The following is a 1,153,433-nucleotide window of genomic DNA, read 5'->3' as shown; positions in this document are numbered from 1 at the left end:
GCTGGGGTTTTTCTTGTTCCTAAAGTGCTCTAGCTAAAACAGAGTATAAAAACAAACTCATTTTCTCAAAACAGAGCCCGGTGAGGGATATAAATGTACGTAAGTTCTGAGGTTTGCAGGTGGTAATTGGAGTTGGGCTGAGTTAATCACGTGGGGGTTGACTTGCTGGAGGAAGTGATTGATAATAACGGGGTATATCGCATTTGGGCAGTCTCCCTACTTGGAACTGAGAGATGCAACCATAATAAACTCACCATCAAACTTTGATTTCAGACTACTAGTGTGCTGCTGCTGCGGCTGCTGCTGGTGATAATGACCTGACATACCTGGGTTTTTTAGGGTATTTGTGCAGTTCCAGGTTAAATAGGGAGGTACTGGAATCCAAGATAATTTTGATCCTTTCCTTCCCTCTCCATGTGTCATGATGAAGATGTGAAAAATATCCTTTTTCAGTGAGTTTGAGCCAAGTTTTCCCTAATTAAATCTTAAAAATGAAACACATGGAAAACTCCTGCATGCTGATCCCCCTCCTTCCTTGCCTTACACCTGAGCGGCTTCTAGAAACCTAGTTTATGATTAACCAAAGCCTAGTCCCAGATTAGACTAGCTGACCCTGCTGATCACACACCTGGCGCTGGGCTCCTTTCCCTCATGGCAGCTCTGTCTGACTCCTAATTAAATACAGCTTGGCTTCTAAGTCAAGGTCGATTGGGTTGGCATAATATCAAGGCCTGGCTGGACGCTGTGTCTTGTCCAGAGCTAACTTCTGATCTCATGTCTAGCTATGGGCCCCGAGTCACCCTCTCCAGCCCACTCTGAATCGTGTTTCTGTCCTGAGGCAGGTGGCCTGTGTGCCTTGACCCCTGTGCTGGACCCTAGCTTTTCTAAGGGGAAGTTCCTTTTCTGTGTAGCCCCAAAATTCTCTTCTTACTCTTAAAGCCAGTCATCCTTTGCTTTGCAGTTGCTTTTCTTCTCCAAGAGCTTTCCTTGTCTCTGAGCTCCTGGAAATCTACCTGCACTTTTCTGGGCACCTACTACATGCCAGCTACCTAGCTAGATGCCACATTTTTGTGGGGTGGACAGACAAGTAAACGGGTCCTAACAAATCATGGCTGTGATAAAAGGAAGCCTGGTGTGGGGAGAAGCAGAGGGATCCTAGAAGACAGAGGAACTATCCAGCTGAGGAGAGATCAGAGGAGACTTCTATGGGACATAATATTTGAGGCCACACCTGCAAGGCAGACAGGTAGACAGGTAGAGGAAGATGCCCCAGACAGAAGGAATAGCCTCTGTAGAAGCATGAAAGAGGAGCATAAGAAAGAGAATCACACAGCTCATTTTCTTCCATTGAGCTATATTTGTCAAGAGCAGCTCTCCTATCTGATTGTTAAGGCCCATCCTACCCTGTATTAGCTTACTAAGATCTAATAAAAAATTTAGCAGCTTAACACAACAAACACTTATTATCTCTATTATTTTTGAGGTTAGAAATCCAGGAGCAGCTTAGCTGGGTTGTTCTGGCTCAGGATCTCTCATGAGGTTGCATTCAAGGTATAACCTGGGCCAGTTGTCTTAAGGATTAACTCAGGTTGGAGAAGCTGCTTCCAAGCTCCTGCATGTGGTTGTTGACAAGCTTCAGTTTCTTACCACGTGGCCTCTCCATAGGGCTGCTCATAACATGGTAGGTGGCTTCTGGTAGTGTGAGAGATGAGAGAGAAGGGAAGGGAAGGAAAGGGAAGGGGAGGGGAGGGGAAGGGAGGGAAGGGAAGGGAGGAGGGGAGGGGAGAGTCAGAGAAAGAGAGAAGAGAAAAGAAGAGAAGAGGGAAAAGGGGAGGGGGGGGGAGAGAGAGAAACAGAGAGAGAGACAGAGAGACAGAGAAGAGCCTTAGAAGTGTTTTACAACCTAAAAGTCTGAATCCAGGAAGTGGAGGTCATTGGGGCCATCTTGGAGGCTGGGTATCACATACCCTACAGTGAAACTAGATTGCATGACCTGTGACTCTAGGCATAACAGCATGTAGACTTGGCTTCCCAGGCATCCATGCGACTTCACTGGGGCCCCTTTTCTTTACCTGGAGTTCCTTAGCATAAGGTCAAGTCTCTTAGAAAGCTAAACATTTGCTTGCCTCCTCCTACTTTGGGAGTGAGGACTTTCCTTTTGGCCTCCCAACTTTAGTTCCTAGTTTCTAATTTTCTTTCTTTCAGTCCACTCCTTCGGGGATTTAGGGCACACTTTGAACCAAATGAATGACTAAAGCTTCCCTGACTCAGCTAAGAAACCAAGTCTACCATTTGAAAGTCTAGCGCAGCCAGGGGATGGCTCTTCTTGAATTTTATTTAGTTTTACAATTCCAAATTATTAAAAGACAATTTTCATTAAGAGAAGAGGAAGAGTGCTATTGCCCACGTCCTGGGGAGGTGGTGTGTAGAGTGTGCTGGAAAGAACATAATGTGTTTAGGTTGCAGACAAACCTGATTCCTCACTGGCCAAGGTCGTTAACCTCTCTGAGCTTGTTCCCTCATCTGTGAAATGGGTACTTCTGAAGATTAAATGAGATTATTCACACAAAGTGGTTGCTGACATATAGTAGGTTGTAAAAATTGGTACTTTATTTTCTATTAATGGTACTGGTTTTAGAATTATCACTACCATCTTCTTTCAAGATCTAACCTAATTTTTACCTTTACTTCAAATCTGTCCCAAGAATCAAACCATCTCTGTTCTCTAAATTTGAATAGCACTTTGAGTCAACACTTCACAATTTAGTACTTAATTAGATATTAAATTACATTGCTTTCTATTTATTTCATGTGTGGCACCAATTCCCTAGAGACAAGTACTGCCTTTCCTAAAGTACCTCTAATAAAGCTCAATGCAAATCAAGGCATACAGTAGTCACTCAGTAATTATTTGATGGTTATTCAGGATATCAAGCATTTTTGGGAAGCTGGCTGAGAGTAGATTCCCTGCTCTGAGCTCAGAAAATTCTCAGGGAAAAAAGAATAGGGAAGAGAAAGGGCCAAAGTAGTTAAGTACAGATAATATCACAAATTTCTCTGCATGTAAAGTGTTGAATGTTATTTTGCTTGCTATGATTTTGTTGGGATTCCAGATTAACTGCTAAAACCTTCAATGCAGCTAGCAAACAGCAGGAAAGCTATCATACTAGATTGGATTCATTTCTTTAAATCTGTGAATTAATCTTACTTCTGCAGAGGAAAACCCTTCAAAATTCTACTTTAAATATACCAATCTAATATTAATCTGAAAATATAATGTAAACAGTTCTTCCTACAAAACAGAAGTGTTACTATTTTTTTTTTTTTTTAATTTATTTATTATTATTATACTTTAAGTTGTAGGGTACATGTGCATAACGTGCAGGTTTGTTACATATGTATACTTGTGCCATGTTGCTGTGCTGCACCCATCAACTCGTCATTTACATCAGGTATAACTCCCAATGCAATCCCTCCCCCCTCCCCCCTCCCCATGATAGGCCCCGGTGTGTGATGTTCCCCTTCCTGAGTCCGAGTGATCTCATTGTTCAGTTCCCACCTATGAGTGAGAACATGCGGTGTTTGGTTTTCTGTTCTTGTGATAGTTTGCTAAGAATGATGGATTCCAGCTGCATCCAAGTCCCTACAAAGGACTCAAACTCATCCTTTTTTATGGCTGCATAGTATTCCATGGTGTATATGTGCCACATTTTCTTAATCCAATCTGTCACTGATGGACATTTGGGTTGATTCCAAGTCTTTGCTATTGTGAATAGTGCTGCAATAAACATACGTGTGCATGTGTCTTTATAGCAGCATAATTTATAATCCTTTGGGTATATACCCAGTAATGGGATGGCTGGGTCATATGGTACATCTAGTTCTAGATCCTTGAGGAATCGCCATACTGTTTTCCATAATGGTTGAACTAGTTTACAATCCCACCAACAGTGTAAAAGTGTTCCTATTTCTCCACATCCTCTCCAGCACCTGTTGTTTCCTGACTTTTTAATGATTGCCATTCTAACTGGTGTGAGATGGTATCTCATTGTGGTTTTGATTTGCATTTCTCTGATGGCCAGTGATGATGAGCATTTTTTCATGTGTCTGTTGGCTGTATGAATGTCTTCTTTTGAGAAATGTCTGTTCATGTCCTTTGCCCACTTTTTGATGGGGTTGTTTGTTTTTTTCTTGTAAATTTGTTTGAGTTCTTTGTAGGTTCTGGATATTAGCCCTTTGTCAGATGAGTAGATTGCAAAAATTTTCTCCCATTCTGTAGGTTGCCTGTTCACTCTGATGGTAGTGTCTTTTGCTGTGCAGAAGCTCTTTAGTTTAATGAGATCCCATTTGTCAATTTTGGCTTTTGCTGCCGTTGCTTTTGGTGTTTTAGACATGAAATCTTTGCCCATGCCTATGTCCTGAATGGTACTACCTAGGTTTTCCTCTAGGATTTTTATGGTATTAGGTCTAACATTTAAGTCTCTAATCCATCTTGAATTAATTTTCGTATAAGGAGTAAGGAAAGGATCCAGTTTCAGCTTTCTACTTATGGCTAGCCAATTTTCCCAGCACCATTTATTAAATAGGGAATCCTTTCCCCATTTCTTGTTTCTCTCAGGTTTGTCAAAGATCAAATGGCTGTAGATGTGTGGTATTATTTCTGAGGACTCTGTTCTGTTCCATTGGTCTATATCTCTGTTTTGGTACCAATACCATGCTGTTTTGGTTACTGTAGCCTTGTAGTATAGTTTGAAGTCAGGTAGCGTGATGCCTCCAGCTTTGTTCTTTTGACTTAGGATTGTCTTGGAGATGCGGGCTCTTTTTTGGTTCCATATGAACTTTAAAGCAGTTTTTTCCAATTCTGTGAAGAAACTCATTGGTAGCTTGATGGGGATGGCATTGAATCTATAAATTACCTTGGGCAGTATGGCCATTTTCACAATATTGATTCTTCCTATCCATGAGCATGGTATGTTCTTCCATTTGTTTGTGTCCTCTTTGATTTCACTGAGCAGTGGTTTGTAGTTCTCCTTGAAGAGGTCCTTTACATCCCTTGTAAGTTGGATTCCTAGGTATTTGATTCTCTTTGAAGCAATTGTGAATGGAAGTTCATTCCTGATTTGGCTCTCTGTTTGTCTGTTACTGGTGTATAAGAATGCTTGTGATTTTTGCACATTAATTTTGTATCCTGAGACTTTGCTGAAGTTGCTTATCAGCTTAAGGAGATTTTGGGCTGAGACAATGGGGTTTTCTAAATATACAATCATGTCATCTGCAAACAGGGACAATTTGACTTCTTCTTTTCCTATCTGAATACCCTTGATTTCTTTCTCTTGCCTGATTGCCCTAGCCAGAACTTCCAACACTATGTTGAATAGGAGTGGTGAGAGAGGGCATCCCTGTCTTGTGCCAGTTTTCAAAGGGAATTTTTCCAGTTTTTGCCCATTCAGTATGATATTGGCTGTGGGTTTGTCATAAATAGCTCTTATTATTTTGAGGTACGTTCCATCAATACCGAATTTATTGAGCGTTTTTAGCATGAAGGGCTGTTGAATTTTGTCAAAAGCCTTTTCTGCATCAATTGAGATAATCATGTGGTTCTTGTCTTTGGTTCTGTTTATATGCTGGATTATGTTTATTGATTTGCGAGTGTTGAACCAGCCTTGCATCCCAGGGATGAAGCCCACTTGATCATGGTGGATAAGCTTTTTGATGTGTTGCTGAATCCGGTTTGCCAGTATTTTATTGAGGATTTTTGCATCGATGTTCATCAGGGATATTGGTCTAAAATTCTCTTTTTTTGTTGTGTCTCTGCCAGGCTTTGGTATCAGGATGATGTTGGCCTCATAAAATGAGTTAGGGAGGATTCCCTCTTTTTCTATTGATTGGAATAGTTTCAGAAGGAATGGTACCAACTCCTCTTTGTACCTCTGGTAGAATTCAGCTGTGAATCCATCTGGTCCTGGACTTTTTTTGGTTGGTAGGCTATTAATTGTTGCCTCAATTTCAGAGCCTGCTATTGGTCTATTCAGGGATTCAACTTCTTCCTGGTTTAGTCTTGGAAGAGTGTAAGTGTCCAGGAAATTATCCATTTCTTCTAGATTTTCCAGTTTATTTGCGTAGAGGTGTTTATAGTATTCTCTGATGGTAGTTTGTATTTCTGTGGGGTCGGTGGTGATATCCCCTTGATCATTTTTAATTGCGTCGATTTGATTCTTCTCTCTTTTCTTCTTTATTAGTCTGGCTAGTGGTCTGTCAATTTTGTTGATCTTTTCAAAAAACCAACTCCTGGATTCATTGATTTTTTGGAGGGTTTTTTGTGTCTCTATCTCCTTCAGTTCTGCTCTGATCTTAGTTATTTCTTGCCTTCTGCTAGCTTTCGAATGTGTTTGCTCTTGCTTCTCTAGTTCTTTTAATTGCGATGTTAGAGTGTCAATTTTAGATCTTTCCTGCTTTCTCTTGTGGGCATTTAGTGCTATAAATTTCCCTCTACACACTGCTTTAAATGTGTCCCAGAGATTCTGGTATGTTGTATCTTTGTTCTCATTGGTTTCAAAGAACATCTTTATTTCTGCCTTCATTTCGTTATGTACCCAGTAGTCATTCAGGAGCAGGTTGTTCAGTTTCCATGTAGTTGAGCGGTTTTGAGTGAGTTTCTTAGTCCTGAGTTCTAGTTTGATTGCACTGTGGTCTGAGAGACAGTTTGTTATAATTTCTGTTCTTGTACATTTGCTGAGGAGTGCTTTACTTCCAATTACGTGGTCAATTTTGGAGTAAGTATGATGTGGTGCTGAGAAGAATGTATATTCTGTTGATTTGGGGTGGAGAGTTCTATAGATGTCTATTAGGTCTGCTTGCTGCAGAGATGAGTTCAATTCCTGGATATCCTTGTTAACTTTCTGTCTCGTTGATCTGTCTAATGTTGACAGTGGAGTGTTGAAGTCTCCCATTATTATTGTATGGGAGTCTAAGTCTCTTTGTAAGTCTCTAAGGACTTGCTTTATGAATCTGGGTGCTCCTGTATTGGGTGCATATATATTTAGGATAGTTAGGTCTTCCTGTTGAATTGATCCCTTTACCATTATGTAATGGCCTTCTTTGTCTCTTTTGATCTTTGATGGTTTAAAGTCTGTTTTATCAGAGACTAGTATTGCAACCCCTGCTTTTTTTTGTTCTCCATTTGCTTGGTAAATCTTCCTCCATCCCTTTATTTTGAGCCTATGTATGTCTCTGCGTGTGAGATGGGTCTCCTGAATACAGCAGACTGATGGGTCTTGACTCTTTATCCAGTTTGCCAGTCTGTGTCTTTTAATTGGAGCATTTAGTCCATTTACATTTAAGGTTAAGATTGTTATGTGTGAACTTGATCCTGCCATTATGATATTAACTGGTTATTTTGATCATTAGTTGATGCAGTTTCTTCCTAGCCTCAATGGTCTTTACATTTTGGCATGTTTTTGCAATGGCTGGTACCGGTTGTTCCTTTCCATGTTTAGTGCTTCCTTCAGGATCTCTTGTAAGGCAGGCCTAGTGGTGACAAAATCTCTAAGCATTTGCTTATCTGTAAAGGATTTTATTTCTCCTTCACTTATGAAACTTAGTTTGGCTGGATATGAAATTCTGGGTTTAAAATTCTTTTCTTTAAGAATGTTGAATATTGGCCCCCACTCTCTTCTGGCTTGTAGAGTTTTTGCTGAGAGATCTGCTGTTAGTCTGATGGGCTTCCCTTTGTGGGTAACCCGACCTTTCTCTCTGGCTGCCCTTAAGATTTTTTCCTTCATTTCAACTTTGGTGAATCTGGCAATTATGTGTCTTGGAGTTGCTCTTCTCGAGGAGTATCTTTGTGGCGTTCTCTGTATTTCCTGGATTTGAATGTTGGCCTGCCCTACTAGGTTGGGGAAGTTCTCCTGGATGATATCCTGAAGAGTGTTTTCCAACTTGGTTCCATTTTCCCCCTCACTTTCAGGCACCCCAATCAGACGTAGATTTGGTCTTTTTACATAATCCCATACTTCTTGCAGGCTTTGTTCATTTCTTTTTCTTCTTTTTTCTTTTGGTTTCTCTTCTCGCTTCATTTCATTCATTTGATCCTCAATCGCTGATACTCTTTCTTCCAGTTGATCAAGTCGGTTACTGAAGCTTGTGCATTTGTCACGTATTTCTCGTGTCATGGTTTTCATCTCTTTCATTTCGTTTAGGACCTTCTCTGCATTAATTACTCTAGCCATCAATTCTTCCACTTTTTTTTCAAGATTTTTAGTTTCTTTGCGCTGGGTACGTAATTCCTCCTTTAGCTCTGAGAAATTTGATGGACTGAAGCCTTCTTCTCTCATCTCATCAAAGTCATTCTCCGTCCAGCTTTGATCCATTGCTGGCGATGAGCTGTGCTCCTTTGCCGGGGGAGATGCGCTCTTATTTTTGGAATTTCCAGCTTTTCTGCCCTGCTTTTTCCCCATCTTTGTGGTTTTATCTGCCTCTGGTCTTTGATGATGGTGATGTACTGATGGGGTTTTGGTGTAGGTGTCCTTCCTGTTTGATAGTTTTCCTTCTAACAGTCAGGACCCTCAGCTGTAGGTCTGTTGGAGATTGCTTGAGGTCCACTCCAGACCCTGTTTGCCTGGGTATCAGCAGCAGAGGCTGCAGAAGATAGAATATTTCTGAACAGCGAGTGTACCTGTCTGATTCTTGCTTTGGAAGCTTCCTCTCAGGGGTGTACTCCACCCTGTGAGGTGTGGGGTGTCAGACTGCCCCTAGTGGGGGATGTCTCCCAGTTAGGCTACTCAGGGGTCAGGGACCCGCTTGAGCAGGGAGTCTGTCCCTTCTCAGATCTCAACCTCCGTGTTGGGAGATCCACTGCTCTCTTCAAAGCTGTCAGACAGAGTCGTTTGCGTCTGTGCAGAGGCGTCTGTGTGTCTTAGTTTACTGTGCCCTGTCCCCAGAGGTGGAGTCTACAGAGACAGGCAGGTTTCCTTGAGCTGCTGTGAGCTCCACCCAGTTCGAGCTTCCCAGCAGCTTTGTTTACCTACTTAAACCTCAGCAATGGCGGGCGCCCCTCCCCCAGCCTCGCTGCTGCCTTGCCGGTAGATCACAGACTGCTGCGCTAGCAACGAGGGAGGCTCCGTGGGTGTGGGACCCTCCCGGCCAGGTGTGGGATATGATCTCCTGGTGTGCCTGTTTCCTAAAGCGCAGTATTGGGGTGGGAGTTACCCGATTTTCCAGGTGTTGTGTGTCTCAGTTCCCCTGGCTAGGAAAAGGGACTCCCTTCCCCCTTGCGCTTCCCAGGTGAGGCGATGCCTCGCCCTGCTTCAGCTCTCGCTGGTCGGGCTGCAGCAGCTGACCAGCTCTGATCGTCCGGCACTCCCCAGTGAGATGAACCCAGTACCTCAGTTGAAAATGCAGAAATCACCGGTCTTCTGTGTCGCTCGCGCTGGGAGTTGGAGACTGGAGCTGCTCCTATTCGGCCATCTTGCTCCGCCTCCCAAGTGTTACTATTAAAAAAAACCCCAAACCTACTTTTCTTTGCCACAGTTGACAACATGTTTATCAATGTGGAGCCTATTTTTGCAATAAGGGAAGAATGGTTCCATTAAGGCATCAGTTTTGTGGAATCTAGTGGCTGGCTACAAGGGCTATTTTAGGGTTTTTGTGACGTGTAAATGTCTGTGTTGACAGCTCTAGCTTCTTGTTACCAAATGTGAATAAAATTAATCCTCATTTAAAAAATGAACTTATTATAAAGTCGAAACTACAGGGTTGGTTCACTTGTGCACCCATTCCTTTTATAGTATCCATCATGGCAAACTTGAAGGGTTGCATTGTGTAGTACATTCTGTATTGTTGGAAGCCCCTTCAGAAGAATAACATTGCAACACTGCTGTGGTAATGACCTAAGCAACTGGTCACTTTGTGGGTAATTGATGAAACCAAGGAAGGTGCTGTTTCCCAGAAAACCTCATAGTCATAAATAAAAATGTACAAATGTTCCATTGATTGCTTCTAAGAGTCAATGGGTTCTAGGTTAAGAAACGTTAATCTACGGTCAAGTTAACCAAGGAGTTTGGTATTTTAGGAAGAGGCTAGGGCTGGCTGAGCACTAGGGAACCAGAGCTGGGAAGTCAGTGATGGCCTGGAGGGTATGGACGGTGAAGCCAGCATGAAGTGCTCAGGGAATGTCATTTGAATAAATAGATGAATAAATGAATGGCCAAAAATGTGGTTACAACTGATGTTTCTCTAGAATCATGATGGAATCAGATGGGCCAGTGGCTTTAGGGAAGAACACCAGTGTAAGTTACAATCTCATATATGATCTCTTGTCCTTCCTCAAGTTTGTCCTGCTGAGCAGAGTTGGCCTTAAGATTGCAGGCAGGCAAATGCAGACCGAGCAGGGGTAGGGGGTCATGCCTGCACCTAATTTTGACTCTCTTTGAGGGTAGAGATTCTAGACAAGCCAGAAGGCAAACATACTGTCCTTTTGCTGGTCCTTGTACTCTTCCAGGAACTCCCATGCCCTAAAGGGCTCAGCCTTCATTGGGGCGTTCCTTGCAAGCCTCCTCTTTCCATGCAGGGCTGCCTGCCTGTTCCTTCCTTTTCTTCCCAGCAAGAGGCCCACATCCCTGGTTCTGTAATCTCAAGAGGTAATCTGATAAATGAATTTATACCAGCCAGTGTATAACAACTGAACTCTGTTACTCAAAGCAAGGGCTCTCCAGGGGTGGTACTTTGATTACTGGGATAGGCCAGCAGGGGAGGCGTTTGTGAATGGAGTAGCCGCATGTAGGGAGGTGACAGTGCTCCTTGCCCATGAGGATAACATGAGATCTTGGAGTGCCAGATCCACATTTGGGTCCTGGTTCCCCCAGTCACCAGCTGTGGGATCTCATCTCTTATGAATCTTTTTGAGACTTATTTCCTCTTCTCTAAAGTGAGGGAAATAACTTCCAACCCTCAAAGGGTGGTTGGAAAGAATAGGCGAGTATGTAAATATAAAAGAAACAATTGGGCATTTGGCAGATATTTTAATTAACGTCATGTGCAAACCACTCTTGTCAGGGTTGGGGGTTGGAGGTGGGGCATTGTGGAAACAAGTCTAAAAAATTCTGTTGAAATTCTGGTATCTAGGGGTCAGGATGGAGATAGATTTCAGATATGATTGAACATCATGGTGCTCCCTTACCTCCAAAGCCTGCCTCAACTGCCCCAAGTGGGCCTCAGGGTCTCCCAGCTATACATAGGAGGCCACTAGGGAAGCTATGCAAGCATTCTTTAATGAATCCTTCAGGCCTGGACATCACGTATTCACAGGAAGGCAGGAGTCCAGGCAGGAACAAAGGGCGAGAAGTGAGGAACGTGACTTGTGCTCTGTTCCTTTTCTTGTCAGAGAAGCGGTGGGGGAACCTTAAGCTCCATGTGTCTTGGATATTTGCAGAGGGGTTTTGTGAATAAATAACTTGATGCCAACGTCAGGTCACATTGAGTCAGCCCCACAGAATGTTCAGCAGAGAGCCTTGTCTCTGAGAAGCCCTCAAGAGGAGCAGTTTGAGGGAGGCCCTTAGTGACTTGTCTTAAAGATGAGGATGCATCTCACACATTCCTGACAGCTCTCTTAATGGCTTGTTATATAGATTCATCTTCTGAGATCTGAATCACAGGGGGAGAAGCCGAGGTAGAGTCCAGTATCAGACACAGTGGGATGTTTAAGTGGAAATGTGCTTTAGGCAGATGGATGATCCCACCAAGGAAGAGAGAGAGAGGTTCAGAAGCCACTAACCAGGAGGTGGTAGGTGAATCTATGGTTGTTGATAATCTCTTCCAGTTGCGGTACTGAGGGAGAGGAGGGACTCCTATATATAATGGTGCAGGCAAAGACAGCATAGTGGGAGCAACGAACTGAATGCAGAAATTAAGGGAGCATTGTCTGTAGATAAATTTAAAAAATAATAAACCTAACTAAAAATCAGCCTGCCCTTTATTATCATTAGTGCAAGTGATTCTAAGCAATGAATCACTGGATAAAATTTTCCTTCCTGCTGAGGCAGATGGCTCCCATGGCTCCATCCTTAGTAGGCCACCACCTATGTCTCTTGAGTTTTTTTCACCTTTTGCTTGAAGAATAACTTCCTGAATGGCACATCACTCTGTAGGTGTGCTCTCACGAAGTACCAGGCCTGTGTTTGCCTGAGATGCTTGAACAGAATTGCAACATGGTAACCTCAGCAATGAATATAGGGGCTTCTAAGAGATGTATGTGTGTGTGTGTGTTTGTGTGTGTGTGTGTGCGTGAGAGAGAGAGAGAGAGAGAGAGAGAGAGAGAGAGAGAGAGAAGAAAGAGAGACAGAGACTCCTGCTAGGGGCAGTTGACCACCTGGATCTAATTACACCTGAGGATTTCCCTAAAATGTTCACTTGCAAAAAATAACAAATTCCGCTTTGTGCTTAAACTGGGTTGATCTGGATTTTTGTTACCTGCAACAGAAAGAGTTCCAGTTATATAAATACCATATCAATAACTGCAGACCTAGGATACTCCAACAAAACTTGGTTGCTATACAAGGTATTCTAATTTTCACCTAGTGGTTGGGTGAGAGGTCGTGGTTTCTTGGTTCTTTTAGGCTTTGGTGACCCCTGTTATCACTAAGCAACTAAGCAAACAAACATACTGGCAGGTCACAGAGACACCTTTCTGTATACAACTGAACTCAGTAGAAAGTTGCTTGGACCCCATCCAAAGTAATTATTTACAGATGTTCCCAAGGCACATAATTATAGGGTCACAGTACAGGGACCCATATTGTGAGAGGAGCTCTTGAGTGAAACTCTAGAGGGTTATACAAGGAAATCACTTGTTAAATCTACATTTAGGGTGAAAAAAAATTCCACTGTGTCAGGTTAGAGTGAGGAGAACTGTGTTAGCAACATTTCACATGAGAAAGCTTTGAAGATAAAATTTTAGAGAGAAGGAGAAGCAGCCGTTTTAGGATTTTTTTTTTTTTTTTTTTTTTTTTTGAGACGGAGTCTCGCTCTGTCACCTAGGCTGGAGTGCAGTGGCCAGATCTCAGCTCACTGCAAGCTCCGCCTCCCGGGTTCACGCCATTCTCCTGCCTCAGCCTCCCGAGTAGCTGGGACTACAGGCGCCTGCCACCTCGCCTGGCTAAGTTTTTTTTTTTGTATTTTTAGTAGAGACGGGGTTTCACTGTGTTAGCCAGGATGGTCTCGATCTCCTGACCTCGTGATCCGCCCGTCTCGGCCTCCCAAAGTGCTGGGATTACAGGCTTGAGCCACCGCACCCGGCCCTCGTTTTAGGATTTTAAATTTATTTGAGGTCCAACACTAACCCGTAGTTGACGCAGTGGCTAAAAAAGCTGACATTATATTCCCAATTAGGCACTCTTTCCATGACAGGAATATGATCCTGCAGCTTCAGGCTTACAGGATCCTTATGACTCATGATCTCTTAAAGTAAGAGATACTTTTTACCCCCAGCATTTCCTAAAACTGGCTGTGAATAGTCCTGCTTGGGTCACATACCTGCCCGTGAACCAATCACTGCTCAAGGGGACAGGAAATAGGGATTGATGTGTTTGGGTGGTTTGTCTACCCCCGTGGAATAGGAGGTGATACAGCCCCACATAATCCCATGGATTAGTAATGGGCATTTCAACCAAAGACTGGATACAAGGTAACGAATATCCACAGTGATCCTGTGAGTTTCAAAACTTCATTTTTTTCCCCCACATTGCTGCTCCTCTTTTTTTTTTTTTTTTTCCTGATCACTTTGTTTAAAGGCCTATGGGTTGGATAATGTCTGTCCTCAATCAGCTTGCCCTTCTAGTCTCCTCTAGGCTGGAAGCCTGAAAACTACATTTCCCAGAATCCTTTCCAGCTTATTCTGTTAGGATCTTCCAACAGGAGGCACTGGCAGGAGACTGGAAAGTGAGAGAAAGGGAAAAGCCATTTATTCCCGGTTTCTGGTAATGCCTTTGGGAGTCACAGGGTGGGGGTGGGGACTCTTGAGGGTGGGGAGAGAAGAGAGTGTAGAGGCAAAGGCTGTGACCAACGGGGGCAGACGCCTGGGTATGGCAGCCTCAGAGGGACAATGTTTCTGGGCCCCGGGTGACACCATTTTCCCTCTTCAGTCCCAGGGTTAGTAGTCACTTTCTGCAATTGCTGATCTTTTGGAGACTTTTTTTCTTTTTCTCCTTCCAACACCTTTATAACCAATTCCCGGTATTAATTTCTCTTTGTTTAAAATATCTAGAATGATTTCTGTTTCCCTAATTGAAACCTAATACTGTTTTATTTTATTTATTTATTTATTTATTTATTTATTTATTTATTTATGAGACAGGGTCTTGCTCTGTCACCCAGGCTGGAGTGCGGTGGCGCGATCTCGGCTCACTGCAACCTCCACCTCCCAGGTTCAAGCGATTCTCCTGCCTCAGCCTCTGGAGTAGCTGGGACTACAGGCGCGCGCCACCACTCCTGGCTAATTTTTGTATATTTAGTAGAGATGGAGTTTCGCCATGTTGGCCAGGCTGGAGCTCAAGCCATCCACCCACCTTGGCCTCCCAAAGTATTGGGATTACAGGCGTGAGCCACTGCTCCCGGCACATTTTATTTTGTTATGAATTCTTAGTTTTTTTCATTTAAAAGACTGTAGTAAAATATGCATAAATGAGTCATCAATTGTTTTGAACATACAGTTCAGTGCCATTAAGTACATTGACACTGTTGTATAACCATCACCACCATCCTTCTCCAGAACTTTTTTATCCTCCCAAACCGAAACTCCATACCCATTAGACAATAACTCCCCATTTTCCTCTTTCCCCCAGGTGCTGGTAACCACCATTCTACTTTGTTTCCATGGATTGGACTACTCTAGGTACTTTATATAAGTGGAATCATAAAATATTTGTCCTTTTGTGAGTGGCTTTTTTCACTTAGCCCAATGTCTTCAAGGTCCATCCATGTGGTGGCATGTATCAGAATGTCCTTTATAAGGCTGAAGAATGCTCCATTGTACGTATATACCACTTTTTTGTTTATCCATTCATCTGTCAATGGACACTTGAGTTATGCCTTACTTTGCTTGGGTTATCATAACAAAGTATCACAGACTGGGTGGCTTAAATAACACAAATTTATTTTCTCACAATTCTGGAGGTTGGAAGTCCCAGATCGGTGTCACAGGATTCATTTCTTCTAGGCCTTTCTCTTTGGCTTGTTGATGGCCATCTTTTCCCTGTGTTTTCACATAGTTTCCCCCTGTTCTAATTTCCTCTTCTCATAAGAACACCAGTCATATTGAATTAGGACTACCCTAATAATCTCACTTATCCTTAATTATTTCTTTATCTCCAAATACAGCCACATTTTGAAGAACTGGGTGTTAGGACTTCAACATATAAATTTTGTTGGGGGGATTCAGCCCATATTAGGTTGCTTCCACCTTTATTGTGATAACGCTGCTATGAACATAGAGTACCTATATTTATTCAAGTACTTGCTTTCCTGCATAAGAGGGTGTTGTTTAAAAAAAGCCAGACATAGTGGCTCACACCTGTAATCTCAGATGGCTGAGAGAGGAGGTTTGCTTGAGTGCAGGAGTTCAAGACCAGTCTGATCAACATACTGAGACCTTGTTTCTACAAAATATAAAAAACTAGCTGATTGTGGTGGCTCACACTTGTAGTCCCAGCTACTCAGGAGTCTGAAATAGAATGACTGCTTGAGCTCAGAAAGTGGAGGCTGCAGTCAGCCATGATGGTGCCACTGCAGTCCAGCCTGAGCAACTAGAAAACCGTGTATTGGTTGGGGGGGGAAGGAAAAAAAATTCCTGCGTTCATATTTTTTTGATATATACCCCATAATAGAATTGCCAGATTATGTAGTACTTCTATGTTTAATTTTGTTGAAAAACTGCCATACTGTTTTCTACAGTGGCTGTAACATTTTACATTCCCACCAGCAATGCACACAGGTTCCAGTTTTTCTATATGTTCACCAACTCTTGGCATTTCCTTTTAAATAATAGATATCCTAATGTGTGTGAGGTGGTATCGCATGGTGATTTTGATTTGCATTTTCCTAATGATTAGTAACATTGGGTGTCTTTTCATGTGATTATTGGCCATTTGTGGGTTTTTTTTTTTTTTTTGGAGAAATGTCTGTTCAAGTCCTTTGCTCGTTAAAACTTGTTTATTCTTCAGAGAAATCAGGCCGGGCACAGTGGCTCACACCTGTAATCCCGACACTTTGGGAGGCTGAGGTGGGCAGATCACTTGAGGTCAGGAGTTCAAGACCAGCCTGGCCAACATGGCAAAACTCTGTCTCTACTAAAAGTACAAAAATGAGCCGGGTGTGGTGGTGGACGCCTGTAATCCCAGCTACTCAGGAGGCTGAGACAGGAGAATCACTTGAACCCAGGAGGTGGAGGTTGCAGTGAGCCGAGATCGCACCACTGCACTCAGCCTGGGTGACAAAAGCAACTCAGTCTCAAAAAAAAAAAAAAAAAAAAAAAAAAATCATATAAACACTATGGCAACATTCATTGACCTTCCAAAGAAATGCAGGAAAATATTCACCCACAATCTTTAAAGAGTTATGAAATGACCACATTGTGTGGCAGAATGTTGGTGCAATCTTTCAGAGTCAGCTAAAGCAAGGTGACAAAGCAGGTGGGATCCAGAGCCATGATTGCCTAGGATTTTTCTCCCAGACATAGCTTATTGCATGATTATGTAACCTCATGAAAGTTGCTTAGTCTCTCTGTGCTTTAGTTTTCTGACTTATAAAATGAGAATAATAATACTGCCTACTTCATAGAGTTGTTATAAGTATTAAATGAGTTAACAATGAGAACAGTGTCTAGTACATAGTCAGCACTTAATATAAATTAATTGTCATCATTATTCTTCTCTGGGTCCCAAACTTCTGGTCTGCCTCTGCGTCTGGGCACCTTCTGGGATCCTCTCTCCTGATTCCTAGTGCTTTGGATTACCCAGTTATCCATGAGGCAAACAGATATATGTATATAGCAGTTCAATATGCTAAAATTTTTTTACATTTTTTTCAAGATGGAGTCTTACTCTGTGGCGCCTAGGGTGGAATGCAGTGGTGTGATCTCGGCTCGTTGCAACCTCCGCCTCCCGGGTTCAAGTGATTCTCCCACCTCAGTCTCCCAAGTAGCTGGGATTACAGGTACTTGCCACCATGCCCAGCTAATTTTTTGTATTTTTAGTCGAGATGGGGTTTCACCATATTGGCCAGGCTGGTCTTGAACTCCTGACCTCAGGTGATCTGCCTGCCCTGTCCTCCCAAAGTGCTGGGATTATAGGTGTGAGCCACTGTGCCCAGCCTAACTTTAATTTTCACAACTACCATCAGCTATAGCCAGGTGATTATGAGCCCTGGTTCACAGATCATCTGGGAAGAAACTGAAATCCCATCTCTTATGGGAAGTGCTTTTAATAGAAAACAAACAAAACAAAATAACAACAAAAAACAAATCCTGTCTATCTCTCCTTTTTAATGTGTGATCTTGCATACATCACTTCATGTCTCTGAGCTTCAATTTCCATATCTGGAAAAAGAAGATAAGAGTCGTTTATAGGATCACTGAAGGATTAAATGAGATAAGGGCTGTAAAGCATTTAGCACACACAGTGCCTGGCAGATAGAAAATGCTTAATGGATATTGATTATTATATTCATATAACAGATGAGAAAACTGGGTCTTAGAGAGATGAAATTATTGTGTAAGGTAATAAAGCTACCGTTGAGAGAAGATGGCCCAAAACAACGTTCTTTGTTGTTTCCTTTTACCTTGCATACGTAATTTCTGTGTAGTTTCTGTTACGTGATGAGTGCAGACATAGTTTTAGATAAAAAAAATTTACATTAGAGAGAAAATAATTTTCAAATTGCTACAGAGATATGAAAATCTAACTGAATAACATATCTTCATGCCTATTACTTCCTTTCCTTCTCTTGAGTTATTTTCTCCCAAGAAATTCCCAGAAATGGAATTTGATAGGTAAAAGGTAGACATGATTTAGCTTGATGTAAACATGATAGGCAAACATAATTTTGATTCTGGATATAGAACATCTTATTGCTTTCCTAAAGAGTTTATTCATAGTAATTATGTTTGCCTACTGTAATTTATTTTCTAGTATCCTGGAAATAATTGGAACATTCACAAAGAATGAATAACCTTGATAGAGGTAAGAAATCGCCAGGCCGAAGAGGAATGTGGTGTGAAAGTTTTCAGAATCAAAATGGAGTCAGTAATGTTAAGAAAACTCTAACAAATACTGCTGGGGAAAGCCATGAAGTGAGGGTTTTCATGCTTGTATGCCTGTAACAGAAACTGTCAAAAAAATTACAAAAACTGCAACCTTGCACAAAGGCCATGTTGCAAAAACTACTTCTACGAAGACATCTGCCCAGCAGCTGCCTGTCCAGTCTGACTGTTCTCACCCTTGTTATTGATCTTTGTAGCCAAAGATAATTATTTCAGAACAATTATATAATCTTCCTCATTTTTTCTTGAAAAATCTTGTCTTCCTTTCCCTCCCTGAATACATGCATAGTTTACCATGCCATGCATATTCCTATTGCAATTCTCTATTCCCAAATAATTACCTCTTAGAGAGCCTCTTTCTTGCTTAGATTGACAGTGAGAACTTAGAGAAGTTGAATGAATAGGTTGGGAAGATGATAACCATGTTCAGAAACATGAGATAAAACCCCAAGTTACTGTATGTAGGTGTATAGTTTTTTGTCTACTTGATATGATGCTCATGTTATACAGTTAAGGCATGTGCATATTATCTGCAAATGACCAGCTCAGTCTCTGGGCATGTGAGGAACTGAGAGTACCAGTTAATCAAACATTTACTTTGTTTACTGGGTCCTGCTGCTCACTTGGCTTACTTGTCCTCTGGAAGAAACCTCTTGCTCTCAAAGGAACCTGAATCTGAGCTGCTGCCCCTGAGTGGGAATCATGCTTCAAATTTTAACTCAGCGTAAAGTCCTAGAGAACAACAGGGCTGACATCTTTCCGCCCTTGGTATTGATTTTGGGATCTACAGATAGCTCTGAGAGCCTCGGTTCCTTCATCTGTACAAGGGGAGTGATAAGGTAGATAGTTACTGTGTAGGGAGCTTTCTCTGGGCTTTACATAAAAGTCATACAGTTCCCAAAGCAATGATATGAAGGAGGGTTTATCAGTAACTTCATTTTACAGATGAGAAAACTGAGGTTCAACTGGTTAAATAATGTGCCAGGTAACAGTCAGTAGGCAGAGGGGACAGGGTTTGAATTCAGGCACTCAGGCTCCAGAGCTTCAGTCTTCAACACCACGCATAATATTGAACAATACGGGAGGTTAATGATGCTTAGCTTTAAGGGTTGCTGTGAAGATTCAAGATGAAGGCACATGAGGCATATGGCTTCTGATCTCGCTATTCTACAAAAATGGTCACTCTTGCTGTTTGCCAATGACTTCTGAATTGCCAAACTTAATAAACACTCAGAAGGGAAAACTACGCTATTGGCTATTTCTCTGTTTTGTTTTCTCTTTTAACTGACCTCTAAATGTTGATTTACTCTGGGCTGTGTCCTTGGTCCTTCTCTTTTCTTTTTCTGGGAGATCTCACACAGTCTCATGGTATAAGACAGGGGTGTCCAATCTTTCGGCTTCCCTGGAACACACTGGAAGAAGAATAGTCTTGGGCCACAAATAGAAAACACGAACCCTGGCAATAGCTGATGAGCTAAAAAAAAAAAAAAAAAAAAAAATAACGACAAAATCTCATAATGTTTTTGGGCCGCATTCAAAGCCATTCTGTGTGGCGTGCAGCCCTCAGGCCGCAAGTTGGACAAGCTTGGCATAAGATACCATCTGTATCATGTATTTGTTAAGGACTCCTATATCAGATAGGGTTCAACCAGAGAAAGAGAGCAAGCAAGAATATATATTAAGAGATCTATTGCAAGGCATTTCTTATATGATTCTTACATAGCACAGGCTGTCAGGAAGAGTAACTGTTGGGCATGGAATGAACTGCTGTTCATAGGCAAAACAACTTCTTTCTCAGGGAAGCCTCAGTTCTACTTTTCAGGTCTTGCAATTGATTGAATCAGGATAATCTCCCTTACTTAAATTCAACTGATTATGAGTTTTAGTCATAGCAATAAAATATTTTCACAGCAACACCTAGGTTAATATTTGATTAACTGGGGGCTCTAGCCCAGGCAACTTGACCTATAAAATTGGCCCTCAAACTCCCAAACTGACATCTCCAACCTCAACCTCCTGGCTGAGCCTCAGGTTTGAATATCCAGCTGCCTACCAGAGATGACCATTTAGTGCCTCAAACTTGATGTTCTTTAAACTGAACTTTTGATTCCCTCCTGCTCCCACTCCAGCCTGCTTGCCTTCTGTCTTCCCCATCTCTGTAAGTGGAACTTCACCACTGGCTCATGGAAAAGACCTCAGAGTCATCTTTGATTTTTCTCTCACTTCTGCTTCTGTATGCAAGTACTATGTTCTCCACTTCCCAAGTAGATTTTAGAGACCCAGTTCTCACCATCTCCACTGTCTCCACCCTAGCCCAGGCTCCCTCATCTCCAGCCTGGATGACTGCCAGAGCCACTTAACCAGTCTCTCTGCTCTCACTCTTGCCGCACTCTCTTCCTTACTCCACCCAGAGTGATCCTTTTAAAGCATAAACCAGATTTACTTGATTCTGGTGATTTAAAACTCATCAATGAGTTTCCATTATTCTTGGATTAAAATGTAAATTTCTTACCTCGGTAGAGTATATAAGTCATGTGCTACATAATGACGTTTCAGTCAACGATGGACCATACATATTGTGATGGTTCCATAAGATTATAATGGAGCTGAAAATTTCCTATTACCTAGTGACCCTGTAGCCATCCTAACGTTGTAGCACAATGAACTACTCACATGTTTGTGGCGATGCTGGTGTAAACAAACGCACAGCTCTGCCAATTCTATAAAAGTATAGCACATACAATTATGTACAGGACATAATACTTGATAATGATAATAAATGGCTATTTTACTGGGTTATGTATTTGCTGTACTCTAATTTTTACTGTTATTTTAGAATGTGCTTTTTCTACTTATAAAAAATATTAATTGTAAAACAACCTCATGCAGGTCCTTCAGGAGATATTATGGAAGAAGGCACTTTTTTGTTTTTGTTTTTTTGAGGAGTCTCGCTCAGTCAACCAGGCTGGTGCTGATCTCACCTCCATTTCCCGAATTCAAGTGATTCTCCCACCTCAGTCTCCAGAGTAGCTGGGATTACAGGTGTGCACCACTGTGCCTAGCGTTTCTTTTTTTTTTTTTTGTATTTTTAGTAGAGACAGGTTTTTACTATGTTGACCAGGCTGGTCTCAAACTCCTGACCTCAAGTGATCTGCCTTCCTCAGCCTCCCAAAGTGCTGGGATTACAGGTGTGAGAAGGCATTCTTATAGATGACAGCTCCGTGCATGTTGTTGCTCCTGAACACCTTCCTGTGGGACACGATGTGGAGGTGGAAGACAACGGTGTTGATGATCCTGACCTTCTGTAAGCCCAGACTAATGTGTTTGTGTCTTATTTTTTAACAAAAAGGTTAAAAAGTAAAAAAAAAAAAAAAAAAAAAATGCTTATAAAGATATAAAGAAAGAACATATTTTTGTATGGCTATACAACGTGTTTGTGTTTTAAATTAAGTGCTATTACAGCAGTTAAAAAGTTTTAAAAGTTAAACAGTTTATAAAGTAAAACAGTTACAGTAAGCTAAGGTTAACTTATTATTGAAGAAAGAAAAATATTTTTAATCCATTTGGAATAGCCTAAGTGTACAGTCTTTATAGGGTCTACAATAATATACAGTAATGTCCTAGGCCCTCACATTCACTCACCACTCACTCACTGACTCACCCAGAGCAACTCCAGTCCTACAAATTCCATTCTTGGTAAGTGCCGTATCCAGGTGTCATACTTTTTAAATCTTTTATACTGTATTTTTTCTGCATCTTTCCCAAGTTTAGATATGTTTATATACACAAATGCTTATCATTGTATTACAATTGCCTACAGTATTCAGTAGGGTAACTTGCTGTGGAGGTTTGTAACCCTGGAACAATAGGTTATACCATATAGCCTAGGTATTTAGTAGGCTATACTATCTAGGTTTGTGTAAATATACTCTATGATGTTTCCACGATGACAAAAGTCACCTAACAACACATTTCTCAGAAGGGATTCTTAATGTTAAGCGACACATGACTGTATATGTCTGCTCTTATGACAGTTCCCTGTGACTTGAAGAGCTTAAAGGCACAGAATAAGTGCTCTGTAAATATTAATTGTCATCCTGTTGTTGACAGAAACCAATAAAAGAGAACAATGCTTGGAAGTTCAGTTTCCATGAATTTATCTAGTGCCACTCTGTCTAATATGGTAGTCACTAACCATATGTGGCTATGGAGCCCGTGAAATATGGCTATGACAACTAAATAACTGAATTTTAAATTTTATTTAATATTAATGAATTTAAATTTACATTTAAAAATTGAAACTTCATATAATATTAGAAAATATTTAAGCATGTTCAGAATACTTTGAGTATGTAATCTACTTTTTTTTTTTTTTTTTCTGGTGAAAAGATATACATATATTTAGAATTAGCCAGATGGACTCAGTTTAGATGATCCCAATTTTTTTGGCAACATGGCAACATCCAAAGCATTGTAATCAGGAGCCAGTTGAACATATGCCTTCTTCTCTCCATAAGGGTGAATCAGGGTGTTGACCTTGGCCACATCAATGTCACACAACCTGTTTGATCTGGTGCTTGTTGTTTTTAACATCCAAATGAACACGAGTGTGTTGTCTTCTATCTTCTTCATGGCAGACTCAGTGGTCAGTGGAAACTTGACAGCATAGTGGTCAAGCTTGTTTCTCCTGGGGGCAATCTTCCGAGGATATCTGGGCTGCCTCCGGAGTTGCTGTGTCTTGGGCCACCAGAAAGGTGGGTGACGTGCGGATATTGTTTTTTGTTGTTGACACCTTTCAACACTGCCTTCTTGGCCTTCAAAACCTTTGCTTTGGCTTCTGCTTTAGGAGTGGCAGGAGCTTCCTTCTTTGCTTTTGGCGCCACCTTGTGAAAAGGGCACGTAATCTACTTTTTCAACCATTAATTTTATGAAATATAAATACAGATCAAGTATTACTGGTGAAAATTTAGCATGAGATTTTTCAAACTGAGATGTGCTGTCAGTATAAAATATTTACCAGATTTAAAGACTTAGTGTAAAAAAAGAATATAGAATATCTCTAATTTTTATACTGATTACATATTGAAATCATAATATTTTGGATATGTTGGTGTAAGTAAAATAGTTCATTTATATTGCCAGTTTCTTTTTACTTTTGAAAATGAAACCATTAGAAAATATGGACATATATAGCTGGCTTTCATTATCTTTATACTAGACAGAGCTGCTGTAGATGTTTTAATAATGAGCCCCCAATGCCATTCAACCCTAAAGTTAATTAATTACACAGCAAAGGCACTATGGTGAGTTCTACAGTGGAGATTTAAAGTTCCAATTAAATGGAGACCATATATGGGATTAATGAGGGAAACTAAGGCAAAGACTGGTCTGTGTGTTGATGAAGCATAACAGGCTCCCATGCCCATTTTTTCTTACTCTTTTGGTCCTTATGTACCTAGGCTTTTTTCTCAGGAGGTGAAGTTCTGCAATCTGTCCAGCCCCAAATTCTGGTGTCCACCTTTTTGTCCTCTCTCAGCCCTTCCCTCTTGTTACCAGTGGGTCTTTGTTCTTAGAGCTCCCAAGATGGTGGCAGGTTGCTCCCAAGATGCTGGTGGGCGCTCCCAAGATGGCAGGAAGCCTTTCGTTCTCTGACCTGGGGTTCTTGGCCTCATGGATTCCAAGGAATGGAACCTTGGGCCATGCGGTGAGTGTTATAGCTCTATTAGAAGCCATGGGTCACGGAAGAGAACGGTGGAACCCAGCGATTAGTGTTCAGCTCAATTAGGATGAACCCGGGCACTTAGCCGTGCAGGAACAATGGCGAGCCTTTAGCCTGATGGGAGTGGCAATGGGTACCTTGCTGGGTCAAGAGCACAGTGGACACCCTGCTGGATCTGGAGGGGGGAAGTCAGTGGCGGATCTGTGGCGGCGGCAAACAGCAGTGGTGGACGGTGAGCGAAAGCTCAGCTAGAGCCGTAACAAACATGGACCAGAAGAGAGTGCAGTTGCAAGATTTAACAGAGTGAAAACAAAGCTCCCGTACAATGGGTGGGGACCCAAAGGGGGTTGCCCACTCCCCGCTCGAATGCCTGGGGTTTATATCCCCAATCATCCCCAATCATTGTCCCCTCCCCCTGTGCTCTCAGGTGATAGATGACTGACTATTTCTTTACCTCCTGCCTTTAGCCTAATTGGTATTTTAGTGAGATGTCTTTACTACCTGATTGGTTGGGTGTGAGCTGAGTTATAAGCCCCGTGTTTAAAGGTAGATGTGGTCACCTTCCCCAGCAAGGCTTAGGAATCCTTAGTTGGCCTAGGAAATCCAGCCAGTCCTGTCTGTCACTCTCAGGGGCTCACATCCTTCTTACTCTATGTACCACCAATCTTCTTTGGAGAAACACAGGAAAGAAACTTAACTCGAAAGTACAGGTTGGGAAACTTTCTTAAGGGTTAGGGAGTAAATATTTTGGGCTTTGTAGACCAAAGAGCCTCCATCACAACCAGTCAACAGCCACGGTAGTCATAGACAATATGTAAACCAACAGGGCTGTGTTCTGGTACAGTTTTCTTTATGGACAATTAAATTAGAATTTGTATAGTTTTCTCATATCCAGAAATATACTTCTTTTGATTTTTTTCATTAGCCCTTTCAAAATGTATTCTAAGGTCATGGGCAGTACAAACACGAGTGGGCAGGATTTGGCCTGTGGGTCCTGGTTTGCTGACCCCTGCTCTAAAGTACAAGTGAAGACCCAAATATAATGGACTAACCTTTCGGAAATGTTGAGGCAGAGGCTGGGCGTGGTGGCTCATGCTTGTAATCCCAGCACTTTAGGAGGCTGAGGCAGGCGGATCACCTGAGGTCAGGAGTTCAAGACCAGCCTGGTCAACATGGTGAAACCCCATCTCTATTAAAAATACAAAAATTAGCCGGGCGTGGTGGTGGGTGCCTGTAATCCCAGCTAGTCACGAGGCTGAGGCAGGAGAATTGCTTGAACCTGGGAGGCAGAGGTTACAGTGAGCTGAGATCGCTCCACTGCACTCCAGCCTGGCAACAGAGCGAGACTCTGTCTGGAAAAAAAAAAAAAAAAAAAAAAAGGAAAGAAATGTTGAGGCAGAAGAATCTTTTCCTTCCTTTGCTGTCAGCTCAGAGCCAGCACATTGTAGTAACCAGTACATACTGTCTGAGTGATTGGAATTTCTCCCTCAATGAGGGAGGGATGTTTAACACTGAAGGTCATCAGAAGATCCTGACAGAGGAGAGACTTTTGCGCAGTAGTCACTCTCAGGAGTGGGAGAGAAAGTGCACTGACCTGAGTCCTGTACTTTAAAAGGCCCATGTTGGTCCTGGGCCATGTTGGTCCTGGGCCCAAAGAGTGAGGAATCCCCAGAGCAACGAGGACATGCCCTCTTGGAGCCTAACCCCCACCTCCATGCTTCAGGCACTTGAGGCCCTGTAATTCCCTTCTCAAATAACCACCAGTCCACTTTTAGGTGAATGTGGCCTCCTCCCTCATCCCATTCTGTGCACAGACTACCCTTTCAATGTGCTCACACCCAGGCCTAAGAAATGGCCAAGGGGCAGTTGTTTGCAGAGTGTGTGGTTAGAGCTTGGAAGCAAGGGCTAGGGCTTGTCTGTGCTGAGGGTGGGAAGAGAAGGGGCGTTAGCCTGAGATGGAGGGCCAGAGATGGCTTCTTCTATGTAACCGTGTTCAGGCATAGAATTCTAAATTTAAACCTGGCTTTCCAGGTAGTTATAAAGGTATATTTGTCAAGGCGACAGAATAAAACATATTTTAGCGAACAGTTTGTTAGTTTGATTTAAACCTTAAATATCTAGACATAAAGTATGTGGGCCTCCATTTGTACCTGTATCCTAAACCCTAAAATATTAGGGACAGGCCTGCTTTTACAGTAAAGATGTAACTTTGAAATGGAGGTGGGAGCTAGGAGTCAGTGGTGTGGTTAAGCGGGCATGTTGTGGTTGGCAAGAGCCCATTGTGTGCATCTCTTCCCAACTGTGTATTCAGTGACACCATATTGGAAGCTTCAAGTTGGCCAAGGAAGGAGTATGTGCACCATAAAAATTGGCAAATGCTACAAGTCAGAGCTGTTTTGTTTGTTTGTTTTGAGAGCTGGTTGCCAAACCTTTTCCAGCTACTGAACACTGTGATTGCCCATTGCCCCCTGGGAGAGGCTGGCTTGTCCCTACTCTGCTCCATAGTCTTTCCCCAAAGAATGTATGATTATCAAAGAGATTACCTTTGACAGACGTGTTCAGCAGAAAAGTGTGACTGTGAGAGAGCATATGGAATCTCTTACTTATTTGTAAGAATTTCTGAAAGAAGCCATGTTCCTGGTTGTCCTGAGCTAGGCCCCTAAGCAATGCCAAGCTCTGATTCTTCGAGCAGACTCTCTATAGAGGTCAGCTCTTGCAAAGCATGAACACTCCCACCCTCACCCTCATACTTTATGTTTGCAGAATACTTCTAAACTCAGAAAAACACAAAATGACTTTTGTGGTTGATCCCTGGATTCTTTTCTCTGAACATACCAGTAGTTGCAAAATCTATGGTTTTTCATCTTTTATTTTCCATGTCTGCCCTCTAATGGTGAATTGAGAGAAATACAGGTAGATTCCTATCAATGTCATAGAATATGGAAGAGGGGTTGGTTTACAAACGGCCATCTTGTGGTCACAGGCAGAAAATATAGAAGAATGAAGATGGCAGGATGTGAGAAGAATGGTGAGTTGTGGAATATACTGAAGAGCTCATGTCCTATCTAAAAGGAATGACCTTACTTACTCGGGGTCTAATACTACCTCTAAGAGACTATGAGTAGAAGAGAGGTCATAGCCTGGCAACTTACAAATGAATGGCTTTTGTTTGACCTTCATAGTATTGATTCATTTACCATTTCCAAATAGTTAAATTAGTTGCATACATGAAAAACTTTTATTTCCAGCTTTTCTTGTAAAGATCTGAATATTTGGCAACCCCAAGTTCACACTACCATTTGGCAACAACGTGGTGATACTTTTGAAAATGGCAAATGACATTCAAGAACAAGTTATTGTGATTTTCCCTGTCAAAGCAAGCATTATGTTTTCAGTATACCAAACAGATGTTTCCATATGCTTTATGCTCTAGATTTTCTAGAAACAAATAATCATATTTTAGTTGCTTTTAAAAATTAGATAATATATCATACCAATAAAACCACACACACACACACACTACAAGGTATATGGAATAATAAACAGCTTTCTCCACACTACCAGTGTCCTAACGCATTGGAATCCTCTTCTTAACCCCACCCCTGAGGAAGAAAACCATTCTGACTGTTATCTTTATTTTCCCTTGCTAAACTCCTAGTGATTCTAGAAAGAAAGTTAGGCAGATAAGAGCAGGCCAGGAGAGGCCCTCACCCTATAACCAGGAATGTCAGACAACCATCAGTGATGGTCAGGTGGTTGTTAAACTGTCGTTCTACAATAATAATTGGTCGCAGCCAGCTCCAGGGAAAGACTCCAGGGAAAGTCTCCCAATGGATAGAAAACACCTAAAATGGTGATCAGTAGCTTTCTGATAAGATCTTAGGAGCTGGGAAAGTAGGCTCAAGCATGTGCACTAAGAGGCAAAATGGTGGAGTTTAACTGGTAAATGACCTTCCTTTAGGAACACTCAACTGGTAAGGGAAAAACGCCTTAATGTGTGCAGACTGCTTGCACTCACCAGTTATCAGGGCATGGCAAGAGTGAGACCGGCCTTGCCAACTGCATCTCAGCTGGGTGAGGCCTATTGCTACCGGCTTTCCCCCACTTCCATGGTGACAGAGGCAGCCATAATCTGCTCTGAAACATACCCCATTGGCCCAAGAGCCCCCCACCCCGCCCGCCAATTCTCTGCAGTGGCTGCAGCAAGCCCTGCCCAAGGAGAGTCTGAGTCAGACTTGCCTAACCCTGTCCCCATCTGATGGTCTTTCTCTACTTACCCTGGTAGCCAATCACAAAAGACATAAATTCTTGGGAGCTTTATGGCCCTGCCCCTTGCCTGAGAAACCTGAATACTTACACTGGCCAACTTAGAGCAAGCTTATATCCCCTTTCTACTAGTGCAGCTGGTGCACTCTTGAAAGTGCCATCTCTTGGATGGAAGCCAACCAACTCAGGACATTACAGTAATTCATGACAGAATAACCCTGCTCTAAGGAAGGAGCAAATAATAGCTAATTCAATTGCCTGCAATATCCTGGCTAACCAGAGATCCTCAGTCTGTCCATGGGACAATTTCATTGCTAGCATAACCAACATATGTTCAGCACACTGAACATATCTACAACCAAGGACTCTCAAAGAGTCTATTTCATTCCCCTACTGCCTCCACCAGATCTGGTGCTGGTATCCATGGCTGAGAGACCTGAAGATGGATGACATCACAGGACTCTTTGCAGACATTCCCCAGCACCAGCCCAGAGCCTGGTAGCCCCACTGGGTGGCTAGACCCAGAAGAGCAATAACAGTCACTGCAGTATGGCTCTCAGGAAGCCCCATCTCTAGGGGAAGGGGGAGAGGACCGCATCAAGGGATCATCCCATGGGACAAAAAATCTGAACATTGGGCTGTGAGTTCCAGATTTTTCCACCGAAACGGTCTACCCAAATGAGAAGGAACCAGAAAAGTAATTCTGGTAATATGACAAAACAAGGTTCTATAAAACACCCCCAAAAAATCACACTAGCTCACCAGAAATTGATCCAAATCAAGAAGAAATCTTTGAATTGCCAGAAAAAAATTAGAAGGTTGATCATTAAGCTACTCAAGGAGATACCAGAGAAAGGTGAAAACCAACTTAAAGACAGTTAAAAAACAATACAGGATATGGATGAAAAATTCCCCAGAGAAATAAATATCATAAAGAAAAAACAATCACAACATCTGGAAATGAAAGACACACTTAGAGAAATACAAAATACACTGGAAAGTGTCAACAACAGACTAGAACAAATAGAAGACAGAACTTCAGAGCTCAAAGACAAGGCTTTCGAAGACAAAGACAAAGAAAAAAGAATAAAAAAATGAAGAACGCCTCCAAGAAATGTGAGATTATGTTAAATGGCCAAACCTAAGGATAATTGGTTTTCCTGAGAAATAAGATAAATCTAAAAGTTCAGAAAACATATTTGAGGGAATAATTGAGGAAAGCTTCCCTGGACTCACTAAAGATCTAGACATCTAAACACAAGACATCCAAATACAAGACATTCAATATAAGTTCTTTCCCAGGCAAAGAACACCTGGGAAATTCATTGCATAAAGATAATCATGGAGGCACAGAGTCATCAGATTATTTAAAGTAAAGACTAAGGAAACAATCTTAAGAGATGTGAGGCAAAAGCATCAGGTAACCTATGAAGGAAAACCTATCAGCTTAATAGCAGATTTCTCAGCAGAAAGCCTACAAACTCAAAGAGATTGGGGTTCTATCTTTCGCCTCCTCAAACAAAATAATGTCCAGCCAAGAATTTTGTATCCAGCAAAACTAAGCTTCATTGATGAATTAGAGATAAAGCTTTTTTCAGACAAACGAATGCAAAGAGAATTCACCATTACCAAGCCAGCACTACAAGAAATGATAAAAGGAGTTCTAAATCTTGGAACAAAACTTCAAAATACACCAAAATAGAAACTTCTTAACACATAAATCTCACAATAAAAACAATAATGATGAACAATAATGCAATGAAGAAAAACCATCTGGCAACAACTAGCATGATGAATAAAATAGTACCTCATATCTCAATACTAACATTTAATGCTCAACTTAAAATATACAGAATGGCAGAATGGATAAATGTTCACCAACCAAGTATCTGCTATCTTCAAGAGACTCACCTAACACATAAGGACTCACATCAACTTGGGGTAGAGGGGTAGAAAAAGATATTCCATGCAAATGGAAACCAAAAGTGAGCAGGAGTACCTATTCCTATATCAGACAAAACAGACTTTAAAGTAACAACCGTTAAAAAAGACAAAGAGGGACATTATATAATGATAAAAGGATCAGTCCAATAGGAAAATATCACAATCCTAAACATATATACACCTAACACTGGAGCTCCCAAAATTATAAAACAATTATTACTAGACATAAGAAACAAGATAGACAGCAACACAATCATAGCAGCTGGCTTCAATACTTCAGTAGAGCACTAAACAGGTCATCAAGACAGAAAACCAACAAAGAAACAATGGATTTAAACTGTACCCTAGAACAAATGGACTTAACAGATGTTTACAGTGCATTCTAACCAACATATACTTTATTTTTATCAGCACATGGAACATTCTCCAAGATAGGCCATATGATAGGCCAAAAACAAGTCTCAATAAATTTAAGAAAATCAGAATTATATCATGTACGCTTTCAGACAACAGTGGAATAAAACTGGAAATCAACTCCAAAAGGAACCCTCAAAACTATAAAAACACATGAAAATTAAGTAATCTATTCCTGAATGATCTTTGGGTCAACAATGAAATCAAGATAGAAATTAAAACATTCTTTGAACTGAATGATAACAGTGACACAAGTTATCAAAATCTCTGAGATACAGCCAAATCATTGCTAAAAGGAAAGTTCATAACATTAAATGCCTACATCAAAAAGTCTGAAAGAGCATGAATAGACAATCTAAGGTCAGTCCTCAAGGAACTAGAGAAACAAGAACAAACCCAAACCCAGCAGAAGAAAAGAAAGAAAGATCAGAGCAGAACTAAATGAAATTGAAACAAAAAAAGAAGAAAAAAAGGAAGAAACAAAGATCAGAGCAGAGCTAAACGAAATTCAAACAAAAAAATACAAAAGACTTATGAAACAAAAAGCTGGTTCTTTGAAAAGATGAACAAGATTGATTGACCATTAGTGAGAGTAGCCAAGAAAAGAAGAGAGAAGATCCAAATAAGCTCAATTAGAAACAAAACAGGAGATATTACAACTGATAACACAGAAATACAAAAGATCATTCAAGGCTACTATGAACACTTTTCCATGCACAAACTAGAAAGTCTGGGGGAGATGGATAAATTCCTGGAAATATAAAACCCTCCCAGATTAAATGAGGAAGAAATAGAAACTCTGAACAGACCAAGTAAAAGTAATGAGACTGAAACAGTAATAAAAAAATTACCAACAAAAAAGTTCAGGACCAGATGGATTCACAACTGAATTCTATCAGATATTCAAGGAAGAATTGGTACCAATTTTACTGAAACTATTCCAAAAGATAGAGGAAAGAGAGAATCCTCCCTAAATCATTCTATGAAGCCAGTATCACCCTAATACCAAAATCAGGAAAAGACATTAAAAAAGGAGAAAACTACAGACCAATATCCCTGATGAACATAGATGCAAAAATCCTCAACAAAATAGTGCTAACCAAATCCAACACCATATCAAAAAGATAATACACCATGATCAGTGGGTTTCATACCAAGGATGCAGGTATGGTTTAACATACACAAGTCAGTAGATCTGATACATCACATAAACAGAATTAAAAGCAAAATCATATCTCAATAGATGGAGAAAAAATATTTGACAAAATCCAGTATCCCTTTATGATTAAAACCCTCAGTGAAATCGGCATGGAAGGGACGTACCTCAAGGTAATAAAAGCCATCTATGAGAAACCCACAACCAACATTATACTGAATGGGGAGAAGTTGAAAGCATTCCTGCTAAGAACTAGAACAAGACAAGGATACCCACTTTCACCACTGCTATTCAACAGTGTACTGGAAGTCCTAACCAGAGCAACCAGAAAAAAAAAAAATAAATAAAGGGCATCTAAATTGGTGAAGGGGAAGTCAAACTGTTGGTGTTCACTGATGATAGGATTGTATACCTAGAAAACCCTAAAGACCCATCCAAAAAGTTCCTAGATCTGATAAATGAATTCAGTAAAGTTTCAGGATACAAAATCAATGTATACAAATCCATAGCACTGCTATACACCACTACCAACCAAGCTGAGAATCAAATCAAGAACTCAAATCCTTTTATAATGGCTGCAAAAACAAAACAAAACAAAACAAACAAAAAAAAAACCAACAAACAAAAAACAAACAAACAAAAAACAAACGTAGGAGTATACCTAACTAAGGAGGTAAAAGATCTCTACAAGGAAAACTATAAAACACTGCTGAAAGAAATCATAGATGACACAAACAAATGGAAACACATCCCATGCTCATGGATGGTTAGAATCAATATTGTAGAAATGACCATACTGCCAAAAGCAATCTACAAATTCAATGCAATTCCCATCAAAATACCATTGTCATTCTTCACAGAACTAGAAAAAACAATCCTAAAATTCACATGAAGCCAAAAAAGAGCCCACATAGCCAAAACAAGACTAAGCAAAAAGAACAAATCTGGAGGCATCACATTACAGGACTTCAAACTATACTACAAGTCTATCACCACCAAAACAGCATTATATTGGTATAAAAATAGGCACATAGACCAATGGAACAGAATAGAGAATCCAGAAATAAAGCCAAATATTTACAACCAACTGATCTTCAACAAAGCAAGAACATAAAGTGGGGAAAGAATATCCTATTCAACAAACAGTGGTGGTATAATTGGCAAGCCGCATGCAGAAGAATGAAACTCGGTCCTCATCTCTCACCTTATACAAAAATCAACTGAAGGTGAATCAAATAATTAAATCTAAAACCTGAAATCATAAAAATTCTAGATGATAACATAGAAAAAATCTCTTCTAAACATTGGTTTAGGCAAAGAGTTCATAACCAAGAGCCCCAAAGCAAACACAACAAAAACAAAGATAAATAGATGGCACCTAATTAAACTAAAAAGCTTCTGCACAGCAAAGAAGGAATCAGCAGAATAAACAGACAACCCACAGAGTGGGAGAAAATATTCACAAACTATGCATCCAACCAAAGACTAATATCCAGAATCTACAAAGAACTCAAACAAATCAGCAAGAAAAAAGCAAACAATTTCATCAAAAAGTAGGCAAAGACATGAATAGACAACTCTCTCTCTCTCTCTCTTTTTGAGACAGAGTCTGTCTCTTGTTGCCCAGGCTGGAGTGCAATGGCACGATCTTGGCTCACTGCAACCTCCGCCTCCTGGGCTCAAGCAATTTCTCCTGCCTCAGCCTCCCAAGTAGTTGGGATTACAGGCACATGCCACCATGCCCGGCTAATTTTTGTATTTTTAGTAGACACAGGGATTCACCATGTTGGCCAGGCTGGTCTTGAACTCCTGACCTTAGGTGATCTGTCTGCCTTGGCCTCCCAAAGTGTGGATTACAGGCGTGAGCCACCACGCTGGGATGAATAGACAATTCTCAAAAGAAGATATACAAACGGCTAACAGACATATGAAAAAATGCTCAACATCACTAAATGGAAATGGAAATCAAAACCATGATGAGATGCCACCTTACCCCTGCAAGAATAGCCATAATTAAAAAATAAAAAAATAACAAATGTTGACATGGATATAGTAAAAAGGGAACACTTTTATATTGTTCGTAGGACTGTAAACTAGTACAAGCACTATGGAAAACACTATGGGAATTCCTTAAAGAACTAAAAGTAGAACTACCATTTGATCCAGCAATCCCACAACTGGGTATCTACCCAGAGAAAAATAAATCATCAGATGAAAAAAAAAGTCTTACATACATATGTTTGTAGCAGCACAATTTGTGATTGCAAAAATATGGAACAATCCTACATACCCATCAACCAATGAGTGGATAACGAAAATATGATATATATACACCATAGAATACTACTCAGCCATAAAAAGGAATGAAATAATGGCACTGGCAGGAACTTGGGTGGAATTGGACATCATTATTCCAAGTGAAGTAACTCAGGAATGGAAAACCAAACATTGTGTATTCTCACTTATAAGTAGGAGCTAAGATATGAGGATTCAAAGGCATAAAGAATGATGTAATGGACTTTGGGGACTCATGGGGAAGGGTTGGAGGGGAGTGAGGGATAAAAGACTATACATTGGGTACAGTGTGCACTGCTGGGGTGATGGGTATACCAGAATCTCAGAAATCGCCACTAAAGAACTTTTCCATGCAACCAAACATCTCCTGTTCCCCAAAAACTATTTAAATGAGAAAATAAAATAGATACAAAAAAGATGTGATCTTCATGGTTCAGGCTTTCCCTGCCCTCTTGTTTGTTTGTAGGCCTCCTTGCTTGCTTGTTTTGGTTGCTGCCCTCATTGCTATCAGTACTATCATCTCCAATCCCCTAGAACTTCGAGTGCAATGCCTACTATGGGGTACCCTCAGCAGAAGGGATGGCAAAACAAGCAAACAAACAAACAGCCTCAAGTGAGCATGAGTATAACTTCAGTAAAACACTGTGCATGTGGCCCCTTCCAAGTGCTGGCAGACCACTGTGCCTGCGGACAGCCCACCCCAAATGAAGAATCAGGGGAGAAGGCCATGTCAAAGGCCAAATAGAGCACTTGAATCTCTCAAGTTGCCTGCTGGGCCCCACTTCCAAGTGTACTTTACTGCCTTTTGTTCCTGCTCTAAAACCTTTTAATAAACTTTCACTCCTGCTCTAAAACTTGCTTTAGTCTCTTCCTCTGCCTTATGCCTCTTGGTCGAATTCTTTCTTCTAAGGAAGCAATAATTGAGGTTGCAGCAGATTCGTATGCAGATGCTAACGAATCTAATTTTTTACAGTTACTTTGGATTTTCTGTATAGACAATCATTTTATCTGAGAAAATGAGCTCTTTCTTTCTTCTTACTCCTGGCTTATACTGAGTCCTCTAATTCAGTGTAGCTGAGAAATAGTAATATTAGGGATAAAATATCCTCGTTTTATTCCTAATTCAAAATTCTGTTTCTAATTCTGTTTCATTATTAACCGTAATGTTTACTGTAGATTTTGAAAGCACACTTTGTCAGGTTAAGTAAATTCCCTTCTATTACCAATTTGCTGAGAATAGTAAGTATGAATGAATTATGAATGAATGTTGAACATGATCAAATGAATTTTTCTGCATCAATTAAGATGATCATGTTTATCTTTTACTTTATTACAGAGATTTTCAAACATACACAAAACTAGAGAGAATGTTATAATGAATCCTCATAACCCATCACCCAACTTCACTAATTATCAATTTTCTGCCATTCTTGTGTCATCTCTTCCCCATACTTTTTTTTGGGGGGGAGTATTTGAAAGTAATTTCCAGGCATCTTATTATTTAATCTGTAAATATAGTACAAAACTATTTACCTCTAACAGATAAAGATTTTTCAGAAGCTTAGTCACAATACCCATGACCACACCATGATAACACCCCCCAAATAATAATATTAATCTATTATAACTATTTATAATTTCATAATCATCTATATTGAAATACTAATACTACTTATTTGATGAGAAACGGAGTCATTTGAACTATAGAATTGCCTTTTATATTTATTTGACTTTATTTTTAAACTGTGATTTTACATGTTACCTATTATTCCATTCCCCTTTTTTTTCCTGAAAATGAGCAATTAGTACTATGGATTTGATTACATTTAGGTTTTTCATTCATTTTTTTTTTTGGGACAGGTATTTCTCACTATTTCGCTCAGGGTGGCCTCAAAAGCCTGGGCTGAAGTGATCCTTCCTCCTCAGCCTCCCAAGTAGCTGGGACTCCTGGCATGTGCCACTGCACCCAGCTATAAAAGTTTTAAATATGTATTTATTTGGCAAAAGTACTGTATGGGTGGTGCTGTGTATTTCCCATTGAATCACATCAGGAAACACATAAAATCTATTTTTTTAACTTTCAGTGACCTTAATACTGATCAGCTGGTTCAGGTGGTTTCAGCCTGATCCTTCCATTATAAAGTCTTTCATTCATCTTTCACCCACTGCTTTGGAAGCCATTGATGATCATTATTTGTATCTATGGTTTCCTTACATGTTGCAAAATAGTGGTTTTCCTAAATCATTAACTCTTCTTACACTTATTAGGTGTGATTCTTCGACAAAGAATTTTCATCAATTATTTGGTTACCCCAAAATATAGTCTGAATAAGAAAGGCAGGATAAATGCTTGATTCTTTCCTTTTGTGTGTCATTTCAGAATAAGTTGGTACCCCAGCAACCCCAAAGATATCCATTGATGGCTTTGTAAAATTATCATTATGGATCAGTGAATTTTTATATCTTGTATGTGTTAAAAATATATTTGTACACATTTGGTATGTTTCAATCTGTCACAATTATCATTATTTTTGATGCTCACTTGATCCCATCTTTGGCCAGTGGGTGCTCCTTCAAGTTGGCTCCAATGTGCTATTGATGGGCCCCAGTAGCCTTTGATAAATTCTTTGATTTTTGTTATGACAAGATGTACTAGGTTCCTGTATGTTTCCTTCCCCATATGTGGGCTAGTCATTTGTCCAAAGAGCTTTTGTTTCCTTTAAAGAATAATGGTTTTAGAAAGCATAATTTTGGGGCTAGGGGTGTGCCTGTTGCTTCTACACCTTTTCAAAATAACAATACCAATATTGTAACCAGCCACATGACCACTGAATATATTATTGATTCCTTTTGGTTTGTTTTGACCTTATGATCCCTTCTAGGGATGTACAATCAAAATACTGTATATTCAGTCACTTGAAATAATTTTCTGTATGGTTATGGTACTAACTTGATATAGAGTTAGGTTCCTTTGTTTCAGTTTTTAATTTTTAGGGATTGCTTTTCATCTTGATTTCATTTTGTGATTCAATTATGTAAAAACAATTTCATGATTTTAAAGTCAAGCCCTAAAACAAGGTACATTCAGAGAGGTATAACTTACACCCTGTCCCAGTCCATCTGTGCTTTTCCTCCTCTTTTATATGATCATTTATTATTAGTTTTTGGTTTGATTGTTCATTGCTTCAGTAATTTCCAACACTAACTACCCAGAGTTAGGCCAAACTTTATCAATTAAAGGCACAGTCCTCCACCAGGCTCTCTTTACTTCAGAAGCCAGCCACAGGTTTATGAGGTTTCCAGGGCCACCCTCATTTCTGAGCAACTGGCTACAAATTTAGGGGTGCTCACTACCTCCTCAGGTTTGATAATTTGCTAGAGTGACTCACAGAACTCAGGAAAGCGTTATAGTTACATTTACCGTTTTATTATAGCAAAAAGGATGCAAATCAGAAATAGCCAAAAGAATAGTCACACAGGGCAAAGTCTAGAAGGGTCCCTAATACCAAGCTTCCAGTGTCCTTTGCCTGTGGAGTCAGGATGTCACCCTCCCAGCATGTTGATGTGTAACAATATGCACAGAGGATTGCCAATCAGGGAAGCACAACTGAGTTTAGTGTCCAGAGTTTTTCTTGGGGTTTCATTATGTGGGCATGATTGACTGAATCATTGGCCAGGCAATTGAACTTAATCACTTAATCTCTGTTTCCCCTTCCCTTCCCTGGAAGTCAGGCTGATATCACCTGGTTCAAAGTGTTAACCTTTTAATCACATGGTTGGTCTTTTGGCATGGCTAGCCCCCATGTTGAGCCAACTTAGCATAAACTAGTGAATCACCATGTGTTATCTGATTAGCACAAGCTCAGGGGTGATCTCAGGGGGCACACTATGAATAACAAAGATACTCTTATCACTCTGGAAATTTTAAAGGTTTAGAAGCTACCTCTCAGGAACCAGGGACAAAGGCTAGCTGAATTCTTTCTCTCTCTCTCTTTTTTTTTTTTCTTGAGACAGAGCCTTGCTCTGTTGCCCAGGCTGGAGTGAGGTGGTCAGATCTTGGCTCACTGCAACCTCCACTTCCCAGGTTCAAGTGATCCTCCCACCTCAGCCTCCTGAGTAGCTGGGACTACAGGTGCATGCCACCACACCCAGCTAATTTTTCTATTTTTGTAGAGATGGGGTTTCACCATATTGCTCAGGCTGGTCTTGAACTCCTGAGGTCAAGTGACCTTCCCAACTTGGCCTCCCAAAGTGCTGGAATTACAGGTGTGAGCTTGTATTAGTCTGTTCTCATGCTGCTGATAAAGACATACCTGAGACTGGGCGATTTACAAAAGAAAAAGGTTTATTGGACTTACAGTTCCACATGGCTGGGGAGGCCTCACAATCATGGTGGAAGGTGAAAGGCACGTCTCACATGGCAGCAGACAAAAGAAGAGAGCTTGTGCAGGGAAGCTCCCCTTTTTAAAACCATCAGATCTCATGAGACTTATTCACTATCATGAGAACAGCATGGGAAAGACCGGCTCCCATGATTCAATTACCTCCCACTGGGTCCCTCCCACAACATATGGGAATTTGGGTGGAGACACAGCCAAACCATATCACTGTGTTCCCAGCCCCTCCCAAATCTCATGTTCTTACATTTCAAAACCAACCATGCCTTCCTAACAGTCCCCCAGAGTCTTAACTCATTTCAGCAATAACTCAAAAGTCCAAAGTCCAAAGTCTCATCTGAGACAAGTCAAGTCCCTTCCACCTATGAGCCTGTAAAATCAAAAGCAAGTTAGTTACTTCCTAGATACAATGGGGGTATAGACATTGGGTAAATACAGCCATTCCAAATGAGAGAAATTGGCCAAAACAAAGGGGCTACAGGCCTCATGCGATTCTGAAATCCAGCAGGGTAGTCAAATCTTGGTTTCAAAATGATCTCCTTTGATTCCATTTCTCACATCCAAGTAACACTGATGCAAGAGATGGGTTCCTATGGTCTTGGACAACTCCACCCTATGCTTTGCAGGGTACAGCCTCCCTCCCAGCTGTTTTCACAGATTGGCATTGAGTGTCTGTGGCTTTTCTAGGTGCATGGTGCAAGCTCTCAGTGGATCTACCATTCTGGGGTCTAGAGGACAGTGGCCCTCTTCTCATAGCTCCACTAGACAGTGCCCCTGTGGGGACTCTGTGTTGGGACTCTGACCCCACATTTCCCTTCTGCACTGCCCTAGCAGAGGTTCTCCATGAGAGCCCTGCCCCTGCAGCAAACTTCTGCCTGAACATATAGGCATTTCCATACATCCTAGGTGAGATCTAGGTGGGGGTTCCCAAACCCCAATTTTTGACTTCTGTGCACTGGCAGGCTCAACGCCACGTGGAAGCTGTCAAGGCTTGAGGCTTACACCCTCTAAAGCCATGGCCCAAGCTCTATGTTGGCCCCTTTCAGCCATGGTTGGAGCAGCTGGGATGTAGGGCACCAAGTCCCTAGGCTGCACACAGCCAGGAGACCCTGGGGCCCATCTCACAAAACCACTTTTTCCTCCTAGGCTTCCAGGCCTGTGATGGGAGGGGCAAATGTGAAGACCTCTGACATGCCCTGGAGACATTTTCCCTGTTATCCTGGGGATTAACATTGGGCTCCTTGTTACTTATGCAAATTTCAGCAGCTGGTTTCAATTTCTCCTGAGAAAATTTGACTTTGTTTTCTATTGCATACCTTAAATCATCTCTCCCAAGTTCAAAGTTCCACAAATCTCTAGAGCAGGGGCAAAATGCTGCCAGTCTCTGCTAAAACATAACAAGAGTCACCCTTGCTTTAGTTCTCAACAAGTCTCTCATCTTCATCTGAGAAAACCTCAGCCTGGATTTTATTGTTTATATCACTATCAGTGTTTTGGGAAAAGCCATTCAGCAAGTCTCTAGGAAGTTCCAAACTTTCCCACTTTTTTTTGTCTTCTGAGCCCTCCAAATTGTTCCAACCTCTGCCTGTTACCCAATTCCAAAGTTACTTCCACATTTTTGAGTATCTTTTCAGCAGCACCCCACCCTACTGGTACCAATTTACTGTATTAGTCTGTTCTCATGCTACTGATAAAGACATACCTGAGACTGGGCAATTTCCAAAAGAAAGACGTTTATTGGACTTACAGTTCCCCATGACTGGGGAGGACTCACAATTATGTTGGAAGGTAAAAGGCATGTCTCACATGGTGGCAGACAAGAGAAGAGAGCTTGTACAGGGAAACTCCCCTTTTTAAAACCATCAGATCTGGCTGGTCACAGTGGCTCAAACCTGTAATCCCAGCACTTTTGGAGGCAGAGGTTGGTGCATCACCTGAGGTCAGGAGTTCGAGACCAGCCTCGCCAATATGGAGAAACCCCGTCTCTACTAAAAATACAAAAACTAGCCAGGTATGGTGGCACACATCTGTAATCCCAGCTACTCGGGAGACTGAGGCAGGAGAATCACTTGAATCCAGGAGGTGGAGGCTACAGTGGGCCGATATTGTGCCACTGCATTCCAGCCTGGACAACAGAGTAAGACTCCGTCTCAAAAAAACAAAACAAACAAAAACAAAAACAAAAACAAAACAAAAAACCATCGGATCTCATGAGACTTACTCACTATCATGAGAACAGCACAGGAAAGACCTGCCCCATTATTCAGTGACTTCCCACAGGGTACCTCCTATAACACGTGGAAATTCAAGATGAGATTTGGGTGGCGACACAGCCAAACCAAATCAGAGCCACTGCACCTGGCCAGGATTCTTTGTTATATAGAAATTGTTCTTTTACTTTTAAAAATGTAGGAAAATATGCATTATACTTTTTCTTTAATATGTTAATTAAATACATTATATTAAGGGATTTTTTAAACAGTAAACATACTTTGAATTCCTAGGATAAACTTGGTAATGAATACATTATATTTTTCACAGATTGTTGGATTCAGTTTGCCAATATTTTATGATTTTTGTATCTATGTTAATGAGTGAGATTGGCCTGCAGTTTTTCTTATTTTATCCTTTTATGCCTTGATATCAAGGTTATGATTGCTTGAAAGAATAAAGGTGGGGAGTTTGAAGTATCTGTTTCTTAGAAGTTTGTTAGAACTCACCTGCATATCTGTCTGGTTTAGCCTGATGTTTAATTTTTGGAAAGGATTTTAAAATGTTTTAAACTATTTAACACACTTTCTTTAATGACTATAAATCAATTTAAGTTTTCTTGCTGAGTAAGTTTGAAACCACATTTGTAAAAATTATGACAGTGAGAAATCCGATATAGCTGACTCCACCGTGCTTCTAATCTCACAAGCTAACTGCCTTTGTTAACTTTGAAACAAAGATGATAACAGTCCCTTCATGAAATTAACTCCCTCCTTGCTCAGGCACCAAAACCATCTTTGTAAGAATAGTGAAAAGCCACAAGATTAAGATTATGGGAGGGGTCTGAATCTGCTAAAATATGAGTGTAGTTAAATGACAACAAGTCATTATTCCCTAGCCTGCCTTTCTATACTCATTTACTGCTCTCGAGTTCACAAGATTTGTAACTTCCCCAATTGCTCCTCTAGATAACATCATTATTGTCAAAACCTAAGATTGGTGTTTTCTAGACCCTGCATTCTGATGGACCAGCTGATGTGCTATGTGGACTGATAATGCATACCAATAAACCGGCTCATCTGGTCTTGTGGTCCCACTCAGGAACTGACTCAGTGCAAGAAGAGCTTTAACCCAACCAATCATGTTCCCCATTTCCTAGCCCCCTGCCTGCCAAACTATCCTTGAAAAACCCTAGCCTCTGAACTTTGAAAAAGGGCTGATTTGAGTGATAAGCTCCTGTTCTTCCTGTTGGCTGGCCTCGTGATTATTAAACTCTTTATTGCGATATGACTGTTTCAGTGAATTAGGCCTGACTGTGCAGAATGCAAGAAGAACCCATCAGGTGATTGCAGTTTTATTAAGTTAGATTTTTCTGGGAATATCTATTTTTTATATTTTAAAATTTACTGATACAATATTGTTCACAATATTCCCTTCCGTTCCCTTTCCTTCCCTTCCCTTCCCCTCTCTCTCTCTCTCTCTCTCCCCCTCTTTCTCCCTCTCCTTCCCTTCTCCTTCCTTCCTTCCTTCCTTCCTTCCTTCCTTCCTTCCTTCCTTCCTTCCTTCCCTCCCTCCCTCCCTCCCTCCCTCCTTCCTCCCTTCCTCCTTCCCTCCCTCCCTCTCTTCCTTCCTTCCTTCCTTCCTTCCTTCCTTCCTTCCTTCCTTCCTTCCTTCCTTCCTTCCTTCCTTCCTTCCTTCCTTCCTTCCTTCCTCTCTCTCTTTCTTTTCTTTCTTTTCTTTTCCTTTCTTTCTTTCTCTTTCTTGACAGTCTGGCTCTGTTGCCCATGCTGGAGTGCAGTGGCACAATCTCAGTTCACTGGCACCTCCATGCCCTGCCCCAGCCTCCTAAGGAGCCAGGGCTACAGGCGTGTGCCACCACACCCGGCTAATTTTTTTTCTTTATATTTTTATCCTATAAGCTTTTTTTTTTTTTTTTAAATTATACTTTAAATTCTGGGGTACATGTACAGAACATGCAGGTTTGTTACATAGGTATACATGTGCCTTGGTGATTTGCTGCACCCATCAACCCATTGTCTACATTAGGTATTTCTCTAATGCTATCCCTCCCCTAGATCCCACCCCTGGACAGGCCCCATATGTGATGTTCCCCTCCCTGTGCACATGTGTTCTCATTGTTCAACTCCCACTTATGAGTGAGAACATGTGTTTGCCTTTCTGTTCTTGTGTTTGCTGAGAATGATGGTCTCCAGCTTCATCCATGTCCCTGCAAAGCATGTGAACTCATCCTTTTTTTATGGGTGTGTAGTATTCTATGGTGTATATGTGCCACATTTTCTTTATCCAATCTGTCATTGATGCTAAATTGGGTTGGCTCCAAGTCTTTGCTATTGTAAATAGTGCTGCAGTAAACATATGTGTCCATGTGTCTTTATAGCAGAATGATTTATAATCCTTTGGGTATATACCCAGTAATGGGATGGCTGGGTCAAATGGTATTTCTAGTTCTAGATCCTTGAGGAATCACCACAGTCTTCCACAATGGTTGAACTAATTTACACTCCCACCAACAATGTAAAAGTGTTCCTATTTCTCAACATCCTCTCCAGCATCTGTTGTTTCCTGACTTTTTAATGATCGCCATTCTAATTGGTGTGAGATGGTATCTCATTGTGGTTTTGATTTGCATTTCTGTAATGACTAGTGATGATGAGCTTTTCTTCATATGTTTGTTGGCCACATAAATGTCTTCTTTTGAGAAGTGTCTGTTCATATCCTTCGCCCACTTTTTGATGGGGTTGTTTATTTTTTTCTTGTAAATTTAAGTTCCCTGCAGATTCTGGATATTAGTCCTTTGTTAGATGGATAGGTTGCAAAAATTTTCTCCCAAACTGTAGGTTGCCTGTTTATTCTGATGACAGTTTCTTTTGCTGTGCAGAAGCTCTTTAGTTTAATTAGATCCCATTTGTCTATTTTGGCTTTTGTTGCCATTGCTTTTGGTGTTTTAGTCACGAAGTCTTTGCCCATGCCTATGTCCTGAATGGTATTGCCTAGGTTTTCTTCTAGAGTTTTTATGGTTTTAGGTCTTACATTTAAATCTTTAATCTATCTTGAGTTAATTTTTGTATGAGGTGTAAGGAAGGGATCCAGTTTCAGCTTTCTGTATATGGCTAGCCAGTTTTCCCAACACCATTTATTAAATAGGGACTCCTTTCCCCATTGCTTGTTTTTGTTAGGTTTGTCAAAGATCAGATGGTGGTAGATGTGTGGCATTATTTCTGAGGCCTCTGTTCTGTTCCATTGGTCTATATATCTGTTTTGGTTCCAGTACCATGCTGTTTTGGTGACTGTAGCCTTGTAGTATAGTTTGAAGTCAGGTAGCATGATGCCTCCTGGTTTATTATTTTTGCTTAGGATTGTCTTGGCTATGCAGGCTCTTTTTTGTTTCCATATGAAATTTAAAGTAGTTTTTTATTCTGTGAATAAAGTCAATGGTAGCTTGATGGGGATAGCATTGAATCTGTAAATTACTTTGGGTAGTATGGCCATTTTCACGATATTGATTTTTCTCATCCATGAACATGGAACGTTTTTCCATTTGTGTCCTCTCTTATTTCGTTGAGCAGTAGTCTGTAGTTCTCCTTGAAAAGGTCCTTCACATCCCTGTATGTTGTATTCCTAGGCATTTTTTCCTCTTTGTAGCAATTGTGAATGGGAGTTCACACACACACACACACACACACACACACACATATATGTGTGTGTGTGTGTGTATATATATATATATATATTTTTTTTTTTAGACGGATTCTCACTCTGTGGCCCAGACTGGGAGTGCAATGGTGTGATCTCAGCTCACTGCAACCTCTGCCTCACAGGTTCAAGGGATTCTCCTGCCTCAGCCTCCCAAGTAGCTGGGATTACAGGCGCCCACTACCACTCCTGGCTAATTTTTGTATTTTTAGTAGAGATGGGGTTTTGCCGTGTTAGCCAGGCTGGTTTCCAACTCTTGACCTCAGGTAATCTTCCTGCCTCGGCCTCCCAAAGTCTGGGATTACAGGCGTGAGCCACTGCACCTGGCCCTACAATATTTTCTTATCCCTTTATTCTTAAAGCTTATTTACATTTGTATATTGAAGTAATTTCAAACTTACAGAAAAATTATAAGAATCATAGTAAATCCTGTATATCTTTTAACCAGATTCACCCATTGTTAATATTTTGCCATATTTGCTTTATCATTCACCTTTATATCATATATATGAAATATATGTACATATATAACATTGAATATGTCATATATGAAATGTATATGATATAAATGTATATATCATATATGAAATGTATATGATATAAATGTATTTATTTCACAGGAAATATATATATTTGACACACACACATATATATTTCTTTTTCCCCGAATCATTTGAGAATAAGTTAGAGACATTATGTTCCTTCAAACCTTAGTAATTCAGTATTTATTTCCTAAGAACAAGATAACTGTTTTATATAATCACAGTATAATTAATAAACTAAAGAAACTTGATGTTCAAGCATTAAACAATTTGACATATAGTCCACATTCCGCTTTTGCTAGTTGTTCAATAATGCTTTTCATAGCATTGTTTCTTCTGGTGCAAGAAGAAGGTTGCATTTAGTTGTCATCGCTCTTTGTCCTTAGATTTCCTTCAATCTGGAATAGTTCCTCAGAGATTCTTGGTTTTTCACAACCTTTATATCTTAGAGAGTACAAGATAGTTATTTTGTAGAAGTTGCTCATCTTGAATTTGTCTCGTGTTTCTCCCGGTCAGATTTGGTCTATGCATTTTTTTGGTAAAAGTACTACATAAGTGATACTGTTTGCTTCTCAGTGCTTAATGGTAGGAGTCAACTGATGATGATTTGGGATTCTAACTTTAATCACTTGGTTAAGATGGTGTCCAATAGTTTTCTCCATAGTAAAGTTACTATTTTACTTTCTGTAATAAATAAGTAATTTGGGGGAGGTACTTTGAAATAGTGGACAAACTTTTACAAATGCTATTCATTATTGATTCTTGCCTGCATCAACCATCATTATGATGTTTTCAAAATAATGATTTTCTTATACCTTCATTCCTTCTATATTTATAAGTTGACATTCTCATTTCTAGTAAGGATGAATTGTAATGTCCTCCGGGGTGGAAGAGACCTGGGGTAATAAACTTGCCACTGAGTGGCTGCTTTATGTCTTCAAGTGATTGTACCGTATCAAGCACTCAGTACTGGTGACTGTTGCTAATGGTCAGGCATTCAGTAATGGTGGTAGCTAGATCAGCCTTGGAGAGAGAGAGCCCATCATTTCAGGCCATCACGACTAATCCATTCATTCATGGGCCCTTTGTAAGGATTGAGATGGCTGAGGACAGGGGCTGACAGGCATTCATTAGATCGGTCATCCTGTCCATATGCTTATTCAGTGCATCTTCTGCCACACATGCTTTCTGGTGGGTACTAGTGTGAGACAAAAAGATTAACACATAATGTGCCATTCTTATAGCTCCAGCCACATGCCTCTTCCTCAGACATGCTTGGTTTTAATCTTCTAGTGTTGTTCCCTTAAGGCCCTTGACTAAGCAACCAAGCCATTCTCCACCACCTAGAAGACTGTGTATATTCTTACTTTGGGCCACTTCTCCCTAGACACAAAGCAGATGACCACAGGACTTGAATTAGCACCCCGGGCTATTTTGGGTGTATCTTTAGTGCAGTAACAGTCCATCTTTTTAGCTCATACCAGCATATCTTGCTAGCCTAATCATTATAAAGCCCTTTTGCTGCTCCTTTTCTATTCTGTCAACTGTCTGTGGAGAAATCCCCAAGGGGCCATAAGTATTGTGTCTGGAATTGGTTCCTTCCGGTGGGTTCTTGGTCTCACTGACTTCAAGAATGAAGCCGCGGACTCTCGCAGTGAGTGTTACAGTTCTTAAAGATGATGTGTCCAGAGTTTGTTCCTTCAGATGTTCAGATGTGTCTGGAGTTTCTTCCTTCTGCTGGGTTCCTGGTCACGCTGACTTCAGGAGTGAAGTTGCAGACCCTTGCAGTGAATGTTACAGCTCTTAAAGGTGGCATGTCCAGAGTTGTTTGTTCCTCCTGGTGGGTTTGTGGTCTCACTGGCTTCAGGAGTGAAGCTGCAGACCTTCGTGGTAAGTGTTACAGCTCATAAAGGTAGTGCGGACCTGAAGAGTGAGCAGCAGCAAGATTTATTTTGAAGAGTGAAAGAACAAAGCTTCCACAGTGTGGAAGGGGACCTGAGTGGGTTGCCATGGCTGGCCTGGGTGGCCAGCTTTTATTCCCTTATTTAGCCCTGCCCATGTCCTACTGATTGGTCCATTTTACAGGGCGCTGGTTGGCCCATTTTACAGTTTGGTCCATTTTTACAGAGTGCTGATTGGTACGTTTACAAACCTTTAGCTAGACACAGAGTGCTGATTGGTGCATTTTTATAGAGTGCTGATTGGTGCGTTTACAAACCTTTAGCTAGACACAGAGCACTGATTGGTTTTTACAGAGTGCTGATTGGTGTGTTTACAAACCTTTAGCTAGACACAGAGCAATGATTGGTGCATTTACAATCCTTTAGCTAGGCAGAAAAGTTCTTCAAGTCCCCACCCGATTGGCTAGAAACAGAGTGCTGATTGGTGTGTGTACAAACCTTTAGCTAGACACAGAGCACTGATTGGTGCATTTACAATCCTTTAGCTAGGCAGAAAAGTTCTCCAAGTCCCCACAAGACCCAGAAGCCCAGCCGGCTTCACCTCTCAATCCCCCCTCTAAGCAGGACACCCCAACTACTGTTGGGAATTGGCCAATGACTGCTCTAGCTACTTCCTGCTGGATAGGGGCAAAGAAGGGGCCCTGCAGTTGCAGTGTCCTCCAAAGGGGAACTCTTTAGGCCAGTGAAAGGGCCAGCAGGTCAGTCCAGGGATCCTTGGTAGAAGTTGTGAGTTGAGCTCATTTGGGGTTCCATTTGTAAGACCATCTGTAGCTTGATGGCCTCGATTCTAGAGGAAACAAATTTGACAAGAAGATTAAAAACACAGGGCCTGAAGGTGAGTAATAGCAAGATGGCTGCCATGGGACCTAGAAAGGGGAGAAGCCATGTTGCCCAACTCCAGAGGTTGGTATAAGAGTTTGAAAGGCGTTGTCTGATTTCAGAAGCCTTTTCCTGTAAACGCTGGGCGGCATCTCGTACTATCCCCGACTGGTTAGTGTAAAAACAACACTCTTCCCCTAAGAAGATGCAAAGTACTCCTTTCTCAGCAATGAGGAGGTCTAGGCCTCAACAGTTTTGGAGAGTCACTGCTGCCAAAGAGTCTATTTGGGATTGTAGAATAAGGATAGATTTCATTATTTCTTGCAAACTGTCTGAGAAATCCTTTGAGAGTGTGTGGTAGTAGGATAATGAAGTAGATAAACTGGCTATTCCAGTTCCTGTAGCAGTAGCCATTCCTAACCCTGTAAGTAGGAGTATTAGTTGTATGGCTCTGCGCTGATGGACTTGAGCTTTGAGGGGCACTGATAGGGTCTGATTTCCACAAGATTAGAAGTTAGGATAATATATGTTTACACTATTAACTTTTAGCAAACTTTACTTTTGTTGAAAACCTTGAAAGTTTGGAATTTCAATTATTCTTTGCTATTAATAAGACCTTGTTCAGTCCATATTAACTTAGAATTGGTATAGATGGCTTCTTCCTGATTCTGTAAGTACTTTAAGGTTTGGCTGAGTGCAAACAGCTTGCACATTTGAGCAGACCAATTATTAGGCAATTTTCCTAACTCTGCTTCTGTAAGAGTTTCCTTATCACTTACTGAATACCCATTGTGTCTTTTTCCTTAATCTCCTGGGAGGAACCATCTATCGCCCTGTCCTGAAGGGAGTTCCTCCTGTGTCTGGTTGGACCTTCAGATTTAGATCTCCTGTTAGGAAACCTGCTGGGTTAAGGATTTTTGATAGGAAGGCTACGGGTTGTCAGTGGCCTCAGTGCGTTCGGGATTTGCCCTTGTTTACACTGACAGCAAGGTGGTATTGGAGTGTTATAGAGTTACAGAGAAGACCTTCAATGATCAATTATAGGTTTTAAATTTACCCTGGCTCTTAAAGGAATAGGGTACACTGTTTTTTCTTTACTACTTCTATCTCTTTCTCTGTCTTTGACTCCTTTGTGTCTTCCTCTGTTTCCTTCTCTCTTTGACTTTTTGTCTGTCTCTTCATCTCTCTCTCTCTTCCTCTTCCTCTCTCTGTCTCTCTCTCTGACTTTCTTTCTCTGTCTCTCTCTTTGACTCCTTTCTGCTGGTCTTTCCCTGCCTCTGCCAGCCTCTTATGCTGCTGTTCTCCCCTCTCCTTCCCCTTTTGATTGCTTTGGCAGTGTAAGCCTGCCACTTCCTTGGGTTTTTGCACTGCGTGTAATAACTCCATGGTTTCTTTGTGGTATTTAATGGGGGTTCCCCCAGAGGTTAGGAACTCCCTTTCTTTCCATATTGCAGCATGGGCATGTAGGATTAGATAAGCATGCTTGCTATCTATATACACATTTATTCTTTTTCCCTTTCCCAGTTCTAAGGCTCGGGTAAGCACCACTAGTTTTCCTAACTGGGTGCTGGTCCCTGGGGGAAGAGGCTTACTTTCAAGTATGGTTACATCACTAACTATGGCATAACCTGCTCTTCGCATCCCATTTGCCACAAATGAACTTCCATCAGTATATAGGTTAAGGTCAGGATTAGCTAAGGGGACTTCTAAGAGATCATTTTGGGCGGCATAAGTCTGGACTACAACCTGTTGGCAGCCACCCTCGACTGGCTCCTCATCCTCTGGGAGAAAAGCGGCAGGGCTGAGGGCTGCACACATACGCACTTGAAGCACTGGTTCTTCAAGGAGTAGCACCTGGTATCTAAGCAGGTGGTTGTCTGATAGCCATAAACTTCCTTTGGCACCTAGTGTGCCATTTACTTCATGAGTAGTCCAGACAGTGAGATCCTTTCCTTGTATTATTTTGATAGCCTCTGACACTAAGACAGCCACTGCCACAACTACCCGTAAACAGTGAGGCCAGCCTTTTGCTACTATATCAATTTCCTAACTTAGGTATGCCACTGGTTGTGGGGTTGTCCCATGAGTCTGAGTAAGGACCCCAAGAGCTATTCCTGCTCTCTCTGTGACGTATAAAGAAAAATTTTGTCCTGTGGGAAGGCTTAAGGCTGGAGCTTGAGTTTGTTCCTTCCAATGCCCAGACTTCAGGGTTGATTCCCTCCTCAGGCAGGGGACAACAAATGGGTAATTTGTTCCCCATATTCATGTAGATAATAGCTCCAGCCTTGGCTAATATATCCCTCCCTAATAAGGGTGTGGGACTTTCAGGCATAACAAGAAAGGCATGTGAAAAGAGCAAAGTCTCCCAATTACAACTGAGGAGGTGGGAGAAATACCTGGTTACAGGCTATCCCAGGATTCTTCTGATGGTAATGGACCTTGAGGGCAGCTTTCCAGGACAGGAAATTAACCCTGAGAAAGCTGTGCCAGTGTCCAGGAGGAAGACAATTTCCTGGCCCTCAATGGTTATACATACCTGGGGCTCAGTGAGAGTGATGACATGAGCTGGCGCTTGCCCCGGGCACCCTCAGTCCTGTTGTTGGATCATCTGGTTGGGGGCTTCTGTCCTTTGTCCTCTGGGGCGCTGTGCCTTCCAGTGATTGCCTTGGCATAGTGGACATGGGTAAGGGGGCAGCTTGTTTCTCATAGGGCAATCTTTTTTAAAGTGTCCTTGTAAACCACACTGATAACAAGCCCTACCAGGTGATTGGCCTGCTCCATTTTCTGTCCTCTCTGAACCACCAATGTTTGTTTGTCTGAGGGCCATGACCAAGGCTGTGGCTCTGATCTCACTTTTCCTTTTGGGTCTGTTCCTCTTGGTCCCTATTATAGAACACTGAGGTTGCCAGGTTTAATAATGCCTACAGATTTTGTTCAGGGCCCAGGGCTTGCTTTTGGAGCTTTCTCCTGATATCTGCAGCTGATTGGGTAATAAACTTATCTTTTAGGATCAATTGACCCTCCAGTGAGTTGGGTGACAGGAGAGTATATTTTCTTCAGGCCTCCCATAGCCACTCGAGGAAGGCAGAAGGATTTTCTTCCTTTCCCTGAGTTATGGTGGACATCATTGAATAATTCATGGGCTTTTTCCTAATTCTCCTTAGTCCTTCTAGAACACAAGTCAGCAGATGTTTACGACTCCAGTCCCCATGATTTGAGTCGAGGTCACAGTGGGGATCCATTCCGGGGGCAGCTTGCTGACTGGTAGGGAATTTGTCCTTTTCTTTGGCTGTTATTCTATCATTTAGTTGACTGAGATACCAGGTGTCTCCAAACTCTCAGGCTGCAGCTAAAACCACATTCTTTTCATTAAAGGCCAGGGTTTGATCTAACAATAGCATGACATCTCTCCAAGTGAGATCAAAGGTTTGCCCTAGACCCTGTAGGACATCTATGTACCTATCAGGATCATCCAAAAACTTCCCCAGATCTAACTTGATCTGCTTTAAATCAGAGATGGAGAAAGGGATATTTACCCGGGCTGGGCCAAATTCCACTCCCCCTACAGCTTGAAGGGGACATAACCGATAGCCTGGGGGTTTTTGTGGTCCTTTGGAGATTTCTTTGCTTGTCTCCTTCTGGGCAGGGGAGATTAGAGGAGGCTTATCATTAATAGGAAGGGGAGCTATAGGGAGGCTAGGATATGGAGTTAAGCTGAGAGGTCCTCCTGTGGGATATAAATTGCAAGCTTTGCATAGTTGTGGATTCTCCGTCAATGAAAAGAAAGCTTGGACATAAGGTATTTCACTCCATTTGCCTTCCCTCTTACAGAAAAGGTCAAGCTGCAGGATAGTATTGTAATTTGTACTTCCCGCAGGTGGCCATTTTTCCCCATAAGAGAGAGCATACTGGGGCCAAGCCATAGTGCAGAAAAAAATGAGCCGCCTCTTTTTCAGGGTTTGCAGGTCAAATTGGTCCCAATGGCTTGGGATGCATTTCAAGGGTGAGCCTGTTGATGCCTGAGTGTTTCGCATCTAAAAGACAAAACTGCCTGCGGTTTTGGTTTGTTTGTTTCTCCCCCTGCCCAAGAACCTGCAACGGTCCCTGGACCCTGCTGATCACAATAGTTGTGCTCACCGATGCAGCAGTAGAAACACTAGTTTTCCTCCTAGACCACAAGGAGGACTGAGGAATGTCAGATTTAGAAGTCCTTACCGATGCATTCTCAAAAATCTGCACCCTTGCCTGTCCTCCTAGACCACAAAGAGGACTGAGGAAAATCCAATATAGTGGCCCTTACTGATGCATTCTTGAAAACCTGTTAGAGTCCTAAGCATTCTCCTGTTAGTACTGGGACTTTACCCTGTCCTATAAAGATGTTATGCCCCCAAAATGAAGTGGAGGGCCATACCCTGAGGGAGGGGAGGGATCTCCAGAGTTGGAAGAGTGATACCTTTTTGTCCTCACTTATATGAATAGGAAGGATATCATTTCTGAAGCTCCCGATATTCTAGCTTCCGGAATAGCTTTTGTTAGGCCTGCTAGTCTGAGGAGGGATCCTAAAATTCCAGATAAGATAGTCCCCCGTCCCAATGGGGCTTTGGGCAAAAATTATGTCTTTCTGATTGGTGAGCCCAGGTGCCTAAAGAAGGTAACAGAGTCCTGAATTTTATACTAGAAATCATTCTTACAGGAGAAACTAGAAAAGCACCAGAGACAGAGAGTGGTTTTTAGAAGTGGGACTAGCCTTGGAGAAGAGAGGCGAGAGGAAGTTTGTCTGACAGGCATTAGGACCCAGGAGGCAAGGGTTAGGATAGATAGGATAGATGGGTGAGTCTTGCTTGGGCGACATGACTTTGAGAGTTCTGCTCATGGCCATAGGGTCAACCAACATGTTGTTGGGACCCCAGAGCTGAATGGCTTTCCTCTCTGTTTACCCTCGGCTCAGCCCAAAAGTACAGGAGAAGTGGAAGCTGGTTCCAGGCATACCAACGCTCCCAACTCCAAAGAGCCAGAGGTTGTTAGAGAGCCCTTTCCCAGAAAGCCTGACACCCGTGTCTTTAGTCCAGCGGCCATGCTAGTCACTTTTAACTGGCCGACAGGTGCCTGGTATTTAGCCCCCAAATTCTAAGGAAAAATAGGACAGAATAGCAAGCAAAAGGGATCCAATGGGTACTCATTGCTTGGTGATAGGCGATAGTTCCTGTGGTCACCAAAATGTGTCCAGAATTGGTTCCTTCCAGTGGGTTCTTGGTCTCACTGACTTCAAGAATGAAGCTCTGGACCCTCATGGCACGTGTTACAGTTCTTAAAGATAGTGTGTCTGGAGTTTGTTCCTTCAGATGTTCAGATGTGTCCATAGTTTCTTCCTTCCGGTGGGTTCGTGGTCTTGCTGACTTCAGGAGTGAAGCCGCAGATGTTCACAGTGAGTGTTACAGCTCTTAAAGATGGTGCGTCTGGAGTTATTTGTTCCTCCTGGTGGGTTCATGGTCTCACTGTCTATAGGAGTGAAGCTGCAGACCTTTGTGGTGAGTGTTACAGCTCATAAAGGTAGTATGGACCCAAAGAGTGAGCAGCAGCAAGATTTATTGGGAAGAGCAAAACAACAAAACTTCACAGTGTGGAAAGGGACCCCAGCGGGTTGCCAGCTTTTATTCCCTTATTTGGCCCTGCCCATGTCCTGCTGATTGGTCCATTTTACAGGGTGCTGATTGGCCGATTTTACAGAGTGCTGATTGGTCAGTTTTTACAGAGTGCTAATTGGTGCATTTACAAACATTTAGCTAGACACAAAGTGCTGATTGGTGCATTTTTACAGAGTGCTGATTGGTGCATTTACAAACCTTTAGCTAGGCACGGAGTGCTAATTGGTACATTTACAATCCTTTAGCTAGACAGAAAAGTTCTCCAAGTCCCCACCTGACCCAGAAGTCCAGCCGGCTTCATCTCTCAGTATAAGCTGATGGTGAGACGTCAGTGCTAGAGAGGCAGAGTACCTAGGGGTCTGGGCCACCTGTTCATATAATTTAACTTTTCTCCTACTTGCTTGAGGCTGATCCCAAATGTACCATTTGTATTGCATAACAGAGTGCAACTGGGCCTGCCCGAGCTTATGATTTGGTGGGTCTGAGAATTATGCCAGCTTATGATGTTCAATGGTCATGCTCAGTTTCTTCCAGTGTCCAGTAGTGTGCCAGAGCTGCTTTTAAAAGTGGCAAATAGTTCTCTGCTATAGGCAGCATGACCTTGCTTCAGAACCTTAGGGGTCTGGGCTGCAACTCTCCTATAAAGACTCACCAGAGACACAATAAAGTGTCCTTAATGACCACATTTGCCTCTAACATCACTGGATTTGCTAAACCATATGGCCCAAACAGTAGGGTCTCATACAGCAGCCTGAATGTGCTGCAAAGGTCTCTCTTGGCCTTCCATGTTATCTGGAAGTGGGTCAGAGAAGTATTTTTAGTGCAGTATATGCCATCTCCCAAACCTGAAGCAAGCATTATATTTCTTGTTAGTGGTAGGTGGCACAAAGTACAATAACTTGTTCTTTACTCTGGAGAAAATATGTTGGCATATCCCAGACCATGGACTCCTAAAAACTTGGATGACAGTTCCTAAGAACAAACACGGCAGTTCTCTGAACCTTTGTTAGGGTTTATTTCCCACTCTCTGGTATGAATACATCTTTCCAGCATGTCCAAAGGACTTGCTACTTCCTAGTCTCCAGGTCCAATTAATGTGATGTCATCAATGTTATGGACTAACCTTTGAATGTCAGGATTCCTGACATTTGGAAAGTCAAGATTCCTTCCGAATATTGTAACACAGAAGGAACATTTCTGTAGCCCAAGGGTAAGATTATGAATATGCACTGCTGTCCACTCCAGGTGAATGTAAAGTTATTTAATTATTTTTCTTACTGGGGATAGATCAATTGTTGCATTTGAAGTTTCAGAGGCTATGTTCATCTGTTCTAATAAAGGTGTCATCTCTGGCACAGCAGCTACAAATGTGGTTGGCCCTGTAGTTAAGTTTACAGTAGTCTATCATCATCCACTATGACCCATCTGGTTTTGAAGGGGTTACACCAATGAATTAAAAGGGCATATGTATCCTTTAAGTCTTTGAGAGTGGCACTTCCTTGCTATCAGTGTCACCTCACAACTTGTATGCAACAGCACTCAAAAGATTTGCGTATTCCCTTGCCCCAGTGCACAGTTACTCTGGAAAGTGGCTGGTGGTCACTTAAGGATAAGAATTGGAAGAAACGCTACTTTGATGCAAGGTTCTTCATCAGTGGAACCTGGCCTCCTCTTCTGTAAATGAGCTCTGGATTTGAGAAGTGTCTCATTTTGTGAATGAGGCAGGAGCTGTGATTTTCCATTGCTGCAACAGACTCCAGCATTCTGTTCACTGGCTCATGATCATTTTTGTTTATATAACTGAGGGACAGATCCTTGTTATTAATGTTTTTTAAACCTTCTTATTAATATAACAAAGTCTAAAGTTAAAGTTTCTTATTTTTCTTCTAAATCTTAGCTCACTTCAACATTAATCACCTTCATTCAGCTTATATCTATTTTTGTTCAGTATTTTAAATCTTTTTATTATTGTTATGTTAACCACACAAATTAGAAATTATTATTATTCTTTTATACAACTGATGCTTGTTTAGATGTACCCATATATTTCCTGATTTCTTTGCTCATCATTCCTTTCAACCATACTATACATACTTCTTGGGATTACTTCCCTGCTTCCTAGAGTACATCCTTTGAACGTTCCTTTTGTGAGATTTTTTTTTGGACAATGAATAATCACTTTTTAAAATGTATCTGATGATATCATCACTATTATTCTTTTCATGAATTGTTACATTGAATTACCACATATATACAGTAAAGTGCACAATATTTAGTGTACAGCTCAATGAATTGGGGAGAACTCAGCCAGTGCCTATGGAGAGAGTATTTAGATAAACCCTAGAGAGAGGGGAATTGCCCATCGCAGCGGTTGGAGTCTGAGTTCTGGCAGGCCTAGCCACTGTGGGCTAAAATACATTGAGTCCTAAATGAACTTGAAAGGCAATTTAGGTCATGGGGACCACCATTCCTGGGCAAGTCCTGACACTGTGCTAGGCTCGGAACCACTGGACTTGGAGGGCACATAACCTAATGACACATCAGCTGAGGCAGCCAAGGGAGTGCTTATGTCACCTCTCCTCCCAACCCCAGGCAGTGTAGCTTGTAGCTCCAGGAAGAACTCCTTCCTTCTGCTTTGGGAGAGGAGAGGGAAGAGTAAAGAGGACTTTGTCTTGCAACTTGGATACCAGTTCAGCCACAGTAATATGGGCACTAGGCAGTTCAAAGCTTCCATTCCAGGCCCTAGCTCCCAGGTGACATTTCTAGACACACTTTGGGCCAGAATGGAACCTACTGTCATAAAGGGAAGGACTCAGTCCTGGCAGGATTCATCACCTACAGACTAAAGAGCCCTTGGGCCCTGAATAATCAGCAGTGGTAGCCAGGCAGTACTTACCATGGGCCTTGGGTGACACTCAGAGATATGCTGGCTTCAGGTGTGACCCAGTGCATTCCTAGCTATACTAGATACAGGGAGACTCATTCTGCTTCATAAAAGAAAAGGGAAGAGTAAAGGGGACTTTATCTTGCAGCTTAGATACCAACTCGGCCACAGTGGAGGTAGAGCAATAAGCAGGCTTTGGGGGTCCCTGATTCTAGGCCTTGGCTCTTGGATGGCATTTCTAGACCTGTCCTGGACCAGAGGGAAGCCCACTGCCCTGAAGAGAGAGTCCCAAGCCTGGCAGCATTTACCAAAAGCTGAGTGGAGAGTCTTTGAGGCCTTCGGTAAACATTGGCATTAGCCAGACAGTACTCCTCATGTGCCTGGGGCAGTGGTGGCCACAAGGAGAGAATCCTCTGCTTATGGAAAGGGGAGGGAAGAATGGGAAGGACTTTGTATTGTGGCTTGGGTGCCAGCTCAGCTATAATAGAATAGAGCACCAGGTAAATTCCTAAGGTTTCTGATGCCAGACTCTGGATCCTGGATATCATCTCTGGACCTGCTTAGGGCCAGGGGAACTTGTCACCCTTAACGGAAGGACACAAGCTTGGCTGGCTTTGCCACATGCTGATTTTTTGTGCCCTATGGCCTTAAATGAACATAACATAGGCAGTAACCAGGCAGTGGTTATCACAGGCCTTGGGCAAGACCCAGTGATATACGGGCTTCAGGTCTGACCCAGAACAGTCTCAGTGGTGGTAGCCAGAGGGGTACATGTGTTACCCCTCTCCCAGCTTCAGGCAGCCCAGCACAGAGAGAGAGAGAGAGACTCCATTCGTTTGGGAGAAAGTAAGGAAAAAGAGTAAGAGTTCCTGTTTGGTAATCCAGAGAATTCTGGATCTTGTCCAAGATCATCAAGGCAGTAACTCTATGAGTCTTCAAGAGGCACAGGATTACTGGTCTTGGGGTGCCCCCTAATGCAGATATGGCTGCAGTGACCAAAAACCAATTAAAACACTGGAGTCTCTTTGAATACCTGGAAAGCCTTCACAACAAGGATGGGTACAAACAAGTCCAGACAATGAAGACTATTATAAATACCTAACTCTTCAACGTCCAGACACTGATGAACATCCACAAGCATCAAGACCATCCACGAAAACATGACCTCACCTAATGAACTAAATGAAGCACCAGGGACCAATCCTGCAGAGACAGAGATATGTAACATTTTAGACAGAGAATTCAAAATAGCTGTTTTAAGGAAACTCAATGAAATTCAAGACAACACAGAGAAGGAATTGAGGGTTCTCTCAGACAAAATTATCAAAGAGATTGAAATAATTAAAACGAATCAAGTAGAAATTCTGGAGTTGAAAAATGCAACTGACATACTGAAGAATGCATCAGGGTCTCTTAACAAGAGACTTGATCTTTCAGAAGAAAGAATTAGTGAGCTCAGAGACAGACTATTTGACAACATACAGTCAGAGGAGACAAACTAAGAGAAAAAGAGAGACAACCCAAATAATTAGAATCAGAGATTTTGAAGGAATACTTCCTAACTCATTCTACCAGGCCAGTATTACTCTGATACAAAAACCAGATTAAGACACATCAAAGAGAGAAAACTACAGGCCAATATATCTGATGAACATTAATGCAAAAATCCTTAGCAAAATACTAGCAAACCAAAACCAACAACACATTAAAAAGTTCACTCATCATGGCCAAGTAGAATTTATTCCAGGGATACAAGGATGCTTCAACATACACAAATCAATCAGTGTGACACATCATATCAACAGGATGAAGGACAAAAATCATATAGTCACTTCAATTGATGCTGAAAAAGCCTTTGATAATATTCATCATCCTTTCGTGATAAAAATCCTAAAAAATCTGGGTATATCTCAACACAATAAAAGTCATATAAAACAGACCCACAACTAGTATCGTACTGAATGGGGAAAGACTGAAAGACTATCTTCTAAGATCTGAAAGAAGACAAGAATGCCCACGTTCACCTCTGTTATTCAACATTGCACTGGACATCCTAGCTAGAGCAATTAGACAAGAGAAAGAAATAAAGAACATCCAAACTGGAAAGGAAGAAGTCAAATTATCCTTTTTTGTAGATAATATAATCTTATATTTGGAAAAACCCAGAGACTCCACAAGAAAACTCAGAACTGATAAATTCAGTAAAATTGCAGGATACAAAATCTACATATAAAAATGAGTACCATTTCCATATGTCAGCACCAAACAAGCTGAAAAAGAAATTAAGAAAGTAATCCCATTCACAATACTTACAAATACTGTAAAATGCCTAGGAATTGAGCAAAGGAGTGAAAGATCTCTACAATGAAAACTATAAAATATTGATTGAATAAATCGAAGAGGACACAACAAAATAGAAAGATATTCCATGTTCATGGATTTGGAGAATCAATATTGTTAAAATATCCACAATACCCAAAGCAATCTACAGATTCAATGCAATCCTTATCAAACTACCAATAACATTCTTCACAGAAATAGAAAAAATAATCTTAAAATTTATACAGAATCACAAAAGACCCAGAATAGCCAAAGCTAGCTTGAGCAAAAAGAACAAAACTGTAGGAATCATATTACCTGACCTCAAATTATACTACAGAGCTATAGTAACCAAAACGGCATGGTATTGGCATAAACATAGACACATAGACCAATGGAACAGAATAGATAACCCAGAAAGAAATCCATACAACTACAATCGACTCATTTTCAACAAAGTTGCCAAGAACGTACACTGGGGGAAAGGACAGTGTCTTCAATAAACGATACTGGGAAAGCTGGACATCCATATACAGAAGAATGAAACTAGACCTCTATCTCTCACTATATACAAACATCAAATCAAAATGTACAAAAGACTTAAATATAGGACCTGAAATTATGACACCATGGAAAGAAAACATTAGGGAAACTCTCTAGCATTGGACTGGGCAAAGATTTCTTGTGTAATACCCCACAATGATAGACAACCAAAGCAAAAATGGACAAATGAGATCACTTCAAGTTAAAAAGCTTCTTCAATGGAAACAATCAACAAAGTGAAGAGGTAAGCCACAGAATTGAAGAAAATATTTGCAAACTACCCATCTAACAATGGATTCATAATCAAAATATATAAGGAGCTCAAACAATATAGGAAAAAATATAATAATCAAGTTAAAAATAGGCAAAATATATGAATAGATGTTTCTCAAAACAAGGCATTCAAATGGCAAAGAGGTGTATGTAAAGGTGCTCAACATTGCTATTTATCAGAGAAATGCAAATCAAAACTACAATGAGATATCATCTTACCCCAGTTAAAATGGCCTTTATCCAAAAGACAGGCAATAACAATTGCTGGAGAAGATGTGGAGAAAAGGGAACCCTTATAAACTCATGGTGGGGATGTAAATTAGTACAACTACTAGGGAGAACAGTTTGGAGATTCCTCAGAAAACTAAAAATAGAGCTACCATATAATCCAGCAATCCCACTGCTAGGTATATACCCAAAATAAAGGAGATCAGTGTATCAAAGAGATATCTGCATTCTCATTTTGTTTCAGCACTATTCACAATAGCCAAGATTTGGAGGCAACCTAAGTATTTATCAACAGATGAATGACTAAAGAAAATGTGGTACATACACACAATGGAGTACTATTCAGCCATAAAAATGAATAAGATCCTGTCATTAGCAACAACACGGATGGAACTAAGGTCATTATGTTAAGTGATACAAACCAGGCAAAGAAAGACAACTTTGCATGTTCTCACTTACTTGTGGATGCTAAAAATTAAAACAATTGAATTCATGGAAATAGAGAGTCAAAAGATGGTTACAAGAGGTTGGCATGGCTAGTGGGAAGGGTAGTGGGGGTGGTTAATGAGTGCAAAAATATAACTAGAGTGAATAAGATATAGTATTTGATAGCACAACAGGGTGACTACAGTCAACAATCATGTATTGGACATGTAAAAATAACTAAAAGAATATAATCAGATTGTAACACAAAAAATAAATGCCTGAGATGATGAATATCCTATTTACTCTGATGTGATTATTACATATTATATGCCTATATCAAAATATCTCATGTTACCCATGAGATACATACATACACACATATACCTGTAGTATGTACCCATACACACACCAAAAGATTTCTTCAGCTTGGTTATTCATTCCCCCATCTGTCTTTTCTGCTGCTCCCTGTTTTCCTAGGATTATCAACTAGTCAGGTATCAGCATGCTTCACAGGAGGTTTGGGAAGAGGCAGGATGGAAAAACCTTTGCCTATAAGGCAGCCAGGTCAAGGGTTCAGGTCATGAAACACAGAAAGGGGCACCTCAGTTCCTGGAGTCTGTAAGAAAGTGGAAAAGAGAGCAGGAAGTTATCCTGGCCTGGGGTTCATATGTGGGGCTGTGTCATTCCCTGAGGTCTCAGACCTAAAGGAGTAAGTGAAGCTTTCCAGTATAGAAAGTGGAGGAGTTGCAGGAGGTGGCCATAAGTCACGTGCAAAGCTGGTTTTCCACCACCCTAACTCCAAATCCTGTTGGATTTCCAGCACGTGCCAGGCTCTTTACACACTTGATGTCTTTTATTCCCCTCAACAACTGTGAGCTGAGAAGATATTATCTCACTTTATGGACGTCAAGACCAAAGGTAAGATAAGTGAAGTGATTTTACCAAGTAAGTAGTAGAGCTTGGTTTTGAATGCAGGAGTCTCAGGTGAGGCTCCCCTCTCCTGTTATTGCATTAAACTCTAATAATATTCTTTTTATAATAAGTGTTACTCTAATTTGGTCTTTTGTAACTTCAAGGAAGTTGCCTGCAATTACTGTTTTGTTTTGTTTTGTTTTTGTTTTTGTTTTTGTTTTTAGGTTCTCTCTTTGAATATTTGATTGAACCAAATTCAAAATTTGCCAGCAGGTGGCGACACAAAACCAATAACTCAGGATACCAATCTCGGCGCTTTCCAGAGGACAGAATGGGACTTGCCACTGTGTCCTTCGCAGGTTGGGTGTCTGGCTTCATTTTGTGATTTCTAGGCCACTAGGCCCTCCACCTCTGCTCCCTGGGGGCTCATTCTGGTTTCTCAAGGGCCTCAGGACAAAGTCCCTACACCCTAGCCCTGTCTCACTTCCTGCCACTAAACTTCTCAGGTGACTTAATGCCCCTCGCCTCTCCACACTCTCCCACACACCCATTGCTTTGTCCCTGCTAGCCCCTCTGCCTGGACAACCCCTTATCCCCTCCCCCATCTGGCTATTCTTTTTCATTCCTGGGGACTCAGCTAAAAGGTCACCTACGAGGAGCCCACCCTGCCACTGCCCCCCTGCCAGGCTGTGTGGGGCCGTTTCTCTGTGTATGTCCCTGTTAGAGCGCTGGTGGTCCTGGGGTCCTACTCTTTTTTGCTTGACTGCCTTCCTAGTAGACACTCCCCTTGAGGGCAGGGACTGTGTCCTATCTGTGTTAGGTCATTTTTGCATTGCTATAAAGAAATGCCTGAGGCTTGGTAACTAATTTCTTATTTATTTATTTTTAACTTTTAAGTCCAGGGGTACATGTGCAGGTTTGTTACATAGGTAAATGGGTGTTATGGGGGTTTGTTGTACAGATTATTTCATCACCCATATATTCAGCCTAGTACCCATTAGTTACTTTTCCTGATTTTCTCCCTCCTCTCACCCTCCGATAGGCCCCAGTGTGTGGTGTTCCCTTCTATGTGTCCATGTTTTCTCATCATTTAGCTCCCACTTATAAGTGAGAACATGTGGTATTTTGTTTTCTGTCCTGTGTTAGTTTTCTTAGGATAATGGCCTCCAGCTCCATCCATGTCCCTGCAAAAGACATGATCTCATTCTCTTTTATGGCTGCATAGTATTCCACGGTGTGTATGTACCACATTTTCTTTATCCAGTCTATCATTGATGGGCATTTAGGTTGGTTACATGTCTTTGGTATTGTGAATAGTGCTGCAACGAACACGTGTCTTTATGATAGAATGATTTATGTTCTTTTGGGTATATACCCAGTAATGGGATTGTTGGGTCGAATGGTATTTCTGTCTTTAGGTCTTTGAAGAATTGCCACCCTGTCTTCCATAATGTTTGAACTAATTTACACTCACATGAACAGTGTATAAGTGTTCCTTTTTCTCCAAAACCTTCCAAGAATCTGTTATTTTTTGACTTTTTAATAATAGCCATTCTGACTAGCGTGAGATGGTATCTCATTGTGGTTTTGATTTGCATTTCTCTAATGATCAGGATGTTAAGGTTTTTTTTATATGCTTGTTGATCACATGTATATCTTTTTTTGAAACGTGTCTGTTCATGTCCTTTGCCTATTTTTTAGTGTTTTTTTTTCTTGTAAATTTATTTAAATTCCTTATAGACACTGAATATTAGATGTTTGTCAGGTGCATAGTTTGCAAAATTTTTCTCCCATTCTGTAGGTTGTCTCTTTACTCTGTTGACAGTTTCTTTTGCTGTGCAGGAGCTCTTAAGTTTAATTAGATCCCATTTGCCAACTTCTGCTTTCGTTATGTTTGCTTTTGGTGTCTTTATCATAAGATCTTTGCCCATGCCTATGTCCTGAATGATATTGCCTAGGTTGTCTTCCAGGGTTTTTATAGTTTTGGGTTTTACATTTAAGTCTTTAATCCATCTTGAGTTAATTTTTGCATATGGTATAAGGAAAGGGTTCAGTTTCAATTTTCTGCATATGGCTAGCCATTTATCCCAGCAATGTTTATTGAACAGGGAATCCTTTTCCCATTGCTTTCTTTTGTCAGATTGGTTGAAGATCAGATGGCTGTAGGTATACAGGTTTATTTCTGGGTTCTCTATTCTGTTCCATTGGTCTATGTGTCTGTTCTTGTACCAGTACCATGTTGTTTTGGTTACTGTAGCCTTGTAGTATAGTTTGAAATCAGATAGCATGATGCTTCCAGCTTTGTTCTTTTTTTTCTTAGGATTGCCTTGACTATTTGGGCTCTTTTTTGGTTCTACATGAATTTTAAAATAGTTTTCTCTAGTTCTGTGAATAATGTCAATGGTAGTTTAATGGAAATAGCATTGAATCTATAAATTGCTTTGGGCAGCATGGCCATTGTAATGATGTTAATTCTTCCTATCCATGAGCATGAAATGTTTTTTCATTTGTTTATGTCATCTCTGATTTCTTTGAGCAGTGGTTTGTAGTTCTTCTTGTATAGCTCTTTCACCTCCCTCTTTAACTGTATTCCTAGGTATTTCATTCTTTTTGTGGCAATTGTGAATGGAGTTCATTCATGATTTGGCTCTCTGCTCGATGTCTGTTGGTGTATAGGAATGCTAGTGATTTCTATACTTTGATTTTGTATCCTGAGACTTTGCTGAAGTTGCTTATCAGCTTAGGAAGCTTTCCGGTGAGATGATGGGGTTTTCTAGATATAGGATCATGTCATCTGCAAACAGATATAATTTGACTTGCTCTCTTCCAATTTCAATGTCCTTTATTTCTTTCTGTTGTCTGATTGCCCTACCCAGAACATCCAATACTGTGTTCAATAGGAGTGGTGACAGTGGGCATCCTTGTCTTGTGCTAGTTTTCAAGGGGAGTGCTTCCAACATTTTCCCTTTTATTACGACGTTGGCTGTAGGTTTGTCATAGATGGCTATTATTATTTTGAGGTACGTTCCTTCAATATCTAATTTATTGAGAGTTTTTAACAGGAATGGATGTTGAATTTTATTGAAGAGGTTTGGTAATTTATAAAGAAGAGTTCTGCAGACTGTACAGAAAGTGTGGCACTGATATCTGCTTCTGGGAAGGCCTCAGGAAGCTTGCAATCATGGTGGAAGGCAAAGGGGGAGAAGGTGTCTCACATGGCCAGAGCAGGAACAAGAGAGCAGGAGGTGCCACACATTTTTAAACAACCAGATCTTGCATGAACTCACTCATCACCAAGGTAATGGTGCCAAGCCATTCATGAGGGATATGCCCTCATGACCCAAACACCTCCACCAGACCCCACCTCCAATACCGGGGATTACATTTCAACATGAGATTGGAAGAAGCACAAATATTGAAACAATATCACTATCCATCTCAGTATTCCTAGTGCCAGGCCCAGAGATTCCTAGTGCCAGCACAGAAGAAAATTTTGAGAGAATGCACAAATACAGAAACAAGTGTTTACCGAGAGGGCTAGTGACCTGGTCCTGGGAAATTCCATCCAAGGGCCTTTGTGGAGCCCCAAAGTCCAGAGTCTTTTGTAGACATGGACAGTCATCATTGTGGGGAGGGTGGCTCTCCTTAGCTTTCAGGGTAGAGTGTTTGTATTTTGTATTTGGGGCATTTCTTGCTTCACCTTAACAATCTCTTTGAATCTTTTTAAATACTTCCAAGAAAGGATGTACTTTCTTAAGATGTAAAAAAGAGTAATTTAAATAAGTGGAAGGAAAATGCATTTTAATTGCATTATTATACTAATTTATGTCTCCTTCCCCCCTTGAAAAAGTACTTTTTCACAGTATGGAAGCACATTAGGGCTGAGAATTGAGACTAATTGTTTCAGATGGCTGCTGAGAGACAATGTGCTTTGTTTTTACAGCTCTCAAAGCAGGTGGGTAAACAGGCCTATTTTATTCTCTCTACAAGGCCAGGTTGGGTTTCATGAATCAGGGACCACAGCTGCAGTGTCTGTCCACATAGCATTGTGCTTGGCCCATAGTAGATGCTCAGAAAGAATTTTCTCTGTAGATACATGAATGAATAATATAGAGAGGTAGGGCTAGGTGCAAGATTGAGAATGATTCAAGATGGCTGGGTCTCTTCCACCACAAAGTCCTGCTAGGTCTGGTTGTAGGGAGAAGAGAAAATGACCAGACATCTGCTGGACTCCTTTGTGTTGCCAGGTGCAGGGCAGCCACTGAACACATGATTTCTCACTTAAGTTTCACAACCACCCTATGAGGTAAGCCCAGTTTACAGATCAGCAAGTCAAGGCTCAGAGGAGTTAAATAATTTGCCCAAGGTCTCATTGTCACAGAGGGGCAGAGACAGTGTGAGGGCTGGTGGTGTCAGATTCCAACATTCAGGCTCCTTCCTTCTCGTGAGTCAGGCTTTTTTTAAACAGTAGCTGCCACATATTGAACATTTATTGTCTTAGTCCATTTGTGCTTCTATAACAAAATTCCATAGGCCGGACAGCTTATAAATAACAGAAGTTTAGGCTAGATATGGTGCCTTATTCCTGTAATCTCAGCACTTTGGGAGCCTGAGGTGGGAGCCAGGAGTTCAAGACCAGCCTGGGCAACAAAGCAAGACCCTATCTCTACAAAAAATAAAAATAAAAAACAAACATCACAGAAATTCATTTCTTGCAGTTCTGGAGGCCGGAAAGTCCACAGTTAAGGCACTGGTGGACTTGATATCTAGTGAGTGCTTGTTTCTTGGTTTATAGTGGGTGCCTTCTTGCTGTGACCTCACATAGTAGATAGGCATGGGCAGCTCTCTAGGCCCTCTTTTATAGGGACACTAATTCCATTCATAAGGCTTCACTCTTATGACTTAATTACCTTCCAAAGGCCCCACCTCCATCACCTTGGGGTTTAGGTGTCAACAGGTGAATTTTGGAGGAATTCAGACACAGCACTTACTATGTGCAGGCTCTAAGCTAAGCCCCTCCTCTAGATTATCCTAGTATCTAGCACATAGTGGGTATCAGGTAAATGGCAGTAATAGTGTTAAGAATCTTCACAAAGTTCTTTTGAAAAAGGTATTATTTCCACTGTGTAACTCAGTGCTTGCTGAACTTCAATAAAACAGATTCTGATTCTGTAGTTCTGGGGTGCGGCCTAAGATTCTGCATGTCTAACAGCTTGATCTTGTTGGTCAGGAGCACGCTTTAACTGACAGGAATGTAGACAGTAGAACTGGAGCTCAAAAGAAGAAACTGACTTGCCATGCACACCAGTTCTCAGGCCCGGGTGCGTCTGGTGCTAAAGCTCAGCTTCCTTCCCTCACATTCTCCTGCCTTTTGATCTCTGGGTCCAGTCCCCTGATCCTGAAAGCAGACTACCTGCAAAGCTGTGCTCTCCACATGTGGTCAGGACACTCTGATCTGGGACCTCCCAGGGGCCATCTCATGGTGCTTAGGAACAGGTACACCCCTGAATGAGAACCACTGCTCCAGGCCAGCTCAGTCCATCCACTGAAATCATTTCTGTTTTTGCCTGGATGTTGTCTTCCATTATGTCACCTTTTTTTTCATTAGTGGCTTGATCGAAATATAATTCACATACCATGCAATTCACTCATTTAAAGTGTACAAGTCAGTGGTTTTTAGTATATTCACGGAAGTGTGCAACCATCATCACAATAAATTTTGCAATGTTCTAATCATTTCCCAAAGAAACACTGTACCCTGTAGCTGTCACTTTCCAATCTCTCTAGCCCTAGGCAAGCACTGTTCTGCTTTCTATCTTTATAGATTTACCTATTCTGGACATTTCACATAAATGAAATCGTAAGTGTGACTGGCTTCTTTTACTTTGCATAATGTTTTGAAGATTCACCCGTGTTGCAGCAAGAGTGTTTCATTCTTTTTTATGACAAAATAAATTTCCATCTTATGAATATACCACATTTATCCACTCATCACTTGATGGACATTTGGATGTTCCCACTTTTTTAGCTATTATGAATAATGCCCTGAACATATGCATTCAAGCTTTTTTGTGGACATGTATGTTTTTATTTCTTTAGGATATAATATACCTATAAGGAGAATTTTTGAATCAAATGATAACTCTATGTTTAACTTTTGGCAAACTGCCACACTGTTTTCCAAAGTGGCTGTGCGATTTTTATGTTCCCACTAGCAACAAATCAAGTTTCTGATTTCTCTACATCCTTTACAATATTCGTTATTATCTGACGTTTTTATTGCAGTTATCCTAGTGGATGTGAAGTGGATAACACCAGCTGCTATGAGTTGAATGTATGTGTCCCTCCAAAATTTATATATTGGAATTTAAACCCCAAGATGATGGTATTGAGAGGTGTGGGGCCTTTGGGGGAAGTGATTAAGTCATGAGGGCTCTTTCCTCATGAATGGAATTAATGCCCTTATGAGGATTTCAGAGAGCTGCCTAGCCCTTTCATTCCTTCTGCCACGTGAGAACACGGTGTTCATCCTTCTGCCATGAGGGGGTACAGTGACAATGTGCCATCTTTGGAGCAAAGAGCAAGCCCTTACCAGACATAGAATCTGCTGTCCCCTGGCTTTTGGACATCTCAGTCTCCAGAATTGTGAGAGAGAAATTTCTGTTCTTTATCAATTATCCAGTTTCAGGCATTCTGTGATAGCAGCCCCAAATGAACTAAGGACACTCTATCTCCTAATACCATCACCCTGGGAGTTAGCATTTCAAAATATGAATTTTGGAGAACACATACACTAACCTCATTACTTTCTGCTCTGTAGGGCAGGGAGGAGGCCTTACAGGGCATCTGAGTAGGATGAGGAAGAGCTGTTTCTGAAAAGACTCAAGCTAGGCAGACAAAGCAATTGTAAATTGCTAGGTGACCTTGGTAGTTGTAAATTTGAATGATATTCTAATGAATAGGTGTGAAAAGCATTTCCCAGGGTTGGGGGTCACCAATGTGGAAGCAGACACAAAATGTAGGAATAGGCAATTGAGAACACCCTATCAATCAGCCTCAGCATGCTTATCTTGCACCTTTTCAGCACATGCACTCCCAGCCTGGGCTGGACCGAATAGTATTTACTATTTGGGAAGGGCATGTTTTCCAATCCATTTATCAAGTTCCTAGCACAGTGGCTAAGAGCGTTGCAATTGGGTTCATGCTGCTTGGCTTCAAATCCCTACTCTACTAGCCATGGCAACTAGAGGGAGTCACTCAGCATTTCTAAGCTCTAGGGTCTTTGTCTGTAAAATGGAAACATCAACACTCCTACCTCATAGGCTTGTGAGACTGAAAAAAGGCAATGAGTGCATGTACCTTATTTCAAGACTGTACAAATGGAGTACTCAATTTTCCCTTCCACACTTCCATCACAATTTGCTCTCAATGAATAATTTAACATATGAATTTAAGTAACCTGCCTTCTCTAATTGCAGAAGGAAAGACTTACGTCCTGGTGTAGAGGAAGCCATCAACAGTGGGAGAGAGAGGTTATGTGGAGAGGTTTGAAGGGTATCTGCAGAAGCTCCTCACCCTGGCAACTTCTCTGCCACTTCCACTTTCACACAAAGTTGACCCAGATGCTTAGGGGACTCCCTTCCACTGATGACCTTTGCCCAATCACACAAGATGGAGTAGCTATACAAGAAGGGACCGTTAATGTTGCTTGATCTAGTGCTATGTTAACAAATTCAAATCTAGCCTGATTCAGATAATATAATAGTAAAAATAATGAAATTGTATTAGTTTGTTCTCATGCTGCTAATAAAGACATAGCCAAAACTGGGTAATTTATAAAGGAAAGAAGTTTAATTGAATCACAGTTCCACATGGCTGGGGAGGCCTCACAATCATGGCAGGAGGCAAGGAGAATCAAAACCACATCTTACATGGCGGCAAGCAAAAAAGAGCTTGTGTAGGGGAACTGTCCTTTATAAAGCCATCAGATCTTGTGAGACTTCTTCACTACTACAAGAACAGCACGGGCAAACCCACATCCACGATTTAATTACCTCCCACAGGGTCCCTCCCATGGAAAGTGGGAATTATGGGAGCTAAAATTCGAGATGAGATTTGGGTGGGGACACAGCCAAACCATACCAGAAATATTTTTTAAAGCTCCACATTGTGTCTAGATCTAGAAAATAATAAAAGCACTTTTAATTTTATTGAATATTATAAGGAAAATCACAAATTAAAAACCGAGACTACAGGGATTTTATGTTATGGAAAACAGAGAGGCAGGTAAATAATTTTAAAAAGTTCATTTTGGGTTAATATCTCAACAGCTCAATTTCTGATGACTCATAAATACAATTAATAAACTATGAGTATCTCATAATCTTATCATTATATGATATTCCACAATTAACATTTTTTTCACAATTAGACATCTCTATGAATAAAGGGCTATCATTTAGATGTGTAAGGACAAAATCTGTAACACATGAAAATAATAAACACAAAAAATTTTGCTCCAAAATATACAGAAGAGCATGGTTATCTCTGGTCTTACTTAGGACCTTCGAAACCACCTTTGCAAAAATTGTAACAGTGAGAAAATTATGACAGTGAAAGGGATCTGACCTGACTCCATCTTGCTTCTAACCTCCAACCTGTCCTTATTCATTCCTGCATGTAGGCCAGACTAACTTTGGGAGGAATTTAGCTTATAGTTTAACTTTGAAACAAAGATGATAACAGCCCTTTCCTGAAAGAAAGCCCTTTCTTGCCTGGGGACCAGACTGCCTTTTTAAGACTAACAAATTAGCCACAAAATTAGAAATTATGGGTTAGGAATCATGCAGCCAGAGGTCACAAGATTCCGAACCTCCCCTGTTACTCCTAGGGATAACATTACTATTGTAAAATCCATGACTGGTGCTGGAGATATTTTTCAGACCCTGCATTCTGGTGCACCAGCTGACATCACCCAGACTGACAATCTGGCTCAGCCAGTTCTGCGATCTCACCCAGGAACACAAGACAGCAAGAAGAACCACTTTGACCACCTGTGATTTCATCTCAGGCCCAACCAATCAGTACTTCCCACTCCCTGGCACCCTACCTGCCAACTTATCCTTAAGAAATCCCAGTCTCTGAATTTTTGGGGAGATTGATTTTAGTGATAAAACTCCAGTTGCTCGTTTAGCCATGTCTGTGAGAGTTAAGCTCTTTCTCTATGGAAATTCACCTGTCTTAATAAATTGGCTGTATGTGGACAGTGGGCAAAATGAACCATTAAGTACTTACACCTTTACCTCTGTTAACCAATCAGCCAACCACAACCTTTCTGTATAAACAACTTGAACATTCAGTTTCCTTTTATAGATAGCATCTTAATTTTTAAAGCACTTCTGGATGCTAGGAGATGGTTCCATAGTTTTCTCTTAGTTAGACATGATTTTCTTGTCAGATGGAGATATAAGTTCTGGTCTTTTGAATCTGTTTTGTCCTAGTTTCATCCCAGCACGCTAGTGCAAGCCCTTAACTTCCAGTATGCTGCCTTACCTCTTTTGGAATCTGAGAAAGGATACCAGGTTGGCGTATCGAAGATCTGACTGATTTTCAGCCAACAGTCAGAGTCTCAGATGCCTCAGTAACAACATCAACTGATTTTGATGACTCAGTGAGAATATCAAGCAATCAGCTTCATCCCTGATTTCTGTCCCTGACACATGCTGTTACCTCTCTTGGGTGTAGTAGGTTTCTTTGTTACCTTCATCCTGTGAGAGGGGAGAATTATGAATTATGCCTCAGTCTGACTGGGTCCTGTCCCCTTCACCCTATATCCCAGCTCCTTCTTAGGGGTACTTGGCTTTTCCCTATTCTTACCGGTTTTTGTTTCTCCACATCTGAAATTACTCAGCTTGATACTGATTCTTCCCTACCACACCCACGTGTCTGCTTGTTGTCTCCGAATCCACACCCCTTTACCATTAGGTGTCTAATCATCAGTGCCTGGCCTAGAAGGGGACAGGTTTCCCAAATGGGTATTAATTAATCATTGTATATTTCATGTATAGAACACTCTTACACAGACTCTCTGTTTCTCTTCCTGTACACACACACACACACACACACACACACACACACACACACTCTTAACCTTAAATATAAAACATTATACATATATAGGAAAAATATAATAAGCATAATTACTTTTTGTGTCTTCTTTCTTTGCCTAATTTCCTTCATCTTTAGTAGTTTTTCAAATTTTTTTCAAGTTGGGTCTGAAGTAGTAAACTTAGTCCTTATTTGCTTGAGATAACCTCACTGTGAAATACAAGCTTAGCTGACTATAATGCTGTAAGTTGACAATCATATTCTCTCAGCATTCTGAAGATATTTTCCCAGTCTTCTGACCACCATTGATGCTGTTGAGAAGTTTATAACAGTCTAATTGCTATTTTGTGAAAAAATCTGTTATTGTGCAGTTTGCACCAGTGTAATTGTTATTATTTTGTTGGAAATTTGTCCTTTATCTCTGGTTGCTTATAAGGTCTTCTCTATATCTTGGGTGTGCTGCAGTTTTTCTCTGTGATGTGTCTAGGCTTAGATTTATTTTCTTTTCTTTTTATTATTATTATTATTATAATACTTTAAGTTCTAGGGTACATGTGCATAACGTGCAGGTTTGTTACATATGTATACTTGTGCCACAGATTTATTTTCTTTGTATTCATTGGAATACAATGAATTCTTTTCAATCCATTCTTTTAAATTTTTCTTTTTAAACCTGAGAGCCATGTTCTCATGAGTTTTGGAAAATTATCAGCCATTATTTCTTCAAATATTGCCTCCTTCATTTGTCTTGTCTCTGGAAATTCTACTACATAGGGGTGGACATTAGCATTTAATCCTCAGCTCTCATAAACGCTCTTTCATATTTTCACATCTCATTCTTTGTGTTGAATCTCTGGAATTTTCTCAAGTCCATCTTCCAGTTAATCACTTTTCTTTTCTGCTTTGTGTAGTACTATTTTGCTAAACCTTTTAAGTTTTAAAATATTATTTGAATGTCTGAAATTTTCAAATAAGCTTTATTGAGATGTAATTACATACCATAGTTTATCTCCATAAAGTGTGCCATTTAATGGTGTTTAGCATAAATGGCTAAATTTTAAATTTTTAAAAAAATTTCCTGTTTCTCCCCCATAGTGCCTTGTCCTTCTCTTAAAGTCTCAATTCCTTTAGTTTGTGTTACTATTTTAAATATAGTTATTCACAATTCCTATTATGTTGTCCTATTATCTAAAACTTTTGTGAGTGTAAGCATCCTTTTTTTTTTCTGTTTAAATTGCGCATGTTTTCTGCATCTAACTCAAGGTGGATTGGTTCCTCATTTGCTTCAGTGGACATTTATGTGTTGGGCTTATACACAATGGGGGATGAGATCGTGTCCTTCTGCAATGGCTTTTTGTTTGTTTCTGTCAGGGGCCTCACCTCGGGTTATCATTTGGTTTGTAGCAAGTTTCTGTGTTAATTAATCCGCTTTGAGTTTTCTGGACCATGCTGATTGTGTAAATTTTAACTCCAGAGTTGTCAGGTATGAGGTTATGATTATAAATTTCCAAGGGAGAATTTTCTTCCCACTCAGATCTCAGACAGAGATGGATAGATGTCTTCTTTTTCTCCCTGTATTTATGGATTTCTTTCCTAGTCTACACTATTACCAAGAGTATAGTCCTTTGATGTTCTAGTTTCATGTGAGATTATTTTAAGCTTCATTTCTCTACTTTGCTTAGGCTGGCCTCATCTCAATGTCCCTAGTTGAGCATAAAAACCCATGCCTTTCATATATCTGCCAGAAAACATATATGAAATGTTCATAGCTGCTTTATTCATAATGGTTCCAAACTGGAAACAACCCAAATGCCCATCAATAGTGGAGTTGATAAATAAATAGTGGTATATATTTTACAGTGGAATACTACACAGTGATGAAAAAGAACAAATTGCAAATACATGTTATAACATGTTGAATGTCACAGATAGTATTGAGTAAAATAATCCATCAAAAAGAATATCCACTGTGTGATTCAATTTCTACGGAGTTCTAGAATAGGCAAAACTAATCTTTGATGTTGAGTCAGGAATGTTGTCTCTCTTGAGGGAAGTTATTGACTGAAGGGTGGCATGAAGGAGTCTTGTGCAGTTCTGGAAATATTCTATATCCTGAGCTAGGTGGCAGTTACATGGTTGTATGTATATGTAAAAAGAGCAGCCATAAGATGGTTAACATAGTTGCCTCTCTGGTTTTTAGTTCTTCTGTATTTCTGGACCCTGGAGATTTCCCATGCTTTTTTGTGAGTTCAGCTGAGGATGTAAAAGAATATTTGTGATTTGACTGCCCACATTCCTTGCCTGTTCCTTGAAGATGGCTCACAAGAGTCTGCCATACTGTGGACCTGGAAGTCCTTGGTTTCCTTCCATCTTAAATCACTTTTGTATGCATAAAGCAGGTGGCTCATCTTATGGAATACAACATATTTTTAGAATAGTTGTTTCTCCATCTAGGTGTTCACAACAAATTACACTGGGGTACATTTCTGTTCGGGGAGAGCTGTTGGAGTGGGCCCTTTTGGTTATTTAAGTGTAATTTCCCCAGTGGTGAAAGAGCATAAGAGGGCCTGTGTGGCCTGATGGAGACAAGTCCTAGCGACGCTTTTTGTGATCTGAGATGGTTTGGGAGAAAAGGTATACAAATTTTCATAGAGGCCAAGGAGTCTTCTGTGGGGAAGGCATTGAGAGTCTGATTGCCATCATCTAGAAGTTCAGCTGTAGTAGACCTTCTGTAATGGATTGGGATGATCTAGTCTGCAGTCTTCCAATGAGAAAAGAGGCATTCTCTGGGAAGTCTGGACTGATAACCCAGGCTCAAAATTAGGGGATAAGGGATCATGGAGAAGCAATTTCTGACACAAGATGAGGCTGACGTGAGAAGCCCTTTATGACCCACCCACATTTCCACTAAATTTATGGTTGAGGAATAATGGCTGTGCATGACAGTGTAACTTAAATGACTACAACATGAACCAACCATGAGAGTCTTGTGGCCTGTACGGGGACAGGGGAGCAATAAGAGCACCACCTCTTCTGGGTACAAGGAATCAGCTGAGTGTTTGGCACTAGTTGTTAACAGCAATCCTGGAAGGCAGCAACACATTCAATGACAGATGAAAACTGAGTCTTCCTGTGGACAGGACAGACTTTCCAATTCACACTCCATCTGGCCTTCAGGTGGAACTGAACCCTTCAGGTTAAGTAAGCTCCAGTGGTGTGGTAGACTAAGGACTTGGTTAACCAAAAGTCATTCACAGGTTCTTCCCTCCTTGGCTTCTCTGTGATAGAGGGTGGAAAATGAACTTACTCAACTTCCCAGCTTCCCTTGCAACTAGAGGTGGTCATGTGATCTGGTTCTGGCCAATAGATGTAGGCAGAATTCACATTCCAAATTAAAAGGTTAAAATCTCTTTGGCCTTTGCTCTTCCCTCTTCTTCCTGTCTAGAGGTGCAGCAGCCTTCCTGTGACCACAATAATGAACGACATATGAAGGATGGTGAGACAGGAGCCTGGATTTTTGAGGCATCCTTGTGCAGCATTCCAGCCCCGGGCTGTCTAATTCTAGATTTCCTGTTATGGAAGGGAAACACATGCCCTTTTGTGTAAGCTTCTATGAGTTGGGTTTTCTGTTGTTTACAGGGGAACCCATTCTATAGTGCTATAAGGGTGAGACTTCAAGGTGGTAGATACTAAACTGCTTAATAACAAGAACTTGCAGCTGCTCAAGTGACTAATGGGAAAAATGAAAGAAACATGCTCATGTTGGTAACCTCAGCTGGTGATATGGATCATGCAGTTTTCGGCATTATCTCATTTATTCCCAAAATAGCACTATGACAGAAGCAAAGCAGGTGCAATCCACACTTAATACTCAATACCCTTGGAGACTACAGCCCAGAGATATTCAGTGAGGAATTTTCTAATTATAAAAGAAATACATGTTCACTGTATGAACAGTATAAATAGAGAAGAGCATAAAGAAGAAATTACTTGAAATTCACCCACAGTACATTTTGATGTGTTTCATCCTGCTTTTTTTCCTTTGTGCAAGCAGCCATTTATACACACATACTTTATGAGATTTGGATCATATTCCATATAGTGACTTGACTTTTTTTTTTAAATAACTTTCCAAAGGTCACACAGATTGCTCCTATGGAAGTCAGGACAGAAGCTGGGATTAACGTGTTCAGGACTAAGAACAACCCTTTTGCTTTGATAGACAGAAGACCTTGATGTACCTTCTTAGCCTTCCCTTTTCAGAGAATGAGAAGAGAGGGGATCCAGAGAAGGCCAAGGAAGGCTATTCAAGGACAGTGGTGAGCAACGTGTAGCCCTCTCTTCAGCCTCCTTTGTTTTTTCACTTGGAATTCTCTTTGCTGTGCCTTGTCCTTAGTGGATCACAGTGTCCTCTGCACAAGATTGTCTTGTTTTCTAGGGCAAGGGCTCAAGGTCTCTTGACTGGCCTCAGGGGAATGGTCAGTAGTCAGAGTGGAGCTACTTGTGTTCCTCCATGCCAGTTGGAGTCCTGGGGCTCAGAAGGGTTGGAGGAGAAGGAAGGAAGAGGAAAGAAGGGATTGCAGGAGAAGAATAAAGGTGGAAGGAGAAAAGAAATAGCAATATGGAAAAGGCAAAGCTCTACAGACCCCTGGTAGATGGGTTTCTCCTATCCTCATCCCCTAGCCCTGCTTTCTTGGGTCTGCACTTGGGCCTGCACTTCTGTCTCACCATCATGTTAATGAAACACAAGCATAATACCCAGTTTCAAATTCTACCTCTTCTTACTTGTAATGACTTTAGCAAGTTCTTTAAATTCATTGATACTCCATTCCCTTTTGTGCATTGTGAGATGACAGACAAGGCTTCCTGAACAGTGTCCACCCAACCGGCTAAGCCAGCAGTGTAAGCCATACCCTACCTGGGCATGAGGGTTGTGGGAAGAACCCTGACATCTGACTCTTGCTAGGCCTGGGTAGGATGCCTGGTAGAAAGCATTATAGGGTGTCCTTGCTTCTGTCACAGCTGGCAGGGATTGTCTGTGTTAGCCAAGTTCTTCACTCAGAGTAAACTGATTCTGTCTTCTAACATGATTGGCATAATTCATATGGTGCAGGGAGATAATTATCTACTGCTTTCATTTACATACAAATATTGGTGGAGGAGAAAAGGAAGATTGCATTTCAAATCCACCAGCAGTTCCTGTTGCTAGAAGGTGACAGCCCAAGAGATGGAGCTGAAGAAAAGGAATGTGTCTGGGCTCTGGGAACTCCAAAATGGGTGTCTTGGGTACTGTCATGACTATCTCTCTCTTTTCATCTCTTGTTTTTTCTCCTCTTGGCTCCTTTTTGTAAACATGCTTCATTCTCTCCCTGAAAACTGGCTTTCTTTTCCAGCTGAAACATGGCATTCAGCACCTCTAGAGATTGATACATTTCAGCTGATGCTTAAGCAGCAGCTCACTTTGGCTTAAGCAGCACCTATTATTCAGCTGATGCTGAAATGTATCAATCACTAGAGGTGCTGAATGCCTTCACAGAAGGGCTGACCCAATTGCTTCTCTGGTCTTGATTCCAAAATGCACAGGGAGGGGCCTCACTGGCTGAACATGGAATAGATAGCCACACCTTGACCAGTCACTGGGGTAATGTAAGAACCCTATAAACCCCCAGGATTCTTATGGATGGGTAAGGGGCAGGATTTAAAATAAGTGCTTCTACATAGGCAATTCCTTAAGTGTTCACAAGGGGAATTCACATGTGAGGAGTGTCTTCAGGGGAAGCCTGGAGTGTCCACAGAAAAATTAACAGTGAGAAACTCCCAGAGGCACCTGAATAAAGGATATGATGGGCAAGGTTGTCTGCTAGTCAATCTTATGCTGTTTACTTTGCTAGGATGTAAAGCCATTCTGTCTCCCAAAACATAATGCAAAGCCTACCATATGCTTTTTAATGCCTTGCGCGAGTGATCTCTGCGTGAAATCAAAGGCTCTGCATCTTAGGTCTGCGCTGGTGCCTGGCAGAAGGGGGAGATCAGCTGTGGGCAGAGCGTGTGGTGAGGTTAGTGTGTCTGAAACTAGAATTTACCTCAAGAACATGAACTCCCTGGGAATTTTCCAAAACCTTGAAAATAGCATTTGGGTTTTCCACAAAATAACAGGTGCTGCTTAAGCCAACTTTAGTTGTTATCAGTGAATTGGAGACCTCAGTTGAAATTTGTGTTAGTGTACCAAATGGGTATAAGCCTTATGTCACAAATAAGAGTTAAATGATATATATATAGAGAGAGTTCAGTGTCCAGTAAGCATGCAGTAAATGATAGTTCCCGCCTCCCTCACCTATTCATTGCTAGTATTCAGGTACAATGGCTTTAAATGCTTCCTAAGATTTACTTTTGTGTGAAAGAAAATATTTTAGAAAGAGTTTTGGAAACAGACCTAGCTTTTCATCCGTTATGTCTCCTACTAGCTGAGTGATTTAACCTGTCAGACATTGATCTCTGTATTTACATGCTGAAGGTATTGATGCCCATCTCAGGTGTGGGTATAATGGTGGGGTGAGAGAAGGCATGTAAAGCATTCCACTGCCTGAGGCACACTTAGATACCCATGAAACAGTGATTCCATCCCTTTCATATGTTTCTTTCTGATTTCTTTAATTTCACTACAAACTCGTTGAGGGCAGAGCCATATTTATTAATAACATTTGATCATTCTAAGGTACTATGGTATTTGCAAAGTCTTTTTTACACCCCCTGTTTGTTGCAAAGTTTTCTTCAAAGCCTGTATTTCCCATTTGATTCTCATAATGGCCTTGTGAAGCAGGTAGAACAGATTCTTATATTTTTCACTTTTAGGAGGGGCTGACTGAGTTGTGTTTAGCATAGAGCCTGGCATTTGTTGGGTGCTCAATGTTTGTTGGGTGGATTTGAGTGAGCTCCACTTGGGTAGGTACTCTATGCCTAATGATTGCATCTATGCATTTGTTAATTCATTAAGCAAATATTTATTGACAACCTGCTATGTGCCTATCTGCAAACAACACAAATCCTGCCCTTGTGGCACTTACCTTCTAGGGAAATGAATTGATAAATTAATGATCAAATGAATTGAGAAGACAACGAGGAGGAGCTGCTTGAATATCAGTCCTGGATATTTTCTTTCTGACTTTTGAAAAAGGAGTACTTGTAGAATTTTAGAAGGACAGATATGGAAGGAACCTTGGGGAACATTTAGTCCCACAGAATGAACATTTTAAAGCCTGGGAACACTGTTCGACTGAGAGCTTACTACAGTCATCCGATTTATATAGCAGACATAGTAACGGCTTCTTTGTAACTACCTCCAGTTCTTTACAAAATTTTCTCAATCCCCAATCTTTTTCCAGCTACCATTTCACTTCTCTACTTCTCTCACAGAACTGGGAAGGGTGGATCACACTCTGTCTCTATTCTCTACACTTCTTGCTCCTTCTCCAACCCACTTCTGTCCGGGTGTCATTCCTATCCTCCATCAAAACCGCTCTCAAGGACCTCTCTGTTGACAAGTTCAATGGTACTCTTCTGTTCTCATCGTTCTTGACCTCTCAGAAACTTTGACACAGCTATTTCTTCTTCCGTGAGACACGCTCCTCTTTGATCTCCATGGAATCATTCTCACTTTCCCTCCGATCTCTCTGATCATCTTCAGTCTCTTCTGTTGGCTCATCTCTTTTACCTTTGTGTTTTGCAGTTTCTTATAATTCAATCTTAGATCTTACTCTTATTTCTCGTCATAGTCACTCCATAAGTAATCTCATTGATGCCTTCAGCTTTGATTACCATTTATATTTTTATATCTTCTAAATTTCCATCTCTAGCTCAAATTTCGGATGAACTCCAAACTTAAATATGCAAATGCCTACTCACCAATTTCATATCTCACAGTCAACTCAAAATTAGTTATCCCAGGCTGAGATCTCCATCTCTTCACTATTCCAACTGTTTAACTTCAATTTTCTCTTCTCAGGAAATGACCACCTCACCATTCAGCCACCTGCTCAGTACAGAAAGTCCTCTCTTATTCTTTTTTCTCCCTCAAACCAAGCATCTGATTCTATAAGCCCTGTTTCTTTCCTCCTTCTAAATGTACTTCTCATCTTCCCAGTCTTTCCACTTCCACAGTCACTACTGTAGTTTCAGCCACATTAACTCTTGCTGGATTACAACAATCACAGCCTCCTACCCAGTCCCTCTCTTTCCACCCTTGCTCCCCTCCAAATTATTCTCCACATATAAATTTTTAAAAGCACAAATAATTTCATTATACTCTGAGGCTTAAAGATCCTTGAGTGGCTTTGCATTGCCTTAGAGTAAAATGTCAACTCCTTTCCAGGGCATGCCATGCACTGTGTAATTGGACCTTGCCTGCTCCCTAGGTGCAGATCTTTCCACTCTCCTCTCACTAGTATGTTGCATCCTATTTTTCTATTTATTTCCCAACATGGGGCCAGGGTCTTTCCTGTTTCAAGGCCTCTGTACACAGAGCTCCTTCACTGAGCCTGGAACAGTTTACCCCTCACTCTCTTTGGCTGGCTTCTTTTAAGTTTTTGATCACAACTCAAATGGCCCCTCTTCTGAGCTTTTCTAAACATCCCATTTGAACAACTGCCTAGTTTTTATTTTTTCACTTCACCCTGTTGCCTTCCTTCATGGCACTTGTTACAATTAGCAGTTACTGTTCTGTCTCTTTACCTGTTTATCTTCTGCCTCTCTCATTCAATTTTGTGACATAAGGGCAGGGACCACATCTGTTTTGGTCCTTGCTAGGTACCTACTGCAATATACATGCACTCATTGAGTCAGTAATAATGGATGAGGTCCAAGTTGGAAGGCCTGCCTCCTGGTCTGTTTGTTGTGGCCTTCCTAACAGTGACCACAGAGGCTACTGTTTTTCATTGCCTGGTCCCCATCCCCCTTACTTAGTCTAGAAACACATCCAGGGCCATTGATGGTTTCCCGTGCCTATAGCCACAGTTGTGGCCCAATCTGGCCAAAAAGAATGCTCTCCAAGGTTCTGCTACCTGGAGCTGGCAGAAAAGACTTTCTTTTCTTGTTATGTGTGAGGCTATAAGGGTGACAGGTTTGGTTCTGTGTCTTCACCCAAATCTCATCTCAAATTGTAATCCCCACATATCAAGGGAGGGAGGTAATTGGATTATGGGGGCAGTTTCTCCCATGATGGTCTCATGCTAGTAAGTGAGTTCTCAGGAGATCTGATGGTTTTATAAATGGCAGTTTCCCCTGGGCTTCTCTCTCCCACCTGCCGCCTTGTAAGAGGTGCCTGCTTCCCCTTCTACCATGGTTGTAAGTTTCCTGAGGCCTCCCTAGCCATGCAGGACTGCAAGTCAATTAAACCTCTTTTCTTTATAAATTACCCAGTCTAGGGTAGTTCCTCATAGCCATGTGAAAACAGACTAATACAAAGGGTTTTAGCTTGGAGCTTCTGAGGCAGTTGGCCTGAGATAACAAAGCCGGAAAAGCAGAAACAAGAGGCAGAGAATGAGGGAGTCCTGATGGTGCTAGAATCCCTGGGTTCTATTGCTCTTAAGCCCAGTTTTCCCAGCCCTTCCTGATTATGCCTGTTAATCTATTTCTTCTTTTTGGGGGCTCGGTTTACTTTACTTGCAGCAGAAAAATATATTATCTTTGAGCAAGTTATTTAACCCCTCTGAGTCTCAATGTTCTCATCTGTCCAATCTGGTTAGTGATGTTTAACCAGTGTGATTTAAGGTGTTCTTATGAGACTCGAAGGAGAGAATGTCCACAGAACTTCTTTGAGGTCCATCTTTGTGATCATGAGAATGTGCACCTTTTATCTCTTAGTCATAGCAATATGCAGTTTACTTCTGCTTTTCCCCAAGGAGGATTTCTGGAGTTAGCATGAGCAGCTGGGCTGCATAATTTAGGAAATTGTTAGTTTGGGTTGGAAGGCCATGGTGCCTGTCGTGGGTGGCTCTCTGAGCATGCTAAAATCCTGGAATGTGTGCTCCTTTCACTCATTACCCTGACCTTTCCTTTCCTCGACACTTTTTCTCATAGATGTTGCAACTATTGAGGAGCAAAGTTTTTTTTGGATGAGTGTCAAAGCCTTTTATTTTCATTATTTTTATTTTCTTGAGCTCCTGGGAGACTTTCTTCTTCATTAACAGTGTCACACAGAGAGCTCGCATGCCGCAGGCTTTGAGCTAAAACTGTTTAAAGTGAAAGCAGCTGCTTTTGCTGAGCAGTCTCACCCTCAGATCCCCCGAGAATGCAGTTGGATAATGAAGTGCAGACTGTTTGACCAGGGCCCTGCTGGTCAAGGATGCCCTGCCTGCTTCAGCAAATATGGGGCCATTTAAAGCCTGGCTCCTCACAGCTTCTCCAAATGGTCTTTCCCATCTCCAGCCACACCCTCCCAGCCAGTCCAAGCATCTGAGACATGGAGCATCCATGTGAATTTGAATTTTTTCTCTAGCTGTCACATGCATTTAAACCACTGTCATCTAATTTCTTCACCATGTCTTTTTCATTCTCTGTGGCTGAGAGCATGCCTGGTACCTCCAAGCTACCCAAAGATTGCTGAGTGACTTGCATCTTCTGTGCTCCAGTTCTACATTCTCCCTAAACCAGTCATTTAGTCTCAGTAGCCTCCTGTCATGTTTAGTACTACAGGTCTAAATTGAAAGTCATCCTGCCCTCTACTCTCAGTTTCTCATCCAGCCTGTTTATTTCCCATCCTCCTCTCCTGTCTTTCTTCCCCTATCCCAGGCTCTGACCTTCAGACTTATCTTGACCCTTCACTTTAACTTGCCTTACAGATTCAGGCAGTGCCTGCTGATTTGTTGATTGATTGTTTCATCCAATCAAATTACCAAGGACTCTATGTCAGACCCTGTGTAGGTGCCAGGGAGACAGAAAATAGAGCTGCTGTCTCTCGGTCTAGTGACTGGACCACTGAGGCAGAACAGCTCTGCCCCGAGCTCAAGGCCAGATGAATGCTCCTTAAACTGCCTTGTGCATTTCACTCCTCTAGGAAAAATCCATCATGGCTCTCCATTGTTCATAGAATGAAGTCTAACTTCAGTCTAAAGCTGTCTAATACCACAGCCTCTGGTCACATGTGGCTATTGAGTGTCTGAAATGTGGCCAGTCTGAATTAAGATGTGTGATAAGTGTACAATAAATACAGGATTTCTAAGAGCTAGCACAAAAGAAAAAAAAATCTCATTAGTTTTATTTAATTGCATGTCAAAATCATAATTTATATATTGGGTTAAAGAAAATATTATTAAAATTAATACTTTTTTTACTAAAAAATTTAACATGGTATATAAAGGTTTTCCAGAGAAACAGAATCAATAGGATCAATAGATAGATATGGATATATTGGAGGATTTATATTTTGAATTGTCTCACATGATTATGGGGGCTGAGAAGTCTCTTGACATGCCATTTGCAAGCTGAAGCACCAGGGAAGCTAGTGGAGTAATTCAGTCTGAATCTGAAGGCCTGGGAAGCAGGAGAGTTGATGGTACAACTCTTAATCCGAGGCCGAAGGCCTAAGAAACTGGGGCACTGCTGGTGTAAGTTCCAGTATCTGAAGGCCTCTTAGCCTGGAGTTCTGATGTCTGAGGGCAGGAGAAGATGGATGTCCCAGCCCCAGAAGAGAGAGTGAATTCTTCCTTTGCCTATTTTGTTCTCTCTGGGCCCTCAGTGAATTGGGTGATGCCTGCCTACATTGGAGAGGATGTATCCTTTTTCTCAGTCTACTGATTCAACTGCTAATCTCTTCTGGAAACACTCTCACAGACATTCCCGGAAATAATGTTTCAGCAGCTATCTGGGTATCCCTTAACCCAGCCAAATTGACACATAAAACTAACCATCACACATGGCTATCAGAAAATCTAGAATTACTGGCTGGGTGTGGTGGCTCACGCCTGTAATCCCAGCACTTTGGGAGGCTGAGGCGGGTGGATCATGAGGTCAGGAGATCGAGACCATCCTTGCTAACATGGTGGAACCCTGTCTCTACTAAAAATACAAAAAATTAGCTGGGTGTGGTGGCACATGCCTGTAGTCCCAACTACTTGGGAAGCTGAGGCAGGAGAATCGCCTGAACCCAGGAGGTGGAGGTTGCAGTGAGCTGAGATCATACCATTGCACTCCTGGGTGATAGAGCGAGACTCTGTCTAAAAAAAAAAAAAAAGAAAAAAGAAAATCTAGAATTACATATGTGGCTTACATTATATTACCATTGTCAGCACACATCTAGGACATGAGGTTTTCCATATTCTGACTCCTAATGACTTAACATATATTGTCTCATGTCATCCTCACAATGGGCAGATGCAGTGTGATATCATTTATCACTTACCAACAAGGAAGCGGAGGTTCAGAGAGGTGTGAGGCACTAGGTCAATGGATGTGAGAGTCAGCACCAGGAACATACTCCTGAAGTCCTGCAAGCCTCAGGAGTCCTGTGTAGTGCCATATCCATGGTGTCTACATCTCATTGTCATATTGTTTCTCTTCTGCAATTTCCCAGTGGATAAGACATAGGAAGAGGATAGCAAAATCATGAAAGCCCTGGTTGGACAGACTTGACACTAGAAGAGGACTTACTGTGGAATCCCATGACATGTGAGCTTGAGAAGAGTATCTAGTTGAGATTCATTTGTTGCAGGTTGCACTTTGTTAGCCTTTGACCACATGGATAATGGAGAAAATAGCTGGAAGGAATTTATCTAAGAAAAGAAGCAGCCAGGCATGAGCTGGACTCTTGGTTTCCCTGCTTGTGCTGTGCTGGCTGGTGGATAGCTGGCATGTGTCTGGTGGATGTCCACAGGGCAGCAGTGACATGTGCCTACAGTCAGATACCTGGTGTTGGGGAACACGTAGAATATAGCCCCTGAGAGCACCAGAGCCACTCAAGGGTAACTTTGCAGTGGTTTGGAGTTTCTGTGTGAGTAGGCTGGGGGTAACAGGAGCCAGTGAACTTTAAGGCATTTCTGTTTATGTGGCCCCATCTGTCTCCATAGGCTCAGAGGATTTGGGGTTCCTGTGCTTGGAACATCTTTAATTGTCTGTGGAGATCCTGGGCAGAGCTAGGAGGAGATCTGTGGAATGACTCAGTGTCTTGTGGCCAATTTTCACTAAAAATCATGGAGAAATTCCTGATTCTGGTGGACCATGGTATCTCCAGGAGTTACTCAAGTAGGCTTTCAGGGCCTGTTCCCTTTCTCTGACCACATGGCAGCTTCTCAGTTTTGACGGGTGATGTGTATTCAAAGAACCCCTGATCAGAATTAATCCTTGAATTTGCCTTACCTCCAAGGTCCTGGCCTGCTGTGCTGGTGTGAACTCCTCTGCAGCAAACCTCCCAGGAATGGGTAGGTGGGCAGTCAGGGGCAAGCAGCCTTATAGTTAACCAAATGCAACTTTTTTCCCTTTTCTTTTCCATTTGAGACAGAAATGACATGGCATCAGGCAGTGCCAACCAGTGACACTTTTCTCTCTTCTCTTTGCTAAGGAGGTTCCCCTCTAGTATCTTACCCAGCCAACCACTTGCACCAAGCATTTTGGATTATCTACAGGTGCTAATGAGAGGTGGTCCTGTTGATTATAATTGCTTTTTTCTAGTCAGTCTCTGTATTTGAAACAATTAGAGCAGACAGAAACCTCTGAGATCCTCTGGTCCTATACACACATCGTACAGATGGATAAACTGAGGTTTAGGGAGGGGATGCAACTTGTATAAGTGAGAGTTCCTCAAAAAGGGCTGGGGTCAGGGCTCAGGCAGGTGCTCATTGACTCCCTCCATAGGTTGTTGGCTCATGGAGGGATGCCTTGGCCCCTTCTGACCTGTTGCACTGTGTCCTGTTCCTACATTTCATTTGAGCTTTGCCACCTGGGCAAACAGCACAGTGACACGAGAAAAGCTTTACACTGGACATCAGGAGAGCTGGGCTCCAGGCCTTTCTTCATCTCATCAACAGACTGGATGGCCTGCAGTGCACCGCCCGAATAACAGCCCTGTACTTTTGCTACCATACTTCCCTGAGATCCAATAGATGTCTCTTGAGCATGAAGCACAAAAAAACCTCAAATGATCTAAAACTTGCATGCATTAACTAACACATGCATTTGGAAGGCAGTTGTTAAGACCTGTGCTCTTGGCACTAGGAATACAGAGATGAAAGATATGTTCCTCTTCCTCAGGGAACAGGTAACAGACATGAAAACAGCACTGGGCAAATATTTTGTGAATTTGCTAAGCTCGGCCCAGGGAGAAGGCAGAGGGCATGGGGCCTCTGAGTGATCTTTGTGGGCATGAGACACAGGCTTAGGAACCCTCTCCTCCCAACTGCTGGCCAAGGGGTTAGTAAATGTACATTGGGAATTCATTACTCTGGCTCTCCAAAACTTTGGTGTCTTTCAAAGACATCTGGGAAAATACAAATGGTGTAGGAAGGGACATTTCAGTTTTGATTTTTTTTCCAGCCACCAACCAGTAGGTGAGTATTCAGAAGCAGCAGGGGGAAGGGAGCAGTGAAGAGGGGCTGGGGCTGGGGTAGGGCACAGTGGCGAGGTCAGAGACAGGAAAACACACCAGGTTGCCCGTCTTGCTGGAACACCTACATCTCTGAATCAGAGGGTTTTCTCTATACCTCTCCCTCTCTCTTTTTTCCCCTTTATCCCCACTTTGATGAACAAAACTTTTCCACTGAAGGAGGTCATTTGTTGAAGACAATACATGATGTGGGCTCATCCAGGCCTCCTGACTGGTCAATAAACACCATCTTTATCCTCCAATGATTTTAACTTGATTGTTGAGTGAATTTCCAATCACATTCTCTGAGGATTATCTCCAGACAGTGTCAAATCTAAGCTCACTTATTGGGCCAGTTGCTGTGATGAGGCACCAAAATTATTTTAATATTAGTTTGAGTCAAGTAACTGACAATGTAAGAGTAAAACAATATCCCATATTCAGCATCAGGCTAAAAATAGGTTGTTCCCATTCCCCTGACTTCTCACATTTCTTTATTAAACCTCTATCCTGATTGATTTGTGAGCCAATGTAAGTGATTCCACTATTTTTGTAATGTTCCAATGACTTGAAACAATTTACAAAGCATCTAAAAGTAGTCTCATTGAAGACTGGGCACAGTGGCTCATGCCTGTAATCCTAGCACTTTGGGAGTACGAGACAGGAGGATTGTCTGAGCTCAGGAGTTCAAGACCAGCCTGGGCAACATGGGGAAACCCCGTCTCTACTAAACTACAAAAACATTAGGCGGCTGTGGTGGCACGTGCCTGTCGTCCCAGCTACTCGGGAGGCTGAGGCACAAGAATTGCTTGGACCCAGGAGGCGGAGGTTGCAGTGAGCTGAGATTGCACCACATCACTGCAGCCTGGGTGACAGAGTGAGACTGTCTCAAAGAAAAGAAAAAGAAAGTAGTGTTATTGAGCTGGAAAATCCTGCTACAGCATCCCCACTTCCAGGCTCCATACTATTGTTATTTTCAGTGGCAGCTTCATTGAGATATAATTCATATACCAAATAATTCACTCATTCAAAGTATACAACTCAGCGTTTTTAGTATAGTCACAGAGTTGCACAACCGTCATGATAATCCATTTTGGAACATATTTCTCACCACACAGACACACAAAAACAAACTCATTCCCATTAGCAGTAACTTCCCATTTCCCCCCAAGCCCCTCATCCCCAGGCAACCACAAATCTACCTTCTGTCTCTATGGATTTGTCTATTCTGGACATTTCATATGAAGGGACTCACATAATATGTGGTCTTTCACGACTAGCTTTTTCACTTTAGCTTAATGTTTTCAAGGTTCATCCATGTATCAGTATATATCAGTACTGGAATTAGTTTATTTTTATCATCCAATACTATTGCATTATATGGCTATACCATATTATGTTTATCCATTTATCAGTTGACAGGCGTTTGGTTATTTCCACTTTTTGGCCATTATGAATAAAGCTGCAATGAATATTTGTGTACAAGCTTTTTTATGAACATATGTTTTTTATTCTCTTGTACGTATATACCTAGGAATGGAATTGCTGATCGTGTGGTGGCTTTAACCTTTTGACTTTAACTGACTAAACCTTTAACTTTAACCTTTGACTGTTTTTCAAAGTAGTTGCATCATTTCACATTTGCACCAGCCATGTAAGGGGGTTCTAATTTCTCCATATCTTTATCAACACTTCGTAATCATTTGCCTTTTGATTTTAGCCATTTTAGTGAGTGTGAAGTGGTTATCTCATTGTGGTTCTGATTTGACTTTCTCTGATGGCTAATGATGTTGAGTGTATTTTCTCATGCTTATTGGCCATTAGTATATTTTCTTTAGAGAACTGTCTGTTCATATCCTTTGCCCATTTTTAAATTGGGTTATATGTATTTTTGTTGTCGAGTTTTAAGTGTATATATATATATATATATATATATATATATATGAATATACATGCTCTATATACAAGTCTCTTATCAGATATATGATTTGCAAAGCTTTTCTCCCATTCTGTGAGCTGTCTTTTCACTTTATCTACTTTATCTGTCATAGATTGGGAGAGAGGAATTAAAGTCTCCCTACTGCCAGTCTGTTTTTATTAAAGCCTATTTTTCCTTATAACTGCTATAATCACTGTTTTTTGACTGTTGCTTCTATGTCTTATCGCATAGATATTTAGAACTATTCCTACTCATTGAGAGTTGCACCCTTTAGCCTTGTAAAAATTGCCCTTTGTATTGTTTAATGCTGTATGTCCTGAATTTAGCCTTGTCTGATATTTAGATCATGCCCTCTGCTTTTTTTTTTTTTTTGCTATTTGTTTGTATTTTCCTGTTATCTTTGCCCATTCTTTTATATACAACTTTTCTGAATCACTTTGTGTTTTGTATTTCTCTTTATATAACTGAGGGTTTAGTTTTGCTTTGTAATTTAACCTGAAATATATTTATAATAGGTAGGTAAAGCCCATTTACATTTATTAATATAGCATCTATTTGATCTCAGTATGGCATAATATTTAATGTTTTCTCTTTTACTGTGTTTTAGCAAGTCTTTATTTACATAATGAGTTTTCTTTGCCTTTTAAAACAATTGCACTTCTGATATTTAGTTTTATATTTTTGTTCTCATGACAATATTTATAACTTTGTATAATATTGCTGGTGTTCTCCTTTTCTAGACAGTATTGACTAATTCTTTTGTATGAATAATTGTACAACAAATGTGCTTCATTTTGCTAACCTCCCCTCTTTTTTCCACCACCCAATTTTAGTTACCTCAGTTTTTACCATTGTCTTTTTAAAGATGTTTACATACATTTCTTACTGGGTTTGACAGCTTTCAATCAAATATTTTCTTTTGCTTCCACTATTACAAATTCAATAATCTGCAAATCTACTCAACTTTTCATCTTCCCTAACCTTTCTCCCTTCCATTTTTCATTAGTTGTGTCATTTATACATTGTCAGAGCATATAACATTTACATTCTATCTGTTGTCCCAATCTCCAGCTTCGTTTAATCTTAATTTTGCAGTTACGGTATACAGTGCTCACTACCTCTCCTTTTGCTACAGTTTGTTTCCACTATTATCTCCTGGTTGGCTGTTGTTTGCCCTCTTATAGATTCTTCAGGAAAAGATCATGGGACCATATTACTTAAGTTCAAACATTTCACAATTGCTAGTTTGCTTTTGAGATGAAATTTTTTGCTGGCTATAAAATCCTTGCCTCACAAGTCCCTTTTTTTTTTTTTTTGGCTATCTTGTAGATGTAAATTACATAATCTTCTTATTTTGAATGTTGCTTTGGAAAAATGTAAGACATGTTTGAATCTTTTCCTTATTTAATGGCTTATTTCTTTGTTTGGATACTCACAGGAAATTCCGTCCCTCCCTCCCTCCCCCCTTCCTTCCTTCCTTCCTTCCTTCCTTCCTTCCTTCCTTCCTTCCTTCCTTCCTTCCTTCCTTCCTTCCTTCCTTCCTTCTTTCCTTCCTTCCTTCCTTCCTTCCTTCTTTCTTTCTTTCTTTTTTTTTTTTTTATCCTGAGGCGGGGTCTTGCTCTATTGCCCAGGCTGGAGTGCAGTGGTACCATCACAGTTCACTTCAGCCTGAAACTCCTGGGCTCTGGCAATCCTCCTGCCTCATCCATCTAATTAGCTGGGATTACAGGCATGTGCCACCGCTGCAATGGTTTCAATTCCCAGAGAGAATTCTTTCTCTCCCTCCCTTCTTTCATCCCTTGCACACTCACTCTCTCTCTTCCCTGTGCTCTCTCTGTTTGTCTCCAACTTCACAGGATATGTCTCATTGTTGACTATTCTAACTCATTTTTCTCTGGTCCATGTTACGCCCTTTTAATATGTGGAGCTGACTGGACATGGTGGCTCATGCCTATAATCCCACCACTTCGGGAGGTCAAGGAGGGCATATCAGTTGAGCCCAGGAGTTTGAGAACAGCCTGGGCAACATGGCAAAGCCCTATCTCTATCAAAAAATAAAAAAATTAGCGGGGTGTGGTGGCGCGTGCCTACAGCCCCAGCTACTCAGCTGAGGTGGGAGGATTGCTTGAGCCCGAGAGGTGGAGGTTGCAGTGAGCTGAGCTCATGCCACTGCTCTCCAGTCTGGGTGACAGAGGGAGCCTGTCTCAAAACAAACAAAACAAAAAGAAAAAAAAGGTTTCTGTTTTCTTCTCTAAGTATTTTGGATCTCCTTTGCTATTGTAGCTGTCATTTTCTCTCTAATTCACTTTAATTCTATCTTTATTTCAGTTCCTTTTGACTGTATTTCTTTTTTTTTCTTTTTTTTTTTGAGTCAGAGTCTCGCTCTGTCTCCCAGGCTGGAGTGCAGCGGCGCAATCTCCGCTCACTGCAAGCTCCACCTCCCGGGTTCACGCCATTCTCCTACCTCAGCCTCCCGAGTAGCTGGGACTACAGGCACACACCACCACGCCCGGCTAATTTTTTGTATTTTTTTAGTAGAGACGAGGTTTTCACCATGTTAGCCAGGATGGTCTCGATCTTCCGACCTCGTGATCTGCCCGCCTCGGCCTCCCAAGGTGCTGGGATTACAGGCGTGAGCCACCACACCTGGCCATTGTATTTCTTTATCTGTCCTTAATATTACTGTCTTTCTATAATGTATAGTCTACCTTATATACTTTCCAATTTTGTCTTTATTTCTCTGATGGTTTTCTACTTTTTGCTAGAGTTCTGCTGTCTCACAGTTCATTTCCTCCTATTTTCTTGCTACAAATTCCCTGAATTCTGGCATTTAAAAATTCATGGTGAAGTGTTAATGTGTAATTTTTTTTTTTTTTTTGCTTTTAGCAGCATTTTTTTGGATAAATTTTGTTCGTATTTTGGTAAATTTTGTAACTCTTTTTGAATTTTCACCTAATAGTTACTTTGTGTATATACTATGTTAGTTCATTTAAAAAATCGCTTATCATTAACTTGAAGTCTTTAGTTCCAGCTATTTAAATACGGTCTCTGATGGAGTGCATCTCAACTCAAAGCATTCTCTTTCTCTACTGTTTATGAAAAAGACTGGTTGCTGGAAATATGGTTCATCTGTATCATTCTTTGTTACTCTTCCTCCTCTGTTTTTCTGAACTCCAGAGGTTCCACCTATGAATTGTTTCCTTCAGCTCCTGCACCTTGTTGCAAATAGGATATGTCATTTACACACTTCAGGGTGAGCCAGTTGCCTTCAGGAGTTCCCTGCCCAACCCGGCTTTTCAGCTCTGCCATCACTAAGTTCTCTTGCAACTCAGTCTTACTTCCTTTCTTTTTCTTCCCATGTGGTTTTTGTCTGATTTCAGTTGCCTTTTTTTTTTTTTTTTTTTTTTTTAATCAACTCTTAAGCACATTTGGGAGGCTGCAGACTATATTTTTCTTCTTGTTTCACTGAAAATAGTTTCTGGATTTTTTTTCATTTCTTGTTACTCCTTTTATGTGTTTTTATAGAGAAAGTGGATACATAAGCTGATATGTGCAGCCATATACATACCAGAAGCCCCTAAGATGATTTTAAGATTATCTATCATATTCGGTTTTTACTGTTGTGAAACACTGAAGAATTGGGGTTTGAGAGTCCTTAGAAGAGTTCTTCCCCCACTTAATAATAAAATAGATTACAGATTACAAAAACAAACAAACCCCACATGACTCTGGCTATGCAGAAAGTTAAATAATTATTTTAGCTAGCTCTGAGTTAAAACTTTAAGCACCAGTCCTTTCCATTTGAACCATTTTAGAAGAAAACCCTAAATATTAACATATTTCTTGCTTTCTTGGTGCTTAAAGAACGAACCAGCTGGGCATGGTGGCTCAATCGCTTTGGGAGGCCGAGGCAGGCAGATCATGAGGTCAGGAGATCAAGACCATCCTGGCTAACACTGTGAAACCCCGTCTCTACTAAAAATACAAAAAATTAGCCAGGTGTGGTGGTGGGTGCCTATAGTCCCAGCTACTCGGGAGGCTGAGGCGGAAGAATTGCTTGAATCGGGACGCCGAGATTGCACCATTGCACTTCAGCCTGGGCGACGGAGTAAGACTCCATCTCAAAAAAAAAAAAAAAAAAAAAAAAAGGGAACTAACTGTGTGTGAATGGTTGGAGAATAGGGATTATTATGACTATATTGTACTAAAATATGGTTCTTCCATTGAAGGAGTGGAGGGTGTTGACTTTCATATGAAGAGGCTGTAAAGCATCACTTTTTTTTTGTCATATATAGTTTTAATTTCTCTCTTTTTTCCTTGTGAGTAGGTTTTCTTTAGTCTCCCTTTATTACAGCTATTACTGTGTTTGCTTGTTGTAGTCCTTCTTTGCATTTAGTGAAGGCTCAGAATTTAGACAACATAGATTGCTGGAATTATATACAAAGTAAAAGCAAATATACTTTGGGCATGACACGAGGGACTGTCTCACAAACAGGATGATAATCAGTGCACAGACCTTGTAATATCTGTTTTAGTTGCTTGGGAATCTGCTGCTTCTTGGATCTCAGCAGCACTCTGATTAGTAAAGGAAGATGATTACTTACATTTCTGAGACATCAAGTGTGTATTTAGTTTTGATTTTATATATGCTTAATGATATTATTGGACTTGTAACATTGTGACTCTAATTTAAAATGTTCCTATTATATAATTTGTTTTCTCATAAATATCATAGAAAGTCTAAAGAAGACATTTGCCATAGCATCCTATTGCAGAGAAGGGTGTTTTTGTGTTCTCAGTGCCCAGTTGTCCTAGTGTCTGGGGGAGGCACAGACATTTGCTATGCAGGCTGAGTACATAGGGAAGGTTCTAAAGTTGTTAAGCTGCAAGATTCTAAGATTAATTGTGCTTCACTCTCCAGTGAGATTAGTGTATTATAAATCATAAAGGCATATCCCATCAATCTGGTGCCTCGATGCAGGGAACATGATAACCCCTAACTCAGCAGAAACATACCTTCCATCCATTACAGCGTCTCTCCTGGAATAAACCATGTGGTCCTCAGATAGGGCCAGGGCAACGGACAGCATTTTAAAGACATCTTTGAGATAGCTGTTACAACAGGGAAACCATTTCTATGGCTCCTCAGTTTCATTCTACAACAATAACTTTTGTAGACAATACGTATTTAGAGAAGTGTTTTCTGGACACTTAGTGTCTGCACAGCCCTGGGGTAAGTTCTCTGGGGTGTATGAAAGGAAGAAAACTTATGATTCCTACTCTTGATGAGCCTACTGTTTGTTAGAATACTAATTCTAACAGCATGATTTTGATGCTAATAGCTATTGTTTATCTAGCATTTACTATATGCATACCAACAGAATATACTAAGAAATTATTCATAGAATGTATTTCAAAATAAATGCTGACAAGGTTAGAGAAATAAAAGATATGTGCTGGCTGGAGTAAAGTCCCTACCGAAGTTGGGCCTGTGTTGAGCCTTATTGGTGGAAAGACTTTAGAGAGGTGGGAGAGGGTACATTTCCCAATGTGGGGTGTATATTGCATGAGAAAAATGAGGTTAGATAAGCAGTGAATGAATCAAGAAAAGAGGCTTGGAAGTAGCTAGCAGAACCACAGCACAAGCAAGAGTCTCTTGCTGTGTACTTTTTCACCCTTCCGTGCTCCATCTGATATCAGATCTTGGGCTTATTAAACCCACATGGGAGGAGACATTTTTGAAGAATTCCCAGGATGGTACTGAAGCCCATTGCCCTGTTTTATGTCTGGAGAACAGGGATATTCCCCCAGTAGATGACTTCTGACCACAGCTCTACAAGGCAGACATGGAGTTAGCGTACTTCACACGGATGCGGGCAGAACCCCAAAGGATGGCCAAATGTATTTATCACAAATTCATCTTCAACTTCCTTTACCTATCAGTGGAGACATGCTGGAAGGTTGTAGGAAAGACACACAAGCATTTAAAGTTTTGTTAAGATCAACACATAAGGATTTGGTGCGGAGGCGAGTCAGTGGACATACCATAACTCTAGTGCACAAGGAGGTAGCCAGACAGAGAGGAGGGGAAGGAGTTCCAGGCAGAAGGACCTACATGCAGAAAGGTTCAATGGTCATGAGAGCATGGAGGGGCATGGCCGTTGAGGAACTGGAAGATGTTTGGAAATACTGGATTGTATGCGTCTGGGCAGCTGTCCTTCTCACTGTCCTCTACTCTGCCACCTCACTGCAGCCTCTAGGCCTTTAGTCATGCTGGCTTGCCTGCTAGGAATGCCCTCCATCTGCTAGACAACTGGGTTGCACAATCCCAGGGGGTGCATTAGCATGTATTTTATGTTCCCTTCTTGAGGTGGTTCAATTTCTCTGTCTTCCATGCAGCCTGTTTTTCTATTCCAAGCCATACTTTCTCTCCCTTCTCTGAATTCCTCTTATATCTAGAGGGTAGGGTTGCCAGATTTAGCTAATAAAAATACAGGATACCCAGTCAAATATTATACAGGAGACATCCTAAAACATTATTCATTGTTTATGTGAGATTCTAATTTAATTAGGAAGTCTGAATTTTATCTGGTAAGCCAGATAGAGGAAGAAATAGTTAAGCATTCATTCAACAAATCTTTATAGAGAAGGAACATGTGAGGTCCTTTACCGGGCCCTAAAAAGTGGACTACTGTCCCCAGGCTTGAGAGGCACCTTAGACAAAAGAAGTATTTAGGTCCTTAGCCAAGTAGTAGCATGGAAAAAATGTTGCAAAAGATTCAGCTTGGATAAACTCCTCCAGAATTTTGCAATAATAACATCTGGAGAAAAGCTATTTTAATTTCAGTATACATGAAATTTTTGTGATATATTTTCATTAAGTACTGTAATTTTTAATTTTAATGATGGCTAGAGATGGAGACATCATTATCTTTTCAATGCTGAGAACATCTAAAAGTCTTCATTAAGACTTGTTGCCTATGAGGAGTTTGTCATGTGTTATTAATATCATCATCATCATTGTCATCAACATTTATCAGAAGTGGCAGCTGTGTAGGCAAAGGCAGGGTGGTACAGTGGTGAGCACGTGCATCCTGGCGATATTATTTGCTAGCTGTATGGTCTTGGGAAGCTACCTAATCTCTCTGTGCCGCAGTTTCCCCATCTGTAAAATGAAGTATATTAATAATATTTATTTCAGAGGGGTTGGTGAGAAGGTTAAAGAGTTAAAATATTTGAAGGGCTTAGAACAGTGTTTGGCACCTGGTAAGTGCAAAGTTAAGTGGAGGCTAATACAGTTTTCTCTTTTTTTGAGATGGAGTTTCGCTGTTGTTGCCCAGGCTGGAGTGCAATGGCATGATCTCAGTTCACTGCAACCTCTATCTCCTGGGTTCAAGCAATTCTCCTGCCTCAACCTCCCAAGTAGCTGGGACTAGGCGCACACCACCACACCTGACTAATTTTTGTATTTTTAGTAGAGATGGGGGATTTCACCATGTTGGTCAGGCTGGTCTCAAACTCCTGACCTCAGGTGATCTGCCTGTCTCAGCCTCCCAAAGTGCTGGGATTACAGGCATGAGCCACCATGCCAGGCTGGCTAATAAAATTTTAAAGTTAATTTTAAACATATGCTGTTATACACACACACACACACACACACACACACACACACACACACACACACACACACACACATATACTAGCACTAGGAGAGCTCAGAGGAGGAAGCAGCTGAGTGAATGGCTGGTTCAGTATGCCTGAGATGTGAAATGAGTCTATTGGTGTTGGTCTTCTATCTTCCCTTAAACCTCCTTGAAGGCAAGAATCACATTGCTGAATCTTTGTATCCATCCCTCACCCCGCTCAGCTCCTTCTATACTGGTGAAGTATGGGCTTTGACAACACTTGATGATGAGTACATTAACACTATTGCCAGAATAAGAAGTGTTAGTGACATTCATGGATGTTTCCCCAAGGCCACAGTTCCAAAATACTTTAAGTATCTTTAATTTCACTATTCTTGATTTATTTGTTAAGACTAAGGAAACATTTAATTCAGGATAAACACATCAGGATATCTCAGGTGAATTTTATAAATACTCTGGGAGTGAAAGCAAAATGACAACTCGTTTACCATTCACATCTTAGTATACATTAGTATTTGAGGTAAAAATAATACTGTTTTTACATATGATGGAGTTTTTAGTAAGTGACCAACATTGTTTTCACCACTTACTCATTATCAGACTGAATTTCCCAAACCTCTCTGAGAGGTGTTATTCATCCCACATTACATACAAGAAAGTGGTGGTGTAGAGTGGTTAAGAAGCTGTCTAAAGTCACTTAAATAGTAATGATTTGATCCTAGGTTCAAGTTCAGGAGTGTAGGATATCAAAGCCCTTGCTCAAAATGGGTAAGCATTGTTTCTCAACCTGAAAAGTTAGTGGAAAAGAGAGCAGAGAAGACGCATGGGATTCTTTCTTCATCTAGTCATTCCTTCATTTACTCAAGTCACGGGGCCTGCAGAGGTACAAAGGATAAGGCCCTGTCCTCAGGGAGGTCACAGTCATAAAGATCTGGGTATAGGAGGATGTGGTAAGTGCTCTAGTAGAGGTGTTCATCAAGCTCCCAGGTAGCACTGAGGGTGTGAAAATAATGTGCCTGAGAATGGGGCAGTGGCTGGGGAAGGCATCACAGAGGAGGTGACATTTGCTGAATTGTGCAGACTAAGAGAAAAAAGTGCTTGGTTAGGTCCTAGTCGGCATTTAATAAACACTATGTAAGATTTGCAATTAATGTCACTTTACCATCATTATATAGATAACAGGAAAACAAATATTTTTTGAAAGTCTACTCGGTACAAAGTCCTATGCTAGGCACATTTATAGACAGAGGTTAGCTTCCTGGCAACCATCTGAAGTAGAAACTCTGATCTCTTTCCAGGTAAGGAAACAGAAGTTCAGAGTGGATGAGACTTGCTGAATGTGGAAAGTTACTTATTCAACAAATTCACTTATCTGTTTCTTCACTCAAGAATTGGTTAAGCACCTACCCTGTGTCAGGCAATGTGCTTGGTGCTGAATAACAATAGTGAACCAAAGAAAAATAGTCTTGCTTCTTTAGATTTTACCATCCCGTGGGGGAGAAAAACATTAATCAAATATATATGTATATATGTCTGTGTGGGCATACGTATACAGTTGACCCCTAATTGGATTAGGGGTACCAATGCCCTGCACAGTTGAAAATCTGTGTATAAGTTTTGATTCCCCCAAAGCTTAACTACTAATAGCCTACTGTTGACCAGAAGCCTTACTGATAACAGCAACAGTCAATTAACAGCTGGGCATGGTGGCTTATGCCTGTAATCCTAGCACTTTGGGAGGCCGAGGTGGGTAGATCACTTGAGCTCAGGAGTCCAAGATCAGCCTGGCCAACATGGTGAAAACCTGTATCTACTAAAAATACAAAAATTAGCTGGGAGTGGTGGTGTGCACCTGTAGTCCTAGCTACTTGGGAGGTTGAAGCAGGAGAATTGCTTGAACCTGGGAGGCGGAGTTTGCAGTGAGCCAAGATCGTGCCACTGCACTCAAGTCTGGGTGACAGAGTGAGACTCTGTCTCAAAAAACAAAAAACAGCAATAAAAAATCCCCCCAAAAACAGAAACACAATGACAAAATACAAAAAACAGTCAATTAACACATATTTTGTATGTTATGTATTATATGCTGTATTATATGTATTCTTACAATAAAGTAATTTTGAGAGAATAAAATGTTATTAAGAAAATCATAAAGAAGAATGTTTACTATTCTTTAAGTGGAAGTAGTTCATCATAAATTTTGTCATCCATGTTGTCTTCTTGCTGAGTAGAGGGAGGAGAAAGGGTAGCAGGAGGGTTTAGTTTTGCTGTCTCAGTGGTGGCAGATGGGGAAGAGGCGGAGAAAGTGGAAGGGGAGGCAGGAGAGGCAGGCACAGAAGTGTAACTTTCATTGAAAAAATTTCGAGTATAAGTGGACCTACGCAGTTAGAACCCATGTTGTTCACGGGTCAACTGTGTAGTTATATGTACATGGAGATATAAGCAATGCGTCTTTTGAGAAGAAATTTCTGGTTGAGGTGATTGAGGAATACCCCAGGATCTGCAATCTTGATTGTCCTTTGACCTCTTCCTGGCAGGTTGTGCCCAGTTTACAGTGTCAGTCAAAAGCTCCAACGTAGTTCCACCGAACATGGGGAACTGCTGTGCTCTGTGTTTGCAGGGAGCACTGTGGGGAACAGGAACAGAGAAGAACAACACGACTGACTCTGGTGGCTGAGAACACTATTCATGCACATGTGTGAGACACCCTTGGTGGGTGCTGTGAAGGGAGGCTGAAGTGCCTGCTGCTTTTTATGGGAGCAAAACCTGAGCTGAGAAATACAGTTTAGTGCTCTTATTTTGTTGCTAATTTTGCTCTTTGGTTTTTACAAGGGTGAGTGTTAGCAGAACACAGGCTTCCAGGAGGATGAAGCAGGGCTGCTACGTTGATTCAGACCATGGCACTCCAGAGTTGTGCAGAACACAACCTTGTGACCACCTGGTGGCTCTGTGGGGGTTTGGTGCAGGACGGCCTCTGCTGGGAGGAACAGGATGAGAGCACTGGGCATCAGGAAGGCTCCCAGACAAGTTCAACATTCCCTGAGATCCACTTTTTTCCCTTTATCAATTTGAGAAACACTGATCCTGGAAAGTGTGTTATTTCTATTGTGTTTCTGTTTAAGATTTTTGATCACAAGCCTTCACCTTCCCCATTTATCTTCCCTGTCCCCAAACCCCTGATGAGATGCACTTAAGGTAGGGGTGTATCTCAGGACAAGACTACATACTCCCTCCTTAATCTAAAAGGCAGCCCTGGCCTGCACTGGAGGAAAAGAATTGTTCCAAAAATTTAAACAGAAATTTTTTCAATAATGAACAGGAACAAACTTTGACTTCCTCAATGAGTAGAACCCGAAAGTGTTAGAAAGTTATGGAATAGGACAAAGATCATGTTTACAGAGCCTCAAGGGAGAACGGCGGATCCCGCAAAGCAGATTTTCTTGCTACTGCACGTGTGGTCTGCAAACCAGCAGCCTTGGCTTGTCAGAAAAGCAGAATCTCTGCCCTCAGCCCAGACCTGCTGAGTCAGCATCTGCATTTGAACAGAATCCCTTAGTGATTCAAAAGTACATTAAAGTTTGAGAATCACAGGTATAGTTGGATAAAATAAAACATTTGATGTTTATGTTCTTGGCTTCTGGGCAGAGCAGCTAACTAAGGGGGGCATTTTTGACGTGTTGGTGTATTTTGGGCTGTCAGCTGCTCTTTCTTTCACAGGATCTGGTATCATGCTTGTCATCTTGGTCTCTCAACAGAAAACTTTCAACTATTTATCTGGAGAGACCACAACCCATGCCATTAAAAAGCAGACAGATCTTTGTATTTGTGAAGGCTCACAATTAATATTTCATAGAGAAAGGATTAATAAAACATTATGCAATTAGCTGCTTCCCTTTAGCAATCATACCTCATTAAGGGAGGTAGGAGTCAGCCTATAGAACCCCCAGCAGCTGGCCTAGGCTCTGACTCAGAACAGGCCTGATGGTTTAGGGGAGTGACAGCCTGATTCTGCCTTGTTTGGAGTAGAATTTTCTCCTGTAAGTGGTGTAATAAGTGGGGTTGACTCTCAGCAGGATAACTTATGGCAGCCACACCTTTATCTGTATTTCCAGCACTTTCCATTAATTTATTCATTACATTGTCTTCTGGATACTAGGTACTGTGCTAGGTGATGGAAAAAGAACAGTGGTAAATATCTCCCCTTTCAATGATTCTGGATGCCATCAAAGACTCCTGCTTTTCCTTCAAAGCCCCTTCCCACCTGGCCCTACCTCGTGGGTCCTGGCATTTCTTTCTACTAGCCATCCTACCTGCTTGGCTCTGGTGTCTTCCACCCTATGAATATATCACCAGGTGCTTTCCGCCCTCTATGGCCCCCTCCTAGCCTTCTTTCTGTCTACCCTGAAGCTGCACAAAGAAGCCCCTTTCTCTTCCACCCTCCCAGTGGACTCTGTCACTCCCTGGGATAGGTCTTTCCTCCTAACGAAGGGCACAGACACTTTTGTATGTAGCATGCTATCATCTTTATGGTAGCTCTGCTTGGTTGACACTGTCTCTGTTTCTAGTCTGACAGCCCTGTGTGAGGCTGTGTCTTCGTCTGAGACTAGCATGTTGACATGGTCCTGAGACCCCCCAGAGACAGAGCTGACTGCACCTTCTAATTTCCACAGACTGCATTAACTCTTGCCCTCCTAAGAAGACTGTGATCATGAAGAAGCCCAATTAAACATGTGGGATAAAAGAGCATTGGGCTGGGATGTCACGCTTGACAGCCTGACAGTCTACCCACATGCCAGGTCACCTTCTCTGAGCCCCTCAGAGCTAGAGGCAAGAAAACAGGGCCTCAGTGACAGCATCTTCAGAGCCAAAGTGACAGAGGAGGGGATGCTCTTGTCAGCTTTGTTTGATCAACCCATAACAGGCAATCTGGAGGATGCCACCTCTAACACTCTAAAATAAATGAATTAGGAAAGGGAATTATCTGGGTGATTTCTTCTACTCAATAGCCTACTTCATCCCTGTGGATGAGAAGGAGAGGAAGAGTAAGTGGGAGGGGCAGCGAGGCATTAGGAAGACTGATTTGACTTGGATCTGATTGTTGTGATGGTCTTACATTTAGAAGGAGAAAATTTGGTCTATGCACCTCCTACCTCAGCTCAGTGCAGCTGGAATCATCTGGCAGTTTTAATAAAAGATGTGGTGCAGTCAGGTATGTTTGTTTGGGAGGTCATTGTAGTGGATGTTGTTGATGCCCTTCCCAAATCCCTTTCTTACATTGGTGTCCCATCTCCCAGCTGCTGTGAAGTTTTTCTGCAAACAACTCAGAGGTGTCCCCCTTTTTTAAAAAAAATGTCACTGGACAGATTGAGCTGCCCTGCCTGATAAATGCCATGTCTCACCCCCAACCCGCCACCCAGTCAATGGCTAACAGTCACAGGGAGGTTATTTACCTGGTCTCAAAGTGGGACCAGCTTTGGTACAATTAGTGCCACTAAACTTACCTGAGGGGTCAAACTCAGATCACACTTTGGCTTAGTTTTTTTCCTCTTCCCACCAACCCCTTCTTTCCTTATCTCCCTTCTTTGAGGGCATTCCCCAGTAAATCACTTGAACAAGAATCCCCATCTTAGGTTCTGCTTCTAGGAAGCCCAACCCAAAACCATTATTATGCACAGAAATGTGAGGACCTAGTACTAAGGAGACAGGGTAGGAGGCTCTGCCATGGTTCAGGCACACAATAAGGCTATGACCTGGGGAAGTGGCAGTGAGAAGAGAGAAAGAATGAGAGAGGTGCCAGAGACATCAGAATGAGGTGATCTGCCAGGAATCCACATATGACTGGGTAGGGGCTGAAGGAGGAAGCAAACATGACTGATGTTTTAGGTAGAGGTGAGGATAGCACATGTGGTGATACTCACACTAATGGGGAGGAGGATTCTTCACTTTTTCCTTTTCTACCTCTGCAAATGGCAACCACCTCTAGCTCAGTTCTCCTGTCCTCCCTGGGCCTGCCTCTGGGCTCCTGCTTCTCTCTCCTCTCTGAGTTGTTTTGGGCTCACAGTTGTTCCCTGCCTGGCAGAGTCTCCATTCCTCAAGTGAGCTACACCTCTCTAATCAGAAGATGATTTCCATGTCTTTGAAACATGTGCTGTATTCTTTACTGTATAGAGGTCTATGTGTGTTTTTTGTATGTAAAGGGAATTTTAAAACGTTTGTCACAGAGAAATAGGAATGTTTTTACACTGTCGGTAGTAATGTAAATTAGTTCAACCAGTGTGGAAGACAGTGTGGCGATTCCTCAAAGGTCTAGAAACAGAAGTACTATTTGACCCAGCAATCCCATTACTGGGTATATACCCAAAGGATACAAATCATTCTGTTACAAAGATATGTGCACACATATATTCACTGCAGCACTATTCACAATAGCAAAGACATGGAACCACCCCAAATGCCCATTAATGATAGACTGGGTAAAGAAAATGTGGTACATATACACTATGGAATACTATGCAGCCATAAAAAGGAATGGGATCATGTCCTTTGCATGGACATGGATGAAGCTGGAAGCCATCATCCTCAGCAAACTAAGATAGGAACAGAAAACCAAACACTGCATGTTCTCACTTAGAAGTGGGAACTGAACAGTGAGAACACATGGACACAGGGAGGGGAACAACACATACTGGGGCCTGTTGGGGGAAGAGAGAGCATTAGAAAAAATAACTAATGCATGCTGGTCCTAATACCTAGGTGATGAGTTGATAGGTGCAGCAAACCACCATGATACATGTCTAACTATGTAACAAACCTGCACGTCCTGCATGTGTACCCCAGAACTAAAAATAAAAATTGAAATAAAAAAGTTTGTTGATTAATTAATACCTTGGCTCTTAAAGCTTCCCCAGAACACTGGTGTGCCATAACAAGTCCTTCCTGACTGGGCTGAGGGCTTTACAGTTATATAATGTCATTACCTGCAGACTTTGGTTTCTGGACCATGAAGTTATTTCTTTTGCTTATCAACTTTATTGAGAAATAATTTCTGTGAGATAAGCCACATCTATTTAAAGCATACGATTCAATGAGTTTTGTCAGTTATTTGCACTTATAAAACCACCATCACGATCAAGACAGAAGCCACTTGCATCATTTTTTTTGCCTCTTTGCATTCCATCCCATCTTACCTCTGGGCCTACACAATCATTGTCTTTTTTTTTTGTCACTATAAATGGTTTGTATTTTCTGAAACTTAAACTAAAAGAAGTTGCATTTTATAAAAATGGAATCACCCAGTATGTATTCTTTTATGCTTGACTTCTTTCACTCAGCATGATTTAGAGACTCACTCATGTTGTTAAGAGTATTAACAGTAGTCCATTTTTTAAGTTAAAGTTTTCATTTTGACATAATTTTAGATTCATATATTGTTATAAGAAATAATACAGAGGGCCCTTGTGTACCTTTTACCCAGTTTCTTCCAATGGATACATCTTGCAAAACTACAGTACGCTATTACAACTAGGATATGGACAATGGTACAGTCAATCACTATAAGGAAAGAAATCCCTCAGTTGCTCTTTTCTAGCTACATTCACTTTCATCACACCCACTGCCTCTTTTTTAAAAAAATAGACTTTATTTTAGAGCATTTGTAGGCTCATAGCAAAATTGAACAGACTGTACAGACATATCCCATATGCCCCCTGCCCGCACTGACATGCACAGCTTCCTCCATTATCAACAGCCCCACCAGAGTGGTACATTTGCTACAACTGAAGAACCTATACTGCTACACTGTTCTCACATAAAGTTTACAGTTTACATTAGGGTTTATTCTTGGTGTGGTACTGAGGTAGGAGGTGGGACTTGACTCCAGAGGTGAGGATTGGACACTGGACCAAACTGGAGACTAGCTAAAACAGGGACTGGGCAAAAGCAGCTTTCCATAAGAAGTGCCCACTGGTATGCCATATTCGTTTACCATTGCCACAGTAACATCTGGGAGTTACTGCCCCTTTCCATGGCAATGACCTGACAACCCAGAAGTTGCTGCCCTTTTCCTAGAAATTTTTGCATAAACCACTTCTCAATCTACATGTAATTAAAAAGTAGCTATAAATATGACTGCATAGCTGCTCCAAGTAACTGAGAGTAGCAGTTGCCTATGGAATATCCCTGCTTTGCAGGAGCAGTCACAGAGCTGTAACACTGACAGACCTGTAACACTGCTGCTGCAATAAAGCGTTTTTTTTTTCCCCCCTACACTATCACCAGCTTGCCCTTGAATTCTTTCCTAGGCAAAGCCAAGAACCCTTGTAGGCTAAGCTCCAATTTGAAGCTCGCCTATCCTGTATCAGTATATTCTATGGGTTTGGAAAATTATGTAATGACATGTTTCACCATTATAGTATCATACAGAGTAGTTTCACTTCCCTAAAAATTGTCTGTGTTCTGCCAGTTCATCCCTCCCTCTCCCCTACTTCTGACCCCTGGAAACCACTGCTCATTTTATTGTCTTCATAATTTTGTCTTTTCTACAATGTTATATAGTTGGAATCAGACAGTGTGTAGCATTTTCAGATTGGCTTCTTTCACTTAACAACATGCATTTAAGTTTACTCCAGATATTTTCGTGGCTTGATAGGTTATTTCTTTTTAGTGCTGAATAACATTTTATTGTCTGGAAGTACCATGGTTTATTCATTCACTCTCCTACTGAAGGCTATCTTGGTTGCTTCTAAGTTGTGGCATTTATGAATAAAGCTGCAATAAACATTCATGTGCAGGTTTTTGTGTGGACATAAGTTTTCAATTCTTTTGGGTAATACCAAGGAGCACCATTGCTGAATCCTATGGTAAGAGTATAATTACTTATCAGAAACTGCCTAACTGTCTTCCAGGGTGGTTGTACTATTCTGCATTCCCACCAGCAATAAGTGAGTTTATTTGTGTCCTCATCAGCTTTTGGTGTTGTCAGTGTTCTGGATTTGGCCAGTTTAATTGGTGTGAATGGTATGTCATTGTTGCTTTAATTTGCATTTACATGATGACATATGATGTGAATCCTCTGTTCAACATGCTTGTTTGCCATCTGTACATTTTCTTTGGTGAGGTGTTTGTTAAGGTCTCTGGCCCATTTTTTAAATTGGGTTGTTGGTGTTCTTATTATTGATTTTGAAGAGTTCTATGTGTATTTGGGATTATAGTTCTTTACCAGGTATTTGTTTAGCAAACATTTTCTCCCAATCTGTTGTCTTCTCATTCTCTTAACAGTGTCTTTCACATAACATTTTTAATTTTAATGAAGTTCAGCTTATCAATTCTTTCTTTCATGGGTTGTGCTTTTGGTGTTGTATCTGACAAGTTATTATGAAACTCAAGGTCATATCTAGATTTTCTCCTATGTAATTATTTTCTATGTAAATAATAAGTTTATAATATTTTACTAAATTTAGATAATACAGAAAAATAAAAATCATTTGCAACCTCCAATGTGACTCCTAAAAAGATCAAAGATAGTAGGCCTATAAAAATAATAGATATTTGTGTTTTAAAATTGGACATTCTATAAATATTCCTTTATAATGTATATTTTCCATTTAACAATATATCTTAAGCATTAGATATGTCATTCAATATTATTAACATGATTTTCATCATTGTACAGTATGCTATCAATACTTATGTTCATTCATTTAGTTTGCCTTGAATATTACAGTATTATAAATAACGCCTCAGTGAAGATTCTAGTACATTATCTTCTAGGGGTTTTATAGTTTTGTGTTTTACATTTAAGTCTATGATCTATTTTGAGTTAACTTTTGTGAAGGATGTAAGCTCCGTGTCTAGATTAATTTTTTTTTGCATGTAGATGTCCATTTGTTGTAGCACAGTTTGTTGAAAAGACTATTTTTTTCTTTTATTTCCTTTGTTCCCTTGTCAAAGATCAGTTGACTATATGGACTTATTTCTGGGCTATTTTGTTCCATTGATCTCTTCGTCTGTTCTTTCACCAATTCCACACTGTCTAGATTACCGTTGCTTTTACAATAAGTCTTGAGGTTGGGTAGTTTCAGTTCTTCAACTGCGTTCTTCTCCGATATTGTGTAGCTATTCTGTTTTTGTTTTTGTTTTTTGCCTCTGTATATGAAATTTAGAATCAGTTTGTCAATATTCACAAAATAACTTACTGAGATTTTGATTGGGATTGCATTGAATTTATAAATCAAGCTGGGAAGAACAGGCATCTTGATAATTTTTTAGATTGGTTGTGTGCCCCCAGAATTCATATGTTGAAATCCTAACCCCAATGTGGTAGTTTTAGAAGGTGGAGACTTTGGGAGGTAATTAGGTCTGAGGGTGGAGTCTTCAGATGTGGGATTAGTGCCCTTATAAGAAAAGACATGAGTGATTGCTTCCTGTCTCTGCTCTCCAGCATGTAAGGACAAAACCAGAAGACATCAATTTGCAAACAAGAAAGTGGGCTCTCATCAGACACTGGGTCTGCTGACACCTTGATCTTGGACTTCCTAGCCTCCGGAACTGTGAGCATTATATGTTTTTTTAACCACCTAGTCTATGATAATTTGTTATAGTAGCCTGAATTTACTGATACAACAATATGGAGTCTTCCTATCCATGAACATGAAATATATTTCCATTTATTTAGTTCTTGTTTACTTTCATTCAGCAGAGATTTATAGTTTCTCTCATATAGATCTGGTTTATATTTTGTCAGATTTATACCTAAGTATTTTGATTTTGGGGGTGCTATTGTAAATGATATTATGTTTTAAATTTTAAATCACCTTTGTTCATTGCTGGGATATAGAAAAGTGATTGACTTTTGCATATTAACCTCATATCCTGCAACCTTACTATAATCACTTATAGTTCCAGGGTTGTTTTGTTGTTGGTTCTTTTGGCTATTCTGCATAGACGATCATGTCATCTGTGAACAAAGGACATTTTCTTTTTTCCTCATCTGTATGCCCTTTGCTTTCTTTTCTTGTCTTATTGCATTAGCTAGTACTTCCAGGACAATGTTGAAAATCAGTCATGACAGGGGACAACCTTGCCTTGTTTTTTTTTTTATCTTAGTGGAGAAGCTTCCAGTTTCTCTCCATTAAGTTTGAAATTGACCGTGGATTTTTGTAGATTCTCTGCAACAATTGTTCCTAGTTTACTGAGGGTTTCTTTTTTTAATCATGGATGAGTATTGGATTTTGTGAAATGCTTTTTTTGCATTTAGTCATATGTTCATGTGACTTTTCGTTTTTAGCCTCTTCATGTGATAGAGTACATTAATTGATTTTTGAACATTGAAACAGCTTTGCATACTTGGGATAAATACCACTTGGTCATGGTGTATAATTCTTTTCATACATTGTTGGATTTAATTTACTAATATTTTGTTGAGGATTATTGCATCTATTTTCATGAGAGATACTGGTCTGACATGTTTTTTTCTCTCAATACCGTTTCTAGTTTTGGTATTATGGTAATACTGGCCCTATCAAACAAGTTAGGAAGTATTCCCTCTCCTTTCTATCTTCTGGGAGAGATTGTAGATAATTGTATAATATATTCCTTAAATGTTAGGGAGGATTCACAAATGAACACATCTGGGCCTGGTACTTTCTGTTTTGAAAGCTTATTAATTTTTGATTCAATTTCTTTAGTAGATATAGGCCTATTTGAGTTGCCTATTTCTTCTTGTGTGAGTTTTGGTAGATTCTGTTTTTCAAGAGATTGGTTCATTCCATCTAGGTAATCAAATTTGTGAGCATAGAGTTGTGCCTAGTATTCCTTGCTTATCTTTTTAATTTCCACAGGTTCTGTAGTCAAGTTCCCTTTTCATCTGTGATATGAATGATTTTGTTCTTTCTTTTAGTTTTTTAGTTAGCCTGACTAGAGGCTTATCAATTTTATTGATCTTAAAAAACAGTTTTGGTTTGGTTGTTTCTTTTCTATTGGAATCCTGTTTTCAATTGTATTGATTTATGCTCTAATTTTTACTATTTCTTTTCTTCCTCTTCCTTTAGATTTAATTTGTCATTTCTTTGTACTTTCCTAAGGTGGAAGCTTAAATGATTAATTTTAGATCTTTACTCTTTTTAGTGTATGCAATCAATGCTATAAATTCACTGTAAGCACTGCTTTGCAACATCTCAGAAATTTTGATAAATGTTTTGATTTCCATTTAGTTAAAATATTTTAAAATCTCTCTTGATATCTTTTCTTTGACTCATGTGTTATTTGGAAGTGTATTATTTAATCTCCTAGTATTTTAGTGTTTAGTATTTTACATTCTAAAATATCTTTTTGTTATTGATTTCTTACTCAATTCCATTATGGTCTAAGGGCAGACATTGTATAATTTTTATTTTTAAAAATTTGTTGAAGTGTGCTTTATGACCTAGAATATAGTTTATCTTGATGAATGTTCCATATGAACTTGGAAGAATGTGCTGCTGATGTTGTTGGATAAAATAGTCTATAGATATCCATTATATCCTATTGACTATAATGTAGTTGAGTTCAACTATGTCCTTACTAATTTTTCACCTCCTGAATCTGACCATTTCTTTTTCTTTTTTTTTTCAATACAGAGTGATGCTCTGTTGTCCAGGCTGAAGTGCAGTGGTATGATCTTGACTCACTGTAACCTCCGCCTCCCAGGTTCAAGCAATTCTTCTGCCTCAGCCTCCTGAGTATCTGGGATTACAGGTGTGTGCCACCATGCCTGGCTAATTTTTGTATTTTTAAAGGAGATGGGATTTCAGCATGTTGGCCAGGGTGGTCTCAAACTCCTGACCTTATGATCTGCCCATCTCAGCCTCCCAAAGTACTGGGATTACAGGCATGAGCCACCATGCCCAGCCTCCTTTTTAATTTTTTTTTGAGACAAGGTCTTGCTCTGTCACCTGACCGTTCCTGATACAGGAGTGTTAAAATCTCTAATAATAGTGGATTCATTTCTTTATTCTTGCAGTTTTGCCTCACACATTTTGATGCTCTGTTGTTAGGTCATACATATTGAAAATTGTTATGTCTTCTTGGATAATTGGCCCTTTTACCATTATACAGTGCTAATAATTTTATTCCTAATAATTTTTTTCCTAATAATTTTCCTTGCTCTGAAGTTCACTGTCTGAAATTAATATAGCTTTCTTCTGATTAGTGTTAGCCTGGTATATATTTCTTCATTTATTTACTTTTTTTTCTCTTTTTGTTTTGAGACAGCATCTCATTCTGTCATGTAGGCTGAAGTACAGTAGAGTAATCATAGCTCATGGTAGCCTTGAACTCCTGAGTTCAAGTGATCCTCCTCCCTCTGGCTTTAGAGTAGCTGGGACCACAGGCACACACTACCACACCCAGCTAATTTTTTGTAGAGGCTAGGTCTTGCCATGTTTCCCAGGCTATTCTCGAATTCCTGCAATCAAGCAATCCTCCTGTCTCAGCTTCCCAAAGTGTTGGGATTACAGGCATGAGCCACTGTGCCCAGCCATCAATTTACTTTTAATCTATATGTTTCTTTATATTTCAAGTGAGTTTCTCATAGACAACATATAATTTGGTCTTGTTTTTTGATCTACTCTGACAATCTCTGGTTTTTGATTGGTGCATTTAGACCATTGATGTTTGAAGTGTTTACTGATATAGTTGGATTAATATCTAACATATTTGTTACTGTTTTCTATTTGGTGACTTACTTTACCCTTATTTTTGTCTTTCACTGTTTCCTTGTCTTTTGTGGTTTTAACCTTTTTCCCATTTGCACTGAGAATACTTGGTGGTGGTGCTTGCAGCTGCAGTATTTAACCTGATAATCTTGCCTTGAAATGTCTTGCATTTATTATTATTTTTTCATCACTGTAGTATATCAACTTTGGAAACAAAAGTTATTGTATTCTATTTATTCTATTTATAGCATTTTGGTTTTAGTAGTGGCATTTCCATTTACAAAATATAGTAATTCTCTGTCGTTGACAATGTCAGATCCTAGAAAATGTAGCATTCCTATGCATGATGTCAACATTGCTCTTGAACAATTATTGGCCAAAGATTCATTTGATAAATGTTATTTTGCTGAGATAGTGATTCTGATAATTTAGACAATCTGATGTAAGTTCTGTTTGGAAATAACTCCAAGAACAGTTTTTATATTTTATTTTCACATTGAAAATCAGTCATATTTGCTTCAGCCTCAAAAAGTGTGTTTATATAAAATACAGCGGGAGCTGGCAGTGAGTTGCACATTTTTTTTCCTAAACAAGAAAAGGGTTAATTGAGCATTTTATATGATTCCAATATTTTTTCTTTTTAGTATGTCAGTCTCTTTTCATTTTTTTAAATGATTGCCCTAGAGTTTACAATATCTGTTTACAACTAATCCAAGTTCACTTTTAAATAACACTATACTAAACAGAGGGAATATGGCAGACAGGAGGCAGGGCTAACTTGTAGCTCCCACTTGGATGGACAGAGCAATGTATGGAGACTCATATCATAAATTTTTGTTCCAAGAACTATTGCAGGAAAATACCAGGAAAGCTGAGAGAATCCACAGACCTTTGAAGGAAGCAGGTTGCTCCTGTAGGCCTTGGGAGACAGCACGAAAACCGTGAGTTCTCAAAGTATGAAAGGGGGATTATCCACACACCTTCACTGGGGAACCTGAAGATCTAGATCACAGAAAAAGGATTTGACCTTACCTGCAGCTGAGACAATTTTAGAGAGCTGAGTGAAATAAAGGGGTAGAAGAAGCAGCAGGAAGAGCCATCCCCAGGGAAGCCATTTCTGACTTTGTCTCACAGAGGTGACTGGGGACGACTGCCAGAGGAACTAGGAATAGACCATAGAGAGAAACTTCCAGCTGAACTTTGTAACAGTTTTGATTGAATGTGAAGTTTCCTGGATAGAAAGGGTGAATCAAGAGAGCAGACATAGCACAGAAGCCATGGCAGGTGGGGAGGCCTGAAACCTGACAGCCCTGCTTGCTTGCTTGCTCAGCTGGGAGGCTGGTAGCCTAGGACAAGTTCTCAGCCCTGCTCACTAACTGCCTGGAGGTAAACTTGGTGCTGTTGGTGGGGCATGGTGGGAATGAGACCAGCCTCTTGGGATGTGTGGGAGCTGGATGAGGTTAGTAACTGCTGGCTCCCCCTACTTCCCTGTCAACCTGTGTGACACAGAAAAGGCAGCCATAATCCCCCTGAGAACATAACTCCATTGACCTGAGGACCACACCCACATCCCCCATAGCAGCTGCAGCAAGCCCCACCCAAGGAGAGTGAGCTCAGACATGCGTAACCCTGCCGCAATCTGTGGGTCCTTCTCTATCTGCCATGGTAGCCAAAAACAAGGAACACAATCTCATGGGAGCTCTAGAGCTCTGCCCATCACCTGATTCTCCCTATACCACAGCAGCTGATACTCTCTTGAAAGCACCACCTCCTGTCTGGAGGCCAACCAATGCAAAACTAGTGCAATAAACAAAATTACAACTAAGGACCCTCACAGATTCCCATTTCATTACCCTGCCACCTCCACTGGAGCAGGTGCTGGTATCCATGGCTAAGAGATCTGAAGACAGTTCACATCACAGGACTCTGTGCAGACACTCCCCAGTACCAGCATGGAGCCCAGTAGCTCTTCTAGGTGGCTAAATCCAGAAGAAAAATAACAATCACTGCAGTTTGGCTCTCAGGAAGCCCCATCCCTAGGGGAAAGAAGAGCAAACTACATCCAGGGAGCACCATGTGGGACAAAAGAATCTGAATAGCAGCCCTTGAGCCCTAGATCTTCCTTCTGAAATAGTCTGTTCAAATGAGAAGGAACAAGAGAAGCAATTCTGGTAATATGACAAAGCAAGGTTCTTTAACACCCCCAAAAGATTACACTAGGTCAGGAGCAGTGGATCCAAACCAAAAAGAAATCTCTAAATGCCAGAAAAAGAATTCAGAAAGTCAATTATTAAGCTAATCAAGGCAGCATCGGAGAAAGGTGAAGTCCAATTTAATGAACTAAAAAAAGATACAAGATATGAGGGGAAAAATCTTCAGTGAAATAAACAGAATAAATAAAAAATAATCACAACTTCTGGAAGTGAAGGACACACTCAGAGAAATGCAAAATACACTGGAAAGTCTCACGAATAGAATCAAATAAGCAGAAGAAAGAACTTCAGAGCTCAAAGACAAGGTTTTCAAATTAACCCAATCCAACAAAGATGAAGAAAAAAGAATAAAAAAAAGAACAAAGCCTGCAAGAAGTTTGGGATTATGTTAAATGATGAAACTTAAGAATAATTGGTGTTCCTGAAGAGAAAGAGAAATCTAAAAGTTTGGAAAACGTATTTGAGGAAATAATTGAGGAAAACTTCCCTGACCTTGCTAGATAACCAGACATCAAAATACAAGAAGCTCAAAGAACACCTGGGAAATTTATCACAAAAAGATCACCTAGGCACATAGTCATCAGGTTATCTAAAGTCAAGATGAAGGAAAGAATCTTAAGAGCTTTGAGGCAAAGGCACCGGGTAACCTATAAAGGAAAATCTATCAGATTAACAGCAAATTTCTCAGCAGAAACCTTACAAGCTAGAAGGGATTGGGGCCCTATCTTTAGCCTCCTATTTTCAGCCAAGAATTTTGTATCCAGTGAAACTAAGCTTCATAAATGAAGGAAAGTTACAGTCTTTTTTAGACAAACAAATGCTAAAAGAATTTGCCACAACCAAGTCAGCACTACAAGAACTGTTAAAAGGAGCTCTAAATCTTGACCCAAATCCTTGAAATATACCAAAATAGAACCTCCTTAAAACATAAATATCACAGGACCAATAAAAGAAACACACACACACACACACACACACACACACACACACACACACAAAACCAAGGTATTCAGGTAACAAATAGCACAATGAATAGAATAGTAATTCACATCTGAATACTAATATTGAATGTAAATGGCCTAAATGCCCCACTTAAAAGATACTGAATGACAGAATGGATAAGAATTCACCAACCAAGTATCAGCTGCCTTCAAGAGACTCATCTAACACATAATGTCTCACATAACTTAAAGGGGTAGAAAAAGATATACCATGCAAACAAATGCCAAAAGTGAGCAGGAGTAGCTATTTGTGTATCAGACAAAACAAACTTTAAAGCAACAGCAGTTAAAAAACACAAAGAGGGACATTATATAATGATAAAAGGACTTGTCCGATAGGAAAATATCACAATCCTAAATATACATGTACCTAATACTGGAGCTCCCAGATTTATAAAACAATTACCACTACACTTAAGAAATGAGATAACAGAAACACAATAATAGTGGGGGACTTCAATACTCCACTGGAGGCAGTAGACAGGTCATCAAGACAGAAAGTCAACAACAAAACAATGGATTTTTTTTTCAGAACATTCTACCCAACAATTGCAATGTATACATTCTATTCATCAGCACATGCAACATTCTTCAAGATAGACCATATGATAGGCTACAAAACAAGTCTCAACACATTTAAGAAAATTGAAATTATATCAAGTACTCTGTCAGACCACAGTGGAATAAAATTGGAAGTCAACTCCAAAAGGAATGCTTAAAACTAAGCAAATACATGGAAATTAAATAGCCTGCTTCTGAATGATCATTGGGTCAACAATGAAATTAAGATGGAAATTAAAAAATTATTTGAACTGAAAGTAAATAGTGACAGAACTTATCAAAACCTCTGAAATACAGCAAAGCCAGTGCTAAGAGGAAAGTTCAAACCCTTAAATGCCTACATCAAAAAGCTGAAAGAGCACAAATAGACAATCTAAGGAGACACCTCAAGAAACTAGAGAAACAAGAATAAACCAAACCCAAACCCAACAGAAGAAAAGAAATAACGATGATCAGAGCAGAACTAAATGAAACAGAAACAAAAAAATACAAAAGATAAATTTAACAAAAAGCTGATTCTTTGAAAAGATAAATAAAATTGATAGACCATTAGTGAGATTAACCAAGAAAAGAAGAGAGAAGATCCAAATGAGCTCAATTAGAAAGAAAACAGGAGGTATTACAACCGATACTGCAGAAATACAAGAGATCATTCAAGGCTACTATGAACGCATTTAGGTGCATAAACTAGAAAACCTAGAAGTGATGGATAAATTACTGGAAATTTACAACCATCCTAGATTAAACCAAGAATAAATAGAAACTCTGAACATGTTATTGGTAGAAGGTGCCCAGGTTCTTGGCGTCTCAAATGAAGAATTGGTCAAAATGCACAAACAAAATGAGGAAAGCAAAAGCAGGGATTTATTGAGAACGAAAGTACACTCCACAGTGTGGGAGCGACCTGAGTGTGAGGGGGGCTCAACAGCCCCACTAACAGAATTTTCTTGGGTTTCAATACTCTAGAGGTTTCCCATTGGTTACTTGGTGTATATTCTATATAAACGAAGAGAATGAAGTGAAGTCACAAAACCATTTACTCAGAATGCATCCTATTATAAATGGAGAGAATGTTACTTGGTGTGTGTGATTTATGTAAATGGAGAGGATGAATGTGAAGTTACAAAGTATAAATGGCATGAATGGAGAGGATGAAGTGAAGTTACAAAGCCATTAATATTTCTGTCATTGCTGAGGTGCTTTCATTTGATTTAGTTCTAGGAAGTCATTGTGGATTGGCCTTATGTTCCCTGCCTCCATGCCCCATTTCCCTGCCTCAGACAGACCAATAACAAACAGCGAGATTGAAATGGTAATATAAAATTGCCAGCAACAAAAAAAGTCCAGGACCAGATGAATTCACAGCTGAATTCTATCAGACATTCAAAGAAGAATTGGTAGCAATCCTATTGACACTATTCCAAACGATAGAAAAAGGGGGAATCCTTTCTAAATCATTCTATGAAGCCAGTATCACCCTGATAAGAAAACCAAAAAAGGACATAAGAAAAAAAGAGAACAATGTCCCCGATAAATATAGATACCAAAATCTTCAACAAAATACAAAAACAAAAACAAAAACAAAATCCCTGAATCCAATGGCATATCAAAAAGATAATCCAACATGACCAAGTGGGTTTCCAATCAGGTATTAAGGAATGGTTCAACATACGAAGTCAATAAGTGGGATACACCACATAAACAGAATTAAAAACAAAATCACATGATCATCTCAATGAACGCATCCAGCATCCCTTGTGATTAAAACCCAGCATCCCTTTATGATTAAATCCAGCATCCCGTTATAGTTAAAACGCTCATCAAAATTGACATAGAAGAAACATACCTTCCATGTCAAGGTAGTAAAAACCATCTATGACAAACCCACAGCCAACATAATACTGAGTGGGGAAAAGTTGAAAACATTCCCCCTGAGAACTGGAACAAGACGAGGATTCCCATTTCTACCACTTGTCTTCAATATAGTACTGGTGTAATACATAACCTTGTTTTTACTATGTTTTTAGACTCTCCATTTCTCCTTTAAGCACCTACCCTTGTTTCCACATGAATAAACTCTCCCTTAGCTGAGAAAGCCAGAGAAACTCCATTTGGCTCCTTCATTTACAAGACATTAAGGACTCCTTACCCACCCCCTTCCTTAAGGAGTTAACTTGCTGTAAGCAGACTCTCAACATATCAAAGAGTTCAACTAACTGATAAGGTACTGAAGCAAGCAATGTACGAAGTTCCCAGGATTTTGCTCAAGAGATAGCACCATAAAGCCTTGAGTTTGTGTCTGGCAGAACCCCCATATCTAACATCTTATAAAAGATTTAGAGCCCCTGCACCTGGAACTGTTTGTTTCTTTGTAATCATTTGTCCTTTTAATTTTTTTTGCATGTTTTTACTTCTGTAGAATTGTTGCAACTGAGCTCCCCTTCCCTTCCTAAACCAAAGTATAAAGGAAAATCAAGCCCCTAACGCTCGAGAATTTTGAGGGTTAGCCGTCTCTGGGTCGCCGGCTAATAAAGGACTCTTAAATTCGTCTCAAAGTGTGGCATTTCTCTAACTCGCTCAGGTACAACATTGAAAGTCCTAGCCAGAGCCGTCAGACAAGAGAAAGAATAAAGGGCATCCAAATTGGTAGAGAGGAAGTCAAACTGTCACTGTTTGCTGATGATATGATTGTATACCTAGAAAATCCTAAAGACTTCTCCATAAAGCTCCTAGAAATAAATGAATTCAGCAAAGTTTCAGGATACAAAATTAATGTACACAAATTAGTAGCTCTGCTATACACCAACAGTGACCAAGCTGAGAATCAAATCAAGAACTCAACCCCTTTTACAACATCTGCAAAAAAAAAAAAGAAAAAGAAAAAAAGAAAGGAATATATCTAATGAAGGAGGTGAAAGATCCCTACAAAGTAAACTACAAAACACTGCTGAAAGCAATCATAGACGTCACAAACAAATGGAAACACATCCCATGCTAATGGATGGGCAGAATCAATATTGTAAAAATAATCATATTGCCAGAAGCCATTTTTAAATTCAATGCTATTTCTATCAAAATACTATCATTCTTCAGAGAACTAGAAAAAACAATCTTAAAATTCATATGAAATCCAAAAAGAGCCTGCATAGCCAAAGCAAGATGGAGCAAAAAAAAAAAAAAAAAAAAAAAAAAAAAAAAAAAAAGAAAGAAAGAAAGAAAAAAACAGAAGAAATCTGGAGGCATCACATTACCCAACCTCAAACTATACCATAAGGCCATAGTCACCAAAACAGCATGGTATTGGTGTAAAAATAGGCACACAGACCAATGGAACAGAATAGAGAACCCAGAAATAAAGCCAAATACTTACAGCTAACTGATCTTTGACATAGCCAACAAAAACATAAAGTGGGGATAGCACATTCTATTCAACAGATGGTGCTGGGATAATTGGCAAGCCACATGTAGAAGAATGAAACTAGATCATCTCTCACCTTGCACAAAAATCAACCCAAGATTGATCAAAGACTTAAATCTAAGACCTGAAACCATAAAAATTCTAGAAAATGACACCAGAAAAACCCTTCTAGACATTGTCTTAGGCAAGGAGTTGATGACCAAGAGCACAAAAGCAAATGCAACAAAAAGAAAGATAAATAGATGGGACTTAATAAAACTACAAAGCTTCTGTACAGCAAAAGAACCAATCAGCAGAGTAAACAGACAACTCACAGATTGGGAGAATATCTTGGCAATCTCTACATCCAACAAAGGACTAATATCCAGAATCTACAAGGAACACAAAGAAATCAACAAGATAAAAACAAACAACGCCATCAAGAAGTGAGCTAAGGACATGTGTAGATGATTCTTGAAAGAAGATATACAAATGGCCAACAAACATATGAAGAAATGCTCAACATCACTAATGATCAAGGACATGCAAGTCAAAATCACAATGTGGTACCACCTTACTCTTACAAGAATGGCCATGACCAAAAAATAAAAAAATAGGCCAGGTGCAGTGGCTCATGCCTGTAATCTCAGCACTTTGGAAGTCCAAGGTAGGTGGATCACCTGAGGTCAGGAGTTTGAGACCAGCCTGACCAACAAAGTGAAACACCATCTCTACTAAAAATACAAAATTAGTGGTTGGGAAGATGGCTGAATAGGAAGAGCTCCAGTCTGCAGCTCCCAGTGAGATCAATACAGAAGGTGGGTGATTTCTGCATTTCCAAGTGAGGTACCTGGCTCATCGCATTGGGACTGGTTAGACAGTGAGTGCAGCCCACAGAAGGTGAGCCAAAGCACGGTGTGGCATCACCTCACCTGGGAAGTGCAAGGGGTTGGGGAACTCCCTCCCCTAGCCAAGGGAAGCTGTGAGGGACTGTGCCGTTAGGAACGGTTCATTCTGGCCCAGACACTATGCTTTTCCTATGGTCTTTTCAACTCACAGACCAGGAGATTCTGTCAGGTGCCTACACTACCAGGGCCCTGGGCTTCAAGCACAAAACTCGATGGCCGTTTGGGCAGACATCCAGCTAGCTGCATGAGTTATTTTTCATACCCCAGTGGCACCTGGAATGCCAGTGAGACAGAACCATTCAGTCCCCTGGAAAGGGGGCTGAAGCCAGGGAGCCAAGTGGTCTAGCTTAGTGGATCCCACCCCCATGGAACCCAGCAAACTGAGATCCACTGGATAGAAACTCTCACTGCCAGCACAGCAGTTTGCAGTTGACCTGGGATGCTCCAGCTTTGTGGAGGGAGGGGCACCCGCTATTACTGAGGCTTGAGTAGGTGGTTTTCACCTCACAGTGTAAACAAAGCTGCTGGGAAGTTTGAACTGGGTGGAGCCCACTGCAGCTCTGCAAAGTCACTGAAGCCAGGCTGCCTCTTCAGATTCTTCCTCTCTGGGCAGGGCGTCTCTGAAAGAAAGGCAGCAGCCCCAGTCAGGGACTTATAGATAAAACTCCCATCTCCCTGGGATAGGGCACTTGGGGGAAAGGGCGGCTGTGGGCACAGCTTCAGCAGACTTAAACGTTCCTGCCTGCTGGCTCTGAAGAGAGCAGCAGATCTCCCAGCACAGCTCTTAAGCTCTGCTAAGGGACAGACTGCCCCTTCCAAGTGGGTCCCTGACCCCTGTGCCTCCTGACTGGGAGACACCTCACAACAGGGGTCGACAGACACCTCATACAGGAGAGCTCTGGCTGACATCTGGTGGGTGCCCCTCTGGGACAAAGCTTCCAGATGAAGGAACAGGCATCAATCTTTACTGTTGTGCAGCTTCTGCTGGTGATACCCAAGTAAACAGGGTCTGGAGTGGACCTCCAGCAAACTCCAGCAGACTTGCAGCAGAGGGGCATGACTGTTAGGAGGAAAACTAACAGAAAGCAATAGCATCAACATAAAAAAAAACAAAGGATGTCCACACAAAAACTACATCCGAAGGTCACCAACATCAAAGAACAAAAGTAGATAAATCCATGATGATGAGGAAAAACCAGTGTAAAAAGGCTGAAAATACCTCTTTTCCAAAGGATCACAACTTCTCGCCAACAGGGGAACAAAACTGGATGGAGAATGAGTTTGACAAATTGACGGAAGTAGGCTTCAGAAGGCAGGTAATAAAAAACTCCTTTGAGCTAAAGGAGCATGTTCTAACTCAATTCAAGGAAGCTAAGAACCTTTAGAAAAGGTTAGAAAAATGGCTAACTAGAATAACCATTTTAGAGAACATAAATGACCTGATGGAGCGGAAAAACACAGCATGAGAACTTCATGAAGCATACATAAGTATCAATAGCTGAATCAATCAAGAGGAAGAAAGGATGTCAGTGATTGAAGATCAACCTAATAAAATAAAGCATGAAGACAAGATTAGAAAAAAAGAAGAATGAAAAGGAATGAACAAAGCCTACAAGAAATTTGGAGCTATGTGAAAAGACCAAACCTAAGTTTGATTAGTGTACCTGAAAGTGATGGGGAGAATGGAACCAAGCTGGAAAACACTCTTCAGGATATGATCCAGCAGAACTTCCCCAACCTAGCAAGGCAGGCCAACATTCAAACTCAGGAAACACAGAGAACACCAAAAAGATACTCCTTGAGAAGAGCAACCCCGAGACATACAATCATCAGATTCACCAAGGTTGAAATGAGGGAAGAAATGTTAAGGGCAGCCAGAGAGAAAGGCTAGATTACCCACAAAGGGAAGCCCATCAGACTAACAGCAAATATCTCTGCAGAAACCCTACAAGCCAGAAGAGAGTGGGGGACAATATTCAGCAGTCTTAAAGAAAAGAATTTTCAACCCAGAATTTCATATCCAGCCAAACTAAGCTTCATAAGCAAAGGAGAAATACAATCTTTCTCCTTCATAAGTGAAGGAGAAATACAGACCACTAAATGCTGAGAGATTTTGTCACCACCAGGACTGCCTTACAAGAGCTTCTGAAGGAAGCACTAAATATGGAAAGGAAAAACCAGTATCAGCCACTGCAAAAACATACCAAAATGTAAAGACCATCGACACTATGAAGAAACTGCATCAACTAATAACCAGCTGGCGTCATAATGACAGGATCTAATTCACACCTCACAATATTGACCTTAAATGTAAATAGGCTAAATGCCCCAGTGAAAAGACACAGGCTGGCAAATTGGATAAAGAGTCAAGACCCGTTGGTGTGCTGTATTCAGGAGACCCATCTCACGTGCAAAGACACACATAGGCTCAAAATAAAGGGATATAGGAATAGTTACCAAGCAAATGGAAAGAAAAAAAAAAAAGCAGGGATTGCAATCATAGTTGCTGATAAAACACTTTAAACCAAGAAAGCTCAAAAGAGACAAAGAAAGGCATTACATAATGGTAAAGGGATCAATGCAACAAGAAGAGCTAACTATCCTAAATATATATGCACCCAATACAGGAGCACCCAGATTCATAAAGCAAGCTCTTAGAGACCTACAAAGAGGCTTAGACTCCCACATGATAATAGTAGGAGACTTTAACACCCCATTGTCAATATTAGATTAACGAGATAGAAATTAACAAGGATATTCAGGACTTGAACTCAGCTCTGGACTAAGTAGACCTAGTAGACATCTACAAAACTCTCCACCCCAAATCAACAGAATAGACATTATTCTCAGCACCAGATAGCACTTACTCTAAAATCGACAACATAACTGGAAGTAAAACACTCCTCAGCAAATGCAAAACAATGGAAATCATAACAAATAGTCTCTCAGACCACAGCACAATCAAATTAGAACTCAGGGTTAAGAAACTCACTCAAAACCGCACAGGTACATGGAAACTGAACAACCTGCTCCTGAATGACTACTGGGTAAATAATGAAATTGAGGCAGAAATAAATAAGTTCTTTAAAACCAATGAGAACAATGACACAATGTACCTGAATCTCTGGGACACAGCTAAAGCAGTGTTTAGAGAAAAATTTATAGCACTAAATGCCCACAGGGGAAAGTGGGAAAGATCTAAAATCAACACCCTAACATAATTAAAATAACTAGAAAAGCAAGAACAAACAAATTCAAAAGCTAGCAGAAGACATGAAATAACTAAGATCAGAGCAGAACTGAAGGACATAGAGACCCGAAAAACCCTGAAAAAAATCAATGAATCCAGGAGCTGTTTTTTTTTTTTTTAAAAGATTAACAAAATAGATAGATTGCTAGCCAGACCATTAAAGAAGAAAAGAGAGAAGAATCAAATAGACACAATTAAAAATTATAAAGGGGATATCACCACTGATCCCACAGAAATACAAACTACCATCAGAGAATCCTATAAAAATCTCTATGCAAATAAACTAGAAAACCTTGAAGAAATGGATGAATTCCTGGACACATACACCCTCCCAAGACTAAACCAAGAAGAAGTCGAATCCCTGAGTAGACCAATAACAAGGTCTGAAATTGAGGCAGTAATTAATAGCTCACCCATCAAAACAAGCTCAGGACCAGATGGATTCACAGCCGAATTCTACCAGAGGTACAAAGAGGTGCTGGTACCATTCCTTCTGAAACTACTCCAAACAATAGAAAAAGAGGGACTCCTCCCTACCTCATTTTATGAGTCCAGCATCATCCTGATACCAAAACCTGGCAGAGACACAACAACAACAAAAAATTTTAGACCACTATCCCTAATGAACAAGGATGCAAAAATCCTTAATAAAATACTGGCAAACCAAATCCAGCAGCACATCATAAAACTTATACACCATGATGAAATCAGCTTCATCCCTGGGATGCAAGACTGGTTCAACAAATGCAAATCAATAAATGTAATCCATCACATAAACAGAACCAATGAAAAAACCACATGATTATCTCAATATATGCAGAAGAGGCCTTCAATAAAATTCAACAATGCTTCATGCTAAAAACTCTCAATAGACTAGGTATTGATGGAACATATCTTAAAATAATAAGAGCTATATATGACAAACCCACAGCCAATATCGTACGGAATAGGCAAAAGCTGGAAGCATTCACTTTCAAAACTGGCATAAGACAAGGATTCCTTCTCTCACCACTCCTATTCAACATGGTAATGGAAGTTTTGGCCAGGGCAGTCAGGCAAGAGAAAGAAATAAATCGTATTCAAATAGGAAGAGAGGAAGTCAGATTGTCTCTGTTTGCAGATGACGTGATTGTATACTTAGAAAACCCCATCATCTCAGCCCCAAATCTCCTTAGGCTGATAAGCAACTTCAGCAAAGTCTCAGGGTACAAAATCAGTGTGCAAAAATCACAAGCATTCCTATACATCAATAATAGACAAACAGAGAGCCAAATCATGAGTGAGCTCCCATTCACAATTGCTATAAAGAGAATGAAATACCTAGGAATACAACTTACAAGGGATGTGAAGGACCTCTTCAGGGAGAACTACAAACCACTGCTCAAGGAAATAAGAGAGGACACCAACAAGTGAACAAGTGGATAAACATTCCATGCTCATGCATAGGAAGAATCAATATTGTGAAAATTCCCATACCACCCAAAGTAATTTATAGTTTCAATGCTATCCCATCAAGCTACCATTGACCTTCTTCACAGAATTAGAAAAACTACTTTAAATTTCATATGGAACTGAAAAAGAGCCTGTATAGCCAAGACAATCCTAAGCAAAAAGAAAGCAAAAAGAACAAAGCTGGAGGCTTAATGCTACCTGACTTTAAACTATACAACAAGGCTACAGTAACCAAAACAGCATGGTACTAGTACCAAACAGAAATATAGATCAATGGAATGGAACAGAGGCCTCAGAAATAACACCACACATCTACAACCATCTGATCTTTGACAAACCTAACAAAAACAAGCAAGGGGAAAGGGTTCCCTATTTAATAAATGGTATGGGGGATACTGGCTAATCATATGCAGAAAACTGAAACTGGACCCCTTCCTTATACCTTATACAAAAATTAACTCAAGATGGATTAAGGATTTAAACATGAGACCTAAAACCATAAAAACCCTAGTAGAAAACCTAGGCAATACCATTCAGGACATAGGCATGGGCAAAAACTTCATAACTGACACACCAAAGCAATGGCAACAAAAGCCAAAATTGATGGGATCTAATTAAACTAAAGAGCTTCTGTACAGCAAAAGAAACTATCATCAGAGTGAAAAGAAAACCTACAGAATGGGAGAAAATGTTTGCAATCTATCCATCTGACAAAGGGCTAATATCCAGAATCTACAAGGAACTTAAACTAATATCTAGAATCTACAAGGAACTTAAATTTACAAGAAAAAAACAAACAACCCCATCAAAAAGTGGGCAAAGTATATGAACAGACACTTCTCAAAAGAAGACATTTATGCAGCCAACAAACATATGAAGAAAAGCTCATCATCACTGGTCATTAGAGGTATGCAAATCAAAACCACAATGAGATACCATCTCATGCCAATTAGAATGGCGATCATCAAAAAGTCAGGAAACAACAGATGCTGAGGAGGATGTGTAGAGATAGGAATGCTGTTACATGTTGGTGAGAGTGTAAATTAGTTCAACCATTGTGAAAGACAGTGTGGCAATTCCTCAAGGATCTAGAACCAGAAATACCATTTGACCCAGCAATCACATTACTGGGTATATACCCAAAGGATTATATATCATTCTACTATAAAGACACATGCACACATATGTTTATTGCAGCACTGTTTACAATAGCAAAGACTTGGAACCAACCCAAATGCCCATCAATGATAGATTGATAAAAAAAATATGGCAGATATACATCATGGAATACTATGTGGCCATAGAAAAGGATGAGTTCAAGTCTTTTGCAGACACATGGATAAAGCTGGAAACCATCATTCTCAGCAAACTAACACAGGAACTGAAAACCAAACACCACATGTTCTCACTTGTAAGTAAGAGCTGAACAATGAGAACACATGGACACAGGGAGGGGAACATCACACGCTGTGGCCTGTCAGGGGGTCAGGAGCTAGAGGAGGATAGCATTAGGAGAAATACTTAATGTAGGTGACAGGTTGATGGGTGCAGCAAACCACCATGGCACGAGTATACCTATGTAACAAACCTGCATGTTTTGCACTTGTGTCCCAGAACTTAAAGTATAATAATAATAAAAAAAAAAATACAGGATTATCTGGGTATGGTGGCACATGCCTGCGATCCCAGCTACTTGTGAGGCTGAGGCAGGAGAATCACGTGAACCCAGGATGTGGAGGTTCCAGTGAGCTGAGATCGCACCATTGCACTTTAGCCTGGGTAACAAGAGTGAAACTTTATATGTTGGCATGGATGTGGTGAAAATGGATCACTTTTACAATGCTAATGGGAATGTAAACTAATACAACCATTATGGAAAACAATGTGGAGATTGCTTAAAAAACTAAAAGTAGAACTACCATTTGATCCAGCAACCCCACTACTGGGTATTTATTCATAGAAAAAAAATCATTAAATGAAAAACACTTGCACACACATATTTATAGCAGCACAATTTGTGATTGCAAAAATATGGAACTGTCCCAAATGCCCATCAATCAATGATTGGATGAAAAGCTGTGATATATATGTATATATATACACATGTATATACATATATAATATACAATATATGTGTGTGTGTGTATATACACACACATATGTATATAATGGAATACTACTCAGCCATAAAAAGCAACAAAATAATGGCATTTGCAGCAACCTGGATGAAATTGGGGATCATTAATCTAAGTGAAGTAACTCGGGAAAAGAAAACCAAACATCATACGTTTTCACTCATAAGTGGGAGCTAAGCTATGAGGATGCAGAGGCATAAGAATTATACAATGGACTTTGGAAACTTGGGGGAAAGGGTGGGACGGGGTAAGGGGTAAAACACTACACATTGGGTACAGTGTACACTGCTTGAGCAATGAGTGCACCAAAATCTCAGAAATTACCACTAAGTAACTTATTCATGTAACCAAACACCACCTATTCACCAAAAACTTATTGAAAGAAAATAAAAAAAAATGACACTATACTGCTGCACAGGTAATGTGAGTACCTTATAATAACAAAACAATCTCAATTTTTCCTTCCATTCCTTGTGTTGTTGCAATCATTCATTTCACTTATATATAAACATATATAATATATATTTACATGTGTATATATAATCTATTGTTGCTATTATTTTGAAGAAACTATTATTTGTTAGATCAATTAAAAATAAGAAAAAGAAAAGTTTTTATTTTACCTTCTGTGATATTTTTCCTTTCTTTTTGTAAATCCTAGTTTCTGACTTAGACAATTTTCCTTTTCCCTAAAGAATTTCTTTTAGCATTTTTCTCAAGGCAACGAATTCACTCAAATTGTGTTTTTCTGAAGAAGTTCTTATTTCTTTACTTTCGAAGGATAATTTTGCAGGGTATAGAATTGTAGGTTATTGTTTTTTCTCTGATCACTTTAAATTTTTCACTCTACTGTCTTCTTGCTTACGAGTTTTTTTTTAAAATGGGTCAGATATAGTTCTAATCTTTGCTTCTCTATAGGTAATTTGTTTTTGCCTGCCATAGCTACTTTCAGTTTTTTTTTAATTTTTGACTTTCTGTAGTTTGAAAATGATATGCTGAAGTATTGTTTTTCTGGCATTCATTTTGTTTGGTATTCTCTGAACTTCCTGAATGTGTGGTTTTGTGTTTTACATTAATTCAGGGGAAATTCTCAGTCATTTTTCCAAGTATTTCTTCTGTTCATTTCTCTCTCTCTCTTTTTTAATCCTTCTCACATTTCCATTACATATATGTTGCACCTTTTGTACTTCCTGGATATTCTGCTCTTTTAATTTAGTTGTTTTTCTCTTTGCATTTCACTTTGGGAGACTTCTATTGAGATATCCTAAAAGATGGGGATCCTTTCCTCAGCCATATTCAGCCTACCATTAAGCCCATAAAACGTATTCTGCATTTCTCTTACAGTGTTTTTGATCTCTAACATTTCTTTTTTATTATTTCTTAGAATTTCCATCTCTCTGCTTGCCTTAGAATTTCCATCTCTCTGTTCTTGCCTGCAGTCCAGTTTATACATGATAGCCCTTAGCATCTTAATCAAAGTTATTGTAAATTTTCTGTATGTTAATTCCAACATCTCTGCCATAGTCATATCTGAGTCTGCTTTTGATATTTTTCTCTGTCTCTTCAAACTGTTTTTACTCTTTAGTATGTCTTGTAATTTTTTTTAATAGCCATACACAATTTACTGGGTAAAAGGAACTGCTCTAAATAGGTGTTAGTTATGTGAAAAGGTGCATAGGGAAGAGAATTGTTGTATAGTCCTCTGATTAGGTCTCAGTCTTTTAGTGAGCTTGTGCTTCTGGACTGTAAACTTCACCTGTGATTCTTAACCCCTCCCTTCCACCCTGCCTTAGATGACAGAGGACAGCTAGAGCGGGCTGTAATTTGGTATTTCCCTTTTCCCAGGTCACTTAGGCTCTGACAAAACCCCAGCAGGTTAGGCTGCAGTAAAATAGTTTCTCCCGAGGGCAGACCTTGTTAAGAAGAACAGAATGCTCTGGCATATTTGCAAATGGTTCATTTTCTTGTCTCCCTCCTGGACATGAGGGAATTTTTCTCTGATATTGCCATGAGAACCTTGTAGAGGTTTAGAAAGTAAAACTCACAGAAGTTTGGGGACCCCTCACTGGTCATGACAGGTTCCCTCTGGAGTTTTCACTCTCTCAGGATTGTTCACACTGAGCCTCCAACTATTCATCAATTGCAGCTCATGCTTTCTTACCTCAGCACCAGTTCTCATAGCGGTTTCTGCTCCTTCAAGTTGTGATTCTATTTCTCTGTCAATCTCTCTAATTTTGGGGTCAGCAGTTTGCCCTGTGACACCACTTTTACGGATCTGAAAAGAGTTGGTGATTTTCCAGTTTGTACAGGTTTTTACTTGTTGTTAAGATGGAGTGGCAACTTGCCAATTTCTATATGCTGGACTGGAAACCAGAAACCTCATGCCTGCTCTTTAGCCCCTAGCTATCACTAGTCTGTTCTCCATCTTTATAATTTGGTTATTTAATAGTAATGAAATAATTTATGTAACAGAATATAACATTTTGGGAATGCCTTTTTTAAACCCAGTATTTCTCTGACAATCTATCCAGTTGCTTATAACAATACTTCATACCCTTTTATTGCTGAGTAATATTCCATAGTATAAATGTATCACAATTTTTTAACACTTTATCTTTGGTCTTTAATTATTCATACATATTTATATATTACTTCTATTTTAAACTGCTATATGGAAGAAGCTCTATTCTCTTTTTACTTTCTTAAAAGTATTATTCTATTTCTATTTGGCACATAATAATTTTACAGATTTGTGAGGTACATTGTGATGTTTTGATACATGTACACATTGTGTAATGATCAAATCAGGGTGTTAAACATACCTATCACCTAAAATATTTACTATTTTCTTGTGAGAGTATTCAAAATTTTCTCTTCTACTTATGTTGAGAAACACAATACAATAATGTTAACTATAGTCACCCTACTGTGAGATAGAACACCAGAACTTATTCCTCCTATCTAACTGTATTTTTTTACTTATCAACAAAAGTTTCCATATGCCCCATTTTCCCTTGCCTTCTCTATTCTCTTGTAACCACCATTCTACTCTCTACTTCTATGAGATCAACTTTTTTAGATTCCACAAGTGAGTGACAGCATGTGTTATTTTTCTTTCTGGGCCCAGCTTATTTCACTTCACATATGTCCTCCAGGTTCACCCATGTTTCCACAAATGACAGAATCTCATTCTTTTTTTATGGTGGAATAGTATCTCATTGTGTGTATTTATATTACATTTTCTTTCTCCATTTATCTGATGACACTTGTGTCATTCCATATCTTGGCTATTATGAACAGTGCTGCAATAAGTATGGGCGTTCAGATATCTCTTCAATATACTGATTTAATTTCCTTTGGGTAAATACCCAGTAGTGAAATTGCTGGATCATATGGTAGTTCTTTTTTTAAAAAAATTTTTGAGGAATCTTCATGCTGTTTTTCTTCATACTGACCTTACTAATTTACATTTCTATTAAATGAGAAAAGGGTTCCTGTTTTCCCAGAATCACACCACCATTTGTTGTTTTGTGTTTTTTTGATAGCCATTCTAACTGGAGTGCGTTACTATCTCACTGTGGCTTTGATTTGCATTTCTTTGGTGATTAGTGATGTTGAGCATTTTTTTCATATACATGTTGGCTGTTTGTCTTCTTTTGAGAAATGTCTGTTCTGGTCTTCTGCCCATTTTAAAATCAGATTGTCTTTTTGCTATTGTGTTGAGTTCCTCATATATTCTATATATTAACCCCTTGTGAGACCCATAGTTTGCAAATATTTTCTTCCATTTTGTGAGTTGTCACTTTATTCTGTTGATTTTTTTTATCATATAGAAGTTTTTTAGTTTAATATCATCCCACTTGTCTCATTTTGCTTGTGTTGCTTATAAAAAAATAATTTGTTCCCAGATCAGTGTCATTAAACATTTTCCCTAGGTTTTCTTCTAGTAGTTTTATAGTTTTGGGTCTTACATTTAAGTCTTTAATCAAGTTTTAGTTGATTTTGTCTATGGGAAGAGATGGGAAGCTTCATTCTTCTGCATATAGATATCCAGTTTATCCAGCACTATTTATTAAAGAGACTCTTCTTTCCCCAGTGTAGGCAGGATATAATTGGGTCTTGTTCTTTTATTCATTCAACTACCCTGTGTCTTTTAACTGGATAATTTAATCAATTTACATTCAATATTTTTATTGATGAGGCAGAACTTACTTTTGCCATTGTGTTAATTGTTTTCTGGTTACTTTGTAGATTAAAACTTTGTTTTCACAGGTGTTGACATTGTGTAAATATTTTGTTGCTTTCTCTCTCTTGTTGTTTACCTTTGTGGTTTGGTGGTTTTCTGTAGTCATTAGCTTTTATTCTCATCTCTTTCTAATTTGTGTATTTGTTATTTTTTTCTTTGTTACTCTGGGGCTTGCATTTACAAAATCTTGTAGTTACAAAAGACTATTTTAAGCTGATAACAACTTAACTTTGCTCACATAGAAATATTTTAGACTTTTACCTTCTTCCCCACAATTTGCAATTTGATACCTTAATTTATATATTTCTTTATTGTATATTCCTTAACAACTTATTGTAGCTATGGTTACCATTGATCATTTTGACTCTTAACTTTTACATTAGAGATCCAAAAGATTATATACTACTATTCCAGTAAATGATTATCCTGAATTTGCTTATGGGCTTACCTCTACCAGTTAGTTTTATACTTCCATATGTTTTCATGGTAGTGATTGATTTCCTTTTGCTTCCAGTTGGACCACTTTCTTCAGCATTTATTGCAGGACTGGTTTAATTGTAATGAATTAAAGGTCTGGATTAGAGGCAAAAAAAAAAAAAATTGTAATGAATTACATCAGCTTTGGCTTGCCTGGAAAATACTTTATTTTCCCTTCATTTCCAAAGGATAGTTTTTCTGGGTATAGTATTCTTCGTTGAATAATTTTTTTCCAGCACTTTAAATATATCATTCCATTCTCTCCTGGCCTGCTGAGAAATCTACTGATAATCTAATGGAGATCGTTTTATACATGACTGGATGCTTTTTCTCTTGCTGCTTTTAGAATTATCTCTGTCTTTGACTTTCAATAGTTGAATTTCAATGTGCCTCAGCAAGGACTACTTTGGACTGAATTTAACTGGGGACTTTGAGCTTCATGGAAATGGACATCCATATCTGTCTTACAATTTGTCAGCTTATTAAATAAGCTTTCTATGCCTTTTTCTGAGCTTCTTTCTCTATAATTCCCATAATGTGAAAATTTGTGTTCTTAATAGTGTCCCATAAGTCTCATCTTTCTTCACTCATTTTAATATTTTTTCTGTCTGTCTAAGTTATTTCAAATGATCTGTCTTTAAGTTAATAAATTTCTTTTGCTTGACCTAATATGCTGTTGAAGTTCTCAATTGTATCTTTTATGTTATTCACTGAAGTCTTCAACTCAGGATTTATACCTTATGTTATTTATTTCTTTGTTGAATTTCCCATTTACATCGTAAATTGTTTCCCTGATTTTGTTGAACTGTCTACCTGTATTCTCTGGTATCTTGTGGAATTTTCTTAAAACTCCAAAATTTGAATTTTGTCCAATTCTGCATCACTGTGTCTTAGCATTGTTTCTAGGTGTTGGAAGAATGTTTTAGTGTGTACATGTTTGCTGGTTGAACTTTCTATGGGGCAGAGAGGAGTCTGAGACTTCTTATTTGACCATTTTGTGAATGTTACTCTTGTATTATAATTTGCTTAACTGTAAAACCATTAATGGGCATCTGGTTGTTTTCAGTATTTGGATATTACAAAAAAAGAAGCATACACATTCATGTACATGTTTGTGTGAATGTAAGATTTTATTTTATTTTTTTTTGGAATGAATACCCAGGAATGCAATTGCTGGATCATATGGCAGTTGCATATTTGGTTTTTAAAGAAATTGTCAAACTGTTTTCCAGAGTGGGTCTGCCATTTTACATTTTCACTAGCAATGTATCAGTAATCCAGTTTCTCCACATCCTTGACTGCCTTTGGTGTTGTTATTATTTTAAAATTTTTAGCCATTGTGATAGGTATGTAGTGATATCTCTCTTGGTTTTAATTTGTGTTTTTCTATTGAATAATAATATGAAACATCTTTTCATGTGCTTATTTGCCACCTTTATAGCCTGTTCAGTGGAATGTCCTTTTATGTCTTTTGCCCATTTTCTATTTGGATTTATTTTTTATGTTGAATTTTGCATGTTCTTTATATACGCTAGATGGTAGTCTTTTGTTGGATATCTGGTTTGCAAATACACTCTCCCAGACTATAGGTTATCTTTTCATTCTCTTTACAGGGTCTTTCATAGAGCAAAAGTTTTAAATTTTGAGGAAATCCAATTGAAAGAAAAGTTTTTTTTTTCTTCAGTAGATTATGCTTTCTGGTGTTACATCTAAGAACTGTTTGTTTATGTTTTCTAAGTTTTATAGTTTTGTGTTTTACATTTAAGTCTGTAATACATTTTGAATGAACTTTTGTATAAGGTATGAGGTCCAGGTAAAGGTTTTTTGTTTGTTTGTTTTTTGTTTTTTCTTTTTGCCTATGGATGTTCAGTTATTCCAATACCATTTAAAAAAATTCTAAATGCATGATTAGTAACATTTTCTTGTACTTTAAATTAACTTGAGAATAAGAACTTAGTTTTCAGAACCTAGTTATTATTTAAACATTTTTCTCCCAAATATTTATGGGTATATTTTAAAAGGGTTATTCAAAATTTATGGTGCAACTACCCTACATTTTTGTTTTATTTAATATTTATTTATTAATTTGTTTTTGAGATGGAGTCTCTCTGTCTCTCAGGCTGGAGTGAAGTGGAAATAGATAATTTCTACTGATATGTTTTCAAGCTTGCTGTCTCTTTCCTGTGTCACCTCCATTCTGTTGAACTGTTGAGCCCATTGGGTGAATTATTTATTTCATATGTTCATATTCTCTTTTTCAGTTCTAAAACGTCCACTTGATTTTTTTTTTATTTCTCTGAATGACAATTTCTATCTTTCTATCCATTTAAACAGTGTTTACCTTTGCTCGATGAAGCTTGTTTATAACAGCTCTTTAAAGTATTTGTCTGATGATTCCAAAACCTGTTTCATCATAGCATTGACATTGGTTGAATATATTTTTCCTTGAAAGTCGATCAGATTGTACTGGTTCTTTACATATTGAACACTTTTGGGCCGGGCATGGTGGCTCAGGCCTGTAATTTCAGTATTTTGGGTGGCCAAGGCAGGCAAATTACTTGAGGTCAGGATTTTGAGACCAGCTTGGCCAACGTGGCAAAACCCCATCCCTACTAAAAATACAAAAATTAGCCAGGAATAGTGGTGCATGCCTTTAATCCCAGCTACTTGGGAGACTGAGGCAGGAGAATTGCTTGAACCCAGGAGGTGGAGGTTTTAGTGAGCCAAGATCATGTCACCACTGCACTCCAGCCTAGGCAACAGAGTGAGACTCCATCTCAAAAGAAAAGAAAAAAAAACAACAACAAAAAACCATTGAGTAGTTTTTAATTTTATTCTGAACATTTTGAACATTATGTAATAAATCTCTGTCACATTAAATTCTCTGGAGAATGTTAATTTTATTGTTTTAGCAGGTAATCAATCGATTAAGTTCAAAGCACAAGTTCTGTCTTGCCATCTGTGGGCAGTGGTTCCAATGCTAGCCTAGTTTTATTATACTGTTTCGGGAGTAGTCCCTGCACATGCCATTCTGAGACATGGGTGGTGGATGATATTGTAGTTCAAATTTCAAAGGCTTTGCTATGATGCATTGGATTTATCTTGTGCAAGCACAGCTTATAAATTATCTTGGAACTTGTGGCCGAATTAGGGGATCCCTTTCTCCAGCTATCTTATCTCTAAGATTTTATCTACATTCTTTAGCTCGCAGGGTTCATTTTTCCAGATCCTCTGCCCTGGTTTTCTCAGTTTTTTGTTGTTGTTGTTGTTGTTGTTTTCCGAGACAAGGTCTCACTCTGTTTCCTAGCTGGAGTGCAGTGGAACAATCACAGCTCATTGAAGCCTTGACCTCCTGGGCTTAGGTGATCCTCCCAACTCAGCCTCCTGGGTAGCTGAGACTACAGGTGCATGCCATCATTCTTGGCTAATTTTTTATATTTTTTGTAGAGACGGGGTTTCGTCATGTTGTCCAGGCTGGTCTTGAACTCCTAGACTTAAGCAATCTGCCTGCCTCAGAATCCCAAAGCGCTGGGATTACAGGTGTGAGCCACTGTGCCTTGCTGATTTTCTCAGTATTTAAAAATCCCTGTCTGCTGCATAGTTCTGCGGTGGTCCACCATTCAGTTAAATTCAGAAGATAAAAGAATAAAAAAAACAAAACAAAACAAAACTAGGAAACATTCCTGGAAATGAATCACTCTTTGTGTTACTTCCTTCCCTAATCTACCTACTATTGTTACTCTTTAGAGTCAGCAAGTATTTGCTTTTTGTATTTTGTCTGAGTTTTTAGTTGTAACCAGTGGGAGAAAAAGTTGAAGTGGGCTTACTTCATTTTGACTGGCACTAGAATTTTCAAACAATGGTATTCTTAGAGATGTTGCTACAACTTTGGAGTATGCTGCCTGAGAATTGAGTACTTTTATTCATGTTTTTGTACTAGTGAACAGAACATGCTGGTGGGTGGTATCTTGAGTAGAGTATACCTGATATGGTTTGGCTCTGTGTCCCCACCCAAATCTCATTTTGTAGCTCCCATATTCCCATGTGTTGTGGGAGGGACCAGGTGGGAGATGATCAAATCATGGGGGTGGGTCTTTCCTGTGCAGTTCTCATGATAGCGAATGGTTCTCATGAGATCTGATGGTTTTAAAACAGGAGTTTCTCAGCACAAGCTCTCTCTATTTGCCTGCCACCATCCATTTAAGACATGACTTGCTCCTCCTTGCCTTTCACCTTCTGCCATGATAGTGAGGCCTCGCCAGCCACATGGAATTGTATGTAAGTCTAGTAAGCCTCTTTCTTTTGTAAATTGCCCAGTCTCAGGTATGTCTTTCTCAGCAGCATGAAAACAGACTAATACAGTAAATTGGTATCGGTAGAGTGGAGTGCTGCTGAAAAGATACCCAAAAATGTGAAAGCAACTTGAAACTGGGTAACAGGCAGAGGTTGAAACAGTTTGGAGGGCTCAGAGGAGGACAGGAAAATGTGGGAAAGTTTGGAACTTCCTAGAGACTTGTTGAATGACTTTGACAAAAATGCTGATAGTGATATGAACAATAACGTCTAGGCTGAGGTGGTCTCAGATGGAGATGAGGAACTTGTTAGGAACTGGAGCAAAGGTGACTCTTGTTATGTTTTAGCAAAGAGATTGGTGGCATTTTGCCCCTGCCCTAGAGTTTTGTGGAAGTTTGAACTTGAGAGAGAGATTTAGGGTATCTAGATGGTGGAAGAAATTTTTAAGAAGCAAAGCATTCAAGAGGTGATTTTAGTGCTATTAAAGGCATTCAGTTTTATAAGTGAAGGCAGACCATAAAAGTTTGGAAAATTTGCAGACAGACAATGCGATAGAAAGCAAATCCCATTTTCTGAGGAGAAATTCAAGCTGGATGCAGAAATTTGCCTAAGTAATGAGGAGCCAAATGTTAATCCCCAAGACAATGGGAAAAATGTCGCCAGGGCGCATGTCATAGGTCTTCATGGCAGCCCCTCCCATTACAGGCCTGGAGACCTAGGAGGAAAATATGGTTTTGTGGGCTGGGCCCAGGGCCCTTGTGCTATGTGCAGTCTAGGGACTTGGTGCCCTGCATCCCAGCTGCTCCAGCTGTGACTAAAAGGGGACAAGATACAGTTCTATCTGTGGCTTCAGAGGGTGCACACCCCAAGCCTTGACATCTTTCATGTGGTGTTGAGCATGGGGGTGCACAGAAGTCAAGAACTGAGGTTTGGGAACCTCCGCCTAGATTTCAGAGGATGAATGGCAATGCCTGGATGCCCAGGCAGAAGCTTGCTGCAGGGGTGGGGCCCTCATGGAGAACCTCTGCTAGGGCAGTGCAGAAGGGAAATGTGTGGTTGGAGCCCCCCACAGAGTTCCTACTGGGGCACCACCTAGTGGAGCACCACCTACTGAGAAGAGGGCCACCATCCTGCAGACCCCAGAATGGTAGATTCACTGAGAGCTTGTACCGTGCACCTGGAGAAGCTACAGACACTCAATGCCAGCTCATGAAGGCAGCTGGGAGGGAGGCCATACCCTGCCAAGCCATAGGGCTGGATCTGCCCAAGACTTTGGGAACCTACCTCTTACATTAGCATGACCTGGATGTGAGACATGGATTCAAAGGAAATCATTTTGGAGCTTTAAGATTTGACTGCCCTGCTGGATTTAGGACTTGCATGGGACCTGTAGCCCCTTTGTTTTGACTAATTTCTCCCATTTGGAATGGCTGTATTTACCCAATACCTGTACCCCCATTGTATCTATGAAGTAACTAACTTGCTTTTGATTTTACAGGCTCATAGGAGGAAGGGACTTACCTTTTCTTGAATGGGACTTTGGGCTGTAGACTTTTGAGTTAATGCTAAAATAATTGAGACTTTTGGGGACTGTTGGGAAGGCATGATTGGTTTTGAAATTTGAAGATATGAGATTTGGGAGGGGCCAAGGGTAGAATGATATTGTTTAGCACTGTGTCTTCACTCAAATCTCATCTTGTAGCTCCCATAATTCCCACGTGTTGTGGGAGGGACCAGGTGGGAGATGATTGAATCATGGGGGTGGGTCTTTCCTGTATGGTTCTTGTAACAGTGAATGGGTCTCACGAGATCTGATGGTTTTGAAAATGGGAGTTTCTCTGCACAGGCTCTGTCTTTTCATCTGCCACCCTCTATGTAAGACATGACTTGCTCCTCCTTGCCTTTCACCTGCCATGATTGTGAAGCCTTGCCAGCCACATGGAACTGTAAGTCCAATAAGCCTCTTTCTTTTGTAAATTGCCCAGTCTCAGGCATATCTTTATCAGCAGTGTGAAAATGAACTAATATAGTACCACAGAGAGGGATCCTAATTTCTACAAAAAAGGATCTTGGTTTTGACCAAAAACAAGGACTAGAAATGACCTCCTTTATCATCTATGAGAAAATTTCTAATCCTGGGGGAAACATACCATTGCATGCTATTTGCTGACAGATACTTTGGAAAAAGGAAATTTTTGCCTAAAATATGATGTATGCTGAAGTGGAAATAGTGATTGGTGCCTGCAGTGACCAAGGGCTATCATTAATACCTATGGGGTCTGCAGTTGTGTCCTTGAATGAGGTCTGAAATCCCTTGTGTGGTCAAATAATAATTTTTCTTTCTTATAAGAACAAATAGCCTTAATAATTTAAGATACCTATTCTTAAGTAGGTAGGCCAAAACCATGTACCCTACCTTGGATGGTTTTCACTGGGGGAGGGTGAACATTATTCTCATACTCTTATTTAAAGCCCCTTTTGTTTAGCATTTCATTTATTTAATCTTTTGATACATATGTAATTTATATGAAAAGGAATTTGTATTTGGCTTTTACTGAAGACTCACAATTTTTGCTCTACAGAAACTAATGAAATTAAGGAGAAATTTGTTCCTTTGACTCCCAAATAAGTGAAAAAGAAGTTGCAATTGGAGTTTGCTTCAAAAATTGAACCCAAAATTTTTGCCCAGCAAAGTAATACAAAGGGTCATGACATTCAAGTGTCACCTTTTCCAGGGACAGTTTGCTTGCCTTTGCCATTGGCTTCAGACACTGAGAGAGACATGTCAGATCTGGTTAAAAGCTTTTAGATCAGGAAATATTCTGCTATTTAGGGAAATGGTTGAGAAGAATGCAAGTTATAACAAGATATTGCTTGAATTTTGCATTTGATAGACTTAAAAGGCATGTGAAACCCTTTGGTCAGACTCTGTCACCTCAAGACTAAGTTGACAGATTTTGAAAACTTTCATTTTATCCTAACTAAAAATAATTGAAGCTTGGTGTGGTGGCTCATGCCTGTAATCCCAGCACTTTGGGAGGCCGAGTTGGGTGGATCATGAGGTCAGGAGTTTGAGAGTAGCCTGGTCAGCATGGTGAAACCCCATCTCTACCAAAAATGCAAAAAATTAGGCAGGCATGATGGCACATGCCTGTAGTCTCAGCTACTTGGGAGGCTGAGGCATGAGAATCGCTTGAACCCAGCAGGCGGAGGTTGCAGTGAGCCGAGATCGCGCCATTGCACTCCAGCCTGGGCGACAGAGCGATACTCCATCTCAAATAATAATAATAATAACAATAATAATAATAATACTAATAATAATAATTGAAGTACCATTTAGTCCAGGGAGAGGGGCAGCTTCAGAATTGGTGGACTCTAATGTATAAGACAGGTCTAACCCTCACAGACATTTCATTTTCTCCCCAGGGTTCCTCCCGAAGCAATACTTTCTTGTAGTAATCCTTTTGCTTGAGACCTCAAGTTTAAAGATGAGACATAATGCGTGTTTGGAGGAGGAAGTTTAAGAAAACTGCATTCATGTTTTTTTTTCTTCCCCCTAAGCAGCTCACTAATTAGAGTCCCCAGAGAGTATGGCTCAGACTACTTGGCACAATCTCACCTGTAGATTATATTTCCCTCTCTCACCCAAGGACCAGAGGGCTAACCTGGGGGAACCTATACTTGGAGTGGACTTCTTACTGTGGTCTGGCATAGAAAGAACCAGAGACCAGTGTCTGAGGCAAAGTCAAAATCAACACAGGGACCATGACACAGGGGAGGGGTACGAAAGGGACCCTGAATAAAAAAATCAGGAGTCAGTCTGAAAGTGGAGGAAACAAAAATGGTTCAGGAATAAAGTGGGGGTGGTTCTGTGTGGTTTCTGGCACTGGTGCACTCGAAGTTTACATTTATTGGTTAGGGTGGAGTGGAATGGGGTGGGGGTGAGGGGCTAATGTAGACAGGCCTGTTAGAGGACTCTGAAGGCACAGGAAGAGGCACAGACAGCCACTCTGGAAGAGGTGTCTTTGGTACTTTTTTTCCTCTCTCTTTGTCAGAATAGTGGCTATACATCATTCTCAGCAAACTATCGCAAGGACAGAAAACCAAACATGTTCTCACTCATAGGTGGGAACTGAACAATGAGATCACTTGGACACAGGAAGGGAAACATCACACACCGGGGCCTGTTGTGGGGTGGGGGAAGGGGGAGGGATAGCATTAGGAGATATACCTAATGTACATGACGAGTTAATGGGTGCAGCACACCAACATGGCACATGTATACATAAGTAACAAACCTGCATGTTGTGCACATGTACCCTAGAACTTAAAGTATATATATATAAAAAAAGAATAGTGGCTATAGACTCAGTTGTAAATAAACACTTTTTAATTTGCTAATTTTCCTTTTTATAGGTATAAGTATTATTTTAAAGTATTTTATTGTAACATTAAATGTGCTAAATGGTGAACAACAGCAACAACAAAAATCAAACACAAACTTTGAAACCACAAAAAAGGTTTGAGAAAAAACTAAAAATGCACCAGTAATCAGAACACACAGAGGGTAACTACTACTGTTATTTAGGTGAATTTCATACCTGGTATTTTGGTGAATTTCTTTATAAGTCTTCCTTTTCTAAACTAAAAAGCAGCCCCCTCAATATTGTTTAGATTAATTTATTCTAAAAATATGTAATGAGGCCCTACTCTGTGCCTGACACTGTTCTAAGCACTATTATGTATGGTAGGAATGAAGCTGACAAAATCTTTGTCTTCTCTTGCTGACATGCCAGTGAGAGTGGGGGAGACAAACGTGAGCAAAACTAGTTTAATACGAGTGTTAGAGAGAAAATAAGGTACAGGAGAGGCAGAGGCTCTTGGTGTCTGAAAGAACTGTATTTTTAAAAAGGGTCGTTAGAGAAGGTCTTACAAAGAATGGGGCATTTGAGTGAATACCTAAGGTAGTGAAGAAGCCATGTGCACATCTCGAAGAACAGGGAATAGTACTTGCAAAGGCCCTGAGATGTGTGCCTGAGCTGTGAGAGAAGTGTTGAGCAGGCCAGTGTGCCTGGTGTGAGAGGGTGCAGGAGACTGGCAGGAGATTAGGTCAGGGCAGAAGTAACCTGCTGAAATGACTTTGGCTTTGACCCTGGGGATGATGAGAAGCCCATGGAGTGTTTTCAGCAGAGGAAGGATATGATTTGACTTATGTTTACTAGAATTTCTCTGGCTGACAGGGTGTGTGGGGGGCAGTGGAAGAAGTGGCTAGACCAGAGAGGAGGCCCTTGTGATAATCCAGCGGGAGATGATGGTAGCTCCATGTAGGCGATAGCACTGGAGGTGGTGAGGAGGGTTGGATTTGAAGGTAGAAGTGGCAGGGCTTGATGATGAACTAGATATGGGATGTGAAAGAGGAATTCGGAGTGACTCGAGATGTTTGGCCTGAGCAATTGGAGAGATGGAGTTACAACTAATTGTGGTAGGAAAGACTTTGGTAGAAGCAGGGTTTTGGGGGCAAGATTAGGAACTGATTTTGAACCTGTTAAATTTTGAGATTCCTTGTAGGTTTCAAAGTAGAGATGCTGAGCAAGCAGTTAGACATGTGAGTCTGGAGTTTAGGCATGAGGTCAAGGTTGACGTAATTTTGTGAGTCATCATCTGCATGTAGATGACATGAAAAGCCATGAGAGCAGATGAGATCAACGAGGGATTCAGTCCAGTTAGAGAAGGAAATGGTCCAAGCACTGAACCATGGGGTGGGCCAGAGCTAAGAAGTCAGGGAGATAAGGAATCAGCAAAATAGTTTGTGAGATAGGAGGACACCAAGGCCACCTGGTGTCCAGGAAGCCAAGTGAAGGCATTTTGAAGGAGGCGGGACAGCACAGTGATCAGCTGTGTAAATGCTGCAGATAGGCCACATGGCCAGGTGTGGAGTGTGTGGGGAGGAGGACTGTGCTATGTGAGGGTTTTTTCCTGAGCTGTGGTTTACAGATGGTATGATATTTCTCAGATGGAAAAAGAGAGGAACAACATTTCAAGAAGGAACTATTTGAACAAAATCAAGAGAACTAAAAGTAAATGTTTTTAGTGGCATGCCAAGTAATTTTGGGTATGGTTGGAGAGATGCTGGGAGATGAGGCCGGAAAAGTCCAGAGGGGCCTTGAATGCTTTGCTAAGGAAAAGGGAAGGATTGGAATGGTCATTTGTTGAGACTAATCAATAATTAATGAAATTACTCCAGTTAATTTTCATGAGAAAGTAACCAGGTCAACATTATTGCTGCCATTTTACAAACGTGGACAGTGAAACTTCGATGAAGTAACTTTTCTTACACCCTATAAGTGGTACAGCCAGAGTTCCAACCCAGACCCATCTTGCTCAAAGCCTTTGATATTTTCAAGTGACCAGGTTGCATTCCTCAGAGGTTTAAATGGAGATGTTTGAATTAGCAAATGACACATTCAGATCAATGTTTTAGGTAGGTACCTGGCAGCAGAGTAGGGCATGGGTTTGGGGCAGCCATGGTCTCTAAAATCACCTCAGATGGGTGAACACTTACACAGACTACATTTACTTTTAATTGTTGACCTTGTATTTTCAATGAGGGGAGCTGGTCAGGTGAACCACAGATGCCAGGTGAGCCACACCATCCAGAGCAGAGAGCATGTGCTGGGGTGTTGATCGGAGAAAACTGTATACACATTTGCCCTCAGTAGATGTACCCTGTTAGTGATCCAACATTATTTTGTCAATGTCTATGACATGTTTCATCATGTGGAGCATCTGATACCATTTAGACAAAAGACCTGCAAAAATAAAGTCCAGAACAATTCAATAAAATGAAAAAGTTCAGCTTCTCATGCAAGTCTAAGGAGACCCATTTTCAAGTCAATGTCATTATAGTCACTCAGTGGGGGAGCATAATTCGTGGAGTGTCTTCTGCAGTAAGACCTTATTATGATGATAGGTGTAAAGAAATATCCATGAGACATGCACACAGAGGATAACGAGAACCTCAAACCGTGACATGTCCAATGAACTGTTTAATTGGATAGAATTTTATCTGTGACGGCGGCCATCCTCCTGCTCTCCAGCTATGATGGGAAGTTATGGAATGTCGATCATCATCAGTGCTGTCTATAACCCAATGGCAGAATGAAATCATATAAATGCAAATTACACTGTAATTAAAGAGGAAAGAGGCAAGAAGCAAAAACATTTAGCTGAGCTTGGCCTTCAGAGTCCTCCACTGCCTTTGAGAGTTCAGTAGGCTTAGGGTTTGCTTTGAAATATCCACTTATGCTGTTGATGGCGGCAGGAGGTTAATGAAGAGGAGTGCAGGAATGGTTTTGAGGGATCTAGCAGACAGTTGCTGAGGGGGTGTCAGGTGGTTGGGAGTCTGACCTTTGAAGGAGAATGGCAGGATCCCTGTTATCTACTATCTCCCCACTACTGTTTATGATCATTTTTCAGGAACTCAGCACTGGGGTGAGATAGGAAAAAGGAGAAAGAATGGGGTATTATTTATATGGGGAGACAATGCTAAGACTATTTTTATTGGCTGCAGTTATGTCTATTTTTTAATTTAATGTTTTGAATAGTTCTAAGGTTCCATTCCAAAATAAAATAAAGTAAATAAAATACATAAACAAGTCAAAATTCTCCTTTCCCACCTTTAGCCCCTTCCCAGTTCTCCAATCCCAGGAACCACTGTTGTTAGTGTTTTTAGTGTCTTTTCAGACTGTTTTTGTGCTAATACATACTGGAATTTCCCCCCATTTTTATGTAGAAGGCAACATACCTTGCTTTTTTTTACTTAATATATCATTGATCCCTTTCTATACTAATACAAATAAACATCCTCTTTTCTACAGCTGCCTAGTGCTCAATGGAAATACCATACTTTACCAATCCCCTGTTCTTGGAGATTTCATTTATTTCCAATATTTTGCTACTACAAACAAATGCCATTGATTGACATTTCTGCTTTCCCCACTGGATTCTGAGCTCTGTGAGGGCTGTGTCCCAGACCTTACTAATTTTGGTATTTATAACACATAATGCAGTCTCTAATAGATAGCATATGTTCAGTAAATGTGAATGGAATTCAGTTAAATAGAACTCAGAGAATCCCATATAAGCAGCCATGATGAACACAGCTGTCAGCTGCCTGTGGGCCAAGAAGATGACTGCCCATGTGCAGTGATTTCAGCAGGCCTGGTAAGACCTCATTCCCCCTCCCACCCAGCTCCAAATCTTCAGACTTTCTGGATCATACTTTAAATCTCTCTATTCCTCTCATCCCTTTAGCTCCCTGATCTCACTCTTATTAAACAGCAAATGTTCCACCCTCATATTTGCATCTGTCACCTCTCAGTGGGGTCTTTGGACCTCCCCTCTCTGGCCACACCACCTATTATGACTGTTTTAATTGCTATGAGACACAGGTCTTAGGAACCTGAGGGACAGACACCTGAAACCTTCAGTGTCAAATCAGAGCTGGCTCTCATTAATATTGCCAGACGGTCACTTGCCCAGTTGGTCAGGGCTCCAGAATAGAGACTCAAACCCAGACAGCCAGGGCTCAACTTCTAGCTTTGTCACTTAGTAGTGTCTAACGCCAGGAAGTCACTCTCTGTGTCTGCATTTCTTTGTCTGCAAAATAGAGGTTCTTACAGTTATACCCACTCTCTTAGTCCTTTTGGGCTGCTATAACAAAATAGCATAGACTGGATAGCTTAAACAACAGAAATTTAATTCTCACAGTTCTGGAGGCTGAGAAGTCCAAGATTAGGACAGATGTTGTGTCTGGTGAAGGCCCACCTTCTCCCTGTACCTCACATGGTGGAAGGAGCAAGGCAGCTCCCACTCATGGGGGCTCTACTCTCAGGATCTAATCACCTCCCAAGGTCTCTATCTCCTAACTATTATTATGGGAGTTAGGATTCCAATACATAAACTTCATAAATTTCAGAGGACACAAACATTCAGACCACAGCACCTACCTCATAGTGTTGTTGAAAGGAACAATGAGTTAACATACGTGGAGTACTGAGTACAGTAGCTGGCATGTAGTAAGTGCTGTGTAAGGATTTTCTGTTATTGTTATTGGTCTTTGGGATGGGCAGCAGAGTGGATGCTCTCTGCTTTAAATCTCTGTTAGCACACCTGGGTAACCATCTCAATGCAGGGAGTGGTCGGCCCTCTCTGTGTTGCTTTCCTGGGGCAGAAATTTTGGGTCACTGGTGATATTTAACTGAAATGCTCCTACCTTATTTGAGGAGTTCTAGTTATGGAATATAATCACAGCTGTCTTACCTCATTTGAAACACTGGGCAGGGAAAATCTTTTTCCTCCTCTTACTGTGTGATAAAAATATTAAAACACAAGCAAACATACTTTCTAGATAAAGAAGGGACTGCTTGCTTGAGCTTTGCCAACGTTAAAAATTTCTTTCCTATGTTGCATTTGCATTGTTTGCCTCCTGGGAATGAACACACAGATTCTTCATGAGTTCTTCTTAAGAGCAATAAAAAGTAGCCACAGCCTGTCAGTCCCATCAGTTTCCAAGTCAAGAGGAAAACCCATGCCATGAGGATAGAAGAGTGTCCCTCCTCTGTGCTCCCAGAATGCCACATGCTTAGCCTTATGCATGGAATTAAAACATTTTATAGAGTTAGTTATACATGTACTGGACTGGTTTTCCATGAGCTTCCAGATAGTACTCATTATTTGAACAAAGATGGGAGGGCTGTCCTCAGCAGGAGTTGTATAGGTTGCACATGGATAGAATTTATGTGACACCTTCCAGACTTTACTAATAAAAGTAATGTGGGGGCCAGGTGCGGTGGCTCATGCCTATAATCCCAGCACTTTGAGAGGCTGAGGCAGGCAGATCACCTGAGGTTGGGAGTTTGAGACCAGCCTGACCAACATGGAGAAACCCTGTCTCTACCAAAAACACAAAATTAGCCAGGCGTGGTGATGCATGCCTGTAATCCCAGCTGCTCGGGAGGCTGAGGCAGGAGAATCACTTGAACCTGGGAGGCAGAGGTTGCAGTGAGCTGAGATGGTGTTATTGCACTCCAGCCTGGGCAATAAGAGCAAAACTCCGTCTCAAATAAAATAAAATAAAATAAGATAAAATAAAATAAAATGAAAATTAAAAAAGTGACATGGGGCTCTTGCCAAAATACAGATTCCTAGGCCTCATCACAGAGGAGGCAATTCAGTGGACCTGACTTTAGGCCTGGGAATCTGAATTTTCACTCTGTACCTCAGGTAATTCTCATGCTCTGGCAAGTCTGGGAAATACTTGCAGAGTGTTTAAGGGCTCAGGCTCTAATCAGACTTGGGTTTGAATCCCAACTGTTTCACTTATAGGTGTGTTACATTGGTCAAGTTACTTCCTGTCTACACCTCATTCTTCTCGTCAGCTAAACATGGATTATAATAATATGTCCTCAAAGGGTTGCTATAAGTTTAAATGAGAAAATGGATGAAAAATGACTTTCACAGCCCCTGACACATAACACATTCTATAAATGACAACATAATTTTCAGAATGACACTAAGGGGTAGTTATCATTACCAAAACTGATCCTCATTTTGAAGATGGGAAAACTGATACATAGACAGGTTAACGAGCTAGCTGAGGTCACACAGCTAGTGAGTGGCAGAGCTAGGTTTGAAATCCAAGCAGTTTCTTTTGAAGCGGCTCATGACGGGCTTGCGGACAATCAATGTTCGGAGGGAATGAAGTGGGGCTTTGAAATACATGCCTTGCACACACGTTGACCCTTCCCTATAATGAATTAAGAATCTGAAATTGAATCCGAATGTATTAGGCAATATATTAGAATTAGAGGGTTCTCCTCAAAGTCTGAAGGAGATAAATTTAGAACTTAAAGAGAAGCTTTTCATGGAATAGAGGAAATTTAAGGAACCAGTTTTTTAGGTTAATAATATAATTAATCTTAAAAGAAGTAAAATTCCTGTATAGAAGACCTCTGAGAGTCTCTGAGGGTGAGTGATGGGTTGTGGAGTTGGCATCATTGAGGGTAACCACACTTCTCAGGGCATGAACTTCCTTGTCATGACTTTATCCTTGCAGTTTCCAGGGTTATAGTCCACACCTAATCAGCACTATCTGAGAACACTGTCCTAGGACCAATTCCAGAAAGCTTTTCATGGTAATGGTAGTGGAAAAGAAAGACGAGCAAGCATGTACACAAAATGTTTGCTTCTGATTGAAATAATGAAGGATAAAAATGACCTTCAGTGCTAACAAGAAATCACTGGATAAACAAACCATAGACTCAAACATGTCTTTACAGCCATCAAAGACCTGTAGGTGCAAAGAAATGTAAAATAAATAGACTCCAGAGGTATCAGTCCTTTTTAGGTAAACGAGGGGTGGACACTTTCATATCAGGGGTTGGTTGTACTGAGGTTAGGGACATTGTGGGCAAAAGAGCAAGCCTGCCAGAGTCTTGGCTGGGATAAGAAGAAACAGCCAATTTATTTTTATTTTTATTTTTTTACAAAGCTGTGGCTGGTCTTTGGATTTGCATGTGGAGGAGACTTAAATGCAAAGATAATCTACTCTGCCCAGTAATTCTCTCATAGAAATCCTGTGTAATAAACAGAGGTTTGAGTCAGAACTGGGAAGCAGAAAGAAAGTTTGTGATCTTGCAGTCTTATAATTTCAAAATCTTGGGATCTTGAAGTCTCATGGTCTCTCATTCTTGTGGTCTCAGTTTCCTGGCCCTGCAGTTCTGAGGTTCCATAATATCATGCAATGCACTCTCAAGAGTTTCGTGATTTCAGTTTTGAGGTCTAGCAGCCTGTGGTCTCAAAATCTTAAGGTCTAGCAGTCACGTGGTGCTTTAGGGAGAGGCCTCAACTTATTTAAGTATCTGAAGACATATTTACTGGAATCTAATTAATGGAAGCATATGAGTTTCTATCTAGTATCATTTCCTTTCAGCCTAAAGAAATACCTTTAGCATTTTGTGTAGTGCAAGTCTACTATCCATTAGTAGCCACTCCACTACTTTGTACTATTGTTCTCCCTGGCTAGAGTGCTCCCGAGGGAAAGCGACAGTGTCCGCCTTGTCTTCTGCTGTACTCCAGCACCGAGTGGATTGTCTGGTGCAGAGTAAACATGCAAGAGTGTTTCTGGACTAAATGAATAAACAAGAGAAAAGAGGATCCCTCAGGTGGGGGCTAGCGGCTTGGACCCTGTTCCAGGCAGATGCTGAGTCAGTGATATGAGGGCAGTCGTTTCTAAATAAGCATCCTTATGGTTTTATGTGAACTTATAAAAGGTTCTAATAAAAGGCATGCTGGTGGTTAGATATGTTTGAAAAAGTTGCGTACTTAATTCCCATCTAGGAGGGTTGAGGTGCACGTTACTATAGCAAAGGCTCTGCAGGGTCTTTAGTTAAAACTGTTAAATATTGTTTAAATGAGGTCAGTTTCTGATATAGTTTGGCTGTGCCCTCACCCAAATCTCAATTTGAATTGTATCTCCCAGAATTCCCATGTGTTGTGGGAGGGGCCCAGGGGGAGGTAATTGAATCATGGGGACTGGTCTTTCACGTGCTATTCTCATGATAGTGAATAAGTCTCATGAGATCTGATGAGTTCATCAGGGGTTTTCGCTTTTGCTTCTTCCTCATTTTCTCTTGCTGTTGCCATGTAAGAAGTGCCTTTCACTCCTGCTATAATTCTGAGGCCTCCCCAGCCATGTGGAACTGTAAGTCCAATTAAACCTCTTTTTCCCCACCCCCAGTCTTGGGTATGTCTTTCTCAGCAGTGTGAAAACAGACTAATACAGTTTCCAAATGGAGGGGGTTGTCTGGGTTGTGAGTTTTGCTGAATCAGACCACCATTCATGGATCAGTACAGATCTATTAGGCGTTGCATGGGCTCCCTGTACTGGACATGTTGATGCCAGGCACATAGGCTGTATAACCCTTTCCTATGAAGAGATTATATCTTCTTGATGATACACATAGTTACCTATAACTGGCAGCACAAAACAAGAATTTTTCTCCAATCACAGGCTTCAAACATGCTCTGTTGTTTTTCCCTTTCCTACCCCTTGACAACAGTTCAGGCAGATTTTGTAATGTGGTCCCTTCAGCTATAATGATGGTCACTTTTTTGGTCCATGTTTCTTTTATTTATTTATCCTTTTTATATATATTTTTATTATACTTTAAGTTCTAGGGTACATGTGCACAACGTGCAGGTTTGTTACATATGTATACATGTGCCATGTTGGTGTGCTACACCCATTAACTCATCATTTACATTAGGTATATCTGCTAATGCTATCCCTCCCTGCTCCCCCAACCCCATGACAGGCCCCAGTGTGTGGTGTTCCCTTTCCTGTGTCCAAGTGTTCTCATTGTTCAATTCCCACCTATGAGTGAGAACATGCAGTGTTTGGTTTTCTGTCCTTGTGATAGTTTGCTGAGAATGATGGTTTCCAGCTGTATCCATGTCCCTACAAAAGACATGAACTCATCCTTTTTTATGGCTGCATAGTATTCCATGGTGTATATGTGCCACATTTTCTTAATCCAGTCTATCATTGATGGACATTTGGGTTGGTTCCAAGTCTTTGCTATTGTGAATAGTGCTGCAATAAACATACGTGTGCATGTGTCTTTATAGCAGCATGATTTATAATCCTTTGGGTATATATCCAGTAATGGGATGGCTGGGTCAAATGGTATTTCTAGTTCTAGATCCTTAAGGAATCGCCACACTGTCTTCCACAATGGTTGAACTAGTTTACAGTCCCACCAACAGTGGGGCTGTGATTCTGAGCAGAGCAGGCACATCTCATTCACCCTTCTGTCTACGCAGAGATGAAGGGAAAGCATTAGAATACACATGGCAATGGACTTGACTTGGGGGTCTCTGCTCTGTCCATTAGGTGTTACAGGATAGGAAAGGACAACAAGCTCGGAGTCTTTAGACAGCAGGAGTCGGGGCCTGAGCTGAGCCTTGAGAGATTTTTTTTTTTTAACTTGAAAGATTGCATTATAAAAGTTATACATGCTCCTTATACAAAACAGCCACAAATAAAATCAAACTTCCTTCCCTCCAGTCTTGCTTCTGTAGGATAACCTCTCATGACAGTTTGCTCTGTATACTTCCTGCTTTTTTAAAAAATGCACATATAAATGCACATATCCAAACCACAAATAAAGCACACAGATTTTTTTCAAGAGCACCCCATGTGTATTGGCTTGAAGGATTTCGAACAGTCATTTTCAAATATTTCTGTGCTTCCTGTCCCTGACCTGGAGAGACAGGGCTGCCAGGTATGACAGTGCAGGCTACACTCTGTCCAGGAGTGCCTGCCTGAAGGATTTAGTGGGCCTGAGAACCAGCCCGTGTTCTGTTGCCCAACCACACACCCTGGCTATGTGCATTTGGGAAAGGGGCACCAGAGGGAGGGAGGCCTTTTCCTAATTACAGCAAAGGCATTGGCTCTTTGAGAAAGTTCCTAGTTAGTGAAATCCAAGAAGGAAACTGACCAGTCGATAATTCTGGAGCAAGGCTATGGTGTCACCTAAGGCCATGTGTGCAAAGAAGCAGGTGGACTCTATACCAAGGACACATGAGCTGTGAGGTCAGGGACCTCTGGGAACTCGGAAGAACACATGCTCCTGCCCTCTGGAAACTGACAATCCAGGAATGGAGGAAGTCACACACCTGAAATATAGGTGAACAAAAGTCAAATGGAGTGCGGGATGCGGCTGGTATCTGTCTGGGGATATGCTCTTCCAGGCTTTCTGATGGTTAGTGTCACTGCCCTGCTAAAAATCCTTCACTAGTGTGTCTTCCATCACCTTCAGGAGAAAGAAAACCCAAATTTCTTTCCAGGACATGTAAGGAGAGACCTTTGAGATCTGACCCGTGCCCCTGGCACCAGCCCGACTTCCTGGCCCCGGGGTGCTTCCAGGATCCTCTCCCTAACATGCACCTGCTCTCACTGCTCTGTAGCCTCTGGCCTTGGCACATGTTGCTCTCTCAGTCTGGATGTCCTCATGGCCACCTGCTCCGGGTGCTCCTCTCTCTCTCTCTGGTTAGCACTGACTTAGTTCCTAACTGTGGTGATGCCCATGTGGTTTGGGAATTTCCTTCCAAAGACCATCTTTAATCTTCCTTGTAGTTTAAGTGGAGTTGGGAGGAGTGTAGCTGGTGATAGACTCTCATATTCATTCATTCCTAAAACTTCACAGGCAGACAGAAGTGAGAAAGGAGGTCCAGACAGCCCCGCCTGGGTCTCAGAGAGGGAGGGCTTCAGGAAGACATATTGAGTTTTTGTACAAATTAAACTTTACATGCAGTGACAAACCATTACATGCTCTGTTGAGGTAGAAAATGGCATTTTTTCTCTAAGCCCTGTTATGTTTGAAAGTTATTTGAATAATAGTATACTTGTACATCCAAATCAATTTCTTGTTAGAATAACTCTACTTTTGAAATACAGTCTTTCAGGACACACATATTTAATCTTGATGGAAGATCATTTCATTTTCTGACACCTTTCAGCTTCGGTGTTCAGTTGTAGTTGGAATTAACACGAATAAGCTCCTAATTGTGTTTTGTGAATCAAAACCTAGAAAAAAATCAAATCTTCCTCAAAAAGAAAATATATTTCACATATATGGTGCCTTCTGGGTACCATGGAAAGCCTGAGGTTGCCTCAGTCACCTGAGCAGGTTAGACCTTTTGTGCCAGTGTTTGCTGCCAGTGATGGATGAGTTTTCTTTCCTGAGGAATGTGGATGATGAAAAATAGTGACCTCTTTGCTATTCACAGGGTCCTTCCCTCTGCCCGTGCTGCCCCCATCTCCTGATTTGTGAAATTCATCAGGTGTGCACCCTTCTAATGGCTGCTCCAATGAAAACAGTAAAAACCCATCAAGCCAGACCAGGGGGAATGACCTGCTTATATCCAATTGTGTTAACTTTCCATGAACGTGAGTTTTCTGCCCTGTTCTCAGCTTCTTTTGGTAGATGATGTAGGGAGCTGACAGGTGAAACTCTCTACAGTATTTATTGTAGCTCGTTGGTGAGGATATTGACACTAAATCAGTGGACCCTGTTTGAAGAACCACATGAAAAATTGAAGGCTTGAATACAAGAAAGGCATTGTTTCATCCAGGAAACTACTATGCTTGACTTTCCATGGACAGATTCAAATTCATAATTGATTGTCTTCCTTCGGCTGCCAGGAATCTCAGAGCCATATTTGCAGTCCAGACTTTCACCCTTGTCTGACCCTGTGAACCCCATATTTATGTATGCTATCTCTTGATTCATCTTTCTACTTTATTTACACTTGTTTCTGATGTTTATTGGATCTATATTTATATTCATATCTCTAGCTCTAGCTCCTTTTATCAAGCACATAGAATGAGTGGAACCTGACAAGGTGCTAGCAGGAGACAAGTATTTATGTGTATTTATTGTTTTCCACCACTATCCCATCAGACCTGGTCTGTGGACCATTCTTCCTTGCATCCAAAATGAAATTGCTACACAGTACCATAACTTCTCTTGTCAATCTTAGGTAAAAACATTCTTTGTTCACTTTCAATCACAAGAACAGTCTCATCTTCATAGTTTCAACGTTCACTTCTGAGTAGTAACAAAAATTCAGAATTTCTTTCAAGTTTCAACTTCCCCAGCCGTGAGCCTACTTCTGGATGGGGAACCTTGTTGAGTGGGGGCACTGAGGATGCAGCCAGCATCGACAGTTTTTCTCTGAATTGCTCTTCTGGCCTTCTCTACCCTCTTTCCCACACTACCTCTTGCTCCCCCTGAGTAGGATGGAAGAAAGGGGTAGGAAAGTTCCTACCTGCTGAGGTTGCCTTGTCCTGAGAGAGAAGGCAGTTTTGGTCTTTTCAAAATGACCCATCTGGCTTCCATAATGCAGCCCTGGGGCTAAAACCCAGGATGTACCTCTGTCCAGCTGTGGGTGGAAGGCAGTTTGCTCCCAGGTTGTTTCAGCCAGCTTCTCATGCATTCCTTTACACCTAGGTGGTGCGGCCATCTCTGTGCCTGTCACACACCAAAGATGCAGGTCAAGCTCCACAAATGTTCTTTGTAATACTCTTGCATTTTCCTGACTTCACAATTTGGCCATGGGCCAGTTTATCAGCCAGGAAAGAGATGAGCACTTAGAGTGCCGCTGAGGAGGGTTCAGTGAAGGGACTGTGAGTAAAGGCAGTGTGGGCAGAGCAAGGACAAAAGATGGTGAGGCCCCTGGACACTAGCAGCATGCCCAGAAAGGGTTGGGAGAGGAAATAGTATATTGGATGTGAAAGACAGGCCACTGGATATGTGTGGTGGCTCAGAGGAGCCATCCAGAGCCAGAGCAGTGGCCAGGCAGGGGTGTGTTATGGGTTGAACTGTATCCTTCCAAAGATATATTGAAGTCCTAACCTCTGGTATCTGTGAATGTGGGTTTTTTTTTTTTTTGAAATAGAGTCTTTGTGATGAAATCAGGCCATAATAAGATGAGGCCATACTAGATTAGGGTGGTCTTTAATCCAATATGATTGGTGTCCTTATGATAGGAGAAGAGACAGAGACAGACTCAGACCCAGAGAGGAGAACACCATGTGGAGATGGAGGCAGAGGTTGGAGTGATGCACCTACAAGTCGAGGAACACCGGGGATGGCAGCAGCTGCCAGAAGCCAGGAGAGAGGCATGAAGCAGGTGCCCCCTCGGAGCCACCAGCAGGAACCAACCCTGCCGGCACTTTGACTTCAAACCTCTGTCTTCCAGAACTGTCATAGAATACATTCCTGTTGTTTTAAGCCATCCAAGTCTGTCATAATTTGTTATGGCAGCTCTAGGAACCTAATACCAGTGTGGGATACAAAAATTTTCTCAACTCTGTCCCCCTGTCTTTTCTCATTATGATGCCTATCACTGGCTGGTCCAAACTGGAAGCTGGAAAGCAAGGGAACTGTGATGTCATCCCTGGAGGTCAGCCTCTGGGTACAATGCAGAGCAGAGAATGGATGGAGGGTGACTATAAATGGAGAATAATCCAGGCCTCTATCTTCTTCAAGTTCAGAGTCAGGCGGAAGATGAAATGAACCCCAAAGGCTCTGGAGAAACTGCTGTCTCAACCCCTCTTTTCCACCCCTTGCACCTGTTTCTGTTGTGAGCACAAGCAGGCTGTGAACACAGCTTGTTCCTCAAAACTGCATCTTGGACCAGAAATTGACTTTTCCCAGAGAACAATGTTATAAACAGGCGAGGAGTGGTATGTGCGTGCCGAGGAAAGAGATGAGGTACAAATTAAAAGGCTGGAGAACAATAAACATGAAAAGCAGTTCAACATCATTTGTAAGCAGGCCAACTCAAGTAAAAATAACACTGAAACGAATTAATTGTCACCCTTCAGGTTGGCACAGAAGGAGGTGATGGCTGGCTCCCAGGGCTGGTGAAAGCAGGGGGAAGAAGACTCGCTCTCTACTGCTGCAGGACTGGCTGTGGATTCGGTGAGGCGTAAAGACCCCAGCACAGTGCTGGCTCCCTTTCTCTTCCTGCTCAGCTCCTTTCCTGACATCTGCAACTGACATTGTGAAGCATAAGACAGGGAAAAGTCAAGGTTCAGCATCAGTGTCTCAGTGCTGTGCAGTGTTATTTGCATAAACTTTCCCATTCGCTGATGGAAACCCCTGGCATGTTCAGGCGGAGCATTCTTAGCAGTACACATGCCTGGGGCAGATCAAGTACTGTCATGAGAAAACTGACTGCATTAAATCACACAGGTCTTAAGGGAAGTGGAAGGGCAGGGTAGGGACTGATAGCTAAGAACAACATTTGCACCTTATGACAATTGCCTCATCATTGTAATCCCACTGGGGAAGCCTACACAAGTGTGACTAGTGTAGCTGCAGTGTGCATTCTACCTACAGCTCCTCAGCTATTTTCACCATTTCCACCTGTGCCAGCCTGAGGTCTGGTAGCCAATACTTTCATCTCTGTTGCGGCTTGCCGTCAGAGTACAGAAAACCCCTCTGTCCCTGTGCACAGCCAGCAGGAAGTGCCTACGAATTAATCACCCCGGTAGGGTCAGCCCTTAACCACTGATGAGTGGTTTATGAGTGTTGGTCAAGAATATTCTAGATCCCCGGCCAAAAAAATTTCTGAACCATATTTTGTGCTATTTACCAGGGCTTCCCCATAGGATTAAGCTTTAATCTTCCACTGTTGTAGCTGGCTGAATAATGGTTGCCTTCCCCTCCCATACCACTTGCTCTCCTTCCTACTCCTGTTCCTTGCACCTCCCTATAGGTAGCTTGTCCTCAGAGACTTGGCTCAAAGTCTGCTTCTGGGGCAATATAAACTAAGACAAGTGGCAAGCGAGGCCTTCTTAGCCCATGTTTTCCAGATATACATTTTGAGAGTCAGGGATTGGGCTAACCTTCTCCACTTGCTCCTTGTTTTTTTGTGTTACTCCATCACCAACAGTTGCACAGCTCATTCATAACATCCACATAATGAAATCATGTATCTAGCAAGGGTTGATAGGTGTAAGTTATTAACAGTTATTAAATACTTTTATTATACTCACTTAACTAAGCAGAAAATGGGGAACTAAGATTATGTAACTTGTCAGGATCACACAGTAGGTGAAGGAGCCGGATTTCAAACCCAGCACCTATATTTTGAACCCCCGTTTGTAATGACTGCACCATACCGTACCCTTAATAGAATGATGCCCGCTCTACTGTTTTGTATCAAATGGTATTGCCATTCTGCTTGTAAGTCTTTCGTTTCATGTAAGTGAACATAAAAATAAGCATACAGGCCCATGGGGATGTAGATGGCCAACTGAGAGGGAGGCCAAATAGGCAGAGCTCTCTAGAGTTCCCATCCCTTTTCAACCAAGAAATTCCATATTCATGTGTTATATGAGTATGTTCTCCATAAGATGTCACAGGTAGTGGAGAAGTGTTTGGCAGCCACCAGTGTGGTAAGGCATGACCTATTTTGCACTGTAGCTCTGCAGGGACTCAAGTGTGGAAATAGAGTCTTTGGATGGGGGTGTGGGATCAGTAGGAAGCCACAGGAGGAGCAGGAGATGAGGTCACTTGTACCAGAGACTAAGGGACATTCAGAGCAAGAGAGGCTGGTGGGTTTAAAGAGATATTTGGGATATAACATTTCAAATACAGCACTTACTTTCAAATTCTAGCTTCCACCTTGTTATCTAATTGTGTCCTCCTGTTTTTAATTTAAGGTCCTCAGGCTTCAGATAATTTTTGATATAGCTTGTTGATCAAAGGGAGAAAGTCCTGTTACAAAAATGCTTCTTTGAACTGGGGGTGGGGAAAGGGTGGGTCCCAGTTCCTCAAAGTAGATTGTCCCAAGACTCCACCAATGCATTGGGCAGAGTTTTCTCCCCCATGCCGAGTCCTGCTGCCGTTCTTAGGGATTTCAGCATCCTTGCGGTGGTCACTTCCATGCTCTGGCCCCTCAGAATCCTGATCTCCTCAACTCAGGAAGCCTTCATCTCCTCTCTACTTCAACTGTCTATTCCCGTGGTCATACCCTTGCGATCTCTTGGGTCTCCTCCACTCTGGAATCTCAAACGACAGTAATACTCTGACCACACCTTGCATTTTTCTGTCACTTTCCCTGGGTTTGTCTCACAGCATCTGCTCCTTGTCTACATTGAGATTTCTAATTCCTTAATCCATCGATTGTCTTTCTATTTGCTCACTTCCCTCTCTATCTCGTCCTGACCTTGGGTCTATCGTCTCAATCTCTCTCTTGCCAACATCTTCACTCCCTTTACCTAAGCTGCCCTTCAGTGCTACCCATACTCCCACACGGGGTCAGCCTGGCCCTCCACCTTCTCCACTCTTGCCTGGGCTACCTGCTAAACACTGCTGGGCACAATTATACAATGTTGCTGTTTGAGTCACCAGAAACTCGTGGTCTGATACCTGAGTTAGGTACTCAACTCTGCCTGGAAAGAACATGTGTCCTGGGCAGTGCTCTTCCCCAATCCTCTCAAAAACTCTTACACTCTCTCCCCTGTCTTCAACCTCCTATGCCATCACCTCTCCTTTTACCACTGGAGGTTGACATGGCCTCCCACTGATGCTCAGAAGAGGATTCTCATCCAGAAAAGGATTTTTGTCCCACCTTCCAAAACCACCTGCAACCCTGCCCAGCTCTGTCTCCTTCCCTCTGGTCTCTCTTCTTGTGTAGGGTCACTCACTGAAGCTGGATGTTTTCCTCTTATTGCAAACTATGCAAAGAAATGGTGTTTGCATATTTTGTTCCCTCTACCTGACTAATGCCACTTGTTCTTCTCATCTTGGAATAGTCCTTTGATCACTCTTCACCCCTCCTCTTCTCATTAGCTCAGCAAGTCTCCTTTTCAGTTTCTCTATTTCTAAGGTCCTACCTTATAAGTTTAATACTTTCATGAGCTCAAGGCATTAAACCAGTGGGGGCCAGGGCAGAGGTGAGAATTGGGTCTCCTGAGTCCCCTATTTCACTCGTGCAACAGGTTAGGCTCTGTTCCAAATTGCCACCTGATGCGTCTTAAAAACCTTGGCCTCTGAGGAGAAATTGAGTTTTCTCAACTGTCATTAACACTGACCTTTTTAAATACAGCCCAGAAAGAAGCAAAGAGGATTTGTCTCTTGATTTCAACCCTGTGAACCTTAGCTACAGAATTGTGTTTGGGGAGCTTGTTCTTAGTAAGCCTATTACAAAAATAATGCAGCTACATAATTGTAGGGGGAAAATGAAATTTTATTCTCTTTCTGTGATGGCCTTGAGGGAAAATAGAAGCAAACAGAAAATTCTCTACTTAGGAACATAACCAGAACCTCCCCCACGTGCTATGTAATTTAGTTATGAGGTACCTTGAAAAAAAGGAGTCTATTTATCTTAAGCCCCTAAAGAAATGTCTTCATGGAGAGATTATTCTAGTAAAATTTATTTTGAGGAATTATTTAGAGAACATCAGTTTTTACTACCCATTAATCAGATTTCATTTGCTGTTACTTTGGTTTGTCTTTAGTTACGGGCAATTATTTTAAGACTGCTGATTGCCTGCTATAAAGGATTGGATTTTTATGTTATAAAAACATTCCAAATGATCTATTGGCCCAAACACTAGCCCAAATGCTGTTGGGGAGTACTGGGAGAATTCTGGGAGGCAAATCACTTTAAAGTCGATTGGGCTTGGTCTGGGCTGTGACAAAGAAGGATGAAAATGGTGCTGCACAGGAGGTGTGCTTCAGAGGTGGAATATTTCTCAAATGTGGCAGCAGTTTTAAAGGCAGCGGTGGAGTGGGTTGAATCTCTGGAGAAGGAGCATGATCCAAGCCCGCTTTTGGGGAGGCCAGATCCCACAGCCTACTGGGAGGGGTGCTATGCACCTACCCCCAGCAGCTCCTCTGTGCCTCCCTTCAGCTTCCCTCCCAGGGCTCTGGGAAGAGCCCAGATAAAAGGACACATCCTTACATGTCCCCAGCAATTCTCTCTGGCAGAAATTATGCCCCTCATTCCCCAAAGTCAACATCAAGACAGACCTGAAGGGCAAACAGACACAAAGGCTGGATCCATTCATCCATGGTTTGATCTGATTTGTAATGCTGGGACCTTGAACAAGTCATTTTAATGCTCCGAGTCTCTGTTTTCTCACCTGTACGATGGAGAAATAAGAATATTTGCACTTCATGGAGCTGTCATGAGGAATCAATGAGACACTGCATATACAGCATACAGCCTGGTGCATGGCCCCTAATAGATACGCAGTGCATGCCATTATCATTTGTATCTGCTAAGTGGGCTAATAATCTCCATCTCAGAGACTGCTGTTGTAATGATTAATGACATGACTTCGGTGAAGGACTTAACACAGTGTTGGTCACACAACACACTCTCACTATGGGGTAGCCATCAATATAAGTATCAGTAACTGTTCGGGAAGGTTCCTGTCCACCTTCCTGAGCTCACCTCTGCCCACCCTCCTCCTCATTCATGTGCTCCAGCCACCCTGGCCACAGTCTGTCCCCCAACACTCCAGGCTTGCCCATTCTCCCCTTGCCTGTCCCTTGCGTGTGTCTCGGTGGCTCCTCCTTATCGCTCAGGTCATTAGTCTAAAGTGTTTTCTGCAGAGACCACCTGGGTTAAAGAGCCTCACTGCCAACCTTTCCCCCTCCCACTCACCACCCCTGAGCCATGTCCATCCCCTATCCTATGTGATGGAGCATGTACCATCATTGATTTCACTTACTATCTCTTTTCTCCTACTAGACTGGATGTTCCATGACAATAGGGATCTCTCTAATTCACTGCTGCTCCCCAGGGCACAGTATAACGCCCAGCAGAGATGAAATGCTCAAAAAAATACCTTCCCCACCTTCACCCTCTTGAGTCCCTGTTGAGAGCCCCAACCCCTCCCCTGCCCCCAGAAAATTCATTTTGCAGTCAATATCTTGGAGCCTTGAGAATGCTTAGTGTTCCCTGGAACAGGCCATATAAGAAACTTCACAGCACTAGGCACTGAGAATGTGCAGGAAGAAACCTCCCCAAGGATAAAAGAAGTTGAATCTGCAAGTAGGGCTTGGGGAAATTGGGTTAGATAGAAGAGGGAGTTCCATCTTCCAGGAAGGAGGCAGTGGCAGCCAGATCCTCCTAGGGTACCTTCCTGCCCAGAGAGAGGGGAGAGGAAGACACCCTCACTTCCTGGGCATGAGCGCTGTGAATTGCTGTGAACAGCAGCGTCATTGGATGCTTCTGGCCAGAAGCCAGGCCCCCAGGGCTGGGCTCCTTCAGCGGGGTGAGAGAGAGGGGTAGAGATGCAGTCTGTAGCTATAGAAAGGCAACATGTGAGCCCCAATGATGATTCAGTCTAGAAGATGTGGATGGCCTCATGGATAAACCAGAGAGTGTGGGAGAGACAGGAGAGAAGGAAACAGTATTGGGGGTAACTAAAATAGTCAAAATAGAAGGACCACAGGAGAACAAGATGAATTTCTGTGTTTAACAGGTATAGGACACTCCATCCATCCATCCATCCATCCATCCATCCATCCATCCATCCATCCATCATCCATCCAAATACTTAAAGATCTTTTCCTCTTTCCCTCCCTCCTTTCTTCCCATATTTCCGTTTTCTTTCTTTTCCCCATCACTTAGCCTTAGAGCCAATCACCTGCTGGCTGCTGGGAGCATAAATAAGTGCCTAATCCAAATGCTTAATGAGTGAGTTGAAATGGGGAGGGGGAGATAAGCAGGGTCAAGCCAGAACATGAGGTACCTTTCTGAAAAATTTTAAAAGAGCTTCTTTCACTAGTAAAAAATAAATCAATGTTAGTACATGGTCCCACCTGAACAATGGTGCCCAGAAACCATGACTCACCCTGGGGAAGCTTTCCAGAGCCCTGGCAGGCAGCACATGTCCCCTTTGGATGCTGAAGAGCACAGTCCAATATCCCTGTCTATTCCCCAGCCCTTGGCTCAGGCAGCTGAGTCAGGATCAGAGTCAGAAGCAGGGTGCTGGGAGTGGAATCGCATCTCCTGGAGCAATGGTGGGCAAGAGAACTGACATTGGGAGAAGGCACAGCTGCACACACAGGTGAGTCAGTGACGGCCTAGAGGCTTTCTCTCCTGAGTGAGCACACTGTGCCGGGGCTGGCTGTGCCCCGTGGGTTTGTTGGCGGCAGCTCATTGCTACTGCCCCAGGACACACCTAGCTGGGAATCCACACACTCTCCAGTGTTCTCTCAGATAAGTGAGTATCTGAGAACCCAGTGGCATTCTTTAGGTGTGGTGACCTTGTACAGTGTGCAGTCTGAACATCCATAAATACCAGCCCTCCAGATAAGTAAAAACATATTAATATAAATGGAATGACATGTCCTTAGAGAGAGGTGAGTAGAGGGTTGAAAGGGGGCACAGAAGAAGGCACTAACATTGCTTCCTGAAGCTCCCTCAAATTCTCTTGTATTGCTCATGCCTAGGGCTTCTGAAGAGCTTCTCAAGCCATCAGGATGCCTCCCTCTTCCCTGTCCAGCAGGTCCTTACTTGGCCCCATCTGCCTTTGCATTTTGATCCTGACCTTGCCTAGCTTTGTTGGGGTGCATCCCTGGTTGTGGGCTTTCTTTCTTTCTCTCTTTCTTTTTTGTTTTGAGATGGAGTTTCACTCTGTGGCCCAGACTGCAGTGCAATGCTGTGGTCTTGGCTCACTGTTACCTCAGCCTCCTGGGTTCAAGTGATTCTCCTGCCTCAGACTCCTGAGTAGCTGGGACAAAGTATTTCTACTAACATGTGCACATATATTAGAAGGTAGAGTGGAGTAGTTGGGAAAGATAAAACAAAACAAGAAGCATGGATTCTGAGGCCAAGACCTGGGGGTTTGAATCTTGGAAGTAGCTGCCCTAGTAGTTGTGTGATCTTGGCCATTATAGTAGACAGAATGATGGCCTTTGGAAGATATCCACATCCTAATTCCTGAAACCTTTGAATGTTATCATGTATGGCAAAAGGGACTCTGCTGATGTGATTAAGAATCTTGAAATGAGATTATCCTGTATATTGCAGGTAGGCTCAATGTAATCACAAAGATCCTTATAAGAGGGAATGGAGTTGAAGAGGAGAGATGTGGTGATAGAAGCAGAGGTGAGAGAGAGAGAGAGATTTGGAAGATGCCACACTACTGGCTTTGAAGAAGGAGGGAGGGGACACAAGCCAAGGGATGCAGGAGGCCTCTAGAAGCTGGAAAAGGCAATAAATGCATTATTTCCTAGAGCCTTCGAAGGAATGTGGCCATGCACTAACACCTTGATATTAGCCCAGTGAACCCATTTAGGCTCTCTGACTTCCAAAACTATAAGATAAGGAATCTGTATAGTTTTAAGCCACTAAGTCTGTGGTACTTTGTTACAGCAGCAATAGGAAACCAATATAGGCAGTTGCTTTACCTTTTAGCTTCAGTTAGCTCACTTCTAATAAGAGGAGAGGAGGTAAGCTAGGGACTGATTTCCCTGTAAGGGGGTTGTGTGGATGAAATGAGGTAGTGAACTTGCAGTGGTCAGCTGATAGCAAAGAGGGAGGAGGAAGCAGAGAAAGGCCTTCAGGATGAGGTACTCTGGACAGGGCTTCTCAAACCATCTGTGCTGAAGGCCCCGTTCCTTCATTTTAAAATAAATTTCAATTCTTTGTGGATCAATGCTTTTATAAAATACAATAAAGATGAATCATTAGAAAAAATAGCTACCAAAATTCAAGCCTGCATTTCAAAATTATTAGATTCAATAGTCATAAAATTGTGCTGTGTAATGGCTCTAAATGTTTTTGAGCATGTTCACTTTCTGTGCTTACCTCACTTTCTGTGTGTGGGTAACAAATAGTTTGGTGGTCGTCCCTGGTCCTGGCCCATACTCTGAGTCTCCTATTATCTGGAGGTGAGTATAAGTTACAGTCAAGGCCTGGGGAAGTCAAATTGCTTTATAGATGAGGCCAGGGCCAGATTGAATTTTGAAGTATGAATAGGCGTTCACCAGGAAGAAAAGAGCAAAACACAAAACAGGAGAAGAGCATGTTGAAAGGAACCAAGGGGAGGGGTGTGTCATGTCTCAGATGTGAACTTGCGTGACATTTTTGATGGACAACATACTGAAATTTGACCTGTTTTAGGATCTTGACAAAATAGGAGTAAAATATACTATGGTGTTAATGATGAGAACATTACCTCTCAGCTGAAAACCCCTCAGAAGCTTCCCCCTACCATTAGGATCAAGTGACAACTCTTAGAGGAGCATGGAGCCTGTGGAAACTGGAGAGCCCTGGTCTTTCCTCTTGCTTTAACGTCTCCTTGTCCTGCTCCAGCCCCAGTGCTCCAGGTCCACTGGCCTCCCTTCTCATTCTCACAGGCACGTCCTGCTCTAGGACCCTGTCATGCCGTTTCTTGGGCTGGCATGCACTTCCAGTCTTCTCCTTGCCAGGCCAGCTTCTCTCTGTCCCTCAGGTCTCAGCTTGAATGACAGTTGCTTAGGGGATCTTCTCTTGCATCCCAGCTTTTGTCTGGTTACGTGTTCCAATAAGCACCTGAGATAGAATTTTGCCTGTCTTAGTGCTCGGTAAATACCTAGTGGATGAATGAAGAAGCACATTACATGTCTCACTTTCCAGCAGATACCACAACTGCAGTGAAAGCTCTATGTATTTATCTGTTTAATGTCAATATTCCCACTAAACTATAAGCTGTATAAAGTCAGAGATCGTGTCTATTTTGCCCTTCACAGTGCCTTATACATAGTAGATGCTCAATAAATACACATTGAATGGATATGTGAGTGATTGAAAAGTTCAGTGATGAGCATTGGGTTGGATTGGTGGAGTAAAACCTAGGGGAAGAGATTAATTGTCTCCTTGGAGTTGCATCAACAATATCTGTCATCCAAAGGGCTCCCTCTTACCCAAAGCCTTCTGCTGTGGTTGATGGTGTGATCCAATGATTACAAGAAATGAAGCAACTTTTCAGATCACAAGAAGAGTCAGTGAGGGGAAGATTACATTTTCCAGAGAAACAAAGGCAACCAATCTGTTTATGCTTAATGATTTTATTTTAAGAGTGTCCTGGACATTTTCTTCAGGTAGTCACAGAAAAACCACATTCAATTAGGCTCTGTTCTCTAATACTAAAACAACAACAAATGAACAAATAAAACCCATAATAAAAATAAACCAATAACAGTTAACAAAAAAACCAACCAACCCAACTGTACAAAACAACCAGAAGACATCAACAACTCTTTTCTTAACAATTTCCTGCAGGACACATGTAAAATACAGAGAAGTAGATCCTTACATGTATTAAGTGCTCTCTATATATTAACAGATGTGACTTTTGTCCTCTAAGATGCAGATCTCATCCCATGGCCCTGGCGTGGCAGGATCTATAGCTTCTTGGAGTGGATTTAACAGCTATAGGGCCTCCTTGGGGAGATGGGACCGAGTTAGGATTATAGTTGTTGAATGTCCCTGACTTGATGTGATGTGCCACTTTTAATGCAAAGACCAAGGAGGACTCTCTGAAGCTGTCTGCCCTGAGCCATCAGATGTAAGGTACATTTTCAGCCATGAGTATACAGTAAAGTGACAATCTTTTCCTTTGTTGGGGGACAATCACGGCTTCATTAAAGTATTAATTCCTCAGGGACAGTAGGCAGGGTTTCTCTTTGGAGACTTTATGATTTCTAAGGTAGGGTCAGCACTTAGTCATGCCAGTTACAGGCTCACTGACAGGCTAGTCCCTGTAAACACTAGTTTATAGTCCCTAAGAAGAAAGATGATCAGTAGAAAGAGGCCAATAGGAAGGGAGTTGGGAGACCTGGAACTTAGTCCTAGATCCACGATCTTTCTGAGCTCCTCTGGTTTCCACCCATTCTGCTGATTGCTGGGGGTTGCTGTGAAAATCAACTGAGTTGATGAACATGGCCATGGAAAAGAAAGTCCCAAGGAGCAATATAAAGGTGATTCACTGATTGTGTTGGTGGATTTATCTGATAATACACATAACATAAAATTTACCATCTTTACCATTTTAAGCGTACAGTTCAGCAGTTACATTCACATAGTGGTGCAGTCAATCTCCAGAGCTTTTCTCATCTTGCAATACTGAAACTCTATACTCGTTAAACAGCAACTCCCCATTTCTCCCTCTCCCCAGCCCCTAGCAAACACCCTTTTACCTTCTGTCTCTATGACTCTAGATATCTCACGTAAGTGGAATCATGTAGCATTTGTCTTTTTGCAATTGGCTTGTTTTACTTAGCATAAGCTCCTCAAAGTTCACCCATACTGTAACATGTAGCAAAACCACATTTTATTTATGTGTTCTTCTGTCAGTGGACGCTCAGGCTGCTTCCACATTGTGATGATTATGGATAACACTTCTATGACTATGGGTATACAAATAGCTCTTCAAGACTCTGCTTTCAATTCTCTTGGGTATACACCCAGAACTGAAATCACTGGATCACGTGGTAGTTATGTTTTCAAGCTTTTGAGGAACTGCCATACTGTTTTCCACAATGGCTGCATCATTTTATATTCCCATCAGCAATACACAAGGTTTCCAGTTTCTTTACATCCTTACCCACACTTATTACATTTTATTTTTAATAGTAGCCATTCTAATGGGTGTGAGGTGGTATACATTGTGGATTTGATTTACATTTCCTGAGTGATTAGTTATGTTGAACATCATTTTATATGCTTGTTGGCTATTTGTATATCTTCGTTGGAGAAACATCTGGTCATGTCCTTTGTCCCTTTTTAAAATCAAGTTTTTGTTGTTGTTGTTTAGTTGTATGAGTTCTTTATACATAACTTCACTTTATGTATCTGATTTTCTTGCAATCCAAGCCAAACTTATCTGATTTGAGAAATAAAGAAGTCTTTATTTCCCCAAGGGTCATGAAACGAACTCATACTTTCTGTTCATGGATTATCTAATTTCATCTTCACAGCAATCTGTGAATACGTTATTACTATCACCTTCACTTTAGGGAAGAAGAGACTAAGGCCACAAGGAGTCATTGTCCTTGACCAGGTCACAGGTAGTAACTGACAAAGCCATTAGAGCTGGTACCTAGGTACCTAGCCTGTGCTCTGAAACTGCTCCTGTCTGCTCTGGCCAGTGCAGAGATCCCTGGGTGAGTTCTCATGGTCTGAATGACATATTCTGTACCCTCTGGATAGCCTGGTGGTCTACCTTTAGACATTATCCTGATCTCTTCCCATCCCTTGCCAAGAGGCACTTCAACGTGACCCAAGTTTGTGAGTCTTAACTTAGACCAGACCTGAGACTAGTTCTTGGAATCAGAGATTCATTCATTCGTTCATTCATTCATTCTACAAATATTTGTTGAACACCTACCAAGTTTTAGGTATTAAAGCAGATTATCCGGGATAAATAAGACCCAGTTCTTCCCAAGTTGCTCACACCTAGTGGGGGAGACAGACACAAAAGGCATGTGTATTGTTAATTTTGTGCGTCACTTTTACTGGATCATGGTGTCCAGATATTGGGTCAAACATTATTCTCGGTGTGCCTGTGAGGGTGTTTTTGGGTGAGATTAACATTTACATTTGCAGAATGATTAAAGCAGATTGCTCTCATGAATGTGGTGGGCCCCATCCAATCAGTTGAAGGCTTGAATAGAACAAAAAGGCTGATTAAGAGGGAAGTCCTCTTGCCTGACTGCTGACCTGGGACGTTGGTTCCTTCCTTACTTAGGGCAGAAACAATGACTTTCCTGGGTTTCAAGCCTGCTGACTGCAGATCTTGTGACTTGTCAGCCTCCATAATCATGTGAATGAATTCCTTGTAATAAATCTCTCTCTCTCCCATCCCCCTCTTTCTTACACACATACACACACACACACACGCACACACATACACACACCCTATTGCTTCTGTTTCTCTGGAGAACCCTGACTAATACAGCACAGTTACGAAGCAGAGCAGCTAGCCAGTGGTGGAGGCATCAGTGCTCTGTCACAAAGGCTCTACCAAGACAGGAAAGTGGGCCTTTGATCCCAGTCTGGGAGACCTCAGGGCACATGCCCTCCCTTCCTTGCATCAGCAGCCTCCATAAGGGCAGCACTTCTCTGGCCTGGTAAATTCCGGGGGCCATGGCTTCTATAACGTCTAAAGCTTTCAGGGATATTGGCAGATGCATGGACTTGTGCACTCAATAAATGTGCCTTGAATACCCTTTGTGGGATGGATCCTGTTCTAGGAATATAGTCTTGAGGAATGCAAATTCAGAAGCCCCTCCTCCTATGAGGCCTATGGTATAGCAGAGATGGGAGACTAGGCAATAAGAAAATAATAAGACGTTCCTTGAAGACAATCAGTTAGGCATTGTGTTGGCTTCTTGAGTTAGGTGAGAATCACATTCCAGGCAGTGGGAAGAGCCAGGATAAAGAGAGATACAGAAAGGACGATGATGGAGCTGGACCTGCTGAGCATGGACAGGATGGTTTAAGGTGAGACCAGAGAGCTGGGCTGGGCCCCTGACCATGAAAAAAAGCTTGTATTTTATTCCAAGTGTGAAGGAAAGTCTTTGGAAAGTTTGGAGTAGAATATTGTGGTCTGATTGATAATGAAATAAAATGTCTCTCTGTTGCAGTTGTCTAGACAAGAGGTAATGGTGACCAGGACTTAGGTGGAGACAAAAAAAAAGAGGGACATGCATGTGCAGGCTTGGGATATATTTTGGAGGTAAAGTTGATTAGAATTGCTGATGAACACTGGGGAAAGGAAAAAGAAGAATGAACTTGAAGAAGAAGACCTAATCTAGGAAGTGGTGATCTGGCTGTCTCTGAGGTGAGCAGAGGCCCCAGATTGGAATCAGCAAGGGTACTGACCACAGAGAGGGCAAGGCCAGTAGGTTTTGAGCTAAGGCCTGTCACGCCACTTTCTTTAGTCCATCCGAGCGTTGGGTTAACAGTTTCTAGTCTCTTCCTTAGTTGTCCCATTAGCTGGACCAGCGCTGTCTCTGGAAACACTTCAGATCACCAAGGAAACATGGCGCCATCTTCTGCTTCTCTTACGTTGTCTTAAGACCTGCATACACCTCTGCTTCCCTGAGAAGGGATGCTGCTCAGTTCCCGGGCCTCTCAGGTGCTGGGCAGAGGTCACTGCATGCCCCTGGGAGAGCTGCCCGTAGGACACACTGTTCCCCTAATGTATCAGGCTCCTCATACCTCTGTCCCATCATGCTGCACTCTGTGCCTGGAAGACCTTTCCCCTCATCTGAAGACTGACTCAAACATCATGCAGCGGCCCTTTCTGACAGCTCCTCCCACTCCAGGCCTCTCCTCCTTGTATCCGCAGCCTCTTGGTACATGTAATAATTGTACCTTAACTGAAGAGTCGTCCTGCATGAGCTAGTGGATTTCCAGAGGGCGGGGACCATGTCTAACTTATCCAGCCCACAGCCCAGGGGGCTCAATCATTGTTTGGATGAAAACAGCAAAAAGAATTCATTGTTGGGTACAGCAGTAGTGGGCTGGGGAGAGCAAATTGACTTTTCCAGAGATGTCTGGCTTCTCTTCCATAAACCATGCTTCATGTACCAGCAGTACAGATGATAATAGACTCCAACTTTATCTTCATTTCTCTGATTAGGAAGATCTACTTTGAGTTAAGGTTGTAAATGAGGTGCTGTGACTGCTTCTTGAATAAAAGACCAAAATTTGCTTGAACTTAGGTGATAAGTATTTTACTTTTACGACATGTTTGGCATTATGTTCAAAGAAGAATACATTAGACTTTCTTATAATACAGGCTCAGTGTTGGGCTAAAATTCAAATGTGCTTGCACAAATGGGAAAAAGTCTGGAGGCTTTAATCACAGCTTGTGATTCAGCCTGATTGACAGTGTTTCCATTTCAAAAAGTCTCTGTTTTTCATGTGAAATGAATGATTCTTTTTTCATTTTGTTCCTGTAATAGGAAATGTTCTCATTGTGGAATGAAATCTCTACAAGCATCCCATTAAATACTAAAATGTTACTGCTGTGTCTGAGTGAAATTACCATCCAGGGGAGGCATCGGATTGTAGGTGTACAATACTAGAGTATGTTTTCCCAAATTGCTGAGCTTGGAGGCAATTTGTTCATCTGAGGACACATGTAGTCAGCATCCTTGTCCTTCCTCTCCTTCAAGTGAAACCTTGGTTTGCACATTAGCTGGGCCTCTTCTGGATGTCAGCTCTGGCAACTCCATTCCCTCCACTTCAAGTGAAGAAGGACTAGTAGGAAAAATCTCAGAGTGAGTTTCTGAATCCAATCCCAGAGATAAAGCCAGGCAGCAGGACCAGGGGTGGCCTGGAGTGCCACTCCAAGCTAGTGAGCCTTTACTTTCTGTCATTTATCCATGTTTTCTCTCTGCCCTTCTGACTTACAGTAGTCCAACCATCTTTGTTGCACAGTTCTCACAGTGGAACAGGGTCATTGCTACCACTCCCAAATTTGCATGCATGAAACCAGCCACTCAGAGAGAGTCTGACCTCTTTCTCAGTCTTAAATGCAGTGCCGTTCCTTGAACCAGTCTCTAATAGCCATGAGTGGGTCACATTATCCCATAGAGCTTCTGCTACAACCCTGAGATTGGGTGAGGGAGGGTCAGTTCCTAGGAAAGCAGTAGGAAGAATGTAATCCAGGCTGCACCCATTACATTGATGACAAGGACCCAGATCCACTCTACAATGGAGAACAGACTTAGTGATGCCTACCATGTTGGAATTCACATTCTGACAATGAAGCCCATAAAGACCTACTGGTGGACAAGGGGTTACGGTAGGACAGAGAACATATATTTCTGATTCTATGTGGAGCTGTGACCAGATGTAAATCCCAGATGCTTGCCATCATATTCTTAGGGCTTGTGCAGTTGATTTGTCTTGGCAGAGGGGCACAGGGAGATGTCGCCACTCCTCCCAAGCCCAGTTTCCTTTCTGTCCCTCAGACTGGATCCTCACTAGGGAATATTTGCCGTAGACCAGGAGCCTCCAGCCTCACTGATAAAGTTGTTGACCCTCAAAAACATGGTTTCTATACATCTTCTAGATGTAGTATTGGGATTCAGAAAGGCAATTTGCTAAGGTCACACAGAGGGGAAGAAGGGGACTGGGATTAGCATTCATATATTCTTATATCTAAGGCCTATGTTTATTCCATAATACCACACTGTTCCCAGGCCTATCGTGAGAAAGGATGTAGAAGTGCTGGATGGACAAGGTATCTGATGGGTTTTCCAGCTGCTAGGACCTCACGCTGGCTTAGAATCCTGTTCTATGCCTTGTGGAAGCTCACAGACCTCCAGTGGATGTTGTTAATTTCTCAGGGGCTTATGTGTCCACTGTTCTTTCATGGGTCAGGCTCTTGGGCCTGTGGGTGCTTTTTCCATGTGGCGTAGCATCGACCCAGACATGGAGACACTTTCCTTTTATTAGGTAATTCTCTGACCCTAAGGTTTTGTTAATGTCAGTGTAGCAGCCTTCCTGAGGATTTAGAAGTTTCCTTCCAAGGATGTAGACAATCTTCGTTTGAATTAGTCACTCCCACACTTTATCTTATGGTCACTACATTCAGCGACATTTCCACTCACTCTGTATTCCACAGAGTTCTGTTGCTTCTCACCATCTCCAGCATTCACCTCTCTATTTCCTACTTTTTCTTGAGTTTCAGGGTAAAACATATTTTCTCATGCCTAAGAGCTGCTAGATCTAAATCCTGTTGCTATTCTCAGCCTCTCTTAGAACTCCTGGGTGGAACAAGAGCTTCTGTTCATGAAAAGCTTCCTTCATCTCTGCCCTGTGAGCTACTATCTCTCTTTTCTGCAGGTCCAGCCTTGCTTGTCTACCTGCAATTGCTGCTGCAGTTTGCAGCCACTCACATCAGTATCTGCTGTTGGAGATCATTTTTCTCTGATGGCATTGGCTTGGCCCTCCCTGCTCAGGGCCTCCAGAACAGCCATCCTTGAGGAGACAGAGAAGGCATTTCTTCTAGCAGGAGCAGCCAAGAAAAAGTGTGGTGGCAGGACTGACTGAGGGGTGTGCAAGGAACAGTGGGGACTGGGGCTGAGGGACCTGTTGTGTTGAGGGAAGTGAGATGGTAGATGACATAGGGCCCTGCTAGTCTGGAGAGGGCTCCATAGTCTGCGCAGGGGATAATGGAAGGACTTGTCTTTAGCTTTTGGCCATGCATGGAAAGCAAGGGCTAATTCTTAGACATATTTTGGTCTTCAGCCTTAAGCATAGTATCTGAGTCATAGAGGCAAATGGTAAATACTTGCTAAATAAATGAATAAGCACAGAACAGGTTTTGTCAACTGTGAAAGAGATTTAAGGCATTAGAGGATAGGTGGGTCCAGGAGGCCATTTTGTAATCCCTGGAATCACACTCTGTAGACATCTACCTTAAGGTCAGCTCTGGGTTAAAAAAAGGTCTGTCTCTGCTCCCCACTGGGCAATCCCTGGGGACCAGAGCTGAGTGAGCCCACAGGACCTGGACTGGTGAGGCCCCTCAGCCTGCAAGCCCCTGAGGGAGTTACCCTACTTTATTCAGCGTTGTATCTCCAGCCCCAGCACACATGGGGCTTTTGGAGTTAGTTCATGAAATGTGCCCCAAAGGAAATTCTTCCAAATAAAGAGTGTTGTGGCCACCGGGTGGTGCCATTGTTCCAGCCAAAGCTTGCAGAGCCTACTGGGAAGACTGCATTGTTTGGAACTTTGAGTTGAATCCAAAGTTCTTTAACATATCTGTCAGGCTCTAATCTGAATGCAGTATATTCTCATCCCATAACAAGGGGATTAACAACACAACTGTAGTTAATTCGAATTGAGAAAGTCTATTTCAGAAAGCAAAATTCCAAGATCACTCTTTCCCTCAGCCAGCTAAGAAGGGCCCAACTTGTTGATCAGGGCAGGTTCTGCACAAACTGGCAAATCGGCTTGCAGGCTGAACTTCCTACACAGCTCACTACTGTGCTGATTCACAGAACTGCAGAACTCACCAAGCATTCCGGCCCCTGTGCACTATCTTGGTACCCATCATAAAGGCAGCTGGGAACAAATAGAGGAAGGATCCTCAACCTAAATTCCCCTCACTCCTTCCCCAGCACTCTTTGCTTGCAAGCTCTTGGTATAGGAGGCATCTCTACTCTTCTCCATATGTTCATATTCTACCTTTCCTTTAAGGTTAATTTCCCAAAGAGGACTTTTGTGTGCCCCCTGCTCCTAAAACCAGGACCTTCTCTGAATCCTGGAAGCACTCTGACCAAATGGGATCTTAGAAACAGCACTGTGACCCACATTTTTCTGTACCTGTTGTTTCTTGACTCCTGATTAAGGTGGTAATGCCCTTGAGGACAAACTTCATTTCTTGAGTTTGTTTTGTTCCTGCACACAAAAAGCACTCAGTAGATATTTATGGATGTTGAAGAGCAAAGTAAAACATACTGCTTCATATTCAAAGGGCTGGAAGATGCTTAATAGCGAAACATAAAAAGAGAGAGTTCTGTGGGTCTTGTTCTCAGATAGCTATAGATTATGATTTTAGATTAGAATCTATACACTAGCAATATGACTTTGTATTAATATTATTATTAGAAATAACATTAATAATAAGTACATTTACTGAGTACCTAATAAATAGTAATCACTGTGCTATGCTTTTTACATATCTACCTTATTTAGTTTTCCCAACAACCCTGGGAGGCATTATTTCCATTTTCCACAGGGGGAAGAGTAAGGCTCAGGAAGATTAAGTAATCTGCTCAAGTTTCTAAGTTAGTGCTGGCTGAGCTCTGTGGAGTTGACTGTGGGACTGGAAAACCCAAGCTGCCTTTCAGGATCGTTGTTCATAGGGACCCGGTCCCATAGTGGGTGTTGGGGTCATGCAAAGAAGCTACACTTAATTAGATCCAACTGTTAAAGAACTCAAGGGCACAGAGAACACTATGGCTGGAGGAGCAGCAGCCTAGGATGATGGCCAGAAGCAATGCATCTTGGAACTTTTATAGAAGTGAATCCCTAAATTATCCTTTAGTAGGAACCAGACAAAGCTCAAAGTACAATATTCTTGCCCAGCAGGGCATGTGCAAGGAAAGTGTATCATTGCTTATATGGTATGATTTGGAGGCCACCTGGGAGACTTTCCTATCCCCAAATATCTTCCTTTCTTGCCTGTTATGATGCCCTGAATGTCACCATTAGTTCTTATTTCCTTTGAGTTTTAAGTGTTTTTACGTTTCTCAACATTCTTCATGATCTGTCAAACCTGGTAAGGGATGAGTTGAGAGCCATTTGGAGAAGGGTGAGTGCTTGGAAGTGGCAGGGGACTGGGCTTGCTTTGGCTGTTGGCTTCTCCTGCCATAGTTGGTGATGAGGCCAGCATGTAGGCCAAAAATCTGTTAAACAAATATAGCAGGTATTGCTAGCAATAAAGATGGAAGAGAGAACTGTAATCCCACCACTCTGGGAGGCCGAGGCAGGCAGATCATGAGGTCAGGAGACTGAGACAATCCTGGCTAACACAGTGAAACCCTGTCTCTACTAAAAATACAAAAAATTAGCCGGGCGTGGTGGCGGGAGCCTATAGTCCCCGCTACTCAGGCGGCTGAGGCACGAGAATGGCGTGAACACAGGAGGCGGGGCTTGCAGTGAGTCAATATTGCAACACTGATCTCCAGCCTGGGCGACAGAGCGAGACTCCATCTCAAATAAATAAATAAATAAATAAATAAATAAATAAATAAATAAAAGATGGAGGAGAGAAGACACATCTTCAGAAAAATCTACTCAGGTGAAGATGCCTGCAATAGAAATGCATTTTTAGGGATGGAAATTTCTGGCTGGACACTGAGTGTTTCCTTGGCGAGAAAAAAGCTAAAAGGGCCAAACTGGCTGTCTGCATGAACAGTAGGAAACTCCCAGTCAGTCTCTGATGCTGCCAATCCCTTCTTCAGAGGACAAGGATTTTCATTCTACTATTAAAAATGAAGCGAGGGGTGAAAGCCCTTGTATATTAGTTCATTCTCACACTGTTATAAAGATACTACCTGAGACTGGGTCATTTATAAAGGAAGGAGGTTTAATTGGCTCACAGTTCTGCATGACTGGGGAGGCCTCAGGAAATTTGCAGCCATGGTGGAAGGCAAAGGGGGAGCAAGGCACATCTTATATGGCAGTGAGAGACAGAGAGAGTGCAAAGGGGAAACTGCCAAAAACTTTAAAAACCATCAGCTCTTATGAGAACTCCCTCACTATCATGAGAACAGCCCCCATGATCCAATCACCTCCCACCAGGTCCCTTCCTCGACACATGGGGATTACAATTTGAGATGAGATTGGGTGGGGACACAGAGCCAAACCATATCACCTTGGAATAATAAATTGCTAATTTTTCTCTCTCTTGGGAATTGATTGATGTGAAGGAAAAGAAGAGGATTAAAACGTGAGGGCATTGAGCACCTGGGGACAGGTGTGGCAAGACAGGCCGGGGCATCAGGGATGCCTTTGGAGTTTGCTGATTTTATAAATGTGTTATGAGTTGGCCTAAAGTGCATGTGACTGAAAAGGCTGTACACTTGAGAATTTAATAGTTTTCTGGGTTGCTTTTCTAGAGTGGCTGTGGTGGGTTGACTAATAGTCTTCAAAGATTTCCAGGCCCTAATCCCTGGAATTTGTTAACTTTACCTTATATAGAAAAAGGGACTTTGTGGATGTGCTTAAATTAAGGATCTTGAGAAGGGAAGATTTTTCTAGATTGTCTAGGTGGCTGCTAAATGTAGTGAGAACAATTACTGATAAGAGGAAGGGAAAGAGAAACTGGGTTACAGACAGAAGAGAAGAAGGCCGTGTGATGAAAGCAGAGGGAATTGGAGTCAGAGGCAGAGAGAAAAGCTGCAGGCTTTGAAGATGGAGGAAGGGGCCATGAGCCAGCCGAGATATGCAAAAAAATGCAGCTGCAGGGACTGGAAAAGTCAAGGAAAGAGACTTTCCCCTGGAGTCTCTGAAGGGAGTACAGCCCTGCTAACATCTTGGTTTTGGCTGTTTACCATTTTTGACTTCTGACTTTTAAGACTGTAAGAGAATACATATGTATTGCTGTAAGCCATCAAATTTGTAGCAATTTGTTACAGCAGCCATAGGAAACTAATACTTTGATGGTTTGGCTTGAATATTTGTGAGTGTGGTCCATTTTTTTGTCCTGTTCACTTCTTCTGTCATGTGAGGATATAGCAGTTTTCCCCTCCAGAATATGCAGCAACAAGGTGCCATCTTGTAACAGACAGAACAAGCCATCACCAGCCCCTGTATCTGCAGGCACCTTGATCTTGGAATTCCCAGCCTCCAGAATCATGGGAAATTTTTATTGTTTATAAATTACCTGGTCTCAGGTATTTTGTTGTAGCAACCAGAACAGACTAAGTCAATGGGCTAAGATGAAAATTTTCATCCATGGGATCCTACCTTTAAGGAGCTTTCAGTTTAGGAGCTGAGATAAGACCAACAGGAATCTTTGAATGCTAACTGTGCACAGTATTATTTCCTTCCATCCTTAGCTAGCAGTGGTGTGAAGCAGTGGGAAGTAAATGGGTTTATGCTCAGAGAGACCTGAGTCCAAGACCTGTTGCTACCATTTATCAACTGATTGACCTTGAGAGTGTTATTTCAACTCTTGAATTTCAGTGGTCACATCATAAAATGGAGCTTAAAATGCAGGCTACTGTGGACATAATGAAATAAGGGCTGTAACAAAGTCATGGCTAGCTCAGTGCCTAGTACAGTAGTATTAAATATCTCCTCTTTCTCCCCATAGATATACAAAGTATCAATGGTTCACAGTAACTGGAGACATAATTGTGAGTTAGTAAAAAATCTAAATTTGAGGCAGTTTTGGGGAAAATGTCTCCATCTTACAGATGGGGAAATAGACTCAGAGAAATTATATGATTTGCTTAGGGACATACTACAAATCAGAGCCTGACTGTAGCTCTGCTCCTGCCAGTCAAGTGTTCCTTACTGTTAGTGAGATGTACTGTGATATGATCTAATACGCTTTTCCTGGATTGTCAGTGACTGCAACCCATGACTAGTTCCTTGGCAGTTGGCTTTCCTCCCTCTCATAGATGGGAAGGGACTGAACTGGGGATTAGGCACAGAGAGAGAAATGAAAAAAAGATTTTTTTCTAAATGGACTTGGCGTGGACTTTATTGACATTATGTAAAGGGAGTCTGGATTTTTAGTGATGTTATCCACTGTGGCATAAGGGATGATGGTGTCTAGAAACAGCCCTAATGATGCTGAAAGGGCAAATGCTTCATTTTTCTTGACCATAGCTGAGTTCCTTTATGCAGACCAAAAAGAAGAAGAAAAAGGAGGAGGAGAAGGAGAAGGAGGAAAATATAAAGAAAAACTCAAATCCTGTGGGATCTAAACCGGTGTGTGTAGTCTACATGTATGTACATACATGACTAAGGGAGGTGAGTGTGTACATGCCTGTGCCCATGTGAGCGGGCATATGCACCATGCCCTCTGTTAGCTCAGACTAGAAAGCCTCAGAAAGCAGAGCCCAATACAAGGGTTTTTGTGCCAATTATTTGTTTTGGGAAGTGAATCCAGGGAACAGGAATGGGGAACTGAGAGATGGGAAACAGAGAAGGTGGGACCACCAATCCAAGGATGTGTCATCAAGCTGGTCACTGCCGTGGGTGGCTGGGCTCAGCCCCTGTGGAACCCTCTGTGGCACTGTCCAGGATGTGCCTGGGAATGGCCCACTTGAGGATGGGAGAGGCGGTCGTTTTCTGGGGGCGTTCATAACTTTCGCCCTTTTAGGCTTCCTCATGATTCAGAGTGGCTGACCACATTGCCATGGGCATTTCATAGGCAAGGAGTAAAGAAGCCTGGGGACAGCAAGGAGAGAGAGAGTGGGAGAGCTCCAGCAGTCAGGGAGGCAGGGGGCAGCAAGGAGAGAGAGTGGGAGAGCTCCAGCAGGGCTCTCTGGTTACTTTTGCTTATAGTTGGTGTCTTCAGTAAAGGATGTGGTAACAGGGCAGGTAAAAAGGATGTGAGATGAGGCGCAGGAGGTGTCTGATACATCTTCCTACCAGAGGATTCCTCTTTTGTTGTTGAAACTCCAATCCTGTGGTATTATTAAAAGTATTTTCCACATGTTGAAGATCACAAGTAGAGACCTGATGGATTTTGTTTATGCTTAGGGGAATTATTTAGAATTTTCCTAAACTGAGGGCAAATAAAAGGAGTGACATTGGCCAAGGATCTATGATGCATCCTAGACTGTGCTAGAAGGAGGCATGAGGGGATATATAACATGAATATAACATGAGTTGCTGTCCTTAAGAAAGTGTCATAACAGAGTAGGGGTGTTGCTGACTTGTGACAATCAAACGAAAGTTAAAATTTCAGCTCTTCATCTTATTAGCTGTGTGGACCTAGGATCACAACACCACTTCTCTGAGCCTCAGTTTCCTCATTGGTGAAATGAGAAAAAAAATTACTTCTTTTGAGATATACTATAATAATTGAATGATACAATGAATGTAAACTGCTTAGCCCAGTCCCTGGCACATTATATGTGTTTAAAATGGTGGTGATAAGAAGCAAGTGGGATGATATCAGCACATAGATGATTTCTGTGTGTCCTGTTAAGGTCTATGTTAAAGGGAAGCAGAGTGAGGGGTGAGTGAAGGCTTCCTGAAGAAGCTTACTTCAAGATAAATAGTTGAAATAATAATACAATAAAAGATGAAATGAAATAGGCACTTTTGAGAAACATTAGAACTAGTAGCAAATTGAAAAGTCTGAATGCTTAGGAGTAAGCCTAACAAGAGAGGAACGTGATCCACATGGGAGAAAGTTTAAGGTAACAGACATACCATGTTTCTAGATGGGAAGAGACAACATTTAAAAGATGATAATTCTCAAATTATTTTATAAATCCAGTAATATACATCCTTTTTTGGCATTAGATTCATTGCTACCTCATTGGTTTTTTTTTGTGTGTCTGTGATGGAGTCTTACTCTGTTGCCCAGGCTGGAGTGCAGTGGCACGATCGCATCATCTCAGCTCACCACAACCTCCGTCTCCCAGGTTCAAGTGATTCTCCTGCCTCAGCCTCCCGAGTAGCTGGGATTACAGGCACCTGCCACTGTGCCTGGCTAATTGCTACTTCATTATTGGGAAAGAAATTTGTCGGTATCTGCCACATCACACCATTTGACCTAGCAGTTTCATTTCTAGGAATCTTTTCTTCAGCAATACTTTAATGAGCATAAACATGTCCAAGGTTCATTGTAAGAGTCTGCATTAGTAGAATGTTGGAACCTGTCTGTTCTTTAAGGAACGATTGTATTGTATTACAGAATGAAATGTAATGTAATGGCAAGCAAGACTTTTGTCAGCCTATGTGTATTGACAGGGAGATTTTCTAAGGCATTGAGTCACAGAATAATAGATAGAGTATGATTCCAATTATGTAGAAAATGTAGTGTGAGTGTATGTATGTGAATGAAGAAGTAGGCCTGAATGGGCACCAATTTTCCTGGAAATTGAGCGAGATTAAATGGGGGCTTGATTTTGTTTTTCAAATGAAAGAAAATTGTGTTAGTTAACGTTTTAAAAAGGTGAAAAAGTAACAGATATATTAAACGACACTCCTAAATTCATGAAAATAGCATAGTCGTCAAGTAAAAACCTAAATAGGGTTATTCATTTCTATTTTTCTTGACTTATAGCTCAGTATTTAAAATATAGCTTTTACTCATGATCATTGAATATTGATTTTTCCATTTTTTAAAGTACTTTCAGGTTGATTTCCCTATTCATGTAAAAATCAGTGTTTGGGTGACTTACCAAAGTTTTATGTTCTTTTTTTATTCCTTGATCTTCTATCATTGTTTTTCCTTTTTCCATATATTTATTGAATACACACTTGATTTTTACATTTTACTTTATATCCTGCTGTGCTGTTTAGATGTGTTACATGACCTCTTAGTTCTACCTGTGACATCCGCGAGTCTTTTTCTTAGCTGATAGAGCCCACGCTCAAAATTTGGGGGTGTCAACTCAAGATGTTCCCCAACTGTTCTCACAGGGTCACCAGCTAGTCTCACAGATCCATGATGGTTGGAGTCAGGAGCTGCCTCCACACTTAGTCTTTTCCTGTCTTTTTGCCGTCTCCTCTAAGGTCCTGCTTAAGAACCTTGAGTCTTGTGATTCCCAGGGGAAGGTTAGAGTTGTCAGAGCTTGCTCCAAAAGACAAGCAAGTCTTTCTCCTCACGTCCTCGATGGCATTTCCTAGCATCATCTGATGGGCCATCATGCTATTAGTTTCTCTTTGAGGAAGGGAGTGGATTGGAAGGAAAGCAAGCTGAGAGGGAAAAAGCAAACCTCTTTCTTCTACAGCTTATGAGAATGCAAAATGAAAGATGAGCAGAAGTTTGCCAGATAAAACGTAGGAAGGAGTGGGTCCGGCAGACGAGGCTGCTGGAGAGAAGAACAACCTGGGGAGGGTGTGAGGTATGAGCAGCTCCAAACGATGGAGAATGCCTGGCAGGGGCCACCTGGCCATAGTTTGTAAATACTGACTTCACAGGGTTTCTCTCCTTGCCTCAGTTTCTTCATTTATAAAATGGAAAGAATGCTAGCATACACCTCACACGATTATTGTGAGAATTAAATGAATGAACATTTCTAAAGTGCTTAAAACAGGGCCTGGTGAGTGGGATGGGCAATATAGTGTATGTATTATAATTGTGAACAAGCTGTGGCCTTTAATTTTTTTGACCATTTCTTTACATATGATTTATCTAATTAAAATTTTTTTTTCATATAATTTTTTTCTTCAATTTCTGGAGAGAAAAGCTGTCAACTTTGTACGTTTAAAAAACACAGTGGTTAGATGTAGTCTCGCTCTGTCGCCCAGGCTGGAGTGCAGTGGCGCGATCTCAGCTCACTGCAAGCTCCACCTCCCGGGTTCACGCCATTCTCCTGCCCCAGCCTCCTGGTAGCTGGGACTATGGCGTCCGCCACCATGCGCGGCTAATTGTTGGTATTTTTAGTAGAGACAGGGTTTCACAGTGTTAGCTAGGATAGTCTTGATCTCCTGACCTCGTGGTCCGCCTGCCTCGGCCTCCCAAAGTGCTGGGATTACAGGCATGAGCCACCGCGCCCGGCCGGCAGTTATTTTACAGTTGGGTTCATCTGAAGGTTGGCTGGCCTCTGAGCACATGCTCTTTTTGCTGTGTTTTCCTCATGGGAAAATCAATGGCAGTTGGCTGTCAATGGGCCTTTGAGTGGCCCTGAAGAACTTGTTGAAAAATCTCTGTTTACTATAGAGGAAAGCTGTGCTTTGGGTCCAAAGTTCCCCACAGTGTCCATCCTCCTGCCTCTGTGGGCTCTGGGTGGGCCCCATGGGTGAGGACGGTGAAGTGTAGCCTGCCAGCAGGGGTGTGCTGGTAAGCTGGCTCTGCTGGATGGGAGTTTTGATTCTTAGCATTTGCTGATTACTGTAGTGTAAATCCTTCCACCATGAGGTCGCTGAGTGCAGAGTTGGGAAGAGATGAGCACAATCAGCTCTCATAAGTTGGCATGAGCCAGTTCAGGAAGGACGTGGGCCGGATGGGAGAAACCTTATTCCCACAGCAAAGGAGCTGAGCAGGTGAGGCTTTGGGGGATGTTTTTCTGAGCAGGGAATGTCAGAGGAACCCAAAGGGAATTAACATTACCTGAGCATCTCCTGAGTACATTCTGAGCCAGGTGCTTGGCAGACATTATCTCATTTGATCTTTGTAATGACATTGTGAGTCAGCTAACTTCAGTTCCATTTTCATATGAGAAGAGAGGACCTCCGAGGAGTTAAGTAACTTGCCCAAGGTGACACAGTGGTGGACTGGGGATTGAAACCAATAGCAATGAAAGGATAGTGACTCCTGGGATTGAAAGTAGTAGAGATAATGCTAATAAAAAAGTTATAGGTAATTCTGTATGGGTGAATCCATTTTAACTTCACCCCAACTGCGCTGACATAAAATTCATGGATTTAAGGCCCGGGAGGAGCTTTTATTTAGCTCAAACAGATAAGGAGAGTGAGCTAGAACAGTTTAATTTTGACATAAAGTAAGGCTAATATGAGAATATGTGTTTGCTGCAGTAGTTAGGAAGGTGCTCTGTGCTTGTGGAAGAAACAGACTGGGAAAGGGTGATTTCACCCTCCCAGACTCACGCCCTTCAGGGAAAGAAGCAAGGGCATCTGTCTGGGGAAAACAGTGATTCTTGGAACCATGATGCAGATGAGCCCACAGGAAGATGTGCATCCTTTCTTCTCAATGGGGAAGGCCTCACGAGTTCTGGGGGCATGAAGCCCAAGGAGAGGGACACTGCTTGAGGATGCTGATGAATTAAAATCTTCAGGCAAACCCTTCAGCCAGGGGTACATGCTTTCTGGTCTCCATCAAGGAAGGCCGCCTTCATAAACACAGTTCTCAGCATTGTGGGACCTACTGATTTGGCTGTCACTTCTGTGCAGAGGGGATGGGGGAAAGTTTCTGGCCCTCACCTCATATTTTAGCCTTTGTTTATTAGGGAGGAGTTGAGTGGGGACATTTCAAACACAGTGTCCACCCTGCTTTATTTTCCTCTGTGAATGATTAATTAGCACCTGATTGGAGGAGGCCACATTTACTAAGGGCAGAGTTACTATGTCTTAGGGGACCTACAGGCATGCTTCTTGTCATGTCCTATGTCCACAGGCAGTGGGATTCCTCTCTCTGCAAGTTCACCTGGGCAGAGCCTGCTTCCTCAGCTTTGGGCCACTTCAGTCTTTTCTCCACCCTAGATGTTTAAGTGGGTACGTGAACTTAGGGCTATTTGTTGGGACTTGATCATTTAAATGGTGAAGACATAAAATAGGTGCTCAGTGGAGATGAATAGAATTAGTGTTTTTCCTACCATACTGCCTTCTGGTGGTATTGCATATCCTCCTATAGAATGTGCTCTTGTGCTGTTAATATAAGTTTCACTCATGCATTCATTCTTTAATGCATTTATCAACAAATATTTATATGCCAAGACTCTGCTGAACCATTAAAGATCTCGGAGGCAGGGCCCCTTACTCTTCTCTTCCATCTCCCACAAGCCCTAACTCACAGCTGGTTATGCAGGATATGCAGGAAAGAGTTATGGTACCTCCTGAGCTTCAGCTTCTGGAGTCCTGTGGAGTTAATCCAGGCCCCTCAGGGTCCTCAGATGCCCAGTTAACAGGCTCTGAACCTGTGGTGTCAGATCACATGTACTTCAGCCCTCCACCACTTCAGGTGTTAGATTGGATTATGAGTCTCTGGGATTTCAAAATATTCAGGCTTAATGACCTAGTTCTGACTCATGTCTATAAAATTCAGGGAACCTTAGCTAAGCCAGTTGAAATCCATGGAGAAATGGGGTCTCAGAGCTGCACAGGGGAGGAGAAAAGGACCCAGAACGCAGCTGCCTCTGCTCTGGCAGACCCAGGGGTCTGAGCTAATGCAGCAAGGAGGGAGCCAGGGAACCATACCTTAGTGATGGGTGAGCCACGCTGTCTTCATGGACAGAGTAAGGAGCATTTACTGGATGGAGCAGGAAGTCATTTTCTTTCCAATGAAAGGGCAACCGTTCAAGTGGAAAGAAGAAGAGAATTATTAGCATGTGAAGTCTTCAGCTTCTTGAGGCAGAATGGCAGGAAATGGTTGCCTGGGGAACCCCTGCAGCTCAGGCTCATCTGAGGTGGGTCAGGGAATTGAGTTCAAACTCTGGGCTGGCCATTTCGTGGCTTTATGACATTGAGCAGCCATGTAATCTCTCTGAATTCAGTTGTCTTTTCTCTAAAGTGGGGAGTAAGAACACCTCTTTGTGGGTTATTGTGAGGACTTTAGGGTGATGTTTTTGAAGTACCCTGTACAAGACAGGCACTTGATAAATGCTGATCTTCCTCTTTCCATCTGCAATGAACATCATTTCTGTGGTAGCTGGTCACCAAAGATGGGCTTCAGTGAGCCAGGCCTCCCAACTTTCACACTCTGGAACCTGGGCTAGCTCTAACCAACAGAATGCAGTGCAAATGATACTGTGTAATTTCAAGGCTCTGTTGCTAGGAGCTGAAGCCTTGCAGCTTCTCCTGATCCTCTTGGAAGGCTTGCTCTTGGAATGCCCCTTTCAGAAGCCAGCTGCCATCATCATATGAAGAGGACACGTATAGGCACTATGGTTGAGACCCCAGCTGAGTGCCTAGGCACATGCCAGCATCAACTGTCAGTCAGTCTGTGATTGTGATTGTGAATGAGAGCACATCTCCACATCTCTGAGTCTCCATATCCAGTCCAGTCAAGACTTCAGATGGCTCCAGCCACAGGCACTATCTGACCGTTGCCACATGAGAGACCCCAAGTGACCACCATTCAGTCAGCCCACAGAACCAAGGTGGTATATGTATGTTTCTGTTTTAAGCACTATGTTTTGAATTGGTTTGTTGAGCGGTAACAAGTGGAACCTTCAATAGCCAACAATTATTTTTGTGTGGCAATTCCACCATTACTGATTTATTTCTATGGGTTAGACATTAACCTACTTGGAATTCCCCTTTTAGAATGCAAGGTCCTTTTACCCTAGATTTTGCTGGGATTGGGTTTCAGTATTGTCTGAAGAAAGAAGACAGGTGGGGAAGACAGCTTGGGGATTCTGAAGCTGAGCTCTGTGATGGGTCCAGTACCTGGCCTGAGTGCCCCAGCTCAATTCTCAGGCTCACAGGAGGATGCCACAGGTCCTGAGTTGCCTGTGGTGAACCCAGTGCTCTGAAGTTGTGTTCACTAATCTTACCCAGAACCCTGTGAAGCAGAGAGGATTATACCCATTTTATAGATGAGTAAATGGAGACTCAGAGATGTGGAGATGTGCCCTCATTCAAATCACAGAGCCAGTGAAAGCAGGGCCAGGCTATGTCCATTTCTGCCTGATTCTGAAGCTGGGTCTGTTTATGTTGAGACTTTTGGGGTATTTCTGGTAGTAGTTCTTTTCCCTAGCCTGAGAGCCACGCTTTGGACCAGAGGCCTGCTACATGTTTAGATGGTGGAGGTGGGGCAGTTTTCCCCAGAGGGCCATAAGCAGAGTGTGTTGTCCATCCCCTCAGAGGCCTGTGGTTTCAGAGCAAGGTCAAGGGTCTTCCCTTTGCTAAACCTCCAGTCTCTGAGTATGAGTCGCTATTCTCATTGAAGCCCTGATTTTTTGGGAGATAGGTCAGAAGCCCATGTGTAGCTGGGTCAGGTGACTGTTGGGTAGCCGCTGGGAGGGTCTGAGTACTTTTGTCTGACTGCTGTGCAGCTCCATTCACTCCCATCACACATAGCCTGTTGCTGTCTCCAGGATCCCATGCACGTTTCAGGCCTCTTCACCAACAGGGCAAATGAACTTGGAGAGATTAAAGTGGGAAAAGTCTGGGCATCTCCTCTCCTCAAGACAGAAACTCACATTTTCCTGTTAGCAGCCTCTCAACATGCCAGCTTTATCTTAAAGAAACTAATAAGATGTGCTGTAGCCAAAACAGCTTTTTGACATAAACCTGCTATCAGATGGCCTGTCGGTCACTCTCTGACTACCTGCCTAGCTTTCTACACAGATGGCACCTGTCTTAAATTCAGGAACAACACCATTGTCCAAAGTCAGGCCTCAGGGCTGGGCTGGACTCAGGAAAGCCATAGGTCACTGTGGGAGAGGGAAGGGCCTGGTTCACCCAAGGGCAGAGTGGAGGACTGCCCATGCTGTGAGCTTTCAGGTGAGGAGGGGAATTGGAGAGCTGCTCTAGAACAACCCCTCGTGGGGCAGGCATGTCACCAGGCACTTGTCAACCACCACATCCTTTATTTCTCATGACATCTCTATAGGATGAGCATTACGACTCCTGCTTACAGATTAGAAAACCAAGGCTCAGAGATATTAGGTGACTAAGATTTTCTTTATTCATTCACTCACTCATTCAATAACTCAGTAACTATTTACTATCTTAGTTTGGGTTCCCTCGAAGCAGAGTCTGATGCAAGTATTTGGGTGCATCCGATGTATTGAGGGGGTATTTTCAGAAAATTCTAGTAAGGAAGTGAAGGAAGCAGGATGGGCAGGGGAAAGAGCTGAGCAAGGATGAGATCTTGAGTGTAGTCTGGCCTTGCTGTGAATCACAGGGGCTCCAGAGCATAAATGGCACTACAGAGCTGCCCCACCTTGAGATAACGGGGCTGTGCTCTCATACTCCTGTATTAGTTGGCCAGTGGTCCCCTGAGGGTGGTGCTGTACCTCCCGCTGTGTCTCTGGGTGAAGCAGCTCCTGTGAGTGAAAGATGATTCTCTGGAGAAGGCCACATGTGTAAACCTGTAGCACCAACTCTCACGCAGGAGCTGGGGCCTGGGTGTAACCTGATACTGTAAGCATGACCAGCCATCTTGATTTGCTTAGGACCAAGGGATTCCTGGGATGTGTGGGCACCAACAGTATCTACTACATTGACCGAAGGTCTTGATAAAAGTTTTCTCAAGAAAACTCTTCTTGGTCATGGAGATACAGAGGTTAGTGGTGGGAAGATATGGTCCCTGTCCTCAAGGGCCCACAGTCTAGCTGAGGAGACCCACAACAATGATGATGGCTGCACTGCGTGGAAAGAGGCACTTGCGGCCCTAAGAATTCAGAGAAGGACCCTCACCCAGTGTGGCGGGGTGGAACATGGGGAGTGAGGCGAGATTTTCCAGAGAAGGTAATGCCCAATAAGAATGCGAAAAAGAAGAGGGACTTAGCTGGGTGAAGAAGTTGGGAGAGGAAGGGAGGGGTGACATTCGAATTATGGAAATTACAGATTTAAAAGATCAAAACTTAACTACAGAAATATGATGAGATGTACAAGGGTGTACCTGACATGTGTTAGTTATCTAATGTTGAGGAACACATTACCCTAATGCTTGGTGACTTAAAATAACAAACATTCTTTTTTTTTTTATTATTATACTTTAAGTTCTAGGGTACATGTGCATAACGTGCAGGTTTGTTACATATGTATACTTGTGCCATATTGGTGTGCTGCACCCATCAACTCGTCAGCACCCTTCAACTCATCATTTACATCAGGTATAACTCCCAGTGCAATTCCTCCCCACTCCCCCCTCCCCGTAATAGGCCCTGGTGTGTGACGTTCCCCTTCCCGAGTCCAAGTGATCTCATTGTTCAGTTCCCACCTATGAGTGAGAACATGCGGTATTTGGTTTTCTGTTCTTGTGATAGTTTGCTAAGAATGATGGTTTCCAGCTGCATCCATGTCCCTACAAAGGACACAAACTCATCCTTTTTGATGGCTGCATAGTATTCCATGGTGTATATGTGCCACATTTTCTTAATCCAGTCTGTCACTGATGGACATTTGGGTTGATTCCAAGTCTTTGCTATTGTGAATAGTGCTGCAATAAACATACATGTGCATGTGTCTTTATAGCAGCATGATTTATAATCCTTTGGGTATATACCCAGTAATGGGATGGCTGGGTCATATGGTACTTCTAGTTCTAGATCCTTGAGGAATCGCCATACTGTTGAACTAGTTTACAATCCCACCAACAGTGTAAAAGTGTTCCTATTTCTCCACATCCTCTCCAGCACCTGTTGTTTCCTGGCTTTTTAGTGATTGCCATTCTAACTGGTGTGAGATGGTATCTCATTGTGGTTTTGATTTGCATTTCTCTGATGGCCAGTGATGATGAGCATTTTTTCATGTGTCTGTTGGCTGTATGAATGTCTTCTTTTGAGAAATGTCTGTTCATATCCTTTGCCCACTTTTTGATGGGGTTGACAAACATTCTTTATCTCACAATCTCTGAGGGTTGGGATTTAAGGAGCAGCTTAGTGAGGTGATTCTGGCTCAAGGTCTCTCATGAGGTTGTAGACAAGGTGTTGGCTGAGGCATCTGAAGGCTTGGCTGAGGCTGGAGGATCCACTTCCAAGATGATTCACTCACGTGGCTATAGCCAAGGGGTCTCAGTTCCTCTATGGCTGTTGACAGGAGGCCTCAGTTCTTCCCCATGTATGCATTTCAATAGGGCTGTTTGAATGTCCTCTGACATGGCAGCTAGCTTCTCCCAGAGCAAGTGACCCCAGAGAGAGCAAGACGGAAGCCACAACGCCTTTAAGACCTACCCTCAAAAGTCATGCTCAGTCATTTCCACCACATTTTATTCATTAGAAGCAAGTCACTAGGTTCGGCCCACATGTAAGGGGAGGGGAGTTAGGCTTCATCTGCTGAAAAGTTGAAGAGTCGAGTGTCAAATAATTCGTGGACATATGTTACGTTTACCAAGCCTCAGACTTCACTGGATCCAGGGTCAAAAATGAGGTCCATCATTATCTCTCAATCTCTCTCTCTCTCGCTCACTCTTGCTTCTTTTTCTGCTTTAGCTCCTACAGCTGGCAGATCTTTCCCCACTGGCAGCAAGAGCAGAGGATGGCATCTGGCAGACCCTGTTACATTATTCCAGCTCCCTGACCTAAAAGATAAAACCTACTCCTCCTCATTTAATAAAATCAGAAGGAAAATTCAACCAGAGAATAAAAAAAAAATCACAAGAAAGACGTTGGTTCACCTTATTTGGATCTTAGGGCCAATCTTGTTTCCCAAGGGAAAGTGGCTCTCTGGTTGGCTGATCCTGGATCATATGCCCATTCTTATATCTGGAAAGAATAAGAATTGTGATCATTCGTCCCTCAGGAGTCACATGCCAATGCTGAAGGAGGAAAAACTTTCCTCAGACCACTATTTCTATTGCATGTGATAGAGGCAGAAGACAACTCCTGTGAAGGTGACAGGCAAAGAATGTGATGTTTCCTGGCTACATTGTGTGTGTGTGTGTGTGTGTGTGTGTGTGTGTGTGTGTGTGTGTGTTGGGGGTGGGTTAGAATGTTGGTTGGTGATGAGGGAGCTGGAGAGAGAAGACAAGGCCAAGGCTAAAGAGGGGCCAAGCGTGTGATGATGGAAGGTATCCCGTGCCACACAGAAGAACTAATACCCATCTTGAAGCAAATGGCATTAGAACAAGGGTATGCCATGATCATATCTATTTGCAGAAAGATTACCCTACAATAATTTAGAGGCTAAATTAGAGGAGACTGATTGAAGACAAGAATGCTGGTTCAGAAAACGTTTTGGTGATATCGTTGAAAAAAGTCACTTTGGTAAGAATTTTAAATTTCATCACATGCTGTGAAATTTTAGTTACTGCTGTTGGGTGACTAGGAGAATATTATAGGCAGGACAACATTCTGGCCCTTTTCATTAAGCTGTATGTTAAAAATGCTTTGGCTGGGGCCGGGCATGGTGGCTCATGCCTGTAATCCCAGCACTTTGGGAGGCCAAGGGGGTGCAGATCGTGAGGTGAGGAGTTCGAGACCAGCCTGGCCAACATAGTGAAACCCTCTCTCTACTAAAAATACAAAAATTAGCTGAGCATGGTGGCACACACCTGTAGTCCCAGCTACTCGGGAGGCTGCGGCAGGAGAATCGCTTGAACCCGGGAGGCGGAGGTTGTGGTGAGCTGAGATCGCGCCACTGCCCTCCAGCCTGGGCAACAAAGCGAGACACCACCTCAAAAAAAAAAAAAAAAAAAAAAAAAAAAAAAAAGGCTTTAGCTCTTCCTGTTAAGCCTTTTTCCTGTGTTTCTCATTTACTCAATAAATATTTGTGAGGCACTTAGGCAGGGCAATGGCTAAGCCAAAGGAATGAATTTCTGATAATAAAATATCAAGGCTTCTTGGCAGGTTGGTAGGGGAGATATTTTTGAGCAGAAGAGATAACTACCTCCTGGTTCTATGCACAAAACTTTCTCATTCTGTGATAGTTAAATATAAAATACCTCTGCTTTTCACGTATTCTTAAATTTCATCCTCACAGCACTTACTGGGTATGCTGTCTAATGAGCTGTCTGAGTGCAACCATCAATCCTCCCACAGAGTTCAACACCAGTCACGGGCTTGCAGAGATGGGCCAAGTAACACCACTACCACCAGCAACAGCAATGGCAATTTAAAAAGTTCTAGGCACTGCTCTAAGTGTTCTATGTGTATTATCTCATTTGATTTTCCTAACACCTCCAAAAAGTAAGTACTATTACTATTCTCATCTCACAGCTGAGAAAACTGAGGCTTAAAATAAGTTGTTGAAAGTCACGTGCTAGAATGTAGTGGTTTTGAATCCAGGCAGTGTGATTCCTACTGAACTGCTCTATGGACTCTCCTGTGCTGACTCTTGCTAACATGCCACAATGTAAGGCAGAACATGAACCTTGGGTGGAGACTCTCTGATGTGGGTCACATGGGCCATCTCCATGTGTTCTCTGGAGCTGGCAGATGGATGCTATTGTAAAACTCCCCCCTGGGAACATTTTGTTCTCAGTGAATCTCCAGGCAGGGTCAGGATTTCAAACGCTGTTACTCCCCTGGGAAATATCTTACAAGAAACAGCTAAGAAAAGCTTGGCAAAAAATTATAGCATATTACAGCAGGAAAATATAGTATCACTGCATGCATTTTCTTTCTGAAACTTTATACAGGTGCTTCTTTTGCATTCAGAAAGGGCTCTGAAAACACCCTTGAGGAAAGCTCTGAAAATGTCCAATCCAAGCGTTGTTGTTTGGAATGCAATTCTCCAATATTTCCGGTTCTCCTCTTTCTGGTTATTAGCAAGTGGCATGCACCTGCTTCTTTGAGGTCAGATGTGGCCATGTGACTTGTGTTGGCCAGTGGAATGTGAGTGAAGGTGAGGTGTCTCACTGCTGGGTGAGTATACAACTCGCTGTGCTCCCTCTCTTTGCTGTGGTGCCCAGCAAGTCATGCTGTGTGAGCCTGGCTCTTAAGGCTGCAGAGTCCCAGCCGACCTGTGATAGACACTGAATAAGGGAGTGTTACACTTTTCTTATCTTAAGCCATTGATTTTGGGGTTGTTAGTTACTTGATTGTTATCTAGTATGTCTCTTTAGCCAAAAGAGCCTTATGTTCCCCTGTTGAAGGAATTACCCTGTGTCCCTGATTGGAGTTGATTTAAATGATGGATAATGCTTTGGAGACCATTGTATCTGGATTTTGACCCACTGGTTACCTCAAAGTCACAATAACCAAAGTAGATAAAAAAACAAAATATTGAAATGAAGATCATAATGGCACTTGATTGATGTATGATTTGACTTTTCAGAGTTTCTGCATCTACCATAATTTTTGCCTCCAGTAATAACAAAAACAATATGTGACAGATTCTATTTTCCAAAGATGACTTAATATCTGCCATCTAATATATGCTCTTCTGCAATGTGACCTTGGCACTCCTCCATCAAGAGGTGGAGTTGAGTTCTCCATCCTTGAACCTGGGTGGGGATGGTGACTACTTTGGCCTATAGAATAAATACAGCAGAAGTTACACTGTACCAGCTCTAGGAGTTGCCCTTCATTGACTGGGAGCTTCTGATTCCTGCCTACCATTGGGAGGCAGCCTCCATATAAGAAGTCTGACTGCACTGAGATTTCCATGTTGAGAGAAAGCAAGAGATGTGTTTAGAGCCTGGGATGAGACACACTGTGCAGAGGGAGAAGAAGAGAAGAGAAGAGAAGGGAGGTAGAGGTACAGAGATAGCGATAGAGATATCGAGGGAGAGATTGAGAGAGGGAGAAGAGAGAGACGGAAATTGATCAAGAAATGCCATTGTGCTAGATATGAGAGTAAAGACGCACCATAGAATGGAATCGTCCAGCCCCAGCGGCCCCAGCTGATACCACATAGAGCTAAGATTAAACAACCAGCTGAGTCCTTCCTCAAATTCTTGAACCACATAATCATGAACAAAGTAAAGGATTATTTAGCACTATGTTTTGTGATAGTATGTTATGTAGCACTAGACAACAAAAATACAAAAAACAGCAAAACCTGGGAGGTAGAAAGTCATGACTTATTTTCTTATTTTAAAGATAAGGAGGCTGGGTACAGTGGCTCATGCCTGTAATCCCAGCACTTTGGGAGGCCAAGGCAGGCAGATCACGAGGTCAAGATATCGAGACCATCCTGGCCAACATGGTGAAACCCCATCTCTACTAAAAATACAAAAATTAGCCTGGAGTGGTGGTGCACACCTGTAGTCCCAGCTACTCGGGAGGCTGAGGTAGGAGAATCGCTTGAACCCGGGAGGCGGAGGTTGCAATGAGCCGAGATTGCACCATTGCACTCCGGCCTGGCAACAGAGCAACACTCCGTCTCAGAAAAAAAAAAAAAAAAAGAAAGAAAGAAAGAAAGAAAAAAGATAAGGAAACTGATGCTCAAAGACATTAAATCACTTGTTTGAGGTCATAGTGCTCCTTGGTGGAATAGGAAGGACTGGAACACGGACTATCAACCTAGCTGAGGGTCTTTCCACAACAAAAGCTATCCTGGTACATAGGATGCTTGGGGTATAACTCACAGATGATCTATATGAGAAAGAAAATGAAGCCCAGAGAGGTTGAGGGCCTTGTTAAAGCCACACAGTGAGTCTGGGCCACTGGCCAGATAAGAATTCCATCTTCTGACTCCTGGGTCTAGTTCTCTGGCCTCCAGGGTTTTGATTTCTCCATTATCTGAAAGAGGAAGAGCCAAATTGCTTGAACAATTACAATGTGTTTTTGTTGCCTCTGTTTCTTGGTAATACCTTGTAAAATCAAACGATCGTTCTCAGGAGGGTATTCAATAGAAAGCTATAAAAATATCTCATTGCCACAGGCTGAACATTTGAAGGAAAATTTGCTGAGGAATGAGCCCCATTGTTGGTGCCAAGAGACTCAAGGAAAGGAGAAGCCAAGGGGTCTGCCTCCACCACAGGAGCCCCTGCTGAACCCAGAGCCCTGGCTCAGACCTACCCCTGGCCATTCAATTTCTGCAAATAGAAATCAAAATACAAGTATCTCTATTGGTGTGTTTATATATAAAAATTATATATATATACACATCTATAAAAATATATCAATGTATATACATATATACACATATAATTTATATAATGGTGTAATAATTTTGTTGACCAGTTTAAATTTCCATCATTGTCTTCCAATATGTACTGTTAGATCTTTCTGTCCCCTTAATGTTACCTCCAGAAGATTCATAGCTTTCTGGTCACTTCTCGATTATAACAGTCCCATTTTCAGGTATTAAAAGGTCTAGTCAAATATAAGTCAAAACTTTAATCTCACATCTGACTTCTCTTCTCCTCCCAGTTTAGATGACCCAAACTTTGGGCCTTTTGGTGAGAAAGAAGGTCTGTGACTTTTTGCTCTTTCTCCCTGTCCCCCCACCTCCCTGCTACTGGCTCCTGTACCCTCTGCTTTTTTCCCCAAAGGAATACCTGTGTCCTCTTGCTGCCCTGGCAGATACTACTTTTGAGCCAGATTCCATTAGGATAACTCAAACCCACTAACTTCTGTGGTGTTCACTTGACACATGGGAATCCCATACATCCTTGCCCAACCAAATAGTAGCAGTGCAGCCTGCCCAACTTGTCTCATCTCCTCTTGTACCAACATCATCGGTATCTTCTGCCAGCCTCTGTCCTTATAGTTTTCCAGGCAGGAATCAAACACAATCTCTAGGCTCATTATATCACAAACTCTCAAAGGACATTATTAAGGTATATGAAGAACTCTCGCCATTGTATGGGCTAGCTATTTCTGTAATATTATTTGCGAAACCACTCCCAACTTCAGTGATGTGTAACTAGAAACATTTATTCTCACAATCATGGGCTGCAGTTCAATTAATGCAAGTTGGCCTTGCCTGGGCAGTTTGGCTTCAAGTGGTGGTTCTTCCTGGTCTTGGGCCCTCGCTGCTGGTTGGGCTCAGGTTTGCTCCACGTATGTTCCTTCCTGCCAAAGCTAAAGGGGAAGCAGTTACCCAGAGGAAGCTATGCCCAGGAGACGATAGAAGTGCAGAACAAACCAAACCACACGTGTGCACTTCAAACCTCTGCTTACATCAGGTCTGCTAGTTTCTCACTGGCCAGAGCAAGTCCCATGACCGAGTTCAAAATCCAGGTGTCAGGAGGTAGGTATGCTCTGCTCACAGTAGGGCGAAAACAAGTCACATGTCATGCCCAACATCAGTGGGGTGGGAAAGAATGTGGAGGCGGCTGATTGAAGGGAATATTAACTCAACAGAAATCTAGTTTACCACAATCACTGAGATGGGATCCCATTTCTGCAACTCAACTTCCAAACGTTACCAATTTCTTCAAGCAATTCTCCTCTTCCTGTCTTAAGGGGGCCACCCCTTCCTCTCCATTATAAAGGAAGGGAGGAGACTGATTCTTTAATCCTACTTTACAGTCAATGAACTCTGTTTGAATGACTCATCTTTTCATTTATAACCAGAATGAAGAAGTGGTCACTGGGCTGGTTTTGCTGTCTTTTAGCAAGTCCTGCACGGATATGTCTAGGGATTCTCTTTAGAATGGATATATATATGTCACCTTTTTATCTCAGCTTTGGAGCTTCAGCCAATCAAAGGAAAAAGTCCCAATCAAAGGAAAAGTCTCTTTCCATAGTGAAGCAGCTACATTATCTGGGGTATATACCTTGGGGTTTGTCATGGGCCAGGGAAATTTAGGACATGGACACACACAAGGAGTTTAGGAGCAGAGGTTTAGTAGGCAGAGGAGAAGAGAAAGAGAAATAGCTCTCTCTATGGAGAAGGGGGTCTCCATGCGGAAAAGGCTGGTGGATGGCAGACGTGCTGGATTTTATAGTCAGGTTTGAGGAGGTGGTGTCTGATTTACATAGGGCTCACAGATTGGTTCGATCAGGTATGATGTTTACATAGCTCAGGAAGGCTGGTCACCCCACCCTAATCTTATTATGCAGATGGGCTTCCCAGCTGATCTGTGGCCTCTTGTCTGCTCCTTATTGCACATGTGGCTGACAAAGAGAAGGGAAGATGGAGTCATCATCTTGAACATGATTGTCACAACTGCCAGTATCTATGTCTGCAGCTCGATTTTACAGGCTGCTCTTCATTTGAAAGGGAACAACTTGTTTGTAACAACTTGCTTTCATGACAACTAATCTGGTCCCATGCAAGTGATAATTTGGGCTGCTTTTCATTAAAAGGAGAACCTTACCGAGGACTTCCGTACCCTCACTGTCTACCTAAATAATTTCTTCTTAACTCCCGTATCAATCGGGTATGCTATAATTCTTCTTATATTATCTGGTTAATTTTCCGCCCTTAATATCAATCAGTAGACATCTTTTTATGCCAAGACATAAACACTTCGCTCACACTTCTCTCATTCCTTTCTGCTTTTTCTTTTTTCTTTTTCCAGACAAGGTCTCAGTCTGTCACCCAGGTTGGAGTGTAGTGGTGCAATTTTGACTCACTGCAACCTCTGCCTCCTGGCCTTAAGCGATCCTACAACCTCATCCTCCTAAGTAGCTGGGACTACAGGCGCATGCCACCACACCCAGCTAATTTTTGTATTTTTTTGTACAGACAGGGTTTTGCCATGTTGCCTAGGCTGCTCTTGAACTCCTGGACTCAAGCTATCTACCCACCTTGGCCTCCCTAAATGCTGAGGTTACAGGAGTGAGCCACTGTTCCTGGCCTTAATCCTTCAAATGTATGAAGATGTCATTATTTAAATAACAAAGCTCTTAAATAGGAGAGATCTAGGCTGTTTTTATTTTATTTTTGTTACTTTGAATAACTTTGCAATAAGCATTCCTGATGTGTATCTTTATACACTTTATTTCCATGGAATTTATTACTAAAAGTGGGATTGCTGAATTAGCAATAAACTCAAATAAAGATCGTACCAGTTTTTACTGTACCATTTTTGTGGAGAAATTCAAACCCAGCATATTTTTATATAACATTTCTTTAAAACCACTATTGCAGGAGGCATTATTACTCTCTTTAATTTTTGTAGACTGGCAATTCTGATGTAAAAATGGAAGGCCTCAGTGGTAAATCTGATTTAGAGTTGAGAAGATAAAGGCCAAAAAAAAAAAAAAAAGAAAACCCATAAAAAACCGCACTTGCCTTCTTTCCTCTTTTGTCATGCATACACTGACTGACGGTGAAAGATTGAAAGGGTGTCTTTTTTTTAAACTTTTATTTTAGGTTTGGGGTACATGTGAAGGTTAGTTACATAGGTAAACATGTGTCTTAAAGCCAAAGGAGAGATGAGACATCGGAATCCATGGGATTCAGATTCTTTGCAGCAGCAGCAGCAGCAGTTGGCACCTACCTCCTTGAGCCCAACTAACATGCAGACTACAGGGGAAGCAAAAATGACTAAGCAGTAAACAGCCTCTTTTTTTTTTTTTTTTTTTTTTTTTTTTTTTTTTTTTTTGAGACAGAGTCTCACTCTGTTGCCCAGGCTGGAGGTCAGCGGCATGATCTTGGCTCACTGCAACCTCTGCCTCCCAGATTCAAGAGATTCTCCTGCTTCAGCTTCCGAGTAGCTAGGACTACAGGCATGTGCCACTATGCCCAGCTAATTTTTGTATTTTTAGTAGAGGCAGGGTTTTGCCACGTTGGCCAGGCTAGTCTCAAACTCCTGACCTTAAGCGATCTGCCCACTTTGGCCTTCCAAAGTGCTTGGGTTACAGGTGTAAACCACCACACTCAGTCAATAAACAGCCCATTAATGGTATGGGCAAGCAATCGATTGTGATTGTATCCACAGTTCATGGATTTATCATGCACACCATGGAACATATGCTCCTATATTTAATAGTAAACAAAGGTTATATCCTGGCATCAATTTTGCTGTCTTTGTTATTTAAGAACTTTAAAATATTTTCAACTTATTTATTTTCTGATTATCAAATAGATACGTTATCTTGAAAGTAGAAGAAAAATATAAAGATGCAGGAAAAGATTTGCTTATAATCCTACTACCTAGAAACATATAGAACATGTTGGTGTTTGGTTCCGAAGTCATACAAATATTATTTCCGGGTCTGCAATAATGAAGTACCACCCCCGGTGGAAATTTCCTAAATTACAGGTAATTAAGGTGATCAGTCATTTGCAAAGAAAGAAATGGAAAAAAGGAAGTGGCAAGCTTGTTCATCTTTATTTCAGGGCAAATGCCCCTAGAAATTTATGTGGAGAGAAGGGAGAGTCTGGAAGGAGCACAGGCTTGGAACCAGAGGAGGAATGCATACAAGTGAAGGGGAGTGCTTCAAAAAACGATTCATTTATTCAGTTCTCTTGTTATAAGGTATCTCTGCTTATTACTATTAAATTTCTTGCTGTACAGAATTTCCGCTTGTTACTATTGTTAAATTTCTTGATGTTTTGACAGTACATTTAAAACAGTTTAAGCCTAACATTTTGATTGAGTAATGGTTTGGGAGAAAACTAAACCATAGATTCCCCAAATTTGAAAATTAGACAAAACTGTTTTTGTTAAATTTAACTGTCTTAGCCCATTTTTTTTGTGGCTACAACAGAATACCTGAATCTGAGTAATTTATAAAGAAAAGAGATTTATTTGACTGATGATCCTGGAGGCTGGAAAGTTCAAGATGGGCAGTTGCATCTGGTGAGGGTCTTGTGCTGTGTCACAACATGGCAGGGAGCAGAAGACGTGGGCATATGCAAAAAAGACCAAACACGAGGAGCAGCCTAGCTTTGTAACAACTTGCTTTCATGGCAGCTAATCTGCTCCCATGAGAGCAAGAACTTATTCCCACCAGATAGGATTAATCTATTCATGAGGAATCTGCCCCTATAACCCACACACTGCCCTCTCCCTGGTCCCTAGTCCAGTGTAGGCATTGGTGATGGAGGGTTGCCTAGGCAATAACCCAAACACCTCCCAATAGGAGCCACCTCCCTGCATTGTTACATTGGCAATTAAATTTCAACCTGAGTTTTGGTGACGACAAACCACATCCAAACCATAGCATTAACTTTAGTTTCTGTGATTTTAAGATAGCATAATTTTGGAAAAAGAAACAAAGAAATAAACTCCACCAAAACCTTTCTCTTGGTGTATGAGAATCTAGGTATGGAGAGCTGGCAAAGTGGCTATAAGCAGAGACTGCAACCCAGGGACTCTGAAAATGGGGTTTATTTGCAGAAGCTAAACAAAGGAGCCCTTGGATGTGGTATGATTCTCTTCTGTTTAAACCGTGCTCTTAAAGGTTTCCACTTTAATTATATTAGTTGTTCCTGGTGGCATATTGCTCAGGCATTGCCTAGGCAACCCTCCATCACCAATGCCTACACTGGATTAGTGGCCAGGGAGAGGGCAGTTGGATCACAGCAGGGATTTCTGACGCTGTCAAGTTTGAGGGTCTCCTTAAATGTCAAAATATTCCTGGTACCTCCACAGGCTGATGCATGTGCTTTTAGCAGCTCTTTGTATTTTGTATTTGTTCATTGCCCCAGCAGCTTCCTGCATTTGAAAGACACAAGCTGATGTGTGGGATAAGTGCTGCTGTTTTCTCAGTCTGCACACAGTGCTTGGTGTACATGATGATTCCTAGAGCTTGTGGGTGGCTCTGTGCCCCAAATGTTGGGCCTCCCTGGTCCAGGAGATCCCTCTAAGCTGTTCATAGTGGAGGTGATGATAGCCTTCCCGAGGCTGCCCTGGGACAAAGTGCAAGGAGGTCACCTCACTCTGATCTCGGTGCAAAATAAACAAACTCAGAGATAGTCAAGTTGTCTCGAATGCAGGGCCTTTGAACCTGGCATCTCTGGAATCCTGTGGAGGCAAAACACTGAGATTAGGGGCTTCTTGACTTCACTGAAATCCTTTGCAAAATCTTGTGTGTGTCTGCTTTTCATGGGGGTCTGCCATTTTTCCAGAGTCTCGGAGTCCAGTATCCCTGGAAATTGTTCAGAACGCCTCTGCCTTGAAAGATGCAGACCACCTCAAGGCTTGTCTAGCTGGAAAGATGGCAGTCACATGGCTTGTCACTGGAATTGTAGCAATGACTCTCAATATTGGGCACCTGCAACAACAGGCCAGGCACCGTGCTTGAGACTATGGGGATGTATTCTCATTCCAAAGCCCTGTAGTCTTCACGACCATCCTTCCCAAGGGGTGTTACTACCCCCTTTTACAGAATAAAGCCCTGAGATAAAGAGAGTGTAAACACCTTGACAAGGTCCTACGGAAAATGGCAGAAACAGGCATATAGACCCAGTCTGGGTACCTTGATGTTGGGGCTCTCCGAGCACCACCCCAGAAAGGCAACACTTGTTCAAATGAGTCATTTACCCTGGAAATTGCTGCAGACGGGTTAGGGACTTCACTTCCCCATCCGCTGTTCCTGAGAGCTGAGAAGGAAGACTTTGTTTCTATAGTTGGGAACCAATCCTTTGAGAAAATCTGCTGCTCACAGGAGAGGTCTCAGGTGGAGTTTCCTCCACCCCAGTAGGAAGATTCTCATCTTTAAACTCACAGACCCAATGGGCTTGTTTCAAGCACTCATCTCTTCCATTTCTGTAAACCATAACTGTTCACTTTTACTTGCACAAGACCTGTGACTTTCTTTTAAACTGGGAAACAAACACTTTAGTTAGGGACAGTGAATGCCTGACTTTTGGACAATCGTGGTCATTACTGTTTTTTTTCTTTTTCTTTTTTTTTTGTGGGGAAAAGCCACCACTGAGGTGAGACCACAATGCAGGGGAAGGGGAAGGATCTGTCTGAGAAAGCCAGAAGATGTGCAACAAGGCCACAGCCTGCAGGGCAAGGCAGGATCATGGTGGGAGAAGGACAGCTGTAGTTTCCCTCCTGATGGTGGGTGGGGGTTGTGTCTCCCTCATCTCAGTGACTCCAGCATTAGCAGAGTGCCTGGCGTTTAGTAAGCACTTGCTAAAGTGCTGCTGAGGAAGGCACAGTTTTCCAGCTGAGAAGTCCCAATCTGATAATAGTAAAGGTTGAAGGGAAAGCATTTTGTATATGGCAGAACCCCTACTCTAGCCAGCTTAAGTCATGAAGGAGGATTTGAGAGGCCAGGGTAGATACCGATACAGAACCAGGAACATAGCCGGGTCCCTTCTACCTCTCACCTGTTTCTCCTGCCTTTTCAGCATCATTCTTCAAGACCAGTTCTCTGTGAGACAGGACATAATGTGGAAGCAGGATGGAACCCTCATCCATCACAGCCTCCAGAGCAAGAGCTGGGATCCATCTCAACCTCTCTGTGCCACTTACAACCTGTGTGACCTTGGAAAAGTTACTTAACATCTCTGTGCCTCAGTTTACAAGTCAGTAAAATGGAGATGATGATATTAGTGTTTTTAATAATAATAGGGTTGTTGTGAGAACTAAATGAGCCAATATATGTAAAATACTTGGTATAGTTACTAGAATATAATTACAAGTGTTTGCTGTTACTTTTATACTTATTATTATTATTATTAATTTTCTTTTTTTTTAAATTTATTTATTATTATAATACTTTAAGTTGTAGGGTACATGTGCATAACGTGCAGGTTTGTTACATATGTATACTTGTGCCATGTTGGTGTGCTGCACCCATCAACTCGTCATTTACATCAGGTATAACTCCCAATGCAATCCCTCCCCCCTCCCCTCTCCCCATGATAGGCCCCGGTGTGTGATGTTCCCCTTCCTGAGTCCAAGTGATCTCATTGTTCAGTTCCCACCTATGAGTGAGAACATGTGGTGTTTGGTTTTCTGTTCTTGTGATAGTTTGCTAAGAATGATGGTTTCCAGCTGCATCCATGTCCCTACAAAGGACACAAACTCATCCTTTTTTATGGCTGCATAGTATTCCATGGTGTATATGTGCCACATTTTCTTAATCCAATCTGTCACTGATGGACATTTGGGTTGATTCCAAGTCTTTGCTATTGTGAATAGTGCCGCAATAAACATACGTGTGCATGTGTCTTTATAGCAGCATAATTTATAATCCTTTGGGTATATCCCCAGTAATGGGATGGCTGGGTCATATGGTACATCAAGTTCTAGATCCTTGAGGAATCGCCATACTGTTTTCCATAATGGTTGAACTAGTTTACAATCCCACCAACAGTGTAAAAGTGTTCCTATTTCTCCACATCCTCTCCAGCACCTGTTGTTTCCTGACTTTTTAATGATCGCCATTCTAACTGGTGTGAGATGGTATCTCATTGTGGTTTTCATTTGCATTTCTCTGATGGCCAGTGATGATGAGCATTTTTTCATGTGTCTGTTGGCTGTATGAATGTCTTCTTTTGAGAAATGTCTGTTCATATCCTTTGCCCACTTTTTGATGGGGTTGTTTGTTTTTTTCTTGTAAATTTGTTTGAGTTCTTTGTAGGTTCTGGATATTAGCCCTTTGTCAGATGAGTAGATTGCAAAAATTTTCTCCCATTCTGTAGGTTGCCTGTTCACTCTGATGGTAGCTTCTTTTGCTGTGCAGAAGCTCTTTAGTTTAATTAGATCCCATTTGTCAATTTTGGCTTTTGCTGACGTTGCTTTTGGTGTTTTAGACATGAAGTCTTTGCCCATGCCTATGTCCTGAATGGTACTACCTAGGTTTTCCTCTAGGATTTTTATGGTATTAGGTCTAACATTTAAGTCTCTAATCCATCTTGAATTAATTTTCGTGTAAGGAGTAAGGAAAGGATCCAGTTTCAGCTTTCTACTTATGGCTAGCCAATTTTCCCAGCACCATTTATTAAATAGGGAATCCTTTCCCCATTTCTTGTTTCTCTCAGGTTTGTCAAAGATCAGATGGCTGTAGATGTGTGGTATTATTTCTGAGGACTCTGTTCTGTTCCGTTGGTCTATATCTCTGTTTTGGTACCAGTACCATGCTGTTTTGGTTACTGTAGCCTTGTAGTATAGTTTGAAGTCAGGTAGCGTGATGCCTCCAGCTTTGTTCTTTTGACTTAGGATTGTCTTGGAGATGCGGGCTCTTTTTTGGTTCCATATGAACTTTAAAGCAGTTTTTTCCAATTCTGTGAAGAAACTCATTGGTAGCTTGATGGGGATGGCATTGAATCTATAAATTACCTTGGGCAGTATGGCCATTTTCACGATATTGATTCTTCCTATCCATGAGCATGGTATGTTCTTCCATTTGTTTGTGTCCTCTTTTATTTCACTGAGCAGTGGTTTGTAGTTCTCCTTGAAGAGGTCCTTTACATCCCTTGTAAGTTGGATTCCTAGGTATTTTATTCTCTTTGAAGCAATTGTGAATGGAAGTTCATTCCTGATTTGGCTCTCTGTTTGTCTGTTACTGGTGTATAAGAATGCTTGTGATTTTTGCACATTAATTTTGTATCCTGAGACTTTGCTGAAGTTGCTTATCAGCTTAAGGAGATTTTGGGCTGAGACAATGGGGTTTTCTAAATATACAATCATGTCATCTGCAAACAGGGACAATTTGACTTCTTCTTTTCCTAACTGAATACCCTTGATTTCTTTCTCTTGCCTAATTGCCCTAGCCAGAACTTCCAACACTATGTTGAATAGGAGTGGTGAGAGAGGGCATCCCTGTCTTGTGCCAGTTTTCAAAGGGAATTTTTCCAGTTTTTGCCCATTCAGTATGATATTGGCTGTGGGTTTGTCATAAATAGCTCTTATTATTTTGAGGTACGTTCCATCAATACCGAATTTATTGAGCGTTTTTAGCATGAAGGGCTGTTGAATTTTGTCAAAAGCCTTTTCTGCATCTATTGAAATAATCATGTGGTTCTTGTCTTTGGTTCTGTTTATATGCTGGATTATGTTTATTGATTTGTGAATGTTGAACCAGCCTTGCATCCCAGGGATGAAGCCAACTTGATCATGGTGGATAAGCTTTTTGATGTGTTGCTGAATCCGGTTTGCCAGTATTTTATTGAGGATTTTTGCATCGATGTTCATCAGAGATATTGGTCTAAAATTCTCTTTTTTTGTTGTGTCTCTGCCAGGCTTTGGTATCAGGATGATGTTGGCCTCATAAAATGAGTTAGGAAGGATTCCCTCTTTTTCTATTGATTGGAATAGTTTCAGAAGGAATGGTACCAACTCCTCCTTGTACCTCTGGTAGAATTCAGCTGTGAATCCATCTGGTCCTGGACTTTTTTTGGTTGGTAGGCTATTAATTATTGCCTCAATTTCAGAGCCTGCTATTGGTCTATTCAGGGATTCAACTTCTTCCTGGTTTAGTCTTGGAAGAGTGTAAGTGTCCAGGAAATTATCCATTTCTTCTAGATTTTCCAGTTTATTTGCGTAGAGGTGTTTATAGTATTCTCTGATGGTAGTTTGTATTTCTGTGGGGTCGGTGGTGATATCTCCTTTATCATTTTTAATTGCGTCGATTTGATTCTTCTCTCTTTTCTTCTTTATTAGTCTTGCTAGTGGTTGTCAATTTTGTTGATCTTTTCAAAAAACCAACTCCTGGATTCATTGATTTTTTGGAGAGTTTTTTGTGTCTCTATCTCCTTCAGTTCTGCTCTGATCTTAGTTATTTCTTGCCTTCTGCTAGCTTTCAAATGTGTTTGCTCTTGCTTCTCTAGTTCTTTTAATTGCGATGTTAGAGTGTCAATTTTAGATCTTTCCTGCTTTCTCTTGTGGGCATTTAGTGCTATAAATTTCCCTCTACACACTGCTTTAAATGTGTCCCAGAGATTCTGGTATGTTGTATCTTTGTTCTCATTGGTTTCAAAGAACATCTTTATTTCTGCCTTCATTTCGTTATGTACCCAGTAGTCATTCAGGAGCAGGTTGTTCAGTTTCCATGTAGTTGAGCGGTTTTGATTGAGTTTCTTAGTCCTGGGTTCTAGTTTGATTGCACTGTGGTCTGAGAGACAGTTTGTTCTAATTTCTGTTCTTGTACATTTGCTGAGGAGTGCTTTACTTCCAATTACGTGGTCGATTTTGGAGTAAGTACGATGTGGTGCTGAGAAGAATGTATATTCTGTTGATTTGGGGTGGAGAGTTCTATAGATGTCTATTAGGTCTGCTTGCTGCAGAGATGAGTTCAATTCCTGGATATCCTTGTTAACTTTCTGTCTCGTTGATCTGTCTAATGTTGACAGTGGAGTGTTGAAGTCTCCCATTATTATTGTATGGGAGTCTAAGTCTCTTTGTAAGTCTCTAAGGACTTGCTTGATGAATCTGGATGCTCCTGTATTGGGTGCATATATATTTAGGATAGTTAGCTCTTCCTGTTGAATTGATCCCTTTACCATTATGTAATGGCCTTCTTTGTCTCTTTTGATCTTTGATGGTTTAAAGTCTGTTTTATCAGAGACTAGTATTGCAACCCCCGCTTTTTTTTGTTCTCCATTTGCTTGGTAAATCTTCCTCCATCCCTTTATTTTGAGCCTATGTATGTCTCTGCGTGTGAGATGGGTCTCCTGAATACAGCAGACTGATGGGTCTTGACTCTTTATCCAGTTTGCCAGTCTGTGTCTTTTACTTGGAGCATTTAGTCCATTTACATTTAAGGTTAAGATTGTTATGTGTGAACTTGATCCTGCCATTATGATATTAACTGGTTATTTTGCTCGTTAGTTGATGCAGTTTCTTCCTAGCCTCAATGGTCTTTACATTTTGGCATGTTTTTGCAATGGCTGGTACCGGTTGTTCCTTTCCATGTTTAGTGCTTCCTTCAGGGTCTCTTGTAAGGCAGGCCTAGTGGTGACAAAATCTCTAAGCATTTGCTTATCTGTAAAGGATTTTATTTCTCCTTCACTTATGAAACTTAGTTTGGCTGGATATGAAATTCTGGGTTTAAAATTCTTTTCTTTAAGAATGTTGAATATTGGCCCCCACTCTCTTCTGGCTTGGAGAGTTTCTGCCGAGAGATCTGCTGTTAGTCTGATGGGCTTCCCTTTGTGGGTAACCCGACCTTTCTCTCTGGCTGCCCTTAAGATTTTTTCCTTCATTTCAACTTTGGTGAATCTGGCAATTATGTGTCTTGGAGTGGCTCTTCTCGAGGAGTATCTTTGTGGCGTTCTCTGTATTTCCTGGATTTGAATGTTGGCCTGCCCTACTAGGTTGGGGAAGTTCTCCTGGATGATATCCTGAAGAGTGTTTTCCAACTTGGTTCCATTTTCCCCCTCACTTTCAGGCACCCCAATCAGATGTAGATTTGGTCTTTTTACATAATCCCATACTTCTTGCAGGCTTTGTTCATTTCTTTTTCTTCTTTTTTCTTTTGGTTTCTCTTCTCGCTTCATTTCATTCATTTGATCCTCAATCGCAGATACTTTTTCTTCCAGTTGATCGAGTCGGTTACTGAAGCTTGTGCATTTGTCACGTATTTCTCGTGTCATGGTTTTCATCTCTTTCATTTCGTTTAGGACCTTCTCTGCATTAATTACTCTAGCCATCAATTCTTCCACTTTTTTTTCAAGATTTTTAGTTTCTTTGCGCTGGGTACGTAATTCCTCCTTCAGCTCTGAGAAATTTGATGGACTGAAGCCTTCTTCTCTCATCTCGTCAAAGTCATTCTCCGTCCAGCTTTGATCCGTTGCTGGCGATGAGCTGCGCTCCTTTGCCGGGGGAGATGCGCTCTTATTTTTTGAATTTCCAGCTTTTCTGCCCTGCTTTTTCCCCATCTTTGTGGTTTTATCTGCCTCTGGGCTTTGATGATGGTGATGTACTGATGGGGTTTTGGTGTAGGTGTCCTTCCTGTTTGATAGTTTTCCTTCTAACAGTCAGGACCCTCAGCTGTAGGTCTGTTGGAGATTGCTTGAGGTCCACTCCAGACCCTGCCTGGGTATCAGCAGCAGAGGCTGCAGAAGATAGAATATTTCTGAACAGCGAGTGTACCTGTCTGATTCTTGCTTTGGAAGCTTCCTCTCAGGGGTGTACTCCACCCTGTGAGGTGTGGGGTGTCAGACTGCCCCTAGTGGGGGATGTCTCCCAGTTAGGCTACTCAGGGGTCAGGGACCCACTTGAGCAGGGAGTCTGTCCCTTCTCAGATCTCAACCTCCGTGTTGGGAGATCCACTGCTCTCTTCAAAGCTGTCAGACAGAGTCGTTTGCGTCTGCAGAGGTTTCGGCTGCGTTTGTTATTGCCGTGTCCCCAGAGGTGGAGTCTACAGAGACAGGCAGGTTTCCTTGAGCTGCTGTGAGCTCCACCCAGTTCAAGCTTCCCAGCAGCTTTGTTTACCTACTTAAGCCTCAGCAATGGCGGGCGCCCCTCCTGCAGCCTCGCTGCTGTCTTGCCGGTAGATCACAGACTGCTGTGCTAGCAATGAGGGAGGCTCCGTGGGTGTGGGACCCTCCCGGCCAGGTGTGGGATATGATCTCCTGGTGTGCCTGTTTGCTTAAAGCGCAGTATTGGGGTGGGAGTTACCCGATTTTCCAGGTGTTGTGTGTCTCAGTTCCCCTGGCTAGGAAAAGGGATTCCCTTTCCCCTTGCACTTCCCAGGTGAGGCAATGCCTCGCCCTGCTTCAGCTTTCGCTGGTCGGGCTGCAGCAGCTGACCAGCACCGATCGTCCGGCACTCCCCAGTGAGATGAACCCAGTACCTCAGTTGAAAATGCAGAAATCACCGGTCTTCTGTGTCGCTCGCGCTGGGAGTTGGAGACTGGAGCTGTTCCTATTCGGCCATCTCATTATTATTAATTTTCAACTCAACCACCTGTATATGCTTCTCAATAGCTACAGGATAAACTCGCATTCTGTTTTTCAATGGCCTCTACAATCTGGCCACAGATCCCTCTTGTCATTCATCCATCTAACATACTAGTCCAGCCCCTTTACCTTTCTTCAGGGTGTTCCCCTACCTGGCATGCCTACATCTCTTTCTCTGCTGCTCTAATTCTCTTACATTTTCATGATGTCTGGGATGTTCCACTCCTTCCACAAAACTTGGCCTGGACACTGAAGCCACCATGGGGTGAGACTGGACTTTTTTCCTGCTGTTTCATGTGTGTAAGCCCATGGAACTTTATTTGCTCCTCATGCCTGGGGTCAGGCCGATGTAGCATTCAGTCAGTTTGTATTGAGTGAATTTGCTGTCTGCTTTGGTGCTCAGAGAGAAACTTCCCATGTCTGGCTTTAAGATGAAAGACTTTTTTTTTAAATGGTTTTCTTGGAAGAAAAAAATCAAAGAAATAATCCCTGAAACAGCCACTGTTTTATATAGAAAGCATTATTTCTGAAATAAATGATTTTTTCCTGAAAGAAAATTTAGAAATTAGATAGCTCCTGGTGGAATTGAAGGAATGGAAATGAAGTCATGCACAAATTCACAGCATCTGAAGAACTAGTTTTTGAACCCTATTTTGCTAACTTCTACAACTTGGTATAAACAATTCAGGCTTCTGGGCCCTGTTCACATTTGCAATAACATGTGCCCCGTGGGCTTTTCTCCAAATTGCATGTTTTCCTAGATTTAGTCAATTATCTGCCTTGGAATGTATTAGCTTTTCTGGGAACTTCTACACAACCTGATTTTTCTGGTCATTTTCTGGCAGAGAGGCTCCTTGATTTCAAATGAAAATGGCCTCACAGATCATTTGAAAACCAGGGTAACAGGAAAGTGCCTCACTCCAGTCTCTTCATTATGCCAGCCCTTCCTTCCTCCTCATCCTCTCTCTTGCTACAGATATCAAAGTGTTCTCTTAGAACCCCATCTCCTCCATCTTCTAGTCCTTTAAGTCTCAAGGTAGGTCTGCATTGTTTCATAAGTTCTCACTGACCTCAGAATGGATGATGTGGTTCAGAAGCAGTGACTGCAGATGTGTGTGTGTTTGTGTGTATATGAGTGTGTGTCTTTGTGCATGCATGCATATGTGCTTGTGTGAGCCTGAACATATGTGTTCACCACTGGGGAAGGGGGGTTGTGTGCTGGTAATACTTTTCCCAGGAAGACATGGCTATGGACAGCAGTGGGGAGACTCAGAGGCAGCAGTGCTCCCACCACCTTGGGACTCAGGTTATCTTTTTGTTCCCTGTGTATATTCCCTGCCTTGTCACTGAAGCTCTTCGTGCTTTTTTCCTAATGCTCCCATATTAAATTCAGGCACTTATTATATTATTAATTAGACATACATTGAGTGGAATCTGGGATTTATTTATTTGTGTTAGAGTTGGGCAGTGTGGAAATGATATCTACAGTTTAAATGACATCAACGTTTCCCCACAAGCCATGTTTCTCATTACCTTTCTGTCTTAATCCCTTTTGTGCTGCTTTAACAGAATGCCACAGACTAAGTAATTTATAATGAACAGAAATTTATTGATTCACATTTCTAGAGGCTAGGAAGTCCAAGATCCAGGGGCTGGCGTCTGTTGAGGGCTTTCTTGCTACATCATAACATGATGGAAGACATCACATGGCAGAAGGGCAAAGAAAGGGTGAGAGACTGAGAGAAAGAGAGCGAGCAAGGGGTAGGGGGTGGGGGACACCTAAACTTGTCCTTTTGTAAGGAACCCACTCCCATAATAACAACATCAGTTCACTCATGAGGGCAGAGTCCTCGTGGCATAATCACCTCCAAAAGATCCCACTTCTCAATACTGTTGCACTGAGGATTAAGTTTCCAACATATGCTGTTTGGGGGACACATTCAAACCATGGCATTCTCAAAACAAGAAAAGGGAGACGTGGCACATAGTAAACTCTGAGAGTTTAATGTTGGAAATAAATGAGCATTTTCTGGGTGCTCATTTTCCCCTTCATTGCTTCCTTTCTGCTCTTTTGCATGATATCCACTCTTCATTGCAGTCTTTCTTCTGGCTCTCACCTCATCCAATTTCTGCCTAGTCTTTAAAACCTAACTCTGGCCCTACAGCTAAAAACCATCTTCCAAAAATTCAGGTCACCAGCTAGTGTTTCCCAATGCTTGTTGGGTTGGGAAAGGGCTGTTAACCAGAATTGCCCAGAGACTTTTGGAAAATACAGATGTCCTGTGCCCTACCCTGCAGAATTTGATCTTGGGGTCTGGTGTGGAACCCGGGAATCCACATTTTTAAAAGCTCCACAGGTGATTCTGATGCTCATCTGGGTTTGAGACACATTGCTCCAGAGGCAAAACCACATATGCAACTGCCTAATCGCTTTCTAGTTGTCCTTGGGTTTTCTTGTGGTTAGAAAGTGATGTAGTTTGGATGTTGGTCCCCTCTAAATCTCATGTTGAAATGCAATCTCCAGTATTGGAGATGAGGCCTGGTGGGAGGTGTTTAGATCATGGGAACAGATTCCTCACGAATAGCTTGGTGCCCGCCACGCCCAATACCCACCCCTCCCCCCACCCTACCCCCAGCCCGCCACCATGGTAATTAGTTCATGTGAGATCTGGTTGTTTAAAAAAGCCTGGAACCTCTGCCTCTCTTGCTCCTTCTCTTGCCATGTGATATGCTGGTTCCTCTTTACTTTCTGCTGTCCTGAAATCCTCACTAGTGCAGATACCAGCACTATGCTTCATGTATAACCTGCTGAACCATGAGCCAAATAAACTTCTTTTTTTAATCAATTACCCAGCTTCACATACTTCTTTATAGCAATGCAAAATAGACTAATACAGAATATTAGTACTGAGAAGTGGGGCATTGCTACAAAGACAACCAAGGATGTGAAAGTGGCTTTGGATCTGGGTAATGGACAGAGGTTGGAAGAGTTTAGAGGGCTCAGAAGAAGGCAAGAGGACAAGGGAAAGTTTGGAATTTCTTAGAGACTCGTTAAGTTGTTGTGACCAAAATGCTGATAGAAATATGCACAGTGAAGGCCAGTCTGATGAGGTTTCAGATGGAAATGAAGAATTTGTTGGGAAGTAGAGCAAAGGCCACTCTTGTTAGGCCTTAGCAAAGAACTTGGCTGCATTGTGTCCATGCCCTAGGGATTTGTTGGAAGTTGGAATGTAAGAATGATGACCTAGGATACGTCATGGAAGAAATTTCTAAGCATTCAAGAGTTGGAGTTGACATGGCTGCCTCTGACAACCTATGATCAGACACGGGGGCAAAGGAATGGTTTAAAAATGAAACTTATAATATAAAGGAAGCTGAGTATAACAGTTTGGAAAATTTGCAGCCTGGACATGTAATAGAGAAGGAAATAGTGTTTTCAGGAGGGGAATACAAGCAGGCTGTGGAGTAACCACTTGCTAGCTCAATTAGCATGAATAAAAGGGAGCCAAGTGCTAATATCCAAGATAGTGGAAAAAAGGCCTCAAAGGCGTTTCAGAAATCTTCCAGGCCTCCCCTCCCATCACAGGCCCAGGGGCCTAGGAGGAAAAAATGGTTGCAGGGGCCAGGCACAGGGTGCTGCTGGCCTACTCAGACTCAGGACACTGCTCCCCACATTCTGGCTGCTCCAGCTCCAGCTGTGGCTCAAAAGGCCCTAGGTACAGTTCAGACTGCTGCTTTGGAAGGTGCAGGCTGTAAGCCTTGGGGGCTTCCACATGGTGCTAACCCTGCAGGCATGCAGAATGCAAGAGTGAAGGAAACTTGGCAGTTTCTACCTGGATTTCAGAGGATGTATTGAAAACAAGGATGTGGCAGAAGCCAGCCACAGGGGTGGAGCCCTCACAGAGAGACTCTACTAGGTCAGTGCAAAGGAGAAATGTGGGGTTGGAGTCCTCACACAGAATCCTTACTGGGGCGTTGCTTAGTGGAGCTGTGTAAATAGGGCCAACACCCCTGACACCTGAGAATGGTAGAGCCTCTGGCAGCTCGCACCCTCAGCTGGAAAAAAATCACAGGCACTCAACTATAACTTATGAGAGCAGCCAGGGGTTTTGCAACCTGCAAAGCCACAAGGGCAGGGATGCCCCAGGCCTTGGAGACCCACTCCTTGCACCACTGTGCCCTGGATGTGAAACATGGTGTCAAAGGGGATTATTTTGAAGCTTCAAGGTATAATGTCTGCCTTGCTGGGTTTTGGACTTGTATAGAGCCTGTGGCCCCTTTCTTTTGGCTTATTTCTCTTTTTTGGAACAGGAATATTTGCCAAATGCTTATACCACTATTATATCTTGGAAGTAAATAAACTTGTTTTTGATTTTACAGTCTCATTGGTAGAAGGAGCTTACCTAGAGTCTCAAATGAGACTGGACTTTTGAATTAATGCTGGAATGAGTTAAGACTTCAAGGGACTATTATGAAGGGATGGTTGTATTTTGCAATGTGAGAAGGAAATGAGATTTGCAGCAGGGGGAGGGGGCAAAAGGCAGAATGATATATAGTTTGGATGTTTGTCCCCTCCAAATCTCATGTTGAAATGTAATCACCACTGTTGAAAGTGGGGCCTGGTAGAAGATGTTTGAGTTATGGGGGTGGATCCTGCATGAATGGCTTGGTGCCCCCACTGCAGTTCATGTGAGTTCCAGCTGTTTAAAAGAGCCTGGCACCTTTGCCTCTCTCTCTCTCTCTCTCTTGCTCCCTCTCTTGCTGTGGCCTTCTGCCATGACTGGAAAATTCCTGAGGCCCTTTCCTGTGCAGATGCCAGCACTCTACTTCATGTTCAACCTACAGAAGTGTAAGCCAAATAGACTTCTTTTCTTTATAAATTATCCAGCCTCAGGTACTTCTGTACAGCAAGGCAAACTGGACTAATATGGAAAGCCACCTGAAGACAAGAACTAGTTTTGTGGTTTTTGGTTTACCCTGCAGACCCTAGCTGAGGTCAGGACACTCAATGTCATGAGAACTCTAGAAAATCAGAGTACATCCATTGATAATTTCTGAGTTTGTATCCCCATCCCAGGCTTATCCTTTGGACTCTAGCCTTGCATAATTGTGCTAATTATGAAGCTGTTTCCTCTTAACCCTGAAACATTTTTTGGACTTAGTCTGCAATGCTGGAGCTGGGGCTCTTGCAGATGACATTTTTTCCTTGGCCAACTAGCTCCACTAGGCTCTGCAATGAGGGGACACAAGAGGAATACAGGAAGACTGCAAGCCTGGAAGGGGGGAGAAGGAAAGAGCTTCTTTCTGTTTGTTCACTATTCTGGACACCATCACTGCAATTGTCTCTCCTGGGCATTGGCAGTATGGCAGTTGCTGTCAGTTTCCAACTTTTTCCCACACTCCTAGAACCAGCCTCATGAAAGCCTCTCAGATACACTTGCAACAGCCAGGCAGTGACCCCTCCTCAGAGATGTGGATCCCATCTAAGAGGCTGTTTCTTTCATTCCACCAGCCCAAGGGGTGATAGCAGCTCCCTGCAGCTGCCATCTCTGTGTTATCCCAGTGTCCCATTTCTATTCAAAGTCCTATAATACCTGTTTAACCAAGTCCCCATCTTCAGTTCTCTCTGTTTAAAATAACTGGTGTGGTCTCTGTTTTCCTGACTCAGTTGAACTGTTACAATATCCAGCTGCTGCTATTTGATTCTGCTTGGCTGTTCCTCAAGCAGCTCACACTTCACTCACCCAAGGCAGAACTCTGATATTTTCCAGAAACTTGTCATCCTATCCTGTCTGGATCTACCATCACCCAGTGCTTAATCCAGAATCACAGGCCTCATCCTTCATAAGCATTGCTCTCTCCCACTCACTTACATGTACCTCATTGGTCAGAGAGGGCTGCTGACTCCTTCTGGAGCCCACCTCCCAGCCCAGGTGACCGTTGATTTATTAACAGTCTTCCTGCCTTTTCCTTTGGCCCTCCACAACTCATTTTCACATGGAACTGAAAGTAATGCTACTAAGCTGGAAATACAAGTGTGATGTTATTTTGCTTCACATCCTTCACCAGCTTCCTGAGACACTTACTCTCTGTCATGGCCCACAAGTTCTGCCAGGGCCATTTACCTGCTTTTCTCCCCTCCTTGTTCCCTGAACTCCAGCCTTTAGCTGTATTCGTTACCAGAACATGCCAAGCCTTTTCCTGCCCCAGGGCTGTGGTACCTACTGCCCCTCTGTCCAGAAATGCTTTTCTCCTCCGCTCGCACATGGCTGGCTCCTGCTCATTCTTGAGGAAACAGCTTGTAATTCATCTCTTTGAGAAGACTTTCACTGGCATCCTCTTAGCTCCATGCCTCTTTCCTTCCTAGTACTTCTCATTTCCAGTCATCTACATGCTTATATCTTCATTTATTTTATCTTACTCATTAGACTATAACATCTATGGCGTGGGGACTGTTTCTCTCTAATTCACCACTGTATCCCCACAGTCCCCTGGTCTCATTACAGATGTGCTAACAGAAAGAATGAATCTAGAATGATTATCAAAAAAAAAGGGGGGGGGCAAGAAAAACTTCTACAAATTTAGCTAGCAACTGTTCTAACAGGCTGCAAGATGTTCTCAAGTAGACACTGCCACTAATTATCTCTAATTAGGGCCATAGACACTTCTCTAAAGAAAGGCTGTTAGGGATGTTAAAATGTGTAGCTGTATACAGAGAGAATATGCTCAAATAGTGGAATTTTTAATAAACATATACTTACAAATCTCTTGATTATATTTGAGACACACACACACACACACACACGTATATATGTTTGCACCTCAGACATGGGCCTGGGAGGAGGGAAGCGATGTAAACCATAACCTCAGGGACCAAACAATGTGCAGTTTCTGTGCCATTAAGAAACCCACATTGCATTTGGTAGAATGGGTCAGCTACTGGTTAAGTGGGCTTCTTAAAGAATCTAGCTAGCTGTCTTGGTCACTGAATGCAAGTTTCGATGTTTTCTAGAGACACAAGATCAGGGTGCTGTGGTTTATTTAATTCTAGCCTAGTTCTTGTTGGCACCATGAGTAGGTGTGATCACTGCAATGTAATATTCATAGAGTTCTATTTTTTTTTTTTAGTTTAATTTCATTTTAGTTCGTTAGTAGTAAAATCCCTGCTGGCGTGTCATTTAATTCGTTCTCTGTGCTAATAATGATTTTGAAGCCTTTTATAGAAATGATTATATGGTAATATCAAATCTGATGGTGGATTCCAGCCATCATTTACAGTAATAGGATCATAATGAAGCTCCCTGGGGTATGCCTTGTTGTAATATTGCTGGGGGGTAGAGCAGGAATCTACTTGGCTTCATTTTCTCACATTATCAGAAGATCCTCACTATGGATCTCTTAGATCCATAGTGATCTAAGTGGAATAGCCCTTTTCTGGCAGTGATGAAAAATAAAGGGTTGCAGAGCTGAAGTCTTACTGGTGAAGCTAGATGGGCTGACCACATCTGCCCGTTGCACAGCTCCTGAAAAGGATGGCGTTAGAGGAAATGGAGACCAGTTACTGCCTGGTCCTTTTCATGGGCAGTCCCAGTTCTGTGTGTAAACCTTCATGTGCAAACTGGCACCTGGGGATGTTCAGAGGAGAGTCATTCTATGTGTCAGCCTTTCAGCTGTGGTGTGTCCCTCCTGGTACTAACATGTAATGTGTGCCTCACTGTCCCAAGCACTGAGGATTGAAGATGAATGAGACACCATCTCTGCTCTAAGACTCAGGGCAAATAAGGGCTCCTAAGTATCATAGGGCTGGAATGGGTGTCTCTATGGGGAATAGGGGTGAGACAGGAGGGCCCTGTGCTTAGTGGGGACCCAGGGGAGAAAGGTGTCATCCTCATTTGGAGGATCACTGGGGAAAGTGGTGGAGCTGAGTCTTGAAAGACAGGTGGTCCTTTCTGGGAAGAAATGGCGTGGGGTTCAGTAGAGGGTCATTTCTGGCAGATAGGGCCTTGTATGACAAGAAATTCTAGGGACTTCATATTGTCTGAAAGGCCAAGTTCAGTTCAGCAAGGTTGGAGCTGATACATGATTTTGTCATTCTTCCATGCCTTGTTTCAAATGACCATAGCGGATCCTCTAACCGGGCATTCTACCGTTCTTCCTTTGCTATGTCCAGAAGGAGAAGAGGGAGGGCTCTCATTCCTTATGACTTAGAGTAGACCTCAGACCATGGGCTGAAAGTTGTGAAAAGGCAAATTCAAGTTCAATAATTAGGAAAAACATTTTAATGTTGGCTACTTAAAATAGACTACCTGGTGAGGTAATGAATTCCGCGGCAATCAGCGACTTGCCCAAACACTCAAAGCTAGTTAGGCCTGCATTAGAATGCACACCGAGGGGGTCCTGACTGCAAAATACAGTGCTCTTTTTACCATCCAGAAGCTGGGTGGTGCTCCTACAAAACACCACAGAATTCTGAGCCTAGGACTAGACCTGAGCAGATGGAAACATACAGACTTACTGACTGTCTTGCTTATTACTGCCATCATAACGAATAGCTGTCACTGAACAAACAGCAAGCCATGTCAGGTATTTCCTTTTATTAGCTCTTACAAGATTACTGTTGGAAAGCTGAGAGGTCACGGAAACATTTGTCTACAACCTCCTTGAAGAATGTGGTGAGAAAAATATACATACATATGTGTGTGTATATATGTCTACTTTGTGATGAGTCTGAGGTTGCTTCCTGCTCTGAAGGGGCTCAGAAGTGCTTCTGGAGGGCAGATTGGATATTCTTCAGCAGGCCCCACTTAGCTCGGTTCCTCCCATGTCCATCTGGTGTTACCACCTGCAATCAGAAGCAAAGAGTCATGGCACCCAATAGACAAAAGCTCCCAGTAGCCTGGGCCCTTCTGCATGCCAGACACTACACACATCATTTCATTAACTCCTCATGACAACCACATGAGGCCAGTGCTGTTGGCACCACTTTATAGACGAAGAAGCTGAGGCTCAGAAGGACCAGGCAGCTTTCCCAAAGCCCCACAGCTACAGTGTGCTGGGATTGTGATTCCACAGGTCAGATCCTACTTCCTTTTAGGGTAGCTCATGTGACTGAGTGCTGATGACAGTGAGGGGGCTGGACCGCAGGTGAGCTTCACCATAGAGGATCCCCTGTATCCTTCCTCAGTCATTAGAACTTGGTTCTGTCACAGCTCTTATCAGTTGTTAAGTTTCAGCTAATGTGTCTGATTTTCTTACCAGAACATGAGCACCTTGATTGGGGTGTGGGGGAAATGACAGTATTTCATCTCTGTAGTCCCAGCACTAGTTATGGAAAAGAGAAGATTCTTAGAGAAGTAGATGAACAGTGAATAGAACTATAATTTGTAAATCTGCGAATTGTTTTCCTTTGATGCTAGCAGAAACATTTCATACTATCTTTAATCACAGTGAATGGTCAGTGCTACCTGAAAAAGAAAGACTGTACTGGGCACAAGGGGTAAGAAGAACCCTCCTAGAAATCTCACCAAGTTAGCTTAGATGTTGCCCTCCATGTCTTACCTTGAAGATACTGGGTTTCTTCACTAGTCTGGTCTGGCAGCATTCCCATTCCTTCCCCCCAAACATTTATGGAGTGAGGTTGAGACCCAGAGATGAGACAGTCCACTGGATCAATGGGTTCTACTGAGGTGAATGAGGACTTGAGATAGAATGGGGGTGAGGTTTGGATAGTGAAGAGGAATGTTTATACAGGGCACAAGTCTCTATGTACAAAGCTTTTAACCTTCTATATTTGTATATAAAGGGAAAGGGCAAAAACAAAGAAGCCAGACCCTTATTAGCATTATGCTGTCTACTTTTACAAAATTTTTGGTTTTAGAGAAAACAGGGCTGCATGCAAGGCAAAGGTCATATTATATACATGATATTAGATTATCCATTGCTGAATAGAAATGGAAATAATGCATAGAGATAATCCTGATAAAAGTAGTATAAATAATGTCTAAGATACACACAGAATTATCAGAGGGCATGAGGAAGATGGAATGGTGTTATGAGGGGCTAGGAATTAACTCATAAATAGGAGATTGAGGTTTTGCTTTAAAGTATAGTCAGAATCTTCAAAGATAAAGACTGTATGTGATGTGAATGGAGCAGTGAGAATTGAGGTGTGTCTATGAACAAGGGAATCAGGTAGAAAGGAGGACAGAAGAAACAGAAAAACAAAACTTGGAATATTAAAGAAATTGAAATGATAGTTGACATCTCTTCCCTGCCCCAAATGTCCCAGGCTCATATTGCTTTTCAGATGAATTCTACCAAACTCTTAAGAAAGAGTTATTCTAGAAACTAGAAGAGCAAAAGTTTCCCAGCTCTTTTTATGAAGCTTGTGATATATTGATTCCAGAACCAGATAAAAACAATATAAGCAAAAATTGAGTCTAATTCCCTTATAATTATAGATGCAATAATCCAAAATAAAATATGAGCTAACCGAAGTCAACTGTATTAAAAAGTAATACATCATGAACACACAGAATTTATTCCATGAATGGAAGTGGAATTTAGTATCAGAAAAATCAATCAATGTAATTCACTTCATGAATAATGGCCTGAAGGAGAAAAATCATGTAATTACCTCAAATAATGCAAAAAACTTAATAAGTACCTATTTCTCAGAAACTTAGAAGTAGAAGTAATTTTCCTTAACTTAATAAGGATTATATACCATACAAACTAAATAAAAATAACTCAATGGAGAAATGTTAATATCAGGAATAAGACAAGGATATCTACTAACACTGCCACAATTTTATGTATGACTCAAGGTTCTGGCCAAAGTCATAAGGAAAGAAAAAGAAATGGAGTTGCAAGAATTGTAAGTAAACAGATAAAACCATCATTCTTTATAGGAGATAGGATCATATGCCTGGAAAAAAAAGCAGAAATAGCAGATTGGCTCTCAGAATAGTAAGAGAGTTTTTGAGACTGCTGGAATCAAGATTACCCTACAAACAGAAATAGTCTTTATTCTAAACTGGTAATCTATTAGAAAATATAATAAAATAATATTCATAATATCAACAGTCTGTAAACTATTTGGTTTATTTATTTATGGTATACAACATGATGTTTTGACATATGTATACAAAGTAAAATAATTACTACAGGCAAGCAAATTAGCATGCCCATCATCTCACATAGTTACCTTTTTGTGTGTGTGTGAAAAGAGTACCTAAAATCTTAACAAATTTTCTATCAATACAATATTACTAATTGTAGTCCTCATGCTGCATGTTAGATCTCTAAACAATCTAGTTTAACCAGGAATACATGTACGTATGTAGGAAAACTTAAACACCCCAGTAAAGAACATAGACTATGGTTTGAGTAAATGTTCAAACATATTATAAAAATACCATTTGTTTCCAAATTAATTTAGAAACACAATGCCTTCTGAATAAATTCTATCTGAATGTTTTCTAAGAATTCAAGTTACTCCAAAATGTATATGAAGAAATATATTTCTATGACTACCTAAATAATTTCTAAAAAAGAAAGAAGGGTAATGTGCATACTTACCTTAGCAGTTCATATAGACATGGCAGAAAGCTGAGGTTCAAAAATAATAAAGCAAGTATGGTATTGATATAAGAGCAGGAATATAGACCCGTGGCATGTAATAGAGTGCTCAGAGACATATCCCTAAATATATCGAAACTGAATATAAAAGTGGCATTGCCATTGTATAAATATGAAGAATAGACATTGCTTGGTAGATGGTATTGGGAAAACTGGTTCACTACTTGGTGGAAAAGAACATCCCTACCTAAGACTACATAGGCAGAGTACATACATACATTTGATACATACAAAGGCAGAGTCTGAACGGATTAAATAGCTAAATTTGAAAGGTGAAACTGTAAATTTAATAAAAGAATATATAGAAGGTTATCTTTGTGATCTAATCCTAAGAAAGGACTTTTTAAATAAAACTTCCAAAGGTTAAGCCATAAGGAAAAAATAATTGATGATTTTGATTATACCAAAATTAAATATTTCTGCTATTTTATGAAGTACATTATGAACAAAGCTGATAGGCAAATGTCAGAAGAGAAGATAATAGCAATGTCTAAAACCACTACCTAGAATATATAAGGACATCCTATAAATCACTTAGAAAAAGAAAAATGCAATAGAAAATTGGGCGAAGGATATCAACAGGTCCTTTACAGAAAAGAAAATCCTGAAAACTAACAAAAATATAAAATTAAATTTAAAATAATAAGGACATATCATTTTATACCTATTGGGCTAGCAAAAAAATAGAAAGTTGGATCTTGCTAAACGTAGGTGGGGCCTAGGGTATAGTAGCTGTAATCTACTCCTTATGGAAGTGTACATGGATGTGGTCAAATTAAGTATCCACATGTCAGTGGCCTAGAAATTTCACTCATAATATGTATCTAATATGGGGTGAATTGCACCTGACCCCAAATTTATATGTTGAAGCCCTAACCCCCAGTACTTAGAGTGTGACTGTATTTGGAGATAGGGCCTTTAAAGAGGTGATTTAATTAAAATGAGGCCATTAAAGTGGACCCTAATCCAACCTAACTTTTGTCTTTATAAGAAAAGGAAATTTAAACACAGAGAGATATCACAATGCATGTGCACAGAGGAAGGACTATGTGAGAACACAGTGAGAAGGTGACCATCTGTGAACCAAGGAGAGAGGTCTCAGGAGAAACCAACCCTGCCAACATTTTGATCTTGGACTTCCGGCCTCGAGAACTGTGCAAAAACTAATTTTTGTTTAAGCCACCTAGTCTGTGGCATTTTCTTATGGAAGCCTTAGCAAACTGATCAATAACTCAGAGAACCCTTACACCCCTATCGTGTCCATAAGGTGTCATATATAAGGCTGTTCACCACAGCATTATTGGAGGTCACCTGGGTGTCCATCCTGCCTGAAATAGAGAGGTAACATGCGGTGAACAAATGCACATTCTGAAAGATCATGTATTATAAGGAATAAAAGACAAAATGCCCATAACAACATGGATGGAACATAAAAACACAACATTTAAGAAGAACAGGTAAGAGACAAAGTAAGATATGTAACACAATGCTAATTGTGTAAATTAATGACACATTGAAAACAACAATGCAAATCATGGAAGAACACATAAAACAGAATGAATGTCACAAAAGGGAATATATAAATAAGAATAGATCTTTGTATAGATCAGTGCTAATGATGGACCATAACTGAGGTGTATAATTAATTCAGACCTCTGTACATGAGGTTAAAAAGAAATCAGGTCCAGCATGATCCTAAATTATACTTGTTCCAGGATTCAAGCCTATCTGCAGGGCAAGTAAAGGAAGGACCAACAGGGTTCTACTTACATGAAAGGTCAGGAGCTCTTTGGAAAAGAATAAATTCTAAGAAGATAAAGAATGCAAACCATCTTGGTTTCCTTTTAGGGCACAGAGCCACTATGAGTGTGTGGGTGGCTGTGCGGGTAGGCTTGGGGTAGTTATTCTGAGTGTGAAATATTGGTGGTCATTCAGATTGAATGACCTCCAACCCTAATCTTTGAAGGTGTGTGGCTCACCCTGAGAGTCTGCAGCAGGAAGAGGAAAAATCAGGAAGGGAATTTCATGATGGACAGGCAGTCCTGCTGTGTGGCTGGGGTTTCAGCAGGAGCACAGGCTGAGTAGGAAGACAGCAGCACTGCAGAGACTCAGGGCAGCTGGCAGGACTACTTCCTGAGCTACATCAGACACCAAGGACATCCAATTTACGCACTGTGGTAGACAGAATAATGGACCCCAGAGATGTCCATGTCCCAATCCCAGAATCTTTGAATATGTTATGTTACACACAGAGCAAAGAGGAATTAAGGTTGCTAGTCAACTGGTCTTTTTTACTTTTTTACTTGGAGTCTCACTCTGTCACCCAGGCTGGAGTGCAGTGGCATGATCTTCGCCCACTGCAACCTCTGCCTCCCAGACTTAAGTGAGTCTCGTGCCTCAACCTCCCGAGTAGCTGGGATGACAGGCACACACCACCACACCCGGCTGACTTTTTTTTTTATTTTTAGTAGAGACAGGATTTTGCCATGTTGCCCAGTCCGGTCTCAAACTCCTGGCTTCAAGAGATTCTCCTCCCTCGGCCTCCCAAAGTGCTAGGATTACAAGTGTGAGCCACTGCACCTGGCCCAGCTGGTCTTCAGGTAGGGAGACTAGCCTGAATTATCAGGTGGGCTCAATGCAATCACGAGGGACCTTCAAGGTAGAAGATGGAGGTGGAAGAGAACCAGAGAGATGCTAGTGTGAGGACTCAGCCCAATATTGCTGGCTTTGAAGATTCAGGAAGGGGCATGAAAGGAATGCGGGTGGCTTCTAGAAACTGGAAAAAAGCAAGGAAATGTATTCTCCCTCAGGTCCTCCAGAAGGAACACAATACGGCGGACACAGATTTTACCCAGTGAAACGCATTTGGACTTCTTCAGAATTGTAAGGAAATAAATAATTTGTATTATTTAAACTACTAATTTGTTACAACAACAATAGGAAACTAAAACACAGATGGGCAGTTAGATTTGTTGTGGGAAGCTTTCATGGAAGTCAGCTGAGATATAAAGTCAGAGGAGGACAGTGAGTCAAACTAAGGAGACTGTTTTCAGAAATGGGAATGATGGTCAACAGATATATTGAGGACCAGAGGAAGAGCAGGAGAAGAAACTGAGGTCAACACGTACATGACTTACCTAAAAACACATTTCTCTACCCTTCAAAAATACTAGTTAGGCTCTTTGACGTTAGAAGCTTTCAGTTAGGGACAATGGGCACAGAAGGGTGTGTAAGACCAACACCTATCCTCATGGACTTGCAGCTAGTGGAGTTGGGACTTGAATCCAGGCACACAAGACCAAATACAATGCTCTTTTCAATGCATAATGTTGACTTTCAAAAAATAAAAGTTCAGCCCTCCTTGCTGTTGGCTTTGACATCATTCTCCCAGAGTAAAGTACTATGTCCCCAGGGCTGAGCCTACCCTGTTCCAGACTTAGTTCCATCTGATTGTGGTATGGGGGAAGAAAGGGCTGTGGGCTTGGATGCGGACCAAGGTGTCCACTCACCTCATCCTTCCATGAGGCCTGACACTTTGCTTCCTTCCATGAGGCCACTTTGCTTCTTACAGCCTCATTTTTCTTATCTGTAAAATGGAAGCAATCACTCCCTCCTTTCCCAGTGGCTGGGATGATTAGTGATAGTGAATATACCCCATCTGACATAAAGATGACTTTCAAAAGGGAGCTTTCAAAATGATTAAAGTTAGTTTTCTTGCTGCATGTATTATACACCAAATACATCTCTTAAAAACCAAGTCCTAGATTATGCAAATAAAACATAAAAGGTGTTATTTCACTTTTTAAAACAAAAATACATGTGATAGGAATATTATATTTTGAATAAGAAATGATTCTGCTGCCTCATTGCAACATTTTAAGTGAAACCTTTCAGGAATACCTGCATAGAACTGATGCCAAGGAAAAAATTTTGATTTTATAGGAAAGAAATGAAGTCATTACTTTTATGAAACTTTATAAATGTCATTCAAACACACATCTTATTTTCATTTGGTATTGAAGGCTTTACTTATGCAAATCATGACAAATGTTAAGGAAACCAGTCTTTCCTCTGGAATGCTAATATAATCACAAAGAAGGGAGGAAGAATTGCTTCTGAAGGAAAAATCTATATTGCAGCTCCTCAAGTCAGATAAAAATGAAGCTTTCAGAAAACCTCATTAATTAGGGCTCTGCTCATTTAGATATTGTGTAAAAAAGAAAGGGACTGGAATGCATTTCCTTCTGTTACAGGGAGGGCAAATTAATCACATAAACACAGTTTCAAGGGGAATGCTATTTCTTGACTGATTGTATAAAACACTTAACAGCTTTCAGGCATCTTATGGTACTTTGTAATTATTAATTTTATTTATCAATTTATTTCTTCGCTCTTTAATTTAGACATTCTTTATATGTTCATTTATTTGGTCACATTTTCACTCATATACTCATTCAATAACCATTAAGAACCTGCTATATGCAAAGTGCTGTGGTAAGCACTGTGGGAGAAAGAACCATGAATTAGATGTGAATTTTGTTCTCAAGGAGTCCATAGTTTCGGAGGGCGACAAAAACCTCTACCTAAGAAAAGCCAAGAGGGACTGAGGTGGTGACTGATGACATACTTTGGTATCTCCACCTGTTCCTTCCCTGGCATCTGAAAATTATATATATATGTATTTAGCAACAGCACTGAGTGCCCTTCATGGGCAAGACAATTTTGAGGAATTCCTAAAAACTGAGAAGGCAGATGGGATTAGAAGGAAGGAAAAATCCATAGTCAAGAAGACATGCGGATGTGGGGCAGCCATGGGCATTCCCATTCCATGCTCTGAAGAGAAGGGTATCAAGAATGAGAAGGACTTTGGGGCAACTGAGCAGCAGTGTAATTGGCTGGAGGCTGGCAGGAGGAGTGACTAGCAGACTTCCCCATCCCACGCCCTTCCTGTGCCAGGTTTGACCTCTCTCTCTCTCTCTCTCTCTCTCTCTCTCTCTCTCTCTCTCTCTCTGTGTGTGTGTGTGTGTGTGTCCATGGGTGCTGGACTCTGAGGCAGAGCATGCCCCCCCGGGGGCTGGCAACCAGGATGAGTAGTCCCACCCTAGGAGATTTGATATTGGTATACTGACCACCCTTACTCCTGCTTTGCCTTTATTACTAGAGGTAGCAACCAGTTGGATTCTTTTCCTTGAACATTTGACTAAGGAAACAAAGACAGTATGGTTGGTCAGATGCTGTTGGGCATTGGAGCTTTAAGGTCACACAGAGGTTGGGCCATGACAATTCAAAACCATATACAAGCTGAATTTTAGGGAGCAGAAACTAAGGGCTAGCCAAAAATGGTGCAGATCCAGAGAGAAGCAAAGAGAATGAGAGAGTGAGAGAGAGAAGGAAGCAGGGAGAGACGAAGAGAAGAGAGAGAGAGAGAGGGAGAGAAACTGACAACTCTCTAGTTCCCTTGGGTATCAGATCAGATGCATATCCTAGGAGTGGTCTCTATCTTTGTCATAAATTTATCTTTTCAAAAGCTGAAATGAATGGATTTTTTTTTTTTGCTTCTAAAGAATTCTTGATTAAGACATAATCGACCCTGATTCCAAAGAACATCCTTATGGTTATATGGTAAGAGAGCAGCTCTGGGCAGTCTTGGTATTTTTATTCTCTTTCTCCTTTTAATATCAGTAAAATTATATTCATGAATGTGTATTCCCTGGAGATATAAAGAAGAATCAGTCTTGGATCACAAAGAAGATAGGAATAATTTTGTCTTTTCTTTTTTGGAACCCACACTGACCTGCTTAGTGGCAGTTTCTCAACTTTCAGATGAACAATTGTTTTTAGTATAAATAGGTCCTAAATATTGCACTGGACATATTTTATAAAAATTATTGTGTGCCAGAAATTCAAATTTAATTGGGCATCCTATATTTTTATTTGTTAAATCTGGCACCCCATCCTTGCCTGAGAATAGCACCTCATTTTTATCTTTCTCATACCACAATCATTTCATATCCTTCTCACACAACACTTATTTTTTTATGGACCCTGAGCACCTTGAAGGCAGGGATTATGTTTATTTTCCTCTGAATCTCTACATCTCTACACAATGCCTAGAACAAATGTTTTTGAATCAAATAGAACAATTCTCAGGCTTCATCTGCGAAGTCTGGTTGAGGCCAGCAGCCCTCTCTTTGGCCTCAAGTTAACAAATGTTCTGTGCTTAGAGGAAGAGTCCCATGGTGAGTTCTATAATCTCATGATCATCTTAACAGGGTCTCATCCAGAACCTATCATAGAAAAAAAAAATCGGAGAAATAATGTACACAGTACCTTGCAGATATCACTCCATTGCCCAGGACCATTATCATTGATGGCTCTAACTTTAAACACGTATTCTGTGTTGGGGGTCAGGTTGTGCAGCTCCAGATTCTGCTGCATTATGTCCCGAATTTGTCCGCAGAGCTCCATTTGTACGTTGTTAGGAGGGGAAGTAATGACTTCATAGAATTCCATCTCAAAAGAGTCCACGTCTTCTGTTGGACATGTCCAGTAAACCTATGGAAGAAATGAACATACTGGTGTGGTACTGGTATACATCATTCAGTTTTCTTTCCATTAAAGATTTGTGATGTTGACTATCTGTGGGGTGAGTTTAAGCTGACCCTATCCCCTGTAGCTGCCGAAGACTTTTAATTAGACTATGCATAAGTCTTGAAAGGCTGTGTGATGAGGCCTGGCATGATGCTTGTGATGAGTTTCACAAACAGAAGGTTTGTGACTGTTACTGTCAGCCAACGTGGAGGTGACAATTGTCCTCCTGCTTGAAAAATACTGAAAAATAGAGGGGAAGAAAATAAACATCACTCGTAATCTCACAATTCAGTTAATTCATTATTATTTCTTTGCAATTTCAGAACACACACACACACAAACATATATGTATATAACTTGGATTATGTTGCTTTGATTTCTATTTTCTTTTACTTATGTTGTATGTTTTCCTAAATCATTAAAAATTCAGTAAACTACCATCTTTAAAATTTCTCCCGAAATAATTTAATCCTTCTATGGTTGAACATTTAGGTTGTTTCTAATTTTATACTCTAATAAATAAATGCTGTAATAAATACTGTTGGGCATAAATATTTGTCTGAATTTTTAAGAATTTTCTTGGAAGAGATTCCTAGAACTAAAATTGAGTTTAAAAAATCTCTAGGATATTAACTGTACATATTGAAAAGTTACAACATTAAGTTTTAGAATATTTTCCATGCTAAAATCCTAAAGATTTGAGAGTGATGTTAACATAGACTTAATCTTCTGCATTGCTAAGCACTATGATTCCTGTATGAAGTCCATTCCATTATCCTAAAATATGAATCAATGATATTTTAAAATCAAATATCACTATCTGGAAATAGGTTTAGGTGTCCTCTTTTGACAGCAAATGACTTGACTGAGTTGTTTTGCATAGGTCCCTTTTTTGAGCTCATCAGGGGTGACTAATAGGTGGCATGGGGTGACTGTTTTCCATGCCCAGGTATAGAGCAGATACTACCAATTCTCTGGCTCCATAGCAAGAGCCTGCCAACTTCTTAAGAGGTCTGAGTTGGTCAGGAGATGAGACCCAGTGCTATCCCTGAGGTAATAAGCATACACTATAGGCCTTGCTGATCTAGTATCATTTGGAAATGTAGTTCAGCTGCTCAGTTATGGGCATTGCTTATGTGAAGGGCAGAAACACTTCATTATGTCAATAGCCCATGGAATGTTCTATCTTGCAAAGTATGGGTTGTTCTTTGTGTCAGTTATAGACAACAAAACATAGATTATGATGTGTCAGGAGAATGGAAAAGTAGAGCTTGGTCTGTGTCTGGCCTTCATTTTTTAGATCCTTAATAATAAAGTGTGGGCTGTAGACAGCAGCATTGGCAGCACCTGGAAGTTTGTGATAACCTGAATCTCAGGCCCCATTGAAACCTATTAAAATAGAATCTGCATTTTAACAAGATCCCCAGGTGCACATCGATGTTTGAGAACTGCTAGTTTAGAACTCAAGGATCTAAAAGTCTTTGGGAGTGTTCTCAGATTATGAGAGACAAAAGATGAACTCTGCCACGTGGGAGCAGGACATGGGCTGACTCTAGAAAAAAATCCAAGAGGAGGAAAGAGGAACTCAAATAGAATATTTCATTGCACGTTAATTTTTTTCCTCCATAAACCTTAATAAAGTGTTCTACAAACAATTCAATGTGGGTTCAACTAGATTTGAAAGGTATGTTAAAGAAAAGGTCATTTGTTCATGTTGTTCATGTTAGGTCAAGAGGGTCAAAGGGAAGTCATGTTCCTTGAAGCCAGGCAATGGCACTTATAGAGATCTGTGAGAGACCTCACTCTTCACTCTCTGCCTTCAAGGCGGGTTGAATCTCAGAAGAGTTGAAATTTCATTGGGGATGATCCTCCCAATTTTTCCAAATCATAGAGAGTCTGGATATTTGCTTTAGGAAAGGTAGCAATTTAGAGGAAACAGCTGGTAGGTAATGGAGCCTGCATTTGTAACTCCAATTTCTGTGCTGTCTCTATTACAGGCTTTCCTTTGGGAAACATTACACTGCCAAGTAGTGTCTTCAAATTACTTTGGTTCCCAAATAGGGTTCTCTTTCAGTTGAGAAGTTGCCTTTGCAGTGGAGGTAGGGCTTTCAGATATATTTACGACTGTAAGTTAAATATATTGACCGTTTGGTTTAAGCTAATCTTGGGTTACTTAAGATTCCCGGAACTTATCCCTTTTGAATGGGATGACCACAAAGAGTCTAGAGGAGCAGATTTGAGTGACCAGATCCTAGAGGTCAAAGAGACAAGTGCAACTTTTCCTGACTACTGACTTCTACTCTGTACCCCAAACCCTCCCACCTTCCCCACTGGGCCCAGAACTTTTCTTACCTTGGCAGCTCTTGGGTACACCAGAGTCTGGTAGATAACAATTGGGCCCGGGGTCTTCACAGAGCCATCGTTGAATGAGTACCAGTTGTGGAAGCTGCTGCTGTTCTGTACAGACTGGCTGTCTGCTCCAGCACACCAGTAGGTGTAGAGACCATCTGTGGGTTTGGCGGGGGTGGCTGACTGGGCTCTCCCACAGGCCTCCAGACCCACCTTGGCCTTCTCCTCAGTGTTGCTGAAGGATAAGATGGAGGAGCTTCGCTGGTATATCTGCTGGTTGCCGAGGCTGTGGGTGCTGAAAGTGACCTTCCTGGCAATCATTGTTTCTGAGTGCACAGGGTAGGGGGAGGGCAGTGAGTCCCCTGAGGAGCATACCTTCTTGGGCCCTGTGGGGAAGAGCTCATGGATGGCACTGGAAAGCTCAACAAAGTCCAAGGGCATGCAGTTTATTGAGTGTAGCCGGAGCTGTGGGTCAGGCCTGTAGGTGGTCTGGATGCCATCCTCAATCTGGTCCACCAGGATCTTGGCCGACTGCAGGAATGCCACCTGGCCAGTCTCCTTCAGGGCTTCCTTGGAGTAGGCGATCAGACCATCCATCTCGTTCACTTTCATGGTTGTAACATACACATATTTTTCAATTTCCTTCTGCCTGGACACTTCTAGATTCTCTATCTGCTCCATGATGATCTTCTCTTTCTCCTGAAGAATGCTGCGCAACTTGAGAAAGCCATTTCTGATCTCTTTTCGCTTTGCCTCCTTGTCAGCTTTAAAGCTGTTTTTTAAGATGTTGAATTCCATTAGGTCATTATCAATTTCATATCGGACTGCAAAAATGCCAAGTTAGTTACTTTTAAAATTTTCGTCTCCCCAGGTGTCAAAGCCAGTAGCAAGCTAGAACAAATTACCCTAGGCTCCAAGGAGGTGAATGAAGAGGGAGGGAAGGCACTTGTAGTTGGGCTGAAACAGGCTAGAATAGGTTTATGAAATGAATTTGGCCTCCTTAGTACACCTTCCCCTTCTTCTCCCTCTGATCCTTCCCTGGGATATTTCTATCTTGTAACAGTAATCCCTATGGCCTTGGGTCTGAGACTGGAAGTTCAAGCCCACCCTTGATATTGGTTTTTACCAGATTTCAATTGTCTGCAAGTTGGACTTGAGAAGAGGTGAAGTCACAAAGTGACTGGTGCCTGCTTTTCCCTGTCAGAAACCTAAGCTTTTGCAATGGTGAGAGGAAGAACTAAGTTTCTGCTGACTACTTCTAAAGGTTGTCTTGCATCATTCGCTAAGCCTCCAGCCCTATACAACAGTGGGAAATTAGCAAAGCTTCCCTTCATTGAGGTGGCTCTCTTACATGCCCTTTCCCCCCTTTGTTTGTCTTGTGGTTCAGCTATGTCACTTCTCTTTGCCTTTCCCCCACTGCTTTCAAAAAAGAGTCTGCTGTCACACTTCAAGGAAAACCAGTTTATCTTGTGCCCCTCATATGGTATTTGGATTTTAAGTTCACTCAGTCATTCAACAAACATTTACTGGAGTCCTGTTACATGCCATGTATCTTTTAGGCACTAAGGATATGGATGTGATTATGAGAGGGCATCTGTGCTCAAGTTATGAATAAATCCAAAGATACTATAATTGAAGGATGCTATAGCAGGGTGAGCATGTGGCACATCTCTATCTGTGAAATGGGCTTTATGTGAAAGGTGAAATGAATACCTTTGTTAGCTTTAGAGGATTTGAGGCATTAAGGAGCAATTTGAAGAATATCAACCTTCTGTGGCCGTTAGAAGAATGTCAATCTTCTACAGATAAGATTCTTCTCATGAAGGTAAACTCTTCAGTGAATTGATGGGCAATAATCCTCACCAAATTTTACTCAGAAGTAGGGATGACTAGCTATTTTTGGACTTGGGTCATAACACTATCCTGGTTCATAGGAAGCTGGACTTCTGTGAGTGGTGGTCATTATAACTACGGTGTGCACTTGAGTATGGGAAACCCTAGAGTTCTGTCAGATCATGCGAACAGGGACCACATTACCACTATGACTATGGTGTGTAGAGGTGAGCAAATGTATTTGTTGAGTAAAAGCCATTCTTTCCTGTCTTCTAACATCTCATTGGTGAATGCCAGCAGTGTCACTCTCTGGCTAACTCCCTGAAGCCCCACTGTTTTCTTGCCATCTCCTTTCTCACAGTGGCTCAGAAAAGATGAGGTGATGCAGGTGAGACTGAAAGGGAAACTACTAGTGTGCGATTTCAGTGCTGAGAAGTGCTTCTTGCCCTCCCCAATGCACTGTGACTATGGCAGCCAGAATTCTACTTTGTGCATTATTTTCTTTGACTATTCAATAGTTACCTACTGTTAAAGATACTTGGATAGGAAATTTCTTCCTGTATGAGGGATTAATTAGGCTTATGTAGGGCAAAGTCCTGAGAAGCAGGATAAAAATTTCTTAGATGAGGGGAAAAAGGCATCTCCAGGAGGAGAAAAAAGACAGAGGAAGCCAGAAATGTCCCATCCCAAACTTCTACAAATATGAAAGCTCTGCAAGAGCTGATTTTAAACGAAGTCAAATCAAACTCTCTTTTTAGGTAATACACTTAAAACTAGTTGTTATTTATTTAACACTTTTTATGGACCAGATCCATATGTTATTATATATCACATATATCTTCTTACAAGGAAGATATTGTTTCCACTTATAGATGAAAAAGCTTGAGGCCCAGGGAAGTGAAGTGACTGCACAGTGTTACACATCAGGTAAATGGGAGAAACTTGGCTCTGTCCCTAATTCTATTTGTCTAGCTCCAAACTAGGTTCTTAATTGCTTCAGCTGTGGCTCTCAGCCCTCTGTGAGTACCAGATTAACCTGAGAGAGTGTTAAAAAAAAACCTCTTCCCTTGGACTCATCTACTAAGATTCTGAATCAACGGGCCTGTATTGGGGCTCAGGAAGCCAGGCGAGGCAGTGTGCAGTGAGGTTTAGAATCTAACCCAGAGAATCTCCTGGGATCATGTTAAAGATGCAGATTCTGGTGCACTAGGCCTGGGGTGGGTCCTGAGATTCTGCATTGCTAACAAGCTCTCAGGTGATGCCAGTGCTACTGGTCCTCGAACCACACTTTGAGTGGCAGGGACCTAAACTTTTGAGCTCCCGTTATTCCAGTGGTTCTCAACCTTGCCTGAACCATAGAATCACATGAGGAGTTTTTTAAAAGTCCGTCTTGCTGAGCCTGCACCTCTGTGTGGATGGGACAGGGGCATCAGTTTTTAGTAAAGCTTCTAAAATGGATCTTCTCTCTAGGTCCCCAAGTTTCTCAGTGTGTATTCCCCAGATCACTTGCTTTTGAATAACCCGGAGATCTGTTTAGAATGCCAATTTATGGTACCTCCCAGAAAAGTGAATCAAGTGCTCACGAACAAGTTTGAACCCTGGTTAAAAAAATGTTGTGTGTCTGTTTCTTTCTTCGTCAAGGATGAAAGGTTAAATTATTTACTTATAGCTAATATCTAATTTACCTATTATCCCTTTTTCCCTTTCCAACTGCTGGATTCCTTGGAATTTGGACAGGCATTTTCCCCCCACCTAGAATTGAGCTTTGTTGTCTGACTTTTAGGTGCCCTGGACTCAGAAAACTATCTTAAGTTTCACATGTATTAAGGACAAGGTTCCCTACAGAGGGATGGAAGGCATAGTAGGCTGTAGAGAGCAGCACCCTTGCCATGCTTGGCCAAAGAATTCAGACAAGCCCTGGCCTAGGGAAGCAGTGAGTCCCACCTTCAGAAAACCCTTTTGGAACCAACAGTTCTACCATTTTCTTGATAACATGTGGCTCCTGCAGGGTTCCTTTAATATGAAGTATTCCCTGGTGGTGGTTCCAGAATTAAATAAATGTCAATTGACAAGCAATGTTTCCAGGTATGTGGCAACTGAGAAAACTCGAGGTATTCCTGAAGCTGCTGAGAAGTCAGGGGTGATGTGGTCATTAGCAAAGTCTGTTTTGGATCCACCTTTATATCCAGTGGGACCTTTCTGTGCAGCTCAAGGAAAAGCTGCCTCCCTCCCAATGTATAGGCCTATCTGAATGTTGGAGACTAACAGATCTGACAATGGGAAAGGCCTGGGTTGATCTGGTGCACTTTGGTAACTGACTGCAGGCCACTCCTTAATGAAACAGACCATGGATGGTGGTGGTGGTTCCCCCTTCCTCCCCTTCAATCTCTTCATCTTCAGATTCTGGTCACTGCTTAGCACAGAGTAGATTGTCAAATAAATGTTGTGGAATTAATGGTGGACACTGGAGTCAAATAGACTGCATCTGCCACTTATTAGCTGCCTGTCCTAATTATTTTTTTGAACCACAGTTGGCTTATCCATGGAGGACATTTTAATGCCTGTACTGTAGCACTATTGAGATTAGACAAAATGTGCTCCACAGGCCTGAGTAAAGTTGGCCTTTATACAAGGAACTATTCCTGAGGGTAAAGGGCACTAAAGGAATCTTTTGGATTCTAATGTCTGACCAGGTAGAGACATACCCAGAAATTATGCGGCTCTTTGTTGAATCCTGTGAAATATGATTATACTTGGTTTTGTCACTGAAACAAGAAATTATGGGCTCTTTGCTGAATCCTGTGAAATATTATTATGCTTGGTTCCATCACTGAAACCATCACTGAAATATTATTTCACTTAAAGCAATATTATATGTAACAATATAAAACAACCAAATCACCACGAACAAGAATGCAGAGGAAAAACAAGCTGTTGACTAGAATACCGTTGGCTAGTTATGAATTGTCCCTGTTGTTATATGTTTGCTGCCAGTTTATTTACTTTGGCATCTGCAAGTTTTGGAAAAAATTCATGGAGGGAAATTTAACATTGAGATAATTCTCAGCACTGACTTAATTCTTTCCCCCTGCACATTTAGGAAAACCAAAGCGATCCAACAGTGACAGAACACCTTAGAACATCACAGAACGTCAGTATACTATAGGATCAAAGTCTTCATTTTCCAAAAGAGAAAATGAGACCTGAGGACATGCAGATTATAATCAAGATTATAGAATCTTTATGCACTTGTCATATGACTTTTTGCATTCTTTACATAGAGTAACTCACTTAATCCTCATGGCAATCCAGTGAGGGGGTCACTACTATTCCCCTATTTCATAGGTGAGAAAAGCAAGGCACGGAGAAGTTAAGTGACTGGTAGTGGTTACCAGGAGCGGACACCAGGATAGTGACTTGCAGGATAGCACAGTGTTTCCTGGTGCCTTGATTGCTCCACTAGGTGGAATCTGTTAAGGCACTCACTTAGCACATTGCCCCACGCCATCTTCCCCATGTGTTCCTGAACTAGAAGTTAGGCTGAAGGAGTGGAGAAGGGGAGGACCTGCTTTGAACTTGGCGATGGCGCTGAAGAGTGAGGCGGCCCTCTCGGAGCAGGCGTCGATGAGGCTGATGGTGTCGTGGCCATTGTGGAAAGAGAACTTGCAGAAGGTGCAGAGCAATTCGTTGTCATTGCGGCAGTACTCGATGATGCGGCTGGATGGATGGTGGATGCAGATCTTCTCGTCCTGTTCCTCGGCGCTGGTGTCCACAAAGATGTGGTCTTGCATGGCCACATCCGAGTGGAAGGCCTTGAGGCAGTCGTTGCACAGGTTGAGGCGGCAGGTGATGCAGCGCTTGTACGCTATGCGCCTATTGCGGCAGACCTGGCAGAGGATGGGCCCGGAGGAACGGTCAAAGCGCCACTTGAGGTAGCCGTGCTGCTGCATGTAGCGCTTGGTGAGGCGCCCGCGCAGGTAGTTCTCCGGCAGCTGCATCTTGTGGCTGTAGGGCATGCAGTGCGAGCGGTCGCACACTGGGCAGATGAGGATGAAGAAATTCTCGGTGACCTCGGCGTGCTTCTGCAGCTGCCGCAGGCACTTCTCACACAGGCTGTGGTTGCAGGGCAGCATGAATGAGTGCAGGCGCAGCCGGCTGCACATGGGGCAATTGAGGTGGTTCACCAGGTGGCTTTTGGCTGGTACTGATTTCACTTCATCCAGCTGGGTATCGCTGCTCCCAATGCGCAGGGCAGTCTTGGAGCTGAAAGGAGAAGCAAAGGCAGGGTTTCAGGAGGCAGGCTCAAGAGCTTGCTCTGCCTCTCTACCTCTGAAAGAACTCTTGGTTTCTGAGGGGCAGTCTAGGGTGGTGGTGAGGAGCCTCAGCTGAGTGCCAAGGTGCCTGCGTTCTCAACCTGTCTCCACCATTTTTCAGCGGGGTGACCTCAGGTAAGCCAGTTAACCTCTCGGCCTATTTCCTTGTTATAAAATTAGTACCCATGTCAGAGTTTCTTGAGAAGATTAAAATTGAGTTTAATGCTCGTACGGACTAAGAGCAGTCCATGGTACACAGTCAGTGTGCTGCAACTGCTTGCTGTTATTAAGCAAGGGAAAAGCCGCAGAGACTGGTCAGGCGTTGTCAGCTAGGCCTTGGTGTTCCGTTGGACATCGGTAATATCAAAGAACACAGTATCAGACAAGGCTACTCTGTGACTTTGGATCAAAGCAGAAACAAGGCCACTTTATAATGTTTGGACTCAGACAAGAACGTTGTCTAAATCACGAAAATGACCCAACATCCCCCTATCCTGGTTGATTTTTTTAAACCAAAAAACTGTTTTGTTTTGTTTTTTTCTTTTTTCTTTTTTTTCCAGCAGCTTTTGGGTCATTCTGTTCTTCCCACCTTCTAGATAAGATTTATTAAAATATTCAATAGATTTACTCCCGTGTCCTCACCTAACATGAGCTCAAATCCTGTAATAACTTTTCAAGGTACTTTACACTTTCCCATGCTTTATATTCTCACTTGTTGCAATGAGTCAATAAATACAATCTTGTCCAACTACAGGTGTGTTCTTAGGGCTTTTTTTTTTCCCCTGGAGGACATTGACATTATTTATTGTACATAGATGGAACACAGAGCAAGTCTGTACCTGAGCCAAGCCTAGAACCTGTGTGGTCTGCCAACCAGACCAATAGGTAATGGTAATGGATCTGGGCTTTAGAGGCAGAGCGTGTGTGATAAAAATGCACCACTTTACAGTTGTACCTTCTGAGATGTTTTTTTAAACCTCTCTCATGTTCAGTTTTCTTAACTATAAATCAAACCTCACCATACTACTTGCTTTGTGAGGTTTTTATAAAGTCTAAATGAGATAATCCATGTAAGTGCTTAACTGCTGGTACATAGTAAGCATTCAGTAAATGTGGCCACTGTAATTACATCCCTTTGCTACTAGCCAGCTAATGTCTGCAGTAGAGAGAAATCACAGTAAAGGAAAATAGTGGCCAAGTCTGTGAAAAGTATGTGCTTCTACTGTTTCATTTGTGTGTGTTAAAGCTCTCCATTTGTCTAATGCCTGAGGCTGATTTCATACATTTAATCGTAAGAACTATGGAGTAAAAGCATACTTGTAAAATTCAAGTGCCTGTTCTAAGAACTTACAATCAGCAAATGCAGTGTATAAAAATAAATGAATTAGCTGTGGGAATGGAGGTGTAAATAGGCACACAATTTGCCGCTATTGCTCTCTCCTCTGTTTGCATAATAGTATTTGGATACTAATCTTGACATTGTGGCTGTGTTTCTTTCTACTTTTGTCTTCTTGCATTCCTTATGTGTCCCTGTCTTCCCCACTCCCTATGTCTGAGTCCAGACAGTCACAGGTGCTTCCCAAGTATATTGGAATGGAGTGGCCCTGTGGTGACAGAGAATGCTTCCTGTGTGGATTAAGGCACCTGGAAAATTTGTCCCTTAGGGATCTGGGAACTCCAGGCATGCTGGCCTCGATGTTCTCAGCTCTGTTTCCTCTCTGCTTTCCCAGATTCCTGCATGGGTCCTTAAGGGATCACCTGGAGGTACAGGTCAATTGTCCATGTAGTGCCCAGATGGACTTTAGTTTGCTAAAAAAGTAAGGACTGGAGGTATAATATAAAGAGAGACTGTTATGAGGCCTTCACAGCAGGTATCTCTAGTAGGAAGCTCATGAGCTAGCATTTTCACAAAAAAGAAAGAAGAAGGGGGGAGGGAGGTGTTGGAGGACGAGAAAGAGGTCTCAGGGCTAAGAGACAGGTATTAATGGCCTAGGTAGCTGTGTTAGAGGTGAAAAGGAAGTGGGAAAAAGACTAAGATGGAGAGGGATGCCTGAGACCAGAGTGAGGCAGGACAAGCAAGGTGCTGAACAGAAAGTGGTGATGAGAAACAGGGGAGGCAGAGGGTCAGAAGCCAGGAGAGAGGCTAGATTGAAGAAAAGCACCCACAGCTGACCTCCTAACACTTGTGGTAGCATCCCTGCCCATCCTCCAAAAGCCTTAGGCTCGGATGGGGCATTCAGTGGCCATGGTTCCATTTCAAAACAGTCATCAAGCCCAGCGCTTTTATCTTCTTGCTGAGATATCCTGTCTCTGCTCCTCTGCACAACCCCCTCTCTCCCAAAATCAGGCCTGTTCTTGCACCTGGATTCTTGCTGGATCACCTGCCAAATCTCCTGGCTTCCCTCCTAGCCCCCTGCAGGCCATTCTACACATTAGAATCACCTGAAGGCGGGGGTTGATTCTAATTAATTCAGATGCTCAGGTGGTACCCCAGACCAATAAAATCAATGTTTTGGGGGTGGGGATCAGGCATCAGTAATTTTAAAAGATCCCCAGGTGACTTCAATGCACAATAACGTTGGGGAGCTACTGAGCCTAAGGCATTTTCCTAAAGCACCAATTTTATCCCTTTCCTGTTGAAATGGGCTCAGAGGTTCAGCTGCTGCAGCACAGAAAATGAGGTAGTTAAGAGAGGAGTGTGGACACTATTGTCCATGCTTTAGGATTTCTAGACTTGCATCGAGAATCCCTGGATTTCCTATTTATGCAAACACTATGAGAGGGTCATGGGTGGAGAGTTATGTTTGTTAAGCATCTACTTAATGTTTAATTGCAAGATGGATAATATCTTTCACCTGAATTCACCAAACCTTTGCTTACAGAATTGCTTTTCCAGGCTTGAAAGCCTTCTAACTGCCTTCTATTTTTCTGCCTCTTCTAATCCTGTCATCTTATGGTGATGTCATCTTTCCCCTTCTAAGAAGTGTGCTCTTACTACTTCAGACTCCCCTCATCTGTGACGTAAAAAGACTGGTTTGGTAGAGCAGGTGAGGATAATGTAGGACCTAATATGGAGGGTTAGTACTCCAAATGCGTAATTGAGACCCTGAGTACTATGACTTCTGGATGGGAAAAACAAGGTAGTAGGAGTTCATGGATGTATGGGGTATTTATATGATCCTCAGGGTCAAAAGTACCCTGTAGAAATTCTTTTCCATTAAATGTTGCAGGTATTAAGAGTTCATAGGAAGAGAAAGAGCAGTTTATATTTTTATATCACATACAGATTACAAAGCATGTACATTAATCCTTATATCTACAATATCATGGGAAGGGGGTATTGTCTCCATTTTGCAATATAGCATTTTAAAGTTAAGATCCCAAATTTTAGGTTCCAATCCTGACTGCATCTTTCCAGCTGTGTGATCCTGGGACAACTTTACTTCTCAAAGGCTCAGTTTCCTCATGGAAACAGTGGACTTAGGGTGAGGGGTTAGCTGGGGTCATGCATGAAGTTCCTGGCAAGTTGCTTAAGCACTATTAGCTATTACTATTTTGTACAGATGAGAGAGTTGGGGTTCAGAGGAGTGAAGTGCTCATTTTCATAGTTAATGGTGCTTAGATTTGGAACTCATGGTCTACATATATAGTGACCATTTAGGATACAGTTAATTGCTACAAAATTCTTAGCTCCTTCTTTTAGATAAAGAAATGAACTCAGAGGCGCACTGGCCTGCCCTGTGGACTTCACAGCTGGCAAGTGGTCCCTAGTTTTCATGAGCCAATGTGGCCCCACATCCAGTGTCTGACACTTACGAGATATGGACGCTCCTGAGGCGGCCCTTGCGGAAAGTGACGATGGTATTGCGGCAGCAGCGACTCTCATAGTAGTAGCACCTAACATTGCTGCTGGCTGTGCAGCAGCACTTACAGTTGGGATCATTGGCCCAAGAGCAGCAACACCAATGGCAGTTGGGGCTCTCAGAACAGGTGCAGTGGCAGAACTGGCAGTTCCGCTCATCTTTGTAAGGGCAGGGGAAGCAGGTGCAGTTCCGCTCTGAGGTGAAGATGAACTTGCAGCACAGACAGGAGCATAACTGAGGACAGCATCTCTGCCATGTACAACATGGACAGCAAACGCACATAGCAGTTTCCATGGCGCCTACATGATTACCGCTGGCCTCCTAGGGCTCTTGATGCCTCCTCTACCAGAATACTGCTATCAGTTCTCCAGTGGAGGAGTCCTTCCTCCCCTGCGTGAGGCCGTCAGCTTGAGAGTTGCAAGAAGTTGGCTGTTATGAGGCCTTCACAGCTGGTGTCCCTACCAGGAAGCTCGTAGGCTGGCATTTACATATATCAGTCTGAGGGTATTTGCTTATGTCACAATCCCTGTGTCTCTACCATGCTGGGTGGGTAGGAGGATGCGGCCTTGTGGGTGGTAGCAGGTATGTTGGTGAACACTCCATGCTTCTATGGAACCAGCTGTAGAGGAGTGGTGATGCAATGAGCATCCTGGAAGTTTAGTTGTCATTTGTCACCTTTTGGATAATGGAGTAGATTTCTGAAGTTATTTCTCCTTGTTTGGTGTTCTGCCTGCGATTTGGGCAAGTGGACTTCAGATTATGTCTTCATAGACTGAAAGACTTGGGTATGGTTAATTAGAAAAGTAGATTCACATGTTTTTCCACGTTAGCGGAATTGATAGAATTCTATTTGAACGAAGGACAGTGTTTACAAATATTACCAATGCCATGTTTAAAGAGATATCACCATTCAGAGAGAGAGTTAAAGAAAAAATATATACAGGTTCACTTAGGAACTTCTTTCAGTAGTAATTGATTTTTATCAATGCATAGTCACTGCTCATTTTCATGAAGCTTTATACATAAGTCACTCTGAATATTTCTTTGCTTTTTTGTAGCTTCATGGTGTTTGGGTGAGGTTCAGGCTTTCTGTCTTTTCCCATCCTACTCCCACTCCAAAAAGAGGCTGGAACTCTACGTGAAATCTTTAACTGTTCTGCTAGTATACGCTCAGTATCCCTAGAAAAAAGACCCTATATTTTAGGGAAGAATTTCGCTTTCCCATTTATGCAACTTGCAAAGATTAAAAGAACAGAAATTTCATGGTCATGGTACATTAGAGTATGAATACTGTCTTATTTTTATAAAAAGCAGAAGTGAGAGCTGAGTTTGGCTGCAGGAATTTACTGCATAATTTATTATCTCTCCCTATGGTTATCACCTTTATAATAGGAGAGAAAATCACTGAGTGCCAACTATGCCAGCCACACATCGATACTAGATTTCTACAAGTGAAAATCCTGGATCATAGGGTATGTGCTTTATCTGTCTTTTTTTAATGCAAAACGCTCAGTTTCTTACTCAAATGTGCCAGTTAATACCAGCAAGGAATATAAGACATTCAAAAAAGTGAAACACCTTTTCCCCACATGTTTGCCAAAACTGAGTTTTATCAATATCTCTCTCCGTTCTCCAGGCACACAGGTTAGAGTTTCATTCCCAGATTTATGATACATTTTCACGATTGCTTTCTGTAAGGTCTTATTAAAAACTTATTAATATGTAATTCGCTCACCATTAAATTCACCATTTTAGAGTAAACACATAAATGGTTTTCAGTATATTCATAAAATTGTGCAACTCTCACCATTATCTAATTCCAAAATCTTTTCATCACCCCCGTAAAACACTCATTAGCAGTGTCTCCCTGTTTCTCCTTTCCCCCAGCCCTTAGCAAATACTCTACTTTTCTGTATTTATGGATTTGTCTATTCTGGAAATTTCATATAAATGCTATCATATAACATGTGGCTTTTGTGTCTGGCTTTAATTTAGCATAATGTTTTCAAGGTTTATCCGTGTTATAGCATGTATCAGTATTTAGTTTTTTATGGCTGAATAATTTCGTGTGGATATACCACATTGTATTCATTGTCGGTTAATGGACATTTAGATTGTTTTCACCGTTTAGCTGTTAAATGTTTGAATGTTTCTGTGAGCATTTCTGTATACATTTTTGTAGAAATATGTTTCCAGTTCTTTTGGGTAGGTTCCTAGGTGTGGAATCCTATGGTAACCCTATGTTTAACTTTTTGAGGAAATGCCAAGCTGTTTTCAAAGTGACTGCACAATTTTACATTCCCACCAGCAATGTATGAGAATTACCATTTCTCCACATCTTTTCCCAAACTTCTTGTCTTTTTTTTTTCTTCTGATTATAGCTATTATAGTAGTTATAAAGTGGGATCTCATTGTGATTTACATTTGGATTTCCCTGATGGCTAGTGATGTTGAGAATCTTTTCATGTCCTTATAGGCCATTTGTATGCCTTCTTTAGAGAAATGTCTCTTTAAATCTTTTGCCCATTCTAAAATGGAGTTAATATCCTTTCATTGTTGAGTTGTCAGAGCTCTTTGTATTAGCTAGATACTAGACCCTAACCAGGTATGATTTGCATCTATTTTCTCCATTCTGTGGTTGTCTTTACATTTTTAAATGGTGTCCTTTGAAGCACAAAAGATTTTAATTTCGATGAAGTCAAATTTATCTCTATATTTTTTTGTAGCTTGCCCATTTGGTGTCATTTAAGAAACCACTGCCTAATCCAAGGCCATGAAGATTTACACCTATGTAATCCTATAGTAGCTTTATAGTTTGAGGTCTTACACTGAGGTATTTGAATTATTTTGAATTGCTTTTGTATTTGGTGGGAGTTAGGGGCCCAGTTTCATTCTGTTGCATGTGAATATCCAATTGCCATAGCAACATTTGTTGAAAAGACTATTGTTTCCCATTGAGTAGTCTTAAAACCCTTGTTGAAAATCAACTCACCATACATATATGATTTATTACTGGACTCTGAATTCTATTCCTTTGATCTATATGTCTATCCTTGTGCTAGTCACACCGTCTTGATTATTGCAGCTCTGTAGTATGTTTTGAAATTGGAAAGTTTCTCTTTTGTTTCTCTTTTAACATTACCTTATATTTTCATATAAATTTTAGGATCAGCACTACTATTTTTTGTGCAAAAGTTCACTAGAATTTTGATAGCTATTGCATTAAGTCTGTGGATAAATTTGGGGAGAATTGCCATATTAAGTTTCCTGATCCATGAACATAGAATATTTTATTATTTATTTAGGTCATCTTTAATTTCTTTTAACAATATTTTGTAGTTTCCATTGTACAGGTCTTGCTCTTATATGGTTAAATTTATTCCTAAGTATTCTTTTGATGCTACTGTAAATAAAATTGATTTTCTTTATATTTGGATTGTTCATTGTTAGTGTAGAAATACAACTGATTTTTAATAGGGCCATTTATATTGACTTCTATGTGTATCTTGCAACCTTGCTGAAATTACTATTAGCTCTATTTTTAAAATTTATTTTAAAGGGTTTATATATATAACTTTGTGTTATCTGTACATAAAGATATTTTCAGTTTTTCCTTTCTAATTTAGATGGCCCTTTTTTATTTTCCTTGCCTGATTTCCCTGATTAGATCTTCAAGTAAAATGTTGAACAGAATTGGCAAGAGTGGACATCCTTGTGTTGTTCCTAATCTTAAGGAACAATTTTAGTTTTTCAACACTAACTATGGCATTTGCTGTCGGTTATTTATAGATGTCCTTTTATCAGATTCAGGTATATTATTTGATTTTAATATGTTGAGTCAATTTAATAATCAAATTAATTATTTGATTTTCATATGTTGGGTCAGTTTTCTGTTCCTGACATAAATCCCATTTCATAATGATGTAATTTTATATTTTGTTGGATTTGGATTGCTAGTATTCTGTTGAGAAATTTTTTAACAGACTAATACAATATGATTTATTATTCTAAAGTAAATATACGGTTTATAAATATACAGGAACCTCTGATTCCCATCAAGCTCCTGGTAGGAACAAAATGGCACTCAAATTAATTTGTAGAAAAATTGGTTTCTCTTTTTTTTAAACAAAATTTTACTTTAAGTTCTGCGATACATGTGATGAATGTGCAGGTTTGTTACATAGGTAAGTGCCATGGTGGTTTGCTGCACCTATCAACCCATCATCTAGGTTTTAAGCCCTGTATGCATTAGGTATTTGTCCTAATGCTCTCCTTCCCCTTTCCCCTCACCCCACTATAGGCTCTGGTGTGTGATGTTCTCTTCCCTGTGTTCAACTCCCACTTATGAGTGAGAACATGCGGTATTTGGTTTTCCGTTCCTGTGTTAGTTTACTGAGGATGGTGGCTTCCAGGTTCATCCATGTCCCTGCAAAGCACATGAACTCCTTCTTTTAAATGGCTGCATACCATTTCATGTTGTATATGTGCCACATTTTCTTTATGCAGTCTGTCATTGATGGGCATTTGGGTTGGCTCCAAATCTTTGCTATTGTAAATAGTGCTGCAATAAACATATGTGTGCATGTGATTTTATAGTAGAATGATTTATAATCCTTTGGGTATATACCTAATAACGGGATTGCTGGGTCAAATGCTATTTCTGATTCTAGATCCTTGAGGAATTGCCACACTGTCTTCCACAGTGGTTGAAGTAATTTACACTCCTACCAACAGTGTAAAAGTGCTCCTATTTCTCTATATCCTCACCAGGATCTGTTGTTTCCAGACTTTTTAAGGATCACCATTCTAACTGGTATGAGATGGTATCTCATTATGGTCTTGATTTACATTTCTCTAATGACCAGTGATAATGACCTTTTTTTCATATGTTTGTTGGCCACATAAAAGTCTCCTTTTGGGGAGTGTCTGTTCATATCCTTTGCCTCCTTTTTGATGGGGTTGTTTTCTTCTTGTAAATTTATTTAAGTTCCTTGTAGATTCTGGATATTAGACCTTTGTCAGATGGATAGATTGCAAAAAATTTCTCCCATTCTGTAGATTGCCTTTTCACTCTGATGATCGTTTCTTTTGCTGAGCAGAAACTCTTTAGTTTAATTAGATCCCATTTGTCAATTTTGGCTTCTCTTGCAATTGCTTTTGGTGGTTTAGTCATGAGTCTTTGCCTATGCCTATGTCCTGAATGGTACTACCTAGGTTTTCTTCTAGGGTTTTTATGGTTTTAGGTTTTATGTTTAAGTCTTTAGTCCATCTCATGTTAATTTTTGTATAAGGTGTACGGAAGGGGTCCAGTTTCTGTTTCCTACATATGGCAAGCCAATTTTCCCAGCATCATTTGTTAAATAGGGAATCTTTTCCCCATTGCTTGTTTTTGTCAGATTTGTTGAAGATCAGGTGGTTGTAGATGTGTGGTGTTATTTCTGAGGTCTCTGTTCTGTTCCTTTGGTCTATATATCTGTTTTACTACCAGTACCATGCTGTTTTGGTTTCTGTAGCCTTGTAGTATAGTTTGAAGTCAGGTAGTGTGATGCCTCCAGATTTGTTATTTTTGCTTAGGATTGTCTTTGCTATATGGGCTCTTGTTTTGGTTCCACATGAAATTTAAAGTAGTTCATTTTTTTCTAGTTGTGTGAAGAAAGTCAATGGTAGCTTGATGGGGATAGCATTGAATCTATAAATTACTTTGGGGATATGGCCATTTTCACAATATTCTTCCTATCCATGAGCATGGAATGTTTTTTCATTTGTTTTTGTCCTCTCTTATTTCCTTGAGCAGTGGTTTGTAGTTCTCTTGAAGAGGTCCTTCACGTCCCTTGTAAGTTGTATTCCTAGGTGTTTTATTTTCTTTGTAGCAATAGTGATTGGGAGATAACTCATGAGTTAACTCTCTGCTTTTCTATTATTGGTATATAGGAATGCTTGTGATTTTTGCCCATTGATTTTGTATCTTGAGACTTTGCTGAAGTTATCAGCTTAAGGAATTTTTTGGACTGAGTCTGTTGAGAAATTTTATATTTATATTCATAAAGGTTATTGGTCTGCAGTTTTATTTTCTTGTGATGTCTTTGGTATCAAGATAATGCTGACCTCATAAATGAGTTATCAAATGTTTCTCTTCCTTTTATTTTTTTGAAGGGTTTGTGAAGGATTGGTGTTAATTTTTCTTTAAATATTTGGATTTAAGTTACTGTTTGGTATCCTTTATTATCAGCCTGAAGAATTCCCTTTAGTATTTTTTTATGGTTGATCTGCTTACAGTAAATTCCGGTTTTGCTTATTTTGAAATGTCTTAATTTTCCTTCATTTTTGAAGGAAAGTTTTGATGGACATGAAATTATTGGTTGACAGTTGTTTTTTTTTTCCAGCACTCTGCATATGTCATTTCATTGCCCCCTGGCTTCCATTATTTCTTTTTATTTATTTTTTGTCTTTAATTTTTGTGGGTACGTAATAGATGTATATATTCATGGGGTACATGAGATATTTTGATAGAGGCTTACAGTGCATAGTAATAATAGGATAAGTGGAGTATCCATCACCTCAAGCATTTATCTTTTCTTTGTGTTACAAGCAAGGAATCCAATCATACTTTTAAAATTATTTTTAAATGTACAATAAATTATGGACTGTGGTCACCCTATTATGCTATCAAAGAGTAGATATTATTCATTGTACCTATCTATATTTTTGTGTCCATTAATCATCCGCATTTCTCCCCACTCCACTACCCCTCCCAGACCCTGGCAACCATCTTTCTACTCTCTCTCTCCATGAGTCAATTATTTTTAATTTTTAGCTCCTTTGAATAAGTGAGAAAATGAGAAATTTGTCTTTCTGTGCTTGGCAAATTTCACTTAACATATTGTCCCCCAGTACCATCCATATTGTTGCAAAAGATGGGATCTCATTATTTTTATGGCTGAATAGTACTCCATTTTGTATATGTACCTCATTTTCTATATCCCTTCATCTGTTGATGGACACTTAGTTTGTTTCTAAATCTTAGCTATTGTGAATAGTGCTGCAACAAACATGAGAGTGAGATATCTCTTAAATATACTGATTTCCTTCCTTTGGGGTATACACCTAGCAGTGGGATTGCTGGATTATATGGTAGCTCTATTTTTAGTTTTTTGAGGAATCTCTCAACTGTTCTTCATAGTGGTTGTATTAATTTACATTTCTGCCAACAATGTATAAGGGTTCCCTTTTCTTCACATCCTCGTCAGCATTTGTTATTGTCTGTCTCTTGAATAAAAGCATTTTTACTTGAGGTGAGATGACATATCATTGTGCTTTTCATTTGCATTTCTCTTATGATCAGCGATGTTGAGCACCTTTCCATATACTGTTTGCCATTTGTATGTCATTTGAGAAATGTCTATTCAGATCTTTTGCCCATTTTATTTATTTTTTTATATTTTGTTAATTTTATTTAATTTTCATAGGTTATTGGGGAACAGGTGGTGTTTGGTTACATGAGTATGTTCTTTAGTGGTAATTTGTGAGATTTTGGTTCACCCATCACCCAAAAAGAATACACTGCATGCAATTTGTAATCTTTTATCCCTTGTCCCCTTCCCACCTTTTTCCTCTGAGTCCCCAAAGTCCATTGTGTCATTTTTATGCCTTTGCATCCTCATAGTTTAGCTCCCATTTATCAGTGAGAACATACAATGTTTGGTTTTGCATTTCTGAGTCACTTCACTTAGAATAATATTCTCCAATCTCATCCAGGTTGCTGTAATGCCATTAATTCATTCCTTTTATGACTGAGTGGTGTTTCATCATACACACACACACACACACACACACACACACACACACACACATACATACACCATAGTTTCTTTATCCACTCATTGATTGATGGGCGTTTTGGTTCGTTTCACATTTTTGCAATTGTGAATTGTGCTGCTGTAAACATGCATATGCAAGTATCTTTTTTGTATAATGACTTATTTTCCTCTGAGTAGATACCCAGTAGTGGGATTGCTAAATCAAATGGTAGTTCTACTTTTAGTTCTTTAAGGAATCTCCACACTGTTTTCCATAGTGATTGTACTAGTTTACATTCCCACCAGCAATGTAGAAGTGTTTCCCGTTGACTGCATCCAAGCCAACATCTATTATTATTTTATTATGGCCATTCTTGCAAGACTAAGGTGGTATTGCACTGTGGTTTTGATTTGCATTTCCCTGATCATTAGTGATATTGAGCGTTTTATCATATGTTTGTTTGTTGTTTGTAAATCTTCTTTTGAGAATTGTCTATTCATGTCCTTAGCCCACTTTTTGATGATATTGTTTTTTTTTCTTGCTGATTTGAGTTCATTGTAGATTCTGGATATTAGTCCTTTGTTGGATGTATAGATTGTGAAGATTTTCTGCCCATCTGTGACTTGTCTGTTACTCTGCTGATGGTTCCTTTTGCCATGCAAAAGTTCTTTCGTTTAATTAAGTCCCAGCTATTTATGTTTGTTTTTATTGTGTTTGCTTTTGGGATCTTGGTCATGAAATCCTTGCCTAAGCCAATGTCTAGAAGGGTTTTTCTGATGTTATCTTCTAAAATTTTTATAGTTTTATGTCTTAGATTTAAGTCTGTGATCCATCTTGAGTTGATTTTTGCAAAAGGTGAGAGATGATCCAGTTTCATTCTTCTACATGTGGCTTGCCAATTATCCCAGCACCATTTGTAGAATAAGGTGTTCTTTCCCCACTTTGTTTTTGTTTGCTTTGTCAAATATCAGTTGGCTGTAAGTGTTTGACTTTGTTTCTGCATTCTCCATTCTGTTCCATTGGTCTATGTGCCTATTTTTATACCAGTACCATTCTGTTTTGGTGACTTTGGCCTTATAGTATAGTTTGAAGTTGGGTAATGTGATGCCTCCAGATTTGTTCTTTTTGCTTAGTCTTGCTTTGATGATGCAGGCTCTTTTTTGGTTCTACATGAATTTTGGGATTTTTTTTCTAGTTCTGTGAAGAATGATGGTGGTATTTTGGTGGGAATTGTGTTGAATTTGTGGATTGCTTTTGGCAGTATAGTCATTTTCACAATATTGATTCTACCCATCCATGAGAATGGAATGTGTTTACATTTGTTTGTGTCATCTATGATTTCTTTCAGCAGTGTTTTGTAGTTTTCCTTGTAGAGGGCTTTCACCCCCTAGTTTATATATATTCCTAAGTATTTTGTTTTATTTTTTGCAACCATTATAAAAGGCGTTGAGTTCTTGATTTCATTCTCCACCTGATCGCCGTTTGTGTATAGGAGAGCTACTAATTTGTGTGTGCTAATTTTGTAGCCAAAAACTTCACTGAATTTTTTTTTAATCAGCTCTAGGAGCTTTTTGGAGGAGTCTTTGGGGTTTCTAGGTATACAATCATATCATCAGCAAACAGTGACAGTTTGACTTCCTCTTTATCAATTTGGATGCCCTTTCTCTTGTCTGATGGCTCTGGCTAGGACTTCCAATACTATGTTGAATAGAAGTGGTGAGAGTGGGCATCCTTGTCCTATTCCAGTTCCCAGAGGGAATGCTTTCAACTTTTTCCCATTCGGTATTATGTTAGCTGTGGGTTTGTCATAGATGGCTTTTATTACATGAGATATGTCCCTTATATGCTGATTTTGCTGAGTTTTAATCATAAAAGGGTGGTGGATTTTGTTGAATGCTTTTTCTGCACTTACTGCGATATTCATGTGATTTTTGTTTTTAATTCTGCTTATGTAGTATATTACATTTATTAGCTTGCATATGTTAAACCATCTCTGCATCCCTGGTATGGAACCCATTTGATCATGGTGGATTATCTTTTTGATATGTTGTTGGATTCCATTAGCTAGTATTTTGTTAAGGATCTTTGCATCTATGTTCATCAGGGATATTGGCCTATAGTTTTCTTTTTTTTGGTTAAGTCCTTTCCTGATTTTGGTATTGGCATAATACTGGCTTCATAGAATGATTTAGGGAGGATTCCCTCTTTATCTTATGGAATAGTGTCAATAGGATTTGTGCCAATTCTTCTTTGAATGTCTGATAGAATTCAGCTGTGCGTCTGTCTGGTTCTGGGCTTTTTTTGTTGGTATTTTTAAAATTACCATTTCAATCTCCCTGCTTGTTATTGGTCTGTTCAGAGTTTCTAATTCTTCCTGATTTAAGCTAAGAGGGTTGTATCTTTCCAGGAATTTATCCATCTCCTTTAGGTTTTCTAGTTTATGTCTGTAAAGGTGTTCATAGTAACGTTGAATGATTTTTTGTACTTCAGTAGTGTCAGTTGTAATATCTCCTGTTTCATTTCTTATTGAGCTTATTTGGAGTTTCTCTCTTCTTTTCTTGGTTAATCTTGCTAATGGCCCATCAATTTTATTTATCTTTTCCAAGCACCAGCTTTTTGTTTTATTTATCTTTTGTAATTTTTTTGTTTCAATTTCATTTAGTTCTGCTCTGATCTGTGTTATTTCCTTTCTTCTGCTGGGTTTGGGTTTGATTTGTTCTTGTTTCTCTAGTTCCTTGAGGTGTAACCTTAGATTGTCTATTTATGCTCTTTCAGACTTTTTGAGTCTCTTGAAGGCGTTTAGAGCTACGAACTTTCCTCTTAGCACCGCCTTTGCTGTATCCCAGAGGTTTTGATAGGTTGTGTTACTATTGTCATTCAGTCAGATAGAAGAATTTTTGAATTTCCATCTTGATTTCATTTTTGATCCAATGATCATTCAGGAGCAGTTTATTTAATTTCAATGTATTTGCATGGTTTTGAAGGTTCCTTTTGGAGTTGATTTGCAGTTTTCTTCCACTGTGATCTGAGAGAGTGCTGGATATAATTTTAATTTTCTTAAATTTATTGAGGCTCATTTTGTGGCCTATCATATGGTCTATCTTGGAGAAAGTTCCGTGTACTGATGAATAGAATGTATATTCTGTGGTTTTTGGTTAGAATGTTGTGTAAATATCTGTTAAGTCCTTTTGTTCTAGGGTATAGTTTAAGTCCATTGTTTCTTTTCTGACTTTCTGTCTTGATGACCTGTCTAGTGCTGTCAGTGGAGTATTGAAGTCCCCCACTATTATTGTGTTGCTGTCTATCTCATTTCTTAGGTCTAGTAGTAATGGTTTTATAAATTTTGGAGCTCCAGTGTTAGGTGCATATATATTTAGGATTGTGATATTTTGCTGTTGAACAAGGCCTTTTACCATTACATAATGTCCCTCTTTGTCTTTAACTGCTGTTGCTTTAAAGTTTGTTTTGTCTGATATAAGAATAACTACTCCTGTTCATTTTTTATGTCCATTTGCATGGAATATCTTTTTCCACCCCTTTACCTTAAGTTCATGTGAGTCCTTTTGTGTTAGGTGAGTCTCTTGAAGGCAATAGATATTTGGTTGGTGAATTCTTATCCATTCTGCAATTCTGTATTTTTTAAGTGGAGCATTTAGGCCATTTACATTCAACGTTAGTATTGAGATGTAAGGTACTGTTCCATTCCTTGGAATACATTTATTGTATTTTTTAATGGTTTCTGTGAGATTTATGCTTTAAAGAGGTTCTATTTTGATGTGTTTCCAGGATTTGTTTCAAGATTTAGAGCTCCTTTTAGCAGTTCTTGTAGTGCTGGCTTGGTAGTGGTGAATTCTTTCAGCATTTGTCTGAAAAAGACTATATCTTTTCTTCATTAATGAAGCTTAGTGTTGCTGGATACAAAATTCTTGGCTGATAGTTGCTTAAGAAGGCTGATGAAAGTGTCCCATTCCTTTCTGGCTTGTAGGATTTCTGCTGAGAAATCTGCTTTTAATCTGATAGGTTTTCCAAAGCTGTGTGCTTTTGCCTCACAGCTCTTAAGATTCTTTCCTTTGTCTTAACTTTAGATAACCCAGTGACAATGTGCCCAGGCAATGATCTTTTTGTGATGAATTTTCCAGGTGTTCTTTGAGCTTCTTGTAGTTGGATGTCTAGATCTCTAGCAAGGCCAGGGAAGTTTTTCTTCATTATTTCCCCAAATATGCTTTCCAAACTTTTTGATTTCTCTTCTTCCTCAGGAAGAGCAATGATTATTCTTAGGTTTGGTCATTTAACATAACGTTAGATTTCTTGGAGGCTTTGTTGGTATTTTCTTATTTTTTTCCTTCGTCTTTGTTGGATTGGGTTAATTTGAAAACTTTGTTTTTGAGTTCTGAAGTTCTTTCTTCTGCTTGTTTGATTCTATTGCTGAGGCTTTCCAGAGCATTTTGCATTCAATAAGTGCATCCATTTTTTTCCTGAAGTTTTGATTTTTTTTTTTTTTTTTTGAGACGGAGTCTCGCTCTGTTGCCCGGGCTGGAGTGCAGTGGCCGGATCTCAGCTCACTGTAAGCTCCGCCTCCCGGGTTTACAACATTCTCCTGCCTCAGCCTCCCGAGTAACTGGGATTACAGGTGCCCGCCAACTCACCCGGCTAGTTTTTTGTATTTTTTTTAGTAGAGACGGGTTTTTACCATGTTCGCCAGGATGGTCTCGATCTCCTGACCTCATGATCCACCCGTCTCGGCCTCCCAAAGTGCTGGGATTACAGGCTTGAGCCACAGCGCCCGGCCTGATTGTTTTTTATCTATGTTATTTATTTCATTGAAGATTTCTACCTTCATTTCTTGTATCATTTTTTTCTACTTCCTTAAATTGGGCTTTGTCTTTCTCTGGTGCCTCCTTGATTAGCTTAATAATTGCCCTTCCCAATTCTTTTTCAGGTAAATCAGGGATTTTTTTTTCTTGGTTTGGATCCATTGCCAATGAGCTAGTGTGATTTTTTTTGGGAGGTGTTAATGAACCTTGTTTTGTCACATTACCAGAGTTGGTTTTCTGGTTCCTTCTTATTTGGGTGGGCTCTGTCAGAGGGAATGTTTAGGGTTCAAGGCTGTTGTTCAAATTCTTTTGTCCCACACGGTGTTCTCTTGATGTAGTACTCTGCCCATTTTCCTAGGGATGTGGCTTCCTGAGAGCCAAGCTGTAGTGATTGTTATCTCTCTTCTAAATCTAGCCACCCAGCAGGTTTAACAGGCTCCAGGTTGGTACTGGCGGTTGTCTGCACAGAGTCCTGTGATGTGGACCATCTGTGGGTCTCTCAGCCATGGATACCAGCATAGCGTTTGGTGTGTCTCCTGGGTCCTGCAGGATCAATCTGCTTCCTTCAGTGGATATGTGGGTTCTCTCAGCTTTCCTGATTTACTCGTGCAGTAGTTCTGGAGTAAGAGTTCACAATGTAAGACTCCACATGCTGCTCTCTTCATCTGAGTGGAGCTACAATTTAGTTTTGCTTCCCATCTGCCATGATCCACTTTTGCCCATTTTTAAATTGCAGTATTAGATGTTTTCCTACAGATGTTGTATGAGCTCCTTATATATTCTGGTTATTAATCCCTTATAAGATAAATAATTTGCAAATATTTTCTCTTATTCTGTGTGTTATCTCTTCACTTTCTAAATTGTTTCCTTTGGTGTGCAGAAGCTTTATAACTCGATGTGATCCCATTTGTTCATTTTTCCCTTGGTTTCCTGTGCTTGTGGGGTATTCCTTAAGAAATTTTTGCCCAGAACAGTGTCCTGGAGAACTTCCCCAATGTTGTCTTGTAGGAGTTTCATAGTTTGATGTCGTAGATTTAAGTCTCTAATTGATTTTAATTTGATTTTTGTATATGGTGAGAGATAGCGGTCTAGTTTCATTTTTCTGCATAAAGACATTCAGGTTTCCTGCACCATTTATTAAAAAGACTGTCTTTTCTCCAGTGTACATTCTTGGCACCTTTTTTGAAAGTGAGTTCACTGTAAGTATGTGGATTATTTTCTGTTTCATTCGTCTATGTGTCTGTTTTATGTCAGTACCATGCTGTTTTGGTTACTATAGCTCTGTGTTACAATTTCAAATCAGGCAATGTGATTTTTCTAGTTCTGTTCATTTTGCTCAGGCCAGTTTTGGCTATTCTGGGTTTTTTTTTGTTTCATATAAATTTTTGGATGATTCTTTTTCTATTTCTGTGAAAAATGTTATTGGTATCTGGATAAGGGTTACATTAGATCTGTACATTGCTTTGGGGAGTATGGACATTTTAACAATATATTGACTCAGTTCATTAGTATGGAATACCTTTCCATTTTTTGTCTCCTCTTCACTTTCTTCAATAAACGTTTTGTAGTTTTCATTATCGAGATCTTCTACTTCTTTGGTTAAGTTACTTTCTAGGTATTTAATTTCGTTTATAGCTATTGTAAATGGAATTACTTTCCTGATTTCTTTTTCAGATTGTTTGATGTTGGCATATAGAAATGTTGCAGATTTTTATGTATTGATTTTATATCCTAAAATTTTACTAAATTTGTATATGAAATCTAACAGTTTTCTTGTGGAGTCTTTAGGTTTTTTCAAATATAAGATTATATCATCTACAAACAAGGATAATTTTACTTCTTCCTTTTCAATTTGGATGCTCTTTTTTTCTTTCTCTTGTCTGATTGCTCCAGCTAAGACTTTTAGTCTGTGTTGAATAACAGAGGTGAAGGTGGGCATCGTTGTCTTGCTCTAGATCTTAGAAGAAAGTCTTTCGGTTTTTCCTCATTCAGTATGATACTAGTTATAGGTCTGTTGTATATGACTTTTATTGTGTTGAGGTATATTCCTTCTATACCCAGTTTTTAAAAGTATTTTTATCATGACAAGAGGATGTTGAATTTTATCAAGTGCTCATATGGTCTTTGTGCTTCATTCTGTTGATGTGATGTATCACATTGATTGACTTGTCTATGTTGAACTGTCCTTGCATCTCTGGGATAAATTCTAGTTGGTCATGTTGAATTAACTTTTAATGTATTGTTTTTTGGTTTGCTGGTATTTTGTTGAAGATGTTTGCATCAAAGTTCATTAGGGATATTGGCCTGTAGTTTTCTCTTTTTGGTGTGTCTTGTTTTGGTTTTGGTATCAGGATAATACTGGTTTTGTAGAATGAGTTTGGAAGTATTCTCTCCTCTATTTTTTTCAGAATCGTATGAGTAGAATTGGTATTAGTTGTTTTTTAAACTTCAGCAAAATTCAACAGTGAAGCCATCAATTCCTGAGCTTTTCTTTGCTGCAGAACATTTTAGTATGGCTTTGATCTCATTACTTGTTATTGGTCTGTTCACGTTTTGAATTTCTTCCTGGTTCAATCTTGGTAGGTTGTATGTGTCTAGGAATTTATCCATTTATTCTAGGTTTTCCAATATATTGCACTATAATAATTGTAATATATTATGAGCATTAGAGGCTGCTTATAGTAATCTCTAATGAGCCTTTGAATTTTTGCAGTATTGGTTGTAATGTCTCCTTTTTCATCTCTGATTTTATTTGATTGAGTCTTTTTATATTAGTCTGGATAATGGTTTGTCAATTTTGTTTATCTTTTTAAAAAAACAATTTTTTGTTTCTTTGATCTGTTGTATTTTCTAAAGATTCCAATTTCATTTATTTTTGCTCTGATATTTATTTCTTTTTTTCCTACTAATTTTAAGTTAGGTTTGCTCACTTTTTTAGTCTTTGTTATGATTTGTAGTTGTTTATTGGAGTTTTTTCTACTTTTTTGATACAGGCACTTACTGCTATAAACTGCTCTCTTAGTACTGCTTTCACTGTATCTCATAGGTTTTGTTATGTTGTGCTTCCATTTTCATTTGTTTCAAGAAAATTTTTAAATTTTATTTTCAATTTCTTCATTAACCACTGGTCATCCAGGAGCATATTGTTTAATATGCAGTATATAGCTTCCAAAATTCCTTGTTACTGATTTTTGGTTTCATTCCATTGTGGTTAAAGAAAGTATTTGATACCAAAACAGCATGGTACTGGTACCAAAACAGAGATATAGACCAATGGAACAGAACAGAGTCCTCAGAAATAATACTACACATCTACAGCCATCTGATCTTTGACAAACCTGACAAAAACAAGAAATGGGGAAAGGATTCCCTATTTAATAAATGGTGCTGGGAAAATTGGCTAGCCATAAGTAGAAAGCTGAAACTGGATCCTTTCCTTACTCCTTATACGAAAATTAATTCAAGATGGATTAGAGACTTAAATGTTAGACCTAATACCATAAAAACCCTAGAAGAAAACCTAGATAGTACCATTCAGGACATAGGCATGGGCAAAGACTTCATGTCTAAAACACCAAAAGCAACGTCAGCAAAAGCCAAAATTGACAAATGGGATCTCATTAAACTAAAGAGCTTCTGCACAGCAAAAGAAACTACCATCAGAGTGAACAGGCAACCTACAGAATGGGAGAAAATTTTTGCAATCTACTCATCTAACAAAGGGCTAATATCCAGAACCTACAAAGAACTCAAACAAATTTACAAGAAAAAAGCAAAGTGATATGAACTTTGCTTCAAAAAGTTCATAGTGGGCAAAGGATATCAAAAAGTGGGCAAAGGATATGAACAGACATTTCTCAAAAGAAGACATTCATACAGCCAACAGACACATGAAAAAATGTTCATCATCACTGGCCATCAGAGAAATGCAAATCAAAACCACAATGAGATACCATCTCACACCAGTTAGAATGGCGTTCATTAAAAAGTCAGGAAACAACAGGTGCTGGAGAGGATGTGGAGAAATAGGAACACTTTTACACTGTTGGTGGGATTGTAAACTAGTTCAACCATTATGGAAAACAGTATGGCAATTCCTCAAGGATCTAGAACTAGATGTACCATATGACCCAGCCATCCCATTACTGGGTATATACCCAAAGGATTATAAATCATGCTGCTATAAAGACACATGCACACGTATGTTTATTGCGGCACTATTCACAATAGCAAAGACTTGGAATCAACCCAAATGTCCATCAGTGACAGATTGGATTAAGAAAATGTGGCACATATACACCATGGAATACTATGCAGCCATAAAAAAGGATGAGTTTGTGTCCTTTGTAGGGACATGGATGCAGCTGGAAACCATCATTCTCAGCAAACTATCGCAAGAACAGAAAACCAAACACTGCATGTTCTCACTCATAGGTGGGAACTGAACAATGAGATCACTTGGACACGGGAAGGGGAACATCATACACTTGGGCCTATCATGGGGAGGGGGGAGGGATTGCATTGGGAGTTATACCTGATGTAAATGACGAGTTGATGGGTGCTGACGAGTTGATGGGTGCAGCACACCAACATGGCACAAGTATACATATGTAACAAACCTGCATGTTATGCACATGTACCCTAGAACTTAAAGTATAATAATAATAATAAATAAATAAATTAAAAAAAGAAGGTAGTTGATATAATTTCTTTTTTTTTTTTTTTTTTTGAATTTTTAAAGACATGTTTTGTGGCTTAACATATGGTCTATCCTTGAGAATGACTCATGTTCTGAGGAAAAGTATGTGTATTCTGTGGTAATGGATGAAACATTCTGTAACTATCTATTAGGTCTCTTTGGTCTATAATGCAAATTAAGTCTGATGTTTCTTTGTTGATTTTCTGTCTTGATGATCTGTCCAATGCTGAAAGTGGGGTGTTGAAATCTCCAGCTACTATTGTACTGGGGTCTCTCTCTCTCTCTTTAGCTCAAATAATACTTGCTTTATATGTCTGGGTGCTTTAGTGTTGGATTCATATATAGTTATAATTGTTATGTCATCTTGCTAAATTGACCTCTTTATCATTATATTATAACCTTCTTTGTCACTTTTTACAATTTTTGTCCTGAAATCTATTTTCTCTGATAGAAGTATAGCTATTTCTGTTCTGTTTTGGTTTCAATTGGCATGAAATATCTTTTTCCATCCCTTTATATTTTACTCTATGTGTGTCTTTATGGGTAAAATGTGTTTCTTGTAGGCAACAGATTGTTAGGTCTTGCTTTTAAAAGAATCCATTCAGGCACTTTGTCTTTTGATTGGAGAGTTTAGTCCATTTACCTTCAGTGCTCCTATTGGTAAGTAGGAACTTACTTCTACCACTTTGTTATTTGTTTTCTGGATGTTTTGTGGTCTTTTCTTCCTTCTTTCCTTTCTTCCTGTCTTCTTTTTAGTGAAGGTGATTTTCTCTGATGGCCTGTTTTAATTTCTTGCTTTTCATTTTCCATGTATCTGTTGTACGTCTTTTGACTATAAGTTACTCTGATGCTTCCAAATAATACCTTATAACCCAATTGTTTCCCCTCAACTTTTAAGTTCAGGGATACATTTGCAGTATGTGCATGTTTGTTACATAGGTAAACATGTACCGTGGTGGTCTGCTACACAGAGCATCCCATCACCTAGGTATTAAGCCCAGCATCCGTTAGCTATTCTTCCTGAGGATCTCCATCCCTGACAGGACCCAGTTGGTGTTGTTACCCCTTGTGTCCAAGTGTTTTCATCATTCATCTCCCACTTATAAATGAGAACATGTAGTATTTGGTTTTCTGTTCCTGAGTTAGTTTGCTGAGGATAATGTCTTCCAGCTCCATCCATGTCCCTACAGAGCACATGATCTCATTCTTTTTATGGCTGCATAGTATTCCATGGTGTATATGTATCATATTTTCTATATCCAGTCTGTCATTGGTGGGTATTTAGGTTAATTCCATGTCTTTGCTTTTGTGAATAGTGCTGCAAAGAACATATGGATGCATATATCTTTATTACAGAATGATTTATATTCCTTTGGATATATACCCAGTAATAAAATTGCTAGGTCAAATGGTATTTCTGCTTATAGGTCCTTGGGAAATCCCCACACTCTTCCACAATGGTCGAACTAATTTCCACTCACACAAACAGTGCAAAAGCATTCCCTTTTCTCTGCAACCTCATCAGCATCTGTTGTGTTTTGACTTTTTAATAGCTATTCTGAATTGCATAAGATGGTATCTCATTGTGGTTTTGATTTGCATTTCTCTAATGATCAGTGATATTGAGCTTTTTTTTCATATGATTTTTGGCCACATGTATATCTTCTTTTGAGAGGTGTATGTTCATGTCTGTTGCCCACTTTTTAATGGGGTTGTTTGTTTTTTTTCTTGTCAATTTAAGGTCCTTGTAGACTCTGGATATTAGGCCTTTGTCAAATGGGTAGATTACAAAATTTTTCTCCCATTCTATAGGTTGTTTGTTCACTCTGATGATAGTTTCTTTTGCTCTGCAGAAGCTCTTTAGTTTAATTAGATTCCATTTGCTAGTTTTTGCTTTTATTGCAATTGTTTTTGGCATTTTCCTCATGAAATATTTGCCCATGCCTGTGTCCTAAATGGTATTGCCTATGTCCTAAATTGTTTTGCTTAGATTTTCTTCTGGAGTTTTTATAGTTTTGGGTTTTACATATAAGTCTTTAATTCATGTTGAGTTAATTTTTGTATATGGTGTAAGAAAGGGGTTCGGTTTCAATTTTTTGCATATAGCTAGCCAGTTCTCTCAGCACCATTTATTGAACAGAGACTCCTTTCCTCATTGCTTGTTTTTGTCAGGTTTGTCAAAGATCAGATGGTTGTAGGTGTGTGGTCTTATTTCTGAGTCCTCTATTCTGTTCCATTGGTCTATGTGTCTGTTGTTGTACCAGCACCATGCTGTTTTGGTTACTGTAGCCTTGTAGTATAGTTTGAAGTCAGGTAGCATGATACTTCTAGCTTTGTTCTTTTTGCTTAGGATTGCCTTGGCTATTTGTTCTCTTTTTTCAGTTTCATATGAAGTTTAAAATAGTTTTTTTTTCTAATTCTGTGAAGAGTGTCAATGGTAGTTTAGTGGAAATAGCATTGAACCTATAAATTGCTTTAGACAGTATTGCAATCTTCATGATAGTGATTCTTCCTATCCATGAGCATGGAATGTTTGTCCATTTATTTGTGTCCTCTGATTTCTTTGAGCAGTGGTTTGTGGATCCCTTTAAAGAGGTCCTTCACATCCCTTGTTAGCTGTATTTCTAGGTATTTTAGTTTTTTGTGGCAGTTGTGAATGGGAGTTCATTCATGATTTGGCTCTTTGCCTATTTTTGGTGCATAGGAATACTAGAAATTTTTGCACATTGATTTTGTATCCTGAGACTTTGCTGAAGTTGCTTATCAGTTTAAGGAGCATTTGGGCTGAGGGGCTGAGACAGTGGGGGGTTTTCTAGATAGGGGATTAGGCCATCTTCAAAAAACAAAGATAATCTGACTTCCTTCCTGCCTATTTGAATACCCTTTCTTTCTCGTGCCTGATTTGCCTGGCCAGAATTTCTAATACTATGTTGAATAGGAGTGGTGAAAGTGGGCATCCTTGTCTTGTGCTGGTTTTCAAGTGGAATACGTCCAGCTTTTGCCCATTCAGTATGATATTGGCTATGTGTTTGTCATAGATGGCTGTTACTATTTTGAAGTATGTTTCTTCAATACCTAGTTTGAGAGTTTTTAATGTGAAGGGATGTTGAATTTTATCAAAGGCCTATTCTATATCTATTGAGATAATCATGTTTTGTCTTTGGTTTTGTTTTTGTAAAGAACCATATTTATTAATATGCATATGCTGAACCATCCTTGCATCACAGGGATGAAGGCAACTTGGTCGTGGTGGCTAAGCTTTTTGATGTGCTGCTGGATTTGGTTTGCCAATATTTTGTTGATAATCTTTGCATTGATGTTTATCAAGGATATTGGCTTGAAGTTTCCTTTTTTTGTTGTGTCTCTGCCAGATGTCAGTCTCAGGATAATGCTGGTCTCACAGAATGAGTTAAGGAAGAGTCCCTTTTCTTCAATTTTTTTGGAATAGTTTTGGTAGAAATGGCTTCAGCTCTTCTTTGTACCTCTGGTAGAATGTAGCTGTATAGTTCTCTGGTCCTAGGCATTTATTGATTGGTAGGCTATTTATTACTCTCTAAATTTCGGAACTCATTATTGGTCTATTCAGGGATTCATTTTCTTTCCATTTCAGTTTTGGGAGGATGTATGTGTCCAGAAACGTACCCATTTCTTCTAGATTTTCTAGTTCATATGCATAGAGGTGTTTATAATATTCTCTGATGGTTGTTCGTATTCCTGTGGCATCAGTGGTGATATCCACCTTATCATTTCTGATAGTGTTTATTTGATTCTTCTCTCTTTTCCTCTTTTTTTTTTTATACTTTATGTTCTAGGGTACATGTGCATAGCATGCAGGTTTGTTACATATGTATACATGTGCCATGTTGGTGTGCTGTACCCATTAACTTGTCATTTACATTAGGTATATCTCCTAATGCTATCCCTCCCCCTTCCCCCCACCCCACAACAGGCCCTGGTGTGTGATGTTCCCCTTCCTGTGTCCAAGTGTTCTTATTGTTCAATTCCCACCTATGAGTGAGAGCATGCAGTGTTTGGTTTTCTGTTCTAGCAATAGTTTGCTTAGAATGATGGTTTCCAGCTGCATCCATGTCCCTACAAAGGACATTAACTCATCCTTTTTCATGGCTGTGTAGTATTCCATGGTGTATATGTGCCACATTTTCTTAATCCAGTCTGTCACTGATGGACATTTGGGTTGGTTCCAAGTCTTTGCTATTGTGAATAGTGCTGCAATAAACATACGTGTGCATGTGTCTTTATAGCAGCATGATATATAATCCTTTGGGTATATCCCCAGTAATGGGATGACTGAGTCAAATGGTATTTCTAGTTCTAGATCCTTGAGGAATCTCCACACTGTCTTCCACAATGGTTGAACTAGTTTACAGTCCCACCAGCAGTATAAAAGTGTTCCTATTTCTCCACATCCTCTCCAGCACCTGTTGTTTCCTGGCTTTTTAATGATTGCCATTCTAACTGGTGTGAGATGTATCTCATTGTGGTTTTGATTTGCATTTCTCTGATGGCCAGTGATGATGAGCATTTTTTCACGTATCTGTTGGCTATATGCATGTCTTCTTTTGAGAAGTGTCTGTTCATATCCTTTGTCCTCTTTTTGATGGGTTGTTTGTTTTTTTCTCGTAAATTTGTTTGGGTTCTTTGTAGGTTCTGGATATTAGCCCTTTGTCAGATGAGTAGATTGCAAAAATTTTCTCCCATTCTGTAGGTTGCCTGTTCACTCTGATGGTAGTTTCTTTTGCTGTGCAGAAGCTCTTTAGTTTAATGAGATCCCATTTGTCAATTTTGGCTTTTGCTGACGTTGCTTTTGGTGTTTTAGACATGAAGTCTTTGCCCATGCCTATGTCCTGAATGGTACTACCTAGGTTTTCTTCTAGGGTTTTTATGGTATTAGGTCTAACATTTAAGTCTCTAATCCATCTTGAATTAATTTTCGTATAAGGAGTAAGGAAAGGATCCAGTTTGAGCTTTCTACTTATGGCTAGCCAATTTTTCCAGCACCATTTATTAAATAGGGAATCCTTTCCCCATTTCTTGTTTCTCTCAGGTTTGTCAAAGATCAGATGGCTGTAGATGTGTGGTATTATTTCTGAGGACTCTGTTCTGTTCCATTGGTCTATATCTCTGTTTTGGTACCAGTACCATGCTGTTTTGGTTACTGTAACCTTGCAGTACAGTTTGAAGTCAGGTAGCATGATGCCTCCAGCTTTGTTCTTTTGGCTTAGGATTGTCTTGGCAATGCAGGTTCTTTTTTGGTTCCATATGAACTTTAAAGTAGTTTTTCCAATTCTGTGAAGAAAGTCATTGGTAGCTTAATGGGGATGGCATTGAATCTATAAATAACCTTGGGCAGTATGGTCATTTTCACGATATTGATTCTTCCTATCCATGAGCATGGAATGTTCTTCCATTTGTTTGTGTCCTCTTTTATTTCACTGAGCAGTGGTTTGTAGTTCTCCTTGAAGAGATCCTTCACATCCCTTGTAAGTTGTATTCCTAGGTATTTTATTCTCTTTGAAGCAATTGTGAATGGGAGTTCACTCATGATTTGACTCTCTCATTGTCTGTTATTGGTTTATAAGAATGATCGTGTTTTTGCACATTGATTTTGTATCCTGAGACTTTGCTGAAGTTGCTTATCAGCTTAAGGAGATTTTGGGCTGAGATGATGGGGTTTTCTAAATATACAATCATGTCATCTGCAAACAGGGACAATTTGACTTCCTCTTTTCCTAATTGAATACCCTTTCTTTCTTTCTCTTGCCTGATTGCCCTGGCCAGAACTTCCAACACTACGTTGCATAGGAGTGGTGAGAGAGGGCATCCCTGTCTTGTGCCAGTTTTCAAGGGGAATGCTTCCAGTTTTTGCTCATTCAATATGATATTGGCTGTGGGTTTGTCATAAATAGCTCTTATTATTTTGAGATACGTTCCATCAGTACTAAATTTATTGAGAGTTTTTTAGCATGAAGCGCTGTTGAATTTTGTCAAAGGCCTTTTCTGCATCTATTGAGATAATCATGTGGTTTTTGTCTTTGGTTCTGTTTATATGCTGGATTACGTTTATTGATTTGCATATGTTGAACCAGCCTTGCATCCCAGGAATGAAGCCGACTTGATCATGGTGGATAAGCTTTTTGATGTGCTGCTGGATTTGGTTTGCCAGTATTTTATTGAGGATTTTTGCATTGATGTTCATCAAGGATATTGGTCTAAAGTTCTCTTTTCTTTTGTTGTGTCTCTGCCAGGCTTTGGTATCAGGATGATGTTGGCCTCATAAAATGAATTAGGGAGGATTCCCTCTTTTTCTATTGATTGGAATAGTTTCAGAAGGAATGGTACCAGCTCCTCCTTGTACCTCTGGTAGAATTCAGCTGTGAATCCATCTGGTCCTGGACTTTTTTTGGTTGGTAGGCTATTAATTATTGCCTTAATTTAAGAGCCTGTTGGTCTATTCAGGGATTCAACTTCTTCCTGGTTTAATCTTGGAAGAGTGTATGTGTCCAGGAATTTATCCATTTCTTCTAGGTTTTCCAGTTTATTTGCGTAGAGGTGTTTATAGTATTCTCTGATGGTAGTTTGTATTTCTGTGGGGTCGGTGGTGATATCCCCTTGACCATTTTTTATTGCATCTATTTGATTCTTCCCTGTTTTCTTCTTTATTAGTCTTGCTAGTGGTCTATCAATTTTGTTGATCTTTTCAAAAAACCAGCTCCTGGATTCATTGATTTTTTTGAAGGGTTTTTTGTGTCTCTATCTCTTTCAGTTCTGTTCTGATCTTAGTTATTTCTTGCCTTCTGCTGGCTTTTGAATGTGTTTGCTCTTGCTTCTCTAGTTCTTTTAATTGTGATGTTAGGGTGTCAATTTTAGATCTTTCCAGCTTTCTCTTGTGGGCATTTAGTGCTATAAATTTCCCTCTACACATTGCTTTAATTGTGTCCCAGAGATTCTGATATGTTGTATCTTTGTTCTCATTAGTTTCAAAGAACATCTTTATTTCTGCCTTCATTTCATTATGTTCCCAGTAGTCACTCAGGAGCAGGTTGTTCAGTTTCCATGTAGTTGAGTGGTTTTGAGTGAGTTTCTTGATCCTGAGTTCTAGTTTGATTGCACTGTGGTCTGAGAGACAGTTTGTTCTAATTTCTATTATTTTACATTTGCTGAGGAGAGCTTTACTTCCAACTATGTGGTCAGTTTTGGAATAAGTGCAATGTGGTGCTGAGAAGAATGTATATTCTGTTGATTTGGGGTGGAGAGTTCTGTAGATGTCTATTAGGTCCACTTGGTGCAGAGTTGAGTTCAATTCCTGGATATCCTTGTTAACTTTCTGTCTCATTGATCTGTCTAATGTTGACAATGGGGTGTTAAAGTCTCCCATTATTATTGTGTAGGAGTCTAAGTCTCTTTGTAAGTCTCTAAGGACTTGCTTTATGAATCTGGGTGCTCCTGTACTGGGTGCATATATATTTAGGATAGTTAGCTGCTCTTGTTGAATTGATCCCTTTACCATTATGTACTGGCCTTCTCTGTCTCTTTTGATCTTTGTTGGTTTAAAGTCTGTTTTATGAGAGACTAGGATTGCAACCCCTGACTTTTTTTGTTTTCCATTTGCTTGATAGATCTTCCTCCATCCCTTTATTTTGAGCCTTTGTGTGTCTCTGCACGTGAGATGGGTCCCTTGAATACAGCAAACTGGTGGGTCTTGACTCTATCCAGTTTGCCAGTCTGTGTCTTTTAATTGGAGCATTTAGCCCATTTACATTTAAGATCAATATTGTTATGTGTGAACTTGATCCTTTCATTATGATATTAGCTGGTTATTTTTCTCGTTAGTTGATGCAGTTTCTTCCTAGCATCGATGGTCTTTGCGTTTTGGCATGTTTTTGCAGTGGCTGTTACTTGTTGTTCCTTTCCATGTTTAGTGCTTCCTTCAGGAGCTCTTGTAGGGCAGGCCTGGTGGTGACAAAATCTCTAAGCATTTGCTTGTCTGTAAAGGATTTTATTTCTCCTTCACTTATGAAACTTAGTTTGACTGGATATGAAATTCTGGATTGAAAATTCTTTCCTTTAAGAATGTTGAATATTGGCCCCCACTCTCTTCTGACTTGCAGAGTTTCTGCCAAGAGATCCACTGTTAGTCTAATGGGCTTCCCTTTGTGTGTAACCTGACCTTTCTGGCTGCCCTTAACATTTTTTCCTTCATTTCAACTTTGGTGAATCTGGCAATTATGTGTCTTGGAGTTGCTCTTCTCGAGGAGTATCTTTGAGGTGTTCTCTGTATTTCCTGAATTTGAATGGTGGCCTGCCTTGCTAGGTTGGGGAAGTTCTCCTGGATAATATCCTGCAGTGTTTTCCAACTTGGTTCCATTCTCCCCGTCACTTTCAGTTACACCAATCAGACATAGATTTGGTCTTTTCACATAGTCCCATATTTCTTGGAGGTTTTGTTCATTTCTTTTTACTCTTTTTTCTCTAAACTTCTCTTCTCACTTCATTTCATTCATTTGATCTTCAATCACTGATACCCTTTCTTCCAGTTGATCAAGTCGGTTACTGAAGCTTGTGCATTTGTCACATAGTTCTCGTGTCATGGTTTTCAGCTCTATCACGTCATTTAAGGACTTCTCTACATTGGTTATTCTAGTTAGCCTTTCGTCAAATCTTTTTTCAAGGTTTTTAGCTTCTTTGTGATGGGTTCGAACTTCCTCCTTTAGCTTGGAGAAGTTTGATTGTCTGAAGCCTTCTTCTCTCAGCTCGTCAAAGTCATTCTCCATCCAGCTTTGTTCCATTGTGGTAAGGAGCTGTGTTCCTTTGGAGGAGGAGAGGCGCTCTGATTTTTAGAATTTTCAGCTTTTCTGCACTGCTTTTCCCCATTTTGTGGTTTTATCTACCTTTGGTCTTTGATGATGGTGACGTACAGATAGGGTTTTGGTGTGGATGTCCTTTCTGTTTGTTAGTTTTCCTTGTAACAGTCAGGACTCTCAGCTGCAGGTCTGTTGGAATTTGCTGGAGGTCCACTCCAGACTCTGTTTGCCTGGGTATCAGCAGCGGAGGCTGCAGAAGAGTGAATATTGCTGAACAGCAAATGTTGCTGCCTGATCGTTCCTCTGGAAGCTTCATCTCAGAGGGGTACCTGGCCATGTGAGGTATGAGGTGTCAGTTTGCCCCTAGTGGGGGGTGTCTCCCAGTTAGGCTACTCGGGGGTCAGGGACCCACTTGAGCTGACAGTCTGTCCGTTCTCAGATCTCAGACACTGTGCTGGGAGAACCACTACTCTCTTCAAAGCTGTCAGACAGGGACATTTAAATCTGCAGAGGTTTCTGCTGCCTTTTGTTTGGTTATGCCCTGTCCCCAGAGGTGGAGTCTACAGAGACAGGCAGGTCTCCTTGAGCTGCAGTGGGCTCCACTCAGTTCAAGCTTCCAGGCCACTTTGTTTACCTACTCAAGCCTCAGCAATGGCAGGCGCCCCTCCCCTAGCCTTGCTGCCACCTTGCAGTTAGATCTCAGACTGCTGTGCTAGCAATGAGGAGGCTCCATGGGTGTGGGACCCTCTGAGCCAGGCGTGGGATATAATTTCCTGGTGTGCTGTTTGCTAAGACCCTTGGTAAAGCACAGTATTAGGGTGGGAGTGACCCGATTTTCCAGGTGTTGTGTGTCATGGTTTCCCTTGGCTAGGAAAGGGAATTCCCTTCCCCCTTGCACTTCCCAGGTGAGGCAATGCCTCACCCTGCTTTAGCTCTCACACGGTGGGCTGCACCCACTGTCCTGCACCCACTGTCTGACACGCCCCAGTGAGATGAACCCAGTACCTCAGTTGGAAATGCAGAAATCACCCATCTTCCGTGTCACTCACGCTGGGAGCTGGAGGCTGGAGCTGTTTCTCTTCAGCCATCTTGGAACTGCTTTTTTCCCCCTTTTCCTCTTTATTAGTCTAGCTAGCCATCTATCTATTTTATTAATTTTTTCAAAACACTGGCTCCTGGATTGATTCATTAATTTTTCTTGAAAGTATTTTTTTGTCTTTATCTCCTTCAGTTTAGTTCAGCTCTGATCTTGGTTATTTCTTGTGTCCTGCTAGCTTTGGGGTTTGTTTGCTTTTGGTTCCCTAGTTCTTTTAGTTGTGATGTTAGGATATCAATTTGAGATCTTTCTAGCTTTTTGATATGGGCATTAATGCTATAAATGTCCCACTTAACACTGCTTTAACTGTGTCCCAGAGATTATGGAATATTGTCTCTTTGTTATTAGTAGTTTTAAAGAACTTCTTGATTTCTGGCTTAATTTCATTATCTACCCAGGAGTCATTCAGGAGCAGGCAATTTCCATGTAGTTGCGTTGAGTAAATTCTTAATCTTGAGTTCTAATTTGTGCTGTGGTCTGAGAGACTGTTTGTTATAATTTCAGTACTTTGCATTTGGTGAGGAGTGTTTTACTTCCAATTGTGTGATGAATTTGGAGTAAGCGCCATGTGGCAATGAGAAGAATGTATATTCTGTTGTTTTGGGTGGAAAGTCCTGTAGATATCTATCAAGTCCACTTGAGCCAGAGCTGAGTTCAGGTCTTGAGTATCTTAATTTTTTATCTCAATGATCTATCTAATATTGCCAGTGGAGTGTTAAACTCTTCCAGTATTATTTTATTGTGTGGGACTCTAAGTCTCTGTGAAGGTCTCTAAGAATTTGCTTTATGAATGTGGGAGCTCCTGTATTGGGTGCATATATATATTTGAGATAGCTCTTCTTGTTGAATTGAGCCCTTTACCATTATGTAACACCCTTCTTTGTCTTTTTTTGACCTTTGTTGGTCTAAATTCTGTTTTGTCAGAAACTAGGATTACACCCCATGCTTTTTTCCATTTTCCATTTTCTTGGTAAATTTTCCTTCATCCCTTTATTTTGAACCTATGTGCATCTTTGTAAGTTAGATGGGTCTCTTAAAGACAGCATACTGATGGCTCTTGGCTCTTTATCCAGCTTGCCATTCTGTGTCTTTAAATTGGGGCATTTAGCCCATTTACATTTAAGATTAGTATTGTGATGTGTGAATTTGATCCATCATTGTGATGGTGGCCAGTTATTTTGCAGACTTGTTTGGTTGCTTCATAGTGTCACTGGTCTGTGTACTTAAGTCTGTTTTTGTAGTGGGTGGTAACAGTTTTTCCTTTCTTATTTAGTGTTTCTTTCAGGAGCTCTTACAAGCCTGGCCTGGTGGTGATGAATTCTCTCAGCATTTGCTTGTCTGAATAGGATCTTATTTCTCCTTCGCTTATGAAGCTTAGGTGTGACTGGATATGAAATTCTGGATTGGAAATTCTTATCTTTAAGAATGTTGAATATTGGTCCCCAATCTCTTCTGGCTTGTAGGGTTTCTGCTGAGAAGTCTGCTGTTAGTCTGATGGGCTTCCCTTTGTAGGTGACCTGGCCTTTCTCTCGGGCTGCCCTTAACATTATTTTTCTCTCATTTCCACCTTGGAGGATCTGATAATTATGTGTTTTGGGGTTGATCTTCTCTTGAGGTATCTTACTGGGGTTCTCTGCAGTTCCTCAGTTTGAATGTTGACCTGTCTTGCTATGTTGAGGAAGTTATCCTAGATGATATCCTAAAGTATGTTTCCAACTTTGTTCCATTCTCCCTGTCTCTTTCAGGTACTCCAATCAGTTGTAGGTTTGGTCCCTTTACATAATCCCATATTTCTCAGAGATTTTGTTCATTCCTTTTTATTTTTTTATCCATTCTTGTCTGCTTGTCTTATTTCAGAAAGATAGTCTTCAAAGCTCTGATATTCTTTCCTCTGCTTGGTCTAATCTGGCTTGTAAACTGTTGTTACTTGTAATTGCACTGTGAAATTCTCATGTTGTATTTTTCAGCACCATCAGGTCAGTTATGTTTCCTTCTAAACTGGCTGTTCTGGTCATCAGCTCCTGTATTGCTTTATCATGATTCTTAGCTTTGCATTGGGTTATGACATGATCCTTTAGCTCAGCTCATTATTACCCATCTTCTGAAGTCTACTTCTGTCAATTAAGCCACCTCAGCCTCTGCTCAGTTCTATGCCCTTGCTGGAGAGGCATTTTGGTCATTTGGAGGAGAAGAGGCACTCTTGATTTCTGAGTTTTCAGCATTTTTGCATTGATTCTTTCTCATCTTTGTGGGCTTATCTACCTTCTGTTTTTGAGGTTGCTGACCTTTGAATAAGGTTTTTGTGGAGTATTTTTTTGTTGATGTTGTTTTTGTTTTCTGTTGTTTGTTTGTGTTAAAAGGTCACTCTTCCAAAGGACTACTTTGGTTTTCTGGGGGTCCACTTCAGACCCTAGTTGCCTTAGTTTTTCCCATACCTGGAGATGTCACCAGTGAAGCCTGGGAAACAGCAAAGAGGGCAGCCTGATCGTTCATCTGGAAGCTTTGTTCCAGGCGGGTACTGACCTGTTGCCAGCCCGAGCATGCCTGTAAGAGGTGACAGAAGACCCCTGTTAGGAGTTCTAACTGAGTCACAAGAAATGGGATCAGGGAACCTGCTTAAAGAAGCAGTCTGTCTGCTTCTTTGTAGAGCAGGTGTCCTGTGTTGTTGGGGGGACCCTTCCTTGTTTAGGCCATTTGGGTTCTCCAAAGCCTGGAATGGCTGCATCTGTTGAACCATAGAGATGGCAGCTGCCCCTCCCCACTGGGAGCTCTGTCACAGGGAGAGATCAGAGCTCTATCCATGGCTATATTGGCTGAAGCCCCCACAGAGAAGTCCTCCCCAGTGAGGAGGAATGGATTGGGTTCCCCCTTAAGGAAGCAGTCTGACCACAATCTGACAAGGCAACTGTGCTGCGTTTTGGGGGACATTTCCTCGTCCAGGCCATTTGGGTTCTCCAACACTGGCAGGCCGGAATGGCTGAGTCTACCAAACTTCAGAGATGGTGACCACCCCTTTCTCTGGAAACTCAGTCCCCTCTCAGGCAGACTTCAGCCTATTGCCATTGGCTAGCTGGAATTGCAAGCCAATGGTTCTCATCTTGTGAGGTGCTGTGGAAATGGGGCCCACAGAACAGTACTGCTTGGCTCCCTGGATTCAGTCCCCTTCCTAGCGATATGTATGGACAAATCTTCCACCTTGCTGGAGATCCTGGGGATGGAGTATGTAAAACTCCTGGGTCTCTGTGTGTGCCTGAGTGGCTGCTCTGCCAAGACTTCACAGAGCCCTGTGTAGTAGACCCAAGGCCCTAGTGGTGTGGGCTCGAGGGGATCTCCTGATCAGTGGGTTGCAAAGATCTGTGGAGAAGTGTGGTTTCCTGGGCCGGGTTGCACAATCACTCACTGTTTCCCTTGGCTAGGGGTGGGAGTTTCTTTGGCTCTGTGTCACTCCTGGGTGCGCCATCACCCCACCCTAGTTTCTTTGAGTTGTTTGCTAGTCAGTTCTAATGTGAGAACCTGGATATTTCAGTTGAAGATCCTGAATTCACTTGTGTTTTCATTCCTGTCTGTGAGTGCCACAGATTGCAGCTGCTTCTAGTTGATTGATCATCTTGGCCCCTCCAATCCCAGATTTTAAACTGATGACCAATTAATAATGAATGCATAAGAAAACCAAGGAGAAAACTAATACAATTCTTTAAATTCATTCCACTGTTGTTTCTTATTATATTTTATTGTACTATTTCTTAAAGTCATTGTAGTTATTATTTTTTATTGGTTCATCTTTTAGTCTTACTACTCAAGATATGAGTATCTTACACATCACAGTTATGTTTTATATTCTATTTTTCTATATATTTAGTGAGTTTTGTACCTTTAGATGATTTCTTGTTGCTCATTAATGTCCTTTTCTTTCAGATTGAAGAACTCCCTTTTGCTTTTTTTGTAGAATGGGTCTGGTGTTGATGAAATCTCTCAGCTTTTGTTTGTTTTTTGTTTGTTTGTTTGTTTGAGATAGAGTCTCACTCTGTCGCCAGGCTGGAGTGCAGTGGCACGATCTCGGCTCACTGCAACGCCTGCTGGGTTCAAGCGATTCTCATGCCTCAGCCTCCTAAGTAGCTGGGATTACAGGCACACGCCACCATACCCAGCTAATTTTTGTATTTTTAGTAGAGGTGGGGTTTCATCATGTTGGACAGGATGGTCTTGATCTCCTGACCTCGTAATCTGTCCACCTCGGCCCCCCAAAGTGCTGGGATTACAGGCATGAGCCACCGCGCCCAGACCTTTTGTTTTTATTTCTCCTTCATGTTTGAAGGATATTTTTGCCAGATATACTATTCTAGAATAAAATATTTTTCCTTCAGCACTTGAAATATGTCATGCCACTCTCTACTAGCCTGTAAGTTTTCCACTGAGAAGTTTGCTGCTAGACATATTGAAGCTCCTTTGTATATCATTTGTTTGATTTCTCTTGCTGCTTTTAGGATCGTTTCTTTACCTTTGACTTTTGGGAGTTTGATTATTCAATGTCTTTGGGTCACCTTATTTGGGTTAAATCTGCTTGATGTTTTATAATCTTGTACTTAAATATTGATATCTTTTTTTATGTTCAGAAAGTTCTCTTTTGTTATTATTTTGAAAAACCTTTCTACTCTGATTTCTCCCTCTACCTTCTTTTTAAGGCCAATAATTCTTAGATTTGCCCTTTTCAGACTATTTTCTAGATCTTGTAGGCATCCTTCATTTTTCTTATTATTTCTCCTTTTGTCTCCTCCAATTGTGTATTTTCAAATAGCCTGTCTTTAAGGTCATGAATCATTTCTTTTTCTTGATCAATTCTGCTGTTAAGAGATTCTGACGTATTCTTCTATATGTCAATTGCATTTTTCAGCTCCAGAATTTCTGCTTGATTCTTTTAAATTATTTCAATCTCTTTGTTAAAGTTATCTGATAGGATTCTGAATTTCTTCTCTGTGTTATCTTGGATTTCATTGAGTTTCCTCAAAACAGCTATGCTGAATTCTCTGTCTGAGGTCACATATCTGTTTCTCTGAAATTATTCACTAGTGCTTTATTTAGTTCATTTGGCGAGGTCATGTTTTTCCAGATGGTTTTGATGTTTGTGCATGATGTGTCCAGGGTGAATCTCTTTGAGTTTGTGCATGTTGAAGAGTTAGTTACTATAGTCTTTGCATTCTGGGCTTGTTTGTACCCATCCTTCTTGAGAAAGCTTTCTAAGTATTCAAAATGATTTGGGTGTTGTGATCTAAGTCTTTGTTTACTACAGCCGTATCTGCATTAGGGGATGCTCCAAGCCCATTAACAGTATGGCTCTTGCAATTTCATATAGGTACCACCTTGGTGGTCTTGGGTAAGATCCAGTAGAAATCCCTCAATTACAAGGGAGAGAGACTCTTGTTCTCTTCTCTTACTTTCTCCCAAACAAAATCTCTCTCTCCATGATGAGCTTCCTGGACTTGGTTGTGGGGTGATACAAACACCCCTGTGGCCACCACCACTTGGACCATGCCAGGTTAGACCCAAAGGCAGCACAGCACTGGGGCTCATCCAAAACTTATAGTGACCACTGCATGGCTACCACTTATGTTCATTTAATGTCCATGGGCTCTACAGTAAGCAGATGGCAAATCCAGCCAGGCTTGTGTCTTTCCCTTCAAGACGTAAGTTTCCCTGGCCCCAGGTAGATCCATAGATGCTGTTCAGGAGCTAGGACCTGGAGTCAGGAACCTTAGGAATCTAGCTGGTACTCTATTCTGCTATTACTGGGCTGGCACCCAAGCTGCAAGACCAAATTCTTCCCATTCTTTCCTCCCTTTTCCTCAAGCAGAGAAGTCTCTCTGCATGGCCGCCACTACCACAGGTCTATGGTGAGCACTGCCTGGCTACTGCTGATGTTCACTCACAGCCCAGAGGCTCTTTAGTTGGCTTGTGATGAATGCAGCCAGGCCTGTGTCTCTCCCTTCAGGGAACTGGTCTCCCCTCTGGCCCAGGGCAGGTTCAGAAATACTGTCCAGGAGCCAAGGCATAGATTCAAGGACTGCAGGATCCCACTTGGTGCTTTACTCCATTGTAGCTTAGCTGATGTTATGCTGCAAGGCAAAGTCTCCTTCAATCTTTTCTCTCCTTTCCTCAAGCATAAGAAGCCTCTCACCCTAAACATCACAGCTGGGAATATGGTAGATCACAACTAAAGCCAGCATGGCACTGACTCTGACTAAAGGTGAGACCCAGTACTCATCAAGGTGATTACTACCTGTCTACCATTGTTGATTATTTAGGGCCCAAGGGTACTTGAGCTAGCAGGTGATGAATCCTTCCAGGACTGCGTTCTTAACTTCAAGGCGGTGGGTCCCTTCTGGCCCAAGTTGTGTCTGGAAATGTCCTCTGGAAGCTAGTACCTGGAATAGTGGCCTCCCAACTCTGCCTGGTGCCCTGCTCTACTGTGCTTGAGCTGGTATTCACACTGCAAGACAAAGTTCTCTTTACTCTCTTTTCTCTTCACCTCAAGCAGAAGAAAGGAGTTTCTCCCAGAGATGTGAGCTGAGCTGTCTAGGATTGGGGAGGGGTGACACAAGCCCTTGGTTACCCTAGCTAGTGTCTCACTAGGTCATGTGTGCCCCAAGTCCAATGGCTTTAATCCCAGCACAGCACCAGGACTTGCCCAGGAATTGCAGACCTTGTGGCCTAGATTTCCTTTCAAGTTTAGTTAGGACCCCAGAGAACCTCATCCCACAGTAGAGGGGCTTGTGAGTACTCAGGTTTCAACTGCTGGGATAGACAATCTGCCTCTGGCTATGGTTTGTCTAAATGATCCCTCCGTGGGTGCCACTGAGTTCTGCCCTGTGTTGCTTTCTGCTGTGAAAGGGCAGCACTGAGTTCTAATGCAAAGTCCCACAATCACTTTGCTTTCCCTCCCCCAAGCACATACATTCTCTCTGTGTGCCACACAGCTGCTGCCAGGGAATGAGAGAGGGGTGTGCTGCAGGTGATTCAAGACTATATTTTCTACCCCCTTCAGTGCCTCTTTTCTTACTATGATGTTAAAAACAGGTACTGTGATTGCTCACCTGAGTTTTGGTTTTTATGAAAGTGGTTTTTTTGTGTGTGAATAGTGGTTCAATTTGGTGTTCCCATGCAGGGGATGATTGATGGAAATTTCTCTTCAGCCATGTTGCTCTGCCTCCCTGTAGTCTTGGCTTCCATTATTCCTGAGGAGAAATCTACTGTTAGTCTTACTGAAGATTGCGTGTGAATTACTTCTCATGTGAGATAAGTAAATTCATTGTTTTTCTCTTGTCTTTTTCAAGTTTCTATCTGAATAGTTTGATTATGATGTGTCCAGGGTGAATCTCTTTGAGTTTATTATTATGTTTCTAATTTGTGGAGATTTTTGATATGTTACTTAGTGTTTTTCATCAACTTTGGGAAGTTTTAAGCCATTATTTCTTCAATTTTCTTTCTTCCTCATTCTCTCTTTTGCACTTCTATAATTACCATATACCAGCCTATGCTGGTATTCTTGATGATGTCTTTTTTTTTTTTTTTTTTTTGAGATGGAGTCTTGCTCTGTCATCCAGGCTATAGTGCAGTGGTGGGATCTCAGTTCACTGCAACCTCCATCTCCCGGGTTCAAGTGATTATCCTGCCTCAGCTTCCCACGTAGCTGGGACTACAGGTGCATGCCACCATGCCCAGCTAATTTTTTCTATATTTAGTAGGGGCAGGGTTTCACCATGTTATCCAGGATGGTCTCGATCTCCTGACCTCATGATCTGCCCACCTGGGCCTCCCAAAGTGCTGGAATTACGGACGTGAGGCACCATGTCCGGCAATGATGTCTTACATCATCCTAAATTTCTAGTTTTTTAATGGACTGCTGAATTTCTATTTTTTTAATGTTTCTCTTTACTCAGTCTTTATTTTTGTTCTTAGACTTTCCTTTAGTTCTGCAGACATAAATTCCTTTAGTTCTTCAACTTTTTTTAAAATAGCGAATTCTAAGTCCTTTCCTAGAAAACCAATGTCTGCACTTCAGGGATAATATATATTGACTACTTATTTTTCTTGCATGAATGGGCTATACTTTCTCTCTTTTTTATCTTGTTTTGTATGTCTTGTAATTTTTTGTTTATAACGAGATGATATGGTTTGGTTCTGTGTACCCAGCCAAATCTCATGTTGAACTGTAATCCCCAATGTTGCAGGTGGGACCTGGTGGGATGTGATTGGATCATGGGAGCAGTTTCTCAGGAATGGCTTAACAGCATCCTCTTTGGTGCTGTTCTTGTGACAGTGAGTGAGTTCTCATGAAATCTGGTTGTTTAAAAGTATTTAGCACCTCCCCCTACTCTCTCTTCCTCCTGCTCTGGCCATGTGAAATGCTGGGTCCGCCTTCACCTTACCCCAGGATTATAAGTTTCCTGAGGCCTCCTCAGAAGCAGAAGTCACTATATTTCTTGTACAGCCTGCAGAACCATGAGCAAATTTTCTTTTTTTCTTTTCTTTTTCTTTTTCATGAATTACCCAGTCTCAGGTATTTATTTAGAGTAATACAAGAACAGAGTAATAAACCAGACATTTCAAAGACAACAATCTGAATTCTGGAATTCAGACTCTGCCTTCCCCAGGGTTGGTTGTTGTTGCTGCTTATAGTTGTGGTTTGCTAAGTAACTTTCCGAACAAATTCTGTAAGGTCTGTATTCCTTTTATGTGTAGTCACTGAAATCTCTATTCTGTTAACTTAATGGTCAGCTAATGATTGGACATAGATTTTTTTTTAATGACTTGGAACTAAGAACTCTTCTACTCTGAAACATTCAAGTTGGCTTTGCTCACATGTATGACACTTTGGCAGGGTTCATTCAAAGACTGGGTTCAGCAAAGACTGCCATGGTTTCTTTAGTTTGGTGGCCTCAAGTAATCAAACTTCTTATATGGCAGCTGAGGCTCTCAGGGAAAATATTTTAAGGGATCTGTGTGACAGCTACTAGGCATCTTATGACCTAATATTGATGTCTTACAACACTATTTCTGCTGCATTCTATTGATCAAGCAGTTACTAAAGCCAGACAAGATTTAAGGTAGAGAATTGGCCTTTATAGACTTTATTTCTCAGTATAAGAGTAGAATTTTTTTTCACTGTCTTGAATTTGATATAGTAACCATTAAATAAATAATTTTTAAATGGAAAAATATCTAAAATGGACAACATAAATAGAGCATATAGCTTATAGTCTTTGTATATATAGTAAAAATAAAAGTACAACATAAAATAATATGTTAGAAGTAAAGCCAACAATACTGCTCAAATCAAACTACATAAAGTTAAGCTTTTTTATAGCTTAACTCACCTATAAAAAATTAAAGACTTTAATACAGCTCTTCAATCAAAGACAGATCAATTGTACAAACATTTGTAAGATTGTAAATCTAAACAATATAATGAATACTTCTGAATCCTAGTAACAGACAATAGACCATCTTTTCAAATGCACATGAGAGAAGGGGTTGAGGAGAGCTAGAGTCAGAGACCCAGGAGTTTCCTGTGTCCAGTGGTGCTGGAGCTGCCTGAGATGCCATGTTTCAGAACACAGTAAGACCCTTGGTAAAGAAGAACTGAAGATATTATACAGATATCAGATATAGTCTAATTACAAAGAAAACATTAACTTGCCTCTGTAGTGACAGGGAATGGAATGGGCCCCAAGCATACTAAGCAGCTCTATGGAAAAGTGGCCAGATTGTTACATGGGGGCTCATTCCTGTATCTCTTCGCAAGGCAGGTCTTCCAGGCCTGGGCCTCCATCCACCCCTCACCAGAGCTATTGAGCCAGTAGCAACTCAGCAACTCCCCGGACAGCCTCCAGGGGCAACTGAAAGCCTCTCTGCCACTGCCTTGGCAGTGGAACTGCCCTTGCCACCCTTGTACTAATGAAGGACCAAAGACCCTAAGTGCCTTATCAATATCTCCAACAAGCTGCAGTCAGCCCAAGGAGAAGTGTCCAGTCTCTCTCCCAAGGGTTCCCCCTGCCCCCTACTGCTCATCACAAGACAGGAAACCCCTGGCTTGGGCCCACAGAACAGACCCTCCATCCTAGGCTGATTGCACTGAGTGATTGCTGACCTGCATCTCTCTGGGGTAGAGCCCCCAGGAGACAAGCAAATGGCCCTTGGCCACAGCCACTACTAAGATCCCTTTCTCTACTACCTCCAAGATGGGGAAGGGACACAAACACTGAGATCATCTCAGAACTGCAGTTGACAGCCCAGGAATGCCAAGTTATGATCTACAGCCATCACTCAAGGGGGAGAGGAACCCACACTTTCAAAGCTTTGGCAGGGAACATGGTTGCAGCTGTGACAGAACATAAGGGAACTGCACAACCAAGTAAGAGTCTACCAACTGACCAATAAGCCTAAGTTCCACCTGCTGAATCACACCCTAAACCTTCAACACCAAAAATACCTCACTAACATACCTGCCTCTGAAACCACAGACAGAAGTCAGCTTTGAATAAAGATCCTGCACAAAGTCTTGGCCCAGTGAAAACATCCAGAAAATAAGTGTATTGACTGTAGTCAATCTACACTGCAGTTAAAAAGAAAAAACAGCCACATGCAGAGATGAGAAAGAACCAATGCAAGAACTCTGGTAACTCAGATGGCCAGAGTATCATTTGTCCTCCAAATAATTGTGCCAATTCTCCAACAGGAGTTCTTAACCAAGCTGAACTGGCTAGAGTGACAGAAATAGAATTCAGAATATAAATAACAACTAAGATCATCAGGATTCAGGAGGATAGGAAAACCCAATTCAAGGAAAATAAGAATCAAAATAAAGCAATACAGGAGCTGAAGAATGAAGTAGTCAGTATTAAACAGAACCTAAGAGATCTGACAGAGCTGAATAACACAATACCAGAATTTCACAATGCATTCACAAGTATTAACAGTAGAAAAAACTAAGCTGAGGAAAGAATCTCAGAACTTGAAGACTGATTGTCTGAAATAAGACAGTCAGACAAAAATAAAGAAAAAAAGAATAAGCAAAACTTCCAAGAAGTATGGGATTATGTAAAGAGGCCAAATCTATGAATCACTGGCATCCCTGAAAGGGAGGAGGAGAAAGCAAACAACTTGGAAAACACATTTCAGAATATCGTCCATGAAAATGTCTTCAGCCTTGATAGAGAGGCCAAGAGTCAAATTCAGGAAATACAGAGAACTCCTGCAAGATTCTACACAAGATCATCCCCCAGACACATAATTATCAGATTTTCCAAGATCAAAATGAAAAAATATGTTACAGGCAACTAGAGAGAAAGGACTGGTCACATACAAAGGGAACTTCATCCGGATAACAGCTTACCTTTCAGCTGAAACCCTACAAGCCAGAAGAAATTGAGGGCCTATATTCAACATTCTTAAAAATGAAAACATCTTCAAGAATTACATATTCAGCCAAACTAAGCTTCCTAAATGAAGGAAAAATAAGATCCTTTTCAGACAGGTAAATGTTGAGGGAATTAATTACCACCAGACCTGCCCTACAAGAGATCTTGAAAGGAGCACTAAATATAGAAAGAAAAGACCTCTATCAGCTGATATAAAAACACACTTAAACACACAGACTAGTGACACTGTAAAGCAACCACACAAACAAACCAACGTAATAACCAGCTAACAGCACATGACAGAATCAAATCCACACATACCAATACTAACCTTGAATGTAAACGGGTTAAATGCCCCACTTAAAAGGTACAGAGTAGCAAGATGGATAAAAAAGCAAGAGCCAATTGTATGCTGTCTTCAAGAGACCCATTTCACATATAATGACACTCCTAGGCTCAAAATGAAGGAATGGAGGAAAATCTACCAAGCAAATGGAAAACAGAAAAAAGTGGTATTGTAATCCTAATTTCAGACAAAACAGATTTCAAACCAACAAAGAAAAAAGGAGATTAGATAATCATAGATGGTTCAATTCAACAAGACCTAACTATCATAAATATACATGCACCCAACACAGATTCATATGCACCCAGAGTCACAAAGCAGTTATTGGAGACCTACAAAGAGACATACAGTCCCACAAAATAATAGTGGGAGACTGCAACACTCCACTGACAGTATTGGACAGATCACTGAGGCAGAAAATTAAAGATATTCAGGACCATAAACTTAACAGTGGGTTAAATGGATCTGATATCTACAGAACTCTCCACCCCAAAACAATAGAATATACATTCTTCTCATCATCACATGGCACATACTCTAAAACTGACCACATAATTGGATATAAAACAATCTCAACAAATGTAAAAGAATCAAAATGATACCAAACATACTCTTGGACTACAGCATAATAAAAATAGAAGTCAATACTGTGAAAATTGCTCAAAATCATGTAATTACATGAAAGTTAAACAACATGTTCCTGAATGACATTTAGGTAAATAATGAAATTAAGGTAGAAATCAAGAAGTTCTTTGCAAATAATGAAAACAAAAATACAACATACCAGAATTTCTGGGACACAGCTAAGGCAGTGTTAATAGGAGAACTCATAGCACTAAATGTCCCTATCAAAAAGTTCTAAAGATATCAAATTAACAACTTAACTTCACAACTAAAAGAATTAGAGAAGCAAGAACAAATAAATCACAAAGTTAGCAGAAAATGAGAAATAATAAAAATTAGAGCTGAACTGAAGAAAATTGAGACAGAAAAAACCATTCAAAAGATTGGCGACACCACACACACCTACAACCATCTGATTTTTGACAAACAAGCAATGGGGAAAAGATTCCCTATTTAATAAATTATGTTGGGGAAACTGGCTAGCTATATGCAGAAAACTGAAACTGGACCCCTTCCTTATACTTTATACAAAAATCAACTCAAGATGGATTAAAGACTTAAATGTAAGACCTAAAACCATAAAAATCCTAGAAGAAAACCTAGGCAATACCATTCAGGAAATAGACATCAGCAAAGACTTCATGTCTAAAACACCAAAATCAATGGCAACAAATGCCAAAACTGACAAGTGGGATCTAATTAAACTAAAGAGCTTCTACACAGTGAAAGAAACTATCAGAGTGAAAAGGCCACTTACAGAATGGGAGAAAGTTTTTGCAATCTATCCATCTGACAAAAGGCTAATATCCAGAATCTACAAAGAACTTAAACAAATTTATAAGAAAAAAACCAAACAACCCCATCAAAAAGTGGGCAAAGGATATGAAGAGGCACTTCTCAAAAGAAGTCATTTATGCTGCAAACAAACATATGAAAAAATGCTCATCACTGGTCATTAGAGAAATGCAAATCAAAACCACAATGAGATACCATCTCATACCAATTTGAATGGTGATCATTAAAAAGTCAGGAAACAACAGATGCTGGAGAGGATGTAGAGAAATAGAAACGCATTTACGCTGTTGGTGGGAATGTAAATTAGTTCAACCATTGTGGAAGATGGTGTGGTGATTCCTCAAGGATCAAAATCCCATTACTGGGTATATACCCAAAGGATTATAAATCGTGCTACTATAAAGACACATGCACATGTATGCTTATTGTGGCACTGTTCACAATAGCAAAGACTTGGAATCAACCCAAAAGCCCATCAATGATAGACTGGATAAAGAAAATGTGGCACATATACACCATGGAATACTATGCAGCAATAAAAAAAGATGAGTTCATGTCCTTTGCAGGGACATATGAAGCTGGAAACCATCATTCTCAGCAAAGTATCACAACTATGGAAAACAAAACACTGCATGTTCTCACTCATAAATGGGAGTTGAACAATGAGAACACATGGACACAGGGAGGGGAACATCACATACCAGCCTGTCAGGGTTTGGGGGGCTAAGGGAGATATAGCATTAGGAGAAATGCCTAATGTAGATGATGGATTAATGGGTGCAGCAAACCACCATAGCATGCGTATACCTATGTAACAAACCTGCATGCTCTGCACACATACCCCAGAACTTAAAGTATCATAATAAAGATCAATGAATTCAAGGGTTGAGTTTTTGAAAAAAATAATATAGGCCATTAGCTAGATTAATAAAAAAAAATCCCAATAAACACAATTAGAAATGATCAAGGGAATGTTACTACTGACCCCACAGAAATAGAAACAACCATCAGAAGCTTCTACAAACACCTCTACACACACAAATTAGAAAAGAGATGGATAAATTCCTGGACACATATACCCACTCAAGACTGAGTGAGGAAAAAGTGATTCCCTGAACAGACTAATAACAAGTCCCAAAATTGAATGAGTACTAAATAGCCTGTCAACCAAAAAAAGCCTGGGATCTGATAGATTCACAGCCAAATTCTACCAGATGTACAAAGAAGAGCTGGTACCATTCCTACCGAAACAATTCCAAATAAATGAGGAGGAGGAACTCCTCCCCAACTAATTCTATGAGATCATCATCATCTTGATACCAAAACCTGGCAGAGACACTACAACAGCAAAAAAACTTCAGGCCAATATTCTTAATGAACATTGATGCAAAAATTCTTAACAAAATACTTGCAAATGGAATCCAACAGCACATCAAAAAATGAATCTGCTGTGATCAAATGGGCTTCATCCCAGGATGCAAGGTTGGTTCAACATACCCAAATCAATAAATGTGATTCATCACACAAAAAGACAAAAACCACATGATTATCTCAATAGATGCAGAAAAGGCTTTTCACAAAATTCAACATTCATTAATGTTAAAAACTCTCAATAAACTAGGTGTTGAAGGAACATACCTCAAAATAATAAGAGCCATGTATGACAAACCCACAGCCAACATTATACTGAATGGGCAAAACCTGGAAACATTCCCCTTGAAAACTAGCACAAGTATGCCCTCTCTCACCACTTCTATTCAACATAGTATTGGAAGTGCTAGCCAGAATATCAGGCAAGAGAGAGAAATAAAAGGCATCCAAATATGAAGAGAGGAAGTCAAACTATCTCTGTTTACAGATGACATGATTCTATGTCTAGAAAATTCCATAGTCTTGGCCCAAAAGTTCCTCCAGCTGATAAACAACTTCAACAAAGTTGAAGGGTACAAAATCAATGTAGAAAAATCACTAGCATTCCTATACGCCAACAACATTCAAATGGAAAGCAAAGTCAGAAAGGCAATCCCATTCACAACTGCCACAGAAAGAATAAAATACCTAGGAATACAGCTAACCAGGGAGGTGAAAGGTCTCTGCAATGAGAATTACATAATATTGCTCAAAAAAATCAGAGAAAACACAAACAAATAGAGAAACATCCCATACTCATGGATGGGAAGAGTCAGTGTCATTAAAATGGCTATACTGTCCAAAGCAATTTACAGATTCAATGCTATTCCTATCAAGCTACCAATGACATTCTTTACAGAGTGAGAGAAATTTATTTTAAATTTCATATAGAACCAAAAAAGAACCCAAATTGCCACAGCAATCCTAAGCAAAAAGAATGAAGCCAGAGGCATGATGTTACTCAACTTTATACTACAGAGCTATAGTGATCAAAACAGCACAGTACTGGTACAAAAACAGGCACATAGACCAATAAAACAGAATGGAGAGCCCAGAAATGAGGCCACACTTCTATGACCATCTGATCTGTGACAAAGCTGACAAAAATGAGCAGTGGGGAAAAGACTCCCTATTCAATAAATGGTTCTGGAATAACTGGTTAGCCATATGCAGAAGATTGAAGCTGGACCCCTTCCTTACACTGTATACAAAAATTAAGATAGACTAAAGACTTAAGTGTAAAACCCAAAGCTATATAAAAAAAAAAACCTGTAAGACAACCGAGGCAATATCATCCTGGACATAGGAATGGGCAACTATTTCATGACAAAGACACTGAAAGCAATTGCAACAAAAGCAAAACTTGACAAATGAGATCTAATTAAACTGTAGAGCTTCTGCACGGCAAAAGAAACTGTCAACAGAGTAAACAGACAACCTACAGAATGGGAGAAAATATTTGGAAACTATGCATCTGACAAAGGTCTAATAGCCAGCACCTATAAGGAACTTAAACAAATTTACAAGAAAAATCAACCCCATTAAAAATTGGGTAAAGGTCGTGAACAGACACATTTTAAAAGAAGACATATATGCCGCCAAAAAGCATATGAAGAAAAGCTCAATATCACTGATCATCAGACAAATGCAAATCAAAACCAGAATGAGATACCATCTCACACCTGTCAGAATGGCTATGATTAAAAAGTAAAACAATAATAGATGCTAGTGAGATTGCAGAGAAACGGAAATACTTATACACTGTTGGTAGGAGTGTAAATTAGTTCAACCACTGTGGAAAGCAGTATGGTGATTCCCCACAGAGCTAAAAGCAGAACTGCCATTCAACTCAGCAATCTCATTACTGGGTATGTACCTGAAGGTGTATAAATCATTCTACCATAAAGACACATGCACATGAATGTTCATTGCAGCACTATTCAGAACAGCAAAGACTCGAAACCAACCTAAATGCCCACCAATGACACATTGAATAAAGAAAATGTGGTACACATACACCATGGAATACTGTTCCACCATTAAAAAGAAAAAGCACATGTCTTTTGTGGGAACATGGATGAAGCTGGAGGTTATTATCCTTAGCAAACTAATACAGGAACAGAAAACCAAATACCACATGTTCTCACTTAAAAGTGGGAGCTAAATGATGAGAACTTATGAACACAAAGAAGGAAAGAAGAGATACTGGGGTTTACTTGAGGGGGGAGAGTGGGAGGAGGGAAAAGAGCAGAAAAGGTAACTATTGGGTACTGGTCTTAATAACTGGCTGATGAAAGAATATGTACAACAAACCCCCATGACATATGTTTATCTATGTACCAAACCTTCACATGTACCCCCAAACTTAAAAAGCAAAAACAAATGCACATGAGTCATTCATGAAAATTAGCCATATTTTAGCAATCAGAGAAAACCTCCATACATTCCAAGGAGTAGGAATAATATTTTCTGGTCACAATGAAAAAAATTAATGAAATTAATGCCAGAAAGGAAATATCCAAAGGTTCTTCTTCCCAGGAACTTAAAAAATATATTAAGTAACATTTAGATCAAAGCAAAAATGCAAATAAAATTGCATAATTTATTACGGATAAAATAAAAGCATGACATATTATAACCTATTATATATAAAGCAGTTTTCAAAGAAAAATTTATAGCATTAACTATCAATAAAATAAAAAGTAGAAGTGAGTTAACACCCAATTCAAAGAACCTGTAAAAGAACAAGGTAAACAAAAAACAGAAGGAAGAAATTAATAAAGATAAAAGCAGAAATTAATGAATCAGAAAACTTCTGTTGACAAATAAATGACAAATAAACTAAAAAGTTTATTCTTTGAAAAATAAATGAACCACATTGTCCAAACACCCACATATCTAGCAGAAAAATAAATGGAGAAAGTGCAAATACACAAAATAAAAATGACATGTAATAATCAAAACAGAAATTCTAGACGACTATACTGGACTATTGTGTACAACTATGCAAACAAATTAATTGTAAAACCTAAATGAAATGGACATTTTTTAAGAAAAATGCAACTTGCCAGATTGATCCCAGCAGTAATAGAAAGTCTAAACAGACCAACTGTGATAGGATCAGTAGAGAAAATACCAAATGAGCTCTCCCACAAATGGGCGCCAGGACCAAATATTTTTTGACAGGGAATTCTGATAAATCTTTAAAGATTCAAGAAGCCCATGTGCAATAAATACTGTACTAAATATTACAATGTAATAATAAATGTTAAAACAGTAACTTTTTATGTCGAACAGTACTGGTATTGATGGAATAATTGACTGCTAGAAGAGAATAAAAAATTCAAATAGACCAAATTGCAAGTGGAAATTTAATATAATGATATCTTTTCAAATCAGTGATGGAAAGGGAGTATTTAATATATGGGGTTAGGAGGACTGTATAGCCTTATGTATAAAAACAAAATTGGATCCATTTCTCATACTATCCACCAGGGAAAATTCAGAAAGAATCAGAGATTTAAATGTGGTTTTAAAAAATCTTATAAGTAATAGAAGAAAGCTTGTGTTAATTGCTTTATAACCTGTGATTGGGGAAACCCTTTCTAATTATGACAGAAAATACAAACACAATAAAGAAAAAAGTATTGATAATGAAAAACTGATAATTACAACAACAATCTTTTAAAGGACAGAGTCAGCAAAAAGAAAAAAAACACCCACAAGAATACCATCCCCACTAACAAAGTAGAAAGACCAATAAAAAAAAGGGAAAAAATTAGTGCCCTATATCATAGGCAAGGATTTGATTTCCTTAACATCTAGAAAGCTTCTCAAAATTTTGAATGAGAAAGATCAAGAGTCCTATGGAAAAATGAGCTAAGAATATGAAGTTTACAGAAAAAACATAAATGGCCTGTAACCATAGGTAAATTTGCTCACTTCTGCTCATAATAGACATGCAAAATAAAACTAGGCTAAGATAACATTTTTTGCCGATCAGATTACCAAAATTCCAAAAAACTGTGAACACACTCCGTAGCGAAACTTGGGGAACAGGCGTTCCTGTACATTACTGGTGAGAATGTTATATGACACAAACCCTATAGAAGGGAATTTGACATAACTCTCTAAATTATTTACCTGTTGACTTAACAATACTATTTCTGAGGATCTTGCCCAAAGATACACTGATAAAAATTTTTAAAAATTCATTTATTGGATGATTAATTATGGCACTATTTGTGCCCAAAACTAGAGACAATCTGAATATGCATCAATAGGAACTGGTTATATAAACTAAGGTACAGGCACACAGTGGTGTCTACTGCAGCTATTATAACAAGAAAAACCCCTGTCTAGCATCCTAAACTGTTTTTTAAAGATATATTATTGAGTGAAAAAAGCAAGGTGTAGAAATGTATATATAATATGCTACCATTCATCTCAGAAAAGGTCTTAGGTCTCTGTTTTATATATTCATATGATATGGAAAGATAAACCAAGAGCTTAGATTTATGATCAAAGGCGGAAACAGAGTGGAAGGGGCTGTATATCTCAACTTAAAGAACTGGTTTTAAAATCATCAAAACATTTTACATAATTATAAATAAAAGTAAAAAGAGCAATTGTAAAAAAGCAAAACAAATGAGTGTAACTATAAACTAAGTTGGTGGGGAATTATTTCAAGTTAAAGCACAGTAATTTTACTGTACATCTCCAGTGGGGTTTATCCCTAAAAGCAATCAAACAAAGATAATTTAAAAATTCTTTCAGTGATCACATTGTTAGGGGTAGTGTTATTATGAAAGTGTTGTGCATGTATTATACAGTAAAACAAATGATGAATTATGTTGATGTCAATGTGAATCAGTATTTTTGACATAGGAGAAAGGACAGACCGATGGGCAACTCCTGATGTCAAAAAACCTTGTGGTCCTGAATTTGAGTGTGAAATATCAATATGAACCCATGATGTATTTTATCTGGAAAAAAAAAAAATTCTAACACTGGCCACAGAAAAGGCCTAGAGACCATGACTTACCCGGTAGTAATGGGTCTCGTTTTTTTCCCCCAGAGTAGTCTATGAGTATCACTAAAAGGAAGTAGGGCATTTTAGAGAAAGGAGTGATTCCAGATCTGGGCAGGAAATGTAAGATAAATGGTAGAACAGGAAAAACAGCACACCAGCAGGGCAGGGTCAGGTGTAAAGAAATGAAGCCAAATGAGTGGGTATAGTGATGCTGTGGTGTGCTGCACAGTTACCTTTGTAGGATTGAGGCACTCATCCTCCAATTGCTTAGAGTGTTGGCTGCTCACAGTTCACAGCTGAATCTTTCTCTGGGAATTGCTATCAGAGGAGGGAAGCTGCCTTGCCCAGGGTTACTCCCCTATTCAGGGAGCAGCCCTGTCTAAATTGGGACAACTTTAAGTGCTGTCCATGCTAGTGAGGAGGTCCTTGAGGAATTGGCTGAGGTTTACAGTTGTAACTATTTCACAGTTTAGCTTTTTCCTAGGCCCAGTCCTGTTCGGCACATTCCCCAAGAGCACTCCCCAGTAATCTGTCCAGTCCTGTTGGCCTCATTTCCCAAAAGCACTCCCCAGTAAACCTTGGTGCAAATCTCTCTCTCATAGTCTGTTTCTTGCAGAACTTGGCCTAAGCGAATGAGTATGGGAGTCATCTGGCTTAACAGCCTTATTCTCCATATAAGGTAATATCTGTTTTTCATCTCGTAGGAATAGCTTCCAGGGGTCCTAGCAAGGTGCATCCCAGTATCAAGAATGCATTGCATTTAGAGAAGTTCAAACTATGAATTCCCACCAGGTATTTATAATTCATTGACAGTCCCCCCAGAGCAGGTATAGCTTAATAATTAGAAGTCATTTTTACCATAAGAAATGTTGCTTGGTAACATAGCTGACATTCCACCTTTACTAGGTTTCCAGGGAAACAGATATAGAAAGTTAAATCAAGGTCATTTTTCCATAGAGAAAGAACACGAGTTTTGTTAACCCTCTATTCACATTTAAAACCCATGAGTTCATAAAGATAAGTCAAACAAAGATCCCAACAACTCTCACTTAGAGGATACTAGAAAACTAATTCTGTTATTATTTAAGAGAGAGGGTCTTACTCTGTTGACCAGGCTGGAGCTCAGTGACATGATCTCTACTCACTGCAATCTCTGCCTACCAGGCTCAAGCGATCCTCCCACCTCAGCCCTCCAAATAACTATGGGCACATGTCAACATGCCGGGTTAATTTTTAAACTTTCTGTAGAGATGAGGGCTCCCTATATTGGTCAGGCTCGTCTTGAACTTGGGTTCAAGTGATCCTCTCGCCTTAACCTCCCAAATTGCTGAGATTACAGATGTCAGCCACCATGCTTGACCAACTAATTCATTATTTTTAAACCTGGTAAATAAAGAATAATTTATATCGATTTTCTTATATGAACTGCAGCTCAGGATAATGAATGAATTGGTAAAGAGAATTTCCTCTTGATAGAAGTATGCCAGCTAATAAATGAAGGGCAGAATTATAAAGTATCTCCCCTTTGCAGCTTCTACTGAAAGGAAGAATCTAGACCAAGATCATCAGTGACTGCTAATAGCCCTAAGAGGAGACAATCAGACATTATGTGCCCCCTGATGGAAGTACACCTATAAGTATTCTTGCAAAAATGTCTAACCTGAATCTTAGCAAGCTTCTAGATCTAAGTACCAATTGTTGGGAACAGAGGAATAAACTAAGTAATATTGTGGTGATGCCATTTTCAAATTCCAGGTTATGGAAATCTTTACAGGACAAATGGCCTGGTTTCTACAACAAAGTTATTGACGTGGGGGGTTGGAGAGAAAGAGAGAGAGAAGGGGAGGGGGGCAGGGACCAACAGAAGGACAGAGAGACATGGATACACGAAGAAGGGAATATATAGATAAGAGCCCTGAGAGACAAGAGGCATATTAAGCAATTATAATGCATAAAACATATATATGTTGATTTGAACGATGTGTAAATTTGTGATTCAGTTGAGCAAAATTAAACATTGAAGACCTCAGGCATTCTAATGATAGAGACATCTGGGCAACCTCAGGCATTCTAAGGAGAGACACCTGGCCGACCCCAGGCATTCTAACAGGAAGACTCCTGGCCAACCCCAGGCATTCTAACAGGAAGACTCCTGGCCAACCCCAGGCATTCTAACAGGAAGACTCCTGGCCAACCCCAGGCATTCTAACAGGAGAGACTCCTGGCCAACCCCAGGCATTCTAACAGGAGAGACTCCTGGCCAACCCCAGGCATTTTAGTAGGAGAGACTCCTGGCCATCCCTAAGCATTCTAGTGATAGAGACACCTCGGCCACCTCAGGATGATTAGGAAGAAATTATTAGTTTTTTTAGATGTGATTATGATATTGATTATGTTATTTAAGAGTCCTCTGTCTTAGTTCATGAGGTAAAAAAGAAAACTAAAGTCTTTAACTTTTAGAGATACAGACAGAAATATTTACAGATAAAGCAATAAAGTAATCTGTTTGTTTCCCTTCCAAAATAATTTGCACTGTAGGGAAATGGATAAGAGATTAGAGGTAACCAGATTGGACATAAGTTGATAACTGGTGAAACTGGGCAATAGAGTTCATTACATGTTTGAACATTTTCATTATAACAACTAAAAGCATATATACATTTAATTTTTAATATGATAATCTCACTCCAGGGAATGTATTTATAGATATCACCTCAATAAAAATGTTTTATGTAGCAACACTAACAAAAAGATGACCAATAATCTCAGGAAATAAACACCCAACAATGGCATAAGGTTGAATAAATGATGATGCATTCATACCATGTAGTCAACAAAAAGAATAATTTAGAGCCAAACAAGCTTACCTGAAGGAGTTTTCAGGAAGATTGCTAAATGAGAAAAGCAAGATGCACATATGTATGTATGAGATCCTATTAAAAAAATAAAGACAAAAACCCTACATTTGCACATTTGTTTATGTGAGGGTGCCCAGAGGGTTATTAACATGGGTGGGGAAATGTTTTGGGTAGATAGTGGGGAGGTGAAGCTGCTGAAAAACTTTAGTAAAAATTAAAGGAAGCTGTAGTGTGGCCCGTGTTCTGTGGGCCATGTTCTCTGGGTATGGCCAGAGTGCGAGCTGTCATGTCAGGCTATGTTTCAGTCCGGCTTTGCCATTTGCCAGGGGTGACACAATGGAGAGGTTAGCAGTGTTCACAGAGCACCTACTGCGTGCCCTGCCTGGCCTGGGAGCTCACAATACACAGATGAAGATGCCACTCCTTCTGAGAACCTGCTGTGCTAAGGTCAACATTTTAAGCACAGGATGCTACAGGAATATCACTTAATTTTATAAGCCTCAGTTTCCCCATTTGTAAAATGGTGTTACAATATCTGCTTCACAGAGGTACTATGAAAATTAAATATGTGCAACATGAATGTAGCTATACCTTCTTGGATCACACTCCTCTCACTATTAGGACCAAACATGCTATTATTGTCTCCAGGGGTAGGAAGATGGGTAGTTGAAATAGGTAAGGTGGGGTGGGGTTGGGGGAGAGTCAGAGAAAAGTCTGAGAGCTAAGGCATAAAAAAGTAAGGTAGAATTTTATGATTATTTCTTGAGAACACAGAGGAGAAGAGGTGAATTTTTTCATTTATTAATTTGACAATATTAATTTAATGTTTACTATGTTATACAAACTTATTTTCTCACAGTTCTGGAGACCAGAAATTGAGATCAAAATGTGGGTAGGGCAGTGCTTCCTCTGAAGGCACTTGGAATGATCTGTTCCAGGCCCCTCTCCTACTTCTGATAGTTCTTGGTTTGTGGCAGCCCAATTTTTCTCCTTGTATGCATGTCCATCTCTGTGTCCAAATTTCCCCTTTTCATAAGCATACCAGTCATATTGGATTAGGCCACGCTACTCCACTATGACTTTATCTTTCCTGGTTACATCGTCAATTACCCTGTTCCTGAATAAGATCTCATTCTGAGGTATTGGGGGTTAGGACTTCAACATATAAATTTACATAAAAGGAAAGGACATTGAAAAGCTCAAGTGGGTGGGTGGGCTGCAACCTTAAACAGGGAATTCAAGGGAGCCTCATTGAGAAGGGGACACTGAAGTGAATGAAGGCCTGAAGGAAGTAGGGAGTGGGCCATGTGCCAAGCAGAGGGAATAGCCAATGCAAAGGCACCAAGCTGGAGCAAGCTTGGGATGTTCCAGGAACAGCAGGGAACCAGTGTGGCTGTAGCAGAGTGAAAGTGAGGGAAGATGGGAAGGCGGGGACCTGATTGAGATCATGTGGCCCTTGGAGACCTGTGAAGAACTTTGGCTTTTACTCTGAGCATAATGGGGAATTATTTGCAGACACTAGACAGAGTAGAGGTATGATCTGGTTTGTGTCTTGAGAGGGGTCACTTTGGTGGTGAGTTTTAGAATACATTGTGAACGGGTGGGGAAGCCATTAGGAAGCTAGGACTGTGATCCAGACGAGAGATGACTGAGACAGAAGAGAGAAAGAGGTGAGAATTTCCAGGGCAATGTCTTGAGCAGAGTAGTAGAGATGGGATTTGCTGTACAAATAGAGGGATTGGCTTTAAAAAGCCATGGCATGGAACTGGGCCTCTGAAAAAATATAGAATTTCAATACTTTCCAATTACTGCAAATTTAAAGAATATAGCAAAATATCTGGTGGACAGAAGGCCCTCAATGAAGGTCAGTTGCTTTTCTTTCCCTTGTATTCTTAAGTGTGTCTGACTCTACACTTTTCCATTCCCAATCACTCATCTTAATCTTTGCTGGCTCTTTAATCCTTAAAGGGTGTAAATGGTTGTTGGCTTAAAGCAGTACATTTTAAATTGTCCTCTGAGGAATCCTAGGTATTTGAGACAGTGCCATGGGGCCCAAGTGGGGGTCAAAGAATGGCTAACTGGAGGGATCTTGAGCTGTCCCTGCCCAATCCTCACTTCATACAGAAACACCTTATATCTGTGGTTTGTACAGGGCTGTATCTTTTTAAAAACCAAATAAATGAGTCTTTAATGGTCAAATTTTAGATCCTGGTTCTGCTAGTTTTACTAGTGTTTTTCATATAGATTTTTCTACTTTATCAAATAATAATGATGGTGATGATCACCAATATTTGTTGAGGGCTAAACTTGTTCTTGTTTAGAATCCTGCCTAGGAAATTGTGAAGAATGAAGCTACACATAAAGTCATAGATCCATACGGGCATAGAAAGTTGGAGGTTGGAGTACCCTTTAAAAAATTCTCATTTCACCCTCTCAATTTATTAACAAAATAACAGAGAAATGTTGACTTGGTCAAGGTTACCCAAGAACAGCTGAATCTAGAATCCAAGTGACTTGTGTCTCAGGTCACCAGTTTTCCCATTATATGCTGCTGGGAGGCAGGTGTCCTTAGACTAGGATGGGGAGTGTTATGTTCCAGCTGTTGAAACAAAAGGTAGACAGGGAGTATGTACTGAAGACATCTGATGTGACATTTACTATCCCTGGGAGTTCAGGTTTACAAGCTCCACCACATTTAAGAGCCCTTTAAACTCTCTAATTGCTCATTTATCTGATGTTACACAAATAGTCCCCACAGATACAGACTGACAGGTAAACAGCTTGTTGAGAATTTATTTTAAATGATAAACAAACATAATGCATCTTCTCTTGAGAGAATTGCCGAAAGCACAGGATTGCACTGCAGTTTGCAGCCATATTTCTTCCATAGTCACTATTGACTGTGACCTTCTAATTTTCTTGGGGAATGTTTCATTCCTTAATCCATGAATTACTGCACTGTAAGCAAACCTGGCAGATCTTTTAGGGACAGAAAGATTGGAGCAACTTGGTGAAGGTAAAAGGAAAACACTCTGGGTATTGGCCAGATCTGGATGCAAATCCTGCCTCTGCCTCTTAGATCTAGCTTTCTATGGGCAAGCTTTTCTATGCTCACTATGCCTCAGTTTTCTCTCAGTAAAATGGGAATTATAGTAATATCTACCTCAATGGATGGTTGTGAGAGTTCAATGAGCTAAGTTGATACAGAAGCCTTCCCCCAACATCTCTGACTCATGCTTCCCAGCTTCTCCTTGTACTCTGGTGATGGAGAGCTTCTTTCTTCTGCCTGGGGAAGCTCATTTCACTTCCCACTTGGGAGATCTCTCTTTTGGGAAGCTCTTAAGTTGAGTGAATATGTGGTAAAGCTCAAGGAAACACAGTCACTTGGGAACAATATCCCAGTATTGGTACCCAGGTTCTTTGAAGTGTTGCTTTCTTTTTATGAAATCATTTTAATTGATTTTTATTGACCAATTTTGGGGGACATTTATCCTCCCATGATGGTGAGCCACATTTCTTTCTAGGACACAGTCCCATGTTTAATTTACAATAAAATATTTTTAAATTCCAAAGGAAAATAAGCAATTTCTTAATTGAATTAAGTCAACAACATATTTACTTTGTATTAGCTCTTAGCTAAATGCAAACTCTCAGGTTTTCCTTGTGCTAATTGTATGAGAAGGAGCATCAGCCTTATTATTCATAATGCTCGTTCTGTGACATTCCTGAGTTTGCTTAACAATACTTGGTCAATGTGATTAACTTGAACAATCCAAGTCCTTGTCAGTACTGCATGACTTGCCTTTATTGGGTAGAAGGGGTTCCACTAGTTGGGTTCTAGACATGGACACTTGTGGCAGCAACCCAATTTCCCCTTGATAGTTAAGATTAATCATCTCAGGCAGAAGAATAATCTACTTCTTTGCCTGTTGCAACCCTAGCATGCAGAATCCAACATGACCAGGTCTCAATCTTGACTTCCAACTCAATGAAACCATTGTGTGTCACCCAGTGACAATATTTCTCTCTTGGGATATAAGACTTTTTAAAATAGCAGAGCCCCAAAGTATAGGGATGGGAAGTATCAATTCTTCAAGTTGAAAGAGGCTATTCCTACTTCCACCTTTTGATTCCTAGACCCATGTACACTAGTTTTGGGGGAAACAGTACCACATGTTGTGCATTGATTCAACAGCATCTTTTAGGATAGTACCCCAATCTTGCAAGGTATTGTTTCCCAACTGGCTCTGTAATGAGTCTTCAGCAAGCTATTCTATGATTCTATCAAGCTAGTGATGGGGAATGTGGTAAGACCATTTGGAATTCCATGAGCATGAGTCACTGTTATATTTCTTTTGCTGTGAAAATGAGTTATTTTGTCAGAAGCAATGTTGTGAGAAATGTGAATAAGCATTTCATACATCCACAGATGGCAAAGGGCAGAGTAGGCTGATTTGCATTCTGTAGAAAGGCCTGTTTAATAGTGGAGAGAAATTGTTGCTCCTCTATGATGGAAGGAATCCACTGTAATTAATGTGCTACCATGTGACTAGATGGTTTTCTAGAAAATGGCACCACATTGGGCTTTCAGCATGATCCCTGCTGCTGGCAAGTTACTACTCAGCAGAGGTGGTAAGCAGATTAGGATTGATGGGTAGAGGCCCTTTTTGAGTTCATACATAGCCTCCATTCCTGAGTGGGATGAGTGAGCAATCACATAGGACAAAAATGTTCACAACTCATGCCCATTTTTAGGGGTATATTCACATACTCTCCCTGCAGATCTCCCTGGGGAAAGACATATTTTTCTTTTTCTTTTCCTCTTTTTCTTTTCAAACACCACCCTCGTAGCAAACCATTAGCCACTGCCTGTGAATCATTGTAGACCTGAGTTCCTGATAATCTTATCCAGCCACAGTAGATGACAAAATGTACTGCTCAATGGTTTAGGAGGATCTGCTTTGACTACCATTTTTTTAGATACTCCTGATTGGGGTTGAACTTCTGCAGCTGCCACTTTCAATTTGTACCAGCATATTGTGCAGTAATGTCTGTAAATCAGACCTAAGTTTTTATTATTTGTCAAATGGTCATATAGATTTTCTATGATGCTGAAGGTTTGAGATGAGGGAGAGGTAAAGTAAGAGTCTCAGCTACTTGCTCATGCAATTTACTTGTTCCCAAAGGACCTGTTCGAAATAGATCTTGTATATACTATTTTACATGATGGAGCTGCTTTACATACCTAATCTTATGGCTTTACCAAATGGACAAAGAACAGCTCATATCTGGTCATTTGATGTTTCACAGACAGGTATTCATTCTCTCCTGGGATATAAGCCAAAAATTCTCTCAACAGTTGTAACAGTTAGCTACATAAAGTGATCATGGCCTTGCTTCAAAACCCTAGGATCTCGTGCTGTTATCCTCTTTTAGGAGAATTCCAGAGGTTTCATATAGCATTTTTCTTGCCTTAGATATCTCAAGTACTAGTGTGTGTTTTGGGTCATGTGATCTAAAAGCAAAACGGCTTGCACTTCACCAAACCTGCCCAAAAGCCTTCATTTGCTTTGTTCCACCAACCACACAAAACTGGGGTCATGTGAGCTACTCGGTAAATAGGTCAGAGCAGCACACTCAGATGTGTTATACACTGCTTTTAAAATTCAAGAGACTTATCAAGGATTGGATCTCTTTCTTAGTGGTAGGCAATGCAGGGAGCAGAAACAACTTTTATTTTGGAAGGAATGTCCTAACAAATTTTCAGACCATTAAGCCTCCAGAAAATACACCAAGTTGGTTGGTTTCTAACTTTAATGGAGTTTATCTCCAATCTTTTAGTAGTGTATGTATTGGTAGGTGTTTTATACTTTTCACCACATCCAATCAGCATGAATGTCATTTGTAATAGATTTGTGTAATGTTTTGTAGAATGTCAAGATGACTAAGTCTCTGTGGCTAGATTATAACAGAAAACAAGATAATTAACATAGCCTTAAGGCAAGAGAGGGAAGGAAGGTGTATTGCTATCCCATGCTGTCCCAAACATAAATGAAATGAATTCTGAAGGCCCAGATGAGAAAGAGGGAGAGATTAATAACTGCCTACCAGGTGCCAAGGATTGTATTGATTTGTTTCATTAAAAAGATACTATATTTGGAACACCACCTGATCAAGTTTGCAATAATTCATTGTCATTCTTCTTTATAGGCCAACAAGTGAGTTAAATGGTGTGCGATAGGAATTACCACTCCTGTATTAATCATGTCTTGTGTTACTGATCTCTGTGATTCCCAGTGGGATGTGGTGTTTCTTTTGCATTAATTGTTCTGGTAGAAAGAGGAAGTTCCAGGGGCTCCACTTGCTTCTTTCTGCCATAATAGTCATCACTCTATAGTTCAAGGGGTCAGTATAGGAATTCTACGTGTTGCTCAGTGTGTCTGTTCTGATTATACATTCTGGAAATTGGGAGTGATCACAGGGTAAGTGTGTTGATCCACTGGACTTACTGTGAGATGTTCTCTGGCCAAAACTACTTATTATCTGATCTCCATAAGCCTCAATATTAAATATTATACTACAATGCAACATTGAGATATTAGCTTCAACTTAGCCCATATTTAGAAATTCTATAGGTTTCACAGTGCAAAGCAACCATCATAAAATGACCACAAGTCTTTCTGGGTAAGGTTTGTAGAAAGATTTAAATTTTTTACCTGTGGATGTAATACAGGGGACCTCCTCAGAAGGGCTCAATTTTACCTTCAGGCAGCTTTCTCAGAACTTGCAAGAAGAAGCTCTTTCTTTTGTGTTTTGTTTGTTTGTTTTTGTTTTTGTTTGATACAGAGTCTCGCTCTGTCGCCCAGGCTGGAATGCAGTGGCCCAATCTCGGCTCACTGCAACTCCACCTCCTGGGTTCACGCCATTCTCCTGCCTCAGCCTCCCGAGTAGTTGCGATTACGGGCGCCCGCCACCATGCCCGGCTAATTTTTTGTATTTTTAGTAGAGATGGGGCTTCATCGTGTTAGCCAGGGTGGTCTGGATCTCCTGACCTCGTGATCCGCCTGCCTCAGCTTCTCAAAGTGCTGGGATTACAGGCGTGAGCCACCGTGCCCGGCCAAGAAGCTCTAACTTTCTGTAAGGCCATTCATCAAGCTTCTTACTGCTAGATTTAGAATATTTCTGGTTATATAGGTACGGTAATTATTTAGTAAACTGTCAACCTATTTTATTCTTAGGAATGCTGTGGTCAATTAGCCATTGTCAAAAGTTCCACAGAGGCTGGGAGCGGTGGCTCACGCCTGTAATCCCTGCACTTTGGGAGGCCAAGGCGGGTGGATCACCTGAGGTCAGGAGTTTGAGACCGGTCTGGCCAACATGGTGAAACCCTGTTTCTACTAAAAATACAAAAATTAGCTGGTTGTGCTGACAGGCGCCTGCAGTCCCAGCTACTCAGGAGACTGAGGCGTGAGAATCACTTGACCCTGGAAGGCAGAGGTTGCAGGGAGCCAATGTTGCTCAATTGCACTCCAGCTTGTTTGACAAGAATGAAACTCCTCCAAAAAAAAAAAAAAAAGTTCCTTAGAATCAAAACATTATGATAGCTACTTCATCTCAGTTCCCTACTATGTTAATTACATCAACCTTGTTTCTGGTTATAGTGTTCTACAATGTGGTTTCTCCTACTTCTGGATCCTATTATTTTATTTTGATTTTTCATTAAAATAATGGAGACATTAAAATGGTAATAGTATTGCATATCCTATGCTGATTTTATTCCTAAGGTGTGTTTGTTGACTGTAATTAATATTTTTGTTTCATTTTCTAATTGTTTGCTTCTATACTTGATGTTTCTATGTTGAACTTGTGTGCTATGTTCTCGCTAAATTCACTTCTTAATCCTGTGATTCTCTACACAATTATGTCTTCTATGCATAAAAATTTTACTCCCTTTTCAATTTTTATGAGCACATATATTCTTTATTGCACTGGCTAGAACTTCTAGTACAATGTTGAATAGAGGTAGTGATAGAAGACATCCTTGTCCTGTTTTCCCTAAAAGTTTTGTAAGTTTTCTCTGTATCTAGTTTTAAAATTATGAATGAATGTTATATTTTGTCAAATTTCTGCTTCTATTGAAATAATAAAATATTTCTTCTTTATTTTCTTAATTCACCAATTAAATCATTTGTCCATAAGCTTCTTTTGCAAGAAATTTGTTTTTATTACAAATTCAATGTTTCAAATAGTGATAGGGTTATTCATATTTTATATTAAATCTCATCAGTTTTGGTAGGGTGTGTTTTTAAGGGAATGCATATTTTTCTAACTTGTCAAATATATTGACATATTCTTAATATTCTCTTTTAATGTTTAAAAGATCTGTAATAATATTTCTACTTTAATTTCCAATATTGGAAATTCGTATTTCTCTTTTTGTTTTCCTTTTAAGTATTACTAGGGTTTTTTTCAATTTACTAATGTTTTCAAAAAGCTACTCTTGGTTTTATTTCTTTATTACGTATTTTCTGTTTTATTGCTATCATTTTCATTTTTATTGTATTTTTCCTTCTTACTTTGGCTTAGTATGTTCATCTTTTTCTCGCTTCTTGAGGTGGAAGCTTATTCATGTTGAAACTTTCTTCATTTCTAATGTGAACATTTAAAGTTATACATTTCCTGATAATCACTTCTTTAGCTGTGTCCCATTAATGTTGATATGTCATATTTTATTATTATTCAGTTTTTAATATTTCTGATTTTTCTAATGATTTCTTTTTTGACCCAAGAGTTATTAGTATTATTTAATTTATAATATTTAAGGTTTTCTAGACATATGGTTAGTAACATTTAGTTATATTATGGTCCCATAACTTTGTAAGATTTAAATTTTTTAAAATGGTTAATCCTTTTATGGCCTAACATATGGTCTGGATTGAAAAACATCACATGTGCATTGTAAAGAATGTATGTTTTTCCATTGTTCTATAAATGTTAATTAGTCCAAGGTGCTTGATAGTATTGATATCATCCATATCTTTACTGATTTTTTTTTAACTAGTTGTTCTATTAATTGCTAAGAGAGTGGTTTTTAAAATTTCCAACTATGATTTGGTTTTAAATATTTCTTTAGTTCTGTCAGATTTTGCTTCATGTGTTTAGAAGCTCAGTTATTAGACATATACACATATATGATGGTTATGAGTTCCTAATGAATTTGAAATGAATTTCCAATATCTTTTATCATAATGATAGCCCTTTTTATCTCTGTTAATAGATGTTTGTTTAAAAGTACTTGTTTGCATTATATTAACCATGATTTTTAATGTTTAGTGTTTTATGGAGTATATTTTTCCCTTCTTTTGCTTTCAACTGATTTTTGCCTTAATATTTAAAGTACAGCTCATGTTGGCAGCATATATTCAGACTTTGCATTTTTACTCCATTTGACAATCTCTGACTTTTAATTATAGTATTTAGTCCATTTACATTTAATGCAATTATTGATGTTGAATTTAGTTTGACCATCTTTTATTTTTTTCTATTTGTCCTCTCTGTTGTTTTGATCCTTTGTTCTCCCTTTCTTACCTTTTATCAAGATAAATATTTTTTTCATATACTTTAGCCTCTAAGATTTTTTGTAAAAATATAGTTTAATTTTACACCACTCCCCATCATTTGTGCTATTCTTGTGATACATATCTCTGTGTGTTATAAAGTGTGTAATATAGTGTTATAATTTTTGCTTTAGTTGTCCTTTAAAGGAATTAAGAATTCTATAATATTTTGTATTTACGTGTATCTTTACAGGTAAGAGATCTTTCCAGTTCTCTTCAGTGTGTGTGTGTAGATTTGAGTTTCCATCTAAGTTCCCTTCAGTCTTTAGAACTTTATTTAGCATTTCTTCAAGTAGTATTCTCATGACAACAAATACTTCAATCTTGTTTTATCTAAAAACATCTTTTCTCACTTTTATCTTTTGGATACTATTTTTGGCAAGATACAGAATTCCGGAATTTTTTTTAGCACTTTAGAGGTATCATTTTATTGTCTTCTGACCTTCATTATCTTTAAAGAGGAACTACTATCCATTTATTTCTTTTTTACATTATGTGTTGCTCTTTTTCTGGCTGCTTTTAACATTTTTACTCTATCTTTGGTTTTTAGCAGTTTGATCATGCATGCCTAGCCCTGATTTTCCTAGTATTTATTTGCTTGGGGTTCTCTGAACTTCTTGGTTCTGTAAACTGATATTAACCAAATTTGAGAAAATTTCACCTATGATTTCTTCAAATATGTTTTTATTCTCCATTGTCTGTTTCCTCTTTTGGGTTTTCAGCTGCATGTATGTTAGATTGCTTAATATGGGTCCACATGTTACTGTGGCCCTTTCATTTTTTAAAAAGTTTTCTGTTTTCCCTGCCCTTCACATTGGAAGACCTATATTGATCCGTTTGAGTTCAATGACTCTTTCTTCTGCCATTCCCAATTCACTATAAAACCTGTCCAGCAGGCCAGGCATGGTGGCTCACCCCTGTAATCCCAGCACTTTGAGAGGCTGAGGTGGGCAGATCACAAGATCAAGAGATCAAGACCATCCTGGCCAACATGGTGAAACTCCATCTCTACTAAAAATAATAATAATAATACAAAAATTAGCTGGGCATGGTGGCATGCACCTGTAGTCCCAGCTACTTAGGAGGCTGAGGCAAGAGAATCACTTGGACCCAGGAGGCAGAGGTTGCAGTGAGCCAAGATCATAAACTGCACTCCAGTCTGGTGGCAGAGTGACACTCCATCTCAAAAAGAAAACCAAAACAAAACAAAACAAAACAAAACAAACAAACAAACAAAAAAACCCAAAACCCATCCAGCAAATATTTATGTCAAACATTGTACTTTTTAGTTTTTGATTTTTCTATTTGTTTCTTTCACATAGTTTTCACTTCTCTGCAGAGGATCCTCCTCTATTCATCCATTTTTCTCCTATATTTTTTTATTTAAACATCCATGTGCTTATTTAAGTGCTTGAAACTATTAATGATAGCTGCTTTAAAGTCCTTACCTAATAATTCCAATGTCTGACTTATCTCAGAGTCAGTTGATATTGACTGATTTTTTTCTCATGACTATAACTCATATTTTCCTGTTTCTTCACATTGTCTAGTAAGATGTAATTGTATATTGGATATTGTGCATGACACATGATTGAAACGCTGAATTCTCTTATCTTCCTCTGGAAAGTGTTGATGTTTATATCAGGAGGCAGTTTCTTCGTAGGACTCAACTCCAAATTCTGTCTCTCCTATGGTAGGCAACAGTTGAATTCAACTTTTTCTGTCCTCCACTTACTGCTTTTTGCCACAGTTTTTGAAGTTTTCTCCCATGCATGTATATTTCGTTGATCACCTGAGGATTTGGCTTTACATGCAGATTGTGGAACTTCACCTTTATAGCTTCCTTACCTTTCAGCCACCTGGAAACTCTGAACTCCAGCCTCTGAGTTCTCAGGCTGCAGGACTGTGAATATTTGCTTAACTTACACCTCCATGGTATGAATATGGGAATGCCTGCAGGAGGAAATCTGCACGAACCAATATCCAGTGTTGTCCCCTTTATCATGCCCCTCTGATTTCTGCCTGCTTTTCACTGCTCTTTACTGTTTTCTACTAGATTACTCCTTTCCCAATTTTGTCCAGAGTTTATAATTGTTATCTATGAGAGAGTTTGTGATAGAAGTTACTCTTTTGTTACTGAAATAGAATTCCCTTACCCTAAACTTTTAAACGTAAAATATATACTTGTACACCAACTTACCAAGTTTTTGATGTGGGGCCATGGCATTTTCTTTGAGTATGTACCTTTCTGATTATGTATTTTCACAATTTCCAATTTGGAGTTCTTCAAAAGTAGAACAAGAGCTTAAAGACATTTGTGAAGTACAAAGCTCATTGTCATGCTCCTAGGCTCAACCTGATAATTATACCTGTAATTACCTAACTACAATAGTGAGGCCACACTTGGCTTCAGCTTCCAGCAGAAAGGTATAGTACAGTAAACGCAGCAAGATATCAAGACAGTATCAGGTATGTCTTTCCTGATGTTCTCCTAACATTCAAGAGTTATTTTGTAGTCCTTTGAATGACAGCTCACATGTTAGAGAAGGAGACCATAGTTGGGAGTATGAGAATGAGACAGATTGTATTTTTCAGTTATGGCCACAACGGTATTTCCCATTCCATATGTTCTTCTTAAGATATGAACCTGTGACTTCTTTTATCGTAGTGGTAGGGAGTTTGTCTCTTTCCTTTGGGTCTACTTTGAGTAATTTGAGACAGCTTTTTTTTTCTTTTTGGTAATATGAGGATTACCTGCATTTTGAATATTTGCTAGAATTCATTTGTGAAATCATCTGTCTATAGAAGTTTGGATGAATGGGAGATGTTGAGACAGTAGCTGTTTGACATATTTGTTTTCTGGATAGGAATTCATATCTTTATTTAGCATATCAATGTGGCCATTGTCCAGAGGAGTGGATTACATATTCCAACAGTTATTATTACACTGGTAAGAAAAAAAGAACTTGGGAAGACAATCTGATGGCCTGTGCTTCTAGAAATTCCAATCTGCTTTCTATAGATAATGAAGAAAAGATGGTAAGATGTAAATGTTTCAAACACTATTAAAAGCAGATTTCAGTCAATATTATATTTGTAGAAGTAATCCATAGGCTTGTACATGTTAGGTTATTTATTTTCAAGGCTGTGTATTTAACTGATTGACCTCACAATTTTTTTTATTTCAATAAGTTTTTGGGGAACAGGTGGTGTTTGGTTACATGAATAAGTTCTTTAGGGTGATTTCAGAGATTTTGGTGCACACATGACCCAAGCAGTGTACTTCATACCCAATGCGTACTCTTTTCTCTCTCATACCCCTCACACCCTTGTCCCAAGGTCCCGAAGTCCATTGTATCATTCTTATGCCTTTGTGTCCTATAGCTTATTTCCCACTTATGAATGAGAACATACAACGTTTGGTTTTCCATTCCCGAGTTACTTCACTTAGAATAATGGTCTCCAATTCCATCCAGATTGTTGCAAATGCCATTGTCTTATTCCTTTTTGTGGCTGAGTAGTATTCCATGGTGTATATATACACATTTTAAAAAAAATCACTCGTTGATACATGGGCATTTGGGCTGGTTCCATATTTTTGCGATTGCAAATTGTGCTGCTATAAACATGCGTGTGCAAGTGTCTCTTTCATATAATGCCTTCTTTTCCTCTGGGTAGATATCCAGGAGTAGGATTGCTAGATCAAATGGTAGATCTACTTTTAGTTCTTTTTTTTTTTTTCTTTTTCTTTTTTTTTAAATTTATTTATTATTATTATTATACTTTAAGTTCTAGGGTACATGTGCATAACGTGCAGGTTTGTTACATATGTATACTTGTGCCATGTTGGTGTGCTGCACCCATCAACTCGTCAGCACCCATCAACTCGTCATTTACATCAGGTATAACTCCCGATGCAATCCCTCCCCCCTACTCCCTCCCCATGATAGGCCCCGGTGTGTGATGTTCCCCTTCCTGAGTCCAAGTGATCTCATTGTTCAGTTCCCACCTATGAGTGAAAACATGCGGTGTTTGGTTTTCTGTTCTTGTGATAGTTTGCTAAGAATGATGGTTTCCAGCTGCATCCATGTCCCTACAAAGGACACAAACTCATCCTTTTTTATGGCTGCATAGTATTCCATGGTGTATATGTGCCACATTTTCTTAATCCAGTCTGTCACTGATGGACATTTGGGTTGATTCCAAGTCTTTGCTATTGTGAATAGTGCTGCAATAAACATACATGTGCATGTGTCTTTATAGCAGCATGATTTATAATCCTTTGGGTATATACCCAGTAATGGGATGGCTGGGTCATATGGTACATCTAGTTCTAGATCCTTGAGGAATCGCCATACTGTTTTCCATAATGGTTGAACTAGTTTACAATCCCACTAACAGTGTAAAAGTGTTCCTATTTCTCCACATCCTCTCCAGCACCTGTTGTTTCCTGACTTTTTAATGATCACCGTTCTAACTGGTGTGAGATGGTATCTCATTGTGGTTTTGATTTGCATTTCTCTGATGGCCAGTGATGATGAGCATTTTTTCATGTGTCTGTTGGCTGTATGAATGTCTTCTTTTGAGAAATGTCTGTTCATATCCTTTGCCCACTTTTTGATGGGGTTGTTTGTTTTTTTCTTGTAAATTTGTTTGAGTTCTTTGTAGGTTCTGGATATTAGCCCTTTGTCAGATGAGTAGATTGCAAAAATTTTCTCCCATTCTGTAGGTTGCCTGTTCACTCTGATGGTAGTTTCTTTTGCTGTGCAGAAGCTCTTTAGTTTAATGAGATCCCATTTGTCAATTGTGGCTTTTGCTGCCGTTGCTTTTGGTGTTTTAGACATGAAGTCTTTGCCCATGCCTATGTCCTGAATGGTACTACCTAGGTTTTCCTCTGGGTTTTTATGGTATTAGGTCTAACATTTAAGTCTCTAATCCATCTTGAATTAATTTTCGTATAAGGAGTAAGGAAAGGATCCAGTTTGAGCTTTCTACTTATGGCTAGCCAATTTTCCCAGCACCATTTATTAAATAGGGAATCCTTTCCCCATTTCTTGTTTCTCTCAGGTTTGTCAAAGATCAGATGGCTGTAGATGTGTGGTATTATTTCTGAGGACTCTGTTCTGTTCCGTTGGTCTATATCTCTGTTTTGGTACCAGTACCATGCTGTTTTGGTTACTGTAGCCTTGTAGTATAGTTTGAAGTCAGGTAGTGTGATGCCTCCAGCTTTGTTCTTTTGACTTAGGATTGTCTTGGCGATGCGGGCTCTTTTTTGGTTCCATATGAACTTTAAAGCAGTTTTTTCCAATTCTGTGAAGAAAGTCATTGGTAGCTTGATGGGGATGGCATTGAATCTATAAATAACCTTGGGCAGTATGGCCATTTTCACGATATTGATTCTTCCTATCCATGAGCATGGTATGTTCTTCCATTTGTTTGTGTCCTCTTTTATTTCACTGAGCAGTGGTTTGTAGTTCTCCTTGAAGAGGTCCTTTACATCCCTTGTAAGTTGGATTCCTAGGTATTTTATTCTCTTTGAAGCAATTGTGAATGGAAGTTCATTCATGATTTGGCTCTCTGTCTGTTACTGGTATATAAGAATGCTTGTGATTTTTGCACATTAATTTTGTATCCTGAGGCTTTGCTGAAGTTGCTTATCAGCTTAAGGAGATTTTGGGCTGAGACAATGGGGTTTTCTAAATATACAATCATGTCATCTGCAATCTTCACACTGTTTTCCATAGTGGTTGTACTATTATAGTTTACATTCTCAGCAACAGTGTAAAAGTATTCCCCTTTTCACCACATTCATACCAACATCTATACTATTTTTTAAAATTTTTTGATTATGGCCATTCTTGCAAGAGTAAAGTGGTGTCACATTGTGGTTTTGATTTGCATTTCTCTGATCATTACTGATGTTGAGCATTTTTTCATATGTTTGTTGGCCATTTGTATATCTTCTTTTGAGTATTGTCTATTCATGTCCTTAGCTCACTTTTTGATGGGATTCCTTATTTTTTTTCTTGCTGATTTGAATTCCTTATTGATTCTGGATATTAGTTCTTTGTCAGAAGTATAGATTGTGAAGATTTTCTCCCACTCTATGGGTTGTCTCTTTACTGTGCTGATTATTTCTTTTGCTGTGCAGAAACTATTTAGTTTAATTAAGTCCCATCTATTTATATTTATTTTTGTTGCATTTGTTTTTGGGTTCTTGGTCATGAAGTCTTTGCCTAAGCCAGTGTCTAGAAGGGTTTTTCTGATGCTATCTTCTAGAATTGTTATGGCTTCAGGTCTTAGATTTAAGTCTTTGATCCATCTTGAGTTGATTTTTATATAAAGTGAAAGATGACGATTCACCTTCATTCTTCTACATGTGGCTTGCCAATTGTCCCAGCACCATTTGTTGAATAGGGTATCCTTTCCCCACTTTGTTTTTGTTTCCTTTGTTGAAGATCAGTTGCCTGTAAGTATTTAGCTTTATTTCTAGATTCTCTATTCTGTTTCATTGGTCTATATGCCTGTTTTTATACCAGTACCATGCTGTTTTGGTAACTATGGTTTTATAGTATTATAAAGCCATATTTATAAATTATAAAACTATGGCTTTAAAGCATTCTTTGAGCTTCTTGTATTTGGATGTCTAGATCTCTAGCAAGGCTGGGGAACTTTTCCTCAATTATTCTCTCAAATATGTTTTCCAAACTTAGATTTCTCTTCTTAGGTTTGGTCATTTAACATGATCCCAAACTCCTTGTAGGCTTTGTTCATTTAAAAAAAAAAAAATAGAAAATGTTTTTTTCTTAGTCTTTGTCAGATTGGATTCATTTTAAAGCCTTGTCTTTGAGCTCTGACATTCTTTCTTCTACTTGTTTGATTCTATTGCTCAGACTTTCTGGCGAATTTTGCGTTTCTCTAAGTGTGTTCTTCATTTCCAGAAGTTGTGATTGTTTTTTTATTAATGCTATATATTTCACTGGAGTTTTTCCATTTATATCCTGTATCTTTTTTTTTTTTTAATTTCTTTAAGTTGGATTTCACTTTTCTCTGTTGCCTCCTTGATTAGCTTAATAATCACCCTTCTGAATTCTTTTTCTGGCAATTCAGAGATTTCTTCTTGGTTTGGATCCATTGCTGGTGAGCTAGTGTGATCTTTTGGTGGTACTAAAGAACCTTGTTTTGTTGTATTACTAGAATTGTTTTTCTGGTTCCTTCTCATTTAGGTAGACTATGTCAGAGGGAAGATCTGGGACTCAAGGGTAGCAGGGGAGTAAGGTAGACTGTGTGAAGGTCCTCAGTTCTATTTTTGTTGAGTACACTGGTTTTGTGTTGGTTGGCCTCCAGCCAGGATGTGGTGCTTTCAAGAGGGCCTCAGCTGCGGGATACAAGCTTGCCCTAGGGTCACCTTGAGATAAGTATTGAGGTTTCTCAGGTGGTGGGCAGGGCCATAGAACTCTTGAGACATTACGTCCTTTGTAGTTCCTCAGCTGTCCCACAGAGCCTGAAGTGGCAATCCACTTCCTTCAAAGGGTCTGTAGATTATCTCATCTTTCCTGGTATGTTCCTGTGGTAAGTCTTGGAGCAAAAGTTCATGATGTGGGTCTCCACATGCTGCTCTGTCGGAGCTCCCCGTTAGTCTTGCCTCCTATTTGTCATTTTCCCCAGGTCTTCTTTGACATATTACTTAGTTTCTATCACAGTTTTCCCTCTCCTATTTTTTTTTTTTTGGTTTGGGTAATTTTTATTTTCCTTTGAAAATCACACATTTCATTCATATCTTCAAAGTTACTAACACATTGTTGAATGAAGTGTTCTTTTGTGTATCTTTGGATTTCCTTGCATTTGTGTTTTCTCTTTTCATTCCTATTTTATAATTTTGTACTTTCTACATTTTATTCTTGACTAAACTGACAAATGATATTTTAGCTGTATTGAATTTTTTCTCTGAAGAATCTGCTCTTAAAATATTTAATTCTACTATTTGTTTACAACCAATTTATTTTTTTGTTTATATTTTTCTCGAACTTTTTAAAAATTATTTTTTCTTTCTCTTTTAATCTGTGATGATGAATATTTATTTATTTTCATTCTTGTGTGTTTAGAGATATGTGTCCAAGGATATGAACTATCCTCTGGGTACAATTTTGAAGTTTTTCTAGTTCTAATTTGTAATGTTATTTTTAAAAGATAGTTAACAATTGCAGTTAAATCTGTTATCTTTGGCCCAATAGTTAACTGAAATGTTTTTCTCCTGATTTTCCAGTGTTTGGTTTTTCTGTTTCTACATTTGCTGTTTTATTGTATTGCCATCTTAGAATGTGGTTTGTATTATAATAGCTTCTTGGAATTTATTCCTGAAAGATGTTAATTTTTATAAATGTACTATAGCAACCTAGAAAGAGATAATTTTAATTATTCACATATTTTATATCCTTATTTATATTCATACACTTTATCTGTCAGAGACTGAAACAGGTACACTTGAACCTTTTTATTACTTTTATATTTTTGTCAGTTTCTCTTTTATTTTCCTATGATTTTCCTTTACAAATGTTGATGCTTTGTTATTTGATTCCTAATGGTTCATGACAGTATCATCTCCGTGGACTGCAGACTTCATCATTACTAAGTGACTGCTTCTGTCCCTATGCAGTGCTTTTGACCTTGAATTCAACTTTGTCTAATAACAATGTCACAACTCCTATCTTATCTCCATTCAGATTTCTGCTCCAGGTTAGAAAGTTGGTTTGGGGAGAATAGAAGTGATGTAGCTGCCCATCTCTCTCTCAGCCCTGCCTGCATTATTTCCTCTTGTAGTGGAAGAACAGCCTCCTGCAGGGTTCACTTGCTTCTTCCTGGCCCTCCTAAGCCCGATGTTTCTCTCTCTCCTAGGTGAGCCCTTGAGATCCCTCTTCTTTATCTTTTCAAGTTTTCTAAGCACTGGGGATGCACTCATGAATAAAATACAGACACTGAGTCTTAAAGTCCTCTTGCTTTATTGGAGACAATCAGAGTATAAAGTCACAGTACAGAAAAATAAGAGTTACAAGTGATGCAAATTCTGCTCTATGTAGATAGATGCTGTGGGACTTAAGACAAGGAACACCTCCCCAATTCGGTCTTCCTGAGGAGGTAACATGAGGTGGTCTATGGCCTGAATAGGAGTTAGCCAAGCAAATGACGAGGAATATGTGGTATACAAGACAGACAGGATAATATAATCAGAGTCATGGAGACTGGTATTAATATTCACTCTTCGCAGAGAAAGTAGTTGAGTTTCAAAGAAGTGATGTACTTAGCCCAAGATAAGAGTTAATAGGTGGTGGGGTCATACTTGAATCCAGGTCTTTCTAAACCTAAAGTCTGTGTTCTTCTGTCTAGTGTGTCACTTGCCCAAATTCATTTTCCTTTCAGTCCCATTCCATTTCCTCACCCTCTTTATGTATTTATGTCTAGCTATCACACTCTCCTCTAGTGACAAAACTTTTATACAGAGGAGCAAATGACTGACAATAGTCTAAGCTACTTTCTCTGCAAAGAGATTTGTATTTTAATGATGTAAGTTAGAAGCTGAAAGAATACAATGACAGCAATGGAATTCCATTCTTTGTTCAGAGAGGGAGATTTCAGAGTTGCCTTGTCAGTGTCTGGTAAGTTTCACCACTTGAGCTGAAAGTTGTGAGTCTGAGTTAAAATCTGGCCTTGTTCTGAGCATCCCTGTTTTTCTTTGGATTTATATTCTTGGTGTCCCTTTACTCGCACTAATTCCCAAATTCTTTGTACAAGGAAGGAATCTCCAACCCATTTCCTTTATGTCTGAAGTGATGGAAGACTTGGCCCTCTTGGAGGAAGGTGCTTGCAGTGGATGAGAACAAAATTTTTCACCATTTACACTTTTCTAAAGCCACTCTTGCTTATGTCCTGGTTCCTCTGTCATTTCTAATTCTTGTGAGGACCCTTTTTCTTGGGGTTCTGGGCCGGCCCTGTCTAAAAATATTGTCAGAGTTGTGGGCATGCTTAACTTACTAGTGTCAGGAAGAGGCTGCGATGGACCTTGGGCTCTGGGTGTTCTTTTTGGAATTCGCACTGCCCTGTCAGCCTACATCTTTACACCACTTTGTGGTGGGAGCCCTCTGAGGCCCTGAATCTGATTGTTCAGTCCTCTGGAATACATTTGCAGCTGGGGCTGGGAAGCAAGGGCTTTCCCTTAGGCTTTGTCTATTCCCTGTTTCAGGAAGATAGGTGGTCTTGCCAAGAGCCTGGTCAGTGAGAGCTATCTTGCTCACAGGCATTTTATTCTGTGGCTCAGTATTTAGTGAGCTCTGCTCATTCAACATTGATCAGCAGTTTCATATCCACCCTAGAGATTCCAATTCTAATGAGTATTGCTTTGAAACTCAGGGACTCCCTAACACTTGGCATGAATTATTCTTAACTTTCCATCTGTATTCATTTATTCAGTCAAACACATACATGCCATCTTGGAAATCTGGAGTGTGCCCAGGGTGTGTTAGCTACTTTAAGAAATGTAAAAATAGAGGTTCTTTATTACATCATTCAGTTTATACTTTTGCCTTTGCTGAATTTATTTTTCAAACCAAAATCAGGGTATACAGTAGGCATTCGTGATTTTTTGTTTTGAAGTAAAAGAATACCTATTGAAGACTTGCTTAAGCAGGGGGGAAAAAGGAGTTTTTGGCTCATTTAACTGAAAATCCAAGAGCATAGATGGTTTCAGGTTCAACTGGTTCTAAGGATTCAAATAGTCTCAAGACTCAGTTCTCATCATTACTATCTTGACTGCAGTATCAGGTTCTATGTGGTAACATAATAGCGGCAACAGACTCACACTTTGTCCTTAAGGTTTAAATCCAGAAATGATGAACCTGTCTCTCTCCCAGAAGTCTCAGCAATATCTTATTGGCTCTGGTTGGTTGAGTCATGTGAGCATCTTTAAGCCAATCACTGAGGCTAGAAAAATGCAGCGTGCTGATTGGCTTAGACTCAAATTACATGTTTACCCTTACAGCTGGGCATGGGTTTAACTCATTCAGATTACATGGATTGAATATGAGACGGAGTGGTTCCCCAGAGAAAGACTGGGATAAGACACCAGCATAATGGCAAAGGGATGATGGGAGGCCAAAGCTACAGATATCCACCACACCTACTCTGATCAAGAATTTTTGAACTTCTGGACATAAAGCCAGATTGGAAGAAGTAATATAATGCCAGTGTATTGTCATTTCTGGAACATATATTTTGGGCAATGTAAGTTTGTCACAGAAAGTCAGTGATTTATGGTCACAGAACTGCTATCTCAGTCTTGATAGTTTTAAAAATTATTTGGTAACATCTCCCAGGAAAAACCAACAGAGAAGTGTTTTACCCAGTTCTGGATACTGTTGACAATTTTGAGAGACATTGTTTTGAAAACTTATTTATTATATGTGCTGAGTACCTCTAAATTGCTTTTAACATCTTGCAGGGACGTATGAAGTGCTCTGAAGGCTGCCAACAAAATGTTAAGTCAGTCCACTGACAGAAAGGAAGAGAAACCTCAGAAAAACATTATTGCTTATGTTCCATCTGAATCTGAGCAGCTGACCTGAGGAAGGAGGTAAGAGGAAATGAAGGAATGAAATACTGAGTAAGCACTTTCCTAATAGTTTTAGAGGGAGGGATTCTACCTTTATCACCGTAACTCTGCGGGAAACACCCATAGCTTCAAAGACATTGGAATGCCTTCGCTTGTAGAACAAAACTTACAGAATGAAAAAGAGACCTCAGCACAAATTTCTTTGAGCAATGTTTACTAACAGACTTAGGTTATCCAAATGATTCCTCAAAAAGCGCTTAAAATTTTCAGGAAAGCAAACAAAATTATTAATCATGAAATATTCATTATTATTAGTAGACATATTTTATGGCAAATACAGAACAGTAAAGTTGTGCCAGGACAGTGGTCTGATAGTGTTAGGAGACACAGCCATACTGCATAGATTAGAAGTCAAGGCAGTGGAGAAACGGTTATAGATAAGTAGAAGCCATAGAATTCAAGAGCTTCCAGGGAAACTTCTATTCCAGTGAATGCAGAGTCTCACTGCTAATAAAAGTATTTGAGTAAATTCATTAAGGATAAAACCATGGTAAGCTGCCAGAGGATAGAGATAGACCTGTAAACTCTGAGATGGCTTGTCCCTTGGAGATTTGGGTGGTAAAATCACTGGGCTGAAAGGTTTTTGCTATTTATTTTGCTTACATAAGTTAAATTAACATGATGTATTACTCTTTGGAAGGATTATATGCCAAAAGACTGGTGGTTATTTTGATGGTCCTGAGGTCTCCTAAGGGACAAGCTTGAGGAGGGACTTAAATGGACAAGGATGAAATAAGAAGCAGAAGAGGCTAGTGGTCTTTCTGATCCAAAGCTGTAAGGACCAATGAACCAATTGAGTTTCGTCTTTCTTTTCCCCCTTTCTCCTGTCCTATGTGCTTATACACAAAGTTCAAGACAACTTTTGCCCCAAAACTGCCTCAACCAAAAAATGCCTGAGTGGTAGGTAGAAAAGAGAAGCTCTGTTTTTGGTGTTCAAAATCATTTCCTTTTATGTTTTGGATGGTTTTCCTTGGAATTACCTTTCCTACTCTTTGAAGAGGTGAACTTTAGAAAGGAAGACTTATAGATGACTTTGGTTATAGCTGCCTCTTAGGTAAAAGAAGTCCTCTACGTGGTTTATCCTAGGTTACTGGGGGCTACAGTGGAATTGAGGCCACAGTTTTCTTCATGGTAACACATAGGGGATCTCTTCAGGATGTTGTTCCTGGCATATATGACACTATAGAGGAGGAAAGGGAAATGGAACAGGTGACTGTGCAGAAGTGGATTCTAAATTTTGGTATCTTTGATCCAGACACATTTAGCCTGTTTCTATCACTCACAGTCATCCTAGGTAGAATTTAAACTTAGATCAATCTGATTTCAAATCTCGTGCCTTTTCTTTGAAACATTTTCTACTCAGAAGCAGTGTCATGGAGGACAGGTAGAATTTAGAAAGACAGAGGGGTGGGGCAAGAGGACCCAAGAGAGGGCAAAAGAACAATGAAAGGCATAAGGACGAGAAAGCACTGGGTTACTAAGGATGGAATGTGGTGGTGATGGTAGAGTAATTGAGACCTCTGGTGCTGGGAATGGGGACTCTAGATGTAGTGATAATGGAAAAGTGATAGTGGAGAAATCAAGATGAGGAAAGGACCCTGTCTTTGGAAGGTGGATGGAGTAGTCTGGGGAGTCTGAGCAGACATGGACATGGTGGCAGCAGACTGTTAGGGGCAGGAGCCTTGTGGCTCCTGTGGTCAGCAGTGACTGATTTTCCTGAACTCTTTCATAGACACACCAATCCATCGGCTCCAATTCCATTTTTGCATTGGAATTGCATTTCTAATCCAATTCGTCAGTCTGTTGGCATTTCCTCTGTCTCAGGGCCCTGCGGGCCTATGACCGAAGAGGTGCAGCTCCCAGTCCCCCTCACTCAGCACTGTCAGTTGGCAGAAGTTAAGAGTACAAAGGATATTGGTGGATGGCTCAGAGTTCCCACAGCTAAATTTTGGCCAGATTAAGGCCTTTAGATTGAGTCACAAGTGTGAGAGAGATTCTGGAAGTAGAGAAAGGCGGGCTTAGAAAGAAAAAGTGGTTCCTTATGAGCTGATCTAATCACAAATGAGCAAAGAAAACTCCGGAAGCTGGGCAACATGCTGGATTAGTAAATGAGTAAGGATTTTCACAAAACAATCTCCACCTCCCACTCCTCGATTGCCCTTAACTCTTTGGGGTTGGCATGGTAATGATGCATTTAGTTCCCAAAACCTGTAATGGAAAAGAAGGCGGCAAACTGGTTAAAACAAATAATGACTCACATGACTAAAATGTCTAGAGGTAGAGAGTGCAGTCTTTAGGCACATTCTGACCAGGGCTCTGGCTCTATTTCTCTGGTATTCTTTCTGCTTTGCCATTTTGAATCAGTTGCATTCCCAGACTGGCTTGCCTTGGAGTTCAATGGTTGAAGCAGTCCTGGGCTTCACATTCATACACCATTCCATTCAGAGAAAGAGAGATTCTCTTTTCCAAACCATCAAAAGTCCTGAATTTTATTTTAATTAAACCAATTACTCTGTTGAGGAGGAGGATATGCTGTAGGACTTTTGGGGCCAATGCGAGGAATGGGGTTGGTAGGTCAATCTCACTCAGACCCTGTGCCTACACAATGGATGGTAAGAGATAGATGTTGGAGGGAGAGGGCAGCCAGCAATGTCCTCTCCAGAGTCATCAGAGCAATGGACAAGTGTATCCATGCTATGGTGAATATGTGGAAGAGGAAAAAAACATGTTTACTACAATAATACAGATCTGGGGCCATACCTGGAATGGGTATAGCATTGCAGCAGAAATATTTTTTCTTGTTTACCCAAAATATACCATTGGGAGCAAAGGCAATGATTAGAGGGTCATCTTCTCTATGACATTTCCATAGCTTTGCCAAAGAAATAGGTTGATAGATTGATGTATAGATGGATGGATGGATAGCTAGCTGGCTGGTGGGTAGGTGGCAGATAAATTGATAGATAAGGCAAATTCTATGGGTCTGTGTGTCTGTTTTTGTGCCAATACCATGATTTTTTGGTTACCATAGCCTTGCGGTATAGTTTGAAGTCAGATAATGTGATGCCTCAGTCTTAGTTCTTTTTGCTTAGGATTGCTGTGGCTATTTGGGCTCTTTTTTGGTTCCATATGAATTTTACAATTTTTTTTTCCTAATTCAGTGAAAAATGTCATTGATAGCTTGATAGGAACCACAATGAATCTGTAAAATACTTCGGGTAATATTATCATTTTAATAAAATTGATTCTTTTTATTCTTTTTATCCATGAACATAGAGTGTTTTTCCATTTGTGTTGTGTCTGATTTTTTTTCAGCAGTGTTTTATAATTCTTGTTGTAGAGATCTTTAACCTCACTGGATGGCTGTATTCCTAGGTATTTTATTCTTTTTGTGGCTATTGTGAATGGGATTGGATTCTTGATATGGCTCTCAGCTTGGACATTATTGATATATAGAAATGTTAGTGATTTTTGTACTTTTTTTTAATCCTGAAACTTTGCTGAAGTTGTTTATCAGTTCTAGGAGCCTTTGGGCAGACACTATGGGGTTTTCTAGGTGTACAGTCATATCATCTGTGAAGAGAGAGAGTTTGATTTCCTCTCTTCCTATTTAGATGCCTTTTATTTTTTTTCTCTTGCCTGATTGCTCTGGTTAGAACTTCCAGAACTATGTTGAATGGGAGTGGTGAGAATGACTTCCAGAACTATGTTGAATAGGAGTGGTGAGAATGGGCATCTTGTCTTGTTCTGGTTCTTAGGAGAATGCTTCTAGCTTTTGCCTGTTCAATATGATGTTGACTATGGGTTTGTCATAGATAAGTATTATTGTTTTGACTTACGTTTCTTCAATGCCTAGCTTGTTGAGCGTTTTTAACATGAAAGGATGTTGAATTTTATTGAAAGTCTTTTTCGTCTTTTGAGATGATCACATGATTTTTGTTTTTAGTTCTGTTTACGTGATGAATCACATTTATTGATTTGCATATGTTGAACCAATCTTGCATCCCAGGAATAAAGCCTACTTATTTGTGGTGAGTTGACTTTTTTGATGTGCTGCTGAATTTCGCTTGCTAATATTTTGTTGAGGATTTTAAAATCTATATTCATGGGAGATATTGGCCTGAAGTTTTCTTTTTTCATTGTGTTTCTGTCAGATTATGATATCAGAATAATGCTAGCCTCATAGAATGAGTTAGGGAGGAGTCCTTCCTTCTCAATTTTTTTGAATAGTTTCAGTAGGATTGGTATCACTTCTTCTTTACACATTGGTAGAAATCAGTTGTGGACCCATCTGGTCCAGGGCTCTTTGGAGTTGGTACGTTTTTTATTACTGATTTAATTTTGGAACTTGTTATTGGTCTGTTCAGGTTTTCAGTTTCTTCCTTGTTCAACCTTGGGAGGTTGTATGTTTCCAGGAATTTATTCATTTACTCTAGGTTTTCTAGTTTGTGTGCATAGAAGTGTTCATTATAGTCTCTGAGAGTTTTAAAAAAATTTAGTGCGGTTGGTGCTAATGTTCCCTTTGCCATTTCTGGCTGTGTTTATTTCTATCTTTTTTTTTATTAGCCTACCTAGTTGTCTCTCAATCTTATTTATTCTTTCAAGGGACCAACTTTTGGTTTTGCTGATCTTTTGTATAATTTTTCATGTGTCTGTTTCATTTTGTTAAGCTCTGATTTTGGTTATTTATTTTCTTCTGCTAGCTTTGGGGTTGGTTTGCTCTTGTTTTACTAGTTTCTCTAGGTGTGATGTCAAGTGGTTAATTTGAGACCATTCAAACTCTTTGATGTGGGTGTTAAGCACTATAAACTTGACTCTTTATACTGCTTTAGCAGTGTCCCAGAGATTCTGAAATGTTGTTTCTTTGTTTTCATTAGTTTCAAAAAATTTCTTGATTTCTGCCTCAATTTCATTGTTTACCCAAAAGTCCTGCATGAGCAGATATTTTAATGTCCATGTAATTGTATGGTTTTGAGAGATCTTCTTGGTGTTAATTTCTTTTTTGTGCTGTAGTCTGAGAGTGTGATTGGTGTGATTTTGGTTTTACTGAATATTTTGGGAATTGTTTTATGGCCAAGCATGTCATTGATTTTAGAATATGTGCAACATGTTGATGAAAAGAATGTTTATTCTGTTGTTTTTGGGTGGAGTGTTCTGTAGATATCTGTAAAGTCCAATTGGTCAAGAGTTGAGTTTAGGTCCCAAATATATTTGTTAGTTTTCTGTCTCAGTGGTTTTTCTAATACTGTCAGTGGGGTGTTGAAGTCTTCGAGTGGTGATTTAAGTTTCTATGTAGGTTTCCAAGAACTTATTTTATGAATCTGGGTGCTCCAGGTTGAGTGCGTGTGTATTTAGGATAGTTAAGCCGCCTTGTTGAATTGAACCCTTTATCATGGTGGAATGCCCTTTTGGATTGTTGTTGGTTTAAAGTCTATTTTGTCCAAAATAATAATAGCAATCCCTGCTGTTTTTTTGTTTTCCATTTGTTTGACAGATCTTTATTCATGCTTTTACTTTTAGCCTATGTGCGTATTACACATAAGGTGGGTGTCTTGATGATAGCATATTGTTGGGTGTTGCTTCGTTATCCAACTTGCCACTCTGTGCCTTTTTTTTTTTTTTTTTTTTTTTTTTGAGACGGAGTCTCACGCTGTTGCCCAGGCTGGAGTGCAGTGGCGCGATCTCGGCTCACTGCAAGCTCCGCCTCCTGGGTTCACGCCATTCTCCTGCCTCAGCCTCCTGAGTAGCTAGGACTACAGGCGCCCGCCACCGCGCCCGGCTAATTTTTTGTATTTTTAGTAGAGACGGGGTTTCACTGTGGTCTCGATCTCCTGACCTTGTGATCCGCCCGCCTCGGCCTCCCAAAGTGCTGGGATTACAGGCTTGAGCCACCGCGCCCGGCCGCCACTCTGTGCCTTTTAAGTGGGATGTTTAGCCTGTGTATGTTCAAGGTTAATATTCATATGTGTGGATTGGTCCTGTCATGTTGTTAGCTGGTTTTTAATGTAGACTTGATAGTGCAGTTGCTTTATAGTGTATATAGTCCAAATTTGTTTTGTGTATATAGTACTTAAATTCATTTTGTTTCCATGTTTAGTGCTCCCATAAAGACTTCTTGTAATGCAGGTTTGGTGGTAACAAATTCCCTTAGCATTTGGTTGTCTTAAAAGGATTTTGTTTTTCTTTCGCTTATGAAGCTTAGTTTGGCTGGATATAAAATTCTTGTCTGGAATTTCTTTTCTTTAAGGATGATAAATATAGGCCCTCAATCTCCTTGGGCTTGCAGAGTCCACTGGTGGCCTTATGGGGTTCCCTTAATGCTGAATATAGGCCCCCAATCTCCTTGGGCTTATGGGGTTTCTGTGGAAAGGTCCACTGGTGGCCTTATGGGGTTCCCTTAATGCTGAATATAGGCCCCCAATCTCCTTGGGCTTATGGGGTTTCTGTGGAAAGGTCCACTGGTGGCCTTATGGGGTTCCCTTAATGCTGAATATAGGCCCCCAATCTCCTTGGGCTTATGGGGTTTCTGTGGAAAGGTCCACTGGTAGCCTTATGGGGTTCTCTTTGTAGGTGACCTGCCTCTTCTCTCTAGCTGTCTTTAATATTTTCTCTTTTGTGTTTACCTTGGAGAATCTGATGACTATGTGTCTCAGTGATGGTCATCTTATATAGTATCTTGCAGGGGTTCTCTGAATTTCCTGAATTTGAATGTCAACCTCTTTAGTGAAGTTGGGGAAATTTTCATGGACGGTATCCTTGAATATGTTTTCCAAGTTGATTTTTCTGTCTTTCTCCCTGTCAGGGATGCCAGTGAGTCATAGGTTTCATCTCTACATAATCTCATATTTCTTGGAGGTTCTGCTTATTGTTTAAAATTCTTTTTTCTGTATTTTTGTCAAACTGAGTTGATCAAGGAATTAGTCTTTGAACTCTGAGAGTCTTCACTCAGTTTAATTTATTCTGCTGTTAATATTTTTGATTGTATTATGAAATTGTTGTTGTGAGTTTTTCAGCTCTATCAGATCAATTTGGTTCTTTCTTAAAATGGCTATTTTGTCTTTCAGCCCTTTAATCATTTTACCGGATTTCTTAGAAGCTTTGGATTGGGTTTCAGCTTTCTTCTTAATTTGGTGATCTTTATTGCCATCCAGATTTTGAATTCTGTGTCTGTCATTTTAACCATTTCAGTCTGGTTAAGCACCATTGCTGGAGAGCTAGTGCAGTCATTTGGAGGTGGGAGACACTCTTGCTTTTAGCATTGTCAGAATTCTTGCATTGTTTCGTTCTCATCTCTGTGGGCTAATAGTCCTTTAATTTTTGAAGTTGCTGTCCTTTAGATGGGGCTTCCTGCTTTTATGGTCTTTGATGCCCTTGAGGATTTGACTGTGGTATAGGTTGGGTTTAGTCAACTGGCTTTGCTTCTGGATGATTTAAAGGTGCCAAGGCTCAGTTCAGCACTCCTTGGCTGAGTGCTCTAACCCTGAGTGGCTGGGACAAGGCCAGTGGCTTTATTCTCTGGCCCCTGAAGGTTAAGCATCTGCTCTGCTGGAGGGGCTGAGGTCTTCCTGGTCCACTGGCAACAATACTCTGATGGGGGTACCAGAAAAAGCACTTTGTCAGGGCAGTGGTAGTGGTATTTGTGCTTGCACATGTATGCCAGTGGCGGTGAGGTGGTAGGGTCCACATTGCTTGCTTTTGCCAGCAATGCAGTGGGGGGAGGCTGTGAGTGGGTATGAGCTGACAGGGCCCATCTGCAAAAGCTTTCTGATAGTTAGGCGGAATCTGCCAGTGAGAGAGTTATGATGGTAGCTGCTGAGAAGTGCCCTGATTGGGCAACCAAGGCTGTGTTGTAAGCAGGTGTGACCAGGCAAGGGCCCTGGGAGAGGCTGGCATACAGGGCGGTGCTCAGATCAGACTGCCCCCTTCCCATAGGCAAGATATCCCTGTTCTGTCCAGGTCTGACAGTCAACAAAGGACAAAGCCAGCTAGAGGAATATGGCAAGTCTTGGTGGATGAGCATCCTTGCCCATGCTCCACTGCCCCCACTGCTGCACTAAACCCTTTGGGCTCTACACAGGCTGGATCCCTGCTCCTGCCAACTTTTTAAATAGCTCTCCATGCCAATTCAAATGTCATTGTGGGTTGTGGGGTCTCTTGCATCTAGGATTTCCAGAGGCCCATGGCAAGTGTGGCTAACTCTTGCATTTAGGATTTCCAGAGGCCATGGCAAGTGTGGCTCACTCCATGCCTGTTTAACTCTTTCCTCAGGAGCTGCTTGGGGCCAGGAACAAGTCCTGGTGCTCAGCAACCCTGTGCAGGGTTCCCAGATTCCTCTCACTTCAGCCCAGGGTCCGTGTCCTCCCTCTGTCTGCTCTCAATGCCTTCCTCTGGAAGATCTGATTGGAATGTGCTGGTCTTCTTAATGGTCTGGTCTGTCAGTGACAGAAGCTCTTCCTGGCTGTGTCTAGTTTGCCATCTTGGCTTTCTCAGTTTTAAAAAAGCAAGAAATCTTCTAACATCTAGGTGTTTGGCTACTGTTTTGCATCTCTTCACATTCCAGGATCTTTCCTTTGCTCAAGACAGGTGATCAGGTCTGGCTGAGAGAGAGCAACACTGTTTTTGTGGCTTCTGGGGTTCCTGGCATCTTAGTTACGTGTCTCCCAATACCTGCAGATCATAGAGTCACAGAGGCTGTGGGAGAGTCACCTGGGACTCCAAGAGCAGTGGACATAGAGCAGTAAAGGCAGGACCTGGAGCAATGGTGTCCCAGGAGAGCTCTCTTCCAGCTCCCACTTCAGAAACTTATAACAGAATGTATCCACACAGCCTGGTTCTTCTCTGCCCTGAACCTTGATCTTGACCTTATACAATACATATAAAAATTAACCCTAAATAGATCATACTTTCATATAAAAGCTAAAACCATAAAATTTCCATAAGAAAACATAGAGGAAAGTCTTTGTGACCTTGGCTTAAGTAAAGATTTCTTAGATAAAACACAGAAAGCAGAAACTGTGAAAGAAAATATTTGATAAATTGAACTTCATGAAAATCCAATCTTTTGCCCTTTTAAAGACTATCTTAAGAAAATGGGGCCTACCTGAAGGACGATTGGGAAAAATAACTATCGGGTACCATGCTTAGTACCTGGGTAATGAAATAATCTGTATGCCAAACTCTTGTGACATGAATTTACCTATATAACCTTTCGCATATACTCCTGAATCTAAAATAACAGTTAAAAAAAAAAAAAGAAAATGAAAATACAAGCCTCAGACTGGGACAAAATTTTTGCCAACTGTATATTGAATAAAGGACTTATATCCAGAGTATATAAAGAACTCTCAGAATTCAGTATTAAGAATCAAAACATTGAAATTTTTAAAAAGGCAAAAGATTTGATCAGGCTCTTTACCACAGAAGATATATGAATGGCAAATAAGCATATAAAAAGATGCTTAACATTATTTGTCACAGGGGAACTCCAAATTAATGGTACCGCAATGAAATACTACTACATACACATTAACATGGCCAGATATAAAAAGACTAATCATACAAATGTCAAACGGAATGTGGAAACAACTGGAACTTTTGTAAATTGCTGATGGAAGAGTAAAGCAGGATAGGCTCTTTAGGTAATAATTTGGTGTTGTCTTATAAAGTTAAACATATATTTACCTTATCTCCCAGCCATTCTACTACTGTGTATTTATCTTAGAGAAATGAAAACATATTCTACATAAACATTTGTATGCAAACGTTCATGGCAACTTTATTCAACATAGACAAAAACTCGAAACAACTTACATGTCTACTAACAGGTAAATGGATAAGTAAATTTTGATACATTCATACAATGGAATTCTAAGCAATAAAAAGGATAAACCTAATGATATGTGGAACAACACAGATAAATCCTAAAAGCATCATGTTGAGTGAAAAAGCCAGACCTAAAAGACCATATACTTTATTCTTCCATTGTGTGATATTCTAGAAAAAGCCAAAATGCAGTGATGGGATGCAGAGCAGTGGTTGCCTGAAGAAAGAAAGTTGGGATAGAAGCCAAAGGGAATGTTTTGGGGCTAATGCAGATATTCGATATCTTGACTGTGGTGGTAGTTAAAAGATTATATTCAGTTTGTCGAAACTAATCAAATTGTACCCTTAAAATGGCTGACTTTTGGTACATAAGTTAAGCTTCAATAACTCTCATTTTAAAGCTTATTATAGTGTGTTTTGTTTTGCTGGTTACAAGGTTTCCATGTTATTGCACAGTGGGTGAGGTGTTGGAGTGCTTGAGACCTGGTTTAGGGTGCATGGCGGAGTACTGTGAGGAAAGCGGGGCAGCCTGGGCTGCAAAGCATCGGCAGCTTTACAGAAGACAACCTCTCCCTCTAGTACCTAAGGAGTGACGTCATGTTTCTTTCTACTGGAGCCCCCATCAGCAGCCTGGGTTCCACATTTGACTGCATAGGTGAAATTCCCAGCTTCTGCCTGGTGAAGAAGCTGTAGGCTCAGAAGTTTGAGGAAGTGAAGGAAAAATATCAGCGCTACTGAGGAAAGGGGAGAACAGTGGACTGGAAGTGGATCTAGGGCTGCACCTGACTCACAGTTACTCACTGGTTCTCCGACCTCGGGGCTTTTCCTTTGGCCATAGACTGATTGATTTAGCCAGAGCTGGCTGAGCACTCTTCCTGGGCCTGACCCTCTGTGATCCACCAGAGTTGCAGTGGTGACTTCAATTTGTCCCTAATTTCAAAGATCTCACAGCCTGGGAAGAAAAGCAGACATAGGCATAGATAACTATTATAATGTAATTGGCAAGTGCTGTGATACGAAGATGTATTCAGGATATTACAGGGGCTGGGACTCTGTTAAGCCTCAACAACTTCACATATTAAATATAGGTAATAACAATAGCAACCTCCCAAAATCATTGTGAGGAATTAATGAAATATTTAAAAATGCATTTTCAAGCTATATGTTGTATAAGTTGCATATGAAACAGCATTCACAGCATGTTTCAGATCTCTGAGGCCGTAGCTGGCTTTAGGCCCATCTTTAAGAAATGGAGTATGGCTTATGACTGAATAAACTAATCATAATAATAGCTACCAGGTGCTGTGCAAATACTATACTATTTAATCCTCATAAACATCATGCAGGATCCGTACCATTAGCCTCATTTTACCCTGGAGAAAAACAAGACTCCTAAAAGTTATAGAACGTGTCAAGAGTCACCCAGCCAGTGAAGACTGACTTTAGTGGAAGGCAGTTAGAAAGGCAGGATTCCAGGTCATTTTTTTTCCCCCTCTTAGTTAGACTTATGCTGGTTTTGCTGTGCTTGTGATGTTATGAAGGACCACAAATCCAAACCCCTGCAGAATCCAGGCAGGTAATGTAAAAGAGGGAGGGAGCTGCAGAGCCAACCATTAGACAAGTAGAGACTGGGGGGAACTGAGGGGCAGAGAACATGCCCTGTTTGAAGAAGTGAGCTGCTCCCTCTCCAGCCACACATGTGGTGCCAAGCAGGAGTGCCAGCTCCGTGTGGCTATTGCCTGTAATATTCCCAGAGAAGCAGAAATTTGAATTTAAAAGTGGATCTAACAGTGTAGTATCCTGATTTTTGTTGTTAAATAGTTTCATATTAGTAAAAATTTTGTGTAGGCCTAACTGAACACATTGTGCGTTTAGTTTGCAACATCTGGTCTACGTAAATTTTTTTGGTGGAAGACTAAGAACCAGAAAAAAAATTGCCATGGCTAAATTCAAAGATCTGGCATATTGTATTGCATTTTCAGATGACAGACTATTTTAAACCATCTTGGTCAGTTATGTGGATAAGATTAAGTAATGACAGATAGGGCAGGGCTGCTTTTGGGGTCTAGAGCAGTGGTTATGTGGGCTATGATCACCTGTCTCACATTGGAAGATTGTGTTCCATGTAAGTTGTCTCTAAAATACAGCACAACAAAACCCACAGGGAACTGGGAAATGGGGGCAGCGGCCTGCCTTCCAGACTCTGCAGCCCGAATAAAATAGCTTTTGAGGGAAAGACAGCAGTAGGGTTATTTGCCACTGTTTGCAACAACTTCATTAATGAGTACTGGCCTCAGGGCTCAAAGTCAGAAAGCTAAAGAAATTGAAGGCTAAAGTTTCTGATTCAGTGAATGAAGATTTTACCTGGTTATAGGTCTATTGGTAATGCTTGTCAAAGGACAGAAAGCCTTGATTTGTATATCATAAGCTAGAGAAACCTCAACCTCATTTATTAGTTCAGGGTTCAATTGGGAAGATGGGCTGTCTAGAGAGGCAGAGGGTGAAGAGGTGCAAGTCACAGTGCTTGCTTGCATCCTACCACTAGTGCTCAGAACCTGTGCTGTGTCCCTGAGTACTGCAGTCAGGTGCTCTGCCAGATCAGAGACAGCACCTGTGATGAGGGGCTGGAGACGCATCCCTTAGGTGCCGGGATGTGGAGTTATGACACTGGCCTTCAGCGTCATCTAATAAATAGAGTTTCCTGGATTAGCTCATCTCAGTACATTTTTGGCTCCTTCTTTGGATTGCCTTTTCATATGTCAATAATTTGGTAATGTCGTTGTTTATAGAGAGAGTTAAATGGTAAATCAATCTTTCCTCTGGTGTGGTTCATCCAAATTTGCTTTTTGTCATCAATAGTTTTGGAAATTGTTTTTCAGTTGTACACTCTATTTCCATAAATGTCATGTAAATTTTTAGAATTGTCACATTTGGGAAACTGTTAAACATAAAATTAGACAGTTTAGTTCTTTATATAATTTCTGCATTCTTTGAGGCATCTTTTTCTATCTTGTCATCTTTAATATTTCTGGGACTTTTAGTCAAGTCAAATTGATACATCCTTAGGAGAACTGGCCAAAGCATCTTTAAAATGCTTAAAATAGAAAAAATATAAAAAGATAATGAACAGAATCAGAAATCTTGAAAATTAAATATATTTCAATAGCTGAGTGTGATTTTAATTTATGCATTATTTTGTCTCATAATTTCTGTCACTTTTACTTATAATTCTTCTCATAAGGATCCTAGACATATTTATTTAAAGTCATTATCGAAGTATCTATAATTTTACTCTCATCTGGAATGAATTCATATTTTACTGTTTATTTTGTCTTCCATTGCATTTGATTTCCACATGTATTTTGAATTTGGGTCTATACGCTTATTTCAAGAGAGAAATCTTGCCTCACCTCCTTATCTTCACACACACACACACACACACACACACACACACACACACACACACACAGTTTTAGTTAGGGTGCATTTGGTCTCATGTAAGAGGAAACCCAATCAACATTGGCTAAACCATAAGGACATTTATGATTTACTTTAGGATAAGTAAGGCTGGGTATTCCAGGGTTCACTGAGTGGTCCAACAATGTCAGGACTCAAGCTCAGCCTTTCTCCCTTTCCTTAATAGTTGCAGAAGCTGTCTCAGCTTCAGGCATACTGTTATTACCACGACAGTTTTGGAGTCTTGACATATTTGCTTTACATAGATACAGTGAGGCCAATAAAATCAGATGACTGTTCATTTTAACCCATTTGGATGAGTTCGAACCTTCTTAAAGGTGGTCTCAATGTCAGGGAAAGGTAAAAGAAATTGAAGTGGAGCTTCAAGTGGAGCTACTGATGCTGCAATTGTTCTCAGTCTAAGCCAATCCACAAAAGCCACTGCATGGGAAGAATGACCTGTGCCTTCCTTTATCACAGGGTTTCTAGCCATTCTGCCTCTGACACCTCAGCTGGTGGAACAGCTGAGGCAACAGGGTACACAAAGCCTATGGTTTATTTACACTGAATGGCCACATTGCATGAGTCAACAGATCTGCTGCACCTAGGAAATTCCTGAGTGCTGTTGCTTAGGCACTGAATTTCCTTTACAACTCAAAGATAATTCTTTGGGATCGTTATGTAGCCTTCAACATTATGAAGAAGAATTGCTTAAAGCTTGAGAATAAGGCGGAAATGTAGGCAGATATCCTTCTAATGGTTAACAGGTTCAACTGAAGATTGATTTTTTAATATCTATGAGAATGTACCTGTGTCTGACCTTGCTATTCACTATTTGGTCCAGACATTGTAAAGTTATATGCCAATTTTTAATCTGTTTTACAGAAAATAACCCCTCCCCTGCCACCTCTCAGTTGTGGTTTTACTGCCCTGTAAGACAGTCACTAGTTTTGCATCTGGCCTAGTAATCTGTTTTTTTTTTTTTTTTTAATTTTGTTTTCTTTTTCCCCTAGCAATCTTATTCAAGGGCTACCCTGTTCCTCATAAATTCTTGGAAGCAGCTCTATCACCTTATTGGCATCACTTATGGTGGAAAGCATGCTCAGACCTGTCATTTCAAGCTTCTCCTCCCTTTCTGTGCCCTAATATCTCATTGGCCAAAGCAATAACATCAAATTGAAGGGCAAGGAACTTCTCAAAAGAAGGTAGGAATGAATATTAGCCAAAACATATATCTTACCTACTATAGTGGATAAACTAGAACATTTCATTGGAAGAAAGGGTAGTGTACTCATTGTCAGATTCTTATAACAAAAATGATCATGTACTATATAAAATACAAAAGTATCCAAATTGACTTCTCAGCTAAAGTGCTGATTGCAAATTGCACCCCCGTCAATGTGATACTACAGACTTAGTTGAACACAGTGGAACTAACAACTAAATTCGAGCCATCCAAACATGGTAATGCCATAAGCCTGTACTGGTATCACACAGAGAATTTCTTTTTAAATGGCTATCAACTGTCACAATTTTGTAGGTAAACAGATAAAGTTGTCATGACATAGTCTTACGAAACTAAGGTTATACCCATTACAACAAAATCTATGATGTGACAGTTTGAAGCAGATAGAATGTAGGGTGCTATGGTCTGTGGTCCAAATCTGGCCTACATCTGATTTTTGCAGATAAAGTTTTATTGGAACACAGTCATGCACATGCCTTTATGTGTAGTCTGTAGTGGTTTTTATGCTGCAATGGCAGAGATTATAGGTCTTACAAAGCCTAAAATGTTGGTTTTCTGGCCTTTTACAGAAAATGCTTACTGATCCCCAATCTAGAAGAACTCCACAGTTGTAATTTTTGCCTACTTTTGAGCTGCCTCTGGATAGAACACAGTCTATAAAACCAGCGAGGTTAATAGGATGTCATGGCAAGATTTGCTAACCCCCAGCCCATGAGCCTTCACTGAGGTGTGGAGTTAGAGTCTCCAGGAAGATTTCTAATGGAAACCCCTGCTAGGGGACCTGCTGATAGCTTCTCCCTCCCTGTACCTTCTTAGGTTTTGTAGAAAAAAAGTTTTGTGAAGGGAAAAATGTTCTTGGTACTACCATCTCTCAAGGATTAGAAATGTTTACTTCTGTCACACACCACAAGCTAAAAACAAGGGATGTTTATTTGAAAATATGAAAATTCAATTTGCAGAAGTAGGGACAGGCACATGCAGCATTGGGCTGTTCTCTCCCCACTGACATTGCCAGGATTAAAAATAGCCGTGCTGTTTGTCCTTCAGTCCTGTATTGAACCGGAGCCTCTGAGCTGCATTCTCCTTAGCTTCATGCTTAATGAAGCATAATTTGTATTAATAGCAGCTATTAAATCTAGAGTGCTTAATAGGAATTTAGAGTGGAAGGTCTGAGTCACCAAGCTTCTCAAACATGGTCCCCAGAGAGCTGAGCTCAGGCCTGAACACCAGCAGCAATGAATCTTGGGCCTGGTAAGGTGAAGCAGCTGTGTTTAGCAGGAGAAAGGGGGAAAATGAATGAAGAAACAGGACTCAAAACCTCCAACTCAGCCTGGGGTTTTCTCAAGTTCCAGGTTCTGTAATACAAGGGGGTCCCTTATTCATACTATGTCTGCATTCCGGAAAAGGTTGCTGAGTGCTGGAGAACACATGGGCTTGACAATTGTACACACTTGCATTCAGATTTCGTGCTGCTCTGTGACCTGGCTTTGGTCTCTTAACCTCTCTGAGCCTCAGGTTTTTTTATCTGAAAAACAAAGGTAATCAAGTGGTGATAACATAATGGGAGTTATTGTGAAGATTAATGGGGGAAAGATGCATAGCAATGAAGATTGGATGTTGGATCTGCATCTCTCTGTTTTCCTGTCCTTCTCTAAACCCAATTATATTTTAAATACAGTCTGGAAGGATTTTCATAGAAAATTATTTTGGGAAGCTAAATAGCTTTCTTTTAGACCTGCATTAGCAAAAATGTCTCTGACTTGCTCAAACTTCCCTTTAAACATTGTGTCGTTTGTGATTTGCTTTGTTGTAAATCCCCTGTTTAAATGTTTATCTCCACCCCGACCCCAGGAGCTCCTTAAATGCTGTGAGAAGAAAATGTGTTTTTCTCATCTTTCACTCCCATTGCCTAGGACAGGGTCTGGCCCCAGGTAGGTGTGCGATCAGTTGTGGTTTCTGTCATCACTGCTATTTTACAATTAAGAAAACAGTGTTAAACACAGGGACTTGTGTCTGTTTGGATATTACCGACTGCTTGCCCTTGTTGAGAGGATTAACTATAAAAATAAAGCTCTTGGGCAGGGCTTGTGCCCTATAGTTATTTTTACTAGAAGTGTTCTATAGTATTTATTACAGCAAGAAAAACTGAGTCTCCTTCAGTGCACAGCCGGTAGCTTATTCTGACAGTTGCACATTCAGCATGAATGTCCTTTTCTGCACTGGACTGTGGGTGGGTCTGCGTGGTAGAGGCCTGGCTCCACACATGGCTTCTGCTCAGCACTTGGGTAGAAGGAGACAGCAGTAGAATGTGAGCCTTCAAAGAAATTACCAAGTTGTGCAGCTTGCCTTTGGAAGGGAGTCCGTTTGTGGCAATTACAATGTTCTAGGTCCATTTAAATGTGCCCAGGAAAAAAAATAACTTCAACGATCTACTAACATCCTGAAGCAGGAGCATTAATAACAGCCTTGCCTTGAACTTGGGCAGCCAACAGGAGAATACACACAGTGAAGGCCTGACTATGCTAAATCAATATGAGCCTGAGCATCCTCACTGCCCCTTACCTGTGACCTGTGCAAAGAATCAGCCATGGCAGAGGATGAGAGAATTTTCCATTGCTTTAGAGAATGGTGAGACACTTTCCATTTCATGTGCAATTCAACAAGCCTATAGACTGTCCACAGGGCAGGAATGTGCAACATAGGATTCGATTTCAGGTGATTCATCACTTCTGTGTTGCCTTAACTACAATGGGCCAGTTACAGAGGGACTCTTTGCTGGGCCATGTGCATCAAAAACAAAGTTTCTATGATTTCTTACAAAATTAAACATACTTGTACTGTATTATCTCCCAATCATGCTCCTTGGTATTTGCCCAAAGGAATTGTAAACTTATGTCCACACAAAAACCTGCACATAGATCTTTATAGTAGCTTTATTCATAATTGCCAAAATTGGGAAGCAACCAAGATTTCCTTAGTAGATGAGTGGATAAATAAACTGGTACATCCAGATGATGGAATATTACTCAGCACTAAAAATTAGTGTACTGTTAAGCCATGAAAAGACATGCAAGAAACTTAAATGTATATTACTAAGTGAAGCTAATTTTAAAAGGCAACAGACTGTGTAATTTTAACTATATGACATTCTAAAAAGGCAAAACTATGAAGACAGTAAAAAGGTAAATGGTTTGGGAGAAAAAATGATGAATAAGCAAAGCACAGAAGATTTTTGGGAGGCAGCAAAACTACTACTCTTATGACACTATAATGATGGATACATGTTACTGTACATTTGTTAAAACCCATAGGATGTACGACATCTTGGTATAAACTATGGGTGGAAATGATGTGCTGATGTAACAAACGTACCACTCTGGTGGGGATGTTGATGATGGGGGAGGCTCTAGATGTGTCTGGGAGAGGGTATGTGGGAAATCTCTCTACCTTCCATTCAGTTTTTCTGTGAACCTCAAACTGCTCTAAAAAGTTGAAGTCCTTGAACACACAAAAAGCCAAACAAAGTTCCCAGGACATTTGCTCATCTGTGGAGTACAGGCTGTTCTGCAGTTTTGCTGACTGACCTGGCAGACTCTGAGGCAGATCCCTCAGCCCTAGGGATGTCCAAACCCTTGGGAAAGAAAGGACTCTCTGTACATAGAGGAATAATCAGAGGCCTAGAGGGTGGAGTGACTTTGGGAGTCACAGAGGCAGGGTGATAGTAACACAGCCAGCTCACTAACTCATCCCTTTCCTTTACTGAGCAAGTCCAAGGTGACAGCACAGGGCTGAGATAGGAGGTAGAAATATGAAAAACAGAGTCCCCACCCACCTGGGAGTAGATCTCACTACTATGTATCCTTTTAGTGAAAATAATACAAGATCATGAATATAGCTAAAATGTGAATATTTATTTAGCATAAGAAATTACATCAAATTTTACATTTTTAAAAGCTGAAAAGTTCAGAAAAACAATCCTCTACTTGAATTAACTGACACATATCTATATTTGCTATTATATTTTGATAGCATGGTCTTTGATCATCTCTTCATATGACAATGATTTTGTAATGTTCTTTTCCAAGGAGGACCAAAAGACAATTCAATCCTTTCTCTTGTATAGTTTATCATCAAAAATTGCTTTATGTTATTGAGAGTTGGGGAAAGTTTCTTTTATCCTCAGGCATCATTATGGTAATGTCTTGTAAGAGTGAGGATTGTTGTGAATTTGGAGAAAACCTCTACTTTGGATATATGAATTCTGCACTGCATCTCTTCTGCTCTTTTATTTCTTGTTTGATAGTGTGTTGATTCTTATAACCTTTTTATCCCTTCTGTTTTTTTTTAATCTATCTATTTCTGTTTTATGGATATCATGATTCTTTCCTTATCTTCCTCTGTGCCATCAGCTTTTTAAACCATGTGATATAGGAGATTTGGACATTGTGAAGCCTTTGCTAGTCTCTCAGTTGATATTTTTGGCTTCCACTAGGATGCTTCCTTTCTGTTATATTTGAGTTTTGTGGTGATAATTAATTCCAAAAACATACAATATTAATCTGAAATTAAGGCACACACAAAAGAGTTCAAATACATGTTTAACATAGTACCCTGTGAACTTACTTTTATACTACATACATTGTATAGCAATTTTGCCAGACTGGTTTCTTCAGATCATCTTCCTGCATTGGTGATGATTTTGTATGCTGTTTTATCTGAATCTTTCAGGTTTGGGGAACACAAATTGTTTCAGATGCACCAAGATCTGTCCTGATCCATAGGGATGTTTAAAACATGCTACTTCCCATATAAACATGTTCTCTGTTTGTAGCATTGTTACAGGTTTGTACCCTATAGCACAAGAATGATGACACAATTTATTTTGTGGCATTCCCATAAAAAATTTTTAAATGTGTGCCAAATGTATAATTCCGTATGTGACATTATTGAATATATTCCTGAAAAGAGAGGCATTTTCAATCTAGATGTGGAAGAACATAGAAGTCTTTGCTAGTAATTTTATTCTTCCTGTGATTTTAAGAATATTACACAGATAAGCTTCCAGCTCTGAGCGTTTTAAACTTTGCTTATCTTCCACCTCCAGGTGCTATAGAGCATGTTCATATCACAACACGATCTCTGGCCCTGCACTTTTGTACATGATACTGGGGGGGGTCTGTGCATTAGACAGTAAGAATATTCCACAGAAGTTAACCGTGAAGCACTTTTGTAAAATACCCCCACTGACCCCAAATTAAACCTATCCCACAACCATTTCAGTGCCCCCATATGAAAGGAAGTGACATAGAGGGGAAGTCAGGTAGAAAAAGATGACATTTTTAATGGGTTGTGTTTGAATCTTTTTGACAAATCATATGACCATGAGAAGACAGTGTTGAGGATTGTGTTCTCACTGAATGAGGACATTGTTATGGCTCCTCTAAGAGCCTTGGGAAGGAGCTGGGCGAGTGAGGAGCCTGAAGCTCGAGCATCCTCAGATTCATGGAGAATCTACCTCTGTCCCTGCCCATAGAAAGCTCATAGAGTTGGGAGTGAGGAGGATAGATAGGCTAGTAGACAGGCAATGACAGGGTAATTCTATTGTTCCACTTTAGGGAAGCACAGGGAAGTGGAGCATCAGAGGGGAGAAGCCTGGGTCAGCTTGGAGGGCAGAGAAGGCATCTTCAGGGAAGTAGTGGCCATGATGAAACCTGAATGATGACTAGTGCTTAGCCAGATGAACTGGATGAGAAAGGCATTCAGATGCAGGGCATAGCATGAACAATGGTCCAGAGATGAGGGTGCAAGCAGGGTCCAGGGATGCACAGGGAGTTCAGTACAGCTGGAACTCAGATGCCAGGGAGAGGAGTAGGGAGAAAAGAGGCTCCATTACAAAAATGTAATCACAGGGCATGAGATCACAGGAAACCTGGAGTACTATGCTAAGGGGACTCAATCCTGGGCGATGGGGAGGCATTGAAGGATTTAGGTGAGACTGGCATTTAGGAAGCTCACTTGAAGCAGTGTTGAATGGATAGGAGTGGGGAAGACTGGAGCTGGTGCAGAAATATGCGTAAGTATAGCTGTGTGTGAAAAGAGAAGGCCCGAGTTTAATGGGAAAACTAAGGAGTGGGGGGTGGGAGGAAACTTGATGAGTGAGGATTTCCAAGGATAATATTCTAGATGTGTGGGTTGATGACAATGTTGAGAAAGGGACAGAGGAAGAGAAGCAGGCTTGTTGGGGGGAAATGATGAACTTCTTGAGGTTCTTACCAGACACCTAAGTGGAGATGCCCTGTGGGCACCACATGCGCCCACACTGCTGATGAGAGATCTGCCATAGTGGGGGAGATTTGGAAGTCAATGAAGCCACAGATGGGGATGAGTTTTTCAAAGAAGAAAGTGTGGAGTGAAAGGGTTAGGAACATAGAACCAAACCCTGAGACCCACTCCACTGAAGGCAAAGAAGAGGAGGAGTATACAGAGAAGACAATAAGTGGTAAAAATGTAGGAGGAAGATTGGTCTCCAGGGGTGGGGGGTTCCTGAATTTGAGCATGAATTTTAGTGCAGAATAGATCAGACAGAGCTTTCAAGAAACACTTGGTGGTTGGTGAAGACCAAATAGTGGCGAGTGTGTTTTACATTTTAGAGTTCCAGGTAAGTTTCATTCTTGGTATCATCTGGTTATGGTATATAATTTGGAAGAAAAAAACTACTTTCATTTGCTTTTTATTGTTTCTCGGAAAGACTTGAAGAAACACAAAACCATAGGACTTCCAGTATGTGATGCAGACATTCCATACGATTAGTACAGAACATAGACAAATTGAAGATATTGAGTTTTGCTTGAAATTATCTCTGTGAACTAAAATGTAAACCTAGATTTTGCATATGCATGTGTATTTATTAATGACATTAACTCTTATTCTAGATAGTTTTGTGTTGAACTCTATTTAGATGAGTAGAGACATACTAATTATCTCAGTTAATTAGCCAAAATAATTCTACATAGTTTAACACATCAAAGATTTCTTTCCCATTCATGGTTTATATTTACTGTGGGTCAGTTGGAGTTATGCTCCACATGGTCACTCAGGAATCCACTCAGCGATCCACTCTGACATGGGTCCACCATCTTTTTTTTTTTTTTTTTTTTTTTTTTTTTTTTTTGAGATGGAGTATTTTTAGTAGAGATGGGATTTCACCAAGTTGGCCAGGCTGGTCTCAAACTCCTGACCTCAGGTGATCCACTCGCCTCAGCCTCCCAAAGTTCTGGGATTACAGGCGTGAGCCATTGCACCTGGCCAGGTCCACCATCTTAAAACTGCACCATCCTCAGCAGGGTAAAGAGAGAGATGCTGTATTACATCCTGGCTCTACTGTGCTTTGTCTGGGAAGGGGCACATACCACTTTGATCCACAGCACATTGGCCAGGACTAAGCATGCAGTCTCATCTAATTGCATGGAGGAGCACAATTCCTCCATGGCAGGTGGTACAGTTCTCTGCCACACTCGATAATTGTATAAATCCAGGACCCCAGAAGATAGAAGGCAGCAAAATACAAGGAGATCAATGATACCTTGCAATTAGTATTAACAGTGTTACCAAAATACTTTTCTTAAAAATTATCTAAACCAAGTATGCACCTATATAATTTTACAATATCTAGTTTCATTAGAAGCAACTTATTTTTTAAAACCCAGTTATTTGGATTTTGAAATATTATTTGTAATATTAATTGTAATACCACATTAACATTACATTTATATATTTTCCAGTATCAATTTAATTAAGTGTAACTAGACTATATTTTATTGTTGTTTTTATATGAAAATAAGTATAAGAAATGTAGAAAATTGCAGTCATAAAAAGTTTCAGTTACTTTGCCTCTGCTGTAAAACCTAATCTTGGTATAATTAAAATATGTCATGATATAGTTCTATCTTTGCTTTCTGCAGAAACTGCGCAAATGCTAGAGAGATAAATCACACAGTCACTTACAAAGAATTGAATTTCAACAAAAAGATTACCAATAGATGTTTTTTTCTCATTTCAATTTATAAGGAAATTGCTAGACTATGAAAAGTTAAATTTCCCAGTTTTATTATACAGTATGTTTTTATTTCTTTTGAACTAAAGCATTCAATAAAAAGTTCCCAAGTTTGAAATTACCAATCATTTAGAGAAAATAAAGCTCATGTGTAAGATTTGTTTTCTTAAAAGACAAGTTAGGGAATCGTTCTGTTTTCATTTCTTGGTTCAGATTCTACAACTTCATGGTGGAAATTTTATCCTTGAAAGAACTTCTAATGTCATTTTATGTTTATCTTAAGTTTCTATTTTTATACCTTAGTATAATTTTAGAGTGTTGCCAGTTTCATAGCATATTAATTACTTTCTTTTTAAAAAATTATATTTAAAAATAAAATTTGTAATTAAAGCCCAGTTTGATTATAATAGCATTCTATTTCCTGATTTTGAATTTATCATGAAATTGATAAAAATTATAGCTTGTAGCTGTTTACAAACACTTGTATGTATTGCACTTTTTCCTGGTTAGGACATATTTATTTCTCAAGCAGACTTTTAAAAAATGTTTTCATCTTTTTTTAAAAAAATAAACTTTTATTTGAGGTTCAGAGTTACACATGCAAGTTTCTTATATAGGTAAACTTCTGTCATGGGGGTTTGTTGTACAGATTATTTTGCCACCCAGGTACTAAGCCCAGTGCCCAATAGGTACTTTTTTCTGATCTTCTCCCTCCTTCCAAGCCCCCCTTTGTGTCCATGCGTTCTCATCATTTAACTCCCACTTATAAGTGAGAACATGCAGTATGTGGTTTTCTGTTCCTGTGTTAGTTTGCTAAGAATAATGGCCTTTAGCTCTATCCAAGTTCCTGCAAAAGACATAATCTCTTCCTTTTTTTTTTTTTTTTTTTTTTTTTGAGACAGTCTTGCTCTTGTCTCCCAGGCTGGAGTGCAATGGTGTCATCTCTGCTCACTGCAACCTCTGCCTCCCAGGTTCAAGTGATTCTCCTGCCTCACCCTCCTGAGTAGCTGGAATTACAGGTGCCCTCCACCACACCTGGCTAATTTTTTGTATTTGCAGTAGAGACTGGGTTTTGCCATGTTGGCCAGGCTGGTCTGGAACACCTGACCTTAGGTGATCCACCTGCCTCAGCCTCCCAAAGTGCTGGGATTACAGGTGTGAGCCACCACACCCAGCCCAATCTCTTCCTTTTTTATGACTGCATAGTATTCTATGGTGTATATGTCCCAAGCCCTCCCTCCCTCCCTCCCTCCCTCTCTGTCTCTCTCCCTCCCTCCCTCCCTCCGTCTCTCCCCCTCCCTCCCTGTCTCTCCCCCTCCCTCCCTGTCTCTCCCCCTCCCTCCCTCCCTGTCTCTCCCCCTCCCTCCCTCCCTGTCTCTCCCCCTCCCTCCCTTCCCCGTCTCTCCCCCTCCCTCCCTTCCCCGTCTCTCCCCCTCCCTCCCTTCCCCCTCCCTCCCTCTCTCCCTCCCTCCCTCCCTCTCTCCCTCCCTCCCTCCCTCTCTCCCTCCCTCCCTCCCTCTCTCTCTCCCTCCCTCTCTCTCTCCCTTCCTCTCTCTCTCCCTCCCTCTCTCTCTCCCTCCCTCTCTCTCTCCCTCCCTCTCTCTCTCCCTCCCTCTCTCTCTCCCTCTCTCCCTCTCTCTCTCTCCCTCTCTCTCTCTCTCTCTCTCCCTCCCTCCCTCTCTCCCTCCCTCCCTCTCTCCCTCTCTTTTTCTCTCTCTTTCTCTTTCTCTCTCTTTTTCTTGCAGACTTTCCCTCTTGCTGCCCAGGCTGAAGTGCAGTGGCACGATCTCAGCTCACTGCAACCTCCGCCTCCCAGGTTCAAGCGATTCTCTTGCCTCAGCCTCCCAAGTAGCTGGGACTACAGACACACACCACCAGGCCTGGCTAATTTTTGTATTTTTAGTAGAGACGGAGTTTTACCACGTTGGCCAGGCTGGTCTCGAACTGCTAACCTCAGGTGATCCACTTTCTTTATCCAATCTGTCATTGATGGGCATTTATGTGATTCCATGCCTTTGCTATTATAAATAGTGTTGCAGTGAACATACATGTGCATGTGTCTTTAAGCTAGAATGATTTCTATTCCTTTGGGTGCATACCCAGTAATGGAATTGCTGGGTCAATGATAGTTCTGTTTTTAGTTCTTTGAGGAATCACCACATTGTGAAGCTGACTTTTTAAAAGAAGTTTTAAAAATACACTTTTATAAATAGAGTTTTAGATTTTTGATTTCGTATTTTGTATTGGATATTCAGGAGAAACTCTTACTTATCAGACAGTCTTTTTTCCCCCTCAACTTAATTTCTGAATATCATTTTAAAACTATAAATTTAAATTACTTTGCAAGACATTTATATAAATTATAGAACACTAAGTTCATGACTTTCTCCACCACCCCCACTTTTTAAAGAAAACAGAAGTCCTTGTATTTGAAATTGTGCAGAAAGATTAACATGGTATCAGGAATCCATTTGTCTGCAAATAATAGAAAACCAACTAACAATGACTAACAGATAAGAAGTAGGGTAGGGTTGGCGGGTAGCAGGGAGTCCAGGCTGTTCCTGTGGCTCGGCAAAGCCACCAGAATTCAGCTCCTTTAAATCCCTCTGTGTTGTCACCCTCAATGTGCAGACTTTCTGCCTCAGTCTTGGTGTGCCTTGTGGTTACGAGGTGGCTGCTGCCCTTCAAACCTCTCATCCATGGTCCAGGCAGAAATAAGGAGGAAGGCGGAAAGCAAAAGGCTACCTCTCAACAAAGTTTTCTTTTATATTTCAGACAAAACTTCTTCCTCAGGGCCACCTACATCTTATTGCCATACTGAATTAAATCACTATGCCTAGCAGCAAGGGCAGCAGGGAGGCGGAATAGTTTTAACTGTTTTGTTAGTAAGAAAGTGGAAATGGATACTAAATAGGCAATTAGGGTTATCTCATGAACTTAAGTGAGTTAAAATAAAGCCATTTGTATAATTAAAAACTTAATATAACTGCATATATTTGACCAGCACATGAGAAATATTGGATTTTTATTCATAATTGGCCTCATTTTAGCTTCCACCCCTATAAAGAGAGCCACATTTGAGTATTTCTCACCTGGGTATTTCTTCTTATTTTTTAAAATGATGTTTGATTATTTAAGAAATAAAATGAGGAGTACTCTTGGTTAATTCCTGAGGTACGCAGGCAGATGTAACAGATCTAATTAAGGAAATGCAGAAACCTAAACACACAAACCCAAATATATACAATGAGTACTAGATGACGAAATGTTATGTCTCTTAGTTTTGTCCTATGACATGTTTTAATTCCTTTTAAAATTTAATTTCTTTGCATGAACTTGCTCCTATAAAGTCCAAAGCAAGTGTTCCTGATTGGCACATAGCTCTTTTCCAACTGGTTCCATCTCCTGGCTCTGCCATCTTTGACACATGGCTTCCAAGGCTGCATGTTGATCTACGTACCTTCCACCTCATCATTCATCCTCCATTTCCTCAATTCCTTGTACTGCAAATGCTGCTATAGCAAACATGCCCATTTACCACGTGCATCTGAGAAAACTTCCCTGGGGGTTGTTCAGAAGGGAATTCCTGGGTCCTGGTTAATGGTGCTGGTTTGGTTTCCAGCATGGCCGCCCCTGTCTGTGTTCCCACCAACGGTGCACAGAGGTTCCAAGTTCCACCAACTTTGATGCTATCCAGCTGTCCAGTTTTGTTAATCTGATGGGTCCATAATGTCGGATTTTGGTTTAAATTTGCATTTCTAAAATTAATGAGTTTGAGAAATCTTTATATGCTTTTTAGCATCTTGAGTTTTCCCTTCTGTTAATTGTTTGTTCATTTTATTTGTCCATTTTTCTATTGGGTTCTGAAAAAAACATTTCTGATCTCTTTTTAGCTGATAAACAAGTCTCATATATAGATTTTTATAATTAGAGTTTAAGCAGCTCTCTCTGAAGTGTGGATTTCTGTTCAAAATATTTCAAGTGTTAACTAACCATTTCTCCTTATTCTATCTCTCACACACATATGTACAATGCTATTTATAATGAAGTAAATTTGAAGAAATTATCACTTTGATTATGTAACAATCTGTCTAGTTAGTTTTTAACTAAGGATTTCTTTGGAGTAGTTAATTTAGTTTTAAACTATCACTGTTTTCTTTATGCCTACTATAAATCTTTTTACATCTAAATGTACAAAAACATACAGTTTTTTTTTTTTTTTTTTACCGTTTCTGGGTTAGAACTCTCATAGTAAATTAAACCTATAAAAAAACTGAAGAAGGTGGGAGGGCTAGTTTTCTTTCTTCTACCTGCCTCCCTCCCTCCCTCTCTCTCCATCCATTCCTCTCTTTCTCCTTCCCTCTTTCCTTCTCTCTCTGTCACTCTCTGGTGTATTAGTCAAAATAAGAGTCCTGGAAATTTGGAGCTCTATGATTTTGGGGATGTTTTGAAGGTGTACACTTTTGCCTAAAGCAGAATGTCCCATTTGAGGGAAATACTTTTTATCCCAGAGAACATAAAGGCATAGCCATAGGATATCCACACAAACTGCACCATTATCCTGGTTGAGCTGGGGGCGTCCTTGGACTCTCCCTTCATACTTAGCCTCTCACCCAGGAGAAGAACACCCCCAGGCTGGTCTGCCTTAGCTCTCCCAGGAGATGTTTATGTCAGGGGAAGAATACATTCAAATCAATCTGTCTTGTGTTAAGATTTCACTGTGTACAGACGAGATCCTCCAGGGGTCCTTATTTCAGAAGCCCAGCTTGCCTTCATGATGGGCTTACAGTGCAGGCTGAGCGTGCACCCTCACCCCCAGAAAAATCTGGAGGTTCCGCCTAAGCCAGCACACAGTTCTGAAACTGTTACCTTAAATTTCTGCTTTCAACGAGAAGTGGCTATTCCTCAATGCACCTGGGGAGACACACTCATCAACACCTTTATCCTTGAGTCTAGACACAATATTTACTTTTTTCTTGCCTGAATCTGGCAGCCAAACCTGTTCAGGCGTGCTGGACACACATACAGATTGCACATTTGTGGAAACCTTCATCAGGGTTTCCTAGTAGCAAGTCATCTGTCCCATGGCCTCTCTGTCAAACAGTCTCTCTGTTGGAGGCACCTCATAGTGGAAGAACCAGCTTCTAGTATTTGGGCCAAAATCTGTTAGAAGCAGGCTTTAATCATAGAATTCTAGCTACTGTTGAGAGATGAGTACACAGAGGGCCTTTTTAATCCAAGTACTCTCGTACCAAGTGACAGAGTTAACATATTTTTATAAAGTGCAAATTACTTTATCATTTATTAACAGAAGGAAAGGATACAATGCAGTTTTCCCATTCCTTAAATGTCTTGTCAGAGGAAGCTTGTGGCTGCTCATCACTAGTGAGGCAGATAGCTACATTTTTCAGAAGGCCGCCTGCTCATTGTGGTCACTTCTCACCTTCCAGCTGCCTTACCCGCTGCTTAGCTACGTCTGTTAGATGCATAGGCGAGCTCTGGAATGCAGAATTCCACATAGGCAAGGAATGGTGTGGATGTGTCTGTTGTATGTAGGTTATAGCCAGCTCATTAACAGGGTTGGGAGCCATGCAGTGGGTTTCACTTTTATCTTGAAGTCATGAAACTCTTAGTAGATTTTGAGCAGGAGATCAGCATATCCTGAGTGATACAATCTGAGCCCATTTGGAAATATCCTCATGCCTAGTCTACACACACTCACTGGTTGTCTTTCAGGTGGCTCATCCAAGCTGAGACATGGTGCTTCAAGAGGTGAAACCACAGGGAGAGTTTGAAGTGAAAGTCATAAGGGAAGAAATGGAGAGAAGCAAGTTGGAGATCTTTCTAGATCACCATCCCATATTGGTACCCATGCCTCAGTTTATTTCTGCTGGAGAAGATGATTCTAGAAGCTCAGGTTCTCTGTTCTCTCCATGATCCTGTGAGCTGTCTAATATCCCTCCATAAAAGCCTGCTGTCTTAAGCTAGCTAAAGATGACTTTCTTGCTTGTAGCTAAGAACTTTCACCAATACACATCCCTTTCTCCCTCTCTCTCAACTTACTCCTCACTTCTTTAGGGTAATGTAAATTTAAAGTAATCAGGCTTTCCTGATTATGGCAGTTCACCCTATTATAGAGGCTCACAGCTCCAGATGTTTCTCCTTTATAGTGCTTATTGTAAGTGCAACTATATACTTATTTATAGGATTATTTAATAATCCTTTCTTTCCACTAGAGGAGAAATTCAGTGAGGGCAAGAACCTGGTACTGTAGGTGTCTCTGGTGCTTAGCACAGGGTATGACTCACAGGAGAAACAGAGTTACAGTAGTTGTGGAACACCTTTGGCAATGAATAGTTAATGAATAAGGACTTCAGGTTGCTCGACGTTTCCAGGGTCCTTGTGGATTTCAGGTCATGGAAATGGTCAGAGACCTTGAGGATGGTGTTACTGCTCTGGGAGAGGAGACTCATTTGCCCTTATTTCTAACTCTGTATTTCCACATACTTTGCACTCCTGCTGTTTTTTAGTCTCTCTCTGGCTTTTTATTAAAAAAAATTTTTGGAACTGTACTTGTATAACCAGGGCTTTTCAGTTCCTATCTGTTGTATGTTTGGGAACTGATTGTAGCTCAAGGTGCTAAAAAGGAAAATGGCAATTGTCACTGGGTTGTAGCACTGTACACTCTGCTTTCTTAAAATCAACATTTTACTCTTCAAGGCTGATTATTCCCTAGTGGTTTGGGTAGATATTTGGCTCAGGGATACAACCACAGTATTCAGAATGTGACATCTGTGATGGAATCTGGGCTCTGCCTCTCCATACCTGTATGACCTTGGACAGGAGACCTAATATCTCTGGAACTCAGTTTCTCCATTCATAAAATGAGGATGAAGATACTTTCTACATGTGGTTGCTGGAAGGATTAAATAGAACATACTAGTGAAGTCCTGATCCAAAGTAAAAACTCAGCAAATCTTTGTATAATACATCTCCGTGCCCTTTCCCTTTCCCCTCTTTCTCAAAATAATCTGAGGAGGTCACCCATGGAGAATTTTTTCTAGGCTAGGCCCCAGAACCTCTGAGTGAATGAGTGAATTAACTCAATGAATGAAGAAAGGAAGATCTGAATGAATGATAATGTGAGCCATAGGATCCATTATTAAAGGATGCTGGGATAGTACTGGTAACAGTAATTATTTAGTGAGTGCCCAAAGGCTGGACATTGTGGTAGGCAATTTACAGAAATTATCTCATTTAATTATTATAAGAGTCCTTTAAGAAAGTTACCATAGTCACCATTTTACAAATGAGGAAACAAAACCTCAGTGAAATTGTCACATAACAGTGGTGCCATGACTAGTAAGTGGTTTTACTAAGTGTCATGAAAATAGAAGGCCACAGATATGTATGTGTGTACATAGATGTATTTGTGGGTATATGTATGTATGTATCACACTCATACATACGTATATAGTATTTATCTTAGTCTCCCCAAAATAGTAGTCATCCGTGACATGATTGTACAGTTATTGAGTGACTATAAATATTGGTGGCACTTGGAAGAGTAAAAGGCAGATAAAGTGAAGGGTAGAACAGGAATGATAGTTTGACAAGGTAGCCTCGGGAAGGGGAATACAAAGGCAATTGACAGAGGGCTTTTGGGGCTACCTTCTTGTTCTTTAGAGAAGAGAGACCTGGGAGAGTTTTCTGAGCCTCTGAGTAAGGCAAGAAGGCTGTGTTCACAGATTCCAGGGTCCGAGACTGCAGGCCAGTAGCCACCTAGGGCACGGATGAAACCATCAGGCACGTGGGTATATCTTTGCATGTAATGATTTAAGTGATGTATGTCAGCATCCACAGCTTTCCCTCTTAAGGGCTTCCAAGTAGGTTTATAGTTGTAATAACACTGGAAACACACAGAATATTGACACCCAGTTTTTGAGTGACATGAAGCAGACTGTCTTGAGTGGACATGTAGATTGAAAGCACTAGTTTAAGTTGGATGAGGATAGTCCTGCATGGCCCTGAACCCTGGCCTCACATAGCCTTGGATTATTTATCTCTATGTGTTTTATTTCCTCATTCATAGATGGAGACATAAATGTGCTTATCTAATACAATTTTTGTGAGGTGAAGATGAAATAATGTATGTAAGGCAAAGCACAATTCCTGGCACCTAGTGAGTGTTTAATAAAGTACGTATATTTATAATGATTCCCATGAAAAATTTGTTACAGGAAAAACCATCTCTAAGCCTTAGTCCATTTGGTTTTAGGATCACTAACAAGACACAGAGGCTCTTTGGAAGGTTTGTACCTTGGTTTATTTTGCTAACATATTCTGGTCGTAGTTTAGTGGGACTGACCCAGAGTGAGCTTTAAGCCAGGCTGTTAACACAGTGGAGGCCAATTAGTGAAGAGGAAGAGAGAAGGCATTTCCCAGGGCTGCCATGTGCCACTCGGGGTACTGGGCCTTGAGGACAGTGTGGAGTCCTTTGTCTTTGGCCATTTCCCTTTGGTGCCTGAGCATTGTGGGGTTGGAGACACCAGCCACTTCCAGCCTGTGGTGTTGACACTCAGGTGGCCAGCACCAGTCATGGCTGCCGTCATGCCTGTGCACCAGCATCCTCTAGTCAGCTGCAGTGTCTGCATACTTGGGCTCCATAACTTTTCTCAGCTTTTGAAGTAGGCTGATTGAACCTGAGATCAGACCCTCCTGTGCGAGGTCAAGAGGATAAAACTGGGAGGTAAGGCATATTAAATGGGTAGTCAGAGTAGACAAGCCTTGAGGGAAATGGAGCAGGTTCTTCATCCTAGAAGTCATATTAAATGGATGCTTAATTGTCTAATTCAGGATGGTTCCCTGGAATGAGGTACTAACAAGGGGAAGAACCCTACATCTTGGCTTCAGGTCCTTATGTCAGGCTTAAGGCCACAGTTCCTGAAGCATGTTGGAGTGAATACTGGTCCCAAAATTGTTTAAGGAGGTGAAGGGTTCCATAGTCAAATTGGTCTGAGAAACACTTGTCCATTTATTTAGATGATTTGCAGTAAACATCCTGAAAATTCTTACAATAAACAAAACCTGTTCATTATTTTCAAGAACAGAACTTTTCAGGGAGCCTTAAAAATAGCATCAATTGAAGAATATTCTATGTGCTCCATGCAGTGCATATTAGGAAAATCAGGCTCAAGGACTTCTTGATCTGAAGCAGTCAATGGAGAGTTATTTCTTGTGTCTTCCCAGCCCTGTTCCTTCTTCCAGTGAAGGTTCTCTGTGTCTTCTTTGAGGAATGCTCCTCCCTTCTCCCCTGAACCATTTGTCTCGGTGGTGAGGAGACAGGGAGGCTGTCAGACATGGACCCTAGTCCCAGGGGGCTGTACATGACACAGGGAGGGTCAAAGCAGTGCTTAACCAAGACTTTGAGTCAGTACCGATGAGATGAGCACTTTCCTTTCTGAAGTTATAGCAGACAAAATGTGAGCTTGAGAGCTGCCATCTACTACAGAACCCACCTAGTAATAAAAATTGGTTAGAAAAAACCTGCCAATATGAAAAAAGGGCAGACATGAGGGGCACCTAGTTAGGGCCTAATCAATGATACAGCAAAAAATGTTGATATTAACACATAAATAGCATATAATATAATTATGTAATTAATAGATAAATTATGTAATTTAATTATATACTATAATATGTAATTCAATTATCTAATATATAGCATATAATTATATGTTTATATAATACAGAATGATTATGTCTTGCTAAGGTTACTATATATATAATTTATAAGCATATAATTCTATAATGCATTGTTACAATATATACAATACTGAACATATATAATTTTATAGTTACATAAAATATAGGGGTGTGTGTGTGTGTGTGTGTATATATCTCTTAATAACCTTAGCAAGCCCTAATTGTATGTAAGCACATAATATGTAAGAATGGAATTATATATAGTTATATACAATGATTAGTTAGATTTATGTAATGATTTAGATATTAATCACCTTAGCAAGTCCTAAGCTTCTTGTCATCAGTGAGGTCCAGCCACACCTCAGCTCTTCTCACTTTTGGGTTATGAGAGCCAAAAATACACATCCTTTTGCTTAGACTTGTCCAATTTGCTACCAAAAAGAATCCTGATGAACACAGGCAGTTTCTAGAGGGGCCCCGCCCTTCACTGAGCTGCCCACATTTCTAGCTTGACTTTAAATAGGGCAGTACTGAATCTACAGAAGATCATAAAATTCACTAAAAATTCCAAAAGGAGAGCAAACAGGAGCACTGGAGGTTGGGCCTCTTTTGAAAATTCTCTATTCTCCTAGGTGGGGACATGATATTGTCAACTCTCCTCCATTCGAGCTCTCATTTCATCTCTACCAGCGTTGCTCTTTTCCTTTCCTCCTGCTGCTCCCTGTACCCTGGCTGTGTCTCACTTCTCAGTCATGAAAAGTCAGGAGGTGGCCACATGGTTTGTGATGGAAGAAAGGTAGCTGAGTTACTTGTCCTTTCTGCCCTCCAGGCTCCTCTGTCTGGAGCACAGCCAGTTTACAGCACCGTGTCTCTCCATTCTGGTTCCTCCTCCCCACACACTCAGTCTTCAATGACTAAGCCTTACATAATGTAACCAGCAGCCCCCACTCAAGTCATTTGGCCATTAACAGGGATTATAGTCATAAATGAAAGTGGCAGCATTTTACCCTGGTTGTGTGAAGGAGGTTTTCATGTAGGTCATGAGCCTTCCCAATATTAGATTGAGTCATTAGGAAGGTGGCAGCTTTATTTGTTCATGGTTAAAAGTGCTCTTGGGTTTTTCTTGATATCTGATCTTTAAACAGTGATGTGAGCTAGAGCTGGCTCCCAAAAGCCAATAGTAGCATCTCTTACCAACTCTGAGCTCAGTGGCATCATGTTGATGGCTTAAAACTAGCCATGGTGGTACTTTCACCATGGGAATCAACACATTACAAATTAGACCTGCCCCAACCCCAAAGGTGGTTGTTAACCATTTACCGGCACACCACTGCCCATATGCTCACATGGCTAATCTTTGCTTTTACCATCTCTGTCCTTCTGCCATCCTTGCAGTGGCATTTATGAGTACCCATCACCTACAAGACCCAATCACCTAAATTGAGGGTGTTGGGACAATTTTTTTTCTGGTTAATCTGACTCACCTGGCCCACGCTAATATAGTTTAGAATAGAGGCTGAAACTCAGTTGCCCATGTATTACATTCAGCCTGACAACTTATTTTACTTGGCCCCCATAACATTTGTTTAAAAAGTGAATTTTCTGCCCCAATTTAAAATCTGGTAGATTTCACATGGAAAACCTGTGTTTCTGACTTCTCTTAAAAGAAAAAAATCAGAAGATCTGGCAATAATGGGCAACCATCCTTGTACTGAGACAGTTGGTGGAAGCTGAGGTGCAGCAAGCCCTCTGCACTTGCCATGCATTTTTCTTTTCACCCTAGTCCCACTCAGGCAGCTGTATTCACTTATGCTACCTGCCTTACTTCTGCAGGTGTTTGAGTTTGGTTTAGAGCAACATATCCTATATCTTGTTCTCCCCACCTTCCACTAGAAGGAACTTAGTAAGACAGGACATGGTCCGGGGTTGCATAGAATGGTAGGATTACATTCCACTGGGGAAATCAAGCATGGCCTCACTGATAAATAGCTCTGTAACTCTGGAGTGAGACCTCCAGTTAGGGATAAGATTTTCATTGTGTAAGACATGTAAGGAGGGATGACATTCCAGGTATCAGGAGTAGCAGGAACAAAAACATGCAGATGGGAGTCTCCCTGTGCTTTGGGACTGCCTTGTGCTTTGAGAATGCCGAGACTTGGGATTTGTGCTGGGCAAATGGGTAATAAAAGGATGAAAGCTTAGGTTGAGGCCAGGTCATTGAGAACCTTGGATTTTAGGTTTAATTTAATTCCATATAATAAATTATTTCTGAGCCCTTGCTATATCCCAAGCTCTCCACTAGGGCACGAACCCAGATATGATTGTGTAACACCTCTTCCCAGGACTTTTATCCATAGTTTACGCATTTGTTTTTGTTGTTGTTTTGAAGTTTTTGCCGTGAACCTCTATCAGGTTTATTCAAGCCAGATAAACTAGTACTTTTTCAGGATAAAAAGTATAGTTTATTGGCCCCCTAGGGACGGGGAATCCTTAGAGCACCAGGGACTTTACTTGGAAAGTATAAGTTACTGGAAGTTTCTGTGGCTCATCAACCTGGGGTGCACCTCCCAGTGCAACTTCAGCAATGTCAGCCCCATGGCACGCACACAGGCTGAAAGATGGAAGCCAGGGAGGAGGCTGCTATGGTGGCTAAGGGATGAGGGGATGCCTTTAAAAGAGATGAGAAGGAATAGACAGAGAAAGGCAGTGACGAATCTATCAGACAGCAAGAACACAGGCCAGAATTGTTTGGAGAGTAAGAGTGGTTAGAACTGTCTGAATTGGTAGTGAGCTGCTACATTGGGCAACAGGGAAGCCCAAAAATAGGGGTGTGTGTGTGGGTGCATGTGTGTGTGCGTGCACGCGCGCATGCGTGGAAGTTACCAAGGTATGGTGTGGAAGGACTACCAAACAGATGAAGCCTTCTTAGGTTCCTTGTTGACTCTCTGAAATGTAAAAGAAAAATTATATTTCCAGTTGACAAACATTGGGCAGAAAAAAAATCCTATCTTAACATTTAGAAGAAAAAAAATCCTATTAGGGTGTGAATGTTCTATATTTGGGAACAAATCTTGATTAACTGCTTAGAGTAGGAGGAGTATGGCTTTTGGCGGGAGACCAGGCAATGAAGGAAAGATGATGAAGCCGCTCTTTAAAGAGAAAAAGAAAGGAGGGGGGTGCTGGATGTGGTGGCTCACGTCTATATTCCCAGCACTTAGGGAGACCGAGGCGGGTGGATTACCTGAGGTCAGATGTTCCAGAACAGCCTGGCCAACATGGTGAAACCCCATCTCTACTAAAAATTCAGAAAAATTAGCTGGACATGGTGGTGCGTGCCTGTAGTCCTAGCTACTTGGGAGGCTAAAGCAAGATAATCGCTTGAAGCCAGGTGGCAGAGATTGGCAGTGAGCCGAGATCATGCCACTACACTTTAGCCTAGGCGACAGAGTGAGACTCCATCTCTTTGGGCAAAAAAAAAAAAAAGAAAGAAACTTATTTTTTACATCTGCGAAGGATGAAGAAAGATGAGAGCAGGGAGAGAAGGGAGTGGGGAGAGAGCAGGAAGATGGCACATGGCTGGGGAGGCTGGCCAAAAAGAGTCTGAAAACAAGAATGTCAATTGTGATATGTAGCTGTTTGCCATATCCTTGCAAGTGACTCATCTTCATGACCCCAACACTTCAAGAATACTTTGTTTGAATTTCTCTGCTTCCCTGAGGAACTCAAGCAAAAGATAGGGCTTAACCCTTGGGTTGGCCCAATACAAAACAGGACGGAGGCTGCAGTAACCACAACTTGCAGAATCCTAGGGAAGCGCTCTGGATCTCTGCCAGCTCTGGATGGCAAAGGGAGCCCATCTTCAGTGGGCTTTGGGGGAAAGGGGAACCTGGGGGGCATCTGGATGTTAGGGCAGGTCAGCAGGACGAAGGTCTACTGGAGGAGCAAGAGGGAGCAGAAGAAGCAGTAGGAGAGAGACAGGGAGGTGTCCAATTCTGCTGCCCTCGTGCAGGGCCCCTGATTCCTCGGAGTCTCATCTTTTCCACAGTTAATAGTAAGAACAACCTACCTTGGGGGTTAAGATCATGCATGTAGATCTCCAGCACTTTGTAAGTGCTGAATAAATGCCCAGTGTTATAAGGATCGTCTTTGCATTGGTCTCCAAAACTTGTGCTGCCAAATTTGGCTCTGGGTATAACAAAGTTCCCTGACTGAAGCCTGATAGGGGCCAACTTGCCATGCCACCAGCCTCACATCCCCACCCATCTCCCTTCCTCAGGCATGGATTTAGAACAGAGCCCCAGAGAATATTGACCCAGCCAGAGCAGTTCTTGGTGTCTCACCTTATCAAACACTCTGAACAATAAAACTCTCAGAGGTCATCTTTACTGTGAAATTCTAAAATCATATTTATTCACCAATTCACAGAAAGTGTCGTAACGACCACCAACATGAATCAGTTTGTAGGCATTTACAAGCCACGGCTGAAAATAAAAATCTGTCTGTGTTGAATAGGCATTTAACAAATTACTTGAAAACTGCAAGAATCATAATTGTTATAAATTTAAAGTTTGTGTTTCAAACATGGGTAAGATCACAGTCATGGGGAGAAGCCCAACAGATTCCCGTGATGGTTCTTATTTTCTTCCTATATCTTTATATACATAGAGACTCTCAGAGCCCCTCACTCTGTGTCAGTCTGAATTGGATATGACAGCTCAATTAGGCCTGAGAGGATTCTGAGAAAAGGAGTGGGGAGGGAAAAGGGCATTTTCTCTGACCCTCTGTGGCTGGGCAACCTTGCTGACTGAGAAGACAATGCGCTCTTCTGAAATTAGATTCAATTTTCTGTAAATTCATACAGTCCTTCTAATGAGATACTCCAAAGTTTGAATTGTTTCACAGTCATACACAATAGTATATTTATCAAATAAACTTATTTCTAGACTAAAAAGATTCATTCTTTGAGGCAGCTTGAAGAGCTCAGAAGTCTGATACATGTCAGGTACACTCTGGTCCACCGCTGGAGGCAAAGCCATCCACTGTGGGAGACACGAGCCAGACGGGCAGTAATGGCCCAGACAGTAGCAGTGATTGAAGGTGATTCTGCAAGACGAGGCTGCTCCCCCTCCTCTCTCTGCTGTGTCAACACCAGAGACTCCAGAGGAGAGAAAACATACCCCTCTCTCTCAGGCCTTTCCCACACACACTGAGGTTGAGAAGCTGGGAATAAACAGCGTCAGACCCTTCTAAATGGCGATGGCAGCTCCAGACAAGGGAGAAGGGAAGGACTGAGAGAATAAATTATTAGACTTTTTAAACTGGCTGAACCTAGAACCTTTACATTTGGTTACAAAATCATGCCTGGAGGTGACAAATTCAATAGCATTATACCAAGTGTTTGGGCAACAGTGGAGAGACAATAGTAGAGACAAGCTACAGCTTTAGACAGTGGTAGAGAGAAGCTACAACTTTAGCTTGTAGAAACAGCTGTTGGGTGTTCAGCAGATGCAGTCTAGATACATGCAAACCCACTGTGTGCAGTATGCTTCACTCTCACTACTAGGGAGCCAGACCTTGTGCCTGCGGCTGGCTGAATCTTGCATGGAATCTGTGGATTCACAGAGGCTCTCCTCAGCTAAGAGGGAGTGTGGCTGATGCATTTCTCCGTGGCTCATTCAATTTGGGGTATAGTCATACCAGTGAGTTTCTGTGAAGTAGTGACAAGCTGGGTCTTCAATTTCCAAATGTTTACCAAACTCCTACTATGTGCCAAGCACTTTGAGAGCTAACAGTAAACAACAACAATGAAAAAACATGTAACATCCCAACCAGTGCTTCTAAGGATTTAAAATATGTTGGGACTTTTGACTTTATTCTTACTTCTGTATTATAGTTATGTATATGGCTTTGGGGTGTGTGTATAGGTACACACATATGCACACATACACACATATATATAATCAGCTGTCCATAGCCTACTCGTCTCTGATAATGTATATTTTGTACTCAAATTTCCCAAATACCCCTACCAAATCATTCTGACTCTCTTCCTTACCAACATTATAATGTCCCTGACAATAACATAACAAACCCAGCTCTAACGCCTACAGATTTCTTTGAGAACAAACAACTTCTACATGCAATTTCTTTTCTAAACTCACCAACTGGTTTTCTTCAACCTCCTGCCCACCCTGTCCAGCTCAAGGCATCAACAACCCTTTATGGAAACCACCGAAGTCAGACTGGATGCAATCAGTTAGATTGATTCATCATGACTAGTTCAATTAAGAACTGATCACCTTCAAACAGCTCTGACTTTGGAAGCAATTGATTTTGACTGCCTCTTTGGTCACATGGCCAGATTTAACCATGATTTTTTTTGCAAACTTGGATGCATCTTTAAATACAGAGCAATGCTTTGGCTTCTGGGGAAGGGGGTTGTTCCTGATGCTGTCACTTATACCAACTCTCCTGTTTCCTCTCCAACTAGGAGTCACATTTTCCCTCAGTATCTCCTATCTTACTTTTTGAGTGATCAGCCCTGATTTTCAAGTCTGACTTTCTCCCCCATGCCAAAAAAAAAACAAAAACAAAAACAGAAAAACAAAAAAAGCTTTTTGCCATATCACACCACCTGAAGTTTGGCTAGTGAACATAAGCGGGCCTCTTCTGAATGCCACACATCAGCCGTGCACTTGCAGCCATGGAGGGGAGCTGGAGGTGGGTGGGCGTGGGCTCCAGATGTGGGTGTTCTGTGTTGGCCAGGATGGATGCACTTTTGCCACCAAGGGTGGATGAGCCTTTATATTAACATCCGTGACCCACAGGCACAAGCAAGGCCCTCCTCACAGAGGCCCTTAGGAATCCTACTGAAGGGCAGATGCTGCCTCCTCATCCCTTTGCCTGCCTTTCCTGCAGAGGTTCTGGAGTCTGCAGCTGAGACCTGCGGGTTGCTTCTCTCTCTCTGCACACAAACTGTGGCTCATTTCTCTGGTTGCTCCTTCTGCTGGGGAAAAGGACCCTCAATATGTGTGTGGGTGTCCCATTTCTGTTCTGAAATGGGCAGTAAAAAGGGTCCAGGTAACAGAGATGCATTTTCATTTCAAGATAAAAGCAAACAGACATTAAAGCTAACACGTTTCTGTTGTCTGTGATTAATACACACTGTCTGCATTTTGGCTCTTCTCAAGTCTGTTGCCCTCTTTTCATTAGTCTACTGGGAATTGAGCTTCATGTTGATGAATCTCCTCTGCAGGAAATCTGATAAAAGGAACTGGAGAGCGGCACAGGGATGGGTCATTAACAAATGAGGACTTTCTCTCCTTAGTGGGGATGCTGCCCATGACCTCGACAGTGGAGCAAGCAGGCCTCACCCAGGCACATCTACCCCTGCTCCTTGCTTAGGGGCTCCGTTTACTGACTATAGCTAGGAAGGGGTAGTCCCCAAACAACCCCACTCCTGTTTTCTCCCATGTGCATCACAAATGTTGTCCTCTGTTCGCTGCACTTCCACCACTCGTCGATCTGATGTTACAAAGGACCTTAACTCACAAACCAAGGAAGATGGAGGAGGCTTTCTCCACTGGGGGGATCTTAATTCGTCAAACCTAGTCCCTTCACTGAGGTCAAATGATCTCTGGGATTCAATTCAATTCAACATTTGTGGTACACACGTCATGGGTCAGGTGCGGAGCTAGGCCCCCGTGGTGCCACAATAGCTAAGTCGGTAGTCTGCTTGCCTTGAGGAGATGGCCATATCAGCAGAGACAGCAATAGTTGGGGATCTATACTAGGCTCACACAGCCACGTTTTCCAAGGTCCTGGTCAGACACCGCATCATTCAACTGCGTGTTCTCATGGGGGCAGGGTCCTGCCTCTGGGGAGGTGTTGCCTCCATGGTCCAGAGGTACTAGCTCCTTTCTGCTCCCCAGAAACGGGGGTATCTTTGGGCCATTCAGGAGGACTCTGAAAAGACTGCTGAGGCTATGAGCAGAAGACAATCTGGGTTCTTCAGAACTCAACAGATGGGGCTAGTTTTCCTAGGCCACATATCTAGTCCCTTTCCTAGACTGTTCCTCTTCTGTCCTTCCACCCCAAAGCCCAGGGCCCTGGCCCTCTGACTCCCCATCTCAAAAACCCTTGTAGGAGGAGACTGTACCTCATAGGAGGAGTCAGTTAGGTGTAAATGACTGACAAAGTACCAGCGAGTTCCTTTCAAAGGTCTGTGGACCTTCACAGAGTTTAAGCTATAAATCAATAGTTGCTGGGCCTCCGGGGGAAGGGGAATTGGTGAATCCTGGCAGCCTCACAGACTTTAGAAATTAGAAGGCCCAGACAGATTCTAATTGTAAATGAGGCTGTAGGTTTGTTTTTGGATTTTTGGTTTCTGCTTTTAGTAACATCCAGAATGAGTCACTGCCCTTCCAAGGAAGGCCATCCATTCCCCAAGCAATTCAGTGTTTGAATTGTGACGCTGCAGGCCCCAGTCTTATTACACACAGAGCAGTGCTGCGGCAACCTGGCAACGTCCTTAAATGACTCCCTCCACTCTCTGCTGGGCCCTGGGTGTTTCCACCAGCATATGGGCTGTGTAGGAAGCAGTTCTCCTAGTGACCAGGGTCACTGCTGCAGTTTCAGTGTTTCTCCACAAAATATGGCCCTTGAAGAGGCTGCTCAGCTAACAGAAACCTGGCAGGTGGCCTCAGGGATGAGTGACCTCGTGGCAGCCTCTCCTGGGCAGTCTGTCTCTCTAGGATAGAAGGGGCAGGCAGGCAGGAATTGTCTCATGCCCAAGGGCAGGTGAGGGATGGGGACTAGGATCGACATTCCTTGAAACCACTGCTTCAGTGAATATAAACTGGAGCTGAAAAGGCCCAGGATGGGGGGCCTGGGGTAGTCTGCTTTGGCACCCTCACTACACTAGTCACTGATTTTGCCTTGTTTAGTCAGTTCTTCCTAATGCCAGCTCAAGTCATCTCCTTATCCTCTGCATCAGTGGTTCTCAAACTTGAGTGCGTGTTAGAAGGCTCATTAAATCACAGACTGCCTGCCTCCAGAGCTTCTCATTCAGTAGATCTGGGGTGGGGCCCAAGAATATGCATTTCTCACATGTTCCCAGGGGATGCAGCTGGCCTGGGGAACCACTGCTCCTCAGCACCAAGTGTAAGCCCTCAGCAGGTCTCACGGAGGTGGACCCTCCTTAGATCTTCAGCTCTGATGTTGGGCCTCAGGAGGGCTCCCTTGCATCAGTCTGACTTGTGCCTTTTGAGACTTGGCTCCTGCTGGCCCCTCTACCTGCATCACCCTTCCTAAATTTCCAGGTCCACCTGGCTGCTGTTTATATTTAAGGACTGCTTCTGTCTTATTTTCTCTGAATCTCGACTGTCACCCATGTTATTTCTGCCCAGTGGGCAGGTGACTGGCTTTCATCCATAAGTGAACTGAGTCAGCCTTGATTAGAAGTGAGGAAGATTCAGGGAAACATTGCCCACTTCCCTGGAGAGCTCCTCGGCCTGCCTCAGTGATACTTGTCAGGGCCTCCAGAATTACACCTGTCATCTGACTTAGGGTGGGTAGCTGTCAAAGCAAGTTATCCTGCCTCCCTAACACTAAACTTCTGTCCCCAAAGTCCTGACTGCTTGTGCACAGCTCCCAACACTGCAAAGGGACAGGCCAAGAGCTCCTCATGGTCAGGGAAACGTGCCTTGTTCATCCTCCCTTCCCCTGTTGCTGGCACAGGGCCTGGCCCATCACAGGTGCCCAGTGAAGGTCTGCTGAATTACACTGAACATAGCTGTAAACACAGACTCCCATCTGTTTACTGCCTGCACACAGGGAATGTCTGTCAGCTTTCTGGGGTGCTGCTGGAGGTAATTTCTTCTGTCTCTTTTTGTCTCCCTGGGATGGAGTGAAGCCTGGCTCTTAATCCACAGCCCCTGGAAAGCCAACTCTCCTTTTCCAGTTGGCATTAAAAGGAAAACTAGAGCATGATCTACAGAGCAGGTATAGAATACATCTATAAAGTAAAGGAAGTAAAGACAGGAAATGAGGATATTGGGGTAGACTTCAAAACTTTCATTGCTCATTTCCTTTGCCTGCAGCTGGACAATGGAAAGTGGTCATGTGAAAATTAAATGGTGCCAAGGGCTTTTGCTTGTCAGCCTCAATAAATGTCTGATATAGATACAGAATCCTGTATCATTCATAGCCTGCCAGAGTACACTGCAGAAGGCTTTGGGGATCCCCCAGAGGCCTAAACCTTATCTTACCTAAAAATCATCTACTTTTCACTAGCAAATTCTTTCAAAGAATCAAACCCACTTCCCTACTTTCTCGTAAAAACTATTTGGTTAATTTAAATGTGGGTATGATTAAAAAAAAAAAAAAAGCCCTCTTTTTTTCTGCTTGCTGATATTGAGTCATAGAGCCAAGAAGATTGCTAATTTTGAAGTGTGCTCGGTGGGGCTTTCTACTGATGATGTTGCTATTGATTCAGACAGTCACAAGTCTTTAGGATCATTTTTAGAGCAATGGCAAGAGCAGGGCTGAAATGAAAATCAGTATGAGATAATGAACACTCCTGCTCAGAGATCATTATGGGCTGAGCTGTGCTGGGAAGGCACTGAGCCTGGGGGGCTAACACTTGCCTCAGTGGAATTAGCACTCAGTAACCAGGCAGTCACCTCGATCCAAGGCTTTCAACTCTCATGGAATATCTGTCAGAGTTTGTCAGTTCAGCAAATAATAAGTGTTTGGTTTGTTTCTTTTTTGTTTTCCCCCGGAACACGGACTTGTAAAACAGCTTAATTAAAAACGATGGCACTTTTCCCTGTTGTTCAGTTTGGAGGCAAAGACTACTGGGTAGTTGGTGAGAGGCTTAGGAGAGCAGCTTGCTTTCTCCTGAAGTGGGAGGCTAACTTCCATGCGTCTGTGGTAGGGGTTGGCAAACTATGACCTTGGGCCAAATCTAACTGGCTGCTAATTTTCATATGGCCCGTGGGCTGAGGAAAGGTTTTATATTTTTGAATTATTAAAAATGTAAATCAAAAGGGTAAAAAAATGACATGAAAATTATATAAATTCAAACTGCATGCTTTTTTAGTGTTTTTAAATTGTTTTATGGAACCTAGATAAAGTTGTGTTGAAACCTTCATTTGCGTATATATTGTCGGTTTTCATGCTACAACAGCAGAGCTGAGTACAGTCATCCCTCAGTATCTGTAGGAGATTGGTTCCAGAACCCCCTCAGATACCAAAATCCACAGATGCTCAATTCCTTTATATCAAATGCATAGTATTTGCATATAGCCTATGCACATCTTCCTGTGTTCTTCAAATCATCTCTAGGTTACTTATAATACCTAATACAGTGTAAATGCTATGTAAATACTGTTAAACTATATTGTTCAAGGAATAATAATGAAAAAAAGAATATGTTCAGGTCAGTTGCAACTATACATTTTTTTCCCAAATATTTTTGATTCAAGGTTGGTTGAATCCATGGATTTGGAAACCTCAGCTATGGAGGGCCGACTATACTTGTGACAGGTACCAAATGGCTCACAAAGCCCAGAATATTTACTATTTGCCTCTTTACAGGTAGTTTGCTGACACCTGACGTATAAGAATGGGGGACATTGCTTCCCACCACCCCCAGCCCTCTCACTGGATGGTCCATGTGTACAAAGGATACCCCTTATTAAATGCAAAGATGTTGGTCTAAACCCTGCTTGATAGGATGATTGAGTAAATTCAAGGAAGTGGTAATGAGGGGTGGGTGCAGTGGCTCACTCCTGTAATCCCATTACTTTGGAGGCTGAGGTGGGAAGATCACCTGAGATTAGGAGTTTGAGACCAGCCTGGCCAGCATGGCAAAGCCCTGTCTCTGCTAAAAATACAAAAGTTAGCCGGGCATGATGGTGGATGCCTGTAATCCCAGCTACTCGGGAGGCTGAGGCAGGAGAATCACTTGAACGTGGGAGGCGGAGGTTGCAGTGAGCCGAGATTGCACCACTGTACTCTAGCCTGGTGACAGAGCAGCAAGACTCCGGCTCAAAAAACAAACAAACAATAACAAAAGAAAGTGGTAATGAAAAGAGATTTCACTGAAATAACATTTTTGGTATCTAGATGAATTTGGGCCTTGGCTAGGCTTACAGCATTTGATCAAATGTATGATATATGTTTAGTATTTTTCAAGGCAGGCTACCAACTAGCTGGTTGCTTTACTCCACTGAAGCAACTCATTCTACACTGGGATTTAACCATTCCAATCTTTTCCTCCAACTTCTCCATGTCATCTGAATCACCTGAGAGTTGTAGCCTATTTTCAAGCTCAGGAAGGCAGAATCTGGTTGTCCACTTGGCAAGACAGGCAATGAACTGGGCTGTGGCCAAACCAGTCAGCAGTTCCTCCTGGACAGGAGCCTGTATCCGCCTGGCTGCCAACATCTGAGTGAGAGGTCACAGGGTGTCTAGGCCTTCAGGGGTTTTGGTTCCTGGATGCCAGCATATGGAGGGTGGAAAATGCCAGACTGATTAATGACACCTTTTCCTTGGGATCAGAATATCTGCGGGAGGGCAAGCCACGTGGCCCTGCTCACCTGGATACCTCCCAAAGCTTCTGTTACTGGGATATAACCACCCCCGTCTTGTTCTCAGCCATGGTGAGGAAGAGGGTGTTGCGAAGATGACCAATGCCTGCTGACCCAGCGGATTCATTCAAGTGCCTGGTGTTTGCAGCTGACATGCAGAGAATGACCTCACACAGCCAGAGTTGAGGGAAATGGCTCTGATTTCTTGTCGCCACTGTTTCCCTGCAAATGAGTCCACTAACCAAATGCTTCCTCAAATTATTCATCTTTGCTGCCCTAGCCATGGGCCACTTTTACCTGCTACCCCCCTACCAAAAAACCCCAAAACATATAAAGATTTTACCTAACAGCTCTCTCAACTATGAATAAGGCAGCCACCCAGAGAGCATGAGGAGCACCTTCCCTACCCAACCAGACCGAAAAGACTGAGCAAAGAGAAAAGCGTTCTCACAAACACTAGACTTAAATATTGAAAATCAAAATCTAATTCAAAAGGAATGGGTTTTAAGCATATGAAGTGTTCTTTTTGCTGCCACAATTTTGGGAGAATTCAGTAGCTCCTAAATGCCCAACTAAAGAATCTTTTTTTTTTATTTAAATGGGATCGTGAAAACTGATCAGTCCTACAGACTTTCCTCTTGTGGATGTACAGACACAGCCTAATAGAAAAGGGCTATTTGGTTGGGAGAATTCCCAGGAGAAATATCTATTTCCATCCAATGAATACAAAACCCCAGCTTCTCCTGGTATTTTTCCCTAAGAAGGGGAAAACAAGAGCACTGGTTAAGTTTTGTGACCACATCCATCCTCTCCTGTGACTTCTCCTCTTTCCCTTCATTTGCCTCTTGTGTGATTTCTAGGCCTGTTTATTTCCCCTCTGCAAATATAAAGTCCTCTGTTGGGGAGGAGCTTATCTTATTCAGCTTTTCTTTTTCTCACAGCCGTTGGTAGAATGCTTAGCACATAGTAGGTTTGCAGCAGTGTCTGTTAGGTGCATACCTATGACCCCTAAGTAGAATCCTGGACCAGGAGTGGAACTGGGGAGTCTGGGCTTGTCTATACATTTTAACGACTCTGAACAAGACATAGAATCACCAAGCCTCAGTTTACTCATCACAAAAATGTGTCTAACAACAGATGTCTCAGTTACTTCACAGGATTTGTTGTGAGGTCCAAAGGAAGGAACAGATGCAGAAAACACTTTAGGAGGTGGGAAAAGCTGCACAAGGTCATTCTCATGAATCAGAAAGTTGAAAAGGCCTGCCATGGGTCCTCCCTGGGGGGGTCAGACTAGAGGACATTGGCAGTAGTCCCCTTCTTAAGCTGTTTTGATGACACAATGAAAAAGGCTGATATTCTGAACTATTTTTTTGTTAACATAAATGCCACTTAACTAGGGACCAGCTCCGTGCCTGTGCCAAACCAATTGGTGTGAGCTTTGGGAGGAGTGAAGGATGGGGACAGATCGTACACAATGAGGACAAAGAGGAACCTGAGACATTTGAAACAAACATGTTCTCAGAGCTTCGTGGAAATTCTGTCATGGCCCTAATTCTTGCCTGCTATTCTCTTGGCCACAAAAGATCGCAGACCAGTTACTATAGAAACAATTCTCTTCACGGGTTGTGCATGTTAGGATGGAGATGGAAAAGATTTCCTTATCAAAAAAAGAAAGAAATTAGGTTTTCAGATATATTTGCCCTCTATCTAAGTGTTCCTCCTTTTATGAGCAGAAGAAAGAAGAAGCTGCAATGATTGCAAATATGCTTCTAATTCCTTGCAGTTAAATTTCAAACTTTCATTGTAGACTCGGTGGAGCTCATGCATTTCTAATACATCCGGAAAGCACGTATTTTCTCAAGAGGGAAAATAGTGTAAAATAGGAGATAAGGGACCATGAGGCTGAGTGGGGAGAGCCTTGCCAACCTCAGAGTCCCCTCTGTCCTGGGAGAGCCCAGCCACCCCCACGCACCCACCATGAAGCCTGTGTGTGATCTCGTTAGCATTTCCTTCTGCTTCCTGGCTCTAGGCTTCTTGTGGCTATCGCCTGGGGCAGTGCCTGTGTGGAATGCCTCCTGGGCCCTGCGGTTCTGTGTGGTGAGCGCCCCTGGCAGGGTAGCTGCATGGTTGCAGCAGGTGCCCGGGCAGGCAGGCTCAGATAGCTCTGATGGGGGATCAGGCCCTGTTTGTGGCCAAGGACCTATTCTTGGTTTAGGACTTTTCTTCTAAGCTTATGTGGCCTCAGAAAGAAGCAAAGGGAAAGGCTCTCCAAGCTGGGGAACTAGATAGATAGACAGAGAGAGAGAGAGAGAATGTGTGTACCTTTCCCTGTGAACTTAGTTCTGCCTCAACAAGGACTTTCCTTTAAACTGTTAAGCACTAAGACCTTAGGTGTGTGAAGCTCCAACCACCCTCCCAGTGTGAAGCAACCTGGAGTCAGCACAGGAGGACCTGCTGGTCTGTGTGGAGGAGACGCACAGTGAGTTGGAACCCCAGGGCCTTGGGGACTCTGAGCCTGGGGAGGTGAGTGACACAAAGGTGGACCTTCTTCCCTGCAGGAAAAAGCAAAGGCGGACTCCACAGACAGGTAGACAGGATGCTGGGGAGCTTAGGGCAGAAGTGGGGGCTACAGGACAAAGTCTACCCTGAAGTCCCCACTGATGGCCATGCTGGGCTTCTTGGAACTTCCCCATGGATGAGACACAGGGAGTCCCCAAGGCTTAAAGGGTGGGCTCCAGGAAGCTGGAGAAGGCCTTCCCAGACGTGTCACAGACATCAGAGGTGAGGTATGATAGACGTAGGCATACATTGGGTCAGGGTTTACAAAAGGGACATGTGGGCCGGGCAGCAGACCTCTGGGCACTAGTAGGGGAGGGTGGAGTCGTCCCACTCCAGCTGGGCTTGCCTGGCTCCATTCTGCCCATGTCTGCCTCTGCCCGTCCCTTCCTCCTCCTCCTCCTCTTCACTGTCATCAGAGCCACTGCTGGAGCTCATGTCTTCCTCTGCTTCTTCCTCCTCTTCTCCCTCAGTCTCATCTTCCCCGTGCCCTGGTCCTTCATGCTTCTGGATATCAAGGGGAGAAAGGAAACGCTCGTCAGGGACTGAACAGAGGCCACTTTGGAGCTTATGTTTCTCCATCCATTAAGGAAACATTTAGGGCCCCTTGGAATTTCTCCTCTTAGTGCCAAACTCTTCAGCCTGGACACAGACTTCCTGGAAGGCAAGTCTTCTGATAAAAAGGAAGCTAGAAGGTTCAAGGCAAAAGCCTGAAATAGCAGCAAATTCCAAGGCATGAACTCAAGGTAGACTGTTGGGTATAAATGATGGGCTGGACATTGAAGCCAATCCTATCCATCATTTACTGAACCTTTCAGGCCAAGGCTTGTTTTCAGGCATTTCCGGAGCCTATTTAAATGGAGCTGTCCAAGCCTTAGTGTTTGCTTCTCAGTGAGAGGATGGCATTTGATCTTGTGTCTCTTTTCCCAGTGTGCATGCAATGTCCCTGGGAGCAGAAGGCATTTTAAGCAAAGACTCAGTTATGCTTCCCCTCAAAAATATTCCTTTGGAAAGGACAAATTTATTGGTCCTCACTTTCCATGCTTGCTGCTCACCCCCTGACTGTGTCCTCAGGCTGTACCCCTTCCTTTCCAGTCCAATTCCCCCTCACTCCAGCTTTTGGATAATTCCAGCAAAATTTTATTTCTGGATTTATGTTCTGCGTTGATGAACCAGGTCATAAAAGTTGTTTCTCCTTGCTTGGCTACCCACCCCCCTCCCCTGACACTTCTTGGGAATTGTCTTTTACCTCCTACCTTCTACCTTACCCCAAATCCTACCCACTCTTCAAGGCCTCCCCCAGGCCAACCTCCTCCAAGGAATCTTCCCTAATTGTTGCAGTCCTGAAGGCTTTTCCTCCTCAAGCTCATTGACTTTTGACATCACAAGGTTGGCCCTTGTTAGGCACACTCTTGCCTTGTCCTCAGACCATTCCAGGTATAGTGGTCTTGTTTTCTAGACTCAAGTCTCAACTCTTTGAAGGTGGAAATTCTGGAGTCTGTATAGCACTGAGCTCAGCACTTTACCTACAGCACATGCTTGGAGAAACTGAGCCACATCAGCACACTGGCTTTGAAATTGGAGTGTGAGGCCAGCTGAGGTGGAAACTGGGACCAGGCTGGGATAATCATCTTCCCCTACCTTTTCTAAGCCTGTGTCTATCATCACCCAGAACCCATGGGCAAAGGGCATGATGTAGAGGGATTTGCTTGACACTCATGGATAGATTCTGGGGGCTGTTGGCTAATTGGAAAGATATGGACTTTAGAATCAGACATCCTTAAATTTGACTATTGGCTGTGTTAATTTGAGTATGTTACTTTTTTTCTTAGTTGGTTTTCACCTTGGTAAATGAAGATGATAACTCCTATTTTATAGGATTTTGGAAGATTCAATGAGGTGGTGTATATAGAGCACTCTATACAGTATCTGGCATAATGGAGGCTCAATAAATGGCAGGCATTGCTGCTATATTTTTCTTTTAATCTGTTCCAAGCCTTTGAGTGAACTCTTCAGGCAGTATGGAGCAAAGCCATCTAATTTGCACTGTTAGTTAATCAAAACTTCAGTACTGAGTCCCTAAGGGTTAGTTAGCTTTGAGCTAAATACTGTGGGGGAAACGAGGCATAGCCACCTCGTGGTGTTTGCTTGCCTTAACAAAATTTCTGGTTCTGTTTGTGGGGTAAGAGCAATGAATACATTTTAAATCAGAGAATGTAGTTGGTGGGAAGGTATGGTCTGTTCAGGTTGAGAGGGCTAGAGGAGCTCAGAGGCAGGAAGAACCAGTGGAGCTGGACTAGATGGGGCAGGGCTTCCAGAAGGCGGGGGTATGGGGCGGCTTTAGGCATAGGAAGGGTTGAGCTGGGTGGAGGGAGAAGCGCCACACAAAGAACTCCCAGCCCTGCATGGGGATCACCTCCATGGGGTTGACTGTGATAGTCAGCGCAGAATCGTCCCAGTCCATCTCAGATTCCTTGGCAGCCTCAGTTTCCTGGATGAAGTGCTGGTGGGCGATCCGGACCCGGTACACACCCATGGCCACGACAAACACAAGCATGCACACGGAGATGATGATGACCACCGTGGCAATGCTTGGGACCACTGGAACAAGGAAGAAACTCCCATGACATGGCGAACAAAGGCCTAGCTCATTCTTGTGAGGGAGCATGAATGAAACATCCATGCATAGGATAAAGTCTGCCCTACCACTTTCCAGCTGTAGAACTCTAGAGCAGCACCTTACCCTGTCTGGGCTTCATTTTCATCACCTCTATAATGGACATAATAATTCCTATCCTATGAGTAATAGTTAGGTGTAAATTAAATTAATCTGTAAGTTTCCACATAGGCACAGTATAGGTGTTCATTAAATGCAAATTCCCTTTTATTCCTGGCTTTACCCCTCAAATTATAAACAAATTTCCACAGAGCCAAGCACTGTAGAGTTTAGTAGAAACAGATACAAGTGCCCAGCAGATGGTAACACAATATGGCAAATGCTCAAACAGAAATGTAAGCAGAGGACTTTGCAATATGGTGCATACGTGTGTGTGTGTGTGTGTGTGTGTGTGTGTAAAGGGCTCATGGAAAGCTTCATACCGGACATAGTTTTGAGTTGGGCCTGAAATTTTGTCCCAGCCCTTTGTAGTGACCTCTGCTATTATGTGTGTTGTGTAACTTCTTGTTTACTTATTGACTGCCTATTGAGGGTGTGAGTGTCTCAGAGCCAGGGCACATTTTCTCCATTGCTGGGTTCCCTCCCTCAGTTCTGGGCACCTATGTTTGCTGCAACATAACTGTTGAGTAGATAGTCTTGAGTCACAATGACCACCTGTGTCCTGAGGGTCCCTCTTCTTGGGCACCCTACCTGAACTGCGCCGGATGCTATTCCGGGACTCAGGATGATGGACAGACTGGAGGAAGGGAGGCTGCACAATCAGGTGGTTGACATGCTCCTTATCTGAGACTCTGTCTTCATGAAGGACGCTGACCTGGGAAGAGTGGGAAGAGGTGCTGTTGACCCAGGAGTGGCAGGTGAGCCAGTTATAGCAGTTCTGAATGAATGATGAGGGAATGGGTGAGCCTTGGCTTCCCTAACAATGGCAGGACCCACTCACCTCCAAGTTGAACTCATTGCTAGTGTAGCGCCCATTGAGTTCTGAGCACTTAATCCGGAAACGCCGGGCCTCAAGGGAAGCTGGACGCCAGTTGCGGTAGCGGATGTGATGTAGCACCTGCTCATAACGGCTCATGGAGCCCACACCTGTGCCAAGAGACCACACTTGTCATCAGAAGGCAGAAAAGGAGGAGGAAGAGAAGAGAGGAGACAGGCTGGGGCTTGTGGCACAAGACCTCGCGGGTCTTGTAAATTTGTTGAGGGTAAGAGCTCAAGATATGTTGGGCAGACAATGTGCAGAAACTCTAAGGGGCCAAAATTACACTGATGCACAAGCTTTCCATATAGACTGCCTCAATCTTCCAGATGTTGCTGTAACAGTTGCTGAAATCAAACATTGTAAGAGAAGGCATCCACCCAGCTTCTACAGAAGAATTCCCCAGGAGTGGGAATGTGGGACTGGTCCCCAAGATGCTTGAGTAACTTGCCAGAGGAGGGTCTAGAAATCCATGCTTGAGGCCAAGGATCTCCAACTGATCCCTGGAGCTTCACAGTGCTCCTTCACAGGTGCAGTCTCACTCATGTCTCCCTGGACAAGGACATTCTAAGAGGACACCCTTGGGGCAAAGGGGGCTGAGTGTGGCCTTACCGTAGATGGAGTAGCCTGCAGTAGAATTAGTGGCGTCCAGGTGTCGTTGGTGGAGCTCACTGTGGTTGAGCTCTAAGCACTCCTGCCTTGGGTCCAAGTCCCCTCCAATCACCAAAATATCACAGAAATCTAAGTTATGAAGCATTTCCTCTAAGACTTCTGATTTGGGGGCTGTAGGAAGACAGACACGGAAACGCAGGCATGAAGGACAGCTCAGAAAACAGTCCTTGCTAATCATCTTCCTCCTCTGTTATTGCACCCCAGGTTAAGGCTGGGTCGGGAGCAGTGTCTGTGTGATCCTAAATACCACATCGACTGCTCAGATGTCCAGGCGGCCCTGAGGTTGCATAGCATGAATTAGTGGGAAGAGCATGAATACTGTAGCCAAAAGATGTGATTTGAATACCAGCTCTGCCACTGAGAAGCTGCATAGTGTTAGAGGAACTGCCTACCACTCAGTTTCCTCATCTGTAAGGAAGGCAAGGGTCTTGAGATGATTGAAAACAGTGTCCAATGCACATTGTAGGTGCTCAATAAGCAATAGCTCTCATTTGGGGACAGATAAGTGGCCTTCCACCATGCTCTCATAGCTTTCTCCATGTGGTCCTAATGTGTCTGTCTCCCCAACCACCTGAGATTCTGAAGGGCAGAAGCACTATCTTTTTATGATTGAATCCTTAATGTCTAACCCAGGAACGAGCATGGAGTAGTTATTACTAAACCTTGCTCAAATGGAGCTGAATCATTAATTAATAATGAAGTCAATATGATATAACCAATAATCAATATTTGATAAATTAATATAATTAATGTGCTCCCCTTGGAGCACATTAGCATGTTGGTCAGTCAAGTTGTCCTTGCCTAATTGTATGACTCCAAATTTCCCAAAGAAATGTGTGAGTGTTTGAATGCCGGGCAGAGTTTGGCAGTCCTAAATTAAAATGCCATCTTAAGAAGGTGATTGGTATTTATGAAGTATGTGCCATGTGCCAGGCATGTGGAAATATAATCCTAATAGACATTAAAGGGAGTACTATTACTATCCCCATCTCACTGATCATAGGCTACTTGTCTTCAAGTGGTTTTGATCTTGCACTCCTTTACTGAAAAACTTGTGAAGAGAGATAATTTAAATAAGTATATTTATTTATGTATAAAGTGGACTAAGTATACTTTGTGTGTTATAAAACATTTATTAAAATAGAAATTTAAAAAATTCACTAAAGATGGACTATTTTAAATAATTATCTTTTAAGTTTTTAAATGATACCAAATATATTTTTGCTCTCACTAGGTATATATTATATATTATTATACATAATTTCTTTATCTTAATTTTTAAATACTTGTCAATCACAATGGTTTCATGTATAATCAGCTAAATCTAAAAGCACAATAACATACGCTTAAGACAGGGTCTATAATTAGCAATGCTGTATGTGCATCTTTATTTCAAATGGCCTTCTCACAGTTTCCAGGCTTTTTGTTGACTTCTTGTCAGGTCTGGTCATATCGCCCTTGTTCCTACCTCCCACTGTGGCTGACTGAGAGCTCCCTGAGGTAGGGAGTATGTCACGGCTGCCATTTTCTCATGGCTCTCTCACCATGGGTATTATCTTCCACCTGCAGTTTCCTGGATTCCCACTGTGTAGAAGGGAGTGTGCTGGGTTCAGGGACCCAGAGGCAAATCGGCCATGGATGAGCCCTCGGGGTCTCCTGGTCTGGTTTAATAAACAGGAAATCATCACCAAGGGCTAAAAAGTGTGTGCTGAGGGAAGCACCAGCAGTTGGGAGTGTCAGAATGGTGGTGGTGGGAGAGCCTACTTGGGGAGGTGCTGAAGGCAGAGTTATTTGCCAGGAATCAAGGGATAGGGAAGGAAAGGGACCTTCCAGCCGGAGAGCAGAGCAGAAGTGTGAACTAACAGAGCGTGAGGGACGGGTGTGTGTGTGTGTGTGTGTGCATGTTGGGGGAACCTCCTGTCTTTGGTATTGACAGCATAAAGAGTGTCAATGGGGGCAGCAGATGATGCTGAAGCCAGTCACTGAGGCCTGGTGGCAAATGTCATTATCCTACTTGTTTAAGATATCCATAATAATGACCATTCCAACAACAATAGGAGTAAAAATTTAAAGGCACTAATAATAGCCTTTGGACACTTGACTATGTGCTCTGCCTGTACCTCTCATAAACAGAAGATGAAATGTGAACCCAGATAATTGCTCTTCCCTGCATTGCCTGTTTGCTGGTGTCAGATGTAGCAAATCCAGACACTTGGGTCATGGCCCGCAACCACTGAAGTCAGAGGCTCTTCTTTATTTCTGTCTTGATTTTAGCCACAAATGAGAACAGGAGAAGAGGGACGATCACACAACCTAATGCACGTTGGCCTGTGACTAGGGAACTGCCCTGCCCGGACAGGTGGTAAAACACCATCTATTTTTTATGAGCTAGAAGGGCTGTCTCTTGAGTACCCCGTTCACTAGGGACCAGGGTGGTTTAAGTCAATAGGTAGTTAAGATTATTAGAGCAGCAGCTATTCGGGGACTCAGGACCAGAGGCACCAGCACATCATTAGCAGTGGCTTTTGGAGGGGGAGGGGAGAGTTGAAAATACTCTCTTGGAAGAGGCAGCAAAGGACACTTCTTAAATTTATATTTCCCCCATCCCTCAGAGTAACAAAAGGGAAGTTTTCTTCCCTCCCTCCCTTGCTCCTTTCCCGGTTTCCTTCCTTCTCTTCTCCTCCCCTCCCGCAGCATATACTATAGCTTTCAGTGTAACTGTTTCCCTTTGGTAGATAATTCAAATTACTCCTCTTTCACTGAAAAACCTTTCCAATAACGAAGTTGTTGGAAATAACAACTTAAAAGTTTTCTGAGAGCTTACAGTAATATTACTGAATGAGACCTAACTTTTATGGTGTATATATAAAGATGCAGCTATATTTTTTCTTTATATGTCTTTAGCTTTTCTTCTGATTATCAAAATAATATATGCCCACTATAGAACATTTTTGAAATTACAGAAAGGGAAGGGAAGCAGAAACAAATTGGCTCTCACTATGCTTCTCAAAGAATAACCGTTAGCATAGAATAACCCTGTTAGCATAGGGTGTGTGTCCTTCTTGGCATTTTTCTATTTTTTTTTTTTTCTTAAATGGTTGAGATCATTCTATCTGTAAGTACTATGTAACTTTGTGTCTTGCATTTTGTTCACTTACCATTTAGCACAAATGCATTCCCTCCAACCTCATATCCCTCATTGCTAAACCATTCATTCCCCTCATATTCTTTTCGTTTGTTTATAGCTCTTTGCCTGTTTTGCTGAACATTATGCTGCCATGTATACATTTATGCCATGTATACATTACATGAACAATGCTGTTGTTCTGAAGTATGTTTTCATGGCTGTAAAAAAATTAAGGTCCACCCTCCCCACAAACTCAAATGCACCTGTACCTGTGGTTTTCACATCCCCGGGGGCCTCAGTTTTGGCGAAGGTGCTCACAATCTTGATATCGGGAAAGAGGGTCACTCCCCTGGCACTTTCAAACTGAGCAGCAGGTCTCCAGAAGTGGTCTGTGCCCCGGAGGGTGATCCGGGGCTCGATGGCCTGCAGGACCATCACATAGGCGTCTACCTCGGGGATACTGATGCATACGTCTTCCCCAAAGCACCTGGGAAAACAGCCTCGGTCATGGCACTGACGAGCAAGCAATTAAACCATCTGTCATACAGCCAGGAATAAGGGGTTGCCACCTCCAGTTCTTAACCAGGCATCCTGACTGCCTAAGAGTCTCTGAGGATGTCAACAGACATTCAAATTTAAAGACACATTATAATCAAAACCACTAGTGATCTAGGGACTTGAAAAATTGGCTACTGAGAGAAATGGGAATTTTCTATACGCGCAACACATAACCATGAAACCTTTCATTATCCTTTAACAAAGTGATCAATGGCAACATTAATTAGATAGCAACTGCTTGTTACATGCTTTAGTATTTGGTAGGCAAATTGTTGTCTACCTGGTCGGTTACAGCCATCTTACTAATTGAGACCCCAGGGCTAAACTCTCCTGCGTCAGCTTATATGATATGACTCTATGTGGATATCACACACGTGTGCCTTTTCTAGGTGTAAGAGCAAAGTGCTATCATATTCACCCTCCTTTCTCCTGATACACTGCCACACAATTATCTGGGAGGCAGAAATGGTGTGGCCACAAGAGTGAGGTCTGAGACAGACAAGGATCCATGGCCTGGTTCTGACACTTCTGGGCTGGGTAAATGTGGACAAGGCACTCAACTCCTGTGAACCTCAGTTTCTTCATCTATACAATGGGGATAACAATAATTTTGTCCTACAGTAAAGGATTAAATGCAGACATGTATAGAAAAGAAGCTGACCAGAGCTTGCATCATGGTTTGAGCTCAGTAAACAGTGGTTGATTTGAACCTCTCGTCAGACCTCATGGGGGCATTATGTCATTAGCCCTCTCCCCTGGTCATCTAGATGTAGGTTAAAATGGGGGACCCCAGAGCCAGGCAGATGCTCTGGGGGTGGGGTTCAGCTGGTGACAGCCATCACCTTCCATGCCTTGGGACAGTTCCCGAGGAAAGGATAGTCTGGATGGATTCCATGCTGAGCTACTCTATCCTCTTCTGTGGGTGGGTGAAATGTGGGAGCTGTGGTGGCCTCCTCCTCTTCCCAGTTTTCTCCTGCTTGTGCCAGGCCAGCCCCACAGCACTCCTCACCTTTCTTCAGTTTGCAGAAGGCTGGTCTCAGCAGGACATAGGCCAGTTTGTTCTCTCATCTTCCCTCTAATGTGGCACTGACCTGGAGGTACCTGCTTCCTACCCCTAAGCCTGTAATGGTGGAGCACTCCTCCATTGTTCCAGAACTATTGAATGTAACCACCATCTACAGGCTTTTTTCTGGCACCTGTCTCAGGCTCCATCAATGTGGCAGTCAGCAGACCCATCCTTCCCATCCTTGTTCCTCTCTTTCTGAGTCCTTCTCCCAACTCTAGGTGCCGCATGACTGCACCTCCACCTTCCAGGAATTTTCCTGGGATCCCCCTCCTAGCAGCCCTCCAAGGTAGCCACTGTGGCTGAGAAGTGATTTGATAGGCCAGTGAGTGAGTTATCCAAAGGCTTCAGTAATCCTCTAATTTAACTCTGATCTCTGGAAACAAGAACCATGCCTTCTGTTTTTCTGGCATACCTGTGGGATTTAGGAACTCTACATAGCTGGGTTGGTTAACTTAATTCAATTTAATAAACATTTGTCAAGCACTTCCTATGTACCAGGCACTGTGCCCTTAAGTCAGAACACTTCAAACCCATACCCAGATCACTTCAAATTCCCAGCTCTCTGAGAATTTATAGAAAGCAGTAAGGCATTAGATAAGAAACAGGGTAAAATAGAGAAAGGTGGATTCAAGGTGGTAAAACAACAGAACATCTTGCTTAAGAAGAAAACAAGAACACAGATCCATTGAGGCATCCTCATAGGAACAGCAGAAGTTGAGGACAGCTGAAGAAAGGCAAATCCTGTTTTGCAAGGGAACATTCCCAAGGGACCAACCCTGCTGCCTCAGTTGGCCCCAGGCTGATCAGTGTCCACTCACTGGACTTTGGAGGAGACTTTGAGGCGCCGCACACCCGCTGTCGGGAACTGCCTGGAGTTGATGTAGGAGACTTTCTGGAGAGCACGGTTAATGTTCCCAATGTCATCACCTTCCATCACCAGGATGGACTGCGAGGGGTTGAAGTGATACTGGAAGACAAAAGTGAGCATCATGGAAGAGAATGGTCAGGATGTACATGGTTTTATGGGAGCACTTCCTGTCCACACAGGGCAGCAAAGGTCACCATAAACACCTCTAGAGCATCTGCCAGTGACTCATTTGTGTGTACAAATGATAGTGTTTAAACTCTCAAGCAGTTCCTCCTACTCTCTGGTGGGCTTTGTGGCCCTCTCCTATGAAGTCTCTCCAGGAACTGTGCCTGGTATTATCGGTCTGAGCCACAGGATTGAATATTGAAAACCCAGCCATGGTGCTCTCACAGCCCAGCCCTTGGTGAACAGTGGCCCATGCTCTGTGCTACCGGGTGGTCTGGACCATTCAGAACTTGCGTGTTGACTCCTTTTGCTGTCTTTGTCTTTGGCCTTGAACTGCTCCCCAAATTCATCTTGCACTCCATTTTCTGACCCACGCCCTATCTTCTTAGCTTCCAACCTTCAAGCTCATTTTCCAGTTAATGGTTTTCTTTCTCTCTCAGATCTAATTTTTTGTCTTGCTTTTCGAGGGCTACACACTGGTTTCCCATGAGTTGCACTCACCTGCTGCTTACACATCTGCCAGCAGCCCTGTTATCTATCCATTTCATCCCAAGTCCCTGGTATGCCACACTTGCTAAAGGCCATGTAGTGGCGATTCTCCCCACTGAGTCACGTGGGTACTCAAGCTGGACATAGACTCTTGCCCTCTCCATGTCCCCACAGCAGTTACTCTTCTTGGAATGAGGCAGGGAAAACTGCCTTTGTACTGCCCTGAATTATTGACTTTGACACACTTCTGAGCAAGAATTATTAGGAAATGCTATCGATAAAATATCAGAAACATATCTGTGAATTCAGATTATATATTGAATGCTCATGGCACAGGAAAGGGAGACATGGATCTTTTTTAAGTAGCTACCTAACTTAAAATTATTTACTCTTTTGAATAGTTAATATATTCACATGATTCAAATGTACACATGTGCTAGGTGAAAAGTAGCTATCTTATTTCTATCTCCCATCCACTCAGTTTCCACAGTCACATCCCACAAGTACTCATTATTATGTTAGTTTCTTAGTGGTAAATTGCATTATTGTTCACAATTAGTTGCTTCCCCTCCCATGAGAGACTTATACATGTCTGCCCTATTGTTAATAAGCTTGATCATATGACTTATAGTACCCTTCCCTGCAGGATATACATTTTTGCCCTGTTGCACTCAGCAGTGGTCATGTTACTTGCTTGGTCAGCTAAATGTGGGCAGAAATATTGTTTGATTCATACCCTATGGAAGATTTAATAACCAGTTCATGGTTTGCAACATCCCTTTCTCTCTGCCATGAAACTGGCAACATTCCATTAGGGGCTGGTCCATCAGCTTGCATCTCACAGTGAGGGAGGTATGGATCAGAGCTGCAGCCAATCTATAATGGACATGAAGCATGAGCAATAAATAAAATGTTGTTGTATAAGCCACTTAGTATTAAATAATTTGTTACTGTAGTATAACTTAGCTTATCCTGACAGTTATACTCATTCTTATAAATATATAATCAGTGAATATAGATTTCCATTTTTCTTCTTTCTTATATCAAAACTATCTCATTACATAATGTATCACACTTTATTTTTTTACTTGGCTCATATCTTGGAGCTTTTTCTGTATCAATACTTGACAAGCTTCCTTATTCTTTTTTAGTAGCTGTATAAGTATTCCATTGTATAGATAAACTGTAATCTTTAAAACCAGTTTCCTAATATGGACATTTGGGTTATTTCTAAACTTTTACTGACAATGTTAGAATAAATAATCTTGTGCAAACACATCTGTAGGATACATCACTACAAGTGAAATTGCTAGGTCAAAGAGTATATGCACTTTTAACTTGGATAAATGCTGCCAACTTCTCCATTGCTAGAGATTATATCAATGCATACTCCTTCCACCAGGGAATGAATGCAGCTTCTCTCAGTTCCTTAGCAACACAGTATGCCATCAGATGTCAGGACTTTTACCAATCTGATAAATGATAAATGCCATCTTAGTGTAGTTTTAATGTGTATTTGTCTTGGTATGAGGAGCTGAGTATATCTTTTCATAGGTTTAAGGAAAAATGTATATTAACTTTTCCCTAATCTGACTTGAATGTCTTTATAAGGGTGTTCTGTTCTGTGTCTGGACTGAAACAGGAGTTGGATGTCTCATGAGCACTACTGGTGACACTGAACCACCTAAATCCCTTGCATGGTGTCCCTTAGCCAATAGGATTGATAGCTCAATCTTTGTCACCTTCAATCATCACGAGTGTTTCATTGTTACCTACTCATAAGGCCTCCCAGCTTCTCTCATTTTGGTTCCCACTGGGCTTTGGTGCCTTTCTCCTATAGCACTTACAAAATGGTAACACCACTATATAGTACAGTGGACAGTAGCCCATGAGCACAGAGATTGTATCCTCTTACCTCTGAATGAGCCTCTTATCCCTGAATCCCAGAACTTAGCCTTAGTGTTCTAAAAGACCCTGTAAGATGAATGAGTGAAGGGTCTCCAGCCTACATTGTACTCACTGTCATCTCCTGTCACTCCCCAAAGGGACTTCTTTCTTTTGTCTTTTTAGTGAAGCTCTGTGGGAGTCATTATCAGTACTCACCAAACCCTGTTCTCCTTTCCTTCCTGGGCACTGTGGAGGCTACACTTCTCAGCCACCTTGTGCCACAGGTGGCCAGAGTCACATGACTACCTCTGGCCAATGGGCAGGAGAGGAAGTGAGGTGTCACACTTCTGAGCTGAGGCAGTGAAAAACCCTGTAAGATGCTCGAGCCTCTTTTTTTCCTCCACTTCAGTGGCTTGCAGCATTCTATGCAGAAACCCCACCCCACCTCCCTAGCTGAGTATAAGAGAAAACTAAACTTGTCATGTTAAGCCAGTGAGGCTTGAGGTTTGGGGATCATATGCTACTGTAACAGCTTAGCCTGTTTGGGAAAATTTAGCACTTCCCAGGCCTGATTCTCACTTCCCCAAGGTCATAAGGCATCTTTAAAAGAGCATGGACTTTGTGGACTGTAATATTCCAGTTCTAGTACAAAGTACCACTTTGGAGTATTTCCTTTCCCCTCTGAGACTTCATTTCCTCATTTAAATAATGGTGAAATTAATATCTACTTGTGTGGGTCTTAAATGAAATTTTATATATATATATATATATATATATATATATATATATATATATATATATATATATATATATAAAGTTTCTAGCACTTACAAGATTTTAAATATATGATAGTTTGGATGATCATTCTTACTATTGTAATTATGCCAGCACTGAGTCTTTGTGCCCCAGCCTTCACTGCTCTTGTGTCCTTATGACACAATTCTCTTCTGTCCTTCCAAGTCCTGCGGAGCGCTGTCTCTCTGAGCCTGACATCTGGCCATGAGCACCGCTCTCTGGTGCTAGATCCTGAAGCCCCCAGGCATATGCATGGTTGATGCCATAGTCAGTGTCTGAGTTGGCATCTCTCTTGCCTGGAAGGCCTCACCAGCTTAGAGTGCTTATCCCTGGAGCTGCCTCACGCTAGTGAGTCATGATTAGTTCTGAAGTATTCGCAAGTCATCAGTTTCAGATTTGAGAAGACTCAAGGTCCTTGTTCTACAAATGCCATCTATGTTTTAAAAAGTTTTTCTGCCCCTCTTCTCCAGCCTCGTCCCCTGCACCATCCTCCTGTAGCAGTCTTGTGCTGTTACTATCTGTGTATCCATCTGTCTGCATCCTCCAGCAGATGGTGAGCACCTCAAGGGCAGGGGCTACTGACTTCCTCAGCATCACTGCAGGGTCTAGCACATGAAAAGCATGAGGTAGATGACAGGTCTGCAGTGGAGGTTGGCCTCTGAGCCTCACGTGAGGGCTGCATAGGAAAATCAAGTTCTTCTAGAGGGACGGATAAACAGTATCCTGTGGCAGTCAGCAGAGGGCACAATCCCTCTGCAGCCACATGGAGAGAGACCAGGAGAGAGAGTGTGTTGGATCTCCAGTTAATACCTTGGTCTGTGCCACAGCATTGGGAGATCTGCCACAGAGCATGAAGGTGGGCACTGGCCTAGCCAGCAGCATAGTTCTTGCAGGGTCAATAAAACCTCCAGAGCAGGTTTTGGGTGTTTTTTTTTTTTTTTAACTGTGGTATTCCCAGCTCTGTGAGTGGGTGTCTGATTGAACAGGGGACCTGTTTGTACTTGCATCTGTACCAGGGCAGGAGATGGTGGCGTGCTAGGGGCCCCAGCAAAGGGTGACATTGCTCACTCGCCCTTGGGTATCTGTGCAGTGACTATAGCCCTTCGCTGAGCCAAGAAGGTGCTAGACAGCCCTTACAGAATGGTCTTCTTATTAGGGGCTTTTCTTAGAGGTTTGACTGGCATCTCTAGCACCCCAGCAGGCTGGACCATCAGGGAAGTCCCTGATCAAAGCTCTGGCCTGATCCTTGACAGGAGGCTGGCTATGACCTGACAGGAACCCTGCTGCTACCTCTGACACCTGCCTGCCCATAGTCCATATTAAGTAAATAACAGAGTCAAAATTTGGACTCTGATTTTTCTGACTTACAGATTCAGCTGAACCATTTCTGTGAGTGGGGCCAGATGAAGATTTGCCACTTTAGAAGTTCTTCTGTCACAAAAGGGAACTGTGATTTGTTAAGAGTCTATTAGGTTTGCTAGGATATATTATATATATACTAAAATATATAATATATATTTAAATATATAAAATATATAGTATATATAGATAAATGTATATTTAGATATATAATTAAATTCTTACAACATCACTACAAGATAAATAATATTTTATACACAAGAGATTTGGGCTTAAAGGATTAATGTGTCTTGCCCAAGGTAACCCAGGTAATAAATAATCAGTTGACAGAAAAAGACATAAACATTTAAACATGATTACTAGGTAGCCTCTGATGTGGCCTCTGCCTAACTCTCTGGCACCTTCAACCTTTTTCCTCCTGCAGTGATCTGAACCTAGGAGTGTCTAGTTCTGAAGTTCTTGCTCTTTCCCACTCTTCCACATGATGGAGATGACAAATTGGCAGGGGTTGTGCTATGTAAATCAGAACAGAGTATTACTCAGGAATGTGGTGATTCCACAGTATCTTGTATGGATACAGTACAGCAGCCACTAAACCATTTTAGGACTCTAGACATGCTGGAGAAATATTCATAAATAGGTATGATTCAGAAGACAGGTAAAGCAAGAAACATGGGCTGGTCCCTGTGAGCAGACAGAGAATTTCCTTAATCACAAAAGGGCCTCACTTCCCTCGACCAGCCAGAGAGGTGGGAGGAGGGCAGTAACTGGCAAATAAAGTAATAGTCATTATTCAGAAATGACATGAGGGGTAAAGGGAGGCAGGAAAGGAAGGACATTTGTTTTAATGATTTGCAAGAATGTCTTCTAATCTGAGTTGCTGGTATGGAGGAAAGAGCATGAACTGATTTTGGACAAATCCCTGAGCCCCAGTCCCCTTAGTTTTGAAATGGGGTCATAGTATTTAATTTGTTGTGAGAAGTAGGGATAATGAACATAAAATAGCCCCCAGTGGGTGCTCTGTAAATTGGGCATCTTATTAACTTCTCAAACGGTGCTCTAGTTCTTACCAGCCACGCCCTAGGAATGGAAGAGGATCATTTGCAGTGACTTGGTTATAAACGGGGAGTATCTTGAAAAGTCAGATTAGCCTCCTCAGTCCCCACAGTTTTTTGTGCCACTTATTTTAGCACCTCTTCTTTTCATAGGCTATGACAACTCTGTAGAAATTGCTATGGTTCTTAAATTTATAATTTTAAAAAGGCATGACTTTTGAGCCCAGCATCTTTGTGTTTTTGCTCTACGGTGCCCAGTACCCTGAAACTGTGCCTGCCTGGAACAGTTCAGAGCAGAGAAGATCTACGCAGATGCAAAGAGTAAATTTAGAATCAGAAAAAGAGAAGACACTAGGAGGATAGATTTTTGCATCACTGGGTTGACAAAACTCTAAGGAAGCAACACCAACAGTACGTCAAGACTGGCCTTTCCCATTATGAGATGGTCTTTTGTCACTGGGTTGACAAAACTCTAAGGAAGCAACACAAACAGTACGTCAAGACTGGCCTTTCCCATATGAGATGGTCTTTTGAGCTTGTGCCAATGACAAGTGATTAGCTATTGAGAGCAACTATGTGTATCTAATCCATGCTAAATGTTGTTCTGGAAAGTCAATCTTGCCTTGCCATGACTTTTTACTCCTCCCATCTTCCCCAGTCTCCATCCTAAACCCCACATATGCTGAGATAATGCTCCCTTGCCTGAGCCTTCAGTGGCTCCCCATTGTTGACAGAAAACAACAACAACAACAAAAAAACATAAACACCTAAACATGGTTAATAGGTGGCCTCTGATGTGGCCTCTGCCTACCTCTCTGGCACCTTCCACCTTTTTCTTCTTTCAGTTTGGGACTCATAACACTGGCTTTGTTGAAGTTCTAGTGAATACTGTGCTATTCCTCAGCCCTCTCTCATCACTCACACTTTTGGATCTGCCTGGAATGACTTCCCTCTTTCCTATCCCCTCTCCACCCCTGTCTTTTTCCTAGCTGGTTCCTACCTATTCTTAAACATTCTACTCAGGCCTCATTTCCTCATCCAAGGAGCCTTCCCGGACTGCCATTCTCCAAGGTTCTGGATCTCTGGAGTGGGACTGAATCTACTCATCACTAACTCTGGGATCTTACGCAAGTTCCCACCTCCTTCAGTCTTTCATTCCTCATGTACAAAATGGGAGTATTTACGGTACCTTTGTCATGAGAGTGTTCTGGGAATCAATACCCATAAAATGTTTAGAACAAATAGTGTCTGGCACTTGGGAGACCCTCAGTAAATGTTAGTGTTCATAATCATTGTAGTAGTCATCGACTGGATTACAAATGTCTGCTTGGGTCACAGAGTTCCTCAGGCCATTTCTTTTCACATCTCAGAACCCAGCCCATAACAGAATACTAGCATGTCCATGGAATGATTATGGAAGTGGCTGCAATTTAAAGAATATTCTCAGACCACCAGCTTTTCCAAGGGTACCCAGCACCAGAGTGTGACTAGCAGTAGGCTACTGATCTGGAAATTTCTGTTGGAGTGGTGACTCCCTGTCCAGGAGAGGCAGGCCCAGGGCAGGGCAGAGCTGCCCATGGGCAGTGCTGGGTCAGGGATGTTAGGCCAGCTGAGAAACCTCTGCTTTTGTCACATTCTCTGGAGAAATGACCAAGGACAGAAATCCTCACAGCTGCTGGGGCTTCATGGGGCTGTCCTGTGCTCCAGGAGGCATGGGCTGGTCTGTTCCAACTTCCAGAGGAGGCCAAGGGACTGTCTTTTCACACTGGTGTCCACTATGATTGAGTGGGAGCTATAGTGATACTGGCTCTGCTCTTTATTCAGGACCTCGTGGGCCGGCACCAACATGTGCTCGCTCTGAAAGTCCAGGTGAGGTTAGAAAGTGACCCTGGCTGTCGGGGTGCTTGCTGAGGACATAGTCAGTCACATCCCTCCCTGCCCCCATCAGGAGGAGCTTCTCTCAAATGAGAGAATGACAGAATGACAGAAGCTTTAGTCAGAAGAAGCTTTGCTTCTCTGAGATCACTTGAATATTTCTATTTTGCATAAACAATACAAATCATGCAAAAAAATTGTTTTGTATAAACAATACAAATCATGAACTGTTCATGTTTTTTTTCTTCTTCTTTTTTTTTAATGACAGAGTCTCGCTCTATTGCCCAGGCTCGAGTGCAGTGGTGCAATCTTGGCTCACTGCAACCTCCACCTCCTGGGATTACAGGTGCATGCCACCACGCCTGGCTAATTTTTGTATTTTTAGTGCAGATGAGGTTTCACCATGTTGGTCAGGCTGGTCTCGAACTCCTGACTTTGTGATCCACCTGCCTTAGCCTCCCAAAGTGCTGGGATTACAGGTGTGAGCCATGAGCCACCACGCCGGCCCATGTTTCTTGGGCCTTGAAGCAACAATGTAAGACAGAATGACCTCCATACCTGCTTTCTAATTCTACCCCAGCCAGGTTTTCACTTTCCTTTTTAATTTGTATTTTACAAGGTCCTAAGTTTTTGTTTACTTTTTAGGCTTTTGAAATGCTTCCTTGCATCCTTCAGTTCCTTTAGCCAAATAAACAACACAGCAGCCAACTAATGCACAAATGAAATACAACCAGGTGGATATTGAACATGTGCCTGCTTTTGTGTAGTGGACTGACTATACACAAGGGCTTGATCTAGGAGTTTCAGAAGATGGCAGCGGAAGTCCATTGTGGAAGTCATGGTTACAAATCTCCCCCCGGACCCCCCAACTCGTGGCCGCACCTTTGCCATGGACTCATTTCTGTGTAACGTTCCAGCACGCGCTCCATTTCCCGGCGCATGCTGGCACTGAGCAGGCTGCGCATCGTGAATCACTGTCTTGTTGGGGGTGATGCCAGCTCCTGCCTTACCTTTATTCCTTGGCCAAGGCTTTCCAAGGAATTAATATCCAGCCCTTCCTTGCAGGCCTGCAGGCAGGAGATCACCTTCTGGCTTTCCATTTTGCCAGGGCGGATAGTGAGACTGGCCAGGCTTCCATGAAAGAACTGAGCAAACCGCGGTTTGGTGACTTCTCCTCCTGAAAAAACAAACAGCGTCATTTGCCCTGTGGAGATTGGGCAGCAAATAGCACCTCAAGGCACCACTTGGCCACGCAGCCGAAGACGCCTTGACTCTTCCCTGAACCTGAGCTTTTCCTTCTGAGTGATGAACACAGTAGCCAGAATCTCAGTAAGAAGTTATATGCTGCTAATACCCTGGCATTCCCTGGCAGCATCAGATTTAGGAATCCTGGCATTTCTGAATTTTAAAGGTTATTTTCAAGGGCACACTGTCTTAGGAGACTGGAGGGCTCTAGTGAGTGAAAATAGGGAGAAGGGAGCTGTCATTGATTAAACTCCAGGTCTGCCTTGTGCCAGTCTCTCTGCCAGGGACTTCATCTGAATAAGCCTGCAAGGATGTGGTGGCATTGTTTTCACCTGGCGGGTGCAGAGCCCTGAGACTCAAAACCGTTAAGGTACTTGCCCCAGGACATAGAGCTAAACACTGGAGCTGGAGCTCTAGTTCTGGTCTGAACTCAAAGCTGGCGTTTGCTTCCCTACATTCCACTGAGAGCTTGGCATGCGACTGAAGAGTACTAGAAATGCTGCATTTATGAGCTCTGGCTTTCTCACAATGTGTTGATTTCACATGTGCTTAAATTCAAGGCCTTTGACATAAGAGGACTTCCCTGATTCCTGTGCTTCTGTCTTTGGCTTTCTTCTCATTGCCTGCTTTCTGTTTTCAGTCATACTCCCTCCTGGTTGTGCTGAGTCCTGTGGGAGCTCAGGTCCGCTTTTACCCGTGGGCAAGTGTTCCAAGTGCTTGTGTTGCAATGCCAGCTTGGAATCCACTCCCACCTCTTTTCTCCCTGTTTTTCCAAATCGGATCTCTGAGGTCCATTTGAAGCCTCGCCTCCCCTAGGAGACCTTCCTCACTGACTTTACTGAGCACAGGCTCCTTCCATCTCTGAGCAACCTTCCCAGCCTGGATCTTGTACTATTATTTGTTCACAGAAGAACAACAACACAGAGAAAAGATGGGCCTGGGTTGAAATCTAACTTTGCTAGTTTCCTGGGAAGGTTTCATAAGCTCTCTGGGCCTCTATTTACTCCTAGGACACACTTCTGGATTTTGCCTCCAGGTTCTCCTGGGCTCTCTTGGTGGCTCCTTCAGCTTCCCCAATGCCTGGCTCTTGCAACACCTGGCCAGCAGCTTCCTCAGCCCTCTTTGCTGCCAGCAGTTGCTAACAGAGTGTGCTCCTGTGAGACACCTTCTGTGAAAGTCTTCTCTGGCTCCCTACAGGCCAGATTTCCAACACACGACACCCCTGCAACTTCTCTGCTATTCTTCAAGTTACGCGGTGCCAACCAAGTCTAGACCTCAGCTTGGGGGTGGGCTGGCTTTTTCTGGGGTGCTCTACTTCAGCCCTGAGGGTAGTTGGATGCTCCTTACATATTTTATTCCTATTTTCTTTAGAGTTCTCTTTAGAGTTCTTACCCACTAATCCTATGTTACTCCAATCCCCATATTTATAATTTTTAAAAAGATTTTTTCTGTTGAAATTACAGTTCTCTCTCTCCTGTTTGAATCTAGATCCATAAACCTTCCACGTCTGCCCATATGTCTTTGCTTAAACCCATTCCTCTTTACACTGAGACACCACCCCTAAATAGCTTAGATTAGGCAAATCTCACAGGTCTTCAAGACACCGTAAGCCTCCTGTTTCCTGATGCTCATGGAAACCCTCCATGATCCCCCTCTGCCCACCATGTGTCTCCCTTTATCCCTGAGTCCCCTTCCCTGCATACCCTCTCCCTGCCTGGAGCCTGCCCCCTCCCCACCCTGAGCCTTGGAACGTTCATTTTAACATACCCCTCACAACCTGGCATTGTTAGCTAATGGTTTGCATGTAGGTGTTTATGTCCTCAGTAGCCTAAAATATGGTGGTTTTTAGACTTGGCTACACATTTTAATCATTTGGAGACCCTTAAAAAGAAAACCTGATGCCTGGTGCTGGGTCACATCCCCAAGGGATTCTGACTTAATTGGTATGGGGAGTTTTAAAAGCTTCTCAGGTGAATCAAATGTGAAGTCAAGGTTAAGAACCACTGGGCTATAGCTTCTTGTGGGGTTGGGCCTCTTGCGCCCTCCTCTTGTGATCTCTATCCTTTGTGCCACCTGCAGGCTTACTCTTGTCACTCTGTGCACACTGTTATAATTTATTAGTTTGAGTCTTTCCCTCCTGGATGGCAGGGATCACTCATGCATTATTCATTTCAATGAAGATAATACTGAGCAAGTGTTAGGAGCTGAGTGCTGCAATAGGCACTTTGCATAAGTCGGCTCATTTATTCCTGTCAACAACACCGTGCATCTTGCAATTTCCTGGCATCTTGCACCATGCCTGGCACATAGCAGACGTTTTGTAATTGTTTGCTTGAATTGAAGGAGATGGTGAGTTGAATATCAGCAGAGTGGTGGGCACTGGTTGTCTTTCCAATATCCATCTCACTCCTTCCTTCTTGCAAAGGCAGCCCTAAAGTTTAGGGTATTGACTTGAGTTCCAGAGACAGACTCTCTTTAGTTCAAGCTAATTAGATTATTCCATCCCTACTGCACCCACTATTGATTGAGGGGTGGACCTGGGACCCAGGATGAAGCCATCACCTGGCATTCAATAAGCCACAGGAATTGATTCAGAAGAATCATGAGAACAAATTGAGGCCAGTATCGTGAAATAAATTAATTGTCAACCTCTGTATAAAAAGCTTCCATTTTTCCTCTTCTGAAAGTTTCTGGAACAAACTCTTGCTCTCTTTCCTGGACTCAGTTCTGGGAAGATGGGAGGCCGGCTGCTGCAGCTATCTTGCCAGCAGACTGGTGATGATCAAGGCCCTGCATGGAGAAGGGCAGTGCCAGGAGAGCCCCAGCAGGGAAGAGCAGAGCGTGAGCTGCCCTGCTCCTTGCTCTGCCTTGGGACGTTCTCAGCCTGGAGTGCCACTCATCCATCTTTATAGTTTGAGCCATTTTGACCAACAGTGTTGTTACTTGCCACCCAAAGCATCTTCACTTTGAAAATAAAGGGTAAGTTTCTTTTGATGTGCTCAGTTTACAAAAAGCTCTACACAGATTTGGCTTTGAGGAATTAGTTGACATGGCCCATGGCTATGGAGACGCTAACTGGGGTCTTCTGATTTAAATCCTCAGTGCCCCCATGCATAAAGTGCTCCTTCAAGCCATTAGCATGTTCCTGTCCCAGCAAAGGGGCATCTCTGTTGATCTGCAGGCAGAGGGTGTGAGCCTGTGTGTGAATAGTGGAGCTGTCCCTCTCCAGGGCATCCAGTTGGTGATCTCTTCTTAGCCTCCTCCTCCTTGGAACAGCAAATCCAACAACAACTACTATCATTTACTGGGCATACAATATGTACCCCATACCATGTGACATCCTCATCATACATCATCTCATGGAATCTTCATAAAACTGCTGGGAGGTAGATACTCATTCTATAGTGATAGATGAACAAATTTAGGCTTAGAGAGGGGAAGTCAGTGACCAAAAGCCCACCGGTAGGAAGTGGTAAAGTATATGTTCCTATAGTGTGAATACATCCATCCATGCACAGGACCAGCCGAGGTTTCCTGGTGGTGCCAGGCAACCAGGCCTAGAATGAGACTGAGAAAGCCCATTAGGATCTATCCTGTAGCCCTCTTCAACTGATCACTCAGCAGCTTTAGCCTGAAAGGCCAAAGTTTGTGCTGTCTTGAATGCTAAGACAGTTTCCTACAAGCCATCTTCTCTCAGCAAAATACACTCATTTTCTATATTTTTGACTCAAGAATATCAGATGTGTGATGTACTCTATTTATCAGTGACAAGGCTCCAGGAAATTGATTCAATGAGCATTTTTCAATAGCAGGCCAGTATAAAATTTGAAATACATTTCCACTTGGGTGGTTGTGATGCAGGATTTAAAAAAAATAAAAGATGCATTGAAAAAATCTTTCCTTTGAATATTTAGGGTGTCTGCATAAGGCCACGTGACTCCTCTGTTGGTTAACAATTAGACATAAACATGCTTATGAATAATCTTAAAATAACCTCATTTTTTCCATAAAGAATCTTCCTTAAATGTTTGCAAATATGATTTTGGATTTCTGATGCTAGATCTGCACCCATTTTTAAAGCATTTTCTGTATGACTAGTCTTCTGTTAGATTCAGTTAATTTAAGATGTGAACCATGGTCTTCAGGAGCTTACTTTATTTGAGAGAATAACATATAGACACCGAAAATAAAATAAAAATATGAGTAAATTGCCAGTATGATAGATATTCTAAGGCAGGATATGATTCATTTCAAACAATTGATATAGGCAATGTGTCCAACAGGTAAGAGGGAAAAAAATAACCATCATTTGTTAGGCCCTTGAAACACGACAAGTTCTTTCACATGCTATTTTATTTAATCCTTAAGCAGAGGGATAGTATGTTTGAAGTCTTAGCTTCTGTCCTTTTACTTTTTCCCTATTTGTTTCTTCTACCTTATCTTCCATCTAAATACAGCCTGGCTTTGAGCTCATTGTCACAGGGAGGGTCATGGCAGAGAGAAGAGTAGAAGGGGCCTGGAGCTGAGTCTCTGCTTGGTGTGGTTTCCAGAAGCCTAAACCATGAGGAGGGTGGAGGAGATCTGGGTATAGATTAACCTTTGGGGAAACAGAAGAAGAGAATCTGGCCTCCCCGCAGAGTCATAAAGGAAACCCCAGACATGGGGGTGGGTGTGGCTGTGGCAGGGAAGCGGATAAGACATCCAAGGTACAGAGCGGAGACACCTGAAGCCTGTTTCCTGGACTGAGCCCTGGCAGGGGTGTGTGGGATGCCAGCAAGGAATGCTGGCCTGGTACAGCTGGGCAGATGGACCATGGATGTTCCTACAGAGGAAGAATAAGAAGCAGCAGAAATATTTGTGTGTCCCTAAGTAAGGCGATCCCAAGACAGCTGCCAGTTCTGACAGACCATTAGTGACTGAGAATCAAAACAGGTGGGCACAATTTCCACAATGCATGGAAAGGTTCCTGGAGGCCCTGCTGAAAACTCTAGCACTATACAAATCTCCCTGCAATCAGCCAGCACCCTACAGAAACTGAAGAAATGTAAATTAGCAGCGGTTAAATCTCCCTCAGGTGGACTGGGGGCTTGAACTGAAACCAGGCTGGATGTGAAAAAGACAATTCTTAAATTTGTGCATTGAGATTCTTATCTGCCGCACTTAAAACTTTTATAGATGAGGTTTTCAAAGTTAGATAATTTGACCAAAGCCATGTAACCAGAAACGAGTGAAGCCAAGATTCAAACTCAGGTGTTGCTTGCTCCCAAGCCTTTGGCCTACATGCCAGACAATGAGATGTGGCTGGGAAGGCTCAATTGGGAATTTCTTAGAGGGGGGTGGGTTAGGACTGACTCAGTGCTGGGGGAAAATGTTCGATTATACTGGGCTCTGTGGATGCAGAATGGCTTCAGCAGCAACTCCCAGAAACTGGTGTCAAGGTTGCTGGAATACATGGTAGTCTTAAAAAAGTTGTATTTAGCAAACACAATTTAAGGTAGCCTGTCTTATTCTGAGTCGGAGTTTGCATCAGGAATGAAGAGCTACACACTCATTCCCCCAGATTCCTTTTATCATGCTCACACACGATAATACAGCTTTTGAACCAGTATGTCCACTCTCTTCTAAGTATATTTTGAGGTAAAAATATGCACGCATCTATGTAGTGTGAACATGCTAAGTCTCTTCCTGTTCAAAGTGTGTTCAGGATCCTGCTGGTCTTTCCAGTTGCCATTCCCATGGCTATTTAATCTGAGAAACTCATGGAGAGGACTGGGGGCCATGTATCCTCTTGCTGGGGTTGGATGCTGCTCTGTGTATGGCTGGTTCCTGGGGATGCCCCTTGATGAACACAATGTCATGGATGCATGGGTGTCAATTTTAAGCAATGCAAATAACGAGACCATCTGAAATCTTGCTTTCTCTCGTTTCCTCATTTCAGTGATGTAGATACCTACGGAATGCAAAGACTAAGTGAAGTGTGTAACAAACCCCTAGAAATACAGCTTTAAAACTCTGTCCACACAATCCCGGGGGATGCTCACACAGCTGTAGGCTGCAGGTGGCTTGTGGGGACAGATGATCTGTCATCATGGCTGGCCATGGCACACTCCCAGCAGGCTTTCTCAACCCTTTCATTTTTATGAATCCACCTCTGCAGGCTTTCCAGCACATATTTATATAGCATTACAGTGAATGAAACATACAACTTAGCGATGACTACAAATGTCAGCTCTCTGGGGTTGAGAACCCAAATTCATGGAGTTGGAAGGGCTTTCATTTATCATCCAGAATGTTGTTTTGTTTTTCACGTGAAGGAACTAAGGGCCTGAGAAAGGAAGATTCTGACTTCAAAGACCTAGAGCAAATAAGCAGCAGTAGGAAACAGTGATACTGTTTCCAGATATGATTCACTGAACTTTAAACTTGATTTTAATCTGTATCATCTTCAAACCAGATGTGCCGCCATGTCAAATTGACTCTAGGACCTAAAACAATTTTTTCTTGATTTTTAATATAGACAATGTTAGGAGACATCCTTTTAGTTACCTCTGTGTGTGCCAGAACATGAGCCACATACCTTTGTCAAAATAGCCTCAAGAATAGGTTATAATTTAACAAACATTATCAGCCTTCTATAGATCCTGAAGTTGAAAGCAGAGGAGAGGATCTCTCAGAGTGGCTAGCCCTTGCCCCTTGCAAACTCTTGACCTAATAGGGAAGAACTGCATTAGTAACTCCAATAAAGATGTTTCACAGAGTGAGTTCTATGGCTGCATGAGATTGAGGAACTTGAATCAAAGTCAAACACATTGCTTTACTGGAGTGCTTTTGAGAGCCTTTAATAAGTGAACATGCACTGTGACTCTCAAATATGGTGGTTTGGGAATGGCTTATCCTGTTTCCCCAACTTGACCTTGGCCTCTTTGTGAAAGGGTATCCTGTAGGACTGGAGCTTCATGAAGAACTCCTTGGAAAATGTGACCTGAATGTAAGGCAGGCTATGCTAGCATGTGCCTCTTTCTTCCAGCGGCAGACACACTAGGGATTCAGTATAATTTCAACGCAGACTTTATTAAGAGAAGTTTGTACTAAATTAGACCAAGCTTATTAAATGAAGGCATGCACTCCAAGCGTCTGTACTAATGCTATTGTCTGGCAGAAAAAAGTGACCTGAAAATGTGCAGCCACATGATCTCAGGACCACATGAGGCTCCAATTTCCCTATACCCATGAATCATACGTTACCGCAACTCTCAGGGGTTATTTCTGCCTTCTTATCCATTTTTGATCGTTCCTATTCTTTGCTTCGGCTTCTCCCAAAAGCCACGATGAGGATTCTGCATCTGTCTCTTTACAGGCTCTAATATTTAGAAACAGCTTCTCTACATCCTGCTGCCTTATTTGTTAAGTAGAGGGTAGGATTCAGCAAGACCAGGATCCAGAGTAGAAAGGCTTCCTTATCTAAGACTAGAGGGAGGTATCATAGTAGGAGTAGGCAAGACTGGACACTCTAGGAAGGTCACAGCCCACGACACTGGAGGAGAGTCCCCTGGCAGAGACAGGGGCTGAGGCAATCACTAGAGTGGAGTCACAGGTAGCCTACCCTGAGATGAGCTCACCAAGAATAGATGAGGATCAGGCAAGGAGCAGGGTGGCAGCTTTGTGAGAAAGTGCCTAGAACTGTAGTTCTTCAAACATGCTTAGCCATTTCATTAACGGCTAACACAAAATAAGTAAAACAGAGTTGCTCTGGTCGTGGCATGGGGAGAGATGCCCCGGACCTCCCCATGCTGCAGCATCTTTAAGGCACTGGTCTGGTACAACCGGCAACCTACCTGACTCACTCCCTTGCACAGCTGGGTTATAGTACCCGGGTGATCAGGCCCAGTTTAGAGGTCCAGGATTGAGGCAGATGTGAGTATACAACTTTTACTGTTTATGAATAGAACTTGAATTTTTGTTCTTAGAAATGGCCGGGCACGGTGGCTCCCGCCTGTAATCCCAGCACTTTGGGAGGCCAAGGCAGGCGGATCTGGCTAACATGGTGAAACCCTGTCTCTACTAAAAATACAAAAAATTAGCCGGGCGTGGTGGTGGCGGGCGCCTGTAGTCCCAGCTACTTGGAGGCTGAGGCAGGAGAATGGTGTGAACCCGGGAGGCGGAGCTTGCAGTGAGCCGAGATCGCACCACTGCACTCCAGCTTGGGCGACAAAGCGAGACTCTGTCTCAAAAAAAAAAAAAAAAAGAAATGTGATAATTAGGAAATCTAAGGAAAAGGACAAATTAATTTAGTCTTTTAAATGATCTTTTCCCTTGTGACCCATAGAGAAATAAGGAACCTGGTATTTGCCTAAAGCCAGGAGCAGCTGACTCAGCACTGGGTGAGCTCAGCCATGGGAGAGGGTCTGACTCCATCCTGAGAGTTCTGTGTCATCCTGGACACAGAAATCATAGCAAGGGGATGTGCATTAGCCACAGCTACACAGAGGAAGGGGACCTCTTTTGTGATGCTAGGTTCATCCCGACTGTACAAGCCTTTCCCTACAATCAAGAGATGCCACATGCTCTAGGCTTTTCTGGTAACATTTCTTAAGTGTAAATGAAGTCTCATTTTTTTTTAATTGCTAGAATAAATACTAATGGAAATGAAGTTTCAGTGATTATTTTGGCTTTCAAATTGGCTAATAGGACGAGTTGTCTAATTGGGGCTGCAGAACATTGTCCAGCCACAGTGCTAGAGCCAGTTCCCAGGAGATCCCAACAAGCAGCTGCTATCAAACCATTTTCTATTCCCATTGTTAAAGCCTCATTGGAAATTTCACAAATGGGAGCTAGTTCCCTTGCCAACCTCAAAAGCACCTGAAACACTCCCCACAACTGCAAGCCCAAAGGCAATTAGAGGTTCAGACAGAGAGCTTATACTATGTATCTAAGTGGACTTCAGAAGGTTTAGAAGCATGCAGAGATAAGGGCTGCATCATAGGCCATTAATTTCCCAGCATCATGTCTTATTGAAAGATCTTTTGATATTTTCATCCAAGACAAAAATGTGGCTTCAAGGAGGATGTGAATATTTGTGGGAATCCAAAGTCTTTAACAAAGCAGTGTGCTGTCCCAGGGTTTGGTCTCATCTCCTTTTCCCAGATTCCACTCCTTGTGGTTCATGTACATTCCAGTGATAAGGAACCCTGAATACATGTACGCCAAACTTCCCTGCCGCAGCATACGGTGTTGCCTCCCTTACCTTCCTGGTGACCTGTGAGACTTCTGATAAAGCCCAATTTTAAAGATCTTAAGCATTTTTCTTCCGCTGTAATCTTCCCATGGCCCAAACCACTGCATGATCGAGTTCCTACCTACATCTCAAGCCCCACCTTCCAATACCTGTCCTCTGACTATTTGCCAGCTTCATTTACCTTCCTGACCATCAGTGAGCCTGTGAGGTCAGGGTCAATACTTGAGGGTTGGTCCTGAGGAAGGAGAAAAAAGTCAGTGCATGCAAGGAGCCATGGGAAAGCCAGCCAGGGCCACAGAAGCTAGAGCATGTTATGGTCTTGCAGATTGTCTGCAGTGTTGGTCTTAGATGAGAGGCTCAGAGAAGGTTGTGGAGGGGAGGACAGGGAGATGTTCTAAAATTTACACAATCATTCAAGCAAAACATGCAAGCATACTAGATGTGCCTAGCATCTAGTCCCTACAGGAATTCTGTGAGGTGGGTCTTACTCTTATTTCATAGATTAAAAATAAAATACAAGCTCCAGGAAGTTAAGGATACTGCTGTGTCCATACAGCTATTAGATGGCAAGGCTGGGATTTGATTTGAGTTCACTTTTTTTTTTTAACCCCAAAACTGAAACTCTTTTATTGTTCCTTGGTGGGTCACTTAGGTTTTACAAAATAAAAGATTAGCAAGGAGAATGCAGCATTCTTGTGTGTTTTTAAAAATTTATTACAGGGTTGTCATATGTCTCCGGAGTTGAAAAGTTTGTAGCATTTGTATCAGTACACATTAGCTCCTGCCTTTTTCCAAACATAATTACATAAGCAAAATGACCAATTAGCAATAGAGGGCAGTGAGACACAGTGAAAAGAGCATAGGTATTGAAGGCTTGAGGTTGGGCATATTCAACTGAGTGACTTTGGGTAAACTCCTTCATCTCTGAGCCTCAGTTTCCTTATCTACAAATTGTGACAGATAACATTTTCTTTCAGAACTATAAACACCCCATGTGTATAAAGGGCCTCCTTGCAATACCAGCTTTTAAAGTTTCCACAAGGAAACAACAGAAGGCACTTCTGCTCACAGTTAATTGGCCAAAGCAAGTCCCATGACCACACCTAACTCTAAGGAAGATCAGTCCTAGCATGTATCTAGAAAAAGGACCAAAAATACTTGGTGAACACCCTTGTCATCATTCTTTCTACTACATTCTTTGAAAGTCAATGTATACTTGGGTTTCCTGTTTGAGATCACTTTTGTGGAATGGCTTTTAAATAAACTGTAATGAGATACAATAGTAGAGCTACTATTTATAGAGTGACAATGTCCTCTTCAGATGTGGCCTAGAAGGATACTAAGGAAGGAAACATCTTCCAGGGAATGGAATAAAGGGCCACAAATAATATTTCCCACCCTAAGGGAGGGGTCCTTATAACATCTGACCCAAAGGATTTCAGAATTGCTATGGACCAAAGACTGCTGTATTTCTCCCTCTTACTGAAAGAGTTTGCTGGTTGGTCTGCCCCATTCTACTGTTGTATCGTATGTGTGCATGTGCACATATGTAGATGCATGAATGTGTGTGTGTGTTGGTGGGGAGGGCATGGTGGTTGCATTGGTGGAAAGTAATTTGTCCTATTAGTATATAGGTCTCCACATCAAGTGCAGCTACATCTTGGCCTGCTATAGGCCTCTGTGCATCTCACCCTGATGAAGAGATCACTAGGAATCACTCAGAAAGCTTGGACATTGAGCTTGGAACCAGAAAGAAGTGAGAATTTTGGCATGTCCCATTTAAGGAAGGATGGGAGTATTTTCCATGTGGGAAAGAGAGCCAAACAAAATACTTGTTGGCCTGGTGGACAGACTGTGGCGTTCATCAATGTTAATGCAATATTTTCAATTTTTCTCCTAGATACAGTATAGATTTCAGTTTCCTGCCCTGATGTAGTTAGATGTGGCCTTCTGACTTGCTTTGTCCAATAAAATACGAATAAAAATGATTGGCATCACTTGCAAGTGGAAGCTTTAAGAGTTTGTGCATGATTTGCCATGTTTTCTTTTCCTCTTGCTACGTATCCATCCAGCCATGCAATGTGGCTGCTCTGTCTGTTGACTGCAGGTAAGGCAGAAAAGAGCCCTCACTGATTTTCCGTAAATATGAAGTGAGAATTATTTTAGGAACTGAGAGTTGGGGCTTGTCATTGCAGTGCAACTTAGCTTATTCTTATTGATTTTAGTTCCTTATAAAATCACATTTTATTTTGTGGGGCTACTTCCCCACTCTGGGGACATGCCTCGGCCTCCCAAAGTGCTGGGATTACAGGTGTGAGCCACTGCGCCTGGCTGGCGTATTCTTATACTATAGCCCACCTCTATCCCCAGCCCCTCATGGTGAAGAGTCAAAGTCACAAATCTTGGTAATTGCACACTGGGGTGACAGGGATTCAAATGTGGTTTCTGAGGGGCTCTTGAGTAGAAGCATGGTAACATGGAAGGGGACATGATTAGGGCAGTGTTTTCTTAGGGGCATTATCCAGGCTGTGTTCCATAACACCCACAGGCTGGTTGGAGTGTGTGGCTGGGGCACTAAGCCACACCAGGGGGCTATTTATCTAGCATAGTTGTGTTCAGTGTTACTGATTTCTGTGCAACCTCTGAGCACTGCCCTGCTATACTAAATAGTTCCATGAACTCTTGCCAGGTGACACGGTCTAGCTGGCAATCTGGGAAGCCTGCAACTGAAGATACTGTCATTGCCAAGCTCTACCAAAATATTTAATAAACATTTTGCTATCATGTGACACATGCGAGACATCAAGTAGGTGGGCTCAGCTCAAAAATACTTTCTCTTGCCTCATTTATACCTTATCTCCTTCCCGGGTTTGGAATCTCTAGTGCTTCCAGGCTGCACTGTATGCACTCCTTTCCGTCTTCTTTTACATGGAGCTGCCCAGAACTCACTTTGTCCAACCTACAGGGGCATGTGTCTGTCCTGGGTCAGTTGGTCTTCTGAAGGCATATTCTTTTTTTTTTTTTTTTTTTTTTTTTGAGACGGAGTCTCGCTGTCTCCCAGGCTGGAGTGCAGTGGCGCTATCTGGGTTCACTGCAAGCTCCACCTCCTGGGTTCACGCCATTCTCCTGCCTCAGCCTCCCAAGTAGCTGGGACTACAGGCGCCTGCCACCGTTCCCAGCTAATTTTTTGTATTTTTTAGAATAGACAGGGTTTCACCGTGTTAGCCAGGATGGTCTCAATCTCCTGACCTCATGATCCATCCGCCTCGGCCTCCCAAAGTGCTGGGATTACAGGTGTGAGCCACTGCGCCTGGCCGGCATATTATACTATAGCCCACCTCTATCCCCAGCCCCTCATGGTGAAGAGTCAAAGTCACAAATCTTGGTAATTTTCACAGAATCCATCAACACAAGGTTGTGTCATATCTCAAAGTACTCATCTGCTTATTTGGGGAGCATTTTCATTTCCTTCTGCTCTCTTACTGGTACTTCAGATCATACCCAGCCCTTAAAGGAGCTGAAACAAAGACTCCAGCAGACCTGAGTGAGAGACAGAAAGATCACAGGCATGCTTGGAGAGCTGGGTTTCCTGATCCCAAGGAGGAGATTAGCCTGGGTTTGGGGATTAGGAGAGAGGCAACAGCACAGGAAGAGAGGAGGGGACAGACACCTTCAAGCAGGAGGGCATAAAGGGCCTCTATCCTTAGATGCCAGGGAAGGCACTGAGGGCTGAGCTGACCTTGAGAGTGGCTTTCTGTGGCCTCATGGCTTGTAGACAAGCTGTGTTCCACAGCCCTGGGCAAGCCCTGGGCATTTGTGAGTTCCCAGAATAGAGGGTTTGGGGCTTAAACAATTTGTGTGGGGATAAAGGGAGATCCTTGGTTCCTGATCAGCCTAGCACTCATCAGAGCCAACCAGAAATTTGAACACAAGATTCTATACTCAGTTTTTTTCTCTGTATAGCCCCAGTTTGGAAATGAATAAGACTTCAAAACAATAAAATACATTAGCAACTTAGAGACAACCATGAAACTGCTCATGTTGATCTAAAATCAAAATCTGGCCTTAAGCTTGTTATTATACAATACGTTCAGTTTGTGGATTTATACTCATTTTTATATGTCTTGCATTTTTTTTGTAAGGGGTAGTGATTTTTCTAGCCTATTCTCACACCACTTGCTTTTCCTTTTTCTCTACCAGTTATCTTCCAAGAACTATTCACAAACAGGTCAGAGAAAAGGGTTTCACTTAGGATTACCTTGCCAGCAAGCGCCGACTGTGAGTTGCATGGCTATGTGAGATGGATGAATGGGCCAGTCATTGGTCACCAGGTATGGTTCATATGTTGCTCCATCCATGTATAAGGTTACCACAGGAAACTCCACATTGATGACATAGTAGTGCCACTCTTTGTCACAAATCTAAGAAAATGAAAGAGAAGCAACATTTAAAATTGAATATGTAATAAAACAAACAGGCTTTTACTCTATGAAAGGAGAACAACACATTTTTGGGTCAACAATTTTTATTGCAAAGCACTCAAGGAATATAACAGTTGACATACACTGAAGTTACAGAAGCTCATCATCAAACATGATGGGGCAAACTGTAGGAAAGAGAAATACCCAAGAATTCGATCATCAGGCAGATAGTGGATGATGGGGAGATTTTTCAGCCTTACCTTGGTGCACCTGGGGAGGCAGAAGGGAATAACAAGTGGGTCCTACTGGCCTGAACTCAGTGCAGGACACCCTTTCACAGCTTTTTAAACCCAAGACTCCTGGTCTCAGGGCTGGGAATCTTGTGTCAAAATTGCCAGTTGGCTCTGATGATTGCTAGGCTGATCAGGAACCAAGGATCTCGCTTTATACCCACACAAGTTGTTTAACCCCAAACCCTCTGTTCTGGGAACCCACAAGTGCCCAGGGCTACAGAAGGCAGCTTAGTGGATTGGTAAAGATGCTGTGGGGGCTGGAACAGAGTCAAGATTCTTGACTTCAAGGGACTGAACTCATACAGCATGAGACGAGATAGAAACCAAGATGGGCATGTCTTGGAAAGGGAGATGGGAGGCATGAAAGGTGCCAAGACTCGAGAACAATGCCACCGTCTGTCCCATCCCTAAGCAAGTGCCTTGGGAGTCATGCTGGACTCTCCTTCACACTCCCTCTAATCCCTCCCACACCCTGTGAAGGCCACCTCTGAAATGTCTCTCATCTGCATCCTCTTGTCTCCATCAACTCTGCCATCTGTGGCAGAGGAGACAGATGAGTTCTGAATGAAGGTGACCCCAAGGTGAGGGCATCAAAGCCCTCCCTACAATTCCAGGCTGGATTAAATGTGCTGTTTCTCATGAATAGATAACACCAACAGGGATGCTAAATAATCTTTCTCCTTTCATTTTGAAATAAGGTTTTTTTCCTTAATGTTCTTTTTATATTGTCCTGCCTCATGTCTCAGAAAATTGCTCCTTTTGAAGCCCATTAGTCTGATAAAGTCTGATGAATATTTTAGGGGACTTTGGAAGGTAAGCAGGAGGGGTCCAGGCCGATCTCTGTGAAGTTCTGTTATACTCAGTGAGAGGTCCCGACCCAGTTTCCACTCCCTTCATGCTCCATGCCCTGGACCAAACTCTGGGCTGGGTGCAGGGCTCTCAAGCTAGGCCTGTTATTGGGGTGACCCCAAGACATGCAGGTGGCACACAGGCAGACCTGAACACAGAGGGCAGGGCTGATAGAGTAGTAGAGAACTACATATTTGAATCAAGCACCCAACCCAAAGAGGTAGGAGCACCCTGGGCTTGGCGATTGCAATCAAGGATAGCCAAGCAACAGAGGTAACCTGGAATATGGTTTACATCCTGAGGATATTCCCAGAGGTATCTGGAAACCTCCAGTCAGGCCCAGGGCAGGGAGGAAGTGGGTGACAGGGAGGTAACCCTGACCATACCCCATGCCCTGTGGAATGTAGGCAGAGCGCCGAGAACCAACCAGACAGCACTCGGGGGCTCCCCCATCCTGGCCTCTGTCACTGCCCTCACAGTGACCATCCTCTCTGTGTGACTGGCATGTTGAATTCATGTGCTTTAGCTGGCTCTACAACAATCCTCATCTGCCGAAGCTGGATGGAGAATAATCCTCTGGCATTATTTCATTTATAACACTTAGCATCTTTGTAGGACAACACAAAAAATTGCAAAGAAGTAATTCTATAACTCAACAGTGGCAGCATCCCCTCTCGACATTACAATTTTTTTCCTAGGTGTTTTTCCTCCAGTTCTTCCAAAGCGTGCTGCATTGAACAACAGCCCCCATGATGCCCGGCATAAAAACAGTGATTCTCAAACTATAAGAACTTTTCAACCTTACTGAAAAATAGAACTTTTCTACTTGTAGCATTCCTATAAACATCCTGTGAAACAACAGCTGGGAAAGGTCTATTTGGATCACACTGCATAAGAATTTGAGAGTTTGCATGTTTCATTTAGCATCAGCACTAAGATGCCTTTACAAATTTCATTTTAAGTAGCTGTGTAATATGGCTATACTATACTTAATTATTTCCAGATATGTAACAGTTATTATAAATGGTACTGTAATGAATTTCTTGTGTATAAATATTTGTTTGCATTTCTGATTATATCCTTAGGAAAGATTCCTGGAAATGGAATTACTGGATCAAAAGCTGGAGGTATTTTTAAGACTCTTGATACATATTATCAATGTTTTTTTTTCTGCAAAGATTATGCCTATTTATACTCCTACTCGCAGAGGGTAAGAGAGCATATGCATTGTACCCTTTCCACACTGAGTATTAGAAAAAATCAAAATCCTGTTAATGTAAAAGGGACACATTTTATCTCATTTTAATATGGATAACAAAAGATGGCAAGATTTATATTCTCCAGGATCAACAGGGAGAGCATCGTTGGTATGAAGAACAGCCTCAGCCAAGAGTCAGAGGTAGGAATGCTTGGGAGCTGCCCCAGTGAGCTCCTAATTGGGTGTCTAAACAATCTTTTAGCTCACACAAGGCTAATGCCTGCAGAGTTTTTCCACCAAGTAATCCATGACAGCAGCTAAAGGAAATGCCTAATTAGGGTTTTATAAATGTAGATCTATGATCAGGAAGAGACCCACATTGACCCTCTGCTAGAACTGCAGGGACAAACTGTAATTGAAAAATGATCAAGCCAGGAGGCAGCTAAAATAAATGTGTCAATGCATAGTTCAACCAAGAAATAAGAAAATTCAGCAAAGTGACCTTTCCTTGGGGGAGAGAAGAACTTTAATTCCCGACTGTTCATGAATCACTGGTGTACCCAGCCACACCAAGCATGTCCAAGCTCCAAGAATGTCTGACACCATCCCCCAGAATGATGTCTAAGGCCTTGCCTAGACCAAAGACACATGAATCTCTGGACACCTGCAGATATGCTCCCAAGGTAGGCAGCTGCAGCTTACCTGGTAAGTGACTCAGAGACCAGAGACCCAGGGATACACGTTCAGGAACAGTAGCGGGGACGATGCCAAAGGAGGTCTGAGTTAGGAGTATGCTGGAATTTCAGTGTGAGTTGGGGGCCAGGGAAGCCTCCCATGAGATAAGGAGGAGAAAATCGGGTAAGAGGTTCTCCATGTAGTTGCTGGCTGGTTGATCCAAGCGTTATATGAGTGGCCGGGTCGGAAGTTCTGACTTGGTTTCCCCAGGAAATCAGGTGTTTTTGAATGCAGCTATTCAACATGAGATACATTCACCTACCAACTACTATCTATCAACTATTATGTCTACTAGGTACTGCAAGAGATACAGAGGTTATGAGATATGTCCTTTGCTTTCAAGATTTACAATCTAATGGAGGGGGTGTATCAAGTACACAAAATCTTCAAATGTAATGAACCTTGAGGTAAGTGTTGTAGACCAGGTGCGAGGCACTGTGAGGTCCCAGGGAATGGAAAGATCCTTTCCAGCGTGGAGAAGGTGGAATTTAGGGTGGATATTCAAGAACTGTTAATATTTCATTACGAATAGTTGGCAAGTAATAAATTCTAAGGCAGTGAAGCAGAAACCTCTTATTCCTCTATTCATTCATCTATTTTTATTGTCAGAGGTACTAGGTTTGCGGGCATATAAAGATACACACATTCACTCATTTGTTAACTCCTACAGACATTTATTAAAATGCATATCCTACTTTGCAAACAAAAAAAGCACCCGCCTTTATGGAGCTTATAGTCTGGTCATGGAATTGACAGAAAGGCTTGTAACAGATCGGGATTCATATCCAGCACAGATTTGTGCAAGGTGCCATGTTAACTGTTGAGGTGGATGGGGATGACAGAGTTTGGGGGTGTCAGCCTACATTTGGGAAAGGTGAAGAGTGTGCAATAAGGCTGCAAGGAGAGAACTGAAACTGAGCACTTGGGTTGCTTTTATTCTGTAGGCAATGGGAGATCTGGAGGCTTCCAGGTGGGAGAAGGGGGTGACAGTCATAAAAACAATCAATCAATCTTGGAACACGCTTTTCAATATTGAAGCAGCTTTTCATATTCCTCCTTATACTATTTAATCTTTACCACAACCCTATAAAATAGGACCAGTTCTGTCTTAGGCAGTATTAGAAAATTAATGAGAAAGAAATGACATCATTTTTCAAGATAATTTCAACTTATTTTAGATTGAGGGGTACATATGCAGATTGTTACATGGGTATATTGTGTGACTCTGAGGTTTGAGGTACAAATGATCCTATCACACAGGTAATACCCAAGCATAATAACCAATAGGTGGTTTTTCAAACCATTCCCCTCTCTTTCCCTCCCCCATCTATTAGTCCCAGTGTCTATCATTCTTATATTTATGTCTATGAGTATTCAATGTTTAGCTTCCACTTATAAGTGAAAAAATGTGGTATTTGGTTTTCTTTTTCTGTGTTAATTTGCTTAGAATAATGGCCTTTGGCTCCATCTATGTTGCTGCAAAGGACATGATTTAATTCTTTCTTATGGCTGCATAGTATTCCATGGTATATATGTACCACATTTTCTTTATTCAGTCCACTGTTGATGGGCACCTAGGTTGGTCCTGTGTCTTTGCTATTGTGAACAGTGCTGCTATGAACATACAAATGCATGTGTCTTTTTGGTAAAACAATTTGTTTTCTTCTGAATATATACCCAGTAATGGGATTGCTGGTCAAATTGTAGTTCTAAGTTCCTTGAGAAATTTCCAAACTGCTTTCTATGGTGGCTGAACTAGTTTGTATTCCCACCAACAGTTTATTCCTTTCTCTCCATAGCCTTGCCAGCATCTGTTATTTGTGACTTTTTCATAATTGCCATTCTGACTGGTATGAGATAATATCTCTTTGTGGTTTTGATTTGAATTTTTCTGACGATTAATGATGTGCATTTTTTTTCATATTTTTGTTGGCCACTTTTACATCTGCTTTTGAGAAGTATCTGTTCATATCCTTTGCCCATTTTTAAATGAGATTATTTGTTTTTGCTTGTTGATTTATGTTCCTTGTAGATTCTGGATATTAGAATTTTGTTAAATGCATAGTTTATGAATATTTTCTCCCATCCTGTAGGCTGTTTACTCTGTTGATAAATTCTTTTGCTGTGAAGAAGCCCTTTACTTTGGCTCCCACTTGTCAATTTCTGTGAGACTTAGCCATAAATTCTTTGCCAAAGCTGATGTTGAGAAGGGTAGTTCCTAGGTTTTCTTCTAGGATTTTTATAATTGGGGTTTTACATTTAAATTTTTAATCCATTTTGAGTTAATTTTTGTATATGATGAGAGGTAGGAGTCCAGCTTCATTCTGTTCCATATGGCTAGCCCATTATCCCAACACCATTCATTGAATAGACTGTCTTTATTCCATTGCTTATTTTTGTCTATTTTGCTGAAGATCAGATGGCTGTAGATGTGCAGATTTATTTCTGGGTTCTCTATTTGGTTCCATTGGTCTATGTGTCTGTTTTTGTACCAGTATCATGCTGTTTTTGTTACTGTTGCCTTACGGTATAATTTGAAGTCGAGTAGTGTGATGCCCCCAGGTTTTTGGTCTTTCTTCCTTTCCTTTCCTTTCTTTTGCTCAGTATTGCTGTGGTTCTTTGTTTTTGTTGTTTGTCTGTTTCACATAAATTTATGAGTAGATTTTTCTAATTCTGTGAAAAATGACATTGGTATTTTGATAGGGATAACATTTAATGTATAAATTGCTTTGGGAAGTATGGTCATTTTAATGATATTGATTCTTCCAATCCTTAAGCATGAAATGTTTTCCCATTTCTTTGTGTCATCTCTGATTTGTTTCGGCAGTGTTTTGTAGTTTTCTTTGCAGAGATCTTTTATCTCCTTGGTTAGATGAATTCTCAGGAATTTCATTTATTTTGTGGCTATTGTAGATGGGATTATGTTCCTGATTTGGTTCTCAGCTAGAACATTATTGGTGTATAGAAATTTTACTAATTTTTGTACATTAATTTTGTATCCTGAAACTTTATCCATTCCAGGAGCCTTTTGGCAGTCTTTAGGGTTTTCTAAGTAAGGAATCATATCATGGGAAAAGAGAGATGATTTGACTTATTCTTTTTCTGTTTGGATGCATTTTATTTCTTTCTCTTGCCTAATTGCTCTGACTAGGACTTCCAGTACTATGTTGAAAAGGAGTGGTGAGAATAGGTGTCCTTGTCTTGTTCTAGTGCTCAAGGGGAATGGTTCTTCTTGGGCTTTTCTCCATTTAGTATAATGTTGGCTGTGGGTTTGTCATAGATGGCCCTTAATATTTTGAGATATGTTCCTTTGATGCCTTGTCTGTTGAGGGTTTTTATCATGAAGGGATGCTGGATTTTACCAAAGGCTTTTTCTGCATCTATTAAGATAATTGTGTGGTTTTTGATTCTGTTCACATGGTGAATCACATTTGGTGAATCACATTTATAGATTTGCATGTGTTGAATCAACCTTGCATCCCAGGAATAAAATCTTGACTGTGGTGAATTAACTTTGTAATGTGCTGCTGTATTCAGTTTGCTAGTATTTCACTGGGGATTTTTACATCTATGTTCATCATGGATACTGGCTTGAAGTTTTCTTTTTATGTTGTGTCTCTGCCAAATTTTTGTATCAGAATGATGCTAGTTTCATAGAATGAGTTAGGGAGGAGCTCCTTCTCTTCAATTTTTTGGAATAGTTTCAGTAGGATTGTTATCAGTTCTTTGCAGATCTGATAATGGGCTGTGGATCCATCTGGTCTAGGGCTCTTTTTGGTTAGTAGGTTTTTAAAATTTTGGAATTCATTATTTGTTCAGGTTTTCATGTGCTTCCTAGTTCAATCTTGGGAGATTGTGTGTTACCAGGAATTTATCCACTTTCTCTAGATTTCCTAGTTTGTATACATAGAGGTTTTCATAATGGTCTCTGAGGATCTTTTGCTTTTTGTGGGATTGATTGTAATGTCATCTTTGTCATTTCCAATTGTGTCTGTTGAGATCTTCTCTTTTTATTTGTTAATCTAGCTAGTGTTCTATCAATCTTGTTTATTCTTTTGAAAAAGCAACTCTTGGTTTTACTGATCTTTTGTATGGATTTTGTTCAGTTCTCCTCTGATGTTATTTCTTCTGCTATCTTTGAGGTTGGATTGTTCTTTTTCTCCCCTTCTTCCTCTAGGTGTTATGTTAGATTGTTAAATTGAAATCTTTCTAACCTCTTAATGAAGGCATTTTAGTGCTATACACTTTCCTCTTAGCTGCATCCCAAAGATTTTGGTAAGTTGTGTCTCCATTTTCAACAATTTCAAAGAATTTTTTGATTTCTGCCTTAAATTTGTTGTTCACCCAAGGGTTATTCAGGAGCAAGTTGTTTAACTTCCATGTTTTCATGCAGTTTTGAGAGATCTTGGTATTGATTTCTATTTTTGCTGCATTGCAGTCTTGAGAGTGTGCTTAGTGTGGTTTTGATTTGCTTTATGACTGAGAATGTGATCGATCTTAGTCTATGTTCCATGTGCAGATAAGAAGAATGTATGTTCTGTGGTTGTTGGGTGGAGTAGTCTGTAGATGTCTCTTAGGTCCAGTTGGTCAAGTGTCTAGTTTAATGCCCAAATTTTATTGTTTGTTTTCTGCCTCAATGATCTGTCTAACACTGTCAGTGAGCTGTTGAAGTCCTTCACTATTATTGTGTGGCTGAAATGACATGATATCTTAAGGAACACACAATCTTGTTGTAAGTTAGAACTAACACACACACCACTGTGGGCTTCCACATGCGGCCTCTTGTATTATCACTTCACACATAACCAATGTCATACTCACTTCCAAATCAGGATCTTGAGCAGAGAATCATCTTCTAAATGGTGTACTTGCATGTCAGAGTACCTCCAAATGGTCCTACTTGGATGTTCTACAGGTACTTCAAACACATTGTGTCCAAGTTTGAGCTCAATGTCTCCCATGCTACAGCCTAGCCTGCTCCCTCTCCTGTGATCCCTGGCTTCAGTAAACACTCCCTCATGCAATCTGTCATCCAAGCCAGAATACTACCATTGCTTTTGCATTCCCCTACTCTTTCTCCACTTCCTTGACTGCACAGTTCTGATAATGCTTTTGTCTTGCCTATTCTCCCCTCATTCCTGATCTGAGCTTACAATACTCACTAGAGAGGGGAAAGAGATGGATGGAGGGGTGACTGATTGAGAAAGTGAGTCTGAGACAAGTTACTGCAAGATAGAAAGGACTTGAACAGGGGAAGAGGACCATTTGTAGCAGGAGAATAGTGAGAGGGCTTTGATGTGAGTCTGGTTGAAGAGAGTGAGCAGTCTGCTAAGTGACCAGCTGCCCTGGGTTTTGAGGAACCACAGAATGAGACAGACGGGATAGCGAAAGGGGTTGTTACAGGCCAAGTCTTTGGGTAATGAGTTAGGTATCACAGCTGCCTCATGAATTTCTAGGGAATCATGTTCTGACTTTGGGAAAATAACAGAACCCTTCTAATCCTTGGGAGCCTCATCTGTGAAGTGAGGATAATAATAGTATCTATGCGTAGGTTTGTTGTGTGAACTGAGCTAAGTAAGGCGTATACAATTTTTAGCACATATTTTCAGCCTGATTGAATAGGGGACTGCTTTCCTTTTCCAAATAAATTGAGATGCTGGATATAATATAACATTAACAACAGAAGAAAACAGAACTCTTCAGGAATGAAAAACAAGGAAAGTGTAGCTGCACCAGGGAGTTGAAACTGAGTGGCTGCTGAGGAGCTGTGGCCTACCACCTCAACTGGAGTTTTAAAGTCTGTGAGGAGCAAGAATGGGGACCTAAGTTCTCTACGCAAAAAAAAAAAAACTTGAGCTGAGATGTCTGCATAAAGCCTGAAGCTTCAAAGGACTGTCTGGGCCGGGCGCGGTGGCTCACGCCTGTAATCCCAGCACTTTGGGAGGCCGAGGCGGGCGGATCACAAGGTCAGGAGATCGAGACCACAGTGAAACCCCGTCTCTACTAAAAATACAAAAAAAAAAATTAGCCGGGCGCGGTGGCGGTCGCCTGTAGTCCCAGCTACTCAGGAGGCTGAGGCAGGAGAATGGCGTAAACCCAGGAGGCGGAGCTTGCAGTGAGCCGAGATCGCGCCACTGCACTCCAGCCTGGGCGACAGAGCGAGACTCCGTCTCAAAAAACAAAAACAAAAACAACAACAACAACAACAACAAAAAACAAAACAAAGGACTGTCTGAATTCGGGTCCCAGAATAAACACTGCCACTGCCCTAGGGATGCAGGGAGGAAGCCAGCCAACCACTTTGGAATAAGTGGCCTCTGAGAAGTTAGACGCCCAGGTCTGCTCTGTGCCCAGGCATCAAGTCCAAATGCACACAGTTCACATGCTGTGGAAATCCTCGACTCAGAAACAAACTTAAAAATGCATCCTTGAAGTCTTTAGGGCACTGAGCAAAGACAAACTCAAAAACCTCACAATAGAGATGTATTTACAGCTTAGGGCATGTGTTAGACAATTCCTACTAGAGATAAGCTCAGAGTAAAAGATTACAAAACAAAGAAGAAACAATTCTTTGCCTGTCTGAGAAACAGCAAACACAACAAATGATTAAATTCACATAACAGGAACCACAGGAGCAGTTTGAAAGGGAACGGGGAAAGCAGGTTTGAAAAACAGCTGAATAAAAATTTCAGAAAGGCAATAAAAATAAATCAATAAGTTAAATATAAATGAGAAAGTTGAGAACAAAATTAGTGAATTTGAATATAGATGAGATTGTATGATGAAATGATAAATTCCAACAAATATCCTTGAAAGATGTGTGGCTGGAGGTGAGACTGGGCTCTAGTGGACTAGCATGCTACAGTAAGGAGTATGTTACCTTATTTTAGTGCCTTGCATTCTAGAAAGCCATTCTTTACTCCAACGGCCTTATTGTGTTAAGTTTAGATGACAATGGACAGAACTACAAAAGCCCCTGCTCCAAAGGACATATTTGAAGGGTCAACTTCATTTCATAAAATGGAGAGCTGTTTACCAGGAGGATTGGAACCATGCAAACCAGATTCTCTTAAGACTTGCAAGGCCATATGGCCTCAGGCCACTAATTTAAACATTAGAAAAAAGAGGCTGGACCTGGGGCCAACATGGCCAATTAAAAGCAGCTGCGGTCTGTGGCCCTCACAGAGAGGAATGAAAGTGATGCCTGAATTCAGCACCTTCAACTGAAATATCCAGACTCTCACACTGGGACTGACTAGGCAAACAAACAGCCCGACCTGTAGAGAATGAAGAAAAGCAAGGTGGGGTGACAGCCACCTGGGAACAGCATGGAGCCAAGGGAAGCAGTGAGTGATCCCACTCAGGAAACCATGCTTCTCCCACAGATTTTTGCAACCTGCAGATCAGGAGATCCCTTCATTAGCCCATGCCACCAGAGCCTCGGGTCTGACTCACAGAGGTGTGTGGAGTCCCGGCAGAGCAGCCACTCAGCCACACACAGAGACCCAGGAATTTCGCATAATCTGGCCCTGGGATTCCCAGCGTGGTGGAATATCTATCCCTACATACCCCTAGGAGGTGGGCTGTATCCAGGGAACCAAGCAGTGTCATTTTACGGGCCCCACTTCAACGGCACCTCACAAGTTAAGACCCACTGGCTTGGAATTCCAGCCAGCCAAAAGTGACAGCTGGAATCTGCATGAGAAGGACCAAGTTCCTGGGGAGAGGGGTGACTGTCATCTCTGTGGTTCAGTCAACTCAGCTGTTATAACCTGCTGGCTCTGGAGAGTCCAAGGGTCTGGACAAGGAAGGGTCCCCCACAATGCAGCACAGCTGTACTACCAAAAATCAGCCAGATTTCTTATTTAAGCAGGTCTCTAATCCTGTTCCTCCTGACTGGGTGAGGCCCCCAACAACGGTCTCCAGCTACCTCCTATAGGTGCAATTCTGGCTGGCAACAGGTCACTAAACCCCCAGATAGAGCTTCCAGAGGCAGGAGCAGGCTGCCATCATCTCTGCTGTTTCTCAGCCTTTGCTGGTAATACATACAGGTACAGGAAAAACTGAGGCAACTAGGGTCTGGAGCAGAACCCCAGCAAACTGCAGCAGCCCTATGGAAGAGTAGCCTGACTGTTAAAAGAAAAACAAACAAACAGAAAATAACATCAACAAAAACCCCATTCAAAGGTCAAAAACCTTAAAGATCGAAGGTAGAAAAGCCCACAAAGATTCAGAAAGAATAAATGCAAAAATGCTGAAAACTCAAAAAGTCAGAGTGCCTCATCTCCTTCAAATGACTGCAACACCTCTCCCCAGCAAGGGCACAGAACTGGGTTGAGGCTTGGCTGAACTGATAGAAATAGGCTTCAGAAGGTGGGTAATAATGAACTTTGCTGAGCTAAAGGAGCATGTTGTAACTCAATGCAAAGAAGCTAAAAATCATGATAAAATAATACAGGAGCTGATAGCCAGTTTAGAGAGGAACACAACATGAGACATTCACAATGCAATCATGAGTATCAATAACAGAATAGACCAAGTGGAAGGAAGAATCTCAGTGCTTGAAGACTATTTTTCTGAAATAAGACAGGCAGACAAGAATAAGAAAAAAAAAAAAAAAAGAATGAAAAGGAATGAATGAAATCTCCAAAAAGTATGAGATTATGTAAAGAGACAGAACCTATGATTGGGGGACCTGAAAGGGGTGGGGAGAATGGAATCAAGTTGGAAAACGTACTTGAGGATATCATCCAGAACTTCCCAAACCTTAGCAAGATAGGCCAACATTCAAATTCAGGAACTGCAGAGAACCCCAGTATGATACTCCATAAGATCAACCCAAGACACATAATCATCAGACTCTTGATATGGTTTGGCTGTGTCCCCACCCAAAATCTCATCATGAATTATAATCCCAATAATCCCCACATGTCAAGGGTGAGACCAGGTGGAGGTAATGGGATCCAGGGCTGTTTCTCCCATGCTCTTCTTGTGATAGTGGGTGAGTCTCATGAGATCTGATAGTTTTAGAAACATCTGGCATTTCCCCTGCTTGCACTGACTCTGCCCTGTGAAGAAGGTGCCTGTTTCTCCTTTGCCTTCTACCACGATTATAAGTTTCCTGAGGGCTCCCCAGCAATGTGGAACTGTAAGTCAATTAAATCTCTTTCCTTTATAAATTACCCAGTCTCGGGCAGTTCATTATAGTAGCATGAGAAAAGACTAATACAATTCCCCAAGGTCCAAATGAAAGAAAAAAAAATGTTAACAGCAGTCAGAGAGAAAGGCCAGGTCACCTACAAAGGGAAACCCATCAGACTAACAGTGGTCCTCTCAGCAGAAACCCTACAAGCCAGAAGAGATTGGGGGACAATATTCAACATTCTTCAAGAATTTCCAACCCAGAATTTCAGAACCAGCAGAAGTTAGCTTCGTAAGTGAAGGAGAAATAAGATCCTTTTCAGGCAAGCAAATGCTGAGGGAATTTGTCATCACCAGGCCAGCCTTGCAAGAGCTCCTGAAGGAAGCACTAAATATCAAAAGAAAAAACCATTACCAGCCACTACAAAAACACTGAAGTATACAAACCAGTGACACTATAAAGCAACCACATAAACCAGTCTGCAAAATAACCAGCTAGCATCATGAGGACAGGATAAAATTCACACACAATACTAACCTTAAATGTAAATGAGCTAAATGTTTCAATTTAAAGACACAGAATGGCAAGCTAGATAAAGAGCCAAGACCCATCAGTATGCTGTCTTCCCGAGACCTATCTCACGTGCAAAGTCACACATAGGCTCAAAACAAAGGAATGGAGTAAAATTTACCAAGAAAATGGAAAACAGAAAAAAGCAGGGGTCACAATCCTAGTTTAAACCAATAAAGATAAAAAAGACAAAGAAGGGCATTACATACTGGTAAAGGGTTCAATTCAACAAGAAGAGCTAACTATCCTAAATATATATGCACTCAATACAGGAGCACCATATTCATAAAGCAAGTTCTTAGACTCCCACAATATAATAGCGAGCAACTTTAACAAACCACTGACAATATTAGATCATTGAGACAGAAAATTAACAAAGATATTCAGGACCTGAACTCCACTCTGGATCAAGTGGACCTAATAGCTATCTACAGAACTCTCCACCTCAAGAATATACATTCTTCTCATTGCCACATGGCACTTTCTCTAAAATTGATCACATGATCGAAGTGAAACACTCCTCAGCAAATGCAAAAGAACTGAAATCATAGCAAAGAGTCTCTCAGACCACAGTGCAACTAAATTAGAATACAAGATTTAAAAATTCACTCAAAACCACATAACTACATGGAAATTATACAAACTGCTCCTGAATGACTCCTGGGTAAATAATGAAGTAAGGGCAGAAATCAAGAAGTTTTTTGAAACTAACGAGAACAAAGAGACAATGTGCCAGACTCTCTGGGATGCAGCTAAAGCAGTGTTAAGAGTGAAATTTATAGCAATAAATGCCCACATCAAAAAGCTAGAAATATATCAAGTTAACCTAACATCACAACTAGAAGAACCAGCAGCAAACAAACTCCAAAGCTAGCAGAAGACAAGAAATAAAGATCAGGACTCAGAATAAAAATTACAGATGGGAGGCAGGACTAACTTGCAGCTCCCACTTGGATGGACAGAGCAACATGTGGAGGCTCACATCGTGAACTTCTGCTCCAAGAACTACCCACAGGAACATACCAGGAAGGCCGAGACAATCCATAGACCCTTTGAAGGAAGTGGATTGCTGCCGCAGGCCCCTAGAAACAGCTGAAAAACTGTAAGTACCCAAATTGTGAAAGTGTGAAAAGGAATCATCTGCCCCTGAACTCACACCCTTACTGGGGAACCTGATGGTCCAGATCACCAGAGAAGGATTTGGACTTACCTGGAGCTGAGACAAATTTAGACAGCCAAGTGAAAAACAGGAGTAGGAAGAGTAGGGTGAAGAGCCCTGTGGGCTCTCTCAGTTCCCAGGAAAGCCATTTCTGACTTTGTCTCACAGGGGTTCTTGGGGAGAGCTGCCAGAGGAAATGGGAATAGACCACATGAAGAAGGAAACTTCCAGCTGAACTTTGTAACAATTTCAATGGAATGCAAAGTTTCCTGGACAGAACCTGGGGGTGGGAGTGAATCAGGAGTGCAGACACAGCACAGAAGCTGCTGCAAGTGGGAAGGCAAAAATCCTGAAAGCCCTGCTTGCTTTCTCAGCTGGCAGGTCAGTAGCCTGGGGCTAGTTCTCAGCCCAGCTTACCAGTTGCCTGGAAATAAACTCGGTGCTGTTAGATAAGTATGGGGGAAGTGAGACTGGTCTTTTGGGCTACATGGAAGCTGGGTGAGGACTGGAAGTGCTGGCTTTTCCCTACTTCCCTGGTGACCTGTATGACACAGCAGAGACAGTCATAATTCCCCTGGGAACAAGCCCATTGACCTGAGAACCACAACTCCATTCCTCAAAGCAGCCACAGCAAGCCCCACCCATGGAGAGTCTGCACTCAGACACACCGAATCCTGCCACCACCTGATGGTCTTTCTCTACCTGCCCTGGTAGCCAAAGACAAAGGACATAATCTCTTGGGAGCTCTATGGCCTCACCCACCACCTGATCCTCCCTATTCTACCACCACAGCTGATGCTCTCTTGAAAGTGCCACCTCCTGGCTAGAAGTCAACCAACTCAAAACGAGTACAATAAACAAAACCACAACCAAAGACCGTAACAGAGTCCACTTCATTCCCCTCCCACCTCCATCAGAGCAGGTACTGGTATCCATGGCTGAGAGAACTGAAGATGGTTCACATCACAGGACTCTCTGTAGACACTCCCCAGTACCAGCCTGGAGCCCAGTAGTTCTGCTGGGTGGCTAGATCCAGGAGAAAAATAACAATCACTGCAGTTTGGTTTGCAGGAAGCTACATCCCTAGGGGAAGAGGGACAGTTCCACATCAAGGGAGCACCCCTTGGGACAAAAAAATCGGACCAGCAGCCCGTGAGTCCCAAATTCTCCCTCTGACGTAGTCTAGCCAAATGAGAATAAACCAGAAAAACAATTCTGGTAACATAAAACAAGGTTCTTTACCACCCCCAAAGTATCACACCAGCTCACCAGCAATGGGTGCAAACCAAGAATAAACATCTGAATTGCCAGAAAAATAATTCAGAAAGTCAATTATTAAGCTAATCAAGGAGGCACCAGAGAAAAGTGAAGTCCAATTTAATGAATACAACATATGAAGGGGAAAATCTTCAGTAAAATAAGATAGCATAAGTAAAAAACAATCACAATTTCTGGAAAGGAGGGACACACTTAGAGAAATGCAAAATACACTGGAAAGTCTCAGCAATAGAATGGAACAAGTGGAAGAAAGAACTTCAGGGATTGAAGACAAGGCTTTTGAATTAACTCACTGCAACAAAGAAGAAAGAATTCTTTTAAAAAATGAACAAAGTATCCAAGAAGTTATGTTAAATGACAAAACCTAAGATTAATTGATATTCTCGAGGAAGAAGAGAAATCTAAAAGTTTGTAAAATATATTTGAAGGAATAATTGAGGAAAACTTCCATGGCTTTGCTAGAGATCTAGACATCCAAATACAAAAAGCTCGAAGAACAGCTGGGAAATGTATCACAAAATGATCATTGCCTAGGCACATAGTTATCAGGTTATCTAAAGCCAAGACAAAGAAAAGAATCTTAAGAGCTGTGAGGTAAAAGCCTCAGGTAGCCTATAAAGAAAAACCTATCAAATTAACAGATTTCTCACCAGAAACCCTACAAGCTGGAAGGGATTGGGGCCCTATCCGTAGCCTCCTTAAACAAAATAATTATCAGCCAAGAATACTATATCCAGCAAAACTAAGCTTCATAAACGAAGGAAAGATACAGCCTTTTTCAGATGCCCCCCCCCAAAAAAAATGCTGAAAGAATTCACTACTACCAATCCAGCACTATAAGAACTGCTAAAAAGAGCTCTAAATCTTGAAACATATTTTCCAAATACACTAAAATAGAACATCCTTAAAGCATAAATCTCACAGGATCTATAAAACAAAAAACTATGAAAAAAAGCAAGGTATTCAGGCAACAAATGACAGAATGAATAGAATAGTATCTCACATATCAATACTGACATTGAATGTAAATAGCTTAAATGCTCCACTCAAAAAATACAGAATGGCAGGTAGCTATTCTTTTATCAGACAAAACAAACTTTACAGCAACAGAGTTAAAAAAGACAAAGAAGAACATTATATAATGATAAAAGTACTTGTCCAACAAGAAAATATCACTATCATAAATATATATGCACCTAACACTGCAGCTTCGAAATGTATACAATTACTACTAGACCTAAGAAATGAGATAGACAGTAATACAATAATAGTGGGGGCTTTAATACTCTGACAGCAGTAGACATGTCCTCAAGGCAGAAAGTCAACAAAGAAACAATGTACTTAAACTATACCTTAGAACGAATGGACTTAACAGATATTTACAGAACATTCTACTCATCAGCACGTGGAACATTTTCCAAGATAGACCATATGATAGGCCACAAAACAAGTCTCAATATATATTTAAAAAATTGAAATATCAAATACTCTCTCAGACCACTGTGAAATTGGAAATCAACTCCAAAAGGATCCCTCAAAACCATTCTAATACACAGAAATTAAATAACCTGCTCTTGAATGGTTGTTGGGTAAACAAATCAAGACAAAAATTAAAAAAAATTTTTGAATTGAATAATAGTGATATAACCTATTGGAACCTCTTGGATACAGCAAAGGCAGTGCTAAAGGAAACTTCATCACATTAAATGCCTACATTAATAAGTCTGAAAGAGCACAAATGGACGATCTAAGGTCACACCTCAAGGAACTAGGGAAACAAGAACAAATCAAACCGAGACCCAGCAGAAGAAAAGAAATAACAAAGATCAGAGTTGACTAAATGAAACTGAAACAAACAAAACAAACAAAACAAACAAAAAAATAAAAATAAAAAGACTAATGAAACCAAAAGCTGGTTATTTGGGGGAAAAAATAAAATTGATAGACAATTAGCAAAATTGACCAAGAAAAGAGAGAAGCTCCATTAGAAATGAAACAGGATATATTATAACCAATACCACAGAAATACAAAAGATCATTCAAGGCTACTATGAACACCTTTATATGCGTAAACTAGGAAACCTAGAGGAGATGAATAAATTCCTGGAAGTATACAACACTCCTAGATTAAGCCAGGAAGAAATAGAAACTCTGAACAGACCAATAACAAGCAGCAAGATTTAAATGGTCATAAAAATAACTGCCAACAAAAAAAGTCCAGGACCAAATAGATTCATAGCTGAATTTTATCAGATTTTCTTTTTTTTTTTTTTTTTTTTTTTTGAGACGGAGTCTTGCTCTGTCACCCAGGCTGGAGTGTGGTGGCGGGATCTCGGCTCACTGCATGCTCTGCCTCCCATGTTCATGCCATTCTCCTACCTCAGCCTCCCAAGTAGCTGGGACTACTGGTGCCCACCACCACACCCAGCTAATTTTTTGTATTTTGTTTTAGTGAAGACAGGGTTTCACAGTGTTAGCCAGGATGGTCTCAATCTCCTGACCTCGTGATCTGCCCACCTCAGCCTCGCAGAGTGCTGGGATTACAGGTGTGAGCCACTGCACCCGGCCCATACTTTTAAAGAATTAATACCAATCATCCTGAAACTATTCCAAAAGATAGAGAGAGAGGGAGTCCTCCCTAAATCATTCTATGAAGCTAGTATCACCCTAATATCTAAACCACCATACAATTCCACCTTACTCCTGCAAGAATGGCCATAATAAAAATATTTAAAAAATTAGATGTTGGCATGGTGGCATGGATGTGGTGAAAAGAGAACACTTTTATACTGCTAGTGGGAATATAAACTAGTACAACCACTATGGAAAACAGTGTAGAGATCCCTCAAAGAACTAAAAGTTGAACTACCATTTGTTCCAGCAATCCCACTACTGGGAATCTACCCAGAGGAAAAGAAGTCATTATATGAAAAAGATACTTGACACACGTGTATGGCAGCACAATTTGCAGTGGCAAAAATATGGAACCAGCCCAAATGCCCATCAATCAATGAGTGGATAAAGAAATTGTAGTATATGTATATGTAGTATATGTATGAATATTCCTCAACCATTAAAAGGAACAAAATAATGGCATGCACATCAACCTGGATGGAATTGGAGACCATTATTCTAAGTGAAGTAACCCAGGAATGGAAAATCAAACATCATATGTTCTCACTCATGAGTGGGAGCTAAGCTATGAGGATGCACAGGCATAAGAATGACACAATGGACTTTGGGGTGGGAGGGATGTGAGGAATAGAGTACATATTGGGTACAATGTATACTGCTTGGATGATATGTGCACTAAAATCACAAAAATCACCACTAAAGAACTTATTCATGTAACCAACCACCACCTGTTCTCCAAAAACCTAATAAAAAAATATATAAAAATATAAAAAATTCAAAATAAGAAAGAACCAAGATCAGAGTGAAACTGAAGGAGATAGTGACATGAAACACTCTTCAAAAAAATAAATGAATCCAGGAACTGCCTTTTGAAAAAATTAATAAAATAGACTGCTAGATTGACTAATAAGGAAAAAAGAGAAGAATCAAATAGACACAATCAGAAATGATAAGTGGAATATCATCACTGACCCCACAGAAATGCAAACAACCATCAGAGAATACTATACATTCCAGTATGCACATAAACTAGATCCCAACACTGAACCAGGAAGAAACTGAATCCCTGAATAGACCAATAACAAGTTCTGAAATTGAGGTGGTAATAAATAGCCTACCAACCAAAAAAAAAAAAAAAAAAAAAAAAACCCAGGCCCAGACAGATTTACATCTGAATTCTACCAGAGGTACAAAGAAGAGCTGGTACCATTCCCACTGAAACTATTCCAAACAATTGAAAAGACGGGATTCCTACCTAACTCATTTTATGAGGCTGGCATCATCCTGATACCAAAATCTGGCAGAGATACAAAAAAAAAAAAAAAAAAAAACAAGCTTCAGGTCAATATCCTTGATGAACGTTGATGCAAAAATTCTTAACAAAATACTGGCAGACTGAATACAACAGCACATCTAAAAGCTTATCCACCATGATAAACTTGGCTTCATCTCCAGGATGCAAGTTTGGTTCAACATATGCACATTTAAAAATGTGATTCATCACATAAACAGAACCAAAGACAAAAACTACATGATTATCTCAATAGAGGCAGAAAAGGCCTTTGATAAAATTTAACATTGCTTCATGTTAAAAACTCTCAATAGTGATCGAGATCATCCTGGTTAACACGGTGAAACCCTGTCTCTACTAAAAAATACAAAAAATTAGCCAGGTGTGGTATGGGTGCCTATAGTCCCAGCTACTCAGGAGGCTGAGGCAGGAGAATTGTGTGAACCCGGGAGGCGGAGCTTGCAATGAGCCGAGATCGGCCCACTGCACTCCAGCCTGGGCGACAAAGTGAGACTCTGTCTCAAAAAAACGAAACAAAAACTCTCAATAAACTAGATATTGAAGGAACATACCTAAAAATAATAAGAGCCATCTATGACAAACACACAGCCAATATCATACTGAATAGGTAAAAGCTGGACGCATTCACCTTGAAAACTGGCACAAGATAAGGATGCTCTCTCTCACCACTCCTATTCAACATCGTATTGGAAGTTTGGCCCAGGAAATCAAGCAAGAGAAAGAAATAAAGGTATTTAGATAGAAAGAGAGGAAGTCAAGTTATCTTTGCTTGCAGATGACATGATCCTATGTCTAGAAAATCCCATCATCTTAGCTCAAATGCATCTTAAGCTGATAAGCAATTTCAGCAAAGTCTCAGGATACAAAATCAATGTGCAAAAATCACAAGCATTCCTATATACCAACAACAGGCAAACAGAGAACCAAATCATGAATGAATTCCCATTTACAACTGCCAAAACAAATAATAAAATACCTGGGAATATAGCTAACAAGGGAAGTGAAGGACCTCTTCAAGGAGAAATTACAAACCACTACTCAAGGAATTTAGAGATGACACAAAGAAATGGAAAGACATTCCATGATCATGAATAGGAAGAATCAATATCTTAAAAATGGGCATACTGCTCAAAGTAATTTGTAGATTGAATGGTATTCCCAATTAACTACCATTGACATAGAATAGAAACTACCATTCTATTAGAAACTACCATTGAATTAGAAAAACGATTTTAAAATTTATATGGAAGCAAAAAGAGCCCAAATAGCCAACGCAATCCTAAGAAAAAGAATAAAGCTGGAGGCATCACACTATCTGACTTCAAACTACACTACAAGACTATAGTAATCAAAACAGAATGGTGCCGGTAACCAAAACACACATAGACCAATGGAACAGAATAGAAAACTCAGAAATAAGACCACACACCTACAACCATCTAATCTTTGACAAACCTGACAAAAACAAGCAATGGGGAAAGCATTCCCTATTTAATAAATCATGCTGGGAGAACTGGCTAGCCATATGCAGAAAACTGAAACTGGACTCCTTCCTTACACCATATGCAAAAATTAACTCAATATGAATTGAAGACTTAAATATAAAACTCAAAACTATAAAAACCCTGGAGGAAAACCCAGGCAATACCATTCAGGACATAGGCATGAGCAAAGACTTCATGACAAAAACACCAAAAGCAGTTGCAATGAAAGCAAAAATTGGCAAATGAGATCTAATTAAAGAGTTGCAGAGCAAAAGAAACTATCATCATAGTGAACAGAAAACCTACAGAATGGGAGAATATTTTTGTAATCTAACCATCTGACCAAGGTGTAATATCCAGAGCCTACAAGGAACTTAAGCAAACGTACAAGAAAAAAAAATCACATTAAAAAGTGGGCAAAGGACATGAACAGGCACTTCTCAAAAGAAGGCATACTTGTGGCCAACAAACATGAAAAGAAAGCTCAACATCACTGATCATTAGAGAAATGCAAATCAAAACCACAATGAGATAGCATCTCACACCAGTCAGAATGGCTAATATTAAAAAGTCCAGAGGTGGGCGGGTCACAAGGTCAGGAGATAGAGACCATCCTGGCTAACATGGTGAAACCCTGTCTCTACTAAAAATACAAAAAAATAAAAATAATAAAAAGATACAGGTGTGGTGGCGGGCACCTGTAGTCCCAGCTACTTGGGATCCTGAGGCAGGAGAATGGTGTGAACCCAGGAGGTGGAGCTTGCAGTGAGCCGAGATCGCACCACCGCACTCCATGCTGGGTGACAGAGTGAGACTCCATCTCAAAAAACAAAACAAAACAAAACAAAACAACAAAACTCAGAAACGACAGATACTGGCACAGTTGCAGAGTAAAAGAATGCTTTTACACTGTTGGTGGAAGCATAAATCAGTTCAACCATTGTGGAAGACAGTGTGGTGATTCCTTCAAAGATCTAGAGGCAGAAATACCATTTGACCCAGCAATTTCATTACTGCATATATGCCCAAATGAATATGAATCATCTTATTATAAAGATACATACACATGTATGTTCACTGCAGCACTATTCATAATAGCAAAGACATGGAATCAATCTAAATTTCCATCAATGATAGACTGGATAAAGAAAATGTACATATATACCATGGAATACTATGTAGCCATAAAAGGAATGAGATCATGTCCTTTGCAGTGACATGGATGAAGTTGGAAGCCATTATCCTTAGGAAACTAACACAGGAACAAAAAACGAAACACCATATCTTCTCACTTATAAGTGGGAGCTGAATGATGAGAACACATAGATACACATGGTGGGGGGAACAGCACACACTGGGGCCTGTTGAAGGGGGTGGGATCAGGGGAGGGAGAGCATCAGAAAGAATAGCTAACAGACACTGAGCTTAATACCTAGGTGATGGGATGATCTGTGCAGCAAACCACCATGGCACATTTTTACCTAGGTAACAAACCTGCACATCCCACACATGTACCCCTGAACTTTTAAGTTGAAGAAAAAAAAAAAAAAGAGAGACTTTGGTTAGCACCCAGATCAACTTTATGCCAGGGCAAAGATGTTACTCTCATTTGCAAATCTATTCAAGATCTTCCCAGGAGGTTGCCTGCACTTCAAACTGGCAGCAAGAAGTGCAGTGTGTTTTCACTGGAAGGTAATCATGACAGCTCAGAAAGCACCTGCTGGGCCTCCTGTCAAAAAGTGACAGCTGACTCAGGGTGCTGGAGTGCTAGGGAGCAGGAAACATGAAAGCTAGCCTGTGTCAAAGAGACCACCCTCATTTGAAATTTGGTTGAGCAACATTTGGGCAAATCCCCAAAACAATCCTGAAAAACCATCGTTGTAATTTGTGTTTAGATCATGTAAATCAAGACTTGCTTTGCACCCAGGATTTAACTTCATCACCGGGGAAAGTAAGCACACCTTTATTATGCGCTGATGATGTACCTAGCACTCTAGCACCATGCTGTGTTTTTTGCGTACATAATCAGCAGGGGGTTTTTTTTTCTCTTTTTTTCTCACCACTGCCCTTAAGCAGTGTCAATCAGATCTCCCTTTCTACCCCTAGATGATACCTTGGCAGATCTGTTAGTGTCTCAAGTCACTGTTTTCATGTATGGATGATCCCTGACTTATAATTGTTCAACTTTACAATGGAGCAAAAACAATACCTATTCAGTAGAAACTGTACTTTCAGTACTAACATAACCATTCTGTTTTTGACTTTCAACATAGTATTCAATAAATTACATGAGATACTTAACACTTTATTATAAAATGGAAGCTTTGTGTTAGATGGTTTGCCCAATTGTAGGCTAACTTAAGTGTTCTGAGCACGTGTAAGGTAGACTAGGCTAAGCTTTGATGTTCAGTAGCTTAAGTGTATTAAATACATTTTCAATTTATGATATTTTCAACTTATGATGGGTTTATTGGAAAACAACTCCATTATAAGTTGAGGAGGATCTATATAAAAAAGTCCACTTCCATTAGTCTCTTATCTAATTCAAAGCTTCTCCCCTCACCCAGCCTGGGGCTGATTTGCAAATTCCACAAACCCCCACAGAGGTAGGGCAGTGTTGATGGGAGAGCCAGAGGTTAGGGCAGAAAATCCGCTCTCAACGAAGTGGGGGTTGTGCATTTCCTGTGCTGGCTCCTGCAGGAGCCTGGAGGAATGGGACATGCCAGGAGGAGGAGATGAGGCCCCCCATTCACTATTACTTGGGGAAATGTTCACCTCAGACCCTTTCAGGCTTCCTTTCCCCACTGAGATGCTGATTGTCTTGCAAGATAAACCATGAACAAAAGGGTCCAGAGTAAAAAATGCTTTGGAAAAGCTTCATTTAACAGTCCATCAGGCTTCTTTCAGCGGGATTCCTCAGAACAGTGGTTCTCAAAGTGTGGTCTCTGAACCAGGGCATCAGTATCACCTGGGAACTTGCTAGAAATTCAAACTCTCCAGCCTCATCTGAGACCAATGAGATCAGAAACTCCAGGAGTAGGGCTTGGCCATTTGTGTTTCAATAAGCCCTCCAGGTAGCTTTGGTGTGGTTAACTTTGAGAACCTCTCAGGGACTATAATATGCTAAGGTGGAGAACAGAGTAACTGTTCACCAAATGTTTGGACCATATTTGTCCTCCTGCTAGATACCTATGACTATCTCAGGGAACAAAAAATCCTAGATGACACATGCTGTGAAATTCACTCAATTCATTCACACGTATTTATTGAGTACCCACTATGTTCCAGGTACTTCCCAGGCATTGGGGATGTGACAGTGAACAAAACAGACTCTAGCCAGCCCCTTCCCACTTTCTAGCAAATGCCAGTCTCTCCCACCATTCTTCCTACCCCCATTTCAAAGCTTCCCTCCCTCTGCTGACCTATTTATTCCTGCTTCTCATTTTGAGCATGAAGACTCCTCTTACCTGTGAGCCCCTCATCAAAAAAAAAAAAAAAAAAAAAAAAAAAAGGCAAAAAAGCAAAACCCTCTCTTAAGCCCGCCAAGCTTTCTTCCTCCTCCCAGGTTTTTGCTTGCAGGACATGCCACAGAATTCATCTGGGGATATTTTCCTCATGAATTTCCTGAACTAGCTGACATCTGTCAGGGCCCTGGGCACAGATTCAGAGCTGCAGAGGCACAGCCACAGCCTGTCTGTTGTGGGCTGTAAGTGCCCATGTACAGAGTGAGTTTAATATTTGAGCAGGCCAGAAAGCACATCTTAAATTTGGCAGTTAGGAAAGGGAATATGTCTCCTCATGTGTTCCCTCCCTGAACACAATAAACTGCACAAAGACTAACCAGATCGCTTGCCTCCAAATAGGAATTGTCTTCAAAGCGAGTCATTTTAGGATGGGGTTGAGGTGGTTGAGGTCTCATCCTATGGGTTCTAACCCCTCCTGCAAAAGCCTCTGAGCTTCTCTAAGTAAGTATAAGGGATATGATAGCCATTCAACAATTAGTATTGGCAGATCAACTGACTGACTGCATGAATGAACAAATGACTGCATTAAGAGCTAGCAACCCTGGAAATGATTCTTGTAGAAAAGGAGAACACGAGGATCCAGCTTGGAAACCGGGAGTGTGTTCCTGGGGATAAGGCCATGTCTGTGCCAAATCCTTGGAATTCGAGCAAACTCAGCAGTGCCATCTGTCCAAGAAAAAGAGTTGAGAAGTCCCTGGCAGACACACAGGGTTTTGGACAGAAGATGAGGGCCCCATGGGGAGAAGGAAGGAGGGTACAAGTCATCAGATATGAGTGAGATAAGACTCTAGCTAGGGAGGGGCCAATGCATGTTGCACAGGTCTCCTCACCAGCCTCTGGCTTCCATGCACATTCTGGGGATAGCAGCACCTCTTTGGATTTCCACTGAAAGGTAGTGGCTTTGAAGTGAGTTGGCTCAGGGGAAATTTCAGCTCTATCCACTTACTTGGGATTGGAACTTGGGGCAAGTTTCTTAAACTTGCTGAGTGCAGTTTCTTCATCGATAAAATAGGTAGAAAACCTATCTTGCAGGAAGAATTGATTATTTACTCAATAGGTATTTATTGGTACCAGGTCACACATTATGTTAGGTGCTGAATATAGAAAGTGAGCAAAAATAGACATAGCCTTTTCCCTTAGGTGACAGAAAAACACTCAGGTAAATAAATGTAACTTTATGTCTATAAGACATCCTATAAGTAGAGGTACAAGGTGTCGTACGAGTCCATAATAGAGAGATTTTACCTAGTTTTGGAGATCAGAAAGTGATGGTGAAGGAAAGGATGAGGACAAATGTCAGAGCATTCAAGGCAGACAGGACAAGCAGAGGCAGCGCCCTGTGGCACAGAAGCAAAGGGTGGGTTTGTGCTACAGGGGTAGAGGGCAGGTGCTTTCTCCTACCCCTGCTCCTATTAGCACACCAGAGGGTCTACCTCACCCCAAACCGTGGGGATGCCCATTCCAACCTTGGAGGGAGGCTATACATAGCACAGTTCCATGCTGAGCCTGTGGAGCCCAACCCCTCAGGTTCAAATTCTGATTTGATCATGTCCTGACTGTGTAATCTCAGGAGAGTTACATTTCCTGCCTGTGCCTCAGTTCTTTCAAAAATAGAAATGATAACAATAGTAACTACCTTGAGGGGCTGTGATGATTGAGTTAATATATGTAAAACACTTAGAACACTGGCTTACCTTGTAAGTGCTAAAAGGAGTAGGTGTTACTCCTGGCATTCCTTCTTTAACTCATGGCCCTAAGTTATAATACTTACATGGTTCCTGGCATGAGCCCTCTTCCCTCCCTCTGCCCAGTCCAGGAAAAGTCTCAACCCGAATGTTCCTCATCACCCCATCTGGACCAGTGTGATTGCACCAGCCTGTGCCATTCCCTGTCCATCCTGGTCCCTCACATACTCAAGACACACATGTCATTTTACATTTTCCAGTAGCCCTATTAGAAAAGAAAAAAGAAACAGGTGAATTTAATACTTCAGTCCAATATAGCCATTTATCATTTCAACACGTAATTAATATTAAAAATTATTACATTTTACATTGTTTTTGTACTCTTTGCACTCCATCATGGATTTTACCCTAGCAGCACACCTCAGTTTGGACTAGCACATTTCAAGTGCTTGACAGTCGCACGTGACTAATGGCTCTTCCATTGGTTAGCCAAGCTCTGGACTCCTTGATCCACAAGGATAAGAACCACATCCCCTTCCACACCTCCAGGTATGAGGTAGGTGCACAAGAAATGTCGGTCACAAATAAGAACGTGGAGGGGGAGTGGATGGATGAATGGTGGTCATGTTCTGCAGAGCCTCACCCGTCCTCCCAGGCTCTTACTCTGTTACTGGGCACAGAGCCTTTTAGCCACAAGGGGATCAAATCCTGGGTACCCAGTGCTAAGTTACTATCCCAAAGAGAAGGTGAGGGGAGGGCTTGAAGGACTCTGGGGGTCCAGGGCAACATCATAAGGAGGGGAGTGAATAAAGAGAGGCAGGGGAAGATTGATGCTGTGTAAAGGAGAGAAAGAAATGGTCCTAGAGCACTCAGGCAAAGAGAAGAGCAGAAGGAGGGAGGCATCTCCTGACATGGCTTTACCCGCTTCTTAGGGACTTGCCAGGGGAAGCAAAGATTAATGGGAGGAATGAGAGAGAGAATATTTTCATGCAAAATGTTTCTTTCCATGCTTAATTTCTCCTTTCATTCTTTCCTAGGCGGATAAATAGCAGAGACTGATTACACGTAACTCTCTTCCCACCATGGATGCCGGTATTTGTGGGCATCTGCAGAAGAGTAGGTGGGAGGATCTCCCAGATTATTAGGCCAGTTTTTCTGTGGCTCAGAGAGTGCCAGTGACTTGCTCAAGATAAAACAGCTTGTTAGTGGCAGGGAGGGAGCCCAGAAATTCTGTTGTGCTGTCCTCAGGAATGTGTGTTCAAAAGAAGTTCTTGGCGAAGGTGAGAATAAATCGTAGGCTCTTTGAAGAGGACTCCAGTGTATTAAACAAATAGGTTGCTGAGATGCAGTTAACTACTCAGTAACGTATTTGAAGAAAATTAATTTTTCATTCTGCCTCAGAATATTGAGGCTGGTCATCCATAAATACAGCCTGTGTCTAGGAGAACAGAGGTGGAATCTTTCTTGCAAGTTTAAAAAAATAAAATAGTAATCTCAGTGGATATCTTAAGAGAAGCATAATTATAATTTAGTTGACATATCTTATATCTCAGTGATGGTAAATAAGCCTTCCCTAAATAATTCAAATAATAAATGCTGCTCCTTTGGAGAAGTGAACTGATCTTGAATGGAATTGGGTGTTTCCACCTACAGAAAAACAGCACGTGCTGGCGAGAAAGCATGTCCCACATCTCAGAGCTCACAGGGGACTGCCTCAGCTACTGGCTGTGTAAACCAGCAGCTCCATGGTAACGGGACTCTCCTTCAACCACATGACTGCCTGTGTGTGTATCTGATTGCTCTGTGGGGGAGTGGCAGAGAAGAACAGTGTGCATTGATAATGGAGCCCCAGTACAGAACTTTCACCACATGGGCTTCCCAAACCAATCTTGTTCTGGTGGAATTCAGAGCCACTGAATGACATTAAAGGCCATCAGTGGGGTCATGCCGTGAACATCACATCATTGCTCTAGAAAAGACAAACCCATTCCAGCCACATCTGAATCACCTGTTCCCCTCGCAGAATGATTTCTGCAGAAAGGCCAATTTGCATTTCACAGGGGCCTCAAGAGAAGGCTTGTCAACAGGCTTGGAATTCCACAGCCAAAAAAAAAAAAAGGATACTCTCTTTGAACTACAGGTTAGTCTGTTAAGTTTGGGGGAATTTGTAGAAATACTTGAAGAACAGTTGCAGTTTTAAATCCATTAGGATATCTAAGATCTTAAGCACAGGCTGTTATGGATATTTGCCAAGCGGAATTTTCACTTGAGTTTTGGTCTCATAGAAAGCTCTGGAAACTAATTGATTAAAATCCAGTAATACTCTTTCCCCTCCCAAACAAAATCAAAACAAATGCCACAAACACAAAAGCATCCCTCCTGCCACCTTTCTCTGGTTCTGGAGAGAAGGTGGAATAGTCCTCACACTTTCATGCTGGGTTCTGATGAATCACTCAGGATAGACTTTGTGAGGGCCAATAACAGGCAAAGCATGTGCTGGTTCCAAGCTTTGGTGTAATTGTGGATGTAAGAAAATGTGAATATAAATGACCTTCCATGTTGACTGAGATCAGTGTGGCTCATTCTTCCTCATGACTTCCATCCAACCTGCACTGTTCAGGAACCAGATTATACAGTCTTAGAACAAGACCGGGAAGGCCTGAGTCCAGGACCCTGTTTTGGTCTTCTCTTGTTCCACCCTATGGCTCTCAAATACAGGGCTAGGGGCATAAAAATGCTCAGAGTGTTCACTGCATTTGATGCCATTACTCGCTATGACAGAAAAAGCAGTAGTCAGAATAGTGGAGCACCACCTTTTATTTGGCATGAGAAAAATATTCCTTGAATCCTATATTAGTAATTTGTAAGATGTTATATGTGTTCAGAAAGTACTATTTTTAGAAGGAGGACCCCTTGTTAAATAATGACAGTAAAGGCTCTCATGAAAGGGTCCATAAACCTCATTCATTCATTCATCTGTTAACTAAATATGCATGGAGTCTGCCATGTATCAGGCGCCCTGCTCCACACAGAGAAAGCTAAGAAGAGCTGGAACCTCAGAACTGCCTGCAAGGCCTTGTAGGCTCCCTCTCTAGTGACCTGGCAGAAGTGGATGAGATGCTCAGACTGAAGACTATTTCAGAGGGCATTGATTCTTATGCCTGAGGTTCTAAGGGATTTTGTGGATTTATCTGCTAAGGGGTGGGCAGTTTTGAGAAGAGAAAGGGGAGGCTGAAGATGGCAGGCTCTCAAAGCTCCTCATCACCTGTACATGTCTTTCCCGCAGCTCTTCCTGAGGGGTCCCCTTGGAAGCAGACCCCACCACTATGCCACATACTGTGGGTCCTAGGTCCTTGTGTGAGGGTAAACTTCTGCGTATAAACTAGGGGCTATAGCTGAATCATGAAAAATTCTTTTTTCTTTCTTCTATCTTCAACTCTTGGATCATAATTTTGTTCCTTTTAAGAAATTTTCTTAAAAAGTTGAATTTCCAACAACATCCTGGAGAACTGGCACATGAAGGCCATTCCTATTGTGTTGTCAGGATAATGGCTCCCATACAGGTTCATGTCCTAATCTCTGAAACCTGTGAAGATGTTACAGTCATGCATCGCTTAGCAACAAGGACACATTCTAAGAAATGTGTCTTTCAGTTATTTCATGATTGTGGACCATCATAGAGTGCACTCACACAAACCTAGATGGCATAGCCCACTACACACCTAGGCTCTAGGGTACAGCCTATTGCTCCCAGGCTATGGACCTATACAGGAAGTTACTGTACCAAATACTGTAGGCAGTTGTAACATGATAAGTATGTGTTTATTTAGACAAAAGTAAATATAAAAAATGCAAAATGGTGCTACAGTATTATAATCTCATGGGATTGCCTTCGTATATGCAGTGTACATTGAATGAAACGTAGTTATGTGGCACATGACTGTACTTAAACAGCAAAAGGGACTTTTCAGAAGTGATTAAATGAAGAATCTTGAAATGGGGAGAGTATCCTGGACCATCCAGGTGGGTCCAGTGCCACACAAAAGTCCTCACAATTAAAGAGGGAGGCAGGAGAGTCAGACGTGATGTGATGATGGAAGCAGAGGTTGAATAACGCAGTGGCTGACCTTAGAGTTGAAAGGGGCTATAAGCCAAGGCATGTGGGTAGCCTCTGTAAACTAGAAAAGTATAAGGAAACAGAAGCTCCTCCAGAGCCTCCAGAAGGAGCACAGCCTTCCCAATACCTTGATTTTAGCCCCAGAGACCCATTTCAGACACCTGACTTCCAAAATTGTAAGATAATAAACTTGTGTTGAAGTCACTACACATGTGGTGCCTTGTATGGTTGCAATAGGAAACAACACACTCATCTTGCTCAACACACAATCCTTGCTTCTATAATCCTTGCAACACACAATCCTTGCAAACTGATTTCCTCAATGTTCCCCTTTTATGCTAGACCTTGTGTATGCCACTTCTGCTCTGCTGTCTCATCTCCTTCCACTTCTCCCTAGCAGTCAGCTTTCCAAGGCCAGTTCCACACTCCACTCCACTCCACTGCGCCCCATCCGCTGCCCTGAAATTCTTCACAGATGCCAGGCACACTGTGCTCTGACTTCTGATTCTCAAGGTATTTTGAAGAGTGTTGATCAATATATGTAATTCACGAATACTTTAGACAAACAAAAAGCTCATCTTCCAAAAGGTGTTTAAAAGCGCTGGGCTGACCACACACAGGATAACCAAAGACCACCTCTCCCCAGTGGCTACTGCATGCCTAAGCCTCCCCAAGCTGTTTAATAAGGGCTCAATTCCTGATTGCCTTCCCAGTGAACTGTGGGGTACAGGGGTCAGCAGCTGTCCTCTGTCTACTCTATATGCAAACAGGCTTGCATCCCTCACTGCTCAGCCCCACAAGGCTGTGTTCATTTGCTACAATTCTCTCCATTTAGAGGTGTAGAATTAGTTGACTTTCAGGTCAGACAGTGCTGAGTCTGAAAGATGTGCTCTTCTGATTCTCTGAAACATCTCCCTGGGGAAAGGACCACTTGGGAGAAGGTTCCCTCTTTTTTATTTTACCCTTCACCCACCACCACCTTAAGCACAGCCCGCTTTTATACATTTTGTGCCATACCCTGGGCTAAGATCTTTGCATGCCTTGCCTATTCTCCCAACAATTCTTGGAGGTATAACTATTATTTTCTCCATTTTACAAATAGACTGAAGTATTCAGAGAGGTGGAGTAACGTGTCCAAGGTCACACAATGAGTCTGTGTCTACAGCCTTGCTGTTTGAACTGTGGGCCATCAACCATCAGCACAGGCATCCCTTGGGAGCTGGTTAGAAATGTAGAATTATAGACCTCACCCCAGACCTTCTGAATCTGAATCTTAACAAGATCTCCAGGCAATTAACATGCACATTAAAGTTTGAGAAGTTCTGCTCTAAGCCACTAAGCAGGACTATCAAGAAAGAAAGAAAAAGAAAACAATGATTTATTGGATGAGAATTTGGATAGTGTGTCCATGTAAGGATTCTTGTAGGTCAGATGGAACTAGACACTGTGGGAGAGGGAGGGCCTTGGGAGACACAACTCAACTCTTACCAGCTGTGGCTCAATTATATAATCTGATGAGAAAACCTTCTTTCTATGGTTATAAATTTTGCTAGAAAAAATTCATATACCTGACTCTGAAAAGCATGGAGCTCCCATTAACTCCTTGTGGAGCCCTTACAGAGTTTGTCTGGGAGAGGAGCCACGGCCTCCTGAAGGATTTCATTTAAGCCCTAAGGATGCAGGGGTGTCCCTCCTTCCTGCATCCAGCCTTCAGGCTAGGCAGGAGAAAGCTGGTTTGCAGGAGGACTGTATGAGCAGGAGAAAGCTGGTTTGCAGGAGGACTGTATGAGGAGGAGAAAGCTGGTTTGCAGGAGGACTGTATGGGGAGGAGAAAGCTGGTTTGCAGGAGGACTGTATGGGGAGGAGAAAGCTGGTTTGCAGGAGGACTGTATGAGCAGGAGAAAGCTGGTTTACAGGAGGACTGTATGAGGAGGAGAAAGCTGGTTTGCAGGAGGACTGTATGAGGAGGAGAAAGCTGGTTTGCAGGAGGACTGTATGAGGAGGAGAAAGCTGGTTTGCAGGAGGACTGTATGGGGAGGAGAAAGCTGGTTTGCAGGAGGACCGTATGAGCAGGAGAAAGCTGGTTTGCAGGAGGACTGTATGGGGAGGAGAAAGCTGGTTTGCAGGAGGACTGTATGAGGAGGAGAAAGCTGGTTTGCAGGAGGACTGTATGGGGAGGAGAAAGCTGGTTTGCAGGAGGACTGTATGAGCAGGAGAAAGCTGGTTTACAGAAGGACTGTATGAGGAGGAGAAAGCTGGTTTGCAGGAGGACTGTATGAGGAGGAGAAAGCTGGTTTGCAGGAGGACTGTATGAGGAGGAGAAAGCTGGTTTGCAGGAGGACTGTATGGGGAGGAGAAAGCTGGTTTGCAGGAGGACTGTATGAGGAGGAGAAAGCTGGTTTGCAGGAGGACTGTATGAGGAGGAGAAAGCTGGTTTGCAGGAGGACTGTATGAGCAGGAGAAAGCTAGTTTGCCGGAGGACTGTATGAGGAGGTTATCCTTGTGTGGTGGCCATTGAAGCCAACAGCCTCCAAAGAGCATTAGAGTGACCAGGGCTGCTTTTGCAAACATCTGAACTGAATCTTTTTTATCCCTTAGCCTAATGAGGAAGCAATGGAATTTCAGGAACTTAATTATTGGCAAGCTAGAAAGTATGCAGGAGAGAGAGAAACAGAACAAGAGCAAGCTGGGTGGAGGGAGAGAGTGACTGATTTGGGAATGAGGTACCTTGGGCACCATGTGTGTTAAGTGAAAGGCTGGCTCTCTCAGCAGCAAGATTCATACCATTAAACAGTATCAGGGGTTCCTTCCCTTCATCTGAACACTCAACTAGAAGTGAGAGGAACAAGACTGGTACTCAATCATAATGATTTAAATTCTTTATGCCTGTTAATTGAGGTATTATTTATTTATTTATACTCACTTCATTTCTCAGATTTAGGGTTAATTTGTATTAATAGATTCTTAATAGCCACGGTTGATGGCAACAGTACTAATCATTTTCTGTTAATAAAATAATACTTTATTATTTTCAAAGTACTCCCACAATATTCCATTTTCTCCTCAGTCTCCCTGGGAGGACGAGTGGGTATAATATGCATTCTGCAAATGAAAAAAGTAAGGCCAGAGGAAGTACAATGATTTCATCAGAGGCAGCTTATGAGGTTGGGGGACTGGGACCAGAGCCCAGCTTTCCTGAACTCTAGGAAGTATTTCTTCCTTGGCTGGCTTTTCCAGCCAACGGAGCAAACATGAAAACCAAACCAACAGTAAAAAACAACACTAATCAAACACAGGCAAAGAATACACAGGCCCAACACTCTGATTCAGAAACATCCCAATTTCTTGTCCTTTAGTATACTCCTTGTTTTACATTCATGACCGTAGAATCCTGCTTGAATGGTTTGCTTTGGTTCCATGATGGGATTGCTCATATCAGAAAGTTTGTCTTTCCCTCGCAGATATTCTGAATGCATTCCTAATTCTGAAGTGTTTCTTTCTTTCTGGGTCCTATATGTTACCCAGATATTTTCTGGGTCTTTAAAAAATTACCAATAAGGCTGTTTTTTGGACCAGCCTCTGACAGTCAAGTAGAGGAAATGCCTGAGTGTTACACCGAGTGGACAAAAGAAAAGATACTTGTTTTCAGAGTCCTCAAGGCTTACAAGCCAACTCTGAATTTTGGAACCCCTACTTGGGAGCCCTGAGCTCCCCATGAAATTCCCTAATTTCCAACCTTTCCTACTTCTTAATGAGAACCTTTTTTTAAGACAGAGTCTCGCTCTGTCGCCCAGGCTGGAGCACAGTGGCGCGACCTTGGTTCACTGCAACCTCCACCTCCTGGGTTCACGCCATTCTCCTGCCTCATCCTCCTGAGTAGCTGGGTCTACAGGCGCCCGCCAACACACCCTGCTAATTTTTTTTTTTTTTTTTTTTTTTTTAGTAGAGACGGGGTTTCATCGTGTTAGCCAGGATGATCTCGATCTCCTAACCTCGTGATCCACCTACCTCAGCCTCCCAAAGTGCTGGGAGTACAGGCGTGAGCCACCGCACCCCACCAGAACCTCTGCATTTTTATAGGGTTATTAGGTACCTGTACCCCATGCATAACAAGAGGCAGAACTTCAGATACCAGGGCAGGGCAATCAGAGACACTCAGTGGGAAGCATTTGAGGATTGGGTGATTTTTACCACACCCTGCCTACACCAAAGGCAATTCTGTCAGTGAGCAGAGCTGTCCTGTATAAAGAGCAGCCTCACTATCTCCGAAAGCTCCCTCCGCATCCCAGGCCATTGGGCAGCTCAGCACCCAGGTGGCCTTTTGTTTCTTAGGTTACAGTTCTCAGCCCAGAAAAAGAAAAGAATGCCCAAGCCAAAGGCATCCTCCCATGTCCTTGGCTGACCATTTAATTATAAGGTCCAATCAAAGTAATTACACATTGGGGTCCTTGAAGACAGAAGGTAATTAAAGTCTGCCTAGCTGCTGAATTCCAGAAAGGTAGATTATTTTTATTATACTCAGTAGATGGGGCTGTGACTCATGCAGTTGTAAAGGCAAACCTTGAGTCCAAGGGAGTTGAGAGAAAGATAAGCATCTTCAGATGACGAATTCTGTAAGGGCTCCATAGTGGGTCAGTGGAAGCTCCTTGCTTTTCAGAGTCAGGTATATGAATTATTTCTAGCAAAATTTATAACCACAGAAAGTAGGTTTTCTCATCAGATTATATAACTGAGCCACAGCTGGTAATAGTTGAGTTGTGTGAAGATTAAACAAGGCAAACCAGCCAGTGCACTGTTGGGCATATAGTAAATGTTCAATAAATGGTTATAATTTTGATATAATGATTGTTAATTATTTAGTTTAGTGAAAAAAAAAAAACATTCAAGTGCTCACAATGCCAGACAGAGTGCTCAGTGTTGAGAATTCCAAAGGCACACCATCTTTGTACAATCTTGGATTTCCAATGACAATAGTAACCAAGGCTGAGAGGAAATCCTTCAGGAAACAAAATCTTTATACTTGGCCTGAGACATTCCATTCAAGGGTACCTTTTTGTGGTAAAGAGATGGTGACAACAGCTAGTGGTCGTGACAAGACATCCTCAAGAATCCACTTTAGCTACTCTGGGTCACTCCAGGGGATAAAAGAGAAGGGGTGCCTTGAGGATACAACTTTGATTAAAGAGAATGAATTAGCACAAAACAAATAATTGTTTCATTTTATTTGTACCTTGACCCATCAAAAACTGAATGTGGCTGTGAGAATAAAATCAATATAGGACTTCTTTTAAAAGGAAATAGTAGTCCTGGAAGGGAAACTGGATAGAGGTGTCATACATGTCTCTGGGCTCCCTCTGAGCTGGGCACCATCTGGGGCAGGACAGGTGAGGGCATGGCCACCTGGCACTGGCTGCCTTCATGGCAAATACTCTGTGTGGCTCACCCAGCTGCTGCCCAGGGATGGCCTTCCCAAAGGTGCAACCCAACAGCACCTCACTCCATCAGGGGGGCTCCCTAATTGTCCCTGAAGAGTGGCCGAATGCATGCCCCTGCCAATTCAGGTATGCAGGGGAATGAACACTCCAGGAAAAAGTCTTGGGCTGACTGGAGACAGGCGCCAGTGGATAAACTCTTCTGTCTTTCTCTTCTTACACAAGACACAATAATTCTTTTTAGTTAGTAATTGCTTTGGATTATTAGAAAATGTCTTGGGGGAGAGTCCAAGATGGCCAATTAGAAACAGCTGCAGTCCATGTCGCATAGAGAATGAAAACATCAAGTGAATTCAGCACCTTCAACGGAAATACCCAGGTTCTGGCATTGGGACTGAATAGGCGGAAGACCAACGGAGAAGGAAGAAAAGCAAGGCAGGGCGACTGCCCATCCAGGAGTGGTGCAGAGCCAAAGGAATCCCCAACGCCAGCCAAGGGAAGCTGTGAGTGATTGTATGACCCCTCCCGGAAAAACAGGCTTCTTCCATAGATATTTGCAGCCTGCGGATCAGGAGATTCCCTCATGAGTCCGTGCCATCAGGGTCTTGGGTCTGATACACAGAGCTGTGTGGAGTCTCGGCAGAGCAGTCACTCAGGCTCACTCAGAGACCCAGGAGTTTTATAGACTCTGGCCCCAGGAATCCTGCGAGGCGGGAGATCCATCCGTACTCTCCCCTAGGAAGAGGGCTGAATCCAGGGAGCTAAGAAGTGTCGTTCTGTGGACCCCACTTCCATGCCACCTCACAAGTTAGGACCCACTGGCTTGGAATTCCAGCCAGCACGGGCAACAGGCTGGAGATTGCCTGAGACGAATGAGTTCCTGAGGTGAGGGTGGCCGCCATTTCTGCGGTGAAGTTGACTCTGCCATTCTAGCCTGCTGGCTCCGGGGAGTCCAGGTGGTTCAGTCAAGGAGGAATCCCCCCGAGCACAGCACAGAGGCTGTGCCAGATCGTGGCCAGATAGCTTTTTCAAGTGGGACCCCAATCCATCCCTCCTGACTGGGCAGGGCCTCCCTGCAGGAATATCAGCAACTCCAGCCATGGTTATATGGATGGAACTCTAATCCCTCCCTGGGATGGAGTCCCTGGTGGGAGGGGCGGCCAACATCTCTGCAGTTCAGTCAATTCAACTTTTCCAGCCTGCTGGCTCTGGAGAGCCCAAGCAATCTGGACAAGGAAGGCTTACCCCCAACACTGCACACCCGCTCTACCAAAAAGCACCCAGACTGCTGCCTTTTTTTTTTTTTTTGAGATGGAGTCTCGCTCTGTCACCCAAGCTAGCATGCAATAGCACCATCTCAGCTTACTGCAATCTCCGCCTCCCAGGTTCATGTGATTCTCCTGCCTCAGCCTCCCGAGTAGCTGGGATTACAGGTGTATGCCACCACGCCTGCCTAATTTTTGTATTTTTAGTAGAGACAGGATTTCACCATGTTTGCCAGACTAGTCTTGAACTCCTGTGCTGGTGATCCACCTGCCTCGCTCTCCCAAAGTGCTGGGATTACAGGTATGAGCCACCGCACCCGGCTAGACTGCTTCATTAAGTAGGTCCATGATCCTGTCCCTCTTGAGTCGGTGAGACCTCCCAACAGGGGTCTCCAGACACCCCCTACAGGAGCATCCAGGCCAACAACAGGTCAATACCCACCCTGGGCCTTTGATAAAATTCAACATCCCTTCTAAAAACTCTCAATAAACTAGATATTTAAGGAACATACCTGAAAATACTAAGAGCCATCTATGACAAACAAACACACAGTCAGTATCATACTGAATGGGTAAAAGCTGGACACATTCCCCTTGAAAACTGGGATAAGACAAGGATGCCCTCTCTCATTACTTCTATTCAACATAGTATTGGAAGTTTGGCCCAGGAAATCAGGCATGAGAAATAAATAAAAGGTATTCAAATAGAAAGAGAGGAAGTCAAGTTATCTTTGCTTGCAGATGACATGATCCTATATCTAGAAAATCCCATCGTCTTAGCCCAAAAGCTTCTTAAGCTGATAAACAACTTCAGCAAAGTCTCAGGATACAAAATCAATGTGCAAAAATCACTAGCATTCCTATACACCAACAACAGACAAGCAGAGAGCCAAATCATTAAGGAACTCCCATTCACAATTGCTACGAAGGGAATACAATACCTAAGAATACAGCTAACAAGGGAAGTAAAAGACCTCTTCAAGGAGAACTACAAACCACTGCTCAAGAAAGTCAGAGAGGACACAAGCAAATGGAGAAACATTCCATGATCATGGATAGGAAGAATCAATGTTGTGAAAATGGTCATACTGCCCAAAGTAATTTATAGATTCAATGCTATTCCCATTAAACTACCATTGACATTCTTCACAGAATTTGAAGAAAGTATTTTAAAATTCATATGGAACCAAAAGAGAGCCTGAGTAGCCAAGACAATCCTAAGCAAAAAGAATAAAGCTGGAGGCATAATGCTACCTGACTTCAAACTATATTACAAGGGGACAGTAACCAAAACAGCATGGTACTGATACAAAAACAGACACATAGACCAATGGAACAGAATAAATAACTCAGAAATAAGACCACACACCTACAACCATCTGATCTTTGACAAACCTTGCAAAAATAAGCAATGGGGAAAGGATTCCCTATTTAATAAATGGTGCTGGAAGAACTGGCTAGCCATATGCAAAAAATTGAAACTGGACCCCTTCCTTACACCTTTATACAAAAATTAACTCAAGATAGATTAAATACTCAAATGTAAAACCCAAAACTATGAAAACTCTAGAAGAAAACCTAGGCAGTACCATTCAGGACATATTCATGGGCAAAGATTTCATGATGAAAACACCAAAAACACCAAAAACAAGCAACAAAAGCAAAAATTGACAAATGAGATCTAATTAAACTAAAGAACTTCTGCACAGCAAAAGAAACTATCAGAGTGAATGGACAACCTGTAGAATGGGAGAACATTTTTGTAATCTATGCATCTGACAAGGATCTAATACCCAGAGCCTACAAGAAATTTAAGCAAATGTACAAGAAAAATAATCATTAAAAATTGGGCAAAGGACATCAAGAGACACTTCTCAAAAGAAGACATTCTTGCAGCCAACAAACATATTTACAAAAAGCTCAACATCACTGATTGATCATTAGAGATATGCAAGTCAAAGCCACAATGAGATACCATCTCATGCCAGTCAGAATGGCTAATACTAAAAAGTCCAGAAACACCAGATGCTGGTGAGTTTACAGAAAAAAGGAGTGCTTTTATACTGTTGGTGGGAGTGTAAATTAGTTCAACCGTTGTGGAAGACAGTGTGGCGATTCTGCAAAAATCTAGAGACAGAAATACAATTTGACCCAGCAATTTCATTACTGGGTATATACCCAAAGGAATATAAATCATTCTGTTATAAAGATATATGCACACATATGTTCATTGCAGCACTATTCACAATAGCAAAGACATGGAATCAATCCAAATGTCCATCAATGATAGACTGGATAAAGAAAATGTGGTACATATATACCATGGAATACTATATAGCCATAAAAAGGAATGAGAGCATATCCTTTGCAGGGATAAGAATGCAGCTAAAAGCCATTATCCTTAGCAACTAACATAGGAACTGGAAACAAAACACGCGTGTTCTCCCTTATAAGTCAGAGCTGAATGACAAGAACACATCAACACATTAGGGGGCATAACACACACTGGGGCCTGTTGGGGGTAAAGGGGGGGGTAGGGAGAGCATCAGGAAGAATAGCCAGTGGATGCTGGGCTTAATACCTAGGTGATGGGTTGATATGTGCAGCAAAGCACCATGGCACACGTTTACCTATATAACAAACTTGCATATCCTGCACATGTACCCCAGAAGTTAAAAGTTGAAGTTCAAAAACAAAAGCAAATAAACAAAAAATAATTGCTTTGGAAGAGCAATCAGCTGAACTTGATCAGAAGAGGTATCCAGCTTGATAAACTACCCTTTTGTTTACCTCCCTCATTGTCTGTCTCACTCTCTTACCTCTCACATTCCTCTCCCTGGGCTTATACTCTTGTGAACAAGGTCATAAACTTTTGCACTGGGCTTTGCTTTTTGGGAACACAGACTGAGAGGGAATATTAATATGAACCCTTGGAGGAGGTATATATGCTTCGTGCCCTGAATGTATGATGACAGAGTTTATATTCTTTAGCAAGAGGTCACACAATTGGTTCTAAGCTTTGTAGCAGCCAATACAAAAGGAAACTTGATGTAATATTGTCTTATTATGTCCATAAAATTAAAAGACATCTGTTGTAAAAGAAACACAGATTTTTTTCTTGTATAGAGTCCAGATAGAAATCCTTCTGTGGATTTTCAAAAGAAGACATTCTGTGATGTGGACAGCTGCATCCTCAACATCACCCTTTATTAATCTAATAATGAGTTTGGGGAATTGGTTCTTATAACACCCTTCAATGTGTTCTAAAAGGTTGACATCAAGATATGCCCTAGTAAGAGCAGGCTTTTAGAGAGACCAGTTAAGGAGATATATGGCTAAGATAAGTCATTTCAGTTCTCAGAGCCTCAGGTCTCCCATCTATGACATGGGATAATTAATCCTCTTCACAGACTGCTATGAAAAATAAAAGAGTAAATGTAGGCAAAGCTCATAGAGCAGATCCTGGCATACAGAGGCTTAATGTTGTTTGTGCCTTTGACCCTCTCCTTCCCCTTTCTGTTATTTTATGACCTGGTTATGTTGTCCAGCCCCTGACATGATAGGACAGGAGCTTTGCCAAGTATTTCTTGGTGACTCCCCACAGAACCTAGCTTTGTGCCTAGTATAGGGTAGGTATACACAGTAGGTGCTACTCACAAATATTTGACTGAAGAAGCAAACTTGTCACATTGCCCTTAGGTTGCATGACTAATGCTACAGTTATAAAAACAGCACACTGAGATTCCAAACAGACCCTATATTGCATGTAAATGATTCTTAACCATCCTAAATCATGACACAGATTTAATTAAAAACACTTAAAGCCTTGCCCCAACTCTCTGTTGCTTTATCAGGCTCTCAATTTGCTGACTTGAATGTGATTTTTGCTGAAACCTCTAAATGGCAAATCACATTTTCATCCCAAAGTGTCTGAGATAAAACCATGTGAGAGAATGGAATAATTGAAGGCCAAAAAGGTAAACCCAGCCAGGAATGCAATGGGAAAACATGAGTGAGGCAATAATGTTCCCAGACTTTTCTTCCTTTGCTGATTAAACCAAAGGTCTTGGTTGTAAATTAGAACCTTGTTTTCCTGAAATATTAATCTATGTCTGAAGTGAAAAAAATAAAAACTTCCATGGTTGATTGAACAATTCCAATTGCTGGTGAGTGTCCTTGGCAGACAACCCTGATAAGTAGGGTTTGTCGGACTCTTCTGTGGAATATTCCTTATATGGTGGGAGTCCCCTGTCTCCTGCAGGGGCAGTTTGTCTGCAGATTCTGGATCTCTTCTCATCACTGTTCGTTTCCATCCGTCCATCCAGGCAGCCAGCATATACCTACAGAGCCCCTACTATGAGCCAGACACAGCTCTAGTTCTGGGGGATATAGCAGGATATAATGCAAAGTTCCTACTCTTATGAAGAGATACTATATATTTACGTAAACATATTTATATAGAATGTAAACCAAGGTTACCCATATTGATGTTCATTCATCCAAATTTCCTTGAGCAAAGTTCAAAAGGCTTATCTTTCCTGGTTGCTGAGGTGAGTGACTGTGTATTTCTGAGAGGGTAAGGGACACCTTGGATTTAGTCCTGTATTTCAAGTGTCCAGCATAAAATCCAGAACACAGTACACGCTCAGAAAAAGTGTGTTCAGTGACAGTAATCTACTATCCTCATGGACATGGATAACATCTTATTGCTGTTGCTACTTCTTTGCTCCAGAATAGGTTTTAGTTCTTTCAATTAGCATTTTCTGAGACCTGTTTATTTCTCAAACATTATACATGTCTTTTAGTAAACACATGTGTTTTTCGGCTGGGTAGGTGACTAGGAATGGAACTACTGGGTCTACTTTAGCAGATATTGCCAAATACTTTTCTAAAGAGGCTGTACCAATTTATACTACCACAAGCAATATACAATACTCCCAGTTGCTCTGCATTCTTGCCAAATCCTGATATCATCTCTTTTAAAATTTATTTTTTTAAGCCATTCTGGTGGGTGCTTGGTATAGCTCACTGTGGATTTAAATTTTGCATTTCCCCAATGTATAATGAAGTTGAGCACCTTTTCATGTGTTTACTGGCCATTCGGATAACTTGTTTCTTAAACGGCTTTTTTGGGTCTTTTGAAGGTCCAGAGTCTTCGTCGTCTTTGTTCACTGTTGCATTTGCAGGCTCCACAGAAATGCCTGCCAGGTGGGAGGCTCTCAGAGGAAGTATTTGTTAAATAAATGGACAAATTCACATACCTCTTTTATCACTTTCTTAATATTTTTATTTAAACTAGTTCACTTTTACTTAAGTAAACTGTGCATGTATACATGTATATGTAAATATATTTATTTATTTATTATTATTATTTTTTGAGACAGAGTCTCACTCCAGTTGCCCAGGCTGAGTGCAGTGGTGCGATCTCAGTTCACCGCATCCTCGACCTCCTGGGCTCAGGTGATTCTCCCACCTCAGCCTCCCGAGTAGCTGGGACTGTAGCTGTGCAGCACCATGATCGGCTAATTTTTTGTATTGTTATTAGAGAGGGGTTTCACCACGTTGCCCAGGCTGATCTCGAACTTCTACACTCAAACAATCTGCCCACCTTGGCCTCTCAAAGTGTTGGGATTACGGGCATGAGCTACCACACCCTGCCTAAAATAATTTTATTTAATTTTATAACTGTGAAGTCATGTTTTAATGTGTAAGTTATACCTTTTCTCCTACGCATTAAAATAAATGGGTAACTATTAAAATTTTTAAAAGTCCGTTCAAGTATTTCTAATCTCTCTCTCTCTAATGTCATTGCTGGTATATCAATATCCCTCAAATTAAATGAATTGATACCACTGAAACACTTAAGTGCTCATTACATGTTAGCTATGATTAGATTTCCTTACCACCAGCAAATCCAGGGCAAGGACGAAATGAGGATTTGGGAAATGTGTCTTAGCAAGGCAGTGGTGGTTTTTAGAAAGATCACGAAGGCAAAGCAGAAGGGAGTAAAAAGAAGGCTGGAGGGGCACCAGACTGGCCAGGAGACAGAGAAAGACAAATTAACACTTGATTTGGTTGTGATATAAAGTATGTTTTTCAAGATTTTAAGTGACCATTTGTGCTTTACTCCACAGATAAAAAGCTTTAAGTTTATTAGGGACATATGACTTACAGGGGGTTGACCCTGTGCTAAAATCTTCTTAATGAACAGGTTTCCAATGTTCTGCCTCTCTCTCTCTCTCTCTCTGGGTAAGCTGCTATTAGAAGAAATGCAGAAACGGAACAGCCCTTTGGGATCAAGCACAGTGAGAAAGTCTCACTGGGTTGGCCTCTCTTATCAGCCATTCACACGAATGCTTCCTGGCTACACGTGAGCAGGTACTAGACATCACGGCTGGGCAGGCTAGGCTGCGAGACCTTTGTGAGGTGTGGGATCTGCTCCTCATTACTGAGCAGATCGTACTGCCAATGTTCAGCCTACGACACTGCTTGGTGAAAGACTTCCCATAACTGTTAAGTGAGAAGTCACAGAATTTCACTATTGAAGCCAAGGGCCTGCCCAGAACATAGTGTCCTAGTAGATGTGCCACGTTCTTTTAATTTTTTTCTGAGACAAGGTCTCGCTCTGTCACTCAGGCTGGAGTACAGTGACACAATCTCAGCTCACTGCAGCCCGATGTGCCACATTTTGAAGTGGTCCAGGGCAAATGGCAGCAAGGATGAGGGCCGCCTTTGTGGCCCAGCTTCAGTTTTCTGGAATAAGTGTCCATGGGATGCCCCTGGTCTGGGGGGCAAATGACTCCACAGTGTTGCCCATGAGGTGCTGCTTCTGGGGATGCGTCTAGCATGGAGGAACTGGGGGCCTTCATGTACAGCCCTGACTCCAGTAGGAAAGGATCCTTCCTTCATAAGGAGATTTAAAGCCCCCCTCCCATATCCTTGGATGTGACAGAATATACAGAGAAATGACCGGTGTGGATTCTATATGGCCCACAGAGCAGAGACCCAGAGGATCTGGTTAGAGGCAGAGGCTGCCATGCCCCCAGTGTGCTAAGCTGAGCAGTAGAAGGAACAAAGTATTAGAAGAAAGATTAAACCCTTTACAATCTTTAGACTTCACTGAGTCAATGCTTAAGCAAAGGTCAGAACCCATGCAATGGTAACGAGTATCTCAGAGCAGGAACTGAGATGCCCCTGAGTAGTCACTATGAGTTGAGAGCAGCTGGTGATGTCCAGAAAAGGCTCCAGCAGACTGGCAGGCCCCACTCTGCTAGACGCTTGGGAGGAGGCTCCCTAACAGCTCCTTAATACAGAAAACCTGGAGTCAGAAAGCCGTGCTAGGTGCAACGTACTATATTAACACATTTAATCCTCCAGATCCTATGGGATAAGTGCCATTTTACAGATGGGAAAACAGAGGTACAATGAACTTAGCTAACTTTCCCAAGGCCACGCAGCTAGTAGTGACAGAGCTGGGCTTCAAACCCATGAAATTAGGTTCCAGACTCTATGCGTGTAGCCTCTAAGCCAGCCTACCATTCACAACCAAGTACATCAGAGGGCATGCCTCTTATTTCCATGAATTCTAGAATTTTCCAGGACAGATTGCAACTGGTTAAAGAAGTCTCTGACCTCCAATGTGGGGCAAAACAGGGTAAAAACTGATGGCAATCATAAACTGATAGAACAATGCAATTCAGTGATCACCTGGCATGAATCAGGTGCTTTATGCATCTACCTAGTGCCTGTATAACCAATTTTATAGATGAGGACATGGAGGCAGAGGGTTTACATACTATTCCTCAGTAGTATCTGTTGCTAGAGGGTAGCCATGATGAGATGTGAACTGAAGGCTTTCTGTTCAAAACTCATGCTCTTGGTTTGACATGCTTTCTTCTGTCTTTATGAGGCTTTGTATTTTTTCCTGGTACATCACATGTACAGTTGTCCTTCCTTTTCCAGGGGCATTTGAATGTGAAACCTCATCTGTCACATGGGAAAGGGACTGCAGGCCCCAGGGTTTCCCCTGGCAAGCCTGTGTCAACTTACACTTGCCCCTAGCAGTAAATTTTTAATGCACCCTTACTGATACTTGGTATTCTTATTAAAACAAACTAAAAATCCACCTTGCCATTTTACTGGATAAAAACAATACTTAAATATTTTATGATCTGTGCTTGTCTGTTGCCATCCTCATCTCGTGACCTGGGCTGCTCACTCCTATAGACTAACGACCTGTACCTGTCAGGGACCCTAGACCCGCCATTTCTCTGGCAAAAGAATGCATGCTTGATTCAAAACTTTCTATTTCCTGGCCAGTTGATATAGGGCCAGTTGTTTTGTAATCTTTCCAAGCCACATTTACCTCACATCTGAGTGATGGGGTAATGAGACACTGAGGTGAAGATGTGTAAAATGCAGAGCAAGGGCCTGTGAACAATTTATCTGCCTACATCCCTCCCCAAAGCCCATTTTGGTTGTCTTTTAGAACGAACACGGCGTTGATTTCATTCCAGTATCTTTAGAATGGGCCGGGATGTGGTGGGTTTTTAAACATAGTTAGGTCCTCTCCCTGCTGCTCCATGCAAGCCTTCCACCACCCCCAGGCTCAGTCAGGTGATCCCTCCCAGACGGTCTTCTGTATATACCTCCGGTCTAGCCCTGATCATGGTACTGTAATTACCTTTCTCTCCCACTAAACTCTAAGCTTCAGGGCCAGGATTGAGCCTCACCATTGCCATAGGGCCCAGAAAAGTCTCTAGCACATAGCAGCCCTCAACACATACTGCTTCTTCCACTTAAGTTACTTTTTATCCTAAAGCAAGATGCATAAAGCTATACAAAACAAGTGCAGTACTTCATGAACTATTATGGAGTGAGCATTCTTATAGCCATACCCAGGCCAAGAATTGAAACCTTACCAGCTGTGCAGAAGCCCCTTCCCTGAACCCCATCCCAGTGTCAACCACTACTTTCCTCCCGAAAGTATCCACTGTCCTGACTTTTACAGTTTTCACCTCTCTCCAGTTTTATCACTTAAATCTGTATCCCTAGACACTGTAGTTTAGTTTTGCCCATGAAAAAAACTAATTTATGTTTTTCAAATCTTTTTAAATCTATAGCTTACACATTCATTATTTTCTTTTCCTTGCAATTTATCTGTTGAAGAACACAGGATAATAGATTTTCCCAGTCTAGATTTCGTTATTTGCACACTCATGTGTTTCTCTGTCCCAGCATTTCCTGCACGTAGGCAATCAGATCTAGGTTTATCTTGTTCATTTGTGCCCCAACTCAGAATCAGCTGTTTCTTTAAGAAACCCTGGAATCTTTTAGTGCAAATGTGATTTTCTGTTTGCCAGTTCTGTTTGCCATACTTCTGTTTGCCAGTTTGCCAGTGTATTCCCTGCTTCAGTAACTGGTATGAAGTAGTTGTCAAAAAAAAAAAAAAAAAAAAAAAAAAGCACGTATTACGTGCATTCTGCGGTAGGACTGTGCTCATTTCATCTACAGTTTCTAAATCTCAATCAGTCATTGTCTATCTCTGCATGTGAGTGTGAGACCGTGGTGGCCAACAAAACACTTCCATGGGTCAAGTGTTCTGCTGTCACTATATTAATCTTGCTTTACATTCATTATATCATTAAATCCTCATAACCACTCCTGAGGTGTTCATATTTATCCTCATTTTACAAATGAGGATACTAAGGCTCAGAGAAGTGAAGTGACTCACCCAAGGTCACACAGATAATAAGAGACAGAGTTGAGTGGCAAACAGATCTGAGAAACTCCAAAGCCTGCATTCCTTTGACTGCTCCATAATGAACATTTGTCCCTGAAATATATTTGTTCATTTTTAAATTTGATCTTGACCAAAACTTCTTGATGAATGGATAAGTGAATGAATATGTACTTCATGGGGCACAGTGGAGACACAGCCTTGTTCTACACTCAATCTCCCTAAGGAATGCTTTGTTTCTTCTTCTCTGGGTTCCTAATGTGACATATTGTTGCTAGACGTGGCAGAGGGATATTTTTAGTGTTTTGAAATAAACCAGAATGTGTATCTTTGCTCTTGGCTTATAAGACTCATTTTATGTCTATGTTTACAGGCAGAAAAATTAGTGCCTGATATCAGATAATTCTTCAAGTTCCAATTTATATTTATAGCCCAATTGTGGGCTCACTTTTTATTTGAGTCTAGATAATAGATATAAGACTCTGTCTTTGCTTTGTGTCCAAATAGCTATAGCCTTATTGTTCCCTGTATTTGTGACTAATGAAACCTTTTGACATAGTTGTGTTTGATGGAAACAGAAGCAGACCATTTGAGAGGGCTATTACTAAGCTCTCCATTTCCAGGGCAGCCTGAACAGAGGGACAAGGGTTCCTTAGTATCTCACATTTCATGTGATGCCAAGGGGGCAAACGTTAGGCTTTCCTGTTGGGAGAGGGAGAGTTCTGTCTTTCCCATGAACACATAAGAAGTTACTGCTTGCTGAAGAGAAGACAGGCATGTGGAGCCATGGGGTCTAGCATAGGAATAGTTCTAGCACTGTTCTGTTTTCTACTTTGGACACTGGAGTCAGAACAGTGTTGAAACAAATGTCAACTCATTCTCACTGATACAGAGAAGGGAAGGTCAAACTATGGTTGTACCTTTAATTAGCTTAGAGGATTATAAGGAAACTGGCTGGAAAGCCTCTACTGGGCTGTTCTCAGAAACCGGTTTAGCTCTTGATGGAAAAATGGCCAAGAGACCTGGAGATAAGCAATGAGGATTCAAAGTATTTTCCAGATAAATATGGGAGACTCTTGGTACATATGAGCAATAATTTCTGAGATCTTTGTGGATACCCCCACCCAACTCATGAATACTACCTATAATTTTTCCCCTTCAAACATCTAATTTATGGCTAAAACCATCACTTTTTCAGACTCCTTCACCCTAATCACTTCCATGACTATCATCAACAATTTGAATAGAGAATGATCTTTCTGTTTATAAAGGGAAAGAAGGCACCTGCTCTTTCAGGTATTCCTCTTGACTTCTTGGAGCCTTAGCACAGGTCCATACTGAGGCAAGGCTGACACTATTGTGTGCATCCTGGAAGCAGCAAATCCCACAATCCTAAGACATTCTCCAAATACCTGAAACTTGCATCTGTTGGTGCTCTCTTACTTTCCCAGGTCCAAACCTCAGAATTTTCTCTCTAGGCTTTCTAGAATCCTGTTTCACGCCAAATAAGCCACTCTAGACGTGTGCCCAACTTCCAGTTCAGGGTTTGAAGGTGAGATTGGGCCCTCCTTCGTTATTCATGCCACCTCTACAGCATTTTCCTTCAGCATTCTCTAGACATTCCAGGTCCAATTTCTCCTTTCCTACCCGTGGCCCATACGTAATGAACAGTTCTGGCCAATGATACTACCTTTGCCCTTTTGTTTATTTGAAGAAACCTACGACATACGGAGCTCCAAGTTTTTGCGTGGGAGTACTCCTCCCTTTGCCTGAGTACTCAAAGACTCTGACCTCAAGCAGGCCTTTCTTAACATGCATCTTTGTCTTATCACAGCATTCTTGGAGTTAACATTGTAACACTTCACATAAAGTTTAAGAACTCTGCATCAGTAGAACTCATTTAACACCTCCATCCTTTTGTTGTTGTTGTTCTATTGTTCCTTTGCCCTTAAATACATTTTATTCCCCACAATACACAGTTATAATCATTGGATTTAATAGTCATGGTCATTTAAAGAAATGAAGGAAGGAAGGGCAGTCTTTTACATTTATTTACATAATTACCATTTCCAATGCTCTTCTTTCTTTCCTATGAATCTGTTTTTCATTCTGACATCCTTTCCTTTCCACTTGAAGGACTTCTTTTGTCATTCCATTGTCTTTTGGTTTCCAAAGTTTTCGGTAAAATGTTGGTTGTCATACACATTGGTATTTTCCCATACATAATGTGTCTTTTTCTCTGGGTGCTCTTAAGAGTTTATCTTTATTTTCGGTCATCAACAGGTTGAGGATAGTATGAGTAGGTGCTGTTTTCTTTGTATTTATTTGGCTTGGAGCTTGCTGATCTTATTCAATCTTTAAGATGGTGTTTTGAACCAAACTTAATAAATTTTCCACCACTTCTTCAATTAATTATTTAATGCCTTGTTCACTTTCTCCTGTCCTTTGGTACTTTTGAGACTATCTTTCATTTTCTATTCTCTTATGTGCTAAATCCATATTTTCATTTTAGATATTGTATTTTTCCACTCCATGTTTTACATTTCCATATAGTTTCATTTCTCTGCTGAGATTCCCTATCAGTTCATTCATTATGATAATCCTTACTTTTAGGTTTGTAAACATTTAAAATATTGTTTTAAAGTTATTTTCTTCTAATTCCAACATTTGTGTTTTATCAGGGTCTATTTCTCTTGAATGATTTTACTCTGGACCTTAGATCACATTTTCCTGTTTCCTCACATGTCCAGTAATTTTTATTGCACACTGGATATTATGGATAATACAGAGTAGAAACTCGGATTCTGTTATTGTTGATTTGTGTTAAATTACTGGACAATCACCTTGCACTTGTAGAAGGTTTGGTTTGATCCTTTACAGAGGTGTGTCTGTTTAGAGTTACCCTTAGTCCCAGGTCAGTTCTTAAATCCTGGCACATAGTCTTTGCTCTTAATGTGTATCTCTTTTGCATTTCATTAGAAAACTCTAGATGTTTACCTAGCCCTTCTTGGAGGAATTCCAAAATTTGTCTCCGTTGCAGTGAACAGTAGCTAAAATACCTGCTCAGATCTTTTCATTTTCTTTTCCTGACATTGCTTTCCCTGGGTTCCTGAAGTCTCTTCTGTATATACACAGTTCTGGGAACACTCAGGGATTTGAGGGATTTGAGGGGAGTTTATTATCAGATTTTGACCTCCTTTCTTGCATCTCCATTCTTATTGGTATTAACTCAATTTCTGGCAACTCTGGCATTGATGAATTTCATCCTCTAATACCTTACGCTCAAAGAATATGCCTGCCTGCCTTCTTTCCTTCCTTCCTTCCTTCCTTCCTTCCTTCCTTCCTTCCTTCCTTCCTTCCTTCCTTCCTTCCTTCCTTCCTCCCTCCCTCCCTCCCTCTTTTTCAGTTCTTGTTTTTAATATCTTTATTGAGGTATGATTTATGCATCATAAGATTCACTCATTGTAAGTGTATAATTCAATGGTGTTAAATAAATTTATATAGTTGTGCAACCATCACTGCAATCCAGTTTTAGAACATTTCCATTATCCAAAAAAAGTCTATGCTCATTTGCAGTTGATTTCCACTTCAACCCCATGCCCTAGGCACCACTAATCTGCTTTCTGTCTCTACAAATCACCTTTTATGGAAATTTAATGTAAATTAAGTCATATAATATGTAGTCTTTGTTTTCTAGGTTCTCTCACTTAGCATAATGTTTTCGAGATTCGCTCATGTTGTATGAGTCAATAGTTCATTTCTTCTTATTGCTGAATAGCATTCCATATATGGACACATAGAGACTATTCACCTGTTAAAGGACGAATTTTTTTTTCTGGATGCTTTCATCCTCAGATGGTACTTGTATAGCTGAAATAGTGCTTGTAGATGTAGGGACCAGTGTTTGGGTCCCTCCATCAGAATATGCCACTTAGATAATGTTTTCTTAAATTAAGAAGCATTCATTAAACACATGTTTGTGTTAGAAACGCCTAAAAATTAAAAAGGTGAACAAGACGTGATAGTCCAATGCAGTGGAAGAAATAAACCAGTGAACAAATAAGTATCATAAGGTGTAAAAATGCTGTAGTAACAGTCTTTTCTTACCTTCTCACCATGAAGGTAAGGTCAACTTTCTATTGGGGAGGAAGTTACAGGAAAGTATTCATGAAGGATGTGACCCCTGAGTATGGTCTTGAAAGATGAATAGGTTATTGGCTAGTCAGATAGTGGGAATGACTTCTCTGCCTATAACACAGTGTGTTTTATTCTTCTGAACCATGCAGACATGTTCACAGATAGTATTTTCCAGTCTGCCAGTGCCATTGGGGATTGCACTGTAGCAAACTATTTCTGTGAGTTTCTGTTGAGATCGACAAATGAAGAAATACAGTAAAGACTTGGTGGATACTCAGTTCTGCCAAGCTATGTAAATCTCAACAAGACAAGAACCTAATGGAAAACAACATGGAACTTTGGAGCATGGTGCTTGGTCCAACACCTTTGCCAAATGACTTAATTTTTCAGAGCCTCAATTTCAGTGTTTATAACATGGAGTTAAGTTTTAACCTCAAAAGTAACTGTGTAGTTTAGACCTAATGTATGTAAATCAAGGGTTTAGGGATTGGAACATAATGGTCTCTCAGAAATGCTAGTTTCCCTTTTTTCCCTCACATGTAATGTGTTTCTTCTGGCTCACGTTTACTATTCTTGCACCTAAAACCACAAGGAGTTAGTGCAATTACAAGGCTTGTTTGTCTTTTGACTCCCATTTCTATTGCCTCAAAGCTACTATCTTCTAAGCAACCAAGGGATGCAGTAGCTGCTTCATAATGAGACCTTGCTTCCTTCTAAGTGTGCACTGATTGTCAAGGTGATGAAGGAGGTTCATTATTTAGAGGTATAATTAAAGGGCACTTCCTTTAGCTAAACTAATGAGTAGTAAGTGCAGCCATAGTTGCATGTTTAGACATTAAGGATGGAAACAAATGACTCATTGGAGATTGGGAGTAAGCAGGGATGGTAGGGCAAATTAATCTCGCTGCTGGACCTCCAGGGTTATTGCTTTTTAAGACTTCCTCAAAGGGGTAGTCTTCCCTGGGAAGTCGGCTCCAGCCTTCTTTTGTCTTATGGGATGAACAGCCTTCTCATTACCTTGCCTCAGGAGCGAGGTGATCTTTGCTTCAAAAGATGCTAAAACAGGCCGGGCACAGGGGCTCATGCCTGTAATCCCAGCACTTTGGGAGGCTGAGGCGGGTGGATCATGAGGTCAGGAGATCGAGACCATCCTGGCTAACATGGTGAAACCCTGTCTCTACTAAAAATACAAAAAAATTAGCTGGGTGTTGTGGCAGGAGCCTGTAATCCCAGCTACTCGGGAGGCTGAGGCAGGAGAATGGTGTGAACCTGGGAGATGGAGCTTGCAGTGAGCCGAGATCGCACCACTGCACTCCAGCCTGGGCGACGGAGCAAGATTCTGTCTCAAAAAAAAAAAGGAAGAAACAAACAAACAAACAAAACAAACAAACAAACAAACAAACAAAAAACAGATGCTAAAACATGATTCCTGATGAGCTGAACTTGAAATCTGTTTCTGGATGGACTTCCATGCCTGGTTCTAAACATTTAGGGATATGGGTATATTCTTGTCCTCATGCATATTCACTAAGATTGTACATTCACCCAAGTTAAGACTGGTGCCTTTTACCCTCTGGGAGTATGTATGTTTTGAGGTCGTATACAAAGTTTTTCCACTTCTCAGATGAGAGATGTGGAAAGCACCTTGCTATGTCTGCCACTCTTCATCCATAATCTGGGCATTTTGCCTAAATGGCATGATTTTTGTTAGAACTAAAAGAAAGTGCTTGATATAAAATAAGAACTGAAAAAATGCTGGTTCAAGTTCCCTTCTCACAGCACATGGACTTGACAGTGGCCAGTGCCTTTGCATCATGTCTCCCAAGTAAGCGGGATTAGCATTGAATTGGCCATTACATATTAGGATTCAATTTTACCAATTTTTTGCCTTTTCATATCATGGAAGTGACAGAGAAAATATCGTTCATATTATAAAAGCAAACATTTGGGTTCCAAGCCAAGGAGAAGCCTCCTTCCCTCCCACTGGCACCAATTCCCAAAGGAAACGAGAAAGGTAGAAGCATGACACAGCCAGTGCCGTGACTGAGCTCCTGCTGCTTCCATCGGGGTCCCTCCATGGTTTGAGTATCTTCATTTATTATCGAATAGATTATTTGTTTTACTAAGCATTTATAATTGTGTTGACATTACTTCATCCTTTTTAACTGTAAAACAATATTCTTTTTAATGTTTATATTATTCCCTTCTTTTTAACACTGGTTTTAAATATGTATTAGGGAATATCTACTGAAAACATGCATTCATTGCCTCTGGGCAGATGTACAGGCTAGAACACAAATAATGATTTTACAGGAGCAAACGGAATTGCTGAGCAGGTGTTCGTCAAGGGAAAAGAGACCAGAAAGGAGCCAGGCTTGCCAGCAAAAGGGGAAAAATGTAGAATCATTAGCATCTTTGATTTGTTGAGATTTAACAGTGATAAAACCTTAGACTCCAAGTCAGGATAAGAAAGCAGGGGAAGTGGGCGAGATGGCAGCAGGGAAAAGAACGGCATCCCTGTAGCTCTCTTCACTGAGAGCGTGGATTCTCCTTTAGAATAGGTTCTTCAGAAGAAAAATAAAGAAAATCCAAGTAATAACGAAAACCCAAGAAAATTTCGAGAAATCAGTTCTTCAAGGAAATGGCTCAGGATATAATGTTAAATAAGCTATGGAAACCATCAGTGGGTTTGTGGAGACTATGTCTACAATATGGCACATATGGAATTATCTGCTTATCAGATTTTACTATTAGTTAGGTATGCAATATGCTCCATCAACATTCGGCAACACTGATCTGCACTTTGTTAAACTTCCCTTCCTTCCCTTTATTCACTTCATTGTGGTCTCTTGGTGACTGCCTCCTTTTAGTCATGGTACAGCCTCTGCAACATAGCAGAAGTCTATCTCTTGCTAATAATCATAGCAGTCACTACTTGTTACTACCCGCCATAGATCTGAAACTACCTGCACTACGCGGGTGAGCTAGAGCAGAGTTTATTTAGAAGGTGATTCTAAGTTAGGAGGACAGATTAAGTGAGAAGAATGAGTTAAGAAAGGAGGAAAAGTCAATCCAAGAGGGTGTTGTTAAGGTTGTCATTGCATGTAGTGGGGGCTTCTTTCCACTGAGGCCCCTGAGAAAGTGCAGGGTGCTGCCCAGAACTGCTGCAAACTTCCAGGACTGACTGCTTCTGCACCCCATTGGGTGACAGGTGCTCCTAGGGGTGATAACACTGCTGTGGCTCAGAGCTGTGCTCACTGGAGCCCAGCAGACTCCTGCTGCCTCGGAAAAGGCCCTGAGGAGAAAAACAGAAAGGTCCAGTGGTGGAGGGTGTGCACTGCAGAGCGGATTGGTTGGGTAAAGTGGGTTTCTGTGCTGCTTTAAGGGAACGGCAAGCATTGTCTACAGAATCTAATTCTCATATCAACTTCATCAACTTCAAGCTTCCAGGTGAAGCTCTATCAAGAGAAAGAGGATTTCATGAATTTGCTTTACTACTTACAGAACCAAGCACAGAGGACTCAGACAAAAGGTTTCTTTTCCACTTCTCATAGCAGGTAAGGTGATTTGGCACCTTCATCTATTAGAAAAACATGACTTAGAGAAAAAGAAAAGCCCCAAATCTGCTCCATGGGGATCCTAGTCCTGAGGCTTATAAGGAAGCAGGCCTGGTGAAAAGCCAGAAGCAAGCAGTGAATGGTGGTTTTACAAAGAAGTGCCTCTTCCTCCTTCCTCCCTAGTACCCAAGCTGCAAGGGGGAGGGCTGTGGAAACCTGTGGTAGAGACATCATATACTGGTGAACAGAAGAACCTACACACCTCTTCAGAAATAATGACCCAGGGTCACCTCAGCAAGGTGTGGGGAGATGGGAGGTGGCTTGATTTATGAGCATGAGGCAGCTCCAGGGCTCCCAAAGGCTCACAAGTGAGGTATTAGTTTCCTATTGCTGCTGTAACAAATTACCACAAACTTTGTGGCTTAAAACAACACAGATTTATTGTCTTATAGTTTTGGAGGTCAGAAGTCTGAAATGAATTTCACTGGACTAAAATGGTGGGGTCAGCAGGGCCACATCCCTTCTGAAGGCTGTGCTGGAGGATCTATTTCCTTCCCTATCCAGTTTCTAGAGGCTGCTGCATTCCTTGGCTCATGGCCTCACATCATTCTGACCTCTGCTTCCATCTTCGCCTCTCTGTTTCTGACTCTTACCCTCTTGCCTCCCCTCTTATAAGAACCCTTACTATTATATTGGGCCCATAAGAATAATCCAAAATCATCTCTCCATCTCAAGACCCTTAACTTAGTCACATATGCAAACACCATTTTGCCATGTAATGCCACATATTCACAGCTTTCTGGGATTCAGAGGTAGACATCTTTAGGGACCATTATTTGGTCTGCCACAGGCACCTAACAGAGCCCAGAGGTGCCAGGTAAGGTGACATGGCATGAGAGTAATGAGGAGAAGCCATGAAGCAGGAATCTGGGGCATGATGCAAAGCTGCAGAAAAGGGGCTTTAAGATGGAACAAGCATGGCTCAGGCAGTGGGTGCAGTGCTGGGTGCCAGCACACTGGCACTCTCTCAAAAAGAAAGCAGAACAAATGGGATACGCATGCCAGCAGCTACCTTTCCAGAGAGTGGACAATCCAACCACTGCACAACTCTGACCTGAGAAGCCCAGGATGTCCCATGTGGATCTGAGGACCCTTCTCTGCCAACACCATGAAGCCACAGAAGCCACGTCTTTCCAAATGTCTTGAGGCTCTCTTTGAAATGGAAACAGTCAGGGAGAGGGACTAGAATATGACTGGGGCTCGTCAGGAAGCCATATATGTCATAGGGAAACAAAGAGACTAGGTCCACTTGGCACATCCAAAGTGAGTCACTATTTGTGGCTGTCCCCCTACCCCCAAAACACACACACATATATTATTCACTCAGAACAACCCTGCAAGTTGATGTCATAGAAAAAGTCATTCAGAATTCTGCCTGAAAGAGAGAGAAGAAAAGAGGTCCTGGACATCCTTCTCCCTCTGTTTAGGACATTGGTTCCTAAGGGACACCTGGTCTTAATGAGGGCAGGGCACAGGCAGAGATGCCGAACAGAGTGGCTGCTGCATTGCAAGAAACATGCCCAACGAAGCCAAGAGCTAGTCTTTAACAGCAGAATTAGAGTGCTGACAATGCCCAATTATTTTGCTCATTCAGATGACCGGTCTGAACTGCACCGACCATTCTCCAATTAACTCCTTGGCACTTGGCTATAATAATGATTGAACTAACCTATTTGACTCCCCCATGAAGCTGAATGAGCAGATGTAAGTAAACTGACTCTGCATCATTCTAACACACTTTCTTCACCAAGAAAAAAGGATGTATTCACTTTTAGATCTTTCTAGGAGCTTTAGAATTCTATGCAAGTAGAATGGACTTGATAAGCTAAGGCTCTGGCCAGAGACAAATGTGCTCAAATCCTGGCTCTGGGGAACTCGGGCTGTGACTTATGCTCATTTATATGAGAAGGAGGAATAGCACCACCAAACCATGGGTCTGGGTTGAAGGGACCCTCTGGGTATGGTGAGGGGCTGCTGGGGACCTGAGAAGCTCCCCGCATATAGGGAGTTTAGCATTCTCTATGGGAGGTAGGGCAGGGGCAGGGAGAATTGGAAGCATTCACAAAGGTCATCTTCTTAAGAGGATCCAGACTTCTCAGACATATTATTGTGTGGCTTTCTTGTATCAGAACAGTAGCTTTTTAAATCAGTAATCTCAAACCAGAGACCAGAGAGTAAAGGTGGACTGCAGAATATTTTTTTGGCCAGATGATCTGTTTTTGTAAATAAGAATATATTAAAGTTGAGAGATTTTACACAGAAATCTGATTTCTAACTTCTGAGCAACTGGAAGTGCAGCACGAGGTCTAGATTCTTGTATAGTTTATAACTGTGTGGTGGCTAAACCTTTATTACTTTATTTTACTTTCCACTGAATCTTGCATTCACCCAGCCAGGTATTGTCACTCATCTTGATGCTTCTTCCCACTCACAATTATTAGAGTTTGGGATTCTTGCAAAAGATGCTCCCAAGGATATGTAAACTGGGTATAAACTGAGCAGGGCTGAGTTTCCCCAGGGTGGAGTTGTGTCGTTCTTCTCTCGATCCCTGATGCCTATTACAATTTCTGGCACAGAGAGGGCAATGGCCAACTGAATGAATCTGACGTTTGCATCTTGTGCTTGTTGCAATTTTTCAGAGATGCACTTTTTTCCTTATGTGAGCTGGGGGTACCTGTGCTCTTGTTGGTCAACTGAGGCTGTCATTCAAGCTGTGTCTTCCCATAAGTGGAACAGATTGTAAAACATCAGCAGATTTCCCTCCAATCACCACACCAGGTCCAAAGGGAAGATTATTAGATCGTGACACTGAGTCAACCATATCCAAATGATATTAAAGCCAGGAGGGGCTGCAAATTAGTTAACCTTTCCTGTATGTGCTGGCAGCTGAGCGCTTTCCTCTGCTTTTGTCTGGGTTTGCACGTGACTCACTGCAGGCTCGAGGGATTTGCATTAGCAGATCATAAGTAAAAATCCCATTAAAATGACATTCTCCTCATCATTATGATGGCTTTAGTGAGATGCCCTGGATTGTCACAGGCATCTCCTGCAGCCACCTGGTAATAGATTTACTTGGCTGTCCATCCACCTTGGCCAGAGCCTGCTGAGGTGTGGGGCAGAGGGGCTGGGCTGACTAAAGCACACAGTGGCTCTGTGGAACTGCCTCTCTCAGCAGCACTCCTGAAGGGCTATGTGAAAACCATTCTCCATGACTGGTTTCAGTGCCATGAAGAGCCGCTGTTCAAACATGTCTGTCCAGGGCTGGGATTCCTGGGGGCCTCCAACATAGCCCCTGCCACTGGCTCCATTCAATGGCCTGGCGTGAGTTACATTTGCTTAAACTTGATAAATCTGATGAATGTCATACTATAATTCCTTATATTTGCCCATCTCTAAAATTCTCAGTCTTCTCTTGAATAGTAGATGTTTCAATTATGGCCCATTCCTTTGGGGATAAAGCGTCAACTCAATCATATGATATAAAAAGCCACTTGGGATTTAATATCCACCTGCTCCCCCACAAGGGGTCCCAATACCTGTCAAAGCTTTCTCCTTCTGCCCCATGCCTGTGCCTATGCCCCGCCACACTGAGAGCTCACACGCCCTGACCCCAGCCCTCCTGCTCACTGCTCTGCCATTAGGCTGCCCTGCCCTGCACCACGGAGAACTCCACATTCCTTTCAGATGTTCCCTCCCACAGAGGACTTCCCAGGCTCTCAGCCCCAAGTGCCCTGCATGAGCTCCCACAGACTACCCCCCATCTGGCCCCAGCCTACAGTGCCTATCACATGGGATTGTAAACTGTCTGTTGATGGGTTTGTTTGACCCATTATCGTGGAAACTTCTAGAGAACAGAGACTCTTATTTTAGCTACTAATCCCAGGTACCCCGCACAGAGCCTAGAGTACAGTTTGTGCTCAGAATAAACTGCTAAATAAAGAAACAAACGAGTCCCCATCAGGCACTAGAACAGATAAAATGCTGCTGAAATTTCCAAGGTTGGCCAGGAGTTAAAATATAGACAATACATTAGACTGGCTTGAGTCCTTTCTGGCCAAGGCCAGAAAGTTCTGTAACAGTGACAAATCCACTGGTGGTAAATCTAGTAAGATCTTGAAATAAGATATCAAGATCAAAGATGAACAATGTTTGAAATCCAGGGAATTAAAAAATGGCAACACTTAAGAATTTTAAAAAGCTCAATAAAATGAGTCAAAAGATCAATTAATCACTGGGAGGTTTTCAAAGATATCTGGATTTTTCTTCCTTCCTCTCTCCCTCCCTCTTCCGCTGCCTCACCTCATCTCTCCCTTCTTTTAATCTTGACATCCATTCACTGTTACGCAAACATTTACTAGGCACCAACCATGTGCTCATGCCTATAACATGCACACAAGAGCTGGAGATGAGTAAGACACTACCCTGCCCTCCAGGAGCTCAGTGCAAAGTGAGCAGACAGGCAGGATAAACGCGTAACTACAGAACAGTAGGAATGGGGATAGAGTTCTGCCTGGAGACTGGGCAGCAGAGAAGAGAGGCAAACACCCATTGGGGGGACCCAGGATGGCTTCCTGGGGGAGGTGACCGTACTAGGTATGCACATTCTGGCCATCAAGTGATTTACACCCAAGAGACTCTGGCAAGGTTCTGTCTACACAGGAAGCTGAGTAAAGAGAAAGAGGGGTCTCTGGGTTGGTCAATATATACCACTGGATTGCTAGCATGGGAACTGATGAGGTTTCCTGCACCGTATTCACTATGGTTCCCTTCAGAGGGAGGGTAGCTGTGCAGGTGAGCTGGGGCCGTGATCATCAACCGGCAGTCTTTAAACTTTTTAAATGTTAATTTCTTTAGTAGAGGAATGCTATGGACTGAATTGTGTCTCTCCCAAATTCATATTTTGAAACCCTAACCCCCAATATATTTGGAGCTAGGACCTTTAGGTGGTAATTAAGGTTAAATGAGGTCAAAGGGTGCAGCACTATTTCAATAGGGCTGGTTCCTCATAAGAAGACAACGCACCACAGTGCTCCCTCTCTGCCATGTGAGGACATGATGAGAAGGAGGCCCTCTACAAGCCAGGAAGAGATCTCTTAACAGGAACCAAATTGGCTCCTTGATCTTGTACTTCCTAACATCTTTAACTGTGAGAAAATAACTTCCTATTGTTTAAGCCACTCAGCCTGTGGTATTTTGTCATGGTAGCCTGAGTAGACAAAGTATAGGACAGCTTGAGCAAAATGAAGATGTGACCATTTTAGAGGATTTCATCAAGACTATGAACATTTTGTATTTCAGTGATAATTCTGATATCTAATATTTTTGTAAATTTAGAAATGCAAATTTTTAAAACTTCAAATTAGGCAGCACACCAAAGCAGGAGCTGGGCATAATGGAAAGGGCAGGTCCTACCCATGGTCTGCTGTGTGACCTTGTGCAAGCTACTGGACCTCAGTCTATAGCCACACATTAGCCACCAGGAAGGGCTGTAGCAGAGATGAAAATAATTTCCCACGTGCAGCCCGCCTTGCACAGAGCAGGCATTGACAAATGGTAGTCAATGAGATCAGGGTAGTTTGGAAGGTGTTTGGTGAATCTCAGCTCCTCCTTAAATTTACCACTTTGGGAACAGATGTTAGAACTGCTAGATTCACTATATCTTTATCTTTAGAACCAGAATTCCTTCCTCACCTATTTTTAATTTCCAAGCCTATGACTTCATTTGCCTGCATCAGTGCTCCTCAATCCCATCTTAGAAAATGCCTCAGGATATCTATAATTATCTCAACCAGTATAGCAATGTTCCTATTTTAAAAACCCTCACAATATGGAATTTATTTTAATTCACGTCAATTTGTATTATATATTTTAAAACATCCCATAAAAGCCATATGGCACTTTAGGACATAGCTGAGAGGTTGCTGAGAAATAAAATAAACAATGTCAAGATTTCACAATTCCTGCCAGATTCAGAATTCCTAATTCAGAGGAACATATAGTAATCAAGATGCCATATTTTTAGAATTAGCATACAGCAGGATGGGATTTACTGGGAGTGGATTAGGCAGTTGCCACTGGGCTCCCCTAGCAACTTTCCCGTCAGCTTGGCATCCTTAATCTTGTCACATTGCCTGGAGTTCCACCATTGAGAGATTCCTTAGAGTTAATGAATCTTTGTTTTAGAGAACATACATGTGTACTTCTATGAGGATGAAAGGTGGCAGCAATCATTTCCGTCTCAGTGTGAATGAGTTCCTCCTGGAATACTTCCCAGTAACACTCTAAGATCAGCTCACTGGAGGACTGGAGACTTGGATGGAACAGAGAGAGGGTGGGGGTGGAGACATAGTAACAAGGAGGGAGAAGGGAAAGGATTATGAATCAGTCAGCCCTCAGCAAGGTGAGGCAGGTAGTGTAGTACACACAGTGGGCTTTGGACGAAGTAAAGAAGACTGGGGGTCCCAGAAGTGCTTAGCCCAGCATATGGAAGGGGCAGAATAAAACAAAATGAGGTCCTGGGGCCCCAGGGAGGAAGGATCAAAGAAAGGGCATCATTTCCTCTGCCTCATTAAGCAGCATCTATTCCTTAATCCTATTTTCTGACTGCTGGCATTCTTTCTCTTGATAATTTAAAACCCTTTTTAAAAATTAGCCCCTGGTCACTTTCAAATTTAAGCAAAGGCCAACTCTAATCTTGCTACATAGATGCTTCCTGATGGCACAGCCAACCAGAAAAGTGAGTACTACTTCCACCGTTAATTTTCACAGTCAGTCCTCCGAAACATACTTCAAAGCTTTGGAGTCACACCAGACACTTGCTTTGTCATTGAAAGTATGATGCAGTGGCTCTTGTGATCAAAAGTCATGAGGCCCTGGAGTGAGTCACACATTTTTCCACTTCAGAAAAGAGCAGGCACTGCCCAAGGTGCTCTGTGTCACTGCTTACTTCAAAGTCCTCAAATCCCTGTCCTCAACCTGTGTCACCCAAAGGAGGTAGTACAGCACCAAGGGAAGACATGGAGCATTTGTGATTTAAAGATGTGCTAACAGAGATCATAACTGGGCCTGGGGATCAGGAGAACTGGCTTCCACAAGCTCGATGTGGAGCAAATGGACAAACCGCACATGACAGGCCCAGTGACCCGCAGCATCCAGGCTGGGAAGCGTGTCCCTCCCCACCTTCATCTGGCTGTAAGGAGGCAGTTTCCTTCCTGACTTTAAGATGCTGTGTGTCTCCCTAAGCTGATTTTTCCAAAATTCAGCAAGTGGTCAGGACCTTGCAGTGCCTCCCCACTGCCATCACCATTGGATTGGACCGGCCACCCCTGCAGAGGCATGAGTAGCAGCAGGTGTGAGGTGAGCACCATACCTGATCCAGCTTCCAGTGGAACTCCGCGGGGCGAAAGGTGTCAGCCTGGTCGAAGTCCTTCCGCAAGAGAAAGACGAGGCGGCAGTTGTGCACATACAGGGCATAGTGATGCCGGTTCATTTCTGAAAAGCAGAAAGAAGGTTTGAGGAGTGAGAGAACCCCTGTGTCAGCCTCCACCAGAGGAGTCTTCCTGCTCCCTCACTTAGCACAGCCCAGCGGACAAAGGCATGGGCACTCCAGTCTTCTCATTTACAACTGGCTCTGATGATAGTTCTATCATGCACATGATAGAGCTCTTCCAAAGTGGAAGAGGAAGACTCAGGAAAACCCACAGCCAACCTCTTGCTGAGAAGCCATGGGAACTTTAAATACTCACCTAACTTATACTCAGATACTGCATCAGACCCAGGGTACAAATTACTTAGGTTAACAAACTTCTTGTTTGTTGGTTACAGATGTTTCTGGAGGGTTTAGGGAGCTCTGTGCCAATCACATCCGTCACTCTGTGCTCCTTTAACATACTGGTTTCTTCTAGAGTTCTGGGTTTTTATTTTATTTCATCAGATGGCAGTGACAGCAGTGACCACGGAGTATATCTTCTCTCTCTACCTAATCAATATGAAGTAGAGCTGCCTCACTTTTAGCTGCTGGGAGGAGGGAATAGGTTGATTTTCCAGCATTAGAGATAGTTTTGTGAGTCCAACACCCCCTCCCCATACACAGGCAATTAACGGGAAGTTTTCCTCTCCTAATGTAGAAACTTCCTTTCATGCTTAGAAAATCTCGTGTCATGGATTCTGGCAGAAGAGGAAACGTTCTTTGACCAATTCTTAGCGACCTTAAACCTTACTACATTATCGAACACACCAGAAATCTACCAGGAGGAGCGTGCTCCATAATGTTGGTTGGGTGAGCAGGTGCCCATGTGTAGTGGAAAGAGCATGGGCCCTCGATTCGGTAGACTTTGGGTGGAGTTGTATCTTGGGTGATGTTGAGAGAATCATCTCACCTCTCAGAGCTTCAGTTTCCTTAACTATATCATGACATTGATGCTGGATTATCATAATGTATCCCAAGAATGGAATATTGCAATCAATTCCTGTACATCCGGTATAAACCTTGCCTATAAAGTTTGGGTGGGAGGAATCAACACCAATTACATTTCTAGGATGGGCCCTGATTGCTCTTGACCAAACAGGTTCATGAGAATCCCCCAGCACATGACTGGTTCAGGATCCATGACCATGTTCCTAGCACAGGCCATTCTCCTGGCCGCAAAGCTTCTGTCAGGAGTTGGCAAGTGGCTCAGTTCAAGCCAGTGATATGAGCACTTTTCTCAGCAGTTCTGGGAGAGAACTGCTCTTTTAGCAGAAAGCAAACAGAAGAGATACTTTCCTTCCCACTGGAAGTTGTATTATACCACCGGGAGGCTTGGAGCTGTGCAGCCATATTTGCTCATGTAAAATGGATACACTTACAGGCACAGATCTGAGAAATTGCAGAGAAAAGGAGCCCGGCCTTAGATGCACTTTACCTTGATGATGACTTCATGAACCTTCATAGCTCTGGATGTTTTCAGTTACAAGATACCCACATTCTCTGTATTAGTGTGATTTTTTGGCTATCTGATATCAGTTTGGTCTGGACTTTCCATCCCTTACAGCTGAAAGCCTCTCAATTGACACAAAGAGGAAATGTGTGGAATGCATCTGCCCAGAACAAATACTCCGTAACTGTTACTTATTAGAAGAACTATCATACTGCCTCATGACCAGGGCAACATAACAAAGTAGTGCTCCCAGGGAAGCATCACCATTCTTGAGAACACAACCAGAGGATGACAGGAAGGAGAATGGTCAGGGTCTGACTGTGGCAGGGCTGGCCTCGGCCGTTATCTGGGGGACCATTTTTAGCCTTTGGACTGGCAAAACACCCTGGACTGCTTATGGGGATTTTACTGAAGATTTCTGGTCCCCCTCATCACTGTATAACTGACTTTTCTGTGGTTTCTGTTGATAACTCTTAGGAAACATAGAAAGGAAGAATTTTTGCCTTTAGTTTTATTCGGAGTTAGGAGAAGGTGGGGCTAAGGAGGTAGAACAAGAAGAATGGATGGGCAAACCTCACTGTACTACAGCAGCTTCTAGTCTGGGAGGTTTCTTCCTCCTTCTACTCCCTTTCTCTGAATTCACAGAGTCAACTCATATGCCAGGGTACCTGGCTCATTCACTGTGTTGGTGATGTGATTTGCTCAGGAATCCATTTTATTCCTTTTCCTGTCCTTAGGAATTCTTTGTTGAATCTTTCTTCCCTTCTCTCTGTCCACGTCTCAGGTAGATCCTAAAGCCTTCTGCTCACTTTCATGAATTAGAATACTCTTGAAGGGTTTAATCCAAATCAAACATCAGTCTCTCATACAGTTAAAACAGATGTTCCTCTTCTCCACTCAGTCTTTACCCATGGCTTGGTGGCCCACAATAGGGAAAGGATGGGGTAAGATCTTTCATTCTTCTTGTTCCACATCCTCATCCCCCAACCTCCTCCTAGCTCTAACCATGGTCAGAGGTAGGGGAATATGGATGAGAGGGAAAGAAGTATAAAGTCTCTTTAAAAAGCCAGTAGAGTTTTTCATTTCCAAAGGCTCTGCGGAGGTCTGCACATTGCCATCTTCACCTCCCCACCCTCTGTAAGGATGGCCCTGCCATAAATCTTTACATAGGAATTGATATCGTAAGTGACACACTCCTTTTCTGGGTTGCTGGGACATGTGTGCTTGCTGCAATTCCACTTTATTAGCCCTCACCTCTCCATTCCTCGTGTGAAAGATAGTCTTTCCAGTTGATCTTCCATAATTCCTCCTCAGCTTCTCCCTTCTCGCAGGACTCCCCTCCAGCACACACATCAGCTCCTGCTGCTGCGACCCCCTTCCTGGCATGCAGCCCTCTGGTTGCTAGCCTTGCACATTTCTGGATGTCCATTTGGCCCACAAGAACAAAAACACCTGTGTTCTGCCAAATTGTACCGGGGAAACCTCTCTCCCTCCGGACCCTCTCTCCTTACCCTATAATTGTGGCAGCCCCATCATTTGCTTGCCTTCAGACACCCTGGGTAAGAATCAGGGCCAAGCCTTCATGTACCCTAAACTCGACATAAGTCAGGCTCTTCCAGCACTTTCCTGGGCTCTGCTCTGACACCAGCCTGGAGCAGACTTAAGAGTGTTTACAGCTCAGCCAACTGGCAGCAAAAGTAAGGTTCTCACTTCCTTTCTACAGACGACAACCTCAATCCTTCTGAGTGGTTTTCTGGGCACCTCTGTAAGTGTGAAAATACCCCCATCCCTTTCCTAGCAGGCAGGGGGACCATCCTAGCACTCTCTACCAGGCTGACACCTCCGTCTCTCTCACCTGGTGATTACTGAACAAGGTTGGCCCCTCTCTCTTAGAAAACCCTGTAGGGCAGTGGCTAGCACTGTACGTAGCCACTGATCATTCATTGTTCTCAGTTCAAACTCAGAGACAGAAAAGGGCTGCATGCCAGGGGAAGAAGATTCCAGCAAGAGGAGCAGATGTGTGTGTTGGAGGGGATTGATTACTGTGATAAGGCAGGGGCTGAGGAGGAATCATGGAAGGTGACTGGAAAGTGCACAGTTCACGGGAGGAATGGAGAGGTAAACCCCAACAGAGGTGGGCTTAGAGGGGCACAGGGCCCCACACAGTGACCTCAAGGTAGACACATGGCTATGTGTTCACCTAACCTATTTTCTTTGCTCCTAGGTTCACAGCTAAACTCATTTCACAGCCTCCCCCAGGGGTAGGTGGGGCAATGTGACTAAGTTCTGGCAAATGGAATGTGTATTAGAAGTCAAACATGATACTTTCTGTTCTGGTCAATAAAATCCTTCTGTGTTCAGCTCTAGCCTTACTTTCTGTTCGACGGTTGAAAATGTCAGCAGCAGATGATGCAAGAATCCTTGGCTTCTGAGTGTTCCGGGCAAAGCAGAGCTCCCCTACCCTCCAGACCCACCTGAAGCTACTAGACAATGACAGGAGGTAAAACCGTGGGGAAAGAATGTTAGCTACTGAGATGTTTTTCTTGGTTGTGGTAGTGTTGTCAGTGGTCCTCTCCCTTTTTTGCAGTTAGCCTTTGCTGACTAGTCAATTCTGTTATCCAGCTATTTAGAAAATAATTTATAATGGAACAGCATTAGTAAGTTTTACTTAGTACACCAGACAGAACTTAGTGCAATCTTCATGAAGAGCAATTTGACAATTTACAGCAAAAGCTTCCTTTCCTAACATTTCTATTATTTGAATCAGTAATTCAACTTCTGGTTGAAATAATAAGAAATGTCCAAAAGGTATACACCAGAATACTCTTTACAACATTGCTGTGTTTGCATTTAAAAGAAGACAATGTAAATATCTAATGAAAGGGGGCCAGTGACATGAAGTATGATAAATCTACATGACAGAGTTTTAAACTCCCAAATAATCCATATTTTAAAACATATTTTATCACATGGAGAAATGATGTGGAGATAATGTTATATAAAGGTAACTGATGACACAATAATATCAGATATTATAAAAATGTAAGGACATTCTACATATACACAGAAGCAAAAATAACCTTGTAATGAAATGTACTAAATGTTATCAGAAAATATCTCCTCAATGGTTAGAATTTCAGGTAATTTGTGTGTTCTCTTTTACACTTTTCTGCGTTTTTCATGTTTCCACTATAGACATACATTGCTTTATAACTTGAAAAAAAAGTAGATGTAAAAAAGCCATAAACAAGCTTTCATTTATTCCAGATTTTTTTTTTAAATTTAGGATGGGGTATTTATAGATTTTTTTTCTTGCTGTCAGAAAAGTTAGAGAAAAATCTTCGCACTTTCTCTGTGCCAATCTTGAGTGTTGTTTCACACAAGGGCCCAGGCTGAACACCAGGTGCTGCTAATTTGGGGGCGCTGAACGCCTTCTCCGGGGACTGCTGTGATGGTAGTTGAGGCAGGGTTCAGCCATGGCTGCCCGTTAGGCTCCTCCACCATTCTTATTGAGCTGGGTGGGGCTCTAGCATCTACATGTTTTTACAAGTGCACTACTTTATTCGAATGAGGACCACTGGTGCAATAGCATGGGCCTGGGACTCAGGGTCAGAGGATCTAGGTCCAATCCTGTCTTTCTTGGTAATCATCTGTGTTATCCTGGGCCAATCACTCAACCTTCCATATTCCAGTTTCCTCCTTTGTAAACAGGAACATTTATATCTGTCTGACTTGCCTCCCCAGGGACTCGATATAGCTCAGAAAGGACTATAGGTGCATGGCCACTGACCCCAGCTCACACTGCTTTGTATTTGTCTGCATATTCTTAAGCTGTTGTCTCATTGGGATGCTGGCTCCTGGATTATGATAGGAGCACCTCACAGGGCACTGCACAGGCTACTGAACTGCATCGCAAACCTCTACCTTCCTGCATGAAGGTCTCAAAGAAAAACCTGTCCTTGGCACTGACTCCTACATAGACTTGCCATATAAATAGGGAAAGCCAGGCACCTCTCGGTTTCTGTATCCAGAAAATACATTAACATTTATTATAAAGATCAATTGAAACAGAGAACATGGTGTTCTTGTAGCAGTGTAATGAGGAATAAAACTGGAAATAATAATGATAATTATAGTAACAACATCAACTAAATTAATGGAACGCTGATTTATGCATGTGATGCTACTAAGTAATTTCATACTTTATTTCAAGTGTATTTCCCCTATTCTACCTATGGGGAAACTGAGGCTCAGAGAGATTAGCAGCTCCTCAAAGGTCACACCTTAAGAAGTGGTCAAGCTGAGATGGAAAATTTAGCTGTCCAACAGCAGAGGGCGAGCTTCAGCTCTTCTTCTATATTGTATTTTTACTGTTACATCTGCTGTGGTTGTTATTTATTTTGGGTGTTTTAGCAAAAGTTGTATTTGAAATGGGAAATTGTAGAATTGTAACTAAATGCAGAGTTGTACAATTTGCATAAGATCTCGGGATGTTTGTGTATGTGTGTGGGGATGGGTGGGTGTAGTGATAAGAGCATAGGTTTGGATTTAGTTGGATCTAAGCTGACATTCTAGTTCTGATACTGACTGTATAACTACTTGTGACAAGTTATTTAACCTCTAAGGAATGTTTTATCCTTAAAACTGCAAAAACAATAAGGCTTTTATAAAATAACTAATAGAGACCTGTGTTTAGAATAGTAATAGCTCACACAGATTATCACACTTCCTTTGTGCCAGGCACTGTTCTGAACACTTCATGAAGTCATTTAATCCTCCTAAGAACCCTATGAGGTAGATACTACTGAAACACCCCTTTTACAGACAGGTAAAGTGAGACACGGAAAGGCTAAACAACTTGCCAAGGTTATCTAGCTAATAAGTGTTAGGGGACTTTAACTACCAAGCCGTGAACTTCTTGCACAGGCCCAGCATGCTGAAAAGCCTAACGAATGGTAGCTATCATTACTATATATGGCAGAGGTTTTCAAACTGCTATTCTCAATTAGCAGTACTTTATTCAAAAGATAGCTTTTGGAAATCTTCCTGTATATAACACAGTCAAGGTGGAGCTTCTTTGTTTGAAGTAGGAATAAGGATGCCTCTGTCACCCGCATCTCACTTATAGCAGACCTAAAGCACTTCTGGGAATGCTGGGGTTCTGGGGAATCCAGTTTGAAAACCGCTGATTCCAGCTTTTACATTCTTTGTGTCTGTACCCCTACTTTCCCCACTTTTCTGCTCCTGCTCTACCTCAAGCCAAGCCTGGAAAATCAGCAGCCAGAAAACCAGAGACCAGAGTATATCTTGGCAGGGTTCCTCTCAGGCTCCTGCTTTTCTTCCACATCCTCCTTGGCTGTGTCCATGTCCAACCATCTGGGACAAAATGGGCAGCCGCTGGGGTAGGGGTGGAAAGGCTGGGCTAGAGACTCACCGGTTTTGTCTGAGTTGCAGAGGATGGTTTCCTTCTCGGCTCTCACACCAGGGCTGGGGCCGTGTTTCATCCACATGGTGATGGTGAACTGGTCGGTCAGGTTCTTGGGCACAATCCCATCAGGGATTTTGGCGCCCTGCCTGCCATCGAACTTGAAGATCATCTCGCTGCTGTCCACCAGCAGTCCTGCAGTCCAGTTGGTGGCAGCACTAGGGGATGGCAAGAGGTCAATGATGCCAGAGGAGGCTCCTGCAGAGGGTCGGGAAAGAAAGGACAATGGGTCATTCCTAATGGGGCGGTGTCCTCATCTGTTTTCTGCTCCTGGGTCAAGATGAACTACTCAGTGTACTTACTCAGAGATGTCTGTGCCTAACCCTGAGCTATGTGACTTAGGAAAAGAAGTGCCAAATGCTATTCCAGCCCCTGAGTTACTTACGATTTTCTTGGGGAGGCATCAGTAACTTACAGACAAAGTGCTGCACGTGGCAAGATAGGATGCAAGAAAAAAGTGTTGGAGGAATTTAGAAAGTTGGAAAAACCCTGGGGACTCTTACTAGCAGGGAGGGTTCCTGGAGAAAGCCAGGATTTGATTTGGGTGGATGGATTTGCTCACACACCTATCCATCTGTTAACCTGCCAGTCATCTACTGAGCACTAACCATGTGCCAAGACCCCTGCTAGGTGCTGGCTCTACGAAGGTCAGTCAGACACAGTCCCTGACATAGAGGAGCTCAGAGCCAGCAAGCTGACAAAATGTGATCAGGGCTGTGATTGGGAAAAATTCTATATCCTGATCCCAAGAGAAGGAGCATGAGCCACTCATTACACTTTTTTACAAATATGTATTGAGGCCAAATGATGCAGTGGTTGAGAACACAAGTTTTGAAGTCAGCAGAACTTGAATTTGACACCTGGCAGCAAAATTTGCTAGCTTCGTGACTATGAGCAAATCAGTTGACCTTTGTGACTCTGTTTCCTCTTCCCAGTGAGTTGTGAGGGTTGAATGAGATAATGCATCAGGCAGTAGCATGCTCACTGCATGGCGAAGGTTCACTCGGTGTTAGCTATCACGTTATCATTGTCATTATTATTTCTGCTGCTACTATAATAGTACTCAGGTTAAGGCACGAAGACTTCGTCTGAGGCAGCAGGAGTGGGGCAGGTTTATTTTAGAAGAATCACCAACTTTGTGGAGGGCGGGGCTGAGGTGAGAGGCGACAACTGGCCTGCCAGAGAAGACTGGATTGTCCTGCTGGGTGGGTCTGGGGCTTCTGCTGACTCTCCACAGAGGCTCAAATACAGAATTCTTTCCATCCCTCTGTTCCATACACAAACAGGGCTCAGGCGCTAGGGGAAGGAGGGCCAGGAACTTGCAGTCATTTTCAAATAATAAGAGTCAGGGAGTCTAAAGTGTGACCTGTGTTGGACGGGTAGGGGCATGGGGGCTCTTTCCTGGTATGGCACTGACCAGTCAGTCATAAACTCTGACGGGTTTAATGGACAGTGGTTGTGTGTATTACCTGCCAATTGCCCAGGCTTTGGATTTTTGACTTTTGTATATCAGAGCCTCATCTTACCTAGGGTATGGGTTCCAAAGACAGCCATTACAAAAAAAAAAAAAAATCTCCTACCATTAAAATGACCCTTTGAAGATTCCTCAAGGAAGGTGCCAGGTTGGAAATCAGTCTACTTGTTTGAAAATGTTCAACTCAGCCAGTTTTCCCTCAGTCTGTGGAGGAGATCATCAGGTCTATATCCATTGGCTAGCAACAGAAGGTTATGCTATGTGAAGAGCACGTATCCTTAGAGCCCAGATGCTCTGCTTATCACCATGACAGGTTCACTCTGGGAGAGGCTTCTGGAACTGTGGTGTCTGTGAAGGTGGAGATTAAAATCTCCCAATTCATGCTCATGCTGTAGCTTGTATTTATCAAAGGGAAGTGTGGGCAGAGTTGACAGTATTATTTACATGAGTATTTCCTAGATATTTTGCCTGTTACTGCACCTGACATATAGTAGGCCCTCAGTTAATATTTATAATTGCCTTTTCTCCCACTCAGGGCTCTCTCACAAGATGCTCCTGGAAATTCACCCAATGCTGAGGTGGGCCCCTCCAGCCCCTTGTCCACGCCCCACGCCTCTCATCACACTTACCTGTTCTCATCCCCTGTTGCTAACTCCTTAATTGATATCCATGTTACTTATGTGATAAACTAATTTATACAAATGTTTTAATGGCCAATAAAATTTTGCTGTCCTTTAATACCACCCTCCACAGATATTTCTAAGAAAGACATCTATCAAGGTGGTAGCAGAGAGAGATTTGTGAGTGGTTTGGAAGTAGGAGATACATGGTTTTTTTGGGGAAAGTGCATTTTCCTAGTGCCCCTGTAATAACACAACATGGCAATAGCTTCTTTGACCTATTAAGTTGAGTCTGATACCAAAACTTGTCCAGTGTGAAGACAGCTGGTGACAGGGGTACACACAGAGTGTGTTGGTTCCTGAAACCTGGGGTGGCCAGAGAGATGCAGGCTGAGCACTCAGGGCTTCTGACTTCTAGCTCAAGCCAATGGGACTAACATGATCTAGCAGGGCCCGGTGCAGAGATGTGTGTGTGGTGGCTGCAGAGGCCAGCTTTGCCACCATGTGGAGCAGCTGGGCCTCCACATAGGGGAAGCAGGGTGGGGTCTAGCAGGGCTTGAAACTCCACCACCAGAGGGTCCTTTTTTGGCTAAGGACATTGCTGTTCCTATAGTGTTCACACTTCAGTTAATACCTTAGACTAGTGAAGAAATCGATGGTGAATTTCCTTCCAAACAGGTTTGGATACATAGAGAGATGTACACAGCAGAGAGGACCATGCATGGGGTCATGGGGGATGACATCAAGGGAAGATTGGTAGACAAAATTGGTTATAAAATAACCCAGTGCTGGTCAGGGTTATTCTATAGATATATCCAATATTTACATAACTATTTTATTTTATTTTATTTTATTTTATTTTATTTTATTTATTTTTGAGACAGAGTCTCACTCTCTCACCCAGGCTGGAGTGCAGTGGCGCGATCTTGTCTCACTGCAACCTCTGTCTCCCAGGTTCAAATGATTCTCCTGCCTCAGCCTCCTGAATAGCTGGGATTACAGGCATGCACCACTATGCCTAATTTTTGTATTTTAAGAAGAGATGGGGTTTCACCATGTTGGCCAGGTTGGTCTCGAACTCCTGACCTCAGGTGATCTGCCCGCCTCGGCCTTCCAAAATGCTGGGATTACAGGCGTGAGCCACTGCACCCGGCCTACATAACCTTATTTTTTATAGTTACAGAACTTTATTGTTTTCCTATGAAGTCTTACTAGGCACAAAATGAGTAGCAGGCCTGAATTAAGAGCCTTACATGTGTTTTTTTAGTTACTCTTCTGTGCGGTGAATATTGTTAAGATTCCAGGTTACAGATAAAGAGCCCTAGGCAGACCGAGTCCAGGATGGCAACCAGCTAGCAAGTGGACCCATCACCAGGACCTCCCAGCTCCAAAGCCCATGCTCCCCATTGCACCTCCTCAGTGGACCTGGAGGGAGATCTTGTAACCTTCTACTCAGTTTGCAACCATAGAAACTGAGGCCCAGAGAGGGGAGATGACTGGACCGAAATCAAAGTCACAGCTAGCTAGAAGCAGGCCCAGCTCTCAGACACCCAGTTAGTGTTCTTTCTACCACACACCCAGTGTTTAGGGGGCCAATCATATGACCTGCCAAGCACAGCCTAGTCACATGGGACTCCACTTCCCTACACAGGCCACTGCTCTGACAGAGGGGCACATTGAGGACATACGCCCTGGCAAAGCCATAACGTGGGGCTTTTTGTCTTCCCCGCTGAGTGGGAGCGGCAGGCCACTTTCCTTAACCCGCAGATGTTGCCTGCCAGAAACCATCAAGCTGCATTTAACCAGATGGTGCAGACTTCCACAAACTTAACAGATTGTATTTCATTTTTTGGTACACTTAAACAAACAGAGAAGATTTATTTTCTCCACGGTTTTTCTGTCTCTCTTCTCCCCAGGGATCCCTTGGGAAGGCAGTGGGTAAACAGAATGCATCACTTACAGTGATGATGCAGCACTGTCTACACATCAGGGTGTATTTAAGATGCTCCTTTGGAATCCTCCGCGAAGGTCCCTGGTGACCCCAGGCTGCTGAGGATTCACACTGGTCTTGTATACAGCAGCTGCAGCTTGAGTACTGGGGATTGAAACCAGGGATGAGGTCCAATTTGACGTCCCTGGGCCCTAGCAGGATGGGGAAGCCACTCAGAGCCAGAAAATAGAAAATACACACAACGAATGAGGCAGATTTCAGGGCATACTGTGGTACAAAAGCCCAAATGGGGTCTAGGGATGGCAGTCACTGTCTGACCTTATTAACTGATGAATTTGCATTCTTCTCTGGATGGCCTTGGTGAGCCCAGAGGGTCCTTAGCACTTCAAGGAGCCTGTGGCAAGAGTGACTGACATGGGGCCACCAGTTGTGCCTCCTCAGGATCCACCCCTAGGCATGGGAAAGGGCAGGGATAAGTGGGGAATCTCAGGGAGAGGATCCAGTATAATCAAGGACACAGGCCTCACTCTGTAAGATATTCTCACAATTGGCAATATCAACTCCATATTATGCCAATAGATGTTTATGTAATGTCTAAGTTATGCCAGGCACTGCCATGAGGATGCAGCCATGAACCCAACAGAAGTAGTTCTACCTCGAGGGATGCAATGAAAGTCTTTTATTTTCTGAAGGAAGAAGCTCAGTGGGTGGAGGAGTTCAGTGATGCAGAATCTCAGGGGAAGCGAGGGAGGCCCTCTTGACAAGTGCTGTATCGACTGCTGGGACTTTGTGGTGGTAGAATGTATTCTATTCACAACACAAATCTCTGACCCACTGATATCAGCTTGGCCATGAGACTTGCTCCAATGGATGAAATACGTGTGCATGTGACATGTGTCATATCAGAGCAGAAGCCTTAAGAGCCCGTCTGTGGTTCACCATGCATCTTTTCCATCTACCAGGAAATCAAGAATGTTTTAGATCAAAGCTGTTCCATTTTCCTGGATCCTGGTGGGGAGCTAACATGGTGCAGAGCCACAGCCAATCCAAGAACACGTGGTAAAAATGTTAAATAAACCTTTGTTATTTTAAGACAGTGAAACTTGGCAGTCAGTTGTTAACCTGTCTTACCCTGACTGATAATCCACATCAGTGATTGTCATTGGCAGTTAAAATTCCCATTTCTCTATCCGTATACCTTAAGCATAGGCACAGAGGACTTTCTGATGTCCTTTCAGGAGCTCACATGCTATTGATCCCACAATGAAACTATCATTTCGCTTCTAGAATCCTAGAAAAGAGGAGTTCCTCCAAGGCCCTGGAATCAGAAACTTGGATTGCTAGGTGAAGCAAACTAGGTTTTGCTTCATCTGTGTGGTTGGCCAGGATCCTGAGTGAGAGCCATGGATACCTGGTTGCTTTCCAGCTTGGTATGTATTTGCCACTGCAGGCAAAATCCTCCCCCCAACATAGTGGGCCATGTTGAATCGTAGTTGCTTAAATGCCCTGCAAGAAATAAGCATAAGAAAGAAGCCCACTGCTCACTGTCAGCATCCACGAGTCAGTGTGTGCAGCCCTTTGCTGTTGTATGAGTGGGGATCTAATCAGACTTCCAACAGGTGTTCACCTATTTTGCTTAAAGCAAAAGGCCCACTTCACCTCTCTGAGAATGGAGGCACTGGCTATGACTAGGAGACTGACACTGTCATGCTGGGAAGCTCCAGCTCTTTAGCAACGTCTTAGAGAAATCCATCATGGCTTCCTGTAGTTGGGCTATTATGAGTGTATGAAAACCTCTGATGGTGGTTATTAGTGAGAACAAGTTCTGCTGAGCTGCAAGGTGCACTAGAAAACCATGGACTTTTATAGCTACTAAAAAATTGCATTGTAATTTTCTTAACATGTCTGTCTTCTCCAGAAGGCTGAATTGTTTTTATATGTTAAAAACATTTAAAAAGACACATAACAATTGTACATATTTATGGGGTACAATGCAATATTTAGATGCATGTATACCTTGGGTAATAATCAATTCAGGATAATTAGCAAATCTACCACTCAAATATTTATCACTTCTTTGGGGGTGAGAATATTCAAACTCCTTTCTTCTACCTATTTTGAAATATACAATACAGTATTATTAACAATAGTTGCCCTACTGTGAAATACAACATTAGAACTACATGGTCTTTTAATCTCTACATTATTTTAAGAGTTGGCACGGCATCTGAATACTCAACAGATATTTGTTGAATTAATAAATTTGTGCAGGAATGAATGAATGAGCAAGCCCTCTACAAAAGTCTCCTGGGCTCACAAGTATATAAATCCTGAGAACAACTTAGGGTCTGGTCATGTGCACTGCTCTGACACATGAACCATGTGATTTTTGCAGTATACTCTCACTCTATGTTCTTTTGTTCAACAGGACCTGCCCTCAGCGTTCTTCACTCCACCCAACACAGCTGACCCACACATCATGTACAGGAGGTACTGGCCAGCAGCCAGGAGTCCTGTGGTCCCTATGAGGAACCACCAAGGTTCCTGGCCTCGGTGCCACCAAGGGCATATGCACCACTGACTACTTTTCTAGTTTCTGTAATATGTAGTGATGTAGGGCCATCAAAGTGGACCTTTTCTTGGGCTGTTGTTAATAATGTCAAATTTAATTTGGCCAAGAGGTCTCACTGAGGGCTTCTCTGTCATCTCATACTCAAGATAGTTCCGTGACACGCATCTCTGGAAAGTCTGGTGCCTAGATGGCAGGGTCCTTCATGGGGATCTATGAATTCAGAGGAAGTGATAAGCAGTTGGCCCCGCTTCTCTAAGAAGCCTGGCTTCAGGTAGAGCAAAGGAAGGTGGGGGCCACTTGAGTTACATCTGACCCCACAAGCTAAAGGGGACACAGAGGTTCAGGGGACCTCCATTTTTTTTGTCCAAAGCAGAATGGCAGTGTCTCCATGCATAAATCCATGAAGCAATATGCCTGACATCCAATGCTTCCCTAGGCCCAAAGAGGCATTTCAAGTGCTTCTGCATCTACTCAAGTACCTCCTGACAGCAGGCTTGACACCAGCTATTGTCCAACTCCCACTTAAACCAGATTCCCTCGCTGCTCCTGATGGGGCCTACATTGCAGGAGGAGGAAGCAGGTGGGCAACGTCCAGATTTCCATGATGACCCTCTGAGGAGATATCCATGGCTAGGTTACTGCATGACTACAGCTTCACAGAGGAGACTCCAGAACTCAAACTACCAAGGTAGCTCCATAGACTGACTCCTGGTGTGCATAGAGGGCAGGCAAATGCTGACTGGAGGGAAGGGTTTGGAGAGGTGAAGGGGAGAGAGAACATCCTAGTGAGAGGAGAATGTGAGTGAAGGCTTATGGATGAGAAGGAACCAGGCAGAGGGACCAAAACAGGTGCCCTGACCAAGCAGAGGCAGAACATCAGGGCAAAATGTGCTGCAGTAATGGATCAGCAGGTGGAGGCTGATCTTTGGGAGGGTCGAGAATCAGGCTAGAATGTGGTGCCCACACCTGGGTGTACCACAGGCAACTGCCGCCGTTGTCCCTTAGATCTGCCCTTGATCCTGGATACCTAGCTCTGGTTGGCAGCGCCCTCATTCAGTTAGACACTCACACAAGAACCTTTTTAGACTCCTCTCTTACTCCTGACAACTAATCAATCATTGAATCTTGCTGATTTTGTCTCCAAAGTCTGTCTTAAATTCCTCCTTCCTGCCACTCCCCTGGTTCAGAACTCATTATCTCTTGCTTAGACCATGGCTCCAATACCCTAATTGGTCTCCCTGTTTCCATCCAAAGTCAATAAAGATTTGTAGGATGAAAAATGCATGAATACTGAGGCTTAGATGGTCATGGCAGCTCCCCAGTTGGGAAGCCCAGCAAGAAGCTTGTCTACCATCCACTGGAGACACACAGAAACTTGTCTCTGGAACCGAAAGTACCCTACAGGAGTCAGGTATTACAACCCAGCTTCCATTGTAGAAGTGATCCAGCCTACATTTCCCTTACGGGTGGAGAGAACATGAGTCCCTACATGGAAGCTGACCCCAGGATAGGATTTGCATCTGGGCCTCACTTATTTGCTTTTACCCTTTTTATCTGAGCTCTCCTCCAGTGCAGTTCAAAAGCCAGGCTTCTAATGTAGAGGCAGGACTGAGCCTGCTCAGCAGGGTTATTGGGACAGGATTCTCATAGGTGTGGGGGGCAGTGCTATGGAGAGAAGCGCAGACTTCTGTCCTTCAAAGGGCAGCTGCCAGCACCAAATAAGGCCGCGTCTTGGGGGAAACTGCCTTGCTGGATTTATTCACCTGTCCTGCCAGGCGATGTTGGCAGCACAGATAGAATGAACTGTGTTAACATATGAGATGCAATTTTGTTCGAAAATTTGTTCCTTCAGGAAATCCTTATCACACTCCCTATCTCCCCATCTCTCTCCAGCAACATTCAAAATCAAATCACAAGTGCATGCCCTTGGGCTCATCTGATCTTTAACAAGCTGATCCCATCATCTCTTCTAACCTGGAGGAGTTTAGGAAATGAGGCTAACCCACAGTGGACTGGGGTTGAGTTGACTTATAATTCAGGTGCATGGGGAGGAAAATGGGGTATTCCTTCAAACTCAGATGTCATCTTAGGTGGCTTCTCTGCCACAGAATGGAGGAGAGGACTGGAGGCAGTTTTCTGCCTTACAACCATTTTTGCAAGAGCTGTATGGAACACTGAAGTTGTGGTGATTTTTCCGATCTACTGCATCATTCTGGAGGGGTGTGCAGTCCCATAGGCCTTCCCTGCCAGCCAGGTGACATGAAAAATGGAACATGACAATATCAACCTGGGTTTATTTCACATTCAGTTCTAAATATTTCTACTTGGTTCCTTGGGTTAGAACAGCGTGGGTGAAGGGGTGTGTGTGCTTGTGTGTGTGTATGTGTGTATATGTGCGTGTGTGTGTGTGTGTGTGTGTGTGTGTGTGTGAAAGTTGAGGGAGAAAAACTGCCCCAAAGATAGTAGTGAAGAGGACCACCTTGGGGCAGGCTAGGCTGCATTCGCAGCCTCCCTTTCTTTTGGAGGAGATGCAGTTACCTCCAAATACAAGCCCAGTGTAAGAGTAAGCCCTTTCCTAAGCTCCCAAACATGGCTGGAGAGTCCAGTGTGAGTTCCTGAGTATTTTGGAAGAGAGTAAGGAAGAAATGAACTATGTGCAAGAGTAGGAGCGAAGGAGGCCCATCAACATGTCAACAGTCTGAGTTACAAAGCACATGAGGTGCTTCTCGCCTTATGAGATGCTCATTTTCTCATTCCACAGACTCACTTGAGAGATTTACATTCTAGCTCCAGAGGCCTGGATGGATAGCCTTAGTGAATACTGAACTAAAACACCCATCATTCAGACAGACTTACTTGCAATTCCTGGCTTTGTTGCTTTCTATCGTGTGACCTTAGACAGGTCATTTTCACTCTCTGGGCCTCAAATTTTTCATCTCTAAAATGGGATGGGTGACCTCCTCATGGTGAAGACAGGAGAACTAAATAAAGTAATGCATGTGAAGAGGCTGGCAGGGCATGCACAGCAGGTGCCCAGTGAAGCTGGCTTTCCTCCATATCCACCTTTCAGAGCACCCCTCCATCAGTTTTGCTTCCTAACGCCTGGCCTGCCTCCTTTCTTGGGGTGCCATCTCACAGCCAAATGACAACAAGCCCTCTCTGTCTGTCACAAGTGAGTATCTTCCTTTGTCCACCTTCACCCTCATCCCAAGCTCTTCTCTGCAGTGGGCAGCCAGACTCAGCTTCATGGGCATGTGATCTTGTTACCCAGGGCAATGACTACATGACAGAGCTGAATTTCTACCCTGTCCTAACTTTGCTTATCTTTAACACACAGAATGCCTGTGATAAAAAGTTCCCTTTGCAACCAGACCAGCTGAGACTGGTACATAGAACCAAGATAGTTGACCAAAGGACTTCAAAAAGACCTCAGGCTTCATGATAATCTTATTTCCATGCTAAATGATACTCCCTCCAGCACCATGACAAATGACAATTGCCACGACAATGACTGGAAGAAGCCTTAAAAGGACTAAAAGGGAGGCAGTACTACTGGTTCCAGGAGGTTCACCACCCATTTCTGGAAAAGACATGAATATTCTTTCCTTTGCTTTTCATGTCAAGTCCTTCATTAGAGAAATCCTGTCTCTTAAGCCCCTCACCCTCACTTGTTGAGAAGTTGATGGTGAGCCATGCTCCTGCTTCTCAATTCCACGGCCACTGAATAAAGCCTGCACTGCTTGACTTTCACTTTTGGTTTTGTGTACTGGCTTTGTGATACTGAGTACGGAAAGACCCCATCCTTGGCAAGACCAGCTTTGTCAATAACAACCTGAGTAGTCACATAGGGTCCAATGCTTAGTTGTGTATCCTTGGTTTAATGCTTTGCTGTCTCTTTTAAAACTCTTGTTAATTTTTGAAAAAGAGCCCCAAATTTTCATTTGCATTGGGCCCCACAAATTATATAGCTGGCGCTTTGGGGAGGAGACCAATCTCTTTCCAGGTGACTGACACTACTAACTCTTCGTACTGGGTCTGGTCTGGTAGCTTCTTCTAAACCAGTGGGGCAGAAAGGAACTCGTGTTTCTTTGGGCCCTGCCCTAGGTATTCTTGAAAGTATTGTGCCATTTAATCCCTGTTTTACCAAAGAAGAGCAAAGGCTTTGCCTTTCCATGTCACTTGCCCAAAGTCACATAACTAATAAACGGAGTCTGAGTCAGGAGTCTAGTGCCAAAAGCTGGGCCTTCCAACCCGTCTGCCACAAGTAAACTTAAAATCCATCCAGGAGTTACACATATCGGTGCAGGAAGGGAGGGCTGACTCTTCCCTGAGATAATAAGATATGCTTTTTTTGGTATACATCATTTAAAAGCAATTAATTTTAAAAATCCCCAAAGGGAAAAACCTACCACATAACTTCTGAAGGGATTTCTCAGAGTAGGTCTCCCGATCACAACCCTTCCCAATGTAATTAGTCTGCAGCTCCGCGACGATCTGGAGGGAAGACACGGCTCCATCGCACATCTCCAGGTGGATGCTGGGGAACAGGGCCATGCTCCCGGAGCCAGGCTGGTACTCAATCCTTTTGGTCCAGTCTAAACAAACAAGGAAAGGACGAAAAGTGAATCAGGTGCAGTCAGTTCTGCTGGAACATTTCTTTTAGAAGTGTGAATTTGTTCCAATGAATTATTTGCCCCAACACATATATTAGATATTAGGGAACAGTCTGAGAATAATGGCAGTTTTACATTTGCTTATGCAAGGTTTCCTCCCTGAGAAATACTAGGCAAATGCAGAAAACTGCACCCAGCTGCACTGAGCCACGTAGGAACACACAAAACACGCGCAGGCACACGCACACTCACATGAGCACACACACACACAGTCACACCTTCAAACATATACCAGCTACTCAGTTCACCAGTGTTGTGAACCACACCTGTCCATGGCTGCAGTCACAACTCTTCATTCATTTCCCAGATACTCCTTCAAGGACTTCACAACAACACACCAGAGGCAACCCCCACCATCCCCAACCTTTGCTTTAATATCTCAAAGTGCATTTTTTAACTTTTATTTTAGGTTTAGGTGTATAAGTGCAGGTTTGTTATATAGGTAAATTTGTGTCACGGGGGCTTGTGGTACAGATTATTTCAGTACCTGGGGGAGGCAACCCTTCTTACATTCATTTCACAGGCAAACGTCAGATCTCCTCGAGGTAAGATGCCATAATTATTGTAGTATTTGTGTAATATTGTGCTAATGTTTTCTCTTTCTCCTTTTTTTTAATGTGCCACTGATGATATTTTTGAGTGTTGTGCCTCTCGCCCCATTTTTCAACTTTGCCTCACGTGCCTTCTTATAAAACAAAAGAAAGCATGGTTGTTTAGGCATCTCATGAGTTCACAAGGTACGGTGAAAGGATTCTCAGACACTCAGAACTGTGAGTCATTGAAGTAGGTCTCATGGTCTTGTCACTGCTTTTTAGTGAAACAATAATGTGGAGATGATAAAGCATTAGAGAGGAACAAAATCACAATTAAAATGATACCATGCAAGAACAGAGCAATCAACACATACAAACTCTACAAGTGAGTGTACACAGGAATTGACTGATATAATAACAGCAGCACCTGAAAGTCAGAGTGGACTCAAGGCAGGCTCCCAGTGACTGATGATGACGTGTGTTTGCCTGCCACAGCGGGCATCCCATGCTCTGCGAGGACACATGTCTGAGATGGCTGTGCAGCCATCCTCAGCCAGATTTATGTGCAGAAGAGTGATTCTGAGTCATCAAGCAATGTGAGTTATGGGTGCTATTAGTTTACTAATCCCAAATGTTTGTCACATACAACATTGCTAGATGATATCCCTTTGCTGAAGTAGAAATAAAAATCTATAAAGTTGCCTGACCTCACCCATGAGAAACTCAGAAAGTCCTTCATTGTGGGACTCGGTATCAGGCTGCGGTTACCAGAAGACTCCTCAGTTCCCAGTGGGCCACTGGCACCACCATGTGATACCAGTATCTTGGAAGAGGCTGGGCTTTGGGGCTAGCCAGATGGCTTTGTTCACTGAGCAACCATTTGTTCAGGGTTTGTTTCTATGTGCCAGGCTCTGCTTGGAGTACAAAGGGTATAGCAGTGAATAAGTCAGGAGCCTAGGGAGAGAGGCAGGTGATGAATAAGCCTGTGCTGCTCTAACAGAGAGGAGTAAGTGCTATGAAAGGAAAAGCCAGTGATAGTGAGGGGCTCCTTTAGCTTGAGAGTTAACCTCTGAGCTGAGGCCTGAATATCAAGGACAAATGCATTGGGGGAAGCCTCAGGGAAGCATGTGTGAAGCAGATGCAGCAACAATCTTGGCTTGTCTTTGTAAGGTCAGGAAGTTCTCGCGCAGGTTACTGAAGGTCTCCAAGCCTCAGGCATCTCATCAAGAAAATGGGAACCATAGCACTGAGCTTACAGTATTGAGGTAGGGACTGAGTGTGAAAATGTGTGCATTGCAGGCAGTAGAGACTGATCAATGTTGTTCCCTGGCAAGGAAGAAGACAATCTGCCCCCATGCATCACAACTTTGACACATTTCAGGTACTTTGCAATCTGACTTTAGCTCTGAGCCCCCACGGTCACCAGCTGCCCTTTGCGGGGTTTTCTCAGAGTGTCTCACAAGAAGAGAGTGCACATTATGGTTGTGAGATTCATTCCTAGGGTACTTACAATAAGAGGATGTTTGGATGAGAGTGACTAATTGTAAAGGAGAATATCCCCAATTCTATGTTATTTTCCTCATAGTCTTTAGGAGCTGTATCTGGATTAGCCCATCCCCTCCCAGAGGATGAGATCATGAAGTTGCTGCAGCCCATGCTCCAAAAGCCTCAAGTGCAATCTTAAGGACAAACCACTGGAGCAAAAGGTGGCTTTTTGTCTGGTGGATCTAAAGTCATAGTGCTATAGGAAGCCCTCCACACACACGGCCAACCCTGTAGTGTCCTAGGTACAAAATGTTTCGTGCCACTGTGTATTTGATTGTGCTATTTCTTCTACTTGAGTCTCCCTTTCTATCACCATCCCTCTCGCTACCTCCTCCATGTGGCCTTCTGGGATTTCTCCAATCTAGGTCGATGCCCTCTCTCCTCCATGCTTCTGCAGTATTTTCAACATTAGACGGTAGAATTAGACTCCAAGCTTCACGGTGCCTCTGAGGCCCCATCATTGCTAGTCAGTGCCTGGCACAGAGTAGATGCTCACTAGTGGTAGAAACGGTGACAGAATCCTACAGGCTATCTTTTGATAGGAAACATTTGCTGGGCGGATCTGGGCAGCCCCAGACATCTAACTTTGATTGCTGCCTTGGTAGCACTTCTTGAGCTGCAGACAGAATCCATGGCTTGTTTGCAGCTTCTCTGGTACTGACCCCACCTGCCTGTATCTTCACTCCTGCTGAACCATCTATCCCTTCTCTATATAGAACCATCTCTCTCTCCTCTCTCCCCAAACCCTCCATAAACTCCCTTTCTGTACATTGAAAATGGAGAAAGCAGTTTTGTGCTGGAAGCAGGAGCTTGGTGTGCACCCTGCAGCACCAGTCTTGAGGTTCTCCTGTTTCTGCTAGTTCAGGAGAGCCCTCTCACAATACCTCCCCTCTGGTCATGGTCTCTGGAAGCCTCTTCTCTGGAGAAACCCAAGACACCCAACTCATTGATTTCCATTATTCGGCAGAGGCTGCAGGCATCTCTTTCTCATCTAGATATTTTGGTGGTTATCCATGATGAGAAATTCCACCTCAAATCTTTTAAAAAGGAGTTCAAATAAACAAGCAAGTAAATCGTGAAGGGAAAAGCCAGGAAGCACAATCCTGTAGGGTCTTCATCCTCTCGCTCACCCCCTAGCTGGGAGGGCAGGGCCCTCTCTGACCACCAGGGAGAAATCAGGTATAAAAGAGTTTTAGGAACATCACAATTGCCAGTTGCTTTGGTGGCCTCAAGAGGCTTGTTTTTGAGGGTTTATAAGGAGCAGGCAAAATTGCAACCATATAGTAAAAGAAATCAGTGGAGCTTTCTGAGTACAGTGTCCTTGAGAGAGTGAGACGCTCATAGAAACATCTTCCATTTTCCAAGAAGGAGTTAGGGTGGGGTTAAGAGAGCAAAAGGCAAGTCATCAAGTTCAGCCTTTACCACTTGATGTGTCTGTCCCTCCTCATCTCCTGGAGGGTAGGATAGCATGGTTCTTAAAAGTGTGAATGTTTAATTCTGCATACCTGAGTTTAAATCCCACGCTTACCACTTACTGTGTAACTTTGGGCAAATCACTTATGCTCTGTGAGCCTCAGTTTCATCTTCTATAAAGTTTGTATCTACCACCTCGGATTTTGGGGGGATTACATGCAGAGTCATTTCAGCACCAAACATAAGGACTACGTCCAATAGATATATTATTGGTAAATTATCGTTTATTCAATAACACTTATTGCAAGAAATAAGAGGAAATCAAGGACTAAGCATCGACAAGGTGCCAAGCACTTTTACATCTATCCTTTCACTTAATCCTTTCAGGGACCCAGTGGGGGAGTGTCACCTTAATTGCACAAACGATAAAACCATGGCTAAGAATTGGTGTGACTTGCCCAAGGCCACATAGCTTTCTTTTTTTTTTTTTTTTGAGACGGAATTTTGCTCTTGTCACCCAGGCTGGAGTGCAATGGTGCTATCTCAGCCCACTGCAACCTCCGCCTCCTGGGTTCAAGCAATTCTCCTGCCTCAGCCTCCCTAGTACCTGGGATCATAGGCACCTGCCACCGCACCTGGCCAATTTTTATATTTTTAGGAGAGATGGGATTTCACCATGTTGGCTAGGCTGGTCTTGAACTTCTGACCTTAGGTGATCCACCCACATCGGCCTTCCAAAGTGCTGGGATTACAGGCCACATGGCTGTTTTTACAAAAGCTCCTCCATTATTCTGAGGATTTGCCAGAACTGAGACAACTATAATTTTTACAGATTCATGTTTGACATTCAATTTATGCTAATATTTAAAAACAAAACAGTGATAATCCCAATGTTGGCAAAAGATCAAGAAGTATGGTCAGTTTTATCAGTGTCTGACCTTGACGGTAGCTTACGGGGCTGGAGGTTTGCTTTGACACTGAAGACTGCAGAAATCCAGGCTTGAATCTCAGCTCTGCCAAATGCGAGTCATGTGAATCTAACAAAGCTGCCGTCATCTTATAGCCTCCGTTGATTCATCTGCAGATTGGGGAAAATTATATCCCCTCCTGGGTTTATGGTAGCACGAGATATGCCAGGCTAAGGGCCTAACGCAGAGACCTTCCCACGAAGGCTCGGTATGGAAATATCCCACCCATTGGTTCATGAGTGTCTCAAACTTCTCTGAACTGTCCTGCTTGGACACAAAATCTTTTTAGTTTATAAAGGGCCTAGAGACTACTTTATGAATTGCGGTTCAATTTTTTTCTTAAGTGAAGAGAAAGGGAGCAGCCTGCCCACTGTTTTAATAATTGGGCCTAAATTACCCTGTAAGTATTCCTGAAAAAGCTATTGGGATTTAAACTCCTTCTTTGTGGATTAAGAATTTAGAAAGATGATGATTTTATTATAACTACCTCTACATTTGGGTATCTTATGTTTTCTTATCAAGAGAACATTAACCACTTGGAAGTTTTATATTAGATGCCTCGAGAGGGAATAAAGCTAATCTAAGAGATTTCTGGAAAGCATAGGCTTTGGGGCTCTTGTAATCTAAGACGTTCAGTCCATTGTCCCAATTCTGTGGTCAAAAACGATGCAGAAGAATAAAAGGGAAAGAGGCAGGTGTGGCAAAGACATGCTTCCTTCCTTAAATGTGCACGCACAGGAGCCTCCGGTTCCTCCTGGTCTCAGCTTCCAATGGCTGGAGATGCATCAGGATTTCTAGGAAATTGCTGGGTTCACACAAAGTGAGTGGCTGGATATTGGGATTCTGGGGAGTGAGAGGATGGGAATGGGGTACCCCAGAACAGGAACTGTTCAGGCAGCTGACACTGCAGCCAGATCTGCAAGCAATCACTATCTGCCATCTTTTAGGACTTTCTCTAAGGGATGGGTGGCTTTGATTTGGGCACCAAGGGTCTTCCTCTTCTACTGGAAGAAGCTAGGAGGGTACCTTTGCTCAGCAGGGAGTGCCATCATCTCCACTGACCATCCAGTGCATCTGAATTGGGGGCAGGTCAGGAAGCAGAGATGGGCTGCATAGGTAAATGAAGGTCAGATGATGAATGCTGGGGAAGAGGTTTGGATTTAATTGCAGGACCAGTAAGGAGCCATACATAGGAGGTTTAGTGTGGGTGTGAAGTATCCAGACTGCTTCAAAGTCGTCATTCAGCAGCTGGGCTAGTCCTGGTGTTCATTCGAGAACAGCAGAATACTCCTGATAGCCACCCCTCGATCAATCCATGCAGGTGTCACCACTGACAGGGCCACACCAGAGGGAACTAACTTCACTTCATTGAAGTTTAGTTCAATTCTGTTTAGTAAAATTTAAGAGCGTTAACCCTGCAACTAGACAGATTCAGATGCAGGGAGCATGCCACACCACAGGCAGGGGAGTGGGCAGAGGAGAACCTGTGTCAGCCAGGAGGCAGAAGGAAGGTGAGAAACTGTGGACACAAGGCTTTACTGTGGCTTCCATGGGAAGAAACAAGTAAGGCAGGGCAAGCATTTTAATATTCACTAGTTTGAATAATTCCAGCCAGTTCTTGGGCATAGTTGTCTGGTACCTGACCCTGGGGTGAATGGTGTCCCAGAGTGTGAGAGCCCCAAAAAGGGATGTTTGGGGGTGTGGGCTCCAGATTGGCTGGAGTGCATATAAAAAGTGAGAGGGTGAGATGTTTAGGATCTCTGAGAATCAGCCAATCCCAAGAGGAGCAGTCCCTCCAGGGTCAGTGAGGCCCCCAGATGTCAAAACATCAGAATATATACTAGAAAATAACAGACATAGTTAATACAGCATTGCAGATGAAGGGAATGCCAGACTAGAAGAGAACTCCAGGGTGTCTTCTTCAGGGCCTCGTGTCTGTACAGCTCCAGGTTCAAGTGGTGCCATTCAGATGGAAATGATGTGAACAGTACTTCCATTTCTGAGTGTACAACCCAGCAGCTGCCATGCCTCAGAAGGTGCAGACATATGTGAGGCTGAGGAGGGCTTCATGGGGCCCTGGTGTGGGGTGAGGCACTTTGGGGCCAGATGACAAGGACCTTGGATGCTGGGCCAGGGAGTGGGTTATTTAGAGCATCAGAAACAGACTCTTCAAGGCCTTTGTGGAAAGGAGTGGCAGAAGCTGACTAAAACCAGAAAAGAATGTCTTGCTTCTTGCTTTTAGGAATTCATATTCTTTTTACATTTCATCAATTGCTATTATGGGTCTACAACTATCAGGTTGGAAATTCAGCTAGAAGGAGGCGGGGGTGGTGAGGAGTCAGGGAGACCGGAACTTCAACCCTGGCTCTACAAGCAGTTTCATGCTCAGAAGGGCCCCATCTTGGTTGAACGCTCTGCTGTGGCTGTCTTAACTTTCTTAATAATTTTTAAACAAGGGGCCCCTTGTTTCCATTTTATACTGGGACCCACAAATTATGCAGCTGGTCCTGCCTTACCAGCTGAGCAACCTTGGGCATATTCTTTAACCTTTCTGATCCTCACTTTCTTCTTCTGTTGAATGGGGACATTAATTAATTGCCCCCAAAGGAGTCCACAGAGCATAACTGCTAGGAATCAGGGCTTTGGAGTCAGACCCGGGTGTGAATTCCAGCTCTGCCACTTGGTATCGTGTACTGTGAGCAAGCCATATTTTCCCTTTATGTTTACTCATGCAAACATTCATGATATCGTGACCAATTTTAGAGTTGTATATAGGGTTTCTATGAGATAATAAATGCAAACCACTTATCCCTGTATCTGACACATAATAGGCACACACATTTTTGAGCATTAAATTATGTGGCTTTTTCTTTTCCAATTAAAAACACACACAGGCACCATTTAAAAAGAAACAAAACAGGAATTCTCTGCACTCAATTACAAATGTAAGGAATCCTCTCTTTTCCTTTATTACTGACCCTTTTTCCATTTACTATGTCTTATTTTCACAAGAGTATTTTATTACTTTTTAATTCCTACTAAGAAGAGATAATTAACTACAAAAGGAAAGCGGGGCAAGGATCCATATCTCTGTGCTATATCCTCAGTGAAGCCTCAAGGCTGTGATTGTTGCTGTTCCTCTGCCTGTGTACTCAGTCCCTGCCCTTCCTAGGACTGGTACTTCTCTTCATCCAGGTCCCACCTCACAGGTGACTTTGTAAAGGAGCCCTTATTGGTACTGGCCTCACCTTGATGAGTCTCCCCAATCTCCACCGCAGCCTCTCCCTGAGAATTTACTTATTCCTTTATGTCCCGTTCCCACCCAGGAGCATGACTTGTACGTCACTATTCAATGCCTGGCACATAAAAGGTGCCTAACAAATATCTATGAAATGAGTGAGTAATCAGATGTATGAAAATCAGGACACACATACACACAGATACACACCCAGACATATAGACATGCACACTCCAGTTCCCACATAGGATGGTACACCTTACTTATCAATCATCTGCTTAGCCCAACCAGCTGCCAAAGGACAGGCTGCCGCTAGGCATTAAAATGGAAAGGATTCGAGACATGGCTGCTGTGTGTGTATGTACATGTGTGTTTGCATGTGCACGTGTGTGCTGTGTATGTGTGCACACCCCCCACCCACCTGAATTGAAATGTCTGTGGACAAATGTGAATGCTGAAACTGCACTTAAAACTGGCTTCAATTGTTCCATACATTTTTAACCTTTTTAGTCCCCTAGACATTCTCAATAAATGTCAAATGAAAGAACTAGAAATCTGTTCTCAAATTTTGTCTTGCTCATGACGTTCTTTCCAGTTTCCTGATGACAGAGGGGATATAATTTGGCCCCAAATCAACACTGTGATGACTGACTCTGACCTAAGAAAAGCTTCTCATCTATCTGGCAGACCTCAAAGTCATGCACATTGGCAGAGACTTTGGGGCCTTATTCTGGTAGCAACTGGGAAACTGTAGGCAGCTCCTCGCTGAAGCCCAGGCCAGGCCCTCCTCCCTGGCCTCTCACCTGCCAGCCAGGAGAACTGGTGCCACTAGTTAAGGACAACGTGTAAAGACAGCTTGCTGAGCAGACTGCATTGGAGAGATGGCTGGCTCAGGCCTCTGAGACACCACATTCCATTCCTGGCAGCCTTCGGCCTTCCCCATGCTGTGAGAGGAAACCATCCTATCCTGTGTGGTTCCCTCATGCCGGCAGGAGCCTCCACTACCCACCAAGTCTCCAATCTTGCTAGTGTTGGGCACTACCTCTTTAGAGCCTATGCCAAGCTCTCCTTTCCTTTTACCCTGGCTCTCTGGGCGGGGGGGGGGACCGTGGGTCAGCAGCTAAAGTTGAAGTGAACTATGTGGTGTTCAGAAGCCTGGACCCACCCCAGGCTCGGCTGCAGCTTTCTCCCAGTCCCTTCAACCCTAAAGACCCTCAGCTCACATCCTTCTCGGTTCCCAAACAGAAACACATCCAGCAGAACCGATGCTGGAAAGGTACAGAAACCAGGCACTTCAAAGCAGCCCTTCTGAAAGACAATCCTTCCAAGATCAATGAACTCAGTCAACCAGGGCACCTTCTCTTGGATGTACAGAAATGCTTCTCTCTTATGTACAATAAACATGAGCATCTGCCAGGCAATTTTTTTAATCTCTTGACAAATGTATTATTAGTGTAAAGATGGAGCAGTGGTTCTTTATGAATCTTTACTTTTATGGCTTTGAAAAACATTCACAATTGAAGGGTACAGTTTTCATGCCCATATTTTTCAATTTTTTTGAAAAGATGGCTTATGTATACTTTTCATATTCTAGTTATGTAAATCTCTTTTTAAGCTATCAATTGCACACAGCTTCAAAACTTTTTTTTTTTTTAAATGAAAGGACCGTTTTCCTAGGTGGTACTAGAGTGCAGGATTTTCCATTTCACTGAACAAGAGTCTCAAGCTGAAATCAAGTTCTCACTTCTACAGGAAATACAGTCTAAATCTCCAGAGTCTGTTGAACATACTGAGACCCCCAATTCCCCATGTGTGAAGGTGGGAGAGGTGGCTCCCTAACAGGGCTAGGAGAGTACACTGTCACGAATGGTTAGCAAGATGCTTGGCAGAATGTATCTCAGTTTTCAAAATGACCAGACTTTGGCCCAGTAAATAGACTCCAGAGAAGGGTAACCAAAATTCAAAGACTTTTGTACTAATTGCCATTGCATTAAAAAGAACAACAGAAGCATGCTGACATATGATAATCACATGGCCCTATCTAACTACAAGGACACGGTCAAGCACATTTGGATACACCTATAGAAGGGGACGTTATGCAGCCACTGAGGGGGTCAGTGAGGTTTTATGATGTGGGGGAATAAATATGACATAAGGTTTAGTGGAAAAAGAACATAATGTTCAAATGACTATGCATTGAAAGGAAAAAACAATGTAATATTGACAACACTGCATTCATTGAACTACAGGAAATTTTTATTGAGTTTATTTTTTAAAATTATTTTCAAATGAGGATAAGAAATTATAATTTAAAAAAATTACATTAAAAATATCATGGCAGCCCAATTGCCACTTACTACCTCAGGTTCTCTTAACAGAATGCAGAGCTCATAAATCTTGCCTGAGAAACATCCTTCTTCCTTGCCTAGGGGTGCCCACCTGGGCAGCCAGCCAGCCAGCCTCTTTCTGTTGTCACAAAGGGCTCCTGTTGGCCAGTGTGAGCCCCACCCATGCATTAGACATGGACTGCTTTGTTGGCATTTGGTGATGAGGTTGTTAGAAACCCAAGGAGGCTGAGCGCCTGAGGAGTAAAAGCCTTAGAATTTGACAAGGGATGACATACTGTTATTATAATATTTTCTTCTGGATCTAGAGCCTGAGAAAAGGGCTGAATTTCCCTAGAAGCTCACCAAGGGTGGAAGATTCAGCATGTGTGAAACTGTCATTAACCAAACCTCCCAGCAGGTAGAAGCTCCCTACTCCTTGCCTGCCTGGTTCAGCCTGTGTGAGGGTGGCTGCTGCAATCAGGGATGCAGAGTCTCAGGCCAGAGACAGACACTGGCACTGGGGAATGCAGAGAAGGAACACAGCTTTCTCAAGCACTGTCCACCAGCAGAGCCTTGTTACTAAAATGAGAGTAACCAAATAATAATACTTGTCTTAAACTGTGGCTGAAAGTGAGGTCATATTTTACTCTAAATACCAACCTTCACCAACCAAGAACTCATCAGAAATGAGTCCTCCTCTGAATGCCTTAGTTTTCAGAGGCCCCAGACAGGTTCTCCACATTCCCCACACAGGTGTTCCTGGGCTTCCACTCCTACCGGGGCCCCACTGTCCATGCCTGCTGCTCATGTGGCCAGGACTGGCCCTCTTCACCTGCCCAGGGAACACCCAGGCCACAGGGGTCCAGACTGGCTGGGCTCCATGGAAGGTGGGGAGAAGGGGCCCTCCCCAAGGAGACCTACATTGTGCCTTTGCCAGGTGAACTCTGGTTATTATGTCCACTGCCTCACAGAATCTCTCTAGACAGTTCGATCTACTTACTTCACAGTCTGTATTGGAAACCTCACCACATCTCTGATAAAAACCAACAGTAACACATCCACAGTGATCTTATTTTTGACAAGTGTTTCAAAAACATACACTGCAGAAAAGACAGTCTCTTCATTAAGGGGTGCTGGGAAAACTGGATATGCATGTGCAGAAGAATGAAACTAGACCCCATCTCTCACCACACACAAAAATCATCAAAAGGAATTAAAGACTTAAATATAAGACCTCAAACTATGAAAACAGCCAAAAGAAAACATTGGGGGAAATCTCTAGGACACTGATTAGTCTGTGCAAAGATTTCTTGAGCAACACCCTACAAGCACAGGCAACCAAGGTGAACATGGACAAATGGGATCACATCAAGTTGAAAAGCTTCTGCACAGCAAAGGAAACAATCAACAAAGTGAAGAGACAACCCACAGAATGGAAGAAGATCTATGCGAACTACCCCTCTGACACGGGATTAATGACCAGATTCTATGAGGAGCTCAAACAACTCTACACGAAAAAAATTCTAGGAATTCGATCAAAGAATGGGCAAAATATTTGAATAGACATTTCTTAAAAGAAGATCTACAAATGGCGAACAGGCATATGAAAAAGTGCTCAATATCACTGATCATCAGAGAAATGCAATTCAGAACTGCAATGAGATATCATGTCACCCCAGTTAAAATGGCCCATAGTCAAAAGACAGGCAATAACAAATGCTGGCGAGGATGTGGAGAAAGGGGAACCCTTGAACACTGTTGGTGGGAATGTAAATTAATACAACTACTATGGAAAACGGTTTTGAGATTCCTCAAAGAAACTAAAAAATTAGCTACCATTTAATCCAGCAATCCCATTGCTAGATATATACCCCAAAGAAAGGAAATCAAGTGTATTGAAAAGATATCTGCACACCTATGTTTGTTGCAGCACTGTCTACAATAACTAAGATTTGGAAGTAACCTAAGTGTCCACTAACAGATAAATGGATACAGCAAATGTGGTACATAACATGATGGAGTACTATTCAGTCATAAAAGAGAATGAGATCCAGTTATTTGCAACAGCATGGATGGAACTGGAGATCATTATGTTAAGTGAAATAAGTCAAATACAGAAAGACAAAAATTGCATATTCTTACTTATTTGTGGGATCTAAAAATCAAATCAATTGAGCTCATAAATATAGAGAGTAGAAGGATGGTTACTAAAGGCTGTGAAGGGTGGTAGGGGGTTCCTAGGGGGAGGTGGGGATGGTTAACGGATATAAAAAATGGAAAGAATGAGTAAGACCTACTATCTGACAGCACGAGAAGGTGACTATAGTCAATAACTTAACTGTATATTTTAAAATAACTTAAAGAATGTAATTTGATTGACTGAAACTCAAAGGATAAATGCTTATGAGGGGATGGATACTCCATTCTCCATTATATGCTCATTTCAGTTTGCATCTGTGTATCAAAACATCTCATGAACCCCATAAATATATACACCTACTATGTACCCACAAAAGTGTTAAAAATAATTAAATAATTTTTTAAGACACAAAAATATATTCAAGATAAAAAAAGGAAAAGAAAACAAACAAGAAAACAAAACACACTAGTCCATCTACTCCATCACTTACCTTTCTCCGAAACTCCTCTCTGCAACCCAAATGCCTGTCTCCTGTCAGTCATACAGCCACAATGTTGATAGAAGAGTGGACGGAAATGCCCGGAGGTGCAGCAGTTAAGCAGCAAGCTCTCCTGCGGATGCTGTTCCCTGCTTCTTCCCATCACTGGCCCCTTCCCCAGCCCCTTAGGCACCCGGCTAATGTACTCATCCTTCAGACCTCAGCCTAGGTGCCACCTTCTTGGGGAAGCTTTCTCAAGCCTGGCCACTGTACCTCACCTCTGTTCTCACAGACCCTGGCCTTTGCTTGTCAGTGCCCTGACTGTCCTGTATTGGAATGGACTGCTCACCTGCCTTCCCTCACCTCACCACCACTCCAGCTCCTGGTTCCCAGGGGCTGGCTGGGTGCAGAGGCGGCCCTGGGGGAAGTTTCCTGAGTTGAGTCAAAGCTCAGTTGGGCTAGGCCCGCACTGTCCCTCTGCATGGTTAGGGTGGGGTCAATGCTCCAAGTCCCTGAGTTGGTACCTCATGGGTCACACCACACTTAACAGTGTGAATCCAGAGCTCCTGAGGTCAACCTCGGCCAGCTCCTGGCTCTCCATCCAGTTCCTCCCTCCATCAGGATCTCTGGGAGGTAGACGTGGGGAGAAGGGGGCACTGTTCTGCCCACTTTAGAGATGAGGACAACTGTGGCAGGAAGAGGAGGGGCACTTTCTGTGGTCACACACATTATGAGAATCCAAGTATGGCTTGTGTGCAGGTGGCAGCCTAGGTACCCAGGCTGGCTGGGGCCGCCCTCCACTGGGTTGTGCAGAGAGCAGGAAGGAAGCCACCATTTAACAGGCACTTTGCTGGGCCTGTTACACATGTTATCAGCCTGCACAGCATCCATCTGAGGAAGGGATTAGCAGGAGGGTGATTTTACCATGGAGACAATTGAGGCTGAGATATCAAATGACCTGCCTAAGGTCACACAGTCAGCAAATAATGCTGAGAGGCTGGCCAGACTCCCAAAAGCACTTTAGCCACTTCTGCTTGCTCTCCCCTGCCTTCACTTTCCTCATTGCTAGAATTAATTCAGGCATTCCTACCTGCCAGGCACAGTTCTGCCTTGTGACAATCCTCTGCAATAGGTACTGCTATTAACCTCATTTTGCAGATGCCACATCTGGGGGTTCTGAGAGGTTAATTGACTTATCCAATGTCCTTGAGTCAAATGGAACTGGATTTGAACCTGGGTCTTTCTGGCTTCGAAGCCTGCACTCTGAAGCTGTATCTTCTGCTGACTCCCTGCAGGGAGACATTCTAGCCCACTGCAAAATTTCAAAGAACTGTCAGTGGAAGAGGGAGTAGGCAGACTGTGCAGCTCAGGGGCAGACCCAGGTCCATGGGGAGATGAGGTAGCATGTATGGGGCTCTGAGTCAGGAGGCCTGAGTCTAGCTGTGGTTCCAGCTCTCCAAATGACCTTGGACAAGGCTTTTCCCCTTGTGGTCCCTGAGAGATCATCTAAAGTTGAGTGATGAATGACCTTGTTATCCTGAATGAAGACAGGTCCCAGTGGTGGGCCTGGGTGACAAGAGTGATACCCCTCCCACCTCCACCATTCACAAGCCATGGTCCCCTCTCAAAGCTGCCTTACTATCCAATGACATATTTTCTTTTTAACATGGGGAAAGAGTTCTAATTTCAGAACTTTCCCCCAAATAGCTTTCCTCTAACGGTCTCAAAAGATGGCAGTGTTCTCCTTTTCTTTGATGAATTGTAGGAAATTGGGGGAGGATCTCTATGTCTGCAGACAGATGGAGCTGGCCTCAATATTACTAGCTGTGTGGCAAGTGTATTAACCTCAGTGTTCTCATCTGTAAAATGGGAAAATAACAGTTTTCAGGGAGCAGTGAAGAATAAATGACCACCTGCATGCAATGAATGCTCTTAGATAAGGCTTGGCAAATAGTAAGTGCTCAGTCAGTGGTAATGATTATTACTATCATTATTGAGTACTCTTCGGGATGAGTGAAGTCTGCCCACACCCTCTTCCCCTCAGGGCTGATATTATTGGGCCTTGAAAACCTCTAAGGCTCATTACCCTCCAGGCGGATCCACGGGAGAGTCAGGTCAAAGCAGACTGAGCATGGGCACTTTTATCTGGCAGCTCTTTAAGCACATTAAGATACCATTGAGTAGGTAAATCAGCATCCTGTACAGAGCCATTTTTTGCACCTTAATGATCGGCTATGTCAGTGATGTCAAAACAGGTCATTATTCACGGAGAAATGCCCCCCGTGAGGCCCTCTGCCAGGAGCTCAGCTGCTTGCCAGGCAGATCTGAGCAATCCCCTTAGCAGCTGTAAACCCCCGGAGCACCTGCCCTGAGGTCACGTTGCTGCAGTCAGTGGAATTCAGGCCTCAATAATGGTTTTCCCAATTATTTGAGGAAAAAATACTCCATTGTGATTTTTAAAAATTGAGATAAAGGGAACTAAAAAGCGCTGCTTTTCTCTGAGCCCCACCGTGTGGGGTTCTGTGAAAGGCTCTCCGCTGGCACCTTTCATCTGGTCCTCACAAGAAGGCACTTACATTTAGGCAAGCCAAAGCTGAACAGCAGTGACTTTTCCAAGGTTGCAGAGTGAGCTAGGGCCTAGCTGGGACTGAAATCTGGGTTCCTGGGCCAGGAACCCAGGACTGTACACTTTCTACCCCACCCCATTGTCTCCCTTTGATCCCAATCTTAAGTACAAAAATCCAGAACATGATGCTTAAGCCACACAGCCTTACTCAATTCTATGGATTTAAATGTGTGTACTCGTGTGTGTGTGTGTGTGTGTACTCGTGTGTGTGTGTTCATTTGCATGACGGTGTCTATTTTCCCAATTTAATCATAGCATTCATTTGCATAGGGATTTAAATTTTGTGAAGTACTTCTATGCTACAGTCTCTTTTGGTCTTAACAATCTTACAAAATAGCTTGGCCGAGGATTATGATTCTTAATTTACAGTTACGGAACCAAAGCTCAGCCAGAGAAATAGCTTAAGCAAAGCCTGTGGCTAGATTATGATCCAGCTAAGGGTTGGGTTCAGCCCTTCTCACTCCATACCTAGCTCCATCTCCACTGGTTTGACCTGACCCCATTCCCCCATCACCTACCCCTGTGTGGGGTTCAGGGCATATGCTTAGAAAAGGGAAGAGGAGCAGAAGGAACCAGAAGAATGTAGAAGAAATGAGGGGGAAGGAGAGGCAAGTCAAAAATGGGGACAAGGAGAAGAGAGGTTATTGATAAATAGTAGAGATTCAAAAGGATAGGAAAGAGACTGTGAGGGTGGAGGAAGAAGCTGAGCCCTCTGGTATGAAGCTCAAAAAGTCAGTGCTGTCCTATTGAATGGAGAGGTATAGGGGTAATTTTTCAGGCTGAATTCTCTTTAAGGAGAAGGTAGAGTCTTCCTGCCGTGGTGTGAGGAGCCACACTTGGGCCCGGCATCTTTGGGTTTGAAGCTTAACACCTAAGTCTCGGGCCCACTTTGTATTTCTCTGGGCCATGAGATAATCAGAGGTAACTTTAGTTTCCGGCAAATAGTATCTGAAAGATGGACAGTCTTCAAGCCTGGGTTTATTTTTGAACAAATTATAATTTCAAGGCAATGGTTCCCTAGACCTTGTTCAATCAAGGAAATGAGAGTCATGGTGCCTCTTAGGTGCTATGTAGACATTGTCCCATTGAACTCCAGCTACCCTTTCCAGGTAAGTCTCATCACCATCTTACAGCTAAGGTAACTGAAAAGTTAACTACGCTGCTTAAGGACATATAGGCTGTGCTTCTCTTCTAAACTCTTTTCTGAGACACCCTTTTGCAAAGCTCATAACAGCCCCCTTTGGAAATTCTCAACCCCCTTTTTCTATCCTCTTTCTTACTTCTGACACAGTAAGATGCCCTCTGGAATAGGCTGATATGAATTTGAATTCCATGTTTACCATTTACCGCTGTGAGATTTTGGGCAAGACAGTCAATCTAAGTTTTCCTTATCTATTAAATGGGCTAGAATTGCTTATCTCACAGGATGTTCCTGCGCTTTGTGCAGTGAACTTTGCTTTGGACTTTTACAGTTCTTTGCCTCTGTCTAAATAGGTCCATTTGATCTCTCATTCTTTCAAGGCTTTGCTATGCATCTAATCACCCACTCCCTGCTAAGGCGTCAATGGACAACAAGAGCTTCATGCAGGGGTCAGAAAACTGTTTCTGTAAAGAACCAAATAGTAAATATTTAGGCCTTGAGGGCCACATAATCTCTATTGAAACAACTTGGCTCTCCTGTTGTAGGGTAACCATAGGCACTCTGTGAACTAATAAGTGTGGTCGTGTTCCAATAAATCTTTATCTATATGCACTAAGAATAAAACTCCACATAGTTTTAATGTGCTATGAAATCTTATTTTTCTTTTTTTCAACGATTTAAAATGTAAAAGCCATCTCTTAGTTCACAGTTGTACAAAAACACTCAACCAGATTTGTCCTGTAGGCTACACATTGCTGACTCCTAACGTGGGACTCCTGTAGGAGGTATTTTCATTTTCAGGGTGGATTATCTATTAAAATAAAAGGTTGGCACTGCAATGTTGGAACCTCAGACACCCTGGCAGGACAGTCAAAGAGAGAACCGAGGGCAAGAATCCTTCTTTACTCTGTCTTTCTGGTAATGCCCTGAGCCCACTTTCCCAAGCAAATCTGGACACGTTCTTGGGCTTATCACCTTCTGATTTGAAATCAGTGCCTTTCACGTAGTAAAATGTAAGCCAGATCCTCAGTTTATTTAATAACCCATCTGACTTTTGGAAGGGGCAAGGGGACCAGCTGACCCCTGGGCTCCTGGGTGTTTATCTCCTCAGGAGGGTGGCGGCAGGTGACAGCTGCAGAGAGAACTGGGAGATACACTTGACAAGGTGTAGCAGGGTCTTCTTCAGCCCCAGACACACCCAACTGCCACCTTTGTCCCTTTGCCTATGGAATCTCATGAGATTTGCCTGAAATCTAACCTTGATGCCCATTTTAACTTGAGTTTGCAATAAATACATGACTTTTAGTACTTTTGGGGGAGTGCTCCACTTGAAAGTGCACTCAGAAATAATCATTCTTTTCTGCTGGCCTCCCTCCCCTGAGTCTCTGCATTCCAGCCACCATCTACGTGGTTTGCCGAGGAGTCCTTCTTCCCTAAGATACTTGTAACCACATGGAGGCAGAAAAGCCTCTGCAGCTCCCCTGTCCTCAGGGTGATACAGGAGGAGGCCCTCCCTCCATGACCTGGTCCTCAGTTGGCCAGTCTGGTCTTCTTCCCCCTGCTCCAGCTGCATTGTGTTCTCTTACCTAACACCTGTTTTCTAGTCTGGAATATCCCCTCCTCTCTGTGCTAAAGCCCAGTATTTTTCTAGATTTGCTCCAGGAACATCTCCCAGGGGCTCCTGCCTGGTTCAAGGTTAAGTATCCCCTTTGTCTTCCCACAGTCCCTCCAGTGCAGCTTTTATCCTCAGCATTTCTATCATCTCCTTCTATACTTGGAGTCCTGGTAGATCTACCCATATTCCCAGCATTTAGCACATGGTAGGCCTTCACTAAAGGGTTAACTAATTCACTCCAAAAACAATATTTTCCACCATGTAATATGCATTCAATTTCAGTGTCTCTCACACTGCCAATAACTAAGAGCAATGAATCTAGCCAGCATTAGATTAGTTGCTGCTAATCTAATGCTGATTAGATGCTGTCTTTCTGCTGCTGTCTTTTCAGCACAAAAGCGTTAGACATACTCAGGTGTCTGGTAACTATTTTCTGCACGGTCTTAGTCAAAGTGAAGTTGACGGAAGCAGCCAGACCTACCGCAGACTTATTAAATCAGGATCTGCATTTTGCCAAGACCCCCCCCCCCACCCCCACTGACTCAAGTGCATGTTCGAGTTTGAGAAGCGCTTCTCTGAAAGCCACCACCCTTCCTTCCTAATGAAGGACCTGTTTGTGGGATGGTGGAAGACACAGTGCAGACAATTTGACGCACCTGGAGAATTATTCAAAACCCAAAGAACAGAGAAGAAATGGTTCAATTATGTGGCTGCATCTCTCTTTCTTTTTCTTTTAAATAGGACATCTCATTGGGAAGGTAAAAGGAACCGAAACTGGTTGGCCTGTGGGAGAAACTTCCAACTGGTGGTGGTGTGTGAATTGCTGCTGAGCAAGGTGTAATTAGCTGCCATGGGATCACACTCATGGAAGAGGCGGGCGGACAAAGAAGGGCTCCTTGGGGGCTGGAGAGCTGATTCTTCAGTCTGGGGAGCCTCAGCCACAGAAAAGCTGGAAGTCCGGTCAGCAACACATCTGGGGGAAAATGGTGAAAGCCCACGAGGAAGTCTCTGGTGGCTCTCTTCAAAGGGGAATAATTTTGCATAAAGGGATAGTGAAATACTGAACTTTGGGTTCATTCTGGCAGGAACAAATAATGAATACAATATCTGACTTGCAACAATAAAAGGGAAAATGTATCAAATCAGTGTTGAAGACAATCTTTCAGCTTGAAACATCGAAAAAGATGGGCCAAGGGATTAAAAAGAATAAAGGAAAGCATAAACATGGGATGCATTTCTCCAAACAGCATAACGTAAAATAAAATAAAAACTAAACAAACAAAGGAAAAACCCCCAAACTACCAACTGAATTATAAATGATCCTCTAAAGGACAGGTCAGTGCCCCTGTGAGGAGGGTTCAGCAGGGACATGTGGCTAAGCTCAGTCGCTGGCTGGGCCCACTGCTGTTACTGCCACCCTCACCTTGACAACCTCCAAAGGTACTACATCCTCTGCAGTGCTCTGGTCCATAAAGGGATGCAGGTCCTTCTCCAAGTCATCATAGCACGCACAGGCCCAGGCTTGGGTAATTTCACTCAGTTGACAAGAGGGAAACACTAAGAAGACCAAACTGGGTCCAATATATAGTGCTCGGGTGATGGGTACACCAAAACCTCACAAACTACCACTAAAGAACTTACTCATGTAACCAAATACCACCCATTCCCCAAAAACCTACGGAAGTAAAAAGTATAAAAGAAATTAGAGAAAGTTTAGAAACACTCAACTTCAGACATGTGCAACCTGGGATCCCCACAAGGCTATCTAGCAGCCTGTTTAGAGGATTCTTTATCTCTGGGAGTATCTGTAGCCCTCTTCTTACTCTATGTGTAATGATATCCATGCCCAAGCCCTCCAATATCAAGCACATGTATCCAGGAGACTCAAATCTCCATCTCTAGCACATACCTTTCTCCTAAGCATCAGATGTGAAAATCCCACTGCCCACTAGACATCTCTGGCACCTCGCATTGATCTTTTCTTTAAAATGGACTCTTTAGCTGCTGCAGATAACTCCTCCTCCTTCCATGTCGCCAGCTCAGTGACTGGCACCATAATCCATCTGGGGGCCCATGTGCCCAATGGGAGAGGCAGACCTATCCTTCTCTTCTTTATCCAGTTTGTCTACCAGGGTCTGCTGAGTCTATCTACTATTTCTCAAACCTGTTCCCTCTCTCTGCCTCTCTCTCTCTCTTTCTCTCTCTCTCTCTCTCTTTATATATATATATATATATATATATATATATATATATTTTTTTTTTTTTTTTTTTTTTTTTTTTTTTTTTTTTTTGAGACAGAGTCTCACTGTGTCGCCCAGGCAGGAGTGCAGTGGCACAACACGGGCTCATTGCAACCTCCACTTCCCAGGTTCAAGTGATTATCCTGCCTCAGCCTCCCAAGTAGCTTGGATTGCAGGCATGCAACACTATGCTTGGCTAATATTTTGTATTTTTAGTAGAGACAGGGATGCACCATGTTGGCCAGGCTGGTTTCAAACTCCTGGCCTCAAGTGATCCACCTGCCTCAGCCTCCCAAAGTGCTAGGATTAAAGGTGTGAGCCACGGCGCCCGGGCCTGTTCCCTCTTTAAATGATGCTTTGTAGACAATAGCTCATCCACTAACTGTGGAAAATATCATATAAGACAATAAATAGTAAAAATAAAAACAGTACTCTTAGAACTCAAACAGGCTATCTAGTTCCACGATGACTCCTTACTTATTCTTTCTTGCTGGGTCCCATATAACATCAGGTAACCATAGGTCCTTACTATGAGGACAACACTCAAAACCTCTCCTTCCCATCCTAACTACTCTACTAAGACCCTGCCCTTGAAGACTTCAAAGATAGCTTTTGTAAGTCATCTCCTTCTTACTCCCTTAAGACAGTCAGTGCTATAACTAAATGTTTGTGTCCTTTCCAAATCATGTTAAAACCTAATCCATTTACAAAGTGCAGGATTCACCCCATACTGGCTCCATGAAAAGCCAAACCTTTCCCCCAAGGCATCTGATGCCCACTCACAGTAAGGGGCAGTCTGCATCATCTGCAAGTAGCAAGCAAGCCAGTAAAACATGGTTCATTCCAGTTTGCTCTGCACAGCTGGGAGAAGGGGCAGGACAAGAGACACACAACTCAGACCAGTTGTGGTCAGTTCTTCCCTGGAGAAAGGTGAACTTCCAGTTAAGAGGCTACAACCCTGGATATAAGACAGAATAGGCCCCAAGATGAGCGAGTAAGAAGAGTTCAGCGTTGTCCAAGTGGAGGAATGAAGTGAATTCATAGGCTGGGAGGAGGAGAGGAGGTTCCTCTCTAGGTCTAGGAGCTGGGACAGGAATGGTAGAAAGGTCCTGTAGCCTGCTCTACATACCAGAGAGCCTGGAGGGCCTGTCTATGATCTGGAAGCCTACTGGAGCAGTGACTGAGAGAGAGGACATCCCAGATTCTGGCTCTGGATGCCAAACACAGTTTGGCAGTTTGAATTCTTGTACCTGTTCTAAGTCATTTCCCTTTAGGCAGGAAGGAATTGCAAGGGGTAAGCTGGAGGGAGAAGATTAAGGATGAAGAATTCATTGTCAGCTTCTGCCACCACAGCTGTTGGGAATCACGCTCAAAATCCTAAGGAAATTGAACACTCAAACAAAGGATCCTTAGCAAAGCAGTTTTACTTCTGTGCAGAGGGGTGCTTCTCCTTGGCCAGTCGCCAGGAGACCACACCTGAACAAAGGGGCAGGAAAGCCTTTATTCCTGACGCATGTCCTGCCCCTGTACCCTCTCCCCATTGGCTGGGGTCGGGTTGCACAATTTGAACTAATCCTGGATGGGTAAACATTTGAACTTTCTTTAGATAGGGTGGGCACATAAGGGAGAGAGGGGAAAAGGGGAAAGGGTGTCTGCAATGAGCTAGAGAGCTAGTCTTCTTTCCAAATAAGGAAAGGAATGTGAGCTGGTACTGATAAGCCTGGTACTATGGCGTGTCTGGGCATGTAGCAAAGGCAGAAAGGAAAAAAAGAGAAAAAGGAAAAAGGGGTGGGGGAGTACTATGAATTAAAGAATAAAGTATTGATCAGGCTATTTGAAGAGAAACCTCATCATAGCCCACACAGCTAAGGCAGGGAAGCCACCATGAAGTAGCTGATTCTGATGTTACATGTGTTTAAATCATTTTGCCTATCAATGGATGCAGGGAATTGCCTCTTCCCTGCTTTCTTTATTCCACAGAAAGGTACATTTTTTAAACCAAAGTTTTGCTGACCATTCCTCCATCGTTAAACACTTGCTAAGTGCCTGCATCATGTCTGACTCTGTGCTGGGCACTGGAGACACAACAGCAAATGGGCACCAGCCTTGCCCAACAAGGTTTGTCCGGACTGCAAACAGCAGTGTGCACTACAGGGTGGTGCTCAATACATTCTTCGCATGTAGAGTTAAACACTGTGACCAGGTTTTTCCTTGCATACATTTAATAAGTACAAATTCTGTCAGGAAATTACATTTAAATATAGGAATAAAAATGTAATCACAAACCTGTAGGTGCCTCATTTGTCAAAGTCAAAGAAACATTGGGACTATTCTCCTGATAGAGCTGTGTGTTTTGCTTTTCCCACTTAAATTCTCATTGTGAACATATTTCATGCATAGAGAGTTTATACATTTTTTCCAGGTTTTCTCTTCAAAGGCCACACCTTCACTGGAGCTAATCCCCATGAGTTAAAAACAAAACAAGGTGAGTTCTTCTTAACTCAGATACCTTTTATTTCATTCGTCCATCCATTCATTCATTCAATGACTATTTTCTTGAGCACCCACCACTGGCACTAGACACCGCACCAAGCTTGAGAAATTCAGTGGTGAACAAGACAGAAGTCTGTCTGCAAGGTCCTTGGGTCTAGTGAATTATACCAATCAGAGCTCAGGCTCCCCGAGGTTGGGAAAACAAAGTTTCCCACTCTGGCTTGTCCTTCTTTCTATGTCTCTTCCTTGATCCTAGCAGACTGACATAAAGATGACTCTGCTTTGTTCTTTATCTCTCATGTGCCTTACCTGTGGTTCCTCTACTGAGCATTTCATCTTTTCTACTTTGTTCAAAGGCAAACAACTCTGGCTCTCTCCAGAGGTGGGTTAAATTACCCCTTTCGATCTTTTCAGTTTTAAGTTTAAGGGAGATCAAGTTGTTCAAGGGAGGAGCGCTTTGAGAACTGCCTTCTGAGGGGAATGATGTCAGGCAGCTTCTCAGACACAGGTGTCCTTACTTTGTACCATGATGTCCTGCCAATCTGACCCTGATGAATTGGATTAGGAATGAATAACTGAATAAAAAGCAGTCATTCAAAGACTGACGAGAGATTTATAGGGTGGTCTGGCATCAGTCTTCCCTACATGGATGTGAGTGACTAATATCAACTCTTTCTAGGGAATTTAAGAATTAAAGATAGCAGAGAGAGACAGAGAGAGAGAGAGGGGCAGAGAGACAGAGAGAAAATATGAGAATATAAGGGGGAGGCAGAAGCTTAAAGACACACCAAAAGAAGGCAATACTCAGAAATGAAGCACTTTATGAGTTATGAGTAAGCAATAGCCTGCAGCATCTTCAACACATGAAGTAGAGACAGGGAGTCATTGGGCCACCAAAATAATGGTGCAGAGATAATTCTAGAATCCCTGCTCAGCCACCAGATCTATTAGCATTACCACTAAAGCTATTATTATTCCACAAATCACTCAAATCTCTGTAAGGTCCATCTATGCAGCTGTCCTCACCTTCCTTACTTGCCCTCAGTTCAGTGATAAACTCTATTATCTAAGGGCGACCTAAGCATTTAGTTTTCCTTGCATTTTAAAAGAGCTAAACTGACAAAAAAATCCACCTCCATCAAAAGCCATTGCTTCTTTATTCCCAGAGTCAACATTTTATATACTCCCTAATCCAGAGGCTGGATTCTGGGTCTCCCGCCTCTGCCTGTGTGCACTCTGTGTGAGCACAAAGAACACGATGACTTTCCCTAGGTGTTGATCCGTGATGTAAAACTTGAAATGCATTAGGTAGACTCAGCACCCTAGGGTAAAGTGAATAGGCTTGCTGGCAATTTCTCCTACATGCTGTGAGATAATTTCTATTGATCAAAGATGTCATGAGATTTGAGAAAGGGAGCACTGGACAAACAGGGCGCATGAGGTTAGAGGAGATGTCTATGACATTCTCAGCTGAAAAATGGGGATAATATATTACCTAAGAGTTGTGAGAATAAGCAAGCTACCTTATTTCTCACAGCAAAGTAACTACACTTAAAAAAGTTGTGTGTTGTGATGATTTGAGAACAAGTACAGCACTTTCTATACACCAGACCATGCTGCCTTCACACAAGACTGATAAAACAGGCCCACCTTGCCAGCCAGGCTTGCAAACTGGCTTCACATCCACCTGCACCAGGGTGTCCTGAGCAGCGGGCTTCTGTCCACAGTCGTAGGCGGTCACCAGGATCTCATACTGGTGTTGTTTGTCATAGCTCAGCTTCTCAGTGTTCCTGATGTTGCCTGAGGAACAGAGATGTTCAAAAGCATTTCAGCTCGATTTAATGACACTGTACTTCTCACAAATCTCTTCTCCACTCCACCCACCTTCACAGAAAGAAAGTGACCCTTTTCCTTATCTCTTTGTAAAAACAAGGGCAAACAGGAGCATGGCTCCACTTGCAGCCTGCTTATGCTTTGGTAGCAAATTCCTGGGAACCCACTGGCTGAAGCCACGTAGCCGTGCAATAGGACTGCCAGGGAATTTCGAGTGCACGCCTGGAATCCAGCTGGCTTGTGTTTATAAGTAATGGGCTGCCAGAAGACTTACTCCTAAAGTACAGCCATGTGATTGTGTCCCTGACGTAGGGCAAAGACCATTCATCTGCAAGGATATCTCTGGGAAAAAGATGGAATTCAGAAAATGTCCTGACACATATTTTTTCACATCTGGGCTTGTCGCCAGGAATGTTCACTGCCTCATCTCACATTATTTTGCTACCAAATAGGAAGTAAGATCAATGAGAAAACGTGTGACCTCCTTCTGAAAGTGACACAGAATAACACACTTCTTGCCCCGAAGAAGACATTTTTCTTCTCTAAGAGATACCAAGTAATTTTTTTTCAGAGTTGTTTGTGTGCTTTTGTTTCTGTGCGTTTCATATTATGGTTCTGAAATAAATATTTGGTAATTAATGAGCAAAATTTTAATTCATTATTTTTTGCTGAAATACAATTTTAGTTCCAGAGAACTAATAAAGACCTAAAATGCATTTAATACTTTTAAGCTTTTAATTCTAAGAGATTAAAGTATTTTGCTGAGAATAATTTCATTCCTATTACATTTTTTCTGGTGGCAGAGTTGACAGCAAATTAGAACTCAAATGTTATCATCTTTTACCAGAAACTAAATTTTAAACATTGAAATCAAAAAACAAATCAACAAAACAGGCCGGGTGCAGTGGCTCACGTCTGTAATCCCAGAACTTTGGAAGGCCTAGGTGGGTAGATGGCTTGAGGACATGAGTTTGAGACCAGCCTGGCCAACATGGTAAAACCCCATCTCTATTTAAAAAAACAAAAATTAGCCAGGTGTGGTGGTACACATCTGTAGTCCCAGCTACTCAGGAGGCTGAGGCACAAGAATTGTTTGAACCTGGGAGGTGGAGGTTGTAGTGAGCAGAGATTGCAGCACTGTACTCCAGCCTGGGTGACAGAGCAAGACTGTCTGAAAAAAAAATAAAATAAAATAAACAAAGAGGGAACGGCTGACCCATATATATGTGTATTTTTTGAGAGCGAGTCTGGCTCTGTCACCCAGGCTGGAGTTCAATGGCATGATCTCGGCTCACTGCAACCTTCCACTTCCTGGGTTCAAGTGATTCTCCTGCCTCAGCCTCCCGAGTACTGGGACATGCCTGGCTAATTTTTATGTTTTTTTGTAGAGATGGGGTTTTTGCCGTGTTGGCCAGGCTGGTCTTGAACTCCTGATCTTAGGTGATCCACCTGCCTCATCCTCCCAAAGTGCTAGGGTTACAGGCGTGAGCCAACACACCCGGCCTGACTCAGGTGTATTTTTATATTTCATCAAAACTAAAGAAAAATTACCTAAATGAGCTTTCTTCTATTCTAACTGCTGTGTATTGTTTATGCATATTGAGAGAACATGGAATGAAACAAGAAAGCTTGGAAAGTTAGAAAATTCAAGTAATTCTTTAAAGATCAGAAAAAAAAAAAAAAAAGGTCCACAATTAGGCAATATTAGTGAAACAGTATTGGCACCAGGCCATGAGCAGGTGCTGCACATGTGAATCTATGTGAGGCTGGGAGGAGCAGGAAATGGGAAGTAGGAGGAGCAGATGCTGACTGATGTCTAGGAGGGAATACGAAGTTGCCCAAGACACTGGATCAAGAGTTAGAATAATCAGCCGGGCGCAGTGACTCATGCCTGTAATCCCAGCACTTTGGGAGGCTGAGGTGGGCGGATAACGAAGTCAGGAGTTCAAGACCAGTGTGGCCAACAAGGTGAAACCCTGTCTCTACTAAAACTACAAAAATTAGCTGGATGTGGTGGCAGGCACCTGTAATCCCAGCTGCTTGGGAGGCTGAGACGAGAGAACCACTTGAACCCGGGAGGCGGGCAGAGGTTGCAGCGAGCCGAGATCAAGCCACTGCACTCCAGCCTGGGCAACAGAGTGAGACTCCGTCAAAAAAAAAAAAAAAAAAAGAATTAGAATAATCTATTCTGCTATCTTCTCTGGACTATTTCTAAAAATATAGCTTCATCCACCAATATGAGATAGAATTTAGTTAACAAAGTCAGTCAAAAATATCTGAATAAAAACACGTTTGACGTGTTTCTAGCTTAGTGACTGGTGTTCGAAATCCCTTTCATTTTCCTCAGTTACTGTTTCCCTCTCAGTTCTGAGGGCCCGCACAGGTCTGGAGTGGCCCAGTATTGGTTGGTAACACTCCCCATGGATTCTGCTAACAAACTTACATGTGGTTATAGTTATCACAGGGGAGGAATTCTGTCAGGTGGAAGCACTATAATATAACCATGAGAAGTATATTTTCACAACATCACATTGAATTTTGAAAAAAAAAAATAACTTCCTTTAAAATTAAATGGCTCTCAAAAGGTACTCCTCTTACAAAAGGAAGACTCAGAGTTTACAATGTGTACAACATTAAGCAGACCAAACACTATTGATTATGGTAGAAAAATAAACACACAAGCTGAATCCTCAGCTCAATTTGTTGCAGCTCTACTTCCATAACAAGTCTTAATAAAACTGTCTGAGAAACTAATTTACCTTCTCCACTACCACCAACTTCGTGCATGTGAAAGTGAGTTTCAAAGCACAGAATTTAAAGCATTAGGTCAAAACTGAGGGTACAGTATTGTGACCAATTGTTGCATGGGAGAAGGTCATATTTCGATAAGATACACATTTAAAATTTTTTGAAAGCTCAGAAAAGTCACCTGTTTTGCGTCTGTTGCAATTGTATCTTTTTCTCCCATATTTGAATGATTTTTCTACCACTATCTTCTCAGGAGACCTAATCCCACAGTTAACCATGGTGAACATAAGTCCCTGGAGCTATTTCTCCAAATGAACTTGAGAAATTTACCTTTAAAGAACAACCAGTCCCTACCTTGCGTATTAGTTTAGGTATTTTTTTAAAAAAACTCTGGGAGAGTAGGGGCTGGGGGGATGAAACAGACGTACTGACCAACACTCTTCTAGTAGAATTTGAATTGGAACAACCTATCTGGAAAGCTACTTGGCAATATATGCCAGTCAGTTTGAAATTGCTCATACCTTTTGGGAGTGCAATTCCTTCTCCAAAAATTGATTCTAGAGAAATGATACAATTGCAGATATATGTGCAAATATGTTCATCTAGTATTTATTACACTGAAAAATAGCCTGACACTGTAAGGGAAGAGCTAAGTAGAACATCTACACATAAGATGGATTGTTGCTCAGCAGTAAAAGTGGTGATTATAAAGAATGTTTAAAGATGGGGAAAATACATGTAATTAAATGTTAAGTGAAAAAAGGGAGGACAGACAAATGCAAGGATATTGTGGTCCTAATTTTGTTTAAAAACTTTACAGAAAAACTATTGGTAATTTGGCAAACAATGGTTTAATGGTTAACTGTTAATACTGGTTACTTTGGCAGGATTATAGGTGACTTCATACTTTTCTGTGCTTTCTGAATTTCCCACACAAGGCATATAACACTTTTCCATTCATATGGGAAATAAACATTTTCATTCACTTTAAGAAGGAGCAGGCTTTAGAATACATTTGGCTCAGAAGCATGAGTCCTGTTATTCACTAGCGCAGCTTTCTGAGAGAGAGAGAGCCCAGCTGAGGCTGCTTGAAGACCAAACAATTGCTTCAAAGTAAAAAATCTGCCAAGTGGTAACTGGGTTTTGTTGAGAGCCTACCGCTCCCTCCTCTGTCATTCTCTAACATGGCTGAGTGGCTGCCTTGTGCCAGAGGCTCTAATATTTTGTTGGCATCAGTTTAGGTAACAATCACATTGCACAGGTACAATATTTAATTCCCATTTTACCGGTGAGGGTCTGAGAAAAAGTTCAAGTAACTTGTCAAAGACCACACACACACAGACACACACACACGAGTGATGGATGCAAGTGTGGTGTCCACCAATTTGCAGGATTTTTTTCTGGCTTTATGGAGGTATGATTGACAAATAAAAATTGTATATATTTAGGATATATGATGTGATGTTTTAATATATGTATACATTATTAAATGACTACCATGATCAAGCTATTTAACGTATGCATCGCATCACATTGTTACCTTTGTGTGTGTGTGTGTGTGTGTGTGTGGTGAGCTCAGTTGAGATCTATTCTCAGCAAATTTCAAGTATATAATACATTACCATTAGCTGTAGTCACCCTGCTGTACATTCTCCAGTATTTATTCATCTTATATTAATAACTAAAGTTTATATCCTATGATCAATATCTTCTCTTTTCCCCCACTCCCTCCCTAAACACTGGCAACCACGATTCTACTCTCTATTTCTATGAGTTCAACCTTTTAAGATTTCACATATAAGTGATATCATGAGGCATTTGTATTTCTGAGTCTGGGATATTTCACTGAGTATAATGGCCTTCAGGTTCATCCAGGTTGTTGCAAATGGCAGGATTTCCTTCTTTTTTAAGGTTGAATAATATTCCATTGTATGTGTGTATCTCCCACATATTTTTATCCATTCATCTGTCAACAGTCACTTAGGTTGCTTCTGCATCTTTGCTATTGTGAATAATGCTGCAATAAATATGGGAGTGCAACTATCTCTTCAAGATATTTATTTTTTTCCCCGCTGTGGATACATACCCAAAAGTGGAATTGCTGAACCTATGGTAGCTCTATTTGTAATTTTTTGAGGTACATTCATGCTGTTTTCTGTAATAGCTGCACCAATCTACATTTTCACCAACAGTCTGCAAGGAATCCCTTTTCTTCACATCTTCACCAATGCTTCTCCTCATGGACTTTTTGACGGTAATCATCCTAATAGTTGTGAGGTGATAGCTCATTGAGGGTTTGATTTGCATTTTACTGGTTGTTAGTGACATTGAACATCTTTCTGTATGCACGTTGACCTTCTTTGTATACCTTCTTTGGAAAAATGTCCATTCAGGTCCTTTGCATATTTTGAAATCAGGTTTTTTGTTTGTTTGTTTTTTTTTTTTTTTTGCTATTGTGTGTTATATGAGTTCCTTATATATTTTGGATAACTCTTTATTGCATATATGGTCTACAAATAATTTTCCCATTCTGTAGGTTGCCTCTATTTCGTTGAATGCTTTCTTTGCTATGCAGAGCTTTTTAGTTTGATGTTGTGCCACTTGTTTAATTTTGCTTTTGTTGCCTAAGCTTTTGCTATCAAATTAAAAAATCATTGCCACTATCAACGTCAAGGAGCCTTCTCCTTATATTTTCTTCTAGGGTTTTTATAGTTTCAGGTCTTATGTGTAAGTCTGTAATCCATTTTGAATTTATTTTTGTATATGGTGTAACAGAAGCATCCAATTTTGCTTTGTTTTGCTTGTGGATATCCAGTTTTTTTCAGTACTATTTATTCACAAGTCTGTTCTTTTCCATTGTGTATTCTTGGGGTCTTTGTTGAAAATTAGCTAACTACATATGTGTATATTTATTTCTGGGTTCTCTATTCTGCTCCATTGGTCTATGTGTCTGTTTTTATGACAGCTACATACTGATTTGATTACTATAGCTTTGCAATATAGTTTTATAGTTTGAAATCAGGAAATATAATACTTCCAGGTTTGTTCCTCTTGTTCAAGGTTGCTTTAGCTATTTGAGGTCTTTTGTGATTCTATATGAATTTTAGGATTGTATCTTCTGTTACTATGAAAACTACCATTGTAATTTTGATAGAGATTGCATTGAGTCTGTATCTTGCTTTGGGTAGTACAGACATTTTATTTTTAAATTTTTTTATTTTAATAGTTTTAGGGGTACAAGTGGTTTTTTCATTACATGAATTGTATAGTGGTGGTCTCGGATATTAGTGCACCTATCACCCAAGTAGTGTACATTGTTCCCAATGGGTAGTTTTTTTTACCCCTCCCCACTTCTCATCCTTTTCCTTCTGAGTCTCCAATGTCCATTATACCACCCTGTATGCCTTTGCACACCCATAGCTTAGGTCCCGTTTATAAGTGAGAATGTGCAGTATTTGGTTTTCGATTCCTGAGTAGAACACTTTAACAATATTGATTCTTCCAATCCATAAACATGGGATATCTTCTAATTTATTTGTGTCTTCTACATTTTCTTTCATCAATGTTTTATAGTTTTCTGTGTACATATATTTCACCTCCTTAAATTATTTCTAAGTATTTTATTTCTTTTGATGCTATCGTAAATGCATTTAAAAAATTTTCTTTTTTGGATAGTTTGTTGTTAGTGTACAAAAATGAAAATAATTTTTGTATGTTGCTTTTGTATCCTGCAACTTTTCTGAATTTATTTATTAGTTACAGCAGTCTTTGGTGGGGTCTTTGGGGTTTTCTCCATGTAAAATCATGTAATCTGCAAACAGATAATTTTACTTATTCCTCTCTGATTTGAGTACATTTTATTTCTTTTTCTTCCTTAATTGATCTGGATAGAACTTTCAGTACTATGTTGAATAAAAGTGGCAAGAGTGAGCATCCTTGTCTTATTCCTTACCTTTGAGAAAAAAGCTTTAAACTTTTCACCGTGGAGTATGATGTTTGCTGTGGCTTTGTAATATGCAGTCTTTATTGTGTTGAAGACATTCCTTCTATACATTATTTGTTGAGAATTTTTATCATGAAAGGATGCTAAATTTTGTGAAATGCTTTTTCTGCATCTATTGAGATATCATATGATCTTTGTCCTTCATTCTGTTAATGTAGTATATCACATTTATTGATTTGTGTATGTTGAACTTTCTTTGCATCCCAGGGCTAAGTCCCACTTAATCATGGTGTATGATCCGTTTAATGTGCTGTTGAATTTGGTTTGCTAGTATTTTGTTGAGAACTATTTTTGCATCTAAGCTCATCAGAAATATTGGCCTATAATTTTCTTTTCTTGTACTGTCTTTGTCTGACTTTGATGTCAGGGTAATGCCAGCCTGATAAGATGAGGTTGAAAGTGTTCCCTTCTCTTCAATGTTTTGGAAGTTTGAGAAGGATTAGTATTAGTTCTTTCAATGTTTGGTAGAATTCAGCTGTGAATCCATCAGATCCTGGGATTTTCTTTGATGGGATATTTTAAAAAACTATTATTATGAATTCAGTCTTCTTACTCATTATTGGTCTGTTCAGATTCTCATTTCCTTATTATTCTGTCTTGGTAGGTTGCATGTCTTTAGGAACTTATCTGTTTCTCCTAGGTTATGCAATTTGTTGGTATAAAAGTGTTCTTAGCAGTCTCTTATCATCCTTTGAAAATTATTTCAGTAGTATCAGTTGTAATGTCTTCTCTTTCATTTCTGATTTCATCTATTTGAGTCTTGTCTCTGTTTTTTTCTTAGCCTAGCTAAAGGTTTATCAGTTAGTTTATCTATTGAAAAAAATTTGGTGTTATTGATCTTTTATACTGTTTTCTACTGTTTCAGTCATTTCTGTTCTAACCTTTGTTATTTCCTTCCTTTTACTAATTCAGGGTTTAGTTTGTTCTTGTTCTAGTTCCTTGATGTATAACATTAGGTTATTTGAGATCTTTCTTCTTTTAAAATTTAGGTGTTTATTTCTATAACATTCCCTTTTAAAATGGTGTTTCCTACATCTGAAAAATTTTGACATATTGTGATTTCATTTTCATTTGCCTCAAGATATTTTTTAAATTTTCCTTTTGATTTCTTCTTTGACCCATTTGTTGTTCAGGACCACATTATTTAATTTCACATATTTGTGAATTTTCTAGTTTTTTGTCCTGCTATTGATTTCTAGTTTCATACCATCATGGTTGACAAAAATATGTTATATGATTTAAATTTTAAATTTAAGACTTTATGGCTGTAGTGAATACTTACAATTTCATGTTACCTTGGCATTCATTTTGAATATTAGTTAGACTTCCCCATACCAGAAGCAGGACTCAGTCACTCTTAACACAGTTTCCAGTTCTACATCTCCAAGTTTCTCTGTGTGGCTAATTCAAACAACTGCCTTATACAATAGCCTCCTGGTGACCAGTTCCTTATGGGACAGCTAGATACAGCCTACTTGCTTGGTCCTGCTGCCCACCATACTCTGCATGGACTGTGCAGATATGCCACAGTGACTACCTTTCAGTGAACATGTGACCTCCTAGAACTCATGCCTATTTGCTTTAAAGCCAACAATTAAAACTTCTCATGGGGTTGGTTGTGGTGGCTCACACCTGTAATCCCAGCACTTTGGGAGGCTGAGGTAGGTGGATTACCTAAGGTCAGGAGTTTAAGACCAGCCTGACCAACGTGGAGAAACCCCGTCTCTACTAAAAATACAAAAGTAATCAGATGTTGTGGTGCATGCCGTTAATCCCAGCTACTCAGCAGGCTGAGGCAGGAGAATCACTTGAACCCGGGAGGCAGAGGTTGTGGTGAACCAAGATTGCAGCATTGCAACTCCAGCCTGGGCAACAAGAGTGAAACTCTGTCTCAAAAAACAAAAACAAAAACAAAAACAAATCTCCCCATGGGTAATGTGTTTAATTAATGTTGTGAACTCAATAAAAACATTGGCCCATGGGTCTCTTTTTCTCTACCAGCCTGCACTTCCTGATCTCTGTGTGACCTGTAGGCATGCCATGTATTCCCAGAATCTGTAGGTACTAAAACCTTTTAAACTTTCACATTGTGGTTGTATCATTGAAGCTGTGCCCACAGCCTAATTTCTAATGGCAAAGCTGCCTCAAAGGGATCCTTGTGGGTGAATTCCCGTGCTGATGTTCTTTTGTCTGAGCTTCTGGTGGTTGCTGAGCACAGTAGCTACCAGCTAACTTGGTGGAGAAACTTGAAGAGTTTCATTGAAAACAATGACCTAACATGTGATCTTCCTGGAGACTGTTCTATGTGTATTATATATTCTGCTACTGTTTGATAAAGTGTTCTGTATATGTCTGTTAGGTCCATTTGGTCTAAAGTATAACAGTTCAAATCCAGTGTTTCCTTACTGATTTTATCTCTTGATGCTCTATCCATTGTTGAAAGCAGTTTCTTACTATTTTTCTATTGTTGTCCATTTCTCCCTTCAAATTTGTTAGTATTTACTTTATATGTTTACATGCTCTAGTGTTGGGTACACATATACTTACAATTGCTATATCTTCTTAATGATTTTACTTTTTTATTATCATATAATGACTTTCTTTGCCTCTTTTTGCAGTTTTTGACTTAAAGGCTATTTTGTTTGATATAAGTATAGCTACCACTGCTCTCTTTTGGTTTCCATTTGCACAAAATATTTTATCCTATCTTCACTTTTATTATTTGCATGTCCTTAAAAGTGAAGTGAATCTCTTGTAGGCATCATATAGTTGGGTCTTGTTTTATCCACTCTATGCCTTTTGATAGGTGCATTTAGTCCATTTACATTTAAAGTAATTTTTGATAGGTCAAGACTTAATATTGCTATTTTATCAACCTTTGCTGGTTGTTTGGTGATCTTTTGTTCCTTTCTTTCTCTCTTGCTGTCTTCCTTTGTGACTTGATAACTGTCTGTAGCAGTATGCTTTGATTCCTTTCTCTTTATTTTTTTGTGTATCTACTACAGGCTTTTACTTGGTGGTTACTGAGGCTTACATATTATAAAACATATTATGCTTGTACCAGTCTATTGTAAGCTGATAAAAACTTAACATGAAATGCACATACAAGCTTTGCACTTTTATTCCCCCCATTTTATATTTTTGTGCCACAATTTACTTTTTTATATTGTGTATTCATTAACAAGTCATTTTAGCTATAATGATTTTAATACTTTTGTCTTTTAGCCTTTAGAGTTACAAGTGATTTACGTATCACCTTAGCAGTATTTGAATATTTTGAATTTGAATATATACTGATCTTTACCTGTGAGTTTCATACCTTCATATGATTTTGTATTAACAAAAAGCATCCTTTTGTTTCAGCTTGAAAAACTCCCCTTATCATTTATTGTAAGGCAGATCTAGTGGCAATGAATGCCCTAAGCTTTTGTTTGTCTGAGAAAGTGTTTGTTTCTCCTTAATTTCTGAAAAATAGCTTTGTCAGGTAAAGTACCCTTGGTTGGTAGTTTTTTTTTCTTTCTTTTTCTTTCAGCGTCATAAATATATAATCCTATTCTTTTCTGGCCTGCAAGGTTTCTGTTGAGAAATCCATTGATAGCTTCAGTGAAGTTCCCATGTATATGATATATACTTTTTTTTTCTTTCTCTGCTTTCAAAATTCTCTGTGTCTTCAATTTATTGACAGTTTTATTATAATGTGTCATGGCAAAGTCTTTTGGGGTTGAACGTAATTAGAGAACTTTAAGCTTGAAGTATCTAGATGTCCATATATCTCCCCATATTTGAGAACATATCTGCCATTATGTCTTTAAATAAGCTTTCTACCCCTTTCTTTCTTTCTTAGCCATATAAATATCCCATAACATGAATATAAGCTCTCTTCATAGTGTTGCTTACATTATGTAGGCTTTCTTGATTTTTTTTATTCTTTTCATCTTTTTTGTCCTCTTACTGGACAACTTCAAATGACCTGTCTTTAAGTTTGCTTATTCTTTATTCTGCTTGGTTGAGTCAGCTACTGAAGCTCTCTATTCCATTTTTAAAATACAGTCATTGTATTCTTAAGCTCCAAAATTTGTTTGGTTCTTTTTATATTTTCTATCGCTTGTTGAACTTCTGGTATTGTTCTTCTATTGTTTTCCTGATTTAGTTAATTGTTTATCTGTGTTCTCTTGTAGGTCATTGAGTTTTTTAGAACAATTTAGTTCAAATTCTTATCAGGAATTCAATAGCTATTCTTTGGAGTTGGTTACTTACTGACAGTATATCGTGTTTCTTTGGTGCTACTGCATGTCCCTGATCCTTCATGATATTTGTAGTCTTGCGTAAGTGTGTGAGCATTTGAAGAAACAATCACCTTTTCCAGACTTTATGAACTGGATTCATTAAGGAAAATCCTTCACTTATGGGTAGGTGAGGGTGGGGAAGGGTAATGCTGGACAGCACTGTGGCACCATGCTTAGTGCCTAGTGTATGGTGGCTCCAGGTCTTGGAGAGGGATGCAATGTCTTATTGGTTCAGGAGCTGAGGTCTGTAACATTTGCAACTGTGTGTACCTTGGTGTGGCAAAGGCTGTGGGAGGTCCACAGTGTCTGACAGGACTGTAGGTATACTCAGTGGTGCCCTGGGTCCAGTGACAAAGGACTGGTGCACCCAGCAGGGGGAGTCAGGGCCATTGGTGTGTTCATACTCAGTTGTGGACATGCACATAATGGTTAGGGCTGGGGCAGAGCCAACTGTGGTTATATGGTGGCTGATGGCATGTACATACATGACTATAGCAGTCAAGGCTCATGGTATACATGTGTGCAATTGTAAGGACGAGCTGCAGGCACCCATGTGGTGGTGGGGGTCACCAATAGGAGTTAGGCCAGCTACATATGCATTTGCAGCTATGGGGATCAAGCTGGAAGTGTACGTGTATGCAGCTGCAGGGGTGAGCTGCAGGTATAAGCACAATGGTGGGAGCCAGGGACAAAAGTTGGGGTTTGCACGTGTACAGCTGTAGGAGCCAGGGCTGGGGGTAAGAATGCATGTAGGCACAGAAGCCAGATGCAGACATATTTTCAGCTGTTAGAGCTGGTAATGGGAGTTGGGGCCAGCTGCTCAGGTACACACAGCCAAGGGGTTAGTCACAGGTACACACGTCGTGGTGACAGATGGATATCTGGCTGGAGCCCAGGCCGTTTTGGGGCATACGTGTAGTGGCTTCCCTGAGTTCCTGGGTTGGGGTGTCTATAATGGCAGCACTAGGGAAGCTTTGGGGAGAGGAGAAGAAGAGAGGTGGTAACTCAAGCACCTAGAAACTGCAAAAGTGAAAAACTGTGGGGTCCTCAGCAAAAATTGTGAGGGGCCCCTGTGGCTGTACTGGTTGTTGGTTTCCTCAGTGGCAGAAGCTGCTGAGTTCCATAATAGTAAACATTGTGGGCTCCTTGGCAGTGAAAACCAGTCAGGGGTGTGTGGTGGCTGTGAGGCTGTCAAGATCCTGAGGGTAGAAGACAGCTGGGGTCCTATGCAGAGCAGCCACTGGGGACCCTGGTGGCTCCTGCGACATTGCTGATACTGATAGCACCATGCTTCTTTGTTCCCAGATGTCTCCAAATGTCTCAGTCACGCTGATCTCCCCAGCTATTTGGGGTGGGGTGAAACTGAAAGAGGTCCTTTGGGGGAGTGTCCTGAAATCTCAGGAAACTGGTTGTTCATCCCATTATGTTTTCTCTTCAAGGGTAACTTTTGAGCTAAGGAGTTCTCTCTCTGTGCTAAGCAATGCTGGTCTGGGGGATGAGCTGATGCATGCAAGATGAAACTGTTCTTCCTACTCTTTTTGTGCAATTATTCTCATTGTTTTTCTTACACTGTGTTGCTGTATCTTCTCAACTGGACTCCTGAGCTCTCCTACAGCTATTTTCTTTCATAGATAGCTGTCTGATTGTACTTTGTGGAGGAATGAAGGCTGGGATCTCCTTCTCTGCCTTTTTGCTGACATTGCCCCATACTTTGTGTTTGCAAACTTAAACACCACTGCCATGCACTCTGTAAGTTATCATCAAGGAGGTGTGATCTGATGGAAAGGCCTTGGGGCTCACACTCAGGAGACCCGGGTTGAGTCCTAGCTCTATCACCACTGTGACAGTGTTATTAGGCTAGCTCTTTATGTTTTAGGATTCAATTTTAAGGACCCAAGCTCTGCTTATCTCAGAAAAACTAGCTAGCAGATGAGGCCATCTCAAATAGATCCAGAACTTTCCAAGAGGAAGGTGATATGATGCACTCATAGCTACCTGCTCATAATTTAAGCCTGGTAAAGAAATCTCATGTCCCAATCACCCAGGTAAATATTTAATAACTGTGGCACCATTAATTGAATGCTCTCTGTATGTCAGATACCCTGCAGCAAACATTATCCCCACACACTGCTTCTCCTTGAGTACTCACAACCCCACAATGAGGTAAGGACTGATAATGCCATAATTTCATACGGAGGAATTCAAAGGGAGTCTGAAGGCCTCTGGCAGGAACAGGGTGAGTCTCTGGTTAAAGCCAGGTCAGGCTGACTCCACACTGTGTCTTCTATTCTCCCTGCTGCTATTCTTTACCCCACAAGCAAAGAGCCTGGAAGGTTGGAGGGGACAGGAGACATCTATCTGAAGCCATGGGGCAGGGGAAACCTAGGCCTCGATGAGCAGGCTCTAAATTCAGCAGCACTTTCCCTATGAGCATGCAAAATGCTTCTTCAAGGAGCCAGAAAGGTCGCTCAGAGAAACTGATGGATAAGAGCCAATTGGGAAGCTCATTAGAATGGGAGCCGTCTCTGTGTCTGCCCCTTGGTCCTGCTTCATTACCTGGAGGACTGCTTCTGTACACCTCGCTATCAGGGGCCCACACTCCCTGAGAGTGCCCATTATCCTCTTCATCTTAGATTGTAAACCAGCATCAGAGGCACAAACCTGGCAAAGGCCCATTACTCACTTTTAATGAGACAGCCAGGGAAATAAATTGGCATATGTTAGCAAAATGGCTCATCAAGGTGAGTAATTATCTTCATGACTGGGGCAGTTTACCCTCCAAAGAAAGAATTTGCATCTCATCTCTCACTGAGCTGTGGCTCTTCAGAACTAGGGCAGGAGGCCAAGTAGAGTTTGACCACTGAGCACAGACACCTCCACTTGTCTAGTTTTGCTATTCACCATGGACTTGTCACTCCCCAAATTCCAAAGCTTTTATGGAATACGCTGCGCAACTGATTATATAGAAAAAGAAACCCAGAGGAGACAAATACAAAGAAGTTGTTCTATATTTTATGGAGCGGTGTGTGCCCATGTGTGCCTCTGTGGTGGGGACAGGCTAGCCATTTCACAGAGCCTGTGGGAGAAACTACCAGGGAATGGTTCTGACAGGCTCTACTAATTAAAATTACCTTCTTCTTAGTTTTGAGCCAAACTTCAATTAAAGTCCTATATTTCCTCCTTTACTTGCTTGTGCATTGACATTGTGGCCTGTACAATTATCTCATGGTGTCCAGGTATGTAATTGTCTTTTCCCCATGTTTTAGCATTTTAGAGGGAAATTATCTTATTATTTTTTCTGTCTTATGAATATTAGTTCTGTCTTCCCAGACTGATCCGAAGCTACTTAAAGACAGGGATGAGAGTGTCTCCTTGGCTTCTAGCCCCTATGGCATCTGCCGCAGTCTCAGGGTGCAGAAGACAGTGACATAAAGTAAGTTTCTACCTGGTCTCAACATCAAGAAGTGTTGGGTTTCTCCTGAAGGTGTACAAGCAGGTGGCTGAGGCTATTTTCCTCTAGACATTGGCTATCAGGAGGTACAGAGCTAATTTGTTGCCCAACCCTGGTTCATGGCATGCTTTGTGCACCAACTTCACCCTTGGTGCCACTGGATTTTCTATTTTTTTCCACTAGATGATGAGCTGTATGTGGACAGGCCCATGTCTATTTTGAGTTCCACTCTATCTCCTTTCCAGTATTCAGCACCATGCCTGGCACTCAATAATTACAGAGTGAATGGAGTTTGAATTTGGCAACTTTTGCGTCTTTGTGTGCTACTTAAATCTTATTGGAAACAAAGTAGGAAGAACATACAAACACCCACAAACTCACACTAATAATTAAACAATGTACTTGGCAAATAATTACACTTGATTTTAGCTGTTGAAGGTGTTGGAATTTACAGTTAAAGTGGGCTGAGTTGTTGGGCCTCTGGTTGTGGTGTTTATACTACAATGAGTTTTCTATTCGTGGTGATGGGGAAATGTCCAAATGGCTTTATAGGAATGCTTTCAGTCTTGCTCAGTCTGGGATTGCATTATCATGGGAGGGTTCTTTCATTCTTCATTCTCACTGGGGTTGAAATTCTCAAAAAGGACATTGGCAAGAGCTTTATAAAATCCTAAATGAGGCTGGGCGTGGTGGCTCATGTCTGTAATCCCAGCACTTTGGGAGGCCAAGGTGGGTGGATCAGGTGAGGTCAGGAGTTTGAAACTGGCTGACCAACATGGTGAAACCCCATCTCTACTAAAAACACAAAATTAGTTGAGCATGGTGGTGCATGCTTGTAGTCCCAGCTCCTCAGGAGGCTGAGGCAGCAGAATCACTTGAACCCAGGAGGTGGAGGTTGCAGTGAGTGAAGATCACAACGTTATACTTGGGCGACAAGATCACGACATTGTACTTGACGCGACACTGTCGCTTGGGCTACAAGAGCAAAACTCCATCTCAAAAAAAAAAAAAAAAATCCTGAATGAATCTATAGTTTAGAAGGTACTTCAAAAGTCCCACCTCTTCTCTTAGCATCTCTTCATCTGGGGGCAATAGGGCTGGTATTACGACTTATTACATAGGAAAGAGACCCAGATACGGCCAAGCTGATGGCATGACTCACTTCTGGATGACAACTGGAAAATTTGACCAGGAAACCAACCATCTTCAGTATCCAGATGTGTGGCACCGTGAGTTGTACAGACTACATTGAGTGAGTAGGTTTCTGAGGTTTCCTGAGGGTGTTTTAGACATGGCAGGGCTGCTAATCAGATAAGGCCATTCCCTCAAGCATGGGACTGAGTTCTGGGTTATGGAGCTTAGACCAAACATGGCAAGGGAGGCATAACTTGCCAAGCACATTCAGAGCCCTGTTTGGGCCTTCAGAGTGGAGGTGGTGGATTTGTTTTCCTGATCCCACGGGGGTCCTCTGAGGATACTTACCATTTCTGTCGATGGCAAAAGGCACATCTGTGGTGACGATTTCATAGTTGCAGATCTGGCTGTACTGGGGGGAGCAGTCCTCATCAACAGCCTCCACCTGCAGAATGCTGTCATAGATCTTGCCCTCTGTCACAACAGCCTTGTAGGCTGGCTCTTTGAAGGTGGGAGCAAACTCATTGACATCCTTCACCTGGATATGGACCACGGCCCTGGGACCACACACAGAAAGGAAGAGATGGTGGTAAAGAAAGAGTCATACCAACCTCCTGCACCTCCTGGGGGCACTGACTGAGGTCCCAAGGCCAAGTGAAAGGAGAAACCACCAGCTGGTTGAAGCAGTTGTTTGAGTGTCCCATCCTCCCTCTCACTGGAGACTCTCTACTTGCCCTTGCTCTGACGCTGTGAGATGAATCCATCCCAGAGAGACTTTTATGCCCTTCCCTCTGCCCCAGCTTTAGGCAACAGGTTTACTGTTCATTCCTCCCTCTATTCATCCATTCCTTCATTCAGTAAGAATTTAACCCCTCTTACTCTGTTAGGCTCTGAGATAAACTTCATAAGGGAGAAAGCAGTGACAACCCACAGTGAAAAGTGCTGTGACAGAGAGCAGCTTCTAGCACTGCAGAGGCCCAAGGAAAGGTCCTGACCAGGTCTGCGGGGGTGGGTTGGCTTAGGGAAGGCTTTCTGGAAGAAGAGACACCTAAACGCAGACCTGAGGGTGAAACAGGAATATCTTTCAGTGAAGAAGAGGGAGTAGAATATTCCAGGTATAGAAAGCAGACTGTGAAGATGCCTGCATGGGACCAGGAAACTGGCGAACAGTTGAGCAAAGTTGGAGCACCATGGTGTGACAAGGGGGTAAACGTATCTGAAAAGCAGCATGTGAATGAAGTGGGGTGGGCAGGGGAAGGAGGGGCGTCCAGAGGGCTCTGTCAGGCCACTCACTTGTGTGACTTTTTCCAGGCCGTCTCGCGGGGCCCAGCACCACAGTCATAAGCCTGGATGATGAATGTGTACTCCTTCTGCAACTCACAGTCAATGGGGCTCCTGGCACGGAGCCGGCCCTCTCCTGATGTCTTGTTGAGCACCACAGCCTCAAAGGGCAGCTCCTGGCCATGTATCTTGAATGCACAGATTTCCCCTGCAGAAGAATGGAAAACAGTGAGTGGGAATACTGAGAACTGCCAGATTGAAGACAGTGCTTCCATTGGACCAGATTCACAAACTCAAACCCTCCATGCAATTTCTTCCATGCACATACTGTGGTCCCTGAGCTAGCACCATCAGCATCGCCTGGGATCTTCTCAAAAATACAGAATCCCAGGCCTCACCCAGACCTCCTGAACTGAATCTGCATTTTAACAGGATCCTCAAGTGATGGGTTTGCTCACTGATGCATGAGCAGCACTGCTTTTCTCTTTCCTTTACTCCTGGTTTAAACACTGCCTACATTACTGTAGCAAAATTCCCTCTACCTCCCCCACTTCTCCATTTTCTGTCTCCAGCTACCATTTCCCCTTCCAAACTACAGTTTTCTCTTTTGAAACAGTGGGAGTGAGTCTATGTGAGTTCCAGCGTTCCAGATCCCCTGTGGAGCCTGAAAAGCTAACATCTTATAGAGCTGAACATGTTGTGAAATTAACGCATTTCTCTCCTTCGGCTGGGTTAATGTTTATTATAACTATTTCCATGCATTAAAATTATAATGCCATGAGAATATCTCTTTTTTTCTCAATCAATGCATGTTTATTTATTAAACCCCAACTGCATGCAAGACCTGTAGTAAATGTCTTGAGAAGTGCTGAAAATTTGAGACATGTCCTCTTTCCCTATTGAGAAAATGTACAGACTTATTAGAGAAAAGAGTTCAGCTATAGGCTTCAAGGCACCAAAACAGAGGCCAAGAGCCCAGAGGCCTAGATTCACATTCCAGGCTTCCCAGTTACTAGCTGATTGACTTAAATCAAATGATACTGACTGTCTGGGCCTCTACTGTGTCATCTGTTAGATGGTCCCAGAGATTGTGGCGGGGTGGGGGGCATCTACCCTAAGACGCTCCAGCCCTGATCTGACACTGCCTCAGCTGCACTGCTGAGGCCAGGGAGGGGCAAGCAGGGTACCTAGGGTGCATCATTTAATGAGGCTTTGCTCTCAGGGTAACTCAGGCACCTTCTTGCCTCACCCTAGTCCAGGTCCTGCCCAACTATTCATAAGAGCTGACCCAGTGAAGAGAAGGGATGAGATGATTGCATGTTTGCTCTGCACTAGGCACCAAGCTTTGTACCCCTTCCCAGAGAACCTCATTTGACCTTCATAAGAAACATGCAAGTATTTTATATCAATTTATTCAAATTTTTTAAAAAGGAAGAGAAAAATCAGAAAGGTTAAATATTTGCTCAGTGTCATAGAGCTAAAGTTAAGTATTAAACCTAGGTATGGCTGATTCCTAAGTCCATGTACTCTACCCCACCACACCATCTCCAAACAGCCCCATAACTTCTAAGGAACCACCCCATGGATTGCCTGAAGAAACTGTCTATATTCCAGTTCAAGTCTCATTCAGGAAAGAAATCCTCTGATTTACATATAGGAATCATGCCATGATCTCTTACTAACAATGTTTTCCGATATGTTCAATCAATACCAATCTTACCTTTATGCTTTTCAAAAAAAATTTCATTGATCCTCAATTTCATTATTAACATTCCCTTTTCACTACTACCCCCATCTCCCATCCCCCTGCCACCACCCCTCCTAGCCATTTCTCAATGTACTTGTGGAATAAATGGACAAGACAGGTTATGGACCCGGTTCCATCAAGATGGGTAGTTCCCATTCACTTCTGTTTTCTGGGATCACTTGGCATTTCTGTACTGTGCAATCTGACACGTTCTGCAGCCTCTAGGGCAGGAGAATAGGGTTTCTCAAACTCTCAAGTTTAAATTCTTCTCTAAATTAGCAGGTTGAATAGACGAACCTCTAAAGTATCTGCCTTGTGATTCTCTCCCAAGATCAATGCCAATATGAGAATATTATCAACAAATGTGTCTAGACTGTTTCTGGGGCATTCTCTGGAGTGCCCAACCACTGCCATGGTTATAAGCTAATCAGACCATTTATCTTTGAAGACTCAAGTTAAACCTAGAATAGATGAGTGTAATCTTCTCTTGGAAAGATCTGATCACAACTAAAGTAGTTTTCAAGATGCAGAAATCCTTAACAATAGAAAAGGAGAGGAGAGAGGGAAAGAAGACAGAGGAGAGGAAAGAGGAGATACAAAGGGAAGACAAGATAAAGTTTAGGTGACATATTTCCATCTACGGAACAATTCAATTCAATAGAACTAATTTTTCTGAGAGCTAAGTCTCAGGCACTGTGCTAGGCCTGGGGACACAAAGACTAACATACCTTAAAATATAAGGCTGGTTTATCCTAAAGTACTTCTTACCTAGTAGAAATGACAGACAAGTAAAAAGGATAATACCTGACACTTGTGTTCTGGTTGCAAAAACATTCATTCATTTATTCATCCACCTCATAAATATTGATTCTTCTCATAAATATTTTTTAGGCACTATGTGCCAAGCACTGGTAAAGCAATAACAAACAAAAATAGATCCAGCCCTGACCTGTAAGTTGCTTGCAGTCTGGTAGGAAGGGAAATAAGCAGTCAAATAATCAGTATCTGAAAGAAGGATGGTGGTTGTGATGAATACATTGAAGGAGAGTTACGTGGTACTAAAAGTATTCTGACCTGGTCAGGCAAGGCAGGGAGGGTCTCCCTAAGAATGTGGTGGCTTAGCACCCTTCAGCAGAAAGGAACATGGTGAGTCCAAGGGACTACAGGTCCAGTGTGGCAGGAGTGGAGGCCGTGGGGCAGGGCCAGCTTCACAGGCATGTGACCTAAGAGCCATCCAGCGTCCTGTGCTCAGAAGCATCCTGAGCTTGGTTTTAATCTCTGCTGTCTCTGTCCTGATTTTTTTTTTTTTTAAGACGGTCTTGCTTTGTCACCCAGGCTGGGATGCAGTGGTGTGATCATAGCTGACTGCAGCCTCAAACTCCTGAGCTCAAGCAATCCTTTCAACTTAACCTCTTGAGTGGCTGGGGCTACAGGTGTGTGCTACTGACAACCAGCTAAGTTTTTTATTTTGCAGAGATGGGGGTCTCATTATGTTGCCCAAGCTGGTCTCGAACTCCTGGCCTCAAGCCATTTTCCTGTCTTGGCCTCACAAAGTTCTAGGATTACAGGTGTGAGCCAACGTGCTCAGTCTTGAAGTTCTTAATAATTTTATCTTAACCTCTGTTTTGTGAATAAAGTGTGATGGGACAATGGAGCATGTTATGAGCGGAGGAGAAGGCTGCAATATGCATGTCCACCACATCTTGCTGCCCCATTTGCATATAGCATTCAGAATTCCCATGGACCCACAACGTGTGGGACTTCAGTGGGACTCAGAGTGAGAACAAGGTAATCATGTTATGTCTTCAACTGAGTAAGTAGGAAACTGACCTCCCCAAGAGGCCACACTTTCCCTTTGATCCAGAACTTGTTTCAAATGCAAAAAGAGAGAATGGAAAACTAAGAAATGTGAACAACCAAGGAACCCTGTTGTAGCCTTCCTTATTCATATTACATCCTGTATTAGCCAATCACTTACACTGAAAATGATGGTGGAGGGGAAAAGGGAGTATCAGACGACCCATTGCTTTTTTTTTCTTCAGGCTGCCCTTGCTATCAGTAACCCAAAGGTAGAGAGTAATATTCACATGAACATAAAGATGGGGAATAGACACTGGGGAATACAAACAGGTGGAGGCAGGCAGGGAGGCAGGGGCAGGAAAACTACCTATTGGGTGCTACGCTCACTTTCTTGGTGACGGGATCAATCATACCCCAAACTCTAGTACCAAGCAATGTACCTTTGTAACAAATCTGAATGTGTACCCACGGAATCTAAAATAAAAGTTGAAAAAGAAAAAAAAGGAAGTGAAATGAAAACAGTTGAGTTTGTTTTGTGTAGTATTTATACTGTTGTGATAAGAATTAAATACATATGTATACATGAACTATAAAATACAAATTCTGTAATTTTGGTATTCTGCATGCTAGCTAAATACTCTTATATTTGTATTTTAAAATGGGCATTGCATAATAGAAAAGGTAAAATTCAAGCTAATAATTTCAAGTTTTAAATATATCTTTACTTAGAACTATACCAAACAGAAGATTTAAAACATCACGACAAGTTGAAACAGACTTCTGGAAGAAAGGTCCCAGGATGAAATTCTAGATAGAAAGATATTTAAAAAACCAGTTCTCAGTGTCAGTGTAAGACACATTAGGCTGTCTTGTGTCTTATACAAGAACTTTTTTTGTGAGGCCTGTCACTGGAATTTGTCATTATAATAACAGAGCACTGCAGTGGGAGGACGATATATTTAAAAGTAAAAAATCAGACCTAATGGTTTTCATATAAATATATCACTTTCAAAATCTTGCCCTCCAATATGCTTTTGGGTGGGAGAACTACTACTGCGCCGGGAATTGTGTGTGGACAACACACAGATGAGCATGGGTGTGAGGTTAGCCATGGGCTGTGTGGAAAAGGAGGCCAGCAGCACCAGGCCACCGGGCCTTGGCTGCCATCTCACATGGGCTGTGGGCCAAGGTGGCTGAACTGGGGCTTCACCAACAGTCCCCTTCAGGGCCAGACCAGAAGATGAGCCCCTGCTGTGCCTGAGTGAGACATGACCACTCTAAACCCTCAGTCCTGTGAGCAGGTATCTCACAGTTACCTGCTTCTCAGCAGAAATGCACCTCCTAAGACACCAGCAGAAGTTGGTGTAGTTGTCTTCTAATACCTCACATAGGATTCTGAGGGAAAGGTCTTTAACTTGATTTTTAGAGCACATTTTGCTCCTTCCTTTGAATACCTTTGAACAACAAAGTAAGTTAATTCAATTTTTTAGATGAGGAAACTGAGCCTCAGAGAGAGTAAGTGTTCATCCAAGGTCACTTTGACAGCATAAAGCCAACTAAGGACTAAAATCTTGACATCTACGGTCAGCACACTTGTTGCTCTTTCATGCAGCCTATCACTTACTGGGTGAGTGTGAGGTTCTAGGACAGTGGTTCTGAGTGTGCTCTGTCAACCTCTGACATCCCCAAGACACTTTGTAAGGGTTCAAAAAGTCAAAGTGATCATCATATTAATACTAAGTTGTTATTTGACTTTTCACTGTGTTGACATTAGCACTGATGGCATAAAAGCAATGGGGAGTAAAAGTGCTGGTGGCTTAGTGAGTGACTAACTGCATTCTTCATCACAGCATACATGTAGGGGAAAAAAGCCAATTTCACTTAAGAATGACTTTAATGATGCAGTAAATATTATCAATTTTTATTAAATCACAATGAGTTCATGTCTTTTTAATATTCTGTGTGATGAAATGGAAAGTGCACTTTAAACACCTTGGCATGGCAAAGTATGCTGGCTTGTGTCTAGGAAAAGCACTTGTGTGATCTAAATTGTGAACTGAACTAGGACCTTTTTTCATAAAATGACATTTTTTACTTGAAAGAATGATTGACAAACGAACTATGTTTATTCAAACTTGAATGCATGGCAGACATTTTTTGAAGTAAGCCTGTCCCATCAAGAAAAAGAACTGAGAGTATTTGCTGTCAATGATAAAATTGAAGCTTTCAGTTTGGGGAAGCCTGTGTCTGCCACAGGGATTTTAACAATTTACCAATATTTCAATACTTGTCTGCTAAGATGGGTAGTGATGTTAATGCATGTGACTCTTGATGTTGTATAATGAAATATATCAACTTTTGAAGGATCCACTTAACAATGAACGAATATCTTTCAAACAACCAATGGATAATGTCACACAGTCATGTACAAGTAAAAGATTCAAAGTACAAGAAACTTCCATGGATTTTAATGTAACAACGTACAATAGACTGAATGTTCATGTTCTCCCAAGCTCATACATTGAAACCAAATCACCAAAGTGAAGGTATTAGGAGATGGAGCCTTTGGGAGTTAATTAGGTCATGATTTGTGCTCTTATAAAAGGCTCCCGACAGATCTGTCACCTCTTTTGCCAAGTGAGGTTACAGTGAGAAGGTGCTATCTATGAGGAAATGGGCCCTCAACAGACATTGAATGTGTCATTGCCTTGATCTTGGACTTCTCAGCCTCCAGAACTGTGAGAAGTAAATTGTTGTTCTTTATAAGACACCACTCTAAGGTATTTTGTTACAGCAGCCTTAATGGTTGGAGACAGTGTATAAGTTTAATGCAATTTCAGATTCATTTTTACCTAATCTTTAAGAAATCTACAATATTATTAAAATACCACTTCCTTTCCAACTACCTACCTGGGAGAGGTCATATTTTCTTCATATACTTCCACCTAAATAACATATCACAACAGGTTGAGGGCAGAAGAAGATATGAGGACCTAGCGGTTTTCTATTAAGCTCAATACTAGGGACTGCAAAATTGTAAACAATGCCACTCTTCTCACTAATTTGTTTTTTTTTTTTCAAAAATATATCTTTTTTGTCAAATTATGTTACTTATGTTAATATGTATTGAGTTTGTTGTTATTTTTTAAATGAATGAATAAACATTTGAAAGTTTCTCAGTTTTAATTTTTGATATAGCAAATATTGGACATGCAGATATAACCGACATAAAGAAAAACTCTTGAGAATCTTTCATAATATTTAGGAATGTAAAGCGGTCATAAGACCAAAAACATGAGAACTGCTGTTTTTACAATTTACCAATAATGGTGTCCCCCCAGCTCGTAATTCCATACCCTGCTCCTCGTGCTAAAAACATGACCCGTCACCTTGCAGAGTGCTCCCAACCTCAGAGCAGCTCAGTTTGCTTTGTATTCTACAGCTAGGCCTTTGTAGTAAGAGTAAGAATTATATGTCCACATAATACATTGTTAGGGGGTTGGGGAAATTATTTCCACATCTCTATCCAAGTCTGGCCCAGATAGGCTGGATTGAAATCTTAGTTATACAGCTAACTACCATGGGACTGTAGGGAAGTCACTTACCTTTCTGTGCCTGTTTCCTCATGTGTAAGTGGGATGGTATTAATAGCAGTTAACTCATAGGGTTATTGGTTACGGGGAGGATTAAATGAGTTAACATATGCTAAGCACTTAATAGTGCCTTGCATGGAGTAAGCACTGTGTAATTGTTAGCTCTTTTCCTTGTTACTATATTGAAGAAAAGTCACACACCTCTGGCAAACTCCCTGTTCCTGTTTAAGAACTAAAAAGGCATTTCAACATCAGAAATATTCTGAATGCCATATGTGTGACATTCCAACAATCTGACTTCTTGAAGCACCTTGCACCTGTCAGCCACAGTTTATTACAAACATTTTTTTTCCTGAATGACAACATCCTGTGCATTTTTGTAATCTCACCCAGGGCCAGCACTGCTCCCACGGGGAGGTTTAGTGAGGGGGATGTTTTGTTTGACTGTTTCTGCTCATCGAGGTGATGGGGGATTGCTAATGGCAGTCACTGGGCAAGAGTCAAGGTGCTAAATATCTTGCCCTAAGCAGATCAATCATATACTACCAAGAAGCATCTCACTCCAGATGGTTATAGGGTTCTTTTGAGAAACACTGAACTCAAAACATGAAGGTGGTCTTTCTGGAGCAAACACCTGGCCAAGTCTCTGCCTCCAGGTTTGAGGAAATAGTTGGCTCTTATAAAGCCTTCTCCTTCAGATTGGTGAGGTCCCTCCAGACAGATTACGGTATCATCTGCTCTCAGCTGCACACTGTCCTCTCTAGTACACAGGTGGCAGACAGTCAACACTGACCACACTTGCCAGAGGGCCGGGTGGATGAAGTTTTTAAAGTCCCTTGCTACATGGGATCATCTGTAGCCACTTTAAGTATAATAAGATGGGGAAGGATAAGTGCTAATCACATTAAGCAGTAATCACGTCCAGAATTTCACTTTAGGGCTGAATGTAGAACTTTAAACCCTCCCACTTCAGATTAAACACTTAAAATCATCAAAAGTAGAAAGCTAAAGGGAAACATTTGCAGGATGTTATGTAGGGTGCTTCTTCATATGTCTGGGTTGGGGATACTCGGACAGGCCCTGCTGAGCTCCATCTCTGCCCTTCTCAGCTGTGTGACCCTGGGTGGTTCTCAAGCTTCTCTTTATTACAGCTGGATACAGCTGGATGCCTAATCCTGAAAGTTCCACGAGGCTACAATGACACATGAAATGTGGAAGAGATGTGGGAAGTATAAAGGCCTATCTACTTTTTATTATTACCATTATAACAAATCCTGCCTTCTGGCCTACAAGCAGCTAGGTGCATGGTGATCACTTACCTTGGTTCCCGTTAAACCCCAGAGGGAGGGGGCAGTTTTCACCATTTATAGCTTTCTTTTTACTTAGAATTGAGCAAAATAAAACATACTCTTTTATTTTAAAAGTCATTTTTCTAAAGCTTTGTGCCAAGATCAAAATCTCCCTCTTTTGGAAGATTAACATAGTTATTATGTTTCTGAAAAGCAAATAAAAGTGGTTCATTTTTTTCTTCTTTGGCAATATTTGTTGGGTGAATACATGATGTAAAAACTTATTTATATGCTGAGAGACCTGGAGAGGCCCCTGTGACTCAGCTAGTCATAATTTGGTCAAGTGGAGCTTGAAATAATGGTCTGTCTGGTGCCCAGTGGTTCTGGAATTAAAGGGGTCCAAGTACAAAAACATACTGTACTCATTCACTCAGCAAACCATCCCTGGACATAAATAATATAGTAAGAACAAAATTAATAATCATAACAATTTACAAAAATCACTGTAGTTCACACTTATTCAGGGTTTACCATGGGTCAGGCACTTATTTAGGGCAACAGTGAAAACAGCCTACATCTCTATGTGCCCTGACCTGCCTGGGGCTAGAGATTTGGATGCATCAGAAACCAGCTCTATGTTTGCAGACAGGAGGAGGAGGCAGATGGACAAAAAGTGAAGTGTAATGAAGTACTGCCAAGGCTGCAATAGGTGTCGTTTCTGGGTGTTGTGAGAACACAAACAATGATGGCTTTATCTTGCCTCCTAAATACTTCCAGAATTAATTGCTTGCTTCATGTGCCCACCATAGAGACGTGATATAGCTGCAAGAAGGAAGGAGTTTCAGCTCCTGAAACTGATTCTGCTGAGACAAAGTGTTGTCCTCTGGACACCGTCATGTCCCTCTCTTTACAATGGCATTTCAGTGCTTATATTTTAAGATATTGCAGGTAGTATAGGTCAGTGTCTAAAAGTCAGGTAAACCTACATTCAAACCCCAACTCTTCATTTGTCATCTTCATAACTTTGAAAATGAACCATACCTCCATATTCCCATCTGTAAAATGGGAATAAAACCATCATCCTCCTATGGTCATCATACGACAATCAAAATAGAACTTTCTTTTTCTAAAAAACTGAGAATGTAGTAAGTCAGGGAGTGGGTTGAATGAACTTTTTATAAACTAGCTTTATAAAAAGCTAGTTTAATTGTCAGACAGTTCTATGAGCAAGCCAGCACAAAGGGATGGCAGACAAGCCCAGACAGGCACTTCCCGGGTTCTGCTGTTGTGCCCTTTCCCTTGTTATAGACTCTCAGCCCTCCTGCTGATGCACTGGTTGATTCTGAGGTGCCTACAATTCTAGTCAGGTGTTGGCAGGTGCAAAGAGGAGGAAGAGAGCAATGAAAACACTTGGAAAAGGATGATGACGACTTTGTAATATCTAAATTTTTAGTATTTGCCAAGAGAGCATTTTAAACCCAGTGTCTCAAGAAATACTGCCCCGGACCCAGTTACAAGATGTGGATAAATCGCTTTCCCACTGTCAAGCAGGAGTAGTGAATCTTATTAAACAAGGAAGGGATCTCGTTTGCCCACAGCTTTCAGGTGATACATTAGTCAAACCCCTCCATGATCAATACTTGGATCCTACCTTGGTTAACTCCTACTTGTCCTTTAGGAAAATAATAGACATTGAAACACCTTGGAGAGTTAAAAAAGTCCCATACAAATATAATGACCCTTTACCATGTCCAATTATCTCTGTCAATGACATCTCTGTAAGCAGCCACCTCCTGTAAGGAGGGAATCTTAGCAGGCATGGAGGTTCCCAGAAGCCTAAGACTCCATTCAGGGACTTACAGTTAAGTTTCAGAAACAGAAGCTACACATAGGCCCAAACAATTAAACGTATTTGAGGTTTTTTGAGTGTCAATGAGCTCTCTCCAGATATAGGGGCTGAATATTGCAGCCTCCTCAATTAACCAGAGAAGACAATATTCAAATAGAATTGGTGTGAATCATGCTGACAGGTAAAATCTTTGGAATCTCTCTCCCCGCTTTTTCTCAATGTCCAAACGTGGGGCTGAGATGAGGCCCCAAAGTTGAACCAGTCAGAAATTTATCCAAAGTCTTTGTCCTCATCTGCTATGGTTTGAATGTTTGTCCCCTCCAAATTCATGCTGAAATTTAATCTCCAGTGTGGCAGTGTTGAGAGGTGAGGCCTTTAAGAGGTGACTGGGTTGGGAGAGGTCTGCTAATTCATGGATTAATGAGTTAGTAGGTTATCACGGGCGTGGGACTGGTGGATTGATAAAAAGAAGAAAAGAGACTTGAATGACAATACTCAGCCCTCTTGTCATACTGATGCCTGTGCTGTCTCAGGACTCTGCAGAGTCCCCACCAGCAAGAAGGGCCTCACCAGTTGTGGCCCCTTGACTATGGACTTCTCACCCTCCATAACTGTAAAAAAAAATAAGTTCTTTTTTAAAAATGTTACCCAGTTTCAACTATTGTAAACACCAGGAAATCAGACTAAGACACCATCTATCTTTTAAATTTATTTTTTTTCCTCTGCTTCCTTCTGAGTATTTCTCATCATTTGTGTCTTTAGGAACTTAGATAGGCATGAATTGAAAGCTCTTCCTCAAAAACAACTTTTTGAATACTCTATGTCTGCACGCTTTAGTGCAGAAGCCACTAGCCAGAATGTGGCGTTGGAATGCTTGAAATGTGGCTAGTGTGACCAAGAAACTAGAGTTTAAACTTTATTAAAAATTTTTTTTAATTTAAATTTAATAACAGACACTCAATTCAGTTACTGGAAAACTTTTCAAGTATATTTGGTTATGTGAATCAATTTTTCAACTATAAATTACATAAACTCTAAATATAGATCAAATATTTCTGATAAAAACCTAAAGTCCTATTTGAGATGTGTTAGACTGTAAAATACACACAGGATTTGAAAGACTTTTTAAACTAAAATTAGAATAGAAAATTTCTCATTAATAATTTTTTATTTGATAACATTTTGAAATAATATTGGATATTTTGGGGTTAAACAACTTATATTACTAAAATTAATTTTACCTATTTTTTAAATGCTGCTGCTAGATAATATATTATACAATTATTTGTATAGTTTGAGTAATGTTTCTGTTGCATACTGCTGCTCTACCTAATCAACAGCACATACATTAAAAGCTCATAGAAATAAATGTAAAGCAGAGAGGATACGTTCTACAATAACCACAAAATTATTCTATTTTATGCTCACTTTCGTTTTCTTGGCATTATTTCTAATATTTAGGATAATGCTCCCTCTTAAAACAACAGTGGATTTGACCTTCTTTAGATCGTTCATTCACATTTAGCTTCAGTTCCCAAACTTCTGGTTATCAGGTCTTAAATTATCACTGCCTCTTAATACTTGCTTAGGTGGTATTGTTATAATATATAAACATATTTTAAAATTTTAAAAATATTACATTACAAAATAATAGCATCTTGGTCACTTTCAGAAATCCAGATGTAGGTACTGAGAAATGACTTTCACTGATTGACTATCAGTTAAGGTGGAAGTCTTTTGGCAATAGGGTTCTAGTTCATAATTTGCTTAGTCATTACATTATGATTCTTTAAAAAGAAAATCTTAGTATTCGAAAATACATTTAATATTATATTAGTATTATGTTAATAAAATCACTTAATAAATTATATATCGCATATCAAATCATGTCATGTTAACATTCTTATTGCACTAGTTCTAAGTAGAATAATTAAATTCATATAAAATGTCGTGTACTGCACATGTTTAAATGAAATCTGGGGACAGAGAGCAAGCAAAGACCTGGGGAGTTCAGCCTCTGCTGTGGATGAGTAAGCACACTGACCCTCTCACAATAACATCACAAACCTGGAAAAATACCGCCCTCTCCACCCCCCACCAAATACTGAAGGACTCTAGAGAGTGATTAAAAATAGGCAGATGATGGCCGGGCGCGGTGGCTCAAACCTGTAATCCCAGCGCTTTGGGAGGCCGAGACAGGCGGATCACGAGGTCAGGAGATCGAGACCATCCTGGCTAACATGGTGAAACCCCGTCTCTACTAAAAAATAGAAAAAACTAGCCGGGGGAGGTGGCGGGCGCCTGTATTCCCAGCTACTTGGGAGGCTGAGGCAGGAGAATGGCGTGAACCCGGGAGGCGGAGGTTGCAGTGAGCCGAGATCGTGCCACTGCACTCCAGGCTGGGCGACAGAGCGAGACTCTGTCTCAAAAAAAAAAAAAAAAAAAAAAAAGGCAGATATTGGTGGGGGAGCTGAAACCTGGAGGAAGCTACTAGGGATGGATGAGTTGCTGTTTTGATCCTTTGCCCTGAGGGCAGCTGCAACCCTGTGGTACAGCATGGAGGCTAAAACTTTGATAGAAAGCCTGTTGCCTTTCTGGCAGGTAAACAGGATTGCCTGAGTGTGAGAGGGGAATCCTGGAGAGAAGATCGCCAGGGAAGGGGAGGCCCAAACTCTGTGTTTAAACCATTTCCAAGTCTCTGGCTGGCCCCAGTCCCCTGCATGTGGGGACAGACCACCAGCCCTTTGAACCGAGACCAGAACCGCTGCCCGCAGCAGGTAAAAAGACAATTTGCAGTTTGAGTTTAACCAAGTTAATGGTCTGTTAAAACAAAACATTAATAATTTTTGGAGGACTACGACAATTTAGAGTGTTTTCATTATAACATTCAAAATATCCAGGATACAATTCAAACTTACTTGACATGTGAAGAGCCAAGAAATAGAACCTTTTCCTAAGAGGCCACCCCTGAGATAACTCAGATGTTTGGATTCTCAAATGAGTACATTAAATAAGTTATCATTGGTATGTTCAAAACATTTGAAGGAGAAATGGATAAAGTTAAAGGGAGGAATAGACACTCCACAATCATAAAGAATAAGGCATGAAGTGATCAATAAAGTAATGGATAATATAAATAACACTATCAACCATTTTGTCCCAACTGGTATGTATAGAATACTACATCCAACTGCAGAATTCACATTTATTTCTATCTCACGTGTTATGTTCATAAAGACCATATGCTGGGCCATAAAACAAATCTCAATCAATTTAAAAGGCTTAAAATATGCAGAATATATTCTCTGACCACAATGGAAATAAATCAGAAATCAATAAAGAGATCTAGAAAAACTTTAGATATTTGTAAATTAAATAGTACACAATTAAAAGAATCATGGGTCAGAGGAAAAATTAAAAGAAAAATGAAAACGTATTTGGAACTGAAGATAATACAAACACTACATCTCAAAATTTGCGGGATGCAGTCAATTCTGCACTTAAAGAGAAATTCATAGCTTAAAAGCATGTATTATAAAGGAAAGAGAATATAAAATTAAGAAGCTAGAAAGAGAAAAGCAAAGTAAACTCAAAGTGACTAGATGAAAAAACTTATTATCATATTTAAGTAATATACTAAGGAATTTGAATATGTTATATATATATTTTTTAAGAAACCTTTCCTCAAAGAAAAGTCCAGGCCCAGATGGCTTCATTGGTGAATTCTATCACATTCAAAAATAAAATAACATTAATGATACATAATTTGTTTTTAGAAAATAGAGGAAAGAATGGTTTTTAACTCTTTTTAAGAGGCTAGCATTACCCTAATACCAAAATGTCACAGATATCACAAGTAAAGAAAATTAGCTACAACATCATCGATCATTAGAGAAATGCAAACCAAAACCACAATGTGATACCATCTCATGCAAGTCTAAATGGATATTAAAAGGTCAAGAAACAACAAATGCTGATGAGGTTGTGAAGAAACAGGAATGCTTTTACACTGTTGGTGGAATATAAATCAGTTCAACCACTGAGGAAGACAGTGCGGTGATTCCTCAAAGACCTAGAACCAGAAACACCATTTGACTCAGTAATCCCATTACTGGGTATATACCCAAAGGAATATAAATCATTCTGTTATAAAGACACATGCATATGTATGTTCACTGCAGCACTATTCACAGGAACAAAGACACGGAATCAACTCAAATGTCCATCAATGATATACTGGATAAAGAAAATACATATACACCATGGAATACTATGCAGCCAAAAAGAGGGAAAAGATCATGTCCTTTGCAGGGACATGGATGGAGCTAGAGCTAGAAGCTATTATCTTCAGCAAACTAACACAGGAACACAAAACCAAATACCATATGTTCTCCCTTACAAGTGGGAGCTGAACAATGAGAACACGTGGACACGGGGAGGGGAACAACACATACTGGGGCCTGTCAAGGGTGTAGGAGGAGGAAATGCATCAGAATAAATAGCTAATGCATGTGGGGCTTAACACCTGGGTGATAGGTTGATAGATGCAGCAAACCACCATGGCACATGTTTACCTATGTAACAAACTTGCACTTCCTGCACATGTATCCCAGAACTTAAAATAAAGTAGAAAGAAAATTAAAGAGCTCTATTTGTCATGAACATAGATATAAAAATCCTTAATAATACATGTTAGCAAATTTAATTCAACTCTATAAAAGGGATTATGAGTAAGTAGGATTTATCACAGAAACACAAGATTCCATCTAATTAATCACATTAACAGGATAAAGGAGAAAAACTCTATGATCATTTCAACAGATGCAAAAACAGTTTGCCAAAAGTTAACATTCATGTATAATAACATCTCTTAGTAAACTGGCAACTTGTTCAAGCTAATAAAGGGTATATAAGAGAAACCTACAGCTAACATTAAGGGTGAAATATTAGATACTTCCTTCCTAATATCAGGAACAAGTCAGGATGCCAGCTCTCGCCACTTAATAGCCCTTGAGTACCTAGCATGTGCCAAGTACTATGCCAATGGCTTTACAGCAACCTTTGTGCAAGTGCCAAGTTCTCTTCCATTATACAGAGAAGGACACTGAAGCACAGAGAGTTTAAGAAACTTGTCCAATGTCATCAAATAATCATAAACCAAAATTTGAATTCAGGTCTCCCTGACTTTAGAGTCCACCTCTTAACGACAACTGTCTTCTCAGTAGCATAATAATAAGTACCATTATAGGAATCTAGAGGCAGAGTAGAAGTTTGTGTGCCTGGCTTTTTCTTTACACTTTACCCTCCACAGGCTCAGAGGCAAAAATAACTGCTGATGTTTGCCCACTGCGGACAAAGCAAGCAGGCTAAATAACACACAGTTTCTAGGAGATGCTAGAGAGTTGCTGCGTGATTTATACATCTCCATCAAAGGTGCCAAGCTCTCCATCAATAGCGATATTCAAATTACAATGGTATTTTGCTCCTAAAAGTGAGTCTAATTTGCTCATTTTCATTATTTACAGGCAGTTAATTAAAAACCCAGCAGATATTTATTTTGCTCCTTTCACATCGCCAGTGATTTCTTGCTGCCGCACTTTCACAGCATTACAGTTTTATGACTCAACACAGCCTGTAGTGGGTTTCTTATGGTTGTATCTCCATTACTTTAATTTCAGGCAAGACATTAAACCACTGCAAGATTTCAACTACTGCTGGTGAAGCGTGAGAAGCAATCGTGGTGCTCGTTGTTATGAAAGAGTAGACACCACCAAATTATACAGCAGGGAATAGAACCCAGTCCCTTCAATAGGGAGAATGAGTGGTTGGCTCTTGGACTGGTGAATGAATGATCCCAAGTGTTATACTGGCCAGAAACAAAAAATGTGAATCCTAGACCCATTCAACCCTTCCGTTATCTCCCAGTTATGGAGAAGGAATTGCTATACCAAAACGTAGCTATGACATTTCTAAAAAAGCAAAGCTTTTATTTTTAAATCATGTAAATTTTGAAATTCACTCCATAAAGTTCTAAATATCTTCTAATTTGAAACAAATTCTATTTTACCCTTGTATCTTTGAGTATAATTAGAATTCTAAGTAAATGTGTGATGTTTTTCTGTAACCCCATACCTGCTTGACAAGGGTCACTTCAGGCAGAGAGAAGTCCTGCTTTGAAATTGCTGGTTTAAGGTTAGAACATCAGGGACCCAATTGGCAATGAATGAGCCAAATTTTTAATCTGGAAATTAAGGAGGAACAACAAACACTATTAACAAGCAGGCTTTTGCAATTTATCTGCAAATAGGAACCTGTGGAAGCAGAAAGGCTCACAGGTTGCCCAGTGGAGAGGTTAGTAAACAGCTGTTATAGCCACCAGTGGCCTTTGTTGCCAAGAAAATGAGCCATCCTACATGCTCTTCATCAACTAACAGAGACTTCTCTCTTATAGCTACCAGGAGAACTCCTACACAAGCTTCAAAATCCAGCATAAGCACAGTCTCTTCTAAGAAGCCTGCTCTGGCTTCTCAAGCCGAGGTCTCAGTGGAGATCTCCTTGATGCTCCACTGTGCCTCCTGCTCCCCTCCTACCCATGCTTTTCTTCCTGCATTTTCAATTCTGTTCATCCATCTTTTTTCTCCTTAGAGCTCCACGAGGCAAGAATCTGTACTTCCTCATCTCATCTCCCTGACTTTACAGTCCACACCTATGTTAAGTAATGCCTTAAGCTAGGCAGTAAAGTTGGTTGGGTGTAGAAAAGACTAAATTTTAGTAAGTTCACGAGAAGCACTGTTGTAAGGTACATGGACGTGCTTTGGTCAAGGTTAGGCCAAGGCAGACATCCAGGTCTGCATGACTCAGCAAGTTTAGGGCGCAGGCACATACTCCACATGTTATATAACCTGCTTGTGTAAGTTCATACTTGGCTTGGAGCTACTATTGTCTGTAAAAGGTATAGCTGCCCTGCTGACACTGTGCACAAGCCTTGGCTCTTGGGCATGGCTCAACATGGCTCTTGTGCAGGTGCTGGTGCCCAGAGAAAGGGAGAGGGAGAGAGAGAATCAGAGCTGTTTCTCTTGTAGATGGACAGAGGGGAGCAAGATCATGGCTGGGCACAGCACGACACAGCATGGCACGGCTTGTTCTCATGCTCAGAGAGAGAAAGAGTTAAGCTGCTGACCCTGAAGACAGGAGAGAGCTGGCTGCACAGCTGTGTGTGGGAGCAACCGGCTCAAGCAGCTGAGACAGGGTAGACAGTGTGAGAAAGCTGCTGATGAGATAGTGTGAGAGAACTGTTAATCAGAGAGCTGCCGAATACAACTACATTTCATCTGCTTACCGCCCCCCAAGTGTTCTTTCAGCCATCGCCTATCCATCCACTCCCATTGAACCTCAGCATGGACTGGACCCTAACACTGAACCCTGGCATTTGGGTCTAACAATGTTATACTGGTTAAGACCAGAGTCTTTGGAATTTTAATTGGAATGACTTGGTTTCAAGTACCAGCGGCAGCATTTCTATGTTTGTGACCTCGGTCAAAGTACATTAACTTCTCCTGTCTCAATCTTCTCAGGCACAGGATGGGAATAATAACAGATTATACCATACTGGACTATTGTGAAGTTTAAAGTCAAGAAGGCAAAATACCTAAAGCACTTTGCATAATGCTGGCATGAAGAAAGTACATAGTAAAGGTTGGCGATTGCTAATATGAATGGTGGCACCTTTATGCTGAAGCTGAAACTCATGTTCTTACGGTTTTGACTTCATAGGAGGGAATGACCCTCAGAGCAGACCACTGTCCAGTGTCAGATCCAAATAGGGCCATTTCTGAACTCTAGCCTCTGTGCTTCTCTTTGCCAATTGTCAAGTTTCAGCTCCTTTAACCAGCCTCATTTCAAGGTCTGTCTGGTCACTGCCCCAGACTCCAGCTTGCTTCTCAGGCCTTGTGCAGTGAGTAATTAGAATTCTAAGTAAATATGTGATGTTTTTCTGTAACCCCATACCTGCTTGACAAGGGCCTCTTCGGGCAGAGAGAAGCCCTGCTCTGAAATTACTGGTTTAAGGTTAGAACATCAGGGACCCAACTGGCAATGAATGAGCCAAATTTCTAATCTCATGAGCCATCACGAGAGTGAGCCATCTCATGGATCCCATACTATGAACCAAGATGCTTATCAGGTATGAGACCTTATCTAAGCCAAGGGGTTTCCCCTGACTTACTTCTGCCTTCGTAACACAGCTGAATACACTGCTTAGTCCTCCCCAAATTCACTTCCAGTCACTGAGCACACTGCCTACGTGATTTCTCACCCTACCACCAACCCTGCTGCTCAGGGTTTTCAAATAATTTGACAGATGAGTCAAAAGAGGCACAGAGCAACTGGATGACTTGTTCAAGGTCACACTAGGATCTGCCCACTTCTTTTCTGGCTCTGGTGCCCGCACTCTAAACCAAGCTGCCCGTGAAATTGATGAACAACGGCAGGTGCACAAGACCTCATATTTCCACTCCTTGACAAGTCTCACCCATAACCCCAAAATTGTAGTAAAGTTCCCAAATGTTCATGTAGGGAACCCCAAAGGGGAACAGGAATATTTTAAATGTTTAATTCAAGTTAAAGAAAGTGTCAGGAAAATCCATATTTTGAGCTGAAGAAGAAAGATGAGTGACAGCCCAATCAATACTACAGGAGTATATGGACTCTTTTACTGTTCTGTCAATTCTTGGAGCTAATAAGTCAGCATCTCAGGGCACAGTTTCATACTTTAAAACAAAAGTTCAGAGGCCTGCTTCCTGTCAGGTGTGACTCCAGCGTTCATTCTCATCCAAGTGAGTGGAAAATGAAGGGACTTCCTTAAACATGCACCAGGCGACCCCTGGGCACCTCTCATCAAGACTGGGACTGCTCAGCTGATAACAAGCACCTTTGATACGACTGGCTAATTCTTCATTGCATTGTCATCAATACTGCTGACAACCCCCCATAGAAGGCATGCTGATTAAAATGTTAAATCAAAGTCAGAAGAGAAGTTTGAAAATCAATTTTAGGTTCCCACAGAAAAGACCAGGGAGGATCATTAAGACTCGTAACTCCCAGCTTCATTTTCATTTTCTAATTCTGGAGCAAAATAAAACAACTATTTGCTAGGAAATCAGCTAGAGCAGGAATGAAATGGTGGAGTGGAACGTGCTCCCTGGGCTGTGAGCCATGATGACCAAGGCATTCCCAGTTCAGGGTCATGCACTCAAGTGAGCCAGTCTATCAGCAAACTGCCTCACATCAACTTTCATTTTCTTTTCATGTACCTTTTATTTTTTTTTCTGTTGGCAACAAAAAGCCAATGTAAATGTGAAAGGTTGGCTGCTTCCAAGTTTACAGTAAATAACTTGAAACAGCTGTAGATTACCTAGGCCCTGGGTGTCAGGAGCTAATGCGTTCTAAATGTAACCCATTTCCAGCAGAGCCAAACTCTGCTTTGACATTTTCCTTCACAGTACGTGAATGTTGATATTATAGGTGCTTTGCTTTGTCCCTAATTTGCCTATTGTGATTTCCACAGACCAGCAATGCTAATAGGATGCTTCATTTCCCCACCGGGCCAATGCAAGATAAATTATAGCCACACGATCCATCTCACTGTATAGTAAATACCCTTATGCTACCTCTTACTTTCCATGCAAAATATATGTGGACGCAGTTCACTTTTCAAGTTGCCTAGAATTGGGAAGAGAGATTTCCTCCTCTCTCTATATAGTAGATATTTATAGAAGGCCCAGGATAATTCCCTGCCCCCAGCAGCAAAGGTTACATGTTTATACTATTCCCAGTGAGATCTGAAATCCTGCATACTTCAGAAAAATAAAATTGACAGAAGTCATTTTTGTAGCTGCTCAGAACTACCTATGCTTTTATTGATTGGGGAGTCTGCATGGCATGTTTTTGCACAAATTTATCAGCTGTTTGGCCAAATAGTATTTGGTCCAGAACTTCCATGATAAGCTTAGAATTCAATCACTTAAATCTTTTGTCACTTGCCCTTCTCTCAGCCAATCAAACTCAAGCATGGAATATTAGAAATAATTAATGGGCATCTGTTATATAACAGGCAGTTCAAAGAAGGTAAAGAAATATGACCACATCTCTGTCCTTCAAGGTGACATCCCCTTATGAAGAGAAGCTGGGTTCACATAGCCTCCCTGAGCTGAAGAATCTATTTTCTGGTCAACTGAGTGTCATACAGTAGAAAATATCCAAACCTTTTAGTTAGATTTTCTTCATTTCTCCTCCTTAGGAGGAGTCATTTTACTATCCTCATAGAGCGTGTGTGAAATATGCTTGAATGCTTAGAGTTTATGCAAAAATAGCATCTTCTGGTATTTCCTCTTTGTTTGACTTTACTTCTTTGTGGGCAGGAGGTTTTGAGCAGGGTTATTGCTATGGTCTGAATGTTTGTGACCACCCCCACTCCCACCAAAGTCATATGTTTAAACCTAATCCCCAATGTAATGGTATTAAGAGGTAAGGCCTTTGGGAGGTGACTGGGACATAGGGCAGAGTTCTGAAGAATGGGATCAGTGCCCTTGTAAATGAGGTCTAAGGGAGCTTGTTTCCCCCTTCTGCCATGTGAGGACACAGTGAGAAGTCAGCAGTCTGTAAACCAGGAGAGGGTCCTTAGCAGCGCCTGACCATGCCAGTCTGGCAGGCTGCTGGTTTCTCAGCCTCCAGAGCTGTGGGAAAAGATTTTCTGTTTTCTATAAGCTACCCAGTGTATGGTGTTTTGTTATAGCAGCTCCAATGAACTAAGACACTTATCCTGTTAACCTGGACCCCGAAAGGAATGAGGTGGAACACAGCCCACAGACCCAAACAAAGATGGCACTGGCTGTAGGAATGATTATCAAATTCCATGAAATTGAACTGACTTCCCTGACAGATTTGCTTAAATATAAATTAACCAAAAGTACAGAATATAAACCATTCATTTTCCCTGGATGATCAGCCGTCTTCAGCATAATGGCCCACACATCGTTGGGGAATAGTGACTGTTTCCATTCATTGGATATTCACAAAACAGTCCAGCACCCACTCTGTGCAGGATCCGAGCTAGTTGTGGGTGGCCCATGGAGACTCAAGCTAACATGATCCATGTAGTCTGGGACCAGGCCTAATAGAATAGGCAAGTATCAAATGAAGAAGCACAAGGTTGAAGATGTGATTGCAAACTGAGTTAAATGTTAGGATGGAAATAAACAGGAAAATAACTGGGAGGATATAATGGGTAAGCAAAAAATAATAAGCAATTATGCAGACAAATTGGAGAGTTGGGAGTGTGGAGGGTACTTATATACTGCATTCTGGGTAGAAAAACGACAAGTCAAAGGCCTTGAGGCAGGAGAGTACAAGCATCTTCTTATGGAACAGAAAGGGAATCTGAACATAGAGAAGGAGAAGTTGGTTGCATAAAAGAGTAGGCATGGACACATCATGTTTTTCAATTCAATGCTTACTAGTCTGAACCCAGATTTATTCTTTGAGGATCCCTTGTTTTCTGATACTTGGCAGACTTCGTGGCAAACATGGCCTCTGTGACTTTGTGTAAAAATGGAAAGCTCCAATTGTTCAGTTCAGCAAACTGATTTATCACCAGCCTGTTTCTGGCACTATGCTTTTGCTGGAAACATCCAGCTGATTCACCTGGGAGGTCCCTGCTGGTGTCGTACACTCAGACCCTCTGCTCTGTGGAGTCAAGGCCATGGTGTCAGCCCTAGTTGGTTAAAGCTAGACAATCTCACCTGAATGGGGAAACAGCGTGGCCAGTAAGTGGAACGATGAGAACTCACATTTATGATAAGTCAGGTATCATGCTATGAGCTTTACACAATTTAGACCTCACAATGACCACAGGACTTAGGTATTCTTTTTACTCCCAATTTACAGTTGGCTGAGGTTCAAAGACACTGTATGTTTCCAAGGCTACAGAGTTGGCAGAGTCAGCCTTAGGAACTGTTATGGGTTGTATTGTGTGTTTCCCCCACAAAAAGTTGTGAAGTCCTAACTTCAGAATGTGACCTTATCTGGTATAGCGTCATTATGGGTGTTACCAAGTTAAAATGAAGTCACTAGGGTGGGCTCCAATCCAATATGACTTAGGTCCTTATCAAAAGGGGAAATTTGGACATAGAGACAGACATGCCCATTAGGAAGATGATGTGAAAACACACAGGGAGATAATGGCCATGTAGCTGGAGTGACATATCTGCAAGCCAAGGAATGCCAACGACTGCTGCCAACCACCAGAAGTTAGAACAGACAAGGAAAGATCCTCCCCTGGAGCCAGAGGCAGCATGGCCCTGCCGATAGCTTGATTTCAGACTTCTGGCCTTGAGGGCTCTGAGACAAAACATTTCTGCTGGGTTACGCCACCCAGTGTTTGGCACTTTGTTATGGCAGCATAGAAAACGAATACAGACTCCAAACCCAAGGTGAACATGCTCTGCTTTCTGAGCTACCAGGCCCACAACTACACTTCCTCAATTGCCCTTCAAGATCCACCTTGGTCCTATGCATAAACCACAACAGAAGAAGAAGATAGGACCCCAGAAGGAATGCACAGTTCAGCCATGGGTTGCCTGTCTGTGTTCCCCTGTATCACGGTCTCTGTGAGAAAAGATTGGTTCCAGCAGACGGTGGGGCTCACAGCATGCTTACTAAATGAATGAGGAGTTATGCCTCAGCGTTGGCCACAGATGCACAGTCAGTGAGGCAGAGAAGGTGGTACTTTGTAGGAAATAGGATCAGTAAGAAAGGTGTTTTGGAGTTTGCTGAAGGTGCTTAAATAGGCTTCATGCCACTGACCATATTTTCTCAAGAAGAAATAAAAATAATACTATGCAGCCATCAAAAAAGGATGAGTTTGCATCCTTTGTAGGGACATGGATGCAGCTGGAAACCATCATTCTTAGCAAACTATCACAAGAACAGAAAACCAAACACCGCATGTTCTCACTCATAGGTGGGAACTGAACAATGAGATCACTTGGACTCAGGAAGGGGAACATCACACACCGGGACCTATCATGGGGAGGGGGGAGGGGGGAGAGATTGCATTGGGAGTTATACCTGATGTAAATGATGAGTTGATGGGTGCAGCACACCAACATGGCACAAGTATACATATGTAACAAACCTGCACGTTATGCACATGTACCCTACAACTTAAAGTATAATAATAATAAATAAATTTAAAAAATAATAATAATTGTCAATGTTTCCAAAACTTGGAGGAATTGCAGAATTAAAAAGGAAATTCTCAAGTACTTCAGTAAAAGAGCTATAAATAAACTTATTATTTCATTGTTAGTGCCATCCCCTGAGGGAGCCAATCTGAGAAGCATTCCAGTTGACACCTGGCTGGACAGTCTTAGATCACACATCAGTGCACCATTTGCTTTGCTCAGGGAACAGGGCTAACCCACAGTAGAAGCCCTGCCTCCTCTTCCCCCAGGGCCCCACAACGGTCTGATTATGATGGGGTCTCCTGACTGTGACAGGCACACACTCCCAATGTCCCTCACATATTTTTGGCCATTCCTCAAGCCCAGTGTTGTCAGAGCTGGCTCAATGGTCTGTTCTAGAGACCACCATCTGGGTGGGGTCATTCAACAGGCACGAGATGGCTCTTATTCCAACAATTTCCCCCAGTGTTGCCTGAAATTCCACCAGAAAGTCAATGTCTTTGGATTCAGTATCTCTTGGTGGGTTTTGTTTCATTGTCAACTTTTATGCTCAGTAGATAAAATTTACAATATAAAAAGGCAAAAAAGGAATGGTAATCCTATTTTTTGGAGGCACTTGGTAGTAACTTTTAGGCACATTTACTTCCAGTCTTCTTTCAGTGAACTTTCATTAAATAGTAGAGATCATGCATTATGTATAATTCTGTACCCTGCATCTTTATTTTATAAGATCATTTTCCTAGCTTATTAAAGACTCCCTACAAGCTTTATTTTGATGGCTACATAATATTCCATCCTATGGATATGGCAAACATATTTAACCTTTACCCAAATGGTTGAAATGTGTGTTGTTTCCAATTTTATACAACCATAAATAGCACTGAGATGAACAGTTCCATATATTTTTAAAATATCACTGACAAAATGACGATGAATTCCTAAAAGTGGATATACTGGGCATGCACATTTTAAAGTTGATGCTGTGTTTTGCTATTTTACTTTAAAATGAGGCCTCCCATGTTCCCTTCCCCAGGAGGAAAGGCATTGCATCTTCAGCACTCCACTACTCTGATGTCAACCTCCCAGGAAATGAAGTAAGCCTTCCAATTCATGGGGTGGATGCCACCATAGGGGTCGAAGACCCTGGCTGAATGATTTCCCTATGATCCACAGAATGTCTCAGCCACTGAGCTACTCTGAAGAGTCACTGTCACCTCCTTCCCTTTCTTGGCAACCTCCACGATGACTGTGACCTCCCCTGGGTCAGTCTCCTAGGGTACTCTGGGTGTACATCCCTCTCAATATGGTCCAGAGATTGTGTCCTCATTTCTTGGCCATGCTGGCACCCAACACTGTCAGTAGAGAAACAACAGGCCTGCTAAGTGAGATGGTCTCAGTTCCTGCTGGCAAACACCCAGCAGCAACTAAAGGGGAAAGTGACTCAATTGTGCCTCTTTATGCCTCCAGAATGTGGGAGCTCTTTGGGGCTTTGAATTAGCACTTTTCTTGCCAGACAGCAAGATTGGAATGTAGCAGAATGTGCTATTGCAGCGGAAGCCCAGCTGCTAAGCTAATGTGGACAGTCCACCACAACAGATGAAGACTTCAGACCTCAAGCTCATTTTAGTGAGTAGCAGCAGGCTGAGGCTATGATCTAAGCTGCACTGATTGCTGTAGGAAGGAGGAAAGGTGGGAGGGAAGGGTAAAGCCACATATAACTGAGCATCTACTACACATCAAGCACTAGATGTGGTGTTTCACACATATCAGCACACTTAATGCTGGGTAATGCTCCTGAGAGCTAGCTATTTTTACCACATTTTAGAGAAAAGTAAATTGGAGCTCAGAGAGGCTATGTGACTCACTCAAGGCCGCAGAGCCAGTAAGTCACCCAGTATTTCTGATTCCTGTGCCCATGCTCTTTCTGAGTACGAGGATCCAAAGAAGCTTTTCCAGTTGGACTCACAACCTCCCTGCTGCTTTCTCCACAGCCAGGTTCAGATGAACAGTAGGATCATAGTGCCAACAACTAAGCCTAGGTCTCAGGTCCCTGGCAGGCAGATATCATAGCACCAACTATAAATACACACATTAAATTAACTGCATTTTGAGTTATACCTTTCCTCCTGTGAGTAGAACACTATTGATCTATGGAAAAATTCTATTCATTTAAGAAGGTTGTGGTCTTTGGCCTCATACAGCTTAAGCTTGTAAAGGGCCTGGAATATAATTAAACATATTCAGATATTAGTTCCCTTACTCTATTAGAGCCAGATGGCTTTGCAGTTTATTCATCAAATATTTACTGAGCATCTACTCTATGTCATCCAGAGTAGGTGCTAGATGAAGTATCTGGTCATTTATATACATTAAGAGAGTCGTGCATCACTTAACGGATAGGGATACATTCTAAGAAACTTGTCATTAGATAATTTCATTGTTGAGCAAATATCATAAAGTGGACTTTTACACAAATCTAGGTGGTACAGCCTACTACACTCCTAGGCTATGTGTTGTAGCCTGTTGTTCATAGGCAACAAACCTGTATAGCAGATTACTGTATTGAATACTGTAGGAAAGAAATTATAACAAAATGGTAACTCTGTGTATATCTAAACATATCTAAACATAGAAAAGGCTCAGTAAAAATATGGTGTAAAAGATTTTTTTTAAGTGGTAAATCTGTACAGGGCACTTACCATGAATGGAGCCTGCAAGACTGAAAGTTACTCTGGGTGAGTGGTGAGTGAATATGAAACCCCGGGACACTGCTGCCCACTACTGTGGACTTTATATAAACCCTACACATTTAGGCTACACTAAACGTTCTAAAAATATTTTTCTTTCTTGAATAATAAATTCACCTTAGCTGAATAACTTTTGGACTTTATAAGCTTTTAAATATTTTTTAACCTTTTGAGTTTTGTAACACTGAGCTTAAAACACATTGTATAGCTGTAAAAAATATTTTCTTTCTTTATATTAGTATTTTTATTCTATAAGCTTTTTACTATTTTTGCAATTTATTTTTATTTATTAAACTTCTTGTTAAAAACTAAGACATGAACACACACATTAGCCTAGGCCTACACAGGGTCAGAATCATCAATATCATTGTCTTCCACCTTGTCCCACTGGAAGTTCTTCAAGGTCAATAACATGCATGGAGCTCTCATCTCCTATGATAACAATGCCTTCTTCTGAAATACCTCCTGAAGGACTTGTCTGAGCTGTTTTACAGTTAACATATTTTGTAAGTAGAATGACTGTGCTCTGAAATAGCAATAAAAAGTAAATACATAAATCAGTAATATAGCCATTTATTATCATTATCGAGTATTATGTCCTATACCTTCTGCATGTGCTATACTTTTATATGACTAGCAGTGCAGTAGGTTTGTTTACACCAGCATCACCACAAACACATGAGTAATGTGCAATGATATGAGCTACAATGGCTATGACATCAGTAGGCAATAGGAATTTTTTAGCTTCATTATAATCTTTTGGGACCACTGTCATATATGTGGTCTGTTATTGACCAAAACATCATTTTATGTCATCTAACACACACTCTCTCTCTCTCTCTCTCTCTCTCTCTCTCTCTCTCTCTCTCTCGCTCTCTGTGTGTGTGTGTGTGTGTGTGTAAAACACTAACCTGAAATCCTCTAATCTCTGGCCAATTCCAGCATGCATCTGCTGCCAGGGAAAAAAATAAGGGAGTACCCATAGCAAAAGTATGTTCCTTTCCTTAACTTTAGAGGGCAGGGACATGGCTCTTGCTCGCTTTAAGACCTCATCAAGACAAACTGAGAGAAGAACAATATAAACCCAGCCTATGGACCTTTCCTTATGCTTCCTTCCAAGAATTGTTTAGAGAATACTACAAATAACATGGTAGTTTATTTCTATTAAATGTTGATACTGCTCTCCTGTTGGCAAATCTTGCCAAATGTGATCGTACAATCAGACAAGACATGGGATTTAGGATACAACTCCTCACAGGAACTCTATGCAACATGATGTGAAAAACAACAGCAACAACTTTGTAATAGCATTTAAAAGCTAAATCCATGTAGGGTTTACCCATCAGAAGGAAGAGTTAGAATTTTGGCCACTGCATTATTCCACTAAATATTTTTAAACTGAGAAGAAATAGAGGAAAAATGCAGAAAGGAGGGGAATCTTTGGCAGGAGGCTGTGATGCTGCCACAAGATCATCTGGAAAGAAGAAAGCATCAGGACTCCATTCCATCCCTCTCCGTCATCACCCTTGGTTAGGAGCCTACCTGCAGCAGCCTAGAAGGGGCAGCCTTGAGTACCTCTCACTGCCCTCCGTCATCTACAGCTGATGGAGGTGAGGTGAAGGTTAGAAGTTGAAAACTGAGCCAAGCTGAACTGCTCACTCTGATCCCCTCTCCTTTGCATTTGGAATTGGCTATCAGTGACAGAGACAGATAGTAGGGAATTCTGGACTATAAGGCATGCAAACTTGAATTCAATGGTTAGGTTGGCTTGGAAAAGCAGACCTCAATTGTTTGGAGAGAGCACATGGAGCAGAAGAGCAGAGAGGGACCCCAGAGTGAGTGACACAGGGAGGTCATAGTTGTTGATAATTTTTCATTTCTAATGAGGCTCAAACATCCTATACTGCTCTTATTCTTTGATATTTTTCTGCATTCTTCTAGTGAGTCTTTATTGTATGGAGTTAGCATAAGTAGTTTACTGTTTCTGGGCATCCAAGATGTTTCTAAAACCCTCACAACTGGTTTCCTTACGATTCTGCCCCAGACTTTCTGTTTTGTAATTAAAGAGCAAAAAAAGACAATAAAGGAATAGTAAGCTATCAACAAAATGATGAATCAAGGCCAAAATCATTTAAAACAACATATAAGGCAAATAAGAGGGCTAAAATAAAAATGAGCAAGATAAAAATAAGGCCCAAAATAAAAGTTGAATGTGATGAGAGGACTAGATAAAATATAAGCCATGGGTAAATGTAAAAGTGAGATAAAAGAGAGACATTAAGGCACAAGTCAGATGAGAACAATTAAAATGCAAGAAACAAAAAAGCAAAGTGAATACTAAAAGAATATAATCTACAAACTATAAAACTAGGGTAATCGGGCAATAAAACAAAATGGAAAAGAAGACGGAGCTCATTTGGTCATGAGGCATATGCTTAAGGCTGGGTCCCCATGAATAAAAACTGTCATGGCCTTCCCAGGCATGTCAGTCACCACAGGTGCACAGGCTTCCCACAGTTGTCATCCCATGGTAAGGGGTCCCCTTCCTCAAGCAAACATCCTCTGAATGGAGATCTCCAGGGATCACAAAGCACGACATTTATCCTTTCCCTCTGAACTCTCTCTTTGAATGTGTGTCTCTTCCTCATTCCAGTTTCTTTAATGTACCAGAATGAAAACATGACTCACATTTCCAGTGAAAACTGAGTCAGATCATCTGGTCTTCTCAACTACGTTTCCCCTAAGCTACATTTTGTGAGCAACAGAGAGCAGTGCCCATACATATATACCATTATAGAGTCCAGCTACATTTCCCTTCAGCTACATCTCCCCTCAGCTATATCTCCCCTCAGCTATATCTCCCCTCAGCTACATCTCCCCTCAGCTACATTTTGTGAGCAACAAAGAGCAGTGCCCATCCATTCATACCATTATAGAGTCCAGGCATCAAGACTCAGAGCTACCACATTGGCTCCTAGGTGGGCACAGGAAGGGAGAAGGCCAAGAAATGTGTCGGTCTTAAATTCTGCAAAATGCAAAGGCTTTAAGCTGGGCTGGTGTAGTCAGAGGAAATAATTGGAGTGATAAAGTTGTCTGTGACCAGCTGCCTTCCTTCTCTCAAACCTTACCAGGGTGCTAAAAAGGGTCGGCTGATAATAGCAATCAGACAAAATTGAGATATATATTATTTATGTAAGACTAACGTGAAAGCCATCAGGAAGCTCTCAGTATGCTCAGAAAGAACAGGTATCTATTTATGAAAATTGTTAATTTCATTTATTTAAGAGCTACAGGATCATTTAGGTTTTCTATTTCTTCTTGCATTAATTTGATAAGTTCCATTTTTAAAATTTGTTCCTAAAAATTAAAATTTCACATCTATTGTCCTAAGTTATTTGTAATACCATATTATCTAATATTCCATGTCTTCGTTTTTCATTCTGGTTATGAATTATACAGGAAATTTATTATTTTCTTTGTAACTTCAGTAGGGGTTTAATAATTTTATTAGTGTTTTCAATAAACATACCTAAAGAATAGAGATTAATGAAATAGTAAACAGACCTACAGTACAGAGGGCCACTAGGGAAAAAAAAACCCAAACACAAAGCCTAAATAAACTAACTAACAGAACATAAGAGGAAGGCTACACACCACAAGAGCCATTAGTAGTGGGTCCCATCAAAGATCACTCTGTGAAGACACACCAGGCAGGATGTGGAACTTGAGTTGGGTTATAAAGGACAACAGTGTTTAGACAGACTGACAGGAGGGGGAAAAGGAGGAGGAGGAGGAGAAGGAAGAAGAAAAAAAGGAGGAGGAGATGGGAAGAGGGCCTAAGCAGAGACATAGAACAGATGACTGATCAACCTGGCTTCTGTCACAGAATTTAAGGTCACAGAATTAAACAGTAAATCAGGACCAGATCCTAAATGTCTGTGATGTCAACACCAGTGGGATGGAGTTTGTGGAATATGCTGAAGTTAGGACAGCCATTGAAAGTGTAGGAAGGATGCCACACTGTAGGAGGCCCTTTCTGCAGGGGAACAAAGAATGAACAACATGGGACAGGAAGACTGTCAGGGGGTGATGGAAGCCATCCAGGCTCAATGACAAGGGTCTGCAACTGGGACCTGCAGAGAAGATGGAGAGAAGGTCTAGAGCCTGAATGGTCAGGAAGGGAAGAGTGCTGAGAGTGCTCAAGATGTCCAGTCTATCAGAAAGTCCTGGCAGGTGTTAATGGCCCATTTTAGTCCTCCAGTGATGGCGGAGAGCTCCCTGTCTCCTTGTTCTGACCCTGTCCCCTCCTGATGATTGGGAAGATAGATTTCACCTTGCTCTCCAAAGAGACAATTGCATTTCCTGACTTACCAACAGTCAGAGCCTCACACACGATGGTGTATGTAGGCTAGAGTGATTGTCCCTTTGCCCTAAAATAGAGCTTTCTCCCTCCCGAGCTAATAGTACTGATTGTCAGTGCCCTTTTGCACTTAGAGGGCTCTTTGTCTTAAAGACAGTCTCTGTACTCTGGACGGACAGCCCCACAGCCTGAATCAAGGGAGGACAGAGAGATTTGTTCTGGGCTTTTGGTCTCTGATTTTCCTGCTAAATATAATAGACAGTACATCACAGAGCAGCACTCAGAATGCACCTTTTGTGAGAGTGCAGCAAGGCAGAAATCTGATCATTTTCCAGTTGAAAATGTAGTTGTTAACATGGGGCATGTTTTTATGCTTGGTGGTCACTCAAGGGGCAGTAGGGGGAAGAGGCCATCTTTCTCTAATGGCTGATCTCAGCTTCTCCTAAGAATAAGAACAATAGTCCTCAGGGTTTTAATGTGATTATCTCTCCTATTATCAGTGTTGGAATAGAATTGTGACAGAATTTGCCAGGGCATGGCTGCTTTCTCTTAATGTTATACACAGTCACAGTTCCTTTCATAGCTACATATCTTTAGAAAATACCGAGTTAAAAACAGGTTTCTTAACTGCAAGACTTTTCAGAGCCTTTTTTAGTTTTTAAAAATTATTTATTTATTAACTTTAGAGGCAGGGTCTCAATCTGTCCATCAGGCTGGTGCAATGGCTCAATCACAGCTCACTGCAGTCTCTAAATCCCAGCCAGGCTCAAATGATTTCTCCTGCTTCAGCCTGCTGAGTAGCTAGGACTACAGGCACATGCCATCATGCCTAATTTTTAAATGTTTTGTAGAGAAGGGGTTTCTCTATGTTGTCCAGTTCCTGCCCTCAAACCATCCTTCCACTTTGGCCTCCTGAAAAGCTGACATTACAGGTGTGAGCCAGAACCTTCAGTATACTCATTTGCACTGTGAATTTCCAAGAGAACCAGTGTTCCCATTACTATGCTTTCTTGGAACTGCATTTTTATAGAGCATTACATGGGACTAGTGCTTCACAGGGTATGCTTAAGATAGCTGGTCAAATGGCCATCTCACCATTTTGCCATCTCCATGTTAATGGAATTGCCTGTGTTCTGAAGATTGTCTTCAGATTCACCTCACCATTACTTGCCTTGAGACCAGAATCTCAAGGATTCAGGGAAATTTTGTGCATCACAGCTGGCAACACCAAATCGCTTCATGTTATTGTCAGCAAATAAAGTGCTTTGGAAATAGAGAAGGGATACTTTGCGCATCCCAAGTCATCATCTGTATTCAGGAATGGCCTCCAGAAAGAGGAAATACCTAACCAGGAAGGTAGGAAAAGATGCTCTAGCAAAATAAACAACATGAGCAAAGGCCAGGGAGCACAGCATGCTATGCTTGGGAGAATTGCAGGCAGCTCAGTGCAATTAAAGAGAAGGGGAACTTCAGACAAGTGTCTATAGATGAGACCAGCAACAGGGATCAGGAGGCCACCTCAAGATGCTCTGAGGAAGCAGACTGAGGAGTGAGAATTTCATCCCAGATACTATGAGGAGTATGGTGGCCAGGGAGAAAGGCATGAGTGTTCAAGTATGGGATTCCAGGCAGGACAACAGTAGACTAAGCTCCTGCTCCTCTCTCCCAGCTCTAGGATCTTTCAGGTTTGGGATATCCCCACCCAAGGTCCTCCACTTTCATCTTAGGTCCTTGAAGTTATCCCCAGGTACAAACCCAGTTGCCACGCAGTAGTTAACTGGCTTGGTCTCTCTGGCCTCCCACAGCCCATCATGAAACATCAACGTATTACAACAACTCTGCCTGGGAAGGGAAATGTAGGTATGTTCCTAGGGTTAGGGCTAGTTTCAGACAGCATGCCCACTTATCAGAAGTGCCACAGTCTAATGTGAAGCTTCCAGACCACATATGTTCTGAAAGTGTTCTGCCTGTTATTGGACCATAACTGGTTTGGTAAAGATGCCATGAAATTAATACATGTGTGGTCCTTGGCAAGTCCTACAACCTCCCTGACTTGCAGTCTCTCAGCTGAAAGTAAGGATCTAGTTTCCTTCTATGTCTTTCTGTGATGAAGGATTCCATGGGACGATGGATATTGAGGCTCTGGTCTGAGTGTGGGCTGAGACCCAACATGCCCAGGCACAGGTGGCCAACTGGAGGGGAGGGCCTCAGGGGCTGATTTACAGGAAGGTTCCGGGGCAGCCACCTGCCAGCCCTGATGAAGGTCAGGGTTGGGTGTGCATTAGTCTCTGAGGGCTGCTGTAACAACATGGTCAGGCCTTGGTTATGACAGCTCCTTGTTTCCCACCCCCTGCCCACCCCCAAATGCTTGTGTTCCAGTGAGTAGGTTTTCTCCATGTTCTGTAGATTTTTTCCAATGAACTTGCAGGTCCATGTCTTCCAGATCCAGCCTCTACCCCTTATCTTCAAAGGTCAGCCTAAATGCAGCCCTGAACCCCTCACTTCAAAAGTCCTCTCAGATCCCTGCCTCCAGAGGTACCTGCTGGGACTCCTGGAAGGCATGCCTCACCTGGCTCCCTTTATCCGTTAGCAGCTTCAGTACCACGGGAATTGCCTGTGAAATATGTCACCTCTGAGAAGTGAAAAAATTTCTACAGAAGATGTTTGCCAGAAAGACAGCAAAAGGTGTTGTTTTCACTTAGCAGGTGTTTAAATTTTTATGAGAACCAAACTCTATAGAAATCACAGACCTTCAGATGGGTGTTTGATGCCCGCAGTCACCATGCCCTCCCAGCCAAGTTGCTGGAGGTATGTGTCGTGTGTCTGACTTGTCCAGGGTAGGGGTCGGTGGGGCCGGTGCTGGGGTGGGGCATGTGTGTGCTTAGATTATTATGGAAGAAATAAAGTGTGCTTATGCATCCAGCATGCCCCCAACTGCTGGGAGCTTCACATCAGAAAAAGCTATTCAGCTCCCAGAAGGCAACTCATCCTTGAAATGTGTATTTGTTCTTCTGCAGGCCCAAAGGCTCTCTTTTTTCAGCTGTGTGTACTTCCCACTTAAGCTCTAATCCAGACTGCCTGGGGTGAGGGCATGCAGAGTAAATAAAGTTCTCTCAGACCAGTGGAGTTGTGCTAGGGTCCTCTTCTTCCTCCTTGAAACCTGATACAACCACCATATTCTAGAACTGCCAGATCATTATTAATCAGGTCATAGGCTTTCCATGACAATTCCCTCCCTTCTTCTCTCCCTCCCTCTCCTACATATATACTGAGCACCTACCATATGCCAGACACTGTGTTGTGTGAAAAATCCAGGGTGAACAACACAAAGCCAACTTGGGTTTCTGGTCTGGTGGTATACGCAGAGACCCCAAGCTTTCCATCCTGGACTGTACTTCAATCCCATGACTACTGACCTTAACAAGACTTCCTTGGGACCAGCGATTCTGCACTTTGGCTGACATGAGAATCAAGGCATGGGCATGGGAGGTGCTTTGACATATGCTGACAGCAGGCCTCAATGGTTAGTAATTGAAGCAGACTCTAGGGAAGGCCCAGGCTGTGCATCCTAAACCAGGGTTCAGAGGCCCTGCTCTGGACCACCCAGTCCCTGTCAGACAACCTGTTCACACATCCTCTCACCTGTCACTCATGACTAATGGAGTGTGTTTCTATGAAAGTTAACTTGCCCTAAAGGGGCGACTCTAAAGACATGACCGCCCGCCAACCCAGTGGAAGGAATACTAATTAGTCCTCATTATAAATGTGTGCTTTTATATTTTGATAAACAGTACACATCTATAACATAAAATGATCCCCAGAAACAACTCGCAGGGAGCCCACTGGCTGCTTTGGATGGTGCTACCCATAGTGGGGCCATGTGTGTCCATCTATAGACATGATTCTCCACAGTCTACAATTAGAGGTTTTAATTCCTGGTAAGTAATACAAGGCTAGGTAACAAATGAGTGAGGCAGGTCTAAGTGAAAGGCAACAGGTGTGCTGTGGCCACAGGAGCAGTATGTTTGGTCCAAAGTGGCTCAGCTAATCTTTAGCTCCAACTCATGTGGCCAATCCGAAGTTGAAAGGACCACATTGGCATATTTTCATTTTTTTTCTTTTTTAAAAAAATTATTATCAGACATGTCAACTGATCAGATTCTGTTTCTGTGTCCAGAGGATAGCAAATGTATTGCCCAAACAGGGATCCATCCATGCAAGACCTTCTGTGATAAATCATCAGTTAGTTTATGCTGATCCCAGGTTTAATATGTGATGTTAGGGGCAAGAACGCTCTGTGGCTGGCCTTCCTCTGTTGCCTGCAATGAAATGCAAGTATGAAGTTCGTAAAAACCTGTGACATAAAACTATCTCTTATTTTCTCATTGTTGACTTGTAATGACTGTTAATGAATTTTACACAGGACAATTAAATTGTAAGCTACACCAATTGAAGTGTCTGGAATCCAACTGATGAATTTACTAATTATTCTTCCTCATTTAAACAATCGGTCTTAGATGTTGCTGGGTAACAGAAAAGCAACAATCTAGCCAGAGACTCATTTATTTATTTAAAAACAAGCTACTGAACCTCTACTTGAGGTGGGCACTGTGACCCAGAAAAGATGGCAAGTCTCATCCTAAAAGGGCTCACACTGTCCCAGAAAATGGTCAGTTAAAATGTCTAAATTATGCACTGTGAGGGAGGCAAGCTAACCAGGAGAGTACAGGAAGGCTTTGCTTGCCTTTCTAACTGCTTTCCAGACTGCTTTCATTTTAAAGGTTACCCAGAACACTGTAAGAAAATCCATGAATGATAATGCTATATAAATGTTTCTGAAATGTTCACATAAAATGAATAGTATGCTGTGGGTGCTCTGGAAGGAAAGGGCTTCACACAAAAAGTCATAGAGTCCTTGCTTACTTCTCTAGCCTGAAGGTCCACCCATGCAGAGGGCCTTTCAGGGTTCAAGGCCTGACCAGTCTTTGCACAGGTGGTGGGCTCCTCTTTACCTCTTTGTCTTTGTGTAATTCCCTACCTGTGCTAGTCAGAGTCCTAGGAGGAAACAGGAAGGATGTATAAGTAGCCTATTCATGAGGGTGAGGTTTGAGTGTAGAGAAACCACAGGGGATCAGGCAGGAACCAGGGACACAGATACCACTCCTTGGCCTGGCGTAGGGGATGAGGAAGTGGTTTTGGAGACCTGAAGCCAGAGGCTGTGATGATGGGGCCATCTAACGGGACTTCCAGCTCTTGGTTAAGGGCACATCCAGCCTGTAATGGCTAGGCAGGAGGGTTCCGGGGCAATGAACAACCTGGCATCACTCCCTTTTCTTCCTCTGAGCTCTTGCTGAGTTCCACTGGCTTAAGCAACTGGAAGCCAGAGGCAGGGAGCTTGTTGATGGTGCTAACTGCTTAGGGCACAAGCAATGGAGGAAAGCATGTGGAGTGCTCTGGGGGGACACACAGATTCATACAACTTGCCACTGGTCCTTTAAAATACAGCTAGGCCACCTCATCTGGGAGACCTTCTTGACCATGGCCATCCTCAGGCTAACTTAGGCATCCCTGCTCTGCACTCCCAGTGCCCAGTGACTGGCTCATTTTAGGTGCTCAGTAAAGATGCACTGTAATAAATAAAAAATAATCACCTAGGAGTTTCCAGTACTCTCCCTGGTTTAGATTTTGGGGTCTGGAAGACAAGTTTGCTTCCTTCCTTCTCTCCAGTGATGTAACATGACCACTCCTGCTTCCTCCTGGGCCAGGATAGCTCCAGTGACAACTGTGTTAACCAAGCCCTCACTTTGCTCCAGGCCTTGAGCTGAGAACTGAAACTGGGCTTCCCTACTTTAATCAAACATCCCTGTGTGGTAACTACTACCATATAGTTTACAAATGAAGAAGTTGAGGCTCAGAGAGGTTCCCAACCATGCCCAATGCTACAGATTTAATAAGAGGTACAGCTAGGGCTGGAATAAGAACATTAGGGACCTCGTGTATTAAAAATGCTGTGGAGCCCCACAACCCTCACAGTTCAAAATAGAAACAAATAATTCAAGACATGAACACAAAACCCAGGTAGGTGCTGGAAATAAAATAGATTCTAAGTTCCATAATAGTCAAGTTTCAAATACATTTCCCTGTAGCCATTTTTTTTTTTTTTTTTTTGAGACAAAGTGTCACTCTGTCACCAGGATGGAGTGCAGTGGTACAATCTCAGCTCACTGCAACCTCTGCCTCCCAAGTTCAAGCAATTCTCCCGCCTCAGCCTCCCAAGTAGCTGAGACTACAGGCATGCGCCACCACACCCAGCTAATTTTTGTACTTTTAGTAGAGATGGTGTTACACCATATTGGCCAGGATGATGTTGATCTCTTGACCTCATGATCTGCCCACCTCGGCCTCCCAAAGTGCTGGGATTACAGGCACGAGCCACCACACTGCTCGGTCTTTTGGCTAAGATAAGTGTAGCTTCTAAGTTCCGTAATTTTAAAGTTCCAAATACATTTCCCTGTAGCTGAATTCTTCTCCTTTTTATGCATCCTCCTATTCTGCTGGTGTCTAAAGCACCCCTTCCATGTACCTGTGGATCATCCAGCATAGGGTGGGAGGGCTGGAATCTGGTGGTGGGCCCAGCACCAAGTGCTTAATCACCATGCCCACACTAACTACCACACCAAGCCCACCTTCTAAGTCCACCTGAGTTTGGTTTGGCCTTCCTTCCTGCAGATACTGCCGAGCCCCTGCTTGGTGCTAGTTCTACCCTGAGTTGGCTGCTAAGAGCAGCCTTGTCATTCACAACGCCCAGGGCATTGGCTCTTCAAGCTTTCCCAGTCACCAGCTGGTCCCTGAGGCTACAAGGGAAAAATCCAAATACATAAGAAAGGTCCTGAGTACAAGGACAAATTTCGAATAGGAACAACCTTGGCTGGAGTTTTGAGAGAGACATAAACAATCACTCTCAGCTGAGGGGTTCTGTGGGCTCTTGCTTGGAAGAGGCAGTGTCTGAGCTGGTGCAGAGAGTGGAGGGAATTGCAGGGCAAATGAAGTGAGGTGAAGACCCAGGAAAGGCAGGAACTCACCGGGGTGGAAGAGAGAGGGAAGGCAAGCATGAGCTAATGACAATGCAAGGGCCCTCTATGAGGGGGTCCTCCTCAGGCACCTCTGTCTGAAATCAGCCTGGGGGTTTGACCCGCTGCCATGCATTTTAAGTGTCTTGGTTTAGACTGACATATTTTTGTTTCTAAATATTTGATGCCTGCTTTCTTAAATGCTCTCTCAAGGCAGAACAGATCCTGTCTCCTGTCTCATGACTGGTTCCAGGAGAGACAAATAATCAGACTGATTGCTCTAGGCTGGGGCTTCTGCCCATACTCTTAAGCGTCACCTTCTCCCTACCCCCAGACAGTGTCTCCATTTACACAGCAAGGTTTTTCCAGCACGAATCCTAGCCAGCAGTTTCTGGGAGGGGAGGGGTGGTAAGGACACTGTCCATCCATCCTAGGGATCAGTACGATCAGGGAAAGTGTGCACGTGTGCCTCTCTGACACCCAGCAGATGAGCACGGCTGACTGTCACGGCAAGGGCACTGTGGCTTGTTTCCCTCCTGTGTCAGCTTGTCCTTGGCAAGCTAGTAGGTAAGCAGCTGTCCGTCGAGAGAGTTTCTGGTCCAGCAAGTGCCAGCTCCCTTTCTAAGAATGCCAGTGAGGAGATGCCCTCGAGCGTGGTCCCCCAGGAGGAAGAATACAAGCTCCTTGGGAGGCCCTCTATGTGGGCTCAGGGTGTGGGGTTGTACCTCGATTTCTCTCTAGATGTTTCCCAGCAGCTTTGTGAATCATAAGCAAAGAAAAATGTTTTGGTTTCAAATGTGCAGCTCCCTCTGCCCCATCTATGTCCAAAGCACCAGCCCGAAATACAGATTGACATATGTAGGCCTCGGTTAGTGTTGACTGAGCAAATGAAGAAATGGTGGGAGGATGCTTAACCCCAGGGGTCAGATTTTGAAGTCTTGGTTCTGGCACCACCATTTACCATCTGTGTGGCCTTAAGTCCCCTCACCTCTCTGGGCCTTGGTTTCCCTGATGATCACAATAGCCTTGCTGTCCTCCCTGGGCTGTGGGAAGGACTATTCAATGCTACAGGGCTGTGCAAATAAGACCGTTTATTTGTTGATTGATTTCTAAAACTCTGCATAAGTCACATTGCATTTTGAAGATACTAAGAATTCTTTGCTTTGAGCCCTGTAGGAGGTCTCCTTGAAAAATCCCTTTGAAATGGGAATATCTTCCCCTAGCATGCCACCTCTGCTTGGCTCAAAGCTGCCCTGGCTCAGCAACTCAAGCACCCCCACCTCTGTGTCCACACCAAACACTCTGAGGCTTCCACCAATTTTTGGAGGCAGCATTTATTCATGAATTGTACATGAGTTTATTAGTTCCTTCCATGAAATATTAGTCCAGCAGGAATTTCCTTGCTTTACCTAGCCCAGTCCTTGCTGAGGGTCAGTTCTCTGTTTGGGATGCTCCCTTTTCTTCCCTGTTTTCCTGCTAACTCACACTCATTGTTCAGGTCTCTGCTGGCACATCACCTCCTTCAGGGGGCAGCCCCTAGGCATCTTCACGTTGGATTAAGATCTCCTTCCAGTTATCCCTCAGTGCCTGGGCTCCCCCAGCATTGCACCATGTTAAAACTACTAGTTTTCTATCTGCCTCCCAGCATTGGACCATTACGTTCTGTAAGAACAGGAACTTGTCTCTCTCATTCACCACTGTGATTCTAATGGGTGCCCAGTGCCCACTGCAAGGACTGGAAAACAGTGGGCACTCAATCAATATTTCCTGAATGAACAAATGAATAAATTTCCCTTCGGCTGTAATTCACATTTTCCTCAAAGGTAAGTGATGATATGAAACAAGAATCTTCCCAAGGGATGTGGAGAAATAGAACACTTTTACACTGTTGGTGGGACTGTAAACTAGTTCAACCATTGTGGAAGACAGTGTGGCCATTCCTCAAGGATCTAGAACTAGAAATACCATTTGACCCAGCCATCCCATTACTGGGGATATACCCAAAGGATTATAAATCATGCTGCTATAAAGACACATGCACACGTATATTTATTGAGGCACTATTCACAATAGCAAAGACTTGGAATCAACCCAAATGTCCATCAGTGACAGACTGGATTAAGAAAATGTGGCACATATACACCATGGAATACTATGCAGCCATAAAAAATGATGAGTTCATGTCTTTTGTAGGGACATGGATGCAGCTGGAAACCATTATTCTCAGCAAATTATCACAAGAACAGAAAACCAAACACCGCATGTTCTCTCTCATAGGTGGGAATTGAACAATGAGATCACTTGGACATAGGAAGGGGAACATCACACACCGGGTCCTATTGTGGGGAGGGGGAAGGGGGGGACGGATAGCATTAGGAGGTATACCTAATGTAAATGACGAGTTAATGGGTGCAGCATACCAACATGGCACATGTATGCATATGTAACAAACCTGCATGTTGTGCACATGTACCCTAGAACTTAAAGTATTATAATAATAATAATAAAAATAAAATAAAATAGGCAATGTACTTGCGATATTCCCTACAAAAAAAAAAAAAAAGAATCTTACCAAGATGGGCCTCTGCTTCTATACTGGCCCTCCCCCTGCCTCATTATCCAAACCCTTTCCCAGAACCCAGGGACTAGACTCTCTTGCTCTTTTTTCCCCAATTGCTATTGTAAGCTGCTCACTCCCTACCCCACCCTTAGCTCCTGCTCCTGGCACCCTGGACATAGGTACCCTTGTTCCTCACTGCTGCATTTGAACAGAACTTCAAATATGCAGTGTTCTCACACATACAAGTTTCAAGGTGGTCAAATGGTAGGCAAAGAGAAAGGTAAGATTCTAGGGACCTCATGCAATTTCTGTGGTAATTGTTGGCTTCTCTCAAACTCCTGTTGTTAGAAGGGGATGGAGATGGGCCCTTTGATACCCTAGGACAGAACCCATCAAGCCCCAGGCCCTCAGCTTGAGGGCACTAAGGGCAAGGAGAAGGGTCAGCACCATTGAGACCTCCAGGGTCCCCTCCAGAAGGCCCTCCCAGGGAACTCTGGGTGAGTGTGTCCGATACCCATGACTGTCTGCTTCACACGAAAAATAACTCTGTCCACTTCTTGGAAGTGACTTCTGGGAAGGGGGTGGATAAGATGGAAGACTCTTTGAAAACATGCTCATTGAGGTCTAGAATTAGGACTTAGAAAAAAGTACAGCAATGAAGGACCTTAGAGTAACACCTACTGATGATTAAATGCACAGGGAGTGTGTGCTGGCCACATGCCAGGCACTGTGAGTGGTGCTGCATCTTGTAGCTTATCACCTCTTGGTTTGCAAATGAGAGAAACAAGGGAGGCCTCCCAGTTGGGGTTTCCTGCCTCCTGCTGCTCCTCATTTCTCTAAGTTGGCCATTGCCAGAGTGACCCACTTGGTCTCCTAGCCCCCAGGTTCCCCCTCCTCAATTCATCCCTCACCAAGCAACTAGAGGATCTTTGTGAAACCCAACTTGGATCCTGTTGCCCTCAATCTTAAACTCTTGGATGGTTGCCCATTGTCCTTAGCATAAGGTCCTTCACATTTTCACCACCATCCCACCTCTTTGGGAAGGAACTCTGCTTGGGTGGAATGTGAGGCAGGGAGAAATGCAAATGAAGACAGAACCCTAAGTGCCTCCTGGGTCCCTCTGACTGCCCGGCATTTCCACTCTCAGCTGCCATAGGACCCAAGACTCTGCTATTCTATCAGTGACATTGGAGAATCAGAATCTATTTTTTAAAGCAATTTCATTGAAGTACTTACATACCTTAAAATTAACCCATTGTAAGTGCATAAATCAATTATATAAATTTACAGAGTTCTGTAACTGTCACTGCAATCCAATTTTAGAACATTTCTATTCCATCCAAAAGATCCCTTGTGCCTATTTGTAGTCAGTTGGGGGGCTCTCACCCCTAGTTCTGGGCAGCCCCCTGAGACAGATTTGCTTTCTGTCTATGTAGGTTTGCCCTTTCTGGACATTTCATGCCAATGGAATCACACAATATGTAGTCTACTGTGATTAACTTCTTTCATTTAGCACAGTGTTTTTGAGATTCATTTACATTATACTGTTTATTAGTAATTTATTCCTTTTTATTGTTGAATAATATTCCATTGTATAGATATACCATATTTTGTTTATACACTCACCAGAGTTGATGGACATTTTTGTTAACTTTTGGGCTATTATAAATAATACTTCCATTAATATTCATGTACAAGTCTGTAAGTAGACATGTATTTTTCATATCCTTAGATGATACCCAGGAATGAAATTTCTAGGTCATATGGTGAGTTTATATTTAACTTTTTAGGAAACTGCCAAACTGTTTTCCTAAAGTGGTTGCATGATTTTACTCTTCCACCCCCACCAAGAAATGTACAAAGGTTATAGTTTCTTCACATTTGTTAATACTTGTTATTGTCTTCTTAAAATCATTATGATATATCCATTCTTGGAAGCCTGAAATGGCAGCTTACTGTGGTTTTAAATTGCATTTCCCTAATGACTAATGATATTGATTGAGTACCATTTCATGTGCTTATTGATCATTCTTATATCTTCCTTAATGAAATGTCTACTCAAATATTTTTCCCATTTTAAAAATTGGGTTGATTTTGTCTTATTATTAAATTGTAAGAGTTATTTATGTATTCTGCATTCAAGTCCTTAATAGATATATGATTTGTAAGTTTCTTTCTCCAAGTCTATTGCTTTTTATATTCTTAATGGTCTTAATGTCTTTTGAAGCACAAAAGTTTTAAATTTTGATTAACTCCATTATATAAATGTTTTTTGAGTCATGCTTTTCATGTCATATCTAAGAATTAATTGCCTAACGCAAGGTCATGAAGATTTTCTCCTGTGTTTTAGTCTACAGGTTTTATTGTTTTATGTTTTACATGTAAGTTAATTAATGATCCATTTTTAGTCTTTGTGTCTGTTGTGAGGTAAGGTTCTAAATTCATCATTTTGGCTGTGGATATATTATGCTAGCACTATTTACTGCAATGACTGCCCTTTCTTCATTAACTTGGCATCTCTGTTGAAAGTCACTTGATAATAAGTTTAAGGGTTTATTTGTAGACTCTTATTTTTGTTCCATTGATCTATATTCCTGTTTTATACCAGTACACCTCACTGTGCTGATTACTGTCAATTTATAGCAAGTTTTAAAATCACAAAGCCTTTCGACTTTGTTTTTCCTTTCCAAAATTGTTCTGGAGATTCTGGATCCTTTGCATTTCCAAAATCATTTTATCAATTTCTGCAAAAAAGCCTACTGGAATTTTGGTAGGAATTACGTTTAATCTGCCAACGAATTTGTGGAGAACTGCCATTATAATAATATTGAAGCTTTTAAACCATGAACCAGAACTATTTATCCACTTATTAGATCTTTCTTATTTTTTTCTGAGCTATGTTTTTGTAGTTTTCAGTATACGAGTCGTACTTCTTTTCTTAAATTTATTCCCAAGTATTTATTATTTTTGATGCTATTTTGAATGTGTTTTAAAATTTCACTTTCAGATTGTTCATTGCTAATATAAAAATATTAATATAACTGCTTTTTAACATTGATCTTGTAACTGCAATCTTGCTGAACTTGTTTATTCATTCTAAGAGAATTTTGTTGACTGTAGAATTTTCTACATCCAGGTTCATGTTCTCTGTGCATAAAGATCATTTTTACTTCTTCCTTTCCAATCCAAATGTCTTTAATATATTTTTGTTTGTTTTATTTCAATGTCTAGAATCAGTAGTTTAGTGTTGAATAGAAGTATGAAGAGTGAATATCCTTACCTTGTCTCCATCTTATGGAGAGAGATTTCCATCACCTACCATTAAGCGTGATATTAACTGTACATTTTTTTGTTGATGCTCTTTGTGAGGCTGAAGAAGTTTCTCTATTAGTTTGAGTAGGTCTTAAATTTCTTCTCATCCTTTTTCTATGGCAATTGAGATGACCATGTGGTTCTGGTCTAATTTTTTTCAATCTAAGAAGACGATGTATTACATTGATTATTGGATGTTAACCCAATATTTGGTTTCTAGACTGAATCCAACTTGGTCATGTTGTATAATACTTTTTCTATGCTGCTGGGTATGATTTGTCAATATTTTACTGAGAAATTCTGAATTCACGTTCATGAGAGACACTGTTCTGTAGTTTTCTTGTGATGTTTTTGTTTGACTTTGATAACAGAATAGTATTGACCACAAGGAAAAAACTGACAAGTGTTTCTTCCTCCTCTATTTCCTGAAAGAGTTGGTAAAAGACTGGCGTTACTTCTTCTTTAAGTATGTAACAAAATTCACCAGTGAAGTCACCTGGGCCTGAGTTTTTCTTTGTGGGAACATTTTAATGATTAGTAATTCCATTTGTCTGCTTATTGATGTCTATTCTGATTTTCTATTTCTTTTTGAGTTAGTTTTAATTATTTGGGTTTTTTTCCCTTAGACTTTTTTCCATTTCATCAAAATTGTTTAATTTATTGGCATAAAATTGTTCCTAATATTCCCCCAGTATATTATTTGCTTTTGATAAATTCCCAGAGTCCTGAGATGGTTGTTTGGATGAGCTTTTTCACTTGTATTGTTCTTCTTTAGGGAGAGGATTTGCTGACCTCCCTGCCCCACTTTCTCAGCAGTGACGTCTTCTGGTTTTCACAGCACGTTCTCATTACTCAGTAATGAAGACTGTGTAAGAATGACTCTTTCAGTCATCTGAGTTTCTATTCAAATGACAAATCCTTTGAGGGACCTTTCTTGATCACTCAAATGCTTCTCCTTTTCTTCAGGTACTGGCTGTCACATCAGCTAGTTTTATTTTAGTATAGCACTTTTCACTGTATGGATTTTTTCTGTGTATTAAATCACTTTCTCACCTACTTATTGTCTATTACTCCATGCTCACCTAAGCCTCCCTGCCAGGATGTCAGCACCATGAAAACAGAGGCCACCCTTAATCACATATACAGCTACTTGACACATGGGAGAGCCTGAAAAATATCCATTGATTAATGAGTGAATAAAGGAATAAAGGAGAGAAAAAAGAAACAATTATAGGGAGAGATGAGTTCTCAAACTTGGGTAACTTGCCTTCCAGGGTAGTAGTTTTACCAGTACATATTCCTAAATTGTAAATGTGTTCCCAGCGTGGGAGTGGGAGAAATTGTATGAGGAAACTATATATATATATATATGTATATATATATACACACATATATATATATACACACACATACACATACACACACACAGATGTGTGTGTATTACATATAAATATATAAAGTATATATATTTATATCTACATCTATCTATATTTATATCTATATCTGCTGAGCTTCTGCTATCCATAAAGAGCTAGTAGACCTTCACTGCACATTTCCAAACCTCCCTTGCACTTAGGTTGCCGTCAAGTGACTAGTTCTGGCCAAGAAGATATAATTGGAAATGACTACATTAAATTTCTCTCTTCATAATTCAGCAATGTAGATATTATTATCTTCCCTTAAAGATGAGGTTGGTGAGTGTCAGTGGTAAAATATTGTGACTAAGCTTACCCAACTGACAAGAGGTGAGGTCCGCCTTCATTTTAAATTGTGTTCAATGTATTTGAGATCATTCTGTGTTGCTGCTGCTCTGGACAGCCTGCACAGGAGTAATTACGCCATTAAGTTATTATAAACAATTACAACCATAGATGGCTTATTGTGAGTTAGGCAGAGAATCAAAAGCCCCATTCCTTTTTCCTTCTCCTTTCTTAATGTGTGTACACATAATGTTTAGCATCAGTGCAGCCCTGGCTAACTATCAAAATTATTTTTATGCTGACTCAATTAAAATTTAGAGCAGAAGAGCCAGTTAAGCATAGAAAAGGCTTCATTCTGTGACATACATGGTTTAAATTTAAGCCTTGCACTTGAGTAGTTCCAACGTTTTTGTTCATTCATTCACTCACTCACTCGCCCACCGAACATGTTTTCTGTTTTATTTTCTCTATCAATGGATGCAGAAATGAGGAGATGCAGCCCCTATTCTGAAGAATTCAGAGTCTCAAGTGGGAGGCAGAACCAAAGGCTTTTTTTTTTTTTTTTCTACAAATGCCAGCAAAGAAACTGCCATCTCCTGCTTCTGGCAATAGTTCATGGGGCTGATGTTATGGGTGGGACATTGGGTGATGGCAGATGAGAGATGACACTTTGAACGATAGGATCTTTGCTCTTGGTGTAGATGTCTGAATGTTGGAAGAGGGTTTGGATGCCAGTCCTGCCTCGGAGGTGATTTAGCTGTGGCCTCTGCTCTCCCATTTGTCCCACCACCTATGACATCCATGGTGTGTAGCCATGCAGGAATTCCTGCCATTCCCTGATCCCTGTTGCATTGTTACCTACAAATCAGCCTCTCTCTTCCCAGAGGTCATCATCTGGGGCATTAAAAAAAAAACACAAACGTTGTTATCTCACCCCCAGACTAATGGGATCAAAATACAGGAGTTGGGGGATTGGAGTGATGATATGGGGGCGCTGGTAAAGGACTGATACTTCTGAAAAAGCTCCCAGCTAATAAGTTGCCAGCATTGAGAACTAGAATAATATTAATCTAAAATAATCTCTTGGGTCCCTTCTAGGTCTGCGCAGAGATTCAAATATGCAAGACATGACCCAAGAAAGGGTCATGGTCTCTAATCGCATTTCCATGGCTGAAAGGCATTTCTGATACCTTGCCTTTGATAATGCCTTATGTTTTTCTAAGTGCTTTAGTATTCATTAAGGGAATGATCTTTAAATTACTAATACTACAGTGCGGTAGGTCTTTCAGGCATTTTATGGATGAAAAATTTTATAGATTAAAAATTCCCCCAAAAGGACAGTTCAGAGTCTTTCCCAAGGTCACCAGCTGTTTAGCCACATACCGGGACCAGAGCCCTGTCAAGCTGCTGACCCCAGCCCAGAGCCACCTCTGGGAGCTTTAAATGCTTCCCAAAGCCAGGAAGCTTCCAGAAAGTTTTTCCAAGGACAGATGGAGGGGGTGCCTGGCCATGTCTCCCTAACACTCTGAGAGACTGGAGAGGCAGGATTCACAGCATTCTAGGCTGAGGAGACCCATTGGTTGGCCACCTTCTAACACAGAGGCTGGGGAGTCCTACCCTGCCCAGCAAGCACTCAGCAGCCCTCAGCTCTGATGGAGGATCAAAGACAGCTTAACTCCCATGTGGCATGAGTAGCCTCCCTCAGTGTCAGCTTGGCTCATGCTATAACAGGGAGGGATGTTCTTGCCAGGGCATTTTACATTAACCCCTCGCTATGGACTGTCAGAATCCATAAAAGCATCTGCATTACTGACATGTAATCCAGAAACTTATTACTTTTCCTAAGCATAAAGTCATTGAGGCTGGTCAACTCAGCATTGGAGCTGACCAGAAAATACTGGTGACCCTGGGCCATGCTGAAGATGATAGCATCCAAACCATACTCTATGCTCTGCATAGGACTATCCCTGTCTCTGAATCTCATTCTAGAGGCATGTTGAGAAAGACACAAAATGAGACAGATAGTGGAGTCTCTGCCCAGCTCTCTCCTGGCGGCTTCTTTTCTGCCTGGGCTTAGTGTTCCTGCCTCTGCTTGCCTCCCTCACATAAGGGACCATCTTGGTTCGACAGGGGAAGTGCTAAAGTGATAACGATAATAAAAAATCATGTGCTGTGGATGAGAGGGGTCATACCTGGGACACCCAATCCAGCCTAAGGCAAGGAAGGGCTTACTGGAAGAGAAGATGTCTGAGCAGAGCAGCAGGAGGAATGCACAGCAGGTGCTCCGTGAATGCTGGGAGGAGAGGGAAGAGTTGCACAACTGGACAGTACCCTCCTGGCTGAGCCCTCCCCTGCCCCCTGTCCAGCTACATGAAGTGACCGGTGAGCTTTCATTCTGTCCTTGGGAATTGAAGGTGGAGTCCTCTCAACCCACAGCCATGGACTGGGGCAGGGATACCTGGATTCTCATACTTGAGGGAGGTAGAGTGATAGTGTGCATGAAGTCTTCTGTCTTCAGCCCCGAGACTAGGCCTCAGGAGATTCTGGGGCTCTGTGCTTAACCATATCCTGCTCTCCTTTATGCTCTTCAGGTCTTTGGCCAGGGTCTGCTGCACACTGAGAATATATACCTGAGTGTGTGGGAGGCCACATTCATTCTTGGCCAAGGCCAGTACTGATTGTGAGGAGCAGGTGGCTGTGCCTGGCACCACACCTGGTTCTTCCTGGAGGTTGGACACGTGGTGACTAAGACACCAGCCCACTATGCTCCAAAGATGGTTTGTCCAGCTTTCCGTCTACAGCTGGACTTCTGGAGAGTTGTTTTGCTGCGGTGGGAGGAGGACAGAGCACTCCCGGTCATGGCGACCTCTCCCATAGGACCTCCGTGGGTCTGTCCCCACATCTGTGCATCTGGGTATGGAGGAATAACAAGTATGAATGCATGGGCATGTGTCCATTGGAAAGACGTCTGGAGGGGGTGTCTGTGGATGTGGCTCTGATGTTGTTGGCCCACAGGCTGCATTCAGAAATGCAGGGTCAGTTCATCTTTCTGCCTTCTTCCTGGCAAGACATTCTTTAACCATCTGATGCATATATCCCTTGGAAGGTAACCATTGTTGCAACTTTAGAAGATTTGTGGACTATAATGAATATAATTGGTAATATTTCAGGCAATTTAAGAAAAAAGAAGATCTGTTAGTCACTTACTACATTCCTGACCCTTCACTAGGAGCTTTAGCATAAAATATCTCATTTCGTCTCCATTTTCCAGATTGAGGTTCAAGAGAGGGGACTTGCTCAAGACTCACAGTGATTACATGGTTGAGTTGAGTTTCTAGACTGGACCAGTCTTCTGTGGCTTTGCTTTGCTTTATACTAACCCTGTGGCCCAGGGCCGCTTGCTTCTGTCTGCCTCGGTTTCCTCACCTGTAAAATGGAGGGTCATGCCAACTATATCACTGGCATGCTGTCAGACTGAGACACAATGCAGAACGTGGTTGCCACAGAGTAACTGGTACCCAGTGCATTTTAATTTTCAATTATGTTTCCCCTTTTCTCTGTCTGAAAAGGTAATATAAAAGTTAGTAGTGTATGTTCTGTATGTTTGGAATTTTTCTTTCTTTCTTTGACAGAGTCCAACTCTGTTGCCAGGCTGGAGTGCAGTGGCATGATCTCGGCTCACTGCAACATCCGCTTCCTGGGTTCAAGCAATTCTCCTGCCTCAGCCTCCTGAGCATCTGGGATGACAGGTGTGCACCACCACACTCAGCTAATTTTTGTATTTTCAGTAGAGACAGGGTTTCATCATGTTGGTCAGGCTGTTCTCGAACTCCTGACCTTGTGATCCACCTACCTTGGCCTCCCTAAGTGCTGGAATTACAGGCATGAGCCACCACGCCCAGTCCCGGAATTTTTCTTTTTAATTAAGGATAATTGTTTTCTTACATGTCACCCAGCTCAGGTCCGTGTATGGCTTCCCTCACAGAGAGTTTTGCCAGTCATAGAAGGTGTGGTGCAAGGATATCTCCAGGGAAGAGTACAAATGCAGCCTGCTTTGTGAAATCCACCCTGATCTGTGCAATGGGGTGATCTCTGCTCTGCTGACTCCCAGCACACTTTCTGCTTTCTGCTCCCTCTGATGATGATTTGCTTCTATGCTCATCTGCTCTTTAAGTTCCCATGTTTATTGAGCTGTAGGTCCAAGGCTCTGCAAACTGCTGGCCAATCTCTTCCCTCTAAAAGCTCACAGTCAATGGGAAAAACAGGCAATCAGAACTCCGTGTGACAAGTCTGGATGGTGGAGATACCACAGAATGGAAGGCGCCCTATCCCAGCCTGAAGGACCCTGGAAGACTTCTGGAAGGAAGTGGTGATGCCTGAGCTGTGTCTTCACTAAGGTGAGTTTTGCAAAATACTCAAAAATATTTATGGTCAACTTTTCACTCATTTTTTTATTCAAACACAAAAGCTTATATTAATTTACATTTTCAGAAGGCAAAAAAAACCACATACTCACCTACTGGAAAATCAATGCAGCCCTTGAGTGAAATAAAAACCTCTCTTCCCTGTGACATCCTGAACATTACAGTCCCTTGGCAGGCTGTGGCCTCCAGGACTAATCCTGTGAGCAGCCGCTGATACAGCCATGGCATCCCCATTGCTCCTGGGAATGCCAGGTGCTGTGAGCCTGCCTTCTTAGTCACTTCCCCATGCTTGGCACCAGCCAAATTGCCTTGCAAATTTTCTGACCCATGCTGTACAGCACAACTTTCCTTCCCCAGGACACTTCCTGGGATGCTCCAATCCACACTGACCCTTCATCCCTGAAATTTAGCAGCAAATGCTTGCTGTCCCAACGTTGTGTCTGATAAGCCCATATTGTTGATAGCCCTCGACCTACTGACATGTTTACTGAGCGTCTTCCTTATTCCAGGTATCATCTCAGGAACTACGCTATATGCTAAGGGCATTTTCTCATTAAGCCTCACAACCATTCTGTGAAATTGATATTAATATTCCCATTTAACAGATAAAGAAAACAAGACTCAAACGACTAAAATGTACAGAAAATTATAGACAAATTTCCTGAGTCCAACTATAGTCCAACTTCAACTATCAGTGATGTGAAGTTTCATATTTAGGTTCAAAAAATTGAATAAGAAATGTCTTTGTTAAGTAAAAAATGACATTCTAAGAAGTGTCATTACTTTTTAAACCATGCATAATTTAAAAGCAATGCCACTTTCTTTCTGTAAAACACCCTGGACTTATACAACTGCTCATCTGGTCTTCCGATAACACAGTGAGAGCTGGGTGCAGCTCCTCCACCTATCAGCTAAGTCTAGATCTCATAAGGATGGGACCAGGTCTTGAGCTTCTTCAGATGCCTCCTAGAGTGTCACATAGGGTGGAGCAAATGAAGGTGTTCGAAGAGCCACTTTACACCCTGAAGAGTGTCTGACAACTAGCAGGAGAACAGTAGGTGCAGGAGCAGGGACACCATTCTCCAGGAGTGCTGCCTTAGAAAGGTAAATGTTGACCTGGCAGCTTCGAAGACAGTGAGGGAAACACAGCGGGGAAGCAGTGAGAAAACAAAGTCTGTTTTGGAGTCTCTCTTATACAAAAGGTAGTTAAAAGGAGTTACTTTTTTCATGCTTGATTCCCGCTAACCATGGACCAAGCCTAACTCAGCCAGGCTCACTCCAGATCCACCCCTCCCCATAAAAGTCCAGACATGCCTGTAGCTACAATGCAGGCTAGGGTAGCACTATTTGGAAATGGTCTCCTGCCATGTCTTAGGAGATGCCTACGGAGGGGAGTTGGGGAGGATTTTGTAAAAGACAGAGATCCTTTTCCACCAACAGTGCCACTCAGAGCTCTAGGAAATTCGTCATTGTGGGTGGAATCATGAATGGAGTGACACAGAAATAAAGCATACGTGGTTGTCATGAGAAGACGGCAGTGTGAATAGTAGAAAGGTAGCACTAACTGACAATGAATGCAGAATTTCTTTACAATTAAAGGGCATGAGATGTCTTTAACCACTATATGTATGGAATCTAACAAAGCTTGATAAACAAACAGGAGGTGCACTCCCAGAGGGAGTTAGTGTCTTGAGTAGCCCCAAGTTCCACCCCAATCCATGCAACTCTGGGTAATATCCTATAGAAGCAGGATGTTGTCAGATGTGAGAAGCTCCATTTGCCATTTTCAGAAGGGTCTTTCATACCTTGTCTGGCCTTACCTCCTCCATCCCTTTCCTTCTGAAAATCAAGGTTCTGTGCCTAGTTATTCTCCAGATGGAAGGAGTCATTACAGAACAAGCCAGCATATTCTTGAGTGCTTAATGTGTGATGGGTGAATATTGAGCTGATTTCCCAAGCTAAACATTTTCCAGTAGGCTCAGCCTTAGAGCTGCCTTAGGCCCACTCCTGGAGTTCAGCACCTCTATGGTCTGACGCAACCTCAGCATTTTGGCATTGTACTTCTGTCTACAGTCACAAGAAAGAGGCGCTGTACCTCTGTCTACAATCGTTGTACCTCTGTCACAAAGCAGCCTGTTTAGTTGAACCCAGGAAAAGATGGACAATACCACATAGCCTTCGTATCATTAATCTTTGAGCATTACTATTTAGAACTGAAAAATACATAAATGGCCCAGAATAGATATTATCATTAATTATTAATATTTTATTTTGGCCATCTGAGTAAGCATTAGAGCTGCTATGAGGGGTAGATACAATCATCCCTTGATATCCATGGGAATTGGTTCTAGGACCTCCTTGGTGTGATGGTTAATTCTGAGTATCAACTTGACTGGATTGAAGGAAAGAAAGTATTGATCCTGGGTTGTGTCTGTGAGGGTGTTGTCAAAGGAGATTAACGTTTGAGTCAGTGGGCTGGGGAAGGCAGACCCACCCTTAATCTGGTGGGCACAATCTAACCAGCTGCCAGTGAATATAAAGCAGGCAGAAAAACGTCAAAAGCGAGACTGGCCTGGACTCCCAGTATACATCTTTCTCCCATGCTGGATGCTTCATGCCATCGAACATCAGACTCCAGTTTCTTCAGTTTTGGAACTCAGACTGGCTCTCCTTGCTTCTCAGCCTGCAGATGGCTTTACTGTGGGACCTTGTGATCATGTGAGTTAATACTTAATAAACATATATATATATTCCATTAGTTCTGTCCCTCTAGAGAACACTAATACACTTGGATACCAAAATTCACAGTTGCTCAAGTTCCTGATAAAAATAGCATAGTATTTGCATATAACCTATGCACATCCTCCTGTATGCTTTCAGTAATCTCTAGATTGCTTATAATAAGTTATAATATCTGATACAATATAAATCCCATGTAAATAGCTGTTATCCTGTATTGTTTAGGGAATAATGACAAGAAAAATAGTTTACACAGATAAAATTTTTTTCCCAAATATTTACCATGCAAGTTTGGTTAAATCCACAGTTGAGGAAGTTATGGATATGGAGGGCCAACTGTATTACTAGCAACTTGAGTAAGGCAGAGGTTGAATTTCTGAAAAGATGTAGCCTGACTGGAGATGCCAGGAGGTTGGGTAGAAAGAGATGAATTTCCCTGCTCTGAAGAAGATAACAGGTCCCGACAGTTAGAAAAGGAAAAGTTCCAGTAATAGATATCATTTTAAAGAGCAGCTCTGAGGAAGCACAGGACCTGCTGACAGGGGCATAAGTGAAGAGACTGCTGTATTTCTTACAGTCTTAGAGGCTTTAATGAATAGGTAAGAATCATTGTTAATTAGCACATCCATTGTCAAAATGCAAATGTGGTTGCTAACCCAAGCAGCTCTACTGTACAGTACTGTACAGTAAATGTACATTTACTGTGCCCTTGTTTACAAGGTAATTGTTCCAGAATCCTTGTTAATAAACTGCTGCTACAGTGGGGGTGAGAGATTCTTAATAGAAATTCCAGGAAAGCCCTGGTTTCTGAGCCCAGCTTGATATTGGAGGGAAAGATTGGTTGTCTTAGGACAAAGCCTCAAGGACCAAAGACTGTACTGTAATGGGAAGAAACTGAGCAACAGGGCTTTCCATCCTGCCTTTTTGGTCCTAACACCTGTGCTTTTCCAACAAATGTTTGTGGATTCATCTGTAGCCCTAGGACCTCCCTTTGGCTTTGATTGATAAAGAATAATGATAATTTTATAATTGAATACTGGCGAATGCATCATGTCTTTTAAATGTCACAGCAACCCTCTGGAAGATCCAACTATTATCTTTAGTTTTAAAGCAGAAGAACCAGGTTTAGGAAGATTAGCTCAATCTTCTCAGCCTACTCATTGGGATTAGAACCAGGTCTCTCTCATTTTCTTGCCAAGGTATATTGCTCAGGCACATTTATTCTCTACAGGAAAAAAAAGATGGTGAATTTCCTTTCTAACTTTCCAGTTTTATCTTTCTCTGTGTCACTAATATACACATATCAGTACTCTTGGAATTTTTACTTGTTTATAGCTCCTCAAATAAAATGTGTGAGTTTATGCATCAATGCCTTTGCACTTGCTGTTTCATTTGCTTTAAGCCTATTGAGAAAAAAAAAAAAAAAACAAAACCCAAAACCTGAATATAAATTTTGAAAGATGATTCTATGACCCTTTAAGGCTATATACCTTTACTCCACCAGCAGAGGTCGGGCCTCTAGAGCCTGCAGGACAAATGCAGCCAACCACTGTTTTTCACATCCATTCATTTAAATACTGCCTATGCTGCTTTGTGCTACAATGGTCTGATTGAGTAGTTACGATAGAGACCTTTTGGCCCACAGAGTTTAAAACATTTACTACATGGGCCCTAACAGAACTAGTTTGCTGAACTCTGTTCTAGAAAGACTTGACTGTGTTTGATTTATTATTTACTATTGATTAGGGCACAGATATTCTGTACTCTTTAAAGGTTAGAGGTGAACTTATAGAAAACTGACAAGGGGAAATGCTAGTAGTAAAGAATCTCAAAAGTTACAGTTTTATTGCCCTGCAGGATGAACCAGCTTTGTATCTCACTTAGCTATCTCTTCTCAGCTTTTTATTTCACAGACTATAAAATCTCAGTTCTCATGTTCCCTTTTGTACTGATTTTGTTATCTTGCTGGTTCTTTCATTAAAAAGTTAAACTCTCTTTTTTTTTCTCTCTCTCTCTCACGCACTTTTGAGAATTTTATTTTGACAAGCTCTTGCATCCACTTTAAATCACACTTCAATACTTAGTGGTTATCCCCCATTCTGGGAAGTCTTCCCTGATGGTGTCTCTTCATCCTGTTACTGATTCTTCTTACTGGCCTTTCTTTCTGCACCTGAAGTATCCTGAGAATCCTCAGCACTAATTCTCTCAGTTTATGAGCAAAGCAAGGGATGTTGAGCAAACAAGGAATAAATCTACTGCAGGGTCTGAGAGAAGAGCTCAGGTGTGTACAGGACAGGTTTGGGCAGGGATTGCTGTTGAGTCCAGGGTTTTGTGAAACACCTAACCAGATTTTGGTAACTTTACTCATGACTTTCTCCATCTCAAGCATCTAATCTCAAACTCTTCAGAACTATTAGGAGCCCCAGGCTTCAGTAACCTAGAGTCAAAGGCAGAAAATCATTGATCACTTAAATGTAGTAAAATAAGTAAAGTAAGTGCCTCATTACATGCATGCCATCTGCAAAAGATATATATGAACTTAAAAGCATTTTATCAAAACATCTGGGAAGGGAGAGTTCAAGAAGTTTCTAGCAAGCAATGAATAAATGAGTAAATGAAACCCAATCAGGCAAAGTACCCACTATTGCCATTTTAAGATGTCATTGGTATGCTCATTATTTAGTATGTTCTTCAATGTTTTACTTTGGAGACAAACCATGTATAGGTGCTTTCACAATTCATGTCCACTCCCTACCCCATATCCCATCTTATGCATTAGATCTAATTCCTCACACTAGACTTTTAGGAACCCAATGGCTATGGCAAAGCTTTGTGTTGGAGGCAGAATTCTGTAACTGGCTTTTTAGTTTCCACGTAATATCTGCATTTGCAAGTTCATTTTGCATGAGTGAAACTCCTCTAGCCATTATCTTCTGAGATTAGTGTGGATTTCTGGCAGGTAGTGTTCTTGGCACCATTAAAGAAAGATTTGGTTTTCTGAAATGTGCTCCATTCAGCCTTCCAAAGTTATCTTTCTTCCTGTCCACCTCCCACTCTAATCTGCCACAAGGCAAGAGGCAGAATCACGCGGGCTGTCAAAGCCAGAGACTGCAAGGTGTGCGTGTAGTAAAAAGAGGTTCATTAATGCTCAGTCTTTGTCTAACTCCTCACTCCTTTTTCTGGACTTCAGACAAAGTTTCAAAAACGGTCATCCAGATGACTCCTTCAATCTATGAGAGATGTCAACAAGGTGGTGGAGGGGAGGATGTCAGAGGTGGTCTTGGATAGAGATACCATGATATAAGAAGTTATCCTCTGTTATGAAGCCTGCCATCAGCACAGAGTGATGGGGAACAGGTGGGTGGGTGCCCACTCCATGCTAGCAGCATGCATTTTTAGAGTCTTGTTAGAAGAGGAAACTGTCCATGGAGCCAAGGTGAGAAGGTAGCGAGCAAAGGTTATAAATGGACATTTGTTGTTTCAGTTCTGGGTCCTGTTGCCTTATAATTTGATTCAAGCCCTGAACTTTCAAATGTCTGAGTAACCATTTCAAAGATTTCACAGATTCAGATTTTAGATCTGGTGATTCCCACCCCCTCATGCCACACCCAATACTGCAGCCATAGATTGGATCCCCACTGGAATGCCATCTACTGTCTTCTTAATAACCTACAGGATTTTATTAAAAGGAACAAACAAATGCTTCTTGAATAAATAAATGGATTATCCCTATTGCAAAAGGATTTTCATTTTACAAAAGGGAACATGAGCTTTTATTCCTATACTAACTTCCTTTACCACATTTTAAAAGTAATTAGGTTCTGACCCAGTGACAAAGCAGACGCTCATTTATGATATAAAATGAAGAAAACGGTCAATCATAGTGCATTAGTCTATTTTCATGCTGCTATAAAAACTGCCTGAGATTGGGTAATTTATAAACGAAAAAGGTTTCATTGACCACAGTTCTGCATGGCTGAGGAGGCCTCAGGAAACTTACAATCATGGAGGAAGTGGAAGTAAACACGTCCTTCTTTACATGATGGCAGGAGAGAGAAGTGCAGAGGGAACTGGGGAGAAACCCCCTGTAAAATCACCTCGTAAGAACTCACACACTATCACAAGAGCAGAATGGGGGAACCACCCCCACAATCTAATCACCTCCCATGGGATCCCTCTCGCAACATGTGGGGGTTACAATTTGGATTATAATTCAAGATGAGAATTTGGGTGGGGACACAGGCAAACCATATCACACAGTAATGACAGCCAGTCTTGGCAAAGTCATGGGCATTCTATTTGTGCCAGAAGGAGGGGACTGGGAGAAGAGGGGAGAGACTGCCTGAGCTACAGGGAACATACCTGCGCATGTGCTTATGGATGTGTGTCTTTGACACAGTGGAACCTTTGGGGAAGGAATTTCCTCCAGTATGGGAAATAGAAGCAGGGCTGGCCTCACATATTAGGCAGATTGGGCTGTTATATATGTGGTGTGATTTGGAGCATAATATGAAGGTCTTCCTGTATGAAATTATATCCTTCACCCACTACTGAGGCCTACCTTCCTGTAATTGGGGAAAATATTTCAGTCCTTGGATAGATTTTAAAATAATTCTCTAAGAGAAACAAAAATAGTGAAACTCATGTTGAGATGTACGTGACTAATAGCAGATCCCTTTGGGAGAACAGACTGATGCTGATGCCTAGTGGTGGTCAGCGGCTGGGGTGGGGGTAGTGCCCTGACCTGGACACAAGGATGAAGAAAGAAGAACATAAGGCAATTGAAAATGGTCTTTGCTGATTGACTCTAAATCAGGGCATGAATATAAGGGCGATCAGGGCAAGAGAAAGCCCCTTTAAACTGAAACACACTTTTTAAAAGTTGGAAAACTTGGTTTTGGGATTCAATGCACAAAGAAATGAGGCTCCAGAATTCAGCTCATCCAAGCTCATGGAACTAGACTGCAAAATGTGGTATCTCTCTGAGAGTTTGAAACCAAAGAAGTAGAGCCATTACTTCCATGTTGGTAACTCTACCATTTCAAGAGTGGGGAAAGAACATTTCCAAGGTCAAAGCTCTATACTTGACCACAACTGGCAAACTTTGTATGTCTAGGAGGTAGAGCCAATACTCAGCACCTGTGCCATTACTCTTCCTTTCCAATGACAGACAATGCTAACTTTCCGAGTGATAATCAATAACATTCCAAGTGATAGGCAATGCTAACTCATCAGAGCATCCTTCCTGCTTAGCCAATTTTTAGCCTCAGAATCCTTCTCAACCTAGCTCTCCAGGCTGCCAGAATTAGTTGATTGGACTTGTCTATTGGGTAAAAATTTATTTTCCTTTCTTGGTTAAAAGCAACGTAGAGACTCCACATATAAATACTTCAACAATTCCATCTCTATGCATTTTTTCCTGAAGAGGCAAATTAGGATAGGGTACTGTAGTATATATGTAGTAGGTCTATGACCATTTGATGAAAATTCCTGTGAAAAGAACACACAATCGACCCATGAACAATAATTCCTGAGAGTGAAGTGAAAGCAAGTATGACCTGGAGATTGTGAAGGTGTAATTTGCTAGGATTGCTCATTCCCTGTTGACTCTAGAAGAGAAATAATCCACTGAGGCCTTATCTATGCAGAGCTCCCGCCATGTTCAACAAGAAGAACACGTTGTAGTTTGTGTTTTATTGAATTTGCCTGATCGGAAAACAGCAGAATCATGACGAGTGAATATGTTCATACCAGGTTTAGGCCTTTAGGAAATGCCTGGAGCTCACCAGTATGGTGGGCTCTGGAGCACCTCCTTGTAAACAGTCATTAAACAAAACCACAGTGGGCTCAAGTTTCAGCAGTCCTGCCAAACCTGTTCAGATTCCAAAACCTTCTCTTATATTCCATGTCACCGGAAATGACCTAACCTCTCTTGTTTAACAAGGAAAAGTTCAACAGCAAAATGTATTTTCTTCTTGTTGTTGGTCTAGCAGGAGATGCCAAATAACAAATTTTTACTCCATGTTTCAGTCAATGGTGTTTATTGAGAAAACCATCAAGAAAAATAATTCTGTTCAAAATGTGTGTATGACTCTCAGGAGAAAACAGAACTTGGGCCCCTTTAAATAAAATAAAACAAAGCGTTAGTTCAGCCATGAAATCATTCTCAGAAAAGTTGTGAAAAATAAAAGTTAGAAAAGATGTTCTTTCAGTGTTTACTATCTGTTTATTAGAAGTAAAGAATAGCACAGTAGGCTAAGGCACTACTACAGGGAAATCTGTGCTACTAGTTTAGGTAAGGTAAGTGGATTGGGAGATGCAAGTTCCCAATATTAACCATTATTCCAGATTCTGGAGCATCTACCAAGAACCACACACACTTCCCTCTTTATCCATTCCCACAGTCCTCCCGATCACCTTCAAGGTTATTATCTCATTTTTGCAGGGGTGCACCATGAGATGCATGAGTCACTGGCCAAGAGTCACTATGGAGAGCAGGAGGCTGACTGTGAAAAGAGATTGAAAAGTAAGTTTTCAGTTCCAATTTTGGATAAGGATCAATAATGGCTTTGTCCAGAGTTTCTGTATATTTGACTCTTGTTCCTAAACTTGTTTATTTAACCCTCATAATTTCCTCCCACAAGTTCATTGAACAACTCCTCTGTTTAAAGCATTTGTCCACTGCTGGGAACATTGCCTGGAATATCTAAATGCGAAGAGCTGGAAACATGGGAAGTCAGAGCTCAGAAAAGGGTATAGATACATGGAGTGGGTTGAAAGGGAGCAACAACCAGAGTATGGGTCACCAGAATTAAGATGAGAGTGCCAGATACACGCTGTACCTACTTCATACATTCTCATTCTAGGCCTCTGTAGCTCTTTCCTAAATGAGAATACCCAAAAGAACTTGTTTGGGCTATTATATGCGAGGTGGCTGAGTGGACTTGGCAAATATGAAATTATAAATGTTATTAAACAGTGTGGTATCTGATGAATTGTATCGCTCACTCAACTGGCATAGAATAAACACCTTTCAGATAAAGAGAATCATCTGAATATTTGCAAGCCTAGGGGAATTAGAAATGGCACAAAAAGAGACAGCAGGGTTTGGGGCTGTGCCACCCCCTGCCATATCCCATATTCTGTGTATTGATTTGGAAGAGACTTCTGAATCTCTCCACTCACTTCTTTGGATGGAGACCCAGCGTGGGAAGCCATGCGTGGTTGCAGTAAGCTGAGATGATGGGCTATTATATCCAAGACTACCATATTGAATCAGCAAACACAGATAATTGAGTTACCTTCAGAATGATCATTCACAGTGAAAGGCTTTGAATTCCTTTAAATTAGGAGCAGCTGTGACTATAAAGTGCCATCCGGCAAACATATACATTCCCATCTCCAGCTCCATTCTGAAGAAGCTGAAGTCTGAAGTGGATTAAAAGCAGCTAGCAAGTCCGTTCCCTCTACCTACCCATTTGTCTCTGGAAAAATCCAAACAAAGCTGAGTGGCAGCCACACATGCTACTGCCTTTACACAAATGCACGGCCTTCTGCTCCATGCTTCTGGCCCCATGCCTTGTGCCAAAAATAATAATAATAATAAATCCACACATAATCACCAACAACAAATCCTGCATTAAAAAAAGCTATATCCACCTGGGCGCAGTGACTCATGGCTGTAATCCCAACACTTTGGGAGGCCGAGGCAGGTGGATCACCTGAGGTCTGGAGTTTGAGACCAGCCTGGCCAACATAGTGAGACCCCGTCTCTACAAAAAATTAGCTGGGCATGGTGGCAGGCGCCTGTAATCCCAGCTACTTGGGAGGCCGAAGCAGGAGAATCACTTGAACGGGGAAGGCGCAGGTTGCCGTGAGCCAAGATCATGCCATTGCATTCTAGCCTGGGCAACAAGAGCAAAACTCCATCTTGAAAAAAAAAAGGCTATATCCACTCAATGCCACCCTGTCTTGGATCCCCCAAAACTACTTTTGGGGAACAAACTGGCAAGATCCAAACCTACTCCTCATGTAAGGAAAAAAGAGGAAAACAAAAGGCAAAAAGGCAAATGAGGATATGACACCATAAAGAACAGAACGTAAGCCACGTGGTCTATACTGATTTCCTAGTCTTGACATGCCCTGAAAGCAGATGGCATTTTTTGGATACAGTCAGATGTGCCCAGACGGCTCATATGGTTCATTCCAAATGGCCTGCCCACTTGGAAATGCCAGAGCCCCATTTCTTTCTGTGCTTCTCCAGAGTCATCAGTGTCGAGAAGTCGGAACCCCCTCACCCAGCACCACTAACACAGCATGCATTTGCTTTTCAAAACCTCTAAGCACTGTGCTGCATACTGGGGAAATAATGGTGAATAAGATGTGGGTCAACATTCATGGAGTGGTGGGGGAGATAAAGACAGGTCAATTCAATTTATGCACTGTGATGAGGTTTATATGTGCAAGCTGTTATGTGACCCAGAGGACAGGCAAGGAACCTAAGTGTGTCATCAGGGAAGGTACCCCAGGGGAGGTGGCCACTAGCTGGAATCTCAAGAGATGAGTAGAAATTAGTTAGAGAGTGGGGTAGTTGGACCCCAGTAGGAGGGTATTTCGGGTCAAAGGGATGGCACACAAAAACTCTACAGGCCAGCAAGACCATGGCACTTGTAGAAAACGGACTGGGTGTGATAGATTAGATTACTCTTCAGGAAATATTGACGCCCGCTCCTCCTGCCTCCTGGGGTTGTCTCTGGCATGCAACGTGACATTGGACTGGGAATATGACTTGTTTTGGCCATTGGTATGTTCACGGACATGACATGAGCACAGGCTTAATGTGTGCTTGTGCAGGCAGGCCCTGTCCTCTGTGCTCCTCCCTTTTGCCATGACAGCATCATGTCTTGGAAACCTCCAGGCCCAGCACAAGGAGGTGTGTGTAGAGCAGACTCGAATCTAATCTCAGCTGAGCTCAGCCTAAACTCCAGACGATGACACACATGGGAGTGGTAAATAAATGCTTACTGTTGTATGTCAGTGAACTCTGGGGTAGCTTGTTATGTAGCATTGCTGAAACTATAGCAGGTAAGGTGAAGTACAGGAAGAGAGGACTCTGGAGAAGAAAAAAGCTACCAATTATAGCCAACTGGAACAAATAGAAAAGAGCCAAAGGAAGCAAAAATGACTCTGAGGCTTGGGGCGGGGACTGCCTTCTTTTGGGTAGTCACCCGTGCCTGGCACCTAGCACAGTTCTGAGCACAGAGCAGCTCCTCGGTCAAGACCAGTGAATTACCAAACCAACCAGTCCTCAGCCAGGGCCAGGGAGTTACACATACATCAGCAACAAAGACTTTGCAGCCTGGATCAAAACATTCATAGGCAAAATTTTTGCTATGGTCGCAGCCTAGAAACTCTTTCAAGTTAGAATAACCATATAAACTTACGCAGTGTAACTAGAACTTGGATGAACATGAAAGAAAAGACAAACTCATATTATAATTATATTTTGTCTGGAATTTTCAGGCTTAAGAAAAATCTCCCAAGCCTCTAATATAGATAATATTGGATACAATAAAATGCCCAGTCACGGATTTCAGAAATACTTCTTCAGTAAACATTTATTAAGCACTCTATACGCACTGCATTGATAGTCCCTGGAAGATACAAGCTGACTCTTTAAGATGGTCTTTTAAAAAGTACAGACATATGTGCAATCTTACTTCAAGTACACCAGCACCACAATTTTTTGTTGAGCTAACCTCATAGTAACCAGTGTTGTGGTTTGCCTTGAAATGAGCTTTCTTAAGGCGTAGTAGATTTAGCTATTCTTAGGATCACTAGAATTGAGAATCAAAAGGTTCTCAGAGCCACTGATGATATTCAGAAGGAATGCACCTAACAAAACTCCAGCAGCATCCTCTTCTAGCAGAGCTGGGGGGTAGTTTTCATTTTACTTTTTCAGGGCTCTCTGGGGCAGCCTCTGTGGTGAATGAAAGGAGAGCAGTGAGCCTGGGAGATGAGAGCCAAGAGCCAGGGCCCATGGGATGAGGTATGGGAAACAAATTCTACAGAAAGATAAAGTCAGGGAAGAAACTGGGGAAGATGGCCACAGAAGCATACCCTGCCTCTGTGCTCTTTATACAATGTGACTTTGACTACTCCTCCCATGTGGGAAGGCTTGTGACCACAATGGAAATGATGCCACATGAATTCCAAGCCTTCGCCATTAAAGGCAACATAGTTTCAACCTGGTTCTCCTGTGATACTGGCCTTTGGGGCCCTGAGACACCATGTGAGCATCTGAGTGCCCTGAGACTGCCGTGTTCTGTGGAAGCCCAAACCACATGCAGAGGCTGCAAGATGTTCTGGCCACAGTCCCAGCTTTGTTCCAGATGACAGCCAGCGTCGGCTGCTGGGCCTGTGTATGGAGACAGCTTTGGACAATTCCAGGCCCTGGGTTCATGTTACCCCTAGCCTTTGTGTCTTCCTAGTGAGGACCCCAGACATGAGGAGCAGGGGCAAATCATCCCTGCTATGTTTCTTCGAAAGTCCACAAAACCCAGAAATGATCATTGCTTTCTCTCACTATGCATTGTTACATGGCATAACTGGAATAGGAACATGACGGGGGCTGCCTCCCTAGTCTTCCTTTGTGCTCTCCGCAGTGAAAGGTGAGCAAGTCATCGGCCCTACACAAGCTGGAAGTGTATCTTCCAGACCCCAAGCAGAAACAAAAGCATACGAAAGAAGCACAAATATGTTTCACTGTACAGGACCTAGAAAGATACTCATCCCTTTAGAAACGTGGTTCTCAACTGAGAGTGATTTTGCCCCCTCAAGAGACATTTGGCAATCTGGACACATTTTTGAGTGTCACAACTTAAGGGGGTGGTGCTACTGTCATCTAGTGGGCAGGGGCCGGGGTGCTGCTAAACATCTTGCAATACACAGGACAGTCCCTGGGTAACAAAGAATTATCCAGTCCATAATGTCAATAGTGTCGACGTTGAGAGACTCTGCTTTAGAAGACAGTAACCACTCATAGCTGGGCAATTTGCTGAGAATCTTCCATTTTCACAAAGGAATGCTACCTGGGCCAGGAAGACAAGGCTATGTATGACAAGGTATAACTGCAGACTCTTTTTCTTCTCTTTCAGATGTTCAGTAAGTGAGGCAGGCTGTCTACCCCAGGGTGCCCAGCTCCCACAATGTCCTCACTGAACCTTGCCTTCCACACCAGGCTCCCTTGAAAACAGAGCAATTAACCACCTGCTCTCAGACTCACTCTGGAGGACTGCTTCTCTTGAAAAAATATTGTATATATACATATAAAATATATATTCACTAAGGATAGTAAATTTTAGGACAGTGTCTGCTGCATGTGGCCAGGACATTTTTACTGTAGTAAAAGCTATCTAATTTCAATGGATCACAGACTAACTTCTTTGACAAAAAGCCACTGGAGGTGTGGGGCCCCCAGGGGTCCACTACCACCAATAATTGAACACAGTGTGCAAGGGCCTGAGCTGAGTGCTGTGTTTTGAGTGGAAGAAGGTGTAAGCAGACTGTCCTCCAAACTGCTGGGGTGTTTTCAGGTGGCTGGATACAAACCTTCTTCTTCAGCAAGATTTACACCCTGTTTACTTTCAACAGCAAGGAGAAAGTGCGGCTGAAAGTCCCCTTCACTTTTACAGTGAGGGTGCAGGCTCCCTGGCTGATTTATGGGCCTGCTCATTCCGACATCATCGACACTATCGGCAGTTGCTCTGCAGGATACACCCTCTGCAAGGCAAGCAATGTGGGGCCGAGGTCAGAGGCACATTCAGCAGGAATCAAGGCCAGTGGCCAAATTCCCAGCTGAGACTTCTAGAGGAGGACTGTGCAATAGTGTTGGAAACCATGCCAAGACAAAATATAAGGAAAGGATGAAAGTCTTATGAGACTGTCAATGTTTTCCAAAATAAAAAGAGCTCCTTTCTCTCTGATTATGCAAGCAATTGTGCTCACTGGGGGAAAAAAAGGACTTTAGATAATATGGAGCAATAAAAAGGAAATAAAAGTATCATATGGAAAAAAAGGGTCAGGGAGAGTAATTTTATGCTGGAGAAACCTAACAAACACTACCTCAACCAGGTGGTCAAGGTCAACATCGACAGTGATAAGTCAGGTACTTTGATATAACGTGATGAAAATGGCACTTACCATTGTTGTCTTCCTCTTCAAAACGCATAACCTCAGTCTAATCATGAAAAAGTCATGAGGCAAGTCCCAGTTGAGGGGCATTCTTCGAAATACCTGACCAGTATACTTCAAAACTATCAAAGTCATCAAAAACAAGGGAGGTCTGAAAGATTATCACTGCCAAGAAGTGTCTAAGGAGACATGACAGCTAAATGGAATGTGCTGTCCTAAATGAGGCCCTGGATAAGAAAAAGGACATTAGGTAAAAAGTTAGGAAATCTGAATGTGGTGCTGACTACAGCTATCAATAACATATAAATATCAAATCATGAATTATATCGAATGTACCACATCAGTATAAGATGTTAACAATAGGGTGCACTGGGAGTGGGTTTATGAGAACTCTCTGTACCATCATTTGAAATTTTTATGTAAATCTGAAACTGCTCTAAAAAAATAAAGTTATTAAACAACAAAAGGAAAGGAAAAATCATCCATAATTGTGTCTTCCAGGCATAACTACTGTTAACAACATGGTTTATAGTCTTCTCTTTGCATATACAATCATTCTATGCATATACAGATTATTTGCATTTTTTAACCCAGATAAAGGTTATTCTATAGTTATGTTTTCTAATCCTTTTCATTCCACTCTGGCCCTCATTTGCAAAGCTGGCCGGTATACATTACTATCATATTCCATAACCAGGGGAAGGTGATGTATATGTAAGAAGTGCATTAGAATATCTTAAACTCAGGCATACTTAGCCTGGGCTAAGATAAAATGCATATTTTAGGAGGACATCTGCTAGGCAAGGACTAGTTTAAACGATCTTATAAAGGATACATGCAGCCTATAGGAGAAGGGGAGGGAAAGGAGCCCAGACTTGTACCATTATATTATATGGCACTCCCTTAACAAGTACATTTCTTTCAAATCTCATGGAAATCCTGCAATATCATGTGCTCATTTTCAGGAAAGAAAACTGGGGCTCTGAGGGATATCTGTGACTTGCCCAAAGTCACACATCCAAATAACACTTAGTGTGTGCTGGAGCCAGTGTCTGGACCCACATCCAATTCTAAAACCTGGGCTCTTTTTCCTGCATAAGGCAGTGTTGTTGCTTGGACTAAGTCAACCTTCTAGAGATAAGAACACTAAGAACAAATGAGTATATGACTTAGTACAGTTCAGCCACTATAACAATGTTCATTAACCATGTCATGTGTAATTGTTTTTGCATAGTTTGAGTATTTGAGTGGTATATGTAGCTCTATGTGTACCTTGGGGAACCACAGGGCGAATGTAATTTAGCTAAGGATAGAACATCTAAGCCTCTGTTTCAAGGCCCCCATAGTTCTGAGGTAGCACAACACCAGGCTGGATACAAAGATTCCTGGTTCTCAACCCCAGGGATCTCATTTAGTAGGTCTAGTTTATGGCCTGGGGGAATTGGTAGTTTTTTAAGCTACCCAGGTGACACTGATGCATAGTCAGATTTGAAAACCAATGGGATGGATGGGCCCTTCTAGATTTGAGATTCTAAGAGTAAGTGATTAGCAAATTAAATCCCTGTAATGATTCTTCACAAATCTCACTATAATTCCAAAGGGCCTCTTCTGGTCTTAATACCATTTCCTTGGAGAAAGAGGGTGGGGAAGAGAGAAAGAGAAAGAACCACAGTGTGCTAGCATTCTTCTATCCTCCACACAGAACATTGGTCATGGGGGAAGGATTCTTGAAATTTCAAAAAGACACAAATAGTCCAAATGGGAAAAATTTCCCTGAGAACCTTTGACCTAACCCTTTAAGGTACAGACAAGGTACCAAAGTTATGGGAACCATGCTTAAATCTAGACTGTCCACCTTGAGCCCACACATGAGCCAGCTTCCAAGGAGCAGATGGTGTGGCTGTGGGTCACATCTGCTAGCACAGGGCAGCCTCACCCAGATGTGCCACTGCACAGTGTGACACATTCCTACTCCCTCCTAGTAGAGCAGCCTAGGTGGGTCTGTGTCAGGCGGCAGGAACACTCATCTGTGCTCCCCACCTCATTAGATGACAGCCCGTAAAGCCCACCCCAGTGTCTAGAAAGCACAGATAAGCTCCTTCAGTGCATGTTGGATTAAGATAGCAGCTGGCCAGGCTATAAGGGAGAAAGGAGGGTGCTGCATCTGCACACTGAGCATCTTCAGATCTGGACAAAGGACCACCAACACTTCCCCTTCTGGTCTCCAAGATGTGGACCTCAGAAAGGAAAAGCCTGTGTGAACTAGTGACCAGGCCTATGCGGTAAAGTTACCAGACAATCTCATAGGGTCCCCACAAATAAGAGCTCTCTGAAAAGCTCAGTGCCACACAACACCTGACAATTCTGAGTGCACCATTCCCTGAGTGCCACTGAGGCCATAGGGGACCTGGACATTTTCTGTGTATTTCCCAGTTTCATTCTTTCTGCCACCCTTGTGAGAAAGATGGCATTACTCTTCCTTTATAGATGAGGCTCCGAGGGCTAATAACACTGGCTGTAGAGCATTGATAGAGCTGAGACTTGAACACAGGCATGAGCTGCGTCGACTTACAGAAGCGACCCTGAGGTGATGTTATAGATTCAGATTTTATTCCAAGAGCTATGGCATCACAGACAGACTTATGACCCTAGACTTGCATTTCAAATAGATTTCACTGGCTGCAGTACAGAGAAGAAAGTGGAGTGAATGCAGATGGAGATCTATCACTAAGTTTCTTAAAGGATAGGGGAGGGGAGAGAGAAAGAGAGAGAGAGAGAGATCAGTCAGAGAAAGAAAACCAGGGTGCTGGTGCTGTCCCAGGGCCTGAAGGTCAATGACCTTCTGCATCAGAAGGTGCTCTTAAAATTCAGATTCCTGAGCCCAACTCAGACACACTCCAAGGGAGAAAGCCTGGAAATCGGCATGTTCAATGATTTAACATCAAGAGCTTGGGCCCTGGATCTAGAGTGCCTTTGTTTCCCCCCAGCTCCGTCACTCCTTAGCTCCATGACTCCAGACAAGAGAGTTGCTCTCTTGGTAAGCTGGGCATCATGCTAGTCTCTGCCCCATGTGGAAGTTATAAGTGTTAAATCAGTTAATACACACAAACCCTATAAACTAATTCTAGGCCATGAATAAGAGCTCAATTAGTATCCAAAGACTTCTGAAGGGGCCATTGCTGATTAAATAATCAGCTGGTGGAGTCTCAATTTCCATGACACCCCTGCAGAGATGCTTTAGTTGTGGACCTAATCGGGGGCTCAAGAAATCCTACTGAAGGCGAGGCCAGCCCTATGACCTGGTCGTATCTCCATTAGCTGTGACACCTACCAATACCTACTTCCTCCCATGCGGATTCAGGCATGAAGGCAGCATCTTAACTGTTGTGTGTTGCATTGTGTCCCCTAAAAGAAATCCTAACTCCCTGGTACCTGTGAATGCAACCTTATTTGAAAATATAGGATCTTTGCAGGTGATTAAGTAGAAATACAGTCATTGGTGTGGGTCCTATTCCAATATAATTGGTGTCCGTAACAGAAGAGGAGATTTGGACACAAAGGGACAGAATGTAAAGAAGACAATACAAAGACACAGAGAGAATACCATTGACAAGCCAAGGAATGCCTGGGGCTATGAGAAGCTAAGAGAGAGGCCTGGAACAGATCCTTCTGCACAGCCCTCAGAAGGAACTAAACGTGACAACATCTTGATTTTGGAGTTCCAGGCTCAAGAGCCAATGAATTTCTGTAGTTGAAACTAACCAGTTTGTGTTTGTTTCAACAGATCCAAGAAATAAATATATACAACAACCTAGAATGGGCAGTAACTGAGGCTCTAGAATTAGAAAGGCTGAGTGACAGCTCCCAAGAAGTAAGCCTCACATTCCTGAAATCTGGATCCTGTAATCCAGCCTGCTGAGCATCAAGTGAGGCAGCGGCCCTCCAGAGACTGCAGAATTGCTACTGATGGGGAGGAAACAGCTGCTCAGCTCTCCCCTCACCTGTTCATCTTCTTGAGCTATTGGCCCGGGTGGGGAAGGTAGGCGGGGGATGGGAGTATAAGGACAAAGAAGCATTAGCCCCTGCCTCACCTATGAAGCTGTGCCGTTTGGTTCCTGATAACTGAAGGGTACTCAGCAGCCCTGTTAGTCCATTGTCCAGTGAATGCCGAACAGCCTTTGGCAACCAGTTCTCTGCAGCACAGTCCACACAAAGCAGCAGCAAATGGTTCCATGAAGAAAGATACAAAAGCTCTCCCCTCCAGGACTTTAGCTTTTATTACATTGAAAGCAGTTGGTTTTCAACAAAGTCTTGGCAAGTCTATGCCAGCTCTGACAGGCTGATGAAAGCTGGGGTGTCTGCGTCCTTGGCAGAGGGTAAGTTCCCAATCCCACCCTGGCTAGGCAGGGGGCTCTATGACAGATGGAGTCCCAGAATCTGGGTGCTAAACAGTGAGAGAGTTCTGCCATGCCCTAGGGCTTGCACACCTCAGGAGATTCTCTGAGCCTGAAAAACCAGGAATGAGAAACTCTGAGACCCCTAGAAGGGTGCTCAAGATCCTTTATGATTCTTCCTTAACCACAGTCCAGCCTCATCTCCTTCGCTGTTGCCCTGGGCTCCAGAAATACTGAGTAATTGGTTGTTCCACCTGAGTTTAAATCCTGTCTCTACCACATGGCTGCTTTGTGAGCTTGGTTTCCACCTGTGTGAAATGAAGAACTGAATATCAATTCTATATGGCTACTATAAGGATGACATGAAATAAAATGTTTAAAATGCCTTCACAGTGCCCAGCACACAGTCAGCATTCCATGGTAGCTAGTACTGATCATCAATAACTCATTCATCAATAACCTGATTCATCAGTATGTGGCCCACAAATAACGGCCAGTTGACAACAGATTTACCAATAATCAACAGAGCAGTCATCGGCTCCTTCATCCTAGTTTTTCAATTGATTCCAAAGCCCCAACCCTGACACGGCAAAGGACTAAAGAGCAATTTTCTGGTGTCTAGTTTAACTTAGACTTGGTGTGGCTTGGAGCCCAGTTCTATGGGACGGGAGGGGTCCTAACAGCAGTGCAGATCAGATGAAAGAAGGCCATCAGGGACACTCCGTCTCTCCACCGCCATACACAAGCACGCAGCCACACTCAAGGCTTTTGCTAGTTCATTTCTTCCTCTCCTCTCTGAAGGACTGACTTCCCTAAACCCATGACTCCAAAATTACAGGTGTATGATTGAATTAATTTTAGCATTGCAGGAACCAGCAGACACTTGGAAAGATCTTTGTAAGTAACTGTATTCTCCCTTGTCTTCATTACAAATAATAGTAATCAGTGAGAAATGCAGTCTCCAAGGCTTGCAATCTGACTTCTGTCTTCAACTCTCTTTGAAACTGTAGCTGTCTTTTACGTCTTAGGATATTGCAGACCCAGGTCCTGTGGAGGAGGGGAGGGTCCCAGAACTGGGAGTTGCACTGTGCCTTTTGGCTCAGGTCAGATAACAGTCACTTCCAGGCTCACTGGGGCTTTTTTTTTTTTTTTTTTTTTTTTTTTTTTTTTTTTTTTGCCTTTCACATCTTCTGAGCAAATGCACACATCTCTGAGTTTCCCTATCTGCTGCCTGCCATATTCAACTATTTTTAAGAAGAGAAGGTGGTACTGAAATTTATATTTCTTTAACTACTACCACCATATAGTACATGATCCTTGAATGGGAAATTTTGTGCCTTGACTCCACTTCCTGCCACCAAAAAAGTCACCAGGTCCAAAGGGCCTAGATGGCCAAGGCAGATTGCCCATCCCACGCTTGGATTTTAATCAAGACCAGGGCGCAACTTACTACTCACAGAGTTGGAGATGTAGCAGCCTTTATCAGGTAGAGGGTGAAGATTCTCCAGCTTATGAGGCCCCACCAAGGCAACTTTCAGCCAAATAAATGTCCAACTAGGGCAAGGATCCAGTTGCTCTTTGAGAGCCCCCCTTTGCCATTCCTCTATGGAGATTTATACCCTCCTGGACTCAGCCAGCTCCCCTGGAGACAAGGCTCTGTATTTGCCTGTCCAAGAGGTAGCAACAAATGATAACAATGACTGCAGATTCCTGAGGTTCTGGGGTAAATACAACATTGATTTCCAGGGTCAGCTTCCCAGATTGCTGGACTGGCTTCAAGCCTGATTGCCCATTGATTCCCACACCTTCCTTCCAACTTCGGCCTGTTGACATTCAGCTCAAACTCCAAGGCTCATCTTATCTGATACCTTCTGTTTCCACTCCACTTCTGTTGCCCCCTCTTCTGTGAAGCTTTCTTGATTGCTCTGGGATAAATTAGTGATCTTTCTCTCAGCTTCACAAGGAGGAATGTCCCTTTATTCTGTCATTTAGCAGAACATATTGAAATTATTTTTGTTCACGGGCCTCCCCATGTGTCTCCTCATAAGGTGCTGTAAGGAGGGGACCATGTCCCTCCATTTGTGACTCCACAGTCCAGTCCAGGGCCTGGCACAGAGCAGTTCTTTAGCAAATATTGTGTGCTCACTATTCGCAGAAAAGCAAATGTACTAGTAATACAGAGCAGAAACTTTCAGCTGGGCAGTGACGAATGAGACCACCAACACTGTTCTTTCATTTTTATTCTTGAGAGCTGCCACAAGTCCTCCATTTATTCAGGTCACAGCCATGGGAATGCATCATTTCTCTGTGGCTGGAGTGGTGACTGTTTTTTCTTCTAGAAAGCTTTTCTGTAATGAATGATAAGCAATGACTTCATGATAACACTTCCTCCCTCTAGGGTAGCATTTGGATGCTCTTCTTGATGTACCTTTATATGTAGTATCTCCATAAAGTTGTGACACCCCTCTGGAAATAAGAGCATTTTCATTTGGTAGATGAGGAAACTGAGGTCCAAGAAGTTAAGCAGCTATATACAAGGTCACATAGAGGGCTAAGTCAAAATGAGGCTTCTACCACCTACGTTCTTCTCTTGCTCTTTCCATAACAACAGTCTGCCTCTCCTTGGTCAAAGTGACATCATCCAGACATCAAATCCATGTGCAATTTTTTTTCATGTTTCTCCAGCCCTTATCTGATCTGCTCCTAAAAGTATCAACAGCAGACTGAATATGGAGCTGCAAGTATTTTTGGGGTCAGTGTTTCAGCCCTAACAACTTTCTTTTTTTTATTTTTATTTTTTATATTATTATTATTATACTTTAAGTTCTAGGGTACATGTGCATAACGTGCAGGTTTGTTACATATGTATACTTGTGCCATGTTGGTGTGCTGCACCCATCAACTCGTCAGCACCCATCAACTCGTCATTTACATCAGGTATAACTCCCGATGCAATCCCTCCCCTCTACCCCCTCCCCATGATAGGCCCCCGTGTGTGATGTTCCCCTTCCCGAGTCCAAGTGATCTCATTGTTCAGTTCCCACCTATAAGTGAGAACATGCGGTGTTTGGTTTTCTGTTCTTGCGATAGTTTGCTGAGAATGATGGTTTCCAGCTGCATCCATGTCCCTACAAAGGACACAAACTCATCCATTTTTATGGCTGCATAGTATTCCATGGTGTATATGTGCCACATTTTCTTAATCCAGTCTGTCACTGATGGACATTTGGGTTGATTCCAAGTATTTGCTATTGTGAATAGTGCCGCAATAAACATACGTGTGCATGTGTCTTTATAGCAGCATGATTTATAATCCTTTGGGTATATCCCCAGTAATGGGATGGCTGGGTCATATGGTACTTCTAGTTCTAGATCCTTGAGGAATCGCCATACTGTTTTCCATAATGGTTGAACTAGTTTACAATCCCACCAACAGTGTAAAAGTGTTCCTATTTCTCCACATCCTCTCCAGCACCTGTTGTTTCCTGACTTTTTAATGATCGCCATTCTAACTGGTGTGAGATGGTATCTCATTGTGGTTTTGATTTGCATTTCTCTGATGGCCAGTGATGATGAGCATTTTTTCATGTGTCTGTTGGCTGTATGAATGTCCTCTTTTGAGAAATGTCTGTTCATATCCTTTGCCCACTTTTTGATGGGGTTGTTTGTTTCTTTCTTGTAAATTTGTTTGAGTTCTTTGTAGGTTCTGGATATTAGCCCTTTGTCAGATGAGTAGATTGCAAAAATTTTCCCCCATTCTTAAGTTGCCTGTTCACTCTGATGGTAGTTTCTTTTGCTGTGCAGAAGCTCTTTAGTTTAATTAGATCCCATTTGTCAATTTTGGCTTTTGTTGCCATTGCTTTTGGTGTTTTAGACATGAAGTCCTTGCCCATGCCTATGTCCTGAATGGTGTTGCCTAGGTTTTCTTCTAGGGTTTTAACAACTTTCAATATAATCTGTTCAAATTAACTCACCAACCTATTTTATGACAATAAGTTAAGGCTTTCTTTGTGTTTCCCTCAGTAATGCCTACTCACAATAATTTTAAATTAATTCAGATACACACACATACATATACACACACACACACACACAGTCTCCTCTCTAATATAGTTAGTTTCTATGATGAAATTTGGCATAAATGAGGATGAGATACCTAATATAGCAGGAAACCAAGGTAGTAGCAGAGAATTCTACTGGGGGAAGGAGGGAAGGGACTAAATAGTGGAAAAGAGGAAAGAAGGGGTAAAACTGTAGTCAAACCATGGGCACAGGGGTCTTGGGAGAGCTTACATGATGTGCTAAGGCCTTGGGCTTTATTTTCTAGAGTGGTGAGCCATGGAATCATACAAGCATATCATGTTAGATTTGGGACTCTCAGAGATAATCTGGTCCACTCATCCCTTTTATGGAGAGACACACTAAGATCCAGAGAGCACATGGGACCTGCCAAAAGTCACAGGGCAAATTATTGGCAAAAGAAGTGCATAATCAGAGCTCTGACTCAGTTAAGTCCTCAGTGGTGGTAGCATTAATCTGCAGAGAGATGAAGGAGGTAGATGATGCTGACATGCCTTGGCAATAAGCTCGTGCACTTATAGAAAGAGAGGCAGAGAGAAGTGACCCCTAAAGGAGAGGCAGAAGAGGAGCAATGCAACATTCACTGAGCTCCACCTGGGGTCCCGCTCAGAGTCAAGCTCTGGGCCAGGTACTTACAGTTGTATTGTCTCCTTTAATGGCCTTAACAGCCCAGTGAGGGATCATGGACTCCCCTGCAAAGGAGATTTGAGATTCAGAGTAATTTGATAACTTGCCTAAGCCTAAACCTGGCTTTGAATACAGGTCAGTAAGACACCAAGACCCAACCTCTTTCTGCTCAGCTGAGCCTTCTTTAATTTTCAAAGGTTCTGCTAAGATCTAGAGGAAATGAACAGGGACTGAGGTCCTCCACCCAGCCCACTGCCAAGTCATTAACTGACTCTCCTGTTCTTACTCCTCCCTGTCTCCTGCCTATCCCTGTAGGAAGGGCAACGGGATCCTTCCTATAATTTTTTTTTTTTTTTTTTTTTGCCAGAAAAGAAAAGAAAAACCAAGCATCCACAGTGTGACAGGAAGGGGGTAGACAGAGTTATTCACAGGCTCTGAACTTCCTCATTTAGTCTTCTAGGTTTAGAAGACTAAGTATATATTCACAATATTTCTCGTCCACTCATTACAGACAAGTGTACATCCACCCCCAATAAAACATATAGCAGTCCATATTAAAAAAAACACCAGGTAAATGTTGAAAAAAATTATTGAAATTTCTACTATTTGCAAATGATGAGCAAGGGCAAAGCACTTGCTGAACAGCTGGCATGTCTTCCTGCTCCTTGCAGCATTGAGTATAAGTGTCTTAATAAGCTTTTCCTCCAGGATTGGACCTTGCTCACCCCTCCCCCAGCTTCATCTCCTTTTTCCTGCCTCCAATTTGATAACCCTACAACATTAAACAGCTGAGAGTCTTCTGTGTCCATTTCTTATCCTCATATATTTGAACCTGCTGTTCTCTCTTGGTTTGTCCTCCACATCTCCTCCCCTCTCTCTTTACCCAGTGTTAAGACAGCTCAGGTACTCATTTGTCCCTGCCTCCACAATGTTGACACTGGCCCCATGGGCTGAGAGAGGGACCCCGCACTGGCTCCCAGAGCCCCTGTGCTCCCCTCTATCACTGTGCTTTATCTCTCTGCTTGTTTTATTCTTCCACTAGAACAGGGATTGAATTGATTCATGTCTGCAAACCCAGAGCCAAGCACAATATTGGAAAACACTGAAAATATTCTTGAAGAATAAACATACAAATGAACGAATGGATGGAATCTAATAAGCACAGTAGTGGCTTGAAGGGAAGAGACATAGTGAGCTTGGAAGCTTACTAAAAATAGTGGAGACTTAATGAACAAGCGCTGGTGAACATGCACCTTACAGGAAGAAGAATGAGTGAAGGAGTCCGCATTAGCCAAAGGCAGATGCCAAAATGAAAATGTCACAGGGAATGTGGGAGAGAGACTAACTGCCTTGATTACTGGGTTAGGTTTATAAATAGAAGCAGTCAGACATAGGGCAGAAGCCCAGGTGACTGAGAACCACAGCAAGCCTATAAAATGCCTTTGTGTGATCTGGAAAAAGATGTCCAGATACTGTCGGTGAAGATGTCAACCTGAAGCCATGTAGCCTAGGGAATGATCACTACTTTTGTGTTAAGGAAAAGGAGTCTTTTGTTTTGGTAGATGCAGTCTGGCACTTCAGGGTATGGCCTGGTGTGATGGTTAATATCAGATGTCAATTTGACTAGATTGAGGGGATGCCTAGATGGCTGGTGGTGTTTCTGGGTATGACTGTGAGGGTATTTTCAGAGGACATAGACATGTGAGTCAGTGGACAGGGCAAGGAAGCCCCACCATCAATGTGGGTGGGCACATGTGATCAGCTACCAGCCCAGGCAGAAAAGCAGGTGGAAGAGGAGAGATGGGCAGTGTGCCGAGTCCTCTTGCTCTCTTCCCATGCCAGATGCTTGCTTCCTCTCCTCCTGCCCTTAGACTCAGACTCCAGATTCTTCAGAATTTGGACTCTGGGACTTGCACCAGCAACCTCCTGGGGGCTCTCAGGACTTCAGCCTCAGACTGAGGGCTGCACTGTTGGCTTCCCTGGTTGTGAGGCTTTTGGAGATGGACTGAGCCATGCTACCAACGTCTCTCTTTCCCCAGCTTGCAGATGGCCTATCATGGGACTTTGTCTTGTACTCGTGTGAGTCAATTCTCCCTAATAAATTCCCTTTTATATATAGATATAACCTATTGATTCTGTCCTTTTAAGAACGCTGATTAATACACCTGGTGAGCAGAGCAAGTGTATGATTTTAAACCTAGGGTTAGATGCCTATGAACAATGCCCAACTTACACAACTGGGTACAATGCTCTCACCTTGCAAGTTCAGGTTAGATGTGCAGAGAACAAGTGGTACAACTCAAGCCCAGCTATTTTCATAGAATCTGAATTTTAGAACTATTTGGCTTTTTTGTCAGGCCTCGAGCTTCTAAAGTTCACTTCTCCTTCCAGAAATCCTCCTGTGTGGTGAACCTGTATCTTGGTGTGGGTTCCCCTGTAAGCAGAGCCTGAGACAAGTACTTGGATGAGGTAATTTACTTGGGAGGTGACCTCAGGAAGCCAGAGTGAGAGGGCAAGAAAAACAAGACAGGGAACCATTGAAAGGTGCAGAAATGGGCTAATTATTGCGATGGGCAAACTGGGGTTCAATACTGCCAGAGACTCTTTGAATAAACACATACTATGCATATATCAACATTATACCTTTAAAAGAAAAGTGGCTGGGACACTTATTGACCACCCCTTATTAGCTGGGAACCACCAATAGAAGCATTAACTTTCCCACACCTCTGGGAAGCACCTGAGTGTGAGCTGAGTGAACTCAAAAAGATGTGGAGATGCTGACAGTGTGCATTTACCTATCATCACTGCACTGAAATCAGGTGGCTTGAGGAGTCATGACATGGGGCACAAAAAGTATCTGCCACAGCCTATCTACATGCCGAATCAGAGGATTCCCTTACCGAAGAGTTAGGGAAGAGGAGCAGCCCCTCAGCACATCTCTCCCAGGAGAAGCCAAAGTTGTTGCTTGAAGACTTGGCACTCTGCCATTCATTCCCCTGAAGCAGCCAACATCATAGAACCCTAGGAAGGACAACTTCCAGCCATAAACAATAAAGGTGCTGGCATCACATCCTGCCAGTTCTCAGGGGCAGGTTGGACACTCAGGGCCATTCCTCCTTGAACAGGGGAAGAAAAAGGTGCCAACTTGGCCCTGGCTCTTGAGTAACATTGAATTATTTAACATTTAATATTTTATGACTGGCCTAATGATATAAGCTGCATTATTCAGCATCCATTAGAATTGAAGGGACATTTATATTTTAGTGGCACCTGGCCATAGATCCCCATGCCTGTTTTGCTGGGGCCATGCCATGAATACAGGAAGCCAGATGAGAGGCCACTGATCAGAGCTTGGATCTTTACCCCATAAATAGACCTACAGGGCTTATGGCTATAAAATCAAAGAAAAGAGTTTGATTGTTTATAAGGTTAGGATGAATTTTTTTTTAATTCAAGGTGTGTCACATGCATTTATAAGGCAGATCTCAATCCTTTCACTAGAGAGTTGGAGTTTGTTCTGTGACTGCCTGATACACAGCACAGGAAGCAGACATGGGGAGAAGGCCAGGCAGCCGACCCTAGAATCAGCCATTTCTGCCCCATCACACACAAAGTCATAAAGTCAAAAGACATAGAAGACATCTGTATTTATTTATTTAGGAGACAGTCTCCATCTGTCATCCAGGCTGGTGTGAAGTGACGTGATCTTGCCTCACTACAACCTCCGCCTCCAGGATTCAGGCAATTGATTCTCCTGCCTCAGCCTCTTGAGTAGGCGGGATTACAGGCATGTGCCACCACACCTGGCTAACTTTTTTGTATTTTCAGTAGAGATGGGGTTTTGCCACGTTGGCCAGGCTGGTCTCGAACTCCTGACCTCAGGTGATCCACCCACCTCAGCCTCCCAAAGTGCTGGGATTACAGGCATGAACCACCATGCCCGGCCAACAGGAGGTCTTTTAGATCATCTATTCCAACCAAATGATGAACTGAATAGGGGAAAACTGAGTCCCAAAAGAGAAAGTAACTTGCTTAAAGTCATACATCAAATTGATAGAGAAACCAAAACTACAATTTAGATACTAACTCTGAGTTCAGTGCTTTTATTTTTAATTTTGACAATCTCATAATAACTCACATCATTAGAAAATGCTGAGTAAAGTGTCAATGAGAAGTTTAGTGAATGCATACTGCATGCCAGGTACTGTTTAAAGCCTTTCCATCATATTAATGCTCACAATGACTGTCTGAGAAAAGTACTGCTGCTATCATTTTTATTTTAAATGTGAGGAAACTGAGGCAGGGGGAAGTTAAGTAACTGGACCAGAGTTACTCAGTGACAGAGCCAGGGTTCACACGTAGACTGTCCCCAGCATCCACTGTCTTTACCATTCTACTAGACTGGTTCTCATCAGGATTCTCCATATCTCATGTTTCAACAAAGCAGCCTTGCCTACAAACAGTATAAAGAATTGTATTGTGAGGGAAGGCCCCAGCTTTCTTCTTTCTATCATGTTTGTACTGAGCTCCCCTAGGGCTTCTAGCTTAAGAAAACTTGAGAGTAAAGAGGAGTGAGAACCATAGGAAGATAGCTAACACATACGATCCCCACAATCCCAAGTGTTTTACAATTCAATGAGGTGAACACTAAAGGAAGAAGTCTGTGTGGACCCAGAAGCTTAGTATCACTCTGTGTGGAGGGAGAGTCTGCCCTGGGTTTTGAAAAATGAACAAGACAGTTTAAGGAAATGGTCTCTCTGCTGATTATCATGGTGTACAGTCCTTCTCTGAGGAACTGTGGGAAAGATTAAAAAAAAAAAGACACACTTATTTACTTTGCGAGATGCCTGAAGGTGTCTGTCTGCCCTGGTTTGGTTGGGAGCAGAGTCTAGCTCCCATAACTTGCTAGCCTGTGGCTAAAGATACATAGTTCCCTTTGGAAGAAGTTAAATCAGTACTAAGCCCCAGTGCAAATGAAAGGAAGCACCAGGATAATCCAGAACAACTAATAAACCATCTTCTTGTGATTCCCATGGGCTTCTGGGATGCCCTCAGAGGGCTGGGATTGAAGGACAACGGCTAAGGCACTAGGCCTTCAGGTTTCCCAACCTCACAGCTCAGCTTTTGGCTAATTTAATGTTAGGTTTCTAAGCACATTTTCATTAAACAAATGTACCTATCACTATGCATGTCTGACAATTAGTTAGAAATTATCATGCTACACTGAATTATTCAGATCCTACAGTATTCTGGAGATGAGCGGCAAGGAAACTGACATTTATCAAGTACATGGTTCTCATTTCAATTAATCCTCACAAAAACACTAAGAGGTAGGCTTTGCAGTTACACTCACTTGACAGATGAGGAATCTGAGGTTCATGATGGTTGACTTGCTCAGATCACACAGCTATTTGTTAGTGGAGCCAACACTTGAAAGGAGTGCTGTGTGACTCCAAAGTGCACATTCTTTTTTTTTTTAAATTTATTTATTATTATTATACTTTAAGTTGTAGGGTACATGTGCATAACGTGCAGGTTTGTTACATATGTATACTTGTGCCATGTTGGTGTGCTGCACCCATCAACTCATCATCTACATCAGGTATAACTCCCAATGCAATCCCTCCCCCCTCCCCCTCCCCATGATAGGCCCCTGTGTGTGATGTTCCCCTTCCTGAGTCCAAGTGATCTTATTGTTCAGTTCCACCTATGAGTGAGAAGAACAGAAAACCAAAGTGCACATTCTTTTGAGTATACTAGGTAGCATGTTGAGAGCTTTTCCCCAATTCCCTTTCTAAAGTTTGAGAAGAGATATGAGGAAGGTCTGGCTAGTGGTCCTCAAGAGACCTACATTCCTAACCTGAGCCCAGCAGAACACTAATCCTATCATGGTACAAGCCACCTTTGGGGTCCTTCTCATGCTTGAAAATGCTTCATAAACCATGCATGTTGCTAGGGCAACAGGGGCAGGTTGTGAGTGTTTAGGCTCATTTTACCTGTTATTGTCCTTCTGGAGTACAGGATAATGACTATGTTGTGAAGAGCAATAAGAGCATTTGTTGCCATAGTGCACAGTTGAACATCAGATTTTGATTGGGTACCAGTAAGCCTGGCTTCAATTCTAATGATTCTGTTTTTCCCGTAAGAATTAACCCTGGCTTATTTGGTGCATGTGTATATGTGCATGCGTGTGTGTGTTTCTGTGGATTAGTCTTGTCTCTTTGTATTCTGTCTTCTTTCTAGCATTGTTTTAATGATACTGACCTGTTTGCCAAGAGATACATACACAATCACTTTAACAAGGTTTTATTTTTTCTATGTAATAGATAATCTTATTTGATTGCCTTTTTTCAGTTATTCTTCAGGGCAAACAGTTTTTATTAATCTTAGCAATGATGGATAAAAGGTCAGATATAAAATATTTCACATCCAAAAAGTCGACCTTTCACTCTTAAAAGAGATGTCTAAAGGAAGTAAATTATAGAGGGCACTTTTGGAAAATGTCACACCAAATTACACAGGTCAGTGAGAGAGTTTTGTCTGAAAATGTGGGAGCAAAAAGAAAGCTGTAGATTCCAGTCTGACCCTAAGCTTTTATTCCTTGGATCCTTCATCATCAGCATAATGTCATGGCTTTCAGGAGATAGCAGGACAAAAAGGGTAGTAGCTTTTGGAGAATGCTCTCTCTCAGGTTCTTGGGTGTTTGGGAGGAATCTGAATTGGAGAAATAAACCATAGCCTTGAATCTTATATACACCATGTGTTAATGTGAAAACCTCCAAATTCAGTTTGGAAAAGTGAGGATGAAACAGTATTATGGACGGGAAATGCCCAGTCCATTCTAGGTTCTTTCCCCCTTGGTCCTATGAAAGACTTAGGTAGTGCACAACTTCAGATGACTGCAACAACTAATGGGAACAATCATCTCTGGAAGTCCTAGGCACACAACGGATAAAACCTTTGAAGAACTTGCCTTTGGGTCCCCTTCTTCCTTCTGTCTTGCCTCCCCAACTCTACATTCAGAAGTCTTCCCTATTGGTAGTCAGCTATTAACTTATGAGATGCTGCTGACAAGGACATGAAGATTTATCCCCCAACAGGAAAGTATGGTTTGGGGAACCTTAAGAAACTAGAGACTATTCAAGGCTCAAAAGAGTAAAGCCATGATGGTGGCATTTCGGACACAGTACCTGGCAGCAAAGGAGAGTGTGGAATTCTGACACACCCAGTACTTATTATAATGCATTAAAATGGTATGTCTTGTGTTACAGGAAGTCAGAGACCCCGAATGGAGGGACCGACTGGAGCCGAGGGAGAGGAACATAAATTGTGAAGATTTCACCTTAATATGGAAATTTATCAGTTCCCAAATAATACTTTTATAATTCCTTATGCCTGTCTTTAATCTCTTAATCCTGTTATCTTTGTAAGCTGAGGATGTGGGTCACCTCAGGACCACTGTGGTAATTGTGTTAACTGTACAAATTGATTGTAAAACATGTGTGTTTGAACAATATGAAATCAGTGTACCTTGAAAAAGAACAAAATAACAGTGATTTTTATGGAACGAGGGAAGACAACCATAAGGTCTGACTGCCTGAGGGGTTGGGCAAAAAGAGCCATATTTTTCTTCTTGCAGAGAGCCTATAAATGGACATGCAAGTAGGAAAGATACCACTAAATTCTTTTCCTAGCAAGGAGGATTAATATTAATACCCTGGGAAAGGAATGCGTTCCTGCGGGGAGGTCTATTAAAGGCCACTCTGGGAATGTCTGTCTTATGCGGTTAAGATAAGGACTGAGATACGCCCTGGTCTCCGGCAGAACCCTCAGGCTTAACAGGGTGGGGGAAAAACTCTGCCCTGGTAAATTTGTAGTCAGACCAGTCCTCTGTTCTCGAACCCTGTTTTCTGTTGTTTAAGATGTTTATCAAGACAATATGTGCATCGCTGAATATAGACCCTTATCAGTGGTTCTGCTTTTGCCCTTTGCCTTGTGATCTTTGTTGGACTCTTATCAGTAGTTCTTCTTTTGCCCTTTGTCCTGTTCCCTCAGAAGCATGTGATCTTTGTTAGACACTTATTAGTAGTTCTGCTTTTTGCCCTTTGAAGCATGTGATCTTTGTACCTACTCCGTGTTCTTACACCCCCTCCCCTTTTGAAACCCTTAATAAAAACTTGCTGGTTTGAGGCTCAGGTGGGCATCACGGTCCTACCAATACGTGATGTCACCCCTGGCAGCCCAGCTGTAAAATTCTCTTTGTATTTTCTCTCTTTATTTCTCAGCTGGCCTACACTTATGAAAAATAGAAAGAACCTATGTTGAAATATTGGGGGTGGGTTCCCCCAATAGTCGTGTTTCTAACACTTTGTTGTGGAATAGGAGTGTGAAAAGGAAAAGTACGTGTTTGAAATGCTTGTTCTTCAGTGCTGTAGAGAAATAGCACTTGAATATAAATTTATGTAGTAAGGCCATTTTTACTTCCTGCAGAAAGGGTAGACTCGCCAGCAGTTTTGCCACAAGAGTACACTGAACAAAGGAGACAGGGTCATTTATAACCTGACGCATCCACCCTACTGCTGTGTCCAGTTTCCACTGGCTGGAATGGGACTTCACATTCTGCGTTTGTCCCGATTGGCTATCAACTTAGAACTTTTTAAAAGAGGCAAAGGTAGAGGAGAACAAAAGAAGGAGGCAGTAACTTGTAGAATGCTGAGAAAGGTGAAAACACTTTTAAATAAGGAATAGAAACAGGCTATGACCTAATGCTTGCTTGGACCAGTATAAGCATACCATGGCAAATATTTAGGAGCACAGGTCTTTGAATAAATTTTGCTTCTAAGATAAGTTACTATTTATTCCTAATTAGATGGGGAGGAAAGTCGTTGAAGAGGAACCTCTATTTTTACTTTTTACAACGCATTTGGCTTCTTAAAAGCTTTGATCCTCACTTTATGGACAAGGTGTTGGGGAAGGAGGGGGTCTTCATGAGCAACCTACCCACGGTGAGGTGAACGGTATCGTTCACCTTCACATCATTCTGGCCCTCTGGCAACTTGCAACTCCATTTTATGCTTTCTGATCTAGCTCATCAAACTTCTTGATTTGGAGGCATCCTTAGAACTTTGATCTCTGTCCAGGTGCAGTGGCTCATGCCTGTAATCCCAACCCTTTTGGAGGCTGATGCAGGAGGATCTCTTGAGCCCAGGAGTTCAAGGCCAGTCTCAGTAATATAGTGAGATCTTGTCTCTACCAAAAATTTAAATAAAAATTTAAAAAGAACTTTACTGTCTTTGTAATCAAAACAAATCTTCTCTTAATAAGGATGCATGCCAATCCTCTTTAATTTGTCATAGATATTAACTATGGTTTCCCAAATCTTCCACAATTTTGTGTTACATTTGCAGTCTGTGAAGAGTCCCCTAACCCACATTTCTGTGGTCACCATCATGGCAGTATCACTTTTAGTTTATATAACCTGTTCTCAGTGCAAAGAAGTCCTCTCCCTCATCTCTCACTTGTTTCAACAAATCTGTTAAAAATGCATGAGATGCAAAGGATTTTCACATACAGTCTGGGCTGCTTCTTCACATTGATTTGGATGGAATAGAAAGATATAAATATACATGCAGACTCATGTCAAGAGGGCATTCTCTGCAATCAGGCTAAGCACCATTGCTTTAAAAAATTATTTTTCTCCCTGTTAAAAGAGTAAACATGTGAATTATACAAATTTTGGAAAAGTATAGGGAAAGAAAAAGGAAAACCAATTTATCAGGTTTCCACAATCCTAGAAAATTGCTGTCAACATTTTGGTCTACTTTCTTATAGCAGATTCTTTTTCCCTATACATAATTTTATTTTCTACATATATTTGCTTTCCTTAGTGGAAATAATGTGGTGTATATGCATCTTTTATATTACCCACTTAACATTATATAATAGCATTTTTACATGTCACTTAAAAATTATTTTTAATACTCTAGAACTAGAGGGGTACAACATGGATTGTTTAATTATTTCTCTATTATTAGATTGTTTCCTATTCTTTCTTGCTTTTAGAAATTAGACCACAGTGGACAGTTTTCTACACAAAGGATTAAGATTGCTAAGCATGACAATTTTTAAATAACTGAGCCCTCCATCAACTGTTTTTAATTACTAGCAACACTTCAGTGAAGGTTTAATGTGACCATAGTATTTTTCAAGGTGGTATAGAAGAGATTTGGCAACAAAATACCATGTCCCTACCCTTGAGCCTTATTTGAAGAGGTGTGACAGATGGTTTTATCTAGCTGTCCCTCAGAGATCTATTCTTCTTTAGTAGAGGATTTCTTAGTCAATTGACACCAGGAGCGATCTGTTTCAGGGTGCAGCCTTTGAACATTATTGGGTGAGGATATGACATTCGCAACTGTTGCAGCCATGTTGTGAAGAAAAGCAAGAACTTAGTCTCAGGACAGAAGCCCATGCTGGAAAATGGATCCTCAGTGATGTTATCAAGCTGCTTATCTGTCCTACAGCCGACTTCTTATTAAATGAGAAAATAAATTTTCCTCATTGTTTCTTCTAGTTGAGTCAGACTTTGTTAATTGCAGATGAAAGCAACTGAACTGATAAAGTGAAACCAACACATATCATAATAATGGCTACCATTTATAAAATATATTACATACTTTGCCTTTAGTAGAATAGTAATTCCCCTCACTAAACAGATGAAGAAACTAAATATCAGAGGAGCTATTTAACTTGCCCCAGAACATGGAACTGGGATTTAATCCATATTTGTGTGAGTCTAAAGCCTTTTGGATTAGAGAAGTGAAGAATGCCAATCACTTTGTCTATGAGGCTGAAGAGGAAATGCGTAGCTTGCTTAGCTTCCAAACCCTTTGTTGAGACGTGCATGTGTGGAGCTTACTGCTTTATAAAATCTCTGCATCTACTAACTTATTTTATCTACCCTTGTATAACCTGTGGAAGAGGAGACAGGTGCAGAGTTCTAACTGTTCTGTCCAAAAGCACAATGCTAGCTGGCATCAGAAGCTGAACTGGAATCCAAGTTCCCTGACCAGTGGTCCAGAACCCCCTCCATAAAGCCTCCTACTGCAGTGTTCAGGAAGAACCCCGGAAGCCCACTGCTGTGGGAACCCACTGCTGGGAAGCCACTGCTGGGGAGGCCTGCTCAAGGAGAGAACCCCTCCCGTTCCTCATTTTCTCTCTTTAGTCCCCACCATTCAATGTGCTTATTTTCTCAAGCGCAGCATCTACCCTGTGGCGCTGTTAACAAATATAATACATCAGACAAAGAATTACAAATATTTATGGTTGTAATAACTTCCCACCCAAATAGGGGGCATGGATCAGATCATTAGAGAAAATCAACCCAGCATGAGGTATGTTTTTTATCTCTCCCTTAGATTTTAATTCAGATAATGTTCATGATTTTCTGGGGGTGAGAAACTTCTGCTTAGAGAAACAGGATTTCACATGGCAAGGAAGCTGGTTTGCAAATAGGAGATTTATTTTTTGATTCACTGATTATCTCAGAGCTTTCTAGCCCAGAAATCCCTCAGGGGCTTTACAACCAGGACTCTGAGATTCTAGGAGTGACAGCATTCCAGTTGATGCGTGAGTCTAAAATACACAGTGCCTTCTCTTTCAAACACTCTGTCTCTTTCACAACATGCATTAGGGGAAATCTTTCTGTTAATGTGTTTTTAAGGTTCAACAAGAAATAAAAGCAAATGGCTTATTCTAAAAGACTCAGTACATTGACATCTGCTGTAGAAATTTTCCTGACCACCACTTACCCTTGGGGACGGTTTGGGGTTCCTCCTCTGTCTACAATCCCATGAAATGATTCCTACTCAGCACCTCTTGCTCTGCATCACATTTGGCTATCTTGTCCTCCATCTCCCCCACAAGTGTCTGAGGTCCTTTAAGCAGAAACAATATATTTGCGTTTCTATCCCTAGTGCTCAGCATGGAGCTTGCCGTGCGACTAGGTGCTCAATACATGTTTATTCAATGACTCCCAAATAATGCACAAGAAAATAACTCTGTGTTGGTTTCCATCTCAGTGTTCAGGTAGGTCTGTTGCTACCAGATGCTTGATCAGGCCACCTGATGGAGACCAGCAATGCATGACCCAGACCAGGGAAGACCTGCCTCTCCCCAACACTGTAGTTCTGTTTCTTTCATTTTACTGACAAAGTCCTTGTTCTGGAACTGAGCTATGACTAACGCTCTGCCCCTGAGCATGGTGCCTGCCCCAGGGCTGCCTTACCCCTGGGAGTCTGGGGTCTGAAGAGATGGGGCTACAGAGGGTGGTGGAGAGTGACAGTGAGGGCCTTGGCATCTGCCCTGCAGCCAAACACCCGTTGAGGATGCTCTGCTCCAAGTGCTCATCCTGTACTACACAAAGCTGCAGACTTTAGCCCTCCTTTCCTACGAGCCTGGATTCTCAAGGAAGCTGGAACAGGGATGGTACTTTGAGTGCCAGTCTGTACTAGACATTAAAATAGTAGAAATAGGGGAAAAGCATATACCCAAGAACTTTTTTCAGAGAGGACAATCTGATAAACTCTGGGGGATGTTGTGGGGCTGAGGAACCATGGGTGCCTCCTAACTGCCTTCCTGGGAGGGAGGGGAACTCGGGTTATCTGAGGGCTCCCGGGTTTTGGTGGGGTATGTACCTCCTCAGGTCCTCCCTCTCCCTGCTCTTATCCTCACTGCTAAAATGTGCGGCAAAAATGTCAATGTGCGGCAAAAATGTCAGGACTGTCAGCTTGCAGGGGTGTTACATAATTAGCTAGGAGGGTCCCCAGTGGTCTCTCTCCAGCTTAGGGCAGGGGACCTGAGCATGAGTCCATACCTGAGGGTATAGGGAGCAAGGGGAGAAGAAGGCAGTGCCAAGACTGGACAACACAGGCCACTCCTGGGAGCTTCAAAGGTCCAAGGGGCTGAGGGACATATGCTCACCTGGCAGGAAATCACACAGGAGACTGACGGGTCTGGTCAAAGGTGGTGCTGAAGGTGTGTCAGTGAGGACAGAGGCAGGCTCAGGAGGCTTGAGCATGGAGTTAGATTTACTCTGTGCCTATGGATATGAATAGTCCAGGACCAGACCCTTTCTAACTCTTCCTCAAGGCTCCAAAGCCCGTGTTCCTGGAACAAGCTGCACTCTGCCCAGAATAGAATCATACAGCCAAGGGAAGCCATCTTTTCCCACAACCCCTTACAAGCAGTCCATTAGGCACCCTTGCCCTTTACCTTTCGTAACCAGGCCCATCAATTTCAGCCCACACCCCCCAAAAGATGAGAGAGCCCTTGATACTCCCAGCACATTCTTTGTATGGTACCATTGGTGGAGGGTTGCTTCTGGCACCCAGTGAAGTTACTCCAGGTCTTATTTGCTGTCCCCTCTGTTCACCTCTTATGAAATGAACAAGCCAACATAACCATCTCAGGCTCTCAGGGACTTCCCTTGTCTTCTGTTCCTGCCTTCCCTCACTGCCGCTGTCTATTTTTGCATTTCTGAAACTGCTTGAGGGTGTAGTTGCCTCCCTCAAAATGGTCTTTTCCTGCTTTTGACATGGTTCAGGGCTCCAGCTAACAACTAACTTGTTCCTGTATCTTTTTTTTTTTTTTTTTTTTTTGGAAGGGGGAGTCAATAGTCAATACATACATTATGCATATAAATACATATAATACAATAATAATGTGTATTGACCCCCCCAAAAAACACAAATGCAATGGAAGCATAGGCATTACACGGCTGCAGGTCAGGCCTGCTTGGTGTCACCCCACTGTCAGCAGCCCCACTGGCCTGCGCTGTCTGCTCAATGCCAATAGGTAAAAAGTATGGGCCGGGCGCAGTGGCTCACGCCTGTAATCCCAGCACTTTGGGAGGCCGAGGCGGGTGGATCACGAGGTTAGGAGACCGAGACCATCCTGGCTAACACAGTGAAACCCTGTCTCTACTAAAAATACAAAAACATTAGCCGGGTGTGGTGGCGGGCACCTGTAGTCCCAGCTACTTGGGAGGCTGAGGCAGGAGAATGGCGTGAACCCGGAAAGCAGAGATTGCAGTGAGCCGAGATCGTGCCACTGCACTCCAGCCCGGGTGACAGAGTGAGACTCCATCTCAAAAAAAAAAAAAAAAAAAAAAAGTTTGCCCAGTAGCATCTGACAGTCACTAAGTCAGGAGTGTGTCTGTCATCACTTTATCATTTTCCTTATTAGTCCTATCACTCACTCTTCTCCTCCTTCTAGGGGGAGGTGATCAGGTTGTTACTTTCCTTTTTAAACCCATGACTGAGACTCCTTTCCTAACTTTTCCTTGACCCAGTGCCCCAATCTCTACCTGAAAACTAAAAACGGAAATGAACCCTGACAAGGCCCCCCAGTGCCCAGAGTCTGTGATGTTCTCCAGGTGGGCAGTTGTCCTGGCAACCCTATTCCTCCGTGCATGGAGTTCTTAGATTCTTGAGGTTTCACGGCTGGCTTGCACCATGCAGAGCTCCTGAAGGTAACCTGAGCACAAAGGCTGTCAGAGAAGCTGAGCTTCTAGAAGCTGCAATGCATGGTTGTCAGCAGTCAGACCTGGTCATACTTTATGATCCCAGATGACACTTCAGATGCGAATACCTCTCATGGCATGACAAGGACGTTTGTTTAGGACACTGGAATACAGTGTTCAGAGACTGCTGGGAATGCACTTGCAATAAAATGGAAAAGCCATAAAGCAGCAGTGAAGTGTCTGTAGCAAGAGCAGCCTTTTCTCTGAGGGGAGGTGACTGAGTTGCCATTTCTCCAGAGCATCAGCAGAGTGCTGTGCCTGGGGCATGTTTCAAAAGAGCAAAATGATTATTATTTGGAGCAGAGACAGAAAGAAATTCCTAGAAGGGTTTGCACCTTTGCTTATTATTAGAGTGATCTACAGACATGCTAAGGCACATGCTCTGAACTTTCCACGTGTCATCTCTCTATTCCTGACAAACCTCTTATCATGGTACCTGTGGATGCTGTTGCTGGCTGCCTTCCCAGCATCCATTTCCTCTCCCACTTCCTAATTAGATCCTGATTTGTTCTGCAACTAGCCCTTCCCTAACCCTACAGGGGCAGCCTGATTACTTAAGAAGCAAATTGGTGCACGGCATTCTCTTGCCCACTGTCACTCAATTGAAAGATTTTCATGACCATGGCTCAGACAGACTGAGGTTAAGGACACATGTGCCAGGGCTGGAGGAATTGATTCTCCTGTTCTATCATGCTGGGCAAGAACAAAGAGGCACGCAGACCCAGGTGGGACTGGCAGCAACTTTAGGATCTCAGGGAAATCACCCTCAGCATGGCACCCATGCTGAAGACGCCTGAGCAGAGGGAAAGGGAGACTCAGGTCCCTGATGCTATCCCTGAGCTGCTGGATTTGCCCACCCTGCCTCTAGGTGTCTTGTAGTATGAAACAAGACATTTTCTTAATTCCAAATTCAGGGTAAGCTAGAATTACTCTTACACTCGGAAAAATCCTAATCAATCTAGGACTATTATCATTCCCATTTTACTAATAAAGAAACTGAGGATTAAGAGACTAGTTAATTGGTCCAAAGTTATATAGTTAGTAAACAGTATAAAATTCAAGGATAATTTAACTCCAAAGTCCAAACTCTGAATTATTCTTATTTATAGGTTCTCACAGTAATATGCGGAAATTTTACAATTCACCTTTATTGAAGGGAAGAAAAATAAATCAAGATTGTCCTCCAATAACTCAGAGGATAGATTGTTTTGCAGGATGGATTACTTACAATAATTATTTTAAAGTTTAAATTCTCCACTTTACTCTTTCTCCAGACTCCTTCTCAACATTTAGCACAACCTTAGGTACAAAGTAGGCACTAAATGTATGCTTTCCAAATGATGCCTAAGATCTCCCAGCACAGACTGGTGGCTCCAATAAGGACCCTCAGGTTTCCAGACCCTTTCCTGCATCACGGTATGTACCTAGAACTTTAGCATGTGGAAACATTTATGCCAAAGTCTGTTTAGTCAATAGCATGAAGAAAATCATCACCTTTTAGCAGTAGCAAACTTTGTACAGTTAATCACTAATGTTTAGGTTACAGCCTGATACCTGAGGGGGCCCTTGATAATCTCCTAGGCATAGACATACGAGATAGCTGCTCTACTCTGCTAGGTACCAGGAGCTTCTGCATAAACCCAGCATCCTGACATCGCCCTTTGTTTGAAAACCCAAATTCCTGATCTACCCGCTCTGTCTTTACTAAAACTGACCCGACCCTCTGCTCTCCCCACAACCATTGGGATTTATCTCACTACTTATATTTCCAAGCCCCTCCTTGCCACTTCATCATGGCTCACGTTCCCTTCCATGTGTCTCATGGCCTTGGTTTGTCACTGGACCACATGTCTGTCTTTGCCCAATGCACCTTAGCTTACCTGGGTAAAACCATTCCCAGAAGACTGGCTGAGAGATGATATGGTGCAGGTGTTAAGACTATTATCTCTGGAGCCAGACACCATGGCTCCATCACTTACAATGTGAGCTATTTTGGACATGTCACCTAATTTCTTTGTATCTTACTGTCCTCGTCTAAGATGGGAAAAGTAATAGTTCCTACCCTGTACAGTGGTAATGTGCACTGGGTCACAATGTAATGAATGAGGTGCATGACACCAATGGGCACTACTGATATGATGCACTGCCTGCACAGCAGCACAAGGCGGTCATGACTTTCACATAGCAAGCAATTAACGCATGATCTTATTGTAATGATGGGATGCAGTCTCTAAAAGCCTTGATTATAAAAATTATAAAACTGTGGGAGGCTCAGAGAGGCTTCCTAAGGAGCTAACAAATCTGGTATTACATGTGAGGGAGAAGAAAACAGTTACATCTTTAATATGAATTCCAACGTTTATTCATTTCTCTAACAATTGTATACTGAGTCAGGTAACAGTCAAAAACCTTCATAGTATTCAGAGAGTAAGTTAAGTTCCCATTTGCGTCTCAGTACTCCTGAACAAGTAAAGACAGAATTTCTGTTTTGCAGGTGAGAAACAAAGTCTGGACAGTGGTCACTTGTGGGTCTCACACTGGAATTGGGGTCCTATGGCCAACAGGCTGTAGGAACTTTTACAGAAGGCAGACTCCTCCAGTGGACTGCAACTAAGGGAGGGGCGCTCTCAGGAGAAGACAGGCCTGGTTGGGAGGCTGCCAGCAGGTCTATGGCTGCTGAAGCCTCACTCCCTACTTCTTTGGTCTTTGCAGCTGAGGTTGCATCAGGAAGCTATGGCTTCCAACCACTTGAGGAAACTTATTAAATGAGCCCTCCGAGAAGATTCCCTCAACTTTTCCCACCTGCACATTCAAAGGATGATGTAAGGAGCAACAACCCTGTTTATAACTGAGCCATCTGGTCCACTCAACACTTCTTTGGTATAACTCATGAAGACTGTTTTTTTGTTTGTTTTTTAAGGGCTCAGCATCATTATAAAGAAGCATTGTTCCCAGAGGATCCACTAATCTGGGAAACCACTGAAACTCTCAACTGGAAATACCTCTAATAATTCACTTTATTATGACTCTGCCTAACACCACGAACGAATTTTCTTGATGTTCTGGAATTGTCTCTAAAGTGAGACAATTTCCCCATCAGCATATTGACAGCCTACCTTGCATTATTTCATGGCAGGCGTTATTTGCATTTGCAGTAAGTTTAAAACTTGGAGTAGTTTGATAAGATTAATATGAGGTGTCTCTTCAAAAGCTGAGTGGTATAACAATTCAGCAATGCCTCCACTACGTGAAATGAAATATTAACTCCACAAACACAGTGACAGTTTAGAATATCACTTGCCTCCAAGGCAATTACAGCTTCTGGTCACACATTACTACCCACCGTGGGAAATGTGTGAGCCCCTCTCTCAATCACCCCCAGCAGGTATTCACCAAGCACCTGCTTGTATCCCACACTACCCTGAGATCTGAGACACAATCCCTGGCCTTAAGAAACTGCCACACCAGCAGAATGAACTGATGATTAAAATGACATGCCACCGAGAGGCAAAACAATGACACAGACACCAAGAGGTATTGAGAAAAGAAGACAGGGTGGCAGAAGAAGGAGCTTCATGGAAAAGAAATAAAATAATTGCAAGAGTGTGGGCACTGTTTAGCAGGTGCCTACTTGTACTAGCATCATGGTAGGTACTTGATATATGCTGTTGAATTTGGACTTGATCACGATTCTATGAGATACATCCAAGGCTCACCTAAGTCAAACAGCTGTCATTGTTGGCACTGGCACGATCTTGGTTCCCTGCTCTAGGACTTGAGATTAGGAGTTCCTACCTCTCATGCAGGGTGAGGTCCCATTCCTCATGCCACCCTCCTGTGCTAGTTTCCCTCCTTTACCTCACTGCTTGCACTGAATGGTAATCATATGCTAATCTGTCTATCCCCAACTGGGCTGTAAAGAGCATGGCTGGGTTTCATTCATCACAGTACCTCTGGCACCTAGCACAGAGCCCAATGCCCAGCCGGCACTCAGCAGATGCCTACCAAATGAGTGAATGATTTTTAAATCTCCCAGTTCCCTCAGAATTAGAACAAGGGTAAATGCACTATCTTCTGAAAGCCCATCCTGACTGCTTCTCCTTCCACTGAGCTCCCCTCTCTCTGATCAACTGCCTTGGAGAGACAGAAACCATCTGGAGGCAAAGGCCACATACTCTCCACCTTTTATCCTGCCTACCCTCTACCCTGACACTGTGCCATGCTAAGCCGATAGCTCCTGATTTGGAAACTGATTATAACAGGAGGGATGTGATCTTGTTAAAAGATACCAGCTCTGATTAGGACTTTTGCTCAGACAGAAAAGGCATTGGGTCCTCCTGGAAGGCAAATGGCTAGAGGGAACCCCGCATTCAAGTAACAGCCACTCTGTGGAGCATCCCTAGCACACTTGAACCTTTTAATCTTCCTTTACTGGTTGAAAACCAGTTTTCAACTAAAGGATTGAGCAAGGACACAATGGAAGGTTTCACATTTGGCCCATGTGGAAGGCAGAAAAGCCACAGTAGTAAGAGGATAATAGCATCCAAATGAACAAATAAACATTTTCATAATTTGCCTACTGATTAAAATAGCAAATACAATCAAATTCAATTAACATGGATTGGTCTGTGGGGCTTTAAATCAGAGAAGCCTGGCTGATTGCTCTGGAGTCATTAATTAGGACTGACACAGTTTCTTCTAAGTAAATCCTCTTGGCATATACCTTTCCCAATTACGGGATTCGTGATTGGCTGGGAGATTGCAGGTGTTGTGTATAACTGGACTTTTGGAAGGGTCTTTTTCAAGGGTTTCCCATCATTTTACACATGCTTTCATTTATTTAGGTCATAGATCACTTCCCCAGCTTCCGAATCTAGTTGGTGCGTGTGAAGATTCTGGGCTCTGAGCAGGATCCAGGGATGTGGGTGAAGGCCATCCTCCCCAACCTTCACACCTTCCCTCATCGGCAGTGCTTTGTTTTTACCCCTTGCCAGCAAGCACCCACAACTTTTGGGACAGTCTAATAACTGCCTTGGCACAGGCTGGAAAGTGATCTAACTCTTTCATTTAAATGCGATCACAGAAACTTAATGCAATCATGGGGTCCCTCAAGGATATTTCTCTGGTGCTTGCTTTGTGCCAGAGGCTGTTCATGAATGAAACCATGGGGCCCTTCCCTGAGGGATGGAGGTTTCCTTCCTTTAGGGAAACAGACATTTACATAAATAGTTACTCCATTGTCCCCAGGAGCCAGGCCACCACTAAACCAGTAATTGGGCCTGATGAAAGTAAAACAGGGAGGGGTGGGAACCATGGTGAAGAGCACAAGCTCCTTCTTAAGGGAGTGTCCACTATTAGACTCAAGATGATGGTTGGGTCCCAGTTCCCAGATATTCTAGGTTTACTCAAAGATTAGAAATCCAGATTCGTATGCAGAAGCCTCTGTTTTTGTTGTTGTTTGTTTTATGTTTTAAAAGTGGCTTAAAGAAAACAAAACAAAACAGACAAACAAAAAAACCACTAGCTGATACTTCAGGGTATCATGGGGGCAGAGGAGCGCATCAAACTCTACCACTCCAGAAGTCTCATGAGGTCTCCAGGGGAGTGGCACATGGGTGGGATCTTGAGAGTTAGCAGCTCTCATCCAGAATAAGGGAGCAGGACAGGTAGGAGGCACAAGAAACAACACATGCAGAGTCATGGGTTCAAAGGGATAACCTAATATCTTTCCTGTCCCAGGGGTCTTGGCATTTAAACCATGATAATAGAAACAAGTCCAAGGTAGCAAGGAGGCCTGGGGTCTTTCATGTGAAAGAGTGCTTGGCTTTGAATTAAACCCATGATATTTTATCTTTACCCAACTTTTTTTCCTAGGAGCTTGGATTTGAGGATAGTTATTTAGTTTCTCAAATGTAAGACAGAAATAAGAAGAAAACACCTACGGGATTATTGTGATGATTGCATGAGACAGGGAAATGTTCAGGTCTGTCAGGAATTAATGTTTGCTCTACAAATGGTAGAGTTCACTGCTGTCAAAACTCCCAGTCACCCAAAGCATATCATTTCCTTGAACCACTCTATAGTACCCACTCTAGTCCCTTGGCCTTGTGGCCACCAGAGGAAATAGTATTGGGGCAGGTCAAAGGGGACAACCCCAAAAAGTGGGGCCTGTTCCCATTTGTTCCACTTTGACCTGCCCTCAATATTCCCAAACTGGCAGATGTCACCTTCCCACAGGCCTGAGGCAATGGCAGAAAAATTTGTCTGTGCATTTGCTATGATTTGGAGATCAGTGCACTGCGCTTTGTGTCACAAAGTCATTATGATGTGTGGACTTTTTACTCATGACACACTTCACTTTGTGAGTAAAGAAATAGCCTCTGAGTAGCTGGTATAGATGCACTGGGAAGCTGTAAAAGCTTCACTGTCAAGCTCTGCGTCGTTTCACTCTTGGAATCATTATGCCCCTTTGCTACAACTTTATAACCCAATCGTGAGTCTTCCAAAGCAGTGACCGCAACTGCTACCTCCTCTAGGCACTCTCAGCTCTATTCTGCTCTCGGCCTCTCTCAGCAGTAATTTGTCATATAATTCAAAATGACACTGCACTCCACTGAACTGCCATCTCTTCTATGAAGTCTTTCGTGAAGGCCCTCCCTAGGTGGAAAAAAATTCTTCCCCTTTTGGCCTCCTGTCAGGGTATCAGGACGTGTGGGAATTTGCAGAAGCTATGGACCTTGGAGTCAGAAAGCTCTGAGTCTCAGTTTCCTTTTCTGTAAAAGGAACTAATACTGTCTAATTTTCAGTGTTATTATAAAGATTAAGCAACATGAAATATAGGACATCTGACATGGGGTGAGGTTCAATAAAGAGCTGTAAAACAATTTGTTCCACTGAATTTTTTTTTTTTTTTTTTTTTGGCTTTTCTGCCAAAGTAGGAGTTTCCAAATAGCAGAGGCAGTGTCGGATTCAGCCATCTTTATATCCCCAGTACATAGCACCATGAATGGCACATTATTTGATTCAGTGAACGTAATTGCCTAAACTTTTGTTCCACCAGAATCCTTGCACTGCTTCTTTAAAATGTTGTCTTATGTTCAAAAAGAAATTAACAAATGTACCAATAACACAAAATAGAAATTGTTCAGGATTAGGTCAAAGACCTTTGCAGACAAGCTAACAAATACTCCAATTGCTGAAAATGTCAACCCTTTAAAGGTTTTGCTCTCAATTTTCAAAACAAATGCAAATTTCCATCTCTCTTTCTCCCATGTAACCATTGTCAGACTCAAAAACCAAGGCAAACTAAATTATGTTTCTCTGAAAACCTCCAATTTTTTCCTTGACTCCAATTAATTACAATTTCATTGTGGTTTTACAGAGTTCACTTTGCTGCCGATTGCAACACACTGGCTTATCCTGGCTCCTGACAATGCTAACAACATGACAGAAGAAGAGACCCAGAGGTGTCCAGCTTCTGTATTTCTCATTATTTTAAAAGAAGGCATAGACTTTCTTGCATGCTTCTGATGCAGAGCAGTTACTTCACACATGTTCACAGCTCAGATTCTACAGAAAGAGTTGCAGACTAAAGGTGATAACCATGGCTGTCAAAGCTGTTTGTATATTTCCTTGGGGAAAAACTACTTGAAAGAAAAAGGAAGAGGAAAAAGATTCTTCAGATGTGATAATGATAGAGCAGGTCAAGGGCCCAGTGCTAGCAAGTGAATGGCCAAGCACCTGCTCTTCAAACCAGCCATCAGCAAGGAAGGCCACACTGTGCAGAATCCACACACGCCAAAAAGGAAGAAGTCACTTAGTTTCATGTAACTGGGATTCCGATTTGTAAAGTAAAGCCCACCTAGGATCTCAAAATAATTACTTGTTAGAAAAACTAGCACACAGCAAACAGCTACTGGGAGAAGATCTTAGATGCATATCCTGGCCCTCTCATTAAAAATAAACGTCTGCATGGCTTCCAAGCATTTGGGGCAGATATCCCTATACTGCAGGGGAGAAAGAGAAAGCAGTCTGAGTCTGGATGAACTGCAGAAAACAGAACCAGGCTTAATTGGATTACCTCTGATTAAGTGACTCTAATGAGAATGTAAGAACACTGACGACACACATGTAGAGAAGTAACTGGAACAATCTTCATAATTAGAGATGCAACTCAAGATAAGGCTTCTCATTCCCTGGGTGCTTTGTTAGCAAAAGTTTGTTCCTGCATCTACCCATCCACCTGGAGCCCAGGATCTGGAGTCAAGTGCCTGGGTAGAAATCCTGGCCACACTTACTGTGGGGCTGCGGCAATTTGGTCAACTCCCCATGTCTCGTGTCTCACTTTCCTCTCAGGAAAATGGAGATGATGAAAATAGCACTTATCTCATGGGGCTGGCATGATGATTACATGAGTTATCACATATAAAACTCTCAGAATAGTGCCTTAAACATAGTAAGTATCATAAATCTGGCCGGGTGAGGTGGTTCACGCCTGTCATCACAGCATTTTGGGAGGCAGGCGGATCACTTGAGGTCAGGAGTTCAAGAACAGCCTGGCCAACATGGTGAAACCCCATCTCTACTTAAAAAAACAAACAAAAAAATTAGGCCTGGTGGCACACACCTGTAATCCCAGCTACTAGGGAGGCTGAGGCAGGAGAATAGCGTGAACCCAGGAGGCAGAGGTTGCCGTGAGCCAAGATCAGGCCACTGCACTCCAGCCTGGGCAACAAAGAGAGACTCTGTCTCAAAAAAAAAAAAAAAAAAAAAAAAGATAATAAATCTTTGTTGTTGTTATTATTATTAATTCACACACTCATGCATCATCTATTCATTCAAACAGCTTTTACTAGATATTTTCAATGTTCCCAATCCTGGCCTAGGCAAAGCTGGTGACATTAGCCTGAATCCAATAGCCTCTTAATATTTTAAAAATAGTTCTCTCTCTGCACTGGCTTTTCTCAGCCTCTCTGACTAGCCATGCTTCACCCTTCCTCCACAGGCCCTTTACACAGGCTCTTCCTTCAGCCTGGGATGCTCTGGAATGGCAGAGTTAACATCTGCTTTTATTTATTCTTGAACCTGCCGCACCTAACACAGAGGCTGGTTTGTACTAGGTACGCAATTAATATTCATTGAATAATGAATACATAATATATAAGACAGTGGATAATAGACAATATTTAGTGCTTGCTCTGTGCCAGATACTGTTCTAAGCCCTTTTCATGTATTATTTCATAATATTCCATCTTGAATGGAATGAAATAGAATAGAATGCAATGAAGCAGAGGAGAGGAGAGTGGAGTGAATTAGAAAAAAATAAACTAGAATAGAAGAGGATAGATGATCCTAGCTTAGGTCTATGAGGGAGGGAGACCTGTAAACAAACTGCTATAATCAGTAAGTTAAGCACCCTGACTGAGGAGAGTGGAGGGCACTATGCAGCCCAGAAAAGCCACCCTGACTGTGCTTGCAGACATTGATGACAGTCCCATAGAGGTCACCATTCCTGAAATGAGGGCTAAAGGGTTGTCTGTGAGAAGCGGGTGGTGCCTTTCCAGAAGGAGCAGCAGTCAAAAGCACCAAGGCCTGGGAGAGCTTGGGAAACCAAACGAGTGTCTGAGCCTGGGCCACAGGGAGCATGCTGGGTAGACGTGCGACAGAGGCTGGGGAGATGGTGAGGCCAGCCAAATGTCAGGGGTTGGGGAGCACCTATGGGCCAGTTTGGGTGCTCACTGAAGTATTTAAAGTGACAGTCAGATCTGTGGTTTATAAAAGTAACTCTGGCTATAGCACTTACTGGGGAGAAAAGTTGGGAGACTGCTGTAGCAGCCCAGGGGATGTGTTTAGACCTGAGCTCCTGCAGCCTTAGAGGAGAAAGGGCAAATTAACAGGAGGAGATGGAGGAGGAAGAGCAGGAAAGGGAAACCAGGGAAGGCTGGCACCCCACGACCAGATCTCCCTGGGGTTGATATAGGGAGGACAGGGCAGAAGGGGCCCTAGCAGGATGACTAGGGAGCAAGTGGCCATGGTGAGAAATGTCAGTCCTGACGAAACTATGGGGCTTCGGTCCTAGAAGAATTTGGTATATGTATTTTTATGTGCTGAGTAGAGTGAAAAGGAGAGTGCAGAGCCCAAGCCTGAGAGATTTGGAGTTCAGGGCCAAATGCTAAACCAAGACACAGACATAAGGACATTAAGGCCCCACAGAATACGGAAGGAGAAGCATGAAGGAAAGACTTAGTCATGGGGGAATAATTTCAGGAAGGGCACATGGGGGTTACTCTTGTGGCTGTCTGGTTCTTTTAGCTGTGACCTGAAGCCCCTGCCTAGCTGTCTTGATCACTGAGGGACAGTGCTATGCCCAGCAGGTCTGCTGGTATCCACAGGTCCTACCTTCTCTGGCCTGCCTGCCTTGCCATCACCTATGCCCTGCTTGTGATAACACTTGCCCTCCATAATACTGTGACGTCATTGGTAAGACTAGCTCCACTCCTTCCCTCCCAGAAGCCTCTGGGGTACCTGCCTCCTTTTCCTCTTCAGACACCCAGTATTCAGCCTGCAAAATCTGGCCCCACCTCTCACCAGTCTTACCTGGGACCATCTCCTGGCGGGGCTCAGCAGGTAGGCCAGGTATCTTCCTGTCACTTACATGCCCCAAGCACCTTGTGACCTCTGGTCCTTCATTGTCCTTCCATCTGCACGTCCTACTTGGCCTTCCTCAGAAAAACCTTCCCTTGGATGCCAGGTAGGCCAGAACCCAGCAACATATTCCCAGGACCCTATACTTCTACTTCGTCTTACTTGTCAAGATCATAATTAAAATAATTAGTTGTTTAATTATGTGCTTAATGTCTGACTCTCCTACCTGAATGTAAGTTCTATGAGAGCAGAGACCAGAGAAGACAGAGTCAAGCACACAGCATGTTCTCAATAAATATTTGTTAAATAAATGAATGAATAAATAACTGACGAAACTATGGCTTAAAGATTACACAGCTGTAAAATGTTGAATCAGGACTCATCACCTGTTCTGTGTAGGCTTCAGGACAGTCCAGTTAGGAAATGATTCTTAATGGAGAATTTGCCCTTGGATTTCCATTAGAGCTGCCCTTAGGGAGGCGGCAGAATGGGGGAGGATCGGAAGGGATTCTAACATGTCAACAAATGGCAGTTTTCTCAGAATTCTGGATGACTTAGCATAAAACTGAAGATTGTGCTTCTGAAATGTTAAACATTGTTTAATAATTTGGCACTGTACGATGAGAGGTTTCTGTCAACACTGAACATGCAGACTCCAGCTGGCTGAGAAATGAGCAGGGGTGGTTTTGAAAAATTCACCAGTTCTCTTGGGGAAGGCCAGCTAATCTGATTTTAATGCCTCACACAATGCTTCAGAACTGTAGTCATTCACTTCAAAATGTGCTTGCTAGAATTAACTAGGTAGATGCTCCCAAAGGAGATGCAGACTCCTCCATAAACACCACACATTTATTTATCAGGACACAGAGTGCATTCCAGGAGGGATTGCAAAGGTTGTATAACAATCGAAGTCATTCATGGAGAGCCTACTAAGCAGGTTTCTTACCGATGCTACCTTCTTTGGTATTGAATGCCACCTTCCGAAATGGTGCCCCTTACACCTACACTGTGTTGAAGCAACTTGCCTGGACATCAATATCTAACATGAAGTAGAGGTGGCCTGGGAAACTGAGGCCCTCTGGCCCTGAAGCCTGTACTCTTTCTCTGGTTCCATTTTGCCTGGTTCCTAAGTGGATATTGGTACTGTCAGTGTTCCAGAATTGAAGGATCTGTAGCCTTCCATAGATGTCGAGAGCCAATTCTAAGGTGACTGGACACCCTAGTACACTTTCCCCTAAGGTTCAACATTCAGCAAATGGAGGTGGGGTCTATCATGGGGTCGGGAGGAGGTGCTGTGGTTCATCCTTCACATTCACAAGCCGAACTTCGCGTTATCGAGGCTGACTGTTCTGCCTGTAAGGATTATATCTACAGACCCTGGTAAAAGGATACTCTGACAGATTTCTGAGGAAGCCTTCACCATACAACCCTAATTGTTAAATGTAAACATTTAAATGAAATGTGTGGTCAATTGGTTTGGCATTGCTCTATTTTTAAAAAACCAAAAGCCTTAAACAGTAGAAATGACTCAGACTCCTCTGCTCATATGAATAGTGGAAGAAAGCAGAAAATTCACAAGCTAGGGTACAGACATTTTAGGGAAGTTGATTTCAAGAAGATACACAGACTACTGAGAAAAGATAGAGGAAGAAACAACGAACCAATTGAAAAATTCAGTCAATGAACATTTAATGGGTACCCTCTATGTGCCATGTCCTGAAAAAGGCATAGTCCCATGGACGTGACTAAGTACCGCCTCCAAAGTCATTAAGATTTTTCAGCATTTACTACATGCCACATACTTTATGCTGAATCCTGAGAGGAATACTTAGAGGTTATTAGATCAAGTTTTTTTTTTTGTTTGTGTAGAATGAGGAAGTGAGACGTGGACATGAGAATTGACAGCAGCATAGTAGATGCCCCTGCTCTGCCAAAGAACTCAGAAAAGCACGGAGGCAGGAGTGCCCAGGAGGAAGGGCAAGGAGAGCAGGAGGGGGCCGACACTAGCCTGCAAGGTGTGTAGCAGGAAGCTAGAGAGGGTTTGGAAATGTCCCACATGGTTTGGGACTCTAAGTTTTATTAGTTCCTTTTCATGCTGCTGATAAAGACATACCCAAGAGTGGGCAATTTGCAAAAGAAAGAGGTTTAAAGGGGTTACAGTTCCATGTGGCTGGGGAAGCCTCACAATCATGGGGGAAGGCAAGTCATATCTTACTTGGATGGCAGTAGGCAAAGAGAGAGAGCTTGTGCAGTGCAATTCCCCCTTATAAAGCCATCAGATCTCATGAGACTTATTCACTATCATGAGAACAGCATTGGAAAGACCTGCCCCCATAATTCAATTACCTCCCACCAGATCCCTTCCACAACATGTGGGAATTCAAGATGAGATTTTGGCTGTGGAGACACAGCCAAACCATGTCACTCATGTAGAAACAACAGAGAAGAAAAAATAAAGAAAAAATAATAACAATAAAAAGACAAAATTTGATCCCAGAACACCAGAACTCTGATGGGGCTGAAACAAACTGCCTTAAGTAGAAAACCACTTCAGTGATGGAGTCAGGAATTTTCTGGAAAAGCCACATGATGTGGGTGTTGAAACCAGAGACTCAAACAGTAATAGGGTTCTGTGTCCAGAACACACAGCGTGAACCACCAGGCAAAACTAGCTCTTTAAGTGCATGAAGAGTAAGACAAAGAGCAAGGCTGTGAAGCAGCTACTTGATGGCAGGCATTGTTCTGACTATATTCATTTCCTTTAATTCTCAAGTCCTGCAGATCAGATCAGTCTGCCTTTGACTTCCACTTTACAAAGGTTCAACCTGGGCCTCAGAGTTTTAATAACTTACCCAAGACCACAGCATAGTGTCGATGGGATCAGTTGGTCATAAAACCTGAGGGTTTTTTTCTAAATATGTTTCTGTCCTCTTAGAATTATGATGCTGTGGGAAGGAATGACATCTTCTAATGAAGGAGGCGATGCTGGGTGTTTATAACTAAGGGAAACAATAAGGAAAGATTCTTCATGGCATGTGATTCACTGGGTGGCCGACTATTAATAAGGGCCCTGTGTGAACAGAACTCCCAGCATTTTGTGTTTACACAGTGGAAGCTCCGTGGGAATAAAAGGGATACACAGAATGTGCAACTGTGAGTATATTAGGCAAGGGCAATCTGGAAGACACTGGACCTTGAAGGATGTATAGGATCTGGATATGTATAGAAAGGGAGATACATTTCTATGAGGGTGTAGGGGGCACAGTGTGAGTAACTGACTAGTGGTGGGGATGACTATAGCATCCATGGTCTGTTCTTAGAGTAAAGAGATGGAGATTTCAAAATGCCATTCCTTACCCAATTATAAAAGTAACACATGTTCATTGCAAAAATACTTGGAAACACAGGGAAGAATAATGAAATAATTAAAAAGTTATCTATCAGTTTTTAGTGTTGGTCCTACCAAGCTTCATTTTGTGCACTTTGGGAAAAAAAAAAACATATTCATGATCAGACTGTACATAGAATCCCATGCTTCGCTTTTTTTATTTAACAAAATATTGGAAGTGTTTTGTTTTCTTAAAATATTTTTCAAGAGTCTGAATTTGCATGGCTGCACATTGCTCTGTTAAGGGCCCCCCAAGTTCTTCTTTGTCCTGTAAATGTGCCATTCTGTGCTGGAAGGTAAGGACTATGACCGTCCAGGATGGAAAGGCGAGCTCAAAAGACATCCCTGGGTTCTTCTTGGTACCAAAGTCCCTGGTGAGCTTCTCATTTCTGCCTGAGCATGTTCTGCTTCCTCTCACGAAGTGTCTGACCTTGCTGAGGTGATGTAAAGGGAACAGAAGGAAGAGTTTGCTTTGCTTTTGGAGGCAAGGGATTTGAAATGCCTTTACCCCCACCACACTATACACACAGCAACTTAAGGTGTTTAGAAGACATTATCTAGTGGGAATGGAGTTTAAAAAGGACCTGTCTTCAGTTTCTGAAAGTATTAAGAGATGTGATTTCTAATTTAGCTCCTTGTTGGAAATGAGCATGAACAGGCTAATATTATATACACATTTTACATATATAATAATATACAAATGGAGCCCTTTCTGACCCTGTCTTGTGTGGTGACAGCTTGAATCCACATACAGGATCCTCAGCACAGAGTGGAGGCTACCCAGTGATTAGTACTAAAGTGGGAACAGGAGGAAGGGAGAGAGTATCACAAGAGAGAGAGAGAGAAAGAGAGAGAAAGAGTGTGTGTGTGTGTGTGTGTGTGTGTGTGTGTGTGTGTGTGTGTGTGTGTGAGATAGCTATGTCCTCCAGGGAGAAGCAAACTCTCATGCATAGCTCACCTCTAACACAACATTCAAGGCATTGGACAATTGCTGTCGGTTATTTTACTTAGGACTTACAACAATAGGTAAGTAAAAAATAATTTCCTACCTGAGGAGAAGAGGTTGAGCATTTTGCCCAAGATGACACACCTAGTAAGTGGTGGGGTTGGGGTGGGGACTCAAATCAGGCTGGACCCAAAGCCAGCTTGCTTTCCACTACACACCTCTAAATCTTACCGCTGATTCAATGAGAGAAGATGCCTCCTCCCTGTCTCCATCCCACCACAGCTCTGGAGACTCATCTTCAAAACCCAAACATGGTGTTATGGATTAAAGGCTTGTGTCCCCCATGTTCATATGTTGAAGCCCTCGCTCCCAATATGAGGGTATTTGGAAGTGGGGCCTTTGGGAGTTGGTTAGGCTTAGATGAGATCATGAAGGTGGGGCCCTCATGATGGGATTAGTGTCCTTATAAGAGGAGGAAGATAGATCAGAGCTTGCTCTCTGCCAGTATGAACATACAACAAGAAGATGGCCATCTGCAAGCCAGGAAGAGAGCCCTCACCAGGAGCTGAATCAGTTGGCATCTTGATGTTGTGCTTCCCAACAGCTAGAACTGTGAGAAATAAATTCCTATTGTTTTAACCACCGGGTCTGTCGTATTTGGTTATGGCTGTCTATCGTATTTTGTTATGGCTGTCCAACTGACTAAGACGCAAAGATTCAGAGCTTCACCATGAGCAAAAGACTTCAGTTGGAACTGAACCCAGCATTTTAGATTATCAGTGATGGAAAAAGAAATATGAAGGACTTTTAGGTTAGCCACAGTTATCGGAAAATTCAAAGAAATGAAGTTTCACATAGTTACAGCCAGGAGTGATTTCATCTTCCCACTGTGAGTTTCAGAGATAACCACATAGCTCACACACAGCTTTTTCTGAGTATTACATATATTATCTCATTTAATCCATACCACCACCCAAATGAGTAGGTTTTCTGGTTGCCATTTCAAAGACAGGAAAGGAGACTTACAGAAAGAAGCAACTTGCTTAAAATCAGAGAAGTGGCACTTCTGTGGATTTCATTTTCCCCAGAGTCCTAGATTTTTAAAGTGCCAAAGCTGCAGGCCCTCCCAGTGAATACTGACACCATGGAAGTCCAAAGTGAGATTCTTGGTCATGGCTGGTCTCCTTATACATCTGGCCAGAGCAAGTTGATGCCTTTTAGGATACAGGAGCACTGCGTACATCCTCTAGAGCCCCTGTGTTACTGGAGCCAGGTCGCAATAACTGAGGGTGAAGTTGGGACACCAAATGATCCATTCAGGCACAAATTTGCTCTGGAATGTTTTACAGACATCTTTAGAAACCACCAAAATCTCCTTTTCCCCAAGCGACCTTCAGTTGGATATATTTTAAAGTTTGGAAGTAAAATAATTTTGTAAACTGTAGATACCTCTATGTTTGAGGGACATTATTGTAATTACACTTGGAAAGAAACCTGGAATGATTATTTAGATATTATTTCTCTTCTACAAGTAGAAAACTGTGAGAGAAGCTAACTGACCTGTCAAGGGTCACAAGCTTCACAAGCTTCAGCAGACGCAGAACTGGGACTAGAGTCTGACCTTTCCATTGGATTCAAGTTAAAGAAAGGCTAACTGAGCATCTACTGTGCATTCCAGCATTGTGCCAGGTACACAGGAGAAAAAGATGACGCATGCCCCTGAGTGAGAGAGACCACATCTTGGCCTCCTCTGGCTCCTCAAGCCTTGTGGTATGCTTGGTACAAAATAAGTACTTAAGAAATATCTGCTGAATGAATCAAATGGCTGAACTCAAAGATGTTCATGCTCTTGTTTCCTCTTGTGAACAGTTAGAACCTAAACTGAGATCTGAATTCATCCCAGAACGCCTTAGGTTTTCCTGTCATCATTGCCCCTGTATTCATATGCATCCCCAACAAGATAGTATTCACTTCAAGGGCAGGGACCTTGATCTTGCTCTTGCCTGCTATGCTGTGTGCATTGCGGGGCTGGACGGAGATGGAGAACTCAGCAATGGCTAAGGGATCACAGTCCTGCCCCATCTCTGGGGCTGACACACTCTCAGCTCACACCAGGATGTCAGTCTTCATTTGGAAATCTGAGCCCACCTGACTCCACACTGGGCCCACATCATCCCTTCCTACAAGCCACCTTTCTCTGTCCCTAACCCTCCCACCTGGCCTAACAAAGTGGAGCATTCTTCTACCTGTTCTATACACTTGCCTCACTCCCCCATCCGGACAGTAGGCCACTGTGGGGGGTGGGGGGGCATCTTTTCCACAGCCCCAACCATTCCAACTTTAGATGAGAGTTTTGCACATGGCAGGTACTCAATAAACTTGTGTTAAACACAGAAAACATTTTAGCTGCACATGTTTTGCTTGTTTTCAGCCAAGGTTTACTAGCCTTTGAGAGTAAATGCTTTGAAGACCATATTTTTCAAAGAGCTCCTACGCAAACCTAGAATTAATAAGCATCTAAATTACAAATCTCACCATGTAGAACAAATTGGATTTCTTTTCATTAATAGCAAAGAAGCAGAAAACAAGCCCAATCCCAAGGGAACCAAATGAACACAGTTATTCCCATTTTCTCTCTCATTCTTTTTTTCTGTCCATAAACCCATCTTTATTCAATTATGTAGTTCATAAATACGGTCCCTGTATGTCAGCACAGTTAACAAGTGGTCTCCAACATTAGAGCCCTTTTGACAGCTCACCTGGCCTTGCAATAATAAAGTCACAGTTCTGGTTCTGGAATTCTTTTTGTTTTTTTTTAAATGGAAAAAGAACCACCACAACAAACAAAAACTAGCAAAACCCAACCAAGCCTCAAATGATCACAATGTTCCAAATATTAAGATGCAGGTCTAGTGGCTTTTTAATCAACTAAATGTCAATTTTGTTCTACATAACAGCATAGAAGCCATATTAGTAACAAAAAACAAAGTCCAATCCATGCACAGAAAATTTTTTATCTGCCTTCTTAAAAATATATTTGCTTTAAACAGAGGCCTGAGGTTTTTGCACCATTCTGTGTACCCTAAAACAAAGACTCTCTTCTGAAAAAAATACGGTAATGGTTTGAGGAAATTCTACCTCCGTCCTGGAGATTGCTGTGACACATTTCCCATTTGCTTGACATGTAACTAGCTGGGCAGGAGGTAGGGATGGGCAGTTGCTGCTTGACAGTCACACAGCCTCCAGGAGGAGCACCTGGTCTCCCTGCCTACACAGCAGAAGTCCGAAGCCTGGCAAGTTAGCCAACTGTTAAGTCCTTGAGCTTCTTTTCTCTAAAACGGAAATTCTGAAAGTATAGTCCAGGAAATCCTAGGGTTCCATGTGACCCTTTTGGGGCAAGAATCCATGAAGTCAAAACTATTTTCAAAATTATAGGAAGATGTTATTTGCTGTTTTCACTTTTTTTTGCTCATTGATGAACAGTGAAGTTTCATAAGAGCTACATGAAATATAATCTCGCAACAGAGCAAATGTAAAAGCAGAAATAAGAATCCTGCTGTTTTCTATGAAGGTAGGCATTAAAGAGATTTGCAATCATGTAAAGTAAGGCCACTCTTCTCACTGGATTCACCTTGTTTTAGAAAATATATTTTTTCATAAAAGATGTAATTTATGTTAACATGTAATAGATATATTAATTTTAAAAAATACATTAAGTAAATACTTTTAAAATATCAACTTTAACTTCCAATATGGTTAAGTATTGAGAGCTATAACACTGTGATGGTTAAGTATATGTGTCAAGCTGACAAGGGGTGCCCAGGCTAAACATTATTTCTGGGTATATCTGTGGGATGTTTCTGGATAGCATTAGTGGATTCACTAAAGTAGAGTGTCCTCCCCAGTGTGGATGGGCATCATTCAATCTTTTGAGGGCTTGAATAGAGCAAAAGGGCAGAGAAAGGAGGAAATTGCCCTTTTGCTTCCTGCCTTCCTGCTTGAGCTGGGACATAGGTCTTCTCCTACCTTTGGACTGGGATTTACACCATCCAGCACCTCTGGTTTGCGGGCCTTTGGACTTGGATTGCAATTACACCACTGGCTTTCCTGGGTCTCCAGCTTGCAGACAGCAGATAATGGGACTTCTCAACCTCCATAATTGTGTAAGCCAGTTCTTCCTAGTAAATCTCTTAATGTACGCATATATATCTCCTACTGGTACTGCTTCTCTGGAGAACCCTGACTAATCCATATCTACTATAAATAAGTTCTTTGTGGCCCTCAGTAATAATTTTTAATAGTGTAGGGATATCTTGAGTTGAAAGAGTATGAAAGCCACTGTCCTAGGACATTACTCAGCCTTTCATGGGCCCACCCAGCTCCTACTTATTATTCTTCAGATCTACATTCAAGACACATCTGGGAACCTACCTCAGAGCCCCTGACCCCACAAGAACCCTGTGCTGGGCTCTGTAATAGCACCAACTACCTAGTAATATATTTATAGATTTTCCTTGTATTTCCCAATGCCAACTCTCTAAGGCAGGGATGGGTGGTTTTCATTCCTGAATTCTCAATACCAAAGAAAGGGCTTGGCACCCAAAAAGAATTTAGTACATGCTGAAGGAAGAAGAAAGGCAAGAAGGAAGGAAGCAAGACAGGTAGGAGAGCAGACCCTGTAGGAATTTTGGTTGAAGGGCATTAATCAGCATCAAAGAACCAGCAAGGCCTATAAAATTCCCAATCACAGTTATTCGCTGAGGGCCTAATCTCTGCCCAGCCCTCCACCAAGAACTTGATTCTTATGCATTATTATGCATAAAATCCCTTGAGTTATTTATTAAACTGCAGATTTTGGCATCCTATCCCCAGAGATAATTAAATAGTAAGTCCTATACAGGTGGAGATTGGGAAAGAGACTGCATTCTGGGCAATAGCTCCCAGTGAGGGAGCCAAGAGCTGTAGCTTCTGAGCAACAAGAGGAAACATTTTCAGCTTGTTCACAATTCGGAAGTTATTCTTTTCATCAAAAGGGAAGGCTGTACACAAAACCATCATCACATGTGGCATTCTCCCAACCATTCAATAAAAACACTAATATTACAGAAGAGGAAAAAGAAAACCTTCACTGAGAGCTCCAACATGCAAGTCTGTGTAACTCACACCAAGCTCTAGAAGTGTACATGTCTGTGCAAACTAAATTAGGAAGAAACTTGCTAGTGTGATAGAATATAGCTAACAAAGAAACCATATTTATTATGAACTTCAGGCAATGGTCTATGGAGGCTAAGATGTCTATAAAAATCACTTTTCAATCTTACACAAGCAGCATCCTTCATGATGCAGAGCGAAGCAGGATGTAAGTCAATAGGCAAAGATTGGTGATTGACACAAAGACACAGTAAGAGAAGACAATTAAGGGCTTCTAGACAGGATGAGGACTGATACACACTCCCCTACACCTGGCTGAAGTCTCTGCCACTTCCCTGATTAGCAAGGACTGCAGTTAACACAAATGCAACATTACAGTTGGATTTCAATATGACTTCTCTCTATGCATATGCATGTAGATACATATGTACAGTATATGCATGTTATGATTAAGAACACTGGTTTTCTAAATTGAACAGAACTGACTATATATAATGGAATTTCAATAATAAATGAACCTTAAAATATCTCTTTTTGGCTAAGGACTCCTATAGGTTTGGTTAAGGACAAGGACTGGGAACTAGGGGTACCCACATAATCACTCAAATTGAGATCTGATGAGTGAATGGCTGTCCCAGGTTACAGCCGCTTCCTCCCAAGACAGGGCCTGTTCCCATTCGTTTGAGCCACACACTATAGTAACCGAAAGTTGTGTCCTGGAGTAGTTTGGAAGGGCTTCCTGCAGGAAGGAGCACTTGACACTGGGCTGTTAGGAGCCAGTAGCACTTAGCTGAGTGGAGGGGGAAAGAGCACTGGAGAGCCCAGGTGACAGTGAGGCTCAGAGACCAAGGTACAGGAGGAAGAGGGTCAGGGACCATGCTCCCCACAGGTCCACCACTATTCAGTCTCTTCATTTGCAGCTGCAGCCCATTCCCAGATCTCAGATTCCCAAGTCCCCTAGCTTTTATTCAGGTTGAAGGACCTTCCTTGCCTCTTCAAATCCTTCTCATCCTTTGGTCCAGCTCCAATACCTCCCCACTCCCCATTCTCTCCAGGTAGGTTTCTACCCGTTCTGCCTCTTCACTCCAATTTTGTAGTTTATTTGCATTTCTTTTTACACTATGCATTATATTCTCATTCCTTGTATGTTAATCACCCCCACTGCATCCGCAGTTGCTGCCCCACTGGACGATGGGCTTTTTGAGGAAGTTTACTGCCCTTTGCCTGACAAACGAAGGCTTTGCTTTGTGAATGAATGAACAATTGAATGAGTCTTCTTCTGTGATCCTGGGCAAGTTACCTCCCATCCTGGGCTTCACAGCTTCCCCAGTGTTCTTGGGCGACAAACCCTGCTGAGGCTGCCAGACATACTACAAACAGCTTCCCTCTGTGTCCTCAACATTTTTTATCATAGACAACTGCAGCTATGTGTTTCAGTGCTCATCTTTTTCTCTAGATGGTGAGCACTTTGAAAGTTTATAGGCCAACGTAAATTATGATGGTCATCATTACTATTGTTATTTCCTCCTGGTATATTCTAGGTGTGTTTTAAGGACTTTACATAGATTATGGCCTTAAATATTTATAATAGTTAAGGAACTATTATATGTATTTTACAAATAAACTATATTAGGCCCATTTTACAGATAAGGAAACTGAGGTTTACACATATTAAGTAATTTGGCCAAAATCACACAGCTTGTATGTAGCCAGAAATTGCATGCAGGCCTGTCTAAATCAGGGCCAGGGCTTAAACTCACTGTGTGTGTTTTTTTTTGTTTTTTGTTTTTTGTGTTTTTTTTAACAATATCCCACCTCTAGAGCACAATGCCTAGCACATAGCAGAAGCTTAGTAAATTGTTGATTTGAGTGAATGAATTACAATCCCTTACTTACCATAGCTTGCCTAGTAATTATTTGACTTTACAATTGTATAAAAGCAGTACACATTTAGTATATTCGACTTATGATGGGGTTATATCAGATGACAATATTGTAAGTGGAAAATACATTTTCTACTTTCAATGGATTTATCAGGATGAAACCCTATGGTAAGCTGAGAAGCACCTGTATTAGGTTGAGCCATTGTGATGGAAGTTGGAAGCCTACATATTGCCCACGTAGGCTAAGGAAAATGTCATTTGTGTGGAGTCACATAGCTTCCCTGAGCCTTGGTTTCCTAATCTGTTAACTGGTCACAATGCTGTATGCTGAGGGTCAGCAGACCACATGCAGCCCACAGGTCAAATCCAGCCCTATACCCATTTTTACATGGCCTGTGAGCTAAGAATGGCATTTTTAACTGTTAATTTAGAAAAGGACTCTAGCTTTTCAGGAGACTAGTTACTCAATTTTACCTCTTGGCCTACAAAGCCTGAAATGTTCACCTGGTCCCTTTCAGAAAAAAAGCATTTGCCAATTCCTGCTATCTGTAGTGACTAATTTACCAGCTCATTATAAGAATCAAGTAAATGTTATTGGTGGAAATTTTGTGAAAAGGAAGATGTAGTAACAAAGGCATTTACATTAATAAGTATTAATATTAGTTACAATTTTGGTGCCAGAGATGGCCATCTTTCCCACAATCCTTTGCCCCTGTCCCCAAGCAGTGGGCATGAGATTCTGTGTCCTCCAGCCCCCAGAGTGGCTGTGTGAGATCTGTGCAAAATTGATTCTCAAAGTTGATGCAGAGAGCAGTTCAAGGACGGAGGCTGACTGAATAAACATCAAACTGGCTTAAAATACTTGGCAAACAAACACAACAAATTGAGTCCAAATGTTTCTTAGTCAAAAAAAGTAGCCAGAAGTTAATTATTCTGAGTAATGCCCAAAGAGCTCCTCAGAGTGGAGGAGCTGGAGGGTCTGAATTTCACGTGAAGGAAGCTAGGCACACTGTGGAATAGCTCCTGATGTTCAGCGCTCCTCTGTCTGTCTGACCATCCACACAGCACAGCGGTGCAGAGGCTGCCTGTAGGGTGGGCCTGGCCGCTCCTGTTGGCTTAGCCCCAGCTCGTTCTTGTTTATCCTCCTGGAGCTCAGGTTCTCAATCTGTAAATTAACTTGTTCTTCCTTTCCTGTCTACCTAACAGGGAGGTTATGAGGAACCAACAGAAAAATGAGTGTGACAGTATAGCCTTTGCTATGATTAGAAATAGTAAAACCCAGCCCTAAAGGGACAGACAGTTGGAGCCAGAAACCTTAAAAACCTCTATAGAGAAAACTAACTTAGGCAAATATACCTAACAAATACTTGCATTGCATATAATGAACAAACAGGTGGAATCATTAATTTATAAAGAATTCTTACAAATCAGTAAGAAAATCATGAGTACCCCCATTAAAATAGGAGAGAGCGTGAATTAGGCTATCCATGAAAAATATAACAAGTAAGCTGAGACTGCCTGAAAAGTTGCTCCGCCTTACTAGTAATCAAAGAAATACGAAATTGAAATGACAATGGCGTATCATTTTCTGTTAGGGCAATACAGGTAAAGTGTGATAATGTCTGATGTGAGCAGAAGTGTGAGGAAATTTTGAGAATTCAAATTAGTTCAAATTTCCCAGAGGGCCCTTTACCAGTATCTATCAACAGTTTAGATCTACACAGCACATCTCAATTAACCTTCCAGCAGGATGGTTTTCAGGGAACTGACATAGCGATTCTAAAGATAATCTTCAAGAATAAATATGTGAGGACATCCAGACAACTTCAGAACAGAAAGAGCAACGAGGAAGGTGGTTCCCCCTTCTAGAGTCTAAGACAGTTAAAGCTATGAAGTTGTGGGTGGTAGATGCAAGAAAAGACACATTGGTCAGGAGAATAGCATGAAGAGCTCATAAATAAATCCAGATATAAAGGCCACATTGTAAATCAGAGCAGGAGGGGTTTGAGAGGGCTATTCAACATGTAAGGATTGGATTAGTAACATTTCAGTTAAAATAGCCTCAATTCTTGAGTTAGTCTCGGTTATTTCTCAAAGGTCTTTTAGCTGCTTAAAACCGGAATTTAAAGTATTACAGGCATGAAAAAGGCTCTAAAGAGTAATGTAAGGAGCTTATGAACCCTCCACTCACCTTAAGAAATAGGACTTTACTGACACATTTGAAGATTCCTTTGTCCCTCATTTCTGATCATATGACTCCTTCTCCAGTACCTCCAAAGGCAATGGTCATCCTGAGTTTGGTGTTTATTATTTCTGAGCATTTCTTTATACTTATATTTGTACTTATCTCTAAGTGATATACATTGTTTTACATATCTGCCTATTTTAAATAACTGACATCATACTTTAAAAATAAAAATAACTTGGGGCAGTTGTGTAATACTTCAGGGAAAAAATAAAGCTAGAACTTTGTATCACTTTAAACCAAAATAAATTTCAGATGGATCAAAAATTTATATGTAAATAACACAAGTCCATAAATACTCAACAAAAATGTGGGCAAATATTTTTATAATTTTGAGGTAAGAAAGGCAGAAGCCTTTCTGTAAAGGAAAAACTATGACAAACAGATTGAAAGGTAAATTTTAGAACTAGGGGAAATAGTTTATGTGATGGATAAAAGGCTGAAATACCCACTATACAAGCTGATTTCAAAGCCGTAAGGAAAAGTTCAATATTTCCACAAAGAAATAGGCAAAGAAAATATGCAATTTATAGAAAAAATATGAACAGCCAATAAACATATGAAAATATGGTCATATGATCATACTCGCTGATAATAAAATGAATATAAAAAGCAAGATATTGCTTTTTCCTAGAAAACTGGCAAAACAACTTGTATAAAACCAGGTATTTCTACAAAATTTTAGAGAGGGAAGGAAGGTATTATGGACTGAATGTTTGTAACCCCAATACCCCAAATTTGTCTGTTGAAACCTTAACCCCCAATGTGACAGCATTTAGGAGGTGTGGCCTTCGAGGGGTAATTAGGAGGCGGGGCCTTTGGGAGGTAATTAGGTCATTAGGATAAAACCGTTGTGAATGGAATTTGTGCCCTATTAGAAGAGACCCAAGTGAGCTCTACCACCCCCTTTTCCCCATGAAAGAATACAAGCAGTCAGCAGTCTCCAGCATGGAAGTGCCATCATCAAGACCCAACCATGCTGGCATTCTGACCTTGGATTTCCAGCCTCCAGAGCTGTGAGAAATGAATTTCTGTTGTGTATAATTCACCCAGTCTATGGTGCTTTGTTATAGCAGCCTCACCTGACTAAGAAGGAGAGAGGGGAAAAGAAAGAAAATGAGTGTTCATTGATGGCAGGGGTTTGATACACTCACATATTGTGGGCAGGGAGGGAAATTGGTCTCCTAGGTTCATGGAGTTTCTGTTTCCCAACTGGCATTAAAAAAAAAAAAAATGACATTGGGGAGGCCATGTAACTTGCCTTGTCCAATGAAATGGGAGCAGAAGCCTTTAGGAGCTGGGGAACAATTTGTCACCCTTCATGATGATGTTGATTAGTGATGTTCTTAATGGTGACATCTGCCTGGGGCCTCCAGTGAAAAAGACTTAGAGCAAAAGTCAGTGTAGGCACGTAGCATGAGAGAGAAATAAACCTTTGTTATTTTAATCTACCGAGATATACAGTTTAGCCCATCATGACTGTTACAATTTCTAAACTTCGTAATTACACTGTTAGATTAGATTATTTCCCCTATTTGCCAGCCTGACAAGCTGAAGCTCACAGAAGCTGGGTAACTTCATGGTCACATCACAGTAAATGACCAAATCAAGACTTTTGATTTGATAGAAACCATATGCCATTTGCTATAACATGCTGTAACCCAAGACTCCTATGTTGAAAGGTATCTTCGAGATCCCTCAGTTCAATTGTCCCTTTGGAAGATGAGCAAATGGAGGCGCAGAGTCAGTGCTTTCCCTGGAGCACAGAATAAATCTGGGTTTCAGTCTTACATTCTTCCCATGGTTTGCATCTCTGTCTTTGGTTCTGAAAACTCTAGAGCCTTCACAAAACTGAGGAAAGGTGGAAGGAGGATGGAATAGAGAGAATATAGTATAGACAAAGGAAAGGGACAATTTCACTCTCAGCGAGAAAAAAGCCAGTCAGGGACTGGCTCAAGACATCAGAGGTGCCCATCAATGCTTGAACCCAACAAGCCCAGAATCAAATTGTCAGGGTGCCTCAGCATCATTCCTCCTGAGGTTCCTCTCATGTAGTAAATGGTATCAACGTCTTCTTCATCTCTCAGGATAACATCCCTGGGACTCTCTCAACTCATCCTTTCCCTCATCCACTCCATTATCTAAGTTCTAGGTACCCTTCTGCCTAAATATATCTTCATTTCATCCTTTCCACTGCTCACTCAGGCCATGATCATCATGGGACATTCAGCTCAGCTTAGCCCAAGTGCTTTTTCTCTGACATATCCAATGTTAAGCTTTGCAATACGTGTATGTGGAAGACAGGCCCCTGCCACTGACTGGCTTGTCCATGGCCTACCCATGAGGAAGGGGAGGAGCTCTGTAGCTGTGAAGACAATTCACAGCCTTGCCTGGACAGGAAGTAGGAATGACCAGAGTGTGCTCAAGGTAGGCCTACTAAAGAAAGTGCCATCTGTCCCTCCGTGCTGCCTATTGAGTGCTCTCCCCTTCCCTGTCACTCTACATCCCTCGGTCTACACTACGAGTTCACCTGCTTATCAACCCAATGAACCACCTTCAATACCTCTTCCAAATGCACTTCTCCCAAGAATCCCTAATTATTTGATCACCCTGAAGATTCAGCTTGTACAGATGGGCTGGGAATGCTGTTGTTAAAGAGGGAAGACAAATCAAGCTTGGTTCCAGTCCTCTTTACTAGGCTTCTCCATCAATGTGCCATTCTGGTTCTGAGCTCTAATAGTGTTTATCTCACATCTACTCTAAGTCCATAGGGACAGTTTACTAACTGCCTGGGCAGCAGGCCAGGGTGACTCCAGGCAAACCACCAACCAGAGACTCACCCTCATTGTCTTCATAAATGACTAAACTTTCTTGCAGTCTTCCAAAGTGGAAAACTGTGGTTTATTTAATCATTAACTATTCACAAAGTTCCTTGTGATTTTTAAAGCACACACACACACATTATCTTGTGTGGTTCTCCCAGCAGCCCTGTGAGGGCTATATTGCTATGCTCACCCTCATTTGGCAAATGGTAAAATTGAGCCTGAGAGAGGTTAAGTAACTTGCTTAATGTCACTTGACTAATAAAGGTTGCAAGGTGAATTTACACCCAAGTCTTCTGGCTGTGCAACTTGCATGATTCTCTTCTCTATGCAGTAGTTCTAATAGGCACTCGGAAGTGCAGGGGTAATTAGAGATTAATGTTGCAGCTTATGGGTAAATGTATCAATTTGTTTATTCTTGGACAAAGATTTGCTGAGGAATGAGTCCATCTCTGTGTGAGTCACTCAGGACACAGTAATGCTCAAGGCAGATAATGTTCCTGTACGTTGGGGGCTCTATTTTAGTAGGGAAGATAGAAAAAATATATATATTGACAACATAGTTAACTGGGTGAATCAGAGAAGGCCTAATTGAGGAGGAGCTATTTTGGGCAGGATATTCGTAACAGGAAGGAAGCGGCTGACAGCCATGGAAAGAACGAGGCAACAGCTCCCAGAAGGAGGAGGAGCACGGGCAAGGACCCAGCCTGTTGGAGGAATGGAGAGAGGTGAGAGGGTCTGGGTGTCCTGAGCAAGGAAAGGAGTGGCAAGAGGAGTGCTTGGGAGGCACAACTTAGATAGGTCATGGGGGTTTTATAGGCCATGGAGGGAGGCATTATTTTTACTGTAAAGACATTGAAAAGTCTTTGAATTGAATTAAGGAGGAGAGAAAGATGATCTAGATTTTGCTTTAAAAAGATCCTCCAGCTTTTAGTGGAGAATACATTGAGGAAGGGTGAGGTGGAGTAGGGAGACCAGTTAGGAGGCTCATGTGGTCCTCCAGGTGGGATGGAGATAGAGAGGACACACCAATTTGAGACAGGTTTTCAACCTGCAGCTGGTGAGACTTGTACTGTGGTGTGAATGGGCAGAGGAATCAAGGCTGATTCTGAATTGGAGTGGTTGGAAGCTCATCTTTTCAGACACAGATGACTGAGGGACAATCATTTGAGGTGTAAGGAGGTGTCAAAGTTCTTTTGGCATTGGATTAAGGTGCTTGAGATGGTGGAGGGGAGATGCCAAGCAGACAGGGGAATAGGCAGGACTGGAGTTCATGAGAGGTCTCATTTTGAGATGGGGGAAGTTGCCAGCATATGCATGGGCCAGAGGATAATTTTGGAGGAAGGGGCAGAAACAATGAATAAAAGACTCCATTATTTGGCTGTCTGGTGGAAGAAAAGGAGGCAGCGAAGACAACTGAGAAGGAAGTTTGAGAGACAATGGAATCACAGAATGCAGGAGAGAAAGGCGTTTCAGAGGGGAAGGGCAGTAGGCATTGCTGAGTGATGGGAGAGGTCCAGCAGAAAGTGGGTAGGGAAGCACTTATCTGATTTAGTATCAAGTCATTTACTTGTGACCTTGACAAAGGAGGTTTCAGATACACACTAGAAAGGGAGGACGGCCTGGAGGGGAGAGACAATAATAAAGTGAGAAGATGGGCCATGAGTACACAAGGCATTGGAGAGTAATAACCACTAACATATAGTGAAAGCTCATCTCGGGCCAGGCCCTTTCTATATGTTTTACATGAACTCATGGATCCATGTACACTTTTTAATAACCACATGGGACAACTATTAATATTAGCCCCCTTTTAAAGAAAAAAATACCCTGGTGTTCAGAGAGATGAGTAATGTTTTGCTGAGAAGGATGGTAGGGACTTTTGGATGTAGTTGAAGGTGATGTGAAGAAGAGAGAGGGATTTAAACTTTTTGTTGCTCTTTTTAATATCAGGTAGTTGGCCCTGTTTGTAGGCTGACGAAAATGATCTGGGAAAGAGGGGTGTGAAATGAGGGCATCATTGCAGATCAGGTGAAAGATTAGCCCTGAAAGGCATGAGGACATTGCTTCCACTAAAGGAAGGATGGTAAAGGAGCTGTTGTCTGGTAGCTTCTATTTTCACAAAGAAGCATGGGGTTGGGTCATCAGATAGAGGAGTAGCAGCTAAAGGTGGCTTGAGGACCATGGAGGAAGTATGAATCAGGATACTTAGGCTTACACATTGAATTATCCATTCTATGCTCCAAAGTTACCATCAACCAGGACTCTGGAGGATTGCAACCAGGGAAAAGCCTTTCCTCGCCAGTTGCTTGTAGGTTGTATTATAATTGGAGTATTTGTGTGTGATTCACCCCACAGACCGAACTTCTCAGAAGACAAGAGAGTGTTTCCTTTCCCTCAACCTCCTCCTTTTCTTCATTTGTAGAAGTCTCTCCTCCTGTCCCTCAATCCCACCTCAAAAGGCACCCCATCTAAGAGGCATGCGTTAGTCTTCCAGAGTCCAATGAACCCCTTCCTAATGCTCGGGTATATTGTGGGCCCCTCCTTCTATATTAATGCCCCAGTGGATGGGAAGCTCCCTGGAGGCAGAGCTCTGTCCTCATAGTCACCTTTTAAACTCCCTGTATTTCCAGTCCCTCAGCCCCTCACCCCAGGGCTCAGTGCTGTGCCTGACTCAGGGAAACTATTCACTAAACTAACTGTGAGATGAACCTGATCGCATTCCAAAACAGGCTCAAACACTTCATCAAAATGGGTGTTCTGAGACAACTCTAGAACCCATCATCTTAAAAATGCAGAAAGATAATGACAATCTTTTCTGATGCCTATTAGCAAAATCAGAGCACTAAAGGGAATTTCCATCCTTATTTCTCTACCTTTTACATAAAGTCTAGTTTTAAAAAGCCTTAAAAATGGCTGCTCAGCATCCAGTAGGTTGGTCAAAGAGACTTCTGAGACTCTTTTACATGCCACATAAGTCCTGTTTCTTATCTGAAAACAGAATTTCACCTGACTAAATATGAAAATTTGTCATCATTTAACATACATGAGAATCCTTATAAAATCCTATATTTTGGGTTTTTAAATCTTGTCTGATATTTAGGAAATATATATCTGAGATTATTGGCAGGGCTATATTTTTATTTCATGATCAAGTTGGCAGAAATGTGGTTTTAGAAAGGTAGCAATTACTGAACTCCGAGCCCTCATACAGATAAATCTTTTTTTTTTTTTAATTTATTTATTATTATTATACTTTAAGTTGTAGGGTACATGTGCATAACGTGCAGGTTTGTTACATATGTATACTTGTGCCTTGTTGGTGTGCTGCACCCATCAACTCGTCATTTACATCAGGTATAACTCCCAATGCAATCCCTCCCCCCTCCCCCCTCCCCATGATAGGCCCCTGTGTGTGATGTTCCCCTTCCTGAGTCCAAGTGATCTCATTGTTCAGTTCCCACCTATGAGTGAGAACATGCGGTGTTTGGTTTTCTGTTCTTGTGATAGTTTGCTAAGAATGATGGTTTACAGCTGCATCCATGTCCCTACAAAGGACGCAAACTCATCCTTTCTGATGGCTGCATAGTATTCCATGGTGTATATGTGCCACATTTTCTTAATCCAATCTGTCACTGATGGACATTTGGGTTGGTTCCAAGTCTTTGCTATTGTGAATAGTGCCGCAATAAACATACGTGTGCATGTGTCTTTATAGCAGCATAATTTATAATTCTTTGGGTATATACCCAGTAATGGGATGGCTGGGTCATATGGTACATCTAGTTCTAGATCCTTGAGGAATCGCCATACTGTTTTCCATAATGGTTGAACTAGTTTACAATCCCACCAACAGTGTAAAAGTGTTCCTATTTCTCCACATCCTCTCCAGCACCTGTTGTTTCCTGACTTTTTAATGATCGCCATTCTAACTGGTGTGAGATGGTATCTCATTGTGGTTTTGATTTGCATTTCTCTGATGGCCAGTGATGATGAGCATTTTTTCATGTGTCTGTTGGCTGTATGAATGTCTACAGATAAATCTTTTTTTGTGTGCATGCATTCATTTATTTCTTCATTCGTTCAGCAAACATTAAGTCACCCATTGTCTGTTAATGATGAAAAGATGTGAAGGTTTGTTAAAGTGTTTGGCCTTGAATCTGGAGGCAATGAGAAGCCATGAAAGGGTCAGAGACCCAGTGAATGCTGTGTCACAGATGGGACCGTGATATGGAATTAGGCTATGGTCCTGTTCCTGTTCTTTTAGCTTCAGTTTTTTAACAGTTTCAAAGGGAGATTAACTAGGTACCAAAAAGGCAGGCTCCAATTTTTAAAAATACAACTCAGTGGATTTTTTGCAGAGAATACAGCTCCTCTCCCCACCCCCCTGCAAAAACAAAAAACAAAACAAAAAACCATGAAATTGGGCTTGGATCCAGACTGGCTGGGTTTGAATCCCAGCACCTCCACTTTTTAGCTGTGTGACCTTGGACAAGTAACAGAACCTCTTCCTCAGTTTCCTCTCTATAATAGGGGTAATAACACAGCTTATCTCATAGAATTCTGATGATTAAAAGACTGGATACAAGTAAAGCCCTTAGAACCATGCCTGGCACACAGTAAGCAGTCACATTAGCTATATTGGCACTACTTTATTCTGTGTAAATAACATGTACCATCCTCAAGGAGCAGCCAGTGAAGATTTTGGGGGATTTCAACACAGCATAATCCGTGCAGCAATGGAACAGCAGCAGCTGACCCAGGTGAAGAGGAAAAGGGCACAGGGGGTCAGGGAGGAGAGTGTCTAGGGAGGCTGCCCAGAAGAGGCGACTGGGAGGTGGGTATGAAGGATGGGTGAAAAGAGTCCAGCTCCCTCAGGAGGCTGTGGAGAATGCCACAGGCTACTGTGAATCAGTTGGATTTTCTCCACTTATAGATTAATTCATTAGTTCCCCAGTCTGGCTCACAGTCATTTTCAGGTAAATCCCTCAGAGAGTGTTAATGGAACATTCCATAGCCATGATGATAGCATCAGATAGTATCATAAGAGATAATTAGTCGGTGGTGTTGGTGGGAAGCAGGAGATGCTAACTAGGCATACTGAGAAGAAGGAAAATCAAAACAATTGATCAGCACTTCCTCAAGCCAATATACAAACCTCAGAAATGATGTCTTGGACTTGGGAATCTGAATTCTGCTAAAATACTGGGGGAATCAAAGTGTCTCCATTAGCTGCACTTTTTCTCAGGCAGCACTGCTGAAGACTCTTTCTAAAACATCTGGGAAATGGTGTTTAGTGATTGCAATAGAATCTTCTTGCAACAGCTGTATATCTGAGAGGATCTCAGGGCATTGGTATGAAAGGAATGTCTGGGAGGGGAGTCGGCAGCACACTCATCCCAGCATATAACCCAGAGCAGACACTTATTCCCTTCATGTCTTTCTTCCTTCTGGCTGTTCTTCCTTCCTTCCACTTTTCTTCCCACCCTACTTTCCTTCATAAATTTTCTACTTATATTTATGATATATAAAACATGTTAATAATCACACATGCAAAGATAACAATAGGTATACATCTGGAAGGTCAGTTGTCCACACCCATTTCTGACCACCGTTTCCTGTTCTGCTGAGGCTGCTTTAGAAATGAAGGCCATGTGTCATCTATCAAAAAGGAAATCATTTGACGTCAGTTGGTTGAGTTAAAAATGTTGAGCTAAAGTTATCATGATAAGCATATGGTAGAATCCTTTCCCAACCCAAACCCATTTTGAAAGATGAGCAACTTAGTCCTCTGAGATTTTGAAGCATTATATGGCTCATCAGTTTCTCTCTCTCTCCTGAGCACTGGGGCATGCTTTCAGATAGAGCGCTGATTTTTGAGAGACACAAAGTAAATGGCTCAATGATTTGGGGATCAGATAGACCTATGTTAGAACACTGGCTCTGCCCATCACTCAGAAGCTGTGTGACCCTGGGTAAGTCACTGAATATGTCTGAGCCTCAGTTCAGAATTTGTAACATGGCAATTCAACACCTACATCAGTAGGCTGTTTGAGAGAATTACGTGAATTGACATAGACAAAGTATTCCATTTTCCTTAGAAAAATAAACTACATTTTTTCTCAACTTCCCTATTCTTATGGTATTCCATTACATTAACTGGCCAACCTTTAAAACTTTTTTTTACAACTTTAGTGTGGTATAATTGAAGTAGAAGAAACTGCACATATTTAAAGTATACATTTTTGACCAATTTTGGCAAGTGTATACACAGTGAAATCACCACCACAATCAAGGTAACAAGAATTCTTCTTTCCCGCAAAGGCTTCCTCCTGTCCCTGTACAATCTGCCCTTCCTGTACTACCATGCCCAAACACTCATCTGCTTTCTGTCTTGAGAGATGAGTTTGCATTTTCTACAATCTCATATACATGGAATCATATGGAATGTGCACTCTATTTTTTTTTTTTTTTTTTTTGGCCTGGCTTCTTTCACTCAGCATACGGATTTTGAGACTCATCCGTGTTGTGTGTATCAGTAGTTTCCTGCTTTATATTGCTGATTCATATTTTCATACCTGGATTTTTTCAAGTTATTCAGGCATCCCTTAAGAAATCAGACAACATTCTTAAAAATCAGGAAGCTAGACAGATCTTACTGTTTCAATCCTGAGAAATCTTTGCCACTATTATAGTCTACTTTGATGCATGATGCTGACCCCTGAGTTGGGCTCTTAAGGCCCTTCATTATCTGCTCTGTGGATTGAGCCAATCTGTTTCCCCTCTGCTGACCAGCCTGATTCCTCGTTTCAGCCTGTCACCTAGATTTCCAGGACCTCCAGCTTCTGTGCTTCTGTTCATGTCCTGAAACATCATCGCTTACCTCCCACTCCTACAAAGCCCACCCATCCCTCTGGTCCACTGCCTACACTACCTCCTCCAGGACCCCACTACTCCTGCAGCTCCTATCCAGGGCTGTCTTCCCAGAATATATGTCTCACAACACAGCATGTGAAGTGGAGCAGGCTCCTCCTTTCTTCAAGGATAAGTCTCTGAACTGCCAGCTCCCTGCCACACTCTGAGCTGGTTGCCAGGAATGAGAGAGATGAGAAACATGGTCCCTGCCCTCAAGGTGCTTATACTCCAAGGCTGAGGAGGGAGGCAGACTGGCGTACATCATATCTATTGGTAGACACTGAGTAGAGGGCGGAGAAAGAATGTACATATACAACTGTCTGTCTGCCACATGAGAGTTGAAAATGGACGTCATCAAACCATTCTTTCTCCTCAATTTGTCAGGGACATCCTTGCAGTGGGGAGTAAGCTTTCTGCACCTCCTCTCTGCCCCCTCCCTACCAAACATCTACACAAGACTGAACAGAAAGGACAATCAATAAATACTTGATTTGTGGGGAAGAAATAGTCCAAAGAGTTTCCCCAGATCTCCTTGAAAACACCACAGCTATCAATGACAGAAAACCACAGGCAGGTGTGAATAAAAGTCTTGGCGCACACTCTGATCCACGGTCTATTCCACAGGCTGTTGGGGTGGCCTCCATTTGAATGAGGACCTGGACAGAGAGGTTGCTTCCCTTACCGGGTGGCAGTTGTGGACCACAGCTGCTCAGAAATAGGGGACAAAGTCAAAGCTCTTGCTTCAGGGGCCGCCTTGACCCTCTGCTATTGGTGAAGTAGCTCATCTTAGAGCCTAACACTGAAGTTTCCCAGTTATTACAACACCTCTGCATTGTCACAAACACCCTGGAGGCCAGCAGGGCTGTGCCTGAACTTCCCATTTTGAAAAGTGCTAAGCCCCAGGTCATGGTATTGGATGACTCTTGCCCTCCAAGTAGAGTGTTCTACTTGTCACCGTTTGTCCAGGATTGTTCCAGTTTTGACCTCATGTCCTGGAAACCCCTCCAGTCCTGGGCAAATCAGGGTGATTCATTGTTCTAGTTCCAACTCATATCCTCTGGCCCACCCTTTATTTTAGCCCAGAAATGCTGGAGATATGGTCACCTGACCAGCAGCATTGGCATCAAGAGAACTTGTTAGAAATGCAAATATTCAGGCTCCACAACAGGCCCAGTGAATTAGAAAACCTAGGGATGGCAATTGGCAATCTGTGTTTAACAAGCCTTCTGGGAGATCCCAGTGCTGGCTCATGTTTAAAATCACCATTCTAGTGGCACCTGTTGCGGCCAGCTTCACACAGGAGTATCCCATCAGCTCCTGCTTCTGCTGCACCTCAGAACTCCCACTTTGCAACTGCTTCTCGAATGCAGCACTGGGTGGTGACTGTAGGATCAACCTGCACCCATGCAGGCCGACCTGAAGCGTGAGGGACCTGGTGCCAGTAGATAACTGATACCCTCTTCCACCTCCCCGGTAGACAAGTTGAAAGCCCAGCCTACACATGTGCTGTCTGTTTCAGTGGTCCATACGCATATTTAAATAATTTAAATATTTAAATAATTACCATTTTTAATTATTTAAATAATTACAATTCATATAATAAAGGACCCACATTTCAAGTATCTACTAGTCACATGTAGCTAGTAGACAGAATATTGAACAGCACAGAGAACATTCCCAACATTGCAGAAAGTTCTATTGGACAGAATTGTTCCACATGGCTCCTCGGGAGAGCCCAGGGAAACTGAGCTCCACTTGCCCACAGCAGTGACCAACTCCAGGATGCCCTTTTGTACTGGCTTTTCCTCTTTCCCTGTTTTACTCTACTCAGTCACCCAATCCTATCTCTTGCAATAAACCTGCATACAAGCCTTTGTCTCAGGCTTGGTTTTCTTGGAGTAGGGGTGAGAGGCGGGGGTTGGCAGGCTAGGTCAGGGAGTTATCAGGAAGGGCTAGAGAAAGACAAAGCCCCTACTGACTCCTATCCTCTGACACTGGTCTTAACACTGTCCACCTCCCTGGTCTCTAGTGTCAGAACAAGCAGATGGGACATGCAGAGGTTTCTGCCAACCCTGCAAATGCAGGCTTTTGACAGAGGGAGTCTTCACATTGACAAATGTAACTTGAAGATGAATGGGGAACAAAGCCTTTGGAAGGAGCTGTTTCACTCAGAGGTTTGCGTGGACTTTGAGAGGATTTGTGCTGCTGGAGCTTTTCTTTCCTCAGAAAACAGGCACCTGAGGCTGAGCGCATCCTGACGGAGTGGCTCTTGAGCTAGGAAATCCATAATGCAACACAGGCCTGATTCAAGGACTTTATCCCCGCAACCCCCTGCAGTTTGTGAATAAGGTGATTTTCTTAGGAAAAAAGTCACTCTTACATTTTCTTTGGGACTCCATGAACATTATATATGTGGAACACCTCTACAATTGGCTGTTTTACCTTAAAGACTGGTTAAGGATGATGGTGTTTTGACATCTTTTCAATTCAGTTCAATTTAACAAGTAATTATGGGAGTCTCAGCACAGCGCTTTTTAGTCCAGAAATAAATTAGAAACCCAATTTGTTCTTTTATTTTTTAAAAGAAAACAATAGAATTTAAATCTTAAAATATAGGAAATTCTTATTTTGATAAAATCCTACCTGAATTTCACATGTCATTGCTGTATCTTTGGAATAAAGGTTTATTTCAACAGTGAATATCTTGCTGCCTTCTCTTAAAATAAAAACTGTTCTTTTGGATGACAATTTTATTTGATCAATAATTGCATCAATTCCTGCCAAAAGCACATACTAGCTGCTCAAGGTGAAATTTACCAGCTTCCAATTTTTAATTAGCCTGTTTCTCCTTTACAGTTGGAGCATCTAACAGAGAATTAGAGCAAAGTAACTCACTGAAGAAAGGCAAGTCATGCAGAAAATGTCAATATCAATTTCCTAAACAAGTCATAACTTAAATGCCACACACCCAGTTCTTGGCCCCAAACTTTAAAGGGATAAGCAATCAAAGAAACTGATTGAGCAGAGAACATTATCAATTAATGAGAGAAGAGGAAAAAAGAGTGCATTAAATAAATTGGAAAAACAAATTCCAACTGAGGCTCGATATTTTCAGTCTGAGGAGGAAAGGCTTTCTGTTTGTACTCATCCATCTTTCTCTGTAACTGAACAACACTTAGGAAATAATAGCCAAGACCCTGAGACCTGGGAAGGAGAATATGACCTAGAGGCAGGAGGAGGAGTCCAGGGTACCCGTCTGGCTCTGCCACCATCTGGGTGACCTTGTGCCTATCCCCTAACCCCTTGTGAAGTCCATATTCCCCCTCCATAAAACAAGGGTAATGCAATCAGCTTTACTGACCCCACAGGTTCACTTCACAGGATAAAAGGGAAGCACGAATCACCTGTTCTGGTCCATATATTCTGGTGCACAAACGTGATTGATTGCACAGGTGTGCTAGTGTGTGCAGGTGTGTGTGCAACCGGAAAAAATATGACTTTGGCCCTCAGAAAGATGAAGGTATATATGGAAATAATAAATACCAAAGTTCATCTGATTAATAACTATGGAAAATTTGGTTAGATGAGCACATAGGCTTTTACCTGAAATAGTGATGCTTTATTTACTAAGCTGAGTGACAGGAAAACAAGGTTTGCCATATTAGTCTCTAGAACCTTGTTATATTATAAAGTATTTCTTTTTATTATTTTTTAAAAGACAAATTCCAAAGGGATAAATTTCTGCTTGCAAGAGGAAAATAGGAACTCTGAACAACACAATTTAAGGATTGTACCTCATCCCCAGATCCACTGAGCAGCCCCTGCATATCATGGGTGAGAGACAATAGCTCAATTTTAGTGGAGAAAGCCATCCTGAGGACCCACTTTTCCTCTGGAAATAGCAGCTGAAGGGATCTTTTGCAATGAAACAGTCCCTTGCTCTGCTTAGCCAGAATGGGTTGCAAGTGGGAAAAGTCCAGATACTCTCATAACTTTAAAAGTAATACACATACTGTACAGCAGCACCGTGAGAGAAATCTCACGCATTTTTGAATTGCAACCTAGTTTCAAAACTCAGTTTCTCTGGTCACAAGCTCTGGCACCTTTGGTAAATCACCAGGCCACTCTATAAGTTGGTTTTCTTGGTGTACATAGGATAATAGTACCCTCCAAGAAGATCACACATGATGCAACAAATATGGGAGGAACTCTTGGACCAAAAAAAGAAAGTCACAGATAAGTTTCTTTGGTTTATAGAGTGTTTTAAAAATATTGAATTAGCTGCCAATATTTTCAACTTGAGAGATTTCACAGAAAGCTCTTGCTTTCAGCTTATTGGAGAATCTGAAGCTCTGCCTCACCAGGTCCGTGTTCCATATGCAGCAGTAAACTGCAGGGAAAGGTGGCGGCTGTTTTCTGGGCACCTCATGCTCCCGGGCACACTCCAGACCCTCCAGGTCCACTCAAACATGGTGTCACCTCTCTGCACCTATACCACTGGGGATTGAGCCTCCTTTTGTGAGGCTTAAAGGGAATGTGGGTTAAGAACCTAGTTCAGCAGTTCATCCTCCATCAAATTGTGCCTCCCTGAGAAGTTGAGAGTGGAATTCCAGGAAGCATCACAGCCAAGCTATTTTGTAAGAATAAACCATTCAGAGCAGGCTCATGGACTGAGCAAAACATCATGTAAGTAGTGTAAGCAGAGACATAGTGTAAGTAAGCAGAACATTAGGTAAACAGAACATCATGTAAGTGTACCTCATAGGTTCGAGGTACACATCTACCCTACACACACACATACACACACAGTTTTGGGTTGGTATGTCTAGTGCCCCAAATAATGTCACTATTGATTTTTTATTTCATTGGGATTAGTGTGGCCAATTGCCTGACTCCCTCAGGAAATGTCTCTGACCCTGTGTCCTGGTCCTCTTTGGACCAGTTAGCTAATCTGATAGAGCAGCTAAAGCAGCTTGTGCCTGGAGGGCAGGTAGTCGAGCCAGGTGGACAGCACCCTTAAGGCTGGACTTTCATTGGTTTCACATGGTTTTCACGCTTCTCTCTCTCTCTCTCTCTCTCTCTCTCTCTCTCTCTCTCTCTCTCTCTCTCTCTCTCTCACACACACACACACACACACACACACACACACACACACACACACAGTTTTATTTCTAATTTCAATCAGAGGACTCCCTTTAAAATTACCCACTCCCCACATCCAATCTCAAAACTTGATGCTTCTAATCAGCTGTGGGTTGAAGAATAGACACAAAGATTTTTAAATCCATAAAATCTCAATGAGTGGACTATGAAAGAGATCCTGGAAACATCTCCCAGAGTTAGGTAATTAGGTAACTGGAAGGGCTTTTTTCCCTTGCTCCACGTGTTTCTGGATTAAGAGACACAGGCAAAATAGCAGTGACCACGGAACTCAGTCCTGCTCCACGGTAAGTGAGAAGGCATCTGGATACACTTTCTCAGGTACCAGCTGCCCCACAGGTGATGAGATAAGGGTGAGCTAATATGTTTTTGTTTTTGCTTTTGTTTTCATTTCTGAAAGAGCCTCAAAGTCCATGAGCTCACTGAGGGCAGAAACATTCCTTCTTGTTACCTCCCAACATACCTGCCACATCTTAGACACTAAGTAAATATCTGTTAAAATGAAAATAATTCATTTATATTGCGTTCTAGGGCTGATTGAATGAGATATTAATAGGTAATGACGTGCCATCTCGCTTTGAATGAGATTTTAATAGGTAATGATGTGCTATCTCGCCCACTGGGAGGCTGTCACACATATGGACCCACACTCACACTTAGACCTGTAGATTTGAAAGGAAACTTTGAGAAACTCAACCATGGCCACTCTTCTCTTTAAGACATCTGGGACAGATATTGCTAATTACGTGAATCATGCTATTTTTCTCTTACTGATCCTTGATCCTACCCCAAATCCTTCTCAATACAGCACCCTGGGAAGATTCAACCAACTAATCTGAATTGACTTTTAGATAAAGGTTATTTGCCATCCCAGGTCCAATTTAGTGTACAAAAGTCCTTATTTTACAAAGTCCCAGGCTGACCCCAGACAAGTTCTTCAAGTTCCTCCGAAGCAGCCCTCCCTCTCCCACCTTCCCCACTGCCCTGTGCACCTATCCCTGTGCATCTACCACTTGGCTGGTGCATCATTGCACGTGAAGCGTACGTAAAGCCAGCCTGCTCCATGGCCCCACCTTGCATCACGGCACACTGCAAGAAGCTCTAGTTCTACAGCCAAGCAACTGAGCAGAAATTCAAGCTTCAAGGGGGAGTTCATTCTTAATGCACAGCAAAATGTCCTTATCATTCTTTATCTTTCTCAGTTCCTCACAGGCATGGGAGCTACTTCCCAATTACTTTCCTCACTGTCCAAACTGTGAATAATTCTCCTCAAACTAGTCCTAGCTGCCTCTTGCTGCCCTTTCTCCTTCTACCCTCTGGATATCTCCTACTCTCTTCTACCCATAATTTTATGCCTATTTCAATGCAAATAAATCTAGCCAGACTTTCTTCCCTTCCATTTTCCCACCTACTCATTACCATGATTCTGCACAAAAAAGACCTAGGACCCGAAATGACAGAGTCAGCATCCTACTAATGGGTCAGGGGTATAGGAGAGAACATGGATATTCAAATGGTAATATTTACTTCTTTTTGCACACACATTATAGTGTAAGATTCCGGAATCTCAGAATGTAGAGTCTACTTTGCACCTTTCTTCTTCCTTCCCTAAAACTCCCTTTATTTCAGAGGGAACATGGATATTTCAGTTTGATACTCTCACTCTTCACTGAGCTTCTCTTGTCTGGCCCAGGCCCCACACCAGGGCTGCAGGCATGGAGTTGAACAAAGCAGGGTCCCTGGCTCAGGGACGAAATGGACTGGCTGGGGACTGACAAGAGAGTGGAGTGAGCCACCAAGGGACTGCTTTAGCCACCAGGTGATGGCTTATTGTGCACCTGCAAGGTTGTGCTAGACTCTGGGATAGATCAAGTGGATGCCAGTGAGTGTAGAAACCCCAGGACAGCATGAGAAGGAGGTCTAATTCTCCATGATCATCATCTCGGACAAGGCTAGTTTGAAGGAGCAAAGGATGAACAAGAGGAGCTATTGGCCCATTTCTTTCTTTCTTTTTTTTTTTTTTTCATTTGGCAGTAACTTTACTGATAGGTGCCAGGGACACAGAGACGTATAAAGCAGGCTGCTGACCTTGAGGGGCTCATCCACCACAGTTAAGCAGATGTCACCTGCTTTCCAGATTTCTCCATGTTAGGGCCTGAGCAGAGTCAGCGCTGCATTACTGCAGTGATCAGAAAGGCAGATTACATCAGAGTGGTCACTTGGCAGAGCAAATCAGGGGTTTCAAGAACATAGCCATCTGCTCATAGCCACCACTGACAATTCCTTCCTCTTCCATTTATCTCCTAGCTAAGTGCAACACCTTCTGGCAGCATACCTCAGGCTGTCTTTGTTCAATGAATCAAGGCCTGCAGCAACTTCAGCTTGTGGGCCTGAACCATGTCCCCAGAAGGATCCTTGGTCACCCAGCACCGACTTGACCACTGTCCAGATGTCCTGAATTCTGGTGCTGAGCCACAGAGCCCTCAACAGCCAGTGGGAGCTCTGCCTGCAGCCCTGGGCTTTTATCTATCTTCACAAGGAAAGGCTCTCTCAGTAGATATCTGAATAGGGAAATCCTGCATAGGACGCATACAGAATACATAGAAGCCAATGGGGATGGATCTCAAAGGCATAATATGGAGGGGAAGAAGCCAGACACAAATGCACCTGCTGTGTGATTCTATTTATATATAGTACTAGAGTAGGCAAACTGGTCAATGGTGATACAAATCAGAAGAATGGAGGGCAGGCATGGTGGTTCATGCCTGTATTCCCAGAATTTGGGGAGGTGAAGGCAGAAGGATTCCTTGAGCTCAGGAGTCAAGACCAGTCCAGGAAACATAGTGAGACCCTGTCTCTAGAAAAAAATAATTAGCCAGGCATGGTGGCAAGCACCTGTAGTTCCAGCTACTCAGGAGGATGAGGTGGGAAGATCACTTCAGCCCAGGAGGTAGAGGCTGCAGTGAGGCTGCAGTGAACACCACTGCACTCCAGTCTGGGCAGCAGAGTGAGACCCTGTCTCTAAAAAACAAAACAAAACAAAACACCTTCAAGGGAACAAGCAAAGAGGTCACTGTGATGCACGGGTTGGACAAGCTTGCTTTAGTTTATTCCAGTCAAAATACAGTTCCTGGCACTAATCTGTGCCATCTTCCTCTCCAGGGCTGGCCCAGGGGATGTAATGAAGCCCAGTGCTCATCCTTGCAGAATTCATGGTCTGCTGGCGACACAGCTGAACCATGAAAGGAGGCCAGCAGGAGAAGGAATGGAGTTAGTGGAAGGCTAAATTCTGAAGAGTGAGCAGCCATGAGCCTGGGAAAAGGAAAGAAAGTGCTTCATGGGCAAAGGGGCAGAGAGAAGCTGTAAAGAGTACTGGGGACTCGCTCGCTCAGTGTGGTGCCCTGGAGAATAACAGCAAAAAGCACTGGGAAAGAAGGGCAGAGAAGAGGCAGGGCCCCATGTGAGGACCATCATACTTCAGAATAACACCCTGAGGACCAGCTGAGTCTGGCCCTACTTTTCCTCATAAATTCAGGCCACAATTGTCCAGGCATCTATGACTTACTGTAATCCAATTTAGAGTGCTCAGTCTTGAATACGAAGTACATGGAGGAGTTTAGGCATGAGCCCCCTCAGACTACTCTAATCCTGCTTGCACACTGATTCTGCGGGCCTGCGACAGGTCGTGGGGCAGCTAGGTCTTCAGTGGGGTGAGCCTCTGACTGCCAGGTGGTCTTTAAGGAGAATATCTCTCGGCATTGGCAGAAAGAACCTAGGCTGCCTGTTTAAGATGCAGGTGAATCCTTCCTCTGAAAGCACTGCTGTCACAGCCAACAAAGAATTATTACTTGTCTACAAGTATTGTTTATTTCCTCTTGCAATAAAGCATCACAGAACATGGATATTCCTTCATTTCCATTTCTATTAATTGTAGTGTCTTTGAGGTGAATAATAAGACTGTGTAATCAATAGTAATGATGGAACCACCCAGCGCAAACAATATCTCCTCCACTGTCTCTCCCACAGCATCTATCAGCTTTATTAAGTGGCAAAGTATATTATTTTTTTTTAAGTGCACTGGTAGGGGAAACAAATCTACAAATAATTATTTAAAAAAATTAATCGTTGGTATAATTCAATTATGCAGCATGCAATGCAGAAAAGTTCTCTTAATTACAACAGAATTGAATAGAACATTCTTCAGCCTTAACCTTGTTATTTTTCAAGGTGAGCTATTGCTAAGTAAATTCTAGGATGGCTTTCAATAGCCTCTCTTTGTAGCAGTCATCTGCAGAGCTATTCAGAAGGAATCTGTCTCAGGCCCAGTGCAACTGGAGATAGCTAGAGGATAAACAGATAACTGGAGGCAGCATGTGAAAAGCAAGGAGCATAGGCTTTGAGGCGGGACAGACTTCCCCAGCAGAAACAAAGCCAGGGACCTTGGGGGAAGCAACTCAACTCCTGAGACCTGCAGTTTGTCTCATCATCCCCTCCTTGAAGAGTTCCAGAGACAATGAAATGGTTTAGCATATACAAAGCACCTCAAGAATCATGGGTACTCATAACAGACATAACCATATCCCCTCAGCCCACATCTGCAACTGTATGGACTGTTCCTGTGTATGCTGATGGCTTCTTACCTCAAGGGCCTGCCTCTCCCCGCTTCTCTGCCCACAGGGCTTTCTTAGGTGCCACAGTAGCTTGTGAGAGGCAGCCCAGAGTGCTGACCTCTAGGCCACACTCAACTAATGAGGAATAGAAGTCCACAAATACTCTGACTTCCCCCATCCTTTGGTACACATTCTATGTGATACTGGAGACCAAACATCCTAGTTTTTGAGGGACTGAGGGGATTCCCAGGATGTGGGACTTTTGATGCTAAATAGTCAGTCTAGGCAAAGCAGGATAGTCATCCTAATTATACCTCACAGGGTCCCCAGTGAAATGGAGCCCAGATACCCACAGCAGTAACCTGTTCATGACTGCACCATCGGTTGGCTTTTCTCTTTTCCCTGTCTTGTGTTCTCCTGTGTGGGAGCTTCCTGGGGTTACCACCTAAATAAAAAACCTACACTCAATTCCCGGTCTCAGGAGAAAGCCATACTTAGATAGTACTTGGCCACATGTGGCTGCCTTTCCTCTACTCCTTCCCTTTATTCTAGACCCTTACTCATAACTGGGCTGTGGAGCGGGTGGGCTCTAAGGTGAGCCAAGAGGGTGTGGAAATGAAAACAGCAAAGGAAAGACTGCCTTCTGGAAGTTAAATGGACTCTCAGGGCCTTCAAACTGGGCATGCCAAGGGGATACAAATGCATTCTCAGTTACCTGTGAAGGGGCAGGGTGTTGTCAGTTGGCTGGTTCTCCAGACACTAGGGTCAGCCTCTACCTTTCACATCTTCCACTGTTCCCACGCCCATGGAGCTACACTTCATGGGGAGGAGAAAGGTGCATTCTTTGCTCTCTGGGTGGAAAGTGAAAGACCACCTTTTCCAGGTCTCTCCAGCTTGTATACAGATTCTCTATTCAACCCATGTTAAAGCCCAGGCAGCCAGATTTCCCTCCTTGCTGGTCAGTAGTGCCCCAGCGCTGTTCACCTGGTCACTGCTTTTGTATCTGTGTTCATGCTGTGCCCCTGCTTACAATCCTCCCTTGGCCTAACTCCCATATCTTCAAGACCAAACATAAGCCTGTAATATCCAGGAAGCCCTCGCCAACCATCATAGTCCACATGGACCTCAGTCTTTCCATTAATTGTCTGTACCCTTTTGTACTTACTCTCTATGGCTTGTATAGTTACTCTGCCGCTTTCCCAGCTGGAGGTGAGTGTCAAGGGGGTGAGACCTGAGCACCATGGTGACGCTGCCCAGAGCACACAGCAGGAGCTCAGAACCCGCTTTTGCAGTGATGAACCAGCATGGGTAGAGAGTCAGGTGGCCTCTTATGTGGGGCTTCCTAGCAGAAGACACTGAGATGCAGGTTCTTGTAAATGTGATTCATCAAGAAATCCTGGCTGAGTGGGTGACTCATGCCTGTAATCCCAGCATTTTGGGAGGCCAAGGTGGGAGGATTGCTTGAAGCCGGAGTTCAGGACCAGCCTGGGCAACATAGCAAGACCCCATCCCTACAAATAATAGTAATAATTTAAAAAGCTGGGTGCCTGTAGTTTCAGCTACTCAAGAGGCTGAGGCCGGAAGGCAGAAGGATTGCTTCATCCCAGGAGTTGAAGTCTGCAGTGAGCTCTGAGTGTGCCACTGCACTCCAGCCTGGGTGCCAGAGACCTCATCACTTAAAAAAACAAACAAACAAACAAAAAACAAACAAACAAACAAAAACTCCCAAGGGATACCTGTAAGGAAGGGTTTTTGGGACAGGGAAAGGGGGAAGTCAAGCAAGGATGTGATTTCAGGTGGAGTTCTGTGGAAGGTGGCTTCAGCCTGGTCCTGCAGGGGAAATCTGGCATGTAAGTTAAATCTCAGAGTTGCCCCAATCTGAGGCAAGGAAGCTGGACTTATATGCTTCTTCACTAGACAGTCATTGGTTAAGGGCTTCCCCAGGGTTGGGTGCATAGATATCCAGATACTTCTATCTCTTCAACTACAGACAAAGCAATTCCAAGATCCCAAAAGCTGTCTTCCAAAGAAGAGACGAAGTGCTGAACACTGAGGACCAAAGCCACAGGAGCCCACCCTGTTCTCTGCCTCCATGCTTGCCAGAAGTGGCTGTTGCACAGAAGCAAAGTGTCTGGAACATTTCCCGATTTCCCAGCTTAAATTCTGACCCATCTTGCTCTCTGCTTTCTGATCTATGCCTGTTATTTGTCTCTCTGATCCTGTGATGCCTTTACCCTTGATAGCCTTTCCTCTTTCTTCACATCTGATGAGACCACTGCCTCTTGAGCTCAGAGCTCTGACTTACCTCCTTGTAGAGAGATACGCTTCCCTCTCTCAAGATGCTACTTACACTAACGCTGGGAAACTGCCCACTCTGCGCCCCATCCCAGGACCTGGTGGACAACATGTCTGATGACTTGCCCTGTCTCAATTCTCCCAGTGCCCTGGACATCCAGGATTTTCAGAGCAGGTGAACGTAACTCTTCCTGCCTTTTTGTCCTATTACTGTCTGAAGATACTGGCTCATGGTTGGCAGCTTTACAAAATAAAACGGGGCCAATTTAAACAAAAAGTTAACATCAAGATTAGCTGAATGGACAGAATTGGGGTGGCTTCAATCAGACTTTGGGGAGCTGGTCCAGCCTCCCTCACAAGCAGCAGGGGTCTGTTGTCAAGGCTGTCCTCAGTCAGAGCTCTTCCCAGGCACTCAGGACACACAATGCCAGAGCCCTCTGTCACTCTGTCACACTTTCTTATCTAGGAAGCAGAGTGTTAACCCATGTGGCCTGTCCTTAGTAGATGTATGGTTCATACCCTCCCATGAGGGGCACATGGGAGGAGCCAAAGGCCCCAAGCCCTGTGTGGTAAGATCAATGTGTTACCATGCCAAGTCTCCCAGGAGGTTGTAACAGTGTATCAGGCAGAGGTCTCAGAGGTTATAACAGTGCAGCAGGCAGGCTCTTCCTGGCTCTTTCCTTGGAGCCGGGAGGAGGCTGAGCTGTAACCATTGTTCAACATATGTCACTTGAGGAGGATGATGGTGACATTCTTGTGGCTCTGTGAGTTCAACTATCAAACATCCCCTGTTGTTTTCTGAGCTGCTCCAGTCCTGTCCCCTTTGGAATTGAGCCAGGTCCCCAAAGAGTCATAGTAAGTAAGGACATTCTTCATAGTGATATGAACTGATCAACTACAAAGTGCCTTCCTATGATTAAATTCTTAGGATGCAACTTTTTGAAGGTTTTCCCAATGCTCTGACATCCACCACTATGAGTCAGTAGAGTGGGCGAGTTACCCTGAGGAATTGCTTCCTGAGCTATTTGGGAGGCTACCCTGAGGAATTCCCTGTGGGCTGAGGAGGAGGCCCATGCTGGGTTTTAGGAGTTGACAATCAAAAACTAGCATCCATTTAGGCACCAACTCTGAACCACACAATGGCTTACACAGATGTTCCTCTGTACCTGATTATTATTATCCCTATTCATATGAGATATAGAAAAATGTAATTTATGAAGTCATCCTGAGGCCACATGTAGTTGTGAAGCTTTCATTTCTTCAGCTCTAACATTGTAGTGACAATCAACTGAACATGGGAAAAGTGTCTTGCAGCATTGTGGATGATAAATATATATATTCTTATTTTACTTTAAGTTCCAGATACATGTGCAGAGTATGCAAATTTGTTACGTATACATGTGCCATGGTGGTTTGCTGCACCTATCAACCCATTATCTAGGTTTAATTCCCGCATGCATTAGGTATTGTCCTACTGCTCTCCCTGCCATTCCCTCCCAACCCCCGACAGGTTCCAGTATGTGCTGCGATAACGAATATTTTTAAGAAGAGGGAAACGAGTATATTTTCCAACCCACAGGAATAAAAGCTTTTTATTCCTGGGGTGAGTCTGACTTCAAAGGCAAAGTCACTCTTTAGTAAGTTTGCCCTAAAAACGTGAAGAAGATGCTTCCCTCGTCTTGGGTGCTTCTTTGTCTGACTCTGAATATATTAAATGATCACTGAATAAAAGTGGCAAAGAGGACATGGGGATGGGGAATCTGAAACCCAAAATAACAATCACTGTCTGCAAGAGCTACTTCCTTTGTATATGTCAAAACTGAGCCAGGACTGAAAGGAACATTGCCAATCACAACCTTCCTTAAAGATTCCATGATTTTCCCATCTAGTAGTCAATACAATGAGATGTAAAATACTGAATATTAAAGTTCAAATAGTCATTCTAATTACTATTATTATTATTATTTTTTGAAGACAGGGTCTTGCTCTGTCACCTAGGCTGGAGTGCAGTGACACAAACTAGGCTCACTGCAACCTCTACCTCCTGGGTTCAAGTGATTCTCCTGCCTCAGCCTCCCAAATAGCAGAGATTACAGGTGTGCGCCACCACACCCAGCTAATTTTTGCATTTTTTTAGTAGAGATGGGATTTCGGCATGTTGGCCAGGCTGGTCTCGAACTCCTGACCTCAGGTGATCCACCCACCTTGGCCTCCCAAAGTGCTGGGATTACAGGCATGAGCCACAACGCCTGGCCAGTCATTCTAATTATTATAACCTTACTGATCGGCTACTGTATTCTAGGCACACTCTTTCCCATATAATCTATTTGTCTTCATATTTACACCGTGAGATATCAATTGCTGACTTTATTCACAGCATATGGCTATAGACTGCATGGTTACTCTGTGTCTGGTATAAAAGAGGAAGAAACTGCAGCCAGCAATCATAGGTAACTTGCCCAAGGCCATTCAGCCAGTTTTGGAGGAGAGAGGCTGTGAGCCAAGATCTGGCTTGTTCAAAAACTGTTTTTTTTTCCCCAATATCCCTACATGATCTTCTAGGAATCTAGATATAAGCAAAATAAAAATAGAGAAGGTTGTCCTTTATCCAGCTTCTTTCTTGTATCACCCCTTCTTGACACACACACACACCGATTCCAGAATGGCAGAAAGTTAACAGCATTCACTTTGAGAAACTGCCCTGGTAGCTGCTCTAAACACTGCTATTATCATAACTGAGAAAGAATAGGACAGGAAGGTAAAGAATTCAGAATTGGGTTCTGTTTGTACTTCTTTTTTTTTTTTTGGAGATGGAGTCTCGCTCTGTCGCCCAGGCTGGAGTGCAGTGGCGTGATCTCGGCTCACTGCATCTGTTTGTACTTCTATTATAGAAGCTCAGTGTTCTTCGGTTTAAGCAAACACATTTTGCATATTAGCTGAGAACCTACACATCCGGTGTCTGCATTATACAAGCACATGTAGTGTGTGACTTTCACGAGCTTTCCTTATTTTTAAAACCAGTCGGGTCCAGAAGCGGCTTCACCTGCTAATAAACACAGTCTTTTTTGCTATGGTTTGAATGTTTGTGTCCCTCTAAAATTCATATGTTGAAAGCTAATCACCAAGGTTATGACATTAGAAAGTGGGGCCATTGGAAAGTGATTATGTCATAAGAGGGGGGCCCTTCTGAATGGGATTAGTGCCCTTATAAAAGAGGCCTGAGGTAGGTTGTGAGTCCCTCTTTTTCTTCCACCATATGAGGACACACAGCAGGTGCCACCTATAAGAAATGGGCCCTCACCAGACAGTGAAATGCTGGCACCTTGATCTTGGACTTTCTGGCCTCCAGAACTGTGAGAAATAAATTTCTGTTGTTACAAACAGAAAATTTGCTGTGTATATAACACACTGGGGTAATCCCAGTGTACAGTACCATTGTTATAACAGCCAGACTGAGACGCCTTTCAGTGGCATAAGTAATTAGCCTGGAGGAGAGGTCGGCAACCAGAGGCACACCAAATAACCTGCCACTTGCCCTTTCCTGCTTGAACATGAGCTGGCATTTGGGCTTCTGCCATCTCATGTGTCTGGGACCCTGGTGAGCAGAGGTGACCTCAAAGAGATTTGGAGATGAATGATCACAGAATGCAATGGCGCTCTAAATCCATTTGATTGGGGGGCAATGATGCACCGAGCCATCAGCTGTTTGGTGAGCCAGTGCAAAGTGATTATGTGGCTCCTCGGGAAGGAAATCATCCAGAGACACCGATAAAGAATTATCTAGCAGGAGGATGTTTGGGAGTAATTCCTCTTAAATTACTTTGTTGCAAGACTATCCAATGGTGCTAAATTGTCTCTGTGCTAGAATGAGAGGCCAAATGCAGACATCTTCCTAGGCCTGTTGGAGAAGCATGATGCTGGGGAGGGAGCTGCAAGTCTTCCCTTGGGGCCGCAGACTGCTCTGGACTACAGGTGCCAGAGTTCTGCTACCAGCAACTAGGTAAAATTCGTGTGCTTTTCAAGAGAGAATAAAGCTCCAATAATTACGTGGGTGTGAGGAAATTCTCCAGAAATGTTGAGTGTCCCTGTGACACTTGCCACTTCCTGGACCACACTTTCCAGTTGTAGATCCACAGACCTACAAGGTGAACCTGCCACCACCCTAGCACCCACAGCCCCCCTCCCGCATCCTCCTGTGTACATACAACCAGGCCTCATAAAGAGGATTCATGTTCTTACTGGTCCAATGTGTGAGTCATCTGGGGGAGGCACTAGAGTTGTTGGCAGGTAACACGTGGTCTTCCATAGTTAGCTTGTTTCAGACTTGTAAATTCTGCCCTAACAACCAGACAGCAGACACCTCCCAACCAGGGACCCTGTCTCATTTGTCAAAAAAGTGGTTGACAAAGTGGTTGACAAAGCATCCTCTCTCCCACAGACACGCCCGGGCAACTGAACCCATGGCAGAGTGGGGTGGAACCCAGGCTCTGGGGCCAGGTACATATGGGTGTGAGTCTACCTCCAGTCTGGGTTCTCACATATCACTTGACTTCTCTGAGTGTACATCTCCTCACCTGTGTTAGGAGGTTCTAAGTATCACAGGTAAGAGGCAATGAATGAGCAGCACTTAGTGGCCACACAGTTAGTCGTCCAATTAATGGCAGTCATCACATCCTCATTCACTAGGAAATTTTCCCAGCATGTTCATTCATCAAAATGGGCTTAATAGTATGCACTACATATATTGGCTTTGAGGCTTAAATGTAGCCCTGTCTTTAAAGATGGGAGCACAACAAACATTTGCTCAAGAAACTGGCCTGCTTTTCCTCTTTCTTGCTTTCTTTCTCTACCATATCAGACCTCATCAAATCCTCACAAAACCTCTCTAAGTATAGTGATGATTGTCATTTTACAAATGAGAAAGCTTCAGAGAGGTTATACAACTTCAGTGGGATCAGACAGCTAGTGAATAATGGAGCTGGGATTTAAATCTTGTAGTAATCCCTCTCTCAATACTCCTTCAAACTCCTCTGGGGTCAGAAGTACCCTGTAGGTGCAGTTGGGAGCTACATCTCACACAGTCCCAACTTCTTATAACTTCCTATAAATAATGTGGTCCCCCATCGGTTCAAGAATTGGGGCTATGCACACAGAGTTAAATCAATAATCACAAAAGCTTTTCTTTCCAGAAGGGGCTGTTTAATTACCTCCAGTTCTACCAATCTGCCACAGGGTTGGCCCTCTCTGTCCCACATATGTGTTGACCATTAGATTTCTGTAAATTAATACCTAGTTTAATCTTCTTTGATTACAAACATTGATTGTCGCTGAACTCTCAGCCATCCCTGCCAGCGGGTACATATCTGAGTTCCAAAACACTCAGGAACCATCGTGCCAGGAGAAAGGTGAAATGAAACATTAAGCTGGGTTTATGGTCAATTTAATTAATGCAAATGTTCAGCTCGGTTCATTTGGCCCAATAATGTTTTCCAATAAAGTTATTGGGGACAAACACTTCTTGACTGTTTATTTTCTATGTCCTCTTAAAGAAAATACTTTTTTGCAAGAAACTAAGCAAGGTATCACCCAAAGGATACTATTAAGTTCTAACTTGTATCCATAGAAAATCTTCCTCTTGACTAAAATTCTGAAAATAAGAGGTCTTTCAGTAAATAAGGAGTAAGCCTATGAATTGGTGTGGCTGATGGTAAAAGGTAGGTGTGAGAGAAGCAAGAAGACAAGAGGCACTATGGAATGTTAACTCACTAGGAGATTTATTCAAGACTTCCCTGATCAATTAATAGACAAATCTCTACTGAATAACAATATTTAACTTCTGTGTAGAGCCTTCCAGGGCCCAGAACACCACTACCTACATTATCTCATTTGATTGCCTCTCACAGAAATCAAGGTGGGTGCACTTTATAGTTTCTATCTTGTACACAGAAGAAATGCGAGTCTGAGAGGGCAAGTGGGTTGCGTAATGTTGTACAGCATCAAAGCCAGGACACAGACTATATACTGCCACTGCCCACCCACTATATACTGCCACTGCCTACTGCCAACTATACCATGTACAGTTGTGCAGGCTGCACCCTGCAAGGACACTGGACACTCCTGTGCTTCACTGGCTAAGTCAACACTGTGGCTGGATACTGAGTTAGCCAGGAAGGAGAATGGAACCTCTTCTCCTAATCTGCACAATGACACCTCTATTTGTCAAGCTAAATTTTTGTGAGTGATGTTTGCCTGGGAGAGGTATCATTTTCTAATGTGCCCCAGAGTGTCACATGAAAGCTCACAGCACCCAGTCCTGCCTGCCTACCCACCCCCTTGCCCATCAGATCTATTATAGCACCCATAACACTACAAAGTTTATATGTTTCTCCACAGGCAAGCTCCTGCTACTTCCTGAACTTCCTCAGGGGAAAGACTGAGCTTCAGTCACTTCTATGTCCCCAGCCCAACAGGGGGTTTGTAATGCTAGACGAATGATTGGTAAAAGGGCTGAGTGAACGAATGCATGTACACACATTCACTGCTCCTTTCTCTATGTACTCCTGGCCCAGCCCTCTGCTGGATGATTCCTCCCGCTTCTGAAGGCCCAGAGTCCTTCTTAGAACCTTCTTATTGGGTCTCGGAGTCATCTGTGCACTTACGAGACTACTATTACCAGGCAGTAGGCTATGTGAGGGCAGCCAGTGGTTCGCACCAATAACTCTTTTTGCCTCCAAGCTTGGAGCTTGGCACTAAATGTATTTCCCTCCCTCTTCCCTCTGCCTCCAATTCATTCCCCGTTTTATGTAGTCTGTGTTTAAGGACAAATTATAAGCTTATATAACAGGAGCTAATGGATGTCACTGTGGGTATAATTTCATTTCACAAAATCAGAGTCCAAGAATAGCTGTGCCTTCTAGGAATTCAGTCTTCCAGGAATTCTCTCCAGGCTTTTCTGCTCTCAGTTATATCCTTCCTAAGCTGGAGTTCTGAGCCACACCACTGTTCTCACCTTTCCAAGGCTCAGTGCAAATGTAATGTTGACGTAGCAAAAAGATGGTACAGCTCTCCCTCAGGCCAACCAAACTAGAAATCACTGAGGTTTTCCCCTTGTATTTTCAAAGATTTCCCTGTCTCCTGGCCTGGGGCACAGCAAAACTTATGGGCTTGTGCCTGAAAGAGGCAACATAGTGGTTTTAAACAGCCCGGCCTCTGAGAATATAACTATATTCCTGTTTGGCTAAAGATGCATTCACCTATTTTCAGATCCTTTCAGTAATTGCTATTGCCTCTATCTCTCTCTCTGCTTTGGCGAAGTTTGGCTTTTCTCTTGGACCTTCAATGTTCCTTCGATATCCATAGACTTTCTTTCTTTTTTTTTTTTTTTTTTTTTTTTTTTTTTTGAGATGGAGTCTCACTCTGTCACCCCCAGGCTGAGTGCAGTGGTGCAATCTAGTCTCAGCAAGCTCCGCCTCCAGGTTTACTTAGGCCATTCTCCTACCTCAGCCTCCCGAGTAGCTGGGACTACAGGCGCCCACCACCATGCTCAGCTAATTTTTTTGTATTTTTAGTAGAGATGGGCTTTCACCGTGTTAGCCAGGATGGTCTCGATCTCTTGACCTCCTGATCCGCCCACCTCGGCCTCCCAAAGTGCTGGGATTACAGGCGTGAGCCACTGAGCCCGGCCTAATATCCATAGACTTCCATCTTGCCCTGAAACCTGGGGATTTGCAGCAGACCATGGAATTAGTTTGTGGACTGAGATTTTCAGACTAGGACAGAGGCATTCTATATCAGAGATACCTTACAGAGTAGTTTTAGAGAGCTGGGCTTGCTTCAAAATCTCATTTCTCTGTATTTGCTCCTCAAGCTGCATTATCCTCATTGTGCTTTTTAAGGAAAGATATGAGGCTTCAAATGGATGCTAGGAACTCAGAAAACCTTGGTGGGTTAAGAGGAGGGACCAACATAGTACAACAAACAGAAAGATACACACTTTCTCCCAACTACATACTCCGCCTGGGAACCTGGGAGGAACATGGTCCATTCTTCACCCACCTAAGGATTCCCAGGTAGATCTGGTTTCCAAATCTCGAAGCTTTAATCCAGGAATAAAAAGCACAGGTCTCACTTGTTCCATTTCTCTCTGCCAGCACTCATGGCAGACATTGCTAATAGATCATGATACTGTTCTCTACTGAGCCAATTTCAGCCTTAGCATTCTTTCTAACAAAGTATTCCAGACAACAACTAACAACCAGAGTTGGCACATAAAATGCCATAGCTCCTTTCTTACTTGCCATGCAGCTAAGGACAAATTGCTGATTAACACCACGGCCAGGTGGAACAACCAATGGGTCCATGGCTTAGGTCTCTATTTAAACTTACCGTGATAATGATCACTTAGACTAATCAAGATCCTGTGTTTTGACCATTAGTCCAACAACAGTTTGTCTGAGGTTTAATGCGTGGCATAAACAAGATGGATGAGACCAAAACATACCAGTGGAAATTCAGGCACATTTTCATTTATTTAGTTTCAACTCAAGGCAGAACCTACTTAAAGCTAATGATGAGCTTTAGGAATAGATCGGTAAACAGAATACTGATGATGCATCTTTGAATAGCTCTCCAGTTGCTGAGAACTGGAAATGTCCTTTAAGCCTTCACATAATGTGGTTGCAAACCAAGGCATTCCTTAAAGAAAGGGAAATTGGAAGATCCCACCCTAATTTTATAAGAACACCAAGAAAACCTCTACTCCCTTAAAATATGAATTCAACACTTTTTCAAGTTTTCTTTTGTTGTTTTGGATCTCACTGTTCCTGTGGGATTTCCAATGTTGTTTTACTTTATTTCATTTTCTGCTCAGTTATGCTTTTTACTGGTTTCATTCATCTATATGGGTAAGAACTTTGGAGCTTCCACTCAAGGAGTAGTATCTTCTCTGCATTCCCTCCTGCCGTCAGGGTAATCACAGGATAACAAGGGGTGTGCCAATACTGAGTGCAAAGAGAGATCAGACACAGGATACGGGAATCCACCCTCAGCAATCCAGCGCCTCTGTTTCAGATGTTGAGCTATTGAAGGCTGTCAGGTGCAGTACCGGAGGGTTTGTTAGGGCACCCATGAATCACAGTGGGTCTGTCCTTAGCTGGCTGAGCTGAGGCCATGTAGTGATGATGTCTGCACCAGCTATGACTACGCAGTGAGGGACCCAAGAGGCCTAGACCCTCATTTTCCCAGCGCAGCGATGCTTTCTGAATTTATCAGATCACATCATGAGAGGAAGACTCACACTGACACAAATGCCTCTATCTGACTAATTTTTCTGGGCTGCCAGCCCTGAGTGTCCCTTTGATATGTAATATTCTTGCTGACTTACAAACCTCCCTCTTCAGGAGCTCTGTGTGGGAGTGGGAATAATGATGAAAATCTGGCCCTTACCTAAGAAAACTCAAAGCACTGATGGTTTTACTTGTTTCCAGATAAAACTGGCTTTTATTTCATATCAGCAGCAGGAGAATCACTGTTAAAAGTCAATGCTGATGGAAAGTACATTGAAACTGTGCTTAATCACACTCAGTGGGGATAGGCCAACCAGAGTGATTATCTTTTTTGACAAAAGCTTGTTTTCTTGAAGGCTGGCCTCACGGGGCCTCTGACAGCCCCTGTACAGCCGTGGTTTAGAACTCTGACTCCAGGGAGTCTGGGTAGTCTCGGAGTCTCTGAGCCTTCTCTCCTCTGCTGAGAAGTCGTTAGGTCAAGCCTTCTCTTACTACTGTTGAAGCCTCCAGAGGTGTGACTGGCTTTGGGGCTCCTCCTCTGGGCTTTCTCAGCCCCCCTGTACATCGCCAGTAGAGAACACCTGCAACTTGGAATTGTTCTTGTGTGTTTCCACATCTGTCTCCCCAGCCAAAAAGGGCAGTGTAGATGCGTGGTTGAGGGGCTGAGTATCCTTGGCTTCACTGTTTGGGCCTGATTCCTGGTTCTTCCACATACCAGATGAATTCAGGCAAGTTATCTGACCTCAGTGACTTCCTCTAAAAAATAACAACAGTAATAGTACCTCCTCACCTCCTCATGGGGTCATCTAGCAGATTAAATGGACTAACGCGTATAATGCACTACAACAATGGCCAGCACACACTCAATACTTTATGTGTTGGGGGTTGTGAAGGAGGGACGGATGAAAAACTATGAGCTCCTTGAAGGCAGATACCTTTGCATATCATTTCTGCAATCCCAAGATCTAGTCTGGCACAGAGAAAGCACTCAATAAATGTGTTGGAAGCACACTTGTACTCTTAGATCTACCCCACTGGCCTAATTCTCAATTAATAGTCATTGTTCAATGAAAATCTTCATTTTTTTTCAGCTGTCCTAAAAACCCCTGAGCAATTCTCACTCTGCTCTCTTTGTCCCATGCTCCTGAGCCACTTACCAAAGAGGCTTGAGATTATCTCTTGCTAACAACGAAAGGCAAAGTAAGCGAACCCTCCTCAAAGGAAATCATTATCAACTATAGCCAATTCTTGCTATTTGCAGCAGTTATGGTCTATAAAGGTGCTGCAAATACTGAATTAGCAAATATTGAACTATTGCTTGAAGGTAAATACAGGGTCAAGCATCTTGAAGTCTCTGGTTATGATATTTTTGTCAACTGATCATTATATACCTTGTTTTATGTCACTGTTGCATTATGTGTGTTCCTGTTTAAAGATGCCTTATTTCATATATATATATAGTTGATTCATCAACATTGAACTCACAGCAACAGCACTGTAACTCATGCCTGAACTAAGCTTATCTGACACATGCTTTTCTCCAGAAGGCAAATCACAGCCTTCTTGTACTTAGAAACACAAGACAGCGTTTCAGTACTATGCTTGGGAGGCCATTTTAAACAGCAAAATCATCAACAAAAAGTATAAAAGTGAAAAACATGTGGCACTAAATAGACCATGAAAAGGACGTTTATTTACAGTATGAGAGATGGAAACAAAAAGCCAGAGCATCACCTTGTTTGACCTCAGCTGGGAACAAGCACATTGTCGGGTACCTCAAATTTTTCACCACTCTACACATGTCTACAAACAACTGTGAAAACACCCAAGTTTGATAGTGAGAGTACAGATAATTTCTAGTAAGTAGACTAATTCACAAATATTTGTAAATAATGAACACTGTGTATGATTATACAATAGGGAATGAAAATATTAAGTATGGTACTTAAATGCCTGGAGGACTTCAGCTCCAGTTGTTTTTAGACTATCAGAGTTCAATTGTAAACTTTCTTTCAGGGATGTTTCTCCCTCCTGGAATTATTAATAAGTAACTAATATGAATATTTTGTTGTTTTAATAAGGAGCCAGTTTTATAGAAATTGAATACCTAGATTGAGCTAGTTGTTCTAAGTCACTGGACACAAAGACATTTGTTTATTTGCAGCTGAACAAGAAAAAGGGAAGAGATGTAAGTTTTTGGGGGAGCATCTACTCTGTGGTACAAATAATAATTGGTATTATGCATCTGTCTCATTAAATCTGGTTAACTGGTAATTAGGCTCCCTGTTTTTCACAGATGGAGCTACAAAGACTTCATTGCCCAAAGCTTAGGGCCCTCCTTCTAGAGCAATACACCCCACAACCTGCCTTAGTGAGCAACCAGTGAACCCCATGGGGGTGAGCCAGCGGCCAACCTCTTCCACATCTTCTAGCTGGGTGCCTGTAACCCATTAGGACCAATCTAACCATTCCACATGGCCCTGATTACTTCACCCCAAGTGTCCCGCCTCATCTCTTATCACCCTCACTAATCTCCATATATGGGTTCCCTACATTTCCTAACATGAACCAAGTTCCCATTCTCCCAAATCTTTCCACTGTTGTTTCTGCAACTGGAGGTTTTGTCAGTACTTGACCATCATATATCCTTCACTTCTCTGAATAGCCTCTTCTTTTTCTTCCTCTAAGCCAGGCTATCCTCTGAGTACACTGCTTCCCTTGCAGTCTTCTCACTGGAGAATGTTTTTCTGTTTGCTTGCTCTTGGAGTTTTTTTGGGAAGGGGATGTGGGGGAGGGTCAAGTACTTCAGGAACACTCCAAACCATTTGTTCTCCTTCCTTCTTCAAAAATCCTGGCTCATTTCAAGTCCATCCTGCAAAGCTGTGTAACTCACTGTCCTCCTTGTGTTTCCTCCATTGACCTCCCAGTGATCCCTGTCCTTCTCTGAAGAGGTCCGGTCCTGGCTTACCATTTTCTTTGCCATATTTCTTACTGTCTTCATTCTTCATAAAGTCAACATTCTACTGGAGAATCCGTCCTACATCCTGGGCTCTTTGTTGACTGCTTCCAGACCAAAAACCTTTACTCTCATCATTTCCCAGCCACTCATTCTCATGGCCATACCAAAGGTCCTATCTTCCCTGACAACTCCACTACCTTCATAATGCAGATACCAATTAGTCTTCTCTTACCACACCATCACCTGAACTTCCACTTCACTTTCTTTAGTAAAACAATTCCCACTAATCTATGGGCCCCAAGAAACATATAATGCATTCATCTTGCCACTTGTTCACTCCCCATCAACAATATTACTTCTTCACATTCACTTTCAACCAGTGAGAGCTCATAATTCATCATAAGAAATAATCTCATTTCCAACATCTTTAACTTTCTTACACCCCTTTCTCTTTTACCTCAGGCCAAACAGCACCCATGGATAAGCCCTCTCTGGCACCATGCCTGCCCCTGGGCAGTTGAACATGCTGGGGAAGCCATTGGAAGCCATGCTGACTGGCATCCTATGTGTGGAACAATGTCTTTGTTCCTCTGGAAGGCCAGCTTCACCACTTGCACGCTGAGCCTGACTGCCAACCACCAGCCACTCTTGCTTCCAGTTTATACTTTTTTTCATACTCTACTGGATCATTTCCAGCAGAAATAAACATGCTTATAAACACAGTATATATAAACACAAAATCCTGCCAAGGTTCTATTGTAATCTTATTTTCCAAATCAAAAAACTAAGTTTCAGGAAAGTAAAGAAATTTACTAAGGTCGCACAGCTAATCGAGCAGAACAGGACAACTCTAAAATCTGTACTTTTTATGGCATCATACTAATTATGATAGCATAAGACTGACCTTGAAATAACTCTCAGTATCAATGATAACTGGTAGATCAAGCTCCAGAAACATTTTGGTTAGCTAAGATAAGCCATAAAAAAATAGAGGTGGGCATTAAGTAAATGAATGATGGATGGTGGAAACCAGGTCTCCTAACATTGGAGAGCTTACAGAGAAGCAAGAGAAGATGGCTAGAATGATCCATGTGGTAGTGCATTAGAGTAGAAGACATCAGTACAAACTCATGTTTAGCTTATCATAGATAGAGATAGTAAAACACACATGCATGCACAATATATAGATATGTATATAACAGGTTAGTACACATAGTAAACATTTCTCACCTTGTAAATTGAGAGAGAACAGAAGCAATGATTCCGTAGTAGCAACAAGTACCCCTAGCACCCAGCTCTTCGTTTCTAATACCAGTCTCCAATAAAAAGAACCAGGGCTCCATGGAGAAACTGTTTATTCTAAGACTTGGGTAGGGAATACAGAAGATGAGCCTGGAGTATCTTGTGGTGACAAAAAATAAAAAAGCGTTCAATAAAACCCAAAAACCAAAAGACAGTTATGGGGATATATCAAAGGGAAACAGGAGCCAGATAAAAGTGTCTCCCCAGAGCGAGACTCCGTCTCAAAAAAAAAAAAAAAAAAAAAAAAAAAAAAAGTGTCTCCCATGGTCACAGCTGTTAATCATCTAAGCAACAATGTAAACAAAGTAGTACTGAAGTATAACCCAAACTATTAAATAAATATCCATGAATCAATACTCACAAAAATAAATTATTAAATATAGAAGGAAATGAAGAACAGACAAATCTCTTGTGCAGAAACATTACAAATAATTTATGTAAGTATTCTTCCCTCAAGAAGGTAGTGCATAACCCCCAAGAAGGTGTGGGCTATATATAGTCATTTCCAAAAACTGTGTTAAGAAAAGAAGGCAGGGAGAAATGAGTAACTTTATAGTGAGGAAACCTAAAAAACACTTCCTGAGCCAGATGACCAAGTTGTAACAGCAACAGTAGTAAGTTATGATGATATTACATATCCTTTAATTAACATGATGAAAAGGGGTACTTTACCCCTGTGTTTTTACTCTCAATAACCCATAAACCAGTTTTTAGCATGAGAAAAACTATCAGATAAATTCCAATAAGGGACATCCCACAAAACACCTGACTGAGCAATACCTCTCAAAACTGTCAGGGTCACCAAAAGAAGGACAGTCTGAGAAACTGCTAGAGCCAAAAGAAGCCTAAAGTGATATGTGATATGGTAGCCTAAGTAAGACTCTGGAACAGAAAAAGGACATTAGATAAAAATTAATAAAATCTAAATAAACTATACACATTAGTTGTAATACAGTAAGTTATGAATAAAAAACTGGATATGGGGTATATGAAAACTGTACTACCTTCTCAATTTTTCTATAACTCTGAAATTGTTCTAAGGTCTAAATCAATGTAATTTACCATATTAACAGACTAAAAAATAAAAACCATGTAACTTTTTATATTAGATGTCGAAAAATAATTTGACAAAATCCAGTACTCTCCTTTAGGAGCACTTGGGCTGTTAGAAAACTCTTAGGAAAGTAGAAATAGAAAAAAGATTCCTCAACCTGATAAAGAGCATCTAGGAAAACCCTACTTCTAATATCATACTTAATGGTGTAAGACACAGTGATGTTTCCTAAGATCAGGAAAAAGGTAAGAATGTCTGCCGTCATCATTCCATTTAACTCTATTCTCAAGGTTCTGAAGATAGGGTAATACAGCAAGAAAACATATAAAAGACATTTATTTTTATTTTTTATGGTGCACAGTATTTTTTATATATATAAATATTTCTTTTTCAACTTTTATTTTAGGTGCAAGGGGTACATGGGCAGGTTTGTAACACGGGTAAATTGCATGTCACTGGGATTTGGTGTATGAATGATTCTATCACCCAGGTAGTGAGCATAGTACCAGAAAATTTTTCAACCCTCATCCTCCTCCCACCCTCCACCCTCAAGTAGGCTCCTGGTGTCTATTGTTCTCCTCTTTGTGTAAAAGGTATTTATATTAGAACAAAATACATGAATCTGTCTTTATTCATAGACAATCTCATCTATGAATAAATAATTCAGGCATATCCTTACAATGGAATATTATCAATTAAAAAATGAACTGACCTATCCTGCAACATGGATGAACCCCCAAATTATTATTATTATTATTTATTTAAAATTCACAAACATTTAATGAGTAGCTTCTCTCCAAAGGGGACTGAACTAAGAAACCAGCCAATCATCATCCCTGTTCTCTAAAACCTAAGAATAGAATAAAATCTGCCTTGGAGAAATTCACTCTACTTTGTTTTTTTAAACCATGACTGCAATTACCATTTAAAGATTTTTTAAGAAAACAATGGAGTAAAACTGTTATCTGGAACCCCCAAATTATGATGCTGAGTGAAAGATGCCAGAATATATAGTGCATAATTGCATTTATATAAGATTTTGGAAAATAGAAAATAATCTATAAGGTCAGAAATCAGATCATTAGTTGCCTGTGGGGTAGATGGGGTTTGAAAAGGTGGGAGGAAAGGCATAGAAAGAGGCAGGAGGTAACTTCATAATATAGGTGTGTCATCTTGATTGTGGTGATAGTTTTATGGATTTGTATAGGAATGTCAAAACTTATCAAATTGCATACTTTAAATATGTGCAGCTTTTTTTCTTTGTTTTTTTTGTTTTTTGGAGATGGAGTCTAACTCTGTTGCCCAGGTTGGAGGGCAATGGCGCGATGTCAGCTCATTGCAACCTCTGCCTCCCGGGTTCAAGCAATTCTCCCACTCAGCCTCCTGAGTAGCTGGGATTACAGATGCCTGCCACCACACCTGGCTAATTTTTGTATTTTTAGTAGAGATGGGGTTTCACTGTGTTGGCCAGTCTGGTCTCAAACTCCTGACCTCAGGTGATCCACCTGCCTTGGCCTCTCAGAGTGCTAGAATTACAAGCGTGAGCCACTGCACCCGGCCCATGTGCAGCCTTTCTTTTTTTTTTTTTTTTTCCCAATCAATTATTTTTGAAAAGGGTTTAAAGACAAAAATTAAAGTTTTGTCTTTTAAAGAAAAAAAATACATGGAGGCTAAAAGTATAAAAAGGATTGAACCAAATGTGTGAGTCAAGAGCATGGTATGTTTCACTGCCAAAAACATGTCCATGTATTGCTGTGTCTGCTCCACATAAGCAGTCATGATATTACCTACATATACATGATTTACATATAGCCATGATTTTCAACACTGAGAAAGTAGATATTGTAAACAGGTTTTGAAAATAAAGATAATTCCACAGATGTCTCTTCTTAAGTACACCTTGTCAACAGAGAGTTTTACAATCATATGGCAGGTGTCTGATAATCACATGGCCAGTGTCAGAGTGATGGAAATTTCCAACATATTGTTAAAACCCAAAGAGGTCTTGTGCCCCACAAAAAAATGGTTCAAAGATATTAAGATGAAGTTTCCACAAAATACATTAAAAGAGGGGGGAAAAGATGAATAAGAAGGAAGTTATAGAATTTAACTGCAAGTAGAAAATTTATCCTTCCTTCAGCTTTGAGCAAATACATATCACAGCAGCAAATGGGAAATGACAAACTTTCTAGCAAAAACATGACTTTTCATTCTCATTGTGACACATTTATAGCGTTTCCAAGGATTTGACTAAGGAGAGCCAGAAGATGAAAGAGAAAAAGACAAATGAACTGGAAATGACCTTTTCCATTATCTGTGGCCACATGGAGGAAATAATGCCTTCCCAAAGCCCGGCCATGGATTAGCTGTCAAATTAAAAACCTGTGTATAAATATTTGACCCAAGCACAAAGTATTAAAGTAATTTCAGCTACATATGTCTACAAGAAATGCCCATCTGGAATTAGCAAATTGGAAGACGGAAGTTTCCACAAAGGGCCTCCTTTTCTTAATCGTAAGGTCTGTTTAAATAACTTTACTAAAGGGAGTTTAGCACAATAAAAGGGGGCTGAAAAAGCTATGAAGAGAGAATGTGTAAAAAAGAAAATTAAAAATGCCATTAAGCCTCAGGAAAAATGCTCAATCATTAAAGAATAACAAATTAACACAGAAATGAGATAATTTTGCCACCAAGATAGAAAAAAAATACATAATAACATTTAGTATTGGCAGGATTTTGTGAAAGGAAAGATACCTGAACACAGTTAGTGGAAATACAAAATGACAAATCCGAAAAGAACATATGAGAAGAGCCTTAACTGTGTTTATATCCTTTGACCCAGTTATTTGTCTATTGGGACTTTATCTTAAGGAAAGAATCTGAACTAGAGATTGATCTTTGAGCACAAAAAACCATGACAACGCCATTTTTAATATTTATGTTTATATCAGCACATTTAGAAACAACCTACATGCCCAGCAGCAGAATTGTTAATTAAATTATGACACATCTATGTGTCAGAACAGTTTGCAACCATTAAAAACACATTTTCAAGACATTTTTAATGACAGAGAAATTCTTTAATATTATACAGAAAAATAATTGTGTACATAGAATGTGATCGCATAGTGCGTGCGCGTGCACACACATGGAAAGAAATAAGCAGGGTATACTAACAGTGCTTACTGCTCTTTCCCAGTGAAAATACTGGTTATTTAAATTTTCTTCTCTATAAACAACTGAACAATAGATAGAAGAAGATATTGTCATGACGCATGTGATCCACAGCAAATTTTTCTCTATCACTTTCTCCAAATACAAGAATTTTTTCATTACATGCGAAGGCTGTGTTACTGTTGCTTATCTCTTGTCCACTGCATCATGATTTTCCACTTTTTACCTAAATACTTTTACTTATTAAATCAATTTAATCTCCTAAATGATCTCCAGAGACTTTTCCACATGTAGCATGCACAAAGGGCTATTTACGGAGCATATATTTAATTATTGTAGGGCCTTCATTAGCATAAAGCAAATTTGCTTTACAAGTTTGAAAGTGATCCTTAATACCCCTTTTCAGTCACTCTGGTGAGCACTGATTCAGTTTCATGAATAAATTTGTTTTTTAAAAAATATTAAGTGCCCATTCGAAGTGTTGGGATTACAGGCGTGAGACACGGCGCCCGGCCTATATATGCCTTTCTATGCACACATTGCTCTCCTGTGTTTTAAGTTTGTCTTCCCAGCCAGACTTCCCAGCACGGAATTAGCAGAAAGCAAACACGTGCCTAGTGTGCACTGGCTTGGAAAGCCTGCTACTTCTTGAATCAGAAGGCAAATTTAAAAAACAAAAAACCAAAAAACCTCAATGCATTATAAACGTTGTGCAATGGTCCTGATGATATTTTAGTTAATGATATTTATTAGGCTGTCTTTCTGCTGAATTGAATCAAATAGAAGTCTCAATCAGAATTTTTTTATCCTGGGGACAGCCCAGTTCAAAAAAGAAGTACCATAAAACCTGGAGGAACACTCCTTTCCTGGAATGTCAGGTCCAAAATATGTTCTTCCGGGATGTAAAATAGGGATGACAGAGAATGGAAATATCAATCTGAAAATAATTCTGAAGGTTGCCAAGGTAAACAACAATTTCTGAGGCCCAACTCCGGGCCAGGCATAGCAATGGCACTTTCTCATTTTATCTCATTAAATCTGCACAAATAACCCAGTGAGGTGGATGTGCTGATATTCCTTTTATAAACCTCAGTGAAGTGAAATGTCAGACTTCCACCATAGGTTGGAACAGTCTGCAACCATTCAAAGACATATTTTCCACAGGGGACTAGTTTGATCATGAATTAAAAAGCACAGAATTCCATAGGTTGCTTTTTGGAGCAGTGTGACTGAAAAGGTAGTTTAACGTCTAAATGTTAGGCAAACATCAGAGAGACAAGCATCTACATTTTGAAAGGAGGGGCCCCAATCTCTAGGAAAGGAGTGAGGTAAAGGATGGGAGAGAAGGCTGCATAGATGTTTTGAAGAAACATCTTGTTCTTCAGCTGCCATACCTAGGACTAATCTTGACCTAGAAATAGCTTTGTTATCTCACACTATCCATGACCCTCACATCAGAAAAATGTGGGGAAAGGGAATATTTGGATTGGCAGAGGCATGGCTTGTACACACAGAAATCAATTTGTTAGGTTCAGCATTTGAGGATCATAGTATTCCAAAATGTCCTGGGTTATGTAGATGGAGCCAATAATTTCTGTCCTCAAAGCTTGTGCTGGAGTTGAAAAAAGTGTCATCACCCAAGTTATATATCCAGTTTCTAAGGATCAATAGGCACATGATCAACAAGCCCTAGACATTTCTATGCCTAAATTTTAAAACATTCCTTTTTAGGAAAATTCTTTTTTTTCCAATTTTTATTTTAGGTTCAAGGGATATATGTGCAGGTTTGTTACATGGGTAAATTGCATGTCATGCGGGTTTGGTGCACAGGTAATTTTGTTACACAGATAATAGCCTAATACCCAAAACGTAGTTTTCATTCCTCACTCTCCTCCCACCCTCCAACCTCAAGTAGATCCCAGTGTCTATTGTTGCCTTCTTTGTGTCTATGTGTACTCAATACTTAGCTCCCACTATAAGTGAGAACATGCAGTATTTGGTTTTCTGTTTCTATGTTAAGGACATGATTTGTTGTTTTTTAATGGCTGTGTAGCATTCCTCTGCGTATATGTATCACATTTTCTTTATCCAGCCACTGTTGATGGGCATCTAGGTTGATTCCATGTCTTTGCTATAGTGAACAGTACTGCGATGAACATACACATGCATGTGTCTTTATGGTAAAATGATTTCTTTTCTTTTGGGTATATACCCAGTAATGAGATTGCTAGGCCAAATGTTAGTTGTTTTAAGTTTTTTGAGAAATCTCCAAACTGCTTTCCACAGTGGCTGAACTAATTTACATTCCCACCATCAGTGTATAAGCATTCCCTTCTCTCTACAATCTCACTAGCATCTGTTATTTTTTTTGACTTTCTAATAATAGCCATTCTGACTGGTGTGAGATGGTATCTCACCCTGGTTTTGATTTATATTTCCCGAATGATTACTGACATGAAGCATTTTCATGTGCTTATCAGTCACATGTATGTCTTCTTTTGAGAAGTGTCTGTTCATATACTTTGCCCATTTTTTAATGGGGTTGTTTTTTGCTTGTTGATTTGCTTAAGTTCCTTACAGATTCTGGATATTACAACTTGGTTGGAGGCATAGTTTGTAAATATTTTCTCCCATTTTGCAGGTTGTCTGTTTACTTGTGCTGTGCAGAAGCTCTAAGTTCTTTAGTTTAAGTCCCTCTTATCAATTTTTGTTTTTGCTGCAATTTCTTTTGGAGTCTTCATTATAAAATTTTTTCCAAGACTGATGGACTGATGTCCTGAATGGTATTTCCTAGGTTCTCTTCTAGGGTTTGTACAGTTTTAGATTTTACATTTAAGTCTTTAACCCATCTTGAGTTGATTATTATATATAGTAAAAGGAAGGAGTCCAGTTTTAATCTTCTGCATATGTATGCCTAGATTTTCTCACTGTAAACTGTAGATAGTGGCCTCTGTCTTTCCCCATTGACAGAGATGACAGAGTGAGGACCACATGGGATGTATACACAGGCTCTTCATAAATTTAAAATTGTTAAAAATCTCTAAGTTTCTTCAGCTATTTTTAATCATAGCCTTTGAAATTTTATAAATGACACAGTTCTGCTTCCCCTAAAAATGTACAAATGCACATACGCAAATATACACACAATTATTTTGGAGAGTTCATAGAACCCTGAAGTCACGATGAAGCCTAGATTGATAGCCAGTCTTACAAATTTGTTTGGGAAACTCTCCTAAAAGTCCTTTCTCTGGGGCACAGGATCCCCTCACTCATATATGTAATGATTTTTTCTTCTCAAAGATTAGTAATTTGACTATTTCTTATAACTCTCAAAGTTTGCAAGGATCTGCATCTCTTCTCAGATTATGTCATGTATGTGCGATGAGAGTCGAGAACATGAGAAGTCTGCAAGTATTCTGTAAAGAGTCTCTCCTTTCCTATATTATTATTTCTACAAAAGAACAGGGAGAAATGTGACCAAATTAGGTAAGGGACCCGCAATTTTTACCCCAAGGGAAATTCCAAAGGAGGCAAAACATGACGCCCTGACCCCTGTGAAGTCACCCAACTGACCCCAACAAAGGCCTTCTCAGGGCTTTGAGCAGAGCCTAACAGTTCACCCACATCACTAAACAGCCCTTGGGAGCTCCAGAAGTGTCACTCAGTCAAAGAATCCCACAAGTCTTAGAGGGACTAACTGGCAAGAACCATAGCTGGATGGCATTGTAACTGGAAGAGAAAAAAAAAAAAAAAGACCCAAACCCTTTGGTGGGTTCCTGTCTCCTGGGATCCTGAATTTTCTGTCTCTTTATATTAACAGAATTAAGCCCAGGTATGTCCCAGAGGAGGTAGCCAGATCTGTTTTTGGCAAATAAAGAAACAGGTCTTCCACTTTACCTTTCTGGCTGTGTTTTCTATTAGTACACCCTTCCGTGTCAGGAAAGGCTGGAATGCTGACATGTCAGGGGCCTGTGCTCACACCTTCCCTGCCTGCACTGTGCTGTTTTTGGATTTTTAAAGTGGATTATAAAAGAGCAATTATACAAATTTGATTACATAATATAATAAACAATTGTAGTTGCTGCTAACACTAATTAAGGAACACCAGACTCCTCCAGTGCCACATGCACAGTAGACGGAGTTCAGAGAAGTTGACAATAGGTTTTCTGGGGATGGAGAAAGCTCCTGTGGTCCACCCTTGGAGCCACGGAAGAACCTGGCAGTGACCGCAGCAGGACCCAGCCCGACCTTGACTAGCCCCTACCTTCCTCCTACTCCTGCCTGTGACCACAACTAGCTGACTCAGTCTTTGCAGCTGTAACTTTGTAGCCTAGAATCTGTCTCTGACACTCTACCCCTCTGCCTTGACCTTAGGTAGGGTTCCCACTGTCTTTTGCCTGGTATACCTGGTCTACACAGGCAGCCAGATTGATCCCAGTGATCAAACTCACACATATTTCAACAGTCTTCTTAGGTACACATGCGCATTTGGCTGACTGTGAGGTAGCGTGGTGGGGAGGGGTGGGGATATCCAGAGATTGGCATTAACTTAGCTGTTGAACTGGTGACCCTGGCTTCCACAGAGACACACTGGTGACACAGATTTAGCCATCACTGGCTTTCATCAGATGAGCAGGGTCATGGTGGAAGGGCCCACAGGCTGTCTCAGCTGCCCCACCTATTCTTTTCAAGCCTCTGAGCTACTTTCCTTGAAGAACATAATCCACTCAGTAAGATGCATCATGTGCCACACAGCTAACTTGCTCGTACCTTAGGCACCTGCCCTTACCAGGTTGCGCTCTTTTTTCCTATGATCACCTGCATAACTGTGCTTCTCAACTTTCACATGTGTCCAAATGACCCAGAGAGCCTGTCAACATGCATAACATTTTGTAATTAAGGGAATTAAGCCCATATATGTTCCAGAGAAGGGAGCTGAGCCTGCTTTTGCAAATAAAGAAATGGTTCTTTCATGTTACCTTTCTGGCTGTGTTTTCTTTTTTTTATCAATATACCCTTCTGTGTCAGGAAAAGCAGAGAGCTTGTTAACATGCAGGTTCTGATTCAGTAGGCTTAGATAGGGCTGAGATTCTGCATTTCCAGCAAGCACCAGATAAGGCCCATGCTGCTAGTCTGTGGACCACACTTTGAGTACTAAGCATCTCTGAGTGCTAGTTCAGGACCCGCAGCGAGGGAGGGCTGCTCAAAATCTTTATGTAGGGTTTGAACATAAGCCTTGAGTTTCACTGTGGACTTTGCTCCCTACCCCAACCTTCCTGGCCTCATATCACTAGTCTAGTCTCTTCCTTCACTGCTCCCCTCACTTTTGTTTCCAAACATTTCTTTATAAATAAAGTTCATGCCTCGTTGTGTCACTCTCTTGCTGCTCCCCTCACTTTTGTTTCCAAACATTCCTTTATAAACAAAGTTCATGCCTCATCGTGTCACTCTCTTGCTTAAAATTCTCCAATACCTCTCCATCATGCTTAGAAAACAAACTTCTTAATATGGCATTTATGGCTTGTTATACCCTATGCCCCATCTCCCCACTGCAGCTACCCCATCAAACCCTGCAATTCCTACGTGTGTCACAGCTGTTGCCTCCAGGCTTTAAGCACATTGCTCTGTTTTTTGAAACCTCCTCTTTCCAGCCTATCCCTTTCTTTCAGGCTCCACAAAGATTCCACTTCCTCAGAGTACTCAACCCATTCTTTTGTGTTGTCTGTTTACTTCTTTGTTCCCATCACTGACAGAGCCCCATGAAGGCAGAAACATGTCCTTACTGTCACATATATAATGTACCATTGGCAGCACGAAGCATAGGCTTGGCTCAAAGGAAGTGCTAAACAAGGAAGAAAGCTGAGAAGGAAAAAGGGAAGGAGGGGAAAGAAAAGGAAAAGGAAAGGAAAGAAAGACAAGAGTTGCCTTTATTGACTTTCTTTTTCTCCTGCCACTCCATCAAACAATCAGGTGTCAATTGCCAGGCTAAAGATGATATCTTCAAAGTTTCTGAAACATTTTTAGTTCTGCCAACGATTCAAGAAAAGGAAATTAGCACTTCAGACTCTTAGTCACAAAATATGCATTTAATACCTAGGCAAATTACCAAAGTATAGAAACAGATGCTGAATAAGTCATATAGGCCATAGCACTTTTGTAATAGAAGGAGACACTTACGATTATTATTTTGAATACATTTTTACAAATGGCAAACTCAGTGATTGCCTTGCCACAGAAGAGATGCCAAATTTCAGTGCTGAGAACTATGAAGTCACTATCTGTCTATGTCACTCATTCCTCCCTCCCTTCTCTCCACAAAGCAATAGAGATGTCTACAAGGCTAGACATAGAGAAAGCCAGCCAGATAAGATGTGGCTCTGGCCTTCAAAATGTTCACAGAGGCGACTACTCACTCACATGTCCCACATGTGGGCAGCCAACATATGCTTGGCATAAATGTCATGGTATGGACACATCCGCCACAAGGAAACCAGTCAGAGACGAAAAGACTCTTCTCAGAATTCTGCTGCTTAAGAAATGCTTTACAATTCCATGTTGTCACTTCTGGATTTATTAAAGGTCATACAAAAAGCAATATCTTTTCCACCAAAAAAAAGCAACCTTTGAATTAAGGTCTGCCTAAAACTACATTTCACATTAATGAAGACTATATTATTAAAATGGATTTTAATTTTACTGTGTTACTCTCGAGTTTGGGGGGAAAAAGTGATTAAAGAGAATGCTTTTCTCCCCTTGGGTAGATTTTCGCACCCATTTGGCCTAATTATCCTTGGCTGAAGGCTCATCCAATTGCAGCTTGACTCTCCCAGTGTGGAGAAATGTCTGTCTGCTCCTCCAGGGGCTGAGGCACTTGCAGGGACAGCAGCTCTGACACCACTCCAGGGAACCCCCAAAGGAACAGCATTACATCAAATGATTATGTAAATTTGACTTCTAACAAGTAAGTGAAATAGATTGTTTACATTTTTCCCTATGAAAACTTCATGAGACATTAGTCCCAACCCCAAAAAGAGGCAGAACCAAACAGTTGTGAATCTCAGCTGTAGCCACAGCACATGGAAATTTTCTCCCAGTTTATTCTCAAGCCATCTACCCCTATTTCACCATGAAGGTACAGCACATTCTTTGGAAGACCTTTAAGTAGTATGGATTCCCAAAGACAGGACCATATCTGGTTTATTCTGTTCCCAGATCCAAGTACATTGCTCAGCACAGGGTAGGTACCAGTGAACCTCTGCTGAGTGACTCATAACTCACCCATAATCCCTCAGGACACATTTGCTGCACAAAAAGTTTCATTGCTGAACAATGTCTATCTTCCTAGGACATTGTGTTATAGTCTTGTTTGGCTCTATCCCTCCAAAGAACAAGTTATTCTTCAAGTTTTTTGCCTAATAAAAAATTAGGCAAATATCTCTTGAAAGGGAATATTTGTGATTTCCTAAATTGAAATGACTTGCCTGGCATCCGAGGTCACAATACTTGTCTTTCTGAGCTTTCCCTGCCAGCTGTAAGCCATAAGCCAGGATGTAGAGCTGCATTAATGTTGATGCTGCCTCCCAGCTGTTGCCTGCGGGGTGGGGGTCTTTGGTGAGCATTCTAAACTCATGCCTTTCTAAACCCTTTCTTGACATCTCTAACTTGCACTATCAAGTTCTCTTGGTTGGGACCCGTGAGTTTCAGTAGTTTCCAAGAATGGTAGGTGAAATGCCGATAGCTAAAATTCATCACATAACAGAGGAAAGAAAATAGCCTTGCATATATTAAACAGTCTAAAGTACAAAGTAACTCTTTCCTTATCAGTCTCCCAATCCTCCATTTTCTCATCTGTAAAATGGAGATAATAATGCCATAGAGTTGGTAAAAAGGATAAAATGTGCAAACCAGCTATCTTGTACCTGGAATAGTGTAGGTGCCCAATATGGAAGCCATTCGCTGCTATGCCCCTAGCTTAGGTCACATCTGCTAGTTAGACCAGAATCTATAACCATGACCTGCCCCCACCTTGTCATTTCCTCCTGAGAGCTCCAGTCCCCAAAGCAACATGGTACCAGATTAGCCCTCTGCAGAGTGCTGGTCCAAACCACAACATTGTCAGACTGCTCATACTCTCAGTTGGGCACGCTGATGTGATTTGCAAGGCAATCACGCTAGCCAGAACATCTGCAGGTGTCCATTTATCTTCATCTAGGCTGAGATTTTCAACTGGAGTTGTTTGAACAGAGAAAGAACTTTAGAGACAGGGCGGCCTCTCTCTGGGCCCTGTTTGTTAGGTAACAGCTTACAGAGGTAGGGCCTAACTTGTACCAAGCTGGCTGGTGTATCAGACTCTCCATGGCTCCAGGAGTCATAGGGATGTGCTCAGAAGCAGCAGGGAAGGAGCAGGAACTGTGACTGGGAGCAAGAAAACAAAGACCCTACAGGCATCTCCTCCCTCCATGCTGCATCTCTCTTTAAATAGATAACTGAATTCCCGTGAATTTCCAATGTGTCCAGGCTAACGGGTCCCCTAGAGGTCATTTAATCCACTCCACATCTCTCCCTTTAAAATTAGATAAATGGAAGCCCAATGAGAGAAGGTGATTTATCCAAGGTCATATAGCTACTTAGTGGGAGAATTGAGTTTGAAACTTGACTTGCAAATCTGTAGACTGTAGTTCCTTCTATCTCTCATGTGTAGATGAAAATGTTATAAAGAAATAATTTCAAACATATTATGAAGCACTCAATAGGAGGAATTCTATAAGGACCCTTCATTCATGCAGTGATCCTGCACCAGAGTGAACTGGTAAAGTTGTTGTTACCAGGCCTCTACTCCTGTGGCTCTGTTACTAACTAACGAGTCCTTCAGCCCCATCTTCATACCTGCAGGATGTCAGCTGCCCCTCTTCCGACTGCCAACAGATGTCTTCCTAGGTGCACATTGTTGGAAGCTCCCAGAGTGAATCTCACACAAGCAAGTCCATTGAATACATCCTGGCCCCCACATCCCTGCTAGAGCCTCCTGCCCGCAGGCCAATGGAGAAGAAGCCTTAGCCTCCTCTAGTGCTGCCCCAAACTGCTGCCACTTTCTCCTTTGGACTTGAAGCTGCTGCCTCTCTGCAGACCCAGGCATTTACTACCTACAGGAATCAGGAGAAAGCTCCTTGTTCCTGATGGTGGTACTTCCTCATGAGGCCCCTAAGCAGTGTGGTTTGTGTCTACACTTCAAAATGGCCCCTTTGCCTTTTCCTATACCCTATTATTCTGTGGATGTTCAAAGCTAATGCTTTGCTCTGCCCAGGAAATGGACACTTCAAAATATTTCACATTGCCCTGCTCCTCCATCAGATACCCACAGACAGGTCTTTGAAGATCCCATCCCACACACCCATTAGTTCCTGCCCTTAGATGCCTGGGAGGCAGCAGGTCTGAAATGTGTTGGCATTTGGAACCACCTAGTACTCATACATCCTGCCAGATTAGAGAAGTACCTTAACCCTGGCAGCATCCCCTCAGGGAGCTTTTAAAAAATCCTTGTGCCTGGCCCAATCACAAACCAATTAAATCAGTGTCTATGGGTGTGGCCTGGGAATCCAAATATTTGAAAAGCTCTGGAAGGCAGGGAAAGTGTTTACCTGTGGAGGTATTTATTAACTGGGGTGAGGGATGGGGGAGCCTTCCAGAGTACTAGAGATGTTCCATGTCTTCATCTCTTGCCACATAAGGAGACAAAAGCTTTCTCTAGGGGAGACTATGAGGGGTGGAGGTGTCTTTACTGTTGATGAGCCCCCCACGCTGCCCTCACACTCTCTCAGAACTGCCTTTCTCACTCAAATGCGACCCCCTCCAGAAGTATAAACAAGCACACCCAAAGCCATCGGGGGCAGAACTGTAGCAAAGTAAATAAATCATCTCATTTTGTTTTACTTTAGAGATCCAGATGTTCCCTGCTCTCACGCTTGTTTTTTAAATGACAGCAATCTACCTAGTGTGCCAGTTTGACGTTGATAATTTTAGGCATCAAAGCGGCTTCATGTAAATGTAGTTCTGGGCACTATAAGGAAGCCAGAGCTTTCCAAAGGTGTCCCCATCCGTAGTGGGGCAAGAGAGGACCAGCTCTCCTGTTTGCCTGGGACTAAAGGGTTTCCCATGATGCAGGATTTTCAGAACACTATGAAAGTCCCAAGAAAACCTTGATGAGCTTGTCATTTTACCAAGAATTAGGTCATAATTGCTGCTACTAGTTAGTTGGGCTCTCAGTATGACCACGAAGAGACACAGAGTTAGAAACTGGAGGCCTGCGGTACAGACAGTACTGATAACCAAGTCAAGACCCCAAAGTCTACGTCAAGGCCCCGTCATGATCTGCAGCTCACTTTTCTGAAAACCGAAGCCCATCTCTCAATGGCGTTCATCCTTAATTAGAAGAGGAGACCTCATAAACCCACCAGGGTGGATGTGCTCTGCACTCTGTTTTCTGGAATCAGTCCGTAACTATGGCGCCCAGGTACTGAGCACCAGGAATCCTGATTCAGAATCCTCACAATGACTAATAAGAGCATTATTATTTCCATCTTAATAACCCTAGATTCGGTCCCAAGTCCAACTGAATTCATAGCCCATATCCTTCCTACTGCACTGTGCTGCCTCTCAGGAGCAAATGAGGAAGCCTGACATGTAAGCAGCCCCACAGGGAGCTGCTAAAAAGCCCGACACGTCTGGAATTCCTTCAGACACACCCCCGCCTTCCTACTCGCCCACATATGCCCCTGTTGCTCTCTTCCCAGCCCTTAGACTGATTAGTTTGACATTTTCCATTTTCATTGAAACTTTAATAAAATATCACCAGTGTTAAGTGCACTTACTATGTGCTGGGCATTTTGCTATATATGGTACATTGTTTCAGGAAATCCTCATCCTCTGAAGTCAGTATCATGCCCATTGTGCAGGCAAGAAAACGCAGGCCTAGGAACATGAAATAGCTGATCAAGTGTGTATAGCTTCTAAGCGGTACTGCAAGGTTTCTGATTCACATATGTCCGATTCCTTCACCTGGCTCAAACAGGAAGGGAAACAGAAAGGCCTCTAGAATGTTTCTTTGGACTCGTGGTAGTAAAAGATCCCCCAGAAGCAACTGCCCACTAAGAACCACAATTATTTACCAGAAATACTCTCTGATTGAAGGGGCAGGACATGCATTCAATTAACATTTCATGCAGAGTCAAAATTCATGACTCTCCTGGGGAAAATAATAAAACATCACCTTAATCATAATTAAAAATGATACTCCACTTTCATCTGATATGCATCTAAATCTATTTTAGTGTTATTAGTGTGGAAACAGATTCTCCATCAGTGTCATTCCTGGTTCATAAATAAGCTAAAGTAAAAGCAAAATAAATTTTAAGTTGGAAGGATCAACGTAAATGCGTTTTTACAAGTTGTCTTATTTACAGTCACAGATTCACAGTTTATTGAGTGCAAGCTTTAAAAAAACCCATACATATCTGTACAGCTTAATAAGACTTTAAGAAAATATGAACATCAGTAATACACATGTCCTAACTCAGTGCCACCAGCCTTGCAGGCTAGAGCATGGGCCACGCTCTAAGGCATTCTCCTTCAGTAAGTGTGAGCTCACAAAGTGCAAAGCCACTGTCCAGAGCCACGGCAAGTCCCTGAATTCAGGAAGACTGGCACCTTTCTGAATCAGAGCAGGGCACTGTCCCAACAGAAATATACTGACTTTAGAGAAGGGAAAGATCTACTCATTGTGATGTAGGACATTCTCAACGCCAACATTTGTCAGTTGTTACATTTTTTGTTTTTGGTGGCGGTGGGGAGTTAACGGTCTCTGGGGCATGGCAATGTGTTTATACCTCTAAGCTGTTGACCATACTGCACCCTCCCCCACTCTTGTCAGCACGGTGAATTCAGTTATCCTTCCACAATTTGTTTTAGTCATCATCTAGGTTAAGGATTGCACACTCCTTTTTCTTTGCACCTTCCAAGCCTTGTAAATTCATCATCTGTTCCATTTGTCTGCAGTTGGGAAGTGTCTTTATCTGTCTCTTTCAAGTCCTTGTATTTCTTGGGGATGGTGCTCGGTCTCCTTCATTTCTGTATTCACCATGCTCAGCACAGAGCCTGGCACAGAAGCAGTCACCTGAATATACTCACTGAGTTAAATTAGAATTAAATAAAATTTATTCCACCCTGGAACTTACATCTATTTGTCTTTTTCACAGATGGACTTTGATTTATTCATTCAGTAGGCCTTCCTTCAATACCTGCTAAGCCCCGAGGAATAACAGCCAAGTGTAAAACACATTGCCAGCCCTGGAACACGTGGTTGTCAAGTTAGGAGACAGATGCCACACATACCGGAACAACTAGATCGGGGTCTTCCAAAGTACCTTCTGAGAAACCAAGACTCTCTGAAGAAGAAGCTCTGTGGTATGAGGGAGGGAAGCTTGGGGTACTATGCACACCTCCACTTCCCACAGAGGCACCTGCATGTTAGCACAGCTAAGGTCTGAATAGTCCACGGCATGATATGCTATGGCGTTTTCAAACCTTGACATTTCAAACTGTAATAAGCTATAGAACTTTAAAAATATATATAAGGTAAAATTAACATTTTGCTGGAGTATTACAGAGAACAGACTGTAATAAACATTGAACTAGAACTACAAACTTAATAAGATATTAATACAAATGCAGTATAACACAAATAGGGTATTCACACAAATAAAAACGGAATCTGTTTAGAAAGGGGTTCAATAGGATGACCTCTCCTTTGGTTAAGTGAGGCCTTGGTCTTGGAGAAAGGCCATTTTCTTACTGCAGTTAAGTTTGCATCAATAAACTGTTATTAAGCAGCTATTATGTATGTGCCAGGCATGAACTTAGGGGCTACGGTTACAAAGCTGAACCAGACACTGAATCAAGTATAAAGGCTGAACCTGGTGCTCTGAGTGCATGAGTGTGGTGTGTGTGTGTGCACACGCTAAGACAGGGACCCTTCCCACAAACATCATAGCCACCTAATTGGATGTAGAGTGGAGGAGACAAAGGGGACACAGCATTTCTTGAAAGTTGTGGGGTGGGTCCCATACTATACAATGTCCTGAATGGCAGTGATGTCAGTTTGGCTTCACACTACAATAATTCCCTTCTAGCTAACTACCACATCACAAAACTCACCCTCATGCAATCAGGTAACCCCTCTCTGCACCCATTCCATTCCTTGCCGCATCAGTCAAGTGGTGTAGTCCTGGAGTGCCACATCCAGGTGCAGGCAGTACAAGAAGACCTCTGGCATGTTGCTCTGGCTTGACAACTCTGCTCCTGTTAGCCACAACTGAATTCAGATGCAAGCGCTTCTTCCCGTAGCACTCAGCACAGCCAGCCTTCCTCTCTACTTTCCCTCTGGCACTTCTCTCAAACAGACACAACTCCTGACAGGAGAGGGACTACGGAATGGGCAGAAGGTGTGTGGCTATAGGTCTCGATTGTACAAAGAGGGGCCAGGTATACTCTGTGTTTTACCAGGCCTGGCTGTAGTCTGACATGCACTGACTGTGGAGCATCTCTCTTGGCCTGTTTTCTCACCTGCACCATTCAGGGAGATAAACTCTAAGCGTGTGCTTCTCAGATATTCATGTGTTTATAAAATCACCTGGAGATTATACAACATCTGATGCAGTAGATCTGGGGACCTGATCTGCATTTCTAGTCAGCTTCCAAGTGATGCTGATGCTGCTAGCCCACGGATTTCACTTTGAGAAGCAAGACTCTAAGCTCTCTTCCCTCTCTCAGTCTAGAGTGTCCAGGTTTTCAGCCTAGTACAGTGGAGATCTTTAACTGTGTGCCTGAGCCGTCAAGCCCAAGTGTGGCACTTCCACTATGTGTGGACAGCCACAGGGACACCCATACGAAACGCACTCTTTGCAGTTGTGTACACATAGGTGCACAAGCATAGGCCCTACCTCTTCTTTCCCATGTTCCCCCAAACTTCCATTCATTTACTAAACCACAGGCAAAAGACAGCAACATAACCCAGATGTCTCAGGACACCAAGACCCCTTTATAAAGATGTAGTTATGGGAAAACCGACTACTGACTTGTCATTTACCCATCAATGGTTTCCTTTCTGAAGTCTGGATAAAAATATTGAGTCTCAAATTAGCCCCTGGAGAGTGAGTAATCACATCCTAACTTGGGAAGGGAAGACCAAAGTCTATTTCTGCCCCTTTCCGTTAACAGCGGGCTTTACTGTGTGCCCCTCCCATGTCACTGACCTCGTGCTCCACTCTGCCGTGATGGGAGAGGGTGAGCTGTGAAACTTGAGAAGGCCTTTATTCCCAGGGTGTGGTTGCAGTAGCTTGGCAAGATTTCGAGCTTAACAGTGAGTCAGGAACAACGAACAGCAGCCGGTGTTGATAAACGTGAACACACAGGAAGTTCAGTAGCCATGAGCGCATGTGTGGCTCCCGTATGTGAGTCCCAAATGGGGGCAGCATGGGGCAGCTCAGGCCCTTCCTCCAGGGCAAGGCCATAACGGTGCAGTGTTCCTAGGGGATGCAACCTCTCGAGGAGTGAGCACTTTTCCTCCACAGGCCGTTGGGCAGTGAGGACTCCCGTCAGGCCCCATTGCCTCTGTGAATGCCAGACGCAGGCATCCTGGGAAATGGGAATCATGGCCTCTCATAAAGCACAGAGTCCCATGAGCCCTCGCTTTGGTTAACAGCCCACAAGGGAAGGCGATGGCTGAGTGTCAAAATTCTTGAGGTCCATAAAACCCTGTAGTTCCCAATCAAGTGGAAAAAGCAGGGGTGCAGGCCATGCCTCTGTCTTATTTTGGAAAATGTTAACTTCCTTGGGCTCTGGGAGGTTGAACTCAGAGAACAGAGGCTCGAGATGAGGCACACCGAGCCTCCAATATGACTCTTTAAGTAAAGAATACCCTCAGAAGTTGGCCCATGGAAGACTTAGGGCCACCTTTTCCAATATTATATTTCAAATGTACTTTCTTCACATTTCTGCTCATGCCTCAAAGACAGGTTTTCATGGAAAGTACTGGAGATGCATTTAACAATAGTGACATGGTTTCTATTAGTCTTTCTCAAGTAAACTCTCACTAATTCCTGAAATGACCAGGTTTCTTCTATTTTTATGTATTTATAAAATACCATGGCCGGGTGCAGTGGCTCATACCCGTAATCCCAGTACTTGGGGAGGCCAAGGTGGGCAGATTACCTGAGGTCAGGAGTTTGAGACCAGCCTGGCCAAATGCTGAAACCTCATCTCTACCAAAAATACAGAAATTAGCCAGGTGTGCTGGTGGGTGCCTGTAATCCCAGCTACTCAGGAGGCTAAGGCAGGAGAATTGTTTGAAGCTGGGAGACGGAGGTTGCAGTTAGCCAAGATCACGCTATCGCACTCCAGCCTTGGCGACAAAGTGAGGGTCCATGTCAAAAAAATAAATAAATAAATAAATACTGCCTACGTCCTCTGTAGCACACAAGGCAATTGGATTAAATAGACTGTGCCTGTCAAAGGCCAACTTTCCTTCCTCACAGGAATGCTCCCAGGACTCCATTTGTTTTGTTCTCTAGTATATCCCCGGCCTCCAGCACAATCCTTGGTACACAAGTGCCTAAGCAAAATGTGTTAAATGAATGAATAAATGAATACACAGTCAAATCATTTGTGAAGAGGAGTCTGGGAAACTAGAATCAGGGGTAAGAGGTCTAGGAACAGTTACAGGACATCAGTTAAGATTGGAGTTAAGTGCAGAATCAGCTCCTTCTCCGTCAGTTCTCACATGTTTATTCTCCATGACCAGATCTTCAAAAGGGGCCTGGACCACAGATCAAGGTCAGTGGACTCACGGAACATTGAGTCCACTCTCCTCTCCCTCGTCCAACATGGATACTAAGATTTAAGCCCTCACACAACACTTTCTCACTGAACACAGACTTACCCTTAGAATATTGGACAAGAGAACATTCCTAGCAATCATTGCTAATTGATTAGAGATGTCAGGAGATATGAAACCTATTTACCATCCTGACCATGGGCAGCAGGGATGGGTAGGCACAATTTGACAAAACGGGTATAAGTCATACCATGAGATGGCACTCTTAGTATTCTTTTCTCGTTTTCTTTGAAATTTTACTGTTTTTCTAAAAATATTAAGAACAGAACACATAGAACCGTAACTACGAGTCACGATTTCTAAGCGGATTTCATGCATTATCATTTTCCATGTCTGTCACCTTGTCAACAGTTACAATCCCTGATCTCCTGAGATCCTGGTACATTACAATCTGATGATGGTGGATAAATGCCACTCCCAACCTCAGCCTCCTAGTTGGTGGCCAGCATGCCATCCAGGAAGAGAACGGTTCTTTCATGGAGAGGGGATATAGAAGCAGGGATCCTAGTAATGCCACACAAAAATTTAGTTGCTTTTTTTTACCCCACTTGCAGAACACTTTTTACCCCATGATCAGTCTTCATTGCTTCAGTCTCTCAAAGTTAGCTTGTTCCGGTCTCTCTTCCTCCTTAACTCCCTACTTTGCTGCTTTGGCAAGAGTAAGGTCAAGGATCACCTACCTTCAGCAAAGTCCTCACCCTTTGGCTTGTGGGAAGTGTGTTAGCATCCTGGCAGTAAGAGTGCTATCCATGTGTGTATCACTTTACGCCTGTATAAATGTTATCTCATCTGCCCTTTCAACAAACCTGTTAAGATGGTATTATCACACGGTCATCATCCAATGAGTAAATGAGCCTCAAGGAAGGTTTATAACTTGCCAAAGGTCACACAGTTGGTAAATATTACAGCTAGGTAAGGGGCTCAAATCTTGTTTCCAAATATCGTTTTCCTTTCACATTGCCCTGCAATCCCATGACTATTTTTTTGTTTGTATAACTAGCTCAGTACTATATGGTAGTATTTTATATGTATGTGTATGTATATATGTATATGTGTGTGTATATACATATATATAGATGGATGGATGGATATACACACACATATGTGTGTATATATAGATGGATGGATGGATATATACACACACATATATACATATGTATATATAACCATCCATCCATATACATACATACACACACACATATATATACATATATAGAGAGAAACCAGGTGCAATTAAGGTATAGCTTTATGGCCAGAGCTAGGCTGGAGCTTGGGGAAATGCCAAAAGCAGAGGTGAATTCACAGATGGAATTCCTGCGCTCAGGAAAGGTAGAAAGGCATATCCTGCCCTCTGCAATAATATCCTACAAGATGAAATTTGCTTCTGTTTTAAAATGTCTATTTCAGTTTTATATATATACACATATATATATACACACACATATACACATATATATGAGTGTATGTATACACTCATATATATGTATAAACACAGATATATATACATACACACATAATGTATATTTTTTCATATTTTATCATCATTGAAATCATGTTGTATTTTACAATCAATGGCATCTCACAATCTCTGGCCTGGCTATAGTCATGATGTAGTTATAATTGATAATGTGTACACATCAAAATTTGCAGAAGGGCTTTTAGCACTTGGAGAAAGTCCTGGACACAAAAATGGAGCACTTTTTAGAAAATACTGCATTAGCAATGCTCTTACTGACACAGAGGATGATATTGTGTGGAAAAACTTGGACAATTCTGAATTGCAAATGATTACAAAATTGAGTCTTTGAATACAGAGCTGATTTGGGAACATTTCAACCATTTAATTTTGACTATATTATATTATCATTTTTAAGTATGCATAAGAGTAATGATATTCATTTATTCATTTTAAAAACTCCTTTAACAAGTATGAAGTAAAAATTCTAAGCATTAAGAAAGCATTGTGTCATAGTTTAGCCGGCAATGTTTTTCCTTTCCTAGTGGTACGTACAATGACAATTGATATCATAGGTTTGATAAATTGAGCTCACATATGTAGTATGGGTATGTATTCATATGTGTATGTATTTGTATGTGTGTATCTATCCTGCAACTGTAACAAAAACAAGCTGCAGGTCTGGACTGAATCAAAATTGTGAAGCTAACTCATTTTGCTTTTCATATTACCAAGCACTCTGTCCTATTCTCATAGCCAGTATCTGGGGATACTGGCAACAAAAACTAGGGTTACTGAAGTCTTCTTGAAACCCAGATGTGGCAAAAGATTGCTGGGATAGAAGATGAGATAAAAAGTACATTTGAGAAAAGTACAGCAATATTATTTCCGTGTGTCACTTGTATTTTCCTCCAAATGAATGCCTTCAATTCAGCTGAGCAATCTAACTTTCCTTTTAGAACCATATCCACTGTATATTACACCATCAATGCTGAACTAAAACTCGGGAATTCAAATCTCTTCTTGCCTTAATCGTTCTATTATTTCAATGCATCACAAATTTCTTTGTAGCCAAATCCAAGGCTCTGAGGCATTCTTGAAATAGTCTTTTTAAAGCTGACATTTTTTTTTATTTTTTATTTTATTTTTTATTTTTTTATTATTATCATTTTTTATTTTATTTTTTTTTAATTTATTTATTATTATTATACTTTAAGTTGTAGGGTACATGTGCATAACATGCAGGTTTGTTACATATGTATACTTGTGCCATGTTGGTGTGCTGCACCCATCAACTCGTCATTTACATCAGGTATAACTCCCAATGCAATCCCTCCCCCCTCCCCCCTCCCCATGATAGGCCCCGGTGTGTGATGTTCCCCTTCCTGAGTCCAAGTGATCTCATTGTTCAGTTCCCACCTATGAGTGAGAACATGCGGTGTTTGGTTTTCTATTCTTGTGATAGTTTGCTAAGAATGATGGTTTCCAGCTGCATCCATGTCCCTACAAAGGACACAAACTCATCCTTTTTTATGGCTGCATAGTATTCCATGGTGTATATGTGCCACATTTTCTTAATCCAATCTGTCACTGATGGACATTTGGGTTGATTCCAAGTCTTTGCTATTGTGAATAGTGCTGCAATAAACATACGTGTGCATGTGTCTTTATAGCAGCATAATTTATAATCCTTTGGGTATATACCCAGTAATGGGATGGCTGGGTCATATGGTACATCTAGTTCTAGATCCTTGAGGAATCGCCATACTGTTTTCCATAATGGTTGAACTAGTTTACAATCCCACCAACAGTGTAAAAGCGTTCCTATTTCTCCACATCCTCTCCAGCACCTGTTGTTTCCTGACTTTTTAATGATTGCCATTCTAACTGGTGTGAGATGGTATCTCATTGTGGTTTTGATTTGCATTTCTCTGATGGCCAGTGATGATGAGCATTTTTTCATGTGTCTGTTGGCTGTATGAATGTCTTCTTTTGAGAAATGTCTGTTCATATCCTTTGCCCACTTTTTGATGGGGTTGTTTGTTTTTTTCTTGTAAATTTGTTTGAGTTCTTTGTAGGTTCTGGATATTAGCCCTTTGTCAGATGAGTAGATTGCAAAAATTTTCTCCCATTCTGTAGGTTGCCTGTTCACTCTGATGGTAGTTTCTTTTGCTGTGCAGAAGCTCTTTAGTTTAATTAGATCCCATTTGTCAATTTTGGCTTTTGCTGCTGTTGCTTTTGGTGTTTTAGACATGAAGTTTTTGCCCATGCCTATGTCCTGAATGGTACTACCTAGGTTTTCCTCTAGGATTTTTACGGTATTAGGTCTAACATTTAAGTCTCTAATCCATCTTGAATTAATTTTCGTATAAGGAGTAAGGAAAAGATCCAGTTTCAGCTTTCTACTTATGGCTAGCCAATTTTCCCAGCACCATTTATTAAATAGGGAATCCTTTCCCCATTTCTTGTTTCTCTCAGGTTTGTCAAAGATCAAATGGCTGTAGATGTGTGGTATTATTTCTGAGGACTCTGTTCTGTTCCATTGGTCTGTATCTGTTTTGGTACCAGTACCATGCTGTTTTGGTTACTGTAGCCTTGTAGTATAGTTTGAAGTCAGGTAGCGTGATGCCTCCAGCTTTGTTCTTTTGACTTAGGATTGTCTTGGAGATACGGGCTCTTTTTTGGTTCCATATGAACTTTAAAGCAGTTTTTTCCAATTCTGTGAAGAAACTCATTGGTAGCTGGATGGGGATGGCATTGAATCTATAAATTACCTTGGGCAGTATGGCCATTTTCACGATATTGATTCTTCCTATCCATGAGCATGGTATGTTCTTCCATTTGTTTGTGTCCTCTTTTATTTCACTGAGCAGTAGTTTGTAGTTCTCCTTGAAGAGGTCCTTTACATCCCTTGTAAGTTGGATTCCTAGGTATTTGATTCTCTTTGAAGCAATTGTGAATGGAAGTTCATTCCTGATTTGGCTCTCTGTTTGTCTGTTACTGGTGTATAAGAATGCTTGTGATTTTTGCACATTAATTTTATATCCTGAGACTTTGCTGAAGTTGCTTATCAGCTTAAGGAGATTTTGGGCTGAGACAATGGGGTTTTCTAAATATACAATCATGTCATCTGCAAACAGGGACAATTTGACTTCTTCTTTTCCTAACTGAATACCCTTGATTTCTTTCTCTTGCCTAATTGCCCTAGCCAGAACTTCCAACACTATGTTGAATAGGAGTGGTGAGAGAGGGCATCCCTGTCTTGTGCCAGTTTTCAAAGGGAATTTTTCCAGTTTTTGCCCATTCAGTATGATATTGGCTGTGGGTGTGTCATAAATAGCTCTTATTATTTTGAGGTACATTCCATCAATACCGAATTTATTGAGCGTTTATAGCATGAAGGGCTGTTGAATTTTGTCAAAAGCCTTTTCTGCATCTATTGAGATAATTACGTGGTTCTTGTCTTTGGTTCTGTTTATATGCTGGATTATGTTTATTGATTTGCGAATGTTGAACCAGCCTTGCATCCCAGGGATGAAGCCCACTTGATCATGGTGGATAAGCTTTTTGATGTGTTGCTGAATCCGGTTTGCCAGTATTTTATTGAGGATTTTTGCATCGATGTTCATCAGGGATATTGGTCTGAAATTCTCTTTTTTAGTTGTGTCTCTGCCAGGCTTTGGTATCAGGATGATGTTGGCCTCATAAAATGAGTTAGGGAGGATTCCCTCTTTTTCTATTGCTTGGAATAGTTTCAGAAGGAATGGTACCAACTCCTCCTTGTACCTCTGGTAGAATTCAGCTGTGAATCCATCTGGTCCTGGACTTTTTTTGGTTGGTAGGCTATTAATTATTGCCTCAATTTCAGAGCCTGCTATTGGTCTATTCAGGGATTCAACTTCTTCCTGGTTTAGTCTTGGAAGAGTGTAAGTGTCCAGGAAATTATCCATTTCTTCTAGATTTTCCGGTTTATTTGCCTAGAGGTGTTTATAGTATTCTCTGATGGTAGTTTGTATTTCTGTGGGGTCGGTGGTGATATCCCCTTTATCATTTTTTATTGCGTCGATTTGATTCTTCTCTCTTTTCTTCTTTATTAGTCTTGCTAGCGGTCTGTCAATTTTGTTGATCTTTTCAAAAAACCAACTCCTGGATTCATTGATTTTTTGGAGGGTTTTTTGTGTCTCTATCTCCTTCAGTTCTGCTCTGATCTTAGTTATTTCTTGCCTTCTGCTAGCTTTCGAATGTGTTTGCTCTTGCTTCTCTAGTTCTTTTAATTGTGATGTTAGAGTGTCAATTTTAGATCTTTCCTGCTTTCTCTTGTGGGCATTTAGTGCTATAAATTTCCCTCTACACACTGCTTTAAATGTGTCCCAGAGATTCTGGTATGTTGTATCTTTGTTCTCATCGGTTTCAAAGAACATCTTTATTTCTGCCTTCATTTCGTTATGTACCCAGTAGTCATTCAGGAGCAGGTTGTTCAGTTTCCATGTAGTTGAGCGGTTTTGATTGAGTTTCTTAGTCCTGAGTTCTAGTTTGATTGCACTGTGGTCTGAGAGACAGTTTGTTATAATTTCTGTTCTTGTACATTTGCTGAGGAGTGCTTTACTTCCAATTACGTGGTCAATTTTGGAGTAAGTACGATGTGGTGCTGAGAAGAATGTATATTCTGTTGATTTGGGGTGGAGAGTTCTATAGATGTCTATTAGGTCTGCTTGCTGCAGAGATGAGTTCAATTCCTGGATATCCTTGTTAACTTTCTGTCCCGTTGATCTGTCTAATGTTGACAGTGGAGTGTTGAAGTCTCCCATTATTATTGTATGGGAGTCTAAGTCTCTTTGTAAGTCTCTAAGGACTTGCTTGATGAATCTGGGTGCTCCTGTATTGGGTGCATATATATTTAGGATAGTTAGCTCTTCCTGTTGAATTGATCCCTTTACCATTATGTAATGGCCTTCTTTGTCTCTTTTGATCTTTGATGGTTTAAAGTCTGTTTTATCAGAGACTAGTATTGCAACCCCCGCTTTTTTTTGTTCTCCATTTGCTTGGTAAATCTTCCTCCATCCCTTTATTTTGAGCCTATGTATGTCTCTGCGTGTGAGATGGGTCTCCTGAATACAGCAGACTGATGGGTCTTGACTCTTTATCCAGTTTGCCAGTCTGTGTCTTTTAATTGGAGCATTTAGTCCATTTACATTTAAGGTTAAGATTGTTATGTGTGAACTTGATCCTGCCATTATATTAACTGGTTATTTTGCTCGTTAGTTGATGCAGTTTCTTCCTAGCCTCGATGGTCTTTACATTTTGGCATGTTTTTGCAATGGCTGGTACCGGTTGTTCCTTTCCATCTTTAGTGCTTCCTTCAGGGTCTCTTGTAAGGCAGGCCTAGTGGTGACAAAATCTCTAAGCATTTGCTTATCTGTAAAGGATTTTATTTCTCCTTCACTTCTGAAACTTAGTTTGGCTGGATATGAAATTCTGGGTTTAAAATTCTTTTCTTTAAGAATGTTGAATATTGGCCCCCACTCTCTTCTGGCTTGTAGAGTTTCTGCCGAGAGATCTGCTGTTAGTCTGATGGGCGTCCCTTTGTGGGTAACCCGACCTTTCTCTCTGGCTGCCCTTAAGATTTTTTCCTTCATTTCAACTTTGGTGAATCTGGCAATTATGTGTCTTGGAGTGGCTCTTCTCGAGGAGTATCTTTGTGGCGTTCTCTGTATTTCCTGGATTTGAATGTTGGCCTGCCCTACTAGGTTGGGGAAGTTCTCCTGGATGATATCCTGAAGAGTGTTTTCCAACTTGGTTCCATTTTCCCCCTCACTTTCAGGCACCCCAATCAGACGTAGATTTGGTCTTTTTACATAATCCCATACTTCTTGCAGGCTTTGTTCATTTCTTTTTCTTCTTTTTTCTTTTGGTTTCTCTTCTCACTTCATTTCATTCATTTGATCCTCAATCGCTGATACTCTTTCTTCCAGTTGATCGAGTCGGTTACTGAAGCTTGTGCATTTGTCACGTATTTCTCGTGTCATGGTTTTCATCTCTTTCATTTCGTTTAGGACCTTCTCTGCATTAATTACTCTAGCCATCAATTCTTCCACTTTTTTTTCAAGATTTTTAGTTTCTTTACGCTGGGTACATAATTCCTCCTTTAGCTCTGAGAAATTTGATGGACTGAAGCCTTCTTCTCTCATCTCGTCAAAGTCATTCTCCGTCCAGCTTTGATCCGTTGCTGGTGATGAGCTGCGCTCCTTTGCCGGGGGAGATGCGCTCTTATTTTTTGAATTTCCAGCTTTTCTGCCCTCCTTTTTCCCCATCTTTGTGGTTTTATCTGCCTCTGGTCTTTGATGATGGTGATGTACTGATGGGGTTTTGGTATAGGTGTCCTTCCTGTTTGATAGTTTTCCTTCTAACAGTCAGGACCCTCAGCTGTAGGTCTGTTGGAGATTGCTTGAGGTCCACTCCAGACCCTGTTTGCCTGGGTATCAGCAGCAGAGGCTGCAGAAGATAGAATATTTCTGAACAGCGAGTGTACCTGTCTGACTCTTGCTTTGGAAGCTTCCTCTCAGGGGTGTACTCCACCCTGTGAGGTGTGGGGTGTCAGACTGCCCCTAGTGGGGGATGTCTCCCAGTTAGGCTACTCAGGGGTCAGGGACCCACTTGAGCAGGGAGTCTGTCCCTTCTCAGATCTCAACCTCCATGTTGGGAGATCCACTGCTCTCTTCAAAGCTGTCAGACAGAGTCGTTTGCGTCTGCAGAGGCTTCTGCTGTGTTTGTTATTGTTTACTGTGCCCTGTCCCCAGAGGTGGAGTCTACAGAGACAGGCAGGTTTCCTTGAGCTGCTGTGAGCTCCACCCAGTTCGAGCTTCCCAGCGGCTTTGTTTACCTACTTAAGCCTCAGCAATGGCGGGCGCCCCTCCCCCAGCCTCGCTGCTGCCTTGCCGGTAGATCACAGACTGCTGTGCTAGCAATGAGGGAGGCTCCGTGGGCGTGGGACCCTCCCGGCCAGGTGTGGGATATGATCTCCTGGTGTGCCTGTTTGCTTAAAGCACTGTATTGTGGTGGGAGTTACCCGCTTTTCCAGGTGTTGTGTGTCTCAGTTCCCCTGGCTAGGAAAAGGGATTCCCTTCCCCCTTGCGCTTCCCAGGTGAGGCAATGCCTCGCCCTGCTTCAGCTCTCGCTGGTCGGGCTGCAGCAGCTGACCAGCACCGATCGTCCGGCACTCCCCAGTGAGATGAACCCAGTACCTCAGTTGAAAATGCAGAAATCACCGGTCTTCTGTGTGGCTCGCACTGGGAGTTGGAGACTGGATCTGTTCCTATTCGGCCATCTTGCTCCGCCCCCCCAAAAGCTGACATTTTTTAATCACCACTAACTCAAATTAAAATGGTTTTGACATGGTGTTCTGAGAAGGCCCAGTGCTTAATAGCAAACACTCCTCATGTATTAAGCAGGATTAGTCATTCTAATTCTAAAAAGATCTCATAATGAGTGTGCCGCAATGGATATTTTAAAAGTTGGGCCAAATTTTCTTCTTTTTTTATTCTAATGTCATGAAACATAAAAAGAAAGTTCTACTTCTGAAAATGAAGAGAAATCTCTGATTACCAATTATAAAATGAGATGCAGAAAAAATGGTTAGGGTTCAGACTTATTATTTCTTTTTCCTAGAACTAAAATAAATCAAGAATGGTTGCTTCTGGAAAGCATAGATATTTTTTTTTCTGTTCTGTGCAGGAATGTTCCTAAAATAGAAAATTGAGAACTTTACCTAGCTGAAAACCATGCATAATTCAGTGTAGAGAGTGAACCGTAATCTCTTTACACTGTTTGGGTAAATGGTTTGTGCCCCCAAAACAGGAATTTTCCAGAGAGCACTGAAAAGTCAGATTATATTTCTATTCAATACAAATATCTGTCACAAGTAGAGGCTCTGGAAATCTATCCTGTGGCCCCAAAGGGTCAGAAGAAATGTCTTCTGTCCTCAGATGTAAGATAGGATGCAAATATAGCATTAGAGTTAATGCCTTAAAAAGCATCCATGATTATCTCTGAACACAAAGATAAGCAGAATGGACCAGTCCCTTTGAATACTGAACAGGTTGATGTGCAAACACATGCTGAGGTCCTTGCTCTGTAATTGGGAACTACCAAATTATTAAGATTTTGACTTGATTTACAGAAATGCTTTTGAGACAGCACAGCCTAAAGTGGAAGATTATGACTTCAAATTCCTGGGTAATTGTTAACTGTGCAAGCCTGGGCAAATTATTCAATCTCTCTGTGCCTCAGTTTCACCATCTGTAAAATAAATATAAAAACAGTATCTAATAGGACTTCAACTTCACACTATGATGAAATAATAGAAGCTTTCTGCCTTAAACAGAACACTGGAAAAAATGTATTAAACTGGCTGTCAGGTATTGTACAACAGGTAGCAAAAAATAATGATCTCTGAAAAAAACAGAAATAAATGACGTAAATGTTATGTCCCAGCTTACTGCCTGGCAACATTTTCCAGGCTGCAGTACAAGGAGAGAGTACACAGACAGAGCTTAGCAGTTTCCCTGCATTAAGAAGTCAGAATCAGAAGTTCAGGAAAGTTAAGGCAGTTATTATGTATGGGGAAGAGTATAAGAGAGGAAGGAGATGCATAGAGAGACAATCATGGAGATCTTCAGAAGGTTTTCCTCAAGTCCTTGAGCACTGATCAGAAGATGCACATGAGAAAACTACCAAGGCTGAGGAAAAACTACTAAAAAGGAGCTGGCAGAATAATCCCTGGAGCTCTTACAGTGCTAGAGATAGTTTGTCTTCCCACCAGTCAGTGAGGAAAAGCCTTGTAATACATGAGACATGGAGTATTGCCTCAGTAGTGGGAACAAATTATCCCTAGAAAACAGCTGATCTGTTCCCACCCAAAAACGCTTAAAAACAAGTCTTGAAAAGCTCAAACTGATTCCAAATAATTTAAGTGCATGCCAGAAAAAATTACCAAATTATTTCCAGGAATGCATAAAAATCTACCAACTAAACAACATAAAGTTCACTATGTCCAGAATCCAATAAAAATTATTTGGCATGCAAAGAGGCCAGAAAACATGACTCATAATAAGGAGAAGAAATAGTTCATAGAAATAGACCCAGAAGTGACACAGATAATGTAATTAATAGATAAGAATATTAAAATATTATAAATATATTCCATATATTCCAGAAGTAAGAGAAAAAAGAAAGCATGAGAAGGACAGTGATATTTATACACACACACACACACACACACACACACACACACACACACACACACTCTATATATGACATGCAACAGAACTTCTGAAATGAATAAAAACATTGAGATTAAAAATACATTGGATGAGATTAAAAAAAGATTGGACACTATAGGAGAAAGAGTGGTGAACTTGAAGACATAGCAATAGAAACCATCCAAAATGAAACAGAGAAAAATACAACTGAAAAATTAAATGGACAGAGCATCAGTGAGCTATGGGATAGGAAGACAAGCAGCCTAACTTACATATAACTGGATCCTTAGAAAATGGGAGTGGAGGCGGGAGAAGCACTTGAATAAATAATTATTTGAAATTTAGCAAATTTGATGAAACCACGAGCCAAGAAGAAGCTCAATGAGCCTGAAGTGGAAGAAATGACAAAAACACAAAGTACATCACAATCAACTTGCTGAAAACCAAAATTAGAGAGTGACAGCTTTGAATTAGCCAGAAAAAGGCAAATTACACATAAACTAAGATGGACAGCAGACCTCTCAGACTTTCCATCAGAAACAATATAACAATACAAGTCAGAAGACAGTGGAACAACGTCTTTAAAGAACAGTTAAAAAAAATAGAAATTAACTCTTACAGCTACGTTAAGGTTTAAAAGAGGCAATTATTGTTTAAAAATTCTTACAATGGAACAAAAAAGTTGATATTTAAGTATTTGGTAAATTTTAAAAAATGAAGTCATAGAGTTTCCCAAGGGATACAAGAAATTTAGGTGTGTGGAGAGACCCATAGAAATCACCAATTCCAAATCTGTGCTTTTACACGGTTGTTACTTGAGGCTCAGAATGTGGCTAACACTTGCTCAGGAACACACAATGAATTGCAGGCAGGAACTCATGGGTCCTCTTGACACCGTGTGCTACAGTCACCATCTGTGACCAACCATCCTATTTTCTCCAGCTTTATTCCCACTGCCGTTCTTCACTACTACCTCCTTTCCAAATCTCTTGCTTTTGTTAAGCAACGTGTTTATCTTCATTTTCTTCCTTCCAACAAATAAACTGTCCTCACTTTCTCTAATCAGCGCCCCCCACCACCACCTACTCCTACAATCATAAGGCATTCATCTACTCAGTAGGAGAATGTTTATGAACCCTGGGGGTGTTCTAGGGCTTCCCTCTTAACCCCTACCTCTCCTAGCCTCACTGGTTGAATAGCTCTGGAATCTGCTGGTATAGACAAGGTAGAGAGCAAAGGGTTCTCGACAGAGAATAGTGGTGAGGTAAGCCAGAAGAAGACCAGACTCTACCAGTCATAGCAAACCAGAAGACTAATTAGAACCACTCAGACCCACGGGAGGATCCCCAGAGCTGCACACAACTGGACACAGCTTAGGTCCTGGTCTATCAGTTAACACCATTATCATGAAGCATGTGCTTAAATTTCTCTCAATACAGACCACTCTGCTTCCATACCCAGCAGCACTCAAGGTACTGCCATCCTTTTTCTTGGAGGGCTACATGGCTGACTAGAAAGTCTTTATGGAAAGAAAAGGGTAATAAGGGTGGCTTGAACTGTTAGGGCCCCCATCTGGCCTTCAGGGGCCAATCATGGGGAGAAAATCTACTATCTGAGGCAATGTACATTAATCAGTCCATTGTGCCCAGCTATGTGCAAAAAGCCATGTACTAAAAGCATGCAGGACACAATGAATATATTTTGAAACTTCAAGGTGATAGAAACATTTGTCATATTATAGTTAATCCTCAAAAGCACCTTGAAAAGTTAATATTATTCCTATTTTGTAGTTGAGGACATAGAGGCTCAGAGAGGTGGAATGACACAGCTAAATAAACGCCCAAGGAGATAAGTCTCATGTCCAGTGAAACCACTTCTTCTGGAGTTGTGTGAGCTCTGGGAAAGAAGGGAAATTTGTGGGTGGTAGCCATAGTGGCTGGGTGGCTTCTGCAGAAGATAGAGCTGCTGCAGAATATTAAGAGACAGGCAGAGAGGAGGAGCAAGATAATGCAAGCTTGGGAGAGCTGCATGGATAAAATAATGGTGCAAGAACAACCAGGGCAGCACACAGGGCAGTAAGGAGACCTGCCAATGTAGACAGAAGGCTGAGTGGCATCAGAGCAAGTGAAACAGGTAGAGCCACAGTTCTGATCTTCTCATGTAGGCATTGGAATATACCAAAGGTTTCACGAAGAGGGATAGCATGAAGGAAAGCAAGCATTAGGAATCTGGCTGTGATAGGGAATTTCTTGTCATGGTGCCAGCACACAGGCAAATAAGACCACAACAGCTGACACATATTAAGCATTTAAAAATAAACCAAACACTGTGATAAGAGCTTGACATGACTCATCTACTCTCCATTATGACCTTGGTAGTTAGACGTTACCTTCATTGACCACATTATACAGAGGCAAAAACCGAGACCCTGAGATAAGTTTTTATCTTGTTCCAGTTTACACCATTGGTAAGCAGTGGACCAAATTTAGGAACAGGCCCTGAGATTCCAGAGCCTATCCTCCATGGCCTGGCAACTAGAGTGTGGTCTAGATAGCAGCAGCGGTGGCAGTAGCAGCATCACCTGCAAGCAGTAGTATTTGTATTTGAAGATCTTTTCCTTAATGAATATGAAAGTACATACAAAAACATAAAGCATTATCAAAGAAAAGGTATTAGAAATGCCTTTCAGCCATGGAAATTGGATTTGTGACCGTGACCCTTTCTTGGGTTATGCCTTGCATATTTGAATCTCTTTGAATCTCAGCAGCACAGGGCTGAGTGGGCCCAGATGCTCATGAACAAAAGCTCTAGAGCAGGTGTCAGCACACTGTTTTTTGTTAAAGGACAAAGAATAAATATTTTAGGCTTTTCAGTCCATATGGTCTCTGTCATGACTACTTAACTCTGCCACTGTGGCATGAAAAAAGTCATAAACAATACATAAATCTATGAGTGTGGTTGTGTTCCAATAAAACTTTATGAAAACAGGTGGTGAGATGCATTTGGCCCTCAGGCTACAGCTTGCAGCACCCTATTCTAGAGCACCAGCTATTCCCCTCCGGAAGAGGGGTTATGGAAGGAGAAAGTATGCTTCAAACTAAACAGACATATTAAAAAACCACGTGGATACAGGATATTTCAGTGGAGGGCAAGGAAGTTTTGGATCCTGGGTATCTGAGATTAACACCACAAGCTTTAACAAAGTCAAGAAGAGTATCAGACCATTTATGGCAGGGAAGACTTTGCCCATTCATATCAAATTCATGTTAGATGGGCTCTTTGGAATAGAAGGAAATGTAATCTAACATATGCAATTAATTTTTGTATATTCAGCTTTACTGAATGACTACTATATGGCAGATAAGATAAATACAGGATAAATAATGAAGTATTCCTTTTCTCAGAGAGTCCAGAGCTCGAGGAGGAAGGAAGATACAGCCAAACCAGGGCAGTGCTTCATGGAATAGAGCTAGCCATGGGGTGAAGCATGAGCTTGGAGGAGAACACCTATACAGACCAGAATCTGGGAGTCAGGAGCAGCTCATAAAAAGAAGGTCAGCCTCTGTTGAGGCCTGAGGACTTAGCAAATGTGGAGTCAACCAAGCGTCGGTGGAGCAGGGTGAGCAATACATAAAGGCAGAGGCAGGAGGAAACACAGGCAGTTAAAGCAATGCAAGTACAGAACCAGAGACTTGAGTCTGAGAAGGAAAAGCGGGGTGCTGGGGCGAGGGAGAATCTAGGGTCAGAGTATCAGAGACAAAAGGCATTTACACTCTCTGAAGGAGTGGGGCCCAATTCTTAGGGTAATAGGGCACACTGAAGCTTTCTAAACCATCAAGAAATTACATCCACATTTCTCTTTTTAAACCTAGAAATCTTGGTACTAAGGTTTTCTCTATGGAAAATGGACGAAGTGAGGGGAGGCAGGGCACGACGGAGGGGAGGTCAGTCAGGAATTCTGGCAGTCACCCAGGAAAGAGCTGGTGTTCTGAACTAAGCTAGTGACACAGATCAGAGAGAGAGGGTAGTATAACAAAGAATTATGGAAGTAGGACTGATCAATATTGAGATGTCAATGGTGAAGATAATTAAAGAAGACACTCAAGTTTCTGGCTGAGTAACTGGGTGGATATTGGCACCATTCATTGCAATACTGAATACAATAAGGGGGTAATATTTTGAGGACAAGTAACGAGTTCATTCTTGGACATGCTGACTTTGAGTGTCTGTGGAACAGAAGAGACCAGTAAACATGCTGAGAGGGTAGGTACATTGGACTAGAACTTTAGCAGGGAGATCTGGGCAGGAGGTTGGGATTTGGAACATTAGCCCGTACTGTGATCAAAGTCGTGGGATCACAGGGATAAGATCATACAAAGAGAATGCATAGGGAAAGAAGAGCAGAGGGTCCAAAGGGATCTCTGGGGAGAGATAGGCAGAGTAGGGAAACCATGAGAAGAAAGGAAATGGGCACCCATGAGGAGGGAAGGAGGATCAGGAGAGAGTGGAATAACATTCATTGTCAAGCATGGCTCATAGATAATCTCATGTGATGCATTCAATAGCTCTATGGCTAAATCCAATTATCCTAATTTTACAGATAAGGGAACAGGAGCTCATTGGGACACAGCAGTCTGACATCTGACCAGGTTTGCAGCATCAGTAAGTTTTGAAGGTGGGACTGAACCATGTATTTGCTTTTTTCTTTGAAGCCTATGTACTTCCATCTCACAAGTTATATCACAGGTTTCTAGAACAAAATTGATACCTAACATTTATTTAGTATGTACTGTGCTGTAGACACTGTTATATAGACATTTTAAGTACTTTTGCTCACTGAATCCTCACACTGACCCAAAGATATATAGTACCCATTATCCAGTACCATTATTTCCTCATTTTTCAAACAAGGAAATTGAGGTAAAACAAACTTGCCCAAGGGCACAAAGCTAGAAAGTGACAGATATGGGATTTAAACAGAGAAGGTCTGGCTGCCAAGTCTGTGCTCCTAACTACTACACTATACAGCTTGAATTGACCTGAAATCTTTCATTCAGCAAAGGCTAGTCAAGTGATTATCATATACCAGGCATTATGTAAGGTGTTGCAATTTAAAAACAATCTAAAACATCACAGTTCCTACTCAAATGGATCTTACAGTCCAGTGCCTTCTATAATTGATTCCTGATCTTGTCTAGGAAAGACAAACAATGAAGAGGAAATGGAGCAACGTGACATCGTAGAGGAGACTTGAACCAGGAACCAGCTGGGAGGAATACAGGCCTCTATCGAGTGCCTCAGTGTGGAGTACTTTTCCACACCTGAGATGAGCTATAATGGGCAACCCAGTTTAAGGGAACAGTCACTGTATATTTTAGACTTGCCTTGACCTGAATTTGTCTCCCCTTGTGTGTTTTCCTGTAGAAGGTATTTTTGTGATGGTTAATTCACCGCTCATGAAACAGTCTGCATTTTTTTTCATCTTAAAGGTTTTTTCAATCTCCTTTTTGTGATGGGAATAGACCTAGACATTTATAACTTAGAGGGTTGGGATTTATGGAGTCATGGAGCTTCTACAGTAGATGATGAGGGAGAATATTGACAGCTCTGGAGCCAGGGAGAGGGAAGGGCGTGTCTGCTTCAATTAGAAAGAGCTCTTGGGTGACATGATGAGATAGTGGGAGCTCCCTAAAAGAAGCTGAGAGACTTCCCTTACTTCTTAATAATGGTTCCTTCTACCTCTGGATAATACTTTTCTCACCATGGACTTTGACTGTTATGGTGATGAGAAAGGTTAGAACTGGGGGAGGGTCTATAAAAGATGTTTTGTTGTGAAGAAATACTTGACTTATAATCAGATAATTATTTTCTTGTTTAAAAACCAAGTTTGAGACCTCTCATTGACTCCAGGAACTGCCAGGCTGACCTCACACTGCCAGTGAAGCCTCCTGAGAGCCTACAAGGTTCTTTGTCCTTACGGTGTTATCCAAGACTCCAGAGAAGCCAAAATTTAATGAAGGAGTGGTTTGGGAGGGATTCCTTGCATGGATACCAGCTTAGCATCATCTGTAGGGTTCATATGATGTCCAAAGGTGGTTTCTTAAATGGCTATGCTAGTCGGTTCAGGCTGGTATAACAAAACACCATAAGCTGGGTGGCTTATAAACAGCATCAATTTATTTCTCACAGTAGCAGAGTCTGGGAAGCCTAAGATTAAAGCACCGGCAGATTTTGTCTGGAGAGAGCTAGCTTTCTGGTTCATGGATGGTCTCTTTTCATTGTATCTGACAAGGTGGAAAAGATGAGAATCTCTCTGGGGTCTCTTTTATAAAGGCACTAATCCCATCTATGAGGGCTCTGCCCTTATGGCCTAATTACCTCCCAAAAGCCCCACCTCCTAATACTGGGGTATTTGAGTTTTACAATTTCAACATATAAATTTTGGAAAAACAAATATTCAGAACATACAGGCTATATTTACTATTTGAAGCTTGCTTCAAGCACTAGACTAGCTTTATTGAGTAAATTAGAGGTAGGTCTAAAATATCCACTGATTTGACATATACCTTTGCTCTTATGATGCTATCCGTTTGACCACACAACACTACCATAGAAAACCTTCCCAACAAGGACACTTGCCTCACAACACTGCAATCAGTATGTAATGTCCCATACATCAGCAACCATGCCAGAATGACCTCCTTCACCTGCTTGCTATGGCCTGATACTCCATCAGGATCCCTTCTATCCATCCATTCCAATCATCCACTGGCTGTGCATTTACTTTACAAGCATTACCCTGGGGATGAGGGGATGAATCAGACAGATCCCTCAAGCCACTCACAGACTACTAGAGAAGACAGATGGGAATATAATAATTCCAATATACCGTGAGAGATTCTATAATGGTTGTACTTCAAAACCAAAAAAATAAACTGGGCTACCACATCGCATCCTGCTCAGAGGGACAGTCAGGAGACACTGTGAATATAAGAAAAGCTAGCCGACTGAAAGCTCAACATCTCCTTAGGGCAGGAAGGAACGCTTCATGGTTAGTACTTAACATTTCAGAGAGCAGGAACTTCATTTGCCTTTGTAAGAGAAGATCTTGACAGGAAAAAGACTGGAAAACTGGGTCTGAAGCAGCCCCAGAGGAATGTGTGGAGAAGGTGAGAGCGGGAGCAGGGTTTTAAGCCTATCGGAGTGAGCAGGGCAGCTTTCCCCTTCCTCCCCCACTCACTCAGGTGCCTATTTCCTTGCCTGCCTGAATAGGTTTTAGCTCTCCTGAATAATCACAGGAGGAGCATCAGTTCAGTTTATGCTTTGTCAAATGGAAGACAACATAGAGATCTGAGGCCCAGAGACCTGGGATGGAGAAAAAGGAAAAGGAGGGTGGGAAACAAGAGAACTGGGTCATGTGGTGTCTCTGGAAATGTGGGGATGTGACGTCTCAGACCCCACAGCAGCTCCAGCATCTCAGTGACCAGTTTGGAACAGAGACAGTGAGTGGAACAGTGGACTGTTACTGGATTTTATTACTTTGCTAATGAAGCATTGGTATAACCACTGTTGAGAAATACTTGGAACTCAATTTGGCTGAATGCCTTATGCATATATTTTCAAGAACACATCATGAGCTCCTGGTTTCTTCTTTTTAGCTTTTGCTCCAGGGAATCCTGGATAGGGATGAGTGGCTAGTTCTCCTTCCTGGGGCTATCTAGGCTCCTGCAGTCCTGGAACTCATGCTTGTGCTTATGCTCATGGATCTGCTCTGCAGAAGTCACCCAGCCTAGTTCTATGGTGGGGCTCAGGTTCCTCTCTCTGGCTCTTGGGAAGATCAGGAGAATCTCTAGTTCCTCACCTCAAGGGACTCATACAGAATGAACACATAATCTTTCTCTTCTCCACGCCAAGGACCAAGTGGTCAACTTTAATCACCAGATACGGTTTGGCTGTGTCCCTACCCAAATCTCATCTTGACTTCCCATGTGTTATGGGAGGGACCCAGTGGGAGGTGATTGAATTACGGGGGTGGGTCTTTCCTGCTCTGTTCTCATGATCATGAATGAGTCTCACGAGATCTGATGGTTTTAAAAACAAGAGTTTCCCTGGAAACTCTCTCTGCCTACAGCCATCCATGTAGGACATGACTTGCTCCTCCTTGCCTTCTGCTACGATTGTGAGGCCCCTAGCCACATGGAACTGTAAGTCCAATTAAAGCTCTTTCTTTTGTAAATTGCCCAATCTCTGGTATGTCTTTATTAGCAGCATGAAAATGAACTAATACAGTAAGTTGGTACTACAAGAGTGGGGTGCTGCTGAAAAGATACCCAAAAATGTGCAAACAACTTTGGAACTGGGTAACATGCAGAGGTTGAAACAGTTTGGAGGGCTCAGAAGAAGATAGGAAAATGTGGGAAAGTTTGGAACTTCCTAGAGACTTGTTGAATGGCTTTGCCCAAAGTGCTGATAGTGATATGGACTATAAAGTACAGGCTAAGGTGGTCTTAGATGGAGATGAGGAACTTTTTGGGAACTGGAACAAAGGTGACTCTTGTTATATTTTAGCAAAGAGACTGGTGGCATTTTGCCCCTGCCCTAGAGACTTATGGAACTTTGAACTGGAGAGAAATGTTTTAGGGTATCTGGTAGAAGAAATTTCTAAGCAGCAAAGCATTCAAGATGTGACATGGGTGCTGTTAAAGGCATTCCGTTTTATAAAGGAAGGAGAGCCTAAAAGTTCAGAAAATTTGCAGCCTGACAATGTGATAGAGAAGAAAATTCCATTTTTTGAGGAGAAATTCAAGCCAGCTGCAGAAATTTGCATAAGTAATGAGGCGCCAAATGTTAATCCCCAAGACAATAGGGGAAATGTCTCCAGGGCATGTCAGAGACATTTGTGGCAGCCCCTCCCATCGCTGGCCTGGAAGTTTAGCAAGAAAAAATGGTTTTGTGGGCCAGGCCCAGGGTACCTATGCTGTGCACAGTCTAGGGACTTGGTGTCCTGTGTCCCAGCCACTCCATCTGTGACTAAAAGGGGCCAAGGTACAGCTCAGGCTGTTACCTCAGAGGGTGGAAGCCCCGAGCCTTGGCAGCTTCCATGAGATGTTGAGCCTGCAAGTGCTCAACATAGAAGTCAACATAGAAGTCAAGGATGAGGGTTTGGTAACCTCCGCCTAGACTTTAGAAGATGTATGGAAATACCTGGATGCCCAGGCAGAAGTTTGCTGCAGGAGTGAGGTCCCTGTTGAGAACCTTTGCTAGGACAGTGCAGAAGGGAAATGTGGGGTCAAAACCCCTATACAGAGTCCCTCCTGGGGCACTCCCTAGTGGAGCTGTGAGAAGAGGGCCACCGTCCTCCCAACCCCACAATGGTAGATCCACTGAGAGCTTGCACTGTGCACCTGGAAAAGCCACAGACACTCAATGCCAGCCCATGAGGACAGCCAGGAGTGAAGCTGTACCCTGCAGAGCCACAGTATTGGAGCTGCCCAAGACCATGGAAACTGACTTCTTGCATCAGCATGACCTGGATGTGAGATATGAAGTCCAAGGAGATTGGAGTTTTAAGATTTGACTGCCCTGCTGAATTTCAGACTTGCATGGAGCCTGTAGCCCCTTTGTTTGGGCCAGTTTCTCCCATTTGGATTGGCTGTATTTACCCAATGCCAGTACTACTGTTGTATCTAGGAAGTAACCAACGTGCTTTTGATTTTACAGGTTCATAAGTGGAAGGGACTTGCCTTGTCTTGAATGAGACTTTGGACTGTGGACTTTTGAGTTAATGCTGAAATAAGAATTTGGGGGACTGTTGAAAGGGCATGATTGATTTTGAAATGTGAGGACATGAGATTTGGGAGGGGCCAGGAGTAGGATAATATGGTTTGGCTGTGTCTTCACCCAAATCTCATCTTGAATTCCCAGGTGTCATGAGAGGGACCTGGTGGGAGGTGATTGAATTATGGGGGCAGGTCTTTCCTACGCTGTTCTCATGATAGTGAATGAGTCTCAGAAGATCTGATGGTTTTAAAAACGGGAGGATTTTTTGCACAAACTCTCTCTTTGCTGCCATCCATGTAAGACATGACTTGCTCCTCCTTGCCTTCCACCATGATTGTAGGGCTTCCCCAGCCACATGGAACTGTAAGTCCTGTCTTTCTTTTGTAAGTTGCCCAGCCTTGGGTCTGTCTTTATCAGCAGCATGAAAACAGACTAATACACCAGCACTGCGTAGTCTAGGTCCTGTTCCATTATGTAGTCTCTTATAGGCAATTATTTACATTTCTAACATATTCTTTCCAACATTTTATTATAAAAATTTCAAATATGGAGAAAAATTAAAAGAATTCTATAATGAATACCCATATACCACTTTATTGCATATCTATCTATCTAGCTAGCTGTCGATCCACCTTATTTTCCTACATTTTCAAATTAAGCTTTTATTTTGAATATAATTATAGATTTACACACAGTTGTATAAAATAATAGAGAAATCCTATGTATCTTTTACTCAGCTTTTCCCAGTGATAACATCTTGCAAAGCTATAGCACAATATTACAACCAGGACATTGACACTGATACAGTTAAGATGCAGAACATTTCATCACCACCAGGACCTCTCATGTTACCCTTTTATAGCCACATCTACTTCCCTCCCATCCCCACCCTGTCTTTAACCTCTGGCACCACTAAATATTCTCCATTTCTGTGGTTATTTTAAGAATTTTATATAAATGAAATCAGCAGCATGTATGTAGGCTTTTGGGATTGGCTTTTTTCTCTCAATATAATTCTCCGGAGACAGGTTGTTGTATATATCAACAGTTAATTCCCAAGGTGTTCTCCAAGGCATTTTCACACCCTAGAAAGTTATTCATAAGCCTGTGTCAATATCACCCAATAAAATCCCCAGCAATATTATAGAAGAAAACATATTCTTTTAGAGTCTTTCCTTTTTAAAAAAAAAAATCAACTTATGGAGATTTTGACACTTGGTCGTTATTGGCCAAAAACAATTTGAAAAGTTTCTAGCATGATTTTTGTTTGTGTAAGTTTGAGAAGGGCATAAAAATGTCAGTGTCGAGGCCGGGCACAGTAGCTCATGCCTGTAATCCCAGCACTTTGGGAGGTTGAAGCGGGCAGATCATGAGGTCAGGAGGTTGAGTACATCCTGGTCAACATGGTGAAACCCCATCTCTACTAAGAATACAAAAATTAGCTGGGCGTGGCAGCACACACCTGTAATCCCAGCTACTTTGGAGGCTGAGGCAGGAAAATCGCTTGAACCCAGGAGGCAGAGGTTGCAGTGAGCCGATATCGCGCCACTGTATTCCAGCCTGGGTGACAAGAGCGAAACTCCATCTCAAAACAAACAAACAAACAAATAAAAATGTCAGTGTTCATATTCATCTTGCATAAAATATTTGAACTTTATGCTGCACTAAAACAATAAATTATCTTTGTAATAAGACATGGGCAATTAAACAAGTGAGAGAAACAATTCATGTAGCTCAAGTCAGATGGAAGCAGTGCAATTGAAGTAATGTAATCACACTCCAGGAGCCAGAGGATGGGATGTGTGCCCAGGAAAGGTGACTGGTTGATACTTCCTTTTATAACATATAAAGGAAGTTGAATTTAATTTGCAAACAGCAGTCTTCATAAATCAATTAAGAGTTTATTTCAAACAGGGCAAACACCAGTCAGAGATGTATGAAATTCTCTGCACAAGGATGGAAGTTTAGCGTTTATCACTCTGCATCTCCACAGGAAAGACTCCCAGGGAATAGGAATGTGGCAGAAGCCCGGTGGGACTGGTGTCTCTCTCACCATCACCTGGAAAGGCAGCCCAGCCACAAGGACAGGAGTCCTTCTTTTCAGGGATAGCAGGGCCCTTCCTATAAAGCAGCAGATGGGTGAAGGGTGGAGAGTCTCGCCAGATAGCTCTGGGATTGGTGTGAGCCTATGCTCCAGAGCTGGGAGGCAGCTGACCCAGATGGCTGGGACTGATGCTCCTTTATGAGTTGTTACTGAATTCACACCTAGTGCAACCTGGATGGGCCCAGCATAGACAGCCTGGAGGGCTGGCTGGCACACTTGCTGGTGGAGCAGGGAAAGCCCCTTTCTATGGCTGCCCTTCCTTGGGCTGCTAGGCTTAGGTAGAGACCACCCGGTATTTCTCCTTATATTGTGGACTTGCTTTTCGACTAATCTCTCTAATCTCTAGCTTAGTATTTTCCTTGATGTGTTTCTCTGAACACAGGTCAATGGGAGTCTAATAGGAATTAGCAAACAAGAGTTTTGTGGTTATATAAGTTTGGGGAATGGTGGATTAATCAATGCTAAATAAGTGTCTTTATGGACGGCTCAGATCCTTTGACATAGGACTGTGCAAGGTCTATATTATTATAAGACTATATGGTTATAATGACTGATTACATGATTATAATAAAATTTTTATAACCTATTTGACCAAGGAACCTGATTTTTTGTGATGCTTCAACCAGACTACAGTTCTGTGGGTCACACTTTGAGGACTTTGATCTGCTTGCTTCATGTCTATAAAGCCTGCATCCACATGAACACACAATATAAACTCCATACTGGCAGGGCTTCCCATTATGTTCCCTGATGTGTCTTCACTGTCTAGGACAGTCCCTGCTCATAGTAAGTACTCAATAAACACTAGCTAAATGACTGAAAAATAGTAACCAGAATATTTATTGAGTTCCAGAAATTATTGTAAACTTTTTCTGTCATTATCTCATTTGACTTTCAAAATGATCCTGAGAACACAGTTCTATCGTTACTCTCTTCTGTAGATGAGAAAGTGGAGATTACAATGGTTAAATGATTTGCCGTTGGTCACACAAATAGGAGGGGGCCAGGCTGGGGCTTGAATCTAGATGGGTATGACTGCAAAGCCAACGCTGGTAACTGTTCCACTTTATTGCTTCTAGGAAGTAATGAATAAATAAATGTATGAATTCAAAACTCACCCAGGGACCATTCACTACACTGTAAGGGAATTAGCCTAAGTGGCCTCACCAAAATACCCCATTTTCCAGAGCTAATTCACCTCTGGATGCAGCCTTCCAGAGTTCTCCGGAGAGAAAACACATGTCTAGAACCTTCTTCACTACAGAGGATGGCACACACTCCTGTGGGAACTGCAGCATCACCAAGAACACGAGTCACCTGAAATACCTGACTTGATACTCATTTAGTTACATGTGAGTCATCTTGAAAAAGTCGACACTGAGCACTGTAACATTTGGAAGAAAGCACCACAGGAATACATGTTGCAGGGTGGGGACCAGGAGTATGAAGGTCTTTCAAGCAATGAAGTAATTGCTACGGTTTCCAAAAAGGAAGTTAGAAGTTTATTTTAGCACAGTAGATGGAGGCACAGGAAACAGAGCATCACAAGCTCCCAGCATTCCTAGCGTGTCTGTGAGAGACATCTACCCGGCATTGCAGAAGAAAGAAAATAACATAACTGCCTAGGAAACTGAATGAGGATAGGGTAAAAAGCCAGGTGCAAAAAAACATTCTAGGATCCTTCTTTGGAAACTGGAAGTGCATCTCTTGGAGTGTGCAGAATGAGTGCCCCAGTACTCAAGAACCTCCTTCAGCTCCCTCCAAGGGCTGGCAACAAGCTCCAGGCCTCACGAGGGGCTGGTCCAGGTGCTGGGAGGTGGCTGCTTTGCTTTGCAAGCTCTCTCAACAAAGACTTAGATAGGCATTGCCCTGCCTTGAGGAAAAGCAGTCACTTCTGGTGTTAAGACGCCTGTGCAGCACGAATAAACTGTTGCTCTTATTAAGGTTGTACCACAATCATCACAAACTTTTCCTTTCTCCAGTTGATGATTTCTCCTATAATTTGGTTTGAGCCAAAGATGAAGACTTGTTGCTAGCTCCAGGTAAGATGTCACTTCTGGCCCAAGTGAACAGGGCCATCTGGGTGAGTGAGAAAGACATTTCTTAATCAACATTATCTCAATTCAGTATGGGGCATGGTTAAGAAGACAAGCTTTCAAGCCCTTGTCTTGGGTTCCATTCTTAACTCTACCACCAAGTGTGTTTGTGTCTATAAGGGTAGACAACTCTACCCTTGTCCTGGGTTCGATTCTTAACTCTACTACCAAGTGTGTTTGCTTTGAGTATGTTGTATCTCTGGGTTTCAGTTTCCCCATATCTACTACTGGGATAAAAATGAGGATATTTATTTAAGATTATGGCAAGGATGAAAAGATAGAAAGATATGAGGCATTTAGGTGTAAGGCCTGGCATAGCAGCGTTTTTTGTTTTTTCTTAAAATATGAATTTTCAATTTCTATGGGTATGTAGTAGGTGTATATATTTACAGGTCACATGACATATTTTGATACAGGAATATAATGTGTAATAATCACATTAGGGTAGTGAGGTATCCTTTATGTTACAAACAATCCAATTGTAGCTTTAGTTACTTTAGGATGTACAATTAAATTATTTTGGACATAGTCACCCTGCTGTGCTAGCAAATATTTTTTTTTTTTTTTTTTTTTTTTTTGAGATGGAGTCTTGCTCTGTCCCCCAGGCTGGAGTGCAGTGGCACGATCTCAGCTCACTGCAACCTCTGCCTCCCGGGTTCACGCCATTCTCCTGCCTCAGCTTCCCAAGTAGCTGGGACTACAGGCGACCACCACCACGCTCGGCTAATTTTTTGTATTTTTAGCAGAGATGGAGGTTCACCGTGTTAGCCAGTATGGTCTCGATCTCCTGACCTCATGATTCACCCACCTCGGTCTCCCAAAGTGCTGGGATTACAGGTGTGAACCACTGCACCCGGCCCTATTCATTCTTTTTAAAAGTTTTTTATTTTTGATTTTTGTGGGTACATAGTAGGTATGTATATTTACAGGTTTCATGAGATGTTTTGATATAAGTATGCAATACATAATAATCATATCATGGAAAATGGGATGTCCACTCCTCAAGCATTTATCTTTTGTGTAACAAACAATCCAGTGATATTTTTTCAGTTATTTAAAAATATACAATTAAATTATTGACTATGCTTGCCCAGTTTTGCTACCAAATACTAGGTCTTATTGATTCTTTCTAAGCATTTTTTTGTACCAATTAACTATCCCCACCTCCCTTCCACCCCCACCCCTCACTACCCTTCCTAGCCGCCTGTAACCATTCTTCTACTCTTGATCTCTGTAAGTTCTTTTAATTCTTAGCTCTTAATGATAAGGGAGAACATGCAATGTTTGTCTTTCTGTGCCTGGCTTGTTTCATTTAACAAAATGACCTCCAGTTCTGTCCATGTTATTGCAAATGGCAGGATCTCATTCGTTTTATGGCTGACTAGTACTCCATTTTGTATATGTGCCACATTTTCTTTATCCATTCATCTCTCAGTGGACATTTAGGTTGCTTCCAAATCTTGGCTATTGTGAATAGCACCACAATAAACATGGCAAAGCAGGTATCTCTTTGATATACTGATTTCCTTTTTTGGGGGAATATACCCCCAAAAAAGTAGTTGGATTGCTGCATCATACGGTAGCTTTATTTTTAATTTTTTGAGGAACCTCCAAACTGTTCTCCATAGTAGTTGTACTAATTTACATTCCCACCAATCATGTACAAGGATTCCCTTTTCTCCATATCCTCGCCCGTCTTTTGGATGTAAGTCACCTTAACTGGAGTGAGATGCTATCTCACTGTAGTTTTGATTTACATTTCTCTGATGATCAATGATGTTGAGCACCTTTTCATATACCTGTTTGCCACGTGTATGCCTTCTTATGAGAAATGTCTATTCATATCTTTTGCCCATTTTTAAGCCAGATTACTAGATTTGTTTCCATACAGTCATTTGAGCCCCTCATATATTCTGGCTATTAATCCCCTTGTCAGATAGGTAGTAGTTTGCAAATAATTTTCTCCCATTCTGCGGGCTGTCTCTTCACTTTGTTGTTTGTCTCCTGGTGTAGAAGTGTTAACTGCCACTATTGCTATTCCTGGTCTACATTTCATTATCCAAAGTCATTGCAGCCAGGTATGTTCCACAAGTAATTTTTTTTTTTTTTAGAATTTAAAAAGGTAATATGGTGTGTGTAGTTTATATTATGTAGCACCCCCTGCAGAGTTGAGGGCAACAACGCTTAATCAAAAATATTATTTCTACCTCTAAACATAGAAACATTCACATTAAGTGAGATACATAATTTTTTTACCAAATGAGTTTTGGCATTAAACTTAGAAAAACACTTTCTGTTTTCAGAGTTTTATGAAGTTTGGATAAAAGATTGTTGACCTGTCTCACTGATACCCCTGCAATGGGTTGCTGTGTCTATACTGGGGAATATGCCCTCTCTACCTGGGTCCCCTGAGCTTTGCTCCTGGCTGACTGTACAATGACTAAAAAATAATAACCAGAATATTATTCTGCTATTCCAGTAGCAGAACATTTCTGACTAGACCTTGTCTATGAGTCTCCAGAAAGCCTCTCGGCTGAGCCTGAGAATGGTGGGTGTTCCACGGAAGTCAGGGCCCCAGTTGCAATATATATTAATGCAGATAACAGTGTTTAACTCACCACCTACCTGAGGAGCCAAGGACACTGTGTAGGCAAAAGCACTGGGAACACAGTCCTGGGCACACAGAGAGGCATCTATGAGTTTCACTCTCATTTCCTTCTCTGCATGGAAACTGCCCTGTCCCCATCACAAATCAGCACAAAATGATATTCAGTCTTGTTGTGTTCTTTCTCTTCACTAAGTTCATGGATGTTTGCTTTTGGACTTTTAATTAGATAGAAAGCATCATGGAAGCAGGTGCCAATCCACTCATGTATCTTCAGAATTTGAAGACATTTCTACTACTTGAATGGAAATGTCTCTTGGCAAATGGGCCTCTGAATGCATCCAGAATCTCCTTCGTGAGTTATTCAGGTAATAATAATAGACATGGTGGATGTGCTAGCTATGCTGCCCAGGCAAGGATGCCTGGTTCTGAAACTAAAGGCATCTAGACCAACTTAAGACTGAAAGTGGAAACTGTAAACTAACCATGGGGCTCAAGAAGGAAGACAACAGGCCAAATTTCAAATCATGGTCCTGCTAATGCCCACAATTCTATTATCCTTGGAACTTGTACTCTCTGCCCCCACCAGCATTACAGACTAGTGACCGAATGCATCACAATACTGACATATATAGGACTGAGATCATTGTGCCATGGCACTGGAAGGTGGGTGATCTCCACCAGGGGGCACTGTGAGCAGAAGAAACTGCAGACCTTGAGAAGTCCACCAATCTGTGACAGCCCGATTTGCACTATTGCTGACACTGAAAGCATTTGATTGTTTTCGTTGAGGCATTATTTTGCTGACTACAGGAAAAGCATTAGAGGCAGTATAGCATAGCAGTTCAGAGTACAGCATCCAGAGCCTGACTGTCTGGATTTGAATCCAGGCTCTGCCATTTATGGTTGTTGACAATATAACCTAAGCCAGTTCTTTTTCATTTCTCCATCTATAAAATGGAGGTACTCCTCCTGGGGTTGAAGCGATATGGAAGGAGAAAATATGGCCAAAGCTCTTCAAACAGTACAGAAAAGACAGAGTCCTAAGTAAGAGGTAGGTATGATAGCGATGATGCTGTGCCCCACTATTTGACATAGCACATCCACAGAGAGGTGCCAACACCAAACAAAAGGCTTGGAAGAAGCGAAGCCTCTAAGGAAGTGCCTTCTTGGGGACTTACCTTGCTAAGTGGGTATGCAGGAGGCCCTGCTGTCTCCAGTGCCACACAGCACTGCCTGGAAGGGCTGGGCACAATCACTGAGGGAGGGTGGCAGTGGAGGGGAGGCTGCCCACTGTATTTACCAGTCTCTAGGACAGCAAGATAGGCTCACTCTGAAGGATAAGCAGCAACCACAAAACATTAAAAATACATCAAGAAGAAAAGAACTCTGGAAACAAGATCGCTCCCAGATAAAATGCCACCTTGTTTTCTTAAGGAGCTTTGAATTCTCCAAATTAAGGAACTGTGGTTTGAAAGGTTACCTGCGGGAAATCTGGAGCTTTTAAAGCCCTGGGCTTTAATTAAAACTCACTCACGCGCAACTAATGTGCGAGCCCAGAGGTCCCCTGACTGCTCTCAGGGAAGGCAGGTCAGAGAAGGTCTTTGATAAGATGAGAAACTTTAAAGTCCTCGGCTGCACATGTGAGGCTCTCTGCACCCTCCTTCCCTACGCTTTATGGAAGTCTATGCACCCTACTCTTTAGAAACAAATGCAGCAGGCACTCACATCTCCAACATTCCTGCAGTTCATGTATCGTGTATTCCTGCAGTTCAAGCCTTTTGTTTGGAGGAATTCTCCCAAATTGACCAGGGTGTGGATGGAATTGATGTCCTAGTTGCATTAAATTCCCAATTATTAAAAACAAAACAAAATAGCTTCATGTGACACCTATAACAATCTCAGATACCACCAATTGGAGTTTCCTCTCCATTCAGGTTAAGTTCTCCTCTGCTCTCTCTCTCTACCACCTTTTAATCCTGCCTCACCTGACTACATTTGTGAAAGCTGCTTCTATATTCTTGTCCCCCTGGGGGATTCCACATACTCTGTTGTCAGAAACAAATCCAAGGCATCATTTCCCTCAACAAATTCTGTCCCAAACACTAACTTCGCTCCAGGTTTCATGGGGCTTTAGTTATAAAGCTGCCATCTATCTTGAAAGCTTCTTGAGGAGTTCCTAAGAGTTTAATTGGTCCAAAGCTATGCTTGCTTGACCTACTCGGTATTTTTAAAAATTTGAACTAGTTGCTGATATGTAGAAATCAGGAAGTTTTTAAAATGTATCTACTTAGGTTCCTCTTGAAAATTAGACTATCTAGTAACAGGGGGTCAACATTCCAACAATGCCAGGATTGACTGGGTGCTGCTTTTAATGACAACCCACTATCTCACTTTCTTTCACTTCCTGCTTTGTCCTGAGATGGATCTTTTCAGCTCAAGAGGTAAGGATAAAATAAGTGAGCAAAAGCTTTTTAGTGCCTGGATTATGGCAGGAACACCACCCAAGATCCCAAACAGCTTTGCAACTAAGGGATAGGTAAGGTCGCATCTTTACTTGCATAGCAGAGAGATTAATACAAGCAAAACAAAAGCAAATGCAGTGGCTCGGGAGAGTTTTATTTCTAAATACCAGAATCCCTCAGCTAACCAAGCCGATCATTTTCTTACAAGAATTGGGAAATTTCTGCTGCCAGGAGCTTAATAATATAAAACATTATGTTTTAAAAAATGATAGCCATTACCTTTTCTCATCAACATTTAGTTTTGTTTTACTTCCTGAGTTCCATCCTTTTGATAAATTCTTGGAAAAGGACCACAGGGTCCTATGCCTGGTCATCCTGCTGCTCATAAATGGATCAGTTCATGTGTATTGAGTCATCAAATTAAGGTTTTGAGGGGGGATGCAGTTCATTTCAGGGCCACATGAATTGCTAATGTGCTTCTGAGCTGAAGGAAATTAGGTTTGGTTTCTTCCTTCTTTTCTGCCATAGAGAACCTTTAAAATTTAAAGTCGTAACTTCCACGCTTCCTCTGCACTTGACATTTTTTGAATAGTTTCATTTTCTTGCCCAACAATAGTGTTCTGGTTTTCTAAGGCAAATATGTCCCTCCTTTGCTCTAGAGGCAGCTGACCGGGAGAAAACCAAAGGGAAGGGAAGGATATTAGAAGAAATGTGTCATATACGCCACAAATCCTAGGACGTCAACCCTTTCTCAAGACAGCAACCATTTCTATTTCTTCCAGATCTTGAAAAGGTACAGAGACTATCGTCATCATTGTATAAGACAAGGATTATTTTGCTTAATACATTTTCCTATTTTTGTCATGTACACAGCAATTAACAAAACTTTTTTATATGGTGACTGTTGAATGATAACCAGTTTTTCCTGGATCTCAGAAAACCACGGAGCAGGTTCATTGTGGGTTGAACGAAGATAAATTCTACAAGAAAACTAGTTCTTGGGGGCAGATTACAGCTCCTTAGGCAGTCATTCAGAACCATAGGTGCTTAGTTACCTTGTCAAATTCTTCTTGGTAGGAGAAAACATCCCCAACCTTGGCACAGAATTGCTTCTAGAAGAGTGAAATAATAATGGTGCTTTTAAAAATAAACTGTTCTCTAAGGATACGAAAACTACACTGGGAGATGTAACCAACCCTCAGCTACAGCCAGAGCAAGCTGCTAGGGAAACTGTGAAATCAGAAGATTTGGGCTTGAGTATCATCTCCTTTCACGAGAATGTCGAAGTTAAAAAAAACTGCACCTTGGAGTCACATCACTGGGATTCAGATTCTACCTTGATCATTTCAGCAATGTGATTTTGGTCAAGTTACTTCACTTCTCTGGACCACTGTTCTCTCATCTGTAAAATGGGTGTAATAACCGTATCTACTGCATGGGTTTTTATAAGGATTAAATGAGTTAGTATATGTAAGGCATTTATAACACAGCCTGGCACATAGTCAATTAAATACGTCAGATTATCTGTGGGACCTCCTTTCACTGCAGTTTCCCAGGTTTTCTTACTTGGTCTTGTCTGAGCATATTCTTCCTATTTCACATCCATTACCACCAAAATCTTATATCTGTACAAAACTTGGAAGTTTACAAAAATGCTTTTGCACTTTACATCTCATATAATCTTCACATCAGCTCCTAGTATTATTTCCATTCTGTCTGATTTTGGACAACCAGGTACCATTTTCTCTTCTCTATGCTTTCCCTTAAATCACAAGGTCTCAACACCCAAGAACCAGATTTCCTAGCATTCTAACCAGCAACTGAGAGGTTTTGTTTTTTTTAATTTTTGTAAGAGTCACAGCAAAGAGGCACATGTGGAAAAGCTTAAAGGGGAGGAGAGGCAGAGCCCTCATCGCTCCAGAAGCAGTGATGGGAAGCAATTCCTCTGCCCTCCAGCAGAGGGTAGAGAGTGGAGTGATGCCAGTGGTGTTTGGGCATCCTCCTGAGAAGCCCCACATTAGTGCTGTACTTCCTCACCTCCTGAACTAGTGGTGGCTTTTCCTTTCCTTCATCCCTTCCGCTTCTCTAAAGATCTTGTATCCTCTAATTCAGTGGTCCCCCATGTTTTGGGCACTAGGGACTGGTTTCATGGAAGACAATTTTTCCATGGATGGGGGTGGGAGGCGAGGTTGTTTCGTGATGAAACTGTTCCACCTCAGATCATCAGGCACTAGATTCTCGTAAAGAACGTACAACCTAGATCCCACACAAGAACAGTTCACAATAGGGTTCATGCACCTATGAGAATCTAATGCTGATCTGGCAGGAGGTGGAGCTCAGGCGATAATGCTCACCCACCCCCTGCTCACCTCCTGCTGTATGGCCCAGTTCCTAACAGGCCATGGACCAGTAATGTCCTGAGGCCCCAGGGGTTGGGGACCCCTGCCCTAATTCAATCTATGAGACCCCTTTTTGTTTGAAATACCCAGTGTTTCCACTTTCTTAACAAAACCTAAACTAATACACCTACTTTATATTAGATAATACATATTGAGTACTCACTATATGTCAAGCACTGTTTTAAGCATTTAATATGAATTAACACATTTAATCCTTATAACAATGCAGTTTGAAAGGTGGCACTATTACTGTGATTTTTAAAGATAAGGAAGCTGAAACACAGGGAGGGTAAGTAACTTGTGCATGATTATTGCTATATTCTATTGACTCTCCCCACCTACTGAATGTTTACTACATGCCTGGCATTATGCTAAATTCTTAAATAAGCAAGGAGTCTCAGGTTTCTCCAAGATTACATAGCTAGTCAAAAGCCAATCAGGAATTCTCATTCATTTCTAACTCCCTGTCCAATGCTTCTTTCTCCAAAACTTCTGCACAGAAACAACTATCATGGGAAAAAAGGACAGATAAATTGCTACAGTTAAAGAGTGTTTGTGAATGAGTTATCTGCCTTTTGTTCTATGCGCTCTTTACATTTTAGCAAAGAAACTATTTTATTCCAAAGAATGAGCCTGCCATATCCCATTAGGCCCAGGGACAGTTGGGTATCACCATATAAAACACAAGTGAGGGGAAATGGGAGGAAAGAAGTATTGAAGAAGAAGAGGGGGAGAAAGCATGTGGTGGAAGAGGGGCCAAGAGAAGAGTAAGAAAAAAGGACAAGGCAAGAAGATGAAGAGGAGAGAAAGAAGGCAAAGCCACAGGCTTTTTCTGTCATCAAACCTACCAGTCATACATCAGAGTAAAGGCAGAAAAGAGAATCTTCCCACCTCCTATTTCTACCAGGGGATCAAGTTCTCTCATTGCAAGAAGTGCAGTTACTAAAATATTCATTCCCTTGCCCTAGATTTACATTATAATGCACAATCCATAAGTGTTAGTTATTTTGGTTGCTTGATAAAAATTTGATGCATTATGATTAACGTGCATATAATAGTCTAATTTTATTATGTTGTATAAAGACTTCAAAAATATATGGCGCCTACGCTTTTCCAAAGTGTAAGAAAACAGATAAGGTTTCAGACAGTCAAAGAAAGATTGCTTTCATTAAATTATGCCGTTATTGAATTTCTTCCCCTATGCTGTATTTTCCCTGTTCTCAAAGCTGTCTGCCGCATGAGCAATGACTTGGTGTGGGAATTTCCCCTAGATCTCTGGAAACAATCCTTGAAGATACTGTTTAAATAATTAGAGGATTCTTTACTGAAGGTCTGCAAGTAGTGAAAATGTGTTAGAAAGATGTTGGGAAAGCGAGTTAGTGTTGTGACCAGGTTACTTGGAGATGATGCACACTCTGGCTCTAGTCCCTGGGACATTTTGAAGCTGAAGAATACTGATCACCTACTCATGCTAGGTACTTTAAAAACCCCTTTCAAAGTGAACCTATTCTTTTTTTTTTTTTTTTTAGACACAGTCTCGCTGCAAGGCCCAGGCTGGAGTGCAATGGCATGATTTTGGCTCACTACAACCTCTGCTTCCCAGGTTTAAGTGATTTTCCTGCCCCAGCCTCCCGAGTAGCTGGTACTACAAGCACACACCACCACACCCAGCTAATCTTTTTGTATTTTCAGTAGAGATGGGCTTTCACTATATTGGTCAGGCTGGCTTCAAATTCCTGACCTCAAGTGATCTGCCCGCCTTGGCCTCCCAAAGTGCTGGGATTACAGGCATGAGCCACTGTGCCCGGCCTATTTTCTTTCTTTCTTTCTTTCTTTCTTTCTTTCTTTCTTTCTTTCTTTCTTTCTTTCTTTCTTTCTTTCTTTCTCTCTTTCTCTCTTTCTCTCTTTCTCTCTTTCTCTCTTTCTCTCTTTCTCTCTTTCTCTCTTTCTCTCTTTCTCTCTTTCTCTCTTTCTCTCTTTCTCTCTTTCTTTCTTTCTTTCTTTCTTTCTTTCTTTTAATAGATATGGAAGTTGAGGCTTGGATAACCCTATCTAAGACAGATCTAGTAGAGTTGACTTGGGGATACCTTGTACTCATTGCTCTTTATTTTACATTAGAACTATAAGCTGCTGGACCGATTAAACTGTTCTGATCACTGAATCTTGAATGGATTAGCTCAAGGATAGAAATTAAACCTGAGTGTTCAACCTCCTACAAGGTCTGTAAGCTCCCTCTTCTCTCATATCCCTCCAGCAAATCCTCTTCTACTTCAGTCAACTTGGGTCTTTTTCTGTTGCTTACAACTCTGTATCTGACTGATACAGAGCAGGGCTGGATTCGAGCCCCAAACTTAGTGAAGCCAATACACAAGGCCATGTTGACCTTCTGCAAAGAAAAGTGAGACTCCACCATCTTGCTAACCCCCCTGCTAACCAAGGGGCCCTGCATTCTCCCCATCACAAGGTCAAACCTAGAATAGATGAATGAGGCTAAAACCAGGCATCCTCCTAAATGCAGCACAGAGGAGGGGACCCTGGCCACCAATTGCTACTCCTCAGCACAGCATTCAGCTCTGCTTCTTGGGCAGCTCTGGGCCTGTATCTCTTCCCAGGCCTGTGGGCCATGTGCTCCCCACTTTACGCTGCTAAGAATCAGCAGAAAGGCCTGGGTTCTCGGCTTCCTTAGGACTAGCTCCCCCCACAGCTCATGTCAAGCAATAAGCAGGTGGAAGGATTATGCCCTACGAGACCTATGCTCACTGGTATTGTCCAGGGGCTCTCAGGATCCTTTTGTTGCTTCCCTACCCCTGCCTAGTCCTGCATCCCGGGAAAACAGTCTTCACCACAGGTCATCCCATTGCCCATTTCCAGCCTGATTCAAACCACTTGTCCTGCATTTTCTTTTCTTAGGGCCTGATACTATGCAGATAATAGGTGACATTAATAGATGTATAGTTGCTAGACTGAGGGAGATGATAATCCCAAAGTACCTGGGGCTGGTTGGGCCATATATGGTATGCTGCATTCCATTATTCCATCCTAAGAGTGAGACTTTAAGACGGAGTTTACCAAACTGAAGCACATGCAGGAAGGTGCCCTGATACCAATGGGGTCTACAAAACAAATCATGAAGGACTTGGCACAGGATTAAGAAGAATGGTTAGTGGGAGGGGAGACACATCAGTTTCCTTCACACATTTGGAGGGCCAGGAGGAGAGGGGGAGGACGGACATGTAGTGGTTGAGGTTCCAAAGGACAGTGCTAAGATAGAAGAGTGGCAGTTAAGAAGGAGAAGAGCTTGGATTGACGTAGAAACAAATGTCCTAATTAGGGCTTCCTTCTCTGGTACTGAGTTTTTTTTTTTTTTTTTTTTTTTTTTTTTTTTTGAGACGGAGTCTCACGCTGTTGCCCAGGCTGGAGTGCAGTGGCGCGATCTTGGCTCACTGCAAGCTCCGCCTCCTGGGTTCACGCCATTCTCCTGCCTCAGCCTCCTGAGTAGCTAGGACTACAGGCGCCCGCCACCGCGCCCGGCTAATTTTTTGTATTTTTAGTAGAGACGGGGTTTCACTGTGGTCTCGATCTCCTGACCTTGTGATCCGCCCGCCTCGGCCTCCCAAAGTGCTGGGATTACAGGCTTGAGCTACCGCGCCCGGCCGAGTATCTGTTTCTTTAAATCTCTAAGTAGTAGTAGGTGACATCCACAGAGGAACACTGTTGGAGGAACTCCAGGCTCTAGGGGGATGATCAGATCATATGATTCTCAAAGTCTCTCTCTCTTCAAGAGTCCAGGACTACATTGCACTTAAATGTTGATGGACAGTATGGGAGTAACTAACTAAACTGTTCCATCCATGCTCTGAAATCTTGATGGCCCCTAAAAAAAAAGAATTAGAGCCACAGGGCCAAGTTTACAATGTTTCATAAATTTGAAAAAGCAAGCTGCATATTATTTCCATATCATATCGCATGTTTTCTTTGGGTAATATGTGGGTACATGAAAACAAATGTGCAAACATACCACACAGGACACACACACACACACGTTACAGAAAATAATACTAAATCTAGGGAAGGATCCTGGGACTGAAGGTGGTAGTCAGAGAGGAGTTTAACTTCTTTTGCTGTTTCTTTTCTTCCTTTTTTGTTTAAACAAGGAGAACATGTTCATATATTACTTCTGGTATTAAAAGCGAAAGGAAAAGTGCTAATGGCTATGAAGTCATTTGAAGTTTAATTGCTTGATGATTGGTTCATTTATTCACCAATATCCATCAGGCTCCTCCTGGGAGTCAGACACTCTGTAAAGAGACAGGATGTGGTGGGAAGACAGACTGCACCTTCCCTCAAGGAGCTTATGGTAGAGGGCCGGCAATCACAACGTGGAATGAAAGGCACTGTGAGGGGGCACACAGCTCAGGCATGGAGCACTGGGGTGGGTGTCCAGAGCCTGAGGGCTGAGGCCTGGTGGGTCTTATTGCGGGTGATTAGAATTTTAGGCATAAGTGACAATATGTGGCAAGATCTAGAGTGAACAGAAACATGGCCTATTTGAGAAAATCAAATGAGTTTGTTAGAGCTAGTGGGAGGTAGGAGGATCTGTGAAAGGTGAAGCAAGATATACAGGAGGATACAGACAATAAAAGGGCCTTATGGGCTAGGTTACAGACTTTAGACTTTAGCCTAAAAGCAGAGGGGAGCCATTGAAGAATTATAAGCAAATGAGACTAAGCAATCTCAGGCTAGCTAAAGGCTGAGAGGCTTTGGGCGGTTCTCAGAACACGGCCTATAAGCATTCTACTTACAAATACACAGTCTTGATTTCAAAGAGGTACAACAGAATCAACTGGTAATTATCTATATGCAGATTAATTACCTTGCGAATTACCAGTGGCAAATGAAAAATGTTACCCCAAACCGATTTTCCATTCTTGCACAGGACACTGACGGCTGCCTTTCTGTCATCAGTCACCAGCTCCCCTAGGACTGTAAACTCATTTTAACACTGGACAGATCCAACACGAATCCAGAAGGTAAATCTTTGTTAAAAGTGATAAACATAATGCACCAGATAGTCGAGTGTAAATGACTACTCATTCAGGAAACGCTCACAGCAAGCACCTGTTGTGTTCCCAAGGAACTGAACTATCATGCCTTGAATTCAGTGGAGCCACCATTTGGTGCAAATGTGTTTGAATTTTGGCCCCTCATGAGATCCGTGGTGTTTGGGAGATTACTTAATCTCTGTGCATCCATTCCTTCATCTGATGTAAAATATGGATGGTGCAGGGAAAATCTATGCAGGTTGAGTTAAAAGTCAGTAGGCATGCTGAGAATGAGTCAAAATTACACTTTAAAAAAACCCCTTAACCCCTCTTTAAATTGTGAGTATTAGGCTCTTGGAAGCCCAAAAGCATCTGTTTCTTTCTTTCCTTCTTTTTCTTTTCCCATCTTTTACTGATTCACTAGAGGTTAAAGTCTAGTTTGAGGGGCTCGGGAAGAAATGGTCAAATAGGGTAAGGGGTGGGTTATTTAGGTTCCTTCCTATTCAAATATGGTTTCATTCAAGTAAGTTAAATGTGTGTTACTATTCAATTTCACTTTAGTACTGAAAGCATTACAACTACCTAGAGTCTTTTATTGCAGAGGATTAAATGAATATATTTATGTATACACATATATATTTATATATATACACACACTATATATATATATACACACACACACACACATACACACACACACACACACACACACACACACACACACAGATTTTGATTCTTGGAGTCCCCAGGTTTAAAAAATCTGAGAGCAAGATGAGTGTGGAGCAGACAGAATGGTAGTGATTTTTTAATATAAATAATATATATATATACTTTTTAAATATAAATAATATATATATACACACACACAATATATATTTATATGTGTGTGTGTCTGTGTGAATTACCAAGCACATATCAGGTGGTTTAGGCCTCTCCTTATGTCTACTGGTCATGTAGAATTGAGAACTGATTACTCATCTCTGCCAACCATTCACCCTGGAATGAATCTTAAATAATAGAGCTTGGAAGTTCCTTTAAAATTATACAATCTGAAGACCTTATTTTATAAGGAGGAAACTGAGGCCAGGAAGGGGAATGATCTGTCAGGGCCACTCTGCTACTGAGCACAGAGGTGGGATGGTCTCCTCTCTCCTGACAGCCAGTCCAGAGCTCCTTCCATTTCACCATATCGACCCTCCAAAGGAGCTGGGCTGTGTCTGTCTAAGGGATGAGACACCTTCTCCCACCACACATACCAACCCCAAGCCTACAAAATCTTTCTTTAAAATCATGTTCACAATTATATAGTACACAGAATTCTCTGTGCACTGTTGACAGAATACTTGGGGGAGAAGAGGGGGAACTATGAATCGAAGACCCAAAGCTTCCTAGGATGCTGAGGAAATGCTGAGTTATCCTCAGATTCATGGCTATTTACGTGCTTGTTACTACCCTCTCCCTGATCCAAATCCCACCTCAAGAGTTATAATTAGGTTCATTCTGTAGGTTTCTACAATGACCCTCCTCCTCCTTCAAACCCACTGCATGAACAGGGTCCACCAAGATCTACCAAAGATGAAATGTCCAGGAAAGTAGCATTCTCTGTCAGGGATGGTGCAAAGACTGGTGCAGACACAGTGTGGATTCACTGAGATAAAATATCCAACCAAGAGAGAAGCAGCTTGATGTTTCCTTAAGCATCTGTGACCTTAGCTCAGGAAGGTATATATTTTCCCTCAGTATAACAAGAGAAAACCAAAAATTGCTCTCAAATTTGAGAAGTCTGCACCTCAGCTGGGAATATTGTTCTCCTGCAGGGTGTGTATCATGTGGGTTGAGGGGCTCATTGGTGACAAACACCTGCCTAAAAGTGTGTAATGCTTCCAGATGTTTCTTAGCATCCAGATGTACAGCCTGCCTCAGCTACTGCTGCTTCTATCAAGATGAACACTGTGTCTCTGCTTCATGAGTTATATCCTTGAAAACATAATATGATCATTCATGGGATGTGAGAATTGGTGGTTTTAGTAAGCATAAACTAAGCGTTTTAGAGTCAGGCAAACCGAAGGTAAAATTCTGGCAAAATTTTAGAGTCAGGAAAACCGAAGGTAAAATTCCCTAACACAAACAGCAAGTTCTTTGTGCATCAGTCAATTCCTTATTTGTGAAGTAAACACAACAGCAGCAACTTCCCAGAGTCATCACACAGATGAAATGATGCACAGAAGGCTCTTAATAAATACAGATGACAAGGTAGGTCATGGAATGATAGAATGAAGAGTAGATTTTCTCAGAGGAGACAGGGAAGCTTCTGTCTAGTCCAAGACTGTAACCTCAGCACTTACTACATGGCAGGAGCTCAATAAATATGAGTAAGGGAGTGAATGTATGAGCACCTGAATGGCCTCTGATTTGCAGCCCTGTAACTGCTTAGAAAAGTCCTTGAAATCTCTGTCAGGCTTTGGTATCAGGATGATGCTGGCCTCGTAAAAACGAGTTAAGGAGGATTCCCTCTTTTTGTATTGATTGGAATAGTTTCAGAAGGAATGGTACCAACTCCTCCTTGTACCTCTGGTAGAATTCAGCTGTGAATCCGATCAGAGTGAACAGGCAACCTACAGAATGGGAGAAAATTTTTGCAATCTACTCATCTGACAAAGGGCTAATATCCAGAACCTATAAAGAACTCAATCAAATTTACAAGAAAAAAACAAACAACCCCATCAAAAAGTGGGCAAAGGATATGAACAGATACTTCTCAAAAGAGGACATTCATACAGCCAACAGACACATGAAAAAATGCTCATCATCACTCGCCATCAGAGAAATGCAAATCAAAACCACAATGAGATACCATCTCACACCAGTTAGAATGGCGATCATTAAAAAAATCAGGAAACAACAGGTGCTGGAGAGGATGTGGCGAAATAGGAACACTTTTACACTATTGGTGGGACTGTAAACTAGATCAACCTTTGTAGAAAACAGTGTGACGATTCCTCTAGGATCTAGAACTAGAAATACCATTTGACCCAGCCATCCCATTACTGGGGATATACCCAAAGGATTATAAGTCATGCTGCTATAAAGACATATACACACATATGTCTACTGCGGCACTATTCACAATAGCAAAGACTTGGAATCAACCCAAATGTCCATCAGTGACAGACTAGATTAAGAAAATGTGGCACATATACACCATGGAATACTATGCAGCCATAAAAAAAGATGAGTTCATGTCCTTTGTAGGGACATGGATGCAGCTGGAAACCATCATTCTCAGCAAACTATCACAAGAACAGAAAACCAAATACCACATGTTCTCACTCATAGGTGGGAATTGAACAATGAGATCACTTGAACACAGGAAGGGGAACATCACACACCGGGTCCTATTGCGGGGAGGGGGTAGGGGGAAGGAATAGCATTAGGAGATCTACCTAAGGTAAATGACGAGGTAATGGGTGCAGCACACCAGCATGGCACATGTATACATATGTAACAAACCTGCACGTTGTGCACATGTACCCTAGAACTTAAAATATAACAATAAAAAAAAAAAGAAAAATTCCTTGAAATCTAAGCTTGCAGTGAGAACTAGATTGAGGCTCCAACTCACTTCAGAGTTGAACCACTGAAAAGCCCTCTTCTGTCACCACCTGAACTGAATTCACTCCCTTTTATCATGTCACCCTCTTCATGTTACTTCTTCTCTCCAGCTTCTAGCCCAAGGGAGTGAGTGGTGTACAGGGGGGCGTACCTTCTAGACACTGAGTATCAGTGTGCTCTGCATCCTTAACCCAGGGAATTGTAGGTTCAGGCAGCAGGACAGACAGCGCTGGGCTTCAACAGAGTGTTAAAAAGCTCCTGACCAGCAGCAGCTGACACAGCTTCCTTCGGCATCCCATGCAAGTATGTATCAAGCTATACGATGAACCTTCACTCCCCAAAGCACCAAAGTCTGTCCCCAGCAGTTAACCTACTTCCAGAATTGAGAGGAGAGTGCTATCTCACACCAATGAAATGGACATTTTTTAAACAATAAAAATCCCTCTTTGGCCACCAAAGCTACATAGCTGAAAGAAAGAGAACCCATTGTCCTGAAAGCATGAGGGATCAGAGTCCATTCATTCCTTGTCTTCCCTGGATACAGAGATGGAAACTCAATGCCTACCCAAATACTGAGCTCTCTTTTCTATTGAAGGGAGCCTTGTTTGAGGGGCCAGAGTGCTGCTCCCTGCATCATCTCCAGTTCTCCCCCCAACTCCTGCTGACAATCACAATGCATACATCATAGATTTTGATTCTTGGAGTTCCCAGGTTTAAAAAGTCTGAGAGCAAGATGAGTGGAGCAGACAGAATGTTCGTGATTTATACACACACACACACACACACACACACACACACATATATATATAAATTGTTCTTATAGAAAGGTGCTGCAATAGTAGCAAAGATGTGAAGACACTTGGGGCCACTACACACTGGGAATTGCCACTTTCTATCTACACTGTATCTTTTCAGACTGTGAAGGTGGCGGGGTGGAGGCATGAATAACATTTACTGAGCTCTTCCTATGTGTCAGGCATGGTTACAGCAGCATATAAGTACTGACTCCCTTTATTCTCCCAACTACCCCCTGAGTACAGAGAACAAGTCACACGGCCTTTATGTGGCAGAACTGCATTAAAAACAACAAATAACATGAAAAACCCAGAGAATGAACTAAAAAAGATGAGTGAAATAAAAAGGATTGGGACAGAATCCCATAATGCAACGTTATAATTAAAATTTGCATTGGTGGCACACGGGTGCAGAATGAACACTGGAAAACTGAGTCAGGGATGCAAAAAATAAAATGAGAAGATGTCTAAGAAGGCAGGAAAATACCAAAGTAATGAACAATAATGTCAGAACATACCATGCACAGAGAACAGAGATCCTAAGCATTATCTGGATTTGTAAAGAATGAAATCAGTAAACAAAGATACAGTAAATTCCCTTTGCCCAAAATAAACAAAAAATTAATCATAATTGTAAGATTAAAAGATCTCATTGTATTTCATAAGAGAGATAAAGTTAGTGAAGCCTTTTCTCCTAAATACAGTCAGCTAAATTTGTTAAATTGAGGATTAATAAATATTTCTGAAGCAGTAAACTGTTTCTATTAAAAAGAAATTAAGTTTGAGCCTCCAATCCTACATCAAAACAAATTTCAATAGATTAAAGAGTTATCTTGAAAATGAGCAATGTATAACCTTGGAAACAACTATGTTAGCATTGTTTGGATTTTTGGTTGGAGAACCTTTGTTTTTGCTTAGAAGAAAAGGTAATGAAAAAAATTACAAAACATGAATGGATTAGACTAATACAGTTTAAAATTTATATCCTAAACAACCCAATCAAAATTTAAAAGCATAAAATAGAAATATTTTTGCAAAAAATCTGGCAGACAATGGGTTACTATTAAAAAGAAGTTAGAGACATTTTTGCATTTTAACAGGGAAGCAATAATTACTATAATTCTAAATATATATGAATATTAAGCTTACAAAACAAGAAACTCATACACCTCATAACCAACAAAATGCAAAATAAAATGTGGCATCAGCATGGCTTGTCAAACTGGCAAAACAGAAGAGAGAAGCAGGTGCTTTCTTAACTGCTGGTAAGCCAGTTATTTTTTTTCATAACCAGTTCTGCACTGGGTAGCAATAGCACTAACGATGTATACATTTGACCCAGCAATTCGAATCCTAGGTATTTACCCTATGCAACAATCAAACAAGTGCATCGAGATGTACACAGGAGGATTTTCAATAGGCACAGGATGTTCTATTTACCCTGTTCTCAGCTGGTCATGATTATTTTAAAAACCACCATGAACATAAATCCTCCAAGTGTTTTGAACTTTTGAATTTGTGAAGCATGTTCACAAATGTCATCTTATTTAATTTTTAAAACAACTTCCTGAGGAAAGCATTATTATGTCTATCCCCATTTAAAGACAGTGAAAGACAAAAAGGGTAAGTCGAATTAAAGGTCACAAAGTTTTCTCTGATGTCTGAAATTATGCCATTAAGACAGAAAATATAATGGTAGAATGGGAATGGTGAATCTTTAGACCAACTCCTTTCTCTTAAAAATTAATGAATTGGCATTTAGAGAGGCGAAGTTTCTTACTAAGGCATACATAGTGATTCTGGGACACTTCGCTTGGGCTAACTCACTGTAACGTACAAACATTCTCAGAACAACTTCGTGGGCCTACCCTCAAAGTGCTTCTCTTTGTTGTTAGCTTATTAGGTAAAATGCATACACCTCAGAAGCTGGAAATGGGACATATGATGGCTTCGCTCTGATGGAGAAGTAGGAAGTTAAGGAAGATGTGAAGAAAGGTGTCAGAATCTCCCTGGCAGCCCCATAGGCTCTGGGTATACAGTAAGCACCTGGATGGGTCAAAAGGAGGACTACAGGAAAAAGAGGGAACCAATGCCACATGCTGAATGTACCACTCCAGGCCAGGGCAAGTTCTGATCCCTCACAGGAATAGGAATTCCCAGCTCAGGCAGGTGGCCAGAGCTGTGCTGTGGGTTCTGCATCTGCCCACCAGATGTCTATTGGCTTCTGGGCATTTTCTGTAAGGACCCTGGACAGCACTTCAAGCACACTCAGAGAAAAAGGACCATTAGACGCTCTACCCAGAGATTCTAACAGGGCAAATGTCTCCTGGGAGAATTTGTGGGAAGTTTTGCTGGGAGATTTTAAACCTGGTCTCAGCCTCTCTCCTCAGCTGCTTCGAATTCATTTGGCAGCACATTTATCAGTACTTGATTATTTAAAAGAGGAGGCCCTGAAGAGTTGGTTCGGGGAGCTAATTTAGGTCCGGAAGATAACAGCCAGTGTTTGGTTTTCGCGTGTCAGGTGTCCTCATATTTGATAAGAGCAGACGGGTATTAATGAAGCCAGAGCCCACCTGGAACACTTCAAGCTCATTTCCTGCTGGCTGAGGCTGTGATTCCTTGATCGGTTCCTTTAGGGCCACTTTGCCAAATCCCTGCCCTGCCACTCTTCCTTAGCCTCTGGCTTGGCCTCTGCCCTCAAGCTAGGGGAGGTCGAGCTGAGGAGCTCTGCAGGGCCAGCCCAATCTACAGGAGATGTGTCCTTCTCTCCATGCCTCTGCCTCCTGCTGAGACCAGGTCTGCCCTGTGGAGGAGGAGGAGAAGCTCTCCCTCTGGGATGCATCCTGCCTCTCTTAACTCCCTTGACTCCAGTGCCAGATAATGCACCCTCCCAACTTCATGAACAGACTAATTGGGAGTTGTTTACAGCTCTAGATCTCAGCAGCAGTATTTCTACAGGCAGCAATTTATTATTAAAGCAAATGTTCCAAAGTTTGTGAATGATTTTCCTTTCTTTTTTTTAATATGAGTGGATTCAAGGTTATATCTTTAATAAAATCCCTCACTCCTGTGCTTTCTGGTGTAGAGAGCTCCTGTGCTTTTTGGGAACAGAGAAGATGGAGCTCCCAGACCTCAGGGGCACAGTGCATGGTCCTGTGAGTGCACCCGGGAGCTCCATCCACCCTGTGTAGCAGCCCGGGACTGACTGGTGGGGACTGCTGGTCTGGAGCTCCATGAGCCATGGCTCTCTGCCTTGATCAGAGAGTAAAAGCTCCTTAGGGCAGCAACCCTGCCTTATTGCCCTTTGGCAACATGATGCCTGCACACAGTAGGGGCTCAATCATCATAGAGTGGTGGAAGGCGGTGTTTTGACTGATGAGCTCATTAACTATGCAAGACCTGTAATTGTGAACATGCACAGCAGGTGGCAGTGTGTGGGGTCAGGTCCAAACAGCAACTGTACCCAATCCTCCATCCTCCTTATCTCCTCTGTGGCTTTCCCAATTTATTACCTTTTGTGATCCACATAGCACCTGGAAATTGTCTTTCTCTAAACTCCTACTTCAAGGTGTGACTAACTTAATGCTTGAACATTTATCCCATGTTCAGGTGCTTCAGGCACATCTGTTTTGCCTTCTTATCTACACTGTGCATGCCTCATAGGCAGACATCACACCTTCTTCCTCTGTTGCATGTATGTCTCCCTTCTATCACTAAGGACTCTATGAGAGCTCAATATGCATTTGAATTCAGTTGAACCACACATAGGTATAACGATAAAGAAACAAAACCCATAGGATTTGGTTGTTAAATCCTAGCAAACACCTTTGGATGCTGTGTGATCTTTGGCAAATTACTTAACCTATCTGACTTTTGATTTCCTCAACTTGAAGATTCAAATAATAGGTCTTCCCTCTTCCTGGATGGAACAAGGACCACAACTTACAGAAAATGCCTACCCTCTTTTCATAAGTCTCCCTCTTCCACCCTGACCCACTTCCCCATGCCCCTCCTGACTCCCCCACTCCCTTTCATATTTGAGCCCCTCAAGAATCATTAGCAAGTCAGTTGTGTCATGAGGCCCATCAATGTACTGTCCTTAGGGATTTACTATCTCTTCCCAATGGCCTCATATAACCAGAATGGGGGACAGACAGACAGACCTGACAATTACAACATCTGCTGCAGTTCGGCTGCCTGTAGGGGCAGTAACCAGGGGAATAAGACCCTAGGCAATGGCAAGGACCTCACGAAGGCTCACGCTGCCCTTCACATGTGAAAAGGTTACCCTCAGCACATCCAGTTTCCCCAGGCAGGGACATTTGGGCATACTGGAGTGACAGGCTGATCATCACACTGTTACCTTTAGTTCCCGAGCTTACCCCCCACTCCCAAGTTTTGTCCTTGACAGTAAAGCCTTTCTTTTACAATCAACTGATCTAGGGATTTGCCTTTTCCCAAATTAACACAAAAACAAACACATACACGTGCCAATAATTCCAAGAGCTAATCTACTGAGAAGTGATTATGTGGCAGATACTAGGTATTTTACATGTATTCATTTGTTAATCCTCCCCTCAAGGATGTGGGGTAGGTACTGTGATGAACCTCACTTTACAGATGATGAGCCAAGGCACAGAGAAAGGGTGAGTAACTCGCGCAAGTTTGGAGAGAAAGGGACAGATGATAAGCCATGAGGTCTGGCATCCGTCTCAGCTTCTGGGTAGTGCCCTGCCCTGACTCTCTAGGTCAAAATGTGTTTTTGGATGGCCCCAGATAAAAACAGCTACCACTTATGAACACCTTCCACATGCCATATGCTATTTCAGATATTATCTCCATCCTCCAGAAAGAGAGATTAAAGATTTGAAAAGTTAAATGATTTATTCAAGATCACCCAGGTGGAAAATGGTGAAGCAGGAATTCAAAGCTGAGTCTAACATGCCACACTGTATCCCAAAAGATACTTCTCCTTTGAAAACGGGGGACAGAAAGAAAGAGATCTAGGGAGATTAACTGCAAGAGGATGTCTTCTCAAGGAGTGGTCCTAGCTGACTCCTCCTAATCAAGACCCTGGACAGACACATTTCTCTGGCAACTTTGTTTCCTCCTCTGGCATCTGCCGATTAGACAGAACCTTGCGGGTTATTTTCTTACCATGCTCCAGGTTCTACCTTAAGTAAAATCTTTGCAGCCTCTCCCTCCTCTTCCTCCTCCTTCTCCTCCATCATTGTTCCTACCACCGCTCATTACCATCCCTGGAATCTCTCCAAAACAAGCACTGCCAGGAGAAGCCATTGTCTTGTCAGCAAAGTCCATTAAAACTGTCAGGCTCCCTAACAAATCAATCAGGCACCAGGAGGCCTTTCAAAATGATATCATTTGCCATTCAGGCAGAAACAAATAACCATCCCAGGTGACTGGCGGAGGCACAGGCCATGCGCCAAATTGCACCGTGGTCTCAGGAAAACAGCTAACATTTTCTACCAACAAATGGCACAGGATATGTATATTTCTCCCATCTTAAAAATAAAACAAAAACAAAAACAAAAACAAACAAAAAAAACCCCACACTTTCTCTTGACCCCTCTTCCCTCATCAGCCAACATCCTATTTCTTTGTTCTCCTTTGCAGTCATGTTCCTAAAAATGGAGTGGGTCCTGACTCACTGTCACCAATTTTTGTCCTCCCATTTTCTATTGAGCAAGTCCAATCAGATTTTTGTTCACCCTTCTCCAAAACTATACTTTTCAAGGTCACCCATGACCTCCAGGTTGCTATATGCAATGATCCTTTCTCAGTCCTAATCTTACTTGACTTAGCAACAGCACTTGATCACTCCCTGTCTTTGTCAGAGTACACTTAAGGCTGTAATAACCAACTCCCAAATCTCAGTGGCTTAAAATAGTAAAGGTTTCTCACCTATGACACATTCCAATTTGGGAGGGGAGGGTACTACTCCATGCAGACATTCAGGGGCCAGATCCTCCCACCTTGGGTTTCCACTATTACTGAGGACTATCGGGTCCTCTACTGCTCAAAGAGTGCAGGAGATCTTACTGGCTAGACCGGGAGGGGGCATAGATCACTTCTACCCACATTGCACCATCCAGAACTCAGCCACATGGATGGACCCAAATTCAAGGGAGACCGAAATGTAGTCTAGTTATGTGCTCAGGAAAAAAAGGACTTGTTGGGTGGGCATCTCACTAGTCTCTTCCACGGTCCTTCTACACTGTCTTTACTTTGCTTCTGGACACTTGACTCTCTTGGTTTCCTCCTAACACACTGGCCATTTATTCTATCTCCTTTTCTCATTCTATCTCTTCTCTTGAACATATGAATGTCCCATGGCCTAAAAGACTAGCTGTTTGCCAATTGTCCTAAATTTATTTCTGCAGTTAGACTTTTCTCCCAGCCTCCAGGCTTTGGCATCCAACTGCCTACTTCACATCTCCACTTGGAAGCTAGAAGGCACAGCAGACAGAACGCTCTAATATGAATGCCTGGTCATCCTTCCTCCAACCCAGCAATGACACCTCCATCCTTCCAGTTGTTTAGGTACCAAATCTTGTAGGCATCTTAGACTTCTTTGTTTCTCTCACATCTCAGATAGAACACATCAGGAAATCCTGTTAGCTGAGCCTTCCAAACATACCCACCCACAATCCCACTATTTCTCACCTGCTGATATAAGCCACTGGCACTCTCAGCTGTGTTACTGTAGTGGTCTCCTAAGTGGTCTCCCTGACACTGCTCTTAAGCCCTATAACCTATTCTCAACATGGGAGCAGAGAGGCCCTATCACAATGTAAGTCAGATCACATTACTCTTCTGCTCAAACCCCTGCTGTGTCTCCCATTTCACAAAGGAAAAGCCTATGTTCTGACCATAGCCCAGAGTCCTGCTTGACCCACCCACCTCTAATACCTCTCTGACCTCCAGCCTTTCCCTAAATAGCCAGACCTTTGCACTGGCAGTTGCCTCTGCTGAAAACATCAGAACCAGTTAGCACAGGGTGCATCTCCTCACTTCCTTCAAAACTTTGCTTAGTATCATCTTCACAGTCAAGCAAACCCTGACGCTCAATCTGCCCTTTCCTATTCTATGTTTTCAGGTTTTTTTTTTTCCTCTTTTCATTTTGTATCTAACTTATTGTATATTATATATATACACACACACATGCATATACATGTGTGTGTGCATGCATAAAATTTGCTATGTCTGTTATTTCTTTTCCATGTTCCACTCCTACCCCTGCTATGATATAAGCTTCACCAGGGCAGAGAACACTTTTTGGCTTACTGATATATTCTAAGTTTCTAGAACAGAGCTTAGCACACAGTAGGTGCTTAATAAATATTTTTAAAACAAATAATTAGTATTTTGCAGCACTGGAAGTTATAGAAGTTATAGAACATTCAGAGTTAGTCTCTCAGTGGCTAAGATATTCCACTTTGATTCCCCATGCCTCTATTCCAATCATGTCATTCTAAACCCTTTCTGGCTCCCCACTAAGTACAGATCCCAGCCATCAGTGAACATCCTCTGCATTTTTGTCCCAGTGCTCTTCCCTCACTGTTGCTCCTACTTCCCCTACACATGAGACCTGTGTGCCGGGCAAAGTGACTGCACAGCTGCTACCTTGACAAGGCCCCATTTTTCTCCCCTCTGTGTCTCTGCTCCAGGCTTTCCTGCTCTTTTTAATGCAGCCCCTGGGACCTAGTCATCTCCCAATGGCTATTTCGAGAATCACCTCCCACAAGAATGCCTATCCTGATGTCCCCAATTGAATGGACGCCAAACCCGTCTCTAAACAGCAGTGCTCTCGTGTATCTCTCTCATGTCAGCTTCCTCCTCTGAATAAAACTTTTGAAGGCAGGGCCTTTGTCATGTTCATCTCAAGCAACAAGTATAGGGCTTTCTGCTCATTTATGTAGATTTTTATTTAACAGGCCGTTCTGTTCTGTGCTAGGATAGAGGTCAATCTCCTTGACTTCAAGATGCCCAGTTGGGAGAGGAGATTCCTAGAGGAACAAGCAGTTTCAAATTATGCTATCAAGGTCCTTTGAGTGACATGTCAACTTGGATAGGGAGGGGGTGTCCTGGGGAAAGCTTAGCACAGGAGGTGACAGCTGAGCCAAGACCCAAAGAAAGAACAGGTGTTTAAAAGAAGAGGCAGGTGGGGGAGGAGAGGCATCCAAGAGTAAAGACCAGCAAGGGACTCAATAATTTGCGTTAAATTCAATTCAATCAGTGAGAAATGTTCTTTGATGCTCTTTCAAATGTTTGATTATATACACACAATGTCTTAATGAGATTGAGGAAAAACTCTGGTGCCTTTAGGACCAGAAAAAAAAAGAAGCTTTAACTTAATAACAGGATTTTGCCTGTCAATATAGTCTTATTAACATTTCCTGATGCTTTCACATCCATGACGTATTTTTCTCACAACTATCCTGGGGATATAAAGAGCATGCTATTAGCATTGCCATTTCACAGACTTAGAAATAAACTTGGAAATGTATGGCTTGTTGACCGCTGACTGACAGGCATACTAACTCTGTTTTCAAACACAGGCTTTTTTGGGGGATCATTACATGGAGACTAAAGATAGGGTTCCTGAAATGACTTAGGGGCTCCATAAATCCCATGAACCTTATGCAAAATTCTCCAAGAATTTTTTAGGGCACTAAGTTCTGTATCTTTCATTATATTTCCAAAAAATTATTATTTTAAAATATGTACAAACCACTGCATCATACCATAACCAAGGCCCCTGAGAAGAAAAGAAATCTTGGCTTTCATGATAACCTTGATCAAGATCAAACTTGGGACTAGTTCATACAGTGCCTGCCTAGAACAAAGTTCCTGGGGAAAGAAAAATAAGGGGAGATGTAGAATACAGACTCCGAAATCTGAACTGCCTTCATGCCTGGACTAAAGGCCTTGTAGGAGGTACCCAGAGAGCCACCAGCTGCTTCAATCCTGGCATAAATAATGCCTTCTAGTCAGAATCCGAACTCTGTTTGTGCAGTGTTTGGGTTCAGTGCCACTAAATTTAAAAGACCTTTGCAATTTCAAACATACACTATTTGGCTTGGATTAAATGTCATTAAAGTCTAATTAAGTGATTACTAGCAGCCAACTCTGAGTCCACCTGATGGCCAGGTGCACTTACTCAGTTTGTTCCTCCCAGTGGTTCCCACACTTTGGAGAACATCAGATTCAACTGGGGTGCTTATTAGCTGTATAGCTATCTAGAACTCACCCCAGGCCCACTGGCCTCATTTCTGGGAAGGCCAGCTGTATCAGTCAAGTGTGGAAAATCTGGGGTAGAAAGAGACTGAAAGAAAAAAATGTGCAGTGTATCCCAACCACCCTCGATGACAATAACCAGGTGGGCAGGGACCTGGGCGGCTCCTAGTTTGATAAGCACCCCTGATGATTCTTATCACCAGAAAGGATTTTTCTGGGAAACACCCACCTCTTTAGTGGCTTCCAAATTTGGCCCTGCATCAGAAATGCCTACAAGGTTTCACACCAATTCTGACCAGGTCCACTCCAGACATACTAATTTTTTTTAAGGGGTGAAGCCCAAGAATGTGTTTAGAAAGCTCCTTAGGTGATTCTGATGGTCAGGAAAGGAAAACAATGATTAGATAAAGGGTTATTCTGATGAAGAAAGCCTACATATTTACCATGCTTTCCTCTCATTTCCTCTTCAAAAGAGCCCTGACCACCCCCAGCCACCACCATCAGCCAGTGTTCTTTGCCCAAGAAAGGAGAAAAAGTCTGATGCAATATTCTGCCGACTTACAAGATGAGGAAACTCACATATGGAAGGATTGGCCCGAGACTAGACTGATTTTCCACCTTGTGGCCCTGTCACTCTTGTGAGGACTTGAGAGAAGGGCTCAGAGTTAGAATCTCCATGGAATATGAGAAAATAATTTCCCCACACGGGGGCTCTCATCCGGGCCTTGGAGAATCCTACCTGGGAATTAGAATCAGACCTTCCTAGATGCTGAGAGCCAGGCAGGTAAACTAGAGGCCCTGTCTCTCAGTTGATTTCATTCTAAAGTGGGATATGATTTCATTCTAAAGTGGGTTATAATTTCATTCACACCTACGTTAGCCTCCTGGGATTGTTCAGAACAGGGAATTGCAGGCCACAACCATAGGCTAAATTCAGCCACTTTTTCAGAGCCTGCAGACTAAGAACAGTTTTTACTTTTTTTTTTGAGATGGAGTCTTGCTCTGTTGCCCAGGCTGGAGTGCAATGGCGCAATCTCAGCTCACTACAAGCTACGCCTCCTGGGTTCATGCCATTCTCCTTCCTCAGCCTCCTGTGTAACTGGGATTACAGGCGCCCGCCACCATACCCGGCTAATTTTTTATATTATTTAGTATATACGGGGTTTCACCGTGTTAGCCAGGATGGTCTCCATCTCCTGAGCTCGTGATCCGCCCGCCTCAGCCTCCCAAAGTGCTGGGATTACAGGCGTGAGCCACCGTGCCCGGCAGTTTTTACATTTTTAAATAGTTACATTTTAAATGGTTAGATTAAGTACCTACATAATAGCCTAAATGTCACCTGTTGACCTGCAAAGCCTAAAATACTTACTATTAGATCCACTACGAAAAAGTTTGCTGACCCCTTGTTTACAGGATTAAATAAAATAATCTATATAAAGTGCTTGGCATATGTGTACTACCTGCTATTATCTTTCTAAAACCTTTTAGGAGCTGAGAACATCCCCCAGCTGACAGCCAGCAACAAAGCCGGGACCTTACCCTAGGAAAATAAAGAACTGAATTCTGTCAACAGCTGGTGAGCCTGGCGGAGGACCCTGAGCTCCAGAGGAGAGTGCAGCCCAGCCAATGCCTTTCTTTCAACTGGGTGAGACTGTGAACAGAGGGCCCAATCACGCTGTGCCCAGTCTCCTATGCACAAAAATTGTAAGATAATAAATGGGTATTATTTTAAGTCACTAAATGTGTGATGCTTTGTTACACTGCAAGACAAAACTCACACAGGTGCCCCAAAGGCACCAACACACCATGAAGTATGCAGCTGGACCGTGGAGACACAGTCATTGTCTGGTTCAGAATGGGCAACTTAATTACAGTAAGAAGTTAAAATTTAACAGCACCATCCACTACGACCCAGATACAGTATGATATAAAGACATTTTTACTATTGCAGAATATGTGAAGTATCTATATGTATTTATTGATGCCTTCTAAACCCTTTCCATTACTTTTGCTTGAAGCATTGGTATAATTCATAAGGACTTTCAAGACCACTTCAAGAGCCACAAATGAAATTCTAAAATTGTCCAGGATCCACAGGATAACAAAGCTAGAAATACCTTAGAGATCATCCAGTAAAATAGTCTGGCCCTTTGTTTTACACATAAAAAAACTGAGCATCACAGAGAGGAAATAATTTTTCCAAGGATACATGCTGAACTAGATGCAGAAGAGAAACTAAAACTGAGGCCTCCTGCCTTTTGAACTAGGATTTCTCAACCTCAACATTATCGACATTTTGAGCCAGATAATTCTTTGGTGTGGGGCTATCCTGTATATTGTAGGACGTTTGGCTGCATCCTTTGCCTCTACGCGCTAGATGTCACAGCAACCTATAATTTCCCATTAAGACAACCAAAAACTGTCTCTGGACATTGTTGACAAGCTTCTGAAGGGTAAGAGGGGTAAGATCACCCTCAGTTGAGAACCAGCGATCAGAACAAGGAATAATGCCCATCTGTGTGAACTGCACTCTAACATTTACCTGACTGTGTGATTTCAGCAAGTCACTAACCTCTCTGAGCCTGAGTTTCCTTATCTTTAAAACAAAAAGTAATGCCATCTGTACAAACTCATGTGATTGGTGAAAATGAAAATAGAAATTAAATATATATTTAATGATTTTATTTATATTCACATATATGTATAGTCCCCCAGTACAGCACCAGGCTCAGAGTTGACAGGAAATGCCTATGATTTTTATTATTTTTAGAAGATGTGATGGCCTGACATTAGGGTCCAGGCTATTGATATCCAGCAAGCTCTTTCTCCTCTCTGCAATCTTCTGTAAATGCCACTGAACAATCATTTCATAGTGAGGACAGCTACCTTGGCAGCAGTGAGCTGAGACTGTGGCCTTCTCACATTTGGAGGAAAGAAGGAGTGCTTGCAAGCCAGGCAGGGTCGTCTTTGCCCATACTGGAAAGCAAACTACACGCTATTTGTTTGTTTTTGTCATGTCTTTAAGCTTCCTTATCTCCAGCTGCAGGATTCTGCAAAGTAAAATTCAATTAGTATTTATCATCCTTTTCCTAGCTGAGTAAGTCAACTGCTTTCATTGCTGAAACTCATAAAAAATGTGGAATTGCCAATGACCTCTGAAAATTTCAAGATTCGGGGACAGAAAAGGCCTAGGTGCAAAAGCAGGAGAGAAGTAATGCTTTTCATAACAAAATAACCATGTTGCTATTGTGATCACGGTGCTATATGAATATGAACAGAATCTTCAATTCTGGGGTTTTCAAACTTTGGCTTTCCCATGAAACTTGTGTGTGAAGAAGTCTAATACTGTACAATAGATGACAGTGGGACAGCTTTGTCTGTTCTGGCTGCTGCTTTCTGTTTCCACCCCCCACCGTGGATGTTTATGCTGGTTGTAATTACAGGGGACTAAAAGGCATATATGCATCTTTGGAGCCAGCACTGATTATCTCATATCCACCCTGATGACCAGCAAGGGTCAAAGGAATGTGTGCTGGAGACTTCATGGGTCTATCCCTGACTTCTTTCTCCCCTGGAAATGGCAAGTAATACCCATTCCATTCTGGTCCCTCCCAGCAACCCTGGTTTGATCAGGCAAGTACATGCTGAGACAACTGCCTCTGCCTTCACTCCCATTTCCAGAACCTGCCCAGGAATGATAACTCATGAACAAATCCTGCATCTGCATCTCAGCCCTCCTGTTTCCTGGACTTTCATTAGTGTGACTCAGATTTTTCCCCTGCCTTCCTCTATCATGAGATTTGGGAAAGCTCCGCCATCTCTGACAATGACCAGCTGCCAGGACAGGATGCCTTCAAAGTCAGAACCTGATGTAGCTAAAAGGTGCCTGTTTTTTCTCTTTCAGCTGTCATTGGAGCTAGTGTGGCTGTCCCCAGGCATTCTTCTTGGGCAACATGAAAGATGCCTTTGGATTCTTGAGAAAATCTGCCTAGGAATAACCATCAGAAAGATGCCCCAGCTAGGGAGCTGCCCATCATCGCATCTGTTTCTGAAACCTCTTCTCCATCAGCATCCACTATAGAAGGGCATGTTTCATTTGTTTATTCATATAAGCTTCATAGTGAGAAGTCGTTATCTGTCTCATTCATTCCCTTTATAGTTTACATGCAATAGGTAATAGTTTCTTATGAATGAATGAATGTGGGATAGGAAAAGCACTCATCTTTGAGGTATAAAAACCGTCAAGTGTACCAAACTCACAGTCCTTTATTCTGTATTGCCTAGGTAACTTCAAGTAAAATTCACAAAAGCTGGTTGCCTGGGGTCAAATACAGTCAGCAGTACTGTTTAATCTGTAAACGCTTTGTCTACATGATGCTTTACAGATAAAACTAAATTACTTTTTAATATACATTTGGAAATTCAACACAAAACTCTGGATTCTGGCTTCTTCTGGAAAATGACAAGATCTGGCAGCCTTGGGCTTGCCTTTCCAGATTTTTTTTTAAAACTAGCTATTTTTTTCTCATAACCATTATTTTATTATAATAAATTAGCTTTATTTTTCTTAACTATTCTTCCCACCAAGTAAAACTCAAACCCTGGACATAATATATAAAACAAACACAAGAAGATTCTGAAAGCTGGGGAGAAAAAGGCAGACCACCTAGGGGCCTTGAGACCTAAGAAATGACACAGTGGTGAGTTCTTTAGCTTTTCTTTTTACCTCGTATATCCAAAACTTGGAGCTGAAGGAGAAAGCAACTCAGAAATGACAGCTGGTACAGAGAGAAACCAAAAAATCCCCAAGAAAAGGCTGCCCTCTCTAGCCAAAGAGCTGGGAAAATGGCAACATAGCAGAGAGAAAACCTTCAGACAACAGTCGCTCTACTCAGACAAACACTGCATAAAGAATTGTGGCCTCACTCCTACCAGGTCAGCAAAGAGTGAGTAGAAAGCCTGGACGTCCACACTCATGGGGCTGTAATGAGGTGCTCCCACACCCAGCTGGAGGAATATCAGAGAAGTGAGGAAGAAAGCTAGAACTTTCATCCCCAGTGGCTAGCAATAAGCACCCTCTTACAGTACAAAGAGCAACCTCCTATAAACTACATGAGAGGCCTGTATGTCCACCCTCACTGGCAATAATGAGGAGTTCTATCCTCTCCCCACCAGGGTTGTATCAGAAAAGGCTAGTTGAGGAGTCAGGACTTTCACCATTGCTCAGTTTTAATAAAGCCACTTCCACTGCAGTATTACTGGGGACCATATGAGAAGCTGGAACTTCCACTCTTACCCAGCAGTAATGAAGTGATACCCCCTTAGGTGTCAATGAAGGCCAAGGAGAGAACCTGGAATTCTACCTCCAGTTAGCAATAAGGAGGTGATGTCCCCATTGCTGAAGCAATGTCAGAAAAAGCTAATCAACACAGAAAATTTAAATAAGACCCAGAGTCTCAGAGCATAACACAAAATTGCCCAGGTTTCAATAGAAAAATTACTCATTACCTCCAAACCAGAAATAAGTCAACTGATTTTTTTTAAAATCAGTAGATGCCACTACTGAGAAAACAGAGATATTACAATCATCAAACTGCTACAGACTGAATGTTTACGTTCCCCAGCTTCCTCATTTATATGTTGAAACCCCCAATGTGATATATTATAAGGTGGGATGTTTGAGAGGTGCTTAGGTCATGAGGTAAGAGCCCTTATGAATGGAATTAGTGCCTTTATATAAAGAACTCTGGAGAGCTTCCTCATCCCTTCCACCATGTAAGGACACAGTGAAAAGACGACGTTCAATAAACCTGGAGGTGGGCCCTCACCAGACACCAACGGCATCTTCATCTTGGACTTCTCAGCCTCCAGAACTACAAAAAATAAATTTCTGTTGTTTATTAGCCACCTAGGGTACGGTATTCTGTTCTACCACCCTAAATGGACTAAGACATTGACAAAGATTTTAAAGTAGCCATGATAAAAACACAAGTATGGTCAATTCTAAACATACACAAATCAAAAGTAGAAAGTTCAAACAAAGAAGTAGAAGGTATCAGCAAAGACATAGAAAATATAAAGAACCAAATGGACACTTTGGAACTACAAAATAAAATAACCTAATTAGAAACCTCAGTGCATGGGCTCATCAGCAGAATGGAGGAAAGAATCAATGCACAGGAAAAGAGAAAAATAGGAATACCTAATCTGAGCAATAGAGATAAAATAGACTTACAAAATACAGAGCCTCAGGAACCTATGGAACTGTAACAAAATATTCAACATTCATGTCATTGGAGTCCTAAATAGGAAAAAGAAAGCAGTGCTAAAAAAAACACTCAAAGCAAAAATGGCTAAAACTTTCCACATATGGTGAAAGATACAAACCTATAGATTCAAGAAGATGAACAAACACCAGACAGGATACGCTCAAAGAAGTTCATGAAAAGACATCACAATTAAACTGAAAATAAAAGACAAAGTTAAAATCAGCCAGAATGGTACCTTACCTATAGTAAAACAAACAAACAAACAAACAAACAAACAAACAGAATGACAATGGATTTCTCAGCAGAAATCAAAAAGGCTAGAAGGAAGGGCACAATATTTTTCAGGTGCTGAAAGAAAAGAATTTTCAACCCAGAATCCTATACCCAGCAAAAGTATCCTTCAAAAATGAAAAGAAAATCAAGACATTCTCGAATATAGAAAAAACAAAAGGAATTTGTCACCAGCAGGCCTATTCTGAAAGAAAGGTTAAAGAAAGTGTTCAAAACCAAAAAAACTATAAAAAAGAAATCTTGGAGCATCAGAAAAGAAGAAAGAACAAGATAAGCAAAAACAATGGTAAATACAAAAGCCCTTCCTTCTCCTGAGTTCTTTAAATTACATTTTAAGCAAAAATTATAACACTGATATGGCTCTAAGCATATATAGAAGAGACATTTAAGACAATTATAAACAGAGGAGGAAGCAGCAATGGAAAGGAAAGATTCCCAAATATCTTTTGAACTGAGAAAATGACAATACCAATAGACTATAATAAGCTATGTAGAATACCTAGATCAACCACTAAAAAAAAAAAAAAAAAAAAAAAAAAAAACAGTCACACAAAAAGATACACTCAAAAAGTCACAGTTACGTAAACATAGAGTTCTAAAATGTGTTCAACTGACAAGAAAGCAGGAAAACAGAGCCTCCCCCTCGCCCGCCAAAACATAGAACAAAAACAATAAAATGGCAGATCTAAACCCCACCATATAAATATAAATGATCTAAATACAACAATGAAAAGGCAGATCTTAGCAGAGTAGATTGAAAAACATGACCCAACATGCTGCTAACAAAAAATTTACTTCAAATATGACAGAGGCAGTTTGAAAGTAAAACAACAAACCAAAAAAATTGAAGAAAAAGAATATATCATGCAAACAATAATCAGAGGAAAGCAGAGTGGCTACATTAATAACAGATAAAGCAAACTTCAGAGTAAAAAAAAAATAGTGGAGACAGAGAGTAACATTGCATAATGATTAAAGGGCCGCTTCACAAATATGATACAGCAATTCTAAATGTGTATGTACTAAACAACAGAGCTGCAAAATATGGGAAAAATCGGTACAACTAAAAGGAGAAATAAACAAGTCCATAATTGTAATTTAAAACTTCAACATCCATTCCACAATAATTCATAGAACTAGTCAGAGAATCAGCTAGGATACAGAAAAGTTCAACATCAAATAACAGGATGTAATTGACATTTATAGACCCGAACGAAAGCAGAATATGCATTTGTAGTAAATGCCCACAGAATGTCTACTGAGATAGACTATATACTATACTGGAATATAAAGTAAACCTCAAAAAAATTGAAATCATACAAAATGTGCTCTCTGAACCACAATGGAATTAAACTAGAAATCAATAATAGAGAGATAACAGGAAAATCTCCAAACATTTAGCAACTTTGCAACACACTTCTAAACACATGGGCCAAAAGGGAAGTCTCAGTGGAAATAAGCTAGTACATTGAACTGAATAAAAACATAACACATCAAAATTTGTGGGATACAGCTAAAGCAGTGATGAGAAGAAAATTTATAACATTGAAAGAGGAAACATCTCAAATCAATAATCAAAGCTCCCACCTTAAACATCTAGGTAAAGAAGGGCAAAATAAGCCCATACAAGTAGGATGAAGGAAATAATACAGAAAAGCAATAAAGAAAATTAATAAAAGCAGCTGTTTCTTTGAAAAGGTTTATAAAATTGATAAACCTGCAATAAATATGAAATAGTGAAAATATAAGTTATCAATATCAGGAGCAAACCAGCAGATATTACAGATCCTGCAGATATCAAAAGGCTACTACAAACAACTACATAAATTTGTCAACACATACATTTGTCAACTTAGACAAAATGGACCAATTCTTTGAAAAACAGAACCTACTACAACCCATCCAATATAAAACAGACAATTGAAGAGCTCTGTAACTATGAACGAAATTGAATTCATAACTTAAAAACTCCCCTAAAAGCACTGTCATGGAGAATTTCCCTGGGGAATTTTAACAAACATTTAATGAAAAATTAATATCAATTCTACACAGTCTCTTCCAGAAAACAGGAGGGGATGCTTCCCAATTCATTTTGTGAAGTAGTATTACCCTGACATAAAACTAAGCAATAACAATACAAAGAAAACTACAGACTAATATTCCTCATGAATATGGATTAAAAAATTCTCACTAAAACATTAGCACATAGAATTCAGCAACCTATAACAGAATTACATACCACAATTAAGTAGAATCTAGTCTAAAGATGTAAGGTTGACTCAACATTTGAAAATCAATCAGTGTTATTATAATATTAACAAACTAAAAAATTACATATTCATATTGATGGATACAGGAAATAAGTATTTGACAAAATCAACACCCATTTATAATTTTTTAAAAAACCTCCCAGAAACCCAAAAATAAAGAACTGCCTTATCTTGAAAAAGGCATTTACAAAACCTCTACAGGTAACATTATATTTACTGGTGAAAGACTGAATATGCTTTCCCCTGAGACTGGGGACAAGGCAAGGATATCTTCTCTCATCACCTTTGTTCAATATCATGCTGGAACTTCTAGTCAGTATAAAGACAATAAAAAGGAAATAAAACCCAAAGGATCAGAAAGGAAGACATAAAACTCCCAAATTGCACACGACTTGATTGTCCCAAATGGAAAGTCCCAAGAAATCTACCAAAAAGAAAATCTCTAGAACTATTATGTAAATTCAGCAAGGTTGCATAACATAAAACATAACGCCATACACATAAAAAAATTGTATGTCTATATGTTGGCAGTAATAGCAAATACAACACAATTAAAAATACAATACTATTTACAGTCACTCAAAAAATGAAATACTTAGGTATAAATATAAGAAAATATGTGCAGGAGCATATATTTAAAACTGTACAACACTAATGAAAGAAAAGAAATGTAAACACATGTAGGGATATAACATGCCCATGCACTGGAAGACACAACGAGGTAAGATGTCAACTGTCCTAAAGTTGCTATACATGTTTAACTCAGCACCTATCAGAATCCTTGCAGGATTTTTTTTTTTTTTTTTTTTTTGGTGGTTATAGATGAGGTTATCCTAAAAATTTTTGATAAGATAAAGGAAATAGCATAGTTAAAACAGTTTTGAAAAAAAAAATTGAGAGTAATCCATTTACACAATTTCAAGACTTAGATAGCCACAGTAATCAAGACTACATAATTTAAGTGGAGCCATTGACACAAAGATTAATGGGTGAGAGAAGATAATCCAGAAATAGACCTATACAACTATGCCTGCTATGCTCTGAATGTGTGTGTCCTCCCAGCAAATACATATGTTGAAACCTAATCACCCAGGTGATAGTATTAGGAGGTGGAGCCTTTGGGAGGTCATTAAGTCATGAGGGCTGAGTTCTCATAAGTAAAATTAGGTCCCTTATAAAACAGGCCCTAGAGAGCTGCCTTCCCCTTTCTATCCTGTGAGGACTTAGCTAAAAGTGACATTCATGAAGGAGAAAGAAGGCCCTCAGCAGAAATCAACAATGCTGATATTCTGATGTTGAGTTTCCCAGGCTCCAGAGCGGTGAGAAATAAATTTGTTGCTTATAAGCTTACTCAGGCTATAGTGTTTTGTTATGGCAGCTTCAATGGACTCAGATGATGCCCTGCTGATTTTGGTCCAAGGTGCAATTTAATGGAGGAAAGATAAACTTTTAAACAAATGGATGAGGGAGGAATTAGATAACCACAGGCAAAAAATACAAATAAAGGAGTCTCAACCTAACTGTACAGGTTTTACTTTATACGAAAATGTTTTGCTTTATACAAAAATTAAAATATTTACAAACCACATATCTGACAAAGAATTAGTACTTAGAATATGTGAATAATTCTCAAAACTCAACCTTAAGAATATAAATAACAAAAATCCTAATCCAGTTATAAAACGAACAAAAGACATGTCATGGAAGAAGATATACATGTGGAAAATAAGCATATGTAGAAACATTTGATATCATTAGCCATTAGAGAAATGCAAATTAAAACCACAATGAGATAATACACACACACCTAAATGACTATAATAAAAAACAGTGACAAGATCAAATGCTGGTGTGGATGCAGAGAAACTGTATCACTTACACACTGCCAGTGGGAAAGTAAAATGGTACAGCTAGAATACACTTCAGCAGTTTCTTATAAAACTTAACATGCAACTACTGTATGACCCGGCAACTGTACTCCTGACATGTATCCCAGAAAAATGAAGACTTACATTCACACAAAAGCATAAATGTTTACAGCAGCTTTATTCAAAATGGTCCTAAATGGGTAATAAGGAATGGTTAAAAAGAGTGTGGTATATCCATACCATGGACTACTACTCCACAATAAAAAGGACAGACTATTCATATAGGCAACAACTTAGATGAACTTCCAGAAAATGATGCTAAGAGAAAAAAAAGCCAATTCTAAAAGGTTGCTTACTGTATGATTCTATTCATGTCATATATTTAAAAGGACTAACTTACTGAATGAGAACAGATAAGTGGTTGCCAAGGGTTAAGGAGAGGTGGGAGGGAGTGGGTACGGCCATAAAAGGGCAATGTGGGATCCTTGTGGTGATAGAAATGCTCTGCATCTTGTCCGTACTAATATCGATATTTTGGTTGTGATATTTTGCCATAGCTTTGGGGGAAATGGAGTAAAGTATACACATAATCTCTCTGTATGTCTTACAACTGCATATGAATCTATAATTACCTCAAAATAAAGAGTTTATTTTTTAAAAACACAACCTTCTTCAACAATAATCAACCAATTCTGGGTAGCATCAGTCCCTTTGCTTGTTGCTTCCTTGAATCACCACAGTCCCCTCTAGCCCAGACTTCCCTTAGCCAGGCCTCTTCCCTCACTGGCTACCTTAAGCATGTGTGTGGTGACAGGGAAGCACACCAGCTTGGGTGGCATTGCTCCCAGGCAACCAGAGGGCCACGAGGAGTTGGGATTAACCCCTGCAGGGTGCAATGTAAGCATCAGGATGAGGCATGCCCCTCTCTCCCTACCATCATGCTTCTTAGTGGTAGGTTGTAAGCCACTCAGTCCTTTTCAATTCAAATCAACAAATATTTACTGAGAACTTCTAAGCTAGCTGGTGTGCTAGGATGTAAGGATAAACAAGCCTGCTTTCGTATGGGGAGCAGACACTGAAGTAGATTGCATTGAAAGTGCTGCCGAATTCGGGACTGAGCCCAGGAGCAAACATGCCAAAGCATAGAAGGTGAAGGGTCAGCTTAAGCATGTAACATAACAATCTATCATTCATTCATTCAACAAACTTTGAGCGCCTACTCAGTGCTAGAAACAAAAAATGGATTCAGACACTTCCACTTAAGACTAGTGAGGAGGCAGGCTCACAAATAGACAAGTACACTCCACTGTGGCAAGTGCTGGGGCTGAGAAGAGCACTGCAGGACCTGTGGCCATGAGGATGGATGCCAAAGGAATGCTACTCAAGAAAGAAGACTCCACTTTACATGAGATCAGTGCTGATATCAAGTCCTGGGTGGGGCGGAAGTGAGACTTTGATATGGAGCAGGTGGAATTACACGGCCCCTCTCAGCACTCCCCTGCTGTCTGACTACACCATATTGGGTTGCATTTGGCTCAGTGCCCTCTCATAAATCAAGTCGATACATTTATAGTCATGTCTGATGAACTGAATGTGGGCACGGAAGGAGAAGTGAGTGGACACAGTGGAAACCAGATGAAAGTCAGGAATATCAGCTCTTGAGAGAAAAGAAAAACACTACTCATGAGAAACAATTGAGAAGGCAGATGTCAGAATCAGCAGCAGAGACTTCAGTGGGAGTTTACCTACCATAGTATAGTTCCAGCCTGTATTTGAATACATCACTCAGACCTAAAACCTGGGAGCATCAAGCCTCCTCTGAAAAGGAAAGACTATGAAATTATAGAAAGAACAGTATCACTAAGAGTTCAAACAACATCTCCGATGGAGCTCCTGAGCAAGTAGGCCAGAAGAGAAAGGCCTTTTCCTCCTTGCTGGGGAGAGGGGTGATTAAGGGAGGTCAGCATGATCCAGGGGTAGGTCAGCATCACCGTGGGCCGGTGAGGACAGTATTAGAGTAACAAGCATCCAGAGGCAGGCAGTGATCACCAAGAGGCAGAGGCTGAGAGCATACACCCCAGTGATATGGCCAGCCTGCCACTTGTGAGGCTGGTGTGGAGGCTCATCTCAGGGAGACAGAGCAGCACAGGCAGCCTCAGTGCAGATATGACAGGCAACAGGGAATAGCAGATAAAAGAAATGGTCCAAGGAGTGGCAGAGGGGCAGGCTGCAGTGAGTGTCTCACCTGGTGTCTCACCTCTTTAGGGACTTCAAGGGAGAGGCACAAAAAAAGGAAAGGGCCAAGGGCCATGCAGTGGATTTGGGGACAAAGAGAATAAAGATTTTCCCCTTGCAATCCACAGCCTGGTAGAATCAGAAAAAATGATGTTTGCTAATGTCCCCTCACTTCCCAAATTTGTGGGTTTTTTTTTTTTTTAATTCCTTGCTCTTCAAAATTTGCTGTTGGTATCATTAATGTGCAGAAAGAATCCCTAACACACTTGGATTCACCTTTCCATTTAAAAAAAATACACCAACTGTATTTGAATGAAGTCACAGCCATCCAAGCCAACCACTGCAAATGATGTCACTTACCACGGCACAGCACTGTAAATTAGATAAATAGTAAGAATTTTTAAAGTTTGTAGATCATGTTGAACTTGGCTTAATAGGCCCTTTCTTCAAACCTCTGAAAGGATGGCTCATAAAGAAGTAATTAGTTTATATAGACTGTCAAGGTTCATGGGGGACAGCTGGCCTTTGATGCCTCATCTGTGATTACAGGCGGCTACAAGATAATAAAATCAAGCTCTGAACTCATGCCAAGGTATTCAGTGATCTCACTCTGGACACTGCCAAGCAGAATAAACTATAAATGGCTGGTTGCACTCTTGTTCTTTGGTTTGTGATCTCAAACAAGTTCACTGAGACATTTAGGACTTTCAGAGGCCCCAAATTCCCATTAAAGTAAAATCATTAACCTTAAAAATTCATGTCCATAATTAATATTTGTGGTGGGCTCCAATTCCAGGACTATTCAATATGGCTACTGTAGTAAGCCACAGAAATGGCTTCTGGAGGAGAAATTTGAACTGGTATTAACTTGTCTAAATGTGGTTATTAAACAGTCCAATTACTGGCAGTAGGAGCTGGTTCTCAATATCATTGATTTTGCTGTGATGATTGCCAGTTATATCTTTTTAAAAGATGATTTCCTCATTGTTTTCAAATTCACAGTTCATTCTTCTCTATGCTGCCATCTTATCTGAGCTGTCTTGGGTCCTTCATTCTTCTGCAGCTTTAGTGATGCTCCATGTACTCTTAACACAGTAAACCAAGAGGTGGTTTTCACTAGGCCTCTTGGTTTCCAAGGACAGAGCCATTCTTATCCATCTCCAAGAGATAGAGTGGATAAAAATGCAACAACAAAGATGATTTAGTGGAAATTCAGGATCAGTATGACACCAGGACCACTCAGGAACTGAGGCTATCGTTCCCTTCAGGGACCACACACTCCCTCCCCTCTGGGCACATCTGCTTCTCTCTGAGACCACCGTCCTCCCCTCACTCTGCTAACAGGCTACTCCTAACTGCAGTTTGAGCATGTTATGGAAGCTTCATCTCCAACAGTTGCCTCCTTCCCCACATGCCCCCCACCATCCCCATTTGCCCTGCACTCCCATCCTTTTAACTTCTCAGCATTCAAACGGGAAGCCAATTGCACTATTTGATCTTTTCAATCCAGCTAGCAAGTTAGGCTGCAGCTTGGCTCAGGTGCCCACCCCGAGTCCAATCACAGTTGGTCAGGTGGGCTGGGTCATGGGGCTTGGAATTTGACCACCAGGGCAGTAAGCAGGGAAAATACCATAATGTGTTTGCATCATTACTTGTCAATGAAGCATGCCATTGATTTAAAGTCTCTGATATCCCAGAATGTCTTTAAGCTTGTAGCTTGTTGGGTCTTAAAGTCTTTTTTTCTAACAGAAAAAAAGAAAAGTGGTTGGGGGTTTTGTTCTTTATTTTTTGTTTTTCCTGATTCATTGTATAAAGAGCCCTGACTTTGCAGTTCCAGGTTTGAACCACTGTCTAGCACTGAGGCTGGACAGAATCAGCCACTGATGTGAAGACGAATGAAACTAAGAGTTTTCTTAGGGACTGAGCCCAGGATCCTGAACTTAGGAGGATTCTGCAGACTCTTACCAAGTCCACCGGACTTGGGATGTAGCAAAACCAAATGATGATGAAAGAGAAGAGTGGTCAACGGGGAGCAGTAGAGAACAATAAACAGGGGAGCCCCTTTTAAGGAGCAGAATCACTCTCAAAATGTGTCAGGGGGTACCTGGCAACATTTTTCCAGCAGGATATCAGAATTGCTATGGGCCACACCAGTGGTAGCTATGTGTCTCCCATTCTTCTCCTCTTGGAGTGGGAGTCTTATTGAGTTTTCCTTCCCCTGATATATATGTGTGAGAAGAAAATTTGTCATTTATCAGCCTCTGGATCAAGAGGAGTTGCATCTAGTTCTGATAAGGATCACAAATATTGATCTTTAAGCCAGATGCCATGATTGGATACATTTTGGGGGTCCCCAGGATAGAGATGAGCATATTTTACATGAAATAAGGGTGTGAATAATTGTGACCTATGGTTGAGCTGTGATGGAATGATTGCATTGATAACCCTACCCCCCGCCCATGCCCTGTAGTAGTCCACTCCTGCACTGACTCTGGGCTTGGCTATGGGACTTGCTTTAGCCAGTGGGACAGTGATACGGTTGGCTCTGTGTCTCTACCGGAATCTCATCTCCAATTGTAATCCCCAAGTGTCAAGGAAGGGACCTAACAGGAGCTGACTGGCTCATGGGGGTGGTTTCCCGCATGCTATTCTCATGATAGTGAGTTCTCATGAGATCTGGTGGTTTCATAAGGGGCTCTTCCTCCTTCACTCTCTCTTTCACCTGCCACCACATGTCTGCTTCCCCTTCTGCCATGATTGTAAGTTTCCTGAGGACTCCCCATCCAGGCAGAACTGTAAGTCAACTAAACCTCTTTCTTTATAAGTTACCCAGTCTCAGGGAAGCTCTTTACATAGCAGTGTGAAAATGGACTAATACAGACAGTAACAAACTTGTCATAAGTAGCTGCTTGCCAACGTGCTTTTACATTTCTGTACTTTAAGGAATGAGCTCAGGGTAGCCTCCTGGAAGAACACATGGAGAACAGTGTCATCCCAGTCAAAGTCACCGTACAGAACAGCCAGCCTATGGCCTACTCATTAACAGTTGGTGGAGACATAAATAAGCCCAGCTGAGATCAGTTGAGCCTGGCTCAGATGAGCGGAGCTGCCCAGTAAGCAGGTAGACTCAAGAAATAAGAAATGGTTGTTGTTTGATGCTCCTAAGTTTTGGGGTGGTTGTTGCACAGCAATACTTGGAGACATCTGGGCTGAAATTACAACTTCACCATTACTACTGTGTTCTTGGCAAATTATATGATCTGACTTAACATTAGTCTCTCCTATAAAATCATAACAATGCCTATTTCAGAAGATTGTTGTGAAAATTAAATGATAAAGTGAAAATTAAATTATGATAAATTATGTAAAATAATGCCTGGTGTGTATAAACATTAGCTAATTTTCAGTGCCGTTGGGTACAAGTTGTTTTCTGTACAACGATGTATGGCCCAGGGGACAAGTAGGGGCAGAAATCCACTTCTTTCTCTACTCGCCAAGCCATGTGCTCCGGAGTGAGACAGTGTCCATCTGTAAGAAGGGGCACCTGTTTCTAATTTGCACAGTTAGTATATGGGCTGGCACCAGATCTGCTATTATTATTGATTTCATTATTCACTTTTCATCTTGTTTTAGTATAGTATTGTCATTAACTCAGAGTCCCAGAAAACTTGAAATTCCTGTGTCCAACTGTTTCTCTCAAGCTATGTCCTAGGGCCAGTGCCTCAAGTGTTCTAACCTGAAACTCCACATCTCCTGTTAGGGTGACCAACTCACTCTGGTTTACGAGGACCTTCCTGGTTTGGGCACTAGAAGTCACACATCCCAGGAAATCCTTCCTTTCCAAGCAAACCAGGATAGTCCATCTCCCTGGGTGTCCCCTTTCAACCTCAGTGAGAGAAAATGGCCCAAAAGTTTCCACTGATTGTCCCCTAAACATTAGTTTGGCCTAAAGCAGAACCTAGCAATAGCCTTCTTATTAAGAAAGTCCAACAGCTCTGGGTAAGGCTCACTGGTTTATGGGTATGATAGGCCTTGCTGACCCCATCCCTCACCTTCTACCATCAATCAGATCATGAAACCCATGGTCCCTGCTGTAGGTATGTACCTGTGACCTTTTACCCTCTTCTTCTTAGCTGACTGAAGCCTGCACCTGTCCTCCTTCCTCTGTACTCTGGCTCTTAGTCCCTCCTCCAGCTATCCCCTTGGGGCATCCTCTTCAGGTTTGCTCCATGGGCTTTGTGCCCTCAGAGCCTGCCTCTGACCACTCAGCACAGGAGGAGCTGTGTGTGCCCATCCTCACAGGTCCCCAGCTACTGCCAGTAAACTCCCTCCAACCAGGACGCTGTGGACAGAACTGGGGCATCAAGGTTGAGCACAGAATATGGTGGAAAAGTACACAACAGAATCTTGTAGGTGAGAGGCAGTAGCCCAGATGGTGGATTCCAGATAGGTCTGAAGCTGATTTTCTGCAGGGAGGGTGATGAAGCCACATGACTGCTTGGGAAGCAGAGTGGGATGCCAGGGGACACTCTGCCTTCCGGTCCTCAGTAATGGCCCCAAACAAACCAGCCTGAAATGCAAAGGCACATCTACTGTGAGACTGATGTGGATGGCATCTCTGCCGTGAGGTCCGAGCTCAGAGAGCTGTGAGGCAAGACAGAGTGAAGAAGGCTGGGTACTGTGCTCATGATCCTGAAGGCGCTGGACAGGGAAGTGAGGTCCTGATGTGGTTATTCCACAATATCCCACGTGGTTCTCACTCACAGACCTCTTTCATAATTTTTGCTGCTTCCATAAACTGCCTAAATATTAGTTTACTTACAATTTGTTTTAATTTGGTGTTTTTAAAAACTCGAGTGCATTTATTCTAAAAGAGAATGACTAAAATGAAAAGCCAGCAATCCTTGCCTTGAATAGAGAATAACCTAAATAAAATACAACTGAATATTATTAAAATTCTAGCTTGATGTTTTTGCTTACTGAAGGCTTTGTGATAGGACTTGCTCCCTCTTTGTCAAAAAGAGAGACTAGCAATATTTGAGTGGTGTTGAAGATGTCTTGAACCTCCCAAGCTGCACCTTTCTCCCGGACATGATCAGAAAGAGAATTTAAAGGGCAATGACTCACTCAGCATGGGATTCAGCACTCTTTAATGCCATGTCCGGGTATCATGTAAATCTTGTACTTCCAATGAGATAAGTCCTACACACTGGAAAACTGGCAGAGGAGAAAGAAGGCAGGACTTGGAGTCTAAAAGTATGGAACTGAGTGGCAGGGCTGATCCATCCTGGCTAGGTAAGCTTGAACAGTTTTTGAAATTTCCCTAAGTCTCAATGTCCTCACTTGCAAAACAGAATCCTGATAGCTGACTTACCTGTTCCACAAGGTTGGTAAGGTTTGGACATAAGTGTGTGTGTGTATGTGTGTGTGTGTGTGTGTGTGTGTAATGAAAAGACACATGGTTTGCAAGAGTCTGAAACTATATCTTGCAACTAATAGATTACTCCATAGGGATGCATCATAGGTAGAATTTAAGAAAATTTATTCTCAACTAACTGATACTTATTTGTAGAATTCTGTACAATTTTCAAACTATTTTCCCTTACACATTATTTAACTGACTGTCCCACACCATTACACTGCCCAGCAATCTAGGCAACATAGCTTGATAGTACAAATGGGTGATCAAGCCTTACAACAAACTCAAAATTTTCTCTTTCAAAAAAAATCACAGATTATAACTGCACTATTGTAATCAACCCAAATGAATCAAACACTTGTGGCTTACTGATAATAATACAAATTTCAATTACTCTGATTACTCTCATTATCATTGCTATGATTATCACAACTAAGATTTATTGGGTGTCTACTGGCTACCAGAGAGAGCTCTAGGCACTTTGCATTAGTATCTTACTTAATCTACATATTAACACCAGGAATGGGTACTATGATTACCCCCATTTTAAATATAAGGAAACTGTCCCTCAGAGTAGTTCAGTGACCTATCTGAGATCATACAGCTAGTAAGTGGCAGAGTCTATGTTAGTTTGGGCCAAAACCTGTGACCATTCACAACATCTACCTTCCCTTCTCACCATAAGACATGTGGCCATCCCAAGCATGTGGGAGAGGCTTTGCCAAGGGTCTATCCCAATCCCTGTGGGAGGGTCTTTGCCATCAGGCACCTATAGGGCCTGAGAGATCAACAAGACCCTGAGGCAGGTCCAAAGATAAGGAAGCAGATAGACTGGCAGGCCCTGAACAAAAGGACAAACAGAGTTAACCATGTATGAAAGAGGATTCCCAGCTGCAACCAGCACTGTAACCAGCTAATCAAAACCAGGCCAAATTACGTCCCAGGCAATTTTCTGGGCAGCCCTCAGAGAGTCACCCAGCCTGAGACGTCAGCCAATTATGCCTGATCATTCTCTGCAGCCCTGTCCTTATAAAAGACAAGTCCAGACTGGCCCAATGTAGACAAATGAGCAGTTCTATCATCTCTGAAAGGCAATCTAATTCCCTTCGAATTTAAAAGTCTCTACAGTTTCCTAACAGGCCTCGGTGGGGCACAGGTAGAAATTAATAAGTTCATGGTGTGCCCAGCTTGCTTTCATTATCATTTTTTTCCATGCAGCGGGCAGAATTTTCATTATTACTCAAGGATTTTTTTTCTGTATCTGATTCTAAGAAGGTCAAATCTACAGAGCTCAGACACTGGGTTGAGAATTGAGTCAAGTCTAGTGGACTTGACCGAAGTCTGAGGGAGGTTTCATTCACTAAGCATCAGCACTTTACTAATCAGGTGGGACAGAGATCAAAAGAAAATATCGTAGGGAAAGAGAACTCAGAGTAAGTGCTGAGAAGCCCTGGCTCTAGATTCAGCCCCAGGCTAGCCTGTTCTGGGATGTTGGGCAAGTTGCTTAGCCTCTCTGAGTTAGTTATCTCCCCTGCCAAACTGGCAGGGAGGAGGGTATGGAATAGGAAACTCAAATTTATTAAACTTCTGTATCTTGAATCATTGCAAGATGTGTCATAGACACTCTTTAAATTTCATCAAAACAACAAACAGCTCCAGAAAGCTTGTATTATTTCACAGATGATGACAGTAGGGCTACTACTAAATCCCACCATCAGAATGCACCTTATGAGGGCCAGGGACGGAGGGAGTTGGGTGGTGTGAATGAAATTGCAAACTCATATAACTTTTCTGGAAAGCAATTTAACATGTTTCACAACCTTTAAAATGTTTGGCCAATTAACTAAAATTCTGGAAATCCATCCAAACAACAGAATCTGAAATGTGGACACATGTTATAATAAAAGAGGATTGGAAATAGGCAAAGTGCCAATCAGAGAATGGTGAACTCCAGAACATCCATTAAGTAGGAAATCATGTAATCATTTTAAAAGTTGCAGAAAAATATGTAATAAATGGCAAATTTTCATTACTGTGAAAAAATAAGTTATAGTATTCAAAATGAGGTATAATATGTTTTTTTTTTGAGATAGGGTCTTGCTCTGGGGTGCAGTGGCACAACCTTGGCTCACTGCAGCCTCAGCTTCCTAGGCTCAGTTGATCCTCCTACCTGAGCCTCCTGAGTAGCTGGAACTACAGGTACGTGCCAACACACCCAGCTAATTATTAGTAATTATTATTATTTTGTAGAGACAAGATCTTACCATGTTTCCCAGGCTGGTATCAAACTCCTGGGCTCAAGTAATCCTCCCCTCCCCAGCCTCCCAAAGTGCTGGGACTATAAGCATGAGCACCCAGAGTGATCGCAATTTTTGAATGAAAAAAAAAAAGCAGAAAAATGACAAGAAGGAAATAGACTAAAATGTTATACCTCATGCTTTTACTGTGTGTTTCACTGTATTTTCCATAGTTTCTACAATAAATACTTATATATCTCACTTGTTATTGTCATAATCAGGAGATATACCATAAAAGCTATGTTAAATCTTTGAATTTTGCAATTACTTACAAAATGCAATCATAATATTTAAATGAAAATCATGTGAGATCATGTACGATTCTAAATGATATATTGGCAGAATCTATATGTAAAACATTTTGCTTAAAAAAAAATTAAAGGGGAGACACGTAAGAGAAATAACAGCACAAATGGTATGGATGGAACTGTCTTCCCCAAAGCTTAGAGCCTATCTCCTGGGCTAAATGAGAAATAAAGACCACTGGGAAAGGGGTGGGAAAACTGTGGGGTGGGACACACAATACAAAAGCAGCTGATAAGGGAGGACTAAAAGCTTCAGTTGACTTCGAGGAGTGATGGAGTTGGCAGATATGAATTTTTCAATTTTATGAGAATGATAGGGATCTGAAATAAATCTTCGGTATTTTCTTTTTAAGATAAATGTTTTAAAATAAATGCCTGCAGCATGGATGGATGGCTAGTGCCTGTGTCCTGTCTTAGAGCTGATCATAAATAACACTGAGAAAAATAGCTCCGGCCATTCTAAAAACCACCTTTATTTTTTACTCCTAAGAGCTTGGAGGATTATATTTTGATGCATTAAGCTAGACTCTTTTAAGGCAGCTGCAAATAATAGAAGTATAGAAGTTGTCTTCAAATGGAAATAACTACTCAGGGCTTGGCTTAGAAGGAAACTATAGTTTCAAGAAGTGCCTGAACAGTTGTGGGTGCATCTAACGGTCAGAATACAAATTCAAGTTTAAAGGCATTTGGTGGGTTTCTGACTTAAGGAAATCCTTTTGTGAGTCTTCAGATGAAACCTTTAATTCTTCTTCAGCCCTATAACCAACAAACTTTAATAACCTTTTGTAAATCCAAACTTTCAAATATCAGATTTGCTTGAGGTATTTTTTTTTTCTATTGTAGTCTGTACATGAGAGAGCTTATAACTTTACTGTAGAACAGCTTATTCAACGACTTCGGTTTCCCTTTCACCATGAGATGAGAACAGGACATTAAAAGCAGACATACAATCAGACACATTGCTCATCTTTTATAGTGCCAGCCTCAGCACACTGCAATGACTTCATGTCATCTGATTACTTCCTGTTTGTCATTTATTTTCTCTGTCATATTTGAAAGAGGGGTCACATGTTCAGACGGAAAGGTGAACGCGAGGATCTTCTTAGTGGAAGGGCCTCTGCATATAGGCTGTGAGGAGAGGGGCTGAGGGCAGCGAGGGGCTCATGCTCAGTGGAGAAACGAAAGCCACTACTCAGCTCTGTATTTCAGACTTATCAAGATAAACCATAATCCTGCATTTTTATGCTAAATCTCCCAATTTCTAAATGTTGTTTCTCTTTATTTTTTGCTCTGTCACACAGGATAGAGTGCATTTTGTACATAGTTCACAGCAGCCATCTAAAATTCCTTGAGTCAAGTGATTCTCCTGCCTCAGCTTCCTGAGAAACTAGGACCAGGCAAGCACCACCATGCCCAGATAATTATCATTATTATTATTTTGTAGAGATGGGTTCTGATTATGTTGCCCAGGTTCATCTTGAACTTCTGGCCTCAAATGATTCTCCTGCCTCAGCCTCCCCAAGTGCTGGGGTTACAGGCATGAGCCACCACATCTGGCATCCATTTTTTTAAGTGCATAATAAACCAAACGTTTCCATGACCCAACCATTTTTACTAATATTTGTTTAAAAATCTCATTTCCAGGGGGTGCTAATAATTGCTGACTAAGCCCAATAGCATTATTAGCTATGTCCAAGAAAGAGATGTGTTGGAGTCTTCCTAGACTGGCAAAGAAGGTTTAGGGAAGATACTTCATCTTTTGTGGTAAAGACTGCAAGGAGTTTATACTTCCAACTGGCATTTGATAAAACTGGGACTTCTGAGGGTGATTGGGAAATGTATGGAAATGCCTCAATTCTAAACATCATGGAAGTCACAGGTACCCTCGGTGGTTTTCATTCTACATAAAATAAAGCTTTCTTCTGAGAGTAGGGTATCTCCCTCACTCTTTGCAAGAATGCTTATGGGTTTATCTTCACATAATACTGAATTTCCCAATTTAATATAACTACCTTCTCACTCCGTACTTTATAATATTCCATAATGAAAGATGTCTTCACAGAGCTTATCTCTCAGAAGTGCAAAAGAACCCCGTTTTCTCTGCCCAAGTAGCTCATAATGTAGCAGGCAAACTGTCAGAAAAAAAACAGACTTCATCGTGGTGAAACCTCAGCCCGGCACCCATCTATCAGAAAGCAATCTTCTAGAAATCTTGAAAACCTTCATTAAATTTCCTGTCCTTCTCCTGACAGTTATAAAATGTTAACAGTATTACTCATGATGCAGGCATCTTCAGAAATCCTTTGTCTAATCCCTCCTCCCACTGCCATGACCAGTCCCTTCTCTTTGCCAAAATCCATGGAAGCATGAGGCATAGCCGAGTTCCTCACTCAGCCCTCCTGGGGCCTACCATTTGGAGAGGGTCCAAGGAGGAAGCAGACGTAGCCTTGATGATAGTGAGAGGCTCTCTAGCCACAAGAGGGAAATATGGCACTGCCTTGGGATTCCTCCTCCAAAGACACACCCACTTGGAAGCTCAAGAACAAGACCCTGTGCCACTCTTAGCAGATATTTCCTGGTCTTTCTCTCTCTCTCCTTTCTCTTGCCCATTTACCAAGCAATAAGTCTCCATTTATCGATTATATGTGGATAGTGGGGACAACGGGTTATCTCTTTATGGGTAAAATTCCCTTAAGAACCTTACTAGCCCAACTTCTCCAACTCTGCAGGCCGCTTCAGCAATTTACCACTCGTTAGAAGAAGAAACAAGGGTCTTGCACTGGAGGCAACATGAAGGCAAAAACAAACAAAAACACAAGGAGAGCCAGAATCCATCCCAGAAATAAGAAGAGGCATACAGCTTTAACATCACAGGCTGATCTAGAGATGCACAGGGTGGTGACAATAGCTATAAAGCCATATTCTGGGCTTTGTGGAGGTTTCACAGCACATCTTCAAAGTGAGCCAGGCCCAGCCATACTAAGCCATAATCTCACCTGCAAAAGGAACCGGTGCATCTTTATCCAGGGCTACCAGTGGTGGATCCAAAATGACTGTGTCATTGTTCTCGGTTATGACTCCATGATATGAAGTCTCGATCCATGGCTTGTGCTTATTGACTAGAAAATAGGGGAAAGAAAAAACAAAAAGGATCATTATTTAAATAACAAACCCATACTAATGTATTATTAAGATTGTATATTTGCCCAATCATAGGCTGTCATCCAACAATCCCGTGAGAGACATGGAGCATGTTAATCCCATTTTAAACCCAGAAAAGCTTCAGAGAAGCGCAGGGAGAGGTTCGACACCTCACCCAAGGCACTCAGAAGGTGAGAGACAGCACTGACTATAAAACACTGTTTGTTTTGCCTCTAAGACCATGGGTTCTTCACCTCATCAAAGTCCCATTATTTGTATTTCTGGATACCCAGTACAGATAGATATTATTGAGAACTGATTGAAAGCTTTAATTCTGTAATGCTACCATCTATTAATAGATGTTTCAGAGTTAAAGTCCTTTATCAATCAATAAACTAGCAGTTACTACCATGTATGCTCAGGTTTCTGACCTCAACCAAATCTGATCCATCATTAGAAGTTACTGCATTTTATATACATGTATACACACACACATGTATAAATATCATTATATATGCAAAGATACATCAGATATTTGAATATTTTCTGATCATTTAAAAATTGTGTATCTCAGCGGTCTAAATTATCTAGCAACTTAAGTTGTTCTTCAATAATTTCACTAGCTGAATTAAATATTAACCAATGAACAATTAATACACTGAAAATACATATCAACTATATTTTACGGGTTGAATTGTGTCCTCTACATTAAAAAAAATACATTGATATCCTAACACTTAGAACCTCAGAATGTGAATGTATTGGGAGATAAAATCTTTACAGAGGTAATCAAGTTTTAAAATGTCATTAGGGTGGTTCCACATCCAATATGATTAGTGTACTTATATAAAGGGAAAATTGTGGCACAGATATATGCACACTGAGAAAATCTCATGTGAAAATAGAGTTGTGCAGCCCCAAGCCAAGGAACTATAGGAAGCTAGGAGACAATCCTGGAATGGAGCCTTTCCTAGAGCCTTCAGAGGGAACCTGGACCTGCCAACACCTTGATTTCATATTTCTGGCATCCGTAAATGTGAGACAATAAGTTTTTGTTCCCAGATACCCAGTGATACGGTTTGGCTCTGTGTCCCCATCCAAATCCCATCTTGAATTGTACTCCCATAATTCCCACATGCTGTGGGAGGGACCCAGTAGGAGGCAATTGAATCATGGGGGTGGTTTCCCCCATACTGTTCTCCTGGTTGTGAGTAAATCTCACGAGATCTGATGGTTTTCTCAGGGGTCTCTGCTTTTGTGGCTTCTTCACTCTCTCTTTGCCTGCTGCCATCCATGTAAGATGGGATGGTAAGAGGTCCAATTAAACCTCTTCCTTTTGTGAATTGCCCAGTCTGGGGTATGTCTTTATCAGCAGCATGAAAACAGACTAATACAGTAACTGGTACCAGTAGAGTGGGGCGTTGCTGAAAAGATACCCCAAAATGTGGAAGTGACTTTGGAACTGGGTAACAGGCAGAGGATGGAACAGTTTGGAGGGCTCAGAAGAGAGGAAAATGTGGGAAAGTTTGAAACTTCCTAGAGACTTGTTGAATGGCTTTGACCAAAATGCTGATAGCAACATGGGCAATGAGGTTCAGGCTGAGGTGGTCTTAGATGGAGATAAGGAACTTGTTGGGAACTGGAACAAAGGTGACTCTTGTTATATTTTAGCAGAGACTGGCAGCATTTTGACTCTGCCCTAGATACTTGTGGGATTGTGAACTTGAGAGAGATGATTTAGGCTATCTGGTGGAAGAAATTTCTAAGCAGCAAAGCATTTGAGAAGTGACTTGGGTGCTGTTAAAAGCACTCAGTTTTAAAAGGGAAACAGAACAGGTAAGTTCGAAACATTTGCAGCATGACAATGTGATAGAAAAGAAAATCCCATTTTCTGAGGAGAAATTCCAGTCAATTGTAGAAATGTTTGTAAGGAAGGAGTTAATCCCCAAGACAATGGGGAAAATGGCTCCCGGGCATGTTCAGAGGTCTTCATGGCAGCCCCTCCCATCACAGGCCCTGGGGCCTAAAAGAAAAAAATGTGGTTTCGTGGGCTGGGCCTCTGAGCTATGTGCAGCCTAGGGACTTGGTGCGCTGCATCCCAGCTGCTCCAGCCATGGCTAAAAGGGGCCAACATAGAGCTCAGGCCATGGCTTCAGATGGTGCAAGCCCCAAGCCTTGGTGGCTTCCACGTGGTATTGATCCTGCAGTTGCACAGAAGTAAAGAATTGAGGTTTGGGAACCTCCACCTGAATTTCAGAACATGTACGGAAATGCCTGGATGCCCAGGCAGAAGTTTGCTGCAGGGGAGGGGCTCTCATGGAGAATCTCTGCTAGGGCACTGCGGAAGGGAAATGTGGGGTCGGAGCCCCCACACAGAGTCCCTACTGGGGCACTGCCTAGTGGAGTCGTGAGAAGAGAGCCACTGTCCTCCAGACCCCAGAATGCTAGATCCACTGACGCTTGCACCTGTGCCTGGAAAAGCTGCAGGTACTCAACACTAGCCCATGAAAGCAGCTGGGAGGGAGGCTATACCCTGCAAAGCAACAGGGGTGGAGCTTCCTGAGACCATGGGAACCTACCTCTTGCATTAGGGTGACCTGGATGTGAGACATGGAGTCAAAAGAGATCATTTTGGAGCTTTAAAATTTGACAGCCACACTGGATTTTGGACTTGAATGGCCCTGTAGCCCTTTTGTTTTGGCCAATGTCTCCCATTTAGAACGGCTGTATTTACCCAATGTCTGTATCCCCATTGTATCTAGGAAGTAACTAGCTTGCTTTTGATTTTACAAGCTCATAGGCAGAGGGGACTTGCCTTGTCTCAGATGACACTTTAGACTGTGAACTTTTGATTAACACTAAAATGAGTTAAGACTTTGGGGGACTACTGGGAAGACATGATTGTTTTTGAAATGTGAGGACATGAGATTTGGCAGGGGCTAGGGGCAGAATGATATGGTTTGGCTCTGTGTCCCCAGCCAAATCTCATCTTGAATTTTACTCCCACAATTCCCACGTGTTGTGGGAGGGACCCAGTGGGAGATAATTGAATCATGGGTGCAGTTTCCCCCATACTGTTCTCAAGGTAGTGAATAAGTCTCACGAGATCTGAGAGTTTTATCAGGGGTTTCTGCTTTTGCATCTTCCTCATTCTCTTGACTGCTGCCATCCATGTAAGATGGGACTTGATCTTCCTCACCTGCCATTATTGTGAGGCTTCCCCAGCCAGGTGGAACTATAAGTTCAATTAAACCTCTTTCTTTTGTAAATTGCCCAGTCTTGAGTATGTCTTTATCAGTAGCAAGAAAATGGACTAATAGACACAGTTTGTGGTACTTTGTTACAGCAGCCCTAGCAAATGAATACAGTATACTTCTATCAGCAGGTACTAATGAAGGGTAGAGAACTGAAATAAGACTGTGCCAGGATTTGGTGTCATACTCCAATGTGAGAACCTCATCTGGTGAAAACTCAGTTCTTGCCAATTCTTCCCCTTGTATGTCTTTGTTTGATGGGTTCTAGCCCAACCCACTCCTATCTGAATGGCTTCAGGGGCCTCCTGACTGGTCTCTCCATTGGAAATCTTGCCCTACTCTAGTCTACTCTGCACACTGGTATCAAGAGTGATCTTTGTAAAACATTAATCTGATTACTCAACTGTAAGTTGCTTGGTTTCTCTTTTTTGTCCCCTCTGCCCACCCCCAATACCCTCACAGAAGTCAGGATACAGAGTAGGTACATTAGAATCAAAATAACAGGTTAGAGAGGGGGTTCTAGAATAATCAAAATTGTTTCGATGCCAAACTTCACACCCTACGTCATAGTTTAAAAGGTGTGGTCACATATGCAATGCTTATCACAGCATCCTGTGAGGTAGGCATGATCATTATAAAGATGAATAAACTACCTCCACAAGGTGTAACTTTCCCAAGGCGATTATATGGTTAAAAATTAATAAGTAGGAAAATCAGAAACTCATACTTTGTGATATCTGAGAAGTGCACACACACATATTATAATATATATGTAATGTACATTATACAGTATATATTTTATATATTACATTACATATTTTTCAGTAGCCATAGCGAAGTGAGAGCTTATAGAATTGCGAGCAGCTCTGAGGCAGTGGCTCCTGTCCCCTTCCCACCTCATCGTCCTTCAAAAGGTCAGTTCAGAACTGTTCCAGGAGCAGTGGCAGACTCAACCAGGGCCACCATTTTGCTCCTTCTCACCCATTCCACAGCAATCACAAACTAACTGGAAAGCAGTCTAATGAGGCAGGGACATGTGCCTTGCTATTCTCAGGTCTTGGCCCCTGTAACTCATTTTTACAGATTGGACCATGCCCAGGGCAGAGAGAAGCTCTGGCCACTGCAGGTGTGAACTGGACAGTAGGCACATCCATTCTCACATTTTGGCATTCAGACTGATGCTTCATTATGGACCCTGGAAGAATTACAACCACCCGAGGCTGTCCCCACACTCCTTTGCTCTTTTATTAGCCATCAACACAAATGCAGTGTAAATAATTTGCAGCTGTTGAGAGAAACAATTAAATCTTTTTTCCCCTTAATTAAACCTAGGGGCCTGTTCATTAGAACTGTGTACAGAGCATACGCCAGGAGCTCATCCAGTGTTTCAGATTCATTGTGCCTATCTAAATGGTCTAAATTAGATAGTCTCAGTGGCAGGCAATGAAATCTAAAGTTGCAGTTCCTGGTTTTAGCCCTGACTTAACCACTTCTGGCTGGTCCTATGTGAATCCGGTGGCCTCTCTGTTTCAGTTCCCACGACTGTAAAATGCTGATGGTGATGCTACTTACAGTGTTGTTCTGTCATTCATACGTCCTGTGCTAGACACACAGCTGCTGCTTTTTCATTACTCAAACTCACCACCCTGCTTGCTGGGCAGTGACAATGTCAGAAGGAGAGGTGATTTACAGACCAACTTTAAAGTTGATGTTTTTCCCTCATTAGGAAATGGGCTGACTTCCTTCTATGCACAGGTTTGCCTTCCTTTACTCCTCTCTGTCACTACTTCAGTTAGTTGGGTACCTATCACATATTAGGCATTTGACATACATATATTCATTAATCCTCACAACATCCCCATTGGGTAATACTTTATTTCTCATTTTGCAGGTGAGTAACTGAGGCTTAGAGGGATTTAAATATTCTCATTTTGGAAAGTAAGAATGCTAAAATCCCCCAAATTTCTCCCTTCTCTCCCACATTCTAACTTCCCTTACATCAGAACTTTTGCTTTGTCAAGATTGATTCATAAACAAAATCGCTTTCTATCCTTTGTCTATAGATCAAGTCATCAGGGTTGCAAACTAATAACTTAATTTACATTAATTCGACTACAAAGATATCATTCATGACTGAGCCAAGTATGGTACAATAATTACTTCTTCTTCTTAGTGGTCAAATGATCATTTTGAGGACAACATTATTTGCATCCAGATAAACTGGATTCTTTATTTTTCACTCCATCAAATGGCTGAATCACGTTCCATCATAGCTTGCATCACATTTGGAAGCAGCTTCCTTTGTATACTTTTGTTTCCTGAATTTAATGATTGCCTTTTTATATCTATTGAGTAATGAAACATAAAAATTCTTCTCTGAGCTCAATTATGTTATAGCTTTTAAATCATCCCATCTATTACTCATTCTTCATTTGTAAAACAAAGATACTTATTTCTCAGGAATGTTGTGAAAATTGCACGAAATGATGTAAGCAAACATAGTACCCAGGAACAGAGCAGACATTCAAATACTTAGAACTCCCCCTACCCCATCTTATGATCCTGGGTGGCTAAGGTGTACCCTTGTACTCTCAGAAATATTCAGCCCAGCTTCATCCATTCAATAAATATTAATGGAGTATCCAAAATGTACAGAAAACACACTAAGCACTGAGATAAAACGAGAAAAACATCCTTTAAAAAGCATCTGACAAAATCCAACATCTATCTATAATTAAAACTATTACCAAATGAGAAATAGAAGACAACTTTCTTAACCGGATAAAGAACTTTTACAAAAACCTATAGCTAATATCATACTTAATGGTGAAAGAATAAATGCTTTCCTTCCAAGAGCAGGAAGAATACAAGGACATCCACTCTCACCACTTCTATTCACATTGTACTGTAGGTTCTAACCAGTGCAATAAGGCAAGAAAAAATATTAAATTGGAAATGAAAAAGTAAAATTGTCATTATTCACAGGGAACACAATCATCAATGTAAACATTCTACAGAATTAAAAAAATGCTATTAGAACTAATATGAGTTTAGGAAGGTCAGAAGATAGAAAGTCAATATTAAAAAAGCAATGGTATTTCTATGCAGAAACAAACAATTGGAAATTTCAATTAAAAAAATACTGTTACAATAGTATCAAAAACATGAAACACTTAGCAATAACTTTCAGAAAATATATGCAAAAGTTGGTACACCGAAAACCCTGATACTGCTGAAAGAATTTAAAGATCTGAAGAGATTTTAATGGAGAAATACACAGTGTTCATTATTTGGCAGACTCAATATACTTAAGATGTAAATTTTCCCCAAAATTGATAATATAGATTTAATGTAACTCCAACCAAAATTACCAGCAGGATTTATGAAAGAATCAGCTAATTCTAAGATGTACATATAAATGAAAAAGACCTGACATAGCCAAAATAATTTTAGGAAAAAAGAACAAAGTTGAAGGACTTATACTACCTAATTTTGAAACTTATTGCAAACCTACCCTAATCAAGATAGTGTGGTATTAATATAAAGAATAGACATATACATCCACAGAAAGAAGAAACAGTCCAGAAATAGACACATATATATGGTCAATTCATTTCTGACAAAGGTTCTAAGATAATTAAATGGGGAGGAGAATAGTTTTTTTATTAAATGCTGCTAGAAAAAAAATGAGGATCTATACACACACACAAAAAAACCTCCAGTCCTACTGCGCTTCATAAACAAAAACTATCTCTACAGGAGTCATAGTTCTGAATGTAGAAGTCAAAATTATAAAACCTTTAAAATAAAGCATATGAGGCTGGGCGCGGTGGCTCACACCTGTAATCCCAGCACTTTGGGAGGCCGAGGCAGGCGGATCACAAAGTCAGGAGATCGAGACCATTCTGGCTAACACAGTGAGACCCTGTCTCTACTAAAAATACAAAAACCTAGCCAGGTGTGGTGGCAGGTGCCTGTAGTCCCAGCTTCTCGGGAGGCTGAGGCAGGAGAATGGCATGAACCTGGGAGGCAGAGCTTGCAGTGAGCAGAGATCGTGCCACTGCACTCCAGCCTGGGGAACAGAGCAAGACTCTGTCTCCATAAATAAATAAATTAAATAAATAAATAAATAAATAAATAAAGGATATGAGAAAATCTTAGTATCCTTGAGTTAGATTAGAAGGAACCAAAAAAAAGCACGCCCCATAAACGATAAAACTGATAACATCAAACTTTATAAAAATGATACACTCTTACTTTCTTGAAAAACATTTAAAAAAATTTTGTTAGCCACAGACTAGGAGGAAATATTTGCAAACCATTTCATAAAGGTCTTGTATCCAAAATATATAAATAATTATTTCAATTAAATAAGACAAACAATTTGATTTTCAAAAAGCAAAAATTGAATATACCTGTCACCAAAATAAATATATAAACAGTAAATTAGAGCATAAAAATTTGTTAAACATCAACAGTCATTAGAGGCATGTAAATTAAAGCCACAATGGGATATCACCACACCACCACTTGAATGGCTAAAATAAAACTGACAATATCAAGTTATGATAAAAATGTAAAGTAATTGGAACTTTTAGACATTGTTGGTAAGAATGTAAGAATAATACAGTCACTTTGCAAAATAGTTTAGCAGTTTCTTATAAAATGACTCAGCAATTCTATTCCTAGGATTTACCCAAGAGGAATGAAAACATAAATTACACAAAAGACCTGTATAGAAATGATCACACAATCTTTATTCAGAACACTTAGTGCCAAACTGGAACTAAAATGGCCATCAACTAGTGAATAGATAAACAAATTGCAGTATAGCCTGAGAATGGACACCCACTCAGCAATAAAAGAACAACTACTGATCCATATAACAAAACAGATGAATCACCAAAGCATTTCACTGGTGAAATGAAGTGAAAGAAGTCAGACAAAGAAGACTGCATGCTATTTGATGCCATTCATATGACATTTTAGAAAACACAAAACTATAGGGACAGATAGCAACAGATCAGTAGTGGCTAGGGCTTGGGGTGGGGTGGGATTTGATTGTAAAGGGGAAAAAGGGAACGTTCTGAGAAGATGAAACCGTTCTGTATGTTGATTGTGGTGGTGGTTACACTTCTGCATGTGAGCGTTTGTCAAAACATATCCAACTTCACACTTAAAAAGGTGAATCTTATTCTGTGTAAATTATGCCTCAATACATGTGGGGCAAGAACAAAGTTCTAGTCCTCAAAGGACTCTCAGACTAAGGGGTAAACAGTATGGTAAGAGGTAGGTAAGAAGAGGAAGAGCAGAGTGCTATGGAAAAAGAGAAGTGCTGACTCAGTCAAGGTAACCAAGGATTACTTCCTGGAGAAAGTAAACTCTAAGTCATGAGCAACAGGAATTAAGCAGGCATAAAGGATGCGGAGGGCTCCAGGCAGAAGAATGTGGATGGGCAAAGGCCCAATGATAAAAGCATTTAATATATCTTGGGGGAAATGTAAATAGTTTGGTTTAGCTGTAGAACAAAGTTTGAGGGAACAAGGCCAGACACAGTGCTGGACTGAGATGGCATTCCCATTACCCAGTGCTTTTTGGCATGTACAGAAATTATCCAGGAGTTACTTCCAAACTCTGGCTTCGTAGGATGCTGGGGAACCAGCTCCTTTCCAGAAAGAAGTAGTGGCTATTGATGCCTGTGGCTTGGCTGTTACTCCTTGTTTAATCTGTTCCATAGCCTGATGTTCCCTCCCTGAACAAAATGCTTTGTCTTTTTGTTCCAATAGAGTGAGGTTAGTGAGCTCATGCTTCACTTCATTTGAATGTAACTTCAGAAGAACTAAGTTTTTATCAGTTCTTGACAAGATAATATCCCCGTTTTCTGCACATCCCATCTGGAGGCTGAGCTGTGTCATATCATGCCCCTTTAGGACTACTTCTTGCCCCTTTCTTATCTCTTTTCCATGATGTTTCAGCATGTGGAAAATGCCCGTGTCTTTGCACTCATGCAGAGGAAATACCAGTGTGATATTTCTGCTCCATTTACACAGAAATTAGGTCTTGCCACCCAATGTGCCTTTAACTAGAGCACAGATGTATTCCTCAGGAGAGCTCCTCAGCTCTCTTCTCTTTGCTTCCACTGCCAAAAAAAAAAGTGTATTAATGCTCCATGCAAGCAGCAGGGCCAAATGGCTGATGATTTACCTTTTGAATCTTTATGCTTTTACCTAAAGTTGACCTTTCTGGCTACTTTCTGACCTTTCTGGCCACCCCTGGATCTTTAGAACTCCAATACTGCTCCCTGGGTAAAAGTAAACTATGAGTAAAAAACATGCTTTACTGATTGCAAAATGCTCTAACAAGGTTAACTATACTCTGGTAAATATATTATTCCAATTGTCAGGCTGGTCTTTTGCCTGCCATGCTCAACTTCCTCTCCTGACCTGATCTCCTAGTAGAACTGCTTAAACCAAGATAGATACTGGACCCTTGGGGAAACTGATGGGTGGAGTAGGCCAATTTATTAGACCTTGAAACTTTCATTTCACAGGCCAGAAACTAGAGCTCGTCTGGCAATGGGCACTTGAAATCTTGAGAGAGAAGGTAATAGGGAGTTGGGGCTAGCATTCATGCAATCAGCACTCAAAGTTTAGGGGGAGCTGAAAATCCATTTAAATCAGAGACAGCCATCTGCCAGGAGACACAAGGTTTGAGAGTAGATAGGCAGAGAGAAGAAATGGACCTCAGGTGGCTTTGGGCAACACGGAGGCACCCCTCCACTCCTGTTTTCTAGCCCATTCCCTGCTCACCTTTCACAGACTCATCAGCCTTCTATGGGGTGCCTGAGGTTACCAAGTGAAGCCTTTCAATAGTTCTTCTCCTCCAACTTTTAAAAGAAAAATTGTACTAGTTTGAGTATCTGTTCTTGTAATAAAATGATTCCTAACTACAATTATTATAATAGCATTTTGAAAAGTATTTTTATTCTTTGCTTCAGTCAGGCTGGGATAGGATCCCTGTCTAGGCAAATCTGATTCCACCCTTCCCCAGCTAGGATACTAAGCTAGGAAGCTGTCCTGCCCTCCACTAGGAGATTAGATGAGGCTACCCAAGGCCTAAGCTCTCTAGGTTACCCACGCCTTTGCCGTCATTGTGCTGTCTACCCCTGTGCCCACACTCCTTACTCCTGTCTATTCATCTTTCCAGTTTCAGCTCACTCCCCTCCCCCGGTTGCCCTTCTGTTCTCCCGTCACCCTGTAATGTCTGCTGTCATGCCACAGGTCTACTGTGTCACCACTGGATCTTTCCTTGTTCCTCTTTCCTGAAGAACCCTGAGGCCCCTTGACGGGGAGGCACCATTCTAATCACGACGATGTCTACAGTTCGTAACACAGTGCCCAGCATATAGTGAGTCACTGGTAAACGAAGTGAGCACACCTTTTACTTGCCAGCATCTCCAATACCTGAATCTATTAGCAGCACTTTGATTCCAATGAGTAGGTATTCCTGTATCATGCAAATAGAAAGGGCATGCCTCCCAAATCTTAGGGTGACATTTGCCATCACTTAATTAGAGACAACCTATATCACTTGCTAGCGGTACCAATTAGAGAGTTTTAAATACAAATCCCGTGTGTGTGACTCACACATGAAAAATATCCACAGAAGATGAGATTACATTTCACTATTTTAATTGGGGTGAAAAAGTATTTGAAGGAAAGATGGCTGAGTCATTAATCCTTAAATGCTTGATAGGTGCTTTCAGTAGGGGCAGGACATTGCTTTCCTTCCTTCCTCACTTCTTTACTATTTTCTTTCCATCCATCCATCCACCCACCCATCTACCTAACCACTCATCTACCTATCCACCCATCTACCTAGCCATTTGTCCACTCACCATACCTATTTTCTTCTTTCCTTCCAACTATCATTTTCTACCCATAAATACTTATCTGTTTAGAGTGTGGACACTCTCAAAGACTAATTTCTCTAGCCTGGGAATAAACTATATGCCAATATCCCATTGGGTAGTGACATGTGAACCAGGAGCAAGGCTAGGAAAAATTGTGCACTGAGGTATCATGTGAGATTTATGAAACTGAAATTATAAGTTGTTTCTACACAAGTCATCCAGATCAAGCCAACTGGCCAAAGTTCACCCTAAGACAGACCCTGAGGCTAAATATAAAGGGTATTGCACTTAATGTCAAAGTGCTGCCGTTACATACCAACAGGATATCTTAGTTAAGTCTTTCAAACTTCCCAGGCCTCCACCCTCTTTTATAAAATGGAGGTAATACCAATTCTGCAAGGTTTCTGAGAGGAAGATAAAAGGAGACTCCAAGTTAAAGTGCTAGTCATTGGTGACTAGCACTTTATAGGTTGCCAGCAAAGGCTTTCAGTTCTGCACCTCAGTATCTACAGGCTGGGATCAGGACCCACACAGGACCCAGCATGTCCACAACCCAACTAATCCATTGGTGAGATGAAGGCCTAACAGAACCCTAGGCTGAACTCCCAAGGGCTGGAAAAATTAGACTAAGTCTATGAAGAAGATCAGGAGCCATGCAAAAAAAGATCATTTAGAATAAAAAGGGGCAAGGGAAAAAGGACTGTGATTGTTTAATACTCACATTCACTTGCTAGAGCCAGCTCATTTTTTACACAAAATATTTTACCTACTGAACATTATTGGACTGAAGTGTGCATTAAATTGTTATATCTCTAATTCTCCAAGATTGTTATTACTTCAATATCTCATACTTCATTGCATTTTAAACATCTTTAACCCCTAAGACAGTCCTTAACTTACTTTGTAATTCATGCTAATAAATGTAATTGTCTAAAACTTTCTGTAATTGCCATTGATAAACCAGAATCATTAACATAGCTAAGCAGAAGCCACCACTCCTGAGGGCCTACTATGTGCCAGCCTACTATGTTCTCATTACATTCTTACAAGCACCCCTGCAGGATGGCAGAATTGGCTCAACTTCATGGATGAGGGAACATGTTCAGAGAGCTTAAGGAACTCATACAAGCAAGGCCATGGTCCCCGGATAGAAGAAGTGAAATTTCCTCCCTTGGATGGTCATCCTTCTCCCCATAAGAAGTCAGTGCAGTGGCACACATTCAGTTCCATCTCCTGTGGGTCAAAACTGTGGACCAAGTGCTTGGTAGGGTACAAGGAGACAATATAGCCAAGACTAAAGCGGACTGGGGAATGAACAGTCAGGGTTCACCAGAGAAACAGAACCAATAGTACGTCACAATCTCTCTAAATCTATATACCTCTACATCTCTCTCTGTGAGTATGTGTGTGTGTGTGTGTGTGTGTGTGTGTGTGTGTGTGTGTGTGTGTAGAGACAGAGAATTTTAAAGATTTGATTCATGCATTTGTGGGGGTTAGCAAATTTGAGAACTGTAGGGCAGGCCTGCAGGCTGAAAGCCCAGACAGAAGGTGATGCTGCAATCTTGAGGCAAATTTCTTCTTTTCCGGGAAACCACAGTTTTTGCTGTCAATGCTCTTCAACTGATTGGATGAGGCTCACCCATATTAGTGAGAGTAATGTCCTTTATGTAAAGTCAACTGATTGTAGATCTTCAGCACATCTACGAAATATCTTCACGGCAATATCTAGACTAGTGTTTGATTAAACAACGGGGTACTACAGCCCAGACAATTTGACATATCACAAACTAATCATCACACGCATTGAAGAAGTTTTTAGACTGTTGTATTTAAACTGAGTGAGAAAATTTGATGGGATAGTACAAATTTCTCTTAAGCTCAAAAAGAAATGCTATACTTTTGTTTCTCTACTGGCAAACTAATAAATAAAACCCTTGTGGCTTATGCTATCAACTTTGTTCCAGAAGGTAGCAAATGGGTGATACCTTTTTATTGCGAATTTCATCTCATGCCTTAGATTCTAAGATGTCCAGAACGATGGATGACAATTATCTGGTTTACAGTACATTCACTGCAGAAAGCTTGCCTGCTTCTCCATGCTTCAGAAAGAAAGCACTGGCAGGCAAATTTCACTCCTTATTTATGTGAACTGTTATCTGCATTTCCCCAGCTCTGACTCTGAAAAGGTACAGAGTATAAGAGATAGAGGACAAGCAAAAAGGCCCTGCCCCCCGACCCCCTCAACTGGCCAAATACATAATTATAACAAAGTTGCAAGCCAAATACCCTAGGTCATCCCCATAATCAGATCTGATTGTCAGTCTATCAGAGAATATGGTTTTGTTTGCATCCACATGTCTGCACTCTTGCCTGCTCAGTTCAGCTCAGCTCAGGCACCACTGACAGGGACTCTGACACTCCTCTACTCTTCCACCCCTAGATACATAACCGATACTAAATTAAGTCCCTCTCCTTGTGTTCCCAGAGCTCCCTACTTATCTCTAGCACAGCAAGTACTATATTGGAATGTAAATATCATTTTGTGCCTTTCCTCTACCAAATGGTGGGGAAAGATGCTGTGTGTTTTATGTCTATATCCCTAACCCAGCAGGAAAGTTCTCAAAATATGGCCAGGAGCCCTTGGGGGGAATCTCTGAGACCCTTTCAGGGGTTCACAAGGTCAAAATTATGTTTATAAAAGTGCTAACATAGTATTTGCTTTCTTTGCTTTTATTCTCTCTAGAGCAGTTTTCCAGAGGTTATAAGCAGATATAAAAATCCAGCTGTCTCTTATTAAGCCAGACATTAAAGATATTGGCAAAAATATAAAACAATAAGACTCTTTCCACTGCTTTTTAAAATTCTTGTTAACAGTTACTTTAAACAAAAAGTATGTTATTTTGGTCAATATGTGATGAGTTTATTGTTAATCATAACTAAATTAATAAATATACATTTTTAAATTTTGTCAGTTTAAATTGCTAATGCAATAAATAGTAACAGGTATAACCTACAAAACCAAAGCTCTTTGGGTTTATTAATATTTAAGAATGCTAACTTGTTAAGAAACCAAAAGTTTAATATGTGGCTCATCAAAGGACTTGAAACACAGCACGTGCTGCTCAGGTAGGAAAGAGTGTCTGTTTCAGTGGAGGAAGAGAGTAGGGAGAGAAGAAAGGGACAGTAGGAGGGGAGAGAAAGAAAGGATAACCAAAGTCATCCAGACAAGACTTACATAATCATTTCTTAGATTTAACTCAGTTAGGGAAGGTTGATCAATGTAGTGACAAGATCAGTTCTTTTTCTGGTTCTGGTTGTGAAGGAAAAGTAACTTGTTGACTGGATCACTAGCACATCAGTTGCTGTGATTCTGTGTAGGTAATAGAGCCTCTGATTCTTTTGGAAAAAGGAAGGGGAACATCTTCTCTTGTATGAACTTGAGTGCACGCTGTCAGGAGAATAATTGTCTGAAATCACAGTCTTTATATCTTTTGCAACCTGGTTGGAGAAACTGCCATAAAAATAAACAAACTTCATAAATCATCTCTGTAAAAGGCATCAAAGGTTAAAAGCATTGTGATGAATTTCTGAAATAGATTTGGACTCTGAATTTTCAGAGTGTTTAGGAGGCAACTATTGTGTCTCAAAAGAGTAATCATGATCTTGGAGATTTTAAAGGGTAATTCCACTGTTGAAAGTGTCAGTGTCTCCTAGCAGTAAATAGAACAAGTATTTGCCAGCTGGAGAAGTCTCTCAATGCCTAAGGCATACTTCCCAAAATTGCTAACTGAGACCTTTGTTCTTACTCAGATTACTAGTAATCTGAGGCCTGGCACATGGTAGATGCTCTGTGTGTGTTAAATTGTGTGTTAAAAGATCACCAATGAATGAATAAGCTTTGACTGCTTGTGTTAATTATCTGAGCAAAGACTGACACACAGTGATTCCTCCTCAATTATAAATTATCTTAAACAAAGAAAGCAAATAGTATCTTAGTACTTTTATGAAAATAATTTTGATCTTGTGGATGGACCCTTGAAAGGGACTCAGGGACTCCCCACCAAGCATTCCTGGGTATATTTTGAAAGCTATTGTGGTAGGTTAGGGATATAGTCATAAAAGACTCAGCATCTTTCCCCACCATGTGGTAGAGATTGGGACCTACTTATTTCTGAACAACTTTTGGTTGACCAAGAGAATCTTGGTTTTCTCATACACCAGTACTTCTGGGGATAATCAGACAAGGCAGAAACAAGGAAAAGGAGAAAAAAATAGGATGAATATACAGTGTAGATAAAAGAAATTGGGATTTTGATTTGCATTTCTCTGATGATTAGTGATGAGCATTTTTTCATATGATGGTTGGTTGGTTGTATATCTTCTTTTGAGAAGTGTCTGTTCATGTTCTTGGTCTATTTTTTAAGGGGGATGTTTTCTGCTTGTTAAATTATTAAGTTCCTTATAGACTCTGGATATTAGGCCTTTGTCAGATGCATAGTTTGAAAATATTTTCTTACATTCTGTAGGATATCTGCTTATTCTGTTGATTGTTTCTTTTGCTGTGCAGAAGCTCCTTAGTTAGGTCCCATCTGTCAATTTTTATTTTTATTGCAATTGCTTTTGGGAACTTAGCCAAAAATTCTTCACCAAGGCTAATGTCAAGAAGAATATTTCCTAGATTTTCTTTTCTTTTCTTTTTTTTTTTTTTTTTTGAGACGGAGTCTCACTCTGTCGCCCAGGCTGGAGTGCAGTGGTGCGATCTCTGCTCACTGCAAGCTCTGCCTCCCGGGTTCACACCATTCTCCTGCTTCAGCCTCCCGAGTAGCTGGGACTACAGGCACCCACCACCATGCCCAGCTAATTTTTTGTATTTTTAGTAGAGACGGGGTTTCACCGTGTTAGCCAGGATGGTCTCGATTTCCTGACCTCGTGATCCACCCGCCTCGGCCTCCCAAAGTGCTGGGATTACAGGCGCCTAGGTTTTCTTCTAGGATTTTTATAGTTTGAGGCTTCACATTTAAATCTTAATCCACTTCGAGTTAATTTTTGCACATGGTAAAATGTAGGGGTCCAGTTTCATTCTTCTATATATTACTAGCCAATTATCCCAGCATCATTTATTGAATAGCATGTTCTTTCCCCCATTGCTTATTTTTAACTATTTTGCTGAAGATCAGATGGCTGTACCTGTATGGCTTTATATCCAGGTTCTTGATTCTGTTCCATTCGTCCATGTGTCTGTTTTTGTGCCAGTATCATGCTGTTTTGGTTACTGCAGCCTTATGGTATAGTTTGAAATCAGGTAGTGTGATGCCTTTTATTTTTTTCCCTTAGGATTGCTTTGGTTATTCAGGCTCTTTTTTTGGTTCCATATAAATTTTAGAGTAGTTTTTTCTGATTCTATGAAAAATGACATTGGTAGTTTGATATAGTGTTATAAATTGCTTTCAGCAATATGGCCATTTTAACAATATTTATTCTCCCAATCCATGAGCATGAAATGTTTTTGCATTTGTGTCATCTATGATTTCTTTCAGCAGTGTTTTGTAGTTCTCCTTCTAGAGATCTTTCATCTCCTTGATGAGCTGTATTTTTAGGTATTTCAATTTTTTCATAGCTAGTGTAAATAAGATGGTGTTCTTCATTTGACTTTCAGCTTGAATGTTATTGGTATACAGAAATTCTACTGACTTTTGTACAGTGATTTTGTATCATGGAAAAAAGTCATTTACTAGTTCTAGGAGACTTTTGACAGAGTTCTTAGGTTTTTCCTGGTATACAATCATACCATCAGTGAAGAGAGATAGTTTGACTTCTTTTCCTATTAGGGTGCTTTTTATTTCTTTCTCTTGCCTGATTGTTCTGGCTAGGACTTCCAGTACTATGTTGAATAGGAGTGGAAAGGGTGGGTATCCTTAGCTTGTTCCAGTTCTCAAGGGGAATGCTCCCAGCTTTTGCCCATTTAGTGTGATGTTAGCTGTGGGTTTGTCATAGATAATCTATGTCATAGAACATAGATTATTGTTTTGAGCTATGTTCCTTTGATTCCTAGTCTGTTGAGGGTTTTTGTTATGAAGGGACATTGGATTTTATTGAAAGCTTTTTCTGCATCTATTGAGATAATATGGATTTTGCTTTTAATTCTGCTTATGTGGTGAATCACGTTTATTGATTTGTGTATATTGAACCAGCCTTGCATCCCAGGAATAAAGCTTACTTGATCATGGTGTATTAGCTTTGATGTTCTACTGGATTAACCCCTAAGCAAGTAGAAGAAAATAAATAACTAAAATTAGAGCGGAACTGAATGAAACTGAGATGCAGAAATCCATACAAAGAATCAATGAAACCAAGACTTGATTTTCTAAAAGATTAAACAACATTGATAGATTGCTAACCGGGTTAACAAAGAAATAAAAGAATATCCAAATAAGTACAATCAGAAATGACAGATGACATTACAAGTGATCCCACAGAAATAAAAAGATCCTCAGAGATTATTATGAACAACTCTATGCACATAAATTAGAAAATTTAGAGGAAATGGATAAATTCCTAGAAACACACAGCCTCCCAAGATTGAACCAGGAGGAACATGGAAACCTGAACAGATCAATAACAAGTTCCAAAACTGGATCAGTAATTAAAAACACCTACCTACCAAAAAAAGCCCCAGACCAGATGGATTCACAGCTGAATTCCACCAGACATATGAAGAAGAACTAGTACCAATCCTACTGAAACTCTTCCAAAACTTTGAGTAGGAGGAACTCCTCCCTAACCAATTCTTTGCAGACTGATAGGAAAATCTGGAAGAGACACAATGGGGGGGAAAAAACCTTAAGGCCAATATCCCCGCTAAACATAGACACAAAAATTCTCAACAAAATGCTAGCAATCTTTTTCTTTAAAAAAATAAAGATTGAATAGTTCTGAGCAGTGATGCTTCCCCTCATTGCACATTTCTAAGAAGTCAATTTACTTCACACTGTATCCTCTACAAAGGGCAGAGGCAAGACCTCCCCTGTGGCCTGGATCATATCTGATGGGATTAATCAGATTAAAAAGAGCCTTTTTTCTCTCTGATGTTAGCAGGGTGTGTTTGTCTGGGTCCTCCGAGAGGCAAACACCAAGACAGGATTAAACATGCAAGGATTGTATTAAGGAAAATTCCTGTGGGAGGGAAGGTAAGGAGGGAGGCAGAAACATCTGACAAAGGGGTCAGACCTTGATGCCGACATAACCCCAGTGGAGGGGAGAGGAAGAAATAAGTTGTGAGAAAAGTGTCCTAGACTGCCATGCAGTCTAAGTAGGAGGTGATGAAACCAACACCTACAGTGTCCTCAAGTCAAAGTCAGCAGTCAGAGTCGTCTCACCAATTCGAGGAGAAGGTCTGCTTTAGTATGCCTCAGTATCCCCACACATAGTCACTGGCTGGGACAACCCATGGATGGCATGGCATTAGTGCCAAGATCTTTCACTGCCCAGCAGTGGGGCCTCATTACACTCCCTGCAGTTGCAGTCTGTGAGATACTTTCTCAGAGCTGCCATATAGAATGCCTGGTCATGTCCTCAGTTCCCTTAAAGTTAACTTAAAAAGAAAAAATTGGCAAATACCACTCATCAGTTCAATAACTATTTTTTGAGAACCTATGATACAGGAGGCCCTATTCCAGGCATGAGCAGTAAAACGGAAAAGAAGTATATTCCTGGAAATATCTAGCAGTGGTTGATTTAGAGTAAACTGTAATTGAAACATTGTAGAACAAGTGAACAGAGCCTGTCTTCCTTTCAGACCCATGGCAAGCATGGGTAATCAATCCCACTGACCCTGAACATAACCTTAGACTCTTTCTCAACACAATGTTTGTGGCAGCCTCTTTTTAATAAGAGCACTTAAGATAGCACTTAAGATAAAACTTATTTGCCATCTCTGTACTAGGAGAAGTAGTGGACAGTGGGATGAGGGAGGAAAGAAAGGCAAAGAATGTTATACACCAAAAATAAGTAACAACGCTGAAGAAGGAGGACAAAAGTAAGATCAATAAGATTGCCCTGAGGAGGGCTGGAAATAAATCTGCCTGAAGGGGGAAAAAAATGAGAGAAAGCATGGCTAAGGATATTAATGTCAGCTTTTCACTCTTGTATCTTGGGCCTAACTAACTTGGAAATGGTTTTCAAAGCAGATGGCAATCTCATTGCACTGAATTTCCATGACTGTTTTGAAATTTTGGAAGCCCTTGACTTACTGGTTGTTCCATGACATTAGAGGTCATTGATGAGGGAAGCTGGCTAAGAGTGGGCACTCAGCAAGTGTGTGATGAACCAGATTGAAGACATATTTGCATCATGGCAACTTGGGTATTATCTAGGATTTCCCAATGCACCAAGCAAACAGGATCATGGGCATACTCAGAATAACCTAGACCCAGTCACTTGCTTTGGGGTAAAGGCAAGACAAGATGTTCTACCTTAGAATCTGAGTGACCTGCTCTTTTCTTAAATATGAGCCTCTGACCAGATATAATTTATTGTTCCCCTTCAAATATTTAGGAAACTCCTCACCTCTGACTGCCACTTTGGAACAAGAGCCAACTTTCCTCCCCAGATCTGCTCCTCAGCTCATGGGCACCATCTCAGAAAATGGCACAGTGCTGCTCAAGCCAATACCCTAGGATGTACCTTGATTTCTGCTTTACCCTAACCAGCAGTTCTTACATCACCATACATAACTTATCAGCAAGTTTTGCCATTCCTACACCAACAGTAAAACATAGAACTTCTCTGTCTTTACCTGTCAACATTCCATTCCCAGTTGATACCACCTTAGGCTCTGCCAGAACCCCTTAGTTTACCTCCATCTATTCACTGTAATCATCAGCAATCCCTTTCCACAGAGCTGCCAGAGTAATAGCTTCAGAAAGGAAGCAGGTCCTGGCAATTTCTGCTTAGACCCTCTCAAGGCTGTGGATGTGGTGTGGCTCTGTGTCCCCACCCAAGTCTCATCTTGAATTGTAATCCCACATGTCAAGGGAGGGATCTGACAGGAGGTAATTGGGTCATGAGGCAGTTTCCCCCATGCTGTTCTCATCATACTGAGTGAGTTCTTATGAGATATGATGGTTTAAAAGTGTGGTACTTCCCCTCTCTCTCTGTCCTGCTACAATTTAAGACATGTTTCGTTTTCTCTTCACCTTCTGCCATGATGGTAAGTTTCCAGAGGCCTCCGCAGTCAACTGTGTCAATTTTCTTCATAAATTACCTGGTCTCAGGTAGTCCTATATAGCAGTGTGAAAATGGACTAATCCAGCTGCTCACTACACTTAAAATAAAGTCCAAAGCATTTCTCATGGTTTATCATACCCACTCCTAACTCATCTCCTACCACCTTCCGTCACTCCTAGTCACACTGGTTTCTTTATTCCTCAAATTCACCAAGCTCAGGCCTTCCTTGGAGTATCTGCACTAGATGTTCCCCGAGCCAGAAGGCCAGAAATGCTTTTCCCCATCACAGGACCCTCCACTCAGACCTCTGATCACCCCTTCCTGAAGATCCCGTCTGAAGGATCCTCCATCTGCCCCACAACTGATCCTCTCAAAATTTTATTATTTTCATCACAATGATCACACCTAAAATTAAACTTTGTAAGTCTTGACTATTTTATCATCTGGTCCTTGCCTCTTGGGAATCCAAGTCCTGAGAGCAAACACCTTGTGCCTTCTGTGCACCACTATTTCTCTGGAGCTTAGACAGTGCCCGGAAATGGCAGCTACCAATAAATAGATGCTGTCAGTGAATGAGTTAGCATCCATCACGGCTGTCAGTGAGATCAAAAAAGCTTCCGACAGGAGCCCTCTTCTTGCAGAGCAGCTTCCTGACTCAGCTGTGCTCTCTCTGGAAGCTCCACTCCCACCACAGCATTGTCTCTCACCTCCCATGGCTAACTTCACAGCCCTCTGTTTCCTCTTCCCATTACCCCAAGGCCATAGGTGGAGCAAGATCAGACATTCTCCTTGTCAAGGCTCTCATTATTGTGCAAAGAGAAATTGAGAAGTCCCAAGGCCCTTTACTCTCAAAAGGAATGAGGCTTTCAAAGGAGGAATTCAGAGGTGAGGTAAGAATTTTGAGAATGGCCCCTTGTGCCTTGATTTCATTTTTAACAACCCTTCACCCTCTCCCCCAATCCCCCCCACCACCGCAACATACACATGGGTGCACCCAGCCTTCATGGCTCTTTCAGCGTCATTGGCTGTCCTATCTGGTAGAGAACAGTGAGCAGGGCCTGCCCCAGAACTGGAGGGGAAGCCCTGCTCTGCACTGCGGCTGGGCAGAATGCCCAAGCCAGAGCTCTCGCCAAATTCTCGCCACAAGGAGGTGGCTCCAGCCTTGAAGAGTTACAGACTCAACAGGATAGCATGCTCATGTTTTTGTGTAGCACAATTTGTTTTTTTAATTGCCTGGCAGCCCCTTATATTACTAGTGCCAATGGGTGTACTCGTTCCTCCACCCGTACGTCTTTATAAAGCAGGCCCTGGCTACACAGGCTATAGAACTCATAAGAGAGCTGAGAGAGGCTGTGCAGGGGACATGTGCCAGGACCCCCCTCTCAACAGTGGAAGTCAAAACCTCAACCCCTTTTCTCCACTGGAGTTTAACAAGGCCCACATTGTGGCCCGGTACACTGTTCCAAAATGTTCACAAACCAAGCTGTGACACCACAAAAACAAGGAAGGCACCCAAGTTCCACAGCCAATGAGGCAACAGTCGGGATTCCATTAGGAATGTTTGAGTTAAATTTAGTGCATGTAAGAAAAGACTTTGGCTCCAGGGCCTGTCCTCAGGGCTTGCACACAGCAGGTTAAGGATTTCTTGGATTATGAAGCATTTGTCTTGGGTACGTAGATTGTCTCCAACTCCACTGAGCATGGAGCAGGAAAAATGGTTATTTCCTACAGCACAAGGAAAGGGGAGTACCTGTAAAAGATAAATTGTAAACTTTATACTTAATCCTGAGATAGGGGTTAAGGAAAGCAGTAGCTTTATTCCCACTGGAAATCACTTCCAAACTAGATCCTACCCACAAATGAGACTGCACTAATCGAATGTGAGCACCCATTGCCCATGTGCACAGTGTAATCCACAGCAGCAATTTCATACGACAAATATTTATTCACTAACTACTGGGTTGGGTGGGACTATGCCAGGTATTGGAGGGTCAGCACTAATAGTTATACTAATAATTGCCCATTATACTAATTACATTAATAATTATAATTGGGATAATTGCTAAGGAGAAGTACAGGATCCCGTAAGAATATATGTCAAGGGGAAGTGACCTAATTGGGAATATTAGAGGGACCACCCTTCAAAAATGACAGGTCAACTGAGAAGGATTGAAGAATGTTCTGGGAAGAGAGAACAGCATGGGAAATGAGAGTGGAGAGAAAAAGTCACTGGTCCATCTGAGAAAGAATCATAAAGAGATGATCTAGTATGTCAGACAAGAGAGACAAGGGGTGGCTTGGCCTGGAAAAGCTCCCAAGGACACTAGAACATGATTCAGGGCTCTATGTAATTTATTAGTATATTAATTAATAAAATGCATTAATTTTTAGTGATAATACATTAATTAATAGTTAATCTAACAGATGTAATTTTGTAGAAACTTCAGAGGAAGGGGAGGTCAAGGATGAATTCATCTTTACAGGCTTCCAGGAGCCAGGGGCTGGGCCACAGCTGGGTCTTGCATTATAATCTGGGTGGGCAGAGAAGCAAAGGAAGGTGAAAAGCCTGGATATCCCCCTAGACTCTTCCCTTCTTTCATCAGTCAGCTCCTCTCTCAGCATATCTCTATATTGCTCCTTATAAGAATGTATCTTCTTTGAATCAGCTTTCTACCCCCACTGCTTAGGCCAAGTCCCCATGATTGTGTTGGGACCAGTGGGCCTGGCAGCACAGTAGGTATCTGATAAATGCTTAGGCACACTTAGCTATTTGGCTTTAGATCAGACAGAGCAATATGCCCCTTTTTGGAGTCATTTATAGACATAAATAGCTTCAGGAGGATTTGCTTATAAGCTTATACACAAGAGATAGGTGAGTGCCTTTGATTGTCTCCCATGTTGTACCCTCCAAAGCATCCTCCCAATAGCAGGAAGCACAGCCCCTTTGAAACACAGACCTGAGCAAGCCACCTTTCTGATTACATCCTTCCAGCAACTCCCGTCACCCTGTGTATAAAGATCCCACTTCTTAGACTGGTTCACAGGCTGTTCATTTTGCAATCTCTGCTTGTCTGTAATTCCCACTTATTGCCTAATCTTTCCTGACACCTTGAGCTACGTGAGGTGTTCTGGGTATTCCCTGCTCTGTCTTCACCCCTTCCTTTAGCTCAGAGCCTCTCTCCCACCATTCCCAGAGGTCTTAAGGGATTACGTTCTTCCTAAGTGACCTTCCTCCATAGGTCAAAGGTATCCCCAAACCACTAATTTCCCTGTGACAGCCACTCACTTATCTCTTATGCAGAAGCTCAAAAGCAAACCTTCCTGAAGCTGTTTATATTTGCAAACTACTTGTCCAAAAGGATCTATTACTCCATCTGTTCTTCTGAGGCCAAGTAGCTAAGCATTGCCCAACCATTTATCAAGCACCTGCTGTGTTTTCAGACCCATGTCAGCCACCAAGAGAGGTATAAGGCACATACAGGCCTTCCATTGTGAAGATCACAATCCAATGTCAGTAATATAACCATAAGGAGCCCTTCTAAGAACAAGGCGCAGGAGGTGCCATATAAAATTAGATCAATTTTGACTTTCCTGTTGCTTTTTATTATTAATATTTTATATGGGCTGAGCACCTATTTTATGTACTGAGAATTGTACCACATTATGGCAGGGTGGGTTCCCTGGGAAACAGACTCTAAAACAGAGTTTAGTGTGCAGGATCTTTATTTAGGTGTGCCCTTGGGATCAATATCTGTGAAAGAGAAGGAAGAAAAGCAGGAAGGGCAGAGAAAAACTGGAGCTGTGATATAGCCCAGTGGCAGCTGCAACAAACCTCAGGATACTCTAGAGTTTGAATAGCCCTTCCCAGTTGTCTTGAGTTGGGCTGAGATGGATGGGCCTTTATACTATTGCATTTATCAGTCACTGAATAGGGGCCACCCTAGGAAGTTTAACTTGGGGTGAAGTACTTCTCTGAGCTGATGAAATGCCTGAAAGAGTTGACAGCTAAAAACTGTTTCTGCCAACAGTTCTCCAAGTATCAGGGACAACTAATACTTTAGTGAAGGGAGAGCTGGGTGGCACTTTGCTGGGTTTACCATATACTTTGAAAACTCACAACAATCCAATGATGTAGATGTCATCTCCATTTTAAAAATGAGAAACTGAGGCTTGGTGAGAGTTGCATTGACCAAAGCCCTAAAGCTGGATTTGAACTCATTTCTGATTCCACAGCGTATGCTTCTATCACTGTGCAATGTTCATTCCTTCCAAGCAGGTAGATTGGGACTCACACTGTTTCCCTTCACCTAGCAATGCCTGGGCACACAATAGACCACAAGTGCCTATGCTTACTTAAAGTAACTAGGATGACAAAAGGAAGTAGTAGTGCATTCTCAGGTTAATATGGGGCGTGTGTAGAATATGCCACCAATGTGTATATTCACCTCTATCTTCAGTGAAGGGTGATGCCTCATCCTAGGCCACATTCATTTTTTCCAGCTGTCCTAAAAACCATGAGCAATCCTCACTCTCTCCTCTCTTTGCCCCATGATACAAGTAGGTAGTTTAATGAAGATACCTACTTGTCATGAACGCAAGACATGATACCAGAGCTAGGATTTGTGAATGGCGTTGTCTAATTTAGCACATAAAAATACAGGACACCCAGTTAAATTTGAATTTCAGATAAACAATTTATTTTTAGCATAAGTATGTTTATACAATAGTCTGGACATGCTTCTACTAAAAAAATGCTATTTATCAGCCGGGCACGGTGGCTCACGCCTGTAATCCCAGCACTTTGGGAGGCCAAGGTGGGTGGACCATGAGGTTAAGAGATTTGAGACCATCCTGGTCAACATGGTGAAACTCCGTCTCTAGTAAAAATACAAAAATTAGCTGGGCGTGGTGGTGCGTGCCTGTAGTCCCAGCTACTCAGGAGGCTGAGGCAGGAGAATCGCTTGAACCCAGGAGGTGGAGGTTGCAGTGAGCCAAGACTGTGCCACTGCACTCCAGCCTGGGCGACAGAGTGAGACTCTGCCAAAAAAAAAACCCTACTTGTCTGACATTCAAGTTAACTGGATGCTCTATATTTTATCTGGCAACTCTACTCATGGGTGAAGGGAAAGGCTTCCATCTCTATCTACAAGGTGATTTCAGTGACACAGAGGTTCTTTGGACCAAATGATTACCCAGTCTGTTATCTGAAATCCATTTACCTGCACCCAAGTTTTAACATTGCACAGTTAAAGTTTCTGCTTACCATGCTGGCACCCCTGGGGGAGTAGACACATGAGATATACTTGTTCACTCTCAAGGAGTTACTGAGAGCAGGTTTTTGAAAAGCACACACAAGAGAGCACAGATGGGGAACAGGGACAGCCAGGAATGGACATTTCTAAGGGGGTGAAGTTCTCAGAATGAAGAGGTCTGTGGTGTGCAAGGCAGGTGAGCTTCTCCATGTTGCTCAATACAGCTCCCTGAAGAGGAAGTTCTGGTCTTTTAGGATTGCCCAGCAGGCTCAAGGACTCTCTGCTCTCTGGCTTGAAGGATAATATTCTGGCCTCTCCCCCACAGTAAACCACTGCCTACTAACAACCAGCTGCACTAATGGCCTGTTTGTAAGCCACCAAGAAGTCTGGAGGCCCAGTGCCATTGCATCTGAAACAGTCCCCAGTTTTGCAATAGTTTCAGCTTCCTGCTCAGACACTCCTCACCCTGAAGCTGACCTAGAACTTGAGGCTTCTTAGAGCTCTAATGGCATATCAACAATAAAAATGTTACCACAAATGACCTGCACTTCTTCCTTTTCTCCCGACTTTCCAGAGGAGCCATTCCCGTTTATTACCCAGAGATTCATAAAAATGCGTAAGTGAATGCAGCAGCCTAAATAGGTTTCTTTTAGGAGTTTGGCACTAAATACATTAAGTGAATTTTCTCAGCCCTTGGACAAGAAGCCATTAGATATGGACTATTACTTGCATTATCATTACATTAGTGGGTCATTACGTAAAATAAAAGTTCTAATCAGCATGAACATTTATAAAGTGCCATGATAGGGAATATGCCAGGCTGGGCTGTCTCAAACATCCAAACTAACCACAGTGAGTAATGGCTTTGAACAAAAAAAAAAGGTTGAACACAAAGAACTGCTTTAACAAATCCCACTCAATGTCATTAGCAATTAAGGGCTTTAGGGAGAAAGGAGAGGTCCACCCCATCTCTCCAGCTAAGTGAGAGTTCTCTGAGCTCTCCTTGGTGCCTGATGACAGCACTCAATGTTTTTACTTTCCTCACCTAGCCTCCAGCTGGAGAGTAAGAAGATCCTCTAAGGTCCCTACAAAGTTCCAGGGAGCCTTGAGGTCCTATACAGAGGTAGCTAAGGGGCTGCAGCAGGTGGTGGGAACAATTGCGTGAACAGTGTGGCGAGCCCTCCATCCCTGCTTTAATCCTGCCCTTTCCATCTCAGCCATTTCATTTTTACTGTGATCCTCTTGATGAGTTGCAGACTCTCAGAAATGAGCTACATCCACATTCCCCCTGGTTTTACCTTCAAGGCAAACAGGTAGCTACTCACACAAGATGAATTTAGGCAAGTTATCTGACCTCGGTGACATTCTTTAAAAAATGGCAATAGTAGTAGTACCTCCTCATAGGGCCCCATGCAGATTAAATGGACTAAAGTCTGTAATGCACTATAGCAATGGCCAGCGCACACTCAATATTTTGTGTTAGGGGTTGCCAGGAGGGAGGGATGAAAAACTAGAGCACCTTGAGGGCAGAATACTGTGCAAATCATTTCTGTAATCCCGGAATCTAGCCCGGTGCAGAGAAAGCACTCAATACATGTGTTGGAAGCATGCCTATACTCTTAGATCTACCCCACCACCGTGATTCTCAATTAATAGTCATCGTTCAATGAAAATCACTTTTTTCAGCTGCTCTGAAAACCACTGAGCAATCCTTACTCTCCTCTCTGCCCCATGCTACTAATAGGTAGTTTAATCAAGATAACTATTGTCATGTTGTAGGGAACCCTGTCATGTCCATAGGAGTGTGGGTCAATCATAGGGGACAGATGCCAGGGCTGGCACCATGGAAAACTGTGCAAGCAGTTGAGCCAAGGATCCAACAGAGAAGCTGACATTCCCGAAAGCAAGGGCTCAAGGATGGGGGCTGCATTTGAGACTAGAGACAAGAAACAAGCTGGGCATAAAGCAGGAAGGGCATCTTTGCAGCCTCAGCCTCCGGGGTTCTTCTAGTCTCCACTGAGATGCTCTTCCTCATTTCCTAGGGTGAGTAGTCCACACCTCAGAAGACCCACTGGGTCCTGCACAGACATTTACCTCAATACATGGAAGTAGTCATGTATTTCCTTGTTTCTGTCTATTGGACTGTGACCTTTCTAGGGAAGGGGAGTGTCTACCTCCACTCACTCATTCATTCATCCATTCATTTATCCATTCACTCACTGAATCATTAATTTGCTCAACAGATTGACAGTCAACATGTTCCTTTCATGGTGCCAGGTGGTGGTATTGTCTCTGTATATCCAGTGTTTGAAACAGAGCTTAGTGCTGAATAGATACTAAATAAGAGTTGAAGAATAAATGCATGGATGACTGGAAACCTGTCCTGTAAACAGGGCTGTGTTCCTTGGCAACCCTGTTGCTGGAGGGATTGGAGGAAGTGGTGCAGGAGGAAGGAGGGGATGGTGGCATGGTGACTATAGTCTCTGGTTCTGGACTAACATCAATATCCCAAATGACCAGAAATGTCTCCTGCACTTGTCCATCCTAGCACATGAAAACTTTTATTCCCAGCACCATTACTCTTTTGGACTAAGACCTTTTCTTCTTTGTGTTGCTAGTATTTACTAAATCATTTTTGTCACTTTTTAAGTGCAACACAACTTCTTTCAAATTTTTCTTGCCCCCAAGATGAGCTTCCTCTGAATTACCTACCTGCTTTATTTAGCAAATCCTCAAGGAGGCTTTGAGGATGGAAGGACTTCCCATTTGTCTCTACAGTACAGACTCCTCCACAAAACCCTTTCATCTCACTTCCCATTCTCTCTTTTGCTTTGTCTGAGCTATCTAACCTGCTTTTCAGCAACCACCCAACAATGCTTTGCTGAGCTTTTGCTATTTCTACAATATCCTTTTCCTAAGAAAAATAACCTGTGTTGCACACTGCATTTTAACCACAGTTAAATCCCTCCTCCCTTATTGTGTGTTCAGCAACTTTTGGGCCTCCCGGCTATTATAAGTTATTATATGCTTAGTTGAACTTATTAAATTCCACTTTTTCCCCAGTTTTGTTTATTTTCACTACTGTAATGAATTCTGTGCTCCTTCGTACACATTTTTACAACAGGTTTTCTAAACGAGCAGGGGCCACAGGAAATTATACCTCACCAGGGGGCGACAGGTGGGCTCAGGATGTCTGGGGAAAGGTTTTCCCAGAGTCTTCACTGTGGCTCCAAGCACTTTATGACCCATGTCCAAGTCCATCCAGCTAGCTCCCAGAAACAAGGTAGGCTTCTTTGGGAAAAGTGTTTTTGAAATGGCAGGCCATCACAGAGGCCGGGCAGTCTCACTCGTGGGCAATGATTTTCATCAGACACCATGTTCTATAATGCCATCTGTCCCACATGGGTGGGATGTGTTGGAAAGATCGTTCTGCTGGCTCCAAGAATATTTTTTGAACCCAAGAAACCCTCCTGTGCTTGGAAGAGGCATTGGAATCTTGCCTGGAACTTGTTAAATTGCAGAAGGCTGAGGAAAGCATGCAGAAAAAGCTGGAAACGTGTTACAATTTGCCACCAGGGGTCTCGGTCAGGGTGCAGGAACAGCCCTGGGCAGAGGTGCTGCTTGAGCACAACAAGCCTTGGCTAGTAGAAAGCTAAGCTTAATTTCCCACCACACACCACTGTCTGCTGAGAAATTTCTTCTAAGTAATCCCGTGGGAATCTTCTTATTCCAATGATTCAGACTTGCTGAAACCATTTGGAGAGCTTCTCTTAACAACTTCCTTCAGAAGCTATGGACCTTTCAGCAACTGCTCTACAGTGCCCAAGTGTGCCGGGCAGAGTGCTTGACCTGTGTCATTCATTGCCCCCAGAAACTTTATCCCTTTAGGAATCATGTTCTTCTTTATACAGATCAGGCTATATCAGGCTCAAAGATGTGGATTTCCCCGGGCCTCCTTCACTCCTATGGGACAGAGAAGGAGTTTGAAATCAGAGCTCTCTGATGACATAGGCTGAGCTCTAGTCACTCACCCACATTTCCTATCTACAGCTATCTGTAGTCATTGGATAAATATTTACCGCAGTGACACCATGTGTCAGGTGTTGTGCTAAAAGCCCATTTACAAAAGGTTTAGTTAAGACATGTCCTTTGATCTAAAGGAAATCACAATATGGGGAATAATCCCTTAATCAAACTATTCCAAGGTGGTAAAACTACCAACGAGTAGATAAGAGGCCGCAGGGGCGTCAGGATAGGAAATGGTCCTCTGGAGGAAATCAGAGGTGACAGCCTCTTTCACAAACTCTTCATAAGGAGGCATCAAGGCCCCAGAGAAAGGGAAGTTGTTTCAGACAGAAGAAAAGTCACATGCAAAGACCCAGAGGTGAAGAATGTGCAGCCTGTTGGGTGAATAGAAGTATTTCAGTGTGACCTGGATTCCAGATGCCAGGTGGCATGGGCTGGGGTGCGAGAGGAGCCCAGTATCACTAACTTCCAGTATAAATAGCACTTTGAGCCTAATCTGCTCTTTTGGTTTTATGGGCCCTTTCATATTGCTAAATATGAAAGCAATATTTAGGAAAAAAGAGAGGGGTGGAGGCATTTTAAGTACTTTTTTGTTTTTTTCTTTTTGGAGATGGCGTCTCGCTCTGACACCCAGGCTGGAGAGTAGCGGCGCGATCTTGGCTCACTGCAACCTACGCCTCCTGGGTTCAAGTAACTGTCTCTGCCTCAGCCTCTGAGTAGCTGGGATTACAGGCACCTACCACCATGCCCGGCTAATTTTTGTATTTGTATTTTTTAGTAGACATGGGGTTTTGGCATGTTGGTCAGGCTGGTCTTGAACTCCTGACCTCAGGTGATCCACCCGCCTTGGCCTCCCAAAGGGCTGGGATTACAGGCACAAGCCACCGCACCTGGCCCATTTTAAATACTTTTAATGTAATCAGAATAAGTCTGCAGTCTTCTAGGGGGACTATTTTTAACATCAACCCTCATTTGGAGGTCCATTTACATTAACAGGAGTCATATTTCTCTCCACCCCTCATAATTTTTACCCGTCATCAGAAATAACTGTGGAAGTCAGTTCTTTAGCAATTTCTGTTGACAAACATCCAATTCCCTAATCTTCAACGTGACTGAGTTTGATGCTTTTCATGTGATTTGCGAGGCTCTTGCTAGCACATCTCTCTCACAAACCTCAGCCCGGAAAGGATGATCTTGAAGGCTTCTGTTAATTTTATCTGGCTAGAGCACCGGGGAGCACATTCAACTCAAAAAGACATCTATTAAGTTGTCAGTCATGATATCATTTGCCTTAACAGTGTTTAGTATCTACAGAGCGGAAGCTGACAGACAGCACAAAGGCACTTTGTGAGTGAGACGGCATGCTAATTAGCACAGCACCCTCCACGCGCCTTCCCTGGTTAGGAAAGCGAGAATCATAACATGTCTTTCTTCACACTTCTTTCAAAGACTTCAGGCAAAGGAGAGTTGGAAGTTTGCTATCAGAGCATCCTAAGTTCCTACACAACTGATTAGGCAGGCTTCCTGACTGGCACATGTAGGTGGGACTGGGCACACCCAGCCAAAAGAAACATCCCTCCACAACAGAGAGAATCTGGTGGTGGTTAATTTTATGTGTCAGCTTTGCTGGGCTCAGGGATGTACAGATAGCTCGTAAACCATTATTTCTGGGTGTGTCTGTGAGGGTGTTTCTGGAGGAAATTAGCAATTTGAATCAGTATACTGAGTAAAGAAAATCTGCTCTCAACAATGTGGACAGGCGTCATCCATCCATTGAGAGCCTGAAAAGAACAAAAAAGGCAGAAGGAGGGTGAATTTGCTGTCTGTCTGAGGTGGGATATCCATCTTCTCCGGCCCTTAGACCCTGGGCTCCTCATTCTCAGGCCTTCGGACTCACATGAATTACACCACTAGCTTTCCTGGTTCTCCAGCTCACAGATGGCATGTTGTGAGATTGTGGAACCTCTCTCACCACGCCACACACACACGCACACACAAAAAAACAGGTCTGTCTGGCAGAAATACTTACACTCAGATACATGATGATGACTGCCATTATGATTATCATCATTATAACAGCAGCTGCCATCTCGGGTTTGTATTCTATATGCCAGGCACTGTGTTAGATGCTGCAGACACAACCCTGTTGTGATGAGGGTATTATTATCCCCATCAAACAGATGAAAAAATATGGCTCTGAGAACTCAGTGGACATAATGTTAGTAAGTAGTGGAGGTGCTTCAAGTCCAAGTTGATCTGCTATTCAGGCTTGTAGAGTTTAAAATTGTCTACAACATCCCAGTGCACTTTCAAACGGGTCATCGCCTCTGACTTCCTGTAGGGTGGACAGGACAGGTGCTATTATTCTAATTTTACAGCAAACTGAAGTCCAAGGAAATCAGGTGCTTATCACTTTAGATCACAACAGGCTAAATCAAGGTCAAAATGCTACCTCCTTCCTCTCTGGGTTTCTCTCCAGGTCAAGAAAGGGCCCAGCAGCACTAGATTTGTCATTATTTAGCAGTAATTTCCAGATAAAGGCAGAATGACAATAATTCGTGTCACATGAAAAGAAATGTGAAAATAAGAAGAAAAACTATCACAGAAATCCAGGTGCAGAACTTGGTCACAAATGACTTTTGCTATAATTTATGGAGATGCAACCCAAGAGTGTCCTGGCACCTGGTGTGGGTTTGGAGAGGGCGGCCCAGCTCTGCCTAACTTCTCAGCATTTGCACTGGACAATCTACTCCCTTACACTTCTGGTGGGAAGCCTTCTCACTGAGAGGCCTGCCCCAGACTGGACATCCTGAGCAGTCCCCACTCAGACAGTCCTCTGAGCCTCATCTCAGGGTAAGGGTCCCTCTATGAGTGGCCTTTCTGCACTCAGATGCTTCCTCCCTTGGACATCCCTTGTTTCAAGCAGCTACCTCCATTGGTCCTGATGAAATTAACAGTGAAACCACGAGCCCTGCCCTCAACATCAATACGAAGGAAGCAACATGAGCCAAGTTGGGACATTGCAAACACACATCTGAACACCAAAGTTTAATGAAGAATGTGGACCTCCTAGCCCACTTATCTCCTTATACAAATCACAAATGAATATATTAGTCTGACAAATGAGGCAACTGAGGCCAAGAAGAATGCTGTGAGTGAGCTAGAAGAATGCTGTGAGGTTGCTCAAATCTCAGAGACTTTCGGAATCAGTGTATCCAGCCCAGTAGATCTCCAGCTGGAGATCCTGGAGTCGCTGCTTCATTTTATCCCAGTTGAACAGTTCTGTTTTTTCACTTATTTTTTGTTTTCTATATTAATTGCGGGAGACAAGGTTGGGAAACTACTCAGGACAAGACCCCTTGTGGGGTAAGTACAGCTTTTCAAACAATGGAACTCCTTCCAGGGAGTCAAGCAAAAGTGCTTTGCATCCACTATATGCACAGAGTTATGCTATGTGGTGTGCATGTGCCAGGTCTGAGCATGACTAGAGACTGGGTCCCCGGGCAGCATAAGATGCTGGAACTGACTGGCTTGGCTGCTGGTGCTAGGCATGGACTCTAACCAGGTGACCACCCTTAGAAGATCAGTAGCAGATTTTGTTAGCAGCTGTTCCCTGTACTGGTCAGGTCAGGGGGTTGTCTGGTTTGCTATTATTACCATTATTCTCCTAAGACAGGCTGGCTTTCCAAAAATTCAACAATAATAACTTCCTAGAATACACAGCCATGGCCATGCTTCCTCTAAAACAGCCCCTGTCTATCTCTGTCACTCCTGCCTATGCCTTCCTCCAAGTAGTGCCAGCATGGTCCTGACACCACCCACTTCTGCTGATGGCAAGCAGTGTCCATCTGCTCAAAGCAAAAGGCAGAGCAGGACTGTACGAAGCCAAGTGGGACCTTCAGAATCAGTGTATCCAGCCCAGTAGTCATGGGGCAGGATTTAGGACAAAGTCCAAGTCCAGGGACTGGGCATTAAACAGAAGCAGAAACCCCCATCTCCTCTCAGACTCATCCTGTGACAAAAACCATGACTGAGGTAGGGGTAGAACCTAGAGCACCTCTTTCTCTGCTTTTATTATGTCCTTCAAGACCAACTTCATCTAAGAAGCCTTTCCTAACCTCTGCAGCCCACAGCTGTCTCCACCCTGACTGACTCCACAGAAGGTGTCTTATGTCACGAGCCTTTGGGCCCTTGATCAGCCCTTATTGCTATTGCTGTGGTACATGCCTGGAGCATTTCTTTGTGTTTCTTGACGGAGGCCACAAGAAATGCTTTATTCAAGTTAAGGAGGGGTCGCTTGTCACTCAGTCTGCCTGGAGCATGGCTGGGAATATAGCAGGAATTCAATCCAATCCAACCTGGAGGCAGAGTGTTATGTAGAAAGGGGCAGATTTTGGAGTTAGGTGGTCCTGAGTTCAATCCTGACCTTGCCACTTAAAAGGTGTGCCCCTCATCAAGTTACTCTGCAGAAGAGGAAAAGAAAGCAAACTATGTATCTATCTGATCTTCCTGAGATGGGGACAGTTGCACCTACTCAAGTAGTTTTGGAGATTAGAGGTAAATAATTGAAATGGTTTGGATATTTGTCTCCTCCAGATCTCATGTTGAAATGTGATTCCCAGTGTTGGAGGTGGGGCCTAGTAGGAGGTGTTTGGGTCACGGGGGTGGATCTCTCATGCATGGGTTGGTGCCCTCCCCTTGTTAACAAGTGAGTTCTCACTGTTAGTCCACAGAAGAGCTGGTTGGTACTTCCTCCTTACTCACTCTCTCTCTCTCTCATCATGTGATCCCACCTGCTCTTCCTTTGCCTTCCACCATGGTAGTAAGCTTCCTGAGGCCTCATCAGAAGCAAAAGTCAGGTGCCACGCTTCCTGTACAGCTTGCAGAACTGTGAGCCAAAATAAATCCCTTTCTTTATAAACTACCCAACCTCAAGTATTCCTGTATAGCAATGCAAATAAGCTAACACAAAAACAAAAGAATCTATGCTGCCTAGACAGGGGTTCTCAAAGGGTGGCCCCTGGACCGTCAGCATCAGCATCACCTGGAAACTTGCTACAAATGCACATTATCTGCCTTTCTTCAAACACACTGAGTCAAAAACCCTGAGGATGGTGCCCCAGAAAACCTGCATTTTAACAAGGCCTCTGAATGATGTTGCTGTGTCTAAAGTTTGAGACCCCTCTGTAGGCTCTAAGTACTGCCACTGTTCCCTCTTTCCAAATTCAGAGACAAAGAAATGACCTTCATCTGCACTGGGTTTCAGATATAGAACTGAAGTAAAGAAGTGTCCAGTGGCCAGACGAGTCATGATATAACCAAGATCATTTGGGACAAGTCACTGCACAAAGGGGTGTAGTTCACTGACTTAAATATAAGCCAAAACCACATCTGATTCAATCTAGTCCAGTAAGAATGTGAGTGGTTGCTGTTACACAGAGTAATGAACTCACCTTAAAAGCAGGTACTCAATATACACTGGTAGAGTCAGATCGAATTAAATATGGGCTGCCGCGTATATTTCTTTAGCTCTTCTTGCCCCTGAAGCGGCGGTTTTCACCCTGGCTGCACACTGGAACCAGTTGGGGAGCTTTGAAAAATCCAGATGCCTAGGCTGCACCTCAGACAGATGACATCAGCACCTCTGCAGAGAAGGTGAGATGTAGGCATGAAGAGTTTTTAAAACTCCTCGGGTGATTCCAGTGTGCAGCCCAAGGCTGTGAACTATTGAACCATGTGGATTCACCTGCAATGCAGTGGACCCTCAGGCAGGCAGGAGGACAGCCCAGTCCCAGCCATTCTCATTGCAGAGGTGTGAAGCTGGCTCATTCGCTCAGTCACTTAGACTTCATCAAAACCTTCAGAGAAAGGAAGGGCAAATATTATGATTTCAATTTTGTGAATTAAAAAGATAAGATTGCCATCTGAGATGCCAAGAGATGCTTAGTAGCTTAGGAGGCCAGGAACTGAGCTGAGACTGGACCCCTGGCCCTGGTTCTCTGCAATGCAAGTTCACTCTACTGCAACATGCTCTGTCTCCCTTCTGCCTAGAATGCTGCCAAATACTGTACACCTACCATGTGCTAGGCACCTGACATCATCCGTGATTTTTAGCAACCATGCTGCCAGAGAGGTGCAATTACTCACATTTTTGTAAAAACAAAGTCCAGGGGACAGAAATAATTTGCTCAATATCACATTGATAGCAAATTATGAAGCTAGAGTTGGACCTGGATCTTCCTCTGTTCTAAATACCATATTCTTTCCACTGCACCTCCCTGCCTTTCTTGGAGAAAGAATGTGAGAAAATGCTCACACTACCTATATATTAAAAATGGAGCTTGATTTGGAGACATCACAACAAAGTAGCTCAACACTAGAAAGGGGCTCATCTTCTACCACTCACTTTGCACATTTCTGCCTCTTTTCTAGAAGGCCTGGCTCAACGAGGAGCAGAGGAGAACCTCAGAGGTCATAATGACTTTGGTGAGAGTAGGGGGTAACTCAGGCATGAAAAATAGCTCAAAGCAAAAGCCATTAAGGGAGTGTCCATGTGCTTTCCAGGGCCACAAAATTCCAAGATAAGATGTTGACATGTCTTCTAATTCTTGGTGAGCTTGTCCTTCAGATTTGAGGTTAGACTGCAGTTCTCACATCTACCTGGATTCCCACAGCCCCATTATTAAACTCCTTGCCAACTGTGCTACTTGCGGACCCCGGGAATGTGCACCTACCTCAGGTGGACTCCAACCCAGGAAGGAAGCTTTTCCCTAAGCGTTGGCCTGGTGGCTGGATGGAGCTCCTACTTTGCTGGCCCTGGTTCAGCAGGTAAAAAGCAGGTGAACAGACACAGAAAGAGACCCATGGACAGCAGTGCTGTGAGGGCAGCGAAGCTTTTTTTTTTTTTTTCTTTTCAAGCTGTCCCCGTCTCTTTCGGCAAGGTACTTTGTCCTTTCGAGCACATGAGCCACAGGAGAAATTGGCTGTCATTTGGGGTATTTTCAATATTCACAGCCCAAACTCTATTGTATTGTTAGCTTTTTGGTCTTCCGGAGATAAGTCATGTCTCAAATGACATTTACCTTTAAGCAAGGGTAAATATAATTTAGGGAACGGAGACTCCTTACTAAAGACCCTCCCGTGCTGCACTGACCACTGTGGTTCTGTGTGTGAATATGTGTATGCCGTATGGTTCTGCGCATGTTACTCTTTCCTTAGGACTTCTGTTAGACAAGAAAGCAAGCCCACAAAAGTCCTATTGTAATAGGGAAGGCAAAAGGATTTGGAATCACATGGACCTGGATTTAAATTCAAACCCTGACGCTGCTTAACCCTGCACAACTCACACAATCATTTCGACATTGCTTCCTCATCTGAAAGACAGAGGAATAGGGAAGCAGTGTCTGCGCTACTGATGTTGTCTGCCTCATGGGGCTGGGCGAGAATTAAGTGAGGAAAGTCTGAGAGAGTGCTTTGTAAACTGCAAAGCATTATATAAATATTAGCATAGTCATAATAACAGTTACTATTATGTTTCTTTGTGATTTGTAAGTATGCAATGCCAAGCACATTCAAACTACGTAATTACTACCCCTAACACATGACAATTCCCGGGCTAGACACAGTCTTTGCCATCAAGAGCTTGGTGTCTAGGATGAAGACATTCATGACTAGAGGATGCGAAGTGATATGTGCTAATCTAGTGGGAAATAAGTACAGAGTGAGAACTATAGGTTCCAGAAGAGAAGCACCTAATCTAGTCTGTGGTCCAAGAAAGCTTCATAGAGGAGGTGATCCTTGAACTATGCTCAGGATATATAAGAATGATGCAGGTTGGAAAGCTGGGGTTGCCAAGAACTTTCCAGGCAAGAAACAGCGTGTGTGAGGAATGTATATCAAAAAAATCCTATATTTGTAACTCCAGTAATTTGATATTTGCAAAAGTCCCCAGCCCCCAGCTTCAGCAATTTTATATCATTGGGATCCTAAGCCCTTCTGGGGCTGGGACACGAGAAAGACAGAATTCTCTTTGTTCCTGATAACAGGAGTATCCCTCATCAATGGTTCTCTCTTCATAATAAATCAACTGGCAACTCCAGTACCAAGCCCAGGTCCTAGCATATGGTTAGTAGTTAATAAATACTTGTTGAATAAATGTATCTTCAACCTCCAATACAATCAAGAAGCAGCAGGCTACAATTGTGATAAAATAACTGTACAGTATCAAATAGTCCCACATGTGATAGCCATTTCATTTGTAACTGACTTCAGTCATCTCTTCAGTGATTTGCTGTGTTCTCTGCCACCAAATTCTCCACAGTCATACCTGAAGTTAAACTCAGCTATTCTTTCTCCATCCATCCACACCACCCCCTCCTCACAGCCAAGGCAACCTCACAGCTGCCATTTATCCATCTCCTGCTCCCCGCCAGGACAACGCTCAGGGTTCATTGCGTTTTCTCATCCAATTCGCACAACAACTCTGCAAGGCAATGGAGAGTCACCATCTTTTACAGGTGAAGAAGCTAAAGCTTAGAGAGGCCAGTGATTCTTCTGAAGTCATATGGATGGTTAATAAAAACAGCATCAAGATTCCAGCTCAAGTACGTTTGACCCCAAAACCTGTGTTCTTTGAAACACTTTCGGTCAAGTTTCCACCTGGATTAAAATCAGGGAACATGACCACAGACTGCATAATAAAAATAGTAGCAACAAAAATAGCGACTGTATGTTGAATGTAACAGCTCTCATTGACAAAGCACAGAATTAATTTTCATCTTAATCCGTAGGCCAATTCCTACAAAAGAAATACCATTGTGTCCATTTTATAGACATGGCTCTTGAAGTTCAGAAAGGTTAAGTAACTTTCTCTAGGACACAGCTCTTAAGAGGTGGAATTAAGTTTGCCTAATTTCACAGCTTGTCCTCTAACCACAAAACCACATTAGTGCCAACTACAAATATGGCAAGAATGAAGGGGGAGATTTGCCTATGCTCATCAATAGGAATCCAAGATCCTCTAGGGGAACAATGACTAAGGGTGATATATATTTTCAATTATTAGAGCACTGTTATCCATCCAAATCATTTCAGGGCAGCTGTGGCTGATAGGCATAATCAGCCTCACTCTATTTAACAAGCTCTGAAGGAACTGCTCATTAAGAATGAAAGTGACCCTCACTCTGCCTTTCTGGATCTGAAACCTTCAAATCTTCTTAAGTCCAAGATAAATAATGACTTACTCATATTAATGCTCCAAGATAGAGATCTAAATCTCCTAAGCATATATCTGTATTCACCAATGTTCTTGAGACGAACAGCAGAAATATAACTTAGTTTGGGGTTACAAGATTTTAGAGATTAGAGTTTAAGCCAGATTCCTAAAATGGAGGGGGTCTGGACAGGAAAAGACTCTCATAACAAAGGTACCCTGCAAAAGAAATTATAGTTGAACCATATACTCCGACCTCAGTTTATAAAATGTTTCCACCAGATTAGTATCCCTATTTCTCAAAGAGCCAATGCTATTGTTCTTCGTGTTACCATGTGCTCCACTGTGGACCCTCTCTCAGCACATGAAAGGCAGAGTGCCATGAGCTGTCCAAATGGCTCTGTAATATCCGCCGTCATTTTCCTCCTTCAGCGGCTTTTCCTTGATGTTCCTAGAAGTTTAGGTGCTCATGGATTTTTTCTATCCAAACTAGTTTGTTTGTAGAGACTATGAGAATATAAATACAACAGAAATGACATATTGAGTTAACTTTATTCTCCATTTAGCTCCAGATTCTACCTGTGGAGATAATCACAAGGATTAAACTGAGAAAAAGTGTGATAGAAACTTGCCAGGGCTTCCCAAAGTGTCAACCACAACAGAGGGTGAGGGTGCTATTTGGGACATCAAAAGAATTCCAGAATCAATAAGTTTGGGAAACACAGAAGGAAACAAAATTAAACAGGTATCTTTACTAAGATATGAAAACCTTTGATATGCAAATGTGTATTGTATACTTCCATGGGATGACTGTAACAGCCAGCATATTTTATATATATATATATATATATATATATATTTTTTTTTTTTTTTTTTTTTTGAGAGGCATCACCCTGGACTATTGTTATGTGAAACATCCTCTTGAAAATACTAGGTAAATATTGTTTGAAGATATTTTTGTTTGCAAAGTGAACAATATGCTGGGTAAGGAATTCCATGTGCTCTATACTCTAAAATGTTCATATAGTCACCTTTCCAACCTTCTTTTAACAAGCCAGCTTAGGTAATTCTTCACAAGCCATCATTTAGGGGATCACTGCATGTATTTTGAAGCTCTTGATGAATATGATGTTCCCTGATGGATTAGTGGAATGACAGCTCATGCATCTTAGGCACTAAGTGACAGCTGCTCCCTCTACCCTCTCCTCCTTCCCCCAGCCCAGCTTCACACTGATGATTGGCATTGCACAGTGTATTGTGTGGCGGCCTCTATGCTGTGTTAAGAGAAATCTGTAAAGTGGACACTCAGAAAATATCAAGTTATCTCCTCCTAAGCTGATACCTATGTGGTAACTCCCTATGTCCAAAGAAGCTAGGTTAAAACCCAAAATTTTTCAGCTTTGGTACAGGCAGAGTTTCTATGGAAACATTATTTTATGGGTAACATCTTAATTTAGTTTTGTAGATTGCTTGGATGGCCTTATGAGCCCCGCACAGGGTTGCGCTTCCAAGGAGGCCAGCTGGGTGGGGTGGGGGTTGGAGATTAGTCCTAACGTGTAGAGAGGAGTTGCTCTGTCTGATATCACCTGGAGAGCAGAGAATCAGACAAGCAAGGGATGGATAGACTCTGGCAGCAGAGAGCTCTAACTGCAGTGGAAAGATTTCTTCTATGTACCAAAGGAAAATATCCAGCTTAGAGAATGAGCACATAACGGGGAAGAGGAGGGATAAGGGCATCTTCAGTGCTTACCATTATATGATAAATCAATAAATGAGGAAACAGATTTAGAGGAGATCCCACAAGTAAACGATGGAATTGGGACTCTAAGTCAGGTGAGAATTAACTCTAATTTCAAGTCAGTCACTCACTGGACTCTAAGTACAACCAGTTTCCCAAGGATCATGGATGGGAGGGACGAGATAGTCCATCCAAGTTCTGACTTCTCAAGGTCCAAATTGCAGCCAGATGTGACTATTACCAACAAGGTGGGATGTGGGTATTCAAGTAAGGAAGACAGTTACTACTCTTATTTCCATAGAGAATAGTAACTCTGAAACTACACAGAGGCCTGATTCTGCAGTAGAATTACAGCAAGTTTCTCCATGCTCCGGCTACTGCTCAGGGCAGGAGAATTGTTTTATCTTCTTAACCTGCATGGGGAGACTAAGATGGTTTACAAAATATTTTTGGTTTTGCTACCCTGCATTGAGTACCTTGCATGAAGTATGTTTAGTCCTGCCTCCCAAGCTATTCCAGTACTATGTAATATGGCTGACCTCCCAACAACCCTACTGTGAATGCTCTTACGACTGGCAATGAGGGCAGCCTCCTGGCTCCCCCAACTCTGCAATTATTCAGGAGCTGACCTTCAGATGTTGTGGGAGGAACCTGGATCTTCCCAAAACAATCTTGCATGCTTCCACCCAGTCCCAGGTTATGGATTTACCAAGTGCCAACTGCTTCCAGGTTTCTCTGGAGACACCTTAGGTATAAACACAAGTAGCCTGAGCATGGAGAACCTTGCTGTCATTCTACTGCAAAATCAGGCCTCTGTGTAGTTTCAAAGTCAATAAATAGAGGCTGATATGGTTTGGATATTTATCCTCTCCAAATCTCATGTTGAAATGTGATCCCCAGTGTTGGAAGTGGGGGCCTGAAGGGAGGTGTTTGGGTCATGGAGGTGGATCCCTCATGAATGGCTTGGTCCCCTCTGCATGGTAATGAGTGAGTTCTAGCTCTGTTAGTTCACATGAAAGCTGGTTGTTTAAAGGAGCCTGGCACCCCTCCCTCTCTCTTGGTCCCTTTCCCACCATGTGACATGTCTCTACCCGCTTCGACTTCTGCTATGAGCAAAAGCTTCCTGAGGCCTCTGCAGAAGCTGAACAGATGCTGGTGCCACGCTTGTATAGCCTGCTGAACCACGAGGCAAATAAACTTTTTTTTAAAAAAATAAATAAATTACCTAGTCTTGGGTATTGCTTTATAGCAATGTAAAACAGACTAACACAGATGCCTGCTCCACCTAGCAAACATTCTACGAGCATACCCCCATCTCCATTTAAAATTCCTTTAAAATGAAGACATTGTCCAAAGACATCGAAAACATATTTCAATACAATATCTTAGACACAACAAATCCCTGGGATAGAGTAAGGGGTAAATTCTGTTATTTTCACAAGAACACAGATGTAATTATAAGGAAGTGATTATTCACTAGCTGTGAATATCAGGTGAGTTGCTCTTGCAAGAACTGTTTCGAATTCCCTTTGCTATTAATGACGTATTTCAACTTTAAGAAATGTCAAACTGTTTTAAAAGAATCCACTTCCCTAGAGCACCTATTTTGTGCTAGACTTTAACATGTCATCTCATTTAATCCTCATGACACCCCTACTACATTCAGCTCTCAGGCAGAAAACTGACCCTAAGACATATTAAACAACTCCTCATTTCTAGAAAGTGGCAGAGCCTGGACAAAACATCGGGTCCACTAAAGCCCTTGGTCCATGTACTTTCTCCTGCCTCACCCCTTCTTTCCTCTGCATCTTGTAGGGCAGGAGAATTGTCTTATCTTCTTATCTGAATGGGGAAACTAAGTTGTTTTACAAAATTTTTTTGGAAGATTTATGCATTCTAAGTGAGGTTATCGTATGAACTTGAAAAAATAAGAAGGAAGGTGCATATGGATCTATTTATTATTCACCTTCAAACACACAAAATATATTAAAGTGCTATCAGTAAAATCATAGAAATCAGAGGAGGGCATTTTCCCTTAAAGTCAGGAGTCTTTTACACTCTTTCCTCCTGTTAAACTTCAAACCAACATGAGTTATGTGAGCTTGCCATGCAGAATAGCGATATGTATCATAATTGCAGCTCTCCAGGTGAGCTATCTATCAGAAACCTTAATGTAATTGCCAGACTGAATCCTAATTCATCTCTGAGAGAAGCTTATTACTTTGGGGGTTGTTGTATCACCTGCTTTTAAATCACACACAAGTATAGCTGCAATGATCTATTTAGTCTTCAACGTTTTAAACGTCGCTGCTTGTATCTACATTAATTCCCCGTCTGCCAGCCAGTTCAGACAAGATACTGGTCAATTGTGGGGCAGTTTTAGCCCTCTCTCCGAGCTAGCATTCCCCTCTCTGTATCTTTTCTTCCAATCCATTCTCCTCTACACAGCTGCCAGAGTGAGCTCCCTAAAGCACAAAGCTGTCTGTGCCACGCTTTGCTGAAAAGTCGTGGGAGGCTCCCCATCACTATCAGGACATGAGGCCTCTCATGATTCAGCCACCCGACTGTCCCACCTCCTGTCACACAACTACCATTTTCAAGTAGAAGCGGAATTATAGACCACTCTGGAAGTAGTTAAAATCAGGCTAGAAATCAGCCGAAGTAGGTCTGCCTGTTGCCACCAAGGGGCTGTGGATATTCATTCTAAATGTGAACTACAAACTTGACAACCTCTTTCAGAATACAATAGAAAGGGACAAAAATATAAAATTCATGATAGAGAAAATGATAAATACAGAAGATTGCAAATATTCAACATATGCATAATTTGTATTCCAGAAGAAAGCAAAAATATAGAGCATGTTCTGTAGAAGCAACAAAGACATAAACAGAAATTTGCTGAGCCAAAAAATGACCTCAGAGAATCATTGTATTAAAAAAAACCATAAAGAAACTCGTACTTTGTAACCTTCTTCAAAATTTTGGATTTGAAAGAATTTTAAAAATGGTATCATAAGAACCCAAGCAGAAATTATAAAATGGGTTTGCTGCCAAAGAAATAAAGTCTGTTTTTTTTTTTGATATATTAAATGCCATGACACAGATCTATCAGGTTTTGAGGGGCAAAGTGGTTAAGATTCAATGGAAGCATGACAAGAAAGTTGTTCTTCATTTCTGAAGGCCACTGAAAGATCATCTTCCATCTTTAAACACTCAGAAAACATGGCCCTGGTATGTTCTTCCCGGTGCTGGTATTGAAAGGGGTCCAGGGGGATAAACTCAGTCCAGTGAAATCAAAGAGAGGCAAAATTAAGAGCTCAGGAAAAGGAAACTATGGTGTAAAGGGTTGTCAGTGCTGAAGCCAGTTAAACACGGGGTCCAAGCATTGCTTTGAGTTGGGTTACAAAATTGCAAATGTCAAGACTGCTAGAAAACAAAGATGCAAAAATATATCGCAGGAATATACACATAGAAAAACATAGCCACCTCCTTCTTCCCCTGAGAAGGCCTCCACGACCCCTCAGGCTGGGTCAGGAGCCTTATCCTTCCTACAAGACCCCTGTGCTTCTCCCCATAAAGTACTCATCTTAATACTGCACATTAAATTCGTTTCATGTTTTCTTTGCCATTAGAAGAATGTGAGCCTCTAAGGAGCAGGGGCTCTTGTGTTTGCATCTTTCCCTGCCACACAGTTTGTAACTGTAAATGATCATTGAGAGAATGAATTAGGAAAAGCATGAATGTTCCTTCACTGTCCCCCAGTCAAACTTCCCTAAAGGAATGACCTCTGATGCCTCAGGCAAAACTTCCAGGAGGGTTTCCTGGAATGTGCATTTAATGCCTGCTCTGAGCATCAGTAAAGGTTCCCATAACATCTCCTTAAGCAAACAGCTCTGTGCATGTTACAACAGCTTTATTCCAATGTGGTTGCAGAGGGCCCCCCGAGCACTGTAGTTGTTGCCACCACTGAGTTTGCTACTGCCTTTCCCACAAGGCAAAGGAGGCAACTCACAGAGATCATGGAACTTTCCAAATTCACACGGTGCAGAATGAAGCTAGAGCCTCACCGGATCTCTATGACCATGAAGCTCCCACTCTGCCCCCAGCCCTCCTCCAAGTTTAGAAACCAGTGTTAGAGACTGTCACATCATGACATGCAGGAGTTTTATCTCCTGAATGTCAGCAGGACAAACTGGGTATCCATCCCACTAGCACCTTGCTAAAGCTGTTCAGTATGCTGCAGAAGGAATTTGCGTTCACTGTACATTAGGCAGTTTAGTTTACCAGGACAACGCTGTGTCCCCTTGATGAATGGGGTCCCAGTTGCATTTACATGAGAGGGGGATTGGAGAGTGGTCTTCCTATGTGTGATAAGGGGCTCCACGATGCATCACTCGCTGTGTCGGCATGCAGAAGTCAGGGGTGATGAATGAGACTCCAAGAGAAAGGGCTCCTGGCAGCTCCAAGCTTCAACACACCAGGCCCAGATGATCTGGTGCCTGATTAGTAGTTCAAGAACACCAGCTCCCTCAAGTTCCAGTCCCCAATACATGCATTCATTTGTCAACAATTTACTGAGCATCCTGGGTGAACCAAGGGGTTGCTAGATGCTGCAGAGACAGAAGGAAGATACAGTCCTTATCTTTAACCTACCATCTAATAATGAGAACATCAATTATTGAGCACATACTGTGTACTAGACCCTTTGCATGCAATGTTTTGTTGACTCCACACCACTTCCCTGTGGGGTAGGTATAATCCTCATTTAAAGAATGGGAAGCCTAAGACCAAGAAGGATTGATTAGCCATTCCCAAATCATCACAGCTAATTAACGAAAGAAGCTAGGTTTGAACTTAGGTCCACTTGACCTTAGAGTCCTTGCTAGTAATTTTTCTGCGGTATGTGGACGATAGAAGCTACTGACAAGGAGTACCTACAATGTGTCAGACTTATTCCTGCTTTGTCTTATCTGTATTTTCACGAAAAAGTATGGGTACATCAGAACTCTCTGTGCTACTTTTGCAGCTTCCTATGAGTCCATAATTAGTTTGAAATAAAAGTTTAAAAAGTAAGTGGTAGGAATCAAATCAATTTGATAAACACTAAACTGGGCTAAGCTCTATGCTGACATTAGGGGAAACTGAGATGGCCACTCAGTTTCCAGGAACTGAGGATTACAAGTTTTTGTATTTACTAAGTTTGGCATCCCCTAAAATGTTCACACTCCTGATCTCCTGTCTAAATACTATTGACTCTCCCCCACTGAGAATGTAACTATGCACCATGCCTGCATCTCTGATGACCTCATATGTTAATCTCACATTATCCACTCAGCTCTGCCCCCTTCTGCTGCCAAGGTCTCTAAACCGCACAGCACCCACCGGCCTCTCCAGATCCACCTTCCCTTCTTCACCCAGTTCTGAGCCCTGGAGGCCACAAGGATCCCATCAATGAGCTCTCTTGCCTGCCCTCTCCTGGCTGGGTTCAGCAACAGAGAACACTGCAGCCACGGAAGGAAGAGGAGAGGAGTTGGGGTATTTACTCGCCCAGATCTCTCCCAGTAGGATCACTGTAATGAGGCTGATCCCCTCCATCAAAAGGAAGGTCATGCTTCCGTCAGGGAAGCCTCCACGCCCAGTTTATTTTCAGGTTTCCTAATGATTCCCTCCCCTTTAGGCCTAGGAGTGATCCCTTCATCCCACTATGTCTAGCCCCAGACCATCACACTACCTGTTGTAGTTTATAATATCCTGCCCATATTTTGTAAATAATCCTTTTATTAACCTCCCTCACACTACCTAATTTGAATGTGTCGTCTGTTTCCTGCCAGGATGCTGTCTGATACCATCTTTGAGAGCAGAAACCATATGTAATGTTTTGTTTCATTATGTATGGAATCAACTACAAAGCAGTCAGGCCCACAGTGGGTGGAAATTGCCTGACTGGATATCTCCTCCCTTGCCCAAGAGTTGGTCTTAATTTTTTCTTTTCTTTCTTTTTCTTTTTTTCTTTTTTTTTTTTTTTTTGCAAATGGAATTCTATTTTAATTGGGAGAGCTCAACATTTCTTAACCTATTTTGGGGACATGGGTCTCTTAGGAAATCTGATGAAAGCTCAACTTAGAAAAATATACAAATGCATATTTTCATAAACATTTACATAAATTTTCAGGCAGTTCCTAATAAAGCACAGGTTAAGAACCCCTACAATGAATCCATTATGTATTAAAACAAAGAATCCTATCATGGTGTGAGTATTTGCTTCCTAATGCTAAGATACAGTCAATTTTAAAGGCTTTGTTATTACTATGATTATTTCAGTAAGGATGGCACCTAGATTTACAAGTCAGTGTGGTATTGCCAGGGTTTGGTATGAAATACAAGAATTCTAGAAGCTCATAAATAACATAGGAGAAAAATAATAACAGGATCACATCTAGCCCTTATTCTGTTCCCAGACCTGTTCTACTTGCTTCACATGTATTAACTGGTTTAATGCCCACAACAACCCCATGAGGCCAGTCCTATTCTTATTCCAGCCTATACTCCTGAAGCCTTTGAGATTAGCCTGGCTGTCTCTGTCCATAAGGGTCAGGAAGACACTTTTTGACTAGGAAGTTTGACTCAGGAAGGGCCCAAGAGCTGTGATTCCTGACAGACCCCTCATCCCAACTTCCATAACACCTTTTTCTCAGCATTGTCATTTGGCTCAGCTATCAGTACTCCAGTCAGTCACCTGTTATGTACCCCCCCTGTCATCAGACCAGTGGTTTTCAACATCTTTCCACTGTCACATGCATGATCCAGAAGGTAGGCTGCAGCATATTAGTAATCATAATTAAACCTAAACTTTTTAAGACTTTCTTATGTACTGTGTTAGGCCTGTTCTCAGAATTTTATAGCCATTATTTATCAGCTAAGCCTCATGACAGTTCTACCATTGTCATGGAGTGTTGTTATTGCTATCTAACAGGTGAGAGAGTAGAGGCTCAGGGAGGTTAAGCAATTTGCACCAGGTCAAACACCTAATAAATGGTGGACCTGGGATCTGCAGCCTGGCAGTAACACAGATTGTTACTATCTATGTGGATGATGGGGGGCACTCCCTCAAATTTCAGCTTGTTGGCCCTAAAATCACCCATTTCTCCCAGACTTTAGAAAGTATTCTAGTACGCAAGTGAGGAGGAATGACATATATATATATAATATATATATAATATATATATGAGACATATGATATATATATATATGAGACACATATATAATGACATATAGTGATAACCTTGAACTTGCTTTAAATTTTTTTGAAGTCAATATTTTGCTAATTACATTATTTTAACTATTGTCAGGAACACAGTACTTACAACCCACCCCATGATAGGTTACAGCCAACTGGTGTGCCTTTACACAGTGACTGGGCCCACTATGATGGGCATGGTTCAGATGTGACCATCCCTGGGTCTGCAGCACCCAGCCTAGACCCCGGCACAATTCAGGCTCTCAGTGAACATTTAAATGAATGCATACAAAGGTGCTTGAAAGAATAAAGCTGAAAAAGATGGCCCTCAAGTCTTCAAGATACAGGTCATTAGAAAAATGTTGGCAAAAAAGGGAGAAGCAAGTGATGGAGACCATACTACCCACTGTGTCTCCCTTTATGCCACCCAGTATCCTTCCTTGATCTCCAAACCCATATGCTAGACCCTCTGGAACTTGGAGAATATCAAATCAAATTCACCTCTAGCCTCAGTCTCAGCTTTGGATAGTTCCTTCACAATCTTATTCTAAGGGAAACCTAGAGGTCCCTTAGGGCTTTTTTTTTTGTACAAGTATGTGCAAAACTCTTCTAGGAGTAGAGGCTAATTTATTACCTATCAGGGTCTGGAGGTGTGGAAGTATCCTTCTGGATCCCCACTGCCACTTCCGTACCTTTTCATTCCTTTTTCATCCTCAAACTCTAGCTCTTTTGAAGCATATCATCGCACTGCTGCCATCTTCCTACTTCCCAGTCGCCCCCACCCTGCCATTCACCAAGCACTTCACCTTCTTCTCCATGACCTCTCCTGTCTTCATTTTTGCAGACTTAAACGTCCATGAGAATGGACTCTCCATACCCATAGCATCTCAGTTCCTTGTGCTTCTCAACTCAATGATCTCTCTTCTCCTCCCACCTTGGGGCCCCACTCCTAAGGCCATACATCATCACCAACCACTGAACCAACCCATTTATCTTGCAATCATCCATTCCTGACCATCACCTCCTATCGCCTCCTCTCATTCACTCTAGTATAAATGCACTGACAATCCCTTGACCCCCTCCAGGGCCCTCCAGCCCCCTGCCCAGAGGACACTTTCACTTCCTTTCTGTCAATCATGTTGCCGCATCCTCATTTCATTCTTTTCAGCTTAGTCCAGCATGTAGTACTCCTTTCCAAAACTGCTTCACCCCCTTCACTTGTGCTCTTTCTCCTTCCTTCTCTCCAACCATTACTGCAATTCTAGTCCCCTTTTCAGCCAGATTCTGCACTCACATAAATGTGTCTGGAGAACAAGTAAACAGTGCTGATGAGGCTCAATCTATATGGTTGAACCCAAATCTCAAGTGGGTACTCAGCACTGCAGACAGCCCTATTATATTTCCCCAGTAAATTTGCTGTCTCACTCCCCATGTGATTAGTTCACACCTTCCTCTCTATTTAAAACAGCCGCACTCCCTTCCCACTCCTCTCAGCTGGTACCTTCACCTCATCCTTCCTTTTAAAAAAGAGAGGAAATCAAGGAGCCACCTCATATTCCCATCTCCAACTCACTGGCATCTTCTCTCATGTACTCTGCCTTCCCACTTTATCTTGGTAGAAACCTCCCTCCTCCCCATGCCCACCTGGCTACTTGTGTCGCAGATGTGTCCCTTGTCCCCCAGAATTGCCCATTTGTGGACTTTGCTTCTGTAACTGCCCTCTCTCTCCTGAATGGTCAACATTTTTTTTTCACATATCAGCATGCCTTAAAATGGACTCTGACACTCCCCACTCTACAGTTTCACTCCCCTCTTCAGCAATTACCCCATTCTCATGCTCCTATTCACTGCGACCTTTCTCAAAAGAGTTGACAAGACCCATGGTTATCACTTCCTCTCCCCCCATCCTCCCTCAGCCCACTAAAGTTGGGCTTCGTTCCTACCATTCCACTGAGACCCCCACGGTCATGAATCACCCACATCCCACTACATCCAGTGGTCAGTTCTCAGGCCTCATCTTACTCAACTGCTGCAAGGATCACTCTGGCTCTCTTGAAACATTGTCTTCTCCAGATTTCTATGTCACCACAGTCACTTGGTTCCCTTCTCCTATGGCCCTGGCCCCTGTCTCCTTAGTTGCTCCCCCTTCCCTGGACTCACTGTTGACCAAAGACTTGGTCCTTGTCCCCGTTCACTATCTGCACTCACTTCCGGCATGTTCTCATCCTGCACTAAAACTTCACATGTCTTCTATCTGCTGATGCTGCCACCATTTCATTCCGAGGCCTGAATTTTCCCCTGAGATTGAGCTCCGAATATTTAACTGCCAAACGGACATCTCCACCTGGCTGTCTCATGGACATCTCAACAGCTCAGAACAGGGCCCCTGATGGCTGCCCCCATACCTCCTCCTAACCCAGTCTTCCCCATTCCGGTTATTGTCAATGCTATCCATTCAGTTCATCAGGCCTAATACAGGGGACTTATCTTTAACCCTTAACATTGCCTGCAAATCTCATTCATCAGCAAGGCCTACGGCTCTTTCAGAATTTTTCACCAATTCATCCACTTATCAGCACCTCCCACCACTTTTACCCTGGGGCAAGTTGGCATCATCCCTTGCCTATTTTACTTCATTAGACAGCTGCTTTCCTTGCTTTCACCACTACCCATTATAGCTCAGCCCCTCTGCAATAGTCCACTAACAACCCCATGGCTTCACATGGTAATACTAAATAAAATTCAGCAGTTAGGAGCTTTCTTTGATCTTGACCCTGCTTTCCTCTCCAGCTCATTGCCTACCCCATCCCCAGTCACTGAACAACCATACTAGGCTTCTGTTTTTCAATACACTCAATTAGTTTCCACCCAGAGTCTTTGCATGTGCTCTTCCTCTCCCTGGGATGCTATTCTCTCTTCCCCATTATGCCTTCCTCCAGCAGTTCATACTGTTTCTTACATTACTCTTAGCACTTATCACCACCTCTTTTATACTTATGTTTTTAAATTTGTCTCTCTCTTCATGCTATAGACTGAGTTCTGCCAGCCCCAAATTTCTGTGTTGAAGCCCTAACCCCAAGTTGTTTTTGCAGACAGGGTTTTTAGGAGGTAATTAAGGTTAAATGAATTTATAAGGGTAGAGTTCTAATCTCATAGGATTAGTGGCTTTATAAATAGAAGAAGATACATAATATTTATCTCTGTCCATCTCTCTCCCCTCATGTGAATGAACTGAGGAAAGGCCACGTGAGGACACAGCAAGAAGGCAAACATCCACAGGCCAGGAGGAGAGGCCTCACCAGAAGCCAACCATGCTGGCCCTTGATGTTGGACTTTCAGCCTCCAAAACTGTGAGAAAATAAATTTCATTAATTTAAGCCACGCAGTTTATGGCATTTAGTTATGGCAGCCTGAGCTAAGATACCCCATTAGATTGTGAGAACCACAAAGGCAAGCATCCCTGTTTATTTTGACCTCTGAGATATCCTGCATGCTCTAGAATAGTGCTTGGCATGCAGAGGCACTCAGGGAGGTTTACTGCCTGAGTGACTTCCAAATAAGGCTCCTTCAGTGCTGTGCCCTCCTCTCTGAGAAGCGCATTGCTATAGTTTAAATGTTTGCATTCCCCCAAATTCATGTTGAAACTTAATCTCAAATGCAAGCGTGTTCATGATGGGGCCTCCAGGAAGTGATTAGGCCATGAGGGCTCTGCCTTTATGAATGAGATTAATGCCTTATAAAAGCACTAGAGTGAATCAGCTGGGCCCTCTTGCCCTTCCACTCTTCCACCATGTGAGGACACTGCATTCATGCCCCCCAGAGGACACAGTAACAAGGTATCATTTTGGAAGCAAGAAAGTCAGCCGTTACTAGACACCAATCTTCCAGTACCTTCACCTTGGACTTCACAGCCTCCAGAACTGTGAGAAATAAATTCCTACTATTTCCAAGTTACACAGTCTTAGAAATTTTGTAATAGCAGCCTAAATGGACTAAAACACTCATGAACTAACTACCTCTCCAAAGCTCCAAGACAAGGTTGACAAACTTTGGCCCGATGGCCACACCCAGCTCATGGCATAGTTTTGTATATCTCACAACTGTGCTTTACATTTTTAAAGTATTATAAAAGAAGTAAAGGAAAAAGAAGAACAACCATGAAGTATGTGACAGCAACCATATAGCCCACGAAGCCTAAAACATCTGACCCTTTACAGATCAAGTTTGCAGACCCCTGCTCTAGGAAACCAAGGTAACAGGAGGCAGGGCCATCACTTGGGGGCCTGTGGAGAGGCTGCAACACCAACTGCTTTGCCACCCTCAGACAGACACTCTCTGCACGTGTCTCTGATTGGTGCACTCGCTCCCTGTGCCATTAATATTGCATTTCCAGCCCATTAGGGGAGCTAATGTGGTACACAGCAGAGCACTCAAGAGGCTTCTTCATGGAAATTTTCTAAGAATCCATTTCTTGGGAGTAAAGGCATTCTTTATTATCTAGTAAAATAGTTACACTGTGATTCGGGAGTCCATGATTTAGCTAACGTGATTCCATTAGCGGTTATCGCCACTCCTCGTCATTTAGCCTCTGTTGTGTACCAAATGTTCTTCCCCTCACATCTATCCACTGCATTTTGCTGGCTTTGAAGAGGGGCCACCCAGGCTTGCCTCCTCATAAATACCAAACCCACACAGCTAATAGATTCATACTGTTAAAGATGCATCGACAAGCTCCTGTAGTGGGGAGAGGTGTCTTCTGGCTGCAAAAAGCATGCTGAAAGCTGGTGTGCACCCATGGAAGCCATAATTGTAGTCAAACCTAAGTGTTTTCTAAGGGCAGTGTGAGAAATGTCGAGCTGCAGAACAACAGGAGAGAGAACCATGGGGAGATACAGCCGGCTTGGCTTCGTGCTGCTCCTGATTGGATTAAAACTATAATTAACAATCCTCCCCATGACAGTTACTTTTTCACTCCCCTTAAAGCTATTACTGGTGTCAACTTCAAATAGCAGGGTTGTGTTTTTTTCTCCAATTCAGACTTAATGAGAATTGGTTGTCTCAGGAGGGAAGGTAAGATCAAGCCAGACCCTGCCTGTGTTTGCCTATTCTTGTGCTGGCCTCATGCATGTCCAGCCTATGGAAGACAGGGGTTGTCTTCAGAGCTGGGCGTTGCCCTGCTATGGACAGTCCCAGTGTGCTCCCTCTCACCAAGCCCACCAAACAGCATCTAAGCCAAGCCTCATGCTTTTTCTTCCAGACCACAGAACTTCCCTTGCAGTAACCTTCTTTTTACAGTCAGGTGAAGTAAGAAGGGGACTGAGGACTTGGAGGAGGTGGTGAGACCCCAGCACCTCCTGGTCCTTGTTTCTGGGACTTGAGGTCCACTTTAGCTGATTCTTAAAACTCCTGCTCTTGTGGTTTCCCTTTTCTCTGCATCTCTGCAAGGAGTTCTGCCTAGAGGGAGAGGAAGCTTACTATATGTTGAGTCCATACTATGTGTGGGAATTTTCACTTTGTACCTCTAGGTCTGCTCTATGCCCAGCTCCACCACTCTGAGCCTGGAAAGCTGACCTGTCCAGCCAGCAACAGAAAACTCCCTTGTCTCTTGCTTCTGGTTGAATTCAGCCATCTAGAAATCCCAGGAAGTTTTTTCCCTACACAATACCCATTTCACGTGAGAGGAAATTGGGGTGTTATGGCCCCAGCTCTCTTCCCGTGCTGCACTCTGGGCTGGCTGCATCCCTACACTGAAGGCCACAGTCCTCTCAAAAGCCATGTCTATCTTGAGTTTCCTGTAACCTTTTCATCATCCTGTTGTCATTTCTAGCCCAGGGGTGGTAATATCTCACTGTTTCTTGCCCTGAGATACTGCACTACTTCTTGTGGTTTCCCTTGCCCCTGCCCACACATTCAAAAATATTCTTTATTAAATAATTCTCAAACGAACTCAATTGACTGTGTTACCTATTTACCTGAGGCTCTGACTCTTAAAATGCTTTATCTTGATTTCACACTAGTAGTTGATTCCAAAATACTTAAGGGGCATTGAAAATGTGTGTGTACCTGGCCGCCAGGGTGTTTTGTGGCCAGGGCACAGGGATGCCTAATGACCTGCAACGCATGGGACAGTCCTCTACAGGGAGAAATTCTCCAGCCCAGGTAGTTGAACAGAACTCCCACTGGGAACACTTCACAGCCCAGTGAGGAAGCCCTGAAGATAGCTGTGGTCTTACAATACACAGATAGACAGACAGACAGACAAAGATATTCCATCCACGGTTCCTGGCTCTTAACTCCTAACATCTCCAGGATTTCCAAAGTGCGATGTTTTGTGTGTCTTTTGTCTGATAAATTCAGAGTGGGGCTAGTTACCAGAAAGGCCAAGGCAGGATCAGAGGGTTAGAACTTTCAGCCCCACTCCCCAATCTCTGGGGAAGGGAGAGGAGCTGAAAAGTTGATCACCAATGGCCAATGGTTTAATCAATCGTGCGTATGTAATGAAGCCTTAATAAAAACCCAAGAGGACAGAATTCAGAGCTTCCAGATAGCTGAACTCATTGAGGTTCCTAGAAAGTGCTGTGCCCAGGGAGGGCATAGAAGCTCTGTGCCTTTCCCCATACCTCACCCTACATGTTTCTTTGTCTGTATCCTTGGTAATAGCCTTTATAATAAACCAGTAAACATGTTTCCCTGAGTTCTGTGAGCCACTCCAACAAATTAATGGCATCCAAAGAAGGGTTTGCGGAAACTCCAAATTGAAGTGGGTTGGGTCAGAAGTTCCAGAGGCTCAGGGACCCAAGGCTAGTATCTGGGGAGTGGTGGGCATTCTTGATGACTAAGACCCCAACCTGTGGGATCTGATACTATCTCCAGGTAGTGTCGAAATTGAATTGGAAGACACCTAGCTGGCATCCAGTGCTTCCGGTGTGGGGAAAAACCTCTACGCATTTGGTCCCAGAAGGCTTCTTCTGTGTTGATTGTTGTGGTGGTGGTATAAGAGTAGAGGAATAACGTGGCTGGAGAGAGTTTTTCCCATACAATACCCATTTCACATGAGATGAAACTGAGGCTCATGGAGTCTTCACTGGGCATCTAAGTGGTGGCTGAAGACTCTACCTCAACTCCCAAATCAGTGTTCTGAGACAATAAGATGCCCTACTGCTGACTAGGCACAATGGTTCACACCTGTAATCCCAGCACGTGGGGAGGCTGAAACGGGAGGATCACTTGAATTTGAGACCAGCCTGGGCAACATGGCAAAACCCCTGTCTCCACAGAAAATACAAAAATTAGCCAGATGTGGTGATATGCACCCATAGCCCCAGCTCCTTGGGAGGTGGGAGGATTGATTGAGCTTGAGAGGTCAAGGCTGCAGTAAGCCATGATTGCACCATGTACTCTAGCCTGGGCAACAGAGCAAGACCCTGTCTCAAAATGAAACAAAACAAAAATAGATGCCCTGCTGCCTCCCACACATTCTAACAATTAACTGTGACATAATTAATGGTTTACACTAAGCAAACATGTACTATGTGCTGCATGTTTTAGATTCATTACTTGACTTGTGTCTTGTCTGTATATCTTAGCAGCCTAGCCTAAGTAAAGGGAGGAACCAAAGCTTCTCTTTCCTCCCAAGCCTCAGCATCTAAGTACAGAGCCGTAGAAAACTAAAGCTCATTACTAATTACTGGTTGACTGTTGACTTGATTCTGGGATTCCACTGAGTGGGGACATGACTATAGTTTATCTTTTCTGCTTCTAATCTAGGAGAAAGCAGTTTGGAGAAGTCGGCAGTTGAGAGAGGAAGAAACATGATCATGACCTGTTACAATTTCAAGCTATGACATCCCAACCCCTACTTCCAAAGCAGGCATTTTGCCCTCCCTGGGGCCCAAGTTAGTGGGGAACTAATTCCTCTCTCTCTCTCTCTCTTTCCCTGTGTCCTCCTTGGATCCCACCTGCCTGCTCTGCTGTGTTGTTGGGTTTATTTTATTTTTTCCCAATATCTGGGGCTTCCTACTCACCTTCAGCCCCAGGCTCCTACTGTGTCCTAGGAATATAAGACCACCACCAAAGGAACTGTTAGTAAATGAAGTGATAGTAATGATTGCAACCACTACCTGGGGAGCCCCTTTCTATTCCTGACATAACATGCATTTCTGCCTTAGTAGAGAACATGTCATCCATATTCCAAAGATGTAGAAACTGAGTCTTGAAGAGGTTAAATAACTTGTCCAGTGTCTGTAATTCAAACCCAGGAGTAACTGAAATTGGACTGTGCTCCCCACCTATCCAGTGTGAACTCCCCAACAGAATTCATTCTAAGGCCTTCTATCCCTCCAGTCTTTCTACCTGATTCTGTCTTCGAAGATAGGTTAGGTTCCAGATTGCACCCACTGACATATGCCCATTGTTGCCCCTTCTAACCACTGTTGACAGTGAAAGAAAACTCATTTTCTTTCCCCAGCCTTATCACTACTGAACTCCTCTGGAGCATTCCTCTTTGACATGCCTCAGATGGTCCCAGCAGCGATGAGACCAAATCATGAAGCACTAATTGTCTCTGGAAATGGGAAGTTTTTCCATATATCTCCTTGCCCAGACATCCCATTTTTCTTTTGTCTTTCAATTCCAACACATGGCCCATATTACTCTGCTCAGGCAGCCACAACAAAGTACCACAGACTGGGTAGTTCAAACACCAATATTTATTTTCTCATCGCTCCGGAAGCTACATGTCCAAGAGCAGGGTGTCATCAGGGTTGGTTTCTTTTGAAGCCTCTCTCTTTGGCTTGCAGATGGCTGTTTGCAGACCACCGTGACCCTCCATGGTCTTCCTGTGTGTGTCTGTCCTAATCTTCTCTTTTTATAAGACACCAATATTAGATTTGAGCCCATTCTGATGACTTCATTTTACCTTAATTACTTCTTCAAAGGTGCTGTCTCAAAATACAATCACATCCTGAGGTACTGGGGCTTAGGGCTTCAACATATGAATTTGGGGAAGACAAAATTCAGCCCACTGCTGGCCTAAGAAGGAGGCATTTAGCAGCAGAGCATCCCAATGAAAGGCTTACCTAGAGACAAAGCACTGAATATAAAGAATACGAAGTCCAGCAAGAGTCTCAGGCCTGCCTGCCCTGAGCTCTCTTTGTAACCTCAGTCAAGTCACTTTGCCTCCCTGGTTTTCCCATCTGTAAGATGAGCGCAGCTGCATCTGCCCCTGCTGTCCCTCCATTGCTCTGCTAATCCTACAAGTCTGTGGCTATGAAAGTTCCTGGAGGGGCTAAAAGCACTGGACTTATGTGGTTATTAAAATTTCCATTAAAAGGAAAGGGGGCAGACAACAATAAGTATTGTTTATAGAAAATTGATCTCTGCTTCCCCTCTCCTACCCCAAGAGGCGACCTACCTTTTTAATTAGCTCCCTTCCATGAGGGCTAGCAGTCATGGGAACATGTCATAGGCTGGCTCTGAGTCAAGGGACCTGCCCACTTCACCTCATAAAATCTTCACCACTAGCCTGGTGGAAGGTACTGTTAGCTCTGTTTTATAGGCAAGGAAATGCAAGCTCCGGGAAGTTCTGTGGTGGAGCAGGCATGCAGAACTAAGGACTATCTGATTCTGGAAACTGTCCCTCACCCCATGTGCTGGACCAAGCGCTTGTTACATGCACTGAGGACACTGAGCTGTGTAGGACACATTCTTGGCTCTGAGAAGGTCAGAGGCTGCAGAGAGGCAACCACGGCAGGCAGGGTAGAGGTCATTCTTCATCATGGGGAAGGCAGAGGAATGCTCACTGCCCTGAGGGAATGAGGATGCCTGAGCAGGACTCTGAGGGATGAGAAAGCAGCAGGCTGAGAAAGGCATTTCAGACACAGGAACCACCACAGTGCACTCAGGGCCATCCTAGCAAACTGTCCCCCTCCCAGCCTGGAACAGTAGAGCAGGGGAAAGGAGGTCTCCAGAATATGGGGGCAATGTCAGAAGACTGACCAAAAGCCAATAGTACACTGATGTCAAAAAAGGTAAAATGGTACATTCTGGAAACTAGAGCCTGAAAAGATTGATAAAGCACTCAGTGCACTTTGCTAGTGGGATAATTAACTGAGAGGCATATGGGTGCTTAGACAGGATCTAGCCATCACTAAAGGCTGTCTCAGCACAAGCATAACAACTCGGGGTCTCTTCTGGGTGAACACTGAGCAGAAGGTCGGTATTTCCCATGGCTGGTGCTCAGGTGACTTACTTGGGTAATACAGGGATGTGGTGATAAATGACACTCAATCACAGAGGGCTGGGATTGAGGCAATGCCAGGAAGACACCTAGGGGGTCAAAAGTTAAGGAGGCTCTCACTCTCGGAATGGTACAAAAGTACAGGATCAGCCCTGTAGGTGAGTGCTTCCTTAAATTTTGCACACAGGAGCCTCACTGACCCCACCCTAGTCCTGGCCCTGTTCAAAAGGAGAAAACCAGTCCATTTTCAATTCCAGGTCAATTCCTGATTCCTGTAAGAAGGCAGCAAATGTGTTTTTAAACCTGGCTGCACTTATTCTGGCTTTGAGCAAGCCTCCTGCAGGCAACCGTGTCTAGCTAGAATTTAATATTACTTTGATTTCACCATATTTACTTTTACAGATTTACAGTAAGTGATATTTGTTTTCCATTTGTGGTTGAAATATAAATTTTCCTTTTAAAATGAATTTTACTGAGTTTAAAGAATAAGTTTCTCTAAAGAAAAATACTAAGTCAATAGTAGACCAGGAGATTTGTAGATGAGGCGAAAACTGCGAAGGTGGATGTGTATGGTGTAAGGTTGGGAAACACCTGATATTCCCACTTCAGCTGTTGCAGGAATAGAAAGAGGTTAGTCCGGGAGGGGCCAAAAACAGCCCCTCCCCTGACATTAAGCACCAATGCACCAGACATTCTGTCCACTGAACCCAGACGCCACTCCTGCTCCAGGACAGCAAACCCACGCTACATTTCTAGCAAAAACACTGTGTCTACATTCTCATCAACTGATCTGATTTCTTAGCCTAACAACAGAGCCCACTCTGGGATCACCTCGGAAGCTCTTCTACGAGGAGGATTTCTGATCAAGCCTAGGAAGCTACTTTTTATTTCCTGAAGAATGAAAGCTTCTGAGCAGTTGCTTTTCAAGGAGAACAATAGGATGGGGAACGTTTTCTCAGTGAAGACTTCCTTAAAGTTTCAACCCATCTCTTAGGGAATGACATTTTGGAGGCTGATGAGGACATGGCTTTGGTGCCTTCACATGAAAAGAATCTCAAACACAAAGGCTTTTGGCTCAGGCTGCCCTTCCTGCTGAGGGGCAGAGATCAGAGGTGACAAGCTGGTTTGGGGAGAAAAATCTAATCAGAAGCAGGGCCTTTTCCTGCCTGCCCTTTGCAGAGAACTTGCTATTCACATTTCCCTGTTCAACCCCTTGTGTCAGTGCAGAGCAGGGAGTGAGGCGTCTTTTTAGCCCTGATGAGCCAGAGGTGGGGGGTAAGAGGCCAAGCAAGGAATAGGCTGTCTTGCATTTCATGATTTTATATCTTTGAACACTGTGAACACACACACAGAGAAAAATCCATGTAACTTTTAAGTGGAATGTCATGTACCCCACTATGGTGTCTTGTAACAAGGAAGGAAAAGACAGCATCGTGGGAAGAGAATAGATAGGCTTAGGGGCTGAAGAATAAGATACAGTTTCCTTATCTACCCCTCACTCACTCACAGTATGTGATTTAGATTCAGTCTTGCAACTCTTGGAGCTTCAGTTTCCTCAACTATAAACTGGGCTATTGTTTCTTCCTTTCAGGGAACTACACACATAATCACCTAGAAACAAGAGTGTTGGTTAGGCAAAAGGCCTTGTTATAATGCAGGAGAAGATACTACACAGGTACTGAAGAGGACTGGCAAAAGTCGAGGTGTCAGTCACATGAAAGCAGAAGGGAGATTGCAGTGGCTGTCAGTGAGACTGTCCCAGCAATGGCTCCTAGAAAAGCCGTATCAGAGAATATTAACCATGTTAACAATGAAGAAAAGGGGGGGCAGAGGTGAAGGTCGCTGTGCAGCTGGGATGATGAAAACAATATCATTCCATTTGTTATTCATTATCTTTGCTCTTCCTACAAATATTTAGGTGGCAACCCTGTGTGTCAGACACCAGAAATAGAAATGATGTAAATATGATATCCTGCCTCTAAGATCCTTAGAATCTAGTAGCCAACATATCTGGATTCAGTGTGCAGTAGCCATTTGAAGAAAAACACTAATTTGAATGCATACGTTCAGTCATGGCAATCAGCTGGCTCTTACGATAAGAGCTATTATCCCTTTGTCTAAGACCGTTCCTTTGTTCTTCCAACATAAATTTATTGAGAAGCTTGGGCTAGGTGATTCAGCTTTAGAAAGACTCACAGAAACCTGTTACCCAAGGACTTATAGGCCAGTGAGGGTTACAAATAGAAGACAGAGGACAGGACAGGATGCCAGGTGATGAGGGTCATGCCAGATGCAGGGCCAGCGGGAGCACCATAGGGCAGACCTAATCCAGTTTGCAGGAGAGGACAGGAATACAGGGGACATTCTTGGCAAAGAAACAACATATGCAAAGCACAAAAAGTGGGAGGAGCAACAAATTCTGGGAATGATGAGTAATTTAGTAGAGCTGGAAAGGGGGTGGAAAGGACTGTGAGCATAGCCCTGGAGATGGGAACACCCATAGCAGGTGAGAGTGACATGAGCTATGGCTGGAGATAGGGTGTTTTGAGCCTTATGGGCAAAGCAAGGATCTGAGTCTCATCCTGAACGCCAGCGAGAAGATGGTAAGGATCCATATCTGCTCAGAGGCAGTTTGTAAATTGCTGCAGATCCCCAGATCCCCAGAGCTTGCCAGTTCTGTGTTCACTGGCCTGATCCAACAGTTATCCCACAAAGCTGGTGGCTTTCCCACAGTTGTGAATAACTTCCCACACTTCATATCACTTATTCATATGTGTAGTATATCACACACACGTATACACATATATACACACACACAATTGCTCCATTCACTTCATTGTTTAAAATGGATCCTTTTGCTCAACCTGATAGTCATGCTTTACTATCAATTAGTTTCAGAATTTTGCCCAAAGTATCCAAGCACTCCCTGCCTCAATTTTCTTGTCTGAAATAGGAATGATTATGCCCAACTTAACTTGGAGGGTTAAATAAGAAAGTAAATAAGATGCTTCCCAGGAGTCTTTTAAAATTTTAACCCAAGACAAATGGAATTACATGACTGAAACCCTAAATCCCACAGTCCAATTTCTCACTGTTGTAAATGGTGTTGACACATGGTTAGAAAGGGGCAGAAAGGAATGTAGCTGGTGCCAAGAGTAGGACAGGAGATTGGGAAAGGGCGCAAGCCTGAGATGGCTCAGACAAGTGCTCTGTGAGAATAACGGGTTGAGATGACTTGGGAGCAGCACCTCCCATTTTGAAACTGTACTGAAGACCAAGAGTGCCGCAGCCACTGAGAGAGCGAGTTGGGGTCTGCACCCAGTCTGCAGGCACTGTGGTCAGGCCCTAGGCTTCAAAGTGTCTCTGCAGACCTTTGGGGAGCACAGCCTGGGTTGCTGCTGGATGTTCTGAATTTGATATCAATTAGGCACAGTGGTATGCTAGTAAACTGGCTCTCTTGCAAGGGCAGGAGTGGGGAGTGGGAGAAAGAAACCACAATTTGTAGTGTTCGCTGATTTCCATGGTGCAAAATTCCATCCAGGGCTAATTTTGAGCCACTAACAGTTTAACAACTGGCTCAAAAAAAAAAAAAAAAATCAGAATATTTAACAATTGGTTCCCACAAGCTGGAAGGCACTGGCTCTAGCAGAAGATTAAGGCAGCCATCAGAAGGATGGTTCTGGCATGTTAGGGCCTCTCCTGGAAATTACTACCAACAGATTATGAGCCATTTTCTGTAATAAGCATTTGCACTTCAGTTTGGTTAAATGAAAATCAGCCGCAAAGGGATTTTTATGGTGTGTTTTTTTCATGCTCTGTCTCTAAAGGCATGTTTGCAAAGCAGAAAGAGGTTTTCAAATTTACCTTTTCATAGTATCAACAAACAGGATTTGCCTAGAGCTCGAAAGGGCAGACTGTCTGCTCTTTCTCTCACCATGGTGCTTGCTAGGTCAGACATGCAGTCTCAGCATGGGTCCATCCTGCCTCTGCTTGCAACCCAGCATTTCCCCTGGACTGCATGCACCCATAAGAAGCCAGAGGTTAGAGCGACTCCAGCCTTCAGATTCACCCATATTTTACAGAGGGATAAATGACTTTCCCATTTACTGACTTATGAAGGAGATCATGGCATCGTGTATAATGTCCAGGTGCATGGCTGGCTGCATCTGCACCACGTGCTCACTGAGATTTCCCCATGAACATACACTCCTGTGAATTATAAGCTGCCTTATTATTATGGGCTTTAAAGATTCATATTCTATTGCAGAAAATTTAGAAAAAAAGTCATTATTTGTAGTAAAAAAAAAAAAAAACCACATACACTTTTAATATTTGCTCCTCTTCCCTGTAGCCTCACTTCATTTACAATTTCAAAAGCAAAATAAGCTCCACTAATAATGGTGTTCCTGAAATCGCTTAGAAGACAAGCAGTTAAAGGATGGTTCCTCTTTTCAATGCCACCCCCTCACAGAACATAAGTGAAAATTTCATCAAGATGGCCCTTTCTTGTCTTCTTAAGCAGGAAATGAATGTGTGTTCTATTTTAAAGAAAATGTTGGTTTCAACAGAATGAAGAATTCCTTCCAATTCTTTCACTGGGTTTTGAGCCAAGGCATAGCAATGATGCTTGGTACCTGCAAACTGCATATACTTTTGTGTTGTGAAATGAGTAGAGCACAGGTTCCAGGGTTGGACTGTGGATTTGAAGCCCATTTTTGCAGACCACTGGCTGTGTGGTCATGGGTAAGTCACTTGTACTCTTGTAAACCTCAGTTTCATCATCTGTAGAGTGAGTTCACCTTCCAGGGTTGTTCTAAAATTTAAATGAGATCATGCATATGAAGTCCTTATCACAGTGGCTTCTGGTGCAGAGGGGGCACCAATAAATGATGATGATAATATTCTCTAGCTGTTTCAAGGATATTTACCTTGTCTTTCCAACTATACGTTGACTGCTTGAAGAGACGGGCCATTTTTACTCCTCTTGTGGGCCCCAGGAACACATGGGGTATAGCTATAAAGCAAGCTCTCATAGATTGACATGTCGATCAGGAGCTTGGGGCAGGAAGAAAGAGATCTGCACCCAACATAAGAAGGGAACCCTTGTAGAGAGGGTGTTCCTCTGTGCAGGTGGGGGCACTTTGCTGCACTGGGGCTCAGGCCTGAACCTGAGACCACTTGGCTTCAGGGGTTGTCTCAAGGTGGCCCCTGTTTGCGAGGTCTCTCCAGGTAGCCTGCCCCAGTGGCTCATGTTTCTATTGGAGAGTTCACCTGTCTGACTTGGATAAGAAAGATGAAGAATCACTAAGTCTGCATCTGTGAACTCTTCAGTATGGACTCAGAGATTTGACCAGAGGAGATGAGCAATGACACACAATTCAGATAGAGAACAGAGGGCAAGAAGAATGGATGCATGGAGGGAGAAAGGAGTTGTGTCTGTAGGGACAGGGGGCAAATACAAAGCATAAAATAGAGATGTTACACTGAGCACAGGACTACTGCTGACTGTCTAATAGAATCACTGGCCCCCGAATAGCAGTGACCTCATGAATGAATAGCCATGAGATAGGAAGCATAGAGTGATACACGTTAAACCTTGGATGTGTAGCTTCTTCCCCTGTGAACAATAGGAGAATGGGGTTGAAGAGCCCAGGATCCTTCTAGGAGTACAACCTGGACAAGCTACGATCTGGATTGTGCTTCCACAACCTGGAAACTGGACAACGGTTCTGGAACCAAAGTGGCCTGATTTTCTTCCTGGGAGCCAATTGCAAGTCCCATCTTGGTCTAGGGGCTATGAGGAAAGAAAGAAGAGAAGCCAACAGCCTTCCTCCAGAGAGGTTTGCCACCTTACTGGAGGCAGGGCTTCCAGGTGGGCACCCAGAAGCTGAGGTGCAACACAGAGAAGCCAGGGCTGAGTTAGAAAAGCAAGCCCTTCCCTACCTGTGAGACTGTGAGGCATTAAACTTCAAGGAACCTTAGCTTCTCCAGATCTACAATAGAAATAATGAGGAATGATCCCAGTGTTTGCAGCAATGTATCTGTCCTCCAAGGGAATTACTTTAGAACATCCATAGCTAGCTTTTGTATTTTTTCTCTAATAACAAAGAGTAAATAAGAGCTTTTGAAGGAATAGCAAAGTGAAAAGTCTTGATCTTAGAATCAAAGTTCTATATCCTCTACAGAGGTGTAGAAATTAATTTCCTAATTCAAAAACACGATGCCCCATGGTGTTTAATGTTTACATTTCCCTCTTTGCTTACTGCCAAAATATTACTGTGAAAATATGCTCTGAGGTTTCTCTTATGGAGTAGTTCATGCCCTGATCTTTGAAATTTCCTTTGTTAATAATCAGGGAGTAGGTAGCTCTGTAAGGAAGATGCTGGTCGTCTTAACATCCACTTGGGAATCAGGAACTTCATCCTAATTAAAAAGCCCATGGAAGCCATCTAAATAGTATGTGCCTCAAAATAAAAGGATTGAGAAAGGCAAAATGTGATTAAAGTGGAATTGTTCCAATATTTGCAGATTTTAAGAGGAATCATGATAGTAACTTGAAATTGCCAGTCCTTTAGAATAAAGACATATTTTAGCAAAACCTGGCATAAATTGGCATAAATGATTCTGAGATTTACAGTCCTGGGAAGGCTGATGAGGGTTAGCACATGGCAGAGTGGGAGGGTTGACTGTGATCAAGGAAACCCGGGGCGCTTTTAACACATTTCTTTTCACTGATGACTGGGAGAAAACAAGCCACAGAGAGGAGCATAACTTGTACGAAGTCACTTGGATGTTAATTGCAAAGCTGGAACTGGAGCATGGCCTCCTGACTAGATCACACAAAATTCAAGTCCTCAGGCATGGTCACTTTTTCTCTTGGCTAATTCTTTGGTCCTGTCTCTGTGCCACCAGCAAATTCTTCTGCTGGAAAGAGTTGCCTTCTCCACCAACCTGGGAACTTCCTTAGTCCCCTAAGAATTCTCCTAGCTTTTCTAAAGATCTCTACGGGGCTCAGTGCTTTCATAGAGCACAGACATTGTGGGAACTTCCAAAGCTCAAAATAGCCTTGAAAAAGACCAAGGAGCAGTCTTTTCATAAAAAGCCCATGACCCCACTGTATCCATTCCCGGCCTCCAAAGCCAACAGGAAGGGAGATTCACCAGCTACTTTTACCTAAGCCTGGGCCAATTATCACCTCAGCCAGGCAAGAGCACCTCTCCCAGTTAGAGCACATCAAGGCTCCTAAGGGCACGGTTTGGTTGAGTCACAGTCTCTCCCGGGGAGCTATGCAGAGACACTGGGAGCAGCCTGTGCTGAGATTCCTGGCTCTGCCAGGAGGCGACTATGATGCTCCACAGTAATACCCAGATTTCTGGGAGAGTAGGGAGAACTATCCTGTAGCCAGCAGCCTAAGATTAGGTAAGGGGCAATGGTGCAGGTAATCTTTCCAGTAGCCTGAGATTAGGTAAAGGGCAATAATGCAGGTAATCTTGTCCTGTTATAGTGGGGCAAGGAAAAAAAAATAAGACGTTTCCATGTGTAACATGCTGAGACCCCATAAAGACTCACAAGCCCAGAATTAACTCCCTAAGCCATGAACCACAGTGCCTAAGTTTCCATCCATCCCAGTCTCTTTTCACTTCCACTTCATAGCTGTCTGACTTGAGCAAGATACTTCACCCTTCTGAAGCACACCTTCCTATCTTTAAAATAGGACCATAATACCCAGTTCCTAGGGTGCTCTCTGCAGCTCTATGAGAGGGCATAAATAGAGCTCTCCCAGTGCCTGGTACCTAGCAAGAATACAACAAATGCTGACTCCATCCTTTTCCTTTGGTTGAAGAATTTCCTTCTTTGGGCTCATTTTCTAAAGTGGCCATGTCCAAAGAGGGAACATAGCATATTTAAATGCATGCTTCTTACTAGAGGAAATAGGGCTTCTAAAATACAAAAACAAAACAAAATAAATACCATGAGATGAAACAAGCTGCATCTCAGCAAATTCCAAAACCCAATCCCAGTCTTATCTTGCCCTTAACTGCCTTGACTGTGAATTTGAGACTGGAGTATTTTGAAACCTAAGAATGACTCCATCAAGGTTCTTTTTATTAAAAAAAAAAAAAATTAAATGGGACTTCTAGCTGCAGGGAAAGTATCAGATGTACAGGGGAGGAACACACCTGGAAAGGGAATGGAGAGAGACAGGGAGGGGTGGATTCAGTTCCATTGCCGCTGTGGTAGGCTTCCCAGGTTCTGTGGGCTGCAGGAATCCCTAAAGAGCTTTTCCTTATGGCTTGGATAAGTATAATGGAGACTTTGACTTCTAAGTAATTGCATGTGATATAGTATTAAGTACTGAGGCTTAATACTCAAAAGAATAAGCATATTTATGCCAAACACACTTCAATTTCACCCACACAAGTGATGACTGAAGGTTGGAAATGGTCAGTGTCAGCTCCAGAACTTGATGACATGGTGGTTCTATCAGTATTTGCAGAACCACTGGATGAGTAGATAACATTTCAGAAGATGCTGTCTGCAAAAGTGATTTCTATATTCTGTACACACTGAGGAGGAACACGTCATTCCTAGAACACAACAGGCTACTCTTTCTTGAGGGTGTCCCTTATCAACCACTCATTGCTCTGGCACAATGGCATGAGAACAATGGACTCGGCTCAGATCAAGCTCCCAAATTGCCTACTGCTGGAGGCACGGCCTCAGAGAAGTCTCTCACTTTTTTTGAGTCTCCTCTTTTAGCCATCAAATTGAGAGATGGACACCTAGGTCTCTGCAGTCTTGTGAGAATTAAAAGATTGAGGAGGACAAAATAGTTTCATGAATCCCAAGTGAAATGATAATCCATTTCTCTTGGGATAACAAGGGAAGTAGCTTTAGAGAGTGATGTGACTCTCACAACCTTGGTCCAGCCCGAGGGCGGAGAGTTGAGGAACCAAATTCTACTTTGCCTGTGGACTTTATGGACTGCACATGAAGGGCAAGCTACTGGCTGATGAGAGGAACAGGAAAATTTTCTTCGGCTAGCAGGGTTTAGACACAGTAGTACTCAGAATAGTATTAATATTCCCCTCAAGAGACAAATATGCAGATTTCTGATTCAGTAGGACCTGTGCTTAAAGGACCAGGTGAGTCTGTACTCACACTGAGGGTGAAATGACAGGAAACCCCTTCCCTGAAAATCCACCCTGCAAGACTCTTTTCTGGAGTTGTTCTTGGGTGTCAAAGAGCAACGGTGACATCAGGAACTGTTCCTGTTGAAATGATGGCAACTTGGGAAAGGCTAGGGAGGGGGAGTGGATCCAGGAAAAGAGACACCCTTTCATATTAGGAGAAAGGGTAGAGAGGAATCTGATAAGTGGGTGAAGATTTAAAGACCACAAAGGACAGGCTGCTTTAGCGAAAGAGGGCAGGGGAGCCAGGACAGGATGTGGAAGCTTCCAAGCAGATGTCAACATAGAGGATCATATTATTATAGACGTTCCCTGTGGGCTCTGTAGACATTCTGATGTTGGGAGCCCTCTAGTCCATTCATGTCTGCCTTTTTTCAGCTGTACCAGCATTCAGCAAAAGAATTCATATAGACTGTTAGTCCTCTTAAAATCTTTCATGCCAGACAGTAGTGAAATTGCATTAAAAAAGGACAAATTGTCATGTCACTAATTGAATGATCACTTATAAAGTGAATTTCAACTCAGATATCCCCCTGCTGCTTAATACTAGTGTTGAAAAGAAATATTTAGCACTTGACTTAGCCAAAACAGCACACAGGCACAATTATAACTTTGTTAAATGTAAGATACAATTAGCATGCTTTCATAATTATATTTTTCTTAACAGTATTCTAAAAGTCTACGAAGGAATTTTGCTATTTTGTTTTTATGAAGATTCATTTTGTAGACAGCCTTCTTTCTGTAAAAATTATGTTTAAATAGCAGGGTTCTTGCATAGTGTCCAGCCTGGAATGGTGGTTTTGGGGGAGATCTAACTGATCCTCCCATTTTCCTGTAGGCCATCCTGGAGAGGGACCTTGTTTTCTGGAAAGGGCCACCGCCTAGAATTCTAGGCAAAAGCAGGCACTGAAGCTGTGAGCAGTGCTCACCCACAGCGGCACAGAGAAGACCATAGGATCCTGGAAATGACAGAGACCCCACCTCCTGCTCCATCCTGTGTGTCAGGGAAGCCTCACTCTGAGAAGACAGAGGCAGTGGACATCTGGCCTGCATGGTTCAGGTTCAAGACCGAGGCATGAGGCTGTGCTCACCTTGCCAATGGGAAGAAGCCTTTCTTGATCAAATCTGTCCATTCCTGGGAGAATTCTGGAAGGCTCTGGGGAGGTTCCTAGGATCAGTGGTCAGGGGAAACCACATGTTAAGGACAATGCAAGTTACTTAAGAGGAGGCTTCTCTCCAGAACAGAAATAGGCCCTGGTCGCCTGTTACTCAGGGAATCTGTTACTCCCTGGGAAGGTATGCTGCTCAGGGCTGGACTGTTGGTAAAAAGGAAGCAGAACAACAAAGACCAGGTCTTTGAAGACCGGATCTGACTATATAAGGCAGCTTCAGGTGCCTGCCCTACACATGGCTATTTGAAAAGGAAAAGGCCTCCACCCATCTTTCCTAGGGAAGTCACCATGTTCTGCAGATAAAACCAGGCCCACCATGCCAGCCTTTGCAGACTAAATAGGGGATGATTTCCACACTGAAGGAGGCTTTACTCAGGCCCCATCACCTCTCAGGTCACCAAGTGTGACTTCTGCTCAGAGAGGGTCCTATGTGCTGCACAGCAGCAAACCAACCGACAGCAGCCCTCTCTCAGAGCTAGAACATCCGCCAAGAAACAAAAGGAAAACAGGTCCCTGAGGCTGAGGTGCTTGTCCCGTACACAGGAGATAGGATGCTAAGTGTCCACGAGGCCTTCTGCATCTTACAGTCATTGGAAAGCTGGGGCCCATGGTGTCTGGGTCTGATGAAACAGCATCCCACCCTGCCTCACATTCCCCAGGAATACATCTGCATCATGGAAGGAGCCTTGCATAGATTAGATGCTCAGTAAATGTTTGCCCAGTGAATGACTCTAAGAAATTCATCTACTATAGATGCCCATGTCCTAGAAGTAGGCAGTCAAATCTTTCACCATGCTCTGAGGAGGGGAGAAGATACTGAGAAGCTTGGGAGAGAGGGAACAGGCTACTATCCAATCACTCATTATTACAAAAACTACCAAAACGTGTGTCATATGCTGGCCCTTTAAATGTTTGGAGTGAGAGTTTATGGCCGTTTTAAGATAAGATGCCTTCTTTCCAGGAACGGTGCTCACTTCGGCATGAGCCTTGCTGAAGGCCTTGATGTTCAACCAAGAGTCTGTCCTAAGCATAGTTACAAACAGGTATATGAATGCACTTTGTCAGCAACTTTAATAAAGCAGCTAAAGTCAGAAAAGATTACTTAAAGATGATCTATCATGAAAGGATGAATTTAAAGAAGTAGGTCTCTTGATAAACATGTTACTCTCTCACAATTCTTACCTGCTGTTAGTCACTGCCTAACCAAAAGCTAGAAATATCACAAGACTTGAACAGAACACCAGAGCCCTTGTCCTGGAATAAGATTTCTATATTACCACCATAAATTCAGGTTTTACCTTTTCTTTTTTATTTTTGAGACAAAGTCTTAGTTCTGCCACCCAGGCTGGAGTGCACGATCTCTGCTCACTGCAACCTCCACCTCTCAAGCTCAAGCAATCCTCATGCTTCAGCCTCTAGAGTAGCTGGGACTACAGTTATGCATCACCATGCCTGGCTAATTTTTGTATTTTTAGTAGAGATGAAGTTTCATCATGTTGGCCAGGCTGTTCTCAAACTCCTGGCCTCAAGTGATCCGCCCGCCTTGGTCTCCCAAAGTGCTGGGATAACAGATGTGAGCCACCACACCTAATCTTGTCTTTTTTAAATTTTATTTTATTTTTTTATTTGTCAGTAACACTTTCTCTTTTTAGACACGTTCTCTTTTGGACTTGGGTTTTCCTTTAATTCTGAACGGCTACACTTTCTGGGTAAATCAGTGGGCATTTTGTATAAGCTAGAATTATCCTATTTGCACACTTGCCATAGCTGTACGGTCAGCCAAGAACTAACACTACTATAGTCTTAGTCAATGGCATTAGGGTGAGGAACACAAGAAAAGTAGGACCTCCTCTCAGTCAAGCATTGTTTAGTTGGCACCAGAGAAAGAACCCTAGGTCTTTTCTGACATTTGTGCGAAGAACAGAATAGAAACTTCTGCTGCTGCCAGCTCTTGCTTGAAGAAGAACAATGATCTTCCAAGTGTGGGTGGTACACTTCAGAGAGTTTATCTCTTTCTCTTGTGCCCCCAGCCTGCTGCTCTATGAAGGAGAGGGCAGGTGGGAGGGACTGTCTTTGGAAAAATCCAGGTCATCCTTTGAAGGGTGCAACTCAATCTTTATTACCATTGGAGTCAGCACAGGGGAAAGATATCCTTACTAGCTGCATGATAGTGAATTGTATAAGTTGGCAATATTCTGATTAAAGCTATAAAATTCCTTCCGTTCCAGCTAAATTTACCAGTCTTTAATGTGAACAAGTATCTCCTTGTTCCCTGATAAGAATAAGGTGAAGATAAAGTTCTAATCAGCTTTCACAGTTCCCTCTACCTTCTCCATCAATCATGTCCTAGTTCTCTGGAGATCAGAATACCATAGTTTTTCAATTACTGACAGATATTATTCTCTATTGTTGCACAACTGTTGTCTTGCGAATCCATTTTTTATGTGTTTATCTTCTCTCCCCAACTAGTCCATAAACTCTTTGAGAGCCCAACTGGGACAAAGTACATAGTAGGGTGCATTGGCTGTGATTCTCCCAGACTTCGACAAGAAACGGAAAACAAGGGGAAATGATATATTACTCCTGGGAACTACTCTGTATTTTATCTTTGACAATCTAGTCATGGCTGAGCATATTACCCAGTGTAGACTCAACTTGATATAGTGAGACTAGAATTCTGAGATCATAGCTAAAATATTTTCTTCAGAAGGACCCTGAAAAATACATGAATGCAGAACTCACTTATCAATGCTGCTGGTGGAAAGTTAAATGTATACTCTCTAAATGAAGCCACAAAGAGCCTAAGATGATGGAATTGGAGGCACTATGGCAGTCATGGGAGGTTGATAGAAAAGTGTGGCTGAGAGTAAAAATGCTTCCTGTCTCCTCTGAAAGCACACTATGGAGGGGGTAGCTGCCTCTTCTAAGTCAACTGTGCATCACTCATTCAGCTCTGCAGCAGAAAGTGATGAAGACAGTGAGAAGGCAACGTGGAAGTTAGCAATCCTGGCTTGGTTAAAGGTACAGACCAGCCTCTCATCAAAACAAGATTATCTCCAGTTGTTCTGTCCAGCTGCTGCAACCTTACAGACTAAGCTATAAGCAATGCCCAGGTACTTGGAACATGGTCAGTCTCAGAAATATGCCTTAAGCACACTATTAAATAATAATGCTAGTTGCTACCTTTAATTGATAAGCTCTTCTCTTCTAGGCAATAAGTTATGTGATTTTCATACTTGATTTCAAATTATCAAACTAGATGTTAATATCCCTATTTGAAAGGTAAGAAAACTGAGGGTCCGAAGGGTTGGGTATTGCTTATCACACAGAAAGTTTTGGGCCTGGAGTATTGGACCTCTTGATGTGTCAGACTTCAATGCTCTTTCAACTACTGGTCATCATGTAACTATTCTATGTTTTTATATGTCATTCTGACTACCACAACTAGAGTTCTCTTTCCAAGGCTCTTCTATCATCACCTGGGTGGATCTGAGATTTCTGTTCCCCAGCCTCTCATACCAGTATCATTAACAATGTGAAGAAACAACGGAGTCATTTAGGTCACAGAAGACAATGGCTTTCAGTTAAGTTTTAGTTGTCTACATGAGCAACTTACCTCCTGCTTGTGGGAAATCTTGCCAGGCAACCCACAGTAGGACCTTCAAAGTTTCAACTTGAAATCAGAGGCAAGATTCTTTGCAATATGTCTCATGATCTGCCCCCTGCCCTGCTTTCCAAGGGCCTGAAGTCACCTGCTCAGTCACTATGAAGACCCAAGGCAATGACCATGAGCTTTTGGCTGCCTGAAATAATGCCTGAGCACAACAGGCTTCTTGCCCCCAAATCATGGACTGCTGGTTCTAGATTGTCCATGTGAGACCAGACCAAGTCCCTTGGTACAACTTCTCTTTGGGGATGTCAACTCCATCTACAACTCCTCCTTCGAGAACATGTCCCTAACACAGCCTCTGCTAAGGAGGCAGCAGGCCATGTGACGGTGTCCTTCCTTATCACGAATGATTGGCCCAAGTGTGGACAGCTGTTTAAAGGAAGCCCATTTGCCAGCCGGCAACCTCTGTATGACATGTGTGGTCTGATTTGAAATTAGGACCTAGAAAATGGCCTCTTTCTTCAAGAATTTGAACTAAGAAATCCTCAGAGAAGTTAGAAGTTAGCTATAGACACTAGATACTTAAGACTTTGTAGACCCAGAGTATGGCAGAGAGAGTTCATGTTCCCCAAACATCCCTGTACTCTCCTACATGCCCCTGCCTCCCTTGTAACTGAGTTGTGGGCCATGAGCAGCACTGAGTTGTTTCACTTCTGGGCCAGCGCAGTTAAAAGCAGTTGTGCCTTTTCCATCGTTTCCACTCCTTCCCTTTGGCCATATGTTCCGGATGACATAGTTATAAGATGGAAGCAGCCTGAAGCTCTGAACCATTCCTTAGGAGAGAGCTGTTCTGGAAAACCAACGACCCACACCAAGCTTTGCAAGAATGACAAATAAACTCTTATTTTATTATGCCATTGAGACTTGGAAGGTCGTTTGTAATAAAGTGTAACTTGGCCTATTCTGACTAGTATACAGAGCCAAAGCCAATATGAAGCTCACACAAGGAAGCTAGCTGGGAGAAAAAACAAAAGACACAAATGCACAAAGGAAATTTAAGAACCACGAGAAAGAGGCATATAAGAGTTGCCCAACCTGGGAGAGACTTCAGTGTCTGTCCAACTTGATGTCTAGTAGTGATTCAGCTTTTCCTAAATTCCTATGAGATGCATATAAACATTTTAATGCACGTGTACACTGGCATATGCAGTAACAAACAATATGAATATTACTATTACTGCTTGGTGACTAGCTGATAAAATAATAATGGGTAAGTCTATGGCCAGCATGAAACTATGCAGTCCACTAGAGGGTAGGGAAAAGGAGTAGAGGACAGAACTTAAATTCACTGAGTGAGTGCCTATTGGGTACCAGGAAAATGGCTTCATTTATTCTTATACAAATCCTAATAAAGTAGACATTATCAACCACATTTTACAAATAAAATACTTAAAGGACATGTAACCAATAGTTCCCAACATCATGAGTGAAGCCCACCCAGTGTGACCCCAGTGTACCAGGTGCTTCTTTCCTAACAGGATCTGTACAGCCTTGTCCTTCCCTCTACTTTGCATATGGGCCTGTAGTGATATATCCTAATTATAAGGGACAGCATCAATGCTACCAATAAAGACGGGCTTGACTTCCTCTCCAGGAACATCAGGGCACAACATGAGGATGGAAGGGTGATTGTAATCACACATGGGCACTGGAGCCATCATGAACCATCCCTTCAGGATTTACGGAATCTGGCAACACTCTACAGCAACCTCCTGGTTGATGATGCCTCTCCCAGCATGTTAGAATGTGAGCCTCACAGCCCACCTCTGCTGTACACATGTGTGAAATTATTCTCCACCCACAGACAGAATTATGCGTGTGGCCCACACTCAGCCTGGATCCTCAGTGGGCTGTGTGGGAGGCTGGGTAATCAGTACATTTAGGAAAGCAAAAGAAAGTAAAGCCTTCTAGTGACTGCAAATTTATATTTTTCTATCACCAAGTCATGTTTTGAAGAGAACTTAAGGGAATCCCACAGTGTTCAGTCCTTCCCTTGTATCTTTTGAGTTTAAAAGTGAATGCTGAGAGCAACATTTTAAATCATTTTATTTTGCTCAGGAAAAAAAGGTGTCCACCTTGATCACTGCCTTATGTTAATAAGTGGAAGATAAGGTAGCATTGCCATAGGAATGCAGATGGTAATTGTAATACCTTGATACAGTCCACAGCCAAGGGAATTGGGATCGGAGCGAACTCCACATTGTATGGTGGAGGGGAGGGAGGAGGAGGGAAATAATAAAAGAAGATCCTGTGTCAAGTCAAGAAGGAAATCAGTTCACAGCAAACGATGAGGGGAGTCATCAGGATAAATAGAAGGTTAGAACTTCCAGAAAAAAAGAATTTACAAAAGTTGCATGGTTAAAAAAAAGAGAGAGAGAGAGAAATGCAACTTACAGAGGATAATGTTGGATTTTAAAAAGGGTAATCCAGCATGTGTATGTAGGCAAGAGTTTCTACGATAAACAGAAGGGAAAAAACTCTATGTGACCTCCCAGGAGGAGGGAAAAGTAAGCAGAAAGAGGATGGCCAACATCCAGCATTGCCAGCCATTGCCCTGCAACACCTGATTATCCACTTCCAGAGAAAGTAGGTCATGAGGGCATGTGCTGCTGCCTCAGGAACATCTTACAGGTGACCCAGGGCCTGGCCAACAGAAGCTGATCCAGTCTCCTAAATCCATCTTTGACTCCTGTGTTCAACTTACCCCTTAACCTGTGACTGCCATTTTCTTCAGGGTTGGCAAATAGATTTTATCTGCTGTGCCAACTCTAACTGAACCTGAAGCATTACACTGAGAGGAATTCTGTAGCAGAAATGCATCCAACTATAAATATACGTTCTCACTCTCTCTTGCAGACAGAGGTGACTATCGGACCTAGTTCTTGCCAATGAGATGAAAGTAGCAGCAGTTTGGCAGTTGTAGTGAGTTGAATAGTGGCCCCCTGAAAACATATGTCCACAACCAGGCCCCTGTGAATGTGTTCTTATTTGAGGAAAGGGTCTTTGCAGACGTATTTCAGCCTAGAATCTTGAAACAAGATCACCCTGGATTATCCAGGCAGGCCTTAAATTCAATGACAAGAGTCCCTATAAGATACCAAGGAGAGATGCATGGAGAAGAGAACGCCATGTGAAGATGGAGGCAAAGATTAGAGCAATGCAGCCACAAGCCAAGGAATGCCTGGAGTCACCAAAAGCTACCAGAGGCAAAGAAAAACTGTCCCCTAGAGCCTTCCAGGGTCCCAATTCTGCTCCCCAGAGCTGAGAACGCAGAATCAATTTCTGTTGTTTTAAGCCATGCAGTACCTGGTAATTTGTTAAACAGCAGCCCTAGAAAGCTAATGTAGTAGGACTTCCAGGAGAGCTCCTTAAAAGCTGACAACCACTCTTTCACTCTTCTACTAAAATCTGCCCTAAGAGAGAAAACTGAAATAGGGTGAAACTGTCTGAGCCACACATGGACCAGCAGATTCTCATGTCCCTCTCTGGACTGTGGCATCTGGCACGCCCATCACAAGGCTCTCCACCTCCATCCATGCCTCTCACCACTTACCGTGTCCGTGTGTGATCTCACCTTTAAGTATGCCTTGGGCCCGTGGGAGAGGCCTGGATTTGTGATCTGGCCTGGACAGCATCTTCACTTTTCTTTTTGACATGGCTGTCCAGTCAATTTTAGCTCTCACCCCTGGCTCCTAGGGAAGCATTCAAACTCCTAATGCTTTCACATAAAATAACAAACTTTCAGGAGCACAAAGTCCAGCTCAGTGACCCAGAACCCATGGAATAAGATATTTGGAAACCAGATGGGAGACAAGGGACTTCATGTCTACCATAAAACAGTGAACTGCATTCAGGGAAGATTACATGTTTGAGTATTTAGTAATTGCCTCTAAAGCCAGGGGAATGAATAAAATCTCCAGCCAAAAAAAATTTACTGCCTTCAAAATAGTAAATATGCAATGTCTATACATTTCCAAACTAACATATTTTGATTAAGCAATTAATGTCACTTTATAGCTCTTTCTCTCTCTCTCCCTCAGTCTTGCTGAAGGATTTAACGTCAAACAATTCAACAGTGACAGCTGGCGAGAAATCAGCTTTGAGATTTCTCATTAAAAGTAATGCTGTGTTAGTAGCCAAATACTTGGAAATGTGAAATGTTAAAATTTAATGGTGTGGAAAAGGCTTATTCTAACTTTGCAGATTGTACCATCTTTGCAGAAGTTGGTAGAAAATAACAACTTGGATTGTGGAAGGCCTCGTGTAGTTGCAAAAATGACAGGAATTTGCAGAAATAGGTGTCTAACAGGTTATAGAAGTAGCCACCTGAGTTGTGATACTTACTGTGGTTTGCTTTGTGGCATTCTTGAAACCTCCAATTAACTCTCCCACTTGCACAAAATAAAGTTTGTTTGTTTTTTTTCTCTGCTTCTTCACTCTACACTCTCACCATTATTGGCTGTTATGCTGAATAGACAAAATTATTCAGCTTGTATTATCTTTCCAATGTTGTTTTCAGGAATATTCTGTCCAATGTCTTATATCACGGTATTGTGTAAGCATTTAGGAAATTCATTTCTCTGGGAGGAATAGCAGGAAATAAAGTTTCATCTGTATTTTAGATGGAGAACAAAAATGAGAACTCACATACAATGTAATCAAAGCTGCACATTTGCATTTGGGGGAAATAATTACATTCTTTATCTCCTGATCTTAAATCACTTCCTGAAAACTCCAAACACCTGTGACAATAAAAATGTACAACTACACAAATTATTCAATGGATCCCATCTGTAGCTTTTAATATCTGCACCTTCCAGCCTAGTAACTGCACTGCAATTGAGGATAGTTGAGAGGAGGAGGTTATGTGTGGGCTCCCTGGCCCACCCCATCGATTTCTTTTCTAAAATTTGAAAGCACATGGAGTGGGATCAACATGGTTTAATATACAACCATTTATGCATTTGAATGATTTGTGTGATTTTTACCTAACTGTTTCATATTAGTATGTCTTATCTCCTCAACTTGATTGTAAGCTGTTCAAAGGCACATAGTAAGAGCTGAAGTATATTAGCTGCTGTGAACATTATTATTATCAAGGTGATCACAAGAAAAATGGTAGGCTGAAGGTAAAGCAGGGGATGCTACAGCAAGCCAACAGAAAATCCAAACCAAATGGCTGCTAAATCTCTCTAGTTTAAAGGTAGGGTAGAGAGAGGAAAGGACCACTGTGCTTGGAAACAGGCAGTCCCTAGTCCCAGCACTTCCATTCTGTGATCTTGCATAACTCACCCAAACCCTCTGAGGTTCAGCATCTTCATGTATAAAGTGAAGGTAATAATATAGTTGTTATTATATTAGAAAAATATATGTAAAGCCCCTGGCACGTTATCTCAAAAAGTGTCCACTCATTTGATGAAATAATTCTTTAATATTGTACCCAATACTGGGGTTGGGAGAGGTCTGAGAGCTAAGCTGGTACAACCCCTGTTCTTATAGTGAAGAAATCAAGGCTTAGAGAAAGGAGTTGGTCTGCACCCAAGTTTAACCAGGAATTTGCCCACTCAGAGTTAATGGCAGAGCAAGAACTAGAATCCAGCCTGCTACACCAAGGTTATGGCTATAGCTACCCTGCCTACTGCCTCTTTCATGTCTCTTCACACAGAACCCCAATTCCAAGGGGATATGAACTCCTCCTTTTTCTCTTGTCTTCCCCACAGCACAGCCTCCTATTCCAGATGAAAAGATCACAGAGCCCTTGTGAGATAAAATAAGATCAACTCTGAATCAGGAGCCTGGGGCCACTGCCAGGCTTCCCATATGGGCCACATGTAGCTTTAGGCTTTTTCAAAAGAGGCTTCTTTGATGGAGCTCTGTCTGCACTGAAGCACACAACCAGCTAATGTTCTTAGCTGATATGGACCTGGTTCATGACCTAGAAGAATTCTCCATAACTATCTCCAGGAGTAGTCATGAGAATGGGGACAAATCATTTAACAAAACACAATAGCAGAAAAGCACTCCCACCAAGATATTCTCTCCCAGCACCTCACTTCTAGTGCCACAAAATCTACCATCGGAGCTTCATCCCTTCCAAGGATGACATTTATCCTCTGGCACGCCACAGATGCTCTTGAGAGATGTAACATATTATAAGCCATTAATGCCAATTGAATTATCAGAAACCTTCCACTGCAAGAGCTGGGAACTTCTAAGCAGAACCTGATTTGCATTAGATAGAATTGGCCAGAGAGGGAAAGGGGAAGGAGTTGGAAGCAGTATTAGGTATGCCCTCAGCTGTTTGTGGGGCTGGGGACAGCATGAAGCCACTGGACACTGAAGAGAAAATGAGATTTCAGGATCAGGAAGGCATGAGGATGATGAATCAGAGAACTCTAAAACTGGGCTTTGCAGTCATTTGGTAAAATCAAATTACTTTCCCTTAAAATCTTTTCTGAGAAAGGCACTTTTGTTTTTCCAAGAAGCTGAGTAAATCATCATCCAGTGTCCTTAAATCTCCTCTTCCACCCATTGTGCTTTATCTCCTAGGAGAGCAACTTGACACAACTGCACAATCATTGGAAACAAGAGTGCATCATAGACAAATAAACAGCTACCCACTCACCAACAGTGTGGGTGCCAGCTTGTAACTCAATTACCTCCACATCCTAACACTAATTTACAGGGTTTGGAATGGCTGTCACTGTCCTTGACAACATAGCACTAAAGAGACACAGATGTTCGTCACTGGTCACTGACATGGTCCCAAGACCCCAGGTGTTTGCTTCCAAGCGCTCTTCCTCTCTCATTTTGTGCAGAAAATTAGTGTGGTGTGACCAATACTCGTGATCAGCATGCAGGCAAAGTCTCCATATACTTTATGAGAACTGGGGATGTTTGTAGTTAGAATGAAATAATATTCATTGTTACGCCAAAGCCTGATCCAAGTTATTATGTAGGGTACAAAATGCATGACGTGATCAGAAGTGGAGTAATTGTAGATAGCCAAGTGCTTCCTCCAGTTCTCCACTAATGGTACGGAGCTTTCCTGGGTTAAACATTCATATACAATGTCCCTATTAACTACAGGTATGTAAGAGCTAAGTAATTTTTAATTTTGGATATTTGGCCGGACGGTATCAAAGAACATGGTGAAGCAATCTGGAGTATCAAAATAAAGGAGGGCCATATCCACTTGACAAGGCAGCTTTTCAGAACCTGTCCTGCCCACAACAGTAGCCCATGAAGAACTTTCAGAACAAAAGTCAATGTTATGAGTTATTATTTTTTCTACCACTCTATTAATATTCTCACTACCATTATTGCTTCTAACCCCCAGACATCCTTAATATATGAGCAGCTCTGGTATGATGTTGAGGGAGAGACAGAACTAATCAGAAAGGGGGAGAGAAATTTAGTTAGTAGAATCTTTGTGAAAGACTCTTGAAGGGTTAAGAATACAAGACTCTCATACGGTGAGAGCATCAGGCCATCAATAAAATCTACTTAAAGTTCTATAAACAGTCTTGGTCTTAATTTAAGTCATTTTGAGACCTTGAAATCCCACTGATTCCTGCTGGTTCCAGCAATGTACAAAGTCCTGGCTACAGTGTGATCCTTGACGTATTATAACGTCATTCATGGAAAGTCAGTTTGCTATGAGTGAAACTTCTGACAAAGGAGAAGATAGTGTGCTCAACAGGCTTCAGAAAATTGCCAACTCATATTCAAGGAGAGCTTCCTGACAGTATAACTTGGGGGCACAGACACTGGGGAGGGCTTTTGTCTGCTTTTTTTCCAGCCCTTGTCTGCCACTGCTGCTACAGACTAAATGATACAGTATTAATATTGCACAGCACCCTAGCTGCTTAATTTAGGCACTTAAGATGTTGCATTTTTAAATTAGAAAGAGTTTTGAGCACTGAACATTTCATTTGCTAATTTTTTTCCTTTCTTCCCTCTAGAGGCTCCTGTACCATTTGAAATAAAAATTCATTTCCTCAAATACATGGAATTGATGCTAATTAAAATGGCTGCAAGAGTTAATGGAATCAGCCAGCCCCAGGAAAATATAAGGTCAATTTTATTTTTCAAAGGGCATGGAGAAAAATTAAAATACCCTTAATTCAAGTCATAGATTTTGTAGAATTTGAAGAGACTTTACAGCTCCTCTAACAATGTAAGAGAAAGGGCATGGTCTCTAAAGCCAGACAGACTCAGGTCTGATGCTTGGCTCTGCTACTTGCTGAGTCTTTAACCTTAAATAAAGACAATTACCCCACTCCCCACCCAACTGGATTAGAAAAAAGATGTTTTTAGCAGGGAAGGTCTGACTGTCAAATGCGTGTAGGATGTGTTTCTGTTTTACCTTGGCATTGGGGTTGAGGGTTGATGTCTGTCAAAATCAAAAGGATATTAGTGATAGAAAAATGAGTCCAAGTTCTGTTAATAAGAATTTGAATTTCTCATATGGAACACATGGGCTGCTTTCAGAAGGAACTGCATCCTCTCAGGCATGAGCTCTCCTATTTCAGATTCCCCCGGGCAGTGTTCCAACTTGTTAGTCATTCCTGTATTACCTCCGAGGGTTCTTGCCATATCTGGACTCTACTTGTATTTACTCCTGTTCTTTTTACTAGACTTTGAATAAACTCATTTTAATGACTTATCCTTGTCTTAAGATATTACCACTTGTAACTTAGAAATAGGTTTGACATACTAGTTGTACATATTTTAACATATGGCTAAATACATACCTATAAATAGCCATGTTCACCTTATGCCATTCAAAATAATTTTGCATGGCATAATTGGAAATTTTGCACTGCTCATTGGAAAATCCTTCTCTAGGGGAGAGTTAGAGTGGAAGATCACCATGGTGTTTCCCCACCGCATCTTAAAATTATGAGATCTATGTCCCCAACCCTGCCACAGCAAAGAACAGTGAATGCTGAGGCAGAGCTCATCCCACCCTCTGCTAGCCCTCAGTCACTGGCATTAGAGGACATTAAGATTCAGCAAAGAATATGAAACGTGCAGAGGGAATTAGAGAGGACTTAAACTCCAATACTGAAGGTGAGCAGGAAGGGGAGGGGAAGGAACGGGGGTACAAGTGAGAAGGAAAGAGGCTAAAGGAAGCAGCAGCTAACTGGGGGATAGGGTGAAACAGGAAGGCAGTGAGGACACCTTCAGGCCATGGCAGGTACAGATCATTGCTGGGCCATCTCCTGGCTCGATGACCTGGTACCATTGTTTATTACTTCAATTGTCATTTACTGGACTTTAAATATACTCCTTTTATGCCTTAATTGATATATGCGAAATAATGGTTTAGGGAGCAACCATAGCAGGCAACACCCCTGCCCCACCCCACCCAAGGAAGCCTGGGCTGTGCTGCAGTTGAGGGAGTCAGTAACAAAATGGGCCTAAAGCCTCTCTCTCCCCACCTTCTCTCTCTCTCTCTCCGGCTCTGTAGCTCCCATTTGAATACCGTGCATAACAAAGGGCTTACATCCTCACCGGAGCCCAGATGGTATAACCACACTCTGGGGAAAGACAAATCTAGTGGCTTCCAAAAAGCTGATCAGCACCCACCCTCCACTCAGCCCCATCCTTGTTCTTGGCCACCTGGCCAGCATGCTTAGCGAGAACCCCCGAGGTAGGAGGGGCCAGGCAGCACCCAAGTCACCGTCCCTGGAGACTGAAATACACCATGGAGGGAAGGAGTGGAGGAGCTTGCAGGAGGATTGCTGAGTCCCTTCTCAAGGTGGTGAGCACTGGATGAGCTTTCATTGTTAGTGGAACTCCCTCGTGCTATAATTAACTTGAGTCCACAGGAATCAGATTTGAGAGCAGGGATCAGACAGAAGTCTTCTGACTTCCAGCCGACTGCTGCTCTCTGCAAAGTGACTTCACCTGATGGTTTCCCAAGGCTCACACACCAGCCCGGCGTACCCTACAGTGGCTGGGAGCATAGTCCTGGGAGAAAGACCTCTTCAGTGAGCCTCCCAGCTCTGCAACCTTAGCAAGACCCTAAGCCTCTCTAACGCTTAATTGTCCATGAATAAAATAAACACACCCCGCTCTAAGCCTCCTTCCAGGAGAAACAGATAATGTTTGTCAATACTGAGTACATTTTAGTGAACACTAGCTTCTTGCCATGACATGTTCAGTTCTCTGTGCCCAGGACTGAGAGCAAAACAGGGGCATGTCTCCCATCCTTACACTTTTATCAAGAGGCTCATGTTTTTCCTGGCAGAATTATCCAGCATGTCCACAATGTGTTCCCGAGGGATGACTGTGGGAGGATTCTTCAGTGAACTGAGCAGTGAGACAGCATCCCCATTCCTAAACACTTCCAAACAGGGCCAGGAGGTTTGAGGGGGCACACCCCGCACTCTCAGGAGCCTCAAAGTCTCATCAAGGGTCCAGATGCTGAAGCATTCTCACAGCAGCCTTTGCAGACAGACTTGGAGGGTGGGGCTGTCCAATAGGCTGGTAGGGAATCCCAGGACCTGCTCTCTGTAAAGCTTCCTGGATGATTGAGGCACAGCCAGACTTGAATTAGAGCATCCTTGCTTATTCAACAATCATTTACTGAGCACCTACTATGTGCTGGGCATTGACTGGGGACTAGGAATACCACAAAGAATGGAGAAAATGAGACATAAGCGAATGGAAATTGCTTTCTTGTATGGTGAGGCAATACAAGCAAACACAGAGGCTATTATTCCCATTCATAATGGAACTTTAAAGCACACTCTAACTTTTAAGTACATCAACAACGGAATCCCTAATGGGATATTGTTCCTTTTGTGTTTGTTTCTGAGGCTTTTTGTTTAACCCTGAGGAACCACAGAAGGCCCCGAGTGGAGTCGTGGATGGCCCATGCCTTCTGCATTTCAGCATCAAAAAGTGAGGGAATGTTTTCATTTCCTGAGTAATTTCAAAAAACGATTTCATAGAGAAGTGCAACAAGTCAGCATAAACATTTTTTAAATGCCTCCAAACTGTACACAGATTTAGGTAATGAAATGTTCTGGGCTTCTGTGACTGCCACATACCGCCCAGGCAGGCTCTGGTGTTTTCTAGGAATTCCTCCCCCCAAGGAAGGCAGCTACTCACTGGCACGGCTCCCTGAAAGCAGTGGTCTGTTAGGTACAGCCGAGGAATGGGTGTCCAGGATGAGGGCTGCCTGTGTGTCTGGATTCTGCACTGCTTTGTTAAGGCTCAAGAGTCTGTTCAGGACATGTTACCAAGGGTATGCTCTTCCAGCTGAGTCATCTCTCCCTGGCCGCAGCTGCTCTGTGTGCTCTACCTCATGCTGTTGGGCACCTTGTGTTTGTCAAGCACTGATTATCCATCGGGCACCAGGCTCCAGGTTTGTGGACAACAATCCTCACAACAGCTTCATGAGGTTGGAGTCATTATCCCATGTTTAAGATCAAGAAATGGTGACTGGCTCTAGGACGCCACCAGCCTCCCCAGGGGACACAGTTGGTGACAGAGTCAGGCCTGGCCACCCTACCACATCATGTAGGTGCAGCCCAGAGTTACTCAGAACTCCTCTACCCATCACCAGCCCACCCACATGCAATGCACCTACTCTTAGGACCAGATTCCCAGTTCCAAATCTGGCATTTGAAGGCCACTAACCCTACCACAAAGCTCTGTTTTGACCCCCTGACCAGTACCCTTTCCTGCCCCCGTACACCTCCTTTAACTGTCTTGCCATTATTATGCCCAGCCTGCTTCTGAGTCAGAAACTTCACCCTACGTTTGCCCTACCCTTCAAGGATCACATTCATCCTCACCTCCTCCAGGAAGCCTTCCCTGGCTGGTGTAGCCCACTCTTCCCATGAGATTCACTATTCCTTATTTTCTGCGTTAGTGTTGTGTCTCCAACAGGACTCACGCTCCCAGAACAAGGTGTCATGCTTCATCTTGTTTCTGCCCACATCACCCGACATACACTAGACAGCAGTAAGCAATTGACCTGCATTTGGCCATCCATTATTGATAGTGCCTTTGTTTTTCCTCATTGATCTTGGATGGAGCAGATTGATCAATATAAAAGAGCTGAAAAAGGCCAGGCATGGTGGTTTATGCTTGTAATCCCAGTGCTTTGGAGGTCAAGTTGGGAAAATTGACAGAGCAGGATTATCGCCATCTTGGACAAGTGTTGTTATTTTAAAATTCAACTTAATCAAAAACCACCTAAATCCAAAGGGCATCAGCCTAATGGCTAAGGTCAGCATGATCACAAACCACAAATAACATCTCCCACCAGAAACATTCCAAATTCCCCCCCAACACCAGAGACATGCCAGCCCCAAGATAACCCCTTCAGTGGGGAAGATGCCAGCCCTGAGATAACCCGCCTTCTGCCAGACAGATACCAGCCCCAAGACAACCTCCGCTCCACCCAGAGACATTCCAACTCCACCATAAATTTCTCCCCCACACACAAACATTCCAAGCTTCTAATAATCCCCCTCACCCTAAAACCAATATATACTCTTAGTCTGTAAAAAAAAAAAAAAAAAAAAAAAAAGGTGCTCCTAACTGAAATCAGCCAGAAGCCCCTCTCATGCTTTTTCTCTAAAATAAACCTGCCTTTAAGTGTTAAGCCGGACTTTTTGTTTCTTTCTTCTCTCTTTAACTCATACACAGATCACTTGAGCCCAGGAGTTTGAGACCAGCCTGGGCAGCATGGCAAAACCCTGTCTCTACTAAAAATACAAAAAATAGGCCAGGTATGGTGGCACATGCCTGGAGTCCCAGCTACTCCGGAGACTGAAGTGAGAGGATCACTTAAGACTGGGAAGTTGATGCTGCAGTGAGCCAAGGTTGCAACACTGCACTCTAGCCTGGACAATGGGAGCGAGACCCAGTCTCTAAATAAATAAATAAAACAAGCTGAAAAGGAAGACCAAAATAGAGCACCATTAAAAACACAGGGCTTTACTTCTTTACTGCTTTGGGAATTTAGAGACTGCTGAACTAATAGGTCCCCTTTTCCACTGGGCAGAACAAAAGGGCTTCCCTAGGACCAGTTCCCTGCGGGAGAAGCTGGGTTGAGGCACAGATTTGAGGGCTGCCCTGAGGGAGCCATCTCAGGTGTTGAACCAGAGCACTCAGAAGCCATGTAATCCAAGGGAGAATCTGAATCTGGGCCAAGAAGGGAAGCCAGAGGTTAACTCCAAGAGACTAGAAGAATTAAGCTTGATTTTGAAGGGCACACAAGGCCACACAGAGAAAAACAATGCCCAAATCAGAATCCCAAGAGATATGAACAAGTGAGACATGAGGTAAAAGGAGTGAGCCCTAGACCAGGGCTCAGTCAGCTTGCTTAATTGAGCTCCAGTTACATGAGCAGCCTCTAAGCTGGCAGGTCTTCAGGAAGCAGGGACAGGGACCAAAAGACTCAATGTGTTTTGCATACTTACTTTTTTAGTTACATTTTAATATTTGTGCTTTTTTTGTTTTGTCTCAGTTGATTTATTTTAAATTTTATTACATACGTTTTTTTTCCACTTAAATAACTTGGAACAAAGTACAAAGTTTCAGCAAATGTAAAATATTTACTTTATTCTGTGAAATAAGTTGAAATTATTCAACTGAATTTTTAAAGAAAGAGACAATATGAGAATGTGACAGATACTATGAAATTCTGTTGGAAGGTTTTGCCTCAGATATTCCACTGCAAGCTGTGAAGGCCTCCCTTGCAGGGTCCAGGGAGAAACCCAGGGAAGAGGCATGACATCACCATATCCATTGTGCAGATCAAGTCAGGTCAGTCCGGTATTAACAGTCTCCGAGGAACCTCAGTGACATGGGGGTGGAAGGACTTTGCATGGGGAGAGTCATAGGAGGGGGCAGGGGTGGTACTGACAGCTGCCATGGAGAGATGGCTTCCTTTGTTTTTCTGCAGTTGTAACCCTGTGAAGGGCAGCTCAAATGACCTTAAATGTCAGTGTAGTCTTGCTGGCCATAAATGTGAAATGGGGTTGGGATGAGAAATTGTGGCTCAGCTGGATTCTAGATTAAAAATACAAGACTTTCAGAGAAATTCCTCCCTCAACAAGTTATGGTGTGTCCAGGTGTCACATAAAAGTCAACCTTGATTTATGGGCTCTACACAAGAATGAAGGAGATCCTGGATTACAAACTGTCTGGAACTCATTGTCTGGCCATTATCAGAACAAATCCTATTCTCAGATAATGGACATCTGTTAAATCTTCTACTGTTAATAGAAAATGTTGCCTGTGGGACAGTGGCTTTTATGATAGTACCATCTCTTCTGTGATAAAAGTGCTCTAAATCTTATTTTAACCAAGTGATTATGTTTGCATCTGCTTTTCTTAGGGGGGAAACGAATAATGGGCCACAAAATCATCCAGTGTGTTAGAGATGTCATGGCATAATGAACGGCTGATAAGATACCAAATGCTCCTGCCTTTAGCTTCCTGTTGAGCCCCCAGAGATCAATGACTCCAACCTCCTTAAAATCCAGACTCCTTAACCTGGACTATGAGATGCATAGGAACAAGCTCCCATGCCACTGCCACCTGCGCAATTTACGCTCTAAGCATGCCAATATTTTGAAGTTTCCCAAATGTTCCAAATACTACTATCTCTCTCTGCCCCAAACTCCTCACCTCAATTTCTTTCCATGCTACAAACAACTTATCCACTTAACTCAAAATTCATCTCCTCTGAGAAGCTCTCAGTGATACTACTCTCCTCTCTCAGGTTGGGTTAGGTGTCCATTTTGGGAGCCCCACAGAACCTAAATATTTTGTTTATATCAGTCAAAATCTTACTGTTTGAGTATGTTTACTTTTTGTTTTCCCCATTTGACTCTAAAAGCACAACCCTCAAAAACAGCAGTCTATCTTTTTTACTTTGTTGTCCACAGCACAACAATCTAGCTCAAGGATGATTAAATCGATGATGGGATGGATCAGTGGACAGATGAATAGAAGAATGAACTACTTACAAGAGAAAGATGCTAGGAGGTAGAAGCTGAGCCCTTCCAATGCAGAATGCTGAGAAATAGCTATTAATAACAAGGCAGAGGTATTACAAATTTACCTAGGATCTTAAAAATATAAATAAGAAGAATGGCTACAATTTATATGTTTAACCTTTAATCAGCTCATTTGCCTGATCCTTGACCTATCTCTCTCCCTGGGCTCTGTCCTAATCTCCAAAAACTTGTCCCTTGAATTAAAGGAAAAAATTCAGTCTTCTTTCTCCCTCCTTCCTGAAATTCAGCAAAGGTAAAATGGACACACCACAACTACAATCTGGTTGGTCTTAAGACTCTGGTTTCTGAGCCTGTACTTCACCCAAACTCCCAAATCTTGTCTTATATCAGCTATGATCCTCTTCCCTCCATTAAAAAAAAAATCTTCTCCACCAAACAAAAAGTCTGAAAACCATCTTTTAGATAAGCAATGACCTGAATCCAAATTTGGGATCTACTATTTGCTAGCTGAGAAATCTCAGGCAAGATATTTAAGTTCTCTAAATGTGAAAGATCTTATTGGTAAAATGGGGACTATCATAGTGCCAATCTAAAAAGGTTGTTGTGAGGAATAATGAGGAAAATGGGAAGCTCTTAGAACTGTATGTGATACACAATGACTAGTTAAATATGTCACCAGGATCTGTCAAAGACAGATGTGAAACATAATTAGAGCAATGCCTGAAGATTAAGCAATGACAAAAGTCCTAATTTTCAAGGATAGAGAGAGTATGGATCCAAAATACATGCCTGCGATGCACAGTGATATCCAGGGGAACCACAGAAAACATCTAAAGAGATGGTTTATGAGCACTTAGAAAAGAAAGTGGTAAGCCTGGGGACCCAAAATGAGTGCATACATGATAAATAAACCAGGTGAACTTTAACTCCTGTTGGATTGAAGGTCAAGGGTATGTATTTGTAATTATAATAACAGCAAATACTTACGTTGCACTTATGTGCCAGGCACCATTCCAAGTACCCTGCACATATTAGATGATTCAATCCATACAAAAGCCCTAAAGGGAAGTACTATCAATATTCTCAATGACATATGAAGATGCTGAGGCACAAAGGGTTTAAGTCATTTGTCTAATATCACACAATTATAGGAAATGTTAGAGCTAGGATTTAAATTGATGAAGTCCAGCTCCACAGCCTGTTCCAAGCACTATAGCATGCACACTACAGCTCTGTTATCTCATTCCCATAGTAGACATTGCTAATCAACCACAGCATTCATTATCACTGAACAGGTTCAACATTTTTCTCAAAATAGTTAAGAGGGACTACACCTACCTAATCTGTTAGTATTGTCATACCAGAGGAAATTCATTTGTCATTCCTGTCATTGGCATAATATGTCCAAATATTCATAAGGAAGGAAGCAATTATTATTATGGAATTGGTGGAAAAGAGATCCCGTGGGAGATTTACAGTTGGCTGAACATATATATCTTAAAACATCATACTTCTCACCAATAGGCCAATGTGCATCCGAAGGGAGTCTCCAGGAGTTGCCCTAAGTGATCTGTACTTTAGCTGGTTTTCTGCAACCTAGTCATCACAGACTTTCATGAAGAGCTAAAGCATAGGATCTGGTGAATACACAACTACGTCACACCATAGTTTTGAGATCATAGTTCAAAACATTCTCTGAGGCTCTATATCCACAGGAGTCTGCAGAGGCCAAGTTGTCCCTCTAGACATTGTCTTATTTCACCTGTCTTTACGTAGGCTTGTGGGAGATCCTGGGGCTAGCAATGGAGAGAGGGGCACAAGAAGAGGCAGAGCAGGCCAGAATGTTCAGAGCAGATATATAAAAAATGACACCTGGGTCTCACCAGATGGACTCCAGTACCCAGCCATAGACAATGAGTTGTGTCAGCTCTCTAGCCATAGTAAATTGCTCCCAGAGGATGTGGATTCTCATTAAAGGTGAGAAGGTGTCCACAGCCCAACTGGCCCCTCCCTGCTTCTAGGTGAGGTTGGTCCCAGCGGGGTAAGACTGTAAGCAGAAGACTTGGAGCAACATCCCTAGTATGGTTAAATATCAGCTTATACCACAGCCCTGCTTACATATATGTAATGAGGAAAGTAAGTGGGTCTAAAGGCTGGTCCAAAAGTGTCACTGCAAGAAAATGAGGCTCTTTTATTGCTGGAAAGAAAAGCACCTTGTGCAAACAAGGGAACAAGTTCTCTAGCCCACCATCTTTCTTTCAGTGCAGCAATGCAACAGCAATGACATCCATCTGTTGATTTCTTTTCTAAGGCAGGAAATGAGGTGTCCATAGAGACCCTGGATGAATAATGCATAACATCTGCAAACAAAATCAACCCTCAATTAACTGTACTGGTGGAGAGAGGCTGCAAGAATCGAAAATATCTGACAATCCTAGAAAAGTTTTATTTCTCCTTGAAAATGTTGAAGAGGTAAACAGTAGATTCAGCCATACACACACCAGAAACAAACTCATGGATTGCACATGCTGTGGGTACACAACATTTACACTCACACATATGCTTGTGTGTATGCACACACATTCAGTTCACACAAACTTATACACAGGTTGAGTCCCAATTCAAAAAGCAAGTAGACTTCCTCAGGAGGGTACTGTATTCTCTGTTGCTAGGAAGTAGGTAAGCAGGAGTAGAAAATGCTTGTTGCAGATGCTGGAAAGGAGATTCAAGCATCTGCTGGGAGGAATGCCTTTAGGCTTACCTGAAGCCCTTAGAATTTGTGATTTCAAAATTTGCTCAAGTTCAGCAATAGGTTATATCCCATATCAATGTGTCCTGCACCATGAAGTATATTAGGGAACCCCCAGATAGTCTCCTTCTACCTGGGAATTTGGTAAAATAACCATAAAACAGCAGCACATTCTGTTGCAGTTTTCTGTAGACTTGGTTTCTGATAGATTTCAACAGATTACTGAAGGAAATTAGATTTTGTCAGTCAGCTATTATCATACATTTGAATGCATACATATCTACATACACTCTTATTCCTAACCTTAGTGAAACCACACAGATATTAAAGGACTTTCCAGAGCTCATACAGGTGGTTAAGGTCTTTGCTGAACAAGGACCTCATGTTCCCATTCCCTGCCCAGTACTTCATTCACTTACTTGGGCTGTAGGAGGAGGCTATACTTATTTAATATGGTCACATCCCGAATCCTGGCCTCATGTCTGTACCTCTCTGCCTTTGGCCACCAGGACTTGGGTAGTGATGCTGCAAGCATGTGGTGGTGCCTCTCAGGAGGATATGTCGGAAATGTACATGCATCCCATTTGAAACAAGAAAGGCAACGAGAACACCAACATGCTGATTCATCAGGATGTGACCTCCCATTCCTCTGGGGTTATATACAGCATCATGAAAAGTCTACATTCCCAGATTAAGAGAACCTATTACTTTTCTTTGGTAAAAGCCTTTTAAAGGCAATAAAGAATATCTCCTACTGATCTCCAGTTTATGTGTTACATCAAAAATGGAAGTATCGAGGGTCCACTTTTGATACTTACTGAATGGAGGCAGAAGATCAAAGTTTACTGTTTTTAAAAAAAGAAATGAAAAAAAAACTTGAAAAAAAATGCTGACCTTAAGACACATGGATGCTAATATCTTCACTCCTTTGTATTCCCTTGGTGGTGTCCTGCCCACAGATGTCCCATGGGCCGTGCTACCACCAGAACTGTGTAGTTTTGCTGTGCTCAGGGAAGACTCCCCAGCATAGGTGGGATAAAAGCCAGTGGATGGAAAATCCTACACTAAAAACTTGAACTCATCATGTATCATGTAGCACAAGCGCCAGGTTCTGCCTCTGGATGTGCAGACACATAAGAATGTGGGATTCAGGGATAATAGAATATTGGTGGGGCAAAACATGAGCTAGAGGTTGGAGAGGAAAAGACAGACATATGGTAAATCTCTGAATGGCTCTCAATTGCCAGAAGTTGCTGCTTGGGAAGACCTGGTTTTATTTTCTGAACTATTAATTCATCCAACCATCCATTAATTGATTCATCCATTCATCCAACTAGCCAGCCATTTAAGGTTTTTTTCCAGCTTTTTAGACATTTATCTTGAAAATTCATCCCTCTTTGCTACCATTATAAAATTTGGGCTATCAAGTTACCAGTTATTTATTTAATACAAATTAATCAGAGAGCAACATAGTAGACTTGCCACTGTGTCAGGCACTGGGCACAGAGTGGTGAAAAACTTAGATCATAGAGCTTGAAATCTTGAGAGGAAGGCATCAAATATTCAAATCATACAAGCAAATCAGCAAAAAAATGTAATAAATGCTATAACAGAAGAATACAAGCAGTCATGAGTTCTTATAAAAATGAGCCATATAGTGTCCAGCAAAAGGCTTCCACAAGGAAGTAACACGTCAGCTAAGACCTAATAAAGCTTAATTATTGAAGGGATAAGATAGATTTTCTCAAGCAGCAGAAACAGCAAGTGTAAAGGCCTTTGGGTTGAAATAATGCTGTCCATGGTGGCATCCAAATAGAAGTTATACACATTTTCCACATGCTACTTGACGTCAAGACCTGTGCTTGCTACTAAGGCAAAGATGGAGAATATATAAAAGATACAGCCTGAGGTGTGAGTCCACTGAAGAGAGGGACCATGTCTAGTTCTTCCTCATATCTCCAGAACCTAACACAGTCCCATAGGAAACTATCGTGGATCACGGGGAGTTTAATGGATTGAGCTAAAAGACTGGAAGTTGTACAGAAGAGTGGCAAGACCACTCCAGAAAGGGGATGGTGACAGGGCAAGGCTTGAAAGCAGCAACACAACTGGGGGATGAGAGGGAGTAGGAAGCAACTCCTCTGCTTGGAGGGGTGTGTGGGGGAGCATTAGACTATAGTCAGAGGCTTGTAGAAGTAAACAGGGGCCACAGTGGTGAGGCTCTCAAAATCCAGGGTGGACTTAATTCATTCTGATCCCAGAAATGAGGCACAATGGAGACATGTTCATTTCAAAGATGCATTTGCCAACCTTGTTGGCCTATCCCCTGCAATGCAAAGCCTGAAAGGATGGAGCATCCCACAATTGCTTAATAGATGAACCCCAAGCCAAAAAGCAATGCACGTTCCCATCATTCCCTCTGCCAGCCCTCCAGATGCAGCACACAGCCCTCTATATTCAAGGAACAGGAGAGAAGGGAAAGAAGGCCAGCCAGGAGAAGAGCCCCCCCAGTAGTCAAATAACTTCAGGAGAAAGGCTACAGTGTGAAGCAGAAAGGATTACATTGCTCAAAATTCTCCTGCTCTAGGGGACAGAACAATATTTATGACAGTAGTCCTGCCTCCCACTAGGCATCCACCTGCTGCGAGTCAGAAGCTGTCCTTGGTCCACTCCTGCTCCTCCATTTAAGGTGTTTTAGCACCCCAATAGGCTTGTTGTCTTCAAAAAGCTGGAGAGAAATGCCCTGCCTGACATTAACTCTAGGTAGGTGGAGAGCGGTGAGCCATGAACAAGTTACAGTTAGCTAAATGAATCAGCGAATAGGTAGTTAGAGCTGCGTGTTATATATAATAATAAGTAAGCTAGATCCAGAAGGGTTTAGCAACCTGCTGAAGGTCAAACAGCTTTTGAGTTACAGAGCTGGATAGCTGAACCCCAACCTCTCTCCGGTCTTCAGAGTAGAGTGATGCTAAATCCAGTTGATTGGAATGAGCAAGGCTCAAACCCTCGTTCTAGACAGAGGCTTTGGGGCATGCAGAAGGGGTGGTATGATATCATGATATCAGGCACAGCTTGGAAAAGGGAAGGGGAAGGAGAGAAGTGAGCAGGAAAGGGAGGATTCTGGAGGTGGGGGTAGGGGTGGTAGGAGGGGGAGGGATACACCAGTGTGACCTCCCAGTGCCTGGGGCTGCAACGCAGAAACCGAGCAATTTCCTCTCCTGATTCCCTACTAAATAAAATAAACGTCTCTGCCTCATGTCACAGTTTGCATTTTGAATCTGATTCATGGGGAAAGCATTGGCAGGTAATCTTTATCCGTTTCAAGTGTTTAACTTTTCACGCAGAATACTAATGACAAACATGCAAAAGAGGAGAAACATCAACCTTGGCACTAAGAAAATTAATCTTTCAATACAAAGCAAGAAATTAAACTTTCCAATGCTGTCAACACATTCATATTCTTTATCTTTTCTTCATTGTTCATTTTTAGTAGTGTCTTGACATTTGTGAGGGATTTGCCCTAAGGGGGGAAAAACCAAATTGAAAAATTCCACTATTGTTCAGAATTTCCCCCATGAATATCTGTTTTCTTGCAGAGAGCCATCACTTGCTCACACATCTTCACCTTTTGTTCCATTCTGTCATCAACATAAGCATCTTTCCTTCTTTTGGAGACCCATTTTCCTCAAAGACATAGTGTTGGTGTCACATCACTGACATAGCTAAGTGTGCTGTGGAGTGGAGGATAGTCAGAGGTCAGCTCATCCCTGTCTCCACTTTACTGACTCACTTTCACACACAGCCTTCTCACGGTGCAGTGTCCCACAGCTGGCAAGCAGCAGAAGTGGGATTGAAGTTTCCACCCTTACAGCCTTGTACTTATCCATGTAACACACCATGCACTCATCCCATCCTTGCGGCAAACCTTGGCTGCTACATAGCCATTGTGGGCTAACAGAGCTGCAGCCCCCAGGAGTAGGGGGACTGACTGGAGGGTGTTTGGGGTGGTGGTTTCCTGGAGTCCTCATTGATGGCTGATGAGCAGATATAGCCAAACAGCTTGAACTACAGATGGGACCGTGAAAGCCTATGAAGCAGCACCTTAGATAAACTAGCGGAAAATAATAGGGGGAAGCAGAGAATCCTAGGAGACTGCAGGTTTGGTGGGCTGGGGGAACATCAGTCTTAATGAAGAGAGACCCATGGCCAGGGAAAGAAGGTTGGGTTGGGATAAATATGAACCCAAACAGGAGCTTGAATAGATGAGACTGAGACCCACTGTCACTCAAAGAAAAGGTCTAGGAGCTGGACACCTAGATGCTGTCTTCAAACATTCATTCCAAAACCTTCCCCAGGCACCTACTATGTCCAGTCACTTCTTCTGAAGTCCTGGAGGTTCAGAGATGAAGAGGATACAGGTATTACAATTCTGGAGTTTACTTTAAAGACTAGTGAACAGATAAGCACAATGCAATGAGTTATGTGGGCTGAGGGAGGGAGGCCCAACTGTGGTCAGAGCCTAGAGGAAGGGCACTCACTGGGCTTCAGAGGAGGTGGTTCAATGTTGGTTTCTCAAGTGCCAGTATCCTTGCTCTACTCTGAGGCTGCAGAAAGACCACGAGACTGGGGTATGAACTCTGGCCTCACTCTAGCTGTGCAACTTGAATCTACGTTACATATTTTGTTCTCAATCTCCTTATATGTAGAATGTGAATACAATGCGTCATATGACTGAATTATAAAAATAATATATATGAGCACATCTTCCTCAAAGTTGGTATATGTTAATTTCTCCCTGCCATTAATCAAGAATAAACTTATATGCACTGGACCTAAACATGAAAACATAAAAACCTTTATTCATCAAAATTGTTTCTAGATTTTAAAAATATCAATTTGAAAGTTATTTTGGGTAAAAAGTAAATAAATGTAAACTCTTATTTCTCCTTCCCATACACCCTTTTTGTTTGTTTGTTGTTTGTTTTCTTGAGACGTGGTCTCACTCTGATGCCCAGGCTGGAGGGCAGTGGCGCGATCTTGGCTCACTGCAACCTCCGCCTCCCAAGTTCAAGCGATTCTCCTGCCTTAGCCTCCTAAGTAGCTGGGATTACAGGCATGTGCCACCATGCCTGGCTAATTTTTTATATTTTTAGTAGAGACGGGGTTTCACTGTGTTAGCCAGGATGGTCTTGATCTCCTAACCTCATGATCTGCCCCTGCGTTAGCCTTCCAAAGTGCTGGGGTTACAGGTGTGAGCCACTGCACCCAGCCTACCCTAGTATTCTTTTCTACAGTGTCCATAGTACATGATCCTACTACATTTGCTTGAGTATTTCTAGAGTTTGTCATCTTTTGGAAGGATTTTCTGTATCTCTTGGAAATTTATGCTGTCTCCTGAAAATTGATATTAATATGATTATCGTTAATCAACAGATTGGAAAGGTCACATACACCATGCAACTCTTTCTTGGCCTTCAGCTCAGAGGTCATTGATTTGGGAGACTATAATGAAGTATAAAATACCAAGATAATGATGGCATCAGCAAACCATAGCTGTGGTTTAGTTAAGTAGGAAACCTACCAGGCACCATGTTAGAAGTCTTTATAAATAGACGTAATGTCATCTGAGTCTCATAACAACCCTAGCTAGGGAGATCCTGTTTTATGCAAAAAGACATTGATCAATGGTCATAGAGCTAACAGACAGAAGTAGGACTCAAAAATAGGTATTTCTGACATCAAAAACCACACTCTATTCCCCAGCATTTCCATGGTATCCTCCTTATGGATACACATTTATATATTCCTATCTCAATTCCCTTTTACAAAAACTGAAAACTTTAGCTTTGATCAACCCAACATGGTTGCCATGTCTAGCAGAAGGTTCATTTTTTTTCCTAAATTTCTTATTCTCTAACTCATAAACTTAAAATAAAAGGTTTCAAGTTCAAAACCAGTTCAATAAAAGCCACCCCAGAAATAAACGATTGCATTCATTACCATGACTCTATTAATACTATTGATTTTCCCCTGCACTGTTTTCGTTTTCTTTGTTCTCTTTATAGACCACTAGCAGTGGGAAAGCTTACCATTAACCCCACAGGCAGCACTGGCAGATCACCACGCTGTCACTCCCGCCCTCTTTTGTGTGTGAGCATAATAATTGCAGGCTGTGGCACAGCTTTTCACCTATCAGTCATTGAGGCCTGTTGGAGACAATACACTCATTCCATGGAGCTCCCCAGACAGGCTGCTGTCAGTTTGCAATCCCAGATTAAAAGGCACCTTTAATTTTGTAGTGCTCTCAGTAGTATATCACACATTGGTACTATGTTGGCAAAAATAGGGCTCAGTTCTGCCCCAGTCATCTCCCCCATCCACAATTACCAGACACCGTGCCTTGAGCAGCTCCAGGTTCTAATTTCCAATCCAATCAACCAATTAACCAGAAGGAGCTAGTTTAGTACTTCAATGTTTTACCCATTGAGTAGGTAAGTCAAGCACCAATGAAAGGTTAAGGATTAGAGCTGATCAACTACTGCAAGCATCTCCTGACATTGAACCAAAAGAGGGTGGAGAGTGTCCTATGGGTCCACAGGATAAAACTCAAGTGGTCTAGAGGAAGCCTCCAAATGCCACCAGCACACATGGTAACCTCTGCTTCCCCTTTCATCTTCCCCTCATCCACCCTGTTACCCAAAATTCAGCTTCACAGTTGACCCTTTGCAGGGAAAATTCTCTACCAATCCCAGCAACATTTCTCTCCAGTTCCTACAACTTCCCTTGAGAAGGAACTGCAAGCCTTAATCATCACACTCAAATCTGGTTTGGACTCCGGGAGAGTTCACATATAAATTATCAAACAGTTAAATGCTAGTCGGGGAGCAAACCAGCCATTCCAAACATAAGCAGCTACAGCAAAGTGAGCATTTGATGCTGGATGAAAGGACAACAGAGGAAAGAGCTTTGTGGGCAGTGAGCAAAAGCATTCTAGGTTTGAGTATTTTCAGACTATAAGGTTTGAGGGTTTTTTTTCATGCCCTCTACATGAGAGGGAAACTGAGAAGACCTCTTTCACCACAGGCACAATGGGGTTTTGTAGGCAAGCCTCACCAGAGTACAGGGCAGGCCTTCCTGATAGGGCATTAGCAGAGCCCCTTCTCACTAAAGAGAGTCTCCCCCACATCTTGCACATTTGCAGACATCTGTGTGGTACCAACAGAGAAATAACTGAGCAACCAAACCACCAGTAGAGCTCTTAGATTAAGAACCTTGGTTCAATGAAGGAGTTTTGAGCAGGTGCTGGACAGAAAGACTGAGAACCCTATGAAAAGCCAATCAGCCTGCTGTGGCCTGGAACTGATTGACCAGGGGCCAGGAAGGAGCACAGAGGGGTAACCTGGCAAAGAACAAAGGAAGAGGTAGCCACTGGCAGAGAATGACTAGGACACAAGAGGCCCAGAAGAGAGCTAGGACTGGGAATCCAAATTTACATATGGATGTCTAAGAGAACTTCAGGTTCACAATGAGGCTCTCTTAGGCATCACCTGCAGATAAATCAGAACGCTTTTTTTGCTTGTTTGTTTCTAATAAGTTCTACATGCTTTCCATTTCATTGAGAGAATCTGGCCTTCTTCATTCATCTGAGCTAGTCGTCCTTGTAAATTCAGAGTTGAAAAATGTAATTCAGGCATTAAATGCTGGGGAGCCATAGTAGAAAAGAAAGATAACCACCAGCTCCAAAGCACAGTGCCTGGGCGGGCCTGTTGTGTGTGCAGAGCATCCCACCATGCAAAGCAGTGTTTAAAGCTGTGAACACACAGATGCAGGAACTGTGGTCTCCATTTTCATGGTGTTCTCACCCTTCATAGTGTCCTTGGTCAAGGTGGGGAGGCCAGAGAGAGCTATAAAAATATATAGAATAATTCACGCTGCACAGGCTAAGCACCAAATAAATCATGAAGGCATTCACCGCTATAGAGTTCCTAAGCAGCACAGTGTGACCCAGGGTGGCCAGGGAAGACTTCAGAGAGAAGTTGAGCCTTGAAGGCTGGAAAAAAAACAAAAAAAACAAAACAACAACAACAAAAAAAAACACTGCTGGTGAGAGGGGAGTCACTGACCACAAAGTTGGGCAGGCAAGTCTGCCTGTCAGCCAGAGTTTGGGAGGCCAGCATTGACATCCATCAGCCACTCAAGTGACATGAAATTCACATCCCAAGGCAGGTCCTGCCCACCAAGCTATAGGAGATTTTTCCTGCTTTAACTCTAGGAGCACTGTTGCTTCTTGTGGGTGACTAAAGTGAGCAGAGCCTGGAGTTTGTCAAAAGTCACCCAGGAAGTCTGGGGGGAGGCTCTGAATTAGTAAAAATGAGCACAAAGCAGGTGTGGAAACAGCCTAAGAGTCCATCAACAGGTGAATGGATAAAGCAACTGTATCATATACACATAACAGAATATTATCCAGCCTTTAAAAAGGTAAAAATCCTGCCATAGGCAACAACAAGGATGAACTCGAAGAACATTACGTTAAGTGAAACAAGCCCATCACAGAGGACAAATACTGTAGTATATTCCACTTACATGAGGTATCTAAACAATCAAACACATACAGAGGGCTGGATGGTGGCTGCCAGAAGCTGGGGAGAGGGGGAAATGGGAAGAGGCTGTAAGAGGTGTAAAGTTTCCATTAGAGATCTGCTGTACACCATTGTGTTTATAGTTAACAACACTGTATTGCACACATGAAATATTTTTAAGAGGGTAGACCTCATGTGAAGTGTTCTTACCACAATTCTTTTTTAAGGAGCACAAGATAGGAACTGCAGAGATACCTGCAGGGCAAGAGAAGTTGGTGCCCACCTGAGAGATGACGACACGGCCCCTCCTGTCCCTCCGCCAACACGAACACCAGCTTGTTCACATCCCCAGTGACTGTACCATGCAGAGAAGGGAGAGGCAAAAGCTGAGCACTAGAACCAAAAAAGCTGAGTTTGACTGGACCACGTTCCTTTTGCATCCCAACAACTCACGCATAATCACTTCTTGACACCAGGTGAAGTCTCTAACCTTAATATCCTCATCTGTGAAATGGAGAAATTGACACCACCTGAGCAGGGATGGCGTAAGGAGCAGAGATAATGAGGAATTCCTGCCACAAGGTTAGGAGGGAGAAATGAGAAGGTGTTTCTGTTTTGATGTAAGAGTATTAGGACTTAAGGAAAAATCAATAATCAAAAGATGAAACAGAAAACTCTCCTATATACTTGGAAATTAACAAACATATCTCTAAATAACCCATGAGTCAAAAAAGAAATTATAATACAAACAGGAAACTATTTTGAATTCAATTATATATATGTGTGTGTGTGTATGTGTGTGTATATATATATATACACACACATACATGCAGGATTTGGCTGAAGCAGTGGAGGAAAACGCAGAGACTTAAGGAAGGACAAATATTAGTGCACTCAAACATCCACCTAAACTAGAAAAAGAGAAAAGGAACCCAAAGAAAGTAGAAGAAAGAAAATAATAAATATTAAAGCAGCTGCTAATAATAAATGTAATTTAGAGAGGGCCAAGACAGCCAATAGCAGGTTCTTTGAAAAAGCTAATAAAATTGATATACTTCTGGTGAGGCTCATAAAAAAGAAAGGAGCAAATAACCAGTATCAGGGATGACTAGTGAGGGCATTTAGCTGGGTATTATTGGTGCTTCCAGAGGTAAAGCCTCGGTCTATTTCAGGATCCTGAAAATGCAGGGGAGAGACAAACTGTGTCCATGAAAATACCAGGAAGTGATTTGGGGAAAGTAAGTACTCTGGGCCAGTGGTTCGGTGGAGAGTGAGCCCCTGACCGGGGAAGCCAGGGAAGGCATTGCAGTGGGGGTAGGTCTCTGTTGGATCCCACAAGGAGAACCTTTAATGATTGAGGGAACACAGGTGATATGAAAGAAGACTGTGTCTCACAATCTTCTCAAGCTCAGGCTCCAGAGTCAAAGGAACTGAATTTGCATCCCATCTCTGCAACTACCAGCTTTGTGACATTGTACAAATCTCTGTGCCTCTGTTTCCTCATCTGTAAAATGAGAGTAATGATAGCATCTCTCCTTAAAGGTTGTCATGAGCATTTAAAGAGTTGGTACTCAGCTGCATTGAGTATTACTGTTATTATTTTTACACCTCTATTAACGTAGTGTAATGTACCAATGTGGGCAAGAAGCCAGAACTGCACTTCTGTGGATAGGCCCAGACAATAGGGCCTCCTTCATCTCTCCATCTGCTCAGCAGTCATTTATTAAGCACCTCCTTTGTGCTAAGAACAGCTAGAACAGCTACTCCCCCTACCCAGGTTGTCAACATGCTGCCCAGAATGGAGGGGCATCTCCAGTCAACACCCAGGCCAATGCACATGCCAAACGGGGCCTTCTGTCCTTCACTATTCGGGGGGTGGGGGTAGGCAAGGTGAGGAGTCATCTCTCAGATACTCAAGTGCTCAAGAATCAAGACAAAAGTTGATGATAATAGCCCTGAGTGGAAGTGGGTGATTTTTTTAAAAATAGACATTTTATCTAAGGAAAATCAGAGGTCACATGGCAGGTGGAAAAAAAAAAAAAAAGCAAAACAGCAAGCTATAGCTTTGATCTCAACTTTCATGCCAAGAGCTAGGGTGCTGGTGTGCACAGGAGCCAGAAGTGGAGGAGGGTAGCCGGGCTGACCACCACCGGGCAGCAGCACCCATGTCTGGGTCTCCTGGAGCACAGGGCATCATGCTCTTTGACCTTCCTCGACCACCAGAGAACCAAGTCTGTTTTTCACAGGGGCAGGGCAGAGTGGACTGAGTTCAGAACTTTTCAGGCAAGTTCACAGGACCATAAATCACAGAAATGGAAAACAGGAGCAAGAAATAAAACCCCTGGCTTCTCAAGAACTGCCAGCCACATTCTTTTGGCTGTAAATAACCACAGTTAAGCCAAGTACCCTTTGCACTTCTCAGCAGGGAAGTGCTTGAAAACATCTGATATAAGGATTTTAAATGCTCTCTGCCAACATCTATTTAACACCCAGAGCTAAGTGTCCAGTGCTTTAAGAAGAGCTCTGGTGTACTTGCCCCACCCTCGCCAGTGCTCTAGGAGGCTGAGCACATCCTTGGTCCACTGGGAGAGGTTTTGCAGGAATGGATGTCTGCATCGCACCATGAATGAGCATCAGGCGGTCAATTGGGCCTGTCAGAGGAATATGTGTGGCCTGTGCCAAGGGCCCCGTTGTCCGCAGTGCCAGCTTGGCTCTCACCATTCTTCAAGTCCCAAATCAGTAAGCTGGTGATGCAGCGGCTGAACCCAAATTCAAACCTACATTGTCTTAGTTCCAAAGCTCTGGCATATTTTCAGTGGGTATCCACACAACATAACCAGAAAATACATCCGGGGGGCGGGGAGGGGAGGTAAATGTGGCTGTGTTTTTGGAGTTGGGATGATCTCTCTCTCTCCTTCTTTCTTCCCACTCCTCCATACCTTTACAATTTCACGTTACAGAATAGTCTTGTAGTCAGGAACTCAGACTTGTCGATACTGCATTTTCACTTTGATGATATCTCATAAAAAAAAAAAATGACTGAAAAGCAATGTTTTGGATCATCTGGGTGGCCATCTTTTATGAAGAACAGCCCAAAGTTCCAGTGCCACCATTCATGTTTGTGTTTACCAGGAGAGTTGCTGCAAATTAAGACTGAATGACATCATGGCCATCTGTGGAGATAAAGATTTCAGAGTAATTTGAAAAGAGAAAAGTGAGGAGATAAATTGAGTCCTCTGGGTAGAATAAGCAAGAAGTGGAACTCAAACAACCTCCATAGCAGTCTGTACCTTGGTAACACGCCTCAGTTCATTAGCAGTAAGGATGGCAGTAAGTACTCCAGGAAAAATGTTTCTGTTCTCAATTCCAGGGATAATTAGATAAAATACTATTTAACACACATTTCAATAAGCCACAATGCTACCCTTATCTTCAAATAAACCGAGTAGCTTCATGGAATTACCAGTGACAGCTCATTAAAACCGGCTTTGGAGATTTTGATTAATCATGGATCTGAATATCTTGAACTAACAAAGAAAGCCTCGATGTATTAATACAATTTTGAAGCTTATTTTTGTAAACAGGCATTCCCTTCATTAGTATTATTAGACTAAAAGGATAGATGTTACATATAAATTGAATCTGTGTCTACACAACTGCACTGTTAACACAGCATCAACACTTTAAACAGAACACAACACACATCTGATAAAATTAATATTGTTAATTTGAATTATATTTGAATTTATTTACATATAACTAATACATGTGGTTTTGATTTATAGAATATAAGAACTATAAGGCTATGAGATTTATACTTAGTTTAATAGTTGCACATATTAGAGAAATGACAGAATAAAAATCATTAGATTCAACATAAGGATTTCTGAGAATTCCTTTTTCTTTCAAATGGAATTGATTCATTACTCAGGTTTCAGCAACATTGACATAATGAAACCCTACTGTTGGATATTTAGGTTGCTTTCTGGTTTTTTTTTTTTTTTAGAAATATAAAAAATGTGCAGTTAATCTTTTTTCCAAGTATCTTTGTTGTGTTTGAGCAAACCTATAGGATAAATTTCTAAACACGGCAATGCTGGGTCAAACTGTAGAAGAAAGTATGATGCTCATAAATGCTGTTAAATTACCCTCTAACAAGATTGCAATTATTCTTTCAAACTATGCATGGGAAATGTCTATTTCAACATACCCTTGACATTTTTTGAATCTTTGCCAATCTGCTAATCTGACAGGTAAAGATATATCATAGTTGTTTTCACTTACATTTCTCTAATCAAAAGAAGGTTGAGTATTTTTTCATGTTTGGTGTTTTTCATTTTTTATTGTGTATATGGATTACCTATTGATGCTCTTTACTGATTTTCTATTGGATTGTTTCTTGATTTTCTCATTTGTTAGTCATCTTTGCATACCATTTCTTTATCTTTCATATGGGGAATACTCGGTCTTGTTTTTCATGTCTCTGTTGGCTTCCCTAAAGTAAAATTATTGAATAGGATTAATTTTTTTAAAATAAAATACATCAACCCTCCTTTTCTGTAGCCTTTTTATGATTTTACTATTATTAACTATTGTACCCATGTAGAATTTCTTTTCTAGAAAGCATGAGGAAGGTATTGTAATGTCTTTTCCTTTTTCCAGATATCAACATAGTTTAGTATTGAATAATCCATCTTTTTCTGCTCATTTGAAATGTCAAGTTAGCATATACTAGATGTAAGTTCTCCCAATATTTGTACCTATTTCTGCACTTTTCTGTTGCATTGAACTATTTGTCTATTCCTGTGCCAGTAAGTAGTGTGTATTTATAAAACATTTGACATTCGATAAGGCTAGTCTTGTCATGTCAATCTTCTTTTTTAATGTTTTCACATGTCTTCTCATGGGCTTAATTTTCTGGATCAGAAATCTGCAAACTTTTTCTTAAAGGGATAGATAGTAAATAATTTAGACTTTCGTGACCCATTCAGTCTCTGTAGTAACTACTCAACTCTGCCTTTGTAGCTGGAAAACAGCCACAGATCATTCATAACCAAATGATAGTGGCTGTGTTCTAATAAAACTTTATTTACAAAAACAGCAGTGGGCTGGATTTGGGCAAGCCACAGACTGCCAACCCCTCTTCTGAATGAGCCATAGTATCATTTTGGAAACTCTTCTCACCAAAAAACCCAAACCATTTTGGGCTATTGTTTGGGATTGCTTACAATGTAATAGTTAATAGCTGGGAAATTAACATTTTTAAGTATCAAATCTTACCATCCAAAAAATACACTCTTTCTATTTAGTCATAGCTTTGATTTTGTTCCTCAATAAGATTTTGAAGTTTTCTCCTATAGCTCCTGAACATTTCTTGTTAAGCTTAGTGTATTTTGTCTGTTTTTACATTTGTTTATTATTGCATATGAAATTGTTTGTTCCCATTGATTTTTGTTCAAGATGCATAACCTACTAGTTTAATGCAAGGCTTATAATGAGGTCCATAGACCTCCATGAGGTTGATGGAGAAATCCTATGGGAGTTATATACCTCCTGAAATTGTATGCAACATTTGTGAAAAAGTATATTTTTCTAGGAAGAGAGTCTACATCTTTCACCAGAATTTCAAGATCATCATTCATTCTTCTGCACCAAATATGAGATCCCTGACTTAAGATAAGTAAAGGCAAGGACGCTGTTATCTAAATGGAATCTGGCATCTAAACGGAATCCAAATATAGGTGACCAGAAATATGCTGACAGCAGGGCCAAAGATAGCGAGAGCCACTGACCTGCTCAGGCTATCCGAGAGTAGGTGTGATGGTCAGGTTTATGGAGCACTTTCCCACTGTCTTCCATGCAGGCAGTGCTACCTGAAGCCTAAAGCATTCCAGAAGGTCTGAGGCCATCAATCTTCCTCTCAAACAACTTTCCCTGACTTTCAGGCTGAGGTGCCTTCTCACTTCCTTCCTATATAGCCTTGTTCTAACTGCTTACTGAGATCATGGATTGTCTGATTCCAGCATTCCCAACTGCACCCTAATCTCCTGCCAGGGCCCCCTGCTGACCTTCTATCAACCCCGTAGTCCTAGCCTCATGGGGAGAAGCAGCATGGGATGGAGGAAGAACACAGACTTCAGAGTCTAGCTAAATCAAGTTTAAATCTTGCCTTTGCCGACATGTGCTATAAGGGAAGATGTGAACTTCTCTGACCTCAACTTTCTCATAGTAAAAGGGCAACATGAATACCATGACCATAGGGATTAACGGAGACAAAGCATAAAAGCTGAAATCCACTCTTAGGATACGGAGCTTGTCATTCAGGCATGGAAGGGTCATAACTTACTTCTTATACAATCAACTAGCACCAACCAGCCTCCATCACTGCCCATGAAGCCCATGGAATATTGTGTACTCTCCCTTCCCACTAGTTGTGGTCTGCTTTCTGCAGGGGTCTCAGCATCTCAATAGGAGAGGTCTCTCCAGGCCCTGCCGTTGATCTGGTGTCTTGGTGTCATGCTGTACCCAGGATGCCCCTGATAGCCAAGTTAACATGGGGTACTTAGTATAATTTCTGGCAGCCACTGACCCCAGACCAAACCCACCAAAGGTGAGAGGCTTGTTTTGCTGTATACAGAGAGGGAAGGTTATGCCCTCACATTACAAAGAGCTGGTCTGAACTGAGAATGAGGCTAGGATAATTCTGAAATCCAGAATTAGATCTCAGGCAAGACTTAAATTTAATTTTCCTCTTGGAAGAGGAAGACTCTCACTGACATTTCCCAAGCCTTAGCTTTCTTGTCTGTAAAATGTAGACAAAAATAAGGGCAGCGAAATGTTACTGAATACCTACTATGTGGCAGGAGAAAATTCATCCCCAAAATCCTATGAGAGAGATTCTATTATTACCAAAGAGCACAGAGTGGTTAAGTCATATGATTGAAGTGACAAAAATGAAATCTGAACCAGACAGTGTGATGTTAGAACCTAGGCTCTTAATCACTATCACTTACATATCTGTCCCATGCAGTGCTTTAAATAATATACAATTCATAAATTTCTACCGCTGTGTCCATGGTAGATGTTTAATGAATGATAGTTTCCCATTCTTGAAGTAGAAATTGGTCTTCTTATTAGGAATTGGCCTCCCGCCAACTGGCCATCACATCAGGAATTGGCCATATTTTCAGACACTGGCCACTCCGTCAGAAACTGAACACTCTATCAGGAATTGGTCATCTTGTCAGGATGATTCTAAAAGGCAATGTTCCAGCTGATGCCTGCCCAGGAATCAAACTGTCACAAGGTGGGCTTGAATTCAACAGACATTGTTCTTTAGCGGAAAAAGAAAACACATTACTACTGAATGCATCTCAAATCCAAGTACCCAGGGATTCTTTCAAGTCCATTGGCATGTAAAGAAGAAGGCAAAGGCATGGGTTTGAGTCCATCTGGAGTACGAGGGTAATCTACCAAGTGCCAAGAACCTCCAGGTATCAGTTTCTCTGGGTCTTATAAGAACTCTAAAAGGGTTCATTGAGTCTACTTGTAGATAAAGATTCTAAGGCCCAAAGAGGATTAAATGAATTGTCTAGATTTATGGAGCTTATAAGTGGTAGACCTGGGATTATGAAACAGTGGCTCCAGGCCCTTTCTATCAAATTTCAGTGTCATCTCCAACCTGGCTGCAATGTATCCCCAGAGAAAGAGTGGCCTATGCCCAGGGAAAACTCTGCGTCCTTCAAAACTGAACCAAATCTGGCTCTGCCCGGGAGCAGCCCTTTTGCTGCCTTTTAAACCATTTTCCAAGGAGTATTTGGATTTAACTATCTGCCACTGCCCCCGGGCTTGGGAGTCCTAAAAGAACAGAGTCGTGTCCCTAGTGCCCAATATACAGCCTGGAATGGAGACACAGAAGTCTCACACAAGCAGTGCCAAGATTCTACCAACATTTCTGACAATAGACAGCATTTTCCTGTCAACCAGAGAGACAGTAACCTAATGCACATTACTACTTTTTTTTTAGTCCTTTTTAGGAAGGCAGCAGGATGAGGTAAGAAGACTGCTTATTTTAAGAATCCCATTACAGAAAGTCAATGAGGCAAAAATATCAGCATCAAAATGATAGAAGCAGCCCCGACTGTCCCAGGAAACATCCCTTCCTAAAATGACCACTCACAGGGGAGCCCTTGTGATCAGAAAGGGTGACAGCATCTGTGATCCAGGCACTTAATCTTCAGCAACATACAGATTTATATCCTGACATCATCTCTTCGAATGTGGGATCTCTGGGAAATCGTGGAACCTTTCTGAGACTCCACCTTCTCCTCTCTAAAATGGGCATAATGCCCACTTGAATGGACCTTCTCAAGATTTAAATAAGAGCATTTATGTAACAATGTAACAGCCTTTGTGCCAAGTAGGTTCCTGGTATGATGGTTCCCTCCTCAGAGCTGCAGGGGCAATACTGGCATAGAATGGCAGAGACCATGGGGAAATTTCATCTGGGGAAACAGATGAAAGCTGTAAATCACCCCATCAATGGAACTGGAGGGCTGAACACGAGTTTTACAGTTTCAGAGAATAATAGCAATAACTGTTATTTTTGTTTTTAAATTGAGAAAGATAAGAAACCAAATGCTGTTCAGCCCCAAGCATGTGCTAGCTACTCTGCTTGGAGCTCTACACTCATGATCTTTAGCATGGCCCTGCCAAGTAGGTCCCAGGGTCGCCAGTCTAGTGAGGAGGACACTGAGGCCCAGAGAGCTTGTATACTGTCACCACATTCCCCTTTGAGTGAATAAGACTTCTTCCTTGGTACCCCACGTCACCTCGTATAATCCATCATGAGATCACACACACTGGATGTTGGGGAAAGGGTCAGGGATCAAACCTCTTCTTTGAGATTGATGAAATCCACTTATGTCATCTCTTGCTCTGATTAAAATACACCAATGATAAATTACTAAACTCCTTAACATGGAGATGTGAGTGACAGAAGTGCCACAGACAAGTGGTCCAGGGAGATTACAGCAAAGAACAAGAACAAGAATAGTGATGCACAGCTACCTCTTTGCCATAATTTTCTGACTCCTAAGTGTCTGTGAGTGTCTGTGAGGGAAGGGCAATGCATCTGATGAATTAGAAGGGGATCTGGAGGTCATAGCGGTCAAAGATGTATGTAAACCAACAACCTATTGCTTTCGCTTAATATATCAGGAGCCTAAGTAGAGTCCCCCCACCCAAGGTAGCAGAACTGTAAAATGGATAGAGTGTCTTGACATGCCCCAGCCTCTCCTGTTTGGGCACATTCCTTTCTCACAGAAGCACTCCTGTAAAAAAGGTTTGGTACTTTCAGCCCTAATCCTCTTCCTTTCTAGAGCTTCTCTCAGGCGACTATCTCCTAAAAATCAGTCACACTTTAATGTTAATATCAAACCACTTGTCTTCTCTCACAGGGTCATTGGCTACCTAAGCCTCTCCTCTAATTCTGGAGCAAAGGGTTTGGCACCGATAAATAGAATTTCAGGCACCAGGTAGAGATTGGAGAAAGCCTTGAAGAAACACCATAGTGGAGGCTATGTGCTTCCCTATAAGAGGTAGGAAGTAGGAGGCTGCTCGGCAGCTCACAGTGGGCCTGCAGACAGACAGGCTGCTGGGGGCTCCACAGACACTGAGAAGCACAGAATGAGACATGCACAGAATATTCTGTCTGCATTTATGCCTGTCTGAATTATAGTAGGATGGAGGAGTAGAAGTATCAAAGGTCTTAGAATCAAGGTGCAAAGCTCATCTCTGTCACTTGCTAGCTGAAAAACCACTGGCAAATTATTTGATTGCATAAAGCTTCAGTTACCAATTCTGCTGAATGGGATAATAATATCTGCCCATCAATCAGTGGTGGGGAATGTTATATGGGGTAGTGAATGCAAAATGGGTGGCAAATCATGAAAACATGACAACCATTAGTTCCCTTCTCTCTCTACCATGGTTGGGCAGATCATATTAAATTAATCCTTCCATGGGATTGTAAAAGTAGCCCATTGAGGCTTAATATTTCCATCTAGAATTGTATTACTTATTGAATCAGGTGCCCTTCACTCCCAAGGCTGTATTCGCCAACAGCATCCTTTAAACAAATGAAGTAAAGCATACGATGCATTTAATAGTTCTAGGGAAGTGGGCCTTTAAAATCCCCACATCTTCTGACCTTTCTGATCCAGTTAAGGCTAGGTGTTGACCTACAGAGAAAGGTGAATTTGCTTTCCAGGGCAACTCTCTCTGCTCTCAGTGCTCCTGGCTTCTCCTCTCAGGATAACACATTCAAGTCCATAGGAAGTACCTGAAGTTGTGAAGTTTTCAACACAATAGCTTCGTATAAATCAGCTTCCTGACCAAGATAAGGATAGTTCTTCTCCTCAAGTTACTGTTAAAATTGCATTTGTACAAGTGCTCAAAACTTCTAAAACCCTTTCCCATTGACAGTCAAACTCAGCAGTGAGTAAGTGGTAAGGGGCTATCTCCCTAGATGACTGTGAAGGTGAAACACAGGGCCCAGAAGGCTGGGCCTGAGCCTCAAAGACAGGACACTGTGGATTGGTCTCCAAACCCAATCATCCCAGACCTTCGGCTCCCCTGGCCTCACCTCCCACACACCTGCCCTTGCAGGTAAAGTCAGGTGAAGACCACCTGCTCATTGTCTGGCCCCATCCCTTTGCCTGCTCCTGTAAAACACTAAGTCTGTTTTTATTCTTCTCTGAAACTCATTTCTCTTCTTTTGGACAATTCATTAAACATCATTTTAAATTTCTTCCATGGTTGTTAGCCAAGTTCACTTTTTGAACCAAATCTGATAATGCATACTTTCTCAGAATGTCATACGTTTCAGAGATTTTCCAATATCTTAGCTGAAAACCATATGTATTATCTTCTTGTAATTTGACTTAATCTATTCTATATCCATGGTTATATTCCCTTTTTCATCTTTAATCTTTGTGCTTTATTTCTTATTTTCTCAATTATATCTACAAAAAGAATGTCCAGTGTCTTGGTTTCTCTAAAGAATAAGCTTTTAGATTCACTTATAAATTCTAATGTTATTCTCTTTTCTAATACATTAATTTCTACTTATACTTATGGCTTATTCCTTCTTAATTTCCTCAGATGTATCTTTTTTAACTTCTTGTGTTGGATGCTTTCATTCTTTCTCATTGATTAAGAAGGTATTTATGGCTATGGGTTTGCTTCTAAGTACAGCTTTGGTCACATCCCATAAGTTCTGGTTGTTCCAGTAATAGCTGATCATTGTGGTTTTGATTTTCATTTGTACCCAAAAGTTATTTAAGAAAGCTATGCTTCTTTTTTTCCATGTGATTGGGTTTTTTTTTGCTTTGATTTTAACTATAAGTGCTAAAACATGATTCTCCATAGGCAGGAAAGACATTCTACTCCACTTTTTTAAGAACCTGAAGCACGATGAAGTTAAGCGGCTAGCCTAAAACTTTAGTGATAATTAGCAATGAAACCAGAAAAAGGAAAATGAGATCAAAATCTTTTGTGTAAGTAGACGCTCCCTACGATCCTTCTTCAGCAAAAGGGATTGCCTAACTGTTGGTGGCCTGTCTTAGGTCTGAGGAGGGAAGTGATTTGGATGTTTTAGAAGTGTTTTTAGCAGCTGGAAGCCATGCTTATAATGGAGTGGGCAGGCCCTCCTTCAGTCAGACTGAGAGGCAGCTCCCCAGAGTGCTCTGCTACCTGTTCACACTCGCTCACTGGGCAGGTATAAGGTAGTCAATGGTTACTGCTCCATCTTTCAGACCAGATCCAGAGCAGCAGAAGCAAAGGCCCTGGCAGAGGCTTCTGGAATTGAACGCAAGCACTCCAGCTGCAAGAACAGCACCCAGGGGTCACTGTTAGACTTGTCTAGAGAGGGTCAAATGGCCATGCTGTTCTGGGTGTGATACTCCATAACTGAGTTCTTTAATCCTATGAAGTAGTTATTAGTCCCCTTCACAGATAAATCAAGTGAGGCTCAGAAAGATGAAGAAACCTCCTCTAGGTCAGGGCTCAAGGTGCAAGATGGCCCCTCCTACAAAAGGGTGGCAAGATACTGGAGGAGGATATAGTAGGGATTTAGACACTCCTATTTCAGAGGAGGCATTGGAAGGGGTTGTTTAATGAGGGACTGGTGAGGTTCTGCCAGGGTTTTAAACTATCACTTACATATTTAACTTTTAAAAGATTTATTTTCCACACTCTGTCCACATGCACTTCTTGTACTCCCCCAAGGTAAGGGTGACTTTATCTGCCTCACAGTGTGACTGTGAGCCCTGGAGACTGTGATGCATATGAAAGCTCTGCATGTGGCGGGTGCTCAGTTAGCATGGATGTGGGGTGAAGAAGGCAGGAGCTTTACTCCTCTTCCCTTTTATCATTTTGGTTCTAGCTGGGAGATGGCAGCCTACCTCTTGCAAAAGCAGACACCACTCAAGTGCCAGGGCTGGAAAAAAGCCCAGCAATACCATCTAGTCCAGGGTTCACTACTGGAGTTCCTGGGTAGAATTCAGGGGGGTCCATTTAGGTGGGAAACACTTTATCCTCACTAGTCTCATAGCAATATAGAATGTCCTTCATTATACATGTAGGTAACAGACCACAGCTGTCCTAGCTGTGGATCTAGGACATTGTGACCAACAGAAATCACTGGTGTTTATGTGACATAGTTGCCCCAGACATCTCAAAATGTCATTTACATTAATCACTACTTCAGAATTAGATCAGGTACTAAACCCATAATTAGATCTTGTTGCTTAATGTGTGAAGTAAGCATATGTATCTCAAGATCATGATTTGTAATATTTTGATAACTCTACTTCAATATAATTAGCTTATTTTATAATCAAATGTATTATATTTTGCTGATAAGAATCTTTATTCTGAGATAAGGTGCATAGGGGCTTCATCAGACTGCTACAGAGACCCCTCACATAAAAACCAGGGTGTTTAAGAACCCTGGTTCAGACATGGAAATGGGCCCAGAGAAGGGATGTGATTCACTCAAGGTCACCCAGCAGAGTTGGGACAAGAACCCAAGTTTTCCCAACCTACTAGCATCCCATGACCTTACAAAAAGTGGGGAAACACAGGGGTACACTAGTCACATAATGAGTCATGGCAGCTCTGGGAGCAGGGTTTTGGCTCAGCCAGGGCAGGGCAAGGAAAAGGAAAATAAAAAGCTGTCTATGCAGTCTGCAGCCCTGCTTGCTCAGCCAGGGAGCTGGTTACAAATATTTATTACTTGTTTTGCTGAAGTCTCCTCACATGGAACTGGGTAATAGATTAAATGATTCTTCAGTAGCCACATGAAAGGGTGGGGAGGCTTGATTTCTCTTTGCACTTAAAACCCACATCACGCACGTGTGTTCTTCATAATTGTATCTGAGCAGCTCAGAGAGATAATAGAATACCTCAATATAATATCTCATGAGGGTAGGCATGCCTGCCCGTAGAATAGGGACCCCTCAATGTGGAGTACGGTTTTCCTGCTATCTGAGACTTGCTGAGATCAAAAACTTGGAATGAGAAAGAGGTGCTCCTCAGAGGAGCATGTTCACATGTTTAGGGAGGACTGACATCATCATGACCAGTAGTTTGCAAACTGAGTACCTGGGACTCCACGGCATGCACCCACCACTCTCCTGGCCTTCCCTGCATACCTGATGCATTTCATTCATGCTGAGCTTTCACCTGAAATTCCTTCTCTACAGTGGTTCACCACTACCACTATTAATATTAATAATAACTATAATAATAATTGGTTAGCAAGTCCTACAGCATGCAGACTGTTGGCAGACAGGAGCTTTCAGTCTGTAAGAGGAAGCTTCTCCAAAAACAGCCATTTTAAATACCGTGTGACCAGTGTCAGGAGAAGCGAGCACAGGTTTCTGTAGCACCTAAAGAACTGACCTTTTAGCTAACTCTTGAAGAAGTGTGGAAGTAAAAAGAGTTCCAAGCATAGAAAACAGCACATGCAAAGGCATGATGACAAGAAACAGCATGATCCTTTCAGGCCATGGCAAGACTTTCCATCTGCCTTGGCACAGAATGCAACTGTGTCCTGCCCTGGGTAAGCTGCAACAATGTAGGTGGAATTTCTCAGAAAGGCAAAGTTATCTTTGGTTTAGAGCCTGGAAGGAGTTATGATAGGAAAGTAACTCCTATCATATTCTTAGAGGGGGCTGCAGCCCAGAGGAGAGTGGTGCGGGGGACTTCCACCTCCAACTATAGGAGAGCAACTGCCCTAAACCTGGAAAGAAGCAGGGCTGGTGGGGTGAAGTATAAACCAGCTTCCTGTGTGCAATCCACAGCCATGAGGTCTCCTAGGGCAACCTGGAGAGATCCTCTTCCTAGAAAGTCAGGGATGTAGGAAAGGGGTGGGCAAATTGAGACTGCAGTACTGCGCTGTTTGATTTAGCTTTTCTTCTCATTTACACAATGTTATAGAGCATGGGGTCTAAATGGACTTATGTTAGCAACGAACTAATGTTCCAGATGAAGGATATGTGTCCATTCACATTCATTTATCTGCCTGCCCTTTAATTCCTCTCCCCTGAGGGTTTACCTACCACATTGGTTGCAAAATAGAAGTTGATTCGGAAAAGCTCACTTTGAGAAAATGACCAACATTAGTATTTCCATGTGAATTGAGAAAACTGAAATATTTGCAGATTAGGAGAAATCAGAAAAGCCTCAAGGAATCTTGCCTTCTGGCCCCCAGGCTGAGTAAGTAGTATCTTCTCTTATGTCCCTCTGCTCAGGGCTTCCCTCTGCCAGTGCTCTGATCCTATGTCTGGTCCTAATCGTTAACTCCTCTGTCTCCCTCTCCAGGTTGCTAACTCATTGAAGGCAGAAATTCATCCTTCTCTGGATTTGCTGGGCTTGGCACAAGATCTGACCCTAAGAGATGCTCAGGAAATGATGAATGAATAAAAGAAATAGCACACCCATGAAAATCAGATCCTGAACTCAGTATCTATGTGTACAAAGCCCAAAAGTGTCCCTGTGTTGCCCACCACTGTGGTTAACACCAGTTACCCATCAGGTCAACTGCAGGCCTTGTCACTCTGGATGCCACATCAGGCAGCCCTGTTGGTGATGGGCCCAGACATTGCAGGACTGGCTCTAACAGTCAGAAGTGAAGCACCTCCCCTGAACCAGGTATCCACTGGGCTCTGATGACAGTCATTCATCAGCCCTCCTATTGCCAAGGGCCAGGTCACTCAGACAGCCAGGAAGTGTCAGAGCTGGGGCTACCCCTGAGGACCAGGGATTTCCTGGAATCTACACATTGCACTTACCTGGGAAAGTCAAGCCCGCCCTTACCCTTGTAGAGTTCATTTCCAAGAGGACTTTGGGGATCATATTAAAGCAGCTCCTTGTCAAGCCATCAAGTGGCAGTGAGGCAGCTATGGGAAGAGTCATAGGCAGTCTTCCTCCCATGACCCCCAGCCCCTACTTCATGAGCTTTCTTCCTTACTGATGTCACACCAACACTCACCACCAAGTTTACTCTACTACCATCTGGAGAACCAGTCTTTCAGCTTTCACAACAGTACATATTCTCTCAGGGCCAGGCTATAAGAACAAAGGCATAACAATGCAAGTAAATGATGGCAAACTTTGTTTGTTTGTTTGTTTGTTTTTATGAGACGGAGTCTCGCTCTTTCGCCCAGGCTGGAGTGCAGTGGTGCGATCTCAGCTTACTGAAAGCTCTGCCTCCTGGGTTCCCGCCATTCTCCTGCCTCAGCCTCCCGAGTAGCTGGGACTTACAGGCACCTGCCACCATGCCCAGCTAATTTTTTGTATTTTTAGTATAGACGGGGCTTCACCTTGTTAGCCAGGATAAGATGATCTCAATCTCCTGACCTTGTGATCCACCCACCTCGGCCTCCCAAAGTGCTGGGATTATGGGCGTGAGTCACTGTACCCTACCGGCAAACTTGTATTGAACTCTTCCTATATACCAGGAACCTCGCTGAGTTATTTTACAAACATGTTATTTAATTCCACTAACATCCCCTGAAGAAGATTTATTATGTCACTTTACAGATGTGGAAACTGAGGCCCAGAGAGATTAAGCAATTCGTCAATTGCCACAGACATGGTCAGTGGAAGGGCTAGGGTATTATGCCAGTTCCTCCCCAAACTGGTGTATTAGGATGTTCTCCTTAACTCCATCATTAAGCAAAACCATTAATGTATCGAATGAGGTCTTTCTTTATAACTAAGAGTCCTTACTTTTTGTTATTTAAAATACTTTCCCTGGACATTTCTTCTTAATAGACAAATACCTCCCATTGCAATTTTGGAAAGCAGAGAGGTTGCAGGTTCAGCCTGAATGGGGAAGAGAACATCAGTGCCCGGGAGTAGGCTCACTTCAGCTGCTTCCAAGTGAGTGTCTCAACAGGGCAAGCTTCTCCACTGCCTTGACCTCACCCTCTCATCTGAAAAGTAAGGATAATTATATCCATGCTGCCATCCTCAGAGGAGGCCACCAGGAGGACTGAGCAAGGTCATGGTTGAGTGAGGGCTTGACAGGAAGACTTGAGGTGATGGTTGAGTGAGGGCTTGACAGGAAGGCTTGAGGGGAAGACTGAGCAGGGTCTGATGGTCCCCCAGAACCCTCTCTATGTAGCTTTCCTTGGTCTCCTGCTCATGAGCACTTTTAGTTCCATCAAGAACGCACCTGTGTCTTAATTCCCTGGCACATTACCCTTAGCTACCCATTCCACATTGAACACACATTTATGGAGTTCCTCTTGTATTCCCAGCACAGTTCAGGCCTTGGGAGGCAGCAGTGCACACAACACAAAGCCCTGCCCCTCTGGAGCTGTCAGGCATCTGGGAATCAGAGCTAACACTCTTAGGACACTTATCATGGGTGGGTCCAGGTAGCTTGTGTGCATTTGCTCACTTAATCCTTTCCCACAACACTTTGAGGCAAAAGCTAGTATGTTAGCTAAGGAAACCAAGGCACAGTGAGGTTAGGTACATTTCCCCAGATTGCACAGGCAGGACACAGTGAAACTGGGGCTTGAACCCAGGGAATCTGATGCCAGTGCCCACACCCCAACATCACATCCTACTGCCATGTGTCTTGACATGCCTAACTTCTGCTAGTCCGGTGCCAAACCTTTTCACCTTTTCCTCCATGGCTTCTTGGGTTTTCTCTGTCTCTGCTCCCCACTGGTCAGGGCCCTCCCCCTCCTCCTGGAAACACAGCACCCTCCCTCTGGCTTTCCTGCCTTTCACAGGACACCACCCAATTCCCACCTAGCCCCTCTCACCTTCGTTCTGTCTTGGACCCACCTGAACTTTTTTTTGTCAGTGGGTCCCAGATAGTGTCTAGACATTTAACCCTGGCCTTCAAGGCCCACCAGAGTCAGTCCAGCACATAATTTTGCATATCTCCCTCTGTTCCCCAATGCTTAGTTCACAAAAACTGTTTGCCAGGACAATAGGTCTTAATTCTCGGGGTAATCGTGGGCCCTTTTGAATAGCTGACAAAAGTTATAGACCTTTCCTTTCCAGGAAAACAATTAACAGCTCTTCCCAAAGATATCACCCCATTCCTAGACTTAACCAGCTCAAGCTTTCACCATGAAGATCTCCGCTATAGGCATGCACATTCTATTACTGTTCCTAAATTCCTTTAACATAGAATGCATCTGTCCACCTCCCTCTAAACATCTCAAGCCATGTCTTCCATCCATGATGCTTCCTCCATCATTAATAAAACCTAATGAGATCCTAGTGACCTATCAAAGCCCAGTTCCAATAGTACTAGGCCAGACGAGGGCTTTTCCTTGAGACTTTCACCCACAACCACCCACACAGAATTTCAGTGCTCTACTGCCTGGGATTTAGGAACACATCTTATTTCCACCTACCTGATCTGACCCCTTGAGGGCAGGGATACTGGCTTAATCATCTCACAACCTTTCACTTCACATAGCATAGAACTCTGTAGACAGTATGCCTGAATGTTTAGTTTTTGAATTTTTTTTAAATGGATGCAGTCATCTTTATCTCCAAATAGAAGGTTTCAGGTTACTAATGAAATGAACTTTTCATCATCCATGTTCTACTAATAAGGCCTTGCAGAGCGTGAACTTCTGGAAGATTTCACCAGACATAAGCCTCAGAAAATCATCTCTTGCCTTAGCCATTTGTTAGAAATATAAACATTCATTTCCATGGGTTACTGCAGTTCTTGAGTTCCTACTTAAATCTCTATTTCCCCAGTAATGTTAACCTAGTTTATAGGAATCTATGACTTGGAAATAAGGTCAGATCCTGATAATGAGTTGTGATCCATATTTTGTATCTGATAATTAGCTTATAGCCACAGTGATAATTGGGCCCTACATTTTTGGGAGGTGGCATATTTTAAGAAAGCAAAGTACTCTTCATGTGCTCTGATCTTGTCTCTGCTTTATTAAGGGGTTGTTAAAGAGACAACTATAACATAGGAAAAAAATGAATACATTTGCTCTCGAGGATGCAATTAAAATAGAATGTAAATATGACTAATGAGGCGATTAACTTTTCTAGAAATATTATGCAGGAAAATCAATCCCTGGAATGTAACATTTCCATGCTAAGAAATTCAGTTTAGTGGCATCCCCTTAGTGATGAAAGGGATCTAAGAATGAAGAACCTTGCTACTGTCAGGGAAGGCCAACAAGTACAGAGAGATGGTTATGAAAAGCACCCATTTCTTCCCAGCTTGATCTGCTCAGCTATAAAACATTTGCTATTGCAAAGGCTCCCAAAAGTATCTTCTGCATGTGTACAGCTTCTTTTCAACCTGGCATCAGTAGAATGGCACTAATGCAGGGGTGAGGAGCACTGGGCTCAAGTCTCAGCTCCAGCAGTTACAGCTGAGTGGCTTTGGATCATCCATGTCATTGGATGTGCATTGCTTTGGATGTGTATTGGTTTGCTTCCTCCATATGCATGGCCTCAGTTTCTTCATCTGTGCATGGGCATAATGACACTTGCTTCATGGAAAAATGCCTACTATGGAGAAGAGCAGCCAGTATGTCCCAGGGAAATCCCTATTGAAGCTGCAGGGTGGGGAGGGCATGAGAAATCCCTGTGCAAGAGGAGGCTCTGGCATGAGGCAGGAAACTAGCAAGGGAGATTCACAAGTCAGGATTCTGGGTCCCACCCTACCCTCTAAGTTTAAGCCATGTAATTGTGGGCACTGGTGTCACGCTTTCAGCGTCCATAAAATGATAGCATTTAAGTAAATGATTTTCAAGGTACTATTCAAGGAACTTAGCCTTGTTCAATGCTATAAAATAGTTCATATTTTTTTCACAAATATCTTGTTACTAAGTAGCCTGAATTTCTCCAAATATGACCTACTGTCAACTTAGTTGAGTTTAGGTCCACAACTGTAGGTGTCCATAATTGCACTGTAATTAGAGTATAAATTGTAGCCCTGAAGGGCCTCTGAATTTTGCAAACTTCCTCTCTTTCTCAGTTCCTATCTGGGAGCTGCTCCCTATTCTTCAGCTCATGTTTTGGCCATTAACCTAACCCAAGTGTTCCGTAAGCCAGGCTCCCCACCTAGACTAAGGATACAGAGTTCAGTCCTGTCCTCAGAAAGACTGAAGTCAAATGGAGGTCACAGGCTAGAAACAGACAAGGCCCTCCCAGTGCGGCATGGTTTATGTCAGAGAAGTACACCCGGAGGCCTGCAGGTACAGAGGGGAGGTCACCTAACCCAGACTTGGGGTTAGCAGGAGGGTGATACTTGATTGAGTCCTTGACATCCAAACAGATATTCATCTAGCCAGTAACTATTTATTGTGTACCTACTGTGTACCAGGCACTGTGCTAGGTGCTGAGGCTACATTATTGAATGATATATCATTTCCTTAATCAGCCATCCACAAGAGCTCCCTCTAGCGACTCACTTCAGTGTCCCTTCCATACTCTGCTGCCTCCCTGACATGACTTCTCCAATGTGGCCTGGCCTCCCCAGCGAACAAACCATCTTTCTTCCCCAAATGCCCCCTCCAGAGTAGGCCCCCTCTCCCATCCTTTTGTGGTACCAAGTACCACAAAGTGGGGAGCCTGGCCTCTCCAATCCAGCCTCCTCCCAGACCTTCTCTTTATATCAATGATGAGTGCCACTGTGCACATCACTCACGATGGGCCAGCCTGATGGGCATCCAGCTCTTTCATGTAGATGCATCTTATATTCCCACTCAGACTCTACTCTCCTTTGATCTAAGGCTCTGCTCCTTTCTTCTTTTATACATTATTGTGCCAGACTGGGACTGGGAGACTGATTAATTAGGCTCTGAAAATGAGATGTTTCCTCGTACCTGTTACCACCTTTCTAAGATTAGAGCTAAACGAGAGCACACTTGGGTTTTTGTTGTTGTTGTTGTTGTTGTTCAAGGAGACAGAAGGAAAAAGGAAACATTTACTGAGCACCTACTTCACAGTAGGTACTATGCTGAATGCTTTAGTTTTATTGTGTTTTAATCCCCATCACAACTCTGTAAGGCAAGCATTGCTATTTCCTTGTTGCATGTACAGAAATCAAGGCTTAAGGAGGTTGGTTAACCTGTCCTTGGTCTCACAGCTAACGAGTGGCAAAACTTGAATGTAAAAACAGCCACGTGGTTTTGAAATCTAAGCACTTCTTCCAACAAGCTTTCTCCCAAGAACACATGTTCTTTTCTACCTCCAAAGATCTGCTTAAATACTGCAATCTGGAAAGATCAACAAAAGGTGTTTGCTGTCTGGTGGTGGCTCAAATCAGGTGAAAATCCTGGACTTCCTCAAGGGAAAGGTGGGCTTCCTCAAGGGAAAGGTGGACTTCCTCAAGGGAAAGGTGGGCTTCCTCAAGGGAAAGGTGGGCCCCTCCAGGCCCACAGTTTAAGCAAACAAGATAAGCAGAATAAGAAAATGGTTTCTGGACACTGCCATCCATCTCTGGGAAGTCTTAGATAGGAAGCAGCAGGTGATGAAATGGAATGAAATTCTGAGGAAAAAAAGAGCGATGAAAATGAAAGTTTTACACATCACTGAGCTGCTCTCCTATCTGGAAGGAAAATCCAACATTAACAAAACAGAAAACCTTCAACAAAATCAAAGCCAATTTTTCTGTCAAGTTCAGAAACAACAATATATAAGCCTGCAGGCATATCCCAGGTGTATTCCATAAATAGTCATGTTCCTGGGAAGTTGGGTGGAAATCAAATTTGGGTGAACTTGTCCCCGTTACCGAAATGAGGGAGAGGGACCTTTGTTGCTACAGAATCCAATAGGCATAGTGCCTCTTATGACATCAGCTTTAAGTTTTTCTCATAAACTCCCTTCTCGTTTTTCCTACCCCCAAAAAGGCTACCTTCGATAAACAGTTAACAGTAGTGAACAGACAGTGGTTGACCTCCTCTAATGAATTTGTCTATGATCACATACAACCCCTACAAACTCATGTGCAGTGGCTTGTCCTACAGATGGCCCACTGCATTTTATTAGTCAAAAGGTAAGGATTTTGTCTCCTCACCTGGCTACCAGGTAAGGGTCTCTAGCAGAAATGGGAAGCAGGAGAGTATATAAGTCGGTGGGTGTGTGGGTGGCTATGAGCAATAAGCCTGTGGCCAGATAGATCTAGGTTTACAAGTCATCCCCACCCCTTACTGACAGCATGGTCTTGGACAAATTATTTACCTTCAATGCTACAAAATAGTTCCTATTTTTTTACAGATATCTGCATATGGACAGCTTTGAGCATTTCTTTTCAACCTAGTGCTGCTGGAATGGCACTATCATTGAGGTTTCAGCAACTATCAAAGGAAGAAAAAAGTGCCTATTACTTAGGGTTAAGCAAACGCGTCTTTAAAATGTCAGTATAAAATTCTGGGCATCAGGAAGGTACTCGATAAATGCCCAGCCTCCTTGCTATGCTCCACCCTCCCCAAATCTGACCTATTCTTGAAGTCCTAGTTCAAGCTCACCTCCTCCAGAAAGCCTTCCCTGACCAAGAACCTCTCCCTCCCATGAGCTCCATAGTACCTTTGGTCACTACCAGCCCCTTGTCTTTGGTCACTCACTGCTTGCCCTGTGAGACTTATACGTCTGTGCATGCCAGAATTTCCCAGCCAGATGGTAGCTGCCTGAGGACCGGCTCTGATGACCCTCTTGTGTTGGGCCCAAGTCTAACTCAGAGATGGCAATTGGCAAACATATGCCTACAGACAAGTCATTCAAACACCAAAAGGGGCTTCAGTGAAAAAGGTTCCTTACATGGGTTGACACCTGACTATGTGCCAATCACTTCACATCACCCACCTCACTCCATCTCCACAATAACCCTCTGAGATAGGTGTTATTGATTCCAGTTCATACATAATGAAACTGAGGCTTATGAAGGTGAGCTAGTAGCTTCAGCAATCCTGCTCAGGGGGCAGGATTGAAGGCAGATCTTTGGAGAAGGAAGAGAAGACAGAAATAAGAGAGAGAGGAGGGAGATGAGGGAGTGGGGAAGACAAACAGCAGACAGTCAAACGTGAAAGGCAAAAGTAAACTCCTGTCAGTTGAGCTCCTGTTGTGAGTTGGCTCCTGGGCCGTCCTCCACACACATCCCTTCTCTTAACACTCACCACCACGCTGCATCTGGTGCCTTTGCGCTGCTGTACTTTTGTTTATCATGCCCAATGAAAGCTAGCGAGACAGTAGCTGTGACTCTGACCTCTGTCCCCACCCAGCTGACCCACGAGTTTATCCTCAGACACAATCCAGTAACTCTGGAGAACCAGAATTGGAACTAGATTGCTTTCCTCTAATAAAATTTACGGTGTATACAAATTCAATTACATCATCCTGTGTGCTGATGGTGGCTGAAGGGGCCAAGGTCACTTACACACATTCATCACCAGGGTGTGAAGAGCCAAGAGCGTGAAATTACCTCCTATCCAGAGTCCAGAGGATGGCAGGAGCTCAGCAGAGGCTGCTGACTGTGAGGAGTGGCCCTCAGGCAGGAGGATGCTTGTGTTCAGGCTCCATGTCCTCCCTCACCCGAGAGTGACAGGGAGCCCAAAGGGATGCACGGGAGGCCTGACTGCCAGTCCCATCCAGAGAGGGGCTCTGTGCTCACCCCTGCAGGCTCGTGGTTGGTTGTGCTGTCTTGATGACAGCTGTGTCTATCCCTACACACAGTCTGCTTCTGCCCTGCATGGTGGAGAAACACCCAAGGTTTGCTATTAAATTCTCACTATGAAGATGTGGGGCTGCCAGAGAAGGAAGGCTCGGGAAGGCTAGGTAATGTGCCCAAGACCACACAGCCTGTGAATAGGCAAGCTTGCTTGGAACCCAGGTTTGTTTGGCTCCAGAGCCCATGTTAAAAATGAGTCTTTTCACCTATCAGCTGGGCAGAGTTGGTTTTCTGAGGAGGAGAAGGAAAGGGCTACATTTCAAAAGAGAAGCTCAGAGGGGCCAACTCTTACCTCAGAGGGCATTTCCAAACTGACTTTGTGGTGGTGGGAGACACAGCTGGCTAGAAATAAATATTTTAAGCAAGTGCTCCTCTTCCCGCCTTCCCCAGGGTTATGATCCAGCAAGTCTGGTAAACAAAGGCCTATGAGAATAAACCTAGAATCGGGGTCAGGAGCAGGTGTGGACCCTGGGATCATTTAATAACAGAAATATTGACCAGGTGCAGTGGCTGGTGCCTGTAATCCCAGCACTTGGGGAGGCTGAGGCAGGCAGATCACGAGGTCAGGAGTTAGAGACCAGCCTGGCCAATATGGTGAAACCTCATCTCTACTAAAACTACAAAAATTAGCTGGGCGTGGTGGCGGACACCTGCAGTCCCAGCTACTCGGGAGGCTGAGGTAGAAGAATCGCTTGAACCCAGGAGGTGGAGGTTGCAGTGAGCCAAGATCATGCCATTACACTCCAGCCTGGGAGACAGAGCGAGACTCCGTCTCAAAAAATAAATAAATAAATAAATAAATAAAAACAGAAATATTTGGAGAAAAGAATAGCCCATTGCACAGACTCAGCCAGGCCTGGAGAAAGATAAACAGATTTCAATCCTCCATCCACTTTGGGCCAACTGATCTCAAACAAGTCACTTAAAGTATCTGAGTCTTCGCTTTCACTAAGGCCGTGGTTCTCAAAGTGGAATTCCCAGACCAGCAGCTCAGCGTGCCCTGCAAACTTCTTAAAATGCAAGATTCTCAGGCTCTGCCCCAGATCACCTGCATCAGCAACTGTGGGGTGGGGGCCACGTGATCTGTTTTCCCAGCCCCTCCAGGTGGTTTCCACGTCCCTGCTCTAAGGTGTGGTGCTTTGTGGCTGCATATTGAAATCACCTGGAGGGATTTTACAATCCCAGAATCCAAGCCATATTCCAGACCAATGACATCACCATCTCTGATAGGAATGATGTGGGACCTGGCCTCCATACTCTTTTGAGGCTTCCCAGGTGATTCCAGATGTACGGTTAAGAACCACTGTTCTCTGGAAGTAACAACACAGTCCTCACAAGGAGTAGAATGAGAGCACAGATGGACAAACACGCGTGTGAATAATCCCTCCTCCTGGCCCCCTGCAGCCAGCAGACGGCACTATTGCTCTTCCCTATCCTTTTGCCTGTTCAGCGGAGCCTAAAAAGGGTGCAGGCGGGGCGGGATACGAATAAGGAGAAAGATGTTTAGGAAGACGTGCAGCGACCATGCTGAGGATGGAACGGGAACGGACTGAAGGCAGGAAGGGTTTCAGCACTGATTTTAATGGGCTCCATAAAAGTCTGTAGTATTCCACCCAAGTCTGATTGTTTCTCATTTATCAGAAACAGTCCTGAAGGTCTGCAAACTTGTGCAAATTACACATGCCACAAGATTGATGGCTTCTCCAGACAGCCTCTCTCTGATGCAATTTGCTGTTTAAACTCCAGTTCTACCAAAGACCTTGAAGCTGTTCACACCATCGGCCAAGCCTGAGCTTTGAATGGGCATTGGAAGCCCTGTTTCCTGTTCCCTTGGAGCTGAGGGAGGGCCCAAGGACAGGCAGGGGAGAGGGAGTGGGCAGGCCAGTACCAGGGCCCAGCCAGAAAATGTTAGAGGCTGTGTTCAATCCAGGACAGCCCCCAAATGCGCCCTTTGTGTGTTCTTTTGTTGTTCAAAAGCTGTGTTTCTTTCTTTGTATTGAAACCTTCCATCCTTATTTACCCCTGTTCAGCCTTCAAAACCCCAACAGTAACAATAAAAATAGCAAGGAGGCACCCACTCAGCACCAGGACTAGCACTGCACCCTGTAGAATATCTCCTTTTATCTAAACCAAAAGCATGTGAACTTGGTATTTTCCCATCTTGCCCTTTCAGATCCATCCTCCACTACCCTTCTCTCTTCTGTGCCCTGGGAGGCTGACCTCTATGGACTGCTTCATCCAAGCTCCTGCTCCTTGTCTGGCTGGGTTTGACAAAGGGGAGAAAACCGCAAAAAACTGAAAGGCAGGAAGAACAAGAAGTTAGAGTATTTGTTCCTCTGACTTCCTCTCTGTTGGGTCCCAGTTTGGTCCCCTGTTCTTCAGCAGAGGGTCACAATTCTTGTGGGCTGGCCTCACTCCTACAGCTGGAGCTCTCGGGCAGGCCCACTAAACTGCTCCTGGTAATTCTCTTTCCACTTCTCCTTCAGCCTGGGGATGGTCACGGCTTCCATGATGCTAGGCCTGAATATTTCACTATCCCTTACTGGTATCCCTTAACATTGCTACACCTCTGAACCATGTGAAATCGCCGTGTGTGTAGGTCAAATAGTAGTGATTTCACATGGCTCAACATAGTAAACATCCTTTCTCCAGTGGTCTCTCATCACCTGCTCTGAGTGGGCTTTTGTTTCCTGCTCAACTCACACAGCAGGCTCGGAGGGATGGTGTTGACCCCTGTTCCCAGGTGAGAAATAGAGACTCAAAAGCTTCGTGGATTTGTTCAAGATTATCTAATTTATGGTTGAAAAAGTAATGGCAATAACAAGCTGAGAATCTACTGTGTGCCAGGGACTGTGTAAGCAGTTTCTGCAGATTAACTCAGGTAATCGTTGATACTCCGAGTGACTGCTGTTACACAGATTTTATCAATGAAGAAAGCAAGACCCTGGGACCTAATCCAGGTACCTTCCTTTGGTTAAACCCAGTCAGAAGCAAGAGAGAAGGTGAACTCAGATGAAGCAAGTCTGTAGAGGTCAGGATCCTGGGGCCCAGAACAGAATAGAGAAACTAGAGATGAGATCTGGAGGGACAAGACAGGATAAAACAAGCTTCCATGCTTTTGATTAAGATAAAAGGAGATATGCTAGCTAAGGGCTCCACACTGTGATCACCTTTTGAGGGGTCACTGGGATCACCACTGTCTTGAGACATTGTGCTGGGGCAGAGCTCGCCTTTCCTTCCCATGACCCTGTTAAGTTCACGTTCAGCCACTGGGACCCTGATGTGCATCTCTTGAAGCAATGTGGTCAAAAGGAAACTTTTGAGCCAGACAGATCATGGCCCAGCTTAGGCACTCTCTATGCAGTAGAAGGTGTCTATGGACACCCCCACCTGGCCTGGTTGCTCATCTGTGTCATCCCCAGTACTGGAGGTAATAGTCCCCACTCAGGGAGGCTGAGAAGAGAAAATAAAGATGGCCTGGGTAAAATGTGTAGTCCCTAATAAGCATGTAATAAATGGCTGGTTCTGTTCCCTCATTCTGGAAATAATATTTCTAATCTAAAGATTATAATTGGTGGTTTAAGAAGGGAGACTAATACTGTTTATCACACATTGATTTTCTGCAACTGGGGTTAGAAAAACTCTCCTTAAAAGATGGTTTTCTTGATTTTACTGTTAAATTTCAGGATTTCCTTGGCAATGGCCTTCAGGAAGACAAAGAAGTCAGCCAGAGGCCACCCAAAGGGGATGAGACGTGAATTTGATTTATTCCACTCCAGAGCTGGCTCTCTGCAGGGAGGCTGGTCAGTGCATCCTCAGTGGAGATGCCTTCTGTGCCTTGGATAGAATTAACTCCCCATGCTTGCCCAGTCCCTTCAGTTGTTTCTCTGGCCCAAACTCAAGTCCCAGCCAGTGCTGCCTGCATGGGCCTCCTCCAAGAGATCGGGGGAGGGGGTGTGCAAAGACCAGCACAAATAGGTACTCACTGGGGCCACTTAGAGCAGTGCTGCTGGTCAAATCAGGAGGGAACGGAGGTAGTGAAGCAGCAGGGACTGGAGAACAGGAAGTGAGAGTCTGGGAGAGCTGGAGGTATGGGCAGGATTTGAGTTTGGTCTCTCCCTCTGGGTGTGGTAGGCCTGGCGGGATCAACTGTGGCAGCTAGAGGGCTGTGGCCTCAGTACAAGAGCACGTGGAATTTGCAGGGTCGCTCTCTAGGTTGCCCTGAGGCCTTTAACACAGGACCACTGCCCCCCACTCCCCACAATAAGGGAGCCGACATTACCTGCCCCAGGTCACACCCAGCTCTTCTACTCTCTAGTATGACCCTAGGCAATCTATCTAATCTCTCTTTACCTCAGTTTCTTTATTTGTAAAATGGTGATGATAGTAAGACTATCTACCCAATAGGGCTGTTGTGAGGACTAAATTAATATGTATAAAGAATGTGGACAATGCCTGGCCCCCGAGGAGCAAGCACTACTTTGGGTCAGCTACCATTGCTGTTAGCAAGAAGGTGGTCAACTCTGAGAGTCATCCAGTACGCAGGCAGGACTTAAGGAAATCTGAATCTCAGTACAGCCCACAACCAGTTGTTGGCTGGTGCCTGAAATCTCATTGGAGATCCTATATTCATCCACTCAATTAACTATGACCTAGGCTGTATTTCCCAAGATATGGTCCATGTACAACTGTGGTATATAATTTGAAGGTAGTGTTTACACTAGAGATTGTCGTTTTAATTTTAGTAGCCACGCATTAAAATTTTTTCTCATATCAATATTTAAGGCAAGAAATATCAGCTTCCATTTAAATAAGTAATGACAACATTTTAGATAAATTTATGCCCCTTTTGATCACAATTTTCAGCCATATTCCTTCCTCCTCCTTTCTCCCCCCAGTCATATGGGCACAATATTCTTCTGGTCATTTTTTAATATTTCATATTTTAACTTTAATAGCCATGCATTTATTTCCTTGTGTCATTATTTAAGGCAAGTAATGATCATTTCCCATTGATAGTGTTAACATATTGCTATGGTTTGAAAACTTGGCCACTTCAAAACTCATGTTGAAACTTAATCTCCATTGTAGCAGTATTGAGAGATGAGGCCTTTAAGAGGTGACCGGGTCATGAGGGCAGAGCCAAATTCATAGAGTAATGGATTAATGTGTTAACAAACTAATGGGTTATGGTGGGAACAGGAGTGGTGGCTTTACAAGAAGAGGAAGAGAGAACTGAGCTAGCACACTCAGCCCCATCACCACGGGATGCCCTGCACCACCTGGGGACTCCACAGAGAGTCCCCACCAGTGAGAAGATCCTTACCAGATGTGACCCCTCAACCTTGGACTTCTCAGCTTCTATAACTGTAAGAAATAAATTCCCTGCTTTATAAATTAACCAGTTTCAGGAATTCTATTATAAGCAACAGAAAATGAACTAAGACACATACAGTTTCCTTCCTAAATTAATTTACATTAGAAGTTAAAATATTATATAAATAAAAAGCACAGATAGAATATTAAACTATATTTATATACCAACACAGATAGTTAAGACACACGGATGAATGAAAAAGAAAGTTGTAAAGCCATATATATGTTGTGTATCATTTGTGGTAAACTAAAATGTACTCACTAATTACTATTAGGATTTCTTATTACTACATGTATTTATTCTGTAAAGATACACAAAATTGACTACAAGGTGGTGTTTCCCATGGAAAGTGAAGCAGAAAGAGAAGAGAAAGGAATATAGCTAAGACTGATGTGTGACCCCTTTGTAGGGCACATAAATTTACTAAAGGTTTTAATTTCTTTTTTATTTTTAAAGAAAGAGGAAGTAACTTGAAGAATATATGACACAATGCTACCAATCTTGATGGAAGCAACACGGATGCTTACTAAATATTCTTGACTTTTTCTTCATTTTATTAATCGCTCAATATCAATGATAATATAGGTGGTATGCAAATGTTCAAAAATCCCCTAGAGGGACACTTGGAAGCAGGCAACACCAATCCAGGAGGCTACAAAGTGGCAGGGATGCAGAAGTGTCAGGGACTTCACTCAAGTGTGGAACAAAGAAAGAGAATTTCCACAATTCTATGACAGAGGGGAGTCAGGGATGCCTCCTGGAGGAGATGAAACTAGAGCTGTCATTAAGCATCTGGGCCAGGGCCCATCAACTGATGAATGGAAAAATAAAATGGGGTACATCCATACAATGAAATACTACTTGGAAATAAAAAGGGGTAAAGTACTAATAGACACTACAACATGGTGAAGTTTGACAACACGGTGCTAAGTGAAAAATGTCAGACACAAAAGGCCACATTTTTTCTAATTCCATTTATGTGCAATACTCAATATGGACAACTGTGCAGCAGAAACAGAAAGTAGATTAGTGGCTGCTGGGGCCTGGAGGAGAAAAAGGAATGTTGCTGGTAGGTGCAGGGATTTCTTATTGGTTTCAAACTGAATACTGAATCAAATGAACCTAAATGTGTGTTAACTGCTAATGTGTTTGGAATTTCATTGATACAAATGTTCTAAAATCGTGGTGATGGCTACACAACTCTGTGAATATACTAAAAACCATTGAATCATGCTCTTAAAATAGGTGAATTGTATGGCAGATAAATTTTATGTCAATAAACCTGAGACATATATTAAACAGCTATTATTTATGAAACTAAACAAATGAAGACTAGGGCTGGCATGTGGGTGGAGCAGAGGAGAGGGATCATGGCCGATGACAACTCAGCCCCTTCTTCCCTCCTCACAAAGGTATGTCTCACCCACTCTGTATAAGCTATTGCAGGGGCTGTTGCAGACACAGTAGAGACCCAAGCAGACAATTTCCTTCCTCTGTGCAGGTTCTTGCCTGGTGAGTTGAGAGAAGCAATGACACTGATGGTCCACAATGACACAGATATGCCTCTAAAGCTTCATAGGAGTTGGTGAGGCCCAGAACGCAGACAAACACCTTTTAGGCAGAAAGAGCGACATGTGCAAAGCATGGAAGCTGGAGAGATGGAGGCTTTCAAAGCTACAAGGAGTTTGTACAGAATACAAAGGCTGAAAGGAGATGAGTCCAAAATGACAGGTGGGGGCATGGAGAGGCCCGGCTCTGCATTTCTCCTCCTGCACCACCTACCCCTCTCCATAATTTATAAAGGGAAGAATCTGCATTTCTTCTGGGACTGTCCTCTGTGAAGGTCTTTGGTAAGGTGAAGCTGAGTTCTCTTACTCCCAACTTCCTGGACGTGGAGAGACCAGGGTCTTCCCAGAGGCCTCTTCTGCTGACCCCTCTGTTACCTAGAAAATAAAAACGTATGCACATGCACCAAATGGTCACTGGTGCAGAGCAGTTGGTCATCTCAGCCATGAGCTGGCTGTATGTGGCCAAGTGACCTTCCTTTATTTGGCCTTGAGAAGCAACTCTAAATAAACTTACTTTGAGTCAGTTAATTAAAGTCAAGATCACAGCCTTTATATCTCAAGATGATAAAAATGAACAGTTATGTGTTCCCACTGCTCTCTGGATTTAACGTGATGAATGGAAGGGGTAATATACTGCAGGGAGAGCTCACAGAAGCTCCGGTGAAAGATATCTCCAATCTTTATTACTGTGCCTTTTCTCCACTCGGGCTGTCCGATTTGGAGGGCACTTATTTCCTTCATTTATCACTGCCATCGGCAGCATGAGTTGGATGTCAAAGACCCATTTTCTTTCCTCATCCTCCCATCATGCCAGAAATGACGGATTCACCACGAGGCCCTCCTAACAGCCAGATCCACACACTACACCTTGTAATCGTGAAAAATACCCTCTCCCCTTCAATGGGGCTGTCACTCATGCTGCATTATCAACAGCCTCCAAGCCAAGACTTTATTCTTTTTCTCTTGCCACTGGGTTCAAACTAAGTAAGAAGTAAAGGCACATTTCTAAAGAAGTGTTCTATTTTCTATAATCTCCTCAAATTGCTTGGCAACTTGACTTTCCTTTCACCAATGGGAAAAGCCATCAGCACTGAATAAAATATTCAGACCCCTGGCAGAATTCAGATGAGGTAGGATTAAGTTGCCTGGTGAGGAATACTAACATGTGCACCTGCGGGACATTAGTCACTGACCTTCTTCTCTCCACATCCCAAGCAAAGAAAGAGCATATGAGAATGCTTGCCAGGGGTGAGGGATCTGCTCCTCTCCATAAACACAACTTGTAACTGTTCTGTTAAGTAATTTGACTATATCTAACCTATGCAATGCATTGTCTGGCCTGAATAGATTCAGACTATTCCTTCTTTGCACATTAGCACCCCAGGAGTGTTGACTAAAACTTTAGTGCTGTGTTTCTGTGATAAATGGCAAAGAGGAGCTAGAGAGCACACGGATTGAGCAGGGCCATCTGTTTCAGGGTGAGAATTGCCTCTGCCATATGTAGGGGGTCACTGAAAGACGCCAAAAAAGATGAGAAAAGAAAGGTACAGCTACTGAAAACGGCTGATGTGCAAAACATGGGAGAATCGGACTAGGTGAATTCAAAACACTATAGCTTTAGCAACTTAGTAAGCAATGCCATAAACTATGTAAACTCACCTAGTACATTGCTTGGCTTACAGAAAATGAACAATGAATTTTACTGTACAGAATTGTAATTAATATGAGAGCCTTGATTACTTAAATCATCTTAAAATAAGGAAAGGTCAAGCCGGGTGTGGTGTCTCACACCTATAATCCCAGCACTTTGGGAGGCCGAGGCGGGCGGATCACAAGGTCAGGAGATCGAGACCATGGTGAAACCCCATCTCTACTAAAAATACAAAAAATTAGCCGGGCGCGGTGGCAGGCGCCTGTAGTCCCAGCTACTCGGGAGGCTGAGGCAGGAGAATGGCGTGAACCCGGGAGGGGGAGCTTGCAGTGAGCCGAGATTGTGCCACTGCACTCCAGCCTGGACGACAGAGCGAGACTCCGTCTCAAACAAAAAAAAAAAAAAAAAAGAAAAAGAAAAAAATAAGGAAAGGTCAGATTTCTTTAACTCAAAATAACTTACGCATAGCTCAACATACTTGATACTTAGAAGTTGTTGTTACTGTCATCTTTTAATCTAGTTGGTATTGTTTAATTCATTTGTTTATACTTATTTAATAAGTTAAATACTTGGTAATATGTCTATGTATACACATATGCATGCACAAACACACATAAATATACACATACACAAATCTATACACACAAAACAAGACATTCCCTCAGAGCCTAGAATCCTAGCCTTCGAGTTGTTTTCAGCCCCACAAATTACTTGACAGCAGTGGAGAGACATCAGGGCATTGTTGTGGAGAAGAAAATCAATAGTATTTTTAAGACAGGCCCTTAATCTGAATTAATTGTAGGAATGTCATGCATGGTTATGAAAGAAAATAAACTCTAATTTATTTACAAATAGTTCATGCTTTGAAACACTGTTAGTATAAACAGTACAAGTATTAATATGTAAATTTAAAAAGTACAAACTACAAATATCCAAGTAGCTAGGAATAGAGAATTAAATGGAAAAGCTAACAGTGGGACAGCAATGGGAATAAGGGGGGAAAAATTTGGCAAAATGTATTATACTGGTACAAAAGTAATTGCTGTTTTTTTGCCATTAAAAGTAATACTAAAAGCCTTCAAAGGGGCTCTACCCCCTCGACCCTGAATTTTCACATTTTAGAAATTTATTTTAAAGAAATAATCAGATTTAAAACAGAGATTCAAATGTGAATGTGTTCACCACTACCACATTTACGATAGAGAAATATTGGCATAAAAATATCCAGGTAAAAGAAATGGATTAAATAAATTACAGTACAGGTAAGTGATGGACTACTATGCAACCACTGGATGAATGAATGAGGTTCCAAACCAAGAATGTCCCTAAAGAGAAGAAAGGCAATGAGTAAAAACTAACCTTACCAGATATCTAGGGGAAAGTAGTGTCAGACTGCCAAGACCAATGAAGTCAAGCAAACTCATTGGGATGTGTCAGTTGCAACTCATAATGTGTTTTGTCCTAAAAATAGGTTAAACTAAGTGAAATTGCCAATATCAGATCACTTTAAAATAACAAGACAATTTCTTATAGTTTGACCTAATATATTGATGGTTGCTCTATCTAATGAGAAGACTAGGAACAATGAAAAACCTTACTAGCAAAGAACACCCCTAGTATCTATAAAACATTTTCTAATACAAGAAACAAAGATTATAAGTCAATTTTGTAAAATTTGACCGTGACTAAATATTTCATGTTAGTGAGGAATTACTTTTTTAGGAGCGATAATGACATTGTGGGCATGTATTTAATAAAAGAAACCCTTATCTCAAAAATTTCATGACAAAAACGCCAAAAGCAACTGCAACAAAAGCAATAATTGATAAATGGGGTCTAGTTAAACTAAAGAACATCTGCACACTGAAAGAAAATGTCATCAGAATGAACAGACAACCTACAGAATGGAAGAACATTTTTACAATCTGTGCATCTGACAAGGGTCTAATATCCAGAGTCTACAAGTAACTTAAACAAATTTACAAGAAAAAAACAACCCTACTAAAAAGTATGCAAAATACATGAACAGACACTTACCAAAAAAAAGACACTCATGTGGCCAACAAACATAAAAAAAACTCAATATCATTGATCATTAGAGAAATGCAAATCAAAATCAGAATGAAATATTATCTCATACCAGTCAGAATGGTGATTATTAAAAAGTCAGGAAACAACAGATGCTGGCAAGGTTGCAGTGAAAAAGGAACACTTTTACACTGTTGGTGGGAGTGTAAATTAGTTCAACCATTGTGGAGGACAGTGTGGTGATTCCTCAAAGACCTAGAGGCAGAAATACCATCTGACCCAGCAATCCCATTACTGGGTATATACCCAAAGGAATATAAATCATTCTGTTATAAAGATACATGCACATGTATGTTCATTGCAGTACTATTCACAATACCAAAGACATGGAATCAACCCCAATGCCCATCAATGATAGACTGGATAAAGAAAATGTGGTACATATATACTATGGAACACTATGCAGCCATATAAAGGAGCAAAATCATGTTTTTTGCAGGGACATGGATAGATTTGGAAGCCATCAGTAAACTAACACAGGAACAAAAAACCAAATACCACATGTTCTCACTCACAAGTGGGAGCTGAATGATGAAAACTCATTAACACATGGGGGGAACAACACACATTGAGGCCTGTCAGTGGGGTGGGGGCAGGGAGAGCATCAGGAAGAAAAGGAAGAAAAGCTAATGGATGCTGAGCTTAATACCGGGGTGATGAGTTGATCTGTGCAGCAAACCACCATGGCACATGTTTACCTGTGTAACAAGCCTGCATATCCTGCACTTGTACCCCAGAACTTAAAATAAAAGTGATGTCCAAACTCATAGAATATATAACACAAAGAGTGAACCCTAGCGGAAGCTGTGGATTTTGAGTGCTAATGATATGTCAATGGAAGTTCATCAATTGTAACATATTTACCACTCTGTGTGGGGGTGTTGATAACAAGGAAGGTGATTATATGTGAAGGCAGGGAAAATATGAAATATCTCTGTACCTTCCTCTCGATTTTGCTGTGAACCTAAAACTGCTATATAAAGATAAAATCTTTTTAAAAATAAAATAAAATAAAAAAATAAATAAAAGTTGAAGGAAAGAAAAAAAGATGAATGCATAAGAAAAAGAAAGAAAGAAAGAAAAAAGGAAAAGAAAGAAAAAACTACATAACATCATCCAGATTATTTTTTTAAATATGAGATTTTACAAATTCCATCTAGTTTGTGCTTAATCTCCATTACTAATTTTATCACTCTTGTCATACAGCCTCTTGATTATGTTACAATTTCAAAATTACCAATTGATTATGGGAAAAAAAGAGGTCCTTATCTTTTATCAATCCAGGCTACATATTTATGGAGGAAGTAATGTGATACCTGAAAGTTGCTTCAAAATTGCTCTGTGGCAGGTGGTGGGCCTGGGTAATAGGTACATAAAGGGTTGTTATGTTCTGTGTTTTTATATATGTTTGAAAGTTTCCAGGCTCAAAATTTTTTTTTACAAGTTTGAAAACAATAATTAAGAAGGTTAAAAAGTGTCCCTGATGTATTTATTTTCAAAGGAAATATGTACTATGTGATTCCAACTTGGTGCATAAATGCAGTTGTACATATAACACAAGAGAAAAGACTAAAATTAAAAATTATACTTCAAATTCAAACTTTAGTTATCTCAGGGTACAGAAATTATGTTGTTTTAATTTTCTTTATGTATTTCTATCTTTTATACTTTATAGCATGTGTTTTAATTGAAAAAGTATTGTTTTTCACATCTAGTATTTTGTATATACAATATACAAGAATTAGAGTAAAAGTATCCTCATCCTAAATAAATACAATCTAAAATGTAGATCAGAAATTAATGACAACATGCTAAATACTGGAAATATTCTGATGAGTAACAGATGCCTTGCATTCTATCTGATGCTCAGCCCTCTGTAAAGATAGATCTAGCATGCCCACTGATGTGATCAGAACAACGGGAATGGGTGGGACATTTGACATAATGCTGTGATTTGGATATTAACCATATGTTCACTTCATACACAATTGGGAAGGAGAGCAGAATCTTAAAGTGAAAATCCAAATGTTTCTAGATTTCCTGAGTTGTGCACAGATTTTGGGCTTTTTCCCCTATATGTCTGTATTTTTAGACAATGCCCCTGGATATCACTATTTCCCACCTACTTCAAACAAAAGTATCAACTAGAAAAGGTAGAGATGAACAATGCCCTCTGATTCTTCAGGGAAAACACTTCACAAGGCCGAGGGGGTTATTCTAGGCTTGAGCCAAGCTGTCTCAGTGTTGATCCCTAATTAAAAGCAGCATAAATCACTCTATGGATTTGGGCCTGGACTATAATTGTTTTGGTTAATGACATGGAAACAGTTCTAAAAAATGGTACAGAACGTAAATAGAATGTATGTGATTGTTAGTGCTTCAGAAAGTAAATGCTCAACCACTCACTCCTCACATACTATCTAGCTTACAGATGGTGCTGAATCCTAGGCCAGGCACCAGGAAAAAAGGGCAAGCAAATGAATGCTGCCCCTGCCCCTGCAGAGCTCACAGATTACTGGAAGAGACAGGTTCTAATCAGATAAAGACACAATATGTAATTATAAGTGGCGATAAATGCCACGAAGAGAAAGAAGAGGCTACTTTGTGAGCTCATGACAGGGAGCCCTGGCTCCCTGCTGGAGTCCAAGCTGAGAAGTGGCATATGTTACCCGAGCAACTGGGGAGGTGAGTTGGGAAGAAAATGGACAGGGAGAAAAGAGCTCCAAAGGTAGCACTTTCCAAGGACAAAAAGAAAACAATACAACAAGACCACAGGCAAGGAGCTCAGGATGAAGCTGGAGAGGCAGGCAGAGGGCAGGTCTTGCAGGGACTTAACACCCATACTAAAACTTTTGGTCTTCAGTCAATGAAGTAGCTTAAATAAATGACTGGCAAAATAATAATAATTGCTAATATCAACAAACTTTTCTGTGAATCAAGTACCATTCTGGGGCTTACATAGGTTCCCTCACTTAATCCACAAAACAACCCTATGAGGCAAGTACCATTATTAACCTACATGGAATGATGGAGGCAGAAGGAAGTTAAATAACATATATACACAAGTTCTCACGGCTAGTAAGATTTAGAACTTGGATTCCAACTGACTCTACAGTTCACCGTCCAACAGTCCCTGATGCTCTTTTGCCTTCTGTGCTCATTGGCTGCTATGTAGAAAAGGGGCTGCAAAGGGACGGGATGTGAAGGAAAATCACAGGCAGGCTACTGCAGTCATCCACTTCCTACTGTCCTACATGCTTTACAGAAAGCTTACTGCACTATGACATTCCCATCCAGAGACCATTCCTACTTACTTAGTGATTCCCTTGACAAGGTACCACTGGGATCTCCAAGCCCTCTTTTTGGTCTTGGGACTGATCAGAATTCCCACAGATGAGAGTCCATAAAAGTTTCTTGGCTAATGGTCATTAGGATGGAAATCTGACTTGCCAGGATTTAAAACTCCAAAAGGTAAATGTTTACTTCAAAAAAGCTCTAATATGTATAATTAGGCAGAAGACAACGTCCTTAGTGTGTCAATAATCCCCAAACCAGGTAAAGGGAGGTTCCCAGGAATTTCTATAAGGTCCACTAGGGGCATAAGAGAGCCATCAAGAATGGAACTCCAGAGCCCAAGAAAAGATTTGTGTGTGGATAGACTGCTTCTTGCCCACACAAGGAAAACAATGCTTAGATCCTAACTTTTGTTGTGTACCTCCTGTGCAATCTGGGGTTTGCATAAGTAGTACGCCTTTCAGCCACCCTGTGAGGTAGTCATTACTAGCCCCACTTTATGGATGAGAAATTTGCATTTGTGTCTAGGTCTATTTGACTTACAGTCTCTATCTCACACTACAGAGTGAGCAGGTTGGAGGAAAAGAGTTGATTGCTATCAACAGATACAAAACTTCAAATAATTTCTCCTCCCTGCCCTCCCTGCTTCTCACTCTCCCAGAGCTTCAGAGGCTGGAGTTCCAGCTGAAGGAGATGCTCTGGCAAAAGAGAGGAAGGCAGGGTGGGCTCCCCTAAGCCTACAAGCCATGTAAGGCCAGGCCCAGCATTTGCAAGTGTGCTGTCCATGTGGAATGCTTAATGGCAAGTGGGGATTATTCCCAAGAAAAGAATACAGGGTACCTCTATGGGGAGGACAAGCCCCATTTTAAACTTTGATTCCAATTTGGCATTCAAGACTCTTGTGGCCTCTGGGATTTTTATTCCCTCTTTCTGACAAAATGATGACATCCCAGTTCTAGGTTAATGACTAAAATATGAGAATTCCCATTAGATGCTTCCCCATAGCACTACTCCCTCCTCCACTACCATAGACTCCCTCTCTGAAAATCATTTGCTCTTTTCCATGCTGCATATGACTTTGATTTAAGCATTCATTCAGTTGCCTCAGGCTGTCACCAAGAAAATTACTTATTAATTTCTATGCACTGCAGAGCTATCTCTAAAACAAATAGAGAGTTGACTCAGGATTGTCAGTGTTAACCCCATGCACTGGCTTTGTGCTTTCCACCAGAGCATAGAAATGTTTTTAATATAGAGTCATACACATATGATCACATTTACAAAATGCAAATTTACTCAACATTAATTGAAAATGTACATTGGTGCAGTCTTGAAAGTTTGTACCCTTTCAAGCTGTTAAAGGCTAATGAGAGACATTTTCTCTCCCGCATATTAAGGTGAAGCTAATTATTTCAACCTCCTCCTGTCTAAAAAGAAATAACAACTCAGTAGATTAGTGGGCTACAATTCTTAGATCTTCATCCCTTTAAGGATATGAAAGGCGATATAGACCCTCTCACCATAAAAATGCATAATTTCACCTACCTATGCCTACCTGCACAGAAAAAAGATAATTTTGCACGTACATAAAACACAATTTCAGATGTTTCCTAGCCTCCCTGAGAGACAGGAACCCTGAAGAGTATTCTGTCTCTCTTCTTTTTTCAGTCTATTAATTTGGTTACTAAGCTAATGGCTGCCTGTTTCATTTATGGGATTAGTACAGAATGAAGTAGTGAAGGTACAGAATGATACTGGTGTCCGTGTTCATTTCTCTGCTCTTAAGTTCAATTATTAGGTATTTTGCACACACTCTTAATATGTGCTAATGGACTCTGGGTGGGGGGACATCTGGCTAAATGTACCATTGGAATGGGGAAAAAAAAAATGCCTGGCACTCAAAGCAAGGTATAGCAGAAGAGAAAGGCTCTTTCTTATCCAAAGCCAGCACCTGCCACAAGGAAGGCACTCAATAAAAATTATTTGACTATCACTGTGAAGCTATTGTGTTTGGGGGCACAGATACTAATTCCTGCCTGGATCCCTAATGAGGCAGGTTGATCCTGCCATCCTACTAGTCCCCCTCCGTCTACACAGAAAGTCTGCAGTATTACTGTTCTCTTAAGATGTCTCAGAGCACACTAGAGTTTTTATGTGTTATCTACTACGTGCCAGTCCTCCTATTTCTTTTTAAATATTGCAACAACTCTATGAAGCGAGTATCATTATTCCAGTTTTAAAAATAAGTAAACCACAGAAATAAGTAAGCTCAGAAAGGTGAAGGGGCTCATGTTGGCTTTCTGGCTTTCCATAGGTATAGTCAGACTCAATGGGTACTGTCTTACTCTAATGTCCTTGCTCTACCCTAAGGGTCAGTCTGCCTCTCCCACATCTATAGCACTTTTCAGTATGCTTACAGACCAACTGCTTACAGACAAACCCAGAGGAGCATTTTGTTAACCTCAATTGCCATTTTGTAATTGGAGAACTTGAGAGACATGAGACCAAGGAATTTGCCCAAGGTCACACAGATGGCTAACCAACAGTGGCCGCAGGGCTGGGAGCCACTGTAGATCCTACCCCACGCCTGATGCCCATATGGCAGGAAGGCATGCACATACCTCTGCAACCCTGTACCAGCTTTGGACCACCCAGAAAAATGTACTTGTGGCTGGGTGTGGTGGTACATGCCCGTAATCTGAGCACTTTGGGAGCCCGAGGTGGGCAGATCACCTGAGGTCAGGAGTTCGAGACCAGCCTGGCCAATATGGCAAAACCCCATCATCTCTACTAAAAATATAAAACTTAGTCAGACATGGTGCCAGGCACCTGTAATCCCAGCTACTCAGGAGGCTGAGGCAGGAGAATCACACTTGAACCCGGGAGGCAGAGGTTGCAGTGAGCCAAGATCACGCCACTGCACTCCAGCCTGGGCAACAAGAGTGAGACTCTGTTTCAAAAAAAAAGAGTACTTGTTAGCCCTTGAGCTTAGACTTGGTGGGAGCAAAGAGAAAGCAGAAGAATAAGAATATATTTTAAGTAGACTCAAAAAAAAGGCTACATGTGAAATACATTTTTAACAAATTAATTTTTCATCGTGAGTAAATGTATGGGTCTTTTCTCCCCAGTAAGTCTGTTCATTTTGCACAGTTATAACTTTCATGACAAGTATATACAATAAGTTCACAGCCAGCACTTTCCTTTGGTGTGTAGGGGAAGGAGGTCAAGGGTCCTTCCCACCTCTACTTGTGCTTGTTCTGGGTATAGAGCACATGTAACAGTGATCCCATCGCTACAGAATATTAGGACTAGTGAGCAGTTTGGAAACCCTGGAGTCTAACCTCTTCATTTTACAGAAGGGTCCTGAGGTCCAGAAAGACAAATGACTTCCCCAAGAACACACCATCAATTGTGCAATGGCTGAAGGACAGTGGAGCCAGACTGCCTGCTTTGAATTCAGCTTTGTCTCTTAATAACCATATGACTTTGACAGATTACTTAAAGACTTTGGATAGCATAACCCCATCTATTTATAGCAGCTGGGGACCCAGCTCTAACAAACAGCTTCTGAGTCTGTGTCTTCTCCATTGCATCAAATTGAAACTCACATATACTATCCTTGTTGTCAGGAAATACCTGGAATCAGGAAACTACAAATATCCCTCCATATTCAAACTAATACAGTTGAAAGGAGAGAACTTGGATGCATATCCAAGATACAGAAGGATACCTAATTATCTGAACCTATTTAGTTCCTGAAAGTTGGATAGCAAAGCAGTGAGAATTTGGCTAGCAAAGGATACCAGCCCTATTTCAAAACATTTATCCAAACCTATTAATCTCCTAAATTTGGAAGACAAGAGTTTCAGATAGTGGAGGATGGCTCCCTGGGGCACTTCCAAGTGGCTACCAGGGGTTAGGCAGCCAAAGCCTCAACGATCCCAGGAAGGTAGTGATTATTTTCTCCCAACTAATTCAGAATTTCATGCTGTGTGTCACTAACAAAGAACCAAAAATGACCAAACAATGCTCTTCATAGTCCAAGGATGTCTTCCCTCCACATACTGCATGTGAAGTCCAGTTTGATTTATAACATAACCAAAGAGAAGCAAAGCATGACCTACACCGCCTTCCTAGGAAAACTGCTGCCAGTTTTCTAATTGGATTTATTTAAAGCCTTTAAGAAAAATTAAAAGTGTATGTTGATGTCTTTAGCAGAAGGGCATCCTAGCCTTTCACCATGGCTTTGTCAAGATTTCCCAAGAGGAATAAAAGCAAGAAGAGGCAGTGTCAAAGCAAACACACCTCCCCAACAGAAGGACTGACATAAAAAAAGGGAAGGAAACGTGCGTCTTTCCCTCAGTCTAATTTATGCCACAGAGTCATTACACCATTTCTCTGATTTTAATAATGCGTCCCACCGAAGGGAATTCAAGGCAGAAGCTGCAATTTATTGGCCATTTTGGGTACTTAGTGAAAATGTTGTTGGGCATGCGTTTTTTAATTAACAATTCCAAAACTATATGAAGGAGATTTGATTTCAGCTGAATTATCTCCGATGAAGTAATGGAACTATCTTTCTTGATAAGGGACCACAGAGGGGTGTGAAAGAGAGCTGAGAGTCAGGGTATCTGAGTAGCCCTCTGTCCTCCCCACCCTGGTGATATTTCCTCAGTGGTAACAAGCAGGGAATGTCAAATTCTCCACACTCTCTTCCCACCCAGTGTTCTCTGAGTCTACCACCTGCCTAGTGAGTGGCCTAGAATAGACCTCCCGGACTAATTTTTAAAAAGGGGAAATGGAGGCTGCGGGAGTGAACCACCCCCACCCCTACCCACTCTCCTTCTGTCTACTTCTTAGCCTTCCAATGACACAGCTGATCAGAATCAGGATCCAGGAAAGAAGAAAGAGCAGGGGCTTTGAGGTCAGCCATCCTGGGAAGTATATTCTACCTCACATCAGAGGTATAACATTGGGGAAGCTACCCAACTCTTCACATCCATGTTCATAAGGGGAAAAATATCATCTGTCTGTCAACCAGATTGCAAAGGATGTTGTCATGTTGAATATGTGAAGTCCCCAGGACAGCACCTGGTACACTGCAAGCCCTCCAGGTAGGAAACAGTAATTTCTTCTCTGCGGTCCTGTTGCTGTCCCCCGAGTCTGTTGCTCTTACCAGCACACAGCTCCTGACAAGTCTTGGTGCTGCCAAATGCAGTCGTTGGCAATGTGCTTTATCACTGAACAAAAGCAAAGGACCAAGATGACATGCTAAGAGAATCAGTTGAAACCATGACCTCTTGAAAATAGCTTTACCTGCTCTGAAGTAAGACTCTGGGGTCTCTATGGGGCATCTTCTGCATTCTGGCAACTTTGAAATTCAGTTGCCTCCAATTTGGGTCTTTGGAGATCTCAGTGTTTGAGGAACCAAGTGATACAGAAGTATCAGCAGTTGGAGAGTGAAAATAATAAGTAATCCTAGAGGGATCTCAGGGGAAGATAATGCTCCCAACACAAGAGGTGAAAATACCTCAAACTTTAAAATATTGGGAAAAAATTTAATTTAAAATTTACAAAATTTTAGACACCTGCTGCATAAGCATTTCTCATCTCTATGTATTTGGTTTCTGTGCATTTCTTATATACAGATATTCCCCAAGCACACACCCCCTGTGAAGTCCTTAATTCATTGAATCAAACTGTTTGGGGAAGATTGCTCTGAAGGCTACATTATGGTTTTATAAGAAATGACTTCAAATCTCAAACAATAACATTAAAAATCAGCATGTGGGACCCAGGTCTTGCAGGCATTGGGCAGACATTCATATCAGCTGTTCTATTTTCCCCCAGCCTCCTTTACAGATCTAAATTTAAAAATTAATTTAAGAACATATACATACCATATGTATACTACACTTTTAGTCACAAAACTCATTATTTTTGCTATCCTTAAGATGTAAAAATGTAGGAAAAGAATTGGCAAAGAACGGAATTCATTTCTTTTCATAAAACCTCCATTTATTCAAGCCAACCCACACTTTCACTCTAGACAACCTAAGAGAAACTTAGATGTATCAGATTCTCAGAATGAGAATGTTCTGGATCATTTGATAGTTTTTGGAGGAGGCAAGAAAAAAAAGGAAGTAGATTCAGTTTTACGATGGCACATTAGCAAGAACGTGGAAGTGCCCCCACCAAACCCATCGTGCAATGACAAGACGAAGGCCTCAGTGTTGTGCATAACCTACTCCACGCTAGTCAGTGCTGCCTCCAAATGGAACACGAAACCTTCACCATTCACTTTGCAGGAGTCATCCAGCCTTTTTCTACCACACAATGGGTCTTCTGCTTAGCAACACTATGGCACCAACAGTGGAGGTGTGGGACCAGAGGGTCCATTTTCAGTCAAAGTGAAGCGGTCACACATCAATCTGGCTTTCCCTGGCCCTGTCCTTCTGACCTATGTGTTAACAGAATATCAATCCTTATCTATTTCTCCCAATATTGTCTGCTCTATATTAAGGGAACCTGGACAACACACTAACAGAAGACATTCAGGGACCACTTATGGCCTTGGGGTCAGGGATTCTCACCCCACAGTTCATGCTCCATAGGCAGTTGCCCATTCATTTGTTGTGGCTGGCACTCAGCCCATTCTTGCAATCTCTCACCCACACTTGTAGTCACATGCATTCTCTGCCCCAAATTCCTTTTCCGATCTTTGTATTTGAAATGTAAGATAATCTTGGGATGAAATATGGTGAGTATCTGTATCCTAACATGGGAGCCCTTCCTTTCCTCTCACAGCATCCCTCCCCCTCCATCCAGAGTCCCTGGTGTCAAGAGTTCACACTGAACCATAAGGGAGGTGCCCTGGGGTTTGGGAGTATCCGTAAAGGGACAGAAAACTTCTCTCATGTGCAAAAGGATTCAGCACAATGATAAGAGAAGTAGCTAGTGCTCTGGGGCCTGGCTGAGTGTCTGAGTGCCCCTCTTCCCCTGTGCATGCCTGCTGCTTGCTGGGAATGGATAGCACAACCTTGAGACCAGGACAAGCTTCTACCTAAGAAACACGAACTTCCCTCCAGGTTGCTGCTATTCCCCCAATGTGCTAGGGATCCAGGAAGTCCTAGAGATCATCATCCTGGTTGACAGCAGAGCCCATGGATATGGAAAGTCCTCCTGAACAACAGCAACTACCCTTTCCCTGACCTGCTCTGACCCAAGCACAACCCCAGCTTCCTGAACACATCATTACCTTCTGCACAGCATGCATGGGAAGGTGATAGGACTGCTTCACTTTACACACGAAGAAGCCACAGCTTGGAGAGGGCAAGTAAGTGGCCTCAATGTTACCAAGTAAGTCAGTGGCAAACCAGTATTCCCAATCAGGTGTGATGCCACGGCTTCTGCTCTCAACCACTGGGTGAGCTGCTACCTGCTCTATCCCTTCTCTTTTGTCCCCTCTTGGTTAAAAGATCTTTGTGGAAACAAAATTTTTATAGCCCAGGGTTTTGTTAGTAGAAGCATCAGCTGTGGCAGCTTCCTTTACTGTGGATGACACTGGGGTCTGAAGGCTTAAATGGTCACAAAGCTAACTCATGAGCCGACAGCAGACGAACTCTAGTTCTCAGTATGATGCCTTCACACTGATGGAGGACGGGGAATTAAAATCGTGGAGTCTATATTAGTTTTCATGGGCTGCGGTAACAAATTACCACAAACTGGGAGGCTTGAAACAACAGAAATGTATTCTCCAATGGCTGTGGAGGCCAAAAGTCTAAAATCAAAACGTCAGCAAGGCTATGATCCCTCTGAAGATTCCAAGGGATGACCCTTCCAGCTTCTGGTAGCGCTTGGCATTCATTGGTTTGGGGCTTCCTCCACCTTCATATGGTCCTCTCCCTTGTGTCTGTGTGTGCCGTCTCTTCTTATAAAGACACCAGTTATTGAATTTGGGATGCACCTTAATCCAGTATGACTTCATCTTAACTACTTGCATCTGCAAATGTTCTCTTTCCAAACAAGGCTATATTCTGAGGTTCTGGGTGGACATGCATTTAAGGAAGACTCAATCCAACCCACTACAGTATCTAAAGCAAAGCCATTTCTCCTGCCCCTCCACTTGGCCTGCCAGATCAGTTTGGCTCTGATGAACGCCCTGGGCTGACAATTTCAGAAGAAGAGCAATAATTTCCAGAGCTCCATTCCATGGGGTAAGGCTATGAACAGGAGGCTGCATGCCAGAGTTCCTGCAGTTACTCTCCCACCTTGGTTCAGGGAGCTGCAATCCAGCCAGGAGGAAAAGTGACCACCTCAGGAAGAGCAGTGTCAATCTGACCAGGGAGTCCTCTGAGATGGGAAGGGGGTTCCCTGAGATAGGAAGTAGGGGGTCTCACCTCCCTTCTATGGGCCTCTTTTACCTATTTGTAAAATGAGGGGCCAGTTCTTTGACTAAGACATTCCTGACCATGAAAAGACAGAGAAGGTATCACACTCAGTCATCCATCCAGCCTGGAGGGTTACCTTGCCATCTGAGGCCAAGATCCCTGAGGGGTGGGAACTTCTGAAAAGTAGACTCCAGCCCCTCCTCCTCCCATCCCTGTGATCAATCCAATAAGAAACAGGTAGCAATCCAGTTTCTCAAACTCCAAAGCATTTTATGACAGACAGAGGAAGCAGAGAAAAGATGGCCCTTTATGTGAAGGCAAACTTTTTTGTCCATTTAGGTTTTTTCCTGCTTCCTGAGCCTTGGGACACATTTAGCACATACACACCCCACACAGCACAGAAAGGGCTTGGTGATGTATGTGCAAGTACTTCCATATACTATTTATTTTACTTACTGAAATATCATTTCTGTCTGGGAAAGATATCGGGTATGGTTGGCTTTTATGCTCTCGGCACTTTCCCCCTAACAAAATCTTTCCCTATAAATCTACAGTCCATGGCCTGACTTCAGAAAACACTTTAATAGTCCCCAACTCAATGTTTTCCATAGCCATATATCCTCATGTCAAGAATACCAAAGTGCAGAGGCTTGAATTCATCAAACAGAACTCATCAATACGCTGAAAGTGGGGTTAGGAGTTTAATCTCCAGGAGAGATCCTGGAGAGCAGATGGACCTGCCAGTGCTCCCCATCACTCCCATCTCCAGGAACTAGAAGGGACTGGGCTTTCAGGAGAGAAGGGAACAAGGGATCACCTTCACTATCAGCAGCAGCAACCACAGAGTCCTTGATCCACATATGCAGTACTTGCTCAGTTCCCACTATCACGCAGCCCAGTGCCCACATCACTTCATTATATGGCCCCAGTGAGCTGCTTCTGTCTCCATCACATGCTCATCTTGAAACAGGACTCAAGTCTATCCTCATCCCATAAAGCAAATCCAACCTCATGCAGTAGAGCAGTACACTCAGCAAGACAGATATCACTGAAGATTTTGGAGAGGACTGCATCATATGTCACGCTGAAATCTTCTTTTAAATCTTCTTTGGACAACTCTTTGGCTGCAGCTGTCTCATCTCTCTCTCCTCTTCTTCCTGCTTTGCTCGTGAAGAACATTTTAACTCCCTCCTCATCATCTGTCAACCCCATCAACAAGAGCATTGGTTGGGAGGCAGGGGGAGATTTGAAATAACCTCCACAATAACAACAACAAAAACCTCATATGGTTGGCCTAATTTTTGTTTGATTTCCTCTCTGCAGATGGAAAGATGAGGCTCAGGCAGGATGAGCAACTTGTGGAAGGTCATAAGGCTGGACAAGCAGCAGAGTCAGGATCTGAGTCCAGTGCCCCCAGACCTCTGCTCCTGCAAAGCCGCACCTGGAACAAAGTGAATCAGTTTTCTGAACTTCCATCATTTCTGTGGGTATTTTTAAGGCCTGCCACTACATGTACACATCTTTAGTTTGGGTCAGCACACCCAGGAATAAAATTTTTCTGAGCACATTTCTAATGTATCCAAGAGAGTAAACAGAAACAAAATTGCTTGGGTAACAAAGCTGGGGTCACTTTCAAAGTTCTCATTTACAAACAAAAAATAGGGAGCTGAAGGGAAAGGATTTGAAAACTGGCAAGTTTCCTAGCCAGGGAGACCCTAGGCAAGTTACCAACCCTCCATAGGGCTTAATTTCTCATCTGCAAAATGGAAGGAGTTGACTATGGTTTCTTCCAGCTCAAAATTCTTGGTCCAGTTCAAATACCTTTGTACATAACTATTAAGATTTATCACTAAAAAGTCAAATCCCTGGCATTGTATACATTCATTTAACAAAAGCAGCCACAACTACCATTTATTGAGCATAAAATATGTGCCACGTACTTTATCTGCAGTAACTTGAGTCTCAAAACAATCCTACAACACAAGGATTACCACTCCATTTTACAAATGACAAGACAGAGGTTGGAAAGGTCTGACTGTCTCGAGGCTATAAGCCAAGATTTGGGCCTTCACCTAAGTCCTAAGTTCTCCTGAGTTCTCCATCAGTCAAACCACCATGAGACTCAACACTAACAGTCCTGTTCTGACAACCAGCTGCCAGTCAGAGCCAGCTGCATGTGGTGCAGGAGTGCCCAGCTCCTGTCTGCAGCCTGAGCTGCAGGGTGTTGCTTGTGACTAGCTGACACCAAGGCCAGGCCGAGACTACCTAGGGGGCTGCAGAAAGCCTATTTAACACCTTTAGTGCTCTCCAGGGAAAATAAAACCTTGCTTCTTTGAGGAAACAAAAACAAAAACAAAAAAACAGCCATGCAGCTGACATGGGTCCTGCCTGTGGCTCAGTCCAGGGCTCCCTGGGGAAGGCAGCACACTTCCCAGGCTGCCCACAAGTGTGAGGAACAGACACAAGAAAAGGCAGAAGGCGGGCACCCATGCCACGGGACACCCACACTGCGGAACACTCCCACCTCCATACTCAGATTCATAACATCTTTTTAGTCATAACCATGAAGCAGCTGGCATTTAATCAGGGCTAAAGATGCCTCAGGAAGCGTGGTAAGGGCTTTACATACACTCTTGCATTGAGTCCTCACCATTCTACAAAGTTGGTGACATTATCCACCCCCATTTTGCAGAAGAGGTAACTGAGACCCAGATTGGCTATGTCATGCGATTAGCAGAGCCGGGGTTCAAACCCAAGCAGTTTGGCTTCAGAGGCTGAGACTTTAACCTCCTTGTTGACTGCTTAGAAGCAACTGTAGTTCCCCCACAGAGCCCTCCCTGCTAATGTGAGACAGGGCAGAGGGAGGCAGTGAGGCCTGCAGTGGTTTGGCCCTGTAGCCTGGTGCCAGACGGAGGACACCCAGGCTTAGTGCTTCCAGCCCCGGCACTTTTCCTGAGAGGCAGACTCCTGCCAAGAAGCAGCAGTGCCTGAGTGAGCGGAGCAGGGAGGTGAAAATGCGAGGCACAATGTCTAGGGAGAGCCTCTCGGTAAACAAGGAGTCTGCTCGGAGCTCCCCTGGGCCTGCAGCCAACACAAAGGGGGCTGGTGCTCAGCTTGAACACCTCCTGGGGCAGTAGAGATGCCCCAGTGAGCTGGGGACACAGAGCAGCTCCCTTGGAGGATCATTGAGTGGAGTCTGCTTTCTTGTTTTACAAATGGGGAACCAGGCTCAGAGCAGCAAGGGTCAGTCCAGGGCCAAACTCAAGGAAAGTGCATTCCTGTGTTTCGGAGGTTCCCATCTGCTCTCAGTGTGTGTGCCTGTCAGTCCTCCTCACTCTGAACTGTTGAGCGAGTTCTCCTCTGTCTACTCCACCCCTTGACTCCCTGTTTTGGCCATAACTTAGGCAGAAACATAACAAGCCTCATAAGGTTTCCAGGTGCGCATCGTGGTGGGAGTTAAGCTGTTTTTGTGAGGTTTGCTTGCTCCTCATCTCAGCCTCCCCTATCTACGCCTCCAGTGTCACAGGGCAGGATGCAGCAGCAGCCACTCTCTACATGGCCTCCCGCCCTGAAGGCGACTTCCACCTGCAAGAAAACCTCTCCTCTCACTGTCCTGGGCCTGGTTCCCTTCCCCTGGGGGTGAGATCAGTGAGACGAACCCACTGGTTTTGGGGGAGTGGCAGTGTCCAGGAGCTGAGGTAGGATAACCAGTGAGGCTAGGAAGGTAAGGGACTCCCAAAACACACAGCTCCCAAAGAAGAGCAGAGGAACGTTGAAGCCCTTTCCCCCTAATTTTGCCTCACTTTCTTCCCCCAGTCAGCACCTTTGCTATATTAGAGATGCAGTGGTGGGACCTTGAGGACATTAACCCTGGGAGGGGCTCACACAGGGACCCAGGGGATCTGCTCCTATCCATATATCCTGTTCAGAGCATCTGATTCTGGGCCTGTCTGGAGAGGCTCATGCCCTAGCTTTCATGGCACCAAGCAGGAATTAAGGATAAAACTACCTAAGATTCTACAAGTGATACCAGCACCTATCTCCTTGTGCAGGGGGGTCTATCACTGTTATGTAACACTTGCCCGCCACCCCCACCTCCATCCCATTCTCCACATAGCAGCACCATGGGTGAAATGAGGTTGCTCTCCTGCCTGGCCCTCCCCATTGCCTCCAGCAGGGCCGGCTGGAGCCTTACCAAACAGCCCTTGCCGGCTCATTGTGCAGCCGTCCCTCCTGCAGCGCCGAGTCTTCTGGCCTGGTTCAGCCTCATAGCATTTGTGCTGTCTGGGCCTCTCACACGCAGCTCTCCCTATTCCTTGGTTCAGTGGACCCTTCTCCTGGGCAACTTGCCTCCGTCTCCAGACCCAGGCTCATTGCTCTTCTGCAAACCCTTACTTGCACATCACATGTGAACTTGTCCCAGCACCTGCCTCATGACAGCAGTGTTCTCTCTCAGTGACTCTCATCTGTATGCAGGGATGGCTCAGGCCCTCTGTGGCCTGTACTTCTTCCCTCCTCACCCCAGCCAGCTGCCAGGCTCCAGCTAGAGTCACGGGAAAGGGAGGGACCATGGAGAGAGTAGCTGAGGCCCCCAGCACCTCTGTGCTTCTCTCATCTCCTCCAGAAGCCCCTGGGGCACCCAGGCTGCCCCCGGCCAAGGCCACTCGCCACTCCCACTGCTGCCCAGTGAGTCCTCTACCCTGGAGGACCCAGAGTTCCTAGCATAAGCTTCCGTTGTTGTTTTTGGTTTTTGGTTTTGGTTTTGGGTTTGGTTTTTTTTTCATCAAAATGGCCTGGCCTTCAGCATCTTTCAAGGTGACTTCCTGTCAGAAGAGTTGTGCCCAGGTCCCAGTTTTGTCTGCCGCCTGACTTGGCAAGTCATATACCCACTCTGGCCTTTGTCCTTCTTACCCCTAAAGTAAGTGGTTGGATGGTATCATCTCATTGTTAACATTCAATGGCTCCATTCTTGTGTGAACCAATGTATTAATGATGGAGAATAGCTTACAGGGTAATCCTGTCATCTGGATTTTAATGGGGTATTTCTGCCTTAAACCCCAAAGAAATGGATCTCTTATGGGTAGAATATCAGGTGCAGTGGCATGTGGGTGAGTAAAAATTCTGGACCTGAGAAGAGAGCACTTCCAGATGCTCCCCACATCATCCCAGAGTAGTCACATGTACTTCCTTGGTGTTCCCGGAGCATAAATTACAAACCAACCCCAGCATATGGAGACACATTCATAAACACACACAACCCACCCAGATCATAGAATATCAGGTACACATCGGTGGTTCGAACTCTGACAGGGGAAGTTTCTAACAGGACAGGGCTTGCTGGTGTCTGGGAGCTAAGCTTAGGATGACGCATGCCTGGTGCACTGCAATGCTGTCGGTAACAACGCCATGCGGTTGACTATGTTGACAGCCCTGCTCAGCTTTCAGCCCATCACTGGCACATAACTCCATTAGAATCCATTTCTCCCAGGGCTCTGTGCTGAGTTAAGCCCTTCTTGAAGCTCCAGATCTCTTCAGCCCACAGAAACATTAATGAGCATAAGGGGCAGTAACTCAGAGTACTTAAGAGTGTGTAATAACATCACAGCACTTAGGAGGATGGGGATGGTCTATGCAGCTAGCAATGATGCTTCCCCCATGGACAGAGACCTGGGGAAACCATGGCTCCAGGAAGCATTTGGAGCATCAGGTGGGAGGATCTTCAAGCTCCATATCGTAAAAGTTATTATCACAAGAGAGTAGTTTTTTTCTTTGATTTGTATCTAAATACGAGGTTAAAATGAGTGCTGGGTGGAGAAAGGAGCACACAAGCATTTGAGTCATTTATAGTTTACATGTTTACGGCACAGCAGAGATCGGCATCCATTTTCCATCTGCAATTAGAAGACGAAGAAGTCTGCCAAGCCTCTGTGTAAATTGTGCCTATTAAAAGAGTCTATGTCGTGCAATGATTGATCAGCACCAAGGATTTATTCACTGAGCTAACAGCGGTTTTTACTTTTGCCATTACCCAGGGTGATACATAACAATTTAGATAATGCACCCAGACAGATGCATTTATAACCCTGGTGTCAGAGTCCTGCCTTGGAGGCTGGTCAGCCTAGCAGGAGGAGGAGATGCTATTAGTGGTCAGACCAGAGAGCCCTGAGCCTGTCTGGCCTTGCATTTGCCATCCCAGGACAGGGCACAATGGGAAGGCATGGGACAGAACTGCTACCTGCCTCCTTAGCAGCACACTGAGCTTGTCTACAGACAGGTCTCCCTCACTCTCCTCATCTGTTAGTGGGGATAACATGGCTGTTGCAGGGGTAGAAAGAGAGAGGTAGGAAGCTAAGATGAGATGCATTATGGTAGGTTTAGAGATTCCAGTATTCATAAATGCATATGTGTGCATGCAGGTGGGTTCCACCTGGGTACACACACATGCACACACACACATACATGGAAAACCCTCTCTCTCCATCCCTCTTGCACAAGCAACACATTTCATCCCTTTAGCATAGGGTCTTCTCACAGAGTCACTAGATAGTGTTTAACACCCATGCTGGGTTCTGGTGACAGGTACTGAATGTTCGCTTCTCAGCATTACCAGTCTGCTCTTTGTGTCTGCAGGCTCCTGGGTAACAGACCTCAGCAGGGGAACATGCCAGGCAAGGCACTCCTGATGGCTGTCTCCTTGGAGATAAGCTCTGTGGAAACACAGAGGAGCTCCACACACTCCCCAGGGTTTCAACCAGCCCTCACCACCATCACACTAGTTGCTCCCATCTCCTAAATCTGTGCTCCCTGGGCATCTCCCGCAGAAGGTCCCAGAGGTTCCACCCAATTTGACATGCCCCACAGAACATTCATCAACTTCCCTGACCTACTGCCTTCGTCTGCACCCTCAGGCACCAGCATCCCCTGGGTACCCAAGCCAGAAAGTGAATCCACTGTGATTCTCATGAACTGGGTCCTGATTCCTTTTAGGTTATTCTGCCTAAGTATCTCTCCACTCTGGCCTCTCCTTTCCATGCCCACTGCCACCACCAAATGTGCCATATCCCACCCAGATAAGTACACTGGTCCTCTCACCCCAGTCTCCCTACGCACAGTCTGACCCTCCGAGCACCTTTCTAAAATGCAAACCCAATCATGTCCTTCTTCTGCTTTAAACTCTTCAGTGACTCCTGCCCAAATCAGCTTTGCCTGGAAATACGTCTGACAAACATTTCTTAAAAATACCCAACTATGCCATCTGTATTAGTCTGGGTTTTCCAGAGAAACACAACCAATAAAATGCGTGTGGAGAAAAACAGTGAGAGAGAAAGGGAGAGAGAGATTTAATTTTAGGAAATAGGCTCCTGTGATTATGGTGACCCAGGGAAGAGAGCCCAAGTTGCAGTTGAAGTTCACGGGCCACTGGCTGGCAGGAATCCTTCTTACCCAGGGGACATCAGTCTTGATTCTATTCAGGCCTTCAAGTGATTGGATGAGGCCCACCCACATTAGGAAAGGTAATCTGCTTTACTCAAAGTCTACTGATTTAACTGTTAATAACATCTAAAAGACACATCACAAAAATATCCAAAATGATGTTTGACACAATATGTGAGCACCTTGGCCCAGTTAAGAGGACACATAAAATTAACCATTACACCATCTTTTTTTTTTTATAACAATAGGACTGGGGCTTTGAGGAGCAAGGAGGGTTTATCTTCCTCCTGCATGACCAGTGCAGACTCCTCTGAGTGGCTTGAAGCAGAGGAAGCCAGACCTTCAGAGCTGAGGAGACTCCCAGGATCATCTGATTAGGGCCTCTCTTGAAACAATGAGAAGAAAGGCCCAGAGTCAAGGTCCCACACACGTGTAAAAATCCATTAACTGGGAAGGCAAGATGTGCTATGAATCAAGTCAGTAAGTATTTAAAATATGAGTAACATTAGAGAACATGTAAGTTGAACATCCCCTACAATGCAGTATTTACCAAGGAGTACTTAATGTCTACTTAGCTTATCTCCTTATCTGGAGTGACCTGGGACAGATGAATGAGGATGATGAAGGGAACCAGCCGCTAAGATCCCTCCCTGATTTGGAAATGCAGCTGTTTACACACAAACTGTGTCTTACTCTGTAGATGAAGAACACCAGAGGCACTGGAGGTCACACTGCAGTAAGCGGGAGCTCAGCCTCAAAACTGAGCTAACCCACAGACTACCCACTTTCTTCCACCCTTTTCCTCCCATGTTCCTCCTCAGAGAGCCACCAAAGCACAATGAGTCCACTACCCACAGAGACCCTCAAGGGAGACAGGACTATACACCCTGCCCTAAGCAGCAGGCTGCAGTCCTAGAAGAGGGCATGCCTCGGGCTTACTCAGATCCAATGCCTTCCTAGCTTCTGCACAAGTTTCTTATGACAGCCAACCCCCATGCTCAAGTGGGACTTCCATCAGCAGAGCCTGCTATAATATTGCTGCTCCTAGAGATACGTCAAAATGCCTCCCCTCAGGCCTGAGGACTCATTTAAAGAAGCATCACATTATAACTGCGAGTGTGTTTCCATCTGATGATTAGGTAAATATGAAGAAGCATAATGTCACATTAAAAGCATTTTCCAGACACATAAACACAGCGACCACAGCCAATCGCTCAGCCACTACAATGAGACGTAAGGATAGAAAGATATTTTTCTTTTAAAATGTGAAGAAAAGGGGTGCCCTGAAGTTGTACCTTATAATTTTTGTTTCATTTCTCAGACTCAAAAGAACAAAGCCCTCTATTTCTTCCTTCCTTAGAAACAAAAATAGACTGTACTGGTCTGGTCTGCAGAGGCACCAAGATGATATCTTCCTCCACTGTCAGAGTTATTTAGAAAAACAATCTCTAGCATAGGCTGAGTGCTCATAAATACTTCAGGATGAGACAACCAAGCCGGTCCCAGGACCTGGCATGGCCCCACCCCAGGACACTGGCCTACGCACTCGCAGGTAGAAGCAAAGACCTGCGTCAGGCTTGTGGCCAGCTTTTGCTTATGAAGGAGGCTCTAAAATGAAGAAACTCATACTCCAGGTCTCCTTCCACTTTGTTGCCTCTAGAATGTCATCTCCCTCCCCTCATTTTGGAAAGGAGTCACTCCACCCCAAGGATCCAAAGGCTGATGGGCCCCACTGCGCACCTCAATTGCACACAGTGCCTTGAGCCTAGTTGTGTTCCACTGTATGCACAGCCCTACACATGTGCCTGGAGATGGAGGGGCACTCGGCTCAGCTCAGGCCCCCAAGGAACTTTGCATGGGGCTGGTGGGACCAATGTTGAAACCACATAGTCAATGCTCACGGAAGGTCAGTGGCAGGTGTTATCTCAGCAACCCTATATCCAGGTCCAGCCTTTTCCAGGCTTTCCTCTCTGTAGCTATGTCTATTCAACCCATTCTCCCTGCTTTCAAAACCCTTCAGTGGCCAACCCTCTGACTGGCATTTCCCAACCTTCCTGTATCACAGCATGCATAGGAAACAATAACCTCTGTGTGGAACAGTAGCTTAAACAGGAGGCTGTGCCTGGAGACTACCTGCCCAGGCTCAAGCCATCTCCAGACCTGAGAGGTCAAGCCAGCACATATGTCATCAGCTGAGAGCACACTAATAGGACTTCTAGACATTTAACAAGATCCACAGCGAGCCACACAACTACATGGGACCAGGACACACCACAGGCATGTAACTGAAAGATGGCTTTCATGAAAGAACACTCTAACTGCATGTGGTGCTCCCTGATATTCTATTCCAGCCTACAGTTGATTCTAGAACAACCCAAGAGTTACGGACACTGACATCCCTGTGCAGTTAAAAATCAGTGTATAACTTTTGACTCCCCTAAAACTTAACTACTAATAGCCTACTTTGACTGGAAGCTTACTGATAACATAAACAGTTGATTAATATACACAATTTATGCATCCATCACATGCTACATGGTTCACCTGTAAGGTTTTTTTTTTTTTTTTTTCCAGAGTCTCACTCTGTTGCCAGGCTGGAGTACAGTACTATGATCTCAGCTCACTGCAAACTCTGCCTCCGAGGTTCAAGCGATTCTCCTGCCTCAGCCTCTTGAGTAGCTGGGGCTACAGGCACATGCCACCACACTCGGCTAATTTTTGTATTTTTAGTAGAGACAGGGTTTCACCATGTTGGCCAGGATGGCCTCGATCTCCTGACCTCGTGATCCACCCGCCTTGGCCTCCCAAAGTGCTGGGATTACAGGTGTGAGCCACCGTGCCCAGCCTGTGAGTTTTTTCAAATTGTCACAAATCTTCAAAAAATTTTCTAATCTATTCATTGAAAAAAATTTCATATGAATGGATGGATGCTTACAGTTCAAACCCATGTTATTCAAGGGTCGATTCCTATTCTATTCTATTCCTATCCTAGCATGTCTGATCTTTTCTAAAATTTTAGTTCCATCTTATTAAATTGAATGTATGACCACTCCATAGGTCTTAAGTCACAGTTTGAAAATCACTGGTTCGCCAGATTTCTTGACCTGGCAGACTGAGGGATTCTAAGCCAGTCTCAGCCCTCCTCATTTCCTGCCAACCTCCTTTGCTGCAGTAAGCTTCAGCTCCTAGAGCTCTTAAAAGGTCCAAGCTTTCATTTCCTACCCATCCCACAGCCATGCCTCTGCACACGCCACCACCCTGTCTACGGAGGCCTGTCCGTTTCTGCACCTGTATAACAGTCTAAGTCCCCCTATAAGTGACTACAGACTGCTTATCTAGCTGCCCCTGTGGGCTGAGGCTGCACTCTTCAGGGCAGTGATACGACTTTCTCAGCTTTGTGTCCCAGAACGGCCTAGCCCAGGGCAGATACTGGCCAATGTTGCTGAGCAGGTACCAACGGGAAACTTAACGAGAAAGTCAATTACAATGGCATAGGAGGGAAAGTGGCCAGAAAGGTGGAGCAGAGGCTGACAGCCTGCTTTTTCCTGGAGTCCTTCCCTCCCTGACCAGAACAGTCATTACCATAATCACAAGAGCAACTGCTCTAGGCAGACAGATCTGATCATCGGGCCCTATGCCCAGCTTCCACAGTCTTGCTTCTGAGTCATTCAAATAAACAGGTAAATCAAACTCATCATGTCCAGAACTATTGATCTTTCCACCCAAATCTGTTCCTCCTATGACATTCCTCCAACAGGATGACAGAAATCCCATTCTTCTGTTTCTCAGGCCCCAAACCTTAGAGTCCTTCTTGCTTTTTTATTCTCTCACACTCCTTATCCAATCTGTCAGGAAATCCTGCTGACCAACCTCCGGTGTACACCCAGATTCTGGCTTTTGTTTTGCAATACCCCTACTCCTGTGAGCCTCATCCAAGCACTGCCATCTCTCCCTCAGGTGACAGCAACAACCTCCTACTTCCCTCCTTCTCCTATTGTGCCATCATCATAGCGTTGGGGGACAGTTCTCCATGGCATTTGTCCTGGACCGTCTTGTCAAGGATGTTTAGACACAAATGCCTAGGAGGGGAGGTGTATACTCTGTGTACTGTTCCTGGACAGAGAACTGATGGTTTCCTGAGCGGAATAATAAAGATATTGACTTACTCCAGGGCAAAGTTAGGGCAGATTTGCTAGTAGTCCCTTATAAGAGTAGGGGTTTCCTAAGATCGGAGTTCCTCAGCTATGACACAGACCCACCGGGCTGCTCCAAATCGCCCCTATGGGACTCACGGAGCAAGGGGGATGGATGTGAACAAGAGGCTCACGCTGTCTGCTGTGTGGTGGTAACAAAGTCCTTTGTTTCTGACCAGGAGCCCCGTGTCTCTGCTAGCATCTGTGAAACTGTAGCAGGCTATCAGCTTGAACTTTCACAGTTCTTGACACAGAGGAGTCAAAGATCTCATTTCATATCTACATCAGATCAAGTCCCTCCTTTACTTAAAATCCTACAATCACTCCCATCTCAGAGAAAAAGCCAAAGTTCTTACCATGGCCACAAAACCCTGATGATCACTCCCATCCTCCCGCACACTCTGCCATCACATCCTGTCTCCGACCCCATCTCCTGCTCCTCTCCCTATTCCTCACTCTTCTCCAGCCGTATGGGTCTCCCTATGGTTCCTCAGACATGCTGGGCACAGGCCCTACTATGGACCTTTATACTTGCTGTTCTGTTTGTGGGACGCTCCTTCCCTCACATCTACTTGGCCCACTCGCTCATCTTCTTCTGTCTTTGTTCAACATCCGCTTCTTACTGAGCTTGAACCCCCTATTTAAAATTGCATCCTGGCTGGGCACAGTGGCCCATGCCTGTAACGTTAACACTTTTGGAGGCCAAGGTGGGTGGATTATTTGAGGCCAGGAGTTTGAGACCAGCCTGGCCAGCACAGTGAAACTCCATCTCTACTAAAAATATAAAAATTAGCCAGGCATGGTAGCATGTGCCTGTAATCCCAGCTACTGGAGAGTCTGAGGCACACTTGAATCCGGGAGGTAGAGATTGCTGTGAGGCAAGATAACGCCACTGCACTCCAGCCTGGGTGACAGAGCGAGGCTCTGTCTGAAAAATAAATAGATAAATACAAAAAATAAAATTGCATCCTCCCTACCATCACAGGCTCTCAACATTACTTCTCTAACCTGGGGATCTCCAAAGGGCAACACTGACCTAGTCTCAGTTCCACCCCTGACAATGGCGGACCAATAGGTCAGCAGCAGACCTGAGGTCCTCTTGGCTACGGAACTGGAAAATGGCATCAAGGAATACAATAGTAGTCAGAAGGAAGTAGCTTTCTGTTCAGAAAGAAGCCAGAACAAAGGGAACAACTGATGACTGACATAGTTGGTATAATGTCCAGATTCCCTGGCGAGGAAGATGTGACACAGGGCTGAGCTCTGACCAGTCAGTTAAAAGAAGGCTTAAACTACAGTGATGTGGGCACTTGAGAGGTGGAAGCTGTACCCACCTCTAACGCTGGCTGGTGACATCTGGAAGAGTCAGCTTATATATTCAACTAGTACATTTCTACAGCATCTGACTTTTTTTTTTTTTTAGTTTTGGTTTTTAGTTTGGTGATTATGACAGGCCTGCTTTGCTATTTATGTTTCTGATTATTTTTAGTTTTTTGCAATTTGATTTTCTTAAATTAAAACTTGAGATCTAAGCATTGGATTTTCTGTGATGTAGCATTGTGTGTTCATATATGCAGTTTATATATTTGGATTGCAAAAGCCTCAGAAAAGAGATATTTCAATATTTGGCACCCAAACAGCCTTATTTCCATATCACCCACATGTGTCCCTGTCTCCACGCACTGCTTTCTATTCCCACACTCCCAGCGACAAACTCCGGATCCTTGTGAGTCAAAACAAAGAGCTGGAACAAGTAGCTAGGCCCTCTCTCAATGCCAAGCTCTGCTGTTACCACATGTGGCTGGGATAGGGCAGCACAGCCTGCAGACTTCACCCCCAGTCCGAGCCTCCAGAGCTGCAGGCCCTTCTGGGCTTTCTCTCACTCACAATTAGATTCATGGATTCCCAACAAGGCTCTCTGGCATGTTTCTGGGTTTAATTCCCGGCATGCAGAAAGTACATAATAACTGTTTGCCTGAAGAGACCTGTTTTCCTACAGGTTCTGTGGCCCCGTCACATCCTTCCTGGTGGATGATGCTCTCCTAAGGTGGCTCTCTCCCTGTGGCTGCTTCTTGGCTCATCCATCCATTGAGCAGGCCCTCCTCCCTTGGCCTCCATGATGCTGAGACTTCCCCTGGCGCCCTCCTGCTGCCTTGGCTAAGACAGTCCTCTTCCCCCTAAAGCTGCTCTCATCCATGGTTGTAACAGCCACTCCCATGTCTCTGTGTCCAGCCAGCCATACCTCCAGGCTGCATTTCCAGCACCACTGCTGTTTCTATTCAGACACACCTTGAAATTTCAGGCTCATCAGTTTCCCTCTAAAGTCCGTCCTGCTCTCTGACCTTCCTCACTGCATTCATTCAACCTTCCATGCCTCAGGCACCCAGGCTTACCCAACAGGATCTATGGAACTTGCTCTAGCTCACCTTCTGCTCGTTTCCAACCCTTCCTATTTGCCTGCCTCACTGTGGAGGCTGCAAAAACTAACGACTCTCCTTCCTTGCAGCTGGGAGAGTTGACGAGCTGCAGTTCTGACCATGAGTTAGAAACAGAAGTCCACTGGGGAGTCTGGGGAAGCTTTTGCTGGCCATCTCTCTTCCTTGGGTCCCCTTTGCCCCTCTTCCCAGCAACATCGATGCATTATCTGGAGCTGTTACAATAGTCCTGACTCCCTGGGGCACAGCAAATACACAGGCTAAGAGTCCAAGGCAGGAAGACAATGCTGGGGACTTTGATGGCATCACCACCAAGCTCTGGACAGCCTGTCCTAGAAGATAAATACATGTTTTTATTGAATTTTCTGTTGCTTGCAGCGAAAGCATCCTTGCTGATACACATAGTAATATTCTTTATTTCGTCTCTCCCTGCTCCCTCCCCTTTCTCTCATACACACAGCTTCTTACTCAGTTGCTATCACCTGTTTCCTCTCCCTTCCTTCCTCCCTTCTCTTGCCATTCACTCTGGACACAGAGCATTCACTCTGGACCTGCTCTGTGCTGCCTCACAGAGAGAAAGCAGGAACCAACCACACACTGGACCATGGAGAGCACCCAGGCCAGGTTTCTCCCCTCCATCTTCGTTGTGCCCCTTACACAGGCAGTGCCCAGGCTTGTCAGCCTCCAGCCACAGTCTGCTTTGTCTTCTTCAGGGTTTCCTGCACACCTCCAGCACAATTAGAATCTCAGGTTTTCTCCAGTGAAGTATTGCAATGGCCTTCAGGTCTCTCAGAGGGTTCCTTGGCCTCAATTTCCTGACTAGGACCATTCTGCATCCCAGATCTGGGGTCCTCTCCCTCACAGCCCCACTCTCACCCCATGCCCACTGTCTGTCACTGGGACCCTGGTGTCAGCAATTCAATTCCACCCCCCCCACCCCAGACACTTACCCATCCGCCAGAACTCAACAAAACTCTCATGCGAGTCTCAGTAGCCAGGAAAAAGGGCCCAGCAGTCAAAGCACATAGGAGGAACCAGGCTTATGTTAGGACACAAGAGCCAAACAGCCCTGAGGCGAGTCGTGAGAAGGATGAGTCCAGGGAGAGACACCCCCCTATTATGTATATGCTATATACTACTAAGCACTAGGTCAGATGGCATCTATGTATTCTCTCATTTTAAAATCACATTTGGGATAGTTTTACAGAGAATGGATTCTGAGGTTCAGAGAGACTCAGCAGCTGGTCTGAAGTCACATGGCACATAGTGGGCAGGATGGTCATCTGAGGTAGAGAAAGATGAAGTTGGAAGAGCTGGCGGTCTGCAGGTCAAGGTTTCATTTCCTGGAAGAAGAGAATAGCCATCTCCCCCTACCCTATGCTGCTGGCTCCTCAGCTCTGCTGAGACCACTTCCTAAAGCAAGACATCCACCAAAAGCCCAGCAGAGGAGCTGTAACAGACCTGACTCTGACACCACCATACTTGTCATTATGTAGACAAAATGCCAATCAAGGATTATAGACTCCTGAAAACACTGCCCCCTAAACAGGCCTCTAGGTTAACAGCACCATGGCTCAAGCTCAGAGCCCTCTGGGGTGGGTTCCTGGGTCTTTCCAGGAGGGCCTGTGGAAGCAACCTGCCTGCTGAGGCCAGCAACCTGTTTATCCTCTGACCGTGGTGACATGCCCCTTTGCAGGTGGTTGGGAGGACTGCCCTCTGTCCCAGTTCAGATTCCACCCCTCTACTGATACTCACTGTAACCCCCAGAACACGCAGGCCACTCAGGTGCATCTGAGGCACAAAGACAAAGAGACTACCAGATCTAGAATATAAAAGGGACCTTCTTGTTTAAAGTTGTTTTATAACTGCCAAAGTAGTTTCATATCCATTATTCCACTGGGTCCTCACAACAATGAAGCCAGTGTTGCTTTTCAAATTTTCTACGTGAACATCATCATCAACAACAAAGCAAAGCTCCAGGAAATCTGGCATGCTGAAGACCTCACAGCAGTTGGGGAGTGCAGTGAACGGTGGGAGTAATCAATTTAGTCTTCCTCTGCTTCCTTCTGGTCTCCTGTGGGATGTAGTGTCCAGAGAACATCATAACCCTGGACACAATAAGAGGTTCGTGGAGGAGCCTGTGACCCTAGTCAGGCCATTCAGAGTCCTTCCTAGGATGTTTGATGGAATTATCAGGAAAGAGCAAGATGTAAACCTGGAACAGGTGGGCCATCCCTCTGATCAGAGAGGAGCACCTGCCAGACAAGGCAGGCCAGCTCTAGAAATGCAAAGATGAATTTATGGGAACATGGAACACACAAATCCAGCCATGTCTGAAGCCAGTTGTATCTCTGGAATTTTCAGTTACATAAGTCAGTATTTTCTGATCTTATTTATGACAGAAAGAGTCTTCGCACCAACACAAAGAATAAAACCAACACCTCCTAGTTCATGGCAGGATACAGAAATCTCCCAAAATATAGAAATGAAAATAAAGGACAAGTATAAGTTTCCTACCATGAACAGTTACTTTTATTCATTCAACAAGTATTTATGGGCCAAGTACCATGCAAATTGGCTGGAAAGACAGTAGTAAGCCAGAGATACAGGATCCTTGTGTTCAGTGACCTTAACAGAACAGAAGTGTAGGTGTCATGGATGACTGTGGGTGGCAACAGTAATAATACAAACCTAGTCTGAGGGAGGGTCTGGAAAGACATTTTCAGAATGTCACACTTAAATTGAAACTGAAGAACAATCAAATGTGAGCCTCGTGAAGCAACGTCTGGACAAGGGCAACAGCGTGGGTGAAGATCCATTGCTGAGACAGCATTTTCATTATTAGTGACTCATGAGTACTGATGCACTTTTGTGGGAGCAATACAAGTGGATGCTACATCTCCTTTCGTGGTTTGGAAATAAATATATATGAAAATATTTCCAAACTGATCAGATAAGCATGCAAAGAAGTATTTACAAGAACTTTTTTGTTGCAGCAATTTTTATAACAACAAAAATTTATAACAACAGAAACTTAAAAATAACAAGGTATGCCAATATAAACTTACAACTGAAAAACATTTTAAAAGACAATGTAAACATAAATTTATTGACTTGGAAAAATACACACATCTAGAAGAAATGAACAGGTCTCAAAGAATATGGATAGGATAATTCCATGTATTGAGTACAAAATAGGAATTCAATAAATATTTATTGAATAAATAGCAAATAAATATATCTGAACAGATCAACACCAAATAAAATGCTCACATTCATTATTACTGGGAGAAGGGATTATTGGTGATTTTAAATTCTTTTCTGAATTTATCTGAACTATCTAATTTTTTTGTCAAATGGCCATGAATTACTATCACAATAAAAAGGAATAAAGAAGAAAATTTATTCAAAGCAGGCAATGACTTACCAAGGTCAGTTTTAAAGATTAACACTTGGAATCAGGAAATGGGACTTCAGGAAAGAACAGAAAACAGCATGGCTAGATAAGTACAATAGATAGGAAATATTCCTCCTATAAACATTAAGGAGAACAATCTTTCTTCAATGTCACAGCCAAAGTTTGTCCAACACAAGTCCATTCCATGTTTATTATTTATTCAGCTATCTGTAACACTGCACATTAGTTAAATATTAGTAAAGGAAAACATTTACATTGATGCAAAAATAAAGTCAACAGGCTTCTGTGCGTATGAGACCAAAATATTACATTTAAAAAGTCTTTGTATTCCAAACATCTAAATATTTGAGAAAGTCTGAAAAACAAATGCTATTTGGATTAATTTCTGGGGGGACTGATTGTATCATCCATGTTTCTCTGATGTGTTAGCATAATAGAGAAGACAGCTTCCAACAATCAAGCCAGTAGCTGGGCACAAACATAGCCAGCTCCGTCATTGCCATCACTGGAAACATGTGCTGGGCAAGTAACATAACTGACTCTTTGATGGCCTTCTGGAGCCAAATTGTAATCCTCTGATTGTTCATATTAGGAAAATTCTGTTAACTTTGAAACTCTGGAAGCCCTGATGGAGGCAAAGCATTGGCGCTGATCCAGACAGAGCTGAATAAAGCAGACAGCAGGTGCTGTAGAGAGCTGGCCAAATGGTGGGAACTGGGCCCCAGAGGACCCCCACACATTGCAAGAACAGCTGCCTGTCTCCCACATAGCCTCCCAGGCCCTGCACAAGCAGCATGGCTCCTGCTTTCTTGGGCTTGTCTCACCTACCAGGCTACAGCCTCCTTACTCAGCCCAGTATGGAAGGTGTTCACAGCAGACTGAAGAAGTCAAGAAATGCAGGCTACAGGAGCAGAGGTGACCTGAGCCTTGGAATATTGGGCAAAGGAAAAGGATGCCAGAGGCAATGAGGCCAGGGGCAATGATGCCAGGAGCATGGTCACATAGGCCATGCAATGGCCTAGGGCAATCAGGCAGCTCATAGCTATCCCTTGAGGAAGCATGGGACACTCATGGGACAAATTCAAAGACTTAGGAAAGAAGAGATGTCATCACCCCCAGAACCATGCTCCCAAAACTCCTCACTCTGAAATCAGGCATTTACATGTGGTTATTCCCCCTGGAATATGAACTCCTGCAGCTAGGGCTACATCTTACTAGACTTGGCATCACTGCAGCTGGCACGGTATTGAACTAAGAGTCTTCACTCAGTAACTGTTGGCAGTTAAATGAGTAGACGAATGCATAAAACAGCAAATCTAAAGGCTAATTCTAGATCAGCACGTGCTGTGAAAATCATGGATAGTTCAAGTTACCTCCAGGAAATCCCTTAGATTGGCCAGAAGGTACATAGAGAATCAGCCAACACCTCTCCTCCACCACTGGACTAGGTCAGTGGTTCTCTGCCTAATGCCAGAGGAAGGGGCTCACATAGGGTTAACATGATGCACAGTCTCAGTATGCACACACAAGTAACAAACACAAGGCGCCCGCTCAGCTTTGCAAGGTTCTCACACTGTAGTAGCTACATGGGAACTGAGACCCACTGAGAGGAAAGCCAGACCGAGCCTCCCACCGCTCTCTTGCATGCTCCCTCTGAGTGGGATGATGGATGGAATCCCCAGCATTCTTTAAACCATCTTCCTTTTCTCCTTTTCAAAATTGCTGGAAGCACAGATAAATGAATGAATTAAATTCATATTTCATGGGACTCAAATGCATTCCTGTAACTGGATTACCATAAACCCAAAACAAAAAGGGGATAGGATGGGGGAAGGCGAAAGGCTGCCCCATTGAAATGCAGCCCTGTCACGTAGTTCTCATGTCATGGTTTTCAGCTCTCTCAGGTCATTTAAGGACTTCTCTACATTGGTTATTCTAGTTAGCCATTCGTCAAATCTTTTTTCAAGGTTTTTAGCTTCTTTGCGATGGGTTCGAACTTCCTCCTTTAGCTCGGAGAAGTTTGATCATCTGAAGCCTTCCAACACTTTTACACTGTTGATGGGACTGTAAACTAGTTCAACCATTGTGGAAGACAGTGTGGCGATTCCTCAAGGATCTAGAACTAGAAATACCATTTGACCCAGCCATCCCATTACTGGGTATATACCCAAAGGATTATAAATCATGCTGCTATAAAGATACATGCACACGTATGTTTATTGCGGCACTATTCACAATAGCAAAGAATTGGAACCAACCCAAATGTCCATCAATGATAGACTGGATTAAGAAAATTTGGCACATATACAACATGGAATACTATGCAGCCACAAAAAAGGATGAGTTCATGTCCTTTGTAGGGACACGGATGCAGTGGGAAACCATCATTCTCAACAAACTATCACAAGAACACAAAAACAAACACTGCATGTTCTCACTCATAGGTGGGAATTGAACAATGAGATCACTTGGACACAGGGTGGGGAACATCACACACTGGGGCCTGTCGTGGGGTAGCGGGAGGGGGGAGGGATAGCATTAGGAGATATACCTAATGTAAATGACGAGTTAATGGGTGCAGCACACCAACATGGCACATGTATACATATGTAACAAACCTGCACGTTGTGCACATGTAGCCTAGAACATAAAGTATAATTAAAAAAATAAATAAATAAAAGAAAATCAATTGACAAAAAAAATGTAAGAATGTCTTTCTAGATTTTCAGTTATGTTCATTGATCTCTATGTCTTTCAGTTTCACACTGTCTGGATTTTTGTTTTTTTTATTTTTTATTTTTAATTAATTTATTATTATTATACTTTAAGTTGTAGGGTACATGTGCATAACGTGCAGGTTTGTTACATATGTATACTTGTGCCATGTTGCTGTGCTGCACCCATCAACTCGTCATTTACATCAGGTATAACTCCCAATGCAATCCCTCCCCCCTCCCCCCTCCCCATGATAGGCCCCGGTGTGTGATGTTCCCCTTCCTGAGTCCAAGTGATCTCATTGTTCAGTTCCCACCTATGAGTGAGAACATGCGGTGTTTGGTTTTCTGTTCTTGTGATAGTTTGCTAAGAATGATGGATTCCAGCTGCATCCAAGTCCCTACAAAGGACTCAAACTCATCCTTTTTTATGGCTGCATAGTATTCCATGGTGTATATGTGCCACATTTTCTTAATCCAATCTGTCACTGATGGACATTTGGGTTGATTCCAAGTCTTTGCTATTGTGAATAGTGCTGCAATAAACATACGTGTGCATGTGTCTTTATAGCAGCATAATTTATAATCCTTTGGGTATATACCCAGTAATGGGATGGCTGGGTCATATGGTACATCTAGTTCTAGATCCTTGAGGAATCGCCATACTGTTTTCCATAATGGTTGAACTAGTTTACATTCCCACCAACAGTGTAAAAGTGTTCCTATTTCTCCACATCCTCTCCAGCACCTGTTGTTTCCTGACTTTTTAATGATTGCCATTCTAACTGGTGTGAGATGGTATCTCATTGTGGTTTTGATTTGCATTTCTCTGATGGCCAGTGATGATGAGCATTTTTTCATGTGTCTGTTGGCTGTATGAATGTCTTCTTTTGAGAAATGTCTGTTCATATCCTTTGCCCACTTTTTGATGGGGTTGTTTGTTTTTTTCTTGTAAATTTGTTTGAGTTCTTTGTAGGTTCTGGATATTAGCCCTTTGTCAGATGAGTAGATTGCAAAAATTTTCTCCCATTCTGTAGGTTGCCTGTTCACTCTGATGGTAGTTTCTTTTGCTGTGCAGAAGCTCTTTAATTTAATGAGATCCCATTTGTCAATTTTGGATTTTGCTGCCGTTGCTTTTGGTGTTTTAGACATGAAGTCTTTGCCCATGCCTATGTCCTGAATGGTACTACCTAGGTTTTCCTCTAGGATTTTTATGGTATTAGGTCTGACATTTAAGTCTCTAATCCATCTTGAATTAATTTTCGTATAAGGAGTAAGGAAAGGATCCAGTTTCAGCTTTCTACTTATGGCTAGCCAATTTTCCCAGCACCATTTATTAAATAGGGAATCCTTTCCCCATTTCTTGTTTCTCTCAGGTTTGTCAAAGATCAAATGGCTGTAGATGTGTGGTATTATTTCTGAGGACTCTGTTCTGTTCCATTGGTCTATCTCTCTGTTTTGGTACCAGTACCATGCTGTTTTGGTTACTGTAGCCTTGTAGTATAGTTTGAAGTCAGGTAGCGTGATGCCTCCAGCTTTGTTCTTTTGACTTAGGATTGTCTTGGAGATGCGGGCTCTTTTTTGGTTCCATATGAACTTTAAAGCAGTTTTTTCCAATTCTGTGAAGAAACTCATTGGTAGCTTGATGGGGATGGCATTGAATCTATAAATTACCTTGGGCAGTATGGCCATTTTCACAATATTGATTCTTCCTATCCATGAGCATGGTATGTTCTTCCATTTGTTTGTGTCCTCTTTGATTTCACTGAGCAGTGGTTTGTAGTTCTCCTTGAAGAGGTCCTTTACATCCCTTGTAAGTTGGATTCCTAGGTATTTGATTCTCTTTGAAGCAATTGTGAATGGAAGTTCATTCCTGATTTGGCTCTCTGTTTGTCTGTTACTGGTGTATAAGAATGCTTGTGATTTTTGCACATTAATTTTGTATCCTGAGACTTTGCTGAAGTTGCTTATCAGCTTAAGGAGATTTTGGGCTGAGACAATGGGGTTTTCTAAATAGACAATCATGTCATCTGCAAACAGGGACAATTTGACTTCTTCTTTTCCTAACTGAATACCCTTGATTTCTTTCTCTTGCCTGATTGCCCTAGCCAGAACTTCCAACACTATGTTGAATAGGAGTGGTGAGAGAGGGCATCCCTGTCTTGTGCCAGTTTTCAAAGGGAATTTTTCCAGTTTTTGCCCATTCAGTATGATATTGGCTGTGGGTTTGTCATAAATAGCTCTTATTATTTTGAGGTACATTCCATCAATACCGAATTTATTGAGCGTTTTTAGCATAAAGGGCTGTTGAATTTTGTCAAAAGCCTTTTCTGCATCAATTGAGATAATCATGTGGTTCTTGTCTTTGGTTCTGTTTATATGCTGGATTATGTTTATTGATTTGCGAATGTTGAACCAGCCTTGCATCCCAGGGATGAAGCCCACTTGATCATGGTGGATAAGCTTTTTGATGTGTTGCTGAATCCGGTTTGCCAATATTTTATTGAGGATTTTTGCATCGATGTTCATCAGGGATATTGGTCTAAAATTCTCTTTTTTTGTTGTGTCTCTGCCAGGCTTTGGTATCAGGATGATGTTGGCCTCATAAAATGAGTTAGGGAGGATTCCCTCTTTTTCTATTGATTGGAATAGTTTCAGAAGGAATGGTACCTACTCCTCTTTGTACCTCTGGTAGAATTCAGCTGTGAATCCATCTGGTCCTGGACTTTTTTTGGTTGGTAGGCTATTAATTGTTGCCTCAATTTCAGAGCCTGCTATTGGTCTATTCAGGGATTCAACTTCTTCCTGGTTTAGTCTTGGAAGAGTGTAAGTGTCCAGGAAATTATCCATTTCTTCTAGATTTTCCAGTTTATTTGCGTAGAGGTGTTTATAGTATTCTCTGATGGTAGTTTGTATTTCTGTGGGGTCGGTGGTGATATCCCCTTGATCATTTTTAATTGCGTCGATTTGATTCTTCTCTCTTTTCTTCTTTATTAGTCTGGCTAGTGGTCTGTCAATTTTGTTGATCTTTTCAAAAAACCAACTCCTGGATTCATTGATTTTTTGGAGGGTTTTTTGTGTTTCTATCTCCTTCAGTTCTGCTCTGATCTTAGTTATTTCTTGCCTTCTGCTAGCTTTCGAATGTGTTTGCTCTTGCTTCTCTAGTTCTTTTAATTGCGATGTTAGAGTGTCAATTTTACATCTTTCCTGCTTTCTCTTGTGGGCATTTAGTGCTATAAATTTCCCTCTACACACTGCTTTAAATGTGTCCCAGAGAATCTGGTATGTTGTATCTTTGTTCTCATTGGTTTCAAAGAACATCTTTATTTCTGCCTTCATTTCGTTATGTACCCAGTAGTCATTCAGGAGCAGGTTGTTCAGTTTCCATGTAGTTGAGCGGTTTTGATTGAGTTTCTTAGTCCTGAGTTCTAGTTTGATTGCACTGTGGTCTGAGAGACAGTTTGTTATAATTTCTGTTCTTGTACATTTGCTGAGGAGTGCTTTACTTCCAATTACGTGGTCAATTTTGGAGTAAGTATGATGTGGTGCTGAGAAGAATGTATATTCTGTTGATTTGGGGTGGAGAGTTCTATAGATGTCTATTAGGTCTGCTTGCTGCAGAGATGAGTTCAATTCCTGGATATCCTTGTTAACTTTCTGTCTCGTTGATCTGTCTAATGTTGACAGTGGAGTGTTGAAGTCTCCCATTATTATTGTATGGGAGTCTAAGTCTCTTTGTAAGTCTCTAAGGACTTTCTTTATGAATCTGGGTGCTCCTGTATTGGGTGCATATATATTTAGGATAGTTAGCTCTTCCTGTTGAATTGATCCCTTTACCATTATGTAATGGCCTTCTTTGTCTCTTTTGATCTTTGATGGTTTAAAGTCTGTTTTATCAGAGACTAGTATTGCAACCCCTGCTTTTTTTTGTTCTCCATTTGCTTGGTAAATCTTCCTCCATCCCTTTATTTTGAGCCTATGTATGTCTCTGCGTGTGAGATGGGTCTCCTGAATACAGCAGACTGATGGGTCTTGACTCTTTATCCAGTTTGCCAGTCTGTGTCTTTTAATTGGAGCATTTAGTCCATTTACATTTAAGGTTAATATTGTTATGTGTGAACTTGATCCTGCCATTATGATATTAACTGGTTATTTTGCTCATTAGTTGATGCAGTTTCTTCCTAGCCTCAATGGTCTTTACATTTTGGCATGTTTTTGCAATGGCTGGTACCGGTTGTTCCTTTCCATGTTGAGTGCTTCCTTCAGGATCTCTTGTAAGGCAGGCCTAGTGGTGACAAAATCTCTAAGCATTTGCTTATCTGTAAAGGATTTTATTTCTCCTTCACTTATGAAACTTAGTTTGGCTGGATATGAAATTCTGGGTTTAAAATTCTTTTCTTTAAGAATGTTGAATATTGGCCCCCACTCTCTTCTGGCTTGTAGAGTTTCTGCTGAGAGATCTGCTGTTAGTCTGATGGGCTTCCCTTTGTGGGTAACCCGACCTTTCTCTCTGGCTGCCCTTAAGATTTTTTCCTTCATTTCAACTTTGGTGAATCTGGCAATTATGTGTCTTGGAGTTGCTCTTCTCGAGGAGTATCTTTGTGGCGTTCTCTGTATTTCCTGGATTTGAATGTTGGCCTGCCCTACTAGGTTGGGGAAGTTCTCCTGGATGATATCCTGAAGAGTGTTTTCCAACTTGGTTCCATTTTCCCCCTCACTTTCAGGCACCCCAATCAGACGTAGATTTGGTCTTTTTACATAATCCCATACTTCTTGCAGGCTTTGTTCGTTTCTTTTTCTTCTTTTTTCTTTTGGTTTCTCTTCTCGCTTCATTTCATTCATTTGATCCTCAATCGCTGATACTCTTTCTTCCAGTTGATCGAGTCGGTTACTGAAGCTTGTGCATTTGTCACGTATTTCTCGTGTCATGGTTTTCATCTCTTTCATTTCGTTTAGGACCTTCTCTGCATTAATTACTCTAGCCATCAATTCTTCCACTTTTTTTTCAAGATTTTTAGTTTCTTTGCGCTGGGTACGTAATTCCTCCTTTAGCTCTGAGAAATTTGATGGATTGAAGCCTTCTTCTCTCATCTCGTCAAAGTCATTCTCCGTCCAGCTTTGATCCGTTGCTGGCGATGAGCTGCGCTCCTTTGCCGGGGGAGATGCGCTCTTATTTTTTGAATTTCCAGCTTTTCTGCCCTGCTTTTTCCCCATCTTTGTGGTTTTATCTGCCTCTGGTCTTTGATGATGGTGATGTACTGATGGGGTTTTGGTGTAGGTGTCCTTCCTGTTTGATAGTTTTCCTTCTAACAGTCAGGACCCTCAGCTGTAGGTCTGTTGGAGATTGCTTGAGGTCCACTCCAGACCCTGTTTGCCTGGGTATCAGCAGCAGAGGCTGCAGAAGATAGAATATTTCTGAACAGCGAGTGTACCTGTCTGATTCTTGCTTTGGAAGCTTCCTCTCAGGGGTGTACTCCTCCCTGTGAGGTGTGGGGTGTCAGACTGCCCCTAGTGGGGGATGTCTCCCAGTTAGGCTACTCAGGGGTCAGGGACCCGCTTGAGCAGGGAGTCTGTCCCTTCTCAGATCTCAACCTCCGTGTTGGGAGATCCACTGCTCTCTTCAAAGCTGTCAGACAGAGTCGTTTGCGTCTGTGCAGAGGTGTCTGTGTGTCTTAGTTTACTGTGCCCTGTCCCCAGAGGTGGAGTCTACAGAGACAGGCAGGTTTCCTTGAGCTGCTGTGAGCTCCACCCAGTTCGAGCTTCCCAGCAGCTTTGTTTACCTACTTAAGCCTCAGCAATGGCGGGCGCCCCTCCCCCAGCTTCGCTGCTGCCTTGCCGGTAGATCACAGACTGCTGCGCTAGCAACGAGGGAGGCTCCGTGGGTGTGGGACCCTCCCGGCCAGGTGTGGGATATGATCTCCTGGTGTGCCTGTTTCCTAAAGCGCAGTATTGGGGTGGGAGTTACCCGATTTTCCAGGTGTTGTGTGTCTCAGTTCCCCTGGCTAGGAAAAGGGACTCCCTTCCCCCTTGCGCTTCCCAGGTGAGGCAATGCCTCGCCCTGCTTCAGCTCTCGCTGGTCGGGCTGCAGCAGCTGACCAGCTCCGATCGTCCGGCACTCCCCAGTGAGATGAACCCAGTACCTCAGTTGAAAATGCAGAAATCACCGGTCTTCTGTGTCGCTGGCGCTGGGAGTTGGAGACTGGAGCTGCTCTTATTCGGCCATCTTGCTCCTATTCCACTGTCTGGATTTTTGTAGTTTAAAAAAAAAAAAAGAAAGAAATGCAGCCCTGGCTAGCAGCTTCCATTGGCACCCCTCATGCCTGTGCTAACCACACCAGCTGCCAGCACACCTGCCTCTCCTGACCCCCAGGCCCTGTTTCCACACCATCTGATCAGGCCTTGGCCTGGGCTCACACCAGTTAGTTATTCAGTCTCAACTCAGATCTGTCTGCTTCTGGACACATGCATGGCTTTCTGAGTGCTGTTTCCTCAGCAAGCCCAACAGCTTAGTGAAACCATCTCTGCAAGATGGACAGTCTCCCACCCCATTCCATCTCATTTTCATATCCCTAGTAAGTGACAGAGGGAAAATGAACCTCTTGGTGGGTCAGAAATAGGCATGAATGTGTAGTTATTCATCACCCTCCGTGACATGCTACCGTCTATTAGAGTCTGAGGCAAAAGGAAAAATCAGTAACACTAGTCTCGTATTTATTTGAAATCTTGACATTTGTTTATCATGGACTTTTGCATTAATCTTTATTTTCTAAAATATTGCATTAAATATTTATTTTGATATTACAGTGGTTTCTTTTGGTGCCTCCTTAAATTTTGCAGCCAAGCGCCTCCCTCATTTCATCCTAATCACTAGGCTACTATTGATAGAGCTACTATTTACTGAGTACCAATAATAAACCAGACACTGCACTTATAAAAACACTTATATATAAAACCCTTGCAATACTCTCAATCGTAGTGAGGAATGTTTTAATTCGACAAATGGGAAAACTGAAGCACCAAAAGTAAATGGCACAGCAAATATCACACAGCTGGTAACAGGTGTGGAACAGAAACTCAGCAGACAGGAAAGATAGCCACGCTTGACTAGGAAATACCAACGTGCTGTGGATCTTACTTAGGGAGTAGTGACATTGGAAAGCATGATAAAGCACTATGCAGGCAGCCAGAGAGATTAAGTGTGGATTCCAAGGTGCCTGGAGAGGTTCCAAGGGATTTGAAGGAGGCTGTGGAGACCAACTGCCTCCATGAACATTTGCATATGGACTAAGGAAAGGTTTCCCTGCTAGAGAAGTCACATCCTGAAGAAAGCCTGGTAGGTGTTTTAGAACCCAGGCTTTGAATTTTTCATAAGATTATTTTAGATTTGTGGGAGGAAGATTATTATAAAATCTGTGGCCACAAGTACTTTTCTTACAATTTCTTTTTCAGAAAGAATAAAACAAAGTATCTGCACATGCAAAAATGTCTAATTTGATTTAAAGCCATAGGTCAGTTTATTCATCTGCTCATAAATATCATACTCTTATTAACACCATGGAATCCATGGAAACTCCACTGAGAAACCACAAAACCTGAATGTGTATTAAACTGGAAGCCCTTTTTCCAAGAATATGTATGTTATATTGAATATCAATATCAACTCTGGTTCCTGAATATTAGCAGTAGTATGAATGAACTTAGATATTAACTGTTAGATGAGATCAAGTATGCAATATTGTTCAGACAAAGCTGCCAACATTAGAGAGTGTTGGCTAGCACTATTCCGGCATGCGTGGGTTGGCACCTTTCTACAATTTTGTTATCATTTCCCCTTTTGCCATTGCTGTTTGCCACATACCTTACCAGCTGATGATGACATTGGCCCAAGTCCAAAAGTGGACCAGAAAACATATCCCAAGTCAAGATCTGCTGCTTTTCCCACTTCAAATTGCATTAATTTTTCTCACATCAGACTTCTCTAGCACCGCACCTTTTAGCACTGTATTTAATTAAAATACAGTCCTATCTTGTTAAAAATTGAGAAACTTCTGTCTCCTCAGGTCTAACTAGCTGCTCAATGGTGGGAATTTTGTTTTACTTAATCTCATGCATTCAGTTTAGGGATGAGCACATATCAAGCTTCAGGTAAAAGGCTTACTGAGGCCAAAAGGAGACACAAAGAAAAGCAGGAGAGGCTCTGTGTGTGAGTCCTGGTGGGCAGGGGGTGAACGAACCTCTAGGGCCCTGGTAGGACTACATTGGGTACCCTAAGGAAATTTAACAAGAGGCTGGATCAATACCAAATGCAGGGAATAAAGCCAAGGTCATCAACAAACAAGTACAAATGGAGAGAGAATGAGAACAAGGGAACAAATAATTACAACACAAGCGTGGAAGATCTGGAGTGAGGAGAGCGGCAAAAATCCATCCACGCATGTGGCTCAGGACTGAGGCCATGCCTGACATGAGAGTGTTGGAGGACACTAGTGGCCAAGGGTTCACGGACACTGTCCTCCTCAGAGCTGCCCTGCCATGACCTTTCTCCATTCCTGGGCCAAGGTCTCCAGTGCTTATCTCCTTTACCCTTGGGTTCTTGGAGCTCAGCTTCAGCTCCACATTCTCTAGTGGGGATAAGACCCAGGGCTAGCCACAGGCCACCACTCTTTCTTCCCTATCCTTCCACAATGGCCATAGGAGACAGAGACCACCTAAGGCAACATCACTTGTTTATGAATCATAAACCATGGTCCCAGTGGACCAGTAGAAGGGGCGTATTATATGGACAATAAGTGGAGAACAGCACAACAGTATCAGCTACAGGATAGAGAGAAGCTCATTTGCTATTTTTATACCTTGGTTAACAAGGTATAAAATACCATGGAGCCCCCACAAACAAATCCAGTGGGTTTTATTGTGAACTGGCCAAAAATAACAATCAAATTAGCACAAGCAGCCTCTCCCACTGGATTTTATTTGTATTGATTAAAGGAGCTAGAAATCAAAGCTTCTTGATTGGAAATATGTGTCTTTTTCCAATTCAGATATCTTTTCCAAGTCTTTGCTCCCTGATGAAAATCTCCATTATGTTAGTAAATTACTGAAAGTCCATGAACGGCAGGGAACTAGCTTTCTAAGAGGGCCCCAGCATCAGAGAGGCTCTCTAAAGAAGAACCACCTAAATATTTTTAGAGGTTCATCCTCCCTGCTGCTCCTGTGAATGGCTCTTGGTGCTGATTGCTGTATGGGGTTTCCCTGTTGGGACCCAGGTGGCCAGAGGTGGATTTGCACTAACTTCTCCCACATCTCACCCCATCAATTCCTGTACCTCACCTGGAGGGCTCTCCAGATGGTACCTGTCATAAACGGAAACCAAGGTCAGATTAGTCATCTGTTTATATAAGAAAGTCACCTTCCAATTTATTAGCTATCTCTCTTTGTTTTAATTATATAAGTAAACAAGGGAACTGCATACAAATGAAGGTATTTATTTAATTAATTGGTATAAGAGAAATTGCTGTGAAGGCTACCTGGCTATGGAAACTTCAAAGAGACAGTGGGCATTGCTTGATGTACAAAACATGAGTGCATATTTTTTATCAAATTGAGGTAATTATTTCCTCATTCTATCTGCCTAATAGAGGAAATGGAGAGCCCTCTCTTGTGGAAAATAATATTAGCACCTCCATAATATTTTATATATGACGAGCATACAAAAAAATTATCAGACATATGAAGAGGCAAGAAAATTTGATCAATAATCAAGGAAAGAAAGATCATAGAAATGAACTTATAGATAATCCATACATTGGAGCTGGCAACAAGGACTTTAAAGTAATTGTCATTAACATGTTAAAGAATCAAATCAATAATGTGATACATCACATCAACAGAATGGATAACAAAAACCATATGATTATTTCAATTGATGCTAAAAAAGTTTTGATAAAATTCAACATCCCTTCATCAAAAAATTCTCAAAAAACCTGGTATAGAGGAAACATACCTCAACATAATAAAAGACATATATGACAGACCAACAGTTAGTATCATACTGAATGGGAAAAAACCATAAGTCTTTCCTCTAAGATCTGGAACATGATGACAAGGATGCCCACTGTTATTCATCACTGTTATTCAACATAGTACTGGAAGTGCTAGCTAGAGCAATCAGAAAAGAGAAAGATATAATGGGCATCCAAATTGGAAAGGAAGAAGTCAAATTATCTTTGTTTGCTAATTATAAACCTTAAGATTCCACAAAAAGCTATTAAAACTGATAGACAAATTCAGTAAAGTTTCAGGATACAAAATCAACATACAAAAATCAGTAGCATTTCTATAGGTCAATAGTGAACAATCTGAAAAATAAATTTAAAAAGTAATCCCATTTACAACAGCCACACATAAATTTAAATACCTACGTATTAAGAAGTAAAAGATTTATATAATAAAAACTGTAAAACACAGAAATTGAAGAAGACAAAAAAATTGACAGACTTTCCATGAGGAATCAATATTGTTAAAATGTCTATACTACCCAAAGCAATGTACACATTCAATGCAATTCCTATCAAAATACCAATGACATTCTTCACAGAAATAGAAAAAGAAATGCTAAAATATAGAACACAAAAGACCCAGAGTAGCCAAAGTTATCCTAAGCAAAATGAATAAAACTGGAGGAATCATATTATTTGACTTCAAATTATACTACAGAACTATAGTAACCAAAACAGCATGGTACTGGCATAAAAACAAACACCTAGACCAATGGAACAGAAAAGAGAACCCAAAACAAATCCACACATCTACAATGAACTCATTTTCAATAAAAGCGACAGAACATACATTGTGGGGGAGAAAATACAGTCTCTTCAATAAATGGTGCTAAGAAGACTGGATATCCATATGCAGAAGAATGAAACCAGACTCCTATCTCTTGCCATACACAAAAATCAAATCAAAATGGAATAAAGACTTAAAAATCTATGACCTTAAACTTGAAACTACTACAAGAAAGTGTTAGGGAAACTCTCCAGGACATTGGTCTGAGCAAAAATTAATAGAGTAATAGCCCACAAGCACAGGCAAACACAGCAAAAGTGAACCAATGGGATCACACCAAATTAAAAAGCTTCTGCACAGCAAAGGAAACAATAAACAAAATGAAGAGACAACCCACATAATGGCAGAAAATATTTGTAAATTACTCGTCTGACAAGGGATTAATAACCATAATATATAAGGAACTCAAATAACTCTATAGGTAAAAGTCTAATAATCCAATTAAAATGGGCAAAAGATTTGAATAGATATTTCTCAAAAGAAGACATACAAATGGTAAACAGGCATATGAAAAGGTGCTCAACATCACTGATCATCAGAGAAATGCAAATCAAAACTATGAGATATCATCTCACTCCAGTTAAAATAACTTATATCCAAAAGACACACAATAGCAAATGCTGGTGAGGATGTGGAGAAAAGAAAACACTTGTACACTGTTGGTGGGAATGTAAATGAGTACATCCCACTACAGAGAACAGTTTGGTGGTTCCTCAAAAAACTAAAAGAGCTACCATATGATCCAGCAATCCCACCGCACTCCCAAGTTTATTGCAGCACTGTTTGCAATAGCCAAAATTTGGAAGCAACCTAAGCGTCCATCAGCAGATAAATGGATCAAGAAAATGTGGTATTTATGCACAACGGGGCACTATTCAGCCATAAAAAAGAGTGAGATCCTGTCATTTGCAACAAAATGGATGGAACTGGAGGTCATTATGTAAGTGAAATAAGTCAGGCACAGAAAGACAAACATCGCATGTTCCCACTTATTTATGGGATCTAAAAATTAAAACAATTGAACTCATGAAGATAGAGAGTAGAAGGATGTTTACCAGAGGCTGGGACGCATAGTAAGAGGGTGGAGAAGGAGGTATGGATGGTTAATGGATACAAAAAAAAACCCCAGAAATCATGAATGAGACCTAGTATTTGATAGCAGGGTGACTACAGTCAATAACTTAATTGTACATTTAAAAATAGCTAAAAAAGTATTTTAGATTGTTTGTTACACAAAGGATAAATGGTTGAGGGGGTAGATACCCCACTTTATGAGATGTGATTATTACACATTGCATGCCTGCATCAAAACATCTCATGAACCCCATAATACATACACCTACTGTGTACTCACAAAAGTTAAAATAAAAAAAAAGTTAAAGAAAATAAAAGATAAAGAAAAAGATGGAGAATTGACACAGAAACTATAACTTACAAAAAGAGTTTTAAAAGGCATTTGGAACTTAAATATGTGCTGTATTACATTAAGAACGCATCAGGTGTATTTGATAGCAAACTGGACAAAGCCGAAGATGAGATTAGTAAATAGCAACGCTAAAGTGGAGAGAGAAAAAAGGATGGGAGAAGAGAAGAGCACAAGAACTATGCAGGAAACAGCCAAATAATCTAACGTACACGTAATGAGAGTTGTACTGTGTTTTGACTTCAGAAAGACCTGAGTTGAACTTCAGCCTCCTTACTTAAGGGATGAGTAAGTAGTATTCTTGGTAAGTGATCTAACTCTTCCAAGCTTCAGTTTCCACATGTACAAAACGGGAACAAATAAGTCAACATTGTAGGCTTTTTAAAAGTGAGATAAGTTATTTTGAAGCATTATCTGAGTGCTTTCCACAGCCATCCTTGCAGTCCAACAAGCGCCTTCATTTTACGAGCCTCAGAATCAAGACACATGCCAACAACCATAGAACCCTAAAATAAAGGCCCCTAATACTGGACTGTCAGGCTTACAGACCTTTGGTATAGGGATGAAGCCTCATGGAATGGCTTTTCCTGTCCCCTGGACAACAGTAGAGGTGACAGGATAGAAAACTAGAGAAAGGAAAGATAATATAGGCCAGAGAAGAGCAAGGTGAGAAATCTAGCAGCTCTACCAGCACAGGCAACATGCCCTGGCAGCACCCAGGGATCACATGAAAACAGCTCAGCTCTTAGGGATGCTTCCCGCTGCCATTATCCAATAGACCACAGAAATGGGACAATCTACAGACCGCAGTAGGAGTAATACTCATCTGGGTCCTGACACTTTGTTAAGTCCTCATCTAACCGTCTCCATGTGGGCAACCCCTGTTTTATGGATCAAGACATGAATAAAATTAACTGATAATTCCAATATTCATTATATTATCACGATTGTATTAATTATATTCTATACATTATGATACTATACATTATGATTTATTACATGTTATTTCAACTGTAGCTAATCTTTAATGGGCACAAATGATGTGCCAGGCACTGGTCTTCACATTTCACATGCATATTAACTCATTTATCATAACAACCTTCCAAAATATTAGTAAGTGCTAGCTAAATATCTTCCTCAGGGCCACCCAGCTAAGAAGGCTCTCTGTCAATCCTAAAGTACTACCCTAGGAATGGGTAACACCTGCTGAGTGCCCACTATATGTTAGGAACCTTTTATACTTGTCTGATTGAATTTAAACTGTAGCCTCCGAGACTCAGTTCCCTCATCGACAAATGTAGTTATGTTGTTAATCATTGCTAGCCCCACAGTGCCACTGTAAATCTTAAAGGGGATGATTATATGAAGTGCCCATCACAGTGATCATCACATGGAAAGGAAGGAAGGAAGGAAGGAAGGGAGGGAGGGAGGGAGGATCTTAAGTTTAAAACTGTTCTATACATATATACACACACATATATATATGTGTGTGTGTGTGTGTGTTTGTGTGTGTGTGTGTGTGTGTGTGTGTGTATTTTGAGACAGGGTTTCATGCCGTTGCCCAGGTTAGAATGCAGTGGCGCGATCATAGCTCTCTGCAGCCTCAAACTCCCGGGCCCAAGTGATCCTCCCACCTCAACCTCCTGAGTAGCTGGGACTAGAGGCACATGCCACCATTCCTAGACCATACATATAATTCACACAGAGAATGAAACCTAGGAACACCTACTTTTATTCTTGTACTTTTTAATGTACTTGATGAAAGTTAAATAACAGATGTGTCAGAACAAATTGTCTGTCGCCAATTTGGTTTACAGTTGTAAGTTCAAATATCAGAGCTTACTGGAATGTAGCAGAAACATTATTTTAATTGGTCCCACGTCTATCAGGAAAATCTGAGATCCCTCTGAGGCCCCCAGAATAGCTGCCCCTCTCTGACCAAGCAGATAACCCACAGGGTCCCCATTCAGGACTCAGATTTATCTTTAAAGAGCTGTACAGGTAAAGGAAGAGCTCTGAGGTATGAGGCAGGCAGGTATGGGATGCTGGATCAGTTCCCCATTCCCAGGTTCCCCAGAAGTCAGGATTAGAAAACTTCACCCTGGGCAAGTTTACACTCAAACTAAAAACCGAGTACTGCATGTTCTTGCTTATAAGTGGGAGTCAAACACCAAGCACACATGGACATAAACATGGAAACAACAGACACTGCAGACTACTGGAAAGGGAGGGAGGGAGGGAGCAACATCACACAATATTCCCATGTAACAAACTTCTCATGTACCCCCTGTATCTAAAATAAAAGTTGAAATTTTAAAAATGAAAGGAAATTTCAGGGTCCCTGAGGCCATCACCGCAGCCCACCTCAAGTGGCTGATGCCTGAAAGCAGCCCCTCTCCAAAGGGCTGGCACCAGCAAATGTGTCTGCTCCCAAGCAGTGTAGGTCATGGGGACAGGCAAACAGAATGCGATCATTAAAGGATTAAGAAAAAAAAATCGGCCGGGCGCGGTGGCTCAAGCCTGTTATCCCAGCACTTTGGGAGGCCGAGATGGGCGGATCACGAGGTCAGGAGATCGAGACCATCCTGGCTAACACGGTGAAACCCCGTCTCTACTAAAAAAAATAACAAAAAAAAAAAAAAAAAAAAAAAAAACTAGCCGGGCGACATGGCGGGCCCCTGTAGTCCCAGCTACTCGGGAGGCTGAGGCAGGAGAATGGCGTAAACCCGGGAGGCGGAGCTTGCAGTGAGCTGAGATCCGGCCACTGCACTCCAGCCTGGGCGACAGAGCCAGACTCCGTCTCAAAAAAAAAAAAAAAAAAAAAAAAAAAAAAAAAATCACAAGGTCCAGGCAGAAGAGGAAAACTGAGTCTGAAGCTCCTGCTCTTCCCATCAGAGGTAATCTCATTTTAAATTTGGCCTCAAGGTTTCCAGAAACCTTGAGTTTCCAGAAACATAAATTTAGATCTCATGTAGCCTCTGTGTGTGACTAGAATATAAGCCAGAAAATCTGCTGAGAAAATGAGGATGTCAGCTTCTAAGTCCACTCTGGCCCAGAGCAGGTGGTGAGACTCTGCAGTTCCTGAAGCTGGAAGGAAGATCTTCAATGTCCTGCCCTGGCCTTGATTTATGAAAGGTAAGCACTCTTTATTGAGCTTGTGCCAACCATCAAACACTGACTGCAGACTTTACAGAACTCTCCTAAAAGTGGCATGTTGTGGAACTATTATCCCAATTTAAATAAGGAAAACTGAGGTTGGGAGATGTGAAGTCTCTGCTCCAGGTCTCCTATTGGCAGGTACAAGAATGTAGAGTCAGGTCTGTCTGATTCCTGAGCTCAGGAAGGCTTGTTTCTCCACACAACGTTCTGTTCTGATGACTGACCCACTGTCCTGGACCACACACTGCCCTAGAAGACCCTGTACAAACATCTGGACCACACACTGCCCTAGAAGACCCTGTACAAACATGACTTCACCTTAATTCTCACAACCCACTTGCAAGTAGAAAAGAAAACTTTTTGACCATACTAAATGTCCATCAGCTTTTTTTCTTATGCTGTATATACCTCTGACTGGGAAGAAGAGAGGAGTCAGCACTAGCTTCTGAATATGTGCCCTCTTACTCCAGGATCCCAAGAAAACTACAAATTCCAAGTCTCTCATTCATGGAGAGACATAACACATTTATAGAAAGGAAACTTTAATACTTAGAAAAAAGTTGACGTTTTCTAACAGTGACCTATAAATTTGATGAAACTCCATTAAAAAAGTTTTTTCAAGAGACTCGACAAACTGACTCTAAATGTACATTTGAAACGTATATTTGAAAATGTACATTTGAAATGTATATTTGAAAGAAAATAGACCACATCACTTCTAAAGAAGAATGAAGTGGAGGAATTTGCCCTATCAGATACAAAGACTAAATACAGATGTGTAATGATTAAGGCAGAATCATGTTAACTAGAATGCCATTCTGTATTACTAACAGGACTAGAAAAAAATGAACAATGAACCAAAATAGAGAGCACAGAAAGAGATCTTCATATACATGGAACTTGAATGTATAAAAGAAACAACACAAGAGAAAGGAGGGACAATTCACTCCATAGAGCTGTAAAATTTGGTTCTCCATGTGCAAAAATTGAATTGCAATTGCATCTCTATCTCATATTTTTCACAAAATCAACCTTCTGTGTGTGTTTGCGTGTGTGTGTGTGTCTTTCTGATAAATGAAACAATGCACAGAAAATTATAGCAATACAATAAAAGATTGATACATTTGACTTCATTAAAATTAAAAACTTTTATTCATCAAAAGATGACTCAAAGAAAAAGGACAAGGTAAAACCCAGAGAATATATCTGAGAAATAAATGACTAACAAAACATTAATATATTAATATCGAGAATCTATAAACAGCACCTATGAAAAATATTTTTTTAACGCAAACAATGCAATAGAAAAATTAGCAGCAGTCACAATCCAGTATTTCCTTTTTATTTTTTTTTTATTTTTTTTTTTTTTGAGACAGAGTCTCGGTCTTCTTGCCCAGGCTGGAGTGCAATGACATGATCTCGGCTGACTGCAACTTCTGCCTCCTGGGTTCAAGCGATACTCCTGCCTCAGCCTCCCGAGTAGCTGGGATTACAGGTGCCCACCACCACACCCGGCTAATTTTGTATTTTTAGTAGAGACAGGGTTTCTCCATGTTGGTCAGGCTGGTCTTGAACTCCTGACCTCAGGTGATCTGCCCACCTCAGCCTCTCAAAGAGCTGGGATTACAGGCATGAGCCACCACACCCAGCCACAATCAGGTATTCTCACAGATAATTAAACACTTATAGCTAGTAACATATGAAGATATGCTAAGCCTTGGTAGGAAACAGGAGAATGAAAAATAAAGACCAAGAGAATTCATTCAGTTGGAAAAATAAGAAGTCAGACAATACTTAGTGTTCAAGAGAATATGGTTTAATGTAGATATTTTGTACATGTCCAGGAGGAGTATAAAATGATACAAATGCTTTGAAAGATAATTTGGCATTATCTTGTAAATGTGGACAGCCACCTACCCAAAGACCCAGCAGCAGAATGAACAAGTAAAATGTGGATATTTCACATACTGGAATATTATACAGATACACAAAGTAACATATTAAAGCATACCATGAACAAAAAGTCCCAGAAGACAATATCCAGTAAGATAGCTTGCATTATGTTCAATACAAGTAAAATTAAACAATTTTGGGTAAAGGTATTAGCTATGATTAAAATTTTTGAAAAATAAACAAGATAATATAATCACAGCCTTTAGAAACATGATCACCTCTGTGGTGTACAAGAGGAAGATAGATGGGCGGTGGAAGGAGCACATGGGTAGATGTAAGTTATTGGTAACACGTGATGCTTAGTTTGAGCTGTAGGTTCACAAGTGTTTATTACATTTTTTAACAAATAAAAGAGGGCCACTCATAATAGTATATAATGAAAAGAATTATGATTAATCCAATTCAATATACCTGAGGTCAAATTTTAAAATTGTAGGATACAGATGCAATTGAATATTGGCAATTTCCAAAACTTTCAACTATTAAAGTACCTGTCTGCCATCCATGTAGCTGCAGATTAGAGACTTGTGGCCATGTGGCTCTGCACTCCCCGTTTACCCCTGAGCACAGATGGCAGATAGATCTGTGGCCCCTTAATCCTGCAACCACTTTTCCTTGTCATGGGCATGGCAGACCTCAACAATGGACCTGCCAAGACTTCAAATTCCTTCTCCACATAGCTCTCCACATAGTCACCTGGGACAAAGCATATGGAACAGTGGGTGAGTTCTGTACACAGAAGCCACATCAAGATGTCCAGAACTGCAGATAATTCAGAGATGAAGAATTCAAGGGATCAAAGGCAAGGGGAGAGGAGAAAAGTCTGCTAATGAAGAAGGATGAGAAGTCCATGAGACTGCCATGTGGCTTCCAGCTTGACAAAGTCCTGAGCTCAAGCTACTTCCTGCCTTGGTCCCAGAGAGAAAGGGAAAATCAGGATAGACAATAGCATATTTAACTTGACATGTGGAAAATATGCTATGCTGTGAGGTGTGGAGGCTGGAAATAGAAAGCAATTTCCTGAAGAAAAATCTCTGTTCATGGGTGATGGGGTCATTTGGGGTCCCTGAGGAAGATTGGATATTGAGAGCTCAGGAAGGAAATGTGATTCTTTCAATGCCTCCCTGGATGCTCACAGCAAGCAGGACCTTAGCCAAGACAGATGATTCCAAAGAAGACCCGCGGGCATGGCTGATATCAGCAGCCTCTTTGCTCCAATTGCCCCCTGAGCTACTCCAAGCCAGAGCCACAACTCAGAACAGGTGCCCCAGCAAATGTCAGAGAGATAAAGGCTGAGGCACCCGTGATGCATGGTTCTTTCTTTTGGTTTAAAGCCAAAGTATTTTGGGCCTGAGACTTGAGTCATTTAGGAAGTACATCTAAGGGAGGAAAGGAAGAAAAGAAATAAGAAGGAAGGGACCATCTTTCTCTTGTAAACTCCTTAGTGGCAAGGGAAACAGCTGTGAATTTTTTACAGCGCCTTTACTGCCTAGCAGTATATGGGGCATACTATATTCTCAATAAGTGCTGTCTATTTCTTACTCAATTCCTCCAATCCATGAGGCTCATTTAAGCAAAAGGGAATATTCAGGGGAAGGATGTGTCATGCAAGCATTAAAAACGATCAGAGGCTGGCAGTGGAGGGGTATCAAGGGAGAAACAAAGGGGAGCAGTCCCGTCAAAGGAACTTTGGATCCTGGAAGGTTTGATTGCAGCCCAGGATCTCAGTGAGGGCAGAGTAATAGGAGGCTTAACACCTCACAGAAAATTGTCTCCATGTAAGAATAATAAAGACAGAATATGTGGTGGCCCAAGGCAATGGAGTGAGCACAAAACCAGAAATTCAGAAGTCTAAAGTAAGGCATCATTTCTCAGTTTCCTCATCTGTTAAGTGGGTATGATGACTACCAAGGTTGTGTAAGGATTAAGTGATATGGATGTGGATGCGGAATTATGACAGAAAGTTTGAAACATTGTAGAAACACAAGAAAAGGTCACTGACAAGTGCTACTCAAAAATGTGGCTAGGTATAGGCAAGTTGCAAATTCTTGGAAACGAAAGTGCGGGAAGATACAGTGCCCAAACCTAAGACCTGAACTCACTTAGGTGTAGCAGAAAAGCACTAGGTCTGCCTGAAGACCCCTGTGAATAAGATTTGCTCAGCGCCCCCTGCTGTGGCAGGTGCATGTGAAGAGCAGAAGAACCATCATCCCTGGGAAGAGAGAGAGGTTAAGTCAGCGCTCTACTGGGAGACCTTCCCTGAGTCTCTGTGAAGATCCCACCACACTCATCCTGGGGGCTGGGCAACAGCAAGCCATGGAACCACCCCCAGGCAGCTGCCAAAAAATAGCTCTCAAGGACTGGCCCTACTTCCACAGATTCATTGTGTCAGTCACAACTCTCATTTGTGCAGTTTCCTGCCATTTGTGATTCACTTGTCATATGCTTTCTTTAAGTTCTCCCAGTCCCATCACATCTGTCAGTATTTTTATACCCGTTTGTCAGATGAGGAAATTGAGACTCAAACTGGCTCAAAGTCATGTAAGTGGTTTGTGGCAAAGTCAGGATTTAAACTGATATATTCTTGGCCACAAAGCCACTGTTTGGGACCTCAGCATTAATAAATTCATCAGAACAACATCCAGAAAGTACAGGCACAGTTTGTGAGTTTCTTTTTTGGCTGGGTGGGGCATAGAGTGAAGGGGGTGGGATATACTCTTTGAGCCAAAGGCCCTTCAAGAGAGTGCACACTGGGGATCAAGGTGAGGTTCTGATGTCCATTTGATCATCTTTTAGCCACATACTCAAGAGTAGCTGGACACTAGCCATTGTTCACCCCTCCTCTTCCTCGCAGGCTCCAGGGAGGAAGCAGTAGGTATTAGGAAACAAAGGGCCACCCAGTGTCCCCAGGACAGGGGTCTATGGCACAAGCTGAGTTAGGATATGAGGTACAGGCCACATGGATCTAGAACCACATGAATCTAAATCTTGGAACCAGTGCTAGAACCTCTGCAGGTAGAAGGAGAAAGAGAGAGACCATCAGTCCAAAGAAGGGTTTAGCCTAAATTACCTACCAAGAAGTACTCTTGGAATAGGAGGGAAGGAGGAAAGACCAGGCTGGATCTCCCTATAAAAGCATGAGAAGAAAGAGGGCCTGTGTCCAGCATTCCAGAGTGACTGACCTCCCCCTCCCATACACACACACACAACAGAAATTGAGACACAATTAAGATCTCATGCATTGACCAATCAGCCCTCTTTCCTCATAGGGGAAATGAAAATGGGGTTTAGAAGAAAGACAGAACTGCAAAAAGGGAAAATGAAATTAGCTTCCTGTTTGTCCCAATAGGATGCAGAAGAGAGGACTTCAAAGTGTGCATGAGTACACTCTTAAGTGTAGTCTGGTCTCCTCCAGGGAAGTGGAGGAAGGGAGGAAAGGATCAACAGGAGATAAGGAGGTTTAGAGCAAAGCAGCCTTCAACTCCCTAGCACTTCTACTCCTCAATTTTCTGTACCTTCCAGCCCCCTCTCCAGAGCTCCTGGCTTCATATTCTTCTATTTCTCCTTGAGGGAAAATTATGTTTCTCTTGGTTGGTTCTCCCATGGCTCCTCCTAGAATCTTTGGTAACCAGGAGGCACTTTGTAAATGGTATTGCAGCAGATACGGGGCACAGGAGCTCTGATTTGATTAATGAGTCTGGCACAGTGCCTGACACATAATAGGTGCTCAGTACATACTTGTTGAACAAATGGCTGAAGCTCTCTGTTTTGCCCACAGGAAAAATAGTACTAAAGTCTGGTACTGCTGCAGGAGAGCTTTGACTCTGGTAAGCCCTCTCTTCTGAGCTTTGCACAGGCAGATTCTGAGCTTCCTGTCATGTTTCCTGACCCACCACTCCCTACTCCCACCGTGTCTTAGAAGGTAAGAGTAGAGTAGAGGGTTGTCAAAGAGAAGGAGGCATTCTTTCAATTCTGAGAAGATTGAGATATGACTATATTTTACTCTTCTCCCTCTTTAAGAGTCATTGCATGAGCAATCCTCAATTTTTCGTTTACCAAATGCCCCGTCCTCATTCATACTTCCATGCCTTTGTGCATTCTGACACCCTCGTAAATTGCCCTCTCCACACTCATCCATTTGTTAAAAGTCTTGTACAGGGATACCTTCTTCCCAGTTGCTAGTGAGCCCCTTGAAGACAGAACACCTGTTGTTCATTTCCATTCATCTAGTAGCAGGTACCCTATTTTTCTTTGGAAACCATCTTCAGTCCACACAAGTGATTGCATCCCCACCCCATGTAACAGAACAAGCAGACCTGGACAATGGGTCTCAATTATAAGACTGATGTCAAAGCTGCTGTGGAGTAAATGCCTCTCCTTATTAGACCCAAAATCAATAGGATGACCTCAAGTTGTCAGGGGCTACATGGGAGGGTAAAGAAGAAGGCAAACCTGAGAGATACCAGCTGTATACCAGCAATGCTGCCTGAGGACCTGGATTCAGCCCTGCCAGAAGTCCACACCTAGACTTCTCATTGTGTAAACCTACAAATTCTTTCTCTGTTTGTGTGTTTGAGCCAGTTTGAGTCAAGTTTTCCATCACTTGCATCTGAAACAACCTTGGCTAATATAAATGTCACCATAGCCCCAGGGATCTAACAGAGCATGGTACATACTGCACATTAAATAAATATTTAATTAAATTCAGCAACTTGGTAGCAGCCTATTGAAATCTTGGCCTTTAAAAGTGCAACTTAACATCACCCTATGGCTTCTTGGGACAAAGAAAATCTTCCTGTTCTATTTTGACTGCTGATCTCATTGCAGCATCACTTTAGTTTCTCAGGAGCTGCTATGAGGAGAAGCTTATTGTCTTCTAACTTTTGGAAGAGCACTTCTAATTAAAGCAATATTAAACAGTAATAACTGTCTTATAGTTTTATGGCAATGCCCATGATCACATAAATAAGCATTTTATATCCAATTAGCATTTTATATTTATTCAATCCTAAAACAATCTAGCATTTTTATTAATCAAATAAAATAGCATTTAATAGATATGGTTGTTTTAGCTTCTGAAATTAGCCACATATAAAATAGCACTGCATTCAAGTATGCAATATATTGCCCCAAAAGAACAATATGTGCTCACCACAATTTCCATCAACACAGTGCCTGTATTTACCCAAATAAGATAAAACCAACATTTTCCATAATTCCATCATCATTTGCATGATACTTTCATGATTTCTGTTATAGCTATGTGCCACCTGTACTAGTATTTACTTTAAATATTTCTTTAAATAGACTTATTTCATTCATTTAAATAATTTTATTTTTAAAAGAAAATTTTATATCATGAGTTTGATACGCTAGCTACTCTTTAAGACAATATTAAAATGAAGACATAACAATTAATATAAAAATGGTTTCTCTCTGCACCAATCTGAAGTCATTCTGTATACCAACAATGGTATTATGGTACATTTGGGGGAAACATGTGAATTAAACCATTACAGTGAGACCTCCAAGCACATCTTGTCTAGCATCTTCCTGAGCCTACCTGTGTCACATGACATCTACCTGTTCAGCTCTCACCCCTGAGGTGGGGTCTCTACCTTGGACCTCCCTGTAGACAGCCTTCTCTTTATTAAGCATTTACTCATTTATTGATAGACTAGGGACTGTCAGTAAAAAGTTAAAATTATCTTTTACATAATGAATGACCTCTTTGATCTGGCAGGGTGATTACATTTTAAGCAAAGGATGTATTTCTGAAGGTGTCAAGACAATTTTAAATAAGTACATTTCAAAACCTGAGAGTAAATATGAACTAAGGGGGGTGGGTCCTAGAAACACCTAAATCTGCAAACATACCCTTGCATATTTGATTTTAAGGCTGCTTTTTGTTTTCTCAACACTGGGCCTAATATTCCACAGAGTGCTCCCATCTACACCACCATCCAGCATATCATGGCAGCCATCTGGCCTTCTTCATGGTATTTTAGCAGTTCTGCCTTCTGGACCTAACTTATTGACATTCAGGTACAATTTTCAGGACTAGTAATGTTCCTTAATGAACACTTGGATGACATTGTTATAGGGTATAAAAAAGGATTTCCAATTATAATAACAGTGAACGTTAAAATAACAGCACAATGATTACCAAAATGACTCGCAGCCTTCCAACGCCTACAAGCAACAAAAGATTCACAGGATTTGGACAAAGGATGGGCTATTTTGGTTTACCAGTTCAAGGGTGAGCAGAGTTTATAGTTCAGCCATCTGGCTTTGAAATCTTGTAATTTCTAAGAAAAAAATAATGGGAGGATCAAATTGTTTCCGAATTTGTGCATAAAGTGACAATTAAAACTTTCACATTACACTTTTCAAATCTGCTAGTTCAATTTCACATAGATTGCATTGTTGCTGTGAAGAGTCTTTCAGAAGGGAAGAACTAGGAAGTAGCACGGACTGGCAGGGTGGTGGGAAAAGCCTCTTGGTGGAACTTAAAGGTAGGGAAATTTGCCAAGGGTGGTGGGGAGTAGAGGTGCTTGCCATTTGACACCACTACAGACACAGTAAGGCTCAGTGCAGAACTGTTGAGTACGTTATCTCAATTGATTCTTACATCCTATTTTAGAGCTCAGAAATCCAGAGGCACAGGGAGGTTCCAGGATTTTCTGACCTCTGCAGGGCCCAGGAGAAGGCAGCCTTTACTTTGGGGAAGGGGGAGTGAGGGCAGACAGAGCAAAGGGCCCTTCAACACCCAGAGGGATAGAGTGTGGGGAGCTTGGTAACAGGCCACGTGGAAGTAAGGGGCACAAGCCGTGTGGAGGGCAGCACTCTCTGCAACAGAAAAGATAAATAACATGCAGTAGGGAGTGGAAGGCCTCAGAAATGCAGGGGAGGGAAACCACCACAGCTGGAGAGCATGGGAGGAAGGTGAGTGGAAGAGGAAGTATAGATCTGTGATGGCTACAGAAGAGGGATACCCTGCCCCTGCAGTAATATAGTGGAGTCCTAGGTGGCTGCAAAGTGTCCTCAAGGCTTTGTACCAGGCCTGAGGCTAAACGGGAAGAGAAGGAGGCTCTGATAGGGTTTGCAACAGCAGAGGGGAAACCCCAGCAGAATCCTGGACCCAACTTGACCATTTTTTACCCATGAGACCTGGGCTGGCTATCACTGCTGTAAGGACTGACTGCATAACACAAGTCCAAGTGCTCCCCAAATTGTAAAACAGATTAAAGGAGCTGTCTCAGGTTAGCGGGCTCTCCCTGCCCCTGCTGAGGAGGGAGTATGGCTGAACTCCTGTTCATATTACACACATGAGATGACACATTTCTATCACACTCTGTCCTTGAGCTTACTGGGAGTGACTAAGTAATCATGCAAATCCATCTGCATTATAAGCCACAAACCCCTAATAGAAATTGTTCAAATAAAAATTTCTAAATCCAGGCAGGACCCCACCAGCCAGCAGTGAACTTTTACTTGCATGGAGGCAATACTTACCTCCCCAATACTCAAGCCCTACCAAGCTCTTGGTGCATCCTTGCAACTTTCTCTTCTTGGACATCCTCCCACTCCTTGCTCCCCACCACGGTACCACCTTGCCTATCCAGAACCCCACAGACCACAGCAAGTGCTTCTCCTGAGTGCACCCATATTCTCCAGATGTCTGTTTACTTCTTATTCTCTCCATCACAAGAAAGTTTCTGGGGCAAGGACTACATCTTATTTCTCCTTATATGTCACTACCTAGCAGAGCAGCCAGTACATACTGAACACAACTCAATAAACTGACTTTGTGACTGATGCTCCACAAACACCATGGGATATGGACCAAGCGGTCACTGTATGTGGAAGTTCTCTTCATTATGTTGGTGTTGTGCTGTCAATACTCTACTTTAAAATTTTAACCTGCTGAAGTTTGCCTATCCTTGTGAATGTAGCAAAATGCGCCTGTTTTCCCCCTTGTTTCTTATTCTTAATGTATGAAATTTAAAGGGAAAGTCTAATTGGGCCCAATGAAGTAAAGAAAAATGTTTGAAACTCTGGCTGGTAGCACCAAGTCAGAGCTTCCCTGAAAGGGGAAACACAAGGCTATAAGGACAAGCACTGCACCAGCTCCAACTGCACTCAGCAAATGCCCCCAGGTCCCAAAAGCAGCATTCCCATTAAGATGCCTTTAGAAACATGCGGGTTTTACAATGCTAAAAGCTGGAGGACATCTAGTGCTGGTCTTCCAATACTAAATAAGGGATCGGACCCATTCTCTGTTTCTGAGAATTCACATTCACTCTCCTTATTCCCTGTGAGAACCACTTGACTTTTCTTCTCTTGTCACTGGTTTGGCATAACTATGGGAGCTGTTATACAAGAAGTACAGGTCTTCTTCTGGAAAATTAAAATCATTCCAGTTCCTGTATCTCAGAGACTGAATTCCCCAGGGGTTCAGTGACTAATCTATCGCCCTCTAGGTGTACAATTTGATCAGTTTGACTTGTTGTGTGCCTGGTACCTCAGCAGATCTCGAGGAGGATCAAGGACAATGGAGGCAGGAGACCTGGCAACCTCCTACTACCGGAGGTGATTAAATTCCACTGACAACAATGATGTCCCTGTACTGTTTGTTGATTGGTAGAAAAATAGTTTTTAGGAAGCGCTTTTACTTTTTTACTTAATATCTCTCTTACCTATGCAATATAAGCTCCAAGCCAATGGCATAATGGCAGGCAGCTTTTGGAAAGAGACCCTGTTAGTGAGAAAGATGGGACTACTTGAGAGTCAGGCTGAAAGACGGCGGACTAATGAGCTCAGCCAGTTACTTTGTTGTCTATTTTCAGTGGCTCTGTTGGCCATCTAGTCTTTCCTGCCATAGACAATGCTGCAATTAACATTTTTAAATACATAAGCTCTTGTCCATTTCTAATATTCCTTCCTTAGGGAAATTTCTATGACTTTAATTACTGAATACAGGGGTATAAACATTTTAAGACCATTTGACACATACTGCAAAAGCACCACACAACCAGAAGTTTGTAAGGGCCTGGCATTGGACATGGCCCGGCATTGGACATGGCCCATTACTTACTATCTTTTTAAATTATATGAGCAGAAAGGAAAAAGCAGCTATACTTTGTTTGCATTAATTGGATTATTTTTTAAAAAATACTTGACTCTGCTGGGCATGGTGGCTCACACCTGTAATCCCAGCACTTTGGGAGGATGAGGTGGGCGGATCACGAGGTCAGAAGATCGAGACCATCCTGGCTAACACGGTGAAACCCTGTCTCTACTAAAAATACAAAAATTAGCCAGGCATGGTGGCGGGTGCCTGTAGTCCCAGCTACTCAGGAGGCTGAGGCAGGAGAATGGCATGAACCCGGGAGGTGGAGCTTGCAGTGAGCTGAGATTGCGCAACTGTACTCCAGCCTGGGTGACAAAGCGAGACTCCATCTCAAAAAAAAAACACAAAAAAACAAAAAAAGAAACAAACAAACAAACAAAAAAACACCTTGACTCTCCAAAAGACAGAGGAACTAAATCATTGTGGGTGACTTGTATTCTTAGGATTGATAGGCCCAGGGGAATATTTTTTAACAGCATCAAGCTACATAATAGGGATGTATGATATAATTTTAAGTCAAGGAGAGTGCATAAGAACAGTAACTGAGGATGATTAAAAAGCATCTTTCCATATAGAAACCCAACCTTCATACCAACTCTGTTTCTCAGGCATCTCCACCACCTTTCAAATATAGCCCATAGCCAACCCCCAAGTGTACAATGGATGGCGATGACAAATCCAGCTCTCTGGTACTTTGTGTGCTGGTACCATAGAGTTAGTCCATGAGAGACATCCCTGTCCTTACAGGCAGGGAAGAGTGTACATTGTACTGCCAGCTAATGGCATTGCTGAGCATGATCAAACAATATAGGAATGTGCAATTCCACAAAGAAAAGTCCATAAAGGGCTGGAGGAGACCTGAACAAAAGCAACAGAGAAATTTAATCTAGGCACTGAATAATCTGGGTGGAAGGAGAAGGGAAACCAGCGACCCTACTACTAGACATGATAGAAAGCTTAATGTTCTCCACAAGAAGAGGGCAGCAGTGTTGCACTAAGCAAACACCCTCCCCATAATATTCCAGGCCCTGCAGGAGCACAGACACCCAAATGTTAGAACCTAGCCCTGCCACTTACATTGGGCAAGATACTGAGCCTCCCTGGGTCAGAGACCATATTCCCTCAAAGGGCTGGGGTGAAGATTGATGAGATAACAAAGCCGAATATCTATTAGGCTAAATCCTAAAGCCTAATATCTAATATTATTCCATGCCTCAGAAGCCATGGCATAAAGGGTAGCTATTATTATTAATAATTATGGTAATGATTCACAGCAAAAGTCTTTATGTGCAGGTAATAATTTACTTTAAAATTTCCAGTACACTCTGAAACTTGCTTTATAAAAATTCAGTTGTACTCTCAAAAACCCAGACCAATCATGCAGATATGACTGTTTCCTCGATAATGTCATAGAAGAAAACATGCCCAATCTGCCTCCCAAGGTTAGTATGACTTGAGAAAGAAATGCTAAAGAGCTTGTAAAGAACTGAAATGCTAGATAATCAGGAATAGATAATTAATATTCAGCTATACATACACTTGGACAACAAGGCTTGAGTCTGCCATGTCAAGTGTGGGAGCCACTAGCCACATGTGACTATTTCCATTTAAATTCATCAAAATTAAATGAAGTTTAAAAATTCTATTTCTTAGTCGCACGAGCTACATTTCCAAGGCACATATTGCTGGTAACTACCATATCGAATGGCACAGATACAGAACATTCCCATAATCCTAGGAAGCCCTACAGTTCAGTCTGGATAACACAAACTGAACCTCCTGGCAACCAGGCCCTGAATACACACTCCAAAGGCATGGCAGAGCAACCAAGATTCAATCGCTTTCTTTTCTCCAGCTTTGTGCCTAAGTCTCTGTATTCAAATAAGCCATTTTTAGTGACAGCTACAGACCTCTTTGAGAACTGATGAAAGCAATGGATTCTATCTTTAGGAAAAACAATGCACATGGGAATATAAACACACAATCATACACACACACACAGAATTCTGCAAACAATGTCAGAGTTTCAGGACATGCACACTCATAGACCCCCCAGCTAGGAAACACAATCTAGAGAAGCCAAAGGACCATTTATGAAACAGTTGACTTATATCAAGCTGAAAGGATCACCTAAGAGGTTTTGCGAGGGAACAAAGCTCAAAAAGCTCTCCAAATTCTGTTTCACACCACTTTATTTGGGTTGTCTTTCCTTACTTATACAGAAATGGCCAACTCTCCAGTTTTTTACTTCGTACTAGACTTAGTCGACCCCCACTCTGAGACTTGCACGTCATGGCTGAGTTTAGATTTTAGATAGAGGACAATGGGCAGCCATTGGAACATTTTAAGCAGGAATGTGAGCTAATCTTATTTGCCTTAAAAAATCTGTTGAGTGGAGAATTGCCTATGGAGAATGAATTGTGGTGACCAGAGCAAGAGACCACATAACAGGTGACAGGGGATCCTGACAGGCAGCAGTGGCGTGCGCTTGCTCGTGACAGTGGAGATGGAGAGAACTGGGCAGATCTGAAGCACATTTTGGAGATGAAGCTGATGGCATTGTTACTGGATTGCAAGTAATAGGTAAAGAAAAGTTTTTTGGCTGGAGCAGCTGTGGTATAGATACAAAAAAGAACAGATTTGCTGAGGATTGGCAATGGGGAGTAGGGGAATGAGCATTCTGTTTTGACCTTTGAGATAGTCAATGGGATCCAAGTGGAAATATCAAGCAAGGAATCTGAGATACAAGGATGGAGTTAGAGGTATAACTTTCATCTTATAGATGATATTTAAAACATCTCATCACAGCACTGGACAGGATTACCTATGGAGTCATGTAAGCAGAGCTTAAAAGAGCACCTTGGAGATAGCCCAAGAAAAGGCCAACACAAGGGTCAGAGGAGTTGGAAAGAAGATAGGCAATCAGGACAAAGTGGTGTGGGAGGTAAGAGGAACACAGCTGATATCACAGCATTTAAGAGAAGGCAGTGGTTTTGGGAGAAGGGGTGGTCACCAATGTTAAAGGCTGCTGAGAGATCCAGTCATATAAGAATGAAGAAGAACCCTTGGAGCAGGTAGTGAGTACAGGACCTTGTCAATGCCTCATGGCTACCAAAACCAAATAGGAACAGGGTGAAGGGAGAATAAGAGCAGACAGAGTGACTAGATGTACTTATTTCTGGTAGTGCTTTCATCTCCTGAAGCATCATCTTTGATAACATTCCTTGTTTATGAGGGACACTGACCACCTGCAGCCTCCATTACTATGGATCATCCTGGAGAATAGTTTCTAGAGTAACAACCCAGGCTTTTGGCTAAAATTAGAATGTACCTAATCCCACAGCTACCACGCAGTGGGTGTCTCCACTGCTGTCTTAAACACAAGCTCTCTCTTACTCTCCTTCTCGATTCTCATGATGAGTATTTTTGAACATGCCATTATTGCAAATAACCCATTGCTTAGCTGATTAAAGAGGCAGATCAATTTGTGGACTGATGCCAGTAAGTTTTATCTTCAGTTCCAAGAGAGAACAAAGAATGAAAGAAAGAAATGTAAGGAATGAAGAACATTTGGGGGGGTTGAATCAAATTACAAATGATTAAAAAATAATATACCTTTATATATTTATTTTTAGAAGCATTAGACTACTGGGTTTTAATTTCATATTATTACAAATATGCAAAGTTAATAATATACTATTGATTGGGTAGGCTTCATTTAACATGTATAGCACTTTATATAAAACAAAATAAGATATACAGTATCTCCTAAATAATTTGGAGGTTTTTTTTAAAAATGTTAACATTACATGGTAAATTATTACATAGTTTAATTAACTACGATATTGAAAGAGGCATTTTGATTCCCCAAGAAATTTAAATCAAATGGTATTTAAATATTTAATTAAAAATGGAATTTACATATAATTTTATACTTTTAGAAATCTAGTAGACAGCAGTGTTATTAATATGAAACAATCCCTTCTATCTCCAAAGTTCATAACACAATAGCATTTGAATTCTCTTGGCTTTAAGGTTAAAACAGAAGAAGATTTCAAGGCCGTGGAGTGAATATGTAAACCTTATGATACTGAATTAAGGAAAAAGTTCTTTTCTCTCTTAGGAGTGCTTTCAGGCATATTTCTCCAGATGAGACCCACAACTTCAAACTTCTTTTCTAATTAAGATTTTAATGTAGTTAGATTATGTTAAATCAGTTGAAAACCATCATTCCCATCTTTTTTTCTTTCAGTTCACTCTTTTTATAAACAGATTTCCACAAGAGTGGCTACTTGTTACAGGTGAGCAATACATGTATAATCAAATTTCACCAATCGAAATATATGAATATAACATGCCAAAACTAACCCCAAATCCTTCCAGTAACAGTAGACAAAAAATACCAGATTAGAGGCAGACCTTGCATAGGAAAGAGCTGATCTCTGACGTTTTTATTTGTTGCTTTTGTTCCTAAAATATCAGTGACTGCTTTGAAGTACTGATCATTATGAAACCTTCATGCACAGCCAGATTATATATATATATACACTATATATAATATATAGGATTATATATTATATATTTTATACATACACTATATATAATATATAGGATTGTATATTATATATGTTATATATAGTGTATATATAATATAGTTAATATGTAATATATATACAGTCTATATAATGCCCTTTGTAGTCTATAATACATATACAGTCTCTCTCTATATATATACACATAGATATGCATATATATGCATATATATATAGTGTGAACTAATGTCTAGAATTGGTCCACTATCAACATTTCCAACTTATCTCAATATTATCTAGTCACATCTAGTTTTATTGCGTCCATAATGATTTTTCTCTATTCTATTCAGGTTACATGCACATTTCTTCTTCATAGGCTGCAACAAAGGCTGATTTGAGACTTTAGCCATTACTCCACAGGAGAATTTTTGGCAGCAATGCAGTGAAACTACAGAGGAACCTTTACTCACAAACAGATTGCAGTTCTGAACACTACCACCCGGTGGTGGGTCAGAGTTGCCATACATGGCTTTCTCAGATCTAGGAAAGTTTACAAGTTGTAGATGCCACATAAAGAAGGCTCTCTGAGCATTGTTTAAAAACTTTCTAGCATTTGCAGCTATAAAAAATTCTCATACAGCAGAAATTAAGCCCCCACAGAAGCATCTGAATACCAAGGGTATTATATCTACTAGGAAACCTGTGAGCATTTTGTAACTAAAAAAAAATCAAGATGTTTTACATTAATATAATATACTATCATTCACAAGTATAAATAGATTTACAATTCATACCAAAAAGCCTCTCTAAAGTATAATTGGAGCAGATGGTAAGTTCATTTGGCCGACTGTAACCTAAAATTATATTAATAATAGTACCTGAAAATATAAAAATTCAACCAAAAACAAATACACAAAGAGACAAGAAATTAGTTGTATATTTTAATTTGCTGATGAACACTTAATTCAGTTAGGAAAACCTGCCCACAGTAAATTTGGCTTCTCCTGAGTAGCAAATGAATTATTATTGGCTGAATTAGCAAGCTCCTCGTGTCTCACGTCTACTCTTCCTTGCTTGCCAATAGAGGGAAGGAAATACACAAATCATGGCAACTCTCCAACCCAGCTGGGTTGGAATACCGAAGACAGATATTGATCAGCAAGAGAGGGAGGGGTCAGGGTGGGGCAGCCTTGGAAACAGACAGAATTTCCTTCTCCACCTGTGATTCCCAGCATGGAAGTCCACCTTTTCACTTGCTTACCTTGTAGCATGAGCCCAAAGGAGACAGAGGCTCTTGGGGCCATGGGGTGGCCCAAAGTCAAAGTGGATAACTGGAAAGAGCAAAGATTCTCTCCAAAAAGGCAACCACCTTGCTTTACAAAGCAGCCACATGGCTTTAGGCAGCTAATTGAAATTGATTTAGCAAATGCAGGGACACAGTTTGGACGCCTGAACTCTTTTTGTTCCTTTGATTTAGTCTGCCTAACCTCTCTCACCATTTAATTCTAATTAGATAGAGCCAGAAAATTGAATTGGCAGGAATAGTCATTGACATTTAATTAATGTCTGGCATTCCATTTGTTGAAGAAGAAAGTTGAAGTAATGGAAACTTGGCATAGCCATCTGGAAGAATAGGCAATGATAAAAATTACACGAGGCCTGTGCTTTCAAAGGTCATTAATACCACAAGAATACTCATCCTATTTTATGTGGTTCATTCTTGTCCCCGTGAAGAAACTTAAACTTTAGGGTTGATGTTCTACCTGTGTCCCTATTGCCTAGAACAGAGCTAAGAATACAGCAGATGCTCAAAAGCATTTTAAAATATCACTGCATTTTCACAAAGAGGGGAATTCAGGGGTGAGGGGCTGCATTATTCCCCAAGCACACAGCTATATCCTCTCAAAAAGTCAGTTGAGAGAATGACATTTTCCAAAAAGGTGAGAGAAAAGAGATGAGGCCACTGAGACCTAACAGTAAAACCCAAATATGTGCAGATGACCCACAGGCAGGATAGCTTTGATTGCCCAATCAAACCCACACATAAAATTCCAACTGCAGGGAATTCTCCGCCCCTCCCCACATCATAGCACACACCATTAATTTCAGATATCTAGGCACGAGTTACAAGAAAGAACGAAGAAGGCAGTAAATGACCTCCCCAAGGCTGCTAGAAGTCAGTGTGGACCACTTTTGTGGTCACATAGCTCTCTATATGTATGACAAACCTGGTGTAGGCATAGGTCTGAAGTCTCTTGTATCCCGTAGTGCTTGGAAGTGCTCTGCCCACAGTGGGTGCACAGTCCTTTCACTGAGACCTTCAGCACATATCTACCAAGTGCCTACTTGTGGTGGCACGGTTCTGGGCCTGTGGATAAATCAGGGGACCAACATGTGAGATATTCTCACACAGATTATGATCTGGAGGAGAAGATAAATTAACAGATAATATAGTGTAGAATCGGTAAGTACTATGAAGAAATGTAAAGCAGGAGAAGGAAAGAGACAGTGATGAGCAAGAAAGAGGGTACCATTTTCCATAATATGGTCATACATGGACTTTCCGATGAGCCTGCATTTCAGCCTAGACTTAAATGAAGTGAAAGAGCGAGGGACATGGACATCTGGAGTAAAAGTCCATCAGGGAACGGCAAGTGCAAAGGCCCTGAGGCAGGAGGAAGCTTGAAGTGCTGAAGAAAGTGCAAGAAGAACAGTGTGGATGAAGCAGAGAAAGGTGAGGACAGAATGATAGAAAATGAAGCTGGGGAGGTGGCCAGTTCATGTAGAACATACATACCGGGGAAGGCAATAGAGTTTTAAGGTTTGCATTTTCAGACTAGGGACCTAGGGTGGGGACAAGAAGACTATCAGGAGACTACTGCAGTCATTCAGGTGAGAGACGATGGTGGCCTGGACCAACCAGGTCTCTGGTGTGGTCACTAAACAAGTGTAGAAGTTAATAGATTATAAATGCATTTTGAAAGTTGAATTCACAGGATTTCCTAGTGGATGCGATGTGAAGTGAGAGCAACAGACAAGAGTCAAAGGTGACTGCAAGATGACCTGAACAAGCAGATGAATGGAAATGCCATTTGCTGAGATAGGGAACACTAGGGGAGGGGGAAGAAGGGTCATGGGAGGAGCCAAGAGTCCAGTTTTGGCACATAAATACTGGCTGATGTTGATGATAATGACAACAATGGTGATACAGCAGAAAGTGAAGTAAAGAGCTCATCTTGATTTTCAAAAATTAAATAGTATTCCTCAGGGAACCAGTCAAGAAGCTCCCCTCTGCAGCTCTCTATAGGAACCTGGACTTAATTTTTAAAATTTTTTTTAGAAATGTGCCTCTATGCCCGAGACATGTAGGCGAGCAATCTCGCAGGGATGTGCGGGCTGTGGTATGTGACAGCCCTAACTTCCACAGATCCAGGCATGTCCCCAGAACCTGGGCTTTAGCAACTTGCCTGGTGAGAAATGGACCAGAGTTATTTTGAGCTCCATGAGCAAGGAAATATAAATAATGAATGACCACAGAACTGCCTCACATTCACCCTGGATTCCCTCTGTGAACAGGTGAAAAACCTTAAGGGCTCTGCTATATGGGGCAATGGTCATTGCTAATGAAGCCCTCACAAAAGATGCAGGGGTAGCAGTGTGGAAAGGCATGGAGGCCTGCGGTCACCAAGACGCCTGGAACCCTGGTCATTTATTGCAGATCAGAGGCACCAGTGTGTAGGTCTCAGAAACCAGGGTCAAGCTCTCATAATTCTCTAGGCCTTCCACCTCCAAAGTGGGGCACACATTCTGGAGCATGTACAAGGGGATCCCCTGGGTATTACAGAACTATTTTTGAATATTTTACTTAAAAAATGTATAATTACTTTTCATCAAAGTTCTACAGGCACATAGTTTTAAAAGAGTCAAACCATTCTACAGGGCTTGTTGCCAAAATACAGCATTTATCCTGCATCTTCCCTCTGCCCTGTGTCCCACTTGTCTGAGGCAACTGCTTTGAACTATTTTAGCCGACTCTTTCATTATTTGCCTCCCCATCACTAAACAACATGCTTCTATTGCTACCTAATTTTTCACCTCTTGGCATTAGCTATTGAATTTCTACTTTGGAAAATGAGGATTTAGTTCTGGTTCCCTCTCCCTTCCACACAACACATACGCGTGTGCGTGCACACACACACATACACACGCAATCCCCCATCCTCCCAGTAGAGTTAGTTATATTGTACTTTGGTGAGCTCAATATTCAGTGTTTACACAATGACGACTGTAGATGCTATTCCCAGCTAAGTCACAGAGATGCCATAGTTACTTTTCCTTTTTTCACACAAGATTTTGTGTTTTCCAAACTTAATAACCATCTTGATTCTATCATTCTTCTTTTCTGGGTACTTTCTATGCAACAATAATATAACTAAGCAAAACCTAATCCTTCAAACATTCATTCTCTCTGACAGTCTCTGCCCCACACTCTCACATATCAGAGAGTTTTTAATGAGGACGAGGATATTATCCCTAGAGCAACAGTTCAAAAACAACTGTATAGGTATCCCATGAGAAAAGCGTTTTATCACCAGCAGGGTTGAGAAAGGCCTAACAGGGTGCCTGGCAATAACAGATACTTGGTTTTGTTAGACTCGATTTTTTTGAAATATTGCAGAGAGGAGCTCAGGATCCCTTGCTTTTTTTCTGCTCCTGGCTCCATTAAGGCAAAATGTGCCTTTTGCTCCTCTCTCGACTCTGCACAAGCCCTTTCTCTGGTGCTTGTGTTTGGCACAGCATTCCCCAGATGTGAATGTTCCTGCTTGGGGGACTTCCTCAGAGCCAGCCCCTCCCAGTGTCAGAGTGGGAAATGTCAGTTCTCTCTCATGTCATCGTGCATCACAGAAACAGGCCAGCAAGGGAAGCATTAGGAACACGCTGAGCAGAGCATGGAAAAATAATCTCAATTCCAAAGCTATATTTTTCTCAGCAGGTGAAGAATAAAAAACAATGTGTTTGACCTTTGCCCTGGCCAGTATACAGAAGCACCTGCAGGTCTGTTCTGTGCTAAGCAGTGGCTTTTCTGCAATGCTCAGGCTGCCTGGTCAGGGCATTGCCCACTGCCTCCCACCCCCTCCCCAGACCCACCAGCCTCCAGGTCACACAGACTTGGTTTAAAAAAAAAAAAAAAGTCAGTACAAACCAAGGAGCATCCCAGAAATGCTGCAAAGCATGTGACTTGGAATGGTGCTGACACACACTCAGCCACCCTGATGCCAAAACACTTAATCTAGCAGGTTCCTGAGAGATTCGTGAGTAAGGGGGTAAAAGGAGCACAGGTATACTAGTTGGTACTGTTTATGGCTAATGCCCTCATTTTACTCAAGATTAATCTGGGTTTCTGGAAGAACAAGAGAAGAACCGAGGTCAGTGTAGTGAGACTCAGGAGGCCATGGAGGCCTGGGCCCAGGGGTGCCAGCCAAAGAGGGTTCCTGCTCATGGTGTTCTCCTACCATGAGGTGCTATTCTCTGGGGCCTCTCCTTCCCTCCTCCTGTCCATTCTTCCTTTATCCCTTGTTCCATCCCTGTATGAACCTGCAGCCTGCTTGCCTGTGTGTCTCCAAAGCATTTCCCAGCCAGCTCCTTGGTAGAAGAGATGTGATGGGGATGAGGGATCATCTAAGGACCCAGGAACACTTGAGGAAACAGCGGGAATAACACTGACTCATATTCTCACCTGCAAAGCAAATGCTAGCACTAGCAGGCAGGATGGAGAGTTTGAGGTTTTGTCTTTTCTCCCCCACTGATTCCTATTTGCAAATGGAGTGTCTGCTGGTCCTCCCCAGGCCTCAGGTCCAGGTGGCAACTGGCTGGAGCAAGAGGAGGCAGATGGAGCGGGCGGGTGCTTCATTATTGGAGGGCTCTAAAGGAGTAAACTGAATATTTGCCTTCTAGGAAGTATAACTGCTTGAGACGTTTGTAGGTCTCTCACTTGCCAACACACATGTGTGCACATGCATGCACACACACACAGGAGTGCACAAACACTCCCAGGGAATCAACCCCTTAGTGTGTTTCACACCCTCATATTACAGGTGTGGGAGAGGAGGCTTGGAGAGGTGAGATGACCATTCCGAGGCCACAGTACCAACTGCATGCTGAGCCAGGACAGTGGGCACTGTTCTTTCCTCTGACCCAGCTGTCCCTGCTGGGTGAATTCATCCCAGGACTTGGCACTCTGGGCACAGTGGGAAAGGGAGGGACTTTGACCTCAGGCAGATTCCATTTGGATCCTGGCTTTACCACTTACTAGCTGAGTGGCTTGGGGCAAGTTGTTTAAAGTCCCTGAGCCTCAGTTTCCCTCATCTGTGCACTGAGGAGAACAGTACCTACTTCCCACTTTGTTTGATGAATTCTCTGAAATCCCATATGTAGAGCACCTGGCTCACTGCCTTGCACACAGATGCTGCTTCCTTAGGTGGCAGATGTTAGTAATTCTCTTCTTAATATTCAGATTTGTAGCAAATTTAGATGGCTCTGCCCATCCTGGAAGGGCTTTAATTCCTGGGTGGGCCCAGAGAAAGGGATCAAGGTGCATCAGCGAAGGAGATAAGGGCACTGTCACACGAGGAGACTCCCAATCCTCAGGGTAGTAGAGCAGGCGCTTCCTATAATCTACAGGCTAGTCCGCCAGCTATGACTTCTCTGCAAAAACATTTGGTGACAGAGTGTTGGACAGATTCTGAAATGTCAATTATCTGCATACAACCACCATCTGCCCGTGGGGGTTATGGTAGCTTGATTAGTTGTATTTTTCAGCCTTTTATTTGAAATCACTTCATGGAAAAGTCAACTTAATGCTACCCACAAACCTCAGTCTCTCTGTACTAGTACCTGCCTCATAACTGTCATGAGAACTACGTGAAGTACAGTGTCAAAAGCCCTCAGCACACTCCCTGACAGGCTGCAAGAACTCAATGCAGGCTGTTGTTGTGGCAGCTCCTGTGTTGTGGCAGCTGTTTCCAAGGCTGTGGCATGACAGAGAGCATGCATTCACTGCAGAAAGGTGATGGAGAAATTGTCCATTCACTCATTCACTGGACAAGCACCCACTGTGTCCCACGATGTGTCAGCCTGGCCTGGAAGCTGGGACATACGTATGACCAGAACACAGTCCCTGTTTTCATGAAGTTGTGTTTCAAGAAGCCCAAGTTGTTTCATTCCGATCTTCACATGTGTCTAAGGGCCAGACATCACAGCTCCTTTCTTACAACCAAGAGCTCCTGAATACTATTTTGTAATGCCTCCATCAGTCTCTCAGTCCTGATTAAGTTGAATGACTTCTCATAATCCTATGTCACATTTGCAATTAACATCAGACATAATGGTATTCATTCATTCATACTCAACAAGCACTCACTCCATGCCAGGCACTAGGGAGACGGTGGGTCTGTGAGAAGTGTGGCTTCTGACTGGAGGGAGACCACAATCAAGCCCAGGTCCTGCAGCCCCCCCTTCCCATGCCAGGGCCTAAAGAACTCACTCAGTTCTTCCTAGTGCCCCTCACTTTGCCCAAGGTGCTATCTTGGCAGACTTCCTCAGCCCCATCTCCCACCCCAGTTCTTGAGGCTGTGCCTGCTACTCCCCCTCCTTAGGGCTCTGGGAAGCTACAGCTCTTATACAAGGCCCAGGGTGGAGGTTACCACTCCCAGCTTTGTCTCTAACTAGCCAGGAGGCATTTTAGAATGCACTTTCCCAGTCAGAGTCTCAGCCTCCTGCCTGCACACACAGCTCCTCCTCCATAGAGATATCCTGGGACTACATGAGCTAAAACATGAGAGTGAGGCACTCAGAATGAGATAGCACCTTCACCCCACCTGCCCCTTAGAGCCCTGCAATCTTGGCTACACCACTACCAGCCCACCTGACTCTCTTCCTCTGCTCTCCTTTCTAAGATGAATATCCTAGACCTCTGTACAGGCCCAGGGGGCGGCCAGTCTGCCAATATCCCTCAGGCCTGATCTCCCAGAATAAATTACCGTGCAAGGCATTAGGCTCTTTAGTAGAGAACCAACAATGGATTTTATATACAATTTAGAAAAAGAAGAATATTATTGTACTTTGTTTTCTTATGGCTATTATTCCCATAAGAGCTCATTTCTACCTCTTAACAGGGATTTACTTGGACTGATGAATTGGTTAAAAACCTTCCTGCCCAATTTCAATTTACTCAATGCAACACGTGCTGTAAAACATTTAGCAAGAGTGTAAGTTCAGTCAATGCAGTTCCCTGGAAACATTGCTTTTCTTCCAGATACCCCATCTCCTCTTTGCTGGGCCCTGGGGAGATCACTGATGCCCTCTAGGGGAGCAGGGAAAGGTGGTCTAAATTAGCCCTGGTATATCACTCCCCTGGAGCAGTACAACTGACAGCATATCTCAGACCACTTCTAGATGTGGGCAGGAGTACAGAGAGAGAATCTTATGGAGGAAGGTATGAACATGTCTTGGTTGAGTCCAGGAAACCAGAGACTTTAGTCCTTGCCCTATGGCTCCAGTTTCCAAACTGATACTCACAGGACAGCAGTGTCATCTTGAGGCCCCAAAGCCTGCGTCTTCACCCTGTCATTGCAGTTTCCCACAAATGTTTACCATCAAAATCACTTTGTCTCAGGCTTACAAGCACTTTCGGCTTGGGTAGAACTGCAAAATTGACAACTTGGAAAAAGAGCAATAAAGATTTGAGTTGTTCTAAATAATGCAGCAGTTTCTACCCTAAGTTCCAGGGCCAGACTTCACAATGCTAAACTAAATTCTTCTTTCTGATAAAACCACAGACCCCACCCATCCTTCCCTAGAACTGTGCCAGGGTGGGCAACGTCAGCTTCTTGAAAGTACCATTTTCTGGCCAGAAGGGGTGACTCATGCCTGTAATCCCAATACTTTGGAAGGTCGAGATGGGAAAATCAAATCCAAAGAGTTTGGGACCAGCCTGAGCAACACAGAGAATCCCAGTACTTTGGGAGGCTGAGGCGGAACAATCAAATCCCAAGAGTTTGGGACTAGCCTAGGCAAAAAACAGAGACCCCGTCTCTACAAATGTATTTTAAAAATTAGCTGGGCATGGTGGCACATGCCTGTAGTTGCAGCTACTCGGGAGGCTGAGGCAGGAGGATTGCTTGAACTCAGGTAGTCAAGGCTACAGTGAGCCATGATTATACCACTGTACTCTGGCCTGGGTGACAGAAAGAGACCCTGTCTCAATTAAAAAAAGAAAGAAAGAAAGGAAGAAAGAAAGAAAGAAAGAAAGAAAGAAAGAAAGAAAGAAAGAAAGAAAGAAAGAGAAAAGAGACAAAGAGAAAGAAAAAGAGTACCATTTTCTCCCAGCCAGGCAGAGTCAGAGCCCCCAAGTTCCTATTCTCCCTCTACCCCACACTCAGCCCTATCTCCAGTGTTGAAGACCAGCTGATGGCCCTTGTTTTTGAGGACAAGTCCTTCCTTCCAACCCCCAAATTCCTAACATCTTATCTTCAGATCAGACAAATCCACTTATGAAAGTCTACTGAGATGAGCCCTCTAATTTTTAGCTGCATTTCTATGTTCTGGCCACTGACCTGAACAAGTCACTAACAAACCTGTGGGTGGAACTTGATGCTTGGGAAGACGAGACACCTGCCTTGCTTCTCAGCCGCATTATGCTTCCCTTGAATCCAAGGCAGCCATGGAGACGTGGCTTCTCAGTCATGAAGGAAACCTCACAGAAATGTGGGGATGGTTCATGGCAGATCACGCTCCTGCCAGAGCCCACCTAGGGCTATAGGATCAAGGGTCCCTGGCTTCAAGGCCTCACCTCAGACATCTGCCATGAAAGCCCTCAGAACCCTGCTCACATGAGCACCAAATAAGGATCAGTTTCCTTTCCCACCAGCCTGATCAAGAACCTGATTATCCAATATGTCATCCATATATGAAACTGCAGACGTCCTTTTTAATTTTTTAAGGTAGACTAAAGGAGCAATTAACATGTAATAGAGGCACATATGCAGACAAAATTCTGAGCAAAAAATGCTGGAGGGCCATTTCTGTCTATTCATTCATTCATTCATTCGTTCATCCATCCAGTCATGTAATACTACTACTGAGAGCTACCTGTGGGCCAGGCAGAAGGAAACAGTGGTTCTACAGTCCTTACACTCTTCTTCCCGGCAGGAGGCAGCAGGAGGTGCTTCCAGCATTGCTCCCTGCATTCCTCATCATGATCCCCTTCACTGTGGGACCTGTCACAGCATTAATGCATGTTCTTGACCACAATTCACTGAAGTGCTGGCAATAGACTAGGCCTTCTGCTAAGGGCTTCCATGGATGATCTCATGGGATCCTTGTAAGCCATTGAATAACTGGGGTTGCAGTCATTTTACTGACAAGGAGAGCAAAACTGTGAGAATAGGGGTAATGTTGTAAGCAAGTGATAGAACAGAGTGTTTAGTCCACTGTCTAGCTCTGTGGGCTACTCTTTCCTCTCCACTCAGCTTAGTATTCACATCCCCAGAGAGATGCTAACAATAACATCATTATTTCCTTCATTCAGCCTCTGCCTGCAGTCTGGAGGTAGGACAGAGGACTGAAATACTTTTAGGATGCCTGAAAGAATAAATGAGGACCCACCAAATTGTAAAACCCACAGCCCCCAGGGTCCTATCAAACTTTTGTCTTTTTTTTTTTGAGGCAGAGTCTCACTGTGTGGCCCAGGCTGGAGTTCAGTGGTGCGATCTTGGCTCACTGCAACCTCTGCCTCCCAGGTTCAAGCAATTCTCCTGCCTCAGCCTCCCACATAGCTGGGATTACAGGCATGCACCACCACCCCAGCTAATTTTTGTATTTTTAGTAGAGGTGGGGTTTCATGGTGTTATCAAGGCTGGTCTAGAACTCCTGACCTCAGGTGGTTCACCCACCTCAGTCTCCCAAAGTACTGGGATTACAGGCGTGAGCCACTGCACTTGGCTCAAACTTGTTCTTTTAAGAAGCCTCTGCAGACAGTCTCCCTGACCCTCCTCAACACCTATGGTCAGGGATTCAGAGCCTACCAGAGGCTGCATTTTGCAGATGGTAACACTGGAGCCCAGCACACCAGGAAGACTGATGTCATACACGGGCATGAGGCACAGCTGGACTAGAATCCATGTCTCCCATCCTTCAGTCTCCACTCTCCTACCTGCTGATTAAGAAAGATCTGTCTCGAGGCCGGGCGCGGTAGCTCAAGCCTGTAATCCCAGCACTTTGGGAGGCTGAGACGGGCGGATCACGAGGTCAAGAGATCGAGACCATCCTGGCTAACACGGTGAAACCCCGTCTCTACTAAAAATATATATATACAAAAAACTAGAAGGGCGAGGTGGCAGGCGCCTGTAGTCCCAGCTACTCGGGAGGCTGAGGCAGGAGAATGGTGTAAACCCGGGAGGCAGAGCTTGCAGTGAGCTGAGATCCAGCCACTGCACTCCAGCCTGGGCGACAGAGCGAGACTCCGTCTAAAAAAAAAAAAAAAAGAAAAGAAAGATCTGTCTTCTCCCATTCTCTGTGACTGGAATTTGGGTCTGGTTTGTACTCTGCAACCATGTGTGGGGTCAGAATCCAAGGTACCTTCCTGCTTATGAAGGAAGTGCTACATTTCTGGATAAGCCTTGGCTCACTTGGATATAGACCCCTTCCATGCTTAACAACTGTTCCTGCTTGGGGAACCCTTCCCCTTTCTTCAGATCTGACTCAGGCCATACCTCCTCCAGGAAGTCTGCAATGCTACGTATTCTACACCTTTTCCCTTGCAGACAGGGATCTTCCCAAGGACAGCAACTGTAGCCCACTCCTCTGTGTAGTTCCAGCCTCAAATCCAGGGCCTGGCATTGAGGAACACTCAATAAATGATTGTTGAATAAATTTTGTTGAATACACCAGAAATGAAACAACAGCCTCAGGCTCAAATAGATATTTCATTATCTGGTGAGAAATTAAAAGATGCCAACTCATCTTTAATATAATTGACTGCTCTTTTATGATGCCTCTCATCTAATTTCTCTCTAGCCCTGCAAAGCACTGAAGCTCCTCAATATCTCTCATAATCAGAGGTACTATTTATTCTGTAGGCATTTCATTTAACAGCACCAAGACCCCAGATCTTCAGTGGTCATTTCTTTTCTCTGGCATCAAAAAGGACTACTAATAGCTATTCAGACTGTAAAGAGCAAATGAGTGCAAAGAAGAAAGTTTGATAATTCTAAACCATAATCTTCCCTTTGATTGATTTCCTCAAGGCAAAAAATCACCATTAAAAGCAGTGCTGCCTACCTAAGTTTTTACAAAGACCATCAGCCCTCCGTAACACTCTGTAATGCACTGACATGGGGCAAAGGGCAGGTGCACAGTGGATCTTGTCACCATTCCCTCAGCTTTAGCTGAATCTCATCATTACATATAAGAGGTATTTTTATAGTTTGCACCCTCCCCCGACCACTGTCCCATCATGACTTACGACTTGAGGAGGCTACAGTTACCCTTGGAAACAACAACTTCAGCACCTGCTCAGCTCCATCTCAGTGGGATGGCAGAAGGCAGTCTCAGGTGGAAATCCTGCAGGCATCTGCAGGGGTGGAGGGCCCACTATGGTCCACTGCTGCTGTGTTCACGATGAGGCACACAAAGTTGTTTACAGATCACTTGTGACAAGCATCATCACCGAAATGGTCCAGATGCCTGACACAGAGGAGCATGCAATAAATGGTCTTCCACTAAGGGCTTTCACACACGCCTCACAAGCCCTCATGAGGTTATACACAGATCACATATCTGTCGCATACTTTCTTATGTTTTGTATTTTAGAACTAGGCTTTGAGCACCTCCTCTGTCCAGGACGTGATGCCAAGTACTGGGGAGATTACAAAATGGAATCAACTAAAATGACCACCATCTACTGGCAGCGTATGGAGAGCATCCCCCACCAGATGCTCCGCACATGCCAGCTCACATGGTGCCCGGAACCCTGGGTGGCAGGGATGTGGTCTCAGAGTAAGTTTTAACCTGCCTACTCAGGCAGGTTAGCTAAGTGGCTCTTAAACTTCGCTCCGCATCAGAGTCATCTGAGCAACTTTTAAAAATTCTGATGTCCAAGCCACACCCCAGCCCAAATTACATCCAAATCTCTTGGAGTGGAACACAGACACTACTTTGTATTACCCGCCCCCCACCTCCACACACACACTCAGTCATTCCAGAAATAGCCTAATGACAAATTGAAGTTCCCATGGCTGGTAAGTAGGGGAACGGGGTGAATTGAGCCCAGTTTTCTGACTCCAAAGCAGGTGCCCTGTCCTTTCATGTCACTCTACCTGTAGGTGCCTACCTTCAAGTTACTCACAGACTCTAAAAAGAAGAATCAGGATAATCTAGGGGGTCACAGGGGAGAATCAATCCCATGATATGGGTCCAAAGGGCTACAGAATTTAAGAGAGGAGAGATCCCTGAATTTGGAGCCAGTGGGTGATGGTTGCTTTTGGAGAGTCTCATTTGAAAGGGGCCTGGAGGCACAGGTCTTCCTCCAAGAGGGTGGTGGGAGGTGTTATAGGTGGAGCATACAACATGCACAAAGCAACAGGCAGGGGAGAGGACAGGGTCTAAGTGAAGAAACTCAAGCAATTGGGTTGGTGTTTTGAGGACCAGCAGGGAGAATGTGGAGGTAGGGCTAGAAAGACAGGTGGGTGCAGTGATGGGAGGACCTGAGAGTCAGAGGGAGGAGATAGTGATGTATGTAGTTGGTAACAGGAAGCCCCTGAAGACTCAACTGGCAATGACATGATTGTGCATAAACTCTAGGAAGAATCATCTAACTGTGGCACAGGGGAGGCACTCAAGGTCCACTGTAGAAAGAAACTGATTGAGAGATCAAATGAACTGGTATTGGAGCTCAACTAGGAGAAGGATGCAACCTCCCCAGGAATTAAGTACCCACCCAGGGTAGGGCAGTGACACTGAAAGGACAAAGAGCAATTGGGATGGCAGACTGGACAAAACGTAGCAGTGACTGCCAACGTGGGAGGCTTTACTTTTGGTAGCAGCCCTGACATTTACTAGTTAGGTGACCTTGGGCAAGTCACTTAACTCTCCGTGTCTTAGTATACAGCTCTGGTGAATGGGAATAAGACCCTTCCTATCCATCTCACAGGCTGGCTCTGAGTCTCAAATGAGATAATGCATGTGAACCATCAATCAATTATTGACTGTTCCTCGGTGCCAGGCCCTGGGCTCAAGGCTGGAGATATAATCAGAAGAATAAAAAAGCATTATACATACCAAGTCCTAGACAACTCCATAATGTTATTAATACACTGCACGTTCTCTTTACTTTCCCAAGCTTTTAAACTTGAAGGCTGCACTACCATATGAGAAAAAAGTGTTAATAATGAGGTCTTTTATAGCTTAAAGTTATGAACAAATAAAAAGAGTTTATGTCTTTTACCATTGCTGGAGAACAGACTTAGCAACATGAAGTTGAATTAAAATGTCAATAATTTTTCATTTGAGTTTCTTAAAATATATTTAATTTCTTTTTCACTTTCTTCCATATTTTATGCAGCAATATATTCTATCTATTGAGTTTCTGGAATACTTCAAAATCCAAACTAACCAAACCACAAAGTCATTGCCTCGTTGCATTTGTGCTTCTGTAACAGAATACCACAAACTTGGTAATGTATAAAGAATAGTTTATTTCTCGTATCTGTGGAGACTAGGAGGTCCAAGATCAAGGTGCTGACATCTGCTTTCTGGTGAGGGCCTTCTCACTGTCTTCACATGGTGAAAGGTGGACGGGCAAAATGGAGAGGAACATTGTATTCTCACATGGCAAAAGAGTAGAAGAGAGTAAATCTACTCCCACAAGCCCTTTTGATAGTGGCATTAATGCATGCATGAGGGGTTCACCTCCGAAGATGGCAGCCATGAGGATCATCATGTTTATGACAAGGGTCTTCAATCAATTATATTTCTTGAAACTGGGGACACAGGAGAGGGACTTGCAGAAGAGAACAGATTTGAAGACGAATCCTCAATTATCCCCAGAATTCTATTAACAAGTATTGCATTGTTCCAAGGGGACCAAGTCCTTGGAACTCTGGAATTCTAGTTAATTCTGGCTTCCAGTTTATTCTGTGGCCTCTAAGGTGAGTAATAAATTCTAGAAGGACACTTTATATGTTCAAGAGGGTGTAGAGGCCATCCAAAAGGTGAGTCTTATTTGGGCTTCTTACCTGCTCTAAACCAAATAACCAATTATTAGATATTTTGATTGTACCTAATATTTAACTGTTTACTGCTACACACACACACACACACACACACGTGTGTGTGTATGAGACTATGAGACTTCACAGGTGTGAATCATGACATGTAGTTCCCTTCATTCCAACAGAACTGGCAGAACCACTTGGCAAACTGGACCCCTGAAAAACGGGTAGTTTCTGCCTGCACATCATGTTTACATATTAGTGTAGACGTGTAAAACCATGGAACTGTTTAATCATTTTTGAATAGCTATTTGCTATGACTTCAAAACACCTAGCACACAAACGGAATATTTTACTCCTGGGAAACTGGGAGCTCTTGTTTTCAAGAATAGAATAAATTGGCAACCACTTTTAATAACAATACAGCGTTTTCTAAAACACGGAGGGGAAACAGAAAGGTACCATAGTCTTGGAAACAAAATAACACAGAGAAAACACAGTGAGGCTTCCAGAGATGTATGCAACATTTCCACATAGCTGCCTTGAGTCCCACATGCCAAACTCCCTTGGCTTGTTACTAAAAGATGAACATGGGTGACAGCCATGGTCATTCTCTGGCTATCCTTTCTCAAAAGCATGGGTGTTACTGAGGTGCAGCTGGCAGACAACAGTGCCCACTAGTTGGCAGCTTCTTATAGACCCCAATGCCCAGAAGTATGATAGAAGCACAGCCAGTTCAATCAATCACACTCTAGTGGGTATAACTTTTAGAAGACAAGGCTACTTTGCAGACTGCTGTATGACCAGTCATGGAAGAAAGCAGAGGATGGCAGGAGGCCTCCCACCCATGTACAGATCTCCCTTCAAAGTAGTCCTTATTCTCCTCATCCCCAAATCCATCCTATTTATCCATCATCCCTTCAGCTTCCAAGTCAGTCCATGACTTCTGCATGGACAGGGGCAGGTGTTTAGGAGCACTGGCCCAGGAGCCAGCCCTGCCCAGGCCCTATGGCAGGGTTGGCAGCAATTTATCAGGCATACCCTTTATAAGTTACAAGTTTCCTCCACCTCCAACACATTTCCTAATGTGTGCCCCTAGCCATTTTCCCCTTCTGATTTACAACCCAGTGTCCCCATGAAGACAGCCTAGAACGTTGGCAGCACAATACAGTGATGATCCCCTGCCTCACTCATACTGTTACTGCAGCCACATTCTTGGGTCATCAGCATGCGACCTCAGTCTCTAGCTTGGGTCCTGCCCACTTTGCACAAACAGACCCAAAAAATAATTCAGCCATAGGCCTGACTCAGCACCTTCCCTTCACTCAGTCCATCAACAAACACTTATGAGCCTCTGAGGATTGCAACAGTTTACTTCAACTATCTCATGCTCTAGGGAAGGAGACACAAAAATAAATAAGTCATGAGAATGCAGTATTATTCATGCTCTAAGGGAGATCACGGTGCTATGCAATCTCAGAGACAAGGCTCCAGACCCAACCAGCAGCACACAAGGAGGACTTTCTAAAAGGGGTGAGGCCCGAGCTGAGTCTGAAAAGATGAGTAAGAATTGTCAGGCAAATGGGGTGGGAGGCAGGGAGGAAACAAACAACGATCCCAGGCAGAGGAACCGCATCAGCAAGAGCAGGAGAGAACAACCACCACCGTCCTGGCATAATAGGGGAAGTACAGACAACCATGGAGTCAGGAGTTAGGCTGGGGCTAGATCATAAAGGACCACAGATGCATATAATGGAGTTTTAGCTACGTCCTTAATATGACTGGAATTACTGACAGGAAATAATGAGACAGTGGCCCAGTGAAAACTGGGTTTAAGGATGATGTCCCTGGCTGCAGAGCACATTGAAGATTGTGGAGAAAGAGCAGGAGCTGTGGACTGGGTAGGAGGTTTCTGCAGTTACCCCTACCCACAGCTAAGACCTACTTGGATAACAACACTGGCCCTGCGGAGCCCAGGTCTTTCTCTGTCATTTAGTCACAGTAAGTCAGACCCTAGAGCACTTCTTCCACTAGCTTGTCTGTTCTCTTGACCATGGCCCAGCTCTTCTAGTACCTGGCTGTGTTCCATTGGCTAGTGTCAAAATGATAGCACACTCTGGGGCAACCAGAGGATCACTATCTCAATAGGCTAACATCAAACCACAATCCAACGGGTTGACAGGGCAAGTTGATTTTGAAGGAGAGGAGTGGGAGAGAAGGTCATTGGTTTGCTGGGGAAAACAAATGAGTCAGCATGCCTCAGAATACCACTGGGTCATCCTGGGGCTTCAGGAGGATGCCAGAGGCTTCTAGAGAAAGGAGAAGGCTGCATGAGGGCTCCGGGCCCCTGCAAGAAGGAGGGACGGGTCCCAGAATGCGAGGAAGCTAGGCTCTCCTGCCTTACCTGGTTCTGAAAAGGGCTGAGCCAGCTTTGAGGTTGGAAGCCTGAGAGAGGATTGTGTTTGCCCCGCTGTCCTCTGAGAAAATGCAAGTGGGTCTTTTGATACAATATGACAGAGCTAGACACTCTGTCTCGAATCTAGATAGAGCATTGCCATTTACCCTTCTCTGCCTTTTCCCTCAGTACTCACCAGAAGGGAGGCCCTGAGACCATGATCCAGGAGCCCAGGTCCCAGGTGTGGAGAATATCACTCCCACATTACCCCTGGAGAGGCATCAGAGACACATCAGCTTGGCTTTTGCCTCCAGAGCTGCTCAGGAACCATGACTTTCTCAGAAGTACAAATGCCCCTGCTCCTTGCTTCCTCTGAGACACTGCAAAAGTTATGAGACAGACTGCCTGGTATACCAATGTTGGTTCAGCTCTCTTGTCAATGGATCAATCAATTCCAATCCTTTACCTGCAGAACGACTGCCCGCAACCAGTCTTAAGCTAATGATAGAACCTTTGATTAATTCTTTTAAACAGCTTTGAACAGAATTTCAGAACAGCATTTTCTTCACCAAATAACACCGTGTAAACTTCATGGGGCCAAGAGAGGGTGGCATGAAAATCAAAAGCACATTACATGAAATCACTGAAGAAAACTCCCAAAGTATACAATATCAACCGTAGCAGTGTTGTCTGAAGCCTGCCATCAAGATGAATGGGGGTGCCTGGGAGAAACATCAGATGGTATTTGTCAACTCACTGTTCTGAAGGACAAAGCAGGTCATTCCCCAATTGAAGAGAAGCGAGGCAGCCGTAATGGGACAGAGATGTGTGGCCAGAAGGTAAAAATCAAACCTCCTAGAAATAGCACTGCATACAACCAGCAAAATGCATTTATTTCTCATTTAAATAAAAATGAAGAAAGAGGGAAAAATCATTGCAAAAATGGTTTGAGATTGCACAACATCCAGGTTCCTGGGAGAAGACACAGGACTCAGTTCTTATATTCATGTACCCATCTCACTCCCTCCAGAAGGCATCTCAGCCCTGGAAATGTCGATCTTCAGTCCAGCTCTACAGCCCTCCCCTGAGATCCTCCAGGGCAGCTTGGCCCTTTGGCCCCCTTGCCAAGGCATAATGGCAGTTTCCTCCCTTAACTAAGGCCCTGTGCCCCCTTCCAGATCACACTTGGAAACCAAGTTTGGGTGTCAGCTCCACCCTGCAACTTCCTCTGACTCTCCATGTCCCGCACCTATTTTATATCATCATGTACTCACAAATGGGCTCTTCACCTGTCACACCTAACACTTGCACCGACCTCCACCATGGCCCACATTAGATTACATTGTGATCATTCCTACATTCCTCTAGCCCATGAGACCAGGAGGTCCCAAGGCACTCCCTGCATGGAACAGAGGACACTGCCAGCACCCAATAAACCCTGGGGTGAGCCGAGGGAGGAGAGTACGGCTGCTGATGTCGTGATCTGAAATGTAGTACAGCTATATGTTGTTGGAATATAAATACTAATTCATTTTCGGCACCAATCTATTCAGTAAAATGAAATGTTGGCTTTTTTTTCCTAGAGGAAATATAAAAAATTACTGAGACACAAACGGTGGTGTGAGCCAAGGCAGCTGAGGAACGTCTGCCCTAAGGTGACGTTAATAGAGAGAGTGGGGGAGACAGCTCCTGGACCTGCTCTGGCAACAGCATTGAAGCCCACCTGTGATGTGACAGTGCCTGCCCACCAGTTTTGCTACAGCATATGCTATGTTCCTACTATGTGCCAAGCACTGTGCTCAGCACTGGGCTGTGCTGTGCAAGACTCTGCCCAGGAAGAGCTCCCTAATAAGCTATACTGACAATTGCACAAACTACAGCCCATTTTGCTCCCCACAGGTCTCCTGGATATAACTGCCATTCCAAAACAAACATACAAACAAACAAACATGAAACTGACAGTCTGCACAACTCACAAAAAGGCCTTATCAGATATAACAGAAACATGTGTTTTTAGGATTACTGTGATGAGTGACCCTCAGGCTTACAGTCTAAGCAGAAACCTCAGAGGAGAATTTGGAAAGACTAGTACAGAAACAATACCAATCTCCGCCCCTCTTCCTAGTTCTAAAATAACCCCAGAGATGCTGAAATGTAGGCCCTCCAAGGTGGGTCATCTGTGAGCTATTTTCAATTCTTCCTGCCCATATCGCCACCACCTCCCACTCTTAATATTAGGAAGTCTACTGGGCATAGAAGAGGAAAAGGAGGTAATGTGATTGGAAAAGTAGGACTAGATCATATCATAGTAAAGTACTGAAAAGAGAGAGAGAGAGAGGCTGAATTCAAGCCGGACATTCAAACCAAACACCAGAGCACCTGAGACTGCTCTTCTGAGAAAAACAGGGAGGGGTCTGGAGGTACATAGAGCAAAGGTAAGGCTCCAAACCCTGTGTGGGGAGCAGAGGCTGAAGTCCCTGTGTGCACAGAGTGTCCCTTTCGGTTACTCCCAGCTGAGTTCCTAAAAGAGTATGGCAAGAGAGGGATCTCTGTCACCCTCCTCCTCATTCTCATCCTTTATGAGGGGACCAGAAAAATATTCACTGAGTCAATTAAAATAATTTAATGTGTTGTAATAATAATAATAATATTAAATCAATGTGTTATCCTAAGAGATAATCACCAGTCACAAAATATGCTAGTTAGTTAAACATACAGGTACCATACAACTCATCCATTCCATTCCTAGGTATTTACCCATGGGAAATTAAAGCATATGTTCACTAAAGACTTGTACACGAATGCTCATATCAGCTTTATTGAGAATAACCAAAAACTGAAGACGCTGTAAATGTCCATCAGCTGAATGGAGAAACAAATTGTGGTGCATACAGATGATGGAATACTATTCAGCAATAGAAAGGAATGAACTATTAATACATTCAACAACAGATGAATCTCAAAATGATTATACTGAGTAAAAGAAGCCAAACAAAAAGAAGAAAATTCTTAACCCAAATTTTTAAATGTTGTCACTATTTTTTTCAGTATTTCTACAATAAGAACTTTTTAAATTACAAAATAAATAAACCAAATGTAAGGAAATCTGCTCATCTTTCTTGTTCCTATGTACTTCTGTTTAAATAAAATTCCGGGAAACTTATACTAATCTATAGTGACAGAAAACAGAACAGTAGTTGCCTATGGGGTGAAGAATGAGATTGGAAGGGAGTAGCAGGGAGGGATTGCAAAAGGAAATAAGAAAACTTTGGGGGTTCATATATTTGTTCATTATCTTGGTTGTGATGATGTCTTGATGGGTATATACATATGTCAAAAGTTATCAAATCATATACTTTCAATATGTGCACTTTATTGTATGCTAATTGAACCTGTTAAAAATGACAGTAAAGGATGTTTTGCAACAATATAAATAGGAATATAAATTGATGGATCCCTCTTGAAAAGCAGTTTGGTGATATGTATTAGAAACCTTAAAATGTTCTTATTCTTTGATATTTCCTTAAGAACTCTATCTGAAGGACATAAAATAAGTTACAAAATTTTTACTGCAGAATTATTTATAATGAAAAATTGGAAACCACTAATATATCTGACCAAAAAAACTCTACTCAAATAAATTGTAGTACACTCATATATTGAAATATTATGTAGCCATTAAAAGTAACATTTATGAGGAGTTTTTAATAACCTGGAAAAATACTTATGTGCTAGTGTTAAGTGGAAAAAACTAAGATATAAATTGTAAATATGGTATAAACTAAATTATATAAAAATATGCATAGAAAAATCTCTGAAATACCTTTAGGATTATCTCTGAGTAATGGGGGTTATCATTCATTTTTAATCTTTTAATGCAAATTTTAAAATGTTGTTACTATTTTTAAGTATTTCGTTAAAGAACATATTTTTAATTATAAAATAAATAAACAATATTTAAGGAACTCCTCTAGTCTTTCTTGTCCCTTAAAAGGCAAGCCCTTATTAAAAAACAGATAGACTTTTTTCAACCCTTGCACTGTGAAAATGTACAAATGTCTTCTCTGCAAACTGCCACCCTGTAACGTGAACCCATGTTCCTTTTTCTACTTTTAGACAACCTAGAGAACCAGCAAATCGACACCACTCGTTTTCACCTAATTTTGTTGCATATTTTGTTCAAACCCTGCTTCTATCTACACGTTGAGTGTGAGCTTCCTGAAGACAGAGGTGAGGTCTTTTTCTTAATGCCTCCTCTGCCACATCCATACCACCTTGCCACAATACCTAGGAAAAAGTTAAGGATACAAGGGGACACACAAACACGTGCACAATCATGACAAATTCATAATAATGCTATTTCACGTTCTTAAAACACCTCCCTTTTTGAATCAAAACTCCAGCAAAACAATAGTCCTGGGGGCGGGGAGACAGGGTACTTTGGACCAGGTTTTATAAAGAAGAAAATGAGACAAAAGGACTAACTTTGGCTGAGTCTAATTTCAGGAGCCTTTCGTTGACTTCCCTATGTGAACAACAGACAAAAGTACTGGTACTCTGGAGTCACTCACTTGCCTGTGAGCTTCCATCCTGTCCTACTCAGCTTTGTATCTCTAGGCAGGTAAATTTTTGTGAGTGATTTTTAGATGAAAGGGTTAGCAAACTGGCAAAGGGATGGCTATTCAATTGACTCCATTTTCTGTAATATAACATACATCCAAGATATTCTTCAGTTTTTCAAGACCTATTTAATAATTTCTCAAAAATGTAACTCTCTAAACAACGTGTTTCACGAGAGTCTTCGTAGCAGTTCTAAATGACTGACACACTGAGGAGATCCTGCCCCCTTATCTCAAGAGTCTCCCAACCCCCAGGTATGAAGCGCAGTCAGCCCTTGGCTTCTATCATGGTCAGCATCACATAGCCTGCTGGGCAAATATTCTAACATGGTTGAACCTATCTCCATGGTGCAGCAGGCAGTGCATCAAGCTCATAATATGATGGAATGCTTAAAACAGCTGAAGAGATGGAAGGCACAGAAGGAAAGGAAAGCAAAATGTCAAGAGAGACAGTAAGTGGATACTAGTGGCCCAAACTCAGTACTAGGCCTTGGAGGAGAGATAAGCATGGCTCATGTCCTCCAGAATAAAAATGCCAAGAAGGTTCCATCTTTGATACTCTTCTAGGTAATAGGAAGCCACTAAAGCTATTTTTTATTAAGGACTGATATGTTTACATCTAGTGTGGGATGCCTCAAAGGAGGTCAAGACTGAGAATATAGTGAGGAGACATCTCAAAACTCCGAAAGGAAAATGGTGGGGCTTGAAACAGGGTGAGAAAGAGAAGATGCTAATGAGAGGATGGATACAGCACCATAGTATGTTGAGCTGGCTCACCTCACAGAAACCAATCGGGCATCACTTTCAAATCCATGCTCAGTGATATCACACTGGTAACCAGAAATCAGTCATGATGGGAGCATTTACACTAAAGAAACTGGCAAATGCTGCAAATCAGAGGGCTTTCCCTTCTCTCTCCCCCTAAAAGCTGGTGTTTACCATTTAAACACACCACTGAATAAAGGGTTTGGAAAGCAGGTGGATTTGGGAGGTAAAGTAGAGATGAGTCCAGGATAACCCCAGGATATTTCTAGTCTGGATTTTACAATGGATACAGTTCCATCCATTGAGATAGAAAACACAGGAGAATAAGCTGGTATGGGAGAGGAGAAGGTCAGCTCAGTCAAAGACATTTTGGTTTGTGGGATAAGATAACCCAAAGAATGTGGTTGCGGATAGTGACATTCTGTGTCTGAAGCTTGGGAAACAGTTCTGTGCTGCAGAGAGAAGTTGTATTTAAAGCCATGGGTGTGAGCAGGTAGAGTAAAAAAAAGGGGGCGGGTTGACTGAGGGCACAGAATGAGCTTAGAACTCTACAGAACCCAATAGTTTAGAGACTTGCAGAAGAGATGACTGGCAAAGAGAGTGGGGAAAATTCAAGGAGCAAAGGGAAAGAAGGGGTGATCACCCAGGAGACAATGAAGGAGGAAAATTCAACAAATGGGGATGGCATCACTGTCAAATGCTACAGACCCCAAAGAATCCTCTGAGTCTGGCATCAAAGATACCACTGCTCACCCTAACTAGAATAGATTCTGCAGAATGTGTGGATGTGGGAAAGAGAAATAATGCCCCCTCAATATCTGTTTAATCTGGTGATGATGTATCATTGTAACAGTCAAGATTTAACTAAGAAGAAACTAACTATACTAGATACCTCCAAGAAAGGAAATGTAACACAAAGAATCAGTTACCCAAGTGATGGAGAATGGGAAGCTAAGCAACAAATGGCAAGACAGGAAGCCACTATCACCCCAGGGCTGGAGGGACAAAAGAAGGGACCACATGGTAGACCTGGAACTTTGGCAGCCATCCTCTGCAAGCAGGGCTCAGCAAAGGCAGAAGATGTGTGCCAGAAGCTAGAGCTACAGAAGAGGAGAGGTGGTCGCTGACAGTGAGATTGGCCAAGGTAGAGAAAGACACGGGGAAATACTTTAGTTTTTCTCTTCCTCTCACTCTTGTCTTCCACCAGTGCCTCCCCTTTCTCACCATAAGTAAGTTGGCAAGACATCTGGAGGATGTAGTTTCCCATCATATAGAGCTAAGTAACAGAAGGGTAGAAATAGATCTGACACCAAACAGGCAAATGAATGACACTATCATTTAACACATTTCATCACATCTAGGATGCCATCAATTATAAGGCTCATCCTGATTTAAGAGATGTTATTATTTTTCAAAAGCCATCTTAGAACTGATGAAATATGGTATACCTGTGGAGACAGGATCAGATGGTACAATGCTTCACAGCCTATCTATTGTTCCATGCATATCGGGTTTTCTTTGCATGAGACTGTCATTGAATCCCAAGTCTACAGAACCACACACTGGCCACTTAAAAGGAGCACAGAGCTGCCAGGTGTGCTTCTCTGCAGGTTCCCAGTTGATCTCCCTTCCCCCAGCCCACCTGGTACATCATGGCCAGCCACATCTTCTCGTTCATTATACCACCGTGGACAGAAATCAAATTTATCTTATTCCTTGATGTCCTACCACATTCTATAATGGATTTCAGTCTTTTGTACAGAAATGCATGGTGTGCCTCAAAAGAAAGGTAATCACTGAGGCAGAGAAAGGAGAAATACAGACAAGAGAAAGGTAAAGCTAAAAATGAATGAGCACATGTAACTCACCTCACACCTCCTGGACAAGGGCTAGTGGTGGACACATACACCTTGTGGCTGATAAGCCCTCCCAAGAGTGACCAGCAATATTCTTGGTGTTTGATGACTGCGGAGACATAGGAGACATCACAATGGGGCAAATGTTCTAGTGGCTGTACCCCTGCCAAGGGGCAACAATGTATCCAGACCACAAGTCAAGCAGGAGCAGGGATTTGCTCTGACTGGCCTTCTGTGTGAGAGCTGGCCCCTAGTTTCTCCTTTTGAAGGAGAGCAAGCAGCCAGGCACCCTGGATAAGCCCTGTGTTGTTCAGCTCTGACTTCATCTGCAGTGTGGATCCATATCAAACAGGGGGGACCTCACGGCTGCTTTCACACAGGCAGTAACTCAGCAGGAAATGAGAATCAGAAACACAAGGACAAGTGCTTGCCTTTGATGAGTTTGACACAGGGGATCACCCGGTGTTTCTGAAACTGTGAGTGCCTGAAAAAGTTTCCTGCGCTAGCCCAGCCCCTCCAGCTCAAGACCATGGGATTCCTATTCTTCCCAGGTCTTCCGAGCACAGCTTGTGGCAAACAGGCTGGTCTCAGCTTGTGCCCAAACTGGCATATGTCCTCTGCTGACTTAGGGCCATGAGCTGACATCATTTCCCCTCTCTGAAACCCTCTCAAACCTCAAACCCTCATTACCCCTGTAAAGTCCCCCATGCTCCAAGGCCATCTCATTAAATCACTTCATTCATTCCTTTGTCTATTCAGCCAGTCAGCAATTAGTTACCAGATGCTGGGATGCAGGTATGAATTAAGACAGCCCTGCACCTTCACATAGCTCATTATCTAGTAAACCAATCAGGGTTCTCAAATAAGAAAAAAAAGTAAAGATTGCATAAACTCTGTTTGAGGCATATACAGGTTAGAGTTGAGGCAAAATTATAGAAGGAGAAAGATGAAGTTTCATTTTAAGAAGACAAGGAGAAGGTCAGTGTTGAGGGGATATTTGATCTCTGCACCAGTTGGGATCTGGATGTAGGCTGTGGGTAGGGAGAAGATGAGGGCATCCCAGATCCTGCAGGGAGAGTAAGTGGTGCTGCCTGGAGGGATGAAACACCTGATTTCTTCCTCAGCTTGAAGTGTCAGGTGTGGCAGAGATGAGGCTGGACAGCATATCTCTGGGCAGCCCCAGAGGCATGAATGGCCCCTGCTCAGAGCAGGCATCACCTGCTGTCATCACCTCTGCCAATCCTGACTCCAGCCTCATTCAATGTCTGTGTTGCCCTCCTGTACAGCATCATCATTTAAATTTTAATCTGTCAGCTTGCTAGTTTCTGCATCAAAACTTAAATCATCTGAGGGCAAAAAACCTGTCTTTCAAATTGGCAACACTCATTGCAGCTTTCTCTGCTCTAAGCAGCCTGCTAAGCCCAGGAAGCGGGGGGAGGGGGCACATTACGGATGAAACGGACACAGCCTTGGTAAAGTTAAGTTTGGGGAAAGTGATATTCAAGTCTAATTAGTTTGTTAGGGTGAGGCAAAAGGACGCATACCAGCAAAAATAAATTATGTATTTTTTTAATTAAGATATTTTTGCTTTTCAGAGAATCCTATTACTGGTGAATGACAATCAGCGTTGTACTCAAAGTTTTTGTCATGTAAATTCTGCATTTATCCTACAGCTTTAACCTGTCAGAGCCATTGACACTATTCTTTAGAGGGTTTTCTTTCATTTTCTTCATGGTTATTGCTTTTCACCTGAAAACAGGAAAAAAAGAGAGTCTGTTCCAAACAGAACATCACTTTAGTAGACCTCTGTGTTTCAATTTCAAAACCAATACTTTCACAATAAACTAGAACAAAATTTCCTTTGGAGAATAGGATGTGAGCAACAATGCCTTCTCTGTTCTCTATCGACCCAAGCTCAGCAGGTGTGACTAACAAGACAGTCACCATGCTGGGCCACTGAGAAGGATGGTGGCCTCTCTGTCAAGCCCCAGTCTTCTCTTCTAAGGTACTCACATCTGCAGAGGAGAATATAAGAGAAGGCATAGTCTTGCCTTCAATGAGTATGAAGTAGAGTTAGAGAAAATGAATAATGCACAACAAATATAGAACAAAATATGAGAACATGTTACCAAGTGGGATGCTGAATACCGAAGCAACATGACCAGCATAGGTCTGAACTCTGGGTTCACCTCCTAATACCACTACTTATGGACTTTCCGAAGCTCTCTAAGACTCAGTTTCCATAACAGGAAAATAGGGAAGTCAGGAGACCCACCTCACAGAGTCATGACAAGGGAAATCTCAGGCAGTCTGATGCATGAGAAATCTCCAGAACAGAATGGCTCCTGGTGAGTGCTCCTTAAGGGTTAGATATAGGGCAGGCTGAGTGCAACTTAACGAAGCCGCGTAACTATCCTCAGGGTCCTACCACCCCCTGTCTCTGCACATCTTTCCAGCCTTTGGGTCTAACCCTCTCCAGGGACTCCATCTTTGCTCCAGAGCTCCCTCCATGCATGCTGCCCACCTCAGAGGCTGTGATTCCCCAGGAAATGAATGTCCCCTATCCATCCTTTCTCTCTCGGAGCAGAGAGACCACTGTAGTGAACGTCAAGGTCAGGAACAAAAGGAATCCAGGAGAAACGCAAGCCATCAGCTAGTGAGAGGCACATCTGAGATGAGAAGGGCCTAGCTCTGGATGACTTCGGAGAGGGACTCAGCTAAATCCACAAGAAGTCCCTGTGCACCGGAGTCCTGATCCACGAGGTAAGAAGTATAACCATCCTGAAGTCATTTTATCTCTGACACATCAGCATTGACCGTAATAAATAGTCTAGTCAGTTTGGTGGAGTCTAATCCACTGGACTACAAACATTAAATGATGTTATTTTTGTCCCTACTATGATCCAGTCAGGAAGCTGAATGCCATGTGGAGACCATGTGCAGGACCTTGTTAGTAGCCAACAGCAGCCTATGAGCCCGGCCTGAAGAAACCTTCAGATGATCCCAACCCCCAGTTATTCAAGGCAACAGAAATCGTGGAGCAGGGATAAACTATAACCCCACATCTCAATTCCTGAGCCACAGGACCTGTGAGCATAATCAAATGGTCACTGTTTCGCTAAGTTGTGCAGGGGTTTGTTAGGCAGCAATGGATAAGCAAAACACCAGCCTCTTGTATGCCAGGTTTTTATATTCTCAGGCTTACTGTAGCTTTACAACAGCCTCTTGAGCTAGAGTTTAATATACCCGTTTTAGAGATGAGAAATCTGAGTCACAGAGGAGTTATGCAATTTATTCAGCATCCTGTAGCTTCTAAGTGGCATTGTGAGGATTCATAGACTACTCACACACAACGCATGGGTCAGCCACCCAGAATTAAGAGAACTTTTCAAATAAATCAGATGTTGTACTTCAGTGACTGGAATTGCCGTGTGTGTGTGTGTGTGTATATATAGAGCAATATTGCCATATATACATGTATGTGTGTATATGTGTATATATAGCAATATATATTCTATATTTAATATATATTATATATGCTAACACTCTCCTCACTGAAATAAAGTTACTTGGCTGTCAAAAAAGTAAAAGATACTAAATCCCATCCACTTAAGCTGGGCCATGTGTCTAAGCTAATGGACTAACTCACATCAAACTGCTCAGCTGATAATGGCTTGGTGCACTCAGTCTCTTAGAGAAAGCAGAATTTGTATCAATCAGACTTTTCATTGTCTTCCCTGAAGTACCTGAATTGCCATAGTAATTTAGACCTGTGTGCTAGCTATGGTGGATATAGGGGAAGGATTTTTAGTTCTGCCAGCTGTTCCACACCATCAAAAGAAGTGGTGAAGACAGAGGTAAGTGCTTTGCAAATTCACTTATAGGTGCTCTGGGAAAACGCTGAAAACAGACACTGGAGAAATCTGGCTATGATCAGAGGTGCCAGATGTTCCCCCAGACACTTAGATTATGTAGGCTGCAGGCACTCAACTTAATTCAACTCATTTCACCTCCAAAGGGTGGGTGCCTGCTATACCCCAGATCTTGGGAAAGGAGCTATGGCAACCCTGCCCTCAAGGAGCCTTCAGAGTCCTGAGCCCAGAGGAGAAATCACCACCACTGCCAGGCTCAGTGCCTGCCCCAGCTGCAGAACACAGCACATCTTATTCTAGCAAAGTCTCCTAGCCCCAGATGGATGTGAAGACAAGTTTAAGTGCTGCATACAAGCACTGAGAGTTCAATGACTATTCAGTATTCTCCAAATGCCCCACAAAACCTCACAGCTGGCAAGTAAGTCTGACTGGATGCCCAAAGGCAACCCAGAATTGCTATCCTGAAATAGATTTACTGTATAGGTAGATGCAGAAAAGACACAGCAAGTGCTCTACAAAATACTTTCTCTTAGGAAACAACAGGTGCCTACTTGAGGATGGAGGGTTGGAGGAGGATGAGGATCAAGAAACTACTTATCAGGTACTCTGCTTATTACCTGGGAGATGAAACAATTTATACACCAAACCCCTGTGACATGCAATTTACCCATATAACAAACCCAACATGTTCCCCCTGAATCTAAAATAAAAGAAGGGGAAAAAAGCCTGCATACACACACGCGCGCACACACACACACACACACACACACACACACAGAGCAGTTCTCTTGTTTGTTCCCTCTTAGTTTGGGCTCCATCAAAAGCAGGCCCTAAGGCAAGGATTTGAGCACAGGTGTGTAGGAGGTGGTCTCAGGAAATACCAGTAGGGGAGTGGAAAAGTGACTCAGGAAGGGAAGAAAGCTAGTAAAGGCTGGAAGCAAGTTACCAGTGTGGGCAAAACTGGAGCTTAATCCTCTTGGAGATGCCTGGGCACTGGGTAAAATATCTCAGTCATCCTCCCACCTGAGGGAAGAGGGACGGGGGAGTTGGGATGCTGCCCCATCAGTGCCTGTCAATCATTGGTAAGGATAGTTCCTGAAGGTATTAATTCCCTCTGACTCTTGACCTGCCACACTTGGCAAGCACGGAGGGGTCTAGGGGCCAGGGAGAGACCACAGGCAAAGGGCCGCTGCTGCTGGAAGTCAGGCCGACCTGCATGAAAATGGCATGAGCAGAAGGGATACAGGCACGGCACTGACAGCTACAAGCACCCTCTATGTCCGCACGTACCCTCTCCCCTAGAGGTTCAGGGGGAATATGTTGGGTTTGTTACGTGAGTAAATTGCATGTCACAGGGGTTTGGTGTACAGATTGTTTCATCACCCAGGTAATAAACAGAGTACCCAATAGGTAGTTTCTCAATCCTTTAGGGGAGAGGATCTGTGTGGGCATAGGGGGTGGTTGTAACAGATATGCCCTGCCCATATGACAGAGACTATCTAGTCTCTATTCAACCTGCACCTTACTAAGCCTGATGAAAGGCATTTCCTAGAAGGTGTCAAGGCCAGATATGAGGCCCAGTCCAAAGCTCACATTCCCTCTGGGGAGGAAGTCCCAAATTCTAAGCCACTATTAGCAGGTCCCACCTAACTCAATAACCATTCTACTCCTCCAGTTCAGCACAGTGGGGTGGGGGATAGAGCTGTCTCTTCCCCATTCGAGCTGGCTATGGGTAGAATATAGGGCCATTTCAGACCTGATTTTGTGACCACCCTTGGGGAAGGAAGGTCTGCTTCTGAACCTCCTGGTAAAAACAAACATAAGCCCAGTACCCGCAAAACCATTGCATCCTGGGACTACCTGAGAATAATCCCGACCTTAATCACTGCCTAAGAATTGCATGTTGGGAACTAATATAATCCATTTAGGGTATTTTCTACTTGGAAGGTGAGATGACAGTGAAATGGGAAATGAACTGGTAGCAAAGGCCTGAATTTATCCTGAAATGGCAGAGATGCAAGAACACCATGCCCTAAGCATCTGTTTTGCTCCCCCAATTTTTTGTTAGACATACTTTTGTCTGGCTGTCATAGGTATTTCATAAAATCTCAGGCTTTTATTGACAGGACTTTACCCTTCCAAAGCTCGACCATTTCGGTCAATCAGGATACAAATTCCCTGCAAAGTTAGAAAAGACTCCACGTTCTAAAAAAATTCCCAAGGAACCAATGTGGGGAGCAAAAAACCAAAGCAGTCTCTGAAAAGGAAGCATTTTAGTAAGTCAAGTCAGAAGAGTGGGCATGAGGACATTCTTCTCCCTCCCAAGCTCTTCTTTTTATTGCATACAAGCTGGGTCTGTGCAGGAGCTTGCAGGGAAGCTGTTTTTAAAATTCACAGCCCATCATCCATTATAATTGAAAATATGGTGACGCATAAGGGATGATGTTGATTTTAGAATCAGAATGTCAACCAGGTCTTCTCATTTCAGAAATACATACATCCCTTAGTGCTCTGAAGTTACTGTTGGGCTGAAATTTTTATAAACTCAACTCCAAGTCAAATATTACAGAACTACCAAATGTCACTGAACTACTTATTAAGGGGCTATACCATTCCCCATTAAATCAAAATATTAAAATGTATTTTCATCTCAAAGTTGCTGAAACTCTCTTAGGCAATCCAGCCTCTCTCTTAGAAGCACTTCATGCTTATATGAGGAGGGGGAAAAAGAAACAGCCACCTAGGGATTAAAATAAAAACAAAAACAAAATAAAAACCCTCACCCCTTTAAATTATCCATGGGAACATTAAGGAATAATTTTTATCCAAGAGAACAGCATTTTATCTCTGAAATATCAGTAGTGGCCTTAATAAACACTCTAGCCAGTTTGCTGGAGTCCAATCCACTGGACTATAAACATCAAACGATGTTATTTTTGTTCCCTACCATGATTTGTCAAGCTTCTCTTTCCCAAAGGGTGGCAGCGCCTTAAAGATATTGCAGCCCAATTCCATTGCTTTTCATTTCTTTTTTGTTTACGAATACTTAGTCTAGTTCACTTTTAAACTTCAATCTTATATCTGATCCAAAGGTCATTGTCTCTGGGCCCAGTGTGGTCTCCCCCTCATACCCCCTTACAGTGCTTCTGTGTCAGGTAGAGAAGCAGGTAATGGGAAAGACCCCGAGACGTCTCCATGCTTAACTGGCAAAGTAGTGATCCTCCTTTTGCTTGGTCTAAATGATATTCTAGCACATGATCTATGGGCTCCCCCATAGATCTTCCAGCATCCCCCATCAGGGAGACCCTATTCTCCAGAAGATCTCCTTGTGAAATCCTGGCCTCTTTCAGTTGACCACCAGCTGGTGACATTTTCCTCTTTTCCCCAAAAAGGTCTTTAGAAAGACCTATTTACTGTCCCAGAAGTTGTCTACCCTTTAAGGCAATTTCAGCCTGTAAGCACATATGAGATACTTCTTGGGTACCTCTTAGAACCAGGAAATGATGAGTGCATGTGTGGTGGAGGGGTGGTCCAGGCACCTCTCTGCCTGAATGGCCCCCAGCACACCATCTAGAGCTCCACAGTTCTCTTTCCTATGTCAGTGGCATTAAAGTGAGTCAGCTGGATATTCTTGGTGCAGCTTTGATAAACCCTGAGCTTTCCAGGAATACAACCATCCTATGAATTGAGGCCAAAGAATGCTTTGTCTTATTCAAAATATTGCCAGAAGTCTTTCAGCATTTAAAAAAGTCACGTTGACACAATATGCCCATGATATCTGAATCACCAAAACAACACACACAGATCTGTTTGCATCTGCAGCTGTTGAATTCACAGTGATTCACATGGTGTTGCTGCTGAACTGGCGACAAGCATCTAATTCACTACTTCCTCTCATATGGTTGGCCCAAGCATTTGTTGAAATACATATCATTTTATTATACATTATTTAACTTTTAATTTCTTTGTATTCAGTGAAGACATTATATTGATTTGTTAGATTATATAAGTGCATAACAGTATCAGTAAACTTCATTTTAGAAATAATAATGGGGACACTAGAAAATATGTGTTGTAAAAACGGGCCGTTGGTTCTGATAGGGTTGAAAGTTCATGATTCTTTACGTTTATTTCCATTATTCACCCTGAAACTTTGGTAAAATCCTGTTTGGTCCAAGTTCAAGCCTTGATATCTAAAGGAAAATGTTATTTCCACTAGAGCCAGAATTACAGAAAAAAAAGGTCTATTCTGTCTCGGCTCAATCTCAACCCATGTAGGGAGTGGCAGAAAGAAAGGGAATTTCAAGGGCAGAATCAGGGCTATTAGCAACCTAGCTCTCCCCCATGTTCCTGGGGACTGTGCCTCAGAAGGTGACCCTCTCAACACCAGCCTCAGAGCTCGGGATTTTGGTTTGGTTGAGGAAGACGGTATTTCCCCATGTATAGCACCAAAGCTTTATCACTCAGAACTGAACCAGCATATCCTTATGGATTACCATAAGGGAATCCCAGCAAAAAGTAAATGTTCTGACTTCAGAGAGACTCCTATTTGTTCATTTTGTGGACTGCATACACAACCTGGAAATCTCAGCACAGCCACAAATTGGCCCCTCTTCCTGCTGCCCTGCCTCCCTAGCTGTGGGCTCAGAACTCCACAGGCCTCATCACATTCAGCATCCCACTTTAATTGAAGACAAAGTTTTTCCAATTAAAAACTTCATGCTTGCCTCTACACACACATGCATCTGATACCATAAATTGCAAATTGTTTTTAATGACCTGTTTGGAAAATGCAGCATGCTTTATCCACTTAAAACTTGTAGTCTAGGGTTTAACGGAATGCTGATGGGAGCAAGGAGGACCCAAGGAACGACATGGGAAAGTATCAGATCCACCTGCAGCAGCCGATGGTTACAACCAAATTCTCATCAGTGCGTGACAGAAGATATTCTCCCATAGTGTTTGATATCCAATGCTACAGAGCAAAGTGGGGGCTTATGTCTATGCCACTTCACTGACGGCAAAGGTAATTTACATTCATTATCCAAGAAGGGTGCACACTCTGGAAATTGCCGCAGAGGTTCATGACCCTGGGCTATCTAGCTTCTGCTCCCCAGCCATAACTTATACCCAACAGGCCCCTAACCCCAGCTGGGCTCTATCTCCCCACCTTGAACGTATCAGCTCATGCCAGCAATAACGAGTAGGGCCCTGCCTAGGATGTTGACCTCTCCTAATCCTCCTGCTCTGCCAGCCCTGATGTATGTGTACTGAGGAGATGAATACTGGGGATCCCAGGGAAAGAAGGAGAAAGATTAGACAAGGAAAACCCCACACACCAGCCTTACATTTCCCCACAAGGCAAAGAGCTGGGTTCCAGGGAGCTCCATCCATCATTCATCCACCTACTTGATCCATAGTGTTAGACCGAATCTGAGAACCTGGGAAGAAGAAACACAGTCTAGTGAGGCGCAGACAGGTGAGCAATGACAATGCAATCGAGCAGTGCCACTGTGGAGTTGTATATGGGAGCCATGTCATGAAGGGAAGGGAGTGCCCCAGGGGATGCCCAGGGATGGATTCCCAGAAATGTGACAGCATGAGGGAGGCCTGCCAGGATGCCAGGCAGGACAAAGTACAGCAGGAGACAGAGCAGTGTGCACAGCAGACAGAACACAGGAAAACTCCTCCAAGCAGAAAACTGGGTTGTCCTGCACACGGGGTTGAAGTGAGAGGAGCAAGTGCAGAGAGGGTTCCCCCCTTTGTTCACTCAGACACTGGGCTAGGTGCTGGGCTGTGCTCACACAGAGCTTCAATTCTAGCCCAGGAACAGCTAGGCACCAACTAAGGGCCTTTTAAAACAAGCCAAGGAATGTGGACTGTATCATGAAAGTGGAGAAGTAACATGAGGAATTTTGAGCAGGAGTGACTGTGTGTGTGTATTTGGAAGATCCACCAAGGGCTATGTAGAACTGGACGAAAGAGAGATCAGTCCACAAGCTAGTGGAAAATGTGAGTAAAAGCATTTTACTAAAGACAGAGGGCTTGCTATGAGCCACCACTTCAAAGCAAGTCACCACATTCACACTTCCGATCAAATGGCCTCTTATATAAGAACAGGTGACTTGTTTTGAAGTGGTGGCTCATAGCAAGCTCTCTCTCTTTAGCAAGTTTGGCTGGTTCTGATCAATAAAAGTAGCAATAATTTTTTTTCTTTTCTTTTTTTTTTTTTTTTTTTTTGAGATGGAGTCGCTCTGTCACCCAAGCTGGAGTGCAATGGTGCCATCTTGGCTCACTGCAACCTCTGCCTCCCAGATTCAAGTGATTCTCCCGCCTCACCCTCCTGAGTAGCTGGGATTACAGGTAACCACCACCATGCCCAAAATGTAGCAATATTTTCTAAAGATGTTTTTACTCACATTTTCCATTGAATTGAGAAAACACAAATTGTAAAGCTAGGATGATGATGATTCTCTCCATTATGGGTAGTATTTTAAGGAGTGGCTCCCAGGGAGCAGCCAAACCCTACCTTCACAAGAAGAGAAAGATCCTGGAAGGGTGAGGGCAAGATAAGGGAAGAGAGGGACGAGAGGAGTGCTAAAGGCTAATGTGATGATTCTGTTTTTTCTCCTCTTCTGCTGCAGTGGCCATTGGGACAAAGTAGTGGTGGAATATTTCAAAAGCAAACTCAAGGAAAAGCTACAGTTTCAAGCAAAGATTCTTGGCTGGTCCCTGACTTGAGTTCCTTCTCCCTAGGAAGACTGGAATCTAATTTCTGGAAGATTGGCATGGAAAGGAGGCAGGAATTGTTAAAAAAAAAAAAAAAAAAAAAAAAACGGAAAAAATGTAAGTGTGATACAAATGCTTTATTTATGACTTCTAATCAAAGTCACAGTAAATTACTAAAAAGGCTTAAATATAATCCTAACATTAATAATAAAGCAAGATACAGCCATCTTGACATTTCTGATGATAGCACAATAAAGTCAAAATAATTGGTTTTCCTTTGGGAGGAAAAAAAAACAACAGAAATAAATCTGGGAAGGTGAAATCAGGGTCTTAGCTATCACATTGCTTTACTCTTGTTGTGAGTAATTTTAGCTTTCTTTCCTACTCCAAATGATGGTCCACTCTCCCACAAATAAAAGTATCATAGAAAAAAGAAAACTCTTAAAATATCATGAACTGAAAAGTGAATATTTTTTCTCACTCTCCAGCATCTTTGTGAGTTTCCTGAACGGTAACATTTTAGTTCTTGGCTTTAAGTCCTGATTATTAATCCCTGGAAGGCAGTACTTAGAGGAGAGAAGCTAGGGCAATTTGCAGCAAAGAGATGTGCACCAAGAAGTACTGGCAGAGTACAATGTGGTGAGATTCTAAGACTGCGGGCTTAAACTGCCCTTGCATGTTGGCTGGGAGGACCAGAGTAAGAAATTTTCTAACTGCAGAGTCAGGGAGAAGAATGCAAACACTCTAAAATGTTTCTTCTACACTAGATTTCATGTCTTATCATTAGTGATTCATTCCTTTGGGTTAGCCATTGCCCTTGGTAGGTTTGTAACCATCAGCTACAAGGCAGGCTGTTATCTGAGATGCACTCTATTTCAAAGAAGACGGGTTTGTGGAATACAGTGTAACACTGCCCCTAGAAGAGTGCTTGTGCATTTGAGAACTTTAAGGAGCAGAAAGAGTTGGAAAAATGAACATTCAGAACCTCAAGTCACCAAACACATATTCACTCAAACTAAGGAAATGTTTGTAGTCTCTCCCCTGAGTCTTCTAGCTCTTATAATGTAAGACTGCTTCCATCCTTTTCCTCTCTCCAGGTGCATAATTATTTCCAGGAAGCCTGAGCAATAATGGTAAGTGCTCCAAAGAGGCATGGCCTCATAAAAGATGGGGCACTCCTAGTGACACACTACAGCAGAAAACACAGATCCTCACTCAGGAAACTTTCCTTGAGAAACAGGCTTTTAGGCAGAATGGAGAGTGCGGTCTTCTTCTGGCTGATCCTTGCCTTCCATCTCAGCAGGTGAGGGAGCAGCAGCCTCTGCCCCTCACCAATACAAGTCTGAGGAGGGACCCCAGCTGAGAAGATTGATGTCCAGCTCTACCTCCCTGCAGATCCTTGTTTCTCCTCCCAGTAGCATCCCAAGGTCTTGTTCAAGAGCTGCAGTCTGACCTGAGCCTCCAGATGATCAGGTGAAGAGGGTAGAGGTGGAGTAGCAGCAAGCCCAAGGGATGATGGCCCTCTGGTTGTTGAATGGGGCACTAAGGTCTAGCCACCCATACCCACTTGGACATGCCCTGTCTACCACCAAACCCAGAGTTGCTGGGGTGCATTTTATTAAATAAAACAGAATTTTCCTTACAGCATCTGGCCTAAGCTTCAGGCAGAAGCATCTCCAGCTTCCGGCATGAAGTGACATCCTAAGGGTTTCTTGGCAGCATGAGAGAGACAGCATGGATATGTACCCATGTTCTCAAGCCATATAAATCTGGATAAACTGTACTGCTGCAGAGGAAATCATAAATCATACATCCTAAGGCCAGGATTTCAGTATTTTTGAAGGGTTTCATTTCTCCTCCCTACCAACTTTGATATATGTACTTACTTAACAAGGGTCTGGGGAGGGTTAATTGAATTAATATATGTAAAGTGCTTTTAGTTTGAAGAGAATGTGCAATATAAATGGAAGTGTCACTAAAAAGGTTAATCTAATTTACATCCAACACTTTCAGTTCATAGTGTTAATGAACTATATCCTTTTAGAGAGTGATTAATTTATAGAAATGTGATTATTTTTCTTAATGCTATATATGGGTAAGCTTTTCCTATTACTATAACTAACTTTATAGGAGAATTCAGCATTTTATAAATTAAAATAATAAATCAAACACTCCTGTAATGGTTATATTTCATTAATTACAAGGAGACATGCATTAGATTAACATTTATCTGTTTTAATTAATTTGCTGCAATGCAGCTATCCATGCAAATTGGAAAACGACACATCAACTTGACATAATATTAACAGTTTTGACTGGTTCTTCCTGAAAATTGATGGGCCTGCAACTGCTGCATTTTTTGTGTAACCATGGTGACCACCAGTTGTGTGACACATGCAGGCTATACATCAGAGAACTGGGAAGAGATTCACACTAAATTCAAACTTCTCCTGAAAATATAATTAACTAAATTAATAAGACAGTATAAAGAAAGACAGATGGAGAGTTTTGTTTTGGAGTTTGAGTCTCAAAGATTTCTTAAATGTGACCACCTTGTTTTTGTAAGCACCTTATCCTTTCAAAAGGCATCCAGAGCCACTTTCATTTGAATATTTAGAACTTTCTTGGGTAGAGGTGGTGCCACTATGTCCTTTCTGCATGTGATAAAGACACATACCAGAGGGGCTGAGTGATTTGCCCTGAACCTCACAGCTCATCAGTGGATCTAGGTCACATGAGTTGGAGACCATGACCTTTCTTTGATACTCCACAATGATTTTCTAGTCAGACTTGATTGAGACTCCAAAGTTTTACCTAACTATATAATACAGCAGATATCATAGAAATGCAAAGTGGCTGAAGTCACAAAAATGATGTCTCTTTTTTTTTTAACTGGCAATTTTCACATGACAATTTGATGCAGTGATTCTGTAGAAATAAGTCAAACGTTAGCCAATTAAGCATTCTCAGAAGCAATGAGAAAAACACTGACAGACTTTCTGAGTGAGAATTCCACTGGTATCTGCTGGCCTGACTGTTGAATACATTTCAAGGTGGTGAATGTTCTCCTGACTCATGTGCAGAACCAAGTATTTTAAACTGCTGAGGAGCAAATGCTGCAAGTTGGTTTGGGCAGATAGTCAAATAACTAAAAGGGAAAGGCCTGATGGGCAGCTCCTCCCCATGACCAAAGGAAGGAAGCTGACGGGAGAAGGTACATGGGCACAGAGCCCTGCAGGATTTGCAGCCAGTGTGGGCAGCAGTGCCCTAGCACCAGTCACCCCCTCAACACTCAGCATTTGCTCTGGGCCTCAGACAGTGCTGGGCAACAGAGGTGAACAGGGTACTTCCCCCTCCAAGGGCTCACAGGCACCCTGGGAGACAGGTGGCAATGGGAGCCCTGACAGGGGAAATAAAGGACTGGTGGGTGAAAGACAGAGGAGCACAGATCCCACCTGGAAGTAGCACTTAGTTGGCAGAGGCAGTAGAGTTTGCTGGAGTGGTGCTCAGTCATGGCTGGGCAACAGAAATATTGGAGAGCTTCACATAGATTCCCAGGTGTTGTCCCTGAGCAACTACAACAAAATCTCTGGGTGGGTTCTGGGCATTGGTGTTATTTTAAATCTCTCTCAAGTGGCTCCACTGTGCATCCAGGGCTGGATAAAAGGGGGGACTCTGAAACTAAACTTTCTAGATTTAAATCCCAGTTCTACTGTTTTACTACTTGGGTAAACTGATAAGTAGCTTAACCTTCCTTGCCTCAGTTTCCTCATCTGTAAAATGGGGATAATAAGAGTTCACATCTCACTTGGTGGTTAGGAGGGCTGAATGAGTTAATATTTATAAAGTACTCAGAATAGTGCCTGGTGCATAGTAAGTTCTTGCAAGATGAAAGCATTAACTATTTGGACATTTCTAGAAAGCTCACTGACAGGAGAGAAGGCCAGATGGGCAAAATCAGTAGACTTTTATGCCAGGCTGAAGAATTTGAGATCTATTTTGGGAGGTCTGGGGCTTCCCTGGAGAGTTTGTCAGAAGGAGTATGGTTGCCTGTTCTAAGAAGGAGGTTTGGGTAGCAAGGGTGAAGGCAGAAGTTCTCTGAAGATACCTCCAGTCCTGGTCTTTGCTCTGTGAATGCCTGAGCCCCTAACTGAGGTTATGGTAGGGATGGGAGAGGTTGGTGGTGGGTGGCTTTGGTGCACCCACCCTAAAACTGAGACGAGCTGATTTCCTCTAGGATGGGAACTGGTAGCCTGTTACAGCTGCCATCCCCAGATGGTGGTAGCACTCCTGAGGAAGTGGCTACAGAATGTGGCATGAGTATTAGATTCTAGATGCTGGTGGTATAGTCTGGTGCCTGTGGAAGTAGACACCCCAGGATCTCAAGGCACCATGCTGTTTGGACAAGGGGCATCACACGCAGTAATAACCTGTGAGGGAGGGAAATCTGAGGCAATTCCAGAGCATTAAGCTATTCGCAAAAACCTTACAGACCTTAGCGTGGAGGGTAAAAGATAGAATTCATGACTGAGATGGAGTTTCTTGCAGGCCTGGTGGGAGTGGCATATATGCTGCCACCCTGACAGCAGTGTAATGGGAGAGTTGGAGAGGCAGTCAAAATTAGAGTCTAGTGCTTTCATTTAAACAAGATGCTAAACAAGGCAGAAGCAATGGGAATTGAGGAGAAGTTCTAGATGGTGATGATAGAATCACTCGGACATGAGGAAGGATGGGTTGTGATATTTATGGAGGGACAAGCATGCTGGAGGACTCCTGGGGGCTCTGGCTTGGGTGAATGTATGGAGGATGTACCTTTCACCCAAACAGAGGCCACAGCAGAAGCAGTAGATTCTTGGAGGAAAAATGAGAGCTTGGGTTGGGACATATGGGGCTGCGGCATCCTAAAGGAAACAGATACCGAGTGAGCCTTGGGTGGGGTAGGAGGGTCAAAGTGAGCTAGGGAAAAAAGTATTGATCAGGGGCACCTCTGGCCAATCTCTGGGGAGGATTGATATGAGTAGAGGATCCTGAGCTGGGGACAAGCAAGATCCTGAGAAAGTATTGGAGATAAGTTGCCTGTCCTTAGAGTTAGAAAACTGCTCAGTAGTGAAAGAAATGGGCTTCAAGTGGCCATGTTCCAAAATGTCACCTAGCTCATCACACTGGCTCCCTGGTGCTGGATTGCAATCAACTGCACAGTCTGACCCCTTGTCCTGATTCCTGATCTGCTGCTATATGCCCTGTAATGTACATTTACCAATCTGTAAGAGGAGTGTCTGAGAACAATACAATGGCCATATAGAAAATCCTGCCATGACAGTAGAAGAAAAGGCAGCCCGATCAACAGTCTGGTATCTGCTACTCCTATATGATGTCCTCCCGCCCTTGCCATGCACACCTCTCAACATCCCTTTCTTATCCACTTTGGTATCTAGCCAGCTAATATGTTTAAAAGTGTGTATCCTGGCCTAAAATGGAGTCAGAAGAGGGCAATATTTAACCCAAATGAATGACCATATCAGGAAACCTGTCGGTACAAAGGCCAGCCACCTGGGATAGTCTTTCTGGTACAGGAGACCCCTGCAAACACATCTGGGACTATACAGCGCAGATGGCTGCCTCCGCGGCTTGAGGCCAAGCATGACAGGAGGTGAGGAGGGCTTCAAGCTGTCTGGATGAGAAGAAACAGGTATTGCTCACTTGGAGAAGTGAGTCAGAGAGTGAGGTTTTCAGGGAAACCAACTCTTTCAGCAATTTTGAAGTAAAATCCAAACAAATATTCTTGGACAGCAAGGCAATGCCTTCCAGGGCAGCAGAGCCTCGCTGACCTCACTCAGAGCCTTCCTTAAGCAGACATCACATCATTCTGAATAGGTAAGCCTGTGTGAAGAGGGGAACCCATGCCTACCAGTCTATTCTGAGTTTGTAACCTCAGTTTCACCACCTTGAGCTGTGAGACTTTGGGCAAGCTACTTCACTTCTCAGTGACTCAGTTTACTCCTCTGTAAAAATGAGATTGTAGGTTTACCTCCTTTATAGGGTTGGTACGAGAATCAAACCAATGGACATATATGAAGTGCTTCAAGGTAGCACTTGGCACATAGCACGTACTCAATAAACATTCACTGTTTTATTAGCTCTGGAATCTGAATGCAGAAATATTTGACCTGGCTGAGCTCCCTCTTCACTCATGCCTGTGTGCCAATCACTCTTACCACCTTGTATTTACCTGCCCAGTGCAAACCCCTGCCCCCGACATATGCTTCCCAATGCCTTACCCACCCATCAACATCCCTTTTACTTTCTGCATAAATCTTTCCTGACCTCTATTCTTGCCAACTTCTTCCTTTCCTGCAAGGCTTTTGGGCATCTGTGATGCACAATTTACCATTTTCCCATAAGTCACCAAGTTCTGCAATAGTTTGTGTGATGTGTGATGTGCAATGTTTGCCCTAGACAGAGTGTGAACTCTTTGATAATTGGAACTTGCTTTTATCTTTTTGTTCCCCTCACAGAGAATAACAGGAGGCTGAGAAATAGTAATTGGCTGAAAAGCTAGAGAACAGGACCTAGCGCATGTCTGGAAGGGCTAACTCTCATTCTAACCATTCTCCTCTGACCAGTACTCCCTCTAGCTTCCTGCCTATTTCTTTTCCAAATCTCAGAGCATGATCCTCTGTCCTACACAGTGCCAGGATCTTCAGCTCAGTGCTCTTCCCCAGCTCAGGCCTCCCCATGGTCTATCCTCAAAACCTGTCTTTCCCAGGGAACCATTTCCACAGGGTCCGATTAGTGGTGGGTTAGATAATAACTAATAAAACAATAATCTGTTTCAAGCTGTTATTTGAGTATCATAGCTTCAGTTACCCCATTCCATATAAACAAGTATTATCACAAAGCTTGTCAATACCTTTAAAAAAGTATGCCTTTCTGTTTTCTTGGGTAGCAGGGCTTGGAGGAAAGTATGAATTGGGCAGGGGATCTTTCCTTGCAACCCAGATCACACCACATGAGCTCCCCTCCAGAGACCACAACCTCCCACACCTCTGGCACTGGCACATGGAGATATGCTTGTTTATTTATTTATATAGCAAATATTGCTGACCTTTACTCTGAGCTGGCCCTGCACTAAGTGCCAGCGCTTTTGAGATGAATGAAATGGAGCCCTGGCTTCAAAGATATCCATAGACTAGTGAAAAAATAGTGTGTCTTTTTACAAACAAGTCAAGCCAAATGCGTGTGTATGCATGTGCATTTACATTTCTATACGATATTTACACACAGGTGCATATCCGCACAAGGAGAGAGAGGCAGAGAGAGACTGAGAAACAGAGAAACAGAGATAACAGTTTGAGCTGAGAAAAGATATGAACAAAGCAACTGGATTTCTAAGTGATCAGAAAAAAAATTCACCAACCCTCAGACACTAAAACAACTGAAGAAGTGATCAATAATTAGTCATTGTATATTTATGCCTTTTACATGTCCCAAACTGGGCTACGTGTTCTCTAAGCACTATCCTGACAACCATTTTACAAGGTAGATCTCTGTCTCCCCATTTTAGAGATGAGGAAACTGAGGCTCAAGTTGTCCAAGATCATCTAACTAGGAAGTAGTAGGGCCAGGTATGGAACTCAAGTTTTTCTGGCCATATGCCCAAATTTTACTTTATACAGGAGAGAGGAAAACATGTAAAATGTCTACATCAAGAAATGACAGCACTAGGGATTACAAACAGGTGTGTTCACCAAGCAAATCACTGTGTACTGCTCATCTCATATCTTGAGGCCAGGCTCTGGAGATATCAGGAGAGTCAGGATGAGCCTCTAGCACTGGTCTCTGAGCCCTGAGGACTAGAGTCAGACAAGAAAACACAGGCATGCAGGAAAGAGAGGGAAGTCACTCAAAAGTAACCAGCCTAGGAAGGTTCCTTATGGAAGGCCAAGTCTTGAGTAACAGTGAAAATTGGGCTGAGGAAGGTGACTTACTAGCCTGCTGCCCAGAGAGTGCAAGAGAGGTAAAGGGTATATTTCGGTCCAAGAACCACAGGCGTTTCAGGATGGCAGCAGGTCAGAGTACACTTTCTGATGCATTGCTGAGGACTTTTTGGCATTTGTGCTTCAGTTGGAAAAATGACTCTGTTATACCACTAGAAGACACCTGCTACTTACCCAAAGATGATTTAGAACAAGCCACCATAAAAATTCCACACTACCTTTGCCCCTGCAGGAAGTTATGCAGTGTGCAATCTGGAATATTCAAGGATGGTTTTTGAATCTGTGGGAGAGAGAACGAGGTGACTGCTCTAAGCAAGAACACTGGTCTCCATGGTGAAAGCAAGGTCCATTTCCCTCACCTCACCTGCATGCCCTTTTAAACAGCCTTAGACACTCATACTGTGCTCTTCTGTGGGTGGGACCACAAGGGCTCCTGGGTAACTCAGAGATACAAACAGCTCAGCTTCCTTGTGGTCCCTAGACCGGCTTTCAAAACCACTGGGAAGACTGTCTGACAAACAGGGGGCACTGGGTATAGTGACCTTTTTATTGTCATCCCAGTGCCACCCCCTCTAGCTGGAGGTCTTGGCAAGTCATTTACCCTGTCATTGAATTTGTTTCTTCATCTATGAAATGGGCTAACACTGGCTCTGCATGTGTTGTAAGAGTTAGAGATTGCCCACGTAACAGGATTAGCAACAGTGCCTGTTACATACTAAAGAGGGACTCCATACACTGAAATTACTACAATTACACCACACTGTTGTTATTCCGCTCCATCCTCCTCCTAACCTATTACTACATGCTGTTTTTGTAAACCTTATCTCTGCACTCCCATCTCCTTTGCCTGTGTCTCTATCACAGTCAGTACTATACTTTGGACAAATTCTCTCTGCTGCTACTCTCTTAAAATTTTCACCTAAAAATCTTCCCTCTCCAACTAAAACAGAAGCTCCTCAAAGAAAGGTAGGGGTGGGAGGGGTGGGGGGTGGCCTTCTGCTACTGGCACAGAAACTTCCAGAGCACTGAGTCAGGCCCTCAGCACACAAGATGGGCACTACAACAATTGATAGTCTATACTTGAGTATTGTTCCAAATGACCTCTATGCCTAGATGTTGGGAACTTAAAAAGGACTGTGTACCAAGTCCTTGAGGTCTTGGGACCACTGACATTTTGCCAAATTGAGCACAAACACTGAGGTATTGTCTAGATTGCATTGTGTTCTTTCCCTTGGATAAGACATGTCTTTCTCTGCCTCCAGAAACTCTTTGGGTCCACAATACCTTACCAGCTTTACTCACAGAACATGCACATGTGATCTGGTCTCTTCATGGAATCCAAGAAGTATTTATCTTTTTTGAATAGCCAAAATATGTAAAGGTGAAGGGAAGGAGTTACAATTGCCTGGCCACTGTATGATTTCTGAAACTGGAAATATATCTACACTGAAAGTACAGTGATTCTGTAGTTGTGAGGGATTAACTGCTCGAGTCGAAAGCAAGAAGCAAGAAGCACAAAGGCAGAACAAGCTGTGCACCACAGACACAACATCTTACACCAGCCTGAAGCTGGGAGCACATGCTTCCAGACAGTTGTCTGGAGGGTGCATTCAACTCTGTGAGAAAGCTTGACTCCAGACTCCCAATGTTTTTCTACACATGAATACAGAACTGTATGAAAGAAGAATCTATTTTTTTGTTCAATCTTCACATGCCTTCCTGATTTTGTGTGTGTGTGTGTGTGTGTGTGTGTGATGGGAATAACAATGGTATGAACCTTAAAAATGGCAAAGTCAGAGGCAGGGTGCATTATACATAAAACATACAGCTTTGTTATTTCAAGCATTCTTCAGAGATCATATGATTTGGAAACATACAATACAAGTGCATTGTAATAAGGAAAGTCAGTCCTGTAAATACTAACTAAAGTGTCATAATAAATGCCTCTGTTGTAATCAAATATTACACGTCTTGGGGAAAAAAAAAAAAAAAGCACTAGCAAATAGAGCTCTTTGCAGCCCCCCAGTGGTTGGAGGGGGAAAGAAGCGAGAACAACGGGAATTCAGACAGTTAACTTTCAATCTGCAGGGCCAATAAATGTTTTACCCTGGAAAGACAAACGTGTAGTTGTTTGTTTGTTTGTTTTTGAGACGGAGTATCACTCTTGTTGCCCAGGCTGGAGTGTAATGGCACGATCTCGGCTCACTGAAACCTCTGCCTCCCAGGTTCAAGTGATTCTCCTGCCTCAGCTTCCTGAGTAGCTGGGATTACAGGTGTGTGCCACTACACCCAGCTAATTTTTTTTTTTCTTTTAGTAGAGATGGGGTTTCTCCATGTTGGTCAGGCTGATCTCGAACTCCTAACCTCAGGTGATCTGCCCGCCTCGGCCTCCCAAAGTGCTGGGATTACAGGCATGAGCCACCATGCCCGACCTGATAAATGCCTAGTTTTAACCAAGACATGAATATGTTCTAAGTCGGATGTTGGTTAAAATGCACATAATTATCCACATAAGGTGAATCATTGAAAGTCTGGGGTTTTTTTTTTTTTTTTTTTTCTTTTTTATCTCTCTCCTTCTCTTTCTCGCTTACCTCTATGAAGTTTCCCAGTCTGACCTGCGAACTCAGCCGCGCATTATTACTACTTACACCAGATCCCCTTCCCAAATGATTTCTTCCCTGTTCTGCACTTGCTGTGTGCTCTTCACCCTCCTTCAAACTTCCGTTTGCAGACATCTGCTTATATCAGTTACTGTGCTACAAAGTGATGGGAAATCTCCTCCCCCCAGCCCCCAAAAAAGTAATTTGCCTGTTTAACAAAGTGTCTATATTGGGAAAGGAGGGGGAGATGTTTGGAAGTTCATTGTTTCTTTATTCTTGTCTTCACCAAAACAACAGTCTCTCAGCTTGATCCCTTCATATCAGCCACTTCTTTACCGCACTCTGAGATATTTTCATAACGAGTTTTTCTCTCATGAAATTTCTCATTTCTAAAAATAGAAACTGCCTGTCAAGGATATACAAAAAAAAAAAATGCTGAAAAGAAATAGAATGGCTGCTTATAAAATATTTTCAAAAGATGACACCAAAAGATTTTAAAATTACCGATAAACATAATCTCCCATGTTCTTCTCAAATGTATCACACCTAAGTTATTGGAGGGCCAGTTCCTAAGGCCAGACAAGGCGAACTGCCTGCCTCCAGCTTTCCCCAACCTCCAAGAGTATTGCAGCCTGATAGGCATTCCCTCCCGTAAGCTGGTGGTCAACTGTAGTTCAAAGCCAGCGTCCGAATCAGGCTGTCTCTAACAGGGAATCTACTTTCTGACAGGCGCAAACCCCTCCGCCCTCTGATGATTGCCAGGCAGGATTTGGGAACGAAGTACCCCCTCATTGTCACCTGGCGGATTTGGCCACAGCCCACAAACCAAACGCACGCCCTACTTATGAACAGCGCAGAGAATCAACAAGTTATCACTAAGCTGCGAGCCCCAGCTAGGATCTGCCACAGCCTTTCCTGAGCCCACCACTGTTCCCCATCAGCTCTGCTCTTTCCTCCCCTCCCCACCCCCTGCAAGCACGTGACCTCCTGTTTCAGACACGGCCCCCACCCCAGGGCTCCCGGCGCTCCCAGGCAGCTGTCGAAGTCCGGGGTTCGCCGGCTTCCAGGCTCGCCTGACCGAGTCGGGCGTTCGCTTGGATCTAGCTTCCTTCCGGGCGGGAGGTCAAGCTCTTCAAAGGAACAGGGTGGGCAGGGGAGTGGTGCCAGGTTAGGCTCCTCGGTCCTCGGGAGCCAGAGCGAAGTAGGAGAGGTAGCGGGGAGCCTGACATCCCGCGCTTCTTCCGGACCCCGCCGCCGACCCGGAGGGCACGCTTTCCCCGGGGAGCCAGAACCGCCCTGGGGGAGCCTGAGGAGTGTCAGCGGGGCCTTCCTTGGAGCCTACAAGTTTCCACTCCATTCCCGAGCTGGGAGTTGGCAGACAAGTCACAGATCGGCTCCCTACTTGAAAGCACCGCCGCTGATCCTTCCCTCCCCCCCACCCCCCACCTCGCCAGGCAGGAGCAGACACCTGCTTGTCCCCGCGGCGCGCCAGCGCCCTGCTCGAGCCGTCCCTGGACCAGAGCTCGAAACTCACCCACTGCGCTCCCATCCCGGCACAGACAGCCCTCAAAGTTGTCCGTACTCCCCAGACCTCGCCTTCTGCTTGGCCCCCGGACCCCGCCCAGGGGTTGGGCCGGCGTCCGCGGGTGGACCTCTCTGGTCCGCGGCGCATGGACCTGACTTCGGGGATCCAGGGCGCACAGAGGCCACAGAAGCTGCGGCAAGGGAGGGTGGGCAAATCCAGCGTGAGCCCGGGTCCTTGCCGCTTTCACCCTCAAGCCTGCCCTGCCTCCCTCCTGGGAGAAGAGCAAACTTCCCCAGCACCCACCTTTAGCCGCGAAGAGGCGGCGCTGCCGGCTGTCCCCGCCACCGCCGCTGCCGCTCCCCACGCCCAGCGCCAGCAGGAGCGGCACCCAGTACAGCCGCCCAGACAGCATCTTCGCAGCCGCCGCCAACGAGCTGCAGCCGCCGCCTACTGTCCGCGCCGGCTCTCGCCTCCCGGTGCCTGCCGCGCCGTGAGCCGCCTCGCCGTGCCCGATGGGTGCGCTTCTAGCGCCGCCGCCGCCGCCGCGCTCGGCCTCCGGTTCCCGCCGCCGCGCCGCTAGCTCGCCGGCAGCAGCCGCGCTCACTGGCGCGGACCCGGAGCGGCTCCGGCGCTCACCCCGGGACGGCCCGTGACGTCACGGAGGGAGGGAGGTGGCTCGTGCATATTCATGAACGCGGGCACCGGCGCCGGGTTCGGCGCTCCCAGCCCCAAGGCCCCGACCCCCAACTTTCCTCAGCCATCTCCACGCTCCGGGGCGCTGTCCAGGCCCTCCTGCCCCAGTCGGGACCGGGCCCCCAGAGGACCCCGGTGGGCGGCTGCGGGGAGCCCTCCAGCCCGGAGCCTCCACTCCGGCTCTCCGAAAAGCTGCCGCAAGGAATGGAGGGCTCCCCCAGAAAGTGGTCACCCGAGGCCTGCGGGTCGTCTGGAGTGGTGCGGTGGACACTGTCCTGCCATGCCCTTTGAACTGATATCTGGGCGGAGAGGACTGGCTGGCGTCGCTAAGGGTCTTGCCCTTGGCTGGGTCTCTGGGCGCTCTACGTCGACTGGTCTGGGGAGGGCGCCAGGCGAACACTAGAGCAGCGCCTAGTGGTGCTAGGGGTTGTCGGGCAGAGTAGACAGCCTTGGACCTGGATGGCAATGGCCGGGCTCCGCGTCATCTGCGAGAAGCAGGGGCAGCCGCGGCTCTTAGAAGCTGGTAGAACAGCTAGATCAGAAAACTTGGGGTGCTGGGCCTGCTGAGGCTGCAGTGGCGGGGGGGTGGGGGGCAAACTTAAAATTCCCTGCGGTATGGTGCCATGCAAGAAGTTGCCACCTTTATGTTGTCACTCCACATCTCTGAGAACAGGCTACTTGACGTCATGCCTTGTAAAATCTCGTGCCATGTAGTATTGTCAGTTTCCTGAGTGCAGGAGCCAGTGCATATCTTTGCATCTTCAACCATCTCTAGGCCGTGAAAGGATTACAAAGGTACTCATAAACAAATAAACAAACAAACAAATAAATAAATAAGGACTCAGAATAAATCCTTGACCATATTTACCTAAATGAAATGCCAACGTCAAACACAATGCAGAGTTTATAAGGAATAGTTTGGAAATAAAGTAGATATGGAAATATAGGAACAAACAACATTATTTATTTAGTCATTGATTCAAGACCTTTGCTGAGCATCTAGACAGGCTGTATCACCCTGACAGTGAGCACTGGATTAGCCGTTGGAGATCCAAAGACAGAGGAGAGAATGGGTCCTATCCTCAAAGCTTGTGTTCCCTGCTTGGGGGGCCAGAGAGGGCAGCAAAGGCAATTACAATCCCTTGTAAGTGTTATGGTCCTGCACATTCTTTATGTTGCTAGCTATGAGCCTATACAAATCAATTAACAAAATGTATATATTGCAAGAGTGCCTAAACAGCATCCTCTAATTAATAACTGTAGTTTGAGGTACTCAACAAAGCCATAAAATCCATTAACAGCACTCCTGCAGCTAAGCCTCCCTGCGCTGCCCTGGCAGCTCACCCAGAGCCTCTGCAGTGGTGAAAGCCAACTGTTCAGCATTTCAGGCACCAGGGTGTGCTTGGGGACAGCAGTAAATCATGGTGGCTACACAGGGCTCAGACCCATGTGGGGCTCTTTACCTTCAGGGCTCCTTTAGCCCACAAATCAACATGTGTACTATTATTCTCATTTCACACATGATGAAATAGAGGCTCAGGGAAGTTAGGTAACTTCCTTGTTCAAGGTCAAAAATCTAGTAAATGCCCCAGGCCAACACCAGGACCTTGCCTTTCTCAGATGTTGGTTTCAGAATCTAGAAAAGATGGTATGGAAAGGTGGTGGCTGACCCAGGCAAACTCGACAAGCCAGAAAATGGAAGAGAAATGTAAATTTGTCTCATTTTCTTCCATTTATGCTCCACCCAACCACATATCTACCCTTCTCGCTTCATTTTCTCTAATAAGTAGACCTATCTTCCTGACTCACCTGCGCTGCTCGTTGGTGTCCTTATACTGGGCTTTTGTTAAGATCAGTTGGTTGGTCCTAATAATTTTACATGAAGTTTCAAATTCAGACCAAATAATGAGAAAGAGGGGGAAATGTAGCTTATTAAAAAGCATCTCCAAGGAGAGATCGCCAGGAAAGAACACAGCAAAGAAAAACACTAGCGGGTGGGCCAGTGACCAACAGGCACAAAATTGCTAGCCTCCATCTCCTCCTCTACCAATGAGGGTAATAACAATGCCTATTGTGGTAGATCCAATGCACTAATGGCCATTTGTCCATGCCTCTCTGAATCTGTTTCCTTTGGATGTGCCCTCCCACCCCAACTCTGAGCTAGGCCATATGATTTGCTTTGGTCAGTGGGACAGTGGCATGCATGTTGCCTCTTCCTGCCTTGAATCCCTGCTACTGACATGAGAACAAGCCTAAGCTAACCTGCAGAAGGGTAGGAGACTGCATGGAGTAGAACTGAGCTGTTTCAGCCAGCCAAGGTCACACTAGGCTGGTCAGCACCAACTGACCTACAGGCTGGCTAACCACAGACACATGAGCAAGCCCAGGTAAGTTCAACCAAGATCAGCCAAGCCTGGCTCACATCAGAACTATCCAGCTGACTTATGAGATACAGTAAGTGGTTGTTGCATTAATTCATTATGTTCTGGAACAATTGATTGAGCAGCATTATGCCTACTTAATAAGATCATTACAAGAAGTAAATTTTAAAAATATGTTAAACAGTATGGTGCACATAGTCAATGTTCAATAAATGTAAAAATATCTTCTTCTTATCCTACTTCCTGTATCTCTGAAAACAAGTGTGCCAGTCACACATTTGATTTGATTCATTTGGGGAACAGGCAGCACTGACCTGCCTTAGAGGAGATAAAAGTAAGTAAGTTCAGCCTTAGAAATATTCAGACCACAAGAGCTTTTAAGTCCACATCATTTGTATGGAGCACTACTGTGCTGTCTGCTTCTGCTGGGCCATTGCATATGCAAAAGATGGGGTTAAAGTTAATGAGTCCTCATTCTTTCCATGCCAGGCTTTACAGTGGAGGATATACATTCCATACCTTCTTTAATCTTTGCAACAACAGGTGTGCTGTGATTCGACTATGTGTCCCCTCCAAAACTCATGTTGAAGCTTAATCCTCAATATGGCAGTGTTGAGAGGTGAGACGTTTGGCGGGGGACTGGTTCATGATGGCTCTGCTCTCATGAATAGATTAATCTGTGCATAGATTAATATATTAATGTGTCAATAGATTAATGGGTTATCTTGGGAATGGGACTGGTAGTTTTATAACAAGAAGAAGAGAGACCTGAGCTAATACATGATGCAATGCCCTATGCCACCTCTACAGAATCCCCACCAGCGAGAAGGACTGCACCAGATTTGTACTCTCAACCTTGAGCCTCTCTGTCTCCATAATTTTAAGAAATAAATTTGTTTTCTTTATAAATTACTTAGTTTCAGGTATTCTGTTATAAGTAACAGAAAATTGACTAAGACAATGTGCTATTTTCACTGTTTAATTATAATCAGATTACTGGCTCAGAAAGTTTGAGCAACTTATCCATATTTGCATAATTGTGCAGAATATCAATTCATGTCTGCTTAATTCCAAATTTCATCTTTCTCCCACACATCATGACTTTGGGAGAGGCATGCAGGATAAGTAAGCAACAAAAAATAGTTTCAAATCAGAAAAGATAGCTTTGGGGATTTGATTTTTAAAAAACCTTTATCTATCACCACCTCTGAATAAGGACCATTTAAGTAGCCAATTGTCACCAAAGTAGAGACACAAGTCTCTGAATTTCCATTATTTATTCTAGACTTATCATTGTGGCATATTCCTCTAAAGACTTTGTTCAAAAAATGGTGAACAGGGCCAGGTGCGGTGGCTCATGCCTGTAATCCCAGCACTTTGGGAGGCCAAGGCGGGCAGATCACGAGGTCAGGAGTTCAAGACCAGCCTGGCCAACATGGTAAAACCCTGTCTCTACTAAAAATACAAAAATTAGCCGGGTGTGGTGGTGCACGCCTGTAGTCCCAGCTACTTGGTAAGCTGAGGCAGGAGACTCGCTTGAACCCGGCAGGCGGCGGTTGCAGTGAGCCGAGATCATGCCACTGCACTCCAGCCTGGGTGACAGAGCAAGACTCCATCTCAAAAAAAAAAAAAAAAAAATTGGTGAACAGGACAATGTAAAGCTTGGTCAGTCTAAGCCTCAAGTCTGGGGCACCACCTGGCAGTGCAATAATGAATCTCAGGTAATTTATCTGGGTCAATAGTTCTTAATAAATAAATAACTCCCCTATTCCAGAAAATAGAATCTAACAGGCATAGGCCCCATATAAACATAGCCATTTCCTCTCATTTCACCAGGATCATTAATGCCTTGCCCAATTAAGCACCAAAACACAGGCCCTAAATAATTTAAGCTGGGTAATTGAACAAAATAAATAAATTATATATACTTATGGAAACTTATTTTTAAAAAGAAAATTAAACTGAGGCTTTCTCCATGACCCAGATTTAATTCAACTAAAAGTAACTTAACTTTAAAAGAAAGGCTGAAAAGCTGATCTTTACAGAACTAGAAGTCATTTGTTGTTCTCTTTTCCCATCTTGACAGGTAAGACTGGGGCTTCATGACCCTTGAACAACTGGACAGTTTGCAGAATTTTTAACATTGTTCTTGGAAGTTTTTATGCTGTTGCTGCTAAAGGAGCTTCTTTTTTTTTTTTTTTTTTTTTTTTTTTTTTTTTTTTTTGAGACGGAGTCTCACGCTGTTGCCCAGGCTGGAGTGCAGTGGCGCGATCTCGGCTCACTGCAAGCTCCGCCTCCCGGGTTCCCGCCATTCAAGGAGCTTCTTTTTTAAAAAAAAGTTTAGGCATTTCTCTTCAGGAAAAAGTTTAAAAAAAAAAAAAAGCTTGTTCACAACCAAATCCAGTTCAGCACTGTTTGGACATGAATGTTTTATGCTTGGCAAGGTGGAGTGCCCTGGCTGAAAACAAAGGTGTCATTAATTATAGCAAGGCATTATTCCAGTACACTTACGTTTACTTTCCTTGGAATTTTATACCCTGTGGTGTTTTCTTGTTTGTTTTTTTAAGCAGCCATAAAATTTTGTGGCTCTTGTTCCATTGAGATGGAATCTATAGCTCTTCTCCTTGAATCCAAGCAGCCTTGAATCTGAGCATTGTTTCTATCAGTAGACTGCAGCAGCAGTGATGCTATGTGACTTCCCAGACTAGACAATAATGGTGATGCAGCATCTGCCTTGCTTGCTAGGATGCTCACGTGTGGAGACTGGAGCCTCCATGTAAGAATTCTAACTACACTAAGGCCGCCATGTTGTGAGGATCACAGGCCATGTGGAAAGGCAATATATAAGCACAGTTTACAGCCCTAGCTGAGTCCAATATTTGAGTTATCCTGAAAGTTCCAAATAATTCTTCCCCCTATGCCCTGCCCAAATTCCTGACCCATAGAATCCATGAATGTAATCAAATTGTTGTTTATACCACTAAGTTTTGGTGTCATTTATAATACATCTAGAGGAAATAGAACATATTTATTTTCATTTGTTCCCTACAACAAAGGCTGGGAAAAGATAAATATTATATTTCGAGGCAAGTCATGTGTAATTTTGTAACTCAGATGTTGAGACTTGTAGAGGCCAAGGCAAGGAATAAGTGAGCTTAGTGGAAAGAAAATGATTTCTAGAATCAGACAGACCTAAGTTGCAAACCCAGCTTTCCTGTTTTCTAACGATGTCTGACTCAACAAAGCTACTTACTCTGAACCTCGGTTTCCTCATCTATAAACTTAGACTAATGAAGCAAGGTTATTTTTAGAGTTAAATGAACTGTAAACTGCTGAATTCTTTCCATGCCAAACGGTAGGGATACAGTAAATAGGGCCATTGATATTTATAATGGACACTCACCCAGGGCCACACAGGTTGTGGATAGCCTTTTGCCTGACTTGATCTAGTATTTGGTGTTTTCGATGCAGGTAAAGTGTGGACAGATATGGACACACATGGCACCACAGCAGCTCTATCCCCACCAGCACCTTTGCCAATCCTGCCACAGGAAGCACCAGCCCACGTGCCCTGCCAGAGCAATTCAGATGTGTCACAAGTACCTAAATCTATCTGCTCTGTGTCACTCCAGGGCTTTGTTCCACTAAGGGAGATGAGAAGGAACCTACCATTTATTGAGCACCTACTATGAGCCAGACACTGCACATATTACCTCAGCCCTCCAAAAGTCTAGAAAGGTGATTTATCATTTCCAGTGGACATCTAGGAAAATTAAGTTTCAAAGAGATTCAGCAACTTGCTCACAAGAAATTAAGGTGCACTGCTAAAAATGAAGAAGCTGGAATTTGAGCTGTCTGAGGTCTGCCTGACTCTGAAGCCATGTTTTTCCAGCCAAGTGAGACAATGTGTCCAGCCTCCACCACAGCTATAGGTGCAGGGTTTGGACAGAGACCAAATGCACTGCCCTGAGTCATTCTGGCCATAATCCTAGATTTTACACAGAAGTCCTTGTCTTTCATTTTTTTCTGAAGCTTCCCAGGTTGGAATCCTATTTCCCCACTGTGTCAGTTGGTACTGGAGATCTTCCCTAGAGATGTTGCTTTTTCTTTTATTTCCTTTCTGTCCCTAAGGGCCTGACTCAAACTCCACACCCCAGGCTGTCTCCTGACTCTGTCCTCTCCTGCAAGGCTTTCACATAACCAGTGGTTTGATCATCAATACCTAGCTCTCCTATAGTGCTCAGATACTTTCCAAGACTCATCATGACTTATTGCAGAAGGCTGAAGCTGCTTAACAAAAATTCAAGTTCCTCACCAGCCTGGCCTCAACTTCCATTGATAACCTGACCTCCTGTGACTCCATTTCGTGTAAACTCTGCTCCAGCCAGTCTGGGGACTCCACTGTTTTTCAATGGGGACCACACCAATCCTGTTTCTACACCTCTGCTCACGCTAGACCCTCTACTGTAATGGGGCTGAATTGTGTTTCTCAAAAAATCATGTGTTGAAGGTCTAACCCCTAGTACCTCAGAATATGACTCAGAATAGGATTGTATTTGAAGATATGGACTTTAAAGTGGTAATTAAGTTAAAGTGACATCATTAAGGTGGGCCTTAATTCAATATGACTGATGCCTTTCTTTCTAAGAGGAGGAGATTTGGAAATGTCATGTGAAGACAGAGAAAAGACAGTCATCTCCCAGCCCCAGCCAGAAGAGAGGCCTGAGGAGAAACCAACCCTGCCAACACATTGATCTTGAACTTTCCACTCAAAATTGTCAGAAAATAATTTATTAAGCCACCCAGTCTGTGGTATTTTGTTATGCAGCCCTCCACACTAATACACCTACCTACAGTCTCTTCCTCTTTCTCCCCAAATAACTTTCTCAGTCTTACCTCCAAAGTAAGTATTTTTCTACCTCCCCAAGCACTTGCTTACCTTAAAGTCTTCAAGAGGCTTCTCATCACTCTTAAAATAAAAAAAAATTAAACCATTTTAGTCTAACTCACAAAGCCCAACTTGATTATTTCTGCCTGTTTCTCTGACCTCTCCCTCCTTGTCTACTGGCCTTTGGTTCTTTGAACACAACCACCTCTTTCCTGACTTTGCTTTGAACGACTTGCTGGGATTGTGCTTCCCTCTTATCATCACATGGCACTGAGGTTTCATCTTAAATGTCACTTCTCCAGGGAAGTCATTCCATTACTCTATATAGCATTTCTTTTTTAATTCTCTGTGATCACTCCTTGCTGATATTTTCTTGCAAGTTTACTTGTTCCTTTATTTCCAACCTCCTCCCAATAGAATCTAAACTGCAGGAGAGGCAAGACTCATGTGTCTGACACATGGGTGCTAGATAGTTATTTATTGAGTGAATGAATGAATGAATACATGAATGAATGGTTTACCTTCTCTGAACAGAGCACTTTTTGTCCTGCATCCCTCTTTTTTGACTGTTGACATAAACATCCTATTGAAAAAACACTTAAATGTATATTCTTCTTATAAAAGTCTAGAACTCATATTTTCATGTAGCTTGAGCACGATACTGAAAAATTCATACTCGTGGGTAAGGGTTGGTGTTGAGTAAGAGAACATTTTAAAAGGTGAGTAGCACAGATACTGTTTTCATTTTATGCATAAGGAAATGGACGCAAAGAGAGGTTACATCACTGGCTTAAGCTCACACAGCCTGGGCTAGATCCTAGTTTTCTTGAGTTCTGGTCCAGAACTCTTTTTTCTGTATCGTGTCTTACATAGTCAGAGACAGTAAGTACAGTGCACAAAACCAGTGCTTAAAATGCCTGGAGCCGACTGATGTAGGAGTCAGGAAATGCTTTCCACACAAACACCCCAATGGAGAGATTCCTGTGAAAGAGAAGAGAAGGGTTAAATGTTCATTTGCTTTCCCAACTCAAAAAGCAGCCCATTATGCCTGCTCTTCAGAGCCTCCTAGTCTAAGACCGACAAGCTGACTTGCTAGACTGCTCCAAGGAAATCATTTCACCTAAGTAATTTTAAAGTTTTATGTCTTTCTATTTCTCAGTATTTAAGAAATTTTTTTCCAGGTTGGCAAGGTTATGTGTCGTGAATCATGTGTCCAAAGGGGACAGGATATATTATATCACCTTCATACAATGTTCTATAACACCTGGGAATGTCAAAAAGTGGTGTAGAGTGGATGGCACTTGATAAACGGTATATATTTGCCAGTGGGGGAATTGAAGGACATTAAAAACCCAATGCCATGCCTAAATGGCACAGCGTGGCTTCATTCCTGCTTTAGTCTATTAGTAACTGAATATTAGAGCCTGACTTTATGGTAAAATATATCCAGCTACTTTTTGACTTTAGGGTTCAGGGATGAATACTCTTAAAGCAGACTACTAAAATCCATTGTAAATACATTTCCTTAAAACTGGTCTAGAGATTGATTTAATGCTGCAGCTAACTAGGAGGAGTAAGAGAGAGAGTGAGAGGAAGAGAGAGAGAGGGGGGAAACTTCAAAGAGGAGCTACACAAACAATGATTAAGGATTTTTGAGTACTTATATAATATAATTCATATACATGAATATGAAACTTTGCACTTCACAAACAAAGATTAAGGTTCCTTTAAACTCTTCATAGAAATTGACTAGATGCCTATATCATCAAAGTGCTTAAAACAGGTCTGTAATTAATAAATTATTTAAATAGTTAAGCTGTCACTCAAAAGTGAACATGAAATCCAGACATTTTTAGATACCCAGTGCTCATTTAAAACCAACAGGCCTTCATGAAAGAAAACTTTAAGATGAAAGAAGGCATTGTGAACAACAAAAATATATTGATCTAAACAAGATTTAAACAAAATTAAAATAAGAGTTAAATAATGAGGAATCTGAATGGGATGTAAGCAAAATAGGAACAAAATACTAGACAACAGTAACATGAAAACTAAAATAGAGAGGTCAAGATTAAAATATCCCAGGTTCCATATATTGTTCAAAAGGAGAGTGAAGATATAGAATACTTTTAGACTTTTCTCATGCAAGTGTTCTTGTCAAAATTTTAAGGGTGAACAGTTAAAGATTAGATAGAGAAAAACTAGTTTTCAAACAATCAAGAAGAAAAGGGGAAGGAAAGGAAACCCATCCAATAAATGATGGTAAAGGAATAAAACATGAAGCATTGAAAAGTAGATGTGTTAGACCAAAATAAATTGGTATGATAAGTCCCTATATACCATACTAAAAAGAGAAGGATTACACTTACATATTAATAATAGAGATTCTGAAGTTAGATATATTTTAATGCTATATGTTTGCAATTGGCACACCTAAAATATAAGTACACAAAAAAGTTGAAATGTACAATGTATATGTGTGTATGCATGTATATTTACATATGCATTATATTGTGTATACACAGATATGTGTGTGTATACATATATATAGATCATAAGTGTTGCTTTTTATTTTCACATAAAATAAAATTTAAGGCAAAAAGTTCTAAAATTAATGAGGATCACTATTATAAAGGCAAAATTTTCAATTTGTCAGAAAGACGTAACAGTTCTAATCCTCCATGCACTTAGTAACATAATCTCAAAATATACAGAAAAGCAAAAATTTACAGAATAAAAGACTCACAAATTCACAGTCATAATAAAAGATGTTAATGTACTTCATTTTGCAATTTGTGGATCAAAACAATAAACTCTAGTAACAATAGAGACAATTTGAACAACACTATTAACTCTGCTCAAATGGACAAATTTAAATCTAGCAATTAACAATTAAAGGAAAAAATTTAATCTTCAGGCACAAGATAGCTATTTATAAAGCATGTCTCAACAAATACTAAGGAATCTCTATCATGTAGACAATATTTTTATTACTATTATACTAAAATATAATAATTTTTAATATGTACATATGTGGAAATTGAGGGGAAAATCTTCTAAATGGCTAACAGATAAAAAAGAAAATAAAAATACAAATTAGAAAACATTTAGAACTGAACAACAGTGAAAATACTACATATCAACACTTACAGAATGAAGCTGAATAGAATTTAGAAATAATAGCCTTTAATGCTTATCTAAGAAAAGAAGAAAGTATGGGGACTTTTCTGTTGAGTATCCCAGACAAAAAGTCATAAAATGAACAACAGTAGTTCTTAGGATTGTGTGATATTGCTAAAGCAATAGAAAAAACAGAGAAATGGAACAGAATAGATCATTTGGAAATAGAAACATATATGTGTAAATATTTAATGTATGCTTAGAAGTCAGTGAAGGAAAAGATGGACTACTCAATCAATGGTAATAAAATAATTTCAGATGGAACAATGGCTTAATCTAAAAAATACAAAGTTATACATTTTAGAAAAAAATTTTAGTAGAATATTTTTATGACTTAAAAGTAAGAAAGAATTTCCTAAACACAAAAGGCACAAATCAGGAAGAAAAGTATTGATATATTCAGCACATCAAAATTAAGAAATTTTGTTTATCAAAAGACATCAAAAATAAAGTGAAATGTAAAGCTGTGAGGTGAGGATTGAAATCTGTGACTCTTGTAACCAGTAAAGGATTGGACTCACATATACGAGGAATTTCTACAAATCAGTAACAATAAACTAAATAGTTAAGAAAAAAGGGAAATTTATAAACTGGCAATCCATAAAAAATAAATCTGATAGGCAAATGCACAAGAAAAATGTTCAATACTATAGGTCATCGGGGAAATAAAAGTTAAAAATAACAGCAAAATACTATTTCACACTTAACAAATTAGAAAAATTTTAAAAGTCTAATAATACTATATATTAGTGAGAATAAGGAGCAATGGGACTATTTATACACTGCTGATGGAAATATAATTGGTACAACCACTTTAGAAAGCACGAGATAGAATCTACTAAAACTGAATATGCACATACTCTGCAATCTAGTGTATTAATTTCCTAGTGCTGCCTTAAAAAAGCACCACAAACGAGCTGGTTTAAACAATAGAAATTTATTCTGTCACAATTCTGGAGGTTAGATGTCCAAAATCAAGGTGTCAGTTGTGTGGTACCTTCCAAAGCCTCTAGAGGAGGACCCTTCCCTGCCTTTTCTGGCTTCTGGTAGCCCTGGATGTTTGCTGGCTGGAAGCAGCATAATCTCCACCTCAATCTTCACATTGCATTCTCCCTGTGTCTCTGTGTCTTTACACTGCCATCTTCTTAGACAAACACCAGTCATATGACAGTAGGAGCCACCCTACTTCAATGTTACCTTATCTTAACTGAACTAAATACATCTGCGATGACTGCAGTCAGCCTTCGACAGCTGTGGGAGCTGTGGGTTCCACATCTGTGGATTCAACGAACAGCTAATTGAAAATATTTGAAAGAAAAACAAAAAGCATCTGTACTAAACATGGATAGATGTTTTTTTCTTGTCATTTCTTTTCTTTTCTTTTCTTCTCTTTTCTTTTCTTTTCTATGAGATGGAGTTTCACCGTTCTTGCCCAGACTGGCAGGCAATGGCGCGTTATCGGTTCACTGCAACCTCCGCCTCCTGGGTTCAAGCAATTCTCCTGTCTCAGCCTCCCAAGTAGCTGGGATTACAGGCACAGGCCACCATGCCTGGCTAATTTTTGTATTTTTAGTAGAAACGAGATTTCGCCATGTTGGCCAGGCTGGTCTTGAACTGACCTCAGGTGATCCGCCCACCTCGGCCTCCCAAAGTGCTGGGATTACAGGCGTGAGCCACTGCGCCCGGGCCTTGTCATCATTTTCTAAACAATATAGTAAAACAATGAACTACATGATATTTTCTTTCACTGTAATCTAGAGATGATTTAAGATACATGGAAGGACACATGTAGGACAGGCTCAAACACTATACCATTTTATATAAGGGACTTGAGCATCCATGGATTTCTGGCATCCATGAGGAGTCCTGGAACCAATGCCCCATGGACCCTGTGCGACAACTGTCTTTCCAAATAAGGTCATATTCTGAGGTGCTAGTTTTTGGAGGACAAAATTTTATCCATAACATCTAGCCTTAACTATTAGTTACATATATTTAAAATATGCACATGCACATGAAAACATGTATGTAAATGTTTGTTGCAGCATTTTTCATAATTATGAAACTATAAAATATAAACCTTTAACAGAAGATAAGTTTATAAATTATGATATATATTTAATGGAATATTATATTAAATTAAGTCAAGTAGAATAAAACTAAATTAAATTTAATGAAATACAAATTCTCACATCACATGGGGAGACCAAAATACATAATGACAAACATAAAATCAAAGTTGGAAATTTTCTGTTTCAACAGAGTGATAGATTAGATATTAAAATAGTGGACAACATAGAGAAGTTTTAAACACATTGCTGAGCTGATGCAAAAATAAGGATTCCACAAAATCTAAAATTAAGTGAAACTGGAAACACTGGGAAGTGTATGAGCACCAAAGCTGGCTTTGCCCTTTGGGGTTTTTTAATTGGCACATAATGTTTATACATATTTCTGGGGTACATGTGATATTTTGTTACATGCATAGAACATGTAGTAGTCAAGTTAGAGTATTAAGATATCCAGCACCATGAGCATTTATTAATTCTGTGTTGGGAAGATTTCCAATCCTCTCTTCTACCTATTTTGAAATATGCAATACATTGTTGTTAACTATGTTAACTATGGTCACCCTACTATGCAGAAAGTGAAAATGAAGGTCCCAAAGTGGTAGCACCTACAGGTGGCAGAAGCAACTGTGTGCACTGAGGAATAAAACTTTACCTAGGCCTCAAAGAATCGCCACAGGTAAAGGGTGGGAAAAAACAAGTAGCACAAAATACTATATGCACTTACATGAATACAAACAGGCAGAAAGAGGAGACAACGGAAACATACACAAAAGCACCAGATATTGGAATTTACAGACGTAAAAATCTAAATTACGTTGAATACATCTAAAGAAATAAAAGACAGGCTTAGAAAGATAAACAGAATAGAAGGGATCATATATAAACAAGAAGATTTTGGAAAAAAATACAAAATACAACTTTAGAAATAAAAAATATACAATAAATATATTTGACTAAAAAACCAAAATGAGTAACATAATCAACAAACTTGATGTAGCTAACGAGATACATTTTGAATTGTAAAATAGATCCAAATAAGTATCTAAAATTCAGACCAGAGGTTTAAAAATATAAAAGAAAGTTCAAGGAACTAAAAGATAAAGGGTGAATACTATAAATTCCAGAAGAAAGAAAAAGAAGAGATAATAGAAAAATCGTTTCTGAGAATGTTTTAGAATTGTTGAGCCTCATTGAGTCTCAAGTATGGAAATTCTAACAAATTTAAAACAAGGTAAATCTTTTATAAAAATCCATGTCAAGATGTTGTCTGTATTTGTGTGTGGAAGACAAGGAGGAGAGAGATGGAGAAGGTGAAAGAGAAAGATAGTTCCAGCAAGCAGGCAAGTACAAATGTGGCAAATGTTAACAATTGATGAATCTACCTGAAGAGTATGAGTACTCATTAAATTATTCTTGAAATCTTTCAGAAGGATTGAAAAGTTTCAAAATAATTTAAATACAAATTAACAATATAAATATTATATACAACACAAATATAGGAAAAATACAAGCATACTGACAACAACATATATATATATAGATGATAGATAGATAGATAGATAGATAGATAGATAGATAGATAGATAGATAGATTCAATAATTTCTATCTTACCCCACCAGACTCAGTCAGTTTTCACTGGACATTTTACTAAGCTTTCAAGAAACCAGTAGTCTCAATCTCACATAAAATTTTCTAAAGATAGAAAAAGTAAGAATGGCTTCAAATTCATTTTGTGACTTGACAAAATCATGATGGCCAAATCTGACAAGGACTGCACAGAAAGAGAGGAAATTAAAAAGCAAACTCACTAATGAACTTACATGAAAAGAATTTCCTTCCCCCAGAAAAAAAAATTATCAAGGTGACCTAACAAGGTATTGAAGATTAGGGTTTATTGCAAAAACACAAGGTTCATTTAATTTCAGAAAACAGAGTAATGTAATTCACCACATTAAGATATTTAAAGAAATAAATGGAATGCAAATTTAAAAGATGCAGAAAGGTGTTTTTAAAATCATATGTATATTCACGATTTTTAAAAAACTTTCAGAAAACTGTGAAAGTTTGTCACCCTTATAAAATGAATATATCTACATCTGTATATATGTATTATATTTAAGTTTATATTATGTATACTACATATTAATATACATAAAAGTCATGTATTTAATATCACATTTAATTGTGAAACTTTGAAAGCCTTCTCTTCTGAGACTGGGAATTAGGCAAGGATGCTGCTCTCATGACTTTTGTTCAGCTTTGCACTGGAGGATTTAGTAAGCATGATTTGAAAAAAAAAGAAAGAAGAAAGTCTGAGGATTGGGGAAAAAAAGGAAACAATTATTGTTTTCTTCAGATTCAGGTTATGTGACCGAATGTAGAAAGTAAAAAAAAAGTCTATATATAAATCATTAGAATTAATAAGAGCCTTAGCAAGATTATCAGATACTGAAACAGCATGCAAAAATAATTTGCATTTCTATGTACCAGGTACAAGTAATTAAAAATACAAAGTTTAAAACTACAAGCATCAAAAAATATGAAATAACTAGGAATGAATAAGCAGCCTTTATAGACATTATTATGAAACATTATCAAGAGACACTAAAAAGACCTAAAAAAGTGACTAGAGATACCAAGTTATGGGATCAAAAGTATTATTAATTGTAAAGATGTCATTTATCTCCAAAATAACATATCAATTCAATGAAATCTCAGTAAGAATCCAAAAAGCATTGCTTACTGTTTGTTTTGTGGAGCTTTATAAGCTGCTCTAAAACGTATTTTATAAATATAGGAGGACAAGAAAAACCATTACAGTCTTTTGGAACAAGGTATGAGACCGTATTTGACCTTATATCAAAACTTATATAAAGTTATAGTAATTGAGATAGAATGCTATTTGCTCAGAGACTGACAACTAGCCCAGTGGACTAGAATGAAGTAGAAGAAATGTACCCATATCCGGATAAAGAGGTATTGGATACAGATGAGGACATAATGCCTTTCAATAAATTGTGCTGGGATAATTGGATATCCATAAGGAAAAACAAATGAAATTCAATCCTTACCCTATACCAACTCCATGTGCAGAAAAAAAAAAAAAAAAAAAAAACCCTACATGAAAGGCAAATCCATAAAGTTTTCAGAAGATAATATAGGAGAATAACTTTAAGACCTTGGGATAGGGGAATATTTTTTGAACAATAAATAAGAAATACTAACCATAAAGGAAAAGATTACATTAAATTAAAAATAAGTATCTTCCAGTACCAGAAAGACAGTGAAAACAGGAGCCACATTAGAATGTATTTGTAATACATCTAAGTGACTAATGTCTAGTATCCTGAATATATGTAGTCTCTTTAATTAATAATAAAAATTATAACCACTAAATTGTCCAAAATTAAAAGTCTGATTGTATCAAATGTTAGTGAGAATTTGGAGCAAGGAGGTTATCTTATCTTACTGGTTGGAGTGGAAATTGTTACAATTCTTTGACAAACTGTTACATAGTAAAATTTAAGATGTATACCCAGTGACTCAACAATACTATTTCTAGATATTTACCCAAGAGAAACTTAGAGGTATGGATTAGGAAACATGCGCAAGAGTGTTTATGGAAGCATTGTTTGAAATAGTTTCAAACTGAAAATGCCCCAAATGTCAATTCTCAGTAGAAGAGATAAATAAATTGTGACATTGTCATTCAATGGAATATAATAAAATAATGAAAATGAACAAACTATAGCTACACACTTAAAAACATGGATGTATCTGTGATGTCGTTCCTTTTATATAAGATTTCAAACAGAGGCAGAAGTAGGTTGTATTACTTATGAATACATACATATATAGTAAAACTATAAATGATTATGACAAACACAGAAATGATTATGACAAACATCAGGATAGATTTCCCTTTGAAGTGTAAGCCCCTTGAGGGCAGGGGCCAAGTCTTATTATCTTTATCTTCAGCAGCTAACACAAGCCAGACACACAGTTGACACTCATAAATTTTTTTAATTGGATGTTTTGCTATCTACAATATAAGTAATTAAAGTTTAATTATTGAATGCTCTCTAGTTTAAATTTATTTTCATTCCAGGCTTCAGGTTCCAGACAGGACAATCATAAAATAGCCCCTGCTGGTCAGGACTCCCTCATGCAGTGCTGTCTGAGAGTGCCTAAGATTTATTTGTTGTCATGCTCTTTTAGGCCACACTGTATTTTAGGCAATGGACATGAAAAAGAAGAAAAGACCCACAGATCTTCCGCCATGAGGTTGCATGATGAAGAGGAGGCAGGCAAGAAAAGAGACAATGACAAAAGAGTGTAGGGCATTAAATAATTATTGTTAATGATTAACTACGTTATATCTGTTGTGAAAAAGAATGCTTTTTAACAGAGATCTTCAATCTTCTAGCTAGATGCTTACAGAAGAAGGTTTGTGTGATGTAGTTTGCCAAATGATGAGGGAAGGGAGGAGAGATTTACTGGACATTCCAAATCTCACCACTTCTACTTACTACTACTTGCTACTTCTGGAACAAAATGTTCCCCGCCTTTTCACCTGCTCTTCATTCTATCTCTCAGCCCCGCTACTCACTGCACACAGCAGAGGTTGGATTTTGATAATGAGGGTTGGGGCTACGCATCCTGAGAAGGGGAGGGAGGGGTATCACCCATGGAAGAGGATGGTCATCTGAGCAGACATAGTTCCTTGGAAGGAGGACTTGGGACTGAAGAGGGCTGGCATCTTGGGAAGAGCCTGGACCTGGGGCACTTGGGTGTGCTGGTGAGAGTGATCAGTGGGGATGGCCACTGATGATGGAGGTGGTCCAGGAGGCCCCAAGGAGGGGTGCCAGATCAATTGAGCTGCCAGTTACTGTGTGTTTATTCCTTAGTGTTATCCAGGAGCTGGTCATAGAGTCTCGGTTAAATATTCCCATCTGTTGCCAACAGCTGTCCATAGGGAAATAAGTGAAAAGCTACAAGTCATTAGAATTTATAAGGGGAATGTCACTTCATGAAGCCACTGTGGTGAGAAGAGTGGTGACTTGCCAGGAGTCTTCAAGGGCATGTTAAACATAAGAAGACAAGCCCAGCTACCTTTCCCGGCACCAAGCGTCTCCTTCCACTGTCAACCTGACAGGCCGGGTTTGGCTTATCAAGGGGGTCCGCAGGTTCTGGTTCACCTGGGCAGTTGACTTTGCTCAACCAGTGACCAACACAGGGTGGCAGAGGGACTCCATTCTCCATTGCGAGACTGCATTTCCCTAGGATGCAGGAGGAAGTTGGAGATGTAAAGTGGGTAATCACAAAATAAGACAAATGGAGCTTGTAAAAATCTCTTTTCCAAATATATCGCAAAGTGTATTTGAGACAACTGTGTGTGGATCCACAGGACACAGGTGTGGAGACACGAGGTGAGAACCTTCAGAAAGCCAACCTCTCTCTGAGGCTTTCAGTTTGGGGAGAAAGTGTGAGCATGTTCCTGATTTAGTCTCTGCCTTGTCACTTTCCAAGGGAGATATTCCCAAGGCTGGCAGATCTCGCCCTTATGTTTTTACAGCTATGTGCTCTGTTGCTGTGACCCAGTTCATGGAAGAGGGACTTCCAACCTAGACAGGACTTCCTGAAGAACACAGAGCAAGCTGAGCCTCCAAATGAGGTTTGAGAGGCAACAAAAAAACCCACCAACTCAGCTAGGGAAACTGGTTCTCACCTTTGATAGCCTTAACTGGTTCAGAGAAAGAGCTCTTTGCTTCCAGACTTCATGATTTCAGACTCCAGGAGCTAATATCCCAGAATCAGATGCAACATGTAAGTAAAGTTGTGAAGGAGGAGATTATCTTTGCCCTCCAGTTTTAATTAAATTGTGGGAAATAATTATTAACTAGAGCCCAACACATAGCTTCTGAAAATACCAAGGAGAGCAGTTACATGCCCTTTGGGTATGTGTTGCTACATTGCAGAAGAAACACAGGTATAGCAAAAGTGAATTCTCATCTATATGTCCTAGATCACATCCTGCCAGTTTTCAATCCAAGATAAACAATGTGGTATTGAGATTCCAGTCTCAGATTATCCCTGCAAACACTGCCTCTTTGCATGCATCTCATGAAGCTACAGTGGGGTTTTAGGGAAATGAAATGGTCTCATAAATCTTGTCATTGCAGTTCTAATTAAACCCTAGGTTTACTTCCACCTGGGATATTTGCACAGGCAAGACCAGGCTGATTGGGGGGAAGATGGAAGCCTCTCCTGTTAGTGTTGAGGTGATGAGACTGAAGTGGAACAGAGTAGGTGTTGAGAAAAACCATGAGGTGACTTCATTCAATTCATGCCATGGCCCCTGCCTCCACATCACCTCTACTTCTTAACAAGCACACATGGCCCTAGCTGCTGAGAAAACTCCAAATCTGAGCCTCATCCAAAGATTAAAGAGGAAAATGTGCTTCTAAGGATGAGAAATGGGCTTGAGAGAAGGACAAAATTTTTCACTTCTAATAAAAATAAATTTGAACTGCCATTGAGGAAAATGAAAATGGACTTTTGAAAAGGGAAACATTTGGTAGCTCTGACCAATGGAACGAGGTCCAAATAGCTCTCATAGAACATGGTGCATAGCCACATTCTATAAAAACTGATAACTAGGCCAGGCGCGGTGGCTCAAGCCTGTAATCCCAGCACTTTGGGAGGCCGAGACCGGCGGATCACGAGGTCAGGAGATCGAGACCATCCTGGCTAACCCAGTGAAACCCCGTCTCTACTAAAAAATACAAAAAACTAGCCGGGCGAGGCGGCGGGCGCCTGTAGTCCCAGCTACTCGGGAGGCTGAGGCAGGAGAATGGCGTGAACCCGGGAGGCGGAGCTTGCAGTGAGCTGAGATCCGGCCACTGCACTCCAGCCTGGGCGACAGACCGAGACTCCATCTCAAAAACAAAACAAAACAAAACAAAACAAAACTGATAACTAAAAAAAAAAAAAAAAAAAGATAGGGGAATTATGGACAAGCTGTGCTCCTGTGGCCTGAACAGAGATCTCCAAATTAAAATGGTCAGATGTTAGCCATGCTTGAAAGAGTATCTTATTTGGTCATTTCTACCCAAGCCCTTGGTGGTAGGCAGTTTGGAATCCACTCTGAGCTTCTGTATTCAGACTATGATGTGTTTTTCAGGCCACTGGACACTTCCATGTGCCCAGTGTCGCCTGTCCTGTCCTGGAAGAGTACTCTGTGCTTTGCTAGCCTGGCTGAGTTCTGTAGAAAGCACTTTGCCAAGCACTAAGCTCTCCGCCCTCCCAACTGTGGAGCCCTGGCCTGGCCTCATGTCCAGTGCTCTACGCATGCCATTTGGCAGCTTGGAAACAAATTGAAGTTCACAAATCAGCAGTGTGGGCAGCTGGTCTCTTTCTCTACCAAACAAAGAGGGTAAAGCTAATGCAGGTCACTCCAAAGGAGGCTAAAGAGGGCATACATAGGAAATATTGCCTTGTATTGGAAGGCTATTGCCTTTCAAATGAAATTTAAAATTAAGGAGACTGAATTACAAGTGTCTGCTATAGGAAGTAATAGGAAGACCATTGATTAGCTATTGAAGAGAGAATCGCATTTCAGATATTGCAGAGTCTTAGGCTAATATGCACAACACTCCTGAAGAATTTTCAGCTCCCAGAGAAGTTAATCCCTTTAGCCTGAAAATACATGCATGCGTGGACACACACATACACACACACAAACACACACACAAACTTTTTTCTTCTCGGGATACAGAAGCCTTATACAGACAGATCTGATTCACTAGTGTGGAAATAAATGACTCAATCCTGCTTCTTAACAGAGTAGTATATGTGAAAATGGCTTCAGGAGGAACAAAAAAGTAGAATAATTTGTTCTTATAGGTTAATCTTCTAGATCTCATGAAGCGTTTATTCTACCTGGATTCTAGGAGGCAAAGCTAGCAGACAGTTTACACAAAAGTCCCCTTTTGGAAATGGCTAGAATATCCCCCAGCAGGCCGGGCAGCAAAATCACAAGTCCCTGGTTGCAGGATGGTTCTCAATTGAATTCAGCAAGTATTTATCGAGCTCCTTGCTGTGCCCCAAGGCTGAGCTAGGCTAAGCCATAAACACAATAAAAGATGGAGATGAGCTATCATCTCCCCCACCCTAGGTCAAGCTGAACTGCTGGCTCCAGCTAGAGAGCTATGAGCCAGGCTTTGGGCAAATGCTCCCCACCTTCAGTGCAGGGTTGAGCTTCAAGCTGTGTCAGCCTTCAGGATAAGAACTGTCCAGTATTCACCCAGAATCTGAGGCAAGTTATGTCAGAAGTTCTTCATGGGAGGCAATAAGGAACATGGAAAAAGAGGGCAATCTAAAAGCCCAGTCCAGAGGCAGAAGCAGCAGCAAGTTGAGACTTGGATGGATTTGATGTGAGTAGGAGTCAGGCTTGTAGCCTTGGAATAAGAGAGAGGAAGTTAAAAGTGCAGTGGGTTAACAAATCCATTGCCTCACACACTCATTTTGTTTGGTAGTGAAAACATTTAAAATGTACTCTTTTAGCAATTTCGAAATATACAATGCATTATTATTTATTATAGTCACCATTCTGTGCCATAAATCATTAAATCAACTAAAAATAAAATTTTAAATTAAAAAATGCAATGCCTCTATCTGGCTGTTGAAGGCCAAGTAGAGAAAGACCCTGAACCCTTCAACTCATCCGTCTTTCATTTCCAGAGGGCAATTCCTTTACAATCATCATGGCCCCAGGGGTCCCAGCTTTCTTCACTGTCATAGTGGGCAATTTCATTTGTGATAAAGAGCTCAAGTTCCAGAGTATAGAGCATGGGATTAATTCTAGGTATAACACTTATACACACCCTTTGTATCCACGAGTCCTACCTTCATGCATTCAACCAACTGCGTCTGGAAAATATTTGGGAAAAAATTCCCAAAGTTCCCAAAAGTAAAATTTAAAAATTCACCAAGTACTATGTTAAGCCTATACTAATGTGGTAACATATACATTTATATTAGATATTATAAGTAATCTAGAGATGATTTAAAGTACATGGGAGGATGTACATAGATTATGTGCAAGTACTATGCTATTTTACATCAGGAACTTGAGCCTTGTTGTAGTCCTAGAACCAACGCCCCTCAGATACCATGGGGTGACTGTTAGGCAGGAACCTAGACCCAACATGGCGGTATCACCCGATATGGCAGGTCCTTTTTTAGGACTTCCCACCCTTCACTTCCTGCTAAGACTTTCAGCGCAGGTAAAAAGCCCGTGCCCACCAAAAACCCCCCGCTCTGCGCAAACTCCTGGACACGTCATTCCTCAGAAATCGAAACCTAACTCAGGAAACCGAAACCTACAGACCCCACCTACCTTGCCCTATAAAAGGCCCCGATACCTGCCCCAAGCACGACTTCCTTGGCCCTCCTCCTAGAGGACCGGTGAACCTCACCCGCAAGCCCAATAAAGGCTGCCTCTGTTCTCATCTGCCTCATGTCTTCTTGCTCGGCTCCCCATTACATTACAGTGACTGTACTTCTGAATCTCCATTTAATAATACATTCCTGTTGGGATGATGTAAGGATCCAATTAGATCATTTAAGTTAAGTAAGCACAGGGCCTGGCACAAAAGAAGCCTTCAGTACATGTTACCTATGACTTCATTCATTTTTTCAACAAATGTATATCAAGTGCCTACTAAGTTGGCCAAGTCTTGCTGTCTATGCCATGCAGAAATAAACCCAACATAATCACTGTACCGCAGGAACATATAATTCAGGGAGAAAGAGGCCAATGAAGAAACAACAGCTATAGCACAGAGTGAAGATGCTTGGAGAGGCAGCCAGAGGCTGCTGAACCATGGAGAAAGGCCACTGGGCCCACGCGGGGCCAGGCAAGGCTTCTGGAGGGCTTCACTCCTGGTCTGCCTTGAAAAGGGAGTAGAAACTATCTTGGTAAAGAGGAAGACAGGCTATCAGGAGGGCAGGTCAGAAAGAGGATGCACCATGAGCACAAGTAGGAAGGTGATAAGCAGCAAGATGGTGCTTGGAGAAGAAAGATGATTAGCTTGGGGCTGAGAGTCTACTTAGGGAGCAGGGCCTGAGAGAGGCTGAGCCTGAGAGCTGGGCAGGGGCTAGAGCTTTTAGGGAGCACCAGATGGTTTGGCCTCTTTCCAGGGGTCATGGAGAGTCAGGAGGGGGCTCTGCATTCCAGAAGGATTGCTCTGGCATTGGTGACAAGCCCCTGCTGAGGGAGAGAACATGTGGAGGCAGAGATGAGTGATCCATAGTGGCAGTCCAGGCCAGATGTACCTGGGGCTGACTGAGGGTAGTGGAGTCCAGAAATAATCAAAAGCAAAAAGTGGCAGAACTAGGAGGTAGGTTGGATATAGATAGTGGAAGGAAAAATCTAGGCCAGGCTTTTAGCTTGGGAGGCTGAGTGGTTGGTGGTGCTAGTCTCTGAAACAAAGCAGGAGGAAGTCAGGTTAGGGAAGGGAGGGTGAGGACTTTGGATCTGGAACAAGTTTGGTTGGACTAGCTTAAAGGACCAGAGATGGGGTCATTAGAGAAATGCAAATCAAAACCACAATGAGAAACCATCTCATGCCAGTTAGAATGGCAATCATTAAAAAGTCAGGAAACAACAGATGCTGGAGAGAATGTGGAGAAATAGGAATGCTTTCACACTGTTGGTGGGAGGGTAAATTAGTTTAGCCATTATGGAAGACTGTATGGTGATTCCTCAGGATCTAGAACTGGAAATACCATTTGACCCAGCAATCCCATTACTGGGTATAGAGCCAAAGGATTATAAATCATTCTACTATAAAGACACAAGCACATGTATGTTTATTGCAGCACTATTTACAATAGCAAAGACTTGGAACCAACCCAAATGCCCATCAATGATAGACTGGATAAAGAAAATGTGGCACATATACACCATGGAATACTATGCAGCCATAAAAAAAATGAGTCCATCTCCTTTGCAGGGACATGGATGAAGCTGGAAGCCATAACTCTCAGCAAACTAACACAGAAACAGACAACCAAACATCACGTGTTCTCACGCATAAGTGGGAGTTGAACAATGAGAACACATGGACACAGGGAAGGGAACATCACAGACCAGGGCCTGTCAGGGAGAGGGGAGTAAGGGGAGGGAGAGCAACAAATACCTAGTGCATGTGGGGCTTGAAACCTAGATGACAGGTTGATAGGTGAGGCAAACCATCATGGCACATGTGTATCTATATGACAAACCTGCATGTTCTGCACACGTATCCCAGAACTTAAAGTAAAATAATAATAATAAAAGGACCAGAGGTGGGGTATCAAAAAGAAGGGTGAGATGACCTTGTTAATGGGGGCTAAAGGGAGTAGCTGGGCAGACAGAGGGCCCAAGCAGAAAGGGCTGGTTCCTCTGGGTCCTCTCATGGCTCCCATAGTATGTCTCCCTCTCCGCCAGCCTGCATAGGTCCCAGCTATGGTTGCTGCAGTGACATGAAGGCAGAATGACTTTTCTAGTCCTTGCAGATGATACTGGCACCATAATAGCTTCTTTATTGGTCCCCTTACCTCTCATATCTGCCCTCAAATGCATTCTCCCTCTCTCCTGCTCCTGCAGATTGATGTTTCTAAAAGACTACATAAATCAGGTTACTTCCTTGCTTAGGAATCTTCAATGGCTCCCTATTGCCTTCAGAAATCAGGTAAATCTTTTCAATATGGCAGTTTAATAACTTTCTGCTCTTATAGTGTCTACATGCTTTGCAAACAACTGAACAGAAAGGGGAATAAGTGCAGTTAGCTACTGGATATTTTTAAATGGATAGAGATGGTCTCAGAAATCTTAAGTATCTTCATTACCCTTCAGTATCCATTCTATTTGGTGATACCTTAGCCCCATTTATTGCCAAACACCAAAGTGTCCTACAAATTCAGAAATGCAAAGGCTCTTAGACATCAGACAATTGTCTGGCTCTTCATGGGAAAAGCCCCTGAGGTGCCCCTCTCTCTAATGCTCCCTTCTCATACCCTACAGCCATTCCTTAGTTCTCTATGTGTATGAACTGCAGATCCCTGGTGCCATTCTTTCTCATTCCCCTAGAGTTTTAAACATGCATTTTCTTGTTTTTCCCTTCTCCCTTATGCCCTTTTACCTTTTATACATTTTTTCTTTGCCAGACAAATTACTACTTATTACTTAGGCCTCATCTTAAAAATCCAGAACATTCCAGAAACCTTCTCCAATGCCTTTGTCTGGGTTAGGTATCTGTCTTCTGCACTCCCACACCTGGGCTTCCTTCTTTCTGTCATACCACATCTCACACTTTATTGTTCTTGCTGCCTCTCTAGTTGTTGAGATTCTTAAGGCCAGGGACTGCGTATTGTTCATCTTTACATCACTACTAGTTAGCACAGAGACCCAGCATGAAATAGGTACTCCATAATGGATAACCTAATTTCTCAAAAAACCCAAAACTTGGGTCTGGGTTTAGGTTTTTGGAGAAATTAGGTTATCTATTAAAGAAATTAATAGTGTATCTATTAATAGACAATCATTTATCTATTAAAGAAATTAGTTTATCTATTATGAAGAGAAACAAAAAAGTTTGTTTCTCTTCATCAGGTTCACCTAGATGCCAGACAACTGCTGAATGCTTGCCTCCTCCAGAGTCAACGAGGCCTGCAATAGCACCAGTTTATAAGTAGACGAATTCATTAACACACCAGGGGGAGTCATAGTAGGAAGGATTGTTTGCTAGAGTGTGGCAGGAACAGGATTATAAACTGGAGCAAGTGGCCTTTGGGGAGTAGCACCATTTAATTGTTATATCTAGTTGTCTCCATTATTCTAAGAAGCTTGGGTCGAAAATGAATTTAAAACAGTTAAGTCATTCCCCAAAGAAAATGGTTTAATAACTTTGCTTTTAGACAGTGTCTACATGGTTTCTAAACAACTAGATAGGAAAGTAAAAAGTAATTGTCCAGCTATTTTAGGTTGGGTAAGGGTGGGCTCAGAATCCTCCAGTATCTTCAGTTCTTCAATTCTGGTGAGTGGCATCCTGACCCCATAGAGCCCAATATGCCAGACAGTTCTAATATTTTAGAATTAGAAAGAATCTTAGAGACCATATAACCCTAGAGCTTCATTTTAATTATCAAATAAAAGCATGTCAAGGCACACATAAGTACATGTGTGCTGTACTCAATTAGGTGCACATCTAAGATATCAAGAAACTGGACAGCATTCCAAGAAGACCAAGGGATTAAAATTGCGTTCTCCCAGGAGTTTTGAGCATGAGGTTCTTCCCTCCAGGATCTCAGAGCTGGTGGGAAAACATATCATTTGAGGGCAATCATAAGGGAAGTATAAGAAGCTATGAGTGCTGGCAGGAGGCAGTGGCTAACCCCGGACAGGAAGAATCTACCCCAGCCTCTTAGAAATGGAAATATGTGAACCAACACTAACTAATATGAGTTAGTCAGGTAAAAAGGGTGGGGTGGGTAGGTAATATACTGTCCTAGACAGAAGAAACCATGCATACAGAAGCCTTGAGGTAAGAACTCATGGCAAATTCTGGAAATGGCAAATGGTTCCTAAATTCTGTACCATGGCTTTGGAGATAGGGTGGGAAGCAGTGAGAGGGGAAAAGGAGCTGAGGCCAAATTCAAAAGTGTCCTGTTGAGTAATTGTAATGCACAGAAATGTGAGGGAATTTGAATCACTTCCTGAGATAACTCAGGATAAGTTGAAGGGAAATTCTACAAGAAGATAATGGATTTTAAGTTAATCACTGGCTACAGGGTGGAGACAGGACTAGAGAACCAACAGGAAGCTGCAGCCAGGCGAGAGATGGACTGCAGTAAGGATAAGGGGAGTGGGGCAGAAACAAAACAGAACAAAGCAGAGGGGCTTGAGAAATATTAGGAAGGTAGACTTGAGAGCGCTTAGTTATTGACTGATGTGGGACATTAGTAATAGGAAGGGGTTAAGGGTGATATCAGCTCTGACTTGGGTGACTGTTTGATGCTATTCACTGAGTGGAGAACACTCAAGAGGAGACACCAGTGTGTGCAGGGATACAGGAAGAACCATCATTTACTGTGCATGTGCTATATGCCAGGCTTTAAGAGCAGTGCTTTTCATGTTATTACCTCATTTAATCCTCACTACAATATTATACATTAGGTAATATCATCATACCCAATTTACAAATAAGATACTAAGGTACAGATATATATATTTTTTCCCAGTGATTTACAACTAATAAGTGGCTGAGCCAAGATTTAGACATAGGTTTGGGTAGAAATCAACAATACTAAGTTTGTTAAGTTTGAAATGTTGGTTAAACATACAAATGGGACAGATAGCCAGAGTCTATATTTCAAGAGAGAAGTCAATCCAGGTATCCCAGAGGTCAAGCAAAGAAAGGATTTCAAGAAAGAAAGAGTGATTGACAATTAAGACAAAGATTGGGAATAGATTTTTTATCTGGCAACATGGAGCAAGAATGAAATCAGCCAAGTGGTCAAGACACATGCTATTTTTTGGTGGGCTCAAAAAACAACAGTTGAGGAAGTGGAGACAGTGACTATAAAATTTTTCAACAAATTTTGCTATAAAGGAGAGCAAAGAAATAGGGCAGTAGAGAGGAATATGGGGTCAAGGAATGTTCTGCCTTTAAGATGGGAGTTAAAGCATGCTTGTAAGCTGATAAGAATGAGCCAATAGAGAAGAGAATTCTGATGTTACAGAAAAAAAAGAGTGAAAAACTAGAGGAGAATGATGCTTGAGGAAGCCAGTATACAGGTGGAATGATTGGCCTTAGAGTGGAGCAGGAGCAATGGATCCATTGTTATAAGGGGAAAGGCAGAGCACTTGGACACAAATGAGGGCAGGTTGGTGAATGTGCTAGTGGGAGGTTGAGGCAGTTTTCTTCCTATTTATTTTTCCTCAATGAAAGAAGAAGCAAGATTCAAGCTGAGAGTGAGAAGATGCCGGAAGTTAAAAAAAAAAAAAGAAGTGTGAAATAGTTGTTTAGATCTAGAGACCCTCTGAGATCTGTGAGGATACATTTTAAATGAGGTATTATGGTTGAAATGTGTCTCCCCAAAGTTTCTGTGCTGGAACTCAGTCCCTAATGCAACAGTTTTGAGAGGTAGGACCTCATAAAGGCTCTTCCATCATGAATGGAGTGATGCCATTAATGCATGAGTGGGCACCTGATAAAAAATGAGTTTGTGGCCCGACGTGGTGGCTCACGCCTGTAATCCCAGCAGTTTGGGAGGCTGAGGTGGGTGGATCACTTGAGGTCAGGAGTTCAAGACCAGCCTGGCCAACATGGTGAAACCCTGTCTTTACGAAAAAATACAAAAAAATTAGCTGGGCATGGTGGAGCACACCTATAATCCCAGCTACTTGGGAGGCTGAGGCAGGAGAATTGCTTGAACTTGGGAGGTGGAGGTTGCAGTGAGCCAAGATCTTGTCTCAAAAAAAAAAAATGAGTTTGTCCCCATTTCTCCCCTCTCACTCGTGCATTTGATGCCTTCTGCCATGTGATGAGCAGCAAGAGTGCCTTCATCAGATGTGGGAACTTCACCCTTGGACTTCCCAGCCTCCAGAACTGGAAGAAACAAATCTCTATTCTGTATAGATTGCCAAGTCTCAGGCATTCTGTTATAGCAGCTGAAAGTGAACTAAGACTTGAGACCTGATATTTTTCTGCAGCCAGGGTTAGCTTCTTAGATGCAGGTGTAGAATGGTTCGAAAGTTGGCTTTAACTGACAGGATTAGGATTTTTCCAGGAAAGTATAATGAAGAGCATCCAGAGAGAGAGAGAGAAGCAGGGGTGTATCCAAGAAGTAAATACAGTGATGGAATAGAAGTTTTAAAATAAGAGAAATCGTGGCGTGGGGTAGTGCAAATGTGACAGGCTCAATGTTAGAGATCCCAGTGAGTCAAAGACTTGCCAGAGGGAGGGCACTAAAGGAAACAAGCAGGAAAGCTGGCAGTGGTCAGAGTTACTATGCGTAGCATTAAGACTTTGGGGTTAAGATCTTTTAAAGACAAGGTCTTTGGTGGGCCCTGGGAGGGGGTGACTGAAATGGAGTGAAGGAAGGTATTATTGGAGATGAGTCAGTTAAGCAACTGAGAGGTCAGGAAGTTAGATGACTCATCTCCAGGAATGCTGAAGTCACAAAAAGTGATGGCAGAGCTAGTGGAGGAGAAAAATACAGTGAGCCAGGTGTTAAAATATTTGATGACTGATACTGGAAGAAGAGTGACTAAGAGGAGAGTATATAATTGCAACAAACAGTGTTAGACAGTGTATAACCCAATGATGTGCAAGTCAAACAAACTGGCATGGAGGCCTGTCAAGGAGACCTGTCTAGGAATAAGGAAGACATGACCACCAGGAAATGGCAATAAGGAGCAAGGAGGACACCTCACTCAAGCCTAGGCTCTGAAAGGGAAAAGACAGCCTCTACTTGAGAAGGTTGCCGAGACAGTCATATTCCTAGGGGCAACTCAGGTGTCAATGAGAGCAAGAAGGTGGAAAGATCATTCAGAGAAGAGGTATATAAATCCCAGACAGCACAAGAAGTGGATAGCAGGTCGGGCGGTGGGAAGCTTGAGCCACACAGAGCTGTGTAGAGTGTGTGAATGAGGTAAGAGATCCACAGTGGTGGGAGGCCTGATGGGGTCAATCCTGATTGTCCCTAAGGACTGCTTGTCATATGTTCCGTTCAGGGTGGATTTGATGTGCCTGCAGGGCATCCAGGACATTGAGGTCCAGTGGGCAGTGGGACCTTCAGGTCTGAGACTGAGAAGAGAGGGCCGAGCTGAGATACAGACCTAGGAGTTGGCAGCACACAGATGGCTGCTGCAGCCATGGAGATCCATGAGACCATCTGAGGATGGGCACCCTGTGAGGTGCACAGGACTCCCAGTAACACCAACATCAAGAGACGACAGAGACAAGCAAAGCTACACAGGAGACAGCAGGAGCATCCAGTGGTGGTGAAGGAGACTCAGAAGGCATGGCATCATGCAGGCTGAGGGAAGAGGACCATGGCAAATGCTGCAGAGAGGTCAGCTAAGGTAAGGAGTGAAAACTTTCCACTGGATTTAACAGTGGTCACCGATGTCCTCAATGAGAGTCATTGCAGCGGCCCCATGGAGGAGAAAGCCAGGCTGCCCTGGGTACAAGTGGGAGTGAAAAGAGGCCCAGAAAGTTATCCCCACTGTGCCATGTCTCAGCTGTGGCACCTCAAACAACTTTCTTGACCTCTCCAAACCTCTGTTTTTCAACCTAGAAATAGGTATATTAATATTGATCTTATAGGATTGCTGTGATGAAATGAAATTAGATAAAACATTGTGTGTTTGACAAATAGTAGGTGTGCCATAAATGGTAATTAGGGGAAACATGACATGTATTAATGTTGTTGCTTGGCTGCGAAGGATTTGAAAAATAAGACTGTAACAAGAATGAGATGTGGGATTAGTAGATTTATTTTTGGTTTTTTTTTTTTAACATGGAAGATACTCACTGGAGCAGCTTTAAAGATTGAAAATATAGCCGTAAAAAGTGAAGAAAACTGTCCCTTGTTGGAATGAACCCATGACCTTGGCTGTATCAGCTCCTGTTATAAGGAACAGAGCTGACTTGAAAATCCTCAAATGCTCAAATGCATTTGCAAAAGCCACAAGGGTCCCAGAAAGTGTGGCTGTTCAGAAACCTCAAGAATTGTCATCCGCGGTTTCAATAGGCCCTATCACTCCAGCTATAATATGCTTTCTGGAATGAAATGTTGTTGATTATACAACCAGGCTATGATTTTCTGATTTGTGCAACAATATCTCTCTGGAAGGAAGACAGATTGTCATGCATTGAATTTCTAATCCAATGCCTAATTTTGTCCAAGGTGCTGTAAATCTTGATGTGTTACCTGAAGGGAAACTTTCGATTTCTGAAAAATGAATATTATAGAGTTTTCTATGACCCAAAGAGACTTGTGCAGCAGGCGCGAGCCATGCAGTATGGATTTTTGCCAGCCACATTGAGATGCTGAATATAGAAAACAGCAAGTACTGATCCTGACCAACTGTCACCCTGCATCTGGGGGCCCCTCACCTTCAGCAAACTTGATTTCTTAAAGTCTGAATTAGCACCAGAAATAACTGAGAATACAATTCATAAAATGAAGTGCTTAAGGGTTAATTATGAATGTAAGTGTCACTGGGGTATTTTTGGTCTATCTAAAGGGTTTGTGGGAGAAGCATTCACACTTCAGCCACCTCTCCAGACCTGGAAGGAGAGGAGTGGTGGTATGGGAAGACCACAAGGCAGCTTCAGATGGGTTGCTGGAAAACAAATTCACCATAATTTTCAAACATAACTCAGTTTACCTCCTCCAGGAAGTCCTCCTTGACATCCCTAGGCTCAGCCAGACAAGGGGGAGGGTATCTTTTTCTTTATGTTCTCACAATCTCCAGGGCTTAAACCCTTGAAGCTGTTATTTATTGAAGGCTCAAGAATATTTCTACAGAAATGGGTTAATGGGCTTCAAGCTGGAGGGTAAAGGCTAGCTAAAGCTGTAGTTTTCTATTCTTTTCAAAAGGATTGAGGAAATACCACTTGTCCATGTCAACAATTGTGGAGAAGGGGCTATTGAAAAATTAAGAAAAACCTTAACAATTGGTGCAGTGCCTGTATGTTGTAAGTACCCAGGAAGCATTTGTTGAAAGTATTTAATTGATGGACTAATTTTACTTGTGATCTGAATCATTTCTTACCCCTTGGTTCTTTGAGCTCAAGCCCCTGCATATGTACTTCCCTTCCTACCATGGTCCTTTGTGCGCTGCTTTGAGAATATCTGTAGGAAGAGGGAACGGGTTGAATTAGTATAAAGTAAAAAAGAAATGCAGTTCCCAACTCCAAGAAGAAGCTAAGATTTTTGAGAGTAAAGATGAAAGGAGGGCATCATAAGTATTATAGTAAGAGTCTAAGCAAAATGGTTGAGAGGAAGAATCAGGAGTGGTCTAATTTGACTGGAGTATGAGATAGAAGATAAAATGGAGAAGAGAGCCTAGGACCATATTCTGGGGGATCTTGAATTCCCACTCTAAGACTTTGGATATAATTCAGTAGGCACTGGGAGTCACTGAAGGTTCAGAAGCAGAGAAGGATCAAAAAAAGTTGTTACTTACAAGACATGATCGCTTGAGTTCGCATTAAAATGAAAACTTTCTTAAGTATCTGTTGTTTGAATATTGAGCATTTTTAAGATTAATCACTGTTTCTTGGAAAACATTATTACTGCATTTAGTTCTATTTCATAGACAATATAAATAAGGTCGTCTGGATATATTTTCTAGCATAAATAGTTCATTTATTTGACAAATTTGTAGTTGGATCCCTACTGTTCATATTACACTGCACTAGACACTGTGAGGATACAAAAATGTGTGGAATCAGATTTCTGCCCTCCAGAAGCTGAAAGCTCAGAGGAAAGATGTAGTAACCACAACACACTGCCATAAATATCCAATTTAGTCAAGACTTGTGGTTGTATGTAGCAGAAATCTATTCAAATCAGCTAAAACAAACTGCAGACATAAGCCATGAAAGTGTCCACTATAAAGACATAGATATGACTACATCAGGAAAGGGAAGAATAGCTGGGGCTCCCAGGGGCTGAACTGAGACTAGAAGCAGCTCCTCCACCTTGCCTTTTGCCTCATCCCAATACTCTCTGCTGCACAAGTCACATGGTTGCCCCACAATGCCTTAGTTCTAGCCTCAAAACACAGCTTGAAATCAATGCCTCTGAGGCCTAAAACAGCATCCCAGGACAGAGAGTCCAGCTAGCCCAACCTGGCCCTTCTTCATCCAGTCAACTGTGGGGGAATATATGGAGATGGGTCATGTGATGCAAATAGCTCTGGGACCCTTCCTGTGGCTGTGGGATGGCAGTCTCTCAAAACAGGAGATGTTTATGAAGTGGACAGACACCCCAAAACATATCTTCCTTGCCAATGTGGTCACAGGAGCTTAGAGGACAAAGTGATCTGAGAGTTCAGTGGAGGATAAAATTGCTCACAACTGAGTTCCTGGAACCTTCCCTGGAGGGACTTTGAGTTGCATCATCAAAAATCACAGGGTTTCCATAATATCATTCTTAGCAAACTATCACAAGAACAGAAAACCAAACACCGCATGTTCTCACTCATAGGTGGGAACTGAACAATGAGATCACTTGGACTCAGGAAGGGGAACATCACACACCGGGGCCTATCATGGGGAGGGGGGAGGGGGGAGGGGGGAGGGATTGCATTGGGAGTTATACCTGATGTAAATGACGAGTTGATGGGTGCAGCACACCAACAAGGCACAAGTATACATATGTAACAAACCTGCACGTTATGCACATGTACCCTACAACTTAAAGTATAATAATAATAAATAAATTTATTTTAAAAAAAAATCACAGGGTTTAGGCTTTCATGCGAGAGGACTTCGTAAATGAAGGCAAAACACCCACTGGCAAAGATAGATTGATAAGGAGAGAACTTAAGCAGCATCTAACGGGGTATAATGACACTTAAGAGAGACCTTCCTGATAAGAAGCTGACCACAGAACGTGTCAGGGCAGAGACCCCAGTAGGTGCCACTGCCCTGAGGTCAATATGGGCTTGGTGTGTGGCGTAGCACCTAGTGACTGAGGGAGGATGTAGGTGCACGTCCTGCAGCCCTGCTAAGCTGCAGTAGGTGCCACATTTTGTGCAAAGTGGAATAGGAAGCCTTTCTAAAAGTAAGCAGGGACATGTTATGAGACAATATACATTTTAAGAGGAATCCTCTGGAAACTGTATGAAGAATACATAGGAGTGGGTAAAAGCAAAGGCAGGATGACTAATTAGGAGGCTGCTGGGGTGACACAGGCGAGGGACAATGGTGGCTAGACCAGGATAGGGATGTGCAAATGGAGAAATCTGGATTGATTACAGACACAACTAACCAGATGAAGTGATGGGTTGGCTATAGGGGCTGAGGGAAAGGGAGGAATCAAAAGTGGCTCCTGTATTTCTGAGAATGTAGGGCAGGGGTGTGATGTTGTTTGGGAGGAAACAAGAGTTTCATTTGGAAGGGTTAGGTTTGTGATGTCTTTGAACGTTTAAGGTAAAGTTTTGTACAAAACTGGAGTACAGAGAAGAGCTCTGGGCTGAATTGTACATTTAATGTCAAAAGAAGCCCCTCAAGCAAGCTTACGTAAAATCAGATTTGTTATGAGGAGTCATAGGAATCTCACCAAACCTGTGGGCAGAAATTACAGACAGTCCTCCCATGCAGACCCCCGGAGCAGAAGCAGCCTTTGTGCCTCTATATCTTTGATGGTCTCATATGGCTTCTCTGAGTCTGGGACTCCAGTCTGCCTGTCTGTCTCTCTGTCTGCTGTGTCTGTCTCTGCATTTTTCTCCATGTCTGTCTGCCTTTCTTTCTGTGTGTTCATCTCTTTCTCTAAAAAGTGTGGCTGCATGTGTGGGGTGTGCCTCCCTGACCTTGCCTCTTCATGGTATATCTCTCCATATGTCTTTATAATTATCTGTGTGTCTGTCTCTGTGTGGCCTTTTGTCTGTCCATTCTCTCTCTCTCTGCACTCTCTTAAACTGCCTTCTTTTACCCTGCTTCCTCCGCTGTCTCTCTGTTTTTGTGTGCAAGTGACCAAACACGGCTGCTTCCATTCAACATTTACAATACGTTTCAATTCATCTGCAGGAGAGAGGCTGACCATCAACTCTGAATTCCAATCCCAAATTCCTGGGGGAGAGGATCTGATTAGCCCAGCTTACATCAGGTGCTCATTTCTAGTTCAATACAGCTGTGGCCAGGAAGACACGAAGTGGGGCTGGGAAGTATCAGGTGGTATAAAAATGATTGTCTGCCACTGATTAACAAAACACTCAGGTCCAGGCCAGTGGTGGAAAAAAAAAGAGGTAAAACACTTGGAAAATAAAACACTCAGTATTTGGAAATGTTATAAATATCTACCAAGAAACAACAGGGGAATCAAACAGAAGAACTTGCTGAAGTTATTGGATTGAAGAGCAATTTCAAAACTCAGTAGCATTTCTTTAGTAATAATCTAGAGTATAATAACTGGCAAATATAATTTCTAAAAAGATACCATTCACGATAGCTACAAAAACCATAAAATATGTAAGAATAAAAATGCCTATAGTGAGTACAATTTAAAGTTATAACAAATAAAAATATATGTATGTATGATGATCTGAATCAATGGAGACCCATTCCAAAGTCATGAATGGGCCCGTTAATATTGCAAGAATGTGAATTCTCCCCAAATTAGTTTATAAATTCAATGTAAGTCCAATTAATTTTCCAGTTGGAGTGTTAAAGGGACTTGATAAATATACTTTATAATTTACATGAAACAGGAGAACTAAAAAGATTTCCTCCGGGGCATGCTGGACCTTCATAAAAAGTAGCAGCCATCAGTTGAGGACAGGCTGGAAGAGCTGAAAACCTTTTGAAAAGTTCAAAGACATCATGAACCTCAACAGGTACATTGAGGTGGCCCTCTGAAAACTGGAGCAGGGGAACAAGGCAGAGAGAGATTTCCTGGCGTGTAGAAAGACAGGGTGGGGACAGAAATCAGAGTGAATTCCTCATAGCAAAAGAGCTAACATGGCTCAGAAAACTGGTAGTTAAACTGCAAAGCATAAAGAGATACTCAGAGCCCTGGATCCCTGGATCCCCAACCCTACTGAAGGGGAAGTCTTGATTCTACCCTCAAAATATGTGAAGCCAGTGGTTAATTGAATCCAATTAGAAGTTAAAGACAGCTCTGGGCCCAGATGAACCAGACTTCAGATGAACCAGACTTTAGATTAACTCATCCCCTACACTAGCAGCCTGAGAAAAGAAGAATCAATCATGCCTTTTCCTGGAGGACAAAATTATTTATCTCAGTCTCTACTGCAATTTTAACACAGTGTCTGCAATTTACTTTAAAAATTATGAGACACAGGAGCAATCAAGACAGTGTTATGCATGGTCAAGAGTGGAAACAGCAAAGCACTCATTTATTTAAAAAACAACCTCTAAGAAAAGTAGAATTTGAAAGTATATTAGTTTCCTATTGCTGCTGTAACAAACAACCATAGATATAGCAGCTTAAACAACACAAACTTATGATCTTACAGTTTGGAGGATTTGAAATCTTCAAAAGGTTTCACTGGACTCAAATCAAGACATTGGCAGGGCTGTGTGCCTTTTCACAGGCACAATAGGAGAATTTGCTCTCTTGCATTTTCCAGTTTTTACATGACATCTACATTTTTGGCTCATAGCCCTCTTTCTCCACCTTCAACACCACCAACACTGGATCTCTCTGACCGTTTTTCCAGCAGTTCCATCTCCTTCTGATTCTCTTCTTTTGCTTCCCTCTTCCACTTTTAAGGACCCTCGTGATTACTTTGGGCCTATCCAGGTAATCTAGAATTATCTGTTATTTTAAGACCAATTAGCAACTTTAATTCCATCAGTAATCTTAATTCACTTTGGCAAGTAACATAATATATTTTTAGGCTTCTGAAATTAGGACATGGACATCTTTGGGAGCCATTATATTGCCTATCACAGAAGGGAACTTCCTTGATCTAATATAAGGCAACAGTGAAAAGCATGCAGTAAAAAATTCACATTTGATGGTAAAACATTGAATATCTTAAGATTGGGAACAACTGTTTCCAAAGATTTCTTCTCTTACCACTTCTCTACAACATTGTCCAAGAACTCTTACTCCGTGCAATAATGTGAGAAAAAAAAAATGCACAAAAATTGAAAAGGAAGAAGAAAAATAGTCTTTATTCCATAATTTTATAATTTATAAATGTACAAAATTTATAATTTATAATTTATAAAATACCATAATTTTATAAGTAGAAAATACTACGGAATCTCCCAAATTTGGTAACTGATGGGGGCGTGCCCAAGATGGCCAAATAGGAACAGCTCCAGCCTCCAGCTCTCAGCATGAGTGACACAGAAGACAGGTGATTTCTGCATTTTCAACTGAGGTACTGGGTTCATCTCACTGGGGAGTGCCAGACAATTGCTACTGGTCAGCTGGTGCAGCCCAACCAGCAAGAGCTGAAGCAGGGCGAGGTATCACCTCACCTGGGAAGCACAAGGGGGAAGGGAATCCCTTTTCCTAGCCAAGGGAAACAGACACACAACACCTGGAAAATCGGGTAACTCCCACCCTAATACTGCACTTTCCCAAGGGTCTTAGCAAATGGCACACCAGGAGATTATATCCCACACCTGGCCCAGAGGGTCCCACACCCACGGAGCCTCCCTCATTGCTAGCACAGCAGTCTAAGATCTAACTGCAAGGCAGCAGCGAGGCTGGGGGAGGGGCGCCCACCATTGCTGAGGCTTAAGTGGGTAAACAAAGCCACCAGGAGGCTCGAATTGGGTGGAGCCCACCGCAGCTTAAGGAGGCTGGCCTGCCTCTGTAGACTCCTCCTCTGGGGACAGGACATAGCTAAACAAAAAGCAGCAGAAACCTTGGCAGAGGTAAATGCCCCTGTCTGATAGCTTTGAAGAGAGAAGTGGATCTCCCAGCATGGAGGCTGAGATCTGAGAATGGACAGACTGCCTGCTCAAGTGGGTCCCTGAGCCCTGAGTAGCCTAACTGGGAGACATCCCCCACTAGGTGCAGACCGACACCTATGGTGGGGTATACCCCTAAGACGAAGCTTCCAGAGCAAGAATCAGACAGCAACACTTGCTATTCAGCAATATTCTATCTTCTGCAGCCTCCACTGCTGATGCCCAGGCAAACAGGGTCTGGAGTGGACATCAAGCAAACTCCAACAGACCTACAGCTGAGGGTCCTGACTATTAGAAGGAAAACTAACAAACAGAAATGACACCCACACCAAACCCCATCAGTACGTCACAATCATCAAAGACCAAAGGCAGATAAAACCACAAAGATGGGCAAAAAGCAGTGCAGAAAAGCTGAAAATTCAAAAAATCAGAGTGCATCTCCCCCTCCAAAGGAATGTAGCTCATCGCCAGCAACGGAACAAAGCTGGATGGAGAATGACTTTGACGAGTTGAGAGAAGAAGGCTTCAGCTGATCAAACTTCTCAGAGCTAAAGGAGGAACTATGTAACCAGTGCAAAGAAACTAAAAACCTTGTAAAAAGAATGGATGAATGGATAACTAGAATAATCAATGCAGAGAAGACCTTAAAAGAACTGATAGAGATGAAAACCATAACACGAGAACTACATGACAAATGCACAAGCTTCAGTAACCAACTCGATCAACTGGAAGAAAGAGTATCAGCGATTGAAGATCAAATGAATGAAATGAAGCGAGAAGAGAAGTGTAGAGAAAAAAAGAGTAAAAATAAATGAACAAAGCCTCCAAGAAATTCGGGATTATGTGAAAAGACCAAATATATGTCTGATTGGTGTGCCTGAAAGTGACAGGGAAAATGGAACCAAGTTGGAAAACACTCCATAGGATATCATCCAGGAGAACTTCCCCAACCTAGTAAGGCAGGCCAACATCCAAATTCAGGAAATACAGAGAACGCTGCAAAGATACTCCTCGAGAAGAGCAACTCCAAGACACATATTTGTCAGATTCACCAAAGTTGAAATGAAGGTAAAAATGTTAAGGGCAGCCAAATAGAAAGGTCGGGTTACACACAAAGGGAAGCCCATCAGACTAACAGCAGATCTCTCGGCAGAAACTCTCCAAGCCAGAAGAGAGTGGGGGCCAATATTCAACATTCTTAAAGAAAAGAATTTTCAACCCAGAATTTTATATCCAGCCAAACTAAGTTTCATAAGTGAAGGAGAAATAAAATCCTTTACAGAAAAGCAAAGGCTTAGAGATTTTGCCACCACCAGGCCTGTCCTACAAGAGATCCTGAAGGAAGCACTAAACATGGAAAAGAAAAACAGATACCAGCCATTGCAAAAACATGTCAAAATGTAAAGTCCATCGATGCTAGGAAGAAACTGCATCAACTAGCGAGCAAAATAACCAGCTAATATCATAATGACAGGATCAAGTTCACACATAACAATATTAACCTTAAATGTAAATGGACTAAATGCTCCAATTAAAAGACACAGACTGGCAAATTGGATAAAGAGTCAAGACCCATCAGTTTGCTGTATTCAGGAGACCCATCTCTCATGCAGAGACACACATAGGCTCAAAATAAAGATATGGGGGAAGATCTACCAAGCAAATGAAAAACAAAAAAAAGCAGGGGTTGCAATCCTAGTCTCTCATAAAACAGACTTTAAACCATCAAAGATCAAAAGAGACAAAGGCGGCCATTACATAATGGTAAAGGGATCAATTCATCAGGAAGAGCTAAGTATCTTAAATATATATACACCCAATATAGGAGCACCCAGATTCATAAAGCAAGCCTTATAAACTTGCAAAGAGACGTAGACTCGCATACAATAATAATGGGAGACTTTAACACCCCACTGTCAACATTAGACAGATCAACGAGAGAGACAGTTAACAAGGATATCCAGGAATTGAACTCAACTCTGCACCAAGCAGACTTAATAGACATCTACAGAACTCTCCACCCCAAATCAACAGAATATACATTCTTCTCAGCTCCACATCGCACTTATTCCAAAATTGACCACATAGTTGGAAGTAAAGCACTCCTCAGCAAATGTAAAAAAACAGAAATTATAACAAACTGTCTCTCAGACCACAGTGCAATCAAACTAGAACTCAGGACTAAGAAACTCAATGGAAACCGCTCAACTACATGGAAACTGAACAACCTGCTCCTGAATGACTACTGGGTACATAACGAAATGAAGGTAGAAATAAAGATGTTCTTTGAAACCAATGAGAACAAAGATACAGCATACCAGAATCACTGGGACACATTTAAAGTAGTGTGTAGAGGGAAATTTATAGCACTAAATGCCCACAAGAGAAAGCAGGAAAGATCTAAAATTGACACCCTAACATCACAATTAAAAGAACTAGAGAAGCAAGAGCAAACACATTCAAAAGCAAACACATTCAGAAGGCAAGAAATAACTAAGATCACAGCAGAACTGAAGGAGATAGAGACACAAAAAAATCAATGAATCCAGGAGTTGGTTTTTTGAAAAGATCAACAAAATTGACAGACCACTAGCAAGACTAATAAAGAAGAAAAGAGAGAAGAATCAAATAGATGCAATAAAAAATGATGATAAAGGGGATATCACAACTGACCCCACAGGAATACAAACTACCATCAGAGAATACTATGAACACCTCTACACAAATAAACTAGAAAACCCTTAGAAGAAGTGGATAATTTCCTGGACACTTAGACTCTCCCAAGACTAAACCAGGAAGAAGTTGAATCCCTGAATAGATCAATAGCAGGCTCTGAAATTGAGGCAATTATTAATAGCCTACCAACCAAAAAAAGTCCAGGACCAGACAGATTCATAGCCAAATTCTACCAGAGGTACAAGGAGGAGTTGGTACCATTCCTTCTGAAACTATTCCAATCAAAAAAAAGAGGGAATCCTCCCTAACTCATTTTAAGAGGCAAACATCATCCTGATGCCAAAGCCTGACAGAGATATGACAAAAAAGAGAATTTTAGACAAGTATCCCTGATGAACATCGATGCAAAAATCCTCAATAAAATACTGGCAAACCGAATCCAGCAGCACATCAAAAAGCTTTTCCACCATGATCAAGTGGGCTTCATCCCTGGGATGCAAGGCTGGTTCAACATACACAAATCAATACACATAATCCAGCATATAAACAGAACCAAAGACAAAAACCACATGATTATCTCAATAGATGCAGAAAAGGCCTTTGACAAAATTCAACAGCCCTTCATGCTAAGAACTCTCAATAAATTTGGTATTGATGGAACATATCTCAAAATAAGAAGAGCTATTTATGACAAACCCACAGCCAATATCATACTGAATGGGCAAAAACTGGAAGCATTCCCTTTGAAAACTGGCATAAGACAGGGATGCCCTCTTTCACCACTCCTATTCAACATAGTTTTGGAAGTTCTGGCCAGGGCAATCAGGCAAGAGAAAGAAATAAAGAGTATTCAGTTAGGAAAAGAAGAAGTCAAATTGTCCCTGTTTGCAGATGACATGATTGTATATTTAGAAAACCCTATCATCTCAGCCCAAAATCTCCTTAAGCTGATAAACAACTTCAGCAAAGTCTCAGGATACAAAATCAATGTGCAAAAATCACAAGCATTCTTATACACCAGTAACAGACAAACAGAGAGCCAAATCAGGAATGAACTTCCATTCACAATAGCTTCAAAGAGAATAAATACCTAGGAATCCAACTTACAAGGGATATAAAGGACCTCTTCAAGGAGAACTATAAACCACTGCTCAGTGAAATAAAAGAGGACACAAACGAATGGAAGAACATACCATGCTCATGGATAGGAAGAATCAAGATTGTGAAAATGGCCATACTGCCCAAGGTAATTTATAGATTCAATGCCATCCCCATTAAGTTACCAATGACTTTCTTCACAGAATTGGAAAAAACTACTTTAAAGTTCATATGGAAGCAAAAAAGACCCTGCATTGCCAAGACAATCCTAAACCAAAAGAACAAAGCTGGAGGCATCATGCTACCTTACTTCAAACTATACTACAAGGCTACATCAACCAAAATAGCATGGTACTGGAACCAAAACAGAGATATAGACCAACGGAACAGAATAGAGCCCTCAGAAATAATACCACACATCTACAGCTATCTTATCTTTGACAAACCTGACAAAAACAAGAAATGGGGAAAGTATTCCCTATTTAATAAATGGTTCTGGGAAAAATTGGCTAGCCATAAGTAGAAAGCTGAAACTGGATCCTTTCCTTACTCCTTATACGAAAATTAATTAAAGATGGATTAGAGACTTAAATGTTAGACCTAAAACCATAAAAACCCTAGAAGAAAACCTAGGTAGTACCATTCAGGACATAGGCATGGGCAAAGACTTCATGTCTAAAACACCAAAAGCAATGGCAACAAAAGCCAAAATTGACAAATGGGATCTAATTAAACTAAAGAGCTTCTGCACAGCAAAGGAAACTACCATCAGAGTGAACAGGCAACCTACAGAATGGGAGAAAATTTTTGTAATCTACTCATCTGACAAAGGGCTAATATCGAGAACCTATAAAGAACTCAAACAAATTTACAAGAAAAAAACAAACAACCCCATCAAAAATTGGGCAAAGGATATGAACAGACATTCTCAAAAGAAGACATTCATACAGCCAACAGATACATGAAAAAATGCTCATCATCACTCGCCATCAGAGAAATGCAAATCAATGAGATACCATCTCACACCAGTTAGAATGGCAATCATTAAAAAGTCAGGAAACAACAGGTGTTGGAGAGGATGTGGAGAAATAGGAACAATTTTACACTGTTGGTGGGACTGTAAACTAGTTGAACCATTGTGGAAAACAGTGTGACGATTCCTCAAGGATCTAGAACTAGAAATACCATTTGACCCAGCCATCCCATTACTGGGGATATACCCAAAGGATTAGAAGTCATGCTGCTATAAAGGCACACGCACATGTATGTTTATTGTGGCACTATTCACAATAGCAAAGACTTGGAATCAACCCAAATGTCCATCATTGACAGACTGGATTAAGAAAGTGTGGCACATATACACCATGTAATACTATGCAGCCATAAGAAAGGATGAGTTCATGTCCTTTGTAGGGACATGGATGCAGCTGGAAACTATCATTCTTAGCAAACTATCACAAGAACAGAAAACCAAATACCGCATGTTCTCACTTACAGGTGGGAATTGAACAATGAGATCACTTGGACACAGGAAGGGGATCATCACACACCGGGTCCTACTGTAGGGAGGGGGTGGGAGGAGAGATAGCATTAGGAGATATACCTAATGTAAATGACGAGTTAATGGGTTCAGCACACCAACATGGCACATGTATACATATGTAACAAACCTGCACGTTGTGCATATGTACCCTAGAACTTAAAGTATAATAATAAAAAAAGAAACAAAAATAAAAAATAAAAATAAAAAAATAAAAAAATTGGTAATTGACTTTACTAAGGTTAAAGGATATGAGATCAACATTGAAAAATTAATTATATATTTATATATTAGTATAAATAAATAGAAAATGAAATTTTAAAAGTAAAAACCATACCTGAGATGAATCTAACAAAAGATAAGCAAGACTTCTACACTGAAAATTATAAAATATTTCTGGGAGAAATTAAAGAACAAAATGGAAAGATAGCATCATATTCATGGGTTATACTCTTCAAGGCTGATAAAATTGTCTATTTTCTCTAAATTAACCAAAAGATTTAGTACGATCCCAGGTGAAATTTTAGAAGTATTTTAAAAATAAATTGAAAAGGTAAGTCTAATTCTAAAATGCATATGGAAATGTAAAGAATCTAGAATATTCAAAACAATTTGAAAAAATAAGAACAAAGTTGGAGGACTTATACTACCTGATTTCAGAAACCTACTATCAAGTTACAGTAATCAAGACCATGTGTTATCAGCATAAAACAAATACCTGTAGGTCAATGAAACAGAATAGAAAATCCAAAAGTATGCCTACACATATATAGATTTTTGACCAAGGCACCAAAGTAATTCAGTGAAGAAAGGAAAGTCTTTCTAACAGAATGTGCTGAAACAACTAGATATCTCTGTGGAGGAAAAAAAAAAATCTAGTTCAGTAACATATGCAAAAAATAATAATTTCAGAGGGATTATAGACCTAACTTTAAATATTAGAACCATAAACTTTCTTAAATAAAATATACAAGAATGTCTTTGTGACCATGGGTAGGTAAAGATTTCTTGATGATAACTCAAAAAGAGCTAACCATAAAATAAAAGTGATAAATCAAGTTCCCACAAAATTAAAACTTTCTGCTGATAAAATGGTACCATTAAGAAAATGAAAAGGCAAGCCAAATTGGAAAATATGGAAAATTGGAGAATTTTAAATTTCCAATAAATATATTGGAAAAAAATTCACAATATATTTATTTGACAAAAGACTCATGTTCAACACGTTGAAGTGAGGAGGGAGTGCTGAGAACATCTGCAAGTCGATAATGAAAAGGTAAGTAATCCAACAAAAAATAAGGAAGAGACTGAATAGTCACTTAATGAAAGATTACCCAATAAGCACGGGTAAAAGTTTTCACCATTGTTAGTCACTAGGGAAATGCAAATTAAAACAACAATGAAATATATTTCATACCCACTAGAATAGCTTTTATCTAAAAGACTGACAATACCAAATGTTGATGAGAATGTGGAGCAACTGGTACTCTCAGACATTGCTGGTAAAATATAAACTGCTACAGTGATTTTTTTTTTTTTTTTTTTGCTTGTTTGTTTTTTGAGACAGAGTCTCACTCTGTTGCCCAGGCTGGAGGGCAATGGCACGATCTTGACTCACTGCAACCTCTGCCTCCTGGGTTTAAGTGATTCTTCTGCCTCTGCCTCCCCAGTAGCTGGAATTACAGGTGCCCACCACCACACCCGGCTAATTTTTGTATTTTTAGTAGAGACAGGGTCTCACCATGCTGGCCAGGCTGTCTCAAACTCCTGACCTCAGGTGATCCACCCACCTTGGCCTCCCAAAGTGCTGGGATTACAGGTGTAAACCACCATGCCCAGCCTACAGTGATTTTGAAAATTAGTTTGGCATTGTTTTATAAAGTTAAATGTAAGTCTATACCCTAAGACCTAGCAATATTTATCCTAAGTATCTATCAAAAAGAAATGAAACATGTGACCACAAAAAGAGTTCAACAATAATATTTGTAATGTTCATTTATATAACATCAAAAAATTGAGAGCAGTTACAAGTGTCTGTCAACAGGTAAATGGAAAAACAAATCTACTTAGCACTAAAAAGGAATGAAATGTAAATACTTGCAATAACAGTGGTGAAACTTAAAAAAAAACAACCTAGATCTAAAAGAATATGGGCGATCTAATTCCATCTACATGAGGTTCTAAATCAGGAAAAACTAATCGATGGTAGTAGTAAACAGAATGATCACAGTAGGGGGAGGGATTGACAAGTTCATGTGGAAATTTCCTGGGGTGATAAAAATATTCTACATCCTAAGACTGTCTCAGCTAATTAAAAATTTTTATTCTTTTTATTGATTGTTTCCTTTGCTATGCAAAAGCTTTTTTAACTTGTTGTGATCCCATTTGTCCATTTTTGCTTTGGTTGTCTGTGCTTGTGATTACTACACATTATATGCCTGTATCAAAATATCTCATCTACCCCATAAATATATACATCTACTATGAACCCACAAAAATTTTAAATTTAAAATTTAGTAAAAAATTTTGTTCTTCCATATAAGTTGAGATATACTCTTATACATAACAAACATGGAAAGATCATAAGTATTCAGTTTAAGAATTTGAAAATTATATATACCATTTTTTCAGAGACAGGGTCTTGCTATGTTGCCTAGGTTGGCCTCAAACTCTTGGGCTCGAGCAATCCTCCCACCTCAGCTTCCTAAGTGTTGGGATTACAGACACGAGCCACTGCATCCACTGAAAATTATATATAACCTTTGATGTATGCAAGTTGTGTCTCAATAATTTATATGGAAGAATAAAAATGTATAGTTAAATAAGTCAACCTTAAAAAGAAAAATAAAGAAGGCTTTATCAGATAATAAAATATACTATAAAGCCACAGTAATAAAAACAGTCTAATATTGGTCTACAAACAAAATACAAACCAAAAGAACAGAATAGAGAGCTAACACAGACCCATTATCATGCTTCTAATAGGATAAAATTACACTACAAATCAAATAAAATATTATTTAATAACAGGGCTGGCAAAACTGGAACACAAGAAAAATAAAGCCAGATCCTAATATCATTTTATTCTAATATCCTAATATTTGATATTAGGTATCCAATGATTCTTAATATAATTTTTATTCCAAATGGATACAAGATCTAAATGTGTAAGATAAATGTCTATAATGATTAGGATAAAATATAGAAAGAATAATAAGACTGTGACGTAGAGGTAGGAAAGCACTACCTAAGCTATTTCAAAAACACAAAAATACATAGCAGAAAACAGGTGGATTCAATCATATCAAAATTAAGTATTTTTCAGTTCAATATAAGATATATGGAAAGAGTTAATAGATGACAGAATGGAAGAATATATTTGTGGCATTTTATGTCAACAAAAATGTATTATTTATAATATACAAGAAACTCCTGCAAGTCAAAGAGAAAATAGATAGCAACCCTGAATATAAAACATTCAAAGGATATGACTTAGCGATTTATGGAAAAAAAAACTGAATGGGCTAATAAACATGTGAAGAGATGCTCAAGCTCATTTTTAATCAGAGAAATGCTAATTAAATAACAAAGAGCTTAGAACTTATTAGTCTGGTAAAATTGGAAAACTGGATAGTGCCAAGTGCTGGAGGGAATGTGGGGGCATGGAAATTGTCTTGTGCTGCTGGTGAATGTGGTACAGCCATTCTGAAAAACAGTCTGGTGGTACTTAATCAAATTAGGTATATACACACACTATGACCCAGCTACTCTGCTTCTGGGGCATATGGCCCAAGAAATTCTCACACAGGTTCAAGGGGCACGAGTATGCAGATGTTGAACTTTCAGGTTGCAGGAAGTTGGAAGAGTGGCTAGTTAAATTGTGGTTGATGCTCACCGTGATGTATGTACTAGTTAACAGCAGTAACCAATCAACTATGTACATGGCAATGAGGATGGATCTGGAAAACACAGAGCTCAGTAAAATAAGAAAAATAATGAAATATATGACACAATACCATTTAGGTAAATTTAAAATACAAGTATACAGAACAACAGTATGTCATTTGCAGAAGGATACACATTAAACACTTTAGAATAACCAACTGAGGGCAGAAGCTGGAAGGAAATGGGATTAGAGAATGGAGAATAAGGAAGTAAATAAAACAAAAGAGGGATGGACCAATGATGATTATGAGCCACAAACTGATGAGGCTAACTCAACCTTCTGCGCCCAAGGCTTAAAAACCCGTGTAGGAACTCCTTCTCAAGGGAAGGAGGGCAATGATCTAGAAGACAGAAGTTATGCTGTGAAGACTCACTGTGAGGGCCCACAGTGCACCAAATGGCCATAAAGTATTACATATTGATCTTCGATTTTTTAAAAAGAAGAAATTGAAGTTCAGAGAAACTAAACAATTTGCCCACAGTTTGTAAGAGGTAGTGCCAGAATTCAGACTTAGTATCAAAATGAGTCATCACTTGACTGCTGCTGCCCTGGCCCAAGCCAATATCACCTCTCACCTGGCCTGTTGCCATAGCCTCGTCTCTGGCCGCTGTCTCCCACCATGCCCCACCAATCTATTCCACACAGCAACCAGAGCAGCCCCTTAGAAATAGAAATCAGATTATGCCACTTCCCACCTCAAAATCCTTCAAAGCTGTTTCAGTCCCACATCACTGAGAATTAAATCCGAAATGCTTGCGTGTCCAACAAGCCCCCATATGGCCTGGCCCCTGCCTAGTTTTCCAGTCTCATCTCTGATCATGTTCCATCTGGCTCCTTCAGCTCAGCCATATTGACCTCCTTTCTGTTTCTTAAACACTCTCAGAACATTCCAGTCTCAGGGCCTTGGCACTAGTCTTTCTCCCCATTTTCACATGGTTTCTGCGCTATTTCACTCAGGTCTCTGCTCCAATATTATCTTGTAGGAAAGGCCTTTCTGACTGCCTTACCCCTAATGCACTATCTTCTGCCCCAGCCATTTTTTAATGCCTTACTCTGCTTTATTTCTACCACTTATCCCTTCCTGACAGCACGTTATTCATATTTTTATTTGCTGGTTTATTTTTGTCTCTCACAGTAGAACGAAGGCAAGATATTGGTCTAACCTGTGTGCTCTACACAATGCCCAGCCCATGGCAAACCCTCCTTCAGTGTATGTGGATGAGTTTTTGGATGTCTGAGCCCAAACCCATTTCTCTCCCCTATGACATCACCCATGGCTCCCAGACAGAAATGGGGAAGGGAGCATGGGGCAAATGGGGACAACAGTGAAAATAAAATGTAGCCCTTGAATAGAAAGCAGTTGTGAGTCAGGGAGAGGAAATCCCAGAACCTGATGGGGCTGAACAGGCCTGGGAGCAGCAGGAAGAATGGGCCGGCACTAAGATTTTAGGGTTGATGCTCTCTAGCCTTTTTGTTTTTGCTACAGAAAAGATGAAAATCAAACTGACCAGTTTCCCCACCCCCAGATGAGCCAGTGTGTCTAAGCCTGGTCTCATGGGTCTCAGGAGACAGAGATTTCACAACTGACTTTCAAAATCCCTTTCCTAAATCTAATGACCATCACAATAAGAAATTCAACCTTATTATAGGCATAAATTTATCTTGCTGCAATTTTATCCCATTTTCTTTAAGAAATGTACCAGATTATCGAAAAATAAATAAGAGGTAAAGTGCTATGGAAATATAACACATTTACACAACTCACATAGGAGATTTTATTACACATAGGAGATTGTAATAATGCCTCTCTTGTTAATCCCAGCTAGCTCTCAGAATCTAGCTCTTAGGGCTGAGCTCTGCAATCAGCTTCCATAAAAGTGCCACTTACTGTATGTCTTCCCTGAAAGATACTACTGACAGGACCATTAAGAGAAGAGATTTCTTGGTGGGAATGAGAGTAAATGTTTCATCAAACAATTTATTGCCCTTCTGCTAAAAGCACATCTACTATTTATTATTGTTCCCCTAAATGATGGTTGTAGGAGTCCTGGAAGAACTCTGACATGGCCACAAAACCCACCCTGTCTTATAAAAGGAGACTGAGCACCACCTGAAATGCTATCCTCATGGATTCATTCCTTTGAGTTAAGCATTGATATTCTAGGTTCTGAATCTAAAAGGTCAACAGTGAAGATGGGAGATACAAATCCTTAATGTCCCAGTGAAATGGGCATTTGTTGCTATTGCTGCATGAATTCATTTGTCTCTCTACTGGTAACTACACCCATCCCAAACGTACATCTTGCTGATATAGCCACCATCAGTCATATCCATTAGTCTTTGTTATAATAATGCTGCATAACAATCACAAAACCTTAGTGTTTATAAAAGCAAGCATTCATTGCTCATATGAATAGGTTCAACTGTGCACTTATCACATCTGAGCTTGTTGACATTTCTGGGAGCCACTTGGCTGTTTGCTAATAGGGGCTTGCCTGTGCTAGGGAAGCCTGTTTTGATTTGCCTCTGTTTCATGTGTCTATCATATGCCTTGATATGTTCTTGTGTTGATGGTTGAGGTTCAAGAGATCATGCAGAAACACAAAGTCTCTTGAGACCTAGGCTCAGAAATGGCACATCATTACTTCTGCCTTATTGGTTAAAGCAAGTCACAGTACCTAGTCCAAAGTTAGAGCGGGCATATTTTACAATCTATTATGCCACCCAGTTGGTTCAGGAAGGACTAACCATCTTTCTTCCCTAAACTGTGACTGTAATTCAGGACTAGCCAATAAGACCTTAGCCCACCTCTCCTAACAGCCACAGCTACCGTTTCAGCTATTGTTTAAGTCAAAGAGAGTAGCATCTGGGACTTCTGCTCAATTACTTCTCTTTATTATTACTTCAGAGACTACAACATACATCCCCAACTCATGTTAGTCTAATATCAATTTGTACTTCTGCCACTCCAAGGCAAGGACATTTGGAACACTTTAACTCCATTTATATTTGCCTGCTTTTGTGCTACCATTGTCTATTTTAATTCTATATATTTTAAATTCACAAGTCATCAGTATTATTTAATACAGTCAATATTCGTTTACACTTACACATATATATGCTCTTTGGATTGAATGATTTTTATTCATATATATTCAAGGTCACTCTACTGTGTCATTTTCATTTTGTTAAGTTTATCAAACGAGTTCTTAATATTAGATATTTTATTTTTTAGTTCTAAATTTTCCATTTTTAATGCTTTCTACTTCTCTGATAAGATTTTTCTCTTTTCATTTATTGAAAGCATAATTTCATTTATTTCATTGTGTGTGGCTTTAACAGTCGCTTTAAAATTCTTGTCTGCAAATTCAAACATCTAGATCATCTCAGAGCTGGTCTCAGCTGATTAATTGTCTTTTCTCCTGAGATTGGGTTACATTTCCTTTTCTTCATATGTTGAGTAATTTGGGGTAATATCATGAACATTTGAATGATATAATGTGAAAGCTCTGGATTTTGTTACATTCCTCTGAAGAATGCATGTTTTTGTTTTAGCAAATAATTAACTTTAGACTCAAACTAAAATCTCTGTCTCTTGGGTAGCTCAAATCTCATTTATTCTTTTGTTTTTATATGGCCTTCTTTGAGTTACACACAGGCCTCTTTCTTCATGTTTCCACTCTCCAGACTATTACTATTTTTGTTCACTATTTAATACCTCCATGTGGGTTTGTTTGTTGTATTTTTCCAGAGTTTACAGTTGTCTCTGTGAGTTTATTGAGTCTGACAGGAACTTAGTGTCCATACCTACATAGTTACTCTTTCATTGCTCTTTCTTTCTTTCTTTCTTTATCCCATGTTTTTATCCGGGAAAATTTTTATTCTGCCTGGAAACCTCCCTGGAGCATAGCCTTTCTGACAGTGATTATTCTTTTTAGTTGTAGTTTGTCTTAAAATTTCTCATTTCAGGCTGAGCATGGTGGCTCACTTTTGTAACCTCAGCATTTTGGGAGGCCAAGTTTGGGTGGATCACTTGAGCCCAGGAGTTCAAGACCAGCCCAGGCAACATGGTGAAACCCTGTCTCTAAGAAAAATATAAAACTGACCTGGATGTGGCGCACACCTGTAGTCCAGACTACTCTGGAGGCTGAGTGGGGAGGATCGCTTGGGCCCAGGAGATCTAGGCTGCAATGAGCTGTGATTGTGCCACTGCACTCCAGCCTGAGTGACATAGTGAGACCCTGCCTCAAAAGCAAAACAAAACGAAACACTCATGTCACCTTTATTTTTAAAGACTATTTTCCAGAGGAGTAGAATTCTAGATTTGCGTTTTTAAAATCACCTGAAAGATGCCACTCCATTATCTTCTGGATTTTTCCTTTGGTTTCCAACGGTTTATTATAATGTGCCTAGGTGTGGTTTTCTTTGTGTGTATCTCGCTTAAGGTTTGTAGAATTTCTTGAATCTATGACTCGGTATTTTTCATCACTTTCAGAATGTCTCAGTCATTTGAGCTTCCATCTGTCTCTTCTCATCTGTGTTTTCACTGTGTTCTGTATATCCTTTCTGATCTGTGTATGGGTGTATGTGCTGGGTTTTTTTTTTTTTTTTTTGTCTTTCCATGCTTCAGTCTAGCTATCTTCTTCAGACATAACTTCTACTTCACCAGTTTTTTTTTCTTTTTGCCTGATCTAATCTAACACTAAAACCAATTATTGAGTTATTACTTCAATATATTTTTTCATTTGATGCATTTCATATATGATTTATATGTAGTTTTCAGTTCTCAATTATAATTATCTTCTTTTTTATTTCCTAAAACCTGAATCATAGTGTAAAGCCTCCAATAACTGGATATCCTACAGACCTTTTATATTGTCAATTTTTAAAAATCTTGATCATGAGTCATTAATTTTTTTTCTTTTTTCTATGCTTGTCAATTGTTGCATGCCAGATATTGCATATGGAACAACTGAAGAAATCATTTAAGGTACTGGATAATGCTATATTTCTCCAAAAAGAATTTCGTTTTCTTGTATTAGGCATTTAGGAAGGGCACAGGTTGCTTAAATTCAGACAGATTTGAGATAATTCACAAGTAGGCTTCTGTATTCCTAAGGTGCAAACTTTTAAAAGTCCTAATTGAAAGCCTTGATGTTTACCAGGCCTCTCGCTGATCTTGGGTTCCACTTCATATTTTTGTCTACCACATCCATCCTCATGAGATAATTAAAGCTCTATTTATCTTTTCAGCCTCTATTTGGTATTTCAAATTGGAAAACACCTCCAGGAGAAAAACAGTGCCAGGCATCAGGCATACTTGACAAACGGGATATTTTCTGTCTTTTTGCTTGCCTATGTTTTCTTATTTTTCTACAGTGAGCTGTTGTTATTCACTTAATTTATACTTTATTGAAATGTGTCCAGCTGTGCAGCTTTCCCCATTGTGATGAATTTTTCTCTTGAGCTCACAACTTTTCCAGAAGTGTTTTGTTTTTCCTGCTCTAAATAGACTCTCAGACCCCCATCCCCTTGGTCTGGCACTGCTGGACAGGGCTGGTATCATAGCCATAATCCTTTCTAGTTTCATCACTAAGAATGCTCCAGCAGTGGGTTTATGACCCCATCATCATTTAATTAAGGAGTGGGCCCTGGGAACTGGGAACACCAGTGGCCCTGGCTCCCTAATGCCACCTGGAACGTGCAGTCTGGTGTACAACTGCACCAAGGCAGTGGTTCCATTCCCAGCTGCAGGAGTCTAACTACAAGAAGCAAAGTGTACCAAGCTAGGCATTCCTTCCTGTGAAGGACTCCTGGCCCCAGAACTGCTGTCAGCTGCACCTTGGAAGTAGGTGCCTCGAACAGAATGCACCAAGGAACTCCTTACTCGAGGGTGCCCTGTGGCAAACCATTTCGCAAACCGAGCAATTCAGACTGAGTGATCACTCTAGCATTTGAGTTTCACTCACAAGGATTGTTAACAGCACACTATAAACGTCATTCCTGTTAATGTTGTTTCTTTTCAATCCTTTATTTTCAGAATAAAACATTCCTTCACCTCTCCCTGGCCCAAAACTTACATATACTTGAAAAAATGTATCTGAGTAGCAAATAATTCTTTTCAAGTTGTATTTCAATGTCCGAATTGGCTTTGATTTGGCCTTAAAGACTTGGCTGGTCTGTCTAGGCTGCAAGGTAACAGATTCTTTCTGAAACCCAAGAGAATAAGCTCAGAGCAAAGATTAAATTTGAGGTTTATATCTTCACTGATGTGTGCCTGAGGATGACTGGAAATGGGCATCCCCCAAAACCTTTCTCCTCCTTCCTCTACCTGCCCAACTCTGTTTCTGTGCCACTTTGCATGGAACTCATGGGTTCTAGAGCCCTTGACTAAGTTTTGTCTTCCTCATTCATTGGTTTCTGACGGTTCTATATTAACCCCTCCCACTGGGACTGGGGATTATCACTTTAACTTGTATCCTATTTCTAGGTCATGTTATTAGTGGCCTAAAGTCACAATTACTATATCTCAATGAATTATACCACTTATATAAGGTCTTAGTGTTTTTCACCTAAAATTCTATTTTATTTCATAGAACAACTTTCTTATGGCTAGTATTTGTCTTATATGCTATTTCCATCATTTACTTTCTCAATTTAGGCTAGAAGTCCAATGTGCTATCCATTGCACCATAGAGCCTGCTCATACTTTTAACCTTTCTATATTAATTTTAGTTGTGACTCTTATAAGCAGTGAACAAATGGATTTTAAAACATTCTGATTTTTAGTCAACATGGCAGTCTCTGTACTTTAATATGGTTAGTTGAATATGTTTACACATGTGATTACCAATACATACTTTTTAATTCTTTATTTATCATGTTTTACCTATCATTTTTTCTCTTTCCTAAACTTCCTCTTTCCACTGGTTTTGCTTTACACACACACACACACACATTTTCCCCCTTTTGTTGGTTTGATAGTTACAATTTCTGTTCTTTTAATGGTTTCTCAAAATTTTTAATATGTATTTTTATTGTATATTTTCTAACAATGTATAAAGTTTAGGGACATTAGACCCTCCTTTCTTCCTCTAAACCATGCAGAATCATCTTCAGTGTTAATGGTATGTAGAATTTTAGTTCTACCTCTGTTAAGGAGGTGTGAGAGAGGAAGGAAGCAGGGGGTGGAGGTGAAATTCCTCCACAAGGAATATTCATAACATTCATTCATGTTTCATTTTCCACAATTAAAATCACTTTATTGCCTGTTTTATGAGTTTTTAGACTATATGTTTATTGAAAAAATTCAAGCAATATAGAAAATGGCAAGGGGGAAAATAAAAATCACCCCAAATACTTTCTACCCCAAGATAACTAGATTCTGGTGATTTCATCCATTCATGTATCCATTCATGTATCTCTATGTAAATGACACAAATATAGTCACATATTGCTTAATAATGAGAATGCACTCTATCAAATGTGTCATGAGGCAATTTTGTCATTGTGTGAACATTATGAAGTGTACTTACACAGCCCTATATGGTATAACCTACTACACACCTAAGCTATGGGGTAAAGCCTATAGCTAGGAGCCTAAAGCTCCTAGGCTACAAGAGTATACAGCATGTTACTGTATGGAATATTATAGGCAATTGTAACATAAGGGTAAATATTTGTGTATCTGTACATATCTAAACATGGAAAAGATACAGTAAAAATACAGTGTAAAAGATTTTTAAAATGGTACACCTGAATATGGCCCATACCATGAATGGAGCTTGCAGGATGGGAAGTCGCCATGGGTGAGTGAGCGAGTGGTGAGTGAATGTGAAGGCCTCGTATTGTACACTACTACACACTTTACAAACACAGTACACTAGGCTATACTAAATTTATATAAAAATATGTTTTCTTCAATAAGTTAACCTTAGCTTACTAGAACATGTTTACTTTATAAACTTTTAAACTCTTTCATACTAACATGTAGCTTAAAAGACAAACACAGTGTACAGCTGTACAAATTGTTTTATATTCTTATTTTATACACTTTTTATTTTTATTTATTTTTTTTTACTTTTTAGACTATGTTATTAAAAACTAAGACACAAACACACACATTAGCCATATTGCTGTCTTCCACCTTCACATCTTGTTCCACCTACACATCTTGTTCCACTAGAAGGTCTTCAGGGGTAATAATATACATGAAGCTGTCATCATCTATAATAAAGCCTTCTTCTGGAATTCCCCCTGAAGAACTTGCCTGAGGCCGTTCTACAGTCAATACGTATATACAGAGAAAGTAGAAAGGTCAATAGATGGATAGATAAATACACACTGTTTATATGTGTGTGTGTGCATGTATGTAGAAGAAATGTACTCTAAAATAATGATAAAATTATAGTATAGTAAGTACATAAACCAGTAACATAGTCATTTATTACCATCAAGTACTATGTACTATTCATAATTATATATGTTATAATTGTATATGTCTGGCAGCAAAGTAGATTTGTTTACACCAGCATCACCACAAACGTGTGAGTAATGTGTTGCACTAGGCGATAAACACTTTTTAGTTTTATTATAATCTTATGGAAATACCATTATATATGTATCTTCATTGTTGACTGAAATGTCATTATACAGTGCATGACTGTACACAAATATAGATTTTCATACATAAACTTTACATAAATTGGCTTATATACTCACTTTTAGAATCAAGTAATTATTGAACTGTGTTTGGATTTTTGTTTACCTCTCCCCTATTCCAATAGACACATCTTATATAGCCAATATATTAACAGCTTACCTAAATATTCTGTCCTACCTTTCTCCAGGTTCATTTAATCATATGTAGATAAATGATAAAGGAAGAAGGAAGGAAAGGAAGGAAGGGAGAGAGAGAGAGAGTGAGAAGAAACAAGAAAGCAAGGAAAGCAAGGAAGGAAGGAAGCAGGGAGGAAGGGAGGGGAAGGAAGGGGAGGAAGCAAACAAATATAAATAATTTAAGTCATTGCTTATGTTATTAAACTAGGATTATATTACTTGTACTTCTTTGAGTTTGCTTTTCCCACTTTATAATTCATCGTGTAAATTGTCAGCTGCAATGCACTTGATAAGGTTTGAATGTGCATCCCTTCCAAATCTTATGTTGAAATGTGATACCCAAAGTTGGAGGTGGGGCCTAGTGGGAGGTGTTGGGTCATGGGTGTGGATCCCTCATGAATGGTTTGTTTCCCTCCCCATAGTAATGAGTGAGTTCTCATTCTGTTAGTTTACAGGAGAGCTAGTTGTTTAAAGGAGCCTAACACCTCCTCCTTTCTTTCTCTGGCTCCTGCTCTCGCTTTGTGACATGCCTGCTCCACCTTTGCCACCTGCCATGATTTAAGGCTTCCTGAGGCCTTACCAGCAGAAGATGTCAGCACCATACTTCCTGTACAGCTTGCAGAACTGTGAAAAATAAACCTCTTTTCTTTATAAATTATCTGGGCTCAGGTATTCCTTTATAGCAATGCAAAGTGGACTAAGAAAACACCCAACTGATTTTTTGTGGGTTTTCATTATGGAAGTTTCATACATAAACCAAAGAAATGAGAAACATATGATGAACTCCCACGTATCCATTACTCAACTTCAACAATTATCAATATTTACATTTTTCTAACCTTGTTTCATTAGTCCTTCCTATAGTAAGCAGAATATTGTCCCTCAAAGATGTCCACATCCTAATTCTCTGCAAATACGTTACCTTACATAACAAAGGGTCTTTGCAGATATGCTTAAATTTAAATAACTTGAGATGAGGAAATTATCCTTGATTGTCCATGTGGGCTCAACCTAATTTTGTGAATCCTTAAAATAAGAGTATCTTTTCTCACTGTAACTAGAGAACATGCAACTACGGGAGAATGATTAGAGAAATAACATCTTGCTGGTTTTGAAGATGGAGAAAGAGGGCCATGAACCATGGCCTCTAGAAACTGGAAAAGGTAAGGACATGGATTCTCGCCTATGTCCTCAGAAAAGAGCACAGTCCCACCAACACTTTAATTTTAGCCTAGTGAGACCAACATCAGACTTCTAAATCATACAACTGCAAGATAATAAGTGTGTGTTTTTTGGGCTTCTCAGTTTGTAATAATTTGCAACAGCAACGATGAAAAACAAATACACCTTCATTTCCTTCCTTCCTTCCTTCTTTCCTTCCTTCCTTCCTTCCTTCCTTCCTTCCTTCCTTCCCTCCTGCCTTCCTTCTTCCTTCCTTCCTTCCTTCCTTCCTTCCTTCTTTCTTTCTAGTAGGGGCTGGAGTATTTTATACAGAATTTCAGACATGATAGCATTTTACCCATAAATATTTTATATTTTATTATAATATTTTACTATATATTTTAACAGATGAAGAGCTTAAAAATAATCACAATACCTATCATCCTTTACAGAATGAACAATTGCTTAATATCATGCAACACTGTGTGTTTAACATTTTCTTATTGTCTGAAAAAGTGTCTTTTTATACCTGGTGTGTTTGATCAGGTTCTAAAGACCTCAAATTACATTTCACTGATATTTGTCTTAAGTCATAATAATTTTCCTTTCTCCCCTTTTAAACAGGCACTGTGTGTGTGTGTGTGTGTGTGTGTGTGTGTGTGTGTGTGCACGTGAAGAGACCTGTCCATTTGCTTAATAAAATTTACTACAGTCTGAAGTAAGCCAACCACACACTTAAGGTGTCAATTAACATGTAACCTATTTCCTACATTTCCTGTAAACTAGTGGTTAGAGCTATAGGCTTGATTCTATCCATCTATCTATCTTTCATCTATTTACTTATTTTGAGAAGGGGTGTTGCTCTGTCACCCAAGCTGGATTGCAGTGGTGCATTCTTAGCTCACTGCAGCCTTGAACACCTAGGCATAAGTGATCCTCCCACCTCAGGCTCTCTAGTAGCTGAGACTACAACTGCACACCACTGCCGCCTTCACTAGTTTGGTTTTTTAAATATTTTTTTCTATTTTTATTTTGTAGAGATGGAGTCTAGCTTTTTTGCTCTGGCTGGTCTCAAACTGTTGGCTTCCATCAGTCTTTCCAACTTGGCCTCCCAAAATGCTGGGATTACAAGTGTATGCCACTATGCCCAATATCTAATACTCAATTTAGATATTTTGATTAAACTCTTTTGGCTTCCTGTTGCATTGCATCAGGTTGTTTCACCTTCAGTAATATGAAGACGGATTGGTGGTTCAGGTGCTGTCAACCTATGCATCTGTTATAGTTTTCCCACAGCCTTTCACTCAATGATACTGGGACTAAATGGTCTAAATCCATTCTTTCAAACATTGTTTGGGTATCTTTTTGCAATTATTATTTTAATACTCAAGTTTTCCTAACTCTAGCCAACAGAAACTCCTATTATTGACTGCTATATTCTTTTGGCACGTCTGCTAGTCTTTGACAGTCTTCTAGTATAAAATGCTATTTGGAGACCACAGCCTAAGTGATGGAGGTTAACTCATTCTTTTTAATGCTTAAATGATAGCTCGTGATATGAGAGGCAGATATTGAAGCTGAGCTTACTCACCTGCCATCTCATTTTGTTGGAGTATGTCTTTAAGGACTACATCTCCAGCCTCTCCCAGACCTGTGATTGCTCATTTGACCTAGTTTCTACCAAATAGGTACCTGAGAGATTCAGAAGTCAAAGTGTGGAGGAATTTTGCTTTGACTGTTTCTGGCATCTCAGCTGCAGTCATGGAGGCTGCTACATGGGAGCTGTCCTATGAGTCCCAGTGACTGGTGCCTAGCTTCATGGATACCAAGAGTCATGGGCAAGGCACTTATTTGCTGCTTTAAATCCTGACTACCATAGTGCATCTTGGGTCCACAAATTGAGGCTGCAGCTTCCTGAATCTCTAGCTTTAATAGTCAGCTTTTGCTAGATCATGCTGTTTAAAAAAAATCTTATTGGCTAAAGACAAAGAGTAATTTCTCTCTGAGGATACACCTTGGCTATGGGTTTGATTTACCTCTACTCCTGTGTCTTCATTATTCTTGAATTCAGGGTGAAGGAGCAGCCCATATCAAGTACATATCATTGTTGTACTAGATTGAAAAGACAGCAGAACCATGCAAAGGCACTTAATACTTTTATTTGAAGCTGGCACACATCACTCCCACCAACATTGCATCAAAGCAAATCATGTGGCCACACTTTTTGTTAATGGGGCGGAAAATATAATCCCCTAACAAGTAAGGGGAGCAAATAATTGAGAACAATAATACCACCATTATCTACCAATCAACTACCAACAACAATCTACTATCATTGTTATCTGATCATGCCAGAGAGAGGAGCAATCTTGGTGGGCCAGTTCTCTGCTGGTATCCTATAAATTCACTCTATACCTTCAATCTAGCCCTATCAAGGACTGCGTACCTACCCAATTCACCCATTTTAACTCACTTTCTCTTCAACTTAACTGTAAGTGAACTCTACAGCCATAATATGGATGCATCACCATTTATTCATTCCACATTGATACACATTCCTTTGTTTCCAGGTTGTTGTTTTCATTTGGCTACTAAATATAATGCTGCAACAAAATTATTGAAAATGTATACTTACCGTATAGTTTGAAGTCAGGTAGCATGATGCCTCCAGCTTTGTTCTTTTTGCTTAGGATTGTCTTGGCTATACAGTCTCTTTTTCGATTCCAAATGAAATTTAAAGTAGTTTTTCTAGTTCTGTGAAGAAAGTCAATGGTAGCTTGATGGGAATAGCATTGAATCTATAAATTACTTTGGGCAGTATGACCATTTTCATGATACTGATTCTTCCTATCCATGAACATGGAATGTTTTTCCATTTGTTTGTGTCATCTCTTATTTCCTTGAGCAGTGGTTTGTAGTTATCCTTGAAGAGGTCCTTTACTTACCTTGTTAGCTGTATTCCTAGGTATTTCATTATCTTCATAGTGATTGTTAATAGGATTTCACTCATGATTTGGCTCTCTGCTTGTCTGTTATTAGTGTATAGGAATCCTTGTGATTTTTGCACATTGACTTTGAATCCTGAAACTTTGCTGAAGTTGTTTATCAGCTTAAGTAGTTTTGGGGCTGAGACGATGGGGTTTTCTAAATATACAATCATGTTGTCTGCAAATAGAGATAATTTGACTTCCTCTCTTCCTATCTGAATATGCTTTATTTCTTTCTCTTGCCTGGTTACTCTGGCCAGAACTTCCAATAATATGTTGAATAGGAATGGTGAAAGAGGGCATCCTTATCTTGTGCTGGTTTTCAAAGTGTCAAAACAGATATAGAGACAAATGGAACAGAACAGAGGCCTCAGAAATAACATCACACATCTACAGCCATCTGATATTTGACAAACCTGACCAAAAAAATCAGTGGGCAAAGGATTCCCTGTTTAATACATGGTTCTGGGAAAACTGGCTAGCCATATGCAGAAAACAGAAATTGGACCCCTTCCTTACACCTTATACAAAAATTAACTCAAGATGGATTAAAGACTTAAATAGAAAACCTAAAACTACAAAAACCCTAGAAGAAAACCTAGACAATACCATTCAGGACTTAGGCATGGGCAAAGACTTCATGACTGAAACACCAAAAGCAATTGCAACAAAAGCCAAAATTGACAAATGGGATCTAATTAAACTAAAGAGCTTCTGCTTAGCAAAAGAAAATATCATCAGAGTGAACAGGCAACCTACAGAATGGGAGAAAAGTTTTTCAATCTATCCATCTGACAAATGTCTAATATCCAGAATCTACAGGAACTTAAACAAATTTACAAGGAAAAAACAAACAACCCCATCAAAAAGTGGGCCAAGGATATGAACAGACACTTCCCAAAAGAAGACATTTACGTGGCCAACAAACATATGGAAAAAGCTCATCATCAGTGGTCATTACAAAAATGCAAATCAAAACCACAAAAAGATACCATCTCACACCAGTTAGAGTGGCAATCATTAAGAAGACTGGAAACAATGGATGCTGGAGGATGCGGAGAAATAGGAATGCTTTTACGCTGTTGGTGGGAGTGTGAATTAGTTCAACCATTGTGGAACACAATGTGGTGATTCCTCAAGGATCTAGAACCAGAAATACTATTTGACCCAGCAGTCCCATTACTGGGTGTAGACCCAGAGGATTATCAATCATTCTACTATAAAGACACATGCAATTTACAGGTCCATTCCAAGATGGCCGAATAGGAACAGCTCTGGTCTGCAACTCCCAGCAAGATCGATGCAGAAGACAGATAATTTCTGCATTTCCAACTGAAGTACCTGGTTCATCTCATTTGGATGGTTGGACAGTGGGTGCATCCCATGGAGGGCGAGCCGAACCAGGGTGGGGCATCACCTCACATGGGAAGTGCAAGGGGTCAGGGGATTTCCAAGGGAAGCCAAGGGAAGCCGTGACAGACTGTACCTGGAAAAATGGAACATTCCCACCTAAATACTCCGCTTTTCCAAAAGTCTTAGCAAACGGCACACCAGGATATTATATCCTGCACCTGGTTCAGTGGGTCCCACACCCACGGAACCTTGCTCACTGCTAGCACAACAGTCTGAGATTGACCCGCGAGGCAGCAGCCTGGCAGGGGGAGTGGCATCTGCCATTGCTGAGGCTTGAGTAGGTAAACAAAGCAGCCAGGGAAGCTGGAACTGGGTGGAGCCCCCCACAGCTCTGCAAGGCCTGCTGCCTCTATTGACTCCACCTCTGGGGGCAGGGCATAGCTGAATAAAAGGCAACAGAAACTTCTGCAGTTTTAAACGTCCCTGTCTGACAGCTCTGAAGAGAGCAGTAGTTCTCCCAGCACAGCATCTGAGCTCTGAGAACAGAGAGACTGCCTCCTCAAGTGGGACCCTGACCCCAGTGTAGCCTAACTAGGAGACACCTCCCAGTAAGGGCTGACTGACACCTCATACAACTGGGCACCCCTCTGGGATGAAGCTTCCAGAGGAAGGATTAGGCAGCAATATTTACTGTTCTGCAATATTTGCTGTTCTGCAATATTTACTGTTCTGCAGCCTCCACTGGTGATACCCAGGAAAACAGGGTCTGGAGTGGACCACCAGCAAACTCTAACAGACCTGCAGCTGAGGGACCTGACTCTTAGAAGGAAAACTAACAAGCAGAAAGGAATAGCATCAATATCTACAAAAAGGACATCCACACGAAAACCCCATCTGTAGGTCACCAACATCAAAGACCAAAGGTAGATAAAACCACAAAGATGGGGAGAAACCAGAGCAGAAAAGCTGAAAATTCTAACAATCGGAGCACCTCTTCTCCTCCAAAGGATGGCAGCTCCTCACCAGCAACAGAACAAAGCTGGATAGAGATTGATTTTGATGAGTTGACAGAGTAGGCTTCAGAAGGTTGGTAATAACAAACTTCCCTGAGCTAAAAGAGGATGTTCAAACCCATCACAAGGAAGCTAAAAACCTTGAAATGGCTAACTAGAATAAACAATGTAGAGAAGACCTTAAATGACCTGATGGAGCTGAAAACCATGGCACAAGAACTACGTGACACATGCACAAGCTTCAGTAGCCAATTCGATCAAGTGGAAGAAAGGGTATCAGTGATTGAAGATCAAATTAATGAAATAAAGTGAGAAGAGAAGTTTAGATAAAAAAGAGTAAAAAGAAATGAACAAAGCCTCTAAGAAATATGGGACTATGTGAAAAGACCAAATCTACATCTGATTGGTGTACCTGAAAGTGACAGGGAGAATGGAACCAAGTTGGAAAACACTCTTCAGGATATTGTCCAGGAGAACTTCCCCAACCTAGCAAGGCAGGCCAACATTCAAATTCAGGAAATACAGAGAACACCACAAAGATACTCCTTGAAAAGAGCAACCTCAAGACACATAATTGTCAGATTCACCAAGGTTGAAATGAAGGAAAAAATATTAAGGGCAGCCAGAAAGGTCGGGTTACACACAAAGGGAAGCCCATCAGACTAACAGCAGATCTCTTGGCAGAAACTCTCCAAGCCAGAAGAGAGTGGGGGCCAATATTCAACATTCTTAAAGAAAAGAATTTTCAACCCAGAATTTTATATCCAGCCAAACTAAGTTTCATAAGTGAAGGAGAAATAAAATCCTTTACAGAAAAGCAAATGCTTAGAGATTTTGCCACCACCAGGCCTGCCCTACAAGAGATCCTGAAGGAGGCACTAAACATGGAAAAGAACAACAGGTACCAGCCATTGCAAAAACATGTCAAAATGTAAAGTCCATCGATGCTAGGAAGAAACTGCATCAACTAGCGAGCAAAATAACCAGCTAATATCATAATGACAGGATCAAGTTCACACATAACAATATTAACCTTAAATGTAAATGGACTAAATGCTCCAATTAAAAGACACAGACTGGCAAATTGGATAAAGAGTCAAGACCCATCAGTTTGCTGTATTCAGGAGACCCATCTCTCATGCAGAGACACACATAGGCTCAAAATAAAGATATGGGGGAAGATCTACCAAGCAAATGGAAAACAAAAAAAAAAGCAGGGGTTGCAATCCTAGTCTCTCATAAAACAGACTTTAAACCATCAAAGATCAAAAGAGACAAAGAAGGCCATCACATGATGGTGAAGGGATCAATTCATCAGGAAGAGCTAAGTATCCTAAATATATATGCACCCAATACAGGAGCACCCAAATTCATAAAGCAATTCCTTAGAAAATTACAAAGAGACTTAGACTCCCATACAATAATAATGGGAGACTTTAACACCCCACCGTCAACATTAGACAGATCAACGAGAGAGACAGTTAACAAGGATATCCAGGAATTGAACTCAACTCTGCACCAAGCGGACCTAATAGACATCTACAGAACTCTCCACCCCAAATCAACAGAATATACATTCTTCTCAGCTCCACATCGCACTTATTCCAAAATTGACCACATAGTTGGAAGTAAAGCACTCCTCACAAATGTAAAAGAACAGAAATCAAAACAAACTGTCTCTCAGACCACAGTGCAATCAAGTTAGAACTCAGGATTAAGAAACTCACTCAAACCACACAACTACATGGAAACTGAACAACCTGCTCCTGAATGACTACCGGGTAAATAACAAAATGAGGGTAGAAATAATGATGTTCTTAGAAACCAATGAGAACAAAGACACAACATATCAGTATCTCTGGGACACATTTAAAGCAGTTTGTAGAGGGAAATTTATAGCACTAAATGCCCACAAGAGAAAGCAGGAAAGATCTAAAATCGACACCCTAACATCACAATTAAAAGAACTAGAGAAGCAAGAGCAAACACATTCAAAAGCTAGCAGAAGGCAAGAAATAACTAAGATCAGAGCAGAACTGAATGAGATGGAGACACAAAAAACTCTTCAAAAAATCAATGAATCCAGGAGCTGGTTTTTTGAAAAGGTCAACAAAATTGATAGATCACTAGCAAGACTAATAAAGAAGAAAAGAGAGAAGAATCAAATAGACACAATGAAAAATGATAAAGGGGATATCACCACTGATCCCACAGAAACACAAACTACCATCAGAGAATACCACAAACACCTCTACACAAATAAACTAGAAAATCCAGAAGAAATGGATAAGTTCCTGGACACATACACCCTCCCAAGACTAAATCAGGAAGAAGTTGAATCCCTGAATAGGCCAATAACAGGCTCTGAAATTGAGGCAATAATCAGTAGCCTACCAACCAGAAAAAGTACAGGAACAGATGGATTCACAGCCAAATTCTACAAGAGACACAAAGAGGAGCTGGTACCATTCCTCCTGAAACCATTCCAATCAATAGAAAAAGAGGGAATCCTCCCTAACTCATTTTATGAGGCCAGCATCATCCTGATACCAACGCCTGGCAGAGACACAACAAAAAAGAGAATTTTAGACCAATATCCTTAATGAACATTGATGTGAAAATCCTCAATAAAGTACTGGCAAACTGAATCCAGCAGCACATCAAAAACCTTATCCACTACAATCAAGTCGGCTTCATCCCTGGGATGCAAGGCTGGTTCAACATATGCAAATCAATAAACATAATCCATCACATAAACAGAGCCAATGACAAAAACCATGTGATTATCTCAATAGATGCAGAAAAGGCCTTCAACAAAATTCAACAGCTCTTCATGCTAAAAACTCTCAAGAAACTAGATAGTGATGGAACGTATCTGAAAATAATAAGAGTTATTGATGACAAACCCACAGCCAATATCATACTGAATGGGTAAAAACTGGAAGCATTCCCTTTGAAAACTGGCATAAGACAGGGATGCCCTCTCTCACCACTCCTATTCAACATAATGTTGGAAGTTCTGGCCAGGGCAATCAGGCAAGAGAAAGAAATAAAGGGTATTCAATTAGGAAAAGAGGAAGTCAAATTGTCCCTGTTTGCAGGTGACATGATTGCATATTTAGAAAACCCCATCATCTCAGCCCAAAATTTCCTTAAGCTGATAAGCAACTTCAGCAAAGTCTCAGGATACAAAATCAATGTGCAAAAATCACAAGCATTCTTATATACCAAAAACAGACAAACAGTCATATCATGAGTGAACTCCCACTCACAATTGCTTCAAAGAGAATAAAATACCTAAGAATCCAACTTACAAGGGATATGAAGAACCTCTTCAAGGAGAACTACAAACCACTGCTCAATGAAATAAAAGAGGACACAAACAAATGGAAGAACATTCCATTCTCATGGATTAGAAGAATAAACATCATGAAAATGGCCATACTGCCCAAGGTAATTTATAGATTCAACGCCATCCCCATCAAGCTACCAATGACTTTCTTCACAGAATTTGAAAAAACTACTTTAAAGTTCATGTGGAACAAAAAAAGAGCCCACATTGCCAAGACAATCCTAAGCAAAGAACAAAGCTGGAGGCATCATGCTACCTGACTTCAAACTGTACTACGAGGCTACAGTAACCAAAAGAGCATGGTACTGGTACCAAAACAGAGATATAGACCAATGGATCAGAACAGAACCCTCAGAAATAATACCACACATCTACAACCATCTGATCTTTGACAAACCTGACAAAAACAAGAAATGCGGAAAGGATTCCCTATTTAATAAATGGTGCCGGGAAAACTGGCTAGCCATATGGAGAAAGATGAAACAGATCTCTTCCTTACAGCTTATACAAATTAATTCAAGATGGATTAAAGACTTAAATGTTAGACCTAAAACCATAAAAACCCAGAAGAAAACATAGGCAATACCATTCAGGACATAAGCACGGGCAAGGACTTCATGACTAAAATACCAAAAGCAATGGCAACAAAAGCCAAAATCGACAAATGGGATCTAATTATACTAACGAGCTTCTGCACAGCAAAAGAAACTACCATCAGAGTGAACCAGCAACCTACAGAATGGGAGAAAATTTTTGCAATCTACCCATCTGACAAAGGGTTAATATCTAGAACCGACAAACAACTTAAACAAATTTACAAGAAAAAAACAACCCCATCAAAAAGTGGGCAAAGAATATGAACAGACACTTCTCAAAAGAAGACAGTGGTCAACAGACGTATGAAAAAACGTTCATAATCACTGGTCATCAGAGAAATGCAAATCAAAACCACAATGAGTTACCATCTCACACCAGGTAGAATGTCGATCATTAAAAAGTCAGGAAACAGGGCAACCTGCTCGGGTCCCCTTCCACACTGTGGAAGGTTTGTTCTTTTGCTCTTTGCAATAAATCTTGCTGCTGCTCAAAAAAAAAAAAAAAAAAAAAGTCAGGAAACAACAGATGCTGGAGAGGATGTGGAGAAATAGGAATGCTTTTACACTGTTGGTGGGACTGTAAACTAGTTTAACCATTGTGGAAGACAGTGTGGTAATTCCTCAAGGATCTAGAACTAGATGTACCATTTGATCCAGCTATCACATTACTCAGAATATACCCAAAGGATTAAAAATCATGCTACTATAAAGACACATGCACACGTATGTTTATTGCAGCACTACTCACAATAGCAAAGACATGGAATCAACCCAAATGTCCGTCAACAATAGACTGGATTAAGAAAATGTGGCACATGAATGAAGCTGGAAACCATCATTCTCAGCAAACTATCACAAGGACAGAAAACCAAACACTGCATATTCTCACTCATAGGTGGGAATCGAACAATGAGAACACTTGGACATAGTGGGGGGGAACATCACACACTGGGGCCTGTCATAGGGTGGGGGTCTGGGGGAGGGATAGCATTAGAGAAATACCTAATGTAAATGATGAATTGATAGGTGCAGCAAACCATCATGGCACATGTATGCCTATGTAACAAACCTGTAGGCTCAGCACATGTATCCCATAACTTAAAAAAAAAAAAAAAAAACTCCCCAGCCCTTTTGTTTTGGAGAAGTTGAGCTTCGTCTCTCTACTCTATTGAAATAGTCTTGAATAAAGTCTTCTTTGCCTGTTAAAAAAATGTATACTTACTGCTGTTATCTTTATTCCTATGGGATAAATTTCAAGATGTGGGATTCCAGAGCCAAAGAACATAGGTATGTTTTTTGTTGTTGTTGTTGTTTGTTTTTGGTTTTTTGTTTGGTTACTTTGGTTTTAAGAGACAAGATGTCACCCTGTGCATAGGCTGGAGTGCAGTAGCACAATCATAGCTCACTGGAGCCCAAACTGCTGGGCTCAAGCAATCCTACGTCAGCCTCCCAGTGTGCTAGGATTACAGGTGTGAGCCACTGTACCCTGCCAGATGTTTTTAAATTTAAAAGTTATTTCCATGTTTCTGTATTTAAAAGCTAAAACAATTATTACTTACACTTTTTCCTGCATATTTACTAGTGATACGTGATTTAACTCTTTAGTATTTTTGCCAATCTGATAGGTGACAAATGTTATTTATTAGGTCCTTTACTTTGTGTGTCTCTTACCACTAGTGAAGCTAGGCATCTCTTCCTTTTTTTACACAATTTTATTGAGGTATAATTTAATACCATAAAATTCACTTATTGTAAGGGTACAATTGAATATTTTTAGTAAATTTTTAGAGTCATGCAACCATTACCATAATTTAATTTTAGAACTTGTTTCTCTATCTAAAAACGTTCCTGGTGCCTGTTTGTAATCAATCTCTGCTCCCATCCCCAGATCCAGACAAGCATTGACCTGCTTTCTGTCACTACTGATTTTCCCTTTTAGGACATTTTATATAAACAGAAATATTAGGTTGCTGCAAATATAATTGTGGTTTTTGCCATTCAATGAAAGTAATAAATAACAACCTAATAAATAACAAAAAGTGTTTTGTATCTGGCTTCTTTCATTTAGCATAACATTTTCAAGGTTCATCCATGTTGTAGCATGTATCAGAATATCATTTTTTGTTGCTGAACAATATTTCATTGTATAGATAAACTGCATTTCATTTATTCATTCACCAGTTGATATACATTTGGATTGTTTCTACTTTGGGCTATTACACATAATGCTGCTATGAAATTTTGTGTACAAGTGTTTGTGTGAACATATATTTGTACTTCTCTTGGGTAGATATCTAAGGATAAAATTGTTGGGTCATATGGTAAATTCATGTTTAATTTTTTTAAGTGCCAAACTGTTTTCCAAAGTCTGCCTACTTTTCCACCAGCAATGTACAAGGATTTCTGTTTCTCCACACCTTCTCCAGCACTTGACTGCCATGTTTTAAACTTATTTTAAGTTCAGGGGTACATGTGCAGAATATACAGGTTTGTTACATAGGTAAATGTGTGTTATGAAGGTTTGTTATATAGATTATTTCATCACCCAGGAATAAAGCCTAATATCCATCATTATTTTTCCCGGTCCTCTCCCTCCTGCCACCTTTCACCTTCTGATAGGCCCCAGTGCGTGTTGTTCCCCTTTCTGTGTCCATGTGTTCTCATCATTTAGCTCCCACTTATAAATGAGAACATGCTCTATTTGGTTTTCTGTTCCTGTGTTAGTTTGCTAAGGATAATGGCCTCCAGCTCTATCCATGTCTCTGCAAAGTACATGCCCTCATTCTTTTCTTTATGGCTGCATAGTATTCTATGGTGTATATGTACCAAATTTTCTTTATCCAGTCTATCAAGAATACACCATAGAATACTATGCATACGAATACATTTAGGTTGATTCCATGTCTTTGCTATTGTGAACAGTGCTGCAATAAACATGCTCATGTGTGTGCCTTTATAATAGAATGATTTATATTCATTTTCTTTAGATGGAGTCTCACTCTGTCATCCAGGCTGGAGTCCAGTGGCACAATCTCGGCTCACTGAAACTTCTGCTTCCCGTGTTCAAGCGACTCTCCTGCCTCAGCCCCCTTAGTAGCTGGGATTACAGACGTGTGCCACCATGCCCAGCTAATTTTTGTATTTTTAGTAGAGATGGGGTTTTGCCATGTTAGCCAGGCTGGTCTTGAACTCTTGACCTCAAGTGATCCACCCACCTCGGCCTCCCAAAGTGCTGGGATTACAGGCATGAGCCACCATGCCCTGCCTGAATGATTTATATTCCTTTGGGTATACATCCAGTAGCGGGATTGTTGGGTCAAATGGTATTCCTGTCTTTAGGTCTTTGAGAAATCGTCACACTGTCATCCACAATTGTTGAACTAATTTACACTCCCACCAACAGTATATAAGTGTCCTTTTTTTCTCCACAACCTGGCCAGGGTCTGTTATTTTTGACTTTTTAATAGTAGCCATTCTGACTGATGTGAGATAGTATATCATTGTAGTTTTGATTTGCATTTCTCTAATGATAAGTGATGCTGATCTTTATTTTCGTATGATTGTTGGCTGCATGTATGTCTTCTTTTGAAATTTGTCTGTTCATGTCCTTTGCCCACTTTTTAGTGGGGTTGTTAGTTCTTTTTCTTGTCAATTTAAATTCCTTATAGATGCTGGATATCAGACCTTTGTCAGATGCAATAGTTTGCAAAAATATTCTCCCATTCTGTAGGTTGTCTGTTTGCTCTGTTGATAGTTTATTTTGCTGTGCAGAAGCTCTTTAGTTTAATTAGATCCCATTTGTCAATTTCTGTTTCTGTTGCAATTGCTTTGGCATCTTCATCATGAAATCTTTGCCTGTCCCTATGTCCTGAATAGCATTGCCTAGGTTGTCTTTCAGGGTTTTTTTAGTTTGGGGTTTTACATTTAAATCTTTAATCTGTCTTGAGTTAATTTTAGTATATGGTGTAAGGAAGGGATCCAGTTTCAGTTTTCTGCATATGGCTAGCCAGTTATCCCAGTACCATTTTTATTGAATAGGGTATCCTTTCCCCATTGCTTGTTTTTGTCAGGTTTGTCAAATATTAGATAGTTGTAGGTGTGCAGTCTAATTTCTGAGCTCTCTATTCTGTTTCATTGGTCTGTGTGTCTGTTCTTGTACCAGTACCATGCTGTTTTAGTTACTGTAGCCCTGCAGTACAGTTTGAAGTCAGGTAGCATGATGCCTCCAGCTTTGTTCTTTTTGCTTAGGATTGCCTTGATTTTTGCCGTTTTGATTATAGCCATCCTAGCAGGTGTGTAATGATATATTATTGTGGCTTAAAACTTCATTTCCCTAATGACTAATGATGCTGAGCACCTTATCATGTGCATATTAGCCATTTGTATATCTCCTTGGTAAAATAGCTAATTCAAATTTTTGCCTGTTTTTAAATTGGGTTGCTTGCTTTCTTATTATTTGGTTGTAAGTATTCTTTATATATTTTGAATACAAATCCTTTGCATGCCATGATTTGCAAATATTTTTTCCCAGTTATGGCTAAGCTTCTGGTGTTCATGCCCCACCCCACCCTGGTAGAACCACTTTGGATACTAAGCTTAAGGGAAGGGAAATTAGAAATAAAGTAGTCCCAGGCAGGAATGCCACATACTCTACCCTTCTTATCTGAAGCTCAGCGGTTTTTACGTGAATAAACACCTCTCAATATGTTGTTTGCCTCTGGTCAATTTCCAGATCTCTGAAATGGTTGTTTTTGATGATTTTCAGTTTGTTAGCTGTATTCTGAAGAGAGGATTCATGAGTCTCTTTACTCCACCATGCCAGAAGAAACTAGACAGCATTTTTTACGTTTATGAAAATTTGGAATTGGTGGTCTTCCTTCCTAACAGCTCCAGAAAGTGCCAGGTTTGTGTTTTCTTCTCTTGGATTGGGATTGGGTTGTGTGCCCATCCTTGAACCACTCACAGCAGCCAGGGGAATGCATTAGTATGACCAGCCAAGCCTGATTCCCATGCCTATCCCTTGTCTGAGAAGGAACTGCCACTACCTATAGCATCTAGCCTGAGAATTGAGAGGGGTGGTCTTCCAGTAGTAAATTGGAGTCATTTTCCTTGAAAGAAGACATGACGCCAGTGGTAAAACCAGTCAAAATTCACAACAGGCTCCCTTCAGGGTTGTGATTCCCTATGTGGAGCCCTTACATCACAGGCCAGTGCCCAACACCTACACTGTTCATCACCTTCAGGGAGACCATGCCTGACCATGCAGTCTTGCTGACTTCTTAATGATACCAGACACACAAAGCCTCCTATGATCCGAGGACGCAGAAATCTGGCTTCAGATGGAAGCAGACTTCAGTGCCCTCTAAAATTTCTTTCGACCCCAAGCCTAAAATCCTAGAATTCTAAATTTCTCTTTTATTTTACACTTTAGTTTTTATGTGCTTTTGAGCCTCTTCTTCCTTCTTTTCAGCTAAGTATTATTTTAACTTTTTTTTTCCTTTGGACAGAGTCTCACTTTGTCACCCAGGCTGGAGTTCAGTGGTGCAATCCCCACTCACTGCAACATCCTTCTGTAAAGTTCAAGCAATTCTCCTGCCTCAGCCTCCTGAGCAACTGAGATTACAGGTGCGCACCACCGTGCCTGGGTACTTTTTGTATTTTTAATAGAGATGGGGTTTCACCACTTTTGGCCAGGCTGGTCTTGAACTCCTGACCTCAAGTGATCCACTCACCTTGGCCTCTCAAAGTGCTGAGATTACAGCGTGAGCCACTGTGCCCGGCCCCTAGTTTAACATTTCTTATATCTTTCCTATCCCTGTTCTGTTTCTGTCATTCCATCTCTCTGTTCTCTCTCTCTTTCTCTCTCTCTCTCTCTCTCTCTGTCTGACTTGCTCTTGCTCTCACTCTTGTTCTCACTCTATTTCTCTCTCCTTGTCTATTATCAGAATCAATTTACCAAACACCCACAACAGTCAGGCACTGTGCACAGCTACAACATTGCAAAAACAAAGATGTATTAGCTACACTTCTTCCCTCAAGTTTACAATGTCTTTGCCAGAAAGAACCTATCATTCAATGCAAAGCTCACCACAGAAGTATAACAAGAGAGTGCAACATGAGTGATGCTGACAGTATCGGCTGTGTATTCTTCCAAGGCTGGCCTTATGCACAGACAGCATAGCTAAAAGCTCCTGGAACTCTGGAAAGGCATCCAAAACCTTGAATACTTTGCTTTTCCCAGGACTTCAGATTCCACACTTTACCTCTTCACACTTCCTGAAATTCCCATAATGAGAATCACTAGCATGCTGAACACTGTGCATTTATATTGGAGGATTAATTGGCTCCAAAATTTTACTTTCTAAGATTGGCAGTATCAATCTAAATGCAAGATGGCGGTTTTAATCTGGTAAGAGAGGGATTCTACAGCGGGGATCCATATTGGAGAAGTGGGCCTGCATGAGACTCCCCACGGGGAATCATGTGCCTGTGCTGCAGGATAAGGTGGGTACAGGGGAAGAAAAATGGTCTACATGTGGAGGAAACCTCATTACATTGAATACATCTACTTCAATTCTGTACCAAAGACCACTCAAAATTCTACCCATACATTAGTCCTTGTTTAATTTTCTCTCTCTTCTCTTTTCCTTTTCTACTCAATTGTCAGTAGATGGGCAGTAGCATATATGTGATTTAGAACTCTGTGACCTAGACAAGGCATTTGGACTTTTATTGAAGTTTAAAAATTGTGCGATTCATGTGATCAAGTATTGCTAATGTCACAGGCTGACGAGTAACTGTAAAGAAGAGCAAAATCTTCCATTTCTTCATGGGCTCATTGCCAACATAGTGAATTATCACAAGGGCAAGCCAAGTGCAGAAACACCCTTTTGGGGAGGGGGGAAATGAAGAGGATTATTCATGCCATGGAAATTTTGAGAGACTGAAAAAATAGACTCTAGAAAATGGGGGATTGACACAGTAAAAGAAGGGAGAAAAATACTTCACCTTTGAGTGTGAAATTAGTTTACCTTCGTTAAGACACCAATCCCACAAAAACTATAAATATAGCATCCTGATTATTTAAGAGAAAAACGCTAATTTTTAAGTTTGTGCTATTTCTAGCAATTCCAATCTGCTATGCAGGAAGTGTGAGAGTGCTGATAATTAAGGAACACTATGTTAGGCGATGATAACACACCGCCTCTGGGTCCCAGCTCATAGTACCTTGTAAATGTGATGAAATCAGATTTGATACTGCTAAAATGTCAGGAATACACATTAGCAATCCTCTTATTTCAATACAATTCAGCAATGCTTAAGTTTGCAGTGCAATCCTTGTGTCAGTGTTCCTTGTCATAAAGCAGATAATGTGAATTCAAGATAATTATTACAAGGAAATATCAAAAAGCCACAAGCTGAAATAATTTATGAATCATTTCTTCCCACTCTTTTTGTCAATGACCTGGATAAATTGCACAGTCCACAGTCATGAGAATGAGGGGGGTTGACTGAACTCCTTGGTGGCCTTCAGGGCCATGAAGCATCAGAAAATGAATCCATGATTGTCTTCACACATCCATCCACCCCAAACCCTGTAGATCACCCCCTCCTAATCAACCAAGCCCCAACCTGGCTATATTTCCAAATTCCTCACCATCTCATGCCAATCTTACTAAATCTCATTAGGTGTATCTACTTCTCCAGCCCCAGGTTCTGCCTTAGATCTTCGCCATCTCTGAGTCACTTCCTGGCTCTGAGTCTGACCCTTCCACTTGGCTGTCTGAATGAAGTATCTAAAACACAAATCTGGTCATGTTCCTGCCCTGCTTAAACAAACAAACAACAGCAACAAAAAACTCCTGTGATGGCTCCTGTTTTTCCCCATGTTCAAGTTCCAGTTCTTTGGCATGCCTACATTGTCCTCAATGATCTTCCCCTGCCCATCTCTCTGGCCAGGCATACTCTCCACCTATGCCATCCATTCCCTGAACTTCATGCACAAACCATGTGGGGTGTCCACACACACTGTGCTGATCTGGCTGCATGCTTTTGTTCCCGCCAGACTCACCTATCCCTTTCATCTGAAGAGCAACACCCATCCTTTCAGACTCCTGCAGGATGTACCTCCTCCAGAAAGCCCACAGAGAGAGATGGGTATGCGCTCTCTGAACTTTTTCATCCCGCCATCTGTCACATCACATTGTTGTTTATCTTTTATCATCCCTGAGTCTGGAAGGTCCCTCAGGGCAGGGGCTGTATCTCATTCATCTTCGTATTCCCAATATAAAACAACAGACCAGGAATATTGTAGGCATCCTGTATATTTTCTGGAATTTGAACCCAAGTGTGGATTTAGCTTCCATTGGTAAAATCTACACAAATTCAGATACTTCGAAGGAGTAAAATACTTCCTTTATTCCCTGCAATTCCTAGATTAGAGGAGCAGAAAAATGAATTTAAGCATTAATTTAAGCATAAAATATATCATACAATTATAAAAACTATGGACTATATATTTATCCATATATGAGCTACATTGTTCTACGTTCTAGAACTTATATAAAAGCACACATAAAGTATTGTTCTTTATGTTTTGAGATATATCTTGTTTTTTCCACTCAATAATGCATTTTTAAGATTTATGAAGACCTAGCTCATTCATTTTAATTGCTGTGATGTATTTCATTGTCTGAATATATTATGCCTTATATATTCATGATTGTTATATTTTCTTGGTGGAATATGTAATCAATATGTAGAGTCCCTTTTTATTCCTAATAATACACTATTAAATTCAATTTTCTCCTATTGGAAATGTTTCACAACTTCCTTTTATTTACATTTATAGGTATAGCTTGCCCGTTTCTTTATTTGCAAATACTGTGTTCTCTGTGATTTTGTATTAAGGATGTTTTTAATGAACAACAAAAAGTTTGAGTTTTACTATTTGTAACAATGATATTGATTATTGTTGTTGCCATATTTTGATAGATGATTTTAACCTTATGAATGTGAATGTATTTAGATTTAATTATTACCAGGTAGTTTTTTGTTCATTTGCTTATTTGATTCTTCTAATTTCCTTTCTTGATTCTTTTTGACTTCTGTTGAATTGATAGAGTTTTCCTTATTCTTTCCTTTTTCTCCTTAGCTGGTTTGCAATATTTAGACTAGTTTTTGTTTGTTTGTTTACACTATTTGTGTTCATTTTTTTAAAAATAAAAAATACGAAGTTAGAATGAAGCTAGAGGCCAGTATCACACGGTAACATAAAACCAAATACCGCATGTTCTCATGTTGTAAGTGGAAGCTAAACATTGAAGACACATGAACACAAAGAAGAGAACAACAGATACCAGGCCTACTTGACAGTGGAGGGTGAGAGGAGGGTGAGGATCAAAGATCTGTCCCTGTGACACACAAGTTCCCTGTATAACAAACCTGCATGTGCACCCCTGAGCCATCAATAAAAGTTTAAATTTTAAAAAGTTTAAAAACCTAAAATGCTAAGTTATAATTCAAATACAATTTACCCATTCATAAGGTAAAATTCAATAGTTTTAATATATTCATGGAATGGTACAACCATCATCCCAATTTATTTTAGAACATGTCATCCCCCCAAAAGTAACATCCCCAATTTATTTCTCCTCAACTTCTCCATCCTATCCCTAAGCAACCCATATCTACTTTCTGTCATTCTGTGGATTTGCCTGTTCTGGACACTTCTTATAAATGGAATCATATGGTATGCGATTTTTTTGTGACTGGCTGCTTTCACTTAGCATAATGTTTTCAAGGTTCACTGATGCTCTAGCATATAACAGTACCTCATTGTTTTCCATTGCCACATAATACTCCACTGTACAGATGTACCACATTTTATTTATTCATTTATTGGTTGATAAACATTTGGGTTGCTCTCACGTTTTAGCTATTATGAGCAATGCTGTTATAAACATTCGTATACAAGATATTTGTGTGAACATATGCCTCCATTTTACCTTGGAGTGAAGTGTATACCTAAAAGTAAAATTTCCAGATCATATGGCAGCTCTTTTTTTAATCTGTTGAGGAACTGCTGGTCTGTTTTCCAAAGGGGCTGCATCACTTTACATTTCACTAGCAGTGTATGAGAGCTCTAATTTCTCCACATTCTCACCAACATTCGTAATTACTTGTCTTCTTTATTCTTGCCATCCCAGTGGGTGTGAACTGATATCTCATTGTGATTTTGATTTGCATTTCCCTGATGGCTAACATTGAGCTTTTTTTTTTTTTTTTGGATATTTGTATATCTCATTTGGACAAATGTCTTTTCAGATTCTTTGTCCATTTTTAAATTGTGTTATTTGTCTTTTTATTATTTAATAGTATTTCTTTATATACTCTCACTAGATGCAAGTCTTTTATTCAACATTATTGGCAAAAATTTTCCCCTTCTCTTGGTGTGTCTTTTGACACACATGAATTTTTAGTTTATTGATTTTCAAGTTATCAAGTTTTGTTGCTTGCGCCTTTGGTGCCATTTCTAAGAAACTATACCCAATCTAAAGTCATGAACATTTATACCTATGTCTTTTATTTTTAATATGTATACTTAATTGCTCCACTATTTCCGTTATTTTCTTTTTCTGGAAATCCATTTAACACACTTCAAAGTCTCTCCGTGTCTCCTAATTGCCCTTTTCTATTATGAACTTTTTGAGCTGTGTTCCAAATGAATTCAAGTCTACTACCCTCCAATTAATGAGTTCCTTCTTCAACAGATTCCAATGTTAAGTTGATCCCATTAATATTTTAATTTTAATATTTTTTGTTTACATTTCTAGGATTTCAAATTGTTCATTTTCATATCCACTTGTCCTGTTTCATTATGCCAGTTTAATTTCATAAATTTCTATTTTGTTCCTGGATGTCTTTATCGCTTTGAGAATCCTAAATATATCTTTACATACATAATTTTCACATTATCTGTTATTTTTATGTCATCTGGAGTGGATTCAGCTTACAATTTTCAATCTTTCTTAGCATTAGATTGTCTCTTAGGTTTTAGAATTTGTATTTACAGGATCACCTTGAGTAAGGTTTATTTTTTAAAATCTCTCTGCCTCCGAACTCAACTTCTATCCAGATCCAGGGCTCATATTGGTTACTCACAGTCCCTCTCCAGTTGTGTTATTTTTGCTATTTCCAAACTATCAGGTAACCAATGGCAGCTTGGCCTGGGTCCTCCTGTGTCTGCATCTATGCACCTTACCTCCATCGCAAGGCAGCTTTACATCGACATTGCCCCCAGCAGCGGAACTTTCTATATCATATTTTTTTTCTAACTAACAAGAAGGCTGAGGCTCAGAAACATTAAGAAGGTTATTTGAGGTCACACAACTATAATAACTTGTGAGACTAGGATTTAAACTTCTCTGATTCCAAAACCCAGGTGCTTCCCAGTGTGCTCAAGTGCTCTGAAGGGGGATGACACAAGTGGTCTTCTCTACACTGTCCCTACAATCCCAATCAGAAACAAAACCCATAGCCATAGGAAACTGACAGCTTCTCCTGAGGGTGATTTTTAAATAAATACCCCTTTGTATGAATGAATCAACTGCCAGCTGGTTACTGTTCCCAAGACACAGCTTGATGAGACCAGAAGGAAGCTTTGAAATTAGAGTGACACAGGTTCATGTCTCAACTCTGCCATTGGCTTTTGGTGTAACTTGGACAGATTATGTCACATCTCTCAGCCTGTGTCCTTACCTGTGAACTAGGGACAGTAATGCTTATCATCACAGCTCATATCAAGAATTCTGTGAGCTCACTAATGCACAAAGTAGATACCTTGTAATGATGATTTCTGTTTCCCTTTCTGTGGACACAGTTGATTTTGCAAGGGGCCTCAGTATTGCAGGAAGCACATTTTGCCTCCTCCTGTCTCTAGACTCTGAAGGAAGCACTTGCCAGAAAAAATCCAAGGCACAGTACATCAGACTTTGACATACCTCCTGCTATGTGATACATTTCCCTACTGATCTGGGCCATGGGGGTGGGAAGGAGCAGGTAGCAAGGGCAGGCAGCCCTGGTGCCCATAAAGGCCTTTGTTCTAGCCTTCACAAGAGAACACTCTTCCTTGATAACCTGGGATAGTACAGACCCTCTGGGAGGCAATAATTCTGGGTGACAGCTCCATAGGCTGATACAGAGTCAGGAGAATACAATTGTTTCAAAGGAAATAAGACTAAATCAGAACTTGGGATTTTCCCTGAATAATGCACTTGAGTTCCAATTTTTGGACAGGGCTGGAACACCAAAGTCTTCTTAAAATGAGATTTATGCTTTGGGTTAGGCAAATATTTCTTAGATATGGCACCAAAAATACAGTCCATAAAAGAGATACACTGATATATTGGACTTAATTAAAATTAAAAGCTTCTGCTAATATTGTTAAAACAAGCCAAAGACTGGGAGAAAAATACTTGCAAATCATATATCTGATAAAGAACATATATCTACAATACCTAAAGAACTCAATATCCATTGTCATTAGAAAAATGTACATTAAAAACGTAATGAAGTTCCACTACATGCCTATTAAAATGAATATTATAAGAAATTCTCACTATAGCAAGTGTTGCAGAGATGTCAGAGTCCCCATACACTGCTTGTGAAAATGTAAAATGGAAGAACTGCTTTGAGCTAGTTTGGCAAAGTTTCTTAAAAACTCAAGCTTATACTTACCATGTGATCAAGCCATTGCACTCTTAGATATTTACCCAAGAGAAAAGAAAGAATGCATTTATATAAAAAGACTTATACTTAAACGTTCATAGCTTTCTTTGTAATATTCCTGAGCTACAAACAACCCAAATGTTCATTAATAGGTGAATGGATAATAAGTCATGGTATATCCATACAATGGAATACTACTCAATAAGACTACTCAGTGATAAAAAGATGAATTATCAATATACGTGACATGAAAGAATCTCAAAATAATTATGCTGAGTGAAAGAAGCCAGACAAAAATAGAGTATGTAATGTATGACTCCATTTATATAAAATTCAAGGAAATGTAAACTAATGTGTGGTAACAGAAAGTAGCTCTACAGTTGTCTGGAGACGAGTAGGCAGGAGGGAGGGATTACAAAAGAGCATGATGAAACATACAGGGTCGATTCTAATGATTATTTCCTGGGTGGATACATGTGGCAAGACATCAGATTTTACACTTCAAATGTGTGCAGTTTATTGTATGCCAAGTGAACTTCAATAAAGCCATTAGAGGAGAAAGAACAGGAGGAGAAGACTTATGCTCAGTGATTCTCTCCTATTGACCAATCACTCCAGGACACTAGCAGAAGTACCAAAGTATGGAAATATTTTCTCCAATTCAGAAAATCTTATTGGAAATTCAAGAATACACAGGGTATTCAGGCAGTTTTTATAAGTATAGAATTTTTTGAAAATTGATGCTTGAAAAGTTTTTGGTACCTGGAGCTGTCTTCTCCCTATTTTTTGGAGTTTTTAATGGAACAATTAGCCAGCCCAGTCCTCCCTCTTTTTCCAGTTCAGCCATTTTCCTAGTCCTCTTGCTGCAGACGTGGCATGTGTGGCTTCTCAGCTTCATGACAGTGTCATAACAGATTCTCTGGCCTCTGTTCCAACATTACCCCTTGAAATATTGGTTCTACTGACCATTTTTGGCCTGTTTCTCTCCCCATAGACTGTTGAGTGCATTTGGCATTTTATACTCTATCCTTTGTCCTCTAGTCCTCCACTTCTGTACACCTATGTAGGTCCTTATCCCTAGCCAGGGTCGTCCAGGTTTCGAATACTGACCAGACCCACCTGGTGCCTAGGGGCTGAGGGTACAAGTGGCAGAGGTGGTTCAGATTCTCTTCATCAGGGCTCTGTTCTGACCTGTGGATAACATCATAGGCTAGATGCAGATAGCAACTCAGCTCTTGTTCTTTCAGCCCAAGTGTAGCCAGTTGTCTAGGAGCATCTCTGTAGGGAAAGCTCCCTAACCTCCCCTGCCCTTCGGACTGGGCTAGGCAGGTTGGGTGTCCTCCTCTCCCTTGGTATCCTGTGCTTCCCTTTATCATTCATTTATTTCATTTTCTTTGTATTTTCTTACCTTTCCTCAATCCACATCCCTTTCCCAATATGAGAAGCTCCATAGAACGGGAATCTTGTCATACATCTCAGTATCCTCAGCACATAGTGCAGATCCAGGCACATTGGAGACAAACACTTAAATAGTTGGTTTATTTTAAACAGGAAGACTAGCAGGACCTGAGTGGATAGTTCTTGAAGATCATCTGTGTTTGCTTCAGCTTCCGTGACAAATGCAATTCCTCAACTTTTGATTTTTAGCAGTGTGGTTCGGAAAGAAATATTAATCCTCTTCTCTGATAAACTTCTGAGACTGCCTAAGTCTTAAAGTCATATAAACACTGAAGAAGAATCTCTTTCCAAGATGAACTTTAACCCTTTTTCCAAACATATTCCATTTCCCAATCCTGTGCAGCAACCTAACAGCTATGTTAGTTGTGTTTCATGAGAAGAGAGACGGCCAAGACTTATCCAAAATCCATGGCCAATCTACTTCCCACATGTGCCTACTAGGTCCTCCAAGTATAAGAGCAGAATGGCCACTCCAGGGAAATTCACTTCAGAAAACGCAGCTTCCAGGCTTCTGTCCTGCCTGGGTAATGGGTTGAAGAATGGGAATCATCCAGGACCCCTCCTATCCCTCTGGTTTGAGAACTATACCAGAGGTTCAACAAATTGTACTATTTCTGCCCTGATTTCCTTCTGTTTCTGCTGGGATAATGCCCGTTGTGCAGGAGGCATCCTCAGGCCTAACTGATCGCAGTGCCCTAAGAGATATTACCCATCTTTCCCCCTTCCATTTCTGGCCCCAACCCCTTTTTCTCACTCCACCTCCCTGGGGGAGAATATGATGGTCTCATAGGGCCCTTGTTCCTATCGGGTCCTTGACCCAGACCTGAGCTTGTCAGCCCTGGGAATGGAATGGAAGTGGGGATGAGGTGAACAGTTGGAGAGTGATCACAGTTACACATTGGACAAGTAAGTTAAATCAGGATCTAGTAGGAATTCTGAAAAGAAGGCAGCCTGAACCCATATTTCTGATATCCTCTATCACTAAATTCCCTCCAGCAGTAACTCAACAAGAAGGCAAAAAAGGCATTGAAGATGAGAGTATACCTGATGCTGAATCCTAATGGAAAGCCAGCTCACATCTGAGGTTTCAGATTCCAAGGGGACTGGGCAGATCTGGACAGAGGGCAATGTCTGTTTTGTGGAACTTGCTTCTATTACCCAGAGAACCTAGGACCCCATGGTAAGGGAGGGGAGGTGTCTTTGCTGGAAAAGCATGGAGGGAGGACATCTGACCACCCATCAGCATAAATAGCTCCGTGTGCTGGACCTGCTAACTCCCAGGGCACAGATAAGAGCTGTGGCTGCCACCCAATCACTGCTCACAGTACTGAAGAAAATCATAGTCTTTCATTTCCCCCTCCTTCTTACCCTCCAATTCACCTTAGCTTGACCCATCAGCCTGATCTGAACGTGTGCTACAGGAAACTAGACCTACCAACATAGGCATAGAATGAATAACTACCAGTCAAGAGACTTCGTAGCATAAAGGGAGACCAAGCAAAGAGCCAGACCTCTTTCTAACGAGGATGCTTTAATGAAAGAAACAGAAGGAAAAGAAAATAAAAATCCATAGAAAATATGTAAAGTTATGCAATAGGAATTCAGGTAAATTTTTTAAATTCTTAATTGAAAAATTTAGTTTTAGAACTAAAACATAGAATTGATTCAACTGAAAACTGAAGAAGTAATCTTACTCTTGTGTAGTAAGAATTATCTTACTACACAAAAGCAAAAATATACAAAGAAACAAAACAAGTGAAAAGAATAAGAGACATGGAGAATATATCCAGGAGACGTAATATGCAAAATGGAGTAGTTTCAGGAGACAAATGAATAGACTTAAGAGAAGAAAAAATTATAAAAAGAAGAAGAAAAAACTGAGTTGTAAAAAGATACACATTTTCAAATGGAAAGTGTACTTATAGTGTCATATAGGAATTACACCTTGTAAAATTTCCGAACTCTGAGAATAAGAAAATTTACTTATAGGCTTTCAAATAGGAGAAAAATCTAGTTTCAAAGGCAAGAGAAACAAATCAGCAACAGATTTCTCACCTGCAACTCTAGAAACTCAGATGGGACAAAATATGCTTAGCATTTAGAGAAAAGCTTTGTGATCCATGAATCTTACACCATTCAATAAAATGTTTATGTGGGAAGAGAAAAAAGTTTTTCACCACAAGAGAACTCATAATGTGTGCCACCCAGATACACCTTCTAAGTAAATTGCTTAAGGGAGTACTATAATAAATAAAATAAAATCAGAACAAAAATCTCAAGATATGATAGACTATTCCAAGAGTAGGATTCAGTCAAAAAATATTCATTAGTTTCCTATTCTGTTCTAAAATACAGTGGTGAACAAGACAGAGACCCTGCCATTTAAAAGTGTATATTCAGATACTAAATGTTGTGAAGGAGACTAAATGGAATAATGAGAAGAAGGACTGCTTTGGCAAAGTTGGAGATGACATTCAAATTGAGAATTGAATGTAAGAAGGAAGTAACTCTGCACACTTAATAGAAGAGCATTCTGACCAGAAATGAGCCTCCAGAAGGAAATAAACTTAGTGTGCTCAGCTCATTCAGAAAGAAAACCACAATGACTGGGCATAAGGAATTTGGGCAGACATGGGAGAAGATAAGATCAAGAAGGCAGTGTGGCAGAGACCACCATCAACACACTGAAATCCAGGTTCTTCCTCTCTTTCTATAATATAGAGCTAGACTGCATTTCCCAGCCTTCCTGGAAATTGGATGTGGCTATGAGAGACCCAGCCAGTGCAATATGAACAGAAGTGATACTCATTTCTGCACATAAAAAACACTCATATGTACTTCTCTCTGTGTGTTTGCTCCTCCAGCTGGTCGAAATGGAAATGACCCCAAGTGTGACTTTGAAAGAGACTTGTGTAGGAGATGACAGTCAGCCTACATCCCTGAATGACTGTATGTTGTTATGTGAGCAAGAAATAAACATCTACACCATTTGAGCCATAGTTAGTTACTGGGCAAATGTATTACAGCAGTTAATGCTCTCTGACCATTACAGGTTGGCAGGGTCTTGCAGAACCATAGGGCAGAGTCTGAATTTCTCTCCTGGTATAACAGAAAGGACCATATATGTTTGTATGTGTTGGGTGATGTAGAGGAGTTCAGAAAGTAAGTGACATGATCAGATTAATACTCTAGGTTCTAAGGGCAGGGCTCCTAATCAATCAAGAAGCCATTGTCACAGTCTTGGAGAGAGATGATTGTGGCTTGGACTGAAGCTTTGGAATTGAGATTAACTACTTTGGAGAAACAGGACATGTGAAAGAGGAATAAGGAGACAGTTGGTTAAATAGTTCAGGGCTTTTCCAGTCAAGTACATGAGCAGCAATGTGTTAGTTTTCTAAGGCTGCCATAACAAATTGGTAGCTTAAAACACTAGATATTTATTCTTACGGTTCTGGAGGCCAGAAGTCTGAAATCAAGGTGTCAGCTGCATTGGATGCTTCTGGAGGCTTGAACAGAGAATCTGTTATCTCCTGGCTTCTGATGGCTGCTGGCAATTCTTGGCATTCCTTGGCCTGTAGATGCATCACTCCAATCTCTGCCTCTGTCTTCACATTGTCTTCTCCTTGCTGTGTTTCTGTGTCTGTTTCTCCCTCTCTTCTCTTCTAAGGACTCGTCATTGGGTTAGAGCCTGCCTGAATCCAGATAATCACATTTCAGGATCCTTAATTTGATTACATCTGCAAAGATTCCTTTTTTCAAATAAGGTCATTTACAGATTCCTAAGCTTATCTTTCAGGAGCCACTATTCAACCCACTACAACGGAAGGCAAGTGAGTTAAAAAAATTTGCCAAGGAAGCTATAAGGCTAGATTGTGGAATCCACACTGGATGAGGAAAGGAAGAAGGCCATGAAAGTGGTGAGATCAGATTGGAGAATGGATGAGCAAGGGAGCTGGGAGTTGGGGAGGAGAAATAGGGTTGCGTTACAATGGCTGAGAGAGTTCAGTTATTGATGATAACAAAGTCTGGGGAATGGGCAGCCAAGTGGTTTACTGAGGTGAGGCCTGAGAAAACTCCACTGGAGGAAAGGAGGATGGGACTTAGATGTTGGTTGTATCACTAACATGGTGATAAAGCCCCACAATGAAAGGAGTGGCTAAGGGGTGAGTCTGGTGCTAGAGGTGCTGGGCAACAACTAGTGAGAGGCAGGACTAAGGGGTCCAGACAGCAATTAGGAGGACCTGAAAGTCATGGCTAACTCAGAACAGACAATTATAAAGGGATTGCCAACAACAACATACAGGATTGAAAGAGATCGGGCCTACTATATAATTTAAAAAGCTAGGGACCAAAATTTCAAAGGAGTCCAAAAAATCCCAGGAGTTAGTGGGGGAGATACAGAGAAATTAGAGAAGTAAAAGTGTCCTGAAAGCTTCATTTTAGTATGGGGTGTATGGCTGATTTTAATTAAATAAAAACTCTACTAAAATGTCTTCTCTTGAAACATTAAGATGTTTACCGTTTTGGTATAAAAATACAAACTTGAAGACACTCTTCAAAATATATGTACTCGTGAAAAAATAGAAACATTTAAATGATTCCAAATTATCAAGTGCCAAAATAGTAGCTAAAAATAAAAACTCTTTCAATACAGTAGAACTTGGTGAGGGAAAAAATAGGAACAAATAATACATAATAGTACAAAAAGCATAAAATAAGATAAAATAAGGCCAAACATGTCCTTCATTTTAATTATCACAATTGTATTTAACATCTCCATTATAAATAATGATAAAAAAGTATTAAACCATCATTAAAAACAATCATTGTGATGATTCTTTTAATAGGTGTACAATCGTGCACTTTAAAATATTTGCAGTTTATTGAACATCAATTCCACCTTAATAAAGCTGCTTTAAAGACAAAACAACAAAGATTCTAAGATTGAGAAAAAGCATACTACAATTTTATGCCCTATGCATGTACCTAAAAAGGACAAAGAAAGCCTGAAAAGAAGGGCAGCAAGTGCAAACAAATAGAAAACAGGGTTGGCAATATTTATATTACGTAAGTAGATTTTGAGGCTAAAAGTATTTTAAGACAATATAGATATTTTGTAATAATAAAAGATAAAATCCACAAAGATGTTCTGAGTCAATAAGCTTTAATGTACCCGTAGCATAACTTTAAAATATTTAAAATGATAATTGTTAGAGCTACAACAGATAGGCAATGTCACAATCATATTAAGAAATTATAATACACCTTAATAGACTTCTCTTAAATTATCTGCTAGTCAAATCTAGTAGATAAGTATAAAGTAAAGACTGTAGATAACTTGAATAATATTTAACAAACTTGATACACATACACAGGTAAAACTTTATACTAAAAAAGTAGAGAATCTTTTCAAACACCCTGGTCATTAAAAGGAAATAGTGTATCAGAGACCCCTATCAACTCACTAAAATCCACGTTCTTCCTCTTATTCTAGGACACACAGCTAGACTGCATTTCCCAGCCTTCCTGGAAGTTGGGTGTGGCTATGAGAGATCCAGCCAGTTCAGCATAAACAGAAATGATATTCACTTTTGCCCATAAAAAACACTCATATGCACTTCTCCCTGTTTTCTCCTCCAGCTGGTTGAAATGGAAACAACTCGAAAGATGACTGTCAAAGAAAGCCATGTGTTGAAGATGACAGTCAGCCTGTATGCCTGAATGACTATGTGTTGCTATGTAAGCAAGATATAAACATCTACATGGTTTGAACTATAGTTATTGGGCAAAGTTATTACAGTTTATACCATGGACACACACACACACACACACACACACACACACACCACACACACCACACACCCTAGATGTAACTTTGACCATGGCTCAAGGAAAATGTCTATTATTGCCAAATGAGATAAAAATCATACAATAAAACTGAAGAAAGTCCAGAGTAACTTAGTCCATAAATGTAAACAAATATTTAAATCCACTTAGAAATTTTATAAAGTATCTTCTAAATAATTTGTGGATTAAAGAATAAATCAAAATTGGAATTTTAATTAGAAAAAAATGAGAAAATTACATACTAAAAACTATAAGACTAAGTCAAATAGTGATATTTAGTAGAAAATGTGTAGCCTCAATGTTATATATTAGGAAACTAGGAAGATTTTAGATAAGAGACTAAGCATCCAACTCAAGAAGGTAAAAGTACAGAATAAAATGAAAATAAATAGAAAAAAATAAAAAGAGAAATTACTGGAACAGAAAACCAAAAGAAGACTCTGTGGTCATAAATAAAATGAAAAGTTTGTTCTTCAGAAAAAGGTGAAAACAATGGAAAGGCTATGACTTTGATGAACAAAAAGAGAGGTATGACACAAAGATAAAATTACAAACACTAAGAAGATTTAAAAATTTAAGCCAATGCACTATGCCAATTACTTTGAAAACCTACATGCAATAAATGGTTGTCTAAGACAATATTAACTACCAAAACTGATTCAAAAAGAAGTGGAAAACTTGAACAGATCAAGAGTCAGAGAAAACGTTAAGTCGTCAAAGACATCACAAACAAAACAAAACAAAACAAAACAAAAAAACTTGACACGTTTAAAGTATATAGCGTAGTAGTTGAGAGTGAAGACTCTGAGTTTTAATCCTTACTGTGCTTGTCATTTTAACATGGCTGCCAGATTTAGAGAATAAAGATACAGTATACCCAGCTAAATTTGAATTTCAGATAAGTGACAAATAATTTTTAATATAAATACTTCCATGCAATATTTAGGATATAGTTATACTAAAATTTATTCACTGTTGATCTGAAATTCAAATTTAACTGGGCATTTTGTATTTTACTGGCAATCCTAGACTTCAGGCAGTTACCTAATTTTCCTGTGCCTCTGCTTCCTCATCTTAAAATGGTGATAAGAGATCCTGGTGAAGACAAGTACCTCTTTACTTCATGCCCAAGCAGATCTCCAGGCATTCACAGCACCCACTCATCTGGATTAGCACCCTAAGCTGCTCCACTCTCCCTGTGCATAGATTGTGGTGCAGTAGAGCCCTCTCTGCTCCACACCCAGGCAGATCTCCAGGCATTCAAAGCACTTGCTCACCTGGATTGGCAGCCTGAGCTACCCTGCCCTTCCAGTGCAGAGATCTTCAACTATTGCAAATTAATTTCAGTTTCTCAAATGCACTGTGCTTTCTCTGCCTCCTGAAAGTTATACTGTTTTACTTTTACGACATTGTCACTCTCTTCACTTAACAAATTCCTACCTACTCTTCAGAACCTTGTCTTTCTAGAAGCTCTGATTTCTCAGGACCTCATTCGGTTTCCTCCTAACATAACACACCCTTTATCTGAGCATTTATCATGTTTTTGGTAATTTTATATAGGGATACATGTCTCCCCATTATAACATATTTTATGGCAGAGACTGTGGTCCCCTGGAAGTTTGAACAACTAATATAATATAGGTCTCAGAATTTGTGCCTAGGAGATGGCATTATAATCAGGGTCCTGGGAACAGAAGCACAGCATTAAAAAAAAAACAACGACAACAACAAAAGGATTCACGCCATCCTGAACCCAAGTACTGACTCTGGGACTCCAGTTCTTTGTCTCCACCCACATGGTCCCAGAGGTGAGGCCAGTCTCCATAGAGGGCTGGTGACTATAGCCAACCCTTCAGCCTCTGGAGATCCTCACCACCTCACATCAACCTAGGAGCAGCATAAACACCAACGTTCTATTTCCAAACTCCATGAAAGGCACAAGTGTAAGGAATGTGCTCCCCAAGAGCCCCTCTAAAAACTGCAGGCAAAGGCTAATGCCAGCTGTTTTCATCTGGCTGCAACTGCTTTCCAAATGATCTATTAAAGTCTACACTCTTCCCCAAAGTGAGCTTTTCTCTTAATACCAATGTGGATAAACAGTTATGTGCTGCCCACAGGCCTGGAGTGAGGAACACGTGTTTTAGAAAAGTTCAGTTGGACCAAAACAGAGATATAGACCAATGGAACAGAACAGAGTCCTCAGAAATAATGCCACACATCTACAGCCAACTGATCTTTGACAAACCTGAGAAAAACAAGAAACGGGGAAAAGATTCCTATTTAATAAATGGTGCTGGGAAAACTGGCTAGCCGTAAGTAGAAAGCTGAAACTGGATCCTTTCCTTACTCCTTATACGAAGATTAATTCAAGATGGATTAGAGACTTAAATGTTAGATCTAATACCATAAAAACCCTAGAAGAAAACCTAGGTAATACCATTCAGGACATAGGCGTGGGCAAGGACTTCATGTCTAAAACACCAAAAGCAATGGCAACAAAAGCCAAAATTGACAAATGGGATCTCATTAAACTAAAGAGCTTCTGCACAGCAAAAGAAACTACCATCAGAGTGAACAGGCAACCTACAGAATGGGAGAAAATTTTTGCAATCTACTCATCTGACAAAGGGCTAATATCCAGAGCCTACAAAGAACTCCTCAAACAAATTTACAAGAAAAAAACAAACAACCCCATCAAAAAGTGGGCAAGGGATATAAACAGACATTTCTCAAAAGAAGACATACAGACAGCCAACAGACACATGAAAAAATGCTCGTCATCACTGGTCATCAGAGAAATGCAAATCAAAACCACAATGAGATACCATCTCACACCAGTTAGAATGGCAATCATTAAAAAGTCAGGAAACAACAGGTGCTGGAGAGGATGTGGAGAAATAGGAACACTTTTACACTGTTGGTGGGACTGTAAACTAGTTCAACCATTATGGAAAACAGTATGGCGATTCCTCAAGGATCTAGAACTAGAAGTACCATATGACCTAGCCATCCCATTACTGGGTATATACCCAAAGGATTATAAATCATGCTGCTATAAAGACACATGCACATGTATGTTCATTACGGCACTATTCACAATAGCAAAGACTTGGAATCAACCCAAATGTCCATCAGTGACAGACTGCATTAAGAAAATGTGGCACATATACACCATGGAATACCATGCAGCCATAAAAAGGGATGAGTTTGTGTCCTTTGTAGGGACATGGATGCAGCTGGAAACCATCATTCTCGGCAAACTATCGCAAGAACAGAAAACTAAACACCGCATGTTCTCACTCATAGGTGGGAACTAAACAATGAGATCACTTGGACTCAGGAAGGGGAACATCACACACCGGGGCCTATTATGGGGAGGGGGGAGGGGGATGGATTGCATTCTGAGTTTTACCTGATGTAAATGATGAGTTGATGGGTGCTGACGAGTTGATGGGTACAGCACACCAACATGGCACAAGTATACATATGTAACAAACCTGCACGTTATGCATATGTACCCTAGAACTTAAAGTATAATAATAATAATAAGTTCAGTTGGAATGATTATATGAACATAAGAAGTGACTAGTACTCTTTTACAGTTGTTGCTCAGACAAGAATAGATGGGATCGTTCTCTCATCAACAATGAATCTTAGATGGTCTTCATACCCCTGGACTTACAGCTCCAGCACACACTTACCTCTACAGCACAGTGTAGCACAAACACTTGGTGGGTCTCCTCAGAGATTACCGCTTTAGAAACATTTGACATAATTATACTATCAAATAGCCACTACTGAAAATTTTCCATGGCTTATCTTTTAATCTTTACAATTACTCCCCAAGGTAAGCATTATCATCTTCATTTTGGAGATAAGGAAAATGAAGCTGAGAGGCCAAATAACTTCTCTAAGGTCACATAACTAGATGCAGGCAAAACTAAAACTCAGGTGAAATGGTTTATTTCCCCTAGGGTATATGCCCAGTAATGGGATTGCTGGGTTGAATTTGAGTTCTGTTTTACGTTCTTTGAGAAATCTCTACATTGCTTTCCACAATGGTTGAATTAATTTATACTCCCACCAACAGTGTATAAATGTTCCCTTTTCTCTGCAACCTCACCAGCATCTATTGTTCTTTGACTTTTTAATAATAGCTATTCTGCCTGGTATGAGGCAGTATCTCATTTTGGTTTTGGTTTTCCTTGCTCTAATGTACTTGTATGTTCACAGCAGTGCTATTCACAGTAGCAAAGACATGGAATCAACCTAAGTGCCCATCGATGATGGACTGGATAAAGAAAAGACATATACATGGATAAAGAAAGTACATATACACCATGGAATACTATGTAGGCACACACAAAAAGAAACAAAATCATGTCCTTTGTGGCAACATGGTTGCAGTTAGAAGATATTATCCCAGGTGAACTAATGCAGGAACAGAAAACCAAATACCACATGTTCTCATGTATATGTGGGAGCTAAACACTGAATACACATGGACATAAAGATGGGAACAATAGACACCAGGGACTTCTTGAGAGGAAAGGTAGGGAGGACAGTATGGGTTGGAAGGCTACCTATGCTCACTTCCTGAGTGACAGGCTCATTTGTACACCAAGCCTCAACAACCTACAATTTACCCGTGTAAGAAACCTGCACATGTACCCCAGAACCTAAAATAAAAGTAGAACAAGAAAAAAAATAAAAAACGTAAACTCAGGTGAACCTGATGGACAATGGGTTGTTCCCTCTCAGTTTTCCCCTTTTCTGCTTAGCTGTTCTGAGCACAAGTTATCCTATTCATTTGGTAGGGATTCCACCACTTGCAACCAATGTGTCTGGGAAGAGACAAATACACTTTTGAATCATAAACTTGTAAACTTAACTTAAAATATTGTAACATCAGAAAAGGTAAAGGGTCAAGGCTATTTCAGCTCTAGTATGCTGTCAGCCAAAAGGGAATCTGTTTCTACCCTTTGAAAGGTTTTTCTATCCCAGAGCATCTCCGCTGTCTGGATAACATTTGTGTTATCCCTGCCTCTCTTGTGTGAGAAGCACCAGGACTCCCCTGAGGCCCATGAACCGAATGTTTTTGTGGCTGAAATCTCCTTCCAAGGAACACAGGCCCTCCTGGTCCTCTGATTACACTTGATAGAACAAGATAAAGTAAAAAAGAAAGCTTCATAATGATGATGCACTGCTTACTGCTGCAGCCACAAGGAATGAAAATCTCACTGTGGCCTAATTTATAAGACAGGCAGCAACAGCCCAGTTTTATTTCAAGGTAGAGGCATTATTAACTTGTGACCCAACCTAGGAGCCAGGCAGCTGTGAAATGATGTTTCAGGTTAAAAAAGAAAAAAGACTCTTTAGAACATATTGCTGATAAAATGTTTACACTCAGTTTAACAAATTTTATAGTAATGATGCTTTAAAAATGGGTTTCTCATGAATGGCTTTGTGATACTGAATGCAAATAAAGAAATAATGAGTTTGGAATTGCAAACAGATTACTTCTGTCCTGGAGTTGATGGTATCAGCACATTACCCACTGTAGCCAAACCCATAGGCACGGATTTCCAGAAGATCTTATAAATTGCATTTTGGCTCCCTTGTTGAGTCACATGGTTACCACTGGAAAGTTCCATATGGCTGTAGGTGCTGTGGCAACAGACCAGACTTTTCAAACTAAAAAAAAAAAAAAAAAAAATCCTAGGCATTTGGTAGTTGGCCATGTCAGCACCATGGAAACAAGAGAAACTGAGGAAAGTGACACAACTCCCAAACCAACCTCAGCATATTTGGCATGGAATGAATCTGAAACAAGAGAGAATGCCAACTTTGTGTAGAAGAGGTAGAGATGCTATTTTAATCCAGAGAAACACAACAATACTTCTAAGCATGACGGCACTGGATGCCAAAGTAAGACCCACTTTCTGAATTGCCTTTTGGCCAGTACCCTGTAGACAACAGGAAACACCTATGTCAGTGAGGCTTTCTCTCCCATAGGCTCAGGATACACAAAAGAGGAAAAGGCTCAATTTAATTATCTATTATAATTCAAACTCACACCCAATATTCCTGTGCAAGCTCAGTTACACAGCATGCTGCTGGCTGGTGGAAAGTCCAGAAGGTCAAAAGGCTGGCATTAAAGCAAGCAGGCAATTCTCATCAGTTACAGAAAACACAGCCACTAGAAGGACAGAACAATCAGGGCACTAGGTAGGGAAACCAACAAATCCTGGTTTGCCCGGAACGTTCCCAGTTTTAGCACTGAAAGTCTATGTACTAGGAAATCCCTCAGACTCAGGCAAACCCTAGCACAAGGGCACTCAGTTCAGAAAAAAGCAGAAGCTGCAGCCTCAGCAGTCATTCCTGAATTAAAGCAAAGGCAGGCAGGTAGAATTATGCAAAGCTCAAGAAAAGACTGGAAAGCCCCCTCACAAGCAAAACTTACAGTGAATGTTGAGGGCTTGCAGAAACAAAGGCGAAGACATTTGGCACTGAGTGGAGGAAAAACAAATGGATTTCCCAGGGCAGGCAGTTCTTGATCACAGGGACCCCACAGATGTGAACAGGTAAGGCTGAGGGAAGACAAGGCCAGGTTGCTACACTAGTTCTGCAAAGTTCTGTGCAAGACTTGGAAATGGCGATCAGAACCCACTATGTATCTCTTAAAGTCTATGCATAGAACTATAACAAGTATTTCTTTCTCCTCTCTATGTGTGGACGAGGCTCAGTCATGTTCAATGCATTCTTTTGTCCACCTTACAAAGTACTTAATTCAATAACACTTTTTGATCATGTCATAGGTGAATACCTGGATGAAGCAGGCTTGGCCTGATTATTAGAGTAATATTCTGGCTTAAATTCTTACAAACATGATTTCGTAAGCCCTAGGTAGGGCAATAGTGTTCAAGGAGGGCAAAAGTGAAGCCTCTGATGGATCAAAATATGGGTTTACACATCATTCATTTCTGTCAAAAGCCACAATGTAAAATCTTCAGCCATGATATAAAATCACCTTTAAAAAAAAGTTTTTAAATACCACAAGACCTCATGTTGTTATTATATTAAAAAATATTATTAATTATCATTGTTATTAGAAATTGGGGTGAAGTTTGATTTAGTATTTCTCTTACTCCTCCTGCCTTTTAAGACTCCAGCAGACAGAGGACATCACAAGGGATGCTAGGTAGAAGGAACCTGATGATGTTTTACTTACAGGCCAGATGGGTACACGGTAACTCCTAATGCACGTGAGCCACTGAACAAGCTGGGCTAAAGAGGAGATTTTCCTTCATTTGCCTCTCCCAACTTGAAGACCATAGGGTCCAAGAAGCTGAACAGAGAATAGAGGTCCAGAGCTTGGCGTTGCAGAGTTTGGCCTCACCTAGTCTGAGTGGAGAGCAAGAAAAAGTATTCAGGGCTTACAGCACCCCCGAGGAGAAAAGCAGGAACTAGCGGCTAGCCCCGGCTTCACTTACCAAGCATCCTATAAAGGCAAAAGGGGCACAATTGTCCCTGCACAAATACACCTACTCACCAACCCCTGGGCAGCTGTGCCAGATGGGACCTCATTTTCAAGCATTCTAAGGCGCTTGTGGTGCAGCTTGCTGTGTGTAAGTGTACTCTGAACAATCCCACTTCACTTCCTGGTCAACACCTGGCCTGAATGTTAGCAACTCCACTGCTCTTAGAAGGATTAAGTTAGCAGATAGCAGAGAAAGAGAAGCCTCCTCTCTGTGAAAACAGGAATCAGGTGGAATTAGGGTTCTTCCACCCAGGTTTTGTCTATTTATCTCATTGGGTCAACTTGCCAAGCCTGACCAGTCAGGGTACGTCTGTCCTTCCAAGGATGGAGGCCAGCAGAGGCGCTCTACTCTCACAACATATGGTCATGCTGCTCATCACTACCCAGGGGCTGGAGGTAGCGGCAGTTCAGCTGTTACCTTCAGAAGCCTCTGAAATGATCAGAACAAGGCATTCAGTAAAATTGCTCCAAGTCCTCACTGCACCTGGGCCAAAAATTTATCCTGATTGTATTTCCCATCTCAAATTTCAAGCCACACTGTCCAGTGTAGCTCAGTAGAGGAAGCTGTGCCACAAACATCACATGACAGCATGAAAATACCCCAATGAGCACAATACCAGCAACTTAAAAATACCCTGAACTTCAGCCCTCTGGAGCCCTCTCCCTTATTAAATTCTAGGAGGAAAATCAAAGTTCAAAACCAGAGCTCCCTTCCCTTTGCAAATCAAAATCCAAAGAAATGAAAGGCCTTTCCTCCCTGAGGCTTGGAGTCCCCCCGGCATCTCAACTAGGGGAGCTTCCCTGCTGGAGTCAGAGTATCTCCTCTAGGAGCAGCTGCTCGCTGGGTGTCTACCCAGAATGGGTGTGACTCCTGAAGCAACAGGAAGGTCGGACTTAGCCAATCCCAAGGCCCTCATATGTCCTGGTTTGCAAAGAATATGAAAGTCAATAGGGTACACAAGAATATCCCAGCCCCAACCCCAAACCTACCAAATTTAGCCGAGCAACATTATGTTCTCAGAAGCCATGTTTCTGTTGCCAGCCACGGGATGTAGCAGATGCTTGGTGACATCTGGGAAAGAGGAGATGGAGAAAACAAATGTGAGACATAGAAAAGATTCTGAATTTCAGACTCACTACAGTTGCCAATAAGACTGGCATTTGCCCAGGTGCAGCCGAGCCTCCAGATTTTACTTGGGGTTCCATCTCCTTCACATTTGTAAAACCTCTTAATTCCCATTTCACTTCTGAACCTATGTTCCTGGCACCCCTGGGACTGTTTCATGTGTTTGGTCTCCCATGCCCTTTGTTCCTGCAAGCAGGATTTGCCCAAACCAAACACATGTGGCTCTTCTCACACTGTCTTCTCTGAGGTTGTTACCTGCAGCCTTGAGTGTTTCCTGGTCTGGCCATGTTGGCTGCTGCTCTGCCTCCAGTCCAGGCCTTGTGAATCCTATCCATTAGGGCATTTTTCTTCTCCTTAGTTTTCTTGACTCAGCTATATGAACACTGGGAACTGAAGCTGCTGTTCATGTTTCCAGAGAAGACCATCTCTTTCTGTTCTGGCATCCCTTCTGAAACCCCACCTCTTCTCATCTTTTGAATTGTTCTTCCCGCTGCCTCCTTTCCTGGGGCAGTGGGACAGGCCTCTGGCATTCCATTTCCCTCTGTCAGTCATTCTCTGGCTCCTTTCAGGCTCAGTTTTAAAATGAATAACCTGCCTCTTCAGTCAGCCTCTTCCCTTCTCTAGCCCATGGGCAGGGCTAGTATTTTTTTGCCAGATTCTGATGCTTTCTTTGTTTTTCTATTTTTTTGTTTGTTTATTGGTTTCAGACCCAGATGTTTGTGTTTCTAGCCTTCGCCTATATTTGTCAGGTATGGTCTCCCACAGCAAGAGAGAAAGCCAGAGTCAGAGGCAAAAGTTTCCATTTTCCAAACATGTCCTACCTACCTTTGTCACTCTGAAGAAAGGAAAAACACTAGGGGGTATCTTCTCTACAGCCATTCATCCAACAGTCTATAAAGGCCTTGCTATGGGCTAGGAACTGCCCTGGATGCTGGCATACAGCAGTGATCAAAGCGAAGTCCCTGCCTTCCTGGAGCTTATACTCAGCAAACTAGTCCAACATCTTACCTGGACTTCACTCAGTTATGATGGTTTTCCTACCTGGCTCTGCCACTTCTTTTCGAGTCCAAGCTTGACATGTTTTTCCAACACATTTCTTCAAAACCTGTGCCAGGACTGCTTTCCCGCTCAGATAAGTGCTGCACCTTGAATTTGCCTTCATATGCTTGAATCATTCTCTTGGGCTATTCTCATCTTCCCTTCTCAACTCTATGCAGACTGTCTTTAACCTCCTTGCATAGCCATCTCAGTCTTCAAACAGAGCTTCCCTAAATGGTTTTCAGTTATGATGGTTTCTATGAACTCTTTCTAGCTAAAGCTTTTCATTCTCTTCTTAGTCATAGGATTCATAATAATTCCATCTTACTTTTGACACAGCAATCTAGGAAAATGGTATTTACATTATATAGCCAGAATTCTCATACCTGTTTGTCCACTCATGGATTAAAATCTGCCACTTCTCTGAGAACAACCCCACATTTAGGACCCTGAATATACCAGGATGCTCAGATCATATGAAAGGAACAATCCAAAGCTGGTTTGAGAGAATAAGGAAGGAGCCCATGAACCAGACACAAGGATCCCAGGTTGATCCATAAGAATCTTCCTAGGTCCTAGATGCAGACTTCAAAAAAAAATGTATATGAGACAAGTGAGCCTATGTCTCCCATACTCTTTTTTCTCAATTCCCATGTGGAGCACGGATATTTCTGGCAATTCTGAGTACCATGCATCTCATACAGGCTTTGGTTTGAGTGAGTTGCTATATCCCACATCAGCCAAACACCACGGATTCCCGATCAGCTCACATCATCTTTCAATCAGGATAGGCTACATTATGTTGCAGTAACAAAAAGCCTTCAAATCCCAGTAGCCAAGCAAGTACCTATTTCCCACTCACACTATATTAAGTCGCAGGACATCTGTGGGAAGAGATGGTCCTTTGCTCTATGTTTTCTTCATTTGGGACCTCGACTGAGGAAAGGTCCCTGTCCTTCTGCAATTATAAATGATTGTCATTTTCATCAGCATAATTGTTTATACCTATAATATAAAAATGAACCACACTTTGTTTTTTTTGTTTTTTTTGTTTTTTTTTTAAATTTATTTATTATTATTATACTTTACATTGTAGGGTACATGTGCATAACGTGCAGGTTTGTTACATATGTATACTTGTGCCATGTTGGTGTGCTGCACCCATCAACTCGTCATTTACATCAGGTATAACTCCCAATGCAATCCATCCCCCCTCCCCCCTCCCCATGATAGGCCCCGGTGTGTGATGTTCCCCTTCCTGAGTCCAAGTGATCTCATTGTTCAGTTCCCACCTATGAGTGAGAACATGCGGTGTTTGGTTTTCTGTTCTTGTGATAGTTTGCTAAGAATGATGGTTTCCAGCTGCATCCATGTCCCTACAAAGGACACAAACTCATCCTTTTTTATGGCTGCATAGTATTCCATGGTGTATATGTGCCACATTTTCTTAATCCAATCTGTCACTGATGGACATTTGGGTTGATTCCAAGTCTTTGCTATTGTGAATAGTGCTGCAATAAACATACGTGTGCATGTGTCTTTATAGCAGCATAATTTATAATCCTTTGGGTATATACCCAGTAATGGGATGGCTGGGTCATATGGTACATCTAGTTCTAGATCCTTGAGGAATCGCCATACTGTTTTCCATAATGGTTGAACTAGTTTACAATCCCACCAACAGTGTAAAAGCGTTCCTATTTCTCCACATCCTCTCCAGCACCTGTTGTTTCCTGACTTTTTGATGATTGCCATTCTAACTGGTGTGAGATGGTATCTCATTGTGGTTTTGATTTGCATTTCTCTGATGGCCAGTGATGATGAGCATTTTTTCATGTGTCTGTTGGCTGTATGAATGTCTTCTTTTGAGAAATGTCTGTTCATATCCTTTGCCCACTTTTTGATGGGGTTGTTTGTTTTTTTCTTGTAAATTTGTTTGAGTTCCTTGTAGGCTCTGGATATTAGCCCTTTGTCAGATGAGTAGATTGCAAAAATTTTCTCCCATTCTGTAGGTTGCCTGTTCACTCTGATGGTAGTTTCTTTTGCTGTGAAGCAGCTCTTTAGTTTAATTAGATCCCATTTGTCAATTTTGGCTTTTGCTGCTGTTGCTTTTGGTGTTTTAGACATGAAGTCTTTGCCCATGCCTATGTCCTGAATGGTACTACCTAGGTTTTCCTCTAGGATTTTTATGGTATTAGGTCTAACATTTAAGTCTCTAATCCATCTTGAATTAATTTTCGTATAAGGAGTAAGGAAAGGATCCAGTTTCAGCTTTCTACTTATGGCTAGCCAATTTTCCCAGCACCATTTATTAAATAGGGAATCCTTTCCCCATTTCTTGTTTTTGTCAGGTTTGTCAAAGATCAGATGGCTGTAGATGTGTGGTATTATTTCTGAGGACTCTGTTCTGTTCCATTGGTCTATATCTCTGTTTTGGTACCAGTACCATGCTGTTTTGGTTACTGTAGCCTTGTAGTATAGTTTGAAGTCAGGTAGCATGATGCCTCCAGCTTTGTTCTTTTGACTTAGGATTGTCTTGGAGATGCGGGCTCTTTTTTGGTTCCATATGAACTTTAAAGCAGTTTTTTCCAATTCTGTGAAGAAACTCATTGGTAGTTTGATGGGAATGGCATTGAATCTATAAATTACCTTGGGCAGTATGGCCATTTTCACGATATTGATTCTTCCTATCCATGAGCATGGTATGTTCTTCCATTTGTTTGTGTCCTCTTTTATTTCACTGAGCAGTGGTTTGTAGTTCTCCTTGAAGAGGTCCTTTACATCCCTTGTAAGTTGGATTCCTAGGTATTTGATTCTCTTTGAAGCAATTGTGAATGGAAGTTCATTCCTGATTTGGCTCTCTGTTTGTCTGTTACTGGTGTATATGAATGCTTGTGATTTTTGCACATTAATTTTGTATCCTGAGACTTTGCTGAAGTTGCTTATCAGCTTAAGGAGATTTTGGGCTGAGACAATGGGGTTTTCTAAATATACAATCATGTCATCTGCAAACAGGGACAATTTGACTTCTTCTTTTCCTAACTGAATACCCTTGATTTCTTTCTCTTGCCTAATTGCCCTAGCCAGAACTTCCAACACTATGTTGAATAGGAGTGGTGAGAGAGGGCATCCCTGTCTTGTGCCAGTTTTCAAAGGGAATTTTTCCAGTTTTTGCCCATTCAGTATGATATTGGCTGTGGGTTTGTCATAAATAGCTCTTATTATTTTGAGGTACGTTCCATCAATACCGAATTTATTGAGCGTTTTTAGCATGAAGGGCTGTTGAATTTTGTCAAAAGCCTTTTCTGCATCTATTGAGATAATCATGTGGTTCTTGTCTTTGGTTCTGTTTATATGCTGGATTATGTTTATTGATTTGCGAATGTTGAACCAGCCTTGCATCCCAGGGATGAAGCCCACTTGATCATGGTGGATAAGCTTTTTGATGTGTTGCTGAATCCGGTTTGCCAGTATTTTATTGAGGATTTTTGCATCGATGTTCATCAGGGATATTGGTCTAAAATTCTCTTTTTTTGTTGTGTCTCTGCCAGGCTTTGGTATCAGGATGATGTTGGCCTCATAAAATGAGTTAGGGAGGATACCCTCTTTTTCTATTGATTGGAATAGTTTCAGAAGGAATGGTACCAACTCCTCCTTGTACCTCTGGTAGAATTCAGCTGTAAATCCATCTGGTCCTGGACTTTTTTTGGTTGGTAGGCTATTAATTATTGCCTCAATTTCAGAGCCTGCTATTGGTCTATTCAGGGATTCAACTTCTTCCTGGTTTAGTCTTGGAAGAGTGTAAGTGTCCAGGAAATTATCCATTTCTTCTAGATTTTCCAGTTTATTTGCGTAGAGGTGTTTATAGTATTCTCTGATGGTAGTTTGTATTTCTGTGGGGTCGGTGGTGATATCCCCTTTATCATTTTTAATTGCGTCAATTTGATTCTTCTCTCTTTTCTTCTTTATTAGTCTTGCTAGTGGTCTGTCAATTTTGTTGATCTTTTCAAAAAACCAACTCCTGGATTCATTGATTTTTTGGAGAGTTTTTTGTGTCTCTATCTCCTTCAGTTCTGCTCTGATCTTAGTTATTTCTTGCCTTCTGCTAGCTTTCGAATGTGTTTGCTCTTGCTTCTCTAGTTCTTTTAATTGCGATATGAACCACACTTTGAGTCAAAAGACTTTACCTTAGTCCTGGCTTCACCACTTAATAACTATGTAATTTTGTACCAATCACTTTCCCTGCCTGGGCCTCTGTTTTCTCTGTAAAATGAGGGGATGAGGTCACAAATAATCTCTAAGCCCACTTAAATTTCAAAAATTCTATGTTTCTTCTACCCTAGAAAGGATAGGGAACTAATGTTTATTGAGTATCCTCATAACTACTCTGTAAAGCATAAAAATTCTCACTATATGGATTAGAAAACTGAGGCTTAGTTAGTAACTTGCTCAAGATCACACAGATAATAAGTAACAGGTGTGGGATTTGAACCTATGACTGCCATACTTCAAAGGATTTCTCTTTTTGCTGCATTTCATTCCATACATGATCTGACATTACACATACAGAAAAGGAGGATGAAGAAACAGGTGCAATGAAATGAGTGAAACACCACGACTCAAGGGCTAGCCTTGATGGGCAAGTGACCCATGGTATTTTTATTTCTTCATATAATTCAATTCAATTTAACTTCGTAACAACAGTATTTAATATTTATTAACTGCCAGCTCCTGGATGAAGTGCTGGATATACAAACACTAATTATGCGAGAAAGTAGGAAGCACACATATCAGTTAGGGAAATACAAACTACTCTACATATTTCAAGAGGGAGGAATTTATCTCAAGAAATTCAAAGCTCATAAAACTGGTGGGAGAGCTGGGGAAGCAATGGGAATGGAAAGCTGATGCTGGCTTTCAGGAAATCAGCAAGTGGGGAGAAAAAGAAAAACATCAAAAACTGCCATCTCTCCATGCATCTATCTGCCATTCCTGGAAGACATAACGGTTTGTTATTTGCTTTTGCCTTCCAAATCTCATGTGCCAGTCTGTCATTTGAAGAATTTAAGCTGGAACTTTTACCTGTCTTGCCTCAACCCAGCCCCTGTTTTCTATCACTCCATGCTCTTTTGGCAAAGGAATCTGGGCAATGTGCTTTCCGACTTCCAGGCTTTGTGACACAAGGACAAGCTTAGAATGTTAGGAGGACCACTGAGTATCAACAGACAACAGCTAACACAGAACACCAGTTCTAACGGGAAGAGTCAGGAAAGTCTTCTGAAGGGTGACATCAGCTGAGCTTGAAATAAGATTCAAAAGAAGGACCCTGCAGAAGAGTGTGCAAGTGAAAACAGTGACAAGGCTCCTAAGGAAAGTGAACTTACTGAGCTCAATCAGAACATGAAGTGGTAGGGAATTGGGCTGGTTTCAAGTGAGGTAGGTTAGCAGGGACAAGATTGCAGAGGACCCAATATGCCATGCTAAAGAGTTTGGACTTTATCCAATAAATAATACAAAACTATTGAAGACATTTTAAAATAGAAAGTAATGGAAAGTAATGGAATCTGTTGAATATGTTTATAAAGACCCCTCTCTCTATTGGTGTTGAAAACCATTTGGAGAGGCAATAGGAAGACGAATGAGATGATTTTCCCATCATCTTAGGTGCCATGTGATGGGGACTTGGACTTGAGCAGTGGCCATGGTAATGAGGATAAGAGAGCAAGTTTGGGAGACAGGACATAAGTAAGGCTGAGTGATTCATGAGTTTGTGGGAGTGAGAGAGGAGTCAGCTAGGCTTCTGGCTTGGGTAATTAGAGAATGGTGGGGCCATTCACTGAAGTTGGAGCTTGGGAGAAGGAACAGGTTTTGGGGGTAAGAGAAATGGAGATTGCTGAGCTTGATTCTGCATAAGCTGAGTTTGACATGCCTGGGATATGAAAAATGTGATAACACCAATAAAGTGTGAAGTGACGTCCTACCAGAGACGAGGTCCTCTGCTCAATGCCAGGAGCAGTAAGCTGCATAAGGCAAGCCCTGCCTTGGAGGAGTTCTGAATTCAATCAGCCCCTGAATGTCTGTGGTGCCAGAGGAGCCTCAACAACAGAGACCATTGGGGGAATGTTCAAACCTCATTTAAGATGAATGTTTTCAGTTCTACACTTCTACAGAGTCTCTAAGCAAAAATTCTCTGGAGACTTTCAATAGCTTATTAGAAATGGGTGTTCATTTTGCTTTCCTTCTGGGCCCCAAAGTTTTGCTACAAATTCAGGAGGAGAGGAAAAAGTTATTCTGCTGCTTGATCTTGATGAAATCCCTAATGATTAAAGAAAACAAACAATTAACTAGGCATTGAGGAATTTTAAAACAGGTAAGACCCGGCTCAAGGTTTGGTCAGCCAGAGTCCACTCTGTTTGGCAAGGCTGATGGCTCACTGGGGCTGGATTTAAAGTAAGAGTCCACTAAACCACTGGTGTGGCGATAAGGGTGATCATTTGTCTCCACTTTCCTGGACTTACTAGGTTTTGGCTCTGAATCTCCCATGTCCTAGGAAGCCCTTTGGTCCAGACAAACTGGGACAATTGGGCACCCTAGGTGACGAGAGTGAGGCTTCTCTCCAGACTCCCCAGAGCAGATCCAGCTGCTCCACCCTGACCTGCTTACCAAGCACTTGCCAACAAGGAGAGTGAAAAGGTGCCTAAACACAATCGATGTCAACTCCACTTTCCCAGTGAAAGCCTGGCTGACTGCTTTATTTAATGTGCAGCATCACCCCCAGAACCCAAATCTTCTTTTCCCTGCTTTTTCAAATTTACTCCATGACATTTCTCATTTTCTGTCAGAGCATGGAACATATGTCACTATTGTGTCAGGTATTTGTTGTCTGTCCTGCCCTACTAGAATGTAAACTCCCTGAGGGAAGGATTTTTCAGAGGTGTTTGATTCTTAATGTATCACATTTGTCTGGCACACAATAAGCCTTCAGTGTACATTTGTTAAATAAACGAATGAGTTAAATACACTTTCAATCTATAGCATTTTAGAAAGAATATGACCAATCTTGACTTTTCTTTTTTATTCAAATGGGACTAAGGAGACATTTGCATTATTTCAAATTCAAAACCGAATGTTGACACATTTAATCTTGCTAAACTCGCCAAGTGTAGCGGCTTTCTCCTGCCAGCAAGTTACATAATCTTTCAGGCACACATTTGAAGCACCAAGCTAACCTTCGCGCATGGCAGCTGTGGAGCCGTGATTGCGAGGGGGTGTCTCTGAAGGGCCGGAGAAGGCAAGCCATCTGCTACAGCACCAGAGACAGCCAGGGGCAAGGATGTCAGTCCTCCTGCGATGCCGCATCTGCCAATTAGCTCTCCCCTCACTGGCTGAGTGGGGCCTCCAGGCCTGGCCAGCTGGAGCTGCGGATTGAATAGAAAGGTCACCAGCATAGTGACCCAACAGCCCGCCTGTGCTGGAGCTGCCATGGGATTGGGTGGGTGTTGGCATCTCCTACAGGAAGGGGAAAGGAAGCTGTTTCTGCAGTCCCATTCTACAAGCCTAAGGGGAAAGTGGGAAATGCTCGAGGGAGCAGGCCGTTAGGTGTTCTGTTTCCTATGCCAGGCTAAAATGGTGCTGCCCAGCTCCTCGAACACACCGTGCTAGACGCACTGCTGTGCTTTTGCCACATGTTGATCTCAATACCTGCAATGTCCTTCTCCCTATTGATAGCCTGATGAACATCTTTTCACCCTTCAAAACCCTGCAAAGACCTCACCTCTTCTGTGTGATCTTCCTGCCCATCAGCCAACAGAATTTGCTCAATATGAGCTACTTCAATAATAATAATAGCAGCAATTAAAATTTGCCAAGCACTTACAATGTATAATAAAATGTGTAATAGTACCCTGGCCATAGGTTGTTGTGATGTTTAAGTCAGCTAATATATATATACATACACACATATATAATATATATTATATATTATATATATTATATATTATATATATCTGTTGGCATGTAATCCTCATGAAAGTGCTACAGAAGGAGTATTACTAGCTCTGTAATGCCCCAAGATTTATGCAATGCCCCATGCTTTGTGCATGAGCCCCAAGCTCATGTACAAAGCACTACGCTGTGCCTTACACATGATACCACCTTCTTGCACTTTACTGCTCCATCTTCATTTGGCAACACAGCCATTTCCCTGTTAGACATCACTCCTTTAGGTCAGCTTCTGGGGTCAGGTTTGTGCCTCTTTAATTCTACATGTCTTCAGCCCTAGCTGCAGTGCTTGGCGTGGAGTGGGTGCCCAGTAAGCATTTCATGAATTGAACAATATGGGTGAAGAGATGGCACAGTGATTGGCTGGCCCAAATTGACCTCACTGATTAGGCTAATTAGCAGCATCTGAAAATCATGATGTGTTGAATCTGCACTCAGCAAATGAGCTCACATTATCTTAGTTTCCTGTGATGTTATGATTCTTTGAGAAGGACCAAGCCTCCCAAGGAGGCAAAACACTGACAGTCATTGTCACCCAAACCTCCTAGAGGTCCTGTGTGGCCCTGTGATACTGGGTGTTTGACACAGGGCCATGCACAGAATGGGAATCAAACATACAACGGCTGCCCTGTAGAAGCTGATGATCTGGTTATAAATGTGTGTGAACTCAGGGGTCACTGAGAGAATGTCTCCAAAGGGTTAGATCTGTGTGGGAGCCCAGCCCAAGACAATAGAAAGTTATAACTAGAAAAGCTTGTGGACCCAAGCAGTTAGGAGGCAGGAGTGCATGCATGCTACTAAACCAAGGGCAAATTTTTCTTTCCCCATGTGTCCTTGTTACACACCATGTCCACAAGGCATCAAATAATCCAACTAAGAGTAGAAGAATGAGAGGAGACAGAATTCAGGTAACATTTTAAGCTTGACACATAACAAGTGATACACCTGACAGTTTACTGAGTCCAGTTCTGTGGGTGATCCAGTCCTTCCCCTCAGATACATGGAATGCTGGAGAACTTACTGCTCCCTTTCCTATAGAAAATAATGGCATTCAACCTGGTCCAGCATCAGCACCACAGGAGGGCTGTATGCTGGGATGCTGGGAAACACTGCAGATTGCCTGGGATTCCTCTCCTTTCCCCTAGCTAGAAAGATCCAGCTCATCTATGCTTGGCCGGACGTTTTTATTCTTTTCTTTGGCAGAAGAGCCAAAACAGGGGAGTACCGGTGGTACCTGCTGCTCTCCTTCTCCTGAGAACCCACCTGTTTGCTCATAGGAGGACAATTTTGAGATGTGACTGAAGATGGAAGTCACCACCCTGATAATAACAACTTGATAATAATCACATTCATGTAGCACCTACCCTGTGCCAGGCACTGTTCTAAGCACTTTATACACAGTAACTCATTTACACCTCACAATGACCCCTGAAGTGTGTATGTATTCCTATCTCTATTTTATAGATGAGGAAACTGAGGCACAAAGAGAAAAATATCCAAGGGGCCCTAGGACAGTTCTCCTAAACTCAAAATATCTCTTTTACCAATAGCTAATTTTATAATTAGTGCATACCTTTATAGGATAAAAGAGCTTTTTTATGATTAAATGTTCCTATTAGGAAAAATCTAGGGTAATCATGATGTGGATAAGAGAAGTGGTTAATACTCCAGACTTATGAATTTACTCCCTTCCTATTATGTAACAGCAGTGTGACTGAACAAGTTGCTGAATTTCTCTGAGCCTCTGTGTAAAACAGAGATAGAATTGAGTCATCCTGAGGATTAAATGAGACAATCCTTATAATACGCTTGGTATACCATGAAATTCAGTAAATGCTGACTGCTGTCATTATTAATATTATTGGTGTTATCTTATTAAGAGTTTGTTTCTCTTCCTTTTTTCAGTGTCCCTAGCAAAGAGCAAGGCCTTCCTGGGGGCAGGAGAGGGGCAGTTTTAATAAGAAGCGAGCAGCAAGAATGATTTTGCGATCTGATTTCCTGCCCCCAGGAGGCCTGACATAGGACAGGGATGGGAGAGGGGTTCCATGAGGACACTGGTCCTATAAAAGAGGTGCCAGAAGAAGTAGGATTTTACAGAACATGGTGGGATGATCCAGACTGAAGCTTGGCCAGCTTCAGAAATGTGTGGTTGTGTTTGGGCTTTCTAAGGAATGTAGGAGGCTTCAGCAGCTTCCAATGCTGCCAGCCTTTTGTTCCAAGATACACTGTAGACCCAGATAGAATTACCTTCACTTCAGCATCAGCTGGGTGCCTGAAACATCAGTCCCAGGCAGAGGGGAGCTTCTCTGCTCCCACTTCCAGAGCTCTAAGGGTGTTTTTCTTTCCTTTGGGAGGAATATTCTTCCAGGAGCCAGTTTGGTCATGAGGCCTGAGAGGAGGTGGATTTGACCAGATGGCATTGTGTCTTGTTACCAATAGGTTCTTATATAAGGTCCTCATGACACATCTCCTTCTAGAATTATGAGTCAGGAATGGGGGCAGTGCATACTAGGCACCCTGCTTAGAATAATTGCTTTCATTTTACAGAAGATACACCGTGTACTCAAAGAAATTCATGTCTTTCCCAATGTCACACCTGAATCTCAGATCTTTGTCTATCTCCAAGGCACTTTTTTCCCTCCAAGATGGCACAGTGCTTCCCCCAGATGTTTACTTATGCACGGCTTGCCATTTTCAGGCACGCAGGACAAAATAAACAAGTGTACTTTCCTGTTGTCTCAGGATGCCTTGAGCTTTGAGCTAAATTTAGGGTCACTACCTCTTCTACTGATTTCCTGGTATAATTTCCTCCTCCCTTCTTTTATGTACTTTCAGAAAGCCCTTAAGAAAATCTTTGTCTTAATTCTCCTCATTCATGAGTAAGTTTCCTTAGATTCTTTATGGAATATATATAGGATGGATAACCATTTTTAAGTGTTTACATTTAAACTTAGTGTCTACAAGGGCCCCTGATACAGACGATGTGTGTTTGGGGAGTGAGATGCTCTGACTGATAGAATGTTCTGATGGATAGAGATATAAACAGGCTGTATTTGCAAGTGGAGAGGGAGGGTGGCAGCTTGCATGGTGTGATCTGAGGGGTGTGTAGGAGCCTGATGTGCGTGAGATGTTCTCCCTACTTCTGACTGACATCTGATACGCCACCTTCAGAGTTTCATCCTTCAGCTAAAGATTTTCCTTACCTGTTAAGCTTGAAATCCCTCAGGAAATGTGGGAGGTGAAAAGGAGGAAGTATCCCATGCAAGATGATTTCAGACATGGCCAACTTGGTGGACCTCTTAGCTACTTTTCTTAGGGTCATGGTCTACAAGAACAGGGCCACCCTGAGGGGTTCATTGAGGCCCCATGCCTGCACTGTGCCATCTTTCAGCACCACACCAAAGGGTGTTAACTGAGGCATCCAGACTCATCCTCCCAATTGCTCCATCCACAACCTGCAGCCTGCTCTTGCCCCCTCCCAGTTTCTGACCCCATTCCTCAGGCTGCCATTCCTGACACTATCAAATTGGTGATTGTTTTAGTTCATTTTCTGTTGTTTATAACAGAGTACCTGAAATTGGGTCATTTATAAGAAGGATAATTTATTCTTATAGTTCTACAGGCTGAGAAGTCCAAAGTCAAGGGGCCACATCTGGTAAGAGCCTTCTTGCTGGGTGAGAGTGGGGGGGACCCTCTGCAGAGTCCCAAAGCAGTGCAGGGCATCACATGGTGAGGGGGCTGAGTGTGCTAGCTCAGAGCTCAATTTCTTTTCTTATAAAGCCACCGGTCCCACTCCTGTGATAACCCATTAATTCATTATCCACAAATGAATTAAGCCATTCACGAGGCACAGCCCTCATGACTCAATCACTTCTTAAAGGCCACGCCTCTCGATACTTTGTGGATTAAATTTCAAGATGAGTTTTGGAAGAGACAAACATTCAGGCCATAGCAGTGACATTTGCCTTCCCCATCTCAGTTTCCCTGTGCCAGGCCCTGCTCTTCCATGCCTGCAGCCCTCCTGTCCTCAAGCTGCCCCAGCCATGTCCCCGTCTCCTCAACCTGCCCTGCAGGGGTGTCCCAGGCCCCAGAATCCACCCCCTCTCTCTTCACCCTCCAGAGAACACAGCTTGAGTTTCCCTCAGTGCTCTACTTCCAGGTAACTAACAAAAGGAAAGTAATGTGTTTGTCTAATATGCACAGGGAATTGGATGGCAGCTAACATCTTACAATGTTACCTAGGGTAGGATGAAGAAGGAAGTGAGGTGGCAGAATGGCTTCCCACACATGGGAACTCTCACCTTCACCAGACACCCCTTCTTGGTAAGGGGAACTTCATTCCACCCAATGGTTCAAGTCAAAACAGAGGAACCACTCCTGCTTACTCCTCCAAATCATAGCCTCTATCTAATTGATCACCCGATCGAGCTCTATCCCCCAAATTCCCTCACCCGTCCTCTATCTCCATGGCCTCCATACAGGCCCAGGCCCCAGCACCTCTCCTCTCTCACTGGATAACTCATGACAGTCTCCTAACCAGTCTCCTGCCTTCCCCTTGACCTAGTACAATCAGTGCACCACAAAGGAGCACAGGTGGTCCACATTAGAGCACAATTCACTCCTGATCCAGTTCTTCCCAAGGCTTCCCACTAACATCAATTCCTACTCACAAGGCCATGCTGGATCTGGCCACTGCCCACCCACCTCTGATCTCAGACCATCCTTCACCCCCACTTCACCACAGTTCCACTGGATTTTTTTCTTTCCTTTTAACTTGGTAAAAATCATTTTCAGCTCAGGGCCTTCGCATTTCCTGTTTTTCCTGCCTGGTCTCCACTTGCAGTTGGCTCCTTCTTGAAGCTGAGCCTCAGTTTAGGTGTCTCTCCCCAGAGAAGTTTTTGCTGAGCACCACTCTCCCTAGACCTCTGTCACCTCACCCTGCTGTGTTATCATCAGAGTACTTTTCACTTCCCAACATGGTCCTATGTATTCATTTCCTGTCTCCGCTGACCAAAAGGTAAGGTCCATGTTACGGGGCCCCTTTCACTGATGTATCCTCATGCCCAATGCTCATTCATGCATCATGGATGTAATAGAAAGAAATAGGCCTTGGGTCAGACAGCCCTGGGCCTGAACCCTAGTATACCCTCCAAAATCTTAGAAAAGTCTTTTAATCCCTCCAGGCCTCTGTTTTTCCCTTTAGGAAGCTGAAGAGAGCGATATTTCACAGGGGTTGCTAGGAAGATTGATTAAAGAAATTGAGAGCTGTACAGGGCCTCTTGGGGCCCTAAGCACATGAAGACCCTCAACAAGTAGTCACCTCTCTTCCCTGCTCCTTTGCAGGTTTTGGGGGCTGTTGCTTGCACACCTGATTATCACTAAAAAGTGTGTACCTAAGTAAACGGGAGCAGAAACCACACCTGGTTAATGGAATTACAGATCTGTAGTGGGTCAGATAGTGTCACCCCAAAATTAATGTCCACCTGGAACCTCAGAATGTGACCTTACTTAGAAATAGAGTCTTTGCCCCAAGCATAATGGCTCACATCTATAATTCCAGTGCTTTGGGAGGCCAAGGTAAGAGGATCACTTGAGACCAGTAGTTCCAGACCAGCCTGGGCTTTCCCTCTGGGCAACATAGTGAGATCCCAAATCTACAAAAAATAAAATAAATAAACAAAAAATAACCAACAAAATAGGTATAATTTAGGTAAGGGTCGAGATAAGATCATACAGGATTAGGGTGGGTACTGAACCCAATGAGAGTATTTTTATAAGAGACAGAAAAGTACATGCAGAGACAAGGGGGAAAAGCTGATGTGATGACGGAGGCAGAGACTGGAATGAGGAACACTGAATGTCGCTGACAGCCACCAAAAGCTACGAGAGGCAAGGAAGAATTCTCCCTCACAACCTCCAGAAGGAACCAACCCTGCTGACCCCTTGATTTCAGGCTTTTGTCCCCCCAAGCTTTGGGGAAATACATTTCTGTTGTTTTAAGCCACCCAGTTTGTGGTATTTGCTACAGTAGTGCTAAGAAACTAATATAAAATTATTATATTATTATATATTATATTATATATTGCACATTTGCAAAAAGAAAAGCACATTGACATTGTGAAGACCTTACAGCTCTTGGACCACTTTTACTGCATGATCCTCCTGGGCTCTAGCTGCATCCATGATTCCTCCCAATTTTCAGATGAGGCTACCTGGCTTACTCCAGAGCACACAGCTGTCAGGATCAGGGGTGAGGAGGAGGGAGAGTGGCTCTGTTTCATTTTCTAGCTTCCTGATTTGACTCAACAGTGAGTGGGTGAAGTTCCTATATTCACTCAACAAATGTTTGTGGGCTGATTGCTGTTCACCAGCCTGCAGGATGGGTGTTCCAAGAAAGTGAGGAAGACAACTCTACTTCCATGAGCACTCCCTCTGAAGGCAGTGATGCAGGTATAAACACAAGGCTGCACTGGCTTGGGTAAAAAGAAAGGCGATTAAAACTGCTTTGTGGTCAGAGGGGTGGGAAGGACTTTAGTGCCTGGGGGGTGCCATCTGTAGGTGATACTGACTGGGAATGAGACCACAGGTCTGCCTCTGCCCTTCTCGGGGACCCGGCATTACCAAAATCAAGTTGGATTTAGCATCTCTGGAGCCCGTCCGGTTTAGACATTCTCTGATTTTCTAAAGTTACAATACTCAGGGTAGTGGGTCAGCTTGAAACTCCCTAATGATGCCCAATTCACTCCTCTACACTACATTGTGCTATATTTTTCCTGTTTCTAAATCCCAGTGTGGCACTGCACCCGAAGGGGGTTCACAGGGCCATCAAAATCCAGATTTGAAGCTCTTCCGTTGCCTGGAAACCCAGGAGCAGTTCCCTGTGGTTAATTCCTCTATGGGGGAAGAGCTAACTAGATTAAGGTTCTGGAACCATCACTGCAGCAGTCTCCCCAGGAAGGCCCTTGCAGCAGAGTTAATAGCCTTATCCCTGGCTGGTATCTACTAGGTGGGAGTGCTGAGGCAGCTGGCTGGTTAGAAAAGGAGGAGGGGAAGGGACTTCCTCTAATCCTAATGATTTAAGCAATCCCTCCATCTGCATTTTTGGAGCAGCAACCTCCAGGTATCTACTGAACAAATTTCATGAACCAGCACCTTTGCCAAGCCATGGCGGTGTTGAGTAGGCACAGAGGAAGAGTCACCGTTGAGTTAGCCAATCTTTGCCTTTAACAGATGCATTGTAAACCGATGATTGTCTTTTTTTTTTTGTGGGGAGGGTTGTTTTGGTTTTGGTACTTGTATTTTTTTTTATTATACTTTAAGTTCTAGGGTACATGTGCACAATGTACAGGCTTGTTACACATATATACATGTGCCATGTTGGTGTGCTGCACCCATTAACTCATCATTTACATTAGGTATTCCTCCTAATGCTATCCCTCCCCCCTCCCCCCACTCCACAACAGGCCACGATGTGTGACGTTCCCCACCTCGTGTCCAAGTGTTTCCATTGTTCAGTTCCCACCTATGAGTGACACCATGCAGTGTTTGGTTTTCTGTTCTTGCAATAGTTTGCTCAGAATGATGGTTTCCAGCTTCATCCATGTCCGTACAAAGGACATGAATTCATCCTTTTTTATGGCTGAATAGTATTCCATGGTGTATACGTGCCACGTTTTCTTAATCCAGTCTATTATTGATGGTTCCAAGTCTTTGCTATTGTGAATAGTGCTGCAATAAACATACGTGTGCATGTGTCTTTATAGCAGCGTGATTTATACTCCTTTGGGTGTATACCCAGTAACGGGACTGCTGGGTCAAATGGTATTTCTAGTTCTAGATCCTTGAGGAATCGCCACACTGTCTTCCACAATGGTTGAACTAGTTTACAATCCCACCAACAGTGTGAAAGTGTTCCTATTTCTCCACATCCTCTCCAGCACCTGTTGTTTCCTGACTTTTTAATGATCGCCATTCTAATTGGTGTGAGATGGTATCTCATTGTGGTTTTGATTTGCATTTCTCTGATGACCAGTGATGATGAGCATTTTTTCATGTGTCTGTTGGCTGCATAAATGTCTTCTTTTGAGAAGTGGCTGTTCATATCCTTTGCCCACTTTCTGATGGGGTTGCTTGTTTTTTTTCTTATAAATTTGTTTAAGTTCTTTGTAGATTATGAATATTAGCCCTTTGTCAGATGAGTAGATTGCAAAAATTTTCTTCCATTCTGTAGGTTGCCTGTTTATTCTGATGGCAGTTTCTTTTGCTGTGCAGAAGCTCTTTAGTTTAATTAGATCCCATTTGTCTATTTTGGCTTTTATTGCCATTGTTTTTGGTGTTTTGGTCATGAAGTCCTTGCCCATGCCTATGTCCTGAATAGAATTACCTAGGTTTTCTTCTAGGGTTTTTATGGTTTTAGGTCTAACATTTAAGTCTTTAATCCATCTTGAATTAATTTGTATAAGCTGTAAGGAAGAGATCCATTTCATCTTTCTACGTATGGCTAGCCAGTTTTCCCAGCACCATTTATTAAATAGGGAATCCTTTCCCCATTTCTTGTTTTTGTCAGGTTTGTCAAAGATCAGATGGTTGTAGATGTGTGGTATTATTTCTGAGAGTTCTGTTCTGATCCATTGGTCTATATCTCTGTTTTGGTACCAGTACCATGCTCTTTGGGTTACTGTAGCCTCGTAGTATAGTTTGAAGTCAGGTAGCATGATGCCTCCAGCTTTGTTCTTTTTGCTTAGGATTGTCTTGGCAATGTGGGCTCTTTTTGGGTTCCATATGAACTTTAAAGTAGTTTTTTCAAATTCTGTGAAGAAAGTCATTGGTAGCTTGATGGGGATGGCATTGAATCTATAAATTACCTTGGGCAGTATGGCCAAGGTAATTTTCATGATACTGATTCTTCCTATCCATGAGCGTGGAATGTTCTTCTATTTGTTTGTGTCCTCTTTTATTTCACTGAGCAGTGGTTTTGTAGTTCTCCTTGAAGAGGTCCTTCACATCCCTTGTAAGTTGTATTCCTAGGTATTTTATTCTCTTTGAAGCAATTGTGAATGGGAATTCACTCATGATTTGGCTCTCTGTTTGTCTGTTTTTGGTGTATAGGAATTCTTGTTGTTTTTGCACATTGATTTTGTATCCTGAGACTTTGCTGAAGTTGCTTATCAGCCTAAGGAGATTTTGGACTGAGATGATGGGGTTTTCTAAATAGACAATGATGTCATCTGCAAACAGGGACAATTTGACTTCCTCTTTTCCTAATTGAATACCCTTTATGTCTTTCTCCTGCGTAATTGTCCTGGCCAGAACTTCCAACACTATGTTGAATAGGAATGGTGAGAGAGGGCATCCCTGTCTTGTGCTAGTTTTCAAAAGGAATGCTTCCAGTTTTTGCCCATTCAGTATGATATTGACTGTGGGTTTGCCATAAACAGCTGTTATTATTTTGAGATACATCCCATCAATATCTAGTTTATTGAGAGTTTTTAGCATGAAGGGCTGTAGAGTTTTGTCAAAGGCCTTTTCTGCATCTATTGAGATACACATGTTGTTTTTGTGTTTGGTTCTGTTTATATGACAGATTACATTTATTGATTTGTATATGTTGAACCAGCCTTGCATCCCAGGGATGAAGCCAACTTGGTAATGGTGGATAAGCTTTTTGATGTGCTGCTGGATTCGGTTAGCCAGTATTTTATTGAGGATTTTTGCATTGATGTTCATTAGGGATACTGATCTAAAATTCCTTTCTTGCTGTGTCTCTGCCAGGCTTTGCTATCAGGATGATGCTGGTCTCATAAAATGAGTTAGGGAAGATTCCCTCTTTTTCTATTGATTGGAATAGAAAATACCTTTTATTTTCTATTGGTAAAGAAAATACCTTTACCATTATGTAATGGTCTATTAGGTCAGAAGGAATGGTACCAGCTCCTATTTGTACCTCTGGTAGAATTCAGCTGTAAATCCATCTGGTCCTGGACTTTTTTTGGTTGGTAGGCTATTAATTATTGCCTCAATTTCAGAGCCTGCTATTGGTCTATTCAGGGACTCAACTTCTTCCTGGTTTAGTCTTGGGAGGGTGTATGTGTCCAGGAATTTATCCATTTCTTCTAGATTTTCTAGTTTATTTGCATAGAGGTGTTTATAGTATTCTCTGATAGTAGTTTGTATTTCTGTGGGATCGGTGGTGATATCCTGTTTATCATTTTTTATTGAATCTATTTGATTCTTCTCTTTCTTCTTTATTAGTCTTGCTAGTGATCTATCAATTTTGTTGATCTTTTCAAGAAGCCAACTCCTGGATTGATTGATTTTTTGAAGGGTTTTTTGTGTCTCTATCTCCTTCAGTTCTGCTCTGATCTTAGTTATTTCTTGCCTTCTGCTAGCTTTTGAATGTGTTTGCTCTTGCTTCTCTAGTTCTTTTAATTGTGATGTTAGGGTGTCGATTTTAGATCTTTCCTGCTTTCTCTTGTGGACATTTAGTGCTATAAATTTCCCTCTACAAACTGCTTTAAATGTGTCCCAGAGATTCTGGTATGTTGTGCCTTTGTTCTCATTGGTTTCAAATAACATTTTTATTTCTGCCTTCATTTTGTTACATACCCAGTAGTCATTCAGGAGCAGTTTGTTCAGTTTCCTTGTAGTTTGGTGGTTTTGAATGAGTCTCTTAATCCACAGTTCTAGTTTGATTGCACTGTGGTCTGAGAGACAGTTTGTCATAATTTCTGTTCTTTTACATTTGCTGAGGAGTGCTTTACTTCCAACTATGTGGTCAATTTGGAATAAGTGCATTGTGATGCTCAGAAGAATGCATATTCTCTTAACTTGGGGTGGAGAGTTCTGTAAATGTCTATTAGGTCTGCTTGGTGCAGAACTGAATTCAATTCCTGGATATCCTTGTTAACTTTCTGTCTCGTTGATCTGTCTAATGTTGACAGTACGATGTTAAAATCTTCCATTATTATTGTGTGGGAGTCTAAGCCTCTTTTTAGGTGTCTAAGGACTTGCTTTATGAATCTGGGTGCTCCTGTTTTGGGTGCATATCTATTTAGGATAGTTAGCTCTTCTTGTTGAATTGATCCCTTTACCATGATGTAATGGTCTTCTTTGTCTCTTTTGATCTTTGTTGGTTTAAAGTCTGTTTTATCAGAGACTACGATTGCAACCCCTGCTTTTTTTTGTTTTCCATTTGCTTGGTAGTTTGAGATCTGAAAATGGACAGACTGCCTCCTCAAGTTGGTCCCTGACCCCCGAGTAGCCTTACTGGGAGGCACCTCCCAGTAGGGGCTGACTAACACCTCACAGCTGGGTGCTCCTCTAAAACAAAGCTTCCAGAGGAGGGATCAGGCAGCAACATTTGCTGTTCTGCAATATTTGTTGTTATGCAGCCTCCACTGATGATACCCAGGCAAGCAGGGTCTGGAGTGGACCTTTGGCAAACTCCAACAGACCTGCAGCTGAGAGTCCTGACTGTTAGAAGGAAAACTAACAAACAGAAAGGACATCCACACCAAATCCCCATCTGTACGTCACCATCATCAAAGACCAAACGTAGATAAAACCACAAAGATGGGGAGAAACCAGAGCAGAAAAGCTGAAAATTCTAAAAATCAGAGCGCCTCTTCTCCTCCAAAGGAATGCAGCTTCTCGTCAGCAATGAAACAGACCTGGATGGAGAATGACTTTGATGAGTTGAGAAAAGAAGGCTTCAGATGATTGGTAATAACAAACTTCTCCGAGCTAAAGGAGGATGTTCAAACCCATTGCAAAGAAGCTAAACACCTTGAAAAAAAATTAGACGAATGGCTAACTAGAATAAACAGCATAGAGAAGACCTTAAATGACCTGATGGAGCTGAAAAACATGACATGAGGACTACTTGATGGATGCACAAGCTTCAGTAGCCAATTTGATATAGTGGAAGAAAGGGTATCAGTGATTGAAGATCAAATGAATGAAATGAAGCAAGAAGAGAAGTTTAGAGGAAAAAGAGTAAAAAGAAACGAACAAAGCCTCCAGGAAATATGGGACTGTGTGAAAAGACCAAATCTACATCTGATTGGTGTATCTGAGAGTGACAGGGAGAATGGAACCAAGTTGGAAAACACTCTTCAGGATATTGTCCAGGAGAACTTCCCCAACCTAGCAAGGCAGGCCAACATTCAAATTCAGGAAATACAGAGAATGCCACAAAGATACTCCTGGAGAAGAACAACTCCAAGACACATAATTGTCAGATTCACCAAAGTTGAAATGAGGGAAAAAATGTTAAGGGCAGACAGAGAGAAAGATCAGGTTACCCACAAAGGGAACCCCACCAGACTAACAGCGGATCTCTTGGCAGAAGCTCTACAAGCCAGAAGAGACTGGGGGCCAATATTCAACATTCTTAAAGAAAAGAATTTTCAACCCAGAATTTCATATCCAGCCAAACTAAGCTTCATAAGTGAAGGAGAAATAAAATCCTTTACAGACAAGCAAATACTGAGAGATTTTGTCACCACCAGGCCTGCAATACAAGAGCTCCTGAAGGAAGCACTAAACATGGAAAGGAACAACTGGTACCAGTCACAGCAAAAGCATGGCAAATTGTAAAGAGCATCAATGCTAGGAAGAAACTGCATCAACTAATGAGCAAAATTACCAGCTAACATCATAATGACAGGATCAAATTCACACATAACAATATTAACCTTAAATGTAAATGGGCTAAATGCTCCAATTAAAAGATGCAGACTGGAAAATTCGACAAAGAGTCAAGACCCATCAGTGTGCTGTATTCAGGAGACCCATCTCACATGCAGAGACACACATAGGCTCAAAATAAAGGGATGGAGGAATATCCAACAGGTGATTGTCTTGCCTCTGCCTCCACCAGTGGGAAACCTAGAGCAGGTTCCTTCTAGCCCCCTATGCCAAATGTTGGGTGAGTGCATGGGAGGACAGCTGTTCTTTCTAGGCCACTGCCACCAAGGCAGGTGTCAAGGACTTTTCTCTCCTCTGGAGACTTAGGCATTTCTCCATGGGACTTAGACCCATGGAGAGCACAGTGTTGGGGTGGGGAGATTGAGACTTAGTAGGGCCTCAGAGCATAGGTGGGCATCACTCTTGCTATTACATCAACTTGAGCTGCTGACTGATACAGGTGGGTGATTCTCTTTGGCTGTATCTTAAAATGTAACTAATGTTCTTCCTTAGCTGAGACCATGTATTCTGTTCACTCACTAAAAGACTGATGGATTCACTGATGGGGCCTACTCAGACAGAACTCCAGGCATGAAACTCTTCCTGCTGATTTGGGTGCAGTTCACAGTACCTCCCCTTTCCTCATTGTGGAATCTTTGTCTACTCTTAGGGTGGGTGTGTGTGTGTGTGTGTATGTGCATGTCTGTGTGTGCAGGGATAAATGGGAAGGAGAATGAATGAAACTCCATTGGACTGCAAAGTTTGCCTTTTTGTCTAGCCCCTAATTTTAAATTCCAAAGCCAGGAATTTGATATATTTGTTCCCTATTGTACTCTGAAGCCCTCCCATCTCAGGGCCTTGTGATTCCCATTTATTTGCCTGGTGTGGGCAAATAACATTTTGTTTTAACCTATGTGTCTCAACCTGACTTCTTTTTATCTAAAGAAGGATATAAAGAAGTCAGGTTGAGACACATAGGTTAAAACAAAATGTTATTGGTCCGCACAATCTAATCCAGATTTAATATCCATAGTTCACTACACTACAAGTCATGACTAATTATTCCAGAAACATTTATTGAATGTCTACTATATACTTTATGCCAGGTAATATGCTGGGATCTTGGAGGAATAGGAAAAGGTAGTACAAAGATAAATAAAACAATTTCCTCTCAGAAAATCTACTAAAGGTAATAAAATGCATAGACTTTCCTATAATTCAAGACAGAATATAATGGCAATGAGATAAATTGTAGAGTGTTTGTGGGGAAATAGACATAAAGCAAAACACAACTTAAATATGGTAGGAAAGACAGACAATCTGACTCTCTACCCAAGAAACCCAGGATAATGCACTAAGGAGCCGTTAAAAACAAAAAGTGAGTTTAGGAAGGTGATTGGGTACAAGAGCATACAACAACCAGGAGATTTTCTCTGCATCAGCAAATAGCCAATTACAAAATGTCATGCGAGGAAAACCTTGTCTGTTTTAGGAATACTAGGAAGCCTAGGAATACATCTAACAAGATATATGCAAGACTGTTTTGAAGAAAGCCATAAAATGTTACCAAAGGACATAAAAAAGAATTGAATAAACAGAATGATACTGCATGTTGTTATATAGACTCAATATTGAAAAGATGACAATTCTCCTAAAATTAATTTGCTATTCAATATAATCCTAATCAAAATTCAATCAATTTATTTTTAAAATTTGATGAATAAATTCCAAGTCTATTCTGGAAAAGATAATATACAAGAAGAGACAAGAAAAATGTTGAGAAAAAGAGTGAGGATAAGGAAAAAAAGAAGGGAGAAGGGACATTCTTTACCACATATTAAAATATATTCTAAAGCCAAACTAATTAAGACAGCATGATTTTTATGCAGGACTAGACAAATTAGATTGGGGATAAATAGATAAAACACTCCAGAAACAGGCTCCCCATACGTATGAGAATTTAATATGTGAAAAGGAGTCATTCCACTGGGAGAAAGAATGGATTACTTCAATAAATGACATTGTCTTTGAACCGATTGTATTTCCCTTGGGAAGGGCATAATGCAGAGTGGGAAGATGCTTGGCTTTAGGTCAGGGAAAAGTGGACTCGAATTCCATCTCTATCAATTTTATCTGTCATATTGAGTTTCTTCAACTCTATGCTTTTATTTAAAAAGAGGAACGTCAGTCCCTGTTTATCTACTCACAGGATGGTGATGACAGAAGAAACAATCTGAATATAAAAAAAACATAGCTTTTGTGCTGCAATTCCCAGGACTCTACAAATGAAGACCCTGGGGTTTAAAAAAGAAAGAAAGAAAAAAGCGTCTCATGTGTCTAAAGCCTGAACTGTTAAGATGTCACTATTAGAATATCTTTTTTAACCTCATCGTCTCAGTCCATATTGTAAATTCCCTGAGAGGCAGCTTTTTAAACTATTGCCAGCCAGTGACCCCTGAGAGGGAAGAAATTCTCTGAGAACAGGCTTAAATGAGCAAGCTGAGCATAAAATATTCATCAGAGGACAAGCTCAAGGCCAAAAAATCTAGGAAAACTAAAGACCACCGCTGCCATCTTCCAAGGATTACAGCAGTCAGCTCTTCAGTCTTTGTAAAGAATGCTGGTCATTTGCTTGTTGGCTCTCGTATCCACTCCCTGCTCTTTGCAGCTCTACTCTGTATGGTAAAAAACCATATTTCTCAGGCTCCCTTGCCAATGTGCTCCCAGGTGGACTCAGCTAGTGGGAGACACAAGTGGAAGGCTGAAGGATGGGAAGAATGAAGAAAGCAGGGTATTTCTTCTTGTTGTGCGTTACCTCAGTGGTATCTCAGTAGGGAATAGTAGCAATGGTCACTTCTCTCCTGCGATTCTAGCTCTGGTGAAACAGATCCTTTCCTTACTGCCCCACCTCCCATTGGACAGGCCTTACCATGTTCCTAAAGCCAGCTTGATGGCCCTGGCCTCTGAGCTCTCCTCCTGTTGTTCCTCCAGCACTAAAATGATAGCAGTTTCCTGTTGTTGCTAATCTCTGGAATTCCTCACTGTCCCACGGTTTGGCTTCTCAGCTCTTCCATTATCTGTATAACAAATGCCCTATGTTAAATTTTTCTACTTGAAAGATCTAGAATCACTTCTGTTTTCCTGATTGATAGAGAATCTCTTGAATAAAACATTAAATACTTATACTAATATTAATGCTAACATATGGCACCTATATGTGCCAAGCATTGTGCTAAGAGCTTTAGATCATTTCATTTTATTTATCTAAACAACCTCACGAGTTAGGCATATTATTACCCTGATATTACAGATGACAGAAACTGAAGCTTACTTTCAAAGTTGAAATCTTGTCTTTCACAGAAAATATTTTTTATTTGGGAGGAGGCTGATTCTGAAAGATGAGAGAACTAAGTCAACACTCAAAACCCTGTACCCTAAAACTCCAATGGAACTGTCAAAGGTGTTTAAACCAGAGCCACTCCATCTTGAATAAGCGCTGGGTAAAATAAGACTGAGACCTACTGGGCTGCATTGCCAGATGGTTAGGCATTCTAAGTTAACTCACAGGATGAGATAAGAGGTTGGCACAAGATACAGGTCATAAAGACCTTGCTGATAAAATAGGATGCAGTAAAGAACCCAGCCAAATCCCACCAAAACCAAGATGGCGACAGAAGAGTGACCTCTGGTCATCCTCACTGCTACACTCCCTCTAGCCCCACGACACTTTACAAATGCCATGGCAACATCAGAAAGTCACCCTATATGGTCTAAAAAGGGGAGGTATGAATAACCCACCTGTTGTTTAGCACATAATTGAGAAATAATCATAAAAATGGGCAACCAGCAGCCCTCAGGGCTGCTCTGCCTATGGAGTAGCCATTCTTTTATTCCTTTACTTTCTTAATAAACTTGCTTTCGCTTTATGGACTCACCCTGAATTCTTTCTTGTGTGAGATCCAAGAACCCTCCCTTGGGGTCTAAATTGGGACCCCTTTCTGGTAACAGAACCTCTATATATGGTTGTAGGCACTGCCTAGCCATTCCATCAGCTGAAGTGAACACATTGGTTCTGGCTGGTGACCCCCCTCACTGGTTCTTCTTTGAGCAGGAAAGCATAATCGTGACCTGCAGATGGTCATCTGTCTTCCTCTGTTGAATGTCTGTGTGGTGGCTTTGATGAAGAGAACTAGGGGTGGCCACCTCAGCCATTTCACAATCACAGAATCTTTTATCACCAGGCCAGAGCCTTTGCTGAACATTAGGGAGGTTGAACCTTTTCCATTCTGAATCTTGTCTTTGATCATTTTGCAGAGAAAACACAAGGTGTTATTTAGACTGCACAGAAAAGCTAGCAAATTGCTCCTCTCTGTCCTAACGCTTCTCTAAAACATGACTTTCCCCATCACCCCCTACACTCTCCTGATCACTTCCACAACTGCTGCCTACTCTCTTAATATTCTTCCAAAGTAACTACATTGAAGACCCATAAAGGCTGATTTCTGTGGAGACTTCCATCTGCCTCAGCTCTCACCTTCCAACTTAAGGAAGACAATTAATTGTTTCCTTATGTATTCCTACATGCATCTTTCCCCTATCACACCTTGAGATCAAGAGTTCTTGGACTCAACACAAAAAATTTATCAGATTCTTTTCCTAATTTGCATGCGTATCCCCTTCCAGAGAGCCCCATGCCTCATTTCCCTTCAGTAGGTTAAACATTAGAGATGAGAGAGAGAGAGAGAGACATTCACAAAGATGAGTTTTGCCTACATTCTGGAATTTTTGTTCTATTTTTCTAGGGGAGAGAGGTACTCAGCATGTTCTGCCACTTGGTTTCATAAAAGAGCCTAAGCAACCAAAAGTTTATCTCTGGTTGAGAGCAGACACCTCCCTTTTCCTATTACCTTTGGCCAGTGATGTGGGTTCCAGTTTATTATTAGGCTTCTTGTAAACTAGAAGTCACTCATATCTGCAGATAAGAGAATATATCTGGAGAATAGACAGCTTTTACAGCTCTTCCCTTATTGCATTCTAGCCACTTTTAGAAGAAAGCAAACAGAGCAATTTGAACAATGTAAGCAATTACTTTAAACTAATATAAGTTCTTATTATGTCAAGGTATCTGTTTTGTAAAGGAAGACACTTGGAGGTAAAAAAAAAAAAAAATCAGAAATGTGAGGCTGTCTCTTCAACCATCAACCAATCAGTCTCTAAGCACAGTTTAAGCATTTACTCCATGCTAGGTAAAGAATAATCAGGGAGGGGGCAGGAGGTGGCTGACTCAGCCTGTGTACTCTCTGGATTTACTGCAGAATTTGGGAGACATGGTTCCTGAAGGCCCACACCTTGATCCTAAAATGTCCTCCCCTCAGATTTGTCATGGGTGCATTTGGACGGTGCCCAACAAGGACATGTTTACATGAGAGGCCTAGAAAGTCTCCTAGGAAAAAATCCATCCAAAGAAAAGAGAAATTCAAAGCACACAAGTTTAGTTTCTGGACAGAGTGACAGTTTTGTACCTGGGGAGGAGGGGTTGGTAATTCCGAGCCTAGCCCTGGTTCCATAGTCTAGTAGAGAAAACTTCTGAATGAGAAAACTCATTCAGAAGCCTAGGCAAAGGAGACTTCAAAAACAAACAAACAAACAAAGCAAGATGTAAATTAATGGAGGAGTTCTACACTGTTTATCTGTACTCTTTGGTTGCAAGTAACCAACACTAACTGAGGCTGGATCAAACAGGAAATGAGAATTTATTTTAAGGATGTGAGTTGGCTGTCAGTACCTAAGGATAAGAATGTAGCTGGAGACCAGAAAGGTCTAAAACAGGAATGGAAGGCATCAGGAGCATGAGAGTACTGTGTCTCCATCTCTCTTCCCTGCCTCTCTCAGTGCATGGGAGACACTGTTTCTCAGACAACTGAGCTCAAATTGTCTCTTATTTGGCCAGTGGGAGATTATTTAAATTTCCTTCTGAATTCTTTTAACACCACTCTGGATGACTCCTTGATTTCTGGTATATCAAGATGTTTCAGGCTTACCTGGTATATTCTTTGACCCAGACATAGAGTCAGACATTTCCCCTAAAAAGTTCTGACTCCTTTTGGTTGGAAGTGATGTTTGGAGACCACAATCTGAGTTCTCGGTGTGCTCATTGCTATTTGGTTGGTCATTGTTTCTAGATCTTTTCCAGGAAGAAAACTAGAAAATATGGTTTTAAAATATTTTATTCTCATCCAACTTTTTTTCTTGGTTAACTATGGCATTATACTCGGCTGCCTATACTGAGTATAATTCTAGCTAGGCAGACTCTTTCAATCCTGCACTTTCATGGAAGCATTTGGCTCATGTTAGCTAAGGGCCCTACCTTGGTCCAACTCTCTGAAGCCAAAAGGAAGGGTCACACTGCAGCAGCCTGATGGCCAGGGACCTATCTGGGGAAGATTGTGTGGTGCAATTAGGATAGTTGTAGTGAGCTGAGGAGGCTGCTAACTACTTTTATTAACTTGTCCAGCCCACAATGAGCACAAGGCATCAAAAAGATGCAGTTATGACAGGGTTTTGGCAGCAGCAGAAGGCACTGCTATCCTCTGTGGCTGTGGAGAAAGTCTTCTGGGTACAGAAGCCAGGCTCCCATCTCAGGGGCATACATAGTAGCAGGTGGCACAGTGGGGGCAACCACAAGAGATGACAACACAGCTACAGCAGAAGAGACGAAATTGGGAGGAATCTGAAGGGACTGAAGTTCCTACAGAGCAGGTGGGAGCAGAACAAACAAATTCATTTTTGTGATTGTTATTCTTGTCTTCAGGCTGGCGTGACCTCAGAAAAATGTTATATATGTACATATAAAATAATTAACACTGCATGATGCATATGAGATGTTTGAGAACAATGGGTTTTTAGAAGAACAGTGAAGGCTGATTAGGCCTACTCATATAACTTTTTAAACCTTTTATTACAAAAAATTTAAACCATGCACTAAAGTTGACAGAATAGTAACTCCTCCTCCCAGACAGCTAGCACTCAACCCCAACAATCATCAACCTAAGGCCAATCCTGTCCCACCTGTGCTCCAACCACTTTCCTCTCCCTTCTTATTGGAAAGCAAGTCCTAGACCTTATATTACTTCATCTATATACACTTTCATATTAATTTCTAAAACATTAGGATATTTTTATAACAAACCCATTATTATGACTGAAAAAAACCATAATTCTTTAATATTGTCAAATATATAATCTGTGTTTAAAAGACCAATTATCTCATAAATTTTATAATATTTTAATATGTTATTTATTTGAATCAGGGTCCAAATAGGATACATACATTATAATTGGTGGATATGTTCTTTTTTTTTTTTTTTTTTTTTTTTTTGAGACAGAGTCTTGCTCTGTCACCCAGGCTGGAGTGCAGTGGCCGGATCTCGTCTCACTGCAAGCTCCGCCTCCCGGGTTCAAGCAATTCTCCTGCCTCAGCCTCTCGAGTAGCTGGGACTTCAGGCACCCGGCACCATGCCTGGCTAATTTTTTTGTATTTTTAATAGAGACAGGGCTTCACAGTGTTAGCCAAGATGGTCTCGATCTCCTGACTTCATGATCCGCCCACCTTGACCTCCCAAAGTGCTGGGATTACAGACGTGAGCCACCGCGCCCCGTCGATATGTTCTTAAAAATCTTTTTTAATCTACAGATTCCTTCTCCTTTTATTTTTCCCTCCTGAAATCATTTAAAAAGACAAACTGTGTCATTTTTCCACAGAGTTGGCTGTGGTCTAGATTTTGCTCATTTTACCTTTGTGGTATAGTTTAAAATATTTTTCTATTATGTTTATGCCCTATAAGTTAATAATTATATCAAGTGGCTTAATCAGATTCAGATTCGATTTTTTTTTTTTTTTTTTTGAGATGGGGTTTCACTCTGTCACCTAGGCTAGAGTGCAATGATGCAATCATGGCTTACTGCATCCTTGACCTCCTGGGCTTAAGTGATTCTCCAGCCTCACCCTCCCAAGTAGATGGGACCACAGGCATACACCACCATGCCCATCTAAGTTTTAAAAAACATTTGTAGAGATGAGGTCCCACTATGTTGCCCAGGCTGGTCTCTAACTCCTGGGTGCAAGTGACCCTCTTCCCTTGGCCTTCCAAGGTGCTGGGATTACAGGTATGAGCCACTATGCCTGGCCCTTATTTTCAAAATAATGGCAAAATAATGAGGTAGCTCCCAAGGGCTTTAGTTATCTCTTGCTAGGTAATGGACAACCTATAACTTAGTAGTTAAAAACAACAAGCATTTATTAGTCCTCCCAATTCTGCAGTCTGGCTGGGCTCAGCTGGGTGGCTCTTCTACTGCATGCTGTGTCTGCTGGGGCTGGAGCATCCATGATGGCTTCTTTACCATTTGTCTAGCACCTCAGTGGAAATGGCTGGAATAGCTGGGGGCTTGCTGGGAAGTTTTCTCTCCATGTGGCTATTTCAGTCTTCCTCACAGCATTGTAACCTCCAGGTATTAAGGCTTTTGATATGACAGCTAGGTTCTAAGAGCAAGTTGTGAAATATGCAGTGCTCAGAAGTCTCAGTCTCAGAAATTACACAGCATTTCCACAAAATCCCGTTGGTGAACACAAGTACACATGCTGCCTCAGATCCAAGGAAAGGAGATACAGACTCTAGCTCTCTGGAGGAATGGTAAATTTACAATGATCTTGGAGTCACTATACCTTGCATCCTCCAAAAGTGACCATTTAGGATTGTCTTATTCTTTCTTTTTATTTTTAATACTATTGTGAACTAGTAGATTTACATATATAGTTGATATGCTTTAATCCTTTGCAGTTATTACTTTTATTAATGCTCAAATTGTCTCTTATTTGGCCAGTGGGAGATTATTTAAATTTCCTTCTGAATCCTTTTAACATCACCCTGGCTGACTCCTTGATTTCTCGTGTATCAAGATGTTTCAGGCTCACCTGGTATATTCTTTGACCCAGACATAGAGTCAGACATTTCCCCCAAAGAGTTTTCACTCCTTTTGGTTGGAAGTGATGTTTGGAGACCACAATCTGAGTTGTAGGTGTGCTCACTGCTATTTGGTTGGTCATTGTTTCTAGATCTTTTCCAGGAAGAAAACTAGAAAATATGGTTTTAAAATATTTTATTCTTATCCAACTTTTTTTTTTCTTGGTTAACTATGGCATCTACATCATCTACTTGTTGACTGCCAGTACATTGGATTTTTTTTTAGCCCTGCTCAGAATGATGCCTGGTACACCTCTGTTCTACATTCATCATTTGAATATGATTTAGGGACTAGTACATGCATTTCTTCTTAGAAGAGTTCTCATCCATGGTCTACAAAATTATTTCATCTTAACACTAACATAGCCTGGAAGTCCTAGTTTCCCTAGACAGCTTTCTTTATCAGTTTTCATGGTATGTATTTCAAAATTTTTCACTCTCGAAAACTCAGTGCCTTGTATCCCACCAACATCTCCCTTTGTTATCGGATGACCTGACAATCCCTTTTACTCAAACAACCTAAAATCCAGAGGTTTACAATCCCTCCATTTTCTGCCACTCACCTTAAAACTTAACTCTATTCATATCCATCATTCCCCTCCTTCCTTCCTACTTCCATGGGAAGGGTGTGGAACTTTCAGAAATCTTTTGGTTGCAAGCAACAGAAAACCCAATTCACACTGGCTTAAATAAAGAAAAAAAGATTCATCTAATTAAGCCTCCAGATATGGATTCGACTTGAGGTTAGCCACATGGGAGTGAATTTGACCTTATACCTTCTGCATGTTAGTTCCCAACTCACTTGAGTCAATCAGTTGAGTCCTAAGTTGGCCCAATTAAAGAAAATCTGAGGAAAAACCTCTGGTTGCTGGGGATGAGAAACTGTCTCTTTGGACAACATGATGTGTGGATGTGAGGTTTGCAGTATCAGTCATTTTGCTAAACGTGGATAACTTAGCAGAGTTAAGACACTCAACGAATGGCAGAGTAGAGAAAACATTACAAAAATACTGAATCAGAGCCCTGGTGAACTACACTTACCACTAAATAGTTTTACTTATGTAATCCAGGAAATTCCCTTTATTGTATAAATGAGGTTTTGTTCACTTTCCCATTAATTGCAACCCCAAAATCTTAACTACTACAGACTCCCAATTCTTAAGGAAATTATAGTATTTCCTTACATTTGGATAGAGCTTTAGAGTCAAAGAACTGATACAGCTTTTATCTCATGGGTTCTCCCACCAAAAGTTTAGAAGCAGTTTAGCAATTCTGCCTTTATTTTATCTCATGTTAAGGAGGAAATGATGGCTAGGTATATTACTTTTTTATTGTGGTGAGATACATATAAAACAAAATTTACAATTTTAACCATTTTAAGTGAGCAGTTTAATGGCAGTAAGTACATTAACATTGTTGCATAACCATCACCAACAGCCATCTTCAGAATATTTTCATTTTTCTTAACTGAACTCTATATCCATTAAATAAAACTCCGCATTCCCCACTCTCAGTCCTTGACCATCACCATCCTATTTTCTGTCTCTATAAATTCAGTTACTCTAGGTACATTTTACTAGTGGAATCATACAATATTTCTCCTTTTGTGGCAAACTTATTTCACTTAGCATAATGTCTTCAAGGTTCATCCACATTGTGGCATGTGTCAGAATGTCCTTCCTGTTTAAGGCTGAATAATATTTCAGTGTATGTGTGTACCACATATTGTTTACTTGCTCCTCCACTGATGAACACTTGTGTTGCTTCCACTTTGGGGCTACTATGAAAAATGCTGCTATGAATGTGGTTGTACAAATATTTGTTCAAGTCCTTACATTTGATACTTTCAGGCATATGCCCAGAAGTGGAATTGCTAGATCACATGGTAAATCTATTTTTACTTTTTTGAGGAGCTACCATCCCATTTTCCGCAGCAACTGTACCATCCTACATGCCTCTTACTGATGCACAAGAGTTCCTGTATCTCCACACATTTGTCAACATTGATTATTTTCTGGTTTGAGGGCTCTACTTTGTTTTGTTTATAACAGACATCCTAATGGGTGTAAAGCATTTTTTTATTATTAACAGTTTGCCCACCAGCCTGGCAAGGGACCTGGGGTGGGAGCTACACCTTACGTATTAGCCAGTCAATGGTCTGGGAGCACAAAGATGGGACTCCTAACTGAGCATGGATTAGACAAATAAAGGTTGCTCCACAAATGTTTGTCAAATGAATGCGTGAGTGAACAGTTTATTTAAGGTGAGTAATCCCCCCCAAAAGAAACCCAAAAACTTAATTGAAGAGCTGGGAAGGTAAAGTGAGTGTGAGGCTTATGGTGGGAGATGGGGTGTGGGACACTAAAATGAGGGATGAATATAAAGACAAAGGCTGGCCAAGCTCCCTACAAAGCTTATAGGGACACTTGGTCTTGGCACCCGGATTCACCCCTGCCTCACTTTCCCTAGTGGTCTGCCTTTCTTTATGTCTAGAATCATCTTCACAGATGTGTTTAAAAGTCCCAGCCTTCTGAGGTAGTACATTATAATGGGAATGCCAGTGATGGCCATACTTTAGTTCATATTAACAATGCGTATTATTGTGAGAGCCCTCTAGTAAGGAGTCCCTTCAAAACTCACGTGTACTAGGTCTTTAGCTGGAGAGAGGATTTACAGGGCCCTGAATCTCAGCACACTTGCCTGAAAGCAGCTGTGGAGATTTTTCCTATGGACATAAGCCTGGGGATGATCAAATTGATGCTGTTCCTATTGGGAAGATCCTGAGGTGTTAAATTCTGAGAATTTTCAGTTGCACTAGGAAAGCTTCAAAACATCTCCAAGTTTTGTCTCACCAAGGCTGTAAAAGCAATCAGATATTTATCCAAAGCTTGTCCAAACCACTTTTGTCTGGACATGAGGCAGAAAATCTCCTGAGAAGCAGTCTCTTTCTGAAGCTTGCTTTTTCTCTCTTTCTAGGGAGGATGGAAATAGCAAACAAACAACAATGCAACCTTGATGATGTGATTTTCTCCTTAATAATCAGACTGTGAGGAGGATCCAGGCACTGCTGTTTTCATATTCACTGCACTCTGCTCTAGAAGCCCTAAATACTATTTCTTTGACATTTCACTCCTCCCACCAGTTTCTTCCCAGAGTCATTGCTGAATCCTGATACTTCCCTCTTCCCCTGCCCTGCCTTGCATGCTCTGATCTACAACCCACCCAGCAGCAGCCAAGTGAGTCCCCCAGGGATATGTGGGTGCCCCAGTCCCTCTGGTGAGGAAAGAAAGGGGGAGTGACTCCTGCACCCAATATCAAAGAATCCAAAATATCCAGTGAATTGTTATTCTGTAAAATAGACTTTTCTGGCCCAGATGGCTTCACTGGAGAATTCTACCAAACGCTTTAGGAAAAAATAATATCAATTACATAAACTGTTCCAGAAAATAGAAGAGACAGCAGTTAAGAAAAGAAAAAACTGCATGCAACAACATGGATAATCTCAAAAGCATTATGCTAAGTGAAAGAAGTCAGAACAAAGGGGTCCATGCCCTATTATTCCATTTATATGATATTTTGAAAAAGAATTATAGAGACAGAAATCAGATCAGTCATTTCTAGAGGCTGGAGGTGGGGGGAGGAGATTGGATGCAAAGGGGCATGAGGGACCCTTTTGGGTGATGGAACTGTTCTATATATTGATCATAATGATGGCTACGATTGTATGCCTTTGTCTAAATTTATTTAGCTATATACTTTAATGAGGCAAATTTTACTGCATTAAATTATACCTCAGTAATGCTGACTTAAAAATTAAAAAAGGACCATCTCACACAAGTCAGAATAGCAATCATTAAAAAATCAGGAAACAACAGGTGCTGGAGAGGATTTGGAGAAATAGGAATACTTTTACACTGTTGGTGGGACTGTAAACTAGTTCAACCATTGAGGAAAACAGTGTGGCAATTCCTCAAGGATCTAGAACTAGATATACCATTTGACCCAGCCATCCCATTACTGGGGATATACCCAAAGGATTAGAAGTCATGCTGCTATAAAGACAGATGCACACGTATGTTTATTGTGGCACTATTCACAATAGCAAAGATTTGGAATCAACCCAAATGTCCATCAGTGACAGACTGGATTAAGAAAATGTGGCACATATACACCATGGAATACTATGCAGCCATAAAAAAGGATGAGTTTGTGTCCTTTGTAGGGACATGGATGCAGCTGGAAACCATCATTCTCAGCAAACTATCGCAAGAACAGAAAACCAAATACAGCATGTTCTTACTCATAGGGGGAATTGAACAATGAGATCACTTGGACACAGGAAGGGGAACATCACATACCGGGTCCTATTGTGGGGAGCGGGGAAGGGGGAGGGATAGCATTAGGAGATATACCTAATGTAAATGACGAGTTAATGAGTGCAGCACACCAACATAGCACATGTATACATATGTAACAAACCTGCACGTTGTGCACATGTACCCTAGAACTTCAATAATAAAAATAAAAAAATAAAAATAAAAATAAAAAAAGAAATAAAAAAGAAATAAATCCACAAAAAAATTAAAAAGGAATCCCTAGTTTTCAAAGCATTAAATTTTAATTTACTTAAAAGTGGCATTAAGAGAACACAATTGCACTTATTATTAAATATATGCCTACGTGTGTATATTTACATGAATGTGTATGTATATGTGTGTACACACACATATGTGTAGATGTTTATTTTTTTCTCCTCATGCTGCCATGTTACCACATCATCCGCACTTCCAGGAGTAAGAACAACTTCTCAGCTGAGCCCCCTGTCTACGACTGCCCCTGCTGTCATCAGTCGTCTTTATCTCAGGCAGGTGAATGTTTCCCAAGCTCTGCTTTGTTTGTAGATACAGCAATGACTCAGCCAACGCCAGGGTCAGACACTGCCCTCAGGAAGCTTACAGTTTAGTGGGCAGTGAGAGGATCCCTGCCATAGATGGGCAATGAAGTTGTGAACTATGTCATCTAAAATAATAGAGGTGTTGTGAGATTCAAGTGAGATAATATGTGTGAAGTGCTGAGTGCATAGTGAGCCCTCAACAAATATAAATTATTTTTGGTACTTTTATCAGCATTTCTATTGATTTTATTTACTATCATCAGGCTCCACTTGGCTTTCCTGTGTTGTTAGGCACCACTTCCTAGAAATAATTTAACCCTGTCAGATATTTATCTAAAGCTATCTCCTTATCTAGAGACATACATAGGAGGCAGAGGGAGTCTTACATTGTGTATTGAAGTATGAGGCCCATCAAGTGGTAGTCAGTTTTTTCTTCTGACATGGGTTCTGGCATCATCTCTATTGTTTCAAGTCCAGGAAATGCCAGCATTAGTCTAGCATGTTTCAATTATTCAATGAATATTTATTAAGCACTTAAGATATTTCAAATACTCTTTCATGTGCTGGGGATACAGCAATTAACAAAACAGACAAACCTCCTTGTGCATACTGCTTTTTAATTCTAGCCCAAAGTGGTCTTTTTTAAAATATATATATATATATATATATATATATATAGAGAGAGAGAGAGAGAGAGAGAGAGAGAGAGAGAGATCAGCTTCACACCAAAAGTCACTCTGCTAAAAGAAGAGGTGAAGATCTGTGGGACATCTCTTGACCTTTGAGTTTAGAAGCTCCCCAATGTTGGGTAGAGAAGGATCCTAAAAGTATGGACAAGAACGCTTAGGAGAGATTCCAAGTTGGAGCAATGAGATGAAACTAAAGAATCACTAAGCAGGCTAAGAGGAATAAATGTGAAGTGTTTATACAACCTTCAAAATCCAACTCATACTTTAACAGGAATATAGCAAACATTTTTGCCTGCAGAAGAAAACAACAAACAAGCAGGTAAAAAGAGCTCAAAATAACACAAGACATGGGTAGAATTAAACTCAGGAATGAGGGATGTGATATCACTCCTCAATTACCTGAAGGTCCAATTGTAGAAAGTAATAAGGCTTGTTCTATATAGCCCTAAAAAGTGGAATCTACGTAGAGATACATTTTGGCTCAAAATAAAGAGGAAGCCTCTTACTATCACAGTAACCTTAATATGGAATGAACCACCTCCATTTGGAGTGAGTTCCTCATTTCTGGAGGTGTTGAACATGCTGTAGATGAGTTTCTATTTTGCTCTGAAAGGGTGTCTATTAAACATAAACCTCCTGGTATTCATTGTGTACTTACTATGTTCCAGGCAAATGATTCTGCTCCTCTATCTGGGTATACTGAAGCAGACACCAAATTACCCAACTGAGTGATCAGCGTAGTGCCAAAAAGGTGTACAGGGCAGGGAGAGCACAGCTCCTAACTCAGCATAGTGGTCAAGTAAAGCTTCCTGCAGGAGGTTTCCTGAGCTTGGCTTCCAGTGATAAAGAGGAATCAAGCAAGGAGTCAAGGGCCAGAAAACAGTTGGACTAAAAGTAGTGGCTTTAAGGTTTGCACCATAGACACCTAGGATATTCACATGGACTCCTGAGGGGTTCCTAAGGGCAAGAGTGTGTGGCTGGAGTTTCAAACATTTCCTATACTTCAACCAAAGCAGATAGTTTTAATCTATTATATATCTTAGGACTCCACTTAAAATTTTCAATTAAGTTGTCTGCATTTTAAAACAGATCAGAAAAATATTAATTCAGTAAACCATGTCCCAGAGGTTGTATCTCCTAACCTGGCTATGCTTTTAACTTTTATTTTTGTGTTTAATTTTTTATTTTTTGAGATGGAGTCTCGCTCTGTCACCCAGGCTGGAGTGCAGTGGTGTGATCTCGGCTCACTGCAAGCTCCACCTCCCAAGTTTACTCCATTCTCCTGCCTCAGCCTCTCGAGTAGCTGAGACTAAAGGTGCCACCACCATGCCTGGCTAATTTTTTGTATTTTTTTTTAGTAGAGACAGGGATAGATTATGACTCCATATTGGAAGTATGGAGGTAATTTACTGATGGGAAGAGGTCCCATAGAGCCCCAGACTCAACTAGGGCCTCCTTGTTTCTGCCATTCGGTCATGCTGATGGGTGCTGGCATAATGCAGTGAGACCAGGAGAAACTGACTGAACTTCTTCTTTCTCTGAGGAGGAGCCTGTGGCTTTGGAAGGGAAATAATAACCACCCAATATAACCAAGATGCTAAGCCATAACATGGTTTTCTCAGCCCTCGCTTATAACTCTGGAAAAGGTGTGTCAGCACCAAGGACACCGCTCACAGCCTCAGCCCTGACAGAAGCAGCCAGCTTCACCCCCTTAAAGCCTGGTCCTGTGTCTCTCGACGTATAGGAATCCTGGTTTTATACTTAGGTCTCTTTTGGTTCCAATATCGCTAGAAAATCAGACTCTGCTGCACTTACTCATTTCTCATTTGATTTGAGCCATCTCCTTTGATTCCGAGGTATAATTAGCCTTAAGCATGCTAAATATAAAGGTATGCTACTCACCTTCAGGACGTGATCAGTGAAAGGGAGCTGACAAAGGGGTCCTAATCTATGTTCTTTACTAAATGCAAAGAAATCATTCAATAAACCGCAGTTGAGGAAGTTGATCTTTTGATGGTAAGAGGGGAGTCTGGGGGAGGGAACGTTCTCACAGGTCAAGGTGAAAGTCCACAGTACTGCACTAAATAGAAAATGATAAATTATTTATTGTCATAAGGAGATAGTCATGAGTGAGTGGAAAATTGCAGTCTTCACCCTGGGTTTCCAAGACACAGGATGATTGGTCAGAGGCAGGGGCACTGTACACCTGGCCCATCTTGAAGTAAGGGTGGGTCAGAGGCCTGTCTTTGGCAACCTTCATTTCCCCATATCATGGCAAGACACTGTACAGTAGTATGATGGGTGCTTGGATCTGCCCTCAAACACTTCTCAATGTAACACCCCTGGCCAGTCACTTTAATTCTCTAAGCTGCAATTTTTTCATAAGTAATGTCAAGATAATATCCTCCTTCCCCAAAGAATCATTGAAGGGCTCAATGAGATAAGTTGTATAAAATACCCAGCACAGTGCTGGTGCATAGTCAGTAGCAATAAATATTAGATGCTGTCCTGTGTTCTCACAAGGAATTGATTCTTTGCAGAGTGAATTGATATGGTTTCTAAGTGGCTTATTAATGACTGCCCAGAAAGCATAAGCCTCTCTCTCCATCTGCTCACTTTCCACAAAAGTAAACAGACATGTTTGTGCCAGGTCCTCAGCCTGGTTTCATCTAAACTGGCCTTTGGCAACATCAGCTCCACATGCTCCAGTGAAGTCAGAGACGGGTCAGTAAGTTTTGTGTAGGGGTCATCGGTGGCCCTTCCAAATTGCAGGTTACTCAATTGCAAAGGAAATGAGCCTGAAAAAATATCTATAGCTTAATCATTAAATGTGCTGTTGCTGAAGACCAAAATCTGTGGCTTTTCCCTGCTTAACTAGAAACTGATAGTTAAGCATTTACAACATTGACTATCGGCTCAGTCTATTCTGCAAAGATTTGTATTAATCACCCACTACATGCCAAGTATGTCTCCTGGAGGCCTCAGGCCTTTGTCTGGTATAATGCTCCTTGTTCTTAGAGACTCATCTCAAGTGTCTTCAACTTATTTAAAGGTGTAACACTTTGGGGAAAAGGCGAGGCAAAGAATGGAAAGCGGTAATGTCATAATACGAATGTCATAACACATTTTAGAAAACACTGTCCTAGACTTGCTTGCAGAAGTTTGTACCTTACAATTTAAGAATCAGAAAGAGGAAGCAAAGCAATGACAAAGGGCACAAACATTGTCAGAAATATGCTGTCCCAAGGAAAGATGACATTTGGGGCCTTGAGGAATTGGGCAATACATCCCAACCATTCCTACTCTGATAGAATAACAAAACAGAGGCCCTTCTGTCCTAGTAGGCTGCAATCAGAAAACTGGGATTCATCTGCCCATGTGTCTGGTGTTTCACTTGCATCAGTGCCCCTGGAAATGCAAACTGAGAGCAGCTGGCCAGTCTTTGTCAGCTACTCAGGAAGGCCAGTTGCCCTACAGCCTCCTCATCAGAAAAGTGCCTCCTGAGGTATAATACCCTGAGAAGCATCCCTAAAATCATTCATTGCGGTCCAGAGGCAATGTTTGAGATGGGAAACTCAGGTGTGGAAGTCTGGCCATGGCATACCTGTATTTCTCATTGCCTGCCATGTTGTCCATTCTCCTCATTAGACTCTACTCATCTACCCTGCTGGTCTCTTGCTCTTTATGGGCCAATTGTATTTGTATGCTCCAGGCAAAGTCCTACAGTGAAGCATCTATGGGCTTAGCTCATGACCATACCTCTTTGTGTAGTAGCCCTTAATTTCTGGCCACCTCAGAGCCCTTGGCACCCTTTAAACAGATCTCTCCTGGATCAAGGGCTGATCTTTGATCCAGTTAACAGCCACTCCAGTTCTTTGAGCCAGGGGTTAGGGCAGAGGACCACTGGCTAGAGGCTTCTGGCCATGCAGACACCAAGATAGACATGTTCAAGACAAATCCCCTCTGGTAGCATTTGCTGGGTAGACTGATAGAAATAATGTTGGCAAAATCACTGCATGAGTCTTTCACAGAAATGCAGAATGGAGCGTACACGTGACACCCTTCTGTCTCAGAGACCTCTATTGTGTTCACACACATAGAGTAGAGCTTAAGTGTATGGATTTTAGAATAGACTGTTTATTTCTCTGCACTGACATTTGTTCCATGTACAACCTAAAGCAAGTTACCTAACCTCTCTGTGACTCAATCTTCTAATCTTCAAAATGGGAGTAATGATTAAATCAATTAAATTTGTTAACTATATGCAAAACACTTAGAACTGTGCCAGGCACTTAATAAAATCGCTATCATTACTCTCTCAGAAAATATACATGGAAAATCTCTGGTGTGTCCTCTGCCCACCCAGGACTCCGACCAAATGTAGGAGGTGTTAAGTGCTTGGAAACCACTTAGTTAAAAGAACCAAATTCAGAAAGGCAAGTGTTAGCCTGCAGATACTGAGCCATATTTGATGAGGCTTGTGGGCGTACCAGGGCCAGAGGGCTTAGCTCAGAAAGGATGAGTGATCCACGGTGGTCAAGACATGAAGAGCAAATTATCATCCTCAGCCCAGATCTAGTCAAACTGCCAGAAGAAGCAAATAATTCTTGGCTTATCCCAAGCAGTAATATAGAGTAATCATATGTCCATTTGGCTCTACCTCCAAATAGATCTTTTGACCACTTTTATGCTTCTGCACAGCCCCCTCGCTGGTCCCGTCCTTCATCCCCTTTGATCTGGGCTATTATCTCTGTCTTCTCATTCATTCATGTTTCCTCCACAGGTCCTCCACATGCAGTACCAGAGTGAACTTTAAGACACTTAAATAAGATCAGGTTCCTCCCTCACCCTCCAAGGTGTAGTCACCAAGTCCTCGTCCACAGTTTAGTAGTTCTCTCTCCTGCCTTTTTCCCAGACTTCCTGCCCTTGGCTAAGTTCCTTCATGAACTCCTCAGCTCTGTGTGGTCCTGTGCACATGGTTTCCCTGGCCCAGAGGCTCTCCTGCCCTCTTCACCTGGGTATCCTTGGACCTTCTCTGACCACTCTTCCAGGTTGAATCTGATTCTCCTGTTATACTTCAGTCCTTCACACTTTCTGCTTTCATTCTTGGCATGTGTCAGTTATTTTATATTTATCAGTGCAATTATGCGTCTGTTGTACATGCTTCCCAATACACCTTGAGTTTTTAAAAGCATAGATCATATCTGTCCTATTTACCATTGTAACTCCAGTGCTGAGCTCAGCTCAATAAATATTGGTTGAATGAATAAAATCAAACATGATCTCTGAAAGCAGAGGCAGCTGCTGAGACTCCAAGTATTGCAGCAAGAATCCCCCAAACCTCCCTTGAGTGAGTGGAGCTGGTTTTTGGGAAAAAAATTAATTTTAAAGGTGATTATTGGGCTGCTTGGCACATAATGTGATCCAGGGAGTCTTTGCAGAGGTTACAAACCGGTGGCCCAAAGGCCCAGTTAGATCCATAGACATGTTTTATTTTGGCTGCCATGTTAGTAATTTTTTAAAGTTTTACTTTAATAACCAGATTTCCAGATTGTCTCAAGAAGCTGAGAGGTCCAGCAACACCAAGGCCACATTCCCCTGTGGCAGTAACCCCCTGGAAATGTCAATTGCCACATCAGCTAGGTATATGCTCTCCAGATCCCACTGCCCCTGTTGTGTTTCACCTCCTCATGTGCCTCCCCAGCCCCCATAGGCATCTGAGTTTTCACCCTGTGGGCTCTCGCAGCTGGAAACACTGAGGAATCACTGATGAGTGAAGATACAGGATACAGATGCCTGGGAGAGGCCTGCTCTCAAAACTGAACTCCCTGATTCCATTCTGGTGGGGTGATCACTAACCTAGGTGGTTTGCAGCCCTTAATGCAGTGATGCACCAGGACCTTCTCCTTAATCATTCATGCCTCAGTTTCTCCATCTAAGAAGCAGGATTGCTTCCTTCACAAGACAATAAAGCCCCAGCCCTACTCCATACCTACTCCCTGTTTCTCACTTCCCATTTGCAATGCTGCTTTGGCAAGCCCTGATCTGTGTCCCCATCTTACTGTCACCCAAACCTTCTGAGGGGAATGAAGGACTAATGGTAGGCTGGCAAGCAGTGGCATTGCTGTTTTCCAGCCAATGGCCTTCTCAGCCTCCTTATGCAGTGACTGCCTTTTCCATCTGAACAGGACTGGCTTTGCTCCCTAGGCAGGCTCTCTAGTGTTTCCTTGTAATACTCCATTTGAAGCTTGTGAATACCAGATAGGAGCTAGTTAATCCAGCTGATGAAGTGGGTAACTAATTAGAAGAGCCCTATCCTTTGCCAAGTGCTCCTACCCACACTACATATATACAACCCAATTCTTCACTTTCCTGTAATGGTATCATACATTCTTACTGTCACTGTGGCCTCATGTTGGGCAAACAATACTTCCGTAACCATTGACTCTGGGCTGGGCTGTGTGACTTGCTTTGGTGAATGGGATGTTAGCAGACTTGGTGCAAACACAGGCTGGCAACGTGCACGAATGGTTAGTTTTGACTCCTTGTGCTTTTGTCATCACCATGGGAAAAACACACACTGGCTGGCCCACTGGTCCAAGGAGGATGAAAAACAGTGACATCGATTCAGATCATCTGCAGCCTAGAGCCAAGTCTGGCCAAGCCTAGCCCAGCCCAGGCTAGGCTAGATTACTTAATCCCCCACCCAGCTGACCTGCAATAACATGAGCAAAAACAAATGTCTCTTGTCTCAAGTCACTGAGCTTGGGGGTGGTTTGTTACACACAAAAGCTAGCTGATACATATCATATCACTGGATTTTTGGAACTGCTCTGGGACCTGTCTCCTCCTTTCTTCTCCGCCTGCTCCTCACTGCATGCAGAGTCACTTCCTCAGCCTGATCTGGGTGCAGTAAAACTTATAAACAAAGACTTGGGAACAAAGGATGCCCAGGAGAGGTGCAGTGGCCCTGCCTGCAAGGGCAAAGCAGTTTCTCTGAGGAAGGCTGGGAAGGTTCACCTGAGACCCGAGTCCCAAAGCTGTTTAAGTGTCTGATTTTTGTGCTTACGTGGTCTTTCTTTACTCTTCTCTTTTCCCCTCGGTTCCATGAGCAAAACCCAGGAAGCCACCTCCTCAAACCAGCTTATTTTGTCTAAGTAGATGTAAAGAAGTGAGCTCACATCCTGCCTCTATCATTTATTGCAGTGTAACCTTGGACACAATACATAGACAGTTCATTATCTGTAAATAGATTAACAGAGCCTTCCAACTTTGCCACTTCCAAGACCTTGGGCAGATTGCCTCATCTCCCTGTGCCTCAGTTTCTTTATCTATGATACTACCTGCTTTATAGTTTCATTGTGAGAATCAAATGGTTTAACACCCACAAAATTCTTAGAAGAGTGTCGGACTAATAACAAGCCCTCAATATTGTTGTGAAGTCTTTAAATAATAACTGTGAAAGAAGCCAGGACAGTTCTGAACACACAGTTGGTGCACAGCAAAGGCTGGTTATTCTCCCCCTCACTACTTTCTAATCAACCCTAAAACAGGATATACCTCTAAGCAGGCAAGACCCAACCATTAATAGTCATGGTCACTTTAACTAAGCCCCAAGTAAGAATTACACATTCTTCAGCCAGAGTTTGCTGGTTCTTATCTTCAATTCATAAGTTTCTCTTGGGCCTCAAAATGCCTGCTGGGTTAATCCATTTAGATATTCTAGAAGCCCCTCAAAGTACATATATTCAAAACAGACTCACCATGTCTACCCCACCCTACTCCTCTCTAGGACCTCAGTCTCAATTAATGGCACTTCCATCTACCCAGATATCCAGCTAGAAATAAAGGAAATCTCCCTCAACTTTCCCCATTCTTCCTATCTCATAATTATTTAGCTTTCAAGGCCTGTCACTTCCTAGATATGACATGTGTCCATGCTCAGTCCTTCCCATCCCCAGGGGAGAATGCCTTTGGCTCTAACCCAGATGATGGTGGTGGCAGCCTCCTTGCAGGTCTTCCTGTCTCAAGCTTTACTCCCTCCATGTGACGGCCAGCATGATCTTTCCAACTGACATATGAGTTCCTGTTAACCTCCCCATCACCCACAAGATGTAGTCCAGGCTCTTTCAATGAGTACACAATGCCTTCCCTGATCTGGCCTTACCAGTCTTTCCATTTATCTGAATTGTACCTTTTGTCCCAAAAGCAAACTACTTCCAGCTCCTCACCTAATCCATGGTTTGTCTCATCCCTATGGCTTTTCTTGTGGTTCCCCTCCATACTATACCATGATTCCCACCTCTCATCTCCAAGCCCTTGTAGAGTCCCTTTCCATATTGAATAGAACTGATTCGTACAATGAATAGACTATCACAGAAATAACAGTATGTGATTTCTGAGAGTAGGTCATAAAAGACATTACAGATTCTGCCTTGCTCTCTTTTGTATCATGTGCTCTAGGTGAACCAGCTGCCATATTATGAGGATTCTCAAGCAGCCCTATGGGGATGCACACAAGAAACTGAGGCCTCCTGCCAACAGCCATGTGAGTGAACCAGCTTGAAAGCAAATCCTCCAGCCCCAGTCAAGACCTCAGATGACTACAGTCCCAGCTGACAGCATGACTGCAACTCATGAGAGGATCCAAGCCAGAACTAACTAAGCTGCTCCCAAATTTCTGACCCATAGAAACTGTATGAGACAATAAATGTTCACTGTTGCTTTAATTCACTGAGTTTTGGAGTAATCTGTGGCATAGTCATAGATAATGAATGCATGCTTTCTCCTTATCTCTTCTTAGCTGACTCTTTATTTTTATTTTTTGTTTATTTTATTTTATTTTTATTTTTGAGATGGAGTCTTGCTCTGTTACCCAGGTTGGAGTACAGTAGCCCAATCTCAGCTCACTACAACCTCTGCCTCCTGGGTTCAAGCAATTCTGCATCAGCCTCCCAAGTAGCTGGGACTATAGGCATGTGCCACCATGCCCAGTTAATTTCTTGCATTTTTAGTAGAGATGGGATGTCACCGTGGTAGGCAGGATGGTCTTGATCTCCTGACCTTGTTATCTGCCCACCTCGGCCTCCCAAAGTGCTGGGTTTACCAGCGTGAGCCACCGTGACCGGCCCTATCTGACTCGTATGTATCCTTTCGACTCCGGTCAGCCAGAAGCTCCTGCAGGAAGCTGTTTCTGGCCATCCTCAGATACCATCTGCTTTTGTCCTCAGAGCAAAAAGACATGATGACATGTCCCAAAGTTCAGTTTTTCTCTTTAATTTTCTTTCTTCACCATTAGATTTGGGAAAGCTTCAGTGCGGCATCCAGGCCTTGCCTTTATTCCCCCCCTCATTTTCCAACCCACAGCAGTAATTCATCTGTCTCTGATGAATGAAGGGGAGGAGGAACCCAATTAGTGAAGGAGCCAGGAGGAGTGATGGTCTATTACTCCCAGCTCAGCGCTCTCTGCCGTACCCTCAATGGCCTCTCTAGGATTTGCAGACTCCTCATTTCCAGGCAGGAAGTAGCTTTTCGAAAAATGTGCTTCTCCCTATAATCGTAGACATTGCATCTGACCTCCCTCATTCAGACTCTACTTCACCCAGTTAGAGGGCCCTGCCGAGCACAGCCCTACCTGGTGACCCAGCCATTTTCTGAAGAAGCATCCTGTCTCCCTCCCTCCCTTTTGTCCTCACCTCCTTTCCTTACCTTCCACTGATGGGCCAAGAAGGGCATTTGCACAGCGACTCTTACACCTTGCACGTCTGCTAGGCTCTAAAACAACCCTTTGGCTCACCTTCCAGTGTTGAGGCTTAAAGAAGCAGATGATGAGACGGCTGGGCTCAGGACAGAGCCATCCTCAGGTGTGGAGCCCAAGTGTCCCACAGGGGCCTCCACACAGAGCAGAGCCAAATATCAGCCACTCCTTGGGTCCTGAGGCCCCAGACAGTTTCAGGTGCTGTCTGATCCGCTCCTGGCTAATGGAGGCAGCCTGCTCAGCTTCATTTAAGAAAATGTGTTAATTACAATTCTCAGAGGGAGGTTATTTAAAGCAGGCACTTGAGAGGAGCATCCACCTGGGGGATGAACCTGAAAGGACACCTCTTCTACTGCTGCTTCAGGAGGTTTCTGCTCTGCACTCACATAGTCTGGGTTTGTGCAGCAACCTCTTGGTTGGTCTCTTAGACTGTGCTCTCATCCCCTCCAGTAAGCATCCAGCATGATGTTGTTTCAAACCCTCCAGTGGCCCAGCAATGAAGCCCAAATTCCTAATCACAAGGATAGGACCAGCGTAGTCTGGTTAGCCTGAACTCCACAGTTTCTCTCCTGCTCCTCACTCCTAATCGCCCCTTTGCAGGTACCTCTGTCCAATACCCAAATAACCCTCAAATCTGCATCTCCACCTTCCAACCCTTCCTTGAGCTTCAGAGCCTGTTCCTCTGTTTTCTGCCGACACTTACCCAGATGACCCTCTGAGCCTGCAAACTCAACCTACCTCAAACCAAATTCAAATCAAATTTTCCCCCTGGGGCCGGGCGCAGTGGCTCATGCCTGTAATCCCAGCACTTTGGGAGGCCGAGGCGGGTGGATCACCTGAGGTCAGGAGTTCGAGACCAGCCTGGCCAACATAGTGAAACCCTGTCTCTACTAAAAATACAAAAAAAAAAAAAAAAAAAAGCTGGGCGTGTTAGTGGGCACCTGTAATCCCAGCTACTTGGGAGGCTGAGGCAGGAGAATCGATTGAACCTGGGAGGTGGAAGTCGCAGTGAGCCGAGATGGCACCCTTGCACTCTAGCCTGGGCAACAAGAGCGAAACTCCATCTCATTTTCCCCCTGGGATTCCTGTTTCTGTGGCAATCTACCCCTCACCCCCTGCCTCATAGAAACATGTCTCTGAACACTGGATTCTATATCCTGTTAATATCACTGTGTCCACTCTCTCTTCCTTTTTACATGATTTGGTTTAGGACCTCATCCTCTGTTCCCAGAGTAAGGTGATGATGTGACCACGTGTTCCATGTCTCCAGACCTGCCCACTCTGTCCAGAAGCCTGGGTTGCCTTTTCCTAAAGTGAATTTATCACTTCCTTGTGCAGAAACATTTGGTGGCTTCCCACATCCAATGAAATGTATGCTTATGTACACAATAGGACTGTTATTACCTATTTTTCAGGTTTGATATAAGAATGAAATGAGAAAATGAAAGTACACCAAAACATCTAATCCTGTCTCTGGCACACTGAAGATAGCGAATGAATGGTCACTTTTTATTATTATCAGTCATTCATTCATTCTAACAGTACTAAGTACCTAGACCCTGGAGATAAGTAATAAACAAAAGTCCTTGCTGTCAGGGAGTTTACATTCCAGTGGGAAGAGAAAACAGTAAATCACACCTAAACATCAGGCGATAACAGTGCTATGAAAAAAAATTACACACAGTAAGGAAAAATTGACAGAGAGTGCTGCTTTACTTAGGGTGTCAGGGAAGGTGACATATCAGAAGGTGTCTGAATGAAGGAAGGGGAAAGTGAGGTGGATGACTGAAGGAAAAGTATTGCAGGCAGAGGGAATTCTGTAGGAAACATGAAGTCTTGGTGTGCCACACAGGACTGTGTGGTTGGAGCAGATTAAGCAAGGTGGAGAGTTAAGTGATGACAGCAGACAATTAGAGGGTACATCTACATAAGACATTGTAAGCCAATGTAAGGTCTTCAAGTTTTATTTGAGTAAGGATGACATGTATCAGAGAACTCTGAGCATAACACTCACTGAAGTGTTCTAGGAGAATCACTCTGACTGCTTCATGGAGAAAAGCAGGAGAAAAACTAAGAGGCTATGACAACAGCCCAGGCAAAAACTCATGGGGGCTTGGATGACAAATGTAGGAACAAAGATCACAAAAAGTTACAGAATTCTGGGTATATTTTCAAGGTAGAGCTGAAAAAATGTGCTGGTGAATTGATGTGGGGTGTGAGGGAGGGAGGGGCCAACAATGGCTCCTGGGCTTTGGCCATGAGCCAATGGAAAACTAGGGTAGGATCACTGAGATGGGAAACATGTGGGAGGAGCAATGTTTGGGTGGAAATAAGGAATTTGGTTGGAGGCATGTTAAATTTGAAAAGCCTTTTAAATATTCAAGTAAAGATACCCAGTGGGTAATGGAGTACATGAACCAGACTTTCAGGTAGAAGTATTTCCTGGAAATAAATTCTTGAAAGTCATCAAGATGTAGTCAAATTCTGAAACTAGATGAGTTCGCTCAGACCATGAGTGTAGACAGAAGAGAAGAGAGAACCAGGAACTGGTCCCTGAGGCATCATCAGGGTGACAAGAAACCAACAAAGGGGAATGAAAAGGGATTGCCTGGGAGCAGGAAGAAATTTAGGAGAGTATGGTGTCCCAGATGTTAACGGCATAAAACATTCCAAGACAGGAGTGATTCACTGTGTCTAATGCTGCTGACAGACCTTGAGGTGAAGTTACATGAGCATTAACCAGTACATCTGGTGACAGGAAGTCACTGGTAGCCTGTGTAAGAGCAGTTTGGTGGAATAGTGAGAAAGAGACTGGGAGAGTTCCACAGAGAATTAGGAAACTTATTATTAAAACTGCAAAACTGACCTGGCACTTAGGGACCTCAGTAATTATTCCCAATCCATCTTTCCAGGTGCATCTTTTACCCTCCCCTCCTTTCTACCCCACTCCTCAGCAAGATCCCTGCATCTGTTCAATGAGAAAGACGTGTATTTCCCTCTCTGTTGTTTGCAAATTTCCTTCTCTGCTTCTCATCCCATTATAAAATCCTCTCATCCTCACTCCAGTCTTTGCCCTTTGAAACCCAGTCCATCCTTTCTGGCTCAGCTTAGATGCCCCATCCTTCCAGGAGCCCTTCCTAAACAGACCCCTTCCTGTGTAAAACAATTTGACACATATGTGAAATAATCAGTGTGATTCCCATGTTTTCCAGGAAAATCTGTGTTTGTTTCCTATTACTATTTTAACAAATTATTAAAACATAATAGATTTTCAAAAATTTATTCTCTTACTTATTCTGGAGGTCAGAAATCCTAAAACCAAGGCCCTGGCAGAGCTGTTTTTTTTGTTTTTGTTTTTGTTTTTTCCTGGGGGCTTTAGTGGGGAATCAGTTTGCTGGCTTTTTCCAGCTATTCTAGTCCACCTGCATTCCTTGGCTCACGGCCCCTTCCTCCATCTTCTAAGCCAGCAGCATGACATCTTTCAATCACATTCTCTCTGCTTCCATCATCACATCCCTTTTTCTGAATCTGACCTTTCTGCCTCCCTCTTATAAGGCCCCTTGTCATGATATTGGGTCCACCTGATGATCTGGGAGAGTCTCTCACATCAAATTCCTTAATTTAATCATATCTGCAATGGTCTTTTTACAGATATAAGCTAAATATTCACAGGTTCCAGGAAATGAGACACGGACATTTGTTAGGAGGGTTGGGGGGAAGTGGGTATCATTCTGCCTACCATACAGCCCTCAATTCGAGTTTTCTATTCTCAGGGTAAGCCATCTATCTCAATTATTTTTGGTGCAGAAAAATGACTCTCTGTAATCCATGGTCATTTTTAAGAGCCTGGTACTGTAGGAATCTCTGTGGTTATGCTCCATCCCCACCCCCTTAAAAACAGACGCTCCTTCTACTCAAACACCTTGGGGAGCACATAGAATGCAGCTACAGCCGAGCTCTCATTTTCCAATGGTACACTGAATCAACATTTACTGACTGCTTTACTCTGGACCCTGTGATGGCTCTAGAAGACACATAGTCCTTCTGCCGAGAGGCTTGAGGTCGATTTATTATCCCTGTGTCTTGTTCATATCTTTTTCCTGATATCCAGCCCCATGCTGGGCATATGGCATGTACTCAATAAAGAGTTTGTTGAGCTGAAGTGAGCTGAGATGTTGCTTAGCATCATCACCTTCCAATAAATTCTTTCTGCTGCTGTCTTCCTGCTCGCATCATCTTTTGCACTGCTCACGATTCAGGGCAAGAAATGCCTCCCACTAGACTGGGGCCTAGCTGAAAGGATGGGATCTGGGCTGTATGTGTATGTGTGTATCTGCTTTTCTGGAAGCCAAGTGTCCATTGGCTACAGATTGCCCTTCTACATGATGCTACACAGCAAGATGCCTGCGCCATTCCACCATGTGATTCAAATTCATAAATACTTGTTGCATAGAGCAAGTGCCTTCCAGATTGTGCAAACACAGGGGGGACTTCGAATGCACTAAAGGAATGTGCTTCTGCAGCTAATGTCACATTAAATATTTACGCCCAAGAAACGGTAGCATTTTCTCCCACAGAGAAAGAAGTTAGGAGCAAACTCTAGAATGACTCTGTCATGAGTGAAAAACAACAGCAACAACATATAAGTGGCACAAACAGCATCTGCAGTTATGCTTTGGTAATGAAGGGGTATTCATTTGCTTAACAAATACTGAGTGCCCACTGCATGGCAGGCACTAGTCTAGGCAATGAAGAAATTGGCAGTGAACAAGATAGTCAAAATGTTCTTACAGAGCTTACTTTAGTGAAGGTGGTGGAATGGCAATAGCTGACATTTTGCCGAGTGCCAACTATGTGCCAGGCACTGCACTAGTGCTTTACCTGTGTTAACTTCTTCTTGTCATCTACAGATTGTTATTTTCATTCCTCTTTTACAAGAGGGAGGAACTGAGCATAGAACAGTAAATTAACCTGCCCAAGATGGCAAAGCTTCAGGGTGGGCCGGTGGGGATTTGGTCCCAGCTAGTGTTGTGCTATGAATCCTGCACTCAACAGCTTATTGGCTGCTGCTTCTCATATCAGAGGTAGGGAATTTAGGAGAAAGTCTTAATCTTCCAAGAGTCACAGCAGAGAAAGACAAATACTTTGGTTTCTGGGATTGGGAATTGGGAGGAAAGACAGAGAAGTTGAGAACGAGAAGAAAAAAGCAATAGGCTTCCTACTGGCCTCCATGATACCTGAAGTCCCATCATTAAGGATTACTTACGTTTGGACAAACACTGTTGTGGTCTATGTTAAGTACCCTTAGTATAAGTAGAGCTAACCTCCTTTGAGTTTCTACTAGAGGCCAGGAATACGGTAGGCACTTTATATGAGATACCTTGTTTAATCTTTATATCAATTCTTTAAAGTCAATGCAACATCACTTACCAAAGGGTGAAGTTGGGTTAGGCTATTGAATGAGGAAGGATTCAACCCTGAGTGTGTGGAAAGCCCTGTTTAGTGTTTGTCTCCATTACCCCACCCCTCCCTTTTTTGCTCTCACCATCAATATTATTAAAATATTCAAACCAGTTAACCCAGGAAATCTACTTCTAAAAATTTGCTCTTAAAAATAATCAGATAGAAACAAGAACGTTTATTGTAGTCTTATTTACAGCACATATTGGAAAAATGGAATGACAGAATAACCCAAGTGTCTAATAATGGAAAATAATTAAATAAATTGTGAGACTCATTTAATAAAATCCATGATACTTTTATAAAAGATATATTTAAACATACAGAATTGTTCTATTTGTATTTGGCAAAAACAAGTCAAGTTTTGAAGTAAAGTAAATATAAAGATTTGCTTGCGTGTGTGTGTACAGGTATATGCATGTCACAATTTCATGTGACTCAAACTAAAAGGAAGAAGAAAAAGAAGAAGAAGAAGAAGAAAGAATGAGGAGGAGGAGGAAGAAGAAGAAGAGGAGGAGGAGGAAGGAGGAGGAGAAGAAGAGGAGGAGGAGGAAGAAGAAGAAGAAGAGGAGGAGGAGGAAGAAGAAGAAGAAGAGGAGGAGGAGGAGGAAGAGGAGGAGGAGGAGGAGGAGGAGGAGGAGAAGAAGAAGAAGAAGAAGAAGAAGAAGAAGAAGAAGAAGAAGAAGAAGAAGAAGAAGAAGAAGAAGAAGAAGAAGAAGAGGAGGAAGAAGAAGAAGAAGAAGAAGAAGAAGAAGAAGAAGAAGAAGAAGAAGAAGAAGAAGAAGAAGAAGAAGAAGAAGAAGAAGAAGAAGAAGAAGAGGGAGAAGGAGAAGAAAAACCTGGCTGGGCATGGTGGTGGCTCATGCCTGTAATCCCAGCATTTTGAGAGGCCAAGGCAGACAGATCACTTGAGCTCAGGAGCTTGAGACCAGCCTGGGAAACATGGTGTAACCCCATCTCTACAAAAAAATACAAAAATTAGCCTGGCATGGTGGTGCACACCTGTGGTCCCAGCTACTTGGGAAGCTGAGGTAGAAGGATTGCTTGAGCCCAGGAGGCAGAGGTTGAGGTGAGTTGAGACTGTACCACTGTACTCCAGCCTGACCCTGTCTCAAAAAAAAAGACAACCAAAAAACAAAAACAAAAACCCTGATGGGTGTACACCAAAATGCTAATTATGGTTATCTATTCATAATGATTTCAAAAGGATTTTCACCTATTTGTGATTTTTTTATAATTAAATTGTTCTTCAATATGCTTGCATTGCTCTTTGATCAGAGAAGCCTATTGAAATAAACGCAAATAATTAGAAACATAAAAATCTATTTTGACATTTATTTTTCAGTAGCACGCTTGGCCTCTCAGGTGTTACGATCTGAGAATAGATTTTTTTTTAATGGTCCAGTTCTAGTGGTTAAATTGAGAATTCATGACAAAAAAAATTGAACAGTTGGAAAAATTGATTTGTGAAATGACTTTTTTTTCTTACTTTTGGAAACATTTGAGCTGAGTTATCAATCAAATTACGTGCAACCTTTAAGGTAGTGAAATCACTGGACCATCTTAAAACTGCCTGAGACGAAGATGGCATCAGATTAAAAGCTAAACCCTTACCTATGAAGAATTTGTAACTGGCTGAATTAACTGTAAACCAGCTAATCTGGTGTGTCACAGGAAATAATAATCAAGGTTGATATGATGACACATTGCATGTCTCCACCAACAATGACCGCAATACTTGAAAGCCAAGATTTTGTTTATATTTCCCTTGGAAAGGTCAGATGTTTATTAGGTTAAATGAAAGCACTAACTTTGAGCTATAGGAAAATGCAGGTTGAACTGGAATCTTTGTTAGGAAAGAAAGGCACATTACAGAATATGCATTGGCAACAATGTCTTTAATGCAAGGGAAGCAATAATTCCCCTTGACAATGGAATGCCAAGGACATCTCAATTCATGATTTTGATTGTCGTGCTTCTATATTGCAAACATTTGGTGTGGTCTCTATCCAGGACACAGAAGAGACTATCTTTTTAAACTCCAAGCTCTGTCCCACATTGGAGGTTCCATGCCCCCAGAGAAATGAGAAGAGTCTCCTGGAGCTCTGCCTTCCTCCTAGTTTAGAAAGTCCAGGCTCTTCCTGTTGATTTTCCTTTCGGGTTTGGTGTGTTTTTATTTTTTGGTTGAAATTTCTTCCTTCCTTTGTAAATGTGAGCTCCTCAAGGAAAGAAACCATTGTTGACACAGTTTTATGCACACCACAGTCACACATGCTTGTAGATAAAATGAGAAAAACAAGGTTCATATTTAGAAAACATTAAACTATGTGTTTATCACCCTCTCCTGCATAAATCATGTTTCTCAGCAGCCAGCCAGTCATCATGGTGGGAGGAAAGGATGGAGTAGAAGTGGCATATGGGAAAATCCCTTTTAAATAGAAACTGGAAGTAGAAATTCCACCCTCCATGAGTAGGAGAAAGGGAGAGTAAAACAGGTAAAAGAAGCAGATGGCGAGAGGCCTGTTCTGAACACCCTTTCCAGGCAGGGAAGAATTGTAGATAGGCTAAGAGGAAACTAAAGGCAGGGGGCTTCTGCCCTGCTTCCTGTTCAGGGCTCAGAGGTCACATAGCAAACATGGAGAGACCAGGATAGATTCCAGGTAACCCACAGGCAGGGAGCCTGAATGAGCATTCCCGACTGAGCTCAGCTGCTGTGTGCAGCGAAGACACTCCCGTGGCCAAATGAAGGAGTCAAACTTTATTTTCTGGGCCATCAGACTTTGAAGCAATTGTTTCTGTGCCTGTCAGCCTTGGCCTCTGGCAGGGACCAGAAGGACGGTAGCCCACAATGACTACCGTCTATGGCCATTCCAGGAGCCCTATGGCCACAAATTAAGCCCTACCTCCTGGGAAGTCTTTAATCCACCTCAGCTGGCCACGAGGTAGATGGCTTGTATCAAAGTACAGCAACCACTCTGCTGGGAAGAGAAGCAGAAACATTGTACTCAAACACATACAAATCCTCCTGACTGACCCCCCAAAAAAATTAAATGTCCAACTTACCATCCCTCCACCACTGCTGCATGAATCGATTTTGCTCCCCAAATATTTATGACTTGTGGAATATAATGCAACTGCCCTGCTCAAGCAGAGTTCTGAGAGACTTGAGCCATGTTTCATCTCAAAACCTGTTACCAGGAGAGGTGGATATTCTGTCAGGAACAGGGAGGGGGATAAAATTTACACCATCTTCTTTCCACCACTGACACCTCTTAAGATTCATGGCCACTGTGTGTGTGCATTTCATCCAAGCATCTGGCCCTCCATTCCCCAAATGCCAAGCAAGCATTCCCTGTGTGCCAGGGCTTGTGCTCACTCATAAGACGCAGACTCCTCCAGCAACTAACGACCTGCAGTGGGTCAATGGTGGGTCCTAAAAAAGATTCACCCATGTCGTAAGTCCCAGAGCCTTGGATATTATCTTATATGGCAAAATACAAAATTAAGTCAAGGATCTTAAGAGAGGGCACTTATTTTGGATTACCTATGCTGGCCCTACATGTAATCACCTGCATCCTTATAAGAGAGACACACAGAGGAGAAGACACAGAAGAGATGGAGGCAATGTGGCTACTGAGACAGAAATTGGAGTGAAGTGCCACAAGGCAAGGAACATCTGGAGCCACCAAAAGCTGTAGGGGACAAGGTACGATTCACCCCTAGAACCTTCAGGGAAGTGTTGCCCTGCTGATTACCTTAATTCCGCCTCCAGAACTGTGAGAGGATGATCTTTTGTTGTTTTAAATCATCCAGTCTGTGGGAATTCATTATAGGAGTCAGAGGAAACTAATACAACACTAATAAGGGAAATGTCCCGGTTGACCTTTCTGAGGGCAGCCAGGGGACAAGGGCAGGAATTCCTTCTCAGGCCTCTTTCTGGGAAAGAACCCAGAAGTCCCTCCTGAAGGTAGATGTAGAGGAGTTTAAGGCCAGTCCTAGTGGGTCAGATTAATCTTCTATAACAATACAAGACTTTAGAGGAAAAATAACCATCTCCCAGTCCTTGCTACTGAGAGAAGAGTCTCTCTTGGACACCATGTATACCCTTTGCCCAAATGGCCACCAGTCTCTGTCTTTTTATGTCATGGAAGCTCCGGCGGAGGAAGCCCATACCCCTCTGTGTGGATAGGGAGTCTTCAGTATAGCTCTAGGTGAGTCTCCCACAAAGTTATCCCAAGTCACAGTACCTACCTCTGGGAGGGCAGCTGGCTCAGATGGGGTGGGGGCTGGGCAGCTGGCTACACCACAGGCCAGTGCTAGGGAGAAGAATGGAGCACTGTAGGTCAGGCTTCAACCCCCTGAAGAGGGGTGGCCCTCTCCCTGGAGTCCAGTTGAAGATTATATCTGTCTAATTTAGTCTGGGCTTTGCTGATGGATAGATACAAAGGTATTTAAGCCAACCAATGTGAGATCCCCACATTGATGGAGTAGAAGATTTCAGGATTGTGCATAATGCTCAGGAGGTAAGATGTTACACCTCAAGGACCAGGACCACCACATTGCACAAGCTATGTCACATGTGGCTTTTATCCATTCTTTTTTTTTTTTTTCCTCACAACATCATATTCTCTGTGAGTGGAACCTCCTAAAGTTGTGCAAGGTGAAGGGTCTGTCATGGACAAGCCAACATATCAAGGACAGCCAAGGCAGCTTGCTGAGCTGATGGAAACCACAGAATGATCTCTTAATGCAGGAGAGGATGCAGGGAAGGGCCACAAAGAGTGAGAGAAGCAAGGAGCCCTGAGCATGGCTTCTGGTCAGCTAAAAGGGCAGGGAAAGATTCTTGGGAACAGGAGAACCTGGGCTGGGCCTGAAAACAGTACCATTTGAGAGAGGTGCTGCAGGATGCTGGGGTTAGTCCTCTCATTTCTCTCTAGGTTTCACTCAGTGCTGTTTACAACTCATTTACAATTTTTTTTTTTTTTTTTTTTTTTTTGAGACAGAGTCTCACTCTGTCACTAGGCTGGAGTGCAGTGGTGCAATCTCTGCTCACTGAAACCTCCACTTCGCATGTTCAAGTGATTCCCCTGCCTCATCTTCCCGAATAGCTGGGACTACAGGCGCACACCATCACACCCGGCTATTTCTTTTTTGTGTTTTTAGTAGAGATGGGGTTTCACCATGTTGGCCAGGATGGTCTCAATCTCTTGACCTCGTGATCTGCCTGCCTCAGCCACCCAAAGTGCCGGGATTACAGGCGTGAGCCACCACTCCCAGACCATGATTTTTAAATAATGAAATCCCTACTACTACTCACCCAAGATCCTGCTATAAAGTTGCCTATGTGAGGTGTAGCTCAATTGTAAATCAATCCGTGTACCTGGGAGGATCTGCACTTAGGATTTGAATTTGGGGGTACATGCTGGAAAGCTGTGTGCTTTGTGGGCCCATGATGTGTTAATATGCAAGGTGTGTGTTCTCTGGCTCACAGTCCCCGGATCTCTCCTTGTACCTCATTTCAGCTTCTGCAGAGCTGACTGCATACTGCTTTGAGGTGCCCCCGGGACTCGCAGGAATTTCACAGAGGCCGTGTGGCCTGTGCTTAGAGGCAATCCATCCCAAACAGACTATCTAAGCTTTGTGAAAATCAAGCCAACCGCTTTTTATGTTTTGCAAGAACAGATAAGCACAGGGAAACTTGGCTCCATTTATATAAATTCTGGTTCAATTTCTGTCTGAGCATCAGGAGGCCCCCAAGGAATAAGGGAATTTCTACCACCAGGAGAGGGGTTTATCCAAGGCTACCGGAGACAGCGTGTGGTCAGCTTGGAAAGCTAAATCTGTTCTCCCATGGACCCACCTTAATGGGCAAGGGAAGGAAAGGGTGGAGAGGAGAATGAACTGCCAGGTCACGGAAACAGGTATTAGGAGGCGGAACACAGAAGGTGTGAGAAATGGGTCAGGGCAAACCGTTTAGAACTAAAGCTGTGAACACAGAGAACCTGAAAAAGGATGCCATATGGCTCAACAAAAATGCCTGAAATGCCTAATAAAAAATGTGTGAGTCTCAAATTTTATATATATATATATATATATATGATTTAGGACGCTTATTGACAATTAATATCACCCACTTATACTTTGTGTCGCATCAGATGGCTTTGCTCTTTTTTAGACCCTAATATTTTATTTAGAAAATTTCAATTCTGAAGAAAATAAACAAGGGCTAAATAAACACTGAATCTTTTTAGACATGTTGAAATACTAGATTCTCTGTTGAAAAGCATACAAATGCCCCTCAGCTTTTGATGGGGTTACAGCTTGATAAGTCCATAGTAAGTTGAAAATTTCTTAAGCCAAAAATGCATTTAATACACCTAATCTACTGAATGTCATAGCTTCGTCTAGCCTACCTTAGACATGCACACAGCACTTACATTATCCTACGATTGGGCAAAAGTGATCCAACACAAAGCCTATCTTATAATGAAGTGTTTAATATCCTGTGTAATTTACTGCATATTGTTCTGAAAGTGAAGAACACAATGGTTGTATGAGTACTCAAAGTATGGTTTCCACTGAATGTGTATTGCTTTCATACCGTTGTAAAGTCAAAAAGTCCTAAGTCAAACTACAGCATGTTGGGGACCTCCATCTATCCAAATATCAAGGCTATCAAGTCTTCAGGGATATAAGGGGCATAAGAAAGAATTGTGTCTCTTCCTCTGAGGGGTGCAGGGGGTTGGGGAGGTTAGGGGAGGTAGGAGTTCATGGTCAGGGCAGGAAGACGGGGCAGAGGATCAGAACTCCCAGTAACGTGCTTGACTCTTCTGTGTGTGTGAGGCAAAGACAAGGATGTGGTAAGTGGATTCAGAGAGAACCAGTGCTATGGTTGATTACAAACACCAGAGCGATGAGAAAGCTGAGGGACAAGGGCTAAACACAAATGTGACTCTGTGTTATCCTAATTTTGAGGGTGGGACAAGGTTAAGAAAATGTCTAGCTTCATAGTATTCATCAGGATACTGGTAAGAACTATTCTCAAATCAGTTTGGCCCATACAGCACATATTTTGGCTCACATAGCTGGAACAAGCAGGAGTTTGCACCACACCACCCTACACCACACACAGGACAAAGCCAGAATGTTTGATCTTGTGTTCTTTTCTCCTGCCTCCTGTAGCAGTGGAGAAGCCTCTGCCATGGATGTAGGCAGAGGTCGGAAGGCCCATCTCAGGAAGGCCTGATAAGCCTGAGCATCAGGGAAGAAGGAACAGAGAACTCAGGAATATTGGGCATCCAGACCAGACAGTCTAGCCACAAATATGCTACTGCCAGAGGACAGGTGACCTTTATTTATTTTTACTTTTATTTATTTATTTATTTTTCCGAGACAGAGTCTTGCTCTGTTACCCAGGCTGGAGTGCAGTGGCACGATCTCGGCTCACTGCAACCTCCGCCTCCCAGGTTCAAGCAATTCTCCTGCCTCAGCCAGCTGAACATCTGGGATTACAGGCACCCACCACCACGCCCGGCTAATTTTTGTATTTTTAGTAGACACGGGGATTCACTATGTTGGCCAGGCTGGTCTCGAGCTCCTGACCTCGTGATCCACCTGTTTCAGTCTCCCAAAGTGCTGGGATTACAGGCGTGAGCCATGGTACCTGGCCCAGGTCAACTTTAGGAGCCACTGGCTGAGGGGATGGGCAGAGTCCCTCGGACCAGAGCTCCAGCCATGGGACAAACACTGCGGGGCTCAGTGAACCTTTTGGAAGCCCAAGAGAGTATTTAAACCCCTCTAGAATCCTAAATCTAGCTCTGTGTTAGAAAGATATAGAAGTGGCTAGGACCCCTAACCTGTGTTCTCCTCCAGTGGCCTACCACTTCCAAGGGTTTCTGAGAAAGAGGGACAGAGGAGCTGCTCTCACCAAATTCACGCCGTGCACCACTCTAAGGTTTGGGTCCAAAGCCTCCATGTGGCCAGCTCCAGGGAGCAGGAGGATTCCTTTCACGGGGCCTAAAGACAGACCTAAGCAGAGCTCAGCTCCAGCAGCTCCACAGCCCTTCTTCCCTCAGCTCTTGACCCATTGTTGACCTTGAGGGCCTTCTTACTTTTCCATTAGCCATTAGCCTACAGCCAATGGCCTAAGCCAGGTGCTCCAGGTCTCCCTGCATGGGTGACACCTGAATTGGTTTATCCCTGACTTTCCACAGGGAAGTAAGGAGAGATGTGTCTTCCCAGGCAGAAGGGACTGTGGGCTTCTCTTACCCCACTAGGCAAGCTATAAAACAGTGTTCAAGGAAGGTAGTTTCAAAGGATTGCACTGCAGGTCAGGGAAAGCCAGAGAACAATGCCTCATGCAAACCAGACCCCTGAAAGCCTGTGCCATCACAAAAGCTCCACTTCCTGGTACCTATACCTTTGTCATCCTCCTCCGGGTAGAGTGGTAGAGTGAGGGTCCTCGCTGGCCTCAGCCTCTGACCCTTTGAACTTTGCCTTCCCACCTGCCCCTCTGCCTGCTCTGGTCTCAGGGAATGGATGGTCACTGTGTAGCAGTTCCCATCTTCCCCAGTGACCAGCAGGAGAGTCTCTCTTTCTCTCTCTTGTCTCTCTCCTTCTCTCTTGTCTGCTACAAAGGGATCTTGTCTAATATAATGTTACTATGGGAGTTATATCCCATCACCTTTGCTATATAATGTAATTTCATCAAGGGAGGACATCCAATTGTCAACTCGGGCTGGTATGACAAAATACCACAGACAGGGCAGCTTAAACAGCAGAAATTTATTTCTCACCATTCTGGAGGCTAGAAGTCCAAGATCAACATGTTGGTGAGGTTATTTTCTCCTGAGGCCCCTCTCCGTGGCTCGCAGATAGCTGCCTTCCTGCCATGTCCCCACATGGCCTTTTCTCTGTGCACACACATCCCAGGTGTTTCTTCCTCTTACAGGGATACTAGTCATATTGGATTAGGGCCTCATCCTTATGATTTGACTTAACCTTCATTACCTCTGGCCCTATTGGCCAGGCGCAGTGGCTCACACCTGTAATCCCAGCACTTTGAGAGGCCGAGGCGGGCAGATCACCTGAGGTCAGGAGTTCAAGATCAGCCTGACCCATGTCATGAAACCTCACCTCTACTTAAAAAAAAAATACAAAAATTAGCCAGGCATAGTGACAGGCACCTGTAATCCCAGCTACTTGGAAGGCTGAGGCAGGAGAATCGTTTGAACTCAGGAGGTGGAGATTGCAGTGAGCCGAGATCGCTCCATTACACTCCAGCCCCGCAACTGGAGTGAAACTCTGTCTTAAAAATATATTGATGGGTGCAGCACACCAACATGGCACAAGTATACATATGTAACAAACCTGCACGTTATGCACATGTACCCTAGAACTTAAAGTATAATAATAATAAATAAATTTTAAAAAAAAATATATATATATATATATAAAGAAAAAATAAAGGCCCTATCTCCAAATGTAGTCTGTTGGGGGTTAGAGTTTGAGCATATGAATTTCAGGGGGACATAATTCAATCTCTCCGAGACACTCCTCTAGGCCTTTCCTGACTGCCCTATTCCCATCTTGCCCCCTACCCACCAACCTTTCAATTCTGGCCAGGAGATAATGCAGGAATCAGGTGTCTGAGGCTCTGAGTGCACCTGCCCACTCGTTCCTGGCACCCAGCCACATGTGTGCTGGAGACCACAGCCAGACCACACGTCCTTCTGTGTCTCCTCCCGTGAGGGCATTTCCACTCGAAGCCTGCGGCTTTGCAAAGCCAGGATTTTGTTTCTCTATTCCACTTAATTAAGGAATGAGGCAGAAGGGTGCTTTCTCAAGTTTAATGACTGTTCTTAGTTAGCACCATCCAGCAAATGACTTCTTAAATTGAAGACCAAAAACACTCAATTTTCTGGATATTTACTGTCACATCTACAGCAACACAGCTGCCACTGAGCGTGTGATTCCCAAGGCTCATGCTGAGACGGCAGGAGATGCCAGTCTTCCGGTGCCGAGACCTCCAAACAAAAACGACAACTGCCTGTCAGTCTCTGGGGCTGGCAAGACCATGGACATTAGCCCAGGCACTCCCGCTTGCATTCCAGGGCAGCCTGATCCTCCAGACACCAGGCACAGCTGCCTGTTAGGAAAGGCAGGAGAAAGACATCTGATCCATGAGCAGAGAAAACATTCACCTCCTTCCAGTAAAAAGGCTGTCCAGAAATATTGTTCGGCCCGAGAAGAGGTAAAATGTTTCCCTGCAGGAGAAATGGTGCATTAAAAACACAGAAGTCAGTGTTTCTTCTTAGCAGGAGGCTCTGAATAGAGAAGGAAGGCTGGGTTCAGAAGTTAAACTGTGCACCTATGTGGAAAACGCAGGCCTTTTTTTCTGGATTTCTGAATGGCTAATGGGAGAAACAGAAGGTGTCCTGGTGTCTCTGCTGGTGGAGTGGTGACCCATACCACTTCCTCTCTGTGGCCTGGAGCAAGAGCATTCTCTAGCAAATGAGGATGGTCAGGAACCCCAGAATGCCTGAGCTGCAGCTACAGCTGTGGGAGCCACCTCCTGCACAGTGGGCTCCAAGGGCATGAATGAGATGAGGGCTCACATCCCAGGAAAAGCACATCAGTGCTACACAGGCCTTGGACCACAGCAAAGACCAGTGTACCTGCTCTCAGCCCAATATCTATTCCCCAGTTATTCCTCTGCCCAGAATCCTTCTGCAACTTTGCTTGTGTGGCTGTCATAGCTATAGGTGACAGAGGTCCATTCACATCTACTTTAGGTACCACATTTTCTTCCACCTCAGTTCTCAACAACCAGGATGCTACAGCCCTTACGGGCCTGTGGGACTTACCACATGTCGTTCCCTCTGCCTGGAAGTCTCCCCTTATCTCCTCACACCGCACTGCTAACAGGCCAACTCCTGCTTTGGGAACTCAATGTTTCAGGAACTTACAGAGTGCCCTTGAAGACAAACACCATGTCTCACATAACTGCTCCCCTACATAGGGTGTCACACTGTACCAGGTAGTGCTGGCTAAATCATCATTTGTTAAATGAATGAATATCAATGTATTAGTTTGCAATTGCTGTGTTAATAAATTACTACAACTTGAGCAACTTAAAACAACACACACTTATTATCTCACAGTTTTTGTGGTTCAGGTGCCTGGGCACAGCTTCGATGGCTCCTCTGCTCAGGGTTCCCCAAGACTGCAATCAAGGTATCAGCTAGGTGGTATTCCTTTCCAGACCTGGGGTTCTCTAGCACGCTCATGTAGTTGTGCAGAATTCAATTCCTTGTGGTTGTAGTACTGAGGGCCTTCTAGAAGCCACTCCATTTTCCTGCCATGTTAGGGAATTAACATTATAGCAGCTGGTCTTCCTTCATGATCAGCAGGAGAGTCTCTGTCCCTCTCTCTTGTCTGCTACGAAGGAGTCTTATGTAATATAACATTACCATGAGAGTTATATCCCATCACCTTTGCTACACAATGTAATTTAATCAAGGGGAGACATCCCATTGCCATATTCTACTGGTTAGGAGTAAGTCACGGGTTCTGCCTGTACCCAAGGAAAGGGAATTATACAAGGGCATGACTCATTGGGGCCACGTTAGGGTGGTCTGCCACAGTCAGCAACTCAAAATGAGAAAAAATAAAAAAGAAAAAACTAACATTTACTGAGCTCTCATACATGCCAGGCTCTGTTCTAAACTTTCTGCAAGCATTATCTCATGAATGAATGAAGTAAAGAAACAAAGAAACTGATGAAGGAAGTAGAGAGAGAACCTGGATCTCCTATCTAGATACCATGATGTGGGAGAAAACAGTGGAAGGAGTGAAAAAGAACAGCTGCCCTCCTCACCAAAATATTCCCTCTCCCCCGACCAGTCACGGTGTCTCAGCTTCAAATCAACTAATCACAAATGTTTTCAAATCAGCTCTTGTCCTGTGAACAAGCCTCATGCCGTGACCCCAGGTCCTTTCTACATGACACAGACTCTCTAAATTCCATGTGCTGGCCTGTTTGCTAAGCAGATGTATACTACCCAAACCAGGCCCTACAGCCCCTTTCTCTGCAGTTGTGGACCCTGCAGGCCACTACCTTCTTGCTTCTCTGTCCCCTAATCCTAGTTCCTTCCATGTCTGTCTCCCTCCTTTCTGGTTGATCACCTTTGGCCAGTTCTTAACTCTTGCTATTGTTCAAAGATCTGTTTCCAGTCCAGCAGTCCTCTTATCCTACACAACTCCCAGACCCTCTTTCCTACCCACTGTGAACATGGCTGACCCTATGGCTTCAATCTTCACTGCCTGCCAATGACCCAGAGGCCTGTCTTTCACCCCCAGCCTCCCCACAGAGCTTCAGGCCCACAGATCCAACCACCATATGGGATATCCCACAGGCTTCCCAACTCAACATGGGAAATGGAATTCATCGACTTTTTCCCAAATCTGCTCCTTCTACATCTTCTTCCCTGTTACCAAACAGAACTCCCTGGCCTCTTTCTCACTCTGAAATTCTCCTCTCCCCACCATCATATATTCCACCTCGTCCTGCTGATTCTGCCTGTGGAATATTTCTCAGTGCTTCTCCCCATCTCTGCTCCACACTACCCTTCGTGACCTGTCCTAATCTACCTCCTCAGTGGCATGTTTTGTCACCCCCATCCTTCTCCCTGGAACCCTGCCCTCCAGCTACACTGAACCGCTTTCGATTTTCTGAAGGAACCATTTTTCTTCTCCCATCTAGCACTTTACCCTAAATGTTCTTTAAACCTGGTGCATCTCCCTTCATGCACTTTTCTTTGACTGACTAACTCATACTTGTCTGTCAGGACTCTGCTTAGATGCCACCTCATCCAGGAAGCCTTCTTGGACTTCTCCATGCAGATTGTACTGCCTTCTCCGGGGTTTCCATCTCCCCGTGCTATCTCTACCAGTTCTCATCACACAGTTCTGCCATCCTCTCTTCACTCATCTGATCTATGAATTCCTCGAAGGCAAGATCCTACGTTCCCAGGTCCTGGCTCTTGGTGAACAGTGACAAATGTGGGCTGGCAATAGTAACAAACAAATCACCTGCCACCCACCTGCACCTCCAGCTGTCACCTGTCCATTTTGCCTGCACCGCCACCCCCATAAGATTTGTCTTAAGACTCTACCCTGCTATTTCTGGCCCAGGACTTGAGGATATGACCCTACTTGTCTCAGTCCATTTCAAAGATATTGATTTCACTTGGCTCCGAGGGTGGCGAGCCTGGAGAGTGTTCTGTAAGAGGCTAAATAAACACAGCTCACTCTCCTGCCCCCCACCAAGACACGCACTGTAGCTGCCTGTCTGCAGCATTCACGTGACAGTTTGCTCCCAGAGAATACTTGGAAGCTACTACTAACAAGAATTCACCTACTCTATTCTTTGGCTCAGTCTGAACCTCCAAACTCCTCTGGCTTCCTCTACCTCAGCTGAATATAGCTGATGGTCCAGCCCCTTGCTGGGTACTGCAGGGAACTTAGCAAGAATAAAGTCAAAAAACGAAGTGTAAACGGGTAAAACTATTTGCATTTTTATCACAGACAAGAAGCTAATTTCCTAATATAAAATGATACCCCAGAAATCAGGAAGAAAAAAGATCAAAACAAGCCCCAAAAAGGGTAAGGTCTAGGAACATTTTAGAGGAAATGGCTCTTGAACATTTAGAATGGTGTTCAGCCTCATTTATATTTTTAATGCAAAATGAAAATTCTAATGCCATATCTCACCTACTGAATTGACAAAGATTACAAAGTTTGACCACACATTGTGCTGATGAGAGTGTGAGGAACAGACACTCTTGTGCACTACAGGGAGAAGTAGAAATCGGCACACTAGTAATGGAAAGCAGATCAACCATGTGTATTGAAACTGGAAATGCTGACAGCGTTTCCTCTTCTAGAAATCTATCCTACCTGTATACATGCACACGGCAACATAACGCAGCCAAATTGTTTGTTGCAGCATTGTTTTGGTAGCAGAAGGCCGCACAACTTTTGTGTCCATTGATAGCAGATTGGGCTAAATAAATTATGGCATATACATGCAAGGGAATGTATGCAACTGCGAAAACGATTCATGAACTCTTTATGTACCGATATTGAAACTTATCCAGGCCAGGTGCGGTGGATCATACCTGTAATCCCAGCACTGTGGGAGGCCAAGGCGGGCAGATCATGAGGTCAGGAGATCGAGACCATCCTGGCTAACATGGTGAAACCCCGTCTCCACTAAAAATACAAAAAAAAAAAATTAGCCGGGCATGGTGGCGGGCGACTGTAGTCCCAGCTACTCAGGAGGCTGAGGCAGGAGAGTGGTGTGAACCCAGCAGGTGGAGCTTGCAGTGAGCGAGACTCCATCTCAAAAAAAAAAAAAAAAAAAAAAAAAAGTTATCCAGATATATAGTTTATGTATGTATGTATATGTATATAAATGTGTGTGCTTGTGAGTGTAGATACACATATATACACACACACTTATAATATCATGCATAAAATATCTCTGGGAGACAGGAGTGGTGGAGAATTTTTCTCTCACTTCCTTCCTCAGTTTCTTGCTTACATATTTGTCCCATTCTGCTCACACAAGCCATGATTCCTCTTCTCTAGCTGAGGCTTTCTCCTCTGGGGTAGGAGTCATTGCCATCCACTGGTTATAAAGATGTTTAGTGGGAAAGGCAAGCAGCATGAAATCAGGGTTAGTTGCCTTGGCACAAATGATAATGTCCCCAACACTGCTGTAACCTTAAATGTTAATGTTCCACAGGGCTCCATCCACCACTTCTGCTTTTCTCATTTCATACATTAACTTCGGGGGCTCCCCTTCACCTGCGTGGCTCCAGCTGTCCATCATCACTGAATACACCCAGTACTCCACCTCCATCCTAGGCTTCTCTCCTAAGCAAAATCCTAAGAGTGTGTATTCCTGGATACCCTCACACATCTGCTTGACAGAATCTCCTCTCCCAACCTGAAACCTGCAGAATATGGATCAGGAAGCCCAGATCAAAGACCGAGCACTATCAGACACATCCTTCCTCTAACGCCCCATGTCCTATCCCGCACCAAATCTTGCAGCTTTGACCTCACTCATGTCCTCAAATATGTCTGTCAGCTCCAATCCACCCCCTGCCTCCTGCTTTCTGACCTGGACCACCCTAATAGCTTCTTAATAGTTCTTCCTGCCTCTGAGGTCCTCCCTTTTTTTCAAGCCACCCTCCACATTGCTGACAGAGAGAGTTTTCTAAGATTCAAAGTTAACTAAGTTGAACACCCTGCATAAGTTCTTTCAGTGGTTCCCCATGTTATTATTGTTTTAATTTTACTTTAAGTTCTGGGATACATGTGCAGAACATGCAGGTTTGTTACACAGGTACACATGCGCCATGGTGGTTTGCTGCACCTGTCAACCCATCATCTAGGTTTTAAGCCCTGCATGCATTAGGTATTTGTCCTAATGCTCTCCCTCCCCTTGCCCCCCGCCCCCCAACAGGTTCTGATGTGTGATGTTCCCCTCCCTGTGTCCATATTCTTTAAACTACAGTGTACTAGTTTATTCTTGCACTGCTATAAAGAAACACCTGAGACAAGGTAATTTATAAAGAAAAGAAGTTTAAGTGGCTCATGGTTCTGCAGGCTGCACAGGAGGCATAGTGGCTTCTGAATCTGGGGAGGCCTCAGGAAGCTTCCAATCATGGACTGCTGGACTAAACACCCCTCCTCTGGGCTTGCACAGCTCCCCTGCATCCGTATATCACAGGCCTAGCCCCAGAATATAATTTCCTATTTACTTGTT

At 41.9% G+C, this 1,153,433-nt stretch overlaps 2 protein-coding genes and 1 long non-coding RNA gene across 3 annotated transcripts; 1 reads left to right on the top strand and 2 right to left on the bottom strand.

The window, feature by feature from the left end:
• Positions 1 to 210,676: 210,676 nt before the first annotated feature.
• On the bottom strand, positions 210,677 to 232,980 carry TRIM42 (tripartite motif containing 42). The gene is made up of 5 exons (XM_001113172.5): positions 232,640 to 232,980; positions 228,076 to 228,773; positions 222,681 to 223,501; positions 220,068 to 220,292; positions 210,677 to 210,939 (listed from the first exon to the last, which is right to left on the bottom strand). Exons 1-5 carry the CDS (start codon positions 232,978 to 232,980, stop codon positions 210,853 to 210,855), a joined length of 2,172 nt encoding a protein of 723 aa, XP_001113172.4. The 3' UTR covers positions 210,677 to 210,852.
• Positions 232,981 to 340,335: 107,355 nt separating this feature from the next.
• On the bottom strand, positions 340,336 to 991,502 carry CLSTN2 (calsyntenin 2). Its single transcript, XM_015132004.3, has 17 exons — positions 991,201 to 991,502; positions 747,834 to 747,956; positions 504,942 to 505,137; positions 503,997 to 504,205; positions 487,844 to 487,993; positions 463,173 to 463,358; positions 452,096 to 452,344; positions 445,113 to 445,234; positions 383,411 to 383,573; positions 369,683 to 369,849; positions 360,998 to 361,146; positions 358,825 to 359,042; positions 355,369 to 355,539; positions 354,721 to 354,866; positions 354,471 to 354,594; positions 353,520 to 353,704; positions 340,336 to 351,610 (listed from the first exon to the last, which is right to left on the bottom strand). Exons 1-17 carry the CDS (start codon positions 991,307 to 991,309, stop codon positions 351,410 to 351,412), a joined length of 2,868 nt encoding a protein of 955 aa, XP_014987490.2. The 5' UTR covers positions 991,310 to 991,502; the 3' UTR covers positions 340,336 to 351,409.
• On the top strand, positions 406,270 to 411,023 carry LOC114676256 (uncharacterized). Its single transcript, XR_003727129.2, has 2 exons — positions 406,270 to 409,992; positions 410,474 to 411,023. It is a non-coding gene; the product is annotated as an uncharacterized LOC114676256 (long non-coding RNA).
• Positions 991,503 to 1,153,433: the final 161,931 nt, after the last annotated feature.

The sequence above is a fragment of the Macaca mulatta genome, chromosome 2, assembly GCF_049350105.2.
Source record: "Macaca mulatta isolate MMU2019108-1 chromosome 2, T2T-MMU8v2.0, whole genome shotgun sequence".
In the NCBI taxonomy this organism is placed as follows: Eukaryota; Metazoa; Chordata; class Mammalia; order Primates; family Cercopithecidae; genus Macaca; species Macaca mulatta.
The sequence above is the reverse complement of the archived record's forward strand: the minus strand, read 5'-3'. Positions and strand labels throughout refer to the sequence as shown.

Bases quoted from the DNA above. Each gene is read 5' to 3' on its own strand.
- TRIM42 (XM_001113172.5), bottom strand. From the start codon at position 232,980: ATGGAAACTGCTATGTGCGTTTGCTGTCCATGTTGTACATGGCAGAGA. The intron at 223,502-228,075 runs GTCCTCCCCTTC...GCATTTTTGCAG, and splicing joins CATCGCCAAGTTCAAAGCAG to TCCGATATGAAATTGATAAT. The intron at 210,940-220,067 runs GTACTGTGTACA...TTCTGATTGCAG, and splicing joins AATGGAGTGATATCTGCAAG to GTGGTAACACCAGATGGACA.
- CLSTN2 (XM_015132004.3), bottom strand. From the start codon at position 991,309: ATGCTGTCTGGGCGGCTGTACTGGGTGCCGCTCCTGCTGGCGCTGGGC. The intron at 383,574-445,112 runs GTATGGTGCTCA...TCATTTTCTTAG, and splicing joins TCCACTGGAAGCTGGATCAG to ATTTGTGACAAAGAGTGGCA. The intron at 354,595-354,720 runs GTGAGTGGGTCC...CACTCTTCCCAG, and splicing joins GCAATGAGTTCAACTTGGAG to GTCAGCGTCCTTCATGAAGA.